The sequence below is a fragment of the Aotus nancymaae genome, unplaced genomic scaffold (assembly GCF_030222135.1).
Source record: "Aotus nancymaae isolate 86718 unplaced genomic scaffold, 86718_ANA_hifiasm-v0.15.2.pri h1tg000011l, whole genome shotgun sequence".
NCBI classification, from domain to species: Eukaryota; Metazoa; Chordata; class Mammalia; order Primates; family Aotidae; genus Aotus; species Aotus nancymaae.
Genome location: NW_026988422.1, coordinates 15,310,418 through 16,463,850, shown reverse-complemented (window position 1 = coordinate 16,463,850; position 1,153,433 = coordinate 15,310,418). Strand labels below are relative to the sequence as shown.

The 1,153,433-nt window shown below is 36.5% G+C and overlaps 3 protein-coding genes, 1 non-coding gene and 2 pseudogenes across 38 annotated transcripts; 4 read left to right on the top strand and 2 right to left on the bottom strand.

Moving 5' to 3' along the window:
* Nucleotides 1–147,263: 147,263 nt before the first annotated feature.
* Nucleotides 147,264–166,492, bottom strand: LOC105724987 (eukaryotic translation initiation factor 4E type 2-like; annotated as a pseudogene).
* Nucleotides 166,493–249,873: 83,381 nt separating this feature from the next.
* On the top strand, nt 249,874–1,072,843 carry ZBTB20 (zinc finger and BTB domain containing 20). Of its 33 annotated transcripts, XM_064374632.1 has the most exons (12): nt 249,902–249,938; nt 276,664–276,717; nt 348,881–348,971; nt 420,301–420,350; nt 488,591–488,632; nt 589,846–589,919; nt 884,395–884,434; nt 998,329–998,429; nt 1,006,020–1,006,183; nt 1,006,555–1,006,742; nt 1,035,363–1,036,967; nt 1,047,734–1,072,843. In XM_064374632.1, the coding sequence occupies exons 9-12, from the start codon at nt 1,006,173–1,006,175 to the stop codon at nt 1,048,153–1,048,155; spliced, it is 2,226 nt and encodes a 741-aa protein (XP_064230702.1). In that variant the 5' UTR covers nt 249,902–249,938; nt 276,664–276,717; nt 348,881–348,971; nt 420,301–420,350; nt 488,591–488,632; nt 589,846–589,919; nt 884,395–884,434; nt 998,329–998,429; nt 1,006,020–1,006,172; the 3' UTR covers nt 1,048,156–1,072,843. The 33 variants fall into 33 exon arrangements, 30 of the variants coding, with proteins under 30 accessions (XP_064230709.1, XP_064230708.1, XP_064230710.1 ...); XM_064374639.1 differs by lacking the exons at nt 276,664–276,717; nt 348,881–348,971 and adding an exon at nt 985,335–985,412 and having other exon boundaries at nt 249,874–249,938; XM_064374638.1 differs by lacking the exons at nt 276,664–276,717; nt 348,881–348,971 and adding an exon at nt 936,851–936,983 and having other exon boundaries at nt 249,874–249,938.
* Nucleotides 403,838–403,944, top strand: LOC135274333 (U6 spliceosomal RNA). Its single transcript, XR_010342179.1, has one exon. It is a non-coding gene; the product is annotated as a U6 spliceosomal RNA (small nuclear RNA).
* A 5,193-nt stretch (nt 1,072,844–1,078,036) lies between the features above and the next one.
* TIGIT (T cell immunoreceptor with Ig and ITIM domains) lies at nt 1,078,037–1,093,240 on the bottom strand. Of its 3 annotated transcripts, none has more exons than XM_012463982.3 (4): nt 1,093,139–1,093,240; nt 1,091,389–1,091,718; nt 1,087,905–1,088,011; nt 1,078,037–1,079,331 (listed from the first exon to the last, which is right to left on the bottom strand). In XM_012463982.3, exons 1-4 carry the CDS (start codon nt 1,093,197–1,093,199, stop codon nt 1,079,101–1,079,103), a joined length of 729 nt encoding a protein of 242 aa, XP_012319405.2. In that variant the 5' UTR covers nt 1,093,200–1,093,240; the 3' UTR covers nt 1,078,037–1,079,100. The 3 variants fall into 3 exon arrangements, with proteins under 3 accessions (XP_012319405.2, XP_012319406.2, XP_064230721.1); XM_012463983.3 differs by having other exon boundaries at nt 1,078,037–1,079,328; XM_064374651.1 differs by lacking the exon at nt 1,093,139–1,093,240 and adding an exon at nt 1,092,768–1,092,845.
* Nucleotides 1,093,241–1,117,461: 24,221 nt separating this feature from the next.
* Nucleotides 1,117,462–1,118,339, top strand: ZNF80 (zinc finger protein 80). The gene is given in 2 exon segments (XM_012463901.3): nt 1,117,462–1,117,768; nt 1,117,771–1,118,339. Coding segments are annotated over 2 exon segments (876 nt in total).
* A 3,184-nt stretch (nt 1,118,340–1,121,523) lies between these two features.
* Nucleotides 1,121,524–1,123,153, top strand: LOC105724989 (atos homolog protein B-like; annotated as a pseudogene).
* The last annotated feature ends 30,280 nt before the right edge of the window (nt 1,123,154–1,153,433 follow it).

Sequence of the window (1,153,433 nt, the reverse complement as noted above, 5' to 3'; positions counted from 1 at the left end):
GTGGTGAAAAGACCAGGTGCCCATTCTAAGCTCTCTGAAAAATTCTAAACCTTTACATGGCCTGCCAAACAATTCCAACATTGTTATCCAGCCAACCAAAGGATTGATCCAGGACTGACAACATGAATATCCCTATTTAATCTTTAAATATGCCCATGAAATGTGTGTGTGTGTGTGTGTGTGTGTGTGTGTGTGCGCATGTGTGTGTTTGAGCCTTTACTGCATCACTATTTGTCTTTTATGGTTGGAAAATGGAAGGCTGCACTGTGAATACCTCAACTGAAGTTCCACAGTAGGATAAGCCAGGGCATGCAATTCAGATCCTTACACTCCTCATGCCACAGGGCTCTGTAGCCACCAAACTGATTACCTACTGGGAAAAGAAAAGGCCACTGATGTATAATGATAATCCTGCAACAGAAGAAAGGAACATCAGGGTCATCTTTCTGAGGTTGTTGCTCAAGGGTCAGGCCCCAGGTGTTGAGAAGAGCAGGCATTACAAGGTTTATCGAGAAGAATGTGACAGGGATCCATTACCAGGTGACAGCATCATGAGGTGGAAGATGGGACTTCACCTGGCCCTGAGGTCAGCCTCAGGGTGAAGGAGGCAATATGTTTGACCCTGTGGTGGAGGTGGAGAACTTTTGGTCACTTCTCTCTGGAGTGAAGAGACAATAGCTAATCAGCTTCCAGTCTAAGGCAGCAGCCTTCTTCTCTCAGGTCTGATCAGTTCCTTAAGTTTCATTTGTTCTTGTAGTCCCTTTTTATATAAATGTTATTTCAAAAGAAAGCGTGGGTGTATGTGCCCCTAGTGCTGTGGGGGGAAAAATACACTCACCAAAAAGAGGGGGATTGGCTGCAGGGGGAAGGGGAAAAGAAGGGAAGGAGGAGAGGTGTGACTGGCAGCAACTGTCAAACAGAAACATTTACCTGTTTGCTGAGAAGGGGGAAAGGAGGCAAGGTAAATGCAGAGCTTGCTAAATATAAATGTTAGCTGCAAACTTGAACTATAGAGTAGTGAAAATAGTCCCTAATAAAAATTGGTAAATGCTCTAAGTCAGGGCTTTCTTCCCTCCCCCAAGAACCAAGTGTTAAACATTTAGGAGCATACCACTGATAAGAAACCTTTGGAGAGTTTATCAATTTGTGGTCCTATCTAAGATTCTATCAAAGATTCTAATCTAATAGGTCTGAAGTGAGATCAAGCACTACACATAATTGGCTGACTACCTATGTGATACTATTGTGATTGGTCCAAGGTTTGTACTTTGAGAAACACCATTCTACGTGGTCAGTGCTCATCCCAACTTTAGCCCCCAGGAGCATCTGTAGGGCAAATATTAAGTTAACACAAAAATGATGTGGGTTTTGCCATTACTTTCAATGGCAAAAAGCACAATCACTTCTGTACCAATTTAATAAATAGATATTTGTGTGGTGGATCCAAATAAGAAAGTGGGATAACAATATTATTATCAGTGTGGACACTCCTTTTCCCTTGAGAACTTCTTCTAACCTAGGAATCTACAGGAGACAACAAAAAAGTAGTGTTGCACATTGTAGAACTAAGCAGATATAGTTTACTGGCTGTTAAGTATAAATGTCAGTTACAAATAATATATCAAATTCAACTACTATATGGTGTATGTCCTCACTACCCATATCCCACTTATTAAGAATACTTGAATCCTTAGAGAGAGGTGGTTGGGGAAGTATCCTCTTAGGGTTCTTGTACAAAATATCTTTTAATTTTATGATTTTTTTTACATAAAGTCTTATTTCTGACCTTGTTATTGAAGTCTGAAGCCAAGTGCTATAGGGAGTATAGACTAAGGAGCCAGACTGACATGGTATTGAACTTTGCCTTCACAGCTTAATAATCATGTAATTTTAGGAAATCTACATAATGTCTTTCAGCCTTAGTTTCTTCATAAGATGGTACTATTTTTGAAGGAATGATCTAAGGACAATAATTATTAATAAATATTAAGTTATTGGCCCAGTCTATGAGCACTCAATAAAAGCTGGTTATTATTCTGCCACCTAGTAGCAGAGCTGATAGACTTTTTGCAGGCCACTTACAGTCTAGATATAATTTCTCAAAATCAAGTACCTGATGTACACAGTATCTGTCTCAATTATGCAAAGTGAAGTAATCCTTTCATTGCACTTGCTATTTCTATTTCTGTTCCGAATGCCTATTGTACAAATCCAAGCAATATGAAAAATTTTAAGAGATGTGACTCGCACACCCAACCCTAACTCACCCCAACAAATGAATGCCTATTTCATGCTGTGGTGAGAGGGTTTTAAGCAGAAAAGAATATCTTAGGAGCCAACTGCTTCCTGGAAGATTTATACGTATTACTCTAAAGTCTTTCTTTCTCTGATTGGTCCTATCTATAGATCCCTGTTCTACTAAGTACCTGTCTGCTTTAGGTTCTGAATTGACCCTAACTAAAGATTATCTATCTCAGTGTCTTAATAAGTATCTAGGGATTATACTCCTTTTCCCATAGTCAGATGTATTTATACTTATTTTAACAGAACTGTATTGAACACCTATTAGGTACAAAGAGAGCTTGCTAAATATGTTAGCTGCAAGCTTGATAGCTTGTCTCTATCCACTGATAGAGACAGACATGAAGAGTGTTAGCATAAAGGAATGAAACAAATTTAAAGACTGGGAGAATCGGACTGCGTGTGGGCTGAGAATGAAGACACTGATCTAAAGCCAGCCCTCACCTGGACTATTGCAAAAACTACCTAACTGGTCTACCAGCTTTGCTATTATTCTCTACAGTCCACTTTCCACTCCTAAGCTAGAGTTATCCTTTCAAAATGTAAGTTAGATTATGTCAGTTCTGTTAAAAGGACTCTGAGAGTTTTCCATCTTATTTGGAGAAATACCCAGTCGTTATGATGACCTAAAATACTCCTTACCCTGCTGATTTCCTCTCCTACTAGCTTCCCCTTCACTGACTGTGCTCTTGGTCTTTTGGATTTATTATGGAGGTTCCTCAAACAAAACACTATGATTTGAACGCATGTGTTTCTCCAAAATTAATGTGCTATAACTTAAACCCCAATATGATAGTATTAAGAGGTGGGGCCTTTAGTAGCTCATTAAGTCATGAGAGCAGAGCGTTCATGAATGGGATTGGTGCCCTTATAAGGGGCCAGAGGGAACTAGCTAGGCCCATTTGCTCTTCTGTCCATCCTGCCATGGAAGGACACACCGTTCATCCCCTTAGGAGGATTCAGCAACATGGCACCATCTTGGGAGCAGAGACCAGGCACTCACCAGACACCGAACCTGCCAAGGCCTTGATCTTGGACTTCACAGGCTCCAAAACTGTGAGAAGTAATTTTCTATTATTTATAAATTACCCAGTTCGTGATATTTTCTTATAGTAGCATGAATGAACTGAGACACACAGTAACAATGCCCCTACTTTAGGGTCTTAGCAATTGGTGGTCTCTGCCTGAGATGCTCTCCATCAGATATCCATATGGTTGGCTCCCTCACTTCCTTCAGCACTCCAAAATTACCCATCACTCATTCAAGGGCCTTCCATACTCACCAATCACTCTCTATCCCTCACCCTCCTTTGTTATTTTTATCTCTGTACTTATCTCATGGAACATGCAATCTAATAAAGGAAGACATTCAATAAAATGAATAAACAATCAAACAAATAAATAATATATAAGATGACAATAAGGGGCTTTTTCAAGTTTGTTCATTTCTAGTGCACAGGAGAATGCCCAGATCATAATAGGCGCTCGATGTATACATTTAAATAAATAAAGGATTGGTAACTTCTCCACCCTACTCTCTTGTCCTTTCACCCATAGCATCACTGAGACCAAGTCTTTTTAACAAGACTTGACTGAAGACCTGGATAATGAAGAGACCATAAACTTACCACAGCAGTGGATTCTCTCAGCGCCAGATGCTCACACCCAACCTCAGGGTCCCTTCTGCCCAAGTCCTGGCTAATCTCTATGTTACATGGCCCAATTGGCCACAACCCAGTTATTTCCATCTTTCAAGCTCATGGCCAATTCTCCAGACTCAGAAATAGGAAAAAAATTACTTCATCACCCAATTCCAAGCTTTCCTCTCTAAATTCATCTCTAGGTTAGCTTTGCCCCAAGATGACTGAAAAAGTGCATATCCATTTCTCTCAGGGAAACACCTTCTTCTGATTCTAGGGATAGAGTCCAACGTCATATTCCCCCAAAGGAAAAAGTGTCTCAATAATCAGACAACGTGTTTCTTGTCTGGATCATTTAGTATTAGATAAAGTAATGCTAAGGCACTAATAATATAGGCCATGGTTTATGTGCCAAGCACAACCCTCTTCTTACACAGTGTTTCCTTGGTGGGAGTCGGGGAGAAGCGATGGATATCCAGGCCACATATCCTTCTAGTCCTCCTGTTCTTCTAAGCAACTACTGAAGGACAGACACATGCAATTCCATGAGAACATGTGATAATGTATAGGCATAGGGAAGTTTAAGGAAAATTTCTCTAATGGAAATCATCTAGAGGAGTGACTTCTATAAAAGATGGCCTCAGTTTACATTACTTTACAGAAATCTTACCATTTCAGATCTTCCCTGGTTACACAAAATGTTCACATTGACATAAACCAGAAAGGGATGCTAAACCGGTCTTCTTGAAACAGAAGATAGTCTACCTCAAGGTTAATTACCATTTTTACCCTAGAAGGCAGAACTTCTGGTAACTTTTTTTAATGTGAGGTTTTATTTTTTTTAACCTTCATAAAATGCTAACATTTATTCTATACCCTATTACAGGTATCATACCAAATCCTAGCCTGAGACCACTTTTCTCACTTTCCAGAAGTACCTGGAATTGCCACACCCCTGAACTCTTTTCTTGAATCAATTACCATGGTCAGAGGGAAGTTGCTCTCATAACAAGCTGAGTCCCAGGTGCTCCACATCTAGAGGTCACGGCTGTGCACTCTCTAAACTAAGATTGGGAACAATGAGGTGACCATTGCCCAGAAAGTTAAAGTGATTTTTTTTTTCTCATTGATTCATCATCATTCATTGAGCACTTATCATTTTCCTAGTGCCCTTGTAGGTGGTGAAAATACCATAGTAAACAACGCATACAAAAATCCCTTCAATTGTAACAAAAATGCCCAAGATTTCGAAGCCACAAAATTAATTTATGACTCTATTTTGAGTAATATATACCTGTTTTCTGGAAATAGGGGATGTACCCAGGTTGACTCCTTTTCATTCAACAAAAGAGAATAACCACTCAGCACAACTGCCAGTTCTTTTCATTTGTAAGTTTTGCATGATGTGACTCTTTTGCTGCAAAAAGCTACAATCACCCAGAGTAATCATAACTTTTCCCCTGAACTCAGAGGATGTCAGCTGCTGAAACTGTTTGTCTATGCCCCCTATCCAAGCATATGCATGCATAAAAAGGAGACTGAGGGCAGATGCATGGATGACGGGGTCATAGCTTCCCCTAGATACCAGAGAAACTTAGCTCATGTCCTTCTGACAGAGGAGTATTCGTTGCATTTTAATATAATGCTCTCCTCAGATATTTCATTTTCAGGCTACCGTAGACAAATGAGGCATCAGAAGAAAGAATGCTTATGGGATTTTGGGGTTGATTAAAAGTAAGAGAAAGGTAGCTGATAAACATTTCCCTTCCAAGGCAATATAAAAACACCCATATTGAAGATAAATAGCTTGCTTGAGAAAACACAAAGTCAAAATGAAGTATAAATAATTGATTTTTAGTAAGGCAAGAACTAACATTCCACTTTTACTCCCATCCCATGCTCTCTAATTTCAACTATAATTTAATAGTCTCTTTCATGCCTATAAATCTGCCCTTCAAATACCACCCAATACTTTCATTTTATCTTCCTTTCTCATTCTCATTCTCTCCCTTCTTATTTTCTCTTCTCTTTCATCTTTTCTCCCCTTCTCGTTCTCTTTCTCTCATTCTCTTGCGCCCCTCTTTTTCCTCTCCTTTTTGCTTTATGCTGTATCCTAGCAACAACCATTTCAATTAAAAGAGGATGGGAAGGGCCACCAACGTTGCTAAGGTTACCAGTATTTCCTGCTGCCACCAAAGGAAGTAACCTGTGAGCTGATCACAATGCAATCACATGCTATGATAGACACCATCCTTAGCTACTTGGCTTTTCTGCTTAGCATCCGGAGATAATGAGCCTTTCACAACAAAAAGTTTTACTGAACTGTCTCACGCTGTCATAGAGTTATCATTAAGTAAGAAACAACTCTGTAGCCCAGATGCTTATAGAAAAAACTAGGGAAATATAAAATGGCAATCATGACAATAATTGGATGTTGACATCATTTCAATGGGCAGTGATTCTATTCATTTTGATATACTGTCAGATTTCCAATATAGATAAACAGCCATGTGGTTGACCCGCACAACCCATACATACTAAAATAATGACTCAATATCAGATACATTTTCCTTGTAAAAAAATATAATAACCATAGCAATTTGTACTGTTAAAGCAAACTAAATATGGCCTGAGAAGGACTCCATACTTCTATATTTGAGTCCTTGTGGATGAACTGCCACCTAACTTAATAGGCAGACAAGTTAGAAATATGCACCTGTAAAAATTGCTAAGTCTTGGCCAATTCCAGCAGCTGTACTTCAACCACTCAGACACTACCAAGTGTTCAAATTGTATTCAAATAAGGCAAATGCCAAGCTGTAACCAATCCAGTTGTTTCTGTAATTCAATTCTGATTTCTGTACATCACTTCCCTTTTTTAATCTGTAAATTTCTTCAGACCATGAGGCATCCCTGGAGTCTCTCTGAATGTGCTGTGATTCTGGGAGCTGCCCAATTTGTGAATTGTTCATTGATAAATTAAACTCCTTTAAATTTAATTTGGCTGAAGTTTTTCTTTTAACAGTATATGTATAACTTCATCACTTAGGTGCAATGCCTAATTTAAAAGGTAAAAATATTTTATACAATTTCTCTACATTATTATCATCATAAAAAATTAAAATTTCATTCAGAAGGATCTGTTTTGTTCACCATAAAAATACAGCCATTAGTATTCAGGAATTAATTCAAAGACTGCCTGACTGCAGGCTTAGAGCACACACATGGGGCCCAGAAGGCCTATGGCCAGCCTTCATGCATGGCCCCAGTTCTGCACTCATTCCCCAGACCAATCAGGTTCAAAAGTTTACAATTTTCCTATAGCCTAGCACCTTACATTGGCATAATACCTTTAAAAACCCTCATATCTCTTTATTTTGTCCCCACAGTGGCTCTGTAGGAACATATTTTCCACATTTTATAGGTGATCAAACGGAAACTCAGGGAGTTAGAGTGACTTAGGTAGTACAGGACCTGGCTCCAGACGTTCTGACTCTGAGTCATCCCTAGCTCATTGCACAGCACCTTCCTTTCACCAGGCACTGACACAATGGTACTCACACACGGCATCTTTCCCTTCCCTATTTCCCCTACATCTTTACAAGTTTCTCCTGGGGACATTTCCTAAATAAACCACTTGCCCATGAATCCTCCTCTCAGTTTGCTTCTGAGAACCTGACTTGAGAAAGGATACAGCATCAGGGTGCTCTTTCTTCCTGGCCCCAGCTTTCACTATTTCTTCCCCTTAACCCTTCTTGCCTGGGATTGGTAACAATTCTCACTGTTGCTCTTTTCCAGTTGTGTTAGTAGTCTCGGTGGTTCCTTTTACTCTGCTTATACGTACTTTGTAAGTAGTTCTTAATTAAAATCTTAGTTGGTTTTTATTTCATGTAGACACTATGACTAAGAAGGTCCTCTAAATGATATTGCCAATTTCGCTCCTGCTTCCCATCAACCCATTCTTCATAAGGTAGCTGGAGTGATATTTTAGAAATCTAAATTAGATCACCACACTCCCTACTTAAAAACCATCAATGAATTCTCACCAAGCACAGATAATGTCCACATTCTCTACCATGAGATAGGTCTTTCATGCTACAGCTGCTATTTCAGCCTCAATTCTGACTACTTCCTTTCTGATATATTGCAGCAGTACCAAACTACATCTAATTCCCGACACAGACCAGACTGCATCTCACCTCTGTGTTTTAGCTCAATTCATTCTGCTGCCAAAGTGTGGCATGCACTGTGCTCCTCCTAATGTCACTAACTGATTCCTCCAATTCAAGCTGAGTGTCATCTCTCCAGGAAGCCTGTGAGCTCCTGGAAGATGGGAATTGCTCATTTCTTAATTGTTATACTTTTAGTTTCAGCTGAAACAGAATATAAAACTTGTTGAATGAATTCCACTCTTCAAGGAGTGGAAATAGCTACTACTATGCTAAAGCATTTTGACATACCCTTATTATTGCAGATATATTTGAAAAATGAGCCCGTAATGTAACAACTGCTATTTACTTATGCCAACTCTATACCAGATGCTTGATACTTACTGTGTGTTATTAATTAATATTACAAACAAGGTATTATACTGTTTTTAAAAGAGGGGGAAATACGGCTCTATAAAATCAGAAATATTCCTGGGTTACACAGTTAATAAGGAGTGGATTTGGCATTTGAATCCTGTCATGTCTGTCTTCATTCCAAGGACCATGCTCTCTCATTTGTGGGGAAGCTGCTGTGTCATAATGGAAAACAGCATTTCTGACCTCATATGGGCAAAGCCCTAACTCAACTTCAATTTCCAGGTTCCTGGTCATAAGAAGGATTTCACTGGTTTCATATATCCATGTTTATATTACATTCACAAAATTTAGCTACATAATCAATACTTTGTGTGTGTACCTGTTTCTGTCTTTTCTTTCTTTCTTTCTTTCTTTTTTTTTTTTTTTTTTTTTTTTAACAGGAGGAGGCATTTTGTTCTGGTGCACCTTATCTAAAAAGATGGTAAAACTAGAGATAGTCAGGTATTTACACAGGAAAAAGAAATCCTTAATATATTCTATATATAATAAAATACTCATGGAACATTACTTCCCTGCAAGAGCTACTATTGCAGCCTGGATTCCTGTGAATGTGCTTCACCAGTTCTCTTTAGACTCAGCAAGACCCTGATCACATGCTGATCACACACAAAGAGGCAGATTCAGACAATTAAAGCTGTGATTTGCTTTTGCTAGACTCAGAACTTGGTAAGTCGATGGTAGCATTCGCTAATGTAGTATTTTACAAGCAAAAGTGAATTACCCATAGTGACTAATAATAAATTAGAGTGGTTATACTCACCACAAAAAGAAGGTCTACAAATAGTAGATCATATTATAGCATGCAAAACAGAAAGTTTGAATCAGGTTACACAAAACCACTAAATGGACAACTCAAGAAGACACATTCGCCTCCCTTTGACATATGCCCAGTTCTGAAGCTTGGTTCCAGAGTCTCTTTCACTACTGCAGGATGTGGCCTCCACCACAGCAATATTGCTCTTCTCTGTACACTTCCATCTGAATTAAGGAACCAACCTGTCTCCGTTTTACCCAGGACTTTGCTAGTTTTAGCACTGGAAGTCCCACATGGTAACTCTAGTAGGCAGTTATGATAACCGTAGTAGGCAGAATAATGGCTCCCCAAAGATGTCCATGTCCTAATCTCAGGACCAGCATGTCTATTACCTCAAATGGCAAAAGAGACTTTGCAAATGCCATTATATTAAGAATCTTGAGATGGAAAGATTATCCTGGATTATCCTGGGTCCTATCTAATCACACAGGTCCTTAAAATTGGAAAAACTTTTCCAGCTATGGTCAGAGGTAAATGTGACTCCAAAAGAAAGTTCACGGAAATAGAGGAAGGTGGCCTTTGGAAGCTGGAAATGTCAAAGAAATGGATTCTTCTCTAGAGTTTCCTAGAAGCAATGCAGCCCTACTGACCACAGCCCCGTGAGATCTACATTGGACTTTTTACCCACAGAACTGTACAATCATAAATGTGTGTTTATTTAGGCAACTGAGTTTGAGGTAATTTGTTATGACAGCAATAGAAAACAAATGCAATAATCAACTCATCCTGATTAGCTTAGGACTGTCCCACTTTTGAAACTGAAAATCCCACACTCTGGGAACCCTTGAGTCCTGGAAAAACCAATACAATTGACCAACCAATCTCCAATTTTTGTCCTGTAGCATTGAGTGCTAGAATTCCCCATTGGCTTCTAGGTATTTTTCAAGTGATACTACTTGGCTACCTTGAAGATAAACCAAGCAGTGGCTCTCAAACATTAAGGTATATCACAGACTCCTGGAGGACTTGTTAAAATAGAATGTTGGGGCCAGGCGCAGTGGCTCATGCCTGTAATCCCAGCACTTTGGGAGGCTGAAGCAAGCAGATCACCTGAAGAGTTAAGAGGCCAGCCTGGCCAACATGGTGAAACCTCATCTCTACTAAAGAGACAAAATTAGCCGGGCATAGTGGTGGGTGCCTTTAATCCCAACCACTCGGGAGGCTGAGGTGGGAGAATTGCTTGAACCCTAGAGGTGGAGGCTGCTGTGAGCTGAGCTGGTATCACTTGTGTTCCAGCCTGGGCAACAAAGTAAAATACCATCTCAAAAAATAATAATAATAAAAATAAAAACAGATTGTTGGGTCTATCCCCAGAGTTTCTCAAGCAGGAGGTCAGGAATGAAGCATAAGAATGTGCATTTCTAACATGTCCTCAGGAGATGCTGATGTGCTGTCTAGGGACCACACTTTTAAACCAGGGTCCTAGAGACAAAATCTTCTGGGATAGCATTGAATAGAAGTTCACCTGTTCATGTATATCCCAGATATAGGTAAAAATGAGATGGGTTTGTGGCCAAGTACCAATTATCAGACTTCAACCAAACTGCGGTAAAGAACATACTCTGAAATCTCCCCCAAGATCTGCTAGAACATGTGGTAAGAGTTCTAATCCCATTCTTGCCTTCTACAAGTTTTGGGCTCCTGGGCAAGTTATTACTGTGTCAAGTCTCAGAACTGGAGCTGATCCATGTAAAATACCTTGCATGGTGTCTGGCATAGGACACATGCTCAATAAATGACAGCCATGCATGAAGCCAGGTCTTTTCAAAATATCACTCACACAGCTCTTACAATCTAGTGAGAATGTGGAAGAGAAAGGTGGATGTTTGCCTTTCAATCTTGATGTGAGGTTTTGCTTATAACATCTGAGCTCAGCAGTATCTCTGCACATGCTAATGGCACCAATTTCCTGGATTCTCCTTATTTTTAAAAAATTCATAAGTATGTTGGAAGCACCCCTTATTTACAAATGTCCAAGTTAAATGCCATGATATCTTTTAAATCTAGGATTCATTCACTTAATTATGTGTTTCACAAGTATGTATTAAGGACCTACACAGTGTGCCAGACATTATCATAGGTACTTCGCATTGCAGCAGATAAGAAAACACAAAAGATATCTGTTTTTACAAAATGTATGTTTCAGAAATGTGAAACAGAAAAGATACGTGGAGGGGAGAAAAAAAAAGAATAAAAATTTCAGTACCGACGATTACTATGACAAAATAAAACTGGCAGGGGATTAATTTATATTAAACAAGTGGCCAGGTGCAGTGGCACACACCTATAATTCCAGCACTTTGGGAGGCTGAGGCAGGGGAGGGATTGCTTGAGCCCAGGAGTTCAAGACCAGCCTGGGCAACATAATGAGACCCCATCTCTACAAAAAAAAAAAAAAAAAGAAAGAAAGAAAGCAAAAATTAGCCAGGCATGGGCATGGCAGCATACACCTGCAGTCCAAGCTACTCTGGAGGCTGAGGTGGCAGTGTTTCTTGGGCCTGGGAGGTTGAGGTTGCAGTTAGCCATAATCATGCCACTAAACTACAGCCTGGGCAACAGAACAAGACAGGTGTTCTCAAACAATAAAAAACAAAAACAGGTGTTCAGAGAAGTCCTCTATAAGGAGGTGACATTTGAGTTGGGATCTGAATAACTGGGAAAAATGATTGCAAACAGAGAAACAGCTCATATAAGCTAAGAAGGCATGAGCTTGGTACATAAAAAGAGTAGTAAAAAAAGATAATGGGGCTGGATCGTAGAGAGCAGTGAGGAGAATGTGAGACAGCAGGATTCTGTGGTCTACAGTGGTGTAGATCTTGGGTTAGCTTAGTTCCTAGATTCTGACCCAGTGGAAAGCCTTATAAAGCAAAAAAACAAAAAACAAACAAAAAACCCAAAAACTGATTTTAAGGTACATTTTTCATGCATGGTTAGTTTCTTAAGTCTGTTATTCTGATATCCAATCTGGCTTCTGCTTATTGTAGACATTTGTTGTTATTGTGAGTCCAACATTCTTTTTCCTTTTCTTCTAGCAAATAATTCTCTTCTGATTGTCACCATTTGGTTGACTGGAGTGAGGTTCTAATCAGTATTCCTGTACCCAAAGAGAGGATAAATAATCTAGGCAAAACCAATCAGAAACTCTTCCTGGGGGTTTTCTCACTGAAATTTATAGGGAGCATTTCTTTTTCATTATAAGTGATGACACTTTAAAGATAAAATTCAGAGGCAACTTTTAACCATGGTTCAGCCTTATGGGGAGAGCAGGTCTCAAACAGTGAAAAAGGAAAAAGAAGCAGAGATAAAAGAGTAGGAGATGGAGACAGACAAATAGACCTGAGGTTTTCATTTTCCTAAGTCAAGGCTGCTGGACCATCTCTACTCCTGCAACTTTCACAGTTTGGTTCCCTAACCACCTGCCAAAAAAAATTCCTCTATGGTTTAAGGTAGCTTGAGTTGGACTTCTGTCATTTCACACAAGTCCTGACTGGTACACAGTTCATGTCTCCATCTTAAACCTGAGTGCTTCCCGATTCCTGTCTTCCTTCCCTGGTCCTTGCCCACAGTCTCCTCAGATACCTAGCATCTACCTAATACAGTTTCTCTTGGTTCTCCCAGTCTTGGAAAGGGAGATGGCATAGTCACTAAGGACCTGAGTTTTAAAAAGCAAATTTATGGCCAAACTCCAGCTCACTTCAGCCTAACTACCAGCCTAAGCCAAATTACTTAGCCAGTCTGAATCTGAGTTCCTTAACCTGGAAGGAAATGGAAATAATAAGAGTGCTTACCCAAAAGTTAGTGCCATCTTCCTAAGCTGGGAATGAAATGAGATTATGAAAGTAAGGCACTTAAATGAGATCATGAAAGTAAGGCACTCGACACCATGCTTGGCACATAGTCAATCTTCTATAAAAGGCAGGCTTCATTATAACTCAGCATTTCATTTATTTATTTATTTATGAGGCGGAGTTTTGCTCTTTCACCCAGGTTGGAATGCAGTGGTGCAATCTCGGCTCACTGCAACCCCCACCTTCCGGTTTCAAGCTATTCTCTTGCCTCAGCCTTCCAAGTAGCTGGGATAATAAGAACCTGCCACCACACCCGCCTAATTTTTGTATTTTTAGCAGAGACAGGGTTTCACCATGTTGGCCAGACTGGTCTGGAACTCCTGACCTCGTGATCTGCCCGCTTTGGCCTCCAAAGCGTTGGGATTACAGGCGTGAGCCACCGCGCCCAGCCACAACTCAGCATTTCAATATTGCCATAATTTCCTTTTAGCATTTATCTTCTATAACTGGCCAAATGGAACTAAATTGCTTCATTCTACACTTCCTTTCCTATCCCAAACTTTACTGCTGACTAGCTCTTAAATCATCATAGACTTAGAAAAATCATCACACACACACACACACACACACACACACACACACACATTAGGCTGTGTGCCCATGAAGAGCTAAATAAAACTGAGGTATGTGATCCCAATGCGGATGCTGTGTGCTCCAGATCATCAGTGCTGATTGCAGTATATTGTGTCACTGCTATGACATGAGAAAGTGTGAGATTGGCTGCAGACGGTTTTACAAGCTGATAGGTTTTTGGAACTCAAAAATGATGCTGTTCTACTATTGGGAGTGTTGACAGGATAATATATGCAAAGCATTTGGTTTTCTTGGAAGACAGGTATGAGCAAAATACAAAGTAGGATTAATTATTGATTATCTGTGGGAATGAGAAATGGGGAAGCAAAGATGCGTACTTCTCTTTTGGCACATTTTATATTCTGCCTTCTACTGCAATTATTGCAATTGTATTGCAAATGGACAACAAGCTTCTCATGAATAGGGACTTTGCCTTATAAATTGTTCTATCTCCTATAATTCCTAGTAAATAGGAGGTTTTCAAACAAATGTTGGTTAAATGAATGTTGAATAAATAATTGGAATACATGGTTAATAAGAAAACATTTATTCACACATGGTACAATAAAGAATAAGCAAGAAAGACGGAAATGTTATTTTGTGAAATGAGAACAGGCTTTGGGTTTAAATATAAGCTCTCCCACTGATCAGTTTTATAAACCTAGGTTGAAACTTATTTTTGATCTTTTCCTTTTCATCTAAAGAATGGGAACCTACTTGATACTTTGTGTAAGAATTAAACATAGCAATGCCTGGAATGACTCAAAAAAAAAAATAAAATTATTAGTAGAATCCTAGTGCTTCAACTTATACCAATGGTGATTCTGTTGGTTTCCCTCTAGTGGACCAGGTTACCTCTCTGAACTGCCTTGATCAGATGCTTCCTTAAAATAGCCTGTTTCCCTCAGTTACAAGTGGAGAATGTTGCTTCTTAAACATTTTTTTTTCTCTTTTTAAAAATGTAATTAAATCAACATCACAGTCCAAGTAAGAAAAAAACATTTCACACTTAACTGTACTACAACTGGGCATATGTTCTACTTTGGTCAGGCATTCCAGATGGCTGCTGCATTCCTTCGACTGTTCCTTTGCTTGAGGTTTTTCAGAAATTGAGTTTTTGTTTTTTGCTTTTTTTGAGTTTTTTTTTTAAAGAGGCACCAAAGACCCTTGATGCAACATGGCAAGTGTTCTTTAAAATGTTCTTTAAATTTATCACTTAGTTAAAAAATGCATAGGAGACAAATAGATCTGCTTGTGGGTACAACTCAAGAAGAAACTTGTTTCTTCTTATACTAACAAGAATTATAGCACAGAAAATTTACCAACAAATTGCTCACTAGGCCCAGCAAACTCCAAACTATTCAACAGTCTTTTTGTTTTGACTTATGAAGGTATACAAGTGTTACCGCTCCCACCCTCCATGAAGAATACTCCATACAACCAACAAATCATCTAGTTCTTTACTCAAGGCCAATTTCAGGGAATTTTTTATGGCCTCTGGATGGAAACTTCAGGGCATGGGTAGGTAGACAGATAAGGGACACAGCGCTTCTAGCAGCCTAGACTCAGTATAGCTTATAAAACCCAATCATACATCAGTAGAAGGTCAACCTTTTCAGTAAAATGTATTTTCTTCACATCATTATAATAAAAAATTCACTTCCATTAGCCTTGAATTATCACACAAAATCTTCCTAACAATCTTAGTGCCCTAGGTACTAGGTAGGCTTTAAGGAAGAAAGAAACCTGACTACTTTATAAATAAAATACAGAACAGCAGACTCAATCTGGATGAAATGAGAAAGAGGATTGTGGATTCCACCTCTACATCAATTCTTCAAAAATCATTCTCCCTTAAGCAAACAACTGGCCAACAGACAAACTAAGAGAATACACTTGTTGCCTGGTTTTCATTTTGTCTTCATAACAATGTTTTATGAAATGTTCAAGTTGTCTCTGACCTAGTTCCCTTCTGCTGCAGCTGGAGGTAGCAGAGAACAGAATTATTTGGAAGCCTTCATGGGCTGCTGCAGTGATGAATGGCATTCTCATACTACGGTGACCTAAGCTACCACAGTCCCTGGCACAATGATCATGGGCACAACTAGTCCAATCTTAGCAATAGGTATCTTTTTCTAGGTAGTCTGTGGGTAACACCGCCTTCCAGTTCAGTCATCTCCCCTTCTCAGGCTCTAAAGGCTCATCTAATGTCTTCTGACTAATCAACACAGTATCCACCTCCAACCAACCCTCCTGTCATACCTGTCCAGTTCTCTAGGCCACTTCCCCGATCCTTCTTAATTTTTTCTATTCCTTGGAACCTCACTATCTGGTTTTCATGGTAAAACTAGTTAAACTGATAAACAAAAGGTATTTATCCTCCCAGGAGGTATATTCATATTTTTGTTAGTGGCTTATGGAAGAATAGCCTTTGAATACTAAAATAATAAGTAGTTCCCACTTACTGTGCCTCTACTACACAGCAGTCTCCAAGAAGCAGTTTATATTCATTACCACAATCATACAAGGGATGTATTATTTGCAATTTTACAGAATGAGGAAACTGAAGCAATCTTCCTGAGGTCCTAGATCCAGTAATACACAAAGCTAGAATATGATAATGGGCCTAGCTGGTTCACTCTGATTGTGCATCTCTAATGTAGGACTAACTCCTAAACATAATACACAACAATCACAGAGCACTTTCAGCATCGTAACAGGAGAGCCATTTGTGTTTAAATGGGGCTGTCAATGACCTTCACATCACACCTAGTCATAATTTCCCTTCTCCACCAATGAATATAGGCAGCTCTGCCCATCAGAAAGACCCTGATCATTTTACTGATCATCCATCCCAAGGTAAGCTGATCTAAAGAAGTCTCTTGATCTCATTTCCTTGCAGGGCCTCTCTGCTTTCTCCAGTTGAGAAGTGGGGATTTCTTTTTTTTTAATTTATATTTTATATATTTATTTATTTTGAGATGGAGTTTTGTTTCTATTGTGCAATGGCGTGCTCTCAGCTCACTGCAACCTCCACCTCCCGGGTTCAAGTGATTCTCCTGCCTCGGCCTCCTGAGTAGCTGGGATTACAGTCACCCATGACCACGCCCAGCTGATTTTTGTATTTTTAGTAGAGATGGGGTTTCACCATGTTGACGTTGGCCAGGCTGGTCTCGAACTCCTGACTTGAGGTGATCCACAGAAGTGGGGATTTCAAAAGACAGTTCATAAAAGAGGAGTCTTTGGAGGGAGTTGAGAGGAAGAGTTCGATTGAAGCTAAAGACCACTGTTGAATAAAAGGTGAAGCTTTTTATGACCATGGCAATGGAACCCCAGAAAGCCCAGCTTGGTCTATTGAGGAAAAAAAGGACAAGATGGGTAAGAACGTAGGCTCTGTGAATACTCAAGAAGAAAAAGGTGTGGACCAAGAATAGCAGAGCAGTGTATTCAGAAATGTTTAATCTATACAATCTGCAAAGCTGAAAAAACTGGAAGTTCAGCCTGGTTAGGTTATCCATTTATTTGTGAATCTAGACTCTCACATCTTTAATAAAGCAGAGTTTATTGTACCCAAGACAATAAACATGAAAGTGGACAACGTACTCTGTTGACAATGTACTCTTAAAAGTACAGGAGAAAGAAGAGGACCACAACAATTCAAGGTCTTTGGGTCCTTAATAGCTTTCCCTTTAGCTTTACTCCATCTTCTCATCCTTCATACACACTCTCTATATCCATCCCACCCTAGTCAACTGCAATTTATTGAGTACATTTTTGACAGAAGGCTTTGGGCTTGGCAACTGTGAGGAATACAAAGGTCCATGAGACATAGCTTTGGTTCTTAAGAAGCTTACACTTTAGCAGTATTTCCTAGACCCAGAGATTCACAGAACTGAAAGTAAAGGCCTTTCAGTTGAATTGCATCAAAATCATTTTGAATTTTTGCAAGTCTCTTTAAAAGGCAATCTCTTTTCAAGGGTTCCACTGCAAAATCTACACCTAAAAATAGCAGTCACTAACATTCTGGGGCCATTTGCCCTAATGACCCCCCTCAGATGTGTTCTTTACCTTAACCCGTAGAGAGAGGCATTGTCACCCCTGTATCAGAGATGGGTAAATTGAGGCCTTAAAATATTAAATAAGCAGTGGCAAGGCTGGCATTCATACTGAGGTCTGAATATAAAGCCCATGTTAATATCTACTCCTCTCTATCACCTCCCTCTTGCTTTCTACCAGAATGTGGTGAAAGCTGGTATCTAGGATCACCTCTGCAACAATGGTGCAAAGCAGACACCCTGTTCTTCCTCTAAAATCACAGTTAGTAGAAGGATAGATGAGACAATCTCTTTCTCCCTCACACTCTTATAATCAACTAGGGGAAATGCTGGTCCTTAACACATCAAATGAAATGCTAATTAAGAGTATTGCCAAGAATTGCAAAGAGGATAGACGTCTATGTTCTACAGGAAATAGTAAAATAGATTCCTGAAGCAGGTAACGTTGCCATCTGGAAAATAATATAGAATTTTAGATAGCTGTCACAGCAGTGTGGAAGGCAGCAGAACACAGTTTACTGAGTTTCAATTCTGATGCTTACTAGTCATGTGACCTGGGACAAGTCAAGGTCTTTCAGAATCTGTCTTGTCATCTGTGAAATGGCCATCATAATGCCTGTCTCAAGGCCTGTTGTAGAACTCAGAAGAATTACAAATACAAATCAATTAAAAAACTGCAAGTGCTCTTGCAAAATAAGTTATTTTAAGCTTTAAGTTATTTCCAGTTCCATGGAGATTTCCCTTAAGTAAAATTACACATCCCTATTCTGTTTATCTCCCTGTCTTATGCTGTGCCATTTTCTCAGAAAGCCACAATTTTCAGTTTTTAAGAATCAAATACAATTTCTTCGTGATAAATCATTCAAATAAGTGGGTAAAAAAAGAGACCTGCATGCTCTAGTCAACGGCTCATGGCATGTGTGACTGACACTCACAGCAGCACCTTCTCACCATGGGCTTCAGGAATCCTGAGCTGGATGGCAGGCAAATCCTGCTGTTTCCTTCTGGTTTTCATCTCTGCAGGCTGGCATTAAGGGAAAGAAAACTCTTCTCCATTTGCCTGAGGGAGGAGATGCCTAATTACCATGTTTCTGATTTCCCTCTGGCAGGCTGGCGCCAGGGCCTGAACTCAGTTCCCCCCAAAGTCTCCAGGGACACATGCTCCTGGAAAGCCTAATCCATTGTCCTTCCCCCATGACACACACACACACACACACACAAACAAATACACACACACACACACACACACACCTGAGAACACAGACAGTGGGACAGTGGCTGTCAACATCAACCCCACCTAGCACAACACCATCACTCTGAGACCAGGATGGAGACAGGAAGCAGTGGATGACTGGCAGCTGCCCTGTAGTGCACAGAATACCTCATAGGGCTTTGACCATGCCTGTTTTAAATATTCCACTCACATGGATATTCCACCACTGCACTGACAGTTTTCCTCTATGAGCAGATCCTGATTTTCTTATGTCTTCTCCTTGTAAGTAGCGAGCTTGCATTGGAGGAAAAAGTGCCCCTCCCCCACCCCGTATGGTATTACTAACTAAAGCTGTTTCCAGTCTTCATTCTCTGCCCTCTTCTTCTATTGCTTGGAGAAATTATACAGTGAAAACTCAGAAAATATTTCATGCTCCTTAGGAAAAAGCAATTTGAATGATTTAGCAGGGAAGTCACTTCAAAAGCATCTGTTTCCACCCACCTCCTCTACTAGCCTGAGAAGCCAGAAAATGAAGCCATATTCTACAGTACAAACACCATCAAGGAGCAAATCAGCACCCCAGAGACTGCAACAAGGGGCACTCTATTGCATAAATACCCAGCCACAGCTGCTCAATGCAGCCAGTTTAACCAGATCACAGGGCTTTCCTCTGGACTTCTAACCCTAAGGGCTGCCTTTACTCTCATGGCCAGTCTGCAGCATATCTGTCAATTTCATGTATATGTTTTCCTGTCCTCTTTCACTAAATGGATGATGTTGACCCTGCTAAATAAGAGAGGTTCCAAACCAGTATTGGGCATATGCTATTAGCATCACATACAGCTATAGCTTGGTTGGTTCTAACAACATACTACACTGCCTATCTGGTATTTTTCTTTCCTTCTTCTTTTATTCCTTTCTCCCTTCTTTGCCACCCTCCTTCTTTTTTTCCTTAGAAAAGGTGGAAGTTAGGAAGTGGTGGAAGAGATGAGGAAGTGTAAGTACACTGTAGTTGTGACCTGTTTCTTTCAGATCATTGGCTCCACTTAGCCTTTAAAACAAGGACAAATCTTGAGTTCCCTTTATGAAAGATTGTGCGTTTCTGTCCCTGGGAGAGTGGGAAAGTGGTTGAAGCGCCAACAGTATTAGCATGACCTGGGCACTTGCTTAAAATGAAGAATCTCAGTACCCACCCTGACACACTGAACCCAGGGTCTGCAGTTTAACAAGATTCCCAGGTGATTAAAATGACAGTTAAGGTTTGAGAAGCACTGGCCTACAATATGGTGAAACAGTACATTCACCTGCCAGGATTTTTCCTTCATTAAGTCATGTGGAACAACCTCTGCTACTGTGTGTGTAAAATTACCAAGTTCAGTGGGTCCACTGATGGTATATACACAGGATTATGCATGGGCTCAGTGAGCTCCAGGAGGCTGAAATGTAAATAACTGAAACACTGGGAGAGGCCATAGCTCCCCTTCCCCTAGAAGTCAGTGCTGTCTAGTGGCTCAGCTTCAGCTGAAAAAGGCTGCCTCAAGCCTGGATCTCATCAGCTGCTCCAAGATAGCCTTTAAGCTCCTACTGACTCTGGCATAATGGAAACAATCCTGGACCAGAAAACAACACAACTTTCATCTCAACCTGACTCCGTGATTTTAGACAAGTTACTAAACTGACCCTCAGGCTCCTCATCTCTGCAGTAAGACTTAATACAAGCTTATCCTACTGCATAAGCTAGTTGTGAGAATCAAACAAAATCACGTTTACAAACACTACATAAACTACAGAGGAGTCTTCAACTGACATTTATTATTGTTAATTGGCATAGCATTGTAGAATTGTGAAAGGCAAATCAAATCTTGGGACCCCCAAACTCACTACTCCAAAGGAAAAAGTTAAGCTTGGAAACTGAGTCATGTAAAAAATTTCCTTTGCTTTTGTTCCTTAACAGATAGCTACAAGATAGAAGGCCACATGTCTCCCTGGGTGGCCTCCTTCACCCTGACAATGTAAATTAACAGTTTATCTTCACACATATGGGACAAAGACAAGAAATCATCCTTCCACCCACCCAGGAAAAATATGTAATTGACTGTTCCTCTGCTCACTCCTTTCACATGTAACACGTTGATTCAGTGAGTGCTAGTCAAAGCCTCACAGGAATGTGACCATTTATATCACTACCTACCTTCCCTTTCCCTTTCCCCCTTTTGCCTGCTCTTTATCCTTTAAATATTCAAGTCCTCAAAATCCTCTTTGTAAAAAGTGGGGACTCCAGATGGTACTGTGGCTTGTGTCTCTTTTTCCTAGGCATAGCCTCAATGTTAACAAAATAAACCTCTAAACTGATTGAGACTTGCCTCAGGCATTTCTTTGGTTTATAGAAGAGAGGTAGCTTCAGGTTGGAAGGGAATTAACAGGTTCATTTTCTTCCTTAACCAAGGATCCCTTTTTGCTATTAAAAAATCACAACTCAATTCTATGATCTCCAAAAAAGGAAAAAAATGGTCATAAAAGAATGAATGGATGGATAAATGGTGAATGGATGGATGGACGGATGGATCAATGGGTGGATGAATGGACAGATGAATGGATGGATTGACAGACGGACAAACATTTTATAAGCATGGACCCTGTGTTGTTTTCACATACATTCTACTGATGCCCAATATTGTATGACAGCACACAGACATCCTGTGGTAGAAACCAATTATTCCACCTCAGGAATGGTGCATTCTTCCAGCTATTGGGAGTGATACTGCATAAAGCCCTCAATTGTCAGCCTCTGTTGGAGATTGCTTAAGCTAAAGAGTGCCACTTTGTTCCAGGCTTCATCCAATAACTGCTCAACACAAAGGTATTAAGGCCCAGCCCACCTTCCCAGCTCAGGACAGCTCTGAAAATTCACCTGTGTCTTCCGCTGAGACTGTGTCATAGCTTTACTTGTTCCTCTGCTCAATCCTGCTTCATTCCCTTCTATTTCATAGGGATTGATCCCAGAAGCAGTTCCTAATAAACTACCTCCTTGCTAATCTTCATCTCAGAGCTTGCTTCCCAGGAAACCATCTTATGACATATCCTTATATGAATTTTTTATGTGATGTGTCTCTCTTGTCAAACACATGCATTCACTGAACACCCTCACGGTGACTCACAGAGGAACAGAGATAATGGGAGCTGTAAGGAAACTTAGAGAGCATTTTATCCAACCACTTCATTTAATAGAAAATATTCTGAATTTAAGTAATTTAACCAAGATCACTTTCATCGTTAATGGCAGAGCTAAAACCAAACTCCAGGTCTTCTGACTCATAATCCAGGATTTTTTCTATTACACAATAATATTTTCCCAGAAATAAAAGGTCTTTGTGCACACTTGAGGAAGAATGTAACACTCTATATCAACTTACAAAGTCAAAGAACAAATCATTCAATAAAAAATCTGCCTACCATGGTTTTTTGTTTATTTTCAAAAGCAGACATGTCTAATATTTTGAAATACTTCTGGTTTCCTATTCTTCATTAATATAAATAAATAGATACATCAGCTTGGTTGGGCCAACCTCCATTTTTGATGATACATTTGAGTTGGAAAATACATTAAGATAGATTCAACAGGATCTGTGCTGGGATCCTGGAGGGCCTGCTGTAGTTCAACACAAACTTTAAAATGCTTCAAATAATTTTTGTGAATTATCATCCTCATCCTAGGCAAAAGGATCATAATTTAGATCCTGAGTTAAGACACAGAGCAGGCCAGGAAGATTAACATTGAAGGCTCCAAGTGGGAGATGAAGAAAAGTGAAGATATTTACTGTTCTTCTTAGCTTATAAATAGGGCATGACAACTTTTCTTTTTGTAGTAAATCTTATGATTTCTCCTCTATATTCCCATAACACCTTGTATGGATCTTGATTTTGTGATCACAATGGATTTTTATTATACTTTATCTCCCACACTAAACTAAGATTTCTTTGCAGTCAGGCACTGTGCTTCGTCACTTTGTTATGGGTGGAAGAAATCAAGTTTTCCCAAGTTACTGGCAGCATATCCGTCCAAGTCTGTAGCAACTTAAGTCCTTGTCTCCTCAGAAGAAAGATATCGACTGAGAAAGCAGAAAAAGAGACTGAGACAAGTTCCAAAGCAAGAATGGAAGTTTATTAAAAAGCCTTTAGAACAGGAAAGAAAGAAAAGAACCCTTGGAAGAGAGCCAAGTGGTCACCTGAAAGTCAAAGACAGACAAAGAAGAAGAAGAATAAAAAAGAAAGGTCTGGGGGCTTTAACCTTGATCCTAGGACTTTATAGGCTTGCCTCTTTCCCATGATTCTTCCCTTAGGTCGGGCATCCTGCTTGAGCTGTGCTTTCCTTACCCTTTAGAACTGAGCACAGGCAGTGTGTTTAGGACGTTACATGCATGCTCATCTAAGGCTTTCTTCCCTTTTCTGGTGGTGTGTACTGGGAACATCATACTTTGCCACTTTTGTCTCTTAACACGCATGCTCAGGAAGTTGCTGCTCCCTTGGGCCTGAATTCAAATAACATTTTGACATTCACAGGTATGAACCATGAGGAAATGGCCTCTCCCTGGCGCTGCCAAATTATAATTTTTAGAGAGGCAATGCGATAATTGCTTAACCATCACCTGACATTGCTGGTGAGGTGTAGGAGAGAGGTCCCTCCTGCCCGGCTCATTCCTATCTACCTGTAACAACTTGTTATGAATGAATCAGTGCCTAAGTCTGATTAGCAGTGATTAAATGTTTGCCAAATGCATGAATAGTTGAACGAATGACCAATGTTGTGGTCTCCTCATTCTTTCCTCAAAATATCTTGCCCATAGAAGCCTGCCTTTTGTAGGGCCTGGGAATTCCTCATGGGAACCAGGAGCAGAGAGAAATGTTAAGAATTATTTTATGTTATTGCAACACATTTTACATATTAGAAAAATATGACAGAGGACTGAAGAGATAGAAGGATTGTGAACGTATGATCGTGACCTTATGCTATCAAAATAATTGCATGTTGTGTGGGGTCAATGCTTCAGAGGAGTGAGCAGGATCCCAAAGTATATGAGTCCACAATTTTCTCACCTCCCCTAGGTAAGCATTCTCAGTTCTTATGTTTTAAACCTCTTCCTTTGAAACCTACAAATATTCCTTCTGGTCTAAACCTCAGGATAAAACTGGAGAAACAGAGCCCCAAATCACATGCATAGGCCTCAATCTACAGAGCAAGGGCCTTCAGCCACTAATCCTTCTACATATGTGAAATGGGAGGGAGCACAACTGGGATGCCTACCTCAAGTCTTATTAAACTGGGAGCTAATCTGATCAAAGGCCCAGCTTAACTGAGGCCAACTGTATTTCCTCAGGGTTTTTGCTGTCCCTGAGGAGGAGAGGAGTCAAGACGCAGATCAGAAATACAGTATAAGTGCTTTCACTGAGGCATGCCTATATTTGCAATTCAATTCAGAAAGAGAAAAAAGAAGACGGAACAGGCTACCAGGCTGAAGCTAAATGCTGTGGGGTCACTGGGTTCCTTAGCAGGAGTGACTGTTCAAAGGAACAGGGGGGTCATGGATCTAGGGCAGGGTAAGAAGCATCAAATGTATTCTCCGTCACTATGGAGAAAGAGGGGCCTCCTGGGAAATAGGGAAGATTGCATCACCGATTTGATTAGCAGAAAGAGCTGGCAAGGACTAGCTGGGGTAATCCTATGCACTGCAATTTTTTAAAAACACCTCTATCATCTACTATTGTTGCTTCTGATGCTGCTTATTAAACAGGCTATCAAATCCAAGCAGGGAGGCACTGGATAATCAGAAATATCATCATCCTCGTTGTATTATTGTTTTTGTTATGTTAACTAGGTTCTAGAAATGTGCTTTGCATAAAAATATTTTTTATTGCTAGGATTAATGAGATACTTCTGAGGAGCTCAAAGCATAGAATTACCAGCAGGTCACTGAAGGTACAGCTCAGAACACAGGCAGGCTTAATATACAGCAGAGGCCAGGCACCCCAAGGGAGCATGAGCCCTCAGCATTAGAAAAATTAGGAATTATGAAACTAGAAGATGAGAGAGAAGTAATAGAGAATTATCCACAAGCCTACATTTGGATTAATTTAATGTGAGAAACAATTTAGAAATGATTTGTACTCAGACTGTCATTTGATAAAGAATTAAGTGGCATAACTTGATTACTTGGTTATTAAATCCAAGAGATGAAACATTATGCATACCAGACCAAATGTATATCTGATCATAAAACTGGAGAGACCAGTGTTAAAAAGCTCTCTGCCTGGGATAGCCTAGGGCTGTAAACTACACCTTAACTCTATCCTATGGAGCCAAAATGGCATAAACTACGATAATCTCTCTTCACTTGGGCAGGATATGATACAAGAAGTTTCCAGAATATATACCTAAATAAGACAAAACAAGTATAATAAACTTAGTTATGCCTAGCATCTCAGTGATGCTTTAAATTCTTCAAAATGGTTTTGTGGACTTTTTAATCTTGCAGTAAGTAAGACAAGTATGGCAATATTATTATATCCATTTTGCCATTTTACCTCTTTTCCTTTAATTGTCACATTAATTAGTGAGAAAAACTAAATAGGTAAGCTTAGGAACAAGATTTGCCAATTTATTCTATGGCATTAGTTTCATGATAATGGAAAGTTCGGAATTCTATTTTAGACACGTGCTTCTGATATCCAAACTAGATTCTATGCACAATGGAGAGTCTGTCCACCATGACAGTTCATCCTGGGAAATAAGGAGTCTCAGGACATCTGTCTACTGTCACCATTGATCAGTTCAGACAGATCGCTGCAATTAAATACAGCCACAGGAACCAAAGAGGATCACGAGTGTTCCAGTCTAGGAGTCACAATACAACCAAAAGAAATTTGTACCATGTTGAATCAGTACAAATGCAGCACATTAGCCTTCATCAGTGGGCTTTTGCAAAGCAAAATGACAGGTTCTGATGAAAAGATAGGGAGGTTCAAGGGGAAGGAACAAAGGTGCCCTTACCCTATTTCTATTTTATGTGCCACAAAATAGAATGAATTTCTAGAACAAATAATTTAAAGGGTCATCAGCCTTTAGACCACCCAATATGACTCCTGTTATCTTTGGAAAGATCTCTAAAACTTGCTGAACATGGTGGCATGTGCCTGTAGTCCTAGATACTTACAAGGCTGAAGCAGGAAGATCCCTTGAGCCTAAAAGTTTGAGTCCAGTCTGGGCAACATAGCAAGATCTCATCTCTTAAAAAGTCTCTGAAACTCTTCTGATAAATTTAATCAATATTAATTTTTTTTAAGATAGTATCTCACTCTGTGCCCAGGCTGTAGTGCAATGGTGTGATCATGGCTTACTGTAGCCTCAACCTCCCAGGCTCAAGCAGTCCTCCCACATTGGCTTCTGAAAGTAGCCGGTTCTACAGACATGAGGCACCACACCCAGCTAATTTTTCTTTTCTTTTCTTTTCTTTTTTACTTTTTATAGAGATGGAGTCTCATTGTGTTGCCCAGGCTAGTCTAAGACTCCTAGGTTCAAGTAATCCTCCCACCTTGGACTCTTACATTAAATTTCTGATAAATTTAATCAACATAAAATTTCATAGCTAGAGAGCAGTTATGTGGGAACTTGTAAAAATATGGATTACATGGTTCATAGTGTTTCAATTTCAACACATAATAAATTATGTATAATGATCTAATCAGAAAATATCAATAAAGCCTAAAGAAAAAGAGAAAAACCATCTAAGTTCTGACATAGGATATTTTCGGTGCCACTTCATCAGCCAGAGACATCTGTGCCTAGTGATGTCTCTTAATTTCATTCATGCCCACTAGGTTTGCTCTGCCCACTCAGCCCAGCAGGCTGTACTTGGATTGTGCTACTACTCTAGATGTGATGCTCACCATGGGATCCACCCTTAGCCCACAGCTGGCTTGGTATGCGGCAACTTGCTTCCACCTTGAGCACCAGTGTCTGGACAAGGGGAATGTGGTTGTGCCCAAAAAAGTCAAAGACATTAGAAACTGCAGAGACTCAAAGGGGGTGTTACAATGGTTACAGCTCTAGCTCTCAGACCCCTGAGGTCTGGGCCCCAGAAGGGTCACAGTTTGTTTGTGTTACAGTCTGTTTGTTCCTGTTGTCTGTACACTTTGGCAAATGGGGGCATGTCCCAGCTCATTCGGTCCTGTCGCTCCACTCTAGTCCATGACTCCTGGGCTGGTCCAGCCCCACCACTGCTTCCCATTGTTTGGGCAGCCACCTGGTATCAGCAGAAGGCAGAGGGCTACAGTGTTACAGCCTCTTTCATACTTGCATTTGACAGGCCCCAGGTTCTCGTCCCATGTCCAAGAACAATAAGGTTACATAAGCAAGGAGAAGAAGATTATTCAGCAACAGAAGCGCTCTCGACAATGAGAGGGGACTCAACGTGGGTAGCCCTCTGTGTGAGGGGGGCCTAAAAGTGAATAGCTCAATGTGTGGCTGAGTCTGGGTTTTTTATGGGCTCAGAATGGAGAGTGTGTGCTGATTGGTTTGAGTATGCAAAAAAGGTTAAAAAAAAAGACACCACTCAAAGATGGACACCACAGTGTAAAAAACCAATTAGGGAAGGGTAGGTATGTGTAAAATAGGTGAAGGGTTGGACTCAATCACAGGAAACCTCACCAAATGGGAATAGAGGTTCCCAATTGGGTCTGTGGATTTATCTGAGACTTATAGCTTGGTTTTCAGGCTTTAAACTGTCTTTGGTTTGAAGGTCTGATTTCACCGGGGACCTGCCCCCATCTGTCTCCTGCTGCTATCAGTTCTAGGCCAATACTAGCATTTTAGAATTGTAACTCAAAGTCAGAGGGATAATTTTGTTCAAGTTACATGACTAGTTTTTGGCAAAATTAAATTACCTACCTGACTGGAGTTATGGAAAATTTCCTTAGTGTCCATGTGGCTAGAGGCTGGCAGATGACTGTATAGGCCCTTCCTGCTCTAATATCTGGTTCTAAGAGTTGGAAGGTTCATCCTTAATAGAGTAGTCATGTTATTTATTAGAAAGCATAATACATGTTTGCACATGACAGGGGAGTGCTATTGACAATGTCAACTTAAAGGAAGAAGCTGAGGGAAAATTAATTAAGTAAAGAGTTTATTTGGGCCAAACTTGAGGACTGCAACCAGGGATGATAGATTTAAGTTACTCTGAATATACACTCTGATTAGTTACAGTTATAAGTGGATTTTTAAATGAAGAGTCTGTTTTAAAATTGTTTACCAAAAATTTACATTAAAATAACATGAGCTTTTGATTGACTATACATTGTTCTTTGTATCATAAATTCCAAGAACCGAAAGATAATGAGTGAGAAAACTAGGCAGAAACAAAGGGATTCTAAAGGTTGCCCCCAGGGTGGATGATGGTGGTTCATACCTGTCATCCCAGCACTTCAGGAGGCCTAGGCAGATGGATTGCTTGAGCCCAGGAATTTGAGACAAACCCATGTTACATGGTGAAAACCTGTTGATATGGTTTGGTTGTGTCCCCACCCAAATATCATCTTGAATTGTGGTTCCCATAATCCCCACATGTCATGGGAGGGACCTGGTGGGAAGTGATTGGATCATGGGACAGTTCCCTCATGCTGTTCTAGGGATAGTGAGTGAGTTCTCATGAGATCTGACGGTTTTATAACCGTCTGGCATTTCCCCTGCTTGCACTCATTCTCTCTCCTGCTGCCAGTGAAGAGGTGACTTCTGCCATGATTGTAAGTTTTTTGAGGCCTCTCCAACCATAAGAAATATGGGTCAGTTAAACCTCTTTTCTTTATAAATTACCCAGTCTCAGGTATTTCTTTGGAGCAGTGTGAGAATGAACTAATATAACTGTCTCTACAAAAAATAAAATAAAATATTAGCTGGTCATGGTGGCACACAACTGTAGTCCCAGCTATTTGGGAGGATGAGGCAGGAGGATCACTTAAGCCCAGGAGGGAAAGGTTGCAGTGAGCTGATGTTGCACCACTGTGCTCCAGCTTGGGAGATAGAGCGAGACCCTTTCTCAAAAATAAAAAATAAATTTAAAAAAATTGCCCCTAGGTATGGGAGGACAATGACTGAAGTCCCATACTCAAGTCTCTCTAGGCCTACATACTCACATAGCTCAGACTGTTCTGAGTTATTTTTCTTTTCTCAATAACTATTTGCAGATGCCAGGTATAAAACAGAACACTCTGTGCACACTGGGTTATATGGTAAGCCTCTCTTTAATAGATAATAGATTTCCAGACCATCATTGGGGTTTCAGACTTTTAACTTTATATTCAAATGCCAATTCTGAGAGTAAAACAAAATAATGTTAGACTGTGAGTATCTTTTGTCTTTTCAACATTTTGAGAGATGTATGAAATAGAGGGATAAAATTTTAGCAGTTCACAATCTTTCTGTTAAATGACTAATTGAGGTAAGAATTGGAATAGAACACTAAATGTGCTGTAGAATATCATAAAATGCAGCAAAGTTTGAAGAAGCAAAAACAGTGGTAGGGAAACATTTCAGGTGAAAGAGAGCTAGATGGAGAAGAAAGGATCTATGATGGGTGAGCTGTCCAGTCACACAAGCCCCTCAACAAGTAGTGTTTACACTAACAAAGTCATGAAAATAACAGTTCAGGCCCACAGATGAGGGGAATAACACAGATAAAGTATTGTCAATGTCAACATAATTCTTCACTATGGTAAGAGAAATGCTAAAGTAAGAGGATGCTATGCAGATATCACTTCTGTATTTCCTGGTTTGAAGGCTGTAAAATTCCCAACCATGATAATGCATATTAATGGGAGGTTGGAAGTTAAATAAACATAATTTGAGTAAGCCAATTCTCGGTGGCACGCTTTCTGTAATGGGTAAAAGCTAACTGAAATGATTAGTCATTGTAGAAATAAGGCATTGATCATATAATAATAATAATACTTGGCTTCCAAACATCATTTATATAACATGAAGCACTACACAAAAGCAATCGAAGATATGTCAGTTAGTCCTCTTAGCAGCCCTGAAAGGCAAGAATTATATTATTGTCCTAATGTTGTAAATGAGATGCCTGTGGCCCAGGGGAATTCAATAATTTATTATTTTACCTCTGCTGGAGAAATTCAAACTAGAATACACTTCTCTCGATTCCCCACCCACATCTCTCACTTAATCCGGTGTTAATTGTATTTTAATGCCTAGAAAAAGAATTGACTTTGAGAAAGTTGTGAGTTTAGTGACTTCTAAACATCAATTTTTGGCCAAAGTCCTCTTTAGCTTTCATATCCCCTTAGGGGTAATCCATCTCACTCAGCCCCTACCCCATTCACCATCTGACCTGCCATGCTCCCTGAAAATTGCAACTGTGTTTTACCTTTGGAGTAACCAAATTCAATTATAGTTTCTGCCTTTGTGTTTCCTCAGTCTTTTTTCCTGCACAAATTGATGGTGACAGCAGCGATACCAATTCAATTACATACCATCTTCTGGTTCCCAGTAATGATTCTGAGTAGGTCAACAGAGACCAGCTAGGAACTAGAATGACCATGAATTAAAAGGAACTGATAAGAAGCCAAAGCCTGAATTAGAAACCCATTTTCACTTACTGGGAAAATTTAAGACAGCCTCTCTCATAAAATAAGCAGGGTAAATTATGGAAAGAGAAATAAATTGGTCAATTTATGCAAGAAGATTTCTAGAAAGGATTAGAGAGCTTTACAATTATACTATCTAGATGAGCAAAACAAGAGGGATACCAAATCAAGTAGCATCCTACCAAATAACTGGGCCTTATAACAAACATGTCATAGAAGAGTCAAATACATTTGGCATTTGAGTTTATTTAACAGATATTTATGTATTGAGCTCTTACCATGCAGCAAGCTGTTGTACGTTAGAGAGTGGGTACTGCAAAGATCAAAATAACAAAGCCCCTCCCACATAGTAGTTACATTTCAAGGAAGAAGACAGATGGGACTGTAAATGCTATGAAGAAAAACAAAGAAAGGTAAAAAGACTGTTATAATATGACAGGCACATGCTATTAAAGTAGAGTGGTCAATGAGGGCCTCTCTGAGAAGCTGACATTTTAAAAAATGAACAAATTGAAGCACAAACATAGGAAACACTGCCTTACTCCTTGAGGACCAAACAGTAATGAAATTTAATTGTTTAGTTTCTGTGTACATATAGTACTAGCATAGACTTTAAAGTTGACAATTTTTACAACTTTCACTCATCCTGGAAATGACTCTAAAACACTAAACAAATAATTGTTGTCTCTCAAATACTAAACTAAATCTACTACAAAATGGAGCTAGTTTACCAAATTAAGTGATTTTTTTTTAGCATCCATGATAATCCTTTAGAAAACTACGTTCTGAATAATCTTCCTCTGCCTCTTGCTCTACAACACGTTACCTGGTTGTCTGCTCTTGGTCAGCTACTTATCTTTTTGCTTTTATAAGCTACTTTTCATGGATTTTCATATTGTTTTACATAGAAAGAAGCCTAAACAAGCAACAATTTGCTATTTTTTCTAAATCAGACTTGATTTGCATTTAATAAATCAGCTTGTACTACAGATTTAAGTCAATCCAACAAATATTTGTGTAAGATACTATTAGCAAAATAATGTGTTAAGAACCAATGGGAAGAAAAGATTCGCAAAACACCATCCTTGCACTTACATAGCTCCGTAGATAAGCACACAAATTACAATATGAGGAATAACTGGGGTTCTGTCTCAAAGAAAAGAGAATTTCTTAAAGTTGAAAGAGGTGTAAATGAGGAACACAATTTTAGGGAGGAGGTGAGATTTGAGATGAGTCTTAAAAGCAAGGTAGGATTTCAAACCAGAAATAAGAACCAGAAGCCATTTCAGACCAAAGGAATATTATAAATATATTAATGAAGGTAGAAAGAGGTTAGGCACGTTTAAAGAAGTGCAAATACTCTAGTTTGGTTTAAATGCAGGTCATTAAAAGGAAAGCAGTGAGGAATAAATAAGATAGTGATTAATAGGCTAGGGCATAATAGAGAACCTGCCATGCTGGAAGGCAGAGAAAGCCACCAAGGTGTTTTAAGTTGGAAATGTCTTTAAGTGTGTCTACTATGGATGAGAAAGAAGTAGACATGAGATGAGAGACCAGCTAGGAATGTATTTTGAAGGTATGAGGAGAGGTAACAAAAGTCTGAAGTAGAAGAATGGCATTGGGAACAATAATTTTTGAAGAGAAAAGTTGTGATGGTTCAGTTAATGGGTTTTGGCAACTAATTAAATGTAAGGCAAGATAGGAAGAAAAGAGTAAATGTATACTAAAGGAAGTCATCTGCTGATGACTGAGTCACCTTGGCTCACCACAATCTCCACCTTTTCGGTTCAAGTGATTCTCCTGCCTCAGCCTCCCGAGTAGCAAGGATTTTAGGCATATGCCAACATGCCTGGCTTATTTTTTTGTTTTAAGTAGAGACAGGGTTCTACCATGTTGACCAGGATGACACTGATTCTCTTGACCTCAGGTGATCCACCCACCTTGGCCTCCCAAAGTGCTGGGATTACAGGCGTGAGCCACTGCACCTCGCCAGGAGATTCTGTAATGACAGTAGATGCATAATTGAAACAACCCGCCATGCCTTATAGGCTGGAGAGGGAGGCATGTGAGGTCAGAGCAGAGCTTACAGAAAAGAAGATGAGTTGAGGGCCTGGAGGTCATAGGGACAAGGAACAGGTCATGCAAATGAAATGAAATGAAAGGAAGGATCAGAGTTGGAAATCTGGAGCTCAAGATCATGAGTATGTGACAATTTTGAATGAAATAACAAGACTTGAAGAAACAGAAGAAGTATGGTATATGGTGCCAAGGCGTTTATTACAAAGTCCCAACCATATGAATGGCTAAGTCTTGCAAAGGACTAAACCATGAGAAATGTACTAGACAAAAATGAATAAACAACAATTGTGAGTCATGTATTGAACTTGGAGGTGAAAGGTTTCCTAGCTATGAGTAGATTTCTTAAAAACAAAGAAAGAACATAGTATAATCAAATGGAAGAACCTTAATGAAGAAGATGTTGCTATAGGAGAGTAAACTGAAAAGTAGCCACAGGGAAGCAAGGCTTGACTGATCTCTTCTCCTGGTCATAAGAGACAGGGAGTTAAAAACTGGCCGGGTTCCATCAGGGAGAGTTGGAAGAGAAGTGGTATCCCTGAAGGAAATGCCAAATGGCTAAGACTTTGAGGAAAGATTTGATGACAAAGAGAAATTTATCCACAAAGGACAGAGGGGAAGGAACTGGTTGAGGGGTGGATAGAACATTTTTATTTTATTTTATTATTTTATTTTATTTTTAAGAGACAGGGTCTCTCTCTAGCTCCCTGGCTGGAATGCAGTGGCACAATCACAGCTCACTGCAGCCTTAAACTCCTGGGCTCAACAATTCTCCCACCTCAGCCTCCCAAGTACATGCGATCGCAGGTGTGCACCATCATGCCCAGTTAATTTTTGAATTTTTGTAGAGATAGGATCTCCCTATATTGCCCAGGCTGGTTTTGAACTCCTGGGTTCAGGCAATTCTCTTACTTCAGTCTCCCAAAGTGCTGGGGTTATAGATGTGAGCCACTGCTCCCAGCCTAAAAGGGTCTTTTAGGTTGAACTGAATAGGGAGGGAGATTTAGGGAGGAGGATTTGCATACAAGCTTGGTGCAGAACAAAAATGAGAGGAGCAGGATTAGGAAGTAGGCAAAAGGAACTTCTTAGCAACAGAGCAGGATAGGTGCCAAATAAGTAGTGATTCATGTAGGCAATTGTAGAACTAAGTAGCCCCAGCTTTCTAATAAAAGAAGGGAAGCAATGGAGAAAGGGGAACTGATAAACCTGCCTCTCTGAGTGGTTCATTACAATGATAGAAATTCAAACTTCCTGCTGAGATAGAAAGATTTTTTTTTTTTAAGAATCTGAAGAGAACCACACAACTATTTGATGAATCAAGTGGCTATGTTAAACAGGGACAAGACACCCATTCAGAGCCTCACTTTAGGTCTATTTCAAATTACTTCACTATAATGTTTTTCTTCACTGACCTTATCACATCTAGCATTTTATTTACATTTATTTATTTGTTCATTATCTGTGTTCCCCCACCTCACCCCCCCAACCCAAATACAAGCTAAGTGAGGTCAGGAACTTTGATTAATTCACAGCTGAATCCCAGCACCTAGAATGGTACCTAGGAAACAATCATTGGTTGTGATACTTAAATAAATTAGACATAGTCCCTGCATAAAAGGTCTTGTAAATTAGAAGAAGAAACAGGTAAAAATATATATATTACTGTAGAGGCATAAAAGAAAACATAATCAATTCTGCCTAAGTAGGGATTATCCTAAAAGACATTGCAAATTAGTAAAACTGGTCTACGAAATTTAGTGCTCTTATCCCAAGAGACATAAGCCAATCCGTAGATGTGAAAATAAAACTTGGAAACTTGTGGTTATTTTTTATTTCTATTTCTGTATAGATTTCATAATGTATATATAAATCACGTGTATAATAGTACAAGTATATAACTAATGAATAAACAAACATACCTAAATTTTGATTGCACACTTTTAATTTTTCGCTCATGAGGTACAAAACTGAAATGACTAGTCACCACTGGATGAAGAAACTAGAGCCTTAAACTGCATCTTGAAGGATAACAAAGACTATCTCTTCCAGGCAGAAGTGTGATGAGGCATTCTAGAGTGAAGGTAACAGCATGGATCTATGAAAATCCAAGGGAATACTGGGAACCCAGTGAGCACAGGGATTTAATAGGAAATAAGCTGAAGAGCAATTCTTTTGAAAAGGGAAATTGCCAATAGAGCCATAAGTAAAGAAATGGTAAGATGAGATTTTCATTTAGATTATTCACCTCAATGGCCGATGAATTTGAGGGGTAAAGAACTGGAGATGTGAACACAGGTTAGGGATTATTTTAGTAATTTGAGTCAGAGATTAGAGTCTAAACAAGGGCTGGGTTAAAAGGCATGGAGAAAAGGAGATAGATTTGGAACACAGTTAGAGGTAAAATCAGTAAGTCTGGGGTTAATTAGATATGGGTTTTATATTGCTCGGGGTAAGTTCAACTGTGAGAATAGAAGCCTGAAAAAAAACTAGTACACAAGAAGGAAGTGTACTTCTCTCCACATAAAAGAAGTCAGTCTAGGACTGGCTCTACTCTCACTGGGGATGCAGCTTCTTCCATCTCTTCGTTGTGTCTTCCCTGATGTGGTGCTTACTCCTCACAATCAAAAATGGCTGCTGGAGTCTGAATCATTGTCTTCATGTTACAGAAAGAAGAATGAAGGAAGGGAAAAACTACTCCGCCCCTTGTCATTAGAGAAGATGTCCTAGAACATTTCTACCTACATTTCAGTGACCAAAGCTGAGACACATAGTTAAGCCTAGTTGTGAGGTAGGCTAGGAAATGCAGGCTTTATTCCAAGTACCCTAATAAATATTTTGGTCCTTTATTATAAAGAAGAGGAGAATAGCTCTTGGATGGCAACTACCACTTGTGACAAGGAGTAAAGAAAAGTAAGAATCATAGATAAATTCCAAGTTTCTTTTTTTTTTTTTTTTTAGAGAAAGAGAGAGAGAATGGGGAGGAGAAAAAAGGAAGAGAAAGAGAGAGAGAGAATGGGGAGGAGGAAAAAGGAAAAGAAAGAGGGAGAGAGAATGGGAGTATTGCTTTCTTGCCCAGGCTAGAATGCAATTTAGTAATGGGTATTGAAAACCTCTTGTATACTGATAATTATACTTAATGATGTAGTCAGGAAGGAATAAGGGAAGAAGATAACAAACAAACAGCCAACCAATATTTCATTTAAACCTATGAAATGCTATGCAATTACTGAGGAGTGATTTGCTTCCAATTATATAGTCACTTTTGGAATAGGTGTGAGGTGGTAATGTATGTTTTGTGTATTTGAAGTGGAGAGTTCTATAAATGTTTATTAAGTTTACTTGTTCCGGGTCTGAGTTCAAGTCCTGAATATCCTTGTTAATTTTCTATCTCGTTGATCGATAGAATCGTTAGCTATTCTTGTTACATTGATCCTTTTACCATTATGTAATGTCCTTCTTTGCCTCTTTTGATCTTTGTTGCTTTAAAGTCTACTTTATCAGAGGCGAGAATTGCACCTCCTGCTTTTTGTTTATTTGTTTATTTTTACTCTCTGGTTGGTAAATCTTCCTCCTTCTCTTTGAGTCTTTGTGTATTGTTGCATGTAAGATGGGTCTGGATGCAGCATATCGATGGGTTTTGGCTTTTTATCCAATTGCAGTATATATAAGTTTAATACTGGCGTTTGATGCTAGCTGGCTGTTTTGCCCATTAGTTGATGTAAATTTTTCATTGTATTAATGTTCTTTGCTTTTTGATATATTTTTGGAAAGGCTGATATTGGTTGTTCCTTTATATGTATAGTGCTTCTTTCAGAAGCTCTTGTAAAGCAGGCCTGGTGGTGGTGAACTCTCTAAGTACTTGTTTGTTTGCAAAAGATTTAATTTTTCCTTCGCTCATAAAGCTTAGTTTGGCTGGATAGGAAATTCTGGGTTGAAAGTTCTTTTCTTTAAGGATGTTAAATATTGGTCCCCACTCTTTTCTGGCTTGTAGGGTTTCTGCTGAGAGATCTGCTGTGAGTCTGATAGATTACCCTTTGTGGGTAACCTGACCTTTCTCTCTGGCTGCCCTTAGTATTTTCTCCTTCATTTCAACCCTAATAAATCTGGCAATTATGTGCCTTGGGGTTGGTCTTCTTGAAGAATATCTTTGTGGTGTTCTCTGTATTACCTGGAGTTGAATATTACCTTGCCTTGCTAGGTTGGGAAAGTTTTCCTGAATGATATCCTGAAGAGTATTTTCCAACTTGAATTCATTCTCTTCATCACATTCAGGTACACCTATCAAACGTAGATTAGGTCTTTTCACATAGTCCCATATTTCCTGGAGACTTTGCTCATTCCTTTTTATCCTTTTTTCTCCAATTTTGTCTTCTTGTTTCATTTCACTGAACTGGTCCTCGACTTCTGATATCCTTTCTTCTGCTTGATCAATTTGACTCTTTAAGCTTGTGCATGCTTCGCGAAGTTCTCGTGTTGTGCTTTTCAGCTCCATCAATTCACTTATATTCCTCTCTAAATTGTCCATTCTCGTTAGCATTTCGTCAAACCTTTTTTTAAGGTTCTTAGTTTCTTTGCATTGGGTTAGAACAAGTTCTTTTAATTCACAGAAGTTTCTCATCACCCACATTTTGAAACCTGCTTCTGTTATTGGAACACACTCGTTCTCCATTAAGCCTTGTTCCGTTTCTGATGAGGAATTGCGATCCCCTGTAGAGGGAGAGGCATTCTGATTTTGAGTATTCTCTGCCTTTTTAGGCTGCTTTCTTCCCTTGATTATATATTTATCCATCTGTCGTCTTTGTAATTACCGACTTTCTAACTAGGTCTCTGAGCGGACGTCCAACTTTTTGATTCCCAGCGCCGAAATCTGAGCAATCCACTGCGTCGGCCAAGACAGCAGTGTTAAGGTTGATGGTGCCTTTCTGCCCAGGAATCTCTGGACTCTGCACCAAGAACTGCAGCTTTAAGGTGCCAGCAAAACCGCCGCGCCGGCCACAAGAGTCGCTCTGGTGACCCGTGGAGCTCCTCCGCTGGGAATCTCCTGGCCCGTGAGCTACAAATATTCATCTGAAAGTGTGGTGTCCTCTCGTTCTCTGCGCTTTCACTGGGAGCTACGTGCCCGAGCTGCTACTGATCAGCCATCTTGGATCTCTCTCCCAAGTTTCTAATTCAAGTGACTGCATAGATGGCAGTGACACCAAGTGAATGACAGACTGTAAAAGTAGGGAGTTTATGGGAAACAGTGATGTTTCATTTTTTGAATGCTGAGTTCGCAGTACAAGACATGCAAGTAGAAATGTTTCACTAGGAATTAAACAGCAGGCAATGACTTAGACTTAGATATTATTAATACATGAGCTGGGATTACCAAGAAAAAATGTACAGAATTAGAACTGTGAGCTAAGGATAGAACCCTGGTTAATGGGCAAAGTGGGAGGAGGTTAGCAATATTATAAGGAAAGGAATCTATGAAGAAGCCAAAGAAGCAATAATAAACGTTTTTAGGAAAATATGTCATACATATTCAAAAGAGAGAATGAGCAGCTCTGTGAAATGAAGCAGAAAAGTAAATAAAATACAAGCACTGACAGAAAAAACAGCCATATACTGTTGGAGCTGGAAGTCACTGGGCAGTACTGAGAGCATTTTCACAGGAATGGAGCAGGCAGAAGAAGCTAGATAGGGTATAATCAGAGCTGAGGAGGTGAGAATAATAACTAAAACCAGCACTTGCAAACTTTAATGGGCATGCTTATTTCCTGGGGATCTGGTTAAAAATGCAAACTAAAAGGAAGGACTCAAGATTCTTCATTTTTTTATCATTCTTAATGATTCCCCTGATGCTGATCTGCAAACCACATTATGGGTAGCAAGGTTGTGGGCCAGTGATTCTGTAACATTAATTTGCATCAAAATCACCTGGAGGACTTACTAAACCAGATTTCTGTATCCCACTCTCAGAGGGTCTAGTTAAGTAGGTCCATTGGCGTGGGACCTGGGAATTTGCATTTCTAAAAAGGTCCCAGGGGATGCTGCTGCTACTGGATGGGGGACTACACATGGAGAACCACTGCTATGACTTCTTCTTTTGATAACAGATCAAAAAAGGCTGGACTACAGCTAGAGAGACATGGTATCAAGAGAGGGGAGGGGTTTGTTGATATTTCTACCTTCATTTTATTGTTGGTAATAGCAGTGCCAATGCATTCACACTCTCTTTGGATGAAACACAAACATCCACTACAAGCTAGTCTGATATATATTCTCAAGTTTTCTCCCTCCATATTTTCCGTACGTTAGCCTACATTATAGACGTACTGTAATTCAGCCAACCATCTGTACCCAGTTTCACAGTCTGTGTGTGAAATCAGTATGTAATACAAAGAAATTAAAATATTCTAGTATCTCTAGTCAGAACAGTCTCCTCATCATAAAGGTATATTTTCTTCTTAATTGGAAAAATCAGCCTACTCCACTTAATCTTGTTTGTTTTCTATGTCAAAATTACTGGGTTACCTACTGATTACCAGAACTGGCCAATTAGTTTGATTATCTCATCACATATTTTTAACTTCTCCAGCTGTGAGAGTTACTTTTTATGTTGACTCTTTCAATGAAGAACTCCCCAAGCTGAGACAAATGATGAGTAAAGTGTTAATTGCCCACCAGCAATTTAACCTGAATACTTATTTAGAGTGATATAAGTGGTACAACTGAGCCATGGAATAGAATTTAGGGAATATATCGTGTTGCTATATTTTGAGGCTCTGAGGAAGTCCATAGCTCCAGGCACATAAAATTGGTGCTAATTTCAAATTGAATCCTCTTACTGTTGTGGTATATATTCATATGAAAATGGATACAATTACTTTGGGAAAATGCTAAATGTTATCCCTAAACAAAGATTTACTGGTATTTGGAAGTCTTTATTAGTGGGGTAGAAATGAGAACAACAAGCCAGCAAAGAAGTAGGATATAAAAATGAATAAGATGAGCCTCCTGCACAAGAATGTATAATCTAACATTGTCCCTTATTCCTATCTCCTCAGGGAAAGAGACTGATATAGAAGAGCTGTTTGTGTTTTTCCATAGTTACCTTCTGTACTCAGAGAGCAGCAGTGTAGATGATATGTCAAAGAAACCTCACAGTTTCAGTTTCTTCCATATGGTCTACTTGTCTTCAATGGACAAAGTGGTTATGTTCTGAAAAGCCACCAAAACAGAAAACACTTAACCTGCTGTCTTAAGTCTAATGTGAGCCACTTCTTTTTGCATGGCCCCTTCAGGCTATTCTTGGATTCAAAAAAAAAAAAAAAAGTCACCTTAGAAGTTCCAGGGGAAAAGAAGGTTACTCTTAAGGATAGGTTGGAAAGCTCAAAGTGTCTCTACCATTGAGACCATGTCCCCATTAACAAGATAGCTGGCAACCACCCTATGTCTATTTCAAAACCTGCCTTCTCTCTAGGCCTCCTACCTGTTCCCTCCAGCTTGCTCTCTGATCAGTGAGATTCTCCCTGTCTTTTTGTAAAGGTCATGAAATTCTAACAGCTGCAAAACATACTGAACGGGGATTAACTAGCTTGATTCTTACCTTCTGGCTCAAATACATGACTCAGAATGAGAATCCCAGATTAGTACCACAGATTATCATCCCAGATACTAGGAAATCCAGACACCTCTGTAACCTCTCTTGGAAAACAGGCTACTAATATCATTTTTTCGAAGCTCTTGGGAAGAAAAAAAAAAGTCAATCATGAAGTATTCAAAATTCCCTCATGGAGGTGTTCAATTTCAGTCATGAGAGTTGTAAAGACAATTGCAAGGACCAAAATCCATTCAGTCACACAATGTCTCTTAGTTTTTAGAGAATACAGTTAAGATCAAGGTAGCAAGAGACTGCACGTGGACCAACTATCCACCGTAGCTGCCCCACTACCCTGACACACACACACACACACAATTTGCTAAATTGACTAACTGAAATAAACACATAAACCAAAGCTGGTTTCCAGTGGTTTAGACAAGTCTATGAGCAAGAGTGGAGCAGGCAATTTGAAGTTTAGTGTAGACAGGAAGAGTTTGAGAGTAGCAGCATGTTTATTTGTTCCTAAATAGAAACACAGATAGCTAGTCCAAGCAAGAACTTCCTCCACAGAAAGAAACTGCAAATAATCCAAAACCTGGCTGCCAACTAGAGCTTATTTTAGACAGAGTAAGTGGGAACAGGCTGCCTGGCCAGTCCAGGAGAATTTAGAGGTGCTCCTCCCACACACCAAGCACTCATTAGCATGTCTACTCAGTTTCTTAACCATGTAACAGCTGCAAACAGACAATAGTGGGAAACTGTCACAGAGAAGGGAAAAAAAGTACTGGAAAATGCTGTTAATTAAGAAAAGATGGAGGGCGATGATTTCTTTAGAAAGAAATGAAATTCTTGGACAGCAAAAAAGGTTTTACAACAGAGTTGAGGGAAATAACTCCAGGACAAGGAATCATAGCAAAATATAATACCCTGCTCACAAAGTTAACACCATAGTCACTTGTTCCACAAGCATTTATTGAGCACTTACTGGGTACCACGCACCAGGCTGAGTTATATGGGTGGGAATAGAAATATAATCAGATAACTCCTACCCTTAGGCAATTGGCATTTAGTTGTGAGGATAAAATACTTGTATCGACAACAGCTGTGCAAAATCATGAGTTGCAGACACTTCTGAAATGAAATACAGTATATCATGTTCAGAACTCTCGTCTTACCAGACACATTTCTAGGTGAGTTTGAGAGGATGACAACTTAAAATGCCACGCTTGATTTTAAGGAAGGAAAGGAATGTAGACTATAGAGTCAGGATGATTGCCTTTTGTTCACTTTCCTTTCCTTAAAACCTAACAGCTCAGGAAAGCATCTCTAAATTTATTGGCAGCTCACCTCCAGCAGAGAGAGAGAGAGTTCAGAGCCACTGTCTGGAATGGAGATATCAGAAACCTTAGGGGATGGAAACTTGAAAACAGCTCAACAAGCCAGGTAAAAGCCAACTCAAAGCAAACAGAATCAAGAAAGCATGGCAAATGTACCCAGGACACAAATGTAAAAGAAAAAGTTGTTTAAAAAAAAAGGGGGTGGGGGAGAGCCAATACAGAAGTAAAAATAAGATTACATTTGATGAGAAATGATACTAACCATTTATAATTTAATCATTACTGTTGATCATGACCCTATGAGATGCCAATAGGAATTTCATTTAACAGAAGTAACAGACTTGAACAGGTTCACAAACTTACTGTAGAGCAGAGAGATAGCACATTGCACAACCAGAGTTTAAACTTACCAGTGAGCTAACCACTATACAACATGGACACCCATTCTGTGCTATTCGTTTTAGGTTGGGCGATGTGTATCAAGCTTTTATAGCTAACCACTATACAACATGGACACCCATTATGTGGAACCTGCAAATAGCAATAGAAGTGGGTTCCTTATTACTTGTTTTGCAGACTGTTTCTCCATTTGGATTTACTTAATTGCTTCTTCATGACTAGAATGAAGTTAAACATTTTTGGCAGAATGTTATGTCCTTTCTAGTGCATCACATCAGGTGGTATACGTTGCCAGTTTGTCAAACTTGGTAATTGTAAATATAATCATTTAGTTAAGGTGATGCTGCCAGATTTCTCCATTGTAAATGCACCATGTCCCCTCTGAAATTAATACATAGTTAATTAATTAAATGATTATAAAGACCAATATTTTATACAATAGTTTTAGTATGCTTTGATGAGTTTTGCTTGAATTAATTATTACAACTGTGATTGACAGACTTAGAAATTTATCATTTTACATTCTTTCTACATTTATGATTTACTATGCTTCTAGAGAGATGAAGTTTCCTTTCTTCTCTCCATTCACCACCTTTGTTTTGGGTACCATTATGGTCTCACAGTTTTAAAAGCAAATCTATGACTATGAATCATTGGATTCATTCCTGCCATTATTTGTTTTGATATTTTATTTGTCTCAAATTTGGCCAGTGGAAGTCCTTTCAAGCTGACTTCTTTGTTTTTGACATTTTCCCATCAGTGTTTGAGCACAGCTTTACTTTTTGGTGCAACTCAATGTTCACGCTCACCTTGAACTTCATTGTCCCATACTTAACATCAAATAGTTTTCCAGGGGTCCTTGGTTCCTTTGGGAAATGGTAGTTAGAAAACAAGATCAGGATAATAGGTACATTCATTGCTACTGAGTGTGATTGCTTCTAAACTTTTTCATTGTAACCAGCAAGTAAATATGTTTTCATAAAGTCATGAGTTCATACACATACCCTAATTATAATCCAATACAACAGAGTTCTCCTTCTCTCTTTCTGTATTTGTTTCTTATTCTCCTAAAATAAAAGCTCCATTCCCTCAAAACACCAGAATACCTGCTCATTTGTTTACTTCCTATAATGCATACAAAATAATTTAAAACCATTTTACTACCAACAAGTTTCTTTTTTCCTTTAGAAAATATCTCACTGAAGGTGAAATGCAGTTAGTACAGTATCTAAAATTTACTTGAATTAATTATGGGTTTGCTTTTTGTGTTCATATTATCAATTTGATCTGAAATTTGAGGCACGTTTTTCTATTTGTATTCAATTTTGGGAATGAATACTTACTAAATTAATTTTTTATTATGTAAAATATTAATATAGTTTTAAAATAAAAGCTATATTGAAAGGTAAACTTAGAAAAGTATCATTCCCTTTATTATTGCTGCTTCTACTTTATAGCTACCCATCCTTAATAATAAAACTATTTATTTAGTTTCTGTGTTATCCATATTGTGTTTGTGTATAAGTATGTGTGTATTCTTATTTCTTATTCTTTCTTACAAAAATTATACCATACTATTTGCACCTTGCTTTTTAAATCAATCTGATATTTTGATAATAGAAGCTGCTTTCTAAATTTTCTAGTTCTATTTTATTCAACTTATTAGGGAACAAAATAAAATCTCATCTCTAGGTAAAACGAGTGGTTCATGCAAAAAAAAAAAAAGAAGTAAAGAATATGAAAAAGGTAGATTGTGTCAACTTTGTAACTGACACAGGGATTTATGTGCCAATATCTCAATTAATGTATTTCTAAGAGTGTTTCAAATGAGCTTGAATCAGATAGAGGTGCTCATTAAAAATTCTTATTTCAAGGCCCCACTCCCAACCTAGTAGACAGAGCTAGGGAACCTCCATTTTAAAACTCAGATGCTTCCATGGACCTTCAGAGGAGCTTGTTATGAGTGGAATAAATGACTGGGAAAGCCACAAGAGTGACTTATTATCCATGATCAATTCTTTTAACCTGAGCAACTGAGGTTGCTTTTCCTCTGAGAGCATGGATTTTTGTTTTTCATAAAAAAGTTTGTTTCTTTGGACATAAGTTCTGAACCCATGTCCTCTGCCGGAGTAAGTCTGGTGGAAAAACTCTCTATCCATCTCAGATCTTTGAGATAAATCAAATTACATGGCATATTAGAACCATGTGGTTCCTTCTCTATGCTCCAAATATCAGGGTAGTTTCCAAGGAATACAACAGTCATCCAAATGTTCATAGTAGTCCAGTTGTTGCTACATTTTCACCAGTGAAAACACATGTCATCTCAGGGAAATAGGCAGGAGCAGGTAACCTTAAGGGTCATAAAATCCCTAACATTCCCATTGCTTTTCCTATATTCCCTAACTCTTTCATGTACTCCAAAGATATTGTGATTTGAAGATGCTCCAGGACATACTGCCCAATCTAAAATTAATTTTTTATAATATTACACAAGATATTCTTGGTAGGACGGTAGGCAGAATAAATCATCTAGTTCACTTTGAAGCTATGAACATTAAGATGCAGAAAAACAGTAGGGATGAGAGGACAGCTGGCTGGATCAGCTTCTTGACATTAGGAGGGCCCTTCACAGCAATATGAAGTAGGTAAGCCTTGTCTTTAACAATCTCCTCACTTTCAGTAGCCAGTGTTTATCAAGTACCTAGTACAAGCAAGGACTCTGCTATATGCTTAACTTACTTTAGCTGATTTAATCTTTACAACAACTCCATGAATCAGGTACCTTTACCATCTGTCTGTTATAAGTATATAAACCCCAACTTAAAGATGTTGTTACTTGCCCATTTCACATAGCAAAGCAAGAGTCAAGTGTATATTGCTCTAACCAGAATCTGAGCCCTTAATTCCTATACAACCAAAAAACTTTTTTTGTGAGTACCAACCTAGGTGCTCAGTGTCTTGGCCAGTTGACTGCCTACCCAAGAATCTCCATCTAACATCAACAGGATCTATCCCTCAAATTCCGAAGAGGCAAGGATTCAGGAAACTTGCTTATTATCTTAGCCACACCACCATACTTTCTGAGGGGTTAGTATTATCATTGTGCAAAAACAACAGAAATGGGTAAAAATTTACATACACACACACATATATTTCTGAGGTCTCTGTCATTTCCTGATAGCCTATAATCCAAAAGTTAAATGCCTGATTCATATATTCACACTGAAACTTTAAATATTTTTGTTTTTCCCTCTCTATTGTTTAAATGTTACAATGTGCCTTTTTTCATTCCCAGCAGCATTTCAATTCCAAAAGAGATCAATGTATCAACCAAAGAAGTGAGTCTTTAAAGTGGAAATTTCCAGGCAGAGGATCCAGTGATTGTTGGAAAGATGCTGTATCCTGATTATGTTTCTTTCCCCATGTAAGGATGATTGTGTTCAGAGAATGCTCTCTGAGATAAGGCTAGATAAAGTGGGAACCGGTCCCAGCTCTCTGAAACAGGGTTGGCAGAAATAAGGTGAGAAAACAGGGCCCACGAGCCAGCTGGCATGCATGGCAGAGGTCCCTCCCATGCAGCAGAGATTCGGGGGAACCATAAAAACCATATGGGAGAGAAACCCTGGCAGAAGCGGGATTGCATACCAGCTCTGTGCATGGGGGTAAATCCCCAGAGCTGCAATATAATGGAGGTTTCCAGAACTCCTGTCTTCCAGTACAGAGGGGCAGAAACTCCTCTGCACTGCACCCCCGACAAACTGACTAATGACCACTACTCTTTCCCTCTACCTTACCCTGGTTAACCTCTCCTGGTTCAAGGACCCTTCAACCAGCAGTGGACTGACTAGTAATGACCTGTGTTTCTCTTCTACCCAATTGTAAGCTGATGAGGACAGGATAAACATTATTATATTTTGGTATTCCTCACGGCTCATTGCTCTTCTACAGAGCAGGTACTGACTGCATGATGTATCAAAAGAAGAATAAAGAATGAAGCCAAGTGTCCAACTTGGAGAAATCCAATTGTGAAATGGGTGACTATGTAACCCTGGTTCTTTTTAATTTTGTTTTCAATTCATTCAGTTATTCAACAAATACATCAGGCACCCTACTGGCAGCTGGGGAGGCAGTACTAAACAAGGCAGATACAAAATCCTTCCCTCTTGGAGTTGATTACATATTGTAGGAAGGCAGGAAATTAACATGCAAGCAAATAAGTAAGAATCCTAGATAGTGATAATTGTTACGTGTAAAATAAAACAGAGTACTTGATACACAATGATTAAGATAAGGCAGAGGAAAGCACGTTAAGCATGGGAATCAAGGAAGGAGAATGAGGGAAGGCCTCTGAATAGGTGAAGAGGTAAGCAGAAGTAATTCTGGGAATGCTAGATATGACCTCTTAGTACGAAGTCCTCATTCATGCTTGGAAACTATTTCTAAATCTATCAACTACTTTTGGTAGTAGTTATAAAGGCAATACATGCACTTGCTAAAACACTTTTATAGCTTGGTAGCATATAAAAAAGGTAATATCTACCTTTAAACTCTACTATTCAAGGCAATACTCAACCATTTTCTTGTATTTTTTTCTAAATTCTTACTTTTATTTTCTTTTTGTTTTTTCAACTTTTGTTTTAGGTTCGGGGGGTACATGTGAAGGTTTTTTACATGGGTAAATAGCATGCTGCTGAGGTTTGAGGTATAAATGATCTAAGAAGCAACTCCTCCAATCACAGGCCTGAAGTCTAGAGGAAAAGAATGTTTCCAGGGTTCACAGCCCCCTACCCCACTACCCTGTGCAGCCTCAGGACATTGCTCCCTACATTCAGGCTGCTCCAGCTCCATCCTCAGCTGAAGGGCCCCAGATATAGCTTGGGCTGCTGCTTCAGAGGGTGCAAGTCATATGCCTCGACTGCTTTCACATGGTATTAAGCATGTATGCATGCGGAGTACAACAATGAAAGAGGTTTCACAGTTTCCACCTACATTTCAGAAGATGTATGAGAAAGCTTTGATGCCCAGACAGAAGCCTGCTGCTAGGGCAGAGCCCTCAGAGAGAACCTATTTACTAGGGTAGTGTGAAGGGAAAACATAGGGTTGAATCCCCCATAGAGTCCCCACTGGGGCACTGCCTAGTGGAGCTGTGGGAAATCCTCCAGACCCAAGAATTTTAGATTCACCAGCAGCTTGCAACCTGCACCTGGAAAGGCTGCAGGCACTCGACAGCAACCAGTAAGACCAGCCATGGGGGCTACACTTTTCAGACTCATAAGGATGGAGCTGCCCAAGGCCTTAAGGGGCCCACCTCTTGCACCACTGTGCCCTGGATGTGGGAGATGGAATCAAATAAGATAATTTTGGAGCTTTAAAATTTGATGACTGCTCTGCTGGGGTTTTTGTTGTTGTTGTTGTTGTTGGTTTGTGTTTTGTTTGTTTTGTTTTTGAGATGGAGTCTTGCTCTGTCACCCAGGCTGAAGTGTGATGGTGCCATCACAGCTAACTGCAACCTCCTCCTCCCAGGCTCAAGCGAGTCTCCTGACTCAGTCTCCTAGGTAGCTAGGATTACAGGTGCCTGCCACTAAGCCTGGCTAATTTTTGTATCCTGCTGGGTTCTAAACTTAGCTGGGGCCTGTAGCCCTCCCTGTACCCCCTCTATTTTGGCTGATTACTGCTTTTGGAATGGGAATGTTTATCCAATTCCTGAACCCCCATTGTATCTTGGAAGTAAATAACTTGTTTTGATTTTATAGGCTCACATAGAAGAAAGTAAGTCTCAGATGAAACTTTGGACTTAGACTTAAGACTTTTGAATTAATGCTGGAACGAGTTAAGATTTTAGGGGATTATTGTATTGGGTAAGTATAATTGTATTTTGCAATGTGAGAAAGACGTGAAATTTGGGGAAGCAGGGATGGAAGGATATAGTTTGAATATTTGTCCCCACTTAAATCGCATATTGAATTGTAATCCCCAGTGTTGGAGGTGGGGCCTATTCAGAGGTGATTGGATCATGGGAGTAGATACTTCAGGGCACAGTGCTATCCTTGCAATAGTGAGCGAGTTCTCACAAGATCTGATTGTTTAAAAATGTGTGGTGCCTCCCCTTACTTGCTCCTGCTCCCACCATGTGAAATGCCTGCTCCCCCTTCACCTTCCACAATGACTGTAAGCTTCCTGAGGGATCCCCAGAAGTAGTTGGCAAAAGATGCTAGCACTGTGCTTCCTGTACAGGCTCTTATCATGAGCCTATTAAACCTCTTATCATATATTATTCAGTCCCAGGTATTTCTTTATAGCAATGCAAGAATGGACAAATACACATCTGTTTTTGCTCTGTTTTACTATAAAAAAATGCAGCAATTAGTGTCTTTCAACATAGATCTTTATAATAGAATGATTTACATTCCTTTGGATGCCCAGTAATGGGATTGCTTGGATGAATAGTATTTCTGTCTTTAGGTCTTTGAGAAATCACCACACTGTCTTCCACATTGTCTAAACTCATTTACACTTCCACCAACAGAGTATAAGTGTTCTTGTGCATGCATATGTTCATTGCAGCACTACTCACAATAGTAAAGATGTGGAATCAAGATAAATACCCATCAATGAGAGCCTGGATAAAGAAAATGTGGCACATATGTATCATGGAATACTATACAGCCATAAAAAAGAATGAGCTCATGTCCTTTGCAGGGACATGGATGGAGCTAGAAGCAATTTTCCTCAGTAAACAAACACAGAAATACCACATGTTCTCACTTATAAGGGGAAGCTAAATGATGAGAACACATGGACACACAGAGGGAACAACACAAATTGGGGCCTATTGGAGGCTAGAGGGTGGAAGAAAGGAGAGAATCAGGAAAAATAACTGATAGGTACTAGGCTTAATACCTGGGTGATGAAATAATCTGTAAAACAAACCCCCATGACAAGTTTACCCATGTAACAAACCTGCACTTGTATCACTAAACTTAAAATAAGTTTTTAAAAAATTATATGCAATTGACAAATATATACATATATATATACACATACATATCTTCATGCAAGAGTGAGAGCTTGTTTTTCTTGAACTAATACGTTCAATACCTAATTTTAATCTATGTCAATCTTATCAAAGAAAAATGGCACTTTGTTAAAAATTTTATATTGTAATTGCCTAATTACAAGTAGGTTCAGAATAATTTTGTATCTTTACTCACCACTTGTACTTATCTATAAACTTCCTGTTGGTATTCTTTACCCTTTTACTATTAGGCATTTGGTCTTTTTTTTTTTATTGATTTGCTGAAGGAAATAAACTCTTTTTCACAAATTTTGTAGGCATGTGTCTCTGTGGTTTTGATTTGAAATAATTTAATAGCATTTTCCTCCTCAATAATTTTAATTTGCATGTAGTAAAATTTATTCATCTTTTCCAATAAAGCTTCTGGGTTTCTTGTCATGATTATCAAATTATCAGCTCCAATCACATTTTCTTTTTTATTTCAATGATTATTTTAGCTTTGGGGGCACATGTGAAAGTTTGTTACCTGGGCATATTGCATGATGATGAGGTTTCGGTTACAAATGAGTCTATTACCTAGATAATCATAGCATTCTCAAAGTAAGCCCTTATCTTATTCACAACTCTAGTTTCTTTTTTCCTCCAATATTTGAGTTTCATCTGCAAATTTATTTTGGTATATATAGTAAGGTTATGATGTCAGTTTTTTTCCCTGACTAAACTGTCCTCATCACTTTTGAATATGCTATCACTTCCACTAATTTTGAATTTCCCTCTTCTAAAAGACTAAAGCACATACATCTATTTGACTCCATTTCTGGACTTGATATTCTATTCTACTGATTTATCTTGGTATTCTTCACTGATACCAAACTGTTTTGTTATTTTAGATACATAATCTCTTAATAGCTAGTAGAAACTAAACTCTCAAATTTTTAAATTCTTTTAAAATTATCTTCTTTCTTTAGGATCTGACTGGTCACTCATTCATGTTTATTACTATATTAGTCCATTTTTACACTGCTGATAAAGACATACCCAAGACTGGGCAATTCGCAAAAGAAAGAGATTTGTTGGACTTAGAGTTCCACATGGTTGGGGAGGCCTCACAATCATGGCAGAAGATGAAAAGCATGTCTTACGTGGTGGCAGACAAGAGAAGAGAGCTTGCTGTGCAGGGAACCTCCCCTTTCTAAAACTATCAGATCTTGTGAGACTTATTAATTATCATGAGAAGAGCATGGCAAAGACCTGTCTCCATGATTTAATTACTTCCCACTGGGTCCCTCCCATAACACATGGGAATTCAAGATGAAATTTGGGTGGGGACACAGACAAACCATATCAGCTACTAATATTACTTTTTAAACATTATTTTCCACAGATATTCCTTGCTTTGTGTAAGTAACTAAAATTTTAATTCAATTTTACTTTTATTTTACTGGGTAAAATTCAGCATTATTTTAAACTCTTACCCCAAATTTTTCTATTTAAAATGGGATTGAACTGGGCTTCTAGAGTAAGCAAGTTTTTCATATTATATTATATCTTTATAAGATGTTACCATTGGTGTAAAAAAAAAAAACTGGGTAAAAGGTACATGGGCTCTCTCTGCACTTTTTTCCTTTTTTTTTTTTTTTTTTTTTTAGAGAAAGAGAGAGAGAGAATGGGGAGGAGGAAAAAGGAAGAGAAAGAGAGAGAGAGAATGGGGAGGAGGAAAAAGGAAAAGAAAGAGGGAGAGAGAATGGGAGTATTGCTTTCTTGCCCAGGCTAGAATGCAATTTAGTAATGGGTATTAAAAACCTCCTGTATACTGATAATTATACTTAATGATGTAGTCAGGAAGGAATAAGGGAAGAAGATAACAAACAAACAGCCAACCAATATTTCATATGAAATGCTATGCGATTACTGAGGAGTGATTTGCTTCCAATTATGTAGTCACTTTTGGAATAGGTGTGAGGTGGTAATGTATGTTTTGTGTATTTGAAGTGGAGAGTTCTATAAATGTTTATTAAGTTTTGTTGTTCCGGGTCTGAGTTCAAGTCTTGAATATCCTTGTTAATTTTCTATCTCGTTGATCGATAGAATCGTTAGCTATTCTTGTTACATTGATCCTTTTACCATTATGTAATGTCCTTCTTTGCCTCTTTTGATCTTTGTTGCTTTAAAGTCTACTTTATCAGAGGCGAGAATTGCACCTCCTGCTTTTTGTTTATTTGTTTATTTTTACTCTCTGGTTGGTAAATCTTCCTCCTTCTCTTTGAGTCTTTGTGTATTGTTGCATGTAAGATGGGTCTGGATGCAGCATATCGATGGGTTTTGGCTTTTTATCCAATTGCAGTATATATAAGTTTAATACTGGCGTTTGATGCTAGCTGGCTGTTTTGCCCATTAGTTGATGTAAATTTTTCATTGTATTAATGTTCTTTGCTTTTTGATATATTTTTGGAAAGGCTGATATTGGTTGTTCCTTTATATGTATAGTGCTTCTTTCAGAAGCTCTTGTAAAGCAGGCCTGGTGGTGGTGAACTCTCTAAGTACTTGTTTGTTTGCAAAAGATTTAATTTTTCCTTCGCTCATAAAGCTTAGTTTGGCTGGATAGGAAATTCTGGGTTGAAAGTTCTTTTCTTTAAGGATGTTAAATATTGGTCCCCACTCTTTTCTGGCTTGTAGGGTTTCTGCTGAGAGATCTGCTGTGAGTCTGATAGATTACCCTTTGTGGGTAACCTGACCTTTCTCTCTGGCTGCCCTTAGTATTTTCTCCTTCATTTCAACCCTAATAAATCTGGCAATTATGTGCCTTGGGGTTGGTCTTCTTGAAGAATATCTTTGTGGTGTTCTCTGTATTACCTGGAGTTGAATATTACCTTGCCTTGCTAGGTTGGGAAAGTTTTCCTGTATGATATCCTGAAGAGTATTTTCCAACTTGGATTCATTCTCTTCATCACATTCAGGTACACCTATCAAACGTAGATTAGGTCTTTTCACATAGTCCCATATTTCCTGGAGACTTTGCTCATTCCTTCTTATCCTTTTTTCTCCAATCTTGTCTTCTCGTTTCATTTCACTGAGCTGGTCCTCGACTTCTGATATCCTTTCTTCTGCTTGATCAATTCGACTGTTTAAGCTTGTGCATGCTTCGCGAAGTTCTCGTGTTGTGCTTTTCAGCTCCATCAATTCACTTATATTCCTCTCTAAATTGTCCATTCTCGTTAGCATTTCGTCAAACCTTTTTTTAAGGTTCTTAGTTTCTTTGCATTGGGTTAGAACAAGTTCTTTTAACTCACAGAAGTTTCTCATCACCCACATTTTGAAACCTGCTTCTGTTATTGGAACACACTCGTTCTCCATTAAGCCTTGTTCCGTTTCTGATGAGGAATTGTGATCCCCTGTAGGGGGAGAGGCATTCTGATTTTGAGTATTCTCTGCCTTTTTAGGCTGCTTTCTTCCCTTGATTATATATTTATCCATCTGTCGTCTTTGTAATTACCGACTTTCTAACTAGGTCTCTGAGCGGACGTCCAACTTTTTGATTCCCAGCGCCGAAATCTGAGCAATCCACTGCGCCGGCCAAGACAGCGGTGTTAAGGTTGATGGTGCCTTTCTGCCCAGGAATCTCTGGAGTCTACACCAAGAACTGCCGCTTTAAGGCGCCAGCAAAACCGCCGCGCCGGCCACAAGAGTCGCTCTGGCGACCCGTGGAGTTCCTCCACTGGGAATCTCCTGGTCCGTGAGCTACAAATATTCGTCTGAAAGTGTGGCGTCCTCTCGTTCTCTGCGCTTTCACTGGGAGCTACGTGCCTGAGCTGCTAGTGATCAGCCATCTTGGATCTCTCTCCACTTTTTTCCTAAATTGCATGTGAACCTACAATTATCTCAAAATTAAGTTTTTTTTTTTTTAAAAAAGAAACCTAGTACAATATCTGATGCAAAATAGATGCTCAATAAATATTCCTTTCCTGCTTCATTCTCTGTCTCCCTTCAACATGGTATCTTACGTGTATTCTTCAGTTTATGGGTAAGCACTCATAAATATGTATGTCTCTAAGGTAAATAAAGTTAAGCTTTGAGTTAAACTGTAAAATTGGTGTTATGCTCCCACATCTCCAGGAGACTGATTTGAAAAATAGCAATAGCAATTAAGAGAATGTGCACTAAATCATAATAATCAACTTCTAGATCACGAGAAATTCTCTAGCAGGGTTCTTTTGATCTTTGCTGGAATTCTTATTTTTAATCTTTTTTCTCACTTTGTAATTTCCCTACAAACCACCAGTACCTTTTTCACTTCCCAAACTCTTAAGAAAGACACTGCATATGTGAATGCCATGCAGCTTTTCTTCTATGTTTTTCATGAACAGAAAATCTTCATGCTTAGCATTTTCTGGGCAAGACTAGCTACTAGCAGGGCTAGTCTCAAGAAAAACTGGGATGTAAATAAAACTTGCCTTGAATCCAAACCTCATCTCCGTTTCCAGTACTGCTTCCTTTTCAGCTCCCACGGAGTTCCTAGTTGGGGCTGAGGGAGATTGCAGTTTCCTTGTGCTTCTACATTTATTTCTACATAAAAATACTTCAAGCTTTGAGCTGTTTTAAAATTGGTATTTCTCCTATTGGCCAACAATAAGTTCAAATAGAGCACATTGCTCTAAATATAAAAATATGAAATATGAGCTTGTCCATCTCTGTTTTATTTGAATCCCTTCTAACCATTCTTGGTTCATTCAAAACAGCTCTTGGACCATCATGTTCAGCATGTATTTCTTCACCTGCCAAACTGTCAAAATTTTTCTTCTGTCTGAAAATCTTATTTCCAAAATTGTGTTTTTTGGTCCAAAATACTCCATGTAAGACATAAAGGCTTACACAAATGTAACCAGTATCAGTGTGAAAACAGCTGCTGTTAGCAATGATCTGGTAGGTTAATGGCCTTTCTACTATTATATGTGTATCAAATTTTAAATTTTCTAATTAATGAAGAAAATTGTTGTTCCACACTTCTAAAGGCTGAGAAGGAATAAGAAATAAATTTAGCAGACATGTACATTGGGAAATCCCTTTAGCATCGAACAGATAGGAGATTTATTCCTAACAAGATCAATAGTTGTTCCTGCTCCATCTCACAAAGTGATTTGGTCTTTGGTCAGAAAGAGAGAGAATTGGAAAAGAAAAAAAAAAACCCTAAGATTACTGAGTGCACAATAAGGCAAATGCCTAATAGAAGCAATTCTCTAATGCTGACAAAAAGTTTATCAAGAGGTATCTTAGAGATAGTGATAGAGAAAATAAAACCATAGGCTCCTAAAAGAAAAAGCCCCATGTACCTCTGACACTACGCTAATCAAAGCTAAATCTCAATCAAATTTCAACAGTAAATTAGATTCAGATCCAGAAAAGCAATCAGATCAAAGCCTATGCACTGGGTCAGGAGTAGATTAACTACACTTAACAACAGTTGAGAGAGTGTAGGAAAGGCACTGTTTTGTTTTATTAGCATTTGTTTCTATATAAAAAGACTTCAAGCCTTAAGCTGTTTTAAAGCTGTTACTTCTCATAGGAGCCAACAATAAGTTCAAGTGCTTATTACAGCACATTGTACTAGATATGAAAATATGAAGTACAAGTTTGTACATCTCTATCTCAATTAGCAAGGCCAACTCTTAAGCCCTAAGAAGACATGGAAAAATAAAATAGTCTTAGAAATAAAAAACCTTGGTTTTAAATCACACCTTAGCTCCTAACTAGTTTTGCAATCCTGAGCAATTTACTTAGACTATCATAGCCTATTTCGTAATTTGTAAAATGAATACTGTATTACTAAAAATAAGATTTTGGGAAAAATTAGAGATAATACATGCAAAATAGCACCATGCCAGGCACACAGTAGGCATGTAATGAATGGTCATGTTTTTATGACCTTGGCACATTTCAGCCCCTGATGGCCAGAAATTTGATTCTAAGTTCAGCTTCTTTAAGTCATAAATAAACATATTTTCCAAATTAATTCTAAAGCTTAAATGATGATGTTACAGAAAATGCCACAATTTCTTTTTATCATAAATGATCATCTGCTCTGCATCCAAAAAGGCTAAATTCCTGCTGACATAGTCATGGCTTCATGAGTTAGACTTTCTTTGGTATTTTACCCAGGAGTTTTATCCAGGAATTCGAATTAATTCATTCAACAGCCTACTATGGTTAAGGAACACATGAATTAATAAAATTATCCCTAGTCCATTTTGTGTTACTAAAACAGAATAACTGAGACTGAACATTTATTAAAAAAACAAGGTTTATTTGGCTTATAATAAACCTAGTTGGAATGTCTAAGATTGAGTAGCTGCATCTGGTGAGTACCTCATGCTGCTTCCACTCATGGCAAAGCAGAAGAGTCAGTGTGTGCAAAAAGATCACAAGACAAGAGAGGAATCGAGAGAAACCAAGGAAGCCAGACACTTTATAAGAGACTGCTCTCATAGAAACTAATCCATTTTCAAGAGAGAGTGAGAACTCACTCACCCCCATGGAAGACATTAATATATTTAGGATGCATCCACCCACTATGGCCCAATCTCCTCCTACTGGGCCCCAACCCCCTCCTACTGGGCCCCAACCCTCAACATCACCATGTTAGATATCAAATTTCAACAGGAGTTTTGGTGTGGACAAACTACATCCAACCCATAGCAATCCTGGTTTTCAAGTAGTTCATGAGAGTTTACACTGATTTACCATAAAGAAAAAATTACTTACAGATATTGATTAAGATGTTTGCTTTCTATTAACATATAAAAATAAACTTAAATAACTATGTACATATGTTTTAAAATAGATTCATATGTCTCACACTATGATTCTAGTTAAGAAAATAAACGCCATGCCAGTTACTTTAATAGAGACAACTTTATATAAGGATTCAGTTAAACAGGTGGTAGAGGACTAGAAAAAGGAAAGAAAGAACGCTGTGGTAACGAAAGTAGTAACTGCAGAATTCAACTGCTGGCCCTAGGGCTGGGATGACAAACAGAAATGACCGGTGTTATTAGACAAAGAGCTTGGAGAAAGGATGGTCCCACAGAGCTGAGACACAGAATTTGGAGGAAGAGATGCTGTCTGGCTGATGCTGATGTCCCAGGAGCTCAAAGGAAAGTACCAGTGGAGCTGGTGCAGGCATCTGTGAGAAAGAGGGCTTGAGTATCAGATTATGGAGAAAAAAACTGGGAACTGAAATAAATGGTTTGCAGCCACTGCTGCTGATAGTGATCCTAACAGAACCACTGCTGATAGTGATCCTAACAGAAAACCAACAGAAAGGAGCATGACCCTGTCTTTCCTTCTGCCTTTCAGACTCTCTCTAGTATCCTCTATCAGCAGCTTATCATGGAGCAGACAGGCAAAGCAGCAATGTGGTCTACAGGGTCCCAGCCACAGCATCACAGAGAAGAATGTAGAATGGCAGGTTTGAGAAATAATAGCTTGATAACCAACTCACTACTTGTTTTTAATAAAATTTATTTATACAGAAATTTTGCTCACAGGGGTCTTGGGCTAGAAGTTTTGGTCAACCTCAATAATGACATCTATTCATGTATCCATGGAGCTATGTGGCAAAGGAGACATTTGAAAAAGACTGTCAAGAAACCTTGACTCTACGACTTTCTCTACCTGTATCTGGCATTAAATTTTTTTAAGAAGAAATAAGTCATTTTTTAAATTGTTTGGAAGGAATCAAAAAGATTGCTTAATCTCATCCATTTGTTTTATAGAATATTTTAGTAATTTTTATACAGTAGAAATTCTTTACTATTGATATGCAACTTGTTTTGTTTTCTATGAAATAGGAGTGTTAGATCAAATGACCCTGACTCTGAGTCCAACCTATGGTTTGTCTATATTACCATTCCGCCAGCATCTCCCCTCCTAGCTATATCTAATCATTCAGTAAATATATCATTAAAATGTTAGGCATTGTACTAAGCCCTGGAAACAGAGTTTCTGTCTTTAGGAATATTACAATTTAGGTGGAATATTACAGTTAAAATATTACAACTTAGAGACAGAAAGACACATAGTAAATTATAAGACACTGTGTAAGGTGTTCTGAGGAAGGTATGCAAGGGTATGAGGCAAGAAGGAGAAGGGGCATTTAATTTCAAACTAAACGTGGAACTTGAGTTGAATCTTGAAGAAAAATGAAAATTAGACAGCCAAGGAAAGGAGCAAACAGGAAGAAAAGGAAGAAATCATGAGGCCATTTCCAGTGCAAGGAATAATATGTGCAAAGTTAGGACATAAGAAGAAGTTGTTTTCCATCCCCATCAGGACAGGCCTAAAGCCAAGGAAGATTGCAATGTGTGTCATGAATGCTTTCAGTTGCAATTAAGAAATTCCTAGATAACATATTTAAAGCACTATTATTTCACATAACAAGAAATCTGAAAGAAGGCAGTCCTGGAATTTGTTAATTAGGCAGTTTAGCAATTTCAGCAATGCTTCTTTGTGATTCTTTGTGGATGCCACCCCTCTTTTGTGATTCTCTGGCTTCTTTTTTTCATAGCACCTAGCAAGATAACCTCAAGATCATGTTCAAAAGTGATGAGAAAGGGCAGAACTTTCTCCTTGTACATTTCTCTCCTTTTAATCATCTTTCCCAAAAGTCTTTGTAGTAGCCTTGGTTTCCCAGAAATCAGAGCCTAGAGTAAGAACCTGCATGGAGGTAGCTTTTTTGGGGAATGTGAGAGGGAGACTGGAAGGGGTGAAACCAGAGAAAAGAAAAAGGCAATGTATTGTTAAGCTAGCTACCACCATAGAGAATTGTGGCTTTGTCCCACAGAGGTCTTCTAAAATAATATGTAGACTGAACTTCAGGGTTGGGTCAGACCAAGAAACAGAAGGCAACATCTGTCCACCAGTCCTCCCCTTCATTAGATGAGTTGTCCTAGGGAAGTTAATTTTTGCACTTCCAGTATTATGGATGCATGATATGGCTAAGCACATTTCCAAAGGTGTCCCACAGAGAGCAGCAGATATGATCCAAACTAGAAAGCAATAAAGGCATGGAAACAAACTTCAGTGGGCTACATTTTGATACATATTTATTTGTTGTAGCAATGACAAAAGCAAAGAGATAGGCTGAGAGAATAAGAAGCAAGGCTGTGATTTCTAATACATAACACATCGCCCAGCCAACTTTTACTCAGGCTCCACTAGTAAGGTCCACACCTTGGCTCATTATATAACTACAAAGGTGGTAGGGAGTAGGGATAAAAGAGAGCTGAAGACTTGCCATCCACAGTTTGGATCAATAGATAATACCTAAGACTAAAAAAAAGTAATTAAAAGATTAAATAAGCAAAATATAGGTATGTTAGAGATATAGAAATAAATTACAAAAGAAAGAACTAAAAGTATTGAAAAGAATTTGTCTTTGTAGAGCAGGAAATGGGGATGCAGAACATTGTTAATGTTTTTATGTCGTAGTCTTTGACTTCTCAAACAAAGTTCATATTTTGATTTAAAAAATGAAATCTAAAAATTGTATATGGAAACTACCAGACACTATGAAACTTACATAATTCATACACTTTATGCCTTCATATGTCATGGGTGGCCCTTGAAATGTTTGCTTGTTGATAGGAAGAGCAGAGTAAGGGAGCACTACTGGATTGTAGTGCCTTGTTTGTAGCAGAGTCAATAGATGCTTAAGAAAGAAATGGAAAGAGGGAAGGAAAGAAGGGAGAGCTGAGGAAAGACAACTCTTAGAATTGAAAACCCTGACTAGCACTGTCATAATGACTAACTCACTCTATGGTTCAGTGGAAAGCTACCCAAACATAGTAAGATCATCTTGGAGCTTCCAGTTTAGTCCAATTGTTATGTTCCTGTTTGTAGGTGGATAAAATTAAATAATGGTATAATTTTAGAGTCTAAAATGTCTAGGTTGCACTAGGTACATTAAAGAGCTCCATTGATAAATACTTATTGTCCTAGACAACAGAATAGCAAACAATCATCCTTGCTAGATCTTATTTACTCCTCAAATGCTGCTATATAAACTCTTTAGTAAATATTAGGTGAAAAATGGAAAATATGACAATTCTTTCCAGTAAAAACAGTCACTGGATTTCTGAATTAAATATACTTGAATATAAACTCCTTTAAGACAATATGTTAAATATCATCTTTGTGTCCCTAGTGCTTACTAGGATGTCTTGTATGTAGGAGGTACTTTATAAATTATTGCTGAAGTGAATTAAACTGCATTAAATATGGAATTTATTTGGCATGGTTCCCAGTTATTCTAACCCATATTTACCCTTTCCTTTATTTATTTCTTACCCTTGTATGCATACTGGCAAGTTTTTTGAATCCCTTATTGCAAAACTCTGTGATGAGGGAGAACAGAAAGAAGAAAAGGAAGGAGGAAGGTGAAGGGGAGAAAGAGAAGAAAAGGAAAATGTGGAAGGAAGAGGATGGAATAAAGGAATTAAAGCTTTGAATTGAGTCTTTTAGAAAGACTTGGCAGTAAGAGACAATGGAACAAGGGTGATTAAAATTGCTCTCTCAACGTTTCTCAACCAGTAGATTGAACCAGACTATTTCTTTTCACTCTTACAACTTTTCCTTTTTTAAAATAACTTCTCAACACCTTCAAATTTTCCCCACCACTCCATATTCATTTTGAAAAATTTTTTCAATGGAAAGATTTTTACCTAAAACATTTTTTCAAACCCAATTATATTCTTTAAATTTCAATATGTCTATCTCTCCATTTTCTGCCTTATTTTTCTTATTCTTAACACAAAATTGATATCAAAGAGGTTGGTGTATTAGTCATATTCATCAGTTTTTGCACTGTCATCAAGAAATACCTGAGACTGGGTAATTTATAAAGGAAAGAGGTTAAACTGATTCACAGTTCCATGAGGCCAGAGAGGCCTCAGAAAACTTACAATCATGGTAGAAGGTGAAGGGGGACCAGGCACCTTCTTCACAAGACAGCAGGAGGGAGAGTGCTGTGAAGGGTGATCATCCATACACTTATAAAACCATCAGCTCTCATGAGAACTCCTTCACTAACACAAGAACAGCATAGGGAAACAGCCCCCATGATCCAATCACTTGCCCATAGGTCCTTCCCTCAATATGTGGGGATCATGGAGATTACAATTCAAGAAGAGATTTGGGTGGGGACACAGAGCCAAACCATATCAGTTTGTTTAGGTACCATGGAAAACAAGGCTTTATTTTTCAAGACTGATTGACTAGATTAAAATGCTACAGGCTGGCATGATGGCTCAAACCTGTAATCCCAGTACTGTGGGAGGCCAAGATAGGCAGATCACTTGAGGTCAGGAGTTCAAGACCAGCCTGGCCAACATGATGATATCCCATCAATATTAAAAATATAAAGATTAACCAGGTGCAGTAGTGTGTACCTGTAGTCCCAGCTACTCAGAATGCTGAAGTGGGAGAATTGCTTGAACCTGGGGGGCAGAAGTAGCAGTGAGCTGAGATCATGCCACTGCACTCCAGCCTGGACAACAGAGCAAGACTCTGTCTCAAAAAGAAAAAAATGTTATGGTCAGCAAAGTGAAACACAATTCAGCAATAAAATACTCGGAGCTAAAATGCTAGGTTTTAGATGATTGAAGCATATTACATTGAATTGGATTTTAATCTTTTTTCTATTTTTACTATTTGTCAATCTGCAGTAAAGAACTATTCAAATTTTGGTGGTACAAGTAGGATTGGGTCCTTGGAGAAATTCAAGTTGACAAAAACAAAAATGATTCCAGAATAGTGGAATGAATACAAATATGACATTCCAAATGGCTTGAAATTATATGTCTTAAAAAAGAAAGGGGAAGAAACATAGGAAAAATTAATTAGTCTTTCAAATATTATTGGATAAGATAGGAGTGATAGTGAGTAATTATTTTTTGTTCCAATTGAGAAAATAACAAGTGGTAATAATCTTTAGTAGCAAGCAAAGTGATATAAATTTGAAGGAATCTCTTCAATCTACAGGTGTGAGACTCTAGGCATATATGTGTGTGTGTGTGTGTGTGTGTGTGTGTGTGTGTGTATATATACATGCATGCTATATCAAAGCCATCAGGCCACTCTCAAACAAAAGGATATCTTCTGGCGAAATAGTGTCACAAATGTGCAAGGAACTAAACTTACTTTTGGGTCACAATTGTATTTTCATATACCATAGCCTCTGAAGAACTATATTAGCCTGTGGTTTTCTTATTTAGCCATGTTATAGAGAAATCTGCCTTTCTATAAACTGAGAAATGTCATCTTGATAAAGTAATCTTAGTATCCAGCTAAGTCATTACATCCAACTAAACAAGGCATAATTTTGGAACAGTGAATTTTATAAATCCAATCTCTTTCATTGTTAGGCTTCTTAGCCAATTCATAGTCTAAGTTCTCAGGGATACTCTGTCTTGCTAAGTTTCAGGCATAATTCCAGTCTGACAACTGGAATTACTGATCACTGAAGCTTGACTTACATGTACCCTTGAGTTTTGTACCCAAGATATCTTTTAGCAAGCTTCCTTTTAGTCAGTTTTCTTACTTGGATCTTCCACCACAGTCATTATCTTCCTACTCATTCATAGCGATCACCATCATATTCATCTATTTTTATTCTTTTGTGTTTTAATGCTGGTTAGGCTTATGAAATTGGCATTCAAAAACTCAAATTTTTATCAGCATGCTTTAGATAATTCAACAGACAGGAGAACAATTTACAATCAATGGGAAAGTAGGAAAATTCATCAGAATGGCTGGCATTCTTCAAGTCTCCATCTTGGGCCCTCTTGTTTTCGATTTGTTTGTTTGTTTGTTTCCAGATTTAATGAGGTATAATTTAATTGACAAAATTGCACACATTTTGATATATGTATATATTGTGAAATGATTACCACATTCAAGTTAGTTAACACAATCATCACCTCACATTTTATCAATTTTATGTTTTGTATTGAGAGCATTTAAGATGTACTCTTACAAATTTCAATGACACAATACAGCCTTATTAGCTATAGTTACCACGCTGTGCATTAGATTCCTAGAACTTATTCTCTATAATTGGCTATTTGTACATTTTGACCAACATCTCCTCATTCCTCCCATCCTCCAGACTCTGGCAACCTCCATTCTACTGACTCTTTTCTGAGTTTGCACTTTTTAGATTGCACATATAAGTGAGATCATAAAATATTTGTCTTGCTCTGGCTGACTTATTTCAGTTAGCATAAGGTGCTCCAGGTTCATCTATGCTGTTGCAAATGGCAAGATTTCCTTCTATTTCATGCCTGAATAACATTACATTATATATACATATACACACTCACTATATATAGTGTATATATAACATTACTATACATATTATGTATATATTATATATAACATTACATCCTATATATAGTAGATATAGTAATATTATACATAATATGTTGTATATAATAATATGTATGTGTGTATAAATACATTCATAACATTTTCTTTATTCATTCATTTATCAATGGCTACTTTGGTTGTTTTCATGTCTTGGTTATTCTGATAATGCTACAGTGAACATGGGAGTGAAGGTATCTTTTCAACATATGGATTTTGTTTCCTTCAGATATATACCCAGAAATAAAATTACTAGCTCATATGGTAGTTATGTTTTTAATTTTTTAAGAAATCCTATACTGTTATAAATAACATCAGTACTAACTTACACTCCCAACATCAATGCACAAAGACTCCCTTTTATCTACATCCTCCTAATAAGTTATCTCTTACTTTTCAATAACAAGTGTGAGATGTTATCTTATGATGGCTTTGATTTGAATGTTCCTGATGATTAGTGATGTTGAGCACCTGTTCACATACCTGTTGACCTTTGTATGTCTTCTTTGGAAAAATGTCTGCATAGGTCTTTTGCACATTTTTAAATCAAATTATTACCATTATTACTATTGAGTTGCATGAGTTCCTTATATATTTTGGATATTAGTCTCTCATCATATATATGGTTTGCAAATATTTTCTCTCAATCCATAGGTTGCCTTTTCATTTTGGTTTTATTTTCTGTATGAAGCTTTTAATTTCTTAAATTTTTTCATTGATGTTAAATATACCAATATAATTTACCATCTTTACCCTTTTAATCGTATAGTTCAGTGGTAATATATATATTTATATTCCCTTTTTTGTTCTCCCTTCATCTCCCACTCTCTTCCCTTTCTGGGCCTCTAGTAACCACCAGTTTACCTCTATCTTTGTGAAATCCATTTCTTTGTGAAATCCATTTTTTTTTTAGCTCTGACATATGAGTGATAACACGTCATATTCATCTGTCAGTAACTGACATATTTTTTCAACTTTTATTTTAGATTCAGGGAGTACATAAGCAGGTTTGTTACAAGCGTATATTGTGTCATGCTGAGGTTTGAGGTAGGATTGAAACTGCCACACAAGTAGTGGACATAGTACCTAACAATAGGTAGTTTTTCAACACTTGCCCCCGTCTTTCCTTTCCCCTCTTGTAGTCCCCAGTGTGTATTGTTCCCATCTTTAGGTCCACATGTAACCAATGGTTAGCCCCCATTTTTACGTGAGAACATCTGGTATTTGGTTTTCTGTTTCTGTGGTAATTGACTTAGGATATTGGCCTCCAGCTGTATTCAGGTTGCTGCAAAGGACATTATTCCATTCTTTTTTATGGCTGTGTAGTATTCAATGATGTATACATACCACATTTTCTTTATCCAATTCATCATCTGTTTACTCTGTTTGTAGTTACTTTTGCTGTGCAGAAGCTCTTTGGTTTAATTAGGTCCCACTTGTCAATTTTTGGTTTTGTTGTAATTATTTTTGAGGACGTAGAGGAATTCTCTGCCAAGGCCAATGTCAAGACAGGTATTTTCTTGGCTATCTTCCAGGACTTTTTTCCTTCAACTTTTATTTTAAGTTCCAGGGTACATATGCAGGATGTGCAGGTTTATTACACAGGTAAAAGTGTGCCATGGTGGTTTGCTGCACAGATCAACTATTCAACCCAGGTCTTAAGCCCAGCATCTATTAGCTATTCTTCCTGATGCTTTCCTTCCCCCTAACCTTACCCCTGTCAGGCCCCACTGTGTGTAGTTCCCCACCATTTGTCCATATTTTCTCATCATTCAGCTCCCACTTATAAGTGAGAATATGCAGTGGTTGGTTCTCTGTCCCTGCATTAGTTTGCTGAGGATAATGGCTTCCAGCTTCATCCATGTCCCTGCAAATGACATGATTTTGTTCCTTTTTATGGCTACATAGTATTCCATGGTGTGTATGTACCACATTTTCTTTATCCAGTCCATCATTGAAGGACATTTGGGTTGATTCCATGCCTTTGCTATTGTGAATAATGTTGCAATGAACATATGCATGCATGTGTCTTTATAATAAAATGATTTATACCCTTTGGGCATATACTCAGTAGTGGGATTGCTGGGTCAAATGGTATTTCTGTCGCTAGATCTTTAAGGAATCACTACACTGTCTTCCACCATGGTTGAACTAATTTACACTCCTACTAGCCATGTAAAAACATTCATTTTTTCCACAACCTTGGCAGCATCTGTCTTCTGAACTCTGTGTTTGAGCAATCCCTTTGGCAGGGATGTGGTCCCACTGCCAAAATTTGTGTGCTGGTCACTGTGAGCTTGACCCCTCTTTTTTGTTCATAATGGGCCTCAGGTGGTCTAGCCCTGCCAATTCCCTTCATATTTCCCAGGCAGAAAGAAATAAATGAGCCTCCTGGAAGTGATGTGGAATGCTGAGGAAGCTGAATGTCTGCCTTAGGCCATTTTTTTCTACTGATGAAAGAGTAGACCCAAGGAAAGCCTCTTGGTGTGGCATTGTGTCTGCCTGGAGGAGGAACAATGTAGTCAAAGTGAAACTCTTGTTTTCCCCTATAATGTAGCTCTCCTCAGTCTCAGTGGGCCAATGGGATTCATACGCTTCACCCTTGGCTGAGGGATTTTCACAAAGTTATTCCTGTCTTTGGATATTTGCCAGTTAATACTTCTGTGAGGGAGAGTGGAAGCAGTCATCTTGCTGATGTCACTCCCACTCAGATCCGCTATTTATTCTACTCAAGTTACATGACTGATCTTTTCTGCTCTGAGGGCCTTATTGTTTATTCAGTGTTAATTCTCAAATCTATATCTTCAAGCCATACTTATATCCTGCGTTCCTGATTTTAACATTCAACTGTATATTTCTACCACATCTCAAATCCAACTTGTCCAAATCTAAGTGATTTTGCTCCATCATCTTCACAATTATTTGCTTCACCTTCTGTGTCTTCTACCTAAAGTGTCCTAGCCTTTTCTAACTAGTTTTTTCATGTAAAAACTTGGTATTCATGTTGCATTCCTTATTTTCTTTTTTCCCACCTATATAAAAATCATCAAGTTCTCTATCAATTATACCTCCTTAATTGCCTTCAAATACATTTTCTTCTCCCCATCCTCAGCATGATTAATTTAAATAATTATTGCAACAGTCATCACTAGGACTCTCTGCCTTCAGAAATGCCTGTATCAATTCATTCATGTCCTGAAACCATTCATTCACTCAACAAATACTTTCTAGGGGCCTACTATATGCCTAGCTCTGCCTTTGTATCTGACCTTTATATTGAATTCAGTGTGAGACTCCTCAAATGCAAATTTAGTCAAATTATTGTCTTATTTTGAATATTTTCTTGTTTCTCCAGTGTCTAGAGTCTTTATTTTTTCTTTTTTTTAAATTGTACTTTAGGTTCTGGAGTACATGTGCAGATCATGCAGGACTATCGCACAGGTACATACATGGCAAGATGGTTTGCTGCCTCTATCCCCCCGTCACCTATGTCTGGCATTTCTCCCCATGTTATCTCTCCCCAACCTCCCCACCCACCCCCTGCTGTCCCTCCCCTACTCCCCCAACAGACCCCGGTGCGTGATGCTCCCCTCCCTGTGTCCATGTGTTCTCACTATTCAACACCCACCTATGAGTGAGAACATGCAATGTTTGATTTTATGTTCTTTTGCCAGTTTGCTGAGAATGATGGTTTCCAGATTCATCCATGTCCCTACAAAGGACACGAACTCATTATTTTTATGGCTGCATAGTATTCCTTGGTGTATATGTGCCACATTTTCCTTGTCCAGTCTATCATTGATGGGCATTTGGGTTGATTCCAGGTCTTTGCTATTGTAAACAGTGCCACAATGAACATATGTGTGCGTGTGTCTTTATAATAGAATGATTTATAATCCTTGGGTATATACCCAGTAATGGGATGGCTGGGTCAAATGGTATTTTTATTTCTAGATCCTTGAGGAATCACCACACTGTCTTCCACAATGGCTGAACCAATTTACACTCCCACCAACAGTGTAAAAGTGTTCCTATTTCTCCACATCCTCTTCAGCATCTGTTGTCTCCAGATTTTTTAATGAACACCATTCTAACTGGCATGAGATGGTATCTCAATGTGGTTTTGATTTTCATTTCTCTAATGACCAGTGATGACGAGCATTTTTTCCTATGTTTGTTGGCCTCATATATGTCTTTTGAAAAGTGTCTGTTCATGTCCTTCGCCCACTTTTGAATGGGTTTGTTTGTTTTTTTCTTGTAAATCTGTTTTAGTTCTTTGTAGATTCTGGATGTTAGCCCTTTGTCAGATGGGTAGATTGCCAAAATTTTTTCCCATTCTGTAGGTTGCCTGTTAGATCTCATTTGTCAATTTTTGTTTGACAAAGCAACAAGCAATTGCAACAAGCAAAATTATATTGAATAGGAGTGGTGAGAGAGGGCATCCTTGTGTAGTGCCAGATTTCAAAAGAAATGCTTCCAGTTTTTACCCATTCAGTATGATATGGATGTGGGTTTGTCATAAATAGCTTTTATTATTTTGAGATGTGTTCAATTGATACCTAGTTTATTGAGAGTTTTTAGCATAAAGGGATGTTGAATTTTGTTGAAGGCCTTGGTTTAGTGTGGTTTTTGTCTTTGGTTCAGTTTTTGTGATGGATTACATTTATCGACTTGTGTATGTTGAACCAGCCTTGCATTCCTGGAATGAAGTGTACCAGATCATGATGGATAAGCTTTTTGATGTGCTGTCACAATCGGTTTGCCACGATTTTATTGAAGATTTTTGCATCTATGTTCATTATGAATATTGACCTGAAGTTTTCTTTTGTTGTTGAATCTCTGCTGGGTTCTGGTATCAGGATGATGTTGGTCTCATAAAATGATTTGGGAAGGATTCTCTCTTTTTGTATTCTTTGGAATAGTTTCAGAAGGAGTGGTACCAGCTCCTCTTTGTCTGTCTGGTATATTCGGCTGTGAACCCTTTGGGATCTGACTTTTTTTGGTTAGTAGGCTAATAATTGCTACCTCAACTTCAGCCCTTGTTATTGGTCTATTCAGGGTTTCAACTTCTTCCTGGTTTAGGCTTGGGAGGGTGCAAATGTCCAGGAATTTATCAATTTCTTCCAGGTTTACTGATTTATATGCATAGAGTTGTTTGTAGTAATCTCTGATGGTAGTTTGTATTTCTGTGGAATTGGTGGTGATATCCTCTTTATCATTTTTTATTGCAGCTATTCTATTCTTCTCTCTTTTCTTTTTTATTAATCTGGCTAGTGGTCTGTCTATTTTGTTGATCTGTTAAAAAAAAAAAAACAGCTTCTGGATTTACTGATTTTTTGAAGGGTTTTTTTGTGTCTCTGTCTCCTTCAGTTCTGCTCTGATCTTAGTTATTTCTGGTCTTCCACTAGCTTTTGAGTTTTTTTGATCTTGCTCCTCCAGCTCTTTCAATTTTGATGATAGAGTGTCGATTTCAGATCTTTCCCCACTTCTCATGTGGGCATTCCTCTATTCCAGTGTCTAGAGTCTTTAGAATAAAAGTGAAACTCCACAATGCAGTTTACTGGGCCGATGTATCATGGCCCCTGTCTACCTTGTCCTTGTCATTTTTTCACATTCCCCTTTATCCCTATTCTGATTCTGTTTTTCCACCAATCCTTAGCCATTTGCAATTCCTCCACTGCTCCAAAGTTCTGCTCACCTCCTGGCATGGAGGTTCTGGCTACTACTCAGAATGCCCATTTCTTCCACTTCAATGCCTAATTCACAGTTGTCCTTCAATACTCACTGCTGATATTTTCTCCTCTAAAAATCTTTCTTTGACTCTGTCCTACTGCCCTATCTAACTTAGGCACTTCTCATCTACTTGCTCCCATATGTCCAATAATTTTGTGGTGGTTGATCTCATGTGTCAACTTGATGGAGCTAAGGGACGCCCAGATAGCTGGAAAAACATGATTTGTTTATTTGAGGGTGTTTTAAGAAGAGATTAGCATTTGAATTGATAGACTAAGTAATATTAGCAAGCATCATTCAATCCATTGAGGGCCTAGCCAAATAGAACAAAAGTTTGAGAAAGGGCAAATTCTCTCTCTCTTTGTGATCTGGATCATCCATTTTCTTCTGCTTTTGCATATTATAATTCCTGGTTCTAAGGCCTTCGAGCTCAGATTTTCATCAGGAACCCCCATACCTCCTGGTTCTCAGGCATTCAGTTCTCCTAGTTCTCAGGCTTTCAGAGTCAGACTGAATTATACCACTGGTATTTTTGGCTCTGAAGCTTGCAGATACCATATCATGCAATTCTTGACTGCTATAATCACATGAGCCAATTTTCATAATAAGTTTTCTCTTATATATCTGTATATATCCTGTTGGTTCTGTTTCTCTGGAGAACTCTGAATAATACAATTTACCTCTGATATATCCCTTTTACCAGCTATTTGTATTTGTCAGTTTGTATGCCTATCAATCTCCCTAGATAGGGAGCTCTATATTGGAGCATGCTTTATTTGTTTTAGCATCCCTGGTGCTTAGCACACTGTAGATGCTTAATAAATATTTATTTGTCGAATTGCTGGATAGTTGGAAGGATGTCTTTAAAAGGAGATTGTGAACATACCTCTTCTCTTTAAAAGGAAAAATGTAACTTTTGGGGATAGTTTTATAGCAGTTAGAGATGTGAGCAAAAGTAGACAGAGAAAACGAAGCTATTAAGATTTCTTATCTTTTTTAATTTAAAAGGAAGTCACAATGTTCTTGTGAAAGAGGAGGTAGAGAGAAGGAAGGTCTGAAATAATCAGAAAATGCAAGGCATGGATGTTGTTATAGCCTGGGGGGGAGATGATATTGATGTTGTTATTGCTTCATATATATTGAGAATGAAAGCAAGTGATTAAGTTATGAGGGAGAGTCTATATTTTACCAGGTTATGATAGGTGCCCCCCAGGAAACTGACTATAGTTTCTGCTATATTAAGTTGGCATAGCTGAGCACAATGAACCTGTTTTTTACTTCCTGCCATGACTAACGATTTGCTTTTTACATTCTGAAGACTGCCATTCCATAGAGGCACCTGATTAAGTGAGCAATAAACAAAATGAGATAATGATATGGCATGCAAATGAATCACTAAGAATTTAACCAAACCACAGTTCAAACCTTAGGAAAATTATTTTTGACAACCCATATTTATGAGGAAATGGGGAGGGATAGGAAACGTAATGTAATCAGTGTTCAATGTGATTGTGTTATTTTAGACAGTAAAGTCTTACTAAGGGTATCAGAAATTTCATCACATTCAGCATAATGTCAGTCTACCCTGTCTATTTTAGTCAGTTGATTCTATAAGGCTCTAAAACCATGGAGCTGAAATAGGCTTCTGAGATATCCTGATCCAACTCTCTCATTTTACAGGTGAGGAAACCAAAGCCTAAAAATACTTATAAAGTGTTTACTTGAAAATTATTTTACATGTTCTCCTTCTATGGTCTAGATTAGCAAAAAATAATCTTCTTACACTTCAAATAGTCCAATCTTAGTTGAGCCAGATAGGACAGCACAGTTTACAAAACCTCGCAACTCAGGAGTCACTGTTTTCTTTGGCAACACCACAAAGGCTACATTTCCAAGCTACCACTTTCATCTGATAGTTATAATAAATAAATATATATATACTATATATATATATAGTATCAGATTAAATAATGAGATGCCCCAGGTGTATTCGCATGTGTGGGTGTACAAATCAGTATGTTTAATATATATAGTTATTTTTCTTGTCTTTGAGGAAGTCTTTACCTTCGATGACTTAACCTAGTTAGCCTTTGTTACTTGGAATGAATGGCTGAAAGAAAAAAAAAACTTTGCAGATAAATATATGAATCTGTGAGGGCCACAGTGAAATTAACTCTAGCATGAAATCTTCAGAAAACTAGATTATAGCCTTTCCATAACTTCTAAGAAACAGCTACAACCTCAACAAAGAATATATTGGGGTCAGAAATAAATGTATGAGGTTATTAAAATAATTTCTTTCATGTTCTTCTTCTCTTGGACTGTAGCAATATACTTTCAGGTAACTGAGAAACAGATGCCCATTTCTTAATTTTCTTCATCTTTTTAAAAATGTAGTCTGAGGAGAAGCCAGGCTGACTCTTCCTAGATTAGTACACCCAGGAAATCAAGTGTCTAGAGTTAATGGAATATACAAAGCTCATCCTGACTGGCAATGAGATTCAGGAAACTGCTCAAGCCAGAAAAGGCAATTTGAACTTCAGATTCTGCTCTCTGTCCAGGTAGTTTTCTTTTCTGCTGAATCCAGAGAATTCTTTCCAATTTTGGCAAACACAGTTTGTAGTATGGACTTCTGCCCAGGAAAGTTGGATGGCTACCAACTTCTGCTTCACAGAGAGCCATCTATAGTTCTGAGAAGCTGTAGCTTAGTCATTGATATAGTTTGGACGTTTGGTCCCTCCTCATCTCAAGTGGAAATTAGATACCCAGTGTTGGGGGTGACGCCTGGTGGGAGGTGTTCAGGTCTTTGGGGCACATCCCACATAAATGGCTTGGTGATTTCCTTACAATAATGAGTAAGTTCTCACTATAATAATTCATATGAAATCTTACCGTTTAAAAGAGTCTCGAACCTCTTTCCTCTCACTTGCTTCATCTCTCACCATGTGACACTCTAGCCCCTCCTTCACTGTCCACAATGACTGTAAGCTTCCTGAGGCCCTCACTAGAAGCAGATGTTGGCATCATGTTTCCTGTACAGCCTGCAGAACTGCAAGCCAAAATAAATCTCTTTTCTTTATAAATTACCCAGCCTGATGCATTTCTTTATAGCAACGCACAATGGCCTAATACAGTCATGAAGCCCACAAAGTAAAGTTGGAAAGAAAGTTTCACCTGAAGAAAAGTATTCCTGAAAAAAGTTACCAATGGCATGTCTAAAAAATATGGACTACCAGGTGATTTTGACAAGCTAGATCAATTCTAGAAAAGCACTGGGGAGAGGACAAGGTAGGGTGGTGCAGGGAGAGGTGAGGTTTGCTTTGATTCCCTCCTAGCTCTGCCATTTTGCCATTACTTATTTTTGATAATGTGATAAAATAATTTTTAAAAGTTTATTAAGCTTCAACTATATCCACAGTGTGCTAGACACAGCATGCAGCTCTAAATAGGTATAAAAATAAATGCCACACTCAGAAACCTTATTATATAGTTGGATAAAAAAGACAAGAAGGCAAGCAAAGAAGAATGTGATAAATACCAAATGAATTCTACAGAATAAAGGTAAGTATTTTATTGGCTGAGATAACTTATGGGAGATTGAGTGTTTCAGGAAGAGAACCATAGTACTTGAGCTGGAATTGAAAGATAGTGTGGTAGAGATGTCAGTTGCCCCTCAATAGCTGTTCTCTTCTTTTTCCTAAGAAAGCTGATTCTCTCTTTCTCTCTCTCTCTATATATATATATATATCTCTCTCTCTCTCTTTCTCTCTCTCTCTATATATATACATATATACATATATATACATATATACATGTATACATATATACATATATACATGTATACATATATACATACATATATACATATATACATAGATATATATATATAGAGAGAGAAAGAGATTGATTCTCTCTCTATATATATATATGTATACATATGTATATATACATATATGTATATATGTGTATATATATGTGTGTATATATATATAGAGAGAGAGAGAGAATCAGCTTTCTTAGGAAAAAGAAGATATGTATATATGTATATATATATACTATATATAGAGAAATCTATAAATTACTTTAGGCAGTATGGTCATTTTCATGATATTAATTCTTCCTAACCATGGAATGTTAACATTCCATTATATTATATATATAATTATATAATCATACATTATATGTATAATTATATATAATGTATGATTATATAATACATATAATGTATGATTATATAATTATATATTATATATAATTCTCTTTATATATAGTATTGTATATATAGAGAATCAGCTATAGAGATTATTTTATATTATAATATATATAGTGTATACACACACACATATGCGTGCACACACATACACACACACATATATATAGTAGAGATGGAATCTCTTTATGTTGCCCAGGCTGGTCTTGAACTGCTGGACTCAAGTGATCCTCCTGCCTCGGCTTCCCGGTGTGCTGGTATGACAGGTGTGAACCACTGCACCTGGCCACTCTGATTCTATTTTATGGCAAACAAATTAAAAACTAACATTTCCCAATATACCATAAACCTAGTAATGGCCATATGATTAGGTTTTGGCCAGTAATATGTAAGCAAAAGTGCTGTGTGGACAAATGGAAAGCCTCCTTAAAAAGACATGAATCAGCAGGCAGAGGCACCCGTTTTATGCTTTAACCCTCTGTTTTTTGACCTGGAACTTTAATGTGGTGTCTGAGCTGTAGCAGCCATTTTGAATCAGATGGTAATCTGAAGGATAGAAATCACATTCTAGGATAGTGAAGAAATCTAAGAGTGAGCAAACTTTACGGCCATGGAAAGGTGAAAAGGTCTATGAATATGCTTGCCCCACAAAAGTACAAAATTCAAAAAAACTGTCTAAAATAATCATTTTGGAGGCAATGGAAATTGGCCACAGACAAAAATTCAGTTGAGAGCCATTTATTACAAAGATTTTAAACTTTTTTATTAAGGTAAAACAGTGATGATCTGTGGCTTTTGCCTCTAGGGTCATTCTCATTCCACCACCACTTGTACCCTTCTTCTTGCACCCTACCTCCTATTTTTTTCAACAAGAATGTTATCCCCTAAGGATCTGGCAAAAGAAACTATCAACTTTTCTGACAAAGGAAATTGACTTCATTTAGGTCAGTGGGCAAAAATCCATGACAGCATTGACAGTAAGAAGCAAACTTGAAAGGAAACAAAACCCATAGCTCTGAAAACCTGAGGCTTCAATCTCATTTCACATAAGCAATGTCCAGCCAGAAACAAAATGAGGAGATTATGAACATGAGAGGGCCATAGGAGGGCTAGATAAGCTCTCCACATCCCTGGTTGATTAAAAACTATACATACACAAAGAGATCTAAGGGAGTCAAGATGAAAGTGAAAGCCAAGATAAAATTGAGAGCTAGCTGAACTTTCCATGTTCATGTAATGCTCCCCAAAGCACACACAGAGGCTCAAGTTGTTTAAGAACAAATACTGTGCCAAACATTAGCTGAATGCAAAGCTGTGCAGACAATGGAACAAGCACTAAAATAGCCAGATTTAACACAACAACAACAACAAACAAAAATAGCAAAGACATCAGCAACAAAACACCAAAGTTTCAGTCTAGAAAAGTTACTTACTATAAAACACTCAGGCCCAGCATGGGTAGCATGCAACTGTAGTCTTAGCTACTGGGGAGGCTGAGGTAAGAGGACTGCTTGAGCCCAGGAATTTAAGTTCAGCCTGGGCAACATGGTAAGACTCCATCTCTGAAAAATAAAAAATAAATCAATTTAAAAAAATGCTCAGGAAAAAAGTCAGAAGCCAAAGTTCCTAGAAGGCATGATGTAAATATTTCAAATTTAAACAATAAAAAAAATACAAACACATCTTATTTTTTGCACTTAACCTTATTGCACTTGGCAGATATACCATTTTTTAAAAATTGAAGGTTTGTGGCAACCTTGAGTCAAACAAGTCTATTGGCACCATTTTTTCCATAGCATGTGCTCACTTTGTGTCTCTATGTCATATTCTGGTAATTCTCTCAATATTGCAAACTTTTTCATTATTATTTTATCTGTTATGTTTATCTCTGATTGGTGATCTTTGATGTTACCATTGTAATGTTCCAGGCACCAAAAATCACACCCATATAAGACAAGGAACTTAATAAATGTGTGCATTCTAACTGTTCTGCCAACAGTTCTGACTGTTCCCCATCTCTCTCCCTCTCCCTAAGCTTCCTTATTCCTTGAGATGTAACAATACTGAGAGCATATCTATAATAACCCTACAATAGCCTGTAAGTGTCCAACTGAAAGGAAGAGTTACACATATCTCACTTTAAATAAAAAGCTGAAAATGATTAGGCATAGTGAGGAAGGCATGTCAAAAGCTGAGACAGAGCAAAAGATAGGACTCTTGCAACAGTTAGCTAAGTCGTGAATGCAAAGGAAAAGGTCTTGAAGGAAATTAAAAGTGATACTCCAGTGAACACATGAATGTTAAGAAAGCAAAACAGGCTTGTTGCTGATGGAGAAGGTTTTAGCAGTCTGCAGAGAAGATTAAACTAGCTATATTTCCTTAAGCCAAAGCCCACTTCAGAGCAAGGCCTTAACTCTTCAATTCAGTGAAGGCTGACAGAGGTGAGGAAGCTGCAGAATAAATGTTTCGAATTGCAGAGGGTAGTTTATAAGGTTTAAGGAAAGAAGCCCAACATAAAAGTACAAGAGTAAGCAGCACATGCTGATGTAGAAACTGCAGTAAGTTATCTAGAATATCTACCTGAGATAACTTATAAAGGTAGCTACCCTAAACAACAAATTTTCCATGTAGATAAAACAGTCTTACACAGTATTGGAAGAAGATGCTATCTAAGACATTCATAGCTAGAGATTTGACTGGCTTCAAAGCTCTAAAGGACAGGTTGACTCTTCTGTTAGGTGCAAATGCAGCTGGTGACTTTAAGTTGGAGCTAATGCCCGCTTACCATTCTGAAAATCCTAGGGCCTTTAAGTATAATGTTACATTTACTCTATCTGTACTCTATATATGTAACAAAACCTGGATGACAGCACATCTGTTTACAGCATGGTTTGCTGAATATTTAAAACCCATTGTTGAGAACTATTACTCAGAAAAAAATCCTTTCAAAATATTACTGCTCATTGAAAATGCACCTAGTCACCCAAGAGCTCTGTTGGAGATGTATAGAAGATTAATATTTCATGCCTACTAACACAACATTCATTCTGCAACTCATGGATCAAAGAGAATATTTTGATTCTCAAGACATTATTTACGAAATACACTTTGTAAGGCCTTAGCTACCATAGATAGTGATTCCTCTGATAGATCTAGGCAATGTAAATTGAAAACTTTCTGAGAAGGATTCACCATTCTAGATGTCATTAAGAACATTTGCAATTCATAAGAGAAGGTCAAAACATCAAAAATAAGAAAAGGTTGAAAGAAGTTGATTTTAACTCTCACGGATGACTTTAAGGGATGTGAGACTTCATTGGAGGAAGTAACTTCAAATGTGGTAGAAACTGTAATAAACTAGAATGAGATATATGAAGCCTGAAGATGTGACTAAATTGCTGCATTCTCATAATATTAATAAAGTTTGAACAGATGGTGAGTTGCTCCTTATGGATAAGCAATGGAAGTGAGTTTTTTTGAGATGAAATCTACTCCTGGTGAAGATATTATAAACATTTCTGAAATAACAACCAAGGATTTTAGAATATTATTAAGCTGGTGCAAAAGTAATTGCGTTTTGCCATTATTTTCAATGGCAAAACCCACAATTACTTTTGCACCAACCTAATACATAAACTTTGTTGATAATGTAGTAGTAGTATTTGAAAGGACTGTATCCAATTTTGATTAAAGTGTTATGGGTAAACTGCTATCAAACAGCATTGCACGTTATAGAAATCTTTTGTGAAAAGAGGAGCCAATTGAATAAGCAAACTTCATTGTTGTCTTATCATAAGAAACTTCCACAGTCACTCCAATATTCAGCAACCACCTCTCTGATAAGTCAGCAGCCATTATCATCGAGGCAAGACCCTTCACCAGCAAAAATATTATTACTCTCTGAAGGCTCAGATGCTTATTAGCATTTTTAAGCAATAAAGCACTTTTCAGTTAAAGTATGTATATTCTTTTTTAAAAGACATAACGTTGTTGTACATTTAATGGACTACATTATAGTATAAACATAACTTTTTAAAATTTTTAAATTAATTTTTGTGGGTACATAGTAGGCATATATATTTATGGAGTTCAAGAAATGTTTTGATACAGGTGTGCAATATGAAATAAACACATCATGAAGAATGGGTTATCCATCCCTTCAAGCATTTATCCATTGATTTGCAGACAATCCAATTGCATTTTAAAGTTATTTTAAAATGTACAGTTATTATTGACTATAGTCACCTGTTGTGCTATCAAGTAGTTGGTCTTATTTATTCTTTCTATCATACCCATTAATGATCTCCACATACTTCCCAACTCCCCACTACCCTTCCCAGCCTCTAGTAACTGTGCTTCTACTCTGTATGTTCATGAGTTCCAGTGTTTTGATTTTTAGATCCCACAAATAAGTGAAAACATTCAATGTTTGTCTTTCTGTATCTGGATTATTTCACTTAATATAATGATCTCAAGTTCCATCCATGTTGTTGCAAATGACGGGATCTCATTCTTTTTTACTGCTGAACAGTACTCCATTGTTTATATGTACCACATTTTCTTTCTCCATTCATTTGCTGATAAACACTTAGATCGCTTCCAAATCTTAGCTATTGTGAACAGCATTGCAACAAACATAGAAGTACAGATATCTCTTCAATATACCAATTTCCTTTCTTTTGGGTATATCCCCAGCACTGGGATTGCTGGATCATATGGTAGCTCAATTTTGAGTTTTTCGAGGAACTTCCAAACTGTTCTCCATAATGGTTGTACTAATTTACATCCCCACCAACAGTGTACAATGGTTCCCTTTTTTTCTACAACCTTGCCAGCATTTGTCATTTCCTGTTTTTTAAAAAGTCATTTTAACTGGGGTAAGATAATACCTCATTGTAGTTTTAATTTGCATTTTTCTGATGATCAATGATGTTGAGCACCTTTTCATGTACCAGTTTGCCATTTGCATCTCTTCTTTTGAGAAATGTCTGTTAAAATCTTTTGCCCATCTTTTGTTCAGATTATTAGATATTTTTCCTATGAAGTTGCTTGATCTCCTTGTATATTCTGGTTATTAATCCCTTCTCATATGGGTAGTTTGCAAATATTTTCTCCCACTTCACTTCGTTGATTGTATCCTTTGTTGTGCAGAAGCTTTTTAACTTGATGTGATCCCATTCTTCCATTCTTACTTTGGTTGCTTGTGCTTGTGGGGTGTACTTCAAGATATTTTTGCCCTGAACAATGTCCTGGAGATTTTTCCAAACATTTTCTTTTAGTCTTTTCATGGTTTGAGGTCTTAGATTTAATTCTTCACTCATTTTGATTTGATTTTTGTATACAGCAAGAGACAGGAGTCTAGTTCCTTTCCTTCTGCATATAGATATCCAGTTTTTCCAGCACCAATTATTTAAAAGGCGCTTTTCTCTAGCATATGTTCTTGGCACCTTTGTCAAAAATGAGTTCACTGTAGGTGTGTGGATTTCTTTCGGCATTCTCTATTCCATTTCACTGATTATGTGTCAGCTTTTATGCTAGTACTGTGCTGTTTTGGTTACTATACCTCTATAATATAATTTGAAGTCAGGTAATGTGATTCTTCCAGTTTTGTCCTTTTTGCTTAGGATAGCTTTGGCTGTTCTGGGTCATTTGTGGTTCCATATAAGTTTTAAGATTGTTTCTTTTATATCTTTGAAGAATGTCATTGGTATTTTGATAGAGATTGCACTGAATCTGTAGATTGCTTTGGGTAGCATGGACCTTTTAACAATATTGGTTCTTCCAATTCATGAACACAGAACATGTTTCCATTTCTTAGTGTCTTCTTCAATTTCTTTCATCAGTGTTTTTATATGGTTAATTATAGAGATCTTTCACTTCTTTGGTTAATTCCTAAGTATTTAATTTTGTGTATGGCTACTGTAAATGGGATTACTTTTTAAATTTTCTTTTTCACATTGGTGACTGTTGGCATCTAGAAATGTTACTGATTTTTGTATATTAATTTTGTATTCTGACACTTTGCTAAATTTACTTATCAGTTCTAATAGTTTTCTTGTAAGTATTTAGGTTTTTCCAAATATAAAATTATATCATCTGAAAATAAGGATAATTCGACGCCTTCCTTTCCAACCTGGATGCCCTTTATATCATTCTCTCATCTGCTTACTCTAGCTAGAACTTCCATTACTCTGCTGAATAACAGTGGGGACGGTGGACATCTTGTTGTGTTCCAGAGAGGAAAGACTTTCAGGTTTTCCCATTCGTTATGATACTATCTGTGGGTCTGTCATATATGTCTTTTATTAAAACATAACTTTTGCCGAGTGCAGTGGCTGACGCCTGTATTCCCAGCGCTTTGGGAGGCTGAGGCGGGGGGATCACGAGGTCAAGAGATCGAGACCATCCTGGTCAACATGGTGAAACCCCGTCTCTACTAAAAATACAAAAAATTAGCTGGGCATGGTGGCGTGTGCCTGTAATCCCAGCTACTCAGGAGGCTGAGGCAGGAGAATTGCCTGAACCCAGGAGGGGGAGGTTGCGGTGAGCAGAGATCACGCCATTGCACTCCAGCCTGGGTAACAAGAGCGAAACTCCATCTCAAAAAAAAAAAAAAAAAAAAAAACACTTTTATATGCATTGGGAAAAATACTTGTATGACTCACTTTATTGTGATATTCCCTTTATTCTGGTGGTCTGGAACCAATCCTGCAATATCTGCAAGTATATGCCTGTATATATTTTCAAAATAGCAAAGCTTACTTCTCAAAGCTCCCAAAGAGTCAATAAAAAACTGACTCTAAATAGACCCAGATACAGGATTTAGCAAACAACATGTTTCAAAAAGCTATTATAAATATATACAAAGAATTAAAATGAACTATGTTCATAATATATGACAGTGACTTGACAAATAGGAAATTCAGTACAGAAACAGAGTGTATATAAAAGAAGCAAGTCCTGTTTGTGGATATGTAAAATAGTGTGGCCATTTTGGAAACAGTTTGGGAGTTCCTTAAAGGGTGAAACAGAATTATCATATGACAAAGCCTTTCTGTTCTTAGGTATATGTCTACATGAAAACTTATTTACAACTATTGTCAGCAACATTATTCATAATAGTTAAAAAGTAGAAACAATGCAAATGTTCGTTAATTAATGGATAAATAAAATATGGTATATTCGTACAATATTTTTCAACAATAAAAGGAAATAAAGTACTGAAACATGCTGTAACATAGATGAACCTTGAAAACATTATGCTAAATTAGTCACCCATAAAATAAACAAATGAACAATGTCCAGAGTGAACAATCTACAGAGACAGAAAGTAGATTCATGATTGTATAGGGTTTGGAAGAGCTGTTAGGGAATGACTGCTTAATGATATTGGATTTGTTTTTGATATAATAAAAATTTCTAAAATTGATTGCAGTAACAGCTGTCCAACTTTATGAGTATATTAAATACCATAGAATTGTGCACTTCAAATGAGTGAGCTATGGTACGTAAATTATATTTCAATAAAACTTGCCAACAAAGGCTCAAATGGAAATTCTAAAATTGAAAAGTACAACAAGAAATGAAAACTGATTAGATGGGCTTAACAGCAAATTTGAGATGACAAAAGAATCAATGAACTTGAGGAGAAATTAATGGAAACTATCTCATATAAAAAACAGTGAATAAAGAATGAAAAAAAAAACAGCATACAAAATCTGTGGGATGACAGCAATCATATCAATATATATGTAAAAGGTTAATCTCAAAGGGGTAAAGGCAAAGAAATCTGAAACTTGAAATAACATGCTTAAACTTATGAGAGACTGAGAGAAAATATTAAAAGTAGCCAGAGGGAAAACTGTTTATTACATATAGAGACAAGGACATGTGATCATTCTCTCATCAGAAAGAATCAAGGCTAGAAGATAGTGGAATGGTATACTGAAAGGCTTAAAGTAAAACAAACAAAAACACTTGCTGTAAGAATTCTATATCCATTGAAACTATTATCCAAAAACAAATGCAAAATGAACATATTTCTGGATACTTACTTTTTGAAAATAATTTGCTATTAAGAGATTTTTGCTATGAGAAAAAAATTAAAAAGTTTTTTAGGCTGAATGAAAATTGTACCAATTTCTTGAATCCACAGGAAGAAATAAGAAGCATCAGATATGTGGGCAAATTTTTTTAAGTATAAAAATATTTTTATCTATGCTCTTACTTTCTCTAAAATGCATAACACTGAATAAAGCAATAAATAAAAAACTGCTTATATGGAGGCAAAATAATAGCACAAAAATCAAAGAGAAGAATAACATAGGACTACACTGGAACAAAACTGTTATATTTTACCAGAATTGGCCTGAAATAGATTGTAATAATCTATTGTATTGCCTAGAACAATTACTAAGAAAATAACTTTTAAAAGATAGTTAATAATTAATGGAGGAATCTAATGGTATACACAAATAATATCTAGCACAGAAGAAGGCAGAAAGTGATGAATAGAGAATTAAAAGAAACACAAGACATTAAAAGAAATGGTAAGAAATAAAAAGAAAAATGGTAGATGCAAATACAACATGTCCATAGCTACATTAAATATGAATGAACAGAACATCCCAATCAAAAGGTGAAATTGTTAGGCTAGGTTAAAAAATCAAAACCAAAGTAAATGTTTTCTATAACAGATACATTTAGATTTAAAGACAAAAGAGAAAAAGTTAAATGATGGAAAAAGTTATACAATGCAAACCATAAATATAAGAAAGCTGGAATGGCTAAATTAATAGCAGACAAAGTAAAATTTAAGACAAGAAACATTACTAAAGACAGACAAACAAGGAAATTTAGTAATAAAAAAGATTCAATACTTCAGTAATAAATGAAATTATAAATGTACCTAACAAAAGCTCATGATTACAAAGCAAAAATGACAGAATTAAATGGATAAATGGACAATTCAATAATTATATAGTTGGAGATTTCAATACTACTTTCAGTAATTCATAGAACAAATATAAATATAATTAGTAAGGATATAGAAGACTTGAATAACAGTATCATACTTCTTGACCCAATATTTATAGACTCTATATCCAAGAACAACAGTGCACACATTATTGTCCAGTCCAAATAGAACACTCTCAGACCAAATGTTAGGCCATAAAAAAACTCAATTAATTTAAAGGATTGAAATCATACAAAATATGTTCTTTACTATAATAAATTTAAAATAGAAACTAGCTACAGAAATACATTTAGAAAATCGCCAAATATTTGAAAATTAACACACTTCTAAGTGGCCAATAAGTCAAAGAAGAAATCATAAGAAGAACTAGAAAATCTTTTGAACTGAATGGAAATAAAAACACAAATGACAAAACTTATGGAATTATTCTGTGCTAAGGGCTTAATTTATAAAGGTGACTTAAGTACATGAAGAGATGAATGCCACTGAAAGAAAAGTTTAGTGTTACTCACAGTTCCCCTAGAAATGAAAGTCATGGCTTGCTAGAAATGACTACACAAGGAACATCAAGTTTTGGTCAGGAAACAGAAGAAGAAATGAAGGAGGGGAATGCATTCGGCCACAGCCTTTGTTGGGGTTTCTGCAGGAAATGCAAGGTAAGGAAAGGTGAACGATCTAGGATTGGCTCATTTGAAGATTTTGGTAAACTCTTAACCCTAGAGGTAGTCCCTGGTTGCCAGGGACTACCTGGTTGCCCTGTACCTGGCCTTGGGATGATTAAAGTAGAGAAATATTGTCTCCAGAGATGTTAGGGCACATAGAAAGCATATGGATCCAGATAGGTTAGTTTTCATATTAAGGGCATGATCCAAGCTGAGCCCTTGCTATTTCTAGAACTAAGCCAGCCCTACTGAGGAGCAGTATCTTTCCAACTACAAAGATTTTTTTAAGATGTGAAAGCATCATAATATACAGAAAATTAAAAGGATATACTATACAGTCATGTAGCTAATTTTTGCTTAAAGAAAAATGTATAGTGGTAAAGCATTATATTGGAAAGAAAGATTTTAACATTTTCCACTGTAAGAATATAGAAAATAAGAGAAAAATTAAACCAAAATGAAGTAGACTGTAGGAAATAATAGAGATCAGAACAGAAACCAATTATGTAGAAAATAAAAAAAAAAGGGAAGGAAACAAACTAAAATATTATTCTTTTATTAACAAAATTGATGATAAAATTTTAGCCACTCTGATAAGAAAAAGAGAAAAAAGAAACAAATGACCAAAATCAGGAATAAAAAAGGAAACAACACTAGGGAACCTATAGAAATTCAAAGGATGAGATAGGAATATTATAACTAACTTCATGACGACATGCATAAAGGCATGCCAATGCAAACATAGCTGGCATTACCTCACTTAATACCTTTGGATTTCAGTTCTAATTTCTAAATTAAACAAGCAATGTATATTTAATATCATATAAATATAATTTGAGGAGTCTTAAGTTTTTTGGTCATTATTTCTCCTAGCAAGATCTCTGCCTCTTGCATTTTAAGTGATGGGAAGACTAAGGACTAGAGCACCAGAGTCTTGTTTTCTTCTTGTTTTTTCCCCCATAAGTAAGGAAACAACTAGAGTCTCAAAAGCTCACAGACCCTTTAAAATCCAAATGTGAGGATGTAACTTTCTCTCTGACTCAGGTAACACAAGTTCCAGGAAGATGATGAAGCTATCTAATACGTAAGAGTTCTCACTCATCAAAGACATTCACCATTTATGAACTCATTTTTTTCCTCATCTTACAGTCTCTATAATGTAGCCCCACAGATAAGCTAGAGCTTAATTCTCTGAGGTATACTTATACAGAAGATACCAGCATATGAAAGGAGCACAAGAATAAGTAGAGAATCTGTAACCTTTCAAAATTAAAAGACCAGACCCATGGTTTCCTAAACTATAGTGTTAATCAAACACAAAAGATTTATCAAAATAGAGAACAAGTATTTATATGTTTTCAATGTAAAATTAAAATTTCCTCCTCCATCATCATCATTTCATATGAGAAAACATTTTAACATTAAAAATAAGGCATAGGGAGGCTGAGGCAGGAGAATTGCCTGAACCCAGGAGGCGGAGGCTGCGGTGAGCCGAGATCGCGCCATTGCACTCCAGCCTGGGTAACAAGAGCGAAACTCCGTCTCAAAAAAAAAAAAAATAAAATAAGGCATAGTCTCATAATAATCATAAATTGAATTCTCTTTACAAATAAAAAATTCACATATTATCCATATTTTTTACTTCAATACAGATGCAGCAACAATGCTCTCATAGATCAGCAGAAGTTTACACATAAATGTTGGGATTGTTCCAGATTTTAGAAATTTTATTCCAGAGCAATAGTTTCCCAAGAAGATTTTGAGTGGTACACGAAATAATCTTGGGTGGTGTCTTACTTTGTTTTGTGTTGCTATAAAGGAATATCTGAGGCTGGGTGATTTATAAAGAAAAAGTATTTATTTGGCTCATAATTCTGTAGCTGGAAAGTTCAAGATTGGAAATCTGCATCTGGTGAAGAGTTTCCAGACTGTTTCCCAGACTGTTCCTACTCATGGTATAAGGTAAAGGAGAGCCAATGTGTGCAGAGATCACATGACAACAATGGAAGCAAGAAAGGAGTTGGAAAGTGCCAGGCTTCTTTAAACAACCAACTCTAACAGGAAATGACAGAATAAGAACTCACTCACCCTTGAGGGAGGGCATTTTAATCTATTCATCCATAAGGAATTCACCCTTATGACCCAAACGCCTCCCATTAGGCCCTACATCCAACATTTCCCTCAAATTTCAGCATGAGGTTGGAAAAGAATAAGCATCCAAACCAGTTGGTGTATGAAAAATTTTCATACCATGGCTAGACAAGGCAATAAATATCATTGAATCATATAATGAAAACGTTGTGGGTTTTTTCTATATTCTTTCAGCTCTTCTCATTGGGGAGGGAGACTCAATTTGGTACTAGTTTTTATCAATGATCCAACACTTAGGTAATATCCCATTTAATAAAAAGTGCAAGAGTAATTACTCATTACTCTTAGTTATTAATAATTAGTTACTGATTATCAATAACATTGCCTTGTTGCCATTATACTTGTATGTATAGTTACTTTCCTTTTATAGTGAAATATGTTCCATTTAAGATGGTATTAATAATATAAAGTTCCCTTTTAAGACAAATTTATTTGTGGCCTTAAAAAGTCAATTGATATAAGAAAATATAAGTCAATCATATGACAGTGACTGAATATACCAAAACTGATGAAGGTATTAAATAAATTACCTAGTAAATGGAAACCTAACTCTGTGAGGGCTATAAAAAGTGATTTATAAATAAATAAATGAAATAAATAACAAATAAAAAAAAGAGTGACTTGGTAGAGGGCTCTACCCTGGAAATCTGAGCAATCAGTCCAAATGAAACAACCGGGGGCAGCCAGAAGGGTTCTCTTCAGTATCTCTTTGGCTTACTTTTCCTCACTTCCCTTGACCTGGTCTAGCTAGTCTGACACTAAATCTTGTCTAGTTTTTATCTGAAACACAAATCCATATTGCTGTGAAACCTCTGCCCACTCTATTCTCCCTTATCCAATTCAGTCCCTCCAAATCCTGCACCGATGCCAAAAACTGCTGCTGATCTAACTTTCTGTCTGGAGGGTGGATTATACCTCTTCATGCCACCTTTGCTCACATTGACTCTCAGTTAACTCTACCTCCCATGACAAGATTTATTGTCCATTCAAGACCAATAACTATTATGAGACCTCCTTACCAATTCAAAAAGACAAATTTTAATATGCATTTTTCAGAAAAGCTGAAAAAAAGCACATTTATTTCTATTTTCTATTTTCTTATTGAATCAATCCAGTTCAACTCAACCTAATCATTAGCTGCATCATTCCACAAATTAGATACTTTCCCCAAATATAGTGTTTCTTATCAAAACAGATTTTCATTTCATGAATAAAAGATCATTGCATCTTCCAAAACCAAAACAAACAATAATCTTTTTTTTTTTTGTTCTATCAAATCCATCAAAACTTCTTTTAAGTTTTTAAACTGATTTCCTTTCAAAGTCAATTTCCCCCCTTCAGAATACAGTTTTCTGACCTCAAAATCTCACATTTATTTTGCTAGCTTTTAAATAAATTTTGTGCAGGTATCGGTTAAAGGAGTCGTTAAAGGTCATCCAATTAACATTCCATGCAATGTTTAAATTCCTTCTGCCAAAACTACATGGAAATGGCTTTCACTTAAGAATGTGTTCTTCTGCTTGAAAGCCTTATAGCGTTTGTTGTCTCCAGAAGTGATGAAATCGCACTGGGAAATCTTCGTGCAGGGGCTGAGGCCTCTTTCAGTCTATATGAGAGATGGATGGCCAGGGTTGGTGCGATGTGCTGTCTGTGGCAACGTAGCCATTTTTCTTATTGTAGAACTAACAGACCCATATATAGATGAACTGATGACTTGGCCTTTTTATCACCCTTAACCAAAAGAGTCATCTGGGCCAAATACTAAAAATTATGATAGTAAAACATTTATTTGGGGAGGATATGTGTCCTGAAATATTTTTTAAAGACATAATAAGCAGAAAACATATAATTTATTGTAAAATTGCAAAGTTGCATTTTAAGAAAACTATAGGTATTTGATTATTATCTTTTGGTTTTTATTCAAAAGAGAATGGAAGAAAATTAACATTTAATACGTGCCAGTACTTATTCTAGGCATTTTCATCTATTTTATTTTATTTAACCACAACAGTTTATAGAGACTCAGTCTGAGGTAATTTGTTCAAGATCACAAGCTAGTAAGCCATTGATCTGTGATTTTAAAATTTAACTGTAATGGTGGATACATGACATTATAGATTTTTTAAAACTCATGGAACTGTACAACACAAAGAATGTACCCTAATGTAAACTATGGACTTTAGTTAATAATAATTTATCAATGTGCATTCATCAGTTGTAACAAATACACCACATTAATTCAAGTTGTTAACAATAGGGGAAACAGTGGGAGGTGAGAACTATATGGAAACTCTCTGCTCAGCTTTTTGGTAAATCTAAAACTGCCATAAAAATAATCTATTTTTAAAATTTTGTTTAAGTAAAAGAGTCACACAAACACAAATTTAAATGTTTAATAACTCTCCTCCCATTTTCTCCCAAACTCACTCCAGTTTCATTTTTAAATCCCCACCTCTCTATTGACATTGCCCTTATCAAGGTCACCTAAGACCTCTTGTTACATCTAATTCTCAGTCCTCATCTTACCTGACTTACTGATAGCATTAGACACATTAATGCTATACTTCTTTGTATACTCCTTTGCCTGGCTTCTAGCCCAACAGTCACCTGATTTTTCTCCCTCTGCTCTGGCCCCTCCTGTTTAGCCTTTGCTGGTTCTTTTTTCTCTGACTTCTTAATGTTGGAGGGCCCCAGAGGTTAGGATTTTTGACTTCCCCTCTTCATATATCTCTTTCTTTGGAGATTTTATTTACTCCAGTGACTTTAAATTTAAGTTATATGCTGGTGACTGTCAATTTTATATCTTTAGATTCAGTCTAAACTCAGACTAAAATAACTATTAAACATCTTCTATCACTCTGGATTCTCCAGAGAAAAGCCAACAGGAATAAATCACTTTGTATTGGGATTTACAGACAAGGTGCAGTGGCTCACGACTGTAATCCCAGCACTTTGGGAGGCAGAGGTGGGAGGAGGTCAAACTTCTGAGGTCAGGAGTTTGAGACTACCCTAGCCAAGATGGCAAAACCCCGTCTCTACAACAAATACAAAAAATTAGCCAGGCATTGTGGCTCGTGCTTCTAGTCTTGGCTACTTGGGAGGCTGAGACAGGAGAATCACTTGAACCTGAGAGGTAGAGGTTGCAGTGAGCTGAGATGGAGCCATTGCACTTCAGCCTGGGTGACAGAGTGAGACTCTCTTAAAAAAAAGAAAGAAGGAAGGGAGGGAGGGAAGAAGGGAAGGAAAGAGAGAAAGAAACAAACAAACTTGCAGACTCAGGAGAGCTGATGGTGCAATTCCAGTCTGCAGGAGGTCTTCTGGAGAATTAATACCCCCTTTTTTGAGGAGAACAGTGTTTTTGTTCCATTCAGGCCTTCAGTTGATTGGATGGGGCCAAACATATTTGGAGGCCATCTACTTTACTCAAGGTTCACTAATGTAAATGTTAGTCTCATCCAAAAACACCCTACAAGTTGGCATGGGAGATTAACCATCACACATCTCAAATACAATTTGACTATATATGTTCCCCCTGTTTTTTCCCCAATTCAGTTAATGTGAACTTCTTTCCACTTGCTTAGCCCAAAAACCATGGAGTCGTTCTTGGTTTGTCCTTTCCTTCACACCTCACATCCAGCTTTTCTTCTCACAACCACCACTGGTCCATGCTATTACTAACTCTTACTCAGAGTATAGCAAATGCCTTTTATAGCAAATGCCTCTTAACTATCTCTGGCCTTTTTCTCTTAACCTCCTCCTCAGTATATATTACTGTTTGTTAAGCAATATTGTGCTGAAAAATTACCTTGGGATCTTATTAGAGGCAGATGCTAATTTAGTATATCTGAGATGGGTTCTAAAAGTCTTCATTTCCAACATTGCTCTAGAAAATGTTGATACTCCTGGCTCACAGACTACACTCTGAATAGCAGAAGTCAGGGTGATACCTTATTTTAAGTTTTATTTCATCTTTAATTTTGTTAATTACCATTTCTTGCAACAATTATAATGCTCCAACAATGATAAATGATCTAAGCTCTCCCCTTATCTCTTTCACCTTCATCTTCTACTATTCCTCCCTTCAGCCAAACTGGCCTTGTCAGTGTCCCTCAAATAGGTCTTTATACTAGCTCTTCTCTCTGTCTGAGAGGTTCTTTTCCAGAGAGCGCCCTCTCATTTGAGTCCTGGCTGAATTGTCACACCATTGGTGAGTCCTACCCTAGCCACTCTGTTTAGAATTGTAAGCATTCTCTACCCTAGCACTTTCCATCCTCTTTGTCCAACTTTATTTTTCTCTACAGTACCTTATCACCCTTACCATACTCCATAATTTACTTGCTCATTAGCTGTGCTGTCTCTCTCTCTCTCCTCAAAGTATATGCTCCCTGATGCATTAATTTTTGTCTGTATACTCACTGCCATATTCCTGTCACTTACAAGTATCTTGTGTATGGTATTTAGTAATCATGTATTAAATATGTGACTTTTAAAAAGTAAATGAATTACAAATGCTTGTTCCAGAACATGAGATTATATCTCCAAAAATCAAAAATTTATCTTAACAAAGCTTCAAAAGAAACTAATTCAAATGAGTGTCCTCATATAAGCTATATCTAAATTTAGAAATGAATTGATTTTAATTCAGAAAGATAAGCCACCAATGTAGTGAAGTGCAATGCAATGTAAACAGTGTGAGCTTGTTTATTAAAATAAACTCTGAATAGAAAAAGAGAAAGGAAGAAATATTAAAGGTTAGCAGTGGTGAGTCATGAGTAATACATACTCCTATGTTTTTTGATTTTTAATAAAAACAAATTAGTAGTAAAAGTTTTAATCTATACAATATACTTGCATTTTTCTACAATGTCATATTTTAAATGTGTAGTTTCATTGATGTGTACTAAAATGGAAATAATGCATTTACCCATCTTTTTTGCTGCAAATCTCAGAACCCATCTATGTATTTCAAGCAGAAGATAAATTGATTGAAGAGGAATTTCATAGAATATCCAAAAGCTCACAGCCAGAAAACCAGACTGAAGCTCAGCTCTGAGGTTGATTAGCCTAGAATAAGAGCCAGGTCACTCTGTTTTTTTCTCTGAAGATGTGATCTACCCACAGCAGGGTGCACTGAGACAGCATAGTTCTCACAGCACAGGAGACCCTGAAAGCTACCATAGGAGCAGCTCACCACTACCCCTGACTCCCCATGTCCCTCCACCACGTTCCACCAACCCTGCCAGGGAGGGAGATTTCAAGCAGCACCTTCTTCTTAGGTCCTATGCCTGTGTCTAAAGGCAAGGGAGCTAGGAGAGACTTACAGAACTCTAATATAGGAGGTACAAAAATATTTAAAAAGTATTTAAGAGCTATTAAGCACCACAATTATGACACAGTTCTGCTCTGTGTCCCAGACTCAGCCCAAAGACCCTCAACACCGTTAGGTCTCTGGGCTCAGAGCAGTGGCGTCCTAGAAAATGCTTAATGACTGTGTCTTTGGGCAGGCGGACACCTGTTTCCCAGCATTTGCTAGTTTCCATGCTATAAGTAATCGCACCACAGCTGGTCGCTAGCTATCAACATGGCATCACTGAACACGGAGATGCACAGTAGCCCACGTAGTATCTCCACCATACAAATAAGTCTAAGTTTCCTTAAAAGCAGAGCAAATAATAAAATCTTGTAAAAACAAGTAGGAACTGATAGGTTTGAAGTATTCATCAACTTTGCTTTAGTATAATTTACTTAAAGTTGAAAGTTATCTTAATCTTTTCAGACTGCTACAACAAAATACCAAAGACGGCGGCTAATGAACAATAGAAATATATCTCACAGTTCTGGGTGCTGGGAAATCCAAAATCAAGGTATTGGCAGATTCTGTATCTGTGGAGGGCTTTCTTTCAGGTTAACAAATGGTGCGTTTAGCTGTGTCCTCAAACAGCAGAAGAGACGAGGGAATTTTCTGGAGTCTCTTTTATAAGGTCACAGATCCCATTCATGAGGGCTCCACTTTCATTACCTAATCACCTCTCAAAGACTCCACCTTTAAATACTCTCACATTGACAATTAGGTTTCAGTAAAGGAACGTGGGGAGTGAGGAACAAAAACATCGATCTATAGTAAAAAAATGTAAAATTTAATTTTTAATAATAAATGTTTAACAACCAGCTCTCAGGATTTTTGAGTGCTTAAGAATTGATTCTCAAGAGCTAAACAGCCAACTTTAGCACACCACAGGCTCAAAGTAGATGATATTATTATCTTCTTACATAGCTGATACCCTTAGTCTTGATTTCAAAAACTATACAGGTCTGATTTCTCTAAAATAATGAGATATATTTTCATTAAAGATAAATATTCCTAATGTATTGTTTAAGAAGGGAAATGGAATTCATATTAACTTCTTTGAATTCTCATTATCACGGGGAATCTGCCTTTATTTTTGAATGTCTAATCTAGGGCCTCTTCTTAAATCTTCAGCTTTGGAAGCCTCACTCAATCACAGCTGTGACTGAGTGTCTATTTTGCCTATTAAGGTCTCCACCTAATCAGAGATACACATAAACCAGTTAGGTTTCCACTTTTGGGTAACTAATCACTGTATTTAATCTCTCAAAGTAAGTCTGTGCATACCCGAGACTTCTGTTGCTGGGTTAGGGTCTTTTATCCCCCTTAGTATCCAGCTAAATCTTATCCATGTCCCACTGCAGACATCACTCATTCAAAAAAAGACTTCTGAGCCTTTCATGTCCTAATGCAGCACCGATAAGAAGTCCCTTCTCTGTGTTCCCACAGAAACCTACACTTATCTTTACTATAACACTGAGCAGGACACTGATCATAATTTTTTTTTTTTTTTTTTTAGACACAATTTCACTCTGTTGCCCAGACTGGAGGGCAGTTGCATGATCTTGGCTGACCGCAACTTCTACCTTTTGGTTCAAGCAATTGTGCCTCAGCCCCCATGAGTAGCTGGGATTACAGGCACTCGCCACAATGCCCAGTTATTTTTTATATTATTAGTAGAGACAGGGTTTCACTATGTTGGCCAGGCTGGTCTCGAACACCTGACCTCAAGTAATCTGCCTGCTTTGGCCTCCTAAATCCTGGGATTCCATGTGGGAGCCACAGCACCTGGCCAACTTTTGGAGACTATTATTTTACTTGTCTGCTTTTACAATCACTTTAAGGGCAAGAATCCTGCTTTCCTGTATTTAAATTCCCAGCTCGGTACAGTACTACAAATGCAATAGATAGTTCATTCATTTATTCATTTGCTTACTCCACACACACTGGACATTTATCATATGTCAGACACTGTTTTGGGTGACAGAGATATAACAGTGAAACAAATCCTGCAATTACAGAGCCAATATTATAAAGAAAGTATAAGGAACATAAACTATGTTGGATGACAATGAGTGCTAAGAAGAAAAAATTAAAATTATAGTTTTTAAAAGTTAAATTAATGAGGGAAGGTTGGGGGGCAGTGGTGGTGGGTTTTAAGTAGGATTGTCGAAAAAGAGCTCATTAATAAGTTGACACAAAAAAGACAAGAAGGAGGTGAGGAGGCTAATATGAATAGCCAAATACCACTAGTTCCCTCTCTATGTTCACAGGGCAATATAAAATGGGATCTTTCTTGGCTGTTTCAGACATAGGCTTGTTGGATTCTAGCAGGCTCGAAACAGCTCCAACCTCCAGGGCAGTTGCTATCTCCACTGCCTCCAATGTGTGGACATTGAAGTTTCCTTTCTCTTCCTCCTACTTTTCCACCCAGTTCCTCTCACTCCTCTCTGACTCATCTTCTCTTTTTTTCTTGGTCACATTTCTGTGTTCTGACTCTCTCAATTCTAATCAATGAGGATTTACTTCCTACGTGGCCAACACAATGCTAAGTGAGAGGAAAGATTTCAAAAAAGCACAAAGCCCTTGAAAACCTTTTGTCTAAATCCAGACAAAGGACAAACAAGTCCCTTCCCTCCACAAATGCCTGTGATGATGTCTTACTATCTATGAAGTAATCTCTATTTAGCAAAGACAATACATAAGATCAAATAAAAGGGAATGTACATGACAAACATCGAATCGAATCAGGAAAAGGTTTAGTCATTATCAATGCCTGTATCTTCTAATTATTTCCTAAATTCAGGTGTTAAAAAGGATTTTTTAAGTAAACAGGTAGTAACTGGATATACATTATTCATGTACTCAAAGCATTTGTATTTATATTTTAGCGAAATACTCACCTCTCTTCGAGATCACACTGTAACAATCATATGGAGCCTGAAACAAAACTGGGTTTTTGTTGTTGAGCAGTGAAAAGTTTATTTCTATTGATTTTAAAAGAACATGCAAATTTGTCCAAATTGTATTGTTTTAATTTGTTCATGTGTATCTAATTTAAAGAAGGCAGCGTTTTGCAAATCAGAGCTGTACAAGAAAGAACACTTCTAGCATCTTGGTTTGTTTACAAAGAAAGAAGGAAGTTTAGCAACTAAACACGTACTGGGTGCCAGGTACTGCGGCAGGTAATTTCTGATATACTACCTTATTTAACATATGCTATCTCACAATATGCACCCAAGAAAGGTGGAAGGAAGGTAGTATTACTAGCCTCAGTTTAAATAAAATGAAATTTAGTTACTGAGAGTTTGAAAAAATGTTCCAATGAGACATAGCTTGTGAGTGGCAGACGGGATTCTAATCAAGGTGTGTCTGACTCTGAGAGCCATGGTTTTTCCACTTTCCATGCTTCTCTCAGATAGGAGCATTATGCTGATGAGGCCAAGTTCATGAGGCCAATCATCCCCTTATGTTGGCTTTAAGCCAGGCCATCTCCATTCTCCATCTTCAGGTTAGATTTTCACAGATCAAAACTATCATCAAAAAATATATCAGAAGAGAGTGTATAAACTGGATGGATAGAAAGCCATCTTGACCACTGGATAACAAGGCTGAACACATGTATTATTGATAATGGGCCATTAATGCCATCTCTGTTGTGTTCAAAGACTACAACAACCTGGCCTTTCTTTTCTCATAAATCTATGTCACTTCTCATTCTTTAAACGACAGAGTATTATCATTCACCATGTCAAAAAAAGGGAGTTAAGGATTCCAGCTGTCTAGATCAGGAGAGAAAATGGTCAGATGCATTTTGACTAATCATAACCTTCTTAGTGGAAGAATAACCAGCCAAAAATTACATGTCTGCTAATTCACTGCTTCCCTTTCACTGGGGAATCATGGTTATGAAACCTGAACTCCAGTCTTGAGCACTGCTGCATTACCTGTAGAAAATGATATGCTGTGTGTGTTTATTCTGATACCTGGATACACACACAGCAAGGATTGGAGTGGTTAATTAACAACATAAATTGAAGGAGTTCTAGGGCTCCTGTAGGGGAGGTAAAATGAATCTGAAATCCAACAAACAATAAATCAGTGGCCTCAATCTGTGCTGTAGTTTATCTGGCTGCCAAATTTTGATCAATATGTAAAATTTATTTTTACAGCAACTGAGTAAACACACGGATTAGTAATATGTGTCAAATGGACTACTGAAGTGGGTAGATTTTAACACATTTTGGAAAAAGAGGTACATTCAATGCCAAATGAGAGATAAGAGATACATCATTAAGTCAAGCCTGCTCCAAAGACAGCATTTGTTTACTGGAATATGTAGAAACTCTATTTTGTGAGTGTGTAAGAGAGTAAGATCAGTGACCCCTACTAATATCCAATCAAGGGCTGTTCCTAAAAAGGAACAAAGGTAGAGCTTAGGAGTGATAGGAATAAATCCAGAACCTGCTTCTAGGGACTTGGCTTTATTTATTTATCCATCCATTAAGTCTATCAACAAATGTTACTGAGCACTTACTAAATGTAGTAAACAGTTGTAGGGAACTACTTCAAAGAGGACCAGTCACAGATAGAAAAACACTAGCAGTCAATGACTACAGAGCTCAACCAGGGCCTTAATTCAAATGCAAAGAGCATCATAATGCAGTTCGAGCTCAATGTGTGTTTATCTCTCACCTATAGAGGACCCACTAGGGACCTGCAGTGTCTTGTAACTTTTAATTGCTGGTGAGCCTCTGGCAAGTGTGGCTTTCCCAAATGGACTGAAGAAGTAACCATTGCTTTCAGTTTTGTCCAGACAAGTGCCCCGCTCAATGGCAAACCTCTTTAATTGGGCTTTTACCAGGTCCTTCCCTTGAAGCAGGGATGACTATTGGAAAGAGAATCGGTGTGGGTTTTAGGGAGTGCTGACACACGTTTTTGAAAGTGAATAGAGGGGGTGGCTTCTTTTGATATCATCGAAAATCACTTGCTAGAATCAATTTGATATGGATCAGCCACAAGGGCTATGTTATTGATGGATGACACAAATGAATTTGTAGCAGGAGCTAAGCCTATTAATTCTATCTCCTCCATATTTTGAAAGTGCTATATGGCCAGTAGCCCAAGCCTTTGTCCCTGTGCAGGGAATTTGGGAGAAAACTGACTACTGCAGAAAATGAATGTGCATTTGCTCACTTTACTGCTACAAGTACATTAGTTTCCTACAGCTGCCACAGGAAAGTATCACATGCAGCATGGCTTAAACAACAGAAATCTTTTGTCTGGAGTTCTGGAGCTAAAAGTCCAAGATCAGAGTGTTGTCAGGGTTCTTCCTTTCTGATGGCTATGAGAAAGAATCTGTTCTGTGCCTCTTGTCCAATGTCTGGTGGTTTGCTGCCTATCTTTGGTGTTCCTTGGTTTGTAGAAGCATCACCCAGATCTCTGATTTCATCTTCATATGATGCTCTTCCTGTGTGCATGTCTATGTCCAAATTATCCATTTGTATAAGGACTGGTTATTGGCTTGGGACCACCCTACACAGTCTAAACTTCTGTCAGCTAATTACATCTGCAAGGACTCTGTTTCTCATTTGGTCACTTCAACATACAAATCTGGGGGAGATGTGATTCAAGTTATAAAATTTGGGCTGGGCGTGGTGGCTTATGCCTGTAATTCCAGAGCTTGAGTAGGCCAAAGCGGGTGGATCACGAGGTCAGGCGTTTGAGACCAGTCTGGCCAACATAGTGAAACCCTGTCTCTACAAAAATACAATATATTAGCCGGGTGCAGTGGTGTGTGCCTGTAGTCCCCGCTACTTGGGAGGCTGAGGCAGGAGAATTGTGTGAACGCGGGAGGCAGAGATTGCAGTTAGCTGAGATTGCACCATTGCGCTCCAGCCCGGGTGACAATGTGAGACTCCATCTCAAAAGCACAAATAAGCAAACAAACAAACAAACAAAAATTTGGGAAGGCATAGACAAGGCCTATATCCTGTTTCACAGAATGAACATATTATCTAGTGTAGAACAATCCCAGAAGCCAACCAATATCGGTACTCCATAGAGAAGTCTCATAAAATTTGCAAAACTGAAAATGTGCTCCTTTTCAACTTCGTCAACTCTGTCTTGTGGCCTTTTATTTATCTAGGTGATTTATTTATTAAGGCTTACTTATAAAAATATTTAATGAAATAGGTCACTGAAGTGGAGTACTTTGCTTTAATCAAAGTAAAATTTCTATTATACCCTATTTTTCACATTGGTCCTACTGTAATACCATAGGCATAAATAAAAAGTACAGAAAATATTTGTAAACATATTTCTCATAAAAATGTGTATTAAAACAAGAACAAAATAATCACAAAACTCTAGTAAATTTTAAAAAAGACACGAAAATGAAACTGTAAAATAATGCCTGGTATCCTGTGAGCAGATTTATCTGCCCCACATAGACATGCCCTTAGTAATTTGGTTGAGATTGTTACTAGCTTTAATCTATACTAACTTTTCTTCCTTTGCATTCAAGATAAATATTCTATTTTAAAAACTTTACCCCATAGTTTGAACTTAGTAGTTCTGTCTGATAAGACCTGTATAGTTGTTAGAATAGTCCAGTTTGAGAAGATAATATGATCAAACTTGGGAGTTCAAATGTTTGATCCTTGCTTATCATTGGAGCTCAGCTTAAAATCTGCTAGAACATGTGGTTGTCTAGCAACCAACTAATGTCCTATAATGATCTACAAACTGATGCCTGTGCTGAATGAATGTTCTAGTTCAAACCCAAAGCTTTATATAGTTAATTAAAAGCTAATGTCCTCATTTGTAGCTGTTGGGGAGGCTCAACAAGTGTGGTCTGCATGTGCTAAGTGTTGAATATTTATTAGACATAATGTTTAATACAAAGTAGGAGGAACTGGATCATCCATCTGTTGATGACTATATGAATAAATCGGTGGTTTGGAACTGCCCAGTCCATAAGTGAGTTCAGAAGAGCTGATGCCTGCCATACCATCCACCTAAACTGCCTAAATCTACACTGCGCTTTCCCAGTTCATGCCTTTTTTCTTTACCTGATCAGAATTTCTATTATTGCCAAGTCCAGACCACTCCCAGTCCAGCAGGTAGAGCCCAGACTGCTTATTCTATTCTCTGTCAATCACTTTAGTTTATCATAAAGTTCGCAGGAAAAAAATGAACCTTTGATATCTATCAGGATTTTTTGAGACACTAAAATAAGGGTAAGCTTAAAATATACTACATGTACTAAATGTTGAGAAATTTATGTTTGCTTTAATTTCTGCTCACATAACTACTCACATACAGGAGTAATCCTGACATCCTCTTTTGTTTTGTTTTTGTTTTTTTAATCTCTTTTTTAAGGATATTGCTAATTTAAGAAAATTCTCTAAATATCTATAACTAAAACAGATAAGTGATTGGTAAATTGTTAAGCTGATATTCTAACCATCTATTATGACTTTAAGAGTTTGCCAAATTCTGAGGGTAATGAAAGAGAAGTATTCCAAGCAATTCTTTTCCTCCATCACCAACGAACCCACTTTCTTATTAGGTGTCACAAACATAGAAACATTTTTTTTAATGAAGTAGGATTCCTGGTTGTATTTCTGTTCTAACCAGTTTCCATAATAAACCACTCCTTTCACAGCAATAACACAGAACCTGGTTCTATTATTAGTTCCATAATAGCCTTGTTTAATTCTGTCTGCTCTGATATAGTATTCTTAAGGTTAAAAGCAGTGTCTTCTTGTTTGTGCCATGTGGACCTAGACTGAGTGAACATACTGGCCATAACATAGTTGATACTCAATGAATATTTGAGAATGTATAAATGTAACTTTGATATTCTCTCATCCAGTCCCCAGGTCTACTAACACATGTCTGTGATGCCTCTAGACAAACTTAAGGACATCTCCTTGGCCACTAAATAAAGACATTAATGGCCTAGGCTCATATCAAAATCCTGCCTTTTTAGTAACCTCAACAAACCAACCAACTTAGATATCTGAAAAGCCCATCAGCAAAAACAGGTATCTTTTTGGGAGCTTTATATATTGGCATTGTCCAACAGGACTTTCTGCCATGATGTACGTGGTCTGCACTGTCCAATACAGTAGCCACTGACTATATGTAGCTAGTATGATTGAGGAACTAAATGGTTAATTTTATTTAATTGCAGTTAATGTAAGTTTAAATAGCCACATGTGGCTAGCAATTAACATATTGCACAGCACGGTTCTACATGGTTCAAAATGTGAATGGACATTAAATGCGTCCCAGTGTGTTACCATAGTTGGTAACACAATCTGGCTTCCTGACTTGTGGTGTTTGGTCTATATTTCTAGTATGTTTCTTTGCTTAATGACACAGAAGTAGACAAAGAGTGAATCCAAGTCTAGCTTTATTATGGGAAATTTTCATTTTGTAACCAGAATTTAACATTAAATGTAACATACCAATTTCCCTTCTTTCCTGATGCCATTAAATAACACCCTTAATTTGATAGCAACTTTTCAGGAAAAAAAAAAAGGGAAAAAAGAAAGAAAATTTCTACTTTTTTCAATATGAAATTTTAAATTTCAGAAACATGATATGGAAAAACTGTGCATCACAATTTTAAGATAGAAAATTACTCAGGCTTCTGATGTAGAAAACACTGATAATTCCACTTTTGTCTATTGTATCTAATACTGTGAGTTGCAACAGGCACTAAATTCCTGAATAGAGGTGTATGTTTCTTTCTGGAAAACAGTAACATTTTCAAACTATGTGTATTTCAAAGACATGGGCTTTTTAAGCTTTAAATTGCTCACTTTATTAAATGTGTTTGATTTTTCAAACTCAGAATTTTGGGAAGCACTGATGTTATTCTCTTTCTCCTCATCCTTTTAAACCTCTCATTCTGTCTTTTTACACCTGACTCCTTCACTAAGTCCCTACATTTCCTCCATTTACACAAGTGTATTTTTGCTATTAACTGCACAATTTAATAAGAGCTTTGTTCTTTGCTTTTAAGTTGATAATTCTTTCTAAAAACAACTAGCCGAGCACAGTGGTGCATGTGAGGATCTCTTGACCATAGGAGTTCCAGGTTAGCCTGGGCAACATAGTGAGATTTCATCTCAAAATAAATGAATGACTAATTTAACTGCTTTTTAATCCATATCATTGCCAATTAATTTTGTATTTTGCCTCAGTAGCCCGCACTTTTAAAAAAAGTGTGCCTTAAAAAGTTCTTTTATAGTGAAGTGTTATAGTGTAAAAATTTATACTTTGAAAATTTAGAAAGAAGACAATTTACTTCACTAGAGTAATAATTTGCCAAGGCAAGAAAGATAATTTTTTTAGGCATGGCAGAGTTCAAGGCCAAGAGTATCTTATGGTTTTCTTAACTGATTCCTTAGTCTAAATAAAAGTACCAAAAGTTACATCTGGCAATGAAGCTGTGCTCTCCTAAATAAAGGAAAAAATAACACTAGTAATAAAATAATAACACATCTGCTATGTCCCAGGAACTCTACTAGAAATATGACATACATTATGTCATTTAATCTTAATATCTTTCATTCTCTCCTTTTCTCTCACACAACACATACAAAATGCACACACTGCCAAAAGATGGAAAAACTTCAAATGTCCATCAACTGATGAATGGGTAAATAAAATGAAGACATGTCCATACACTGGAATGTCATTTAACAATAGAGAAGAATTAAGTTCCAATACTTATGGACCTTGAACACAAAGTGATGAGTGAAAGAAGCCAGTCACAAGAGACATTCTGGAAATTATAAATAAAGCTGCCATGACATATGTGTATGAGTTTTATATAAACATGTTTTTATTTCTTTTGGGTATACACCTGGGAGTAAAATTTCTCAGTCATATGGTAACTCTATGTTTAACACTTTGAGGACCATTTAAACTGTTTTACAAATGCACCACTTTACATTCCCACATGTATAAGGGTTCCAATTTCTCCACCAACAGAACCTCTTCTTCCATCTTACACATCTTCCAGTTTAGTAAAGGGGCATCTCACACAAACATAAAACCCAGGAAAGGTTTTCCTAAGGTTAATTTGTATTGGTGTTGAATTTTCTAGAATGTAAAAGGGAAATGTAAAGAAGAGTTCACTGTAGCTGATAATTGAGCTGTTTGCATCCTGGTCTCTTGGCTTGGAGAACATCTTATCTAAATACCAATCTGAGGTTCTTCCTCAATTCCAGATAACCAACTAGAAGTGTCTATTTCATTGAATTTCATGCACCTATCATTGCATATGATTTCCTTTTTCCTAGAAAAAGACATTAGTTCTGGTTCCCAGGCTGAGCATGATCATAACAACCAAGTGTAAAGTGCTTCATTCAGGGACTGGCACATAGAAAATGTTCAAAATGTATATAATTATTATAGTCATTGGTTTTTTTTCTAATATACAAATTATACCAAAAACTGTTGGTCATTAACAATGCTGGAAGACTGCGTTTCTTTCGTGATCTAACCAAAAGATGGGCTTCCTATTTAAATTTTCTGAAATTCTGAAATTTCAACCATGATCTCCATGTTTTCCTACAAAAACAAACAAGCAAACATCTCCAAAAACTGCAATATGTTTTCTACATTATAAGGCTATGTAACCACTAAAACTTTGAATTGTTTTTTTATTTAAATGATACAGTATATTCCATGGAGCCTAGCAATGTGCTAAATACACATTAGGAACTTAGGAAGTACTTACTCAATGAAGGAAAAAAGGAATGAAGAAAAAAGGAAGGGAAAGTAAAGGAAAAAGGAGGAAGGGATAAAGGAAAGATAATTAAGAAATTTTAAAATGCTCCTGCAATATAGAAGAATAGGTATTCATTAAAGTATAAGAATATGTAGAAAGCCAGGATCTGCATAAATTAAGTGCCTCCAAAATGTATTGTGTAATACCATAATATGTAAGGCTTTGTGAATATTTGCCTACTTATGACTAGAGAAGATTCTAGCTGAACTTAAGTAAACTGGTAGATAGATGTCTCAATGACTAGACAGAAACTTGGGATCTAAAAGAATGATATATTATTGTTTGATCTAGCGGGAAAACTTACAGGAGAATATTGGGCACCAGAATTAAACAGATAAGTATAAGAAGGTTGTTAATGCCAAATGGGTTAAAGAAAAATAATGTTCTAAAAATTGAAGCCCCTGATATTTGGCTGAAAAATATGACTTTGCCAACTAAATTAAAATTCCCAGAGATTAATCTGAGAGGTTTCAATAGCCATCACCTTCAGTCTTCAGAAAGCTCTCACCATTAAGTTTAATCTGAGTAAAGAGAAAAATATACATAGAGGCACAATGATTAAGGGGTTAAGAAACATGAGAGTAGAAGCTGGTTATCTTAAACATGGAAACTACAAAGCAGATACCATGTGATAGTAGGTGCAGCAGAACAAGCTTTTCCCCCAAATACCAGATGCCCACATCCTTTTAGTCAGTCTTCTCTTCTATCAACCTTCCTTCATCTAAAGTTCAAACTGGAAATAGTTTTATCAGCCAATCTGTATTAGGTGTTATATTTACTCCCAAGTGTATTTGTATCTTATTTAGGTCTAGTACCTCCTGGCCAAAATAAATGATGTTCTATTGGTATGCTCCAATTTGTCAGTGGCAGTCAGACAAGGGATGTATTTTGGGCAGATGGGGGGAAAAGCATGAGGGAGACAGAGAAGAGGACCTCATTAGTTCCTCAGAGCATACACCATATAGTTAGTTACCTCCACCATCATTTGCTAAGTAATTCCTACACATCTGATTAGGAAGGGAAAATAGATACATATTAAGCTGATACTGAAGCTATCAATTCATCGTATTTTGTAGACATGGTCTAATTTTAAAGGACTAAGGACAATTTAGGAAGGATAGAATACAGACAGATAGTCCAGAAGAATACATGATACAAATTATTTTCCAGAGATAGGCATAGAAAGCACAGAATTGAGTCCAAATGTGGCACCAAGTTTATATAATTCATTTTTTCTTTTATGTTTTCTTATCTATATAAAACTATTTTTAAAAGTAAGATCATGTTATTCATGCATATGTAAAATGAAAATGGACTCAGAATTTTTATGAAGGAACCAGTATGAACAATCAGTTGAACAGAGAGCTCAGTGTGTTACACATTGTAGTTAGATAAGGAATGCAGAATTTACCAATGCAAAACTAGTAAAATTGACCTATATCCAGAGTAATAATCCATTTTATTCTCCTGGATGCATTTCTGTGGTCAGGAATTATTATCAAAGACAATAGTTAGTTAGTGCACTATTGGGAAAAACTCAAACCATTTTTCCTCTGCTCACATACCAAGAAAACAACAGTCAACATAGAAGACTTCTTTGACCCCAAAGTATTAGGCGATATCTCCCCACCACCAAGGGAGCAATCAACTCTGTAGCAGACACCAACTGGGTGTCCTCCAAAATAATTGACACTATCTATCTGGTGATAGTGTCAGATCCCACAGGTTGATGGTCCAGTCCCCAAGATTGCCTCCTCTCCCCAGCTTCAGACACCAGGTGCAAGTCCAGACATCAAGAACTTCTGACCAAGCAGCTTTAAGTAGAGGTTCCCATCACTCCTATTTTGGGATTGATTGATTTGCTAGAGTCACTTACAGAACTCAAGGAAATGCTAGCAGTTTATTATAAAAGATTTTACAAAGAATACAGATGAAGAGATGTACAGGGCTAGGTATGTGAATAGGGGCATGGAGCTTCCATGCTTTCCCCAGGCATGCCACTCTCCAGGAACCTTGATTTTTTTCAGCTATTCAGAAGCCCTCTGAACTCAGTCCTTTGGGGTTTTATGGAAGTCTTATTACATAGGCATGACTGATTAAACCATTGGTCATTGGTGATCAACGTAACCTTCAGGCCTGAAAAAGGAGGTGGGGCAGAAAGCCCCAACTCTCTAATCCTGCCTTAATTTTTCTGGGTACCATCCCCTATCCTGAAGCTGCTAGGGGCTGCCAGCTACCAGTGAATCATTAGTATACAAAAGGACGTCACTTTGAAGATTCTAAGGATTTTAGGAGTTTAATGTCAGGAAACAAGGTTGAAGATCAAATATATATTTCACAATACCACAGGCACCCACCAAATTTTTGTCCTTCACAATTTTTCTTTATAAAATATTGGATGATCTCTTAGTCTCCTTCCAACTCTTACATTCCATTAGTTTTCACAATCAATAAAGGGAAAAGCAGAGAGAAGAAAAAAGGATAAGAGAGACAATGAATTGAAAAGTCTGAAAAAAAACTTACACATTGGTAATCTAGTCTTGTCACCAATAACCTTCCTCCTGTCTCACATTCCAGAATTGTGTGCTTATTATTAATAGATACCATACCAGTTTAAACAGAATGAGGGAAAAATATAAATCACAAAAGACTCTAAATTTATTATACCCGTGGATAAATGGCAAAGCCTTCATTGTACATTCACTGGATGCCAATGAAATACCATGATCCTTGGTTGAAGTAAAATTTGTTCTTGCTTAGACTTACAAGGGTAATTAATGCTTCTATAGAAAAACTCTGATCCAGTTACTTTATGTCACATGAAAGAAAATTCCCCTATCCAATCCTCCCTCATCTGTGGTTAATATTGAGTTATGAATCACACAATGACAGCCCTGCAGAGACAGTCCAGGAGGGGGCTGAGTGAACCCTGGAACACAAAACACATAGCCAGAACTGCAGAAAATAGCATATTTACCCTCCCAGAGTAGAGCTAAGCAGAACTTCCTTCATAGGTTATGGCTCAAGAAAAGAATACCCAGGGGTCTTCTTAGGACACTGGTTCTGTTAGTATCTGTGTTATTTAGTCAGGTATATGCCCTCTCCTACATGCACACACAACTTTTTTCACTCTTGCATCAGGTCAAGTCATTCAGAAGCAAGCCACAATACTAGAGCTGTGGCTGAAAGAAACAATCATATGGAACACACACAGGAGTCACTCAAATTATAATTTTTAAATTTGTTAACATTTATCGAACACTTCTTCTATGTTAGACACTTTACATTCATTACGTTACTTAATCCATCCAACAAGGCCATGAGATGGGCTCTGATACTATTCCATCTTGTAGGTGAAGATGAATTAAGTAATTAGCCTAAAGTCCCATAGCAAAGTCAGGGCTTTAATAATAGCAAAGTCAGGGCTTGAACCTGGATCTGGTTGATACCAGACTACATACTCTTACATAGCCTCAACCCAACAATCCTCCCAACTGACCCCTAATTATACACTCAGGCAGGTAAAGAGTCGTTCTACTTCCCTCAGAAAGATGAAATACAGTTTTTTTAATACTTCCCTATGCTGAGCATGACCAGACCCCCTCTCCAGGCTGTGGTAAGTTTAGATCCAGACATAAGAGTGCAGGGAGAAAACAAGACGCCAAGACTGCATAGAAGAGGTGGTTTTGCACATCCAGTTCACTGCTACTTTGTTGTTGTTTTTTTTTTTCAATGAGCCCTCTCTAATGAAGTGAGAGAAGAAGGATTTGCTTATTACCAAAGTTTGTTCTGAGCAGTAGGGATTTCCTTGAACATAATAAGTAAACTCAATTCGATCTGAGAGTTCTTTTCAAGACCTCTTAATCCTCATCTATTAGAATTCCATAAATCCCATTATTAGAATTTCTGTCTATAAAAATTATTTTCTCAATGACAAACATTACCAGGAAATCAAGTTATATCAGAATTGGGAGAAAGATAAATTTCACTAACATCCTTTACTAATTGGGTAAGTTCCTGATCTCCTTTGAGCCCACTTCCTCATCTGTGAAAGGATAACCGAGTGCTCCAGAATAGTTGGTTGATTAAACTTCCACTTTTCAATGCAAACTTGCCCCGAATCACCACCATTTTATTGTGATTTCATTTACAAAATAATCTTTCTCTTCAATAGACCTTGGAAAAATGGTTGTGCTGGGAAAAAAAAGGAAAGAGAGAGATCCAAAAACTAAAAGACTAAACATTAAAAAGAGGGCATGAAAAGCACCAAAGATAGAGTTTCATCAAATCACAAAATCATCTCAAGATGCAAGTCCTTTTCTTTAAAACCTACATCACAAGTGGTAAACACCTAAGTATTGGAAAGGACATTAATATAAAGAATGTGACAATGTGAAAGGACACTAAAGCAATATGTGTATTGCCAGGGTAAAAATCTTTTCTCTGATGGTGCAATATTGCCTTAAGGCTTTATACACATCTTAAACACAATATACCTTTAGGAGTACACAGAGCCCTAGGGCAACATTATGTTCAAGTAGTCATTACTGTATCTTTAAACTGTACAAAATGGAGATACTGCATTCATATTTCATTTGTTTCTCACTTAACAGAAAACAACCCCTGCCACATCAACCAACTAGAAGAAAAACATAGCTGTGAGTCAACAGACTAACCACTGGCTCATAATATTGTTTAAGGCTCAACAAGGAATGTAGGAGTAATTATGTACCATTGACCCTTCCAGCCCTCTTTGTTACCAATATCATTCCCACACACACATGCTCATGCCCAGTATTTTTTGTAAACTTAACAAAAGAGTAGAAGATATAACCAAACTATGTGTAAAATTGTATACCATTCACTTATCTGTTAATTAAGGCTGGTGTCTTGCATTATAGGATCCCCAGGAATTCCCCAAGGCCCCACCTGTCACTAGCTCTGCATCACTTCTCTTCTATTGCTCAGTATCTTTTCTCCCTGATGCCCATATTGGAAATAAATTTCAAAATAATTTTAATAGATGAGTCTATTTTGGTTGTGCTTCAAAGACCTTCTAGGAACAAAGCCCATAGAGAAAGAACATTACTAGGATGATTCCACATTTAGCTGAGAGATCTATGGACTCCCAATTGAGAAAAATGGACTAAACATCACAATGAATATTTATTGAAAACTCACAGGTGGAGAGAGATCCAAGATGGCCATTTAGCAACAGCTCAGGATTGTAGCTCCTAGTGAAAGTGCAGGGAGTGAGTGGACGCCACACTTCCAGATGAATTTTTGTTGCCCATGGACTAGGAGATTCCCAGTGGAGGAGCCTCACGGGTTGCCAGCGTGACTCTTTTGGCCGGCGCAGCAGTTCTCAGTGCGGAGTGTGCGGGCCTGGGTGCCCTTTTGGTTGGCGTTTGGGAAGGCAGAGTCGCCCATTCAGCTGATTGAAAGGGAGACTAAAGCAAGGAGCCAGATCAGGAGATTCCCGGGCAGAAAAGTACCACGAATGTCAATGCTGCCATTTCAGCATTCAACTAAAAAAAAAAAAAAAGAAGAAGAGGCTCTGAGACAGGGAGCCAGGTGATCGGGCTCAGCTGGTCCCACCCCTACAAAAAAACAGCAATTGGAAGCGCTGAGGATTGAGAGTTTCACAGGAAGCACAGCTGAACCCGGGAAGGTCCAGCTCTGTGGGGGAGGGGCGTCTGCCAAAGGAAAACTAAGAAACAGAAAAAAACTTCATCACCAACAAGCTGGACGTCCACTCAGAGACCCAATCTGAAAGTCAGCAATTACAAAGAAGACAGGTGGATTAATCCACAAAGATGGGAAGAAACCAGCCAAAAAGGCTGAAAACACCCGAAATCAGAATGTCTCTCCCCCTACAGGGGATCGCAGCTCCTCATCAGCAACAGAACAAGGCCTGATGGAGAGTAAGTGTGATGAATTGGCAGAATCTGGCTTCAGAAGGTGGATAATAAGAAACTTCTGTGAGCTAAAAGAACATGTTCTAAACCAATGCAAAGAAACTAAGAACCTTGAAAAAAGGTTTGACGAAATACTAACGAGAATAGATAATTTAGAGAGGAATATAAGTGAATTAATGGAGCTGAAAAACACAATACGAGAACTTTGTGAAGTATGCACAAGTTTTAACAGTCGAATTGATCAAGCAGAAGAAAGGATATCAGAGTTCAAAGACCAACTTAATGAAATAAAATGAGAAGACAAGGTTAGAGAAAAAAGGGTAAAAAGGAATGAGCAAAGTCTCCAAGTAATATGGGACTATGTGAAAAGACCTAATCTATGTTTGATAGCTGTACCTGAATGTGACGAAGAGAATGAATCCAAGCTGGAAAATATTCTTCAGGACATTATCCAGGAAAACTTTCCCAACCTAGCAAGGCAGGACAATACTCAATTCCAGGTAATACAGAGAACACCACAAAGATATTCCTCAAGAAGAGCAACCCCAAGGCACATAATCATTAGATTCACCAGGGTTGAAATGAAGGAGAAAATACTAAGGGCAGCCAGAGAGAAAGGTCAGGTTACCCACAAAGGGAAGCCTATCAGACTCATAGCAGATCTCTCAGCAGAAACCCTACAAGCCAGAAAAGAGTGGGGACCAATATTCAACATCCTTAAAGAAAAGAACTTTCAACCCAGAATTTCATATCCAGCCAAACTAAGCTTCATAAGTGAAGGAAAAATAAAATTTTTCACGAACAAGCAAGTACTCAGAGATTTCATCACCACCAGGCCTGCTTTACAAGAGCTTTTGAAAGAAGCATTACACATAGAAAGGAACAACCAGTATCAGCCATTCCAAAAACATACCAAAAGGTAAAGAGCATCACCATAATGAAGAATCTACATCAACTAATGGGCAAAACAGCCAGCTAGCATTAAATGGCTGTATTAAACTCACATATTATCAATATCAATCCTAAATTTAAATGGACTAAATGCTCCAATCAAAAGATACAGACAGGCAAATTGGATAAAAAGCCAAAACCCATCGGTATGCTGCATCCAGACCCATCTCACATGCAAGGATACACAAAGTTTTAAAACAAAGGGATGGAGGAAGATTTACCAACCAAATGGAGAGAAAAAAAAAAAAAAGCAGGAGTTGTAATTCTCATCTCTGATAAAATAGACGTTAAAGCAACAAAGACCAAAAGAGACACAGAAGGACATTACATAATGGTAAAAGGATCAATGCAACAAGAAGAGCTAACGATCCTAAATATATACGTACCCAATACAGGAGCACCCAGATACATAAGACGAGTTTTAATGACTTACAAAGAGACCTAGATTCCCACACAATAATAGTGGGAGACTTTAACACTACATTGTCAATATTAGACAGATCAACGAGACAGAAAATTAACAAGGATATCCAGGACTTGAACTCAGACCTGGAACAAGTAAATTTAATAAACATTTATAGAACTCTCCACCCCAAATCCACAAAACGTACATTTTTCTCAGTATCACATCACACCTATTCTAAAAGTGACCACATAATTGGAAGTAAATCACTCCTCAGCAATTGCATAGCATTTCACAGGTTTAAATGAAATATTGGTTGGCTGCCTGTTGGTTATTTTCCTCCCTTATTCCTTCCTGTCTCCATTGTTAAGCACATTTCTTGGCATAAAAGAGGTTTTTATGTTTTTAGTTAAAAATGTCAACCCATTTTTAGACTGCATTCTATCCTGGACAATAGAGCAAGATTCCCATTCTCTCTCCCTCTTTCTCTTCCTCTTTCTTTCTCTCTTTCATTCTTTTTTTTCTTTCTCTTTTTTCTTTTTCTTCCTTTTTGTTTTCTCTAAAAAAAAGAAGAAAACTCACAGGTATGTTAATGTGGGCTTTTGTTATTTTCCTTGGCAGTCACACTTCAGACAGATGCAAAGGCATCTTTTTTTTTCTTTTGAGGAAAAGGATGCAGGAGTAGATGTCAAAAAGACAAGAATTCTGCTCAGAATCTAATAGATTCTGTTTGAACATACTTTGAGTTCTTTTCTCTGAACAGGATTTACCTGACTGCTTCAAAGGGTTATGATGAGAATCAAGAGAGTTCATGTAAAGAAAAGTACATTATAATCTATTGTATAAATGTTAAGCTATACATAAAGCCATTATATTATCAATAAATACATTCTGGGACTTTAATTAATCAAGGTGAATATCACTATTGCAGTTAATTCCTCCTACCTCATAAAATCTACAACAGCACTGAGTAACAATAACAGCAGTAAGGACAAAATGAATGTTTAAATAAAGCTTTCACAATCTGTGTGGTCAGCTATGCTCACTCACCAACAGTGTCTCACCACTGCCCTTCAATCTCTCAGTACACATGACTCAAATTCATGCTTCAGCAAAAGGACAACAAATATAATTTTTCAGTATTCTTTATTAACATCAGAAGCTGTAATGTCAAACCCTCCTATGTCAAACAGCTAAAGTATGATGGCAGAGGGGGTATTCCAATGACAGGTATAATTAACACAAAATGCCAAAACCTTTTCCAAGTTACTTTCTCCTGGCCTGTCAATTTTTGTGCATCTCACAAGTGTGGCATAGTATAAGAGTACTTGGAGAACAGGGAGTGACTCCTACCCACATCCACATTTCCAAGGCAAGATGGTTAAGTATCCTATTATTGGAAACATGTTAAAACTATTGAAAGTAGATAAAACAATATAAGCTGTAGTTAAATGTATTTAAATGGAGGCATTGAAAATATAAAAGAAAAAAATAGATATATTAATTAAAATTTTTAAGAAAAATAGTTAAAATAGAAAAAATTAAAATGCAAAATTTTGTTATATATTAATATAACAACTGCCAGTAACACTTTAATCACTCCATTTCCATAAGCTATGTTTATAGTATGAGAGTATTCCTTAGTTTGATTGATTCAAGGTGGATTCCTATTCCTAAATTCTCTCCCAGAAATTTATATTTTTGAACTGTGAAACAAATTACTTTAAGCCAAGCATTGGTGCTGTGGAAAAATTACTATTAAATGAGGTCTCTCGAGCTTCTCCAGAATTTACTCTTCCCAAAGGTTAGTTTTTCAATTCTTCCTGGGAATCTATAAGATAATCTAGCATATGTCCAATGAGTTCCATTTTAACTTCTTATTTATGATTGATCTAGCTACCTGCAATCAAAATAATTTTAATCTGGAAATTCTTACACAAGTTTATTTTTCCTTTGCTCATTGTAGTAGACAGAATTCTAAAATGGCCTCCAAGATTCTACTTCTTAATGTGCACAACCTATATAATTCCCTATCCTTGAGCGGAAGCAGAACCTGTGAATATAATGGAATATCACTTCTATTATTAGGTTACTAATAAGTTGACTTAAAGTTAATAAAAAAGAAGATTGTTTTGGTGGGCCTAACTCAATTAGGTGAGTTTCTGAGGATGACAAGATTCTTCTTGAATTTATAAAGATTTGGATAACCATGTGACAAGTAACTGTAGGCAGCCTCTATGAACTGAAAGTGGTCCCTAGCTAGGAACCAGCAGGAGTTTGGGGACCTCAGTCCTAAACTACAACAACAGAGTTCTGCCAAGCACCACCTAAGCTTGAAAGAAGACTCCAAGATCTAGGAAGGAAAACAATTCAGTTAACACATTGACTTTTGCCTCATGAGACCCTGAAAAAAGACCCAGCTAACCTGTGCCTACATTCCTGACTTAGGAAAACTGTGTTAACAAATTTGTGCTGTTTTAACCCACAAAGTTTGTGGGAATTTGTTATGCAGAAAATTGATAGAGTTATCCAATTTTGTCGAGATTACTTGTGGCTTCGCCCCCATCTTTGCAATTATTTGCAAATTGTCATAGCTCTTAGTGGCTATTTCACTGGAGAAATCTCTTAATTTCTATTTTCTATCCCTTTCTCCCATTTTTCCTATCAACACCTCTGCCCAAACCTGGTTCAGCATTCCTGAGAGTTTGGAATGCTGAGAATTTGGACAAACCGGCAAGCATAGGAGAACTAACCAATTATAGTTCAGAACCTTGGACAGCAGCTCTCCCCATGATGGCCTACTGATCCCTCCCTCCACACCTGTGCTCTCCATCCATGGCACCCTTGAGCACATGAATTCAATTATTTTGTCTGTCATTCTTCCTGTTTGGTGCTATATTTCCTAAGTACCTAAAGTCAGTAACCAGTGGAAGAATAAAATTTCTACACAGGTCAATGTTTGCTTCTGTCCCTCATTTATATTTCCTTTCTCCAGGAAACTGTCTATACTATTCTAGACTGCCTAATTCCTCTAACATACCATGTTTTACAGTATTTGCATATGCTTCATACAGTTCACATAGATTACCTTAACTTCCTTCTCTCTCTCTAATGTTCTTTCTTTTTAATATGATTATGATTAACTACTTAAGTGAATGAATTGTATTTTGTACATTAATACAGCCTTAACTATTGATCAATATATTTGTATTGGTTGAAGAGGCCATGGAAAATATCATCAACTTTAGTCTTGGAAAAAATTTTTAAAATTGATGAGAATGGATTTTTCATCCTCTGGTGCATACTGCCCATGTAAGAATCCTCTACCCTGAATGTGGGCAGAACCTGTGAATATAATAAAAATTAAAACACCAAACTGATATTATGGCAAACTCATTTATCAAATTTTATCTTAGACCAGGCCTAAAAAGATAAAATCTAGATTTGAGGAAAAAAGAGGATAAAACTCATGGACATTAACCAGTTTTATGCCCAAGCTTTCTCAAAAATCAAAATAATATGAGAACTACAGAGGCAAAGGGTTATATCAGAGACAAAGCTACCTGAAGCCCCTTTCTGTTTCTCAGGGGACAAAGTTCCTGAGGACCCTCTTGCATTAAAGTGGTTTGTTGGCCAGCAGTCAGCATGAGGCAAGGAGCCAAACAGATCAAAGTAGCCAAAACAAGTGTCTCCAAAGATTTTACCTACTGCCATGTAGGAAGGGCCACATAAGTGCCTAGAAATAACCTATGCTTCCATGCAAGGCAATAATTATGCTTCTTGGCAAGGAACATTATACAGACTCATTGCAACAGCTCTGGGCACCAAAAGTCTTGCTTGTGTGATTCCTTTACTTCAGATTGTGCAGCTTAAAAAAAAAGTCTAAACCTGCACTGCAAGAACTAGGAATTTTCTATTTCTATCAATTTAGGGGCTTTTGGAGGACAGTCATGGCCATACTCTACTACACATTTAAAGAAGTCAGTTCTTTTGTGGCTATATAGTCTTCTGGGTATTGACCAAAAGAAAATAAATAGAAAATTGTCTTTGAAAGAAAGCGATATATGTGAACATATAATTATAATAAAACATGAGAAAATGACACAATAAAAATATGAACAAACTGCTTTGGTAGAACAGAAGAAAAGAAACTAACTCTTGCTGGGGAAGGTTTTAAGTTGGAAGATAAATGCCAGAACGAATTGGAAAGTCATGCAAACCGAAGTTTAAACATTTAGATATTTGTACAAATAACACAAATCAGAAAACAAAAACTAAAAATTTCTGAACTGAGACAGTTAATGTGGGGGAAGAACTCAGAGCTCAGTAGAAAGACTTCATGTGCCAAGTACTTATGAAAAACACTAAGGGTAAAGAGTCATTGTTACTGAGTTTGGAGTCACATGGCATTGCCTCTCTTTCCCCAGATCTTCTTCCATGTTTTATGCTCTATGGGATGAACTTTGAATAGTGCTTTGTTTACATGTCAGCCTGGGATAACATTGATCCAAGCAGACATCAACACAGAGTTACAGAGGGAACCACACTGAGTCAGCACTGGGAAACAAGGACCAACGAAGGTACAATGGAAGTCATCATGTGTGGGAAGTATATGGGCATAGGTGTGTGGTGAAAGGTATCAGCATGGTGAGTTACTACCTGGGGACAGTATGGACACACAGAAGGTGGGTACATATACAGAGAAGACAGAGGAAAAGGGACCAGTGTGGAAATTAATGGAAGAGAGACAAACTAAAGTGCAGATGGTAAGTTACAGAATACAGAAGGAGAAAGAGAAAGAGTAATAAAAAGAATCCAAGAAGTAGATGTTAGCAGAGGCTTAAAAACAGAGAAAGAGGTAAGGATACGGGGCAGAGATGGACAGATTACTCACAACGCCAGCTCAGTAGAGTAGAACTTCACTGTTTCCCTTTCAGTTTCACAAGACTGTCCATCAGCATATTCTATGGAACGCCATGCCCTAGAAATATTTTTTCAGGGCAAGAAAAAGCTGCTTTCTTTTCTTCTACCTTGCCTTTCCAATGTAAGGTTTCAGCAATACTACTCTGTATTACATATACACATGATAAGTAACCTATTATGACCATTCCAATCTATTTTAAGAATTTCATTATTTTATGACAAGGAAATTGAGAATTATAAAGGGAAATGTTTAGCCAATTACTTAAAGGCAACATGCCAACTGGGAAGAGAAGCACATTAATTATACTCCTGTGATCCAGCAATGATCCCAATTAAAATAGCCAAGAGCTGTGCAGGCAGTATCTGTGGCTACATTTAGCTAACAGCCCATTTCTACTTTACATTTCCAGCCCAGTCTATAAAGCCAATGAGAAATGTAATAGCAGCAGCATCAGGACTCCTGAAAGCAGCCACAACACACTGCTGTGGTCAAACCTGAGAGATCTTGCTGGTCTTTGAAGACCTGCCACAGGGGAGGTGGATACCGAGCAGCATGCCTTCTTGCTAACAAGAAGAAACTTACTCCAGTATAAAGAGAGAGGGACAACAGAAAAAATAATGTTTTCCCCTTCTGATTGCAATTTCTGTAGTCACCTTCTCTCCCAAGCCCTTATTAGGAACGTCTGTCTGCTTTCTCCAAATACTATAAATTCAGTCTTCCAACTATATGAACCTGGCTACAAGGGCAGTTTGGCCCAAGATCCTACTTACAGTGAAAACTCATCAAATAGAAAAGAAAAATAGGCCCATTATCATAAAGAAAAAATGGTATTTCTTCATTTGGTAATTAGATTTATGATAACATATATGCTAATTATTCTCCTAGATGAGCAGTTCCAAGCTAGAGGAGAGTGACAGGAGGCTGGGGTGGACACTAGGTGAGTAAAACAGACTCAAGAGAGCTCTGAAAAAATTACATCCCATGGTGAATCTAAAGCTTAGAGCCAAGCAAAACCTTAATCCAAAGAAGCTAGGAAGAGAAGCATACATAAAAGAGGAAGCAAAATAGGAACCAAGAAAGTAGGGTCCATCCTAGGATACTTCCTGGGTACAAGAGGGGGATTCAGGGCCTTCCTGCAGAGCTCATCGTCCTCATCCACCTGAGCAGAGGAAACTCTAAGAGTAAGACTATGTGGCACCACATCCCTGATGAGTAATTTTCTAGACATTCCTGAAGTTCTTGCAATAGTCAAAACCTCACAACTTTACTAGGCAACCAATTTCAGTGCTGGACATCTTCAGTTACCAGAAAAGATAACACAAGACCTGATTCAGGAAGTTCTGCCTTCTATCACTCCGCTATCTCTTAATGTCACATCAATCTTTCTGCAGCAGCAGACCTCATCTGTACTTCATACTCTTCTTCCTTCAGCCCAAGCCCTTTGTAATATTCTTGGTTTGAGTTTCTTTAAGTACACTCCTGCTGGACTTGTGCTTTCCTTGACTGTTTTTCTGGGTGCCTGACACTCTTTTTATATTCATTTTTGATGCTCTTCCTGCTGTCTTCAGGTGAGTCTATTAAAAAACTGAGTTTTTAGGTTCTTCCTGTGCAGCCACGTTAATTTCTAAGTAGATCCCCATTTTTTTCTTTTCTAAATTATTCACAATTGTATTTGGAATTGTACTTATTTTTCAAACATCCAACTTTTTGAGCCACAGGATAGTATTTTATTAGAGTGTTTATTGTGGAAGCAAGGATAGCATTATATCACAGTGAAAAGACACACTATAGATCCTGGGCGCACAGAGGGCATGGATTGATGTCCAAATGAATACTACAATAGACATCCCCTTCTAGATACCCCTTCAGGAGAGTTATTGCATAGAACAGGAGAACAACAGCACCACATGGGAAGTGGATGCTGAGCTGGGCCCACTCACTGGCTAAGTGGTTTGTTTCTGCTGATCAGGCTTTCACCATGAGTGATTCTAATTATTGCTTCAACAAAATCACAAATCTCAATGAATCATGGATATTGGGTGGCTTTAGAGTAGCTAAAATCACAGATGTCAAATTCACAAATGTTAAAAGCCTAAGGCAAGGATCAAAACACAAATGTTTATAGGAGCCATACAGGAAATGAGCAACTCAAGATGAATGGAAGACAATAGAGAGTTGTAAAAACTACATTTAATTGGGAAGAGATGAAAATCACAAGCAGAGCAAACATTGATTTAGCACCTATTTTGAACCAGGCATAGTTTGAGGAGATTTAGAGATACTGATTTATTTAATTCACAGACACAAAAAACCATATCACACAATTCCATTACTATCCTCTAATTTAAACGTAATTTACAAGTAGAAAAACTGAAACACAATGAATTTAAAATATTAGCACATACCCCATATAAGTGGGGCATCTGCTACTCAAGTCCAACTAATTGTTGCCTTTAAGATCAGGGATTCAATGTTGTCAAATTTGATTTTACAGAGAAGGTAGGAATTCAAATCTGTGTGTTAAATCTTAGTTTAAGATTATGACTTGTAATATTTAAATATATCAGCCATGCATGGTCAAATATTTCCTGCCCTAAGCCAAGGACACTAGTTTGTGTTTCTAGTATATAGTACACCTTTATAGGGATCTTCCACATGAATAGCATCTCTGCAGTTAACACTTTCTGCATTTCCTTTCTGGAAAACACAGGAATAACAAGATAAAAGATTCCTTAGGGATAAATACACAAAGGAATTGAATTTCTAGCCCATAAGTCCTTTGAGTAGATGCACACACCCCACTGTTGCTATGTAAGACCACAGTTTCTGAATTCCAGAATGGCAGAAAAAAACTATGTGTAGAGCAGGTAAAAGTAAATCCAATAGATAAAAAGCATCTTCTGGCCAGGCGTGGTGGCTCCCGCCTGTAATCCCAGGACATTGGGAGGCTAAGGCAGGCAGATCACGAAGTCAGGACTTTGAGACCAGTCTGGCCAACATAGTGAAACCCATCTCTACTAAAAATAGAAAAACATTAGCCAGGTGTGGTGGTATGTGCCTGTAATCCTAGCTACTTAGGATGCTGAGGCAGGAGAATCACGTGAGCCCACAAGGCCCAGCCCAGGCCACAGTGCAAGACACTGTCTCAAACAAACAAACAAAAAGCATTTTCTATAACCCAGGATTCCCTGGGTTTGACCATTTTATGGGGTAGGCCCTTGTACTGGGCTTGCTTGCCTGCTAAGAATTGGCTACTGGGATGTCAGAAACCTGTAATATGTTTGACTAATAGTATTTTGAGGCATTTTTGTGCACACTGTGTTTTCTTATTTCTCTTTTGGTTTTCTCTGTGTTCTTCAGCAAGATTTATTTTCTAAAATTCATCTGGTCTTGGCTTTAAAAAGGCAAAGAGAATAATTTCCCTAATACTTGTGTTATGAAGAAAGGGAGAGCAGGAGCATCAACAGAAATAAAAATAAAAGAACCTCAAGGGTCTGTATACCTATCCTTTGAAAACCAAGGAAAAATAGGTTAAAGAAGATAGAAACAAGATTTATCATATATCTCCTCAATATTTTTTATTTTTAGCACCTTCTTTAAGTCTTCATGTTCACAACCTCAATTCAAAACCTCATCTTTTCCACTTCATTATCTCCTTGCTGGTCCCCCAGACTCCAAGTCTCACCAGCACTTTCTAATCCATTCATCATGCTTTTGTATGAGCTCACTGAAAAATTCTTTTATTGCTGACTAAGTTAAGCTTCAGCATCATTGTCTTACTTAAAACATTTAATGCTAAAACAGCAACTCAAACACTATAAAAATAATCCTTTAACATTTTCTATGAGGTCAATATTACCCTAATATCAAAACCAGGCAAAGATATCACAAGAAATAAAAGTACAAACCAATATCCCTCATATATATATAGATGCAAAAATTATCTGTAAAATATTATTAGCAAACAGAGTCCAACAACATATAAATAGGATTATACACCACAGTGTGGGTTTACCCCAGAAGAAAGGTTGCCTCAACATAATAAAAAGCAATCAATACAGCACATGAATCAAATAATGGACCAAAACTGTATTATTATCTCAATGGACAATGAAAAAGCATCTGTCAAAATCCAACAACTTTGCATGATATAAAAGTAAATTAGGAATAGAAGATAACTTCTTTAACTTGATAAAGGACATCTATGAAACCCTCACAGCTAACATTATACTTGGTGAAAAACTGAATGTCTTATTCTAACATAAGGGAGACAGGGCTATACACTCTTGCTACTATTATTCAACATTGTACTGGATATTTTAGCTAGGAAAACTAGGCAAGAAAAGGAAGTAAGATCCCAGCACTTTAGGAGGCCAAGGTGGGAGGATCACGAGGTCAGGAGATCGAGACCAGCATGGCCAACATGGTAAAATCCGATCTGTACTAAAAATACAACAATTAGCTGGATGTGGTGGTGCGAACCTATAGTCCCAGCTACTCAGGAGACTGAGGCAGGAGAATCACTTGAACCTGGGAGGTGGAGGTTGCAGTGAGCTGAGATTGCACCACTGCACTCCAGCCTGGAGACAGAGCAAGACTCGAAAGAAAGAAACGAAAGAAACAAAAGAAATGAAAGAAAGAAAGAAAAAGAAAGAAAGAAAGAAAAGAAAGAGAAAGAAAGAAAGAGAGAGAAGGAAGGAAGGAAGGACAGATGGAAGGAAGGAAGGTAAGTTGAGAGGCATCAAGATTGGAAATGAAAAAGTAAAACCATGTTTTTAGATGACATGATCTTGTATATAGAACATTCTAAGGAATCCATTAAAAATTATGAAAACTAACAAATGACTTTGGCAATGTTGCAAGATACAAGAAAATATGTAAAAATTAAGTGTATCTTTATACACTAGCAATGAGCAATCTGAAAAAAAAGTTAAGCAGACCAGTTTTGAAATGGCATCAAAAAATACTTAGGAATAAATTTAACAAAAGAAGTACAGGACTTCTACACTGAAAACTATAAAAACTATAAACTATAAAACATTGTTGAAAGAAATTAAAGAAAAACTAAATAAATGTATAGATAGCCAATGGATCAAAAGACTTGATGTTGTTAAAATGGCAATAAAGTTTCCAAACTGATCCACAGATTCAACAAAATACCTGTAAAAAATTCAGCTGTCTTTTATGCAAATATGCTTTTAGGTTTCCTTATACAACTTAAAATGTGTCATGACATTTTAAGAAGTAAGGAAGTAAGGAAGCCGTGGACTCAATGACAAGTGACATTAACATAAAGAGAATATTCACAGAGTAGTTAAGAAACAAAAGATAAGTCAGTGAAATATGCACAGAAAGACTAACTTTGTGCAAGATAGAGAGAGATTAAAGTACCTTACACTTAAGCCCGTTGTGGAAGGACAGAATTTCCATTCTTGACCTGCTGCTACAAAAATAACTATAAACCTTAAACTTTATTGATGTTCTGCCTACTAACAATATATGACTTTGTTCTTCATGATCTACTGTTAAACCTGCTTCTTTTTAATTCAAACTGACTTCTTGGACTATTCAGTTTTATTACATTGCTACATTTTCTGTGACATATTAGAAGCTATCATTTATTTAAATTACCAATTCAAGTTTCAAAGATACTGTCTGAGTCTGCAAGGGTTGTCATAACAAAATACAGGATGGCTTAAACAACAGAAATTTATTTTCTCATAGTTCTAGAGGATAGAAGTCCATGGTCAAGATGGCAGCAAATTCAGGGTCTAGTGATGGTGCTTTTCATGATTTGAAAACAGCTATCACATGGCCTTTCCTTGGTTCATGAATTGAGGGAGAGAGAGAGGGAGAGCAGAATGCATGGGAGAGAACACACTGGAGTCTCCTCTTACAAGGATACTAATCCTGTCAGATTAGGGCCCCACCCTTATAACCTCTTTTAACCTTAATTATTTCCTTAGAGGCTTCATCTCCAAATACAGCCAACCTGAGAGTTAGGGCTTCAAGATATGGATTTTAGTGGGACACAAACATTTAGCTCATAACACACACTTCCTCTTAAAATATGAAACCTTGGAAAGAAAGTATATGTACATCTATTTCTGTTCTTCTAATCTTAAAGCTTTTTATCTTATTTCATATTTGTCATCTTTCCAAGTGGGAGTCCCAAGATTACTCATCTTCCCAAGTCCTTTTGATCAATTCAGCATCCCTTCTCTAGACTTACTGAGTTTTTTAAAGTCAACTTTATGAAGATATAATTTGCATATAATAAAATTCATCTAAGTGTCCAGTCATGAATGCTGCCAAATATGACAACCACCATCACAACCAAGAAATAGAACATTTATATGACCCATACTCTTGTGCCCTTTCACATTAATCACCACACTCACGACACCAGATGGTCATTGACCTGCTTTCTCTCACTATAAATGAGCTTTGCCTACTCTTATTCCATAAATGAAATAATATAGTATATGCTTTTCTACCCAGCCTATTTCATGCAACATTTTTGAGACTGACCCACATTGGCGTGTACATCAGTAGGTCCATCCACTTCATTACTGCATAGTGGTGTTCCATTGTTTGTGTGCATGTGTGTACAATTAGCTTATCTATTGACATGTTCGTAAATATTGAATTGTTTCCAGTTTGGGGCCATTAAAAATAAAGCTACTCTGTGTTTTCATTGTCTTGGATAAATATCTAGAAATTGCTAAGTTGCATTGTAAGTATATCCATAACTTTATAAGAAACTAGCACACTGTTTTTGCAAGTTGGCTGTGGCATTTTATATTCCCACTAACATGAATGAGAGTTCTAATCGCTACATTCTCCACAGCACTTGTTACTGCCACTATTAAAATTTTTGGCCATGCTAATGTATATGTAGTGGTTTCAATTTTGCATTTCCTGATGGTAAATGATATTAAACATTTCACATATTTATTGGCCATTCCCATATCTTCTTTTGTGAAATATCTGTGCAACTCATATATTATGCACATTTAATTTATGTAAATATTTTCTGCCACTCCATGGCTTGACTCTTTGATTTTTTTATTCAATGCAGGAATTTTTAATTTTGGTTATGACCAATTATCACTCTTTTGGTTCATGCAGTCATGCCCTAAGAAGCCTTTGTACACTCTCATGTCATGAAGATTTTCTTTTATATTTTAGTAATGTTACAGATTTATGTGTTCTAGAAGTTTTATGGATTTATCTTTATGTTTAGGTCTCTGATAAATTTGTACTTATTTTTCATGCATTGTGTGAGGTGGGAATCAATTTTTTTTTTCAAATTAATAACCAGTTTTTCTATCACAATTTGTTTAGAAGTGTCCTTTCTTCAAGTGAATTGCTTCAGCATCTTTGTGGAAAATCTATTGAGCATATATATGTGGGTCTATTTCTAGTCTTATAATCTGTATATTCATCTGCATGCCATAATACATAGCGTTGATTATTGTTGCTTGATCGTAAGTTTTTATTGAAATCAAAAAGTGAAAACCTTGTCACTTTGCTTCTTCTAAGACTTTTCCCCCATTTTAATTAGGGTTTTTAAAAACTCATGTCTGCCTGTTGAATTTTTTCAGATTATGTTTCTGTAACTATTATGAACATGTGTTTTTCTAATGTATTTAAAGGCTGAATTGCATTGATGGATTTTTCAAATGTGAAACAAATTTGCATTCCTGAGATAAATTCTCTCGTCATAAAGTATATTATACTTGCATATATGGTATTTTATTCAACTTGTTAATATTTTGTTAAAGATTTCTGCATCTGCAATCATGAGAAATATTGCCATGTAATTATTTTCTTATAATTATGGTATCAGAAAAGTGTTCCCTCTTCTATTTTCTGAAGTTTTTTTTGGAATTGGCATTCTTTCTTTCTTCAATTTTTGGTAGAATGTACCAGTCAATCCATTTGGATTTGTGTTTTCTGTATGGGAAGGTTTTTAACTATAAATTCAATTTACTTAAAAGACATATCTTGATTTAGTTAATTTATTCTTGAGTGAGTTTTCAGTTTTTATCTTACATGGAATTTGTCTACTTCATCTAAAATGTATAATTTTTGACATAAATTTGTTCATATTATTCCCTTGTTATTCTTTACTCTCTACAGGAACCAAAGTGATATTCCCACACTCATTCTCAATACTTGTGGACTGATTTTGCTTCAGTCTGATTCAAAGTTTATTAATTTTTAAATAGTTTCAAGGAGTAAGCTTTTGGTCTCATTGATTTTCAATTGTCTTCCATTTTATTTCTTTCTTTATTATTTATTATTGTCTTCATGCTGCTTGCTTTGGACTTAGTTTGTTCTTCTCTTTTTAGTATCTAAAGGTGTAACTTTAGATGACTGATTTAAAACATTACTTCTTTTCTAATACAAATGTTTCATACTCTAAGTACCTCACTAAACTTTCTTTACTTGCATTTCACACAATTGTTTTTTTTTTTTCAGAGACAGTCTCTCTTTTTCACCCAGGCTGGAATGCAGTAGTGTGATCACAGCTCACTGCAATCTCCAATTCCTGGGTTCAAAGCAATCCTCCCACCTCAGCCTCCCAAGTAGCCAGAGCTACTGGTGTACACCACCACTCTTGGCTAATTTTGTTTTTTCTTCTTATTATTATTTTTTTAGAGATGGGGTCTTGCTATGTTGCCCAGATTCTAGGTCTCAAGTGATCCTCTTACCTTGGCCCCCACAAAGTTCTGGGATTAGAGAAGCCAGCCACCCATGCCCCATTCCTTCCACATGTTTCTACTTGCTGTTTTAATTTTTATTTCATTAAAATTAGTTTCTAATTCACCTTAAGGTTTATTGTATAACCCATGAATTATTTAGAAAAAGACTGCTTAATTTTCAAGTATTTGAGTATTTTCTAGGTACCTTCCTGTCATCAAATGCTGTGGTCCAGAAATATGTCTTGTATAATGTGAAACCTTTTAAATTTGTTCAGATTTGTTTTGTGGTCTCAAGTAAGATTTATCTTGGCAAATGTTCCAGGTGCATATGAAAACACTGTGATTCTGCTATTGTTATTCCATAAATGTCATTTAGTTCAAATTGATTGACAGTGTTGTTCTGGTCTTTCACATTCTCATTGATTTTCTGTCTACATGCTCTATTATTATGAATCTGTGCATTTCTTCCTTCAGTTCTATCAGTTTCCCCTTAAGTATCTTGAAGCATGGTTGTTTATATATACACATTTAGAATTGTTTTTATAGATTAATTACTTTATTACTGTGTAGTGTCCATTTTTATCCCCAGTGATATTCCTTGTTTCAAAGTGTACTTTGTTTTTTATTAATATAGCCACTCCACCCTCTTTTCATTAGGGTTACCATGGTATGTATTTTTCATCTTTTTATTTTTAACCTAACCATGGCGGTGTATTTAAAATGGGTTCTTTGTATACAACCTGTAATAGTGTTTTGCTTTTTCATTGGAGTTTTTACCATTTTAATTTAATGTAATTATTGATATGTTGTATTTGAACATATAATCTTTCTGTTTTCCACTTGTTCCATCTATTTTTCCTTCTTTTATTCCTCTTTCATTGTCTTCTTTGGATCAATTATGTATTCTTTAAAAGCATATTATCTCCTCAATTGACTTAAGTGTTGACCAACCTGCAGAAATATGAAGGACACTCAACCAAAAGTTGCTTCAGATCTTAAGACTAACAGTGACACACAGACACCAAAAAGGAAAGAAAAGATTATTATTCATATTTAAGGCTATCTGCAGGAAGCTCCCCAGAAAGTCTGAAAATTACATGAAAGAGCAGAGAAAGGAGATTAGCTTGGGGTTTTTTTCGTGGTTAGATGGTGGTGTTGGGGTAATGGTTCCTGCACAGTGGGCAGGGCTTGTGTGGCTTGAACTTCCCAAAGTGCCAAAGGAGGGAGCACCTAGAAATTTTTATTAGCTTGCCCAGAAGTGTGCAGAAGAGGAAGATAAAGGAATGAGGCTTAAAATCTGTCAACAAACATTTTAAAATGGAGTTAGATGCCTTATTTCAGCTTAACTTCTCTGTTTACTTTTTTGTGGTTGCTCTAAGATTTACATAACACGTCTTTTATTCATCACAATCTACTTTCAAATACGATAATATTTCACGTGTAGAGTAAGAAACTTAAAACAGTATACCTCCATTTCCTCTCTTTCAGCCTTTGCATTGTTGCTGTCATTCAATTCATTTCTACATGATATAAGCCTCACAATCCTTGTTACTATTTTTATTTAGACATTTGTCTTTTAAAGTTCTTATAAATTAAGGAACATTTTCTTTTATTTATTATCAATTTTACAATTTCCAGGGCTCTTCTATTTTTGTGCAGATTCAAATTTCCATCTGGCATCATACTCTTTCTGTATATAATATTTCTTGGTGCACAGGTCTGCTGGCTATAAATTTTCACTTTTTTTTGTTTTTACTCTAAACATATTTTTATTTAATGTTATTTTTTTAAACATATGTTTCTCTGGGGCCAGATACAGTGACTCACACCTGTAATCCCAACACTTTGAGAGGCCAAGGCAGAGGAGTCTGGGCAACATGGCGAGACCCCGCCTCTGCAAAAAATTTAAAAATTAGCCAGGCATGGGGACACACACCTGTAGTCCCAGCTACTCATATGGTTGAGATGGGAGGACTGCTGCAGCCCAGGCTGTAGTGAGCTATGGTCATGTCACTGCATTCCAGCCTGGGCAACAGAGTGAGACCTCAACTGAAAAAAAAAATTTTTTTTCCCTCTGGATATAGAATTATGTAGATCAGTTTTTTCTTTTTGGTACTTCTAGTATGCCTCTTCATTGTCTTTTGGTTTGCATATTTGTTATGAGAAGTGTGTTGAAATTCTTATCTTTGTTCCTCTAAATGCACTGTTAGTGGCTTCTCTGCCAGTCTTTAAGATTTCTCTTTATGTTTCATTCTCATTATTTTTACTGTGATGAGTCTAGGTTTAGGGGTGTGTGTGTGTGTGTGTGTGTGTGTGTGTGTGTGTGTGTGTGACTTGTTGCTGTATTTATCCTTATTGGTATTTTCTGAGCCCCCTCATCTGTAACATATACCTTTCATTATTTTGGGAAAATTCTCAGCCATTATTATTTCTCCTTTACTCTCTCACCTCTCTGTGGAAATCGTCACATGAACATTAAACCATTTGATAGTATCTAATTCTTGGATGATCTATTCTTTCTTTTTACTTTTTTCTGTTTATGCTTCACTTTAGATAATTTTTTAATTGCTCCGTTTTTAATTTTAGCAATTACTTTCTCTTCTGTGTCAACTCTTTTGATAAGCTTCGTAATAAAAAGTGTTGGGCCAAGAGCAGTGGCTCACACCTGTAATCCCAGCACTTTGGGAGGCTAAGGCAGGTGGATCACTTGAGCCCAAGAGCACAAGACCAGCCTGGGCAAAAAATTTAATAATTAGTCAGGCATGGTGGTGCTTGCCTATAGTCCCAGGTACTCAAGAGGCTGAGGTAGGAGGATCACTGGAGCCTGGGAGATCAAGGCTGCAATGAGCCATGATCACATCACTTGTACTCCAGCATGGGTGACAGAGTGAGACCCCATCTCAAAAACAAAAACAAAAACAGTTACTCTATTTTTTTGATGTTTGATTGTTGACAACTTTTGGACTTCATACCTGCCTTTTCCTTCTGCCCCACATCTGCACAAGCTGAGAGGAAAGCACAAGTATTCTTTCCTTTGGTGCTGATGGGAGGTACATGTATACCACACAAGCCACAGCCCAAGGACAGAATCTGTCATGTTGCTCCTGCCACTTATCCAATATAAAATAAACTTATTTTTATAAAGTAAAAACTACCATAAAATAAAATCAACCATGAAAACTTACTCACCATAAATCTTTCTCATTATGTAGGTAATAAACCTTTGATGCACGCTGTGTATTTGTATGGTATCATCAGTCAAGACATCTGAACAAAATTTTGGATAGGGATCCATGGGCTTCTAATACTAATCCTTTGTATCTAATTTTTTAAAATTTCAACCATTTTATTTAACTCTTATTTGTACTTTCTCTCTGCTGAAATTCCCCATCATGCATGTTGCTTACCTTTTCTACTGTATCTTTTAATATATTAGCTATAGTTATTTTTAAATTGCTGTATAATAGCTGCAACATCTGGGCCATCTCTGAGTCTATTTATATTGATGGCTTTATGTATTGACAATTTTGTTTATTTTGTAATTTGAATGGCATCCATCACGTGTAGAAGAAAAATAGAGACTGAGTAAAGTAGTATTTATACCTGGAAATGAGGATGTCTCTTTTTTTGTCAGGCATTTAGTATGGGGTTAATCAGGTACTGGAATAAATTTTCAATTCTTTGTCATTGTTGTAGACACTTTCAATAAAACACAGACTTCAAATTCCTCCACAAAGAGTGATGTTACTTAGCACTTAATGTGAGATCTAAGGTACTTAAGGGTTTTTCTCAGTGTTCCTGCTCCTTATCAACTTTTGCAATCCCAGTTCACCTGAACAACACAGAGGCTCTCTTTCAATGCAATTGTTTCAACCCCTGAATTAGAAACCTATTGCTCATTACTAAGTATTGGGCTTGCATTAAAGGCAGGATTTTTTTTTTCTCCATTACCAGAGTCCAGACTATGTCTTAGGCAGGCTTTGTTTGCCTGGGCCTATGATGTCAAACTTTCTCTGCTCTCTTCATGCAAACTCTCATTTGTATCTTTAAGAGTTTTATATTGCGCCCGCTGTGATATCAGTGTAGAATCATGTGGCTAGGAACTTTTGTTTCTATGCCTCCTTCAGAAGCAGTGTATCTTTACCCGAGTCCAGGGTGAAAGAGTTTTCTACTCTCCCCCAGAGCAGGCAGTCTCGTCCTTTACCCTCCCACCAGAAACAGTGGATCTTTACCTGGTCCCTTGGAGAAAGGCAGTTTTCTGCTCTTCACCAAATAGCCTTTGCTTCACAAAAGAGAAAGGTCCAGGCAAATTGGTGGATTTTAAATTTAAAGGATCTCTCTCTTCTCACTTGCCTTGCTCTCAATGTTGAGAATCCATGCAGGTCCATGGGAAAGAGCTTGTAAATGTGTACAGACTTCTTTTGTATCTGTGGCTTCCAATTAATCCAAACTATAATTCTAGCCCAGATTTGACCTTTAATATTTTTTTTCAATTACAGTATCTTTAAACTATTTGTCTTTTTTCCCTCTAATTGTCTATTTGATTACAGTGTGAGGGAAAGTCTGAAATAAGTTTCTCTGGCATGGCACAAACAGGTGTTTCTTCAATTTGCTATTATTTTTTAAATGTACACAGAATAATGTGGCATTGACTGATAAATGTGGTGAGATGGAACTTCCTAATTAAAAGTCATTCTTTTCCAGGTTATACCCAGGACGCCTTTGAAATCTTTGCCTAATTTAGAAAATTGTGAAAATTTCTTCAAGAGACTGTTTGTAGTTCATATTTTACTTTTTAAAGCTAGAATTTATTTCAAATTCTTCACGAAATGGAATGATCCCAAAGGGGTTAAACTGTGATTCTTTCTTACAGTGGGTAAGGAGGAAAAAAAAAACCTTCAAAAATCACTTATAAAGTCTCCCTTTGAAGGATAAAGCACTTGACTCTGAGAATGGCCACCTTCAGAAGCACAGCTGAGGAAACCACTGCTATGTGCTATGTTTTGAATGTTTTTCCCCTCCAAAACTCATGTTGAACTTAATCTTCAACATGGCAGTAGTGAGAGGTAGGGTCTTTAAGAGATGATGAAGGGGTATGAGGGCTCTGACCTCATGAATAAATCAATCAATTCATGGATTAATGGGTTAATGAATTAATGGGTTACCATGGAGTGGGCTGGTAGCTTTATAAAAAGTGGAAGATAGACCTGAGCTAGCATTCTCAACCCTCTCACCATGTGATGCCCTGTACCAGTTCAAGAATCTATGTAGTTCCTCCCAGCAAGAAGGTCCTCACCAAATGCAGTTCCTCAACCTTGGACTTCTCAGCCTACATAACTATAAGAAATAAATTTATTTTCTTTATATATTATCCAGTTTCAGGTATTTTATTATGAGCAACAGCAAAAGGAATAAAATCGTATGACCATATTTGTGCATCACAACTACAGTACACATCATATTATCTATAGACTTGAGTAGTTTTAGTGAGGATGTCATAAGGAAAGAGTTTCTCTAGTGTATTTTTATCTACTTAAAAAAAATAAGCTGGCCACAATGGCCCATGCCTGTAATCCCAGCACTCTGGGAGGTGAAGGCAGAATGACTGCTTAAAACCAGGAGTTTGAGACGAGCCTGGGCAGCATGGCAAGCTAATACAAAAAAATTAGCTGGGCATGGCGGTGCAGGCCTGTAGTCCCAGCTATTGGAGGTTGAGACAGGAGGATCTCTTGAGGTCAAGAGTTCAAGGCTGCAGTGAGCTGTGATGATGCCACTGCACTCCAGCCTGAGTGACAGAGTGAGAACTTGTCCCAAAAAATAAAAAACAAAATCATTCAGTTAACACGACAAATTCTGTACTATCTTTAGTAGTTCAGTACAGAAAGTTATCTTACAAGAGTTAGCTTTTGGAAATATCTAAAGTAAAAAATGTATACTTACATACAGTACAATGATGCTTATCATGGTATTCTATTTTTTAATTTCTGTGATGATTTTAGCAAGGAGTCTGTCTATACTCCCTGCTGATTTTTTCTTTAAAAAAGCTGCTAAAACTTAATGCTCAGATTGCTGTCAACTTTAGTGGGAAAAAGATACCTAGTGTGGATAGATTTTCTCACATTTCACTTGTATGTAAATGACTTCGTTGAGCATCACAGTTTTTAAAGGATGAATGGTAAAAGGGATTCAATGATATTTTGCATAATCTTAATTTGGCAAAAGAGTATTGCAAAAATGGCACAGAACAGTAATTCTGTTTTAAAATAAGGCTCTGATCAATAAAATTAGCATCAGTATATTAGATACTCAGAAGAAAAATATAAATCAGATTTTCAACATTTACCATGTTTCAACTCTGTGTTTATTATTTTCAAATGTTTGTCTCCTGCCTTGATATCTTCCCTGAGCTTCAAATTTATATGTTCATATGCTACTTAGTATGAGTAGGTAGCTAACAGAGACCCTAAATTTCATGTGTCCAAAATGAAACTCTCAGTTTCTACTCCTGCTCACACTAACTCAATTGCCTTCTCCAATAGTCTCCCCCATGACCCCTATTGCCCAAGCTAAAAAACTAAGAGTCATTTCTCAACTTTTTAGTGGACACTATTTAACATAATTATTCTAAAACTATTCCCTGCATTGTGTTTGGCACTTGGTTGCCTCATTTGTTAACCCTAAAAATGTTCAAATCCAATTTGAATTCGTTATCAAAGGGTAACAACAGAGTGAGTCCTCTTCTAATAAAAAGGAGATGATTTCCCATTTTCAAGACCACAGTCAGGTTCAAAAGCTTCTTGTCCCGCATTAATTCTATCAAATTCCCTCAGCTAAGTCCAAGCATTACTTTAGTAGCACAAACTTGGTAGCTTAAACAATAGAAATTTATTATTTCACAATTGTATAGACCAGAAGTCCAAAATAAGTTATACTGGGCCAAAATCAATGTGTCAGCAGGGCCACCCTCTCTTAAGATGCTCTAGCTGGAAACCTGTTCCTTGCCTCTTCCAGCTTCTGGGAGTTCCAGGCATTCTTTGCCCTGGAAATGCTTCACATTTGGAGTGAATGCTTCACTCTAGTCTTTGCCTCTGTTGTTACCATTGCTTTCTCCTCTTCTGTCTGTGTCAGATCTCCCTCTGGATGAAAGAATTTTATAAGGATACTTGTGATTGCATCTAGGGCTCACTTAGATAATCTGAAACAATCTCTGCATCTCAAAATCCTTACTTTAATCATACTCCATAAAACTGCTTTTTGCCATATAAGGTAACATTTGTCTGTTCCAGGTATTAGGATATGGACATCTTCTGGAAGAGGGCATTATTCAGCCTACCAAAATCATACAGTACCTATTTCAGACAATGACTTTAAATGTGTCACTGATTGGATGAAGAGACATAGAATCTGATTACAAAACCAACACCAGTCATTCATTTGCACATCTATAAGTTGAACTGATGTCATCTTCTCCTAAACAGTAAATAAGAATAAAAGTCTTACAATTTTTTTCTGTCATCACTATTTATTATTACTTACAAGACAGTTACAAATAATTAGCGCCTATATGGATTCCTACAAATAATTTATTCTTTCTGGATTATTCCAAGACTTGTCAGCTGCTTGTCACTGAAGGCATACATTTTACAGTTTCACCTAATGAGTTAAAAATCATATTTGTCTTGTCTATGGAATGTCTCACAGTTTAAATTTTTTGTTGATTTTCTACTGTTTTCAGAGAAGAGAATTGTACCCCAGATACGGTTTCTTATACCACCTTTCATTTATGTTTTTCAGGAAACTATAGTGATTTATTTTTATTTCTAGTCATTTTGTGACCAGATTTTTCAGATGTCCATATCTGAAAGAAAACAGCTGAAAATAGATTATTTTTTCCACCTCACCATTAAGTTTAATGTCATGGATTGAGAAAGTTCCAGTTTAGTGGAAAGATCCCAAAATTTGTAGTCATAGAACCAGGGTTTCTGTTCTGACTGTACCATTCCCTCAGCTCAAGTTCTTTATCTGCAAAATGGGAGTTGTTATAATAAAATCCACAAAACAAAGTTGTTAATACAATTAAAGTAAATAAGTATATATTGGGAACTGTAAAATACCATTCAAGTTATAATTATGGTCATCTGAGATGCTTCTCGTAGATTTTTTTAAAAACGGTGTTATTTCAAATGTCTCTGTTTATTAATTTATACTTAATCATTCATTTAACATCTACAGAGTAGCTACTATATATCAGATGCTTGTCTTTGTGCTAGGTACACAACAATGAATAAAGCAACTAAGTTATTGCTTTAACGGCACCTATGTTCTAGTAGAGACCATTAAGTGCTAAAGTCCTATCTTGCGAGGCTATTGCTAAGAAACTTATTCTTACAGATGTCTGTTCTATTCTGGTTTATGGGGAAGTTCTACATGCACTCATTTTTTCATCCACTCAACAAATCAATGTGCATCTACAATGTGTCAGAATTGTTATAAATGCATTTATCAAAATGACAGTCCCTTAAATTGTTTAATCCAGTAGGTGAAATCATAAACTGGCAATGGTACCAGAAAGAGAACAGGAAGAGTACAGCATTCTATAGGAGCTCCTCAAGAAAGCATCCAGCCCAAGGCAGGAAGTCATATCTTCTTAGAGTTAATAATATCTAAGCCGAGTCTTAACAACTAACAAGATTTGTGAGGGAGAGGTCAGAGAGACATTATGGCAGATAACTATCAAGATCAGCAGTTAATGTGGGCTTCAGGGAAGTCTCAGGTGAGAACATTGTGGCTAGTGTCTATTCAATAGCAGGGCATTCAAGTAATATCCTCTACAAATTTTAAAAGGATTCTCTTTTCCATCCTCCCCAATAATAAAGTACAGTTGCCCCCTCAGTATCCATAGGGTTCCAGGATCCCTACAGATACATCTGTGGATGCTCAAGTCTCATATCAAATATATTTGCATAAAATCTATGCACATTCTCCTGTATACTTTAAATTATCTCTAGATTCCTTATAATACCTAATACAATGCCTACACATCACTTTATTTGCTTGGATTCAAAGAAGTACTTTGTGCACAGCACATTCAAATTTTGCTTTTTGGAAATTTGTGGATTTTTAAAAAATATTTTTGATACATAGTTGATTGAAGCCACAGATGCAGAACCCACATATACAGAGGGTTGACTGTGCTTAGGGGTCTCATTTGTACATTCCATATTATCAGTATTTGATCACTGTTTGTTGACATGCTAAGGAAATTCCCTCCTCATATTCTAATTGGAGAACTGAATGGGGATTTAAAACATTCTTGTCAGGATAAATTCTATCTTGCTCCATCTTACAGCTTTTTCGTGTTCTTCAAGAAAGGTGTAGAAGGTTTTCATTAAACTGCTGTTGGTGAGGCTTCTGCTTGACCTTCTGCATACCCGAATGCACAAGAGGCACTGGGAAGAGAAACGCTTTTCTCACTGGCTCCCAATGATACCATCTCTGGCCATTCATGACTGAGACAGCTCACTCTGAAATGGCACCTTTGGAGTCTTTGCCCACCACAAGGCTAGTGGAGTGTTTCTCATAACACAGGTGAAAAAAATAAAATAAAATAAAATAAAAAAATAAAATATTCTCAATTGGCTAGGTTGGAAAGGCCTTTTTGAAACTACCTTTGCTTGGTAAGATCAGACAAGTTTTTCACTGCATAACTGTCTTTGTCATTTGTCTTGATACATGCTTCTAAGTAACTGGCCTATACTTTCTTGTAATTTCCTTGACTAATAATAGAAACCTAACTAGGGCAGAGCTAAGAATGCTGATGAAGACTAAATAGATTCAACTGTGAGTTTTGGCAGCCATTGGGACTAGGCCTCAAAATGGCCAATTCTGGTGCTGTTCACTGAGCAGGTATTTTTTTATTTCCAATTTAGTCACCTATTACTTGGAAAGCTGCTGACTGGGCTTGTGTTAATTGAGCTGAATATTTATTTGGGTAAAATATTAATACTATTTTTGTATCTTTGCCCCAAACTTATTTTTGAATACTTTGAAAAAGTCATTGGATGAGTCTTCAACTTAAACTAGTAATTAATACTAGTTTAATACCATCAGGTATCTTTCATGCTGCAGAAAGCCAGATATTGTTGTAAAATGGTCTGTACAGTGACTAAATTTCTATATAACCAAAGTTTTTTTTTGCATTATGTCTGGATTTTATGTTATATGGTGGCTTTCCAAATTAAATATATATTTTTTTATGATGGTGTGTGGTTCTATCTCCCTTTCATGAGCAGTTTGTGTTGTACTGAGGATTCTAGAGAGTGTGGTGTTGGTAGAAATCTGACAGTTTTATTCCCTTGCTCACAAAGAGGACATTATCTCCTTTTTTATGGGAACATGGGTGGCGATTACCCACTGGCTTGCTGTCTGAATGTAAAACATGCCTTTATTATGACTTCTGGCTTTTGTGAAGGTGTCATCTTTTGATTCAAACTCGAAGGGCTGGACCAAGGTAGTTAAACTGGACAATAAATTTTCAAATAAATTACAAACACCCATAAAGTATTCAATGATGGAGGTGGTTCTATGACAAGACATCCCCCTTTTCCTCTCTGTGGAGATGACTGTTATACCTTCATTTGAAGTATTAAAAATGGCCTTGGTTGTTTGGGTGATTTACCATGAAAAGAACTGGTTCTTAGCGCTCCATCCATTACCCCTCCTCTATCATATATAGGCTCAACACCTCACATTTCACTGATATAATTTCCCCATCCAGACTTCCCCTGAAACCACTCTGATTGGGTTTCTTTTTTAACTGAATGCCTTGTTTTCCCAAGAGGATTTCAAATTTCCCTCCTATTGACATAGTGCACCAAGAACTATGGTGCCAGAGCACAGGGCTCTTAACACAAATTTTAAAAATGCAGAACATATTTGTACTGGGGAGATAGAGAGCTACAAAACGCTATAGGTAGTTCTAGCATTTGGAGGAAACAAACCCTTTGGCAAAAACCATCTGATGAAATGCCAACACTGAAAAGCTGATATTACACCAACTAAAATTTAGCATAGTGCCAGTAATAAGGGCACTGAAGCAAGAATTAGTGACACCATAGAACAAAATGGAATAAGAGCAATGTAAGACATGCAGAGGTAGGTTTAAGCTAGGGGACAGTTCTTTTAGCCCCACTAGTTAATGGTTATCACCTGTTCCCCTCTGAGGAGAAAGTAGAAATTTATACCAGCTTTTATCATATGTCCTTTAGTTTTTTGTATATGGGTTTGTTTGTTTTCATTTGATGCTGTCATAAATTACCACAAACTAGGTTGCTTAAAACAACATAACTTTGTTATGGAACAGCCCTGGAGATTGAAAGTCCATGGCTTTATTCCCTCTAGAAGCTGTGGGAAGGACTCCCTTTTTCAACTGCAGCTTCTGGAGGTTGCCCACATTCCCCAGTCCTCTGCTTCACTCTCCACATCTTCCTGTTTGATTTTGACTCTCCTGGGTCCCTCTTATATGAATGCTTGTGATTACACTGGGTACACCCAGAGAACGTAGGATAATTTCCCCATCTCAAGGTGCTTAACATAATCACATCTGCAAAGTGCCTTTTCCATATAAGGTAACAAACTTACAGGTTCCAAGCATTCAGATGTAGATATCTTTGAGGCGCCATTATTCAACCTAACATGGTGAGGGACAGGGAAACTCCTCTCAGCAGTTCTTTTCACAGATTGAGTGTTACAGTCAACAAATCCTTTACGTCCTCTGTTTAATGTGTCTCTACCTGACTCAGATTCATCTGTGGCATCCAGGAGTCAAATCTGAGTAATCAGCATCCGACACAAAATTGTCTAAGTGGGATTTCATTTTATATATAATCCATGTGTGCTACGTAGTACACAATATATTCCTTCATTCAAGTCACCAGTATAAATTTTGAACTGGATAATGTCAAGGACAGAGCCATTTTCTAGTAAATGAAGACTTCCCTCCTTAAATATTGAACAGTAACTGTTAGACTGGGAATTATTAATTCACTTACAAATCTGTGAAGTGTTGTTTTACGATTTTACTCTAAATAACATCAAAAAATTATCAAACCCTTCACTGAAATCAAGAGGTGCTAAAGCAATTACTCTTCCCTAAATTACCACCAATCAATCACTATTTTAAAACGATATAAAGTCAATGTGGCTTCACTAGTTCTTGGTGAATGTATATTGATTGCTAGTGATCATTGCGTTCTTTTCCAAAGGTTCACAAGCCTTCTATTTAAAAAAGTCCAATCCCAAATGCTGATAAGAATTAAAATTAAGTTGTTTAATTTTCTGGCATTGCCATCATCTCCCTTAAAGAATTAAAACAGCATCTGTAAGTCTTAAGTTTTCCTGCACCTTGGTAGAAGCCATGGACCTACAATTTCTTCCTATTCTACAGTTAAAATCATCATTTTTGCCATCTTTTTTTCTTTGTCTCTGTAGCTTACTTCATTTGCCTCACTTGTGCTTTAATATTCTTGGTGTTTTTCTCATATTCCTGTCATACTGTTGTATTTCTTTCATTATATATCTCTTTATACCTTTTGTAAAAGTCTTTTATGAACCTGGACTTAGAATGAAATACCTATGCAACCAAATTATTTTCCTTAGATGTCTTCCTTTTGCCTTTCTCATTGAACTATTCAAAATGTTTGTACAGTCAAAATTATACTTAGAGAACTTTCCACCCTTCATCATCTATTTCCCTTTTAGAGTCTCAAGGAAACTTTTTAGCAATTGGCTGTCAAAGTGTATGGCACATGAATAAACAAACCAGCCTCCTCTTTCTTTATATTAGGCATTTACTATTTCTTTAATAATCAGTTTTTCCTTCTTACTTAAAATCAAGTCCAGAATGGTATTTACCTATGTTGATTATCTTACTTTCATAATAAAATAGTCTTTCAAAAGTTTATCAGATCCCCTTTTTTCAGCCAAATTGGACTTCCAACAGATTTCAAAAAAGCTGAAGTTTCCTGCAACACAAATGTTTATCTTTATAATCTGTCATAGAGAAGCATATTTTGTCTGTTCAAGAAGACATGACACAATATAGTTTCAACCCAACTTTCTATATATCATCCAACTGCCTTCTGCCATGCTTAGAAGCTCAAGTTCATAAATTTGTATACAGTTGGTATATTTTTTCACGGAGGAGCTACTCACCAAATCTTTTAAATCTATTTCTAGTTGCCATGTTTCTATCAAAAATCTAAAAACACAATGCTTAGTAATGCCTAAAATTTTGTTAACTCCTTGACAATATTTTGGGTTCAATTTATTACCCATTTTCTGTGGGCTAATTATGCATCAGTGTGTGGCCTAAGTATCTTTCAAGATTGGTGTCATGGGAGAGAGATCCAAGATGGCTGATGATTAGCAGCTCGGGCACGTACCTCCCAGTGAAAGCGCAAAGAGCGAGAGGACGCCACACTTTCAGACGAATATTAGTTGCTCACGGACCAGGAGATTCCCAGTGGAGAAGCTCCACGGGTCGCCAGGGCGACTCTTGTGGCCGGCGTGGCGGTTTTGCTGGTGCCTTAGCACGCCAGTTCTTGGTGCAGAGTCCGGATATTCCCGGGCAGAAAAGCACCATCAATCTTAACACCTCTGTTTTGGCCGGCTCAGTGGATTGCTCAGATTTCGGAGCAGGGAATCAACAAGTTGGACGTCAGAGACCCAGTTAGAAAGTCGGTAATTATAAAGACGACAGACGGACAAATATATAATGAAGGGAAGAAACCAGCGTAAAAAGGTAGAGAATACTCAAAATCAGAATGCCTCTCCCTCTACAGGGGATTGCAATTCCTCATCAGTAACGGAACAAGGCTTAATAGATTACACGTGTGTTCCAATAACAGAAGCAGGTTTCAAAACGTGGGTGATAAGAAACTTCTGTGAATTAAAAGAACTTGTTCTAACCCAATGCAAAGAAACTAAGAACCTTGAAAAAAGGTTTGACGAAATGTTAACGAGAATGGACAATTTAGAGAAGAATATAAGTGAATTGATGGAGCTGAAAAACACAACACGAGAACTTCGCGAAGTATGCACAAGTTTAAACAGTTGAATTGATCAAGCAGAAGGAAGGATATCAGAAGTCGAAGACCAGCTCAGTGAAATGAAACGAGAAGACAAGAATGCAGAAAAAAGAATGAAAAGGAATGAGCAAAGTCTCCAGGAAATATGGGACTATGTGAAAAGACCTAATTTACGTTTGATAGGTGTAACTGAATGTGATGAAGAGAATGAATCCAAGTTGGAAAATACTCTTCAGGATATCATTCAGGAAAATTTTCCCAACCTGGCAAGGCAGGGTAATATTCAACTCCAGGTAATACAGAGAACACCACAAAGATATTCTTCAAGAAGACCAACCCCAAGGCACATAATCGCCAGATTTATTAGGGTTGAAATGAAGGAGAAAATACTAAGGGCAGCCAGAGAGAAAGGTCAGGTTACCCATAAAGGGAAAACTATCAGACTTACAGCAGATCTCTCAGCAGAAACCCTACAAGCCAGAAAAGAGTGGGGACCAATATTTAACATCCTTAAAGAAAAGAACTTTCAACCCAGAATTTCCTATCCAGCCAAACTAAGCTTTATGAGCGAAGGAAAAATTAAATCTTTTGCGAACAAACAAGTACTTAGAGAGTTCACCACCACCAGGCCTGCTTTACAAGAGCTTCTGAAAGAAGCACTATACATATAAAGGAACAACCAATATCAGCCTTTCCAAAAATATATCAAAAAGCAAAGAACTTTAACACAATAAAAAATTTACATCAACTAATGGGCAAAACAGCCAGCTAGTATCAAACGCCGGTATTAAACTTATATATATTTTAATTGGATAAAAAGCCAAAACCCATCGGTATGCTGCATCCAGGCCCATCTTACATGCAACAATACACAAAGACTCAGAGAGAAGGAGGAAGATTTATCAATCAAACAGAGAGTGAAAATAAACTAATAAACAAAAAGCAGGAGATGCAATTCTCGCCTCTGATAAAGTAGACTTTAAAGCAACAAAGATAAAAGAGGTGAGGAATGACATTACATAACCGCAAAAGGATTAATGCAACAAGAAGAGCTAACGATTCTATAGATCAACGAGATAGAAAATTAACAAGGATATTCAGAACTTGAACTCAGACCCGGAACAAGTAAACTTAATAAACATTTATAGAACTCTCCACTTCAAATACACAAAACATACATTACCACCTCACACCTATTCCAATTATATTTCTATATAATTGGAAGTAAATCACTCCTCAGTAATCGCATAGCATTTCATAGGTTTAAATTAAATATTGGTTGGCTGTTTGTTTGTTATCTTCTTCCCTTATTCCTTCCTGACTACATCATTAAGTATAATTATCAGTATAAAAGAGGTTTTCAATACCCATTACTAAATTGCATTCTAGCCTGGGCAAGAAAGCAATACTCCCATTCTCTCTCCCTCTTTCTTTTCCTTCTCCCTCCTCCCCATTCTCTCTCTCTCTCTTTCTCTTCCTTTTTCCTCCTTCCTATTCTCTCTCTTTCTCTTTAAAAAAAAAAAAAAAAAAAAAAAGATTGGTGTCATGTTATTTTCATTTGATAATTCCTGCTCACAATAATTTAAAAAAAAAAAGAGGGGAAGGCTTGACATGGTGGTTGATTCCTTTAATACCAATGATATCAATGCCATGGGAGGTTGAGATGAGGAGGACTGCTTGAGGCTTGGGGTTTGAGACAAGCTGGGGCAAGATAGTGAGACCCTGTTCCTACAGAGAATAAAAATTACCCAGGTGTGATGGTGTGCACATACAGTCCTAGCTACTTGGGAGGCTGAAGTAAGTGTATGACTTGAGCCTAGTAGTTGGAATTTGCAGTGAGTTGTGATCACATCATTGCACTCCAGTCTGAGTGATAAAATTTTTTAAATTATTACTGCTGCATACAGCTGATATTGAACAGAAACTACATCCCCAAAGGCTACCAATGAAAACTAAATATATTTTGACACACCAGCACAGAATATTATGACTGTATAAAATAAAATGTTGATACATGGAAATAACCATAGCCCAGCATATGGGGAAATGTTACAAGAAAGAAGGAAACCAACACATTGATTCCAACTTTGTGAAAATGAATACATATAAATTAACAGCCATTATAAGATCATTTGGAGAAGGTAAATAGTTGTATCTTCAATAGCAGTTTGAGGTATCAAGAAATCAAGATTTTAAAACTGCAACGAAGTAACCAAATAGTCCAAATTGTATATATGTGTGTGTGTGTGTGTGTGTGTGTGTACATAGAGACAACTTTATCCAATTGCAGTCTACTTCAGTGTTGTCATTAGCTCAGCCAGATGTAAAAGCTAAATCCCTGGGATTCATGTAAAGCAGACTGAGATCAAAGGAAAGGAAAAAGATAATTCATGTGCTGTTTTTAGTCTCTTCAATATATTCAGAAAGATCAAATACATCCTGGCCAATATGGTGAAACCCCATCTCTACTAAAAATGCAAAAAATTAGCTGGGCGTGGTGGCATGCGCCTGTAGTCCCAGCTACTTGGGAGGCTAAGGCAGGAGAATTGCTTGAACCCGGGAGGCGGAGGTTGCAGTGAGCCGAGGTCAGGCCACTGCACCCCAGTCTGGCGCCTGGTGACGGAGTGAGACTCTGTCTCAAAAACAAAAACAAAAACAAAAAACAAAACAGAAACATCAAATATTTTAACTGGAAGTTTTATGAGGTCCTATGTTTCTCAAAATGCAACTAAAACTAATCAGCATCAAAAGCATCTAGCATTTTTGTTAAACATGAATTTTCTGGTCCTTATCAAGGCCTATTCCAATTATAAGAACTAAAGCCTGAAGCCTGACACTCTACCTTTGTTGATGAGCACTTCAGCTGATTCATAGGAATCCTAAATTTTAAGAACCATAGCAGCTGAGCATGGTGACTCATGCCTGTAATCCATGGGAGGCTGAGGTGAGCAGATCACCCAAGGTCAGGAGATCGAGACCAGCCTGGCCAACATGACAAAACCTGGTCTCCACTAAAAATACAAAAATTAGCCAGGTATGGTGGTGTGCCCCTATAGTTCCAGCTACTCAGGAGGGTGAGGCAGGAGAATCACTTGAAACTGGGAGGCAGAGGTTGCAGTGAGCCAAGATGATGGTGCCACTGACTCCAGCCTGGGCAAAAGAGCAAGACTCCATCTCAGGAAAAAAAAAAAAAGAAAGAAAAAAAAGAGCTATAGCATTCTTATGAAAGACTTCAAGAGATCCATGAATCCCCAAATCCTGAATTTATGACAGTTGTTCTGGGAAAAGGATTCATGGCTGTCATGAGATTCTTCACAGGTTCATGACTCCCAAAAGGTCAATGGAACCAGAAATTTTGAATGGCTCTCCCAATGACATACTTGCCCACCATTGAGGTAGACAATACAATAAGTTTTGAATGGTCCAGCATGCTTTGGTTTATTGGGTTAAAAAATAAACCCTCTTCTTAACTTTTCTTGAATAGCTAGCTAGCTTTTTAATAGCTAGCTTACAAGGTATACTTAGCACACAATTGCTTTTAAATTTTTGGCTCAAATAAGATTAGTTCATGAAATAAACAATCTGAAACACATAATTGCCACATCAATTGATCAATTTCACAATTTTATTTGACATTCGCAGGCCTGGGATTTTCTATAAGGTAAGCCTTGGTGTTTAATATTATAAGATGTGAGCTATGCCTATAGTCTTTACAGCAGATCTAAAAATGTTTCCTTGATAGGTATCTTCGAATATAAAAGTCACCCAGAAAAATCAGCCAAACCCTATACAGAAATTAGGCAGCAATCTATGTCACTGAGGACATCAGAAGAGTTCATATCTTGAGAATGGCAATTCTTAGACGGTAGACGTCCTTAGTACAACCCTATTTATGGCAAAGGAAACAAGTTCTATTCTAAGCTACAATGAGATTCTGGACTTTAAGCTTGATAGTAGTGCTGTAATGAGAGTAACTCTGTGGGGAGGGGTGGGATGGGGGATGGGTAAGGGGACATGTTCTGCATTTGAAAACCTGAGAGTAGATGGTGACAGAATGAAAAATTTAAGCCACAATATTTTACAGTTCTTACCATTAAGTGGTAGTTTATTTTCTCCCACCCCCTGTATCTTAGTAGTCTGTTTTTAATAATTTCCTTGATTTATAGAATGTAGCCAATACTTGAGTCTGAGCAACAGCTTCCAGATTCATCACCTCTTGCAACACTACTGCTGTCATGTAAAAAAGCAGCTAAACTACTGAATGAGAGATAACAGGGAGAGAGAAAGAGAGACATGTGAATAAGGTCACTTAGACTCTCTATCCATGACTAAGAGGGAACAGGACTACAATCACGTGAATGACCTCTGGACAGACCAATAGAAGAATCATTCAGTTTGCTTGATGCCAATACAGAGAATGATGAGAAATACTAAATTATTACCACTGTAAGACACTAAATGTTGGCGTGTTTTATTATGTAGCAGTAAGTAATGCATGTTGCAATTTGGCCAGATATTTTATAGAAGTAGGAATAAAAACACAGAAATCATTAGAATATATTTTGTAGATAATATCTTATTGTGGTGGACAAGAAGATGTGCTACCTAGACCTCCTTCAAGGAATGACTTGCTGCCTGGCTATGGAGAATGCAGTTAACGCACAGCCCCAACTGGTAGCTCCTTTAGGTGCCAAGAATTGCCTCTCCCAAGGTCATGCCACATTTAGTGACCAAGTGAGGTTGGAATAGAGAGGCCCAGCAATTTCAGTCTAAACAGTGACATGCTTATATACAATTCTTTCTCAAGAGCTCTCCACTAGGTTGGTCAAGGTTTTTTAATATATTGATAGGAATGGTTGTACTAGGGACAGTTTCCTTGGGGTTGTATGCTTGGCAAGCATTAACTCATGTAAATAAGCTATCCAAGGCAAGCTTCTAGGTTCATTCTGATGAAGAGTCCCATCATTGTTTCCTGCAGACTGCTCCTGTCAGTTATGGGAAAGTAATGAGCTATGTCTGTTACTATCAGTCAGTGACTCTAATAGGTTCCTGCTGGTCAAGCAAAGTCTGTTCTCACCACTTACTGCGACTTCCTGGACTTAACTTCTTGTAAAAGTATAGGATAGAAATGATAATAAATCAGACCCTGTCTTTCACTGAGACTTTCACTGATTTGTTTTAAAAACTAGATTAGTTCATCTTACTATAATAGTATTAAACTACATACCCAATGTTTTTCAAATAATGTTACAATGACCAGTAAGATGAATATATTATCCCCCGATTAAAAGAGAAACTGAAGCTTAGTTACTCAAGGTCATATAGATAGTAAATGACTGAGAATGATTTAATCCTAAATCTGGATGACTCCTAAGTTCATGTTTTTTCTGCAGGTTCACTGTCTTTTATGGAGCTAAGCATTGATTGAAATAGAAGGAAATAAAACACAACTGTTTTAAGGGTCATGGTCTAAATTCCTACCATGTATAATTTTCTTTGACACAACTAAGAAAGAGAGAGACAGAAAGAGGGTATGCCAGAAATTAAAGGAAAAAAAGAAATAATTAAAACAATCAACACTCCATGGAGGAAGAAGAGAGAAGTGACCACATAAAAGGCTGGATAGAAGCCCATGAAGACATAAAATTTGAAGACAATGAACATGAGAGTCTCAAAACTCTGACATGTAAGAGTTTACCTCTACCTTCTGAAACTTGAAAGGGATTAATTTTATGACAAATAAGAAGTGTGATTTTACACAGCATTGAGTGAATTTAAAGAATTCATTATCCCATAAAGATAGTACCACCTAAAATCACAAAGGGTTATAAGAAATTCTTAAATTATTTCATCAGCACCAGATCCTTAATGGTTTGGTGAGAAAACCAAGAAAATCTGGGGTTGGGGTGGAAAGAATAACCCAGATCCCAAGCCCTTCTGTGGTCCCCTGTCAGGCGCAGAGTTCTAGGTGGGCTAGCCCTCACCCTGCCCTACTTTAACACTTCTTATATGCATCTGCTTGCTTCTGGGAGAAAAAAGATGCTGCACTGACAAAATTATGTCTGGACAGGGCTTTGGATTCAATTTCCCAAAACTGAACATAATCCACCTTTTTTCTCCCTTAAAGACAAAGCTTGATTTTTGTCTTGGGGTCACCTGAATGGTGGGGAGTGGGGTGGTGGTATGCCAGGGGCAGCTGAGCCCTTGTCTCCTAGAGCAGATACGCTGTAAACCCAAAGGTACGTCTTACTTGGGCCTAACCCCTGGATTTCTTGAGTACAAACCTCATCTCTGCCCCTAAATTCTGCCTTTGGTAAAGGCGGTTAATTTTTCATTCTCACTCTATCATTGGTAGTTTAATAGATTTTTACTCTCTCTTCATCTCCCACCCCTTCCCTCTAGGGCTAAAGGCTTGAAGTTTAAGTCTTTCTTGAAGAAACTGCCATGCTTCATTTAATCCTGCTGCAGCCAGGCTGCTGTGGATGTCATCTTTCTGATGAGACATTAAATCAAGGTAAACATTAATCCCCCAGGCTGGAGCAACTATGAAGAGAAAAAAAATGTGGCTTCACCTCACAGGAAACACCACAGCCAATCTAGGCCCTCTGTGTTGCCTCCAGACCTCACACACTTGGAGTTAATTAGAAAATTCTCCTCTGGAATATATTATAAGCTTTGTTTAATTTGATGGAGAAAATATTTTCAGAAATCTTGCCTGAATGCAAATGCTTCTGAGGAGTAAAAAATAAGAAAACATAAATATATTTGTGCATCAAAACAAAGTACTTCTGCTTTCAACAAAGAAGGTCAACATAATCTATATTTTTACATAACCTAGGTGCAATACATTAAGATGCAGATTATTTGAGCAATATTATAATCCAGTTAAATCACCTCAAAAGAGCAAAGAGATTTGAGAAAAGATCAAGAAGGTGCTAGCTCAATATCCCCATTTCAGACTATCTGCCCCTAAATGTTTTCTTTTTTTTCATTTTTCAGACTGCAATCTAATTCATCTGGAATTTTGATGTTAGGTAAGGATATAATTTCATTTACTTTTAAACTAATTTTATCAGCACTATTTATTGCATAATTCCTTTTCTTACACGTATGTAAAACTTATGTGCTTACCTGCATCTCGGCTGTTCTTGTTGATCCCTGCATCAGGACCACAAACTGATTTGATTATTGTAGGTTACTTTATGTTTTAATATCTTATAGGACCAGTCCCTTTATTCCTATTAGTTTTCAAAATATTCATGTTATTATTCTGTTACAGCAACAGAAAGAAAAAAATATTTTCCCATATATTATTCCAGTTACAAGTTCACTTTGTTAAGTTCAAGCAAATAAATCACAATGGAGTTTTCAATGAAATTAAATTAACCTGGGGAGGAATCGACATACCCTCTAAAAATACATCTCCACAGAATTCCTTCAACATACGTGAAGGGCTCCATCTATATTTGTCAAAACTCTTTGGTTACCAGGAACTGAAATTCAATTTAAATAATCTTTAAAAGGGGGAAGCAATGCATACAAGAAGCAACCCCAAATTGATCATAATTCTACATGCGAAATCTAAAACAATAAAGTACCTAAGGAAAAAAATGTTAATTCTATGTCCCTGAATTTAGCAAAGATTTTTTAGATGGCTAGGACACAAAAACTATAACCTATAAAATAAGGTAAATAGGACTTCAAAATTAGAAACTTCTGCTCTCTGAAACACACTGCTAAAAAAATGAAAAGACAAGTCACAGACTGAAAGCAAATATCTGCAAAACATAAATTTCATAAAAGACTTGTGTCCAGAATATATATTCACACAATGAAATAATGGGAAACAAACAACACAATAAAAAATGAGCAAAAGATTTGATCAGACACATCAGTAAAAATATGTGGATGGCAAATAAGCATATGAAAAGATGCTTGACATCATTTTTCATTGAAACCACAACACGATAACACTGCACACCTATTAGAATTATTCATTTTAAAAAAACCATGAAACCATCAAATGCTGGTGAGAAAGAAGAGCAATGGAAATTACTGCTGGCAGAAATGCAAAATGGTACAGCCACTTTGGGATTCAGTTTGGAAGTTTCTTATAACATTAAAAGTATATTTACTGTATAACCCAGCAATCCTACTCTTAGATATTTACCCAAGGGAAACAAAAATATGACCATATAAAAATTTGTATGCAATTACTTATTGTGGTTTTCTTCATAATTACCAAAATCTGGAAACAATTCAAATGCCCATGAACTGGTGACTGCATAAACAAACTGTGGTACAGCCACACAATGAAATATTACTTAGCAATAAAAAGGAACAAACTACTGATACGAGTAACAACACAGATGGATCTCGAATGCATTTTGCTAAGTGAAAGAAGTGATATACTCAAAAGGGTATATACTTTGTGTTTCCATTTACAAGATATTCAGTAAAAAGCAAAACTATAGGAACAGAAAAACAAATTAGTGTTTGTCAGTGGATAGAGCTGGAGAAAGAGATTAATAACAGAGGGAATGAGGGAACTTTCTGGGGTGACAGAAATATCCTGTCTTGACTGAGGTAGTAGTTACGCAGTCTTCATGTACTGACCAAAATTCACAGGACTAGTCACCTAAACAGAGTAAATTTTACTGCATATAAATAGATCTCAATAAACCTGTCCTACAAGGTGGAGAGGTATATATTGGTTCATCTGTTTGAAATGTCTGCGTGCTTTCTGGTTTCAGGCACATCTGAGGCCAAGTGTATAAAAACGTTCTTAGTCATGTGTTGTACTCTTGCCCTTTTTTCCTTCATGTTGGTGCATTCTTTCCAAGTAACAGTGTCCACCAGTCTCTTCTTCCTTGCAATGATCTTTACAGCTCATAAACTTAGAAAAAGATCTTCTCTTTCTTCATGCAACAATAGCAATTTCCCCCAAAGTGTGCTGATAAACCCTACTTAGATCTCATACCTCCCTCTACACAATCAATATCTAGGCCCTGGAGAAAGAGATACTCTGATTGGCTATCTTCAGTCTTTGCCTGCCCCTGTGACAGGAGGGACGGCCGCATAAGAATCACTGGGTGCAGTAGAGAAGCAAATTCCAAAAGGAAGGAGAGCCAAGCAGACAAAATAACAGATGTCCTGACATCCTCATTCTTGATTACTACATATTATGGTCTGTCTGCTGCTCTTGTTGTTCAACAATATCCAACCAGGGCTCTTCCTTCAAGCTGTGTTCCAAGGAATTTTTACAGCATGTTTTCCAGATTTCCATCTTGCAGCTTTATGCTTTCACTTAAATACAGCAGCTTCTATGGGTACTTTTCTTAACCTCCTCTTTTTTCCATAGGAACCCAACCCAGTGTATTTGAATCAACTCTACCATACTGAGAGATTGGAATGCATTTGACTCTTCGGTGGATTATTTGATTTGCCATTTTGGTGATAATAGTTCTAGGAAGTCACACTGCTGCCCATACTTGCCTGGTTCTTAGTTGACTGCCTCAGCAGGTACTCTGACAAAGCAAGAGAGGACAGGACCAACAAGGACTGGACTGACTTAATTATTAATCTGTCCTTACCAGCCTAACCCATGTACAGTGCTGTCGTAGTTCATACTGAATTGCAGAGACTGATCACACTGTCTGAAATTGTGTAGTCTTCTCAGGAAGCAAACACTTACATTTTTTAGAAGAATCCTAAGAACCTATCTAGTAAATGGTTTAATTTTACAATAAAATAACAGAAGCCCTGAGAACTGTTGGCCCAAGAGCTGAAACTAAAACCTTAGCCTCTTATCTACTGACTGGTGCCCTTGCCACTGTTTTCTGATGCTTCTCTTATTCTCAGATTTCCTTCTCGTTAGTGATTTGTCTATAAATATTCCTACCACTAATGACTATAAGTGTTTTTGAAATGCAAGTAAGTCAAGGTCAACATCTATTTGGTAGATTATGGTGTCAGAGAGGATATAGAGCTTAGTGAGGTTTGGATTCAGAAAGGTTCAAATTTGAGTCCTGGTTTCAAAAGTATTAGCTGGGTGACCTTGGCAACTTACTCAGACTTTCCTCACTTATAAAATGTGGATAATAATAGTATGTCTTTCAGAGGGATATTATACAGAATAAATCAGATTTTGAAAACATTTAGCAAAATAGCTAGTAGTCTACTCAGCAAAGACAAGTAGTCTTGTCTTAGTTGTTTCATTAGGTTGCCTCTTTGGTCTATACTTTTGCACTCGTCAAAAGAAAGGGTTTAGGAAGGAGAGCAGAATAGAGAATTTTGCAAACACCAGAGCCAGTAGTACTGAAAGAGGGATTTCATTTAATGCTGCTTAAGAAAATATTGTTTTCTTTATGAAAATATCCCATATCGCTGTGAAGGACTTTCAAACAGGGAAAGGAGGATAGTAGTTTCAAGATAAGAAAAGCAACCTTTGAGATTTTGCAAGCCAGTGCTGAAATTTGCATCAGTATCTTGATCTCTTAAAAACTTGTGTGGAAAGGAGGTCAAGTCAGGTTTGGGGCAGCAAAATGATAGGGTAGAATAGGAAAGACTAATCAAAATGAGACTGCAGTAGAAGGAATAGAGCTGTTCTTAGATAAGGCATGAAAAAGGACTTGTGAAGGCATTTTGGGATCAGGCAGGCAAAGGATCAAGTTTAGGAGATCAGCTGAACAGCTGATACAGTTCAAGGCAACAGAGGGTCCAGTTGCAAGAACAAGTAGTAAGAATCAGGAAATACTATAAGAATCTGATTCCCACTCTAAGGAGAGAGATGGGACAATAAGACATTGGATCATAAATGGGAATTACTGGCAAGGGGCTTAGTTTCTAAGAAATGAAGTCACCATTGCCACTGAGGCAAGGATTTCATACATTTCCTGTCCAGGACTAGAACTAAAGCCAGAGTACTGCAAAGTACACAGCAGGACCATGCGGGGAGAGATTTTAGGCCAGAATGGGTAGTGAGGAACAGCACCGTTTGTGAAGGAAGTCCTTCACACTCTTTACAGGCTTTCACAATCCATATAACTTGAAACAGACATAAAAAACAGGTAAACATAAGTACAGAATTTACAGAGATATTTTGGTACATGTGCCTAGAGGCATTTGAAAATATGGCCTTAGTTTGCAAAATTAAGAAAATAAACAGAATACATTAAAGATAAAGATGGTATCACATGAAAACCTAGCTGATACATTTGTAATTTTTTCTCAAGATTACTCTAAGGCCCCTTAGTTGCAGGTTTAATCAAGTAGGAAGTATATTTTCAAGTAACTTCAATTATTCTCTGGAATTTAGAGCTAGAAAGTCCTACAGTCAAATACTGTGGGAATTTAAAATTTGTAAGGATGAAAAAGTCTTCTGAAAGCGATGTCTCCGTTTCTTGATACAGAAGAGCATCCATGTAGGGAGTGACGAGTGGGGAGTGAGTAGAAGTATGGGGCAATGTGTGGGTGTGGGAACAAGTAAAGAAAGTTGAGGGACCAAGTGCAATTAGTAAGGCCAATCAGTAGTTGTAGAAATCATCTAGTGGTTTCCTAAATGTGATTTATACAGATCCCCAAAACTATGGGATCCAAGAAAGCTTAGTCAGAAGCCTCTATATTCATATCAACCAAAGTGATTCTGCTTTTCTTTCCATTTTTTTTAGTTTAGCACCATTTATTGAGCAATCTCAGCTGTTGTTGTAGCTGCTGTGTGACAGCCTGTTCTTAAAACATAAAATGCTCTTTTAATTATCTTGGCCACGACAGAAGGATCTTCCAGGTAGCATGCCAACGGAACAAGAAAACTTTAATGGCCCCAGCTTCAAGGATAGTGTCATCCAGAGAGGGAGAGGGTCATGGCACATTCAACTACAGCTTCCAGAGGTTTTGAAAAAGGAGACTTTGGGGGCTGAGGCTTCCTGGTGTTTTGATGCTGTCGGTATGAGTTTTGTATTTCATAATGGTGTTGGGAGCTAGGTTAAGCACTCACCTAAGTGTATCCCGGATTCAGGCTGTGGTTGCTTAGTCACTGACAGTCTTTTCCATATTGAAATTCCTGAAAGCAAAGAGAGACCACAGCCCCACAGCTCTCCTCCCCAACTATGAACTGTTCTCCAACATGGCCAAAATGAGACTCTCCCAGCAACGGGAGGTCAAGCCCTTCCACAATGAAATAAATAATCCACTTGTCACCATTTTTATTTTGCGTTATCCTCCCACTTGGGTTTAATTCTTTCTTTGGAGAGATGGAAGTCACTGTGGCCTATCAGGTCCTTTGGACACACCATGTGGCTATAAAACCTCCAGAACCACTCCACAGAGGCAAAGGTGCCAATCTGTTTGATACTCTGTTCATAACTCTGTGAGCTGGTGGGATAGCCAGGGGTTTTCCTGCAGTACCAGAAAGTGTAGCAGGGGATGCTCTGCCCATCCAGGAAAAACAGCCTTCCTCTTGTGACAGCTCTGATTCTTGTCCCATTCTGGTTTTTTTTTTTTTTTTTTTCTTCTTCTCAGCATCTTTCTGTGTGCTGTCTTCTTCATTCTGATCATGGACCCCCCTGTCATCGTCTTTCAAAACATCAAACTTAAGGGCCGGGCGCGGTGGCTCACACCTGTAATCCCAGCACTTTGGGAGGCTGAGGCGGGTGGATCACAAGGTCAAGAGATCGAGACCATCCTGGTCAACATGGTGAAACCCCGTCTCTACTAAAAATACAAAAAATTAGCTGGGCATGGTGGCGCATGCCTGTAATACCAGCTACTCAGGAGGCTGAGGCAGGAGAATTGCCTGAACCCAGGAGGCAGAGGTTATGGTGAGCCGAGATTGTGCCATTGCACTCCAGCCTGGGTAACAAGAGCAAAATTCTGTCTCAAAAAAAAAAAACAAAACAAAACATCAAACTTGTTGATCATCCTCTTCCCACTGCTGTCGCCACAGCCTCACTTCTGCTTTTCCTATGGGCTATACATTGAGATTCCATAGAATATTTTGTTTGAGACAAAGGACTCCAATATTTATGTCAGAAAAACTGAAAAGGAGATTGAAATGGACAAAAATAGATTACTTGCCATTCTGTCAAGCACCTCTTTCCCTTTATTTCATTCAGAGAAGCCTGCACCTTTTATTGTCTTTAAGGTATTTTACAACTCTGTAAGTAATGCAAATGATTCTTGTCCACAGAAAAACAAATGATTTTTTTTTCTGGTGAAATTTTGCCTAATGGACATTGACCAGTTTTACATGTGGCTGTAAACATACTTCTTATTACCTACATATGTGTGGTCTTTAAATCATTTTTGGAACTAGTTGTCACATCTTACTGGTTTTCTCATTCATTAGTTAGTTAAATAAAAGTCTTTACCAAAAGAATGGAACAGAGCACCTATCTCTTGCTATATACGAAAATCAAATCAGAATGGTTTAGAGTCTTAGATCTAAGACCTCAAACTACTAAACTACTAAAAGTAAACACTGGAGAAACTCTAGAACATTGGAGTGGGCAAAGATTTCTTGAGTAATACTCTACAAACACAGGCAAACAATGCAAAAATGGACAAATGGGATCACATCAAGGGAAAAAGCTTCTGCACAGCAAAGGGAACAATCAACAAGGTGAAGAGACAACCCACAGAATGGGGGAAATAGAAGTGAAGAGAAAACAAACTATCCATCTAACAAGCGATTAATAACCAGAATGTATAAGGAGCTCAAACAACTCTATAGGAAAAACATCTAATAATCTGATTTAAAGGGGGCAAAAGATTTACATAGACATTTGTCAAAAGAAGACAAGCAAATGGCCAACAGGTACATGAAAAGGTGCTCCATATCACTGATCATTAGAGAAATGCAAATCAAAACTACAATGAGGTATCATCTCACTCAAGCTAAAATGGTTTTTATCCAAAAGTCAGGCAATAACAAATGCGACAAGGATATGGAGACAAGTGAACCCTTGTACACTGTTGGTGGAATGTAAATAGTACAGCCACTATGGAGAACATTTTGGAGGTTCCTCAGAAAAATAAAAACAGAACTACTATAAGACCCAACAATCTCACTCCTAGGTATGTTCCTAAAAGAAAGGAAATCACTATATCAAAGAGATATCTGCACTCTCAAATTTATTGCAGCACTATTCACAATATCCAAGATTTAGAAGCAATCTAAGTGTCTATCCGGCAGATAAATGTCTAAAGAAAATGTGATACATATGCACAATGTAGTACTATTTAGCCATCAAAAAGAATGAGATCCTGTCATTTGCAACAACACAGATGGAACTGGAGGTCACTACGTTAAGTGAAATAAACCAGGAATAGAAAGACAAACTTTGCATGTTCTCATTTATTTGTGGGAGCTAAAAGTTAAAATAATTGAACTCATGGAGATAAAGGGTAAAAAGATGGTTACCAGAGGCTGGGAAGGGTAGTGGGGATGGGGAGGTAGTGGGGATGGTTAATGGGTATAAAAAAAAAAAAAAGAGTGAATAAGACCTAGTATTTACCAGCACAACAGGTTGGCTCTAGTCAAAAATAATTTAATTGTCCATTTCAAAATAATTACAATAGTATAACTGGATTATTTATAACACAAAAGATAAATGCTTGAAGGGATGAATACCCCATTTACCCTGATGTGATTATTATGTATTGCATGCTTGCATCAAAATACCTTATGTACCCCATAAATATATATAACTACTATGTACCCACAACAATTAAAAATTGAAGGCTGCCTCACAGCCCTTAGAAAGAACCAACCCTGCTGACTGTGTGAACTTGAAGATCTAGCCTTCAGAACTGTGAGACAATAAATTTCTGCTTTTTATAGCTCCCAGTTTACTATACTTTGTTACAGCAGCTTTAGGAAACAAATACAATTCTGAGGCAGTTGCAGTCCTCAAGGAGATGGGCGCATGCCTATTTATCAGGTACGATGGCTCTCTCTCCTGAGAGTCTAGATATTGAAGAGAATTAGGGGTTACAGGGCCAACATGAAACCAGTAGCTAGACAGTGATGGCCAGTTAGTGCTAATTCAATGGAAAACAAAGGATGAAAATCAGATATTTTATTATGAAAATCCAAAGCACATTAAAATAATGAGAGGGTTACCAACTGCTTCTAGGATTCAGAATTATATTTCTGACAGTGGGAGGTCATTCAAGGTGGAATATGAGATAAGCCCTAAAAGTCAGGCTCATACAGCAGCCTGGTTCTCTCTCTAAAATGCTGTCAATAATGTGAGTTCCTGCAGCTAGAATGCTAATTCTCTGGGTACAACAAAACAAAATTAAAATGCATGTTTTTTTTAACTGTTCACTCTGAAAATGCAATCAAGTTTAGATAAGTTGTCATGGGTAATGAATGAAGAGTTACCATGTTTGCTCTCACAGAACCAATGTCCTTTATACGCCCATGTATGAGTCCTCCTCACACACCTTTCAAGCATGGAGAAGTGACAATGGAATTACTGAAATTGTAGATTAAAAAAAATCAAATGTGTATAAAAGTCCATGACATACAAAGAGCATACAATGATTTCTAAAGCTAGAAAATACTAAAAACAAGAAAGAAAGACTTCAGATTGAAGCAATGAAAAATATATTCAACCATCAAAAGTGTATGTATCAATGAAGTACAAGAACACTTTTATACATGTGAATAAATGTGAATTGGGAAATGTCACATCAGATTGTTAGCCAGATTGACTAGACTGAGCTACTATATTATTATATGAAAACTTCATACTATCCCTCTGGTCATCCCAGAATCTTGCTTTCCCATAGCAGTTCTCTACTATCAATAAGATGTGGCTACAACTGCCTTACATCAACCATGGTCAGTAGCATCGTGAAAAGCAGCCATAAGGGGCATGCTATCCTGCCTTGTAAGTGAATATGATGTGATTTTCTTGACTGTCTGTTGCCATAACTGTGATTACTAAACCTGTGTCACAATTATGATATATGACATTCTTTTTCCAAAAAAAAAAAAAAAGACACTCTAATGTTAATATCCTTTATCCATAGCTTAATAAATAATTGGGGTAGATATGTCTTTTGAAGGCAGGGGGACAAGTTTCTTCTTGGTGTCTTCAAACATTCATAGTCCTACTCCCATCTTTAAAAAATAATTAAACATTGGCGATCATTAAAAAATCTGGAGACAACAGATGCTGGAGAGGATGTGGAGAAACAGGAATGCTTTACACTGTAAATTAGTTCAACCATTGTGGAAGACAGTGTGGCAATTCCTCAAGGATCTAGAACCATAAATACCATTTGACCCAGTAATCCCATTACTGGGTGTATACCCAAAAGATTATAAATCATTCTACTATAAAGACACATGCACACATATGTTTATTGCAACACTAATCACAATAGCAAAGACTTGGAACCAACCCAAATGCCCATCAATGACAGACTGGACAAAGAAAGTGTGACACATATATACCATGGAATACTATGCAGCCATAAAAATGATGAGTTCATGTCCTTTGCAGGGACATGGATGAAGCTGGAAACCATCATTCTTAGCAAACTGACACAAGAACAGAAAACCAAACACTACATGTTCTCACTCATAAGTGGGTGTTGAACAATAAGAACACATGGACACAGGGTGGGGAACATCACACCCTGGGGCATGTTGGGCAGTGGGGAGGCTAGGGGAGAGATAGCAGGGGTTGGAGGCTTTCAGGAGGGATAACACCAGGAGAAACACCTAATGTAGATGATGGGGGGATGGATGCAGCAAACCACCATGGCATGTGTACACCTATGTAACAATCCTGCACAATATGCACATGTACCCCAGAACTTAAAGAATAATAAAAAAAATAATTAAACATCCTTACTTGCCCATTTTCACCTCCTTTATCTTTCCTTATTCCTGCTGCTTAGTCACTTATGTTGTCAAAAGAGCATGAGACTGGAAATCAAAAACCCTGGATGTAAGTCCAGACTCTTACATTTTCTTGCTGTATGGAAGGGAAGTTGATGAAAATTCTTCAACATTTTAGCATTCTTGCCTATAAAATGGTAGTCATCAACCCTGACTACCATACAAAGTTATTCTGATAGGAGATTGCCAGAAAAATGCCTGATTAGACTTCAGTTAGAAGAACAAATGTATGATTGAGACATTAAATGTTTTACAATCCTGCCTGAGAGGCGTCCCTGTGAACAGGAGATAGGTGAACTGAACCTAACCTAAAAGGATCAGAAGCAGTCCAGGTAAGATGATAGTGAGAAAAAAGTGCTGTCAGATTCTGAATGTTAACATTTTCGAGAATAAGATTATCTGAGGACAGTTTGAGGAGGATGCCATTTGCTCAAAACAAATAAAAGCTTTTGCTCCTGTCCCTGTCCCTCTCTACAATTCTATCCCCAATTCTCTCCTATTGAGCCAAACTTTGTAACTCTGATAATTCCAGACAACAATGACCTCACCTTTTCCTGACTGCCCAGAGCACAATCTGTATCGTTCATGTAGGCCCTTAATTAACAGGTAATCGCATACTGTCTTGATTTCTATGTATTTTTATGTGTTAATATTCAATGGCTTCTTAGTTAAAGGTTATACAAATCTATAGGGCTGGGTGCAGTATTAGACATATGAAGTGTTATTTCATCCATCTACCTTTGCATCTTATCCTACAATGCTTTCAGATTTACGCTCCTCTTTCCTAAAGGTATTCTTGTATTTTCTTATGAAAGTCAATTTTCAGCCAGGTGTGGTGGCTCACATCTGTAATCCCAGCACTTTGGGAGGCCAAAGCAGGCGGATCATGAGGTCAGGAGTTTGAGACCAGCCTGTCCAACATGGAGAAACTCCGTCTTTACTAAAAATACAAAAATTAGCCAGGCATGGTGGTGCGTGCCTGTAATCCTAGCTACTCAGGAGACTGAGGCAGGAGAATTGCTTGAACCTGGGAGGCAGAGGTTGCAGTGAGACAAGATCATGCCATTGCACTCCAGCCTGGGCAACAGAGCAAGACCCCACCTCAAAAAAAAAAAAAAGTCAATTTTCTAAAATTTTCTCTAAATATTGCTAAATCATTTTCAAAGATGTGCCTGCCTTTTCTTTCAAGACTTCAAAATACTATTATTTCCTTTGTGCTGACTAGTCCTCCACAGTCACCATGTTGTCTCTCACTCCCTGTACTTAAGCACTGGCTGAATTCTCTTATATATATAACTGATTTGGGTTGATGTCTGCAACTGTTTTACTTGGATTTCCATGAACTTCTACTGTGCTAAAATGGCCCATTCCTGGCTTTCTGACACTCTGAACAGATGGAGTTCATATATACTATAACCAGCACTCTACTCTCCCTGTCTCTTTTCTCAACCATATTTCACTTGTAGAGACTAGACTTACCATTCCCCTTCCTACCTCCTCATTACTTCCACTTTCTTTTCTGGTGTTACACATTTTTAACCAGATATAATAAATGGGACTGAACAATGAGAACATATGGACACAGGGAGGGAAACAACACACACTGAGACCTGTTGCAGGGTAGGGCGGGGGAGGGAGAGCATTAGGAAAAACAGCTAATGCATGCTGGGCTTAATACCTAGGTGAAGGGTTGGTAGGTGCAGCAAACCACCATGGCACATGTTTACCTCTGTTACAAACTTGCACATCCTGCACATGTACCCCAGAACTTAAAAATAATAATTAGAAAAAAAGAGAGAAGTCTTCACAATAATGTGAATATACTTAACGCTACTAAAATGTATACTTAAAAATGTTTGAGATGGTAAATTTATGTTAGGTGTTTTAAACCACAATTTTTTAAAAAAAGGTTTTTCAAAAAAGAGACTGGTATTGATTGGTAACAAGAGAAAAGAAGAGAAAACAGAATGATGGCTACCATAAAAAAGCAACAAATAGGTGTTGAAGGGGTCACCCAAGTTTTTATCTGAAACAGAGCCAGCTTTTGTGAGTAAAGGAACAGACCATTAGAGTTAAAGGTAAAGTGAAGGAAGATCTTCCTAAATACTTGTAGAGGTAAGCCATTAGTGATGTCTTTCAATCTAGTTCTGAAGAACTAGATTGTTCTTAGTTAATGGAAAGTACCTCAGATTTCAGCAATAAATTGATTGTCAGTCTCCATTTTCAGTGTCACTGTGAATTTTTTCTCACCTTCATAGGTATTTTTGTAGGAAGACTTAACAGACATTTATTAGAAACCACTAACAAGGTGCTGTTTTAGAAGACCATTTAAAGGGAAGCTCATTAAATAAATATATTTCAAGTCAATTTTCCCTTTGTGTTGAAAAGATTTTACCTAAGGAAAAGAAAAGAAGTAGCAGCTTAATTCCAAGTCCCTGAAATTTTAGAAACTGATTAGAAAGGGAGAAGAAACTATGAAATATCAAGACAGGAAGTGAGAGGTTCTGGGCATTTTCAAACATTTAAAGCACAGCTTAATAACGTGGGAAAAGAAGACATTATCAAAAGCCATCCTGGTAAGCTGGTTGCAAATAAAATGTTTTTACTTAAGGAAATAACTGTCTTAGTACTGGCCTAATGCATAGCATATACCCAACATTCGGGCACAATTTCTAGCTGTGCAGGAGACCCAAAGAAGAAAAAAGCTAATCCCATTTTCCAGAATCATCAATTGGGCATAAAGCTTATGGATTTCACACACAAAAAAATCACTCATTCCACAAACATTTGCTATATACGAAGACCCTGGTCAAGTCCCTTAGATGAGCAGAACAAGCAGCTGCATCTATGTGGTGTGATAACAGACTTTCAAAGCTTCATATATTACTCAAAGGCCTTCTCCACCCCAAAGACAGTGCTCCCATTAATACCAATCTTCCCTGTTAACACTAGGCTTTTCTCATATTAACTAGGTGCTAGCTTCAGAGGCAGGAAGAAGGAATCCAATCTAAAGGTAAATTGCAGTAGGAAGAAACATTTAAATTACATTTATTTTATTTAACTTGGTTTTACTGTATTCCTACTATATAAAACCACCATGCTTGGCATTATGAAATGGGAAAAGAACGGGCATTGTTATAGCCATCAAGGAAGCTTTATAGTAGAGGGGAAAACATCTTAGACCAAGAGCCTAAGGTAGAAAACAAAAATAAGGGACAGTTGAGAGTGAACTAAATATGGGAGAAGCCAATCTCAGAATTTAGCCAGTGTTGTTATCCCACCACTTTGAACTTGTTCTAATCCGCTGACTACAGAAAGGGCTACACAAAGGGGCTGCATTTAAATTCAATTCCAGCAGTCTCACACACCTGAATGAAAGTTTGAGGGCTCTGGAAAGTTTGAGATCCTGGATAGTTCACACTGGAAAGTGGGAATAGTCCTTGACGTAAGAAAATTGCATCAATTTATTCATTTTTCAGGAACACAGATCTGCTTAACACACTTGTCTTTAAGTGCAAAAGAATATAGCAAAGGCCTTAAAATAATACAAAGTTACATAACTGGTCTTGAGGAAAAATAAACACTACTATCCATTTCCTGACAAATTGATTCATTCACTCACTCACAATATTTATTGGGGATTTTCTGCATGCCAATCATTAATTTAAGAAATGGGTATATATGTAAGATGACATACAATAATTCAATCTAGATGACCAAGCCCCAAACATTCCAAAAAGATCTTAAAAATGCTTTGTCAGCCATGTGCCTTGTCCTTACAGGAATGCATTAAAGCGAAAACTGTCCACATCTCAATGATTTTGGCCTATTCAGTCTTTGACCTTTAGTTTTTTGTACTGGCAGTGACATTAAGGATTCTTCAAGATATTCACTTGAGACTACCTGTGTTATTAGAAACCATTACAGTCAGAAAATTAGAATTCATTAACAGGAAGATAATGTGCTTGCTACTATGATATATGGGACTATGTTTATCCTGCACAGTGTAACATATCTGTTTCATCAGTGCAGGAACAGGATGATCTTTCATCTGGATGAAATAGCCTTGAAAGCTTCGTCATCGCAGTGAAGCAAGAAGCTACTAAGATGGTTCTTCCTAGCCTCTTTCTGCTGATTAAAAAAAAAAAAAAAAGACCGCACCACCTCCCAAGGGCTTCAATGCAGTTGCTATGGCAACACTATATCTGAGTCAGAACTATTAACAATCACCATGGCAACAAGTGTCTCACTTGCCATTTCCAGAAACTCATTGCGTTTGGACTAGAATCATCACACCATGAAAAAAGAGGTGGAGTATTCCTCTCACTAGGAAACAGAAATACTTTCTCCAAATAACTTATCCCAAAAATGTTCTATAAAATAAAATTAAAGGACTTATAAAGAATCATGCTACCCTTAGCATGATTATCCTTTTTTCTGAAATATTAACTTTGATTTAAAAAAATGACAATGTTAATTGATATGGTAGATTTACTTTTTTCCAGTATGATCCAGTAAAATCTTTGGTATGAATAACATTACCTCCTATTTTGTAAATTCCAGTAACTGTATGTTTTATCTCTCTTGCCTGGCCCTTTCTTTCTATGCTTAATTTTCCTTCTTTCACTCTGTCAGACACCCTTCTGAATATTTAGCAGAACAGAATTCTTTAGAGGCTTGTGGATCACACTTGTCAAGTTAGATGCAACAGAAAGCATCACACATATTTCTGGAATTGTACTAATAATAGGGTGTGTGATGCTCTGTGGGACGTAGTCATGATGGGGCTTGAGGGCCCATTTTATTTCCCTTCTTCCTTAAACACAAGATAATAAGATGGTAGAAATGGGCAGTGTCCAGATTTTCATCTAGATCGTGACCTCCCCAAGGGACTGTACACTAGAGCAGAATTGAGACATGGCATCGCCAGTCTCTAAGACTTTACTGGCTCATCCTTGCTCTTGTGTCACCCTCCCTCTCTAGATGTCCCAAGGCACCTCTGCACCCCCTGATTCTAGCCCCCTCATCATACCACGTCATATCACGCAATGACATTTTCTTGGGATTTTTCGCCTGGATCAGAGTTTCTAGGGCCAAGTAAGTTTGCCTAGTAGCTTTCATAATAGGTTCTCACATGCACTGACAATAAAAAGGTGCAAAAAGAAAACAAATCTTCATGGAACAAAAGCCAATTTAAATCAAACTACAGATTTATCTCTCTTTCTTGTCTAAGTATCTTGCTTAGTGAAAACCAGGATGCTGTGTTCTTAAATGCCCTTTCTTCTGTCAGAGTTTACCCCTGGCAGCATGAAGGCAGGCTCCAGAACAAGGAAATTTCAGTGCAGAGAATACCACTTCAACAGTGATGGGAGAACGGAAACGGAGATGACCTTTCTTTTCACTGTGAACCTTGGTTATTTGGCTCTTCCTGCCCAGTATTTATTTCAAATACAAGTAGGTTATGGGGAGAAGCAGGCACAATTAATGTGTCTCACTGATCCAAAGTAAAAAGAAGTCCTTAAGGAAAGGCTCTCCAACTTGCTGTTGAGAGGTAAAAATGATTCCAATGTCAGCATGATATTATACAGAGATATGAGTGCTCTCTTGTAAAACGGGACAAACAGTCATTCAGAAAAAAAGAAAAAATGAGAGGAGTCTCATTTTATAAAGAACCCAAGTCTGAGTCTCCCACAGTGCTGCCCTGTCCCTGGACTACCCAAGAAAATGGGAACTAAATTTTCTCCAGAAACTGGAAGTGACATTGGAGTGCTCACTTTTACAAAGTTTTCTCTTAACTTCTATAATTTATCTACTGGCTGTCTACTTGTTGACTTTTCAGTAAATATTTTTCGATGTTCTGAATGAAATCAAACTGAAGGATTTCATTTTTCCAGAGGTTCCTCTGGGAAAAAAAAAAAAAACTGGGGGCCTTGTGTCATTGTTTGGATAGTCAAGGTAAAGTGTGCACCTACTTAGTACTCAATGTAAAGTGCTTCAGCTGAGACCCTCACACTCTGATGGGTATTTGCCACAACTATTTGTGTATCAAACTGTAAATAAATAGCAGCAGCAGCACTAGGTTTGGATTCAAATCCTTCTCCCTCCCTTAACTAGCTGTTGAGATAATATAGAAGTGACTTGAGCACACTGCACCACATTTTTTCATCTGTGAAACAGCACTAACAATAATACCTAATTCATAGAATTATTTTGATGATTACGTCAACCAGTATACATGAAGTACCTAGAACAGTGCCTGACACTCAAAAAAAACCCACTATTATTACATTATTATTGGATTCAATTTGGCTGTATGCTTATTACTTGCTACTCAGAGAAATATAAAAGATATTTTTATCTTAAGGATTGCTTATTTATTTTATATATTCATTCATTCACTCATTCAGCCAACATTTATCTCTGAAAAGCAGAGACAAGATGTAGACCTTGCCTCATAGCAGTTATAATTTACTAATGTTAAAAGGACTAGCAGGGAAGGGAAAGCATTGCAAATGATATTTCAGTTTCACAACCAAACGAGAGATTTTCCCAAATGGGTGTGGTGACCAGACATTTATTTTCTAGTGTGAACTGCTCTCCTTCTCCACCACCATTTTTAATAGGTAAATATACCCACAGGCTTTTGTACTCCATTTGTGAAGCAATAGTATAGATTGTCCCAATACTGCCATTAAAATTGCCTAGTATAAAGTGTATGTTATTCTTGGCTATAAAAATAAAAGTTCCCTATAGACTGGAACTTGGCAAACATTGATTAAGTTGGGCTATTTTTATTTTAGGCTCAGAGGAAGGCAACATGCCCTAGTGAATCAAGCTGTTTTGAAGTCAGATGAGACTTCCCATTCCAATGCCGACATTAAGAGATATATGTGGAAGGTTCCTTGGTTTCTCCCTATTTGAAAACAGTGGAGAGTGGTTTGTCTCCTATATTTTATTACAATGAAGGTAGTAAAAGGGTTAAATGTTATGAATCCTAATTCTTATTTTTTGTTTGCTTTTATTTTTTATTTCCAACTTTTATTTTAAGTGCACATGCAGGATGTGCAGGTTTGTTATATAGATAAACGTGTGTTATGATGGCTTGCTGCACAGATCATCCCATAACCCAGGTATTAAGCCCAGCATCCATTAGTTATTCCTCCTGATCCTCTCGTTCCTCCCACACCCCACCCTCTGACAGGCCCCAATGTGTGTTGTTCCCCATCATGTGTCCATGTGTTCCCATCATTTAGCTCCCACTTTTAGGTGAGAACATGCAGTGTTTGGTTTGCTGTTCCTGTATTAGTTTGCTAAGGATAATTGCCTCCGACTTCATCCATGTCCCTGCAAAGGACATGATCTTATTTCTTTTTATGGCTATATAGTTTTCCATGGTGTATATGTGCCACATTTTCTTTATCCAGTCTGTCATTGATGGTCAGTTAGGTTGAGTCGATGTCTTTGCTATTGTGAATAGTGCTGCCATTAACATACATGTGCATGTGTCTTTATAGTAGAATAATTTACATTCCTTTGCATATATACCCAGTAATGGCATTTCTGCGTCAAATGGTATTTCTGTCTCTAGGTCTTTGAGGACTCGCCACGCTGTCTTCCACAATGATTGAACTAATATATACTTCTACCAACAGGGCAAAGTTATTTCTTTCTCTTCACAACCTTGCTGGCATCTGTTTTGTTTTGTTTTGTTTTACTTTTTAATAATAGCCATTCTGACTGGTGTGACATGGTATCCCATACTGGTTTTATTTCTCTAATGATCAGTGACGTTGGGATTTTTTCATATATTTGTTGGCCATATATATGTCTTCTTTTGAGAAATATCTGTTCATGGTCTTTTCCCATTTTTTAATGGAGTTATTTTCTTCTTGTAAATTTATTTAAGTTCCTTATAGATGCTGGATATTAGACCTTTGTCAGATGTATAGATTGCAAAAATTTTCTCCCATTCTATATGTTTTCTGTTTACTCTGTTGATAGTTTGTTTTGCTGTGCAGAAGCTCTTTAGTTTAATTAGATCCCATTTGTCAATTTTTACTTTTGTTGCAATTGCTTTCTGCATCTTTGTCCTGAAATCTTTGCCATGTCTATGTCCTGAATGGTACTGCCATTTAGGCAACAATGATTTTCTTTCAGTGTTTTTATAGTTTTGGGTGTTAAATTTAAGTCTCTAAAATATCTTGAGTTGGTTTTTGTATACGGTGTCAGGAAGGGGTCCAGTTTCAATTTTCTGTGCATGGCTAGCCAGTTCTCCCAGCACCATTTATTAAATAGGGAATTCTTTCCCCATTGCTTTTGTCAGATTTGTTAAAAATCAGATAGTTGTAGGTGTGTGGTCTTATTTCTGGCTTCTCTATTTCTGAATCCTAATTGTTTCTCATGCTGTCTCAGAATGTGAACCTGGAAAAATACCAGCTTTACTGCTTTCTTATTCCACAGAATAAGAGCAAGCAAATATAATTAATTTAGCTGATTTTGCCACATGCAAATAGACCTAGTAAATATCAGAGATTAGACTTTTTGGCAAATGACCCTTCTAAAAGGATTCAGACATGCTTGGCCACAAAGAAAGAACAAGTGAATAGAGAGTACTGCTCATCTCCTGAGCTCCAGTTCAAATATTTTGTTCTGTTATTTGTACATCACTATCAATTTTTCACAAATTTCCTCCTCACAGCAATTTACAACTTGAGGAAAGAAACTGCTTTGTGATACACTTGACTTCCATTGCTGCTTTCAAGGAAGCTAATAGCAAATAGCAAACAGATGTTTCTCTTCTCTTTGCCACTCCCTCCCCACCCCCACACACACACTTAGGGCTAAAGTCCTCTTTGGCAGAGGCCATCCTGTGTAAAACATAAAATCAGCTACATTACTGGCCTTAAGAAGCAGTGACACCATCCAGGTCTACCGTGAGCTGTGAAACCACCTGGTTACTAAAAGTGAACAGAGTGATTCTCAAAGAAAAAAATTCTACTTTTCTCCACAAAGTCTTCTCAACCATCTTTTTTTTCTTCTCTTTTTTTTAGACGGGGTCTTGCTCTGTTGCTCAGGCAAGGGTGCAGTGGCATGATCTTGGCTCACTGCAGCCTCAACTTCCTGTGCTCTTCCTGTGGGTGTGATCTTCACACCTCAGCCTCCCAAGTAGCTGGGAGATAGCACAGTGAGCTATCCACAGACATGTTCCAGCATATCTGGATAATTTGTGTTTTTTTTGAGATGGAGTCTTACTCTGTTACCTGGGCTGGAGTGAAGTGGAGCAATCTCGACTCTCTGCAACCTCCACCTCCTGGGTTCAAGTTTCTCCTGCCTCAGCCTCCCAAGTAGCTGAGATTACAGGCACACATCAGTATGCCCAGTTAATTTTTTATATTTTCAGTAAAGACAGAGTTTCACCATGTTGGCTAGGCTGGTCTCAAACTCCTGACCTTGTGATTTGCCCACCTCAGCCTCCCAAAGTATTGGGAGTACAGGTGTGAGCCACTGTGCCTGGCCGATAAATTTTTAAAAAAAAAATTTTTGTAGAGATGGATCTTGCTATATTGCCCAGGCTGGTACCGAACTCCTAGGCTCAAGTGACCATCCCACCTCGGCCTCCCAAAGTGCTTGGCCTCCCAAATTACAAGTATGAGCCACTATGTCCAGCCCCTATCTTCTTTCTCATAGAACTTTCTCGTTTGTCTGGCAATGTCTTCAGAGAAGCTATGTGCTCTCTGTCGGCAGAAACAGTACCTTATGTTTGATTCCCTGTAGCAGCTAAAACAAAAAATTGCACATCCTAGTTAAGAAATATTTTGATCTTAGAGTTCTGTAAAGACAAAAATAATGTTTTAAAAAATTACTTTTGAGCCAGCCTAACTCCCCAGTTGTTGCTTGGATATTGACAAGGAAAACCATTCTCCCTGGGCACAGTAGGTGTAGTTTTCTTTGCAAACTTCCCTATTGATTATAGATTATGTTTTGGGTATACGTTGAATCAAGATTCCATTAGTGATTTTTATTTTATGTATTAGGTCTTATTTGGGCCAAAAAGTGCAGGTGGCTCAACTCCATCCTAATTAATCAAACGGAGAAGATTAAGTAGAGAAAGACCTAGAAACATGGCCAGAAACCAATATTTTGAGATTTTGAGATTATCCTTATGACTTTCACAGTCCAAATATTTTAATTCTTTATTGAAATTGACCTTCTTACTACTAAAGAGCTACCCAAAAGATGGTGGTTTCTCTGACTCTCTGCTCTGGTAAGAAGTAGTTTATCTGTAGCATTTCAGGTAGAATTTAAAAACTGTATTAATTAAGGTTCTTTGGTTGCTAGCAACAGAAGCAAAGTCTACTTAGTTTGAGCAAGAATTGTATTACTAGGAAGCTACTGGACAATGTACATGATTATAAAGAAGACTAATGAAATCATCAAGAACCAGGTAGCTTTTGAAGGTCTCAGCGATATCTCAGCGAACATCCTCTTCTAGAATGATTGGACTCTGCCTTTTGTTTTGTTTGTTTTCTAGGAGAGTGATTAGCTACGTTTAGGGTATACGTTTTTTCCTTTGCCTGTCATGGAGCAGTAAGAAAGAGAATTTGACAGAAAGAACCTCAGGAAAGCCCATACTTCCAAAGAGACAGGACAGGTACCTGAATTCACTAATCCACCAAGACTGTACTCAATGCAGGGAGAAGATCTACTCCCTCCTACCCCCAAAATAGCAAAAACCTTCAAGAAATTTGGAAAAGGATATTGAGTTCCTCAGAACAACAAATATTTACTACCACCATCACCCTCCTTTGCCTTCTGCTATAGAGGCATTCTTGATTTATTCTCTCCAAGCCTGTAAGACCTTAATTTTAAAAGTGGGGAAAATATGTGTGTCTGCTGTTTAGAACCTTGCTAATAAACTTATTCCGTCAGTTAACCTAATTTTCCCAGGATATTGCATCCATATAAACTTCTAAAATAAAATTTCTGCCTATTCTTTTCTGTCTCTATGTAGCACAGGATGTAATCCAGGTGCTCAGTTAAGCAACATTTTGCAACACTGATACTATCTCCACCTAATTTGCTGAGAATATGAATATAAGCAAAATGACATTGGTGGCTTTTAATATTCTCCAAGCTTAATAAAGGAAGAAGGATTCTGTAAAATTAACATATAGTTGGATTGGAATAAGAAGCTAAAGCAACTGGCTGTGCAAGGTTTATAATGTCTGAACTCCCACCAAGCTCCTATCATCTCTCCATATGTCTCCTGGTCATTGGGAGCCAAGTTTAGGATTTATAAAAATCAGGGCAATGCCTTTCCTGGTCATGGTACCTCTAAGTGAGCAAATGATTAAGATGACCTACTACTTACTAAATCAGCACGATTAGTAGCTGTCATCCAAAAAACATGCCAGAGAGCCAAGATAGTACTTGCATTCATAGAAGGCCTTAAAAGAAAGATTCTGCATGTCCATGTTCTGGTATTCCTCTCCAATATTTACACGTTATAATATGACAACATAATGTATATTTACTCTGATTACTAGGTCATTTTCACTTCCCAGCTATTTGGCTGATAATTGCTATTCACTGTGTTCCTAAATGCTAAATGATGAACACGCTGGTGCTGGTGGAAGTTGTATGTGCCATTTTAGCACTGTGTCAGGAAAAGAAGCTGGGCATAGGGTCCCAACTGCAAGGACTTACATTGTACTGACCAAAGCGTAAGCCCTCATTTATCCATTCAACATTTTCGAAGTTGTAGCTGCAGTTATGTATTTAAATCACTGAAATAATAATTTTTGTTATTTATTATGCCATTGCTTAGCCAACAAAGTCCAAAAGATCCCGAATTATCTGTTTTAATTGCTTCCCTATAATGAATATGCAATTCTGATTATTGCCAACTCCTTCTAGGCTATAAATTTATAGGCCAAATATTGTTCATGTTGGTTTTAAATTACTTCAGATGTCTATACCAGCTATAATGAACATACTTCTACTCTTTAAGAAACCATCATTCTCAGCAAACTGACACAAGAACTGAAAATCAAATACCGCATGTTCTCACGCATAAGCGGGTGTTGAACAATAACACATGGACACAGGGAGAGGAGCATCACACACTGGGGTCTATAGCAGGGAACTAGGGGAGGAACAGCGGAGGGTGGGAAGTTGGGGAGGGATAACATGGGGAGAAATGCCAGATATTGGTGATGGGGAGGAAGGCAGCAAACCACATTGCCATGTATGTACCTATGCAACAATCTTGCATGTTCTTCACATATACCCCAAAACATAAAACGCAATAAAATATATATATATATGTATATATACGTGTATATATATATACATATATATGTATAGAAAGAAAGAAAGAAAAAGAAACGGCATTTCCTGCCCAGTAAAAACCCTTTGAAAAACTATGCCTCCTAAACTCCAATTTTAGATGCATCCTCCTCTGCAACCTTCCAGGCCTAGGAAAAAAAAAAAAAAAAGGAGAAAGATAAAAGCTGAGGATATCATGCCTGGCTTTGTTTCCTGAGGTTTGAGGTGAAGATCAGTAACAGTGTTGGCATTATCTAATGAGTTTCATCTGTTCTGGTTTCAGGAAAATGTAAGTTCAGACATAGGTTTGCAGAGTCATGTGGAATAAAGAAGTCGGAGTCTAAGGAGTTGAAGCAGAGAGATGAAATCATGTTCCTCTGTTAATAAAGCTCTATGCTCACTTGGTTTACTGTAGCCTTACTTTCTGTTCAGTGTTATACTGACAAGAGGACCAGTAAATAAAGGCAGACAGGAGGGAGGGAACCAAAGCCAGGCTTGGTGTTCTGCAAGTTTGTTCAAGGTAGGCTACAAAATGTATAGCTAGACCCAGTGCTTGTCTCAGGGGTTTACAATTTAAATTTGGCAATCATTGCTAGGAGCTAATTACAGGTGTTCCATCAAAACCTACAGGGAAGTTTGGGGGTTTCTGATTATGGATATAGAGGTACCTTGGAAGGAAAATATAATAGAATTTTTTAAAGTCATAAAGGAAATGAGAGACAGTAAACAAAATATATGTGTGACATAATACTTATTCTTGTCAAGAATAAGTATTATGTCACACATATATTTTGAAAAGTTAAAAAACAAGTAATGCCACTACCAGTGATAATAACAACAAACCTGTTGTACAGCACTATCTTTTACAACTTCCTCATTTTGTCCATGCTTTCTACTTGCATGTTAACTTTTTCAACAGGATTGTCTTATTTTGACATACAGATTATAATTACAAGGTAGCATCTACCACCATTCACTCATTTTGGACTCCAAATATTTCTGGTGGGCTTAGGTTTAACCCTTTGTTTATCTTTATTGTTACTGGGTTTTCAGTTTAAAACTTCACGGAAAGCTAACTGGGCTTGAGTAAGAACATCAAATTTCAATTCTTTTCTTACAAACTAAACAAGACAAACCAAAACCCTTTGGGCCTTAGCATCTTCATTTGTAGGATAATATCCACCATGCCTAGTTTACAGGATTATTTCAGGAATCAAAAAAGATAAATATAAAATATACTTTTGCAAAGCATAGGATCAACGGGAGTTGATACTTTTTAATATATTTTTTTCTGATTTTAGATGATTTGGAAAATAAAGAAATATAAAAATGAACAAATTTCTTCCTTGGACTGACAGCTGTAAGTCATGGCTAGAAAATCCAATTCCTCATTTCTGTGTAGCTGTTTACTTCCCTCCACTAAGGTGCCAGCACCTCTCACATTCTTCTCTTGATTTCTGATTCCCGAAATCTAGAAAACACACGGGAAATGGCTGAGTATATTCCCAGCATATACTGCTACCAAGATTCTTTCTACCTTCCTTTAAGGATTACATCTTCCAAGATGGAATGTGCCACATTAGTCTACATACACAGATACTTCCTGTTCTGAGGTTTCATTGATTTCTGGATGCTGTCTCAGAATGGCTGTGGAAGGACTGCTGGGAAATTGTGATGTCAATTAAAACACCACAAAAAGCAGCATGCCGTCATGGATACAATACCTTCGATTTATGGCAGGCACAGATTCTGGTAATTGATGGGTATCCTTCTTCAAAATTTCTCTTGTCTGGTTCAGCCATCATGTTGTTGGTTGGTTGGTTGGCTGGTTTTTCTCCTTCTGGTTCCATTTGCATTGTAAGTCATAGCGAGTGTTCCCAGATATAAGCATTAAAAAGTTATTTAGTGTCAGCGTGTGTCAGCGTGTGTTTGAGTTGTGTCTTCATCCTTTCCTGTGCACTCCTTATTTTATCACCAAATTATGAGATGTGATATTTTAATTAACAAGCAAAAGTCTTGCATATTGATGCAGAAGTGTCTTTTATCCATTAATTTTGATCCTAACATAACTGGATCTGTAATGCCACAGCCTCTTTGTCCATGAACATCCTACATGATACCTGGACAGTATAAACACAGTCTTGGAGTGGTAGATAAAAGAGAAGAGCAAACACGGGATTCTTAGTAACTGCCCAAAAACCCCTAATACAGCACCCTGCACTAAACTCCTGGCTCACATTCTAGAAGGAGCCACTCTGAGTACCCTGTGTAATATCTGGCTCCGTTTTCCACACGTACTCATCTACCAGATTATCTGGTCTGAAAGAGGAATTTTAGAGTAATAAAAGCAGTGAATGGTGAAAGGCCTGATAATTATGCAGAAGGCAGGATGGATGGTGGTGGGGAGCCAGCACAGGATGAGCCCTTGTGAGCACTTCTGTCTTTCCTTGAGTAGTGGAAAGAGTTCAATCGCATTCATCAAAGATTAAAGTGCTTTGAGCTGCCCCTGCAGAGCACTTGGAAAGAGTCGTTGCCTTCTTCTCTCTCATCTAGAAACAGATTAAGTTTTTCCATCTATCTATTAATTTTCTACATCTGGTACAGTTTTTACAACTTTCCACCAGAGTTTCCTTTTTAAAAAGCATTGGTCATTCCCAGACATCTATTTCTCTTTCCCTGAGGAGGCTTTGGGAGGCTTGAGAGTCAGAAAGAGGAGAGGATAGAGTCAATCTGTGAAAAATGTGAAGATAGGTTTTGTTTTAAGAATCCCTAGTTTCCTGTTCATATATCTGTAGAAATGGTTCTGAAAATTAAATGGAATGAGTTGTGGGAGCAAACATGAGTCATTCAACCCTGAGAGAAAGTGTGAGCCTGGATCAAGTTCAACTCAATTCAACAACTATTGATTGACTGCCTAGGATGTGCTATCACAGGGTTAGCAGGCTGAAAACCAGAAAACCCACAGTGAGGAGACTGATTAAGGCACTTTTGTCTGTTGTACTTGGTGTTATCTGTTATACCTGAATCTTGACCAACAACTTAACTCATGAATTGTAGGAAGTTTTTGTGAGTTTTACTTTACAGTATTCATTCCCCCTATCCGTTCTAATAGGATACTGCTTTTTCTCAAGAAGCATCCCCTCACATTCCATCCATGACATCCAGATGGATTCTATCTCCAGTAACTAAGAAAGGTATGTACCCAGGCTAAGGCGATAAATATAACATCTTCCCCTGGCTACAGTGAATGGTTCAAGGAAGAGCACATAATGATATTAGAGCCAATCTAAGCTAATCCTGAGACTGTTTTCCAGAGTCATCACAAGAGAGACAACCACTCTATGCTAGAGTTTCTGAAAGTACAGATTAAAGGTCTGAAGCTGCTGGCAGCCATATTGCCACTAAAAGAAAGAGTGTGCCTGAGAAAAGACTTAATACAGAGTAAAGCAAAACCAAGTACTAAAAGGTAAAATTGTAAAGATAGTTTAAACCCCAACTTTTCTTCCTTTTTTTTTCTTCGAAGGCAAAAAGAGGTTTTATTTTTTATTTTTACTTTTTTATGTTACTTTAAGTTCCAGGATACATGTGCAGAATGTGCAGATTTGTTACATAGCTATATGTGTGCCACGGTGGTTTGCTGCACCTACTGACCTATCCTCTAAGTTCCCTCCCCTCACCCTCCACCTCCAACAGGCCCTGGAATGTGTTATTCCCCTCCCTGTGTCCATGTGTTCTCATTGCTCAGCTCCTAATTATAAGTGAGAACATGCAGTATCTGGTTTTCTGTTCCTGTATTAAGTTTGTTGAGGATGATGGCTTCCAACTTCATCCATGTCCCTGAAAAGGATATGATCTCATTCCTTTTTATGGCTGTGTAGTATTCCATGGTATATATGTACCACATTTTCTTTATCCAGTCTATCATTGATGGACATTTGGGTTGGTTCCATGACTTTGCTATTATAAATAGTGCTGCAATAAACATATGTATGCATCTGTCTTTATAGTAGAATGATTTATATTCCTTTGGGTATATATTCAGTGATGAAATTGTTGGGTTAAATGGTATTTCTGGTTCTAGATCCTTGAGGAATTGCCATACTGTCTTCCACAATGATTGCACTAATTTACGTTCCTACCAACAGTGTAAAAGCATTCCTATTTCTCCACAGCCTTGCCAGCATCTGTTGTTTTTTGAATTTTTGATAATTGCCATTCTGACTGGTGTGAGATGATACCTTACTGTGGTTTTGATTTGAGTTTCTCTAACGATCAGTGATGTTGAGCTTTTTTTCATATGTTTGTTGGCCATGTAAATGTTTTCTTTTGAGAAGTGTCTGTTCATATCCTTTGCCTACTTTTTGATGGGGTTGTTTCTTTTCTTGTAAATTTGTTTAAGGTTCTTGTAAATTCTGGATATTAGATCTTTCTCAGATGGGTAGATCGCAAAAGTTTTCTCCCATTCTGTAGGGTGCCTGTTCACTCTGATGATAGTTTCTTTTGCTGTTCAGAAGCCCTTTAGTTTGATTAGATCCCATTTCTCAGTTTTGGCTATTGTTGCAATTACTTCTGGTGTTTTCTTCATGAAGTCTTTGCCCATGTCTGTGTCCTTAATGGTATTGCCTAGGTTTTCTTCTAGAGTTTTTATGGTTTTAAGTTTTACAGTTGAGGTTTCATTCCATCTTGAGTTATTTTTGCATACAATGTAAAGAAAGAGTCCAGTTTCAGTTTTCTGTATATTTCTAGTCAGTTTTCCCAGCACCATTTATTAAACAGGAGATCCATTCCCCATTGCTTGTTTTGTCAGGTTTGTTGAAGATCAGATGGTTGTAGATGTGTGGTGACATTTCTGAGATCTCTGTTCTGTTACATTGGTCTATATGTCTGTTTTGGTACCAGTAACATACTACCTTTGCTACTGTAGCCTTGTATTATAGTTTGAAGTCAGGTAACATGATGTCTCTAGTTTTGTTCTTTTTGCTTAGGATAGTCTTGGCTATACGGGGTCTTCTTTGATTCCACATAAAATTTAAAGTTTTTTTCTAATTTTGTGAAGAATATCAATGGTAGTTTGATGGGAATAGCATTTAATTTATAATTTACTTTGGGCACTATGGCCATTTTCACAATATTGATTTATTGATTCTTCCTATCCATGAAGATGGAATGTTTTTCCATTTGTTTGTGTCCTCTCTTATTTCCTTGAGCAGTGATTTGTAGTTCTCCTCGAACAGGTCCTTCACATCTCTTGTAAGTTGTATTCCTAGGTATTTTTTTCTCTTTGCAGCAATTGTCAACGGGAATTCATTCATAATTTGGCTCTCTGCTTGTCTATTGTTTGTGCAAGGGAATGCTTGTGAGTTTTGCACATTGATTTTGTATGCTGAGACTTTGATGAAGTTACTTATCAGCTTAAGATGTTTTGGGGCTGAGATGATGGGATTTCCTAAATTTAAAATCATATCATAGACAGAGACAATTTAACTTCCTCTTTTCCTATTTGAATACCCTTTGTTTCTTTCTCTTGCCTGATTGCCCTGGCCAGAACTTTCAACACTATGTTGAATAGGAGTAGTGAGAGAGGGCATCCTTATCTTCTGCTGATTTTCAAAGGGAATGCTTTCAGTTTTTGCCCATTCAGTATGATATTGGCTATGGGTTTATCATAAATACCTTTTTATTATTTTGACATATATTCCATCAATACCTAGTTTATTGAGAGGGTTTGTTTTTGTTTGTTTGTTTTTTGAGATGGAGTCTCACTCTGTGGCCCAGGCTGGAGTACAGTGGTGCAATCTCAGCTCACTGCAGCCTCCATCTCCTGGGTTCAAGTGATTCTCCTGCCTCAACCTCCCAAGTAGCTGGGATTACAGGCATGCACCATCACTTCAAGCTAATTTTTGTATTTTTAGTAGAGATGGAATTTCACCACATTGATCAGACTGATGTCAAACTTCTGACCTCAAGTGACCCACCCTCCTCGGCCTTCCAAAGTGCTGGAATTACAGGTGTGAGCCACCATGCCTTGCCAATTGAGAGTTTTTAACATGAAGGGATGTTGAATTTTATCAAAGGCCTTTTCTCCGTCTATTGAGATAATCACGTGGTTTTTGTCTTTGGTTTTGTTCATGTGATGGATTACATTTATTGATTTGCACATGTTGAACCAGCCTTGCATCCCAGGGATGAAGCTGACTTGCTTGTGGTGGGTAAGTTTTTTGATGTGCTGCTGGATTCAGTTTGCCAGTATTTTATTGAGGATTTTCACATTAATGTTTATGAGGGATATTGGCCTGAAGATTACTTTTTTTTTGTTATGTCTCTGCCAGGTTTTGGTATCAGGATGATGCTGGCTTCATAAAATGAGCTAGGGTGGAGACCCTCCTTTTCATTTGTTTGGAATAGTTTCAGAAGGAATTTTACCAGCTCCTCTTTGTACCTCTGGTAGAATTCGACTGTGCATCCATCTGGTCCTGGCCGTTTTTGGTTGGTAGCCTATTACTTACTACCTTAATTTCAGACCTTGTTATTGGTCTACTCAGGGATTCAACTTCTTCCTGGTTTAGCCTTGGGAGGATGTATTTGTCTAGGAATTTATCCATTTCTTCTTGATTTTCTGTTTCATTTGCATAGAGGTATTTATAGTATTCTCTGATGGTAGTTTATATTTCGTTGGGGTCAGTGGTAATATCCCCTTTATCATTTTTTATTGTGTATATTTGATTCTTCTCTCTTTTCTTATTAGCGTAGCTAGCAGTTTACATATTTTGTTAAGTTTTTCAAAAAAACTGCTCCTGGATTCATTGATTTTTTTGGAGGAGTTTTCATGTCTCTCCTTCAATTCTGCTCTGAGTTTAGTTATTTCTCATCTTCTGCTAGCTTTTGGATTAGTTTGCTCTTGCCTCTCTAGCTCCTTTATTTGTGATGTTAGGATGTTGATTTGAGATCTTTCTAGCTTTCTGATGTGGGCAGTTAGTGCTATAAATTTTCCTTTTAACACTGCCTTAGCTGTGTCCCAGAGATTCTGGTATATTCTGTCTTTGTTCTCATTGGTTTCAAATAATTTATTGATTTCTGCCTTAATTTCATTATTTGCCCAGGAGTCATTCAGGAGCAGGTTGTTCATTTTCCATGAATTGTGTGGTTTTGAGAGTTTCTTAATCCTGAGATCTAATTTGATTGCACTGTGGTCTGTGAGACTGTTTGTTATGATTTCAGTGCCTCTGCATGTGCTGAGGAGTGTTTTACTTCCAATTATATAGTCAATTTTAGAATAAATGCCATGTGGCACTGAGAAGAATGTATATTCTGTTGATTTGGGGTGGAGAGTTCTGTACATTTCTTTTAGGTCCATTTTATCCAGAGCTAAGTTCAAGTCCTGAATAATTCTTGTTAATTTTCTGTCTCGTTGATCTGTCTAATATTGACAGTGGGGTGTTAAAGTCTCCCACTATGATTGTGTGAGTCTAAGTCTCTTTATAGGTCTCTAGGAACTTGTTTTATGAATCTGGGTGCTCCTGTATTGGGTGCATATATATTTAGAATAGTTAGCTCTTCTTGTTGAATTGTTCCCTTTATCATTATGTAAGGTCCTTATTTGTCTTTTTTTGATCTTTGTTGGTTTAAAATCTGTTTTCTCAGAGGCTAGAATTGCAATCCGATTTTAAAATTTTATTTATTTATTTATATTTTGCTTTCATTTGCTTGATAACTATTCTTCCATTCCTTTATTTTGAGCCTATGTGTGTCTTTGCAGGTGATATGGAGCTACTGAATATAGTCCACCAATGGGTCTTGACTCTGTCCAATTTGCCAGTCTACGTCTTTTAATTGGGACATTTAGTCCATTTACATTTAAGGTTAGTATTATTATGTGTGAATTTGACCCTGAGATCATAGTGCTATCTGGTTATTTTGCACACTACTTGATGCAGTTTCTTCATAGTGTCATTGGTCTCTATATTTCGGTGTGTTTTTGCAGTGGCTAGTACCGTTTTTTTGTTTGTTTCTATATTTAGTGCTTCTTTCAGGAGCTCTTGCAAGGCAGGCCTGGTGGTAACAAACTCCCTTTGCATTTGCTTGTCTGGAAATAATTTTATTTCTCCTTTGCTTATGAAGCTTAGTTTGGCTGGATATGAAATTCTAGGTTAAAAATTCTTTTTTTTTCTTATTTGTTTATTTATATTCATAAGATACAAGTGAAATTTTGTTGCATCCATAGATTGCATGATGGTGAAGTCAGGGCTTTTAGTGCATCTGTCACCCAAATAATGTATATTATACCCATTTAGTAATTTCTCATCATCCACCCCCCTCCTACCCTCTCATCCTTCCACATTCTCCACAGTCCATCATTCCACATGCTACGTTCATGAGTACACATTATTTAGTTCCCACTTATAAATGAGACCACATGGTATTTGTCTTTGTGTCTGACTTGTTTCACTTAGGACAATGGCCTCCAGTTCCATTCCTGTTGCTGAAAAAGACATGATTTCATTCTTATTTATAAATAGTCTTCTACTGTGTCATAAATAATGATATACATTTTTCTTTATCCAATCAGTTATTAATGGACACAAGTTGATTCCCCATCTTTGCTATTGTGAATAGGGCTGCTATAAGCATACAGCTGCTGGTATGTTTTTGCTATAATGATTTCTTTTAGGAATGTTGATATTGGACCCCAATCTCTTCTGGCTTGTAGAGTTTCTGCTGAGAGGTTCTCTATTTGTCTGACGGGTTTCCCTTTGTAGGTGACCTGGCCTTTCTCTCTGGCTGCCCTTAACTTTTTTTCCTTCATTTTAACCTTGGAGAATCTGATGATCATCTGTCTTGGGGTTGATCGTTTCATGGAGTATCTTAGTGGTGTTCTCTGTATTTCCTGAATTTGCATGTTGGCCTGTCTTGCTAGTTTGGGGAAGTTCTCCTAGATAATATCCTGAAGTGTGCTTTCCAGCTTGTTTCTATTCTCCCTGTCTCTTTCAGTTACTCCAGTCAGTCATAGGTTCAGTCTTTTTATAAAGTCCCATGTTTCTTGGGACTTTATAAAAACTTTGTTCATTCCTTTTCATTCATTTTTCTCTAAAAAACCATCTTAAACTTCATATGGAACCAAAAAAAAAAAAAATCCCTCACAGCCAAGACAAGTCTAAGCAAAAAGCACAAAGCTCGAGGTATCACGCTACGTGACTTCCAACTGTACTATAAGGCTACAATAATCAAAACAGCATGGTACTGGTACCAAAACAGAGATATAGACCAATGGAACAGAACAGAGGCCTCGGAAGTAATGCCACACATCTACAACCATCTATCTTTAACAAACCTCACAGAAACAAGCAATAGGGAAGGAATTCCCTGTTTAATAAATGGTGTTGGGAAAACTGGCTAGCCATGTGCAAAACACTGAAACTGGACCCTTTCCTTATGTCATATGCAAAAATAACTCAAGATGGAATACTAACCTCCCTCCAGCTGTATGCAGTAAGGCATTAATCAGATTCCAAAAGAGATCAGTAATTCTACTCACCTGGTCTAAAAGATCCTGGGACAGTATCAATCTCCTTTTGTAATAGCATAAGGCCCACCATTTCAATAAATCTACTGTTCATTACAGAGTGTTTTCTATGTGCCAGTCACCATGCTGAAAGCTTGATATGCCAAACATTTCATTGAAACCTCACAAGACCCTATTATGAACCCTATTTATTACAGGTTAGGCAAATGAGCTTCCTGCAAATTAAGCACTTTGCCAAGGTCAGCTAGAAATGGAGACCTGGATTTTTAATCATGCCTTTATGATTTCAAATTCTGTGACCTCAGCCACTATATTATTTTTCAGTTCATCATTTTCTCACAATCCCATCCCTTGTCCATCATGATGATTACCAGAGCTCAACAGACTTTGGAGCCAACTAACTCAATTTTCTGAGGTTCTGGCCCTGTTCTTTCCAACACTGTCCTCTTTCCTTATCTCAGTGCTAGGATTCCCCAACTCCCCAGGTTCCCAGGATTCATCTCAGGAAGCAACTACCCAGAGAGATTAAGCTTCAGTGCAGGAAAAGAAAAAGAGAGCATACGAGGAATCCTCAAGTTCTCTTTAACTGATATGTCCTAAAACAAATTCTTTAAACCATTTTCCTCTTTAAAACAACTTTTCCTCCAAAACAGGTAGAAAATCTCAAGTTATTGGGACAGATTCTTCAAATGTGGTATCCAATGAATTGCAAACTTCTTCAAATTCCTCCTTCAAGATTATTCCTTTCTAATTCTACTTACAATATTTACGGTTATTACCTTCTCTCCTTATTGTAAGTTCTTCCTACACTGTTTTTTTTTTTTTATTATTAGAGAAAGAAAGAAAGAGAAAGAAAAGTGGGGAGAGAGAATAAGATTCTTGCTCTATTGCCCGGGCTAGAATGCAATCTAAAAATTCCTACCCTGTTGCTATGTCTCTGATCTCTCACTCTCTGATTCCCCTTGGAGAGTAAACTAAAAGAGTAAACATTTTGTCCCATTAATTATCATCTCAAAAAATTTTATCTGCTCCCAGCGTTTGCTGAGTAGACTCAAAAATTTTAACATAGCTTCCAACGACTTGCATAAACTGGTTTCTGCCTACTTTTCCCTACCTTTATCTTTCCACTTTCTACATATGCTATTCTAAGGTATTCTGGTTGCTGGCCCCTGAACTCAGCTTGCTTTCTCAACTTCATGATCCTTCATGATCCTATTCACATTGTTCACTCAGCATGAGATGTATTTTCACTTGTCTTTGCCCACAGTGATCCTATTTTATTCTTAGAGACCCAGATCACATTCCCTTTGTTCTGAAACCCTAACAAGAAATTGCTCCTCTTCCTCTGAACACCTGAGGTGCTTACCAACATCACTACATCCTTGCTATTTGTCCTATATTACCTTATACTGCAGTTACGGGAGTGGGTGTTTCATCCCTTTCACCAAGTATTAAATTTTAAAGAGCAGGACTTACAACTTACACATCTTTATGCCGCACTGCAGCACTTGGCCTAGTGCATTGGCTATAAATGATACTGACAGATGCACTAACTGAGTAAATGAAATATATGAATAGGTAAAAATGCTAGGGTAGTCAGCATCTAAGATAGCCCCAAGGATTCTAGCCTCCTGGTATTCATGTTTTTGTGTAGTCTCCTTCCACACTGAATAATCAATAAAATATTGCGAAAATGATAGAATGTGACTTCCAAGGTGAAGTCATTAAAGATATTGTGGCATTACAACCATATGAAGTGGTTCACATGGTGGAAAACTGATACCTCCCACCAACTACCAGCACACACTTGGTTACTTGAGGGAGCCATCGCAGAAATGGATTCTTTGGTCTCAGGCAAATTTTCAGATGGCTGCAACAACAAATGACATCTTTACTACACTCTTTTAACAGACCCTGAGCCAGAATCACTCAGCTAGAAGTTGCCAGAGATAATGTAAGTCTGTTCTTATTTTAAGAATCTAAATTTTAGGGTAATTTGTCACACAGTAATATGCAACTAATACAGAAGCCCATTGTAATAGCTGTAACCACAGACATTAAAAAGTCCAAAAAACTTCCACTGGGTTTGAGAAAAAAAAAATAAAAACAAAAATGAGAAGTTATAAAGAAATAAAAGACTTCAAAAACATGAATACCCGAGTTGTGCATGTAAGGTTATTTCTGTTGCTAGAAGACTTTGAAAGATTGTTTTCAGTCTCCAGGTCTCTGTGCATGTTTCTGATGTGTGAGTCATAATCTTGAGGTATGTTTGTAATCTTAATGATCAAGCAGACAGTAAGTATTAATAACTATCATTTCCTTAGCATTCCTATGTGCTAGAAACTGTTCTAAGACCTTTCCAACAAGCCTAGAATACAGGTACTCCTATTATTCCCATCTTATAGAAAAGGTTACTGAGTCCTACAGCAATTAAGTAACTTGCTCAAGGTTTCAGAGGTGGTAGTTGGCAGACTGATTTTGCATGCACACAGCCTGGATTTACAGCTTATACTCTGAATCACTATGCAACATGAAACATCAGCCTTCCTTTAAGAATTGACATTATATCCAACATTTCACAGAAATCATTTAAAGTATTAAAAATTCGGTTTATTTAAAATCAGTTGAGTATAACTAATTCATAGATTGGCTCCAGCAACACTCACTTGGTTACAAGACGTATTTACCTTGCTTCTTTTGATAGTTAAAACCATGAAGTAAAGCTGAAAGCTGAGAAGCTGTCTTATTCTATACACCGTCAAGAGATAGTCTTAAAATCTTGAGTGTATTTACCTCCAGCATAGAGGGATTTGAAGCATCTTTTGACTCAAGTTGGGTGCATCAAACAGTGATGTTTGAATCCAGACTGCAATGGTTGATTTTCTAAGTACGATAAAATCCATTTTACTTTTTTTTGTTGAGGTCTAGAAGGAACATGGTAAATAAAAAGAAAAGTATAATTTAAGGGATATTTTCATTCGGACCATTTTCAGAAGCTGTTCAAAATCTTGAGGAAGATATGAAAATCTCTAAGACCCTGTCCCCAAGAAGGTACACTTCCCTCCCCTTCCCTCCATCCCTACTCTCCTAAGCTAACCAGTTTATGTCTCTTTCCATATTTTTCCCTATGCCCACACAAATATTTGCAAACAGAAGTACTATATGTATATATTCATTAATCCTACCTGGGCTGCAATGCCTTTTTAATTTATAGGCTTTATTTTAAATATCCATTAATTTTAAATTTTCAATTCTCCTCCCCAAGTTTGTTCTCCTTCTCCTTCCCATTGGTTAGGTGTTGATTTTCTGGTTGTTTACACCACGTTTCTGAGCTTTCCACTCATGATTTCTCTCTCCGTTTTCACTTTGTTGAGATAGATGTCCTGCCATTGGCTCTCCCAACTCACAAACTCACTTTTAATAGGTAACTATTTTCTATTTTGGCAACAATTTTTTAAATATTTTCTTTTTATAAAGCATTGTTTGTAGTCTTGTCACATTTCTCTGAGTTTTATTATCTTTGTTTTCAAAAGCATCTTTGAACTCTTCCATCAACTTTAGTGGAAGCCATCTGTCACAGAGCTTACCTAGGAATCTTTCTGTGAGTGCCTTCTAGTGAAGATCATTTTTGTGTTTTCCTGCTTATGGTTTCATGCCTTTTCAGCAGCCACAAGTCTAGCTGTCAATGTGTCTTAACCAGGGACAGACGGGACTCGATTTAGATTCAAAGGCAAACAAACACCACTCATTACAGAATCATTTAAAAGATAACCTCTTCTAGCCCATTTTGTTTCCAAAAAGGAGTATGTTACAAATAATTTTAATGTTTAAAGGCAATTTATTATTATTTCAATGTGGTTTGGGGACTCATGAGTTTTAAAATGATATAAATGTTGTTAAGAGAAATACATTTGGTATCTAACTATTATTCAGTAGAAGGTGGTAAAACTAGTTGAGTCACTGTGGCTCATGTACACAATGAATTAATGTCACTAGCTCAGGATAATGCTCAAACTGACCCTTTTCACTTATAAAATACTTCTAACCAAATGAGAAAAAAGTTAAAAGCAACCTGATGAAATTTAAAAACATAAAAGGAATTATCAACCTTTATCGTCACTGTGTTTGTAGAGAAGAATTTTATTTCCTTTTTTAAAGTGCCATCTAACCCTGTCTTTACTAAAAATACAAAAAATTAGCCAGATATGGTGGTTCGCACCTGTAGTCTCAGCTACTCCGAAGGCTGAGGCAGAGGAATTGCTTGAACCCAGCAGGCAGAGGTTGCAGTGAGCCAAGATCATGCCACTGCAGTCCAGCTTGGGCAACAGGGCAAGACTCCATCTCAAATAAATAAATAAATAAATAAATAAATAAATAAATAAAGTGCCCTCTAATAACCTAAGATGGATTGATATTCAAAAGAAAAGGAAACAATGAGGGCCAGACACGGCAGCTCATGCCTGTAATCCCAGCACTTTGGAGGCTGAGGTGGGCAGATCACAACGTCGAGATTGAGACCATCCTGGCCAACATGGTGAAACCCCGTCTCTACTAAAAATACAAAAATTAGCTGGTGGTATGACACCGGCCTGTAATCCCAGCTACTGAGGAGGCTGAGGCAGGAGAATCAGTTGAACCAGGGAGGTGGAGGTTGCAGTGAGCCGAGATCACCCCATTGCACTCCAGCCTGGCGACAGAGCAAGACGCTGTCTCAAAAAAAAAAAAAAGGAACAATGAGGAAAAATATCTCAACCTGGAAAACTTTGCCAGTCCTTGCATAGAGGAAATCATAGCCTGTCATTGATCTGTATGAACATTTCAGTTCCAAATTGGAGCACTAGGCTGCATTGTTCCTTATCTCCCAGTATGCTAAGAAACCAATTATGTTAAATAATATTGCCTTAAGGGATTTTTCAGAGCTGCTGAAAACAGATCAGTGCAATAACCTAGGACCATAAATGTCAATATTTACTTGTAGGACTCACACAATGTTCAAAAACATAGTTTTATTTAATATTATTTTTTTTCAAAACATATTAAACAATTAACATTTTACAACAATATTTTTTGTAATCCTTTGGTGAACAGCAATTGAAGAATACAGCAGGTTAAGCAATAAAATAAAAATACCAAATAGTTACTAAAGCAATATTTCATGTAAAACAAAAGGCTCTTATATCAATCCAAATGAACTTATTTAACTGATGACAACCTTTAATATAACTATCAATCAGATGGGTTTGATATTCAGTTCTTCCACTTCCCACACAATGCAAAAAGCTACACATTTCTCTGACTCACATAAATAATAAATTGTCCTTTGTAAAGAGATGAGCCTTTATTGTTTGATCCCTCAATCAAAATGGAAAACCATATCCCCAGGCAAGAAAGAGGTGCACTTCAGGAGATACGGGATTTAAAACAAAATTAACATTGTAAAATAAGAAAAACAAGATTGAAATACATATCAGGGCAATAATATCTAAAAAGCTTAACATTAGCAAGGGATCTTGTAAAAAAAAAAAAAAAGCTATTTAAAGCATGTGTGCAGAACTCACCATTGGCAGCATTTCCTCAAAGAAAGGGGAAAAGCTTGATCTAGTCAGGGCACTAACCCTAATGGTGAAAGTTCTGGACTCTGTTTCACATTATGCCATTGAAATTGCTATGAAGATCTGGCCACACATTGTGTCTGTTGTTGGGTCTTAAATATTTTCATTCAAGCCTTCTCAATATTCATCCACAGAATCTATGTCATAATGAACCCAGAAGCATAAACACTTCAATAGCAGAGTTACTAATAGAAGATATCCAACAAATAGGGCGTATTTCTTACATTTTCATTATGCCAAGAAAAACAGAAGATCTCTGGAAAGCATAAAGTAACTATTGACCTATTTAAGAAGCTTCGAGGTTGATGGAAACATGGTCAGTTCCTCTCTACCTTTGTTCTTCACTGTCTGCTTTCCTCTGCAGCCTTAAATAGGAAATGGGCTGAAAAAATTGGTAAATAAGAGGACACACACAGCTTCATTTCCAAGAGTTGAACATTTTGGAAGGAATCAGAAAAGGCCTTCAGTTTTCTCTTGGACAGGTATTGTTCCAGGATTTTGAAGATATCAAATACAAGTCAAATATCCACACTCTCATCCATTTTACTGTGGCATCAAGGCAAAGGTCTTATAACACTGCATTTCCTCTAATTCTCAATGGTGTATGAGGCCAAAATTGTAATATCTAAACCCAGGTTTCAGCTGGAAGATGGAAATGAAGTCAGTGAGCTTTTTAGCCTCTTTGGTTTTAGGCCATTCAACATGTTTTGTTTAAGTGAAGGACTTCTCTTAAGTTCCTAAGACAATATATGTCCAGGCAAATCGGCCTTTGGAGTTTGTGTTCAAAGCTCTAGCAATAACAGTATGTTAATTATCCTTGATTTGCCTCCTCTATGGAAAAATTTTGGGGGATTTTCTAGGTTAGAATAGCCAGTAAAGATCTGGATGTAGAAAATCTGGGTATCTTGTCCAAATACTATCATAATGCTGGTCTTAGTAGTATAAAGGCATAGCCACTTGTTCATCATGTTGACATGACTCTGCTGTTACAAAAGTACAAACTACACTGTCAACATTTGCCCAATATAAATCCTCTATGAGTTGTGGGTTGAGTCTACTACTGTCTTTGCAGTGAAACTAGTGGGTATGCATTAAGTAGTTTCTACCTGGATGGGGAACCACTCTGTCTCTGCACCTTTTGCAGAGTGGGTAGACTTCCAGGGGTGATGTTTTCTGGCTAAGACCACGAGGCTTAAAACCATGAAACTTTAAAAACCATACCAGCATTCAGTTTAGTAAAGGGCCAGGCTCAAGAGGTCAACTTTAATGTCAATGTCAGAATTCACTCCTCACAAGTTCTGGAGATCCAATGACCTCTACCAACCTAAGTTGATTCCAATACAACCTTGTAAGATTTAGTTAGGACAAGGATTTTCAGATCCTCAAAGTAATTCAAACTCCTTAAGGTATCCTCCAACCTTTCTTTATCTTTTGAGGATGAATGTGACTCATGGACAACTTGGGCCAAGAGTATCTTCTGGATTAGTTGTGGGTTCTGTGTGCATTACCCATACCTGGCCCTGCCAACTACCACCACCAGCTCTGAAGACCATGTCTCACGATTGTAGCCATGAAACTTTATCTTCTGGGGATTAGTGAAGTCTCTGTAATTTTTACATGACAGTATATTTTTAACTAAAACCATGGTGGCAAATCTGTACCTTTTTAAGTTATACAGAATATAATATAGCCTTCTTTTTAATTATTATTTATTATTATTATTATTATTTTTGGGGGGGACAGAATTTTGCTCTTGTTGCCCAGGCTGGAGTACAGTGGCCTGATTTCAGCTCACTGCAACCTCTACTTCCTGGGTTCAAGTGATTCTCCTGCCTCAGCCCCCAAGTAGCTGGGATTACAAGGACCTGTCACCACACCCAGCTAATTTTTGTATTTTTAGTAGAGATGGGGTTTCATCATATTAGCCAGGCTGGTCACAAACTCCTAACCTCAGGTGATCCGCACACCTTGGCCTCCCAAGGTGCTGGAATTACAGGCATGAGCCACCACACCTGACCACATGATAGCCTTCTTGACAACAGTAGGACACCTAAGAAAATGGTCACATTAGCTAACAATATGCCCACAATCAACTTAGCCTTTTCTAGAAAGTCATATAATTGCCAATCTCTTTCTGATACCACCTTCTCCACCTGTTATCTTTTTTTTAATTTTTTTATTTTAGATGCAGTGGATACATGTGCAGGCTTCTTACATGGGTATATTTTGTGATGCTGAAGTTTGGGCTTCCATTCATTGCACCACTTAAATAGTGAACATAGTACCCAATAGGTGGTTTTAAACCATTGCCTTCTCCCCCGTTTTGTAGTCCCCACTGTCTATGATTCCCATCTTTATGCCCATGTGTACCCACTATTTAGCTCCCACTTATACATTAGAGTATGCAGTATTTGGCTGTCTGTTTCTGCATTAATTCTCTTAGGATAACAACCTCCAATTGCACCCATGTTGCTGCAAAGAACCCAATTTCATTATTTTTCATGGCTGCATAATATTCCTTGGTCTAGATATATCACATTTTCTTTTCCCATTCCACTCTTGATGGGCACCTAGGTTGATTTAATGTCTCTGCTATTGTAAAACATGCTGAAATAAACATACAAGTGCAGATGTCTTTTTGGTAGAATGATTTCTTTTTGATTGGGTATCTACCCAGTAATGGGATAATGGGGTTGAATAGTAATTCTATTCTTAGTTCTTTGAGAAATCTCCAAACTGCTTTCCACAGTGGCTGAATTTATTTACACTCCCACCAGCAGGGTATAAGAGTCCTGTCTTCTCCATAACCTCACCAATGTCTATTATTTTTAACTTCTTAATAAGAGCCGTTCTGACTCCACTAGTTAATCTTAAATGCAGATTATATCCCCAAATTTCCATCACTGAAGTTCCAATGTTTCTATAACTCCAGTCTAAAAGTTGCTGGAGGGAAGTCATCATCCCTGCCACCAAATAGAATTTCTATGAAAGTCAACTCCAACTTTCCCTTGAGTTCATAATTAGAGAACCAACATTCCCTTTCTCCCTTATGGCAATTTGCTATGGTCTCCAAGTACAACTTTTCTTCAGCCCAGTCTGGTAGTTCTTCATCCTGCTCCCCAAAACTTAGATATTATAGCTTCTTTTACTATCTTGCTTTCTGGAAGACTCCAAAAATAAGCTCCTAGCATTATTAGTTCTTCAGATTCTAAGGGTGGAGATCAATGTTTGCAAGACTTTTCTCTGCTACAGTGCACATTTCTTTCCATTACCCACCCACCATAACAGTCACAAAGTCTCCTTTTTCCTTATTACTTGGCTTCCAAGTCTGTTGGCTAACCCAGTCATTATATTCTGGCCAAAGCTTGGGCCTTCTTAGCCTCTCTTGAGGATATGCATGTCCCTGCTAAGCCTTCTAAGGGAGCTTTACAATCATTCTCTTTGATGTCACCAGGAGAAACAACTGATCCTGGCATTACATATTCTCACTTCCCCATATAGGTGCTCCTCCTCTGGATACTGATACAACTATAAACCTATTACCCTTCTTTAGGTTACAGCGATTCTTCTGGACTACAAAGGTGCCTTGCAGGGCACTATATAGTAGAGTCCTTTGCTATTTCTTGGCAACTTCCCAGCCCAGATCTCCTAGGGGCTTTGCAGCAAGGCCTTGTGGCCAACTTAGTTGGCCCAATACCTGCTCTCCCTTTCCCTTTCTTCCATAGTAGTGGTTTAACGTGAGTATGCAGCTACCTAATTTTTATTTTCATTTTTTTAGGAATAGGATCTCACTCTCTTACCCAGGCTGGAGTGCCATGTTATGTTCATAGTTCATGGCACCCTTGAAATCCTGGACTTGAGTGATCCTCTTGCCTCAGCCTCCCAAAGCTCTGGGGTTATAGATGTAAGCCACCATGCTTGACCCCTGGCTATCTAATAAAAGACCTTCTTAAGACTTGATTCCAGCTGAATGTGTTCATGTTACTGACAAGTGTAATGTGAAAGAAAGTAATATGTGCCACTTTCAGGACTTATTTTTAAAACAATGAAATATGCAATGCCCTGATTTCTTTTCACCTTCCTATTTGCTGCCTAAAAGATGGAGATAAATGAAACTGCTCTCTTGGACTTAGAGATAAGAATCCAGGTTGAGGCTGGTAGAGCCCCCCTACCACTCTGGACTGTTACATGAGAGAGAAATAAACTCTGTTTTGTTTAAACCACTGCATTTTAAGCTTTAGTAGACAGCAGTTTTAGTCCGTATCATACCTAGTTCACCCCTCATTTATCTTTATATATATATTCCCAAAATTTCATAGGTTGTAGTTTTCCAAGATAAATAAGTAAATTCAGCTCTAGTAATAATTCCTGATTATATAATTCTATCATAAAGCCTCTAGAAGGAGACTAATAATAGCTTTATAACCCTCTGTGGTCAACAAAGACATAGTCAACATTGCATCTAACTATTTTTATCTCTATTCTGCATGTCAAACTCAAGAAGTTTTTAAGAACCCCATATTCTTCTTTTATATCTGATCTAACTTAATATCTATTCTATGGTAGCAAAACTATCCAGGAGTTTTCCTCACTAGATGTGATTATCTGAAGAAAAATAGCTATGACTTCCATTAAAAGAAACATAGGCAAGACTCCCAGTGATGCATTCCCCAACAAAATATGAAAAGAGGAATTTACCAAGCAGTTATGAAAACTGTCCCCATATAGCTTCTGAATTGTTCCTTTGCATCTCAAGTTGAGTAGTAACGTTGACCCCCAAAGGGAGATAGCTGCAGTGTTGTTCTGTCCCTTGGTGATAAGGGATGACATTTTCTCTCTATGGGTTAATAAAACAGTGTTAACCACATACTCTCAACTGAAGTAATCATCCGTCTCAAGAAAAATGAGTTCATGCCTCTTTATCCTTTCTACTTCCTTCCTAGAGATCCTGTAGCAGCACATCATGTTACATAAGTCATCTCAAAAAAGACCCATAACAACTTTCAAGCAAATCCTTTTGGAAGTGGAAGAAGAAAACATGAGGGAACTTTTATATCAGTCATGATCCAGGGACTATTATGATGGCAACTCTTTAGGTACATATACATATTCTGCTGTAATATTCTAGAGGATCCTAAGAGCCTGTTTGAGAGTCACTACTCTAGGGTTTACAGATTATCACTTTCATCAACATTATCATCATCATTGCCATTATCATCAATCAAACATTACCATTAAACATTGTGTGAATTTTAATCTCTGTATTAGGAATTGTGATTGGAGAGAGAGAGACAGAATAATTCCTTACCAAGTAACTTTCAAAGCAGAGAAAATGAAATGAAAATTTTTTCTACATATCTCAACATCTGCCTTCAAAATTTAAGATGCCTTCTAGGAACATGCTAGCATACTTTGATCTCTCTTATCAACTTACTTGTTATCTCATAACAAGAACTTGGAGTTCTTTATGTCATTCCACATATAATTCTATAGAAGCCACCCCTCTCTTTTCCTTTTCTTCCCTCCTATTGCCTCCAACACTATCTGTATTGTACAAGTAGTAACCTATAGATTGATCTGAAACACACCTTTCTGTTTCTGTGCTGTTCAAGCTATACTAATAACAGCCAATACACATAGATTCCAATATGCTCCACAATCTGTCATACATATGCCATTTTACTAAACATGCAGAGTAAATTGAAGTAAAAGTGGTGCTTTTTAGTATTGAGACAAAATAACAATAATTTTTGTCCTTTTGTTCCTTGTGTTCTGGCTGACAGAAGACAGAGATAAATTAGTACTTCTCAGAGAGGCAAGACACATTGGGGTCATTTTGGAGAGAATACAACCATGTCAGTTCACCAATCCTCTTTCATTGCTATTAAACACTAAGCCTTTGGAAGCAGATGAGTTTTTTCTTTTCTTTTTTTTTTACTGTTTTGATGTACACTCCTTTCTGATTTAATTGCCCTAGCCTAATCATTCTAATAAGATGTTCCAATGGATAAGAGATTTGTGAAACCAGTAACTTCACTAACACCACAATTGTTATTGTATCCAATCTTATTACTCATTACCCCTTAAAGTCAACTGATAAATAATCAACTCCATAAAATATGTGATAATCTATGTATTAACACTTATGCTTACAAACTTACAGGCTTCTTGTATTATTCACCCAAGGAGCAATTATTGAGCATTTATCATGCACCCCTTCTCTCATACCAAGTAATACACTCTGCTAGAATACAGAAATGCTATATTTATTTGGTAATACCAAAGCAATGTCATCAGACCTATATCGTGCTCTTTTGTTCATCATCTTTTCAATTCAGTTGCGTCTGAACAGTTCAGTAGATGATACCTGAAGAGAAAAAAAAGAACATATAATTTCTTTGTTTGAATTGTTCTCATAGTTGGTTTATGTAACATAAAAAGTAATGATCCTAAATAATGTGTATTTTAAAATACTATGATGTTGAAAGGCTTAATTCTATGCTGAGACACAAAGGAGTAGAATATAAAGTGTTTCCGGTAGAAAAATGAGAGATAGAACAATGTTTCGCTGCTTTTAAATAAGCCAGTCAAATAGTTCAGTCTAAAGGCTGTGTGTGTGTCAGTGTGAGATAATCCTGCCCTCTCCCTTCCTCTCTCCCGGTTCTCCAGGGAAATGAGTCACACCTGCTCGCTGCCCTTGATGTGATGTTTGATATTCTGAATTCCCATCAGCCCTGCACAGCTAGGATGATGTCAGCACAGTTGACATTGTTAGATCCCTGCTCTGCGTACATCAGCTCCCTGTCGTTCAGGCGTCAGCTGTGTGTGGTGAAGGGGAGGAGGCATCATCTTCTTAGCAACCAAGCCCACGTATCCAGGATCCAGAAATGGCATCTGGCACTTTGCTTTGGGGATTTCCAGCACTTCCCAGAATTTCAGCCAGATTAGAACACTTGCTCTGAGTTAAAAAGAAATTACTCATTCTCTTCCCATCAGGATGTGTGTGCTTTTACAAAATTTCATATCAAAATGTTTGTCACCAAAGTATGTTTTACTGAAGTCCTCATCCCATTTTTCCTCAATTCCTTTAGAATATTCTTTACTGATTTTTTAGAAATAATCTTGCTTCTAGTTAAAAACAGATAAGCTTAAATGAGACCCTTCTGTCATCCTCCTATCTCGTCAAAAATATGTATAATATGAAGAAGCAAATTGGATAGAAAGTAGGTAATTATGCTAATGATAATAATAATCTTCTAAGATGTCTCCAGATAAACTATGGCAGTATTTCTAGGCCTTGTTTTCAAATTATACCCATTTAACAAAAAATACGATAACACAATGAACTCAGATAGTTGCAACACACAGACATTTAGCCTCTATTGATTATCTGGGAAAAAAAGAAAGAGGGAGAATTTAGGGAAAAAACCTAAAAGGGTATGTATTTCGGAAAGTGTTACAGTAGAAGAACTATGGTAGTACCATGCCACCATGCCATAGCTGTCAGAAGACCCAACAATGGAGACTTAATGTCTACTTTTCCAGAGCAGTTTTTCCAAGTTATTACGGGTATCTTGGCTGCTTCATATAAATGGTCCCAGTTGCTTTACAGTTATCTTACTGCTCCACTTACTTATTCCCACAAACATTTCTGAGTAGAATCTCTGCCTCCATGACATGTAGAGTGAAGTGGGAGATTTAGGTACGTGCTGTGGTCAGAACAACCCTCCAAAATTCATGTGTTGGAAGTTTAATCTCCAATGCAACAGTGTTGGGAAGTTGGCCTTTTGGGAGGTGTTTAGGTGAAGAGGGCTTCTCCCCATCATGAACAGATTAAAGCTCTTATAAAAGACACTTCAGAAAGTGTTCAGCCAAGTTGCTTTCTTGCTCTTTCACTTTCTGCAATGTGAGGACGCAGCAAGAAGACCTTTAAAATGTTGGTACCTTAATCTTGAACTTATCAGTCTCTAGGTCTGTGAGAAAATAATTTTCTGTTCTATATGAATTATCCAGTCTCAGATATTCTGTTACAACAGCACAAAACAGATTAACCAATAAGTAACCAGACAATGACAGTACTGGGTGATAAGTACTTCCATAAGAAATAAACCCAGGGTGCTGAGAGCAGAGAGAACCAGAACCCAACTCAGCCTGCAGCAGATACAAGAAGTATTCAGGGATGACTTCCTTGAGTCTTCATAATTCTTTTCTCAATTATAATGCAATTGCTTTTTATAAGTTCCTGACACTTTGTCCATCAAACACTACTAAAAATTTTAATAAGCAGCTCCACTCAGTCCAGGCAACTTATTTTTTTCCTGACATGCCTAAGATACCCTGAGCATCCACATCCCACAAAATGAAAAAACAGGTATTTCATTTGGCTTCTCATAACAGGGAAAATGAGAAGAGTTCAGAGAGCTCTCTCTTTCAATCTCAAGATCAGAATGGGTGAGGGCTGGTGGCTATATACAACACTTTCTGGTTCCCCTTCCCACAATGGGTTACTTTCCATGCTGTACTGTAACTGCTTATTAGCTTGTCCTTCACCTTCAAGAAACAAAGCTTTTTGAAAGTATAATTCTTTATCTTATTTACCTCACAGTATCTCCCAACTATCCCCAGTCTAACCTAGATTCTAGAACAGAGCAAGTGTTCACTACATTTTACTGTTGAATAAATATTTTATGCTTTTGCATCTCTTTCTGATTTTAATCCTAACTTTACCCCCATAGTTTGGAGCAGTGTTTCCTAGCATTTTTCACATATTAGCCATATAGAAAATGAAAGTATTTTTAAGGCACACTTAGGTAAATGAGGGAGGCTGCTCCAGGCTGCAAGCTATAAGCCCCAGGCCTTGCCTGATCCCCTCAGGGCCCACCTTCCATACCACACCCATACCTTCCACTAAACATAGGGGATCCATAGAAGGACATATCTGAAACTCGTATCACTTGAGAACCTCTTCTGGTGTTAAAAAGTAAGAATAAAACTGGTTAACTTTCTTCCACTCAGCTTTCTGTAGCCTAGCTCTCCTTCCCAATATTTTGCAGTGTTTTTACTATTAACTTTCAGTTTTTAAGGTATCTTCTTTGGAACCCTTATGCATTGCTGATAGGAATGTAAAATAGAGCAGCCCCCACGAAAAACAGCATGCAGTTCCTTAAAATATTAAACACAGTATTATCATGTGATCCAGAAATTTCACTACTGGATATACACCCAAAAGAAGTGAGCATAGAGACTTGAGCAAATATTTGTACACCACGTTCTTAGCAGTATTATTCACAACAGTCAAAAGGCAGAAGCAACCCAAATGTCTATTGATGAATAAATAGATAAATAAAATGTAGCAAATACATACAGTGGAACAGTATTCAGCCTTAAAAAGAAAGGAAGTTTTGATACATGTGACAATATGAATAAAACTTGAAGAAATTATGCTAAATGAAAGAAGCCACTCACCAAAGGACAAATTTTGTATTATTCTGTTTACATGAGATGCCTAGTTAAATGGTGGTTTCCAGGGGCTTGAGGGAGGGGGCAATGAGGAAGTCATTGTGTAGTGGTATGAGAAGTTTCAGTTCGGGAAGATGTAAGAATTCTGAAGAGGGATAGTGGTGATGGTAGCAGAACAATGTAAATGTACTTAATGTCACATCTGCACACATAAAAATGGTTAAAATGATAAATTTTATCTTATATATTTGTTACCACAATCAAATAAGTATATCTTTTTAAATGGTATTACTAAAACATATAAAATGATAATAATTATTACTATATCTATCTGTGGAATGATTAATGGAATGTTTGAATGCACTGTTATATGGCCAGACATCATGGAAAGATACTTTGTTTCTTATCTTGCAAAGCAGAGATTTGTCAACAAATGTTCATTAGTTGCACCCCCCAACCCCAGCTCATCAGTGCCACCACCAGTGTCTGTTGTCCAGATGGCTCTCTGACATTTCACACATTATGCAATTCTCAAGTCATTTCAGAATGGATCTCAACTTGATTTCTTTGTCATAAGCACAGACTCAAACACTTTTTTCATTCTCACTCTTGCCTTAAATTTTTAATAAATTGTGATTGATTAACATTTAAATCCAAATGCAAAAGCCTTGATCGACTTGCACTTACACTGATCAATGCTTCCAAGAAATGCAAACCTCTAGTCTCTTGAAGATGGAGCATAGTTTTGGACTTACAGATTTTCATAGTATGCCTAGCATTAGATTAGCACTTTTCTCATGATGTGTTTACACAGCACAACACAGAATTTCACATGACTTGATTGGTCTGTTCTTTTGCTCATTTCACGCCCAGCCTTTCCAATATAAAAATTATATATTGTTTTTTTTTCTCACCCAGTTTCTATGCTTTCTTTCTCACCTTCATCTTAGATGCTTGATTTAGAGCCCTATTTCTCATTCTCTGATAAGAAAATCATATTGCTGACAAATTAAAGATGTAGTATTGTTGGGAGTGAACAGAGGCAATTTTAGTCACAAAGAATGGTACAGTCAGCCCAAGAGAAACTGTTAGGAGCATGAGTTTCCTAGGCCTAAAATCTATGTTTAGCAATGTAATCTTTATAAGACAACATATATAATTGTAGCAAGGTAATTTGGAGCTTATCTATACTTCAATTCTCTCACCATTGTAGCTTCAACCCCTGTCAAACTGCCTGGCACACAGTAGGCCTTCAATTCCACTCCACAGCACCATCTTCTAAATCAGTAAATGAGGTGTTTAGCACCTAGAAATAAGGTGCTTAGTAGAAGGGAATGTAAATAAGTAAGAAGTTGATTACAATACTTTCTACTTCACTGAGATCTGGCCCTGAGGGGTTAGGAACAGTCCTAGGAAGAATTAACATGCACATTGAAAAACAATAGTAATGATAAGTGGAAGAGGGTAAAGAAAGTTTGAGCTTTGTCCTGGGGCAATGAGAAGCTATTACAAGTTTTTAAGCAGGAGAAAGCTGTGATCAGATTTGTATTTGGAAAGATCTGCAGATCAGAGATGAGATCAGACCAGAGAGAGAGAGACAGAAATTTTTGAATCTAGGTGTTTTTTGAGTAAAGTTTTAGAGGATAAAATTTAGCCTATGGAGAATTCTTAAAGGTTCACTGTGTTCTGAATTTAATTGTGATCTATCTCTGACCATAAACGACTTTAAACCCCAAATGACACCAAACTAGACTTGGCCTGCATCTAAAGTATTGAATCAATTCCTAGAGGGACTCTGCTTTCTAGCGCCTTCTGGGAATTCTTTCCTATATGTTCCACAGATGCCTCAAACTCAACAGAACCCAAACCCACAGCCTTTGTCTGTCCCCCTTCCCTCCTTGGCCACCGCTATGCATCCTGTGTTCTTTATTTTTAGTAAATGGCATTGCTTCTCTACCAGGCCTTAAAAGCTAGGAAATTTTACACTCATGGATTTCCCTTTTTCCTTTACTATCTGCATGAATGCACCATACCATTTTACCTCCTAAAATCCTTATCTCTTCTCTGACCTCATTGATTATACCATAGTCCAGGCCCCATCATCCTTCACTTTGACTGTCATAATAACTGTTGCCAGGCTTCATTCTGTCCAGTCTCTCTACCTGAAATTCCCTGCTGTTTACTGTTGCTCCATTGAACTTTCTCATGAAAATCTGCTCATATTATTCCCCAGTTGAAAGCCCTGCAAAAATTGGAAGAAATTAAAATCAGATTTCTTCATGTGGCTCTGTGTGGCTCCTGACTTCCTACCACCATCTCTTCTCACACCCAACTTTGGAATGCCAGCCCTAGTCACCGTCGCTGACTTACAATCTCTTAAGCAAAATGCAAACACCATTTTCAATGTAATTTTCCCTGTTACTGGGCAAAATTAGCCACTGTCTTGCTCTGTGTTCCAATAGCACTTGGTGTATGTTTGGCTCTGAAAATATTGCTTTGGATGGTAATTACTGATTTACACACCTTCCCTTCCTCTAAATCTCCAGTCTTAACTCTGGTTGCATTGGCTTTAGGGTGAGTTGTATGGGTTTCAAAACTCAAATTGCATGCAAAATTCTATGGGCAAGTGTGGGTGTGCATATGCAGGCAGTTTTCATCAGCACTTAATGGGGTCAGTGACCCCGAAAAAGTTAAGTGCCCCTACTGCCCTAGACTGTGAACATTTTTAGGGCACAGAACATACTGTGCTCTTCTTTGTATAGCCAGCTTTTTGAAGAGTCTGATCTCAGTAGGCCATAAACATGAAATAGTTTTATTTTTCTCTAATCCTTACTTTGAACTAGATTCTGTCAAATATGCCTTTCCTGCTCTTTAATGACATCACAGACAGATCTTATAACTTTCTAGCCTCCTTCAGTTATTAAAAAGACGAGTTCACATGTTTGGCTCCTGATTCAAACAAATCAACTCTAAGAAGACACTTTGAAACAATCAGGACATTTGAATATGGACTAGTATGAAAGAATATCATGAAAGTAATGTTGATATTATTTGGTATATTAATGAAATTGTTGTTATATCTTTTTTACATGCCAAAGCATTAGAGATGTGCGCTTATTTTCAGATAAAAACTGTGAAATATTTGAAGTTCAGTTTATAATACGTCAGAAAAACAGTGGGAGCAACAGATTAAGCAAGACTGACAAAACGTTAATGACTGTTGAAGTTGAGGAAAGAGTACATGGGTGGTCTCAATAAAAGTATTTCTATTTTGTGTATATTTGAATTTCTAATAAGAACTTTCTTCTAAACTCAGTTCAGTCAAATTAACAACTCCACTCTCATTCATATTCAGTGGTGTGCTGGTAAATGTTTAACAACTAGCTCTGTAGAAAAAAAGGAAAAGAAAGTCCTGATTTGTAGCATTTGCCAATTTTTATGGCTTTAATACTTCTACCATGGCCAATTTCAAGCTGCCAATTTAATGCCACTAAATGAAGAGTTGGAAGGAGATGAGCAATGACACACTATTTTGCAGTATTTCTACAACTTATAGCAGATGTAATTGCATAAAGTAAAATGTAGAAAAAATTAAGAAGTGATGACCTTTGAGTATGTATTGCCTTTGTTTTAATATTATTTATACTGGTATATATGAATATAATTTATTTTATTTTTATTTATTTTATTTTTGTTTTTGTAGAGACAGGGTCTCATTATGTTGCCCGGGCTGGTCTCAAACTCCTGTTATTAAAGCAACACTCCTGCCTCAGACTCCCAAAGTGCTGGGATTACAGGCATGAACTGCTGTACCCATCCTATTTTTTAATAATGACTATTTAATTGCATGTTCTCACTCATAGACGGGTGTTGAACAACGGGAACACATGGACACAGGGAGGGGAGCACTATACACTGGGGTCTGTTGGGGGGGTGTGGGGCGGGACAGCAGGGGATGGGGAGTTGGGGAGAGATAGCATGGGGAGAAATGCCACATATAGATGAAGGGGAGGAAGGCAGCAAATCACACTGCCACGTATGCACCTATGTAACAAACTTGCATGTTTTTCACATGTACCCCAAAACCTAAAATGCAATAAAAAAAAAAAATAATGACTGTTTAATAACTGACTCACAAGATTCCTGAAAATTTAGCAATATGCTCTCAGGAACTGGTACAAGCCAAATTCAGAACATCTCTGTAACATGCTTTCCTCTCTCAATTGCTGAATGCAGCAAAAGTTGAGGACCACTGCTCTAATGTGAATTGTCACATCCTCCTTCTTACTCATTACTGTGAGCATATCCAGCTCCCCTTAATTGGGCATAACCAGCCAGGAAAAAGGAGAAGAAATAAATTACTCCCTTTCCTTCTACCACTCTCCACTCATGCTACTCTGAATCCTTGCTTCAGGACTGCCCCTGGAATGACACATCAATGTATTTCCTATCATTTTAAACCCCATGTTTGCTTCAAAATAGTTACACATAACTCTTCAGTATTTAATAAGTGCTTCCATCTCTCTTAAAAGAATCACTTGATTTTCCATGGATTATATTGTAAAGCAAGAGGGTGAGAGGAACTTTTTTATTCCGTAAATATTGTTAGAGTATTGATGCCTTAAACTACTGAGTGAACACCCTCTTGGCTTAAGCTTAACTACAATATATCCATCCATTATTTATAACCACTTAAAATTTTTAAGTAGTCCAATCCATGGTGTTACTTAAACTTATCTTTTCTGTATTCTAAATCATGTGGCTTCAGTTTAACAATGAGAAACATAGTATGTGTTTTCATATCCCAATTGAGAAGACTAAATTTTGTCCAGTTTACATACATTTTAGATAGAAGGAACAATCACAGCAGAGTAATTCTAGCATAGAGTTTTATCATAACCAAAACAAAAAATATTGCTTCACAGTATATACTGTACTTCCTCTAATTTTTACTCAACCTAAAAGCACAAATTTACATGGATTTTTCAAGGTACAAATCAATTATGAGATTGCACCCCTAAGCCACTTGGTTTATGTAACAGATGACTCCTTTCTGTAAATAATAGGCAACGCTGCCATAGTCAGAGAATAATAATGCTGGAAGGAAATTAGACAGTATATTATCTAGCCTACCTCTTAATGCCCAGAGAATTTGAAAGTTGACACATGTGTGCTCGTGCACACACATACACACACGCACACAGAATCACCCAGCTAGTTAATAACCAAAAAAATAACTAGGCTGGGCACAATGGCTTATGCCTATAAGCCCAGCACTTTGGGAGGCTGAGGTGGCAGATTACACGAGGTCAGAAGTTTTAGACCAGCTTGATCAGCATGGTGAAACCTTTCCTCTACTAAAAATACAAAAATTAGCTGGGCATGGTCCCGCACGCCTGTAATCCCAGCTACTTGGGAGGCTGAGCCATGAGAATCATTGAACTCAGGAGGCAGAGGTTGCAGTGAGTTGAGATCATGCCACTGCACTCCAGTCTGGGTGACACAGCAAGACTTCGTCTCAAAAAAATATATGTATTTATTGAGCACTTAAGTAATAGACCTATTTGTATAAATCTCATTTGATATTTATAAGTGTATTAAGTATTACAATACCTGTTTCACAGATGAGGAAACCAAGATTCAGCATGTTTAAGAAATGTGGTCATCCACCTAGGAAGTCAAAAATCCTGGATACAAATAGAGTCTGTCTGATCCCAAAGCCTGTGGTCTTTGGCCAAAATCCCATATTCCTCCAAATCTGAGACTCTACCCTTCTCCACTGACCCTAATCATCTTTTCACAGCAACCCAGTCCCATCTCAAAGTCCACAGTTAAACTGCATTTTAAAATGTATTAGTGCAAATCCACAAGGAGAAGAAACAAGCCCTGATGCCCATAAAAATATGATACCAGTAAAATCTCATTCTTTTCTGTCTCCTAGGCTCTCTCTCATATACCAATGTGATATTGGAGACAAAAAAAGCAATGAGCTATTTTGATTCTAGGGTATCTTGCCTGTAACTGCTATCATATGACTAAAGGTATCTTTACAGTTATCTATGCAATATAGGGGTAGGGGAGGAGAGATATCTTTTCCTCATCTATCCTATGTTCATGGCTGAGGCTCCTATAATAAAAGACATTAACAAAAGACAGATTAATATAAGCACACAGGTCAGGAACGGTAGCTCACGCCTGTAATCTCAGCACTTTGGGAGGCTGAGGAAGGTGGATCATCTGAGGTTGGGAGTTTGAGACCAGCCTGACCAACATGGCAAAACCCCATCTCTACTAAAAATACAAAATATTATCTGGCGGTGGTGTCACACACTTATAATCCTAGCTAGTCGGGTGGCTGAGGCAGCAGAATTGCTTGAAGCCAGGAGGCGGAGGTTGCAGTGAGCCAAGATCACACTACTGAACTTCAGCCTGGGCAATAAAGTGAGAGTCTGTCTCAGAAAAATAAAAATAAAAGCACACAAATTTATTTAATTTAAGTCTTACATGACATGGGAACCCGTGTAAGGAAATAAAGACCCAAAGAAATGAGTAAACCTATGTGTTTTTTGTGCGAGGTTTGATGAAGAATAGACAGTTGGGGAGAAATATTATTGGACAAAGGGAGTATAATCAATCTAATGGTGATAAACCAAGAGAAACTTAACACACCTTATTTGTTCAGATTAGTTTCTGTGTCTCCAGTTCCTTTCCTCCAAGTATAGGGAGGGAACTGTTCACATGAAGATTTTTGTTTTGCTTCAGGCTGAAGTCAGAAAATACTTCCTATGTTTCATAACCTGCTTCAAAGGAGGACAGAAAGGAAGGCGAGAGTGACTTTCCTGCTTCTGCTACTAACTCAACTGTGGAAGTACCATATTTTAGAGTAGCGTATCCTGACCCTAACACAGGTCAGGATAATCTGTTAGCCTTTCCAGCCACCATGCTTTATCTCTCTGCTTTGCTGCTGAAGATCCAGCACCTATAACAGTGTCTGGACTAAAGTAGGAGCTCAGGAAATATGTTGACTGTGCAGAGCTACTTCAGGTGAGTGGGATTTTGAACAGAGCAAGCCATCTGATATGATGTGTCTGTGTCCCCACCCAAATCTCATCTTGAATTCCCACATCTTGTGGGAGGCACTCTGTGGTAGGTAATTCAATCCTAAGGGAAAGTCTTTTTGTGTTGTTCTCATGATAGTGAATAAGTCTCACAAGATTTGATGGTTTTAGAAAGAGGAGCTTCCTTGCACAACCTCTCTTCTCTTGTCTGCCTCCAAGTGAGATATGCCTTTCACCTTTGTGAGGCCTCCCAGCCACAGGGAACTGTAAGGCAATTAAACTTTTTTCTTTTGTAAATTGCCTAGTCTCCAGTATGTCTTTTTCAGCAGTGTGAAAGCATACTAATACAGTAAATAGGTACCAATAGAGTGGGGCATGGCTGAAAAGACACCTGATAATGGGGAAGCGACTTTGGAACTGGGTAACAGACAGAGGTTGAACCAGTTGGAGGGCTCAGAAAAAGACAGGAAAATGTGGGGAAGTTAGGAACTCCCTGGAGACTTGTTTAATGGCTTTGACCAAAATGCTGATAATGACATAGACAATGAAATCTAGGCTGAGGTGATCTTAGATGGAGACAAGGAACTTATTAGGAACTGGAGCAAAGGTGACTCTTGTTAAATTTTAGCAAAGAGGCTGGTGGCATTTTGCCCCTGCCCTGGAGATTTGTGGAACTCTGAACTTGAGAGAGATGATTTAGGGCATCCGGCAGAAGAAATTTCTAAGCAAAGCATTCAAGAAGTGACTTGAATGCTGTTAAAGGCATTCATTCAGTTTTAAAAGGGAAACCGCATAAAAGTTTGGACAATTTGCAGCTTGACAATGCAATAGAAAAGAAAATCACATTTTCTGAGGAGAAATTCAAACCAGCTGCAGAAATTTGCATAAGTAATGAGGAGCCAAATATTAATCACCAAGACAATGGGAAAAATGTCTCCAGGCATGTCAGAGACCTTCGTGGCAGCCCCTCCCATCACAGGTCTGAAGATAGAGGAGAAAAAAATGGTTTCGTGGGTCGGGTCCAGGAATCCCACTGCTGTGTGCAGTCTAGGGACTTAGCGCCCTGTGTCCCAGCCACTCCAGCCGTGACCAAAAGAGGCCAAGGTATAGCTTGGGCTGTTGTTTCAGAGGGTGGAAGCCACAAGCCTTGGCAGCTACCACATGATGTTGAGTCTGTGGATGCACAGAAGTCACGAACTGAGGTTTAGGAACCTCTGCCAAGATTTCAGAGGATGTATAGAGACGCCTGGATCCCCAGGCAAGTTTGTTGCAGGGGCAGGGCCCTTATGGAGAACCTCTGCTAGGGCAGTGTAGAAGGGAAATGTGGGGTTGGAGTCCCCACCAGAGTCCCTACTGGAGCACCACCTAGTGGAGCTGTGAGAAGAGGGGCACCATCATCCAGACCTCAGAATGGTAGATCTATTGACTGCTTGAACCATGCACCTAAAAAAGCCACAGACACTCAATGCCAGCCCATGAAGGCAGCCAGGAGGGGAGCTTTACCTTGCAAAGCCACAGGGGCAGAGCTACCCAAGACAATGAGAACCTACCTCTTGCATCAGCATGACCTGGATGTGAGATATGGAGTCAAAAATTATTTTGGAACTTTAAGATTTGACTGCACCCACTGCATTCTGAACTTGCATGCAGCCTGTAAACCCTTTATTTGGCCAATTTCTCCCACTTAGAATGGCTGTATTTACCCAACACCTGTACCCGCACTGTATCCAGGAAGTAACTAACTTTCTTTTGATTTTACAGACTCATAGGCAGAAGGAACTTGCTTTGTCTCAGATGAGACTTTGGACTATGGACTTGTGAGTTAATGCTGAAATGAATAAGACTTTAGGAGACTGTTAGGAAGGCAAGATTGGTTTTGAAATGTGAGGACATGAGATTTGGGAGGGGCCAGGCCAGAATGATATAGTTTGGTTGTATCCCCACCCAAATCTTATCTTGAATTCCCACATGTTGTGGGAGGAACCTGGTGGGAGGTAACTGAATCATCGGGGCAAGTCTTTTCCATGCTGTTCTTGTGATCATGAATAAGTCTCATAAGAGCTGATCGTTTTATAAAGAGGAGTTTCCTTATACAAGCTCTCTTCACTTGTCTGCTACCATGTGAGATGTGCCTTTCACTTTTTTCCATGATTGCGAAGCCTCCCCAGCCACATGGAACTGTAAGTCCATTAAACCTCTTCGTTTTGTAAATTGCCCAGTCTTGGGTATGTCTTTACCAGCAGTATGAAAACATAGTGCAAGATCCACAACTCCTCTTTTGTTCCCCCTTGTACTGATTTTAAAAATAGAAAAAGAAACAGTCCTTCACAAAAGAGAGAACAGACATAACACTAAACAGATGCACTGCATTACAGAAGTGAAGGCTCAGAGTTTTAACTGAAAAACACACCAAAAATGACTTTCCTTCTTACAAATGTTTATTTTGTGAAAGGACACTTAGGCTGAGCCTCTTTAAAATATTACTGAAGAATGTAACTAGGCTTCTATGAGATAGACATTCATTTATTGAGAATTCCCCCAGAAGCTTCTAAACAAGCATGTGCAGCAAGTTTTGTTTTATTTTTTTCACTATTTATTTTTGATGGAGGTTTTCAAAATGTGTGTCTTTTCCTCAGCAGTTTTTTAATTAGCATATCTGTTACATTTGAGTAGGACAATTGCTACAGCTGTTGGTTATGGCTGCTTCACTGACATGAAAGATCTCAGAGACACTGTGCTTAAGAGGGAACCTGTACAGCCTCTAGGAAAATAAACGACCCTGAGTGAATGCCAGGTTGTGGGTTGTGGGCAATTCTGCCACAGAAGGTGGTGGTGTGAATCAAGAAAAACATACCTAGGAAAATAATCTGGAGACTATGAAATGACTCAAAAAGGGAGAAATTGTTATTGAGGTAGTTGTTGATAATGGTGTCAAATTAATGCATTTCCTACCATCATTTTTGTCTTTAAAATAAGAAAAAAAATCACAGACTAAAATGAAAACTTGGGTAAATGGTCCAAGGAAAGGGATACTAGGCTCATCTCCAAGTTGGTACATGAAACTTTGCACAGAGCAGCAGACAGGTGTTTACCTTTACAGGATGGCTATGATGTTACTAATAAACTGATAATCACAGTGCAATTTGTTTCTTCCTGTGTTTCAATAGTACCTCACTTATCAGGAGCATAATATCAGCTAATTTTCACCTACTAAAACAACGCTGGTACGCACAGGGATAAGAAGAGTAGCCAAAGTCAAAGTCACTAAATCCTGTGAACTACGGCACTCATTTATCTACCTACCTGTGATGGTTAATACTGAGTGTCAACTTGATTGTACTGAAGAACACAAAGTATTGATCCTGGGTGTGTCTGTGAGGGTGTTGCCAACAGAGATTAACAGTTGAGTCAGTGGATTGGGAAAGGCAGACCCACCCTTAACTGGATGGGCACCATCTAATCAGCTGCCAGTGAATATAAAGCAGACAGAAAAATATGAAAAGGTGAGACTGGCCTAGCCTCCCAGCCTACATCTTTCTCCCATGCTGGACACTTCCTGCCCTGGAACATTGGACTCTAACTTCAGTTTTGAGACCTGGACTGGCTTTCCTTGCTTTTCAAGCTTGCAGACAACCTATTATGGGACCTCATGATCATGTAAGTTAATACTTTAACTTCCCTTTATATATATATATGTATATATAAACTCCCCTTTATATATATAACTCCTCTCTCTATATATATCCTATTATATATATATATAAACTCTTCTCTCTCCATATATATCCTATTATATACATATATAAACTCCTCTTTACATATATAATAGGATATATATGCACATATCCTATTAGTTCTCCCAGGGGAGATATATATATGTCCTATATCTATCTATATAGATAGATCTATATCTATATCTCTCTATATAGATAGACCTATATCTATATCTCTCTATATATATCCTATTAGTTCTGTCCCTCTAGAGAACCCTGACCAATACATTACCCAATCGGAACTTAATCACTCTCACTTTATGTGCACTTCCAACAGCTTGTCTTTATGGTTTCCAAGACCATAGCAGACTATAAGCAACATAATTTTATTAAGGAGAAGAACTACTTAAGTTAATGTACTCTACATTGATAGTATAAAAGTGAAAAAAGTTATGTATGGAATGCCTGCAATATGAAAGGCAATTAAGAGTGAATACAAAGACAAGAATCATAGCAGCATAGGAAGAATTATGTAGAAGTAAGCAGCCTTGTATGCCCTGATGACTCTCAAGTGCATCATTGCTTTACAAAATAATCATAATGTGCATAATGATGACCTTGAGTCATCAAAAAAAGGTTAGATGATGTTTGGCTCTCTCTAATTAAGAAGGCAGCAAAGTGTGCAATCAATTTTAGAAGTATTTCCTTATTTCTAAGTGCCTAAAAGCTTAAATAAATTTTAAGCAAACCATTTGTTATCTAAAATCACTTATTTTAGTTCTGAATCACTGAAACTTATACAAGTTCTACATCTTATTCTTCAATCTCCCTTTCTCCACTTATATAAAGCCATGAGGGTAGGGTCCTCATGATTGGATTACTGCCCTGTAATAAGAGACCAGAGATCTTCCTTCCCTCTCACAGCCCACCATCTGAGAATCTAGCAAGACGGTTGTCATCTGCAAGCCATGAAAACAGCCCTCACCGGAACCCAACCATGCTGACAATCTGATCTTGGACTTCTAAGCTTGCTTCCAGAGCCATGTGAAATAAGATACTGTTGTTTAAACCACGCAGTATGATATTCTGTTACGGAAGCCTGAGTAGACTAAGACACAGATATTCCCCTGTACCACCCCCAGCAACTACTGTTCCTCATTTGCTGTCATTCCCTTAGGAAAGAGTTTCAAGTTTTTACCTTTCTACCCTTAGGAGAGCATGGGAAGGAAACCATCTCCCCTGGGAGGGAGAAGGACAGATGAATGAATGATGAAGCTGGTCATTCCCTATTTATTTTATTTTCACCAATTCCTTGTGTCAGCAGTCTTTTGTTCTATGCCATTTTCTCTGCAGACACTAATACTAGCAGTCTGAGCCTAGGCAGTAAAGAGGCTGGTAATAATTATTTCTAAATATCTTAAGAAAGAGGAAAGAACAAAACTTGAATCAAAGAGATAGACAAATACTAGTATTGTTGATAGTAAGACAAATTTCCACCAAGGATATCAGTTTTTTCAAATATGACCAGATAATCCTAAAAAGGGTTTCTTACTCCTAGAAGGAAAAAGAAAAATAAACTCAGCATTAGGAGAGCACAATGAAAAGAAACCAAAGTTCAACCCAATACATGAGTTAGCCCAGAATTAGGTCACAGAGCACTCAGAGGGAAGCTTTAAGGGCCACAAGAGAATGGCTGTGTTCAAGTCAAAACTTAGTATTAAGGGTCCCCATTTTGATTGGATCTCATTGGGGTCCAAGATTGTTGAATGCTGGCTCTAAAAAATATCCAAAATATTACCAAAACAATCTGTTGATAAGAAAACTCACTGTGATAAAGGACGACACTGTCTCTTGACAGACCTAGTAGCATCTCAGAAGGTAAAGGAAAAAGTTGGGATATCTATTGAGATTTTAAAGTCTGGTTTAAGTGGATTTTTCAATTAGAGGACTTGGTTAGAATTGAGAGAGAGGCTTCATATGATAATTTAGGATTGGTAACCACAGCAAAACAGGTATTTTGAAGTGAGTAGTTCTGAGGGTCTTGGGGTACAAACTGTCTTTAATACTTTCCATTATAGATTTGACATGTGATAGAGTTTGGACGCTTGCCCCCTCCAAATCTCACGTTGAAATTAGTCCCCAGTATTGGATATGGGGCCTGGTAGGGACTGTTTGAGTCATGGGGTCAGATCCCACAGGAATGGCTTGGTGTGGTCCTCATGATAGTAAGTTCTTGCAAGATCTAGTTGTTTAAAGAAGTGTGGCATTTTTTCTTCTTCCTTCCACTCTCCAGTGACACCTGCTACCCCTTCACCTTCTGCTATGATTGTAAGCTTCCTGAGGCACTCACTGGAAGCAGACGCTTGTGCAGCCATGCTTGTACAGACTGCAGAACCCTGAGCCAATTATTTTCTTTGTAAATTACCCAGCCTCAGTGTTTCTTTATAGCAATGCAAAAACAACTTAATACACTGGGTCTTCCAGAAAGTTTCAAAAATGAACAATAAAGTTATTTGTAACATTTATCTTCTAAGGCAAGAGCATCCTGGAATGGTAATGTTATATTGATGACAGCAGTGAATAGTTGTATTAGTTCATTTTCATGCTGCTATAAAGAAATACCTGAGACTGGGTAATTCAGAAGAAAAGAGGTTTAATCAACTCACAGTTTCACGAGCTTAACAGGAAGCATGGCCTGGAGGCCTCGGGACACATAATCTCATGTCAGAAGGTGAAGAGTTAACAAGCACATCTTACTATGGCAGAGTATGAGAACGAAAGAGAGCATGAGGAAAGGAAGTGCCACACTTTAAAACCATCATATCTTGTCAGAACTCACTCACTATCATGATAACAGCAAGAGGAAAATCCACCCCCATGATTCCATTTTCTCCCCTTCCTCTGACCTGTGGGTATTACAATTCAAGATGGGATTTGGGCGGGGACACAAAATCAAACCATATCAGTAGTAAAATAGGCATAAGCCATGTAGATGGTTTTCATTCTCCTTCCATGATGCCCTTGATTGTATTCAGTTATATACAAGTCTATCCTCTTCACCCTTCACCTTCCCCAATAATGTGTAAACTCCTTCAGAGCAGAGCTTATATCTGCTCCTGATATATTGCTTGTTGTCTTTTCTGTCCTACACATTGTTTCAGCTTCAAAGTCACCATCATCTCTAAGATATATAAGTCTCTATTATAATTTTCAACCCTTCTATAGGTAAAAAGCTGCTAAACCAGGTAATGAGGAACACCAGTTGCAGGTTTTTCTAAATGAAAAATTAAGAAAACTAAAATCATTTTAGAGTTCCAAAGTATTTTCAACATAATTCATTCTGAGCATGTATGTTTTGAGCTAATTTTAACATGGATTGATTGTTAAGCCTTTTCAATGGTTTGCAAAACAGTGCTAAGATAAGGTAGCTTGGGTATGTAAACATGTACTGTACTTTTTTCACAATTTTAAGTGTTTGAAAATCACAGTTGTAAAAATTCCATTTCAGTGTCTTTATTTTTATTATACCAGTTTGTCATCAAAAAAACACCGTGAGTTTCCTAAGGAGAGAAGAGTTCCTCGGCACTTGAAAGGTCTAAGAAAGAAATGTTTTTAATTATCACTGGTATTATTTCATCTATGTTAGTCACCAGTGCCACCATTGATGAGCTTCCCTATGAACCTGCTTTTATGTCTCATAAAATACTTTTCTCTTTTAGAAATCATGTTGCTCTTCTTTTATTCACTTTCCTTGCATTTTATTTGTCATTTGACTAAATATTATAAGGAAAGAAATTTGAGGTAATTATAACTTAAAAAAAGGTGTCTTAGAGACATTACTTGAAGCTACAATAAGAAAGCTCTATGAAAACAGCGATGACACAACAGTGGTCAGACTTTTGACTGCTATTTACCACACCCAGCATTGTACCAGGCATGCTGGGCATTCTTTCAATTATTACCAAAGCCTGTTTCATATCCCAGATTCAAAAACGAGACCCCTGGGTGACTGTGCAGATGAGAATGTGAATGTTTCTACTTCACATTATCACTAAGTGACCCCTCATTTCCTTAGGTAATCTGTTTGGGTCTCCTTTGGGGGGAGTTTCAAGCACAGTGATATGCCAAATGACAAACTATGCTCTCCACAGCTGTCAGGTGATGGATTCTAGTGTCTCTGGAAGGCAGCAGAATAGTGTTATATGGAAACATGTGAATCCAAATTGACCAAAACATGCCCCTGGTTCTTAACATTTTCTTTTGTTTTCACATCATGATCCTCATCTTTTTAAGTGTTCCAGAGAAAACGGTAAGAAATGCAACTGCAAGAGATATGAGAGATAAGGTGAACAGTGCCTTTTATCCTGCTATTAAAATCTTGAAAGATTTAACTATAGTTAGGCAGGTAAATGCCTACAACTGTATTTCCCAAAATGTGGTGGATACTAGTCAATACATGTGTAAAAAGGGTAACTTCTTTACATACATTTGAGAAAGCTGGATTAAACAAACTTAAATAGATTTCTTGACTGAAGGATTTCTAGACCCTTTACTAAGTTCTGAGAGTAATACAGTATACAATGTTTTCCCAGTTAATGTTTAAAACATAATACTTTTTCACAGAGTATTTATCAGGATGAATATTCAAGGAAAATTCATTGGAAAATTCAAGGCTGTAAAATTATTATCAATTAACAAATGATTCCAGTCAGCTCTCTTGCATATCTTGTCAAAAACAGATACAACTGATCTTCTCTTATTGATAATTCCCACCAAAGACAGGGGACTAAATCCAAATGTATACAGTGAGCTATATACCTGTCCCTCACCATTTCCTAGCCATGGGAAAAAAAGAATATGCATGCTAGATATGCAGGCCCAGAACACATGCTTATTCCTAATATCACCACCTCTGTAGGTTGGGAAAGATAATAGTCAGTCCCTCCACATGGACTAAGTGGAAAATCATTGGCTACTACACTGACATAATAATACCTACTTTATATGATTTTCAGGATTAAATAAGATAATGTATTTGAAGTATTTTAGTACAATGCCTGGTTCACATGGAGTAGGGAAAGTGTTAACTGCTATAATCATAACAACATCAATATATCATTACGCCCTTTCTATCTATGTAGGGCATAGTCTTTCACAGGCCTTCTAATCTGGAGCAACAGATTCCCAACTGACCTATTTCAAGAAGCCTCTCTGGTAATTCCTCAGATTACACTGAAATTATCTTTCAGAAATTCTTATCTGAGTATGCCACTCCTCTACTATTTATAAAATTCTCTATAAAATAAAGTTCAAACCTTGAGCACAGAAAGGTCTCTCTGCTGTCTGGTAAAAGTCTACCTTTCTAAGTTCATCTTCCACCATTTCCCTTATTAGATGGTCTCTACACTTTAGGTCCACTGCACCTGTTATCCCTGAAGACATCACATACTGTCATCCATGCATCCATTAATTCCTGTCCTCTGCATGTACTCCTACTGTTTTCTCAAACTGGGATATGCTTCACCAGACTCTAAGGGCAGAAAGTCTTTGAGGCCAACTCAATTACTACCTAGATACCAGTCAGACTTAATCACATTTGCCTGTCTGCTTCTGCACCATTTTTACTGCTCTTACAGCACTTCTCACACATCTTTGTATACATGGTTACTTGTGCAAGTGTCTATTTCCATGCATTACTCAGGACTGTCTGTCACAGGGGATAGAAACATTATTTGAACTTGCATGGGAAAAAATCTACAGATTAAATTTAAAAGATCCTGAATCACTCAGGTAATTCATAGCATATATCCAGGTAGTCCCCCTTCCATGGTTTATCAAAAGTAGATAAAATAATCATCTTTTAAAATAACTAAACTACAAAAGAGCAGAAAGAAACCTGGATTTCTGGAAAAAAAAATAACAACCACAGGCAAAAACACCACGAGAATTTTATTTCAAAGACAAACAAACACACATTGGTTTCTCTCCTTGAGTGGGATTTCCTTTTCTTTCTGAGGCATATCAAGGTGTAATTTACATATAGGAGAATACATCCTTCCTCATGTACCAATCTATTAGTTACGGGAAACACATACAGTCATGTAACAACCATCATAAACAAGATATAAAATAATTCTGTCACCTTCAAAACTCTCCTATGCCCCTTTATACCAAAACTCTACCTGCAGCTCCATGCCCTGGCAACCACTAATCTGCTTTCTGAACCCTTAGTTTTATCTTTTTCAGAATGTCATATGCAGTCATACAAGATGTATCCGATTGAGTTTGACTTCTTTCACTGAGCATAATACATTTGAGATTTATTCACTTTATTCCATGCATCCAGAATTCGTTGTTCTTGCCTTACTCCTCTAATCAGGATCTCTTGTATTATGCTGAATGCGAGTGATGTGAGTGGACATCGTTGCTTTTGTCCCGATCCCAGGAGAAGAGTATTCATTATTCATCATTAAGTACGATATTAGCTGTTATGTTTTTCATAAATGACCTTTATCAAGTTGATGAAGTCTCATTGTATTCATAATGCACTGAGAATTTTTGATAATGTTGCTGTTGTTTTAAACCATGAATGAAAATTGAATTTTATAAAATGCTTTTTAAAAATCCATTGTGAAAATTATATGACTTTTCTCCGTGAGTCTGCTGATTCAATGAATTGTATTGATTGATTTTTCAATGTTGAAACAGTTTTGTATCTCCAGGATAAACCCCACTTGGTCATAACATATTATCCTTTTTACATATTGTTGGATTCTATTTTCTAATATTTCCTTGATGATTTGAATGTCTGTTAATGACTGATACTGACTTTTCATTTTCTTTATCTGTCATATGTCTGTCTGGTGTTGCTATCAAGGTAAAATGAGTTAAATGTTCTCTCTTTTATTCTGGAAGAGTTTGTGTAGACTTGCTATTTCGTCCCTAAATGCTTAATAGAAAGGTTTTTAACTATAAATTATGTTTCTCTAATAGGTACAGGACTATTAAGGCTGTCTATTTATTTTTGTGTTAACTTCAGTAGTTTTTGTTGTTTAAGGAGCTTACCCCTATCATCTAAATTATTGAATATGTGGGCATATATAGAGTTGTTTGTAACAATCCCTTATCCTTTTATTATCTATAGAATAAATAGTGATGTTCCCTCTTTCATTTCTGATATTCATAATTTTGTGTTTTCTTTTTTTGCCCCTTGTTCAGTCTAGGAACAGGTTTATCAATTTTATTGATCTTTAGAAAGAAATTTATTTTTGGTTTCATTGATGTTATCTATTTTTCTCTGGTTTTTAAATTTCTTCAATTTCTACTTTTATCTTTATTTTTTTTCTTTGTTTACTTTTGGAGTTAATTTAATTCTCTTTTACTAGATTCTTAATATCTAGATTATGGATTTCAAGTCTTTCTTCTTACCTAATTTAAGTGTTTAATTCTGTAAACTGAACATATAGTACTTCTTTAGATGCAACCCACATGTTTGATATGTTGAGTTCTTGTTTTCACTCAACTAAAAATATTTCTTAAGCTGAGCACAGTGTCACATGCCTGTAGTCCCAGCTACTCAGTAGGCTGAGGTAGGAGGCTCACTTGAGCCTAGGAGTTCAAGACCAGCCTGGGCAACCTGGGGAGATACCATTTCTTTTTTTTAAAAATGTACATCTACGTACATATATATTTTTCTCTCTAATTGCCTTTGTGACTTCCTCTGTAACCTATGCATTATTTAGAAGTGTGCTGTTTACCTTCCAAAATACGTATTTATTTTCTACATAACTTTCTGTTATAGATTTTTTTTGTTTAATTCCATTATGGTCAGAGAATATACTCTGTATGATTTCAGATCTTTTAAATATCTTTAAATTTTGTATAGCCAAGAATATGGTATACCTTTATGAATGTCCCATGTGTATTTAAACAGTATATAAGTATTCTTCTGTTGTTGGGTGGAGTGTTCTATAAATGTCAATTCGTTTAAGGTGGTTGATAGTGTTGTTCACGTCTTCTATATCTTTACTAATTGTGTATCTCTTTGTTCTCTCAATTACTGAGAGAGTATTGAGTTCTCCGGCTACAATTGTGGATTTATATATTACTGCTTCTAGTTCTATCAATTTTGCTTCATGTAATTTGAAATCCTATTTTTAGGCATATATATATTTGGAATTGTTATGACTTCTTAGTCATTAAATTCTTTTTTCAGTTTGTAATGTGCATGGGTAGGTTCTGAGTTCCATCAAGACCTCCTCACTTACAGAGATTATGAGCAATGCCAAATCCTGACTTTCACATTTTGGCTACTACCACGAGATTGACTGTCTTTCCCAGGGAAATTGAAAAACAATTTCAAACTGACCATTTATGTTTTTACTCAACCCTGGAGCAATATTGTGACAAGGTATTAGGTTGGTGCAACATAATTGCGGCTTTTGCCAATAGCAAAGTCTATAAGAACACAGTATCTACTCCATAAATGGCACCATCAGAAAGAAGGAAGGAGCAGTTCACAGGGGAGGGATACTGGGAAGACAGTACCATAGTTTTCCACCATACTCTCTTTTAAATTACAAACATGCTGAAATCATTATAGCTGTCGTGCTAGTCATGTTTATCCTAAAAACAATCTAGCAAAATATTCAACATAGAAAGGTTGGCTGATTGCTTACAGCCAACTTCTCTCTTTGCTCAATCCTGTTTCTTTTCCTTCTCCAATAGATGTTAATCCTGAGTTTTATTCTGTGTAGTGTATACTTCCTGCACATTAATTTCCATCTCAGAGTCTGCTTCCCAGTAACCTGACTTGCAACTTAATCCCTTTTAAGAACCAAATAGAAGATACGGCTAGAAAAAAATTACCATATAAACATTTAATTTTATATAAATTTGGGGCATCCACAACACCCTTCTTCTCATGTTGGATGGTAAGAGGACAGTCTATTTCATTTTGTAAATAAAGGAAGTTATTCTCAGAGGTACCTGTAATGTAATTTGCCTAATGTCATATAATGACTCAACAGAACAACTAAGACTATATCCTATTCTCTAGTCACATACATTTTTCACCATCTTGAGAAGTTTGGGGCATTTATTTCTAAAATTTTAATTATTCAAATTAACCTAATAATTGTGGAAAATATATCATGTTCCAGATATCATGCTTAATGTCTACCCTCTACTATTTCATTGAATTTCAGAGGAAACTTTTGAAGCTGACACAGTATTACCATTTTGTAAATGGCAAAACTTAGGCTTACAGGTAACTTTTCAGAGGTAGTAGAAGAGCCAAGATTCAGTTGTGCTTTTATCGAACTGGTTCTCCTAACAGCAATACTGTACACACACTTTGGAAATGTTTTGGGGTATAAAACATTTTATAGATTTTTCCGTATATTATAGAGCTATACAACAGGAATCTTGCACAAAATCTGAAAACTTGAACTCATTTCAAATGGTTGGTTCATTAGCTCAGCAATCAACACTTATCAAGTGCTTACTATATGCTAAGAGCTTCAACAATGACCAAAAAAGGCATGGTCTCTGACTATAAGAAATTTATAGACTAGCAGGGATATAGACATTAAATTATTATAAGTGTAATTTAGTTTAATTAATGCCAAGCTTCATTTTTGTATCAAATTATGATAAAGTATACAGTGTTTTAAAGATATTTAATAGGGGTACCTAAAATAGAATCAGGAGGTTAGAAAAGACTTTCCTGAGGGAGCAGCATTCAGGCTAAGAATTAAAGATGAGTACAGGAGAATCCAGTGGATTGAGATATATTCAGCACACAAAATAAGAATAAAAGAGATGGGTCTATTTTTTTAGTGAAGAACAACCATATACCTGGGTTCTTAGTAGTTTTGATTACCCCTGCCTCCATCTGTTCTGTTTTGAGCATGTTTTATCTCGTTTATACTGTTTTTACCATGTTTGCTCTCTCTTCTTCAGTTCTGTAATTATTCTCTTTGATGAATGAAAATTAAATAGTAGTAGTAGTTCTCATTTTCTTTTTGGTATCAGCAGCCATCTCTGTGGAATACTTTGAGGAAAACACTGAAAGCAGTCTATGTAGTACTTCACCATCTAACTCTCCCTTCACTGCCTCTCCGACCCAACACACAGAGCTATAACATACCTCTCACTCTCAGCGGGCCTCTTCATTCATTTAAGTACTTATTACTTTCCATGGTCCTTATTTGGAAAGGCAAATCCCTCTAGGAGTCATTATAAATAAAGCCCCTAAATCAGGCTGAATTATTTAATTACATTTCTGTTCTCCTTATAACCCAGAAGAACAGGTGTCAGCAACCTGTCCAAACATTTGAAACACTGCGAATCCCTGACATTGCTCATGTCTTAAAACCCAGTTGCTATGATCTGCACATTTGTGTCCCCCCAAAATTCGTAAGTTAAAATCTAACTCCTATGGTGATGATATTAGAAGGTAGTGACGTTGAGAGGTGCTTAGGATATGAGGGCAGAGCCCTCAGTGCTTAGGATTAGTGCCCTTATAAAAGAGGTCCCAGAGAGCTAGCAAGTTGCTTCCGCCATTCGAGACATGCAGAAGTTACTATCCATGAAACAGCATGGGGATCCTCAACTGAGTCAACAGATGCCTTGATCTGAACTTCTCAGCCTCAGAACTGTGAGGAATAAATTTGTTATTTATAAGCCACCCAATATATGGTATTTTGTTATAGCTGCCAGTGCAGACTGAGACACCCATATTCCCCCTCTGTGCCTTTTTTCTCTATCTTTCGTACTTTGTAGTGTCACTCAGAAAGTTGCAGAACAGTGTTCAAACTATTGATGGGGCATTCTCTGCTCTCCTGGAAAAGTAGCCAGGCATTCTCACAGTCAGCCAAGTGACCTTCGTATCTAAGAAGGAGAGTCACTTAACCCATGCTTATCCCCTGGGCCCACCTAATAAGGGCCGTTTGTCTCTATTGCATGATCCCATGGTCTAAAGTTTAATACATGACCTGAGAAACTAAGAAAAGTTTAATACATCGACAATAATTAGGAAGAAAAATAATCTTACCAGGATCTTACAATTTCCATATTATTTATTTTCCTCAGCTGCAAAATAAGATCACTGGACAACCCAGCCAAAAAAGATCTCTTCCAGCTAGGGTGGCCAACTTGTTCCAGTTTGCCTAAGATAGCCCTGATTTTAAAACTAAAAGTGTCACACCCTGGAGATCCTCTCATTTCCTAGCAACCCAGGATAGTTGGTCATCCAGTTTTTTTCTCCAGTCCATGAGGAAGTCCTAACTCATCATTTGATTGCTATACACATATTTAGATTCATTTTTTGGTTTTAAAAGTAGTAAGTTTCAACTTCATCATGGTTAATTTCAGCAGAAATGCAAATAATTCTGTCTCATTTCTCGTATGAGATTTAGACTTTATATATTGTGCAATGGTTGGTTAATTCAGGCAAATGAATGCTAAAAGGGTAGAAAGTTGACATTTCTTTCTTTCTTTCTTTCTTTTTTTTTTTTTTGAGACTGAGTCTGGCTCTGTCGCCAGGCTGGAGTGCAGTGGGGTGATCTCAGCTCACTGCAACCTCTGCCTTCCGGGTTTAAGCAAATCTCCTGCCTCAGCCTCCCAAGTAGCTGGGACTACCTGTGTGCATCACCACACTCAGCTAATTTTTGTATTTTTTAGTAGAGACAGGTTGGCCAGAATGGTCTCAATCTCTTGACCTCGTGATCCACCCACCTCTACCTCCCAAAGTGCTGGGATTACAGGCGTGAGCCACTGCACCCAACTGACGTTTCTTTTCTTTGTGAACTTTTTGGCTATGCCCCACTGCATGTTTGGAGCCCAGTGTGTGGCATGGGAGCTGTGATGGGCCTCAGAGGACAATGACATGATGTCATCAGAGGTCTTCTCGAGAGCTGCTCTCTCAGTATCATGTACCTGACAGAGCAAAACAATGCACACAGTCTAAAACCAAGGGTCACAGTATCTGTAAATGCTACACAAATTATCACTTGTTATTTGATATTTATATTAATGTCATTTTTGTGATTATTCCAAATTATTTCATTTTATACTTTCTGCTTAGAAAGAAGGCAATGACTTCATCTTTAGCTACTATTCTGAAATCAGTCAAAGTGACTGAAACCCCTTGTTCTCATCACAAAAGAAAGAAATCAGGTGACCTTTGCTCTGACCTATGACTTGCTATTTACAAAAGCGAATTATAGGGTGGACCAACTTCCCTTTATCATTCAGAGACATTTGGTAAAGCTCTACTCTTTAATTTATTTTAAGTGGCTTAGAGGGCAATTTAGGGCTGTGTACAGTATGATTACATCTAGAAAGAAATAGTTAATTTGGAATTTTGGCCATCAACATTGATTTTCTCAAAATCAATCAAATATAACATGGAGGCTGTATAAGTCAGCAATTAAAATCAGTGTTTCACTAACAAAATGAAATCAGTTGTCTACTGGTCTGGTGGGTAGAGGTCATAGATACAGAGATACACAGTCTGAGACCTTCAGCATTAAACCTTTCTCAGTTTTCACCACCACTCCCTCTACTACTGAGTCAGCAAGAAAAGGACTGCAGCAACTGTGTAGTACTTAAACTGTAAAGGTTACTTAGCTAATAAAGAGATGAATGCCCCCAAGATAGGGCACAGTCATACATCCCTGTACTGCATGTAACTTATTTACCTTTCATTATAATTGTTATGATTATAAACAGAAGTTTAAAAAGGGTAAAAAAATCAGAAGAGAAGAAAAGCATTAGGTAATCAAAACAATGATGCAAGCACCCAGCATTGCGCTTTCTCCCTAAGCAATCTTTTTTCTCAGGCTAAGAGTAAAGGTCTGATTCCTTTTGTTCATTTCAGCCACCGCCCTTTAGCAATCTGAGTCTGAGCAAGACTGCCACGCCCAATCAAGGGACAAAGGCAGAAATAAGGGGAACTCTGGGAACAGAGACAGCCTGACTTCATTTATACCTTTGTAATATGTTGGTCTCAGTGACATGAAGGTGCAAATCAGCTACTATCTCTATAAACAAACAACTAAAACAGGAAGCTTAAAATTTATATCTATGTTCTAAAACGCTATCTGATAAAAGTATTCTTTTCCTAGAAAGAAAGAGATGTGGCCAAAGTGGACTCTGATTTTCAGAAAAAGGGTGAATGCTGCCCCCTTTTGACTGAGAGCAATATATACCGTGTATCCATAAACCTGAAACAATGCAATGCACAGTGAGAATAAAGATCCTACTTCTGTAATGAGAAATCTGATTAAATATTGGAAACTGGAAGGTATAAAAGGGCTTAAAGTTTATCTAGTAAAAGTCTCAAGGCGGCTTTTCTAGCTTCTTGGAATATTGGTCATCCTTCATCCAGACTTCTATATTGTTTTAGTTGTGCCTCTTTTGTAGATTCTTAATTCTGTCTGGAATGATCATTTTAGTTTACTGCACTGTTTCTCCTACTAATGACAGACTCCTTGAAAGACTGAACTATATTTTTGTATTTTGCCTGTGTAACTTCCATAGTACCTACAAAGACTTGTGCATAGTGAGTTCTCATAAATAAATGTATATTAAATACAAATATCTAGATGAGGTCATCATAGTTTGTAGTTGTGAATAGTTCACTCTTTATAAAGCTAATGAGTCTATCTGGGTTTAAAGTTGACATTGACACAAATGGTGCCATACTTTAACTCAGAAAGTACAAACTTTTATGCATACATATCTGGCTTATTTACAAATTATATGCATCTATTACTGAACTGTTTTATAATTTAAAACATAAAAATTAATCAAAAGGAGAAAAACTTAGTCACACTATATAAAGACATAACATTAAGTGAAAGAAACTAGGCACAAAAGAGAGCATACTGTATGATTCCATTGATATAAAACTCAAAAACAGGCAAAACTAATGTATAGGCGTATCTCAGAAATATTGTGGGTTCAATTCCAGACCACCATAATAAAGAATATATTGCAATAAGATGAATTTCACAATAAAGCAGTCACATTAATTTTTTTGTTTCCCAGTGTATATAAAAGTTATGTTTACACTGCCAGGCACAGTGACTCAAACCTGTATTCCCAGCAGTTTGGGAGGCCAGGGTGAGTGGACTGCTTGAGCCCAGGAGATCAAGACAAGCCTGAACAACATAACAAAACCCCATCTCTATAAAAAATACAAAAATTAGCTGGGCATGGTGGTGTGTGCATGTAGTCCAAAATACTCAGGAGGCTGAGGTGGGAGGATGGCATGAGCCTAGAAGGCAGAGGTTGCAGTAAGCCAAGATCATGCCACCACACTCCAGCTTGGGTAACAGAATGAGATTCCATTCCCCTCTAAAAAAGTTTAGTTGACACTATACTACAGCCTATTAAGTTTTTAATGGAATTACATCTAAAAAACAATTTACATACTGTAACTAAAAAATGCTAGTGTGATCTGAGTTGTAAACATTTTGCTGGTGTGGGGTCTTGTCCTGATGCTAATGACTACTGACTGATCAGGGTGGTGGCTGTTGAGGGTTGGGGTGGCTGTGGTAATTTCTTAAAGTAAGACAACAGTGACATTTGCCACATTTATTAACTCTTCTTTTCACAAAAGATTTCTCTGCAGCATGAGATAATGTTTGATAGCATTTTACCCAGAGTAGAACTTCTTTGAAAATTGGAGTTAATTCTTTCAAGCCCTACGACTTCTTGATTAACTAAGTTGATGTAATATTCTGTCTTCTGTTGTCATTTCAACAATGTTCACAGCATCATCACCAGGAGGAGATTTTATCTCAAGAAACCACTTTCTTGCTCATCCATAAGAAGCAACTGCTTATACATTCAAGATTGATCACAAGATTGCAGCAAATCCGGCTGCAATATCTTCAGGTTATACTTTAAATTCCATTTCTCTTGCTATTTCTGCCACATCTGCAGCTACTTCCTTCACTGAAGTCTTGAACTCCTCGAAGTCATCCATGAGGACAGGAATCAACTTCTTCCAAACTCTTGTTAATGTTAGTATTTTGACCTCTTCCCATGAATCATGAATGTTCTCAATGACATCTAGAATGGTAATTCCTTTCCAGAAGGTTTTTAATGTAGTTCACTCAGATCCATCAATGGATTCACTATCTGTGGTAGTGACATCTTTAAAACTGCATTTCTTAGATAATAAGACTTCAAAGTCAAAATTACTATTTTATCCATGGGCTGCAGAAAGCATGCTGCTTTAGCCAGCATTAAAAGAACATTTATCTTTTTGAACATCTCCATCAGGGTTCCTGGGTCTGAGTTAGGCGCACTGTCAGTAAGCAGTAATATTTTAAAAGAATTTTTTTTTTTCCTGAGCAGTAGGTTTCAATTGTATGCTTAAAATACTCAATAAACCATGTGATAAACAGATGTGCTATCATTTAGGCTTTGTTCTTCCATTTGTAGGGCACAGAGTAGATTTGATATAATTATTAAGGGTCTTAGGATTTTCAGAACAATAAATGAACTGACTTCAACTTACAGTCATCAGTTGCATTAGACTCTAACCAAGGAGTCAGCCTGTTCTTTGAAGCTTTGAAGCTAGGCTCTTTCACTTCTTCTTTTTTTTTTTAAATCATTTGTGTGTTCACTGGTGTAGCACTTTTAATTCCTTTAAATAATTTTCTTTGCATGCACATCTTTGTTAACTGTTTGGCTCAAAAGGCTTAGGTTTGGGCCTATCTCAGCTTTCGACATGACTTCCTCACCAAGCCTAATCATTTCTAGCATTTGATTTAAAATCAGAGTTGTGCAAAGCTTCCTTTTTTTTTTTTTTGGTTGGACACTTAGAGGCCATTATAGACATTGTAGGGTTATTACTGATCTAATTTCAACATTGTTGTGTGTCAGGGAATAGGAAGGCTTGAAGAGAGGGACAGAGACAAGAATGACCTGTTGGTGGAGCAGTCAGAACATGCACAACATTTATTCATTAAGCTTGACATCCGATATGGGCATGATCTGTGATGTCTCAAACAATTACCATAGTATTATCTTGGTGCAAAAGTAATTGCGGTCTTTGCCATTAAAAGTTATGGTGAAACCACAATTACTTCTGCTCCAACCTAATAATATCAAAGATCACTGATCACAGATCACCATAAAAGATATAATAATGGAAAAGTTTGAAATATTGCCAGAATTACCAAAGTGTGACATAGAGACACAAAGTGCACATGTTGTTAGAAAAAAATGGTGCTAACAGACTTGCTATATGTAGGGTTGACACAAACCTTCAATTTGTAAAGAACACATTATCTATGATATGTGATAAAGTGAAGTGTTATAAAACAAGGTATGCCTGTGTAGAGTTAGGAGTCAGGACAGTGATTAACTTTGGGAATATTGATTAGAAGGAAGAACAGCATGACTTCTATAATGCTTTCAAGTTTTATTTTATGATCTTGATGTTGACTGCACAGGCATGTACAGTTTGTGAAAACTTATTAAGCTATACACTTATGTGCACTTGTCTGTATATATTGTACTTAATTTGAAAATGTGGGCCAGACATGGTGCCTCACACCTGTAATCCTAACACTTTGGGAAGCCAAGGTGGGTGGATCACCTGAGGTAAAGAGTCCAAGATCAGTCTGAGACCAATCTGGCCAACATGGTGAAACCTCGCCTCTACTAAAAGTAGAAAAATCAGCCAGGCATGGTGCCACGTGCCTGTAGTCCCACCTACTTGAGAGGCTGAGGCACAAGAATCACTTGAACACAGGAGGCACTGATTGCAGTGAGCCGAAATGCCACTGCACTCCAGCCTGTGTGACAGAGCAAGGCTTTGTCTAAAAAAAAAAAAAATTACGCAATATTTCTTTCAGTGTAGAGGACAAAGAACAGGCAACCTAGAAAACTGAACTGCATATTTCCTGGGGTGCATGCTTTCCGTTTTACATACCTCTGCTTTAATTAGTGAAGCTAACCAAACTCTTTCAGCTTCTGGTCAGACAGGAAGACATCTTCAATATGTGAAAATTCTCTATCAGGAATGCCTTACATCAGTTCCCAGTTGCTATAGCAACTACAGGGCACCTATTCTCCTTGAAAAGAAGTATGTTCCTTTCTGCCCCTTTCGGGTCCCTAATACATTAATGCTCACTTGGGAAAGTGATTTCATGCATGTGAACCTAACTTTTTGGATAAAAGAGAGCACTTTCACAATGATGAACTTTATCTCTGCCTCTCTCAGCCTCAGATTCCTTATCTGTAAAATGGCCTTGTAAGGTCTTGTGAAGAAGATTTACCACATTAAAATTTGATGAAGATGGGGCTTGGCAACTGTTGATCTTTAAGAAATTTAAATTCTTAGAGAAAATGTCCTGCTCTCAGAATCAGAAGTTCCACATTAATAGGCCTGATTCAGCCAATCACTATGGTGAAAACTTAAGAACATCACTAAATCATTTTGTGTCTTTGTTACCACAACTGTAAAATGACCAGGTGGCCTTCAAGTCACAAAGGTATGCACTTAGATGTAAATAAAGATGAAAAGAACAATACAAAACTCTGCCAGCTGGTGAGTAAAGGTTCAGTTTATCCCTGCTGCATGATTAGAATTTTATGACTTGCTGAACACTTGCTTCCTTGGCTTTTCACTTTATTACAACAATTTCCTGTAATAGTATAATTTCCTGTTTTGTTCCTTGCCTTCCATTTACTTTGCTTTACCAAATTGTGTTGTGGGACCACGAAGTTTTTTTTAAAAAAGGACTCTAAGGAGACCCTAAGTCCTTTGTGACCTCTTAGCTCTGCTAACAAGACACATCCTCTGACACACTGAATGAAAATTATGGGAGTAAGAGCAAACAAAAATGGGTTGGCCTATGTTGAAAGGTGCAGCATGGAGAGGATATTTTAGAAGAAAGGATGTCAGCTATTACATTTGCAGAAGCAGAGTAGAACAATAGAAAGCAATTGCTATTAAAAAATGAACTGGAGATGATGCTATTCAAGAAAAATCTGGAATAGCTTAAGCAGAAAAAGGCTAGTCAGAACAACAGATTAGACCTTAAGCATAAATCTCCCTTTAGAGAAAAATTAAGACTTCAAAGCAAGGAGGAACACTGTTAGAGATAGATAGGCACAACTCCAGAAAATATATTGATGCCTATACTTAAATATTTAGTAATAATGCGTATATGAAAAGACATACATAAAAGATGTTGGAAGATATATAGAGATTCTATGCACTTTTCAAGACTCGGATGATTAGAACTAAAGAAACAAAAGACTATAAAACTGTTGATATGCAGCCTTTCTTACTTATCTAATTAATATTGAGACAAGAGCTGAGTAGAACTAAGATTAGACTATGTTAAAGACAGAGTGATGGATGAATATAATTGCAAAGAAGAAATATGAGACAGAGAAGAAAATGGGAAATTAGAGTTAGCTTTCAAAGACAATGAAAGTAACAAAGAGAAACAGCCCAAGATAAGTATCCTTGTAGAGAAGAATAGGTAACAAAAAAGCACTTATCTTCATCTGGGAAAGGCTGAAAGGCCAGTGCAAATGTTAGAACTGTCCACAGGAAAAATCAGGGGTGGGATGAGCTGGCCTAATTCACAGTCTGAGAGTGGTTGTTTTAAGCTTACTTTGGATAATCCAGCATACGAATACTATCAAATTCAGGTGCAGAAGTTGCTTTAACAAATGATAAAAACTGTTCTCAGAGAAATTAACTTTGTCATGTAAAGCAAGGATTTTTGGGCTGCTGGGAAAAGTTTATGAACGCCTAAAGCTGTATACTCCACCAAAGTACACGTGTGAGACACCGGTAAGGGGTTTCTGAATATCCTGAACGCAATTAGAACTATTAGATGAAATAGTTCCTAGACCCATGGTTCTCAAACTGTATCGTAAATATGAATCACCTTGGGATTTTTTTAAACGCAGATTCTCATTTACTAGGTCTAAAAGCCTGAGAATTCTGCATTTGTAAGAAGCTGTTAGGTGATACCCATACCCAGATAATGCCCATATCTGGATGAGCTTTGTCCTAAATATGCAAAGAAGGTGAAAGCCTACTTAAGCACTAATTATGCTACTTGAATTAACCATCAAACAATGAACAATGTGGATATGGATTCAGAAAAAGAGTATTACTACATAACAGTTGCTGCCCCAGGTTCCATTGATCTGAAAAGATATTTTTTAAAATCTTAAGGTCATGGCAGCAACCAAAAACTGTTTTCTGTATCAGGCCTTTATTAATATCATCCCATGGAAGAGGTTCTTTTCAATTCTCCCTGAGAGGGGCTCAAAAGTAGCTTCTGAACAACTAACATAATTAAATTTACCATTTGTGGATACGGGCCATGCAGTTTCATGTCCTGGCCCCTCACGTTACTGGCTACTTACCTCTCTGTTAATACTGTCTTCCTCAGTATTAGCTTGCGGCTACATTCATCCCTCCATTGGCACCCCAGCTACTCTCTCAGAAGTCAACACTTCTTCTAATTGCTTTTAGACATTGCTGTTCTCCCTACCATTCCTTTGAGACCCCACAACACAGCTACTAGACTCAACTGGGTAAAAGGTCGGTGGATTCCCTGCCTTCTAGCACATGCAGGCCTTTGCATACTCCTTTCTGCCACAGGGCTCTGCTCCCATTTGCATAGTCTTCATTTGCTTCCCATCCTTGACTCCCACAGAAGATTTGCCTCTACTCTTATCTATGTCTTCCTGCCCTCTATTACCAGATTCAGTTCCTACTCATACCTTTGGACCTTACCTGCATAGCAAAATCCATCTAAAACTCCTCTTACTGGAAATAATAGTGCTACTTTTGATTGAGAAAAGACTCAGTACTCAACTGAAATTACTTAAATGTACTGGAAAAGATAAATGCTATATATAAGAAATGAGCAATGTCAGGCTAAGTTTGATGAGTATTGTACTTCAAATGCAAGCTGAACCACCAGGAGGTGGAGGCATCAGTGAGGCATGATTGTACCACTCCTCTACAGTCGGGGCGACAGAATGAGTTCCTGTCTCATTAAAAAAAAAAAGTCAATGACTTCTTAAAAAGTACAAAGTACATCTTTTCTTTCTGCCTTGGCTTTTGTGATATTAGACTCTTCCAGTTTTATTTCTGTGTGTTAGTTTTCTATTGCTGCCATAACAAACGATCACAAATTTAGCAGGTTAAATACCCATTTAGTATCTCACAGTGAGTGGGTCAGAAGTCTGGGAACGGAATGGCTCAGTTGGATTCTCTGCTAAGGGCCTCACAAGGCAGGAATCAGGCTGAGGCTCTGGGGAAGTTTCTGCTTCCAAACCCGTTACAGTGTTGATAGAATTCAGTTCCTTGTGATTGTAGGAACTCGTTTTCCTGTTTCTTTGACGTATGATCCCCTAAATCTCTACGTCAAAGAGGACATTTCTAATCCTTAGGCTTCAGATATCTGACTCCTCTTTTACTATCAGGCAGAAAATGAGCTCTGCTTTCCAGGGCTTATATGAGTAGATTAGGTCCACCTAGAAATACAGGAGAAGCTCCCTGTTTTAAAATCAACTGATTAGCAACTTAAAATACATCTTAAAAGAACTTTTTGCCATGTAATATAACATATTCATAGGAGTAACCCCAGGAGGTGAAGACCATGAAGGCCAACATTTTGCCTAACATTCTATATCACTGCAACTCTTCCTTGGACTCCACTGTTAGCCCATCTCTATCTGTACTAAGGTTTTCAACCTTGACTGCATATTATGATTACCTGGAGAGTAATTTAAAAAATGGATGCCCTGTACTCAAGATCAACTAAAGCAGAATCTTTTAGGTGGGGCTGCCTCAGTGGTTTTCAAAAACTTTCCAGGTGATCCTAATGGCAGCCTAAACTGAGAACCATTGATCATTATTCTTTTCCTGAATCAGTTTATCAATTGATACACAAGCATTTAATCATCATCTTTGTAATAATAATTCTTCAATCTGCATCTTTATCTCTAATCTTTCTTGCTTCATTCCAGACTCAAATTTTCAAAATGGCTACTGATGAGGAAATCAGTCCTTTCATGATCAGTAGATCTTTGTGTCACATGTTCTAAAACTTTAAATCACAGCTAAAAAATATCTTTAATATTTTACTCTCCTAGGAAACTACTGCAACCTATTTTATAAACAAAATACTTATTATTTATATGTGACCACTTTTGAAAGTTAATTTTTGTATAAGGTGTAAAGAAAGGATCCAGTTTCAGGTTCCTGAATATGGCTAGCCAGTTCTCAACACCATTTATTAAATAGAGAATTTTTTCCCCATTGCTTGTTTTTGTCAGGTTTGTCAAAGATCAGATGATTGTAGGTGTGTGGTGTTATTTCTGAGGCCTCTGTTCTGTTCCATTGGTCAATATATTTGTTTTGGTACCAGTACCATGCTGTTTTTGTTACTGTAGCCTTGTAGTACAGTTTGAAGTCAGTGTGATGCCTCCAGCTTTGTTTTTGTTTGTTTTGCTTAGAATTGTCTTGGCTATGTGGGCTCTTTCTTGGTTCCATATGAAATTTAAGGTGTTTTTTTCCCAATTCTGTGAAGAAAGTGAATGATAGCTTGGTAGGGATAGCATTGAATATAAGATTACTTTGGGCAGTATGCCCATTTTTACAATACTGATTCTTCCTAACCATGAGCATGGAATGTTTTTCCATTTGTTTGTGTCCACCCTTATGTCCTTGAGCAGTGGTTTGTAGTTCTCCTTGAGGAGGTCCTTCACATCCCTTGTAAGTTGTATTCCTAGATATTTAATTCTCTTTGTAGCAATTATGAATGGGAGTTCACTCATGATTTGGCTGTTTGTCTGTTATTGGTGTATAGACATGCTTGTGATTTTTGCACAATGAGTTTGTATCCTGAGACTTTGCTGAAGTTGCTTATCAGCTTAAGGAGATTTTAGGCTGAGACAATGGGGTCTTCTAAATATACAATCATGTCGTCTCCAAAGAGAGACAATTTGACTTCCTCTTTACCTATATGAATATCCTTTATTTCTGTCTCTTGCCTGATTGCCCTGGCCAGAACTTCCAATACTATGTTGAGTAGGAGTAGTGAGAGGGCATCTTTGTCTTGTGCTGGTTTTCAAAGGGAATGCTTCCAGTTTTTGCCCATTCAGTATGATATTGGCTGTGGGTCTGTCATAAATAGCTCTTATTATTTTGAGATATGATTTGTCGATACCTAGTTTATTGCGAGTTTTTAGCATAAAGGGCTGTTGAATTTTGTTGAAGGCCTTCTCTGCATATATTGAGATAATCATGTGGTTTTTGTCTTTGGTTCTGTTTATGTGATAGATTATGTTTATTGATTTGAGTATGTTGAACCAGTCTTGCATCCCAGAGATGAAGCTGACTTGATCGTGATGGATAAGCTTTTTGTTGTGCTGTAGATTCGGTTTGCCTGTATCTTATTGAGGATTTTCACATTGATGTTCATCAGGGATATTGGCCTGAAATATTCCTTTTTGGTTGTGTTTCTGCCCGGTTTTGGTATCAGGATAATGTTGGTGTCGTAAAAAGAGTTAGGGAGGATTCCCTCTTTTTCTATTGTTTGGAATAGTTTCATAAGGAATGGTACCAGCTCCTCTTTGTACCTCTCATAGAATTTGGCTACGAAACCATCAGGTCCTGGACTTTTTTTGGTTGGTAGGCTATTAATTGCTACTTCAATTTCAGATCTTGTTATTGTTCTATTCAGGGACTCAACTTCTTCCTGGTTTAGTCTTGGGTGGGTGCAAGTGCCCAGGAATTTATCAATTTCTTCTAGATTTTCTGTTTTATTTGCATAGAGGTGTTTATAGTATTCTCTGACGGTAGTTTGTATTTCTATGAGATTGGAGGTGATGTTGCCTTTACCATTTTTTATTGCATCTCTTTGATTTTTTTCTCTTTTCTTCTTTATTAGTCTGGCTAGTGGTCTATCTACTTTGTTGATCTTTTCAAAAAACCAGCTCCTGGATTCAGTGATTTTTTTGTTGAAGGTTTTATTGTGTTTCTATGTCCTTCAGTTCTGCTCTGATCTTAGTTATTCCTTGTCTTCTGCTGGCTTTGGAAATTGTTTGTTCTTGCTTCTATAGTTATTTTAATTTTGACTTTAGGGTGTCTAGTTTAGATCTTTCCTGCTTTCTCTTTTGGGCATTTAGCACTATAAATTTCCCTCTACACACTGCTTTAAATGTGTCCTGGAGATTCTGGTATGTTGTGTCTTTGTTCTCATTGGTTTCAAAGAACATCTTTATTTCTGCCTTCATTTCATTAATTATCCAGTTGTTATTTAGGAGCAGGTTGTTCAGTTTCCATGTAGTTGTGCAGTTTTGAGTGAGTTTCTTAATCCTGAGTTCTAATTTGATTACACTGTGGTCTGAGAGACTGTTTTTTATGATTTCCATTCTCTTGCATTTGCTGAGGAGTGTCTTACTTCAATTATGTGGTCAATTTTAGAATGGGTGTGATGTGGTAATGAGAAGAATGTATATTCTATTGATTTGGCATGGAGGGTTCTGTAGATGTCTATTAGGTCCGCTTGGTCCAGAGCTGAGTTTAAGTGCTAGATATCCTTGTTAATTTTCCATTTCATTGATCTAATATTGACAGTGAGGTGTTAAAGTGTCCCACCATTATTGTGTGGGAGTCTAAGTCTCTTTGTAGGTCTCTAAGAACTTGCTTTATGAATCTGGGTGCTCCTGCATTGGGTGCATATATATTTAGGATAGTTAGCTCTTCTAGTTGCATTGATCCCTTTACCATTATGTAATGCCCTTCTTTGTCTCTTTTGATCTTTGATGGTTTAAAGTCTATTTTATCAGAGACTAGGATTGCAACCCCTGATTTTTTTTTGCTTTCCATTTGCTTGGTAAATATTCCTCCACCCCTTTATTTTGAGCCTATGTGTGTCTTTGCACATGAGATCGGTCTCACACAACACACCAATGGGTCTTAACTCTTTATCCAATTTGCCAGTCTGTGTCTTTTAATTGGGCATTTAGCCCATTTACATTTAAGGTTAATATTGTTATGTGTGAATTTGATTCTGCCATTATGATGCTAACTGGTTATTTTGCCCATTAGTTGATGCAGTTTCTTCCCAGCATCAATGGTCTTTACAATTTGGTACATTTTTTCAGTGGCTGGTACCAGTTGTTCCTTTCCAGGTATCATGCTTCCTTCAGGAGCTCTTATAGGGCAGGCCTGGTAGTGACAAAATCTCTCACCATTTGCTTGTCTGTAAAGGATTTTATTTCTCCTTCACTTATGAAGCTTAGTTTGGCTGGATATGAAATTCTGGGTTGAAAATTCTTTTCTTTAAGAATGTTGAATATTGCCTCTGTCCCTCTGGCTTGTAGGGTTTCTGCCAAGTGATCTGCTGTTAGTCTGATAGGCTTCCCTTTGTGGATAACCCAACCTTTCTCTCTGGCTGCCTTAGCATTTTTTCTTTCATTTCAACCTTGCTGAATTTGATGGTTATGTGTCTTGGCGTTGCTCTTCTTGAGGAGTAACTTTGTGGTTTTCTCTATATTTCCTGAATTTGAATGTTGGCTTGCCTTGCTATGTTGGTGAAGTTCTCCTGGATAATATCCTGAAGAGTGTTTTCCAACTTGGTTTCATTCTCCCCTTCACTCCCAGTTATATTGATCCAACGTAGATTTTGTCTTTTCATATAATCCCATGTTTCTTGGAGGCTTTTTTCATTTCTTTTCACTCTTTTGTCTCTAATCTTGTCTTCTTGCCTTATTTCATTGAGTTGATCTTCAATCTCTGATATCCTTTCTTCTGCTTGATCTATTCGGCTATTGAAACTTGTGTATTTTTCAAGAAGTTTCCATGCTGTGTTTTTCATCTCCATCAGGTCATTTATGTTCTTCTCTAAACTGGTTATTCTAGTTAGTATTTCATCTAACCTTTTTTCAAGGGTTTTAGCTTCCTTGCATTGGGTTAGAACATGCTCCTTTAGCTCAGAGAAGTTTGTTATTACCCATCTTCTGAAGGCTGCTTCTGTCAATTCATCGAACTCATTTTTCTGTCCATTTCCTATCCTTTGCTAGTAAGGAGCTGTGATCTCTTAAAGGAGAAGAGGCATTCTGGTTTTTGGAGTTTTCAGCCTTTTTGTGCTGGTTTCTTCCCATCTTCGTGGATTTCATCTTCCTTTGGTCTTTGAGGTTGGTGACCTTTGGATGGGGTCTCTGAGTGGATGTCCTTTTTGTTGATGTTGATAGTATTCCTTTCTGTTTGTTAGTTTTCCTTCTAACAGTCAGGCTCCTCTGCTGCAGGTCTGCTGGAGTTTGCTGGAGGTCCACTCCAGACCCTGCTTGCCTGGGAATCACCAGTAGAGACTGCAGAACAGCAAAGATTGCTGCCTGTTCCTTCCTCTGGTAGCTTCGTCCTAGAGGGGTACCCATCAGATGCCAGCCAGGGCTCTCTTGTATGAGGTGTCTGTTGGTCCCAACTGGGAGGTGTCTCCCGGTCAGGATACATAGGGGTGAGGGAGCCACTTGAGGAGGCAGTTTGTCCCTTACCAGAGCTTGAATGCTGTGCTGGGAAATCCACTGCTGTCTTCAGAGCTGCCAGGCAGGGACACTTAGGTCTACTGAAGCTGTACCCACTACCGCCCCTTTTCCCAGGTGCTCTGTTCCCAGAAGGTAGGGCTTTATTTATAATTCCTTGATGGGCTGCTGCCTTTTTTCAGAGATTCCCTGCCCAGTGAGGACATCTAGTGAGGCAGTGCCTGCAGCTGCTGAGCTGTGTTGGGCTCTGCTCGGTTTGGATTTCCGGGCAGCTCTGCTTATTCTGTGGGGTTAAAACTGCTTACTCAAGCCTCAGAAATGGCAAATGCCCCTCCCCACACTGAACTCGAATGACCCAGGTTGAGCTCAGACTGCTGTGCTGGCTTAAAGAATTTCAAGCCAGTGGATCTTAGCTTGTTAATCTCCACTGGGGTGGAATCTGCCAAGTTAGACCCTTGGCTCCCCAGCTTCAGTCCCCTTTCCAGGGAAGTGAATGGTTCTGTCTCAGTGGCATCCCAGGTGCCACTGGGGTATGAAAAAAAAACTGCTGTGGCTAGCTCAGTTTCTGCCCAAACGGCTGCCCAGCTTTGTGCTGGAAACCCAGGGCCCTGGTGGTTGTGTAGGTACCAGAGGTAATCTCCTGGTCTGCAGATTGTGAAGACCGTGCAAAAAGTGCAGTATCTGGGCCAGTGTGTAGGAAACAGTCCCTAATGACTTCCCTTGGCTAGGAAAGGGAGTTCCCCAGCCCCTTGGACTTCCTGAGTAAGGTGACATCCCATCCTGCTTTGGCTCACCCTCCTTGGGCTGCACCCACTGTCCAATCAGTGCCAATGAGATGAACTGGGTACCTCAATTGGAAATGTGGAAATCATCTGCCTTCTGCATCAATCTCACTGGGAGCTGCACACCAGAGCTCTTCCTATTCAGCCATCTTCCCCAGGAGACAAGAATGTTTATTATTATTTTTTTAAATCTCATTTTTATTCTTTTGTCCTCGTGAGCACACTCACATCATTATTTTTAGTCATAAGATTTCCAAGCCATAATCATCTTATATAAAGGTTTTGTGAATATTTTGTGCCATTCTCTTTCCGAGAGAAGAGGGTTAAGAATGAATAATAAGCAATTTATTTGGTTGATTGATATATTGCAAGATACCTACTTTATTTTCTTCCTAAAGCTACACAAACTATCCATAGCAACTCTCTACAGTAACAGCAACACATCACCTGCTCGCTGCCTGCCTTAGCATCTCTCTACTACTCTCAGTTAGGGTCATTTGAAGGTCACTTACATGCCTTCAGGTATGGAAGTGAAGGTTGGTAAAAATAAGAAGCTTAGATGACAGCCATTTTACCCAATCTACCTTACTGCTATTCTTGCTCTAAGTTAATGGGGAAGAGCCTTGAAATTCAAAATTAAAGGTAATATCACATATGAATGATAAGTGGTGTAAATGGTTAGTAGTATAAGCTGTTAGTAGTGAAAACCTAGGTCTTGTCTCCTATGATCAATCCCCACTTCCTGCTAGAGTCTCAGTGACTGGGTCTGTCAAATTTACTATGCCTAATTGATTGTACGTTCTTCATTCAATCATTTAAGAACTACTAATTGACATCTACTTTGTGACAGGCATTATTCTAGGTAGTAGGAATACAACAGTAAGTAAAACAGAGAAAAATCTCTGCCCTGAGGACTTTCATTCCAGTTGAAGAGGTATCAGGGAGACCAGCATAGCTGGAGCAGGGTGTGCCAGGAGGAAAGCAGAACAAGATGGTGTATTTCTTTACAAGAAGTAAAGAGGTTTAGTAAAGCAATGATGACATAAGCTCTGCAAATCATAGTAGGGAGTTTGGATTTTATTTTCAGTGGGATAGGAAGCTACTCAGCAGCTTTGAGCGTAAAAGTAACATGACCTTGTTTACATTTTAAATGAATTTCTAAGGCTGCCATGTGGAAGACTAGAGTGGGAGCAAAAAGTAGAACTAGAAGGCTTTTGTAGTTGTCTTAGGTAGACATGACAACTGTTTAGACTAGGACAAGGCAGTTGAAATGGCAAGTGGCTGATTTTTGCTAGACGGTTAAGGCAGAACTGATAGAACTTGCTAATGGATTGAACTTAGGGAGGGGAAAAGAGAAATCAAGGATGATTCTCAGGTTTTTACTTGAGCAACTGGTTAAAAAGAGTGCCATTTGTTATAGAAACATCAAGTTTGGAAGGTTCAATTTTGGATCTGAGATATGTTAAGTTTGAGATGCCTATTAGACATTCAAATGGAGGTATCAAATTGGAAGTTGGATAGAGCTAGGAAGATAAGGAAGAAGATCATGCTGGAGAAAGACATTTGTGAGTCACCAGTGGATTTATGTATGCTTTTAAGGAAATATATTTATTTGTTATGTTCTGAAGAGAGATTTATTCCCTTGTGATACAAATATGGTATATTTCTTTGTATTTAAGTCTCAAAACACATCCTATATAGATTATATTATTTTGATTGCAAGCAACAGCCAAAAAGAAAGAGAAAAAAAGAAAAAGAACATTTATTAAAAGTAATCTTTCAGTTCTTGCACTAAATGAAAGAAAAAGTTAAAAACCTCAACTCAGGATAGGTAGCAACCAAGGCCTCACCAGAGACTTTAGTGGTAAGAGTTTGAGAAACTGACATTAATACTATTCAGCTCCAAAGACTTCAAGTCTGCCCAAGTCATGGTGATGCCCTAAAAAACCAAGTGAAGCACTGTCTGTCCTTCATCTATTAAGCAAAGGAGTAGAAATAAATCCTTGCTACTCAATGTGTGGTCCTTCGGTGGACCAACAGCTTGTTTGGAATGCAGAATCTCAGATTGTACACTCTGGACCATCAATCAGAATTTTCATTTTAACAAGATCCGCAAGTGATTTACATGCACATTAAAGTTTGAGAAACAAGGCCTGGTGCAGTGGCTCACACCTGTAATCCCAGCACTTTGGCAAACTGAGGCAGGAGGCTCAATTGAGCCCTGGAGTTCAAAACCAGCCTGAGCAACATGGCAAGACCCAGTCTCTATAAAAGAATTAAAATATTAGCCAGGCATGGTAGTTCATACCTTTGGTCCCACCTACTCAGGAGACTGAGGCAGGAGGATTGCTTAGGCCCAGGAGGTGGAGGCTGCAATGAGACAAGATCGTGTCACTGCACTCCAGCCTGAGTGACAGAAAAAGTAAGACCTGTCTCAAAAATAAATAAATTTAAAAACAAAGCTTGAGAAATTAATAACTAAATGGTTTTCTAGCCATAAAACACACTGATTGTCTGAATTGGGGAGGTATTTTCATGCCTCAGTTAATCAGCTACATTATGGAAGCCTGTTTGGATTTCTTCCCATAAAGTTTATTTAAATCAGAATTATAAGCAGTTTTGTATCAAATGATCACAAAGTGTTAAATTGTTTACTTAGTGTATACCTTGGTTATAACAATAAACTATAGCAACATATAGACTTCTTGCACATCTGACGACCTTTCTTTCAAGGAAGTTCAGAGTTGCTTTTGAGGGAAACCTACTCTGGTGACTGACAGATTTATTGTAATTCATTTAGTCGTTTAAGATTCATATTTTTGGTAGTCTGATTATGTCAAATTGCTCTAAAGTCATCTTTCATTTGTACTACACAGCTGCTTTCACTGATCAGAATTCTACATTTGCAGCACTCTCTTTTTCATGTTCTCTTCCTCACTTTTATGACCAGGTTCTTGGGAATTCACACTATCTACCCATTATTATAAAATAATAATGAGAAAAAAATCTATAAATATTAATGCCATTGTTTGAGGAAAAGGAGTGCCAATTTTTATTTGATGGAAGTAAACATTGGCAGCTCATTAAAATTTTGGCTCAGAATTGTGGTCTAGAAAACCAATAGGTCTTGAAATGGAATGTAGACCTGCCTATGAACTCATAATACCCCTACATAACTTCAATGATTACTTAAATAACCTTGTCTAAAGAATCCTCCTAGAAACATGTCTAGCAGATATGCTTTAAGGGAAATCTGTCAAAATTTTTAAAGTAGATTAGCTATTATAATTACCCATTAACATCATTTCTTGAAAGTGGCCCTTAAACTCCTTATATTAGAATCACCTTAGAAGCTTATTAACATATAGATTCTATGCCTACTCCAGACCTACCAAATTCACCCTCGGGGGTGAGGTCCAGGAATATGCATTTAAAAACAGTTCCTTAGATAAGTCTTATGCACACTAAAGTTATAGAATCACTGTATTAAACATTACATTTCAAGTTTAGTTTTCCACTGACAATAGCGTCAATTTCCAACAACTGAGCAAAGCGTTCACCTTTATTGTTTCACGTTATATTTGCTCAGACTCTCTGAGCTTCACATGGGAATGACATTTTGACAAGTACATGGCTTAATTTTTTTCTACTTTTCCAAAGGCTTTAAACAAATATTGTTTCTTGACAACTCATTAAGACAATATGTACCAAGGCATAACATTTCCAGAACACCTAAGAAAATTGCCTTAGTCAGGATGGGGAATCAATTTTCATAGAGCATCACAGATCCCTCACATGTGGGGATGGAGGAGGGTAAAGGAAAACTATGAAAAGTGTTCAATTTAATTTAATATTTCAAAATAAAAAATACGTCTCCTTTAAAATAACAGAAAATTTTCCAAAATTGATGCAACTATATTATTTTTCATACTTGCTTATTAACTCCATAATAGAGAGAAGATGGAAATTCTTTCATTATCCCCATAAAAAACAATATGGATATCTCTATAGTGGCTCTAGAGTGCTTACCACATAGTACATGTGGAAAATATATATTATTTGAATGAATAAATGGCATATACAATATGTGCATTGTATAGTTTTTTGTAATCTGATTTCTTTCCTTTATCAATAGACTATATAATTTTTCCATAACAATAGATTGTAATATTCTATTATATGGATGTACCATAATTCACTTAACCAATCCTCTGCTGGTGAACATTTACTTTTCATTTTATACTACTAAGGCAATTCTAAAATAAACAGTTGTATAATTATCTGGTTATTCTGGGGGAAAATTCCTAAAGAAGAATTGCTGAGTCAAAGCTAATATATATTTAAAATTCTGATTCATGTTGTCCTCTTGAAATGTTGTTCAATGCCATTACAATGTATAACTCACTATTTTACCACAATATGTATTTTTGTCAGTCTAACAGCCAACAAATGTAACTTTATTATTTTACTCACATGTGTTTAATTTCTAGTAATAACATGTCTGTTTTTTTTTAACATTTATTATCTCACTTGTAATTTTTTTATGAATTTCCTTTTATGATCTTTAACTTTTTCTAATGAAATAAAACTGGAAACTACTTTAACATTTTTTTCAAAGCTCACTTATTTCTTATTTATTTTTTAATTGACAAGTAGAAATTGTATATATTTATGATGTACAACATAATGTTTTGATACATAAAACAGGAAACTTTAAATTTTAATTAGTAAATATAACACTACAGCAAAACTTCAATGTTATATACACAAAGTAAGGAAGACATAGATAGATAATTGAAATAAAAAAATTTAGAAATAAAAGAAAATTGAAAAAGACATATAATGCGACAGAGATAGTGAAAGACAGTGAGAAAGGGAAGAAAAAAGTCACATAAGCAGAGGGATACATCAAAATGGACATAGAAATCGAGAACACAAAACACATATACATCTACACAGGAAGAGAGAGAAGCAGACATAAAGACACAGAGAAATATTCACTGATAAAGGCACAGACACAGATAAAAATAAACAGATATACCAAAATAAAAATAGATTGAGCACAGATGAATGAAAAAGCATACATACAAGCACACAGGAAATAACACACAGTCAGATATGTATACCCAGTTTTATAAAGTGACAAAGTCACATTTTTAAAATACAGTACAAATACATAAAGAAAAAATACCAAAGAGAGAGATGCAAGAAAAGATGTGCAGGAAGACTTGGCAACTTGGGGATAAAAAACTCGAAAGAAGACACCTTTCATAAATTAAGATCCTTAAAATATGGTGTTTAAAGATATATGTACTAAGGATTTTTAGTTATGTGACACTATCACCCCCAGAAGAGAAAGTTAAGGTAATATTTCTTGCTTTTCCTCTGCAGATCAGATAAACCAAAATCAAGACTCAACTACAATCACAGACCTAAATTTCCCTCTTTATTCTGGAAAAAATACTAAAAAAAAAAGAGCCCTACTAATAAATTACTCACCCCTCCCAAAAAAAAACTCACAAAGTTTGATTTGACTAGTCAACATACGTGCACTAATAATTTATCTATTTTCTTTTTTATTTAGACATAGTCATGGAATATGAAAAATAACTTTAAAAAAGGTGTAAGCCCTATATAGAGAACCACAGGTCTCACTAAAGCTGTATCTATCACTAAATACTAATGCCAAATTGATGGTAACAAATCTATTCATTTCTGAATTGCCATTGGGAAGGAAAGAAGGGAAAAACTGAGACAGTAGCTAATTTAACTTACATTCCCACCAACAGTGTATAAGTGTTTCATTTTCTCTTCAGTTTCATCAGCATATGTTGTTTTTTGACTTTTTAACAACAGCCATTTTAACTGGTATCAGACGCTTGGAAAGCAGTCTGGAGATTTTTCAGAGCTATCTTAGACCTATCAGTGGGTATACACACAAAAGAAAGTAAATAATTCTACCAAAAAGCCACATGCATTCATCTGTTTATTGCTGTGCTATTCACAATAGCAAAAACACAAAATCAACCCAGGTGCCCATCAATGATAGCTTGGATAAAGAAAATATGGTGCATATATGCCATAAAATACGTGCAGCCATAAAAAATAATGAAATTATGTCTTCTGTAGTAACATGGATAGGGCTGGAGGCCATCATTCTAAGCAAATAAATGCAGGAAGAGAAAACCAAATACCACATGTTCTCACTTATAAATGGGACACAATATGGGAACAAGAGATACTGTGTGCTACTAGAGGGTGGGCAGGGAGGTTAAAAAACTACCCATCAGGTACTGTGCTCACTACCAGGGTGACAGGATCTGTAATCCAAACCACAGCATCACACAATATTACCATATAATGAATCTGCACATATATCCCCTGTATCTAAGGTAAAAGTTCAAAGTTTTTTGAAAAAGTGAATACTAAAAAAAAGAAGCAAAATAGCAACTGAAAATCAAGCATCTGACAAGATTACAGTAAAGTTAATCTAATTTGTTTCAGTTCAAGTCTCTGAGAAGGAAGAAAGTTCAAAAGCCTCTGGTTGTTATAGCCATCTTACTACAGAGTTTATCAACAGTGTGGAAATTCTATCAAACACTCATCAATCAACTATTATGAATGGCTAAAAACAAACAAAAAGAGGTAACTAGAAAAATAATTGATTCAGCCTTACCGTACAAGACACTGCCAAAGTATTGCAAAGATGCATAAATATTTTAAAATATGTTTAAATAATGTGTCCTGACTGCCAGTAAAATTTTTCCAAGCAAATGTTATTAAAAAATGTTTGGGCTATCCACAAATATTTTCACAAGCATTCCTACCAGGCAACTACTGAAACCTCAGAAAAAACTCTGGCCAACAGAAGAACTCTTAAGAAAGAAGTGCTGAATAGAAGGTGATCTAAGGAAATGTAGACAGGAATATGTGAGCTATTAAGATGGTCCAGAAATAAATGCATGTTTCATGAAAGCTTTTGAAACATATAGTACTGGATAAAAAATAAAACATATTTAGACAGTGAGGATACACTCAACAAAAATGTTTGTTTGTTGATCCTAACATTTTATTTTACATGTACTTGCCAGAGCAGGAATCGGTCAAAACAAGATAAATGCAAACATCTCACAGAAAGAAAAATTATAGTATATTTGTAAGTTTTAAAGATGAGAAAATTTGCTTCCTGAACATAGAGCAAAATTTAGATATTTGTTGCTTACTTAAGGTAATAACAATTTTACCAGCATAAGACCAGAAGCACAAAAAGTTTTAAAATATCAATTATATTATACATTACTATAGATTTTACATTAAGATGCTGCATAATTCCTTCAATTTACTCACGCATGCTTACAAATAAGTGAAATGAATGATACAAACAATGATACAAGGGATTAAAGGGAAGAATAAGGATTATTTTGTTATTATAAGGTATAGACACTATGAGTGAAATTATATAATGTGATGAAAAGTGGACTTAGATTAGTTGTATATGTAGATCATAAACTCTGGGGTTACCCCTAAAAATTTTCAAAAGAAATATATCTAATAGGTTAAGAAATAACCATCATGCACTTGGAAATTTAGGACTGGAGCTGGGAGACAAGTGGGGCCAGAAATAAAGGTATGCCGCTTTTCCTCTCAACCCACTAAGGCCTTTTAGTGGGATCAGTAGAAGGTGGTTTTTCTCCTTTTGGTATAAACAAAGGCACCAGGAAGTCTTGATCTGTCACCTAGGTTGGATTCAATGACACGATCTTGGCTCACTGTAGCCTCCACCATCACCTCCTGGGGTTCAAGCAATTCTCCTGTCTAGCCTGCTAAATAGCTGGGACTACAAGAGTGCACCACCATGATGGGCTAATTTTTGGTATTTTTAGTAGAGATGGGGTTTCCCCACGTTGCCCATGGAGGGTCTTAAACTCCTGGACTCAAACAATCCACCCATCTTAGCCTCCCAAAGTGCTGAGATTACAGGCATGAGTCACCACACCTGACTAAATGTACCATAATGATATAAGATATTAATAATAAAGAAAAGTGGGCCAGGTGCGGTGGCTCACACCTGTAATCCCAGCTCTTTGGGAGACAGAGGTGGGCAGATCACCTGAGGTCAGGAGAGTGAGACCAGACTGGTCACATAGTGACACCTCACTTCTACTAAAAAATACAAAAAAATTAGCTGGGCATGGTGGTGGATGCTTCTAATCCCAGCTACTTGGGAGGCTGAGGCAGGAGAATCGCTTGAACCCAAGAGACGGAGGTTGCAGTGAGCTGAGATTGCGCCACTGAACTCCAGCCTAGGAGACAGAGCAAGACCCTGTATCAAAAACAGAAAACAAACAACAACAACAAAATATTATGGTACCTTTGTCACAATTAATGAACCAATACGAATATATTATCATTGACTGAAGTCAATACTTTATTCAGATTTCCTTAGTTTCTACCTCATGTCTTTTTTTCTGTCCCAAGATCACATCCAGGATATCACATTATATTCAGTAGCCATGTCTCTTTAGGCTTCTCTTGGTTGTGATGGTTTCTCAAACTGTTCTTGGTTTTGATGACCTTGGCAGTTTTGAAGATTACTGATCAGGTATTTTGCACAATTTTTCTTGATTGATATTTTTCTATTTTTTTTTTAAACAATTAGATGGGGGTAATATTTTTTGGAAGGAAGACCACAGAAGAAATATGGTATTACCACATCACATCAAGGCTACATACTATCAAATGTGGTTCATCACTATTGATGTTAACCTCAATCGCCTGGCTTAAGGTGGTATATATCAGGTTTCTCCACTGTCAAGTTACATTTTTTTATCTCTTTTTCTAACACTCTAGCTTTTGGAAGAGTTTTCGCTTACATTTTTAACTGAATATTTTCTATATAAGTGAAGCTTATTGAGTATAGTATTTACATATTATTTAAAGTAACACTAAATTATAAAGAGTAGACAGTCAAACAGTTGCCAATTACAAAATATCAATCAAAAATTAGAGTACTATCATTAGTAATGCACAAGAAAATATCTTTTTTCAATCTAGTTTTTTAAAAAAATACTTGCTTTGCTGTGGCTTAGCAGTATTACTATAATTAATTTATAGAAATAATCAATTTGTGGCCCTAATATTTTTAAATTTCATAAAATAATAGTAGACACTCAGAGCAAATGCCAGGTTATGATTAAAGAAAGCCGCCCTGATTAAAATATGATTCATTTAAAAGTGTTGGTGTATGGTAAGAAATATCCTGTCCAACTCTACCTATTCTGGTGGATTATTTCACTCTTCACTAAATATTTTAGTTACTCTCTGTATTTGTTAAATATTGCTGCATAAGAAATCACCCCCACAATTTATTGGTTAAAGCATTAAGCACTAATTATCTCACAGTTTCCACTGGTCAGGAATGTGGACATGGCTTAAGTGGGTCCTCAGTTTCAGGATCTCTCACAAGGCCACAATCATGGTGTCAACCAGAGTTATCGTCATTTCATGCTTCAATGAGGAAGAATCTTCTTCCAAGCTTACTCTAGTTGTTTGCAGGCTTCGGTTCCTCGTGGGATATTGAACTCAATAGGAGAGCCTCAGTTCCTTGCTGGGAATCGACTGGGGTCCACCTTCAGTTCCTAGTCATATGAGTTTCTTCAAAATGGTAGTTTGCTTCATCAATGTGAGTAACCCAAAAAGTCAAGATAGAATGAGAGAATACCCACAAGAAAGAAAAGGCTAGTAAGACTCAAGTGGAAGTCTTTCCTAACTTAATTACAAAATTGCCAGCCCATCACTTTTACTGAATTCTATCTATTCTGGAAGAGGGTTATTAAGTCCACACCAACTCAAGGGAAAGGGATGACACAGAGGTGTGACATTGGGAGCTATGTCATAAACTGCCTACCACATTATCCCTGTGATGTTCCTTCCTATGGGAGGATTCTATATTTCTATCCATTGAACAAAGGAATGACTATGTGACTTGCTTTAAGCTCATGAACTCTGGACAAAAATAACACATTTTATAATGTTTTAAGGTATTCAAAAGCTTATATTATAAAAATTACCTCAGAAAGGTTGAGACTTCTAGAATGGTGGAGTGAAGAGACTGGCAAATCTTCTCCCCAAAAAGCAAAAATAAAATAATGCACCTGAAATAAACAAACAAACAAAAAAACCTCCCAAATGTCAAAATCAACCAGAGGCATACAAATAACTTAAAAACTTGTATTTAAGAAAACTACTGAACCTTGGGTAAGAATGGTATTATTTAATGGCATTTTAGCCCACACTACCCTTAAGACAGGATGGACCAGGAAAACCATCATCTTTACTGCCAAAATGGACTGGCTTGATTCGGAGTAGAGTCGGAAGTCCCCACAACCAGGGCATTGTCAAAAACAACAGTGATCTTGGTGACAAATAATTGGGGAAGGATGACATCATAGCTAGCCTTAGATTGTAATTAAGCTTAGAGCAAGCAACAGATTAGCAGACTAGTCATACATTTAATGGGAAAAAATGAAGAACGTGACAGCTTTCCTTATACTCAACACAAAAATTAACTCAAAATAGATCATAAATTCAAATGTAAGAATGAAAACTATAAAACTTCTAGAGAAGCACATAATAGAAAATCTTCATGGCCCTGGAATTTCTTGGATTAGGCAAAGAGTTCTTAGATATAACATCAAAGGCATCATCCATAAAAGAAAAAAAGATAAACTGGATTTCATAAAAATTTAAAAAATTCTTGTGCCTCAAAAGACACTTAAGAAAAATGAAAAGACAAGCCACAGACTGGGACAAAATATCTGCCAATTATAGACTTGATAAAAATGTAATCCAGAATATATGAACTCTTTTAATTCAGGGAGAATATAACATACAAAAGAGGCTAAGAATTTGAATAGACATTTCACCAAAGACATGGTTGATAAGTACATGAAAAAAGGCTCAATTACATTAAGTTATTTGAATTAGAAAATGCAAATTAAAACTGTAATGAGAAACCACTTCATACATACTAAAATGGCTATAATAAAAAAGACAAACAAAAATAAGTGTTGGTGAAGATATGGAGAAACTGTAACCCACATATGTTGCTAGTAGGAATATAAAATGATTTGTCACTTTGCAAATGTTTAACAGTTTCTTTAAAAGTCATAAAAACTACTGACATGCTACAGCACAGATGAACTTCAAAAACATGCTAAGTGAAAGAAGTCAGACATAAAAGATTACATGTTCTATGTTTTCATTCATATGGAATATCTATCTATAAAAGGCATATTTTTAGACAAAAAGCAGATGACTTATTGTCTAGGGCTGGGTGTAGCAATGAAGATTCACTGCAAATGGGCACAGGAGATGTTTTGGGGGCAATTGACATGTTCTAAAAGTGGACTGTGGTGGTCAGTTGCACGATTCTGTAAATTTACTAACAAACATTGAATTGTACACTAAGATTGGCTAAATGTATGGAAATTACCCTTCAATAAAACCATTTTTAAAAAGGAAAACACCTATGTATGGTTTGCCACACCTCTCTTCTCTGTGTCAGGACAATCACTTATGTTCTAGATAGGAACTGTTTCAACAGCCTGGGTGCCAGAATGAAGAATATAAGAACCAGAGTGCAGGTAACTCACAATGGATGTGAACAAGAAAATAACCTTTGTTGTGGTAAGTCACTGAGATTGAGATTTGGGAATCATTTCTTACCCCAGTATAACATAGTCTCTCCTGACTGATAGACTTATCTTCCTGAGAAATAAAATGTATCATTACATATTGATGTTAATGAAGAACTTTCATTTAAGAAGTAAAATTATTATAAGTGCATTTTCTATAATTTCATAACATAACTTTATGGTTCACTGAGTTGAAAATATGAACTTTCTGTTATATCTTTTTAGGTTTCATGTGACTCTAAATCGTATGACAAGATTATTTACATATATTTTCATAGCACTTTGCCTAGAGTTGAGAATATATTAATGAACAAGATAGACATGGCCCCTAACTTCAGAAAGCTTATAGTTAATTAAAAAAAACAATGTTCACTGTCTGTTTGCTTTCTATAATCTATTTTAAAACAATTATATATTTATTTTCATGTCCCATGATAGTTTTTAAATTAGAGGAAGTAATGATCTTTCAGTTTAAACTTCTGTGACTCTAACTTCTCATTTACCAGATAATTTTTACAATTCATATTTTAATTTGTATTCATTTTTTATTTCTACCAGCAGATGGAACCCTTTATATTTATTTTGTCTCAAACAGCACTATATAAACTTCTGTGATTTCTTCTAATTTTTAAGAAATCTTTTTCTTTGATTTAATATTTATTTCTAGAACACAAGTTGATGATAATAGGCAAAGACAGTCATTCTACATTCCAAAAAAAACCCCTCCACATTAATAAAATTCATATCAACATATTCAATTAAAGAATATTCAATTAAATATTCACCTGTTCACCCTATCTCATTACCCTCAATCCCCACATTCACACATACACAAATAAAGTTGCAAGGCACATGGCCTCAGGGCCAAACGCTGTATTCTCTAAGGTGTTATGGTACTTTGCAGAAACATTTGTATGTATCTCTATAAAGGTGTAGAGTAAAAGCCCTATTCTAGGAGCAAAACTGCCTAGACTGTGGCACTCCAAAGGATGGTCAACACAGCACCACTTGAGTTAAACCATGGTTGCTGTGTTGAGGCAAAACAGCACAAGAAAAAGGATGATTTAACTTCTATTAGAAGCCACAGGCCAGACACAGTGGCTCATCATGTCTGTAATCCTAGTACTTTGGGAGGCTGAGGTGGGCAGATCACTTGAGATCAGGAGTTTAAGACCAGCCTGGCCAACATGGAGAAACCCCACCTCTACTCAAAATACAAAAAAAAAAAAAAAATTTGCAGGGCATGGTGGCGCATGCCTATAGTCCCAGCTACTAGGAAGGCTGAGGCAGAATAACTTGAACCTGGGAGGTGGAGGTTGCAGTGAACCAAGACCGTGCCACTGCACTCCAGCCTGGGCGACAGACCAAGACTCCATCTCAAAAAACATAAACCAAAAAAAAAAGAAGCCACAAATATGCTTCCATGGCTATAGCAGACTTTGCCCTAGGAAATTTCCTGAAGACTGAGGAGAAAGGAGAGAAGCTTTATAAGTGTCTACTCTGCTTTGCTTTGAAAACAGTTTACAGCAACTGGTTCTTCCACACCTGGTCTGGATGATTCAGGCTGGAGTTTATTGATGAGCTAGGCTGTGGCATTCTCCTTACAGACCTTTATTCCAGAGATCCATGCAAGGTTATCTCACAAGAACCACAAGTTCAACAGAGAGCTGAAAACCAACCATCTTCAATAAAATGTATCATGAAGGAAAGGTGGAAAAGAAGCAATATTGAGTATACTAAAATCAAAATTTCTGTCCATAATCATTTATTTTAGGATTGACCTTCTCTGTTCTCCACCTCCTTGAAACTGTTCTCAGTCAAAAGTAGGAGAAATTATTATAAAAGAAACACAGCTCTGGCTCTAGAAAGTCACTGTAAAGTGGCTCGTACCTTACATTCCACTATTTTCTAACATGAATCAAACTTTGTAATCAAATCAGTGTTCTCACTGTTTTTAAACCAACTGCCATGTCCATGTCTCATTGTTTCAGCCTCCATTCCTTTGTCCCTGTTATCCCTACCCATAAAGTCACTTCCAGTTAGGAAATCTCCTCCCTTAAGACTTAGTCCAAGCTTTAAATGCTAAAAGATGCTGTTTCTCAGGGTTCTTAGGGCTCATATCAGACACTGAAGTGTAATTCTATATTATCAGGTATTTGCCAACGTTTGTTGAAGAGACCTGCTTAGACTGGATGAGGATGGGGATGCAAATGAAACCTGGGGTTAGAATGGTCACATGGTACGTCAAGAGAGATTGGCCTGAGGCTTTTTCAGAATTATCCCTTAAGTCTTACAGCATTGTATAGGAGCAGTAGGTTAATTCTAAGATGCCTGCTATAGTTAGGCTTTGGGTTCCCACACAAATCTCTTCTTGAATTGTAATCTTCATAATCCTCATGTGTTGGAGGAGGAATCAGGTGGGAGGTGATTGGATCACGGAACGGTTTCCCCCATGCTGTTCTAGTGATAGTGGGTGAGTTCTCACGAGATCTGCTGGTTTTATAAAGCAGTTTTCCCTGCTCTTGTTGGTTCTCTCTTTCTTGCCACCATATGAAGAAAGTCTGCCTCCCCTTCACCTTCTACCATGATTGTAAGCTTCCTGAGGTCTCCGCAGCCATGTAGAATTGTGAGTCAATTAAACCTCTTTTCTTTATAAACATCCAGTCTTGGATAGCATCTTTACAGCAGTGTGAAAATGAACTAATACAAACCTAAGCAAAGCAAGAAAATGAAGAGTTCAACTAAAGTTGGCAAGTTTCCTCAAAGTGCCTGATGCAAGAATAACAGAAATAAAACCAATACCTGAGATGGGCACTGGCATAAGTTTATGGAGAAAACTTGAAAGAATCTAATTGTCAGGAAAAATAGAAATTCAGAAGTGTTTTGTGTTGATAGACAACTAAAGATCAGATGAGACAAAAACTGTCTCTGAAGATGCCAGAGCTGACACATGACAACCTATGCCAAATTCTTCCTCCACCCCCATATCTTGGCATTTTACAAGTCCTATCGTCACTGGACCGGCACTGGGAGAACACAGCTGTAACTCCAAAATGATTGAGTTTCTACCAGTCAGCAGAATGGGTCTCATAATTAATTTAAGTTAAGAAATGTGATAATAGTTATATTTCTTGAAAGCTGACTGTATTGACTGAGACTCAAGCCCAAATTCCTGTCACTTTCTGATACCCCACTATTAGGTATGACACCAATCACTACAACCTCCAGCCTCCATGAAAAATATATTCCGAATTGATGGATAAATTTGAGGTAAAAACATGTCTACACAGTATGAATGTTTTCAAATAGTTGTCCTATTGATGGAAATAATCTTGCATCATGTGTTTGAGTTGGTAGTAAGAGGAAGCCAAAATAGTTGATCCATAAACTCTCTATGGTCATATCCTCACCAGACTGACCAAATTTATAGGCAGAATAGAAGCAGACCCAAGTTTCTGTATGTATATTTCTTACTTGAACTTCATGATGAAAAACATAAAACTGTTCTGAGTTATTTTAACATTAAACACATTCATCCTTGGAATTGGAAAATGCTAATACTTTCCTACGCCCATATGCTGAATAAAATTGAAAGTAAACAGAGCTAGCATATTTTGGGAATTGCTACTATAGTTATCAAAGCAATTAAAAACGCATTTCAAGGTGGTTATTATAGTAGTATTTGTTGTTATTTATATGTCTAAAGTAGAGGCACTTCTGAAGTAGTATATTATACCACATATATTATCAGCATAAAAACCAAGAAAATCTATCCATTTCATAAATATCTGGATTAACCCCTGAGGCCTAAAATTTTTAGCTCCAACATCTTAAGGATGAAGTCCTTCCTATACTATCACAAGCTTAATATTTTGAAATAAAATTACATTTATGGTCATAAAAGTATAGTAGATTAAGAATAATTATGTTTGGTTATTTGAGTCATACCTACATGAATCTCCATTTATTTGATAAGATTGCAATAACCTTCTCATAAAATAAAAGTTTTTTTAAAGAATTAATAGTATAGTTTGTCCTGGACTATAACATTGCTTACTCTGCCTGATATATTTATTTACTAATGTACAAAGAGGAAAAAAATAAGCTCTGTTGTAAGATCCTTATTTACATTATGCTAAATATTATATTAAAATTCTTAATAGAATAAGAATTTGCTGTAAAGTTCCTCAGTCAGCTTATATTTTCCCATACTTATATAATTGTTTTAATATAATAATTTGTCTCTTCAACCACAGGGTAAACACATGGAAGACAGAGAAAAAATGTTGTAGTGTTCTTTATACCTCTAGGTATCATACACTTTTATAGGTTTCAGCTATACTTTGTGCCTGGGAAAATCTCATTCTATATCTCAAAAAGTTTTATGTGTACTCCCCTCTTTTCCTTGCAAACATGTGACCCATGGAGTGCCAAAAGAAAGTGCTATTTATGTAAAATTAAGCCAAAATTATTCAACAGCTTGTGATAGGCAAATCACAAAAGTGGCTACCATCCTTACAACTGCCCTAAGCAATATTCATGGTGGCCATTCATCTCCTGTGAAACAATGAAAGTCTCTGTGTAGTTTAAACGTACTTCAGGAAACTATAACAGCTACACTGACATTTCCAACCAATCTCATATGGCCAAGATTCTTCCCCAAAAGGAGTCCTAATCTTGGATTCTGGGTTTTGACCTAGGCCACACCTTATACTCTGTGTATTTCCTGATTCTGTCAAATAGATATGCTGTCCTACATTTTCCAGAGCTTTCCATGAGTGCTGCCCGGCGTTATGGAAACACATTAGAAGGTCTCAGCTACCAACAAATAGACTTGTCCTTCTAATAGATACCTGGGCTCCTTTCCTTCTGGTTTTAACTCCTGGTTTTCTATTTCACTGAATTTATTAGCTATATTCAGAGCCTAGAGCAATAGGGACTGAAATTTTTGTATATATACTTACATAAGAAGATACCATCTTCTTCATCAGAGGTTTCAGTTTGATGAGTCTTGTGGGTTGTTTACAGTCTGCTTTGGGCTTTAAAGGAAACACCTCTTTGCTGGAGTGAATTCTGTGGCAGCTTGAGTGCTTGTTATGGCCACATCCCCATTCTGGTTAAAGCTAACAAATCTACAGACTCATTTTGAGGAAATCTGCCTATGTCAGTTAACTCTTGTTTGTGACAAAGGACCCCCAAATCTCAGTGGTATTTATTGAGGTCATACATCAGTTGGTTCACTAGAGGTTAGCTGATCTAGGGTGGGCCCATAGGGGTGATCCAGCTGAAACACTTATGTATACCCTCCATGTCTCTCATTCTTTTCCTGGGTTTAAAAAGCTGGTACAGGCTTGTTTTTCCCTTGGCAATGGCAGAAATGCACAAAGATAAGAAGAAACATACAAGTTCTTTTCACTGAGACTCTATACTGGCATGTTGCTGCTTCGTATCATTCTTTTGGCCAAAGTAAGTCACATGACCAAGCACAGACTGTAATCAAATAATGAGAAAATATATTCTGTCTCTTCAGCAGGAGGAATGCAAAGTCCCATGGCAAATGGCACAGATACAGAATGAATAAAGAACTGAGGGCATTAATGCAAATTATCACAATGCCACGGCTTTTCCTTGCTGTGAACCACAGGATCACAATCTGATCCAAGAGCAACCATCTACTGTGGCTATCAACTTATGAGGTAACCCAACACAAGAGTTCTATTCAATAAGAGAACTTGGGTTCCACCTAGGTACTTAGAATAACCATACTATGCAAGTGCAAAGCTGCTAGTGAATATGGTTTCTATCAGTAGATGGAAAAGCAAGGAAATTGATATGTACCTTTCCTGGAGTGGTAAGAAACTATACTTTCTAACTCTGTCTCTTTGCTAGGGATCTTTCTGTCTAATTTCTGTGAGGCTGGAAGTGGCCAAAAGTCAGCTTACATTAATCTCTACTCTGAGACATATCTTTGTGTAAAGACCCACTCAGTGGTGAGAAAAAAATGCTTCTGGCCTCACCTCCAGAACTAGAAAATTAGTCCTAATCAGACTAATTAAATACTGTGAGTGTTTTTGGGCTCCCATCCAAATTTTTAAAAGATATATTAAAAAATGGGTAAAGATAAGTTAAGGGCTGCTTGTAGTTATTATCCAGGCCAATACTTTTATATTAGATTTTCTCTTCCCTACTCTTTTAAACTCGATTATTGTTGATCATTCAGGAATTTAACTAGCTATATGCTTACTGAAATTTTTGTGTTTGTTACGATGCCCCTGCCACACACACTAACACAATATGGTGGAAGGCATCCCAAGGGAGTTGTGTTCTTCATCAGAGATCACACTTCCCCAAACCCAACTCTGAGAAACCCCCTGCTCACAGATAAATAAGTCAGGAATAGTCACTTGACACAACACCAGTTAATCCACCCATTAGCCAATGGCTAGGTGAGAAATATCAGCCTAAATAAGGTTTGAATAATTAGCTATGTTAAACAGATTTAGTCTCAGAAATTTGAATCAAAATCTAGAACGGGGGTAGGGGACAGGGAGGAAGACAGAGAGAAAAATAACCCAGAGAGTAGTCACAGTATGTCAGTGGCAGACCACTGGTGCAGGGATCTTTCCAGCTCCCTTAAATCCAGAACAAGCCTCCAGCTCCTATCTTCCTATTCATGTGTGGCATGAACCTTTACCCTGGAGCTCCACGATATCCTATCTCTTGTATCATTAAGTGAATTCTAATAAAAACCCCCAGTAAGTTCATAACTGGAAATTAAAATAACTGAAAAAACAGCCATTTATTACATGCTCTATTGTATATGTTTTATATGTTCCTATAGGATGATTATTATTTGTACTACATTTCAGGCTTCTAAGGAGTCTTGAGGCTTCTTCTTTCACCAAAACCATGAAATGAAGAAAAATTATGTAGATAAGGCCAAGAGCACTGCTGGGTTCCATTGTTAAAGGCTAAAACTTCCAATATGGCAAAGGGGTTTGGCAACCCTGCGGCTTCATTTTTTTCCTTGTAGTTATTGTTTCAAGAAATCTCTCTTTGGATCCTTTCTTTATGGGAGGATCCTACCTTAGGTTTTTCTTTTTTTCCATGCATCTATTATTGTTACAGGAACTTTAGCTCCTTTTTCTGTAAAGTTTTTCTTACCTTCTCCATACTTTCCTTGGCCTCTGCTGCTGCCACTCTCAGGTCCCGACGAATGGACAGCACATTGTATCAAGGGAGTCAGACAAGCAGACCACAGTGTGATGGTTAAAACTGAAATTGAAACAGAGAATAGCTGTATTAGATGATATCTCAACCAGCCTATGAAAACTAATCTCATGAGTCAATTCCATCCCACAATAAAGGATACCTCTACCATAATCTAAATATCAGTTACAGTAAATTGACATTACCCAAATTTTCTATGCTTTTAATCTAAGCCTCAGTTTCTCATTTGCATTAATGAAGATAATAATTGTATCTAACTCATAAACTAATTGTAATAATTAATTGTATATATAGACTCCCATGTAAATCCATGGCTTGGTGTAGAAGAAAAAACTGAACAGAAATGAGAATGTGGGTATATAGAAGACCACGAAGACATAAGCTCCTGCATATCCAATGAAGTAAGGGCCTCAGATTTCTACCATTTTGCGGATTTGGAGGTTAAAGGCAAATTTTATGTAAGTTTCAGGTGCAGAATAACTTGTCTCACAACTGTATTACACAAGGGTTTATAGAAATCTCTTTTAAGTTGCTTTGAATGTAAATTGTCTAATTTTAATTTTTTGCTCATTTTTCTAACAAATTTTGATGTCTAATTGAATTTTATTTCATTATGAAAACATTTTCCTTTAATTTTATTGGCTGTTATCTGCTCAGGTATTAATAAGCTCATGTATGGAAAAGCAGTACCTATCTTAAGGCAAATAGTTAAAAATATGAAGTGACATGTATTTCATATGTGGTTGTGTGTGAGTGTATGGATGGTAAATTCTCTAACAAATACTCCAGCAACTATCTCAAAAGTTACTGCTTCCCTGATTTTGTACTTCTACTCCTTAAGGTGTACTATTTATTCTATTATTCTTTCCATTTGGCTAGTGTGTAAGTGTATATATACATGTCTAATTAGTGCCCTTATTAAAATCTAAGCCCCTGGGGAGCAAGATCTGATTTGAATAAGTTTTGAATTTAGTCTAGTGATGAGTTCAGTGTTCAGTATTTTCAACTTCTTAGGAGTTAGGCATTCTTTGCTTTGTATTCCCGTGTCGTATATGCCATATGTGTACACAGCATAATTTATTCCTTTATTCCTCTCTTCCAAAACACAGTCAACTCTTTGGAGAAAAATGACAATTCTTGTTTATGCTTAGCTTTTAAGTTCCTGGCAATCTTAAATGTCCAATAATTATAGTTAGTATGAAGATACACACTTAGTACTTGTTGAATGAGTAAATAGTATAGTAGACAGAGGCAGACAGACAAGTTTGAAAACAAGTTCTGCTAGTTGTGACACCAGATAATGTATTCGAAGTCTGTGTCCTCATTAGTAACATATGTAGATCATATTTGCTACTAGTTTGGCCTCTTTTATAGTCTTGGGAACTGTTAACTATTTAGAATCTGTGAAGGCAATACACTAAGGGACTACAAGAAGTATAAAAGTCTGTTAAAATTCTTCTCTAAGCAGTCACTTTTATTTTCATTTTCTATCAATCTTGCCTTCTTCATCATCTTCCCTTCCTTTCTTACTTCAACTTGCTTATTTTGTTTTCTTAATTCTGCTAATTGCTAACCAAGAAAACATCTCTCTTGCCTCTTGACATAAGAATGGAATTCTTGGTATCTCTTTTGGAGTGTTTGTATCTGTGGGTGTGGTAAAGGTATTGTAGACATGTAATGTAAATACGAAAATTGAGGGATTTCTTAGAGAAAGAAGATTCTAATTCTGGTTTCTAATATCAGAAGAACAGGAAATAACCACCATCTTAAATAGGGGCAGTAATACCTAAGGCTTCATCTTATCATTATTATTTGAATTAGAATATTTTGCACTTTCTAGTGTGCCCTATCATAATTTTAACTCTTATGCCAATATATGGAATAATATCTTTAAAAATTTGTAAACAATGAGTTTTAAGAATGACTTGGAAGAAGTGGACATTGCTCTTTGGAGAAATTATAGGATCAACTATTTGAAGACCAACATTAAATTTTACTGATTTTTCTCATGTGCTGCTGATTGTTCTATATGGAATAATTATTAGTTACTAAATCACTTTTTTTTTTTTTTTTTTTTGAGACAAGGTCTCGCTCTGTCTCCGGGCCAGAGTGCAGTGGCTGGATCTCTGCTCACTGCAACCTCTGCCTCTCAGGTTCAAGTGATTTTTCATGCCTCAGTTTCCCTAGTGGATAGGATTTCAGGTGTGCACCACCACACCCGGCTAATTTTTGCATTTTTAAATACAGAAAGGGTTTCACCATCTTGACCAGGTTAGTCTAAAACTCCTGACCACAGGCGATCCGTCTGTCTCGGCCTCCTAAAGTATTGGGATAACAGATGTGAGCCACCACACCTGGTGAATATAACTTTTTAGCTAAGATTTATGTATGTTTAAAAGTGTTTTGACTTCCAAACTCACTAGCAGTTCCCAGACTTCAAATTTGATGCCCATATAATAATTATCTGGATTCTCAGAGCCTCGTACATATAATCCACACAAGATAGCTTTAATGGTATTAATGAGGTCAAGGCCCTTACATTTTCTTTTTCACCAGGTCCAATTTATTTTGCTTAGGTTCAGTAAAAACCTCTAACCAGCCATCTTAATGTGAAAGCATGCTCTGTCTTCCAAGGAAGCCTGGGTTAAAATTTAGAGGACATAAGTCTATTGGAAACTATACATCAAATCCATGTCCTAGAAACAATGTCATTTTCAAATCTCAAGTATAGTATATTCTTTTGTATGCACGGTATTTTTGATAAAGCCCCTTATTTTGTGACAAACTATTGCTATATCAGCTCCCTAAAAAAATGCAACTTTGTTTGGCACTAATTATTTTTCTTCTTTGTATAGTGAAAGGCGAATTCCCCCACCCTCCCATTTTGGTCACTGTAAAGAATCCTTTTTAGGAATCTATCCTGGGCTTCCTGCTGGACTTCCCCAAAGCCTCATTTTTTCCCCCAAAGCCTAAGTACTGGACCAATATTTGGTAAGAATTTGGCTCTGGGGAGTGCTATATTGAGTGACAAACAGTTGAGGAAGAAGGTTTTATTCAAGCATTTGAACCACACTTAATTTTCCGTGTTGCTTTATTTGTTCCTTCTACCACCCAGGATATTGAATTCTGTGGGCTCCGGTTGGGTCGTTGGTACTTCGGGCGTTCAGTAATATAAGAAGCATAATCTGCTTTTTCCGGTAGGATAATAAACCTCATTTATATTAAGGGCGGCTTACTCCAACCTGTTTTACATAATATATATTTTTTCTTTTGAGATGGAGTCTCGCTCCGTAGCCGAGGCTGGAGTGCAGTGGCACCATCTCTCCTCACTGCAACCTCCGCCTACCGGGTCCCAGTTAAAGCGATTCTCCTACCTCAGTCTCCCAAGTAGCTAGGATTACAGGCACGATCCACCATGCCCAGCTAATTTTTGTGTTTTTTATTAGAGACCGGGTTTCACCATGTTGGCCAGTCTGGTCTTGAACTCCTGACCTCGTGATCCGCCCGCCTTGGTCTCCCAAAGTGCTGGGATTACAGGCGTGAGCCACCGCGCCCGGCCTACATATTATTTTTCTAAATCTTCTGCATGAACAAATTCTTCTTTGAGCCTTAGCACTGCTCAGGCGGCCCCTGGGGACCCGGTCTGGCAACTTGCGCCCCATTCCGCGGGAATCTACCGTGACCCGGTGCGGCCTTGCGCGCCGCCGCCAACCAGATACTCCCTCTGGCTTTCCCACCCACCGCTCGTGAACCAGCCTCCATCCCGCTGCCTCAGCCGTCCACGACAGCGACACCCCCTCTCCGCACCCGCGACTCCCCACCGCGCGGCTCGCCGCGTCAGACAACCAGTAACCGCCACCTCCGCTGGGGCGTCCCAGCTCCATAGGCCTGGCGTGCTCCAGACACCTGCCTCTCACTGGCCACCGCCGCTGCCCCTCACCCCGCAGGCCTCTCGACAATTGGCCCCAGGCCGCCGCTTCGTCATCCTCAGCCTTCTCCTAGAGTACCGCCTCCATCGCTGGGTCATTTAAGTTTATCACAAATAAATAAATAAAAGAGGAAATAGAAATGCGTAGAAAGTAAAAGCGGTGGGAGGGCGTGGAGGAAAAGGAGGGAGGAGCGGAAGAGTAAGCAACCTAACTTGATTGCGTCTGTGTCGACCAATCACGGCTCACTCCAGTCCGGTCTGACGGGCTCTCTGAACCAATAGCTTTCCACCTCTCGGATCACTGAACAACGAGATACGATTGACCTCTTCAGAGTGGTGAAGGTGCGGCGGGGGGGGGGCGGGAGGCGCGAAGTGGAAGGACCGTCGACCAATCGCCTGTTAATACTGCTCTGAGCGAAGCTTCCGCTCCCCAATGGATGTTTGAGATAGCGGATTGGGCCTCTTTTAGCCCAATCGAAGGTGGCAGAGATGAGGGAAGAGTAAGAAGGGGGCGGGGACGGGGGGCGGAGAGGAGAAGGAAGAGTGCATTTTGTTTATGGGCGGCAACCTCACGAGGGGCGTCCCATTCTCATTGGCTCACTGAAGCCAAGAGTGGCGTGAGAGCAATCCTATAGCGGGGAGAGGTAGAGGGTTCGCGGAGTGAGGCGCCCAATGTGGGCCTTCTGCCGAAGAAGTAGGGGCGGGGGGAAGTTTAGGAGTTGAGGAAAGAAGATTAAAGAGCGCGAGGAGGTAACGGCAAAAACTCTAATTTGTTGTGGGGCGGGCGGGAGGAGGGAGGAGTGTGTGCGTGCGAGGGAGATGAGGCGTCTCCGAGGCGCCTGGAGTTGGGGGCGGTAGGACTGGGAAGGAGGGGTGCCGGGTGGGGTTGAGGGAGCGAGTTACAGAGCGGCGAGACAGCGGGCCCTGAGCCGGGCGAGCGCGCGCTCCCTGCGCCCCGCCCCGCCCAGCCCGCGCCCCCTCACTCTGCGCCCCTCCTCGCGCCCGGCGGCGGCCTCGCCCGACCCGGCGGGGAGGCTGGAGGGAGACGCGAGAGGGTCGGCGGATGGCGGGGCGGGGCGGGCCAGACGTCCCGCAACTGGAAACGTGTCTTCTGCCTTCTTCTCTCTACTCCCTGCGCCTGGAGCCGCTGCTTCCAAGAAGAGGAGCTGAGGGGGACTAGCTGGGGCTCAGGATCTGCTAGAGGCGCCCGCTTGTCTTCTGCCCTCTCCCTCCTCGCCCTCCCCCGCTTGCCGTGGCTTTCGCGGTCTCTGGAGCGTCTTCAGAGAACTGGGGGGCAGGAGGTGTCCCGGCCCCTCAGACGCTGGAGCTCCCGGCCTCCGCCTGCTTCGCTTCTACGACTAGAGAGGAGGGGGCTTGGAAAGGGAAAACATACCTTTCCTTCTTTCTCTTCTCCTTTGGGTCACTTTGGAAACATTAAAGCATGTTAACTCTTTTTGATACCTGAGATAAAAATGGTTGAAAAGCTCTTGAAAGTTTAAAACAAATGCCGTCTCTCGTACGTTGTTTAAATGCATTCCCGTGTGGCTTTTGGGTCCTTCTTCCACCCCCCGCCCCCAGCTGTTATCCTTTTTAAGGATGCTGAAGAGGCAGGAGGCAGGGATTTTCTAAAACTTCTATTGATAAACACACTTGCACAAACATATGCCAGGCACACACACAAACTATAAACATTAGCGAAAGACACAATATGGCGTTCAGCTACGCTACCTAGCGCGGTAATCCGCTGATCTTTCACTCCGAACCGAGTTGAATGAGGTCAGTAGCAGGATGACAGCTCTCCAATAAAGATCAGGATGAATCAGGAAGTGGTTTGGAAGCTTGCGGGTATACTTCTGTCTTCAGAATCAGCATTGGCCCAAGTTAAGTTGAACATGTTACCTTTCTAGACATGTGAAAATCTTCTCCACTATTTTTTCTATTAAAACTACCAAAATGTTAACGCATGACCATTTATAAATTTCAGCTAAACAAAATTATAGAGGCCATTCACCCAGTGTTTTCAAGTGAACGCTATTCTGAAGTTACTGTTGTAACTTGTTGCCATTGAAAGTTTTGAAACACACCATTTTATAAATTATATAGCTGAAGACACAAAATTTAAGTGATAACCAGTCATCCTTAAATTTGTAATGATTTTTCATTTAAGATTAGGAGATACTGCTCCTAATCTCAAGTATCTTTTGCTGTTTTATGGGAATATTTATATAGATCCCCTTGCAGCCCCAGTCACATACAGTCAGGCCTTCCTGTCCCTGGGTTCTGCATCTGTGGATTTAACCAACTGCAGATCAAAAATATTTTGAGTGTGGAGGAGGGGAGAATAGACGGAATAGAATATATATAGACCTTTTTCTTGCCACAATTCCCTAAACAATACAGTATAACAACGATTTATTAATACATAGCATTTACTTGTATTAGGTATTGTAAGTAGCCTAGAGATGATTTAAAGTATATGGGAGGATGTGCTTAGTTTATATGCAAATACTACACGATTTTATGTAAGGGACTTGAGCATCTGGATTTTGGTTTCCTAGGGAGGTCCTAGAACTAATCTTCTGTGGATACTGAGGGTCAGCTGTAAGTTTGCCCAGTCAAGATGTGGTTACTTTCTGCTTTTTTGCTTTTAAAACAAAGAATCTCTATTTTTCTAGTGAAAGAAAAAAAATTCACATTGATTTTCATGCCTTTGTTTTTTGTGATTCTTAGAATATATCAAAGTTGTTGCACACATAGTGCATGGTGATGTCCCTGTGCCATCTTTCCAATAGTCTCCCTGGAAAGCTTTTGGAATTGCCTTTGAGAAATTGCTGATGTAACTGTTCAGTGCTCAAGGGTTAATTTTCAAGATTAGGGTTGTGATTTTCATGGAGCTCAATTTTGGAGGGCCTTAGGTTTGAGAACACATGGTGTTGAAGTAAACAGGTGAGAAGAAGAAAAGTGAGATTTCTAGAACTATATTAGCTGCTCAGTGAGTTGGGCAATTGGATATTTTTAGTTTTATGGTTTCAGATCTTATAGATCAGTAGAATACAGGCCTTGTGCTTGTGAAGATCAGTTGACAACATTGCTGGCTACCAGCCTCCACAGCAATGTGCCCTTTCATGGTGAGGTTCTAATTTTAACAAGCTAAAGAAAGTGTCACATTAACAATTGTCAAATTTTACCTATTTCCAGGAAGAAGTCTTTATGCTTGCCCATCTAGGCCCATGTTTTAAGATTATTACCATACCAAGAAAATACACATATAGGTCATATGTGACATTAGAATTAACATTGATTAACCACTAAAAGAAAATATGAGATTAAATGGAATACTAGAGGAAATAGAAACTTTCATGTGAGGGCTGTAATTGGGGAAGGAGGTGTTTAGAACTACCAGCTGATGTGATGCCAGTTTCCTACATAGTGGGGTCAGAAAGTTTTTGAGACCTGCAAATATCTAACTCCTCTTGTTGTCCTATTAAGAATTTGACTACTTGATATAGGAAGAAAATCTAAGGGAAAAAATATTTTAAGTGAATTACTTTTATTTCATTGTTGAAAGCCTTCAGAAGACTTTTTAGACAAATTGAACTTTCTAAAAAAAGACTAGTCTGAATAATTAGGTCATCTTAGAAGAGCAATAAAACTACACCTAAGTTACTGTAAAGGATCTATCATTTATAAAATAATTATTCTGAATGCCTTCAGAGAGTTAGTGGCAAACAGAGACGTCTTTAAAACATTTGGAATATGGAAGTAGAGCTTGATAGGCTTTGCTTTAGTCTCTGAAATAATCATATTTTTCTGAAATGGATGGTTAAATTTATCAAATTGTTTTAGACACTTGGAGTATAATAACGAACAATAAAGAAAATTGTCTGCCCTTGTGCAGCTTACATTCTAATGTCAGACACATTTTTTGCATTTTAGATTGTTAGGAGAGGAGATTTGTGAATAAAACTTTAAAACTTAGCTACTTTCTTGTTTTAGGAACTGCAATTTGAAAGAGCTTACAAAAGTTTGAGTAGGTTTACCAGTTGGCAGTGATAGGAAAGGAAGATCTTAGTTTATTTCTTATTTGTACCTTTTATTATTGTCATGAAACTTTCTCCATATATTTTGGTAGGTAACTTCAACAAGCAGGGATTTTATTTTTTTCATAATTTTAATGATGTCTTTGAAATAAATAAAATGTTGCTTTATGTTTAAAAAAGTGTGTCTTGAAATTTACTATAAATTTTCTACATAGTATTATCTTGTTAGCAAAGTGTAGTAAAACAAAAGCTAGAATATCTGTTAATTTTTGGTTAGGATTTGTTTTTAGGAACATATCTGAAAAATCAAGTACCTAAATCATTTTCAGTTCTGGGTTTCCTTTTTGTTTTTTGAGATGGAATCTCCTTTTATTGCCTAGGCTGTACTTGAACTCCTGGGCTCAAGTGATTCTCCCTCCTGCCTCAGCCTCCCAGTATCTGGGACTATAGGTGGATGCCACCATGCCTAGTTTCAGTTGTGATTTTTATCAAGAGAAGGTAAGAATTTGTTGTAATTAGTTTATAGGCGACATTAAAGAGAAGAAGAGACCTGCAAAAAATGCTTGTTATTTAAACCATTTTTTCAAAAGCATTTGATTGGCACTTTTCTGCTTTAATAGACTTACTTGTAATGCAAGAGGAACATTACAGAAGATTTTAGCAATACTTTAGTCATTTAGTCTGTAGGTGTAAAAACCCTGGGTTTCTAACAGAAGGAAAGTTGATGCCTGGTTAAATGAGTATATGATTTAATGCTGAGTTTGTGACTTCAAGTAGTGGGTGTCTCACCTTTCCAAAACCTAGTTCATAGTTCACAAATAACAGTTCTTCCCCCACCTCCGCCGTCATGGTGAGTCTTACTTTGTTAGCCAAATATAAGTTTAGTCCTTAAGTAGAATAACTTTTTTTAATACGCAATCCTCCCTCCCCCAGTCCTGTGTTGTGGAGGGTTTGTTGCTCTAACCTACATTAGATCTCTATAGTAGATCTCTGTTTATGCTAATTTGGAGCATAATCACCCTCTTCCAGAAAGGGTACATATTAGTGCACTTTAGAGTAGTTTGTAATTGCCTCTGGCTATTTGTATACTGACTTGCTAGCATTTGAAAGCTTATAAATAGGAAGATTTAGGAGGAAACAGACTTTATAACTAATATATTGTTTCAGTTGAACTTTTTTTAAAGAGCAAAATGGAAGAAGGGCTAATTGAATGTTAAAAACTAAGAACTTTTCCTGCTTTCTGGTAAGGATGGTTGATCAATGTGTGTTTCCTTGTGTGCGAGTATATATTTATAAATGAGCAGTTTTTGAATAAAGACATACCAATACTGGATAAATAATTCCAGTCCTGCCCTGTGATCTTGGACATGGAGTGTATTCAGGGTTCCCTGGTGATTTTGTTTAAGCCACTTTGTTACCAAAACTTTCCTGGTGAGGGTAGCATAGAAACACAGGCTAATTAAATTTCTATGTATGTTATATTTTGGGGATGAAATGTTATTTTTGAAGTTTTTTTTTAAGCATGATTACCAGCCAACCTGTAAAATGAAAGCAATCTGAAGTGCAGAGTTCGTAGAACCTTACATCCACTTAAGATAGTTGAGTTTCAAGAAGGTATTCATAACAGCAGAAGATTAAATCGTAACATTTATCAAATTCTTATAGTAATAAAGTAAGCATGACTAAGTTTATTAATATTCATATTTATAAGGTAAGTCTAAGCATGTGTACAGTGCATTTTAAGTCAAAATTTGGGGTGTTATTGGCTAGACACAATCATTTCTTTGCCAGAGATACTAGGCTGTGTGAAGACTAACCATCTGTCAAGTGATAAAGACAAAGAAAGGTTTTAATATGCTACTCTAAAATTTCCACAAACTTGTTTTGAATTGTATTGTCATTTTCTTTTGGCCTTCATATTCTGTGTTGAATATGCACTGGGTCAGTCACCCCACTTTATTTTATGAACAAACTATTCAAGGTCTAGATAAGGTTATTGTCACAGCTGATGTGATCTAGAGGCAAGATAAAATATGTTTTGATTTTGCTTTTGTATAATATTCAAAAACTCACACTGTGCCACCCATTAGTAGTTATACAAATGGTTTCAAGTGTACTTGATTTCACCCACCCATTCTGAATTTTGGATGTCTTAGTTCTTTTGCTTTATATATTCAAGCCTTGTATTTCAAACCCATTCCTGAGCTGTTTGGGGGAAGAAAAAGTAGCAACAGGAATCCAGATTGCCTGTTTTAGGTACAATATGGTGTGATGTGAAATTGAAACAGCAGATTGGTGAGAAACTTTAGTTTCAAACAAATATAAACTAGTTTGTTTAGTGAAGTCATACACAAAACAGTAGTCTCTATTGACAGGGCAATGTTTTTTTCAGTTATTCCCATATCATGAGGTCACTTTGGTTCTTTGGGCCAACAGTCTGTTTCCAATGTGTCATATAAGAAAAAGAAGCACTAAATACTGCTGATTATAATGATATACTTACATATGGCAGCCCAAGAAATTATTTACAGCAGTGTTATATCAATAAAAATAGCAATATTAATACTGTGTCAGAATCCATTCTTGACAATATGAGGTAAACAGAACTATAGTCAAACAAAGCAGCCAGCCTGTCTTTTACTGTCAGCTCATGGATATGCACTTTAAGAAAAACTATACACACAGTTTAGAGAGTTGAATTTACCAATTTAATCTCTTTTCAATTACTCTTGCCTCTTTAAAAGATGTTCTAATTCAACATAATATTAAAAAGATTTTGAGTTTTAGTTTTGAATCTCTTGGTACCTATTTTCTTACTGTCATTAGTAAGTTTCTAGAAATTTATTTGTATTTCACTGCTTTATAGATTATCAGAAATTCATTTTAGTGTGCCCTCATTTTGGAGCACAGATTACCATTGCAGAAGGAAACTATTAGTAGAACAATCTTAAACAATTTACAAAACAAAACAGTGACCCCTGCTACCACCACACACATGTACACACACACACACTCTCTCTCACACTCACACACACTTTCAATAAATCTCTGCCTTCCTTTAGACGTAAGAAAGTGGCTTTTTCCATGGTTTTAAGATAAAACACAAATTTTGTTTGTAGTTTTCATTACTTCTTGTTTTTGCAATTTTATGGTATTTTAAATGTATTTTCTTAGGCGTATAAAATTAAGTAGAACTAATTGCAACCAAAGATATTTAACTTCGGGCAATATCTACCTTTTCAATATCTCATATATTAAATGTAATTCTTACTTTATTGTTCATTGTCAAAAATCTCAGATGTAGAGTTGGTAGAGGTTGTTCTAGCTCTACTGCTGCCACTAACTAGTTGTATGATCTATGGCATGTTGCATAATCTATGTGGATCTCCATCTTAGCACCTTAGTTTTTCATTGTTAGGGTCATTTTCAGTTCTAATCATCTGAGTTTGTTTCCTTCTACAATTGAATTGTTATTTCAGCTTCAGGTAGTATTATGGAACTGATGCCTAGGACACCTAGAAAGAGTATATGTAAAATATTTGACTTTGCTTTCCACTTTTAGCCTTTCATAAAAGTTTTATTTTAATGATACTTGCTTTCTAACATAGCACACTAGTAAGGTATAGATATATGATATTAAGCACATACAATTTTTAATAGTGGGTGAGTTTAATAAATCTATTAGTTTGCATAAATGCTTTGCCAACTTACCTTAACTCAGGAAGGTATATTGGTAATAGAATTTGTAAACTTGACTCTGCATTTCATGAAGCATAAAGTTGTTAAATTGGGGATACAGGTAACAACAGAATGAATCAACTCACAGTTTCTAATTCTATAAAATCTATATGTAGTTAAATATATACATTTATTTAAAGATAAAAAAGCTTGGTTTTTGTGCTTCTCTTCTTTAAGCAAAAAATAGATAAGCGTTGAGGAATCAGGAACCACCTCCATGCAGATCCTATAAAATTGGTAATTTTTAACTACTGCATTTAGTTTTTGATCCTATGTTATATCCATGCACAGACAGATTTACATAGGAAGGAAGATAAGGTAGGCAAAGAAATTTGACTATTTTGATGTTGGACAGAGGAAAGAATCTGTTAGACTTTGCAAATACTGTCCTTTTATATATTGAAAGAAACAGCTGTGTACAATTTGTATGTGCCTGCTTGATAGATCTTTAATGATAACCTCGAAGTTCTCATTTAAAACTTCACTTTCAGTTTCTGTTTAATTGACTCATTCTTTTTGCTAGTATCAATGGTAGTGAGATGCTTAAAGCCATCTAACACTACCTATTAACGGTTGGAAACAACAATCTGCAGGAAGCTATACTGTCCTGAATCCTCTCATTTCCTCACACCCACTCACAGCTCCAGATGTTCCTAGTACTGATCATATAACATTTTATAAATCACCTCATAGCCAAAATATGCTCTCTAATATGTTAGATAATACTAAGCTATTTTAGCTTACCAAACATCTAGCTAATCAGGAGAAATTGTAAGAAGAATTTTAGATCAATTGTTGGACACAAAAGGTGATATGAATGCTACATTGCATGCAAACAATGGAAAAGATACTAAATGTGCTTAAGGGAAGCTGGTTTTAGTGTTAACTGAAACCCGGTGCATATTGAAGAATCATTGTAACTCTTCTAAAGCCATCAGTACCAAAAAGACTAGCAGAATTATTAGTGGGAAGCACAGTGTAAAGTAAATGCATTCTATCCTTGTATTAAACAATAATATTAATCACACCACCAACACCAATAGTAACCAACATTTACTGAAGTCTTACTTTGTTGCAGGCATTGGTTATATCTGCATTTTTTCAGTTAGTTCCACAATCTTATGAGACAGGTACCTTTATAATCCCAATTTTAAAGATGTGCAAAGGCTCAAAAAGGGTAAGTATCTTGTTAAAGTCACACAGCTAAGTATGAAACATATGGGAAATTAAACTCAGGTACAGTTCTGGAGAACCTAAGCTCTTAATCACCACCCCATCTGACCTCTATTCTGGAACTGTTTTAACTCAGTGCTTGCCCAGATTAATATTGGCAATTTTAATTCAGAAAGGCATTGTCAATTTGGAGAAGGTTCTATAGAAGGGTACAAGGTGAAAGAGTTGTAAGCAGGAAGAATGGTTGATATGGTAGAGTCTTTTAAAAATATAACTCTTAAGTCTAGAATTAAAAATGATGATAGAGAATTTGTATGGACTCTAACTGCTGCCTAATTTAGTTTTATTGACAACAGTGGAGCTGGGTACCATGTTAAAGCAGGCTTTGGAAATCATGGGTAGGACCAAGACAAAGGAACCATCACTGGGAATTTTGGGAAGGTACAAGTCAAAAAGGAAAACTAAATCAAACCTGACTAAATAACCAAGAACCAAGGATCATACAGAAATACGGTTGAGGGAGACCAGAAACAGTATATTCAAGGGGTAGCAGTTCCTGTGACTTTGGAAGACTTTTGTGTTTGTTTGTTCTTTGTGCCCTTAACATATGTTTCAGAAACCAATAGCTGGCTTAAATATGGGTCACCGAGAGTTTGGAATACAAAGACTGCTTTGCTTTTGGCACAAAAACATGATCATCAGCCCTAACCTAGAATTAAGTAGTAAGTTTAAGTGCATGACAAAGATATGCAATTTAGCACAACCTATGTGTTAGGCCATTGGTAGACCATTTATTGAGTGCCTACTGTGTGCCACCCAATTCAGAAATCACTGTTGTAGGAGCATTTATAACCTACATTGTTGTTTGCTATCCAGTTTTCAAAAACAAGAAAACATCTGTTAACTTTCTTGAAGAGTTGTTGGATATGAGGAGTAAAATACTACGTACCTTAATTTAATTTAATTTATTATGAAATTTAGCTGCTGTCGCCTCCTTCCCAGATTCATGGAGTTTTAAAACAGCCTCTACTATGCTTTTAGTGGAATACAGTCTAGACTTTTATTATATAACTTTAACTTCTTTTTGATTTGTCACTGTACAGAAAGTAAGGTTTAATTTTATTTGATAGTATAAATGCATTTCTATCAGAGTAGTAGTCTCAGATCAGTTCAGGTAAAGTCAGCGTATGTGACTTTGCATTATATTTAGTATAGTCGGCATGCATGAATTAAAAGGAATTATAGTAACCTTTAAAGTGAATATTTATTTCAAATAATTTAAATGACTTCAAACATAGTATGAATGGATATGTGTGTCATGTATGCATATATACTCATATACCCTTTTTCTACAAGGTACTAAAAACTTAAAAAGTTTTCAAAAGATAATGTTCATTGTTGGGCTGTATTACATGTATGAGCTGTATCATCTGAATGCAGTCAAAGAATAATGAAATTGCTCTATCATCCCTTATGTGTCTTTACTGTTCCTTAGGAAAGTATTTCTTATATTTTCTTCATTTTCTTATTTTTAGTGTATTAAGTATAGTACAATAATCATTTTATTTGATTCAAATGGATACATTACTGAAAAATGTTAGAAAAATTATCAACATTCAGCTTGTGCATAGCACCTTTCTCCAAGTTCATTGTCAGTGGTACTCTATTGTTCTTGTTATTTTGATAGCCTTTGGTACCTAGTGTTCTTAACAGCTATGTTGTTTGTATCTCACTGTTCTTTATACATCTGACCCTCAGAGAAATACCTTTGAACACTGATGCTTTTAATAATCTTTCTTGTTTTAGAGAGAGGTGGAGAACAAGGCAATACTATGTTGACGGGGCAATTTGAGCTGAAAAGCAGTATGGGAAAAATGAACAAAATCCTAGGTCCTTCTGATTCAAATATTCTATATTACGGTCTCAACATTTGTTGTTAAGTGAACTACCGAAGTGTGTGAGAGCCAAAAATAAATGGTGGGTTTTGTCCTTTGGCATAACTCTGTTTCTGTCTTATATGTGTAATGATGAGTCTTATGCAAAAAGGAATGCATCTGGCATAAAGTGAATTTGATTCAGTGTGATGTTTTATATGCAGTTTAACTTATAACTTAAATTCTTTGACATTCATCACTTGGAAATGGTAACATTTAGAATTATATAACACTTAACTGCAGTTTCTTAATGATAGGTACCATGCTTTATTCATCTTTATACCCTTAGTGCTTAGCCTAATATCAGGCACAGAGGAGGGATTCAATAAATGTTTGTTGATTAGGCTTTTTTGTACTTATCTTAGGAAAATTATTTTTCCTTATCAGGCTATCCATTTACTTATTTGAGTTTAAATTGTTAAAATTGTTATTACCTATTATAGATTTTCCCTGTACTTTTCTAAGACCCAACATGTTTGTACATGCTCACAGTTTTCTATTCTTCTAGGTACTTAATGAAATTCTATCATGGTAGAAGTTCCAGTAAAATTACATTTACCGTGATTCAGAAAGAACTATGTCAGGTATCTCCCATCAGTGGTAAAGCAAACACTCAATTCAGGATATTGTGTTGAATAGAATACACAGAATTATATTATCTGCTGATTTAAGGATGAAGCCCAAATTTCATATCCTATATGATTCCTATCTGGATAGTGGAACAAACAAACCACAGTATGCTTTGTACTTCATAGATTGCAATTGAGATTTTGAACTTTTTATATGAGCTTCTAATTCTTAAGGAAAGTTCATAAAATTTCACACAATTAAAAATAGGTTTAACCTATTACCTAATTATCTGAGTTATTTAGAAGTCTCATCCAGTTAAATACTTTAATATTAGTGATAATATAATATCATTACTTAGCTCTTCTAAGAAGCAAAATAGGTAATTGGTTTGTGAACAGTATAGAGGGTAACATCATGTAAACCACATGTGGAACACATGTAATTCCTATATAAATAACTGACATACTTTTTCATATTTATAAAACTTTTTAGATATTGGGAAACTTACTTGATTGGCTAAAGTCATAATTTGTGTTTCTAACTCAAACTACAGCAAACTGATTTGAAGTTGTTTTCAAAACAAAAGATAGTTAAGTCCTGGAATAATTAAAACTGGGATTGCATTAAAGCTTACTTAAAGTGATTAATAGCTGGAGTGTATTTCAGGATCTGTATCTAAGACCATGCAGAGAACATATTGTCATTTTATATATTCAGAAATATGCTTTCTGAGGAAACTATTGATTCTTAGGAGTAAGTATAATGAAGTCCAGACATAACTCACACCCACATACCCCACTCCACCCAAGGCTTTTATGAAAAGTAAAGACTTTGAAAACAAAGTAGTTATATATGATTATCTTCGTCACTTCAAATTCCAAGCTGTCTGCCTTTCTGAAGCAAATGGCTGCTGTGACCTGTGAGCAACTGTCATGACACCTCGGGCAGAGAAACACTAATTTGAAACTTTTCTGCCTTCAGTTGGGCAAGCAACTGGAGAATGGTGCTGGAGTCCTTGGGTAAAGATGAGAAAGCAGCAAACATTGGGCGGAAGACCTTGGGTTTTTGTGAATTCTTATAGGAGAAGATCAATATTTGGAGGTTTTGTGAACTCCTATAGGAGAAGACCAATATTTACCCATTTAATATACGAAAGTGTCTCCAACTAACTAAAAAGCTAAAGTAGCTGAGTCCTGGTGGATTCAGTAGAGGAGTCCTGGTGGAGTCCTCTCTGTCTCTTGAGGCTAAAAAGAAATAGAGATAGGACAACAGAGATCTTTCTCCATGTGCCTTTGCAGGGAACTGACAGGCTGTTTACCTTTGCTTTTTTACCACCTGTGATATTTCTGTCATTTAGGATTATCTGGCAACCAGACCTGAGCTCCAGTGAGTTAACGAGAAAGAGCAGTCTCTTTAAGGAGACCCATAGCAAGTGAGAGAGGAAGATCAGAGTACACACTCAAGGTAACTAGTACTACTGGCAAAAACATGAAAACTGAATTTGAAAACAAAAATTGGGAGCAATTCAGGAAATTCAAAGAACAAAAAAATAATTTCAGATATTAAATATATCTCATTTGAACAACTTAGGATTTGAGGGAGAACATAGTCACTGTTGATACATGAGTTAGTGACCGAAAAGATCAAATGCAGGTAATGTATCCAAGCATATAAAAAAACCCATGATGAAATATTGAGTAAAAAAGATCCGATTTGGAGGATAGATCCAGACATCAAAACGTGAATAATAGGAATTATGGTGGGGAAAATTTAGAATAGATAATGAAGAGGTAAAACTTTTTTAAAACTAGCAAAATGTATCCAAGATTAAGAAAGATTGGAGTCTGTGAATTAAAAGTGTTTACTGATTTATTGTCTTGACTGAAAGAAAAGACACATTTAGGTATATCCTAATAAACATTCTGAATTCTAAAAATTAATTGAGACATAAACTCTCAAGTAGAAAAAACAAATTCTTGTAAAGAGGAAAGTATCACAGGACTTCATATTTGCATATCTGTAACATTGGAAGTTATAAGATAGTGGAATGATATTTGCAGACTGCAGAAAGAAAATGACTGTAATTCAAGAATCTCCACATCCAGAAAGTTATTTATAAGCCAAGGTAAGAAAGAAATACATTTAAGAATATACAAGAATCATTGTATATAGTGATTATATCAAATCTGAGAAAATGCCAGAAAGTAGATTATAAGCAAATAACAAATGAACTAGAGCAAAGACTTTAAGATGAGGAAGATGAAAAGTAAAGAAAATGGTGGGAATAATGAGCATATATAATTATGTATGTGCATGTGTGTATAATTTTATCTAACAGATAAAGATAAGTGGCTAGCAATATGAAATACAATAGGTAATTTGAGGCTCTTGAAATAAAAGGATATTTCTTTAGGAAATTTTAAAATGTCCTAAACTGTCTCTTCAGAACATGGGAGATAGAGAAAGTGGGCAGCTGGAAAGTAAAAAAGGAGGAAGATGGAGGGTGGGAGATGACAGGAAAGGAGGAAGAGAATAGGGAGGGAAGTGCATATATCCTAAAGATCTTATTTAGGAAAAGGTGAAAGGGGGAGTAGAATCTCTTGGTGGTAGAGGGGAAGTATATTTTACATATATTAATCTGTTTATAGAATATAGAATGGGAAGATAATCTTTAATTCAATGAAATAGCACTTAGAACCTGCTTACTAACAAGGAGACTATACAATGCATAGCCACTTGATGAAACAAAATAGAGAAGGGAATGAGGAAACAATAATATAAAATAAGAAATATAAAGTAATTGAAAAATATATCATTAAGCGCATCAATTACTACATTTAGTGTAGGTGGACTAAATTCTCCCATTAAAAGACAGTTAACATCAGACTGCCCTAAAAATATAAGCCAGCAAAAAAACACACACACACAAAATAAGCCAACTGAATTATATTACATGAAAAATAAGATCAAGTTATGAAGAAGAGTTATTTGTAAAATGAGGGACATAATGATATCAGGCAAATGCAAACAAAAGGAAAATAGCAAAATATGAATGACAACATTGATATTAATAAGATAGAATTTAAGGTTAAAAGTATTAAAAGAAAGAAGGGGTACTATAATAAAAGGCACAGTTTATGAAGAAAATAACTGCATAAAATCTGGATATGGTAGATAATTACATAGAGTACAAATTACTGTAAAAGTCTAGATGGTTCTGTTAAACACATACAAACAATGACTAAGATAAATGGAGTAATTCATAAACTTGATATACATGTAGTTTACTGATATACAGATAAAGAATCTAACATTCTTTAAATGTTTCTGAATTTCTCTGCACTTGGTTGTTAAGAAGACTCAGTTTTAGAGAGCAGAGATTTTGCAGGCACTTTCTCTGACTATAAGCTAACATATATCAAGTTTTAAAAGTTTTTCTGTAAGGTTCAAGAAAATCTACATAGGAATTAAAGAAAACGTTCCTAGGTAACTTGGATAAAGAGGAAATCATGTAGAAAGCAATGAACAGGAAAATATTTTATGTAAAAGCCAATGAAAACTAGCTAATACAGTTGTCAGAGGAAAACTGATAGCCTTAAAGGCCTTTGTTATTAAGGAAGATGGAAAATAAAGGATAACCTAATGTTAAGAAGTTAGTATACAGAATAATATAAGATAGAAGAAGAGGGGATTGTTACAAAGATGAAAGTAACGAAATAGAAAAACATACAGTAAAACTCAAATCTAAAAACTGGTTCTTTGGAAAGACCAATTTGATACATAAACTCCTTGTGAAGATGATAAAGCAAAAAAGAAAATGTGGCTATCAGTTCCACTCTGAGGTATATACTCAAGAGAACTGATAGTGTATGTTCACGTAAAATTTGTACTCAAATATTCATGGCAGCATTATTCAAAGTGGCCAAAGAGCAGAAGCAACTCATATCTATCAAACTGCTGAATGAATGAATAAAAATTATTCAGGTATGATACATCTACACAATATAATATTACTCAGCCATAAAAGAATGAAGTACTGTTGCATACTATAACATGGATGAACCTTGAAAACATTATGCTAAGTCAAAGAGGCCAGACTCAAAAGGCTAAATATTGTGTGATTTCATGTATATGAAGTGTCCAGAGTAGGCAAATAGGTGGAGCCAGAAAGGTGATTAGTGGTTGCCAGGGGCTGGGAGAAGGAAAAATGATGAATGGCTGCTTAGTGGGTATAGGATTTCCTTTTGGAGTGATGAGAATGTTCTTGAGATAGTTGGTATACAACCATGTGGATGTCACTGAATTACATACTTTAATACAGTTAAAATGGTGAGTGTATGTTATATGAATATTTTAACTCTGTAATAAAGCTTTAGGAAAAAGAATAAGCCAAAAAGTAGACAATTAGAAATAAAAAGAGGAAAAAACTGGAAGGTGAAAAGAATGTTAAAAATAATGTAGCTATCTGACAAATTTAAAACTCATGAGAAATAAAAGGTCTTTTAGTCAAATACAAATTATAAAAATTGACCTAAGAAGAAGTAGAAAGCAGATACTATTTATCATAGAAAAGATTGGAAATTTGACCAAATGTTGTCACTTAAACATTAAGGAATACATAGTTTTGATGTAATTTAAATCATTCTAGGCCATGGAAAAAATATCAAAATATTCCATAATTTCATTTAATATCTAATTCTGTTAAAGATTATATAGTAAAAAATATAGTATAATTTCACTTATGAAATAAATTCAAAAATTCTAAGGGAAATATTATCAAATAATATCAACTGCAAATCAAAATAATAGCTAGGGGCTATTTTTAAATGTATTTTTTTTTTTTTTTTGAGACGGAGTTTCACTCTTGTTACCCAGGCTGGAGTGCAATGGCGCGATCTCAGCTCACCACAACCTCCGCCTCCTGGGTTCAGGCAATTCTCCTGCCTCAGCCTCCTGAGTAGCTGGAATTACAGGCACGCACCACCATGCCCAGCTAATTTTTTGTATTTTTAGTAGAGATGGGGTTTACCATGTTGACCAGGATGGTCTCGATCTCTTGACCTCGTGATCCACCCACCTCTGCCTCCCAAAGTGCTGGGATTACAGGCGTGAGCCATCGCGCCCGGAGTAAATGTATTTTTAAGTAGGAATATAAGCATTCTTCAATAATAGGAAATATACCAATATAATTTATTTAAAAGTCAATCAAAATAAGAAGAATAAATGAGAATTGCTAAATACTATAAAGTATTTTTATTCTCAGTCAACAGAAGATATAATTCTAAATTGTTGAGGTTTTTTGTTTTTTATTTTGAGACACGATCTCACTTTGTTGCCCAACCTGGAGTGCTGTGGCATGATCAGGGATCACTACAGCCTCGACCTCCTGGATTCAAGTGATTCTCCCACCTCAGCCTCCTCCCAAAGTTTTGGGATTACAGGAATGAGCCACTGAACATGGCCTAAATTGTTAAATCCTGAAAACATTTTAGTTAACAGTGGAAACTAGGCAAGGAACCATCTATCACAATTATTTAACCTTAATTTAGAGGCTTTATCATATACAGTAGGTAAATTATATAACTAACATTAACATTTGTAGAGATGTAAAGTGTCTCTTGCTGATATATGATCTAAAAATTCTAGAAACTAATTTTAAAATCTAAAAAAATGAGTAAGAAAAATTGATAAGGTAGTTGGATAAAAGATAAGATGAAAACAACTCTTCTCTGGAGGAATTTGGGCATCTAGAAGACTTTTTTCCCATTGGGAAAATATTATTCTATTTTCCATAGAAACGTGCATTACAAAATGCCTATTAATAAGGTTTTCAAGAGAAGTACAGGAACTCTATGAAAACAAAGATAATAGAATGTATGAAACAGGATTTGATTAAGAGGAAGACAAATTGTGGTTTAGGATGGGAAAACAGTAACAAAAATATTCTTTCAAAGTTAATAAATTTATATAATGCAATTCCAATTAGAATCTCTGGGGATTTTCTTTTTCCTTTATGAAGTCTACAATGTTATTTTAAAACTACTTTGAAAGATTAAATGCTAACAAAAGGCAGGTCAATATGAAAAAGCAATGAGGAGTGACTTGCATTACACATACTAGAACATACTACAAAGACAGCTAAAACAACATGGTGATAGCCTAGGCAGAAATAATAGATCAGTGGAAACGATTGGCAAATGCTGAAAAAGATGACAACTTAGTTGGAAAATGATGGATTTTTAAAATTAATGGGACTAGCATAATTGATGATGTCTGTGGAAAAAAATGAAAGTATCTTCCCATTTTGCACCTTAAGAATGAGGTTTTACCTCAGCATTTAAAAGTTGTGTTAGTCTTACAGGTTTAACATTTATTGCTAGTCGTAATAAGGGGGAAAACAACTCATTTGTTGCTGGTGAAAATGTGATTTAGTCTATGCGTTACAAAATGCAGTCTCGTAAGACTAACAAAAACCTATTAAAATTACAATTTGCAATATACTTTAACCTGGCAGTCTCATTTTTGGGAATATATTCCATGGAAATATAAGTAGCAATATTTAAGAACGTGTATTTTTTGGTTTCTAGATTGTTGTAACTTTATTGTAGTGGCATAACTGCAGAAAACAGTAATTCTATTAACAAGATAATGTTAGTAAATAATGGGAACTCAACCATGGAATATTATGCAGTCATTAAAAGATGTGAATTAAGGCTATCTCAGATGTTCTGGAAGAATTTCCAGGAGTTCCTTATGAGTGAGAAGAGCAAGGCATGAAAAGTGGGTGTAATATTCAGCCTTTTTTTAAAATAATGACAAAAATCCCTGAATATGTATATTTATAGGTAATATCTGCATATGTGTATATCTGCCTTATAGTAGGGCTGTTTTTAAAGGAAGAATAATATGACAGGAGGCATATTATTAAGGCATATTAAGTTATTAAAATGGATATGAAAGGAGAGGAGCAGATAGCCAAGAAATAAAGGAAAAGAAAAATTGTGCTAAAAACATGTTCAAAATTCCTTTTATGTATTTTAATAAAGTATATTTGAATATATATGCATAAAGAAATTAAAATAATGTAAAATATTATGGCTACCTTTGGTAGTAATGTGTTCATATTTCTGAATGTTGGCACCCAAGGAGAATTTTTTTCCTTTATATTTGCATTCTCTTTAAGTTAATTTGATACCACATGACACCAGAATTTTCTACATGTTCTCTTAAATCTTTAGTTGTTCTTCTAACATTTCAGGCCAGATAAACATCTACAAGTGATTTATGGTTTGTGATTAAATCAGACTCTATTGGTCATGCCCACAGCAGAGCTGACATGCAGTTGATCTCCCTTGGTAAACCTTAGGGGGTATGTTTCAATTTGTTCAGTGTTCATTTTCTTTAGTTGGTACCTTTCGTGTCAGTTGTTATATAATTTTAATATTACCCCTATGGATATCACAAATAAGTTAATAATGCCGATTATCCATGAATTGAATCCTTGCATATAGAAGTTGATTGATAATATTTACTGATTTGACCTAATAGATTACAGGTACAATAATGATTTCAGCAAAGTAGCAGAATGCAGAAATGAAAGAATTTAAAAATATTAAATGAAAAAAAACCTAGAAGTCAGCATAGAATATGATTATAGACAAATCACTTGACTTTTGTATCTCAGAGTCTTTGACTTTAAAATAGAGATGTTTTCCTCAGTTTCATAATATTTGTGAGGTTGAGTAAAATAATACACGTTGAAGTGCTTTAAAAAGCATAATGTGTTGTGCATAGAATGATGATAATGAAAATCTGAAGGCATTTTTTATACTTGGTGGACATTTACATATATTTGAAGCTGCATATATGATATTAAGCCTTTTGACATATCAGTAATAGAATGTATTACTGATGAAGCTATATAAACTTCGGACAGATAAAGAGTAAAATACATGGAAGGTGTGAATACATTTAATTGCTTAAAGTCTAAGACAGGCCTCTAAAGTTTCTTCATTTATTTTTCTGGTCATTGAGGGGAGATTTTTATTCAGGTAGGTCTCCCGATGATGTTTTACTGTAGTATAGAGATAGGAATGTTTTGTGGGAAGTCTGTGCCTTTGTCACATCTGGACATAATGATAATGTTGCATTACATTTTGACTTGTTACATGGCCACAGACAGCTAAATACAGCTTTATAATCTGTTGTTATATTTCATTGGAAATAATCTCCTAATTTATAGCTGTAGTTAATAGTGACTGTAGCATAAATGCTTTGAAATAGTACAATCTTTATAATCTTTCAGTGACCAGACACCTAATTTGCCGTTGGCCAATTTTTTGACTGTGAGAGTATTAGGAAATAGCTATGTTAGTTGGTTGATAACATCACTACAAAAGGCTAAAAACTTAGACATTCTTTACTAACAAGAAAGTATCATCTTAATACAGTAGAGTCTGTACTGTACTATTAAAGATACCTCAATTCTGGTTTGGAGAAAATTGAATGGATGAATGTGTCTAAATCTAAATATATTATACCTGACTCCTTTTCCAAAGAATGTGTCCATTTAAAATTTTTCTTACCCTCATCATTTCACTTTTACTTTTTTCATATTCTTAAAAATATGTTTAACTAGTTTAATCTTCTTCCGTTTCTCTAGTATTCCAGTAATGGACACGATGTCATAAGAAAGCTGAAAAGATAGATGTTAGAAGGGACAACAATCTTTGCTTTTTCTTTTTTTCTTTTCTCTTTTTTTTTTTTTTTTTGAGACAGAGCCTTGTTCTGTTGCCCAAACTGGAGTGCAGTGGCGTGATCTTGGTTCATTGCAACCTCCACCTCCTAGGTTCAAGCGATTCTCATGCCTCAGCCTCTCAAGTAGCTTGGATTACAGGCATGCGTCACCATGCCCAGCTAAATTTTGTGTTTTTAGTAGAGACAAGGTTTTACCATGATGGCCAGGCTGATCTCGAACTCCTGACCTCAGATGATCCACCTGCTTCGGCCTCCAAAAGTGCTGGGATTACAGGCATGAGCCACTATGCCCAGCAATCTTTGCTTTTCATTTCTTTAAATAGACTTGAGGCAAGGCTAGTAGAAACAACTACCTGAATTGATTCTCTTTGATATTATATGCATCACATAATGAAGCCATTGTAATAAATAGAACCCATTTTCACCTTCTACTTGTGTATTGATTGTCTTTATTAAATGTGAAATTAATGGCAATTGAGGTGGATATATTTTTAATATATTTCTTCACTGTTTCTTAATAATAGTAATGTTGCTAGAGTAGTAGGACCTATTAGTTTTTGCTGTGGATACATATGTCATTGCCAGTCATCTCTTAATTGTGTTTTTTCTTTCTCTGTTAAAGAAAATTTTTAACCACCAATGATGACTATCCCAATTGCTAGGTGAAGTTTTGTAGAGGCCAAGGAAATGGGAGATTAAAGTGATCTGTTTATTTTAATCCTCAATAAGCTACAGTATTTTCCCTTAATTCTTATTATTTCAGTTTTTTATATTTAGGAAAGAAGTGTCTTTCATTTCAAAGTAAACTGTGAATTCTAGTGTCTTTTATCAAGACCTGCTTCTCTTTGGAATAGATAGAAATCAAATAATTATTTCTTAGCATTGTAGTAAACATTCCAAAATATGACACCTATTATCTTATTCAGTGGTCAGTTCAGTTTATTTCATTTCTCCTTCAAGTCTCTGAATTTATTGAATCACTGATGCCAATCTTAAAACAATGAAGGTGTTTTTGCTTTTTCTGTTCCTTTTAAACATTTATTTATTTTTATCTTATTATTTTTTGAGACAGAGTCTTGCTTTGTTGCCCAGTCTGGAGTGCAGTGGCATGATCTCAGTTTATTGCAATCTCCACCTCCCAGGTTCAAGTGATTCTTGTGCCTCAGCCTCCCCAGTAGCTGGGATTATAGGTGTGTGCCATCATTCTTGGCTAATTTTTGTACTTTTTTTTTTTTTTTGGGACGGAGTTTCGCTCGTTACCCATGCTGGAGTGCAATGGCGCGATCTCGGCTCACTGCAACCTCCGCCTCCTGGGTTCAGGCAATTCTCCTGCCTCAGCCTCCTGAGTAGCTGGGATTACAGGCACGCGCCACCATGCCCAGCTAGTTTTTTGTATTAGTAGAGACGGGGTTTCACCATGTTGACCAGGATGGTCTCGATCTCTTGACCTCGTGATCCACCCACCTCGGCCTCCCAAAGTGCTGGGATTACAGGCTTGAGCCACCGCGCCCGGCCTGTACTTTTAGTAGAGATAGGATTTCGTCATGTTAGCAAGGTGGTTCTCAACCTCTGACCTCAAGTGATATGCCTGCCTCAGCCTCCCAAAGTGCTGGGATTATGAATGTGAGCTACCACACCTGGCCTGTTCCTTTTTTGTTAAAGACTAAGGTTTAAGTTGACTGAATAAAATTTAAACTTCTGCATCAACAAGTCTTGACGTTTTTTGTTGCCTTTCATAGTCTCAATCAAACTTCTGAGCTTTGCCAGCACCTCATATTTGGAAATGACTAGATAGATAATATAGATTCTTTTGGACCAGCAGCATTCATACCACCTAGAAGCTGAAAATGCAGAATCTCAAACTCCAATTCAAACCTAAGGAATCATATTCATTTTAACAAGACTTCAAGTCATTCATATGTACAGAAAGTGTGAGAAGTACTACTAAATCATTTGTCATTTTAAAAAATTGGACTTTAAGCACACAGAATTAGTTAATCATAACATAGTTAATAGCCATTTTTCTATGAATTCTCCTTTTTTCTTTCATTCATTCATTATTTTAAATCAAAAGAAATACCTGAGTCCAAGACCTAACCAAAGTAATAGAACATCAAAACTCACATTTCCTTCTCACACCTATATTCCCTCAACCAGAGGTAACCACTATTCTAAAATTTGTGTTCATTATTCCACTGTTTTTTCATAAATCATATATATAGCTTTACTACTTATAAACTACTTTTAATATTACCCCTGTAGATGTCACAAATCATAATACCAATTATTAACTTACCTGCTGTAACTCAATAGCACATTAATTGCCTGCTGTATGTATCTTTTGGAATATGCTTTTTTTCCTTTCAACATTAAATTATCAGGATTCACCCATGTTGTGTATAATTGTAACTTACAGAGTTCTTTTTCACTTCTATATAATATTTGTGACTATACCACAGTATAATTTATTCTTTCTCCTACTAATGGACATTTGAGTTGTTTTCCTTTTATTGTTGCTGTGAATGGTGCTAGAACAAACATTCTTGTACATGTTTGTTGGTGACATTCGGAAGACATTCTTTTGAGTATATACTAAGATTGGAATTGCTGTCTTAAGATGTGTAAATGGTCTACTTTGCAGGAGATTGTCAAATTGTTTTTCTAAAGTGATATTAGCCATTTACACTTCCACCAGCATTGTATAAAATATTCTCATTGATCCATATTCTCTTGAACACATGTTATTGTCAGACTTCTTAATTTTTGCCATGAGTATATAAAAAATATCTTATAATAGTCTCGATGTGAACTTTCATGTTTCTCAAGAAGCAAGACTGTGAACATGTGTATGTGTTTTTTTTCTTCTGTGAAATGGTGGTTCTTAAACCATTTTTCTTCTTTTTAAAAATTTGTATGCTTCTTTTTCTATTGCTTGCCAGAGTTCTTTATATTCTAAATACTAATTCTATGTCTTTTCACTTGTGGCTTGTCTTTTCACTTTTTGAGGGGCATCCTTTTTGTGTGTATGTATGTATTATTTTTTTAAAATGATTATTAGCTTTTATTTTCTACATGTAAAAATTTAACATTTTTAATTGGCAAAAATTATATACATTAATGTACATTATTTTAGAATACATATACATTATGAAGTGGCTAAATCAAGTTAATCAACATACATTACCTTACATACTTTCTTGTGAAAACACTTATTCTTTTAGCAATTTTCAAGCAAGCAATACGTTGTTATTAACTGTAGTCACCATATTGTATAATATATCTCTTGAACTTATTTATTTTTTCTGTATAACTGAAATTTTATATCCCTAAACCAACATTTCTCCCATCTCCCCACCTACCATCTCCTGGTAGTCACCATTCTCTCTGCTTCTATGAGTTTCATTATTTTAGTTCCCACATGAGTGAGAACATGCTGTATTTGTCTTTCTGTGCCTGGACTATTTCACATGGTATAAGGTCTTTCAGGTTCATTGATATCACATGACAGAATTTTCTTCTTTTTAAGGCAGAATAGTATTCTGTTATATATGTATATCACATTTTCTTTCTTTCTTTTTTTTTAAATTTAAGGCAGGGTCTTGCTCTGTTGCCCATGTTACAGTACCATGACACAATCATAGTTCACTGCAGCCTCAACCTCCTGGGCTCAGGGGATTCTCCTGTCTCAACCTCCTCAGTAGCTAGGACTACAGGCGCATGCCACCATGCTCAGTTAATTTTTTTAATTTTTTATTTTTGGAAAGGTGAGGTCTTACTATACTGCCCAGGCTTGTCTCAGACTCTTGGCCTCAAGAGATCCTTCTGCCTTGGCCTCTCAAAGTGCTGGGATTAGAGGCATGAGCCAGTATTCCTCGCCCGTATATCACATTTTCTTTTTCTTAAAACTTTTATTTTAAGTTCAGGGGTACATGTGCAGTTTTGTTTTTAGGTAAACTTGTGTCAGGGATTTGTTGTGCAGATTATTTTGTCATCTTTAGGGAATTCTAATAAACATAAAAATCTTAATTTTTAAGTGCTAATACAGATTTTCTTTTATAGTTCATGCTTTTTAATTTTCTTAAATAAATCATTCACTGGAGCTGATTTTTATATGTCATTTAGTGATAAAAGTAAATTATTTTCTAAAGAGAAACATGATTTTCCAGTTATGTTTACTGTATGCTCTTGTGTTTCCTCAGTGATTTGCCATGACAGCTCTTGCCTACCAAGGGTCTGTATATTCAAGGGCCTGTTTCTAGGCTTTCTTTTCTGTCTCTTGGTTGATTGGACTATCTCTACACCAGTAACACATTTTATTAATTAGTAGAGCTTTACAGTAAGTCCTTATATGTGGTTGGGCAAGTCTCCTACAATTTATTTCTTGAGTTTTATCTTTTTCTTAAAGGTCAGTCACCGCTCCCCCAGCTAAATTTTAATTTAGAAAGTACATGCTTCGCTTTTTATATATACAATCTAGTTATCAATGCATATAGATTTTTAAAATATATTTCTGTTTATTTAAAGCATTTCTTAGATTAATTGCTTTGTTTGGCTTACATTTGTCGATGATGTCAACCTATGGGATAAAAGAAAAAAAAAAACCAACAAAATGTAATGCCAATCTTAAAATATTCAAACTAATTCAATTGGAATACTACTGCAAGTTCAGTATATTTAAGACTCTTAAGTTGATACCATAATTTCTTAATTTAAGAAAATATAAAACATATGCTATTCACTTACACTACTTTTTAGCAGCTTTGTATAAATCTAAAGATAAATTACTCAAAGGAATAACATCCATTCAGGCATTATTAATACCATTTTTAGCTTTTTAATATTGCTAAATGCCAGACAACATTTAAGTGCTTAACATATTTTAACTCATTTGTTCCTTTCAACTCCATGAGATAGTTATTATCTTTATTTTATTCATAAGGAAACAAAGGCCAAGATTGGTTAGGTGGCTTGGTAACTTGTTTATATGGGCTTTAGAGGGTTTTTCCTGGTAGTGCTAAGGAATGTTGCCTTGTAAAATCTTTACTGAGTTACCTTAAACAGAACTAACTTTATGATAGTTTAGAAACCCCAGCCTCTCCTCAGTCCTGTCCTAGTGCCAAGTATTTTTATTCAGGAGAAAGAAGTCAAACATTAGCATCAAAGCCACTCTTGGAATAAAGAATATAAAGTACATAACCTTTGAGAAATATGTGCAAGTGCCTTGGAAATGATCGATTGGATGTGTGTTTACTGGTTTTGAGTAGTGAGTTGATTGTGTATGTGAACCATGTCGGGTCTTAGGTATATTTAGCTTTGGCTGGAGGAACTTCCTTCAGTCATTTGCCTTTTTCTCTTCTCAGGTGTCCAGAGCTTAAATAGTGGTATATTTGTCAGAGAATTGACAAGCATTCTACTTAGTGTTTCTAGTAAAGAAACACTTTTTGACAGTTTAATCTGCCTCCATTCTTAATTCTTTTGTGTTTCTAGAATGTTTACTTCTTTTGTTTTCTATTCTCTGTGTCTATTTTGATTCTTAAATTATATGATCAGATAAATAAATAATTCTTTTAGTAATAATTCATGCATTGGAACATCTTCACCTGTTAATGTGCTGTTCTAGATATTGTTAAACTATGTGAAGGGAAAATGTTATAGAAAAAGATGTTTCTTTGGGATGGAATGAAGATACATGCCCACAAAAATATTAACAGATAATGGCAAATTGCTAATGTTTAATGACAGTCATAATATTTCTCCTCTTTGCTGACCAAATATCTTAGGGGAATATAAATTTGAGAGAGCAGAAGAATCTTCACTGACCTGGAGTGGATGCCATAGAGGGAAACATATCATAGCATGGCATGCAGAACTAGCCTGTAACAGATCATTTGGAAAAAGGAGAAATAATTAGACCTTTATGAAAAATCATGCATGTTTTTCACAGTGATTGGAGTTTCCAGGTAATTAACTGGGTTCTGACCTTTTGATTAATACATGTTTGCTTTAAGAATGGGTATTTGACCCTTAAAATTAGTCTGTAGACAAGGCAGAACTTGGAGGAGTGAGCAGTAGTTGACAAATGATCTAGCTATATGAATGTAGGCTTGTGGAAAGGTGATTGTCAGCAGGGGATGAAGATCAGTGGACACTGAGGTACTTAAAATGGGTAATCTGTAATGCATAGAAATGTGTTAATCAGAAGGTATAGCCATTTTAGGAATGTATGGTCAGAAAGATGAAGAATAGGATTAATATGTAGAAAGTCTTCATAGACAGATGTTCATTGGAAAGGCAGGAGTTTAGACTTTATGGAGAAGCAGGACAAATAAAGACACTGAGGAACTGTGACATATTTTGACTGAATTCAAATCCATGGAGAACCAAGGATCTCCTCAGAGTTAATGGGATTGTATGGAGATATAATTTGACTTAATTTATATGAAATGTAGGAAGTAATATTTTTGATTGAGGAACATTTTTTACATTTAAGGGAGAATGGGAAGCAAGAGACAGCTATATGCTAACAATTTGCTATGGAAGATAGAGAAGAAGATTAGTCAGTGTTCATTGGTCTTGCAATCAAAAGTCTTTACAAAGGAACCAAATACGAAAAAAAAAAAAAAAAAAAACTTGATATTTGGATTCATGCTTTAAAACCTCAATTGGGCCTCACTAGTTATTTCAGTTTTAACTCCTCTTCCCCATTAGAAATTCATCTTTCATCTTTACTTGCCAAGTTTTGCCTTTTGTTTCATGACAGAAATTGATGATTCAGCATGACATTATTCACATTTTCTTTTCCATCAAGATAGTTTTGATATGCTTGTATTTGCTGTATTGCCTGCTTCTCATAATCTCTGGCTTCAGTGTTTAGTCTGGAAACTGAAGTATTATTCTAAATGCTCAGAAGAATCCTTCGAGGTCCAGAAATATGCAATTTTATTAATATTACTTTAAAAAGAGCAGTGAACTTGACCAAAGTCACTTTATATTCTAATTTAAAATTTCCAAATTAAAAAGTGGGGAGATCTTTCTCAAGTACATAAAAAACAGACTTCATGGGAAATAAAAATGAACTTTGAGAATACACTTCCCACTTGAAGTTTATTTTGAGAATAAAATGCCCATTCTTGAAGCAAACACACATTAATCCAAAGGTCAGAACTCAGTAAATTACCTGGAAACTCCAATCACTGTGAAAAACATGTATGATTTTTCATAAAGGTCTAATTATTTCTCCTTTTTCCAAATGATCTGTTACAGGCTAGTTCTGCATGCCATGCTATGATATGTTTCCCTCTATGGTATCCACTCCAGGTCAGTAAAGATTCTTCTGCTCTCTTAAATTTATATTCCCCTAAGATATTTGGTGAGCAAAGAGGAGAAATATTAGGACTCTCATTAAACATTAGCACTTTGCCATTATCTGTTAATATTTTTGTGGGCACCTATTTTCATTCCATCCCAGAGAAACTTCTTTTTCTATAACATTTTCCCTTCACATAATTTAGTTAGCTTCAAGAATAAACTGAGACTTGGTTATGTTGAAATTTTATAAATAGCACAAACTTTTCTCTCTATAGGTGCTTATTGGAATACGGTAAGTTAGTGATTATAGGAATTTGAACATGGTGTGATTAATATGTTCCTTGAAGATAACCCATCTCTAGAAACTATAATATCAATAAAGCTTTACAACATTGTCTGCCATTCTTCTCTGTGTCAGACTTAAATTATTGGAAAATAATTTGTTAAAATCTCCTCCCCCATAGACAGTGGTTCCATTTATTTTCAAGTAATGCATCTAGACCATCTCACTAATAGACTTTAACTTTTTTATTCTTGACTCCTTGACTCTTGTTTCTTTTTTCTTTTTGCCTCATAATCTGGAATCTTTCTGGCTTAAGCCTCAATGAATAACAGATTGATAGTGTTTCTTTCATTCTTTAGTTTTCTTCTTCATCTTAAATCAGTTCAGCTACTTCAGAAAAAAAGTATATAGTGGCAATGGGTAAAACAGGAAAGGCAAAATGTGAGTTACTTAAATTGAATGATAGGTACAAGAGAATTCTTTTTTTTTCTTTTTTGAGACAGTCTCTCCCTGTAGCCCAGGCTATAGTGCAGTGGCGTGATCTTGGCTCACTGCAATCTCCACCTCCTGGGTTCAAGCAATTCTCCTGCCTCAGCCTCCCAAGTAGCTGGGACTACAGGCATGCGCCACCACACCCAGCTAAATTTTTTGTACTTTTAGTAGATACAGGGTTTCACCATGTTGACCAGGATGGTCTCGATCTCCTGACCTCGTGATTCGCCCGGCTCGGCTTCCCAAAGTGCTGGAATTACAGGAGTGAGCCACCATGTCCGGCCAATAATTCATTTTTATGTATTCTTTTTGTATGTTTGGAAGTTTCCACAATATAAAAAGATTTTAAATGCACCCAGAAAATAAATTAGCCTAATGAACAGATGAATTTATTGCACATTTATAATCAGATTTGAATTCAGGAAATTTTAGGCACAGTTTATAGAACTGACCTAGCTCAACAGGTTATAATTTTATGTTATTTAGTGTGGTCAGTCCAGGCATTAAAGCACTTTGAATTATTATCTTAATGGCAAAAGCTCAGGCCTGAAACTACCAAATAAGGAAGTCTGTCATCACTTTCCATTGATTCTTTAAATTTAATTCCCTTTCAAATCCCATCTCTTTCTTTCTTTCCTGGTTGAAGTCATTTTGAAATTGTGGTTATTTTCTGTCATACCAGCTGTAATACTTGGGTCTGAATCAAAGACTTTACATATTGTCACTTTTTCCTTATCTTTTCTTCAGTGTACTTAATTTACTGCCTTGAGTCAAACATGTTCTATGATGTCAATCTGTTATAGTGGAAAGAGCACTGGATTGAGAGTCGTGAGTTTCTAGTCCCAGCTTTCCCGTAAACTATTTCACCTTAAGACAATTATTTAACTTCATAAAACCTTATAATCTGAAATTCTCTTCAATTTATCATTTAGTAATTTTTAACCATTTGGTATCATTTTTAGAAATTTGCCTTTCCTAGATTAAGGCATATTGACATTCTGAAATTTTCCTGTCTGGCTTACATTCATCATGATGGTTTCATCCCCCTCAAGTTTTTACTTTGTGTTTGTATTTCCAAAATAACTCCTATTGACTGAAAAAATTTTTTTCTGTTGATTTTTAACTAGCTTGTGCTTAGAGTTAGTGTGATGTTAATTCTTTGATATTTGTTGAAACTTTATACAAGATCTACTACATGATAATTTTTTTAATAAGCTTGATTTTTTAGAGCAATTGTAGGTTCACAGAAAATTTGAGCATAAGATGCAGAGATTTTCTAAATTCCTCTTACCCTTCACCATTATTAACATTTTCCGGTATAGTGGTACATCTGTTATGATTGATGAACTATGTTGATACATTGTTGTCACATGTTTATGTTAGGATTCACTTTTGGTGTTATATATTTTATGGGTTTGAATAAATGCATAATGATATGTACCCATCATTACAAGAATCATACAGAGTAATTTCTCTGCCCTAAAAATGATCAACCCTTCACCTATTTATCCCTCTCTCCTCGAGCCCCTGTCAACCACTGATTTTTTTTTTTTTAAACTGTCTCTGTAGTATTGCCTTTTCATCATATAGTTGTAATCATATAGTATGTGGCCTTTTAGATTGGCTTCTTTTGTATAGTAGTATGCATTAAAGTTTTCTCCACCTATTAACTTTTATTAAAGTGTTATATAAGTAATTCACAGTATTACACTCTTGCTTGTGCGCTTTCTTTCTCTCTCTCTCTCTCTGTTTTAGAACAATGGTGTTCGGTAGGGTAAAAGCAAGGGATCATGAAATTGAATATTTGAGAACTACTTTATTCAATTTAGAACTTTCAAATAAATTGGCATTTAGATAAAACAGAAATAAACACAAGCTAAAATTTATTGAATGCTTTCTATGTGCCAGGCATTGAGCTTCCCATACACTTAGCATCTAAGGATTTGTACTGTAGAATTCGTGTGCTGCATTTAAGTTATAGTTCTGGTGTATGAGTTGTGGCACCTTGGATCTCACATTTATCATCTGGAACATGTAATATAGGGTTTTGTGAATATTAAATGAGATAATATATGTAAATACTTAGCACAGTGTCTGAATATGGTGAAATGCCTGATAAATGTTAGCAACTTTTATTACCAATACTTGAATTTTCTTATTTAATCATCACGAAACTCTGTAATATAGGTCCTTTTACTTCCCTCATTTTAATGATGAGTACAAAGGGTTAATAATGCTAAGAAATTCATCTAAAATAGTAAACCAAAATTTGAACTTAAGCAATCTGAATCCAGAACCCACATACCTTTAACTTTTATGCTCTGTTTTCTTCTAATTAGTAAGAAACAGATTCAAGAGAAGGTAAGGGCTCAAAGAAATGATTTTTAAAGTGTGGTCTTGAGAGGTGGCCCCTAGGATAATCTAAATGATTAACCAACTATTCTCACAGAATTGGTTAGATTAAGTAGGGATCTTGTTTTAATGGACCACCCAATATATTAGACATTATCTGTTTTTTCAATACCATTTTCAAAGGAATGAATTATAATGAGGAAATTTAACGTATTACTGAAGATTAGAAAATATATAAATTTTGAGGGTCATTGCCCTTCTCAAACAGTCATAATAGCTATTACAAGTTTTCATTTGAGCATATTTTTAAATTTGTTTTATAAGCTATTTTGTAGGAAAGTGTTACAAAATATTTGTATCAAGTAAAGTTTTAGGTCCTAGAACCACTAGTGATACTAATGTGAATATGTTCTTATCTGGGCCTAGCCAAATAGTTTAATAATGTTTATTATCATTGGATATTACTTTCTTACTATAAAACTGTTAGTTCTGGTGACGACTTTTTTTTTAAAGAGGGGAGCAGGCTTGATGGAATGTTGAGTACATTGGATGACCTGGGTTAAAGTCTGATTACAGTGTGACAGTGAGGATTTCATTCAACAGTTTATGTGAAGAAATTTTATAACTGTAATGTGATAGAGAAGTATCAATTATTGATGTGAATCATTAGTAGTTAGAAGAGATCTACAATACAAGCCAGGCACAGTAGCACACACCTGTAGTCCCAGCTACTCTGCAGAGGCTGAGGTAGGAGGATAACTTGAGCACAGGAGTTTGAGTCTGCAGCAATTTATTATCATACAACTACACTCAAGCCTGGGCAATAGAGTGAGATTCCATCTCTAAAAAATAAAAATAAGAAAAGAGATCTACAGGCCAGGCATGGTGGCTCACGCCTATGATCCCAGCACTTTGGAAAGCCAAGGTGGGCAGATCACCTGAGGTCAGCGGTTTGAGACCCGTCCTGGCCAACATGGTGAAACCCCATCTCTTCTAAAAATACAAAAATTAGCCAGGCATGGTGACAGGCACCTGTAATCCCAGCTACTTGGGAGGCTGAGGCAAGAGAGTCACTTGAACCTGGGAGGCAGAGGTTGCAGTGAGCCGAGATCACACGATTGAACTCCAGCCTGGTGGACAAGAGTGAGAATGAGTCTCAAAAAAAAGAAGAAGAGATCTACAATACAATAAAATTTGAGAATTTCTGGTTTGGGAAGAAAGGTAGAAATTGTATTATTATGTAACAAATATTGGCTAAGGGTTAAACACTTTATGTATGTTCTCATTTAATACTTTTGCCTTCTCTTTGCTAATGAGGAAACTGAAATTCTGGAAAAACGGTAACTTGTTTAAGGTCACAAGTAGTGAATGTGGAAGCTTCTTTCAAATCCAGGCTTTGACTTTAAAGCCCACTTTCTTTCTGCCAAAGCACTCTGCTTCCCATACACCTAGAGATGTAGTATATGGCCCATGAACAATGATGCCTTGCATTTATTATTCCTCCATTACTTTATTTAAATATTTCACAATAATTTATTTATCTTTTAAAAAACTAAGAGCACTATGAATTTGACAAGAAAACTTGTGAGATATCAGATGGATTACATAACTAAATACTGTATATCACAAGCTAGTTTTTCTCTACCTCCAATGTCTTATCTGAAAAAAAGAGTTGTGGAGGACATTATGGTTTGTAATACACAAAGGAATAAAATAATTTATTAAAAATAAAAATTCCTAATTGTAGTGAAGCAGATGACATATTTTATAACATATTTCTATTGATTTTTTAATAATACCTAGGCAACCTTGATTTCAAATTTATTGATGAGAATTCCCTACTTTATACAGAAAATATCCCTGTGAAAACCAACATTTAGATAACCTAATAAGGTCTCGGAAAAGGTGAGTTCTAGGTAGTTGGAGTAGTCAAAGTGGTATAGGGTACACAGAGATGTTAAGAAAAAAGATAAGAGAAACGAATTTATGTTCAAATTTTTTCTAACTCAGCTTTTCATACTCTAGTTTTGTTGTTCAAAGTACATTTCTTATAGAATATTAGGTATGCCAATGCTTAAATATGAATATGAAAACACATTTCAAAATCAAAACAAATTATTTTTGGATTATCCATATCTTATTTCCCATCTGTTCATACAGATAATCAAAGAGTTTTGTATTTTGAAAAGCTCTGGAGAGTGTTACCCTTTCTGCAATGATATAATAGAATTTGGTAAAAACAATAGCATGTTTTGCAATGTTTGTGGAGTTAATCAAACATCCTGTCAATGCTGGATTTGCTGTAATTTTTACAGTTAATAAACAGCAAGCTATGGTGTCACCCTATGTATATTCACTTAACAACATTTATTTAATTGTTGAGCACTTAACATATTCAAAGCTTTGTACTTGCATTCTATTAAGATACATGCGTAACTGCAACATGACTAGGAGCCTTGAGGTTTTGTGGAAGAGATAGGCATATAAACAAACAACTTTATTTGCCCTAATAAATATTGCTTATTTTGCACAATTAATCCTTGCTGTCTCTTTCTCTCACTCTCTCTCTCTCTCTCTCTCTCTATTTCCTGGGGAAGAAAAGTAATATTTATCAAATTCTCATTGTGTATAGACACTGTACTCAAGAATTAATAAATTTCGTGTGCTGTGACTAGAGCCTTGCACTTTGTATGTTCACAACAAATGTTATATCTTATTGTCTCATGTAATCATCAAACAGTTCGGTGATATAACTATTCTCATTTTATAGCTGAGCTATATGAGACTCATGGATAAGTAAGCTGCTTAAGTGTACATAGCAAAAAATATTTTTCAAATCTGAGTCCAAAGCCCATACTGTAGAATAGTGGCTTCAAAAATAGTCCATGCATTCCAAGAAATATGCAAGATGATGCATTAGGGTTTGAGAAGAAATCAAAATTGTTATTTGTGTTTTTTTATTTAAAAAATCAAAGAAGTTAAAATTACTATAATTAATACGCCCAGATAGAGCTGGGCGATATCAGAGCATTATTTACATGCATTGCAACTTCAACAGAGCATCCTGATGGGAAAGAGTGGAGTTTGTTTAAGAGTTGGAGCTGCTAAATTTTATCTGTGCCTTGTTATGAGGAGTCACAGATTAGTGACAGATTAAACTAACTCTTACAAAACAGACAACTGACTGAAAAAAAGCATAGCAAATATAATACTAAGTCAAGCCCATTTGAACAAGAACATCCCTAGAATATGGACATTTTGTAAACTACATTATAAAATAAGAACAATGATGATTTAGTAATATTTGAAAATCGATCAACCAGAAATAATAATCAAGAAGTCTATTTGAAATGTGGATTTATATTCAGTCATTGAAAAAGAATGTCACTCTTAGTGTATGGCGTGCAATGGCAGAAGACCATTTCATTGATAAGTCATTAAAATCTAACTATATAGATCATGAATCAAGCAGTGTTTAATGTCACCTGACACTCAGTATAGACTTTACAAAATCATTAATAATTAGAAGACTTTGGGATTTAAAAATATTAAAATACAAACTCGTTTACCATCGGAAACACTGTTCTTCCTTAAGAACAATAGTGGCTGAAATTATGAAAAATAATATGGCAACAAACAACATCACATTTATCAGCAGATATTGCTAGAATATATATAGAAAACATTGCTGAAGATTTGCAAAAACAAGTATTTGAACAAATTATGCAGTGTAGAATGTTTACTGTATAATTAAATGAAAGTACCAATATTTCTAACATTTTATCCAATGATACTTGCTAGGCTCAATTGAAATAATTTGAAGAACTGTGTTGTTACAAATAAATAAGAGAATCAATGGAGAAGATTGCTGCTAAACAGCAAAATACTCTCCTAGTAAAATAGTGTGTTCTCTAACGTCTATGTTATCTAAAGTTACGTAGTTTAGAATATTGGAGTGGTTGGTTTGAATGGAATAGAAAAAAGCTTGCTGGGTCAGGTTACAGAACTACTTCTAAACATGAAATTCATTCACTCATTTATAGACAAGCGATTTTAGCAAATAAATTGAAGTCAAAAGTACACACGAGTGCTGTAGGACATCGTTTGTTTTCGTTTTTTTAGTTAAAGCTTTAAAATGTCAAAAATATGTTACCAAATGTGAAAGAATCTTAAAATTTTAGTGGAATCTTTATGATACTTTGTAATAAGTTGGAGAATGGGCCATGAATATCATTTGCACCACTTGAGGTTCACTGGTTATCCAGTGATAGAGTATTGAGAAGTAATAAGAAATTTATGGCAGTTATGCATTTTTCTTTTACAGAATGACACGGGTTCTAATTTTGTTCACCATTTCTATGATGACAGATGACTGTCAATACTATGCTCTCTAACATATATTTTTGAAAAATAACATATTCGATCTGTCTTTTTAAAGTAGTAGTACCAATAATGAGTGAGACAGTAACTGCTTTTTGAATGACCTATGGTTATGGAGAAAACATTTCAGAATGAATGTTTGTAATTCTTTTCATTACAATGTGATTTTGTTGGCAAAACCAATGTAATTGTTAAACTAGTTTCTGTATACATTAAAAACTGTACAAAAATGTATTAGCATATTTTTTAAACTTGCAACATAATTTTATAACTTATTTTAAGATCTTTCAAATGCAATCTTTAAATTGATTTTAAAATCCTTTTGTTAAAAAATAAAACGCTACACCTCTTTATAGGAATGACTTATTATATCTGTGAAGATGGAAATTTACTAGCTAAATTTCAACAAAGTATTTTACATAATTGGCAGTTAATATTGAAAATTGAGTATTGTAGTGTAGTAAGCCCAGCCATTGATGTTCTTCTTCCATTTGGATTTAGTATTTTGTGAGACTTTCTCCCTCAACTTACCACCACCCCTCCTCCACACCCATGACAACCATTATATCTAAGTAATCTGAACATAGTACTGTATTTTCAGATGACTGTTTTACAAAGTGTAAAACCAAGCCAATACATAGAGAATGACACACATTTACTCAAATTTTTGTTTTAATGTTTTTCAGTTAGAGCATCAAAAGCAGTTTGCTCTTCAGTAAAAGCTCCAAATTTAGAATGTTTACTCCTTGTTTACCTCAATCTTTAAAAATGTCTATTGCTGCATATTCTGTAATGTATGTGTTGTAGTAATGTGTGTATATTACAAATAATTATGCATATATTGGAGTATGGGTTTGTATGAATCAATGCCCAGACAAACAGAAATGACTCAGGACAGAGGAACTTTGATCCAGGGAATTGATTACAAAAGTGTTGGAAAGTCTGGTGGAGCAAAAAGAAGGTGGCAATATTATTTAGTAACGAATTCCTGCAGAAAGCAAGGGAAAGTTTTGTTATCCAGAGCTTATAAGTATTATGCTGCTGCTGCTTCCACATTTTGCTGTGGCTGTTGGAATCACCAATCTCACTGCGTTGTAGGAAGCCAGGTGCCCACACTCCTATGGACACTTCAAGAATCCAGGATAATCTGTAGTTTCCTGAATTCTGGGGCATATGTCACAGCTGCTGGAGCTTCCAGTCACTTGTGGTGGCTGCTGTTGTTCTACACTTGAAATCAACAGTCCAGAGGCCAGATCACAAGAGTCTTGTGCTGCAGAGCCCATTGGAGCACCATCACTGAGATTGTCAGTGCCAAAAGCAGGAGGTGGAAAGAAGTCTGTTTTTGCTTTGGATCTTATACCAGTGCTTCATATTCTGGCAAAGCAGTCTGAGAATTGTAGTTTTTAACTTCTGCCATAGAAGAGTTCCTGGAAGGGGAATTCACCCATCATTTATATGCAGACTATTTTAGTGAATAAATTGAAGTCAAAAGACACATAACTTCTGTAGGACGTCATTGTGTTTTTTATTATTATTAAACCTTTTCAGTGAAGCAGAAAGTATTTGCAAAAGGTACTAATACCCAGAATATATAAGGAACTCAAACAACTCAACAGTAAAAACAATTAATTGTGTTTAAAAGTGGACAAAGGACATGAATAGACATTCTCAAAAGAAGACATACAAATGGCCAAATAGGTATAGGAAAAAAATGCTAAACATCACTAATCATCAGGGAAGTGCGAATCAAAACCCACAATGAGATAACATCTTACCCCAGCCAGAGTGGCCATTATTAAAAAGACAGAAAATAACAGATGCTGGCAAAGATGTAAAGAAAAGGGAACTCTTATACACCGTTTATGGGAATGTATGTTAGTACAGCCACTATGAAAAACAGTATGGACATTTCTCAAAAAATGAAAAACAGATCATCCTGCAATGTCTCTATTGAGTATTTATCCACCTCAAAAAGAAATAAGTATATCAAAGGAACATCTGCACTTCTATGTTTACTACAGCGCTATTCATAGTAACAAAGATACGGAATTAAACCTAAGTGTCCATCAGTGGATGAATGGATAAAGAAAATGTGACATATATACTCACAATGGAATACTATTTGGCCATAAGACAGAAGGAAATGTCATTTGCAGCAACGTGAATGGAACTGGAGGTAATTATATTAAGTGAAATAAGCCAAGCACAGAAATACAAATATCTTATGTTCTTATGTTCTCACTCATATGTTGGAGCTAAAATGTTTGATCTCATGGAGGCAGAAGGTAGAATGATAGATAACAGTGGCTGGGAGGGTGAGTGAGTTGGGAGAGGATAAAGAGAGGTTGGTTAATGGGTATAAACATTCAGTTAGATAAAAGAAGTCCTAATGTTCAGTAGCAGAGTAGGATGACTATAGTTAATAAGAATATTCTATACTGCAAAATAGCTAGAAAAGAGTACTAAAAAAACACAGAAATTATAAATACTTGAGGTGATGGATAACCTAAATACCCTGACTTTGTCATTACACATTTTATACATCTAACAAAATATCATATATACCCCATAAATATGTATAAATACTATGTAAATTAAAAAATAAAAGGTAAATCTAAGCACAAAGAATGAAATAGAAATTACACACCCAAATATGGAAGAACCTTGACATTTCAGTAAGAATCTAAAATTTTAGATAGGAATGGAGTTGAGAACTAACAGACAGTGATCTGTGTAGAGTTTTAAATATTTTAACTGATGGCGGGTATAGTTTTTAATAAGTGGAGAATCACTTTCTTGAGAGTAGCCCTTACTCAGTAGTAAAACTGCATATTACTTCAATTTTCTTCATTTGTTTTAAGGGATGGATTTTGATTTGTTACCTAAAGGTAGGGTTGATATTCAGGGAATACACACTTTATTGACAGCCAGCATCTGTTTTGATTAGTCATGGTAACATTTCTTCTGTACCCATGCCTTATGAGCTACAATTTTTTTTTTTTTTTTTTTTGAGATGGAGTCTGCCTCTGTTGCCTGACTGGAATGTTCTCGGCTCACTGCAACTTCTGCTTCCCAAGTTCAAGTGATTCTCCTGCCTCAGCCTCCCGTGTAGCTGGGATTACAGGAACATGCCACCATGCCCAGCTAATTTTTGTATTTTTAGTAGAGACGGGGTTTCACCATGTTGGCCAGGATGGTCTCGATCTCTTGACCTCTTGATCTGCCCACCTCCGCCTCCGCCTCCCGAAGTGCTGGGATTGCAGGCGTGAACCACTGCACCCAGCTAAGCTGTAAATATTTTGACTGTCACCATTACCTAAAACTTATCTAATCTATTGTTTATTTCTATACACTTATTTAGGCAACTTAGAATAATAGTAAAATAAAAATGTAGTACCTGGGAAACTTCAGAATTATCTAATGATTTATGTTATCAAATATTCTATAATATCGTTTTATTGTAAACATATTTTTCAACATCTGATTAAACTGCTACAGTGCAAGTTAATTACTGAGTGGATATTGAACTAAGTGCATTTATTGGTGAAAAATATTAGGTAGAGAATTTTAATTAGGCAAAAGTTACATGAATTTTATTAAGCTATTAGCTTACACTGGTTTGCAGTTTACTTCCATTTTTGACCTTCAGATAAAACATCATGAGAGGTATGTATTGGAGTCCCAGACCATTTAATTATTAAAATAAAATCTGTAATGATTTATCTCTTTTGTAGCTCCTTTTATAATAAATACAGATTTCATTATGGGCAGTGTTCTTATTGATTACTAATAAAACTGTTTTCTCAACTGGTGAGATACTGTTTATGTTCATATTTCACATAGGTTTAAATGATGTTGGGAGTATTATTTGTGTTGTGGAAGATCCAGTTATTACATTTTCAGTGGTAAAGTGTCATCAGTTTGAAATAGAGTAGTACATCGTATTTAGTCATAAGTAAATTCAATCCATTCAAATGTGTAGATATTTAACATGAAGGAAAATTTGTTTTATTTATTTTTAATTTAATTTAACTTAATTTTAATGGAGTCTCATTCTGTGACCCAGGCTGGAGTGTAGTGGTGCAAGCTTGGCTCACTGCAACCTCTGCCTCCCAGGTTCAAGTGATTCTCCTGCCTCAGCCTCCTGGGTAGGTGGGATTACAGGTGCGTGCCATCACGCCTGCCCGGCTAATTTTTGTATTTTTAGTAGAGATGGGGTTTCACTATGTTGGCCAGGCTGGTCTTGAACTCTTCACCTCAAGTGATCCACCTGCCTTGGCCTCCCAAAGTGCTGGGATTACAGGTGTGAGCCACCACGCCTGGCCGGATTTGTTTTATGTACGATTCTCTTCATTGAGATATAAACTGATAAACTAGTCAAAATTAAGTAAATTATAATTTTGAAATACCTGATATAAGTAAAAAATAAAATTTTAGGTAATTCTTTCAAATTTTCATTTTATAAGAATCCTACAAAAAATATCTGATATACACTTTGAATGTATATACCATAAAGTAATTTTTTGTATTTATTGATAGAAATGAAGAAGATAGAGGCTTTATGTAAATTATGTTATAAAAACTTTTGATATGAACTTATACGATTTTTAAAAAGCTATGGCTATAAGCCTATAGCTTATTGGGGTTAAGTGATTTTTCTTAAAAATAAAAGATATCATTTCTACCATTTTGAATCATGCTTATGGCCTGTTGCCTCACAGGACTTAGCAGGATGCTATCACACTGACTCCGTTATTAATAACTGGCTTCAAAAATGCTGTACAGATTGTTATTGTTTCCAACTTTTTTTTTTTTTTGAGTCAGAGTACCATTCTGTCCCCCAGCCTGGAGTGGAGTGGCTCGATCTTGGCTCACTACAACCTCTGCCTCCAAGATTCAAGCAATTCTTTTGCCTCAGCCTCCTGAGTACCTGGGACTACAGGCATGCACCACCACACACGCTAATTGTTTTTCATTTTTAGTAGAGATTGGGTTTCGCCATGTTGGCCAGGCTGGTCTAGAACTTCTGACCTCAGGTGATCTGTCCTCCTCAGCCTCCCAAAGTGCTAGGATTACAGGCATGAGCCACCACGCCTGGCCTAATGTTTCCAACTCTTTAATCAAACTGGTTCATGGTATGTTTCTTTCATTGCTTTTGAAAGTTATTTTTTAATATACTAGTCTTTTCCATTATTCTTTCTTTAAATTTTGAGATACTTAATATACTTTTCCTCAACAAATGTAAAATTTAAGCTTTGAAATTATCTAGGGAACATATATCCTTTCAAATCTGTTCCCCTTAGTCTTTTTTTCTTGTGCCTAATATCACCATTATTCTAGATAATTTTTGAAGTAATTTTATAAAGCCCTTTCTTCTATTCCTCATACATTCCATTTGGATAGATGTTAGGTCCAACCTTTGCTACTTATTAGGTATGTGCCTTTGGACCTCTTTTTGTTTATGTATAATCTCAAAATGAGATTTCTTAATAATGCTGTTGAGGGGATTAAATGAGAAAGTGTATGTTGGGCTGAATTTCTGACACATGTAGTAGAGATAACTTTTAGGAAAGGATTCTTGGCCTGGCATGATGGCTCAAACCTGTAATCCCAGCACTTTGGGAGGCTGAGGCAGGTGGATCATGAGGTCAGGGGATCAGACTATCCTGGTCAATATGGTGAAACCCCTTCTCTACTAAAAATACAAAAATTAGCTGGGCGTGATGGCATGAGCCTGTAGTCCCAGCTTCTCAGAAGGCTGAGGCAGGAGAATCGCTGGAGCCTGGGAGTCGGAGGTTGCAGTGAGCCGAGATCATGCCACTGCAATCCAGACTGTGTGACAGAGAGAGACTCCGTCTCAAAATAAATAAATAAATAAATAAATATAAAAGAAAACATTCTTATTAATAGTAGCAACTTTTGTATCTTGGAAAGATGTGAAGACTATCAAGTTTTTGAGTATAGACTCACGAGGCAAAACAGGATCTCACCAACCTGCTTGACAAACATCTATGGCAATTAAGTTGTATCTTTTATGTATTCTTTGTGACTTTTATTTTTCCTATAGAATACACTCTTTAGTTTCTCTTTCCTTTTGTATTGAATATAAACTGTACATATAAGTAAATTATATAGATATGGAAACTTTGATGATAGTTGCTGGCATTGTTGTAGATTGTTTAGTAGAGAGGATTGAGCAGGGAGCAGGAAGAGTTTGTGTGGTATATGTGTCTAATACATTGTTCTGGAGCCAGGGAGATATTACAAGCAACATTTTTATGTTTTTTAATCCATTGATTTAGCATTTATTGTGTCATAAAATTACCCTCTTCTTCAAAATTTCTAAAGGTAATCATATCATTTAAGAACAGCTTATAGGAGTAGTAACAACAGCTATAATAGCATAATAATCTTGTCATTCAGATATTAAACTCCATGCCACTTTCCCCCATGGTCATATTTCTCCTTCGTAATTTTGAAAAAAAGGGTGAATGAATCATATCCATGTCTTCATTTAAAGATACTTTTGATTTTCTACTATTTGCTATTTACTATTCACTGGCCACTTTTCACTCGGCCACCAGTCACTCCAAGGAACTCTGGGAATATTTTCTCTCTTCTTAGGAAACTGCCATGATTATACAGGCTACAGTATGTAGATGAATATGAGGCAATAACTTCATCTTTTTCATTCTTTGATTCTTCATTCTACTACTATATAAGACTATAGAATATATATTATCCTTTCCTGAAAGTTTGGAGAGAAGGAGATTATTTGCATCACAAAACATAAACTTCATAGAATTTATTATTAGGCATAGCTTAAAAGAAATCTGGCCACGTTTACATTGGGAAATTCCCACTACTCACTTCTCTTTCTCCTCCCTCTCATCTCTGTACTCCCCTAACTTCAAGTTGTTACTCATTTTTTATGTAGTACAGTTTAACCCCACAAGTATCATTCATACCTCACTCTCTGACCCCAACAGCTTATCAATATGTTTTCCTCAAAGAAGACAATTCCATTCCTATGAAGTACTCTAAAGCCAACTTCAGGATTTTACTTGAACACTTACACTATAGATATGAAAAATAATAGATAAATGAAATGTGAAGGCAAGCTGAATTTTCTTCTCAGAAATGATGTTCATTGAAATTCTGCTAGTTGTATGGGAATATATATATATATTTTTTTTAAGTTCTGGGATACATGCACAGAATGTCTAGGTTATTTTAAGTTCTGAGATGCATGCACAGAACGTCTAGGTTTGTTACATAGGTATACATGTACCATCACGGTTTGCTGCATCTATCAGCCAGTCATCTAGGTTTTAAGCCCCACATGCATTAGCTATCTGTCCTGATGCTCTCCCTCCCCTAGCCCCCCAGCCTCTGACATCCCTGGTGTGTGTTGTTCCCCTCCCTGTGTCCATGTGTTCTCATTGTTCAACTTCCACTTATGAGTGAGAACATGTGGTGTTTGATTTTGTATTCCTATGTTAGTTTGCTGAGGATGATATCTTCCAGCTTCTTCCACATCCCTTCAAAGGACATGATTTCACTTCTTTTTATGGCTGGATAGTATTCCACGGTGTATATGTACAACATTTTCTTTATCCAGTATATCTTTGATGGGCATTTGGGTTGGTTCCATGTCTGCTATTGTAAATAGTGCTGTAATAACATACGTGTGCATGTATCTTTAGAATAGAATGATTTATATTCCTTTGAGTATATACCCAGTAATGGAATTGTGCAGTCAGATGGCATTTCTGGTTCTGTATCCTTGAGGAATCACCACACTGTCTTTCACAATGGTTGAACTAATTTACATTCTCACCAACAGTGTAAAAGTGTCCCTATTTCTCCACAGACTCACCAGCATCTACTGTTTCTTGACTTTTTAATAATTTCCATTCTGACTGAGATGTAAATACCTTTTTTATCAAACTTGTTATTTATTTGACGCAGTCTCACTCTGTCACCCATTGGAGTGCAGTGGTGCAACCATAGCTCACTGCAGCCTTGACCTCCTGTGTGCTAGCAATCCTCTTGCCTCATCCTCCCAAGTAGCTAGGACTACAGGTGCATACTACCACACAGGGCTGATTTTTTATAGAGATGTGGTCTCAGTATATTGCCCAGGCTGGTCTCAAACTCCTAGTCTCAAGTGACCCTTGTACCTTAGCCTCTCAAAGTGCTGAGATTACAGGCATGAGCCACCACATCCAGCCTTATCCAGCTTTTAATTGTGAAATTCTTTCAAACATACAACAAAGTCGAAGATTACTTTTTCTGTTTAATTATTTTTGTCATAAGATCTTAAGATAAGGATATGTTTAATATGTGACTTAATACATTTTTTGGAAACACTATTTACCTGTTGTTTATATCATCCTTATATCTCAAATTTAACTTATTAAATTAACCAAGGTTTATAAACCCTATATACTGTTGCTTTGTTTCGTCATTCATTCATTCAAGAAAACTTTTTTGAGTTTCAACTGTATTACAGGTGTGCTGCCACATGCTAGACCAACAGAGCTTAATAAATAAAGCCTCTGTTCTAGAGGGCAGAGGGGAAGAAGATGGCAATGGTAGGGAGGGAGTCTCTTAATCTAGTAGGGAAGGGAGGCATATAAAATCCTCTGGTCATAATAAATGTACTTCTAGTGACATAGTTTACGTGTAATACTTTAAGTTGCATTTATTGATTGGAATTTTACTTACATATGCATTTCTTCCCATTTAAGGATGGTCCTTCTGGCCTACCATTGGTAAACTGATTTACATATAGTATCTGTTAGTTTTCCTTCAGCCCGATGAGATACAATTTTAAAACAGATGACCAAGGTTAAGAATTATTGCCTAATTAGGCCACAAAGAATTAACTTTATGGTGGTGTCCTCAGTGGCAAAGTCATTTACTTAATGTAGCGCTTACTCCTTTTGACCCACTAATCCGAGACTTTTCTTGGCCAGGCGTGGTGGCTCATGCCTGTAATCCCAGTATTTGGGGAGGCCGAGGCAGGTGGGTCATGAGATCAGGAGTTTGAGACCAGCCTGGCCAACACGGTGAAACCCTCTCTCTACTAAAAATACAAGAATGAGCTGACCATGATTGCATTCACCTGTAATCCCAGCTACTCAGGAGGCCGAGGCAAGAGAATCACTTAAAATTGGGAGGTGAAGGTTGCAGTGAGCTGAGATCACACCACTGCACTTCAGCCTGGGCAACAGAGCGAGACTCCGTCTCAAAAACAACAGTAACAACAACATAACAACAAAAACAAATCCATTATAATTGAATTCTTGCTTTTTTCATTCCTTTCTCAGGCTATAGAAAATAGGAATTGTCTTATTGTGTTTGTTATTTGGTTCTTTAAATAATTATTTGCATTACTATTAGATATTTGAATCTTGAACTATACAGCCTTTAAGAATGCATGATAGAGCATGTATTTTAGATTGAGTTGCAGTACCATTAAACCAAATGTATTGAGAGCTGTGGGTGTTGAACAACAAATTTTCAATATTCTGTGTTAGTAAGCAAGTTAGGGTAAGAAATCATCAGGACCCATTGGATTTGACTCACAACCCCAGAATCTTATGGTTGGATGGGGCTTTAACTATCTTTAGGTATTGGATAAAACAGTATGATATAATGATTAAGCACATAATCTCTAAGCTAGACAGTCTGGGTTCAAATCCTGTTATTATTATTATTATATATTTTATTGTACTTTAGTTTCTAGGGTACATGTGCAGATCATGCAGAATTGTTGCATAGGTACATACGTGGCAAGGTGGTTTGCTGCCTCCATCCCCCCATCACCTATATCTGGCATTTCTCCCCATGTTATTGCTCCCCAAACTCCCTACCCTCCGCTTCCTTCCTCTAGTCCCCACTAATAGTCCTCAGTGTGTGATTCTCCCTTCCCTGTGTCCATCTGTTCTCATTGTTCAGCACCCATCTATGAGTGAAAACATGTGGTGTTTGATTTTTTGTTCTTGTGTCAGTTCGCTGAGAATGATGGTTTCCAGATTGATCCATGTCCCTACAAAGGATACAAACTCATTGTTTTTTTATGGCTGCATAGTATTCCATGGTGTATGTGTGCCACATTCTCCTTGTCCAGTCTATCATTGATGGGCATTTGGGTTGGTTCCAGGTCTTTACTATTGTAAACAGTGCTGCAATGAACATTCATGTGCATGTGTCCTTATAATAGATTGATTTATAATCCTTTGGATATATACCCAGTAATGGGATTGCTGGGTCAAATGGAATTTATATTTCTAGGTCCTTGAGGAATCGCCACACTGTCTTCCGCAATGGTTGAACTAATTTACTCTCCCACCAACAGTGTAAAAGTGTTCCTATTTCTCTACATCCTCTCCAGCATCTGTTGTCTCCAGATTTTTTAATGATTGCCACTCTAACTGGTGTGAGATGGTATCTCAATGTGGTTTTGATTTGCATTTCTCTAATGACCAGTGATGATGAGCATTTTTTCATATTCTTGTTGGCCTCATATATGTCTTCTTTTGAAAAGTGTCTGTTCATGTCCTTTGCCCACTTTTGAATAGGTTTGTTTGTTTGTTTTTCTTGTAAATCTGTTTTAGTTCTTTATAGATTCTGGATATTAGCCCCTTGTCAGAAGGGTAGATCACAAAAATTTTTTCCCTTTCTGTTGGTTGCCAGTTCACTCTAATGATCATTTCTTTTGCTGTGTGGAAGCTCTGGAGATTAATTAGATCCCATTTGTCTATTTTGGCTTTTGTTGCCAATGCTTTTGGTGATTTAGTCATGGAGTCCTTGCCTATGCCTATGTCCCGAATGGTTTTGCCTAGGTTTTCTTCTAGGGTTTTTTCGGTATTAGGTCTTATGTTTTAAGTCTTTAATCCATCTGAAGTTAATTTTAGTGTAAGGTGTCAGGAAGGGGTCCAATTTCTGTTTTCTGCACATGGCTAGCCAGTTATCCAAACACCATTTATTAAACAGGGAATCCTTTCCCCATTGCCTGTTTTTGTGAGGTTTGTCAAGGATCAGATGGCTGTATATGTGTGATATTGCCTCTGAGGCCTTTGTTCTGTTCCATTGGTCTATATCTATGTTTTGGTACCAGTACCATGCTGTTCTGATTACTGTAGACTTGGAGTATAGTTTGAAGTCAGGTAGCGTGATGCCTCCAGCTTTGTTCTTTTTTCTTAGAATTCTCTTGGCTATTGGGCTCTCTTTTGGTTCCATATGAAGTTTAAGGTGTTTTTTTCCATTTCTGTGAAGAGGATCATAGGTAGCTTGAATAGTGTTGAATCTATAAATTACTTTGGGCAGTATGGCCATTTTCATGATACTGATTCTTCGTAACCATTAGTATGGAATGTTTTTCCATCTGTTTGTGTCCTCTCTTATTTTCTTGAGCAGTGGTTCATAGTTCTCCTTGAAGAGGTCCTTTACATCCTTTGTTAGTTGTATTCCTAGGTATTTTATTCTGTTTGTAGCAATTGTGATAGGAGTTCACTCTTGGTTTGGCTCTCTTTTAGTCTGTTATTGGTGAATAGGAATGCTTGTGATTTCTGCACATTGATTTTTGTATCCTGAGACTTTGCTGAAGTTGCTTATCAGCTTAAGGAGATTTTAGGCTCAGACGTTGGGGTCTTCTAAATATACAATCATGTCGTCTGCAAATAGAGACAATTTGACTTCCTCCTTTTGTAATTGAATACCCTTTATTTCTTTTTCTTACCTGATTGTTCTGGCTAGAACTTCCAATGCTATATTAAATAGGAGTGGTGAGAGAGTGCATCCTTGTCTAGTGCCAGATTTCAAAGGGAATTTTTCCAGTTTTTGCCCATTCAGTATGATATTGGCTGTGGGTTTGTCGTAAATAGCTTTTATTATTTTGAGATACATTCCGCCGATACCTAGTTTATTGAGAGTTTTTAGCATAAAGTGCTGTTGAATTTTGTCAAAGGCCTTCTCTGCATCAATTGAGATAATCATGTGGTTTTTGTCTTTGGTTCTGTTTGTATGGTGGATTCCATTTATAGACTTGTGTATGTTGAACCAGCCTTGCATCCCCAGGATGAAGCCTACTTGATTGTGATGGATAAGCTTTTTGATGTGCTGTTGCAATAGATTTGCCTGTACTTTATTGAAGATCTTTGCATCTATGTTCATCATGGATATTGGCCTGAAGTTTTCTTTTTGTTGTTGTTGAGTCTCTGCCAGGTTTTGGTATTAGGATGATGTTGGTCTCATAAAATGATTTGGGAAGGATTCCCTCTTTTTGTACTCTTTGGAATAGTTTCAGAAGGAGTGGTACCAGCTCTTCTGTACATCTGGTAGAATTCAGCTGTGAACCCATCTGGACCTGGGCTTTTTTTGGTTGGTAGGCTATTAATTGCTGCCTCAACTTCAGCCCTTGTTATTGGTCTATTCAGGTTTTGACTTCTTCCTGGTTTAGGCTTGGGAGGGTGCAAGTATCCAGGAATTTATCCATTTCTTCCAGGTTTACTGGTTTATGTGCATAAGACTTGTTTATACTAATCTCTGATAGTAGTTTATATTTCTGTGGAATTGGTGGTGATATCCTCTTTATCATTTTTTATTGCATCTATTTGATTCTTCCCTCTTTTCCTTTTTATTAATGTGGCTAGTGGTCTGTCTATTTTGTTGATCTTTTCAGAAAACCAGGTCCTGGATTTATTGATTTTTTGAAAGGCTTTTTGTGTCTCTATCTCCTTCAGTTCTGCCCTGATCTTGGTTATTTCTTGTCTTCTGCTAGCTTTTGAGTTTTTTTGATCTTGCTGTAACTCTTTCAATTTTGATGATATGGTGTTGATTTTAGATCTTTCCTTGCTTCTCATTTGGGCATTTATTGCTATAAATTTCCCTCTAGAAACTGCTTTAAATGTGTCCCAGAGATTCTGGTATGTTGTGTATTCATTCTCATTGGTTTTGAAGAACATCTTTATTTCTGCCTTCATTTCATTGTTTATCCAGTCAATATTCAAGAGCCAGTTGTTCAGTTTCCATGACGTTGTGCGGTTCTGAGTTAGTTTCTTAATCCTGAGTTCTAATTTGATTGCACTGTGGACTGAGAGGCTGTTTGTTATGATTTCTGTTCTTTTGCATTTGCTGAGGAGTGATTTACTTCCAATTATGTGGTCAATTTTAGAGTAGGTGTGATGTGGTGCTGAGAAGAATGTATATTCTGTGGATTTGGGGTGGAGATTTCTGTAGATATCTATTAGGTGTGCTTGGTCCAGATCTGAGTTCAAGTCCTGGATATCCTTATTAATTTTCTGTATCATTGATCTGTCTAATATTGACAGTGGAGTGTTAAAGTCTCCCACTATTATTGTGTGGGAGTCTAAGTCTCTTTGTAGGTCATTAAGAATTTGCTTTATGTATCTGGGTGCTCCTATATTGGGTTTGTATATAGTTAGGATAGTTAGCTTTTCTTGTTGCATTGATCCTTTTACCATTATGTAATGCCCTTCTTTGTCTCTTTTGATATTTGTTGGTTTAAAGTCTATTTTATCAGAGACTAGGATTGCAACTCCTGCTTTTTTTGGCTCTTCGTTTGCTTGGTAAATCTTCCTCCATCCCTTTATTTTGAGCCTATGTGTGATCTTGCACATGAGATCGGTTTCCTGAATACAGCACATCGATGGGTTTTGACTTTTTATCCAATTTCCCAGTCTGTGTTTTTTGATTGGGGCATTTAGCCCATTTACATTTAAGGTTAATATTGTTATGTGTGAATTTGATCTTGCCATTCTGATTCTAGCTGGTTGTTTTGACTGTTAATTGATGCAGTTTCTTCATTGTGTTGATGCTCTTCACCATTTGGTGCATTTTTGGAGTTGCTGGCATTGGTTGTTCCTTTCTTTGTTTAGTGCTTCTTTCAGGAGCTCTTGTAAGGCAGGCCTGGTGGTGACGAAATCTCTGAGCAATTGCTTGTTTGTAAAGGATTTTATTTCTCCTTCACTTATGGAGCTTAGTTTGGCTGGATATGAAATTCTAGGTTGAAAGTTCGTTTCTTTCAGGATGTTGAATATTGGCCCCCACTCTCTTCTGTCTTGTAGGGTTTCTGCTGAGAGATCTGCTGTGAGTCTGATGGGCTTCCCTTTGTGGGTAACCCAACCTTTCTCTCTGGCTGCCGTTAGCATTTTTTTCTTCATTTCAACCCTGGTGAATCTGAGGATTATGTGCCTTGGGATTGCTCTTCTTTAGGAATATCTTTGTGGTGTTCTCTGTACTTCCTGGACTTGAATGTTGGCCTGCCTTGCTAGGTTGGAGAAGTTCTCCTGTATAATAATGTGAAGAGTGTTTTCCAGCTTGGATTCATTCTGTCTGTCACATTCAGATACAGCTATCAAACGTAGATTAGGTCTTTTCACATAATCCCATATTTCTTGGAGGTTTTGTTCATTTCTTTTTACTCTTTTTTCTCTGATCTTGCCTTCTCATCTTATTTCATTGAGTTGATCTTTAATCTCTGATATCCTCTCTTCTGCTTGGTTGATTCGGGTATTGAAACTTGTGTATGCTTTGTGAAGTTCTCGTGTTGTGTTTTTCAGCTCCATTAAGTCATTTATATTCTTCTCTAAGCTGTTTATTCTCATTAGCATTTCAGTTAACCTTTTTTCAAGGTTCTTAGTTTCTTTGCATTGGGTTAGAACATGTTCTTTTAGCTCAGAGAAGTTTCTTTTAGCACCTTCTGAAGCCTGTTTCTGTCAATTCATCAGATTCATTCTCCATCCAGCTTCGTCCCCTTTCTGTTGAGGAGTTGTGATCCCTTGGAGGAGGAGAGGCATTCTGGTTTTGGTTGTTTTCATCCTTTTTGTGCCAGTTTCTTCCCATCTTTGTGGATTTATCTACTTGTGGTCTTTGTAGCTGGTGACTTTCGCATGGGGTCTCTGAGTGGACGTCCTTTTTGTTGATGTTGAAGTTATTTCTTTCTGTTTTTTAGTTTTCCTTCTAACTGTCAGGCCCCTCTGCTATAGGACTGCTAGAGGTTGACTCCAGACTCTACTTGCCTGGGGATCACCTGCAGCAGCTGCAGAACAGTAAGGGGATGCTGCTGGTTTCTTCATCTGTTATCTTCATCCCAGAAGGGTACCCACCAGATGTCAGCCTGAGATCTCCTTTATGAGGTGCCCCAGAGGTACCCACATCTGTTGGCTATGCTTCTCGTACCCTTTGTCCCAGAAGGGTGCCCACCAGATGTCAGCTGAGCTCCCCCTTTATGAGGGGTTGAGGAGCTGCTTGAGGAGATAGTCTGTCCCTAATAGGAGCTCAAGTGCTGAGCTAGGAATTCCATTGTTCTGTTTAGAGCTGCTGGGAAGGTACGTTTATGTCTGATGCAGTGGAACTCATAACCACCTTTTTTCCCAGGTGCTCTGTCCTGGGAAGGTGGGGCTTTATTTATAAGTTATTGATGTGCTGCTGCCTTTTTTTAGAGATGCCTTGCCCAGCAAGGAGGTAGTCTAGTCACAGTCTCCCAGCAGAGGCATTGCTGAGCTGCTGTGGGCTCTGCCCAGCTGCTGTGTGAACTTCCTTGTGGTTTTGTTTACAGAGGTACATTTAGAACTGCCTCAGTTATGGTGGTCTGCCTCAGTAATGGCAGACTGCCTAGGTAATGGTGGAGTGACTTGGTAGTGGTGAACTGCCTCGGTAATGGCTGACGCTCTTTCCTCCACTCAGCTGGACTGTCCCAGGTCCTGCTGCACTTGCTGCAAAACTCAATCCAGAGTGTAGATTGCTGGTCTTTGTTGGGGGTGGGACCCACTGAGCCAGATAACCTGGCTCCCTGTTTCAGCCCTCTTTTTTTCAGTTGAATGAGTGACTCTGTATCCCAGGCATTCTAGGCGCCAGTTGAAACGGTCACCCAGATTTGTGTGAGTTTTTCTGCGGAGACCCGCAGCTTGGCTGAAACAGCTGTGGTGGAAACTTGTGGGCTTTTCAACCCGGGAATCTTCTGGTCTGTAGGCAGTAAAAGCTTGTTTGGAAATGCAGTGATCACTTACCCTCTGCGTTCTTACTGGGAACTGCACTCCAGAGCTGTTCCTATTAGGCCATCTTGGATCTCCTCCTCCTGTTATTATTATTATGCTATGTGATCTCAGGCAAGTCACTTAATCTCTCTGTTTCTTCTTGAAAGTGAGACTCAAAATAATTCCTACATCATAGGGTAATTATTATGCTTTGAAGAGTTAAGAAATAAAAAGTACTTAGAACAGTTCCTGGCACATAGAAAGCACTTAAGCATTGGCTATAATAATAATTATTATGATACCCTGTTCAATTCCTTCCTTTTACATTTATTATTTTTAGAATAGGCATATACTGAAGCTCAGGATGGTTGCGTGACTTGCCCAGGGTATGCAAGCTATTTGTGGCAATGCTGGGACAGAACCAATTTTCTTTTAATTTATTGTTTAATAGACTTTTTTAGAGTAATTTTAGTTTCATAGTAAAACTGATGGGGAAGTACAGAGATATCTCATATACCCCTTGCCTTCACGTATGCAGAGCCTCCCCTATCATCAGTATCCCCTACCAGAGTTGTATATCTCTTGCATATGATAAGCCAACTTTGACATACTATTACTCCAGCCCCATAGTTTACATTGAGGTTCACTCTTGGTATTGTGCCTTCTGTGATTTTGAGCAAATATATAATGATATGTAGTTAGCATTATTGTGTTATACAAAGTAGTTTTACTGCCTTGAAAATCCTGGGTACTTCCTGTTCATCCCTCTCTCCATCCTAACCCCTTGCAACCAGTGACTTTTTGCTGTCTTCATGGCTTTGCTTTTTGAGAATGTCAAATAGTTGGAATCATACAGTGTGTATAGCTATATACAGTGTTTAGAAGGCCATCTTTTCAGATTGGCTTCTTTCACTTAGTAATATGCATTTAAGTTTCCTGCATGTTTTTTCTTGACTTGATATCTCATTTCTTTTTAGCATTGAATAATATTTCACTGCCTGGATGTACCATAGTTTATCCATTCACTTACTAGTGGGCATATTAATTTCTTCCAAGTACTGGCAATCATGAATAAAGTTACTATAAACATCTGTATGTAGGTTTTCATGTGAGCATAAGTTTTCAGTTCCTTTGCATAAATAACAACCAGTGCAATTACTGGATTGTATATGTGTTTAGTTTTGTAAGAAACTGCCAAACTGTATTCCAAAGTGGCTGTACCATTTTTCATTCCTACCAGCAATGAATGAGAATTCCTGTTGCTCCACATCCTCATCATCATTTGGTGTTGTCAGTGTTCTCGGTTTTGGCCATTCTATTACATATATAGTGTTATGTCATTGTTGTTCTTAATGTGCATTTCCCCGATGACATATAATATGGAGCCCCTTTCATATGCTTATTTGCCATCTGTATATCTTCTTTGATGAGGTGACTTAAAGTCTTTGGCCCATTTTAAAATCAGGTTATAATGTTTTCTTATTGTTGGGTTTTAAGAATTCTTTTCATGTTTTAGATAACAATCCTTTATGAGATACATATCATACCACCCTGAATGCACCCCATCTTGTCTGATCTCGGAAGCTAAGCAGGGTCAGGCCTTGTTAGTACTTGGATGGGAGATACATATTTTATAAATATTATCTTCCAGTCTGTGGATTGTCTTTTCATTATCTTTACAGTGTCTTTTGCAGAATAGAAATTTTAATTTTAATGAAATCTAGCTTATCAATTTTTTCTTTCACAGATCGTGTCTTTGGTGTTATATCTAAAAGAGTCATTGTGAAACCCAGAGTTATCCAGATTTTTTCCTATTTAGTAGTTTCAGTTTTGCATTTTACATTTAGGTCTATGATCCATCCATTTTGAGTTAATTTTTGTAAATAGTATAAAGACTGTGTCTAGATTTATTTTTTTGCATGTAGATATCCAGTCGTTCCATTGCCATTTGTTGGAAAGGCTGTCTGCTCCATTGTATTGCTTTTCTTTTTAAGTCAAAGATCAGTTGACTATACATATGTGGGCCCTCTTCTGGGCTGTCTATTCTGTTTCATTGATCTGCTGTGTCTGTTCTTTTGCCAATATCATGCAGTCTTGATTACTGTAGCTTTATAGTAAGTCCTGAAGTCTGGTTGTTTCATTTGTCCAACTTTGTTCTTCTCTTGCAAGAATACGTTGGTTACTTTGAGTCTTTTGCCTCTCCATATAAATTTTAGGATCAGTTCATATACGCAAAATCACTTTCTGGGATTTTATTTGGGATTGAATTGAATCTATAGATTTAAGTTTGATACAACCAGTTTTTAACTTCCACTTAGGATCTTTCTGTGGGACCAAATTGTCCCATGACGTATCAACACATGAAACAATTTAATAACTTTATAACTTCCATACTATGATAGTCAATTACAGTAATTTCTCCAGTCCTTGTCTCCAATCCCAACTAGAGGAAGTATATCTTGAATTCCAGTAAGTACTAACAGTGTGACACTTACTGTGCTTTGAATCTAGTAAAATGTACAGATATGGGAAAAGTTTTGAGATATCGTATATTTTTCTTTTCTTTTTTTTTTTCTTTTTTGAGATGGAGTCTTCCTCTGACACCCAGGCTGGAGTGCTGTAGTGCAAGCTTGGTTTGCTACAGCCTCAACCTCTTGGGTTCAAGTGATTCTCCTGCCTCAACCTCCTGAGTAGCTGAGACTACCAGCACGCACCACCAAGCCTGGCTAATTTTTGTATTTTTAGTACAGATGGGATTTCACCATGTTGGCCAGGCTGGTCTTGAACTCCTGACCTCAGGTGATCCACCTTGCCTCAGCCTCCTAAAGTGCTGGGATTACAGGTGTGAGCCACCATGCGTGGCTTTATTTTTCACTAAGCCAAAAGATTTGTTTTTCTCTTAAATTTAGCTCTCAGGATGTTTTTTAAAAAAGAGCCTTCATGGTCCTTTATATTCCTTTTGATTCCTGCTGGTAGAAACCAAATACTCTCTTCTCCTTGAATTAAAACAAAATGAAACAAAATAAAATACCTAGAATCTTATTTTTAAAATTCAGAAAATACAAATATCTAATTCAAATCTGTCTAACTGTGAGGTTTATGTGTTTTTTTTAATTGACATTTTTCTTAATACATTTTAATAAAGCTTCAGAGAAACAATAGGGCAGTAATAGAAAAGCAGAGCTGCCAGGCCAAACAGTGAGGAGGAGATGCAGGCTGGTACCTTGGGCACACTAAATGTATTTTGGAAAAGTTTCTTTACAGACAAGTGACCTGAAGTAGGGGATTGTTACATCATTTTTAGTGTGTGTCTGTCTCCTCTTAATCGTCCACCCTGGAAGGGTGAAATACTATCGCAGCACTAGAGAGGTTAAATTGGTGGGTTACAATGAGACTAGAGTGGTCTGGACTCTTGGTTTCTTGCTAGAATTTTCCCAAGACAGTTTGTGTAATTTATAGCTAGATATTACATTCTAGTATCTATGCCGTAGGTTATCTACCCTGAAAAATACCTAAAGCAATATTGATCTGTATTCTAAACATGACCTGAAATTTATTTGACGTTTTTAAAGATATCTGTGAATAAGGTAAACATATAGTTGATCTATAAGTTATATATTGAGTTATTTAATTTTTAACTGAAAACTGATTTTTTTAAAACAAAGGAATTGAAACTTTTTTAGCAAGGTAGTTTTGTTCATGCAGAGAGACATATTCTAATTTTTGAAGCGTGTATATACACAAAACCACATAAAAAGGATGATTTTTACAATTAATATACTTAGGGTCATTGTTGCCCAAATGCAGGGTTTGAATAAGTCATATGCACTTATATTTTTTTATTTGTGTGTAAATATTCTTTATTTGTGTGTAAATATTTATATCTTTGTGTGTAAATATTCTTTAGAAAATTTTACCTCTATTATGATGTTCTTAACTCCCATCTAAATGACACATAGCCAAACTGTATAGAAATATATTAAGGAAGGTGGGTGTCTAGATAGACATAATGCTTGAAAGAGATATGACTCATCAAGCAGAGTCTAGTTTTTAAAAATTAGAGGACAAGGAGAGTGGCTTAAAACTAGTTCTGTTTTCTGATGTTTGTAATTCTATAGCTGCAGATATATCACTTACAGGAGAAAGGGCACCTGGGAGTGGGGAAAGTGGGTGGGAAACATATGATGAGGCGAGGAGTATAATAACAGTGTAATTTTGGAACTGGAATTTAGATAAAATCTGTTTAGAAGTATCAGACAAAGAAAAACTGTTTTTTTTTTTCTCTTTTAAGGCAGGTTTATTTAGAAGCAATGATTATTTTTATTTTTCCCTCCTAATAAAAGATTAAGGTTAACTGCTGTAGTTTCAGACCCATATTCTATGAAATCTTGTCCTGATTGTGATGGTAGCTTCTTATGGGGTTTATTTCTGTCATTGTACCACTATGTACTATACGCATTGCACCTGTTCACACAGAGTGCATTGCATTGTGATGTTTGTACAGCTAGATGCTTCAAATGAGAAGCCAATCTCCCTTCTTCTAGGGTCCTAGCCTATTAGATACTTAATTAAGCTTAATTCTGTTTTGGTCTGTAATTTTGTAGGTCTGCAATTTTGTATATGGTCTTGATTTATTAACTGAGCAATGATTTCTTCTTTGCAGTTACCAGTTTTATCTGAGATCAGTTTTCCTATTGTATGGAGTCTGTTTCTTACAGAGCCTCCTTTAAGACTGCTCTGACTTTAAAATCATTACTAGGCTTTTGTCAGAGCAGATTTGTTGACATTCTTCACATATTAAAAAATAAATTTAAAAGATTGCACAAATAAGCTATGCATTTCACTTTCCTGCTTATATGCAAAAAATGTATTTATGATAATTACATGTACTGCCAGAACTGAAACAATACATTCTTCATAATGGAGCATAAATAAGGAAGGTGGAGCCAGCTGCTCTTAAACTGTTTATTTCCAAGCAATAATGATAGAGAGAATATACCTTTTTCACTCTGTAAGTCTGGCAATACTGAACCTGTTGCTGCATTAGACGAGTTGCATTTTGCTGGATAGGGGAAGGAGGGCTGTCTGCTGTCTGGTAGGAGGGCTTTGTCTGTGCCTTTCTCTCTGTTTCTTTCTGTTTTTCTCTCTCTCTCTCTCTCCCCTCTTCTCTCTCTCTTACTCGCTTGCTCTGTCTCTGTCTCTCTCTCCCTCTCTTCCCTCCTCCCTCCTCTCTCTTGCTCTCTCTCTCTCTTCCCGTCTCTGTGGTTTGTAAGGTAGGTTGCAGTGTGTGTATATACACAACATCAAGAGCAGGAAAATGGACTCATTAGGGAGGCAGGCAGTCATTACCACTCACACTGTACTTCCAGGGAGACACCGATTATAAGAAGAGAAACTCAGCGCTGGGGAAGAAGGTAGGGCAGACAACTTTCTTAAAAAAATTCCTACTTCCTCAATGCCCCCTCTGTCATCTCCTTTACCCCCAATGCCTTTATTCTTTCTTCCTTGAATTTTAATTTCCAGATTTAAGTTTGACAGAGCTAGTGCTAGCTTAAAATTTAGAACATCTGTAAGAGGCCTCCCCTTTACTAATTTTCTTCCTACTTACTTAGGGGTGTGCCCTTGTGATCCAGTTTTGTTACTTTAAAAATAATTACAGACAAATCTATTTTTCTCACTAAAGTACCAAATAAATCAGAATCTTTCAGTCTTTTAAAACAGACCCTTCTGTATGTTTGTCTCTTTGCTTTTCTTGTCTGTGTATGCAATTCCATCTGTCTGTCTATATATCATGTTGTCCTTATTTATTGCTAACTGGGTTTTGTTAGTTATTTGCCAATGAGTTTTAGCTGCAGTGCCAGTGTGGGTATTACTAAAGTGAGACTTTTGTTCTTTGTTTTACGTTGAAGTTTAAAGTCCATATTTACAGTTTAAATCCTTGAAGCAGGTTGAATACTTTTTGCCAGCATGTTTATTTAATGTCATTGGACATAAGGTGAGGGGTAGTTGCTGAGGGTGGGTAAGAATCGAGTAATTATTTTTGTCATCACACACACAGAAACATTGCATCTGGGGGATGTATTTAGAAACAAATAAGGTATTCTGTTTTCTAACTTTTATTTTGCAGATGGGCTTTTACATTTATAGGAATACCACTTTGGTTAGTAAGAATTCGAACTTTCTTAACAAGCAGTTTTTATCCTAGGACAGTTTCCTTTTAGTATGTTACTGTTTATTTATGCTTGGGGAGGGTGGAATGAGGGGCTGGCCATCTTTTTACAAATTGGAAGCTATGAAGTGTATCAGGCCATCTTGCACAACAACTGTAAGTATTCATTTAACATTTTGGGGAGTATAAATAATATATTTTTTATTTCAAATACAGTTTTGTGGTGCTTTCTTTTCCTTTATTTCTTTTCTTATTTTAAATAGTGGGAAAAGTTACATTTCAAACTAGCAGACATTGTTGAAGAGTTATCCCAGAACAGTGTTCTTCAAAATTGAAAGGATTATTTTAATAAGCTCCATTTGAAATGGACTTCTTAATGGAATTTTATTTCAGATTTGTCAAAGTAAAACTGCTATTCATCTGATAAAATTTAAGTCACATAGACACGCAAATGTTTCGGCATATACAGAGCAATGTTAGAAAATGGATGCTGATCTGTAGAGATCTTTGATAATAACAATCATCTTTTTGTAATAAATTATTTATTTAATAGAAGTGGGAGACTTTTTCCCCCTTAATTCCATTAGGCTTCTCTGACAACACAAAGAAGTCCATAAAGCAATCTTCTTAACCCACCTGGGACGCTAGAGCAGATTCCCAAACACATTCTCAAGGTTGAAACCTAGTAAAATGTTTATTAAAAATCCATTATTTCTGGAAGGTGATGAACTTTTGCTGCTAAGAGTCTTTTTCACCTCTTCTTTTAACAAATTTATTCTGAGACTTTCAATTTGCTTATCTTGTCTGAACTGTTTTTTTTAAACTGGATAGGCTGGCTTTGACCAAGAGTAGTACAAATACTAAGTATACCCAATCAGGTCCCGTCAGAAATTTTTTTTCCCTAAGGTCTAAGGGGAACTTTAGGAGAGTCTTTTATGTTAATATGGTACATGATAATTTTGTTTTTCAAATACAATTTTATATATAATTTATGCCATTTCAGACTCTGACCTAAAAATTTGTTTCAAAACTAATACCATATGTCAAAAGTGTGCATGTCTCATGCACCTGTCATTTTCTATGTTAGCATTGTGAGGACTATCTAAAATTCTACTCTTTTATCAGTAGAAATCTTTCATCTATGTCTTGGTCAATCATTCTCTTTTTTTTGTATACATATATACATGGCGATATCTGCATACATGGGCATTTATGCACACAGCCATACATGTATGGATAAAGAAATCACAATTTCTTTGCAGATACAATATTTTTTAAAATTTCATGTTATATATGTTTATGTTAACCACAAGCAAACAAAACATGGAGAGACTTTCAAGAGAAAATGAGAATTTCCTTTAACCTTCTAGCAAGAACAAAAGCAAGTAAGAATTTAGTCATTTTTATGTTTGGTTTAATTTTTAGAATGTGCGTATGTTTTCTTTTGCATTATAATTCTTAACCTTCAGTAGATCTAAAATATTTTTAGTATGAAAAATAATCTTGGCCTTTTCTGGGAGGGACTGTCACAATCTAAATACAGCAGGACATTGTAAAATGTGCATAAATAAACTTAAAACCACTGTAGTCTGCTGTATAGGGATTTGGAAAGCTGAAAAGCTTGCATCACAGGAGGGTATAGAGTGCCAGAAAAATTCATTAATCAGCCTTATTGGTTATAGGCGTCTCTTCCTATCAGCACATGATATCTGCCTGTTTAGATCCCCAAAGTCTTAATCAGGTCACAGTGTGTTTCATTTTAATGTTGGAGCAGACAGTTATCTAACACACCCACATGAGGAAGTGCTCTAAAGAAGTTATTTCATGCTTTGCCATGGCCTGTAGCTAAAACAATTTGGTACTGAGTGACGTGTGTGCTTTTTAACTCCTATCTGTTGAAAATCAGCTTTGGCTCTTTGAAAAGAACCAAACAGTGTATTAAAAAAAAAAAAATGGAATGCCAGACCATATAATTCAAATGCTAAGCATATGCCAGTTTAAACTTTTTCTTTTTTTTTTAACTTAAGAGGAGAATCACTGTGATTATTTTTAAAATAAAGAGTATATAGTGATTTATTGGATTTTACTCATTAGGGTTTCAAAAATTGCAGATACTTTTTATGCTGCACATTTTTATCTCCAGAAACCTATATTCATCAAAAGGATAGCAGCTGCATACTTTCCCCATGAAATGTTAACAAATAAATGGCATTCCTGTTTATTTATCTATTTTTGAATTTTAATGATTAGTCCTTCTGCTAATTAACAAATTCTCATATTCATAAAATCTGGCACTACATAAATATCTAATTGTGTGATTATCTACACATGTTCTGGCTTTCTATAAATATAGAAATTATCAGTGGATGTTTTCATGGACTTGCCCTTCTCTCAGTAGTGGCCGGTCATGCCACCACATAGGAAGCCAAATTCAGGCCCTGAGCAAACATGTTATCCCAAGATCTGGCAAGGTATGTTGAAGCAGCAGCACCTGGCTAATACTGCTAACTAGTGATCTTTTCTGGCAAAAGAATAACTAGGGTTGATATTCTTTCAATGCGGCTAGCTCCAGGGTTCTTCAGCCTCAAGGGTGGCCTCTGAAGTCTAAATATTGAAAACAGACATTAAAGCTGGCTTATCTTGGAGGTCACTTTATAAATATATTTTAACAGACTACATTTTTGGTGGAAAACATGTTTTACTGGACAACGTAAGTAAAATAGTATCCTCATTTGTCACTTTCTTAACCAGTGAGGATCTAAGTTACCATGAGAAGTCACAAAGCCCTAAAAAGAAACTCTTAAGTATTTTCATTTGCATGGCTATGTAACTATTACAGGCACATTATAGAATCAACTATTGCCTATGTAAGAACAGTTTACCCTCCATCAAGGACAATAAACACTAGCAATCAGACTAATGTGTACCTGCCAGAGTTGTTAAATTAGAAACAAAACCTTTAAAATAATTTTTTTATACTGTGTAAGCCATTTTGGTTATTTTATACAATTACTATGGATTATTTGCAATGCTAATACAGTCAGCATTTACCATTTGATACTTTACTCCAAGCTTTCAAGTCATGTATATGTGTGTAGGTATTTTACAAAATTTGAAACCTGTAATTTTCTTGAAAAACTCATTTTATATAGTTCTATTGCTTAAACAAATTCTGGTGTTTTGCAAAATCCCCAGGAACTATAGCCAATGTCAAATAAACTTGCAAGATCAATTTTATTCTTTACCAAAAGCCTGAGGGCAATATACAGATCCTAGATATTCCAGAGAATGCCTGAATTCATATGTTTTCCTGTTACATAGATATTATATATTAATCATCAAATAATGTTGATGACAATTTAATATATCAAAATATCCTTGAGTTCCTTAGTTCTAGTTCAGCATAGGCAAACTGATGAGGCTGTGGGAGGAAATATGCTATCTATGATTACTATCATGTATGTAGTAACCACTACAGCCAGTTGTTTTAGAAACAGCGTTCAAGGACTTGTAAGAAAAAGGGCTTTTTTTTTTTTTTTTTTTTGGCCATTCTAGCTGTTCAACTGTAATAATGAATAAGTGACATTCTATTTCTGTACTAAACTGTGAAAAAATTATGCTTGACTTTGACTTCATAAGCTCTCTTATACTCCAAGATCAAGCTTTTTAGTAATTCTATAGTTCATTTGAAAGTAATCAGCTTGAGGACATGGAGCTTGCCTTTCTGGATTCTTTTGAAACTCAACTGAAACTCCAGCCCTGGTGTTTTGTAGTTCAGTTAACCAGCACAACCTTTGTAATTGTCTTAACTTGGGGAAAGCTGGCTACTGACTTTCAAGTGAGGATACCGAGACAAGGAACAAGGACTGTGAGTTCATTGATCTATCTAGTTCCCCGATGGAAGAAGAACTTTTTTTTTTATTACTAATTCTGAACATTCAGTCTTACCTTTGAAACTCTGATAGAATATGTGGTAATTATGGCAAAATATGTTTATCTTCTTGATATTGGAAGTAATTTTGACACTGAATACTTCTGTATTTTGAGATATGATGAATTTACTGTTCATATTATACATTTAAAAGGTCAATATATTTGAAAGTTTTCATATTACATTACTAATGTAAAGATTTACATTCACTAAATATAAAATTATGGTATGAGGTTGAGGTTTTGGGATATCAAAAAGATGCCCAATTGATGGAAACTAAAAATGTAGAAATGGAAGTAATTATGAATCTTATATATGGTAGTACTATTTTGTTATTGGGAAAATTCTTAATTTAAACTTTTTAAAATCAAACATTTAAAATTTTTTAAATTTTACTTTTCTCTAATTTTAGAAGTCTTTACTTTTTTGTTTTTTACTGAGTTAGCTTAGATATTTGTCATTTTTACATTTCTTTTCAAAAATTTTCTGTGAATTACTGTTGTAATTAAAGTGTGATTTGTTGTTGCAAATCCTTTTATAGTATAAGCTTCTTTCCTGTAAATGGAATGTAATTGAGGGAAAATTAATGTTGTCAGTTTGTTTGGGTAGCGACTTAAAACTTAGTAAAAAAGAAAAAGCTATTATTTGCAGAAAACTAGAAATGTTCCAGGCTATATAATTTTTCTGGTTGATGTATATGTGTATGTGAAAGCTATGTGGCTGTCATTTAAAATAAACAAAAATACCTTATTTAGGCACCAAGACATTTAAACAGTGAGAAACTGTTCATCTCAATTATTATTTAAATAGTCACTAGGCAAATAGTTTGTAAGGATGACTTTATACATTTTTTGTTTTATTTTCTTCTTAAATACACATTAAAATTCTTCTTGGCCCAATACATATACTCTGGTTCTGAACATATTTGCTAATTTCTCCATCTTCTTGGTGATTTGCACTTATTACCTTAGCTTTAGGTAAGGCAGAAAGAACTTACTTTTTATAGTAGTCCTTACTTTCTCTAGTTCTCCAAATCAACAATGATCTTCATCCCGTCACCTCATTTCTAGAAGGGAGACAACTAGAGATGATTAAGAAACAAGTAGAGATAAATTGAGATAATATAAAGGGATAAAGCTGAGGGTACAGGGGTAAAGCTGAGAGTAGCAAAGAGGTTCATGCTTTTGAAGCTTCAAAATTTAGAAGTATAATGAAATAAAAAGACTTTTTCCCTAACTCCCATTAAAAGGCATTTGCATTCTCTGTACAGCATTAATTTTTGCATCTGTCTAAAGCAGATCTATTTAAATTCCCTTTGCACCCCAAGACAGATTCCAGTGGTACCACCAAAGAAGATCATAGAAGGAAGTCAAAACATCTAACACATTTCTAGAACATCCACTGCCAGGTTTCCTTCATACCTTTGGCCTTTAATTCTTGAGTCTGAAGTTGTGAGCAGATTTTTATAGTTGGTGGACAGATTTCATTTGTTTTGATAAGAAGCTTTACCAACAAAGCATTCCCAAAATATGCCCCCAAACAGCATCATGTGCTGAATTAAAATAGATGAAGTGATTAGCTGAATAAATGTGTGTGTTTCCTCTTAAAAAACAAAATACAGTCAAATGATTTATATGAAACAAAACAAAAAACAACTCTTCTAGAAGTCTGAATGGATTCAGGTTTTGTTTCACATAATGGCTTTCTGAAACCATTTTTGTATAGTAATTTTGACCAACACATTCCACCTATTCCCTACCTCACTTGCTTTTTTGCTTTCTAAATGTTGACTGAATGTAATTGTTAAATATAAAAATAATTGTGTTCTTATAACACATTCAAAATATACCTATGGATATGAAGATGTGCTAGGCCTATATACAATAGTTTCACTCATATCACCTTAGCCTAAAAATATATGAATAAAAAACATTTTAAGAAACTATTTTCCTGGTATGTTGAAAGAAACTTTATGTTGTGGTACAAAAAGCATTTTCTGGGGAATCAGGAGGTATTAATCAATGCCAAAATGGATTTAAAGTGGTTAAATCTGGAGGTCTGGTTTTTTGTTCTGACTTTGTGACTTTGAATAAATCATGATCTCTCAGTTTCCTTCCTGTAAAATAAGGGGAAAAGCTTTTTGAAATATTATTTCATCTAAAAGAGTGTGTGATTTCAAGTAGCTACATATATAGATAATCTTGCTTGTATTTTCTACCTGTAAGTCACAAATAAATGGAGAAAAGTTAGGGTTGGTAATAAGGGAAGAATAAAGGACATTTATGTGACTTGACAGAGCACAGGCACTTTAATTTTGTGATGACTTTTCTTAACTTCAATAGACGTCATAATATGTTATTGAGTCTGTTTAATGATTGAATGAATGCCATAAACCAAAAATTGTCGTTTGTCAGACAAACTGACTTAATTGCCTATGGGTGATTTGGTAAAAAGACCGTTTTTAATGGAATGAAGTGCAACATGGTTACTATGGCTCCACTCCTCTCCACTGGCCACTAGATGGAGAGGCGATCCGTGTCCACTGCCTTGCCTAGCAAGCAGTTCACTTCTGACTTCCTAATGGCAAAGCTGCACTCTATGCCTTTGGACATTTCTGTGAATACATACATGACATTTTCTGGAAGTCATCAGAGAGTATGTCCTATTTCTATATAGGCATGATGTGATATTCATGAAGTGCAAAATACTCCTCTTTAGGCCGGTGTTAATGTTAGTATACCCAGAAGAAGGCCAGTATTACAACTCTGGTGTTAGTTGTCACAATAGGGTCTTTTTTGCTTCTTTCAAATTTGTCCATTTAGAAAGGGCCCTGAAATGAATGTCAGCACGACAGTGCCACCTTGTGTCCCTGTTGCTGTGCAAGTAACTGATGCATGAGTCAGTGAAAAAAAAAAAAAAGGACAGGACAATTTGCAAAAATTTGGCAAATTGTTTCAGGCTCTGATTTCGTAGTAGCTGTACCAAAATTCTATAATATGTTTTAGTCTTTGAAAATTCTTAATATCCAAGGAAAAGTTAGGATGTGTGCACTTTACTACTTTTCTCCTACCAGGGTGTATCAGAAATTCTTTAACAATTCTTGGCATAAACAGGGATGTATTTAATTTAGAATTGGAAATGGAGAAGACAGGGATTGTCAGAGATACTCATCTAAGCTCAATCATTTCAGACATTGAGGTGCTCCTACTTTCACATTCCCACAGCAATTTTTATATACATAGCTTGGCAATATCACTTTTCACATTGTATTGCCATTGCCATTGTTTGTAGGCACATCTTCCAACTAAACTTTGAGCTTCTCGAGGATAGCATTTGTCTTATTCATACTCCAGAACTTTCTATTGGCATTCAGCACAGAGCTATGCAAATATTTGAGGTCTAAACAAATGATTATGTCTAGATAGTTTATAATATTCTCATTTGTTTTATATATATATGTATATATGTTTTATATATATAAAATACATACACATTTCTGTGTTTAAAATAAGTTTGGAGCGTTTTTACTTTGGAAAAACACCTTCTGATACCACATCCTGCCTAAACATCCCTTTATAAATTACCTTCTTCCTTTCTTAGTAAAAATGACCATTTTCTCTTTTTGATTTTGAAAACAAGACATTACCTATTCACAAGTGTGTATTGTAACTGACTTTGGTGTTAAGATAATTTTTAATTCCAGCTTTACAACAAATTTGCTATTATTTGGGGTAACATAATTAAGTTTTTTAGGTCTACTTCTTATGTGTAAAATGAGTGGACTGGACTAGTTGATTTGACAGGATTTTTGTAGGGATGGGCAAATGTTAGAATTATTCTAGCTGTATATTTAGTTTCACTTTTTAAAGTACCGTCATAGCTGAAAATTAAATTGCTAGCCTTTGAAAGTCCTTATTTGATATTTCATGTTTTAGAAGAGAAAACTGAGGCAAAGGGCTTATAGGGGATTGAATTGCAAATAGGCAGGGTAAATAGTATTCTAATGGATGAGTATTCCAATTTTTTATTTGTTTTTTGCTTTTTTTGTTCATTTGTTTTTGGTTAATTGAGCTCCACTCTCCTTCTATTCTTTAACCATATAATAAATAAAGTATAATAAACTTATATAGTAAGATGAACTCACAGCTGGTAGAGGACTGTGGCCTACTTGCAGTTTAGAGACTCTCAGGCTATTTTGATTTTGATTCGCAACACTTGAAAATGAATCCTAAGTTTTAAATTTCACACAATCTCATATGAAACTTACATCTAGAGGTTTCAGTCCATATATCACTATAAACACCAGCAGACTTTTATGACTGGGCAAGTTGCATAAACTTTTTAAGAAAGTTTTCTTATTGGGAGAGATATGATAATATATGTTACCCTTCCTATATACCTCACAAGGTTATTGTAAGGATTAAGTTAATATATATGAAATTTCTTTATAAGTGGTAAAGCAGTGTACAAATATTATTTATTGTAATTACTGCTCTAATTAAAGAAGGAATGGATAATAAAAACTAAATCAAAGCAAAACACACAAATTTAAGAAACACTGAAACTCATGGCATTTCTTAGGTGAAATACTTTTCTGTGCTGGTAGACCCTCTTGAGGTGACTTAAAATGTTATCTCTATTTCCTGTTTTGATTTTGAAACTTGTAATAATAAATTCTAAAACTAATATTTTCTTTAGATAAAATTTTTACTCATCACTCATAATTTTTGACAGTAATATTTATTTTAAAACAGAGGGCAAAAATGTTTAAATAACCAAATATGAAAATATCCTTTTCAATATTATCTTACCATAGTCTAGTCCAGTGGTTCTCAAACTTTAGTTTACATAAGACGTTCTTCGGATCTTGGTCAAAATTCAAATTTCTGAGCTCCATTGTTAATGGGTATGGAATGGAACTCAGGCATCCTGAGTTGTAGCTGGCCCACATACTTTAGAAAACTTGACTTTAGTTGATTATTATATGTCATAATCACCCAAGGGCTTTTATAATACACAGGTTCCTAAGTTCACTCCCACATATCTAAAGTTGGAGTGTCTATAGACTGGTATTTGGACAACCATATTTTGCAAAAGCTACCCCCAAAGATCCTAATAATATTGCAAGGTTTGAGAATCATTGCTTTTGTTTCTAGGGTATATTGTTAAAACATATTTACTGTCACACCTGAATTTATCCTCATCTCTCACATTATTCCTTAACTAAACATAATCTTACTTTATGTAGGAGGCCAGAGTTGTTACTGTTATGTAAGAAAAGTTTGCGCTTGAAAACCAATTACAACTCTTGTCCTGTAATGCCAAAATTAAGGAAACAAGATATTACTAAGTACCTTTCACACAAAGTGTTTAATTTAATCTTTGCATACAACAACTTTGTTACATACACTGGTTTTCTGCCTATGTTTCAGATGAAAGAACTGAAGCTTACAGAAAAAATTGCCAAATTCACACAGCTGCTAAGAGTCAAAGCCAAGATTTAGTCTCTGTTCTTTCTATTACATCCTATTATATTTTTTTCTCATTCAGTAAATTTTTACCAGGTGACCATTGTGTTAAATAATAATGTCTAACTTAGGGTACCACGTTAGCCTCTGACATGCTATCATAATTGTTGCTTAGACCATGTAAATTGAATTTTGAAAAAAATTTTCTATTAAGAAAATGATTTTTAGCTGGATCTAGAATTCAAGTCTTCTCAGTGGTCAGAAGGGGTCTAAAGTGTAGTGATAATCATAATTAATGAATTGTTAAGGAACTTTGCCTATGTGATCTCTTTTAACTGCTATGCCTTTGCTATGAAGTATTTCTTAACCATATTTAAAGATAAGGAAAGAAAGATTTAGAATGGTTAAGTGGTTTGCCCAGGATTGCAGATCTAGTAAGTGGCAGAACTGGGATTGAACTCTGGTTCACTCTAATTTTCACAACAAAGTTAACCAGTAGTATATACAATTTCTGACTCTGCTTTGCAGTTGGTCTTCAGAATCAGGCTGTTCCTCCATTTGTTGAACCACTAAATACTAATTAAACTTTGTGGGAATTAAGTTTGTTTCCTTTGTAGGGAACAAAACATTTTGCCTCCCTTAATCGGTCCAGTAATTTCTTAAATCTTGTAAAGTTTGAAATTAATAATGCACAATCCTCTAGGAAAATAAGTTGAAGTGAATAATCTTTTGTTTATATTTTTATCTGAGTTAAAACTCTTGGATGGGACAGATTATTTGAAGGAAAATTCCAATTTTATCTATTATGGCACACTGTGAAACACAACAATTTTATGGTATAGCCATTGTTACTGGTCTTAAAATAATTGGCTTGCATTTAAAATCCATTGAAGATGTTAACAGCATTAATGCCTCAGTGCTTCATAAAATCTAAAAACGGATTCCTGAGTATTTCTAATGTTTTTGTCTGAAAAAACAATGCCTCATAGTATAAAATGGCAGCAAATGTATACCATATAGTATACAAACTTTTACAGTGTCTCACTTTTTCCGTATGACTGGCTAAAAATGTAATACTTATATATTTTTATACATTTAATAATAGGCAAATTATTAATATGCAATAAAATGCAGTAAGGGCTCTGAAATATATCCTTTAGGTGTGAAAATAATTATGATTTTATAAATTTAGATATGTACACACTTTTGGGATATTCTTAACACCTATCTATGTATCAAAAGGTACATTTTTTTTTAGAAAGACCCACAAAATCACTAACCAGGGATGTAGTCTTGTCTTCAACAGACTTTCAAGTTTATTGGAAATTTGGAGTTGTATTTCAGTTTTCTTCTCTACAAGTGGTCTTTTCTCAAATGGCATTCTTTTAGAATACTATCAGAGAAGAGAGAAGAATAAAAACCCAAAGTGAAGAACTTTACCTATACTCCTTTTTCAGATGTGGAAATTAAACCATGATTTTGCAGAAAGTCCCATTTAACAGCAGAGTATGAATTGGAAAATTTGGTCAGTGATTTATTTAGGCTCCACAGGGAAAATCCTGTAGGGCGTTTTTTGAATATCCTAAATTTATTTTGATTTGAGACCAGCTTAAAGGCCGTGTGTCTATCTTAAAACAGTTCTCCATTTTCCTGAGAAAAATTCCAGTGGAGCTACTTGTGGGAGGTAGTATCCCAACAATGAACCTTTTGGGGCCAAATAAGCACTTTAACACAACTTACTCCATCCCTTTCCTTAAACCAAAGTCTGTCTTGCCCACTGGGCATGTTTAACTTTGACTGCTAATTTTATTTCCCTGCAGAGGCAAAGCAGACAGGAAAAAGGAGGGAAAATAACTGATGGCATGTGGGTGAGGTTTTGGCCAGGAAATAATTTTTTAAAGATCCTAGCCAATATAGGGATGCAGGAAGCAATTGGTACCTGAAACTGTATTACCCTTGCATCACAGATTAAAAGTAGAAGCCAATTGACGTTAAATAACTTGCCTACAGTTACACAGCAGTTTTCAGTGCTGGGGTTGGTACTGGGAACTAGGTTATTCATTTCTCCAGTGAGGAAATTGGACAATCCAGTTCCTTTGTTGATAAAGATGCTCCTCTAATATCCCTACCTAGCTTTTTTTTCCTCCTCTTCTTTGGCTACTGCCTTTTAACATCTAAAAAATTATTCTGCTGATAATCTCAGGTGTAAAGGCTAGTTATTAAATATATATAGATTGTCAAAACCATTTAGAATTAGTTGAGCTATAAGGACAGTGTCCATCATGTTAAGCCTTTTGGCTTTTGTCATTTTAAGCCTTTTGGATCATGTCAGTAATGAACATAGAACTAGAAAAAAGAAATGTTATTGAATAAATAGGTCTGAGCTCATGGCAGAATGCTAAATGTGAAAAATGTGATGGACACCTATTAAAAGATAGGCTATTTTTATGTTTACCTCCTAATTACAGTTTATCTGAGATATTTGAAATGAACATAAGCTAAATTTCAATGTCTTTTTCTCCTAAATTGATATCATTAGATGGATTTAGGCTGGAAAGGAGGACCATGGTGGAAATATGAATCACAACTTTGGACTTCAATAAAGTTTATAACTGCCCCAGATAGCCTCTGTGCTTGAATGACAGGGGAGAGTTGCTATTTGGCCCTAGTATCACCTTAAGTTGTGAGTATGTATTGGAACAACTTCTCACTGATATGATAAATATTTTAAAAATTACTGAAAACTTTTTAATGTGGTATCTGTTGAGTATTACAATTTACCCCTTAGTGTGCTTAGTAAGGTTCTAGATATCAAACAAGTTCTACTAGAATGTGAGTTTTACTTGCTTACCAGCAGCTAACTAACTGAATATGCAACAGAACTTAGAAGTGATGCCATCACATCAGACATAGTACACACACAGACCAGTGGACTATCAGATCCTCCAAATTTTCATTTGGAAGTATGTGAATTATTCAGAGATGTGAAACTCCAATGAAAATCAGGTAGCTGTCCTTCATATTGACACACCCATAGTCTGTACTCCATTCTAAGAATTGTAGTTTGAACCAATAGAAGCCAGAAGCAGCTACACACATTTGATTTACTGTGTCCTGTCTACTTGCAAATAGCAGCTACTTTCATTTTAGCATTGGCTGACAAGGCTGTTTGGCTGTTTTTTTTTTTTTTTAATATATATTATTAAGAGTCAATAGCAGCAGCACATGCAGGCTAATTGTTAGAATATAAAGCTTTGTTGGAGATGGAACATAGGTTTCTAGTAATACTCTTAAATTCATACCAATTGTTCTTAGAGAACAAAATAAATATGGTTCTCTAAGAAATAGAAGGCTTAAACTAGAAATGACTGAGAAACACCATTTTCATAAGCATTTAGCTATTTCCCACCCCCAAAAAAGCAGTTTTTACTTTATCTTCATAACATAAGCCTTTAAGGTGAAAGATGAATGACAGCGACAAAATGACTGTGACCTAAAAGTGTAAAATTGTAGTTAGTTTAGATAATCCTGAGGACAAATATAATCCAGGATTGTTATCAGTGAGATAAAAGGGGAAAGAAATGCTGTGCTTTCATTATACTGCAAATAAAATGCTTAATTAAAATGCACTACCAAAGTAAACAACTTATTTCTAAATTACTGCTGAAGAAATTAAAAAAAATACAAAGTCCATTTTTGTAAATTTTTCTTATATTTAGGTGCTTTTAAAAATTGTTTTTATGAACTCCTAAATTTAAGTATGAGGGAGATGGGATTAGATTAGATTAATTACCATTTAAATTCTCAGCTTCATGTTTGTAGGCCTTTTTCTGAACCAGAACAAAAAGACCGTAAAAAATTTCTAGTGTGGAAATCATATTTTATGTGGTGAAACAAAAACTCAAAAGAAATTTCCTGATATAATAAGCTGAGAGTGATTACCAAAGAAACAAAAGTTTCTTATCACTTGGCTTAAGGCAAATGTGGCATATTAAGCTTAAAATGAATTTCTTTTCCTGAATGCACACAACTCTTATTAATGTCTTGGAAATTATGCCCATATAAAATGTTCTGGTTACATTTGAAAAAGCATCCATTGGGGTATAGGGACTATTTCATGTCTATGGACATTTTAATGTTTAGCCACAAATTAGTTTTTGCTCTTTTACCTCTTAGATAGGTTTAACTTTAGATGAAATGACTTGTGTTTACCTTAAAAGAGGCCTTTTAGTGAGAATTAGGTTCCCTGGTGGCCTGAAAGAGTTAATGCAGTTTCCAAGAGTGTCCAACTTACTTCCAGGGAGTAGTTTGTGCATGTGAGAGAGTCTGGCTCCAGGATATTTGTTCACATCCCAAAACCAATTTGGCACAACTTAAAATGTCTGCTAGGCAGAGGATTCAGTGTTGTTAGGCCACGCAATTAGTGCTTTATTTCATGAGCACCAAATTCACCCAATAGTGTTTTGATTTAAAGAAGAGCTTGAAATTCAGAATAACGGGTTTCATTTATCAGAGCCATATGGGACTCAACATCTTTGGATATATTTGTAAGACTTTCACAAAGAAGACTCCTTAGACATCTCAGATTTCACCGATTGGAGGGCAATCTGGATGAATATTTTTTTTGAAAATGACGAACTATCGTTTTCACATGTAGTCTTCGATTTCAGTATTCCTTGAGAAGCTTAAAAAACAAAACAAAAAAAACAACAACAAAACAAAACAGTAAAGAGTTAAGTAAGTCTCAGCTTATTAGCTTTTACTGGAAAATAAAGACCATGATTCTTAGATCTGGTTCAAATGCATAGCGAATCATTGATGTTGAAATTTGGCCACCTAATCTTTGCAGTTTGTAATGGTGCATTTATGAAAGAGAATGTGGGTTCTAAGTCTCAACTTATTTGTGCACTTTTTGCTAGTTATATCTTGGTCATACGTCAGTGGATTGTTGGGATGCTGTCTGCAGCATAGCTAACTGATTAATATGATGATACTTTTTATATTTACTCAAGATTATTACTTTAGTCGCTCCTCATTTTCCATAATTTTCTGATCATTAGGGATCTATCTTAATGCAGTGTGTTCTTGAAAATGTTAATATAAAGTGATCTTTTAAAAAACAAATTTCATATTTTTTTCACTGATCTGTTTATTTCAATATTTAAAAAAACCTGTTAGACCTACATTTGGCAATTGTTGTTAATACTCTAATTTTTGGTTCCCAGATTTTGTTTAGTGGGCTATAAATGGCCTATAAACAAATATTTCAGTGTTTACTAATTAAAAATCAATGTATTTTTCAAGTATAGAGTGCTATTGTGTTATGACAGGCAACTACTAATTCTATTAGGTTTTCGAATTTTTATTTTCTTAGTTCCCTAGGCTTTTTTTTTTTTTAAGGGCACTCTTCATGCAGTATGGTAAGCCTGCTTAATTCAGAATATTTACAAATAGTAAATAGTACTGTGCCTGTTGACCTATACAAAGTCTATGTAAACATCATAAGGATGATGATTTTAATTTGTAAATTGTTATGGTAAACTGGAAATTACTTGAAATAACTCTTGCTCATTTTAAAATACCATTTTATTGCATGTAGCATTATTTTACTATTCTTTAGTTTATGAAAAAACTTTTACCACTTTATTAGCTAATAGTGCTTATATTAGCAGGTTTTAGGTTTCACAGAGAATATCCACTAAACTTTGTTCAGTTATGAGCATGTTGAATAATACTAAACTAAAACAAAATACAGTATATTCTTGGTTATCATTTAAACTTTATATTAATATCAATGTCACCTATTTTAATACTATTTCATTAAAGTTTAGAAACCCTCTTTCTGCTCCCTATCATTTCTTCTCCAATATATATCCTACTCTACAGAGAGAGCGCTTAGAATTTTATCATGTAGCTAGCCCATCTCTGTGAAGCAACCTATATTGCTATGGGTCATTGACCCTTATGCTGTTGGCCAGTGAGCTTGCTAGACAATAGGTAGAAAATTGGAATTATAGCATGAGCTCTAATTATAGCTTCACTGCTTAAGTCAACTTGAACATTAATTGTGCTGGCTGGTTGAATGTATTGTATTCTTTCTATATTTCATTCACAACCAAATGTTCTAAAATAATGTAATCAGGCATAATACTCTTATGTTTAAGTTTTTTTACTCTCCTTTGTTTACAGACATAGGTGTTGTAGTCCAATGAGGTTAAGTGTTTTCCTCACTAAAAATTTTATTATGGAATACAGACTAGTTTTTGGCTAATGCTTGGTGTTTTTCATAAGGAATTCTGAAGTATTTTCTTTTTGAAACAATAAAGTTTAATGGCAACAAAGAAAAATTAAAGATGGCAGAAAGACTCAGGATAGAATATGTGGATATAGAGATAATTGGATCTAATAGGACTTTGGATTTCCAAACTCTCGGCTGTGAGAAGATAGGCACATGTGTTGAAAAAGAAAATGTGGATGTGATGATCAATAGTTATTCTTTAATAATATTCCCAATGAAGGACAGATGATGAGGCAAAGAAGGACACAAATTGGCGGAGTGTATGTGTGAATGATAAAATAGTTGGATGCTGAGAAAAGGAGATTGTGAAGCAAAGAGTTAAGAATAATATGTGTGGCTATAACTGCCTAGGTTTTTGCATTTAAAATGAGTTTCCGTTGTAGGTGTTAATGGCTCCTGTGTATGTTGTTCTTAGTGTAAGTAGAATTCAGAAAGTATTTAGTTTGAGCAGGAATATTTATTTGCTTGTGAGGATAGACCTGTTTGATTTTGAAATGTAGTGTGCTATTACCCTATGGTCAAAGTTTATAGTGTTTTTATTTAAATTATAATATGAGTATATTTAAGAGGAGCAGAAAAGTGTATGTTTGTACATGTGTGTCCATGTACATACATGTTAGGAAGGACATTTTCGTTTCTGTATATTTCTCCTGTGTTAGCTGCTTTTTGCTTGCCAGTTTTCCTTTGTCTCTATCATTTTATCACTGAACCCATCTGTGTAGAAAATAGAATGCTTGGTTTTATCATTTTAAATTATTTGGCATTTTTTGTTATTTTGTTTTCCTAACTTGTTTTCTCCTTAACAATTCAGACTCAAGTATAAGACATTTTAGTTTTCACATTCAAGAGGTGTTTCTGCTTTCTTTCCCGTCCGTTTGTCCATATGTTTAGTGGTTTCTGATAGGCTGTGCAGTGAGACAGCAGTTTACTATCTGTGTGTGTGTGTGAAATTAGCTAATTGGTGTTAGCAGAAATATTTTCACATGTTTTATAAGCAAAGTGCAGCAAGGTATATAAATGTAGATATGATCCAGACACACGCACACTCACGACTGTCACTGCTCATACATAGGCGCTTAGAAGTAATTAATGTTAATAAGATTTTAATGTGCTTGTGAGATCATAATGAGGAGAAATGAATGCTCTGATTAGGAAAAGGTAACTGTGTGTGTGTTTTGGCTTAGAACAAGATTTCAATTTTTATAAACCGCAATTTTAGAACTTGTTTGTGATTGCATCGATTGGTTTTTATTTTCAAATTAGAGGTCTGTTTAGCCATTTGAATGATTAACCAAATAAATGGGTGAAACCCTGATCATAAGGAATAGTGCAGGTTTTCATTTGCAAGGCAATGTTAGTATACAGCAAGGCTGTAATGTATTTTGCCAATGTGCCATTTTAATGTTGTTTTTTAAAAGAAGCTTTTCCAGAAGCCACTTGTGAATATAGTACTTATTTTTATAATTGTAGGTGCTATCTGTATGTTCCAGAGACACCAATCAGACACTGTAACTATTGTCTGAGATACATTTCTGCCAGTCAGTGATGGTGTATTCAGTTAAAGAATCTATATCATGCTTCTCAAAATGTTTATTTGGAAATAATGTAGCATTACCAATATTGTATCCTTAAATATAATCTTTACACATTTTAGAAACTTGCTATATTTTATGGTGAACTCAAACATTTCAAGGTAAGTAAAGATCTGTCTCATAATAGACTCGAAGGCAACAGCTATATTATAGACTGGCTTAAATCCAGCTGGACACCAGGGGTCCTTCTCTACAACAAATTTTCTGAAAATATTGTTTACAGAGATTTGGCATATATTTGCATTATTTTTTTTATTATAGGATAAATCTAAATATCTATTAAGGGCCCTTGCCCTCTAGCACATAGAAACTACTTATGCATTTTTTAATATAAATGGTAGATTGAGATATTCAAGGATTGTAATCCCTGTTAAAAAGTAAGCATCATCATGCTGAAATGCAAGGAAAAGTCTTAGATATGAATTGGATATAGGAGAGCGTCATTTATTTCCAACCAAACCCTACAGATGTGTGTTTTAGGCTCTTCTGGGTTTTGGTTATATTACTGTGGTCTTTCTGCTGGGGTTTAAAATGATGATGAAGAAAGAGGAAATGTTACAGTTGGTTCTACTCCACAATTTTGAGATTTATGTGATTCCAGGGCTGTTTTAGGTATTGCTTTACATAGAATCCAGAGAATGATGATTATTTGATAAAAAGAGGTATATGCCTTTAATATGTCATTGCTTAGTTGACTTTCTTGCATATTATCACATTGAAGCATAATTAGAAACAATTTTCCCAATTTCAGTTTGTAACGGAATTCATCAATGTTTCTTCTAGTACTTGCATGGTATCCTACAGTTTTTCTATACAATCAGATGTATTTTTATATTTTTCTATTCTGTGCCATTGACTTGTCTATGCATGTGACATTATCACATTATTTTAATTATAGAAGCTTTATAATGTGTTTTTATATCTAAAATGTTAGTTTCCCTCCCTACTCCTACCATTACTCTTTTTCAGTGTTTTCTGGCTTTTCTTGCTTCCTTTTTATTCTAAGTGAACTTTATAATCAACTAGCAGATCTTGAGGAAAAATAAAAACCCTGATGGCATTTTTATTGAAGTTGTAAGGAATTTATGAATGAACATCACAACAATTAATGTTCTTATGAGGGTGAATCTTCTTATCCAAGAATCTGTTTTTATTTTTATTTGCTCAATAATTGTTGTGTCTTGCTAAAATGTTCTATAATTTTCCTTTTGGCTTTAGGTTTAAACATTTATTATTGTCTACCTTTTAGTATGATATTCACTTATTTATTTACTCTCTCTCTTATATACTTCTTATACTAAACAGGGTCTTTTCTTCTGTTTTCTAACTGGCTTTTGTTTCTGTATAGGAAGGCTGTTGATTTTTGTATGTTAACTTTACAGTCTCCTACTTTGCAAAATTTTCTTATTGTTTGTGGTAGCCCAAGGTAGATTTGAATTCCTGTTCTAGTACAATGTTTGATCTTTGTAAGACCATGGACAGCTTATTTTGAGTGTCTTAGTCACTTTGGGCTGCTATAACCTCACAGTTCTGGTGGCTGGAAGTCCAAGATCAGAGTGCCAGCCTGGTTGGGTTCTGGTGAAGACCCTCTTCTGGGCTGCAGACCTCTAACTCTTCATTGTGTTTCTGGTAGAAAGACAGCAAGCTAGCTCTCAGGGATCTCTTTTATAAGGGATCCCTTATATCAAAAACAATAATCCCATTCATGAGGGTTTACCCTCATGACTTATCTAATCCAAGTTACCTCTCAAAAGCCCCGTCTGCTAGTAGCATTATATTGGGGTAGGGTTTCAACGTATAAATTTGGGCACAAACATTCAGTTCATAACTCTGAGCTATTTTCCTCATCTGTAAAATGCAGATAAGAAAGCCAAACTAGAATGATGGAGGGTAAATAAGATAATATAGTAAACACCTAGTATTTTCCCCAACACATAGTAGGCGCTCTATGACTAGTATCGATTAGTAATGTAATGTAATGTAATATAAATTACATATGTCCCTTGAACAATTATTTTTAAAGTTTGGATAATATGTGATTGAATTATTGAAGGTTTAGCATATCAGAGTTTTATGAAGAATAGGGTGAAATTAATGAACAAAACTTAAACTTCATGATAAATATTTGTGATTTGTCTCTAAGGGCAGGGCGAGGTGGCTCACACCTGTAATCCCAGCATTTTGGGAGACCAAGGGGGCGTGGATCACTTGAGGTCAGGAGTTCGAGACTAGCCTGGACTGGCCAAAATGGTGAAACCCCATCTCTACTAAAAATACAAAAATTAGCTGGGTGTGGTGGCGGGTGCCTGCAGTCCCAGCTACTCGGGAGGCTGAGGCAGGAGAATCCCGGCTACTCAGGAGGCTGAGGCAGGAGAATCCTGGCTACTCAGGAGGCTGAGGCAGGAGAATCCTGGCTACTCGGGAGGCTGAGGCAGGCTTGAACCCAGGAGGCAGAGGTTTCAGTAAGCTGAGATCACTCCACTGTACTCCAGCCTAGGTGACACAGGGAGACATCATCTAAAAAAAAAAAAAAGACTCAAAGGACTGAAGATTAATTATGAGATTATGGTATTTTGTAGCTATGTGCACGTATTTCCATTACTTCTGTCTTAATTATGATTATTGCATGTAATACTCATTAACTCTGGAGAGGTGTTTGAGAAAATGTTAGTTGTTTTTATTCCTACTATTTTGTTATTACCATTGCTGGTTTCTTCATTGCCAACTCCCTGAAACCACCATATTCTCTCTCTCTCTCTCTCACTCTCCGTGTATATACATATATCTACACACACACAGACACACAAACACATATATTCTTACACACACAAATATATAAATATATTCTTAATGTTGTTCTATACTTAGACTAAAATGTGTGAAATATGTGTCCTAACGGTCATTAAAATAAATATAAAATAATGGTCTATAATTTTCCAATATTGAAATTAGCTAAGAGTGAAGATCTTATCAGTGAAACCTGTGAAAACTTCAGTTACTTATGGATAAACTTTCTGAGGAGATGTGAGAATGAAGAATAATTTGTCATAAAGAATTTTAGGCCCATTTTATATATAGTTTAGGGTTTACCAGAGTTCTGGCTTGGCACTTAGTGTGATTATTCCTCCATAGCTTTATATTGGTCTTTTATTAATTCATTCATATCAAAAACAACATAGAATATCTCTTAGTAATAACCCATTGTTCTAGATAGTGTGAGATATACAAATAACAAGATTGTAGTTATATGAATTGCCTCTATATTTAAGAAGTCTATTAGATGATTCAGATAGGGAAGCAATGAGGTTTTATGCATGGACTTTGGAGCTGGATTTTCTGTTCTGAATTCCTGCTCTGAAACTCACTAGTTATTTCACTTTAGGCAAGTTATTTAGCCTGTCGGTGTTTCAGGTTCCTTACCTACAAATTGAGGCTAAAAATAGTATCTGTTATATAGGGTTGTCTTGAGGATTAAATGATTTGGTACATATGCAGCATTTAGAGAAATACCATAGTATGCTCTTTTCAAGATACTAATTTTAATTCTTTTTGAATAAATACCTAAAAGAGAAAATGCTGAATTGTGTAACACTTCTATTTTTAATTTTTTGAGGAAACTCAAACTGTCTTCAATAGTGGCTTTACCATTTTGCATTTCTACCAACAGTGTACAAGGGTTCAAATTTCTCTGCATCCTCACCAACACTTGTCTTTTGTTTTATTAATAACTGTCCTGACGGGTGTGAGGTGATGCCTCATTGTGATTGTAATTAGAATTACTCTGATAATGATAAGAGATGTTAAATATTTTTAAATATATCTCTTGGCCATTTGTATGTCTACTTTAAAGAATTTATTCAAGTCTCTCTTAATCTGAGCTGCTCTAAGAAAACACTGGGCAATTTATGAACAACAGAAATTTATTACTCATAATTCTGAAGACTGGAAAGTCCAAGGTCAAGGCACTGGCAGTTTCTATATACAGATGGGGGCCTATTCTTCATAGATGATGCCTTCTGAGCCCACACATTGTGGAAGGCAAACAGCTCATCATCTCTTTTTAAGATTACTAGTTCCATTCCTGAGTGATCTGCCTTCATAATTTAATCACCTCCTAAAGCTCTACTTCTTAATACTATCACATTGCAATTAAGTTTCCATATATGAATTTGGGGGAGGTGTAATATTTAGACCTTAGCAAACTCCTTAGCCCATTATTAAAAGTTGGGTTATTAGTTTCTTTGCTTTTTGCTCTTAAATTATAGGAGTTCTTTATATATTTTGGATAGTAACCCTTATCAGATATATCAGGGGTTCCCAACCCCCTACCCCCGGGCTGCAGACCAATAATGGTCCCTCGCCTGTTAGGAGCTGGACTGCCCAACAGGAGCTGAGTTTCCAGCCAGTGAACATTACCACCTGAGCTCTGCATCCTGCCAGATCAGCAACAGAATTAGATTTCCATGGGAGTGTGAATCTTATTGTGAACTGTGCATGCCAGGAATCTAAATTGTGCACTTCTTATGAGGATCTAACTAATGCTTGAGGATCAGTTTCATCCCTAAACAATCCCCCTGTTCTTGGAAAAATGGTCTTCCACAAAACCAGTTCCTGGTGCCAAAAAGGTTGGGAACCACTGAGATATATGGTTTGCAGATATTTTATCCTATTCCATAGGTTGCCTTTTCACTATGTTGTTTGCTGTGCAAATGGTTTTAGTTTGATGTATAGCCTTAGCTATTTATTTTTATTTTTGTTGCCTGTACTTTTGATGTTACAGCTGTGAAATCATTACTATGGTGAATGTTATGAAGCTTTTCCTGTATGTTTTATTCTACAAGTTTTAGAGTTTCAGGTCTTATATTTAAGTCTTTAATCGATATACATATTTTTTGAGACAGAGTCTTGCTCTGTCACTCAGGCTAGAGTGCAGTGATGCGATCTCGGCTCACTGCAACCTCCGTCTCCCGGGTTCAGGTGATTCTCAGCCTCCCATCTTTAATTGATTTTGAGTTTATTTTTGTATATGTTGTAAGATAAATGTCCAATTTTATTATTTTGCATATAAGTATCTGTTTTTCCCAGCACGATTTGTTGACGAGATTATCCTTTTCCAATTGTGTATTCTTGCCACCCTTGTAAAAAATTAGTTGACCATTTATGTGTAGATTTATTTCTTGGCTCTATATTTTGTTCCATTGGTCTATATGTGTATCTTTATGCCAGCACCATATTGTTTTGATTATTTTTGTTTTGTAATATATTTCGAAGCAATAAAATGTGATGCCTCCATCTTTCTTTTTCTTTCCCAAGATTGATTTGGCTATTCCTGGTATTTGTGGTTCCACGTGAATCATAGAAATGTAGAATTGACTCTATAGATCACTTTGGATATGGACATTGTAACAATACTAAAATCTTCCAACCCATGAACACAAGATATCTTCCATCTTTAATTTCTTTTGTCAATGTTTTGTAGTTTTCAGTATATAATCTTTAATATCCTTAATTGTCTTACTAAGTATTTTATTCTTCTTGGTACTGTTTTAGATGGGATTGTTTTTCTATTTTTTTTAAATATGGATCCTTGTTAATATATAGAAATGCAGCTGATTTTGTATCCTGCAACTCTACTGAATTCATTTATTAGTTCTAATAGCTTTTTAATGGAGTTTTTAGGGTTTCCTATATATAAAATCATAGAATCTACCTTTGTGATTTAATCACCTCCTAAAAGCTCCACTTCCTAATACTATCAATTGCAATTAAATTTCAATATATGAATTTGGGGGAGGGGTAATATTCAGACAATTTTAATTTTTTAATAAGTAAGTTTAATATTGGGACAATTTTACTTTTGCCTTTACAATTTGGATGCCTTTTTTTTTTTCTTGCCTGATTGCCCTGGGTAAGATTTCTAGTACTATGTAGAATAGAAGTATCAAGAGTGAACATCCTTGCTGTGTTGCTGATCTTAGAGGAATAGCTTTCAGTTTTTCACCATTAAAAATTGATACGTAGGCTTTTCATGTGTGCCCTTATTATGTTGATGTACTTTCCTTCTATTCTTACTTTGTTGTTTATCCAAAGGAATTGAAATCAGAATCTCAAAGAGATTAGCACTCCCATGTTCATTGCAGCACCATTAACAATAACCAAGATGTAGAAACAAGCTAAATGTCCTTCTATAGATGAATGGATAAGGAAAATGGTATATACACACAATGGAATATTATTCAGTCTTTAAAAATGAGGAAATACTATAATGGGACAACATGGCTCAAACTGAGGACACTATGTTAATTGAAATGAGCCAGTCACAGACAGATGCTATATGGTTTTACTTATATGAAGTATCTAAAATAATTAAGTTCATAGAATCAAGGAATAGAATGATGGTGTTTGCCAAGGGCTGAAGGGAGGGGGAAATGGGAAGTTACTAATTAATGGACATAAAGTTTTAATTAAGCAAGATGAGTAAGTTCTGGAGATCTGCTGTACAGCATTGTACCTGTAGTCAGCAATACCACACACTTAAGAATATTGTACACTTAAAATTTGCTAAGATGTTAGATCTCATTTTAAGTGTTCTTACCTATGTGAAATAATGTAGTAAGGCTTCAATAAATGTTAGATAACATTAAAATTATTATTAAATGTAGCAGGAAAGTTAATATTATGTAACAGTAGACACAAAGTAATGCAATATTTAGAGGATGGTAATATTTTTAATGTGACGGGACAGTTGGGCTCTGGGGAAATTCACTGAATTAATGTTTAAATTTTGAAGTATTATTTCTGTAGTGCAAAAGAAAAAATAAAAAGGTAAAGGTGAGTAAAAATTAAAACTTCTGGGCACTTTGCCATCAGAAAGATTCCTATCTGAGGCCCAGCTCCACTCCTTGATAGTAGTGTGACTTTAGATAAAGCAGGCTCTGTTAGGATTCTCTCTCCTTCAGTCGTGATCTGGTAACTCTCTCAAGGTAGTATGCTGCAGCAATAGTGGGAATAACCTCGTTAATTTCCTTTGCTCAGCGATTGCTGTGCTGTGCCTGTTGTGCAATGTCTATAAGCCAATATTTTATATATTTTGTCTAGTTTTTTAGTTGTTTAAGGCAGGAGGTAAATGCTGTTTCTTTTCATCATTGTCAGAAACAGAAAACCAACATATTTCTATTTAACTTTTCTCCTCAACGAGTTCGGACTTAACATCTAATTCTGATAGCACAGTGTAGTTAGTTACCTTTTTTGTACTCACTAAATGGCATTACAAGTTTTAGTTTACTTATTTGCTTCCCTACTAAACTGGCTTCTTTGAGAACAGGGATTGTGGGGCTCATCTTTGTCACTACTACCAACCCATTATCAAGTTTGTACTCTGGAACCTATCAGGCAGTTAGTGAATATCTTTTAAATTTATTTAATAACTAAATTGTAGTTCTGTGCCACACTGTGAAAAACTGGATGGTATGCTACAGATACATTTTATTCTGTAAACAATTTATGGTTTTGAGGAGGTAAGGGAAATTTCTTGAGCCTTTCTTTTTAATAGAAGGTTATTCTTGAAGCATAAACATGAATGAAAGAAGAGGTTGAAAATAATTAGATTATTTAAGATTCTAGGCTATAATGGTGAAAATAAAGAATTGACAGGATCTAGTCATTGATTGGATGGGCATTGCTAAGAGGAAAGATGAGAAACATGACTAACATTTTCACTAATTATGGGCCAATTTTTTTTTAGAATGAAATAGTAGGTTTTGTTTTTTTTTTTAATCTTCTTTACAACTTGAAGGAAAGATTTTTGCTTAAAACTTTGGGATCAGAGTTTCATAATGTAAAGAAATAATTAATGGTAGGAATTTATGTAAATTTTTAGTTTATTTGCTAAAATTAAGTTTGAATTTAAAATATTTTATAATTTTTAGGGAAAAATTTATTATGAGTTAAATTTTATTGTATATGGTTACTTTTAATTATATGATAAATATCTCTTTATATGTAATTTTTCCTCATTATAATCTATTTGTTTATAGATATACATATTTTTCCTTCCCTGTGCTTTTTGTAGTCTTTAGAATTTATTGATAATGGACTTAGGGCTAAAAGTTAATTTTGTGCCATTGAATGGTACAGCACCTACAGCATGACTTAGAGTAAGAGTCATTTTTTCCCAAATATATTTTAATGTTGCTTTTATAGTATCAGTTTCCATTCAAATTGTTTTCTCTTTCTGAGAGAGGCTGGAAGAGCTTCTGAGTAAGTGGAAGAGATGGTAGGAGTGAAGAATAAGAAATATCAGGAAAATCATGAAAACCCTCCAATGCCAAACATATATTCATAAAATATAGTATAATAGTAGCCATTTGAAAAGTTAAAATACTTGTAACAAGAACTTGTTTATAATGGTTTGAAGGAGATTAATTAGAACTAACAAGTTGAATATATGAAAAAGAAATATTTCTCCCAGTGTGTTATTTTCACGTAATCTTTTGAAGAAGCAATGCTTTTCTTAAACTGTGATCCTACCTGAAATAAATGACACAGTATTTGAACAATAACACAAATATTTTTGATACTGTGTTCCAATTCTCATTTCAGTTTCTTACATGAACTATTTGTTACTCTTGTTATAGAAAATGACATAGACAATGACTGACATTTATTGAGTCACCCTTTGTGCTCATAACTAAACTGTGAGGTAAATATTATCTTACTGTTCTTTACAACAATCTCATAAGACAGATACTATTTTCATTTGACCAATGAAGAATCTAAGGCTAAAGGAGATTAAATAACTTGCACAAAGTCACACATCTAGTTATGCAGAGTTCTTCTGAGTCAGTGATATAATTGGTAGAAATGATTGCTAAGTCTATTATGTATAGCATTAAGGGCAATGAAAGGAGCCTCTCACATTTATCCTATAAACAAAAGAAAGTGAGCTTTTTGAAACAGTAGTGGGGAATGGCCAGGGAGGGAGAGCCAGTGTTCTTTTTAGACTGCTAGGAATGAGTGAACTTTAATCAGAGAAGGCCAATGCCCCGGTGCAGCATTGTCTTTCAAAATTTTAGGTGCTACTTTTGACACTCTTTAGACACGGATATCCAAGGCAGCTTAAGAGCTAGATTATGCCTTGCTGTGACCAACTGAGGGGCCAAGAGTAATGGCAGCTGTAGGGCAGGTTCTTATGACTCTTGATTCTATTTGGAGCACCTCCTGTGGGCAAACTGTTACTTGACACATGAGTCCTGATGCCATGCAGTGAGTGTTCCATCAGTTTCATCACTGAGACCTCAAAGTCTGTGATCTTAGCCAGCATGCTACTTTGTATAACAAACATATTTATTGTTTGTTGTGTCTACATCAATTACAGAAAAGCCCAACACCTATTCCTGCATACAGTTTTAAACTCTGGAGTGATATTGAGTTCCAACCCAGAGGAGAAAATAAACAATTATATAATATGATCTCTTATTATAAATGGAAAACCCTCAAAAATGTATAACCAATTAGAAATTATTCAAGTTTCTTTTAATCACAAGAATGTTTTAACGTGGATGAATTGCAGAGATTAAAAAAAAAACCCTGACTTTCTAAAGTTCTGCTATAAAGAAGTCTAGTTTATTGCCTTAGTTTCAAAAGAATAGTTTTCTGAGTATCTCAGAATGTCCGGCTGCTGCCCCTTCCATTCTCTTTGGAAGCTTTTTTGTCATCCTCATGGCACATCCCTCTGGCATGCATGACCAGCTGCAAGCTAAACCCTGTGGAATAAGAATTCTTTCATCCCTTTGTGTGATGTGTGATTTTCAGAGTTTGGATGATCCTCTTCAGCAGCAGCAGCAGGCATTGTTAGTTTCAATAGGCGGCCTGGATGCAAAAGAACAGTCATCATAGAGAGACAGGCTCTCAGGGTCTGTCCCTTCATGTCATAGTGCTGTGTTAGATCACTTTCCTCTGCTGGATTAATGGCCAGAGAGAAAGGGAAACAAACTGTCCCCAAAGGAATCCAATTAAAGTACTTGAACTTCACTGACGTCTATCCTATTGTTTTCTTAACTTCCTAACCTATGGTTAATTATTCTGACCAGTGGAAAGAAACAGCATAAACACAGGAATTATCTTAAATTCCCTACTTTGTTTAGTTTGTAAAGACATCAAAATTTTACTGTGCAGGATGGAATACTAATTTGGTATAGTTGAAATATTTTTTGGCTAATCTCTCTATTTCTTCCCTACTATCCTCACCAAAGTCATGCCAGGACTTACTGTACAACACTCCTTGGCTTCTGGAATTTTATCTCTGCTCAGTCTACAATACAGCATTAGTTCATTCTGGGCCCTTTAACTTCCTTAAATCTCCATTTGATCTCACACCCATGCCTATGATATTCTTTCCCTGGTTAATCAAGAATTCTCTATATCTACTCTGTCATCCATGCCACTGTAAGTAGGAAAGTAATTTAGGCTTCTGAATCACAGCCTTGTCATTTGTGAAATTGTGTCCAAAATATAAACTAGGATTTCCAGTAATAACAATTTATATGTGTAAGATGATTGATAGTTTGCAGAGTGTTTTTATGTATTTTATTTTATATATTTCTGACTATAGTTTTGTGAGGAGAGAACCATTATTATTATCTCTTTTTTTTTTTCAGAGAAGGATACTATAGCTTAGAGAGGTGAAGTGATTTACCCCATCAAGTAAGTAGTAACTGCCTGAACCTGAACTTAAATTCAGAGTTTTCCCCACCAAGAGATGATGGTTTTCTCTAGTAAGGGAGTTTCTTTCTTAAAACCTTAGATTCTTTATTAACTAAATTTTTTTTTGTATGTGAGTGTATATAGTTATGCTTTGGGTAGGAGTCTTCTTATACTGAATTGAGTTTGGGGTGGCATTTTGTGCTCTTAGTTTTTGTCAGTGAAGAAGTCTCCTATAATTTGTAATTAAAGAAAGATAAGAAGGAATGTATTACTTTTCTAGTGTAGAATTTTGGTAGCGTTGTGAACCTCTCTGCCAAATTTATTTGTATTTCTCCATCGTAAATCCATTCTTCCAGAAAGCTAATATACCTATTATTTATGATTAGGAAATGATAGATATACAGTAGACTCTCTCTTAGGTTATTCCTGCTTCTGGCCAACAGAATACTCTGAAAAAAAAAAAGGTTTGTTTTTCTTTATCTGTTTACCTGCTGCTATGCTTATCTAGAGTCATTTGTGTTTGTTTTCAAGTTTGTTTATGCCAATTAAATGTACAATTGTAATTTAATTATGCAAACTGATGAAATATCAGTTCCAAACTATAAAGAGTTGTTGATATATAAGATTTAAGTGAGTGCCTTGGAAAGACTTTCTAAAGGTGAATTGCTAAGACAAATTGCAGTTTAAATAGGTGTGGGCTACACAACTGTGAAAGATTGTCTTAGTTGGGGGTGAAAGAATGTAAAAAGCCTGGAAGGATCCCTCATTCAGTTTGCTTTCCAAGTACCTTTAAGCTGTCACTGAATTTAAATAAACCCAAATTGGAAGTCATAGGTGATACATTATGGTGTCGTTTAAGCAAGAAGAAAAACGTGAAACTTTACGTAGCAGATCAAGAGTCATTGACAGCCATTCGTCTTACATCACAATGTTGAAGGTTGGTAAATAATTTCATGGGTTTTTTTTTTATTATTATTATACTTTAAGTTCTGGGGTACATGTACAGATCATGCAGGATTGTTACATAGGTATACACATGCCATGGTGGTTTGTTGCATCCATCCCCGCCATCATCTACATTATGTATTTCTCCTAATGTTATCCCTCTCCAATTCCCCCACCCCCTGCTATCCCTTTCCTAGCCCCCCTCCCCCGAGCAGGCCTCGGTGTGTGATGTTCTCCTCCCTGTGTCCATATGTTCTTATTGTTCAACACCCACTTATGAGTGAGGACATGAGGTGTTTGGTTTTCTTTTCTTGTGTCAGTTTGCTGAGAATGATGGTTTCCAGCTTCATCCGTGTCCCTGCAAAGAACATGAACTCATCCTTTTTTATGGCTGTGTAGCATTCCACGGTGTATATGTGCCACATTTTCTTGATCTAGTCAATCACTGATGGGCATTAAAACCAACCCAAGTAATTTCATGTTTTAACTTTAAATAAGCTAAATATGTTGAAATCAGTTTAACCAGTTTCTTTCTGTATCTCAGTGTCATTTTGTATAAAATGAAGATGAAAATAACTTTACCCAACAGGAATATTTTCTTTTTTTGTATATGAGGATTAAATGAGATGTATAATACCTAGAACAATGCCTGGCACAAGTAACGTACTAAAACAATTTAGACATCATCATTATCAGTGACAAACTGAGATTGTCTGTTGTATGGCTTATGTATACTTATATTACAAATATAATATTATGGATCTTTGCTACTAGCTATTAGACTATTTTAGCAGCAATGCATACTAGTTCTGTTTAGGTGAGCAGAGAAATTCTGTCCATTTTCTGCCTCCACCCTACCATTTCTTTTTCAGGATTTATGAGAAGAGTAAGTTTGACTGTAACTACCTATGTCAGTACATACTGAGACCTGAGATCATATGTGTGGCACAAGTAAAAGTGCTATATGTAATCTCAGCTGAATCCTATCAGAAAGCCTGGGATATGGAGAGTCTGTGGCATATTGGTGGAGGTGTGTGGAATGCTTAAACAGTACCCGCCCATACTGAACCTAGATATAGCCAACGTGTTTCTGATTTAAATGAGCAATCAGCTTCACACAGTTCTCTCCCAATTGAAAACGGAGAGGAAACAAAACAAAAAGAAACAAAAGAAAGATTGTTAGTTAAACTAGAACAGTTGTATGGTAGTAGAACACTGATTCTAATGCTTGGCATTGTACTGTATGCCTTCCATTCCTAAATGCTTCTGCTGACTGCTAGGTTACGTTTTCATTAATGAATCCACATTTAGAAACTGCCTTTTTTGGAGGAGAATTAGCTTTTACCTGCTTTCTTTCTGAATGCTTGCACACACAATTTTGTATAATTTCATATCCTGATTTCTTCCCTAAGAATGTACTCTTCAAGAAAAGAGACTCAAGCTTCAGAGTAGGAGATAGCATCAATACTGCTGATAATATCATTCTTGGTTTGAATGTTATAATGGTTGATTCAGTGCTTGTGGCATAAGAATGAATGCACTATCAACCTTTTTTTTTTTTTTTCAAACAAGCAATGCAATGCTGTCTACAGTGATTTACAGGGTATTTCTCTAATTTTAAAAAATAAAGCAAGTAGATAGCAAAATGGAGTTTGAAACATTTTCCAAAGTTGAAAAAAAAATTAAACAGTATAATCTAAAGTTAAGTGTCCATTTGCTTTCTTAAATATTATAAGTATCACTACTGGTCACTTACCAGGCCTATAATGGAATTTAGGTCTGTTTGTTCTTCAGATTACAGTATAGCTTTACCTGTCATGAAGCTATTGGATAAAAGAAATATCATTGTTCTGTATCATGACTTATCATGGCATTGGAATTCCCTCAGTTCATTACTATCTATGAATATTATTCACGTTTCTTCTCTGCTCTGTCTTTCTTATGCTTTTATTTCAGTCTTTACATAGTCTACCAATTTGAACTGTCCTCAGCCTTTTGCTCTCAGATGTATCTTCTTCATATTTTTTTCTTTATTCTGCAGCATGTCATTATTTTGTTAACATGTATCCTTCTTTTTAACCTGTACTGTTTATTCCTTAGTTTGTTGATTTAAATTTCACTCATTTTGTTTCTTTAGATACACCATTCCCATACAATTACTTTACATGAACACAACAGTAAAACATAAAAAATAGGTAGCATCCCATAAAATCACAGCCTTTATATACTATACAATACATACTATTTATATAATGGGTTAGATATTCACACTTCTATCCAGTAGGGATCCATACATCATACTCTTTTGTTAAACATGGTATTTTTAAGGAGGTAAGATTTGAGAGTGTTTCCTTCTTTATATGGCATAGCTGTCAGTCAACATGATATTCAGAACCCATTGTTAAGTACCTTTCTAGGCAGAGAAAAGAACCAGTTTCAGTTTGGATATGTTTGAAGTACTCTGTTCTTAACTCCTATTCCTGAATTGGCCCAACTCCTTGATATTTTACATTTTAAGTTGTGGATTAATGCATATCTATAACTGGCTCAGGATGTATTGCTAAACTTGAGGTGATGGATTAATCCACCACCACCGGTGCTTTGCTGCAACAATAAAATTGCATCAGGCAAGCAAGTTAGCTGTAGTGCATAATAATGGCAAGCATATCATAGAAAATGAAGTTGATATGGTAGAAGTAGTACACAATTCAAGTGCATGTGCATGTACAATGTTTCTGTTCTATTTTACTTAGGAGGCAGTTTGAATATCATTATAGTAGTATAAAAGGCAGTAACTTGATCAGAGTTCTAGGTAAGAAAGTTTTTATTTATCTGTATCAGAGGGACGTGCTATGGAAGACAATCTGAAGATAAGAATACTAACAATAGAATCATCTTTTTTACTCATTTTTCAAATAGAATATGTCTTTCTGTTATGTTGAAAATTTTCACTGTGTTATTCATTGAATGATTCAATGTATGTCCAACAAAAGATTAGATTGATGTTCCATATAAAGATCTGCTGAACAATGTGTATATATATATAAAAATTTTTAAATAGGTAATAAATATTATTTTATTTAAATAGGTAATAAATATAATAATATTTATTTAAATAGGTAATAAATATAATAATAAATATCATTGAATTTATTGGTCTTATCAGGTAGTAGACAAATAATTGCTTCCTTGGTTTGTGGATGTGATATTTTTTATAATTTAATTTAATCATTTACTAATTCACTGTGCACCTATTATGTTGGGGATAGTATTTGGCATAGTAGGGGACATAAAGATGATTTAGACACAGCCCTGTCTACTTAAAGTGTGTAGTCTAGTGGTATGGTATGCTACATTCTTAGATTTGGTTCTTACTATAATAATGTGTTAATTCCTTAATTATTTCACATCATAAAAGTCTATTATTGTTATGGTCCCATATTTAATTTACATCTTCAGTGTTCCTTATGCTGAATTTAATGTACTACCAGTATATTTAAACATATAATTCCTAAAAGATAAAGATAAAATACTGTAAATATAAATATAAAAATATGGTAAAAGCACTTTAATAATTTTATATGGTTTTAACTGGTTTTTAATCTTTTCACTCTGTGAAAAGTTTTGTTGGACTTTTTGATTTGGGAGAAGACAGAAGAAGGAACAGTTGGCATTTGGTGTTGAAAATCCAGTGTGAATAGAAACCCAAGAGGAGACTTTTGATTATCTAATTTCTAGTTCCATAATACACAAGGTGATGAGCCACAGGAGATGAAGATGGAGGGATAAACAGGTGCCTATCATGAAGTGCCTTATGTATGCCATACTAAGAAGCTAGAAATGAGGTGGGATCCTCTAAAGGGTTTTAAGTGAGGGAATGACTTCTTAGTTCTATTGAGAAAAAGCTCTTCAGCAATTGAGTGTGAAAGAAGGGGTATAAAGAAAGGAGACCAGGCCTGGTGGCTGACGCTTATAATCCCAGCACTTTGGGAGGCCGAGGCGGGTGGATCACGAGGTCAAGAGATTGAGACCATCCTGGTCAACATGGTGAAACCCCGTCTCTACTTAAAAATACAAAAAATTAGCTGGGCATGGTGGCGCGTGCCTGTAATCCCAGCTACTCAGGAGGCTGAGGCAGGAGAATTGCCTGAACCCTGGAGGCAGAGGTTGCAGTGAGCCGAGATTGCGCCATTGCACTCCAGCCTGAGTAACAAGAGCGAAACTCCATCTCAAAAAAAAAAAAAAAAAAGAAAGGAGACCACCAGAGTCTGTGACACTGTTAGAAGACAATTCATGGAAAACAGGGTAAAGTATAGTGAGAGGTGAGGGCATGAACTGAAACAGTGACTGTGAAGCTATGAGGAACATAAGAGGAATGGATTCAAGAGATTGTTAGGAAGTAGAATTGATAAGATTTGAGTACTGCCTCAGTGGAGGGGTGGAAGTTGGATGTTGTTAAAGAAAAGGAGAAATTTAGGATGACTCTCAAGATATTTTTCTTGAGTACCTGGATGGTGCCATTTGCAGAAAAAAAAAGGACTATTTTAGGGGTAGGAGGTTGGTGGCCAGTCAGAGGTCAAGGAGGAAGTGAGGGTAGAAACTTAGGAAAGATATAAAAGATTTATTTGAATTTCAAACACAGATTTACCTTTCTTTGAGAAAACATGATGTGATTCTGTGACCTGAAACAGTAAAAGTTAGGTTAAGTGTGGCATGCTGAAGGTGAATAAGGGGAGTGAGTTTCATGGGAGAATACTGATTAGGGAATTTCTACTAGTAGAGAATAGGATGTCCAGAGTCAAATGTTTATTCTTGGAGTCATTGTTTCCCAGATTTTCTTTAATGACAGCTTTCCTCCATTTCATATCCGATAGCTAGACTGCCTCATTCAAATGTGTTAACCTTAGGATGTGTCTGGCAGTCTTTGGTGAGTCGCTATTTTAAGGGGGTATCTATGTGAGGAGGCACTATGGTAATGAAAGTGAGTCAAATACCGAATGTATGGATTGCTATTTAAACAATCTTGCATGAACCACTTAACCTCTTTGGGTTTCCATTTTCTCACTTCTAAAATAAGAGGGTTGAATAAGATGATCTCTGATAACCTTTTATAGTAAGAGCCCTATGATTTTATGACCCTGTGAATAGCATGATTATAGCTATAGGATTAACATCTTTGGGAAATGTAACAACAGACTTTCAGTTAAGCTTGGAGATTGAACACATGTTTTTCCTTGTTCCTTCCTAATAAGGGACTAAAAATTTAAGCAAAAGACCAAAACTTTATAAATCCACAGGCATAAGGAAGAGGAAGCAATATATTAAAAACATACATCTTTGGGAGATGTAAAGAGGAATTGGCAGAGCTGGAAAAGCTGAATATATATGACTGGAGAGTGTTGTGTGAGAAACAAGACAGTTCATGCTCCAGATCCTGTTTAAGAATTAGAGGCAGTCTGTCCTGTGGAAAACAATAGCTGAAGTAAAAATAAATTATAATTAATATACCCAGAGAGACAGCAGAAGATACTGCTTCTATGAAACATGACAAGAGTATTTAAAAAGAAGAAATAATGAGAGAATAAGCACTCTTATAATAGCTGAAATAATAGCTTTTATATGATTGAAATTTTCCTGAAAATAGAGCAAAAAAGTCAAATAAATGGAAAATAGGAGAGAAAATATAAAATCAGGCAAATGATCCAACAAGTTAAAAATCTGATTAATGGGAAGTTCAGAAGACAGGGGAGAGCAAAGAAAATGATAGGGAGGAAAGTGTTATAAAAGTATATGGTAAAATTTTTCAGCTCTCAAGGACGTGAGGTTCCAGTTTGGAAGGGTCTTCTGGGTGCCCATAGAAACTGTGAAAGCAAATCCACACCAAGATATATAATTGGAAAATTTAAGAATAGCAGTAATAAATAAATGATAATAGAAAGTTCCAGAAAGAAAATATGGGTCCCATACAATTGGGTCAAGAACCGCAATCGTATCTGATTTCTTAATGACAACATTCAAAGCTAGAGGATGTGGCTTTAAAATTCAGAGAGAAGGCCAGGCATGATGGCTCATGCTTGTAATCCTAGCTACTTGGGAAGCTGAGGCAGGAGACTGACTTGAACTTGGGAGGCGGAGGTTGCAGTGAGCTGAGATTGCACCATTGCACTCCAACCTGGGAAACAGAGCGAAACTGTCTCAGAAAAGAAAAAATTATGAGAGAAAATTACTTTTAACTTCAAATTCTATACCCAGTCAAACTACCAATTAGGTATAAGGGTAGAAAAAACATTTTTATTTTTAGACACATGGTTTTCCAAATGTACCCCTCACACTTGCTTTCTCAGGAGTTATTTCAAGGATATGCTACATCCAAATGAGGAAAAACTGAGGAGAAAAGACCAAGATGGAGGGTTCAGGAAACAAGTGATGAAAATGAGATGAGAAAGGTGAAGGAAAGTTCCTGGATAACTGCTGTGCATTGATCTTAAAAATATGCAGTCTTTACTTGAGCTACAAGATGGAGAACTCCAGAAAGGGATGTCTTCAGGTGAAAGAATTAGAATAGGATTCTTCATTTTAAGAGTGTGAAATATTGTATTTAGAGAGATTTTACAATTCTGTTGCAAACCTTGAGAATGCCGGGGGGGGAGGGCAAAGTGACAATATTAACTATAGGAAGGAAATATTGTTACTACTCAAGGTACCAAATGTATTAAAAAATACTACTTAGGCCGGGCGCGGTGGCTCAAGCCTGTAATCCCAGCACTTTGGGAGGCCGAGGCGGGTGGATCACGAGGTCAAGAGATCGAGACCATCCTGGTCAACATGGTGAAACCCCGTCTCTACTAATACAAAAAATTAGCTGGGCACGGTGGCGCGTGCCTGTAATCCCAGCTACTCAGGAGGCTGAGGCAGGAGAATTGCCTGAACCCAGGAGGTGGAGGTTGCGGTGAGCCGAGATCGCGCCATTGCACTCCAGCCTGGGTATCAAGAGCGAAACTCCGCCTCAAAAAAAAAAAAAAAAAAAATACTACTTCACTGAATGCTGGAAGGATGGAAGAAAGGGAAATGAGGTAGTATCAAGGAACTTCTTTCATGATAGGAAATTAATATATTATGTCTAAAATTTATAAATGAAAATAACAATGTAAGCGTATTATTTAGAAATGAGGCAAACACTAGAATGAGTTTTGGCAGAGGGTCAAAGTTTTGGATACAGGATGCTGTATTTTGTATTAACTTCGTGGTACTATTTAACTGGTAAACTTTATACATATACACACACACACACACACATATAAATATGTGCATGTGTTGCTTTGACAAATTATAACTAAAATTCTAACAGACTAGAAATCTAAATGCTATGAGCTGAATGTTTGTGTCACCTCAAAATTTATATATTGAAAACCTAATCTTGAATGTGATGGCATTTGTACATGGGGCCTTTGGGAAGTAATTAGGCCATGAAAGTGGTACCCTCAAGACAGGAATAGTGCCCTTATAGAAGCTTGCTTATACTCTGTCTCTTGGCTCTCCATCGTGTGAGGACACAATAAGAAAACTAGTGTACTATACACAAACCAGGACAAGGGCATTCACAAGAACCTGGTCATACTGGCATTCTAATCTCAGCCTTCTCAGCCTTCAGAACTGTGAGAAATACATTTTTGTTGTTAAATTCTGTTGTTTAACCCAATCTATGATGATTTGTTATTATTGCAGCCTGAACTAAGATATCAAGTATTTTGGACTTTGATTTTTCAGGTCCAATATGAATAACTTTGATTTTTCAGGTCCATCATGAATAACTCATGATGAAGTGTATACATTTTTGTTATCTGCAGTAATCAGATTTATATCTTGACTGTATTTGAAGGGGTTTTCAGATGCTGTTTGAATGGTAAAAACAATGATGAATTATCTAAAAGTTGTTGCTGCAATTCTGAGACCTTAAATATATGTTACAAAATTTTAAAAGGCATTAACTATTAATGGCTAAGGAGAAATAGAAGAAGACAGATAAACTTTCATTTGGTTTGGTAGATATTATCATGAGACAAGTTAAACATAGTTGTTTTGTTAAACAAAGAATAGCTTATCTTCATTCTAAGTAGTTTTTAAATACTTAATATATTTTTCTCTCAAAAACTTTTAATGGCTAGTGCATCTATTCTCACAGAATGTTTTTAACTGTTTGCTGACTCATTAGCTATTCATCTGTAGCTAATATGAGGCACTTTTGTTGTGGTTTACAAAAATATGGAGGTTATGTGATTTGGTGCATGCATTTCAGAATTTAGATTGTCTTTTAATAATCAAAAACATGCTTTGCCAAAAATCTAGTATGAATGTGCTCAAAATATCAAGTGCCTTTTGAATTTTTAAAATAAAAACATTCCAACAATAAAAACCCAACAACAAACAAACAAAAAAACCCAGAAGTTGTCTTGTAAACAAAAGTGTTTAGCAGACATCCTTAAACCTCCTTGAGAGAATTTTTAGAACATAAGAGAGGCAGATGCAGAGACCAAGATAGAAAGAGAGGAAATTTCTCCTTGAATTTTTCTTTTAACCAAGGACATTTGGTATTGAGAGGAGAAGGAGGAGAGAAGAAACGTAGAAAGAACATGATTTGTCTCAAAGATTTATTTTGTAATTGTAGCTTATAAAGGTTTTCATTGATAGTGTATGGGAGGGAGAATTGTAAGTTTCAATGCCGACACTTTGAAGAGTTGCCCTGTTGTTGCAGCTGCTTGGGCAGCCTTGCTCAAACATCAATGGTGCATTGTGGCAGTTTGCTCTGCTTCCCTGTTTCTGATGGACGTTCTCCAGGCAGTGAAGGGCAAAGGGGCTGGCAATGCTGGTAACTGGCATAATAGGAGTTGCTGGATCAGTTTTGAGTGTATGTGTGTGAACTGAACATTTAATGACAAATTCTGTACTATGGTTAGTCTAAGCTGAGTATCAGAATGTGCTTCATGTTCAATTAATGTAGATTAAATATATTTTTATACTGTCATTTTATAGCATAAGGTGCATAATGTTTAGGGTGCATAATTTGTAGTAGTTGGTAAAAAGGACCAATTCTTGTAGCCTGAAGAAAAGAAATTCAAGATATACTCAGATATAATCACACTGAAATATTTCCATCATAAAATAAATAATTGACTTTTACTGTTCATATTTTATTGTTTTTAAGGATACCTGTACTAAATAGTTTTAGCTGTTTGTGAACATCTGTTCTGATTTTTTTATTTGCTTTCTTTTGTGTGTTTACAAGAACACTCTAATTTACTATTTTAGAATCATAAACTTTTGGAAGAGATTTGAAAAGTCACCTTATACTGAATAGATAGAGCCATTACTTTACAGAATATGACATAATGTTCAGAGGTGATACAGAGAAGGCAGAGATGATGAACGAATATTTTGCCTATATTTTTCGTTGCCACCAATAGTAATCTTCAAATTAGAAGAAATGAATGGAAATCAATAAATTGGTTAATAGAAGACTATTTTGACAAATTTAAAATCAAAGTTTGATAACTTTTATTCAAGAATGATAATGACCATAATTTTTTTTTGGAAAAATTGCTTATTTATATAATTTGTGTTTTTCGAAGCATCACAATGCATATATTCACTGAATCCTTATGGCAATCTTGAAAAGTAAACAGGGATGACTATTTGCATTTTACAGGTGAGGAAACCAAAATGAAGTAACTAAAAAGTTTTAAGCAATAGGCAGTGGGTCATACCTTTTCACTTATTCCCATTTACTAAACACAATACTCCAAGAAAATGTTATTATCTCCATTTATAGATGTTATATTATAACATCTATAATATATTATATTAATTTATATATATTATATATATATAAAAATGCAACTCTTCAAAGTGTCGGCATTGAAACTTAAAATTCTCCCTCCCATACACTATCAATGAAAACCTTTATAAGCTACAATTACAAAATAAATCTTAATTGTTATTAATTAATAATTATTAATTGTTATAATATATTAATATAATTAATATATTATAACATCTATAATATATATAATATATTATAACATCAGTTATAATATATTAACTGAAAGTAAATATATTTTTTTCAAGCCACACTGCTGTCCATCAGAGCAACTGGAATCCAAACCTATAGACTTTTGCTCCAAATTCTGTACTTTTTTCATTGATCATCATAACTTCCAGAAATAATCACATTTGGAGAATTTGAAGATATAAAATAATGGATACATGCAAATATATAAAATGTTAAAGTTGAATTCTCTAACCTACAGAGTTAACTATATCTCCTGCAAAATTCTGAAATATTGAATATATTATTTGTGAGTATGTAGAAAGTAAGGTGTTTGCTAAGAGCTACATCATTGTTTTACCAAGAGCAAGTCATGTGATACTAATCTCATTTCTCCTTTTTTGATAAAGTTAACTAGGTTATTCACCTAGAAAATTTTGCAAACATACGTATATTGGTGTAAACAGGGATTTGACAAAATTATGGCAGTAGATTCAGAAAGATTCATAAGTTATTTGAAAAACCTCACCCATGTAGTCATGTTTAATTTTGTTTTCTGAGGCAAATATTTGTGAGTAGCCTACTAAATACAAAGCAATTTACTATCCATTGTGAGTTATCTTTTTGAAAAAAGAGAGTAAAACATGGAAGCTCCTTTCAAGAACTTAATTGCTTAGTATAGAAGTTAAAAAGAAAAAATATAAATCACATAAATGCCCTGTGATGAGTATCTTAAGAAAGCATCTTCTTGCATGGATCATGGGGAAAGCCTTCCTGTAGAGGTGGCATTTTAACTGAAATTGAATTATGGATAGGGTTTGCATATAAAGAAATGGGGAAGAGGTTTGCAAGTGATAACATTACCTCACATTCATTGACTATATATTGTTTCTTTTGTTCTTCATGACAATCCTTTAGAGATAGATTCTATATTATTATTTATACATAGACATGATAATATGAAGTATTTAAGTATTTAAGAATAACTTGCCTTATAAACTAGTTGGGTCAGGATTTGAACTTAGACAGTTTGCCCTAGATTTCATTCTCTTAAAAATAGAATCAAGAAAATGGGTGTTAAAGGTGGTTGTTTGAGTAGCGATACACAGTTCAGCATGACTTGAATATAGGTATGCCCAAAGGAGGATGGTAAGTGACCTTGTTTGATCTTGTTATCTTCAATAGTATTTTATATATCAGTGGTTTGGGTGAGAAGGAATTCGTATACAATTTTCAGATTATTCAAAGATGAAACACTGAATAAATATAATTCCTGTATTTTATTACAAAATATTAACAACATAACCAGATACCACATAAAAGACATGGTTCTTGAAAATAAACCCTGAAATTTACATGACATAATAGAGAGTGGTATACATTTAAAAGTAATATCTTCTTCTGTTGCATAGAAAAAATGTTATGCTTGGATATACTTTCCTGATCATAATATACAGAAGGGAAACCTAAACAGAGCACAGTGATCACACAGAGATTAGGAGATAGAAATTCAAATTCAGGGAGATGAGGCAGAGGGATTTGCAGGTAGAATACTGGAGGAAAGGAGATATGCAGACAAGGAGCTTCAGAAATCTGTAAAGGGATTGTCTTGAGCCTATTGAATACTGAATATTAAACTGTGCATACTTTGGGTAAACCTCTAGAAGGCTGGCAAAGAACAACCAGAGAGCTGAAAGGTGAAGCTCTCCCAGAGCTTTTGAGGGTTGGAAGTGTTTGAGTTTTTTTCAGCCAACATGGAGAGACCATGTTAATAGCCAGGGAAATGAGACCCCAGAAAGGATAACGCCTTTTCAGAAGGGCCTAAAAAGCCTGCCCTAACAGAGCTTAAGGATAAGACTCAAAAGAACCAAATTGATCTGCAAGCTATTAACCAGCCTGCCAGAAAAATGTCTAATACTTTTTCGGGGAATTCAACAAAATTTAGCACTCAACAACAAAATGTTTATGATGAATGACATCAAACTAAAATTAAAGCTGGAAAATGTGACATGTAACCAGGAAAAAAATTACCCATGAAAAAAGATTCAGAAATGTCAGAGATGATGGAATTAGAAGAAAAATATTTTGTAACAGCTATTATAAATATGATCAAGGATTTAAAGGAAAACTTGACTATGATGAGGAGAGAAATGAGTGACATAAAAGGTAACTAAATAGAACTTTTTGGGATGGAAAATATATTTGAAATGAAAAAAATTACTACATTGGTATAACAGTAAATTAGATACTACAGAAAAAGGATTAGTGAATATGAAGACATAGCAATAGAAACTATCCAATCTGAAGCACACTCACAATCTGAGAAAAAAGATGGAAACAGACACACAAATAGAACCTCAGAGATTTATGGGACACTATCAAGCGGTTTAACATGTATGTTAGTCCCAAAAAGGAGGTGGGGAAGGAAAGCAGAAAAATTACTTGGACAATTAAAGGTTAAAAGGAAATATATATATATACACACATACACACACACATATATATATATAAAATATATATATCATATAATTATATATAATATATAATATATGTATATTTGTATATAATATATACATTTATATGTATAATATATAATATATGAAATATATAATATATAATTATATGTTAAATTATATAATCTATATATAATACATATAATTATATAAAATATATTTATGAATATATAAATATATAATTAATAAATATATATTTATATATAATTATGTATGTTTATAAATAAATATATAAATATATATATATATATATATATATATATATATATATGGAGAGAGAGAGAGAGATGGAGTCTTGCTCTGTTGCCCAGGATGGAGTGCAGTGGCACAATCTTGGCTCACTACAGCCTCTGCCTCCTGGGTTCAGGCGATTCTCCTGCCATAGCCTCCTGAGTAGCTGGGACTACAGGCTGCCCCCACCACGTTCAGCTAGTTTTTGTATTTTTAGTGGGGTTTGCCATGTTGGCCACACTGGTCTGGAATTCCTGACCTTAAGTGATCTGTCCGCCTCAGCCTCTGAAAGTGCTGGGCTTATAGGCATGACCCACCATGACCGGCCGCTGAAAATATTTCAAATTTGACTAAAACTATATTTACAAAGATCTAGAGATTTCAACTATAAGAGGAGAAAAATGAAGGAAATGACAACAAGACACATGATACTGAAATTGTTGAAAACAATTGATAACAAGAAAAATCTCAAAAAGAGACAGGAAGTGGAGGCATCATATATAGTAGGAAGACACAAATATCAAAGACTTCTTGTCAGAAACAATATATACTAGAAGACTTAGAATTACATTGATATGGTTTGGCTATGTCCCCATCCAAATCTCATCATGAATTGTAGTTTCCATAATCTCCATGTGGTGGGAAGGACCCGGTGGGAGGTAATTTAATCACAGGAGTGGTTACCTTCATGCTGTTCTCATGATAATGAGTGAATTCTCACAAGATCTTATGGTTTTATAAGGGGCTTTTCCCTCTTTTGCTCAGCACTTCTTGCTGCTGCCAAGTGAAGGATGTGTTTGCCTCCTCTTCTGTCATGATTATAAGTTTCCTGAGGCTACCCCAGCTGTGCTGAACTGTGAGTCAATTAAACTTCTTTCCTTTTTAAATTACCCAATCTTGGGTATGTCTTTATTAGCAGCGTGAGAACGGACTAATACAGACATCTTTAAAATGCTGAAAGAAAAAGAGAGTCAACCAAGAATTCTATAAAATAAAGACTTTTTGAGACATAAAATTTGAAAGAGAAATTATCACCCACAGACATGCACTGCAAGATGTGTTAATGGAGGTTCTTCAGGAAGAAGGAAAGTGATTCCAAATAAGATGGAAATTTATAATAACAAAAAGTAAAGAAGAATACCAGAAATGGTAAATATATGAGTAAATATAAAACAGTTTTAAAAAAAATTTATTTAAAAGATAATCAACTCTTTGCAGCAAAAAACACGAAAAACAAAAAACAATACATTGTATGTTATAGAGTAGTAAGATGTTTGACATAAATTACATAAATAATTGGAGCTTGGAAATTGAAATGCATTGTTGAAATGGTCTGATATTATATATGAAGTGGTATATTATTATTTCATGGCAGCATTGATAAGTTAATGTTACATATTGAAAACCCTATAATAATTACTACAGAATAATGATACATAACTAATAAGGCCAAAATGGAGTAAAATGGAACATTGATTACTCAACTAATTCAAAAGGAGGCAGAAAAAGAGAAAAAAAACCACATGAGACCGAAAATAAATAGGAAGTTAATGGATTTAAACTTACTCATATTAATAAATGCAATGACAAAAATTGCAGTCAGTAATTGCAATAACGATTGCAATAGAAGCTCATCCACCAGAGGTGTTGGAGAAGACAGAAGGATGATGAGACAGTGTTAACTTTTTTATACTATAATAATTTTGAAATTTATGTTTAAGTAATTAGAGTATGCAGATTATTTATATTATCAACAGAGAATTTATACAAGTACCTATATTCTGGAGTAGATAAGCTCAAAGTATGCTACAATAGAATGACTCCAACTCCTGGAGGCTCTCATTAGATACTAACTTGTTATTGTTATGTAGCTACACCTCAGTCCAAATTTTCTGGTTAAGTAAAAGAGAATAAATTATTTCTTATTCTACTTTTTTGCTCTTTATTTTCTCATATTATGCCCAAACACTCTGTAATGAAATATGGATAACCACCAACATAAATGATATACCATAAAATTTGGTAAGATTTGGCTATTAAAGAACTAGGTAGCTGTATGATTTATTATTTTCTGAACAGAAGATCCACTTGAAGCTATCCACATACCCCCAGGCAACCATTAGTGTAGTTCTGTATTTTAAAAATAAGTTTTGAAGAGAAGACACTTTTTAAAACACAAAAATGGCAATATATAATACATATTATTCTGTAAGCTAACTTTTTTAAACACAAAAATATGAGAGATGTTTGTTTTTCAAGTATTTATGTGTATCAGTGTCCATGACTTTTTGCAAATCATGAGTGACTTGTATGATTATTTCTATAGGATAAAATCATTGCCAGGTTGCAGGGATATGGGGGAGCACATATAAGATTATGATACATATTACCAGAGTACTCTTCAGAAATTCTTTACCTCTCACAGGGTTGTATTAGTTTCTCTACACTCTCACTGATACTAAACATTTCTATTTAAGCTAAGGTTAAAAAGCGATACCCATGACCTTTTGATTTTATATTTCCTTTGTTTTTTGAGCATCTCTTTATATGTTTACTAGTCATTTGAACTTCTGTGAAATTTCTATTCAGTTACTTGCATGTTTTTGTTTTATTTTGCTGTAAAAATTGCTTTACAGACTCCCATACATGGTTATATATATCTCTCATTATTTTGTAAAACTATATTTAAGATACAAACTTTTTGAAATGTAGAAAGTATTTTCATCCTTTTGGCATTTGACTTATATGGAATCATTTTCTAAGATGTTTTCAATTTTTATATAGTCATATCTCTCAGTTTTTTGAGGGTTTCTTTACCTTGGAATTTGCTAAGGAACATTTTTCTACCCTAAAACTATAAAAATATTCTTAGTGTTTTCTTATAATAATTTTATTGTATTGTTTACTATAATTAATTTCAATTGTCTGTATTTATTTTAGTGTGTGAATTTCACTTGCTTAGTTGATGAAGTAAACATGAGCTCACAAAAGATTATGAATCATGATAAACTTCTGTGATTGATAATGGTAAAGTTATAATATTAATAGAAAAATATGACATTCATTTAGCTTTTACTGTCTTCTAGGGACAGCGTTTTTTCTATTCTTTATTTTTACAACAATGCGCTATATTAGATATTAGTATCTCTATTATCATATTGTAACATTGAAGAAACAGATTTAGTAGCTAACCCTGATTTGTCATAGTGGGTGTTTGCTATCTATTGTCATATAACAAATTACAACAGACTTAGCTTAAAATAACAAATATTTATCTCACTATTTCTGTGGGTCAGGAATTTGGGAGCTGCTTTATGGGGTGCTTCTAGCTCAGAACCTCTTATAGGTTGCAGGGAAGATATTGGCCAGGTCAGTGGTCATCTAAAGACTAGAGAATCTGTTTCCAAAATGGCTTAATCCTATGGTTCTTGTAGGAAGTCTCAGTTTCTGACCACAAAGTCCTCTCTCTAGGGTTGCTTGAGTGTACTAATGACATAACAACTGATTTCTCCCAAAGCTAGTAATCAGTGAGAGAGAGAGAGAGAGACAGAGAGAGAGAGAGAGAAACAGAGAAAAAGAGAGAGGGGTTTCAAAGAGGGAGCAAAAGTTTGTAAGTTGGGGGTGCAAAAGTTTGTAGGTTAAAATTACTCTGTGTCTATGTATATATTAGCGATAAGAGAAAGAAGTCCAACAAACTGGGACCTGCATTATGTACATGGCTTTGTCTCAAGCAACCCTGGGAACGTTTATCTGTTGTCAGGAAAACATGTACTCCTATAAAAGTTCTGATTTCTGTTAGAACTCAGACCTGAGATTGAAGACCTTCTGTGTGAATTAGCAGGTGAACTGAGGCAAAACCTTATACTTCTAATAATTAATTTCTGCATTTTCCTGATGCGTCTGTCACTGTAAGAGTAACATATTAAGTGTGAAAAGTATAAAGAGCTAAGAAAAATCAAAATTATTGTGTTACTTTTGTAAATAGGTATTAATAGAATATTATTTATGAATAGGATATTCATAATCTCTCTATGAGCCAACCTGAGAGCCATTCCTAGTTTTTTATTTGTTTTGTGTTTTATAATAATCAGAGTGTCAAATCAATTGAAAATTTGTGTTATCTAAGTAATTGTTGCTTGCATGATAATGGGTAACCTTATACATTACTCCTGCTTGGCAAATAATACATTATACATTAATAATTTTCACTTGGACTATGTAGACTTAGCCTAGAAAGACTCAAAATACAACATGCTATAATGTTCTAATGGAATACTTGACTGGGAAAAGATCTGAGTTTGGGTTCTAAGCAACTAATAATTGCAAAAATGGGAGATAATTCATACAATCTATCTAAGCCTAAGTTCTTCATTTTTAATATTAAGACGTTGGTTGAGAACCTCACAAACTTGCTATGATTCAGATTGTTGAGCTTAAATGAGCAAGGTTTAAAGAATAAACTGGATGACTATGGTTATTTCAGCGATTTCCTAAAAATACAGATGAAAAAGAACAACCTATGTTGAAAGTTTACATGTTGCTTTTTATTGCCCCCATAAACAGATCATTTGATATTTTTATCATAATAATAAATTTTTTTCACAACTATTTCTCTATAGTTTGTTTCTTCTTCAGTTGAGTCATAGGCTTTCTGTCTTGAGCATGTGAAAAGCATTGTATATTTCAATGCCTCACATGTTAAAATTCTGAATATTTAATTTTACAAAGCAGATATTGACTAATGAGAGACAATGGGCTGTGATTATGCCTACAGAGTAAAGAACTAATTTAAACAATTTAACATGAAAGCCCAATTTAATTGAAATTACAATCATTAGTAGTTTATGGGAAAAAGAGTTTTTTGCAATATAGTGATAAACCAACCATAAACTAAACCAAATGAAAACTTTGCAACCAATACATTTGTACCAATACATTTTGTTATTATCAACCTTTTTTCCTCTTTGTTTTTCTGGATATTATAATATTACATCTCTTAGATGTTTCATTCAGAATTTAAGTATAATTGATGGTTTATGGGGCATTCAGATAACTTAAGCAGAGAGAAAAAATTATTTGCAACTTTCAATATGGAAATTCTTAAATTATAGAATGAATATGTATTATAATGAAAGTTAGGATGAAATACAGTAGAATCTCATCAATAAATGTAAGTTAATATATGCATATTTAATTTATACAGATTTAACCATATGCATTCATTTGAAAAAGAAATATATATCAATTATTGAGCAAGTACTCTCACCATTTCACTTAAATAAGCTCTTGCTGATTAGTGAACTCACCACTCTGAGTAAGATTGGAGTTATGGCTGGCTTCCATCCCTGTTTACTTCTCAGGATGTGGACATCTTGCCATTCTGAATGATTCGAGTATTTGATGACACTAAAAATATATATAGCTTTGACATAAAACCAGTTCAATACTTTATATGGTTTTGAACTGAAATAAAAACAAAACAAAGCAAAACAAACAAACAAGAAATAGTTCCAATGATGAAGGAAAAGAAAAGCTCTGTTGGATTTATAGAGAAGAGGTATAGTCTCCAATGTGTTACATCTTTTAAAGGGATAGATCCAATGTTTTACAGTAGTATTTCTCTTGTTTGGATTTCACAGAACAACATAGGCTTTGTTTTGTACTTCTTTATCTGTATTAACAATATTTAGTTCAGGGTGAATTACTATTCTTGAAAGGGGGGCTAAAATGGCTAACTCACAGCAGAGAGAATTATGGACAGAGATTTCAGCACTCAGATGAGCCTTTACTGTAGATTTTTCTATAGAGTACAAAATGAATAACCAGAGAAATTGATTAGCTATAAAGATTTTTTGAAATTAATTAAAATTCAATTAAAGAGTGAAAATTATTAATAACAAAAACAATTCAAACATCAAAATGTTTACGGTGCTCATTTTGCAGTGATGTGAATAATTTTATCTTCTGAAATTTCTAGCTTTTTGCATTTTCTAAGTTTCCTATAATAGCATTTATAATTTACAGTGAAAATTAGATATACCTCAAATATTATGATAAAACTCACAGTAATTTAAATTTATGATTTCTTAAATTAGCTCACTTTGTGTGTGTGTGTGTGTGTGTGTGTGTGTGTGTGTGTGTGTAGGATAATCAGTGATAGGAATGAAACTCGACAGGCTTCTTCCTGAACAAGATATTTGTCTTTTAGTTAAACTTTGCAGGAGGAAAGATGATGAATTTCCATTTATTAGTACAATATAATTACAATCTCATGTCTTTGACTCCATATTTATTTAGTATACAAGATAGTACTGTGATCTAGGCTTTTTTTTTTTTTTTTTTTTATGAGAAAGAGTCTCACTCTGTCACCCAGGCTGCAGTGCACCAGCACAATTTCGGCTCACTGTGATTCTTCTGCCTCAGTCTTCCGAGTAGTTGGGATTACAGGAGTGTGCCACCACGCCCAGCTAATTTTTGTATTTTTAGTAGAGACAGTGTTTCACCATGTTGACCAGGCTGGTCTCTGATCTTCAACTCCTGACTTCAGGTGATCTGCCCGCCTTGACCTCCCAAAGTGCTGGGATTGCAGGCATGAGCCACCATGCCCATCCTAGGCACTTTTATCTTTAGAAAGTTTATATATCATTAAATTGTGGCTAAAGCCTCATCAATTAAGATTTCACTGATATGCTTTGGCTCTGTGTCCACCCAAATCTCATGTTGTATTGTGATCCCCAATGTTGGAAGAGGGACCTCGTGGGAGGTGATCGGATCATGGGTGCAAATTTCCCCCTTGCTATTCTCATGATAGTGAGTTCTTACCGAGATCTAGTTGGTTAAAAGTGTGTATACTTTCCTCCTTGCTTTCTGTTTCCTGTTCCTCCATGGTAAGACATGCTTGCTTACTCTTCAACTTCTGCCATGATTCTAAGTTTTCTGAGGCCTCCCAGCCACGCTTCCTGTACAGCCTGTGGAACTGTTAGTCAATTAATCCTCTTTTCTTCATAAATTACCTAATCTCAGGTATTTCCTTAGAGCAGTGTGAAAGTGGATGAAGACAGAAAATATAATTATAAATTTATGATAATTGAAAAAAGAACTTGATGAAATTTTCTTACAAATGAGGGGTTTGTCAAACACAAATATGGCCAGCATTTCTAGAATGATTTCTTTCCAATTTAGGAGAACAAACTGTTTTGAAGATATTACTGTAACAACATTAATTCCTATCCCAACTGTAAGGCTGGCTGCCTCACCAGGAGTTAAATGGACACACTTATCTCTCCTCATGCCGGCCTCTCCATGCTGACACACTTATCTCTCCCCATGCTGGCCTCTCTATGCTGGCTCCCCATACCCACTCCTGCATTCCTCACTCGACCCCTTCAAAATTTAAAAAGCCCGCCAAAGATTTGTCCAACGGCAGCTTAACATTGAACTCCCCAGCTGGTCAGCCCACCAGTAGTCCCACCTGGCAACCAATGGCAGCTCGCCCTATCAGCACCTTGACTTCCTTTCACCAATGAAACTGTCTGCTCTTTGTTTCCCTAGTGATCAATCAAACCCCCTAACCAATGAAACTGTCTGCTCTTTGTTTCCCTAATAATCAATCAACCCTCCTCACCAATGAAACTGTCTGCTCTTTGTTTCCCTAAGGACCAATCAATTACCTCCACTCCCTATAAAACCCCGCAGCCTGAGAACCCCAATGCGACTTCTCTGGCCCCTTCCCGGACCACAGAACCTCGCCCGGGAGCTGAATAAATTGGATTCCCATTTTCTTACACTGGCCTCAGTTTCCTCATTTTGACTCGGCAATATACCTTACACCAACAATTTACTAATCAACAATTCTTACTACTCATGTATTCATTTAAAAAATAACCTTTTAATAGTAATCCTGGCTCCTATTAGCTTTCATTTGTTAGTCTCTAAACTCCTACCCATCTATCATACCTTAGCTTAAACACCACTTTCTCAGTGAAATCTTCTTAAGAATGCCAAATTGTTTTTTCCTCAAATGCTATCATGGAATTTCATTTTTCTCTCCAAAATCTATTCATAGTTATATAATAATTTTATGATTATTGATTGATGTCTGGTTCCCACAAGGTATTAGTTATATGACAATGAAATTGTGTCTGTTTTTTCTTCTCATTGTCATCGTAGGAACTATACAGTACCCAAAACAGAGTAGGACCTTAATATTTATTTAATTATGTAAATATGTGAATGAATTATTGAATGAACGTACCCAGCAAAAAAGTTAGCCAAGATATCCTAAGCTTTACATTTTAGTATTATAAAATTTCAACTCAATCATTAATAATTTAAATAACAGCATTTTGGAATTTCTGAGTATTGGAATTGAAATTTGTACCTGAAATGAAAGATTGTGCTAAAAAATTATAGATCATTTTTTTAAAAATAATATTTTGTAATTTTGTCTTCCTATGATTTTTGGATTGACTTTGGTTTTCTGTTGTTCTAATAGAGTTGTAGAGTAGCTTTCATCTTATTACTCTTCCTTTTTTTTTTGTTTGAGACAGAGTTTTGCTCTTGTTGCCCAGGCTGGAGTGCGGTAGTGCCATCTTGGCTCACTGCAACCTCCACCTCCTGGTTCAAGCAATTCTCCTGCCTCAGCCTCCAGAGGAGCTGAGATTACGGCACACACCACCACTCCCAGCTAATTTTTGTATTTTTAGTAGAGATGAGTTTTCTCCATATTGGTCAGGCTGGTCTCAAACTCTCAACCTCAGATGATCTGGCTGCCTCGATTACCGTCCTTTAATTGTTATCCTTTTCTGTAGGGAAAACTACACAGTGATATTTTAATCATATGTCCATATCAGTGGACATACTGATTATAGCCTTTAATCAGAACTATCATCTACACATAAACGTTTTGGTGAAAAGTTCCCTAAGTTTTCATGCCAATTAGCCTATATGCGTGTGATGGTATGTGATTGAATATTTATTGTAGGGATTATACAAAGTGAAATAAAATTTAAGAATTCATTGTGAGATTCAGGGGACCAATCATAGGAATGCATATATTCTTAAAGTATCATAATTTGTAAAATATATGTTTTTACATAAAAAACATAAAAGTGTTTGATAATATAATTCTAGTTTTAATTTCTAAGAGAAGATGAAGAGAGCTTAATTCATTCACGTAAATTAATTATTTATTTATCAAATTTCATACATGCCCCCAAATAAGGTAACTCTAAGTCAATGAATTTCGTATTTTATTGTAAAACACCCTTTTGAAGGGAGCTTTAGATATGAGAGACAAATATTTGCTTATGATTTCATAACATATGCATCATTATAACTAAAGTCATGTAAAATATTTCAACTTACTAATATTAAGTTTCAATCCTAACTTTATGAAAGTTTTATTCATATTCTTCACATACATTTATAACATTAGTACCTTTTCAATGTTTTCTGAACCACATCATTTTTGGTTTTACCTAAGTTATTTTAGTTATAACATTTTTAAATTCATCTTTGATACTGTCACTTAAAATTTAATCAGAAGATACAAATACCATTTCCATAACACTAGGGGAACTTTTATCAACACTTGTTTCTTAAGCATATATTTATGATCTCTACCATGTCACTATATAATCTTTTGGTTGTTTTATATGATGTTTGAAAGGCATATTTAAATTGGCATCTAATACTTGCAATTTTGAGAAACAAATTCCAGGAATAAAAACTAAACTTGTATCACATTTTATTTTGCCTCTGTTTTTAACTCTTCCAGCAGATTGACCTCTAAATCCATGACAAAACCAATACTGATCGAGGTCATTTCTTGCTAATACATCTTTCCTAAACACTACTTTGTTGTTTATAAAAAAGTAATTGGAAGTGTGGTACATAATATGAGAGTCTTTCTTCTGAGAAATAACATTGAGTAAACAGTTTGCTTTATACAAGTTGAGCATCCCTAATCCGAAAATCTGAAATAAAATACTCCAAAGTCCAAAACTTTTTGAGCACTGGCATGACACCAGAAGTGGAAAATTTCACACCTAACTTCACTTGAGAGGTGCACAAAATTATTAAAAAAATATTGTATAAAATTACCTTCAGGCTACATATATCAGGAATATGTGAAACATAAATTTTGTGTTTAGACTTGGGTTCTATTGTAAGAATATTTCATTATGTGTATGCAAATATTCTAAAATCTGAAAAAATCTGAAATACTGGATAAGGAATTATCCTTATCCTTATAAGAATAAGGAATACCCAGCTTGTATTCTGAAATATATTATATATATTTAGTCAATACTTGTTATTTGTGTAGATGCTAGAAATACAAAAGTAACCACCAAATACCGTTTTTCTTCAAGAACGTATGGCATAGTGGGAGAGACAAGCAGGCCATTGGACATTTTCAATATCCTATAATAATTGCTGTTGAGTAATAATTCCTCTCTCTATATACCAGAGAGGTGTAGAGTCATAAGAAGGGCCACTTAACCCAAGTCAGGGAAGGCTTCCTACAGGACATGATGACTAAGAGAGCAATGAAAAGGTGAGTAGGAATTAGCCAGAGTTACAAGTATTAAGGATATTATAAGGAGACAAACAGCTTATTCAAAAGCTTACCATTAAAAAAATTACGTGACAGGTTCATGGGCTTGCATGTAGTTCACATAGTTCAGTATGAATGGAGTAAATTTTCAGATTCAAGTGTGTGTACCTGTGAAAGGTGAGGTTGTAGAAGTAAGCTAATACTTGCATGGATTGCTGTAAATCCTTTTTTAGATAGAAGATTTTAATAAATATTCTTTTATATATCATCCAAAAATTACTGTTTTAAGACAAGTGCTAAATAAATGCTCAATTTAAATGTAAATAACAATTTTAAAATAGTCACATCTTTATAAACAAAGGGCAAATTGTTGGTTTCAGTTCCTATTTGTGTGAGAAAAGACTAATGGATGACCTTTCACAATAGTCCTTAATACATAAACTTTGTGAGAGTAGCGATTGTGAATTTGATTCATTTTGTGAAGCTTATGGTTGCTTTGAAATGTACATAGTAATAATCACCTCAACATTTGTTTTAATTTAGTCAAGATTATTTATCTTACCTGAAATGACAGACATTTCTGTTGGGATATTATTATGATTATCATTATGATTTATCAGTATAAATCATATAAATCCAACACCCTGACTTTGACATAAGATTTAAACCACATTAAATAGGCAGGCCTTCAGATAGTCTGAAAATGAGTTGTTGTACAGGCTTGTGTGGGAACTTTTCTATCTCAGTCAAACGAATTCAGGAATAAAAGATAACTGAATTGAGATAGAAATAGTAGATTTGTATGTATGTGAAGATGTGCTCCAAGTAAGAAAAGAATTGGGATTTAATTTAGAAAATTTTATTAGCTCTTAATAATTATTAGTTTTGTTTATTACAAAATCATGAATATACCATCTGTGGGACTGAGGAATGTCACTATTCCGGGTTATTGTGTAGAATGCAAGTCCTATAAACACTCAATTTCATTATATATAAAGTTATCTTTACTATAGTGAAAGCTATTCACCACCAATTAGATCCTGAAACTGATTTGGTTGTGTTTATCTCAACCAACAGTCATTTAACAAGATATAGTATATACTATGTCTGGGATAATATGTTCTACATAATTTGCAGATTGTTTACATTTATTAAGTTGTCCATTATTCACTGTTACTTTTCTGTTACATTTCCAATTCACAAAAATATATAAGTAAAGTAGATTCATTAAAATATTAAAAAATGAAAATTCTAACAATAATTTACAATAATTATTGTAAGTATAAATAGTGAATAGTGTTCTGGAGCAATAAAATATACATTTAATAAGTGCAAGGAAAAGTGAGCATGCAGGTGTGAGGATTTCATACAAGCAGCTTAAAAAGTACAAATAGAAAGCCCAGTGACAAATACCAGCAGTCTTTTTTCTTCCTGCTTCCTCAGGTTCCAAGTGTGTTGTTTTTTCTCAAAGTTTGTCAAATAATCAAAGGAAGCTATTGAAGCTCTTTGTTTTTGCCATTTTTAATGTTTTCTGGTACAAAATAGATGACTTTTATTACTAAAGGTGAAAAGATCAAAACTACAAAGCCTTCATTCAGAATTGTACTCCTCATACGGCCAAAGCTATTACAAGTAATACACAGGATTGCTTCAAAACTGTAAATCAGCCTCAAAGATGATGACAAATGCGTTCAGAGAGAAAGCAGAAGAAAGTATTGATAAAATTCCTTTATCATACCACATTGTTGGATTTTGCATTATATCAACATATTACTGTATTGTGGAAAAACAGATACCATCTAATGTATGTGGTAGCAGATAATTACATTTTAAGTTAGAAGGTCTAAATCAGCTCTTGGCATTTCTGTGAATATGTGAAGAAATGCTTGATGACTTTTGTTTTTCTTATCACTAAAAACCCATACTCTCTAATAGATATTTGTGTTTGTTTGTTTTTAATAATTATTTCCTGAGCTGTGATGTTGACTGAAAATGTGTCATTGTGACAGTATGGAGAACCAGACTTGCCCATAGCAAGGGGAGGGAGGTTTGTTTCATGGATGGAAATGTTTGTTATTTTGTAAAGTTATTTTATAACCTACATTTGCAAGTATGAATGAAAAAAATGAAAAAACATTTCTTCATAATACTTGTAAATCCTATAAAAACTATTCCTATATTTTCAAGTAGTCTTATTAAGTCTTACATATCAATTCTTAAGCAGCCTTGACCTATTAATTTAAGATCAAAAAAATTTTTAGTTGAGGACATGATAGTAGAATTTCTTTAGAATATAAATTCTGGTACATATGGCTCAGTGATCTCTTGAGAACTTGACTCTTACCTAACATTTGATATGTTTAGTCATTTTGGGGGGAAGGAATTGATGACACATTATTAAGCCCGTTTAAAAATAATTTCCAGGTGCAAAACATGAAGAAATACTTTTTCTTCTAACAACTTTATAGAATTGAATACTGTAAAAAGATGGATTAAGAATCCATTTTCTCAATCTTCCAAGTTAAAACCTTCAACTTTTTAGGTTTCAGAGTAATACGATTTTTGACTTATCATCTGTTACATATTGAAGGTAGTCTTCACTGAGAAACCTTTTCATAACCTCTGGGTCAATGTTTATTGCAAATTATCTAGAATTATCTGTTAGAGCCACCTTCTATTCAGTATTAATCCCAGTGACCTCGAAGTATGTCATGATCTTCTGATTCAGTAAACATGAAGACATTTTAAAAATTTTTTCTTGGTAATAATTTTACCTGATCTATGGTTCACTCAATTTATCATTGAACCAGATAGAGATACCTTGATGAAAGATGATAAGTAACGGCATTCTTCCAACTAAAACTGGTGGTCCACATGCTTGTTGAACCCTCATCAAATGATCTAGCAGATGCCAGCAGTTTGAGAACAATCTTAGAATCTTAAAATATGAAGAGAAAAAGATTAGGATCAGAATTAAAATTTAGGGAAAGATTATGGAAGTAGTAGAATGAAATAATCTATTCTGAAAATATTTACTTCTTGAAAGAGAGGGCTAAGTTGTTTATATTTTCTTCCTCTTTTATTTGTTTTTTTCTTTCCTGTCACAAAACTCTTACCTGTTAGTGCTGTTCTGAAGAACTTTATAACACCATGAATTTGACTGGATTGATTACATTTTAGTTGTTTGCCACTTTTTCTTCTTTAAGAAAGCTTAAGGTCACTGCACACAGTAACAATGCCAGTAAACAAACTTCTAACAAATTCATTGTAGAAAAGTGTTATTTTTTTTTTGTTTTTTTAAATACATATATAACTTTTTATTTGTTTAATTAAAATGAAATCTATGTCATTTTACTTACAAAAATGATGTATGCTTATTGTAGGAAATTCAGCCACTACAGGAAAATTATATAGACAAATTACCTCTGTTTTTAAATGTTTCATATATATGTGTATATATATATGTATGTATTTATGTTTATATGCAGATATAAATGGGAACATATACTACATGTTTTGTAGTTTACTGGCATTAGATATAGAGAAATTGAATAAGAATGTTCAATATGACTAACTTAATGAATGGGATTCCCAAGTTTTTATAGAAATTGTATGTTGGGTCCCACAGAGGCTTTTGTGGTCCTGTGTATGGCAAGAAGATACTTCATTAAGAGGAATCCTAAGTATGATTTGCTGCTGTATTTCCTGTGTCTGATGGGTATAGCACATTGCTGGCTGAGACTGATCTTTAAAGAGTGTTCTTCTTTTTCCTTATTCATAGGCATACCATTTTCTTTCTCTAACACCTGTAGGTTTTACCCATGTAGAGCAGCAGGAGCTCTAATAGCAACACCACCTACAAATGAGTGCATACTGTGAGTCAGTCATTGTTCTGGATTCTTCATAAACATTATTTCATTTAATTCTCACAATATCCACATAATGTAGTTATTCTGCCCATTTTGGGGATCAGTAAAATGAAGGTCAGTTTGAAAGTAGCTTGTGTTCTTGATAACTTTGTTAAATAATCTTAACAAAATGCTATCTCAGGTATGTTTTAAACTTGGCACTGCCAATTATGATTTAATTGGTGTAGCTCTGGCATTAGTAGTTTTAAAAGGTTCCCAAGCGATTCTTATAGTAGCTGCCATTTGAAATCACTAATATAGATAGTTACCAATTTCACTTTTTGCAAAGTTTTAATAAGCAGTCATTAAAGTTTACAAACCAACATCATCTGGTTTAGCTGTCTTTTATTTTTTTACTGTCACTTATTTTGCCATTCAAATTAGCCAGGTAATAAGACTAAGCCACATTAGGCTTTGACTTCTTATTGGAGATCTGAAGCTTGGAAAAAAGTATGCCTGATACCTATAAATGAAATGAATGAATGTATCTATAAATCAAAATCAGCTGTATATATTTAGTTTTTTTTCTCATTGCAGAATAAAAGAGGGTATGCTGGTTGGCTTGCAGTAAGAATACCAACATTTAGTCTTAAGTGATTTGAAACTTCTTGGAGAGTGTGTTAGACCATTTCATAGCTATAAAGAAATACCTGAAACAGGTTAATTTATAAAGAAAAGAGGTTTAGTTGGCTTATGGTTCTGCAGGTTTTACAGGAAGCATAACTCTGGCATCTGCTTGGTTTCTGGGAAGGCCTCAGGAACCCTACAGTCATGGCAGAATGCAAAGAGAAGCAAGTGCTTCACATGGCAAAGCAGGAGCAAGGAGGTGAGGAGGTACCACATGCATTTAAAAAACCAGATCTCATGTGAATTCAGAGTGAGAGCTCACTTATTACCAAGGAGATGGTGCCAAGCCATTCATGAGGTGTCTACCACCACGATCCAAACACCTCCCACCAGGCTTCACCTCCAACACTGGAGACCACATTTCAAAATGAATTTAGAGGAGACACATATTAAAACCATAATAGACAATAAATTATGAAAAGAAGGGCTTATGAATGCAAGTAATAGTGGGGGAATATAGTGACAAAATATGGAGTAAAACTTTATATCTCAAAATTCTATTCCTATATGTTAGAGGCTCTCTTCCTTTCTAGTTTCAACTACTTTTATTTATTTTATTTTATTTCTTTTGAGACCAGAGTCTTGCTCTGTCGCCCAGGCTGGAGTGCAATGGCACAATCTCGGCTCACTGCAACCTCCACCTCCTGGGTTCGAGCGATTCTCTTGTCTCAGCCTCCCAAGTAGCTGGGATTACAGGGGCCAGCCACCAACCCAGCTATTTTTTAAAAAAAATTTTTAGTAGAAACGGAGTTTCATCATGTTGGCTAGACTGTTTCAAATTCATGACCTCAAGTCATCCACCTACCTTGGCCTACCAAAGTGCTAGGATTACAGGTGTGAGCCACCATGCCTGGCCTTCAACTACTTTTAAACAAATTATTAAAAGAGTTAAAACAGGAAATGGGCTCATTCATTCTGATATAGAAAATTTGTAATTCAATATTTAAAACATTATCAACATGACATTTTATGGGTGGAAGCAATGTTTTCAGAGCTAAGGCCAGGAAAGGGACATGCATTTCTAGAAAAATACAACTAAAAACTGGAAAGGTCAGAAATTATAGAGATATAAATTAATGAAAATTTTTACTAATGACATCTTCAGTTAATTATTTTCTCCCTTTGTATTAGTAAGGCCCCAAATGTTAGATTTAATTTAGGATTGTAACACTTAATGATCAAAGATATTAGTCCCCTTTCTTCTTTGCATACTTTGGTATTTGTTTTCAAAAATGGAGTGTGATCATAAAGCTTGGAAAAAATGTAGCTTATTGGTGAAGATCTCATGGACAATTTACAAATTTGAAAGAAGTAAGTAAGTTTAGATTTCTCTTTCTTGGTTTAATTGGATCTTACCTAACAAATTAGCTTTCATTGTAAAATAAAATATTAGTTTTTAATCCCAAAAGGGAAACCTGAAATGCATTTTGTACAAGTGTGGATATATATGCTGAATTTGACCAGTTTGTAAACCAGTAAGTGGGTAATTCAAGGTCAAACAAAAACCATTCAGTTGGGGAAAAGGGTGGGGTAAGAGACTATTTAATTGTTTTGGAGTGTACTCAATAAAAATATTTCTTTTTTTAACTCTGGAAAATATACAGGGTACTTTGTTTCTAAACTCATTGTTGGACAAATAAATAAAGATGTTTTAAAATGAACTCTATTCTTTTTCAAGACCTAGATGGAAGTTTCCCCTGCATTTGAGCAGACTTCAGTACTAATTTGCAGATGAACTTATCTGTAGGAAATATTTTACATATGGACCTTAACATGTTTTACCTTTTATAAAAAATGAATATAATGTTTTAAAATTGGCATTTTTCTTCACTGATGGCATAGAGTATATTGTGATAGGGTTTTAAGTAGTTGGAACACTAAATTGAGCTTAGAAAGAGAATGCTTCTATCAGCTCCTTTTTTTTTCAGTTCCCATGTACATCCCAAATTCCTGTATTGCTCTGCATGTGACTTTTGCCTTTTTTCTTGTTTCATAATGGTATAATGGTATGGTTTCAGTCTGGTTTAGTCTGTCTTGGTGGAGAGTATGAACAAAATAAAGGACAACAGTTCATAAGGGATTTGATTCTTAGCTGGGGATGGAGTGGCAAGAGAGGAAGGCAGAAATAAGTTGCCTCCTATTAGAATAAAGTCTTTAAAAACAGAAAACCTATTCTTATAATTCACGCAGGCTCATTATAGCCACTTTCCCTCAGGAAATAGAGGGGGACCTGCCACACTACTAAATAAACAATTCTATTGTTCAGTATTCAAACTTTTTTGTCTAATTTTAAAGACATGATGACTTGAGGCAAACAGAGCTGGCTTCCCCCTAAGGAATTTGTAGTTATTTGGAATCTTTACATCGTAAGTTACAAACTATTTTTGTGTTTCTTGCTAATCATCTTAACATGTTTCAACTCAAACACTGAAAATATATAGTGCTTCTCCAATGTAAATTCCTTGGTGTAACTAAATATTAGTCATAATTTTCTTTGACATGTAAATTCTTCCAAATTATCAAAAACCAAATGACTATACAATCTAATTTATAGTATTTGTATTCTCTTCCTCTCCATTTATCAGAGAATGGCATTAGAATGATTTGGTTCTATCATTTCCTTGTATTAATCTTGTCCTACTTCTCAATTGTTTTTTAGTTGTGAAACATGACAAAGTGAACCAAGGACTGGCTTTGTAATCCAAAAACTAGAGTTTTGGTTTTGGTACTGATGGAAATAGATGCTCGATGCCACAAACAAAAATTAGCACTGAGACAAAGGATCTTTCAGTAACACAATTTTTACTTCCTGGACTGTAGGAAGGGTACTCTCACTAGCCATCGTGTCATGAGAGTACAATGAACAAAGGAAAACACACAAATTTATCCTTTACGCACTTGGGGTCATCCTTACTGCTGTGTCTGATAACTGAGCCAGATCTCACAATCTAAACTAAAACCCTATTGGCTAACAACTTAAAGCTTTTCTAAGCGGGTAAAAGCAATGGAGCGCTGGGACATGCCTGTGAGCACGTCCAGCACGGATATCCTGGTTAAAGTACAAAGATATGGAATGTACTATGTTCCTGTGAGCATAGCATGTCTAACAGCTACATAGGATAGGGCTTAAGAAAGAGTTATTAGCACACTTATGATTCATTCTTTAACAAGAAAGAAAACTTTAAAAAGGAACTTTTCTACTTCCCACAGTACTATTACTTATTAGCTGTATCATATTAACTGGGAAAATGATTTACATGAGCCTCAGTTTCATTCCTTGTGAAATGTGAATTGTGACGTTTGTCCATATGGTAATGATGGTAACTGAAGAAGAGGACAGATGATAAATATAAATGACTTTATGAATTTTGTATGTTTTACACATATATGTATTATTATTATTTAAAAACAAGGCATCTTCTGCAAGAGAAATTTAGGATTCCACTGAACTCAAGGTTGTACCTTTAAGTTTATCCAAATATTTTTGTAATTCTCAACTGCCTTTTCCCCATGATGCACCAACATGGGTTTTACCTCTTTTAAAAAATACATGTTCCCCTTGCAGTAGTCTATTACTTCATGCCAGTCAGTCTAAATAGTGCATATTCATTTAATGGGATTTTTGAATAAAGGAATTATTTAAGTCAGTAGTACAGACTCAGAAATAGTAACTGATATTATGAAGAATTGGGCACTCTATGCCGCCATCTAGTGCCCATTAATTTACTCTTATGGTGCCAGTAACTTGAGGACTCCATCCCCCTTGAAACGTTTTAAGGCAAAAACTACTATTTATAGAAATGAGTTTTTCACACATGATGCACATACATTGTCCAAAATGCAAATCTGACCATGTCACTTTTCTACTTGAAAACATCTCTTTTTGCCTAAGGTTAAACCCAAACACTTTATTATGGCATATATTGACCCTAAATATTTAGTCATGATCTACTTTGTCAGTCTTATTTTCACTCTTTCCATACTTTAAACCTCACATTTCAGCTTTACTGAACTTTTTGCCTTTTTCAGTAACCACACCATGTACTTCCATGTGTGTGAGTACATAATGCTTCTTCTGCCTGAAATATCATTCTGTTCCCTTACTGTCTAGTGAAATCTTGTTAATCTTTTAAAGCCCAGCTCAAATATCACCTCCTCAGTGAAGGCTTCCTTGATTCTCCTGGAATGCCCTTCCAGTGTTCTCCCAGAGCACAGGCTTCTGGAATATGATCTTAAACTTTGAAAATGATTATTTTTGGTGTCTGCTTACGCTGACATTTTATAAGCATAAGCTTTGTCTTACTGTCTCTTTTTGTACGCCACTTTGCAGTCTTTGGCACATATGAGGCTCTGAATAAACGTTTGTTGAATGAATGACAGTGATTCTATCAGTCAGTGAGCCATTCAGCGTTTTATAAAGCTTGTACCACTCGAAATAAAAAATTATATATGTAACTATATGATTATTTTTAATTGACAAATGAAATTGTATATATTTATGGTGAGCAAAGTGATGTTTTAACATATGTATATCCATTGTGAAATAATAAATCAAGCTAATTAACATATCTGTCATCATATACTTATCGTTTGTGTGTGTGTGTGTGTGTGTGTGTGTGTGTGTGGTGATAACATTTAAAATCTACTCTCAGCAATTTTCAGGTGTGTAGTGCATTATTTATTACTAACTATATGTTATCATGCTGTAAAATAATAGATTGCCATTATTTGTATCTCTTGTCTAACTGAAATTTTGTACCCTTTGACCTACATGTCCCTATTCTTCCCACCCTCCAAGCCCCAATCTTTTGTTACCACTATTCAAAAAATAACTTTTGAAAAGCAATATCTAGTGCATAAACTGCCTCTTAAATTGGGAAAATGAACAACTTTTTAATAATTTGTTAATAAAAATCAGACAATTGTAGGTTGGTGACTACAGATTCCATGCCACATCAAAAAAATCCACTCAGCCTTATTAAATATTTTAATTCTGAGCTGTGATAATAATTATAGAGCCATATTGTAAAACTGCTTTTAAAGGTAATCTGGGCCAACTCCTCATTTTTTACATAAACACCTCCAGTCTCTAATATTTCAAGCAACACATCATCTGTGAGCAATTCTGATGTTAAGAGGTTTTTGAGTTGAAACCTATATCTAGTAATCTCAACCCATTATTTTATTAATAGTATATCTCTTGGGAACATACAGAATAATTTCATTTGAAGTTTTCAAACATTTGAAACGTTTTCTATCCTGCTTGTTTTCTTAATCACATGGTCAACGTGTAATACCCTTGATTCTTTCTACCATTCCAAGTATGTGATGACTCTAGTCTTTCACCCTTCCTTTTTCCCCTTCTTAGAATATTATTATGCTTCTGGGTCATCTGTATCACAGTATTGATCATGATATCTGACTATTACTGATGACAGTGGGAATATCATCTCTCTCATTCTGGATACTGTTACTCTGCCACGTCAGTTTAAGATTTAATTGGATTTTTTCAGTGCCCATATCACATGGTTGACTCGTATTTGACCTTACTGGAGATGCTATCTCTTCTTATCCAAGGATAAAGTAACAGGTCATTGAGATATTATCTAGTTATGATGTCAGAGAAGGCAATGATCTCCAGTAAAGGTAGCGAGTGCAAAAAATAATAATAAAAGGGTTAAAAATCGCATAACTGAGATATAATATAATGGCTAAAAGGTGGTGAAAATATTATTTTAAAATGTTAAATCTTTAGACGTTACCACTTTCATACTGCAGATGTGTTAAGCAAATGTTGATAGTAGTATAGCACTTAGAATTATAATATCATTAAAGTTTTAATAATTTTAATATTTCCTTTGAATATAATAATAATGTTAATAGTTTACCAAAAAGAGATTTTTAAAAATTGATGATTTCTATAATGCTGGATGCACTGTTTATATTTATGGACAAACTCATTTAGGGAAAATGTAGCTTTGATTTTATAATAAAAATTTAAGGAAAAATATATTCAGGAAACTTCACTGGGTTGAGTTTAATCCATTCAATAAATATTGTATGTTATTTTCATTGGTTATTTTTTGAGTATTTAGTAATCTCCTGCATAAGTGTATGAGGTATGTTTATCAATGTACTGATTGTATTTACATCTATTTATTTGTGATTTTTATTCTTTCTAGTTAGATTATAAACCCTGTTTGGCCAAGTCAGTTTTCATCTTATTTTGTATTTGCTCATACAGTGTTCTATAATGTTATTATACATACAAAAGGGCAGGCTTTTGTTAATTGGGCTTGTGACAAAATGAAGGGTGTGTAGCACTTGCCTTGTTCATAACAAATGCATTTTGGATTAACTAGTGTGTACTAGTTAACCCACCTTAGAGCTAACATAGATTTTCCCTAAAGGTCTTTGACCCTGGGACATTTATCATCATGAATAGGCTTGAGATTGGAAGTTTAACCTGGAAAAGCTGTTATTTCTTTAAATACTTGTGACTATAACTTTGTAATGTGTGACAATGTAGGAGGTGGCATCACCTGGTCAAACTTCATTGTTTGAAAAGCTAAATTTTCTATTGTAAGGATAATGGAATTAATTTTTTAATGATGTTTTAGACTTCATTTGTGGTATTTGGAAATTAAAATGTAATTCTCTGTACTAAAACCACGAGGAATAAATGTTTTCTAGCATATCTATTTATTAAAAAATAATACTTAAGGCAAGATTTAAAGGAATAGCAACATATAGGTACAATTATGTTTTGTGATTTTTGTGCTCATCTTCACCTATTAATTACTGCTTAAACCACATTCCTCCCACCAGATTAATTCCTTCAATGTATTTATACTTCTATTTATAGACTGCTAACTTGTTTACAGCTCCAGTTGTGCTTTTGAACATTTTAGCTTCAGATATTCTTGCAAGACGATTTTTATTCTAAATTACCAACTATGTCCCAGTTTTGAAAGTCCAAATTATCTAGTTAAAAATCCTTTACTTTGGGTGGATAAAAAATCCTTTACTTTGGGTGGGATTACATGGTGGCTCACGCCTGTAATCTGACTACTTTGGGAGGCCGAGGCTGGTGGGTCATTTGAAGTCAGGAGTTCAAAACTAGCCTGGCTAATGCAGTGAAACCCAGCCTCTACTAAAAATACAAAAAAAACTAGTTGGACATGGTGGCACATGCCTGTAATCCCAGTTGCTCAGGAGGCTGAGGCGGGAGAATCACTTGAACCTGTGAGATGGAGGTTGCAGTGAGTCAAGATCGCACCACTGTGCTTCAGCTTGTGTGACAGAGTGAGACTGTCTCACACACACACACAAAATTCCTTTACTTAGATTAAATTGATGTGGATTTAACACTTTACTGTGCTTGTTACTTTGGTCAGTTTTTGTAATCTCACAATCTTTGTTTCTGAAATACGTGGACTTTATCAGGGTTAAGCAAAATGATTGTGATATTTAATGAAGAATGCTGAAGGTTATCCTCATTGTTAGGAAAAGCTCAATAAATATGATAATAGTAATTATCATAAATATATTATTATTTAACGATATTTCTCTCATTTGAATCAGCAGATCATTCTTCTGTACCTTAAAGACTGTCCTGAATTTAACTCCAGTTTCATTGTAAGCTTCCTTTGTGATGACACTGAATTTTATTTTAGAATGCTTTCTGCTGATGCTAGGGGGAATGTTCTTGGTTTACTTTGTGAACATTCATCATAAGTTCTATATGGTTAGAGTTCCTGCAGATATTTCTTTTTCTTAGTCTCAGGACCAAATTAGGAAAAAAAATAAAAAGTTAATGCTATCTCTTCAAGTCCAGTGATTACCAGGGAGACTTCCCTACATATATTTTTTTGGGGTGGGACAAGTCACATAAAAAGTCACAAAGCTTTTCTCCCATTGTTTTCAATTTTTTTTATTGTAGTAAAACACACATACCATAAAATCCACCACCTTATTCAATTTTAACTGTACAGTTTGGTGGCATAAATACATTCTTATTATTGTGAAACCATTACCACCAACTATCTCCAGAATTATTTTCATCTTGCAAAGTTAAAGCCTGTATCCATTAAAGAATAACTCCTCATTTTCTCCTCCCACCACCAACCTGGCAACCACTGTTGTATAGTCTGTATCTATGATTTCGATTTCCCTAAGTACCTCATATAAATTGGATCATGCAGTATTTGTCTTTTTGTGTTTGGCTTTATTTCATTTAGCATGGTGTCCTAAAAGTTCACTCATGTTGTAGCATATATCACAATTTTCTTACTTTTTAACACTGAATAATATTCCATTGTGTATTTATATCATAATTTGTGCATCCATTTATCCATCTAATAGACACTTGGATTGCTTCTACATTTTAGTAATTGTGAATATGGGTGTTGTGAATATGGCTGCTATGACCATAGGTGCACAAATATCTCTTCAAGATGCTGTTGTCAATTCTTTTGAATATATACCCAGTGATAGAATTGCTCTGTCATATGGTAGTTCTATTTTTAACATTTTGAGAAACTATCATGCTGTTTTTCACATTTTTATCACAGGCATAAAATGGTTCTAGCTTCTCCACATCTTCACTAAAATTTGTTTTGTGTTTCTTATTTTTTTTTATAATAGCAATTCTAATTGGTGTGAGATTCCATTTCACTGTAGCTTTGATTTGCATTTCCCAAATGATTAGTTATGTCAAACCTCTTTTCATGTGCTTGCTAGCCATTTGTGTATATTTCTTTGAGATATGTCTATTCAAGTTCTTTGCACAGTTTTGAATCAGGTTGTTTTGTTGTTGCTGTTGTTGTTGTTGTGTTTTTAGGGGTTCTCTGTATATTTTGGATATTAACCCCTTATCCAATATAAGACTTGCAAATATGTTCCCTCATTCAGTAGTTTGCTTTTCACTCTGTTGATGGTGACTTTTGATGCACATTTAATTTTTAATTTTTATGAAACCTAGTTTGTCTTTTTTGTTGTCATTGCCTGTGACAAAATGGTAAAATCCAAATTTTACCAAATACAAAATTGCCAAATCCAATACCATGAAGCTTTTGCCTCATGTTTTCTTACAAGATATTTATAGTTTTAGAACTTATATTTAAAGCTTATATTTAGATTATATGAATCTATTTTGAATTAATCTTATATATGGTGTCAGGTAAGGATTGAAGTTTATTCTTTTGCATGTGGATACCCACCTTGCCCAATCACTAGTTATTGAAAAGACTGTCTATTCTCCATTGAATAACTTTAGTGCCCTTTTCCAGAATCATTTAACCACATGGGTGAGGGTTTATTTCTGGACTCTATTTTATTTCTTTGTCTTACTCCAATACCATGCTGTTTTGATTACTGTAGCTTTGTAGTAAGTTTTGAAACCAGGAGGTTTGAGTCCTCTGGCTTTGTTATTCATTTTTAGTTTTGTTTTTGGTTTTTGGGATCCTCTGATATTTCATGTGAATTTTGGGATGAGTTTTTCTGTTTCTGCAAAAACATTATTGGGATTTTTATAGGGAATATATTATATCTTACTTTGGACAGAATTGACATCTCGACAATGTTAAGGCTTCCAGTTCATGAATGTAATTCTTTCCATATATTGCTTCCTCAGTTTCTTTCAGAAATGTTTTATAGATTTTCTGTTTCTTTGTAGTTTCATTATGGTAGATTTTGTTTTTCTAGGAATTCCTCCATTTTGACTAGGTTATCCAATTTGACCTAGAAGTTGCTCATAGTACTCTCTTATAATTATTTTTATTTCTGTAGAATAGTAATAGTGTTTCCTCTCTCATTTCTGATTTTTGTAATTTGAGTGTTCTCTTTTTTTCTTAATATATGTGTATACCCATATATATATATATATATATATATATATATATATTTTTTTTTTTTTTTTTTTTTCTTAGTATATATATCCAGAGGTTTGTCAATCTTGTTAATATTTTTGAAGAACCAACTTTTGGTTTTATTGGTTTTATCTTAAGTTTCTATTCTATATTTTATTTATCTTCTCTAATATGTATTATTTATTTCCTTCTTTTAGCTGTGGGTTTAGTTTGTTTTCTAGTTCGTTAGATTGTAAAGTTAGGTTGCTGATTTGAGATCTTTTTGGTTTTTTAATGTAAGCATTTATAATTATAAACATTTCCTTTAGCACTCCTTTTGCTGTGTTTCGTAAGTTTTGATATGGGATAACACTTTTCATTCATCTTTAGATGTTTTCTAATTTCTCTTGTGATTTCTTTTTTGATCCTTTGGTTGTTTAAGAGTATGTTGCATAACTGTTTTCTTTTTGTTACTGATTGCTAACTTTATCCCTTTGTGGCCAGAAAGGACACTTTGTATGATATTTGTCTATTTAAATCTATGGAGATTTAATTTGTGACCTAACATGTGGTCTATCCTGGACACTGGTAACTGGCTTATGTACACTTGAGAAGATTGTATATTCTGTTGTTGTTGTGTGGAGTGTTCCCAATACATCTGTTTTATTGTTATTGTTTCTTGTATTACTAAGTAACAAATGAGTTTTACAGTTTTCTGTATCTCACAAATCCCCATTTCTGTTCCCAGAAAATATCTATAATATTTTATGCACTTTGCTCTCCTTGTAGTGACTGTGTAATGTAACTTTTCCTGCCTCTTCTCCTTCCCTGTGTCTCCTGCAGCCACACACTTCTCTTCCTCCTTACTCAGGTTTAAAAACATAGGTTTCTTAAAAGATCAGTAAAGTGGTTACTTTATTATATATAATCATATCGCTCACTAATATAGTATAATTTATTGTGTACTTACTGTCATAGCTATTTTATAGAAAAAGCTCAGTCTGGACCATATTACATAAAATACATGCTGTTATATTGCCTTTCATTTCATGCCAAAAATTCTAGAAAACATATATTTTTAAAGGATTAGGACTACCAGATAAACCTAAGAAGCCATGATTCTTACCACGGGTTAATTTAGCTCATTTAATCAATTTGAATTTTCCCACTTCCCTTGAAAGCCCAAAGGAAGACAATTTTGTCATCATAATATGACACTAACTTATCTTTTGATAAGGGTATTAGGAGCAAGCAGTCTGTTGTACTCAGGGTTGGATAGCATGCCCCAATTTTTGTTGACTAGTGACCTCTAAAACTTATTACATTTGGGCCCACTTAATATCAAGTCACCTAATGGAAGCACATTTTTTCCACCAAATCATTTTGTACTAATTCAGTACAATTTTACGCATTTAATATCAATTGACACTAAACTATTTCCTGTGCAATGTCAATTGAAAATCACTGATTTCCTTCTAATATAGCACTTAGTGTCAATTTCTGTGTGTAGCAAAAGCACTTTTTCAATTAACTACACCATATAATTTTTTGTTTTTAGTTGTTTGCATGGACTGTCTGATAATAGTTTTGTGAAACAAAGACATAAGAAGGAGAAAAAGATGACTTTCCTTTTTGGCATTAAATAATTTAAATCTCAGGATTTTATTTTCAGAATATAGGAGGTCAAATAGCTCCTTGGAAAACTTTGAATTATATCAAGGATTGTGGTGGTAAATTGACATTAGCAGTAAATAGAATTCTGTATTTTGGCACGTTGTATATACTAAGCTATATATAGAAAATATTTTGACTAATAAACAGCATCATAAGTTCCTCCTCTCATGATTCAGTTCAAGAAGATGTACTGTTGAATAATGATTAATGAAATTATTATTTCTTTTGTTAGAGGGATGAACTCACTAACATATGTTTGTGTACTCTTACTAGAAAAGTGGTTTAACATTACCTCCACTAATTCGTGAAAACTGGGAAAGCTGTGTGGACTAGCACAGCTAGGAGAAGCACAGCTGAAGCCGTGCTTTTGATTAGATAATATCAGGTTTATTCAGCAAATGCAAATATTTTCTTAATAATTTATACATCTCTATCATTCTGAATGATGACGGGCAATGAGGAAATTGGAGTAGAACCTGAATTTCTTAGAGAATTATGAAGGGATATTTGTAAATAAAAACAGAAAGTTACTTAAAGCTGTATAGAAAATTTGTGCATATTGAATTTTTATTAAAGCATTAGGGTACTTAGCCGAACACTTTGTAGGGTATCTGCCTAGATAAAGCATGACCTCTTCACATAACAGAGATCAACATCTAATGAGAGAAAAGACTCATAAATGAGAAATAATTTAAAAACAATAAACTTTAAGTGATACATTTTGGGACACAGTTTGTATATAGTACGTGTCTTTAGATTTTTAGAAAGAGCAATATATATCTAGAATACTCTAGAGTGACTCATTGAGATGTACCCTGAAGGAAGCTTTTGATATAACTTGTAAAGGAAGATAGAATGAACTCTCATTAAGTTATGTCTTTTTTTTCCTTTCAGACTTCTTATACAGTTTGATGGTTCTTGTGTTGTCTCCCCATTGACATTAGCTTCATTTTGGAATAATATTAATTAGAAGAGATTTCAGCAATAATTCAAACTAATATTTTTGAATGTGTACCAATTGACTGATGTAATACTAGGAACTGAGCATGCAGAAAGAAGTAAAATATTACCTTTTCTTTTGAGGAACTGTAATCATAGGGGTGGAGTAATGCATGTAAACAGATAATATTAGCATTAACTTGATGGTGTGCAACAATGTACTATGGGTCTAAAGGGAGGTCATCTAAAGGGATGTTGGAAATGATCCTTGAAAGATGAATAAGAGATGGATAGACAGGGAGGGAAGGAAGATCTCTTCAGTCAAAGGACTACATGTATAAAAGCATGAAAATTATAAACATGGCATATGTGGGAAGCCATTATACCCAAATGTAAGTGTATTTTACAAAGTTTCTATTATAATATATGTACTGTTTTATAACACTTTTTCCATTTAACATTATATGCTGGTTGTTTTTCCCAGGTCCTTTATTGTTTTTCATAGGACATTTTTTTCACTTGCGATATGATACTCTGTCATATGTTGCAAATAGTTTTTTCTAAATTTATTGTTTGCCTTTTAGTTTCATTTGTTTTTGCTATACAGACCTTTCATTTTTATGTGTTCCAATAATCTATTTTTAAAAAAACATATTATGTTTTTTATGGCTTCTGCCTTTGCTTTTATGCTTAGGAAGACCTTCTCCAACCCAAGATAAGATTAAAAATTCTTCTATATTTGCTTCTAGTTCTTTTATGGTTTTATTGTTTACATATAACTCTACAAACCATCTGGAATTTTATTTTGATATACAGTGTGAGATAGGCTCTAAATTTACTCTGTTCTAAATATTTAACCAGTTGTCTCAGCACCATCAATTGAAAAAAATCTATGTTTTTCCCACTGATTTAAAATGCATTATTTATCATATGCTAAATACTTAATTTACAAATGGGCTTGTTTCTTGCATTTCTATTTGATTTCCAGGCTATTTTTTCTCTTCAGTTCTATCCATTTCTATATGGTTTACTAGGTCTATGCTATTTATTGTGGCTTTTACATACAGTTTAAACCTGCTAATGAAAGTTTCTTTTTAGTATTTTTCATTTTAAGAGGTTAATGGCTATTTCTAACCAATATTTTATAAGAACTTTAGAATTATTTAATCAAGGCCTTTCTACCACTGCCCCCCCAACCTTTAATTTTATTGGACTTCTGAGAGTGATTGCATTAAATTTGTGAACTGTTTTGGGGATGATGGACATAGAGGTTTCTCATCTGGAAGATGCCTTAATATATTCAAGATTTTTTTAACATTACTTAGAAAAATATTTTTTTTCCATATAAGTCCAACTTTTTTCTTGTAATGTTAGTTTCTATGTAGTTTTTATTTTTTATCATTGGTGATAATAGACTGTACTTTCTGTTGTATTTTTAAATGGCTGTTTTTGGTATAGTGGAAACAATTTTTATGTGTGAGTCTGTATGTGTGTTTAAACAAGCAGCTTACTTAATTTTTTATTCTACTTCTTTCTCATATTTATAGTTCATGTTTTTTGTTATATGGTATTGCCAGAGCTTCCAAATTATAATAATAAGCACTAGCAAAAGTTTGTTTTTCTCTTGGCTTCAGTGGGAATACCACTAATGTTTCACCATTAGGTATAGTGCCAACCATATTATAGATAGATACTCTTCATTATATTGAAAGAGTTTAGTCATAGTTTATTAAGAGTTTTAAAATTAAGAATTGTGATTGATTTTTATTACATACATTTTCAGCACTATCAAAATTATTGTTTTTCTCATACTTGTATTTATTATATAGATTTATCACACATATATTAATAGATATTCTAATGGAAAACGATTTCAAACTTTCTTGATCATTACAAATTATTTTTAATATATTGCTGAGAAGTTTTGTATCCTTATAAGCAAAATGAGCTATATTAATACTGTCTAATAGGAATACAGTGTTAGCCATATATGCAGTTTACAATTTTCTTGTGACTACCTTTTTAAAAAGTACAAAGAAACACAGGTGAAGATATTTTTAATAATGTATTTTATTTTTAAAAATGTAGCCAAGATATTACCATTTTAATATCTAATCAATATGAAAATGTTAAGGAGGTATTTTAGAGTTTTTTTAATATTAAGTTCTAAAAATCTGATGTTTTACACTTTCATACAATCCTCATTCAGTGGAGTCAAATAACAGTGTTCAGTAGCCTCCTTTGCTGTACTGTGAAGTCACATTTTTAGGCTTTAGTAGCCTCAGAAAATGAATTTGGAAATATTTTCTTTTTGTTACTATGCTATGGGTTTATTTTGATTCCTGAAAACTTAATGAAATTCAATTTTCTATTAAAACTGACATTTAAGGAGATATTGGTCAAATAGTATAACATTTCAATTAGATAGATGGAATAAGTTTAAGAGATCTACTGTACGACATGATGACTATAGTTAATAATATGTGTATTCTTGAAAAATGATGAGTGGATGTGTACTCAAAAAGATAACTATATGAGGTAATACATTTATTAATTAGCTAAATTTAGTTCTATAAGGTATATATACTTAAAAACATCATGTTATACATGGAAAATATATAGAATTTTATATATCAATTTTTGAAAAGGGAAATTAAATAGAATTTACCTTTGAACCACCTGTTTCTGGAAGCTTTCTGTAATTAATTTTTTAATTTATTGGTCTGTTAAACTTTTCCATTTATAGAGTCAATTTTGAAAATTTCTGTTTTCTTAGAAGGTTATGCCTTTCATTGAGATTTTCAGTTTTATTAGTATATATCTGTAATAATATTTTGAAATATTTTAATGCTTTCTGAATATTTGTAGTACATTTCTTATTCTTTATTTTGTGTATTTATGCATTGTCTTTCATATTACTTGATTAACAAAATTGGGTAATTATTTACAGAATATATTGTGAAGTAAGAATACTTTACTCTTATTAATGCATAGGAATGCATGAGACACTATAGGATATAGTCAAGAAGCCTTTGGATGTGGGAGTTTCAAGCTCAAGGGAGAATTCGATCCTGAAGAGAAATTTAGAAGCCATTAATATATCGGTAGTTGATAAGCTCATGAAAAGAGGTTGCCAAAGGAAAATGTGTTGAATAGAAAGAGACAGAATATCCATATAAGTACCTGATTCAGTAGCATGGATTTCTCTTCTTTACTTCCCTTGTCAATAACACAGTATTTTTAGTATAAATTTAAATGAACAAATTTTCCCTTAATAAAAGAACAAAGACTTTAAGCTTGTGTCAGAAAGATAAAAGCTATTCACATTGTTTATTTTACTTTAATCAATAATTTCTAATCTTGGAGATTATTTTGTAGAAGTATTCAGATAGATATGCAAAGATTTATCTGCAAGCATGTATATCAGAACCATTTATAGCAGCAAAAGTTTTTGACAAATACCTTAATGTCTAAATGTAGGAATGTAGGAAAATAAATGAATTATATTTCATTCTTATGATAGGATATTATGCAGTCATTAAAATACTATTTTAATACTTTTTCTTAGAAAAGATAATGCTTTGTGAAATGTAATATTAAGCAAAAATACTGAGATTCAAAACTTTTAATGATGAGTTTATTGCACGTTAACTATATTACACCTGGTAAGAAATGCCTGTGGTTGACAACAGGTGATTTTTTAAATATATTGTTACTGTTGCTTTTTATTCTGTTTTCCTTCCTCCTGCAATACTTTTCATATAAAATTACTTTGAATTGCTTTTTGTTTATTTAATCAATATACACAGATGAGGAAAGGAGGGAGAGTTGTTGGTAAAAAGAGTCACGGAGTCAAGGTAATATTAGAATACAAGTGATTTACATGTTTTGAAAAATAAAGAGCCAGCAGAGAAGACATTGAAGGCAAGGAGAGAAAAATGATAATGATATGGAAAAGTCCCAGAGACCTTAAGAGATTACAAAATCTAGTACTTAGGTAAAGGGGTTAGTCATAAGTAGAAGGCTAATGATAGTGGGTTGGTAGATAAGGGAAACTATGACATGCATTGAGTTCATCTGATTATCATAATAACTCTATAAGGTAGGTCTTATTGTTTACAGACCAATAAATTGAATTTTAAAGATGTCAGGTGAAGAACAATTAAATTCTAGAAAACTTTGGTGAGATGGGGTTCTGCATTTGTATAGTTAAAGGAAATGAGGTATTTATATGTTGTAGATGAAATGATTTCTGACTGCCAGGAGTAATTTGGTACAGATTGTCAGTAAGCACAGTACAGTGAACGTGCATGAATTTGCAGAAAGTAGATGGGGGGAAATTGCCAGAAATAATCCTAGTCAAAACGGACTTTACCTAACTTACTTCAATAGTCTCCATTTCTTGTTTTGACCCCCAAATTGAGCATTGGTTATTTATAAACCTGTAAAAATACTCATTCTTGGGTCTTCAGTGTTTCGCATTAATGTTTTTAGATATGTAGACATATACCTGACTTCACATTGGCATTAGTTTGTTTTCCTATTCATCCAATCTTTGATCCATCCAATCAACCAGCTAAATTATGTTAAGGCAGTTACTTTGTGTTAGGCATTATTTTAGTACTGTATTTTAGTATATTTAGTATTTTTTATATATTTAGTATTTTAGTATATTTTAGTATATTTAGAAATTCAAGAGAAACTCCTTTTATTTATGCAGGCGGTATAATTGTGATATAGCAACTAAAATTTCATGTAATAGGAAAATTGAGAAATATTTATGTAAATGATTCACATATGTATTAAGCCTGGAAGCAAGAAAGTGGAGTTTATTCTTATTTAAATCCTTCATTTTACAGGGGAGGATTCCCAGGCCCACAAATACTAACTTTTTTCTAAAGACATTATATTAAATAAGACTTTCCTCAATTTGTATAATTTTTATTTTGTGATCCCATGAATCATTTTTTCTTGATATATGTAAATTATCATGTTTTATTACTTTTATTGTGGGAATCATCCTTTTCCTACTAGAAAACCATCCCTGCTGTTTCATGTGTCTGAAGTGAATCTTCATAATAATATCAAAGAATATACCCAAAAGAATATAAATCATTCTATTATAAAGACACATGCATGTGTATGTTCATTGCAGCACTATTCACAATAGCAAAGACGTGGACTCAACCTAAATGTCCATCAATGATACACTGGTTAAAGAAAATGTGGTACATATAAACCATGGAATACTATGCAGCTATAAAAAGAATGTAATCATATCCTTTTCAGGGACATGGATGGATAGGGCTGTAAGCCATTATCCTTGGCAAACCCATAGAGGAACAAAAAACCAAATACCACATGTTCTCACTTAAAAGCGGGAGCTAAATGATGAGAACACATGGCCGCATGGAGGGGAACAACACACACTGGGGCCCATCAGAGGATGGAAGGTGGGAGGAGGGAGAGGATCAGGAAAAATAACTAATGGATATTTGGCTTAATACCTGGTCGATGAAATAATCTGTACAACAAATCCACATAATCCACATTTACCTATGTAACAAACCTGTACTTGTATCCCTGAATTTAAAAGTTAAAAAAAAGAATAAGGCAAACATTTATAATTTTAAATCAATATGTAATTTCTATTTTAATAACGGCAGTTACTAGCAGTAACTACTACTAACAGTAATTAACTTCAATTGCATTTTCTTAGTGAATAAGTATGTAACATGCTATGTTGTTTAAATAACAATAGTGTTAAGGCATCTAAAGGGAAGTTTTATGTGGTATAGTTAACCCCTCTCTGTTGTGTTTGAAGTGTATGAGGATGGTCTTACTTTTCTGATGGCTTACTCTACAGTTCTTGAAATTCTCATCACTAGCAACCAGTTCTTTTCAAATGGAGTTTGTTAAAATGCAAGAGGGATGTGAGGTGTATGCTTTACTCTTTTAATATCCAGTGTGAGTTACTTTGTGAAGTTGTTTTCCAAAAGCACCTATCCAAAGGGGTGCCTTAAGGGTAAATGGGATTCAATAGCAGGCAAGTTTTAATGAGGAGGATAAAAAGGTGGGATGCAAGTATGGGGAAAATCCAAGGAATAAAGTAGAGTTCCCTGAATACTAGATGTATAAAGAGGATAGCAGCCTGTTCTTAGTCCCATTATGGGCCTTATCAATTTATATGGCAGTTATGTTTCTCCCTCTCTACCTAGGTTATAAGCTCTTCCATGTCAAAGAAGGCCTAATTCATCTCTATCAATAGCACTTACCATAGTTCCTGGAAAATAGTTAGGATTCAGTAAATATTTATTGGATAAATAAAGGAAAAAATTGAATCTGGGAGTTCAGGGTTATTACAAGGAAGAAAAAGGAAGGGTCTAAAGAAAACACTATCAGTTTTGTTTTTTTTTTTGCCTTGACCAGAGTTGCTTTCTGCCAACAGTAGCCCTCTCATTTAGTCTTGCAAGAGGAGATAAGCTACAAAACTTTCCAAATGCTATAAATTAGACTATGTAAAATAGTTATGAAATAAGATATAGATATCAAATATAAATGAGCAGTTTTAAAAATTATACAGTAAAATACATTTAATTTCGAAGCACTAATAATTTAATATTTGACTCAAAAAGAGAAAAAGATATAAATTGGAATCATTAAAATCCTAGTTGAACTTTTAAGATTGAACTGGTTATACTTGGAAGTCCTGGTTAATAATATTCTGATTGTAAAGTACATTTTCCTTATTTTAGCATCATTTTTTCCCTCTGAGTACACCAATAGTGTAATATAAGAATCAAAAAGGAGAGAAAGAAAAGGGAGAAAAGTGGGAGAGTGAGAATATAAAATTTGGACGTATTACAAAGAAATTAAGTGAGAGGAAGGAACAATTTAAAAAAGGAAAGAAAGAAGCACAAAGAGTAAGGAGTTTTTGAAAACTACATAGTGTAAGAGTTTACTCATGTTTGGATTTGTCTAAAAGAAGTACAGTATCTTTCAATTCCTTATGACAGATAATCAAGATGGAAAGATGGCTATGAGAGGGGATAGCAGAGATAGCAAAATGTGAGAAACAGATGTAGAAGAAAAGAAGGTGATGCAGAACTAAGAAAGACACAGACGTGAGAGCTGAAAAAGAACACATGGGGCACAGGTATAGAAAGATGGAACTAAAAACAAACAAAAGAGAGAGTTTATGGGATTCAACAGAATTGAATCTGGGCATATCCTGTAGTGCTGGGAAAGTTGAAACAAGCACAGTTTTACTGTGTAAGCTCTGATTAGAAAGTAAACTGTCCATTTTTTTTTTTTTTTTAAAGAGAAACCCTATCCTGCATTGAACAACTTACTTCCTCCCTTAGTTCTTCTTCCATTTCTACCTGTTAAGGTTTCAATCTCTATCCTTCTAGGCACAATTTAACTGTCATGCTCCAGTTAAAATGAATCCTTCCCTCTCTTGTATTTGTGTAGTGCTTTCTAACTCCAAGAGAACACTTATTTCCATCTCACAGTAGAGTAATTATTTCCTTCCCTCACTATTTTGTTCATTAGCCAGGGCTGATATCATTGTTTCTTCATCTTCATATTTTGCCTCAGTATCTCGCAGAGTTTTGTGTAATATAAGTGCTCAATAAATGCTAAATGGAAAATATAGATCAGATATCCAAAAGCTAAAAATCCAAATATGCTTTGTCATAGTGAAGGTGGTATCTTTATTCCAGTGATTCTACCACTATCAAAGAATTATAAGTTATTTATGTCTTTTGAAACTGCCTTTAGAAACTGCACAAAACCACCCAAGATAAATGACTTTATCATTTCCATAATATTTTTTAAATGATTGCCCATCTTGATGACTGAAAACAGATAGTCTCAACCTTAGAAAGATTAGTGTGAATGGAGTAGAGGAGGCAAAGGACAACAAATTGTAGATTGTAGAGTTGGAGGTGAGGAAATGAAGATAAGGAATTTCTATATCTATACCATACAGGTTTTGCTATGGCAATAAACATGGCTCTATTGAGTAAAAATGGCTCTAAATTACTCTGGACTATTTCTAAAAAGCAAAGAAAATTAAAGAGCAATTGTCAATGAAAATATTCAAAAGGATATGTTTTTGGTGCTGAAGGTCAACGTTGTTGGAACACAGGGTAATATTTAGAGCAATAGCTGTACTGTTTAAATAAAGAAAATATCTGCCAAGGCAACTACTTTGCAAAAAATGATACTCATTTTGGATGCATAAAGTTTCATTATATAATAGACGGTTCCATTTGTTTAAAAATATGTTTTAGAATATCAAATTGGGTCTGGTGAAACCTCATCTCTACTAAAATACAAAAAATTAGTCAAGCATGGTGGTTGGCGTCTGTAGTCCCGGCTACTCGGGAGACTGAGCCAGAGGAATTGCTTGAACCTGGGTGGAGGAGATTGCAGTAAGCCAAGATCACACCACTGCACTCCAGCCTGGCAACAGAGTGAGACTCCATCTCACAAAAAAAAAAAAAAAAAAAAGGAATATCAGGTTGAGTCTTTTTATATATATTAAATAAGTGTAAATTTTATAAAGAAATTTTATTTTTTAAATATTTTTATAAATGATACTTTTTTCATGTGGTAAACTATAATTCTTTAATTTATCTGTTTTTACAAATCCTAAGTTTTCAAAACTTAGGGCTTTAAAAATGGAGATGGTCTTAACTATTATGTTATTAGATTCAAATCTTTTGAACAAATGTTTCTTAACTTTTTCTTCAAAATTTTGAATAAAGTGTCTTAAAGGCCAAAATGTTGCTATTATTCAGAATAATTTTTCAAAATGCAGTGATTCCTAACACTATTATGCTACAGAGTAAATTAAATATTTATCCTACCTGGAAGTCTAGCCACTTTAAAAATGTCTCCATTCAAGGTTTTTTTTTTTTTTTTTTTAACTAAGAAGAGCCTTCTCAGTTGAAATGTATACAATATTTTAACATAATATTTAGTTTGACAAATATACAAACATTTCCATTGTTAGACTACACATATTTTAAGTAATGATGACTTATTTTGAGTGTAGAAGAGAGATTGTTTGAATTGTAAAAGTAGAATTTCTTGGTAGCAGAAAAAAAAGGATCCTTTTTACAGAACTCAGTTTATATAGCATAACACATGCAAATATGTTCATTTGAGAAAAGATTCATGTTTGAACAGTGATTCAAGTTTGCATTCATTATATAAAAATTTTTAAATAAAACTTTTACAATGTAGGACATCATTGAAAAGAACAGCTTCATTACATATAAATATTTAACAATATTTCTAATGTTGCATATGTGTAGTGTATTTTTACAAACATTCTTAACTCTGTATATGTGTACACATAGATGCCATATATATATGTATTTATGGAAATATACATACTACTCCCATCTTTACAGTAAGCTTGTTATAGAAAGACAATGCATTTTCAGAAAGTAAGCTTGCTTTTGTTTTTGCTGCTAAACTTTATGTTTAGGCCTGATTTCAGTGAAAAATGAAGATGACTAAATCCAAAATTCAAACCTAAAGTTCTTTGGTTTCATGCAAGCTATTATCTAGGAAAAGAACAATTAAGACTTTTACTTAGAAAACACTCTAAATTAAAAATGGCATTCCAAAAATATGAGGAAAGACTCAAGTGGTACCTAAATTTAGACAGTTGAAACTTGTTCATTAATGTAAAGTAAAAATTAAAGAAGTAACTAAAGGATCAAAAAGCTACAGTCCATGGCTTCATCCTGCCTTTTACTCCATCTACAGCCTGTAAAAATTGAAATTAACTAACAGATCTAACCAGTAGGACATTTGATCTTACAAAGTTATGCCATAGCAATAATGTTCTGCCTCATACTGGTATTAAAAGAAAGTTCCGTTTAATAGAAGGGAAGTTTTTCATTTATAATAAAGCTATTCAATGTAAAGTCAATCCAACAAAAATATTTCAATAAATGTTTACAATGTAAGCATAAATGGAAGAGAATAAGTATTATATATAGAGAGTATATGTACAATATGTTTATTTAAAGTAGAGATGAATAAACATGAAGAAGCAAACTAGATTTACATATGAGGCAGGGGAGAGAATATAATGAGTACAGTACAATAAAGTCTCTAGATTTTATCTTTTATCTTCCTCAAAAAAGACAATTAAATGTTTTAAAAAGGAAAAGAAAGAAAATATTTCCTCCTTGAACTGCTTTTAAGATTCCTTTACTCAAAGTAAAAACTGTAGCTGCCATAACTAGCTGGGTCATTAATTTATCTAAACCTGTCTAGACCTGACTCTAGTGTTTCCCATTATATGCCTCTGAATTAATTATCATTTGCAGAGATCTGAAACCTTTGTCACTGAAGCTACTTTGATGGGAATTAACAAAACATTTTGAACTGTTGTGAAAATACTGAGGCTAAACTGACTGTTGGTTGGCTGCTATTGGTATTATTTTTGGTAATTTATAGGTGTAACTTAACCATGCTTACACATATATCGATATTAAATATAATTTGTCTTTTTTGAATAAGCAATAAAACACTAAAGCCTGTATTACATAAGAGCCTGGGTACTTCTGGTGGCTCAAGACATTTGGGTTTCAGCTTTTTGCTTGAAAATACTTTTGAGGAAGTGCAACTAATCCTATGCAGAGTTGTGCTGCCCAGAAATGTCTTGTCCTTCCACTCTTAGAGGAAGGAGTAAATACTTCATTTCCAATCATGCTGACTGCTTCTTGCACACACAATTCCAAAATCTTTTTCTGTTAGCTGGAGTGTTCTGCATTGATCTCCTGAATTTTTGTCGTTCCTATTTTTGTGGAAGCATTTTATTTCTTCTCTAATTAGTTCTGACTCTTCTCTGCATTTTTTTTCCCTAGTTTGCTCAGTCTTTCCTTTTACTACCTCTTCAGTGTTTTCTGTCCAACTAAGATTTTCTTTGCAGTTTTATATAACCACATAGACTCTTATTTTGGTGTTGGATGTCTGTACCTTAGGAAGAGACTGCACTTTATTGTCATAAATGTTCCTCAGACATCTTCCACCTGCATTTAGTATATATCCACACTTTATTTCACATTCTTTCAAATTCTTTTTCCACCCTTAGTCCATTAATTTTGTAATATAACTTTTATATGAAACAAATGTTTCTAGGTACAGCGAAGACTAAAAGAATGAATAAAGTACCCAGATATCCTCTAATTTCTCATGAGTCTAATGTTAACATTGAGACCATTTCAGTATGCATGAAGTCTGCGACTTCCTTTTTTATTATATATGCATAATATTTGCTGTTTGAAGCACTAAAACATAGGACATGCACTAAATTCCTCGGGGAGCCCCATATTACATAATTTTGTTCACTAAATTATAAACCTCATTTTGTTTAAAATACCATGATTTCACCAGGTATAATTCATTCGGTGTAATTTTCTTTTTACCTCAAAAATATCCCTTGAATATGATCATAAATGATTTGTCAACAAAATATTTAGGTTCAAAATTAATCCTTCTAATGTTTTTTCTCTGTCAAGATGAAAGGCAGATTTAAATTGCTATATGAATAACAAAAACATTGGGGAAAAAATAGATTTTTCTTTTCTTGTGACGGCACTTACAAAATATTTAGTCAGTGTAGGTAAAGTATAACTGAACAAATTGCTGAATTTCAAACTATAATTTGATGTCAGCTACAAAGGACAAAAAATCGCACAATCTGGAGAGGAGAAAAGTTAACACTGCATTAAAATTGTCAAGCAACTTCTAAACTAGATCAACTGCCTTCATAATATTCTCAGAACAAAATGTTCTCTAAGAGCAGATCTGATATGAAGAGCCAGAAAATGGAAAACATTTACTACCAATTTACTGCAGTCGCCCATAAACTATTACAAGAACATTATGTATTAGGGTTCAAGCCAGCAAGCTATTAAAGCAGACTGCCCTGGTGTCTTTTCATTTTACTTTAGTGCTACCAAAGCATTAATAACTCTTCAAGGAATTATAGTTATGTTGAAACGATCTTCTTATATAATCAGTTTTTCAAATATTCCAAGTCTGTTAAGGTGAGCTCTGCTTCTTTCTTTCTTGTTGGTAAATGTTGTTCTACTTTCACACATGCGATCATCATTTTTTGTTTGTCTAGCCCAATTCATACTTTCATCTTGGAAACATATCAATCTAAATGGTGCTAATTGCCCTAGTTAATGAATGCCAAGACATCTAGCACCCTTGGCCCCATTGCCACTTTATGTGCCTCTGCTCATGTGGAGATCAAAGAACAAAATATGGAAAGAATCATATTTATAAAATTAAGTAGATGTCACATATACACCTTTTTTAGCTTGTTGTTTTTTCAACTTTGATTGGGAGAATAAATAATCCTGCTGAAATTACTTTTCTTTATATTCTGTGATTAATTTCATCTTGCTTAAAGTTTTTCTAACTAAATCTTTTTTTTTTTTTTTTTAATTTAAAGGATAGCATGGCAGAACATGATTAACCCAGCGATCTAACTCTTTAAACACACTAATCACTGTTTTTCCTTGGTGGCATAAATTCCAGGCAACTGAAGAATCTTTCAGTCTTCTTTACTAATGGAAAATATTAGCTCATAAAAACTTTGTACAAAATTAGAAGTCCTGATAACTTTATGTGTACAAATCAGTAGTGATTCAATGTGTGATTGAAACTTTAAGAGATAAAAAGCAACAAAAATCCTTAGGCATAAACAGGATTAAATTTGGAAGAAGTCATTGAAATTTATATTTCAGTGGGTATTTCTTGCTGGCACAGAACTAACCACAATTTAGTAACATTATCTGAAAGTAAATATTCATATATTTTTGTGATTATTTAATATGTGCATATGTATTGTATATGTGTGTTTATATTTGTACCTCAATTAGACTGTAAGATCCATGAGCCATCCTTCATTTAATTACCATTGTATCTCCAATTGCAGCACAATGTCTGAAACACAGCATTTACTCAACACATATTTGATAAAGAAATTATAAATTAGTGATGACACAAATGCAGTTGTACATAATTTAACATTTTAAATCCTTAATATAAAGAAATTTTGGGAAGGTATTAATGATAACATACTTTCTCAATAGGTAGTTCAATTAACTTATCTCTGTGACAGCATTTTTTTCTTGACCTATCTCAATGAAAATTGCAATCTTTGAAATATTAATTTATACTATAAATTCTTCTTAAAAAGATTTACCGATGGTAGTTTAATGGGAATAGCATTGAATGTATAAATAACTTTGGGCATTATGGTCATTTTCATGATATTGATTCTTTCTATCCATGAGCATAGAATGTTTCTCCATTTGTTTGTGTCTTTTCTAGTTTCCATGAGGAGTGGTTTGTAGTTCTCCTTGAAAAGATCCTTCACTTCCCTTGTTAGCTGAATTCCTAGGTTTCTTATTATTTTTGTAGCAATTGTGAATGGGAGTTCATTCATGATTTGACTCTCTGCTTGCCTGTTGTTGATGTATAGGAATGCCAGCAACTTTTGCACATTGATTTTGTATCCAGAGACTGCCAAAGTTGCTTATCAGCTTAAGAAGCTTTTGGACTGAGATGATGGACTTTTCTAGACATAGGATCTTGTTACCTGCAAACAAAGATAATTTGACTTCCTCTCTCCCTATTTGAATACAGTTATTTCTTTCTCTTGCTTTATTCCCCAGGCCAAAACTTCCAATACTATATTGAGTAGGAGTGGTGAGAGGGCATCCTTGTCCTGTACCAGTTTAAAGGGGAATGCTTCCAGCTTTTGTCCATTCCATATGATATTGGCTGTGGGTTTGTCATATATGGCTCTTACTATTTGAGGAATGTACCTTCAATACCTAGTTTATTGATAGTTTTTGACATGAAGGGATGTTGAATTTTAAAATTCATATGGAACCATGCAAGAGCCCAAATAGCCAAGACAATCCTAAGCAAAAAGAACAAAGCTGCAGGCATCATACTACTGGACTTCAAACTACACTACAAGGCTACAATAACCAAAACAGCATGGTACTGATACAAAAACAGACACATAGATCAATGGAACAGAATAGAGAATTCAGAAATGAGACCACATGCCTACAACCATCTGATCTTCCACAAACCTGACAGAAAAAGAGCCATGGGGAAAGAATTCCCTCTAATAAATGGTACTGGGAGAACTAGCCAGTCATATGCAGGAAATTGAAACTGAACCCCTTCTTTACACCTTATACAAAAATTAACCCAAGATGGATAAGGATTTAAATGTAAAACCCCAAACTGTAAAAACCCTAGAAGAAAACCTAGGCAATACCAGTAAGGACATAGGCATGGGGAAAGATTTCATGACAAAAACACTAAAAGCAATTGCAACAGAAGCAAAATGACAAATGGGATTTAATTAAACTGAAGAGCTTCTGCTCAGCAAAAGAAACTATTATCAGACTGAACAAACAACCTACAGAATGAGAGAAAATTTTTGCAATGGACCCTTCTGACAAAGGTCTAATATCCAGAGTCTACAAGGAATTTAAACAAATTTACCAGAAAAACCAAACAACCCCATTAAAAAGTGGGCAAAGGATATGAACAGACACTTCTCAAAGGAAGACATTTATGTAGCCAACAAACATGAAAAAAAGCTCAACATCACTGATAATTAGAGAAATGAAAATCAGAACCACAATGAGATACCATCTCATGCCAGTCAGAATGGCAATTACTAAACAGTCCAGAAACAACAGATGTTGGCAAGGTTGCAGAGAAAAAGGAACGCTTTTACACTGATGGTGGGAGTGTAAATTGGTTCAATTATTGTGGAAGACAGTGTGGCAATTCTGCAGAGATCTACAGGCAGAAATACCATTTGACCCAGCAATCCGATTACTGGGTATATACCCAAAGGAATATAAATCATTTTATTAGAAAGGTACATGCACGTGTATGTCCATTGCAGCAGTATTCACAATAGCAGATACAGGGAATCAACCCAAATGCCCATCAGTGCAAACTAGATAAAGAAAATATGGTAAATATACATAATGGAATACTATGCAGCCATAAAAAGGAAGGAGGTCATGTTCTTTTCAGGGATATGGGTGGAGCCAGAAACCATTATCCTCAGCAATAATGGGTGGAGCCAGAAACCATTATCCTCAGGAATAGAGAACCAAACACCACATATTCTCACTTATAAGTGGGAGCTGATCGATGAGAACACGTGGACACATTGTGGGGGACAACGTATACTGGGGCCTTTCAGGAATTTGGGTTGGGGGAAGTGAGAGCATCAGGATGAACAGTTAATGGATGCTGGGTTTAATACCTTTGTGATGGGTTGATCTGTGCAGCAAACCACGATGGCACACATTTACCCGTGTAACAAACCTGCACATCCTGCACATGGACCCTGTAACTTAAAAAAGTTGAAAAAAATATTTGTCAGTCCAAAATAACTTTATTTACCTATCTTATAGTAATGAAACAATATGTATCTTTATTTGTGCACAAAACGTATCTTATTTTATATCTTATTGCTCATGTTAATTAGCAGAACTAGAATATCCTGTTTTATGTTTTTTATATAACTGTTATGTAATTAGTCACATTCCAATCAAACTTACATTAAAATAATAAGCAATGAATTCTACTTGCATAGCGTATAGGGTATCTGAGACCCATCACACAGCAGATAAGCCATCATAACTATTGCTAAACTTCTCACTCCTTCCATGATTTATTACCTCATAACAAAATTACAAATGTGATGTCATTAAAACAGCCAATAAGGTTTTCAACAAAATAGCTTTCTTAGCCTTTTCTAATGTGACAGCAACTTTGTAAGTTTATGGGTGAGTCAATCCAATGAGCTTTTTTGTTATCTTTTATATTGTCTTGTCATACTCCTTGACATGTTGCTTAAGCCAGTGTTTTAAAGAGAAAGGTACTCAAATGAAAAACGAACAATAAAGTAACAAAAAAGACACTAAGAATCATAGATGCTTTGATAAACAGACCCCTTGAAATTTAGAGCAACACTTGTACATTAACTAGTATACCCTACATTAACTAGTATACCACTTCTACATTAACTAGTATACATAAGAGCACTTTTTGGTTCATCGCTACATCTCCTAGCAGACTAAGAGCCTAGAAGATCACATAATTCACAGAAAAAATTCAATAAAAAATATTTATTTTAATTTTTATGGGTACTTAGTAGGTATATATATTTATGGGGTACATGAGATATTTTGATAGAGGCATGCAATGAGTAATAATCATATAAGAGTAAATGGAGTATCCAGCACCTCAAGCATTTATCCTTTGTATTACAGACAATCCAATTGTACTATTTTAGTTTTTTTTCAATGTGCAATTAAATTGTTTTTGACTCTAGCCACCCCATTGTGCTTGCAAATACTAGGTAATATTCAGTCTTTCTAACTATGTTTTTTTAACCCATTAACCTTCCTCACTTCTCCCCCTACCCCAAACAACTATCTTTCCCAGCCTCTGGTAACCATCCTTCTACTCTTTATCTTTATGGTTCAATTATTTTAATTTTTAGCTCCCACAAGTAAGTTCAAACATGTGAAGTTTCTCTTTCTATGCCTAGCTTATTTCACTGAACCTAATAACCTCCAGTTTATCGATGTTGTTCAAATTACAGGATTCACTCTGATGATGGTTTCTTTTGCTGTGCAGAAACTCTTTAGTTTAATTAGATCTCATTTGTCAGTTTTGGCTTTTGTTGCCAATGCTTTTGGTGTTTTAGTCATGAAGTCTTTGCCCATGCCTATGTCCTGAATGGTATTGCCTAGGTTTTCTTCTAGGGTTTTTATGATTTTAGGCCTTACATTTAAATATTTAATACATTTTGAGTTAATTTTTGTATAAAGTGTAAGGAAGTGATCCAGTTTCAGCTTTCTGCACATGGCTAGCCAGTTTTCCCAACACCATTTATTTAATAGGGAATCCTTTCCCCATTGCTTGTTTTTGTCAAGTTTGTCAAAGATCGGATGGTTGTAGATGTATGCATTATTTCTGAGGCCTCTGTTCTGTTCCATTAGTCTATATATCGATTTTGTTATCAGTACCATGCTGTTTTGGCTACTGTAGTCTTGTAATATAGTTTGTAGTTGGGTAGCATGATGCCTCCAGCTTTGATTTTTTTTTTTGGCAAGGTGGTCTTTTTTGCTCTAGAATTGTCTTGACAACTATGTAGGATCTTTATGGTTCCACATGAAATTTAAGGTTTTTTTTTTTTTTTCCCAATTCTGCAAAGAAAGTCAATGGTAGCTTGATGAGGATAGCATTGAATCTATACATTACTTTGGACAGTGTGATCATTTTCATGATATTGATTCTTTCTATCCATGAGCATGGAATGTTTTTCCATTTGTTTGTGTCCTCTCTTATTTCCTTGAGCAGTGGTTTGTAATTCTCCTTGAAGAGATCCTTCACATCCCTTGTAAGTTGTATTCCTAGTTATTTAATTCTCTTTGTAGCAATTGTGAATGGAAATTCACTCATGATTTGGATCTCTGTTTGTCTGTTATTGGTGTATAGGAATGCTTGTGATTTTTGCACATTGATTTTGTATCCTGAGACTTTGCTGAAGTTTCTTATCAGCTTAAGGAACAAAAAAGATCATGTCTAGGAACAAAAAGGACAATGTAGGTAGAATGCTATGAGCTAAAAAGAGAGTAGATTAAAATGAAGTTAAAGAGAAATGGAGAGACAGATCTCATAGAATTTTCCCCTAAATGAAATGGGAAGCCATGGAACTTTGACACAATCCATTAGTAAACCTGCTTCTGGTGCAGAATGGATTGGAATTACCAAGGCAGTTAGTGAGGAATCCAGTTAGAAGGCTAATGCAGTGGCCCAGTGGTCCAGCATGGAAATCACAGTGACCTTAACTAAGAAGGCAGCAGTAGAGATAGAGAAAAGTTGATAGATTTGTCAATTAAGTCCTGAATCACCTTGATTGTTACCTACTCTCTCTCTCTGGTTCTTAATTTTTTATTCTGTAAACTGGGGTTAATTATAGTAATGCAAAGAGATGTTCAGAACACAATGTGAGACAAGACATGAGTACCTGACATAAAGTAGGTGGCAGTAAATCTCAGTTTTTTACAAATACCTTACTTAAAAATAATGTCCATTCCAAGTTCAAAATAGTAATAGCAACTAAACATCTAGTCGGATATGAACTGTTTGGTTTTCAAACGTGTATACAGTTTCCTAGAAAAGGGAAACATTTAAATGTTTTCGTGATATATTTGGGGTTATAAAAAAGTTATACAGTTAAATTTATATAAATTAATACAAATACAGATACAACAAATACAAATACAGATAAACCCAATGACCAATTAATTACAACAAAAAATAAAATCAAGAGGTGGAAATTTTTATTCATATTAGGTTCAGCCATATTCTATTAAACCTTTTCTAAGTGCATTAATTTAAAAGTGGAGAATTGCAGACAAGTTTTCAGGATAAAATCCCTCTCCTTTGAAATGGGGTTGTTGGCTTGAATACAATGACTACCCACTTTCCCTCTGTTTCTGCTTCTCTTCATAAACAGGCCCACACACACACATACACAGACTCATACACACACAAGTTTTGCAACTCTGTTTAACATTTGGAAAGAAATAGCTGACATGTAGAAGGGGGATAAGTAAATAAGTTGCATGAACTGTGTATAAATGAACATACTTAAAATTCTTTAAACAAATTTCAGTACCATAGAGATCCTTGAAATGAAGACAGATAAGTCTGACTAATTATAGCCAAATAGTTAGAGAAAACATCTATCAAATGATTAGAAATAAAAATCTTAATCCAAAATTATGTTATAAATATGTCTTCCTCAGTTAAAGAAATATTATGCTCTTTAAAATAAAGCAAAAGAAAAACTGGCCGAATGTTCCGTGTGAGAAGAATACACTGAATACTCATCTGTGAACAATGAGAGGAATGGCACCCAAGAAAGGGAACTGGAAAAAGGAAAGACCCTCTTGTTTTTTTTGTCTTTCCTTTATACATGTATAAAACTGAACAAAGAAAAGAAGCAGAAACCCTAGTGGGTGTTATACTAAAGAAAAACTAGTTTCTAAGAGTTGTCCAGTCTTGCTGCCTAAGTCCCCAAATAGCTATCCTCTCAGGAAAAAAAAAAAAAAATTTGTTTTAAAGGCAAAGACTCTAGGTTACAGAATACTTCCATATAATGTAATATTCAGTCTTGCATATACAGAGGTTATAGGCAAGACATCTTTTTGGTCATTTTAAATCATAGCAGTGCTGATTTTATAGATAACTTTCTGTACTATTTTGGGAACAAAATGTGCATGTTTTCAAGGCAGGTGACCTGGAAAGTTGAGGGTTAGTTTTGCAGTAGTACAGAGTTAATTCCTTTTTTTAATTTGTGAGAAATTTGTTTTTTTGATTTGTGGGGAATTCATCAGGTTTAGAATCTGCCACTTTAGATATAATTTTGTCCTAGTAATGATCAAGAATTTAATGCATATCAAATGAAAGATTTTGGTAGTTCATCTAAATGTAGACATAAGTATGTCCCTGCTAGTATTGATGGTATTTTGTTATTGCAAGAAGATGGTAGTGTTTTCCTGTGCCAGAACTTTTGGGACTGAAGTCATAGGACTTGTTATATATTCTCAGAATTCTCTGCTGACCTAGTAGTGGGGATCGTATTTTTCTTTAAAAAATATATAATGAGGGCCAGGTGCTGTGACTCACGCTGTAATTTCAGCACTTTGGGAGGCCAAGGAGGGTGGATCATGAGGTCAAGAGATAGACACCATCCTGGCCAACATGGTGAAACCCCATCTCTGCTAAAAGGACCAAAATTAGCTGGGTGTGGTGGAACACGACTATAGTCTCAGCTGCTTGGGAGGCTGAGGCAGGAGAATCGTTTGAACCTGGGAGGTGCAGGTTGCAGCAAGCCAAGATCACGCCACCACACTCCAGCCTGGCAAAAGAGCGAGACTCAGTCTCAAAAAAAAAAAAAAAAAATACACACACACACACACACACACACACACACACACACACACACATTATCTGCCTATCTATCATCTATCTATCTGTCTGTCTGTCTATCTATCTATCTGTCTGTCTATCTATCTATCTATCTATCTGTCTGTCTATCTATTGATATATAGAAAGAGGTTTTTCAGAGAACATTTTATCCAGGATTATAGCATTTGGAATCTGGTAAATTCCTTTTGGCAGCATGACACTGAGTTACACTGAGTTAAATGATTATGAGTCATACATAATGTAAAGTAGTTGTTTTAAAAGTGTTAAGTTTTCTTTGGTCTTTTCCACAGCATCGATACTGAGAGGTCCTAATAGGCCAATGTTTCTTTTGAATATAGCCAATCTATGGAGAGAAAAATCTGTTAAGTGTTTCTAGGGTTTGGGAAACTTGAAAGGATATTGATAAGTTATGGTGAACTGGACTAAAAATATTACTGGAAAAACTAACAGGAAAATTTTACTTTAAATTCTTTATTTTAGAATTATAATATTCTCCTTAAAGTTTATGTTTTAGGACTTCTGGGGATGGGGTGGGAGAATAGAAAATATTTAATTTTATAAAAGAAATAGTCTGCTAATTTACAAAAAACTTAAAAATGAATTAGTCAGTATTTATAGTATTAAATAATGTGCTGTAATCAACATTTAAAATCATCTACATTCAGATCTGTTATCCTAAAATTATCAGATATATAATTTGCCTGAGAAGAAAAACCAGAAGAATTTGCCTTTTATAAGCACTTTAGCACAACTATTTGGTAACTGTACCTTCAAAGTTAAATATATTAGTTGGTATTGTCAGATGGGTCTCATATGGTTAATAGCACTGTATGAGATGGCATTTTATTTTGCTTTTTTTTTTTCTAAATGAAAGTCCAACATAAAATAGTCTAGGTCATTAAATGAATTCAGAGTTATGCCTTAAACAAATATAAGATTGCAACATAAATTAACAAAGGCCAATGAATTCAAAGTTGATGCTGACTTTTTCCATTTTATTTAAATTATGAAATAGCTTCAGTTATCATTTAGAATTGTTTTATTATTTTTATCATTGTTTTTAACATACCTTTTGACCAAAATATCTCCAAATATTTGGCTGCATATTGTGGAGGCAGTTAAAAAACAGTGATAGCTGAAATGCTTGGAGAAGTGGTAGAATAAAGGAAACTTAAAGGTAGCTTGGAACCCTTTTTTCTCTATGGGAAAGATAATACTTCATTCAACTATATTTTTCCTGACATAAAAAATATGTAGCACTGTTTTCAAGCTAGTTTCCACAGTTCTTGGGCCAAGAAAGTAGAGATGTTTCATTTTGGAAAAAATATTGGGAATGAATATAAATATTTGAGGAAATTCCTTCTAAGAATAAACATCTTTTCTGAGGGAAAAATATTAAGGCTATTATAACACACTGTAGATTTAAAGAAAGAAGAGCTGATAATTTTGCATTAAGTATTATATAGCACAAATTATATGTAGTGATTACATGATATTTGAAGTATTTACATTTGCCCTCAGTTTCTGCAAGTTCTTTCCTTCCTTTCTTTCATCCTTCTGTCCTTCTATTCTTTCTTCTCTCCCTCTACCTTGCCCCGCTTCTCTTTCTTTCCCTCCCCCTTGCATGTCCCTTTCATTTTCCTCTTCCTTTCCTTTTCTTTCCTTTCCTTTCATTTCCTTATTCTCTTCTCTTGCCTTCTATGATACCATATTCTCCTGATTGATCTTACCCATTTTTATAGCTTCAGTTACTATATGTGGGTTGATAACAGCCATATCTTTATCTCAAACAAAATCCTCTTCCTGAACCTTGGATTCCAGTATCAAATTACCTTCTAGACATCTTAAGTAACTTAACATAAAAAGAAATAAATTTAGCACATCCAAACCACTTCCCTCATGTTTCACATCTCTGTGAATGATGTCACAACCCACTCAGATACCCAAGTCAGATAAACTCAACTTGATCCCTTCCTGACTGCCACATTCAGTCAGCTACCAGATTCCTTTGAATCTACATCTTTGAAACCATCCACTCTTCTCCATATCTAGAAGTCACTATTCTATTCTGCATCATTGTGCTTTACCTTAATTATTGAAATAATATTCTAATGCCTCTTTCTTCTTCAGTTATGCACCCCTGTTTCTATTTGAAATAAAGGGAAACATAAAACAGTCTGGCCATGTGACTTTATCACTTAATACTCTTCAGTACTTTCCCATTACTCTTATGATTAAGTCTGGTTATTATTGTCAGAGGTTTCAGAAGGTTGGGCATATAAAGAGGTCACAAGTTCTTTGTGTGATGACACTACAGTTCTGTATCTTGATTTTGTTTGTGGTTATATGAATGTATGTGATACAAAGACATACAAAAAAAGGAGTGCATGCAAAAACTGATGAAATCCAAATAAAATTTGTTGTTTATTTTATTGTGCTAGGTCAACTTACTTGTTTTCATAATGTACATAGTTACGTAAGATGGTACCAATGTGGGAAGCTGGGTAATGGGTACATTTGACCTATCTATACTAATTTGCAACTTCATGTGTGTATATAACCAATTCAAAATAAAAAGATGTTAATTTGCTTAACTATAGTAATCATTTCACTATTTATATCAAAACATCTTGAAGACCTTAAACATATACTAAAAAATAAATGATTTTTAGAAACAAAATCTATCAGTTTCTTGCTGGCAAATGTTGAACAAATTACTTACCCTATCTACCTTTGCTCCTTCTTCTACCCAGCAGACTACATTATCTTCTAGTCAAAGAAAAAAAAAAAAAGTAGACACCTTCAGCTAAATACATGCTTAACATCTATAAATATCCTCGGTCAACTGGGTAGGACTAACTAGTGGCATCCTCTTCTCAAGAACTTTTGTAAAAAGAAATTGACCTACCACTTAAAAGGACTAATCTGTTTACCAATGTTCTGAACACTAATTCTACTTTTGTAGAAATTTTACACTATTGATTAATTTGATCTTTTTTATATCTTCATACTTTGTGTCTTTGTAAACTCCTTGTTACCAACATTCAAACTTGTTCAAGCCCGTCACTATTTTTTAAAAAATAGAAAAGAAAAAGAAAACATTCTTAACATTTCATCTACCTTGAACAATTACCTAATTTACTGGGAAACCATTGTTTTCATTATTTTCCTTTTGACTTTTCATGTATTATTTGGATTATACTCTTCATGTTACTGAATCTAATGCACATTTTAAAAATTGTTTTACACATACCATAAAATTTCACCCATTTCAAGAATAAAGTTTAGCATATTTACAGGGTTGTACAAACATAACCACTATCCAATTCCAAAATGTTTAAATCACTCCAAAGATTCTACACTGTGGATCTAGCAATCATTCCTGGAGATCCAGGCTCTTGTCTTCCCATTGGGATTCACTCAGGGTGGTTGCCAAAATATTAAGGAAATGTTAAGGAATGTTGTAAGATTATAGTCTCAAACCTTTTGGAAAGCCGAAGGTTTTACTGGGATAGGCTGAAGGCAGCCAGTTGTTATCTTAAAGCATTAGGTCATAGGGTGAAGATTAGGGATAATAGAAACTTCCCCAGTTGTTTGTTTACCCCACATTTTCCTTTGTCTCTACTCTGCTTGTTTACTCATGTAAACTTTGTGCTGAAGGTCCTCTCAGGGGGAGGTGGAAGGGGGATTACCCATTAATGGTTTTTGTTCTGGGCCCTGGAATCAAAACCTTTTATCATTCTTAAAACCACTCTTGTAATTATGTTAATTGTCCACAAGCATGTTGACTTAGAGCCTCAGTTATTAAATCTATACTGAATAAATGTGAGGAGAAACAGCTAGCAGGGGTCGGGTAGCTGCAATTGCCTTCTGAGAGCATCTAGTCCACTCAATCACTGAACTTTGGTGTGTGAATTTTATTCATCCATTCTGGAGTCAAAGTTTTCAGGACAGCCCACCGCAGGTGGTGATCAGTGTCTGAGGTGGTGACCCCAATGTGATCAATGCCACAGCTGGTGCCCCAGTGTGAGGCAACCCAATGTGACCAATGCCACGTCTTGTAGTAATTTGTAACTACCTGATTATTTCTGTACATAATACTCTACCAAAAACATGGTGATACTAGATATTTCTCTTTTTGTCTTCTCTTTTCCAGGTTAATCCCCCCAGTTGCTTCAACTGCCCCTACTATTTAAGATTTCTCACATCCAACGTGTTTTTCTCTTTAGGCTTTTTGGTAAGGCAGTGTCCTCATAAATATGGGGAATCTAGAGTAAGACACAAGCTATGATCTGGCCAGTTCAGAGTAAGGTGGGATAATTGCTATCTTCTTTAATTTATTGTTGTAGCTGATGTCGTTATCATGGAACTTCTTTGATCTTTGATTGATACATGGAAGTGCTGACATTTGTTGACATTTGCAACACTTCTACAACATCTATAGTTTTCTGCTTCTAATGAATAATATAAATTTTATGTTAAAAAGTTGGAGTTGGGAAAAGGTAAAGGGGAGATGGACATGAGGAACTGGGATACATGACTAACATAAACTTAATGTACATCTGGCATAATCATTAATTCACTGTAGTTTCATTTTTGACTTGGTTAGTGTCCTGCAAAATAAATAGATTAATACTAAGTTTGGGAATAATATATTTCTTGCAATGGACCCAGAGATTTGTGGTCCTAAATGAATACGTATTATGTTCTATTATACTTTGGTATTATTTTCAATAACTGAAATGAGAAAATAAGTTATATTTTGAAGAAGTGAATAGAAAGCACTTGTATCTGATTTCTGTTGAGAGTTTTTCAAAGTTACTAAATAAAAGCAGCATTTGTGAGTTAGGGTGAAGCTTAGGAAATAGAGGTCTTTACATGATTTTTTCTTCCTTAAATGTTAAGATTCCTCCCAGTGGATAGTTTAATGATTCCACATGGAAACTAGAAAAGCAGGTCTAACAGTAACCAGATGTCCTGGGATTGAGATGACATGCTAAAAGTAGTAGCCCATATAAAGCTTTTGAAAACTCACAATGCTTGTCATTTCTTATTTTCTTTTATGAACTATTTCAAAAACATAATACAAAATTAATGTAATAAATACCAAATACCTATCACCCATAATTTAAAAATTAGGAGTTGCCATAGTTGTATGAATTTTGTTTTTACAGAAATTAATCATTGAAGAAATAGTCAAAGTCCTCTTCTGTTTACAGTTCTACCTTCTATCCCCATTGGTAACTGCTCTTCTGAAGTTAATGCATATGCTTTCTGTTCATATTTTTACTATTTTTACATTTTCATTTTATTTCATGCATGCACATGCACACACACTTATTCATGAACATTTGGTGCAGTTTCGTGTACTTAAAAATTCACATAAATAATTTCTCGCCGTAATGCCATGGTTTCTAATCTATGTTCCAAGGCACTCTTGTAGGGCCACAGTGAACTCACAGGTGGCCCATGAGATATTTAATATTTTCAAGAGAAACGTAGCAATATTCAACATCAGACACTAGGTCAGATACTAGCTTGAAGTGTTCAGTTTCAGCATGGAATTTCAGTACGTTCATCCTGACAGTGACGTCTTTGTGAAGCTTGGTTTTTGGTGGTTGCTGTCATAGAAAGCAGGTACTGCATGAAAATCAATATAGAACAGGAAATAAGTGTGGCAATGTCCAATTTCAAGTTTTGAAAAGTTGCGCAGTGCCTGAGAGGCACACACATCCCAATAATAATAAATTTAAAGATGGCTATATAAGAATGAAGTAAAAATAATTTTTAAAAATTTATGTTTTTTATTTCTATATGGCTGTATTGCTGGGACAAAAATATTTATTGAGTTGTTTAGACCTAACTACTAAATTAATGGATCTGTTACATATTTTTAAGCTAAGTTTTTTGTGAAAATATTACTAAGACACTAAGTGCTCTGAAAAAAAAGTAAGAAGACAATGAAGTTCGGATATTTATTTTTCTCTCAGTAATAGTTTATTTAAAGCCAAGATTATTCATTCCTTAAAGGCTAGGCAGGATTCAACTGTTAAACCATGTGAGATGTAATTTGTCAGGTGATTATTTTTTCTTTTAATTATTGATCATAAATTTATTCAGATTTTCTATTCCTAATTACATAGTTTTAAGTTACACTTTTCTAAAAACTGTTTCATTTGGGCTTGTAAATTGATTGTCATTTAGTTGTTTAGTATATTTCCTATGCTATTTTAAATCTTTCCTGTATATTTTAAGATACATTTTCTTCATTCCTAAAGTTTCTATTTAATGCCTCTATATTCTTTCTTAAATATTTAGTGATTAATATTTTTTGATCAGCATAAGTTTTACTATGGGTTGAATACTGAAAAAATAGTATGGTTTAGCCTAATATATTACACCTCTTATTAAAAAACAAATTTTGGCCCAGGCGCGGTGCCTCACTCCTGTAATCTCAGCACTTTGGGAGGCCGAGGCCGGTGGATCACGAGGTCAAGAAATCGAGACCATCCTGGTCAACATGGTGAAACCCTGTCTCTACTAAAAATACAAAAAATTAACTGGGCATAGTGGCGTGTGCCTGTAATCCCAGCTACTCAGGAGGCTGAGGCAGGAGAATTGCCTGAACCCAGGAGGCGGAGGTTGCGGTGAGCCGAGATCATGCCATTGCACTCCAGCCTGTGTAACAAGAGCGAAACTCCGTCTCAAAAAAAAAAAAAACAAAAAAAAACAAAAAAAAAACCCACAAATTTTGTTTTTGTTGATTCTATTATACATTTGTTTCATGTCACTAATTTTTGTTCTAATCATTATTGTTTCCTTCTCTTTCACATGGATTTATTCTGCTATTATTTTTTAACTTGCTAAGTTACATCCTTAACTAATTAATTTTACATATTTTAAAAATCTAATATATGCATTTAAAGCCATAAATTTTCCACTAAGAACCACTTTAGCTGCATCCCACAGGTTTTTATATGTAGTGCCTTTATTGTATTCATTTTAAATAATTAATATTTCTATTATGATTTCTTCTTTGACTCATGGAATATTTATAAATGTGGGCTTTCTTTTTTTAGTTTCTAAATATGTAGGGCTTTAAAATCTATCTTTTTTGTCTTAATTTCTTATTTTATTCCATTGTGGTCAGATACCTTATTTTGTAATACCAATTCTTTGGTATTTGTTAACACCTCTTTTTAGATCAATAATGGTGGAATTTTATAAATATTACACATTAGTTGAAAAGAATGTACAATCTTTGTAGGGGGAAGTTTTTACATATCAGTTAATTTAAAATGATGTAGTTTAAATCTTCCATATCTTTACTAATTTCATTCTTTTGCGTTGATGTATCTTCTGCCTCATAACTCATTCCTTTACTTTGTTCAGAGTTCTACTCTAATATCACCTTCTTAGAGAGTCTTTCTATAAATATTTTCTCTACAAATCTGTTTCTTCATTTCTTCATCTATTTTCTTGCATATCACTTTTTTTGTGGCATTTATTAGTGTTGAACATTATATTTTATATTTCTATATTCATTGTCTTTCTCATGAGAATATAAACTTGCTGATAACAGGAACTATGTTTTTTTTTCACTAAGGTATCTTCAGGGACTAAAGTAACATCTGTCTAAAATAGCATTTAATAGATAGATGTTGAATTAATGAACAAAAGAGTATCAGTTTTTGATCCTATGGTTAGCTCATTCTCAGTTGAAGAAGAGTGTTTTCTCTGTGAGTTCTGTGGGTCCTTCCAAAGTAATTTAGTATTTCCTTCTATTCTGTGACCCAAGATCTGTGCCTGTACAGGCCTACGGAAAACCTAATTGGTTTTGTGTTAATTTTTGACTTTGAGTTTTCTGTCCCAAATAGCACAAATGCTGATGCCCAAGGTACCCATGGCACAGATCTGGATTTCATTTTCCATGTGTCTTTTTTTTTTTCCCCAGAGAACCCTAAGAAGACTTCTAGCTTTATTACTATGTCTCCAAGCTAGTCTATAGATTTTTTCTCATCTAAATCTTACAGATGCGGGCAGGGACATCCATTAATAAGCATGTGTCGTGCTCGCTTCGGCAGCACATATACTAAAATTGGAACGATACAGAGAAGATTAGCATGGCCCCTGCGCAAGGATGACACGTAAATTCGTGAAGCGTTCCATAAATTTAAAAAAGAAAAAATTAATTAAAAAAAAAAATAAGCATGTGTCTCAGTTTTTGTTCCACCCTTCTCATTGGCTTCAGGCTTTGTCTGTTTCCCCACACTGTGGACAAATATCTGGATATATGTGGCTATGGTGCTCTAGGGGGCCACCAAGAGTTCAGCCCCACCTTCTACTCTACCTTTGAGTTATTTTTGTCTGACACCCAGAGATTTCTTTAATTTTCATTCTAACTCAGTTCACTTCTTAATTAGCAAAATTATACTGAATATCTCTTTATAGAAAAAGAAAGAGAGATACAACTATGTCAGCTGAATCAGCCTGTCTTTTTAATAGATTTTTTAGGGTATTTATGCTAATCTTCATGATTGCTTGTAGCCTTATAATTTTGCTATAGAAGTGCATAGTATGTAGATGATTAACGTATTTAGCACTTGATTTAGATCATGTTGCCCTATTGTTTCAGTAGCTGACATATTTACTTCTGTACTGTCACGTCAATAATCGTATGATTGGTAATATTGAATCTCCTTTAAATTAGCAGTTAGCATCATGCAGTGAGTATTTGTGTGAGAGAGAGTATGTGTCTAGTTGAGGGAGTGAAAAAGACAGAAAGTAAGAGAACTTGAAAAGTTTAGGTGGAGAGAGAGACTATTAAAAAAAAGAAGATAGTTTAGGAGAGAAAGAGAGATAAGAAGATGGGGAGTAGGTGAGATGGCATTGATAAAACAGCTTATACCTAGACAAGACTTATCTTTGGCAAGGTTGGTTTAATTCTTTTCAGTGATGCAGGTGAACTAGCAGAGGCAGATAAATTATTTCAATTCCAGTCTTCCCTCCCCTTCAATGTGTTGTACCTGACTTCTTTTACATGTAGCTAAACTGATACTTTTTGCTGATACCTGAGTGATGTTGAGGGGTTTGCACTTACACTCAACTTTCGGCATTTTATTATTTGTGCTGTACTCATGTCTACAGGGAAAAATTGGTCCCTCTGAGCACAGAGCAAGTGACTGTCAGCTTGATTGCGTTTGAAAGCTCCTATTCTGTCATGTGATATTATCAGGAACCAAGGATTAGCAAACCTATGTTATTTTGGAAGTGCTTTTCTTCAGCATGCTGAACACATAGCAAGAGCATAAGTAATAAAGCTATTGAAATCTCACAAGTGAAATGTGAGCACCTTATCCTCTTTTGAAAATACTGCAATGTTTTGTGATTTCTGTTTCATATCAGGAAAGAGAAAGAATCTTTCCAATTATTTCTTTAATGAATCAGTTACTTTGTGGAGCTTTTGAAAATGTTATTTTTCAGATAGATTGAACAGTCTTACCCCTATTGTGTAAGTTAGTAGTAAGCTTTCTGCATTCATTGTACCTGGGAAGGTCAAGCATTTTATGACCTCAAAAAGCATGATTCTTGTTTTATACAGACAATTACCTAAAAGTTCCCATTATTTAAAATGGATATTTCAACCATCTCAAGGTTTACTTTTACTAGGATTCTCAAGTGGTTTTTATTTATTGAATACTGAATCAAACGGAAGCAGATATTATCAAGTTATCAAAAATCTTTATGTATTTTCTCATTTTATTTTAAAAATCATGGTTGTATGACATGCTGATGTAATTTGATGGTAAACTTTGCATTTAGATTTTATAGTTTTAGCATTTTTGTCAAACCCTAGTTGAAGCTACAAAAATATTTTGACAATATAGATTTTAGAGATTTATGTAGCCAGAGTAGCTAAAGCGGAATTGGATGTCAGAAGCAGAGTACAATTGATTGGTTATCATGATTAGAAGGGCTGATATCTTAATGAAAGCTGATTGGCAGCAGAGTTTATTACAGAAACTGTAAGATGGAGAGTAGAAAATGATAATGTTACTAATTAATATGTAATGTATCTTGTGACAGTGTGAGTCAATGTATTATCATTTAGAATCTTTACTAAATTTTAGTTTAATTGTGTAGCTGTTTTGGTGTTAAAATGCAATTTTGAAAAACATATAATGCATTTAAAATACCTTTTGAAAATAGTTATCAACCAGAAACAGGTAAAGGTGTATTTATTATACTTTGGATAATGGTATATTCCAATTGGGAAATTTATAAGACCTAAAAGATTTTGAGGGAGGAAGAATTGTTATAATAGATATAGTGTAAATGTAATGTGAAATGGCCTTACAGGGTATCTGACAACATTCTTATAAAACACTGTAAGGGAAATCAGTAAACATCTTGAAGACAAAGGGATCATGAGCAATGAAAAAGATGAATTTATTAAAAACAAATCATGCCTGACAACACTAATAATGTTTAAAATAGAATTGCAGAATTAGTATGGATAAAGGGAATGTATTTTTTGAACTTCAACCAAGTGTTTGTTGTAGCTTTTCAAAAATAATTGTAAAATTATGATATAAAAAATCTGATGGCTAAAATATGCAGAGAAAGCTGATGAATCTACGTAAGGCCAAAATGTAATGCCAAGAACACCCTCAAATGGATTGCAGAATTAGGTGCCAGTGACAAGAGTGACCTGAGGGGTTCAGGTTTTGCATAATCTTCTCCAAACCCCCCATACACATATATTTCATATAAAAGCAAAATGTGTATCACAGAAAAGCAGATTCTAATACAAGTCCTCCTAATACCTTTTCTGATCAAATTTTCTTGCTAAGTCTCCCCATATATAAATTTTGGAGTCTTCACTGATGGTTTAGATCGGGGTCGCTAAATGCATCCCACTCCCTTCTGTAAACAAAGTTTTATTGGAGTATAGCCATGCTCATTTGTTTATACGTTTATTGTCTGTGGCTACTTTCAGACTATAGTGGCAGAGTTAAGTAGTTGAGACAAAAACTATATGACCAGCAAAGCCTAAAATATTTATTATTTGGCCCTTTATAGATAAAGGTCCTGGTTTAAATGAATGAATGTTTTCACCTGTATAGGCATTAGAATCATTGTCAAGTCTAGGTATAGTCAGAATATTTGTACATTGCATGAATGTGGGATGGAGTGAACATGTACAGATTCAGGGTTTGGTCTCATCTTGAATCTTCCCATGTTTTGTCATGACTGACTCATCTATTTTGTCAGTAAAGGTCCAAAATTGGGTATGTGTCATTATAACTGTTTTCATTCAGTTCCATTCAATTGTTCTTGACATCATAAAAGGACATAAGACATATCAAAAGTTTAATGCGGAAGTGTGAAGGAAACAATAGCTGAGAAGAACAATGTTGTTAGCCTTATGTATTAAGACATTTTAGGTCTAATGCAGTAGCAGTATATTTTGTTTAGAACTTTTTCAAAGTAAGTGTCATGCAATTGATCTTGAACCCATCTCTCATATGGACTTACTGTGCCCCATTAATGCTGAGGAAAAGAGTATTTCTCAGCCTAGGATTCAACTGAAGAAAAAATTACCTTACACATTGAAAGCACTTGAAAAATATTTATGGCTAGAATATTAAGTTCCTAATGATTTTTGTAAATTCATTTATTCATTATTTAGATGTATCAGTGCTTACTATGTGCCAGGCATGACACCTAGGGGCAAGTGATTTGGCAGAGAATAAGACAGATAGCCTCCCTAATGTAGGAAAATCGACAATAAATCAGTTTATAAATAAATAAAATAGTTGCAGATAGTGATAACCTGTGAAGAAAAGAAATCTGGGTAGTGGGATCAAAAATGACTTGAGTCAGATAGGGTGGATATGGGATAAAGAGTAATGAGGTGCCATTTGAGTTAAAGACTGAATGATGAGAAGCGGAGGCCATCATGAAATGATCTGTGAGAAGAGCCTTGTAGAAGAGCAAGTTCAAAAGCCCCAAACAAGTATGGCCTGATGAAGGAAGACAGAGAAGGTCAGTGTGGCTGGATTTTAGTAAAACAGTTTGTGTGTAGAGATGTGTGAGTCTGTTTGTTTTTGTGTCTGTGTGAGAGTGCTCTTGGGAACAGGACATAAAATTAGCCCCTTGTTTGTCTTCTTAGGGACTCAGTTGATTAGTATTTTCTAAACATAAATGTATGTTTCTGATCTAAAATGAGAGGATTGAATTGATTGTATCTGAATCAACTGTTGTTCAATGAAAGAAGAGGCCATTTATAGGTGTCTTGACAGGAATAAGAGTGAGAAGAGAAAATACATTGGAATAGCAAAAGTTAGGGAGAAATTGGGAATTAGTACTTGGTTATTTGGCTCTAAGACCAAGGAGAAGCTTATTTTGAATGTCACTACATGGGTCTGGGTAGTTGTTGTGCATCCTGATGGTGCAGAAACTTGTTCACAGAAAATGGTGACTGAGCAGGGACATTTAAAGAAAGCTGTTGTTGGAGGGAGGGTTTGAGAAAAGGACATAGATTTTTTTTAAAAAACATAATTGATTTTTAACAAGGAAAAGATTAGTACTGGGAATAGGCAAAGCTCAGTGACTGAAAAGAGACATCCTAAACCCCATGATCTCCATCATCAATGCCAGCCTTACAGAAGAAAAATAGGTTGTTGGTAGATGGACTGGATTATGATGTGGGAGGATGGCATGTTCAAATTAAACCAGGAAATGGAGGGAGTATATACCACATCAATACACCTTTTGGGAAAAGAAAGAAAAAAGTAAATTCAGAGAGCAAAACTGGCTTTGGATAAGAAAGCCAACTGGGAAATAATATAGCAAAGGAAATAGTTTCATTTTAAAAAGCATTATTATAATGGTTATTGAAGCAGTTGTGGAAAACCTGAAAATATACAAAGAGATGTTTTTGAAACTAGAAAATAACAAGAGGTCTATAACAAAAGCATGAAAATGTCTAAGCATTTAAAACATATAATTGAAAATTCAGTTAATTTAACAAATTGCTTAAAATTTAAACTCTGTTGCCTGCATTTTGGCTTAAATATAAAAATTCCTAGTCCATAGCTGCTAATCTATTTTATATCTCAGATAGGCAAAAGTCTATGCCTTAATTGGAAGGATGAAGCCTTTCATATCAGTCTGAAGCCAAAAATGATATACAAACCTCTTTCCTTTTTCTACTCGCTTGAATCAGGTACTGATCAGGTGGCTCGCTTGGGTACAGACTTGCGAGTTTTACTATTAGTTTTCATCAGCACTTTCAGTGTTGACCTTTGACCATGAAACATGGAGACAAGAATGGTCCTGAGAATCAATGCGGCTCAGGTTCTAAATCTGGTTTCTCAGTGCAATTATATGTCATACTTTAATTTCTCTAACTGGCATTTCTTGAGTTAAAATAAGTTTGGGTACACTTTGAATTTAACAGAAATGGGCAGAGTAGACAAGAGTACCTCATGCTGAACTTTATGGAAAATACATCTTGAAGGACATGTTGATGGCATAGGAAAAGCCTGATATATGTGTGAAAATATTTCAGCTACATGCACATTCATGACACATTGTAGGCCCAATAATTGTTTGCTGAAATGATGTATATTTATTTAAAATCTTATCTCATTGGGTGAGGCAGTACAATTTCTGCATTATTTGGAAGTGAGGATATACAATGGAACCAGATTATGAAGGATTTTGAAAACCAAGCATATAGGACTTGATACTGTAAGTGATTAGGAATTATTATAGGAAATGACTAGATGATTTCCAAAATTTTTTTTATGGTGTATAGGATGATAGAGAGACAGAGCAAAGAATGATATTTTATTCCAGGCATACTTTTATATTAACCAAGTTCTCATTCCCAGCCTAGCTTGGCTGCATTGAAATGAATTTCCCCATAAAACTCTATAGGTCTAATGCAAAAACAAAAAACAAACAAAAAAAACCTGCCTTAATTATTAAGCTTCTTCCTTATATTTTGTATCTGTATTTCCATTTGCCTTGTGTTGTACCTTCTTTTGTGTATATCTGATCTTTAACCTTATTTTAGGACTTTGAACACTGCTTTATTTTGCCCTTTTATACTTACTTGTGTCTCACTGGTACCTACCTATTTGCACTGATTTTCAGAGAGTAACTCAATAAAGATTAAATGGAATGAATTTATAACTAAAATCAGTTCTGCACAAACCATAAAAATGGGATTTATTTATTTTATTTATTCTTTTTTATTATCCTTTGCTCTTCATGAAACTACTAAATGTATTAAGATGAGTACACTAAAAGCAAACCCTGCATTTCAAATTGGTCACTGTCTTTGGTACCAATCTGTCAAAAGGATATTTCAAGAAAATATTCATACTGTAGTTTTAGCCACTTGCTGGCCCTCACTAAGTATGCATTTTACTTTGACATGTTATTTCATAGAAATGATTTATTACTAGAAAGTAAAAGTTGTATCATCTGGTATTCCTCTCATCAAACGAATTAGGAATAGCAGACAATCCTATGTTTAAGAAGTTATTATGATAATATTGCCCATTTATACTGTTGTCTTGATTGGCCTTTGGAATATATAATTGTTCTCCTATTTATCCCATGAAAACTATTTCCAGAAAGGAAATGAGAGGTCAGCTTTTATTGTACAGTTCCATATTTAGTGAGCTGGTGATATCTTATTTTTCAGTTTTCGGCATGACTCTGGGAAATTTACTATGATATATAACCATAAACTGCACAAAGGTGGAGCCAGTTTTGTCAGCATCTTATGAACAATTCACCAAATGATTTTTTTTCTGGGAAAACCAATATGAAAGTTACTTGCATGGTAGTGAAGAGGTAGACTTGTGTTAAATATATTATCACACAAGAAAAACCATCAACTCATGAAAGATTGAAGATGGAAATGGAACATGGTCTGTAGGAATGCAAACGCTGCAGCCAGATTGATGGGGGCATAAATGCTGGGTCTGCCACTCAGTAAAGGGGTGTCCTTTGGCAAATTCCTTAATCTCTCTGTGCCTTAGTTTACACATCAGTAAAGTGGAGATAATGATATTACCTACCTCCTAGAGTTTTTGTGAGGTTTAAATAAGTAAATACAAATAAAAGCCCTTTGAACAGAACCTGAATATGGAGTCTGCTTATGTGTTTGCTATCTGTTAATCTTCAGAAGTAAAGGTGAAAATTAAATAGCTTTCTCTTCAACGCTGCCTCCTCTAAGAGTTACAAAAATACAAGAAGAAAATTGTTGTCTCTTCTAAATGTGGAATGATTTTAAAGTGACACTATTTTGTTTCAAAGCTCAGATACCTTGTAATGCAATTGTCCTTAAAGGAAACATATTTAACCTGTAACCAAGACTAAATTAACCAGAATTATTGTTACACACACCTTTTAGAAGAAGGATACAAATCATAACAAAATAGCTTATTATTAAGCATGTCTTCAGAAGAAACTTCAAACATTCTCCTTTTCTCCTGGGGGTCACTGTATGAATGCAACCTCCTATGTCCAAGTATTTAGAATTCTGTTAAATTAGAAGACAAGAGTTTTTGTGTGTGTGTGTGTTTGGGGGGGGGGTCCCTGAACCCCTAGAAATTTTATACAAAATTTTGTGAGCATGTGCACTTTTCTAGAGAAAAATATCCTTGGTTTTTTATCATCTTCCCAGAGACCTTTCTGACTTCCCAGAAGTTTGAGTCATCCTCTAAGGCAACATAAATTTTTCATTTTAAATGAAAGATAAATTTATAATTTCCTATTAACTAAGGCAGAGAAATCTACTAGAACATCTTGCATTTTTAGTTAAAAAGATCTAAAACCAAAAACACCTTTCCTCCTGGTGAACCCTTAGCTAACCAGAACATTTAACTAACTGGCATTCAGGTAATCAATGGTTACTTTCATCAAGCAGCAGTCATTCTTCACTGCATTAGCTGAGTTGGTGAAAATAGTCCAGTCTCATCTGAAGAAAATGTTGATTTTTAATTTATTCATTCTTCCTTTTTTTCCTTGAAGTTTCAAAATTATTACTATTTTTTATAGTTTCATAATTGTGCATTTCTTATGGTATGCTCAGGAATAAGAGTATTCTGTAAATGGTTACTTCAAAACCATTATCTTATCAATCTAACATAATTTAGTACTGAATATTTCTGTTCATAGTGGAGTGAAATATCTGACAGAAGACTAGGGAAAGTTGGAAGAAAAATAGTTTTACTGACCTGTGAAATTTTAAAAAAAAGTCTTCTATTTTTTATCTTAATGTTTAAGTTCACATTTACTTTGGTATTTTTAAATTGCTTTTTATTAAAATAGCTTAATAGAAGATTTTTAAATAATTGTTTTATGGATCCTTAGAAATAATAATTCATTTCAAGCCCAAAAACTTTAAAGTTTTTAGTTTAAGGGGATTAAGTAAATAATTCAGAAGTGCATTCTGTTTACCTGTTAATAATTAAGCAGGTTAGATTGTGTACTTTTTATAGTCATTGAGTTTTAATTTATTTATTTGTTGGTGTGTTGGTTTTTAAGAATTTATTTAAGGCATTCTGCTGTTGGGAAATAAACAGAGTGAAGCTTCACATAATAAAAGCAAGGGATGGGTTACTTTTAAACAGACAAGTAAAGAAAAAAGTAGTTAGTTTATTATTATTATACTTTAAGTTCTGGAGTACATATACAGAATGTGCAGGTTTGTTACTTACATATACATGTGCCATGGTGGTTTGCTGTACCCATCAACCATCATCTATGTTAGGTATTTCTCCTAATGCTATCCTTTAGCCCCCACCCCCTACAGGCCTCGGTGTGTGATGTTCCCCTCCTTGTGTCATGTGTTCTCATTGTTCAATGCCCACTTATGAATGAAAACATGCAGTGTTTAGTTTTCTGTTCTTTTGTGTGTTTGCTAAGAATGATGGTTTCCAGCTTCATCCATGGCCCTGCAAAGGACATGAACTCATCCTTCTATGTTGCTGCATAGTATTCTATAGTATATGTGTGCTACATTTTCTTTATCCAGTCTATCACTGATGGGCATTTGGGTTGGTTCCAAGTCTTTGTTATTCTGAACAGTGCCGCAGTAAACATACATATATATGTGTCTTTATAGTAGAATGATTTATAATCTTTCAGGTATATGCCCAGTAATGGGATTGCTGGGTCAAATGGTATTTCTGGTTCTAGATCCTTGAGGAATAGCCACACTGTCTTCCACAATGGCTGAACTAACTTACACTCCCACCGGCAGTATAAAAGTGTTCCTATATCTTCACATTCTCTCCAGCATCTGTTGTTTTCTGACTTTTTAATGATCACCATTCTAACTGGCATGAGATGGTAACTCAATGTGGTTTTGATTTGCATTTCTCTAATGACCAGTGGTGATAAGCTTTTTTTCATATGTTTGTTGGCTGCATAAATGTCTCCTTTTGAGAAGTGTTTGTTCATATCCTTCACCCACTTTTTGATGGGGTTGTTTATTCTTGTAAATTTATTTCAGTTGTTTGTAGATTCTGGACATTAGCTCTTTGTCAGATGGATAGTTGCAAGAATTTTCTCTCATGCCTGTTCACTCTGATGATAGTTTCTTTCTTTTGCTGTGCAGAAGCTCTTTCGTTTAATTACATCCCATTTGTCAGTTTTGGCTTTTGTTGCCAATGCTTTTGGTGTTTTAGTCATGAAGTCTTTGCCCATGCCTGTGTCATGAATGGTATTGCCTAGGTTTTCTTCTAGGGTTTTTATGGTTTTAGGTCTTATGTTTAAATATTTAATCCATCTTTAGTTAATTTTTGTATAAGGTGTAAGGAAGAGATTCAGTTTCAGCTTTCTGCATATGGCCAGCTAGTTTTCCCAGTACCATTTACTGAATAGGGAATCCTTTCCCCATTGCTTGTTTTTGTTAGGTTTGTCAAAGATCGGATAGTTGTAGGTGTGTGGTGTTATTTCTGAGGCCTCTGTTCTGTTCCATTGATCTGTATCTGTTTTGGTACCAGTACTATGCTGTTTTTGCTACTGCAGCCTTGTAGTATATTTTGTAGCATATTTTGTTCTTTTTGCTTAGGATTGTCTTGGCTATGTGGGGTCATTTTTGGTTCCATATGAAATTTAAAGTAGTTTTTTCTAATTCTGTGAAGAAAGTCAGTGGTAGCTTGATGGGGATAGCATTGAATCTATAGATTACTTTGGGCAGTACAGCCATTTTCACAATATTGATTCTTCCTAACCATGAACATGGAATGTTTTTCCATGTGTTTATGTCTTCTCTTACTTCGTTGAGCAGTGATTTGTAGTTCTCCTTGAAGAGGTCCTTCACATCCCTTTTAAGTTGTGTTCCTAGTCATTTAATTCCTTTTGTAGGAATTGTGAATGGAAGTTCCCTAGTGATTTGGCTCTCTGTTTGTCTGTTATTGGTATATAGGAATGCTTGTGATTTTTGCTCATTGATTTTGTATCCTGAGACTTTGCTGAAGTTACTTTTCAGCTTAAAGAGTTTTTGGGCTGAGATGACGGGGTTTTCTAAATATACAATTGTGTTATCTGCAAATAGAGAGAATTTGACTTCCTCTTTTCCTAATTGAATACCCTTTATTTCTTTCTCTTGCCTGATTGCCCTGGCCAGAACTTCCAATACTGTGCTGAATAGGAGTGGTGAGAGAGGGAATCCTTGTCTTTGTTGGTTTTCAATGGGAGTGTTTTCAGTTTTTGTCTGTTCAGTGTGATATTGGCTGTGGGTTTGTCATAAATAGTTCTTATTATTTTGAGATATGTTCCATCAATACCTTGTTTGTTGAGTGTTTTTAGCATGAAGGACTGTTGAATTTTGGCAAAGACCTTTTCTCCATCTATTGAGATAATCATGTGGTGTTTGTCATTGGTTCTGTTTATGTGATTGATTATGTTTATTGATTTGCGTATGTTGAACCAGCCTCGCATCCCAGGGATGAAGCTGACTTGATCGTGGTGGATAAGCTTTTTGATGTACTGCTGGATTCGGTTTGCCAGTATTGTAGTGAGGATTTTTGTGTTGATGTTCATGAGGGTTATTGGCCTGAAATTTTCTTTTTCTGTTGTATCTCTGCCAGGTTTTGGTATCAGGATGATGCTGGCCTCATAAAATGACTCAGGGAGGATTCTCTCTTTTTCTGTTGTTTGAAATAGTTTCAGAAGGAATGGTACCAGCTCCTCTTTGTACCTCTGGTAGAATTCGGCTGTGAATCTGTCTGGTCCTGGACTTTTTTTGGTTGGTAGGCTGTTAATTGCTGCCTCAATTTCAGAACTTGTTATTGGTCTATTCCGGGATTTGACTTCTTCCTTGTTCAGTCTTGGCAGGGATGTATGTGTTCAGGAATTTATCCATTTCTTCTAGATTTTCTAGTTTATTTGCATAGAGGTGTTACAGTATTCTCTGATGGTTGTTTGCATTTCTGTGGGATCAGTGGTGATATCCCCTTGATCATTTTTTATTGTGTAAATTTGATTCTTCTCTCTTTTCTTCTTTGTTAGTCTGGCTAGCAGTCTATCTATTTTGTTAATTTTTTCAAAACATCAGCTCCTAGATTCATTAATTTTTTGAAGGGTTTTCTGTGTCTCTATCTCCTTCAGTTCTGCTCTGATCTTAGTTATTTCTTATCTTCTGTTAGCTTTTGAATTTATTTGCTCTTGCTTCTTTAGTTCTTTTAATTGTGATGTTAGAGTGTTGATTTTAGATCTTTCCTGCTTTCTCTTATGGGCATTTAGTGCTATAAATTTCCCTCTACACACTGCTTTAAATGTGTCCCAGAGATTCTGGTACGTTGTGTCTTTGTTCTCATTGGTTTCAAAAAATATCTTTATGTCTGTTTTAATTTTGTTATTTACCCAGTAGTCACTCAGGAGCTGGTTGTTCAGATTCCATGTAGTTGTGTGGTTTTGAGTGAGTTTTTAAATCCTGAGTTCCAATTTGATTACACTGTGGTCTGAGAGACTGTTATGATTTCCATACTTTTGCATTTGCTGAGGAATGTTTTACTTCCAATTATGTGGCCAATTTTAGAATAATTGTGATGTGGTACTGAGAAGAATGTATATTTTGTATAATCTGTTTTCTAAGCTTAATGATGTATTGTAAATTTTCACTTGTCATATTTAATGAACACTTAATATCCTATTACATATAATTTATCTATCCAATTCACTATTCTGGAATATTTTGGTTTTTAATTTGCATTTTTTTCATTGCTATTGCAGACTAATGTTATTTTTATTTTTATTTTTAAGACAGAGTCTCACTCTTTCGCCAGCCTGGAGTGCAGTGGCGCCATCTTGGCTCACTTCAAACTCTGCCTTCCAGGTTCAAGAGATTTTCCTGCCTCAGCCTCCCTAGAGCCATGACTACAGGCTCACACCACCATGTCCAGATGATTTTTGTGTTTTTAGTAGAGACAGGGTTTCAGTATTTTGGAGATTGGTCTCAATCTCTTGACCTTGTGATGTGCCTGCCTCGACCTCCCAAAGTACTGGGATTACAGGTGTGAGCCACCATGCCAGCCTCATATTATTTCATTTGTATTTTAGCTTCTTATTTAAGCTTATTACTTATAAGTATTATTTAGAATTAATGGTATTAATTAGTATTAAGAGTAATAAGTGTTACTATTTAATATATAGTTTAAAATATATTTTATAAATGTTAAAATGTATTTATAAATACATTCCATATTTTAGGAGAAAACTCACAATTCTATTGTGAATTGCCTATTCATGTATTTTGCTCATTTTAAAAAGTAGAATAATATGTTTATTTATTTATAAAGACTCTTGGCCAGGTGTGGTGGCTCATGCCTGTAATCCCAGCACTTTTGGAGGGTGAGGTGGATGGATCATGAGGTCAGGAGTTCAAGACCAGCCTGGCCAAGATGCTGAAACCCCGTCTATACTAAAAATGCAAAAATTAGCTAGGCATGGTGTCAGGCACCTATAATCACAGCTACTTGGGAGGCTGAGGCAGGGAATTGCTTGAAACCAAGAGGAGGAGGAGGTTGCTGAGCCGAGATTATGACACTGCATTCCAGCCTCAGTGACAGCAGGAGACTCCATCTCAAAAAAAAAAAAAAAAAAAAGACTCTTAACCCAGTGAACATTATACACTTTAAAAATATTTATTTGTCGATGGCATCTTAATTTGGAATTTTGTTAAAGATGTCTTTATACATATATATATATTTTTCATGACTGGGTCCGTTCTCTTGCCCAAACTGGAGTACAGTGGCAGGATCGTGGCCAACTGTACCCTTCACCTCTCCAGGCTCAGGTGATTCTCTCACCTTAACCTCCTGAGTAGCTGGGACTACAGGCGTGCACCACCATGCCCAACTAATTTTGATGTTTTTTGTGGAGACAGAGTTTACTATGTTCCCAGGCTAAAATTTTTAATTTTAAGTAGTAAAAATCATAAATCTTTATGCTTATATTACATACCACTGTATATGTACTTAAAAAGTGCTTCTCACATTGGAGTTCAGAAAATTATACATGATGTGTTTTTAAGAGTCCTTGACTGTTTTATATATTATACTGAGTTATAGTGACCTGATTTATATTTTAGTGTTGATAAGATAGAGAACAGAATTTATTTTTCCATATGTAGTCAGTCAGCTATCATAACATTGTTCATGGAAATGCTACTTGTAATATTTACCCCATACTGGAGTCCCCCCTCCTCTTCTACTGATCTGTCTCTTCCAATGCCAATATCACACTGTCACTTATATTTCACTCTTTGGAAAGAACCTACCTTTTTCTCTACTCCGTTGCTACAGGACTCAAACCTAATGCTTGATGTTTTCTCTGTTTAAATTTGTTTTTTAAGTTTGTTAATCCTCTGGTTTGTTGTTATGTTTTAAGCTAGCTTTAAAGCATCAAAACTATTAAAAATCATTTTAGTTCATTTCAGTACAACAAAGGTTTTTTTGAATGTTTGCTATATAACAAGCTTTGTGCTTGCATTAGGAATACACAAATGAGTCAGATATCTGTGTAGCAATGTCCCTGCACTGGAAAAATGTGTTAATCTGATGGAATCAGACAGCATGTAAATGGTAAAGAGAGTGGCCTCATGTTAATAACTTAATTTTCTTCTGATTCTTTCTTATTCTTTTGTTATCTATGACTTTTGGCCTTAGCTATTTTATATGTTTTCCCCTTTTATTTAAATTTAGGAAAGATGAATTATTATGTGAAATTGATTTAACAGATTAGATTGACTCAGGCATTTGAAAGATGGTGACTTTTTAATATTAATATAGTCTGTTTATTTTCTAATTAATGAATTGAAAATTGTGGTTTTCTATTTTTGTTCTCTAAATGTTTATTGTGATCTTACTAGGCACTATTTAAGACACTTTAAGGAAAATAACAATACCTTTGACAAAGTAATCTAGTGGGAAATTCACAATTTATAAAAGTACTAACAATATAATAAAATAAATAATATTGAATGCATTGTTTGATACGTGCTGACTATTATACTAGGCAAGGAAATATGTGTTATTTGATTCTAAAACAGTTCAGATGGTCCTTCAGATTTTTTTTTGACCGTCTTCTTTACTTGATTCAGATTTCTTATTATTATTACCTCATTTGAGAAGCTTCCCTGGCCAAATCTATCTAAAATATCAGGCCATATAACTCTCAGTGCTATTATCTTGTTTTATCTGACTTCATAGTACTAATTGTATGACATTATAAGTCTGCAATTTATTTGCTTATTGCCTGTTTCTCCTGTTGCTAGAATGAATATTGAATGGAAGAATAAACAATGCATTGTAGGAGTTTATAGTTGCAGAATTACAGTTTAATTTGGTATATGTGATGTAATTTCTTTAAGCCTAAATTTCTCATCTGTAATTAGACACAGACTTAGTGCCTATTGTATTGGTTAGGCTGTTCATTCATTCACTGAGTAAATATTCATTGATATCCTAGTATATGGCAGGCACTTTTCAAGAAAAATGGGGTTACGGTGAAAAAGGCAAAGTGCCTTCCCTTATGTTACTTCCATTCTAGAGGAAGAGACAGATAATAAATTAATAAAAATAACTTTTATAATATTTGATGTAATGACCAAGTTAATTTTCTCAAAGGTGTCCTTCACATTATCTCTATGATCGGAACATTTTTTGTTTTTTGTTCCTAATCATCCTATCTCTTCATCATCAATTGTTCTGGTCTCACTCCTCCTAGCAGTTACTAACTTTTAGCGCCTCTCCTAGTTTGCAGTTGCAGAGAAACTGTAATATTGCTCATGTACCCCAAATATAACAGGACTGTCAGATTCCTTTTCTGGACCCTATTTGTCTATTAGTGCAGCCAAACCTTAGGTTTGTTTTGGTTTACTGGTGTGGTTTGTTGTTTGCAAAAATATTGTGCATGCATATTAGTGATACAGTCAATTAAAATCCTCAGGTTTTTAAAATTTTGATGGACATTTTACTGTAGATACACTAGATTATAGAATCAGCATATGTTTATGTATTGCATTTTCATTATTAAAACTGCTTTTGAGACTTTGAATGGCTAAAATCTCTGTGGAGATTATTAGTAAATATGACATCTAGATCATCATTGAGATTTCATGGCAAATTTAGAGAGATCATTTTATAACAACACACAACATCAAATTCAATTTTTAATAGGTGAGTCATTTTTAGTTAAATCTTTCTATAGTCAAAGTCACCAAATTGGCTTTAAAGAAGCCTTAACATCCTCCTTGTTCCCAGTCCAGCTTCAATTCTATACTATCAAATGCATTTGGATGAAAAGAAATTTAAAAGCAACTCATCCATTTGTTTGGCATCCTTGCATTTGAATATGTGGAGGACCCTACTATTAGCCTTTCTGCTAAGACGGGAAATATTAAGCCATGTTTTAATGTCAATGCCTTAGGTACTAAGCTGTACTGAACATGTTACCCTTTGCATTTTTATTTCTTTCCACCCATTTTCTTTTGATTTTTTTTGGGTTATCTGTGTTTATGTAAATATCTCTAACCTTACCTACAATTTTGAGAATAGGGCTTGTGTTTTATCTTTCTATACTTTTAAACTCACCAGTGAGGACCAGTACATTATATATCATAGATCTTTGCTAAGTCTCTGTTAAATAAGAATAAACAAGTAAATAGGTTAAAAGCAATTTGAGATTTGCTTTTCTTGAAAGACAATATGAAAATAAAAATGCAAATACCCTTATGTGTTAGGACAACTTCTTACGATACTATAGCAAATACCGTGCTATCCCTCCTCAAAAATGTATATGGAGTGGTTTAGATTGTATATTTGGGCCACATTTTTCTGAGTACTTGTACACATATGAATGTGGTAGCTTTTAGTTTTATTTTTAAAACTATAGATATTAGTTGGCATACACAAACATCTACCTGAGTCATAAAGATATTATAGAAATGCAAATATTTTGGCAGATTTCTAATTTTAAGTATTCCTTTTCTTACAGACAAATAAAAAGAAGTGTTAAGGATTGCCCTTTGACTCTAAAGGCTGAAGGTAATGTCCGATGATATTTTCTTGAATGAGCTTTATCTTCTTGAATTGTCTTATGACATTTAGGTCTTGGATTTACTACCTGTGGTTTTTTTTTTCATTGTCCTTCAACACATTTAATATATTTTTCTATGTATACCTAAAAATAATCTGAAATTATAAATTAAAAAATATAGAAAATTTACATTCTTTCTGAATATTTCAGCCTAATTAGATGTTGCTATAACTCTTATTCCTTCTATTTGATTATGTATTATGTCCCTTTGTGCCCCGTTTTTTATTGATTTGGAACTCATGATTTTAAACTGTGTTCTTTCCTTAAATAGACATATTGGCTTAAAGCCAAAACATCAGTACCAATTTCTCCTGAGGAAAGCTTTACAACTAACTATAAGAAATAAAATTGTATTTGTTGAGGACAACAAAACTGTTCAGATGAGATTTAGTGGCTACTGATAGTCAGAAGTCCAGAATTACAGGCAAGAAGTTTACAATAGACTCGTGTGGCTGCATTGTGTATAAAGAGCTCATAGGGATTGAAGGAGGTTTCTTAGACAAGAGGGGGCTGTAATTACTTTGCTTCTTACATGCATGGTTAGATTTTCCAGCGAGACTAACATGGTAGGGTAATTTATTATAGAAGAGTAAATCACAGATTACATTGGAGGGGGATGGGGTGGTGCGATCCAACTATCAGTTTTGTGAATACATACACTTAAGCATGTGTGATAGCTTGTTTTTAATTTCTTTACACCAGTGCACACCTCAAACATTCCGTTTAGCAGTGGGATATGCAAATTGTTCCAAATGCAGCAGCAGTACTTTCACCTGAATGTCAAAACTGTCAGAGAGCTTTAAATCAAATCTTTATAACATTTTTTTTAAAAAACAGCCAGGCCCAAGATGGAGGCACCAAACTCACTGAAAAAAACTTGAGTCCTATACTTCCAAAAAGTTCCTATATGTCAACAGGGTAATATCAAAGTTCTAATTCACCTACTTTCTAATTTTAACCTTTTAAGGATTTTATTTTATTTGGCTTAATTATGATATTTTCTACAAATTAATCACAAATGCCTTGATTAATAAAACCAAATGTCAGAGAAAATGACAACTTGATGAAAAATTAATACTTGGCAATATTTTAAGGTACAGAAGTACTAAAGATGTACTCTTAAACCTCATATTTCATTAGCTCTTTCTGAAGGTAGTTAACTAGAATTCTCTTGGCACCTAAGTTTTCACAGCCACATGTAAAGATACATTTTAGCAATATAATTTTCAGTAATTTTCTGCTGTTCTTTTTATTATTAGCTATTATAGTTAGAATTTTTATCTCTGCCTTGCCCCATAAGATTATTGATTTTTATTCACAAAATCAAGGTAAAGTATATTTTGGAGTGGCTACAGAGATTAAGTTACCATAGTAGGAATCAAGTTAGTAACCTGTGTGTGTGAATGTGTGTGTGTGTGTGTGAGAGAGAGAGAGAGAGAGAGAGAGAAAGAGAGAGATTAAGGAAATCTCATGGGGTAAAATTAATGTTTGGTGATTGGATATCTGCTAGACTATTAATTTATTTGGTTATGAACATTTGAGCTTTTATATTTAAAATTATCTGAGAGAGAGAGACAGAACATAGCGTTTCAAAGAGGGATAGATTTTAACATGATGATTTGTTTTTCTTCAAGTAGTTTTTTTCCTGAGATTTTATTAAAAGACCTGAAGACAAATAAAGAATAGTAACTTGATTTTTTCTTGTACACTGTTAGTTTCTGGCTAGCTCAAAAAACAAATAATATGAAATATGATTATTTTTCTCCTTTTACTGGCGATCATGAAGTTGAAAGTTAAAAATATCCCGTGTTTTTTTCCATCTTCAGAAATATTAGGATTTCTGAATATGAATAAAATATTTGATTAAATCTTATGCAGAAATGGTACTATGCAGGTACCAATAGTACATGCAGGATTGTAGTCCATGTTAGCTTTTTATTTTCTTATTTCACAGATAAAGCTGCCAACCAAATGAGGAAAGGCATAATGACCTCTTCTGTGTTTGTTTTGTTTGATGGTTCAGAATAAAAAGACCCACATGATATACTGTCAGTGAAATGGACTCACTTTGACCATCTGTTCATGTAATGACATGATGGTCATACCTATGAACAAAAATTTTTGCCAGCTAATGCTAGAATCTCCCTTTTCTGTTACATAATGAGAATTTCTCAGTAGGTATTTTAGGCATATTACTCTGCATAGTAAAATAAATAGAGGTAAGTGTTGGCCAACAGTCTATAAACACAATGTATGCCAATCCCAAGGGAAGAGATTCTTCAGTGTAGATTTTAGTAATGTTTAAAATTTGGAGATGGAATGCATTGAATCTTCTCTTACTTAGCTGGCTCTAGGTTTTATTGTTTTTGTGTCTTTCCTGGTTCCAGGCATCCAGTCTGTACTGGCAAAGCTGCTTGATGAGGAGAGGCCACCAACATAGCTGCCCCAATTGCTTACATACCTGCCATGAATAATAGCTTTGTCCTCTAGTTAATCATTGCATTGTAACTGTCTCTGTTTCATCTTAGCTGATCACTGCCCAGAGGAGTTTAAGTTCCATCGTAACACAAAGCTCCTTTTACCTTTTTGTACCTGCATTTGTGTGCATGTAAAAGCATCCATTCTTCTCATACACCAGTTAAATAAGAAATGTCCCACTTTTTGACAGTTTCTAAATTACATATTTTAAAATGTGCCTTTTCCCCCTTGTTTATTCTTTTCATCCTTTCATCAGTTTACTTCTGCATATAAACTATTAGTTTTTCATTAGTTACAAGATCTGATTAAGGAATTATTAACAACTATTTCACAATCCCCACTTTTATATGTTTTTAGTAAATGTCATCATTTCCCTAACTTGTCTATGAACAAAGAAGACAGACTGGAACCTCAGAAAATCTATAGGAATTTTTTGTCTGGTCTTACATTGTTTGATTCTAGAAATGAGGACGACTGACCCAACCTTACACAGACTCTTTAGTTTTAGGGAGTTGAGTTATGATTATTTAAACTCAATGCTTGAATTAACACACATAACAATCAGCTGATACTCTTTGAATTATCTGAATCTTCTAAAAAATAAACAGCATTAGATTATCTCTCATCCAACAAAAGAAAAAAAACAAATATGTTTTATGGTAGACTTAAAAATATATAAATTCCCAGTTTTGATACTCATAATTGGACCATGTCTTCTCTCTAAAGGACTTGGTAGCACCTTTGGAAATTGCATTATCTCTTTTAAGCCTGTATTTTATTTTGCTCTTTTAATTAAATGATTGAGACCTTATTGACTTGCAAAGATTAATGTAGCTTCCAGAGTTGACCAATGCATAACTTAAGTACCAGTAGAATGATCAGTTTTTGAAAATAGGAATCATTTACCTTGTTTGCCTTCTTTAGAAACCTGTTTATTAATTGAATAAAATGTGCTCATGAAGCACATTAATAAATGAAGCAATCAAAAGATACTAAGAGAAAGCATGAATATTGTCCAAGATATATAGGTGATTTGTGTTTCTTGCCTAAATGCTGCATTCATGCTTTCTTCCTGTCTACCATTCCCCAAAATATTCAGGTCTCTTTTTGTACTCTTTATTGATGATAAGATGTTTTTTTATTCCTGTAATGAAGTGGGAAGTAAATTAACACACTTCTTTTTGGGAATTAGATTACTCATTATACCTATTACTCAACATACCTTTGTAATATAACCCATACCCGTAACTAATTAGTGAAACACAGAATTAGGGAAAATCTTAGTTGTGTGGTGGCTGCATATTTACCAGTGATCAAGGAAGTGTTACTAATACACTTGTTAGTATTAAAAAAGAATTAAGTACACAAAGGGCCAGATGGTTGAGCCTAGGACCTATCAAGAGCCCAGTATGTGTGGGCTGGCCCAAAGGAATGACAGAAACACTAACCAGGCTAAATGAAGTCAGAGTTAAGCTTTCATTTATAAGAAAGAGAATGATTTTCAAATGTGTTTTCTTATCATATTGTGATTTACATGTGTGGTTTCATTTGTACTGGTAACATTTGAGAGCATATATTTCCCTATGTATCAAGAATGTATCAGAAAAATCTCTTGGTACATGAATTAGTGGGATTATAGTAAAGCAGTTACCATGTAAGCTTTTTTGCTGGTTCAGAGAATCCTACTTTTCTCTCCTACAAAAATCTATAGTTTTACTGTTATAGCATACATATTATCCTTTCTTATAACTTAATATTTGTCTCATCCAATAGATTGCCTGGCTCATGATATAAGGTATCTGGTTATATAGCATTTGCCATAGTAATGGCTAGACAAGGAAATAGTAAATATTTGCTTAGTGTTTATAACATTGTTATAATACTAGTTATAAAAAGGTTAAAGAAATTAAAAAGCAAATTCTTTCTCATTCCTGTGATTTAACTGTCTTTACTCGTATACATAAAGAAATATCCTGTTCCCCACTATACTTTGTATCTTTTTCATTTTTCATCTATTTTAATTTATTTAACTATGTAACTGTGTACTTTTGGAAGCCATTTTAAATATTTTTGGTTTGAAGGATTGATGTATCAGTGAATTGTTGGATAGGTAAATTGATTAAATACAGTGTATAATTTTAGGGATTTTTCTCTTCACAATTACACAAATAATACTAGAGTAGATTAGCTAATTTCAGGCATCCCTCCTTTCTTCTATCAATCGCTTCTTTGCATTTTCCAGCAAATATTTATGGAATGTCAGCTCTGTGCTAGAAACTTTGTAAATGTTATATATAACTGTTGAACAAAAGAGACTTAGTTTTTATTCTTGTGGAGCTTATAGTCTAATAGGGAGATACAATAAATAAATATTAGAGACATAGATGTATAAATAAATGACTTATTTTGCTAACGTTCTCAATTCTAAAGCTTGGGTTAGGGAATTGAGTCTACAGTGGAGAAAAATTACCTTCAATGACCTGCCTTCTTACTAGTGTATTACTTGTAGATTAAAAATTGTGGAGAGGCCAAACTATTTCAGAGTATGTTTTAAGGGGCAGGTGGCTTCGGGATGAAGCTAGGTATGGTAATATTTGCATCCAAGATGAGTCATAAACAGTTTTGCAAACCTGGCTTACTATATATGATATAGAAGATCTCCATAGGCATTTGAAAATCTCAGATTGAAATATTACAGAAATTTCCAGTGTTTTTTTTAAATTACAAAAATCATTTCTTTTGATGATTATTTATTAATAGCCCAGAGTTCATTCATGAATTGGGGTATAGTAATGAGGAAGGAAGAGGAGGTGACTGAAGTGTGTGTGTGTGTGTGTGTGTGTGTTTTTCTCATTGGACATATGTGTGGAGTACTTTTGTCTTCTGATCTGATTGTTCATTATGTTCGCTTTTGGATGCGTGTACTGTTTGGCCTTCCAGCCTGCATGCTCATTCAAAGGCATTCCAAGTCATTTATGCTGGACTTCAGCCTTGTTAAGTAAAAGGCCATTTCCTCCATCAGCTGTCCACTTGGACATACGTTCTTTTTACTCTCAAAAATATTTTATGTGCATTCAGTGTATATTAGATGGATTTGTCAAATTACTCACAAATAATCAGTTTTTTTAACTTATAATTTGAGCTATGACCTCTCAAACTGTAAATTATAAGGTTTGACCTTTTGGTTCACAGTTTGACATAACAGCCATTAATTACAGTTTTTAAAGAACATTTTATTTCATTTACAATTTGTATTTTGAAAACAGTTTAAGTATTTTCTCTGTAACTTTTTGGAATAAATGTAGAAATGTAAATGCATATGTATCTATATATAATAAATACATTCAAGTATACTAGATAGATCACATGCATGTGCATGCTATATTCAAATGTGTTTATGCATAGTACATTGTTATAAATACATATAAAGATTTTTATATAATGTCTTGTGAGTTTACACTGAGATCCTAATTATTTTATACAACTCTGGCATCAGGATGAGATCAGCATCTTTTTTTTTTTGAGACGGCGTATCACTCAGTCACCCAGGCTTGAGTGCAATGAAGTGATCTTGACTCACTGCAACCTCCGCCTCCCGGATTCAAGCAATTCTCATGCCTCAGCCTCCCGAGTACCAGGATACAGGTTCTAACCACCATGCCCGGCTAATTTTTGTATTTTTAGTAGAGACAGGGTTTCACCTGAGGTCAAACTCCTGACCTCAGGTGATCCACCACTTTGGCCTTCCAAAGTGCTGGGATTACAGGTGTGAGGCACCCGCCCCAGCCGAGATCAACTTTTTAAATGTATTTATCAGAGTGAAAGACACTTTATTACCATTTGAATCTAGGCTTTTTCCTTTTTTTTTTCCTTGAGCAGGAATGCGAAAGTATGTGCCTACACATGCCCAGTGTCTGACAGTAATTTAAATGTCTTGAAGACCATTTGAAGTAGCATGGTGTGGGAGAATGTAAACTGTTCAAGTAGTTTTTGCAAATGTACACTGAAGGTACTGAGATAGAAAGTACATGCCAGAAAGGTCAGTTTAGGTAAACACAGAAAGATACCCAGATGTGTGAATACTTTGCTGATACCATCAGTATTTGAAATGAAAGAATTTAGTGTGGTTTTTATTGGATAAAGATAAGATATTTATATAGCTGAAAATAACACAAAGTATATCATTTTCTGCTGCTATTTAATAAAAATCTATTAATGTTTAGATGATTTCTTTACTTCTGAACAGGTTTTCTCATTTTGTGCTAAACTGTGTTCTTTGTTGCTAAAGTCACAAAATTAAATCTAAAATACTATAGAGCAATCAATACTTAAAAACATCTGAATAATGATCTTAAAGGTATACAACCACCTGTTTGTATTTTAGAAATGGTTAACTTGGTTTTGTTCAAATTATTCTCTAGGCTAAAACTAGCATGATGTGTTTCATAACATGAAGTTAATTTAGGCAACAGCACTGAAAGCAAAGAACTCTAAAGAAAAGTGACTCTTTTCTTACAGAATAGATAGTATCATCCCAAAGTGTTTCCCATGAAAAATATTTTCCCAGTATAAGTGTACTTTTTAAAGATTTTTTTTTTAAATATTGAACTTTATGTAAATATTTTCATGTTAATTTCAGAATTATGTTACTACCTTACTTAACTCTAGAGCTTCAAGTTATTTATGTTTTAAAGACTAATGTAATTTTGGAGTTCCTTATTGATAGGAATATTGAACTTTTTGTTTATTTAATCTGTATGTTTTGTACTTCCTGTACTGGAAGTGTCATTTTGTTTTCCATTGGATTTGAGATTCAGTCTTGGCTGAACTATTTACTGTAAGGTGGGGCAAGTTACTTTAGTTCTCTGGGTTTAAGTCTACTCACCAATAAAAGAATGTGGAAAAAATAACATCTATCTATTGGGGTTATAATTAGGAATGGAGATATTATTAATAAATTGATGCATTCAATGCCTAGCACATAGAAAGTGTTAAATAACTGATGATTATTTAAATTAGAGAAATGTTCGCCATTTTTAGAAAATATTAAAGCATTTATTTTAAACAGTTTTCATCTTTCTGATACATTTGCTACATTTTCCTTTGTTCACCTCATGTGCTTCTTTATTTTTTTGTATGTTCACTATTTTTATCTACCTAATTTCCCCATGTTTATCTTTGAATCTGGAGTTACTATCTCACCAATACTACACTAGAAGGGAAAGACATTATTCCTTAAAAGGAAATTAGTGTACTATTACAAAGAAGGAATTGATGTTCCAAAAAGAGGCAAATATCATAGTCCATGTGTTTAGACATTTCTAAAATACTACAAAAACAGGATCTAAGCTGTAGAAAGTCTTTTTCCGATTATGTAGTTTGGATGGCTTTCTTTTCTTTTGAAACTCATTAGTTTATGGATTTTAAGGAAATGTTTGCCTCTGTTTTTTTTTTTTTTTATTTTTCTAAAAGCAAAAGTAAAAGCAAGCAATTAACAGAATAAAGACACAACCTAAGGGATAGAAGAACATGTTTTCAAAATGTGCACCTGATAAGAGGGTTAATATCTAAAATATATAAGGAACTCAAACAACTCAATAGTTAGAAAACAACCCAATTGAAAAATGGGCAAAGGACCTGAATAGATATATCTCAAAAGAAGACATACAAATGGTCAATGGGTATGTAAAGAAATGCTCAACATCACTAATCATTGGAGAAATGCAAATTAAAACCACAGTGAATATGACCTCACACCTGTTAGAATGGGTATTTTATCATATGTCCATCAATGGAGGAATGGATAATAATAAACATAAACATGATGAAATATAAGTCAGCTTTAAAAAAGAAGAAAATGCTGTCATTTTGACAACATGGATAGACATGGAGGACATTAAGTGAAATAAGCCAGGTACAGAAAGACAAATGCTGCATGATCTCACTTATATGTGGAATCTAAAAAAGTCAAGCTCATAGATACGGAGAGTAGAATGGTGGTTACCAGAGGTTAGGATGGGAGACTGGAGCTGCTGGTCAAGGGGTACAAAATTTCTCTTAGACAGGAGGTATAAGTTGAAGAGATATGTTGTACATCATGGTGACTAGAGTAAATAAAAATATATTCTATACTGAAAAATTGCTATGAGAATAGATCTTAAGTCTTCTCACTACAAAAATATGTGGAGTAGTGCATATGTTAAAAGAGCATGTTGTATATTATAAATATATACAACTTTTAGTGGCCAATTAAAATTTAAAAAACAAAAACAATCATGATATATTAACTAAGGGAGAATTTTCAAAAGGCAGAACATTTCTGAAATTAATTGTAAGCAGATTTTTATTTCACCAAGTACATTAATTATTTGCAGATTTCTCAGGATTCCCTGGGGTATGAACCTAACAGCTTCTCTTTCTACTGGCTTCCATTAATATGTTATCATCCAATCTTTCAGATAGACACATTTTAGGAATTTTTTTCCCCATGGCACAAACTAATTCTTTGATCTAAATGCAATGGCTTCTAAATTACATTATGGGAGGTTTGAAATTTGGAAATGGTTTCAGAGATCAGTAGGCTTAGAAGAGTTGAGTTTAATTTGAAGGAATTTATTCAGACTTTATCCTTGTTTGGTAGTGCTATATCTTTTTTTTTTTTTTGAGACGGAGTTTCGCTCTTGTTACCCAGGCTGGAGTGCAATGGCGCGATCTCGGCTCACCGCAACCTCTGCCTCCTGGGTTCAGGCAATTCTCCTGCCTCAGCCTCCTGAGTAGCTGGGATTACAGGCACGCGCCACCATGCCCAGCTAATTTTTTGTATTTTTAGTAGAGACGGGGTTTCACCTTGTTGACCAGGATGGTCTCCATCTCTTGACCTCGTGATCCACCCGCCTCGGCCTCCCAAAGTGCTGGGATTACAGGCGTGAGCCACCGCGCCCGGCCCCTATATCTTTACCTTTTTCTATCCTTCATATTACCTAAAAAATAACACAAGATGACATTGAAGATTCTTTTTTTTTTTTTTTTTTTTGAGGCGGAGTTTCGCTGTTGTTACCCAGACTGGAGTGCAATGGCACGATCTCAGCTCACCTCCACCTCCACCTCCTGGGTTCAGGCAATTCTCCTGCCTCAGCCTCCCGGACATTGAAGATTCTTAATTTGGTCTCAGACCACTTTTTGAGCCCCTAACTTCCAAACTCCCACCTCTCTTTCCATCACCCCTCACCTCCTCCACCCAGGCACATAGTTCTTTCCACACACACTTCACTGTTTGCTGTCTTTTAAATACACTATGGCTGCCATGCTTTCTGTCTTTGCTCTTACTGTTCGCTTAACCTGCTATGGTCTTCACATGACCCAGAAAAAAACTGCTATTTCACGAGCAGAATCCTCTACAGATTAACTGATCTTTTCTGTGTCTCCTTAATACATGAGTATGATTTACCGTATTGTAGCATAGCGTTTTGGGGTTTTGTTTGTTTTTTGAGGTAGAATCTCACTCTTGCCCAGACTAGTGCAGTGACCCAGTCTCAGCTCACTGCAACTTTTGCCTCCTGGGTTCAAGCAATTCTCAGGCCTCAGGTTCCCTAGTAGCTGGGATTACAGGCATGCACCACCACACCTGGCTATTTTTTGTATTTATAGTAGAGACAGGGTTTCACCATGTTGGCCAGGCTTGTCTTGAACTCCTGACCTCAGGTGATCCACCCACCTTGGCCTCCCAAAGCACTGATTACAGGTGTGAGCCACTGCACCCAGCCTATTAAAGTTTTTAACTTATGCCTGGCTCCTTTCTAGATGGTAAGATTCCTGAGAGAAGGGAGTATGTCATGTTCATTTTTGTGCTTAGCTCAAAGTATGTACTAAATAAATGTTTATTAAATTGATTAGCCTATGAACGAACTTAGAGAAATGACATTGTCAGTTGTATACAGAATTTATCCATAACAAAAATATAGCAAAAAGGGGTTCTTAAAAATATGTTTACTAAATTTCCCTTGACTTACTGTCTGATTTCCTTGACACCAGGGTATTTGTTTTGGTGCTTATTTTTATAGTTTCAGTAAAGAAACAAAAGTTTTGTCTTATACACAGCAACAAAGTTAAATATAATTTTAAGACAAAAGATGTTTCCAAGGCAAAAAAACTACTTGCTAAAGTAGTTTCCCATTATAGTTCTTGGAATGGAAACGTTGAAAGATTAATACAGAAAGTCTTAGAAGTGTTTAATACTCTGAAGTTTAAAAATACTCACCATTGATTATTGTACTTAGTTTGAAACATTTTTTAATATGTATAGACTTAACCCAGGATCTTGAATTTAGGCAGCAATTAGCCTTTTACATGGATCTATTTGGAAAGCATTATAAAATAATAACACCCTTCCCAAAGAAAGATATGGTTGTGTTAAAACTGCGCTCATTTGTTTAATAATATTTCAACTGAAACAGGTGCCTTACTTGCTTTGTTCTACAGAAGCAGCTTTATAGATTTAAGCACTGAGTATACAGTACACAGTGGCACTATTAGCAAATCAGAATGAGGCCAAGGGAAAATTCATCTAGGAGCCACACACCTAAATGCAGTTAGTAAACAGAGACACTAACTCTCATTAAGCATAATTAAACCTAATATTGACTGTAAACTGTTACTTACCTTAAACTTCTCTGTAGAGAGTGTGGAAAGGGATTAACCTAGCAGATTGGGACATTAATTACTACCTCTTTCACATTAGAGTTACCATCAAGAAGGGCTATATTCATAAATAAAACATAGGAGGGATTGAGAGACTGAAAATATGTAAATTTATTTTATAAAAAGGAACGAAAAATCTAAATTAAAAAAAAAAGTGAGCTGTGAGTGATGCCAGCTCCATCAAAATGGAGCTCTAGCTAATTACTACAAAAAATAGGCTTAAATAATTACAGAAATGTACCCTTGCCTTCTGACTGACAGAACCTGTTTCACCAGAGACTCCAGCTCAACTGAGCACACTCTTTTTCATGCATAGCTTTTTTCACTTTCTTAAACTAATATGGAGTTTGAGAGAGGATGAAGGGACTTGGGAGAAATATAATTTTTCCCTTTTTTTCTCAGTCATTAGTATCTTATTTATGAAATCGATTATAATAACTATATAAATGTTGTTTGGTTTGTCAACAAGAAGGCACAGTGCTGTTTTTTGTTCAGTCAAAATGGTCCACACTGGTCTCCTGCTACTATTTAATAATATCCTTCTTGGGTGCAACCTAAAAAGTATGTTTTGAAGGATATAAACATATCAGCTAAATTTAAGATCGACTGTTAAGCTTTTATGTTATACTGCTGCCCCAAAGGGGAATGCCAGGATCTAGGAGATAAGAATTTAAAGAGAAAAGCAAAATAATGACAATACAAACTTATCTACCGGATTTAGACTTCTTCAAAATATATCAGGCTGTCTGCCTGCAGTGAGTATAGGCTGTTGTCTTATTACTTGTTTTCTATTTCCTTTCCAATAAGGGACCAGATACTCACGTCTGAATGGGATTTCTCATTACTTCACCAGCGTGGAATTTTAATTTCTGTAACCAAATCCCATATACAATCTTGTGTATGGTTGTTGTATTAAACTACAGTTTAGGTAAAATATACTAGGCTCTTACCTGGTATATTATATTTAGTGCTATCATGCTGAATTTTATTTTTCATGTGTTCTTGAGCATCAGAGGAATATAGCAGTTGTGCATGTGGAAGAAAGAACTTAGAAAATAAGCCTGGAGCATGTATTCATTTTTTTAGTGGATGTGGAGTTCAATTTTAAAATAAAAACCCTAATTTTTTCCCCTGAATTTAATACTCGTTTCACAATTTATGAGATTAACTTATGCAACAGAAGTAATTAATGGACAAAAATCTATCCTTCATTTTTCCCGTTGAACAGAAATTTGCAAACTGGTTGGATGACAGAGGATGAACGAAAACAGTAAGAGTAAGAATACTTCTATCCTCTGTTCTTGTAACAATCGTGACATTATGAAATAACCATAACAATGGCATTCTTATTAATCAGACATATTTATACAGAATTAGCGTTGGCTTCTGCTCTATATTACCTTTAGTTTTACATGAACTTTTATTATCTGTGCATATCAAAAGAGACATGGTGAATGAACAAAGAAGCCCTGTTATGAGACAAGTATTATTTGACATTTTGGGAAGCTCTTATTATAGGGTTTCCTCTTAGGCAAGAACAACGGGAAGGTTGTCATTAGTTGCGCTATTACAGATACTCTGGATTTTTAAAAACAGAAATGGAGCCCACTTTTTTCCTTGAGGAAGATTCATCAATTAGAACAATTAGAGTGATCTGAGACTTCTAACCTAGACTTGTCCTTCTAATGTTCTTGTTTTATCATGTGAAACAAAGACCTCATAAGGTATCTTTTAAGATAATTGTTTTTCCCTTGGATCACAGAGCTAGCTAGCTGTATGGTACCCTTATTTTTTCAAAGATGAATAATTATTTTTAGACTTCTGAAAATCTCTGATTAAACCAAAATGCAGAAACCTTGGAAGGTCTACAGCCCTACTGCAAACCAGATGCCTTTTATTTTTTGTACTAAAGGAGGATAGTTCTAAGTTCTTTTGAGATCCTTTTCCCAGGCTTATGACATATTTGACTAGGAATTATGGTGAAATAAGTATAATTCTGGGTAATACCAAATCTCCTCTTTTTTTTTTTTTTTTATTATACTTTGGTATTGGGTTACATGTGCAGAATGTGTAGGTTTGTTACACAGATATACACGTGCCATGGTGCTTTGCTGCACCCTTTAACCCATTATCTACATTAGGTATTTCTCCTAATGCTATCCCTCCCCTAGCCCCCCACCCCCCGACAGGCCCTGGTGTGTGATGTTCACCTCCCTGTGTCACGTGTTCTCATTGTTCAACTCCCACTTATGAGTGAGAACATGTGGTGTTAGGTTTTCTGTTCTTTGTGTTAGTTTGCTAAGAATGATGGTTTCCAGCTTCATCCATGTCGCTGCAAAGGACATGAACTCATCCTTTTTTATGGATGCATAGTATTCCATGGTATATGTGTGCTACATTTTCTTTATCCAGTCTATCATTGATGGGTGTTTGGGTTGGTTCCAAGTCTTTGCTATTTTGAACAGTGCTGCAATAAACATATGTGTGCATGTGTCTTTATAATAGAATGATTTATAATTCTTTGGCTGTATACCCAGTAATGGGATTGCTGGGTATAATGGTATTTCTGGTTCTATGGTCAAATGGTATTTCTGGTATATAGCCAATTCTTTGGCTGTATAGATCAAAGATCCAGAACCAGAAATACCATTTTTATAATTGATTTATAAAATGATTTATAATTCTTTGGCTATATACCCTGTAATGGGATTGCTGGGTCAAATGGTATTTCTGGTTCTGGATCCTTGAGGAATAGCCACACTGTCTTCCACAGTGGTTGAACTAATTTACACTCCCACCAACAGTGTAAAAGCATTTCTATTTCCACGTCCTCTCCAGCATCTGTTGTTTCCTGACTTTTTAACGATCACCATTGTAACTGGTGTGAGATGGTATCTCATTGTGGTTTTGATTTGCATTTCTCTAATGACCAGTGATGATGAGCTTTTTTTTGTATGTTTGTTGGCTGCATGAATGTCTTCTTTTGAGAAGTGTCTGTTTATATCCTTAGCCTACTTTTTGATGGGGTTGTTTGTTTTTTTCTTGTAAACTTGTTTAAGTTCTTTGTAGATTCTGGATTTTAGCTCTTTGCCAGATGGATAGATTGCAAAAATTTTCTTTCATTGTGTAGGTTACCTATTCACTCTGATGATAGTTTCTTTTGCTGTGCAGAAGCTCTTTAGTTTGATTAGATCCCATTTGTCAATTTTGGCTTTTGTTGCCAATGCTTTTGGTGTTTTAGTCATGAAGTCTTTGCCCATGCCTATGTCGTAAATAGTATTGCCTAGGTTTTCTTCTAGGGTTTTTATTGTTTTAGGTCTTACATTTAAGTCTTTAATCCATCTTGAGTTAATTTTTGTTTAAGGTGTAAGGAAGGCATCTAGTGAATATCCTCTTAAAACCACTGGGCCTACACTTTCAGATATTGACCAATTATCATGTATTTTTTTTTTTTTACCTGCAGAAGGACACTCACATTTCTTCAAAGAAATGTTTCTACCCTCCATTTTCATTTCTTCACCAATCCACTCAGCAATTCACCTTGTCTGCTACAGAAACCTCCAAATTAGCTCTCATTGGGATCTCATTGAGCATTGGACATTGCTGACTACTCTTCCTTATTGCAATGCTTTTTTCCCTTATTTTTCATGGTGTCATGCTTTCCTGATTTTCTTTCTGTGCTCCTTGTCATTTCCTCACTATGTCCTTTGCAGGCTTTTTTTTTTTCCTCATATACAGCTGTTAAATTTTGGATCTCCCTAAGACTGGATCCAAAGCACTTCTGATGATGTCCAGCATTTTGGATATCTTTATAACCAGAACACATTGAGATATTTTCAGGGAATGTATTATAATTCTTTTAAGGTTCTTGTTTAGGGACCATGTTTTCAAGGCCATATTTGCGTGAACAGATTTGTATTCTTTATCACTTGTCAAATATAATACTGAACACATCCCCATAGGGGAGCTCATGTGGCACTTTTTGTTCAAATTTGTAAATGTTATAAAATCTTCCTGATGTTTTTATGCCTTAACCTTGGGCAATAATTAATCCTCTGTGTCTCAGTTTCTTAATCTGTAGTACACAGGGAGTCATCCCAGCTTTTTAGGATTTCATGATGCTGTGGTTTGATATTTTACTATTTGGAAAGGATAGGAAAATCTAAAATATGTGAAGTTGACACTTTGAATTCTATAGTCAAAACTTATAAAAGAATTTATTCATCATTTCCACTTCACATTTTCTTCCTATATCTAACATCGTTTTGTGCTTATGAAAATATGTATTTATAATTCCATGTTTACCCAAAATTTATTTGCACAGTTTTTGCTGTGAAACTTTCTCAAAAGCCTTTTTGAAAATCTGAATAGATTATATATTCTAGTTACTGCATTTACAGATGCTTATTTAATGCCACAAGAAGGCTAGATGTGAGAGGCTCAATTCACCAAGTGGGCAAAAGCTTTTTGTGGATCTTCCTGTTTTATACATATTTCCACTGTTTGCCTTTGGTTACAAAGGCTGCTTCTAAACCCCTTTTTAGGAAATTTGGCCACATTGCCAATATTTCATACTTTGTGAAAATGGCCATTTTAAGAACAGGTTAGTTATTCTGAGCACAGTTTTACTTTTGGTCTGTACCTATTTGATGCTAGTGATTTATCTGTAGCTAGCTTTTTAATTAAGAAAGACTTTTGTGTTTGCCATTATTTTAAATCTAGACTCTCTAAATTTGTATGCTTCAAAATAGATTTGAGGCATGAGAATCTCCTTAATGTTTTCCGTGTGTGTGTGTGTGTGTGTGTGTGTGTGAGAGAGAGAGAGATATATGTTTTCTGTTTTTAACTTAGAAAAACTACCATTTGAATTTCCTTACTTGTCACTAGCTGACTGATTCTCTGTGGCATACAAACAAAAACAAAAACTGCATTTGGTGTTGGTGTCCCTTGCAAATTTGTCATCATTTTTCTTATTTATTTATTTACCTACTTACCTTACTGAATATCTAATGTCTTTTGTTCTTTCTTGGGATAACTTTAAACTGAATACTACAGTGTGCAATCTACCTGGATTTCCCCTTAGACATTCCACTGTGTGATCTACCTTCTCTCATTTGAGCGATCTTTCATTTCAAAAACAGAATTTTCTCTCATGTTTGTTCATTTTGTCATTTAAAAGTAATGGAGGATATTCTCCATTCTGATTCTCTTTTCACTTATGTACATTTTTTTTGTTTATTAACATTTTATTCAGGAAAATGTTTGAAGATAACCCATAAACAACCTGTGTGATATTCTGTCTTAAAAACACTCTTTTAAGATTAGCTTGTCCATCTCTAATTGTCATTAATACTCATTAAAGGAAGTGAGAAATCAGTTCAGTTTTTCTTGGGTTTCTGGAAGGAGAGTAGATGAGACATTCAGAGTTTATGAATTTTAATTTTAGTCACCTTAAATTTTAGTCACCTTAAATTAGACATAGTTTGCTCCCAAGATATCCAGGAATAGGAAAATTTATCTGTGAAAAATCTGAGTACAATTTTATCACTTCTGGGTAATTTATAAATTCTAGCTATTTCTCCTGATGTCTTAAAAGTGCCTATTGTTACTGTTTTTTTGAGATGGAGTCTCACCCTGTTGCCCAGGCTGAAGTGCAGTGGTATGATCTTGGCTCATGGCAACCTCTGCCTCCCAGGTTCAAGTGATCAAGTGACTCTCCTGCCTCAGTCTCCTCAGTAGCTAGGATTACAGGAGTGTGCCACCACCCCTGGATAATACTTTTGTTGTATTTTTAGTAGAGATAGGGTTTCACCATGTTGGCCAGGCTGGTCTCGAACTCCTCACCTCAAATGATCTGCCCGCCTTGGCCTCCCAAAATGCTGGGATTACAGGCATGAGCCATTGTGCCCAGCCCAAAATGCCTATTATTTTAAGCTAGGGAAAGATAACTAGATTTTTTTTAATCCATAAGACAAAGAATGTATTCTGCTCTGAATAAGAAAAACTCACCCATTCCAGTGCAAGTGCTCTAGTAGGAAGTCACCAGATGATTTTTGTCTTTGTTAAAAAAAAAATTTTATGTGTTGAACTGTTCCTAGATTCTATGGATGAGGCTAGTAGCTGAAGCATTATGAACTGTTTATTACTGTCACACAAAGTAAGGTACAGGAAGCAAGAAAAAATATTACAAAATAAAATTTTTAGACAGAAATCATGATTTCTCCTTATTGGATTTTGTCTGGAGAATAGCTGATCCACCAAAGAGTAAATAATCAACATAAACTGATGGTGAAAATTCCTGAAGTTTTTCCCTGAAAAGCATGTGGCTTTGCAGCTTTAAGGAAAATCTCACTCCTGAAATGCTATGTATTAATAAACACAGATATTTGTGTAGAGACACTCAAATAGAGATGAGTTCATTTTTAGTACAATGTGTAGGGAGTGACATGCATGGAATTCCATTAATAGCAATGTATGTTGTGTTCTTTTCATTTCGTTTTGCTAATGAATTTAGTATTAGATTGATGAGTGCTAGGAAAGGAAGACTTAATTTGCAGAATAAGTAGCTGGAACAGTGTACACATACCAGATAAGAGCTATCAAAGCTGACCTCCATTCATCTTGGAGGACAAACTCTAGATACAAAAGGACACTTGGAAACACTGCTTCTCATCAGATATGAGTTGAGCTAGCAACCTTTTGTCTACAGATTCATATTTATCTATAGATGGTGATAACTCCTCCTAGGTAGCATTTAAAATATATGGTTGTCACCATGAAAAGGAAGCACTACTGGAATTCAGTGGATAGGGGAAAGAGATGACATTAAATCCTGCCACGAATAGCTGATTACTTAGAAAAGAGATTTGCCCAGTAGCAAAGCCAATAGTATTTCTGTAGAGAAATGCTATTAGGGCAATTAAATAGATGTCCTTTATGGCAGTGGTTTTCAAACATTTTCCTAATAATCCACAGAGATAAATGCATTTAAATCATGACACAGTCTACATGCAGTCATATATAATTAAAACAAAATTTCATAAGACAATATTTACCCTTCCCATGAGTTGTATTTTCCATTCTATCCTCTAGTAACTCACCCCATCTCATCCTATCCTATCTTATCCTATCCTATTTTATCTTATTCTAACTTTTTTTTACAGTCTGCAACCCACTTTCTTAATTTCAAGAGCACTTGACAGTATGACCTATAGTTTGAGAAACACTGTTTAGAGCGCTTTAAATTTTCTGATGAAAACAGGATAAAAGAGAAAATAACTGAAGAGTTGCTTCCAGTATGATTTAGTTTCCTTATAACTTAAGCAGACCCCAAAATTTTCATGTGTAACTATGGTTCAAATTTTGTTTTGTAAGAAGTGTGGGCCTGTATGCCAGTAGTCCAGACATAAAGCCTGACTGCCATCTTTGCCCACTGTTGCTGTGATAGTGAGGGAAGTGAAACAGAAAACTCTAGCCTGGCTCACTCACAGAATTTGGATGGAAAGGCTCAAAGCTGCCTCTGTGTTACATATTAGGAACCATGTGGTGTTATGTCAAAATGAACAGGATTCACTGAGATGAGAATGAAACACTCTGCTCTTCCTGTTAAAGTGAGTCATCCCTAAGCTGTGGGATGGTGATTTGATGTATTGGGCCTCTCCCTTGCATGTTGTTGATTGAGGAAAATGCAGAGTCAAGTAGCCTGCATGTTTTGATATAGTGCCCAATGTACCATAGTTGTATAAAGTTGAAAAGGTTCTTGGCTCCTCAGGATATTTCCAGATATAGCTTGTCAGAATGTTTGTAGAAGCGTACTTATTGATGGCAAGCCTACCATTATGCCTTAATTTTCTTCAGGTCATCCACCTAATTCAAACTGAAGTGATTAAACAAATTAAATTTAATCTATGGTTCTCACCTGAGGGAGGGAAAGGTTATTTTGAAAAAAGCTTCCTTAGTGATTTTAGTATGTCTTCCTGGTTGAAGATTATTATTGGCTTATTTCCAGGATGTCTACTTTGCTGTCTTAAAATCTGAGTCATCAGAAGATCTTCAGAACAGGGTTTAGTCACAAAGGGGTGAACTGAATGTGGGGGATTTTTTGCTGTCATCTTCCTTGTTTATGGGTTAATGTCTTGAGTATTTGTCTGCTGACTGAAAAGGCCAGGGCTTAACATTGTCCCCTGATTTTGTTGTGTATTTTGCAATTGTCCCAGTGACAATTGCAGAATAACCTGTGTAGTGAATTGGAAACTTATTTTGGGAGAATAAGATCATTCCGTTCAGCTCCTGCAGCTATGAGCTGAGCTTGATTATCATTTTTTGCATACTTTTGTCAGTATACCATAGTTTATCTTGTCGTTAAGGGACCTTGGTCTTATTTTCAGTAGTAGAACACATTTAGTACTAAATCTTCAGCATTATATATCGGTGTTTCAGATCTATCTATTAATTAAAACCAACATTATTTGACACCACTCTTTATATTTAATCAATTGGTATACCTAGTAGGCTACAAAATTTTCCTTTTCCTTTTCCTTGTCCGTTTTCACTAAAACCCTCGCCTAGTTATTTTCCACTTGCATTGCTCTATCTGTGAAATAGGCATTTCTTTACAAACAAAACAAAATAAAATACACCCCCACCTCCATTTTTTTGTTTGTTCAACTCTACCCAGAAGAACTGATTTCCTAGAAAGCCAAAGTCAGAGAGGCAATGGAGTGACAGTTGTTTTTCCTTTTCCTCTTTGGAGCTATCATTTCTGTTTGAAGATGGTGACTTGCCAGTGCCCTAACTCTCCCTTACAGTGAAAAATATCTTGACTGGAAGACATCTCTGTGGATGATTTCAAGGTTTAGTGCAAGAGCTAACATGATGAGAACTTGGCCCACTTGAGTTGAGCAGTATGAAAAAAAACAGTGTGATTTAATTTTTGCCAGTCTTTAGAGAGTAGTTGTCATTAAGTCAGTAAAGCAAGATCAGAAGACTTGCACAATAGTGCAGCTAACAAGTGAATTCAATCTAGGGGTTGGGAATAATGCAAAACAATGTGGAGAGAAAAAGAAAGACGATTTTATATGTGCTCTGTGAACAGAACTCAGGCAGCTGTATTTTGTTTATATTGATCCTCAACCACTTAGTGCATGGATAGATATATCTGACTTTTAGCTTGAGTGCTCAGGTATACAGCAGAAGGTGCAGCTATCCTGTCTCTGTCTACTGTCATTTAGGAACTTGTCTAAGAGTCTCTGGAGCTGGAGTTAATCAGAATTCTTTTTCATAGTCATAGGAGGGCTAATTGTGCTGGTTTACCCTGAGTTGGTGAAGGGCTCAAAGCTTGATCTTCAGCTTTCAGATAACCATAGAAGCAGTAGTACCCTTCACCTCAGGATTCACCTTCTCTTTGTGGGAGAGTTGCATGGGATGACACAGAACTTCGGACTTCTACTTCGCAGATAGGAAGTTTCCTTTAGAGTTACTATTCACCACTCTGTGGGTAGATGAGCTTTGTCAGCAGCAACAGAAGCTGCAAGTGATGACATCTTTATTTATTTATTTATTTTTGTTTTTATTTACCTTTGTTCCTTGGTATCAGCCAGAGAAACATGGAATCTCCTAGCTTCATAAGATGTTGTTCTAGCCAGAACTCAATGAAGTTTTATGTTCCTCTGATACTTCCCTTGGTTGATGAGTGACCTCTAACAGTATTTGCTGTTGAGTGCACTTTAGGTGCCCCAAGCCTTATCTTAGCTTGGAAGAGACCAGTGACAATTCAGCTTTCACTTATTCTCAGTGTTCTCATTGAAGCCTGTTGGCACTGGCACTGGCACTGGTACTTAAACTCACTTGGCTTAGTCAAATCCTTCTTAAAGTCAAAAACACTTTCTCAGATAATGCTATCTATGGTAGGACTTTCTTATTAATCCATACCACAGTACCATGTTTACTTCCTATTTAGCATATACTGCTATCTGTAAGAGTGTGTATGTGTGAGCATGTAGTTAAAATAGAAACAAGAAGGAAACATTAAACTTATTTCAGACTGATTTCTTTTAAGGATTAGTATGTAGTAAAAACATGCATATTTATCTTACTGATTTTACAAGAAAATATTGGTTATCTGTTTATCAAATCATTTCACATCATTAAAATGGCCATTTTCTGATTTTTTATTTTTTTCCTAAGCAAAAACCACCTACCTTTTATGTAAGAGTCTAAAGAATTGATAAATGGGGTCAATAAAACAAATATTTAAAGCAAATATTCAGTTTAGTTGAAGTCAAAACTATTTGGATTACACAAATGTTTAAAAAAAGTAGCAAGCCTGTTCCATAAAAGTATGAAAACTATTTGCACTTTCACAGTGTGGTTAGCAGAACTTCATTTCTGTAAAATTTTATTTTAAATTTGCATCTTACACAGATTTGACCTCCCCCATTCTCAGCTTTCTGCCTCTACTGATATGTCTTATCTCTAAGGAACTAACCATTACTCTTATCAAAATTGTACTTGGCTATATCAAAAAACCATACTTATGTTGACCTAAAAATTTGGTAAGGAATATCATCTCTTAAATGCTGTTAAGTTTTTGAATAGTCATGTGTTCTTTCTTACGAAGGTCATTATTTCAGTTCTGTGTTCTAATTACTAGTCTATTACTGAGAAAAGAGTGTTGATATCTCCAAATACAATTTTAGATTTTTCCATCACCTTTCAGTTCTGTCAGTTTTTATATCTTCATTTGTTTTGAAGCTCTGTTGTTAGGGCATACAGATTTAGAATTGTTATATATTACTGGATAATTAACCCTTTAACATTATACGATGTTCTTCATATCACTGGTAGTTTTCTTCACTTTGAGATCTTCTTTGTCCAATACTAATATAGCCATTCCAGCTTTATTATAATTGGAGTTTGCAGAACATATCCTTTTCTTCAAACCTGCCTTTTTCATTTTATTTGAAGTAAGTTTTTTGTAAACAGTGTACAATTGGGTCATTTCAAAAAATCCATTTCGATCATCTCTGTCTTTAATTGGTGTGTTTATGCCATTGACATTTAATGTAATTGTTGTTACATTTGAATTAATGTCTTTCATGTTATATTTTGTTTTCTGTTTGTTTCTCCTATTTTCATTTTTTTACTTTCTGTTTTGTTTTGGGTTATTCGAACATTTTTTAGCATTAAATTCAAATTTATATATTGTGCTTCTGACAATATTTCTTTGTATAGTTGTTTTTAGGGACTGTTCTAAGGTTATTCAATAGACATATATAACTTTTCATGGTCTTCTTAGAATCAATATTTTGTAGTTTAAAATTGAATGTAGAAATCTCACCACCACATAAGTCCTTTTACTCTCCTAGTTTTGCATTACTGTTGTGTCATATGTTATATGTACATACATTGGAAGCCCCATCAGATAATGTTGTACTTTTGCATTAAATTGTCAAATATGTTTTTAAAAACCCAAGAGAATAATCATTTCTTATATTTACTCATAGGTTTATCACTTTTTTTTTCCTCTTCCTTCATTCCTAATGTTCAGTGTTTATATCAATGGCAATGTTGCATCATTTGACTTCTGTCTGGAGAGCTTCCTTTAGCAAACATTTTAAAGCAGGTCTCTTTTGTATGGGATATAGAATTTTTTGTGCTCCTTCAGTGCTTTTAAAGATGGAGTGTCGGACGGGCGCGGTGGCTCACGCCTATAATCCCAGAACTTTGGGAGGCCGAGATGGGTGGATCACGAGGTCAAGAGATCAAGACCATCCTGGTCAACATGGTGAAACTCCGTCTCTACTAAAAATATAAAAATTAGCTGGGCATGGTGGCGCACGCCTGTAATCCCAGCTACTCGGGAGGCTGAGGCAGGAGAATTGCTTGAACCCAGGAGACGGAGGTTGCGGTGAGCCGAGATCGCACCATTGCACTCCAGCCTGAGTAACAAGAGCGAAACTCCGTCTCAAAAAAAAAAAAAGGGAGTGTCATTTCCTTCAGGTTTTCATGATTTCTGATGAGAATTCCACAGTCACTTGAATCATGTTTCTCTATAATGTGTGATTTTCTCTGGATGCTTTCAAGGTAGTTTTCCCTGTCTTCAATTTCCAGCAGTTCCATTTTAAAGTATACAGAGATTGATTGCTTTTGTTTTTATTCTGTTTGGGGTTTCCTGTACTTCTTGACTCGTGGGTTTATGTATTTCACAGAATTTGAGAATTTTCTAGTCATTATTTTGTCAAATACCTTTTCAGAATTATAATCTTAGTCCATTTTCTGCTGCTATAAAAGAATATCACAGATTGTATAATTAATGAAGAACAGACATACTTATTTGGCTCACAGTTCTGGAAGCTGAGAAGTCTAAGAGCATGACACTAGCATCTGACAAAGGTCATCTCATGATGGAAGGCATCATATGGCAAGAAAGCATATGACAGAAAGGAAATTGGGCAAACATTCCTTTTATCAACAATTCATTCCGATGATAACCAGTCCACTCCCACAATAATGGCATTAGTTTGTCTTACTCACCTCTTAAAGGTCCTGCCACTCAATACTGTTACAATGACAACTAAATTTCAACATGAGACTTGGAGGGGACATTCAACACATAGCATACTCTTTCTTCTCTGCTTCTGTTAATATCATGACATGAATGCTAGACCTCTTGTTATTGTCCTACATGTTTCTGAGCCACATTATTTTTTCTTTATTACTCACATTAGATAATTTCAATTGATCTGTCTTAAAGTTTATAGACTGTTTTCTCTATTATCTTTATTTTATTGGAGACTATCCAGTGATTTTTTTTATTTTTTTAATTTTATTTTTCATTTTTAAACCTGTTTCTCGTTGCTTGTTTCAGCATTTTTGTAATAGTTATTTTAAAGTTTTTGTCAAGCAATTCGAAAATCTATGCCATTTTGGTTTTGTGTCCATTGATTATGTTTTCTCATGTTGACTTGACATGTTCCTAGTTCTTCATATACCTGGTAATTTTGGATTATTTCTTAGGCGTTCTTAATATCATGTTATGAAATTCTGAGTCTTATTTAAATTCTATGGAAAATGTTGACATTTTTTGTTTTAACAGGCAATTGACCTAGTTAGGTTCAGGTTGTAAGATACAAGATTTCTTCTGTGTGGTTTCAATGTCAGTTTTGTTTACAGTGCCGTTCAGGTCTGTTCTGTGTGTATACCAGTGAACAACCTTGGATATAGGCCTCGGTCTATCTGTTAATTTCATTCTCAATTTTATTCATATGCTGGTTAAAATCAGATCCATGCATGTACAGCTAAAGATGTGGCCAGAATTTTATAACCCTATGAGGTCACATTCTGGAACTCCTTTTTCCTCTGTGCTCTCACTAGTATTTTTTAGTTTTCTTGGAGCTCCCCTTTATGTCCTACAGCCAGCAAGCTGAGGCTTTATTTACGTCACATGCACATTTCTGTGACTATTCACATATATAAGGCTAAGTAGCAGGATAACAGAGAAAAAAATAAAAGCAATGGAAATTCTTACAGCCACAACTGTTTTTTAAGATAATTTTTAAATTAAATATTTCAGTACAGGAAACCATAGTTAAAAATTCAGAAATCATAAAAATATAGATAAGTGAATTTTCACAAAGTGAACATATTCATGTAAGCAGCATCCAGACCAATAAAAAAAATTACCAGACCACAACGATCCCTTTATCCATCTTTCCAGTCTCTACTTCTTCAGGATAACCACTATCATGACTTCTAATACTAGTTTGTTTTTGAAAAATATAGAAATAGAATCGTGATTATATATTCTTCTGTATGTGGCTTCTTGTGTTCACATTATGTTTCTGAGATTCACTTATATTATGTTGCATTTACATGGTCTTGCAGATTTTAAAACTATTTCTTTATAATATTTCCATGTATCAGTATATCACAATTTTATTATTTTCAGCTCTTCTACTAGAGATGGACATTTGACTGTTTCCAGCTTGAAGCCATTATGAATTGTGGTGGCCACATGCATATTCTACTACATGTCTTGTTGGACATATTTAAGCATTCTTATTGGATATATACTGAGGAGTGATATTGCTGGTATGCTTATGTTCAGCTTTAGTAGATAGTGCCAAATAATTTTCAGTGTTACTATACCAGTTTACATTATCAGTAGCAGTACAGCAGTGTCCCCCATTGATTCATGATTTCAGTTTCCACAGTTTCAGTTACCCATAGTCAACTGCAGCCCAAATTTTATCGTCTCACATTATCACAAGAAGGGCTCACCCTTCAGTACAAGAAGATATTTTGAAAGGGAAAGAAAGAGAGAGAAGAGGAAGGAGGGAGACTACATTCATATAACTAGTATAGTGCTATTAATTGTTCTATTTTATGATTAGTAATGTTGTTAATCTCATACTGTTCCTAATTTATATGTTAAAATTTAATATAGGTATTTATATATAGGAAAAAAACAGTACATGTAGGGTTGGGTACTATTTGCAGTCTCAGGCATCCACTAAAGGACTTGGAGTGTATTCCCTTTGGATAAAGGGGGACTACTGTATAAGAGAGGTCCAATTGTTCTAATAATAGAAAACACTGTATTATCTGTCTTTTTTCATTTTAGCTTTTCTGGCATGTGTGACATGGTAGTCCATGATGGCTTTGGTTTGCATTTCTCTAATGATTAGTAAAATTAAGCATCTTTTCATATGTTTATTTTCCATTTGGGTATTCTCTTTAGTGATACGCATATTGAAAGATATTACCCATTTTCCAGTTGGGTTTGTTACTGTTTTTATTATTAAGTTATTGGGATTTCATTTTATATTGTGATATTTATATTTCTTTGTCAGATATACTTATTACAGATATCTACTTTTATTCTGAGGCCTATCTTTTACTCTCTTATAATTGCCTTTTTTTCTTTTTTGAGACAGTCTTACTCTGTCGCCCAGGCTGGAGTGCAGTGGTATGAGCTTACTGAAACCTTTGCCTCCTGGGTTCAAGCGATTCTCCCTCCTCAGCTTCCTGAGTAGCTGGGATTACAGGTGCACGCCACGATGCCCATCTAATTTTTGTATGTATTAGAGACAGGGTTTCACTATGTTAGTCAGGCTGATCTCGAGCGCCTGACCTCCAGTGACCCACCCACCTCGGCCTCCCAAAGTGCTGAGACTACAGGCACTAGCCACCACGCCTGGCCTTATAATTGTCTTTTGATAACAAAAGTTTTTCATTTTAATGAACTTCAGTGATCAATTTCTTTTTTATAGTTAGTGTTTTATATCCTGTTTAAAACCAAAACAAAAAAATGGAAAAGCTTTTGCCTACTTCAGTATCGTGAAGACATTTTCCTTTCTTATCTTCTAGAAGCCTTATTTGTCATTAAAATTTAGGTCTACATTTTACCTGAAATTCTTTTTTTGTTTGTTTGTTAGGTATGAAATGGGGGCAAGGATGCACAGGATTTATTTTTTCTTTTTTAAAATTGATCAAGTGCCATTCGTTGAAAAGGTTGTGCTTTCCCTAAGTACTTCAGCAATAACTTTATTATAAATGTGCTGCCTACATATTCGTGGGTATATTTCTGGACTTTTTATTCCATGAATCTGTTTATTTACTCTTGCATCAGTGATGCATGATTAAATAATGAACATTTAGAAGAAATCTTAATATCTGATAGTGTAAATCTTTTAGCTATGCTCATCTTTTAGATTCTTTTAGTCTTGTTTCTTTTTAGTTCCATAAAAAAAATAGAATCTGCTTGTTAATCTCTACAAAATGTAATTTGCTGGGATTTTGATTGAGATGGCATTTTGGGAATACTGATATCCAATCTATAAATGCATTATAATTCTCTTAGTTTATTCTTCTTTAATTTCTTCAGTAATGTTTTATAGTTTTCTGCACAGAGGACTTGCATACTTTTTGTTAGATTCATTTCTAGAATTAGATTTTTTCAATGCTCTTGTAATTGGTCTCATTTTAAGTTTCATTTTCTAAATGTCTATTGTTGCTATGTAAGAAAACAATTCTTGTCTATAGGTCTATCTATGAGACACAAACACACATATATACACATACAGAGAGAGAGAGAGAGAAAGAGTGAGACAGAGAGAGAGAGAGATTGATTCACTGTGGCCAGGAAACTTGCTGAATTTACTTATTGATTTTATTACACTTTGTGGGTTTTTGGAATTTTTTATGACAGAGTCATGTTTTCTGTGAATAACTACAGTTTTATTTCTCTTTCCTTTCCATATACATTTAATTTATAAATATTTTTTACTTATTTTACTAGCTAAGACCACTAGTATAACATTTGTTCTAGGTTTGGTTTTCTCTTTTTTGAAAATTGTAAATTTCCTTTATCCACTAGAGAATTTCCCCTCAACTCATAAGTCTGCTGAGTTGGTGGTGGTGTTTTATATTTTGTATCTGTGTTATCTGTTTTGTTTTGTTTTTGTTTTCTAAATCATAAGGAATATTCACATACATTTCTGGATCTATTGACATCATAGAATTATTCTTATTTTAATATGTTTACATGGTAATTCAATTAATTTATTTTTGAATGTTAAGCCACTCATGCATTCTAAAAATAAACCCTACTTGATTTCATATTATCCTTTTCATAGAGAATTCGATTGAGTTTGTTAATATATTTTACTGGACAGGGAAAATGTGGCACATATACACCATGGAATATTATGCAGCCATTGAAAACGATGAGTTCGTGTCCTTTGTAGGGACATGGATGAACCTGGAAACCAACACTCTCAGCAAACTGACACAAGAACAGAAAATCAAACACCATATGTTCTCACTCATAGGCGAGTGTTGAACAATGAGAACATGTGGACACAGGGAGAGGAGCATCACACACTGGGGTCTGTCGGGGGGAAATAGGGGAGGGACAGCGGGGAGTGGGGAGTTGGGGAGAGACAACATGGGGAGAAATGCCAGATATAGGTGATGGGGAGGAAGGCAGCAAATCACACTGCCATGTGTGTACCTATGCAACAATCTTGCATGTTCTTCACATGTACCCCAAAACCTAAAATGCAATAAAAAAATAAAATTTAATTTGAAAAAAAGATATTTCTGTTTGCATTCAAAAGAGAGATTAGCCTGTAATTTTATCTTATCTTTATATTCTTGTCGGGTTTTGGTTGCATAGTTATATTATTCTCATCAAATGAGTTGGGAAGTATTCCCTCTATTTCTATCCTTGGAAGAGTTGTATGTGATTGGTGCTATATTTTTTCTTTAAATTTTTGAAAGAATTTACCTATGAAACTATTTGAGCCAGAAGTTTTTTGCGGAAGACTCTTTTGTCTTTTATTTGTGTAAAATTATGGTGTACAATTTTAATTTTGTTACATAGGTATATCGCATAGTGGTGAATTCAGAGCTTTCAGTGTATTCATAACCTGAATAACACATATAGTACCCATTAAATAATTTATCATATCCACCCCCTTCGTCTGCACCCTTCCCAGTCTCCATTGTTTATCATCTCACCCTCTGTGTCAATGTGTACAGATTAGGGCTCCCATTTATAAGTGAGAACATAGGACATTTGTCTCTCTATTTCTGAATTGTTTCCCTTAAATAATGGCCTCCACATTCATTCTTGTTGCTGCAAAAGATGTGATTACGTTCTTTTTTATGGCTGGATAGAATTCTGTTGCATATATGTTTCACATTTTTAATCCAATTATCCATTGATGGGTATTTAAGTTGATTCCATATCTTTGCTATTGTGACTAGAGCTGTGATAAATATATGAATATAGGTATCTTTTTAGTATAATAATTAATTTTGGGGGGTAGATACCCAATGGTGGAATTGCTGGATTAAATAGTAGTTCTATTTTTAGTTCTTTGAGAACTCTCCATATTGTTTCCCATAGCGATTTTACTAATTCACATTCCAACCAACAATATATAAGCATTTTCTTTTCTCTGGGTCCTTGCCAAGATCTACTATTTTTGCTCTTTTGAAGTAATAGGTGTTCTGACTAGTGTAAGATAATATCTCATCATGATTTTAGTTTACATTTCTTTGATTGATGAGCATTTTTTATATATTTTTTGACCATTTATTTGTCTTCTTTTGAAAAATGTCTATTCATGTCTTTTGCCCACTTTTTTGATAGGATTAATTGTTTTGTTGTTGTTGTTGAGTTGTTTGAATCCTTTGTAAGTTCTAAATATTAGTCATCTGTCTGATAGTTTGTACATATTTTCTCCCATTCTGCAGGTCATCTGTTTGCTCTTGATTATTTCTGTTGCTGGGAAGAAGCTTTTTAGTTTAACTAAGTACCATTTGTCTGTTTTTGTTTTAGTTGCTTCTTGTGCTTGTGGGGTCTTACTAATGAATTCGTTCTCTAGACCAGTGTCCAGAAGATTTTTCCAAATTAAATATTCATGTCTTTTAAAAGATGTAGCACTATGAAGTATTTCCATTTCTTGTTGTGTCCATTTTGGTAATATGTGTTTTTCAAGGGATTTATACATTTCAAAAAATTTTTCAAGTTTATTGATGTAAACTTGTTCACCAGATCTTATTATCTTTGTACTGTGTCTATAGCATCTGGAAGAATGCTCCATTTTTTCATTCCTGTTAAGTTTGTTTGCCCTTTTCCATTTTTAAAATTTGCTTCTAGAGGACTGCTACTTATATTTGTCTTTCTTAAAAAAAAAGAGACACCAATTTTTGACTTTTATCAAGTTTATCTATTGCTTTATTTGAAAATATTTGATATATTTTATAATGGCCATTTATTATTAATTTTAAACTTAATACAGTTATGGTCAGAGAAGATATTTTATATGATTTAAATACCTTGAAATTTATCAAGGCTTGCTATATGACTGAGTTTAGGATACTTTTGGTACATGTTCTATGTGCACCTGCAATTAAGGTGTATTTTGTAACTGTTGAGTGCAGGATTCTGTACATATAAATTATTTAAAATTTGTTAAATCTTGGTGTTCAAAACTTTTATTTTTCTGCAACTTTTTGCCAAGTTTTGTCATTTACTGAGAGAAATATGTAAAAATTTTCTAACGTGATTGTGTATTTATTTCTCCTTTTAGTTTAGTAAGTTTTTATATTTTAAGCTTATGTTATTGGTTTGTACAAGTTTGGAACTGTGATATCTTCCTAATAGATTAACTAGTATTATTATATAATGCTCTTCTTGTACTATTTTTCTTTTCATTTGACTTAGACTGGTATTGTAATGTGTAGTGATACTAGCTTTCTTTTGGTTGGTGTTTGGTAAATTTTTTTAGTACTTTTCCTTTCACATTTTCTGTATACTTAATTTAAGGTATGTGTCCTTCAAATAACATATTATTAATGGTGATTTTTAATTCGAAGTCTCACATTGTATTTCAATGCAGCATTTTGTCTGTTTACATTAACTGCACTTACTAATATTTGTGGATTTAATTCTATCATCCCACTGTACTTTTCTATGTTTTCTACCAATTTTATGTTTCCAATTTCTTCTCTCTTAACTTCTTTTTATTAATCAATCTTTTTATTTCATTTCCCCCTATTTTGACTTGCTAATTATGTATTTTTAATTTTTCTTAGTGGTTACCCTAATGAGCTCTACTGTAACTTATACCTTTTATCTCTTTCTAGTAAAGAATTATATTTGAGTATATTTGTCCTTCTCTCATTTTTTGTCTTATCATTGTCCTGAATTATAATTCTTCAAGGGCTCTAATTCCTAAAAAATTATTGTTATTATTTTTCTGTATTTGTACACATTCTAATGTTGTCTGAGTACTTCATTTCTTTTTGCATTTCTATATCACTGTCTGAGATGCTTTTCCTTTTACTTGAAAGATGCCCATTAGTATTCTTTATAGTATGAATCTTTTGGTGAAAAATTCCCACAGTTTTGTTTTTCTAAAAATATTTTTATTTTAATTTTTTAAAAGAATACTTCATTGGTTAGAGAATTCTAGGTTGACATTTACTTTTTTGTATATATGTGTGTTTTGTTTATTTTTATTTTACTTTTGATTATCAAATAATTATATTTATGAAGTACAATGTGATGTTCAATATATATTTACATTGTAGAATTAATAAATCAAGCTAATTAACATTCACCACCTCAAATACTTATCATGTTTTTATGGCAAGTACATTTAAAGTATACTTTCAGCAACTTCAAAATATGTAATAATTATTATAAACTATAGTGATCATGCTGTGCAGTAGATCTCTAAAACTTACTCCTGTTATCTAGCTGAAACTTTGTGCTTTTTGAATAACATCTCCCCTTTCTTCATCACCATCCAATGTGCAGCCTCTAGTAACTACCATATTACTCTCTGTATCTACGGCCTTTTTGGATTTCACACATAAGAGAAATCATGCAGTATTTGTCTTTCTGTGTCTGGCTTATTTCACATAACGTATCTTCCAGGTCTACCTATGTTGTTGTAAATGACAGGATTTCTTTATTTTCTAAGGCTGAATATTATTCTGTTGAGCATATTTAACACATTTTCTTTATTTGTCTGTTGATGCCACTTAAGTGACTTACATATCTTAACTATTATAAATAATGCTACAATGAATGTGAGAGAGCAGATATGATATCTCTTCAACATACTAATGTCAGTTCTTTCGGATATATATCCTGAAGTCAGATTACTGAATCATATGATAATTCTATTTGTATTTTTTGAAGAATCTTCATATCGTTTTCCATAATGGCTGTACCAAATTTGCATTCCTACCAACAGTATACGAGAGTTTCCATTTCTCCAAATTCTTGCCAACCTTGCTATCTTTTAACTTTTTGAAGGTAGCCTTTCTAACAGGTGCGAAGTGATATTTACTTTGGTTCTAATTTGCATTTCCTTAATGATTAGTAATGTTGAGCATTTTTTCATGTATCTGTTGGCCATTTTTAAGTCTTCTGAGAAATGTCTATTCAGATCCTTTACTCATTTTTTAATCAGGTTTTTATTTTGCTGTTGTTTGAGTTTCTTACGTTGGTAGTTACTTTCTAAAAGCATTTTAAATGTATCATGGCTTTGTTCTCTGGCTTCAATTATTTTTCATGAGCAATCAGTTATCAGACTTACTACTCCTTAGAAAGTAATGCATTTTTATTTTTCTGGCTATTTTAAAATTTCCTTTTGCTTATTTTACATTTTTAAGTAGTTTTACAAACAGGGTTATTTTTTTGTAGTTGGTTTCTTTGTGTTTATCCTGTTGGAGTTCTTAGACATTCTTGAATTTGTGGCTTGATGCTTTTGCCAATTTTGGAAAATTCTTGGCCGTTATTGCTTTGAATTTTGCTTCTGCCTATTCTTACCCATTCTTTCTGGGACTAGAGATATTTTTATGCTAAACATTTTTTAACCATGTCCTATATCTCTAATGCTGCTTCTTTTAGTATCATCCTTAATTCTCTCTTTGTTTTATTTTGGCTGTTTTCTATTAACCTATTTTCAAGTTTACAAATCGGTTCTTCTGTTATGTCTAACTGGCTGTGATTGAATTATTAATTTTAATTGTTTTATTTTTACTTCTAGAATCATCTTTGGGTTCTTAATATAAGTCCCAGTTCTCTGGTTATTCTCAATCTTTTCCTCTATCTCTGAAACCATATTTATCACTGTATTTAAAAGACTGTACCTGGTAATTCTTTAATCTCTATCATTTTTGAATTTAGGTTTTTGTCTGTTTTTTCACTTTGTTTTGATTCTTTGATCCTAATTCCTAGCATGCTTGATGATTTTTACATATTAAAAATTTAGAGTGTTTTATATAATATTGTATTTTTCCATGATGATTTAATTTTCTCCTCACAAATAATTAGAATAAAGGTAATTTACCTTAATCTAATCAGGAATTGAGACAATTTGAAGTTGAATTTCCATCTTTGTGATGGCTAGTCTATTTATGGTTTGCCCTTAGTCCTATAAATAGCCATTTAGAGGTTCAAATAAAATTCTAGAGTGCTTTTCAAGTAGTCACTAAACTCCAGTTTTGCTTGTTGTTATAAGACTACTGAATATTCTGTTTAATGTCCTAGTATCCAGATTGCTGTTTTCTGCTTGTGTCTCTTTTGATTTTCTTACTCCGAGAAAGAGGATCTGAAAATGTTTTAGGGGTTAAAACTGGTAAAAGAGTACAGGCCTCACCTCATTGCATTTACATTTTATCCAGGATCCTGATTCCTCATGTCTTGGCTAGGTTGACAGCTCCAAAGTATACTTTGTGCCCTCCTCTCTTTATAAGATTTCTTAATGTTCTGATGTGGAGCTTTGTGCTCAGTCTCACATCCTGTTCTACTTAGGAAGCAGCAAATGCTTTGAATTTGAAAAAGAGTAAACAACATAGGGCTTACTTTAATTTGTTTGCTTTATTTATAGGATGTTGAGTTTTAAGTTGAAATTACTTTGGTTGGGCCTTGGTGCCCTCAAACACTTTTTAAAATAATTTCATTTTATTCTGCTTTAATATTTTTTCTCAACAAGAGGGGTGATTTGATATAAGCTGTGCTATCATAGTAGAACTAGAAGTCTTCTTATGATGCTAATTTGATTGACATGATATTTGAGGGAGGGTGGTAGGCAACCAGTATGTTTCTTTACAAAGCAATTTCTGAAGACATACCTCTTTTTTCATATGTATTTTATACTCCCACCTATATGAATTTCTTACAAATATTTGAAAGTATATATTATTCTTTCAGTATTTAAGCATACAAACAGAAGTTTATTTGTCTTGTACAAATTGATTAATCTCTATTTTAATGCTTATAGTAATTTCCCTAGCCAAAACTATGCTGTTCTGGTATTGAAAAATCACCAAAAATAACATAAGTTTATAAAAGAAAGTTGGTTATCCCTGGTACGAAGTAAATTTTCTAATTTAGATAATTACATGCATTCTGAGAATCCAAAAAATAATGATAGACTAGGAGGCTATAACTACATTCTTTATTAAACTATGACTAATGCTTAACGGTGTCATAATGGCGCTAGGTTCCTTTCATGATGGGTAAGGGAATTCATAAAGGAAAGTCAATATTATTTAAAAACTCTGATTTATTTATATCTTGTGATAGTAGTGAATAACTAGGCATAGATAGTACTTTTGTACATGGTGTATAAACAGTTTTCAACGTTATTTTGATTTGTTAATTTTTTTCCTGAAATACTGTCACCTCCCTGAGTAATGTGATAAACCACGTATAATGTAATATTTGGCTAGTAAAACAAGCATTAGCAGATAAATATCAGTGCTTGTCTTAAAAGATGCAATATTGAGAACCTGAATAAAATGAAACAGTTTTAATAAAAGTTGAATGGTGTGAACCTGGATAAACACACCTATTTGGACAACATGGAGATTTATTTATTGTTACAAACAATTTATTATATCTTACAGTGATGATATTATCAAAAGTTAAACACTTTCTGAAACAAAAAATGAAAAATCAGGAAAATTACCAATTTATTATTCCAGAACTATAGAGTCTTTAGATATACTTGGACTTACATTCCCTTTTGGCCTGCTCATCAGAGACATGTCTATCTTTCCAACATCTCAGTTGTTTATCATATGACTGCTTACCAGTTGTCTGTTAATGTTGATGAAAATTTATGGTTCTGTGTTTTTACAGAATTTACAAAAACGTTGCAAATCATGAGTTCTATTGATTTGAAAGCATTTTAAAATCCTGAAATAGGAGCCTGGCTCCAGTTAAACGTTACTGTCAGGTCAGTCTCTTCTTTGTACTCTAATTTTCTCTTTCACAAAATGAGACTTGTAAAACATTTATGTTAGTTTCTCAGAGTCATTATAAGAACCAAATGAAGAGATGTATGTGAAAATCTTTTTTCAAAGTAAAAACTGTTCTGTAAATGTAGCACATTATTATTGTTATCCCCATCATTATTAGTGCTGATGATAGCAGATGACTTTAGCACTGCCCAGATGCATAAAACAGTTTTGATGCAACTTTTCTCTAGTTTCCCAGGTGATAAATATGAAGTATGCCCTCCTGTCAGTAACATACTCACATCCTTTGTATTTTTATTTTTGTTATTTTATTTGTTTTTAAAAATGACACCAAATTCGCTCTATAGATTTTAGGAGATCAATTCGGTAACAGGCTTGGATTAATTTTTTTTGTCAGTACCGATGAGTTATAAATTCAGTGAATTTAACAAATTGAGACAGGATTCCATCTTATTCAGAATAGCTAAGGTCCCTGAATGCATTTCACTCATTGTTGAGCGGAGGAGCAGTAGGCTCCTTTGGAACAAACTTACTGAATTACAAAGAGGAAATGGTTTATCCTTGAACCATTATGAAATTCAGGCAATGGATGATATTTACCCAAGGCCAATATTGTAACATAAACAGAAAATATTAACTCCTTTAAAGCAAGTGCATTATTTGAATTCATGTAATCATTATATTACTTACAGATCACAGATCATTTATTGATGGATTTTAAAGGGAAAAAATATGCATAAACTGAATAAGAAGATTAAGAAGATAGGTATGCCTTACATCAGAATTTCATTCAAATAGACCTAGAAAACACATTTGTCTAATTAGGGTGCAGGACAGCAATCTATGAAACTAGTTCTTTTAAGTAAATAGAGGTCTATCCCAAGGGGGTTTAGCAGACTGTAGTACAAATCAGGATACTTTCCATGGTCCAAGAAAAGTCAGAAATGAATGAATAATTCCTCCTTAGTTTCTATTAATTAATCAAATTGCAATTAGATTATCACTCATGCACATGAAGAAAGTCTGAAAAGGCAATGAAATGCCCTGTATTTAATGGACAACTATCTATAGGACATGGGACATATGGGCTTAAAATATGTACTTTTTAATAAACAATTATAGAATAAAGGGCTAAAACATACCCTTTCTCATTTTACACTGTGACCTTTGATTTGCTTGCACAGTGTCTGGCATATGGTGACTCTCAAAGTATATAATTGCATGTTGAAAACTGAATATACTGATGAACACATATAACTACATATACAGAAGACACTCCTTACAGGGATGGTGAAACACCTATACTGAATATTCATAGAAGAACACATGAAACATCAATTTTCATTTAAAACCCAATACTATAATTAAAATAAAAACACTCCCTTTTATTTTCCCATCTTTGACTTTGTTCAGTGTTATGTTGGAGCCATGAAGCTGTTTTCCAGAATTTGTTTTTAGAGACTGGGTCTTGGTGTGTCACCCAGCCTGAAGTGCAGTGGCATGATAATCACTCACTACAGCCTTGAACTCCTGGGCTCAAGTAATCCTCCTGCCTAGGCCTTCCAAAGTGCTGGTATTATAGGAGTGAGCCACCACACTTAGTCCCAGAATTATTAAAGTCAGTAAGTGTCTTCTGGGACTAAGTGTGGTATATATAAAATATATATAACTGTACATGTTTAATAAGTGTCTTCTGGGACTAAGTGTGGTATATATATATATACACACACACACACACAATATTATTGTCTTTAATAATTCTAGAACTATATGTGGTATATATAAAAATGTGATTATATATATATATATCTCATACATATTTTTGTTTTGAGACGGAATCTCGCTTTGCCACCCAGGCTGGAGTGTGGAGTGCAGTGGCATGATCTTGGCTCACTGCAACTTCTGCCTCCCAGGTTCAAGCAATTCTCCTGCCTCAGCCTCCCAAGTAGCTCGTATTATAGGCACCTGCCAGTTAATGTTCTGTATTTTTAGTAGAGACGGGGCTTTGCCACATTATCCAGGCTGGTCCCAAACTCCTTGCCTTGTGATTTGCTCACCTTGGCCTTCCAAAGTGCTGGGATTACAGGCATGAGCCACTGCACCCAGCCTCTTCAGATATTGTTTATTGTCTTCTTGGTTATCTCTGCATAAAGCTTTTTGTCATTATTATTTTGGTATTTAGATTACTTCCTTGGGATAGATTCCTAGAACTGGAATGAAGTCATATGTAGTGGTCATGTAGGTGTCTTTCTCAGCTCTGTTTTCAAGAAGAGTTGTTGTAGAGAGCATAGATAATTGACAGTCTCCAGCTGCCATACCTGTGGATCCACCACACCATTCACACTGGACCGTCCTTCTTTGAGGCTGTTTCTACCCAGTGACTGAGCATGTCAGGAATACCACAACTAGGTAGGATATTTCTGCCCAACACTAGATTCTTCTAATGGGTAATTCTGGTTCAGAGACTCCCTACCAACCTGGCTGAACCTTTCTTTTTCATTATTATTATAGTGAATAATGAGAAGAAAAAAAGTCTGTACATGTTTAGTACAGATGCAACTTTTTTTTCCCCAGGATATTTATTATACTTTAAGTTCTGGAATACATGTGCAGAATGTGCAGGTTTGTTATATAAGTATACATGCGCCATTGTGGTTTGCTGCACCCATCCACCTATCATCTACAGTAGATATTTCTCCTAATGTTATCCCTCCCCTATCCTCCCATCACCCAACAGGCACCAATGGGTGATGTTCCCCTCTCTGTGTCTATGTATTCTTATGAGAAAATGTGGTGTTTGGTTTTCTGTTCTGTGTTAGTTTTCTGAGAATGGTGGTTTCCAGCTTCTGGAAAGGACATGGACTTATCCTTTTGTCTCTGGAAAAGACATGGACTTACGGCTTTTTTATGGCTGTATAGTATTCCATGGTGTATATGTGCCATCTTTTCTTTATCCAGTATATCACTGATGGGTATTAAAGACTTAAACATAAAACCTAAAACAATAAAAACCCTAGAAGAAAACCTAGGAAATACCATTCAGGACATAGGCATGGGCAAATACTTCATGACTAAAACACAAAAAGCAATGGCAACAAAAGCCAAAATTGACAAATGAGATCTAATCAAACTAAAGAGTTTCTGCACAGAAAAAGAAACTATCATCAGAGTGAACAGGCAACCTACAGAATGGGAGAAAGTTTCTGCAATCTATCCATCTGACAAAGGCCTAATATCCAGAATGTATAAGGAACTTAAATTTACAAGAATAAAACAACCCCATCAAAAAGTAGGCAAAGGATTCTCAAAAAAAAAAAAGACATTTATATAGCCAACAAATGTATGAGAAAAATCTCATTATCACTGGTTATTAGCGAAATCCAAATCAAAACCATAATGAGATAACATCTCATGCCAGTTAGAATGGCGATCATTAAAAAGTCAGCAAACAACAGATGCTGGAGAAGATGTGGAGAAATAGGAATGCTTTTACACTGTTGGTGGGAGTGTAAATTAGTTCAACCATTGTGGAAGACAATGTGACCATTCCTCAAGGATCTAGAACCAGAAATACCATTTGACCCAGCAATCCCATTAATGGATATATACCCAAATAATTATAAATCATTCTACTATAAAGACACATGCACGTGTATGTTTATTACAGCACTATTCACAATAGTAAAGACTTGGAACCAACCCTGGCTGAGACTTTCTCAGGACTTTTCTTCATGCAAATCCCTTCCTACCAAATGCTTCCTTGCCTTTCTCCTTTCAGAGACATCAGAATTGCCTCATAGTCTGAGTGTTCCCTTTCCCTACACTTCTTCCCCTTTATCATGTATAGATTCTCCCCCCAAATAACTATCTCACATACCCAATTCACCTTGGCACAAGAGGACCCAAACTGGCACAGAACATAATCATGGTGCTTAATGGTACCAATGTATACTACCACTGCATTGCCTATTCCAACATGGGGTTTTTCTTTTATTGACTTTAACTGATTTGACAGGTGAAAGACTAGTATCTAACTTTTAAAATTTCTGCTACCTTCATCACTAGTGAGATTGCACATGCTTTGTTTTCCATTTATATCTATTAAAATTTATTCATTTTACTAATTTATTCATTCACTAAGAAACTTTACTTATAATTAATAGTTAGAATTATAATACTTCTTTTTGTGGCATTTTGACAGTGTATTTGAATGAGGGTCTCATTCAATACTTATCTACCAGTATTTGGAGTAAATTATGTATGTGGAAGAAATATAATGATTGCTCATTTACTCAGGCTAAACTAAAACCATAGACAGTATTTATGATTTGCCAGGAGCAGTAATGGTAGAATCCACTGCTCCTGTCTTTCAGGAGAAAGTCAGATAGTTTTAACATTTCTGTAATTATATTGCATATGCTTGTGTGCGCATACATGTGTACATGCATCATTGTGAGTGTGTATGAGTTTACAGTGTTTTTCGGATAAGAGGTAAAGCTTAAAATTTCTTAAGTTGTATTTTATTAATTTCTTTTAACAATCCTGTTTTTTCTTTTGTTTTTCCTCCACTATCATTTTCTACCTTTATTTCCAAGGTGTCCCTGATCATCTTATTCCTATCAGGTAGTTAAATTATGCACATGCCAATCTTTGTGTCCCCAAACACACATAGCTAATCAAGAATAAAACCATTTATTGTAAATTTACCTCTAGAATGAGCCCTCCTTTCTCTGATTTTTGAGGATGGATAGATGCTCATTATGATCTGGTAGACAATTATAACATGCACATTTAGAGTGTAGGTGGATAGAAGAGTACTCTGTGTTAGGTGTTAAGACTTTTATTTTACTCATTTAAAGACAAAGATTTAAATGTGCTTGTTTAAATTCAACAAGCCCTTAGAGCCATGAGGCCTTGGGGGTAAGAGGTGCTTAAAACCAAATAGCACAAGAGCTGAAGAAGTAATTATATGCCAGATTGAAGATGGAGCTGAACAAAGACTGAGCTGATCTGGGAACAGGGGATGGCAAACTGAATTATGTCCCAGTACCCATAGGCCGAGAAAGCAGACCTGGAAAACATGCTTCTTCATACATTTTACCAAAGCTTACAAAATGCAATAATTTTCAGATGATTTGCTAATCTTATTCACCTTTCTTTTCTGCATTTTTGTTTTAACCTAAAGTTTTTTAAAAGAGAAAATCTTAATTGGAAGGATGTTTTGAGTCAAGAATACAAACATATATTCTGGATTCAAAGCGGTGCCTGCTGGTGGGGATAAGATCATTGCAAGGAAGATTTTGGGAACAGTAAAATGGTATAATCTAAGAAATAAATATGGTTTCATCTATGGGAATGGCATCAAGGAAGACACATTTGTACACCAGAATGCCATACAGAAGAATAACCCCAGGAAGTACCTTCACAGTGTAGGACATGGAGAGACTGTGGAGTTTGATGATGTTGCAGCAGAAAAGGGTGAGGAGACAGCAAATGTTACAGGCCCCTGTGGAGTCCAGTACAAGGCAGAAAATAGGCAGCAGACCACAACCATCATAGACGCTGTCCACGTGGTCTTCATGCAATTACCAGCAGAATTACCAGAATTATGAGAGTGGAGAAAAGAACGAGGGATGAGAGAGTGCTTTCTTAGGCCAGGCCCAATGATGCCAGCCCTGCTGCAGGCAAAGGTTCTCGCCGTACTATAGGCAGAGACCCTACAGAAGTCGACCACTATATTCCAACCCTCCCTTGTAGGGAACAGCGATGAAGGGTGCTAACAACTGGGGTGCAGGAGCACAGGGTAGACCAATGAGGCAGGATATGTATATGGTTTACAGACCAGGATTCCTCAGGGAATCTCCTTGCCATAGCCAGCCTAGAGAAGATGACAAGATTGTTGCATAGGTGCATACGTGGCAGTGTGATTTGCTCCCTTCCTCCCCTTCACATATATGTGGCATTTTTCCCCATGCTATCTCTCCCCAACTCCCCACCGCCACTGTCCCTCCCTATTTCCCCCCAACAGACCCCAGTGTGTAGTGCTCCCCTCCCTGTGTCCATGTGTTCTCATTGTTCAACACCCGCCTATGAGTGAGAACATGCGGTGTTTGATTTTCTGTTCTTGTGTCAGTTTGCTGAGAATGATGGTTTCAAGGTTCATCCATGTCCCTACAAAGGACGTGAACTCATCATTTTTGATGGCTGCATAATATTCCATGGTGTATATGTGCCACATTTTCCCTGTCCAGTCTATCATCGATGGGCATTTGGGTTGGTTCCAGGTCTTTGCTATTGTAAACAGTGCTGCAATGAACATTCGTGTGCATGTGTCCTTATAGTAGAATGATTTATAATCCTTTAGATATATACCCAGTAATGGGATTGCTGGGTCAAATGGAATTTCTATTTCTAAGTCCTTGAGGAATCGCCACACTATCTCCCACAATGGTTGAACTAACTTACACTCCCACCAACAGTGTAAAAGTGTTCCTATTTCTCCACATCCTCTCCAGCATCTGTCTTTTCCTTCCTGGATAGCACTGATGCACTGCATGCTGTGTGGTTGGCCACCTCCTACAGTGTGATTCAAAATAGCTTAGCATACTGCAGGGAGCAAAGCCTGAAGCACAGGACGTGAACCCCATCATAGTACTTACCTCTTACTCCAATGCATTATATTATTTATGCATATATGCCTTTTAGTATGTATTTATTCTAGCATATTACTGACTCACTAAAGGCAGATACAAAATTATTTTCTGTATGTATATGTCTCACAATGGACAGTACACCTTGTACCAACTAGGTGCTTAATAAATGTTTACCTGAGTGAATGTAATTCCAGGAAGTTGGAAAAAGCATTGTATTGTTTATCCTGGTTTTTGTCTGTTTCTTTGTTTCTAAGCAAAAGTTTTTGTAAGGCAGATAGAATATTCCCAGAATCCTAAACAGTATTGTAGCATATTTTTCTTGAAATTTACAGCACATTTCTCAATGCTTAATCTTCAAATTTGAAATTATTTTTAAATACTATTCATAAAATTATCTCACTCACCTGAAGTACAGATGTAAATAAGCTTCTTATCTGTGTAGGTAAGACAACATCAGATGTCAGTTGATTTGCTTGAGATTGTGTGTAGGAGTATACATTTTTAATTTTTTTGCACTTGTGTGAAAGGCATAATATATCTCTCCTGAAATCTTTTCTTTGAGCCTGAGATCTGAGGAATTTGCCAAATCTATTTTTTAGAAATTATACAAGAATCCTTCAATCATTGAAGAGCCTAGAAATAAGGTTCTGTAGTTACAAAATTTTACACCTGGGAAGCAGAAACCATCTGTTGTGGCCTCACATTTCACATGAGTAAACTGAAGCCTAGATAGGTGAAGGGACCTGTCTAAAGTCTCATAATTGCTTAATGGTGGAACTATACTTTTTGATAGTTAATTGAGGCTGTTTTCACTACAGCCTAATAGCATTTCATCTAGGGGTATACCAAAGGGAAAATAGTTTAATGAAATTATTTAAAATGATATAGCTTTCTTGCAGAGATTATATTCTTACTGAGTTTTAAATAAGATTTTTTCCTTGCTGTTTGAGGTTTCCATGTCCTATAATGTATCAAGTCTGAAAATGCATTTATAAAATAGAGATGTATATACTCCATTTTCATCTATAAAGTGAATGTGCTTTAGCTTCAGTTTTTTTTAAAATTTTACATTTGGTGCATGCTTATTTTTAATTTAGAAAATATAATTTGATTGGAAACTGAATTATTGCCAGTTCTTGAGAGAATTCAGTCTTTGAGATGTGGTGTGCATTTGTGTAAGTCTTGGAATAACTGTGGACATCTTTGGTTCTGGGATCAGATTAAGAGTGTTGGTTTTGAAACCTTTGAGACCAGGTGGCTCATGCCTATGGTGAAACTGAAAAATCCGAGACAGGTCTCAGTCAATTTAGGAGGTTTATTTTGTCAAAATTAAGGACATACGCCCATGGCACAGTCTCAGGAGGTCCTGATAACATGTGCCCAAGATGTTCAGAGCATAGCTTGGTTTTATACATTTTAGGGAGACATGAGACATCAATCAACATATATAAGATGAACATTGGTTCGGTTCCTAAAGTCAGGACAGCTCGAAGCAAAAATGGGACAACTGGAAGTGAGAGGGGGCTTCCAGGCCATAGGTAGATTAGAGACAAATGGTTGCATTCTTGAGTTTCTGATTAGCCTTGCCAAAGGAGGCAATCAGATATGAATTTATCCTAGTGAGCAGAGGGATTACTTTGAATAGAATGGAAGGCAGGTTCCCAGCTTGACTTTTCCCTTTAGCTTAGTGATTTTGGGGCCCCAATATTTATTTTCCTTTCACACTATCATCCCAGCAGTTTGGGAGGCCAAGCAGGGAGGATTGATTGAGACTCAAAGAGTTCAAGACCAGCCTGGGCAACATTATGAGAACCTGTGTATGCAAAAAAACAAAATAGAAAATTAGCCAGGTGTGGTGTGGTGTATGCTTGTAGTCCCAGCTACTCAGGAAGCTAGTGTTTGAAATTGCAGTGAGCTATGATCATGTCACTGCTCTCCAGCCTGGATGACAAAGCCCAGTGACAGATTGATTGTTAGACAACATAAACTAGTGACTAACTAGTAACTAACAGTTTTTCTACTTCCAAAACGTTTGAGAATTTGTTATACATAAATTTACTTACAGTCTTACCTATTTGATGGCACATATTTTTGTGAATCTACTTATTACCTGCTTTATTGCCTCTTCATCTTCCCTTGTTCAGCCCTCTCTCCCTGAAGCAGGGGACATGTTTCTAATTTTTTTATTTAACTTTTATTTGTATCTCTTGATACTTTTTTAGAACCTTTTGTTTTCTGTTTCTCTGTAACCTTCTGTTCTCAAGATTAGTAATGATACAGGAGTTTTGATTCTTGTGTGGAGAATAAACTTCCAATCAAACAGCCTGCCTGCAAATAGTAGCTATAAACTGGACAAAGACAAAAAAATAAAAGCAAAGCATAACAAACACAATACAACTATGTAAAGGTTTTAGAGAATGAATAAGACTAGGGAAGTATTAGAGGAGGTTCAAACTTTGTATTAAGCAAATATCATGAGCTAAAGTGAGTTTCACATTTCTGTGACTTTTTCTGAGGGCATCTGCAGTTGTAGTGGCAACATGGGACAATTGAACTCCAAGAGAAAGCCTATTGCTTTCTCTGTAGGCTGTAGGAACTTTGGGAAGGAGCAGGGATGTCAGAGAATGTAGGAAAACAGGAAAGTAAAGATACAGAGATGGGAAATTGTGTGTATAAATTCTGCCTAATTGTTTGACCCCTGAACTGCACATGCACAGGGTAGACTGAAATCAATTCAAACTGAGATCCAAAAGCACAAATTTTTCAACATAGATTAACCAAATTAATGTCCTATGAAAACAAAGATATTAGTGCTTTTTGGCTCAATGTAACACAATCAGGAGTATCCACAATTAATATTGACAATGTCTAAGTTAAAACCCATAATTACTTCAACCCAGTAAAATGTTACCCTTTCTTAAGGATAAAGAAAATTAACAGATGACAATCTTAAAATCACCCACATGTTGGAATTACTAGGCAAGAAAATTAAAGCAGGTATTAAAACTATGCTTAAAGAGATGAAAGGGGATATGGTTGAAATGAACAAAAATAAAGGAAATCTCAGCAGAGAAATAAGTTATTAAAAGAATCAAATGGGCCAGGCATGGTGGCTCACACCTATAATCCCAGCACTTTGGGAGGCCGAGGCTGGTGAATCACAAGGTCAAGAGATCGAGATTCCTGACCAACATGGTGGAACCCTGTCTCTACTAAAAGTACAAACATTGGTTGGGTGTGGTGGCATGCGCCTGTAGTCCTAGCTACTTGGGAGGCTAAGGCAGGAGAATCATTTGAACCCAGGAGGTGGAGGTTGCAGTGAACCGAGATCACGCCACTGCACTCCAGCCTGGAAACAGAGCAAGACTCCATCTCAAAAAAGAAGAAGAAAGAAGAACGAAATGGGAATTTTAAAACAGAAAAATGTATTATATTAAATAAATAAATAACTTAGTAGGATTAATAGTATAATGGAGGAGGGATTGAAGGAAAAGTCATTGAACTTAAAACTAGATCAATAGAAATTATCTAATCTAAAAAGGAGTGGAAAAAAAAGAGTGGATAAAAAATAAGCAGAATCTGAGAAACCAGAAGTAATATTTTATTTATTTTATTTTTAAAAATATTTAATTTACAAAGATTATATATAGTGTGCCTTGTGATTGTTTTGTGCATACATTTCTCAGTAATTATCACAATCAGGTTAATTCACACATTCTTCACCACCCATACTGTACATTAGATCCCTGGAACTTGTTCAACTGATAACTGAAAGTTTGTACTCTTTAAGTAATATCTTCCCATTTTCCCCGCCACCATCCCCTGGCAATCATCACTCTTTCTGTTGCAATGAGGTTGATCTTCTTATATGATTTCATATAAGTGAGATCACAGATTATTTGTCTTTCTATATCTTGCTTATTTTACTTCATATAATGTCTTCCAGGTTCATCAATATTGTTGAAAATGACAGATTTAATTATATTTTATGGCAGAATAATATTCCATTGTGTATATGTATCACATTTTCTTTATTCATTTATCCGATTTATCCATTGATGAACACTTAGGTAGTTTTCCTTTCTGGCATATTATAAATAATGCTGCAATAAGCATAAAGGTATAGATATCTCTTAAAGATACTGATTTCATTTCCTTTGTATATAAACCCAGAAGTGGACTTGCTGGTCATGGGATTTGATTTTTTTGGGGAAACTCCATATTATTTTCCAAAATGGCTATACCAATTTACATTTCCACCTACAGTGGACAAGTGTTCTCTTTTCTCCACATTCTTGCAAACATTTATCTCTTGTCATTTTGAAAATACCCCTTCTGACAGGCATGAGATACTGTCTCACTGTAGTTTTGATGTGCATTTCCCTGATAATTATTGATGTTGAGCCATATATATACTTGTTTTTGTCTTCTTCAGCTTCTTTCATCAGTGTCTTAGAGTTTTTGTGTACATATCCTTCATCAACCTTGCTTAAATTTGTTTCTTAGTATTTTATTCTATTCGATACTATTGTAAGTAAAATAGTTTTATAATTTGGATATCTGTCCACACAAACCTCCTGTTGAAAATTGATGCCAATGTTAGAGGTCAGGCCTAATGGGAGGTGTTTGGATCATGGGGATAGATTCCTGATAAGTGGTTTGGTGTCCCCCTTGAGGTATTGAGTGATTTCTTGCTCTGTTGGTTCCTATGAGAGCTGATTGTTAAATAGAGCCTGTCAGCTCCCTTCTTTTTCTCTTGCCTTGAAATCTCCACACACTAGCTTCACTTTGCCTTCTGCCATGAGTGGAAGCAGCCTGAGCTCTCACCAAGAGCAGGTGCTGGTGCTATATGCTTCTTGTACAGCTAGAAAAGCCATGAGCCACATGAACCTTTTCTTTTTATAAATTACCCAACCTTAGGCATTCTTTTATAGCAATGCCCACAGACTAAGATGGATAGTTTTCTTAATTCCTTCTTCAGAAAGTCTTTTGTTAATGTATGGAACTGCAACTGATTTTTGTATATGACTTTGTATCCTGAAACTATTGGGTTCATATATAAGTTTTGTTGTTGTTGTTTTTTTCCTGGAGTCTTTAGGGTTTTTCCACATACAAGATTATGTCATCTACAAACGGAGAGAGACAATTCAACTTCATCCTTTCCAATATTTTTCTTGCCTAATTGCTCTGACTAGGAATTCCAATACTATGTTTAATAGAAATAGTAAGAGTGAGTATGCTTGTTTCATTCCCAATCTTATAAAATGCTTACAGCTTTTCACCACTAAGTATGATGTTATCTATGGGATTGTCATATATCATCTTTACTATGTTGAGGTACGTTCCTTCTGTACCAAATTTGTGGAGACTTTTTATCAAGAAATGATTTTTGTGAAGTGCTTTTCCTGCACTGTTGAGATGATCATCATATGATTTTTATCCTTCATTTTGTTAATGTGATGTATCACATTTATTGATTTGTGTGTGTTGAATCATCCTTATATTCCAGGGATAAATCCCACCTGATCATGGTGTATGATCCTTTTAATGTGCTGTTGAATTTGGTTTAGTGGTATTTTGTTGAAGATTTTTCTATCTATATTCATCTGAGATATTGCTCTGTAATTTTCTTTTATTGTAGCACTCTTATCTAGCTTTAGTATGAGGGCAGTGCTGGCCTTGAAATGAGTTAGGAAGTGTGTCGTTCTTGTAAACATCCATTAATTCTTTAAATGCTTGGCGCAATCCACTCAAGACATTTAGTCCTATTGCCAGGTATGGTGGCTCACACCTGTAATCTCAGCAATTTGGGAGGACAAGGCAGGCAGATCAGTTGAGGTCAGGAGGTCGAGACCAGCCTGGCCAACACGATGAAACCTCGTTGCTACTAAAAATACAGAAACTAGCTGGGTGTGGTGGTAGGCACCTGTAATCCCAGCTACTTGGGAGGCTGAGGAAGGAGAATCACTTGAACTCAGGAGATGGGGGTTGCAGTGAGCCAAGATCACACCATTGCACTCCAGCCTGGGTGACAAGAGCAAGACTTCGTCTCAAAAAATAAAAGACATCTAGTCCTGGGCTTTTCTTTTATGGGAGCACTTTTTTATTACTGATTCAATCTCCTTACTTGCTACTAGTCTGTTCAGAATCTTATTTTTTATGATGCAGTCCTTGCATCTTGTATGTTTCTAGGAACTTATTTCTTACTAAGGTATCCAATCTGTTGGAATATATTGTTCAATGTAGTCTTTTTAGAATTCTGTGTGTTTTTGTTCTATCATTTTAATATGTCCTTTTTCCATTACAGAATTTTAAATTTGAGTCATTCTCTCTTTTCTGTTGTTGTTAATCTAGCTAAAGATTTATCTATTTTGTTTATCTCTTCAAAAAACAAACTCATAGGTTTACTGATGTTTTCTATTATTTTTCTAGTTTCTGTTTCATTTATTTCTGTTCTAATTTTTATTATATCCTTATTTCTGCTCACTGAGCACTTAGTTTGTTCTTTTTCTAATTCTTTGAGGTGTGAAGTTAAGTTGTTTGAGACTTTTCTTTTTTAATTAATGTAGGCATTCATTGTTATGTATCTCCCTCTTATTGTGTGCCCATTTTCATTTGTTTAATAATATTCAAGATTTTGGTTTTGATTTCTTCTTTTACACATTGGCTGTTGAGTGTATTATTTAATTGCCATATATTTGTGAATTTTTCACTTTTAGTTTTTCATTTTTAATTTCTCCTTTTATTGATTTCTAATTTTATGTTGTAGTCAGAAAAGATACTTGAGATAATTTTACTTTTTCCAAATTTGTTAAGATTTGTTTTGTGGCCCAACATCTGATCTATTTGGAGACTGCTCCATGTGCACTTGGGGGAAATATATATTCTACTGCTGTTGGATGGAATGTTCTATATATGTCTGTTAGGTCTATTTGGTCTGTAGTACTTTTTAAGAACACTATGTCCCTAGTGATTTGCTGTCTATATGATCTACCCATTTTTGAAAGTGGTGTATTGAAGTATTTTACTGTTATTGTACTGCCATCTATTTCTCCCTTCTGTTAATATTAATTTATATATTCATATTCTCTAATGTTGAGTGCATGCATATGTATAATTTTTATATCCTCTTAATGAATTGACCACTTTATTATCATTTAATGACCTTCTTTGTGTCTTGTGATAGATTTGAGACTGAAAGTCTATTTTGTCTGATATAACTGTAGCCACTCCTATTCTCTTTTCATTATCATTTGAATAGAATATATTTTCTCCTCTCTTCACTCTTGGTCTCTGTATCCTTAAAGCTAAAGTGACCCTCTAATAGGCACCATGTTGTTGGATTTTTTTTTTTTTTTCTGTTCAGCCACTCTTTGTATTTTGATTGGAGAATTTAATCCATTTACATTTAAAATAATTATTGATAAGTAGGGACTTCGTATTGCCATTGGTTGTTTACTATTTTGTAGTTTTTTTGTTTCTTTCTTCCAATCTTGCTGTCTTCTTTTGTATTTTATTGAATTTTTGCTTTGATTCATGTCTCTGTCTTTTGTGTCTACTAGAAGTGTTTTCCTTTTGGTTACCTTGAGGAGTATATAAAACATCTTGTAATCTCAAATATTGCTAGAACAAATATCCTAGTTATAGTTGTTTTTGATACTTCTGTCTTTTTTCTTTTATACTAGACTTAATAGTGATTTACAAGAGAGGAATTGTCCATCCCAGTGGTCGGAACTCAAGTATTGACAAACTTCACCACTGTGGGTTAAAATTATCTGGAGTCCTAAATAAACTTTAAGGCAGTCTGAGCCACAAGGGCTGCAACTCCTAGGCAAGTCCTTATACTCTGCTAGGCTTGGAGCCAGTAGATACAGGGGTCACACGACCTAGTGAGACACCAGCCAGGGTGGCCAAGGGAGAGCTTCTGCCCCACCTCCTCTGACCCCAAAGAGTGTAGCTGGTAGCTCTGAAAGAGACTCCTTTCTTCCACTTGAGGAGAGGAGTGAAGAGCAAACAGGACTTTGTCTTGCGACTGGGATGGCACTCAGCCATAGTAGGATAGGGCACCAGGTAGAATCTTGAAGCACCCATTTTAGCACTAGCTCCCAGATAACATTTCTAGACATAGTCTGGGCTAGAAGGGAATGTGCTGCCTTGAAGGGAAGGATCCAACTTTGGCAGGATTCATCACCTGCTGACTAAACAGCCATTGAGCCTTTCCTAATCAGCTGCAATATCCTGGTAGTTCACCTCATGGGCATTGAGTGAGACTCTGAGACATGCTGGCTTCGGGTGTGATCCAGCACATTCCTACCTGTGGTGGCTACAGGGAGCGACTGCTTCTGCTTGAGAAAAACAGATGACACAGGAAAGGGGACTTTGTCTTGCAGCTTAGATAGTGGCTTGGCCATAGTGTTGTAGAGTAGGAAGTGGGCCCTTGGGGTCCCCAATTCTAGGACTTGGCTCTCAAATGGCATTTTGTAACTTTTCCTAGGCTAGAGGGGAGCCCATCCCCATGAAGGATGAGTCCCAGGCCTGGCAGCATTCATCACAAGCTGACTGAAGAACTTTGGGTCTTGAGTGAACATTGGGAGTAGCCCGTTAGCACTCCCATGTGCCTGTGGCAGTGGTGGCCAAGGGAAGAGACTTCTATGCTTGTGGAAAAGACTCGTCTTGTGGCTTGGGTCCCAGCTCAGCTGCAGTCGAATAGAGCACCATGTAGATTCTTAAGGTTTCTTACTCCAGGCCCTGGATCTTAGAGGGCATCTCTGGAACTATATGGGGCCACAGGAGCTCGGCGCCATGAAAAAAAGGACACAGGCCTGGCTGGTGTAGCTAACTGATGATTGTTGAACCTCAGAGCCTTGAGTGAATGTAGGTAGCAGCCAAATAGTGGTTATAGCGGATCTTCTGCAAGACTCAGTGCTGTGCTGACCTCAGGTCAGACCCAGCACAGGCTCAGTGGTAATGGCCACAGGAGAACTTGTGTTATTTCTCCCCCAGCCCAGCACCAGGCAGCTAAGCACACACAGAGAGAGACTCTGGTTGGGAGAAAGTAATGGAAGAGAACAAATGTCTCTGCCTAGCAATCCAGAGAATTCTTCCAGATCTTATACAAGACCACCAATGTGGTAATTCTGTGAGTCTGTAAGAACCTCAGTGTAACTGACCCTGGGATGCCCCCAATGTAAATACAGCTACAGTGACCAAAAATTTTCAATATGTAGAAAGCCTTCCCAAGAAGCATGGGTACATACAAGCCCAGACTGCCAAGACTACAATAAATACCTACTTCTTCAATGTCCAGACATTAACAAACATCCACAAGCATCAAGACCATGCAGGAAAACATGACCTCATCAGACAATCTAAATAAGGCACCAAGGATCAATCTCAATGAGACGGAGATAATGTGACCTTTTAGACAGAATTATTGAGGAAACTCAATAAAATTCAAGATAAATACAGAAGGAATTCAGAATCCTATCAGATGAATTTAACAAATAGATTGACACAATTTTTAAGAATCAAGTAGAAATTCTGGAGGTGAACAATGTAGTTGACACACTGAAGAATGCAGCAGCCTCTTAACAAGAGAATTGATCAAACAGAATAAAGAATTAGTGAGCTTGAAGATGAGCTGTTCGAAAACATATTCAGGATACAAAAGATAGAAAAAAAATGAAGCATGCCTACAAGATATAGAAAACAGCCCTAAAAGGACAAATGTAAGTTATTGGTCTTAAAATTGAGGTAAAGAGAGAGATAGAGGTAGAAAGTTTGTTCTGAGGACAGCATCAGAGAACCTCACAAACCTAGAGAAAGATATCATTATTCAAGCACAAGAAGGTTAAAAAACACTAAGGAGATTTAACCTAAAGAAGATTACCTCAAAGAACTTAATAATGAAATTATCGAAGTTCAAATATAAGGAAAGGATCCTAAAAGCAGAAAAAGAAAAGAAACAACGTACAATGGAGCATCTGGCATCAGACTTTTCAGTGGAAACCTTACAGCCCAGGAGAAAGTAGCATGTTATATTTAAAGTGCTGAAGGAATAAACTCTTACCCTAGAAGACTATATCTAATGGAAATATCCTTTAAATATGAGGGAGAAATAAACACTTGGCCAGACAAACAAAAGCTGAGGGATTTCATTAATACCAGACCTGTTCCACAAGAAATACTAAAGGAAGTACTTCAATTAGAAAGAAAGGGATGTTAGTGAACAATAAGAAATCATCTGAAGGTAATGAAGATACAAAACTTGCAGTAATAATAATAGTAATAATACTATTACTATTACATAATAGTACTACTACAAAATAGTACTATTACATAGTACTACTACTATGTACATAATATGTACATATAAAAACATAACATTATAATACTGTAATAACTTGTAAGTAAACTTGAAATATACTGATATCAGACTACAGATTTCAAGACAAAAACTATAAGAAGAGATAAAGAAGGTCACTATTTAATTATAAAATTGTCAGTTTAGCAAGGGGATGAATTGTTGTAAGTAAATATACACCCAACACTGGAGCACTCAGATATATAAAGCAAATATTAATAGAGCTGAAGAGAGAGATAGACCCAAGTACAATAATAGCTGAACACCTCAGCATCCCACTTTCAGCCTTGAACAGATCACCCAGACAGAAAATCAACAAAGAAACATTGGACTTAATCTGCACTATAAACTGAATGAACCTAATAGACATTTACAGTACATTTCATCCAACAGCTGCAAAATACACGTATTTCCCCTCAGCACTTGGATCATTCTGAAGTATAGATCAGACCTAAGACTACAAAACAAGCCTTATAATTTTCAAAAATTTGAAATAATATCAAATATCTTCTCTGAGCAGAATGGAATATAACTAGAAATTAATAATGAAGAATTGTGAAAGCTATACAGATAGATGGAAATTAAACACTATGCTCATAAATGACCAGTTGGTCAATGAAGAAATTATGAAGGAAATTTAACAAGTTTTTTGAAATAAATGATAATGGAAGCATAACATATCAAAACTAAGAGGGAATTTTGTAGTGATAAGTGCCTACACCAAGAAAGTAGAAAAACTTCAATAAACAACTAACAATGCATCTTAGAGAACTAGAGAAACAAGAGCAAACCAAACCCAAAATCAGTAGAAGAAAAGAAATAATGAAGATCAGTATAGAAATAAATGAAATTGAAATGAAGAAAATAATACAAATGATAAATGAAATGAAACATTGATTTTTGAAAAGATAAACAAAATTGACAAACCTTGAGCCAGACTGAGAAAAATAGAAGACCCAAATAAATAAAATCAGAATTGAAAAAAGATACCTTACAATTGATACTGCAGAAATTCAAAAGACCATTAAATCTACTATAAACAACTAATACATGTAAATAAATTGGAAAACCTAGAAGAAATGAGTAAATTCCTAGACATATACAACCTACCAGGATTGAACCATGAATTCCAATACCTGAACAGACCAGTAACAAGTAATGAGATGGTAGCTGTAATAAAAAGTCCTTCAGCAAAGGAAACCATGAGACCCGATAGCTTTACTCCTGAATTTTACGAACATTTAAAGAATTAATGCCAATTCTACTCAGCCTATTTTGAAAAATAGAAGAGGAGGGAATGTGTGCCCATTCTGTGAGGCCAGTATCAGCCTGATACCATAACCAGACACATTAAAAAACAAAAATAAAAGAAAACTACAGGCCAGTATCCCCGATGAACATTGATGTAAAAATCCACAACAAAATACTAGCAACCCAAATTCAACAACACATTAAAAAGATACTGTAACTAAGTGGGATTTATCCCAGGCCTCAAGGATTATTCAACACATGCAAATCAATCAATATGATACAGCATCTCAATAGAATGAAGTACAAAAACCATATGATCATTTCAATTGATGCTAGAAAAAACATTTGATAAGATTCAATATCCCCGCATTATAAAAAAATCCTCAAAAAACTCGGTATAGAAGGAACATATCTCAGCATAATAAAAGCCATATATGACAGACCCACAACTAGTATCATGCTGAGTGGGAAAAACTGAAAGCCTTTACCCTAAGATCTGGAACATGACAAGAATGCTCACTTTTGTCACTGTTATTCAACATAGTACTAGAAGACATAGCTAGTACAATTAGAGAAGAGAAAGAAATAATTCTTATCCAAATTGGAAAGCAATAAATCAAATTATCTTTGTTGGCAGATGAGATGATCTTATATTTGAAGACTTCACCAGAAAATATTAGAGCTGATCAATAAATTCAGTAAATTTGCAGAATACAAAATCAACATACAAAAATCAGTAACATTTTTATATGCCAATGATGAACAATCTGAAAAAGAAATTTAAAAACTAATCCAATTTATAGTGCCTCCAGATAAAATTAAATACCTAGGGCATTTCTTAACTAAAGAAGAGAAAGATCTCTACAATTAAAACTATAAAAGATTGTTGCAAGAAATTGAAGGGGACACAAAAATATGGAAAGATATTCCATGTTCATGGATTTTTGGAAGAATCAATTTTGTTAAAATGCCCATATTACCCAAAGCAATTTACAGATTCAATGCAATCTCTATCAAAATACTAATTACATTATTCACAGAAATAGAAAACACAGTTATAAAGTGTATAGGAAACCACAAAAGACCCATGATAGCCAAAGCTATTCTGAGCAAAAGGAACAAAATGGTAGGAATATCACTTGAGTTTAAATTATACTACAGAGCTATAGTAACCAAAAGAGCATGGTACTGGCATACAAACCACTGGAACAGAGTAGAGAACCTGGAAGAAAATTCATATATACACAGTGAACTCATTTTCAACACAGGTAGCAAGAACGTACATTAGGGAAAGGGCAGTCTTTTCAATAAATGGTGCTGGGAAAACTGAATACCCATATGCAGAAGACTGATACTAGACCCTTCTCTCTCACCATATAGAAAAAGTAAATCAACATAAATTAAAGACTTAAGTCTAACACCTCAAACTATGAAACTACTGAAAAAAAAAAAAAACACTAAGGAAACTTTCCAGGACATTTAACTGGGCAAATATTTCTTGATTAATAGCCCATAAGCACAAGGAACCAAAGCAAAAATGGACATATGGTATCACATCAAATTTAAAAACTTCTGGACAGCAAAGGAAATCATAAATTGAAGAGACAACCTACAAAATGAGAGAAAGTATTTGCAAATTATCCACCTGACAATGATTAACAACCAGAATATCTAAGGAGTTCGGTCAACCATATACAAAATAATCCAAATAAAAAAATAGAAAAAATATTTGAGTAGACTTTTCTGACAAGAAGGCATATAAATAGCAAACAGGTATATGAAAAAGTGCTCAACATCATTGATCATCAGAAAAATGCAAATCAAAATTACAATGAGATATCATCTAACTACAGTTAAAATGACTTACATCCAAAAAGACAAGCAATAATGGATGGTGGTGAGGATATGGAGAAAAGGGAATCTTCGTACATTGTTGGTGGAAATGTAAATTAGTGTAAGTACTATGGAGAACGGTCTGGAGGTTCTTCAGAAAACTAAAAATAGATCTACCATATGGTCCAGCAATCCGACTGTTAGGTGTATACCCAAAACAGAGGAAATCAGTATATTGAAGAGATATAGGCACTCATGTTTATTGCAGCAGTAGTCACAATAGCTAAGATTTGGAAACAGCCTAAGTGTCCATTAACAGAAGAATGGATAAAAAAAAATATGGGCCATATATGCAATGGAGACTATTCAGCCATAAAAAAGAACAAGGTTCTGTCATTTGTAACAACAAAGAAGGCACAAAAGACAAACTTCACATGTTCTCACATCTTTCTTGTAGCTAAGTATTAAAACATTGAACTCATGGAGGTAGAGAGCAGAATGATAGTTAACAGAGGTTAGGAAGGGTATTTGGGAAGGAGGAGCCCGTGAAGTGGGGATGGTTAATAGGTACAAAACAATAGCTAGAATGAATGAATAAGATCCAGAATTTGATTACCTAACAACATGACTAGTAAAACATAATTTAATTATATATTTTGAAGTAACTAAAAGAGTGTAGTTGGATTGTTTGTAACACAAAGGATAAGTGCTTGAAGTGATGGATACTCCATTTGCCTTAATGTGATTATTAGGCCTTATAGGCCTATATCAAAATATCTCATGTACCCCATTAATATATATACTTACTATGTATCCAAAAATATTAAAATAAAAAGTTTAAAAATGTATAACAACAAATAATGCGGAGACAATCCAATTAAAAAAGTGATGTGCATATGACCATTTCAGTATTGGAGTATTCTGAATTTGACTATATGTTTATTTTTACCAATAAGTTTTATTATTTTATATAATTTTGTTTTGTCATCTAGTATCCTTTTGTTTCCACTCTTAAGAGCTTTCTTTAGCATTTCCTGTAAGTCTTGTAATCATGACCGACCTCTGTTTCCCTTTTTCTGGTTATGTCATTATCCCTCTTTCATTTTTGAAGGAGAGCTTTTGTGGATATCGTGCTTTTTATTTGGCAGATTTTTTTTTTTATTTTAATGCATTGAATCTATTATTCCATTCCCTTCTGGCTTACAAGGTTTTTCTTGAGAAATCCACTCATAGTCTTTTGGATGTTCACTTATATGGGACAAAACTCTTTTCTTTCACTACTTTTAAGAGCTCTCTTATCTTTTACTTTTGACAATTTTGTTCTAATGTGTCTTAGGGCATTCTTTTTGGGATCTCTCTTAGAAGCCTTTATGTTGCGTGAATCTGAGTGTCCATATGCCTCCCAGGATTTGGGAACTTTCTTGCTAGTATTTTTTTGTATTAGTTTTTTTCCTCTTACTCTGGTCTTTCTTCTTCTCTGGGAAATCCTAATTGATATATTTGTACACTTAGTATTGGCCCATAGTTCCTCATACTTTCATCACTCAATTTCAGTCTTTTTCTTGTTGTTCCTCTAGGTGGGTAATTTTAAATTACCTGTCATGATGTTCACCAATTCTTTTTCTGCATGATTGAGTCTGCTGTTGAAGCCCAGTATTGAATTTTTCAGTTCTGCCTTCATACTTTTCAGCTATAGGATATCTGTTTGGTCCTTTTTTTATGGAATATAACTATAAACTAATATAAACTAAATATAAATTAATATATTTATATAATATCAATATAAACTAATTTTTAAATGAATTGTTTGCCTAATTATATTAGATGTATTTTGCCTAATTACATCTCACTGGACTTACTGAAAATGATTATTTTGAATTTTTTCCCTGCAATGGCAGGACTGCTCTGAGACAGCAGGCAAAAGGAACTGGAACTAAATAGAAGCTCCCTTTTAGGATCCTCAACCAAGACAAATGACTGTCACCTAAGGCATTAGTGTGTATGACTTCTTCCAGGCCCCTTTGTAGCTGGTTTTGATAGCAGGAGGATGGAACTGTTTCCCTGTCTGGAACTGAAACCACTGGCAAGTATGTCATATGGGCTTGATTCTACTCTCTCAAAATGGCCTTCTTAGGTCTTGGGTGACACTAGTGTTCACAACCCCTTGAGTCCCCAAGTTTCAACTAGAGCACTTTTTTTTTCCTTGGATAGCTGGAAAATTATTATTGCTGTGGGGGTTTATGCCTAAGGGATCTCCTATTCTCTCATGTAGGGTATTGAAGAACAAGAATAGGACAGAGAAAATATTTAAAGATTTTAAGAATAAAGGTTAAAAATTCCCAGATTTTGTTAAAGGCATGAAGCTTAATAAATTCTAAACACAATAAATTTGAAGAAAACAATACTTAGGAACATCCTAGTAAAACTGCTAAAAACCAAAAATTATACTTTATTTAAAATTGGATGAAGTGTTAAGGAGACAGCATAATGTCTTATATGAGCATAATTTAAGAAAGGTGAGTAAATAGCAGAAAGTAGTGTTTAAGTACATGGGATTTAGGGTCTCCCTCTATCAACCGCTGCCACTTACTAATTTTATGGCCTTGAGCCCATTTATTTTCTTTGAGCATCATTTTATTTCTTTATACAATCATGATAATAATGAAAATAAAATTACTTATATGACTGATATACAGATTAAATAACATATGCAAAACTCTTAGCAAGCACTTAGTAGTAGTTGCATAAATATTAACTATTGTTACTTTTCTTTTTCTGAGTGTCTTTTTGCTAGTTTGTACCTCTTCTTAATCCTCACCATTGTAAATAATTTTTCTTTCTCATAATACCTTTATCTCGGTTTATAAGTGTTCAATGGTCTTATACAAGAGTTGAGGTGCTTTTCTGTTTTCTGTGGTCCAATTTTTGTAACATAGATCTCAAAAGATTTTTGAAGATTTATTAAATTTTATATTTAAATGTGTTGGGGCCTGGTAATATGTGTGTATGTGCATGTGTGTGTATGTTTATATAAATGTCTAACCATATATGTTTTATCTTTATTTATAATTGTCTATCAGGGTTTCTAGTTCTTTTCAGGCCAGTTATATTTTTCTGCAAAAATTGTTCATATCATCTCATTTGTAAAATAACTTGAATATTTAAGTCAAATTAGCATAAAGTATTTCATGGTATTCAGTAATCACTTTAAATGTCCAAATGGAATTTTTTCTCTTTAATTTTGTTTATTTAAATCTTTTTTTATGATAAAAATTCCCAAAGATTTTACTACTTTATTAGTCATTAAAAAAACATTTAATTTTGTTGACTGTCTTTAACATTTTTATTTTTCATTTCCCTTATGTCTGGTATTATTGTTACTTTGCGGTTTGTACATTTTTTTTTATTTTACTTTTTTGTATCTTTTCTAACTTCTTGATAATTTTAGTCTCATCTTTTCTTTTTAGTATATGAATGTAAAGTTGTACTTTTTTCCCTAAGACTGTTTAGCTGCATCCCATTAGTTTTAATATATAGTCATGCATCTCGTAATGACAGAGATACATTCTGAGAAATGGATTGTTAGGTGATTTCATCATTGTGTGAGCATCACAGAGTGTACTTAGATAAGCATAGATAGTATGGCCTATTATACACCTAGGCTGTATGGTATAGTCTTTTGCTCCTAAGTTATAATTAATACAGTGAATGGAGCTTGCAAGACTAGAAGTTGCTCTGAGCAAGTTAGTGAGTGAGTGGTGAATGAATGTGAAGGCCTAGGACATTACTGTATGCTACTGCAGACTTTATAAACACTGTACACTTAGGCTACACTAAATTTATGTAAGTTTTATATTTCTTCAATAATAAATTAACCTTAGCTTGCTGTCAAGTGTTTTACTTTATAAACATATTCTTTAACTTTTTGAATTATTTGTAATAACACTTAGCTTAAAACTCACATACATTGTATAGCTGCACAAAAATTTTTTTCTTCACATCTTTCTATTTTTCCCATTTAATTTTTTTTTTTTTTTTTTTTTACTTTTAAACTTTGCTAAAAACTAACAAAAATGCACACATTAGGCGAGGTGTACACAGGGTCAGGATCATCGCTATCACTCTCATCCACCTCCACATCTTGTCCCACTGGAAGGTCTTCTGGTGTAATAACATGCATGGAGCTATCATTTCCAATAACAATGCCTTCTTCTGGAATATCCTCTGAAGGACCTACCTCATGCTGTTTCACTGTTATCTGAGGTTTTAGCAATTCTGGAAAAGATTGATCATCATTTCAGATATTGCCTTTTTGTCTTTATCTGTTCATTCTCAAATACTCATTAGATATGTGATAGAGTTTTTTTTATTTTGTCCTTTACACCTCCTAATATTTTAAAAAAGATTTTCTATCTCTGTTTTTATGGTGAGTAAATTCCTTGGAATTATCTTTCAGTTCAGTAATACATCCTTTAGCTCCATTTAATGGGATGCATTCTCACTTCAGATACTAATTTTAATGACAATTTCATTTCTGAAAATCTCTTTATGTTTTTATCAAATCTGCCTTTTTCATAATTTCTTTCTTTCTTTCTTTTTTTTACCTTTAGATTAGTTCCCTAAGACTGTGCCCTATTTTGAACTTAATGCTTATATGTCATTTAAACTTTTTCATATGCTGGCTCATTTATGGATGAACTGTTCCTTGGGTTTGATATTTTTGATATATGAGCTCTTTTTCGTTGGTGTTTGCTTTTTCTATGAGACTCCCACGTGACCTGAGTTGTTGAAGGTGTCCTGCTAAAGTGGATTTGTTTCTTCTAGGTATTCCAAATATATTAGTAGGTTGCCATTCTCAGTGATTGCAGTTATTGCAAACTTTCTTTGTGCCCCCAAATTTCTCGAGTTATTACTGAGTTAGAAAATTCTCCTGGGGGTTTGTGGCAGAATCACAGTAATGCCAAATACCCTGGACTATCTTCTTGATTTCTAAATTTCTTTCTTATAAAACATTTTACAACTTTTATGTATATAATGTTTATATATTCATACAGATATGTTTCTATAGGACCTTTATATAATAGAAACATTTCTGTGTGAATATAGCCTTACACTGTAAAGGAAACTCTTTCCTATTTCTTTGGCTTGAATGTATTTCCTATACCTTTACATTTTAATAGAAACATTTATATGTGAATATAGCCTGCACTTGAAAGGAAACTCTTTCCTAATCCTTTGACTTGAATGCTTTTCTCCAAGGCATTTGTGGCCAAATCCCTGCTTCATTTCTTTTGGGTCTTTACTTGAATGTGATCTTTCCATAATTTCTTTGCTGGTCCCCCTATCTAAAACTCCCAATCCCATCATTACTTTCCCCTTTCCCTGCTTTATTTTAATTCCTTAGCACAGATCATTGTCTGTCATTCTATATGTTTATTATCAGGCATCCACAACAAATATTATAATCTCCATGAGATCAGAAATTCCCGTCTATTTTGTTCACTCCTAAATCTCTACCACTTGGAACAATATCTGTCACATAGTAACTACTCAATAAACATTTTAGAATAAATGAATGAAATATCCAATAGTTGTATATTGTGTGCCTTGTCCTGAACTAGGCGATGATGATACAAAAGAAAGAAAAATGAACTAGATTCTAGCTCTCATGAAAACAATGGTCCTGTAGGGAACATAGACTATTAAAATCACAGTTTATCACTGTGATTGACAAATGCTATGCATTCAAATGAACTCTTGATGATCTTATTGGTACCAGGTAGATATTCCCTGAGAAGTACGGGGAAGGGGTGATTACTTTTGATATACAGTGCATCTCAGACTTCTTATTCCCTTGTTCTATCTGAATATTGACCAGATAATACACATACACATACACATACACATACACATACACATACACATACGCATACGCATACACATACACATACACATACACAGAAAAGATAATGATTTAGACAGAAAGCAGTTTTAATGAGGGAGCTGACATAAGTTTGACCAAATTAGTAAGAATACTGAAAGCAACTAAGTATGAAAATAGAATTTCCGATGAAGTATTTTTGGTACCAGGTTTTTCTTTCAGGGTTGGTAGCCACTGTCTGATGAGCACAAAATGCAAAGAATTGGCCTAACTCTACATTCTGCTGCCTTGTAATTGTACCTAAAGAGCAAGAACACATTTGCCTTTTATACTTTTGCAGGTAGTACATAGGAAAGGATATGCAGTTACTTTATTATAGTAAATAATAAAGTTCATGTCTATATTTACAAAGTTGAGTTTTCAGCATGTGAAATGATGTGAAGAATGTTAAATCTCTAATATGTGTTTAATGTACACTTCAGTTGATTTTTCTCCAACTATAATAGTAGCAATTATTTTACTTATATGAGGGGAAGACTACGTCACCTAAGGGAAAAGCTAATAGATTTCATTGCAGTTTTTGTAAATTTTTTTCCATTTCTAACTGCTGTGAAATTCTTGCTACTCTGTCTTACACGTGTTTTTTACTTAATATCCCTGACACCCTCTTACTTTTTTCTGCATTTGAGCCCTTATTTCCTCTGTGTTTCCCTACCTAAAATGTTATATCCTGGTTATTTGGTGAAGTTATAACTTATTCTTGATGCAGACACTGGCTGGCCAAGGTAAAGGACCAATTGATAGTGAGCCCCGTCTCCTAAATGCCATAAACAATGCTAATAGCTACTTGTATACATATAATCTCATTAAGTCATCATAAAAACATAAAATTTTATATAATATAAAAATTTTGCCTAGGACACATACCAATAAGCTTTAATTCGAACTCAAAATTTCTAATTGAAAGTGGTTGATGGTGTTGTGATTCCATTGCTTTTTCTAGATATTATACCTTCATCCTACCTAGAATTGCTTTTGAAGTTTTTCTAACTTGTCTTTGATTAAATGGAATTTACAATAAAAGATTTTCTATGTTATCAAGGCTTCCACAGAGTTGAAATGAAAACACCTTGTAGGGGTAGCTGTTAGCTGCCTACTTTTATAGTTTCTTTTGATTGAAAGCTGCTGCTCTAAATTTGCTGCTCATATTTTTGAACTCATATTTGTCTTATACATCTCACAAATACGTATTGAGTGTTGACTGTGTGTCAGGCACTAAACTAGACCCTGGGTATAGAGTAGTGAACAAAATAGTGTGGCCTCTATGAAGTATACAATCTAGTGGGAAAGAAAGAGATAATAAACATATAAGCCAGTAATCACACCAATAATTTAAACTGTCATATATGCCACCAAAGAATAAAGTAGTGGAGGTGTCTGTCTCAGGAACTATAGTCAGAGGAGGTTTTTTAGAGAAAGTGTAAGAACTACATAATTGGTTAGTAACTGCAGAACCCTTTCAGTGAACTCTGTGTAACAGCTTCTCACATGAGTATCTGTTAACAGGTGAGATTTGGATGACTCACTCTTGCCCATTGTGGGACCAAACTAACCACGCTTTGTAATCTGGTGTTAATATTTGAGACTCAATTCTCATAATTTAAGTTTGTACTGATTAAGTGGAAAAAGAAGTGGAAAAAGTACAAGAAAATAGATTGGAAGATTAGTCCCTTAAAGACTGTAAATAACTTGTTTAGAATGTGATTCCTTAATTTTATTTTATTGCATTTTAGGTTTTGGGGTACATGTGAGATTCCTTAATTTTTTAATGCAATATGAATTTTACTAATCATTAGGAATACTTGCTAACACAATTCATGCAACATTCCTTTAGCCAAAATTTAAGGCATACCTACCACATATTATGATACTGTGCTAAGTAAAAACTACAGTAATGGTTTAATGGTGAATAAGAAACAAATGCTTGTCCCCAGGTTTACAGACTTATGTAAAAAATAATTACAGTGCAGTAAAATGATTATTATGACAAGATTAGACACAGGACATCAGATTTTGGAGGCTATAATATCTAAACTAAAACCCCAGGGATGTATAAAAGCAGGCCAGTAAAATTTTCACATTTCCTGAGAATAAATCATTCATTTGAATAGCCATAACTTCAAGTTTAGAATGTTTTGAAAATATAATTTTTAATATTTTCTAAATTTTAGGTTTTTAAAATATATTTTCTTAATTTGCTCTTCAACTTGTATATAAAAAGTTAATTAAGTTTAAGTAAAGTAATAAAAATGCAACAACTATTTTCTCCATAATACACTGTGAAGTGTGAATTATAGGACAATTAGAATTATTAACAGTGTATTATAGATCAGTATTCTACTTGAGAGTTCAAATTCATCATGTTTATACATGAAATTTGATATTGTTTCGTTTTAAGTGGTAGCTATTAATACTAGAAAATTCAAATTTGACAGTATTTTAAAATAAGCTTTAGTTTTTATGCATTTTATAGCTTTATCACAGCTAATCTGACCTAAGGTCTAGACAGACCAACTGTGCCTTTGGGTTTAAGAGTGTTTATCATATGATTTCCTTTTCCTTCCTTATTGCCCGTTTTCTGTTTCCAGTTCACAAGGTTGATAAACAGATAACTGTGCTTGTCACACTTCTCTTTCTGATAGGCAGATAGCTTTTCAAACATGAAGGGGCAAACCTAGCCCAGTAATTCACAGAAATAAGCATAAGGTTTTCAAGTCTATGTTTAAATGTATAGTTCTTCCTACTATTCATAGGACTTTCTTTCCAGAGAAACTGCAGAAGCCAGGCACCTCAATTTTTAAAGCAAAATTGGCTTTATTGATGAGTAAAGTGTACGTTTTATAATAACCGTTTAATAATGATATAACATTCAGCTCTGTAGTGGGTCCAGAAGGACCAAATACATATTAAATACAATAAAATTATTTTGGATCACATAGTCTTCTCTTAAAATACCAAATTTAAAATGTGAAGCATGTAAAATATTCCTATGGATGCTTAGAGCTCTTTTATGAAGCCACTGTACCCACAGACCCAGGTGAGACCCTTTTTAGTATGTAAGTGGATTAGCAAGTAGATTTATTAATGGTGTAAGGGACATCTCTTGCCAGGCCCAACTATTGATAAACCATTTCTGTATTCTGTAACATAGAATTGGACCTATCCCACTGAAGAACATAGCTGTGCCAACCTGGAAGTAAAAAGAGCTTAAAAAAAAAAAGCTCAACACTCTGTAGTGTATCTGCATCTGGAATGGTGCTAATAGTAACTTCATCCCATGTGACTGAAACAACTCTAGCAGTTACATGATCTGTGTACGAATCTGAAGACACACCACTTAACAACTCAGGATCTGTGCCTTCTTTTAAATCAAAACACAAATGGGGACTAGAACAACATCAGTATGCATCCGTTTCTGTCTTCCCAGCCAATAAGAAAAAAATTGACTGTAACATTTTTTTACTTAGAGTTGCAAACCTCATAGATAAGGCTCTGGTCATCAGCAGGATCTCCTTAGAATACATACAAAGGTGATAAGGGCCCACATGTGATTGCTAAGAACATCACACAGCACCTTGATCCAATTCCAGTTGAGTAATTGTATTCATTTTGTCCTTATTTTCCTTTTCCTTATTGTTTCAGTTAAATGTGGAAAATGTTCCTTCATTTTTCACCCAGTGAAGTTCGGCAATATTGCTGCACACATTATTTAGACTCTACTGCCTTCCTAGTCAGTACTAGGAATGGAGCTTAAAAGTGCTGGTTAGAAATGTTACTGTGGCTATTACTAGTGTTGCAGTGTTTCCTGATTCAGAAATGTTCTGTGAACACCAAGCCCATGACTGGCTTTTGGATGAGCTGCTGGACTACAGGGTGATGTCTTGAACAAGTCTTCTTTATCTCCTTGCTCCCTGCCTAGCTTAGTCCCTTAGCTTAAAGGGACATACATGCTCTCCCTTTTAATACAACTATGATAGTACTAACAGTTCACTTTTATCAAATGCTTACTTCATGACTAGCACTGTGCTAGTTCCTTTATATAGCTATAACATATAATCTGCATAGACAACTTCATAGGGTGAGTAACATGATCACCATTTTACAGACAGAAAATTTAAATTGCTTAGGATCACAAAACTAAAGAGGAGAAGCTGGAATTTGATTCCAGATTTGTCTGATGGCAAAAGCTAAGTGCTTAACTACCACCCTACCTCATAACTCTGCTGCTTCCCAGAACTCTAATCCACAGTCTATGGATCATTGATCACACAAATAGTTTCTTAGCTTCTCTTAGTGCTTGTCACCACTTCACACAGGCTGACCCCATTGACCTCAACATTGGAATCATCCTGTAGCACTGGCCTCAGAAGGGCAGCACTGATTATGTTTACAGGCCACCAGGAAACTTGACTGCTATTGAGAGAATCTCTACACTGAATCATGTTATCTGCATAACAAAAGTGGTTCGCTCTATCTTCTTTTCTTTCCCTGGTGGTGCTGTCATAACAGTTTCTTTTAACAGGATTAACCAGTAACTAACTTATTTACTTTGGTTTCCAATAAATAACTGCAGCCTGTTAATAATTGTGCATGTGTTTTATGTGACCTTGGATAAACTGAGACAATCTTGCACATCTGCATTCTAGATTGGATCACTATTCTTCATACTTAATCTCCTATTAGTAACAGTCCATTAGCAAAAAGTAGATCACATAAGGAAAAAACTTAAATACTTAATTTGCTAGTCCATTTTATAGGTGACAGTAATACAGGTGACTTTTTATTGTTACCTAAATTCAAGTGTTTGCTCAGATATATAAAAGAATAAGCCAGTGTATGTTTTCTTGCTTTAAAGTGTGCCAAATCTGTCACAAATGCCTTGAACTGTATTGTATTAACATCTTTATGTGAGCTGTGTCTAAACATTTTTTAGTGTTTTAGATTGTTAGCTCAGTGAGGGTAAGGTGCATCCTAATTTATCTTTTAGCACATTGCAATGCCCAACACAGCACCATGCAGGTAGTAGGTGCTTATTGAATTCTATTGAATTAGTGAATAAGTTAGGCTGTACTAGGTTGAAGAGATGTGCAGTCCTAAATTATTCTTGCCATCATTTCACTCTGCATAATAAGTAAAGAAGTTTTACTAAGATGATTAAAAATGTGTTATTGAATTACTTGTGTAGATTCCAAAGCAGTGGGATAAAAGAGACCCTGGCTGTGCCCCTTTGAGGAAGCAGTGAGGGTGTGTTTCTCATTGTAGGTACAGTTAGTGGGTTTAATGTGTGACTGAATTGATTTATTTCTCTTAGGAAGACTACATTTATGAATTCCATATAGCATTTTATAACTTTTTCCTATTACCCCTACTCTGCCTACTATTATTTTTTCCTATTAAAAAAGTAATGCTTATTATAGAGAATTAACTAATACGAAAGTAAAAAGAAAAATTCAAATCATCTATAATCTTATTTTCCAGATATAATCGCTCTTAATGCTTCGTTTTCTTCTTTTTTCTTATTCATATAACTTTATACTGTCCATGTAATTGGTGCCCTATATGTTTAGATAATGTTATAGCATCATAATACTATAAATGTGCATTTTCCCATGAAATTTAAAATATTCTTTTAAGGTACCTTGTTAAATTTTGCCAAATATTTCTTTATATGGATGTGCTCTGCTTTATTTAATTATTTTTCTATTAGATATTTATTTTGCTTATAGTTTTACCATCTTTATTAGATATTTAGGTTGCTTATAGTTTTTTACTATCATAAAATTTTCTTTTTTACATAAACTTCTGTTGGTTTTCCATTATGTTATATTCCTGGGACTAAAATTACTGAGTAAAAATATTGAACTTTGAGTTCTTGTACATAGTACTCAATAGGTTTCAGGAAACCATTTTGTAATCCACACTCCCATCAGAAGCATATGAGGATGCTATTTTATTGAGCCATCATCAAAATTATTACCACTACATTCTTTAAAGCAAGTGTTATAAAGTAGACTTACTAACTATAATATGTTGCTGTCATCAGCTGTGCTCAGCAGAACTATATCAATTAAACACATCAGTTTGCTTTCAAAAAGAATTATGAATTTTTTATTTTTATTTTTATTTTTAGATCGAGCCTTGCTCTTGTTGCCCAGGCTGGAGTGCAGTGGTGCAATCTTGGCTCACTGCAACCTCTGCCTCCCAGATTCAAGTGATTCTCCTGCCTTAGCCTCCTAAGTAGCTGGGATTACAGGCACATGCCACCATGCTCTGCTAATTTTTGTATTTTTAGTAGATACAGTGTTTCACCACGTTGGCCACGCTAGTCTTGAACTTTTGACCTCAGGATCTGATCTGCCCACCTCAGCCTCCCAAGGTGCTGGGATTATAGGCATAAGCCACTGTGCCTGGCTAGAATTACGAAATATTTTTAAGGATACCAGCAGTTCGGAGGCTGCATGTTGCAATACAGTTTCCACCTAAATCTAAATGTTTTTCAGGTCTAATTGTAAACTGCTACTTTTGTTTAATGTGGACTTACCTAGGCTTCTGTATCAATACTTACTCCACTGGAAGTTTTAACAAAGTGTGTTGGGTTGAGTCATTTTTCATTATATCTGATTCCTTCTTGTAGCAATCAATTTTATTTCTATTTGCTGTTGTAACCTAAAGTTAATGAACATTCAAAGTTTACTTTTATTTATTCATGCATTTTTTTTGCTCTACAAAAGCACCTTTCTTCCTCATCAGCGTTCTATCCAAACTGAGTGCAGATGAATCAGAGTAGTTTCATTTTAGAGAGCAGCAGTCATATTTGTATTAGGAAGGCAATAGTCTTGGAAGAATACCAAAAAAAAAAATCATTTTAAAGTGTTTGCCTCATTCTCTACTGAAAGCATTTGCGTTTCAGAGGCCATGGTGAGTCAGAGTCCCTTGCTGGTACTTATGATATATTGCTAAGGGACTCGTGTGTGTGCGTGCGTGTGTGTGTGTGTGTGTGTGTGTGTGTGTGCGTGTATTCAGATATATGAAATATCCTATGGGGAAAATATTGATAAAAAATAATTCACCTCTTTATGCACCGAAACTTCTCCTAATTCTCTGCAGGAATTGTTGCAACATAAATACTGGTTCCAACTTAGTAAATTAATTTTTACTTATATTTGTTTTACATTTCAGAATACCTGATAAATTGAAAGTTTGTGCCCCATAGCTGCACAGGTATGTATATGAATTACCTATAACTATATAAATCTATATATTAACTAACAAGTTACAGTATTTTTATGTTGATTGTTTTTGTAATGTAAAAATGTTAATTGTTGCTTACAGATATTGACAGCTTCAGCCTCAAAGGATAGTACATTTTATACATATATTTTATTTTATTCTATTGCAAGAATCAAGTAAACATTTCTAAGATTTGATGAGGCAGAATAATTTTAATTACAAAGCATTCATCTGGTGAAGAGATTATAGAGTATTTTATGGAGTTGTACTATTAAAGTGAATGGTGAGTCACACCATTGCAAAACCACATTTTTGTCATTATTATTTTATTTAAACTTTTTTTTGCTGTTTTTGAGTTTATTTTCTGTGATGGTTGCTTTAGGTATGGAGTGGTTGCAGATGTACTGTCTGCTGCACTGTCTTAAGCACTAGACGAATGGGAAAAAAATGTTTGCACCTGTTTAAAATCTCAACCATGCGGTGTTGTGGTTCCTGGGCAACAGGCAGGAATTCTCAAAAGCTTGGTTGCACCTGCTCAATTGTTGCTTGCAGCTGTGTCATATGAGTGAGAGCACAGAGAAGCTTGTTAGCAGTGTGCTTGTGCTCTTACGTATTTTGTGTACTCTGACTCTGAAAGATTCTTACTTGATGTAGACCTTGAACTGTTACATTGGTTTATTCTAAAACTCACTGGTTTTAGCTTCTAAATATTTTCCTCAAATCCTCTCTTTTGTGACTCAGGTTTTTTTTTAGTAGCTGTTCACTGCCCTAGATAATGTGTTTGCCAACTTCTCAATACCTGGGAGAGTAGATCTCTTCAGATAACTGGGTTGATAATAATTTTTGTCCTGGTAGAAACATTTTGTGTTTGGCTCAATTTCATCATGTTGGCAGCCACACTATGTGAGGCTGGATGTAGTTATTGATCCATTTAGCTGAACAGATTTGAAAGCATTTGGCTATTAGTGGACACATGGGGCATATTCAGAAAATTTAAGGGTATATTGTAAGATAATTTCTTAATTTGTACATGTGTTTCTGTTGCAGTTGGGTTAGAAGTGAGAAAGAAAAAAAGTGAAGATTTAATAGTAATTCTAGAAGAGGGGCTAAAATCCAGATGTAAATTTTATGGAGTATTATTATTTAACAAATGCTAGATGCTTAGGTATCTTTTCATAAGTGTTACTGGTAATGATATTAAGTATCTTTTAGTTATGGCTTTATGTTTTCTGACAGATATCTATATTTTTAATATAGAAAAGTTATTATAGATTGTATGTTTTGCTAATAGGTAAATTTCTATAAATGGAATAAAAAAGCCACAACTCAATATGAAAGATATTTAATTAATTTGTTCAGTAGGCTCAGATTTCTAATATTGAAAACATTCAAATGACTTGCATTATTCTCCTTACCATATTCTTTTAAATGCTGAGGAGTTTCATTAGCATTTAGTACCTTAAATCTGAGTCTTAGAGTTAGTGTATCTTTTCCTTTTATTGGCCCATTTGGAATTTTTTTTTTTTAACAAATCACTTTGGTATGAATTTAACTAAACTCTTTGGAAGTAGGAAATGCAGTACAAAGGTAAGTAGAGGATTGCCACAGCCCCTTATATAATGCCTTGTACATAGTAGTTGGTCAATAAATGTTGAGTGAATGCATTTATGAATAAAACATTTCTGGAGTTGTATTAGAAATAGAGGAATTGTGTCCTAAAATCTTATTACTTGTTATACATTTTGGATGAGTCTTGATGGACTTACTTTAGTTCTCATACTGCAAGTTAGATAGAGATGAGTATACTGATAAATTCTGTCCTTAAAATGAGAAATTAATGGATAAAATTGATCCTCTTTGACTCTTTTAATGAATAATTGAAATAACACTATTTGCAATATGCTTTAAACTAATTTTTACTTACTACAAGAAGTCTTTATATTATTCTCATCATACTCTTAAGGCTGAGGCATTAATGGCCAAGTTACTTGTCACCTTGGAAATACTTTGCATCATATAAATAGACAAATCTTCTATGTTATATGGTTATTGTCTCGTCTTTCCTGAGCACTAGCTTATGCTCGCTCTCTCTCTCCCTCCCTATCTCTATCTCACTAAAACAAAACAAAACAAAACAAAAAACCCAAAATGTGTGTTTAATTCCTTTGGGTCAGGTAAGGTCAGAATATTAAAAATCTGCAATTATTTTGCTAAGCAAAAGTAATGGACCCTGTGTTTACTGTATACATATTTATAATTATGGTTTCTATGACTCACTAAATTTTAACTATAAATAGAGGTAAAACCAAGCAAGGGTAGAGTCAAAATAGAGCAGTTAAGACCTGCTTTACATAGACCGTTCTGATGTTCCATTTTGTGTGGCATAAGCCTATCACATAAGATTGGCATCGTTTACATAATAAGCCAGTATCTATTGCATTAAAACCTTTTGTTAAGGGTTCTCAATTTTAGTACCACTGGTTTATGACGTATGTGGCACTTTTAGGCTTGGAACTACCTTTCCTCCGGGGACAGTTTTTCTTTTACCTCAGTTCACACCAGTGGGCAAGAGGCCAATATCAAGGACATCAGTTTTTCCAGTGAACCTTAGTGTGGTAGATTAAACTTTCTCTGTCAATATTAGAAATTAAGAAATGAGCCAAGAATATAGATTTGCTAGAATATTAATCATTAAACTAGACAGATATTAGCAGCTTTTGGAGGGTCCGGTGTCAGGAATAGTCTAGAATCTCAAAGAGGGAGAAATCTCTATGCTCTAGGATTCCTGAGCATTATTACAGGTTCCCCTGTGATTTCAGAGTTAAAGAAATAAAGAAAGAAAACCCACATTTATTGAGAACATAGCATGTCTAGATATAATTTCTTTTTTTCCACCTTCTTTTCCTCTCTCCCTTCCTCAGTTCTTTTTATTCGGCATGGTGAATGGTTGTCTGCTGTTTGCTAGACATAGTGCTAGGCTAGATGAATACAACAAAATCTTTGTTCTCAAGAGCATACAGACTAGTGAGTTCTTTTTGACTTCACCACTTATTGTTAGTATGGTCTCAGTCAAGTTACCTAATCTTTCTGTTCCCTTTTCCCTCATTTGTAAAACTAGGAAAATAATAGTATCTGTTGTCTGAGAGTTAGATAACACACTACATGTAAGATTCTTAGTCCTATGGTTGGCACGTAGCAAGTACTGAAGAAATCTTAGCTATACTACTGTCATTTCTATCACTACCATTACCACCGCCATCACCACTACTGCAATTTAGACTCTGAAAAAAGAGCATATAATTGTCTGGGAGCAGGGATTCTGGTCTGGGCATTGTCACATAGATTGTACTCAAAGGTTCTATACAAAGTTATCTCTACTTCCTTGCCCTTAGAAGATATTATAAAAATCATGAAACAGTGTACTGATCTTCATGTGATATTTTTATTATTTTTCCCCAGCTTTTGTATTGTGGAAGAATACACATAACATGAAGTTTACTATCTTAACTATTTTTTGGTATACAGTTCAATGGTATTAAATACATTTATAATGCTTGCACAGCCGTCACCACAATCCATCTCTATATAACAGTTTCATATTGTAAAACTAAGACACTATGCCCATTAAAATATAACTTCCCATTTCCCTCTGCAATCCCACTCCCAGCCCCTGGCAACCACCATTCTAGTTTCTGTCTCTGTCATTTTGACTACTCTAAGTAGTCATATAAGTGGAATCATATAGTATTTGTCTTCTCATGTTTGACTTATTTCACTTACTGTAATGTCCTCAGCCTTCATCCATGTGGTAGTACATGTCAGGATTTCTTTCTTTATTAAGGCCAAATAATAATTAATTGCATGTATATACCACATTTTGCCTATCCATTCATTCCTCGGTGGACACTTTGGGTTGCTCCCATGTTTTAATTATAATTAATAATTCTGCTATGATTATAGGTGTATAACTATCTCTTTGACAACCTGCTTTTAATTTTTTTGAGTATATACACAGAAGTGGAATTGCTAGATTGCATGACTGCATGGTAATTCCATTTTCATGTGTTCTTATAATAAATAAGATTAATTTCATTTAAACTGAATACAGCCGTCTAGGTTGTGCTTGTGAATAGCACTGGTTTCCTCATAAGGAGAATAAGTTGAGTTAGGTTTAGCAAGAACACATATGCTGGTAATGTGTGTTCAGATGCTTTCAACAAGCCTGTGAATACCTTAAATAAATCAGCATCTTGGAACCCAATGATGCACTTAGGATATCTGGATTGTAAATCTCATGCTTCAGTTTGAATTTAGGAACTTTGGATTCCTTACAACTGGCCTTTACCAAAAGTCTAGCTCTATTCAGTAGCTGTGTGATCTCATCAAGGTTGGCTGAGCTTACTAAGCCTCAAGCTTTCCTATGTATAATATGGTGGTAACAACACCTTCCTTTTTAATGGTGGATATGTGGATAAAGGTAAATTAGGTATACAAAGTATTTTGTGCACCACTACCACCTATGTATTATTACATAGTATTCTCTGTGTATTATTTTTTTCTTCTCTCCTCTTGTCAAAATATAAAAATTGTTATAATGACTATTACAGGAATTCGAAGGAAATGTGGGATACATACATTAAGAAAGTTAACTTTGGTCAAGTTATAGCTCTGGTGGTATCTGTTGAGTATCTCAGTTCAGCATGGTTAGACTTGTAATTTCTAATTATGCATGCTACATTTCTATAGAAGGCTAGGGCTGTATTAAAAAAAAGTTAAGATGGGGATGCTCACGTTCACTTCAGTGTCTGTTGATTATGGGAGTGTGTCTTGCAATAGAAAGCTTGTTGACACAACCCAGACAACTCTCATCCCTGTTCTGAAAGTCAGATACCCTTAAAAGCAGTCTCTTGCAAACGATGAAGAACCCATGCTTGACGAGTTACTTTCTCATGCATCAAAGTGACCTAAAAGTGGTCCTGTTGGCAATCTAAGCAGCCTCAGGTTTACTGAGCATAGTTGTCAGTGTATGCACAGTATATGGCTGTGTAAGGTCTTATTTTTTCTTGAGAAGGAAATTAGTGTGGTAAGAATTTCTGATTTCCTTCTATGCAAATTCAACAGTAGAAAAGTGGATTTGTGAATTTATATGTATGATTTTCCCTTAATTATCTTTAATAAAAGCTAGATGATCTTAATTATAGTAAACCATTTTCCTCTGCCAGGCTGTTTATATTGCAGCAGTATCCCTCCTGAACAGCAATCAGAAAAGGATTCTTTTAAAATAAAGGAAAAGCTCTAGATAATATATAGAATTTATTATTACTCAACAGAGGTAATACAGTTGACCTGCCTAACACCAGATGTGTAGTTTTGACCATGACGAATCAAGGTAAATATTGATGATTAATTGAATTTTTATTTAGTTAGGCATATTACAAAGAACCACAAACCTGGTGGCTTAAACAGAAATTTGTTTTCTCATAGTTCAGATGTCTGAAATCAAGGTTTATTAGCCAGGTTGGTTCTTCCAAGAGCTATGAGGGAAGGATCTGTTCCAGCCTTTCTTCTTGACATATAGATAGCCATCTTCTTCCTATGTCTTTCCATATTGTCTTCCCTCTATAAGTATCTGTCTCTGTGTCCAGGTTTCTCTCCTTGTATAAGGACATCAGTCATATTGAACTCAGCCCTACCCTAATGACTTTAACTCAGTTACCTCTTCAGAGACCTTATGTCCAAGTAAGATCTCATTTGGAAGTACTAGGGGTTAGAACTCCAACACGTGACTTTTTTGTGGGTTGGGGGAGGAGAGCAAAACTTAGTTCATAATAATTGGGTTAATAATAGTTAAAATTTATTTAGTAACTTTCATATTCCAGATGGGGTGTGTGTGTGTGTGTACACGTACACACACATATATATATTTGATATGTACATATCCAGTATATGTGTGTGTATATATATGTATTTTAGGATCCTTGCAACAGCCCTATGAGGAGGATATTACCCCCATTTTACAGGTGAGAAAACAAAATATCAGAGAGGATAAGCAATTTGTCCAAAGTCTTACAGCTTGTAAATATTCAATGCTGGTTATTTGAACCTAGCATCCCATGCTGCTTTTTAAATAAATAAACCTGATAACAACTCAGTCAAAAGCCCAAAGATACTTTGAACATTTAAGGTTTTTCTGTTTTTTGTTGTTGTTGTCATTAGGACTTGTGCCAATGGACATTTTGGCTCTCAAAAATGATGCATAAATGCCTAATCATTGACTGTCTATCTCTTTTTCCTGAGTTTTTTACTAACAGTTGTCTTTGAAGTCTTAGCGTTTAGCACTCCTGAATCTGATAAGGCTTTTGGACAGGCTGGAATTCGAACATGCATGGGTTGATTCTGGCCCCCATTTTTGTGGATGGCACTGAGAGACAAGTCATGCCCAGAGTCTGTTACTCAGCACATGTGCTTTCTTCTCTCCTTTTCTCTCACTCCCTCCCCGTCCTCATCTTTGTTTTTTCACTATTTACCAGGTAGCTTGTTATTTTTTTTCTTTTATTCAATCCTTGCTATAAGTAACAAACACTGAAAGGGGCTGGAGTGAAGAGTGACAAAATAGGGAATATTTCTGCTTACATGAAAGCCAGTGCTCTTATAGGTGTGTACTATACCCTGGCCACAGGCTTATTGTTATTTACAAAAAGAGCAAGGCACATTGTATACCTTATATAAGTTTCCAGTCTTACCAATGAAAACAGTTTGTTTCTCACTTTGAAGTCTTAAAGAACTTGTTCATGACCCAATTTCACTAATAGTTCTCTTAAGTAACCCTTGTACTCATTTTAAGATTTTTTTTTCCACTAACTGTCTATCTAGCCTGGTTTAAAATTTTTATATATGTACTTTTAAAAAATTGATTAGCTGGAGAGCTGCCCATTCCTCTGTGCTGTATAATAAGGATTTTAAAACTGCACACTGAATTCTGTATAGTGTAATTAAAACTGACCCACATTTGGACCTGAGTACACCAGGACTTAGCCAAACTTGCCATGAGCTGAGTTCTGGTGGCAGATGGGAACTAATGAGGACACACTCCACTCCAGAATTTCCCAGCTGCTTGGCCCTTTTTTGTACAAACAAGGTTTGGAGCGAAGTCCGGATCCCAAGAGCATGTTCTGTAAATGTGCTGTACCCAATGATTTAGGAAATGTTCTCACAAAATTGGGCTGTTTCAAGGTATCCATAAGGCCTCAGTGACTTTCAGATTTAAATTCAAAGGGGCCATTTGTGCTTTCTACAACCAATTTTTAATTTTAAAGTGAATAAAACATCACATTCCCCCATCTTTTCTCTTAGTGCCTGGTGATGGCATGATCACTTTATATCACAACTTGGAAATTTGCAGACCATTTTCTCAAAGACAATTGTACATCAGGATAGACAAAGTCTCCTTGCAACCTATGGATCTCTTCAACTAGTTTGATGTCCTGGGACTATTCAGGCAGATGTAATTGAATCAGTTTGAAGCAGCTGTAGCTGGCATGTGGTCTCTCAGATTGCTAGCACCTGCTTGTTTTTTTGCAACTCACTAGAGTGAGAGAAGTGCCAAAACCAGCATTGGTCTTGGAGCAGATAAAACACTCCAGATCTTATATCCCATTCCCCTTCCAACCTAGCCACATCATCACTGGTGCCGAAATTAATAAAATCCCTTTTCATGATTAGGTTTGAGGTATACTTTTACTTCTCATTGTTCTCTGTATTCAGATTCTGACAGTACTGACCATGTGAATCCAAAAATATAAGGGAGTATAATGGTGATCAGGTGGCTTTGGGGCTCTCTTATCATTAGACAACTGGGTAGCCTGTGGTTTGCAGAATCATTTAAATGAACGAACCAAATTCATTTGCTGTTCCAGCACAGTCTTATTGGCACAGAGAATGAGCAGTTAATGTATAACAAACTGTGAGCTGTTATGGAATATGATGAATACACTTCCTTAGCAAGGAGGAATGTAAAGCAGAGCTTTCTCTCTATTAACCTTGGATTTCTTCAACACTTACTATGTGCAGGAAAATGAAGTATATTAAAAAGAGATAAAAATTTCAGACATAATAAGTATGTAAAATATATTTTGAAATACACAGATTTTGATTTTTTTTTTTTTTTTGAGACAGGGTCTCTGTCACCCAAGCTGGAGTGTGGCACGATCTTGGCTCACTGCAATCTCCCTCCACCTCCTGGGTTCAAGCTATTCCGCCTCAGCCTCCCAAGTAGCTGGGACTACAGGCGCATGCTGCCACGCCTGGCTGATTTTTATTTATTTTATTTATTTTATTTTTTTTTTCTGTCGTTGTTGTTATTGTTGTTGTTTTGAGACAGAATTTTGCTCTATTGCCCAGGCTAGAGTGCAATGGTGTGATCTCGGCTCACCGCAACCTCCACCTCCTGGGTTCAAGTGATTCTCCTGCCTCAGCCTTCCGAGTAGCTGGGATTACACGCATGCCCGGCTAATTTTTTGTATGTTAGTAGAGATGGGGTTTCACCGTGAGCTCAAGCAATCCGCCCACCTCAGCCTCCCAAAGTGCTAGGATTACAGGCATGAGCCACTGCACCTGGCCGGGTTTTTAAAAAATGTTTAACCTCATTTAAAAAATAGTTGTTTAGGCTGGGCACGGTGGCTCACGCCTGTAATCTCAGCACTTTGGGAGGCCGAGGCCGGTGGATCACGAGGTCAAGAGATCGAGACCATCCTGGCCAACATAGTGAAACCCTGTCTCTACTCAAAATACAAAAAATTAGCTGGGCATGGTGGCACATGCCTGTAATCCCAGCTACTCAGGAGGCTGAGGCAGGAGAATTGCCTGAACCCAGGAGGGGGAGGTTGCGGTGAGCCAAGATCGCGCCATTGCACTCCAGCCTGGGTAACAAGAGCCAAACTCCGTCTCAAAAAAAAAAAAATTAGCTGGGCGTGGTGGCAGGCACCTGTAATGCCAGCTGCTTCGGAGGCTAAGGCAGGAGAATGACTTGAATCCAGGAGGTGGAGGTTGCAGTGAAATTGCAGCACTGCACTCCAGCCCGGACTACAGTGTAAGACTCTGTCTCAAGAAAAAAAACAAGTTGTTTATCTTCTCTTTGTTTCATTTTATTATTTGGCAGGCATATATTTAATCTTTAAGTGTCATCAATATCCTAATGTTTAATTTGAATCTGGTCATGATAAAGATTACATATTTACTTGCATTTTATAGCTTATGTTACAGAGTTTCTCTAAGAGTTTAATATTGGTAATATTTTGAGAGGAGCTATGACATAAATGGAGTTCATAAATAATAGTAATAAGCGTGAATTCTAAAATGGTAATTCATTGTCATCAGCAGATGACTATGTTGCAAGGCATGAATACATGCTATGAGCATAGAGAAGTATCTATGGTCCTGACTGCAAGAATCTGCAAGATACTTGAGGAGAAATGATACAGGTTTTTTAAAAATAAAATAAGGCGCTCTCAGTGTCAAATTGCATGCTCTAAACCTGGATTTGGTGTAAAATGAATGCTACAAACATTATTTTTTTTACAGTTAGGCAGTATAGTTGTGAAGTCAATGCTCTAAATTGAGCATACCCCCTTTCCCTTTGACTATCTGTGAGACAACGCTAATCCATTATGACTGTCTCTGTCAATACACCAAAACTTGACCTCAGAATCCCTCTGAAGACAACACTTTAGACAACCATTACCAATTGATGGAAATTTCATGTAATAGGAAACCCATTTGCCATTGCTGAAAAAAAGTCATTAAGTGCTAAAGATATTTAATGGAGGCTGAGATTTCTGTGAACTGCTGGGAAGAGGCTGAACTTGAGCTGGGCCTTGAAAAAATCGTGAAACATAGAACTTAAGGAAATGGAAAGGAGAACATTGAGCATTGCCAAGCTAAGTAATGTGTACAAATGAGTTAAGATTGGAATTATGTGGCATAGTCAAAGATAATGAATAGACCTCAGGTGTAAATAAATAAGTGGTTATGTAATTATTAGTTTAATGTTTTTCTCTTTTGCTAGACTGTAAACTCTGTGAAGTGTGATAATATTATTTATTATAAAATAACTACTCAGACCATCACTGACTCCTCCTATCTGAATTAGATCTCCCATATATTTCTGTAGGTTCTTACTATTTTAATTCATATACACAATTTACTTCACAGTTTTGGGGGCAGATTATCACTGCCAAGATTCTGTATGAGGAATATAGGGGAGTTCAAAGAAGATTTTGTTCTTTTTAAATTTATATAAGAACAATAATTTTTAAGAAGCTGATTTTTATTTTTATAAATAATGTGGCACTTTCAACACTGGCTTGGAGGAATTTCTATTTTAACTGTAGTATTTAAGAATTTTACTGTTAATACATATCTCTGGTTTGAGGGAATAAAGAAACAATATAATAGAGTAGAAAGAGTACAGGATTTAGAAATACAAGAAAGGGATTTCAGTTTCTCTGTTATTACTTATTGTCTATGAGATATAGGCGGCCGTTCTTGTGCTTTTAGGCTCAGTTTCCTCACCTGTAAATTAGAGATGAGAACATACCAAAGCACTTTAAAATTAAAAACATCTCTTCTTCCTCTTCTCATTAGTCATCATGATCATAATGCTATTCTGAAACCATGTAATAAAATACGGTCTTCTGTATAGATCCTTTTTTTCAACTGCTTATTATTTGCTGTAGCTATTGCAGATTTACTCTACACCTTGAGTAGAGCATTATGCTAACCTTATAACCTAGTCATGGCTAATATTTACTGCTGAGTTATTTGCACCTCAATAACAATTCTCTGTCATTTGTAATATATCTACTTAATATTGCTAATTTATATATTAAAAGTAACTGTTTTATACCAATCCCAAACAGTGCCTTTTTATGATTTATTTTTTATTCACTCATTCATTTAATACAAATTATTGTAGCTACTAACACAAATGTATTTACTTTCTACCTGATTATATAGGAATATCCTAATCATCTATATTCACATCTTACTGAACTTATGAAGTGTTAGGAGATCAGTGTCTTAGGAAAAAAAAGTCAAATATAAATAGATTCATCTCTGAGTTGTAAGAACCTTTTGTTTCCACCTTTAGAATATTAGGTGACTAATTAATTGCTAATAGTAATTAATACACACCTCTTACATTAAAAAAAACAAAAGAAAATAATTTCATATTGCAGTCTCCTAGGAAGTTGATGTTTTCATTCTTTGCTGCTTTAAATATGTAATGTCTAATACTTAATATCTGCATGTATCATCCTTACAGTTTTTAGAGCGTCAAGGGAAATTATGAATACAATTTCTATTTTTCCAAATGAAAGGGTTCCTGTACATTTAGGGTAAAAATGTGTGAATAGATATTTCACACATTCATATTTGTGTGAAATATATTTTCAAAATATATTTCTTAAACTATTTTAAAATAATTTTTAAATAGTATTTGGACTTTTTACAGTATTTTTCATTCTTATTTTTTGTTAAGCATATCAAAAGAGGATTATACCACAGGTTATGACCTTTTAAAAATAAAAAGTTAAATAAGGTGGGACTATCTGAAATTTAAGATTTAACTGTAACTACATAACAATGTGCACAGATAATTAATAGGCATACTAAAAGTTAACTAAAATGTTGCTTTTAAAATGACGTAAGTTTGCATAGCAAATAGAATAGCTGAGTTTAGTATTACTTAAGAAATGGTTAATTTTATATATCAGGAGACAATTCAAACATAATCTTTAAACATGCTGGTCTGATGCCTCAAGCCATGTTCTGTATACTTATTAGGGTCTTTGCCAAGTGTAATGATAGTATATACTCTAGGCCAAAAGAAAATTGATTTCCCTCCCTGTAAATTTGTTACTGATACTATATTTAAATTTCTATTGATGAAAAATAGGTAATATTTACTATCTGAATCAAGTTCTTCAGAAACGTAAATAATTTTTTTGAGAACTGATTTATGTGCAGTTAAGTAATTTCCAGCATGCTTTTGCTATTGATCAAATATCATTGTAAAATATTAATTATTTATATCAATATACCACTTGGATTTCTAAAAGTATAAAGCCTCGCTTTGTCACCCAAGCTGGAGTGCAGTAGCATGATCATGGCTCACTGCAGTCTCAACCTCCCAGGTTCAAGCAATCCTCCCATCTCAGCCTCCCCGGTAGCTGGGACTACAAGTGTGCACCACCATGCTCAGCAGATTTTCAAATTTTTTTTTTTTTTTGTAGAAATGGGTGTTTCACTATGTTGCCCATGCTGATCACAAACTCCTGGGCTCCAGCAGTCCTCCTACCTCAGCCTCCCAAAGGCATGAGCCACTGCACCCAGCCTATTACTTTTTTTTTTTTTTTTTTTCATTTTTAAAGGATCAATTCCACTTTAAGAAGAGTTTCTGGCTTGCTTGAAAGGATTGGATTAGAAAATGTTGTATCACTTTTGGAGTGCATCTGCATTGGATTTAAGAGGGAACAACTCCAAATAGAGGGCAGTACAGTTCGTTTGAGGTTGACTTACTGCTACCAGAAACCATCACTTCGAACTCTAAGTTTTCTTATTGATCTTTCTTTGTCCTTATGTGCTCCTATCAACTGAGGGCTTTGAGGTCACTATTTACACTTATAAAACTGCTATACCTCTTCCTCTGTTTTAGTCCTAAGAGTACAGGGATAGTGTACTAGTTATCTATGGCTGCTGTAGTAAATTGAAATAAACTGGATGACTTTAAAACAACAGAAATTTATTCTCTCACAGTTTTGGAAGCTAGAAGTCAAAATCAAAACACAGCAGGGCCACATTCCCTCTGAAGGCTCACGGTGAAAATCTTTCACTGCCTCTTCCAGCTTCTGAGGGTCCCAGGTATTCTTTGACCTTCGGCACTATCACTTCAAACTCTGTCTTCATCTCTACAGGACCTCCTCCTCTGTATGTGTCTCTCTGTGTCCTCTCCTGCTATTAGAAGCATATCAGTTACTGGATTTAGGGCCCACTTTAAATCAGGGATGATTTTATCTCATGGTTCTTAATTAGTTGCATCTGCAAGGACCTTATCTCCCAGTAATGCTACATTCTGAGGTTCCAGGTGAACATGAAATTTGAGGGATGCTAGTCAACATTCAACCTACCGTAGGGAGTAATTTTATTCTTCTGTAGTAAATATCTTTGGAAGGCTTATTTACACACTGCTATGGTTTTAATATTTGTCCCCTCCAAAACTCATGTTGAAAGTTAAGGCCCAATGTGGCAGTATTGAGAGCTGGGGTCTTTAAGAGGTAGGTCATGTGGGCCCATGAATGGATGAGTCTTTTCTTGGATTAATGAATTAATGGTTATCATGGAAGTGGTACTGGTAGCTTTCTAAGAGGATGAAGAGAGACCTGTGTTAGCACAGTAAGCCCCCTTTCCATGTGATGTCCTACGTTGCCTCAGAACTCTGTAGAGAGTTGTCACAGCAAGAAGGCTTTCACCAGTTTTGCCCCCTCAACCTTGGACTTCCCTGCCTCCAGAACTATAAGAAATAAATTTCACTTATTATAAATTACTGAGTTTCAAGTATTCTGTTATAAGTGACAGAAAACAGACTAAGACATATGCTAACATGTTAATTATATTTTCCCTCGGTAATTGACAAAGTTTATTCTATTCTCTGTTTTTAGAATACTCGTTGGCTTAGCACCTTAGTATTTTTTTATGAATTTAATGGAATTATGAATCATTTTCTGTCATTTTTTTAAACTACTGAAATTTCTCATTATAGATGACAAAGTTGAGGCATGGAATAGGTAACCAGTAGTTACTAACTCTGCCGATGGCCTGCAAAACTAAAAACTGACATCGGTATCATCCATCTTTTCCATGAATCCATGTGTGTTGAGATGCCAAATATACTTTTATAGTCCATGGTACTTTCACATAACTTTACTTGTGACCTAAATAAATCGTGAGTTGCAGAAAATGTTTTTCATAATGATCTCCAGATACTATAAGCCAAGTATACAATTAAAATTTAGTGTCTTAGATGGACAAAAGTATTGTGCCAGATGATAGCATGTTGAGACCACAAGGTAATCTATCTAATTTCTATACTTAGCATGGGCCAGTTCTTATTAGAGAATTATGGATATGGCCACACATACAAATATACATCCATTAAATGAACACTGGAATCATGAATATCTAGGTCTACATTAAAAGAGCAAGGCTCAGAGGTTAATTTGTAAGTTTAAATAGTCAGTAAATGACTGAGACAGGACGAACCCCAGCTCTGCCCAACTCAAACACCTGTTTGATTTTCAAACTGCAGGAAATGTTTGCGTTTTTCCCTTCTTAAGTAAGGAAGAGAGTACTGTTAGGGTGAGTGGGTAGAGGGAGCAGAAGGTAAAGTATACCACTCCTAAAAGAATTGGGATATAATTGGAAGCGTTTGTTGACCCTCTCTATCTCATGGTTGTGGAATATTACTAGTATGTTTTCTTTAAGAATGCTCAATAAGAGAAACAATTTGAATTTTAAACATAGATAATTAATAGAGTGATTATATGAATTAATCAGAACCAATATTATAGGTCTCATCTACTGAACATTTCCTTTACTTTCAGCTCTTTTGCTGCACTTCTGTTCTGGATAAAATATAATTGTACTCTTGTAGGACAGAAAAGTTTTACAAATAAGCTTAGGTTTCCCTGCCAGAAAAAGAAAGGATGAAATAAAAATGAAAATGAAAATTAAGTAATCTCTGAAATGGTAATATAGTTAAATGTGAAAATATTCTTTTGTTAATATCAAACTGGGATTTGCACCCAAAACACATTATTTGAATTAACCTATTTTAGTTTGTCTTGTATCTGTTGCTGGAAAAAAACAAAAAACAAAAACAGAGAAGAAACTTATTTCGTTAGAAAGCAGATTTCTTTCTTACCCTTCTACTCTTCTATTATGAGGAAACAATCACAATTCACTTGATCCCAGGCACTAGAGACAGAGCTCTGAAGAAGAAGACAGAGAAAGAGAGAGAGAGAGAGAGACAGAGAGAGAGAGACTAAATAAATGAACAAACGCATAAATAAGATACATTCAGGAAGTGGTAAGTGTTATTTGTGAAATACAACTACAACAAAAATTGGGATAAAGAATGACTGGTAATCCAGGGGCAGAGTGTAGGTGGCCTTTCAGAGGAAATAAAGTTTGAATAACGTGAAGGAGCCAGTCAAGGGAAGATCTCGTGTACAAGAAATGCAATATCTAAATCATTACAGGTTGCACACGGTTGTGCATCCAAAGTGTGTGTGTGTGTGTGTGTGTGTGTGTGTGTGTGTATTAGAATAGCTGTGGTAAGGGAGGCATGTTCTGTCAACTATTAACAATGTACATTTGGGAGGTCTGCTTCTTCAGGGCAACCAGTTGATCCTCCCCTTTATCCTCTACTAAATATACCTGTAGTAAGTATTTGGGAATGGATTAAAATGCTTAAACATATCTCCTTAAACTTTGCCATATCTTGTACATTTTTAACCATATCTCCTAAAATTTTGTTATTTCTGAAAGCAAAAGTAAGTTTGGCCACAAAGGGAGGGATTGGATTTATTGCTGTTCTTAGTCTCCCTAGCAATTTCATTGTCTGCTCTGGTACCATGGTTTGTTAGAGGAGCTACAGGGACTTTTGAGCCATCATTTCTCCCTTTGGTATATCACTTCTTCAAGTAGTGATCAACCCTTTTCCTCCTTCTCTGTATATCAAGACTGAAAATGAAAATGAAGTATTAAACTGATTTTTTTTATTAGTCTCATAGAAGCCCAAGATTTAACATAGAACTTTTTAGGAATATATAGTTCTCTCTCCATTTGAGGTGAGCACAGGAAGTCTATTTTTCTCATTTCTACTTTCACCTTGAAACAGAAATTTCACCAAAAATTTCATTCAAAATTGTTTATTCATAGCTAAGCAAAGATGTATGGTAGTAAATCATTGAAACTGATGATCTTTGATTGAATTTTCCTGAGTTTAATGTGTCTAATCAACTGTCCATTCACCACATTATTTTCCCATTGCTTGGTGTTATACCAGATAATAGTGCTATCATGACCCAGGCGATACTGTGTAAAAAAATGCACAAGGAGGTAGGCCATCTACTGTGAACATTTGAAAAACCGAGTCAGATAACAGTTTTAGAAACTGTTAGGGTTTTAGATGCGAGAGTCTAATATTTCTTCACTAGAAATACTAAAAATCTATCAATATACTTTTTAGTAGGCTTTACCCATGTCCTAATTTACAAACTAAACTACAGTGTGTGATTAAGAACACACCATTCTTATCAGTTATATTCTTGACTCTTACCAAAGAAATTCCCATGATTCTGTCCTTATCACAATGGAACCCAGAAATGGAGGAATGGACTACGTGCTTTCTCACAAATTCTACAGTGCACACTTTCCTATATCTAACTGATATGACCTTATAATTTGTCATCTGAATAATGATTGAGAGATTTTTGCTTGAAAAATATATATCCAAATGATAGGAATATTAAGTCACAATGGAGGAAGGCCATTATCATACTGAAGCCTCAAGTACTAAAAATTAAAAACAAGATAGATGTTACTGTTTTAACTTGTGAACATGCAGTATCAGGTTATCAAATATCAAAAACATTTTAAGAGTGCTTGTGGTAATATATACCTGAATTATAAATGATTTTTGATATTTTGACATCATTTTGTATATATGAGAGCATATATCAAGGATAGATTCAACAGATCAGCTTGGTGGCTGTGGCTGTAAGTTTGCAGTGAAGTATATAAGTAATACATTTCTGGTTAGTCTTGTTTGACAATATTGCTTCAACACATGGCAGAACTAAACTGTAGAGACCCAGAGATACTTGTGCATGGAGATAGTCTTTAAGATAATATTTAGTTTATTCAATGAGTTAAATTTTTCAGCATATATATTGTTTGCTTTTGTTATAAAGACATGGCTACAGTCTACACACAAAATACCAAGTAGCGATTTGGTATTTTTGTAGTAGGCATAGGTGCTCAAAATTGATATTTAAGCCTCAAACATATTTTTCCACCATTATGTATTAGATTATTAACACATGAAAGTATGTACTGTTAGAACTATAAGGTAACTTACAGGTTATTATTTGAGCTAATTTAGTTATTATTTTACAAATGAGGAAATGGAAACCCAATGAAGTTGAATGATTTACTGTGGGACCAGACAAGTCTAGAATGAGAAATTTAACAGTGGAGCACTCTTTACTTCCATGTATATACCTTTCAACATTTACCATTACACTGAACAATTTTTTTGCTATTTGTATTTTTAAAATGTACTTACAGGGTTAAAAAAAAATTTTGTGCCATTGCACTCCAGCCTAGGGCAACAAGAGCAAAACTCTGTAAAAAAAAAAAAAAAACAAAAAGCAAGAACAACAAAAAAACCACGCACACACACACGAAGTTTGAAGGGTACACAGGGATATAAAATGAAAAGTATGTGTTTACCGACTGATAGTACTATTCACCGGAGATAGAAGTTTCAACTGTATTTACGTGGAGAGATGTATTTACATACCTTTAATTTAAAAACAGAAAGGGAATCATACTGTTCAAAGACATTTGTATTTTTTCTTAATGCCATAGCTTAGATATTTTATATATTCTAGAGATTTTACAGTATTTATACTAAGGCATATTGTACTTTATATTTTCCTCTTCTTAAACAGCTACTTAATATTCCCATTTTATGGATGTAACAAAATGTGTTTAACCAATGCCTATTTATGGAAATTTGGTATACTATGTGTATATTAAAGTAAAAACAAGGATATATTTAGAAAGCGATTTTTGTAATATTTTTAAACAGCAAAGAAATTGTAGGCCTGGCACGGTGGCTCACGCCTGTAATCCCAGCACTTTGGGAAGCCGAGGCGGGTGGATCACGAGGTCAAGAAATCGAGACCACCCTGGTCAACATGGTGAAACTCCGTCTCTACTAAAAATACAAAAAATTAGCTGGGCACGGTGGTGCGTGCCTGTAATCCCAGCTACTCAGGAGGCTGAGGCAGGAGAATTGCTTGAACCCAGGAGGCGGAGGTTGCGGTGAGCCGAGATCGCGCCATTGCACTCCAGCCTGGGTAATAAGAGCGAAACTCCATCTCAAAAAAAAAAGAGAATCCTGCTTTCACACAGCCTCATTAGTACTGGGTTTTAGCAAATTTTTCCTAATAAGAAAAGTAAAAATGATATTTCTTCATGGTTTTTATTTACATGTCTTTACTTATGAGTTAGATTAAACAACATAGTAACATTTCACTGGCTATTTATATTTTTAAACTTTTTTTGTGAATTGGCTGTTAAATAATTTTTTATATTTTCGACTGTTTTAAAAATATTTTATTGGTTTGTATAGCCTCGTATGTTATGAAAAGAAAATTTTCTGTAATGTGTGTTAAACATATTTCTTGATTTTTAATTTGCTTATTGAGTTTTGTATATGTAGAACATTGTTTTATGTAGTTTCATTTTTCAGTCCTTTCCTTTATGGCTTAGAGAAATTCTTACCAAAAAAATTACTCAGATTTTCTTCTAGCACATTTATGATTTAGTCTCTTAATATTCACATCTTTAATCTAACCAAAATTTATTTTTGCATGTTGTATATCTTAAAATAATTATTAACACTTATTTTTGAGAATGAAGATAAAGTTTAACATTATCACTTGAAATAAAAGAAGCAATTTTTAATTCTTTGAAGTCTCATGAATTTTGGATTTTTCTGAAACTTTATAAAGTTTTTGAGAAGGCAGAGATCATCACTAAAAGTTGACATTTTTTATTATTTATCAATCCTTCATTTCTATTCTTGGTGACATAGGAAAATCCCAAGAAAAACATCTTGCTTATCAAAAATATATAATTATATTTTGATAATTTAAGCAATGATTAAATCATTGAAAGCATCATAGAATAAATCAAACACTTAGTGAGATACTTTTAACAGCAAATCCAGTTCATATGGTAATATTAATATTACTTACCTGACAAAAAGCACTTATTTACTTATCAGTAAGACCCTATATCTGTACAAATGAAATCAAAATGTGAAAGTTATAATTTAAGCAGGGCACAATAGCTTGGTGATAAATAGATTTATTTGTACCTTGAAAAGTTCACTTCCAGTAGTCATTGTTATTAAAAGGCAATTATTTTGCATGGTTTTTGTAAGCATAAAAAGCAGATTGGAGACTCTAAGTGTTCTGCTGACTGGCATCTTTGAAAGGTTTGTAAAGAAATGAAAGATCCATTCAGTTAGAAAAGTTGAATATTCAGCAATAAAAGAACATTGTCCAGTTTAACGTCTATTGTATTTATATCTCCAATTGACAAGGAGAGAAGTATAGGTGAAATGTGAAATCTAAGTAGAATACAGGGATTAGGAAATGTCATTTAACTTTTTTCCTATCCTTCATTTTATTTTTAATATAATATTTATACTTTCTTTCTAAAAGTAATATATATCAATGTAAAACTGTTTCGAAAACACAAAAAGACAGAAAGAAGGTAAGAAAACCACCATTGATATTACTACTACCACTTAGAGAAAAAGTTATATTTTGTTGTGTATATATATGTGTGCATGCAACAACATAGTATTATGCATGGTTATGATTCTGATTTTTCAGCTAGCAATATATTATGAATATTTGTTTCTTTCAATATTTTTTGTGACGATTTTTTAATTGATTATATAGTATTCCATACAATGGATGTGTTATAATTTACCTAGCCAATCTCTTATTCTTGGACCTATTAGTTGTTTCCAATTTTTCTTTAGTAAAAATAAATTACAATGAATATTATTGTGACAGTATTTTTTATAAACATCCCTGATTATGTCATCAGGTAAATCCTTAAGTATAATAAATAGATAAAAGATATATGTATTTTATGGGTTTTGATGCAGTTAGCTATACCATTTACACATTGCTGTGTCTGTCCTAGCAGTCTCTGAAAGTGTCTATTGATTCATATCCTCATCAGTTCTTGGCATAAAACTTAATGTGGCTCAAAGAAAAGCTCTCAGAGGTCTGGATAGAATGAATACAAAAAGGTAGGAAGAGGTCAAGCAGAGGTAAGTGATGTTTTTGTATAAAAGATGTTGCAGGCTGCCTCAGGCTATGGAGAACAGCTTTCTCCAGAGCAAACTTGCATTTTCAAAGGCCGCAGAGACTCTGTGTACTAACTTGGCACAGTTGAGATGTCCCTGTTTGCTTTAAGGCAGTGGCCTGACCCTTGAAGCATACCCCATGTATTCAGTGATTGAGACCACTTACTCATACTAATCATTGCACACAGAAAATACATAAAAGGTTTGTATTCATCACTCAATATATTTTGCTCCTGAAGTGTCATGAAACATTCAGGGTATATTAACTGGCAAATGCACACCTGGAGTATGTTACTTAGCTTTAGAAACTGCTAATTTTTAAAAAAATCAAATATTTAATTTTGAGGAAAAAAAACAGTTTTGGGTTTTGAGTGTATATATCATCTTTCATTTTGGCCCAATTAACCCAGCAGGTGTGTGTAAATTAGGTCACTACTTTGTCACCGTAGTAACATGCATTGGGGAGGTGGATCTTAACCACCTCCAGCACAGGTGATGTTGGCTGAGTTGGTATTAAGAGGTGCTTTAGAAACAAACAAGGCAGAATTTAATATGTTAGAGTGTAGAAAATAGGTCTGATGTCGGGTACCAACAGATAATTCATTCTATCACATGAAAACAAGTACTGCCTCAAATCTGTATAAACAAGAGAGATCTAATGAGCCTTAGAAACAGGAATTCTATTGTAAACTTAACTGACAATCTTGGAAAGAACAGACACTACAGCACTCGTGAGGCGGTAAGTCTTATTTCCTCATGGAGCAAGGGATTTGAAGGTTGGGGTCAGGTTCTCTGCAATTTAAGGCTGTTTTTAGAACTAAGCTGTGGTTTTCAGAGGATCAACAACTTCCTGACTACTCACTCTAGTGACTAGATTTTAGTCACTACTGAGGGTTTTTTTTTAAGTACAGCATCTAATTATTTCTTTTACGTGCTGTTTTGATCGTTATTCATAACTGTTTATGGGTTAAGAAGTTGGCAGAGTTGGTCTATGCCAGCACTCCAGCACTCATACAGCCCTGATAACTCAGGCTTCTTCTCACCAGGTGGAAAATCAGACATGCTTCAAGACCGCTAGTTGAGATTGTGCAATCTGTTTGGCTGCTAAAGGTTCCAAATTATGGGGGCATTCTGCAGCCCCACAGAGTGGTAGAATTTCTTCACTTATCACTGACAAGTTCACACTTCTTTGGGTCACTAAAATAATAAGCATGTATTATTAGATGTAGAACAGGTCAAATTAATCATGTTATATATATGTTGAAGGAAATGCATCTCCCATGACCACTTGCAGCACCCAGATATGGATGATAATTCCATCAAGCCTTTGATGCCAATTTGTACTTGGCTTTATAATTTTCAGTTTGCCCTTATGTCCTGCTTTACATTTGTATAGCTTGTTATAATTTTGAAGCATTTTTGTATACCATAATTTCTTTTTGTGTGATATTTCAGACATGGCATTTCAGAAACTTGAATCCCCTAGTGTTTGTTTTCAGTTGGTTGTGACCGCAGCTTTATTAGTTATTCCGTGTGTTTTCAATAGTTAATATTTACAAAACACTAAACAAACTCTTCAAGATTGCTTTCCATAATCTCCTTTTCCATTTGTCAAGGATGAGAGCTACAGAGAGAAGAGTCATAGTGACTCACCCTGTGTCACAGAGTTTGTGAATTTACTTTCAAAGGAGAATCAAGGGTCCCTGGTTTTCAGTTCTTTTTTTTTTTTTTAATTTCTCCAAGGGTCATGCAGATTTGGAGACTTACAAAGGGATAGCATTGCTGAGTGGAGAAACATTTGACTCAAGTATTCTTTTACCCCTAATGTCCCTTTTACCATATATTTCCTCCCTATATTCAAGTTTTCTTTTCCATCATCTCCCCAGTAGATGCTGAAAACCATTTCTTTTTGAAGAGCTAGTTCATATGATAAAGACCCAAAGTCTCAATAAAATCTATTAACCTGTTAAGAGTAAGTATATGCATTGTTCATTGGAGAGCATGATGCCATATTCTACCCTGTCTGCTTGGGAACAAGGCCGATGGCAGCACAAATTAGCATAAGAACAGAGCTTTATCACAGTAGGAATGAGACACGAAACAAAAATAAAGTGAGTAAATCTATCAAATATTAATAGAGGAAATTGTAGTAGATGCAGGGAACTTGGACTCCAGAATTGTAGTAACCAAGCTGGGAAGGAAATGGACAGTTAAACAAAGTAGGGCTGTTTCTTTTTTTCGTTGTTTGATGAAATAATTTTTGCCCCTTTTAAGTGGTATGTTAAGAGAGAGAGAGGGAGCCTAGTATATCTGAAACAAAGAGCTTACACAGTCACCAAGCCGGCTGGTTTTTATACCTTTCTTTACTGAGTATTGTCCTTCAGTACAATACAGAGCCATTTCTTTGTTCTCACAAGCTAGCAGTTAAATTGTATGTAAATGTATGCAAATTAGATGCTGTCTAATAAAGAGAGTCATTAGATGGAAGAAATATTTAGTTTAGAAAAAAAAGCAGGTGTATTGTGTAAAAGAAAATGCAAGGCTACAAAAAAGCCCAAACTTTTGTGGACAGTTATCGAAAAAATTATTAAAGACTTATGTCTTCCTGACCTTTCCTTTGTGCTTATATACATGTGTGTGTTTTAAAAATATTTACATATAAAACTAGGGGATTGGCTTCTTTCCCAGAATTACTGGAAGCACCTTCACCAGGAACATTTGGACTTGAATAATCTCCACAGCAGCATTTTCCTTCTTGAATTAAATGAATAGTAAAATGATTGATTTGCCTAAGAACACTGACTGCTTATTTGGGTTCCTTTCCTGTAGGTTGATAGAGGCTTAGTGGCTCCATGGTGTGTATCTTGCAGTTGGTCATCTTGGCTATTTTAAGATTTCCTTTCCACACTACTCCACTCCACCCTCTAATATGAGCTTCTTAAAAGAGACCTCGACTATAAGCTCCTTGAGAGGAACCAACAGTTCCTTTGAAACTTTATCAATGCTGTATTCAGTGTTTAGCACAATGCAGGCTTGCATTTAGCAGTTATATGGTAAATCACTAGTGAAAAAAAAATTTTACCATCCAAATTTCCTTAAGTCAGCTGTAAGGCAAAGATGAACAGGGAGCATAGTTTCTCTTTAGGAGTTAAAGGTATCAGATAGATATATACATATTTAATATATAGTACACTGTACAAAATAGAGCTAACAAATAAAATATGGAAGCATGAGAGAGAAAGAGAGCATTTCCAACTTATAAGTATCATAGATGATTTCTAGGAGGAAAGTGGAACTGAACTAAGCCTCGAAGTTGTAAGGAACAGATGGTTGGCTATGGTGGGGTAGAGAAAAGCAATGCTGCAGAATTCTCTGTGTTGTAGTCCCAAATTAATAGTAATGTACTAGATTTTCTTCTAGTCTCTTTTGAATTTCCAGCAACAGCTTGATTTTAACCTCCGCAGAAACACAAATGAGAGCTGTGATGGAAACAATAATTACTAGAGTCCAGTTTTAAGTCCAAGTCAAAATTTTAGTCACATTCAACCCTGAATAGGAAATAAGGTAAAACATGCAACAGGACTTTATAACTTTTTAATTTTAAGGCATTATAAATATAAATTTTTATTTTATCTTATTTTTTTTAGAGATGGGATCTTGCTCTGTTGCCCAGATAGGAGTGTGATGGCACCTTCTTAGCTTACTGCAGCCTTGAATTGTTGGGCTCAAGAGATCCTTCTGCCTCAGCCCACTGAGTATGAGGATCCAAAGGCATAAGAATGACACAATGGTCTCTGGGTACTCAGGGAGAAAGGGTGTGAGGGATAAAAGACTACAAATTGCGTGTGGTGTGTACTGTTCAGGTGATGGGTGCACCATAATCTCTCTCACAAATCACCACTAAAGAACTTACTCATGTAACCAAACACCATCTGTTCCACAATAACCTATGGAATAAAAAATTAAAAAAAAAAAATCAAACAACAGGTGCATGCCACCATACCCTGCTAATTTTTAAAAATTTTTTGTAGAGATGGGGATCTTGCTATGTTGCATGGTCTTGAACTCCTGGACTCAAGTGATCTTTCTGCCTTGGCCTCCCAAAGTGCTTGGATTACAGGTCTGAGCCACTGCATGGAGCCTAAAATTTATTATTCATAATGTATAATACTGTCCATGGTGTGAAATAAAATTTAGGGGATAGGAGATTTAGGGACTTAGAATGGAATATCGCATGTATGTAAAGTGTCTTATAATTTGAAAATCACCTTCCTAAATTATTTTAATTACAACTATTGATGTAGCAGAACCTGTAGTATTATTTTCATTTTGCAGATGAGGGAACTGAGGTTCCAAAAAGTTAAATCACTTAACTAGTAAATGTCACAGCCAGGTTTTCCTGATAGGTTGTCCAGTTCTTTCCACGTGCCTCACTGTCACCCAGAAGCAACACATGGGAGAGTTATATAGTTATAGAAGCAGCATATATCTTGGTTTCTAATTTTCTTCTAAATATTTTTCATTGATTTGGTTTTATATCTCCGTTTTCTCCATTTTAACATGGGTAAAATATGTAAGACCAAACTGAGGGAGATGTATATGGGAAAAAAACTGGTTATTTTGGTAACTGATATAGATATGAAAACCATAATGAGTCTGTGGATTGCAAGCATTTTAATTTATTTTCTTGACTTTTGAGTTAAAGAAAAGATTTCAATGTGAAGGTGCAAAATATGCTGCACCGAACTAATCTTGGAGGTAACCAAAGGGCTGTGGGACTAACAGCTTTTGATATTACTTAGTGCTTATTATTGTTATTATTATTATTTCTTTTTAATTATGCAAAGTGCTAATCAGTTTGATTATGCACAGTGCTAATCAGGTTAATTATGCAAAGTGCTAATCAGTTCTTCTTGAAGCACACGAGGAGAGCAGAGGTGCTGGCGGTGAATGGCATAGCTAGATGGGGGTAGTCACGGCAGTCATTCCTTATTAAGATAGGAGTAGACAAGATAGCAAGGGGGATTTATCCATAAAAATAAAAAGGAAAAGAAAGAGGACTATAAGCACATGAAAGATTGTAATTTGGACAGGACATTGCTTACACATAGAAAGCTCTTCCCCCCTGTTGCATACTTTGGTTGGATAGTCTCTGCTATATTTTGAAGGCACTCATTTGAAGCCAAAAAGACTGCAGAGGGAAAGAAACAGAGTATTGTATAGCTAGACAAGTTGTCAAAACAACTTATTGTAGTTGGCAAGCACCAATTCCTGGGAGGACAGTAAAGGAAGTAGAATCTAATAGACCTATACATGAAAAAGGACATCAATAAAGAGAATTGAAAAATTAAGGGAGCGCCATTCTGATAAAATAAACAGGGCCATCTCACTGTTGCATTGTTATTGGGACAGCCGTCTGTGTAGCCTATTTCCTGAGGTGAACTGAGGGCTGGCTTCTAGGTGGTGGCAGTGGTCTCTATTGAGAGTGGTGATGACGAATATGACAATAAGGGTTTTATGTAATAGCTCCTAGTTGGATCAGCTTTGCTGCTGCTGAAATCAAAGTGAATTTTAATATTAACTTGCAGGTCTATGCTTATTAAGCTGGGTGACTTCCTGTGAAGATGAGTTTATAGAAATATGTTCATATGTTTTTATAGAACAATGACAGTGGTCCTCCCCTAAGAATGCCCTTTGTATTCTGTCCTCCTGTTCTATTCTGTGGTTTGATAAGCTATCAGTGAAATGCTGTGATACCTACTTGTTTGTATTCAGAGAGCAGAAAGCGTTTCACTATTACTTAGTGAATATTCATTTTTTAAAAAATGTTTTCAGTCCATTAGACTTTTCCTTTACTCTGGAATTTAAGCAAATGTATACCTTATTTATGAAAGGGAGGGTCTGCTTCCCCCCAGATAACCTGACAGAGTATTTATTTACCTTTTCTTTTTAAGCCTATGTCTAAGCATAGCTCATCTTCACAAATGCATGAAGTGATCTTATTTCTGGAAATGTCCAGATAATGGTAAGAGTGCTACAGAGGCAAAGTCATTGACGATATCTCCAGAATAGGGTGCATTCATAAGTTATTTCTCCAGAAGTGTTGGTTCTTGGATAAAGACAGGCTTTCAGTTTTCATTATTTCTTTACTAGGACCAATTTCATTTTAAAATTTGAAGAAAATGACATAAATCTTTGGTTTCCAAGGAGAATCTGGAAAGAAATAGATTGTTAGAGGACAGCGCCTACAAACTGAGAAAACCTGTTGGGGGCCCTTTGGGAATTTGGCTGGAAAATTCTGTTATAAGCAGTCCTTCTGCTCAGCTTCATGGGAACATAGCTTTAGAAATGAAATATTGCTTCTTGTTCCCCACCCCCCAAAAACTAAGATAAGGATGAAATATTCATACTAATCCTTTATTTTCAGAACCTTTTGAGTTATTTCTCAATAAATTTAAATTTGTCCTTACTGATTTTACCCAAAGGGTACTTTGTAAATTCTATCCATTGATAGTATGCCAAACTCTTAATTCCTGGTGAAGGCATTTTAAGCCAAAGATGTTGCGACATAAAACATTTATAATGTCACTGGGATGTTGAAAGGAGAAAATCATGTGATCCAAATGGCAAATAGAAATAAAGTTAGTAACATCTAACTAAATATGACCAGTTTTCTATTTAATTACATGCTTGCACCCACTTCACACACGTTCCCATATATGAATCCGTTAATTTCTTCACTAAACCATGTTATTTGAACAACTGATTTTTTTTAAGTGTTCACTATGTGCTAGTTGTAGTACCATAAACTCCCCTAGATACTGGAGCTACGATTGACTGAAAAAGAGACCAGATACCTGGCATCACCCACACAGGATGACATGATAGTTTCTCATGATATTCAGCCTTAGAAACCAAGCTTTTGTATTTCATTTCTTCTCAGAACTTCTTTTAGTAATCTATATTATTCAACTGCTGGGCCTAAGTATCTTCAATTAGTCACAAAATAAGAGGTAGGACTAGATTGTTTCCAAGGCACCTTCATCTCATTCGTATTCGCTGTCCTAAAGTCTATTAGTTGATTAGACTATAAGTGAGATTTATCCATTATTACCACGTGAACATCCTTAGAATCATACAGAGTTCTTTTGGACTTAGATCTTTTAGGAAATAAGTAATTTCTAGCCAATTCTGTGGACACTGCCTCCTTGGATTTAGGCCAAAACTGAATGTAGAAAGGGTGGACTTTTAAATACTCCACAGTTTGAATTTTGTCACTGGCAGTTACTAGCTGAGCAATTCATAACCGCTTTGATCCTCTGTTTCCTCTTAGTCCCTACTTCAAACAGTGGGTATGAGTATTTACTAAATACTCCATAGTCAGTCCTTTTTTTATTTCTGGCAACTGTAGCCTTCATGGCTCTTGTTATGAAAAATATCTCGAGCTAATTCAATTTCCTTTCCCCAAATGTCTTCTTTCTGCATTAAGTCAATATTTAAGTTAACTCAGTATTTTCTCTCCCATTATGTCTTTACAGTTTTATTTCTTCCTGTTCTCTTTCATGTGTACTTTTACCACCTCCCTACTCATACTGAGTCTACTTTTGGTTACTTAAATTTTTCATCATATATAACATGATCTTGGTTACAACAACACAAAATGTGTGCAACTGTAATTCAAGTCAATTAAAGAGAAATATGTTTTCTCCGTCCAACCTGTACCATAGTTGTTTATATTTTTGACTTACTAGTTTACTGGAAACCTCTTGAGTACAAGGGTTGTGGTTTTAATCCTTGTGTTTCCAGTATCTAGCACTGATTCTGCCAATAAGAAACTCACAACCTAGCAAAGAGAAAGAATTTAAAAGCAGGAGGATATATGATCTCTTAGTGGAATTTTAAAGCAACAGAATATATGATCTATTAGTAGGAAAGTGGAGATGTTGGGAGAGACTCATGGAACAGATATGGGAAGGCTTTATGGAGCAAATAATATTTGTGTTTATTTATTTAAAAAGGGTACTTAATTTATTTTTCCTGACAGGAAAAGAAAGTAAACTCTAGGCAAAAAGATCGTGAAAAAGACTCATGCATACAAAAAGTTGGGAGGAAATGGGACCGTGAGACAGAAAGGAAGATAAGAAGGGAAGATTAGAAGCATATTATGAAGGGCCTATGTGTTATTTAATCTTACATGAATAATCCTAGCTTTCCAAAATAAGTATAAGTAGTTGTGCTATAGAGTATGGTGTTGCAATAATATGACTGTTAACTTGTTTATGAAGAAGACATAGTAAGAATCTGCAACCAGCGAATACAAGAAAAAGACAATGAGAGATCATGTCAGAAAAAAAAGTCTGGATCTGGGTTGCAACTCTACCCCACACTTGATTTGTGACCTTAAATAGTTAACTTCATCCTCCTAAACCACATATCGTTTAAGATCACTCACTGTTATCTCCTTTCAACCTACATGAGTTTAAATCACTTTTACTGATTATTATTAAAGAGAGCACCTATTTCGGATGCTTTAGATACCGGAGGTTGAGAATAATTGGTATTTTTTAAGAAGAAAGATAAATTTTATACCAGTATCACATTTAGCCTAAGCTGGTGGGAGGGCATTTGGGAAGATGAAAAAGATGGCATAAAAGAACAATATTGTTCTGACCAGAAAAAGGCAAAAAGGATCTCTAAAAGTAAAAGTAAAGTTATAGCTTAAACTATCTAAGGAGGCAGAGATATTGAAAGATGAATTTAGCTGAGTTCTGCATTTGAAGAGAAACATTAATCCCTGGACCTTAAGAGACCATAGATTTCCCTGATTTGTTGACACTGTATGTTGGAAGTTAACTCCTATGATTGGTAACTAATGAAAAAATGAAATGAAAGGGGAGATGAGGCAGGGAAGATAATAAGAGGGTACTGGCCAGTGGTTTCCAAAGCTTTGAGGTGTACATGTATGTGGTTGGGACAAAATTAATTTCTTGACAATAGTCATAGCCTTCTCCTTTCTTTTATCACAGAAGATAATTATTCTTCTCATTCTCTTCTATTTCTTCTAAGAACTCTCTTCATGCCAGCTAGGTGTCAAAACTTGGGTAGTGTAGAATCAGAGGAATAAAAAACAGAACTGGAAAAGTTATCGTAGGGGAGGGGGGCTCAAAAATGTCAAAAGTTTACTTGGGTAAAAGAAACGGGCTAGAGATAGAAGGAAAAATGAGGAGGGAGGAAAGAAAAGTACCCATAAGGGATAGATGGGATGGAGAAAAGACTTAGAGGTAAAAGTAAGGGTAGAGAGAGATTTTTGATGCACAGTAACTGTCCCTGTGGAGAATATTTAAAGTGGCCAAGATGAAGAAAAGAGATTTTCTCTCTTACTCTTCTTGGTTTTTTCTTGAGAAACCGAATGAATATTTGATTTTTTTATATATATTGGGGTGTGTGTGTGTATGTATGTGTGTGTGTGTGTGCACATGCGTGCATGTGTGTGTCTGTTTCTGCTTCGCTACTATTTCTTTGGATTAAAACTCGGAATGACCTGTGCCGTGACTTTGTTCCCCCATTCCCACCACCATCAGCAATATAACACAACGATGAAGCAAGGCTCAGAATGTTCAGTTCTTTATAGTCAGTAGACTTCTATGATTAACGCTCCATTAATCACCAGTTCTTGGTGTTAAGTTTAACCCCATAAAAATACAGGAGTGGAGGAGATGACAGTCCTCTCAAGATGGCCCTAATTTCTTGGGGATTTCACCTACATGATGATCTTAATTCATGTGTTTTTACTTGTTAGGGGTCAGATGAACAAAGCAACTTTTATTAACTATGACAAATTTGTGCTTAGGTGAGAGAAAAGACCTCTACTTTTCAAGCATTATTATTTTCTGGAATAATCTTTGGGGATTAGGTAGCCAATTAATCAAGAGCCCCATAAGAAATGTTAGCAAGTAAGACAATGTCCAGTAAAACACTATTAGCCAACATTGTTATTCAGGAATTACCAAGTTCATGTAGGGTACCTTTGGCATCATGAAATTATTCTCTGTAAGATTGACCTACCACCAATGACATTTATGTATACACTTTAATTGATGTGTGGGAACTTGGTGCCACCCTACAGCTGAGATTTCAAGGATTGTGTGAAGATTTCCTGACAGTAATTACACATTTTTTATCCAATAGATTTTCTGTATTATCACATGTCCATTTTAGAAATTTTCCTTTGTTTTTATTTTTGGCATTAAAAAAGGAATGCAAACTTCATAAACTTACATTTATACTACTTGTTTGTAAGAATTCCGAGTGGGTTATGTAACATCAAGCATATGGCTATACAAAGATTAGAAAAGCTGTGGCCATCAGGAATAAATATTGGTGATAACACTGATGGGATTTCACACATATAGTTTATTGTGAGAAAGACTTGCACAGAACTTAGATCAGGAAATAGGCTTTTTTTGATGAAAATATTAAAGTAAGCATTTGTTATTAACATGGTAGGCTTTGAAATTTGGCTTTCTACTTCCACTTAAGAGGAAACACCTTAAGTCTGATGAAATTTTTCCTTATGGCATTTGAGAGTACTTAATCTAGTATAACTAGATTAAACCCCTAAGTAATTCAAACATTTCAAATCAATAAAATATCTCTGAATAGCAAAATGTACCACTGCTACAGATTCTTCCATGATATGAAAAACACAGAAGCAACAAATGTGGACTTGATTTAGTGGTCAAGGAAAATTATGATGCAAAGAAGAACGAATAAAGAATTATTTTAGTATTGGGAATGAAAAACTACCACAATTCTTAAGGGTATACATTAGCAGAACTTGGTTTGGGTTAAGTAGACTTAAAGCAAGCTTCTTAAGGAGTTTTGAGGATCACTTTTTTTTGTATCATGAATTTATGCTACATCACAGATGCAGAAATTGGAGAAATGTGAATCTGTCTCTCTTTTTTTTTGACATTGATATAGCTTCAGTAACCTCCTAAGAGGTTTGATATCATTTGAAATTTTTAGAACATGGATACCTCTAGAAAAAATGAGGAGGTGCCAGTAGCTCCTCAGAAGCAGCCAAGCTTCACACTGAAGGAAGATTCATAAGGCCTTTATAAAGCAAAAATATTTGATCAAAACATTCTTATCATATGGAACCTTTTTCCTGCATAAAAAAATAACTGTTAGGGTAATTAAATTGGTTGTTTGCAGTTTCTCTCCTTTCCCCTCTTCCCTCTTCCGCCTGCACAATATTGTTCTATTGAGTTGTCCTGATAAGATTAAAAAATGATCAAACCAACCCATACACATTTTATTATGAAGAAAAAACACTTTGAAGGATTCTATTGATACAAGCTAATGCAAGGTGACAATTTGTTTATTAAAAAGTGTTTTGAATATCCACTTCCATTGATCATGTGCAACTGGTGTGAACAAAGATCCTGTGTATGGTAGAGGACTTATATTTGCATTTCTTTGTATATTTAAGCATTTTTAGCAGACTTATATTTCTGTTTATTGACAGTACTCCTTAGATATTTGTGCAATCATATGTATACATCCACAGCAGACATTTGGGTAGGTAGTGAAGGTAAGTTCTATAGTAAATGTAACTAGAAGAACATATAAATTAGTTGTATTAGTTTTGATGCTTTGGGTAAAATCGGTGTGCTACATGAACCTCCAGTTACATAGTATAATATATTGTCCTGTGCTCAGAAGACATGAAGGCAAACTGAGAGTACAGAAAAGCTGTTGGTTTTGTTTGGGGGAGTTCCTGGTTTTTCATCTGCTTGGGGAAGGAGCAGGTCTTACTGTCAGTTGCCAAGTGCTCTGATGCTTAGAAATGTGTCAGCTGTGGTTACTTTGGAGATTTGGGCAATGATAAGCACTTTTCCTTGAGAAAAACTAAGCATAGATACCACACATTGGATTTGGACAAATTGCTTTTATTTTCTTTTTCTTTAAAAATCAAATTGGCTTTTCCTTCTTGTCCCAGCTGTTGCGGCTTCCTTGTTTTTTAGCTTAGATGATGGGAGAAACACATGTTCCCTGAGATCCAGAGTAAAGCTCACTTATTTTCTTCCTGTACAGACTACTTGTAGTCACGATACTGGCCCCAAACCTAACTGAAGTTATTCAGAAGAGATTTGACAGAGATGGTGTCTAATAGGTGATGAGCTGGAGTAATTGAGTGAGTATTTCAAGGATTTTAATGTAACTCACATATATTAGAAAACTTTAACTTGCCATCTCTAGCATATTTAGACCTGAAAATTTCAGGGACCTAACCTGTTCCATAGAGAAGTCTTTTTATTCTCCTACGGTTATAGCGGAAACAAAGTATGTATGTAAGAGTTGGACTAGGGCCAGGTGCAATGGCTCACGCCTGTATCCCAGCACTTTGGGAGGCCGAGGGTAGTGGATCACTTGAGGCCAGGAGTTTGAGACCAACCTGGATAGCATGGTGAGATGCCATCTCTACTAAAAATACAAAGTTAGCTAACCGTGGTGGCGTGCGTCTGTAACCCTGGCTACTTGGAAGGCTGAGGCCTGAGAATCTCTTGAACCTGGGAGATGGAGGTTGCAATGAGATGAGATTGTGCCACTGCACTCTAACGTGGGTAATAGAGTTGGATTGGTTGAAGTAGTACACAGTAAGGCATTAAACAAATATGACCTTTTCTATAAATTCCTTCACTTTCCCTGTAACCTATTACCTTTCTAAGGGAAAGATCACATCTATATTTCTAGTCAGCATCATGGTAAAGAACCAAGATTCCCTTCCAGGTTAAGGTAGTGGAAGGTGAAAGTGGCTTTTCTTCTTGATATCTGGATCAACCTGGTTTTCCTACCATCTCTTATTTCACATAAACAAGCCAATCATCTGACCTAGCTGCAGATTGTGTTTTGAAATTTGCCTCTACCCCTGATCCTCTCTTAAAAGCCCAGTGCACACAGAGCATTATCCCCCTCATCTGGACCTTTCTTTGCTCTTGATGAAGGGAGATTTTTCATCCTATAATTCCTTTTTTCTTGGCTTTTCTTGGGAAAGCAGTTTAAGAAGCTAATTTCCTTCTATGCAGGTATACATTTTATTGCTTCTGTGAAAACAGTACATAGTTAACTATTTAACTGTTAGTAACTGGTTACTAATTTTGTAACTATTTCTGGGTGTCAGAAAGTATGTACTGTTTCCAGAGAAACAGAACCAATAAAATATATACCTGTATAGAAGAGATGTTTTATAAGGATTTCACTCACATGACTGTGGAGGCTCACAAGTCGCAAGATCTATAGTCAGCAAGCTAGAGGCCCCAGAGAGCCAATTGCTGTCTTCACCCCTTACTGTATAACAATAGGCAAGTTACTTAACTTTAGCTTCCTCATCTCTACATCTGAGATCATGACACTACATACTTTGTTGAATTATTATGAAAATTAAATGGAATAATGCATGTAAAACAATTAGCATCCATAACTGCAACATAACTTAGTACTCAGTGAAGGATAGCTATTATTTAAATACATGAGGAAATAAAGTTTCATGTTGGTTAAGATCTTTGCCCAGGGTCACGTAGCTAGTAAGTGGTGAAATTGGGATTTGAACTTATACTGTTTGCCTCCAAAATTATGCATTTAATTCCTCTCTATTAATCTCAGCACAGAAGTAGAATAATATAATGGTTAAGCCTCTGGTGTTGGACTCCATGGATTCAAATCTTGGCTATCTCATTTACCAGAAGGCTTAAGGCAAGTTAGTTAACTTCTCTGTACTTTAGTTTCTTCATCTCCAAAACAGAAATGAAATAGTATTTTTCCTGGAATCACATAGAATCAAATCATTTCTAAGGATACTGCCTTTATCCATGAATTTTACATGATAGAATTTAAGACACAGGATTTCTTTATTTTCCTTCAAATTATACTGGTTACTGATATGGGTAAGATTTATGAAATCTAGTGAAGTACTAAAAATATGCTAACATATTCGTAATGTTATGGATAGCATGGCTTTGCAACAAATTTCTTCAGAAACTTTTTCGAGAGAGAGAATGAAAATGATAGTTTTCATTAAGAATAATTGTATGTGTCTTCAAAATGAAGTTCAAATCAATGGCTAGGAGGTGGAAGGAAGCCAAGAAAGAATCCATTATAAGGTGGAAACCATAAGGCCTCTTTTTGTGACTGTGTCTTGCCTGTTTAAACAAAGTGATATAAGTAAGGTCTGCCACCTAGAACCAAATACTTCTTTCTCTAGTACTTAAGACTTAAGAGTCAGAATTTGAGAATACTGTATGTGAGTTCTCATCTGTCAACCAAAAACAGCTGAAAAGGCAGGAGCCCTGGAGAACTGTTTCCTACATATGTATTTGTTTTTAGAAAAACGTGTTTGTTTAAAAGTCTAAAAACCATGGAAATGGGTACCATGGAAATACATAGTTGAGGGGTATAAGCCCTAGAAGTGTTGACTCAATTCTTGATCCTTCTGTGTGATGGATTAAATGCCACATGCTTCAGTTTGCTGTGTGGGCTCTTTCAGCTCTATTTATAATAGATGGCAATCCTGTATGAAGGACATAAGAAACTTTCTGATTTTTTTTTGAGAGATTAATGAGAAGTTGGTTGTCATCTGGCTGTTGCTAATGGGAAGAAAACTCCAGAGAATATAATAATGTATATATTACTCTTCTATCCAAAAATTTTATATGAGGTTCAAATTAATATCTAGGGTAGCCCTAAAGGAGAAACATAAAATCCATATGCAGATTGAAGAAGTATGGCAATGAAGGGGCAAAAGTTAGAGTTACCCTCTTGCCTCAAAGTGGTTGGAGAAGTTATAAGCCAATTGCATATATATCAGTCTTAACACTTTTGTATACATCTCAATTTCTTTTGAAACTTAACTCCTGAAGTCATAGTTAGAAATCTGTCTTCTTTACCAACTTCCTCCATGCATTACCTATAGCCCATATACCTCCTACAATTTGGAGTCTTCTCAAAGCAGGCAGTATTTGTAGATAGTATTATATGAAAATGTAGGAATTAAATGAAAATTTTTATGGTAAACATAGATGGAAATGTACTCTTTGCTATTGGATAATAGCTACTTTAAGTATTTTCTTCCTTTGAAAAATGTTGTTCATGTCAATTGCCAAAAAAAAAAAATTGTTAATTCTATGAAAATAAAAAGGAAAAAGTACTTAAGAAATAGGAGATCAGCAGGGAAAGTATAATTGAGTCTGAAAATCTTTTTTTTAATCTTGGCTAAATAAGAAATGATAAGAGGTACAATACAATAAGAAATGAGAGATACTGAGGTTCAAGCAGACTGTTTCATTTAACTCCATTTAATTTTATTGGGTTGAATTTGATGGAGACAATGTCAATGGACATATATACATGAAGATTGGTAGTGAAATGCTTGGGGCTGTTTTATCATTGTCATGAACATGTGCAAACAGAAAGGGAATGCTAAGTAATTCTGATTGTACTAGTTATTTTTTAGATAACAGATTTCAGTTTTACAAATTCACTGAGCCAGCAGGTGGAAGCAGATCTGTCACCTGTATCTAGTTCTTTATTTCAATATACTAGAAAAGCAAATACATCAATATCGTGTTTTTTTTATTTTCTTCCTTTGCCAGGATGTATTTAGGATGTTTTCTCAGCATTATTGAACTCTCAGCTGAAATATAAGTTTCAGCATCCTTTTTAGAGGAAGAAGAAAATGTAAGTGGGCTTCTAGCAATGTTTAATTGCTGATAGCAATTAAACACCAAATTTTAGGTCCCTTGGCCTCTTTGGTTTTCTTATAGGTGAAGTTTATATACTATATCTGAAGAATTTCATTTACAAACAGAAATACTTCCAAAAGCTGCATTTTGTGTCCTGCAAGTAAAGCCAAAAGAAGTGATATTGTCTTCAAGTAACAGAACACCTCAGGCAGATTATCAGAGTAAAATAAATTAAGATATGTGTACTGCTCAACAAGCTATACTTTGGTAAGTTATGTTTTGACAGAATTTGTTTAGTGGACACAGGTAGCCCGGTTTTAGTCCCACAGCGTAACCTCAAATGAGGTCATTAGCCCTGAAAGCAGTGATTTCTAATTAGCCCATATGTGAATAGAGTTGTAAACTCTTACAAATCTCTAGATTATTTATTTTCCAATACTTTGTGCACTTCTTTATTTCTATTTTATTGCAGTGGCATTAATCTTGAACTTATCCATTAAGAGTTGTAACTAGGTTGCAATTTGAAACAGCCCAGATGAAGCTTCAGATTGTGTTTGTATAGAAGAAGTTAAGAATTGGCAATATGAATATTCAATATAGATAACTCAGACCTTTCAGAACTGATCATTTGACCTAAATTAATTCTTAGATATTGGTCATATTCTGTAGGTGATTTTTAAATATCCTCTCCACTTTATGGGATATATGTTTTAATTAATCAGTACAATTATTTTTTGCTGTAGTTTCCTCCTGACTATTTAGAAGAAAACCGAGTAGTTGAAGCCTTAGTAAATTAGGAGGATAACATGGTAAAAACAAACAGAAGTCACTAGTTTATAGAAAAATCTTGCCTCATAATTCCATTGTATATGAAGATATTTTCCTCTTATACCCATAAAAAAATAATTTAAGTTCTAAAACAAGGACCTTGTCTTCATTCCTAGGACCCCTTCCAATACCTGGCAAATAGTATGCATTCAATAAATTATTATTGAATAAATGAACTTTATTGTAAAGAGGATCACTATTATCCTTGATTTAGTCATGCATTGGGTCAAATAAAATATTTTCTCCTCTGCTGCCAAAATGAAATGTTTAATATGATGTCCCCAACTTACAAACAGGTTGTGCTTCAAAATTCAGACAGTTTAGTCTTCTGGAACGAAGTAAGCTTCTCTTATTCATACATTTATTGTAACAAATGCCAACTCAACCCACACTACAGTCCAGGTATGTTCTCGGCACAGATCATACAGTAGTGAACAAGGCACAAAAATCCTTGTTCACATGGACTTGTACACTTTACCTGCTAGAACTAGATCTCCTAGAACTGTGCCTGACCCAGAATGCACATTCAATAATTGATAACTACTGTTTTTAAAGAATAACTCTACTATTTTCAAGGATGTTTGTTCAGAGTTTTAAACTGAGCTATCAGCTTACTTCATGTCCCAAAACAAAATTTAAATGAAGCACTAGGTTTAAAAAAAAAGATGCCATTTTAGATATGTTCTTATCTTATTTTATTAATCTTCCCTAGGCATCCACTTTCAAAACAGAGGCATCTTCCCACTTAAAAAAAATTATTTGCCATGTGGTCTTGGCAAGTCATAGCCATGTGATGCTCACCTAAAAATAATGAAGATATGATAATTTTCTAATTCACAAAGAGAACACAGCAGAAGTTAGTAAATTAATGTTTGCACAGTGCTTAGAAATCTGAGGTTGAAATTACTAAAATAAATGTACAGAACTATTATTGCTACTAAAATTATGATGACAGACACTTTTTCCTACTGAAAACATACCTCAGTGAATTGGTGTTTATATTTTTAAAGTTGTATGCTACATTAAATAAAATGTTCCATGTGTATCTAAAGGAAAAACAAATAAATATCACAACCTTTTATTATTATGTGATATAAAATTGCAAGGGATTCACTATTTTGGGGAAAGTAAATAGTATTTAAGACCTTATGATTCAGCAGTTTGGACAGATGGATGATTGCATCTTCTTACGTAAGTGACAGGTGGCAGCTCCAGTGAAATGGCTTCCAAAGTTCTTCTGATTTTTGCTTCTCTTTCTTGTTCTTTGGCTTGAGGCAAAGTAGCAGTGCACTCCAATTACAAGAGTAAGGAGAGTTTTGGAGTGGTGAGGGTTTGTTTTTTGGTGTGAGTGTGTGTTTGTGTGTTTTTGTGTCTTGTTAGCATTTTGGTTAACTCCATCTATTCAGCAGTCTAGCTAAATGGTGGGTAATAAATGCCCTGTAGCAATAGGCTGTGATTTCAAACCAGTTCTTAACACATTCTTCCTGGAATAGTTCTTTTTCCATGTAGAATTCATTAACTGTCTAGGGCATGAAGGGTCATTGTAGGTGACACCTTCTCTTATCAGCAGAAAATAAAGTGAGGCTTAAACTGTACAGTTTAAAGAAGAGTAAATTAAATTTAAGTTTTATTTATTTGACAGATTTAGGGAGGACTACTATATATTAGACATAGTACTGGACACTAGCGATAAACTAAGGAATAAGACAAAGTATTTGGTTCAAAGAAGTTATATATATATATATATATATATATATTTTTTTTTTTTTTTGAGACTGAGTCTCTTTCTATCACCCAGTCTGGAGTGCAATGCCATGATCTTGCCTCACTACAACCTCTGCCTCCCGGGTTCAAGTGATTCTCCTGTCTCAGCCTTCTGAGTAGCGGGGATTATAGGCACACGCTGTCACACCTGGCTAATTTTTTGTATTTTATTAGGGGCGGGATTTCACCACATTGCCCAAGCTGGTCTTGAACTCCTGAGCTCAGGCAGTCCACCCATCTCAGCCTCCCACAGTGCTAGGATTATAGACGTGAGCCACCGTGCCTGACAAAAGAAGTTATATTTTATTAGGGGAGACTGATAATAAGCAATACATAATTTCAGGAAAAATAAATACTATGAAAAAAATAAAATGAGATGGGTAAAGTTGGCAACCTATTTCAGATGTAATGGTCAGTGTAAATCTCCTGAAGAGGTGACATTTGAGGAGAAAGCAGAATAAAGAGAGAAGCATGCTAAACCCTGGAGGAAGAGCATTCCAGTCATGGGTAACAAAATGTCTTAAGGTCCTGAGGTGGGACTTTGCTTGGTGTGTTCCAGCAAATAAGTACTTAATGAGCCTTGAAAGTCTTTAAAATACTGAAGAACCAGATAGAGAGGGTTCCATTCAATCTACACATACTTGCTTTATATAACCTGTATGGCTGGAAGACACGCTTACGAGGTGATTTCCAGTTTCAGATCTTAAGATGTTTTTATCGTATTCTTGATTTTAGTGAAATCATGAAAGGAGTAAATGCCTTCAGTCAAGTGGCACAGCACTATGTCTATCTGATAAAACCTGAAGTTTAGTCCCTGAAGATGCTTTTGAAAGAGAATGCCACAAGACAGTTAAAGCACACCAGTAAGATCTCCAGGATGACTGTGAGAGCAGGAAGTAAAATGAAAGAACAGCACTGCAGGTGCTTTATTTTCACCTTTTTACCACTTAGAAAGCAACTGCTCTCACAATCATCCTATAGCATCTCCTACGCTTTGGTTTAAAGACCTTGTCAGATGCATTGAGTATGAGGGCTGTCTGTTCTAATGATGTAATCTCTGATGTTATCCTGCCTATGGAAATCTCTGATTGTTCTGATAATGTTGACACTTCTTACATGATGGCAACCATTCTTGAAGAGATTTATGAGGATTAAAAACGAACTGCCATTCACAATTGCTACAAAGAGAATAAAATACCTAGGAATACAACTAACAAGGAATGTAAAGGACCTGTTCAAGGAGAACTACAAACCACTGCTCAATGAAATAAGAGAGGACACAAACAGATGGAGAAACATTCCATGTTCATGGTTAGGAAGAATCAGTATTGTGAAAATGGCCATACTGCCCAAAGTAATTTACAGATTCAACGCTATCCCCATCAAGCTACCAATGACCTTCTTCACAGAACTGGAAAAAACCACCTTAAACTTCATATGGAACCAAAAGAGAGCCCGCATAGCCAAGTCAATTCTAAGCAAAAAGAACAAAGCAGGAGGCATCACACTACCCGACATCAAACTATACCACAAGGCTACAGTAATCAAAACAGCATGGTACTGGTACCAAAACAGAGATATAGATCAATGGAACAGAACAGAGGCGTCGGAGGCGACACAACATATCTACAACCACCCGATCTTTGACAAACCTGACAAAAACAAGCAATGGGGAAAGGAATCCCTGTTCAATAAGTGGTGTTGGGAAAACTGGCTAGCCATATACAGAAAGCAGAAACTTGACCCTTCCTGACACCTTACACTAAAATTGACTCCAGATGGATTAAAGACTTAAACATAAGACCTAACACCATAAAAACCCTAGAGGAAAACCTAGGCAAAACCATTCAGGACATAGGCGTAGGCAAGGACTTTATGACCAAAACACCAAAAGCATTGGCAACAAAAGCCAAAATAGACAAATGGGACCTGATCAAACTCCACAGCTTCTGCACGGCGAAAGAAACAGTCAATAGAGTGAATCGGCAACCAACAGAATGGGAAAAAATTTTTGCAGCCTACCCGTCAGACAAAGGGCTGATATCCAGAATTTACAACGAGCTAAAAAAGATTTACAAGAAGAAAACAAACAAGCCCATTCAAAAATGGGCAAAGGATATGAACAGGTACTTTACAAAAGAAGACATACATGAGGCCAACAAACATATGAAAAAATGCTCATCATCACTGGTCATTAGGGAAATGCAAATCAAAACTACGTTGAGATACCATCTCACGCCAGTTAGAATGGCGATCATTAAAAAATCTGGAGACAACAGATGCTGGAGAGGATGTGGAGAAATAGGAACACTTTTACACTGTTGGTGGGAGTGTAAATTAGTTCAACCATTGTGGAAAACAGTGTGGCGATTCCTCAAGGACCTAGAAATAGAAATTCCATTTGACCCAGCAATCCCATTACTGGGTATATATCCAAAGGATTATAAATCGTTCTACTATAAGGACACATGCACACGAATGTTCATAGCAGCACAGTTTACAATAGCAAAGACCTGGAACCAACCCAAATGCCCATCGATGATAGACTGGACAGGAAAAATGTGGCACATATACACCATGGAATATTATGCAGCCATCAAAAACGATGAGTTCGCGTCCTTTGTAGGGACATGGATGAACCTGGAAACCATCATTCTCAGCAAACTGACACAAGAACAGAAAATCAAACACCACATGTTCTCACTCATAGGTGGGTGTTGAACAATGAGAACACATGGACACAGGGAGGGGACCACTATACACTGGGGTCTGTTGGGGGGGAGAGGGGGGGATAGAGGGGGGTGGGGAGTTGGGGAGGGATAGCATGGGGAGAAATGCCAGATATAGGTGAAGGGGAGGAAGGCAGCAAATCACGCTGCCACATATGTACCTATGCAACAACCTTGCATGTTTTTCACATGTACCCCAAAACCTAAAATGCAATAAAAAAAAAATTAAAATAAAAAAAATAAAAAAAATAAAAAAATAAAAAAATAAATAAACCACAGTGTTTGATATACTGAGGATTGCTGTCTTCCCCATGAAGACCTATAGCAAATCATTTTATAAAACACATATTCAGATTCTAATTTTGTTGTAATTTCAGAATTTTATCAATTGAATGTCCATAGTGACAAACACCTATATAAACAGAATTACTCTCCAGTACCTTTTTTGGAACCTGAAAGATTGGGTTAGCCCTTTATTTTGTTTTGTCATTAAAGCATTGTTTAAGCCTCAGATTTGAATCTAGATATGCAGAACAGCAGAGAGGGGATGATGTCTATTAGTGACATTGTAGTTGTAAAAGTGAAGTTTGAACCTTTGCTTTATTTATGCACATACTGTACTGTCATTTGCTCTGTGCCTTTATAAAAGTAATTGAAAAAGTATTTCTTCACTAGCTATTGCAGTCTTTTATAAAAGACTATGTTTGCTTAGGGCATATTGTACATTGCAGTGTGGAGTATTGGAGGCTGTTATAAGAATGTTTGGAAATAGCTAGAGCCCTGAAAGATATCTATAGACTCTAAGAAAAAACAATGCCATAAGAAGTTATCCAAATTTTCCCCTAAATCAGTATGATGAATAGTTAAAGCATGTGAATTATGAAACAAAAATATTATTTTCTTACTCAGATTTTGTAACCTCTTTCACCAAATTAAAGGAAGGAAGAAAAGAAGATGAAGAGAGAGAGGAAAAAATGAAGGAAGAAAGAAAGGGAGGGAGGGAGAGGAGGAAGGAAGATAGGAAGGAAGAAAAGGAAGGAAGGAAGGAAGGAAAGAAGGAAGGCAGGCAGGCAGCAGAAGGGAGAGAGGAAGAATTCTCTTGTCATGTGAAATGCTCCTATGAAATTTTTCAGTCATTGTCTGTTTTTAAAAAAATATTTTTTTCTCATTATATAACCTTGAAAGTAAACTGATTTAGTGTAAGATGCATTAACTAAATGCAATTTCTGTTTTTAATAATGATAGCTCAAACTTCATGTGAGATCATACCAGCCCTCCAATATAATTCAATTTATAGTTTTGTTATGTACTTCAAATACCTGCGATATGTAGTTAATAGTAATTTTTTTAGGTAAGTAGTAGGACATCACTACAGTGATGTTATAGTGGGCTGGTGTATATCAGTAAAGTAGATTCTAATAAATAATGGAAAATACATGATATTTTGGTCTATTTTGTCTAAAAATATTCATGACAAAGAAGTCTGTTTTACTTTAATGTCCAAAGTGATAAAATGCTAGTTTGTCTGAATGAAGGAAAAGGGTGTGAAGAAAGGATTGCCCTTTTTAGGGTGAAGAATGTTTCTGCACTGCATGGGTATTCCTAGAGGGCTCAAATACAACTTTATGATAGAGAATGTGAACTTAAGATTAGACTAGTAGCTCCTAAAGTAAATGTGATGTCCACGATTTCTTTCAACATCACATACACACACACACACACACACACACACACACGAACACAAACACAAGTAGAAACTGCAGGTGCTTCCTTTTCATTGCACTATGTAAAGAGAAAATGTAAAATGGACAAGCTTTCGACAATCATGTTCTCTTCATCAAGCTCTTATTGTTATTTTAGTGAGTCCACTAAAAAGAATTATCTAGAGCTTCTTGTTTTTACTTCTTTGTGTAGTTGATGAATATGATTACCATTTTTACCTCCTGTATTTAAACCCCTCTGCCATAATCCCATATTCTGCCTAAAAGCCATGTCTGTGGGAGCTTGTTCCCTGCAATGGTTTTTAGGGATATGACTGTATTTAAGCAGGTGCAGTAAATGCAGTTTTGGCCATTTTCACTTTTGTATGCAAGTGCAAAATACCTAATATAATTAAGCTGAGATTAATAGAGACTTAGTAAAAATAAGCTTGTTTTATGAATGAAGACTTCACACTAATTCAACATAGCTTTTCGTTGACAAATGTACTGTATTCACTTATGTAGCACAACACTGTATGCCTGAAAAATGAAGAAACGTTTATGAGTCTACCTTCCAGAATTTTCCATTAATCGTCTAATTCTTTTCCTGTGGCCTGCAAGGGGAATTCGATTTTATTTTGAAGTGGAACAAAGGGATTGGCCTAGGACCACAAGGGACACTGATTGTCAGAAGCACAAGATACCTTTAGTTAATTATGTTCCTGAATTGTTCTTAGTTCTGTTTTTTCTCACTTTAGAATTTAAAGCATCCCATTCAAAATGGCCACCATACAGGGGAGGTGGGAGAGAAGGAAAATAATAAAGAACAGTGGCAACTGAGTTGAGGCTGTATAAATAAGCACATTTGCTGCGTCTCTGTTCTGCAGTTTTTATGTCCCACTGATGAGAGAACTGGTTTGAGATGTAAATTGCTTTCCTTTGATTGAACCAGGGAGGAGATGTCATGTAACTCATCTCATCAGCATAGAGCATTGTGTGCCTTTGGTGAATTATAGGATAACGGAGCTAGTAAGAATACCTTAACCTCTCTCCACAGCCCTGTTCCTATGCTTAATAACCACTAAGGGGAAGTACTTCGCTACAGTTCACCTGACTACCTTATGTGGTTTTAGCTTATTTATTAACATCCTGTCCTTAAATGTTTTGTAAAGGATCACTGGAAAGTCCCAGTGTTTTACCTTGCCAGATATACCCTGAACATTAAAATATAAAATTGTGAGGAGGTTTAATGTTTGTTTGCTTTAGGTAGAGAGCACTTAGAAGATGTCTTTGGAAAGACAAGAAAGATGATGAAGACATGACCTCAAAGCAGTATTTACCATAGTATATCTCACTTGTCAAGATTTAGGATAAGCCTGTAGAAGCAGCTATGCATGGAAATGGAGGATGGGGTAGGAGTAGAGGTAGAAGCAGAGGTAGGAGCTCCCTGTGATATCTATGAGATTATGTGCTGTATGAGAAAAGAATTAGTAAGTGGAATTTGAAACAAAAGAACTGGAAATAGGCCTGCAATCAATCTAGCCTGGTATCTCAACAAACCAGCGACTTTTTTTTTAATATGTAAGAAATTCAGGGCAGATATTACAGCCCTATCATGACAGCACGGCCTTTTCTTCCTCCTCTTCTATTAAATCTACATTTTGAAGGTGGATGGTGCTGACTCATAAATTAAATTGGAGTAATACATACAGTGTATATATATTTCTGTCACTTTGTCTCAAATTAAACACGAACCTTCTCCCCTGACAAGATGATAGAAAAGTTAATTGCTCGCCCTGGCTTTAAATTGGAATTTGAATTTGCAAAATGCTAAAGGTTTATGAGATCTAAATCATGAGGAGCTTAAATTACATTCCTGTGATAAAATATTAATAAATCAATTAAAACATAAGCCGAGTATAATATTACTTTTTTTTGTAGGAACCTTGAACACAATAATTCATTAGGGTGTAGTGCAGTAACAATTATTGTATCTTTTTTTAATTTTCTTTTTATTAGTTTTTTTGATAAATACATCATCAGATAACATTCCACATGGTGGATTATCATTACCCCAATGAAGCTTCCAGAAATTCTGTTGTACCCCTAAACAAGAGCTCACAGGCTGAATTGTCTGCTCTTACTTATCCTTGTTAGCATCAGCTGCTTCTTTTACTGAAGGGGTATTTGCCTCTTGGGAACATCTGTTCATTGCCAACTCTGCCATTTTGTGGTTTCTGAATCTCTCTTCTAAAAATGGGCATAATCATAGTAATACTACCTCAGAACTGGCATGAATATCAAATTAGATAATGTATGTGGAAATCATTTGTAGGTGGTAAAGGACCATCAAATGTTAATTATTATTATCATAGATTGGGGAATTTTTATCTCTAGAAGGGCTCTTAGACATCACTTGGTAATCAACCCCCTCATTTTAAATTTGAAGGATCAGAGAGGTCCAGAGAGGTTAAGCCATTTGTCTAATACCACACAGCTAGATAGTGAAACTGCTGAAACTAAAATTAAGAGTTGTAAATCCCATCTCAGAGTCTTTTTCACTCTCTATACCCTATTGCATCGCTAAAATAATGCTAGGACGATCACGTTAAGTTTGGGTTATTTAGTCGCTCCACATAGCTTTCTCTTTGAAGCTGGTTTTTTTCTGTTGTTGTTTTGACTAATTAAACATTAGTCATTTTAGGGATAATTTTCTAAGGGGCTTGGTGGCACAAACGCATATCCCCACAGCTGTCAGGAAGGGTTCATTTGGCTAAGGAGGCACTGCCTTCTCCTGCTGCTCCCCAAATGAAGACTCAGCAGTATATCTTCCTCTCCTACAGGGTCCTGGAGGAAGCCTCAGATGAGGAGAGAGAGAGTAGTTTTCCTTTTTAAATACTTCTGTCATGTTATGATGGATTAGGATTCACCTGCCACAAATTTTATCTCCTTTACCTCCTTCTTGCTCTCTGGCCATAGCCTTTGGTTTACCTTCCACTTTCTCCCTAGTCCCAGGAATCACTTGGATGTTTTATTTATTTTGAACATAAAGAGAAAAATCTCCATAATACCATTTTTTAAAAAAAATAATTACAAATGAATAGATGTTTCTCCCTTTGATGCTAGGAAAATGCTAGCTCAACAGGTTATCAGCAGATCACAGAACAAGAGACTGAGTGCTAATCCTGTTTTTCCTGGTGACATAGGAGGTAATCCAACAAGTTTTTATCATTCCCTTTGTTTTCCCTTCCTGACAATAGAAATAACGAGATCAATCTATACTAGTAGTTTGAAGATCTCCATCCAAGGAAATCAACAAAAAGTTGATTTTAAGGAAAACTGGATTTTTTTTTAATGTGAGATGGAGTCTCGCTCAGTTGCCCAGGCTGGAGTGCAGAGGCACAATCTCAACTCACTGCAGCCTCTGCCTTCTAGGTTCAAGTGATTCTCCTGCCTCAGCCTCCCGAGTAGCTGGGACTACAGGCATTTGCCACCACACCCAGCTATTTTTTTTGTACTTTTAGTAGAGATGGGGTTTCACCATGTTGGCCAGACTGCTCTCGAACTCCTGACCTCAAGTGATCCACACACCTTGGCCTCCCAAAATGCTGGGATTACAGGTGTAAGCCACCACACCCGGCCAGAAAACTGAATTCTATGGTGACATTTAGAAAAAAGTGAAATGATTCATTGAATAAAATAATTATTGATCACAGTGCAACAATATATCCATTGTCAAATGCCATAAAACTTCAATTAAAAACATTGAAATAAGCAAAATATAGTTTCAAGAAGGCAAATTAGATTTGATGAAATCCAAGAACTTCACATATTAGATAGCCCTGCAGGGTATCAGTGATTAAATTCATTTTATGGATAAGAAAACAGATTCAGGGATGTTAAATGATGAGCACAAAGACAGAGTCAGGATTCAAACCAGGTCTGTCTCACTCCAAAGCTGCTTTCGCTTTTCGTTACTCTGTGTAATCTTTTGCAGCAGATTTAAAGCCACAGAAAACACACCAAAGAAACAAAAACAAAAACTATGCAGATATACTGGAGAAGAGGAGGCAGGAAGACAGAAAGTGTTTTTTCTAGTGGCAGACTCACTGATGGCAATGAGAACTGAAATAGAAGTCAGGACCTTGGCTAAACAACTAGAAAAAAAACACACAAAATACATGAAAGTATTTGCATAACTGCCCTGTGAGCTTCTATTATCTTTGATAGTTATGTAATACCTTATTTTATTTGGATTACCTTTTAGTATTAAGGATCTTATCATTTTCTAGTTGTTAGTACACAAAATATTTTGACATGTATTATGTCATTTTTCACTAAAAAAAAACTTACATTGTAAGAAAGGAAGTATTGTCATTCTTATTTTACAGGTGGGAGAACTGAGACTTGGGTGGACTAAATGATGTGCCAAAACTTTATTAAAAATAATAAGTAACAGAAAGAGCTTAAGAATCCAGAACTACTCACTCTAGTACATTTTCACTATGTCAAGTGACTTCTTTGTTTCAGAAAATAGGAACTCAGTGTAAAGATTTTCACCTTAAAGCTTAAAAGAAAACTGCCGGTGGCTCATGCTTGTAATCCCAGCACTTTGGGAGGCCAAGGCGGGTGGATCACGAGGTCAAGAGATCGAGACCATCTTGGTCAACATGGTGAAACCCCGTCTCTACTAAAAATACAAAAATTAGCTGGGCATGGTGGCGCATGCCTGTAGTCCCAGCTACTCAGGAGGCTGAGGCAGGAGAATTGCTTGAACCCAGGAGGCGGAGGTTGCGGTGAGCTAAGATTGAGCCATTGCACTCCAGCCTGGGTAACAAGAGCGAAACTCTGTCTCAAAAAAGAAAAAGAAAACTGCTTAAACAGGTAACTAGCAAATTTACTTACAACAAATGCCTCATTTTCCTACCACTCTTCTATGATAGAAAACAATGAGGCATTGCAGTAGCTAATTTTAAATATTAAAGCAACTCAAACATAACTTTATTACTCACTCACATGAAGTCATTTTACAGATACTAATTGGGGTCCTCTAACTTCTTTTCCACATATACCATGTTATTTGTCATTCCATAATCATAGTTATAATTTATAACTTCATCTGGAAGTCTAAGGTTTAGTTTAGATTTTTTCAAATCTCCTATTTAAAAGCAAATATGATTATGAGGGGAAATATAAATGATCAATGAATGTGAATGCTGTAATGGACACCTTACAACAGGACACCTTACAAGGGATTAGTCCTGGTTTAAGGACAAGGGTGGGCAAGCACTTGATTGAGAGAAGGATTGGAGAGGAGTTAATAAGAGAAGTTTTGTTTTTGCCAATTAGGAGGCCATAGATGAAAAAGTAAATGTAATACTGTCCCATATGTTCCTGTGCAACAAACAATTAAACAAAAAATGAGACACATATAACAAGCCTTTTCTTATAGAAGGCAGGTACAATTTCAGATCACAAACAATGGAATATTATGAAATTTAGAACAGGGACAATGTCGAGAGTATTTTAAATATAGGCAGGAGGCAGTACACCCAAAAGTTGATGGAATGACCCTGAAAGACACAGGCTCCAGTTACTTATATGCAGCAGGCAAGTGTGAGGCTATAGGTGGTCTGCAGAAGGGTTGCTGAGGCTAATTCTACAACAGAGGAGGTGGTGTGAATGAAGAATGACGCCAGCCTGCCACATGTACCAAAACCAGGATGCATGGGTGGCAAAGTGGAGATGATAAACCACACCAGCTTTTGCCACTGTTGATCACCTTCAGGAGAGGAGAAATAAAGAAACATTAGATCATAACTTGGAAAATATATAACAGGCAGGACTTTGTGCAAGCTCTTTACAACTTCCACTCATCTAAATGGGGAAGACAGGACACTGAGAACATTGAGCAGAGCCGTATCTCTTGAACAATGTGTACAATATAGTTGGTGAGAAAGGTAAAACATAACAGCAAATATGGCACCAAAATGAAACTTTCTGAAGTCTTCAGTTTACTATGCCAGGCTTTTTCCTGCAGCAAATAGATGTTAGGATTAACTCATTGAAAAAGGAAATATAATCAGAAATGAACCTGCATTGAACCCATACTTAGCTATCAGCTAAGCAAAGCTAATAGCTTTAAAAAAAAACAAAAGTAACGCAAAGAAACCAGATCAAAATGTCTACCAGAAGAAGAATTATACAAGAAAATAATATCTGTTTTCCATACTAGCAAATAAATAGGAGAAATTCTGGCCTCTTTAAAATAAAAGGTCAAGGCCAGGCATGGTGGCTCACGCCTGTAATCCTGGCAGTTTGGGAGGCTGAGGCAGGTGGATCTCCTGAGGTCAGGAGTTCCAGACCAGCCTGGCCAACACGGTGGAACCCAGGCTCTACTAAAAATCCAAAAATTAGCTGGGTGTGGTGGTGGGCACCTGTAATCCTAGCCACTCAAGAGGCTGAGGCAGAGAATCTCTTGAATCTGGGATGTGTAGGTTGCAGTTAGCCGAGATCATGCCACTGCCCTCCAGCCTGGATGACAGAGCAAGACTCTGACTCAAAAATAAAATAAAATAAAGATCAAAAACTAGATATACAAGATCAAAGAAGTGATAAGACAAATAAGGAGAAATAAGATTGTCTGTGAGAGAACAAGAAGGAAATGAAAGAAGAAAATAAAACTGTAATAGGACCAAAAGCCATATAGGAAACAAAAAGCTGGGAGAGGAAAGAGAGAACTTCTAATGATATTACCAGAGTTGTGAATAAGAAAAATCAAGCAAATAAAAAATTTGAAAAGTTTTTAACATGATATGAAAAAGTTATAATTTTGATTGGCAACTCATATCTTAGACAAAAACATTATCTCCAAAAAAATAAGAACGCATGCAAATTGATAAGAAAAAAGACCAACAGCTTTTTAAAATTAATTTTTGGCTTATGAGGAATTACAGAATTTACAGAAAATAAGTATGTATAGATATAGATAAAGCAGTGTTCAGAGGAATATCCATATCTTTAAATGTGATTATTACAGGAAAGAAAATAATTACAAATGTATTACCATTCATCTCATGAAGCTGGCTAAAACAACAACAAAAAAGTCTGCAAAGTAGAAAGAAGGAATTTATTTAAAAAAATAAAGTCAGAAGTTAAGGAATTAAAAAATAAGAAAGAGACACACTAATAAATCAAAGAGTTGGTTTTTTTCAAAGAGAACAATAACAGAACAGTAAACAAAACCAATATCACATGATTTAATTACTAAATGAGAAATCCCACAAATGCACAAATTTAGAAATACAATGGGGAAATAACCAGAGAAATGGAGGAAATTAAAATGATCATAATGAATACTTTATATATAAAAGGGAAAAATTTGAACATAAGGGATAAATTTTAGGTAAATATACATTGCAAGAAAAGACTCAAGAGAAATAAAAAAAAAAATTTAGAAAGTTTCTGGGATACCACTAAAATAAATTGTGTGTGTGTATGTGTGTGTGTGTACCGGTGTGTGTATTTGCTAAATGAGTAAATCAGTCAATTTTGTCAAGAGATAATTTTATTTCTTGCCTCTTAAATGTGTTCTCAGCTTTTTTCCATTAGCATTGAATAGTCGAGAAAGCACTACACCATACATCTCATCTCATTGATTTGCTTTATTGAGTCCTGTGGAGCCAGGTTGAGGTACAGGCAGACTCAGCATCTCTCACACAGATTTCTTCTACCTTTAAGGGAGCCGAGTTTGGGTAGACAGGATAATGAAAAGAGCCCTGGTTTCTGGGTTTGGTTCTTCTTATGTTGCATTCATGAAAATATGCAGCATTTACACCCATTGCTCTGTGGCTCTATTTTTTATTTATTTTTGGTGTCTCAACTGAGACGTTTAGACTAGATAAGTGGTTCATAGTCTTCTCCCAGAAAACTGTGCCTATCCACAAAATTTCGAGGCTACACAGTTTTCCCAAACTTCCTCTCCCTACCTGGAGCTTTAGGCCATGGGTTAGATCATTTTAAATTACTTCAGCTCTAACATTCTACACCCTCAGGGAATATACAGTTTAAAATTGAACACAAGCCTCAGAAACAATGATCATTATTATGAGAAGCAGAACACAGTGATTACACTTAGACTCTGGAGCCAGACCACCTTAGTTCAAATTGTATCCCTTTTATTTACATAATGTAGGACCTTGGACAAGTTACTTAACCACTCTGTGCTTCAGTTTCCTCATCTGTAAAGTGGAGAAAATAATAGTAATCACTGTAAATAGTGGTCACCAAAAAATAAAGGTTGTTATGAAAATTAACTGGGTGTATACATATTACGTTCTTCCAGCATACCTCTTAATGAATGTGAGCTACTACTGTGTTTCCTACCACTTACGATGAAGTATCTCAGCACAGAGATAAACACGCTACCTTTTATCTACTCACCATGAAAAATCCTGTTTATATTTTGGTCATGGCTGAAATATCAACATTTTCCATGTGAACCTATGATCAGGTCCATTATTCTGCCATAAAGTATTAGTTATGAGTGTTGTTATACACAGGATGTTTTGGGAAAGATTTCCTGATTTTGGCCAGGCACAGTGGCTCACACCTGTAATCCCAGCACTTTGGGAGACTGAGGCAGGGGGATCTCCTGAGGTCAGGAGTTTGAAACCAACCTGACAAACATGGTGAAACCTTGTCTCTACTAAAAATACAAAAATTAGCCGAGTGTGGTGGCAGGCACCTGCAGTCCCAGGTACTTGGGAGGCTGAGGCAGGAGAATAGCTTGAATCCAGGAGGCGGAGGTTGTGGTGAGCCAAGATCGATCGTACCACTGCACTCCAGCCTGGGCAGCAGAGCAAGACTCCATCCCCCCCCCCTCCAAAAAAAAAGGGATTTTCTGATTCTACTGCCTTAATTTGGGGCTGTTTCTTTTTTTTTTTTTTTTTTTTTTAAAAAGCGAAAGAGAGAGTGAGAATAGGAAGGAGGAAAAAGGAAGAGAAAGAGAGAGAGAGAATGGGGAAGAGGGAGAAGGAAAAGAAAGAGGGAGAGAGAATGGGAGTATTGCTTTCTTGCCCAGGCTAGAATGCAATTTAGTAATGGGTATTGAAAAGCTCTTTTATACTGATAATTATACTTAATGATGTAGTCAGGAAGGAATAAGGGAAGAAGATAACAAACAAACAGCCAACCAATATTTCATTTAAACCTATGAAATGCTATGCGATTACTGAGGAGTGATTTACTTCCAATTATATAGTCACCTTTGGAATAGGTGTGAGGTGGTAATGTATGTTTTGTGTATTTGAAGTGGAGAGTTCTATAAATGTTTATTAAGTTTACTTGTTCCGGGTCTGAGTTCAAGTTCTGAATATCCTTGTTAATTTTCTATCTCGTTGATCTATAGAATCGTTAACTCTTCTTGTTGCATTGATCCTTTTGCCATTATGTAATGTCATTCCTCGCCTCTTTTGATCTTTGTTGCTTTAAAGTCTACTTTATCAGAGGCGAGAATTGCATCTCCTGCTTTTTGTTTATTAGTTTATTTTTACTCTCTGTTTGATTGGTAAATCTTCCTCCTTCTCTCTGAGTCTTTGTGTATTGTTGCATGTAAGATGGGCCTGGATGCAGCATACCGATGGGTTTTGGCTTTTTATCCGATTAAAATATATATAAATTTAATACCGGCGTTTGATGCTAGCTGGCTGTTTTGCCCATTAGTTGATGTAAATTTTTTATTGTGTTAAAGTTCTTTGCTTTTTGATATATTTTTGGAAAGGCTGATATTGGTTGTTCCTTTATATGTATAGTGCTTCTTTCAGAAGCTCTTGTAAAGCAGGCCTGGTGGTGGTGAACTCTCTAAGTACTTGTTTGTTCACAAAAGATTTAATTTTTCCTTCGCTCATAAAGCTTAGTTTGGCTGGATAGGAAATTCTGGGTTGAAAGTTCTTTTCTTTAAGGATGTTAAATATTGGTCCCCACTCTTTTCTGGCTTGTAGGGTTTCTGCTGAGAGATCTGCTGTAAGTCTGATAGGTTTCCCTTTATGGGTAACCTGACCTTTCTCTCTGTCTGCCCTTAGTATTTTCTCCTTCATTTCAACCCTAATAAATCTGGCGATTATGTGCCTTGGGGTTGGTCTTCTTGAAGAATATCTTTGTGGTGTTCTCTGTATTACCTGGAGTTGAATATTACCCTGCCTTGCCAGGTTGGGAAAATTTTCCTGAATGATATCCTGAAGAGTATTTTCCAACTTGGATTCATTCTCTTCATCACATTCAGGTACACCTATCAAACGTAAATTAGGTCTTTTCACATAGTCCCATATTTCCTGGAGACTTTGCTCATTCCTTTTCATCCTTTTTTCTGCATTCTTGTCTTCTCGTTTCATTTCACTGAGCTGGTCCTCGACTTCTGATAGCCTTCCTTCTGCTTGATCAATTCGACTGTTTAAACTTGTGCATGCTTCGCGAAGTTCTCGTGTTGTGTTTTTCAGCTCCATCAATTCACTTATATTCTTCTCTAAATTGTCCATTCTCGTTAACATTTCGTCAAACCTTTTTTCAAGGTTCTTAGTTTCTTTGCATTGGGTTAGAACAAGTTCTTTTAATTCACAGAAGTTTCTTATCATCCACGTTTTGAAACCTGCTTCTGTTATTGGAACACACGTGTAATCTATTAAGCCTTGTTCCGTTACTGATGAGGAATTGCAATCCCCTGTAGAGGGAGAGGCATTCTGATTTTGAGTATTCTCTACCTTTTTACGCTGGTTTCTTCCCTTCATTATATATTTGTCCGTCTGTCGTCTTTATAATTACCGACTTTCTAACTGGGTCTCTGACGTCCAACTTGTTGATTCCCTGCTCCGAAATCTGAGCAATCCACTGAGCCGGCCAAAACAGCGGTGTTAAGATTGATGGTGCTTTTCTGCCCGGGAATCTCCGGACTCTGCACCAAGAACTGGCGTGCTAAGGCACCAGCAAAACCGCCACGCCGGCCACAAGAGTCGCCCTGGCGACCCGTGGAGCTCCTCCACTGGGAATCTCCTGGTCCGTGAGCAACTAATATTCGTCTGAAAGTGTGGCGTCCTCTCGTTCTTTGCGCTTTCACTGGGAGGTACGTGCCCGAGCTGCTAATCATCAGCCATCTTGGATCTCTCTCCTGGGGCTGTTTCTTAAGCATCTCTTATCAGATCCTCAGTAGAGGAGATGATTAAATTAAACTTTGGGCTAACTTGATCCTAGCTAGGCAATTATTTTTTCATATTTTCCTTGTTTTTGTAAAGTTTTTTTGTTTTGTATGTGTATATAATCTGTGACCTAGGGACAACTACTTTCCTTGAAAACCATAGTAGCATGGAAAGTATAAAATTATGTATTTACTTAACAATACAAAGCATATATCATTTTCCTTGTGTAGCAAATTTGAGGACTTAATTAAAAACAAATAGTATTTTGAGAATTTAGCGTAGAAATATCAACTGTCAATTAGAAAACAAAACACGAAACAATCACTGCATATAGTTTCAGATTAGACTTAGAGTTTGCTATGCCTCTACCCTCATTGGTAGAAAGCATTTTGATGATTTACTCGTGGTCACAGAGGAAGTGTATCCAAGGTACAATTAAATTTCAAAATACTGAACTAGCTTATATAGAGCCAAATTTTATCCTGAATGTATAAAGAGTTGTATAGAATAGAGTCACATAAAGTATCAAAAATTGCCTTGGTTGTATATGGAAGATAAAAGCCAGGTTCTTACACTTAAAAGTAATGTTGATTTATGTTGAATTTCAAAAGAAATGATTAGATTATCACTGTTCCCTAGTTAGCACAATTGTCATTTATGTGCTCCACCTTCGTTTATTTAAATAAAAAAAGAAAAGAAAACAGAGCTTTCCTAGGGAACCAGGGACTCTCTCAATACTTGTCATGTTTATATTTTTACATGAAATTTAATATTTTGAAAATGTATGAACCCAACATGACTACTTTCTCTACAGGTTTGATGTTGGGCTGTTGCCATCTGTGGTTGTGAAGCCAAGTGTTCTGCTAGGGCAGAATAATCAAATCAAAGTTAATGGGGTGACCATCTAAGCAGGGCTCTTTGTCATTAAGGTCCACTCTTGTGATAGTAGCACATTATCCTGCTGATTGGATTTGTAGGAAGGCATCCACCTGTGGCCCACATTGGCAGAGAAGAGACTTACTGCAGAGGCAGCCCTGGCGAAGCAGAAGCAGGAGGTAGCCGCCCTGGGCAGCAGATTCTTTTGCTGAAAAGCCAAAGCGTGCAGGACAGCATAAGCAATATCAGTAGATGGGTGATTGACATATTATTTGGTTGATTTAGGTCCCAAAGTAAAGTAACCAAAGGCAGAGGATTAGAAACTGTATCATTAGAAAGGAATGACTTGTCTTGAGCAGGAAAAAAGCAAGTACACGTAGAGACACTGAGCCAGGCCATCAGACAAAATTTAAGCATGTGGGGCCCTTTACCTCCGCCTCAGGAGTGATTTTTCTCTGTTTGGACGAGAGCTATTGTAAGAATTTCCATGTCTGTTGAGGGCACAGAGGTTCTCACAGACTATGGTAAACACGATTTGGCTCACACGCTCTCATAATCAGGCTGACTTGCACTGAAACAGAGAGTGCTCTATAGCGGTGCCAGGCCTCTAGCAGTACCAACTGTTAAATAATAAACAGGCCCTGTTTGTTGGCAGCCTCTTCCCCTCCTGCCAACATGGAGTGCCCATTTTCTGGGTTTACCTGCCCGCATGTGTTCAGACACTCAGAACAGTGTGTGCGTTGTGTGAGTTGGTGGTGGCGTGGAGGCATCGGTCTACATCTAATCTGCTTAGTTTATTATTCTCCCAGGACCTCGGGTGAGCTAGCAAACATGCAGGGCTCTGGCAGCACGAACAATGGCTATGCTGTCATTCTAGATAATATTATAGGCTTTGCAGAGTGCATCAGCTAATTGTTTTTCTTATGTTCATTTTCGCTTCTTTATATTCTCTGTCTTCCTTTGAATTGGTTTGGAGGAAGTGGGGATTAGGAAGGATAAGAATGATTCTGTCAATTGGATGCATTACTTTTGGAAAGCTAGAAAGTATTTGGGTTGATTGTTTTATTTTAATGCAATATGTATATAGCTAATTCACATCGATAGTGAGTCACACATTCAGTTAATCAACAAGTACTTACTGAAGGCCCACAGGGTGCAAAGAACACTGGACTAGGTGCTTAAACTTGACTTGATGTGCCTTACTGTGTTATTGCACAAGTGCTGGGGTGAGGTTGGAATTTTCCCAGATTCCAGATACCAAATGACTGCAGTAGATTCTGAAAGAGCAGTTCAGGTGAGAACCAACCCAGAAACACACACACGCCAACCTCAGAAGAAAAAAGGATTCCTAAAAGGCCTCTATTTTGTCATGGAGAATTTTTTCTCCATTTCACTGGTCCCACAAAAAGGCCCTTGATAATCTTAGTTTTATATTGCATTTTTGCCAAAGGAATTTCATATGTTTCACAGATGCAGTCATTAAAAATAGACTCTCTTAATTCCTATAAACCCTCTTCATCCCCCACCCTCCCAGCAAAACCCAGGATAAATAGGCCATGATACCAATCTCCAGGAGGAGGCTTTTGGTTGATCAGTGTAAATTAGGCATATTCAAAGTTGGTAATCAGGGATATGTGGTGTTAGGGGAGGGTAACTATGAAGCACAAAGTGGTTTTTTTCTCATGATCCAATTCTAAAGGAGAAGTCCCAACTCTCAAGTAATGACAGTATCCCTGGAGTAACTTTCTTCCAAGGTGGCCATTGTGAAAAATAGCCCTTGTTAGAAGCCTATAGATTTGTTTAAAAGATTAGTCCCATTCTTTTATAATCATGGCTCCCATATGAGGAAGCTATTAATTGGTGGGGGTACTAAAACTATTTGCTTGAGTGAAGAGAAACTTATCCTTTCTCAGATCACTAAATATACTTTAATTGTGGAGTAATCATTCAGTTTCTTGGACTAAGATATTTTTAGATCACAAGTAAATATTTGAATTAAGAACTCTGGTGACAGCGCTGGGAGTGTTTCAGAAAGTTAGGATGGTAATCTCATATTCAGTCTAATTTTCCCTGAATTCATGCCTCAACAGTGTGTAATGAATACACTTAGGGTGGAGTCATTCTCCTTTTATGAGAAATGCAAGGCCCCATCTTCTTCTTATTTCTTAAGAAAGATTTGTCTGGTTTATAGTGTCAGAAGTGGTTTTAAAAATCCAGGCAGTATTGAATTCACACAGAATAGTTCAGAAAAGCCTAGTAGTAAAATTCATAGAGAAACAATTATTTAAAAAGCAATTAGCATCGTATAGCAAAATAATGAATTTGTATTCTCTACTAGTCTCCTGTTGGATCCATATCCCCTTATCTTGAGTTCTCAAAGGTTTCATCCAAAAGAACTAGGCCCAGATTGATTTCCCTTCATCCAAGCAATTTTGCCTATTTGCACTAGGCCTCCTCCTAACCAGCGGGTCTCAGTGCCCCCACCAGGACACTCCCCAGATTGGCTCTAGGAGAGCTCTCATTTCTCCCTAAGTCAGGCTGCTTGCAGCTAGCGTCAACCACAAGCTCACCTATGCTCTCGAGTTTTCAGCATTTAGTCTGTTGTGGATGAAAAAGTAGATATCCAAAGTCTAGAATTGTATCTAAAAAGAAAAAGAGACTTTGAATGAGAGCCTGAGGAGCTAGCTCTCTGAGGAAGAAAGCTCATCAGTGTGGTAAATTCTCTCAACTGCTTGACCGCTTTGTCTTCAGTGTTCCAGTAAATTGTATTTTGATTTCACACACACACACATACACACACACAGAGAGTATACAGGTATATGTAGATGTGTATACAACCCTATTATACTCTATAATAGGTATGTCTCTAACATACACGTCTCGTGTGTGCTTATCTAACCACCTATTTATATCTCTGGTAATTGCCATTGTTTCCACTTATTTAGATGTTAAAATCTATGAAAATAAGCAGCATCTTTTGAGTACCTGTTTAAGCACCCACATACCTGGAAGTCTTAAAAGTGATTATAAATTCCCACTGGGCTCTTAATTCACTTGGTCAAGACAAGTGCAATTGAGGACCAATGTAGCACGTTACCTTACTACTTATGAGAAAAAACTTGCACTGCCCAATTTAGTGTTTTGCATAATATAAGAATGTATTTGTTGTATTTAATGGAAATATGTATATAGTCACAGTTGGCATTGGTTGTTGGGAAAATGAGATTGCTGGAATAGCACTTAAATAAAACAAATAGTACTGACCTATTAGAAAAATTAATTATGAAAGAAAGATAATGGATTATAGTTGCAGATAATGGTTTTGGGTACACTGCTAGTTGAACTTCATCCTGAGGCCTATTTATAATTGGCACAATTAGAGCTTTTGAGAATTTAGCAGCCTTGATGTATTTACAGGTGTTCATATTGCACTTGAATCAGGGGTGAGGTGAGGGACAGAGGTGGGTAGAGAATTAATTGCTTTATATTTACGTTCTATGGAATTTCACACTTCTATTTTGGGGAAGAAAGAATTGTCTCTAGAGAGAGAGCATCAGGTTATTTAACAAGATTTAATAAATTTGAGTCCTTTTATCAATCAAACTTCATACTAGATCAGATAACAAAAAAACTGAACATGGCTTTGCACTTGAGGCTATTTTATTTTCTATGCTTCCAGTGAACTAAGTTTCTATAACTTTCCTTTCACTACTTGAAATTTTATTTATCCATCAGATGTTTATTAATACCTACTGTGTATTCAGTACTATACTAGCCACTTGGGATCCATCAGTGAAAAGATAAGTAAATCATGTAGTATGTTAGGAGATGATCAGTGCACAATTCATTTGTGAATGACCGATAAAAGAATAAGTTGATAAATTAGATTTTATCAAAATTAAAAACTTCTGCTCTTTGAAAACATTATTAAGAAAATGAAAAGATAAGCCACAGACTGTAAGAAAATATTTTCAAAGAATATGTCTGATAAAAAACTTATATCCAGAAAATATAAAGAACTTTGAAAACTCAATAATATACAACATACTATTTAACTGAGCAAAAGATTTGATCAGGCACTTCACCGAAAAAAAAGAAAAAGGTGGTATATGGGCACATGAAATGATGCTCAATATCAATAGTCATTAGGAGAATGCAAATTAAACCCATGAGACACTATTACACATCCTTTAGAATGACTGACATTTAAAAGACTGAACATAGCAAGATTTTTGAATATATGGAGAAACTGGAACCCTCGTAAGTTGCTGGCAGTAAAGTAAAATGGTACAGCCACTTTGGAGACAGTCTGACAGTTTTCAAAAAGTTAAACATATATTTACCATATTGTCCAGCCACTTTATGCCTACATCTTCACACAAGAGAAAGGAAACCTTTTTTTTTCTTTGAGATAGGGACTCACTCTGTCAACCCACCTGGAGTACAGTGGCATGATCATAGCTCACTGTAACCTCAAACTCCTGGGCTCAAGTGATCCTCCTGCCTCAGCCTTCCCAGTAGCTGAGACTATAGGTATGCACCACTACCCCCAGCTAATATATATATATATATATATATATATATATATATATATATATACACACTCCAGCAGTTTTCTTATGCAACCATAGATCTGTTTTCTGTCACTACACAGTAGCTTACATTTCCTAGAATTTTATAAAAATTAGAATTCTATTATAAAAATAGAATTTTATGCACTTGTTTTGTCCTTTCACTCAGTATATTAATTTTGAGATCCATTTATGTTGTAGCATGTATCAATAATTCACCCTTTTTATTGCTGTGTAGTATTCCACTGTATATGTATACTATAATTTCTTTATCCATTCACTTCAGGATGGGCATTTAGACCATTTATAATTTGCAGCAATACAAATAACGTAGCTTTGAGCATCTGTGCACAAGTCTTTATAAAAACATATGCTTGGCTGGCCATGGGGACTTATGCCTGTAATCCCAGTGCTTTAGGAGGCTGAAGTGGGAGGACCACTTGAGGCCAGGAGTTCAAGGCCAACCTGGGCAACATAGTGAGACACCATCTCTACAAATATATATGTGTGTATATATATATTCAAGGTAGAACAAATAGATGCTTTGGAGCCAATCGACCAGAATGAAGACCTAGCTCCCTGTTTAGTGGCTTGAAATCTTGGGCAGATTTGCATAATTTTTCAGATGATTTTTCTCTACTGCATAATGGAGATAATATAACTTAGAGTCCTAAAGATAAATAAGACAAGGTACTTAGAGTTCTTTCCTTGCCTTCAAATCTGGACTCAGGAGGAGGTAGATTAAGTGCCTGCCTACATGGTATGAGTTGAGATATGTGAGAGTAATGTTCTCTGTTATCCTTGGATAGTACTTGTATTAGTCCGTTTTCACAGTGCTATAAAGAACTATTGAGACTGGGCAATTTATAAAGAAAAGAAGCTTAATTGACTCACAGTTCTGGGGAGGCCTCAGGAAACACAATCATGGCAAAAGGGGAAGCAAGACATATCTTACATGGTGGCAGGAGAGAGAGAGAGAAGAGAGAGAGAGGGAAGAAAGAGAGAGAGAAGAAAGAGAGAGAGAGAGAGAGAAGAAAGAGACTGCCAAACACTTTTAAACCATCAGATCTTGTGAGAACTAACTCACTATCACCAGAACAGCCTGGGGGAAATGGTGCCCCCCCAATCCAATCACCTTCTACCAGGGATTTTCAATTCTACCCTGGTATTACAATTAAAGGTAAGACTTGGTTGGGGACACAGCCAAACCATATCAGTACTAATGGAGGAATTCCACAATTTGAGGAGATTCATTCTTTTTGGATCAAGTGTTGCAAATTCTGGGATTTCTTTTTTGAAAAATACAAAAGGATGGCACACTAACCTATATGTTTCTATTACAGTTTTCTAAATTCATTGGTTGAATCAGTTTTTCTCCTTGCGGCCAAGACAGTCGACTTCAACCATTTTTTAGATCTTAGTTGAAATATTAGTTATTACAAGAATTGTTCCTTAACCTCTTCAGTTGTAGGCTAGATATGCCCTTGGTGTGCTCCTCTGGTTCCACACTCCTCTCTTTCTTAATTTTAGTGTGTTGGTTGTTATGTCTGCCATTCTACTATTGTGTGAGCTCCATGATGGTAGGGACTGTGTGTGGCTTGTTAATTTCCATATCCACAAATTATCTTAATAACTGATTGTTCAGTGAATGAATAAAGTTTTTAAAGAAGGGGAAAGGTAGAGATGAAGGACGTGGGAAGCTCTAAAAAACAGTTTTCCCACTCTTGAGTTTTGCTTCAGGTTAGCCCTTCTGTCCTTTCATCAGTTCCAGATGGAGAAATTTTTAATCCAATATAGTGCAAAAAAGCTTCACCCTTCTAAAATGACACCTAGGCCACAGTCCAGGTTAACAACAAAGAAGAAGCTATAAGGAGCTAATCCTTGGGAATAGAGTAATGATATAGAAAGAAAGCTAATCTGGAAATAAAGAGATCCATGACCTCAAGCCTAACCTCTTGAAACCTAGATTATTTTTATCCATAAGAAGTTCTGTTGCCCACCCTGCTTATCTTATAATTTTGTTTGAGTCGAAAGAGAGAAGTGTGAGTCCTGAATTGCTGTAGAAAGTAAAAATTCATTATGAAGGGGGTTGTATAAAGTCTCATTAGAGGCAGCCTTGCTAATCTTACTTAACCTTTGTAATACTAAATTTTATGTTCTCTGAACTCTCTCTTCGGCTCTCTCCTCACTTTGGGCAGTCTTCCCAGACAATCTCATTTTCTCCCATGGATTTAATTAGCATCTTCATCTGAATGACCGCCACATCTTTCTCCAGCTCAGGCTTCTCTTTGAGCACTGCTTTCTACACCTCTTTTCTTGGATGACATCTCAAACTCAACATGTTCTAAACTCAGCTCTTTGCCCCAAACATGCTCTCACCTCCAGTGAGAGTTACTTAATTGCCCACATTAGAAACCTGACATTACCTTTTCCACATCCTCTACTATTCTACATGCAGTCAATCACCTGGTATGTTTGAGCTTCCTCCTAAGAATGTCCTTAATCTGTTCAGTCTTCTTCTTATCAGAACTACTACCCTCATCCAAGGTACCATCTTATCTCACCTTAATTATTGCAATAGTATTCTGACTTCCTTAACACTAATCTTAGAACCTGGCTCCTGTCTGATTTTCTAAACCGATTCATGCCTCTTTCCCCCTAGCATTCTGTGTTCCAATCATATTAAACTTGTTTTCATGCCTTCAGTGCACCACACTCACTCTTATTTATAGTCTTTGCATATGTTCTTCTCTTTGTTTTGAATACTCTTCATTACTCCTTTCTTCCGCTATCTGTTCACCTCCACTGAAATAAAACCAATTTAGCAAGTCTCAATTTAAAGCTTACTTTCTATAGAATGCCTTCCCTGATTCCCTAATTATAATTGCCTTAGATTACATTCATGTAATGTGCACTTTATTATCATTGACTGTTTGGCCTAAATCATCTTTAAGGTAGGGAGTAGTATGTCTTATTCAAGGCTGTATCTCTAGTGCCTAATACAACGTCTGACATCAACTAAGCATTTAATAAATGCTTGTTGAGTAAATGAATAAAAAATAAATTACAATAGCTACACATGATAGTATTGCTAATTCATTACATATTTTATTTTTAGAATTTTTTCATAACGGTTTCAATTTGTCCCTAGAAAAGTAAGAAAGATCAATTCTTGAAAATTTGTTTTACTTTTGTTTGTGTATTTTGAATAGCTCTCACTAGAGTCTCAATTTGTATTGAGTTATTCCAGAATAAGATATACCTGAACTGAATGATTCCTATATTATTCCTCTATAAAATTATTGTTAGAATTACTTTTTTGTCTGCTTTAATATCGGGGATAGGAAGGTATCAGTGATGTGAATGAATTTGAGTACTTTGTCCTAGAAGTAATTATGCTGTTGTCAATTTTCTGAGACTAACGTTTAGGAGAATTCTGTGATCACAGTTTTGACTCTATATCTGTCTTAAGCCCAAGCTAGATGCAAACAATTTCTGCTAATACTCTAGCTTTTCCATTGTTTCTGTATAAGAAACTATGGAGTATATTAAGGATGAGGCAGTAAAAGAACAGACTGAATATGGTTCCACTGACAACCAGGAAAGTTATTTAAAATGACATGAATAGTCAGGTTGTAATAAAGGTTTGTTAAAACATTTAGTATTGCACAACTAGTGTCCACATTAATCAATCCCATATGCCCTAATTAATACCTTGCTAAAATGTATGTTGATTTTCAAGGAAAACAACAGTTTTTAACATCTGTAGACATGTTGCACGTTTGAATCAATCATTAACAGGTTAATTGAGTACTGAATATTGAGCAGAATAACAGCGTTGGAATGCCTACAGTAAGTGATGAACTTTACATATAGCCATATCACACAGGGATCCTACAAGGGAGACTTACCATCATTTTCCTAAATGAGGAACCTGAAGATAGAGATATAAAGTAACTTGTTCAAAGGCACACAACTAGTATAGAGAAAGAAACCCCAGGTCTAAATATAAATCTATCTCACTCAAAATATTCTTTTTACTACATTGCATTACCTCTCTGGAAAAGATAATTCCTTGTTCTGGGTATATTAATTTACTAGGATTGCCATTAGAAATTAGCACAAACTTGATGGCCTAAAAGAACATAAATTTATTCTTTCCCAGAATTGGAAGCCAGAAGTCTGAAATCAAGGTGTTGTCAGGGCTACACTTTCTCAGCAGACTCTGAGTAAGGGAGAATCATTCCTTGCTTTTCCAGCTTCTGGTAGCTCCAGAGGTTCCTTTGCTTGTGGCTATGTAACTCCAGTTTGTGCCTCTGTCTTCACATGGCCTTCTGCTCTGTCTCTCTGTCTTCTCCTTTTCTGTCTCTTATAAGAAAATGTTATTGGATTTACGGATTACCTGGGTAATTCAGGATTACCTCATCTAGAAATCCTTTACCTCCTTACATCCGCACATATCCTTTTTCCAAATAAGATCACATTCTCAGGTTTCAGGGGTTGGAGTGTGGGTGTTTCTTTTGGAAGGTCACCATTAGATCCGCCACACTGGATATTGCAGAAATTGTTATGAGAGATTCTTCTATTATAGATATATCTGAGATTCTTTCTTTTCTTTTATTTCTTTCTTTCATTTGTTCTTTCTTTCTTTCCCTCCCTCCCTTCCTTTCTTTCTTTTTCTCTTTCTTTCCTCCCTCCTTTTCTTTCTTTCTTTCTTTTTCTTTCTTTCTTCCTATTTCTCTCTTTCTTTCTTCCTCCCTCCCCTCCTTCTTCCTTCCTTCTTTTCTTTTCTTCTTTTCTCTCCTTTTCTTTCCTGCCTTGAAAGATAGCAAAAATTAAGTAAGGAGTTGGAGAAATTCATAGAATTTCTCACTCTGTCTGTCTCGGTCTCGCTCTATCACCCAGGCTGCAGTCTGGAGTATACTTGTGTGATCTTGGCTCACTGCAGGCTTGACCTCCTGCGCTCTAGTGATCCTCTCACTTCAGCCTCCCAAGTAGCTGGGACCGCAGGCGCACACCAGCTCACCAAGCAAATTTTTGTATTTTGTTGTCAAAATGGGATTTTGGCACATTGCCCAAGCTGGGCTTGATCTCTTGAGCTCAAACAATCTGCCCACTTTGGCCTCCCAAAATGCTGGGATAACAAGCATGAGCCACCGAGCCCAGCCTGTCTTTGAACTATTTAATAGTCAAAGTTTTGCTGATGTATATAGAGAGATGAAAATGTCTGGTTCATGCTGATTGTCCATCAGGACTATCAGTAAAACAGTGAGTGACACTGTCATTACTAGAACAGGGATGATAACATCTTGTAGGGGTACTGTTCATACATTTGTAATGGCTTCTTTAAATCTGGGATGCATCTGCTCCATTTAGTTGTAAATGGAAACATCAGTAAATAAGTTTAAAGACATCCTTGTTTGCCTCTCTGATGGCAACCTCCAATCCATATATCCACTCAGTCTATTTTGGTATATCTTCTATGAATTTCTCCAACTTCTTACTTAATTTTTGCTAACTTTCAAGGCAGTTTTTTTTAAAAAAAATAATATGGAATCGTGCTTTATTACCTAACCCTATTTGTACTTTTCTGAATATGAAGTTTGGCCACTATTCTAAGATTTCATGAATAATTCTATGATTGCCCTCTGCCTAAATTTCATAATCCTATAACCCATTAGATCAGGGTTCAGTGCCCTGTCGTCTTTTAACTTTTCGGAAACTTTCACCCCAGTCACACTGTGGATCTTCTAATTCCAGGGCGCTACACATCTCTCTCTATTTAGGTCTTCATGATTGTGGAGATTGCAAATGCATCATTATGTCCATTAGAAGATGTCAAAACTTTACATAAGTATAAGAAAACCTTTCTAGCCTGTACACTTATATATAAGGAAAACTTTCTAGCAGTACACTTGATGAGTTCCAAAATTTTATTAGTTTTTTTTGGTTGTAGGTTCATATTTAAGCTAATATCATTAGGAAACAACTGAAAGTGGTTCACAAATTCTTTTTTGAGTTATATCTGATATATCAAATACCATCATTGAAAACCTGATTTGTGTTGTTTTCCCAAAAAATGCTTCCCTTGCATTTGTACTTTTTAGGAATAAATAATAGCCAATATCTATTTATTGCCTTTGATTTGTGAGGCCCTATATTAAACATTTACATGAGTTGCCTTATTAGGTCTCCGACAGTGTGGTACAAGTACTGTCTATATTTTACAGATGAAGAAACTGAGGCTGTACTGCTACTTTCTTCTTATACAACCTAATGAAACTGTCTTACTGGGGTCATCTCTTTTGGTTTGAATATCGCTACTTGAGTGAGATTTTATTCACTACTTTTTCTTGATCATTGGCAAAATGTCGAATAGAACTAATTGATAAGAGAGTCATTTTTTAAATTATTTTGTTTACTGAAAGGCAGAAATTATTCTGAACACTGAGAATGTACTGGTAAGCAATTGTGAAGGCAGCTTCTAAGATGGCCCCAGGTGATCTCCACATCCTCTATTTTCATCTCCTTTAGTATTGGGTAGACTTAGTGACTCATTTCTAATAAAGTACAAGAGTGACAGGATGTCACTTCCAAGATTAAGTTTTTAAAAAGCTTGTAGTTTTTCTCTTGAGTCTCTCTATCACTCTCTCCTGAATTGTTCTCCCTGAGAAAAGGCAAGGGCCAAGCCATGAATTATCCTTGTGGAGGTCCACACATGGCAAGTCTCCTCTTCTTCAGTCCAGAGTTCAGATGAAACCACAGCTCTAGCTGACAGTTTGATCACAACCTCATGAGAAACTTTGACCCAGTGGCACCTACCCATAGTGAGCCCAGACTCCTGATCCACAGAAACTATGGAATGGTGTTTGGTTTTTTTAAGTTACTCAGTTTGGGGGTAAGTTGTTATGCTGTAATAGATAACTAACACATCCAAGAACCACACCCTCATGGAATTTATACTGTAATAGAGATTATGGACACACACCTACATGTGCATACTTAGCACATACAGGATATAAATAAGGAAGATACTAGTAATTAGTTCTAAGAGGAAAGTAAAGCAGGGTAGAATGAATTGGGGATGCTTTGGCTATCTTGGCCACACAAGGAAACACCTTTCTGTAGAGATAATATTTGAGCTATGAGCGAAGAAATCAGCTATGCAGAGATGTAGCAATAGAACCGTCTGGGCAGAGGCAACAGTCTGGACAACTAGACTAGGGCTAATAGAAATGAGGTTGGTTGGTTTGAGAGACAGAATAGGCAAAGAAGCACAGTGAACAAAAGAAAAACGTTAGAAGATGAGAACAGAAAGATGGGCATGAACAGATAATGGAGAGACTTATTGGTCATAGTTTTGAATTTTAATTTCATTATTATTGCACTATATGTATCTTGTAGAATTTTAGCCAAGGAATGATATCATCTGTCCTGCATTTCAAGAATTCTAGCTTCTGTTTAGGTAATGGATTATATGGTGCAACACTGGAAGCAGATAAATCAATTAGGAGACCAGATAAGAGAGAATTGTGATTTTTGTTGATGATAGCAGAGATAGTGAGGAATGGTTGGGTTTCAGAGGTACTTTTGTGTGTGGGTTAATGGGGCTTATTGATGGATTAGATGTGGTTGGTGAGGCAAAAAGAATTGCTGATGTTTGGCTTGATCGACTGGTTGGGTAGATGGTAGCAACTTTCACTGAGATGAGAGAAGTACAGTTAGGTTGGAGGAGGAAGTGGCAACATGGATAATATGGAATCCAGAATAAGTTGGTTTAGGGTATTAGAACTAATGAGAAAGGTGCTCATCAATTGCTATGCCATGTTTTAAGCCAGTTCTTGCTTTGTAAAACCATTTCCAACATCTCATAATATCTTGTTTCCTTGTACTTCCATTTTTTTAATCTTTGTGGTGGAATTTTTTGAGAGACTATTTGAGTATTTGTAAGTAATATACACTGACTCCCACTTTTCAATATAGCAAGTTAATCAGACATACTCTCTCTTATAGAATGCTAGAAAATCCACTGAGGGAAAAATCAGTGTAGTATTTTGATTATAATTTATTAAAACATAGATATCAAATACAAGATAACCTTTGGTCTTTCCTTGATTCAGACTTTGTTATAGCTTCTAATCATGCCTTTCCCTATTTATTAGTAGCTCATTCATTTCCCTTATGCCTCCTCACTCACCTTAAAATTTAAGTTTTAGCAGCTTTGCCCTAAGTTCTAGTAGTGCCATGGGTTATTTTAGTGGATCATTGTTTCCCTTCTAGAAACTCTGTAGTGAGAATAAGTAGTAAGAATAATTGTGGTTATATTGGTGCATTTGTTCCATAAGACAAAGTTATCAGAGAACTCCAGAGGAAATGCTATTAATACCAATATTGTTTTGTAATGAAAGAGTGAACAGCTGTCAAACTCAATGTCTTAAAGATTTTTAAAAAGAAAAAATATATATATAGTCTAGGCTAGTCAAACATCAGTGCCTGGCATGAGGAATTAGCAAAAAGGTCTCTAGGTATCTATGGACTACCAAATATGCATGATTCTCTAGCCCACTAGAAAATTTAGAACTGATTCTCAGATACTAAAATATAAAACTGAGGGACTTATACTTGATCTGCTAATTCTGAACCAATGTATTGCAACTACTGTGCATTATGAGATACTAGTATGAACTGGCATATTATAAAATTAAATTGTATTCTATAGTTCATTTTATTGTTCCATCAGATTTTGATATCCTCACTTTAAATAATTCATGGGAAGAAATGATCACTTCATAATGCCACAAACTCACAGCAGGCAAAACTAATTTTACACAATATGAAAACAGATTTTATTTATTTAAAAGGAATATTAAAAAAAAACAACTTTTTTGACACCAGCTGCTGGGAAATAAATAGAATACTTTATGACAAAAAAATCCAAATCTATAAAAGCTCTTTCTGGGAGACCAAGTTGAGAATTGTAAAGATACATTTAAATGCCCTGGTCAATGCTATAAGCCTTATTTTGAGGGAAAAAGAACTTTCCTATCTGCTTACTCTCTGTGGGAATAAAATGATACTGGGAGAAAATTGACTTTACAAAAGCCCACCTGAAACCTACAGCATAATGCCAATCAAGTGGCAAGTTTTAGGCATGACTTCAAAGACCCCCTATTAGTATAAAGAACATCTGTAGGTACACAGTAACTGGTGTCCTTAAATACAAAGTAGAAATTATTGCTTAGTTTTGTCCAAACCAGACCTTGATTAGAAGTGGAAAAGAATATTTTGGAGTGACCATAACAATTTTCCTTTCACTATGCCTTTAAGAATGGAATGAGAAAATAAGGTGAAAATATAATGAAACTATTTAATTTTTTTTTTTTTTTTTTTTGAGACGGAGTTTCGCTCTCGTTACCCAGGCTGGAGTGCAATGGCGCGATCTCGGCTCACCGCAACCTCCGCCTCCTGGGTTCAGGCAATTCTCCTGCCTCAGCCTCCTGAGTAGCTGGGATTACAGGCATGCGCCACCACGCCCAGCTAATTTTTTGTATCTTTAGTAGAGACGGGGTTTCACCATGTTGACCAGGATGGTCTCAATCTCTTGACCTCGTGATCCACCCTTCTCGGCCTCCCAAAGTGCTGGGATTACAGGCGTGAGCCACCGCGTCCGGCCTGAAACTATTTTCTTTGTCAGAGTTCATTAGATGGACATTGTAATACAAATATGACCTATTTTTAATACCAAAAATAAAAAAAATCCGGGCTTTCTTTTCATTGTGATGACAACTCCATATCTAACTCAATCAGACACTTGCTTCAGACAAAGAATGGGACTCCTGCCACGGGTGGATCTGAGTTTAACTCAGGAGCTTGAGGCTCCAGGAATCCAGACGGTTTGCAGCCCTTTTCCCTGGAGCAGAGGTGGGAAGAGGCAGGGATTGGAGCAAAGGAGCTAAGAGATGGATGGAAAAGAGAAAAAAGAACAGTGTAAAATCAAATATTTTAGCACCAAAGAAATGAAAACACATTCTGTTGATAATATAAATGCTATTTATTGAATTTTTACTTTTCAAAAATGTTTAGCTTAAAAATTTTTGCTGACAGTGGGAATGTAAATCTAAGACTAAGAGACTGACTCACCAGAAGAAGTTTATTATTGTCTGATAACAGCTGAATTCTGGTCTTTTATGTGTACTGTAAAATGGGGCAGATTTGTATATCCATGATGTCATAGGCACTGTTGGAAAGGCTTGTCTCTGGTATTGTCATAAGTTTCCTACATGAGCAGTTATAAGTCGTGAATTAGAAATTCATTTTAGATTTTGAAGCATTACAAATTTGGAAGGACCTAAGCTGGGCTCTATTATTCTTTAACTTTTCAAGATATAAAATATTAATATAGTATAGCAGAGATTTAAAATGTTTAGTAGGTATTACCAAACTGTTTGATAGCGTTGGTCTTTTCAGGAGCTATTTGTATTTTCTAGGGCAATAGCATATACACAGAAAATGTGTTTTCTTTCTCCTTACTATGTCAGTGCAATCTAATATGTACATTAGTTAGTGAGATTTCTTTGGGAAAAATAGAGCATTGAGATTCTGAAACAGGATGTCTAAGTTCAAAGTCTGGCTAAATTTCACTTACTATTTGTTGACCTTGTACAACTTATTTTAACCTTTCTGTGCCTTATTTTTAAAATTTTGCAAAATGGTGTTAATAATACCTATCTATCTATAAGATTCTCTGCTAGGTGCAGTGGCTCACAACTGTAATTACAGTACTTGGGAGGCTGAGGAGGGAGGATTGCTTGAGCCCAGAAGTTTAAGACCAGTCTGGGCAACATAGTGAAACCCCATATCTCAAAAAATAAAATTAGCCAAGTATAGTTGTACGCACCTGTGTTCCCAACTACTAAGGAGGCTGGGGCAGGAGGATTATTTGAGTCCAGTAAGCAGAGACTGCAGTGTGCCAAAATCACACCATTGCACTCCAGCCTAGGTGATAGAGTGAAACCCTATCTTTAAAAAAAAAAAAAAAAAAAAGATTCTATTGTTACTTAGTGAAATAATTAATAGAAAAGTTCCTGGGGTAAGCTTAGAGAGCCATAAAAATGTTGATTTAATCCTATTAATAAATAGTATATAAATTATGTTCTTCAAAAGCATTTGTATTTTAAAGCATTTAACGTATTACAATTGTATTACTGCATTTTAAGGGATGACTCTACATATGCCATGTAATATGTATAAAAGTGACTTACTTTCTTCTGAGTGTTTTGCTGTAACACAACCAGAGTTATAATGCAAACATTTACCAAAACAAAGCTAGTGTAGCGATGTTAGTATCAGGCAACCTGTGTTGTGTCGTAATAACTTTTCAATACATCAATATATGTGAACCAGACTATTTTCTTATGTATAGAAAAGTTATTTTAGAATCCTATTAAAAATAGAAGAAATGAATCAAAACTTCCAATATTTTAATTTCTTTGATTTTTCTAAGATTTCTACTTTCTAGAATATAAAGCTCTTATTCTTTTTATGGAAACCTTAGCTTTACGTCAGCATGAAGCTTCTTCATAATTCAAGGGCTAACAGATAAAATTAGAGTTAAATATTATTTAAACAGAATTATTTAAAGGTCATGTTACTGTTATGAAATTGTACAGGTTCCAAAATAAGTCTAGTCACCTTTACACCTACTTAGATTGATTCTGTAAGTCAATCATCAAACACAAAATATTGGCCTAAAATATTCATCATTTTTTATGTACTAGGAATGCTCACTTCTAATTGGGAGAAGCCAGGTTCGTTTGATTCACAAATTTAGTATCTAAGATCTAAAACATCATAGATTTTCATGCAATTAAAAAAATTAAACTTACATATTGACTTTGAGCCGAGAGAATTTTAAAAATAGAAAAGATAATGTTTCATAGCTTTTAGATATACAAGGACATCATTTTTATTTATAGAATAATGCATTTTTGCTTAGTTACAAAATGTCAAAGCTTTTGTCATTAGTGAAATTGGGGTGGCTGTTCCTTTGTTCTCTTGTGGAATTTACTTTGCTGGATGGATTGCCACATTCTTTGAAGACAATTGCCTTGATATTGATACCAGTCATCATGCCTTCACTAGATCTGGAGGTGGTCAATAAAGTATATGAGGAGTACTAGTATACTAAGCCATAATAAAATTAGCTGAATGTTATATATATCAAAGAATGAGGTGACTTTGGTAGGTAAAAGGTAGTCCAACCTGCACTTTTGTTGAAAAAACATTACTGTTGTTATCAACCTGACATTCCATCCAAACCCGAATTTGAGTTTATACAAAGGGCCACGTTGAAATTCAGCAAGATATCATGGACTGGGCCAGGTGTGGCAGACAGGGTTCTACTGACTTGGCAGAGTAGGACTTTAGGTTATCTTCTCCAAAGTGACATGAAATTCCTCTCTGTACTATCACGACAGCTTTTTTTTTTTTTTTTTTCAGACCTGCCTATAGACTTATTCTTTTTCATGAAAACAATGCAGATAAGCTGGTTGAAATATAAACAGATATAAACATGCAGATAAAATATTAGCATGTTGATGGTAGTTTTCAAACATAATGAGTAATGAAATTTAAGCAGGGTCCAGGTGTAATAGGATCCTAGAATCCTAGAATAAAAATGTATCATTTTAGAGGTGGAACTATAGTCCCATTCCTCTGTTTAAAAGATGAGGTAGATAAAGTCCAAGATCTTCCAGTTGGAGTGTTTGAAGGAATTGGGACTAGAAGCACGTCTGTGGTCTCCAGTCAAGTGCCTTTTCTAGTTGAGCTTGACTTCTTTATACCTGGATAATAAAATCAATCTCATACAATGATATAGGTCATATTTTTTTCAAGGCAGTTAGGTGTTCATTCATTCCTATACCATCAATAATAATGACAAACATTTATATAGTGCTTGCAGCTTAGGCAGTACCCTAATTGCTGCCTAGCAGGCTGTAAGCTCTATATGTATATTGCTATAGGAATGTTGCCTAATGTGAATAGATACTGAAGAGTAGTTTTCCTTATATTGCCTTTTGCTTAATATTACCCCTTTTTAAAATCTTCATAAGAGCCACATTAACTAGGTACTGTTGTCCTCATTTCAGAGTTGAATGAGGAAACTGAAACACAGAGACCTTAAATATATTCACCAAGGAAATCAAGCCAATTGGTAAAGCCTGGATTTGAACCCAGGCAGTCTGGGTTTCTGAGAGTGTGCCCTTATCCACTATGGTGTGTATTTTTCCAGTAATTTTTAGTTGGATAAATGCTTAAAAATAACATGCATAAGTTCTCTGTGCTCCAGAAAAACCAGTTTCAAGAAAGAATAAAATATATGTAAATGGCAGACAAACCCATTATATTTCAAAAAGGTTGGAGGCACTAGAGACTGAAAAAAACAAATCATGAGAGACATATGATAGGTTTGGGGAAATGGGATTTTAATTGTTCTCTGTAACTGGAGAGCAAAATTAGGTCCAATGGGTAGGAATTACAGGAGATAAATCCAGTCTTAATATGGCAATGCAGTAACCAGAATAGGCAACCTTGTTAGTGAGCCCCCCATCTTTTTGTATTCAAGCTGTGTTACTGGTCCCTATTGCTATAGACTGGATTGCTTCACTGGAATAGTACATTTGGAGCACAATTATGCTCAGTTAGGTCAGAGGTAAGGGACATCGTTAAATTTCACCTGAAATTATATTGTAAAATATGTAAGGGCAAGAGCTCCAGACAGATCTGGCTTTGGATCCTGGCACAATCACTTATTTGCTGCAAGAATTTAGTCAAGTTGGCCAGGCGCGGTGGCTCACGCCTGTAATCCCAGCACTTTGGGAGGCCGAGGCGGGCAGATCACAAAGTCAAGAGATTGAGACCATCCTGGCCAACATGGTGAAACCCCGTCTCTACTAAAAATGCAAAAATTAGCTGGGCATGGTGGTGCACGCCTGTAGTCCCAGCTACTCAGGAGGCTGAGGCAGGAGAATTGCTTGAACCCAGGAGGCTGCAGTGAGCTGAGGTCATGCCACTGCACTCCAGCCTGGAGCCTGGCGATGGAGCAAGACTCTGTCTTAAAAAAAAAAAAAAAGAAGAATTTAGTCAAGTTACTTAACTCTAACTTTTCTGAGTCCCAGTTTCCTCATCCATAATTGGGATAATTGTACTAATCTCCTAGAGTTGTGGTGAGGAGGAGTAAATGAGATCATTATCTAAAATGCCTAGCACCGTGCCAGGTACGTAGTAAATGCTCAGTGTATATTCAGTTTTTGAGGAGTGAGAGACTCATTAATTTTTCAAAAACAAAGTATAGTGCTAATTATTCTCTTATATGGGCAAGGAAGCTTGGCTTAGAAGGTAATAGGACTTTATACTCACAATTCTGTCATTGCCTTTGGGTAAGGAACCATGAACTCTGGATGGTGAAAAGTGCTTGTAAAGGAAGCTTTGTAAATCAGCTTATTTAAGATGCAATAGAGCAGCTTATGATTTTAAAGCATCCCGTGGTGAATCCTTTTAGAATGTGAATAATCACCCCCTAATTTGTCTGTTTGGTAAGTTCACAGTTTGGCTTATTGTGTCTTCTTAAAGCAAAGAGTACACCTGCACTCTTATTTCAGTATTTTCATGCTGGGCTTACTTTCAGAGAAATACAGGGTGCCTCTTGGATTCAGTAAGGCATAGGCTAGGTAAGTGATGAAACATACAAGGTCTCTGAAGTCATTAATTGTACTTTGTGATGTGTACATTTTAATGAGTATGAAAACTCATATAGATCAGTTGACCTAGACTATATTGAGGATCATTGCACATAGGAATGTTGCCTGACTTGAAAAGTTAGACGATGAAGAGTAACTTTTCTTGTACTGCCTTCTTTTTCTCTGAAGTTTTAAGGAAAATCAACATGAAATTGTGACATGATACACAGTTCCTTCACGAAAAACCAAATAGCATTGGAAACTTGTGCAGAAGAAAGAAGACTAGGTTAGGAACTAGGGACTCTGAGTAAGACCTGCCATACGTAAACTAACTGCATGGCATCGGATGGGATGCCATTTTATTCTTTGTCTTAGTGTTCTAATTGTAAAATAATCAAGTTATGCTTGCATCTGTATAACTTCTACCTAGAATCTTTAGTGAGTTAATTCATAAAACCAGGTGTGAAATTATTTTGTTTCATTCTCTCCAATAGAAAAAATAGAACAAGAAATAGTAGAAAGAATACTTAAGAGATTTTCTATTGATAATACTTGTTACTCTGCATCAGCTTGAACTCTCTTTTACCTATGTGAAGATTTATAAAATATTTTATTTAGCTATGATATAAAGATTAATACACATGTGGGAAACTCAAACTAAATGTTTTCTTTTCCTATCAGCTGGCAAACATTGACCTGTGTTTGAAGAAACTTGAATATATTTGAGAGAAAATGACCTCTCCCACAAATTAATTAAATCTGAGACTAAAATAATTGTATCTCTTCATTGATTCCCTTTATTTTCACAGTATCCATGGGAATTTTGCCAATTCTTCATAGAGTGATTTACGTTTATTGACAGCCCACTTGGATGAAATATAGTTTGAATATATGCTAGTGACTCTGTCCTTCCCAAGTTGCATTGGGAAATAACATGCATCAGATCGGATACTTAAGGAGCCCTTTTTGAGAAGCACCATGTAGTTTAAGAGCTCAGGTGACTGCTTTATAAGAGCTCTGAGACCACTGTAAATATCCCCAACTTTTCACACTGCTTGCAATCCATGCAGGATGTTGAAAGGAGCTAGAATTCATGAGTGACCATGCTTATCTTTTTATCAAATGTGCATTTAAAACACATCTTTATGCAGATTCATGTGTTATAAAGGGCTACTATCCAGGCCCCAAGTTTCTTTTTCTTTTTTTTTTTTTTTTGAGACGGAGTTTCGCTCTTGATACCCAGGCTGGAGTGCAATGGCGCGATCTCGGCTCACCGCAATCTCCGCCTCCTGGGTTCAGGCAATTCTCCTGCCTCAGCCTCCTGAGTAGCTGGGATTACAGGCACGCGCCACCGTGCCCAGCTAATTTTTTGTATTAGTAGAGACGGGGTTTCACCATGTTGACCAGGATGGTCTCGATTTCTTGACCTCGTGATCCACCCGCCTCGGCCTCCCAAAGTGCTGGGATTACAGGCTTGAGCCACCGCGCCCGGCCCCCAAGTTTCTTATTTGTCAAAATTCTCAAGCTGATTTTCAAGAGAAACAAACTTAATTCAATTAAGGAATAACGAAACTGTAAGTTTAACCAAATTGGAAATGCAGAAAAAGACTTAGCATTCCATAGTCAACCTCAGAATTTTACTGTCAACCCTGAAGGTGCTAAAGCTATATTGAGTTTTCAAGTATGTGTGATAAGAACATCACCATGCATAATGACTAGTAGCCATAATTCTTTACTTCCTGAAAGTGAAGAAGAATTTTACTTAGTCACTCATTGCAATTTTTTTTTTTTTTTTGAGATGGAATCTCTGTCACCCAGGCTGGAGTGCAGTGGCACGACCTGGGCTCACTGCAACCTCTGCCTCCCGAGTTCAAGCAATTCTCCTGCCTTAGCCTCCTGAATAGCCGGGATAATGGGCATGCGCCACCACGCCCAGCTAATTTTTATATTTTTAGTAGAGACAGGGTTTCACCATTTTTGTCAGGCTGGTCTTGAACTCCTGACCTTGTGATCCACCTCTCCTCAACCTCCCAAAGTGCTGGAATTACAGGTGTGAGCCACTACGCCCAGCCTGCAATTCTCAAGAAAAAAATTACTGTGCATTGATATATGCCATTGCCAATATTTTAATGTAGAAACAAATAACCTTCTTAATCCTCTAAAAAACAAATAGAAATATTAAAAAGTTAGTCACATAACAAAACAATTTCCATATTTCATTCTCTCTTAAAAATGTAGAAAAAAGGTAAATACATTAAAAGCAGCTATCATTAGAAATAAACAGAATAAGTCATTAAATGTGAATTTATGAATGGTGAAACTACATTTAGAGAAAAAATTTCAATCATATGGCATAGAGATTAAAATTTAATTTCATGTCATCCTGCTGGAACATGGTATAAAAATTTGCATGTGCAACAAAGGGTCAAGAAATATTTATTAAGTACTCATTCACTGCTCAATAGTTGATGTCATGAGACATATGAATAATACATAGATAAATAATTGTTTGAAATCATTGACAATCAGACTTTCTCTACAGATCTTATGGAATAATAAAAATTCTTCCAATAGATACATAAATTATGAACCTATCATAAGATTAAAATATGTTTGTAAAATATATATTTGCAAAAATAGCCTTATCAGTTAATCCCCATTTAATCTTAATTTGATATATTAGGAAGTTTCTGTGATTGTTTAATAGAATGTAGATTTTTGGAGACCTCTTAAGATCTCTTAGGTGTCTTAAATTTGTGAAACTCACAAGTGTACTGTCAGTAGAAACAAGGAAATTAAATAGGAAAATAAAAAACCAGGCCCAGGGGCTGCTCGAGATATCTTTAACTCTGTATTGAAGTATTGGATATGGGATCCATGTTGGAATCCAAGTTATGCTAGGCAAAATATATTATTTAAGCAATACTTGGTTTTCTTATCGAAGAATTGAGAAGTCATAAAAGCCCAAGAGCACCCTCTAGTGAAATTTCTGGAGTAGGCTTAAGGGGCTTGCTCTTGACCTTAGTTCTCCCCCTCACATGACCTTTGATTTCCCAAAAGATAGCGGTTATATTTCTAGTATCTGGCTTTATCATTAAATAATTTCCAGATAACAAAAAAGGTGGGATGCTTGTCAAGTATTACTACCAGTAGATATTCTTAAACGCTAAGACCTACTATTTCATTGTTCTCATGATTTTTGTTTTTGCTTGCAGTATCAACCTACCACACGTGACCTCTACTATTGTCATGTGTTAAAATAGTTTCTGGAACTAATATAACTAAAGAACTAATAGGAAGCATTACAAGTGTGTAGCTGAAGTGTAGTACCTTTGTCCCTGCCTCTGCCTTTCTCATGCCTCTGACTCTTGGCTTAAGTACACTATATTAATACTTGCAACATTCAAGGTCAAGGGTAGCAGGTGAGATTTTAAGTAGCAGTCAAAAAATATAGGAGGAATAAAGAAGCCCTAGTATTTATGGACTTCTGAGTTTTTAGAGAGATGTTTACAAAGCAAGCTTGATCTTAGCTGTAATTAGTTAAAGCTGTGAGTATAATACTATTCAATTTGATCAGCAACTGTTACATAATCAATGAAGCAACGCAAATTGTTAATTGACTTTATAGATAGCTTGCTCTAAAATTATATTGTTGGTAAAGAATTTAGAGATCTAAATCCTCCTACTTTAGTGGAAAAAAAATCATGATGTACCTAAATGTAAGTAGCTTGCTCAATATGACACAAATGCAACATCAGGGCTACAACATAGATACCTTGTTCAACATCCTATAAGAACCTGCTTATTTAAGAGTTTTCAATATGGTTTCATATTATTAGCTTTTGTTTTTTATGGTTCTAATAATTTATAGACATGTCTTCATACTTACAGGAAAAGGAAGTGTGTAACTTCCAAGGTCATCTTTTTTCTATCTCTGCTTTCATGAATGGAAATATAAGTTACTCTTGTGATTACTATTAAGATGAAGTAAAAACATAATGCTTTGATATAAACAAAACATTAATTCTTGAAACACTGGGCCACACAGTGTTTACTTTGCACACTGAAAAAAAGTGGAGGGATCCATATGTCAGATTGATATTCTAGAATTACTGATAACCACCTCTGAGATTCTCTACTTCAAAATTCTTTCTGTTTTTTATAGTACCTACTTCCTAGTGTTCATGGAAGGATTAGGTGAAGGAATGCTAATAAAGCATATGGATCATTTTTGCCATTCATTAAGTGTTATACTGAATGCTGATGTCTAATTTGAAAAAGAACAAGACATTTTAGAGATTATCCAGTAGGGATCTGAGGTATGAAGTCTATTGAATTTTGGGAGGGAGATTACAGCCTGATTTCTTGGAGAAAAAACCTTCTAAGATCTTCAAGTTGTTGTTTTCAATTGAGAATGAGTCTATAAAAATGACAGTTTGGGAAGGTATATTGCATATTAAGTCAGAAGTGTGTGATTCTTTCATTTTTCAATTCATTACTATATTCTCAGTCTTGGCTTTAATTTCAACCATACCACGTATGACCTTAGCATACAACCTTTCCTTCGTTCATATTTTTGCTGATACTCAGAAGGTGAGGTGGTTGTATGACAACTAAAGGCACAATTATATAATTTTGATTTTGTAGGAAAGTTAATAATTCAGTGATAGTTTTATTCCCAGTTCTTTTCCTACTTTGCTGTTCCTCAACATATGGTGTTGGTATTTAGAAACTTAAAACCAGAAAACATTAATGCTACAAGTGATCATAGATATTGACAAGTCTGATTCATTTATCTTACAGATAAAAAATTAAGACCCCAGCAAGGAGGAAAACTGGTCAAGTTTAATTCTACATATTGACTTTCAGTGATAGTTCACATTTCCTTACTTTTCTAAAAATAATTGACTCTGGAGAAACAGTTGATTGCTTAATATTGCACTGATACTCTGAACCAATAGATTTGCCAGTGTAAATCAATGTTATATATGAACAGACAGTACACAGTATTTTAAACCTATCTATTCAGTAGTACAGTATACCATGTATGCCTGTCAGCCTTTTAATTTCTGTTCCTTTGCAGTGATGCTAAAGCTCACACTGAAACTCTTAAGTGATTATCTTTAAGGATTTTCTTCTCCAGCTATGAGTCTAAACAGTCTGAGTAAAGAGGCTGCATGGTCTCCCCATGGCCTACTAAATGTTTTTAGGAAGTGGAACCCCCTTCTGGAGTTATGAGAGAAACATCACTTCTAAAATACCTTTAAAAGAACTCCAGCATAAACATTACACTGGAACATTTCATTAGCTTTTTGAGAACAATAAAGAAATGTGGAGCATAAGAGGCTAATATGTTTAAGTGGCCTTGGTAGAACCCTACTTAACTCAGTGGGATTTTCTGCAGCATGCAGAGGTGGAAAACCATTCCGTACATATTTATTGTGTAGGACTGCCTCCTTCTTTATTGCATGCAGTTTATATCAAAGAGAAGTGACTTTCCACCTGTAATTCTGAAATCAAGCGAGTCTCAAAATACAAGTTTTAAAAGAATCAATATTTAGATATGATGATCAGCAACCAGCAGCGCTGACTTTTGGCACTCTGGATTTCTGTCAATAAAGATGGTAGAGGAGCCAACTTGAATCTCAGTATTTCATGGCCTTTTAGGACTTAAATTTTCATCAGGGTATTAAGATCTGTGAAGTACCCAAACTCCTAAAGAAAACACACGACATAAGTCAAACCTTTTTGATCACAAATTCCAAAAATTAATTCAGTTAATAAAGGTTATTCTGTTACTAGCAATAAAGCTAGAAAGAAAACTTTCCTGCAAAATATTTTGAATTAAGTAAAAATATAAGCTAATGAAAAATATAAAGTGGTAGCTTTTATGGTTTTATTAGGATTTCAAGTGAGTATACTTAGTATATTGCTGTTCTTGCAGTATAATATTTTGCCAGTACTCTTTAGCTCTCTGAGCTTCTATTTTCTCTAGTGTAAATTGGGGGCTCATTAGTCTTAGAGACACTGTGACCATTGTGATTTGTTTGAGCTTTTAGGAAAAAAGGTATAAGTTAGGCCCACAAGTACATTATTTAAGCAAGTTCAAATAAACATACATGACGACAAATTAAAAGTTTCTACATATATATTAGTTTCCTTTGTGCAGACAAGTTGTCACCAAAATTTATTGAAAAGACTGAATTCCTATTTGTGTAGCATTGAATTAATGATATAAAAAAAGTCCTGTTGAATGACAGCTGGAGTGGCTGAAGTGGCATATTTAAAGCATTATGTTTGTTTGTTTCACTTACTGTCAAACTCTGTCTTAGAAATACTATCAACTGGTTATATTGATAGATAGAAGATGTCTTTTAGTTTCAGGATATTTTTTGTATCAAAGTTCTCTTTATTGGTTTTGGGAATCTATATACAAAATAACATATAAACACAAATGTAAAACCCAGCTGTAATTGTTTCTTAGCATTTGGTGACATCATAAATCCTTAAGATTTATACTCATATTGTATTGTAAATATCACCAGAACCTCTTACTATGAGGGTGAAAATGCTAAACAAAACTTATTGAAAATAACGCATATACTTATTTTTCACTTTGAGGAGCGTTTCCTAGCTACCCTATTTACCCCATTGGAATTTCACAAAAATGTCCCTGGCACTCAAAGTTTGTCTAACAATGAATCAAGTGGGCTTATTTTAAAATTCACCCCTAAATATGTTTGTTGGTTTTGAAATTCTGATTTTGTGCTTATGTAATTCAAAAACAGCTTTGGTTTAAAAACAAAATTTGGCAAAAATACTAGTGCATTATGTGTTTTAATCACGTATGGTGTTTTGAAAAAAATAGACTCAAAATTGACAAAATTGTTTTATTGGCACTACAGTTCAAATGCATGGATTTTCTTTCTCACAAGTTGCATAAAATAAAAATAAAATTAGCAGATATTTCTTAAGTGAGTAGTATGTGAACTTAATTGATTTTTATAGTATATAGTACAACAACTGCACTACAGACATAAATTTTCACACTATGTTTTGCATCCTTATTTTACAGATTGCATTATGTTTTATTTTATGGTCAAGTCTGTAGTGCACTTTAGCATAAATTTTAAAATGCATGGAGCTCTCAAAAAAAGTTTCTTCCAATGATATGGATAGTACTTAAAGTCTAGTATCAATGGCCCAGTGTTTCTCTTTCATAGAGTTCTTTGATTTTTTTCTTATATTCTTGTAAGTCCTTTCTTTGGAAAATATATGAACTTAGAAACAGAAGTTTCCCTGGCTCATATTATGCTCAAGAGACAATGATAATGCTGAAGTCCTTTTCATAATCAGGACCTTTATAGAGATTGTCCAGGTATTCTTAGCCAAAATATCCCTCTCATTGTACACTACTCCAGGGCAACATGTGGTGTGCCAGCTGGATGCCCTCCCTACATGCCTCAGGTGGCCACATTTCAATGGTGCCTATAGAGCACAGGCCAAATTCTCATTCTCTGTGTTAATCAGTGGGAGAATTCCCATAGAAAATGGGATGCGAGCATATTTCAGAAAAACTCAAAGAGATTAGCCAGATGATTAGGCCAGGACATTGTAAGTTCAAGTTCAATGTAGGATTTCTATGGCATTATCTTAGTTGACCAAAGAATGCTATAAAATTTAGAGATATTTAGAAATTTATAATAATCATGCTTTTCAATCTACTATGATTTCTCCAAAGAGAAATTCAACAGTATTTTTCTTTTGATATAATAGGGTCTCATCTTGATTCATAACATCAAAGACAGCAGATGTACCTAGTCATATAATTTGACTGAAACTTTTTCCCATGGTATTAAAAGGATCTGACTCTACTTGTAGAAGTCTCATTATACTTCTCTTTTCAATTAAATTCTAGTCAGTTCTACAAACATTTAGTAAATGTTTTTACTATGTACAAAGCACTGTAATAGATTCTCTGAATAATTCTGTGTATGGTGCTTTATAGTATATAACATATTTTCACATTCATTTTCTTATTTGTATGAAGATTCACCTTATTATTACTTAAATTGTCTAGAGTTTCAGATGATGCTATTTCTTTGGTGGAATATTTGTTTTGTTTTCGTTTGTTTTATTTTTGATGTGTCCAGAGACCGTTCTAGAAATGCCTTTAGCTTTCCTTGAAGGAAAAATAAGGTCTTATCATTGTATCATCACATTAAATTGAGTTGTATTAGAACTAGCGGCATTTCCTGAAATTTCTGTTTGTTTCATATGCCATCAGGCTCAGTCTTAAGTGTTTTTTTAATGACCTAAATGAAATGGTTTGTCAACATGTTCAGAAAAACAAAATAATTGTATTTACTACTTTTATGATAATAATGATTTATCGTATTTCCTGTAATATCTTTTTTAAGGCAAAACAATTTGATTTCTCCAGAAACTATATCTCATACTTAAGATTATGTTAAATTTTACTGCTCTGCTAGAAATCTGCAAGTGCCATACAACTTCTGTAGAATAGCTATGAATGCTATTATTCTCCATTTAGCATGTGCAATATGCTCTAATATTGTTACATCTAATGCAGAATGAAATGATCTGCTTCTATATTAATGTTACACTATCAAGTCTTATTTCTACATATTTCTGAGATTTTTTCAAGTCTTTCTTTCAAAGCTACTTTGTAAATACATTAGAATAGCCCCAGTTTTATTTTTATTCATTCATTTTATTTCCCTTACCCATAGTGTTGAAATGGAATTTATCAATACTTTAGCATTATAAGATTTTCAAATAATTTAAAAGAAACATTATCTTCACTTTAAGCATGCATCACTTTTTTTCCATAAACCTGAAACTCAAAACCTGTAGGAATGCCTTCATTTGCTTTGTTTTTGACATTAAATTTGCAAAAAGGCACTTTCCAGGTAACCCATCAGCTATGTCACCCTGGGTATTTGGCCAGAGGGCAGTCATGTTGACCCCATCTGCAAAGGCTGGCTAAACTAGAATCTTGGACTATTAGAATCTCATTCATCAAGGTCCACATAAAGTATGGTAGGTGGGAAGCAGGAGGACAGATGGTAGGGTCGGGCGCAAGGAACTTGTTTGTTGACATTGATATAGACCCTTCTTCTTGCCAGAGTGACTCCATGCACTTATTTTGGCATGGAAGACTAGGCCAAAGCTATTATCTTAATAGAAGGTGAGCTGCAGGCAAACTACAGAGATCCATGCACAGTAGGTATTTAGAGTTGGCTTAGATTTTATCTATCAGCTTGACTGTCATGCATACTTGATTGATGTGCAGCAGGGCTTGAAAGTGCTGCATTGATGTTGAGGACTGTGTCATAAGGTTCCTGATATGGTGCACATGTCTGAATGGAGTTGGACATTGGCTGTCTTTGCCCATGCCAAACAACACCAGACTTCAGTGCTTTATTCTGCGGTTAAGTAGCAGATGGTGAGTGCAGACGTTTGGAGGGGGTGTGCCTTCAAACACAATATGGAGCCAGCAAACTTACTTAGAAGGTTATTGCATGTCTTGACTTTGGCAGCTATTTTTTAAGCACTGTTGAAAATCCAAGTTTCATCCATTGTTATTCGCAAAATACTAGGCATAGTTGGTATTCCAGGCAAAAGAAATGTGAAAAAACAAATGCGCTGTTCACTATGCTGGTTACGGTTACTTGGGGGTATCTTCCTTGATATTGTCTAAATGGGCCAAGTAACATTCTTAGGTTGAATATTCCTGAAATTGGTACCAAAACAATTATTAATATTAGCAATGTAGGTAAATTTTATCAATAAGTCAACAAGGGGAAAGACCATCAGAGGACTGGGTGAACACTATAGTCAAATATGGTACTTATGAGTGACTTTATTTTCTTTGGGTTTTAATTCAGGAAAATTATTGTATCCTTCAGAATTAAAAAAATATCAAGTAAGTATCTCAATATCTCAATAGATGTTCTTTATACACGAAAGTATGGAGATTCACAGATTAAAGAGGACACTAATTTCACATGTATAGGAAAGGTGATTTTTATCCATATCTGATTTTTTTCCCTGAAGTGAATTTCTAACCCATATAAATTCACTTTAGGCTTAAAATAACTTTTTTTCAAGATTAAAAGGTAATCTATATTTATTGAAGGGAGGTATCAAAATAGAAAATACATATATAGCAAATAGATTTATATCACTTGACACTACCAATCATAGATAAACAATTCTAACTATTGGCTCTGCCTCCTTCCAAGTGTATGGGCATTTCTAAAGTGTACAGATGTTTATATGTATGTGTTTGTTTATATATTTCTAAATAACATTTTTGAATTATATAAGTCTATATAGTGATCTCTTCACTTAGCATTAATTTTATTAGTTCTGAGTCATAATATACTCATTTTCAATAGCTGTGTAATGTTATATCTTATATATGTACCAAAAAATTTTAATTAACTCCTTCATATTTGACATTGAGGTCATTTTCCACCATTATTTCTCCTACTCTGAAGATGATTTGTATATATAAATTGTTATCTGCATCTTGGATTGTGTTTTTAGCATACATCTTTAGAAGGTTGATTTCTAGGCTGGAGGATGTAAACTTCTCAAGGTTCCTTTGAGAATTCTCTACTTGTATGTAAAGGTGCTTTTCTAACTACATTCTTAACTGTTTTGAAAAGTATCATTTTATAAATATGTGACAAATTGCAGGCAAAATAACTGGTTTACTTTGTTTTAATTTGTATTGATTTGATTAATAAGGAACTAGAATGTATTTTACATGTTCATTTGTCATGATTTTCTTCTTTTTATAAATTGTTTGCTCATGGCCTTTACTCACATTGTTTTACTAATTTGTTAAGACTTTATGTAAGAAAATGTTAAATATTTGTAGGATCAATTTCATGTATTTTTTTCTCTGTGACTGTGTCCATTACTTTTATCTTCTTTTTAAAATAGCTTTAAGTTAAAAAAAATTCACATTTTTTTCCTAGTATGATCATGTTCTATTTTATATTTTTAATTCTCTGTTTCTTCCAGAATTTATTTTAGCATTTTATGATGTAAACATAGGTACTTTTGTTCTTAACAGTTAATCAGTTGTTCCAGAACCATTTCCCCACTGATTTTAATATTGGTTGCCTACTAATTTTTATCAACATTAGTATCTATTTCTGGACATCTGTTTTTTCAGTTCTTTCACTGGGTTCATATTGCTTTCATTAGAGCTTCAAAATAAGTTTGTGTATCTTTTAGGTCAAGTCCTTCCTTATCTTTCTTTTTTTAAAAAATGCTTTGGCTTTTGTCACCTACTTATTAGTCAGTATTTGTTTAGTTTGTTGAGTTTATAAACATGTTTCATTGGAATATTTATTGGAATTGTATTAAACCTATAAATTGGTATTAGTATCTTTACAGTATTCAGTCTTCTCATTCAGAAGCATGGTATGTTTTCATACATAAATAAATTGTGTCTTTTTATTCATATAGGTCCCCAAATGCCTTAGTATATTTAGGTAAAGGCATGCTGTGTTCTTTTTAGTGTCCTTAATTGCCTATATTTCATTTCTAATTTTTTTTTGTAGAAATCCGGCTCCTATTTATAATCCATATGATCCTTAACTTATTGATAAGTAAGTAGAAAAACCTATTGTAAAACTGGAAAATCCTAAGTTGGATCACCAGAAGATGGAGACTAACTGTATTTATTATCTAGCTATTTTATTCACCTCTCTTTATAGTTTTAATAATTTCCTATAAGTTCTTTTGGGGTTTCAAGTCATTAAATTATCTCCTAACAATGATGACTGCTTTCCTTCTTATTTCTCTTTAATATCCTATTTCATTGACAATCATCTTCAAAACAGTTAAGTAATCATTGTGATGGAGGGCATATTTCTTGTACTTTATTATGTGTTATTATCTCTAGTTCTTTTTCATATTTAAGACAGATATTAATTGTTGATTTAAGACAGATATTATTTGATAAATTGGTAAAGTAGATTACAATGCTATTTTCTGGATCCTTTTTTGATTATTAGGAATGGGTGTTGACATTTAGTATTCATTTTTTCTAGTAAATATTGTCCAATTCTAACTCATGGACATAGACTTTTCTTGAGATGTATTTTTCAACTCAAATTAATTCATCATACATTTAATCAGCACTTACTATATGCCAGAAATTGTTCACTTGGCATTGGGATTAAGATGCATATAGCCCTTTCCCTTTAAAACATTATAGGATAATTTCAATTGTGACAGTTCAGCCAAGGACTTAGCAGAATTGATTCCCTACTATCAAATTGCTCTTGCTTTATTAGAAAAAACTTTATGAACTTATTAAGAAAACTTTGAGCGATTTCTATAACCTAATGGTATACCATGTCACTGTGAATTTTAAAAATTGTTTAAATGTAAAATGGTGATTCACAATTGAAATTATGAGTGTTTATATTGAAACATCATCATGTTCAGATTCTAATCAAAAACATTTATAAAACTTGATAATGCTTCAGGAAATTCATAGACTTCTATAATATAGATTGTTTATATTCTGTATGATTAGGAAATTGGAATTTCTAATCACACCTTATTACTTCTTGTACAGTATGATTGAAATGATATGTGATATTGGGGCAACTCATTTTCATGATGCTGTCATTGGGGTTTCATTTCTCTGGGAGTCTGAATCATCTAGGATTTTAGCATGTATTTACACAGATTTATTTTCAATTTAAGGGTTTTTTGGTATTAACTTTTTGGTATTAATTGTATTGACTCATTATAGTGTAGCATAATCTAACTTGCTTTCCCCATATAGTAATATCATTTGTCTTATTTTGGGGAATTTTTAAATTTTGTTCTTTTACATACTATGCATGAATGAAATTACATTTTTTATATTTTACACAAACATGTTTATAGAGAACCAATTTTCTGCTCAGTATCATGCTAGTTTTTATGAATTACAACACAGAAAAGCATAAGTTATACTTTCAAGGATCTTTCTAGTTCACAGATAGATACAAATAAGGAAAGTTGTAAAACTCCTAATAAAATATTTATTTTTATAAAGCCATATATGTATGCCTCTGTGTGTATATTAATATAGAGATATTTTATAGAGAGAGATTTATATAGAGATTACATATAAATTTATTTGATACAGACATAGAGAGAGAGATTTATACATGCACACACACAGAGTCATATTCTTGTTTTGTTTGTTTGTTTGTTTAGAGACAGAGTCTCCCTCTGTCGCCAGGCTGAAGTGCAGTGGCCTGATCTCAGTTCACTGCAACTTCTGCCTCCTGAGTTCAAGCAATTCTCCTGCCTCAGCCCCCAAGTAGCTGGGCTTACAGGCGTGCATCACCAGGCCCAGCTATTTTTTGTATTTTTAGTAGAAACAGGGTTTCACCTGTCGACCAGGATGGTCTCAATCTCCTGACCTCATGATCCACCCCCCTCTATCTCCCAAAGTGCTGGGACTACAGGTGTGAGCCACTGTGCCCAGCCCATATTCTTGTTCTTTTAGCATACGTATCAGTTCTTACAAGATACCTTTTGTATATTTACCTCACCCTGGCCTCTTCATGCTTTTCCTGTAATTATTGTACTTTTACAATTGTTTCTTCATTTGTAGATTAAATAATATATTTGCTTTTGCAAATTTTCTTGTATTATCTTGGGAACTACACTGGATAGGCAAATGTCATGTACATTAATCTGTAAGATATTACCAGTGATAATTTGTCTCAACAAAGGTGACCCTGCTCAGAGTTTGGAAATAGGAATAGTGCAGGCTACTATAATTGTAGATTGAAAATCATTGCTTTCTGAGTCTCCTATTTCATTAAAGTACTTGTCTTGATTTTTAGAACTATTCACAAAGAATTAACATGCAAAGTAGGGGAAACCCAAATGTGAACGGGGAAGCTATCATGTCTATTAAATGGGGATTTCAGCGGTAAACTTTGGTATATTAAGGAAGAAAACTCCCGTAGTTTGGACTTTGATGAGACTTTTATTTCATAGGCCCATTCATTTTAAACTTTAGCATTTCATATATATTCTAAGGTTTAGTCTTAAAAAATTATCAAATTTTGAAAATTTATATCTCCCCTAAATTATTAATGTCTACATTGAATGATGTTTGTTACAGACCACACCACCAGTCCCTGTGGAACAGTTACTGTCTTAATTCAAAAGTAATACTATTGATTAAATAATACTTACAGCTTCCAAACTTCAAGGCATTTTTTTAGCCACCATTTCTCCTTAACCTCACTCTGAGCTTCCTGTGTGGTATCATTTATTTGAGGTCTTATTAAAATGTAAATAAATTACACCCAGCACACTTCCTCTATTTGCCCAGCTTGTTACTATATCGAAACAACTGTCTTAATGAAACACATATTGATGTATTGTGTATTTCCGTATTAACCAAAGTGAAGAGGAAGTTATATGAATATATAACAGAGCCCACTTCATAACAGTTTTTGTTAAAGCATTTTATAAATTGGAGATAATCTGAGCCATGGGAGATGATGTAATTCTACATGACAGAGTTCACAGAGAGAGGATAGCACCTCAGATAGAGTAAGATTAGACTCTTGAGAGAGATGCATTGGGGTTTTTATGGCATTTTACCTTTATAGATGTAGCTGACTCTCAGTTCTCCATATTACTATTGTAGTGTTGTAGCAAAGATAGTAAAAATAAAAATAAAGAAATTAGAGTGCTATCTAAAATAATATAGATTTGCCCTTGATATTAAATTTTTGAATTTTTAACATCAAATTTACCATTTTATTTTGTTTCCCTAGAAGCTACTTCTAGCATCCATATTATTGCAGAGAAATGGTTTAATACTTACATAGTAGAAGGTTGTGTGTGTGTGTGTATGTGTGTGTGTGTGTCGTGTTTGTATGTATAAAATATCCATAAGACATGGTTGAATAAAACCATATTCATGAAATAATAAGCAATAACAATGAATAATAAGTATGAATAATGATCAATAGCAGGCCTATTAAATATAATAGTACTTGGTCAATTACTAAATTCATTTTATAGAAAATAATTACTACCAAAATATTTGAAGTATTTCAGTTGCTTAAGCACAATACCAGATAGTGGTAATAGGAGACTACTCATTGTGTGCAGGAGAAAATGGGTAAGCCAAATTGGGATTTAAATGTGTCACACTGGAATGAAATCATGAAGGTCCAGTAGTGGTTTATTTTCTCTGTGTCATCAGACTATTGATGCTTGTAACTTTTTTCTTATACATTCTGTATTTTCATTGTTCTGTTTTATTTTGTTTTTGCAGTGGGCATGTGTTAATGTCGTAGTCAGGAAAAGTTAATTTAAAAATGTTTAATGCATAGCCTACCTGTAGATAATTCATTAAGACTTAACTAGTAATATATAAAATCTGCCCAAAGGAATGGGAGCCAGAAGCTAAATTTAAGGGGAAAGCATTTTATTGTACAAATAATACATTGTCTCAGAACTTTTTAACATTCCATTTTTAAAGCATTCTTTAATGCAAGTTATGGTGACCCAAGCTCATGAGGTTAGTCATTACTACAAGGTTACCTGAATATTTATGTTACATGTAACAGCTGGAGAGCCATCTCATATTAATACAATTAATTATATTCTGTTAGAAGTACTATAGAAACATGTTATAGAGGGTCTCTCTTATCTTATATAGAGGTTTAGTACAAATTACAAAAAAAGCTGCCTATTTAGACACCTTGTGCAAATTATTAAAAGAAACCCTTTGGTCTAGCAGATGCAGCTTGGGCTAGGGAGCATGGCTTATTGAGTGGAACACCCCTGGACTAGGTGCCCTGGGCAGGGTACAAACTATATAATTAGTTGTGTCTGTTCTATGTTATATGCCTTATTAATTATTTGAAAATGGCTGGTGTTGTTCCATAGGTTCCAAATTATTTTATCCTTGCACAGAAAGGCAAGAATCATTTTCAAGTGACTTAGCAAAGAGGTGCTTAGCTAAACTTTAAATTAATATTGAGCTCTGATGATACAAATTTCTTATTCTGCCTCAGAAAGATTTAAGGCAAATTTGAAGCTATTCTGATTTGAATAGCTAATTCACCAAAGTCACCACTAAAACATAGATAAGTTTATAGAACTAAGGTTGATATTTTAAAATTGCATCTGAAATGTTGGGGTATCATATAGTAAATTTAGATGAATTGTTAACATGGAAAGGTAGATAGACAAATATACAGTAGAGGCAGATATCTCCTTGTTGTGAAAAGAAATTAAGATAGCTTAAATGATATATAGATGTACAATATAAATATATTTATAAGTGTATAACTGTGATATATATATATATATATATATATATATATACACACACACATATATATATATATCTTGAACTCCTGGACTCAAGTGATCTGCCCACCTCAGCCTCCCAAAATTTATATATACTTATATATAAATATATTTATATAAATATAAATGAAAGTAAATGATATATATAATATAAATGAAGTAAATAAAAAATAAAATGAGTAAACAATGGATAAACATGAGAAGGAGGCAAGAATTTGACTTATGTTTAAAAAGCATCCTATAAAGAATCTTATGTACATTTACAGATTGGGCTCTGATTATATATTTTGAAGAGATACAATGCTGATACTAAGAAAAAAAAATCTTCATAGGATGTTCTTCAGTATGTAAACGGGTCACTGTATTATAACATAAATATCAATATTAATATTCACTTTCATTAGAAAAAAAGGCTATTTATAGAAATGCTTCTTTATAGTCCTCAATGTTGACTGACAGCATCTCATTACCATAAACTTTAGTATTCCCATTCCTAAAAGATTTGGACCAAATAGACAACATTTTAGTCTTATATAATTCAAAACTGGATTTTAGAATATATTTAGGTGCCAAACTCGAAATGGAAGGACAGCGCATTTTTCAGGAAGTTTTCCATATACATCATTTCTCTAATGATGTCTTTGATACACTGTCATTAAATGGCAATGAATTCTACATTACCTAGATTGTATTACTGGAAAGCACTTGAAATATAGCTATTTATTGTTGTTGTTGTTGTTATTATTATTATTATTATTATTATTATTTGAGATGGAGTTTCACTCTGTTACCCAGGCTGGAGTACATTGGTGCCATCCCAGCTTAATGTAACCTCCACCTCCCAGGCTCAAGCGATCCTCCTGCCACAGCCTCCCAAGTAGCTAGGACTATAGGTATGTGCCACCACGCAGAGCTAATTTTCGCATTTTTTTGTAGAGGCGGGATTTTGCTGTGTTGCCCATGCTGGTCTCAAACTCCTGGACTCAAGTGATCTGCCCACCTTAGCCTCCCAAAATGCTAGGATTATAGACTTAAGCCACCATGCACAGCCTATTTTTTTGTTAATTAATAGCAGAAATAGTAATCAAGTTGGGATAGGGTTGATATCCTTTTATAGAAATTGCAAAACCTAATAAAAACAAATGCTTGAGAGATTGGCTGGAAAAATACCATTCCATAGGAAGAAAAATCTATTTAAATGTTTATTTTGAATCCACTCTAATATATACACAATAGGCATTCAAGGATTCAAGTTTCTTTTTCATTGTAGCCTGGATATTGCCTTATTGATAACCTTATACAACAGGGTGATGGAGTTTCATAACGTACTCCATCATTGGACTTACATCTTTAAGCAATGTATGTGATGTTTCAGGGTTTTGTTTCATGGATTAGATTCCTTGTTTTCCAAACAGAAACAGTAATCTTTACTATTACAGGTTCCTAGATTAAAGGTTATGGCACTTTAATGAAATGAAGCTTGGTGAATACTTTTATTTCTTCAGCATTTTGTAAAAGTTAAGTATTATGTTCGTATGTTAATCCAAAAAATCAGTAAGATATTCACAGTTAATGCTTTATACATTCTGAGCTTCTCCTAAACAAAGTTTGCTGATTTTTTTCATCTATTTCAGTCTCTGAAGAAAAATACAAGTTTAGATAATTCCTAAAAGCAGATACTATATGTTTATTTATTTTCATGTGATAGGAGTGATTTCATAAACCTGTTCATAATTTAAATGCTCTAGAGAGTCTATTCTCAAGGGAATTTATTGTGAATCATCATGTAAAGGAAAAAATATTTCTCTAGTAAATATTATTCTCTGCATCTATATGGGAACTTTCTTATTTCCAAATTATTTGAGTTCCAAAAGCAGTTTACTCCCTTTGTATGTTCTTAAGGAGGTATGACCTGAGTGAGCACAGGAATCTGTGAGAAAATAAGCTGGCAAATACTAACCTGATCCAAGTAAATGTTTGGACCTACTTAGATCTCTGAGCTATTATTTTTTATGTGATTACGTCTAAATGACACATTCTTTACAATTGCTTGGAATAGGTTTATTCCAACTCATTCCAGCTTTAAAGTTCTTAGCAATTCATTATTAACCAAAGTAATTGTAGTCCTTCTCACTGAGTGGTTTCTCCACACTCTACAAAGTGAGGCAAAACTGTTTATCTCCAATGGGAGAATTTTGGTAACCTTATCCCTATATCCCATACTTCCCTAGAAATTCTTAATCCCCCCAAATTGTTAAATTTCTAGAGATATAGTAGGAGGGGCAGTTGAAGATTTTCTATACACATGTAACCATTATGAAAATGTTCATTCAATGGCATTATACTCCCCCCACTCTCACCCCCACCCCACATGCATGCACACCTGCAACTAGTCCCCTGATTCCTGCATTACTAAGAAAGAATTAGGCAAGGACTTAATGGCATAAGTCGTTTATGCAAACTATAGAGAAAAAGGTCATAAATTATATTACAGAAACTGGATACTTTTGGGAGTGAAACGGGCCAAATTAAAAATTATGTTGGGACAACTAGAACATTTAGGAGCCCACAGTGCTTTAGCCAGGACTGCTTCTTCTCATTACCCCTCTCCACAGCTCCATTGGATCAATAGTTCTGCCAGGGAAGGACAAGTCATAAAAACCCACAACTTCACTGCTGAAAGGGGGTGATTTGATAATTTGATGGAGCAGAATATAGAAAAACCCCATGCCCATAGCTGTGGTCAAAACAGTGACAATCTCAGTGGCAAACGAGCAGGGTGAATAGACATCATATCTAGCCTGAAGTTACAATTCAGAGTAGAGAAGGACTGGCAGATTGGCCAGAAATTTTGCAGCAAGAATTGAAAAAGAAGACTGTCATAGTGAACCTTGGTAAGCTACCACATATCCCTAGTGGTCTGAAAGGCTGCACACATACTCTGGGGAAGACCAGAGAAGGACCAAAAGGTCCACTTATCCTTAGCTGAACCTGAGACCTTGGGCACACAGAGAGAAGATACAAAACAAATGGAAAGTAAAAATTAAAAAAAAAAAAAAAACTTGTAAACTGCCTGAACTTTGAGTGCATTCTCCAAGCGCCCCCACAGCCCCCCCGCACATATATATCAACTAGAGGTGTTAGCATAGTGGCCCTAGGTGTTTAAGTACACAACCTGTGACTAAACATTGGCTGACCACTAACCTGTGTTAATGCAGGGGAAAGTCCTAGCTTAAAAATGAAAATGGAAATTATACAAGCTGAACAGAAACATAATCAGTGGCACAGCATGAGGAAGAGAGACTACACAGAGTTATGTTAAGTCCTAAACAAACACAGCAATAACAGAAACAACCCTCAACAAGGAAAAATCAGAAGTCAGAGTTGCTTTAATATACCATATAAAATGTCAATTTATAAGAAAAAATGGGACATGTAATAAACAGGAGTATGACTCATATACAATTTAAAAAGTAGTTAAACTGTAGGAAAAAAAAATTATACCTGGGTTGAAGTGGAGATAGCAGACGTTAAACTTAGCAAAGAGTTGAAAGCACTGTTATAAATATGTTCAAATAATAGGAAATCATGTTAAATAATTAAAGTATTACTAAAATTATTCTTTAAATAGTATCAATATAAAGATAAATGTTATTTTAAAAGAAACAAAAATTCTGGAGTTAAAAAATACTATAACAGAAATAAAAAGTTTTCAAGAGGGTCTCAACAGAATATTTGAGATAGCAGAATAAAGAAACTGTGAGCTTGAGTATCAATTAATAGAAATAGTCTGATTTGAAGAGAAAAAAAAATGAAAAAATGAACAGAGCTTCAGAGTCCTGTGAGACACTATCAAGCATACTAACATATGGTAGAGAAGAGGAAAAAAAGAAAGGGCTCAGAAATATTTGAAGAAATAATAGCCAAAAACTTCCCAAATGTGATTAATCTATACATTTTGGGAAGCTCAGAAACTCCACGTAGGATAAACACAAGAAGGATCTGTACACAGATACATTAGAGTCAAACTTTTGAAAAGAAAAGAAAAAGAGAAACTTTTAACAGTAACAAGAAAAAAAAGACTATTAGATACAGGAAAACAACTCTGTAATCAACCGCTTACTTCTCATTAGAAACAAAGCCAGAGGGATAACGTATTCAGTGTGCTGAAGGGGAAAAAAAAAGGGAAAATGTCATTTAAGAATTTTAAATTTAATTTTTCTACAAAATGAATATAAAATAAATATGTGTCAAATAAACAAAGACTGAGACAGTTCACTGCTGGTAGATCTACCTTACAAGAAATACTGAAGGAAATCCTTTAAGTGGAAATGAAATGACAAAAAAAAGTAACTAAAATTCAACTAAACAAAAAGACCTCATCATGTCATTATGTTGGTAAGTATAGACATAATATAAACATAAAACTAAATTCAATTTAAACAGAAAGAAGGAAATAATAAAGATAAGTAAGAAATCAATGAAATAGACAATGAAAATAATAGAAAAAATTAATGAAACCAAAACTTAGTTTTTTTAAAAGATCAACCAAAATTTAGTTTTCCTAGCTTATCAAGGAAAAAGGAGAGAAGGTAACAGATTACCAAAATCAGGAATGAGAAAGTATCACTGCCAACCCCATAGAAATGAGAATGATTATGAGGTTATATTATTTGTTTCATTCCTTGACAGTTAGAAGTACAACCTGTGACTGATCATTGGTTGGCCTCAATTGTCATTGCTTGGCAAATTAGACAATTGTTAGCAACTAGACTAGTGTTAGCAATTAAGCAACTAGACATAATGGGCTATCTTAGAAATGCACAAATTACCAAAACTGACTCATGAGGAAACAAAATATGAACAGACTCATAATAGTAAAGAGATACAATTTATACGATTTATAGTTAGGAGAAAATCCTAGGTGTAGGTGGCTCCATTGATGAATACTATCCAATATTTAATGAATAAATAATAACAACCTTTCACAAATTGTTCTAGAAATCGAGCAAGAAAAGTCATTTTTCAATTATTTCTACAAGTACAGTATCACACTGAGAGCAAAGCTAGACAAAGACATCACAATGAAAAAAAACTGCAGACCAGATTCCCTCATGAATATAGACACCAAATCTCAACAAAATATTCACAAACGTAATGTGGCAAAGTAGAAAAGCATTATACAATCTGACCAAAGAGGATTTATCCTAGGAATGCAAGTTTCACTTAACATCCAATAATTAATTAGTGCAATATACCATATTAATAGAATAAAAGAAAAAAACACATGACCATCTCAATAGAAGTAAAGAAACATTTGAGAAAATTCAATATCCATTTGTAATATAACGTTCAACAAAATGAATAAAAGGGAACTTCTGTAACCTGACAAAGGATATCTATGAAGAGCTTATAACTAATGTATATGATGATGAAAACCTGACTGATATAATCCCAGGATTGGAAAAGAGTGGAGGTGTTAGTTCTTATGTCTTCTCTTCAACATTGTATTGAAGATTCAATCCAGGATGATAAATACAAGAAAGAGAGAAACAAATTAGAGAAAAGGCGAAAAAAAAAAAAAAAAAGGAAGCAGGAAGAAGGTAAAGAAAAGAAAAGGGTAGACACACCAGAAAGAAACAATCAATGGCATACAGATTGGAAAGTAAAAAATAAAATTATTTATTTGCCAACAATATTAATCCTGTATGTAGAAAATTCTAAGTAATATACATACACCTCCCCCACCACACACAGATGGACATCTGAATTGTTTCCAGTTTTTTACTATTATGAATAATGCTGCCATGAACATTCACATAAAATCAAGTCTTTGTGTGGACATTTTTTTTTCTCTTAGATACCTTAAAGTGGTATTGCTGAATCATAAGGGTAAAATGGATTGTGGTGGTTATACAACTCTAGATTTATGTAATGTCATTGAGATGCACATGTAACAAGAGTGGATTGTATGTTACATAAATTATATTTCAATAAATTGTTAACAAATGAAATTATACTTATTAAAACTAAGAGAAGTACAGAGAAACCTGGCAGATGCTCTCTTAAGCAAGCGACTCAAGTTAACATACCCAGAGATATCATTTTGCTATCACATACCTCTGATATTATGTTGTAAGAAGAGCACATCACCTCTTTTGTATTCTTCTCTAAAACCTATAATTAGGATTATAGGATTAGACAAATCAAAGTTGTGAAATGTTTCACAAAACATCTGACCACTAGTCTTCACAATTATCAGTCATGGAAAACATGGACTAAGAAACTATCACAGATAAGAAGAAACTAAGGAGACATGGCAACTAAAATGCAGTATGGTATCTTGGATTGGATTTTTGGAACAGAAAAAAAGATATTAATGGAAAAATTGATGACATCTGATTAAAGTCTGTAGTTTAATAGTATTGTATCAATGTTAATTTCTTAGTTTTGACAAATTTGCCATGGTTACGTAAGATATTAACATTAGGAGAAGCTAGTGAAGGAAATATGGGGACTCTCTGTTCTATCATTGCAACTTTTCCATAATTCTAAAATTGGTCCAAAATACAAAGTTAAAATTTTAAAAAGGAAATGGAGAATGTATAGATTAAAGGATAATTATCACTCAAATATAACGTGCAGATCTTATTTAGATCCTGATTCAAACTAACCAGCTGTAAAAAGAAAAGACCATTTAAAAGTCAATCATTTAACATGGACAGGATATTCAATGACATTGAAGAATTACTATTATTTTTGATGTGGAATGATATTAGTTATGATTGTCATCTTTCAGGAACACATAGTAGAGTATTCATGCACAAAATAAGAAGATATCTGGGATTATCTTTCAGATGGTCTGGTGGAAGAAAAAGTAGGTGAGAATATAATTGGAAAAATATTGACTATGGGCGATGGATACAAGAGAGTTCATTTTTCTTTGTTCTGTACTCTTGCATATATTTGAAATTTTTTATAATAAAAAGTTTTTAAATAGTGAAAAGAAAAAAAATCTAGAATAAAAAATTAAAGTATAATTAGCCTTCTATGCTGACCATAAACAAGCCTGTCTCTTAAAAATCAAATCTGTACAATGTCTGAATAAATAAATCATAGAGACATGAGTGAACTCTCAAAAGCAATCTGAGCAAGATACAATCAGTACTGAATAGTTGGAAGAGCAATAAGAGAATTGCCTGAATTAACATAGACCTCCTAAGCTGGAATGCTTTGTTGTTCTTTCCTTGAAGTTCTGTGACCTGGTGATATCAAAACTCCTCTGTGTGAGGATTTTAAAATGTAGAATGTGGTCAGAAGCAGCCCTTTGTTTGTAGTCAATGGTAAGATCTATAGTTCTCACCCCCCTTCAGTTGTTTTTTTTTTTGTTGTTGTTGTTGTTTTGTTTTTTTGTTTTTATTAGCTAGAGGCTTTGTTTATGACCTTGTGACTTACAGGATAGGTTACTGTAATATAATGCATTTGCTACTTCTCTGGAAAGCCATTCAGAATCTTTAAGGAGTGCAGAATGTACAACTCTTTTGCTAAACGGTCTCTGCCAGAGAAGCATTCTTCCGGATTTTGTAATTTGCATTGATTACTGAGCTATTTCTTAGTGCATCATTGGATGTTGATTGTAATCTGTAAAGCCTTACATAGTTTTGTTCTGGTTAAAGAAGTCTGACACTGGTTGTCAATTTTAATAATGAGAGATTGATCCATGTGACTGGAAATTTTAACAGATTTTGGAACCTGAAATGCCAGAAGCAAATTTTCTTATTGATGACATATACTCTGTAAATCTATTTTAAAGGTGGGTTCAGTATACAGTAGTGAAATTGAATTAAAAAAAAAAAAAAAAACAGAAAGTTGAAAACAGACAAAAGTACCAAAAATAAGGTATTTGTCCTGACTTTCTGTTCCTTCATCTCACCTGACATCCCTCAGAATATTTCACTTCCTTGATGACCAGTCTTTTAAGCAATTTCTACCTGATAACCACACTAAATAGTGACAGAGTTACTGATTTGTTCATGAGGAGATAAGAAGAGGAGCACTATTCATATCAAAGACAACTGGTCCCACTTCCAGGTCCATCTTTGGGCCAAGATATGTAGTCGCCAACAGTGAGTTGGCGACTATATTTTTCGACTCCTGGCGCAAAGTAAGATCCATCTGTTTTGCCCAGCCGTTTGCCTGAGTGCCACAAAATGGTCCTGTTATTAGTCTTATTTGTGGTCCTATTTGAGGTTAGGTATAATGTAAATAAATTTCAGTTCTCGTAATGAATACAGCATGGGAATTGAAAGAGGTGGTGTTGGTAGTGATAAGTGATGCTGAGTCTCTATTTTTTCAATTGCTGTGTTTTCTTTGTTTTGGAAAACAGACATTTAAGAATGAGTTTGTCATCTGGAAGGATAGTTGTGATCAAGTTTCCCTCAACAGGATACAAGATGTTATTTTTGAGCTTCATTACCCTCACCAAGAGAAAAAAAAGAAGGAAAAAGGAATAAGAAAGAAAGTGAAAGTGGAGAAGAAACAGGCAGAAATAGAAGAAAAAGATCAAAGAGGAGAAGGAGAAATGGCATGGGGGAGAGGGGAAATGAAAATTTGTCCACTGACCATCTATTCATATAATTAATTTAATTATTTTGAGCTGATAGTTCATTCAACATCTGGCGAATTGAGGAAAAGGAAACCTTTCTGATTGAATTAAACTCCTAGTAGTTGTTAGTTAAATAGTTTATATGTAAATATTCAGCCTAGTTTCTATCACCTTTTCATGTCTAAACTAGAGAATGAATCCGTTTCACTAACCATATTTTGTTGGTGAGTACAACAATGCCAGTTGGTAATTCAGATTTATCCAGAGGTGAGCAGTTTTTACATTTCTGAATCATTTTTCAGAGATTATTGTTACTCAATATATTTATGTTATATCTCATATAATTTCTGAGCACAAGTTATTTTTGTCAGTTTCTTTTATGAATGTTTTGCTGCCTTATAAGGAAATATGTGCACTCCCCTCCTCTCATTCAGTTGTCCCTGGTGACGCCTCCATAATTTCTGCCTTTACGCTGGTTCATTTTTAGCCTAATTCAGGCATGTGAGAGGAGGGGAAAAGTTTAGTTAGTCAATGTCAGTGATTTTTTTTTAAATCTAATCTCATTCATGAGTGAATTTAGTGTGAACTTGAGCATGTTTACATTTAAAATCTATGTACATCAAATAGACATATTACCCAAAATATTCCTCTATACAGTTCAAGAGAAAAGGAAAACAGGAATCACAAATAAGACCTACGTATGCTTTCTAATAATAGTACAATTTCAGGGGTGATTTGTGATTATGCTCTTATATAGGGGAATATTAAAATATTACCTTGCACCAATGTGAAATTGGACATAAACATATGACATTTAGTGTTACAAATATGTAGAAAATATTCTGCCATGCTGTAAAATGAAAGAAAGCTAATTATGTTATCTCATTTTATATTTTAAAAACCAAATTTTTCTAAATCCTATTGTATCAGTTTTTGAAAGCTAAAAGTAAGGATGATTTAATTATAGTGTATGTCTTTTTAATTTAAAATACTATTATCTTTATATATGGCGTTGTTTGAAGAAAGAAATGATTGAAAAAATGGTATAATATTTTAAGCCCAATATTTATGATATATTTGGAGATCTTAGTGCCTGGACTCTTACTTAATTTAGAATTAAAAGTACATATTTAAAAAATAAGCAATGTGGTTACAGTTATTTAAAACAGGGAATCTGGTTCAGACTCTCTTGGTCGTCCTGTGCTGCTTCAAACAGCAGTGCCTGCATGTGACAAGATGTACAATATGATGTGAAATGGGGCACGCTAAACCCATAATACAGTACATTTCAATGGCCATTTTGTGTTGTTAAATATGTTCATTTAGCCCTGCTTCACCATCTATCTCACCAGCAATTCAGTCACTGAAAAGTAGCAGATCTAGCATTTTTTACAATTGTATTTGAAGTTATAATTTCCCTTTAATGCGTGTATCCAGATCCATAGATTTTCTTTTTTATTCTCTGAACTTATATTTTCTGTAATCTTTAGGCTGTGAAATAGTTTATGAATTTATTTTAAAAAATTAGAATATAGCTAAAATTCAGAAACATTGAGTTTCTAGTCATATCATTTTGAAGTCCTTAACATGGAGGCATATTTTGTTTTTCAGAATTGCTTTTATTCTCCTCTTTAGATCCTTTTCTTTTCATTAAAAAACTACTCTGGGAAGAGGTTTTCTTTTTTTCTGTTAAGGAAAAAAAAAAAAGAAAAGCCACGCTTGACTGATAATGCATTGCTTTGGATGGTGAAACATTATGAAAGTTTAATTTTTAATTAAATCTGAAATACCAATTATAACTGAAAGAGATTTTAACCTGTTTCTTTTCAGACTGCCTGAAGTTACATTTAGAGACTGAAATCACTGCACCTTAAAAACAAAAGATTGAGCTGCACTGTATTCCTGTAAGTCAAAGCTTCCTGTACCTTCTTCTGTGTTTCTGTGACCAACCCAAAAAAGAACAAAAACATTGGTAACATAGTAACCAGACATGAGTAAAAATTTGAATGTCCCTGAAGAAATATATGTTTAAATGGTTTTCTTCTTAAAAAAAAAAAAGTTGTTGGTCTCAATATTCAGTATGTCTTTTTTATCCAACCTAAATTGTGAATCCTTTCCTTTGGCTGGTTTGAATTTCATTAGGGAGGGTGTCACCCACTGTGCATGAGCACAGTGACATACACCCTGTCTGGAAAGATTCTTGCATTTTTTTTTTTTTTTTTTTTTTACCAGTCTCACTGAAGGTAAAAGATTTCTATGGAATCAAAGTAGATTTCATTTTCCCCTTTGTGATGTCATTAGAAATTTTTAGCCTTTGTGTCAATGGAAATGGAGAGAAAGAAAGTTCATGATGACATCACAAGATTCTGTTGCCTTGAGGACTTTGGGCAAAACTAAGTAAAATGCATAATTCCCTTGTGTGCGTGTGTTCCCCATTCTGCTACGAAGCAGTCAAAATAGCACATCTTATGTCTTCCCGTGAGCTACAAGGCTGTCTCTCAGAGCCCCATTGTTCCATAAATGCATGTCAGAGTCTACCACAGTCTGGTCTACCCTTATTTAGCTGCTGTTTTGTCAATGTACTTGGAAGAACAATTAACATTTGGGATTTCAACGTCTGAATAACAGGCAGTGAATAGAACCCAAGCATATAAAAGATTCAGACGCCCAGGGTAAGAAAACAGAAGCTTATAGTTGGTGAAGAAAAAAAAGAAAAGCATTTTTAATGCTGCATTCAAAGGTTGTGAAATACTACAAGGAAAGTCAATCTGTTTTTATTTTTAATTTTAGATCAAAATGTACATTTTGGTAATAAAATCCAGAAGCTTATGATGTCTTCGTCAGTTTTACAGTTTAATGTATTGCAAGTTCTTTCGCTAAGGAGTCTTAAAACACTTAACCTTCCGTTGTTGGAATGCCAGATGTGGAGTCTGCTGCACCGTGGTTTTTAGAGTGTCACAGCCACCAACAGAGTACACTAAAGGTGATTCAGACAGTTGCTCTCATTTTTCACTCTAGTTCACTGAACTCTATTGACTGTAGTTCTTGTGTGTTGACAGTAGGCAGTTCTGGAGTTGCTTATATGTCTCTGCCTATGGTCTGAATTCCTGCTAAGCTCGTTTTTGTTGAGAGATGATGCATGGACAGAGCACTGTCATTGCATGTGGTGAGATGAAGGGGACTTTGGCAGTTCGTGTATGTTGCCCACTGACCACGGTACTTGTCTGGTATGAGTGAATAAATGATGGTTACTGTTAATTCTTGTCATAACTACAAAACCACAGACAGTAAGGTCTCTAAGAGCAGGGACTCTTTCTTACTCATTTTTGCAATTCCTAACCCTTGGTACAAGGTAGTCATAAAACAGCCGTTATTACTTTAATTACAAAACTTTTTAAAAGTCAGAAATCTAGGGTTCATTCTGTCAGAGAATATTTATTATAAACAGTGGTTGAATATGGTTTTTTACAGTCAGGAAGAAGTGATAAAGGAATTTGCCAAAAACAACCTTTCTGCTTATCATATCATATCAGGAATCCAACTCCCCGTCCTTTACCTCATTGACTTTGCACTTCTTTTTCCCAACCAAAGTGAGAATTTCCCATTCATACCACATCCTTTTCACCTATGAAATGGTCTTCAGCAGTTCTCCATTTAAGTTGTGTATTTTATATCCCACACACTAGAGTTGACTCCACAGATCAATATGCCCGATTCCAGGGTAGATGATGCTCTGATACCTCAGTTTGTCTTACTGATAGATTTTGTTTCAGGGGAAAAGGACAGTGATATAATAAGTATTGGGTCAAGAGGCCAGGGATTTGGGAAGGTACCATTAGCAGAATGTACTTTTAGTGCATAAAAAGCTAGCACCAGCTTTTCAACACTAATGTAACCACAGTATTCTTTAGAACTCAGAACCATTTGACACCTTCTAAGTTCCGTTTTCTGATTTCTTGTTTGTTTGTTTGTTTTGGGTTTTTTGCATACAGTTCTCTGTCCCTCTTCCTCATCATCACTTTTTAAAATTTATTTACAAAAGGGATTCTTTCATTTTTATTAAATGAGCTTCTGGTGATGCAAATTAAGGCTCTCATAAAACTAGGCCTCTGAGGCAATATTAAAATGATGAAATTTAGGCTTAGTGAATTGTACTGTTATCATGTTGAATAACATTTAAGAACATCAAAGAATTTTATAAAAACATTTTATATTTTTTAAGATTAAAAAGATTAGGTGAAAGGAATATAAGGGCAGAGCATCACCAAACATTATAGTGGGAAAGGATGTAAGAAACAAAGTCTAATCACTCCATTTTGAAATAAGTAAATTGAGGCACACGGTAGGGCACATAGGTTACACAAACCTACTGACCACCATCACACATCATGCTTAGAGACCTAGAGACATGATAGTCAATCTGAATTTCTATCTGAATTTACATTCTGAAGCTTCAACCTTTCCTCTGTAGTCAGGGTCTAAGCAGTGTTTCCTAAGTAGCTAATTGCCTTGGGCTCATTTTTTGAGACTTGTTGAACTGTAATCCTCTTCATCAGAATCTAAAATTCATATATAAAAGAGTATCCTGAAGACATTGGTTGTTATCAAAGGAGGGTTTTTTTAATTATTATTTTTCCTGATATCATGCCTTTGGTTGAGCAACAAGTCCTATAGAGGCAAATTTCTTTGGTTGACTTAATATTCTTTATGATGACTTACAAAGTGGACATAAGAACATTAGAAACTTCAGTAATTAATTGGGCTTACAGGCATGATGAAACCAGTAATCTGAACAGAGCCATTGTGGCATGGAATTCAAACTTCCCAAGAGTGTACACCATGCATGGTGTCAGAATGTCACTGTTGCCAGGGGTCATTCCACCAGAGAAAAGTTTTCCAGTGTCCGAAAAAAAGGAAATAAGCTTTAATATTTTAAAATGAATTACTTGCTCTGGTAATTTGTTTCACATTGCTTTCATTGGATTCTGTCATTTACCAATTCAAAGAGACTACAGTAAGAACTTTTCTATTATTTTACCCAAAGCTAAATTCTGGACACTTTCTAGTTTCTTCCTTTATTTTAACCCATCCAGGCCTTCCTTCTCTCCTCCATGTACTAAAAGTTAGTGGCCTAAGTCTTTTTGCCTCAAAGACAGGGAGACAATGTTCTGCCCTTTAAAATTCCATGGAAGATTTGACATATAGAGAAAAAGGGGGAATCAAGACATGGGGATACCAGAGCAGGGTCCTAGATGTGAATGTTCAACAAAGTTCTCTCTTCAAATGTCTTCTCCTTTTTTTCTTATAATAATAAATTAATATCCCTTGCCTCCTATGAACAAAACATTTTACCAAGATATACCGATACATAACACCTATTTTCTGTTATTAAGGAATTCATACGTTATCTGGGAAAAACACATCTTTCTTATACACAAAATGTTATATGGTATAGCAGAGGAAATAAATGGTTATCATGTTTTCTGGGCCATAAGGGAATAATGTGATACATTGAATAGTAGTGATATGATTTCAACATAGAATGCTTGTTGGGGGCTGGGCATGGTGGCTCACGCCTGTAATCCCAACACTTTGGGAGGTCCAGGCAGGTGAATCACGAGGTCAAGAAATCAAGACCATTATGGCTATTATGGTGAAACCCTGTCTCTACTAAAAATACAAAAATCAGCTGGGCATGGTGGCATGTGCCTGTAGTCCCAGCTACTCGGGAGGCTGAGGCACAAGAATCGCTTGAACCCAGGAGGCAGAGGTTGCAGTGAGCCAAGATCACCCCACTGCACTCCAGCCTGGCAACAGAGAAAGACTCTGGCTCAAAAAAAAAATGCTTGTTGAGGCCAGTGACTAGAGGAGGAATTGAATGAAAACCATAATGTATGGGAGGATCAGTTTTCCAAAGTGTGGGTTATAACCCTTTAGTAGGTCATGAAAGTTTAAAAGATCACATGTACTAGAATCAAAGGAAAATAAATAAATTACAGACACACACACACACACACACACACACACATATTTATTTATTTTTATTTTTTATTTTTGAGATGGAGTCTCCCTCTGTCACCAAGCTGGAGTGCAGTGGCATGATCTCGGCTCACTGCAACCTCCACCTCCTGGGTTCAAGCTATTCTTCTGCCTCAGCCTCCTGAGTAGCTGGGATTACAGGTGACTGCCAACACACCTGGCTAATTTTTTGTATTTTTAGTAGAGACGGAGTTTCACTGTGTTAGCCAAGATGGTCCCGATCCCCTGATCTTGTGATCCGCCCACCTCGGCCTCCCAAAGTGCTGGGATTACAGGCATGAGCCACCGTGCCTGGCCAAAAATAAATATTTTTTAAAGCACATCACATATTTTTAAGATACTAGATGGCAAAATAAATGTATTTCTTATGGAGAATTATGCCCCAAAATATAAAAGCAGCTTAAATATGAGCTTTTAAGTATTTAACTCATGTAATCCTAATTAAGGGATAATATTATTTTCCTCCTTATATATGGGAAAATAATGGAGTTAAGCAATTTGTCGCAGGTCATACAAAAGGTATAGTAGATACAGGATATGAACACATCTGTCATACTCCACATTCGTACTCTTCTCATGATTTGGCAGAGATTCTCAGAGTTACATAACTTCAATTATTTCACTATAGATAATTTAGAAATTTATATCTCCAGTCCTGATATGTCCTCAAAACTTTAGTCCTATATTTCCAACATCTTTATTTAAATGTTCAACTAGAAATCACACTAGTTTCTTTGAGTCAGTGTATTAAAACTAAATGTATTCTTCTACTTAAAAATCATCCTCCTTTCAACTATCCTAATTTTTCTAACTCCTATTCTCTAGGACATCTTTATTCAAAATATATCATTCTTTCCTCCTCGTCCTCCTAGATGTCCAGTAAGTGGACAAGTCTTATTTATTCTCTTTCTTTGATAACTCTGTTCTAGTCAGGATTTTGTCTTCTCTTGCTTGCAAAAATCTCCCAACTGGAAGAGATGGAGCAGGGAGATCAGCTTATCCTAAACACTGCTGCCCCATTAACTTTCCTGAAACAGGAGCACTAAGATTATGTTGCCTTTGTTCAGACAAAACTTTAAATAATTGTATGTACAACAATCACTAATCAGTATTCATGACATCCTAAAATCTAACTCTAATCCCATTTCTTAGTTAATTGTCACCTACCTAGTTGTATGTACTATACACTCAGGCCAAGTTCCCTCACTCACTTTATTCATATTGTTCCAGCATCTGGAATGTCCGTCGTTCAATTATTCATATGCAAATCCAACCCATCCTACCAAGTTCACTTCTAATGCTATTAAATTCATGAATCCTTCTTTCCTTGACTTGGCCAGAAACAATCCACTCTCCCCTAGCTACCAAATTCACCTAGCACCTGTAGTGGCCCTGCTGACAACTTGATTTTCGACTTGCAGCCTCCAAAACTGTGAGATAATAAAAAGTTCGGGTATTATTTATAAACCAACAAGTTTCTGGTAACTTGTCATGGCAGCTCTAAGAAACTAATACAGTACTCATCTACACTTTTATTGAGACATGAATTACTTCCTGTATTTTGTAACACTTTATGTGCATGCCTTATTCCCTTCCTAGAAAATAAAATTTTAAGGGAATAGTCCATATTTAACATTTCTTAGCCTCACTGAATCTACCACAATAGAATCATTGATTCATTATTCAATTATGCTTAATACTAGGAATATGGAAATGATCCCTTAGACCTTCATCTAAGGAGAGATTTATAGTCTCCTAAGGAAATTAGACATGTAATAAATACAAACATAATTGCAACAGTACAAACTATGGGTCCACGTAAAGTGTTATGTATGCAAGACAACGTTCAGTAGGGGAAATCTATTATACTGTCCATTGGGTGTTGAGGACAGAATTCTGAGAGTGTTCTTTGAGTTGAGCATTAAAGGACAGAAAATATATCAGCCATTTGAAGAATTTGGGGTAGGGAAGGGAGTATGGGAGGGAAGAAAGCTCCAGATAGAAACTGCATATACAAAATCCTGTATTCAAATGCAAAGCTTTGAATACAGACTTTCTGTATTCAAAGAACTAAAAGAACTTCAGAGTAGCCAGAGCAAAGCAGGTGAATAGCTGGAGATGTGGTCAGTGAAATGCCAGATTGAGGAATTTGAATTTTATGCTCAGTGCAGTGGGAAAGCACATAGTAGATACACAAAAATATCAATTGATACCAATTGAAAGAATAAGACAAGATCAAATTAATTCAAAGGTGGATAATATACACATGCTAATAAAATCCATACATTTATTTTAAATCTTTCCTGAAGATTTACCTCTGAGTTTGAGAAATTGAGGTCTTATATTTCAAAACATATTTCTCACTTTCATAAACAGAAAAGATCTCTGACAGCCTTCTAAGACAAGGTCAAGTTAATTTTTTTCCTTTCTAGTTAATAATTATTAAAATTCTGTTGGTTAATGGATTTCTTATTTTTGTTTATTTTTTAAGTGCCTGTTGTATAATGTAGAGGTGCACACCAAAAATGTGTTTTGTTCCTAGAATGTATTTTTTATCTGTTAAACCTTAATCTCATTTTTAATTTTGGTGTATTTTATCATGTGCAATGACCAGGGCCTGGAGGCATAGAAAATAAATCATCATTATTCTCATTATTACTACCTACAACATTACTGGAATTCTGGATTGAAGAACAATCCAGGCTTTTCTTAAGTATGATGCATTAATAACCTGGTATATACCACTAAGCCAGAATAGAAATATTGGTTTGTTTGCAAAGTGACAGAAATTATCTCCTTTTGCAATTAAAGAAGAACTACAGTAGAGGGAATGTGGAAATTAAACCATAGAGAAGTAGCTTAAGCTCTAAAGATATGAGGATTTATCTGCTATAGCTCAGTGAAAAGACACTGGAACCAAAAAATATTATAGTGACAGGGAACCGTAGGAATTATGTATTCTAACCTCTTCATTTTTGGAGACAAACAAAATTCAGGCCTAGAATTCCTATCCAAGTCATAGTTAAATAGTTAATTGCAGGGGTGGTACTGTAATCCCAATGCTCAGGAGCCAAATTACCACAGCCAAACCAGCTAATATGTGATCAAAGCCCCTATCATAACTCTTTCAAGGTCTTGGGTAGAAAAAGAAATATTAATTGCAGGAGATGAGTCTATGTACAAACCTTAATTAATAAAAAATCTGAACAATATGCATTATAATCCACCTTATATACCAGATAGTTTTTTAGAGTTGTTTGTAATCATTGTACCATACTCAGCAACCACCCAGCAAAGTAGGAATCATTTCCATTTTATAATGAAAAAACTGAGCCCCAGAAAGATTAAGTAGCATCTAAAATTGCAAAGCCAGTTAAGTGAGGTTTGTATTACTATCAGATCTAACTGATTCAAACTCTGCTATCTCCTGCTTGGTGTTTTTAAATCTGTTGCATTTTGTTACTGCCTGAGCTTGTGTGGTCACAGAAGTCATTAGTTCTCTAATAGCCCAAATGTCTAAAAGACCAAAAAACTTGAGGAGGATAAGAAAAATAGTTACATTTAGCAGATGCCCTCTCACATTTAATTCTCACAGCACTGCCTGTAGATTGATGTCATAATCCTTAGTTCACAGTTTCAGAAATTGAGGCTCAGTGAGATTACATTGCTCTATACATTTTAGGGGAAAAAAAGCCCGAGCCTGCATTCATACTTTGATTTATCTGACTGCAAGTGTTCTTCATATTACTCTGACCACATCCAAGTCTGTTCTTCTCTTGGATGCTAGTTAATTTTCTATGGTTCACACACCTCATCTGGCAAAGCAGAATTGTAATACCTGCTGTCACAAACTTCCCGAAAAGAAAGTGTGTTGGGAGGTTGGCTTTATAATTAAATTATGTCATCATGGCTGGAATTAAATATTATGTCCTCTGTATGTTTCCTCCTTTGAAAAATGAAGAACTGGGAAGATTGGTAAAATATTTAGCATTAGACTTTCATTTCTGCATCATCTTGATTCATTGTGTGCCTGTTCCCAGCACCCTATCATATCACATATATTACTGCCAATAACCTAGGTAATACTGAAAAAAAACCTTCAAAAAATGAATGAGAAATAAAAAATTATTAGACCAATAAGAAGGAATAATTCCAGTGTTTAATAATTGGGATTTGGTTTACATTTTCCTTCTTAAGACTAACTTAATTAAAGCCTTATAGTGTGATCAGAGGTAAAGGCCTATGAAGGTGCTCAGCCTTATTGCTGTTGTAAAAATGTGAAACTTTGGGTCCAGACACAGTGGCTCAGGCCTGGAATCCCAGCACTTTGGAAGGCTGAGAAGGGTAGATCACCAGCCTGACCAACATGGTGAAACCCCATCTCTGCTAAAAAATACAAAAAACAATCAGCTGAGCATGGTGGCTGGTTCCTGTAATCCCAGCTACTACTGGGGAGGCTGAGGCAGGAAAATCACTTGAGCTCAGGAGGCCGAGGTTGCAGTGAGCCAAGATCGAGCCATTGCACTTCAGCCTGGGCGACAGAGCAAGACTTCATCTCAAAAAATAAAATAAAACTTTGAAAATTCAAACATACTTATAAATTTCTAGCACTGGTTTCTAAAGACCACTGAGGACTACATTGAAGTGAATGTCTTGGTGAAACCAGGTTAGAGTGGTGAGCAGGGGTTGAAACATTGCTGATGATGTGTGCCATTGCAAACATGACCCTGAATTACCTTCCATGTGCACCAATTTTAGGAGTACTGCATGTAAACACCCCTATTTCTGAAGAGGTCATTTTCTATTACTGACACACTCAAACAAGTATTCTAAAACCAGATCTCACTGTAGAATAATAATCTGAGTCTGGGAATGGGATGTGGGGCATCAGTATACATAGCAATTTTACAGTAATTAGAAGCAATGCTACCCGTTAGGGTTCTCAGTAGTTTTTTTCACCCCACTTCTTGAGCTTTGACTTCTGAGATTGTCTGTGAAAGCCCTTAGCAGTCTTCAAGTCTTCTAAAGTAAGCCAGTTAAAAAACATCCTTCCTGCTTAGCAGAAGGGACTTTGTTCTTTGGCTCAACCTTGCTCTTTGCAATATGTTGCTAGTAGCCCTAAATCAGAATGTGCATTAATATATCTTTTGAATTGCTGGGTCTCCTCAGGAGAAAAAAAAATGTTTTCAACAATCTTAAAATATTTTTTTAAAAATCCAATTCTGGTTCAATGTTTTGTTCTCAAAGGAATTTTGAATGAAGAAAGGCTTTTTGTAAGAGGAAGGAAGCTTATCTAATCTCTTCAAGACTGATGAGAAGCAATCAGGAGCTTGTGACTCTTTGAAACAGTAAATTTCTAGGGAATTAGCACACGTTTCTCAGGAACAATAAAGAGTGTTACACTTCAGGTTGGCTCTAAATGCACCCCTTCATGTATCCCAAAAGGCAGTTTGAAAGCACCATTCTCTGAGTCAACTGGAAAAGGAAGGAGGCCATGCTGAGCTGAGATTCTTTCAGGGGGTCATGAGACACTGAATACAGAATGAAGATCACTCTTCTGATTAGTGTCAGATTCTCAGTTATAACCTTTTATAATAAAATGTCTTCAAAGATGTAGGAAAATAAATTGCCTCAGACAAGAGAGTTACTGGGTATTAGAAGATTTACATTTTTGACATGGTCTTTTACTTGTTTGCAAATGTACTATCTTGACCATAGAAAATTTTCCTAACCTTTGCTACAATTTCATTGCATTGTTCTTTGCTTACATTACTTGAATATTTTAAGACTTTGTTAGAGAATCAATAAATGATACATTGTTATTGTTGCCATTGTTACCATCAGTGTCTGTTCTCTTCTCTAAGTTAGGGTTGGCAGGAACAGCTAGGAGCTTGGGTTACACATCTAACCCTACATCTGCTCATCTTCTTGTAGCACTAGAAAGTGTGAGAGGTCTGCCTAGACTCTGGCTGCCCAGTAAGCTTAGACTCATCTCACCTAAAAAAACCTGTCAGTGACATTTTAGTCACAAACCTTTTAGGAAGTAGGAAAACAGTTTGCATGGAAAGCTTTGTTTTTAAATAAGAACTGATTGTATCAAGCTACCTGAGACTCTAATTGATGACATAATACTGTCTACATTATCATTGCACTTACCACTAGTGAGGCAGCAAGTATAATTGAAAGGAAATAGTGTGGGCCTAGCTGGACATTTGATTCAAGTGTTGTCAGTTTTATGTTAAGATCATTTTCCTTATCTGTAGGGGGCACTTTCTCCCATCTTAAAGACATATTATGCAAAGAAGTCAAATGATATATATGAAGTTTTAAATATTTAGAGTTCCATGGAATAAAGCTAGTTTACCAATATAATATATTACAATAGAAGTATTAGTGGAAATATAAATCACTTTGAGGTCTCAAGAGTAAGGTCCTTTATCTGAGCTCTTAGTGGTTTGTTTCTGAGTTGTCATATAGGGAAGTCTTCTGTTGCTACCAAGTACTAATCATACTTTGAAAACAATGAAGAATTAATTGCTAGTGATATATCACTTCTTTTAAATAGTTGCTTTAAAAGCATTTGTTACTATAAAGTCTCTGAGAAGTTTCTCTCAAATTAAAAAAAAAAAATCACTGTTATGTCTCCCCTGTTCGTCAGTGACCATCTGGAGGGCAAAATACTAGGAGTACCTCACTAATTTTCTTTCTTAGTCACCGAAGCTGGTACCAGATAGGTCTTCAGTGTTTTTGAGCATCCTGTGTAAAAATTTAGTAATACTTTTAGTAAAATTTGTAAAAAAGTATACTGATTTCATGAATTTGGCTACATGTATATCATATGATATGGACAGATGATGCATCCATGTTATGAAGATAATGCAGCCATTAAAAAATAATGAATTATATCTATAGCTGTTAACCTAGAAGAATGACCATAATTTTCAGGGTAATGAATATTTATTAGTAAATATGTTCTGTATGTTTATATGAACATGAAGAAAGCTATAGAAAAAAGAATTCATACCATATTCTTCACATTGGTTATTTCACAGAGTTGGAAACAAAAAAAGGACTCAGGAAAGATTATCAATTTTTCTTTAAACAGTTTTTAATTTTTCACTAGTTATAGTGAACAGCTTTTTTTTTTTTTTTTTTTTTTGAGACAGAGTCTTGCTCTGGCGCCAGGCACCAGGCTGGAGTTCAGTGGCACGATCTCGGCTCACTGTAAACTCTGCCTCCCAGTTTCAAGCAATTCTCCTGCCTCAGCTTCCCGAGTACCTGGGACTACAGGCACATGCCACCACGCCCAGCTAATTTTTGTATTTTAGTAGAGACAGAGTTTCACCATGTTGGCCAGGATGATCTCGATCTCTTGACCTTGTGAACCACCCTTCTTGGCCTCCCAGAGTGCTGGGATTACAGGCATGAGACACCGCACCTGGCGTGTACTATTATTAAAGAAGTTTGCAAATTAATAAATGACATTATTTTAAAAACTACTAACTCTTTATTTCTCAGAAAAGCAGACTGACAAAAGTAATCAGTACACAGAAGTTTTAGTTTCATTTGTATTGCCTCAACTTCTGTAGCACAAAAGAAAATGCATACTCTAAGTAGATTGATTCATTAAATCAATAAATATTTCCTGAGCTCTAGTTGGTACAAGTTCTTATTAACAAAAATGCGTGTGTGTGTGTGTGTGTGTGTGTGTGTATTCACCATGCTTTTGTATATAAAATAAATTAGATGATAAATTACTTCATGTTTCACTTATAAACCTCAGAACAAGTGTTTAAATGGAACAAAATAAACACAATCAAGAGACCTGATGACATTTCCATAACTCTATAGTCTGCTTAAATATTTACCTGTTTATCTTATTCTCACCTCATGACTTCCTCAGACTATTTTCATGGGTTTTGTTCTAGTATAAATTTTATGATAGCAGCCCCTTATAATCTAGATCTTAATTATCCTTGTAACTGATGCCTCTTCTGCTCCTAACTCTAAAAGAATACTTGATCTTTTCTAGCTTGAGTGGATCTTTTGCTATTTATAATTCTCAATTTCTCTTCCCTTCATCTCAGTATGCTCCAGGCCCTAACTGCCTTTTAAAATTACCTTCAGTTGTTTACTCTTAGCTCCCCCAACTCAGGATCATTTTATCTCAGAGGTTCCTAATTCTAGCTGCATATTAAAACTTATAAAGTTTCTTTAAAATGTTAATGCATTGGACCCACCCAGATGTTCTGCTTTGGTTGGTAGGAGATGGCATCTAGTTGCATGCTAACCTTTTATCAGAACCCAACTCCTATTTCATCTTAAAAATTTCAATTCAGTGATATCAAATGTAACATGCTGCTGCACATTAGAAAACCATTTTTCTGGATAATAACTACTTCCCTAACCAGACAATAATAAAGCTTTAACATTATACATAATACAGCTCTATGTATCATCACACAGACATGCATGTGACATGCATAAAAACACATATGTTGAGCTAGTGACCAAATTTGAACACATCAGTTGATAAATATACAATTTCTCTTTAGATCCTATGCATGAAAATAATTAATTAGATCTTGTGACCAAACGTAAAAAGTAATCTGATATGGTTTGGCTGTGTCCCTACCCAAATCTCATCTTGAATTATAGCTCCCATAATCTTTATGTGTTGTGTGAAGGACCCACTGGGAGGTGTTGAATCGTGAGGGTGGGTTTTTCCTGTGCTGTTCCCGTGATAGGGAATAAGTCTCATGAGAGCTGATGATTTTATAAAGGGTAGTTCCCCATCCACACTCTCTTGCCTGCTTCCATGTAAGACATGCTTTTGCTCTTCCTTCACCTTCTGCCATGATTGTAAGGCCTTACTAGCCATGTGGAATTGTGAGTGCATTAAACCTCTTTTTAAAATAATTACCCAGTCTTGGGTACATCTTTATTAGCAGTGTGAGAGCAAACTGATACAGCCTGTTTAAACCTAACTATTGTAAATGAAATGTCCTATATTCCTAAAGGGTATCAGAATACGACATGAGTCTGACGAGTGAGGAAAAAACTGGTGGCTGACGATGATGTCAAAAGGAACGAACAATTGATAGCCAAAAGGTGAAAACAATCCAAATGTCCACCAATGGACAAATGGATTAACAAAATGTGATCCATACATACCATGGAATATTATTCATCCTTAAAAAGAAATCAAATTCTGACATACGCTACAGCATGGATAAAACTTTAATACATTATGCTAAGTAAGTACCTAGGATAATCAAATTCCAAGAGACAGAAAGTAGAATAGAGGTTACCAGGAGATAGGAGGGAGGGGAAATAGGATTTTTATTTAATGGTTACAGAGTTTCAATATGGAAAAGTTAAAATGTTTTAGAGATGGATGGTTGTCATACGTGCATAACCCTGTGAGTATACATAATGCCACTGAACTATACACTTTAAAATCTTTAAATTGGTAAATTTTTAATATATATTTTACCACAATATAAAAATGTACCTTTGAAAACTTTAAAAATATCAGTGAAATTAGATTGCAGTTACAGGGTTTAGAAGAACTATGTAGTCTGTTCACAGAATCATTAGAGTTTTATGAAATATGGTAATTTATTAGCTTAAGTAACAGTCTTTACCTTGCTGTCATACTTAAAAAATTCAAATACTGGTATTATCCTTGATTCACAGGCAGTAATGACTGTAATAAACTATTAGAGACTGTATTTTAAACAAGCTGAGAATTATTTTTAAATTTGTAGCTATGTTAGACATTCTCATTTTGGTCAACTAATTGCAGAGGTAGAACTGCAGGTTTCTTTTTCATCAACAATGTTATCTCTTACCAAATTATCTTCTTGGTAGGAGAAGTCATGGTTTTATTTGAGCCTGTATTTTCCTATAATTCAATACGTAATCAGTTGTTCCCTTTTTTTCCTATGAAAATGTTAAACTTTTTTACTGATGTTAGTAAATTTCTTGATATACAGTTCTATGAATTTTAACAGATATATAGATTTATGTAACAAGCATCACCACCACTATCAGAATGTGAAAGAATTCCATCACCTCAAAGAACTTCCTGCTATTCCTTTATCCCTCCTCCCACCACTAACTCTTGGCAACCACAGATCTCCTCTTTATCATCATAGTTTTGTCTTTCTGAGAGTTGTCACATAAATGGAGTTATGTAGTATATGACCTTTTAAGACTGGCTTCTTTCACTCAGCGTGATACATTAAGACTCTTTCATGGCTTTGTATGCTTAGCTCATGCCTGCAATTCTAGCACTCTGGGAGGCCAAGGGAGGAGGATTGCTTGAGCCCAGGAATTCGAGACCAGCCTGGGCAACATAGGTAGACCCTATCTCTAAAAAGAAAATTCTTTTAATTAGCTAGGCATGGTGACTTGCACCTGTGGTTCCAGCTACATGGGAGGCTGAGGCAGGAGGATCACTTCAGCCTCAGAGGTTGAGACTGCAGTGAACCGTGATCATGCCACTGCACTTTAGCCTGGGCAATAGAATGAGACCATGTCTTTAAAAAAATAAAATAAAATACTCCTTTATATCATTGCATGTTTCAATGATTTGTTTCTTTTTTATTGCTAAGTAGTGCTCTTTTGTATGAATATACAGAAGATCATTTACCATTAATTCACTGAAAGACATTTGGATAATTTCCAGTTTTCCATAAGATTTTCAGTAGCTCCACATCCTTGTCAATACTTGATATTGTTAGTATTTTTTATTCTAGTCATTATAATAGCTGTGTAATGGAAATACATTTTTTTTCTTTTAGCCACATTTTTTTCTTCAAGTTATAGAAGATAATGTGATTCTAGGGCCATAATCTTTTCTTATTCTCCTTTTTAGTATATTCTATTTCTATGTACTATTTTCCACAGTAAAAAGATCTATTATTATTATATTTCTGGTATTATTTTCCCCCACCCCTCTTGGAAATTCTATTTTTCCCTATGACAGTATGATAATTCAATTTTTTAGTTTTTCTAAAATTTCTTTCTTGTATGATTTCACTTTTATGTGGAATCTTTTTAAAACGTAGATTTCAAAAAAGTAGAGAATAAAATGGTGGTTGCCAAGGGCTAGTGACAGGGATATGAGGGGAAGTTGGTCAAGGAGTAGACACTTTCAGTTATAAGATGAGTAAGTTATGGTGATCAAATATACAGCATAGCGACTATAGTTAATAATACTGAATTGCATTTATTAAACTTAATCAGAGTATAAGATCTTAAGTGTTCTCAACACACACACACACACACACACACACACACACACACAGGTAACTATATGAGGTGACGGATATGTTATCTTGACTGTGTTAATGTGTATTTGATAACCAGCACATTGTACATATCAAATATGTAAAATTTTTGTCAGTTTTACCTCAATAAAACCAGGAAAAAATACTGAAAGCTACCCCAAAACACAAAGTAAAATATAATAATAATAAATCACAATCAGTTCTACCACTTAAAAAATAATTTTTAACTAGAAGTGAAAAAACTTCCCTCTGTCCCTAAAGTCTTCTTCTGTCACTCCCTAAGGTAACCACTGATAACATTCAACACCTGATGTGCTAATCTCAAATAATTTTATTTCAGCTACCACAATCTTAATATAATTTGTCTCCACATTAGAAGTACAAAGAGAACTATAATTTAATATATTTAAGATTGTCCTTTCCTGTTGTATTATGTATTTTTCATCTAACTGGCTGGGATACAGCAAGTTTTCTCTCCGATTGTATAATTGCCTACATAGCATGACGTCTCTGATTTTGCCTCTTGACCCACAGCCTAAAATATTTATGATTTTGCCCTTTATGGATAAGGTTGGCCAAATCCTTATTTCAGCTGAAGGATTTAAAGCCCAGAAAAGTTAGATGCTGTTACCAAGGTATGGGTTAAATCCCCTTTTTGTCTTTTAGGATCAGACTATTCTAATATTGTATGGATTCTGGAGTATGTCTAGTTTGAATCCTATGTCCACCTGTTACTACCCTGTTGATCTACAGCAAATTACTTCCCTTTACCAGTTTCCTTATTTATAATATAGTATTGTTGTAAGCATTAAATGAGATAATATATGTGAAATAATTACAATGTGCTTTGCACATAGTACTCCAGTAACTGTTAACTATTGTTATAATTAGTGTCAATGAGTTGAATACATAGGCTGTCCTAAAGAGAAGAGATAAATGTTCACATCTGATCCAGTCTCATTTTCTTATAATAGGAGCGATGTTATCTCATCTGTGATTTGAGGAAAACTTGGCATTTATTCACATTCTTATTTTTGTAGTATGGTTTGTTCATCCTTCTTTACAATAGCTTTATAAGTTAATAGAAATTATGAACTTCTAAAATACATGCATAATTTATAATATTGATTAACTTAAACATAGAGCACTCAAGTGATAGCCACATAGCACACCTTTCCTGAAACCAGCAGAACACAGTAAAAATTATTTGTTCTCTCATGCTGTGTATCTTGAGGATATTTTCACTATATTTAAGACTACTTGAACTGAGTACATTTCTTTTATGATTAGGTAGTGGGTCAGTGGATGGGTTTTTAAAAATCATATTTAATTGTGTTTTGTGCAATGGTGAAGTGTTGTATTTCTGTTCACTCTTTTCTGTTATTCACATAAAACATTACTTGCCCAGTTTATTGTTTCTGTTCATCTACTGCTTAGACTACAAAGCCATAATGCTGAACTAGCTGAAATCCAGTTAGATAAATGCAGTATATATTGGATCATTTAGTATTTACTCTGTTAGTCCTCTTGCCGGTAGCAACTCCAGTTAACCACATTCTTTATGGAAACAAACAAACAAAAAAAGCCTTATTCCTCCAAAAGAGTTAAAATGAAGGAGGAGAGCATATTTTTTCCTTTAAAAAATCTAGAATTTTGGATTCTAAAGAAAACCCACTGTGTGGTTGATAACTTCTAAAGAAAAAAATTCGTTATGGGCTATAGGTTATACTTTGAATTTAAGAACCACAACGAAAAGACCAACTTTAACTTGGCCTCATTAAAATGCTAAGAATTGGTATTGCCTATAATTGCTTCCACCGTGACTCCTATGTGGTTTTTGTTCAATATAGTGGTCCAAACAAGATTTTACTCTTCTCAGCCCTGTAGATCTAATCTCATAAAAGGAACCATATTTTTTTCTGTTTCATGCATCATCATCATCTTCCTGAGTTTGCTGTCATTTATAATAAAAGATATATCTTAACAGAAAAGAAACACTGGAGTAGGAAAAAAGTTGTCATGTTTAGTCTTAAGGAAATTAAGAAAATAAATTGATTTGTGCTTCATGCATCCATAATTAAATAGGTAGTTCAAGAGGCAAGATTTTGAATAGCAAACAGTATAAGTAAGACCTAGATGTGGCAATCTACTCTGTAGTTAAACAAGAAGAAATTCAAGGTCAATAAAAACCACCAGCACTTTATATTTATCCAAATATAGTTCTGCCATATTTCTGTAATGAGTTTAAGTATAAATTGCTTATAACTACATATTTCATAATATCTAGTACTTTACCTAACATAGTATTTATCACATATAGTTATTAATTTAATTGTATGAAACTACTTCTTGTGCAGAGACTTTATTCTGTCTTGACCACTATGGTGTCCAGTGAACTCAGCACAGTTCAGAATTTGATATTCAGTAAATTATCACATCATATTGAAAGAGTGAATGGATGAATGAATATTCATGAATAAATGAATTTTTTAAAGGACATTATTTTTATTTTATTTACTGGGCTGATTGCCATACAGGGATATATGCATCAACTAATAGCCAACTTTTCAAGTATTTTAGGAAATAGGGTTACCTTTGATGTTTGTGTCACCTATTTGCAGAACTTTCCACTTTCTCTGCATATCAGCCAATTTCTGCATTAAAAATATAAGCTCGGGGCCGGGTGCAGTGGCTCACGCCTGTAATCCCAGCGCTTTGGGAGGCCAAGGCGGGTGGACCACGAGGTCAACAGATCGAGACCATCCTGGTCAACATGGTGAAACCCCATCTCTACTAAAAATACAAAAAATTAGCTGGGCATGGTGGCGCGTGCCTGTAATCCCAGCTACTCAGGAGGCTGAGGCAGGAGAATTGCCTGAACCCAGGAGGCAGAGGTTGCGGTGAGCCGAGATCACACATTGCACACTCCAGCCTGGGTAACAAGAGCGAAACTCCATCTCAAAAAAAAAAAAAAAAAAAAAGTATATATATATATATATATATAAGCTCTATTTTCACAGATTTAGATTCAGTATTTGCATCAAGAACCCGCTCAGACATTACCTTATCTACTAAAATCACCTTAATTCCACCATCTATAATTAATTGCTTATTCTCTCATCTCCCACAACACATTATCTAGAACTCTTTTTGTTGAAATTATTTTCAGACTTTTTCCATGATTTATTAGGCAGGCTTTATTTGCACCCAACGTTGCACTTAGTTACTCAAATATTCTTGCATTTTTTAAAAAGGAAGTTATTATGGTTAAGGGAAAAAAAACTTTATACATGTATAAACTTCAAAAATATTTTATGCTCTCTTAGAGCATTTATCTCCAGCACAGAGATCAGAGATCCATTGTAAGTATAATAGCCAGTTACCTCCACCTCAACATGCCTCTCTATTGGATAGAAACTGTGAGTCTTAGCTCTCACTTAAAATCATTAGCCTCCCCTATGGTAGTAGTTGTTATTAATTAACTAAGTCATTCATTCCATAAATATACCACTGAGCAACTACTGAGCAAAAGTGAGTGGGACAATTTTTGTCTTCAAGTAGATAACCATATAATAACAAAAAATGTATGTATAAACAAATGATTACATAGCAGCAGGTTAAATACTTTGAGAAATGCATAAGATACTGTGGGAGCATGTAGTGGGGCTTGCTGAAGAGTTAGCACCTCCATTTTCCTTTGTGCGTGCTTTCATGTTCTCCACATCAGAAGATATATGCATGCTGCTAAGCATCTTCTGCTCCCCCAGTTTCTCCTTTGCCTAGTGTATTAGTCTGTTCTCACAATAAAGACATGTGCAACACTGGGTAATTTATAAAGAAAAAGAGGCTTAATGGAAGCGCAGTTCCATGTGGCTGGGGGGCCTCCCAATCATGGCAGAAGGTGAAAGGCACATCTTACATGGCAGCAGGGAAGAGAGAATGAAAGAGCCAAGCAAAAGGGCAAACTCATTATAAAATCATCAGATCTAGTGATACTTATTCACTACCATGAGAACAGTATGGAGGAATCTGCCCCCATGATTTAGTTATCTCCCACTGGGTCCCTCTCACAACATGTGGGAATTATGGGAGCTACAGTTCAAGTTGAGATTTGCGTGGGGACACAGCTAAACCATTCCATCTTGTAAGAGTCAGTTCTCAGTTACCTTAAGCCAGAAATGGATGTAACATTTTAGATTATTCCCCTTAAAAGGATGAGAATCCCTGTCTCAAACACATCTAAACAAACCAAACTAAAGCTTTTCCTCATACTATTACATTAATCCTACTGAAATAAAATATTGGTATGAATTAAGTTAGGCAGCCATTTGAAAGACAAAATGCCTTAACAAGTCCCATTAATGAGAAACACCTTATCTCTCCCCTGCAAAATGTTTAACAGGCTTGTACATATTAGAAGTAACAGCTAACATTTATTAATTACTATGTGCCAGTCCATTTTCTAAAAGATTTATATGTAAAGTTATGGCATTCCATCCTCACAACAATTCTTGTAAATAGTCACTGTTGTTATCCTAATTTTACTGGTGAGGAAACTGAGGCACAGAGATGAAAAATTTGCCCAAGGTCAAGGATGGAACAAAATCAAGATTCAGTCCTAGGGAGTCTGATTCCACAGCCTACATTAAAAAACAAAAATTAGTCTTTATTTTTTGTGAGTACATATTAGGTGTGTGTATATATATGTGTGTATATATATATATCTTAGTATATATTAGTACATATTAGGTATATATATATATAATATACCTATATATATATACCTATATGTGTGTGTATATATACCTTATATATATATTTATATATACACACACACCTTATATATATATATATCTCTTAGTATCAGGTCTTCAAATTAAAATTTGTCTTTATATGACTCTTAAAAATGTTTATGTTTTTTCTGTTTCTATAGAATAATATTTATTTTAAAATAGAGTTTAACAATGGTTGTTATGTTTCTTTCAACTTGCATATGCTGGGTAAATGAGAGGTAATATACAGTATAAATGAATGAACAGTTAGCATGTTGGTAATACAGAATATGTTTGTTTATTTATGGTAAGTCATGTGATTCCCTAGAGGTAAACCTGTCTAAATTATTTATATGTTTATAATCTAAGTGATTCTTTAAAAAATGGATGCTACCAACTTCGTACTATTTAAGCTAGTCTCCAGTAATGACATGGATGTCTATTAGCGAATGCATCTCTGCTTAGTGCTCTGCATCAATAAAAAAGCTTTTCTGTTTTTCCTCCCGCTTCACCAACTTTCTACTGTTCTTTTTCTCCTTTTATCTTCATATACAACAATTTTGTCTCAATGAAAAACTTAAAGTAGGCTTAATTAAAACACTCACATATTATGTCTTCACCTCTAAAATGAAGGATTGGATTGTATGATCATAAAAGTCCCTATGGGAAGACCCTATGATCTACATGTTTGATGGAGATACCATTTTATTAAGAAAAAAAATTATACAGTAATCTATAACCAAGACACACATCATGACAGTCATTGATATAGAACATTTTTTATTCAGGATTTACAGTCTGGATTCATTCACTACAGATTTCTTTTTAATTCACTAACCTACTTCAAAGAAAAAAATTAACTTCATAGTTTTTGTGTATGTAATTTGCCTGTGTAGAGGGGACTGTATAAATCTACCCACTTTGAAGACCTAAGTGTATAATCAAGGGGTGTTTATTGGAAAATTTATATTAAGCAACTGATAATGTGGAATTTTGATTAATTTGTATCTTAGAAACATTATGACTAAGAAACTAGAGACAAGTCCTTATTCATTTGTAAGATACCTAAGTACATCTAATATCTTTCCAAATGTCCTTGATTCTTGATTTTAAAGTCCCATTTATCTCAACCATTTCTCTATCACAGCAAACTTTATCATTCTATATCCATCCTCCTATATTTGCACTCAATAATTTCTCACAACGTTTACAAACTGAAATGAACGAATCCGCACTGATCCTGGCCACCCATTCTCCTGTTCAGTGAGTTCTATGTCAATTAGTTACTATTTAAGTTCTTACCAGGTGTGATAGAACTAAGAGAAGATAGTAACAGGAAAAGCATGTTCTCAACCCTCTAGGAACTCAGAAATAGATGAGATAGTGATAAATGGTGAGATATAGGTGAGATCGTGATGAATGTTAACAATTGACTCTTAGGTTGTTGGAAGGGTTCATAAACAAGTAAAGAATACCTATACTTCTATGGCACTATGAAAATCTACATAGATGTTTTAATAGAAGAGATATGCATCCTATCCTTCTAAAGATAAGTTAGATGTACATACTATTAAAGCAAATAAAATAAGGAGACAAGGAGAGTATGAAGGTGGAATTCATGTCGATTGCTCAGCACCTCAAATAGTGGAACTCAATGGCCTCTGAAGTCTGGAGATTTGAGCTGACTTGGGTGCCCCTGGTAGTATTAGGAAATTGAAAAGGCAACACATTGAGATTCTAATTTTTCATGTTTCTTTCAAATGAAGGTGTATGGGGATAACTATTAGAATTTCTTTAGCCTCCTGGTACTTTGAATGCCTTGCGATATCTTTCTTTTGGTACAGTAGTTGTGTTAATCATCAGTTATTTTTTTTAATTTTATTAAAAAATATAGTGTACTTCCTGTTTTTAAACCTACTGCCAAATGAATGCTCTGTGTTAATATGAAAGTACCAAAAAATAAATGACTATGACCATCTTTGACATGTTCTGTCACTGGACTGTTTTCTCCAAAAGAGGGATTTTATCTCTAGTAGCTTTTCAAAGGTACTAGAGAATACAGCCAGCATTTCTACTTGATTTTCTCAGTTCTTCTCATTTGCTGATTGATCTAGAATCTCTTTAAACTTTCCATAACTTTATTTCTCCATCTTTATCAGTGGTCTACATCTGCTAGTGGTGATTATGAAGATTAATAGTTTGGCTGTTGAAAAGCCAAATAGCTAAGAAGAATCATGGAGTTCAGGTGTATTTTTAGTTTTTTATTAAAAATGCAGCTGCCAAGTGTTATTAATGATGAACTAGAGAAAGGGATAAACTGGGTTGTTTGGTCACAGTAATTTTGCTATTGGGCTTTTCCAGATTTAAGTTATTGTTTTGTGTTTGTGTATTTTTTTTTATTTGTTTTGTTTTGAGATGCAGTTTTGCTCTTGTTGCCCAGGATGGAGTGCAGTGGCATGATCTCGGCTCACTGCAACCTACACCTCCCAGGTTCAAGTGATTCTTCTGCCTCAGCCTCCCGAGTAGCTGAGATTACAGGCATGAGCAACCACACCCAGCTATTTTTATTTTTAATAGAAATGGGGTTTCACCATGTTGATCAGGCTGGTCTGGAACTCCTGACCTCAAGTAATCCGCCCGCCTCCCAAAGTTCTGGGATTACAGGCATGAACCACTGCACCCAGTCAAGTTATTGTTTTAATATATCTATTTAAGAAATCTTGGGTTTAGGTACCAAATTATTTTTGATACCTAAATAGATTTTTAAATAGGTTTTCCTTTGAATAGCTAAAGGAAAGTTACCTCAAGTGAATATAGAGGATCTTCATTTTTATAAAACAGTATGTATGTGCCAAATCAAATGTCACTAAAGTTAATGATACTGACAATTGATTTAGGGGAAAAATGGCTGGTAATACATTATATGTAAACATTAATTTAAATGGAAAATATGATATATTTGTCCTACTTCATAAAAAATGCAAACCAGCATTAGAAATTTAGAACATTTACATTCATAATCTGTTTAATCTTCTGTTGAATGCCCTTGTGCACTCTCTTTGCCCTGTTTATTTTAGTTACCTACTTTCTGTAGATTATAAGTGCCCTTAATAATTCAAATATCTCCAGAGAGAATTTTGTCTTCAAGGATTGGCACCCTGTTTTCCACTGTGCCTTCAACCTGAGACTTTGGTGATTTCACAAATGCTCTGAACAATGGAGTTTTGAAATGGTTACCATCTGTATTAGTTTCCTGTGGCTGCTATAACAAACTACTACAAGCCTGGTGTTAAAACATCAGAAATCTATTCTCTCACAGTTCTGGAAGCTAAAAGTCCAAAATCATTATCACTGGGCCAAAAGCAAGATGTCAGCAGGGCTGCATTCCTTCTGGATGCTCTAGGGGAGAATCCTTTTCTTTGCCTTTTCCAGCTTTTGCTGACCACCACCATTTTTTGGCTTGTGGCCACATTGTTACAATCTCAGCTTCTGTGGTCACATTAACTTGGCCTCTTCTGTCTATGTGGAATCTTCCTCTTATAAGGATACATAGAATTGTAGTTAGGGTCCATCTAGATAATCCAGGATAACCTCCATATGTCAAAATACTTAATTTAATTACATCTGCAAAATCTTTTTTATCATTTAAATTAATATTCAGACTCCAAGAGTTAGAAATGGACAGATTTTGAGATGCCATTATTCAGCCCACCACACCATCTTTACCTTTGTACCTGCTCTCCATTTCTCCCTTATTCTCCTTTCTCCTTTCCACTAGCACTGCTAGCCAGGCCAAGAACAAACAAGAGATGTCCAAAGGCTTCACTTTCCTGTTCACATTTTGTACTTTAGGTAAAAAAACAAAACAAACAAACAAAAAAAACTGGAGAAGTAACATGGAAGATCCAGGCATCAAGACTTCACAGGGTTGGAAAAAACTGGGGTCTTTGATCAATGGTCTGCAGATTTGTAGATTTTACATAATTTCCATCCTAATCCTAAAGACACTCTACCTGAACAGACCCAGTTCTGCTTTCCTCCGTGTTAACCTTTCTCCATCATTGTGCCTAAGGCAAGAAGAACCCAATGGCTCAATCACATGTCAACTCCCTGTCACACTCCATTCAGGAAAACCGTGTACCATACCAGTGGGTCTTGAGTATTTATTCTTATTCTACATAATGAAGAGGGACGTTGTGGAAAGGTGGCTGTGGGGAAAACATCTGGAAGAAATAAATTTCCTAGGATCAAAGGGCTCCGTGTGCAGCCCAGAGGGTCCTCAGGGTGCTCCTCAGAGCAAACAAACAGTTCTCTTGATGAGTCACTGCAATTTTTTTCTGCCAAAAGCCCACATTTGTTGCAAGATCTCAAGGAAAAGAGGTGGAGTAAGGAGAAAGAACAAAAAGAAGGCAACAGAAGTGATTTTTTAAAATTTTAACTATGTAAATAAAAGAAATCTCAACGTGATTACAATCTTTTAGTATATCCACCATCCTCCACATTGTCACGTATATTGCCCCAGAGTAAAGTTAAGTATAAGATAAAATATTTTTAAAAACACAAAAAACAAGCAGGCAAAAGGAAGGATCTTGGGGAAGAGTACAACATTCTGGCCCAACTTTTTTTTTTTTTTTTTTTTTTCTCTAACACATGAAAATTGGTAAAGGATGGTGAATCCCAGGACTGTGTCCTCAACCCTAGCCAGTGGCATTTGACGAAGGAAAAAAAAAAGTTACTTATGAATCAGTACAGCCATGCTTTGTTCTGCATGAGTGTTTTAATAGAGCGAGTGTAATATAAGGATCAGGTGGGCTCGTGGGAATGGAACAAAAGATTTTGTAAAATTAAAGCAAAATAATTATAGCTCTAGGTGCAAAGCAAGCATACTCCAGCAGTTGATAGCAAGGACCTGCTCAGAATAGAGAAGGGAGGGAGCATGCTGGAAGTTTTTTCTTTTCTTTTCTTTTCTTTTTTTATTCACTAACAAAGGCTTTTAATAGGTAACAGTTGTAAAGCATCTTTGAGAGTAATTAATGCACCCACACAAAAATTTATTAAAATGAAAATTTAAGGAATTGTCTAAAATGAATTAATTAACAAAAAAAGAACATCATGCCTTTCTTATTTTTTAAAGACGGAGAGAAGGTTAAGCAAAGCAGATTTTTGTGAGATTGTATTTTTAAATGTTCCTGGTTTATTTAGTATCTGAATAGCCCTTAAAAAGAGAGTTAGTGGGATTTATTATCCACCCCCTTCAGAAATACTAAATGGGGACAGACATAAAATGGGGATTAATTTGCTATACATGAGCCTCAAAGCTTCTTGAAATTATGGTATCTCCTTACAAAATGACCAAAGTTTTTAATAAGTTTACAGGGACCTCTAGGAAGCAGAATGTGGTAGTCAAAAGAAAGGAAGGTATGTACATTTTCTCACATAATTGTTTCCATCCTGCAGTGCCTTTACCCAGGTCATTGGAGCTATTCCTCCATGTGTAGCCTTCATGGAAGACGAAAAGGAAGCTTCAAGGTGTGGTATTAGTGATTTTAAGCTCAGTATATTTTCTATCTTATCAGAAAAATAAAATTAACTTCATTTACCCCGTTTCTATAAGAATTTTAAATCATTATATTGGTTTTTCCACTTTTTTTTTATTATTTCATACTGTGATATAATTATAAAGTAGAATATATGCAACCTGCTGAGAATTTACCTTTACTGTGAAAATTATTTCTAGTTGATTGCAAAAGTATTTGTTTTCAGCATGTTGTTGGTAGCTATACCTCAAAACGTGTTAGGTTCTGAACTTGAGTAAATTTTCAAAGGCTAAGTTTTCTAAACCTTCCATGCCGAAAATCATTGGAAATAACTGCCTTTCTGCCAATATTCTTTTGTTCTGTTAAGACCAGAAGCTAGCTGTGTAAAAAATATGAATAAAAAAGAAAATTCATTTTAGAAGATAATTTTTTAAAACTAGCTTTAGTGATAACATATAAAAATAAATAATCATCGCTTTTGAAGATAATTTCCTTTAAATGTGTAATTATGAGACAACTTGTATAGTAGGAAAAATTATCCCAGTAGACATATGATCTGTGAATTTTGGATACATTTGCCTGGACTTTCTTTCTATTCTTTTCATTGTTTCTTAAATGTTCATTATTTTCATGACTTTATAATCTTTCAAGGTCTTTTCAGATTTTTCCTATTAAAGAGAGTGGATTTAGTTGGTTTGAGTAATGTTGCACTACTAGTATAGTATTCTTGTCTGTGAGGAAGAGCACATTTGCGAAGTTCCTTGGTGAGGATAATTTTCGCTTAAGTAGACGTACACTCCCAGTGTTCTTTTTCATTTAGTTCCTTAGTATTACACTTTCTCTGAGAATATGACTAAAAGAAGGAACATCGGGGAAAAATGTATTTATAGTATTAAGAACTTTCTGTTTTCATAATAGTGGTTCCTGATCTCAGCTCACAGCAGCCTCCACCTCCCAGGTTCAAGTGATACTCCTGCTTCAGCCTCTGGAGCTAGTATTATAGGTGCACACCACCATGCCCAGCTAATTTTGGTATTTTTGTAGAGACAAGGTTTCACCATGTTGGCCAGACTGGTCTCAAACTCCTGACCTCGAGTGATCCACCCACCTCATCCTCCCAAAGTGCTGGGATTACAGGAATGAGCCACCATGTCTGGCCCATTGCATCATTCCTATGTCTTTGTATCATCATAGCTTAGCTCCCACATATCAGTGAGAACATGCGATATTTGGTTTTCCATTTCTGAGTTATTTCACTTAGAATAATAGTCTCCAATCTCATCCAGGTCACTGCAAATGCTATTCATTCTTTTTTGTGGCTGTGTAGTATTCCATCATATATGTATGTGTGTATATATATATATATGATATGGAGACATATATATGATGGAATATATTTATATAAATCTATTCAAATATATGAATCTTGCTGCTATAATATGTAGCATTTTGTGGATTTGATTTATAAGTGATTTGTCGACTTGTGCTGCTACAAAATTCATGATTAATGATAAAACACAGGCTTAAATCACAATATTATTTTTCTGACAAAATGAGTAAGCATACACTAGTCCCCACACATGTGGATACATACTACATGCAAACATGTATCCATAACATATGCAGTACACGTTCAAATATATCTATCTGCACCTGTTTTATAGCTAATACACTTTCTGTTTTACTGTGTGCCAAAATAAAATTTTATTGTGAAAGAATACATGCTATGGGTGTACACTCATTTGAGGGTGTATGCTACTGTCCTCATTTCCCAAATAAAACAACACAGGTGCCTAAACAAGCTATGTGTAATGATCATTTTTTGAGTGCTGTGTAGCGTAGTAGCAAAATTACTGTGTATCAGAACCTATGAGTTCTAGCCTTTGCTCTGCCACATGTTAGATTTGTGATATTAAGAATGTCATTTAATCGTTTGTAGTCTGTTTCCTCACTTACGAAAAAAGGATAATGATATCTCTCCTATTTACTTTCCAGAGTTGGTATTCGCATCAGATGAGCTAAATATACTTTAAGGCATTTGAAGATTATGAATTACCATGTGAAACTTTATTATGTTTTAAAACAATATAAACAATTCCTATTACTACAGTTAAGGCGTGGTCTGTGTTCTCTAATTTATATAGTCTAGTTGAAATGTTGAAATTAGTTTATTATTATTTATTTGCTTTGTTGTATCTGTTGCAGAGTCTCCTTGTAATTTCCTATATGTCTGAGAAGTTGATAATCACAATATTAAGTAGTGTTGGGTTTCAGTGTTATTGTATGTATTAGAGCTAATGTTCAAAATCAGGATGGTATTACATATTAGTGTACTATCAAAGACAGTTTTCAGGGAGGAATGTAGAATTAATGATTAAAACATGAAGAATTGCTACAATATTGTATATCTTGCTGTATAATTTTCTCTATTTTTATTAATTACATAGTTATTGGTCAAGTTACAGTTATTCTTGATCTGAATTCCAGAAGCAATGAAGAACAAGAAGCTTAAGGGTTGCCTTGGAGAGAAGGAACACCTTTTTATTTTTAATATGTTTGGTTTTTATGGTTGGTTTCTTTAGTATCTCATTTCCATTTCTTGAAATCTCTATCCCCACCCATTTATTATGGTTTGGTCCAGATACGAGAGCCAGTGGTTTTCATATTAAGCTAATGGATAATTAGGTGGTGCAGGCATGAACTTCAGAGTTTATATAAGCCCTTTGAAAATGTATGCAAATAATACTTTATATTTCTGTCTCCTGCCACCCCTTGGAGAGAAGGTTGATAACTTTCATTTATTCTCAGAGGAGCACATAAGATTAAAAACTCTTAGACCTGTTGAGTTAGAGATATTGGTACCAAAGTGAACATGAGCTGGAGAAAGAAATTTTCCTTTTTTTCCCTTTTTCCCAACTATCTCACTTGTGTCCCAGACATTTCGGTTGGGGTGGGAAGCAGAGAAGGAAGATTAGAGGACCAACCAGTGGGAAAAGGATGAGAAAATATCTCTATAATGGCTTTTCCTTTTTTTTTTCTTTCCTGCTTTCTTGCTTTTTTACTTACTTTTTTTTGTCTTTTATCCCTGCCCCCTTTCTCTTGCCTTCCTCCCTTCGTTCCTTTCTCCCTCACTTCCTTTCTTATGTCCTTCCATCTTTCCTCCCTTCATCTCTCCTTCTTCCTTTTTCTTTTCAATATTTCTCTTCATAGGATAAAATTTAATGCTATCATAGGATAGCATTCTTTTAATAAGGGCCCATTTTATTTTAGTGCTGTGGCATATTCCTTTTCTCATCTGCTTCTCGTCACCCTTTCCATTGATGCTGATTTTATTCATTTTATTGCCATCCCATTTTTGAGAATATCCTACTCTGTTCTGCAGAAGTACTAGTGCTCTGCAGAAGTTATTTCTGTATTAGAAAATGCATAGAAATCAGTGGGGACCAAAGTAGTGTCTATGCAAAACCTATTCCTTATTTTCATTTTTAACATTTTGGGTCCCTACTTGAGTATCATCATCTAATCAAAAATTTTTCCAATTAATAAAATAAAGCGACTGATTTATGAATTATTTAATGTAGAAAAATGGGTTAAATTAACCTGTAATTCTTATATTTAGTGATATAATTCAATTACTTTAGATATGTGGACAAGGTCATCTCCAAACTGTGGAGAATTGAAAAAGAACTTAGGGTACATTTTAAACATATTGAACAAGAACATCCTATTACCATAAAGAGGGAATAGCTCTCTTCACTTTTTCATTTCATCCAAGTATTTTTGTACCATTGTTTATTTTCTTTAGAGAGAATGAGTTTTGGAAAAAAAGAAAAAGGTGATTGTGTTATCATAGATTTCTGTTGTCAGTTTAAAATGTTGCAAAACAGAGTTTTCTTGTAGGGTTTGAATTTTCTGGTTGGATTGACTTGGCTGTCAAAAAGTCAAGTAGATCTTACTCTACCTAGATTAAACTGATAATTGGCTGAAATAAAGTGTTCAGAAAAATTAGTAGGGGTAGAGTTTTAAAGCCATTTAACACAGCAAACAAACTTCATAGGGCTATTCTATGTTTTTTTTTTTTTAACTTCTCCAGGGAACACATTGTATAAAGCTATAACTTCTTGCTCCATGAAGTATTTCTTCCTTGACCTACCTCCCATAATAGCTTAGCTTCTATACACATACATACACAAAAGTTTCCATCCCACTATTGAATCCTTTTAAAGAAAAATCAAAGTACAATCTCTTATTCACACAAAAGCATTAAGAGCACCTGTTTTAAAGATTAGAGCTTAATTCTTGCACTAGATGTTTTCAACTTCTTGTTTAAATATGGGAATGCTACTGTTTCTCGTCTTTCTTTCCAGTCTATAGGCTTTTTATCGGTTTCTGCACCTATTGATACTGGTATCACTCTCAATACCAGCTAGCCTTCTCATATTCCCTCTCCTGTTGTTTTTGCCCCTACCTTCTCTTACTTTTGCTTTATTCAGTCCTCTTATGTTTCCCCAGTATTCTTAATACTTAGAATTCTCTTTAACGTCTCCTGGACGAATGCCTTTTAATTTTGATGTAGATTCAAACCCCATTTATTAACAATTTTCTTCTAAGTAGACAGCCTGTTCTTAACCAAGAAATTCTCTTTGTAACTGTTTCATCCTTATTAGGCTGTGTATTTTAAACAAACAAATAAAAATAAGTTCATATTTTTCTTCCTTCTTAGTCAAAATGCTTCATGGAGGATTGGGACTCTTTATTTGATGTGTTCTGTAGAGTATATATCAGTTTGTCTTTTTAGTAAAGATGGCAACATCTCATTGGATTAGGAAAAATTGAAAACTGTATGTTCCATGTAAAGAAATCATATATTGTTTTGATGTTTGTGCTACTCAAACATTGCATGCTTTATTTCTACAAAAGCATAGTGATTCATTTTCTGCAATGAATCTTATAGTTTTCAACCTTCTTAAACAATGTATTCTGAACTTGATTTAGTCTTCATATGATGATTTCCTGATAATCATTATTGTATTAGTTTCCTAGGGCTGCCATAACAGCATACCATAAACTGGGTGGTTTAAACAACAAAGATTTAGTGGATCACAGTTCTTGAGGTGAGAAGTCTGAGATCAAGGTATTAGAAGCATTGGTTCCTTGTGAGGTCTGTGAGAGGAAATCTGTTTCATGCTTCTTGCTAAGTTTCTGGAGTTTATGGCAATCTTTGGAATTCCTTGACCTGTAATGGATCTCCCTGATTTCTGCCTTCATGTTTAATATAGCATTGTCCTGGTGTATGTGTGTCCATATCCAAATTTCCCCTTTATCTACAGGCATAAGTCATACTTGAGTAGGGAATCCAGCTTACTCCAGTGTGACCTCATCTTAAGTAGGGACCCTATTTCAAAATAAGGTCCCTTTCTGAGATACTTGGGGTTAGAACCTTAACATATGGACTTGGGGAGGACACAATTAAACCCATAATAATTATAAACCATGTTTTTTTGCGCAGAGCTTTACCACAATGATTTCTGCAGGACTCAATAATAGAAATGTTTACAAGCTGTACATAATTCTCAGCCTTGGATACTTTATTTCTCCTTTACCTCCTCTGTCTCTTCTTCATTCTGAGACAGAGTTGTCATTTTCTTTCTTTTTATCTTTCTTTCTTTCTTTTTTGAGACAGTCTTGCTCTGTCACTAGGCTGGAGTGCAGTGGCACAATCTTGGCTCACTGCAGCCTTCACCTCCCAGGTTCAAGAGATTCTCCTGCCTCAGCCTCCTGAGTAGCTGGGACCTCAGGCACCTGCCACCATGCCCAGCTAATAATAATCTAGAGGGTCCAGATTATTGATGTTACTGTGTAGAAGAATAAATTGTTAAATTTAAATATAATTGTTAAAAGTCTCCCTGATAAGTAATGATGTATTTGGGCAATAGCATATACCTTAGGACATTTCTTTGCATTTCTCAAAGGCTCAATTTTTCTCTTCTGGGTTCTTGACCATGTTAAATTGAGATTACCCTATAAATGAATAAAATAATTCTGGATATTGAGGAGCTAATATATCATTTTTTCCTTACAGATAGCTAAAGAAATAGATCTCATAGAAATAGTAGAAATTGGTTATCTTGTCTACTAAGTGCTCAAGATTTTACTCACTAATATAGGAAAATCAGAGTTTCCTTTTGGGTACTATAAGATGTGAAATTGAAGTAGACAGTACTTACATTTTTGCATGATTTGTACAGTATCTGTTAGATTTATATCATTCGATAGACATAATACTAGAGTGGAATTGAGTTGAAATCAAATGTTGTGAGTGGGTAAGGTAATGTGTACATCCAGTTCTTAGCAGGTGGTTCTAAGCAGGATGTGGGGCCTATACCCCCAGATGCTAACCTACCAAGGGTAACCCATGTGGTTCTCAGGGCACCACGCTGACGAGCACCCACTGTGGTTCTGAATTTGGCAGCCATGGCTGAATCGGGTCTTTGATACTTGGAGTGGCTTCTGCCGCAGAGAGCATCTCTGTTTGTTTTACCCCTCCCTTTGGTCATTATTCCAACCTGGCAGTATAGGACAAAAAAAATTTAAAGTGAAAAGAGAGGTGGGAGGGGGTTGTGAGAGGACACTTTGGGAACTCAGCTGTACCAAGTATGAAAAAGCTGCTTTAAAAATTCTAGCTCTAAAAGCTCATGTGTAACATTTTTGCTGACTCATTAATGAATACATTTTATTTTATGTGTCATTCAACAGTCTGCTAAAAATCACTTTTTCTGATTCTATTTTCTCATTACTGGGCTCTTGAATTCATCATAAAATGCAGCCAGCCTGCTCCCTGTCTTTTAATAGGCTTCCTTCATAAGTATCTGAATATACTTGAAAACATTTACTTCTTAGTCTTTGATATTTTAAAATCAATTCTGCTAATATATTTGAAAGTCAGCTTCAGAGGTTTGATTACATTTTAAATTATTTATTTATTCATTTTTAATTGAAAAATAATTATGTATATTTATGGGGTACAATGTGATATTTTTATCTGTGTATGCATTGTACAAATATTTAATCAAGCCAGTTAATATATTCATCACCTCACCTGCGTGTATGACATTTTGTTGAAAAGTTTCAACAAATTTTTTAATAATCTCTATTTATTCCAATACTCTATTTGATGGAAAATGTAAAAATGACTATACCTATTTTATAGCTGAAAAAGTGGAGATACTGAGATGCTAAATATGTTATTTAAGGTTGTACAGGTGTTAGTGTCATTCTAACAATTTAAGTTTTCATTCTGATATTTGGGGATTTAGGGCTTTAGCATATATTCTATGCAGTGATCAAAACACTTGATCCACATTAGCTTAATAATATCATTGAGATACCATAGATAAAAAGTAACCTGGGCCATAGAAAGATATTAAATTACTTGTAGCAAATCTCATAGCAACGTCACAGGGAAGCAATACAATCTTGGACTTCTTCATATGGACTACCCATGACTAGTTTTCTGACCAGAAACATTGTTCTCCTTCAGAGAATGTGAAGGTTGAAGATTTCCACTGAGAAAGCAATGCCTTAAAGAACTGTTGAGTAAATTTTAGATTTTTCAGTGTCAACCAAGTATACAGCCCACTATATTGATCACCACTTAACAGGTTTTAAATACTTTAGTTCTAAAATTCTTGTTTAGAAAAACTGGGATTAAGTCACCTTTTTATTCCTTCATTATCTAGGTCTCACTAAGTAAAACATTTTAAGGTGTTAGGTATTTATGTATGTATGTGAAAATACATAAGTTTAGAAATAGGAATGTATGTGGAATTTAATTGGGAAAAATAGCAGCTGCTTTGAAATGTGTCTGTAATAACTTCTGTTTGTCATCATTTCAATGAAAAGACAAGGTTTCCATATATAAGGCTAGAGACTCAGATAGCTAGTAAGGATGGAGAGACCAAACCAGGCCAAAATTTTACTAAGTTGTAAGTTTACTAAGTTGTAATTAAGGTATCCTGAAGAAAGAGTACATGAAGTCATCTTCTATACTTTTAATTGCTATGAATTAGGATTTTCAATTGAAAAATAAACAGATTCTAGAAAGCCCTGGCTTCCCTGAAGGTGCCACTAGGATAGTATGGCTCACACAGATGCAATATCCATAGAATAAAGACCAATAATAGAGGATCCAGGCAGTCCTTTATCCCAAAGGAAAAACTTTACTTACACAAGCAAATGAAAAGAGCTTCCTTATAGCCCCACTATAAAGAAATACCTCCATTTCATCTAGAACCATCTTTATCACCATAAATAAATGTTGTGTTCCATGAATATTTACTCCATAATTTAGGTCAAGAAATAGAGATGGCTAGACTTAGTTAATGTCAAAAGAGAAGAAAGAATGTGGAGAGGGCATCAGAGTGCCTGGAGTTGGAAAAATGCTGGCAATTAGCCGTAAAGTTAGCAGCATGGGGTTATCTGAAAAGAGCATATGATTATAGTGAGTGGTGGCTTCCCCAGTGAGTCCCAAATACGCTTTTTCATCTACATTAAATAAAATGTAATATTGTATTAATCACTTGGAAAAACAAGAATTTGTTCTGTTATTAACTGGTAAGTCCTTGTGTCATCTATCCTCTATTTTATCTGTCAGCTCTGTCTTCTTAAACACAACCGGTTCAGCTATATTATTAACATCTTCAAAGGAAAACCTAACAGACTACTAAGTCTATTTGCTTTAGCTAAGATTTATTTACATTTATTGTCTAAGATAGGCTTCAATAATATATGGTCATTTGGTCCAGAAGCATTAAGTCTTAGTTGTATGTGGTAATCTTTAACTCTGAATACTTCAAATGCCATATATTTCACACCTATTCTGGGCTAGATTTTGTGCTATGCACATTAAGTATATCATTTCCTTTCTTTCTATTTTTTTTGTTTGTTTGTTTTGAGTTGGAGTCTAGCTCTGTCACCCAGGCTGGAGTGCAGTGGCATGGTCTTGGCTCACTGCAACCTTTGCCTCCAGACTTCAGGCAATTCTCCTGCCTCAGCCTCCCAAGTAGATGGCATTATAGGCACCCACCACCACACTCGGCTAATTTTTGTATTTTTAGTAGAGACAGGATTTCGCCACGTTGGCCAAGCTGGTCTGGAACTCCTGACCTCAGGTGATCTGCCCTCCTCAGTCTACCAAAGTGCTGGGCTCACTACAGACATGAGCCACTGCATCCGGCCTCATTTTCTTTCATTTTCAAAACATAAACATTATGTGTGACTATGTAACTATAAAATAACAAATCTGATTTTTGGTGGCCATTAGTTACACTGGTCTAATTGTGTAGAATGAATTCACATATTGTATATCTAGCTTCTCTACTTGTGAGTTTCATAATCTATTAAATGGAGATAGTTATAGTACCTACCTCATAATGTTATTGTGAGAATTAAATGAGCTATTATATGTAAAGTCCTTAGATTAGTCCCTAGCATATAGTCAACACTCGATGAAGGTTAACTATTATTTCATATATAAGCATTGTGGGAATAAAAATCAAACATTTACTGATAAGTGCCAGGTATATAGCAGAAGCTCAATACATACATATTTAATGAGTTAATAAACTATGTAAGTTATTTAAATGGCTAGATGTTACTGATCTATTGTAGTAATGTAGTAAATGTAGTATTCTAGGTGTTGCCTTACACTGTTAAATATAATCTAAAGCAAAATGTTCAATAACACCAAGAGTTCTATATCATTTTCAGGAGCATTTACCAGCTATGAAAGAGCTTTCTGAAGGTTTAGGAGTGTCATTTCTTTTCTCATTTAACATATGTGCCCTTAGTCCCATATAGCTTGTGCTCTCTGACTGGAGGTATATGTGGGATCACCAAATGGATATAGATTTTCCCCTTCCTTTAACAGTCATGCAGATATGATTTATCTTATGGTACAATGAAAACAGCAGCAGTACAAGCATGCCCATAGTAAAAGAAGATAAATGGGCAAGAAAACACAGGCAGTGTGTATCACACATGCTTCATATTTGCCTGAGAGAACTGAAACACCCAAAGTAAGAAAGACAGTATACGTTACTATGTGCCAGTGCTGGAGATGCTGCATACTTTTTTGATGATATCAAGACATTCTTGTTTTGAGGGACACTTTTTTCTTAATAAATTTATTTTTAAATCCTGCAATACTTACCATCTGAAACAATTTATCTGAAATTGTCATGTATTAAATCCCATCTTTTCTAGAACTGGTGCTCTGCTGCTAGCAAGAGTTTGAGAAAGGTTTCAAAGGTTTGCCTCTCCCTATAATATTCTTTTTACCACTGGTACTTCTACTTAACCTTTACAAATAGTTGATGCATCACTTCTAGGAGGCCCGTCCCATAAGTTTATGTATATTTGTGTCATTGCTCTAGCCATATTGTATTAGAGTTTTCACTTGAGATGTGTGTTTTCTCTTTTAGAGTCTAGTGACTAATTGCAAGCTTCTTGAATATCAAGGCTGTGCTTTACTTATTTCTAGTATTATTCAGTTGCTGGAATAGAGTAGATGCTCAATAAATATGTATCCAATAAATTAATAAATTTGCAGTCTTACACACAGACATATATTTATATATAAGATTAAGGACATTAGCACAATTTTTTTCTTTGCATGTTCCTAAAGTGATTGTGAATCTTTGGAAATTGTTTATGAACATATTAATATGCTTCTTAGTGCTCTAGTCGCTTCGAGAGAAATTTCTAATCATTGAAAAAAATATTTTTTAATCTCTTTATATTCTTTTTCTCCAAGCATCACTTTTGCACAGTGGACTGTGCAAAAGTGTGTTGTCAATTACTGATTATTTGGTTGAGACACACAGAAACTGTTAGGAATCCTTATTTTTATTTTCACATTGTCTGTTTGGTGGCCTTGTTCAAGTCCATGGATTATATTAGTTAAATAGAAAAGTCTTACTTCCAAGCAAATTTCTCAGCATTTAATACAGTGTGTGGCATATATTTGGGAGTCAATAAATGTTCATGGGATGCATGAACGAATCAGTCATTGTTGCAAACTGTTTTGAGGATGAGGTATGAGGTTTTTTCTTTAAGGCTAAATGAAATGCCCAGTATCACACAGCAGGATAAGATAAAATCTGACATTCATAACTCATACTTCTGTGTTTCCAGACTGTTACACAAGCTCACTGAGAAGTGCAGTATATGACTGATTTCTCAACTTTACCCTGCAGTAAACTTTTGCAATCCAGAGGCTAGAGACCTTTTTTGTGAATGTTTTCTGCCCAATGACTGTGCTGGCACCAGGGGGACCCTAGCGGATAAAGTAGAGGAACATATGGTTTCCATCTGAATACAAATTGGTGGACATAACGTGGTAATTCAGCTGAGATGTCCTCTATATTGTAAACTGAAAGAGTATGATTAGAGGTGTTTATAAACGGCGTCTAAATTCCCCCACACCCCTCCCCACTCCCTTTCCACTGTAGTTGTATCGACCTGAATCATAGCGATCTAGCGTCCCAGCCTCACTGCATTATTTGTGAAAATGGCCAGTGTGAGGAATTATTAATTAAAGCTAACAAATCACCCTGACGAGCTGTGCCCTGGCATGGCTGAAGGTTGTTTGGTGAAAGTGTTCTCCTTTGGAGAAAAGACTTTTTGTGCTCGTGACGCAGTCAGGGACGGATTATTGAATATGTAAGTTAGAAAAAAAATCACAGGACAAGCAAATTGAGTATTTACTGGCAAATAATTGCTCTCTTAAGCTGTGGCTCTCTTCCTAAATTCTTAACATTCCCGAGGGTTAGAAAGAAACACAGAAAAATGCATCGGTACAGAGTACATTTCAAAAAAAATAGACTGATGTTTCAGACTTGTGCAGGTAAGTGTGATTGTGTGTGCATGGAAAGTGAAAGAACAAGGGAAATCAAGGGAAAGATGGGGGAAAAGCCTGTTAGTCTGGTAAGTTTTTAAAATCAACTTGTTTATTGGAGCACCGCATATTTCTGAGTTGGGAATTTAGGTTCAGTGCTGCATTTATTGTGAAAGTTAGAGACCTGAGAATGAGAGAGGATTTTCTCAAAGTTGTTTGTCTTTATCAGCAGAAGAATATGTTACTGTTTTGTCCCAATAATAATTATAAAGTTTGTTCAGATATTTGTGGATATATGTATAAAATTATCACTTGATTTAAAGATCTTCAGTTATTTTCAACATCGTTGATTATGACACGTCATACAATGTTTAACATATTTGGGTACAACCATTGCATTTATTTTTAAAAGTAAACACTGTTTTCATTGGGACCAACCTAGTCCTTGTTGAGAATTCCTAAAGGGATATTACAGTTTTGACATACTTAAACTTCAGACTTCTATAATGACTAAAGTGTCCTTATTGTCAATTGTGTGGTCTTTTTATCTGTAATGTTAATCAGACTGCTAAGTTTTGTGGATATTTTAAGACAGGAGAGACTGCTTTAGAGGTTTTTCAGAACTAAATTTAAATACATAGAAATATAATTGTGCAAATGAAGGTTAATTCCATGTATAAAATATAGACATTAAGAAACAGAGATACTCTTACAAGTATAGCTAGGTTATGTGAGCAACGTTACCAAAAAATATATATCCACTGAAGATGAATTGTATATTCTGTGAAAACCTGGGAAATGCACTTTCATCAACAACAAACTGTTTTCAAAATGAAAATAAATGACTGGCAAAATAGTACTTTTGGCTTTTAATAACTATGAAAAACATTGATTTAAAACAAAGGTATAATCATAATTTAGACTAAATTAACTAATTAATAATTGCAAGATGCTTTAACAATATAACATGTACATGATACTAGTAATAGGAATAATAATAAAAATATAAAATCTGGTAATCACACAAATTAAATCAGATGACTCTCATGTTTTGGAAAATCAGAATTTTAAAGTATAAATAAATAAAACATATTTTGCCTTCTGATCTTTTCCTTGAACCATGTAATATTGTACTGATAAGGATTTTTCTCCTACTATACACTATTTTATTAACAAGTGTAATTTGTCTTAGTATAGGAAATAGAGCTCATAAGAAAGTTTAGAAAATACATTTTTTAAAGGTTTAATTCCCACTGGATCACATTCTGTCCTCAGATTTCAAGAGGCAGCCTCCTTAAAGTTTCTTGTGACTATTCGAGGGCAAAATTTGGTCCATTATTTAGAAATAGCAAAGGGGGCATTTAAAGCATATGTTCAGAGATTTAACCATCTGCCTGCTTTATTATGAATACCACAGAATTATGAGACATTGGAAAGGCTCAAAAATTGAACCAGAGTTCTATGCAAGATTTTAAAAATACAGCACTCTGATTTTTAAAAAAAATATTTTGCAACCACCTACTTTTGCTAAGTATATTTCGTTAGTCCTCTATGGGAGAATAGTATTATTCCACCTTTTTGATGTATGGGAAATGAATATCAAAGTATAGCTGAATGACATGAACCTACAGAAAGTTAATTGTAATCCTTTCTCTGATTTAACCCACTATATATAAATACCTTGTGGAGTTTTAGACTTGTCATCAGTGAAACTCACAGTGACTTAGAGAAACATTATAAAATGGTGACTGCTGGAACAAAAATGAAGTCCAGCTGCTAGTTTCTGGACTGTCTACAAATGAGTTGCAAGAGACATGCGGAGGCCAGACTGAAGAGCACTTCTGTAATCCAACTGTGATGTAATGAAAGTATGAATCAGCTATTGGTTGCCTATGCTGAGGGGGAAAAAAACAACACAATATTTTTTAAAAGTGCAAATTGGCATTATTCCCAGGTGGTACTGTTTTTCTTTGGTATGTGGAAGGATATGATATTCAGAAATTAATAAAAGAACAAAAATCATATATAAGTCCCAAGCATAGTAGTATTTCACCTAGAGTGGTTGTATAAGGACATATCAATATGAATATCATTGTTAAAATGTCTAATGCTCAATTAGAGTTATTCTACATTACCTGAGTTTTACTAGAATCAGACTGAGACTGGCTGGATCATTCTCAGAGGAAAATATAAAAAGTAGACTGAACTTAGCCTGAATATAACTTTTCAGTGTTGAAATGGCTTATCACTCTTTGTTATTTAATGAAAAGTATTTAAATAAAAAAAAGTAATGATGGAAGCAAAGAACTGAAATATCTGAAGACTCTTTAAGAAATATATATATATATCATGTATACTTTTATATTTGTTTAAATAAAAAATGTTTTCAGAAATATACACTTTATTAGGCTGATTAAGCCAGAACTTTTTGCATGTGTAATCTAAAGATTGAACACAAAAATTTTAAAACAGAACTTAAAGATGTGAGTCAGAAATGAATTAATGAACTGAGGCTGAAAATGCCTATGTCAAATTTCATATGGATTTTCTCATGGTGGTATTTTAATTTTATGTCTCCCTAAATGGAAGTGCAGCAATCAAGTGAATCTATAGCCTAAAGAATATGAAATATTTCAATTATTTTAGGAGGTTAGTTTTTGGTTTTTGTGTACATGTGATATAAATATCAAATACTTATACACACATATGTTTTTGTTTTATTTCTGTTATTTACTATTTATTGCTCCAAGAAGGGAATTAAAATGCCTGACAATGAAAAAAAAAAAAAACAAATACATGAATGCAGCAAAATACATGAATTAGAAGTAGGTAAGAAAAATAAAACAATAAAGGAAAGAATATAAAGATGGAGTTAGGAGTGATGTCACCTTACAAACTGTATTTGGTATAGTGCTATAGATTTGCCCTTAAACTTTCTTGCAGCAAAGGTGAAGAGAAAAGCTTGTTACGCAGTTTATAACATCCATAAGCATAATAAAATAATTTCCATCATTTGTCACCAAAGCTCTTGAAAATGGCTCTTGAAAAGAGCTCTGACTTTTCAGAGAAGTTAATGCTAAAGCAACTCCCACTATAAAGAATTTAAGGCTGCAGACACCGAAAGGTCAGGTCAGAAGCAGAAGCAGTACCTTCCCTGGGACATGGTTGTGGAAGCAGACTAAAGTAATCCCCTTTTAATCTCAGGGCATTTGTTTCTATACGAAAAAAAAAAAAAAAAAAGACATGATTAATGCAGTAATGTTGGCAAACCAAAAATTTGTGGAAAGTAGAGAGTTAAAGGGGGAATTTTAAAAAATTATTTTATGTAAATAAATATACATATTTTAGCAGCAAATCAAAGATTTAGAAGGTATTCACTTTTATAATAACCATTAAAACGCATTATCAAATAAACCTCTTGAATCAACATTGCTTTCCTAAATTGTTCATAAAACACTGCTGTACTGCTGCCATTCTTCCACTTTTACTTTAAGCAGATTGTCAGTCTCTTTGAAGTTTTAAAGAGAGTCGTTTCTGGCTTGAAATTTAATATTTCTTGCCCTTATGTCCTCACTTGGTTCATTTTGAGAAGTCTTAGCAAATTGCCTATTATTTTCACAAGTTATTTTGATAGTTGTTACATTTAATAGGCTAGTCTTCTTTTCATATTGAAAAGGTGAACTATATAGATTTATTGTTACATTACCTTGTAGCCTAGTCCATAGTAAGTAGTCCAAGGACCAACCATATCAGAATTACCTAGGGATTACCTATATCAGGATTACCTAGAGTCCTGTTAAAATGGAGATTCCTGAACCCCATTCCAGAATTTCTAAATCAGAAGCTTTGAGAATGTAGCCTGGATCTGCAGTTTATGAAACCGTCCAGGTTAGTTGTGCATAGTACAATTTGAAGACCACTGTTTTTAAAATGTGACTGTAAACATTTCTAGTAGATGAGCATAAAATAGTAAGATTTCCCTACAACAATCAGTGAGGGTTTATTACACTGTGTTAACACATACTAAAACATTAATACGTAATATGTGATTACCTGCTCATAAATCTAGAAACATGTAGATTAGAAAAAGACTCTGAATTTGTTTGAACTCCCTTAAGCCATATCTCACCATTCTAAAAAATATTCTTTAACTTTTAAGCTATCATTTATTAAGAACTACCATATACTAAGTCATATGTTGAGTCTGGGCATTAGAGATACAAAGGTGAAAAAAAGAGTTTCTCGTCTGAAAAAAAAATCATAACTAGAATAATTATGTTATTACTAAGATATTTTCTTATCCATACTAGGATAACTATGAATTGCCACATAATCTACTCTTTAAGTAAAACTCAAGATTCCATATGGTATTGTATCACTAAGTATACAGTTGTTGATAGCAATTTTATAGAATAGGACCTTACTACAATTTGGAAGCTACAAAACATAAGAAAACCCTGTAGGGTCTCCCTCCTCCCCACAGTGGGAGACTTCATCTCCCAAAGCTAGGACGGGGGGAGCGGGTAGGAGTATCATGGGGTCCTCCTGATTCTATTTCTCTCATCATTAATCAGTGATTTTTTACCAGTATCCTTTCTGAGAAGAGAATTTTGTGTGAGCGAGTGCACTAGACATTCTGAGAACTTGCATGGCTCTTTCCCCCTTCCCTTCTGGTGGCTCAGCCAGCCTGTAAAGATGCTGGAGCCTAAGTGGCAGCAGCCTCCCCAGTTCGCAGGTGAGGCACAGTATGAAGAGGCCTGAGCTGCTCTCAGGTGGCAATCATTGCTCCACAAGTTACAGCAGTGCCAATAATTGAATATCAACAATCTAGAAAGGATGATTGCACATAAAGGAATTACTTAGGTATGGTCTGAGGACCAGGATAAGAGCTTGCAGTTTCATTGGTGATTGAAGCTTTCCTGGAAATGTTTTGGGAACACCTTTCCCCTTTATTTCCAGAAAAATATAAGAAATATGGTGGGAACATCTGTATCTTTTTCCTTTCTTTTCCTTTTCAGCATATACTGATTGAGAATGTAATGTCCTGCCTTCTTCTAGGAGCTAGGGATACTGTGGTCAATAAAGTTTCTACTTTCATGAAGTTTATATTATAGTAAAGTAGGAAAGGAATGAAATTACTGAACATAAAATATAAATTTGGCCTGGTGTGGTAGCTCACGCCCGTTATCCCAGCAGTTTGGGAGGCCGAGGCAGGCAGATCACCTGAGGTCAGCAGTTTGAGACCAGCCTGGCCAACATGGCAAAACCCCCTCTCTACTAAAAATACAAAATTAATCAGGTGTGGTAGCACATGCCTGTAATGCCAGCTGCTTGGGTGGCTGAAGCAGGAGAATTGCCTGAACCCAGGGGGCAGAGGTTGCAGTGAGCCAAGATCACACCAGTGTACTCCACCCTGGGTGACAAAGCAAAACCCTGTCTCAAAATATATATATTTTATATAATTTATATAAATTTATATAATATAAATATGCTTAACTTTTGAGATATTGCCTCCTATGTTCCCCATGACTTCTAATTATCTTCATGTTATTTCATAATGTGTGTGTGTGTGTGTGTACTCCCTGATGCATTTGTAAAATCCTCCAGAGAATAGACCAGAAATTCAGGACACTTCTTGTGGGAAACTTCTTTCCATGGAGACTTGCACATAATGCAAGGCGAGAAACAGGTCATCTGCAAATACCAAGAGTGTGCATTGTCAACCATAAAATAATTCTTTTTCATCTTTTGTGCTTGTTCTAGTGTATGTGTGTTCTGGGTTTTTTCATTGAACTGAGTGGTGGAGCATCCTTAGAGCTCTAAAAGGTAGATAAGTTATGGAGTCAATCTTCAAGGGACTTTACATAGAGCAAAGAAGACTGATAATTAACAATTTTATATGGTCTTCATAAGGTTCTGAGGTGGACAGAATAAAGCGTACTGTCCTTCAAAAGGTCAGAGAGTGGAGCAACAGGAAAGGCTTCCCAGTGGGAGTTATGTTTTAACTGAGACCAACAACATAATTGTAAAACAAAACAAAAACATTTTTTAAGTCAAGTTCTAAATTTCCCCTGATCACATAAGTAATATACCCATGTTGAAAATATTTCAGACAATAGGAAAAAGTATTTTTTAAAGAAAATGGTTTCAAATCACCACTTAGAGAAACCATTGTTAACATTCATCAGATACTTTTTTGAGCATGTATTATGTCCTAGGGTTATGCCAACCAGCTACAGCTTCTCAGAATGTTAACATTCATCAGATACTTTTTTGAGCATGTATTATGTCCTAGGGTTATGCCAACCAGCTACAGCTTCTCAGAAGGGAGCATTTTAATTGGCAGATAGTGTGAATGGTGCTAAATCAGAACTTAACTCATTTCAGCTGTCGTTGGATTTGGCTTACAGACCAAATGGGCTCCAACCATAGTGATGCAGATAAAACAATACAAATGCAGTATTCTCTTGGACAAAAACCCCAGCACCTGCTATAGCCCCCGCCTAAAGTAGATATGAGAGTCAAATTCTTTGGGTTCCAGTCCTGACTTGTACCTATTTTCTACCTGTGTCATCTTGACCAAAATACTGGATTTCTATATCTGAGGGTGCTTTTCTTTTAAATTGGATTTACGGTACTTACTTCATGTAATATTTTAAGAAATGAATAAGATAATACATATAAAGTGCTAATCACAGTACGTGGCACATAGTAGAGTTCAATAAATGCTATCTATTATTTATTGGTGATTACTATTATTATTACTACTATTACAGTTAGTTTTATTACCAGAGAAACTTGCTGAAAATATGTTTTGTCCAGTACAACTCCATTCTTATTACTGACAAAACAATTCAAAACACATTTCTTGCTGAGAGTGGGTCAGAGATATTAGCTTTATAATACACATTAAAAATCTGGGTTTTATAAAAGAAAATTATTATATGATTTAGCTCAGTAGATAAATGACATTATGTGGACTAAATTTCTGTTTCTAGATAGAAATAATGTCTAAATGTGCCTTAAATGCCCTTCATGTCATGTATTTTGTTTCAACAATTTGTGATTAACTTGGTTTGTTTTATTAAAAGAAACTTGTAAATCCAGCATTCTAATGTTTTCCAAATAGTGCCACTTTTCTTTATTCAATCAGTAATGGAAAATGATTAGAAATAGAATTTTACCTAAAGAGGGTATCTTCAGGAAGAAAGAGATTCTAATTGTCAGATCTGTGATTTAGCATAATAGCAAACAAAGATAACTATCCTAATGGGTGCCACATAGTAGGTGACTGAAAAACATTTATTGAATTGAAGTATATTTTATAAGAAAAAGCATATGTCAGTCCAGGTGTTAAATGGAAGTGTAAATGATTTTCAGAGAATGCACAAATTATATGCTCATGGACAAGATATTTTTGTGACTAAATCGCCAAATGGAAAATAAAGCAATAATATCTTCATTACATGGTGAGCGTGTATAGTCTTTGGTAGAGTTCCTGAAACATAATAGATATTTGATATAATAGATATTTGATATCTGTTAACAACAGAAATAACCACAACAATAATAACACATAAAAGTCCTGTGTATAATGCCTATAAGTTCATTAATATATAATACATATCATTTATATGTATTGATATATAAATAATAACATTTGAAATTCTTTTGCTAATATTTCACACACAGTAGGAACTTGGTGTAAATTTGTTCTATTTAAATAAATTCATAAAAAGATTGCTTTAGTTATTTTAGTTAAATGAAAATACAGTTCAAAAGTCTAAAACTAACAATCCTTTGGAAAATGACAATAAAAGCAAAAGCTATCTCAGGATTTGTTACTGAAATGGTCAAATACTTTGGGCTTAATGCAAATGAATAGCAGGAATACCACTCTACTTCACGGAGTAGACGACAGGAATTAACTTGGAAAACTCTTAGGTGACCCATAATTTGCATTTTATTAATTGGAAGCATTTTAAAGCTCAAAAGGCTGTTATTGCTAGTTGCAGTGGCTTCAGAGATTCACAATACAAAAATAGTCCATTGCTAAATTCAAAATTCTGTTAATGTCACAAACAGTGGGACGTGAAACACAAATGAATTGTGATGACAGTTGAGTACCAAGCTGCCTATTTTTTCCCCCTCGGAGCTGCCCATATTTGGCTTTATATTTTTCTCAGTCCGGATTTAACCCATAAATACTGGTATTTTCTGCAGCTAGACCCACCTTGGAACATACTGCTTAAGCATTTTATTCCTAAGTGTTTCTCAATTCCCAGGAATTCCGCTTTACTTCTTTTCTTCCTACAGATATTCATTTTTAAATATTTCTTTACCTTTTGCTTTAGAGTCAGAGTTTTGATCTTTTTTCACCTACAGTCTGATGACGCTCAATATTACTCTTTACTCTTCCATTTCTCCCCAGTGTTTAAAGTGTCATCTGCAGGGCTAGGGCCTATTTCTTCTCCATGTTGCTTTGACTTGGGGAACTTGCTGTCATCCTGATCATCTGCATTTATTTTCTACCATAGTTTTTTAAAAACTGGTTTTTTAAATGTCACTCTTATCCTTTATGATAGAAGGTCTTTATGATCCTGGATTTGGGGAGCAACACTTATTTTATGAAACTACTAAAGCTCTCTTATAAATGCAGCAGTTCCACATAACCATAAGCTAGCTTGACCTTTGGGAAATGTCATTAAAAAATCTCTAAAGAGTATTGCTAAAATGACCAAATTATTTAGGCTTAATGGATTTTGTAGCATGGATACCAGACCTACTCACAGAGCAACAGTCCTGGCTGAATATATTTTATCTGGGTTTTACTGCATGTGGTGATTTGGCTGCCATTTATTGAGTGACCTCTCTGTGCCAAGCATTTTACATTTAATTCTTAAAACAATTTTGTGATATAGGTACCATTATCTTCATTTAATAGGTAAGAAAATCTTGACCTAGAAAGGTTAAATGACCTTATAAAAGGTGGAAATGGGACACAAACCCAAGTTTCTAAGACTCTAATGTTTATCCTTTCTCCATTTCCACTGCTTGTGCCTGGTTATATATTTACATTATTGGTAGTGGGAAAGAAGTTTATAGTATAATTCAGTTGGGGGCATAGCCAATTCTTTAAAACAAAGTGATGGTGAGATTTTACTATGTTGTCATGTTATAGAAATATGAATCCAAGGCTATAGATTCACTAGATCTCCAGTAACAAAAGGTACATAAGTATAGGCAACTTCCTTTGATGTTCCCTTTGGTTTTGGAGGACATGTTTTTACCAATTTTGAAGAAACTACTACTTAAAATGTGTGACTTACATACTAGACACTTCCAACTTCTCATCAGGTGCCTCCTGTGACTTGTCCTACATTTTCCTCCAAAACTAAAATCTAATTATTCCTAGCAAACATATTCTGTAGACCTTTTTCCCAACAAGTTTTCTGAAGAATAGTTTTTATTATAATTATTTAGTATTTTATTAAAGTGGGCAATTAAAACATTTTAAATTAATCCACCATTGATCTATATGTTTATCTTTGAGGCATTAACACTACTTTACTTTTATACAGCACTTTGCAGTTTATAGCTTGGAACATGTATACCCCAAAAATAGCACATTGCTTTTTCATCAGAATAGGGATATCTAATTTAACAATAGTTGCCACATACAGTGAAGCAGTGGTAAGACCAATAATTTTCATTTTCCAAGGGAGTGGCCAAGGCTGACTTTCCTCTTTGCCTTTATGCAATTGGACCTTGGAGTTCTCCAGACTGTACCCCAGTCTGGAACAAAGACTGGGAGTTAGTGCAGACTAATTTAGTTTGTAACTTTGCCACAACAGGTTTACTTTGTGTCAGAACCTCCAAAAGGAGCTCCTGAAAATTTCCTGGAATTTAGAGTGAAATTTTATCTTAAACAAAAGAAAGAATGAATGAAAAGAAGCTACAACAAAAACCTCAGAAACATCTTTTTTCAAATATTCCCTTGAAAAGAAAACTATAAAAATTTTATGTTAAGATTCTGGATCTTTAGATTACTCATCATGAGTGCTTTTCCTGGGCAGCACCTCCCATGTTCACCCTTTTTCTGGTCACACTGAATGTTCAATTTCCTTTTCTCACTCTGACAGTTACCAATGTTGATATGTCTTCATTATTAATTACTTTCAATTGAAAGTGGAGTAGGTGTTCTTTCTCACTTTTTGAAAATTCATGAAGTTTTATTGTGTATGTATCAAAAGTTACTATATAACTCTGCTCCAAATCTTGTTTTTTAAACAAATGAATACTGCTGTATTTTAAAAATATGAATGTCTTATTTTATTTTACTTTATTTTTCTGAGACGGAGTCTCACTCTGTCACTCAGGCTGAAGTGCAGTGACGCAGTCTTTACTCACTGCAACCTCTGCGTCCTGGGTACAAGCAATTCTCCTGCCTCAACCTCCCAAGTAGCTGGGATTACAGGTGCACACAACCACGCCTGGGTAATTTTTTGCATTTTTAGTAGAGTCACCATATTGGCCAGGCTGGTCTCGAACTCCTGACCTCAGGTGATCCACTCGCATCAGCCTCAAAGTGTTGGGAGTATGGGCGTGAGCCACTCTGCGCCTGGCCAAAAATATGAATATCTTTGACCATCTCTACCCTTTTTTTTAATCCCAAGGATTTTCAACTTTTATTCTTTTCTTTAAAATATTAAATCCTGGAAATATAAGTGAAAATGAACAGTTCTAAAAGATTGGTATTTTAAAAGTTATTGTTCGCTATTCTCAGGTTTATTCAAAATTGACTTTCTGACCTAAGTATATTGTTTTCACAAATGTAAGCATTACATCGGTAGTAAAACATATTCACAAATAGGTATTATCAAAAATACATAGAAAAATTTTACATACATATGTCCCATTCCCTCCCCACTCCTTCCTGAGTTGTTGATGTGAGAAAATATCTTTTCAACAGTAGGGTGTCATTTGCTTGGTGAATTTTAACATTTCATGTTTGTGAATAACATTGAAGACTTCTGACCTGTTTTTCTGTTTAGCTGCACGTGGCTCAATCTAATGAACTTTCAATATAGATTCCAATATGGTTATAATCCCAATCATAGCATATTTGAAAGCTATGTTCCTGACTGTATTTCTCTGCTAGCATGACGCCACAAAGAAAATGAAACCAACCCAAACAAAACCCTCCTTATAACAGAAAGTAAAATGAAGCTTGTAACAACTGTTTTGAAAAATAGTTTAAACAGATTTCAAGCTGTAGAGTGGACAGTGCATGCAAGAAATCAATAAAGGGAAAAGATCTCTATCTGACACGGATGAAACCTAAAAACACTGTTAAGACCAATTCGCTCTCCATGCACCTGTTACCACATTCCACTAAAAGGTGTTGGGAAAAAGTCAGCCAAATTCTACTAGAACTAAGCGTCCAGACAAGTGAGTCTGTAAGTAATTTAAAAAAATAAACTACAGTAGAAAAAGGGGAATGGGGGAAAAAAGATTAAGCACTTAGCATGTTGAGTATATACTCAAATCAGAAAACTTAGTGAGGGAAAGAACTTGTTCTTCAAAAGAAGATACTTTCTATTCTTCACCAGTAAAGACAGAAGACAGAATGATAATCTGATGATAGAAGCCCTTTAGTTAGGGGTGGTGGGAAGAACACTGTCTTCCAAAGGCTTCAGTAGGTATTCAATTGCCCAGGGCATTTGATCAGCGCGTCCTTGTTTCTAGAATTGAGTAAACCAAATCAGGATGAACCGCACATGGTTTAATAGTTAACTTTTAGAACAAGGGGCAGGGAGATGCTTTTATACCATAGGCCCAATGTTCATTCCAATCTTATTACTAAAGTCTGTTCTGAGAGCATTTACAGCTTTCCGGAGAGTCTGAGTTTGGCTGAATCCTGAAAATGGAAATACAGTTTAATGACCTCCTTGTCCAGGAGTCTCCCTTTATACAGGTGAATTTTTGGGATTAATCACTCTCTAGAATCCAAAGTTTTGTATTAATATCATCGTTATTACTATTGTTATTATTATTAGCCCTTTCTTATGTTGGTAGTTATCCCTCCATTTTCCTATTCTAGGAATAAGTCAAAGTTTTGTGAGTATGCAGTTGCTTTCTCTGAGTTTATTTGAAACAGTTTTTGTCTTCTTTCAAGTTGGAAATGTGAGATATTCTGAATTATAGTTGGATCTGCAAGTCCAGTCCTGCTTTTTAGAGATCAGGAACAGAAAAGATTCTATAAACAATCCTTTATTTGACTAAGAGACAGAACAAAGGAAGGGAAAGAATTGTTATCGTTGGGCGATTCAGTCTTCGGTGCTCAGTGTTGATTGACTTGTGGCCTTTTTATCCTGGCCTCTGCTTTCTCAGATTCCTAATCAGGCACTTCCCTTATGTGTAAGAGAAACTCCCTCTTAGCATCTTCTCTGTCTCTTCCAAAGGACAGTAATCATGGACGAGGATTTAGCATATCTAACAAATAGGCATTGGGTTATGAATAAGTATTAAGGGAAAATAATAACAAAATTGAGGGCAAATTCATAGTAAGCATTGTTCGTGGAACTGTTGGAAGGGTCTGGTATGGAGTTGATGATGGTGTTGTAGCTAAACTAAGCAGCAACAGTAACAACAAACAACAAAATCATACTTCCCACTCTTTTCTCCCTGTCCGTTCAGAAACAACCATCACTATCACAACAGCCCAGTAGACGATAAAAAGTACCTCTGTGTTTTTGTTATATTACTGTATATCTTTATTGTAGTTCCTCTGCCACATATTAACAGTTATTTATCCCTGATGACTTTCAAAGATCACCTTTGTGCATGTCTGCATAGCTGTTCTAATAGTGTTACTATTGTCTCTTCTTCATTATCTCCTTTTGAGTTCTTTTTTTCATGTATGCAAAGAGACTCTTTTTCTAGGCTCTTTGCACACATTCACCATTTGACTAGGACAGATGGGTGTTTTTCTATAAATGCCTTTTAAAGTGAGAAGACAGTAAGAATAGATTTTTAACAATATTTTACCAGTATTATTGAAAAATTAGCTACTGTATATTCTATATACACACACAGCAGCTGCATAAAATGCAAATTCTATTCATGTCTGATCTCTTCTGCATTTATATGGTGACTACTGCCGTAGCACCTAAACACTTTATGTTATTTCCTCTTATTATTATTTACCACCTGATCATTCCAGAGTGCTTTTTACAATCAGAGAATTTCATTAACAACCCATTCCCTCGCTCTTTGTTTTTCAGCACCTTGCATGTAAAAGTATCAAGCATCTTGGTAGCTCTATCAGATAAATTACAGTAAAAAGATAGAGTGCTTCTGACAGGAGGCAGGGGAGAAAACACCCTAAAGCATCTCCTAAAATTTGGTTTATGTTTCATGGTATCCAAATAATGTTATGGAAGTCTGTAATTTAAGTGAAAACCGAACCACTAGATAAGCGATTTTATTTATCATGGTTTCCACCATTGCAATAATCAAAAGTGTAAGGTGAGGAAGAGGAATGCTGTCTGCACTTCATAGATAGAGAGGACTGGGCAATTGCACTTTCTTCTCACTGGAAAGCTTGTGATTCTTATTGACGCTTGAGCTGCCTTTAGCCCAGAGGTATAGAAGTCGATCTGTTTTAAAATCCAGAAAGCTACTGTTATATTTTTTAAGCTAAGAGGATAGAAACATGTTTATTAAAAGGTTCATTGTGATTATAGATGAAAGTGCGTGGTTGGTACCTTAACAGTTTGATTGAATAAAAATCAAGTTCACACTGGGGTTTCCTTCTCAGCTCTACTCCTTGCTTTCTCTTTGACTCCAAGCTAATTGCATAACCTCTGGTTGACTTGTGCCTCGTCTACACATTCAAAGTGAAATTCAGAAATGAGGTTATTATCTAACTAATGTAGGCTGTAACATTATTTCTCTAAATACCTCTGTGAGAGAATTTGAAATTTCTGATTTAAGTAGACAGTAGTAAAAACAATTTTATGGACAATATCCTTTTATTCTTTGACGACAACCCCATGGAAGTGGATACATCAGAGTCAGCTGGAGGTGATCAGAATCATTTGCAATGCTTGTTAAGACACAGATTACTGCCCCTTCACCAAGTTTCTGATTTGGTGTCTAGGGTAGGGACTGATAATTTCATATCTAATATGTTTCCAGGTGATGCTGATGGGGACCACACTTTTTGGATCACTGCCCTAAGGGAGATATGGCTTAAGTACATACAGAAAAGGAAATCACGGCTCAAGTCAAGTCATGGCAGTAAATTTGTGTCTGTACTCTGCCAATTTACTGCCATGACTTGTGGCCTCAAGTTTGGGCACAATTAGACACAAATTTGGCCTTCTGACTCCAAATTTTACTGTCTTCCTACTATAGACATTTTCTTTTCACTTCTACTAGAGACATTTTCACTCCATTTTATGTTTTGGATTGACTGTCAGTTGTCTTGAGATCCTAAGTGAAAAAGCATTGTGAAGAGTGGTAATTGGAAACCCTTAGATCTAGTAGCTACTCTATTGGATTTGTGAAAGGAGAGGAGGAAGCCACTCCAAATTTTAGTGATTAGCTTTGGTATGAACAGCTTTTAAGGCCAGCCTTATACTTCCCTTTTGAGGATGAGAGTAATAAATGTAAGTCTTCTTTGTATTCATTCATGAGAGCCTGTACATAGACAATGAACAGGTTTCTCTTTGATGGACTTAGGACCATATTCTGCTGTGACAATGCTTTGTAAAAAAATTTTCACATGTATATTACTTCTCCAAATAGTCATAATAATAGAAAGTGTCAAAGTGAACATGATGGGCAAGGGAAAAACCACTGCAGAGAGACTGAGGACACTTGAGTTTTGTGCTGCCTCATATATTGGCACAGATCTAATGAAGTTCATGGGAGACGCAAAACAATTCTTTACCCAAGATGTATGTTACAGTCACCCAGGAAAGCTTTGAAACAAACACCCACATCAGGGCTCAAGTACAAGAAATTCTGATTTAATTATTCTGGGGTAGGGTCTGAGTATCAGTTTTTAAAAGCTTGCCAGGTGATTCTAAGATGCAATCAGGGTTAAAAACCCCTGGCATAGTGTTTAAAGGCCTGGGTTTTGAAATCAGACAGATCTGAGTTCATATCTTGGCTCTTTCACTTAGTTACTATGCAACCTTGGACAAGTTATTTAATCTCTGTCAGCTTTAGTTTTCTCATATGTAAAATGAAAATAATAGCTTATCTTGTAAGAGACTTATGAAAATTAAATTAAATAATACATTTAAATGTTCAACATAGTACCTTGCTTGTGGTATGGATCTACTTCGCATTAGCTGCTGTTGCTATTATAAAGCACCTCGGTTTCCTTATCCATAAAGCAAGGGAGGGGGCACTTTAATTTATGAAATGGAAGACATATATCTTGGGATTTTGTATAGATACTTGTCTGTCTCCATATCCACAGTATCTTACCTGTTCATTTTTGCCTTTCTTATTTCCTACACATATTATTATTGTTAGGTACAATCTTTGATAGGCTCAGCCTTTATTATGATATTTTTCTCTGTCATCCTCCTTCCCACCAAGATTAAAAACTTGAAACATACAACAGATCCACTTCTCATATGGGGTAATGTAGGTATGATGGATGATTAACCTAGGGTTTAAGAAATGAAAGGCAGGCCAGACACGGTGGCTCATGCCTGTAATCCCAGCACTTTGGGGGGCCGAGGTGGGTGGATCACCTGAGGTCAGGAATTTGAGACCAACCTGACCAGTGTGGTGAAACCCCATCTGTACTAAAAATACAAAATTTAACCAGTCATGGTGGCAGGCATATATAGTCCCAGCTACTCGGGAGGCTGAGACAGGAGAATCGCTTGAACCTGCGAGGTGGAGTTTGCAGTGAGCCGAGATGATGCCACTACACTCCAGCCTGGGTGACAGAGCAAGACTGGTCTCAAAAAACAAAAAAGAAAAGAAATAAAAGGCAGAGCTTTGTAAACATGTCTAAAAACTAACATGCCTCTTTATTTTGATTGCTATTTTTTCTGCCATCACCCATACTAAGAGTTCAAGTGTTGGTAGTTTTGTCCTAGAAAAGGAAAATTGTTCATACTCTACTTCTTGAAGATTATTGCAGTTTGTTAAATCCCTTCATTTCCCCTGATTTCCTTCTGTATGGAGCCTTGCTCTGTTGTACAGGCTGGAGTGTAGTGGCATCGTCTCAGCTTACTGCAACCTCCGCCTCCTGGGAAGCAATTCTCTGCCTCAGCCTCCTGAGTAGCTGGGATTCCAGGTGCCTGCCACCACGCCCAGCTAACTTTTTTGGTATTTTTAGTAGAGACGGGGTTTCACCATTTTGGCCAGGCTGGTCTTGAACTCCTGACCTCGTGATCCACCCACCTTAGCCTCCCAAAATGTTGGGATTATAGGCGTTAGCCACTGCGCCTGGCCTCTTCAGTATGTCTTAAAGAAGCCTTGGTACACAATGAGTTGGTAACAAATTTTTAAAGCAATCATGATTTCATAAGCCCATTTACTTATCTCCACCAGTTTTTAATAAATTATACTTTTCATATCTTTTTATATCTCCAATTATAAAAATTGGATGTTTTAAAACTCTCCTTGTATCTCTTTTAAAGTGGACATTATGTTTTTGGGTGGACAGAAAGAAATTATTTGACTGTCCAATAAAAGTACAGATGGTTCCATTTTCCTTGACTCATCTCACAGCACACATTAGTCAGGTCACATGCCTATTTGAGAATTTTTGTAGTACTAGGTCACTTGCCCAGCTTTGGGGCACATAAAAGAATATTTTCCTGGCTTTTAAGTTTGTGGATCTTACACTGTGCCTGGCATGGAGATAGGAAGGACATTTTTTTCCATTAAGCTTTTTCACTGTGTTTTGACAGGAAAAGTTGAAACAGAGTCCCTACTGAGATTTTAACATGTTCCATGGTGGTAACCATAGGAAATAGGGAAACAGGAAATTTTTGGACAGAAGGAAGCCAAGGAGTCCATCTCAGCCTGTCCTCACCTTTAAGATACCAGTTGGACTCTATAATATTATTTTTATCTACATGTTTATCTAAAGTTTTGTATTTCTATAGTTTTCCTTCTGATAGTAGGGAAACATTGCTGCCAATTATCATGAAAAAGATTGCTCTCTAAACAGTACTCAGTTCCTTCTTCTGGTCAAATCAATGGAAACATGCATTCAGATGTTAATAAAGCAGAATTATGGGAGTTTTCATTTGGAAAAAAATGCATTTAATGTTTAAAGAGATTCTCAAAAGATATCATGATAAAATCCATGTAAACTCCAGTGATAGAGAAAAGTACCTGTTTCACACAAAAATATATAAACACAGAATGATGACATTTTTGTTCATTAAATTCAAGGTGCTTCAAGTCACCCATGTGCACACACATGCATGCATATCTTCCATTTTCTGTACTTTTCCTCTACCACTTACTGTCCCAACCTTTGGGAACCAAAATACTGCAATATAAATCAACTCTCATTTCTGAAATATCTGTAGTGACACTTAAGTCAAAATCCTTAACCAACATATATTGGTATTTTTCCCTAAAAACTTAATTATGGACATTTTGATACATGTGTTTGTTTGTGTGCATTTTTCCTACCCACAGGAAACAGTTTTCAAACACTCTGGTCAGATGGAGCTCTATTGAGAATTTACCATTCATTAATATCATACCTATGCCAATGGTTTCTGTTGTCTTTCATTATATAACAGCTATTATGAGTGAGATCCTAGACACACCATTTTCCATTATTATATTTAAATAGTGAAATACAGTGACCAAATTGTAGTCATGGCTATTAGCAACTTTTTAAATATACATTTGACATGGCAACAGTTATGTTTTATTTCTCTTGTCTATCTTAATACCAAACCTTAAGTTGTTTTTAAAAACAATCCAACAAACAAAATAACTGCTCTTACCAGATCAGAAACAGTATCTCACAGGACTGGAATTAACATCACTATCATTGCCATTTTAAATATAATCACCCCAGATTACATGCTCTTTTACTAACATGTTTGTAAAATTAGACTTTTCCATAGTCCAGCTTTGAAAGATAAACACCATGTGTACATAAGCATAGGTAAAATATCTCATAGATACAGAGCCCATAAATTTGGCATATTCTTATAAAGGCAGAGAAAGATTTGCTCAGTAAGCAAGCTGAAAAGCAGAGTGGTGGAATGTCAGAATGCCTAGGCTCTCTAGTTCAGCCTCTACCACTGAATGAATTTACCCTAGTTAAAGGATTTAACTTCACTGTGTATCAGTTCCTACAGCTGACTCAGTGTCAACTTAACCTCCCACATTTTAATAACAACCAAAATAATTAATATATAAAATTGTTTTGAAGTGTTCAATATTATATACAGATACAGCCTTCATAATGCTCAAGTTTAAAATGGGAATTGGGACCAAATTGTTAGAAAAAGTTATCTTGTTCCAAATTTTGGAGACTGACTAAGCCATGTCACAGCCTCAAAGATTTGCACAGGTGACCAAAAAGGCAGAGCCAGAGAGAAGGAGCTGCCTTAAGCAGGGCCCAGTGATGGTGGACTATGGTTTTCAAACTAATAGAAGAAATGAGAGACACTGGAATCTGTGAGGAAGCATGTAACATGATCACATTTGTTGTGTCTCTTGAATTATCTAAGGTTTGACATAAAGGGTGGATTGAAAGGGCCTGACAATGGAAACTGGTGAGATAGAAAGGTAAGACTGTATTTCTTAAATTGAATTGCACCTCAGGAACTAGCTTAAAATGCAGATTCTAGGGCCATATCCCTACAGGTTCTGATTCCATGGTAAACTACCATGGAATCTAGGATGAGCCTGTGATTCTTCATTATAATAACACCTCTTAAAACCACCCAGCTACGGCCCTTTCTCTGCTCAGCATTAAGTCTTTCCTCTTCAATAAGTTGGCACCATGGCAGGGCATGATGGCTCACACCTGTAATCCCAGCACTTTGGGAGGCCAAGGTGGGAAGATCACCTGAGCCCAGGATCTCTGATGCTCTTCAGATTCAACTGTGAATTTTTTGTCATAACTAGTCAATGCTCTAGCATTCAGCTTATACAGTTTCTGGTTATGTACAGTACTGAAAAGACTATTTAATGTGCTATAAAGCCCTACAGACAGAACATTTTATTTTTTCAATGGAAATTCCATGTCTTTGAAATGTTCTCTGTTTGTTCCTACTACATTTGCATATTTTAGCTTTTAGGAAATAATACAAATATATCTGTTTGGTCTGAATTTTTACTTAATTTACACTATAAAATATATCAGAATAGGGAGTCTTTTACAAATTTTAATATTCTTTTGTCCTCTTTTTTATTCATGTGCCCAGATGTCTTCACAAACTAAAATGAATTTTTAAAAAATGAACAGTCTATTTAATGCACTTACCACATGTTATATGAGAAACGTGACATTTGATCTAACCTCTCTAAAACCCTTGAATCTATAAGAGTAAGCAAGAAGTATCCCCATTACTAAGAAATTTTTGTCATAAGAAAGAAAATCTATCTTATTTCACATATTCAATTCCCTTGTCATTTTACATTATAAATAAATAACAAACCAATTTGGCACATGCCCACCGATTAAAAATAAAAGTTGTCAGAGAGGAGAAAGACAAAAATATGAATTATTAATTATAATATTAAGCAGCACAAAAAGCCTAACATGAAATGATATCACTTAAAAAGATCTTATCAAAATAAAAATTGGGCAATGATATAATCTTTATTGTACAAATCAATTGTGGTCATTTTAAGTCATAAATATATTTATCATATCTAGTGTTTTTATATCAAATTTTATGAAAAGGTATTCTAATCATGGCAAATAAAGAATTTATTTATAAAATAGTAGCATAAAAGAAAAGCTCAATTTTGAAGTCTCACATTAAATTATCATATTGACCTAGTGGCTATATTCACTGTAAGATCATACTCTTGCATGTTGTTATTTTTCAAATGCCCATTATGAGAAAAAAGCAAGAATACTTAATTAGCAGAAAGGGTGATGTTTTTCTTTTCATGATGATTTTGGAAGTTTATACAGTTTATATTAAAATGGGAATTAATGTGGAATATTTTTCCTACATAGAGATTTGAAACAATATGCATTTAATACTGGTTTACAAATAACTAAATATAGGTTTCCAGCAGAGTAGTGATTTCCCCTCAAGAAGGGAAGATTATCAGGACTTTAATGAAAATATTTCTACCTATGTCTTCCTGAAACAGAGTTGCCCAACATTTGTGACTGACTTTTCTTTTCCTAGGAGGCTAGCCTTTTGGTAATTTAAATGTTTTATTTCTGATAATGTTTCATTCATTTCATGAAAAGTATTGCATTCCATTTGGAAACAAAGAAAATTTCTGAAAAAAATTCCCACACTTTGAATAATGTCTTAGAAGTTATCCATGTAGATTCTGGGGAAAATTCTTCACTTGCTATTCCCATGAATAGCAATTTGGTTCTTTTTAGTCATATTTTCATTTTAACACTATAGAAAGCATCCTTGACTTGTGTTAATCGTGCTTGTACTATTTCAGTTGATTTTGTTCATCCTGTCTTGATAGTTTGTTCTCTCAGGCATGATGTTACATTACCATCTCAATCTCCTTGGCAGTATTTTTGTTTTTAGTTTTTAACTGAATTTAATCCTCATGAAAGTGGAGAGGCGGGTCCATATCTAGGAAAAAAGCTAAAAGTTAGACATCTGCATTCATCTTTACAGTAAAACAAGTATTTTTTAAATAATAATTGTTATCTACATTAAATATATTTCAAACAACTAATCTTCAGAGTTCTATTTAAATAAAAACCCAAACTTTCATGTCACAGACTACCTGGTTCCTATATCTCTCAACATGGGTTCTAATTTTAATTCATCTTGTCCATAGATTTCTAACTTTGGCTCTTAAAATATATTCTCTTCTGACTATTCCAATAATCACTAACCATTTGATAAGTTTATTTATAAACTTACACCCAGAGATAGTGTCCCCTCAGTGCAGATTACACGATGAAGAAATCAAACTCAAATTTTCATTTTATTTCTCATTCTTTTCTTACCTGTAGCTCCCATTTAATCAGGGAGCATAACTCCTTTCAGTATTGCTGTCTTATCCAGAATTTCATCCGGAAGTGACTTTCCTGGCTTCTGTAGTCTTCAGAGGCTGTTCCTGAAGCTTGGGCTTCCTTTGTAAATCATGTAAGTTTCATGGCCCTCCAATGTTTTTCTTGTTTCTTTGGGGCTCACTGATTCCCACCATGTACATCCATTTCACAGCTGCTGTCATCAGCTGTCCTCCCTCTGTGTGATTTATTTTTAATAACATCCCTTTATGCCCAATTTTGATAACCAATAGTCCCAGTAAATTCTCATAATGTTTAGTCCTTCTTTGAATTTTAGTTTTTAAACCAATGAATAAGAACAAGAAAATTGAATAAGCAGCGACAGAAAACCACATGCAGAACCACCAGAATGAACGCCTGCAATCCTATCTGATGAATGAGGCAGAAATGAAGAGATTGCTCAGAGAATATTCTAGAATAAAATAAAAAGAATTCTCAATAGAACGTCATTCCAGAAGGGAAGAAAATGTAGCCAGTAAATTAGGAATAAAATCAAGTCATATTAAAAAAAATAACCAAAAGAAAGCAAATGGCTTTTAGATATTTTTAAATTACAGTTAATATTTACTGAGAGCTTTTTATGTGCCGGGCAACATTCTAAGGCACATTCATTCATCATTTCATTTATTCATTGATTTCTTGCTATAAATTCATGACAATCGAATCTCTACTAGTTCCTTCATTTTACAGAAGTGAAAACTGAGGTTTAGTTTAACTAAGTTACCCAAGGTCACACAGCCAGGAATGTGGAGCCAAAATTGAAACTTAGGTGCATCCTTTACCTTTATACTGTGATAACTTTCAAGTGACAGCCTTTAAAAATAAATACGTAAATAATTCTGGTTTGACTCCTCTATATAAAGATCATGAAAGGCCTCATTCAATCAAGTCTTGACTTATGCTTAAGTGTTATAAATGCTTGAAATGTTGCCGTCATAGAGTGTAGTTCAGGTTTTGGAAAATGGATCTTGAGCCCTCAAGTTTGCTAGTTTCATTCTCTGTAGTGTTGAAAATCCTTTTCAGCTCACTCTAACTATAGATAGTGTTGATTAATATTAGAAAAAAAATCTTCTGAAGTCTTTTAATATATTTTGAGTAAAAAATAAATGAGTATGTATCTGTAAATTATATAATTATTATTAAGAAAGATGAGCTTCTTAGATAATTAAAGAGGTTTCCATTGACATTTCTTGGTTATCACTGGTTATGTTTCAAACTAATATATTAAATTCTGATAATCTAGAACTTTGAGGGTGATAAATTTCATGTACTAGATAAGTTCAAGGCAACGTGACTTCTTTTGATGTATGATGGTTTCATGATAAATAAGCTATTCCTCAGTATAAAAATACTGTTCTTCTTAAGCCTGAAGGAATAGTAGCCCGTATATAAAATCTAGTTTGGGCCCAATACATTTCCTGTATACAGTGGTCTAAGTCAGCAAGTTGGTAAATTCAGAAACTGAGCCGCCTGGAGCTGTATGAGACTCACACTGCCTTGAGCTACAGGAGGCATATATATTATTGGCTCCAGAAATTTTTCATATTTCTTTTAAACAAGCAGAATCCTCTTTCCAAAGTAAATCTCATTAGAAATAAAATATATGAAATAATAATATTTTATTGAGATAAACTCATTTTTAAATTCAGATTATTTATTATATTAAATATTGTAAAGTCATCCAATGAGAATATAATGGCAAATATACAAAGGAATAAAAACTCAGCATTGGATTATTGAATTGGCTGAAAAATCAGTGTATTTTTGGATGCGGAATGTAGCAGATACTCAAATAATATAGTGTCATAATGCTGATGGGGGGAAAAAAATACTATTTCCAGTGAGCTACTGTGTGTGTGGAGTTTGCATATTCTCACCACATCTGTATAGGTTTTCTCTGGGTACTGGATTTCCTCCCACATCCGAAAGGTGTGCATGTTAGGTTCATTGGTGTGTCTGAGTGAGAGTGGCCGTGTGTGAGTGCCCCCTAAGATTGAATGGCATCCTGTCTGGGCTTGGTTGCCACCTTACTCCCTGAGCTGCTGAGATAGGCTCCAACCACTCATGACCCTGAACTGGAATTACTAAGCAAATAAGTATCTTACTTGCTTTTGCTAATCTTTCTTGAATGTATATACAGCTCACATTTATTTCTTGCTTTTATTGATCTTTCTTAAATGTATGCACAGCTCACATATATTTCAGTGTTTGATATCAAAAGTGTTTTGGTCTTTATTTAAAAGCTTGATGATCATTCTGTGACCAGAAATATGTCATAAGAAATTACGTCTTATTTCTATCAATTAGTCTATGGTAAAATTGCTTTCATTATATGTTGTTTCACTTAAAATCATAGTTTCCAAGAACCTATGGATGGCATTAAGTGAAGACTTTCTGTACTGTACTATATGGTATCAAGAAAATCATGAGACTGATAAGTACTTGCTTGCATCTGTAATATATATATATATATTTAACAGCTTGTATTCCCATCTGAGAGCCTTAATTGGAGGCCTGAATTAAAACTACTTATTCTTGGCCGGGCGTGGTGGCTCACGCCTGTAATCCCAGCACTTTGGGAGGCCGAGGCGGGTGGATCACGAGGTCAACAGATCGAGACCATCCTGGTCAACATGGTGAAACCCCTTCTTTACTAAAAATACAAAAAATTAGCTGGGCATGGTGGCGCGTGCCTGTAATCCCAGCTACTCAGGAGGCTGAGGCAGGAGAATTGCCTGAACCCAGGAGGCGGAGGTTGTGGTGAGCCGAGATCGCGCCATTGCACTCCAGCCTGGGTAACAACAGCAAAACTCCGTCTCAAAAAAAAAAAAAAAAAAAAAAACTACTTATTCTTATTGTACATGATTAACTTGTAATAACACATTAGTCTCCAATGTTTTTTAATTTATATAATACATTTAAATTTGCATGTGATTTTTATCACAATTGCAAATATATATATATATTTACTGCAGGTTATCTATTTGATAGATACTGCAGGTTGTGTCTATTTGACAATATTTTTGTAATTATCTCTTTGTAAGTCTGGGGACCATGAAGCATAGTTTGAAAACCACAAATTTCGTTCAAACAATTTTTAGGAAATAACTTTCTTTTCTTTTTTTTCTGCTCTTCTATTAGTTGAAAGAAAATTTAACTTTTTGGGGATAGCTTATCTTGTTGGTTTTGGTATATTTGAATCGTTTCTTCTACTGAAGATAAAGTTCCTGAAGGACAAGGACTTTGTTTTTATTTGTTTTAATTTGTTTTCTCCAGGAGCCTAAAATCCATGTTGTGCATAGACAGTCCAAGGCCATCTAGTTACTATATGTGCACATTAGAAAATTTGAAAGAGGGGTCCAAATTTCAGTCTCAGTCCTTTTTTCTACCCTTCCATGCTTCTACTTCTACCTCTACATAATCCTGTTGATAGCAAAAGCAATCCAATGTATATTAAAATATCATGTTTATCCTACCTATATACAATTTTTATAAGGCAACCTAGTGAATTCTCTTGGCTTCTAGTTTTTGCAGTTCCCAAGATGAAGGAAGGAGGGAGGGCATAGAGGTAGGAAAGAGGTTAAAAAGTGTAATTAAATGCTAGTGTAGACAAAAGAACCATTTATAGCACAGAAGGAAGCAAGATAGTCCTGGCATCACTAGTGCCTTCTCCAGAAAACTTTCAAGTCTATAAAAGCATAACCAAAACTTAGAATGGACTGTCTGGCCCACAAATGAAAAATGAGATCAAAGAGAGAATATGGTATAAGCTGTGACACCAACCAAATCACATTAGAGCAACCAGAACTAGAAAAACTTGTGTAGAAGCAGGAATACTATGCAGCTTTTCGGCCTTCCTTCAGGCATTGGGTATCCAGGTAGGCTTAGGCATTAGAGAACTACCTGTTATAAAAGTCAAGCCTTGTTGAGACTCCTGCATGATGAGCCAGTGAGGAAATGAGAGCAATTATAGTATGCTGTGAATTCATAGAACCCATAAGTCTTGTTTTTATAAGTGGGTAACGTTTCCTACTAACTTATTTGGAAAAATCATTTTTATAATATATGTGTTTACATAAAACCCATAAAATGTCTTGTCTATGTTGGAACATTTTGCTTTTATGTCTGGTACACCATTTACCTCCTCTTCAGTGTTCGTTGGAACATTTATTTTATATTCTCTATTTCATTCCTGTTGGAGCATTTATGTATGATTTGTTTGTTACTTTTATCTGTTGATCTTGCCCTCCCCATATGCTTATGTCTGACTGGCCTAGTTTCCCACATTCAGTATGTGATCTCTAGCCCTTCTTAAATATTAATTAGTGTAATTGAATTCCCTCCAGTATTTCTAACCTCAGGCACCTGAATCTCTGTGTTTTTATTAGAACCGATTTGTGCATTTAAAGTCCAACTGCCTCCCCATCCCCCACTGCCCAAACAACTTTTCTTGATTAGGTAAAGATCATGGTTATGTGCTTGCCTTGGAGAAAGTCTTCATGGGAAGATAAAGGCATTGTACATCACAACCTTTCTCAGTTAAAGGCTGAAAAATACAAAGCTGTCTTGAATCTTTGGCAAAGGAAGACATCCAGAGTGACTAGGAAAAGGATGTAGCCTTCCCCAGGAGTACTGCCAGAAGTGAAATAGAAAAGCCATGCAGAGCCCTGTGTGGAGATGAGAGCAAAATGTCACCTAATCATAGCACATTTTCCTCTGCCAGCACAGTCAGGGACTCTAGGACAACACCTTGTTTAAATCCTCTCAATTGTTACAGTTTGCAGGTCTATCTCTAACCAACATACCATTCATGATTACACATGAGCGACTTTCCTTGGAAGGTAACAGAAAAACGGAAAGGGAGAAGAGGCTAAAAATAGGGATAGAGAACTGTATACTCATAAGCGGATTTGTCAATGAGGTCATCAGTTGCTACCATCCATGTTTGAGGAGAAGAAAAAAATGTTAGGTAACGAGATTTGGAAATTTTGTGATTTTCAGAAAGTATTAAAAGGCAGTTTATGAGGATGAAACAACTTGCTGTCAGTCCTAAGCAAGAGTCTAGAATGGATTATTAAAGCCGTAAAGCACAAAACAATTTATCATTATACCCTAAAAGAAGTGGTGCTTGTGAGACACTAGAATGGCTTCAGTGAAAGGATGTCTACAATATGTGATCTGATCTCTCCTGGGTTAAATATATAGATTAGTTACAGATTAGTAACTAATCTGGGTACAGATAGATGGGTAACTGGTTGATTGACTTGATTGACCACACTATTAGGTACAAACAAATGGCTCAATATCGTAGTATAGAGGATTCCTGTGGCATATTGTAAGGATCTTTTCGGCCTTATCTTGGTCACAAGTTTTTTACAATGACTGGAATGAAAACATATTCATTATATTTGCAGATGACATGAGTCCAACTCATGGACTGGACTTTTAAATGACATTGTAAAAAGTCATTTTCAATGACTGGAATGAATATGTTTTCATTCCAGTCATTGTAAAAATACATAGATACATAGAAAAGTTGTTCAACAAAGTGATTGCGTTCCAAAGACATTGAAACACTGGAATTATGGGCTACATCTGAGGAAATTTTCTAAATGGATAAGTGCAAGATATTGTTGCCTTTATATTTTAAAAAGACTAGTCATTAATGACATAGGGGAGATATGATTTACCAACCCTGTACAAGAAATTTAAACAAATAGGAACATCTTTAGGTATAAGTGACCAGAATGTTAGGGAAATGAAACGTGTAATATGAGCCATGGTTAAGGGAACTGGGATTACCTGGAAATTCAGGAGGAAGGAATGTAATAGCTATCTTCAAGTATGTGAATGACGGTCGTCTAAAAGATAAATTATGTTGCTTTCTGTTATTCCAACAAGTTAGACCATAAGCCAATGATGAAACCTGCAAGAATATTCAGGTCAATATAAAAACTAACATTCTAGCAGCCTTCTGTGCTCAAAGATGAAAAATAGGAGGGTAAAAAATAATATGGAGGATAGACTTAGATTAAATCTGTTATACCACTTACTGAATCTTTATCTCTTGGGACCTTTCTTGAGTGTTGTATAATCTGTTTTTATGCCCATAAATTGACTTTAAGCAATTCCTACCTTGCAGTTTGTTGTGAGAATTATGGTTCCTGTATCAGTCTGTAGGCCCACCATAACAAAAACACCACAAGGTGGATGGTCTGAAAAGCAGAAATTTATTTCTCACAACTCTGGAGGCTAGAGTCCAATATTAAGGTATCAACAGGTTTGGTTTTTCCTGAGGCCTCTCTCATTGGTTGCAGATAGCCTTCTGCCTGCTGTGTCCCTGCACAGCCTTTGCTTTGTGAGTTCAAGAACACCTCTGATGTATCTTCCTCTCCTTATAAGGACACCAGTCCTAGTGGATTAGAGTGCCAACTTTATGACCTCATTAAACCTTAATTACTTCTTCAAAGGCCCTGTCTCCAAATATAGTTATGTAGGAGCTTAGAGCTTTACTCTATGTATTTTAGGGGACACAATCAGCCCATAACATTGCCTAATATCCACAAATCTTAATTCTCTAATACCAAGGTGTTTAAGCCTACACAATGACCTTACAGGGATGTTTGGCAGGATATTCAAGCCATAACCCATTTATGCCTAGTGTTCCATTATTGGAATGCTAAGCTTGTGGGAGTTATGTATATCCTATTGCTCAAGGTCATTGCCAAGGTCTGATTTTTCATGAAAAACAATTTGCGACCTCTGGCATCAATGGGTTAAACAGATGATTGACATATATATTTTAATGGACTCTGCTAACACTGATATTATGTCATTATAAAAATAAAATCCTTGGGACCAGACACAGTAGCTCACACCTATAATCCCAATACCTTGGAAGGCCAAAGAGAGAGGATTGCTTGAAGACAGGAGTTTGAGAACAGCCTGGGCTACCAAGCAAAACCCGGTCTGTACAAAAAAAAAAAAAAAAAATAGCTGGGTGTGGTGTTGTGCACCTGTGATCCCAGCTACTCAGGAGGCTGAGATGGGAGGATTGTTTTAGCCCAGGAGCTCCAGGCTGCAGTCAGTGAGCTATGAGTGCATAGCTCACTTCACTCCAGCCTGAGTGATAGAGTGAGACCCTGTCTCTAAAAAAAATTAAAAGAAAAGAAAATCCTCCATATAGCATCAACTCTGAAATTCTGCAGTTCTCTGAAAATACTCAATAGCAAGGTAGTTGTTAAAGATATAAAGCAATCTACTTTCAATAAATGTTTTCCTTTAGTATTCAAAAATTTAATATTATTGCACAAATATTTACTTATGTACTAGACTTCTCTTGACTTCTGCAGCCCAAATTCCCGAGATGGCTTCTAGGTGAAACCTCTGTCTCTTGTGGGAAGACACTGCTTTGCCAAACCTTTAAATGCCTCAGAAGATACATGTATAAAAGTAGAGGGAGAATATAATTATCTTAAAAAACAAATTTAAGAAAACATAGCAACATCAAGTACACAAGTAAATGCATGCATAATATAAAAATAAAACAAGATATGTTAATTTGCTCAAGAGGTTTCAAAGTCTCAATCTATAGCTTTGAGAATTTTTAGTTCAGAACAATTAATGGAAAATGTATTTTGTTAATACATCCTTTGCTGTTATTCTCTATTTTAGTATGAATATGTATTGCCACTTATTTAGAAACTAATAGTTTAAGCTGAGACTGTGCCAGAATCTAGCCGTTGACTTGGATAGTCTTTTAGTTTATCTTTCTTGCAAAAGTATTTTAGTGAAAAATGGGACTGCATTGTCTATTTTGGTGAAAAGTGGGACCGTGTTGTCTCTTGTGTCCATGGGTAGCTGGAGAGACTTATTTTTATTTTTATTTTTTATTTTAAGTTCTGGGGCACATGTACAGGATATGCAAGTTTGTTACGTAGGTAAATATGTGCCATGGTGGTTTGCTGCACCTATCAAACCATCATTCAGGTATTAAGCCCAGTGTGCATTATGTATTTTTCTTAATGCTCTCTGCCCCCACACTGCCCTCCCTCTAGGACGTGAAAAGACACTTCTCAAAAGAAGACATACATGCAGCCAACAAACATAAGAAGAAAAGCAAAACATCAGTGATCATTAGAGAAATGGTGTGACTTTTAAAAGTCAGTATTCTACATGAATGAAATAACATATCCTTTCCCTTATTCTCTTGACAGACTAAGTCATATTAAAAAGATGCACATCTTCTCAAGAGTATGTGCTTAGTTTTCAGGCTAACTAAAACCAAAAAACCTGAACACTATTCATGGTTTTATTTTTTGGTAATGGAATAGCCTCCTCTTGAGAGGTGCAGTTACTGTAACTAGATGATGTTTACAACTGAGAGTTTAGTCTATGGTTTGATGGAAAGAGCTTGACATCTTGAGCTGCATTATCTGCATTCAAGTTCTAGCTCCTCCTTTTTTTTTTACTTGGGGCAATTAACAAATTCTCCAAGCATATTCATGTTATGTAAAACTATATTTTGGGCTTCTTTTCAGATCTGCACAGTTTGACCCAATGTAGATATTTGTAAAGATTAATTTATGTCTTCTTTCTCTGATCCTTAATTCTTTCACCTTCTAATGGATATACTATAAACACTTTCTCTACTTACCTACCCCACAGGATTTTTGGGACAATCAAATGTTTTTGAGAATAATTTATAAACTGTAAAAACACCATATAAATGCATTTCTCCTTCTTATGAGTGGTTGGGGATGCTTAACTAGAAATTGAATTGGGACCACCTAGGAATTTACATTGAAACTGTTTCCTAAGAGACATTAGAGGCCTCATGTTGTTGTGTATTTAAATTGCCTGACCTAATCTGTACAATGATGATATTTAACAACAGGTATTAAATTTTATTGTCTATTTTTTGTGGTATTTTCCAGGGAGCACAAGAAAAATTATTTCCTTTCCATTTTTTTTCTGTATTATTGGGCTGCTATCTGTTCTGAAATATACTGAGACAAATTCTTATCCCTTTTAACTATGGGGATCTGGGCCCATGGTGCTTACTATCATTACTTCTGTTGTATTTGTTGTAATTGTTGTAATTATTATTAATTATACTTCATAATTATATAGCTTCTTATTTAAGGAAAGATAAATTTCTAGGAAATAAGCTCCTGTTCTTGAGAGATTTTTGGAGTTTTGAACATTTTAAATCTACTTTTGACCTTTTTTCACAAAGATTTCTCTATGAATCTTCAAACACAACATTTTTTTTTTGGTCTGCTGTCAAAAATAAAGTACTGACTTGTGAGATACTGCCCTTGAAGTTATGCATGAGAAAATAGTCTCTCAGAGCATTTCATTTCCTCTTTCTGCCTTTTAAAATATTTCTGACAGTATAGTTACTACATAGTGGGAAGTTTGTTTTGGAGAAAGATTTTAAAGCAGGAGGTGGAGATGCTTAAACAGTGGCCATGCCTAGGTAGAAAGGTCTCATTGCCCCGGCTCGCTCCTCACTGCCTTTTGAAGAAAAAAAAAAGGTGAACCAAGGTGAGCTCATAATAGTTTGTGGATTAAGGGATAGGCAGTTAAGTGTAGCCTAAGTACAAAATGTTCAACACAAACTGATAGAGGCTTTTTGGAATAAAAATTCCACCTTCTTTCTTTAGTCTCTTGGCCCTGTCATTTTGAATTCTTGAATATCCTTAATAGTAATTAAGTTGTCTTCAAGTTTCCAGGCTGATGGCCATGGGCTCCTTTTGATCATGGGTCTCCTCATTCCCACAGTTAAGGACCTGAACCCAATAGAGAGAAGGACAAGTAAGAATTTTGATCCCTAAGTAATCTCCATGTAGGTTCTTCTGTGAGTTGGTATGAAAGGGAGGATGAAATTTTATGGGAAATAAAGAGGGCTATTCCATTATATGGTGACTTTAGGAAATAATCATCCAACTCTTTCTGATCCATGAAACTCTTCATCCAACACTATCTCACTGTCTTCTAAAGCAGTGGTTCTCCAAGTGACCAGCAGCATTAGCATTACCTGGGAATATGTTAGAAATGCACATTCTTAGGCCTCACTTCGCCCTACTGAATAAGAAACTTTGAGGTGGAACACAGCAATTTGTATTTGAACAAGCCCTTCAGGTAATTCTGATGCATACTAAAATTTGAGAACCACTGTTCTAAAGTGATATTAAACTCTACTGAGAAAATATTTTGACAATTAAAAAATCTACCAGAAACTCAAGGGATTTTTGGAATCCAGAACCCTCTATTGTTCTACTTGAAATTTACCTTTACCGTTTTATCCTAAACTGTTTATTTAACAGTCCTTAAACACTTTTTAACTCTGACTTGCAATTCATATCAAAACACCTCACCCTGTCTAAAATGACCTTTGTTCCTCTGTCTAGCCAAATCCTCTCTATCCTGCATTGTCCATTCAAATACCTCTTCCTCACAAAACCCTTACTAGTCATGCCAACATTCTCTCAATTTTGGCTTCCTGTAACTCTCAGTGCCTGTACCATTCCAATCTTACCTGTTATGTAGTCTTATCTGTGCTATATCTTGTGTTACTATAATAAACTATCAACTATTGTAATAAATAATAGGTTACATTTATTCAGTACCCACTATGGTCACTACAACCCCCTCAGTGCATTACTGTGCCCGACTTTTGCAGACCTTAAGTGGCTTATCCTACCCCACACAGTATGTACTAAAAACAAGATTCTCCTTCAACCTCACACTTGGCCACTAGGCTATATTGTCTTGTAATGCTGATAAACTTTTCTCATGTTGATGCCTTATTTTCTCCCAGCTCTATTTTATGTTCAACTGCAATTAGAGACCATAATTCTCCTGTTATATTTTACATGGTAACTTTTAGAATATAGAGAGTAAATGCACATTTGTTGGCTTATTGTATTATAAACTCTAAACACACTTCTGGGATTTTGCTGATTGAGAATGAAAATGTTTAAATTTCTCCTTAGATCCAAAACAGTCTCCATTCGTAAGTTGAGTATATTCATTTTAGTAATCAATTGCATTCAAAATATTCAACTCACAATTATATTCTGACTTTCATTATCAATTTTGAAATACGCATTTTGAAAATACTTTATTCTGCAATGCATTTAAAGGAGAAAATAGCTGCTTTTGTTTATTCGAGGAATTTACCAATTTTCATAAATCCTGTTTATTATTTTGTAAGAAGAAGAAGGGTGAGTCAATAGCAAATCTGACCCTTGTCTGCATATTTACATGTACCCAGTAGTGATGAAATGAAATGAAGATAATATTAGTGGCTAAATGATAATTATTGAGAAGCCATATTTAATTAAAGAAAAAATAGATTTTTTTTTACTCCGTGTTCATAACCATACTCTACAAACATTTTGTATTTGTACATGGTTTAAATTCATCTAACTGAATTCTGACATAAGGGATAGAAAGCATGGTCTCTTCCAGATCAGGCCACACTGTGTAGTTATTTGGGAAATAAATGCTTGGCTAGTTTCTATTCCTTTATAACTGTCTTTATTAAAGTGAAGACCCTTGACCCTGAGTCAGAATCACCTGGATGGTTCCTGGAGTCCACTCCTACAAACTGAATCAGAATCTCTGAGATTGGAGCCCAGCAATTTGCACTTTTAGTGGTCACTTCCAAGTGATCATTAAAATAAAATTATATTTTGTAAAATTTATTTAATAAAATGTATTTTATTTCATGGCTCAATTAAATTTGAAAACCATCCCTATTTGGACTCATTCTCTTTTTCTTTGGCAAATCAACTCCTCCAGAAAACTGATCTATGAGTCACCAAACTGATAGTTTTTAAGCATAGAGTCTCAGTGACAACTTTAAAAGTGACTATTGCATTTACCTTCAATAGACTTAAATTATTGAGTTCTGACACTTTTGTGTGCCAGGCAGTCTAGTTAATTATCTAAATTAATATAAAACATAAATTCCTCTTCGAGATGCATATTCTGGACCCCATTTCAAAGAAGGGATAATTAAGGCTTGGATTAATTATCCAAGCCTTAGATACTTACTTCTAAGGCCACACAACTAGTAGTTGAATTTAGTTTGACTCTAGAATATGTATTCTTAAACTCAGAAACAGAATTGAAAAAAGAATTTGAAATAAAGTCTTCTAAGTTCTGCCTCTCTTTCTAAAAAGACAGCTGAGTAGATAAGGGGTTAAAATAGATGACAGCTAATTCCAAGTTTGTGTCCAAACTCTGAGATGCTATGATGTTAGTCAACCGCCATCTTAAATTATATGGTTGATAGCTATAGTGTTACCATGTGATGAGCTCAATCAGTAAACCATCACCTTCAATGTTATCAGAGAGAACAACAGAAACCTCATCAACACTTACCTGTCTGTTTTTACAATCTTCCTTTTCTTCCACTTCTCTTAAGAAACCCAAGTATATATTTTTCTATGCAAAAGCTACTGGAATAAGCTTTTTATTATTTTATTAAGAGATCTCTCACAATAATACGAGGCCTCATTTCTGTCAACAATGGCTTGTTTTAATAAATACTTTGCAAATCAGCTAATACACTATGTAGCTGACTCAGTGGTTCTCAACTCTAGCTGCACACTCAAATCACTTATGGAGTTTAAGAATATATAAAATCTTGTGTCTAAATCCTAGAGATTCTGATTCATTGGGTCTCAAGTGGAGGCTGGAGGTTGATTGTTGACAAAGCTTCACAGGTGCCTCTATGGACACCCAAGGTTGAGAATCAGTGATCCAACTCATACTTGTTAAAGAATTTGTTGATATTATATGCATTAGAAGAGTGACTGAAGGAAGTAAAATCTCTCTGTAAGTCCCACAATTAGTCCTTTGAAATAAAAGTAGAACCTTTGAGCCTCTGAAAAGCTGTTCCTTGGGCCATCCAAATATTCATATTGAGTCTCAGATAATGAAAAGTGACAAAATTAGAAGCCATTAAAGCATGATGCTAAGTGGAATTATGGAAAACCATTTGTAAAATGCTGTGGAGTTTGGAAGGACCTGATTTTTTTCACAGACATTTTTGTAGTAGAAAACAAGATAGTAGAAATGGCAGCATATTTGAATCTATTTGCATTTCCTAATTTAAAAAGTTAAAAAAAAAAAGGGAAGGGTATAACCTTGCATATGTATCTTGATCTGATATTATTTTTGCAATTTAGACAGATCTGGGGACACCAGTCAGCCTGACTCAGGGCAGACTATCAAATCAGAGCTCGCTCTTCAAATTCCAGCATTAATCGGAATGATAAAGAGCTACCTTTCGATTAATCCTGCCCTGGACTTTAGACGAAAGAAACTGCAGTTTAATTACTGAGTGAAATTCACTTTGTCTGATCTGCCTGTCTTTGCAATAATGTCATAATATAATCAGCATCACCCCCATCCGAAACACAGAGCTGTGAAGTCCAAGGACCTGTTTGATCGGAAGAAATAAAATGATGCCCAAACAACAACCAGCCACAGTGCAGTAATTACTCAAACCTTGTTTTCATCTGTGTGTCATTCTCCCATTGGCTTGTCATGATAGCAACTGAGAAAAGGATGGAAGAGAGTGTGATTGAAAAGGAGGCTGACCTGATGAAATCAGATAAGGTGTGGGAGGGAAGAGCCAAGCTGTATAAAATCGTAAGGCTAATTAAACTTGGTTTTTTCTTTAATATGTATCCCACTGGCTGCTACTGATTTCTCAAGTCCAAGTTAAACTATTCAACTGATATATCTCCCTCCAATTAAAATCTCTTCTTCAGTTGATACTATAGTTACTTTCAAAATAATTTATTTTTCTTTTGTAACTAGAATTTATTTGGCAGATTTTTTTTCCTTAGGTCCTCATATGGTTTTGTAAGTTAAAGGAAGAGAAAGGGGTTTCAGATTTTCTTCTGTAAGAGATAGCAGTCTTTTGGAGCATTCCTTTGTAGGTTTGCATACACCCATTGCTTTTATTTAGAAGCACTGAATCCAGTAAGGTAGCTACCATTCCTATGAACGATTACCCCATATTACACAAAATATTTAAAGTACCTTTCCACATGTCATGTTGTTAGAAAGGGGCCTGAGCCAGGATTTGAACCAGTACTCGTCTGACTCTAGGTCATACTCTTTTTGACTCTTCAGCCATCCACTTCTTTATTCTCACTTATTTACAATTATACTCCTCCAGTTGACTCATCCATTATGTTATTGTTGGGCATCCCCTATATTCCAAGAACTGTGCTATACTCCAGATATACATTAGTGGAACTAGAAAGAAAAAGAACGATTTTCAAAGAGCTTTCAAGTTTGGTCGTTCAATTGCTTTTGTGGCTTTTATTGTAAATTGATACTTAAAGTCCAAAAAGCAATTGAACCATTAAGAACAAATGTACAATGTGCAGTCAAGAATATCTTTTTTATTTCCTTCTTTTTATTCATAATATCATCCCAAAATCTCAGAATCGAGAATCTCAAGAATCTCAGGAATTCATTACTCCTATGTAGTCAGTCATCGAATTATATCAAATCTTGTCATATATAAGCCACCAAAAAGATCCCTTGTACCAGAAAAACATTAAGCCTAGATGTTAGGAGAACAGGCTCTGAAGTCAGATTACCTGGTTTGAATCCAGGCTTCACCACTTACTAACTGCATAACCTTGAAAAAATTGCTTAATCCTTGTAAAATGGAAACAATAAAATTACTTACCTCTTAGGGTCAGCATGGAGATTAATGAGTTAATCTACATAAAGCACATAGTTTGGTGCCTGGCACAGAGTAGAACTTTAATAAATATTGTTATTTCTTCCTCCAAAATGTCTCTAGAACATGTTATTTCCTGTACATTTCTGCTGACACTACCGAAGTCAGATGTTTATCACATAGTGCCTGGGTTATTGCAGTGGATCACTCCTCATTCTCTTGCTCTCACAAGCTGTCACTCTCTCTCTTTCTCTCTCATTACCTTTATGGTCTCCCTATTTCAGTTTTTTCAGCCCACCATTCCCAATTACTTATACCAAAATTTATCTGTGACCATGCCAGTGTCCTACTTAACAAACTTTAATAGACCTCTGTGTTCACAGAATAAAGTGGACTACTCAACCCATTATGCAAGGACCCCCTTCACATTCCACACTCAACCCATCTTTCCAGCATTATTTCCTATTACAATTCCAGCTAACTTGTTTATTTGCTGCTCCCAAATACATATCTCAATTTTCTGTTTCCATGCTTTCTCTCATGCCCATCACACAACTTGAATTGTCTTATCCCCTCCAAAATCTTACATGTATTTCAAAGTCTAACTAGATTTGTTCATCATAGCAAAGCTTTCCTTTGTCAGTGTACATATAATTGATGATTTTCTCTCTAAACCCCTATTCTGAATGTTTGAATTTCCTTGCATAGTAATTGCTTCTGGGCATTATCACAACAACTAGATAGTAAATACATCAGGCACAGGTCGGTGCCTCAATACACATCATTATTTGCCCAGTAGCGTCCACCAGAGAAAATCAAACATAGATATACAATTAGTATCTGCCAAATGAATACATGGTCTGAATTGGCAGTTTTTTTCCTTTCTCTAAACATTTTTTTTTCCCAAAAAGTTACTCCAAATTTTGCCCTAAATTTCTACTGCTTTTCTAAACTTCCTTTTGAATTATTTTGATGTCTACCTCTTAATCCTCTCCAGTGATCGCTCTTATAATGCCTTTCCATTTCCACAGTCCTCATGCTGGTATCTTACTTGGCATGTTGATATGGATAACCAGGTTGCTAATGGGTTCTGTTTCCTCTGTTCAAGTTTATTCTGCACCAGTTACATCAACACTAGAGTGATACTTCTATGTCAATAGAACAGAAATCATAGGACCCACTCTTTGTACTTTTTGTGATTGTCAGGAAAGCAAAAGATGTTTTATGTAAAATACTTTATAAACTGCAAAAAGCTTTACAAGTACAAGGTGTAGTCTATATTTAGATAATATAGACTAACTGTATCTAAATATGGACTAAATATATACAAATATAGACTATACCTTGTACTTGTACTTGTCCTTTTCCAATAAGCATGTATTCATGTACTGGATGTATAAAAAAATATCAAAAGTAATACATGATGAGCTGTATCATATTTCTTAAATGTAAATAATATATACATATTACACATGATAATATACATTATACATTTTATATATGTAAGAATTATTTCTCTTACTTTTCTATATATTCCCTTTTTTCATTCAGTCCTACACCTCTCTTGAGAAACTTGCATTATTTGGCCTCATTATTTCTTTAGATCTACAGGGCAAATGGGAGTCTTCCTTAAAAGATACTCACTGGGAAGTTTTTTTTAATAACTTCTTTAAAAATCAGCAAGCAGGACTGATCTGCTCTTTGATATACTGACAGGAAGAATCTTAACAGTTCCTAACCATTCCTAAAACAGCATTAAAATAAATCAACTTTACCCTACACCTCAGATATCAAGATGGTGCAAATTCTCTGGCCATGTGGATTTCTTGACATTTTTTCAGTCAAAATCCTACCCAGAGAACAATATTTATAGTTCAGCATTTCTGGTACAGAAAAGCCTTTCTGACATGGTCTACTGCCTAGATCAAACTTTTTCTTAAGTGATGATATGGTTCTGTTAATCAGAGAGAGAATTGATGGACAGTTAGATAAAGGCTTAGAACTTGAAATCACTGTCCCTGATAATGCTGTACTGGTCAGAGACACTACAGCTTTGTTTTATTGTTAGGAAACAGAAACAGAACAGGCAGATTAGCCTTCATCCCATTATTTCTAGTGGGAGAGGGACCCCAGAATGTTCCTCGTGATGTTCAGTGGCAGGCAGATAGTCCACTCCAGCCAGCCTTGCATTGGGTCTTTTAGCTATGTCCATATTCTTGAGACTCAGATCTTTATTGCACCTGAATTCCTATGGCCATTATCAACGGATTCATACCTCCATGACTTTTCTTTTCCGTGAGGTCTCACCTCATTGTTCTATGTTTTGATATTATGATAAGCAGCAGGCATCTTCGAGGCTCCTTTCTTGCTTCTGTTTTCTCCCTGCACAACCCCCTGGACTTCCTGCACATCAGCCAGCTATCACCAAAATGCTCACTTTCCTGACTGTGTTCCTCCTAAAACAGCTAATCTTTACTTCTTCTTCCTGGCCTTTTGGCTCCTTCTGCTTGTGTGGAGTTTTGAGTTAAATTTTTCGAGTTAATATTTAACCTGTGAGATAACTGTTTACAAAATTGTTAGTTGATAGCCAGGAATTTTTTTTTCCTGGATTAATATAGTTAAAGTTTAACTTGGTGGAACAGCTCACACACATACAAAATAATAAATACATATGTATATAATTAAAGTATTAACTCTGGGAATTTTGCTGCTATGTTCTCATGACCTAAAATGGGATATTTCTTATAGTCTAGATCAAAGTAAAACCTTGGTTAAGAATCTGGGAAGCTGACTCTGTGGAAGAATTTAAGCAGAAAAGGGAGCCAGAGTCTACTCCTAAGTGGCAAGTGGCATGCATATGATAGAAACAGTCCTTATTTTCTTCTTAAGAAAATGATCTTTATTCATATTATTTTTATTATCACATTCAAAAGAAGTTCTTGGGATTCTCTCCAAAAGTGTGTTTGGATATTTTTTGGCTTTGATTATCCTTGTAATATCTTTCTTGTGTCAGTGACCTTTTTATGTGTTACAGCATGGTTGAATTTTAGAGTCAGATGTGAGGAAAGCAGTCTCTGTGTTCAGATACTGCCCTCCACACATGTTTGTAAGTCAAGAAGAACTGTTTTTTCTCTTGAGATGAAAGGGAACTTTAGCTCCATTTGACATCAGAAGGCAGAGTACTGGTAGACCTAGAATATATCTTGTCTACTTAAAGGAGGGTGTTTGCTGTGGGTAAGGGGAACAATCTAGCACAGAAAAGATAATCAAGTTACTTTAGTTCACTTGGAAATGGCTTTAATATTTACTTCTTGCCACGTAGTCCTCAAGGAACAACTGTTTGAAGAAACTGGGTGCAGTGATTCAGTGGATCTAGTAGACCTCTATGATGTTGCATATATGTGAGTTTCAAGTTCAATATGGAAGTTTCTGAAATTCTGTGCCTTTGAAAACACTCCTTGTCATCACTGTGTTTTGACACAGTGGCAAAAAATTTCTGCTTTTGCCTATCTATAGAAATCTGTCTATTTAGCAGATTTTTAGATAAATGATCACTTAAGAATTTTCAAAAGTAGTTAATAAATTTTACCATGAGATATGTGAAATAGAAAGCTTCAAGCCAAACCAAGAATAAAATTTTCTACTCTTTTTTGCATATCAAAGTCATAAAATCAGACCATCAAAATCTGGATATCTCACAAGCACCTTCTGAGAGTCCATTGTTTTTTCAAATATACTATGTTTACCCCAGTTCAGAAATAGGAATGAATTACTAGTAACAGATTTCAAATTTGGTGAGACTTACATAGGCTTAAGTACCCTATAAGAGAGGAGGAAAATTGAAAAGAGGAGCATCCCAAAAGATAGTCACAGTTTCAAGAAGGAAAAGAAGGGGTTTTCTGTATTAAATTGTTGCTGAGAAGTTGAGTCAGACGAAAATCAAAATGTGACCATTGCATTTGGCAACAGTAGATATGGTAGAGTGGAACAGATAAAAGCCTGATTGGAATAGATTGAGAAAAGAATAGAATGTGAAGATATGGTAATAGCTAATATGGACAATTTTTCTAATAACTTTTTTTATGAAAGGAAGAATCAAATTCAGGGTGAACTGGAGAGAGACTTGGGATTGAAAGAATATCTTATAAATGCATGAAATGCATGGTAGGTTTTGTTTCTGTTTTTGTTTTTGTTTCTTGTTTGGCATTTTATTTATCTCCTTCCCCAGTGGAAAAGTAACATGGACAAGAAGCATAGACTCAAATCTTTAGTAGAAAGAGACATGGAAAAGGCAAAATCCATCTGGTAAAATGTAAAAGGGACAGGCTCAGATTCAACAGATCTTGGTCTACTTAAAGTTCTACTAGCTACTGGCAATGTGAATCTAAATAACCTTTCTGTGGCTATCAGTTTGCTTATTTACTGATAACATCTAAAGTTCCTTTATGATTCTTCCTACCATGTTCTGCTCTACATACACCTCCCCTGTAGCCTTTTGTTTTTTCTTCTTGCTCTTCAATGAATACCCTCCCACTTTTTTCATTTCTGGGCCAAGTTTCCATTATTTTCTTTTCTGTCCATTCCACTTTCCTCAGAACTCTCAGGTATGGCCACCTTTCTAAATGTTTGCGTTTCTTTATAATACAGAACCAAGTACACAAGGGATGAACGTCTATAAGTTCATAGGAAAAAACAATCCCACACCAAAACATTTTGCCCGACTAGTAAAATTGGATTTCAAACAACTCATGAAAAATCAACGCTGTAACCACAATGGCCAGTGTTAGCAGTGGAAACCTCTTTATAGTATCTTGTCATTTGGGCTTACAAGCTTTTAAAACCAGAGAATGGAAAGGGAAGAGCAAAAGATAGGAGGCAAATATGGCAAATGGGAAGTGGGAGAAGATATGGCGTAGGAGGGGTCCAAGTGTTGCTTAGTGTAGGCCCTGCAGACCAAAAATTATTGTGTTTCTAACACTATTGATTTTTTTCAGCAGCTGATATTTCAATCTGGGTGCAGTGTGTCTGTGAGTCTACGCACACTGTCAAGAAGAAATATGATAGTGTCTTAAAAGATTAATAATATCGCTGGTCCTCTGGAGGCCTGTCTTAATTCACTGGCCTGTTCCCTGGCATGTACTGTAATTTATCTAGTCTGATTTGAATAGCAAATGGCAATCGGCTGCCATTAGGGAAATGGGCATCATTCTTATTGATCCAGCATGGACTGGATTTTATTTAAGGAGAACTGCAAAATGTTATTACCTTCAGGAGGAGAAACTGAAAAGGGAGCTTTTCCCGTGCGTATTTTGGAAATATTCTACCTTAAAAAGTGGGGAATGGATTGTGGATTTAGGAGAACAGAGGAAGATTATCATCCTATTGTGTGAAAAGGGACATGTACAAGCTGTTTAGAGCATAATTGTTTACCAGCAGGAAAGAGTGCTCATGATTATGAGAAAGAGGCCACGGGTCTCAGAGCTTAGAACAGGGGAAAGATAGTCTGACCTCTTCCAGTCCAACTTTATGTAAAGCCTCTACTTCCTCAGAATCCATTTGTCAGTCTGTAAAATGGGCTAAAATAATCTACTAGCAATGTGTAAGGTTTCTTTAGCATTCGTTCCACATCCTGGGAGTCTTGGATAAAGGATGTTGTAGAATTAAAAAACACATGCACAAAGATCTTATTTAGTATTGTGCATGTTGGGGTTAGTGTTCAATATTTATTATCGCTCTTCTTTCACATTCTGGAAGGGACAAATTATGCGCTGAGTGAAGCAAGACAAACTAGCCCATAATTCTCATTAACCATTACTATATCTCTCAGGTTAACATTGCATATATTGACTTTAACATTCACCTGTTAGGGACAGATATAAACCTGCACTTTTACCCTGTTTTACTGAAACAAGGAAAGCTGACAGTGTTATAGTAGCAAATGTGGGAGACAGACGGGTCTTTCTGCCTACCCCATACTCTCTTTGCTGCAGGAATAGGAGCTGAATGTACCATTTCTATCAGAGCTTGATGGACATTTCCTGTGAAGAAGCACGCACATACCTTATCCCTAACCTTCCTTAAAAGCCCCAGGAGGGGAATATAACAAAGGTGGCTAGAGGAACGGACTCATTGCTACTGAATTTCTTCTGCATTCCACCTCGGGTTGTTATGGAAAGAAACGATAATGTGCTACAGGAAATGGCCAAGTATAAAAGCAATAAAATAAATTGAAAATGACTTTGTTTTTTTGAGCGGCAGTAATTGCTATATGTTGTGATGTTTGCATAAGGAATTAGTTAATGTGTAGCAGAATGGCATGTGATACTTTTTATTTGCTTGATGACTATAGTCTCTGAGTGAATGACTTATTAAGGTTAATAAAGAAAAATTTGCTTGTGACTTGTAATGATCCAATTGCTAGAATTTAGCATCCCCTTATGCATTGTTGCCTAAAGGGGAGAAGGAAAAAAACCTACACACATTAATGGCCGACTGGCTATGATTTTTTTTATAGTGGTGAACAAACAATGTCTTCTAAATTGTTGGTCTGTCTATCTTTCTGCCTGCCTGGGCAGGAACGTTATGGCTTTCTTAATTCTCCTATGTGATTTATCATCCTAAATTCATTGTTTTGCATAACTCTGCTCAAAATGAAGAAATGTCATTATTTTGCAGCGAAAAAGTTGTCATTTGCATAATGCCTGCCATTAATTATTGTGAGACTAATGCAGTTGTTGATATTTTTAGGGCACAGTGGTACAGCCTGCACCTTGTATAATGTCATTCTGAAAACATTGGTAGTTAATAGGTGCCACAACATTGCACAAATGGAAAAGAAGATGATGAAGAAGAAGGGGACACAATGGAACAGGCTGTGATCTTTATTTAGCTTTTTTTTTTTTTCCCTGAAATGCTTGGTGAGAGAAGACTATAAAAGGAAGCGAATAGAGCAGGAAGCTGTGACATCCAAGAGAACAAAGGGATTGAAAAGCAGAGGTTTTCTATTTAGGCTGAATTAGTGTAATCTGGGCTCCAGCCAGTTTAATGGAGGAAGTCATGTCTCCTCTGTTTTGGCTTACCTACATAACCAAAGCCTTGAACAGAATGTAGAGTTGGGCTTTTTAAAACAATCAGTTAGAATAAGGTTTTGCTCTGAAACATGTTCATCTCATGGAAGAATTCTCTTAGCTGGGCACGGCCAAAGTTAAGAGGACATACCACGGTTTCATGGAAGAGAGAGCTGAAGACTATGGTATTCAGATTTTGATTGATCACTTTTCTGTACTTCACTTATTTCAGTATTTCTTTCTAGTATGATAGCTGTCCTTTCCTGCAAAAAGCAAAGGAATGCAGTAGTAGCATATTAGAGTGACATTTTTTTTCTCTCTATTCTTTGCAGTAGGGCTAACTTTTGCCTCTGATTCTTTAGGGAAAGCACCTACCAAGGCTTCCTATTACCTATTTCACAGGTAAATGAAAGTCACTTATAAAAATTCGATCAGAGATGAAACTCATTACACTGAGTCTGGGAGGCATAAATATTACAAATGTAGGTAACTGTTGATCTTTTTAGTCATGGGAGCTTAAAAAATTAGACACACATCAAATAGAATTTTTCTCCTAATTTCACTGTTTCATGTATATTATAAATTTAGATATTTCTTTTTTATCATTAAATTTAAAAGACATAAAAGAAATGGAGCCTCAAAAGTAGGTCTAGTTACTAAGACTGACCAGAGATACTTAGAAAGAAGGTATTACCCTTCAGTGTTTGAAGCCTGGCTTTGTAATCTCTTTGGAAAATGCAACATTTTTCAGATTCTAATCCAGATTGCAATGGCTATTCTGTGCCCAAAGACCAACTACTATTTTGGAGCTCTCTTAAGCCAGATGATGCCTTTAGGGGGCCATCAGGACCATAAGGAGACCACAGGGGACTGTCTCAGTTTGTCTTATAATAAATATGTAGGCAGAATTAGGGCTGGGATAGTTTTGTAGATTTTGCATCAGTTTTGGAGTTTAATCTTCATGTGTTCGGTTTTGGAATATGTAAAAAGCCGGCATTCTCAGTTATGAAAATTTTAATTTCTGGGTTAGGAAATTTTAATTCTGCGGGGAATTACGACACTTGAGGTTGTAAAAAACAGATGAGCTCATGCGCCAATTGAGACTCATCTCCATTGCTGCTTCTCAGTTTTCCCTTTCTTCTGAAAAAAAAGGAAATTGTCTTAACAGCCCAGATTAATGTCTGACTATAATAAAATCAATATAAGCATACAATTTAAAAACATATGTAAGAAGTCCAACATCTGGGGAAATGAAGAGAAAATGAAACAAGGGATTTGCACTTTATATGTTGTACTAGTACAGACTGATTAATTCTTAATCCTCTTATAGCCCAGTAATGCCTAGTTATCCACGATATATTAATGTACCTATAGATTCTACATATAAATAAATCTGAATATGTAATCATTAACTTAGCAGGTTATGTCATTATTAGGGTGATCAACTTGTCCTGACTAGCCTGGAGCTTTCTCTGTTTCAACAAGGGAAAGCTCACATCCCTCCTCAGTCTTGGACAAACTAAGGCAGTTAGTACTATAACCATGATGGATACTTGCAAGGCGTATTGATTTAATAGTTGCATTATATATTTTGTCGTCTCTTCTATTGCTTCTTATATTTGAAAAGCCTTTGATTTCGTGAACAAACTGCTATATCCTTTTATTTAGTGAACAAATTGAGCCCTTTAGTGAATAAACTGAACTTTATTTTATAACATTACTTTGCTAAAGCATTTTACGTAACTATAAAAGAGGTTGAGTAAAGAAGTGTAGATTTTCGTGCATTAAGTTTCTAGCACTTTGATCATGTATACTCTGGAAAGTAGCAGTCTCATAGTAAATAATCACCTTCAAATCTGATCCCCTGTGGAACTAATTTTAGAGCTCAACTCTTACGTAGAAACAGGGTAGAAATCTATATGTTAGCTGGCATGATTTTCATCACCTAACATCTGATAATCACGTCAGACTGGCATTCTTTAACACTGATTGCTGCCAGGACTTCTAACTTCTCTATCCTTTGCTTTGGAGTTTTTCTTCCTTTTACATCCAGCACTGTACTAAGAACTTGGGATACAAGATGGATAAGACATAGTCCTTCACAATGAGTTTTTCAATCTAATCTATGAAGGAAAGTTGCAAGAATGGATTTTATATAGCATATGTCATCAAAGCTTAGACATAGAAGAACAGCACTTAGAATGTTGTTGTTTGCTTCATGGATTAGCTTGTTCATCTGTTTAATAAACATTTATTGAAGCTCTACTGTCTACTCAGCAGTGTTCTTAACATTGTGGATACAAAGATGAACTATACTTGGAACTTTCACAAGATAAATAGTATAAAAGGATAGTTCACTCCTCTCCAGGTTGGGAGTTCATCAAGCACAAGATTGCCATGTCAGAATTTGATGCTAGTCTAACTTACCAGGACCAGTTGGGCTGGGAAAACGTCTCCTTTATAAACTCAGAGATATTATTTTTAGTTAACTATCTAATTTGACTTTACTCCTCCCAAGAACTGTATTATAAAATGTGAGCTGTTGCATGTAGGTGGTTTCCCAGACTGGCCTGTGCAGTCAGATGGAAAGAATAGAGGCCTCTGGGAAAATCCAGAGAAGCCACTGCACCATGCAGAATAAAGATTTTCTATTTAAAGTTTATGTGACTGGAATGAGATTTATAAGTACTGGAACACTTTATTTGTCTACTTATTCATTCAGTCATTTAATAGCTATCAAGCACCTGTAATGTTTCAGACATTGTTCTAATTACTGGGAATGTAGTGAGAAATTAAACAAAGTTTCCTATGAAACTTATTTTATAGTGGAAGGAGAGGCAGCCAACAATTATGTAAACAAAAATCATCATTTTAAATAATGATCAGATCTAGGAAGAAAACAATGCTTAATAAGGAGGTAGAAAATAGGGATATATAATTTAGAAAGTACTATTTGAAATAGGGTAGGTGGGAAATGTCTCACTGAACAGAAGATATTTGAGCTAAGATTTAAATAATGAGAAGAACCAAATCATGTGGTGACCAGCAGGAAGAGCATTTTAGGGAAAGGGACTGGATATTGTAAAGACTTTGAAGCAGAGACAACTAAGAATGATCATGTAGATAAATAGGGACCAGCTCACATAGACCATAGTAAAGACTGACAGAAAGCTATAGAGGATTTTTTTTAACCATGTATGATCTCATTTATATATTGAAAGAGTTCCATGGCTACACTGTGGAGAACAATCTAACAGGGTCAAGGGTGATATAGGAAGAGCAGGTAGTAGTTATTGTAGTATCCCAGTTATGCAAAGAGTAATGGCAGTGGGAAGGGGATGAAAAGTGGTTTGACTGCATAACTTGAAGGTAGGGCTGACAAAAGTTGCTGAGGGTCTCGATATGGTTTTACATGAGAAAGAAAGACATCAGATGTGATTAATTTCAGGTGTTTCACCTCAGCCACTGGATGAATAGCAATATCCCATGGAGATGGGAGCTATAAGGGATATGTGGAAATGAGCAGATTTGGGATAATTATGAGTTAGTATTGGAGTATGTTGAATTTGGAATTCTTTTCCATGTAAAGAAATGTAGTAGGCAGTTGGATTCATGACACAGGAGTTCAGAGGAAGGATTAGACTGGAGATTCAAGTGCTGTTTTCATTTCTGCATATGTATTTTCTCTAGAGCATAAGCCTACAAGATACGAGAAATGAACTCTTGAGAATTTTTTGGAGGTAAATATACATGTCCCATTTTTTGTAAATATACATGTCCCATTTGTTTATGAACATGCAAGTGCTGCTCTTAATTCAGCCTGCTATTTTTTGAAATTCCCTGATATACATTGCAAACAGCTACCAACAAAACCATATGAACACTTTCTAAGGACACATATGGTTTATGATCATATTGAGATGTAAGACAAACACAAATTATTGTTTCATAATGATGTAAGACTAGAAGTAGGGGAAGACACAGATTCTATAGTTTAATTCAAGGAAAATCAGTGTGAATTAGTATGGAGGTAAAACTCTAACCCATTGTTGGAATTAGTGAAGATTTGAACAGGTAGTAAGTAGCAGTCACGGCATTCAAGATAAAAAGCCCTAAGGAGACTGTACAAAGACATAAACTAGCTTTCTCTTTATGATGGAGCAAGGCTGGAGAACAAGGACGCTGATCTAGCGTGAGCAAAGTGTATGTGTTTGTGAAGTTAAGAGGGATGAATTTATAAAAGTTGGCTAGAGCTAAGGGATTTGAACTTCCCCAGTAGCCCATTGGTTCTCTCCTCTAGCGTAATTCAGAATCACATTTGGAGCTTAAAATGAAGATGCCTGGATAGTACTTCTGAAAGTCCTGATTATAGGTTATGGAAAGGCCCTAGCACTTGTATTTTCCACAGGGAGCCTGTTCCAGAACATTTCCCCTTCTTAAAGCTACAGTTATTTACTAGACTTAATAGTTCTATATGAGTAGTATGTACTGGATTGATAGGGTAGTAGTCTCTCCCTGCACCAGGAGCTCATGGATCTTTACTCCAGTAAATTAAGTATCATGGCTCAGATTTTCTCCACCTCTCTGCCTAAATTTTCCTGGAGTACTAATAAACAGCCTTTCCCTGTTTTATAACTTGGAACTAACTACCATGGCCTTTTAAGTCTTCCTTTATTTTCTTTCTACTTTATGGTCTCTCTCGCAATTACCTATGGTCAAGTGTGGGTATAGGGATGAGTAAGAACCATGAAAGGGGTGGTGACTCTTACAAAGAACTGTAAGAATGAGAAGTACCATGATTATTTCATCATACACAGCACAGACTGCATTGAACTAAGCTTCTCCTTAAATTACCAAACCTGTGATGATTTTTCTTGAATGACTGACTCCAAGTGCTTTATTTGTTCTCTATAATGTTATTAAGTAGATATAGCTTTGGTGAAATAAACAAAAGACTGTTAAAATAAAAAATACCAAAAATGTCATGCTGTGGGCCCTAAATAATATAACTAATTGATATTCTGGAGACTGAGTTGAAAGCAAAATATAGGATTTAAAGAGAAATAGGTACAGAAGCCCTGTTCAAATTCCTAACATTCCATATTTGTAACTCACAGACAATTGGTATTTTTTCTGACGAGGAACCTAAGATTAAAACCACAGCACTAATAAGATTTTTTATTTCTGAGGTAGAGTATCTTTTATAACTACATAGTCCCAAATACTTAAGATATTAGAATGCAGCACATACATCTATAAAAAAAAGGACAAGGAAGACTTTTAGAGACAAAAAAAAATGCCTACAGAGAATCACTTTAGAGAAGGAAGATTGGTATAGATGAATATTTTAAGTAATATTTTACTATAAAATAAATGTGCTGTTATGGAAAAGTTCAAATAAACAAAAACTATTTATTATTTCTCTACCCAGAAACAACCACTTTTAGTGTTTTCCGGTCTTTTTCCACCTTACATGTACACAGCTACCACTTCTTAAACATTATTTAACATAACAATATTTAACTTAGCAATATTTACTTGAACAATGGATCTTTCCTGTACATATACTATTGGTCATATGCCTTTTTGCTTAACAATATTCCAAAAACATTTATTGCTATCATTACCTGGTATCTAAAATATGATTTTTTAAACTGCATAGTATTTAAGTCTAAGAATGTACTATCATTTATTTAATCAACTCTCTATTGTCAGACAAGGTTTCCAGTCTTTCACAATTACAAATAATGCCGTGGTAAACATTCTTGCTTCTAAATCTTTGTATAGATCTTTGAGTATTTCCTTTAGATGCATTCCTAGAGGTGAGATTTCTGAGTCAACAGTCTTCATATATTTTTAAGTTTTTAGTGTGTATTGCTGAGATGCCCTCCAGAGCATTTTGCCAGTTTTATATTTTCTGTGGTAACATCTTAAAGTTTTCTTCCAAAAGGAACTTGATTCAAAGCCATGCTATTGCTTTTCTCTGAGCCCTTTCTGGTCCGCCAGTTGTAGCAGATTTAATTTAACTCTTACCTTAAGGTTTACACTTACAGTAACCAAAACATTTTTGTAGTCATTTTTGCTGCAAATGAGACAGTTGACAGAATATAAATTGACAGTGAAATTAGATTGTGTTTTTTTCTTTTGCATGCTCTGTACGAGCATTCTGCTTATCCTGGATAACAAACAAATAGAAAGAAAAAACCTTACCTCTCTTACTTGTCCTAATTGAGCACTCACAATGCATTAGGCATTGAAGTGAACATGAAGGAGATATGATTCCTGCTTTCTGAAACTTTACAATTCCAAGTACCACGATTTATAAGGTACAATTTAAGTTGTGGGCTTCTAAGACAATGGCTTGTGGTTAAAAGTATTTAAGTTATATGGTGGAAGCAGACTATAGGATACCTGTGATCCACACATGCAGGTGGATTGTGTGCATCAGCCTTGATATCTATGGAATCTTAGAGATGGGAAAGACATACTTCTTTTAACTCCAGAATAATATAGAGAACTCAAATTCCTGCCCAGGCAAATAGAGATAAGTTTTTAGACTGGAAATAGGAGATGGATTGTGGAGAAAAAAAAAAAAATCTTCTAGTTCCCACTTCTTCCACTGTGTCCCCTCCAGGGGACACTCATAGGTCAGGGTCCTACATACGGTAGCTTTGAGTTCCTGATGTTTTCAAAACTGCTATAGGGAAAGGGTCTGACATGTATATGAAGACTATTTTCTTGTGAAGATAATGGGAGAATATTTGAAATTGGGACTCTTGTGAAAAATCAGAAAGGTTGCCAGTGTACCTGGACCTTCCTGTTGTCTTGAAGTACTGTGGTGGAGTTTGTCATGCTGATGGGAGGTGTGGTTAGGGGTAGGGAATTGCTTGACGTATAATTAGAGTGAGAGCTCCTGTCCCATTGCTTAAACTGAAAAGGATTTCTGACACATATTTGGTTAGCAAAAATGGTTGTTTGTTAGTGGGACAATTGTAACACTGACATAAAAATTCCAGATAGTCCTTCTGAATAGATATACACACATTTAGAAAATGCATTATAAATGACATATAGCAAAAATGTAAACAAACCATTTAATAACATTTTAATGCTTGATTCTGATCTCTTAATTAAAATGTGCATAAAAGAAAACAATGGTGGAACATCTGTGTGTGTTATTGGGATAGCGGGATTTATGCTGCACCCTGGGCTTTTTGTTTTCTTCTAAGTGTGTGTGAATGTGGGTGGGTTTCCTCTTTGAGCCACAGTTACCCATTTGAGCTCCACAGGGTCTGTATTCTATCCACCTTCTCTTGACTGTAGTTGCATCCCCTTTTTTCCCTCTTATTTGAAATATTGTATGCTTGTTCTTTGCTTAAATTAAACTACTCTCATCATTTGATCTGAAAGCTACTCTTTAGCCCACCCCTCTAACCTGAAACCCTGACCTAACCCTGACTCACCCTTGTTATCTCAGCAGATGTACATAGCATTACCTAATGTTTTAGCCTCAGTGAATAATCTCAAAGAGCTTTGGGGAAAGTGTGGCCCTTTGTATCTGTGACCTTGCAGCAGTTATTTCTTAGCTGGACACTGTGGGATTCAGATGTTAAAGACAGAAATTCTACTAACCCCTGCTGGTTATTTCTTTATTATTATTATTGATTTGGAGGATGTATCTCTGAACCCCATGCCCAACTGTTAAATGAGGGTACCAGCAATCACAAAAGTCAAGGGTTATTAAGTGCTTTAAAATCTTCCACTGAAATTGTTATACTATGATATGCTTTTATTTTTACTTTTACACGGAACACATGTGATCACCAAAAAGTTTGTCTTTTATTAAAACAGCATAAAAAATACCTCACATCTTCTCTTACTCCCAGAAGATTTATATATCATTTATACAAGAGAAAGTCACATACAAATAGCCTTCTTAAACATATAATAATTAATATTTAATGCCCCCTTTTATGAGGGGGACTTTGTGCTGAGATATCTCTAATCCTCACAATGTTCCTGCAAAATAGGTGGTTTTATTCTTTATTCCACAGGTGATGAAAATGAGGTTTCAGAACCATTTAAGTGATATGCCTAAAGCTTTATTGTTTATTGGATGGGATTCAAACTCAAGTCTGTCTCTCTCTCTTTCTCCATATCATATTCTTCCTTTAATATCGCACCATATATGGGAGTATGGTAGCTCCCATTTCCTATAGGCCGTGGCTAGATGGTGTTATGAAAGAGTTAAGTAAAATATGCCATTTGTGACAAATGTCTGAAACTTGTTTTTATAACTAGGATTTAATTCACAAATGAAGAGTAATTATCAATATGTCACAGATGAAGAGCTGCATGTATGGATCAGTATAATTTCTGTTCTTTGGCTTATGGATACAGTATGCCCCAGGGAGTTTCACAGATCCACATGACATCTCCCAGTGCTGGGTTCTGTGTTAGCCGGCCAAAGTGTAAAATTACTCTATGTTCGGATTGCTCACAACTGGTTACTATCTGAAGAGATTTGCATAAAACTACCTACCATATGTAGACTTAGTTTCTTTTCTGAATTTATCCTTAACGCTTGAGTGGGGAAAAGTACCAAATTTTGAAACTGGCTTTGTTTTATTCAATGGGTGTTTGTTTTTGGAAGTGTTGCACCAAAAGAAAAAGAAGTAGTGGGTGCAGGTCTTTCTTCCTTTTGCTATTTCTCTTTGCCTTCTTATGGTCCTATTTCCAATCTGATTCAATATTATCAGTTTGCTATAATCCTTTGCAAAAGACATAAAGTGTTCATGGACTGGAAGTTATTAAGGCCTTAAATCACTTCACATATCATTGGAGTAATTTTTTGTTGCGGGAGGGAAATTTTGCATATTTCAGTTCCCTACTATAGTAGTAGAAAGGGCATTCGTCTAGCAGGCAGAGACTTGGTTAAAACTTTCAACTCTGGCTCCAGAAAGCTGTAAAATCTTTGCTATTCACCTTAGTATCTCAGACTCCTCATCAATAAAATGAGTGAGTTAGAATGCATTATCTTGATTTAGTCATATAGTTTGGCCTTCAAAAGATTTTTCTCCTTCTCAAAGTAGTCTATGACATGTCACTCAACAGTGTGTACGTCTCATAGGCCAACAGCCAAGTACGGCAGACAGGGCTGTTGTTAAGATATTCTTTTTCCTGTGTAACTATGTTTACATGTGCATTTATGTTCTTTATATATTTGTCATGTGTCTGAATATTTATGCACCTGCATGATTGTTGAAGTAAGCACACTAGCATACATTCGTACATTTTTGTGGGTATGTGTGTTTATATATAACCTATATATATATATACAGTATGTGTGTATATATATAAATATATGTCTGTGTGTATGAGAAACAGATGCACTGTAGGCAGATAAAGCAGATAAATATAGATCCAAATAGAAGCATAAGCATATAAATATAGACGTTATATAGAGTGAAAGCAAGCAGATCAGCACCATTTCATTATTGAAGTCTTTGTAGTGAAAGAGTTGGAAATCAGTAACTGACATTGAAATTATTGACTGAATGACACTGTCATATCAGAAGGCACAGTGTAAGGTAAGAAAATAACCTCTCTTTCAACTTTGAGGAGAAATTAGCAGAAAGATTTAATACTGTTAATTATTTGATTTAGGAAAGTTTTTAGGTGATATGTAGTGTTGTGTTTTTAAAAGTACAGAAATGTCACCTTTCCTAAAAATACTCCCGTACAACAAAAAATAAATAAGAAAAGAAAATCTATTCCAGTCTTACAAAAAGATTTGGCAAATGTGACACCTGGATCCCTTTTGTCCACAGGCTGTGATTTGCAACTCTTGCCTATTTCTAGATATAGACAGATGAGTTAGTTTCCTTCTACATTATTTTCTACAAGCCCCTTTGAAGTCTTTAAGGAAACTCACCTAAAGGAGATATTTTGAAGGCCCAGGCTAAAGTGACCATTGTTGGTATTGTCATGAGGATGCTTGCAGTTGTCTTTAGTGAGTATGTTGTGTGAGTAAAACTGGACTTCCATCTGTTACTTTCATATCACTGTCTGTTTTTACCAGTCAAAATAATTGGTTGGGAGTTTTATTTTATTTTGTTTTAGTGAAGGGGGTATTGTGAGTTATTTTTAGCTGGCTAATTTACTTTTTAATGTTGCAAGTTCTATCTTGCTCATGTGTTTGAATGCTATTTGAAAAAAAAAAAAAGTAGTGCCTCCTTTTTCCCTCTCTAAACCTCATCTATTTCCCTAACAGAGCTTATCTCTTCTTCAGCTTTGTTGTAGGCACATTCAAGGAAGCTAAAATTTGGAGAAATTCCTTGAAATGTACAAATACAAAGCCTGCTTTCTCCCAGTACCACAAAACTGTCAAAGTTGTTGCAATTGCTCTTTGTCTTAGTCTGCCATTGCTTTTCCTTACAGGGATGAGAGAAAAGGGTCAAGAATATGTGTTTCTCCTAACTTCTGCTCCAAATCATAGTTTAGACTTGAGGGAAAAAAGGAGGGAAGGGCAAAGCAATAAAGACTCGTTGAATGTTAAGAAATCAAATTGGTGCTTCCTGAAGAACTGTTCATTCTTCTTCTCTCAAATCTGGCTTCAGTTATTTTGTTGTTAAGTTCTTCACCAAATTATGATTTAAAAATATTTTTAAAGAGTGCCTCAGTGGTATTGAGGATCACACACACACTCTGTCTCTCTAACACACACACACACACACACACACACACACACACACGCACATGTAAGATTCATCCAAAAGAACTGCATTGTGTGAATAAAATGGAGTATGCTTTTCAATTTATAAAGAATACTTAATGTAATGTATAATGGCGTCGTCTACAGCATTTCAGACTACAGATTTTTAAAAAAATTTTCTGTTACTTACCTGATGAGCTCTAATGTTAACTTGAACAAGTATTTATTTTTAGTATATTATAGTATATCTACATAAAACGATTCAGCAAAGATTTTAAAAAAATAATCACTTGCCAAAATAACATAGCAAAACTCCTTTATCTTTACACATACACGCGCACACATAACCACACACACACAGTTTAGACTAAAGCACTATGTCCCATTTCACTTAAAAAATGTTTTAGGGAATTCAGTGATAGACTGGATACAGAAAATGTGGCACATATACATCATGGAATACTATGCAGCCATAAAAAAGGATGAGTTCGTGTCCTTTGCAGGGACATGGATGAAGCTGGAAACCATTATTCTCAGCAAACTAACACAAGAATAGAAAACCAGACACCGTATGTTCTCACTCCTAAGTGGGAGTTGAACAATGAGAACACAAGGACACAGAGACAGGAATATCACACACTGGGGCCTGTTGGGGGGTGGGGGGTAGGGTGAGGGATAGCATTAGGAAAAATACCTAATGTAGATAATGGGTTGATGGGTGCAGCAAGCCACCATGTCACATGTATACCTGTGTATCAAACCTGCACGTTCTGCACATATAGCCCAGAACTTAAAGCATAATTTTAAAAATATATTTTAGGATTAGACTTCTGAGGGAAGTATGTATATACACATATTCCTCTTTTCTTGTTCTTTGTTTCCTTTTCTCCTGGTGTAACATATTTACTGTTTAGCTTTTGTCAAGTCCTTTATAATAATTACCAGAGATTTTGGCAACAACAAAAAAATTTGTGTATGTGTGTATTTATATGTTTATATGCACATAGACACACACACACACACACATCCATGAAATGTTAATGTTGTATTAATCATCTGATTTTTTTGTGGGAGGAGGTTTGAGACAGGGTCTTGTTCTGTCACCCAGGCTGGAATGCAGTAGCACAATCATGGCTAACTGCAGCCTTGGTCTCCTGGGCTCAATCAGTCCTCAGCCTCAGCCTCCAGAGTAGCTGGGACTACAGGTACGTGCCACCATCTCCACTAATTTTTTTTTTTTGGCTTTGTTTTGTACAGATCAGGTTCCACTATGTTGCCCAGGCTGGTCTCGAACTCCTGGGCTCAAGCCTTGCACCCACCTCAGCTTCCCAAAGTGCTGGGATTATAGTCATCTTGCCTAGCCAATCATCTGAGTTTTTTATGCATTATGCTTTAAATTTTTCTTCTAGTATAAATCTTTAAAAGAATATTTGTAAACATTCAAATGTCTGATCTCATTTAAAGGTTTCTAGGAGATTGTGCATTTCCTTATCTAAGACAAAACATTTTCCAAATATGCATTTGGATATTTTCATTTGAATAAACAGGGATTTATCAGAGCCAAGAGCAAAGCAAGAATCCCGTTTTAGGAGTCATTCACCCTTTCTACCTCCTATTTGGAGCATGAGGTAGCTCTAATCGTAGGCATGGAGAATTTTTTTTTTTCCAGTTAGATGGTTCCATATTCTGTTCCTGGTGTTGCAGTGCATTGCAGTGCATATGGGCCAGGGAGTCAAACAGATCTTGATTCAAACCTCACTTCACAACTTTTTTAGCTAGCTCTGTTTCCTTAGGCAGGTTAGCTAACAGCTCTTTAACTATGTTGCTAATCTATAAAACGTAGGCAAATGCTACTTCACAGGAGGTTTGTATTAAATGAAATAATATTAATGGGATATATGTCATGTAGTATCTATTCAATAAATACCACTTTCCTCTGGCCTGTTAATTTTAATATATAGCTATGATTTACTCCCCAGTCCCTCTACATCATGGTGGCACATAGCATTACACTGTAGCTATCCAATATTGTAGACAATGCTAAAGAAACAGGAGCAAGGGATTTTAGAAATTATTGATTATCTAATACCAACCCTGAGAATGAGCTTATGAGGAAAGAAATCTAAGGAAACCATCAGAAATTCCTGTTTCCTATCATTTTAATTGTAATGTTTCCTACAATAATGAGTTGGCAAACAGAAGTGGGAGACTTTTCAACAAAGTGTTGCTGAAATCCTATTCACATCGATAGTGGAATGGAGTGATGTACATTAAGCTTTATGAAACAATAGGAAATCCTTTTATTGCCCATTCATCTGCCAGGTTAATGTGCCTCATTCCACAGTGGATGTTGCTCACCTTGGCTCACTCTAGATTAAGCTCATTGATTACCCTTTTTAGGAGAAGGGTCAGAATATAACTCTCATTGAAAGTGTAAATAATTGCTATATATTTTCTTTTTTAAGAAATAGGAGTGGGGAAACACCTCCCACTCTAAGATACTTGGAGCTGCATTTCAGCCTAGAGCTGATAATTTTAGCTGAATTACAAACCCCATAAGCATAAGGTTTATAATGGAAACAATGACCCAATCTTAATTACAATGATTTTGGCAGCAATGTCCCTGCTATCCAGAGACTACTTTCTCATGTCAGAGGACCCTTTTAACCTCCTCAGAGTTCATTTTCCGTGTAACTACAATTTTAGTGTGCAGGTCTTTCTGACTTTTTTTTTTTTTCCCCAGAATTGAGTTTGACCACTTTAAGCCACTGATATTTCTCTGGGTCTCCTCCAGCTGTGCCATAATCAGTCTCAAATATCTGTAATGTAGAATGGAAAGAAAGAAAAGGGAAACGAAAGGTGTCCTAGTGAGTTGGAAAAATGAGTGGTCTGGAGATCATGAGCCTTTGCTCTCTATCTTTGATGAAATACTTCGAAATTCAGGGCCCCGGTTTTCATACTGATAATATGGAGGTCTAGATGCTGTAACTTTCTATAGGGAAGCCTACAGCTGTAGTTTACTCTGTCAAAATCTTATTGCAGTTTTGTTTTAAATATAAACCAAATGTCTATTTATTTTAATAATACTAAATTTACACTTTTTTCTTCCTTTATAATTTCTGAGGATATGACATTACAAGGAAATGATTTCTATGAGGAACAAGAATAAATAAAAGTTTGATAAACAGATGAAAAGGGAGAGAGAAGGAAGAATATGAAGTCAGGAAGGGCCATATATGAACTAGACACAGAGTAGAGGTGAGAGGATAGGAGGCAAAGACTTTAAAGAGTCAAAAATTAAGACAAGGAAAAGGAGAAGCAGCAATTTAAACAGTAGGCTCACATTTAAGATTTAAAAAAAAAGTATAAGATAGCTTTGAGGTGAACATTTTACATAATGTAAGAATTCCTTGTCTTATAAAAGAATCCTTTGAAATCTTCCCCTATGGCATTTAAAATAAGATTGAATTTATACACTTTGATTTAGTCTGTGCTATGAAAAAAACGAACTTTGAGCTTTAGATACTAGTCCCAGCTCTGCCTCAAAATATATGCCTTTGAGAAAATTAATTCTGAGCCTCAGAATCTTCATATAAAATGAAGAAGGACAGGCAAGTTCTCATCCACTTTTAAATGAAAGAGCACATGGAGCGATTTTGTTGACATACTGCCAGGATGCTTATTGAAGTAAGTTGCTGAATTCAATTACATTAAATAGATGACGAAAGTTAGAGGGGGAAAAAAAAACTTTTTGAAGGTTTTGACTAAGATCTATATGCTTAGTCCTACAGAATTAACAAGATGGCAGCCCTATTTTTAAAAAGAATATAGCTACTATTGCTGAACATGCTTTTTAGTGGAATCTTCCACGGAAATTTTTGAGAAATTGTAGCTGCAATTTTTTTTCTAAAAGTCTTATCCTCCAATTAACTGAAAGGTGGCATTTTTGACTTTCTAAGCCAGAATTAATTTTTTTCTAAAAAAAAAAAAAAAGAAAGCAAAGAAAACTCCTGTTTAACCAAGAAAATGGAAATCAGTACATTCTTGGTTGTCCTTCTAGTAATTTAAATTTGTGTAACCTAATCAAAACTCAACCTGCCTTGCCCTTCAACAAAAAGCCATATTGTCTTCCATTACTAAAAGGCTACATTTGTCTCAGTATTTTTTAAAAGATGAATTACGTTGATATCCCATGACTTTTTCTTTAGAATGTGCCCATGGAAATTAAAATGGACTTTTCTGTGCCCAAGACTGAAATGAAAGACAGACCAAAAGGGCTGGTGGAAATGAACACAAAACTTTGCTGATGTTATCAGTATTATAATTTTTGTTAAGCTTTTTCCTAATAAAATGGAACTGAAGTCAACTGACCCCTAAATAACTGCCTGATATTTCTTTTACAGTATTATTTTTTCTGCAGATAAATGATAGTGCAATAGAGCCTCAGATTTCTTGTAAAACATTGGAATATATTTTTTCTGAGGCCTTTTTAGTGCACTCTTTCTACAGAGCTATTTCTCCCATAATCACTTTTCATTTTCAATAAATATTTGCCGAGTAAAAGAAATGTGCCAAGCACCATGGTAAGTGCTGGGTATACAACTGTGTGCATACCGCTATTGGTCATTAAAGCATCTTTGACAAGTGGATAGAGTAGGCATCTGTTTAATATTTTCTAAGCTCAGATGGCTGAAAAGAGAAGACAACTGGATGACTAGAAACCCCAACTCTTGTTCTTTCCTTTGGATAACCTCCCGTGATTTTTCCCAGTCATCATTTGCAAACACACATTGAGGGAGAACACAAGTTCCCTGCCCAGCTCTTGAGCTGATTGCTAAATAAAGAGAACTTCTCTTTCTCACCTTAGTGGTTGTTCTCAGCCATAGAAGGGCACTCAGGTACAGGAAGGAGCTGTACCTAACAGCAGAAACAACGTCACCCTTTCTTTCTAGCTCCCGCTTTGGGAATTCGTTATATGGCATGGAAAGCAGTGAGCAGGCTTGAGAGACCGAGAATGTCTGTAATCCACCCAAACAAAAGTTAAAGGCTCTCCGTAGACATAAGAAATTATTTAAATTTCTTTATGAATATTGTTCCTCAGTTTAGCATTCTTCCTCATTTTGCCTGTTTCTCTTTTATTATCCTATATTGGGCTGTTTTGTTCAGCCAAACAATTTGTGGCATGTCTGTTTTCAAAGTAAAATAGTGATCTATTTAAAGATTTCTAAATGTGTTCTTTATGTATTTTTAAAGGAGATGGGTAAAATAGAATGTATTTTTCTTCACCCTGATGATATTGCCTTGGTATATTTCAAAAATTATGTTTGACTAGGTGAGCCAGTAGGACCAAAGCAGTGGTGATCATGGATACAGATTCACAAATACATAGAGAAAATCATTAATAACTGCATATGGGGGAGTCTTACAGTTTAGTGAAATTGCTTTGAAGTAATTTGACACATTAGTACTCTCAGACTTTCACCTGCCAGTAATCCTCATGAGAAATAGGATTAGAATATTGGGGTCACCAGCTCAAGACCATTTTTTGTGAAAGCTGAACAATAACCAAAAGACAGAGCTAAAGGAAATAAAAATGAACCTATTCCAGTCATTAGAACTGTTTCTCTGAATAAGCTCTTTCTCCCTCCCCTTCGTTCCTTTATTTTTTCTCTCCCTATTTCTCCCTTTCTCTTCTTCCTCCCTCCCTCTCCTGCTCCTTTCTTTTTAGTGTTCTGAATTCATTAGATGGCATAGTGTAAATCAATAGTAAACGCTAACCGCCTACTCTGTACTCAGTTACGCAACATCACTTAACCGGTACACAGAGACAAAAAGGGAAAAAGCACACACAGCCTTTACATTCAAAAGCTCTTGCATAATTTTACTTTTCCACAGCCAAAAAGAAAAAAAAAGGAAATAACAGATGGAGAAACTTACAGTTTTTTTTCCCTTTTCTCAGACTGTTTAGAAGGGAGTTAGTTAACATCCATGGCCCTTTCTAGTTGCCCTAGGCTGCAGCAAAATGTCCTATAATTGTCAGCACCTTAAATGACTTTAAACAAGACATTGTGACCCATATGTTGGGTTAATTTTCCAGGTAATATAACTTATTTTGAGATGTTGTGACTTCGTTTTTACTTATTTTGTGAAAAACCAACAACATTTAAAGTATGAAATGAATTTTAAAATAGAGTATAAGGAAGACGGGTGTGTGTGTGTTTGTGTGTTTTCACTTGAAATGTATCCTGATGTAATATTTATGTAAAAAAGCCAGTTATATAAACCCATCTTTCTCTTGCTTTTTACTTTGGGAGCTATATAAAGCTCTAATGCTTTTTGGTTGGCTTTTTTTTTTTTTTTTTTGACAAAGTACATTCAAACCCCAAAGTCTTAATGAAAGAGAAAACATCTAGATGCTACAACAGAGACAGTTAATTCAGGCTTTCTATAGAATTCATCATCTAAAAAACAGTTTTATTTAAGGACGAATAGTTTCTGTAATTCTCATTTAGAACTTTCTGTCACATTTCTCCTTGGAACACCTCTGGATTCATTGTACTGCCTTTCTTAATGTCTCAAATGTACAATAAGTCTCCTCTCTCTTTCCTTCTCTCTCCTGCTCTACCTCTCTGTAGCCCTTCACCCCGTTCCCACACTGCCCCATTTCTTTCATTGCAGTAACCCCCTTTCTAGCTTAAGTGAGAACACAGTGAGATGTATATGCAATTTATCAGTCCTTCTTCCATTATAATATTCGGTTTTGCTTAACTGACTGATGTCCTCTGGGAACCAGGGATTTGTCTGATAAGGGAGGTTGGAGAGATTTTTTGTTTTGTTTTGTTCTTCCTTTTTAGTTTCTGCCTCTCAAATGGTCATAAAATAGTTATAAAGTAATAGCACAGCACTAGGCACTGTTAGGCATCTCTGAGAAAGAAATTAAGTTCAGGTGTGTGAAGGCTAGCATCAGTGGTGGTAGTTTTGATTGTTTTTAATACATCCAGAAAGGGTGGGAGGCGGGTGGAAGAAAGGATGGATGCGATCATTAGTGTGCGAGGAGGAACTATTGAAGCACTTGATCTCCTTGTCTGTAGGATCAGCATTATTCTTTAAGATCATACTTTATTTCTGGATATTAAAGCCATAAAAAAATTGGCTCATTTGATTTTACTCAAGTTATGAATATGTTTAACATTGTCTTATGAGTTAACTCTTGCAATTTAGAATTCCTTGGTATGGAAAAATCTGGTGCACAAAAATAAAAATCACAAGTTTCATTGCCCAAATGTGTGGTTCTCTTTTAACAACTGGATGATCAAGATTATTGGTATTATCTCATCTCTGTATTTATGATGACCTGTGGAAATCTTTTGTGATCTTAATATGAATAATGACTAAACTAGTATATATATTTAAAGTATTTTATAAATACATTTCCCGTTTAGCTTTTTTCTCTTAACAGGATCTATAGCTCAGATAAATTTATTGCAGAGAAATAATAAAAATTGGTCAGAATATTCTAGTCTTTTACTGGGAAATCCATATGCATTTTTCTAAGGTTTCCTCTACATGTACTATAGTTGAGTTTGGATTCCAATATGCAATTTTACATATAGTTGCCTTATTGTCAAAAGAAAAACATAAAACATTTGCACCATGTAAAGTGCATTGTTTATAATATGATTTTAATATGATTAAGAGTCTGCACTATGCTTTTTGTAATGTGTAGTTCTGTATACAAGAAGTTATTCTGAGTACCCTAATTTTCAAATGGGTTGCCTAGATTTAAAAGAAAACTTAGAACACAAAAGTGAGAGAGATTTGCATTTTATTGGTTGTCAAAAATAGTTGAAAATATCTCATTATAAAAGAAGCAGAGGAAATTCTTTGAACCTTTTCCCTGCCTTCTATTGTCAGAATGGCTTCCATTTTCATCTTGTTGGGTTTTCATGCTCTCAGAATTGTACTAGGGTAGGACTGACCTTTCAAAGATCAGTGTGTGCCAATGTAGACTTCTCGGCTCTCATTTTCTGTTGTAACCACGGCCTTGGGAACACATTAGCTGTTTCTCATCTTTCTATTTTTTATTTTTATAATATGGGATCCAGGCTTAGGACAGGTGGCAGGCCTAAAGCTTTCTGTTCCTCGGACATGCAAGAAAAGAGGCTAGGGAGAATTTTAAACAGTTTCAAATTTTTCCTAAGTCTGTCACAACTCTTTCACCCTAGCTTCTCTTCTTATTGCTGTTGGCAGTAGGGATAGTTTTTGGTTTTTTTTTAATGTGGCAACAGGAACCTCAGTTACTGACTTACCTTTTCAAGCAGAATCACTCCAGTTGTGTCTGGCACACAGTAGTACCGTCATAAATATTTTCCATTTTTCAGTGAGCTGGTAAGGGACCTGCTATGTCCATCCCTTCATAGTGCTGTTGTAGGTAAGCAATAAGCCATGCAAGAAATAAAGGGTAAGAGGAGATCTGATGTATAACTCTTCAGGCTCTAGTAGTGGACTGATTGATCACTTCATTTTATGAGAAAGCTCTTGTTATCCTTTCTGTCTTTATAAGAGAAGCAAATTTCAGAAGACAATTTTACATCTTCCCTAGAGGTTCCTTTTAGGGGTCAGTGCTACATAGACTGTTGGCTCATTTAAAAAACGTAATTTTTGGCAAGCTACTTTGGTGATCCTCATTAAGTTTCATATGCAAATGTGTTAGGTACTTATGATTCTAGCTATCGAATATGCTCCTCATGCACTCTGCCACAGGGTCCTTTGAATTTTGGCTTTTCTCACTTTCTCTGGACAATTGTTTTCGAACTTCTTTTGTTTATGTAAGTCCTAGGATAGTAACTATAAAAAATTCTATAGATTTCTTCTTTTATATAGTGTTTCATTACTTTTAGCTATGCGAATTCCTGATTTTTCTAAATCAATTTTGGCTTAAAGTAATCATGCTGGCCATTTTCAAGACTTTCATTGTGGTGGTGGTATTGGGGGTGCAGGGCGATCTCTGAGAAAACCACCTGTAGTTTCTAAATGTTAAAGGCATTGAAAAGGTTGTCAAATGATTGATAGACTGCTGCCCATTAGACAAGCAATTTTTAAATGCAGATTATATAATATTTAAAGACTTTGTTGCTCCACAGTAGAAGCTTTTTAAATGTTAATTTGGGTTTTGTTTTGTTGTTCTATGACTTTGCATAAAAGATTTTGGATCTAAAAGGTTTCAATTTACTTGTTCCATTTGTCTTACAGGACTTGGAATATAATACTATACATTTATTTATACTTATAAAGGAGGATAAGGCCAATAACTCACAACTCATGAAACTGAGGGTAAATAATCCATAGCTGTTCTCCCACCATTGCCACAATATTTATAACAAACAACTAAAAGCAAGGAGAAACCAGTTTGTTTTTATTTACAAAATGTTTGATCAAAATTACAGTAAAGTTCAAATAGAGCTGCAAATCCTAGTGGTTTACAATGGTTTGATTTATTTTTTAAAACAGACCATGGATAATTAACCATAAAACATAACTTTCTCAACACAAGTTACAGTGAATTGCAGAAATGGGCAGCATGTCATTCATAACTGGTTGCAACTGGTTAGAGACCTTAAAATTAAACATGCAGGCAGTTACGAAAGCTACATTCTCAGCGTACAATTTTATTTCCATTCCTGACGGGAAGCATCCTTTCCTTTTTATATACTACCACTAAGTCTATATCCCAAAGTGAGGAATAGATGGGTTATTTTCTATGATTACCATGTTGTCATACATTTGTTAAATAAATACCTGGCACTTACCCGTACTTTTTTATTTCAGAATGTTTCATCATTACTAACAGGATGTTTCTCATGAGAGTTACTGGTTAGTAACTCTCATTATCTCTAAATGGCAGTCCAAAATATTGAGGTGCGAAGAAGTCAAATATATTTTCATGAACCTCAGATAAAATGAGATCCAAAGGCTGTGGTGAGTCTTTGGGTCTAAATTTTAACAATACTAAATGTTGACAGAACATATTTTGACATTAGTAAAGGATAGATCTTTAATATCCTATTTGTTCATTTGAAATACCAGCATTTAGAAGAATAAGAAACATGATCTCCAGAACCTATTATCACAGATTTTAACAAATATTTTAGAATGACTCTGCTAAACAAGATGGAAGTATTCAAAGGACTTGTTTTGTCCTCCAGAGAGATAAATTTCCAAAGGAGACTCCTGAGTGGACAGAAAGGGTGATAGGGTAAAGTTGGGCACTGATGCCTGTGTGGAACATTGTATGTTTTGACAAAACTCAAGATGCTCCAAACACATTTTGTGATACTTTGAACTACACATTAGTATTCTATGGTATTCTGTAAATTTGAAATACATTTGCATCATTCTTAAAATCAGACATGATTGCTCTTATAGTAAACAACAAGCAAAAAGGGAAAATACCCCTTAGAGACATGAATAAGGCTATCCTATTTTACCAGTTAAGTAAAAAGACCAAGACCAGGGCTATAAGTAAGCATAGGTTTGAAGTTTTGTCTATGTGTCTTTTAATGAAAATTTGTAAAGTTTGTAGTGTTTCAAAAAGATTGATATTGTGGCCTTCTAGAGTTCTTGATTTTTCAGTGACTGGGAGAACAGTGCAGATCAAGACTAAAGTTGTATGGATAAAGCATCATCCAATCAGAGCTTGAAACAGCTGACTTTGCTAGAGGTTGACTTGCATTGAAATGCACTGGCAAATATACTGGAGAGGGAGGAGGAGGGAAAGGGTGACTTGCCTGGCATCTAACTGTGTTCTGCCTGGCTCCGGCTAAGCCTATTTAGTCATGAACATCATATTCATCCAAACCGTTAAAAGTTACTCTCTTGATTTCACTTTATATGAATGTGCATAAAATGAGGGAAATAATCTCTTGGGGTAATAAAGAGATTTTCCATATCCATTGTGCATAATCCATAGTTGTCACTGTGTTGTTGTTTCTGATTCTGTGGCACATCTATCTCTGTCTCTCTGAGCATATCCATCCCACCAGTGAAGGCCAGGACCCTTCAGGATTGTAGCTCTCCCTCCCTCCCCACTCCCATGCTTTACTTGCTATGCTACCCCAAAAGAAACTCATTAGTGTAAGCCTCAGGAGCTCAAGGGATGGGCTTATTTGGTAACTTTAATTTGTCACTCCTTTTGCATTTATCACAAAATGATCTCATCACAAAAAGGCCCGAATTTCACGCTTTTGCTGGCTTGCAAACAAACCAGTTCCTCCCCTATTTTTATCCAACACGGAGAAAGCTCTTTATGTTTCTATGATCAGATAAAATCTGTATTGACGTTTCTTTTCCTGTGGGTGTATTTCCCTTCTAGGTATGAAGATTTAAACTATCAGGTCAATGCTGTGTGTTTGCAGTTTCTCTGTTTCAGCAAATGAAAAGCTCCTTGGGAAAGGAGAGCACATCTTTTCCACTAATGAATAAATATTTATTTTCATTTTAAAATGATACATGCTCATTAAAAATAATTTAGAAAAACACATAAAAGTAAAATGAAGAAAAATTAAAGTAATTATTTCTATAATTTAAATATAATCATTAATAACCATTTGATATATTTCCTTACTCTCATTTTCCCCTGAGGACATATTTTTAAAATATGATGTTATCATACTTTCTATGTAATTTTGTGTCCTGCTTTCAAAATTTAACCTAAGAAATATGTAATTACATAGATCTTATAAACATTTAAAATAAATATATAATATTCCTGAAGAGGAACAGCTCATTTAACCTAAATGCCCAACAAGAGCATTATTATTATTATTTATTTTTTATATCTCTACAATACCTTGCATAAACAGTAAATTCAACAAATAATAAACAAATAAAAGTTCAAATCAGTATATGTTTTTAAATTTTTATGATAAAAATCTTAAATTCATGAATATAGACAGATTAATGAATTCCCATGTACTCACCACCAGCTTGCACAGTGACTAACTGATGGCCTGTCATTTTCTCACTGTATCGCCATGTTATTTTGGAGCAAACCCCAGACATTATAGCATTTAGTACATCATTATTTCAGATCCATCAGGATATTTTTTACATGTTAATGTTGAAAACTATTCAGATAAATCGTTCTTATTATTGCATATAGTAGTATTTTTCTTCATAGTATCCTGACATCATATTTTCTAATACATAACACTTTATTGTAAAATCTCATCAGTGAGTTTCCTAATATTCTTAGACACATCTGTAAGCCCGAGGGCAATTTGGCTGCCTAGAGAAATATTTCACAGATTTGGTTAGGTTTCTTGGGAGAATTATTTTTCTTTTGGTACTTTTTTTACTTGACTCAAATTTAGGATGATAATTTGCATGCCAGATTTATACAGCATTAATTATACTTATTATTGGGTTTGAGCATGTGTTGAATACAATTCCTTACCTGAGGTGAAAGGAAAGCATAGTCCCCTGATTACTTAGAACTCCAGTATGGCTGCAGCCAACCAATACCAGATAAATATGGCGAATCAACTTAAATAAAATGTAACAGTGGCTTTAAAAGTTTATAAGTTTTAATTAAGGTTATTGGCAGATATGGAAAAAAACCATGTGATGGGTATGTGAGGCATTTAGAAATCTGTAAAAGGGGGAATTATATAATAAAAGTCTGGCTCATATTTTTAAAAACACCATGTTTGGGGTGAAAGAAATTATGCGTTGTGTAACAAAGGTACTCTCTGTGCCTGTATTATTGCTCTAGTTTATTCTAAAAATATTTTAGAGAATCCTCTATGAGCCAGCTTTCTATGGCTAGCCTAGATTCTTTACACACACAGTTCCACAGATGAGGAATGCTCTGTACAAATCAGGTTGTCTGTAGAGAACCTGTATCTGGAGTCTTCTGCTGCCGCACTGTCTTTGAATTGTAGGTCAGTGACTATTCAGTAGTGATGGGTTGCCCAACAGGTGTATTACACTCATCAGAAATTTAGGATGTAACTATGCAACATACTGCATCAGTATAAGCTGAATTTATATGTTACTCAGGTCTATTTAATCTTAGAAGCACATTTTCCATTGGCCTTGAAAGTGAGTAGCTGGAATATTGATGTGCCTAACAGTTGGGGAAGAAAAAAAGTTTCTCCACCACACTGAATCTCTAGAAAAATCTGAGGGTTTACAATATGGACATTTACAAAATATTTTCAGCCAAAACTGGTAGAGCAAAGCACATGAAAAAAAAAAAGAGAAAATCATAACATTAGCAATAAACAATCCCAAGCAAACAGAGAGCATCTGTAACATTTGTCAGATTAGATGGTGTAAACAATACAAACTCTTTTTTTCTTTCCATTTCTTTTTCTCCTCTGAATCTTCTGATAATTTCTGTTTCTCCTTTACTCTGAGCCTGTCATCATCATCATTAAAATATCATAAAATGTTAGAAATATATCTGATGGCTTGGCTAAGGCAGGCGTCATAAGAAAAGACAGGTAGGAACTAGCCATTTTACTATTTTAAAGCTTCAAGTCTTCTTCACTTCTTTCAGCATCCTGTTCCTACATGTGGTATTAGATTATGTGTCTCATAACACATAAACATAGAATATAAACTGCCTTTTAAAAAGACCCATAAGTTTACCCATGGTTCTTTCTAGCTTATGTATTACATATTTCACCCAAGTGAAGCATCAATGCCCCATCATTCTAATAGCTGTAATAACAATAATTATTATTAATGATAGCATTTGCTTCGTGGTGTATGTACACGTATACCTTTTCCTCTTGCTTCATGTTTCCTTATCCTTGGCCTCTTCGGCTCTTGGTGCTAGTTCAATTGTTGTTACATTTGTGACCTCATGTATCCTCAAGCTATAAGACATTTATTAGAATAAACTAGTACAATACACCCTCCACCTTCTCCCCCCCAGTTAAGCTCAGGATTGTGGTTAGATGACTCTGCTTACATAAGGCAGGGAATCCTTTGCAATACCCCCACCAACCAAGATTTTTATTTTAGACCTAATGATACTAATATATGTCACAAAAGAAAGATAAGTGGTTTGTTCAGATCATCAGATCCCTGTTTAATGAAGCTGGCATATTTTCTGAATAAACTTTATTGGGTGCATAACACAGGATCATGCACAACTGCCATAGGATGGGATTTATGACATTCCTTAATGAGATAACTTTGGTAATTTTGCTCTACTTAAGGTGGTGAGGAAAGGATAAAAACCCCGCTCAAGACAAATATTCAAGAAAATCATTCTTTCGTCAGCTCATTCCTTTCACGTTGGAAGTGTTTAAGAGAGAAATCTTTATTTTTTTTCCTCCTCTTACCTAGAGAGTACTTTCTTTTTACCTAGAGTCTGTAATATTAAGAATATGCTTTGTAGATGATCTTATTGTATGTGGATTGCTGCATGGGAAACCACCCTAGCCTCCATAGAGAACTGGTTCTGTATGTTCTGTCCTCCTCTATGAAAACATTTCTAACCATACTGTTGATGTATACATTTTGGTCAAAAGTAATTTTCTTTCTGGGTATTTAATGGCCACTCTGTGAATCAACCTAATGTATTTGTGGTATGGAAATCTGTAACCTCTCAATACTAAGTTTAAAGACTCTTATAATTAATTATTGAAAGGCACTTTAGTCCTTAACTATTTCTCTCTTTGGAGAAACAAGTTGATTGGTTAATCATGTCTTTGTTTATTTTTATTGTTGTTGCTTTACACATTGCACATAAACCAGGAAAGAGGAAAGGCTGTTTGTAAGAGGTAATTACAATGGCAAAATTGTATTTTCTCTAACTGTTCTCATTTTCTCATGTCTGATTATATGAAGACCTGCACTCTTGAAGTGTGTTTTAGTTTTGCTAAGAAAATGATAGAGGAGAAGAATAAATCCACTTCTATAAAGTGATGTCAAACACAACTTGACACAATTACAAATTTCTTTTTTTTGACTTTTATTTTAGATTCAGAGGATACGTGTGCAGGCTTGTTACCTAGGTATATTGTGTGATGCTGAGGTTTGGGGTATGAATGATCCCATCACCCAAATACTGAGCATGTACTGAACAGTTAGTTTTTCAACACTTGCCCTCCTCTCTTCCACACCTCTCTAGTAGTTCCCAGTGTCTATTGTTGCCATCTTTATGTCCTTGAGTACCCATTTAATCAAACCCTGTTCTTCTACTATGGCAACCTTTTCTTTTTCTGTTTTTGTTGTTGTTGTTTTGACATGGAGTCTCACTCTGTCACCTGGGCTGGATTGCAGTGATGCAATCTTGGCTGACTGCAACTTCTGCCTCCCGGGTTCAAGTGATTCTCATGCCTCAGCCTCCCAAGTAGCTGGGATTACAGATGCGGGCTACCATGCCCAGCTAATTTTGGTATTTTTAGTAGAGACGGGGTTTCACCATGTTGCCCAGGCTGGTCTCAAACTCCTGGCCTCAAGTAATCCACCCACTTTGACCTCCCAAAGTGGTGGGATTATAGGCATGAGCCACCACACCTGACCACTGGGAAGACCTTGGTTTCTGGTCATATCTTTTGATAATAAGGATCCAGAGCAAAGAAGAAACAGAAACTGCTTTTAAGACCTTTGGCGATCCAAACTGTTAGGAGGATCTCACAGGCCTAGCAGACTCTTAAGATCCTGTATTACTTCTTGGATGACGTATCCAGCCCTTTGTAGAATCAGAACGCTCACAATTTTCTTTAGATCAAATAAAACCCAAGGAGCTAAGTGGATTTTCAAGTCATTCATTCTTTCAACAAACATGTATTTGTTTATTTGTTATTATTTCAACAAACTATGTGACAGGTAAACATGAACTCACTTTTTTTTTACCTTCCAACTCCTTTTATTTATTTACTTATTTATTTTCCTTTAAGCAAGGAAATCTCCTTATGGATTGTTAAGGGTCCTGTGCATATTTGCATGTAGCCAAAGATTCAGTCTCTTGCAGGAACTCCGGTTGTCAACTGGTGATCTTGCCTTTGTCTTTTCTCATAGTTCTGCCTGTGGCGCCTGTCACTAGCAGTCAAATAAGGACGATTTTACCATTCTCTCCTGCTGCTCTAATTTTTTTTTAGTGCCGGTACATGAATTTGTTATTCTTTATAATTCCCTTTGAAGTTGGAAATCCAAGGGGAATCTAAAACCGACCAGATGTTTCTGCTGCTGGAAAGGAAAGAGAGTAAGGATTAAGTTTAACAAAAACTTGGTCTCAAGAAAAAAAAAAATCATTTCAGCTGGAAATCATCTTTAAATGCATTCATTTGCTATGTATCTGTTAGTTAATTTACATTTACTGGTCCTTTGTAGGCCATATCCTCTATCAGTGTACTCTGGGGAAAAATCATACATTTTGTGAACAAATAGACCCATGTTGTGGTTTGCTCAGGCCCATTTCCCGTACGGAGTTTTAGTTCTATTACTCTGCATATTTTTCGCACGTGCCTTACTGTGAAGTTATTCGGTTGCTCTTGTTAATGTTGTTGTTATTGTTGTTGTTGTTGAGGGATCACTATCACGTCACATAAAGTTTGGAGGCCAGTTCTGCAAACTGATCCAAAAGGGTGAGGTCAATGCAGCCTGCGGTTAGGGAGGGAAGGAAGGAAGCTCTGCCAAACTGCTTAGCCTTTATGGAGAACTTCTTTCTCGTTAGAGATGTAGATCAAAACAAGAACAAGAGTGATGAAGGCCTTCAGGGGAAATAAAGAGAAAGTCTTGTGGTCTTTTAGGGATTCAGATGACTTTGCAGACAGTGTGAATAAACAGATCTGGAAATGAAAAATGATAGAGAAAGGTATATTAAAAAACAAAAGAGAAAGGGGCATGTGTGAGACACATTTATAGGACCTCTCAGAATGGGTGCCCAAGGCTACAGGCCCCAATATACAAAGGGAAGAAAAATTAAAAAATAAAATTAGAGAAGAGTCTTAAAAATCAATCAGAATGTTTTGGTGGTTTGCTTAATACTTCACAAAAGCATTGGATTGAAGAGATAGATATTTTATTTGCTTGTTTCCTATACAGCATCTCTCACACTATCCTCCTCGGTTGCTCTCTGGATTTCCCAGGCTTCCCTAGGTTTTCAGAAGGACAGGAAATTCTGTGAATAACTGCTTCTCACTCCTTACCTTGCTCAGTGGATTAAACATTTGGAAATAGTTCTCACACCTCACCATCACAAGGGATGAATACTCACCACTCAGAGTTTCTATTACCCTACCCTATCTTATTTTTAAATGGAAAGTCTGAGTCCTCAGTAATTATATTAAGCTTCTTAAGCTGCACATATCAATTGCATATACCATTTTAAGCATTTTTTCAGTCTTTTTAAAGAGAGAGTAGAGAAAAAGACAGAGAGAAATCACTTAGCAGCTGATTCACTTATTTTAAGCAGCTTTCTTCATTTTAAAATATAAAAAATTCAGGTCCTAGAACATTGGGTGATTTGAATGTTCTATAAAGATTTGAAAAAAAGATTTTTTTTTAAAAAAAATTATATGTTCTACATTCAGGGACCTGGATTTTCAATTTAGTTCTTAAAAAAAAGGTTGGTGAAGTAAAGGAGTTTTCAACCTAAACACTTTTTCTGCTTCCTTTTTGTTTATTTATTATTATTATTACTGTTCTCTTTTGTCAAAGCATATGGTATGAAAAGCATTTATGTTGGTCTCACTACTGACAGTTTAACCTAATAATCCAAGACTTGGAACTTGGTGTTTCAATAAAGGAAACACTGTTTGAGGTATTTTCCATTCAAACCAGCATCAAAAGTTTTTAATTAACACCATCAGAAATTAATGGACTGAATGAATGCAAGACAGGGTTCCTACATACCCCTTTACGGGGAGCAAGACAGCAAGTGGGATCCATTGTGTATGTTTGTATTTTATAATGTATTTTTATTTACTTATTGAAGCAGAGTCCCAGCTGCACATTGCGTAGCAGAGCTACAAGAGTGAAACCTGCGGAGGGCTGCTTCACTCCAGCAGTTTCTTTTGCTCACTGATTGTTGTCCTGAGTTCTTTGTGATTGTAATTGGTTAGAAAGTTTGAAATTAGCAAGTCCTTGTCAGCTCATGAAAGCTTTGAAATCATGAGGCTTGATACAGCTATCAAGCCTGCTGATGCCTAATCACTTTTCGGGCTAAGAACCTCCAGAGCGGTGAACATTCTCAGTCCCCAGGCTTTACCTCAATCACCAATTCACCACCCTCTGGAGCTCCTTGTCTTGGATGGTGGCTTTGTTTGGGGCCCTTTCTTTTCCATCACTGAAGCCTACTGCGGGATGAACAGATTTTGGACTGAGTAATGGGGATGGGGGTTGTTAGGAAATGAGAGCAAATGGGAAAACAGAATGATGTAGAGGATCAAGGGACTAGGGAGGAAGGAAAAGGGGTAGAAAAAGCATAAAAGAAAAAGGAAGCAGGATATAAGATGCAAAGAGCTTTGTAAATATTGACATTTGGATTCTGTGAAACTGGATTTGGTATCTCAGGATAGAACTCACTGATAGAGCCTAAATGGTCCCCAGGGCTCTTTATTTTTTCAGACCTTTTTTAAAAAGGCTTGCCCACTCATTGTCAAAGGGGAGACACGTGTGTTCACATTAGAGACCATAACCTACCTACCGCTGCCACCAGCCCATTTGTGGGGATTAGGAATACGATATTTTCCTTTATACATTATACTAGAGGAATGACGGGTTTAACTCCTCTCCTGTAACCATAAAAGTATCCATGGTTTATCCTTATGCTCTGAGTCCCCAAACCAGTTTTCTCTGGAAAACTCTTTCACAGCCCTCTGAATTTTTAAATAACCTCCCCTTCATCCTTGTAGCAATGCAGGAGCTGCTCAGGCAGGGTTAACTAAAGTAGATAAATATTGTCAGCAATGATGAAATGTTTACAAATGCTTAAAGGTCTTAATAACTTTCTGTGTATCTAACTCATTTATGTTCAAAGACCTCAATCTTCATACATTTAGGTGCAACTCCTAACCTTTCCCAATTTCTCCTGTATTTTAATAAAAACAAAAATAAATACAAACCAGATACAACAACAGAAATCTTAATGCCATGAATTCAGAATGTCAGAAAAATTTTCAGTAGGCCCCATTATGGCAAAATGCTGCAAAAATGCATCAGCATTTTGGGAAAAGCTCCCTAAAGTAGTTCAACCATTTATTCCCTGAAATATGGGAAGATGAATACGTATTAGACTCCTAGAAGAAAATAATGGAGGTGAATGAATGTCAGGGTTTTCATAAGCACTGCTAAAAATCTGATCTTCACATCATAGCAAGAGAATCGGTTAAGCCTATTAGCAACACATCTTTTTTCTATTTCTTAGCTGGACAGTGTAGGATTTACTGTCCCCAAGTCTGACTTCTTACAGGAGTCAGAGGAGACACCTTGTGTGGAATATAATTTAGTAAAGAAGATGCAGCCTAACCTTCCCCAAACTATCCTTTAAAGGATGCAATATCAGACTCCACAGTATATTATACACCACTTCCCCTGACCCCAAGTCTTTACAGGATCCTATAGCAGATATGTCTGTTGAAATCCTGTCATAGTCCCTCAGATATGTTAGGCAATACTGTAATGGTCCTTTCAGCTGCACCTGAAGCCATTCTCTGCTAACCCACACTCCCACCTCAAGTATGCTTTTCCCTCTGCCCCAGGACCTTTTTCAATGCTGGAAGATCTCAAAAAGTCTAGACCGGATTGGGAGAGTGAGGCTTAGAGGAGTGGAACTTAATGCCCTGGGGGAAACCCTGAACCAAAGGAGAAATAGAGCTGGAAAAAGAAATGTTCCAGCCTTTGTTTCTTTCTGATGTCTACTCTGGAGCCATTTTGTACAAATCTCAGAAGTCCTAGCCAATCCTTACTATTATCTTGCCCTCTGAGATTACCCTCCAAGTTACTGCCTGTACCCAAGCCTTTGGAGAGAACCTAAAATGAGCCAGGTGCTCAGGTTGGTTGGTTTGTATGAATCAATTTGCAGCAACTTCATCACTATTGTTGACTGCCCCTGTGAATTATTGCCTACTCTTAGCCTGATTCCCAAAGCTAGATAGAAGCCCAATTGCTCACCTCAGTATATTATAACACATGAAAGGAGAGACATTGTTTTATTCACTTGTGGCCTCCTGAATCTAGTGCTGCCCAGGCACATAGTTGGTGCTCAATTAATGTTTGTTGAATGAATTAATTAAAGGCATAGTTTATACCAAAAATTTTGCCAATAATAAGAGATACTTGTTTGTTTCAATCAAGTGTGAAATGTTACAAATTTGTTACTAATAAATTTCTGAAGTGTGTGTTTGTGTGTGTGTGTGTGTGTGTGTGTGTGTGTGTGTATTATTATTTATTTTTTTAGACTGTGTCTCACTCTGTCACCCAGGCTGGAGCACAGTGGCACAATCTCAGCTGACTACAACCTCTGCCTCCAAGGTTCAAGGGACTCTCCTGCCTCAGCCTCTTAAGTAGCTGGGATTACAGCCATATGCCACCAAGCCCACCTAATTTTTATATTTTTAGCAGAGACGGGGTTTCTTCGTGTTGGCCAGGCTGGTCTTGAACTCCTGACCCCCAAGTGATCCGCCCACCTCAGCCTCCCAAGTGCTAGGATTACAGGCGTAAGCCACCATGCCTGACCTGAAGTTTAGGTTGATGGTTTACTCTTTTAAAAATTTAATTAAAACAAACACAAGATTATTCTGATGATAAAGTCACACTTCTACACTTACGTTTTCTAATATGTTTTATTATGTGGGAGAAAACAGGTGATGTTTCAGTTAGTACTCAAAAAAACTGCACATAACCCTTGGTTAAACCCATGGGAATGTGTTAGAATCTAAATATCTCACTTGTACATCAGTTAGGAGGAAATGTTGAGAATTTCAGAGTCCTACTGTTAGAATGGTGGCAGACCATTTGAAGTATCTGGTCAAGGTCATCAGGTTTTTAAGTGACTCTTTTTGGGGGGATATTTGTTGCAGTGATTGCATGAAGCCAGCCTAGAACAAGAGCTAGTGAAATCCTGCTGGTGCCTGTTTCCTAGACATAAATGTAAGACCCATTCTATCCATACAGCACTGGGGACAAGTCCATCTTTCATGAGACAGATTAATAAGGCTCCAGAACACAAATGACAATAGAATGGAAAGTTCAGAACTCTCCTTCTGTACCTCAATGTCCAAGATATGGATATGTAAAGATTTTTCTGGGGTATGGTGACCAAGATGATCACTTTAACATCATAAGCCTACTCCTTTTTAATCAAATGTCCCAGTCTGGACTGAAGAAACTAAAGGCTGAGGAATAGTCCAGCAAAAGGTACCTTAATTTTCCAAGTAGTTTACTTTGGCTCCAGGTGAGTGCAAAAGAACATGATAGTGCATGTTAGCTATATTTCTCTCTGAAAAAAAGAAATCCTACTTTTAGAAAAGTTTATCAAACATTTAATCTAGAAAGATAAACTATTGACAACTATAGAATTTGTGCCCCCGGAAAATACCTAAAGTCACTGCTCATTTCATGTTTAGTAATATTTCATTAGTCAAAGAAAGTCACTTAAAGCTCAAAGCAAGAAACCAAGATATATATTCCATCTCCCACATTAACATATGCTCTACTGAGAGTTACTTTAAAGTCATATGGTAAAGTTCATGCATGTAAAGTTCTAATATGGAGAGGGAGTGAAGAATTAGAGAAAATAATCCAGTCTATCACATATATTATTGGTTTGAACTAAGAAACAAATGGCTTGAATAAACAACTTAAGAAGCCTGATGAGGTATAAGGGACTTTCATGTTAATGGTTGATACCACATTTATAATCACAGTCTCTGTAATCACCTCAGGGGCTTTTTATCATAGATTGCTTTTGAATTCATCAATTACAGTAAACACTGAATAGAAAATAAGCGTCATAAAACACAGTAGGTTAGAGATGAAGAGCTTGGATTGTATTCCAGCTCTATCTCTGAGAGTGAAATTTCACACATTTCTACTGATTTTTCCCCCCTCAGTATTATGATCTCAAAATAGGAATATTACTCTTTTTTATTTTTTCTTACTATAGAAAGCACACAAAGGCAGTGTAGAATTCTGTGTGTAGTATAAACTACAAGAGGACAATTAAAATCACCCACAATCATGTGGAAATAATTTGCTTTCAAACTTTGAGGACATACCTTTCTAATAATTGTTTTTCTCCTGTGCATATATACTCTTTTTGTTTTTAATAAAACAGTGTGAACACTGTTCCTACTTTGTCTCTTAAATCTGTGTTGTAACATTCTATGCCTTTAAATAATCTTCAGTGTCATGTTAGTGAAGATTTATTCCACATTCACTATTCTTTTTTTGTGAAAATTAAATCAAATGTCATAAAGTCTTTAAAAAGCAGAATATACCTTGAAAATAAAGGTATTATTATTATTATAGAATTTTAGAGATTGAAGAAAAAAGAGAAAGTGACTAACATTTAATGAAGACCTACTCTGTGCCATGCCATTTGCTTAGAATTTTGTTTAAGCCATTTCATTTAATAACCTTTCAACCTAATGAAGCAGTATAGCATGATGGTTAAACTCTGTGGGCTGTATAGGTTGTCAAGTTTAGTTGCACAGCTGCTAACTAGCTTTATGACTTTTCAAACGTTTGTCTTCTTTTTGGCTTAGTTTCTCTGTTAAAAAGTGGCAATGATAATAATAGCACTCTCCTCCACAAGATTATTGTAGGATTAAATGATTGGATATGTACAAAATGTTAGGAACAGTAGTATTCAATAAAAATTAGCTATTATTTGCTACCTTTCCCACTACTCCATAAACCCTTCTATTAAAATACAAATCCACGTTGATTTTAACTACTTTGGTATAGACGTGGGTTCTAAGAAGAGGAAGTGTAAAATAAATGGAAAAAGCCAATGACTTTACATTTTTTAATCCTGGCTCCCAGCCTTCTAATAATTTTGCCTCTGGGAATTTAGTTAAAATTTACAGGCCAGGCATGGTGGCTCACGCCTGTTATCCCAGCACTTTGTGAGGCCGAGGCGGTAGATCACCTGAGGTTAGCAGTTTGAGACCAGCTTGGCCAACATGGCAAGACCCCGACTCTACTAAAAATAATTAGCCAGGTGTTGTGGCATATGCCTATAGTCCCAGCTACTTGGGAGGCTGAGGCAGAAGAATCACTTGAACCCAGGAGACGGAGGTTGCAGTGAGCCAAGATCGCACCACTGCACTCCAGCCTGGGTGATGGAGCAAGACTCCATCACAAAAAAAAAAAAAAAAAAAAAATTATACATTCAGTTATGTTTTTATTTAAAATGAGTAAATACTAACAATCTAAGGGTTTTTAAATGAGAATTTAAATGAGATAATATATGTTTAGCATCTACCATCTTTTTTTGTTTGTAAAATCTTAGATAAAGTCATACATCAGATGCAATCATTCTGCAACGTTTACCTGGAAACTACTGACTTTGAAGTTACTCACCTCAAATCTTTAAATATATATTGTTTAAAAGCACAGGCAAAATGATACCCATATCTTCAGTGTAGAGGTGAAGGCAGTATTAACAAGATCCTATAGTTGACTGAAGAGTTGGTTACAGCAAACCTCTTCATTGCTCTTAAATTTTCTGTCTTGTTAATACAGTAGGATCAATTTTAAGTGCATTTTATATGTGCATTTTAAAATTCTTCTATTAAAAAAGAATGGAAACAGTTTTCAGAGTGATGCTGATATTGGTTGATGATGCCAAGGCACCAATGGAGAGCATATTTTTTAAATTGAATATGTTCTTATTTTCTTGTTTGTTGATTTTTATAGTCAATCCAAATGTGAAGGGGAAAAAAATCAAATTTTGCCAATTTGAAAAGAATAAAACTAGCTAAACCTTCTTTTAAAATTTCTAAGCTATTATGAGAATATTACAGACAAAAGATTATACATGAAAGATTTTTTTTATAAAGAATCAGATTGCTTTGCCTTTCTTTAGTCATTTCAAAAATCTTTGTCAGGTATGAAAAAGAAATATACTCAAAATGAAGAGTAAATATAATTAAAATGGTTCCTTGCCTTGACATATAAGCTTCTTATGGGCAAAAATTGGTATAAGGTTAATATTGTAAAACTTGGATTTAAAAGAAAGAATAAGAAAGAATAGGCAGAGAAAGGAAGGGGGAAAGGAAGAAGTTTGATTTTTATAAAAGTAAACAGAAAATGATAGAAAATGAAATGACATTAAATCATTAGCTGCTTTTAATGAAACGGTTTTAGATATATATGTATTTTTTTAATTTTCCAGTATTTAGCATGTACCCAACACACAGTCATCTCTTTTTAATAGTTAACCGAATGAATGATATTGTGTGGGCCAGCAGCCCCCAGCCATTTTGACACCAGGGACTGGTTTCATGGAAGACAATGTTTCCATGCACTGGAGGTGTGGGGAAGGTTTCAGATGAAACTGTTCTACCTCAGATCATCAGGCATTTGCTTCTCATAAGGAGCACGCAGCCTTGATTCCTTGCATGCACAGTTCACAACAGGGTTTGTGCTCCAATGAGAATCTAATGCTGCTGCTGATCTGATGGGAGGCAGAGCTCTGGCAGTCATGTTTGCTTGCCCACTGTTCATCTCCTCCTGTACAACTAAGTTCCTAGCAGGTTCCAGTGCCTGAAGCCCAGGGGTTGGGGACCACTGGTCAAGGCCACATTAGTTTGTTGTAGGTGCAAGGTTTCTGGTAACAGAAATAAATAATTCAATTGATTCATCATCAAGACCAAATATATATATACTAAAGACCTACTTTAAATTCACTTTTTAGCAGGTAGTATGATGTTGTGGTTAAGAATTTACATATTTGAAGACTTACCAGCTGATGACTTAGGTGAGCCTCTGTTTCCTCCTGTATAAAAACTTGGGATTATAAAAATCACCTAGTTCAGATGATTAGAGGGAGAATGAGATAATGCCATAATACACTTGGCTAGGTTTCTAGCATGTAGTAAGTTCTCACTAAATTTTATATATTAGTACATTATATCATTTATAATATGGATAAATATAAGTATTACCTGACAGAGTTATTATGAAAGTTAATATACATGATTTCAGTGGTACCTAGAACATCTAAAAGTTCAACAGCATATTGAACATTTGGAAAGACAAGACAAAAAAGATTCATATTCACAATTTTTCTGAAAAAAAATCTAATTGGAAAAAGGGGTTCTATTTATTAAGAGATAAAAATCAATAATAGTGAACTTAATGTTTATAAAACATTTACCTTCCATTGAGCTCTAACATATATTATCCCATTTAACCCTCACAATAACTACATGAAATTGCTGTTGTTATTACTATTTTATACAGAAGGAAACTGAAGCACAGCAAAGTTAAGCACTACTGATTTGTGGTGGTAAACCCTCATATTAGACAAAAGTGCCTGAGTTTTTAACTACTGTGTTATTCATAGCAGATGGTGTGCAAATGAATGTGTAAGTGTTGAGAAGATAAAATGAATGCTGCAAGCTGATCAGTTGGGGAAGAGGATCAGGAGAAGTAAGGAAGACGGGGCCTTTAGGAACCAAAATATTCATCCTGTAACAGAGTCTGGCTTCCTAGGTTTGAATCCTGACTCCTCTACTTACTGACTGTGTGATCTTGGGCAAGTTTCTAATCTCTCTGTGCCTCTATTTCCTTACCAATAAAACTGGAGTAATAACAGTATTAACTAGTAGAGTCGTTTTGAAGACTTAGTGAGTTAACTAACACGTGTGATTACAATGGCACCTAGTACATCTAAGAGTTAAATAAATGTTAGTTGATATTAATATTATTGTTATTGTTATTGGTGACTGAAATACTTTGAATTAGTTTCTTTCTTACTGAGTTAGCATTTAGAATTTTAAGCGAAGTGAATATGTGAAAGGTATGTATCATTAGAACACTAAAGTGTAGTTTTTCTACTTTCAGCCCAAGAACTTTGCTGTAGTCTAATATGATGGGAAAAGAAAATATGCAATTCAGAGTATTCCATTGTATATTTAGGTGAAAGAAATTCAGTAACAGAATATGTTTGGTAGCCTCATATGATTTTTTTCTCTTTATGCCCACCCATTGATATTTCTGTTAGCCTCCTTAAGAAAACAGTAATGACAAATAAAGTCATTTTACTTCTTCTGGACACATAAAGAAATATTATTTTTAAAGATATGCACAAAAAAACTTTAAAACAGAATGTTGGGAGTGCTAACCCTACAGCTCACACTGTCATGTTTGGTCCATTCCACAAACAGAATAGTAATGTGCTTAGTAGCTAAGTATGTAGAAATCCCCCCCAAAAAAGTACAGTAACCTATCCATGAGAAAAAATATGATAATATTCATTAATAGGGCAACTACAAGGAGCAGTTATCCCAAGCTGTGTCTTTCAGACAATGCTGTCAGTTTTTCCACTTTGATGAGTACAGCTGAGCTTGTGATGCAAGGGCAAGAAATTACGGTGTGGCTGGAAGATCAGGGCATTGGCTATGCTGTTAGCTATACAGAAAATAAAATAAAATTAAAAGTTTAAAATATTATGTGTGTGTATATATATGTATCTGTCAAGGAAAGAGATTATTATGAGCAGCACTTGCCTAGATTTGCTCTCTACTGGTGACCTCAGCAAAAGCAGTTTATAGGATACTTTTTCTTCTGTTTTTTCCAGAGACCCTTTGAAGGCAGAAAGCTATACCAGAACATCCCAAATTTTTGACTTGCATGTGTATGTGTGTGTTTATGTGTGAATATATTTAAACAAATACTACATTTGAAATGTTTTTCAGTGTTGTGTACTATGTACCCCATGCCACTTTTATATAAATCAAAAAGATATTTCTAATATTAGTATTTACTTCTTCATGCTAAGAAAATCAGTTACAACTCTGTATCTTTGATTTTTTTACTTCACTCATTCATTTATTCATCACCCTCCCATATAGACAGATTAGAGCTTAATTTCACATTTTACAAAATAATTTGAGTTATACTGATTGACTTTATTTTCTGGTACTCATTCATCATAATTTACACGTGTTTTTACTAAAAGGAAATCTTCGAGGCTACAAGTTAATAATTAAAAATAGAGCAAGGTATCACATGCTCATTCCTCCCCATGTTTTCTTTTCTTTTTTTCTTTTTTTGGATTTTCAAAATACTCATCTGCAAGCTTTATTGCATGTAAGTATAGTACCTCTTTACATATGCACCACAACTATTTTGTATAAGCTCTAAAACAACTAGAATTAAAACTTGTTCAAGGCCCCAAAGCCTGTTCTTCACAAAGGAACCTTTCTTGTTCGATTGTTAGAAAGTGTTTTGAATGATGCATAACTAAGTAGAGTAACTAAACAATTGCTTTTGAGCATCTGGAGCTTGCCCATTAAGATTTCTATAGCCCTTTATTTTCCTTTCTGTGGTTTAAGAAGTGATTCACATTCAATATATGAAAGTTCTGGGTTCAGCCCCTTGAGCTCTTGATAGAAGAATCTTCATGAATCTAATAATTAAATAAAACAAATAATGTAAGAGCTAAAGACAGTTGAGCTCATGTGAGTGTATGCACCAAAATATTTTCTTCCTGGAAAGAAAAGGTATCTCCTATACATTTTGGTTTCCTGAATTTAGATCTAGAAATGCACCATTGTTTTCTTAGAGTGTATTTCTTAGGGTGTGTATGCGGGAGACTGTAAATAACTGATTCAAAATTTACCTGGAAATTCATACAATAATATCAATACTTTTCAGATAGAAAAAGCATTACCTACATATAGGGGATACATTATAAATATATTTCAACTAAGCAAAAGCATAGTCAAATGCCTTCATCATGCTAAATGGTTGATGTTGCACTGATGAGATATTTTCCCTACAAATAAAAGACCAAAGTGTATAAAACCTCAGGACATGTGGCTGAGTTAGAATTACAATGCAGCTGTCATTTTTGCATTTCCTGGCTTTCATGAATCATTACTAGTGATCCTCTGTCATTTAAATCAGTTGAGAACATGGATTTATCTTAATTTTCACCCTTTGTTTCCCTTTTTTGTGATAACAGTTATGAGATATGATGATGTAAAGTGTTTCTACTTATAATGGTTTCAGCCTTGTCCCTTGGCAGCCTAAATCTTCTGGCTAATTCACTGATCAGTTAAATAGTCGAGGTTATTATTATTATAATAATTATTTTACATTTATATAGCACTTTCCTCCAAGGGGCTCAAGGCATTTTACACATAGTAAATTACCAAATAGGAATTAATCCTCATATCACCCTGTGGGGTAGGTACAGTCACATAAATGAAATTCTACAGAAGTACCGCCTGTGTCACAGGGCTGAGCTCTACCCCAACCCCCAGCAAACCTACCCTGCCTACCTGAAGATAAAGAAGAATGCTGTTGGCATGGCAGGGGAAAGCTGGAAGAAAGATCTTGGGAAAATGGTCCTGTATACTTACTTTGATGCTTTGAGTTATCTGGAAAATGACACTAATGAGAGCAGCTAAGCATGTGTTGATATGCAATTTACAGATAAGTTTCCCCTATATGGCTTTATTTAATCTTAACACAAGACAAGGTGAGATGTGGTTCTAAAACTTTTGTGTGTATAGAAATCACTTGGGTGGTCGAGCGCAGTGACTCACACCTGTAATCCCAGCCCTTTGGGCGTGTGGATCATGAGGTCAGAAGTGCAAGACCAGCCTGGCCAAGATGGTGAAACCCCCCTCTACTAAAAATACAAAAATTAGTTGGGCATGGTGGCACACACCTGTAATCCCAGCTACTCGGGAGGCTGAGGCAGAGAATTTTTTAAACCCAGGAGGCAAAGTTTGCAGTGAGCCAAGATTGGCCACTGCACTCCAGCCTGGGCAACAGAGCAAGACTGTCTCAAAAAAAAAAAAAAAAAATTACTTGGGAATGAGTTTAAAATTCAAATTCCAAGACTTTCTAATTCATGGAGATTCTAATGTAATAAGTCAAGAAGGGACCATTGAAATCTGAATTTTTACCTTGGCTGATTTTGAGCCAGGTGATGCTTACCCACATTTTGTGAAACTTGAGCTGATTAAAGAATTGTTAGTCCCATTCTACATATCAGAAAATGATGACCCAAGCAGGCAACATGTCACAGTATTTGGCAGACCCTAGACTATAAACCAAGTTTTCAAATCCCCAAACTCATACTCTTTTAATTATGTTACAGTGCTTCCAGGAAAGGGAAAGCACAGAAGCCAATACAATAGGATTTAAATGTAAAGGAAAGGAGAGAACAGTTAGATATGCATGTGAGACACTTACACTAAAGTGGGCTGGCGTCTACTGGCCTTCTTGGAACCTCGAGTTGATTTGTGCTGCCTGGATGGAGAAGACCATCATCTTTTGGGCAGGGCTGGACTGTTCTTGGCAGCTTGTTCCTTGGTTTCAGAGCTACCTTGTTCCCTGTAGCCAACAAGTCAGTCATCTAACTCTAATCCAGCAAGTACCTGATGGATTTGCAATGTTTAATTTTTCATCCTGCCCACAAAATGAGTCCTTCCTTAATAGATGCTGCCACCAAAATAAAAACTGGATTTTGCCAGGAAACCAAAAAAGCTGTTTTAATATGCTTCCTGTTTACGTGAGTGGGCCCTTTATGAGATGGGAAGGGTTTTACGTTTTTATTTGAAGCATTCTTACTCCGTTTCTAAAAGAGAAAAAAATTTAACAGGAAATGGTTACGAATAATTTAACTATTATTTTTCAATTTCATATTCCATTTGAGGTAATTTCATTCATTTTTTTTAAATTAATTTTTACTCAGTTTTCTTCAAAAACTGGGACAAGGCATTATAGGACAAACTGCAGACAGACATACTGCATCCAAGGTTTTTATTCTGTTCTGAACTTCTTACTCAGAAGTGCGAGAATTTCACGGTGGAGTTTAGAGGTGCTTGTGGGATTTATTTGGGGTTTCCAGAAACCAGAAAAACAGACACGTGGTGTTACTGGTGGTAAAAATTCCCACACTGCGTAAACTCACCACACTTTTCAGTAGGTACTACTATAAATTGTATTGAGAGACTTTCCATGCCCTTCCTTTTCTTAAATGCATGTACTCCTTAGGTATGGATAGTAATTATTGCTGTTTTAGTGAACATTTTGTGAGTCTCTCTAAGATGTCTTTTCATTCTTGGAAATTATCTTCTGCCTCTGATTTTTTCATCTTTTTTTAACACTCTGGTTATTCCCAGTTACTGAACAGACAGATCTTATTTAAAAGGGTTTAATAACCTTGTAACAATGAAGTAAACAAATGGCATTTATTTATTGGCAGGAAAGGGGGGCAACAACAATAAGAGAGATACATTTGGAAACTATAATTGATATGATATCCTTGTAAAAGCACATTTTGTATCCTTCTCAGCATTGGCCTTTTAGTACTATCAGTTTTGAGCCTTTCAAGATTATTTTATACCTAGGCTAGATCAAGATTTTGCCAGAAGCTTAAACTATTTGGGGGATCCTCTTGGAGAAAAAGAATACAAAATTATGGTTACAAAGTTAAGTACAGGATCTTAGAAGGGCGGCTGTGCGAGTGAAGATCCCTGATGTTTAAGCTCCACTAAATATGCAGTAAATCTGCCTCGGCAGATCCCCATTTTGGGCTTTACAAAAGCACTTTTAACAAATATTACTGTTTCATATAACAACAAGATTATTTACAGGTAATACTCTACTTTAAATGTCTAGTCTTTAGGTTAAAAATAGTAAAACACGGTAAAAATAATGCACGCCTACTTACAAACAATCTAACTAACTGATTCCATGTAGTGTTCCTCTCCATTTATTCAGGCTAACCCTAACATAATGCAGGTCAACAAATACCATTAGAGCAGACATCTCTGCATGTAGCCTGGTATTTCAAGCAATACTTGAGACAATAAACTCTGGGGCAGCAAAAAATGTCAACAGTTCCTTCGAGTTCTTTGTAATGGGATTATAGCTGTATAATGAAACTAATATCAGAGACTAGAGTAGGCTGCATTTGACCCATTGTCTCTTTTCTCTATGTTGGAAAGATGTAAGACACATCTTTGTGTACCCCACAGCATTTTGCTTCTGCCACCCATTTTTACACTTAATTATACTGTTTCTTATTGTTCTTCCATTATTTTAAGAGGGTTTATGTTTTCCCCTAGAACAAGATAGTAAGCTTTTTGAGAACAGAAATTAGATTTATTTCCCCAAATATTTCACAGTACCAGAACATTGCTGCTTTCTACCTTTTATTTTTCTCCTTTTTAAAAACTTGTCCCTGTACCTTGTTCTATAAATAAATTTTAGTGGTGGTGGGTAGGAGGTACTTGCCAGTTTTTAATTGAACTTCTGTGAAAACCTAAAACTGTCTCTACCCTATCTATCTCCATCTCTCTGATCCTAGAACTTCCTTTAGGGCAGAAAAAGGCAAGTATTTTGAAGCTAAATCTAGAAATTTAAATGGAGAAAAAGGAGGGAAAAGATACTGGCAACTCAGAAATTACAGAGTTTTCATTCTTTGTATGGCTACGCCAGTTATTCACCTCTTATTTCCTCCTCAGTAAGATGTGATTCCCTATTATATGCTCAGGAAGCAACCTTTTGGGGTTCTGAGTGTAAAGAAATTAAGCCAACTTTTCTGAGGCCCTCAATATAGTTTAATGCTTGCTACCACTAACCAAAGTAAAATTCAAATGCAAGAGGGTAATTTCAGAGATGAGTAAATCTGTACAACTTCACATTGGAGTATCCAAATGCTCTCATGAATGTCAATTTCAGGAATCCTCTTTCATTGGAAAAATATGTGTTGTCTTTGACAGGGAAACCCTTAAATAAATAAAGTGTCACATATTTGAATTTTAGCCGTATTCATAATAATTTTCACACATTTTTCTCAGAAAAATTTTCTTGATTTTCAAACTTCCTTTATGTTTGTTCTTCCTTTCATATATAATTGACATTCTTTAACAGTGGAGAGGTGCTCGGTTAAATGTTTGCAGAATAATTGTGGCTTATTTAGAAAATAAATTTTACTCTACCTTAGGGCTCATGTTGTGCTAAAAATGACTCTTGAAACTCTTAGCTTTAGCCTGATTTGTCTTCAGAAACAAGTTGTATTAGAAGTGTGGTGCTATGTTCTGCACAAATGAATGTTTGTGATACATATGGAAAATGCTATGCACAGAAAAAAGTTCAGTACTAGAAAAAATGACTTTAACTTTGAATAACTCATTTCGGCTAGTTTTTTTTTTTTTTTTTTAATGTGTTCACTGCTTTTATAAACCATCAGAATGTCTCCATAACAGGATAATGTTCCATAGTCCATGACTTCATATTTTTATACCCCCTGGAATTCAAAAGGAATATTAGTCTGGTTGGTTCAATAATCTAAAATTATTGGTTTATAATAATGGGCATAATGAGTTTTCAAACAACTACCTGTTTTACCAGTTCTTTCCTTATCATTGTATCCAGATTTGTCAGGTTATATATACTTGAAGTAGTTCCCTCTAAGATGTCTCCTTTAACTGTTAGACCATCCCATGGGCTGAGTGTCTTAAGTGTTGATGTGGCCAATGGTTTAAGGCCAGTGGCTCTCAGATGTTAGTTTAGAATAGAGTTTCTCTATTCTTTGCTGGGATGAGCAGATAATTCTTTGCTGGGATGAAGGATAGATGGCTATTCTGTGCACTGTGGGATGTTTAGTGGTATTTCTGACCTCTACCCACTGGATCATCCCTCAATTGGGATCATAAAAATTGTCAGCAGACAATGCCAGTTCTCCCCTGGTGGGAAAGGGGATGGCAAAATTATTGCCCAGTTAAGAACCACTGAATTGGTAGTATACATTACTGGAGTGAACCACAACTAGTTTTGTTGTTGTTTTTCACTTGTTTGTTTTTGTTGATGTTGTTTATAATGAAATATAGAATAATCTGATCCCATCTGAAAGAAGTTGGTAGTTCTTAACTGAGAATTTCTTCCATAGAACTATGATGTGTGTAAATGTTGAATCACATAGGCAGGCTTCAGAGCTTTGTTTAATGACTCACGTGTTAGAGAAAGGGTTCTAAGATTCTGCATAGATGTATATTTTATACTTTTTATTTATTTATTGGTCTTGTAATTACTATGGTGATCTTTCTGAAAGGCAGACTAAGCTGGTGCACTGCTATTGACTTAACAATTAAATTCCCCTTTCAACATTTACCTGCCTCAAATAGTTTAATAGTTGATATTTTACCCATAGTAGCACCTAGCTAAAGAGAGAGACCTAGTGAAAACTAAAACCAACAGGTAAATTCATCTTGGCTTTGGGGCAGGAAGATGGCAGTTACACGAACAGGGCTTTATTCCACTGATTTTAGGGGATCAGAACTGGAAATGAAAATCGGAGCTTACTTCTCAAAGGGACCAAAGCTCTGCTTAATTTAATTAACCTGATTTCAGCTACTTCAAAGACCAGAAAGGCAACTTATTATTGACCCTATGAAACCTACTAATCCTCATAGTAACCATAGGAGCTAGGTACTATCATTGTGCTGTTCTCACTGAAGATAAAACTGAGGTACCGAGAAGTTAAGCACCTTGCCCAAAGTCATACAGTCTCTAAGAGACAGAAGCAAGTTCCAAATCAGGCACTACTCCACAGTTATCTTTTAAGGTCCTTTAAAATATGCAAGAATTTAAAAGGAAACTGATAAGCTGAATTTTAAGCATCTATGAACAGGATATTTATCCAAAAGAATGAATGAAGAAAATAATATACCCTTTGTATTTAAAGAATAATAATAATCTGAAAGGGTTACATATTTAATAATCAACTATGTTATGATCATAGTACACAATTTAAAAAATATGTAACACAAAATTTTCATGGAATTTCTCAGATATGTCGACAGAGTACCACAGCATTTTATAATCATCATTTACATTTGAGGGTTGAGATAATATTATTCTGCTCATGAGCATGTGGGCCTGTAACAGACGATTTCCACTCTCCATTAACTATCAGATAATGCTACCTCTCGTTAATACTTTTTACCCTGAAAACACAAGAACTTAGATAATAAATAAATCAGACTTTATTATTTTATTTTCAAAATGTATACATTTCTTAGCACTCATACCATATCCACTACAAAATTCCTACATCTGGAGTATAGTTGTTGACAGAGCATCTTGATATTTATAATGTTTTAAGCATCAATATCATCTAATAGGTAAATGCCTTTATTTATTAGTTGATAACCTGATAATATCCACTAAATTATTTGTGTCATTTTTTTTGTTTATCCATAATTTAAAAAAATAAAGCCAAAATGATGTTTTACCAAATTCTCTAACTTGTTGGCTGGAGGGTAGGCTGCCATAAATCTATAGTATAAGAGGAATAGAAGAGTGGGAAGTTTAGAAAATATAGTATGGACCCATTTCTTTCAAAACATGTTTAATCGTTGCAGCCTGCAATCAGATCACATTGCGGTTCATATCAAAATAAGTTGATTTAATTGATTGACTATTTTTAAGTCTAATGACACTTGTGTTTCTAGAAGTAATAAAATTATGTATGTAGACTCATTTTTTTAAAGTTATTTTGTTTATAGTTGTACCCTGTTTATCATGAACCTCGCAATTTACATTTTATTCCATTCGTGTGTAGTGTTCCATTATTGGAACCCTAAGCATGCAGGAGTTATTTATATCCTGACGCTTAAGGTCATCACCAAGGTCTGATTGCAAAAATTCAAAAAAATTGCAACCTCATGCATAAATGGGTTAAGGGGCACAATTATAGTATAGAAAGGAAAGTTCGATGCAGCTTTTAAAAAGTAGAGAACTTTTTATTTTACCCTTTTACACATTTCATATGTAATCTAGAATATCACCAAAGGTTTTATTGCCTTCTATTTTAAAAATAATCTTGTCAGCCCATATCTGTTTTTAGTATTTGCATCTCACAGGAAAAGGTAATGATAGTATGACTCTTTGCAAAGCATTGTTCTGTGGAATTTCTACCCATAGAAATGAGACACCACATTCTCTGTATCTGTCCTGTCTCTAAAGGGAGCCTCATGGACAGTTTTATAAAAGGAAGTGAACAGTTTATCACATATTCCAGGTACTCTAAAACCTCTTTTAATATACCTTCTGGTTATTTTCAAATTAAGAGAACAATGCTTCCTCTCTTATTTAAGAAGTCTTCAGTAATTTACCAATCCCTAGCATGTGCAAAACCTCAAGACTACAGGATAACTGTTCATAGATTCTGAATTTGGAGTTCCCGATAACTGAACCATGATTTCCAAATAAAAAAGGGGTTTTGAAGTCTATCACCACTTACCAGAAGTTTTTATTAGCAAAGAAAGATCACACTTCTTTCTGTCTGCAAAAAAAATAAAAGAAAGAAATACCTTATCTTCTTTGTTGCCAGGTGAATTAACTGTATTCAGAAGAAATAGGCAAACTTGTAGAAGAAAGTCTAACAGATATTTTAGAATTCTTTCATGATATGATAGAAATATTATGGTTTATCTAAGGCAAACCACTGTTAACTTGTAAAATTTCTACTGAGGCAAGGAAATAAAATCATTTCTTTTTTTTTGACACGGAGTTTCGCTCTTGTTGCTCAGGCTGGAGTGCAATGGTGCGATCTCGGCTCACTGCAACCTCCACCTCCCAGGTTCAAGTGATTCTCCTACCTCAGCCTCCCAAGTAGCTGGCATTACAGGCATGTGCCACCATGCCCGGCTAATTTTTTGTAGTTTTAGTAGAGACCGGCTTTCTCCATGTTGGTCAGGCTGGTCTGGAACTCCCACCTCAGGTGATCTGCCCGCCTCGGCCTCCCAAAGTAGCTGAGATTACAGGTGTGAGCCACCTCGCCTGGCCTAAAATCATTTCTTGATTGTATAAAGTATATTGTAACACTGGTGCTGTTGGATGTCTACTCTAGACAGCACTGCTCCCACTACTAAGAACTATACAGGCTCTTGGCTCCTCACGGGGAAATAGACAAAGGGAAAAGGGAAATAAACAAAAAAAATGGATGAGAAGGGAGATGGTATTAGAGACTTGGATGTACAGCTATGATAGATAACCCCCAGTCAAAATCAGAGAATGCAAGGGACAAAGGAAGCATGGGGTCCATTTAGGATAGTGACAATAGCTAAAGGATTGCATTTGATCTTACCAGACTGTCACAGCTGGAGGAGGCACTCAATAAAATTTTGTCCAATAAATAAACAAAGGTAAACACCCAAAGCTACCACACTGCTAGCTTATAAACTCAGAAAGTGGGAAAAATTAGACCTATTAGGAAACTTCCATAGCAGCCAGTCACTAAGAAATGTCAATATGATGTCTCTTTAGTAACATTTATTAACAAGCATATTTGTTTGCTTTTTCTCAGGTTCAGTGAAATTTATAATACCACAAAATAATTTGTTCTCTACTAATGCAGATTATTTTAATCTACTTTAAATTCTTTAATAACTGTCCTGGGTAAGATACCCCGAGTTGTTTTGTTATAGGAACATGGCATTCTAAATACAGATAGTTTTGCATAACTGCAGAGGGTTTAATACAAGGGAAGTATAAACTTTATTTTCATTACTTTACTTAATGAGTGCCAAGATTTTGAAAGCCTTTTTGCCTGAAAGAGCCCATGGCTTTCCAGTTTCTTTCCTAGGTAAGACTTACAACTAAACTTTTCATATATAGTCATGCATCACTTGATGATGGCGATACAATCTGAGAAATTCATCCTTAGGCAATTCCATCATTGTGGAAACATCATAGAGTGTACTTAGACAAACCTAGATGATATATCCTACTAACACATAGGCTACATGGTATAACTTACTGCTCCTAGGCTATAAACCTTATAAACATGTACAGTATGTTACTGTACTGAATACTGTAGGCAATTGTAACAAAGTGGATGGTAAGTATTTTTATATGTAAACATATCTAAGCATAGAAAAGGTACAGCAAAAATACAGTATTATAATCTTATGGGACCACCATGGTATATGTGGTTCATTGTTGACAAAAATGTCATTACATGGCAAATGACTGTATTTGAATATTTTGCTTGTCTATAGTTACACTGCAACCTTTCTGCACACCTAGACAAATATTATGTTCCATCAGTTTACCTTTTCCTTACTCAGAAAAATTCCATTCCATCAACATTTTTGGATAATTTAGTTTACATTCCTTGTTCCAGATTATTCATTGAGCAAAAATTAATTGAGCTTCTGCTATATATATGCAAGACCCTGGACTAAGGAAGTCATTTTTACAGATATTAAGCAAGTTTAGTCCTATTGCCAGTTCCCAGGGAACCCTAACTTGTTCTGTACCACTGTCCATTTTCCTTTAACTTTCTCTAAGCCTGTTTTTGTTTTCTTTTCTTTGTGATATTACACAAAAACCTTGAGTAATCCAGTTTTCTCACTTTCATCTACACTGTATATATAAAGCAGCTACTCAGTGGCTTGCAGATGCAAAATTACCACAGTAGATATAGGCCTAGGCTAGTGTGTGTGTGTGTGTGTGTGTGTGTGTGTGTGTGTGTGTTGGGGAGATGGGTGAATAATACACCTATGAGACCTGTTCCCGGCAGATGAAATTCAAGTAGTGCTTCAAGAATTGTACACAAAAATACTTCCATTTTTTTCTGATGCCATCCTTTGGTTAGTTTTATTGTAATGACTGGCTTCATAGTGACAGGTTGATACAGTACTACTTTTGTTTCTAAACTCCAATATTGTTTAATCCCATTCTCATTCTTGAACCAGTTATATTTATAGGCTCTTAGTTCCTTGGTTACCAGCATTAATCCTAATGTTCTGTCTAAAGTATAGTAGTGGTTTTCTTAAACTCCAGTTCACTACAGTGTTTGCGTGGTAGTTGCCATAAGTAATGATTTTGCTTTACTCCTTACTAGGGAAGCCATAAGCTTGACAGTGGTTCAAAATCTCAGGTTTTGCAAGGGGTTGTGAGAGATTATATGTAGCCTCAGGGAAGTGCTAAAATGCTCAAATTAATTGTCTAGATACAAGATCATGAGTCTCATGAACATTTACTTTAGATTTAGAAGGAACTCTGAGATCACTAAATTACTATTAAATGTCAGGGTAAACCACTTGGTTTTACTGGAGGAAAATGGCATCTATTTAAGAAGCAAAATCCTAATGTCAAAGATAAAGTTAATGTAGAATGGCACATGCAAAGGCTGAATCCATGAAACAGGTGAAAATAATTTTGGCCTCTGTAGAATTTGTTTCATATAGTAGTTCTTTCCTTTCCCAAATTTACATTATAGGCAAGTTTTTATTTATTCACATGAGTAGACAAACTCATGAAATGGTCTCAAGCAGCAAATGGTTTTGGGAGCCAGGCAGAGTAAACTAATCTTTGGTTTATAAATGTGCTGTGATGCTAAAGAATGGCTGCATTAACAATCAACTTTAATAAGGAATCAGGAATTTGAGGATAAGAAGCCAAAATGGGTGAAGGAGAACAACAGTGCTAGGAGCAAATGACATGTTTGAAAAGTAAACTTCTTCATTGGAAGGAAGATTATGCAAAATCCAGCCTTAAAATAATGAATGAGAAATCCAACTTGATATGTTTAACAGAGGTGGTTGATAGAGGTCTTGAATTGACTCTGACAAGGCTATTACTAAATGTGGGGAGAATGGGATTCACATCCCCAAAAATCACATCTTTCAATTTTTATTTATGCCCAGCAAAGATAGCAAGAAGTTACGTTTTTCTCCCTCGTTACCAAAGCTTTTTTTTCTTTCTTACCCTTTTTTTTGTGTGTGCACAGACTATGAATCAGTTAACTAGGCAGGGTCATTTTCGTGAGTTTTACTAATGCCAAGAGACACCAAATGTTGAGGTAGATCAAAGGGACAAAGAACTACAGAGACACTGAGCCACTTTTCTTAGGACCCTGAGTACAATGTGAACAGTCTACTTAGCTCCAGGCTCCAAAACAAGTATTCTGCAGCAGACCCAGTCTGGATTTCTTGGGAAGTGCTCCCTGTTGCTTTTCATAGTTTAGATAATCCACATGAACAATCCTGATTAAATCAGTTGCCCCTAGGCAATGGGGAAAAGCGTAAATGGCTTTTAGGAGAGAAAGGTCCAAAAGCTTCTCTCTCTCACTTGTTCTCTCTCTCTCCCCGCTTCCCACCCCATCTATTTATCTAGTTCCTTGTGTTTTCAGTTATTCATTTTCTTCTCCAAAATTATCTCCATCCAATGCAATTAGGTAAGAAGAGGGTACTATTGAAAAAAAATGCTGATCCCTATTAATTAAATGATTCAGGTTTTAATTTTGAATTACATGACCTGTCTTGTTGTGCTGATTATGAACAGTTTTTGAAAGGCTGTTATCCAGGGGGTGGTTATCCAGCAATATTATGGAAGGTCACTAGGCATTTGTTTTTTATGTCTGATTCTTTTTTAACCAGGCAATTACTCTATCATTTAATAATCCTTACCTCAAAGTTGAAAGCTCCTAAGATTTAAAGGGGAAAAAAAAATCCCTAAAAATAAAAGTTAGGCTAGGCTAGGCCAGGGTGGGAAATTCCATTGTGGCTAGAAGCCCATGGCAGGTAGAGTGGAATTTAATGAAGGAAACTGCTGTGTTTTTGTGTCTTTCTGTATGTTTTTCCTTTAAAACCAAGAGCTGGGCAGGCATCCCATTCGACCTGACGTGACCCAAGCAAATTGCTTCTTATATAAAAACAACTGCAGACTTTGAGAATGTGAAAATGCACTGTATCCTTCTCCAACCGAGGGAAACGAAAGCCTGAGAAACAGGACGGCCCTGTCAATACTTGTTGAGCAGAACTATCACTCAAACCTGATAAAGGGAGATTAGAACAGGCTCCCTAATGCCAGAGGGATTCATTATAAGTTGGACTTCTTTATTTATTTTTTAGTTTCTTAAACAAGCACTAGTGGTCAGTAGAAAATGTATTTGTTAAAGGCAGGTTTTCCTACAGGAAACAATAGTATGCACAGTTTTACAAAATCTTTTCATGGAATTAGAAATAAATTTTTTAAATAGTAACATTAAATAAGAAAAGACAAAGAGAATCATTTCCCTTTTCTACCACAGTCTTGGACAAGCAAAGGAGAAGAGATTCAGGGTGTGTCCACTGATATTGCATTCAGATGTGTTGTCTTGGCTTGTGTACTGACAGATTTATTTAAAAAACAAAGTTTTAAAAATGCATTGTGTGCTAGTGAAGTCACTTCATAAATCTTTTCCTTTATGAATTATTTTGATCACAAGGCTCGTTGTTTAAATCACTGAAGGACTATTCTCCCTAAAAGAAAAATGCCTTCATTTTCAAACTGCCAGTTCAAAAGCCAGTAACTTCCCCTGAACAGCATGCAGGGATCCAGAGGGCAAAGAACAAGGGACCACATGAGTTCTGAATCCAACACAAGGCATAATCCAGTTTAGATTTGCTGTGGTTCACAGAAGAGACATGTTTTAAAAATTTGGACCCAGAGTCCATACTTTTCTAATAGATTACTTAGTTTGAAATGGTGATTCTGCTTCAGGAAGAAAACAAACAGGGGAACACAGCCTTTGATGCAGCTCGTCTGTCAGAGGGCGGAAAGTTAGAATTAGAATATTCTTCAAGCTGTTGCTGAATAATGAAGGGTAGGGCTTCCTAGTTGGGCAGTTATCACAACCCCCCTGGGAGTTCAGAAAACAAATATTACCTAATGTGTACAAAGACTTTAAAAGTTAAGTTGATTACAAGCTGAGTGAGGAAGGTTAGATAAGGCAGTGAGAACTGAGTTCCACCAGAGGGACCTGATCTTCAGGAACACTGCCAGGAGCCACAGGACTCCATTCACCCCTCCAGAGTTAACGGATTGGGTACCAACAGGAAGTTAGTTAGGTTTTGGAAGTGAATAGTCTGTGTGAAATTGCTACAAAGAAGAAAGAAAAGCAAAACAAGTTATTGGAATATATGCATACATAGAGGTTGATGAAATAACTTGGATGAAGTTTGTGACTGTGAGATGGGTCAAAATCTCCCTAACTGAAATGTAATGTGCTTGTATGCAGACCTTGTGTTCCTCCTCATTTGTTTTTAGCACAGCACCTAGAATGTTGTTAAGACACAAAAGCAGGTAATTAATACTCATCTATTACATTAATTTGCCAGGGTAATTGGTCAGTTGAAAAGGAAGGTGGTTCCAGACTAAACATGGGAAGAGATGAATGTCTAAAAGAGATGAATTTGAAACTGAGTTCTAAAGGACAAGAGTGATGGACAGAAGTGGACAGGCTGTCTCAGGTTCACTGATTCCAGACATGCTTCTTGGCTATTATTCACTGCTTCAATTGCTGTTCTCCATTTTATGGCTGCTCCATGAAATAAGCAAGAAAAGCATGGAGATAACAGAGAGCAAGGTTACATGACAGAGAAAGCAAGTTGTTAACATGGGAGTTGGAAAAGAACATTAATAGGTGATGTATATTCTTAGAACCAATGATGACTGCTGTGGATGAGTTTGATCTCAATTCTGAGCAGGTAGTTAAAGGGAATGATTGGAATTTAACTCTGCAGTCGTATGGCCTGGGATACTTTGTAGTTTTGTGATCTACAAAATAACGTTATGATACTATTGATTTTTTAAAATGGTTGTGAAAATTGTATAAGTTCATATATATAAACTACTTAGCAAATGCCTATCTTAGAATAAGACTTAAAAAATAATGAAGATAAGAGTTATCCATTTTCCCTACACAACTATACCACATGTTCAACTTCTCTGTCATAATTAGAAATATCACATAACACTAATCTCCCAAGCAAATTCCTTAAGGTAATTTTCATTTATAGCTCTGTTTCATTTTACTCACATAGATTATTCAGCTCAATTTAATTATAGAAATACTCATTGGCCATATTTAGCGAGTGAGTGGAATATATAGCACTTTCCTAGGCACTATGAGTGATTTTTTTAAAAGGTTAAAAAATAGTCTTTTCTCACTTTAAAAAATGCAGAATGTTGAGAGAGGAAGCCCGACAGATACTTTGATTCTAATGCAGTTTTCCATATCAGTTCAAGTACTATCTAACGTAAAACCACAATTTTGGTAGTTCTGATTTTGGTAATAGAGGAGTAACTTGTACTGGTTCAGGACAAATATTTCCACAGATAACAGTTCCAAACTATGGTTAAGCTTTAAAAAGAAAACTAAACTCCAATTAAAAACTTAAAAAAAAAACCCACAATTATTTGAAGGCACTGGAGAGTGACCAAAAGCAGTCAGAATCTGGAGTGAACTGTGCTGGGTGAAATCCACATTTGTTACAGCTTCCAAGGAACTTCCCAGTCTGTATGGTATAGAGAAGTTAGAATTCAAGCAGAAAGTCACAATCTTATCGGTTTGTGATGTTAGAAAATGGAGCTGGCATTGGCAGAGTGGCTGAAATTGAGGAAGGAAGTGTTAGAAAGGATGGAGCCATCGAGGGAGGACTCCCATAAATCTACATATAAGTTATCTAACATTTTGGCTGACATAAACTATACATGGATGTGGGAGCCTGATAAGTGCCTGGAGAAAAGGAACAACTAGAAAGCTAAAAGAGCTGAACAGATAGGTTAGATGAAGGGGAGACAAAGGTAGGAGTTTGAGTTTTACTCAAACTAGTTAGAAGGGTTTGGTTAATGTCTCAGGTTTTATGAATACCAGAAGGATCAAACCTTAGAAATATAGATGATGGCCCAGAACTAAGAAATTAATTCTAGAAAGAGAGACAAAACTGAAGCATTGAAAGTTTCTATCAAATCATAAAACCAGTCCTCTTCAAATCAAAGTGGCCAACCGGTAATTTAATTACCTTCTAGAATAAAGCTACGTTGCATTAGAGAAAGATAACCAAACCCAGAGTTTGTACAACATATTATAAACAATGTTCAACTATAATTCAAAAATTACTGGTGATGGATACAGAAAAATGTGACATGTAATTTTTTAAAAAGTCCATAAAAATAGATCCCTCAATGATTCAGAAGTTGTAGACAAGGACTATAAAGCAGAAATTATAAATATATTAGACAAGCACTTTAAAGCAGAAATTATAAATATATTCAAGATTTTTTAAATGTGTATATTTTCAGGCCTGGCACAGTAGCTCATGCTTTTAATTCCAGCACTTTGGGAGGCCAAGGAAGACAGATCACTTGAGGTCAGGAGTTCAAAACCAGCCTGGCCAACATGGCAAAACCCCATATCTACCAAAAATACAAAAATTAGTCAGGTGTGGTGGCATATGCTTGTGATCCCAGCTACCCAGGAGGCTGAGGTATGAGAATCGCTTGAAGCCAGGAGGTGGAGGTTGTAGTGGGTTGAGATCGCTCCATTGCACTCCGGCCTGGGCAATAAAGCGAGACCCTGTCCCTTAAAAAAAAAAATGTCATAATGAGGGAATAGATGAGAAAATAAGGAGAGAAATGAAAATTATTAAAAAGAAGTAAAAAGTTAAGGTATAATATCTGAAAATTTTTTAAAGAATCATTGAAGTGACTTAACAACAGATTGTAGATCACAGAGAAAGTGTCAATAAACTTGAATACAGATCAATAGAAATTATTAATACAAAGAACATAGAGAAAAAGGATTCAAAAATTTGCAGTGTGATCTGTATAACAGAATCAACCAGTCTACTATACTTTACATGTCTCAGAAGAAGAAAAAAGAAATGAAATTACTAAAAAGAACCAAAGGTTAAAGTACAGAATCTGAAATAAAAAATGATTTGTTGGAGAATCTTAACAGCAGATTGTGGGTGGCAGATGAGAAAATGGGACAGAAATGATATTTGAGGAAATCATAGCTGAAAATGTCCAAAATTTGCTGAGAAAAACACAAAAATATGCAAGGAAAATCACATGCAGGCACTGTATTCAAACTTCTATATACCAAAGATACAAAGAAAAATCGCAAAGGCAGCCACAAGGGTAGAAACAATACATCACCTATAGGGGAACAATTAAATATCAACTGATTCCTCATACTAAATGTAATGCTATTTCTTAATGATTGAAAAGAAAAACAACTGCGAAACCAGAATTCTGTATAGAGTAAAGTTGCAAGAATAATGAATTATTGCAAGAATAATGAAGAAATAAAGAATTTTCTGTTGTCAGTAGAACTCCTATAAGAAATGTGAAAGGCAGTGAGTGCTTCAGGGTGAAGGAAAATGACACCATGAACCAAGATAGAAACATGGTTTTACAGAAATTTTTCACTAAAAATTTTAAAGTATGTATTTACATGTAAAAAGAATATCCTTTTATTTTTTAATTTCTTTAAAAGAAAAACTGAGTAATGCATAAATTATATTTTCTCATGAGTCTATAGTACTTGCAGATATAAATATGTAAAAATACTACAAAGTACTGGGTAGCAGTAAATGAAATTATACTTAAAAGATTCTCACATTTGCATAAAATGGTAAAATATTAACTCTATATAAACAGTGGTAATTAAACAGGCATATTATAATCCTTAGAACAACTGCTAAAAAAATAACACAAAAAGATACAGCTAAAATCCCAGTTGTGCATTTGAATGGGAAAACAATTGATCTGTTTAACCTATTAAAAAAGGAAAGAAAAGCACAGGAACAACAGTAACAAAAATCCAAAGGAAAAAATAGAAAACATATAATGAAATAAATGGTAGACTTAATTGTACCGATAATTCCATTCACTGTAAATGGTCTAAATACTACAATTAAAAGACAGAGAGTATTAGAGTGAATAAAAAGGCAAGGCTCAACTATATGCTGTCTGTCAGAAATACACTTTAAATATAATAACATGGATATCTTGAAAGTGAAAAGATAGAAATATATATACAATGCAAACAATAAGCATGAGAAAGCTAGATTGGCTATATTAATATTACATAGAATAGACTTCATGCCAAGGAGTACTATTAAAGAGGGATATTTCCTAATCATATGTGTGAAATTGTCACAAACATGTAAGTCATAAAAATGTAGACACAAACTAACAGAAAGCTAGAGAGAAATAGTGAAATCTACAATAACAATTGGAGATTTTAACATCTTTGTTCCAGAACTTGATAGAACAAACAGAAAATTAGTAAGAATACACAAGAAATTAAAAACACCATCAACTGCCTTGACCTATTTGACATTTACAGAACACTATTCCCACTTGGAGAATGTGTTCTGTTCCCAACTGGAGATTATGTGTTTTAAAGCACATATTCCAGCTGCGAATAGTGTCCTGTACGTATGCTCTACTTTATTTATTAAAGTAGACCCTAATCAGTTTCATAAAATGAGTTTCAAACATTTTCAAAAAATTGAGATACTACAAAATATGCTTCTTGGTAGTAATTTAATTAAATCAGAAAATTTTAAAAAAATCTAGAAAAGACCACTTGGAAACTGCACAACAAACTTAATATCTCATGGTTGAAAAGTCATGAAATTTTAAAAAGTTAAGTTATTCAACATATTGAAATTTATGAAATGAATTAAATGAAAATACAATATATTGAAATTCATGATATAAGCCAAAGAGGGGCTTAGCAGAAATTTTGAGCTTTTAATCAAAAATTAAAAGGAAGAATAAAGGTTTAAAATCAATAGCATGGGTTTTCACTTTAACAAAGTGGGAAAGTATAATCATTATAAACCCAAAAGTAGTAAAAAAAAAAAAAAGAAAGAAACAAATAAAAAAGGCAAAAAACTGAAATGAAAACAAACTACAAAGAAGATTAATGAAAACAAAACTTTAATATTTGAAAAGATTAATAAAATTTATAAACCTGTAACAGAAAAGATCAAGGAAAAAGAGATGATACAAATTATGAATATCAGTATTGAGAGATTATCATTACATATCATAATAATATTAAAGGACAGCAAAGGAATATTATGAAAGTTTCATGTCAATAATTTGATCAACTTTGATAAAAGAGGCAAATTTATTAAAAAAAAACATAATACCAAAACTGGCATGGTAAACACAAAAAATCAAGATGTTCCTTTATTGATTAAATAAATTGAATTTGTTGTCAAAAGCATTCCTAAAAAGATAACCTCAAATTTAGATAGTTTCCCTGGAGAATTCTATAAAACATTTAAGGAGGAAAGAATATTAATCCTACACATACTCTATCAGAAAATATAGGAGGTAAATACACTTCCTGACTTATGAGACAGGCATAATCCCAACAGCAAAACTTGACAGATATTACAGGAAAATAAAAGCATAGGCCAATATTCCTAATGGTTCTAGGCACAATAATCTTTAACAAAATATTAGCAAACAAAGTTCAAGAATAAAAAGTAAAAAGTGTAATACCTCATGATCAAGTAGGTTTTAGCTCAGGAATGCAAGTTTAGTTTAACATTTGAAAACAAATCACTGTAAATTCATCATATTCCTAGAATAAAGAAGAAAAATATGATCTCAATAGATGCAGAAAAAGCAATTGAAAAAACTTGACAGGAATTCATAGTGAAAACTCTCAGAAAATTATAATAGATTGAAACTTCCTCCATCTGATGAAGGGCCTCTATGAAAACCTATAATTAATACTATCCATAATGATAAAAGTCCGAATGCTTTCCTCCTAGGATATAGTAGAAGGCAAAGATATATATTCTTACTACTTCTGTTCAGCATTGTTCTAAAGATCCTAGCCAGAGCAATAAGGCGAGGAAAATAAATTAAAAGCATAGGAAAGGAAGACGTAACATCTTGTTTATTCACAAATACCCTAATTGTTTACATTAGAAACTCTTAAGGGATGTACAAAACAACTAATAGAGCTAACAAGTGCATTTAGGAAGGTCACAGGATCAATATACAAAAATTGATTGCATTTTTATGTAGTACAGGCAAATGACTTGAAAATGAAGTTTTAAAATCAATTTATAATAGCTTATAAATATAAAGTATTTAGAAATAAGCTTAGCAAAGGAATGTGAGTCCACACTCAAAATACTAAAAATTTTTTTAAATTTAGAAAAGAATGAAGTTGAAAGGCTCATATCACCTAATTTCAAGACTTCCTCTAAATATAGAGTTCTACTATGGAACCCTGGATCAGTATCTTCTAAAGTTAAGCATATGCCTACCATATTATTTGATAATTTCATTCCTAGATACTTACCAAAAAACAATGAAAATTATGCCCTCAAAAATATGTGTACAGGCATGTTTATAATGACTTCATTTTTAATTGCCTGAAACTAGAAACATGCAAATGTGGAAAGGGATATACAAATTGTGGTATATTCATAGAATGAAATACTAATAAGCAAATAAAACAAAACAGAGTATAATACAACAATGTAGATGAATTCCAGAAACATGTTATGCAAAAGAATCCAGGACACAATAGTACACATAGGTTATTTCATTTATGTGAAGGCAAAACTATTCTATGGTGATAAAAATCAGAATATTGTTTGTTTATGGGAGGTGGAAATTAACTAGAACGGGACAAAAAAGAACTTTCTATGCCTCTGTTATGGTAGTAAATATATACACATAGGTGCATAAATTTATCAAAACTCTTCCTGTGTACATTTTAAAGTCTATGAATTTTGCTGAATATAAATTATACCTCAACTTTTAAAAATTTTGTGTTGACCCTAATCAGCTCTCACCTGACGAGCTTCATCTATTTTGCTAATGGTTGCCCTGGTCCCACTGTCCTAATTAACCTTCAAAGCTGTTGTAAAACTTTTCTCTTCTGCCTGTTGCTCTGATTCCAAGAGATGTTGTAGAACATAAATTATCAAGATTTGGAAGTCTAGGGAATATTCAAGGTTAAAGAAAGAAACATCTAATTAACAAGTCCAGATATGGCCTTGGACAGTCACTACCTTGGGCAAGTGTTCACTGCTCCTGTTCAGTTTTCTCTTTTGTGAATGACACTACTTTCTAAATATGTTTTATTTCTTGAGCAAGAGGGAGAAAAGAGGAGTCCTTCAGATTTACTTTTTGTTTGGTTGCATATTGCAAAGTTAATAGCAAACTCTAGCTTTAAAAATTCAAAGAATGTCAGGACTTTTTCTTTTTCCTTCTTCCTTTTACTATCCAACCAGTGGTTTTACTTATTCCCTGGTTTTCTCTATACTTTTAAATTGTCAAAGTCAAAGAAAAGAATAATTAAAATAGTCAAAGCTGAAAATAAGCAAGATTTCAGTTTATTTTTAAATATAAGCTTACCACTTCCCTGCATTTAACGGTGATGCTGGTGTTCTGGCAATATTACCATATGGCTGAGAACTCTGTTTACCTAAACGACCTTTTTTTGTTTGATTTTAGCTTTCTTAAGTGCCATCAGGCCTTGTCTTCTTTCATTTCTTAGCTATCCCCAACAAATACTGCCCAAGTCTGACTGTAATGCAGCCTTTCTTTGATAGTAAATATTAAGGCACTTAATACCTAAATTATGAAATGTAGACAAGTGCACATTAACCTGGCTATTTCCTTTCTTGCTCTTTTTTTTTTTTTTAACACATATTCTAGCCCAGTCTATCAATGCCAGATGGCAACTACATTTTGATACACTGAATATTTACCAAGTCATGTGGTATGCTTTTGAAGATTTTTTATACCCTTCCCATCAAACGAGCTGACTCATCTCTCATTCATTTATTCTTGCTTTTAATGAGTTGCATTTTTAGAAACTTGACCGCAGCTTTATCAAAATGATAAATGATAGTTTAAAATGATGCATCAGAAGTTCGAAAGGCCTGACTACACTTTATATCCTACAGCTTTCATGTATATTTTTCAATATTTAAAATGTTTATAATATACCAGTTTTCTTATTTCCATGAAACTTGACTCCAACTAGATTATTATATTAGCATACAGGAATATAATGGGAGAATATTTATACTTAGACAGCTTTAAGATATTCAGGAAATTAAAAGCATTTATGGTTGAAATAATTTTAAATGACCATGGATGTAGCAACTTAACAACTGATATTTATGTCCAAGACCTACATAAAAAGCATACTGGTAAAAGGCAGTAGGCCTAATAATACTAGTAGGAAAAAGACGAAGAACACTAAAAGGCCCTCAGAATACTGACTCTCTGTCATGTTTTTTGTTTTCTTGATCTTCATGGGAATATGCTTTTGTAGGGGCAACTGTTAGGATGTTTTTTGTAATTAGATATTAATATTTCTTAATCTAGGGATATGAAAAATAACAGGAGAAAGCATTGACAGACAAAAGTGTCTGACATTGAAAATGGTTAGTAAAGGTCAATGCGTATTCTAAGAACTCTTCCTGGCCTTTTGCTCTCTAAAGACTACTTTCAATTTTTTAAGTTTTTATGGCTACTTTTCAATGATTTTTCAGAAATAGTAGATGATATTGTGCCTGTTATAAAGTTAAGAATGAATGCTTTATATATAAATGAGTAAAAGTTTTCTTTGCGTATATTTTTAAAAATTTTTTAAGGTGTCTTTTCTTTTAAAAAGCAGACAATAGGGATATTTGGAGAGATTTAGACAGAGAAATATGAAAGAATCTGTTCAGTTTTACAAAAAATCTTTCATGATACTCTTATTCATTTTATTTTCTAGCTGTCTTTGTAATTAAAATTGTTTCTATCGTGTGTGTATGGCAGAGTTTGTGTAGTTCCTAGTCTGGAGTAGCTTCTCAAAAGCAGTGACTGCCCTAATAATACTAGTGTGTATAAACTTGAAACATGGTGCCTGAAACATAGTGTATACTGTTGTTATATTATTATTGCTGTTGTTCTTATGACTGCTTTTAAAAGGAAATCTTCAATCAGCCTTTTAACGTTATTTCATTTAGCTTATGCTTTTATAAAAGATTTGGGAAATATATAATTTACCTAGTATAAATTTAAAGTAATGTGAGTTGGTGAAAAGAGACATTCTAGAGGCAAGCCAACAACAACAGTACTGAATTCATTAAAGTTTGGATTAGAATTTGTTTTTTTAATATATATAGAAAGCTTAGATCAAATAAATTCTATTCCTATGACACATTCGGAATTTCTCTCTCTGAAGATTTTGTCAGCTTATTCACCTATATGACCCCCTAAAAGAGGAAGTACATCCTGATGAAGTATACCCATGAGTCACAAAGCAGAGACATGAGTCCATTATGCTTTCTTTTAGGTTTTGTAGATCTGCAACATTGTTAGTGGTTTCTTTAGAAAAGAATCCCATAGAACTCTACATTCTTTTATTAAATGAGCCCAGAAGATTTTCTGCTCACTTTTAACAGCCCTTTTGTGTGTAATCAGCTTCTCAAGAACTGGAATTTTTGGAGTCTATCTTCTTTATTTTATGAGTTTCACTTGAATGTTTCTAACTTCATACAGGCTCATCTGATTAAATGGTAACATTTTGTATTCAGGCAGTAAGAGAGTTAGTGAAAACATTGTGGTGGACACCCAAAAAATAAGATTTCCTATATAGTTTATGGTGTATTTTTCTCCTTAAAGTAAAGTTAACAATAATGAAGGAATAGTGTTATCTTTTTGGCTCCTCTGCCAAATTAAACTGTGGAGTAATTAAATTATTGCATTATTTGGGAAGAAAGAAAATGAATGGGCATAGATTAAAATTTTAAATGATGAGCTACTTCAAGTATAATGAGGATCATTCTGTTTCGTAATGTATAAGTCAACTGCTTAAAATTATATTATTTTTAAGTCTTTAAATATTTAATTTCTGGGTCAGCTGGTTAGTCAAAAGAATACAGCTAGAATAAATACTATTTGCCTAGGAAGCCCTACTTTCTATATCCGCATAGCTTGAGTTAGTTGCCTTTGGATTGAAATTTAATGATAATCACCTGACAATGTCAATGATCTTCCTCTACTATATTTTGAACCTTGAAATACATTGAAACAAATTCCAGTTGGGCTAACATACTTTGTTTTACTTAATTATCTCTGTATTTCAGATCAAATTTTACTCCTCTGTTATATTCTTATTCTTCTAGATTTTTATGTATAATTTATCAAATGCTATCTTTTAGGGGGTAACTTTCTATCTTGTGTAATACAATATTATTATTGCAGATAGCACAGATTTGTAGTTAACAATACACTTTTATGAATGACACTTTCTAAATTTAAGACATCATTCTACTCTGTCAGTGCTTTGGAAGATTGTGTGGATATGGCAAGTTTTCCTTTAATAAAGAAAGATTATTATGTTTTCTCATTTATCTGGTGACACTTAGCTCATTACATTTTTGAAATTATTGACTGTAAGAATGTATGTAAAATGCTTAGCAAAATGTATTACACAGTTAGCACTCCATAGTTTCTATTATTATTATGTATAGCATGTTTATAGCTATTAATGATATTTAAACTAATAATAGTGTAATTAGTACAATGCCTACTAGTAATAAATAATAAATATTAACTATAATAATTGTTTCCTCAGTAAATTTTTTATTAACAGATAAATAAGAGGATAATGGAAGGAACGTCATATTACATTCTATACTACAATAAAATCAACTAGTCAAAACATAGCACAAAATACATTTAATGTAAAATCATTTAGTTAAAATTTACATACCATATGCTTGTGGAAAATCTCTAAAAGGTTAATTTTAATAATGTAGAAAAGTTTTATGTTTCTTATAGTTCTGATCTTTAGTTATTTTCCAATGATTGCTAAAAGTTAGAGATTAATCATTTTTCTTCTCTTAATGTTTTATCAATTAGAAAATTAAAGAGATGTTAACAAAGTATCATCTGATCAATTATCAAATGATTGTTACAGAGACTGAGTGCCCTCAGGATTAAATATCTTCTTTCTCTCCCATAGTTATCATGATTACTAGCCAAACCCAAGTTAGAGGTACTAGAGAAGTACTGAGTATTTACTGAGTACTTACATTGTATATGTAATACAGGATTATAGATAATCATCACCTTAGAAATGACTGAAATTTAAAGAGGATGGCTAATGTATTCAAGATCACACCAGTAATAAATAGTGGAGTTTGATTTTAAATTGATGGCTTACTGACTCGAACTCATGCTATTTCACACTGCTTCTTTCACTCAACCTAAGGAAATTTCCAAAAGTTTTGGTCAGAAGCTTAAGCTCACTTTGGACTTTTGGGAACTCCAAGCTGCCACCCATGGCTTTCTATTTTTAGTTATTTAAATCTTTAAGGAAGAGCACTAGAGGTAGTGGGAGAAAAGAAAGGAAGAATATACAGGGGAAATGGTGAACATTTCTCTTTAGTTTCCTCTCCATGATAATTTTACCTTTATTCACAAGAGGAACTATGTAAAAGTTCTACTTTCTTGGGAAGTATAAAATTTCCTTGATTAAGTACCTTCAAATCAGTGATTAACTAGCAACTCTAACCCAGAATTCTGAATCTTTTCTTTTTCTTCAAAAGGTAACTCTTAAACCATCCCTTCTACTTAATTCTGCATATTGTATTGAGGTTGTTTATCTTCCAACATTTTGCAAGTTCCCTTAGGAATACCCTTAGCAACTGCCTTTCCATACAAACTGCCTGGGAAAGTTTAAGGGGATCAAATCCCTTGTAACTAAACAAAATAGGGCTTTTGAACAGAAATTTAATAGCAAATTAGATTGGCATCATTACAGGAAGATGAATGAAACTTTTGTTTTCTTTACATTTACAGTAGAAAAGTCAACTAACTCTCCAATATACAATGGGCTGGAAGAAAGAGTTGTTTTTTTTTTGCTTATTTTACATTGTATTTTGCTTTCACCACATTCTATCAACTTCCAGAACAAATTTAACCTCCAAAACAAATCTTAAGCCTGGTCTCTCTCACCCATTGCTGCTCCATTTTTCCTAATGGAGTTTTTTCTTGGAAGAAGGAGTTTTCATCTGAAGAAAGAAGTCTCTTCCTTCTCCAAATACGAGCTCTACTACACAGGAGAAAAATGTGTCTTTTATTCTCTCTAAACTAGAGCTTTTACTTTTTTTCATCTCTACATAAATATTTTTCAAACCTGTTCGATCCACCAGTCCTACTGAGAGAGGGCATCAAGGACAGGGGTTGCAATGGTAAACTCCTTTTTCACCCACAGACCCCTACTTTTCTCCCATTTAGCTGCTTTTCACATAATCCTTCTTTTTTCTGTAGAGGTTTTATAAAAACTGAGAAATTTTAGAAAAATTTATTCCTAAAATGTTTAGGTTCTATTTTTAATAAAGGACCTCAGTCAATGACAAAGAACAAAAAGTTGACTCTTCCCTAATCAGTACTTCCTATCATAATTCTGCAAAACTGCTGCATTGTTTTCTGATCTTCTCTGTGCTTTGGACTTTATCCCATAGTTGAGGGCTCTATTTCATCCATTTTTCTTTTCCCTCTGTTTCTCCAAGCTACATAATTTGTTCAGCAAAGAACTAAGAATAAATATCTCCTGCTTTATAGACAGCAGTTTTTATACAGCATTCTTTGTAATTACGTAAAGTCTGAGAAAGGTGTTTTGTCTAATGAAATATCTGATAAAGCCAAATGGTAAATAAATTCTCATATAATTGATAAAATTAATTTGGCTTCTCCATAATAAAAATATACTTTTATTAGAAGTCTACTTAGTTTAAGGAGTCACATTACATCTCAATGACTCAACATTCCTCTTTGAGATACTGCAGGGGGGCTGGGGGTGGGGGAATCCAATAATAATCCCAAAATAAAATAACTTTGACCCTCAACAATACTATCCTTTGTAAACTGATGCCACCCAGAAAGATAGAAGGAAACAGCTGGCTGAAGCTACAGTTGAAACATCTCTGGAATTAACAAATAAAGCCAATTTCCAGATAACAAGACAAATGGATATAGTCAGTCTTTGAGTGATTGGGAAGAAGGTGAGAGGTGAGGCTGTGAGACCTCACCATTTGCCTGTATAATTAATTACATTTGTCAGTAATGTTTTTGGTGGTATTCATAAAGGTTTGAGGTAAATATTAAGTAATCACATATGTGATTATTAGGGCATGGGTTTGAGAACAGTTGGTAGTAAAGAAAATTTCTGTAAATAAGTATAATGTACATTAAAATATATGAACTCTTAAACAAAAGATGATCTTTTGTGTTAATTCACCAATATAGTCTCCCACTATTAGCCCTTACAAAAACTAACATTTTATTTTTATATGGATAGCTCTTAATGTATTTTCATAGGTCTTTAAACTTTGTAATATTCAGTTCAGTTAACCTTGTGGAGCTCATAGTATGTGTATGCAATAAACTATGTTATATTAACAATAAATGTATATTATTTATTACAATATGCTGTTGGATATTCATTATCCATAGGGGCTATTCACTATCCTTAGGGAAATAAAAAAAAATTTAATTTCTAAATTAGTTTGCTGTTTATTCTTTCATTTCCAGAGCTAGTGAACTCATTCAAATTATATCCTAAATATTTTTTATCCTGATACCCACGACTATATAATTCTGTGATATAAGGGATTAGCACCATCTTTATTAAAATTTCAACTTTTATTTTAGATATAAAGGATACATATGCAGATTTAGTCCATAGGAATATTGCGTGATTGTGACGTTTGGTGTAGGAATCCCACCTTAATTACTACGGTAATGAGCATAGTACCTAATAGGTAGGACTAATTTACACTCCCACCAACAATGTATGAGCATTCTCTTTCCTCCACAACCTCACCAGCACCTGTTGTTTTCTAACTTCTTAACGATAGCCGTTCTGACTGGTATGAGATGGTATCTCATTGTGGTTTTGACTTGCATTTCTCTGATGATTAGTAATGTTGAGCATTTATTGACAACCATGGCAACATTGATAATTATGAACTTCAGTGATAGGCAGTAATATGAATGAACCATAACATAACCTGTAACTCTTTAATTCCAAACATCTCTCCCTATTCTGCTCTTGGTGGTACTGGCACATTTTTTGTCTCTAAAACTGGAGCAGAAATAAATAACTTCCTGTTTTTGAAGTAATAATACCAATAGAATTCTAATTTCTAATTTCCATTTAATTTTGTACGATAATATATTAGCTTCTTTCTGCATGTGCTGTCAATTGTATTGAGCTTTTTTTTATGATTCTAAAATTTCTCATTCTTAATCTTCTAGGCTTCATCCTTCCTAAATATCCTTGGAATTGTTACTAATTTTGTTACTATCATGGCTTATTTCCCAAAGGTGTAGACTTATTAATTCGCATATTGAGGGATTTTTATTGTTCACCTTATAATATTTGTCCAAATGGTCATTTGTGCACTCAAAAAGTAGTTAAAGAGAACCTATCATGTGCCAGAACAGTAGAATATCACTGTCATGGAGCAGTTGAAAGGAATCCTGCTAAAAATATGTAGGGAAAAAGGGTAGAATGTCACAAGGAGAGGTGAGGGCAAAATATAAAGTTAGAAATTAAAGAGTTAGAATTCTCATTTGTTCTAAAATACTCTTCTATTTGAAAAAACTGTACTTCAGTCATGCCAACTTAATAGTTGACTGTTACACTCAAAGATCAACTGAGAGTCATACACCAAAACTCCAAGAAGAGGTTTGGTGAAATTTCAATTCTGGGAAAGTTTTTCGCTCTTCCTTATGGGTTAGATTCCTTAAAATGGTGATTCACCAGTCAAATTGTGTACATTGACACTTAAGTGTGTAGATTTATGTAAGGAAAACATGTCTAGTACTTTCTGAGTAACTGAAGATTAGCTACACAAACAATCCTTTTCCCACTATTGCTTCACTTTGCCAAAATGCATTCAGGTGAATAAACTACAAAGGGATCATTTCACTGAAGAATGTGCAACACAGCATTTGCTGTTCCCCAGTGTCCTGTATCAGTTCCCAGTCCATTCTACAAGAAAGGGATTTTCATCAGAGCATTTCTTTGTTCCTTATTAGAACTCATTTCATTAACAATGGAAAAGGAAGACAATTATTTAGAACAAGAAGTCATCAGCACAACAAAGTAGCACATGGAGCAACTAGGAAAATTTTGCGGCCTCAAAAGAGGAACACTTATGAGGGAGTAAGCATGTTCCAACCATATGTTTTCATGTAATAGTTTACAAATGTATCCAACTACATAAAAACTAAAATTAGCCATTTTGGCAGGAAAGATGACCCCTTTTCTGAACAGTTAAGAGTTTAGCATATTTTTTTTTATATAAAAGGAGGTGATTAATAATGTTACAAGATGACATAAAATACTTTTTTTCCTTGAATTTCTGCCTAGCTAAGAGGTGTAGCTTAAGTCAACTGAAGTCTAATTCAAATTTTGCAACCTTTTGATATATCAGGTCAAGTGACATTCACTGAGACACACAGAGAAATACTGTATCCTGTGTATTCTTCTGAAATTGCTTACAGTGTGTTCTAGGATTACATTCCAAAATCTCTGAAATAAATGACTAGGGAGACAGTAAAAAAGGACTGGGCCATTTTCACCTTTTTTCCTTGGAATTCATTTATCAGTTCAGCATTAAACCTGGGAGATTGAACCAAATGAGTCTTAGAACCCAAGGTCACTGAGCTGTAGAACTATTAGGAATTAACTTAAAATGTTTCAGAAAAGAGCAAGCTTGATTAGCTTGTTATGGCTAAATATTTAAAACTTAGGTTTGCAGTCTTTCAGACTTCTGATTTCAGCAAGACATTGGCAATCAGGAAAAGTGCTCTTTTTGTGGCACCCTAACTACTACCATTCTCCTAGACAGAACTTCAGAACATCAGTATGCTCTATTTCTCACAAATGAAATTCTTACACTACCACCTACAGCCCCACTCCACCAAACTTTTCCTTTTTTCACCCTGAGCAATTTGTTCATTCCTAGATTGCCAATATCAGTTAAGTGTTGATCATATTCTAGAACATCAAAGTAATTAACAATAAGGTGTGAATGAGGTTTACAGGTTCACAAGGCAAATTTGCATTTTAAAAGAGGGGCTTGTTAAACACAAATGAAGTTCTAATAGACAGAATGTGTGAAAGATATTTTTTTCTCCAAGAGATTGGAGAATCTTTCTAATGCTCTTTTTCAGCCCTGAGATATTAAGTACCACCTTGTTGGGAATCCTTTCCCCTCTTTAGTCTCTTGCCAGCCACTCCTCTTTTTATCCTACCACCTTTGCAAATAGAAATATATTTAAAATAAAGGATCATCAGTGAGAAAAAGAATTAGTTGATAGAACCTTGTGCATACCTGAAAATCTTGAGGCCTCAAACTAGGTACTACAGCCTTAATTCTCAGAGTAATCGTTTAAACAAACGAAAATGGCATGCATAACAAGATTAGCCTTTTCTACCTGCTTAATTATTTGGAGGGATAATTTATGAGAACATTTTCTGTAGTTACTTAAAAGTTTTAAAGAAATGTCTTTTCAACAATGAAAAAACAGTGAGAGTCTTCTTAAAAAATAAAATTATTTTATTACATTAATATAAATGGAAAACTAAATACACCTTCCATATACTTTTGATGTCAGGAAAACTAAGAGAATCAAATAGGAAACACTATTGTTTTTCTAGTCAAATTAAGATTTCAGAGAAGAAATAGGGAAACGTTAACAAAAAGAAAGGGGAACAGGGCTATGGGGATCTAGGAATCTCTTTTTAAAATTTAGCTGGTAAAAATAAGTAAAATAAAATAAAATCTAGCTAGTAATTAGAAAATCTTTCTGCCTTACAAATTAGTCTTTCTACTCCAGCCACTTTTCCCCTCAAGTTTCCCCTTCCTTCCAAGGAAAAATTATATATTTAAGAAACTCTGGCTCATGCCTATAATCCCAGCACTTTGGGAGGCCGAGGCAGGTGGATCACCTGAGGTCAGGAGTTCAAGACCAGCTAGCCTTACCAACATGGCGAAACCCCGCCTCTACTAAAAATACAAAAATTAGCTGAGCGTGGTGGTACGTGCCTGTAATCCCAGCTACTCGGGAGGCTGAGGCAGGAGAATCACTTGAACCAGGGAGTCGGAGGTTGCAGTGAGCGAGATGGCACCATTGCACTCCAGCCTGGTGACAGAGCAGGACTCTGTCTCAAAAAAAAAAAAAAAAAGAAAGAAAGAAACCCATGATACTACTAACAAAACTGTTCACAAGAATTTTGTACTTTAAATTTGAGCCTTTTAGACTCTGGCCTTGGTGTACAAGATCTATAGTGTTTCTTCTCTAGGTCTTTGTAGGGCACCAATGTCCATGCAGAGATGTCACCCAGAAATATTGTGGATCTGTGAAAGGTGATTATAGTGAAGGACTCCTGCTACCACATGCTTGGCCAAATTTTTCTACAGTCTGTGAAAGTGTCATAGAAGTTGAAAAGGGAAACGCTATCATTATTTATAAAAAGAAGTAATAGTAACTATTAATAACTTACGGCTTTTCACAGCATTTGTAGTTCTTTCTCTTCTGGTTTTTAAAATATTTTTAAACACATTTTAGAAAAGGTTAATAATAATAATGTCCGCAGAACATTATTTAAATTTGCACACTGAGTAAATAGTAGAATTAGAATTCAAACCAAAGATTCGAAGAACTTTATTTCAGATATTGTACTTCTTTCTCGACCACAAATTTAAAGGGCATATGTGCTTGCTTGTATAAGATAAGGCTAAAAAAATGATCTAAAATTAGAAATCCTAAATAATTCCTAGAAATTCTGTTGTCATTTTTTTCTTTTCTTTTCTTTTCTTTTTTTTTGAGATGGAGTCTTGCTTGCTCAGGCTGTAGTGCAGTGAAGCGATCTCGGCTCACTGCAACCTCCACCTCCTGGGTTCAAGTGATTCTCCTGCCTCAGCCTCCCAAGTAGCTGGGATTACAGGTGCCCACCAGCATGCCCAGCTAATTTTTGTATTTTTAGTAGAGATGGGGTTTCACTTTGTTGGCCAGGATGGTTTTGATCTCTTTTTTTTTTTTTTTGAGACGGAGTTTCGCTCTTGTTACCCAGGCTGGAGTGCAATGGCGCGATCTCGGCTCACCGCAACCTCCGCCTCCTGGGTTCAGGCAATTCTCCTGCCTCAGCCTCCTGAGTAGCTGGGATTACAGGCACGCGCCACCATGCCCAGCTAATTTTTTGTATTTTTAGTAGAGACGGGGTTTCACCATGTTGACCAGGATGGTCTCGATCTCTTGACCTCGTGATCCACCCGCCTCAGCCTCCCAAAGTGCTGGGATTACAGGTGTGAGCCACCGCACCTGACCTGTTGTCATCTTAAAATAAACTTTTTAGATAGCAAGGTCTTTCTGATTAAAGCACTGAGATTAAAGTAATAATGTTTTAGTTTCTCTCTTTCTCTTTATAGAAGTTGGCCAATGAGTCTATTTTAATTTGCCCTGAATAGAATGATTATCACTGTAAATGGTGTTATACATAACTTTTTGTAAGCTTATATGCAGGGTAAACCCATAGTTTATCATCCAAACTAGGAGACTTTTGAAAGTGAAAGTGAACACTAATAATTGTGCCTGGGCAATTGGAACTGAAGCTGAAACTATCCTGAGTAGACTGAGAGGCATGGTTATCCATAATTCTGAGTCTGAGAGTGATGCTGTTTTGAATGATAAAAAAGTCCAGCAGAATGAAAATCCATGTATGTTACCTATCACTTGGCTTCATACCACAGTTCCCTTCAAGTTGGTTCTTAAGCATTATAAGCATTATTGAATGGTTCAGTCTCACATTCTACCCAAGAGATAGCAGAATGCTGGTGCATTCATTCAAGACCAAATCAGAATTTAGAGTGCCACCTGCTGAGAATCAATCCCCCACCCCTTCCTAAAGTTTTTGGATAGATTGATAGTTGGGAGCTTCCATGCAAATTTAGACTATTCACAAACCAGACTCTTGGACGAAAAGACATCGTCTATGCAATCCCTCAGTAAACCTTAGCTGACTTTCAAAGAGTTCTAAGTGATAAACATTAAACCAACATTTGAAATGTTAAATGGGAAAGTCTGTTTGGCAGTTAAATTATTTTTATAACTCACCAATATAATGCTATACAATGAAAGTCTCTTAAGTCAGTAATTGATAAAACAATTAAACTACTAAAAGACAGATTTTTATGTATCAAAGCTAAATTTGGCAGTATTGGGACTGTAATCTTAGAATATCTTCATAATGGGTCAAAAAATATATTTTTTTGAAAACAGATACTATTATGAGAATATATTGCTATGTGCCATCCATGTAACATGCTGTTTTCCAATTCTGCCTATAAAATGCTCCATTGAAAGGTGACCCAAAAGTGTTACATATGTTAACATACTAACATTATCAGAAAATGATAGAGACAGAGAGGGAGAGAGAGATGAACTAGTATTGCTAACTATTGCTAAATTATTGCTAAGTATTGTTGAATTATTTGGAAATTCTTACAGTAAGATTACTTAACATCCACCTAACTTAAAAACATTTTACCAGTTATTATAAAGTTCAAATTAATTTGATTTGTTTCTTAAAAAAAAAAAAACAGTTTGCTTACGATTTAAACTTTTATTTAAGGTACAAAGTTTCCCTTCTGAGCAACAAGTTGCAGACTGGAAGTGGTAAAATCTCTAGGAGAGAAAAAAAAAAGCTAATGAAACTTTGTCGTGGAATAGTTCACAAAGAAATACAAGATGGGTTACATAATGCAGCCCTTTGTTTGTGGAGCCTCTGACAGAATCCTGCAGTTTTAGCTCAAGCTGAAAGCTGCCACCAAAGTCCTCCCTAACTCCAGGCTGCTCTGAGTCTTTTTCCCCACCTCCTGTCATAATTACTCTGGCTTCTGATTAAATCACACCTTATGTTTAAGGTCACTAACCTAAAACGACCCAATGCTACTAATTTTTCTCCTCAACAGTTCCCCACTACTTACTTGTAATAATTGGAAGGCTCGAAAATAGCTTCTGTCCTAAGTTACGTAGTCTTTTCTCCAAAAGCAAATGCTATACTAGTTTCCTAAATCATGGGCTCAAGGCTTAGGTGAAATATTTTAGAAATAATTAGCATGCTAAGGAGCCTGTAGAATTTGGCTGAATCACAGTCATACAACCTAAAGGACAGAGAAAATGTCTTAATGCTAGTGGTATTTGACAAAATGCTCGTTTCTCACTCAGTTTCAATAGAGATACAACTGCATAGCATTGTCTTCATATTTAATAGAAACTTGTTTATATCATCTCTTTAAAACATCCTTTAGGGCTTATTCTGCTCTCTTATTTCTTGCTTAAAATATGTGCTACTAATTTTGGAAAATATTTACGAGTTTGGTTTTATCGTATATAATAATTGAGCTAGAACTTTAACAAATTATTGTCATATAATTTCTTATTATGGACTCAAATTTTTCTTTTTTTACCTGGTTTAATCCTCTTTTCTGATCCTAATCCAAATTCTCTCCTTCCTTTCTGTGTGAGAATTTCATTACATATGAAAGTCTAGCATACTTAATCAAGATGTGAAGCAAATGAATGTTTATTAAGTGCCCAGAATGTGACCAGTGTCTGTTATCTAGTTAGGAAGAACAGTTTGGTGAATTCAAATTATGAATGTTATTATTATTATTTCGGTTAGAAATGTGTTCAGCAGCAGGTAACAAATCCTAACTTGTGTGGCTTAAACAAATAGAGATTCATTTTTCTCATCTAACAGGAAGTCAAGAAGTTGAGATGTAGGGAATTCCTGGTATGTGATAAAGTCTGTGCTGACATCTCTGGGATTATGTTTGTCTTTCTTTCATGCTTGTCACTTTATGATCACAAAATAGCTGCAACAACTCCAAGCATCATTTCTATCTCCAAAGAGGGAAGGAGGAGGAAACAGAAGGATTGCCTTTTACCTTCCTCTTTGTAACAGAAAAAAAAAAAAGCTTTCTCAGAAACTTGCCTCTCAAGTGGATTGCCACATAGATCTTGTTGACTATAATTGAATCCCTAGGCCACCCTTCTTTGCTAGGGAAGCAAGCAAATTAAAGAATACACTTGTCATAATTGGCTTATAAATTTCAGAACTCAATATCCAGCACTGAGCACATTGCCACTCTGCACAAAATAGAAGTCTGTGGCTAGGAAGAATGAGAGAATGGAATTTGGGTAAGGAATAGTGTCTACTTCCTCTATAAAACTGAAGGAAAAAGGAAAATTAGTGTGGGCTATAAAAACTAAAAATTAATTTATGGAAGAAGCAGAACATAAGATGGACTATAGGATGATTAAAGGAATTAAATCAATAAAATAATGATAGGACACTCTAATTGTAGAAAGAATAAGAGCTTAAAAGCAGGAACGCGTGTTATGTATGGTAAGTGCCCACTACATTGTGAATTCCTTTATTTTTGAAGATTGGAAATAAGTCTTATTTGTATTTTATTCCTACCGTCTCATACATAGAAGATGCTTATTGGATCATAGTAAGTAAATTAATAATATAAATCTAGACATAATTTAACAAATCATGGAGATGATAGAACAGAAAATTTAAAATTAGGTCTCCCATGGAAATACCAAAATAAAGGGAAACACTAACATACCTGGATTCTAAGAAAGAGGATTTTCATATCCTTTTAATGAATTATTTCCTTTACTGTTATATAATGACCTTCTCTGTCTCTTGTGACAGTTTTTGGCTGAAAGTCTATTTTGTATGATAGAAGAATAGTCACTCTTACTAGCTTTGGGTTATCATTTACTTGGAATATATTTTTCCTGCCTTTTACTTTGAGTAAAGTACTGGTTGGGAAGTACTGGAACCTAGGAACCCTAAGCAAGATAGAGTTAAGTAATGGAGACTGAAATACTAAGTTAATAATTTGAATTTGATCTGTGAAACCCCAATTATGTTTCTAGAATCACATTAAAAAAAAAAACCACAAACAATAATCTCTAGCAACCTATCCAGCCATTTAAAGCATGAAGCCTATTGCTGTCTGTTGCTCACCTTTTCTTCATGTTCAGTTCTCTGTGATCTCTAGGAGAGCTTTGAAAAAATAAAAAGTAGTTCATTGGAGATCTCTATTTTACAATAATAGTTTACATTTATTCAGTTTCTGTTCTATTCCAGTCAAGAGGATTCCAATCAAAAGGATTCTAATCAAGAGGATTTTTATATCCTTTTAATGAATTAATCCCTTTATTGTTATATAATGACCTTCTCTGTCTCTTGTGACAGTTTTTGGCTGAAAGTCTATTTTGTATAAGATAAGATTAGCTACTCTTACTAGCTTTGGGTTATCATTTGCTTGGAATATGTTTTTTTCACCTTTTACTTTGAGTCTGTTTGTCCCTAAAGCTAAAGTGTGTTGTTGTTGTTGTTGTTTTTGTTTTCAGCAGCATATGGTTCGTCTTCTTAATCTATTCAACCAGTTTGTATCTTTTGATTGGGGAAGCTAATCCATTTACACTTAATTATTAATAGGCGAGAACTTATTACTGCCATTTTAAAACTACTGTCTGGTTATTGTGTAGTTCCTTTGTTCCTCTGTTGCTATCTTTTTGTGATTTGATTATCTTTTGTAGCGACATGCTTTGATTCCTTTCTTTTTATGTTTTATATATCTACTATAGGTGTTTTACTTGTATTTACCATGAGACTTACATAAAACAACTTACATTCTATTTTAAGCTGATAGCAACTTAAATTTGATCACATACAAAATTTCTACTCTTACTTCTCCCATACACACATTTCATGTTATTGATGTCACAATTTACATCTTTTTACACTGTGTATCCATTAACAAATCATGTTATTATTTTTATACTTTTGTCCTTTAATGTTTGTACCAGAGTTGAAAGTGTTTACACACTATCATTACAGCATTAGTGGTCTCTAGTATTTGATTGTATACTTAACTTTATTGGCAAGTTTTATACTTTCATCTTTTCATGATGCTAATCAATATTCTTTTGTTTCAGCTTAAAGAACTTTCTAGAGCATTTCATGCAAAGCCAGTATAGTGATGATGAATGCCCCTCAACATACTTGTCTAGGAAACTCTTTCTCTCTTCTTTATTTCTGAAGGATAGCTTTTCTGGATATAGTGTTCTTGGTTGACAGGTTGTTGTTGTTTCATCTTCAGCACTTTGAATATATCATCTTACTCTCTTTGACTGTGAGGTTTCTGCTGAGAAATTTGCTGACAGTCTTATGGGAACTCCCTTGAATATAATGGGTTGCTTTTCTCTTGTTGGTCTCAAAATTCTCAATCTTTGACTTTTGACAATTGGATTATAAAGGGTCTTCGTGTAGCTCTTTGGACTTCATGGGTCTGGATGTTAATTTCTCTCCCCTTATTTGGGAGTTCCTTGCCATTATTTATTTAAATAGACTTTCTACCCCTTTCTCTCTCTTCTCCCCAGAATCCCCATCATGTGTTTATTGATTTACTTGTTGGAGTCCCTTAAGTCACTTAGGCTTTCCTCTATTTTTGTTGTTTTTTCCTTTGTGCTCCTGACTGCATGATTTCAAATGATCTGTCTTTATGTTCACTGACTCCTTCTGCTGCTTTATTAACTCTGCTTTTGAACTCCTCTAGTGAATCTTTCTGTTCCGTTTTTGTATTTTTCAGCTTTAGTATTTCTATTGGGGTCTTTATTGTCTCTATCTCTTTATTTAACTTATCATTTTGTTCTTGTATCTTTTTCCTGATTTTATTTAGCTATTTCTCAGTGTTCTCTTGTAACTCACTGGGCTTCTTTAAGACATTTATTTTGCATTCTTTGTCAGTTAAATCAGGATCTCTGTTTCTTTCAGAATGGTTAGAATCTTTCAGGATGGAGATTACTCTTTATATTTCTTGTAGATTTTGTGATCTGTATGTTTGAAGTAGCAGCTACCTTTTCCAGTCTTTATATAAACTAGTTTTGATGAGTAGAGACCTTTACCAGTTCATAGTACTTAATATGAGACAAGATAGATACAAACACTTTGGGGAGCACAGTCTAAGACGGGGGCAAGGCCCTTTACACTTCTTTCCTTCCCTTCTCAAGGAAAAGGCTCAGTTCTATGTTTTTTTCTTGTTACAGAGCAGTGCCAGCTGCAAAGGATGCCTTCTCCTTTTATTTTTTACTAACTATCCCACAGAACCAAATTCTAATGGTTGGACAAGGCTTAGTACAAGGTGAATTGGAAACTAGCTTCACAGAGGGCACTCTGAAATGCTGAGAATAAGGCCCTCTTCATTCCGTTTCCTTCCTCATCTAAGAAAAACCTTAGTTCTGCCCCTATTCCTAATCTTGTGAGTCAACTCCAACTGTAAGAAGTTGCCCTCCTCATTTCTTTGTTACCTATCCCTGGGAACAAGGTTCTACAGGTGTGTCAGTACTCAGTATGAGGTAATATAGGAACTGACCCAACAGAGGGTTCTCTGAGAGACCAGAGGCCAGGAAGCCAGATGCACACTCCAGTGTCGCTTCTTGCTACACAGGAGAAATCATGAACTGAAGCAGTCCTCTCAGTGTTGAGCTAAGCCAGTCTGGGGCAAGTACTGATATGACATTCTAAAGTGAAATTGCAATTTTTACCCATGCAAACGCAACTGCTTTTATTTTGAGATATTCTAGGGTGCCTCTACTTTGTAGCTACAATCTGAAATAATTTTCAAGGTATTTTGGTTCCAACATTGTTTTATCAGTATTTATGTGGAAGAATGAGAGGTAGAGTTTTCCACTCTGCCATCTTGCTGACTTCACCCCCATTATTTGTTAAGACATTAATTTTACTTGGAAAAAAATATGCCATTCAGACTGGCTGATGGGCAAAGTATTAAGATATGCACCCCTCAGTAACTTGGCATTTCTAACATGCCTATGATCTATAGCTACTTAATTATGTTTACTTGTTATTTTAGGCTTCAACCTTCTTGATTAGGTTAGGATACATCAGATTATTTGAGCTGAATAAGTGCTTCTTATTTTGACAGAAGAACAGCTATTTTGTTTTAATTCAGTGATATATTTTCAGTAGAAGATCTTTAAAGTAACTCTTCTAAAACTTGTAACATGTTTAATATTGGACTTAGATAAGTCACTTAGCTTATCTGGGCCTCAGTTGTATCATCTATAAAATGAATTAACCGGATGTAACATGGTCTCTAATTAATTTCAGCTCTAAAATTGTGCAATCTCATTTTTCATTTCAATTCAACATATGTTAATGAATGGAATACTTACATAATATAAATCAATGAGGTAGAACCTGGGTGGATACAGAGATGAATGTGATTTCTTCATGCAAATAGCTTATAATCTGATGCATTCAAAATTGAGATGTGTGTTCCCCAACACAGCCTAGCTCCTTATGTTTGACATGTCATTTATAAATAAGGGTATATTATTTATTTTTGAAGTGGAAGAAATTCATTTCTTTGTTAGTGTTTTCTATCTCTAGATTTGGAGAAACAAAAATGGGGTCTAAACTCTCATTTTAAGAATACTGTGCATTTGTATTTCACCTTCATTGCAAAGCATTTAGAAGATTCTGGAATCATTTTCTTATCCATCCCTAAAGTATCCCAGTGCAAGTAGTAAAGGATCATTATTCCCCTTTTAGTGGTTAGAAAACTGGACCCTGATTTTTCTGGAGATATATAATATGCCACTGAATGAGAACAGGTAAAAATCTAGGAAGTCTCCTTTCAAGATTGCCCAGCCAGCTTCCTTTGTATGTTACAGTTTCTCTTAGTAAGTTCTGCAGAGCCTGATTCCTAAATCATCTTTCAAACCAGATTCTTTCTTGTTTCCTATCCAAATAGCAGCATAGCCATTGATGATTTCAGATATATCAACAGGAAAAGAAAATTGTAGTGAAAGAATGGAATGTATGCAGCAAGAAGTGTGCTGTGCAAGCTGTAATACAGTGTACAATGTTTCAGTCTTCAGTTTGCATTAAAATTAGAAGTTGAAAAAACTTGGAGACTCCTCCATCAATCTAATCTAGAAACATTTGACTGTAGGCCCAGAAGCCCATAATGAAACCTGCCCTTTTGCTAAGTGAGAACATCGTTCGGAACATGCCACCTTGGAAACTTTGCATCAGTTATTGGTATCACTAGAATTTTCCTATCCTGCTTTTGAGAAGAGTCAGTGTGAGAACAAATGTACTTCTTTTTACAAATCTTGAAAGTAGATTCTTAGAAGTAGGTGATTACATTTCCTTCATAACCTAAATCTTTCTATGTAGTAAAAAAAGTCATATTCATGTTTGGTCTCATAGTTTCCTTAGTCAAAAAATTTGCATCTGAAAGCCTAGGAAAATGTTTGGCCTGCACAGTTGAATGTTTAAACAGGTGCGCACTGCACTAGTCTGGCTGAAGAAAGGTAGTCTCCTCCGCTTGGAAACCCTGACAGTAAGAGAATGATTCTTATGCCAGCTTTCAGGAAAGCTTGTGAAGGAAAAGTTCAGGTGATTCTTAAGTCTTATTACCTGATTATCAGCCCATGTGCCTCCTGTCCATTCTGTATTCTGATGAAGAAATTGATTTAATAGATTCAAGATATTATTAAATACATTCTGCATTAATATTATATGCCCTCTTTGAATCCAAGTGGCAATACAATAGAATTTCATTTTATAAATAACACCTTTCAAGCTAACACCACAGGGCACAGTACAAAAGAATCAAAATAGAACACAAATGCTGTAATCAAATGCAGACCCCAGGAAGGCTGATTAAAAAGGCATGTTGCTAGTAAGAGCAGACAGGGTAAGTATACTGGGGTCATAGCAGAAAAGCCAGCAGAACAGAAGGGCAAACTAAAGTAAAATGGACTTGCCTGCCTGAAACACTCGGACTTATGACACTCCTTTGTCATCATCTCTTTGAACTCAGGAATTGCAGGGGAGAGGGGGGTGTGTATGTATGTTGGAGGAGAGAACTAAACATAGGGTCATTGTTTATCTTCAGTACTCACACATAGCACAAACAAAAGGAAATCATATGGATAACCACCTGCAGCTGCCAGGGATGCCTACAATGTGATTGTGAGACAACCCAACATGGCTTGCTTTGCTGGATACCACTGTTTTTCAGAAAACACAACTATGAGGGAACAAGTAGATCCCTTCCATAATAGTGAGAACAGATAGTACTGCTGATGGCCAGGCATAGGTAGAAATGGATGAATGGTGAGAAAGGTGTTTTGTGGTCCTGACCTCAGTATAGTCTACTCTCCATAGGACTCTCCTCACCCAATTAGCTTTTCTGCTCTCAGCCTCTCACAATCATGCTCCTTGCTAATGTCAGGTGTTTGTGATTTTAAACGCTACCTCTAATTATAGAGCAAAAGAATCTGTTCCCTTCTTAAAGGAATTAGGCAAAAGTAGGGAGGTATTTTGGAATATACTCTTTCCCTATATGTAAAACTAGTTCACAATATCTAAACAAAATATTGTTTCAATCACAACAATGATCACAATATCATAGTTTACCAAATTGGTCATTTATTGATGCTTCTCTATTTAATATTAAGGGTAGAACAATATAGGACAAGAATCATAAGAAAATACTTCTAAATATGTATTTTTCTGAAAAAGACTAACCTATATTTGGCCAGGCACAGTTACTTATGCCTGTAATCCAGCACTTTGGGAGGCCAAGGTGGATGGATTACGAGGTCAAGAGTTGAAGACCAGCCTGACCAAGATGGTGAAACCCTGTCTCTACTAAAAATTAAAAAATTAGCCGGTGTGTTGATGGCACACACCTATAGTCCCAGCTACTCAGGAGGCTGAAGCAGAAGAATCACTTGAACCCAGGAGGCGAAGACTGCAGTGAGCCGACATCACCCCACTACACTCCATCCTGGACAACAAAGCAAGACTCTGTCTCAAAAAAAAAAAAAAAAAGAGGCTCATGCCTGTAATCCCAGCACTTTGGAAGGCCGAGTCAGGCGGATCACCTGAGGTCAGGAATTCAAGACCAGCCTGACCAACATGGAGAAACCCCATCTCTACTAAAAATACAAAATTAGCAGGGTGTGGTGGCACATGCCTGTAATCCCAGCTAATCCGGAGGCTGAGGCAGGAGAATCGCTTGAGCCGTGATCATGCCATTGCACTCCAGCCTGGGCAACAAGAGTGAAATTCTATCTAAAAAAAAAAAAAAAAAAAAAAAAAAATTAACCTGTATTTAAGAGCCACCCTCAACCAAAATGTCATAGAACAAGCAAATATGAGTTCTAGAGTTAATTAAAAAGAAAAGGAAAGAGAAAGGAAAAATGATAATCGAAGCAACTTTTACCTATCTCAAAGCTTTTCGTTGTTTGTATTGACTCTACTGATCACTCACTTGGTTGAGATTCTGGACTGAGATCACTGATGCATAAATTTAGGTCAATAGCTTAGTACTTCTGTACGTTTTTTTCTTAAGTAAATTATAAACATGTAATTAAAAGTATGTGGGCAGCACTTGGGGGAAAAGGTTTTGTACTTATACTAGTACTGTAACTTTTAAAAATAGCCTATTATAGGCTTTGTTTACTGGCCTCTTATTTTTCTTAATTCTGACAGTATTTGCTTAGCAGAGAGTTGGTTTATTAGTAAACGTTAACAGTAGTGCAATAAGTTGAAAATACTGGGTTATAATCTCTAATGTGAGTTATTTCATGAAATGTATGAGCAAATAATAATATCTGTGCCAGTGACCAATGGATTGCCTTCCATTGCCTCCTTCCAAATGTCCTCTTCCTTGCCTGCTCTGCAAAAATGTATCTGGTTTCCTTAAATATTTTTTCTTTGCTAGCTGGTATGAGGGTGCTTTGTCAGTAGAGAAGGTAGAGAGATACTGCAGAAAGAACAAATTTCCTTACTGGTTGTCATGTAGTACTTTGGCAGCCTCCTGGAATGTGCACGGTTTTTCCAGAGCCTGGCTTCCACAATGTAAGCAACTTTTTCATCATCAAGCTCCTGCAGCTTGCCCAGTACCCAGTAGCTGAAGCACAGGTAACTTCTCTAATACCTGGCAGGTAGCAGCTTCCCCAGTACCCACCATACACACACACATGTGCACACACATCCATATACACACATTGGCTGATTTATAGCAGAGTGCTTCAGATGAGATATTTCCCTGTAAATAGCTTTCATTGGCACCCTAGAGTGCAGGTTCTACTGATGCAGCTCCCCAGCAACCTCTCTGCCGTTTAGTGAGTTATGGCTGTGCATTGTCCAACAAGGTCTGGATCCTGGTCCAGGGGTCCAGAAGATTTTGGTCTTGTGTCCTACAAGGTCTACATATCAGTCTAGGGATAGAGGAGACTCTTCCTCATGTATGCTTTCTTAGCCCTACAAGTAATGACTGTTCCTTCTATTTGTTATTCTTCTATTCTTTTTTATTTTTTGAAACAAGGTCTTGGTTTGTCACCCAGGCTGGAATGCAGCTCACTGGATGCTTAACCTGCTGGGATCAAACAATCCTCTCACCTCAGCCCCCCTAGTAGCTGGAACTGCAGGCACACACCATCATGCTCGACTAATATTTTGTACAGACAGCGTTTTGCCATTTTGTCCAAACTAGTCTTCAGCTCCTAGGCTGAAGACCCACCTTGGCTTCTCCCTAAGTGCTGGGATTACAGGCATGAGCTCCTGTGCCTGGCCCATGTTCTTCTTATATTCTTTAAAGTATTCTTTACTTCCTACTAGCTACTCTCATTACTGTAATCCCCTGTTATTATTAATAATTTAAACTACATTTTTCTATTCAAATTGCTATATGGTTTCTCTGTCCTAATGGGCCCTGACTGACACATACCTAAAGAATATTAAAATAATCTATATTCTTTGGGAGTAGGAGAAGGTAAATATGGTAAGCCATCTTTTTATAGAACAGAATAGTATTGGTACAATGTGCCTTATCTAGGGCTTATCTTTGTCCATCCTTATTAGATGGACAAAGAGTTTTGAGAATTTGCTACTAGATTGAAAACTGCTACAATAATATGGTGCTATATATTAGTCTAACTGTGCATACAGTTTGAAATCAGATTTTTTAATATTTTACATGATTTTGCTGAGACTTTAAAAATGTAAGCTATAATAAAGCAAACAGCAAAAGGTTGGACTAAAAAATAATTTGTGGACCCTGAAAAGATGTTGCAAAATAATAATACTATAATGTGAATTTGTAGATTATTAATACTAGGATAATAATAGCCATCATTTATTGAGAACTCAGGAAGTCCTCAGCACTTTATATTAATTTATTGAATCCTCATATTAATTAATAGAAGTGGATATTATTATCATTCCTATTTTACAAATGGGAAAAGCTTGGGAAGGGTTAAGGAACTGGCCTGAGGTGATATATATAATAAATTTGAGAGCCAAAATTTGAACCTAGATCTGCCTATGAGCCCTGTATCTTAACCACTGCCCTCTGCTTCCAGAATACTGACACTGAAGCAAATCACAAGTCATTTGTGAAAACAAACCCAGGATACTTGTTTTTGTTGGTTTTCATCAAAGATCCAGAAAAATAAACTCTGAAGTATCCCTAGAATGTATAGCACACCCTGAGGTATTTCTGAGATAGCTAACCTATTACTTTTTATTAACAAAATGTGGACAAACTGGATGAACATGGTGACCCAGAACCAAAGTGTTAACAGCGTATCAAAACCCAGCAGCCTTTATTCAGAGCTGAATTGAAGGCAGATGAAATATTAACAGCAGTTCTAGCAGCACAAAATGAAATATGAGGTCCTGTATCAGAAATTATTAGTAACCTGTTAAAAGAAATGCTGAAAAATGGCAGTTACCAAATTAAAACTGGGAAACAGAGCCCAAATGGGAAATTTCAAAAAGTTTGGAGGAAAATAAATGACAGATTGTCCTCTTGGCTCTTATTACTATGCCATCCTAAATCCTACTTGGCAGTGGATGGTGGAGGTGAAATAAGAACTGCTTTGCTGCCAGTGATGGTCCTCAGATTTGTAGTCCTAAGTGTCTGTGATAGTGTCTGGGATTGATTGGAAGTTGGTAGCATTTTAGCTTTATCTAAGTTGAAGAGTCTGGAGACTCTTATTATGAAAGGTGTCCTCTCATTTGTAAGTTGGCCCCTTTGCTTCACTTTTGGATGGCTGGCTTCCTTCATGCCCAGTTACGTGAAATATTCTACATGAGAAAGTTATTTTCATGAAATGCCTTCAAATTTAAAGCATCTATTTGGATATGTTGGTGTTTATGACTCAGAATATCTAGCATCAAATTAAAAAAGAGAGAGATTACAAATACAAAATACCAAGTGGTAAACGAAGGACATATTTTTCCATTAGTAACTGAGAGCAGAGAAATTACTATAAGCAGAGTTGTTGGGCAATTGATGCCAAAGGGAGAAAAAAACGGAAATGAGCTATAGAACCATAGAATCTTAGTGTTGGCAGAGACTATGGAGTTTATGCAGTCCTACCCTATCATTTTTCAATGAAGAGACAGAGACATGGGGAGTTAAGGGACTTGACTTGCCCAAGACACATAGCTGTTTACTGACAATCAGGCCAAAAACATTTCCCAACTCCCAGCCCGGAACTCTACAGTTCAGCATGCTACTGCTGTCCTCTACTGAAAATTAACACTAACTGACCCTGGAACATGGAAGAATTCAGCATCTGTGGGGAGTGAAAGAAAAGATGAATTTAGAGATGGAAATCAGTCTGGGAAAAGAAAAGAGGAAACAGATGATTTGTCTTTGTGACTTGTTGGTCAAGGTTGTGTAAGATGTTTTTCATCAGGTTACTCCCCTGAGCCTTCCCACAAAATACAATGAAATCATTTGGTTATAATTCCCCAGGGTTTATATTTATATATACAGGTTTGATTTGCTTGGCGAATTCTCCGTGTACAAGTCATCTCCAAGTATAGATTGGTTTGTGGATGGCATTGCTATTGATGCTTGTCATTTACATGGGTCTGACTTTCTCTCTCTAGCAGTAAAGTGTGCTCCAGGGGAATCTTCTTCATGGGATACTCCTAACTGAGGGTCAGAAGTAGGCTTAAGATGTAAGAATTATCTTCTATTAACCCTTGTATTCTGTTAACCACATGGAAAACTTGGAACTTTTAATCAGGCTTATGAGTTAGGTAAAATAATTTTCTTCATTTGGAAGCACAGAGTAATTTGAAGTAAACCAGTAGCAAATAAGATACAATAAAAATGTCCCAATAGGATCCCATGTGAAATAGCAGTGTAGCAGTACCGATCTTCTAGTTTAGTCAAATATTTTTCAGAACAGAGAAACCAGAAATGAGAGAATCAGACAATATGATGAAAACTACAGATGGAATGCTTTGCATGAAAAGTGATTATATACAAGAGAAGGCTCAGGAGTGGGTAGGAGTAGAATTGGAAAAGAGTGGGTAACTGAAATAAGAGAAGATAATGTTTGACCTGATCTAGTAAAATATTCCCTGCCACAACCACTATTCCATGAAGAGATTGAGCCAAGAGGCCTGAATAAACTAACCTTAAGTTCAGAGTTGCCATTATTGTGGGAGGCATCAGGGAGAGCACATCCGGATTTGTGTTACACAGTAATCACTGCTGGGTGTCAGCATTCATCAGCCAGATGGTCAGACCCACAATTAATCAATTAGGCTGCGATGATCAACTGGACTACGTTTTCCCCTTTGGTAAAAAGCCCTCATCATGCGGTTAAGGCCAATAACACTTTTATCCTGTTGCTTTTGGAGAAGCTTCTAAAAATTCCTTTTCTTTTTTGGGCCTCTAGTTACTGGACAACTGTTAGGCTCTAAGTTGCTTTGACAACATAGATACCCAAATTCAAGGATTTCACATAATAGATTTCAACGTCCTCTGTGTTCCAGTATAATGTTTAACATACCCAGACAGAAATAATCTTTTTAAAGCAGCATCATTGTAAGCAGTATTACTCAACTGATTTTACTAGAGTCTTCGTATTGATTCCACTCAATCTAGTGGAACAACACTGGAGGGGACTCTCACTGGGTACTTACCAAGATGATATGATGTGATAACCAAATAATATGAATAATAAGCAATTTTTTGAATGTTCACCATATGACAGGTACTGCTGTGACAAAGGTTGACAAACATTGATTCAGTGCTTAAAATGATTCCATGAGGATGACAATATTAATTCCATTTCAAAGAGAGAGAAACTGAGGCCAGAAAGTTCATTTGCCCAAGTTTAAACAGTTAGTAAATATGTGTTGAGATGACTTAATACCTTCTTAAATGAAATCCGAAAGTTTATTTTACATTTTCTTACCCATATACATCTGTGCCTCTCTAAGGAACAACATTTAGGAATGTGTGGTGAGTCCTTATTATTTCTCTTAAAAGGACTTTACAGAAATATTTTACTAGTGTTCCCCAAGTCTGTTGCTCCCCTTCTGTTTTCCGTGCTGTTTTGTTCTACATCATGTGACTTGAGATTGCTTTCTTCCTTCTTTATGGCCATTACTACCATTTCCTGATAATTATCAATCTCCACCTTGGTATCTTTATCTAGACATGGATTTCTAAGTCCGTTCAGATAGCAAGATTTTTTTTATCAGTTGATTTATAGAACAATTTACCTCCTCTGAAACAAAATATCTATCACTAATTTATTTTTTATGTTGAACCTTGTTTTTCCATCTGATTATTTTATTTTCCATCTCCCTTTGTTATATTACAGTACTACTGCAGAGGGAGAATTGTTTGAAGTCCTATTAGTGGGAAGCATCTTTTCTTGATGGTGGTCTAATGGAGGTCTATGCTGGCCCCATCGAGTAGAAATATTGTCTCAGTATCATAGTTCCCCTGTGTTTTATCATTTAACTGTAGCTCTCTTTTCTCTAAGCTCTTCTCTACCCCCACTGAATCTCAATTTAAAGAGTACTCCTCTTTAACCATTTCATACAGGCCATATACAGACACTATTAACCCAAATATATACCTTTTAGATATCAGACTCATTTTGTGGAATATGAGGCTTTTCTTGGTATTTAATTGCAGTGCTTTGCATTTTATTTGTTTTGCTACTTATGAATTGGGAAAACAATACCAAAATACTAGGATTGTATATAGGAAACCACCATTTCTTAATTCAAGTTTGGGAGCATGTGGAAGAAAAGAGATTTCAGAAACCTTAATGAGCATCTTTTATCCTCCAGGGCTCCACCAGTGCCCTCTTTTTCTGACTGTGGTACTCTGTTTTGTCCTTGATATGTTTGGTAGGCAGCTTTTTTTTTTTCTCTTGATGCTTCTTTTTTTACAATCCTACAGTCTTCACCCCAGAGCTGATGAGGTGCTTTCGTTTTGAACTGCAGTATTCCTGTGTATTGCAGAACAGAGCCCGGCCATCTAGACTGCCTTTCTGCCTCATTTTGCTCCTGACCTAAACCCCCCTGCTATTCTAGGCCTGGCCTCTCATGACCAGAGACTGCTGACTCATCCTGGCCTGTGCCAAGCTGTGCAGTCGCTTAGTGATGTGGACAGGAGTCGAAGGACTAGAATGAGATCACTGAACTCATTTCACTTGTTGCTTACGGTACAGTCCAGCATGAGCTGGAAATGTAGGAACCTCGGCCTCCCAAGCAGAAAGAGTAAGTAGATAAAACACACCGCATCACCAAGTCCTCAACAAGCAGTAGTCGGGTGGTGGGTGGGGGCTCGCTCTATCATGGCCGTGGCTAGGGCATTCTGGTTCATCAGGAGCTTTCCTTTGTCCTCTCTTCTTCCTCTTCTCCACAGTCGTACCCTTCCCCCCTTCCCTGAACTTCCCTTCTGAAATGTCTGGATGGTACAGCAGTGATCTGGGCAGAAATGAAATTTGGCTAATAAGCAGCCTCTGCACAAAATTCTGGAACAGTGACACTGTTGAAATTGCTTAGTTTAGTTTGTCTACTGGGAACTCACATGAACTTCCCAACAGAATTCAAGGGGATGAAATCTTTTTTGTTTTGTTTTGTTCTCCTTTCCTTTTTGATTCTCTTTTTCTTTCTGTTTTGAGGGAGGTAGTTTCAGGAGACATGGCTGCATTCTGGTGTGGTGTAAAGTTTTCCGTCGGGAGACAATAATGTACATTCCTCTGGCAGGACGGGATGGGTTTTTTTTTTTTTGTTTCTCTTACTGTTGTTTATTTATAAGACATTTCCTCCCAGTTAGTGGAAGTTAGATCGTAAGAGGCTCCAGTGATTTTCCTTCCACCTCCCCTCCCTAATTTCTGTGCTTCAGCACTCTGGAACACTGTGAACTCGACAAACTAATCAGAGCAGGGAGCTTAACAGCCAGGCCTCGACACCCTCAAGAGACTGTGTGCTGATTCTCAGTCGTCACTCCTTGGATCAGGAACCACAGTCCTGGTGAGTGGTGAGGTTCCAGAATTTGATGTGTCAAGGATTTTATTCTTGGTGTCTCTAAGGCAGGCAGGAAACAAAGGGCGTTTTTAAAACAAACAAACAAAAAAATACAATTAAAGAAATATTACCAAACAGTCAAATGGAATGATGAAGATTTTTAGCGGACACAACTGAGAGTACTTTATGGACAATGGCAGAGCCTTGAGGCTATGCTCAGGAGCAGCTTGCAGGCATAGGTTTCATGCTGCCACAGATGGATGTCAGCCTTGACCTGCCTAGCAAACATCCTTGTGGGAGGAGGAAGATAGGTGAGTGGGGGCAGCGAGGTAGGTGGGGGAAGTGAAAGTGGGATTAATTGTTCATCTGGAGTTTCACTCCACCAGCTTTCCATGCATTTCTCTTCTGAGCATTTACGTTGTGCTCACAGTACTTATATACCCAGCTAAGCAGGAAAGAATATCTATAGTGTATGTAGAGCAAAAATTCTTGCTAATACTGTTCTAAAGATCACTTTCCTAAGAACTGGTTGCTTTTAAATGTTAGGGAACCTCCCCACACCCGACCTTTGGAAAATATGATTTGTCACACCCTCTTCTTTATTCCTCTGCATTCATAGTATCAAGCAGAAGAATGCAACAAGAATCCTTATTTGGTTCCCGGGAAATTTATCATCCTGCCATAAGCCAACTAAATGACTGTCCTCACAATATTAAACCCAAATATAGTATTGTCCTCAATATAAGGAACTCTGATTGAGTGTGCTTGAGTGTGCTCTGGGAAGTTATCGAAGGAATGGAGTGGGGGTGGTTGCATCCTGTCTGTTGTGAGACTAGTAGAGGAGTCCACGTACCAGCTTTCATAGCCAAAATGTGCCTTCCACATCCTTCTTAATAATTCACACTCTCTAAAAGGGTAATTTTTGTTAGAATGTGTTTTCGTCACTTGCCATCAGGTCCTTGCTTAGTTTCTTTTCTAGAGGTATTCCATCTTACTGTGTTTTCTCATCTTCTTTCTAATTTCAAGAATCTGGCATGTTCTAAAATATTAAGCATGGAAAAAACAAAAACTAAAAAAACATGGTGGCCATAAAAGCATTTGACTGTGTGGCAGCAGCTGAAGTTAATTGCTTTTTTGGAGAGAGGGGGAGTCTTTGATGTCCCCAGTATGGTTCTCCTAGGCTAAAACCTCCAGAATCACAACCCAGCCTAAGGGGCACTTACTCGACATTCTTAAATTTTAGGAAAGAGATGTTATTTTATTGTTTTACTTCCCTTGATATTAACACACTACCAGTAGATTTCTCCTGGAAGTTTAAAATGCTTTAGCAATAGATGATTTTACATTTAACCAGATGTGTATTGTATGTGCCTGTTGCATGTACTCTTGTCCAAGCTGGTACAATGATCCAGCATATTACATTGGTACTCAGCCTTGGGCTTTTGTTTGCTAAACTGAGTGATTCAGATTCTTAACCATAGAACTCATACATGCTCATGTATCCCAAGTTTCCTATAGTGACTGACCCCTGCTACAGCCTCAGGTTTTTCAGTGACCTCCAGGACAGAGTCAGCTTCCTATCACAAGTCCTGTAGTTTGTGATGCACATTAAATTTCTTAGCGTCATTATGATAGCAAACAGTCTCAGAGTTTTATTAGGTCTAGTATGCTAAAAGTTTAATGTTATATTAATAGCAAACTTTGCCTATTTTAGTTAGCTCATGTTAGTTAGGACTATACTATTTATATGTATAATATTTTTAGGTAATTTCCATTAGTTATCTTGTTTTCTAAGAAAAAAGGTTGAAAAGGAAATGGTGTAATGTTTACAATATGATATAAAAAATGTAACTAGCTCTTTGGCCATTACCACCAAGGCCTACATAGAAGGTTAACATTCCTCAGTTAATATTCAAACTGCCCAGACTCCCAGGAAAACTGTCACATAGTCTCTGGTAGGGATGTCTATTAGAACTGCACTGAGGGCAAGCTAGATCTCTAACACTTTGAAAACATGTTATTATTGACCACATATGAAATTATATAAGCAACTTTAAGCAGAGAATAGGTAAAAACAAATATTTAAGAGTATTTCCAAGAGATGACATTTTAAAATATATGATCTGCCAGAGAGATTTTTCCTATAGTTGCTAAGATCTGGAGTTCCAAGTGGCCGTGGAAGAATTTCATGACTGAATTGAAATATACGAGAAGTCATAAGTTGATTAGTATACTTCTGATACAAAGGCAAGACAATGATGTATTTCTTTGTGCTTCAATGGCTATATTAATATTACCTGTTTTTTTAATACCTTGATTATAAGCCTTCACAATGTACTATCAATAACTCAATTTCCTAGTGCTCACCTGGAAATTCTAACTTCATTAAATTAATGAGGATGCATGTTCTGAAATGTATATTTTCTTGCATGCACATTTTAGCTGTAAGTGCTCCCTATATCCTATATTCATTTAATTAGGCAGTTACAAATATGTTCAAATGGAATTGCTAAATAACAGAATTACCCCGATAAGAAATTATTCTTTCTTATTTGTATAGAAATGGTTTTTAGTATTTATATGATTCCCCTAACAAAGAAGCATATTTTAAAAACTCAAAAAGTTTTTAAAATAGTCCTTGTATCATATGATTGTACATGTATGTTAGCTTATAAATGCTGACATACATGCACAACCACATATCTATATTCAACTATTAAGAATATGACCAAATTCTAGCCAAGTTACTTGCCTTTGAATTCAGTCAAATGTTTTGACCGTAATGGCAATAAATGAAGTGTAATTGACTTTTTATCACATTGACAACATGGAAAGTTTACACAAATATTTATGAACAGTATTTGCAAAAAGAAAGATTTAGTTAGCTGATAAGTTTGGTAATTACCCTTCATCAAATATACATGTTAGCTTATCAACCTAAATTCTATTATGTACAACTTCAAAATATTGATTGCTGTATGTATAAAGCAGTTTAAAATTAAGTAGAAAATTAAATTGATATTATCTTAAAATTGAGCATATATTTAGTGAATTCATTTTATTTTATGAGTGAGTACATATACAAATGATCCTGTTTATTCTAGTTTCTCAGCTATTTCACTGTATGTTAAATATTTTCATGCTGTATTTACATATTAGCATCAGCAACCATAATTTTCCTGATACCTTTTAAAGATCAGTGAAATCATATCCTTGACAAGTTACATTTTTTTCTCTGAAGTTTTCCATAAAACCCAAATTAAAAGTGATCTGACATTGGTAGCATTTTACTAATCTGTATCTTCATTTAGCATTTATATATGTTTTTAAGTTGAGCGTTTTTTTTTTAATGTATGAAACTGCAAGTGGTTAGAAGGCAGGTTTTGTGTTTTAGGTTTGTTAATTTTTCTCCCAACCAATGTCAAATTGCCTCATTCTGAGTGGAGGATCAATGAATATGTGATGAATGAATGGATATCTACATGTCAGTGCATTGACAGTGAAAGTGAATATGTCTTGCTTATCATAATGAAAGAAACGGTCAGGCATGTTGGTTCATGCCTGTAATCCCAGCACTTTGGGAGGCCAAGGCAGGCGGATCACCTGAGGTCAGGAGTTTGAGACCAGCCTGACCAACGTGGAGAAACTCCATCCTCTACTAAAAATTTAAAATTAGCCTGGCGTGGTGGCTCATGCCTGTAATCCCAGCTACTTGGGAGGCTGAGGTAGGAGAATCACTTGAACCCGGGAGGTGGAGGTTGCAGTGAGCCACTGAGATCACGCCATTGCACTCCAGCCTGGGCAACAAGAGTGAAACATGTCCAGAACACAACGTAGAGTCTTCTATATCTGAGCCTCCCTAACCCCCATGTTATATCTTCCTACTATGTGACAGCATTTCCAACCATTTGCTAAGGTTGCTTCTCTAATCCCCACAATGCTTGGGTAATTTCTGATGGAACATGGGATCCTGAATTTGTAGTAGTTCCATCCATTTTCCTGGACTTACGAGGGTGACCAAATATCCAGCTTGGTCAGCTCATGTAATCAGCAAGTACCAGACTTACCTATAATGCATTGTATTAACCAACAGTCTCTCCAGCTTGTCAATACTTACTTACAGTTAGCCAGTGGTTCTTTCCTTCCTCAAACTCCACATCTGTGGAGATCAGGCTGATGTCAGACATGGAAAGGCATGAAGACTGGCTATGGATGCCCTGTTAACTAGACAGGAGAGAGGCAGGGCAGACATAGAGCACAATGAAGAGCAGGGGCGAGAAGACTGGCAGCCAAATCATTTGAACTGTCTTAACAAGCACTAATTAAATGCCCTGTTTGAGGTAAATAATAGCTGAAAATAGCCTAGTGCAGTTGTATCTCATTGATGAGTAAAGAAATTGGTGGAATCGCTTAGTGCTGTTTCATTCATTAAGCTGCAGCACACTAAGGCTTCTTCAGGGAAGAGGGGCATCAAGTTGAACTAGCCTCTAAGGCACCATTTGCTAAATCCAGAGAATAACTGCACATACTACAAACTGACCCTAATAAACAATTTTAAAACCCAAAATATTGTGTATAATAAAACATGCTTCAATCTTACCCATTTTCAATTATCAATCAACTTGGCAATTCCCCAGATATATATGTATATAATTCTGTCCCCAAACCAATTTTTTTTCTGGAGTTTATGTATATAAAATATTCCTTTTAATCTCTTTATTTTCCCTGCTTACTCTCTAGTAAACTGAATTCCTAGATGTAAGCAGCCACAGAAAGAAAAGTGATTCACATAATGGATAATTAACCCTTGAACAATGGAAAGTTAACTCTCCATAGACATGCCAAAAACTGAAATGTTTTGTTATTGAATTTGTTCTCCTTTGGGAGTTAACACTAATGGAGAACATCTCCATTAGTACAACCCTGACACCAAACAACCTGTTCATCCTTAAGCTATGATTGCTGCACTCACCTTCCAGTTCATTCTGGCAGGATTTGTAATATGATGTCCTCTTGGGTAGTCATGTACAAACCACTCTGAGGGGCGAAATTATATGAGTACCTAATCCACTTGTGAAAATGAACGAAAGGGGATCTTTTTTATGAAAAACGCCTAAAATGGAATGACATAAATTGTAATAAAAAGTGTTAGCACCTTGCACCTCCTGCTAATTGCATTCCTAGTCAAGAGGAAGCAAATTTGTATAATAAATGTTATAGGTACGTCATTAACAAAGTACAAAGAATTGTCTATTCCTTTCAATAGTGAATTGAAAAAGAGGAGCAACCCTGTTTAAGCTATGTATAGTAGCCTTAATTTTGGCTCCTAACCTTTCTGGGACTCATCTATTTCATTTGTCTAATGAGGATAATAGTAACCCATTCAAGTTACAGTACACAGACTGTTTCTTCATTATGTTCATTAAACATGGATTTAACATTAATTCATTCATCCACACATTTAGTTTTAAGTTTAAGAAACATTTTTGGGCCAGATGCAGTGACTCACACCTATAGTCCCAGCACTTTGAAAGACTGAGGCGGGAGGATCCTTTGAGCCCAGGAGTTTGAAACCGGTCTGGGTAACATAGCAACATCTCATCTCTACTGAAATTTTTAAAAAGTAGCCAAGCATGATGTCACATACCTGTAGTCCCAGATACAGAGGAGGCTGAGATGGGAGGATCCCTTATCCCTTGAGCTCAGGAGTTTAAGCTTGCATTGTGCTGTGATTGTACCACTGTACTCCAGCCTGGGCAACAGAGCAAGACTGGAAAAAAAAAGAGAGAGAAAAAAAGAAAGAAAGAAAAGAGAGAAAGAGACAGAGAGAGGGAGGGAAAGAAAAAAGAAAGAAAAAGAAAGAGAAAGGAAGGAAGGAAGGAAAGAAGGAAAGAAGAAAGGCAGGCCCACATTGAGCTGTTATTGTACCACTGTACTCTAGCCGGGGCAACAGAGCAAGACTGGAAAAAAAAAAAAAAGAAGAAAGAAAAGAAAGAAAGAGAAAGAAAGATTTTGAATCTTTACTTTGTGTCAGTTATTATTCCAGAAGCTAAAGATTGATTCATTTATTAATAAATGTTTATTCAGGAGTTCATATTATATATCCTACATTATTCCAGGGGCTGTGGATACTTGCAGTAGATTAAAAAAAAACTGAAATCTTTGTTCTCTTAGTACTTACTTTCTAGGTAGGAGAGACAGATGACAAAACATATATATGTAAAATATGTGGCATTTTATAAGTGCTGTGGAGAAAATTTAAAGAGGAGAAAGAGTGTGTATATGTGTCTGTCAGGGCTGTTTGCAATTTTAAATAGGGTGGAGAAGTAGAGAGGGAAGTCTTCATTGAGGGGACAGCCTTTGAGAAAAGACCTCAGTGAAAGTGAAGAAGCAAGTTTTGTGGATATCTAGGCAAAAGCATTTTCAATAGTGGAACTGTCAAGTTCAAAAGCCTTGGATGTGAATGTATCTGGAAAGTTTGAGTGATAACAAGGAAGTCTGTGGCAGAATCCTAGTGGGCAAGCATGAGACTAGTAGGAGATAAATTAAGGGAGGCAAGGGGGTCTGATCACATGGGCCCTAATAAGCTGTTATGAAGGCGTTGGCTTTGTCATTTACAATACAAAAATGTATACAACATGGTCTTCAGTTGCTCACTAGAGGACAGGTAGATAAGAGAACAAGTTGGGATAATACCATATGCTAAGTGCCGTAACTTAAGGATGTTCAAGGAACCATGGAGGTCCAAAATAGTGAGTGTTAAGTTGAATGTATCTTGGAGTGGGGGATCAGAGGAAGTTTCACGGAAGAGCTGATAAATCCATGCTGGGACTAGAAGGATTTTCCCAGATGGTCAGAGGAAAGAAGAGCATTCAGTAAGAGGGCCAGTAGGGGCAAAGGCAGTTAACTAGAAATAGCATGGTAGAGCTGGGGAACACTATCACTGATGTGTAGTAGGGGAGTACAGAGAAACGATGCTATAGATGCAGGCAGGGAACAATCATGTTGGACCCTGATTACTATGCAAAGAAGTTTTAACTTCATCTGGAGGCATTTGGGGAGCCATTGAAAGGTTTTAAGTAGAGAAGGTTAATGATGAAATTGTGTGATACAAGATCACCCTGGCAGCAGGGTAGAGATAGATTATAGGAATGGGAGGATAGAGGCAAGAAAATGAGTTAGGAGGCAACTGAAATTGTTCAGACAGGAAACAATGAAGCCCTGAACTAGGACAATAACTATGGGAATAGTCAGAGAGGAGGAGACATGTTCAAGAGATAGGCAAAATTGACACAATTTAATAACCTTTGGGCTGGGCATTGAGAGAAGGAATTTTGGATTGTTCCCAGATTCTGCCTTAAACAACTAAGCAAGAAAAGCTATGAGGAGGAAGAGCAGATTTTGGAGCATGGGGGAAGATTACAAATTTGCTTTTGAATATGTTTAATTTGGGGATGTTAGGGGAGCATCCAGACTGGCAGTTGGATTTAGTCAGGAATGCTGGGGATAAGTCAGGGTCAGAGTTTGTCAGTCATCTGAATCATCTGAATCATGATAATAGTTTAAATTATGGAATGGACATTTCTCAGGAAAAATATATTGAAAGATGACAAGAAGGAGAAGATCCTTGATATATGGTGCATTTCTGGAGTGGAGAGAGGAAAAGGAGCCTGCAGAGAAGATTATCATGACCAACTATTATGTGCCAGTCATTGTGCTAGATAGTGGAAGAACCAAGATGGAGGGCATCCAGATGCTGCTGTAGAAGTGTCCACAGTTGTCCAAACATAAGAGGTTCTTATTACTATCATCACCAACCATAGGATAATGTTAACAGAGGGAATACCCAAACATAACAAGGAAAAGTCGTGTAAACTATGTAATCAACGTCAATGGAGATGACTATAAAGGCATAATCCTGGCAAGTTTGCTGCATGCATTTTTGCTATACAGCTCATTTCTGATCTTTCTCATGTTTATATGTGTATGTTCCAGTGTTAGCATGGGTTCAAGCTATTGGCAAAACAAGCCAGGTGTAAATTATGGTAGAATTGAAATCAATAGTGCACTGAAGCACTCGAGTGCCCAGTTCACATCAGGGCGTGCGTCTGTGTTCACTGAAACATGGCTATCAAGTGCACCCCGAGTCATTAGATGTGTTATCCAGTGAATAACAGCATAATGATATTTTAGCAGAGCAGCCTTATGATAAATTCTGCTTTAGTGAAACTCCATATACAGAGCAATTTCTCCTGGCCGTGTACATTGCATGGCAAAGAAAGGATATCCTGCTGCGTATCAGAAGGCTATAATTTCGTTTAGGGGTTCTATTGACATCGTAACTGCAAGAGCAGAGCTCAAGTGGCTATTTAAGTCATAGGAACTTCAAGCTAAAATTACTGCCTAGTCCTAATCGCCACCTCCAGGGGACTCCTGCCTATACATATGTACTTTATGTTTCTATCTTTGTGTCTATAAATACTCAATCACTCCAGGGGCTGAGGTGATAAGCTGTTCTAAAATATGACAGGTATCTGTCACATTTGCAGCTGGTACAGACTCAAGGGCTAAAAGCAGTCATACTATTCATTAATGGTCAAATGATAAGAGGGGCCAGAACTCCCCAACAAAGTTCAGAGTACAGGTGTTCTTATTTCTCTGCTTTAAGACATTCTCTACTCAGTTTAAGGTCAGGATCTTCCAGTATGTTGAGGCTAGAAAAGGAGGAACTTTTATATTTACCTGTATAGCAGGGTTAACAGCCTATATACCCTTACCCCAACTTGCTCTTCTTTGCCTTGTCCCATGCTCAGCTGTGAAAATAATAGTATTGTAGTCTTGGTATTTAGTAAGGTATTATATAGTGTCCCATAAAAGTGATTCCCTAGATACCTAACAAGGACATTCTATCTTGATATATACTCAAACTGAAAATAGGAAACCATCATATTGGAATTGAATGCTTATACTCTAAGGAAAATACATTTATGTAAATTTACAAATTGTCGAATAGTATTTATTAAATGATACTTTTGAACCGACTCCAGGAGACCAATAGGAAAGATTCAAAGTTAAGTATGTTTCCCCTTATTTTGTAATGAAATTTTCATGTTCATGCTCCCACATGAGCAATCAACTTTGTCAAAAGTGGGCACTGTGTGCTGGGCGCAGTGGCTCACACCTGTAATCTCAAGCACTTTGGGAGGCCAAGGCGGGTGGATAACTTGAGGTCAGGAGTTCAGGACCAGCCTGGTCAACATAGTGAAACCCCCATCTCTACTGAAAATACAAATATAGCTGAGCATGGTGGCACACACCTGTAATCCCAGACTTGGGAGGCTGAGGCAGGAGAATCGTTTGAACCTTGGAGGTGGAGGTTACAGTGAACTGAGATCACACCACTGCACTCCAAGCTGGGCAACCGAGTGAGACTCCATCTCAAAAAAAAAAAAAAAAATGGCCACTCCGAGATTGGGCACTAGAATCTAATTTTCTTCAGTCATTATGCTACTTACGTTTTATTTGGTCACTCTTTTCTGGGCTTGGGAATCATCTGTCTACATGCTTTAATATAAGATCCCAGCAGAATTATCATGGTTCAGAAAATCCCAGCAGAATTATCATCGTTCAGAAGATCTCAGTAATAATGGAATTTTTCATTCTTCATAAGGTAACTGTATTTTACAGTCATTATATTAACCCTTATGTCACTCTGTTGAGAAAGGAATCTTGAAGAGATAGAGAGCCACACTTACCAGGATGAGACTAAACTTTTTACTTTCCATATTAGCCTCTCCATTGTTCCAGCGCTTTATCACAATATTTAATTTTTTGCTTAAATAGTGCAATTAAAAATTAAAATCTGTAAGAGCCAAATCTCTGGTATCTGTTACCCCAATACTCTCATTATATGCCTAAGCAATATAATATGCCGTTGTGATAATTTTGAGAATGGCTACTGCTCTGGTAAGAATATTTTTAAATCATTTCTCTTTATAAGAATATATATAATATATATTCTGTAGACATAAGTAAGCTCCAAGATGAGGTAGGGCAACTCTTCTGTTATTTGCCTGAATTAAGGCAGTAGAACAGTGTAATTAAGAGTGAAAACTATGTAGATTCTACAACACTGTGACCTTAGAAAAACTGTTTAATTCTCATGCCTGTTTCTTGACCTGTAAATTAAGGATGAGGAGCAGGAGGAGGAGGACCATAAATTCATTTTTATTATAAAATTACTGTGGGGAGTAAGTAATCTAATAAATGTAAAATATTTAAACCAATACTTGGTATATAATAAGCACTCAATAAACAGCTGCTTTTATCATCATTACCATTGTCATCCTCCTCATCATCACCTATTCTTATGCTACAGGATCATGGTTAATACTTGTTAGGAAAAAAGTCTACATGCACAGACACAAATACACATGAGCACACTCCACCCACCTAGGAATGCTTGCTTGTCCGAAATATGTAAGCTCTACCTATAGGTTAATCTTAATATTTTCCCAAGCAGAGGACATATAAGGAATCCATACTTTGGATGAAGTGAGCTTGGTACTGAGTTTACCTTTACCACTGGTTTCAAGTAGCTGATATAAGATCACTTCTTTGGTGAGCCTCACTCCTATTACCTACTCATGATCTCTGGGTGCTCTCATCTTATTACTTAAGTTTTTCGTGTCTATTTTCCCTTCAAACTGTAAATTCTGTTAATAAGCATGGTCTAGTCCAAGTCTGTTGATCAGTCCACTACTATTATTCAATAAATAAATGTAAGGTCAGAGAATGAATGAATGGGTTTCCCTCTGTTTCCAGCTTCTTTATTAGGTCCTAGTCCTGGCTACCTGATGTGCTAAATGCTGACCTCATTGTACACCTAAGCCACCCTATTCAATATCCCCATCTATCATCCCCAGTCTTCCAGTCTGAACTCTCTTGATTATTTCTGTCTTCTTCCCTAATACGAAACCCTCAATACCAGTACCCAGTCCATAGTAGGCCCATCCTCCTGTCTGCTTCATCTTTTCCTTCATGGAACTGTGAACACTACCCTAGAACAACGTTTTTATGCCTTTGCCAATGCTTTCTTTCCATTTGGAATTTGAACTTTAATCTTACAGGTGATTCATTACTCATTTGCATTTTAATCTGATGCCCTCAGCTCTAACCTTGATTCTGATCTTCATATTATGTTATTCACATACCCTTTTTTATATTTATTATATTTTGAGAAAATACACATATATCAGTAATGAATTAATGAAAGCTGATATCAAGTTCTATCTACAAAAATCAGCATTAAAATATTTGGCATACTATATGTTGTACCATTTGTTTTGCTTTTCATTATGCTTCTTATCTTTGCTCCTTAAGAAATATCAGAGATCTTAACATTCTGAACTTGGTCTAGTGACCCTATACCTACTCTATCCCTAGGCTAGTGCTGACGACATCCAAATCTTAATTAATGTCATTTTAACTGGAAAATGTTGGCATTAGTGTAGTAGTATGTCTAGTAGTGGATATCATGTAAAAAAGAAAGAGCTAACAGCAAAATGCAACACTATTGTAGCTGGAAAAGACCACTGACCATTACATGTGGATATATATTTATTGTGTTCCTGTTACTATCATCCTCTTTTGGACTTTTTTTTATGAAGAGAGGGAGAAAATATTTTAAGAAGAGGTATAATTTAAATTTAGAAACAAATATGATGCTAAACTTAATTTGCATTTGTCACAATAGTTAATGTTACTGACTATCAGAGACATGATACCTTCTCACAGAAAGCTTATGGCTTTTATACTCTTATTGCAGAGACTAATCATAGGATCATAAAACTAACTGGAAATTACCAGTCTACAATTATGCACCAACATGACCAATAACGAAAGGTAGTGAGTACTACAATATCTGCATTATGGTGACTTAGAAAGGAGTATGGAAGCCTTGATTAATAGTAGAGGGAGAACTTTAGCTGTAGATGTAAAAACTGGACATTGAAAGGTAAAGGAATGAAAGGCCTTTTGGAAAGAAGCAAAGATGGCAGCCAATGGTGTGATATGGGAAAACAGAGAAGTAGAGAGGATGAAGAAAAATATCAACCAATGGAAATAAAGTTGATGTATACAGGAAGTAGTGAAATTGGAAATGAGATCCATGTTGTTGAAGACTAGGATATGAATTTCAAAAGGCAGGCAGAGTCCAGATTTATTTTTTGTGGGTGATGAGAACAATGGTTGTCATACAGTTAGAATGCAATAAGGATTTGCTGAATAACTGAAACACCTACAGAGTCAAGCAAAAATAATGAAAGGAGTGTTTTAGAAGTTAACCTGGCTGTAGTGTGCAGGATAGATGATTGAGATTAGTCAGAGATGCCAACTGAGGGGCAATGACAGTAATTTAAGTATAGAGCAATCAAGACACAAATAACACTCATGACTGTGGGATTCAAAAAGGAACATTTCAAAAAACAAAACATTTAACAGCACTTTACATCTCTCTTCCCCACCAACCCTAATTCTAGTCCCACCTAGGATTGGGTAATTGTAACTGTAAAACTCCTCTTAAATGCCTGATTTCCTTTGCCTTTTGATTTGATTTTAGTGAAGTCCATTACTCCTTATGGAGTAATGGTTGGGAAGTGAGCACTCAGGCTCACTGAAGCCTCCAGCCAGTGAGAACTTTGTTATAGTATGTTCCTGAACAACATAAATTACTGTCGATGTTTCCCAGCTTGAACATAAACTCAGGGACACACAGATTCTTCTGAGTTCCTGTTTACAAGTTCCTGATATGCAAGACTCTGTGAGATCTCAGATACCACAGAGTGTCGATCTGCACAAGGGGATTCTGGAGGAGCATTCATTCTAGGTTCTTAACTGTACTACCGGTATAGTTAGGACTGACTCCTGAAAATAGAGAGAGAACTCTTCTTCTATGTGTTCTCCCTTCCTTCTTCAGTTCAACCAGATCAGTACCAAAAAGAAACCTCAGGGCAGAGCATATGCTAGCAAAGATTTCAAAACCATCCCAGGCTCTGTTGTATGCTTGAGATAGTCCCAGAGATCCCGAGGATATTCTGGGACTTAGTTCTTAGAAACAGTGCTGGTTAACTTGCTTTCATTGTATGCCTAATCCATCCATCATTACCTATCATGTATTCTGTTGGCCTTTCTTTGGACAATTCCAACATTTTTTGAAGGATAACAATTTGGCTAATATATTACTTATATATTCAACTTCCTGGTTGACCAGGAGTTGTGTGTACACATTCCTATGTTCCTCTCTTATGGCAAGTACCCATTTTACATTATGGTATTTGAGTGAATGTCTTTCACTACTTACCTACCCAGAGCACATTCTAGATAGGATCAAGCCTTACTTTTCTTGTTATTTTCTCATTTCTACAAAATGTATGTGTCCCATAGTAGACCACCAGTACACATCTTCGGGCTCTCTTGATTTCATGGATTTTGAATAGGGACAACCCTTTATGAGTTTTCTATCTTGAGTTCTGAGTTTCTAACATGGAAAATACCTCCTAAATGCCAACCTCTCCTCCCATCCCAACCAGTCAATCCCAGATACATACAAGGCCTAATTTTGCCCTGCAGTTGGGATAAAAAAATGTGAAATTGACAGCTCTGCTTGTCAAACCTGTCTGTCTGAACTACACAGCTCAGAGAAGCACCATTTAGAGAAAGGGTGTTTGGAAAATTAAACAAGGACTGTGTGACTAGGAGACCTATCGGCCTGCAATGGAATGACAGGTTTCTGCCCACAAACTGAGGTTAAGACCTGCATATTGATGCTTCTTTTCACCCATTTGTGAGTAATAGGTCTCACCCCATTAGTGGGTGCATTTGTTATACCACTAGAAGCTGTTATGCATTCTCTGTAAGTCTGCATGAGGGAGCTGTAGCTATACATAAATATGTACTTGCTGACAGATCTCCGTATTTATCTGCCTGTCAGTGGGAACAGACAGGGCACAGCTCTTTGATGGGCAAGAACTGCAGGTCAAAACCATGTTCTTGCTGCTGCTGTTGCTGCTTCTGCTGCTGCTACTGTGATTGCCATAGCTTTATCATTTAAGTCCTGAAGGAAGCTAGGGGCAGCTTGTTAGTTTTCATTCTTGCTTAACCTGGGAGGCTAGCTCTGGTCACTGACATAATTAAACAGACCTTGAAAATGTTGACTGCCAATATTCTTGTGGCCAGCAGAGATGGACTCTCAAAACCATGTTCACTTAACCATCTGTAATCTTTCCGTGTTCCTTGAGAGTCCCCCTATCTCTGCTATCTTCAAACACTGTGTTTAATGCTGTCCTGATGCTGTCTGATGCTGGTGGATTCTGCCATCAGGTGTATTTCCTGCTATATTTCCCTGTCTTTCAGGCTCTACCCCATTCAGGATATACATTCTCTCCCAATGGGAAAAAATTATTGTGCTCCACGCTTTCAAGGGAAATAGTCTATAAACCAAGTGCTCATTTTAGCAGCAGTTATATCCCTACAGTTCTCTACAGCATTGACTTTGGTCTTCATCATCTCAATATGCAATATGCCTTCTGAGGAAAGAGACTTTTTTGCCCCCAAAGTGAAACCATACTAATGATAATAAACTGAATTTAAGATTACTTTGTGTATAACAGAGCAAAACAGGCAGAGTAGACTTGTGTTTTTAATCTAGGCCTGTTTACCAGTTTAATTTGATAGTGGGAATTAATTGTGCAATTTGTAATGTAACTACAGTATAGCCACAATTAACCAATATTCTTTATAGTCATTGCTCCTCCGTCTCATGCTTGTAAGATGGCACAGACCATTCTTTTCTTCAGAATTCAATTTTCCTCAAAATTATGGAATTATTGCAAAAGAAGTGACAGGAATATTTTTGTTTCTTGGTTAGCTTTCTTGGTATCCATTTAATAGAAGTCTAAAAGAAAGATACCCAGAAGTGAGCGCATCTTAGATGGTGTTCCTGACTGTGCCTTTCTAAATGGTAAGTAGAAGAGCAGAAGAGTTTTGTCTCAGTCCAAATTTGTAAGGAAATAGACTGATTTATCAAAGAGATGAGATGATGTGAAAGGTCTTATTTCTACCTGTCAAAGAGGTATGAGACAGATGTTTCACTAGGCAGGACAAAGACTGGACTCAAATATGGAGGTTTCTTTTCCTGTTTATTTATGTTTGGTTTACTCTTTAAAATCATTATTATTGTTAATATTTTTGTAATGCAAAACATGGCAGACCTATTTTTCTAAAGATCATTTCCATCAGAGTAGAAATTAGTAATCTGATCAACCAGATTGACAATGAAATAAAAATAAAAAAAGAAACCCTCTGTTACATGACTGGGCATATGCTTTTATTTTTTGACACATTAGGATTGATACTTGAGAATTACAGGTTGATGCTTCTGTGGGAATGGGCTAGTTAACAACCCTGTTTGACTTTCTGCTAATTTTGAAGACTCAGTAAATGTATCTTAAGCTATGTTAAAGGAACATACGAGTTTATGATTTACTATGAGAGTCTTCACCTGCTTAAGATGCACCACAGAAATATTAAAATGAGACGATTCAGTAGGAATTAAGAAATGTTTTAGCTATTGTACAAAGGTTTCTCCAGGACAATATTTCCCAAACATCCCTGAACTAAGAATCATCAGGGTCACCCTTGACATATGCACATTCCTGAGTCTACCATAAACCTAGAGAATAAGAAACTTGCATGAAGGGACCTTGGCATTTGGATCTAAAACAAGAAACTAGCCAATTGTTGTGATTAGGGAAGTTTGGGAAATATTGTTCTAATAGATTTCTTAGAGCACATAGGGGAAATGATTTATTAATTTACTCATATAAAAGTGATCCTATAGATAGATTTCTTCCTATGGTCTTCCCAGGAATTTAGAGCCATTTCAAGAGAGTAAAGAAGAGTCTTTTTTTAGATCAGTGTTTTTGTTTTTTAAAAGCATCCTTGTTCCTCTATATCTATTACCTTATGCTTTTTACTCCCAATATCCTGCCTAGTAAATGGTCATCACATAAAAGTTCCTAGATTAAAAATTTGGATCTTGAGTTCTAGTTTTGGCTAGAACACAGAGCTGTGTTACCTTATATGAGTATGTACCTTCTCATCACTTCAGTTGTACTTTTAAACAATTATGAGGTTGCACAAAATGTAATTATACAAGTTGTATATTGTTACAAATGTTAAATTCTTCTGCAGCCTTGTTTGGTGACTGTAACCATATATGATGATTTTTGTGCTTAATGAGAATGTATGTTCAGGTTTAGATGTCCGTGAGTATTTACAGAGTGTTCCCTATTTGTTAAACCAACTTGAGTCATAGTTTAGTCTAAGATAATCAACTCTTTGGAAAAATTTTCTGGTTCTGGGTAGCCAGAAGCATCTTCCAGGAGAATTATTGACAGGGGTTTGTCATATTGACAGATATGAGTTTGTCACATGACACACACTGATTTATTTTAAAAGTAAGGGAATGAAGCTGGGCACAGTGGCTCACACCTGTAATTCCAGCACTTTAGGAGGCCGAGGCGGATGGATCACCTGAGGTCAGGAGTTTGGGACCAGCGTGGCCAACATGGTGAAACCCCGTCTCTACTAAAAATACAAAAAATTAGCCGGGTGTAGTGATGCGTGCCTGTAATCCCAGCTACTTGAGAGGCTGAGGCAGAAGAATCGTTTGAACCTGGGAGGTAGAGGTTGCAGTGAGCCAAGATGGCACCATTGCACTCCAGCCTGGGTGACAAGAGCGAGACTCCATCTCAAAAAAAAAAAAAGTACGAGTACTAATGAAGACTCTTGTGCTTGTTTTCATTATTAACACTTAAAAGTTCATAGAGGCAAGAATTATAACCTTCAGCCCTTCAGCTAAATGTTAAGGCACTAGTAGCGAAAATAATTTTATCTATTTATTTATGATGGAGTCTCACTCTGTCACCCAGACTGGAGTGCAGTGGCATGATCTCAGCTTAATGCAACCTGTGCCTCCTGGGTCCAAGCTATTCTCCTGCCTCAGCCTCCTGAATAGCTGGGGCTACAGGCATGCACTACCACGCCCAGCTAATTTTTGTATTTTTTTAGTAGAGACAGGGTTTTATCATGTTGGCTAGGCTGGCCTCGAACTCCTGACGTCAGATGATTTGCCTGCCTCTACCTCCCAAAGTGCTGGGATTACAAGTGTGAGCCACAGTGCCTGGCTGCAAAAATGGGTTTTTTTTAATATACAAAAAATAGCCATGGCTTGCAGTTGCTATAAAGCTATATGGTAACTACTTCACTGGGCACAACAGAAGAAATAGGAAGGAGAGAAAGTGCTGCTCCAGAGGTTCAAAGGTGAAGATAGAGAAATGTAGTGTTGGGGATTTACATTCCTAATCTCCCTTGTCAGCCCAGCATGTGTTCAGTATAAATACACATGTAACAGTGGCCTATGCACTCATTCACACTTCAGGGAAGCCCATGGTTTCCTTTTCTCCTCCATTTTAGCAGTGGGCAGCCTGCAACCTTTTGATCAAGCTGACTTTGTATGTTAGATGACTGAACTCGCTATGCCAGACATCCTTGAGGAAGTTGACATTTGTGTACTTTGAAAGAAAAAAAAGGAAAAGTGAATCCCAACTGCTTCCTCCTGCCCTTTTGATTAAAAGAACGGTAAGTCAGCAGGAGAGGGGCTGCTTTTAACAAGCAGGGGTGTGCAGCAACTGATTGGTATCTTTCTTTGAAAAAAGTAGAAAAGATTGATGTTAAACAACACTAATCAGAGTTGATTACAGGGACTGAATGAATTCGTTGATGGGAAAGAACCATACTTCCAGAGACAACAAAAGAGATTAGATAATTGTCAGGGGAAGAGTATTTGGAATAGTTCTGCTCATCTCTGACAACCAGGAATCAGTTCCCCTAGCTCTTCAGCCATTCCTTAAAATAGGCATATATGTGCAATAAGTGCAGTTCTCTGCTGGGAACGTTGTTCTCTCCAAGTTCTACATGGCTGGCTCTTTCTGTTCATTCAGATATCAGCCTTCTCTTACTACCTTATCTAAAGTAGTGCTTCCATCACAATCTGGATGAGCCTGAAAACTCATTTCCTGGCATTCCCAACCATCACTCTATCCTGTCTGGAACCACCTGCAGTTCATGAATGGATCATACTCTGCCTTGCTTTGTATTTTTTTTTTTTTTCTGTTACCTATACCTAGAATCCCTTTCTGTCCTTTCAAATATTTGCTTTGTTAACTTTTTCCATCCTTTAAGTTTCAGCTAAGGTACCAACTCCTCAAAACTTGTTATTGAGACTCCTCATTAAAAGTCAGAGTCCCACACCTTTGCTCTCTCACAGCTATTTATGCTTAACTCAATTACAGCAGGTTATCATCTGGTGTTATGATTAGTTGGATATTTCCTTTCTCCCCACTAGACTGAAAATATTTGAGAGCAGAAACTATGTCTTTTGTCTCTTCATTTCTAATGCTTGCAAAATACACAGAACATACATGGGGTTTAATTAATACGAATGAATGAATGAATAAATGAATGCTCCCTACCTACCTACCTCCATGTTTTAAAATCACTGCCTAAAATAAATAACAGGACCCAGAGGAAGAAATTCTTACACAGAATGAGTAACCCACTGATTATCTTTTTACCAAAAAGTCATGGGACAAAGGAAATGGGAAATTACATTTAGGAGCTTTCACCACTGCTCCTGTTTGTGGCTTCTAGATTGATCTAGACACTGCTCTCAATACAAATAAGAGAAAGAAGCTTATTGAATTGATGTTGTAATTTCTGTCTAGTGAATAAATGTGTTGCTTATTTTATAAAAAATTATACTATTACATTTATTATTAATTATAATGTACTGTCTTTATAGGCTTCTCCTTTAGGAACTTCTGAGTACTCAACATACATCATCTGCCTAATGCTGTATTCTGCCTCCTGTTAAGAATTTTATGCATACTGAATACATCAACTAAGTATTTTAGAAGATTGATAAATATTACATAATTAATGAATAGATTTTACTTATTTTAGAAAATAATTTCACACATTAAAATTCCTTAGGAAATGTGTTTTCTTCTTATTACATAGCAACAAGCAAACATCCAGGTCTTCTTCACTCAGCACATGGAAATCACCCTAGGCTTTTAAAGGGGATTCATCCCAACTAGTTCACAGCTACAACACTGTAATGTCATTTTACATTTTACTGGTAACTCCATTGAGCTTAGAAAGGAGTAACTGTTTAATAACATCTTAAGAATGCTACAAAGTCAAAGGGAAGAATCTGAATCATTTTATCCTCCAAAGACGCCCATTTGGACCAAACTGCCAAGCTGTTTTACCACATTTACCCAAATATTGGCTGCACCAGTAGCTAAAAGTTGGGAGAAATTGATGGATCTCAGGAAGCTTTTTTATCATCGCTATGCCATTTTCATTTTTACTTTAATATGAGATTATCTTTTATTTAGTTTTTAAATATATTTGTTCAGTTGAAGAGGCAGGCTATGTATTTCCAGGGTTTAAAAATCAAAACTATATAAAAACACCTTCACTTCGTCTCCGCATCCACCTTTTTCTCTTTCCATTCCCGTTAGTAAACACCTTTATTCATTAGTTTTTTGTGTAAGTTTCCAGTGGTCTTTTTATGAGAAAAAGCAAATATATGTTCCCTCCTTCCACCTCCTTACACAAAAGTTAAACCACTTTATAGGCTGTTCTCAATCTTGTGTTCTCCAGTATCTTTTGGAGGTCTGTTGCTGTCGATACATAGAGAACTACCTTAATCTCTTTTATAGTTTTGCGGTATTCCCTTATGTAAATACATCATGGTTTATTCTACCAGTCCCAATTGATAAACAATTGTTTTCATTTCAAATAATATTAGAGTGAACAACCTTGTATACAAATCATTTCATGGATGTGAAAGTTTATCTGCAGGATAAATTCTCAGAAATAAAATTATTGAACGAAGGGTTATATGCATCTTGAATTTTTAAAAAATTTGCTAAATTGATCTTGAGAGGGGTTGGATCAATTAGCAGCCCCATTAGCATATATAAAAGTACCTTTTTAGCCCAGCCTCAACAAAATAGTGTTTGGTTAAGCTTTTGGATTTTTTCCAATCGTATTGGTAAAAGATGGTATCTTGGTATAGTTTTAGTTTGCATTTCCTAAATTATAAGTGATTCCAACCATCTTTTTAAAATATGTTTAGTGGCATTAGCATTTATTTTTCTGTAAGGTGTCTGTTCATTTCCTTAGCCTTTTCATTCTATTGAGTCATTAGTCTTTCTCTTATTAATTTCTTGCTATTTATACAATAAAATGATAATCCTTTTATCTATATGAGCTGCATAAATTTTTCCCACTTTTTTTGTTACTTTTCTTATGGATTTTTTTGGCCATACTGAAGTTTGTATTTAAATGTAATCAGATTTACTAATTTTTTCTACATGACTTTTAGATAATGAGTTATAAGTAAAAAGTCCTTTCTTATGCCAGGATTATAAAGAAATTCACCAATGTTTTCTTTTAGTACTTCGATAATTTCATTTTTATACTGAAAAATATGTTTCATTGAATGAGAATATTAATCCAGAAGATATGTTAAGGATAAAACAGGATCTGAGGAAAAAGAAACCATACTGTTTTCAGAGCTTGATAAGCTGTGGTGGACCTACTATAATTTGCATAGTACATTAAATCTTATCCCTTTCTGCCAGTAGGATGCCATACAATTACAATGAAAACGAACAATCTGGATTTTAAAAATAAGAACAACCATGTTCACCCCTTTAAGGTATTCACCTTTCTTCTTTCTGTGTTGCCCTTTGTTCGTTTGCTTATTTGTTTCTGTGAGAAGGCCATGTGCTAGCAGAAAGAGCATAAACTAATAACATTATTTACTGGTACAAATTCTAGGGCTCTATTCAATTTAGCACTTAAATCTCACTGTTAGTAAAATACAAACTGCATTAAATAGTGCATAGACTATAGATGGCCCTTGGAGTCAGAAGCCCTGAATTCATCTGCTGTACTCTAGAGCATCTCTCTCTCTGCCATGATTTCCATTTGTATAGAATGGAGAGAATTAGATTGTTGCTTCAGTAACAGGAAGAAAAAAATAGATACCTTTTTTTTTTTTTTTTTTTTGAGACAGTCTTGCTCACTTAGGCTGGAATGCGATGGTGCGATCTTGGCTCACTGCAACCTCTGCCTCCCGGGGTCAAGCAATTCTCCTGCCTCAGCCTCTTGAGTAGCTGGGATTACAGGCACCTGCCACCGCACCCAGCTAATTTTTGTATTTTTAGTAGAGATAGGGCTTCACAATGTTGGCCAGGCTGGTCTCAAACTCCTGACCTCAGGTGATCTGCCCACCTCAGCTTCCCAAAGTGCTGGGATTATAAGCATGAGCCACTGCACCCAGCCAAAAATAGATACTTTTAATTTAAAAGTACTTTGCGTTGTATAGAAAATTGGTCCATGACATAATTAGCTGATGATATTTTCAAATTACATAGTATATGACTTTTTGAAGAGAGTTTTATGCAGAAGCCTTATTTTCCCCATATACCAACTAATATGTGCTTACTTTCCTCTATATTTCATCTTCTGTTTCAAAACCAGTCTTTCAATAGGTATCTGTTCTAGGTGCTGGAGTTATAACAGTGAACAAAACAGACACATTCAAATAATCCTTGTTTTCAAAAAGCTAACATTTGGAGAGAAAAGGCAGAAAGTAAACAAATACATACATAAAAACAAAGCATATCAGAAGTCAGTAACTGCAATAGAGAACAATAAAGAGGGAGCAGAATAGAAGTTGCTGTGAAAGGGGTGTGTCTATGATGACTAGAATCAAAGAATCCTAAGCAGTTAGGAGTGAGCCTTAAAAGATGTGTGAGAAGATCTCAGAGTTCCATGTATACTATAATGACTTTCTGTATCATAGGGAGAACCTGAACTAGACATATATAAGTAACCAATCATTTATGAACATGGTGGCTTTATTCAAAATCAAATGACAGCTTAGGTCAAACTCTTCTACAGACAACTCACATGTGCTTAGGATACTCACCTCTCATCTCAGCCAGCCTCAGTATCAGCCTTTAGGTAACTCTGTAGAACTTGTTATTTAGAATGAAGCATGTGAGATGATTAACTTCAATAGATGCAGCATGATAATCTCAGCTGGAGTAGGACTCATTAGATATGAGGACCTTTTCTCTACCACTGATCTAACGTATCACTTGTGGAGCCTAAAGACCAGAGGTTGTGGTGGATTATAACACTCTTTACTGAAATTATGAAAGCTAGAGAGTTATTGACTGTGCTTTCTTCAAACCTAGATTATTGACAGAGTAATATTCCTTGGTTGACACTCAAACTCCTCTGTGATCTAACCCTAACTTACCTTCCTAGTTTTATTTTTACTACTCTCTTTCACAAACCAAAAGATCTGCTTTTCCCAATGTGTGATGACCTTTTTGTTCATACAGTTTATTCTGACTGAAATGATTTCTCATTGCTCTCTATATTTTGAAATCCAAAGTATCCTTCAATTCCAGTTTAAAACATCTGCAATATGGAATCTCCTCCCTTTAGCCATTTCTTTAGGCCATAACTCATCTCTGGTTTATCTAGCTATTTATCTATTATCTGTCTATATATTTAGCTATCTATTAATCATCTATCCTCTATTTATCTGCCCTTTTCTGAAATACTTGATATTTATTGTATAATGAATACATGAATAAATTAGATTTCTTATCTTTAGAAATTCAAGAAAGATAGAACCTGAGAAACGGGAACAGATGTGGGAATATGGGCAAACAGTAAAATAGAGATAGTTTTGAGTAGATTCTATAGTCTACTTATAGCAAAATATTAAATATAATATAAATTCACCTTGTTTGAATTGTTCTAGAACTCGAGAGTTTTGTCTTGAGGCTTCCCAGGCTGCTGCCATGTGTGAGATAATCTGGAAGAAGGTCTCCTTTTAGAATTTATGCAGAATACTTCTGAGCTGATGTGTTCAAGCTACATCATAAGGGTGTAGACTGTGCTTGCCTCTCTCATTTGATACCTGTTGGCATGCTGAGGTTGGATCTTATTTCCTACCTGAGCTCTAAAGATATGAAAGCTAATACACTTAATAAGGCTTTTGTGCCCCTGATTAGTTGAATCTGGTATTTTCAAACATCACTGTTTTTCCTGAGGTCTGTGCAGCAGATGGCTTATTTTTAAAATTCCATTCTTAATTCCATTCTTTCTGAATATTTTCCCTAAGTAAAAGGATGTCCCTAGAGAACAAAAAAACCTAAGGCATTAATTTAAGAATAAGTCCCAGTACCTCAAGAAAAGGCAAGCAACAAATGCAGCAGGTAGTTAGTATGATGTGAATTGTGTAAGTATACAGCTTGGCCTGAGTTAGTAACATGATATACTTATATCTGATGAGTCTGAAGGGAGAAAATAGCACTTTAAGCCCAGAGTCAGGTTTAGTTATGAGTTGAAGGTGAAGTTAGTACTATTTAAAGTTTCATTTTATTTATAGGCCTCACTAGTGAGTGTAGGGTTTCCAAGAAAGTAGAATACATGTTTTCTAACTCAGAAGCCTTTCAATGTAATGAATATGATGAAGTTAATCCAAGTATTATTAATAATATGACTGAAACCTGTAACCAAAAATCCAGAATAAATAGAGCACAATGAATTTACCTGATTGAGAATCTCACATTAAAGGAATTTCTAACTCTTATATATCGTAATATATGGGATAGGGCTTTCAAGTGAAGTATTGTCATTGCATATAAATTGCATTAGACTTTGTAACCAGATAAAAGAAAAAGAAAGAAATCATCTCTGGAAACTGCTGTAGTACACTTGGGAATTTTCGGACCAAGGAGCCTAAGGAGAGAGAGATAAGAGGATTTAGAACATGTTACCAGCCCACAGACTGCTGCTCCCAGTATAGCTCCTATAGACCCACCCTCTACCTGAACCCTCTGCCTTACATCAGGTCTTCATCTCAATCTGTTGGGAATCCTTCTCTGAGATTTTATAATGTAATTGCTCTTTGATTTGATAACAGAAATTGAGCCTATACCTTTTCATAATCACCTTAACCAGAACACATCCATTATGCAAAGGGAGGAAACTTGTAGAGCAATAATGATGTTTTATTTTAGTTTTACTAAGTGCTTTCACTTATATTATCTCAATTGGTCCTCAAGGTAAACCTCTGTGGTGGGTGCTGTCCATTTTAGAAGTGAGGAAAATGGATCCTTAGAGAAATTTTATAACATTTTATTTGGAATCTTATGGGCTCACTCTCTCTCTTTCTCCTCCCACTCCCCTTCAACCCCCATAGTATTAGAAAAATGAGAAAGCTCTGGACACAGTTTGGACCTCTCAGTACAGTCATGTAACCCTGATCTAGATAATGATCTTAAAGAAGATTTGGAATGAGCCTGATTTAGATTTCTTCATCTACTTCTTAGTAGATTTGTGACATTGGGCAAGTTTTTCAACGTTTCTATGCCTGGGTTTTCTCATCTATAAAATGGGAATCACAGCAACAATAATAATAATAGAGGTATTTTTGGAATTAAATGGGAATAATTTAAGTAAACTGCCCAACCTATAGAAAGCAACCAATGAGAGTTAGCCATAAAAATTATTATTGTCATTATTATCTTCTTTTCAATAACAGCAACAACAGATATAGGAAAATTCTTAAACTTGCCAAAAGGTAAATAAGATACTTAAAAGATGAACAGTAACACCAAGGTATTTTGCTTGAAAGAGAGGGTTCATACTCTTCTTCAGAAAATGATCCTCAGCAAAGGAAGTATTAAAAGGTATTATAATTACCAGGTCAATTGCTTAAAATACCACACCATGTTTATCATCTTTCTATGTTTTTTTCTTCAACTTTATTAGCCTTTGAAGAAGTTCTAAGGCAGAGCTCCTTACAGGGAAGCATCTCTGTGTATTCAGAAGAGAATAATATTTCTAAGTCCTCCAGAAACTATTTCAGTATATATACCATAATAATTGTGGGGCATGAGGCCACTGCTGCCTTCAGCTTCATGGCTTCCATCATGATATGCCATGTATTGTTATGAAATATCACAGAGATCATGTTTTTTAGGGGGCAATAGCAGATGAATAAAGAACCTATGTAATTTAGGGAGTGTCACATACAGCCTATGCTATTTCAACAATGTCCTGGCAACTAAAAACAGTCCTCAAGATAAACCTCTGCGGTGGGTGCTGTCCATAAACAGTGTGGTGGTGAAGGTGTCTAAGCAGGTATATAGCAGAACAAATGATACATAAAGTTGTTTTGGATCTTTTGTTCTGTAAGTAAGGCTCTTTCTTACTTACAATGTACAAGGGAGAAGAGACTTTAAAACTGGACACAACCCAGCAAAAATTTGACAGTGGTTACTCTTGGGTCAGAGAATTACAAGGCTTTTTGTTGTTATACTTCATGCTTTTTTAGTGTTTTCAAGTTTCTTGTAACTAACATGAATTACTATTACATAATTATTTTGGAGATGCTTTCTTTTTGAAATATCATTTATTAAATTTTCCAATGTAGAGAAAAATGAAAAGAAAAAATTTCCTCATAATCTTGCTACTCAGATATCCCTATTGGCATTATATTTTAAACATCTGTTTGAAGAATTCAAATAGAATAGAAAAATATATAATTAGAGGTAAAATTCTCCATCTTATTTTCCCCAAATACATCAAAAGTATCATACATATACTTCCAGAAAAAAATGCTTGGGTGTATACCTATCTATCTATCTGTAATTAATATGTGTATATATGTATACTAATTTTCTTTATACAAGAGGAATTTAGCATTTATAATGTCATATCCTGTCATACAGCACATTTAAGTCCACTTTATTCTTTTTTTTAGCAACTTTACAGTATTCTCTGTAGGGTGTATAACACAGTTTGTGTTACAATCACTGAATATATGGTGAACACTATTACTTATATAATGAAGAAAATTTTGATAATCTTTATTAAGTGTTCTTTACACCTTGGTCTAAAGTAAACCAAAACCTCCCTGTGTATTATGCGCTTGCAGGAGAAAATCATTGTATTTGTGTGTACGTATGTGAAAGTTAGAGAAGATTTCTTTGAACTTAATTTTGCAGTATAAAAATTTTACAGTCTAAAATGACAGAATGGCCCCAGGCAAAGTGGATAATGTCTCCTTGTGATCCTGGTTGAATTGTGGCCTCACATGGAAGTTGGCTTACTTCTTGAGAGTCTTAATGCAGTCACTGATTACAGTGTCTGAGATTTTACTGCAATTTCCATTTGAGTTAAAACTGATTTTGTCTTCAAAATAAAAGCCTTTAAAGACAGGGAAAATAATTATTTTTCCCATGGCAGGAAATCTAAATCCTTTCATTTTATCTCCTAACAAAAAAGGAAAAGTACTAAGAAATTACTGAAAAGTTGATGCAAAAACAAAACCTCTATTGAATATTTGAGCTATGGAACTTTATTCTCCAAGTATATACCTGCTAATGACCCAGGTATCCAAAACAGAGCCAGATGTAGGAAAATAACTGACACCAAGGCTTTTTGTGATGCTAGTAAAAAGGCAGCTAGGGCTTTGTGAAACCATGTTGCTGTAGGTTAAAAACCAAAACAAAAAAACTTACCCATGTGCTTTTGAATTAGAAGAAGAATTTTGTTTGTGGGCCTTGGCATGATTGCTTTATGTAAAATGTGGAAATTGTACAACTCTAATATAGAACAGTAAATGCACAAGCAAGCCATATTCTGACCTTGAAAGTGTGACTGCTTTCAATGGCACAGTGTATCAAGGTCAAGAGAAGGTGCCCTCAGCAGATGGAAAACTTTCAAAGTAAAAAAGCTTCCTTTACATTTAAAATATATTGAGTTTCACATGATTTCTAAGGAATACTTGGTTGTTCTAGTTATAACCATGGCTCACTTGTGTTATTATGCGTCAAGTAACTGACTTGTATATTTTCCTGGCAGATGTTTTCTGTGGAAAGGCAGGAAAAGAGAGGTGAAGGGAGAAGGCATTCCTTAATATCGTGCAATAAACCCACTAGGTGTCACTACTTTCAGTAGGACTGTGGAGAAGAAAATGTCAGAGGACACATTTGTGTCTTGGCAAAAAATAGATTTCATGACACCTTGACTTTTCACCTTTTATGCATATGGAGAACTGCTTAGGAGGCTCCAGTGCTTATCTGTGTCTGTGACTCTTTATATTTTTTTTATTTTGAATTTGTAAGATTGAGTTGGGCAGTATTTATATTTGAACTATATTTTGCTCAGAAATAGTTTGTTGAAGCTATTCTGTATCATGTATTGCCCTTAATTTTTAAAATACCATGCAATGAAATGATTAAAAGTGTTTGAGTGCTTTGGTAATGCAATGCATTCAAAAGGCTTGCTCTCACAGCCTGTGTATGGAGCTATGATTGAGATTTAGATATGAGATGCCACATGCTTTCATGTCAGTGTTATGGAAGTGATTTTCTTCTTTCTTGTTCCTTTCCTGCCTCTCATTCTGTGTTCTTTCTCTCTTCTTGCTCTTCCTTTCTCTCTCTCAGTTTCATGAAAATTCATTTATCTGTGACATTTAAAGACTGTCTGAGAGGTGTCGGGAGCTGTGGCCGGCTGTGTACATCAATAGTTTCTTAGAATCTGGCACTCTGTCAATATTTGGGGGCCTCGATAACCACACTTAAATGCAAATCCTACCAGCCATCATGTTCTTAGTGTCTCAGTAATGTCTCTGAATGAATGGATATTGTCATGTCAAACCCTTTCACAACTGGCAACACTTGGTAAACAATATATAGGCATCTTGCATTTGCCTTCTGCACCTTTCTGTTTGTCTGCCTCATTTATATGATGTCATCTTTCCCCTTACATACAAAAATAGGAATCTTCAAAAAGTAGTATTATAAAAATCGAAGTAAATGGCATCATTGTGCAATCTAAGTTTTGTGGGTTTTATAGTATACATGGTGATGGCATATAGGCAGTACTTTTTAAGATTATATTCTAGGTAGTTTTGTTTGGTTGGTTATGTTTGTATTTTTGTTTAGGTTATGATATTTGGCCAAAATTGTTGTTACTATTTTATGATGGAAATATATATGGCTTTAAGCCCATTGAGACATTCTAGTTGAAATCTCCATAGCTTCTATGTGAGCCTAGTGTTAGAGAGATTTGGCTAAATAAAGAAGAAATATTTCTGTGTTGAGGGATAATGTTCTCTGAAACAAAAACTATTTACATTTTCAAACATTTCTCAGTTGTCCTCCCTACTCTATCAGTTAAATGTCCCATTTATAAATTGAATAATTGAAGCATTATTATGTCAACTTTCCCATGAACTGCCCTAGATGATAGCATATTGGACTTTCAAGGTCTACAGGGGAGACCAGTATTACAGCAACATCTTTGTTACTGAGCTACTGTGAGCTCTTAACCCATATGTAACCTTGACCATGTCTTGTGACAAGAATACGTCAGGAATCTGAACTTTAAAGAAAGGAATGGGAAAGAGGAGTGCTTACCAAATACCAGTCTTATCTTAGAGATCTGTGTCCAACCTAGGATGAGCATGCAAAACTTTGCCCAGTTTTCAGTCATGCTCAGCTCAAATAACCCTGGTTTCCAGATATCCAAGGGAATATCCTGGAACTCTTAATGCTCCTTGGAGGAATTATTAAATGGCCTCTTCCTTGGACTTATTGAACCAACAGTAACTCCTGAGTTGGATGGACCCAGATCTAGCTCAATCTTGATTACAACTCAGGTTTCTAACATTTGAGTACTTGCTTTTCATGTAGGTGCTCAAGATCTGCTATATACCATATATTTCATGGTGACTTGTTGAGACTGATAAAAGAAATGTCTAATGAACAGCATTAATGCAGTCTTAATACAACTCAGGACAAACTCAGGACATATAGGACCTTTAGTTTCACATCAGAAAGGGAAATTTACATATTATTGCCTCATAATTATAAGCCTTTTGTAGGGCTAACAGTGCATTTGACCAGATATAAATGTGGCCTCCAGATATTATGTCATATGTATAGAAGTTATCATTGTTTGAGTCCAATCAGTCATTGCCTTTGGTAGAAGGAAGTTCCCTTTGGAGTGCTGTACTAAACTAGGCAGCATGGAAGGACAAATGAATTTTTCAAGGGCTCCAATGACCAGAAATCATCTGGTAATATGAGGGCTTACCCCAAAGTTTTTTAAAGAAAAAGGAAAGTATGATATATAAGTATAAATGCATTAAGGAATTTGGTATTTTTCCTAATCCATATATATTAGACTAACATGCACAGCTTATAATGAAGAAACACACTTGCTCTCCTGACTCTGTCTATAGTTAGATCTGTTTTTGTGGTCCCAGAAAGAAGGCAAATAAAACATAACATACACAGCATTAACCATAATTTTTATACCATTGAAACTTCACCTCAAAATATAATAGAGAACGTTTTTTGTATTTTCCATGTATGGCTTAGAAACATGCCTTTATTACTGCCAGTAATATTCATCTGCTATACTAAGACCTTACCCTCTTTTTGCTGTGGATTCAGAATTGTATGAGTAAATATTATATCTGTTCTTCATTATATACTGTTTTTTTATGCTAGACGCTAATCCCTTCTGGAGCAGAGGAAGAAACAGGAATGAGATGAGAACATAGAGTTAGCCTACAGAATATATAGTTAAGAATAGAGAAATTCGCCTGTAATCCCAGCACTTTGGGAGGCCGAGGCGGGTGGATCACGAGGTCAAGAGATCGATTCCTGGTCAACATGGTGAAACCCCATCTCTACTAAAAATACAAAAAATTAGCTGGGCACGGTGGTGCATGCCTGTAATCCCAGCTACTCAGGAGGCTGAGGCAGGAGAATTGCCTGAACTCAGGAGGCGGAGGTTGCGGTGAGCCGAGATCGCACCATTGCACTCCAGCCTGGGTAACAAGAGCGAAACTCCATCTCCAAAAAAAAAAAAAAAAAAAAGAATAGAGAAATTGTGTTTGCTTGTAGATCACTATAGACACATTTTGGAATGATATTTTAATTTATGGGTTGCAATGTAACCATCTCTTTTCAATTAATACTAAAATATTTTTTGCCTAAAGTAGGCAAGATTTGGATTCTTCTTCTTTAGAAATCCTAGCAACTTCTTCAACTCTTTCTTCTTTAGTATATACTTTGACTACTGATCAGAGTAAAGTGAGAGAAATGAGAACAGTGGGACATACATGCTGAGGGAATGTGACATACGTGCTGAGGGAATGTGCCTGATTCTACCTCAGCAAGGGAGGCACGCGTATTGACTTTAGCCTTGACTACTCCTCCTAAAAAAGAAATAGCTATCTGACTGTCTGGCTGGAAGCCAACAGAACACTTGAAGGAGTTGTTGTTTAAAAGGTCTACCTTAACACAATATAATACAAGGGTGTGGGTCTCTGTTGAATTGTGCCTATCATTTGGCATCACAATGTTGATGTTGCTGTGATGCCTAATGATAGGCACAACTCAACAGATACCCACACCCTTGCTCCAAAAGACACTAGGGGTAAACAGACTATCTATGACCAGTTCTGTGTTTCTAGTCGCAGGGACACCTTTATTCAGAAATCTCCCCATCTCCCCTATTTTTAAACCAATAAATTGTCATTCTTCTTTTTAGTTTATGAATTTATGGTGATTCCCACTTCTGCCTTACTGAAAAATATACTTGCCAACTTTCATCTCAAAAGAACTCCAAGTAAGAGGTGTTACCACTAACAAAAGAATGCTTTTTAATACTTCAAGAGATCTACTTTTTTATAACAGGTTGATACTGAATTTTTGATGCACATATCCCAGAATAGGGGGCATTGCCATTGTTCCTTTTGGAAAAATCAGCTTTTGACATTGCTATACATGTCTCCATAATGAAAATTTTCTTTTCCTCAATAATTGTAAAACATATACTTTTCAGTTTCTGCTTATGTCATAGTGGCCTGGGAGCTACCTATTTAACCTGCAGTCATAGACCCAGCAACCATTTATGCCTAGAAGTAATTAATGTTGATTTATGTATGTGAATCTGTTCAAAGTATATACTAGGAGTAGAATAGATTGTGAATGTATAAGAATAGATAAAGCAGGTAGAAAATGTAAAATATAGATTTTTATAGAATCAAATTTTATAAAAACAAAAAAAACACTGGATGAAAATAGAGAAAAGCTTGGACTAAAGAATAGAAGAAGTAACCTCTTTAGTGGAAGATTCTCTATAAACTTAATAGATAAGCTGTTTAATAAAAACATTGTTATGTTTACATTCAATGAAATTTAAAAATAAGTTAGTATAGAAATTCAAACTCTTGCATAAATGGTGCTAGTCTATGGCTGATCACCCAGGAAGATTGCTATTATACTTGAGTTCAGCTTACTAGTTTGTGGTTGATGATACTTTCATTTACCTTCATTGTCTCTTCTGCCAAAAGGAAACTCATTATTTGTGAAAATGCACCTAAATACAACCCTTTTTAATGATTCTATCTTGCAAGTTATAGACATGGAACTCTAACTTTCATTCAACAATATATCCTAGGAGAGACCTAGTAAAATTGATTTGCCTATCGTTTGATGATACCAGAACTCAATGCCTTGATAATATATTGTCTTATTTCTTAGCCCAGTGAAAGTTCTGCTGAACTAAAACAAAGCTAGTGTTACGGTATAACTCCACATAACCAGCAGAGCTGTTAATTCTGTCTCAAATGACCAAAAAAAGAAAAGAAAAGAAAAGAAAAAATATAACCTATTTATTTTGTGCCAAGCACTTTACAATTCTCAGGAAATGATTAGTAGGGGATGAGACTCAGTATTGAGAAATATAGAAGTGGCATGCTATTGAGGCCAGTCTGAATCTGGCTTGATAATCTAGACTAGATGCATGTTTTCCAATATTGGCAAATTCGGCATATTCTAAATTATTGTTAGAGCCATTTCAAAACCTCAAAATAAAATTAATTTTAGTTTAAAATTATATTTTAAGGAATAGGCAGGGAAGAGTGGTGCAAAAATCACATTAACAACAGGATACCAGAACTTCTAAATGGTTGCAAATCATTATTTTAGATGTAGAGAACAAGGAATGCATGCTTTCAAAGTGCAATGCTTTTATGTACAGTGTCCAAATAACAACAATTTGAGAGATAAGTATAACTAACCACTTCAGAGGGAGGACTAAAATGAACAGTCAGTAAAACAGGGAATAAACAAAATGTTGTTAAATAAAAGTTATTGTTAGTTTTCTTCAGGAGAGAAAGCAAACCTCAAAAGTGGCATTTCATCCACTACTCATCGCTTGTATAGAGAATTCCATATAGCTGTATTAGTTTGCCTGTACTAATAGCTGCTAAGCTAACACCACACACCTGAGCGTGCTTATCCATGTTGCTTCTTTTGTGTGGGATTGTCTTCTCTTCTCCACATATTTAAGATTCTAAAATAATAGACATGTAACTTTGTTTCTTTTGAATCTTATAAGTCTTATATTTTTCATTATCATTGGTGGTTTGGTAAATGTAATTGATGGACTGAAAATAAAGAATGACTACCTCTGTGGGAAAAATAGCTTCTAGAAGTAGAGCACAGAAAGTTAATCAAGAGTGTGAAATTTAAAACTGAAATTTAAAAATAGCTATAATAGTAGAATGTATAAGAAAAATGCAGAATAGACTATAGATATTTCTCTTAGTTCTTATGAGCATAGATTAGATACTTAATCATGCTTGTTCTGATTTCAGATAAAACTGAACACAAACATCTTAGAGAGACAGAATTATCAAACCCCTCTGAATAAATTTAAATTTAACATTTTGGGAAAAAAAATCTCAAAGAAAAGTTAAAGACGTTGACTTTTTTTTAATCTTGGAAAAAAGCAATGTTAAGATTGAGAGCTAATAGCTGTTAAGCAAGTAATGAGAAGTAGGAAATAAGGCTTTCTCTCTTTTCTTCACTAAGATCCAATAATGATAAAATATGCTGTAACAGAAAATCTCTAGGTTTGATAATGAGATAGATTCTTAATAGTGAGTGCTAAACACTGAAAGGGAGGTTATAAGATTATCCTCTACAAAACTCTTTAACCAGGATAGGCTAACATCCTTCTGGAATGGTCTGCATGTGTCAGTGAGAAAGGAAGAAGTGACCTCTCCAAGTGGTTCACATTTTCCAGGTGCTTTCTCCTTACCTTTCATTTTCCTTAAAACCACTGTTATTTGGAAGCAAAAAACTGCCAAAAGTCACCAGGACTTCCAAGTGTGCTTGACTAGGATGAAGGCAATAGAAATGCCACCAACATTTTAATGGAGATTAAAGGCTCACTCTAAATTACCATCATTTGCTATAACTGATTTACTACAAACTTGAAATTGTGGGTACAGCTGCTGAAATTTTTTTTGTTTTTTAGACGGCGTCTCACTCTGTCACCCACGCTGGAGTGCAGTGGCATGATCTTGGCCTCACTGCAGCCTCTGCCTCCTGGGTTCAAGCAATTCACATGCCTCAGCCTCCTGAGTAGCTGGGATTACAGGCACCTGCCATCACGCCTGGCTAATTTTTGTATTTTTAGTAGAGACAGGGTTTCACCATGTTGGCTGTTCTTGGTCTCGAACTCCTGACCTCAGGTGATCCGCCGACTTCAGCCTCCAAAAATGCTGGGATTACAGGCATAAGCCACCATGCCTGGCCTGAAAAAAATTTATAATACTTATGAAGAAAGGGATTAGAGCATATTGTTCAGTGCGTTGTTAAAAAAATGTGCAGTAGACTTTTAGTGGAAAATTTATCACATTTCACTTTCTGTTTGTTGCTGTCAATATTCAAACCAAACCCATTACCAATATACTCAGACATATCCTTCCTATGGCATTAAGTGAAATATTTTTGATTCATCTCCAAAAATATGAAGTTAACATGTGTTGGTGGTATTTGCTATGAAATAAGGAGAGAGATCCACAGAATGTAATTACGGAAAAATACACCATCAATTCAAACACACACACATGCATATATGCATGTGAATATGCATATGCAAAAGTATATATTTACCGCCAGGTCTTTATACTTATAGGAACTGAGGCTATGTAGGTAAACATATGTTTCTGTCACTTGAGAGTGCTCACTGATTGGTGGGAAAAATAGACATGAAAACAATTTTTATGAAAAAGATGGGTATTGAAGTAAAAGTATATGCAAGGTGTTATGTAAGTTTGCCTGGGACAGTTCCGATTTAAGCCTGTAGTCTTGCTTTAATTAATTATAAGGCCCTTTCACCTTCAAAAATATCCCTGTTTGGACAATAAATTATATGGTCAGTTTATAAATAGCCATATCAATCAAAGATGCCTGAGATTGTCAGGGAAGATTTTCCACAGAATAGGACAGAAAATAAAGATATTAAGAATGCTTTGACACATGTTTTACCTACATCCACATGGAAATGAGAAATGGATGTGACTGACTTTTATTTCTCCCTGGCTTGTCAGAGGGGTAGAGTGGGAATTTAAATCATGTTGGGTGAGGAGAAAGGGATGAGGCAGAACAATCTAAACCCAGTTGTTGGTATGTGATACACACAAGGGTTGTCATTAAATGAGCCATTAAACTAATAATTTTCTGAAGCTCTGAACTGAAGGGTAGAGTGAGAAAGAACTAGATGCACTAGGGGGAATTTTAGAAAGATACATTATGATATGGTTTGGCTGTGTCCTCACCCAAATCTCCTCTTGAATTGTACTTCCCATAATCCTCATGGGTCTTGGGAGGGACGTGGTGGGAGGTCATTGAATCATGGAAGCAGTTATCCACATGCTTTTCTCGTGAAAGTGAGTGAGTTCTCATGAGAGCTGATGGTTTAAGGGGCTTTTCTCCCTTTTCTCAGAACTCAATCTCTCTCCTGCTGCCCTGTGAAGAAGTGCCTTCCACCATGATTGTAAGTTTCCTGAGGCTTCCCCAGCCATGTGAAACTATGAGTCCTATAAACCTCTTTGATTTATAAGTTACCCAGTCTTGGGCATTTCTTCATAGCAGTGTGAGAACAGACTAATACAGATTAAGAGTCAACCTAAGGAAGAACATTTTGTACAGACAGAAGTATCCTAAAGTGGAACTCTCTACCTCACAGTGGAGAGGTCCATGCCCTGGGGGTATGCAACAGAGGCTGAGTGATCACTGTGAGCACTAGATCAAGACCCAGACCATGGGTTATTTAATGTTCTTTACCATATCCTTGCCCTGGGATCTTAGGATTCTTCAGGCATGGGGATTCTTCAGTAGCTATTAAGAATTCTGTGTTTGGGAGACCCCAAGAAGTTAAAAAAAATGTGGAAATGGTATAAGAAAAAGTGTTACATAAGCTAAAACCACTCTTGTGACCCCTCTGAACATACACTAAAAAAAGACCAGGGAATATAATGCAGATCTCATTGACTTTATTCTTTGCCATCCATCAAGGAAAGCAGCCATTCCACACATAACGTTCAGGAGACATTCCTCACTCATGTTTCCACTGGTTGGACGCATATCCATTTTAAGATTGAGTAGCTGCAAATGCTTACTTACCAGCTTGATTTGCATACCTCTGAGTTACATACGAATGGGACTCGTGGCAAAGCTATCATTAAAGAGAAACAAAGCAGAAGACCGAACAAAGGATACATTCTGTGCAAAGTTTGAAGTTAAGACTGTTTCAGTGATCCTTGTCGTGGTAAGAAAGATGTTCGCCCCCTCCCCCACCTAAAAACGAATAGCAGACAAGTGACAAAAGAAGACTCCCTGGAAGTAATATGGGAGCAAAGAGTAGGATGAACTAAAGGCTATACACATGAAGAGAGAGAAAGAACTTGGCATAGACACAAGAAGATGCCGCCAAACACCCTCCATTCATAGCACAGAGATACGTGATTAGGTTACAATCACTTACCTCTTCCCCAGTGCATTAAAGTAGGAATAGGTCAGGCCTGGAGAAAGAATGATATCTTAATGAAACTCAGCTTTCTCAGAGGTCTAACAAGGATGGCAACACAGATAGAGCCAGAATCTTCTCACTGGACCTTTTGTATCAAATTAATGAATTTCTACATTTATACACTGAAATGTTTTTCAGTAAGCAAGAGAGAAAAGGCTTCTGAAGGCAGTGGAAACGACTTTCATTCTTTAGTGGTTAAGAGTATATGGGCTTTGGAATATTGGAAAACTAGTTTCAAATCTCTGCAGCTTACATATTTATAGTGTCAAGTACTTAAATCCCTACATTTTGGTTCACACATCAGAAAAAAAATTGAGCATGCATATGCCATAGAATTGTTGTAATGATTAAATTACACATGTAAATTGTATAATACACATAGTGTCTGGCAAAGGATCATTCACAATAAAATTTTTATTCAATGAGTACTATTACCGCTTTCTGTAACATTCTCTAGTAACCCTTTCTAAGCTCTGCTCACTTTATATCATTATTTTTGTCTAGTCCTTGACATTCCTCCCTGTTCCAGCTTTGACTTGCTTGCCCAGATAGTGTACATCTGTGTCTGCTTCAAAGCCTCATTCCGTTATGTTTTTTAAGAGTTATACCTAGAACTATGTATAAATTCAGTACCAACAATGGGCAAAAATGTAAAATTGTAAAAAGAATAAATGATGTTTAGAGAATGTCATTCTTGTTCTTGAGTTCTGAAGGCACGCTTCATCTTTTGTAATATTGACCCTGAGACCATTTGTGTCAGATGGAAAAGGAACATGTATCGTTATTTTTTACCCTCCTCCCTGGAGGTTAAAATGACTTGGAGAAACTCAGCGACTTCAGGTGAAGAATCTAATGAGAGGATTTTGAATTCTTGATCTCAGATCTGCCAGAGTCTCCATTCACTATTTAAAAGTTACCCTAATGAGGATGACCCTAGTTATTAATTTGATATTATGATATTACTTTATTTTACCACAGCTAAAATGTTATCTGGATTAATATTGACCCTGTAGTTACCCATAAAATATAGAGAGAAGGCAGCGTAAATTCTCTTCTCAATAGCTAAAGTGGTCCTTGTCACCAAAACTATCAAATGCTAGATCACATGTCAGTGTGTGACATCGCCAGGCCTTAGCTTCTCAGATCTACTTGTAACAAGTGAGTTTATGTGCCTTGAAGCATATGGCCTTGATATATGATCCCAGAGCAAAAGGGCAAGGTATTTCAAGCTGGCCACAATTTTATTGACTCTCTCAGGCTTGCTTTGTAGTCATTCCAATAAACGGGATGGGAAATTTTTGATGCTCCAAGCTATCCAGTCTTCAGGACTTCATTTCATGATTCAGAGTCCAACTAAGCAACTCAAGAGTGTTTTTGTGTGACACTGTGACCACAAATAATTGCTTAGTAATTCTCTTTGAGGTAGAAAATTCTAAACATGGAGGAACCATTTCCCCTTAATAGGAGCCAGAAATCCTGTAAGTACTTGAAATGGCATTCACAAGTCTGAATGGTAAACAGATAAAAACAGGAGCGCACCAGTTGCACAAATGACTTGCTTGTCACAAACTTGTCATTGCAGTAATCTAACATTTCTTTCACAGAGCCCGATGGAAAGTATGGAACAAACAGGCCCTGCTGACGTTTTGGCTCTGCTAAGCCTTCCTCCGAGTTAAAGCATCTGCAGCATCTTCCTGTTCTAGACCCTTTATCTGCTGAAGTTAGCTGATATTGTACATGTCAAAGAAATGTTTGACTATTGCATTAACAAGTTGATGACAAGCAAGTTATTCTTGCAACTGAAATACTGCTGCTTTTAGCAGGCTGCCATTTTGACCTTCATTTTATTATGCAGAAGAACCCTAATAGAGCAGAGCACTAGGGAGAAACCAGTGTGGTTGCCCCAGGCCTATACAAAGACCACCTGTCTAGGACTTAGGTATAGTGGTATAGGGGGCATACCAGCCAGGTCCATCAGAGTTATGGATGGAATTCCTTGTAAAACATAAATGTTGTGAATACATTAGGCTGTTTCAAAGATTGTTCTTGCAGGGGTAAAATGAACTGCACAGAAATAGATTTCTTCTTGCATCCTCTCTACCCCACACACATGTGCACATATGCCTGTGTATGCTTTATAGAATGATAGTAGCTAAGAACCTAAATGAAAATTGTATATACCAGCTCTACACATAGTTTTTGCCAGCTGTTGAAGTTCCTGCCATCAGTAGCTTCCCTTAACCTCCTCCCTACTCACCATAATACCTGGAGTTATCTAAATGTAGTAAGACCTATGCTTTTGTCCCCTCAAAAGCACTGTATCTCCATTAGCCTCCTCACAGAAAATGTAGGCAGCTCTTCCTAGGACATCACCAGTTCATTTCCAACCTCAGCCACCAGCAGGGAGTGCTCCTACACTGTGTAACTTCAGCCTCTCGCCATTCTGTTTGAGGAATCTTCCTCCCCTCAGGGACCCACCCTTGGGGTTCCTTGAGTGTGTAGTCCAGAGGGTCCCATACTTATTAGCATACAGACCCTGTAATAGGAGCCTTGCCTATTGTACCCCTCACACCAGTGTTTTCCCTTTGTTAGTGCCATAGGTTTATCACAACTTGGAACAATGGAGAGTTTGCCCTAAGACTTCGGCCTTTTCATAAAAGTGAGCTGCTGTTATTCACCAAGGTGTCAGCTTCCTTGTATTCTTTCTAGACCCTTCAGGTCTGCTAAGGGTACATTGGTAGTGTTTTGTCTGGTTTAAATATTAACATGAAAAACTTGCATTCTCAGACTTATTTTCTGGCTGGTGCTTCAGGTACTCTCATTTTCAAAAGTTTTGTGTAAAAATGATTATCATAGTCCAGCCATCAGAACCAGATTTCTTGCCAAAGTGGTGATAGGGCTTAACTTTCTTTTAGACTTGGCAAATTGAACACAGTACTGTCTCCAGGGTGAAATATTTTACTCCCATACCAAATATCTCTTGCTGTAATCTACACCTTAGCTTTGTGGAACAACTACCTCAGAGGACAGGTGGGAAGGGTGTGAGAAGAGAGCCTTGTGTTTTAACAGGGTTAAGGATAGTATCCCTGGAAAAAAAAAGGTGAAGATAGTTTGAGGCAGCACTTAAAGTTTCTGCAAAAGAAAATACATAAATGAACAATTTGAATTTTAAATGGAATTTCATCGGCTTTTTCTTTCTAAAGTTCCTAATAGGATTTCCATAATGATTTTGTGTTTTCTTTCTTAATAGAACTTAAATGGCAAATAAATGATATGCTATTTTTGATTTAGAAAAAAATATAAAGCTTTTTTGTGGGAGTTCTCTTTTTAAATAAACATTAGAGAATAGATAATAGCAAACAAACAAAAAAAAGTCTTTCTTCCTAATCAGAGGGATAGCTGATCAGTGTGTGTATGTGTTTGTAATATTTATTTATTTACTTATTTGATCGTTTGTCAATTTATTGTAAGGAAATTAATAAAGGAAAGAAGAAAAACACCTTATAAATTAATCTCATTAGATTAATATAATTTTAGAGCTGGAAAGGAGTTGGAAAGGAGTTTGACGATCAAGCTATGACTTTATATCACACTCACTTTAGAAATGTGAATGTTGAGACCCAAAGATGTCTAATCAGATGAACCAAGATGTGCAGTAGGATTGTGGCAGAGCTAGGCCTAAAACTTTCATTTCAGGCAATACTCTCTCAGAATTTACATTACATTTTTTAAAGCTTCCTTTTAAACAAAGACAATCTCATTTTAATAATTTACACTGATGTGCTTAAATCTAATAAGACATTTGCTATTATAGTAACTGAGACTTCACATTGGATACACCGACTAAGGAATATACATTCAAACAGTTTGAAGACATTTCTTTCTAAGCTGTTTCTTATTTGCATAGTGTAAGGAACCTTAGTTAGTTCAATTAATTTTTATCTTTTGTAAGATTTCAAAGAAGCACTTGCACCATTCCTATTTACCTAAAAATATGGTTTTTAAATAAATCTGTTTCTTTAATAAGTATTCACTTAAGTAGGTCATACTCTTAACATTCTTGGAGATAAAAATATCTTTTATCAGATTAAAAGAAATCTGGTTTTTATTCCTACCATCTTTGAGTTGGTCCTTGTAATTGTTGGTTTCAACAAAATACTAAGTCAAAAAATCAATGTTTGTGTTTATTTTTGTTTAATATAAGAGAAAACAATCCATTTATCTTTTTGCAGTTATGATACATAAATACTCTTTTTCATTTATGCAAACTTAATTTTTGAGGATTTCCTTTTTGTTTCATTTCTCTGTTTTTGCATTTTTCAAACATCTGTATCATGGTTAGTGGCGAGAGTAGCAGTGGCTGGCACTTTTCCTTCACATTGTGAAAGAAAGAAAAGTGACTGGAATAAAACCTTGCTTTCCATATGGTTGAATTGAAATGCAGCATTAAAAAGGTATTGTCTCTTTCTTTTCTGAAACCAGAGGTGCAATCCACCAGCCAATAGCAGTATTGATACTAAATCATCTGTTGATTCTGTTGATTCATGTCAGTAAACTTTGGCAATGCCTGCCCCCTTCCTCAACTGAAAAACCTAAATGGATAATCTTTGTGCATTAGCAGCATTCATCTATATCAACAATATATGCCTCTGTTCACTCATTTAAGAAAGCCTGAGATTCTACAGTCAAAAAATGAATGAAAACTTTTGCTTTTGATTCAACAAAATGATCACTTCATAGGCACGTTTGGCTGTGAAGTCCTTATTAATATTGGGCTCTATTATCAGAGATAGTGAAGAGAAGATGGCACTAGTGCTTTCTTCTACCTCAATTAATTCTCATTAGGAAAAACTATGGTGTTTGTCTTATACATTTTCTAATGTAAAATATTTAAAACGCAGACTAGGCATGGTGGCTCACACCTATAATCCTGTCACTTTGGGAGGCCAAGTTAGGCAGATCACTTGAAGTTAGGAATTCAAGACCAGCCTGGCCAACACTCTAGCCTGGTGCACTCTAGCCTGGTGGATAGAGTGAAATTCTATCCCCTCCAAAAAAAAGAAAAAAAACTGGCTACACTCTAGCCTGCTGGATAGAGTGAAATTCTGTCCCTCCCCTCAAAAAAAAGAAAAAAAATTTTAAACACATATTAAGGATAATATGAAATAGAAGAATCCAGAACCAAGTTAAATGAAGTTTAATAATTTGGAACATTTGTTTCTGAACCTATTTTTTTATTAATTTATTATAGGTTATGTACAGTAAACTAGGCAAATTAGGTGTATACCTTGATGAGTATACATGTGACAGCACCCAACCTAAGATACAGAATATCTGGGAAGAGTCCCTTGTGTATGCCCCTTGAAGGTGATATTTTCCACAGTTTTAACAAAAGGTGAACAAGCAAAACCACTGTGAATTCTATCATCATGAATTAGTTTTACATAAGCCATATATTTTGGTTTACATAAAATGTATTCTTCTGTATGTATTACTAAAATTTATTTATCAATTCTCTCATTGTTAGACATTATTTTCAATGTTTCCCAATCACAAACAAGACCACAGTTAACCTTTTTATAGGCGTAATACAAAGAAGTAGAATTGCTTAACTTTAAGAAATATGCATTTTGAACTTTACTAGGTATTGTAAAATCTCTCTCCAATGTGGTTGCACCAATTTATATTCTCAGTAGAAATCTAAGAGAGTTTCTCCACATGCTTCACAACATTTGTGACAGTCAGACTTTTTAAAATTTTTGTCAATCTGATGGGAATTAAATATCTCATTAAATTTTTTTAAGCCATTGGGATTTTCTCTTCTGTGTTGCCTATTTGTATCTTTTGTCCATCTTTCTGTTGGATTATTTGTTGTGCTGTTGTTACTTTGGAAGAGTTTTTTTTGTTTGGCTTGATTTGGTTTTTGGTATTAGTTGCTGCTATTGTAATATACCAGATTTTCATATTTTGGGCAATAGAGATTACAAAGATTTTTTTTCCAATTTGTAGTTTCCCTTTTAACTGTGACTTTAGTGGTATTTGTTTTTATGAAGCTTTTACTATTAACTCAATTAAGTTTATTGATATTTTCCTTTATAATTTGTGCTTTTATGTCATTTAAGAAATCCTTTCACATGCCAAGGTCATTTGCCTTTCTGTATTTTCTTCTAATAGTTTTAAAGGTTTCCTTTTACATTTAGATCTCCAATTCTTCTGGAATTATTTTTGGTTATAGTACCTTACATGCACCCTATTTTATTCTTTTTCCATATGGATAACCCAATTATCCCAGCATTATTTTTAAAACTGGTTATTCTTTACTGACTAACTTGTAATGCCATCTTTTGCCTATATCAAATCTGTCTGTATGATCTTTATTTGATCCAGTGGACTGTTTCCTATCTTTGTACTAACACCATAGTCCTTAATTACCATAGCTTTCTAATATTATTTTTACTTGGTAAGGTAAGTCTCTCTACCTTGTTCCTTTTTAAAATTCTTTTTAGCTCCCTTGGTCTTCTGCTATTCTATATGAATTTTAGGGCTAGTGGGTCAAGTTTGGCAAAGGTCTTGCTGAATTTTATTGTAATTACATTAACATTAGAAAATAATCTAGGGAGAATTGACATTTTTGTAATGTTGTGTCTTGCTGCCCAGTGACATAACTATATCTCTCTATTTGTGATTGTCTTCATATCCTTTAGCAATGTTTTAAAATTTCCATCATAAATGTCTTGAACATATTTCGTAGTTTCTTTTCCTATAACTTAGATTCTTGCACTATTATATTCATATCTGTTTTCCATTTCATTGTTTATTGGTTATTATTGGTATATCAGCAATTTTGCTGAACTCTCTTACTACTTTGAATAACTAAACTGGTAAATTCTCTTAAGTTTTCCACATCAACATGTATGTCAGCAGTAAGTAATGACAGGCATGTTCTTAAATTCTAATTCTCAAATGTTCAGTTTTTTCCTGTCATATTGCATTACTAAACCTCTGCATAGTATGAATAGGATAGTCATATTAAGAATATATGTTCTGTTTCTTATGTTACTGGAAGAAATGTTTTAGAAATGCAACATTTGCCTGGGATTTAGAGAAACTGAAATTATTGCATTAAAGAAGTTCTTAATATATTCCTAAAATATTTATAGTTTGCTAAATATTTTTAAACAGAAATGATAGTTAAATTTTATCTAATGTATGTTTTGCATCAATAAGATAGAATTTTCCACTACTATGTTAATATTTTATATGATATTATTACATTTCCTGATATTAAACATTTCTTATATTCCTGGAAATAAAAGATTCTTGCTCTTAGTGTATTTCTTAAATCTACTGTTGAGTTTAATTTACTGATATGTAGTATGTTTACATGGGGCAATCAGTCTTTACTTTTTATTTTTTTGAGATTTACTGTAGAGTTTTGCTGTCACAATCGTACTAGCCTCATAAAATAAGTTGCATGACATTTCATTTTTTTCTATTTCTGAAATAGTTTTTATATTATCAGGATTATTTATTCTGTGTATTTGGTTATACTTGCATCTAAAATCATCTGAACTTGGTAATTTTCATCAGTAGTTTGTATGTAGTAATAGGCAGATTATCAGAATATCTGAATAAATCAATAACCATAGAGGAAATTTCTGTTTCTTCTCTAGTCAGTTTAGGGAAGTTTTTTTTTTTATATACAGTTCACAGTTTATACTTCAATTTATTTGTATAAAGTTATTTATATATTCTTATGATTTTTAATTTTTCATCCTTAATTATGTTCCCCTCTTATTCCTAATATTACTTATTTGACCCTTCTGCCTTTTCTTTTATTAGATGCTAGACATTTTTCTTTCATTTACTTTTTTACAAAAACTGGGTTTTGATTTTGCTTATCTACTTTATTATTTATTTGTAGTACAAGCCATTACTTTCTGCTTTTATCAGCATTAGCATATTTCCTTCCTTATATATTTTTGTATTTTTAGGTCATTTTTCTTTTTCTAGACTCTTGAATTGAATATTACTCTTTTACTTTCAATTATTTTTATTATCCTTAAAAATAAATTTCAGACTCTAAATTTTTTCCCTGGTTTCTCATTAGGTGCATACCGTATTTTGATATATAGTTTTGTTCAATTTTAAATATTTCATAATGTCTGTTTTGATTTATTTTTAACCCTTGAGGTATTTAGAAGGGTATATTTTTACTTTGTAAACATATTTGCTCTATTTTTATTATTTATTTCTGAATTTAAATGCATTAAAATAAAATGATGTGTTTATACAGTTTTAATTGAAAAAAATTTTTAGTTTATTTTGTGACTATCTAGTACATGGATTTTACTTCTGGCTTGAAATTTGTAGGTAGATTATCTGTTTCCTTAGCACTACTTCTAATTCTACAATTCTTTTGTGTATACTGAACTATATATTTTTCTAAGAAAATATAAAATCGACCTTTTAGTATTTCTGACCCTCTTCTTAGTTTAAAAAAGGTGGTTAGCATAGCATGTTTTATTTACCTGTAAAGTAGCAATCTTGTTACAATAATTGTCTAATGAAGTTTTAGTTTTACCTATTTGTTTTTAACCAGATTCAAAAGTGGTGATCACTGTTTTCTATAATCAATGCTTAATTCTATTTACTAATATTTTTTAGATATTACTTATACCAGCTGTTATTGTCAGATCCTGTGGCTTCCTTTCTGGGTTTACTTTTCTTATTACATTTTTTAGTAATTATTTAGTGAGGACCCTTAGTAATACACATTTTTTTATTTATCTAAATATGTCCTTATTTTGTCTTTTATCTTAAATAGCAATTTATCTGGGCATTTTTGCTCAGCATTTTAAAAACATTATTCAATTATATCTTAGACTATTGTTCTGACAACTCTTCTTAATTAAGAGAAATCTGTCAATCTAGTTTTATCTCTTTATAGGTAATCTGTTTTTTCTCCTGGTAGCTTTTGAAAGTTATTCTATATCCTTAATGTCTTGTAGTTTCTCTGAAATGTGTCTGGATGTGGATTTATTTTGAATTATTAGTCATGAACTCAGCATATACTTATTAATCTCAGGACTCCAATTTTGGAAAATTCTTGGCTATTATCTTTTCTTTATTGTTCTTTTGTCATTACCTTCATTTTCTTCTTCTGGAATTCTTATAAGACATATATTGGTATTTCCTAATCAGCTTACTGTATCACAATTGCTATTTCATTTTCAAAAAATCAATTCTTCTTGCTACAATTTTTTTCTGAGTCAATTCCTTAACATTACCTTCCAATTCACTTAATTCTCTCCTTGAAATTGCCTTATTTCATTTATTGTACTTTCATATTAATGAACATTTTTAATTTTTTAAGATTTCTTATTAATTTTTACTCTAATTCACCTATTCTTATTTTATTTCTATCTGTCTTTAATCATTTCTTGTTCCTTTTTAGATATGAGTACTTTATCACTAAGCATATCAAGCATATTCATGTTGAGGTCATTGTCAGATAATTTTATAAAATCAAATTTATCTGGAGTGCATATTCCAATTATTGATTGATTTTCTTAGCTTTTAGTTTCTTGCTATGTGTTATAATTTTATTTTACAGATTTTGTTTTGTTTGTTTGTTCTGTTCACATGTCCCTAACTAGTGGTTTTATAGTTGCCTTTATCTGGATCTTCTTAGTCCCAATCCAGATCTCACAATGATACCTTTTAGCTTCATTCTTATATGAATATTTGATCATAATGCTGTATCTTATCTTTCCACCTCTCAGGTACTGAAGCCCTATATAAGCTGTTTCCCCAGGTAACAACTGGCCAAATTTTTGCAGCCTCTTGATAAAAGTAGTAAGCCAGGTTTAGGTCCACCATTTCAAATGGGGCCTTTTTGACCCCATTACTATAAAGAGTATCTCTATGTGACTCTAGATCCAGATTTTCATAGGCCTATGGCTTCAGCACCATGTACTGCTTTTAGCAGCTTTCTATAAATGATTATCTTCTTTTTAAGTCTGACTGTGCATGATTTCCACGTTTTATATTTTATGGAATTTTTAAGGTAACAATATATCTTGGACAATGCTCCTTTGATTCCTATCTCTCTTTCTTATGTTTTTTATATTACCTTTATTGTGCTTTGCTCTATTGCACTTCACAGATATTTTTTCACAAATTGAAGTTTTGTGGAAACTCTGCATTGAGGAAGTCTGTCAGCACCATTTTTCTATTTTTTTCTTTTTTTAAAATTTTGTGTGGGTACATAGATACATCATTTAAAAACACAATGTTATAAATTAAAGTTATTGAATGTTTAGTTGTGCTGGTTACTAAACGTTACACATATTGTTTTTTTCAATCCTTTCTACGTTCAGTTATTCTTATTTCCATTTTTTAGAGCAGAAAGTTAAGGTAAATAGACTAAATAAATACACCGGTAGGAAAGAAATTATAACAAGTAAATGGCAGAAATAACATTTGAATCCTGTTTTTGCTACCAAACCTAGTGTCCTTAAACTGCTATCCTATGGTTAAATTCTGTTTTTTTAATCTTTTAAAAATATTAGTTATTATTTTTAATGTTAATTAAATTAAACCAATATTCCTTTTGGAAAAAAATATGCATCTAGTCCTATCTTAGAAATCTTCTTTATATTTTCTATGTTTTTATGCTTGCTTGGTCTAAACTCACTCTCTCCCTCTCACTCTCTCTGTGTCTCTTTTGATAAATGATGACTTTTTTTAGCTTTTCTAATCTAGCTAATTTGAAGTTTTAAAGTATAGTTTATTCTTTTAGTAATCATCACTGTTATTTTTCTGAAAAACATTCAGGACTGTTTTCTTTAATTATTGTCATTGATGAAATAGCACACTGCATGAAATGAGAAATTTAGGATACTGTTTCTTCCTCTATCTCCTCCTATGACTCAATTTCTTATTTGTGTTGTTAATACCTTATATCAGGTATAAATTATTATTAATTTTTATTGTATAGTAATCAAGAGAATAACAGAAAGCTGGGTTACTTTTTTGGATAGTAGAGAGCTTCTAGCACAAAGTAGATGCTTAATAAATATTCGTTGAATGTTAAGTGAATGGTGGACCTTTTTGGTTACACACATGTGCACACACAGAGAAAGAAAACATAGCTGAGAGCTCGTTGCTGCTGATTTGTATTTTATAAGCAGTTGAATCATGATATGATTTAATAAATACTTTTCTGTCAATTATTTTGTTAGGCAAACCCATGCTTTGTTACTCAGCCCCCAAGTTAGGTCCATTCGTGGCTGTTTCCATGTTTACCACTTCTGCCCTACTCCTATTCCACAAATAATAAACATATTTGGTAACTTTCGTTTCTAAACCAGTGACTAATGTTAAGTTTTCATTTGGCAAATACAATGGGATTCTTGAACATAAATAGCAATAATCATATCATATAAAATGGCTAATACCCCACATTCTTCCATAATGGTTCGCGTTGTTTGCTATTTAAATAGAGGTATTTTAAAGTAGTTCCTATTGGTTTTGTTGTTGTTGTTGTTGTTGTTTTGTTTGGTGTGGTTTGGTTTTTGAGACAGAGTCTCGCACTATTGCCTAGGTTGGAGTGCTGGAGTACAGTGGCGCAATCTTGGCTCACTGCAACCTCCATTTCCTGGTTCAAGCGATTCTCCTGCCTTAGCCTCCCAAGTAGCTGGGATTACAGGCTCCCGCCACCATGCCCAGCTAATTTTGTATTTTAGTAAAGACAGGTTTCACCACGTTGGTCAGGCTGTTCTCGAACTACTGACCTCAGATGATCCACCTGCCTCGGCCTCCCAAAGTGCTGGGATTACAGGCGTGAGCCATCACGCCCAGCCTATTGTTTTATTTTTTGGGTAGTTCTTCAAATCCCTAACTATAATCAAAAGAAATCTTTTATATTAATTTGCTGAGGAAATTGGAGTTTTGATTTATATTATTAAGAACCTTAGTGAAAATCTGCAATACGCTAGGATAAAAAAGATATGCTTTTATTGTAGCAAAGCAGATTAAATAAAACAATATAGATTAGCAAGGAAAAAAGCAACGTATAAATAAACTAGGTCATTTGCTGATGTGCAAATTTTTTTGAAATTCTGATGACACATTTGATCAATTTGTAAGAAGTACATATCATTCCTGTTAAAAAAAAAAAAACACCCAAGCCTTCTATGTAGCTTGATTTTAACAATCTTTTATACATAACAACAGATCGAAATTAAACTGCCTTCCTAGCTGTTTCTGTTTTTTAAATTGTAAAAATGACTTTTATTATTCTCTACCTAAAAGTCACTAAACATGAATAACGAAACTTAGTCTCTCGTCCTAGTTCTGTCATTTAATTGACTCCATGATCACGAGTAATTCATTAAACTCTGTAGTCCACTTTCTTCATTTATAAATGTAGACACTTGGTTTTGATGCACTGTGAAGCCCCTTCCAGTTCTTGTGTCTTATACTCTAGAACACAAGAGTGTGTCTCTCTGTCTTTACACAGAAATACCCACTTATGAGAACATAAGTGCATACAGAGTCCATATAGCAATAACCTAAATAATTCAACAGAACTCGTAAGGGAATATCCAACAATAGGATGAATTTTCCCCTGAACAAAGTAGTTAAATGTAACTGATAGATAAATAACCAGGAGCTATCACAGGTTCTTGATCAGGTCTGCCATGATGAAAGCATATTTTCAAAATAACTGTTAGACATCAGTGTACAGAATGAATCAGAATGGAGGAAACCTAGAATGCAGACCAGGCAGACATGATGCCATCATTCAGAGCAAGGTAAGGAGGGCTCAGACTGTGGTGATACAATCAGAGATGAAGTTGAAGGGACAGATATGAAGATACTAAGATATATGTTCAGTTAAATAGAATAGATAAAAATAATATAAAGAGAAAAGTTATGAAAGGAAATACAAATATCAAATAAACATGGAAAAATATAACTCACTAGGATTCGAAGACATGATTTATGAAAAATAGTAATTCTCAATGCTGGTAGTGGTACAGTAAAATAGGCACCCATAAAGTGGAGATCTATATATTGACACAAAATTCTACAAAGTAATATAGCATTATATTATCCAGAACCTTTTTTAAAAAATCTCATTTGACACATTAATTTTTCTTCTAGCCATCTATCTAGAGGAAATAGAACCTCAGACAAAGATTTAGGCACAAAGACATTTATCACAATGTCATTTATAAAAGAGAAAAGAAGATTTTACAATCTTAAATTATAAAATTAGAGAAATTATTAATTAAATTACAGTATATCCATATGTATCACTGCATGTCATAAATGCAAATTAGATAGTTCTTCAAGATATTTCATGAATATTTTATTAGAAAAGTTTATAAAATAACATAACTAAATAAAACAATCCCAAATATAGAAGTGAAAGTATTTGGTAATGATGTAAGAGAATACACTCAAATGTAAAGAGCAGTTACCTCTGTATTGTGGAATTACTTGATATTTTATTTCTATTTCCTTTTTCTTGAACTTTCTTAATGCTTGAAAAATACTGTAATAATTAGAAAAATAAGTTTTAAGGAAGCAGTAAATAATCTAAACACTGAATCTCAAATTTGATAATTATTTAACTTAGAAAAGAATGCATGTCTGATTCCAATTTATTCAGTTACTAAAATATGGGACACATCGATTTTCAGTTTCCCCAGACTAATCACGTGAGAATTTCTTTTTCTATTTTAGATCCTTGTACCTTTGCCTTAGGTGATCAGCCTGAACTTTGACATTCCAGAAGCGTATTTTCTTTTTCTTTCTTTTCTTTCTTTCTCTTTCTTTCTTTTTCTTTCTCTTTCTTTTTTCTTTTCTTTCCCTTTTCTCTTTCTTTTTTCTCTCGTTCTTTCTTCTTTCTTTCTGTCTTTCCCTTTTTCTTTTCTTTCCCTTTTCTCTTTCTCTTTTTTCTCTTTCTTCTTTTTCTTTCCCTCTTTCTTTCCCCTTTTCTTTTTCTTTTCTCTTTCTTTCTTTTCTTCTTCTCTCTCTTTCTTTCTTTCTTTCTTCTCTCTTTTTTTTTTTTTGACAGAGTCTCACTCTGTAGCCCAGACTGGATTGCAGGGGTGCAACCTTGGCTCACTGCAACCTACACCTCCCAGGCTCAAGCGATTCTTGTACCTCAGCTTCCCAAGTAGCTGGGACTGCAGGTATGCGCCTCCCAGCCTGGCTACTTTTTTGTATTTTAGTAGAGATGAGGTTTCACCATGTTGTCCAGGGTGGTCTCAAACTCCTGACCTCAAGCAATCCACCTGCCTCAGCCTCCCAAAGTGCTGGGATTACAGGCGTGAGCCACCATGCCCAGCCCTCACTTTCTTTAGAATCTCATTTTCGTCAGTCATTTCTGACATTAACATGCTCAAACCACATTTACATGTATATGAGATCATCTTCTCTTATCACAAAAGAATCTAGATTGTTCTTTATGTTTTCAGTTGTTTTTAATTTCTAAATTTCTCATAAAAATATGCCAATCAAACAATAGCATTCTGAGTAATTGAAACAAATGAAAATAAAGGACACAGTCAGTATGTCACTGCAGAGCCGTGTTTATTGGGTGGAATAAAGTACTACTGATAAAATTTATTAGGCACTCATTTCAAGAATAGAATATCGGCTGCTCTGTGTAAGAATGAGTAAACATAACAACTTACTTGGCACTGTACCCAGAAATTTAGCGAAAAAGAAACCCAGTTTGATGCCAGAAAGAGTGAACCAGATAAAGTTTTATTGGCTCAAAATGTACAAGTAACTTAGTCTGCCCCCTTTGTAACAAAACAAGTAAAAATATAATTTGCTTTACAATCTAATTTCCTTACTTTGGCCAATGGCACAGCGCTGGAGTACCTAAAAATTTACAGACCTCACCCTCTTTTCCTTCTGTCAAGAGAACACACTACTCTCTCTCCCTCAGGCCTCCACTGACTATCTGAGTTAACCCAGAATCATTTGTACACAAGCTTATCTCTTTTTCAGAACTGTAAGTCTAGTGAAAGCAGAGACTGTTTCCTGTTTATCTTGGTATACCTCAGGTTCTGGCAAAGTGTATAATTGTTGAATGAAATAATGAAGGATTCCCAGCGTAGTTTTTGAGAGTTTTCCTCTCTATGAAATAATCTAAGGAAAAGTTCCTTGGATACAAATGCTTACACCCTATGTGTTGTTACATAATCTATCTTACTAGCAATGAGGCAAGTTTCTTTAGAATGATGATACCACCAAATTAGGAACACCTTTGGGAGCAAACATCTTTCAAGATATTTTTCTGCAGGGCTAAGAGTTAAAGTACAGTAATATAGTTTTTAAGAGCTCTTTCAATTATTATTGTGGCACCCACAACAAGTTACTAAGTCTCTCTGAATCTCAGTTTTCTCATCTGAAAGATGAGAAGAGTAATCATCTTTATCTCATATTCTTTGCTGTGGGAATTGGATGAGATACTGCATGTCAAATAGCATCATGCCTGGCTAAGCCCTTGGCCATTATTATTAGAGTTAATGCCTCCCAGGACACGTAGTTGGACTTGCATATACATCTTGACGACTGGGACAGAGTGTACAGGTATAGCAGCAGGGCTCTCGCTGGATATAGAATTAGAGAGCTTAAGTGCATATGCCGGTGCTTTCAGGCTTAAATAGCATAAGAATTACTTGGGGAACCTGTTTAAAATGGAGATCTGAGTTCCCCCTCAAGAGATACTAATTCGATTGGTTTGCTCTGGAGTGAGACCCTGAAATACGTCTTTTTAACATGCTCACCAGGTGGTTCTGTTGCAGCTGGTCCTAGACCAAGCACTAAGTAACCTTGGCATCATGACTCCGTCTCAGCCTTGATCACAAACTACCTCTAACCCTATGGCATCATTCCTCAAGATTGGCCCTGCTTAATGCTGTGTGGCTTGGCTACCAAAAGCTTTGCTGCTTCCACTCTGTAGCTTTGCTAACAGAAGCTTTCCTTCCTCCACGTCCTCAGCCCACCCCACTGAAGGCAGAAAAATAGAATAGGGAAGGCAGAGTCAATTGGGAAAACCTGAGTAATTACAGTAAATTATGTTATTTTGTGTTATTTGACCTAATGATCTGCATCAGTCCAAAAGTGGGCTGACTTGAGAGGTAAGCTTGAATTTTAGAACAATAGTTTTCCCCCAATAACTATGGCACAGCTGGCTATATCTCTTGTTTTTTATACAATTGCTATCTATAGAAGTTAGATGAATAAGCACAATTGAAGTGCAAAGTGTTAAAGGCATGCTTCAATTTAGTCAATGCATTTGCACATTGAAGTAATTAGGATTATTTAAAAGCATTCTGCTTCTAATTCTTTGTTCTCCTTTTCCTACGAATCAAATTAGTGATGGGTAGATTTGATTTTGACATCATTTTGAAAATATTTTCTTTCTTTTTTTAATTTCCTTAGTATTACATTTTTAAAAAGTTCAAAACACAACCAACTGTGACTAAATTCATAAAAACAAAACAAAAAGTCCAAAGTATGAGAAAATGAAAAACAACACAGAGTAATATGCACAACAACATAAATCATACTTCACAAATATAGTTGTAATAACACACCTTATCCGTGTCTGATTAATTAATAAATACTTATTCAGATAGCAAATAGCTTACTCTTTTACTTTGAGAGCCCAAATTTAATTATTTATCTCAGTCCAAATCAACATGAAAAGGCAACCAGATCTACATTGAAAAAATCTTAACCATCTCCTATTTTCATTGTACTATATATAATGCAATGAATGAATGTGAAGAAAGAGTAAAGCGGGTGCTTTCCTTACTTGCTAACAAAGCATTCAAGCAAGATTATTCCTTTTTTAAATAAAGTTAGAGTCAGCAGAACCATGAAATGGTTATGGAGCTATCTTGCATAGACAAATACAGACCTGAGTTTAAATTCCAGCTCTGTATACTGTCTGAATTATCTTTGACAAGTTACTTCACCTCTCTGACCCACAGTTTTCATGTCTGTTAGAATAATAATATCTATATTGCACAGTTGCTTTAATAATATATTGTATTTAATATTTATAATATATTGTAATATATTATATAATATATTAATATATTGTATTTAATATGTTATTTATAAAAATAATAATGTATTTGAAGTGCCTGGCATTTAATATTTACTCAATAAGTGGCAGTTATTATTTTTAAGTCAGGCAATAAAATTTGGAGGGATAAGAACCCAAAATCCTTAGAGGAAAAGCAAAAACTAAACAAAAATATTCTATGATCTCACTTTCCCAGAGGCTATTTACACAAGTCATAGATTTTATCCTAGGACTTTATCAGGATTCTACAGAAGGGAATGTTTTACCTTTATAGTCTTCTTTCCCCCAAATTGTAAATTACTTATTGCAAATTACTGACCTCAAAATACATGTTGAGAAATACCCTTTATATTATTGAAGTGCATAATTGAATGCATATATTTTGCCAACACAAATTATTATCATATTCTTTAGTTTAAAATAAATGGTCCTTTGGACTGGACTCAGATAAGTCTAATTCCTCTTATTTTTTCTATACTACTTTTATAGTTCTAAAAGTATATGTGTTTATGCATAAAAGTGAAGGTGGAGAGAGAGAGAGAGAATGGACAAGAATAATAAAATCATCTGTGCAACAGAGATGGTGCCCTGTTAAATCCTGTCCTTAGTGATTGATTCTGTATTTCATGTACAGAAAGTGCTCATTAAATGTTTGCTTAATTAAGTAAATGAGGGAAAAGAAAATGCTAATAAATACCTGTATAGCATAAAGGAACCAACTCAAAAGTAGTGTATACAGATTGTAGGCAGACAGGTAAAACTTATCTGTGGACATCAGTACCTCTTTAGTTAGATTGGCTCAGTGTGGAATGACTGCCATCTTTATTTAGAACCATTAATTCTTAACTGGGGCTGGTAGCTAATCCAGGAGAGCTGACTGACCTTCAGTCAGAGTCATAGAATGTAAGAGCCAGAAAGGATGATGGAGAGTTTTTGATCCCACAGGGCCTGCCTCATTTCTCAAGTTAAGAAACTGAATATCTTGCCAAACGCTAGGTAGCAAAGTTAGTTGGTCCTAAAATTTGAGTTTCCTGATCTGTTAGAATTCATTTTGTGTTGTGTCATGCTGCCTTTGTGTCCCCAAACTTCCTGTCCACCTGAGAGTTCCTATATATCTACTAGCTCCTTTGCCTATGCTCAAAAAAGTGCAATGGAGCGTCCATCAATGCTTCTGATTAGAATCATCTCACCTATTATGGCAATTTCCATAGAACCTAAAAGACCACAATAAAGAGATTCTTCATTTGATTCTTAAAATCAATGTTTTTATCAAGAAATAAACTGTATTAAATTATTATTAACCATTAACAACTCATCCAAATTAGCTTCTTTTCAAGTGAGGTAGCTGGAAATAAAAGGAATGGAGAACAAAGACCTGTTACAATTTGGGGGAAACTGTGAAGGAAGAGCTCTGTCTTCAGGGTGTTACCCAGGGGAAGGCAAGGCCAGGCAGGCTATGGCAGGGGAGTCCAGAGGACCCAGAAGCTCACCCAAGGATTTGAATCTTAGAGAAATGAAGAAGGATAAGAATATGTGAAAAAATAACAAAAAGTGGAGGTAAAAAGGGGAAGATACAAGTAGATTTAATAATTTGGTCTTTTGGTTCATTAATTAGTACTATCATTGTAACTTCTTCACTCAGTGGAAAAGCCTTCCATTCAGGTCCTTCATGTCCTGTTAACAGCTTATATTTCTACTGTCTAAGTAGTAACTCAAATTTCTTGAATCATGTACTGATAACATCCATGAGAGAAGAAATAAAGCATTTGGTAGGTAAATATCTTCCCTATCCACTTAAAGAATGAAGTGTTGATAGCTGTTGATGGTGAGTTAAACTGGCATACCAGGAATTTTTATAAATGGTTTTCCCATGCTTCAATGAATATGTGGCTGAGACTTTAGTTGTATACCAGCTGTGCATGCAAAATCTCATAATTATTCTTACTGTATTAAGCATTTTATAGCAATTTTAGCTCTAAAATGCTATGTAATAGTTTTTATGCAAGTGTACCAGACATGTAAGCTGTTCCAATGAAAACATTTTCTTTCTTTTAGACACATGGTTTTAGGTTTCCAAACTTAGCTCTTTGCATTGATGGAAGAATCTTTAGGACAAACATCAGTTTTTATGGTGGAAGAGGGACAATGGATTTTCTTGCACATACTTCAAGCAGCCTCATCAGTAAAGGGGAATTTTACTAATTACTTATATAATACTGATACTAGCAAGAACTGCTGCTGAGCACTAGTTCCTCCCCAGCCTGTTCTATTGAGAAAGGCAGCGAAGAGAAAGCTAGGGTTATCTCTGCATCTCTCTGGGGTGTAATGACAAACAGGCAGAAAGACTTGGACTTAACCTCTCTGCAGAAGGCTGACACCTTTAACACTGCTGCACATGCTGCTACACCCTGCAGTAGTAAGTCTTGGGCCCGAGCCCAAAGCTGGTGTGGAGTTTGAACCCTTGGCATTCTGGCCCAGAGCCAAGTGCTATCAATGGAACCCCACTGACACCTTTAGTTATTCTTCCTAGATTAGGATAGTAATTTACTTGTCTCTTTGATTTCAAGTGTCTGGTTTTGTTTCCAGATGCCTCCCAGCTCATCTGTATTCCAGGGGTTTCAAAAGACTTTAACCTCATTGGTTGTTTCCTTTGTCAGTTCCATTTGGTGAACACAGGAGGGATAGAGAGAGACTAGAGAGAGGGAGGCAAGGGAGGGGGTTTTGTATGTGTGATGTAGGGGGCATATGAAGAGGGCTTGGTGAGACTGAAGGAATAAATGAAAGGCATATTCACTTTCAGAATATCAGCTATTATACCAGGACAAGTCAGAATGCAGTATAAGAGGTGATGTGTAGGACAATGCATCAAAAAGTATTATTACATAGATTCATGTGTAAAAGCCCTCCAACCAGCGGTAATCTCAAACTCCCCCAAATGACTGCAATATATGGAGATGAAGAGACCATAGAAATTTCATCCCAATGCCAATAAGGTAACAGAATTTGGATTTTAACATGCAATAGTAGGAAACAGCATTTATGCATGGTGTCATTTCTTATTTACAAGGGCCTGTCTAGCACTGTTTATTGATTTTACTGCATTTTTTCCCGAGGACTGTAGATAGATAATTGCTAGAAATGCCCATCATTAGCACAGCAATGAGTGCAACCATCACACTCAGAAAAAGATACACATAGGACCCTGCGAGCAAGCATCAAATAGAGAAAAAAGTCACACAATAACATGTGCAGCTATAACTCCAGGCAAACACACACATAACACCCTGTGTGGCCATTGCACTGAGAAAATACACACAGCCCCCTGTGCAGCCATCACACATCAGGAAAATACACACATGACACCCCTATGCAACCATCACACCAGGCAAAAGCACAGACATAAAATGCTAAGTCAATAGGAATGAACCGCTCATAAAAGCCTACTGGAATAGATCACATCACAGCCAGGTACATCTGTTCTCAGCACTAACCATTATCGTTAGCTTAAAATGCTTAAAATCACTGTGCATCCTCAGGTCTAGGGACAGATTATTCCAAGAAGATTCTGCTAAATAGATTTGGCAATGCAGTGAAGGGGACCTCTACTACATTAAAGTGATGCATTTTGCATCTCAAAGGCTGTCAACTGTATTTAGAGGAACCGTGTGATTGAAGAACAATGTGCTGGGATGGGATAGCAATTTTTCTGGCCCTTCTAAATCTGGAGGTGATTTTTACCCCAAAATAAGTTAAGTGTGCAATGAATGAGCAGCTCTCAGATTGGGAGGTGGCTAATAAAAGCAGAATTGGAAATAGCTTTCAACTTGTGCTGCAAAGGAAGCCGCTACATCCTGTTTTAAACTGGAACTCTCAGGTGGTATGTCATATCTAAAGGTCTTAGCGAGGTCAGACTTCAAGCCATCAACTTGAGATAAATAAGTAGCAACTACAGTCCTTGCTTCATAGGGTTGACTGCCCAACTGGGGGGAATAAAGGAACCACCCACCTCTTGTTTAACCAGAGCCTTCTCTTTATCCTCTTGCCTTGGTCTGTGATGTTATCCTAGCTGTGTGACACAGGGGTTACCGCACTGTGAGGGAAACTCGGCATGTCCTTCTGAAGAGTGGCCCAAAAGAACTGGTTAGAAAGAGTTTCAAGCTTCGGTGTTTCAATTACAGTGGCATTTTGTGTTTCTACTGAGTGAGAGAAGTTTCAAGTTAGCTTGTTAAGAATGATTTACACCATAATTCTAGGAAAAACAAATGTGAGTGACTGAAATTTGAAAGGAAAGAGTATAGGGGGGAAGTGCCAGACTAAACGAATCCTAAGTAAATAGGGTGTTTCTTGAGGTGGGAGGTGGGTAGGAATGGTTTCCTTTTTAAAAAAACGAAAGAGAAAATGTATGTATTGTTGGTAATTACTTCTCTTACCTGGGTAAAGTGAAGCGAGGAAAAAAAAATGAAAAGACAAAGAAACAGAATTGCTCCATTTACTCCCTGTAAAAGCAAATTTTCAGGAGAGGGCAGGTGTTTCCCTTAAATTTGCATGACAACATCTTACTGGGAATGAGCAGTACTGGAAATGAGAACTAAGAATTTCACTTTTTTTTTTTCCTCTAAATGTGGCAGAAAAGGTTTTGTTGGAGTGAGATAAGCATTTTCCATCAAACAATGCAGTAGTGACATTAGGTAATACATGGTGACTGGGACACACCGCATGGTATACTAGAGAAATTGCATGATACCTACATGATAACTATAGTAACTTTAGTTATCACTACCATATTATCTCCTGATAACTGTATAATTAGTTTGTGTCATCAAAGCACCCTAAACGTATGCCTGTTCCAGCTACTCTGGTAGAAAAAAAAAATAAACTTTTTTGCAATGGGGAAAAAAAGCTAATGAAGAAAGTTGCCAAGAACAGATATTTTGTAATCTGTGCTAAATCTCTGCTGGAAAACATGAACAGTAACGAAGCTGAGAAGACAGTAAAAGAAATTCGGGGCAAGGTGCCAGACGCCCAGACGGAAGGAGAATGTGGACCAAAAGATTGCGACAATCGGGTAATTATGGTTTATGAATTTCAGCTTTAATCTGTAGTTCAGTGAGTCCTGATTAAATATCTGTTAAACACAATTAAAGTTTGTTTTTGTATTTCACCGTCTTGATCAGAATAATTAGAGACTGCGTGTTTCATGTCAAAAGTAGCAAGAGGAATTTTAGTGAATGAACATCGTTTTTAAAAGCCATTTGTAGCACCAGCTGTTGGCATTATTTTATATTTTAGTGTTATCAGCATAAAGATGGTCCTCTGGATGCTGAATAGTTTCCAGCAGGACAAGGATGTTATGCTGTTATGATGGGCATGTGCTGATGAAGCTTAAATGTTTAAGGACTAGTGTTCATTGGAAACGATGGACAAGGGAGATGTATGTCAGGCAAGCAGATATTTTAGGTAAGCCACGGAAGACATTTGAATTCAGTTTATCCATGCAAGGAGCTACATAAGGGAAGTTCTTATGGTATAGTCATTGGTGTTAACACCTGCAATGCTGGTGTTATTTGCTTGTTGAGATGTCAACATAGTGCCTGAAGGAAGGGTGCAAGAAAGGTGTAATGAGAAGTGCTAGAATTCTGTTCTGGGTTGGTTCTCAGCTAAACACATGTGCCTGTTACTCCTAGAGTTAGGAGAAGGAAGTGCAGAAAGCATTTACTATTCTAATAATTCTTTGGCTAAGAATAGCAGTATGAATTGTCAAAAAGGACAAATTTAAATATAAATGGAATTAACTAAAACTGGGTAAAGGAGTAAAATCTGGTTCTACAAACCAAAGCTTAAGACTATGATTTCCATATACTTGTGCCAAAAGAGAAACTGCAGAGTTGTATATCACAATGTCCTCAAAATTATGAGGGTATGTGTAAAAATGTCTATGCAGCTTACAATGCTATAAGGTTTAAAGAAATAAGATACCGTCTTGCTTGCTACTTGAAATTTGGGTACCTAGAATATTTTGGTCCCTGTGACAGACAGATTAATACCCCCTCCCCACCCCACCAAAGATGTTCAGATTCTAATCCTCAGAACCTGTGAATATGTTGCCTTAGATGGCAAAGAGACTTTACCGATGTGACTAAATTAAGGATTTTTGAGATGGGAAGATTATACCAGATTCTCTGGATGGGCCTAATATGATTATAAGGGCCCTTTAAGGGAAGGAGGGAGGCAAGAGGATCACAGAGAAAGATGTGGTGATGGGAGCAGAGGTCAGAGAGAGGGAGATTTAAAGATGCTGCATTGCTGGTTTTGAAGAGGGAGGAATGGACCATGAGCCAATGAATACAGGTGACCTCTAATAACTGGAAAACTCAAGGAAAGGGATTTTCTCTTAAAGAGTCCAGAAAAAAACAACTCTGTTGATACCTTGATTTTAGGACTTCTGACCTCCAGATCTGTAATAAGTTAGTGTTAATTTGTTACAGCAGCAACAGGAAACTAATACAGTACCTATGAACCTGCTTCATGAACTTGATTTCTATTGAAAAGTTATCTAGTGAAAAGTACACCCAGGTATGGGAAAAATAATGAGCCTTTATGAATTTAATCTTCTAAGGTTTATTTTCTAGGCTGTCTTTGTGGCATAATTTGGAGATATATCTGCTATGATATGAATTTTAAAAGTCCATGTAATACAAATTAAAATCATGGACAAATTCAACCCTATCTCCCCAGCACTAGTTATCAGCAGTATATTCCAAACTAGAAATGTTTTCAGGAAGGAAGAATTGTAGAATGAGAATAATTTCTCTAATAATAATAGTGGTTAACATTTGACTACTTACCTTAGGTTTAACCACTTGACTGTGGCAACAATTGACCATTTTTAAGCTACAGAAATGGCAGTTTCATATGGTTTAATATAACCAGTGTTATCTCATTTAAACATTCTAAGAACTTCGTGAGGATTCTGAAACTAAGGTTAAAATTTTTACCCAAGATTAATACATTTTAGAGTTATGCAAACTTCACGCTAATAATGTACTTTATTTTCATCATGTCCAGTTAAAAATGGGATTCAGTTCCCATTATTAGTACAGTAAGTGCTTTCTGCACTTCCTTCTCCTAAGTCTAGGAATAATAGGCACACATCTTTAGCTGAGAACCAACCCAGAACAGAATTCTAGCACTTCTCATTACATTGGCCAAAGGTGCCTTTGCATTATCTGAGGATTCATGTGTCTCACATACTATTCAAAAAAGTAACAGTATAAAAGTCATGGGAAAGTTGTAGGGGAAAGTGAACATAACCCGAATAGAAAAAGACAGTGATAGTATTTGGCTACCTAGCATCTTTGTATTGAAAAGAGGATATAGAAGCATACTTCTTTGTATTGCACTTTACTTTATTGCACTTCCCAGACATTACATTATTTGCAAATTGAAAGTTTATGGCAACCCTGCATTAAGCAAGTCTATTGGTATCATTTTTCCAACGGCATGTGTTCACATCATATCTCTGTGTCACATTTTGTTGGTTCTTGGCAATATTTTAAACTTTTTAATCATTATTATATTTGTTTAAGTGATCTGTGATCAGTGATCTTTGATGTTTCTATTCTTATTGATTTGAGGTGCCACAAACCACACCCTTATGACAAATTTAATCAATAAATGTTTTATATGTTCTGACTGCCTTACCAAGCAGCTATTCCCTCATCTCTCTCCCTCTCCTGGGACCTCCCTGTTCCCTGAGACACAATATTGAAATAAGGCTAATTAACAACTCTACAGTGACCTCTAAGTGTTCAGGTGAAAGGAACAGTCACATTATCTCTCACCTTAAATAAAAAACTAGAAATGATTAAGCTTAGTAAGGAGGGCCCAGATAGTCTGAACCCTAAGCCCCTTGCACTAAACAGTAATAAAGTTGTAAATGCAAATAAAATGTTCTTGAAGGAAATTAAAAGTGCTACTCTAGTGAAAACACCAATGAGAAGAAGGCAAAACAGTCTTATTGTTGATATGGAGAATGTTTGAGTGGTGCAGATAAAAGATCAAACCAGCCACAACATTCCCTTAAGACAAAGCCTAATCCAGAGCAAGACATTAACTCTTTTCAGTTCTATGAAGACTGAGAGAGGTGAGGAAGCTTTAGAAGAAAAGTTTGAAGCCACTGGAGATTGATTCATGAAGTTTAGTGAAAAAAGCCATCTCTATAATATAAAAGTGCAAAGTGAAGTATCAAGTGCTGATAGAGAAGCAAGTTATCTGGATGATCTAGCTAAGATAATTGATGAGAATGGCTGACATAAACAACAGATTCTCCGTGTACATGAAACAGCCTTCAATGGAAGGAAATGCCATTTAGGGCTTTTATAGCTATTGAGGAGAAGTCAATGCCTGGTTTCAAAGCATCAGAGGATAGGCTGACTCTCTTGTTAGGAACTGGTGCAGATGGTAACTTTAACTGGAAGCCAACATCTACTTACCATTTAGAAAATCCTAGGGCTCTTGGGAATTATGTTAAATCTACTCTACCTGAGCTCTATAATGGAATAACAAAGCCCAGACAACAGCATATCCGTTTATAGCATGTGTTCACGTCATGTCTCTGTGTCACATTTTGGTGGTTCTTGGCAATATTTTAAACTTTTTAATCATTTAATCATTTGTGGGATACAAATCTTGGTTTTACCTCTCATTACCAAGTTAAATAACCCCATCATCTTAATTTCCTCATCTCTAAGAAATAGATAATAATAATACCTAATTCATGGACACAGTTGCTGGGAGGATTAAGTGAAGTAATGAATGTAAAGCACTTAGAGCAGGACCTGGTACATAATAAGCAACACTGTTAGCTGCTGTTGCTGTCATCATCATCATCATCATCATCATCTACTAAAAAGTAACAGGCTCAAGAGAAACCTTACAGAGAATATGTACCTTATTTATTGTTAAGTCTTTAGTCTAGAAAAACTTCAGAAACTTAATTTATTCTTACTTACTATAGCAATACAGTATTTCCAATGGCAAAATGTACTCTTTAATCTGCTTTGATAGTATGCGGAAAAATACACACTGTTTCTTAATCACTGTATTAGAAGATTATTGCATTCATTGTTTTTTCATAAAAAAAAGAAAAACAAATTTAAGAACAGACCGCAACAGCACTACATCAATGGTGATAAATATAAAATTTGACCTACATTTAGAATTATATATTTTTCATGTTGTCTTTCTGGTACCTAAGAATTAGTTTTTCTTATTATTATTTAATTTCACAGCTACAATAACATCCCTGAAATTAAACTAAGAATGCTACAAACACAATCTAAGAGCACAGTGGGCTTTCCTTTAATCAAAAACATGATTAGAATGATACCTTCTCATCTTCATTGTACCAGGCATCTTTTTCCCAGGAGCTCCAAGAAGGGATAGCTAACCTAGGAGGCCCACCATGCCCCAGAGTTGGTGCTGGAAAGGAGAATGTGTCTACTCAGCAAGGGATAGGATTTTCATAGGTGTTCCTTCTCTACAGAAAATATTGAAGCCAGTAGCCTTTCCAATCTACCTAGGGAGGATTAAGAATAATTTGTTTTAGAATATTATTGCTTAAAGATATTCCCAGCCTCTTATAGTTTATGGCTTCCATTGATAAGATGATAAAAGCTATGGACCCTCTTCCCAAAAAAGGATGCAATACCTTTTCAAAGGATTCATAAACCCCCTCAAGCCTGTTGGTGGACCTTAGATTATCCCTAGTTCACAATTTTGTTGTAAGAAAATCACTGTAGGACTGATCGGGCTGACAAGATTTTAGACTAGAATTGTGCAATGTATATTTACCATATGATCTTGGACCAGTCATTAATGTAAATTGAAGTCCTGGCTTTTAATTAGTAAACTGAGTACTTTTAATCCTAATATTCAGGGAAAGTACATATTTATTTTTAGAGCATTTTGAGGTACAATTAAATAACTACTGTAATAAAGAGCACTAATATTGGCTTTATTTGCTACTTATTTATTTACTGTTTGGTCATTAATTTATTCATTCATTCGGCAAGCATTTGTTGAGCACCTGCTATTCCAGACACTGGAAATATAGTAGTGATCAGAGCTCACGAAGTCCTGGAACATTCTAGTTAGGGGAGATAGTTAATAAATATGTAAACTTGGTAACATACAATGAAGAGTGAAGTGAAGAAAATAAGAGTAAAGCCTCATACAGATGGCTTGTAAGGAGATGGCATTTGGTTGAGACCTGAATGATGTTAGAAACCAGACATACAAAGATGTGAAGGGAAATCATTTCAGGCAAATTGGAATAGCAATTTCAAAGGCCCTGAGGCTCAAGTGAGCTAGGCATGTGAATTATGATAGGTCCGTGAATGAGGAAAAGTATATTGGAGATGTATTCAGAGAAGGAATCTGGAACCAGGCTACATAGGCTGCAGAGTGAGAAGTTTGAATTTTATTCTAGTTACAGTAAGCAGCCATTGATGATTTATGTAGTAGAATCTCATCTCACATTGAAAGAAATCACTGTAGTTTCTGTGTAGAGAATGGGTTGTAGAGGAGCAAAAAGAAAGTAATCCCAATTAATACTTAAGAAATGTCAAAAGCTGAAGACAGACAGTAATCTCATGGCAGTGTAATACATTGCCTCATGGAGAATTTGAAATGTCTTTTGTTGAGCAGCCAAGAGAACAGAAACTGATTCATGAGGTGTAGCACGTCCTATGTCTTTGGCCATTTATAGGATTATTTAGGGGACTAAATTGTTCTTTCTGAAAAGAAAGGGAAAAGGAATTGTGAGTACAGTCTAGTGTTGTTCACAATGAGATACTGTTATTTTCAGGGAAGGAGGATTGTTGAAGCAACTGATAAAGTCATTAGCAACCAGGAATCTCAATGGGTAAGGGAATTATTGGGACTATGGGCCAGTTTTACTAAGATTCATCACAAGTGTGATTCCTCTGTTTCCTGAAAGCTGCCTAAGATCACAGGTTACCTATAATCTTCTTCTGTCCCTTTAAATTAGATTTAAATGTCCTGCCTCTTTACCACTATCCATCCATCAAGGTAGTTCCCAGAAATTACCATACTGAATGGTAGAAATGGGTAATGTAATTTGAATGAACATCAGAAAAGGAAGAAATTCTGTTGGGTTTATAGGTGTTTCCCAATAGAACTAAAAGATTAAGTCTGAGGGAATGTACTATTTTATTAGGGCTATAGTGAGTCACCAATATTGCTTGAAAGAAGTTTAGTTCTATTATTCCTTGTCAACCAGTTGAAATACTTTAGTAAATGGTGACTCATAATAAATACAACTAGGAATGCCATATGTAAAAATAGTGATTTATTTTTAGCTTATGGACCACCTATTTTCACTAATAAACTAAAAAATTATATTAATCATTTCTCAATGACATTTATATATAATGCAAATTTGGTGTAGTATGCAATTATAGATGAAAATATATCTAGACAGTCATTCAGAAGGCCAGGAGTAGGAGCCTTTTCCAAAAGGGCATTTCTATAAGACTATAGGTTATAGCTCCAGGGTAAATATGAAGAGACAAGAAACTGCATTAGAGTTCAGAATAACTGACTTAAAGTGATGTTGAATTTCATAATCAGAGTTCCTAGAATGACCCTGCAAATTATATTTCCAGGGAAACATGAACATAATAATATGGTGTCATGGAATAGCCTTATTCTATAGACCAAAAACAATTAAGTACTATATATGAAAAACATACTGCAAATACTAAATGTACTGAGCTTATTCAAATAAAGGCTTAACAACTGGTTGTTGTTGGTTGTATTTTTTTAAATGAGAGTTGAAAAATTCTGTAATAGAATTTCTGACCCTTCTGTTACCCCAGGTCCTTATGCTGTTTTAAACAATTCCCCTCCCTTTCATTCCCAAACTGTCTTTTCTCTGGGGAAAAGAATATGAATTATCCTATCTAAATTTCAAGAATGACTATTCCCACATGAGAGCATATCATAGCTGAGAAGAGAATACAGAACTCATAACAACCAGTACCATTCACACCAGCTCATCTGCTACTTCCTAATAAAACTGGTTGTTAATCTTCCCTAATTTGTCTACATCTTTCAGGTAATAAAAGTGTCTAAACCATAATGCATTATTCCAGAGAAGATAATCAGGTAACTTAATACCTCTCAGCTCAAAGACACAATGTCCCTTTGTATGCAGTCTTGAATTGGATTGACATTTTTAGCTGACACTTTACATCAAAGGACATTTTGCTTAGTTCACTGTCTGATCGTTTTTATTGTCTTCAGAACATTCCTAATTCTCTCTTGTTTTTTTGAGATGAAATCTTGCTCTGTCACCAGGTTGGAGTGCACAGGCACGATCTCAGCTCACTGCAACCTCCGTCTCCTGGGTTCAAGTGATTCCCCGGCCTCAGCCTCCTGAGTAGCTGGGACTACAGGCATCGCCCAGCAAATTTTTTGTATTTTAGTAGAGACGTGGTTTCACCATGTTGGCCAGGTTGGTCTCGAACACCTGACCTTGTGATCCGCCTGCCTCGGCCTCCCAAAGTTCTGGGATTACAGCTGTGAGTCACCACGCCCAGCCGAACATTACTAATTCTCAAAAAGATTTCTTCATCCTCAGCAGAATGCTGAGATCTTCCAATTTCATTATCTCATTAATTTTATTAATTATTAAGATGCATCAAATTGTAAGCTTCTCTTCTCAGGAAAGTGTCTAAGTCCCATCTTTGGAGAAACTAACAATCATAAATTTTGAATACCAAAAGTATAGTTAAGTTGGGTATAACTCTCAACTGTGAGGGGAACAGAGAACTCTCAAGTAGAAAAGATGCTCTTAACTATGATTCCACAGGGGCCATTCATTACTTAGTGTATTTTCTTAATATGGAATGAATCACTGAGTAAACTATTTCATTTTCTTCATTTATTTAGTTGAGCCATTCATTTCATACAGATTGGAAAACAATTACCACAGAAAGATCAACTGGTATTTTGTGACTTTTTATGGTTGCTACATCCTAAAGGGTATCTTCAGGATGTCTAAGCACTGAGGAACAGATGTGTCTTAGATGCAACTTTCATAGCGATAGGGCATATACTGAGATGTAAACAGTCTGTAGAGTGCAAGTGCATCAAATTGTATGTATCCTATCTTCTAAGGCAATTTGATAGAAAATGTAGATAAGATTGGGAAGGTATGGAGGACTTCAAGGAAATGATCAATGAGGAAGTAGACCCATTGGAGAGACTTGAAAATCATGCGTTCATACCACATAAGTGTTCATATTTTGTTCTACTTTGAGAAACAATATATGAACAGATCCAGATCCAGATCTTCTTCTGGATGAAGGGAAGCTTACAAGAAGGAAGCAAATAGTTAACTTTTCACTGGCGTGCTTATTCTGTTTAGTTTTTAATTGCTAATGGTGGATCGTGGGATGTTACTATCTTGCATTGATAGAGAAGATTTAAAAAAAGAAAAAAAGAGGGGAAGGCAACAATATCTATGTTATCTACCAGTGAATTTTTGAATGACTCTGATTCACCTTCCAGGTTCAAGCTGCTTAAGTACATTTCAGTGGTGGGTCCAAATCTAGTACTCACATGTTTGGGACAATTAGAGTCAGTAGGCTCTGTTGCTTCCTAACCTAGGCTTTACTGTGTAAGGAGTAAACAGCCACTTGTAATTTAGCGAGTAAGTGCAGGTCTTTGATGATGCACATACCAGCCCCACTGAAAACTGATCAATTTCTGTGCTTGGCAGTGGCATTCATAAGGTCCCTATGGAGCATTATCCCATGCCTGAGGGCCATTACTCTTCCACAGAAGCACTGACAGTTGTGATAAATGGTGGTACCTTAGAAGAGGAGTGTCTGGTTGTTTAAACAGATTACATTTTCCATTAGATCACATCTTAGAATGTCTATTCATGTGGACAGTGAGGATGGGATCAGGACAACTGATATGTGAACTAGTGAGATTCAGGTGTACCAACCATCGTTTCTGTGGGAGAAACATTGTGCATCCTGTCACAATATTATATGTGCTTCAAAGCAATGGATGATAACCATATATTGCTGCTGAGATGCTGGGATGTCGACAGGTGTGAGATTCTGTCCATCACTATTATCTACAACAAGACTCATTACCTGCCACCCAGTAAACATCCCATTTACACCATCTGCAATGAATTAAAAAGTGACGAAAAGAATCAAGATCAGTTTGAGTTGCAGCGTGATTGTCAAGTTCATTTTCATCTCTGGAAGCCCATTACTTCGCTGAGAGACTTCAGGGAAAAATATGTGCTGAAGAAATTGAGGAATAGCCTTGCAGTGGCAGATCTGATGATTGTCAGGTTTTTAGCCAGAAATTTACAAATACAATTAGCTTCTTCAAGTATAAGAAAAGTCCAGGCCTTTGTCAATTCCCTTTGTCTGCACTTCTAGTTTTCTGGTGTGCCAGAACTGGGAATCAGTGTTTGATACTCCTAAATTGATGCTGACTACAGTGAGAAATATTTCATAAAAATGTATATTTCAACATAAACTATGAGGCAAACCTGCCACTATATCCAGAGAGGAAGTGATGATTAGTTTCTAATTTACACGTGCAGTGATTTCTTTGGCAAGTGTGAATTCCATGTCCTATGGTAAGGTTCTTTGTAGCTGTTCCTACTTGAAGCAATTTGTGGGATATTAAAAAGATACAGAGGTCTGTTGACACTTGAGGCTATTTAATTTATATATAAGCAAACTAGCTGCCTATCCAGATTACACATGTGGGTCATCTAGTGGTAGAAACTGCAGAGCCAAAGATCAAATAGAAGTCTTGTGTACAAGCCACATGAGAAATAGCAGAAGGATCTGACATTTATTCATATGCATCACCTTTTATGAGAATAATTTATTGTTTTTTTGTCTTCCTTTTTCTTCATCAGATATTCCATCAATGAGGAAATAACTTTTGTTCTTACCTTAGAGATGGGAGTTCTCAGTGTTGCCCAAGGTATTGCTCTGAGCAAAGAGACCAATTCTGAAATGAGGATATTGAAGATAAGCCCTTCTGAAAATAGCCCTTGCTATGCAGTTGAATTTCACTCCCAGAAATCCATCTCTCCCTCCCACAAATTGCCCTTGTGGTAGTAACATGGGAAGATTATATATTACCTCATCTCCTTATAAAGAAAAGGACATGTGCTATGGGAAAGCTTTGTTTCTTTTAATCATTTCAGGCATCCCCTGCCTTCAATATTTCACTGAAGTGGTCCTTGGTTGCCTTTAGAAAGACATTCTAGTGAGAGAGAAAGAAACAAAGTAATGAAAATGATGACCTCATCTGGAAAGGCTTTCTAACCAAAAGGGATAAAGGGATAAGCTGTGACCCCATCCATGAATATGTAAGGCTGACAAGGATAGATAGGTGTATGAAGTTATGACTGCTTCAATTTTTTGCTTGGTAACTGGTCTACATGATATTACAATTTGGCAGGAGACATCATCTCTTTATCACAAGCTCATCTGTATATTTTTAAGGGGAAAGATGCAAACCTTTTTTTGTAGGAGATTTTTAGGGTTACTGACTTTAAATGTGCTAGAATAAGGAAGATAAAAATCACATTATGAGAATAAGGAAGCTATTTTGCAGAACCTAGCATGGGAGTGAATGAGTTTTATTGTTCCTTCTTCTTCTCATCTACTCAATCTTGAACTTGAACACTATATTAATTCTACTGGGACAAAGTTAATTGCTGATGGGTTCACAGAATTATAGAAGTGTAGACTTTACTTCTCTAGAAATAAAATCTGATTATGTTTGAGTCATTTCAGCGCTGAATGGCACATTTTCAAACTGCAAAAGAAGTAATGTACCAGATAAATTATACTGTAAATTTATAATGTTCATTTTAACTAATGTATAAACTGGACCAGCCTAATAATAAGATTGAGTTAGGAAAGCTATGGTTCATCTCTACAGCATCAGAAAAGGAAAGCCCAGTGTACTTGTAGTAAATGTATGTATAACCAAACAGAAAATCCCAATTTTTCAGATTTTTCACTGATTTTCCAAGGACCAAAGAAATGCTTGGAGGAGGATTGTATGAAGAGGCTATGTGTTTGGAGAGTGGAAGTGAAATTATACTTTTATTTATTATATTTTTCCTATAAAATTACTTAATATACATTGCTAGAAATTGGTATAAGCAGAGCTACTATACTCATGAAGTATTGACTAATACCTTAGGTACCACATCATACATTTATACAGAGTATAAAATGGTGGAGTTCTTAAGGTCCTTGTATATCACTAGTATCCAATTGCTGTGGAAGTCTTCCTGTGAAGTCTTGGATTGGATTGCTTCTCAAACCTAAAAGCCCAGTTAAACAAAAGTTAGTGCTCCCAGTTACTTTCTTGGCAAAACTTCATATAACTGTCTCAGAAAATAAATATGGATTTGGAGAGAAAAGGGTAAATTTGTTAAGCTATATTGAGGATACTTCTTGGAGTGACCCAGCATCACTAGTTTAGTTTGGACTTATTTTTTGTGTGTTTATATAAAATAAAATGATTGAAAAAATAATTCTGAAGGCAAAAATGTCACACAAAGTAACAGATACATTCTTCACATGTATCACAAATTCGAAGCTTCTACCTTTGTCATGAATGAGCAAATAGAGAGAGACCTGGCCTTTGTGTCTAGCTTCCTCTTAAAAGCCTCTTAATCCAACATAAGAGAGTTTTATGTATTTTTTTAACACAGCAAACATGAATCAAATTGCCTGGTATAGCAGCCAGTGGCCACATCTGTAGCAAAGACTTTTTTGTGGGAGCTCCCAAAGCTCATAACCATGGAGTGAACCATAATTATATTGTTTAGAAATCCATGTCAGAGAAAAAGCTTTTTTGACTTAACCATTTCCCATTAATTTTGGGTGGTTTGGAAATAGGCCAAAGAAATATTTTACCAAGTTTCTTTAACTTTTCTATTATTTTAATGGTTCTAAAGCAGAACTGATTAGTGAATGACTAAGGAAAGTAAACAAACAAACAGGAAGAGTCAAAAAGCTCAGGAAGGTGTCACTGTCCTTGATTTCATGATCTTTTGGGGCTAGATTTCCTAATCTTTGATGTCTTCTCTCTTCATAACTAGAGGACTTCAGCTAGAGATAAAATAATAAGGAAATGCAGTGAAGCTATATGATACTGGATAAATACCTGGATATCTAGAATTTCCATGGTTTGTTTTGTTTTGTTTAGAGACAAGGTCTTGCTCCATCACCCAGGCTGCAGTGCAGCGATATAGTCATGGCTCACTGCAGCCTCCACCTTCTAGGCTTAAATGATCCTCCCACCTCACCCCCAGAGTAGCTGGGACTACAGACATGACCAACCATGCCCAAATAATTTTTTAGATAATATTTTGTAGAGAAGTCTTGCTACGCTGCCCAGGCTAGTCTCACACTCCTGGCCTCAAGTGATCCTCCCACATTGGCTTCCCAGAGTGCTGGGATTATAGATGTGAGCCACCACTATATTTTTAGCTGAAGATGAGTTTCCATTTATTTATAGAAATATAAGTGTTCTTAATGAAAGTTCTGTGATCTTTATTTCTTTGAAGACCATACTGAGAAGTTTACAAAAACATCTGGAGCACAACTGAGGCACATCTACTCACTATTTCACATCTATTCACATCCCTTCTGACTTCAAAAGTAATGTTCCTTATAGGCATGGAAAACACTTCATATTAAGCATCATATGATAAGTGGCAACTTTGCCTAGACTAATTTATAAGAATAGAAGCTGAAATATTATGTATGGTTTCCAAAAGAAAAGTATTTTTTTCCTGAATAGCCCACTTCCTATATATCATTCTTTTCTTCACTTTGTTGCTTATGTATATCTCTATCATCATTTCCATATGTCAAATATTATCTGTCCTCAAAGGCTCATCCCAAATGCCTCTACCTTTATGAAGCCCTTCTTGCTTACATCTCTTTACCTCTCCCATGCAAGGAAAGTCATTGACTTCTCCTATATACCACCCACGACAAACATTTGTGCACTTCTTTTATAAAGCTTATTATTTAATTTTCATAACTGTCCATAAATTTGTCTAATCCCTCTGCTAGGTGTCAACTCTTTAAGTGAAAGAACTTTAATTCTGTGTCTTACGACACATTATGCACATAGTAAATACTATTACACAAATTGAATCTCTTTTATTGTGAATAGGATTTTTTTTCTAGAATTTTCCACATTACTTACAGAATGATAGACTGATACATAAATGTATTACTATATTCAAAATGAGAAAGACAGTCAAAATAATTTTTAATCCTTGTGAGTCTACAAATTCTCCTTGTTTCAGATGCTCAGTATCCTCTTTAAAAAATTATTTTGGCCAGTTGTGGTGGCTCATGCCTATAATTCCAGCACTTTGGGAGGCTGAGCCGGGCCGATCCCTTGAGGCCAGTAGTTCGAGACCAGCCTGGCCAACATGGCAAAACTCCGTCTCTACTAAAAATACAAAATTAAGTGAGCATGGTGACACATACCTGTAACCACAGCTACTCTGGAGGCTGAGGCACGAGAATTGCTTGAACCAGGGAGGCTAAGATTGCAGTGAGCAGAGATCACGCTACTGCGCTCCAGTGTGGGTGACAGACTGAGACCCTGTCTCAAAAAACAAACAAACAAGCTATATCTTGGCATCTGTAAAATAACTAATAAGTTATGAGTTTTTAAAAGTAGAGCAAATCCACACACTGAAATAAAGAAATCAAGAAAGGAACCAGAAAATGAGAAATTATAACTTTATTTGTAAAGAGTAAATGAGAATCTTTAAAACAACCCCTCAAAAAGCATTATTTAGAAAGCTAAAACAATGTACTTATTAATTTACCATCTTCAAGGCTTCCTCCATAAGTGAAGAAGAAATATCACTGAAGAATTAAAGTTTTGTCTGGCGTCAGGCTTACTCAAAGCTGTTGACAGATCAACTTGCAATTTGGACTTCAGCCTATCCACAGTGAATGTGGATCAGCTTGGCTAGTGTATATACTCTATAGACATCATCATATGTAATCTAAGCACATCATAAACCAATCTATGGAAAAAGTGATGTAAATACAACTGGCTACTTACCCAAAATGTACTGAAATACATTATTTTAATTACATAAGAAAAATGAGATGGAATTTGATAAGGGAAGGAAAAAATAATTAAAGAAGTTATAGTTCTATAAAAGTAGAAAAAATATTTTATGGAAGGAAAATTGAGTAAACAGAAAAGCAAAATATTAAAAATGAGTTAGTTGGGGCCAGTTGCTTAGACAAGAAAAATGTCAGGTTCAAGGTATACTTCTTAACTGACAGAGTCACCAAAAGTCTATTAATAGCATGAGTTAAAAAAAAAAAAAGGGTCAACTTGTAACCCATTGTGAAATCAACTCTGCCCATAGCTTTCTAGAAAATAATATTCTTAGTGTGATGATTAGAGAAGTGAAAAAAGAGAAAGGCTCAAAGAAGGACAGTAGTAAACTGTTTATGTCCCAAATTGGGCATCATTAGCACTTGTATAGTTTGGTGAAAATTGCTGTGTTAAAGCCAAATTTCTGTTTACAAAAATAAAATAATGCTATAGTACAGAATGAATTGTACTGCATAGATTCAAGATATGAGGAGTCACTGTGGTACCAGTAATACTACTATGCTGAGAAAACAATTAGCGGTAAAGATATACACTGAACATTTAACAGGATTTTGCTATTATTTTGATAACATCTTAGTAAAGAACATAGAAACATAGGGCTGATAGAAGAAGTGTTAGATGTAATTGTCCCACTCTACTAACTCATATGGTACGAAATTAACACTGACTCTATCTTAAAGAAAGTATTTTATCATAAATAATACACAAAGTGGCCTGCTTAAGAACTCATTTAAAGTTATAAGGACAAGTGAACGAGACCATCTGAAATGAGCACATAAAATACTCTTTGATTAGCTATTTAGTGAAATATCATAAAAGGATTTTCTTTTCTGGAATAAGAGGAGCATCTGCCATTATATAGAATAGCTATAGAATTGTCATCTTTCATATTTTCTCAGTAGCCAAAGGTCAGAAATAAATATAGTAATACCTTAATATATTAAGAGGCTTTCATATGTTTGTTTATTTCTTTTGGTGCCTTTTTTCTTTAACCACTGTGAAGAAGTTATTTTCTTATTCATGACTAGTTTTCTTCAATGTAAGTTTTCAATTCTTAATAATTATTAAGAAATGAGCTGCCTACATCTATTGTCTATGCAACCTTTGCTTTATATTAAAGTTTAAGAAATAGTCCAGTCATAGGCTGAGTACAGAGGCTCACACCTGTGATCTCAGCACTTTAGGAGGCCGAGGCAGGCGGATCACTTGAGGTCTGGAGTTTGAGACCAGCCTGGCCAACATGGCAAAGCCCCATCTCTACTAAAAATACAAACATTAGCTGGGCATGGTGGTGCACACCTGTAATCACAGTTACTTGGGAGGCTGAGGCATGAGCCTGGGTGACACAGTGAAACTGTCTCACAAAAAAAAGAAAAAAGAAAAGAAAAACGAAATAGTATGTCATGTTTTTAAAACCTGACATCCTTTTGATGCACCTGTAGATGAACTTAATTCTGAGACTAACTGATCTCTTAGGTCTCTTCAGATCCTTAGATAGAAGTTGCATGAGAGAAATCAGACAGTGTAAAAGGTCTGTACTGAAGGTGAATTCCCTGCAGGTTTCACACCTAAACTGAGGATGAACAGAGCCCACTGCAGTTGGATATCTACCTGGTGCTTTGTTGAAGTAAGTGTGAGTTTTCCTTTCTTCTCTCACCCACAAACAAGAAAGAATCCACGGTATAACTATTTACAGTTCTGATACCATGGCTATAAGGCTAATCTGAGCAAGGCAGAGAATATATACATGCACATGTGTTCCTTACAGAGAACCAAACCACATGGCCTGCTCTCAGGACTGATCTGAGTGGAAGTTTAAGCCAAAAGCCGTCTTATTCAATGGCTTCATCCAAATGTATAGCCACTATTTAAGAAAAAGAAGAGGCCGGGCGCGGTGGCTCACGCCTGTAATCCCAGCACTTTGGGAGGCCGAGGCGGGTGGATCACGAGGTCAAGAGATCGAGACCATCCCGGTCAACATGGTGAAACCCCGTCTCTACTAAAAATACAAAAAATTAGCTGGGCATGGTGGCGCATGCCTGTAATCCCAGCTACTCAGGAGGCTGAGGCAGGAGAATTGCTTGAACCCAGGAGGCGGAGGTTGCGGTGAGCCGAGATCGCGCCATTGCACTCCAGCCTGGGTAACAAGAGCAAAACTCCGTCTCAAAAAAAAAAAAAAGAAAAAGAAAAAGAAGATATTCAAGTACACTAAGAAAAATTACTTGATTTTAAATTCTGTCAAGGTGGCATATCTAGCACTAATGAAGGCACTGTTATGTCAGTGGCCTAAGAATTAGAAATAATAGAAATTAATACAAAAATGAAAGTACACTCTTTAAATAATGTTGCAGTAAAGTTTAAACTAGTTTCTGTTCAGTAATATAACTTATGTTTCCTTATTGTAAACCTTGCACATAGTCTTACTGTAAACCTTACACCTAGTAGGCACTTAATAAGTACTTGAAATAAAGATTTTAATTGAAAGAAAATTGTAAGCTCTTATGTAACATTAGGGCAAAGGAGATATTACTCCTAAATCTGTGTGCCTATAGTAACACACATGCACTCACATGCATATACCCCTAATCATTTGGATGCTCTACCACTGACCAGGACATTTTCTGCTCTAGCCATCAGTTTTCTTTTTCAATTGCTGTCCATGGGACCCTTTCCTGAGGTCCGAACACTAGGACCATTTTTAAATCTTTTCTTCTTTTGCCCTTCATTACCATTCAGTCAGTCACTAAACTCTGGCAGTTCTCACCCAATAATATCTTTTCATTCAGCCTCTTTCTTTTCTTTATTTTCAAGGGCTTACAGTGCACCAAGTGGCCCCTTATCTCCTTTCTGAACCACTGGAATAGGCCACCCTTCCTTCAGGCTATCTTCACAAAACAGTCTTTTAAAGCATCTAGGATAACTGCTTCCACACATAATTTTCCATGTCTCATTTCTTGGCCTTGGATTTTATACTGCTTCTTTTCTACCTGAAGACTAGAATCCGAATTCCTCATCTGGCTGTAAAGCCACTCTACTACCTGTTATACTTCTTGGCCTCCTCTTCTTTCCCAACTCTAAGGTTCCCGTCAACTTCTGTTTCCCTGGAATGGAATGAACAAGAGCTTTGGCTTAGCATTCATAATCTTTATGAACTGGTTCCTCATACAGCCCCCATCCCCCTGTAGTTTACTTCCCACTCTTCACTGCCCTGCTTTCTCCACTTTAGCCAGTTGGTGGGCTTGCCAGTTCCCATTTCCATGCCTTTGTTTATGCTTTCTCCACTGTATGGTATTCTTCTCTCTCACCTTGGAAAATGTATATCCATTACTTTCTTCCAAATTCTTTTTTTAACCCTATTTGTTAAAGACCTGTATGCTTAAGTCTTTGTACACTGTGTGTACACACTTTTGCATTGGTGTATAAGTGCTGCAGAGTTTTACCTGTATAGGTTTTGTTTTTTCCTCATTCCCAGCAAGAATTATAAACATCTTCATCCATGGAGAGCATCTCCTTTGATTAGCTATGATACAGAATTCTCCACATACAACTTCTTCAGTAAATGCTGACTTCATACCATAGGTGACCACTAGATATCAACAAGGCATTTGAATTCTCCCATCTGGATTTTTTTACAAAAGAAAAAAAAGTTGTATGTTGCAAAAGGAAGGACTTACTGCATATCCATAATCCACTGGTCCAGACCAGGAGCTTGAGAATGCTTGAGGAACAGGTAAAGCACTCAGGACTCCTCCTGGGTATTTGACTGGAAGTTCTCAGATGTGTTTTACCATGTAAAGAAAGTTAAAGGACCTATGTTTCCTGTTTCAGCAATAGTTTTCAGAGGCAGTGGGCCAGGTCCACCATTCAGTAGAGGATGTTTGCCAAATGTTTTTATAATATTCAAATGGGTTTATCCTTAAGTGAGCATATTTGATAAGCATGCCCACCCAGACTGCTTTCTGAAGATGTAAGTGGGCAACAAAGCACAAGTGTGATTCAATCCGCTGCCAGAGACTGACTGGCTCCAAAAAATTCTACACCCACCACTTTCCACTGTGCAAGATATACCAATTTACTTTAGTTGTGCCAGCCCAATGTTTGAGATTTATCAATGAATCGGTAAGGAAGAGACCATCAAAATTTTTCCTATACTTTTGGATCTCAGAAATTCTTTATTAAAAGGATTTTTTAAACTCACTGTCTCAAATTTCTGTAGGAACAGCTATTATGTAAAGAAATCTCTTTCTGACTCTATTTTAGCTCACCTAATAAAATCTGATGGTAGCACATGGATTGCTTCAGGGAAAATAGTTTCAGGGTTAAAAAAAGACTTGGAATTAAACTTTATATCTTGCTCCAAAAGAAGGACTCTGTCTCTGAGAGTATATGGAAAGGCTGTTTTTGGCCATGAATTAAAGAACTGTTTTATGAAGATGGTTCAGATCTAAGATTTGAAGAGGCCATTACTTTAACTAGAAGCTTGTAATATGTACTCATAAATAACTGTGAAGACCCGCTCCTCCAGCCTGATGAAGGGAAACAGACTACTGAGAAGTTCTTGGTGTCCCAACTATGGGTTACTAATTATAATAACACTTTAACTGCCCTGTGGCTAATCTCTACCTTATTGCAAGGTGGATATTGTTATCCCTAATTTACAAATGAGAAAATTGTTGCTTAAAGTGATCAACTGGCTCACACAATGGTGTACCACTTTTACGTAGCTTTGGTGAACACTGATGTCTCTGGTACCAAAGCCAATGTTCTTGATCCTGGCACCCTGCTACCTTTTAACTAAATGATACAGTACATGTGAAAGCATTTTGCAAACTACGAAGTGGTATAGAAATGGTAGATTATATGAGAGGCAGAAAGTCCTGGGAAGCACAATTTCCAGATCACCCTGAAGAAGGAATAAAGAAAGAATGAATACTCTAGAAGTACCAGCAGCTTTTTTAGTCATATGCAGAACTCCATAAATTATTCATCTGTGGTAGTTAGAAGCATCCAGAAATAACAGAGTTCATATTTCTTTTTGCCTAAACTACCTGGAAGCATACATATCCAAAGCAGGTTTTCCCTCCTTCATATACAGAGACGATGCTCATGGATAATGCCCCCTGAGAGAAAGAAGAGGTGTGAGCAGAATTCTTATATTTTAATATATACGTCAACTTCATGAGCCATTTAATGTTAGTTTTCTGACAGAGTTTTTCATAATAACCACATGAAATAGGTACTAATTCTTCTAGATTTATTGTTTGAGTAAAATTAGTTCCTAGAGATACTATCTTCCATGTTTTGGTATTAAGTAAATACAGACCGAATGAATGACTCATAGGATTTTTGACATAGTTGACACATAACCCTACACATTTGAAAACCTAGGTTTTGAGCCAGGTGTTGTGGTGCACACCTGTAGTTCCAGCATTTCAGGAGGCCGAGGCAGGTGGATTGCTTGAGCTCAGGAGTTTGAGACCACCCTGGGCAATGTGGCAAAACCCCATCTCCACAAAAAAATACAAAAATTAGACAGGAGTGGTGGCATGTGCCTGCAGTTGCAGCTACTCAGGAGGCTGAGGTAGGAGGATCACTTGGGCCAAGGAAGCAGAAGCTGCAGTCATCCAAGATGGTGTCATTGAGACCCTGTCAGAAAGAAAGGCGAGAGAGAGAGAGAAAAGAAAGAAAGAAAATCTAGTTTTTAACATACAGGTAATTTTACTGACGTAATGTGGCTTTCTATATTAAATATATTCGTTCTTCAAATCATTGTATTTTTTATTGATTTGTTTTCATAATTTCACGGTTGGCAATTCTTGGCATTTTAGAAAGAAGGTTAAAATTTGTAGGCAAATACTTAGATGATTTAAATAAGCTATTGCTTCAAAATTTCCTTAATATAATTAAACTTGAATGGTCACTGTTTTATATTTAATTTATCTTCATGACCAAATCTATTAAGCCTACATACAGCTAGTCTTTCCTTAATGGTCTCAGGAGATGACACTGTTGTTCTCACTGTTAAAGCAGAGTTGTTCACTGCCTACCACAGTACCAGGAACATAGTAGGTGCTCAATGAATAGTTGTGGAATGAATCATCTGTACTTTGTCATTTAGTTTCATAATGTTTCCTGGAGTGAAAAGGGAGGCATTTAAATTAACAATACTTACCTACTTCCTGAGATTTTTCATGCTTACTCTCAAAGGTAATTTTCACTTGAAAAATCTTTAAAGAAAAAGACTTTGAAAGTTCTTGAGTTAAGCTATTACAAAAGAGAACTTTTTCTCTACTCAGAAATAGCCAATGCATTGTTCATTTTTATGACTATTAAAATCTTAACTTTTTGCTTGACTTTAAAAGTATAAACTGTATTATACTAAATATATGCCAGTGTTGTTAAGAAACTTGAGAAATATACATCTTTGAATATAGAAAGCTAGAGTCCTTGTCTCATGCTGGATATAGCCCATTTTCTAATAGAGTTTATATTAGCTAAGGGTTTTATAGTCAATTTACTAGTTGTTGTTAAGAAACTGAAATACCAAGAAGAAAGGCAACTTGGTACATATCACAGGAAGTCAGAGACAGGGGCTAAGACTTGGATCACTTGATATAATCCTGATAACTCTAGGTCATAGCTCAGCTAATTGGCCCAGCTGCTCCCCTCTGTTCAGAGAAATCTCATCTACACCATTGATTTAACATAGGAAGAGACAAAAGGACTCAGCAACTATTGGTTATACAGTCAGCCCTTAGTATCTATGGGTTCTACATTTGTGGATTTAATCAACCACACATCAAAAAGATTTGGAAAATACCAACAATAAAAAATGACAATACACTAAAAAAATACAAATTAAAAATACCCTATAACAACTATTTACATAGTGTTTATTGTATTAGATATTATAAGTAACCTAAAGATGGTGAAAAGTATAAGGGGAAGATGTGCATAGTTTATTTGCAAATACTGTGCCACTTTATATGAGGGACTTGAGCATCTGCAAGTCTTAGATCTGCAGTGGGGCCCTGGAACCTATCCCACGAGGATACCAAGGGACAACTGGATTTTTTCTGGGTATTATATGTGTATGAGATTTTTTGTCAGTAATCGTGATTCATAGTTTCAGTATAGATCTTTCCAGCTTTTGTTTAAACCCATTTGTTGCATTGTATCATAGTACTCCCAGGAGCAAATTTTGGTTGTGAATGTGCCAGAAACTGTGCAGTAAGTTATCACTCTTTTGAAGAAAGCTGTTAAAGAATAGGTATTTAAACCTTTGTAAAGGAATTTGGCTATATTCTTCTGAATGGCTCTGATTCACCTGATCCCTTCCTGTGTAACTCACTGCCAGAGTAGGAAAACCAAGTAGGTAGAACACATGTATCTTTTGTGTACCAGCCTGCTAGACCTCAAATGAGATTACTGTTGAGAGGAAAAAACAAATTTCCTTTTCATTCCACAAGGTAACTTAGCTGCTTTCAAATTCAAAAACACTTTCTCCCCGCAACCTCCATTCTCCCTTCCCCAGCCCCTCCTCTTTAATTCCTGTCTGGAATGGATTCCTCCCAAATGAGGATAATCCTGCCTTAGCTGTTTACTCACTTGGTTACCTTCCTGGGCTCTGCACCGTCCACAACAGGCTTTGCCATTTTTTATTTATTCCTGCCAGAATGCACTTAGGAGTTTTTATTATAGTTATGGTTGAGGTGGCACTTTAGCTCTAAGCTCTTATATTTATGATTTATAACTTTCTCTCTAAATTGCATGTTGGACTAGAATTTCTTAAGCACATTTTCTATATAGACACAAATGTTTCATAAAATTTGAAGAAAATATTGGGCATGGCAGCCCAATATCCAAGAATTCATTTAACTCACCTGCCTTCAGAGTTAGCTGATGCAGCTCAGTGCATCATGTATTAAATGTATCTGGGCATTCTATAGTAGGCTATAAACAAATACCTAACTTAAGGAAACTATTCTGAAACAAAAAAGTTTGGGTATCTTTCAATAAAATGAATTTTAAATTATCATTGTTTCATATTTCCAAAATACCCATAGACAACTAGATGATCATTAAATTATGATTATTCATTTTTAATGGTAATAGTTGATCTGTTACTATAAACTCCAAGAGATTTTTGCAAAGCATGTGTTACATATATTACTTCACTTATTCTTTATAATAATCCTACAAGTAGGTATTCTTACTCTGGTAATAAGATTCAGAGAGTTTTAATAATTTGATGAAAGTCACCTCGGCTAGTCAATAGCATTTAATAGGATTCCAGTCCCTATTCACCTTTGCTTGTTCTGCTAGATGCACCCTGAAACCTAAATATTCTGAGTTACTCTTTCAGCATTAATCCCACATAAATATGCTTTGTCATATGTTGAAGAAAAGGTCTGTAGGTACTATCACAGTCCACAGGTTGTTTGGTTTGTTTGTTTGTTACATAAATGCTCTTTCCTCTCCAGAGGATGGCTAGTGCATAATCAGAAGTGAAGATTCAAGAATATATAGAGGAAATGGGCAAATTCATAAAGAAGAGTATGGTAATCACTCAAGTAGGGCATTGTAGTTTAAAAAAAGAATTGCACTTTTCCAGTAATATTGGTTATATAAAACTAGGCATCCACAAGTTGAATCCTCATCTATTGTGCTTTATGTTCTTTCCTGGAAACTCTACAACACACAAGTTTAAATGAAACATATATTGTAGAAAACCATTCAAGGAAGGCTGTGGAAATGACAGAGCATAGCACTAGAAACCTTAATTTTAAATTTCATGACTTTTGTGCAATTAGAAGCCCAACCTTAACATTGCATTAACTTAGATTTTTTGCATTTAATTATAGATACTGGGTTAAAGCTATGGGAGTTAATATTTTAAGCCTCCATTAATGGTTGTAATCAATTTTTTGTATTATTTTTTGCTAAAATAATCAAAAGGGCATTTAACCTGGACAAGAAGTAAATCTGGGATTCTAGAGATTAATATTAAATCTGCTAATGTATGGTCATACTGTTTCCTGGAACCCTAGATAATCTGATCATATATGCAAGAGTTTACAGGTAACAAGAATCTCAGAAAAAAGTCCTAGGGTTCAGTATTTCTCTATGAATTGTCATAGTAGCATTGTTTTTTTAGCTTCTCAGTGGGGTGGATTTTAAGTAAATGGAGGGTGGGGGATACAAGGATAAAAGGAATTGACATAAAAACTAAAGGAATTGCTTAATTTGTAAATTTAACCCTGTATCATGATTCTTCATTAGGGATATTTGCTATACTGATTCAGTGCCAAGCACAGGGGGCAAATGGGACAGAAAGGGCACTAACTATATTGAAGATGACACTAGAAATTTGGAGGGCTCTTAATAATTAGGTACTTAAGCTCACCTAGAGAAGTGATTAGCGTTTCGAAGTAGAGACATGGCTACAGGAACACAGATAAATTAGAATGGAACAAAATGTCCGGTTTGCCACAGTTCTTTTAAGCAATTGTAGCCTGCACTGGGGATGTGGGAATAGTGTTCATGCTGCTTACATAGCCTCCCACAAGAGCCAGTCTGTTTGGTTCCAGTACTTTGGACTTTGGTGTTGCAGATGTAGCCTAGGTATGAGGAGCCCTGGGTTTGTTTCATATCTCTTTCACTAACAAGCTAGATACTCTCAAAGAAATCACTCACTCTCCTGATTTTTCCACCCTTCTACTTATGGATGTAATTCCTTCCTCTCAGATAATACTAATATTTATAATATAATCCAAAATTATGGGTTGATTTTCTAGTTTATGTGCACAGAGGTGTTGATAATATTCTCTGACGGTTGTTTGTATTTCTGTGTGGTCAGTGGTAATATTATCCTTAGCAAAGTAACACAGGAACTGAAAACCAAATACCGCGTGTTCTCACTTGTAAGTGGGAGCTAAGTGATGAGAATACGTGGACACATAGAGGAGGACAATACAAACTGGAGCCTTTCAGAGCTTGGAGGATGGGAGGAGGGAGAGAATCAGGAAAAATGACTAATGGCTACCAAGCTTAGTACTTCATTGATAAAATAATCTGTACAACCCCCATGACACAAGTTTACCTGTATAACAAACCTGCACTTATACCCCTGAACTTAAAATAAAGGTTAAAAAAAAACATGGGTTGAAAGCAATTTACAACTAAGAGAAGATAAACATTTATAGTACAAGAGAGACTTGGCAAAAATATGGTAGGATCTCACTTGGGGCTAGAGATACAAAGATGGATGAATCATTTTTCTTGAGCAGCTCAGAGTCTAGTGAGGGCAGTGGGGAACTGGAAGGGTGAGTATAGTCTTAGTAAAGAGATAAAAACAACATGACACGACTGATATTAGAGTGGTACAGGAGAGGTGGGATGATGGCTGGATATTTGAAAAACAGTAAGTATGTAGGTGGAAGTAAACATTAGTAATGATATGATGCAATGGAAAGAACACTAGTAAAGGAATTCATTCTGTCCTTGAGGCTTACCATGTGTGATCCAAAGTAATGCTCTGTTCCTGTGTTTCTTTATCTATAAAATGGGTATAATACCTCATTGCTTATGTCATAAGGTATACTGAGAATCAAAGAAGAGCTGTATATGTGGAAGCACTTTGAAAACTTCACACTGCTATACAGATGTCTAACATTATTACTATTGCATCACAAAAAATAGTGGAGAATCAACATAACAAAATGGGTGATTCAGAACAAAATTCATTTCACCAAAAATGTCAAATAATTATGAAAGAAGTAAACTGTGAGGCTTAAAATGTATGAATGACGCATCTGACTAAAATTTTGTTATATGCAATTGATATGTTCTGGCCACCAACTAGCAGAATAATTGTGACTTTCCAAAATTATAATCTTCTAAGCTAGGAAAGAGAAACTTAAAATTGGAAGGAGCCTGGACACTTATACATTAAAAATGACAGGATGAAAAAGGAGAATTGTGCTTTTCCAAATGTCAAAATTTAAAATGCTAATAAAATCCAATAAACAGGATATTTACCATGGCTACAACAACTAGCAAAGGTTAACTTGGACAAGGACTGGAAACCATTGAAGGTACAGAGGGACGACAATCAATGAGAATGCCTACCCCGGATGAGTTCTAATCTCACTGGCATGTGCTTAAGCCATGGAGCTACTCTTTTCACAGACTGAATGCGACTCTAATCATTATTTATGAGATCTTTTAATGCACATATTATTTCATAACTGTGCTTTTTTTTGCATAGCAGAAGTTACTTTTGAATCAAAGTGAGAAAACTGTTCTTAGGTGATTTAACTCCAACAGTTTGAATAAGATGACAGAATGCTCAGACACAAACAGGACCTGTCTCTACACATCTTAGATGGAGAGCAGAATATTCAAACATGTGTATCTTGCACTTAATTTAAACTGCGTGGTTGGTTACCTATCTCTTTGGCAATTCAGTATAAAGTTTTATTACTGTGAAATAGAATAGGGTAGGGATTTATGTCACACAAAAATGAATTTCCATGGATGGGAACACACATGAAATAATTTAGGTAAGCAGTATGTCAAATGAAAATTTAAGATGTTAGAGCTGGTGGTGCAAAGGGAGGAAGCAAAAGAGGAGGTTTGTGTAATAGATGATAAATATATCATACTGGGGAAAGAAAAAGGACCACAGATGCTATATAGGAAGTTATTACTAATGTTGAAGAATTGTGGAAAACATTCAAGAATGATTTTTAGGGCAAAGAAATCAAAGCAATTGATTAGACAAGGAAGGAATCTCATTTCAATGTCAATGAAAAATGTAACACTTAAAATAAATGTGAGCCTTTATAATTATACCCAGGAATGAATAGAAACCACAGGCCTAGCTAGAGTTTCTGTAGGTTTAGACATTAGGATAATTTTCTTTTTTAAATTATACATTAAGTTCTGGGATACATGTGCAGAACGTGCAGGTTTGTTAAATAGGTATACACATGATGTGGTGGTTTGCTGCACCCATCAACCCATCATCTACATTAGGTATTTCTCCTAATGCTATCCCTCTTTCAGCCCTCCAGCCCACAAAGGCCCCAGTGTGGAATGTTCCCCTCCCTGTGTTCATGTGTTCTCATTGTTCAGATCCCACTTATGAGTGAGAACATGCAGTGTTTAGTTTTCTGTTCCTGTGTTAGTTTACTGAGAATGAGGGTTTCCAGCTTCATCCGTGTCCCTGCAAAGGACATGAACTCATCCTTTTTTTATGGCTAGATAGTATTCTGTGCTGTATATATGCCACATTTTCTTTATCCAGTCTATCATTGATGGGCATTTGGGTTGGTTCCAAGTCTTTGCTATTGTGAATAGTGCTGCAATAAACATACATGCCTGTGTTTTTATAATAGAATGATTTATAATCTTTCGGGTAGATACCCAGTAATGGGATTGCTGGGTCAAATGGTATTGCTGGTTCTAGATCCTTGAGGAATTGCCACACTGTCTTCCACAATGGTTGAACTAATTTACACTCCTAACAACAGTATAAAAGCATTCCTATTTTTCCACATCCTCTCCAGCATCTGTTGTCTCCAGGTTTTTTAATGATCGCCATTCTAACTAGCGTGAGATGGTATCTCATTGTGGTTTTCATTTGCTTTTCTCTAATGACCAGTGATGATGAGCTTTTTTTCTTATGTTTGTTGGCTGCATAAATGTCTCCTTTTGAGAAGTGTCTGTTCATATCCTTCATCTACTTTTATATATATGTATATATTATTGCACTTTAGGTTCTGGGGTACATGTGCAGAACATGTAGGATTGTTGCATACGTACCTACATGGCAATGTGGTTTGCTGTCTGCATCCCCCATCACCTGCATTTCTCCCCACGTTATCCCTCCCCAACCTCCCTACCCCACAAGGTCCCTCACCTATTCCCCTGCTACAGACCCCAGTGTGTGATGCCACCCTCCCTGTGTCCATGTCTTCCCATTGTTCAACACTCGCCTGTGAGTGAGAACATGCGGTGTTTGATTTTCTGTTCTTGTGTCAGTTGGTTGAGAATGTTTTCCAGAATCATCCATGTCCCCACAAAGGATACAAACTCATTGTTTTTTATGGCTGCATAGTATTCCATGGTGTATATGTGCCATATTCTCCTTGTCCAGTCTATCATCGATAGGTATTTGGGTTAATTCCAGGTCTTTGCTACTGTAAACAGTGCCACTATGAACATAACGTGTGCATGTGTCTTTATAATACAATGATTTATAATCCTTTGGATATATACCAGTAATGGGATTACTGGGTCAATTGGAATTTCTGTTTCTAGGTACTTAAGGAATCGCCACACTGTCTTCCACAATGGTTGAACCAATTTACACTCCCACCAACAGTGTAAAAGTGTTCCTATTTCTCCACATCCTCTCCAGCATCTGTTGTCTCCAGATTTTTTAATGATCTCCATTCTAACTGGCGTAAGATGGTATCTCAATGTGGTTTTGATTTGCATTTCTCTAATGACCAGTAATGATGAACATTTTTTCATATGTTTGTTGGCCTCATAAATATCTTCTTTTGAAAAGCGTCTGTTCATATCCTTTGCCCACTTTTGAATGGGTTCTTTTTTTGTTGTTTTTTTTTGTTTTTTTGTTTTTTTGTTTTTTTTTCTGGTAAATCTGTTTTAGTTCTTTGTAGATTCTGGATTTTAGCCCTTTGTAAGATGGATAGTTTGCAAAAATACATTCCCATTCTGTTGGTGCCGGTTCACTCTAATGATTGTTCCTTTTGCTATGCAGAAGCTCTGGAGTTTAATTAGGTCCATTTGTCTATTTTGGCTTTTGTTGCCAATGCTTTTGGTGTTTTAGTCATGAAGTCCTTGCCTATGCCTGTGTCCTGAATGGTTTTGCCTAGGTTTTCTTCTAGGGTTTTTATGGTGTTAGGTCTTATGTTTAAGTCTTTAATCCATCTGGAGTTAATTTTACTGTAAGGTGTCAGGAAGGGGTCCAGTTTCTGCTTTCTGCACATGGCTAGACAGTTTTCCCAACACCATTTATTAAACAGGGAATCTTTTCTCCATTGCTTATTTTTGTCAGGTTTGTCAAAGATCAGATGGTTGTAGATGTGTAGTGTTGCCTCCAAGGCCTCTGTTCTGTTCCATTGGTCTATATCTCTGTTCTAGTACCAGTACCATGCTGTTTTGATTACTGTAGCCTTGTAGTATAGTTTGAAGTCAGGTAGCATGATGCTTCCATCTTTGTTCTTTTTGCTTAGAATTGTCTTGGCTCTGCAGGCGCTCTTTTGGTTCCATATGAAGTTTAAGGTGGTTTTTTCCAGTTCTGTGGAGAGGGTCATAGGTAGCTTGAAGGGGATAGCATTGAATCTATAAATTACTTTGGGCAGTATGGCCATTTTCACAATACTGATTCTTCCTAACCACGAGCATGGAATGTTTTTCTGTTTGTTTGTGTCCTCTCATATTTCCTTGAGCAGTGGTTTGCAGTTCTCCTTGAAGAGGTCCTTTACATCCTTTGTTAGTTGTATTCCTAGGTATTTTATTCTCTTTGTAGCAATTATGAATGACAAATCGTTCTTGATTTGGCTCTCTTTAAGTCTGTTATTGGTGTATAGGAATGCTTGTGATTTCTGCACATTGATTTTGTATTCTGAGACTTTGCTCAAGTTGCTTATCAGTTTCAGGAGATTTTGGGCTGAGACAATGGGGTCTTCTAAATGTACAATCATGTCGTCTGCAAATAGAGACAATTTGACTTCCTTCTTTCCTAACTGAATGCCCTTTATTTCTTTTTGTTGCCTGATTGCTCTGGCTAGAACTTCCAATACTATATTGAATAAGAGTGGTGAGAGAGGTCATCCTTGTCTAGTGCCAGATTTCAAAGGGAATGCTTCCAGTTTTTGCCCATTCAGTATGTTATTGGCTGTTGATTTGTCATAAATAGCTTTTATTATTTTAAGATATGTTCCATTGATACCTAGTTTATTGAGAGTTTTTAGCATAAAGGGCTGTTGAATTTCATTGAAGGCCTTCTCTGCATCTATTGAGATAATCATGTGGTTTTGTCTTTGGTTCTGTTTATGTGGTGGATTACGCTTATAGACTTGCATATGTTGAACCAGCCTTGCATCCCCAGGATGAAGCCTACTTGATTGTGATGAATAAGCTTTTTGATGTGCTATTGCAATCAGTTTGCCAGTATTTTATTGAAGATTTTTGCATCTATGTTCATCATGGATATTGACCTGAGGTTTTCTTTTTCTGTTGAGTCTCTGCCGGGTTTGGGTATCAGGATGATGTTGGTCTCATAAAATGATTTGGGAAGGATTCCCTCTTTTTGGATTGTTTGGAATAGTTTCAGAAGAAGTGGTACCAGCTCCTCTTTGTACATCTGGTAAGATTCAGCTGTGAACCCATCTGGACTTGGGCTTTTTTTGGTTGGTAGGCTATTAATTGCTGCCTCAGCTTCAGCCCTTGTTATTGGTCTATTCAGGGTTTTGACTTCTTCCTGGTTTATGGGAGGGTGCAAGTGTCCAGGAACTTATCCATTTCTTCCAGGTTTACTGGTTTATGTGCATAGAGTTGTTTGTAGTAATCTCTGATGCTAGTTTGTATTTCTGTGGAACTGGTGGTGATATCCGATTTATCATTTTTTATTTCATCTATTTGATTCTTCTGTCTTTTCTTTTTTATTAATCTGGCTAGCAGTCTATTTGGTTGATCTTTTAAAAGAAAAAACAGCTCCTGGATTTATTGATTTTTTTAAGGGTTTTTTGTGTCTCTACCTCCTTCAGGTCTGCTCTGATCTTAGTTATTTCTTGTCTTCTACTAGCTTTTGAGTTTTTTTTTTTTTTTTTCGCTTGCTTCTCTGGCTCTTTCAATTTTGATGATATGGTGTTGATTTTAGATCTTTCCTTGCTTCTCATGTGGGCATTTATTGCTATAATTTTCCCTCTAGACACTGCTTTAAATGTGTCCCAGAGATCTGGTATGTTATATCTTTGTTTTTGTTTGTTTCAAAGAACATCTTTATATCTGCTTTCATTTTATTGTTTATCCAGTTAGCATTCAAGAGCCAGTTGTTCAGTTTCCATGAAGTTGTGTTCTGAGTTAGTTTCTGAATTCTGAGTTCTAATTTTATTGTACTATGGTCTGAGAGACTGTTTGTTATGATTTCCATTCTTTTGCATTTGCTGAGGAGTGATTTACTTCCAATTATGTGGTCAATTTTAGAGTAGGTGCGATATGGTACTGAGAAGAATGTATATTCTGTGGATTTGGGGTGGAGATTTCTGTAGATATCTATTAGGTTTGCTTGGTTCAGATCTGAATTCAAGTCCTGGATATCCTTGTTAATTTTCTGTCTCGTTGACAGTGAGTCTAATACTGACAGTGCAGTGTTAAAGTCTCCCACTATTAATGTGTGGGAGTCTAAAGTCTCTTTGTAGGTCGTTAAGAACTTGCTTTATGTATCTGGGTGCTCTTGTATTGGGTGCGTCTATATTTAGGATCGTTAGCTCTTCTTGTTGCCTTGATCCTTTTACCACTATGTAATGCCCTTCTTTGTCTCTTTTGATCTGTGTTGTTTTAAAGCCTATTTTATCGGAGACTAGGATTGCAACTCCTGCTTTTTTTTGCTCTCCGTTTGCTTGGTAAATCTTCCTCCATCCCTTTATTTTGAGTCTATGTGTGTCCTTGCATGTGAGAATAGTTTCCTGGATACAGCACTCCAATGGGTTTTGACTTTTTATCCAATTTACCAGTCTGTGTCTTTTGGTTGGAGCATTTAGCCCATTAACATTTAAGGTTAATATTGTTATGTGTGAATTTGATCCTGACATTTTGATACTAGCTGGTTGTTTTGCCCATTAGTTGATGCAGTTTCATCATTGTGTCGATTTACCATTTGGTACGTTTTTGGAGTGGCTGGTACTTGTTGTTCCTTTCTATGTTTAGTGCTTCTTTCAGGAGCTCTTGTAAGGCAGGCCTGGTGGTGATGAAATCTCTCAACAATTGCTTGTTTGTAAAGGATTTTATTTCTCCTTCACTTACGAAGCTTAGTTTGGCTGGATATGAAACTCTAGGTTGAAAGTTCTTTTATTTAAGGATGTTGAATATTGGCCTCCACTCTCTTCTGGCTTGCAGGGTTTCTACCAAGAGATCCACTGCATTAATCCACTTTTTGATGGGGTTATTTGTTTTCTTTTTTCCTGTAAATTTGTTAAAGTTCCTTGTAGATTCTGGATATTAGCCCTTTCTCAGATGTATAGATTGCAAAAATTTTCTCCCATTCTGTAGGTTGCCTGTTCAATCTGATGGTAGTTTCTTTTGCTTTGCAGAAGCTCTTTAGTTTAATTAGATCCCATTTGTCAATTTTGGCTTTTGTTGCCATTGCTTTTTGTTTTAGTCATGAATTCTGTGCCCATGCCTATGTCCTGAATGGTATTGCCTGGGTGTTCTTCTAGGTTTTTTATGGTTTTAGGTCTTACATTTAAGTCTTTAATTCATCTTGAGTTAATTTTTGTATGAGGTGTAAGGAAGGGGTCCAGTTTCAGTTTTCTGCATATGGCTAGTCAGTTTTCTCAATACCATTTATTAAATAGGGAATTCTTTTCCCATTACTAGTTTTTGTCAGTTTGTAAAAAATCAGATGGTCGTAGATGTGTGGTGTCATTTCTGAGGACTCTGTTCTATTCCATTGGTCTGAATGTCTGTTTTGGTACCAGTATCATGCTGTTTTGGTTACTGTAGCCTTGCAGTATAATTTGAAGTCAGGAAGCATGATGCCTCCAGCTTTGTTCTTTTTACTTATCATTGTCTTGGCTATATGGGCTCTTTTTTGTTTCCATATGAAATTTAAAGTAGTTTTTTCTAATTCTGTGAAGAAAGTCAATGGTAGCTTGCTGGGGATAACATTGAATCTATAAATTACTTTGGGCAGTATGGCCATTTTCACAATACTGATTCTTCCTATCCATGAGCATGGACTGTTTTTCCATTTGTTTATGTCCTCTCTTATTTCCTTGAACAGTGGTTTGTAGTTCTCTTTGAAGAGGTCCTTCACATCCCTTGAAGTTGTATTTCTAGGTATTTTATTCTCTTTGTGGCAATTGTGAATGAGAGTTCACTCATGATTTGGCTCTCTATTATTGGTGTATAGGAATCCTTGTGACTTTTGCACATTGATATTGTATCCTGAGACTTTGCTGAAGTTGCTTATCAGCTGAAGGAGATTTGGGGATTTGATAATGGAGTTTTCTAAATACGTAATCACATCATCTGCAAACAGAGACAATTTGACTTCCTCTCTTCCTGTTTGAATACCCTCTATTTCTTTCTCTTGCCTGATTTCCCTGGCCAGAAATTCCAATACTATGTTGAATAGGATTGGTGAGAGGGGGCATCCTTGTCTTGTGCCAGTTTTCAAAGGGAATGCTTCCAGTTTTTGCCCATTCAGTATGATATTGGCTGTGGGTTTGTCATAAATAGCTCTTATTATTTTGAGATATGTTCCATCAATACCTACTTTATGAAGATATTTTAGCATGAAGAAGTGTTGAATTTTATCGAAGGCCTTTTCTGCATCTATTGAGATGATCATGTAGATTTGTCATTGATTCTGTTTATGAGATGGATTACGTTTATTGATTTGCATATGTTCAACTAGACTTGCATCCCAGGGATGAAGCCAACTTGATTGTGATGGATAAGCTTCTTGATGTGCTGCTGGATTTGGTTTGCCAGTATTTTATTGAGGATTTTCACATCGATGTTCATCAGGGATATTGGCCTGAAATGCTCTTTTTTTGTTGTGTGTCTGCCAGGTTTTGGTATCAGAATGATGCTGCCTTCATAAAATGATTTAGGGTGTAGTCCCTCTTTTTCTTTTGTTGGAATAGTTTCAGAAGGAATGATGCCACCTCCTCTTTGTATCTCTGGTAGAATTCGGCTGTCAATCTGTCTGGTCCTGGGCTTTTTTTTTGTTGTTTGGTAGGCTATTAATTACTGTCTCATTTTCAGAACTTGTTATTGGTCTATTCAGGGAGTAGACTTGTTCCTGGCTTAGTCTTAGGAGGGTGTATGTGTCCAGGAATTTATCCATTTCTTCTAGATTTTCTAGTTTATTTGTGTAGAGATGTTTATATTATTCTCTGCTGGTGGTTTGCATTTCTGTGGGATCGGTGGTGATATCCCCTTTATCATTTTTTGTTGTATCTATTTGAGTCTTCTCTCTTTTCTTCTTTATTAGTCTGGCTAGTGGTCTATCTATTTTGTTAATTTTTTAAAAAAATTTGGTTCCTGGATTCACTGGGTTTTTTTTAAGGGTTTTTGTGTCTCTATCCCTTTCAGTTTTGCTCTGACCTTAGTTATTTCTTGTCTTCTTCCAAGTTTTGAATTTGTTTGTTCTTGCTTCACTAGTTCTTTTAATTGTGATGTTAGGGTGTTGATTTTAGATCTTTCCTGCTTTCTCCTGTGAGCGTTTAGTGCTATAAATTTCCCTCTAAACACTGCTTTAGCTGTGTCCCAGAGATTCTGGTGCATTGTATCTTTGTTCTCATTGGTTTCAAAGAACTTATTTGTTTCTGCCTTAATTTCGTTATTTACCCAAGTCATTCAGGAGCATGTTGTTCAGTTTCCATGTAGTTGTGTGGTTTTCAGTGAGTTTTTTTAATCCTGAGTTCTAATTTGATTGTGCTGTGGTCTGAGGGACTGTTTGTTATGATTTCTGTTCTTTTGCATTTGCTGAGGAGTATTCTTTACTTCTAATTATGTGGTCAATTTGGAATAAGTGCAATATGATACTGAGTAAACAGTATATTCTTTTGATTTGAGATGGAGAGTTTTGTATGTCTATTAGGCCCACTTGGTCCAGAGCTGAGTTCAAGTCCTGAATATCCTTGTTAATATTTTGCTTCATTGATCTGTCTAATATTGACAGTGGGATGTTAAAGTCTCCCACTATTATTGTGTGGGAGTAGAATTCTCTTTGTAGGTCTCTAAGAACTTGCTTTATGCATCTGGGTGCTCTGTATTGGGTGCATATATATGTAGAATAGTTAGCTCTTCTTGTCACATTGATCACTTTACCATTATGTAATGCCCTTCTTTGTCTCTTTTGATCTTTGTTAGTTTATAGTCTGTTTTATTAGAGACTGGGATTGCAACCCTTGCTTATTTTTACTTCCCATTTGCTTGGTAAATACCCCTCCATCCCTTTATTTTGAGCCTATATGTGTCTTTGCAAGTGAGATGGGTCTCCTGAATACTGCACACCAATGGGTCTTGACTCTTTATCCAATTTGCTAGTGTGTGTCTTTTATTGGGGCATTTAGCCCATTTGCATGTAAGGTTAATATTGTTATGTATGAATTTGATCCTGTTATTATGACACTAGCTGGTTATTTTGCCCATTAGGCAGTTTCTTCATAGTGTCGATGGTCTTTACAACTTGTTATGTTTTTGCAGTGGCTTGTACTGGTTTTTCCTTTCCATATTTAGTGCTTCCTTCAGGAGCTCTTGTAAGGCAGGCCTGGTGGTGACAAAATCTGTCAGCATTTACTTGTAAAGGATTTTATTTCTCCTTCACTCATGAAGCTTAGTTTGGCTGGATGTGAAATTCTGGGTTGAGAATTCTTTTCTTTAAGAATATTGAATATTGGCCCCCACTCTCTTCTGGCTTATAGGGTTTCTGCAGACAGATCTGCTGTTAGTCTCATGGGCTTCCCTTTGTGGGTAACCTGACCTTTCTCTCTGGCTGCCCTTAACATTTTTTCCTTCATTTCAACCTTGGTAAATCTGACAATTATGTGTCTTGGGATTGCTCTTCTCAAGGAGTATCTTTCTTGGAGGGTTTGTTCTTTTTTATTCTTTTTTCTCTAATCTTGTCTTCATGCCTTATTTCATTGAGTCGATCTTCAATCTCTGATATCCACTTGATTGATTTGGCTATTGATACTTGTGTATGCTTCACAAAGTTCTTGTGCTGTGTTTTTCAGCTCCATTGGGTCATTTATGTTCTTCTCAAGACTTGTTTTTCTAGTTAGCAATTTCTCTAACCTTTTTTAAACATTCTTAGCTCCCTTGCATTGGGTTAGAACATGCTGCTTTAGCTCAGAGAAGTTTGTTACTACCCACCTTCTGAAGCCTGTTTCCATCAATTTGTCAAACTCGTTCTCCATTCAATTTTGTTCCCTTGCTGGCGAGGAGTTGTGATTTTTTTTTAGGAGAAGAGATGTTCTGATTTTTGGTATTTTCAGCCTTTTTGCACTGGTTTTTCCTCATCTTGTGGATTTATCTACCTTTGGTCTTTGATGCTGGTTACCTTCAGGTAGGGTTTTTGTGTGTATGACCTTTTTGTTGATGTTGATGCTATTCCTTTGTGTTTGTTAGTTTTCCTTCTTACAGTCAGTCCCCTCTGTTGCAAGTCTGCTGGAGTTTGCTAGAGGTCCACCCCAGACCCTGTTTGCTGGGGTATCACCAGTGGAGGCTGCAGAACAGCAAAGATTGCTGCCTGTTCCTTCCTCTGGAAGGTTCATCCCAGAGGGGCACCTGCCAGCTGCCAGCCAGAGCTCTCCTGTATGAGGTGTCTGTCGATCCCTGCTGGAAGGTGTCTTCCAGTCAGGAGGCATGGGGTTCAGGGAACCACTTGAGGAGGCAGTCTGTCCCTTAGCAGAGCTCAACTGCTGTGCTGGAGATCTGCCACTCTCTTCAGAGCTGGCAGGCAGGAACGGTTAAGTCTGCTGAAGCTGCATCTACAGCTGCTCCTTCCCCCAGTTGCTCTGTCCCAGGAAGATGGGAGTTTTATTTATAAGCCCTTGACTGGGGCTGCTGCCTTTCTTTCAGAGGTATCCTGTGCAGAGAGGAGGAATCTAGAAAGGTAATCTGGCTATGGTGGCTTTGCCGAGCTGCAGCGGACTCTGCCCAGTTTGAACTTCCCAGAAGCTTTTTTTATCACTGTGAGGGGAAAACTGCCTACTCAAGCCTTAGTAATGTGGACGCCCCTCCCCCCACCAAGCTCAAGGGTCCCAGGTTGACTTCAGACTGCTATGCTGCCAGTGAGAATTTCAAGCCAGTGTATCTTAGGTTGCTGGGCTCCGTGGGTGTGGGATCTGCTGAGCCAGACCACTTGGCTCCCTGGCTTCAACTCCCTTCCCAGGTGAGTGAATGGCTCTGTCTTGCCGGTGTTCCAGGCACCACTGGGGTATAAAAAAAACTCCTGCAGTTAGCTTGGTGTCTGCCCAAATGGCCCCCTACTTTTGTGCTTGAAACCCTGGGACCTGGTGGTGCATGCACCTGAGGGAATTTCAGTCTGAAGTTGTGAAGACCATGGGAAAAGCATGTTATCTGGGCCAGAATGCATCATTCCTCATGGCACATTCCCCTGTGGCTCCCCTTGGCTAGGGTAGGGATTTCCCCAACCCCTTGTGCTTCAGCTCACCTTCTGTGGGCTGTACCCACTGTCTAACCAGTCCCAGTGAGACGAGCCGGGTACCTCAGTTGGAAATGCAGAAATCACCCACCTTCTGCATCGATCTCACTGGGAGCTGTAGACTGGAGCTGTTCCTATTCGGCCATCTTGCCAGCCAGGGTCAGTTTTTAAACTTTTCTTTTGCAGAGGTTACCAAAGGGCCAGCAGTAAGCTGGTCTGCAAAAGCCGGTCTCCCCCATCTGCAAAAATCTTTCTTTCCATTGATTCCATTTTGTTTTAAACCAGTCCTGATTGTGAGAAAGCTCCCTCTCAGAACAGCTCTCCTGGTTCTCTTTAGACTGATAAGGGAACTCTGGTATGATGGAAGGGTATGAAAGTCTTTTTTCTAAATGCTGCATGTCTTGCCTTTCTTATATATTTGTGTAAAGAAATTCTTAGTAGTAATTCTCTGACATTGAGTTAAAAGAAGTCATATTTTTAATCTGTCTTCACTTATCTAGTCCTCAAACTTAGGCTAACATCTCAAACGAACTATAAAAACACTATAGGATTTAGAACTTAATTAGATAAGTTGGATAAGGGACATGGAAGAAAGAAAAGGAGAGTTTACTGTTTCTAAACTGATGTCATCTACCAAGAGCTGAAACACAGGAGAAAGAAGGTTTGCCTGGAAAGGGCAAGCAGTGCTTTTGCTTTGGGACTTGAATTTAAGGTGGCACAAAAGACTTATATTTTCTTAAAATGCCCATGATACTATAGGCAATACAGGTTTGATGCTCCAGATAAAGGTCTGGGCTAAAGATCAAGAATCAGGAGTTACTTGTGAGGAAGTAATAGATGAAGGCATAAGACTAGATGAAATGACTCAAGGAAAAATTATGAGAGAAAAAAAACTCAGAGCAGAACACTAGGAAATTCTAATACTTAACGAATAGATGAGAAAGAGGAGTCAAACAAAAAAGGAGAGAAAACTAGAGATAGAGAATAGGGAAATTAGGCCAGTATTCTTTAGGTAACCAAGGGTAAAGTATTTCAGGGAGGGGCAGTGATGAGAATTTAAAAATAAAAATGAAAATGTCCAATAAAGTTGGCTCAAAAGAGGTCAGCCATGACACTGAGTAAAGTATCAAAAGGGCAGTGATCATTTTGAGATAGTAGTTTATACCTGTAATTTCATAGGTGGTAATGATGTTAGAAACCCTATGTAACTGAAAGCATTTTTTAAACATTACCTAGTTCTTATATTTCTCAAGTTAGTTCTTCAGTTGTTCCTCCCTTTAGTATTATTTTAACTTTTCTAAATGTAGTCACACATTGCTCAACAAAGGGAATACATTCTGAGAAACGCGTCATTAGGCAATTTCATCATTGTGTGAATAATACAGAGTGTACTTACACAAACCTAGATGGCATTGCTTACTACACACCTAGGCTATACAATGTAGCCTCTTGCTTTTAGGCTTCAAGCCTGTACAGCATGTTACTGTGCTGAATATTGTAAGCAGTTATAACAGAGTGGCAAGTATTCATGTATCTAAACATATCTAAACATGGAAAAGGCACAGTACAAACACAGCATAAAAGATCAAAAGTGTACACCTTTTAGAGCACTTACAATAAATGGATCTTTTGGAGCTGAAGTTGCTCTGGGTGAATGAATGAGTGAGTGACGAGGGACTGTTAACCCCTAGGACATTACTATCTGCTACTGTAGACTTTATAGACACTGTACATTTAGGCTACACTAAGTTTATGTTTTAAAAAGTAATTGTGCTATGATGTTATGATGGCTATGACATCTCTAGGCATTAGGAATTTTGCAGTTCTCTTATAATCTTATAGGACCACAGTCAGATATGCAGTTCATTGTTGACTGAAATGTCATTATACAGCACATAATCATGTTTACTTTACACTTTATTTGGAAAACCTTGATTGGGGATGCAGTACGCAAAATATATTAAAAGGGTATGGTTGTCACAATACATTTCCACACCAACAAAACACAAATTCATCATCCCTACCTTCTACCTAAATATTATAGGATAAAATGCAAAGCTAGAATTTTTAAAAATCAAACTGCTTTTACTACCTTCTGTACCTTCTATAATTCCAAACTAGCTGTGTTCTATTCTGAATTCATTCAACTAACTAGAGTACTGTGGGGAACTAGTGAAACACATGTACTATTTTCAAAGATCTTACATATCAGTAAAAAAATTATTAAAGGTAGAAAATGTGATGAAAGAGACATAAATAGTGTCTTGGAGGGAGAACAAATTTCTGGTTTAGAAGCATTCTTAGTTAAGGTTACATTAGCTTCTATAATATACAAATTCCCAAATCTCAGTGTTTCAACATGAGTTTCTCTCTTGCTCATGTAAAGACTGGTCAGGGACCCAGGTTGAGAGAGGCTCTTCAGTACACAGCTTCCAAGTTTGCTGTAGGTGTGACATCTAGCCAGAAGTTTGGCAAAGAGAGAGCAATGATTACACAGGAATTTTTAATGAACCAGGCCTGGGGCAGCATATGTCACTTCCACCAACATCCCATTCACCAGAATTTGGTCACAGGGCCATAGCTATCTGCAGAAAAGACCAGGAAATGGAGTTTAGCTATGTGCTCAAGAGGAAAAGTAAAACAGTTATTAAATAATTAGCAAGTAACTACCTAGGGGTCAGAGAAGACCTCTCAGGTAGAATTTAGACTTACAGTCAATGGGGGAGTATGTGGAAGCTGGTGAAGAACAGGGAATAGGGAAAAGGGGGATTGAAGGAAGAACCAGTTCTAGCTTTCACCTGTATGGGTAGAGCCCGCAGTATTGATAGGGACATGTTAGCTTTCAACATAAGCTCCTTAACAATATTATTCTTCCATCTGAGGAAATTAGTCTATTTCTGAGGGAAAAAAAATCTGCAATATGTTGCGGTTTACTTACTTAAATATTGAATGTTAAAGCAGAGAGAGACTTTGTTCTCAAAACCCTCTCATTTTGGAAGTGAGAGCCCGGGGAGGTCATGCTCTCTGGATCTCACACAGTGAGTCACTGTCAAAGCCAGAACAGAACCCAGACCTCTCAGCTTCCCATTCCAGTGCTCTTTCTATGAGGAATGTATAAGTTTGAGCATTTTTAAACCTTAACTATGGAGAAATAGCCGTAATATTTTATCATAAATTATTTCAATCATCTCATTTTAAATTTTACCTTCAAACAGAAGGAAAACAGTACTGATCTAAAACATCTTCTCTCACAATCCAACATAGCCCATATTTCTAATTTAGAAAAAAAAAAAATTTGTTTTTTATCTTGAAGACCAGTGCCCTCTTATTCCTGTGTCTCATGTAGAAATTTCACAATCTAAATATACAGAGCAAGAATAGATGAAATCAACATGTTTACCATTATTCTATCTAAATTTTAAAAGAAAAAGGGAACAAAAGGTGAGTGATAACTGAGTTGCATGGCTATAATTGAGTTTTTGTTGCTTTTATTGTTATAATATTTTAATTGGCATAGATGCTTAAATGTATATCAAATGCATGTCACAGCTTTTGTACAAAAATAAATTTGACTCTGGAACACATTTTCTTTAGTGAGAATGATAAATTATCTCAAAGCTTGTAATTCTCTACTTTTAAAAATCATAAGGTCAGTTCTTTAATTAAAAGATAAAGAAAAGTACGCAGTGTCCATGTAGTTAAATCACTTTTATCAGGATAATCTAGTAACCAAAAAAAAAAAAAATTATGAAGGAAAGACACAATCTATTCTTCAGAATAATTGGTCCAAGAATGACTTCTTTATAGTCTCATAAGACCCACTTCTAGAAGTCTCCCATCACAGTAAAAGAAAATGAAAACTGTACTGTGTACAACAAAGAATTTGTTCTAAATTTACTCATTTCATTTTTAATCATAGGCATTAGTTATTTTATTCTATTAAAAAGTCTTTTATATGTCAACATTCTCTTTTTCAGAACAATTACCATGAATATGTGGTCAGCCTCCAGTAAAGGAAATACTCATATTTAACACTAAGTTGCAATTACTGGTAAATATATGTTGTTAAATACAGTTCAGTTATATGTACCCTTACCCCAGGCTGACAGCCTCCTTCATTTGTTTCCATGAAGGCAGATTAGACGACTACCTTTTACACTCCTGAGATTATGACTCAGTATTGCACAGACCATTATATAATGAAAGACAGCTGAACATATATAAAAACCAGCTCCGAGAATGTTTGTGGACAGAAGTTCAAAGATGTAGCAGTATCTGGATGTGTGAGTATCTGATGACAATACTCAACAAACATAGATACCAAGGGGCTTCCTGATTCCTTCAGCCCTGTGAATTAACATTGATATCGTCTTACCCACCTAATATTTTAGCGAACTACCGAGGCTTATTAATGAACCAATACTGGATTGAGTGCCAGGAACATTCTACTTCCTAAGATTTGCCCTCCTGTGAGGCTCCAGTCAGATTTTTGGACCTGCCATCTAGTGGCCACTGCAGTAACAAGACAGTCGTTACATTATGTTCTTTTTTTTTTTCAAAGTTAAATGTGGCTCATCTGCAGCTTAATATGGAGCTGCTTCACCCATTAAGCTATAGTTCCCACCCCCCTTGTTAGATATGCTGCCGTTTTCATAGAGCAGCTTCAATCAGACCATTTGTTATGTTCACAAGAAAAACAGATTTTTCACTCAAAATGATACACTTCCCACCTGGATTTGAAAAAAGAAAGTAAGTCTTCTTCCATTATTGAAAAAAGATCTGGAGGGGGGAGAAGGGGGAGCTGGAGAGCAGGAATATATTCTGTCAAGTAGTTCTACTTGTGAGACTAATTCTTCCAAACTGCGCACCCAACAGAGTAAACCTCTTATTTTGCTGCTTTTGCTCTGATCCCCCACATAGCTGTAATGTTCTAGTTGTTTTCCCTGTCCTATAAACCACGTAGGCATTTGCTATTATACATAATGTTGGCAAAGGAACAATTTACGAATGCCTTAAGTAGGTAATTATTTGTTAGAATATAGATCTACGGAAGTATATGTTACTGTAGCAAAACCTGGTAAGAGGTTAGTTTTGTTTCTGTGTTTTCTATTGTAATCCCTGGTTGTTAGTTTTTCTTTTTCCAGGGATTTATGAGTGGAATGTAAAAATGCACAGTGGGATATTATTATTATTTATTATTTGTCAAAGGAACATGAATATACAGAGCAAAGGCCAGTTTGTGAACTATGCCAGACAGTCCCCGTCCAAAAGACCTTACAATACAACTCTCAAGCAGGTCCTAAAATTGCAAGACAGAATGAAAACAGATGGGTGAATGGTACTTATTCAATATCTTAAATATAGAACTCACTATGCAGGTGCATCTTCAGATGTTATTTGAAAGAAGAGACAGAATATCTTGGCATTGTGTCATTTATTCATAAATATTATAAATTTTGCATTATTTGAGAAACTATTCTAAATATACAAGGTAGTTTAAAAGAAAGTGTGAAAGCTGATTCCCTCAAATGAGACAAAGGGTAAATCAAGTGACTGAACATAAGAGAGTGGAGAAGAACCTGGCCAAGGATGGGGCCAAGGAAAAACAAATTCCACAGGAACACTTAAAGTTTGATGGAAAAAAATGCAGGGATTTTAAAAAATAAACAATCCAAATAATCAAGGAGGATGATGATCTTGGCAACTATGCCTTGAATATACTAAAATTGCCGAGAGAATCCAGGAACAATAATGGCAATGACAACAATTTAGCTATGGGAATTGCAGTACAAGGGTGTAGAATTCTGTGTGGTGGACATAGGGGTTGGTTCTGGTCTTGAAGACAGTATCAATAGAGCAGGAAAAATAGTTAGAGTTAGCTAACAGCAACATAAAAGGTAGGAGATATTTGTAAGGAAGACGGAAGTCAATGAAGCTATCCAAGGAGGCCACAGCATTTTTTTTTTTTTTGAATACCTGTTGTCTGCCCTACACTGTGTTAGTTTTCCTGAGTATACTGTAGATATGTCAGGATCCTCAGGCCAAAAATAAACCTATATGGGTAAGAATAACCCACATGAATCAATTAGAAAATATAAAGCAGCTGATGTTATGACGTATAGCAAGATTTTAGAGGTGGGAGAAATCAGCAGGTGTCATGGTAATCATGGAAAATCCTCTGAGAAATAAGACCTAAGCTGGGCCTTGAAGAATTGGTTTGTGGGGAATAGATATAAACAAGGAAGAAATATGATGAAATCATTAGGATAGAAATCAACGTGGTGTTTTCAGGGAATAGTGAAATGACTTTACTACTGGGTGAAATGGATGGTTTGAGCAAGAAAGGAGGGAGAAGCTGGTAGGATGGTAAAGCAAAGGTGTTGTGTGAACCTGAGAATATAAGGATTCATCAGCATGTTATGGGGGACATTTATTAATTCATCCTGAAAGTATTTACTGAGGGTATATTATGTTCCAGGCACAAATTAGAGAAAAGTTTTCCCCTTATGAAATTTATATTTAATGAGGGAAAATAGACACCCTCCAACAAAAAAAGCAAACGAATAAATGAACAAGTTTAGAGAGTGATTAGTGCCATGAAGAACATTAATCTGAATAAAATAGAGAGTGGCAGGCTAGAGTAGTGATGACCTGAAATGGGGAGAGTGGAGAGTATTGGAGACTGGGCACAGTGGCTCATGCCTGTAATCCTAGCACTTTGGGAGGCTGAGGTGGGCAGATTGCTTGAGGTCAGGAGTTCGAAACCAGCCTGACCAACATAGTGAAGCCTCGTCTCTACTAAAATACAAAAGTTAGTTGGGTGTGGTGGCACACGCTTATAATCTCAGCTACTCAGGAGGCTGAGGCAGGAGAATCACTTGAACCCGAGAGGCAAAAGTTGTAGTGAGTCGTAATGGCATGGCTGTACTCCAGCCTGGGTGACAGAGTGAGACTCCATCTCAAATAAAAATTGGAAATCCTTAAGACTTGGAGATAAGGAAGAGAAAGGGAAGACACAGGGGATGTGTAGCTATCTAATCTAGGAAATTAATGTTTGTAATGCCAGTCATGTAAGCTGGAAAGATGGAAAGTGAGAAAGAGGAAACATTGAGGAGGGAGTAGAAAAGCTCAGTGTTCCCATAGCCCGCCTTGATGCATTGTCTATCAGCTCCCTGGTCACCACTCCCAATTCCTTGAAGACGTTAGCCACTGACTCACTAACACGCTTTCCATTTTCTACACCATTATAATTACTAGTCATTCAATGTGTAAATACACACTCTCTCTAATACCTCCTCTCAATTCCTTGAACTTCTCATGATCGATGCTACACTCTGCCATAGCTGCTCATTCCCATGGCTATGCTTTTGATCTTTTAATTACTAATAATTACAATCTTCCACAATCTCAATTTCAAGCATCCCATTTTCCAACCACAGCCTAATGTCTTGGTAGTTCAATCCCTTTATTAACCCCTAATACAACAATTCCTTAAACCCACTAAGACCCCTAACTCATTGATTTCACCCATAGCTTCTCATATGCTCACTTCATTATATAGCTTAGATTCCATGGGCATCATTTCCCTGCATGCACCTTTAACACCGTTGACCTTCTCTGGCTTTACTGTGCTCTTCTGACAAATCTCAACTATACTGATAATATGCAACTCCCCATCTATTCCATGCCTGTTTGCCAGCTGAATGTGGCTGGAGAAAAACACACAAGCAAATGTATGACTCTCAATTTAAATTTATGATTACTCAAGGAGGCCCTTAATGCTGCCCAGCAAATATATTTCCTTGTCATTTACTCTTCCATAACTGTACAAGAGTATTTTATATTTTTTCCCTCTCTCAATTTCTAACACCTCCTCCCCCATCCTTAAATTCAACTGAGAACCTTTCTTTCTACTTCACTGAAAAAACAGAAACCATCAAAAAAGAACTTCACAAATACCTGCTGTCCAGCACACCTACCCTCCCATCTGTATCTGTACCCATGTATTTTGCCTTCTCTCTTGCAACTTGAATAAACTCTGTGTACCCTTGGCTCAGCCCATCCCACACTGTGCCTTAGAATCTGCCTTCTCTTGCACATGCATAAACAATGCTTCTGGAAAAGCTCACATCTTTCTTCTGCTTTATCAAAATTTTCTTTCTATCAAAATCTTTCCTATCAGCATACAAACACATTGTAATTTCTCTCATCCTAAAAATACCCTTATAAACCATACTCCCTAGGAGCTCCTGTCCTATTCCTTTGATTTCCATTTCAGCAGAACTTCTCAAGAAATGCCTGTAATCACTGTAGACACTCTCCAATCCTATTCTCTAGTTCTCTCGTGACCCTCTAATTAGCTTTTGCACCTACCAGTCTAGTAAAACTGTTGACGCTAAGGTCGCCAACGACTTCCACGTTGCTAAATCCGTTAACCAATTGGCAGTCTTTGTCTTTACCGATCTCTGAGAATCATTTTACATGGCTCATTCTTCACTCTCCATTAAAACACTTTCTTCACTTGGCATTCAGTCCACCACACTCTCCTGATTTTTCCCTACCTCACAATCTACTCCTCCTCAGTCTCTTTCGCTAGTATATTCTCATTTCCCAAGCAGGTAAACATTAGAGGGCCCTAGAGCTCAATCTTTGAAGCTCTTCTCTTCTTTATCTCCATTCACTCCCTTAATATTTGTACCGAAGCTTATGGTGCAAGCTTGTATCTCAAGTCCAGGCTTTTACCCAGAATTCTAGGCTCACATATTCTGCTGCCTATTCAACATCTCCACTGTCTGTCTAATGAGCATCTCAAATTTGACATAGCAGAAATGGAATTCCTTATTTTACCAAGCAAATATATAGCCTCCCCAATCTTGGTAAATAGCACTCCACCTTTACGGTTGCTCAAGTCAAAAATTTATTTCTCTCCCAGATCTTTATTTCTCTCACAAACCCCAACCATTGAACAAATCCTGCAGCTCTACCTTCAGAATAAATCTAAAATCTTACCAGTTCTCATCCTCATCACCACTACTACCCTAATCCAAGCAAATATCATTTCTTACCCAGATTACTGCAATAGCCTCCTAATTGTCTTCCCTGCTTTGGCCATACCATTTATAGTCTATTCTCAAAATGATAGCCAGAATGATGCTTTGCAATATACGTAATGTAATTTCAGTCAGACCACATCACTACTCTGCTCAGAACTCTCTAATGGCTCAACATCTCACTTGGAAGAAAAACTTTTGCAATAGTTCACAAGACCCTCCATGTTAAGTTTCCCTATTACCTCTCTGTCCTCATTTAGCACTTCACCCTAGCTCACTCCCCTCAACCTTCGTTGACCCCTTCCTAAACTCAAACCTACCATGCATGATTTCACCTTTGCACTTGCCTTTCTGGCTGCCTTAAATGTTTTCCCCAGATAAGGCTCGTTTGCTTATCATCTTCAGGTCTTTGCTCAATTTTCACTTCTAAGTAAGGCCTTTCATAACCACTGTATTTAACATTTCACCCTCCACCCCTTTTGGTTCATAGCACCTACTGCCTTCAGACACAATATATATTTTATTTACACATTTATTTCCTCTTGCTGTGGAATATAAGCCCCATGATTGTAAAATTATTTTTGGTTTTGTTTGGTTTTTGTCTGTTCTGTGCTCTAAGAAATCCTCAGTGCCTAGTACAGAACCTGGCACATATAGAGGGTTCAGTAAATATTTGTTGTATGAAATGAAGGAAAGAGTGCTTCTTTCCCTGGGCTTAGAGGTGTTTTATTAAATGCAAAACATAATACTGTGGCATGGGCTCCATGATTCTCCACGGCAAAATTTTCTTATTCCTCAAAATTAATTTTGAAAGTAAAAGTGCTTTATACAGGCTTATCCAGAATATCAGATAGGCTGCTATTTCTGTTCAGCACCCAAAGCAGCAACATTCAAAGCATTTATTAATGTTTTCTTCATTTAGTAAATGTTTATCAGGGAATATGGGTGTTCTAGACACAGGTAGTGACATGTGCAAAGACTCAGAAACTTCAGAAAACATAGTACAATGTATTATTGCAATATTACAAGTGACAGATAATGATGCCCTGAGCTAATGTGGTGCAGTGGGGATGAGAGAGGTAGAAATGCGAAAAACATTATGGAGTGAAAGGGCACTAGATTCAAGAAACCTGTTTAGTGGAGATACAAAATACTGTCTACCTTTATCAGTCTATAAAGTGGAAAGTGATTATAAAAGAGTTAGATATCTAAGAATGAAACTTAAACATAGAGGACATAGATTGTAAAATTTCCTTTGTAGGGTATAAACTTAAAATCTCTCATTGTCAGAGTGACTATAAAAATATTCAGTGTGTTTACTGGTCACCTTGGCAAACTCATGTGGAAGGTGTTCCCAGATCAGACCCTAACTCTCATTCTTTTAACATTCTGACTGACAGTTGAAATAGTTTGAGGTCCCAAATTTTCTGTCTAGTAATCTCACCCTTCCTGAAAATAATTTTTTTATTTTATGCAAAAATTGCTATATTAAGAAATAGAAAAATATATGTATGCTTTTAATAGGTAAAGGCATAAAGAAAACTAGGCTTTTAAAATTTGTGAGTTTAATAAATTAATATTAGTTCAAAGCCAATTAACTGTAAATATTGCTTTCTATGCAAAGCAAATCCTCCTTTGGTTATTAGAATTACACATCTATATGCACTGGTGATTATTTGAAGGGCGAGATAAAAAGCAGCCATGATTCCTAGGTATGGAACTTGGGCAGGTGGGTGAATGGTAATACTATTAATATCTGCTCGCATAGGGAACATGGGAGGAAGAGAAAATTTGAAGGAAAGGACATGTTGAATTTAGGATGCTTTTGAAATATCTAATTGTAATTGTCTAGTAGTTCATTTGATATAGAGGGTTAGAGGTCAAGAGAAAAGTAATGGCTCATGATATAGGTCTGAAAGGTTTTTAAAACAGGGAGATATGAATGTCTAGTAGGCAATGGACATGTTAGTCTGAAAGATGTCTAGTAAAGCATTATAAGATACAGACCTGGATATCAAGGAACTTCAGTCACTTATGTGATATTTTTCTAGACTGATTTCCTCTTAAAGCCACTCGCACTCATCCCCCATACCAACACACATCCTAGCTCCAGCCTTCCTTTAAAATGCTTATGACTTACCCTTTACAGTGCAGACGTGCCTTGATTTCTGTAGTAATTGTATACCTCAAAACTGTATGCTGGGCAAAATTATGTACTTGAGATTACATAGTCAGTTGACTCATTACTCTAAGAAACTATGGAATGAGTCCGTTTGCATTGTTAATAATGTCCCCCTAATTCATCTCTTCTCTTTAAGTGTTCTTGTCAGATTTTTTTTATGGGAGATGCATCATATTCAATTGTTATAATGTCAAATGATTGAGACATTGAAAGAGACTCCTGTTAAACAGTGAGAGGGAAGTCATCTTTATTCTTTCTATTTCCATCTTTATTCTTTTTTTTTTCCTTTGCTTTTTCATAGGGAAGGAAGCAGAGGTACTCAGAAATTAAATAATTCCCTAAAGGTCAGCCTCTCTGTAAGTCAGCCATCGTGCAGAAATGTAACTTTAAATTTTGTCATTCTCTGAGATTTTTTGTTTTCTAGCATCGAATCATTTAAAAATGTTTCCTTACCATTTTCCTTTTGTCACCCCTATACCTCAGTAGGTTTACCTGTTTACCTTTTTATCTTAGAATAGTTTGTGTCTGTTCTGTCCGCCTGTACTTGAAATCTTCCTGACAGGCAGGCACTGAGTGGAGATTTTATGTTGGTTTTATAGCAGTCGTTATAATCTCTGTTGTCCGAATTTTTTAGAAAGTGCGGTTGTTTGGGACTTCTCTGTGCTCTGCCTCTTTATTGGCAGTCTCACTTTCTTTCTTGTGTCTTACCTTTATCTCTCCAGAAAAGCTTCTGCAAAATGTGTCTTTCCCACCAGTCACAATGCTGCACTCTTAGTGTATGCAGTCTCTATGGTAACTGGGACACATTCCACAACACCAAGATTACTGGAGCAACCATCAGAGTGGGGAAATCAGTGCATGCCCTCCTCTGGCACCACGGAAGTTTCCCCATTGAAACTGGAATCAGATACTTGTATTTTAAGGTGCAGGGTAAGGAACGTGGCAGAGAAAATGCTATAAGCCCAGTCTCTCTAAAGGCACATTATTGGGGTTTGATGGAATTCTTGAAGTTGATCTGATTTATCATGAATAAAGCTAGGCTTGTGTACTGATCCTGACCAGACATGTATAAGCTGGTTGAACTTTAGGAGATTTTTTTTTTTTTTTTACTGCAGATACATGACTAGTCCCTAAACAAGAGAATTTTACTAAATTAGTATATGTGCTTAGGTAAGCTCAGGGAAATGACCCATATACTGTAAAAATTATTCACTTGCATTGTAGGGACAGACGTTTCCAGATGATTTCTCTAGCAATTGCATTGTAGACACGGGGAAGGCAAAGGGCAAAATTGGCTCTGTCTGAGCATGTCTTAGAGTGGGAGCAGTTCTATTAGGTCTTGAAGGGAATGAGGATGAAGCAATGAGGCTCTTCTAGTGTGCTTCCTTTAGGACTGAACTTCATTCTAAATATGCAGAGGATCTGACTGCCAGGTACAGCCCAAGAGAAACAAAGGGCATAAAGCAGAGTTTTATAACCTTGGCCTGTTAACCTTTGGGGCCAGATAAATCTTTGTGGAACAGGGTTGTCCTATGCACTGTAAGATGTTTAGCAGCATCCCTGGCACCTACTCTCTAAATGCCAGCAGGAACTTCTCTAACTGTGACAACCAAAAGTACGAATGTCCCCTTATGGGGGCAAAAAGTAGCCCCAGGTTGAGAACCACTGGCCTGAAGCTAGATGCACTTGGATAAGAGAACAGAGTTGGAGAATCCCTTAAAAGTCCCAGAATATTCACTAGTTGGTCATTCAGCAGGTATTTATTGAGCCCCTATTATCTTCCAGGCACTCTTCTATTTATCAGGAATACCACTGTGAACAGAGTCATGATCTCATGGAGCTTACCTTCTAGCAGATGTACGCCACATGTTCCTAACTAGCAGGTTCCCTTCCCTCCACACAGCATAACAGCAAACGCTTCAAGCCAACAGAGGGACAAGAAAAGAAAAACACAAGTTCACATTTCAAGATTCTTTTTTCAGTTTATGAACCTCAAAACGGCTTTGATTTAAAAATGAAACTTGGCAAGTGATTAGTTCATATGTTTTAGTTTATAATATGTTTTAATCATTTTGGGTGTTTTCAAAACAAATGGTGAGATTAGGGGTTTTTTCTTTTCTATTTTTGGCCCCTTTCCTCTGGAGAGTCCTTCTCTTGTGTTTAGTTCTTGGTGTTCTTAGTATATTTGAAGAATGCTTTTAAGTATTTGAAATGTGTGTACATGGTTGAAAGGGGATGAGGAAGAAGAAACATAAAACTTTGTAACCCTGCTCAAATAAATACCCATACCCCGGCCCTAAAGCAGTGTCAAGGCACCACATCTTCAAGAAAGGCCCCTCCGAAACCCGTCCTGGGCCAGTCCTCTGACCCAGGTGATCTCCTGACACCCTTTATATGTTCTTATGAGGATGTATGATAAAGAACGGACTGTGAGATTTGTTGTTCAGATTTTTCCCCTTAGAACGTGAGCTCAGTGGGGATTAGTACCACGTTGGCTTTGTCCACAGTTCTGCTATCTTCAGCATAGGGTCTGGTACACAGTAAGCGCTTAAGAAATATGTGTTGAATGACTGAAGACACCCAGATTTTGGGGTGTCTTCCCCAAACACTAAGCCTGTGCACTGCCTGTGGATTAGCGTGCCTCCAGTATGAGACCTCATTGGGTTGCTCATTACTTCATAAACTGTGAAGTTGTATGTTCACTATCTAGTTCCAAGCATTGTTCAAGAATTTAGAGGATAAATGCCTGTGACTCTCAGTGTGGGATACAGAGTAAATACTTGTTTAATGTATGTTTCCTTTACTGGAATTTAAGCTACATAAGGTGGAGAACTTGATCTGCCAATAATGTTATCCTCTGTGCCAGAATGATGTCTGACACATAGTAGATATTCAACAAAAATTTGCTGAAAAAATAAATGGCAGGCATTCCATTTATTAATATATTTATTGATATATTGAGTCCTTTTTCATGAACAAAAAATGCAGTAACATGATTAAGTTCTTATTCATTCAGTACTCTAGAGCAGTGCCTAGCATATAGTAGGCACTCAGTAAGTACTTGATGAGTGAAAGAACTGATTCCAATATACTGAAGAATTTTCTTTACTGAATGTATTAGTTTTCTAGGGCTTTGTAACAAACTGCCACAAACTGAGTGGCTTAAACTACAAAAATTGTTTGTGTCACAGTTATAGAAGCTAGATGTTCAAGATTAAAGTATCAGCAGGGTTGGCTCCTTCTAAGGCTGTGAGAATCTGTTCCATGTCCTACCCAGCTTCTGGTGGTTTTCTGGCAAACTTTGGTGTTCCTTGGCTTGTAGGAGCATCAGCCCAATCCCTGCCGTCATTGTCACATGATGTTCTCCCTGTGTGCACGTCTGTGTTTAAGTTTCTTCTTTTTATAAGTACACTAGTCATTACAGGCCTACACTACAGCATGACCTCATCTTAATCACATCTTCAGTGACCCTAATCACAAATTATTCATATTCTAAAGAATCAGGGGCCAGAATGTCAGCATACGAATTTTAAGGGAACATAATCAACCCATAATAGTAAAATAATAGAGATATTCTGGTAGTAACATTTTGATGGATGACTTCCATTTGGAAAACATCAGCTTCTCAAAATAACATCAAGATTTATGATTCTGTATGGAAATTGATGTGGTGATATTAAATAGCATTTACTATGTTATCTCAAGACATGTATGTGTATGGGGAAGACACATAAAGTCCAAAAGGCATGAATGTACATGGCATATATTCTTGAATGCTGAGTAGTGTGGTGTGACCAGACAATGGGTTATGTGGGGAAGACTGCTGAGAGGTGCCAAAGGGATTGTATATAAAGCAAAGGAGTTTGGAGGTTGGGCTTTATTTTACACGTCTCAGAGAACCAACATATTAAGGCAAAACTTATTGAATGGTAAATTAGTATAACAAGGATGGATTTTATTGTATGTAAATTATCCCTCAGTGAACCTGATCTTTAAAAGAAAGAAAACAATGAGGTTGAATAAAGGATTTTGGAGACTAGCAATTCAGAAGTTTTTGGTGACTTTGGCAAAAAAGAAAAAATGGTTTAATTAAAAACAGCTAGAGAAACCAGATTGTAATGGGTTGAAGAATAAATGGGAGCTTAGGAAGCTTGAAGGTGGCACAAAAGAGAGAAAGATAAGGTCTGCAAAAGATGGTTTGTTGTTTGTAAGTTGATTATCATTATTATTGTTGTTACTTTAAATGAAGATAGCTGAAGCAAGTTGGCAGGCAGTAGGAAAATTGAGAATACAAAAGAAAGGAAAATTAACTGATATAATAAGATCCTGGAGGAGGTCATCAGTGCTAGACAGAAGGACCTCTGAAATATTACAGGTAGATTCATTGGTAGAGGTGGAGTGATAGGAAGTGCCATTTGATGGCCTCTGTTTTCTCTATGTAAAAGGAGGCAAGGTTAATAACAGAGTGAAGGGTTGGGGATGGGTTATAACCAGTTAAATAGAGTTATGAATGAAACTGGGGAGTGAAAAATGAAACTGACTAGGAACAAATTTAAAAATTGCAAAGTAACTCTGAAACTTGAACTTATGCTGGAAACTGCAATTCTGCAGAAGCATCAAGCTGTACGGTTTTGTGATTTTTCTCCAGCATGGCTCAGCAGCCTGGAAGCTGAGGAGAACACACATTTGGTTCATCTGAGCTCCAGATCTAGGTAGATACAGCTGAGAACTGTGGATGAGGGAATTAATGAAGCTGGTGGATATCTCTAAAGTTAACGACCATGGGCGTCCAGACTGGTAGAGAAGAAACTGGAAAATAATAGTCTGGGAGAAAAGAGGAAATGCCAAGAAAACCAAAAAGTCAGGGTGAGAAGGTAGAGTACTGTTTTCTGGAGCCATATGTGTCCCTGTAAAGAGCCCAGCCCCTACAATACAAGTCTTTTGCCACAGGTCTCAGAGAAACTTCAGAAAGTAGAATGAACACATAAGAGGGCATAGACTGGATTGAGGAACATATCCTGGTGGTCAGTGTTTCATTCCTAACTTGCCACTAATTTAAGGCAGCTGTCATTACCACCATTACCACAGAATGCTAGTCCTTAGGGAAAGAACATAAGAGTGGAAGAAATACCTGTGCATGTAAGAGTAGAATAAATAGGAACCTCCCATGGGGCAATGGCAATAAACTTCACAAGAGGCAAGTTGGTTTTGTTGTTTTTTTTTTTTTTGCCTTGGATTCCAAAAGTGTACTGATGTTTCCCTCAAGGCATGCTCTTTTACTTCTGTTAAGATTATTGATTTATTCTCTGAGAGAGTCTACAGAGGTGACATTCTTCTTTTGGCCCTCACTCCCCCTTTCTCCGTTTTCTCTTTCTCCTCGTTTCCTCCTATCTTTAGGCATTGAATATTGTCATATGTCTCACCAATCCTTCCCAACCCAGTGACCAAATAAAGTATTCCCATGACTTACTATTGGATTTTTTTTAAATCCCCAAGAAGAGCAGGCTAAGAAGTTAGTGCTTGGTTAGAAAATACTTTTAGGTACTTTGCAGATAACACCGTACCACTAATCCTTCATGCCCTATACATTTAGATGAACCTGGGTTTCCTTCTCTGGTATTCATAAGAAAAGCCCTGTTCCTATGGGCCCTGTCTTCATATGTCATCCTAGCAAAGTAACCAACCATGTTATTCACTGTGAGATACCATGCTCTAGTTATCCTTTACTTGCTTGAGTGGACGGAGATGAACATAATACACAAGGTTTAGCAGTTCTTAAACCCTATGGGAATTCCTAAGCTCCTTCTCTTGATGTTGTCAATGTGTAAGTTCAAAAAAATAGCTTTGAGTGAATTTCAATAAACAACTCTAAAGTCCTCTTTTCTTTGCAAATATAAATCCTTTGTAAAATTTCCTTTTTTTCTTTTTGTTTTCTACTCCTGATTCTATTATAGCTCTAACAATGCTAAAAACCAACTGCTTTGGAGATTAATATGACCAGACAGACCATGAATTTTTTAAATCTCAAAAGTCCCAGTTTATCCTTCTTGGTAAATCAGATATATGTTATATATACACACATAGACACATATATACATACATACACATACATATTTATACAGTATATTATCATGTCTTCTCTAAATTCTTTTTTTTTTTTTTATTATGTCTGCTAAAATTCTTCCTAAATGCTTTTTTGTTATAAAGAGGTAGGGGGAAAAAAAACTGAAGGAATGGAGGAGAAAAGAGTATGAGGTGATGGAAGATGGAAAGAGAAGGTACACTATGGAATAAGGGAAACCAATAGGGGGATTGAAAACGTAGCGATCTTCTTTAGCTCTCTTAGACTGCTTTTAGGTTTGGTTTTGGTATTTCTCTCACCTAATGCCCCAAAATCACCTCTTCCTAGTAACTTGTTCTACAAAAAAATTCCTTTTACTGCCAGCAAATATCAGTTACCTGACAAGCAGGTTGACATATCCTGCCCCAGCATCTAAACATCCTCTCCAGCCTGCCAAGCCCCTAACCACCTGACCCAGGGGACTTGGACCCATGGCCATTAGTTCTACACACCCCCTATGCCATGCCAGCATGGAGAGTGTTACTGGCTGATGTAAGTGTGAAAGAACTTAAGCAATAATTTTACTTTATTAACATTCAAAATATAAATAGGTAAACAACATTTTGAATTCATTAAATTCTTCCTTCGCTGTTTAGAAATATGAAAACTGCATTTTTAGAAAAGGGATTGATTGGTGTCATATATGTATTTGTTCACTTCTGTTGATGCAAGATAATAAGAGTATTAACATAGAGGTGGGATAATGGTATTTATAATTTCATCACCACTGTTTATATAAGATAAAAATGTCTGAAAAGTAACAGAGAGAACATTTGCTGCTCTGTACATACATTTAATTCTCCTGTTTTTGTTTATAAAGCATATGAGGAGGAAAAACAAATTGAGAAAGCGTTAGTGTTCCTGATACCATGTCCACCAACATTTACCTAAGGTAGCCAGGTTCAGAAAATACCAAAATATAGTGGAGAAGGTACCTCCTTATAAGGGAATACAGGGACTAGAAACATGTACTTTGTTAACTGCTCTGTGAGATTGAGATTACTTGAGTTAGATTATGGTCCTCTGTTCAATGCAGAAGTTGTTCTACCCCAGAGAGGAGTGAGTACTAAGTCTGGGAGACTAGTGACTTGTAGGTAACTTGCCTGTAACTTGAGATGTGTATCTTAGGGGCTGAGGTTTTATTACCTCATTCAAAAAGGAAAGAAAGAAAATGGTGCTTAAGATCAGATTGTAAGGACTAATTTCAAAAACTTAAATAATTCTGGACAGACTTTTATATTTTCATGGCTGTTTGAGAAAGAAAAGGTAGTTGGGAATGGAGAAGGGGTTTCTTATCTATGTAAAAATTAGCTGAGTTGATAATATAGATCACAAAGGGTCAAGTCATTCATGAAAGGTTAATGGATGTTACAGGGCAAAAAATAAAAACTAATGAGGAATAAGAACTGGGGTCATCATGAGCAGGCAGTTTTATTTATAACTTGTCTAAAGTGGGCTAATAACCTGTCAGTGATAATAGAGACAGAAAGTCTCCGAAACATACATTAGAATGGAAGGTCCTTGAGGGCAGAAGTAGTGAATCAATAATAGGCTCTGAAAAGCTGTCTGTTGAATTAATTAATGAATACATGGCTTCATTTGGGAAATACTTTGTGTATTCTTCCCATCTTAACCAACTCTCAAGGTAAGTTCAGAAACTTTATTAGGATGTCATGAAAGAGCTGATATTTAACAAGGTCATAAAGCACTAATTTTTATTAATTAGTTCCTTTTAATCTCCATCCACACTCCTATTCCTGTCTAGCCTCATAGGTAAGCATATTTTATTGTCAGTTGGACCCATTTTGCATGAAAATGTTAGGAGATGAAGTCAGAAAGATAGTAAGGGACATACTACATTGGCCTAACAGACCACGGTAAAGGCTTTAGAATCCCAAGCATCTGTGAGCCTGAAAAAGTCTAATGGCCAGGAGAGTCTTTGAAATCACAACAACAACCCTATTTTTTTTACAGAATGACCAGATGAGACACTTTCAGCCAAAGGCTGGAGGCCTAGATATAAGAGCTTGACTTAGGCTATTTGTTAACTGTGATATTTCTGACCAGTATAAATAAAAATAAACTGTGCTTCACTGGACCTTTGTTTTTTGCCTGTTGGGCCAGTTTTACCCATCAATTTACCCCAGTTGGCAGCCTTACATAAGAGAAGCCTAGGGAGCAATAGCAAATGTGTTCTTCAGCACACTGAATACCCTTATAGAATTTATCTATAAGGGTCTCCAGTTTTAGACTGTAGGATTTAAGATACTTCAAACAAAAATTTTAAATAGTAAACAGGTTTCCCTTGCACTAACTGTTCACTGTACTAAGAATTATAGAATTCCTGTGTATTTAATAGTGTATGCGTAACTGTTCACTTTGCAAAGGAAAGAGAGGTTAAAAGTTCACATAAGACATATATGATCTCTAACCAGGTCCTTCCATGGTGAACCAATTTGCTACATTTACTTGTGAGAATGAAAGAAATCTCATAGTTTGCCTAAGATGGGATATTCAGAAGAAGTCATTTTCTTCTCCATTTATGTTTAAATCTTTACAACTCTGAAGCCATGTTACTGGTAGAACTGAGGGAAATGGCCTAGAATTTTTCTTTTTTTTTTTTTTTTTTGAGACAGTTTCACTCTTATTACCCAGGCTGGAGTGCAATGGCGCAATCTCGGCTCATCTCAACCTCCGCCTCCTGGTTTCAGGCAATTCTTCTGCCTCAGCCTCCTGAGTAGCCGGGACTACAGGCGTGCGCCACCATGCCCAGCTAATTTTTGTGTTTTTAGTAGAGACAGGGTTTCGCCAGTTGACCAGGATGGTCTCGATCTCTTGACCTCGTGATCCACCCACCTCGGCCTCCCAAAGTGCTGGGATTATAGGCATGAGCCACCGCACCCAGCCAGAATTTTTCATGTCATTTACAGAAATGACGGATTTACAATATAGTGACTCTTTTGAAAGCTGCTGACAAGACCTAGAACTTGTCTGGCTCCATTTATCTGTCCAGGATGTATTTCTATGATTTATCCGATGAGATTCTTAACAGAGCCTTATATTTACTGCATAAGATAATGATATTTCTTTTCTTTGCCATAGTAAAAAACACTCTATGGTATATACATTATGTTAAAGGTTGTTTTTTTTAAGCATATGGACAGAGTCTGTGAAAGCTTTTTCAGTTTCATCATGTTGACAAGCTGATTCCATTGAATCACCCACCATCATCATGTTCACTTTTTTTTTTCTTTTTTGAAAAGTTAGAAAACAGTGATCATCTTAGAGTTTTCAAGGCATTACCTTTGGAAAAAATAAATCTAGAAAAACATGACTCTGTTCCTTGAAATGGGGAAAAAAAGGGCCTTCTCTTGAAGCTGTTCAAGATAGGGAAGGAGCTCTCAGTCTTTTACCCCCTGTAAAATGGGATGTTTTTTAAACATTCTGAGTATCGATCAAACTTCTCTACCTCAGTGTTGATTATATATTATTTGCTATTTCAAGTGGACACTGCAAGAAGTTGAATGAATGACATGAAAGAGATTTATTCAAGGATTTTTTTAGTATTTTGCACCCTCAGATGAAATGCAATTAGATAATGTTTTAGGATCACACTGCTGTTTTGAATTAGGGCAGATGTATCCCTGCTCCTCCCAACACCATGCTTTACTCACTGAGAGGAAAAAAAAATCATGCACTCATGCTGCTGTTGGGTCATTTAAAGCATTGAGTGGATGTGTGAAATGAGAGAAAAAAAAAAAAAGCTCAGTATGGGGTTAATTAGCTCTGTGGAGTTGTGGGTGGGTCACTTCCTCAGGACCAAATCATGCAGGAGGAACCATGCATGTGCAGACTGACAAAATTAAAAGAAAGCCTATGAACCTTCAGACTCTAGGACAAAAATTGATTGCCTTTGGAAACAAGAAAGGAACCCTTTCATGCAGTGAGTACTTTGGGCTTTATTGGTCAGAGACAAATGGACTTCCCTTGAAGTGTCTGCTATAGGCCACTGTCACACACTGAAAATGAAACCATGGTTTGAGAAAGACCTAGCAAATCTGGTCCTTTTAAAAATTTACCTCTACTGACACTTTTTAAAATCACGTCTTTCTCAGCTTATTTTAATGTGCCTTATTTTTGAGGTCTCGTCTTGGAAACAACATAATTTCTTCCCCAAAGTATGGGTGAATCCTTTATATTTTCATAATTACGTTTCACAGTATTTCGCAGACTGCTGCAGGTTCCCTGCCTGCTGAGATTCGTTCAGCCATGGTTTGGCCTGAAGGGTTCCCACTAGGTTGTTTACAATCTAATCCTTGAAGTGGGAGGTTAAGGAGCAGATAGAAAACATCCTCGATTCCTGGATCATTAATAGGTGAATATAAGAATTCAGATATTTACAAGGGGAAATCTCACAGGCAAGGATTTTTAGGGTAGTAAGATATTGTGAAAGGCTCCTTGAGCATACACTGACAAGGAGCCAGGAACCAATGGAGATTATCCATGAGGAAAACACTGACAAATATGTTAATAAAATTTCACTGCAACCATTTGGGGTTTCTTACGTTTCTTCCTACATTACTCTGACTTTAGTAGTAACAGCACTTTTTTTTTTCATAGAGTATACAGAGAGTCACCAAATGTTTATGACTTTTGAGAAGAAGAATAGTGTGTGTATAATGTATGCATTTATAGGTATATAACTTTATTTGAAGTAAAACTATAAGCACAATTGGCTTCTTGAGCTGGGGAAGCAAATGACCCCTTTTAGCAGTATACTTGGAAAACTTGAAGCATCTAGGACAGAATTTGTCACCACCACCAACAACAACACATACACACACACACACACACACACACACACACACGCACACGTATCCCAAATACTTTGGTTATTACCTGTGAAAAAAACCTGAATTTGGATCTTGTATCAGCAGTTAAAAAAATGCAAATTCCCCTAAGCAGAAGTATTAAAACAATTAAATGAATATATTTTTAGCAAACTGAGAGCAAGTTGTGGTTGGGGTGATGGAGAGCTAAGAGTAGCCCCAAAGAAGCAGTTCCAGTCACATTTGTTTCTGTTTCTTCAACTGCCTGATGATAGGACTGTGGATGTGGAAATAAGTAGGACTAGAAGGTGGGGAAAGGAGGGAGTTAGTTTTGCTAATTCTAACAACCCATGTTAACAGCTTATCGTGCCACAGCTTTTCACAATTCAAGTTTCTGGTTAGCTTGACACCTTTGCTGTTCTATTCATTCCCGTCATTTGAAACAGCATAAGCAATGGCTACATGCACCAACCATTATCCTAGTTAGGTTGTCAAAGTTAGCTTAATGCTGACTTTATTTTCTGTAGTGATACTGAACAAAACGTTTCTTTTGAAAGGTCTTAGACCTCTATCCTCCCAGCTCCTGATCACAGTAATAACCAACCGCAAGAAGTCATTAGTGAAGACTTGAACAATATCCTATAACAAATCAGCTATGAAGAAATTGGCATAGTTTGTCTCTTTGATTCATGTTCTTATGGAAATAATGGGTTGCAAAGCAAAACTACATTTCTCTCTCTCTCTCTCTCAAATTGTGTGGGTTTTTTTGTTTGTTTGTTTTTTTTTTTTTTTTTTTTTTTTGCTGGATCTTCTTTACAAGTTACATTGGGAATGAATATTTTGGTTTTGTTTTTCTTAACAAAGTTTGAATAATGCTCAAAGGCTTTAATAGCTAAAGTTCATCTTTAGAGATAGCTTTCTTCTATAATGTACTGCCAGTTTCTTATGTGTGGATATTTTTGACCTTCCTGATGCCTTTGCTATGGGCTGCCTGTTGATTGGTACATGTTAGTGGTTTGCTTATAAGAGTTGGGCAATAGTTCAGTGATCCAGTCCAAATCTGGGCCATAGATAGAATGGACTCATCTTCTATTTAAGAAATGTGGCAAACTGCTTTAAATGAATTTGGTTCAGACGAGGTCATTGGAACTGTTCATCTAACCCTGTGCTGTATGTAATGGACACTTCTGCTGAGCTCCAAAGCTACAAGGTAAATAGACAAAAAAAGCCAGTAACTTGCACCCCAGTTAGACCTTATCTCTGAGTCTGTTATTAGATTTACATTCTTAATTGTATGGGGTACATTTTGGTCATTTAAAGTAATTGTTTATTGGTTCTCCTGTTGTTTTTGAAGATAGTTCTGGAAATAATAATAATAATGAATTCATATATTACTTTCTGGACTTTTAAAAAACTTTCTAATTGGAAATTGAGTTTATATGCATATTGAATATTATGTTTATGAAATATTCAGCAAATTTCTTAGACATGAAATAATTAATTGTTAGACTGCTTTACTCTGGCTAATCACTATGTTAAAACTATAGTAGATTCAAGTACATATTTCCCAATTTTATTTGTGTTATATGCACTTGGCAAATTGAATAAAAAATGTAAGCACCATATATTACTATTTTGAATTTAATAACTTACCAACTATCTGTATTGCTTATTTCTCTTTAAACTATAGAATGTATTTCTCAACTGTATTGTGATTCTGCATAATTTTTAGGGTTAACATTTTATAGAATTTTATAGAATCATACAGAGTTAAACAAGACTAGAAAAGTTATTGAATTCATTCTCCTGACTGGAGGCAGAGCTGCATTTATTCCATCTAAAATAGATGAAGATTTTTCCTATTTTAAGAGACTCAGGAAGAAAGAAATTTCAGAACTGCTCTTAGCAATCTATTTGATTATTTACCACTTGCATATTTAGGATGTTCATCTTTAAGTCTTAAATTCTGCACTGGATGGTTTAATGTCATTTTGTCCTAGGACAAAAATGCTGATCATTATCCTCTTTGTAACAACTTTTCTTATAGTAAAAAACTATAAAGACACACCTCAGCTCTTTCTTCCCTAAGCTAAATTATCCCAGTTTTTTAAATATTTACGTTTGCTTTTATAGCTCTTTCTATACCTGAGTGGCAAAGGGGACTATTTTTAAAAGTTCTGTCATATATGATGCCTCTTAGAGAAGCACTGCATATTTTAATTTCACTGTGCTGATGTGGAAATAGCCACAACTTTTTCATTATATGCTGATGGACAGGGCATTTGTGTTCATTTAACCTTGAGGTTTATACTTGTTCCCAAAAAAGTAAGTGACTCATAGCATTGACTAGACTCAAGAATAAAGAGCATCAGTTTTCCTAATCTTAAAGCTCTTCTTGCCCCCACTCCTAAAAGGCACTAAAATTAACTTTTCCTTGACCTCTCTCTGGTGCTATTTATTTACTGATTTAACAACTTTCTTCTGTCATCTCTGTCTCCTAAAATAGATGGCCAGCATTTATTCAACAAACATTGGAGTGTCATGCTGTGTTTCACGCACTGTGCTAGGCTTGGGAGATTCAAGTGTGAACCGTTAGCTGACTCAGGGATATAGATGTCCCAGGCATGTTCAGGGAGGAGCAAATAGGCTATCACCATATATAAGAAACAGTGGTGGGAAATTTTTTCTTAAAACTAGAGAGGTGGGCCAGGGCCAGATTGTGAAAGGTCTTGAATGCTCTTAAGCAAATTGTTGGTAGTGACAAGGACCAAAGTAACATTTTTCAATCTAAATTACAAAAAGCTCTTTCCAAGTCTTTCACATACAGACTGTACCCATATTGTCCCATATCTAGAAAATCATCAGGTAAGAGCACCTGCTTAATTTATATCTTTTGATGTAAGTTTAGTGTCATGATTTTTCCCTTTATATTGTTTTTTAGCCAGTTGAGGAACCCTTTGAATAAAGACAGCCTCTGTTCACACTGATCTGGATGTATCTCCCTTCCTCCTGCTGTACTCGTTATTCCAAAGCCCTTTTACCACCAAAGTGGTACTTTCTGTGTTTATATTCCAAGGTGTCCCAGGATGTTTGCCCTATAATAGGCATAGCATTATTGTACCAAATGGCATTAATGGTAGGCTGTGAGCAGCATGATGTCCAAGTACATCTAAATGATTAGACCACATGATAGCAGTGCCAGACCTTTTCAGCATCCCTTAAAGGAGATCAATTTACTATAGGTCAAAGGTCCTGGTACATTAATCCATTTGGAATTTATAGAGCTACAGTTTCAGGAGTTTAAGATATAGAAGAGAAAGTTATTTGGAATCAGATTGTAAAGGGTTCCTGAATGTCATCATGCTAAAGAATTGCGTCTATTTTAGCAGCAATGAAAAACCATCTTAAATGTATTAAACAAATTCCTTGCCACCCCTCCTGGCACTACTGCTTTCATTTCATTCTAGTCTCTCAGACCCTGTCCCCATAAGAATCAAGAAGGATCATGGAGACTCACATGGGGTGCGATGGAGTGTTACATTGTATCTTGGGATTGTCTCAGGCTCAGAAGCAGTCCCAGACCTAATTGCCGAACTTTAAAATCTTCTCTCTTTATTGATTATGACCTTATTTCATCATTGAAATTTTTGAAGGCAGGCCATTTTTTAGAATCATTAACATAGCATCTTAAGGGAAAAAAAAGACCTCATTATCATTCTCTTATGGTTCTTCTTGAGATGGATCCAAAATAATATGGTTTTGGAAAGCAGACCCCAAGATATGTATGACCATTTATGACATTTATAATCTTCTTCTTCCTAACCAAAAGGAATGAAAATACATCAAGACTCTGGCCTGCAGGAAACCCCAAAGTACCTGGACAGTGATTGCACAGGTTTTGTATGCACATATGAATACCCTTGCATCTGGCTTTATCTTGCAAACCTTTTGCCAAATAGAAAATAGAAAATTAAAAACTCCCAAATTCAGGATGCATGAAATGTCATTAAATCTAGTACAAATTTTTTTAATCTGTCAGATAAAAGAAATCATGTATCCAAAGTAAAGATGGAATATCAGTTGACAGGCACTTAATTTTGAGAGACATATACATCTAAAAATCTAATACTGCCTCATCCTTTGAAAACACTGGAAACCAGAAAGGTATTAGGAAAATCAATAAGGTAAAAATCATCATCCTACTATTTGAAATGACTCCCACATAAGAATTAATTAACACAATACTTCTAGAACCTTAAAGTGATGTTAAAACATTATCTCTACCTATAGAAAACAAACATATAAACCCATCTAACTTTTAGACGAGTAAAGAAAAAAAAATTGGAAATATTAATTAAGATTGGAAATAAGAGGTCATTTCTGTCCTGTTGTCACACCATTTACCCTTTTCAGCTAGAAGGATAACTGTTGAACTTTGCTTCATCCAAATTCCTCAGCTCTATCATCAATGCAGTGACACATTCTAATTTTCTGACTCATTTGTGATGAATAATCTCTCCCTTTTCTATTCACAATGCTGAAAGTAACCCATTTTTGTGTGAGTTATGATTACTTATTTTCCTTTTTTTATTGCACTATTACTGTTTTCTCTCAGCAGAATTTGTCTCACTCTTTATGACCCAGTGTGAATCCCACATTCAGAAAAGCCCATGGACAGTAACATTGCCTAGGCTTAAAGTCAGTCAAGAGGAATGAGAGTCTGACGACCCAGATTCTGTTTTTAACCCAGCCAGATACCTCAGCTGGCAAGTGGCTCAGCTTCCTCACCATAAAATGGGTATAATAATAGTTTTCCCTTACCACTGTGGAATATTTAGAATGCAAATCAAGCCAAACCTGTCTCCTTCCAAAGAGAATCTTAAACTATCCTGTGTAATCCTGAATGAGCCCAAATTCAAGGGGAAGCATAAAGTGGGAAACACCTAAAGCTACCTTTAGGTGTAATTTAGTAGTTTGGAATGGTACACACTTATCCAGATGCCAGCAGCTGTGTGATCTGAGCTAAGTTTCCTAATTTCTGAAATTTCTCTTTTTTTCTCTAGTAAATTGGAAGTAACAATATTTTCTCTTGTAGTGAGGATTAAATGATATACTATTAACCATGCCTCTCAAACTCTTCCACTTGGGTGATCTTCAGATTAGAGTGAGTGTCCCAATACTAAGGTCATCTGCCAGGACATTGCATGAAGCAGTCTGCCACAAACAAGACTTTTCAGTGAAGTCTCAGGTTTCACCCAAAAAATACATACAAATTTTGCTTTCTACAGCCCCTCATATATTCTTGTTTGGTTCACTCAACTGGAAGTTCCATGAGGACAAGAACAGTATCTGTCTTCTTTCTTCTGTAACATCCAAGAAATAGTTTGATAAATGAATATGTGTGCAAATAAGAGTTGAAATTACTTGCCCACAAGAAATACTGACTCTCCAGGAAGAGAGCCCTGTATTTATTATTTATTTTGTGGCTTTTTCTACTCCTGTTACACTGCTCACATTCCAGGGTATACTCATATCCAAATTTGAGAAGCATTTATTTATCAAGGTGCCCAATGGACTCAGTAAATAGTGAATGTTATTATCATTATAATCTGTCTTCTCACTCCTCCTCTACTCCATTGTTGCTAAGGCTTTGTAGACTTTTTTAAAAAAGAAATTAGAAAGGACTAAGAAGGTAGGAGTCTGGCAGGCTTTCAAAGAAGCGTGTGTGGCTCTAACCACATACCCTTACCCACTTAGAACTCTCTTTTTTATACATTTTCTTTACTCCTGGCTTTAGTTTATAGCATTTTATTAAAACTTTCTAGAGGTGAGGAGCTATGGGATTGAAAAAGGGTTTTCTCCCCTCTCTGCCTAGGCCATGGGTTTCTAACCTGGGATTCATGAATACCCTTCATGGAGTCTAGGAATTCCTTGAAACTTGGAGTTTCTGAGGAGTTTTCTGGAGCAAGAGATTCTCATAGGGATCTGTGTCACTTCAAAATGTTGAAATCACTGCTGTATAACTTAATGTAAACTACACTAACATTGACTTTACAGTTACAATTAATATTTTTTTATTCCTTGAAGATTGACACAATATAATAATTTCCACTCAGAAATTATATGATGAAGATTAAACTTCACTGGTCACCCATCGTCATCCCCCTCTCCCTGCTCATCCCCCACCTTCTACAATGATTTACTTGGCTTTACAGTTTAATATCCTGAATTACTTGGGCTTTACAGTTTTTTACTCTTTGCTAGATATTTATGCTTTGAACCAAGTATGCTTAATGCAAATGTTTATAATCCTCTATGAAAGTATTATAGATAATTCTTTGCATTTCAGATAAAAACAGTTTATAGACATATAAGGTGAAGATCACTGAAATAGAAAGAACATGTATCAGTGAAATAACAATTTGAATTGAGCAAATATAAATCTACGTAGATTAATACCTATTCTCAGAATTACATAGCAGATTATAATTCTATCAAGAAGTAGGGGTCTTTTGATGCCTATGAACATTTATGAATTGTATAAGAACTCTGAGATTAAGTTTTTAGCCGTAGTATTAAGTTTGGGATCAATATCATTTTTATTAACATGTAAGTACAATAATTATTTCCAAAAAGAACTTCCATTTAATTTGGCTTTAATTTGTTTTAGACTGTAATATACACACTGTGATTTTTGTCTCCAGTTTGGATTCCTATCATTGACAACCAGCCTGTGTGTCATTTGACATCCAGGAAAGATAGTTTTTCATTTCAGACCTTGGATATATTAGTCAATTTGTATACAGTTTATACTGCTATCTTTTGATCACATCGAAAATTTAATTTTGACTAATTTTATGAATAAATGCTCCTTGAAATTTAGAAAAGAAAGAGCTTAGAATAGGAACATAAACACTAAGTATAGTTTTAAAAGGGCATAATATTCTTGAGAATTATTGGGTTTATAACATGCAACAGAAAAATAATCATTGAACATATTTCATAGAAAATTGTGAATAATATTTTCTTCTTCTCCCTAAAGCTTAAGAAAGACAGTAAGTTTGAAAAAGGAAGAGGTAAAGAAAGAAAAGAGAGAAAGAGAGAAAGAAAAAGAATGAAGGAAGGAAGGAAAGAAGGAAGGGAGAAACATAGGAAAGGAGGGAAGGAGGGAAGGAAGTTGGGAGAGAGGGAGGGAGGAAAATGGCAAGAAAACATGCCCCAGTGCCATAGTCTAATATCCCGGCTTGTAGAGAAGATAAGAATATAGCCAAACTTAGAGCTTTAAAGTCTTTGAAGACTAGTCAGTCTTTTTTATATATATTTCAAATTTGTATGTACTTTCAATGAATCATACATCATCTAATTATCTTGCTTAAAATTTTCATTAAACTCATCAATTTTGTGAAACAATTTGAAAAGCATTGGAGATCTCCAACCTCTCTGTATTAGCATGCATAATGATCCAGGCTGGAGATTTTCAGCTTAACTTGTCTTGTCACCATCCTTCACACCTGCATGTACTTGAGCGAGGTTTCACTTGACCACGAAAGGAAATCATTTCTTTAAAGAAATCGCAACAATAGTGCAATTGTCCCAGAAACTTTCCAGGAAGGGAGATGTCTTTAAGTGCTGGGTTTCTGCTTTAGCCTTTTCAGTGCAGAGTTACTTAATCAGGTCCTTCTACTTGATCTCCTTTAGTAAAGTTTGTTATGCATATTTCTGGAGGCCTTATGTGAAGTCGTTAAAATAGAGACAAGATTCAATCAGCCTATATTAAATCCTTGATACGTTTTAGTGAGCTCGAGGTAGGAGGACCTGCTTTGTTTTTGCTGTATCTTTGTTTGGTTTATTAATTTCTCATGGATCTCCTACTACTTTGGTTTCATTCTTCTAAGAGAAGCTATCAGAACAATGATGGGGCCGGGCATGGTGGCTCACGCCTGTAATTCCAACAGGCGTGAGGGGCCAAGGCGGGCGGATCACCTGAGTTCAGGAGTTGGAGACCAGCTTAGCCAATATGGCAAAACCCCATTTCTACTAAAAATACAAAAATTAGCTGGGCACGGTGGTGCACACTCGTAGTCCCAGCTACCTGGGAGGCTGAAGCAGGAGAATACTTAAACCCAGGAGGTGGAGGTTGCAATGAGCCAAGATTGTGCCACTGAACTCCAGCCTGGGTGACAGAGGGAGAGTCCATCTCAAACACACACACACACACACACACACACACACACACACACAAAATGATGGGCAGACCAGTCCTATAATAGTTTTTTTGGCTTGTAACTTTTTTTTTTTTTTGAGACAGTCTTGCTCTTATCACTTAGGCTGGAGTGCAGTGGCACGATCTGGGCTCACTGCAACCTCCGCCTCCTGGGTTCAAGGAATTCTCCTGCTTGAGTCTCCTGAGTAGCTGGGAGTACAGGTGCCCGCCACCATGCCCAGCTAATTTTTGTAGTTTTAGTACAGACATGGTTTCACCATGTTGGCCAGGCTGGTCTCAAACTCCTGACCTCAAGTGATCCACCTGCCTCAGCCTCCCTAAGTGCTGGGATTACAGGCATGAGCCACGGCACCCAGTGTGGCTTGTGATTTAAAGAGTGAAATATCAGATTTTAAACACAGAACAAGAAAACTGTTAGGGTCTACTCCCCCAAAATTTGAAATTTTCATCATTAGAGTTGTGTTTGGTGGGATAGAAGCTTTGTTTAAAATCACTTTATCATATTATTTTCCACCATAGAGGGGACATTCTCGACTGGTGAGAAGGAGCAGAGGCAGTTTTAGAAGGCAAGCCCAGGGCAAACTTAACTGAGTTCTTAGCAACACACGAATGTATTGAATTTGTTCAGAGGAACTTCTGAACATTAAACATACTAAATATACCTTAGAACAGACAAAGTTTATCAGGGTTTGACTCATCTTTGTCAAAATTAGCTAAAATTGGTCATGTACTAAATAGTTAAGTTTTTACCTATTCTAGTCAGAGCTGCCCAATGGAAATTTCGACAATAATAGAAACATTTCATATCTATGCTATTCAGTAAGGCAGTCACCAGCACGTGTGGGTATTGAACACTTGAAATGCAGCTGGCAAGCTGAGGAACTAAATGTTTACCTTTTTATTAAATGTTAACTAATTTAAATTTAAATAGACAAATGTGGCTAGTGGCTATTCTATTAAATGGTAGCACAACTCTACCCAATCCCTTATGATACAGATCAGAATGAAATTGACAAAGAAAGGTCTTGCACTCCTTGTGTTGGGAAGTACTGTGTTGGTCGTCATAGCAGGGGTCACACCTTAGAAAGTTTTTATGAAGGCAGTTCTTTATTTTGAGGCTAGAAGTGACAAAATAGGCTCCTTTAGGAACAGCCAGTCCCATCTTTACCTAGATTGGCTTTCTTTCTTCCCACTATATCGCTTGGTTTGTTTTTAATTCCTTATTTTTTCTTTTTCAGTTCTTTGACCATCAGTCTGTGACCTGCCCTTTCTCTTTACGTAAGTAAAAGTGATTTCTTTACCTTTTTAAAAAAAAGTGTTGGATTTGGGAAATTGTGGTCTTCTTTGGCATATTTCTCAGTTGACTTTGTTGTGGTTTCTAGTGCTTCTGTAGTGTGTATTAGTGCCTTTTGCGTTTGGAGTCTATGCTGTTGGTGGTAATACTAAGTTGCTATATCCATGAGGGTGCAGAAAATACCAGCAGCCCAGACACTGTACTTCTGTAAAGGCTGCCCTTTACTTGGCTGCAGCTGCTGTTTGCAAAAGTCACTGCTCTTTTAAAGTATAGCTTACATTATTCAGCCAAATACCAGCAACAGTTGGGCCTTTGCTCCCCTGTCAATCATTGGGCAATTATGTATTCTTCAGTTATGTACCCATCCCTAGGTCCAATAGTTTTTAATTTTAACTTCCAGATCAGAGCTTTCATTTATTGACAAAATTTCTAATATCCCTTTACTAAGAAGTACAAGACTGTAAAGTAAATAGGCTAAACTTTTGTGCAAAATTATGAAGTCTACAGGGGAAAAAAAAGAAATCCCAGATTCACTTGTGCCAGAAGGTTTATAAAAGTACCACTCTTTTTTAGAAAAGGTGGAAAAGCATTTGAGAGGTAAAAAACCACTTGATTTTATATGAAAAAAAGAACATTAATTATTTAAAGTTCAAACCAGCTGCACTGAATGGGTTTAAATAAATTTTATTTTGAACTGCTTGAAAGAGATTCTAGGCCAGTGAACCCAAATAATCAAAGTCACTTATAAGAGACAATACCCAAGAGATCCTACAGGTAGTGATAGTCACCTAATGTGATAAATAATTATCGGCATCCTCTGGCTGCTTCTCACTCTCTGGTGAGCACTGTCCCTTATTCACAACATTATATGTTGCTTCACTGACTCCTCACTCCAAGATATTTCCTGTATTATAATCATTTGCACAGAATGGAGATTCCTGTGATTATTTTGTTTATGTGTGCCTTCCACTAATATTCCTAGAAGATGGTGGCAAATATATTTAGGGAGTCAGAATCCTCCAAAGTATGCTAAGGCTAAAGTGTAATGTGACAGTTTATTTGACAGAGAAAGGAGATTGATTAAACTCCCTGAAGACTGGTGCTGTGTGTAATGCATTTATACAACAGGGGTGGGTCCTACCTGCCCATGACAAGTCTTGTTATTCTCTATTTCAGTGTTGATAGAGTGGGTCTGTTAATGCTTTGGAGGATGTCAATATGCATGCTTATAGTTACCACTTTATATCTGCACAGCCCTCCCTCAGTTACCTAGCACTGCATATTTCTAGTCCTCTGACTGGCAAATCATTTTTGTTACAGTTCTTTTGTGTAAAAACAGTTCACATAATAGCTCTGTGTTAGACAAGGCATTAATCCTCACATCACGGGGATGAGTCAGCACAGTTCACTCCTGCCCGCACGGCTCAGCTATTGTGACGTCAGTGCTATAGGGCGAGCCTCAGACACAAGCAGCACAGGGGACCTGTGTCACCAATTAGGAATTAAGGGGGAGACTTTGGAGATAAAAAGTGTAGTTGAAAGGCTGTCTCTGGCTCATAGGAAAATGTAAATCTGATTCTATTCTACATTAACCATCAGTCGCATAGCTTCTAGAGATATCCTGTTTTTTTAACCACACGTAAGGCTGGAGGAATGACCTATAATGAGCTGATAATTCGTTCATATACCCATGACCTTGTCCCATCCCTGGACCAGGCTTCATGTTTTCTTGGCTTGTTCCAAATCTTGAAGCTGCCCTCATATCAGCAGGGTGACGAGGCTTATGACAGTCCTACTGTCTTCAAGCACACCATAGACACAGTTGATGCCTCCAGGGTGGTGCCCCAGAGGCCCAGCAAAAGGAAAAGAAATGTCCCTTGAGAACAGATCAGAACATTATCTCCCCAGTGCTTCGACTCCAAGTGCCTCTTCAATGGCCTCCTCTAAACAGGTACAGAATTCTGCTTGTTCGACCTTCTCTTCTTAGCAGTGCATTTAGTCCAGTGTCACAATCTGCATTTGACCTGGATTTCAGTGGGAACTGAATAGCTGCCAGATATTACCCCCAGAATTTTCCATTACATTACTGTTTAGCAGAAACAAAGAGGAACACTCCATAACCTGCCATGCTGCCTTAAAGTAGGTAGCACAGACTTACCTTATTTGGGAAGCCTGGTTCTTATAAGTTAGGTGTCTCTACAATTCAGATTCAGATTTATTCTCAGGGCAATATCTTTCAGTATTGAATATTAAGTCTTAAAAAGGGTGTTAATTTGCAGCCTTAGTGGCATTCTTTGTTAAAAAAGACATTCCTCCATCACAGAATTCATCCCTCACTCTTACTGTCACCCCAGCCAGTCACCAGCTCCTGCCATACCCATCAGAAAGTGCCTTACTGCTGGGATCTTCTGCCTTCATTAGATTGCTAATGGGCTCCTACTATGCTTATAAAAGCTAACGCTACTACTTGGCTTCATTTTGAGTAATTATCATACACAGCTCTTTATTTAGTTTTCATTCAACAAACATTTATGGAAAGCTAGTCACTATGCTTGGTTCTGGAGACTCCAAGATAAATAAAAAAAGCTTTCTTTTGTTAGAAATCTCACAGTCTGATGGGGGACATAAATAAGTGAATAAAGACTATAACATGATAGGCACTGAAATGCAGGTATATACAAGACTAGTAAGAGGAATAAAGAAGGAGTGCCTACTTGCATGGGGAAAGGTGCCCAGGCTGGGTCTTAAAGTCAGAAGAGTAAATTGCAGTTTACCAGTTAGATGTGAGAGAGTAGAAAGAAAAGGCGATCATAATCAAGAAAAAAATGTAACAGCATTTACAAAATCAGGAGGCATTAAGTAGCAACAAGATCCAGAGGAGTGCGTAGTTTGGTGTGATTGAAACATGATGGTTGAGATTGGACTGGAAAGCAGGCAGGGGACCTTGCCTGCCATACAGAGGACCTTGTATGCCATGCAAAAGAGTTTGGACTTGATCCTACAGGCTCAAGGAGGCTTTGAAGAATTGTAAGCAGTTGTATGTTTTAGAAAGAGCGCTCTGGTGAAAGTGGAGAGGCTGGCTCAGAATAGGGAGACCAGGTCAAAGGTAAAAGCCAAAGGCCTGAACTGTGCAGTAGGGGTAGAATGGAAGGAAGAGGCTATTTGATAGTGTTGAAATAGACATTAATCTTTGCATAATTCCAGCATATCTTGGCCTATTGCATAATCTTTGCCTTCTAGGAGAAAGGCTGATACATTGCGTGAAGTAAAATTTCAGACCAAAATGCATCCTTATGGGATCTTCAGCAAAGACCTCAATTTGAATATGACCTCACTTTGAGCTACTGCCCCCTGGTTGCCAGGGTCAAGGGTCTCCTACTGTCCATAGTGAGTGTGGGGAAGGAGCAGGCAGATAAGCAGAAGACATTCTCAGTGTCCTGCTTTTCTCTTCTTTCACCTGAAAATGAAACAGTTTCTAAATAAAGCCCCCCTAAAGTCAATCAATGCCCCAATTTCCTATCATTTTCTCATTGCTCCCTTTTTCTAAGCAAAATTTCCAAACCATTGAACTGAATTGCAACTTATGCACAGCCGGGTGTTGAAACAATTCAGTGTATTCATTCCTTCTCTCTGAATTAGAGTTCACCATAAGTGTGCTTTTCTCTTGTTCACTTTGGGCTGCCAGGACAATTTAAAGGAAATTTTCAACAGCTTATGTTTCATGTACTATGTTCTCTTTTGCAAATGGGAGGATATGTGTGGGTGTGTTTAAGTCTTCTCTATATTGCTTTCTGGAGAAAGGTTTGGGAAGATGAACAAGATGAGGAGTAGGGACCTATTGAAAGCCCAGGTCCCCCAGTGACCTGAGTGCAGAACGTAGGCTGGTGATCAGATGGTCAATTATGTGTTTGTCAAAACACAGTGGGCTGCATTCCAGGCTGCCAGCTTTGGAAGCCCAGCTTCTGCCAACCAAATGTCATCTGGGAACATGCAACACTGGGCACTGTGAAGGAGTTTGAAATAGACCATGCCACAGCCAACCTACTGCCAGTCTTATAGCACCAATATGGCATGCACAGCCGGGCCCCATGTTTCAGAGCTCAGGAATTCACTGTACTAAATTCAAGAGGTCAGATGGGTTCATGTTTTCAAAGCCTATGTTCTCTGCTTTGAACACTGTGACTTGCTCCTCAGCAATTTCCAAGGGATTTTTCCAGTCACATCACTGTGGAAACCACTCTTTTTGTGATGGTTATAAGATGCCTGTAAATGTCCCAGAAGATAGGAAAAAAAAAAAAAACTTGCTCTGACAATGACTATGATTTCGACAGAGGGATTCCAACTCTTAGGAAATTACATTAAAGGTGGATAGCTTTTAAAATATCAGGAACCACCTTGGCAACTTATAAAAAGCAGAAGGGCTTTGCCTATTTTATAAAGTGATTTGCATATACCTGCATAAATAATGTCCCCACCTGTACTTTTATGCATTTAGGTTGAATAAATTAAATTTTGTGATCTTTAAAATATTCACTGTCTTTCATTGCTCAGACACCATTTTCAGGACCCTTCCTCCTCATTTCTTTTCCTAATGATAGGAGTGGCTATTTTTTTTTCATTCTTTTGACTCATTCAGAGAATCAAAACACTCTGAGCACCAATCTACCCTAGCCAGGAATATTACCTCCCTTTGGTTGCATTTCTCTTAGCCTTTCTACTTATCAGACTGTGAGTTCCAGGTATTTTTAATAAGAGAAATAAAGTAAAATGTTACTAAGGTGAAAACACAGCACAAGACAGAACTAAGCTCTACTTACGTATATATGTGAGAGAGAGAGAGAGAGTGTGTGTGTATGTATACACAGACTTGCACTGATACACACCTCAGCGACACGCCCATAGTAACCTTTTCTTTCTTTGACCACTGCACAACTTCTTCAGGAGCCATCCAGCTACTAAGTCATTTCCATTTTACCTTGGGCCTTCAAATCAAAGCCTGGTCAGTAGGCCACCCTTACCCACATTCATCCTGTAAGGCGTTATTAAACACTTACTATGTACAAAGAATCATGTTTATTGGAGAGTTAAAGCATAAATATAGCATAAATACATGACCTTTTCTTGCTCCTAAGGAATTTAAAATTGAGTTAGGAAAAGCAGTTATATTGTTCAATGTTGTATATGCACATAAGATAATAAATGACTAAATTCCAAAAAAATAAAATGATATAGTCCAGGAAGTACTATAGGGTTTCATTCAAGAAAGAGAGGCTTGCAGGCTAGAAAGTTTCATGTAAAATTGATTCAGCTGAGTCTTGAAAACTGGCTAAAATGTAAAAAAGATGAAGAGAAAAAGAATCATATTCCAAGCAAAATCATATACCGAAGTGTTGGAATCTTTGAGGGGGCCCATAAATAGCATCACTCTTCCCCACTCGAATTCTAAACCTATTGAAAAATAAGATAAAAGAACTGATAGCTAGGGAACCAAAATGTTTATAAAGGTTGGTTGAAGAGCATAGCTTAGTGTAAAGGGGAAATGGGTTTGATGCCTCTCTTCCCTTCAATCAAACCTTGCAAAAGCTCTCTCACGGGAAAATGCGTATCTGCATATGAGCAACACGAGCAATGCTTTTCCAGGGCACTATCTCCCGCCAGTCTAAGTAGAAAAGGAAGGACAAAGAGGCTAAACTCCTGTGCCTACAAATTTGGATAGATCAGTTCTACCTAATTGAGAAATATAGACCAAGGGCTGTCCCACCTACCGGATACTTTGCCTCCATGGGGAAGTATAAGTAGTGAGACAAGAGGAATGCAGTGTTTAGAAAACATCTGGAAACTAGGAGTAGGGAAGAGGCATTCTTATCAACACTGACATCCACAGACTGGAAAACAAGAGGGGAAGTACTGAGTGAGATGAAAATGGAAAGCAGAGCCAAGAGGCTAAACAAGGCTCTCATCTGTCTGAGGGCATATACCTGGGTAGGAAACAGTGGTCCTACTGGTTATCCAAGATCTAAAACTAAGGGCTCCTTTTCAGTGTCTCAAAGTTACAAGAATCAGAACCTGGGAAAATAGGCAAGAAATGAAGATAATGGATTAAAGCCTAATTAGGAAAAAAAATACAAAAACTCTAGTTTCTTGTTCAACTAATAATAGCAATAAGAAGTAACTATTGAGTGCTTGCCTTACTTTAGATACTGGACTAAATACTTTTAATGGCTATCTGATTTAACCTTCAGGACTACCCTATGACGTAGGTGCTATTATAATCCTAATTGTGCAGATCGGAAAACTGAGATTTAGCATGTTTGAGTTATTTTATAAGAACACCTAATAAATGGTAGAGATATAATTTGATTCCAGGACTGTGTCTTAAAAGCCTCAGCCAAATTTTAGTAGACACAAAATTGAGTGTCTACTAAATGCTGAAGGTATAACGGTGAGGAATACCAATATAGTCTCTCTCCTTCTGGAGCTTATAACCTGGGGAATGTAAGACAGATACTAAGCCAATGGTCTCACAACATAACTTGTAATTATAAATTGTGCTTACCACTACCATGCACTCTAAGAGCAAATATAAGAAGAGGATTTAACTGAGTCTGGAGATTCAGGAGAAGCTTCTCTGAAAGTGACATTTGAGATTACACCTGAAGGTTAAAAACAAAATGTAATGATAGATGGTGGAAGATGATTCCAGGCAGAGGGAAAAGTGTGGATGAAGGCCCTGAAGATAGCTGCATAGAGAGAAAGAGGTGACTAGCAGCCCAGGTTGAGGTTGAAGAGATACGTAGGGCCTGATGATACCAGGTTCTGGGTAGGCCATGTTAAGGATTTTTGTATTTATCCTAAGGACAGTAGAAAAGCAAACCCAAGAAGGAATGTGGCATGATCAATGTTGTTTTTAAAAGGGTAAACTTTGGGGCATTTATCTCAGAGAGATAGAAATATAACCATACAACACCTGTATGTTATGTTACACCAATGTTCATAGCAACTTTATTTGTAATAGCCCAAAACTGGAAAAAAAAAACAACACCAAACTATCTTGAGTGGGTCAGTGGTTATGTAAACTGTTCCATACCATGGAATACCTCTCAGCACTAAACAGAATAAATTATTGATACACACAATGACTACTTTTAATCACAAGGGTATTACATTGAGTGAAAAAGCTAATCTCAAGATTATGTACTGTTGTGATTCTATTTATATAGCACTCTTGAAATAAAAAAGTATATAAGGATAGAGAACATACTTGTGGCTGACAGAGTTGGGGAGTTGGAGTAGAAATGGAGGTGAGTGTTGCTATAAAAGGGTAATGCAGGGGATTTTTTGTGATGAAACCCCCCCCGTAGCTTGACTGTGGTAGTATTCATGAGTGTATGCATGGAATAAAATTGCACAGGACTAAATATGCACACACATACTCATGTGCATATAAAACTGGTGAAACCTGAGTAAGGTAGATGAATTGCACCAATGTTAACTTCCTGATTGTAATATTGTACTATAGTTATATAAGATGTTACCACTGGACAAAACTGGATAAAAAGAATAACAGATCTCTCTGTATTATCTCTTACAACTGCATGTTAATCTAAAATTATCTTGAAATTAAAAATTTAAAAATATATATAAAGGTAGATTAACTTTGGTAAATAATTTGGAAGAATCAAAAATGGATATGAAGGAACCAGTAAGGGAGCTATTCCGGTAGACCACACAAGAGGTAGACTAGGGTAGTGACAGTAGAAATAGGAGAAGACAGATGGAACTAAGAGATAATTCAGAAGTAAAATATTCCTGGGCCTTTTCATGGTTGGTTATGTGAGATAAAGGAGAGAAGTAGCAACAATGACTCCTGGTTTGGGGCTTATCAAACTATATGGAGGATAATGCCATTCACAGTTACATGAAACACCAAAGGAGGGGTGGAGTGGAGACGAGTTTGTAAGATCTGTTTTTGAGATGTTGAGTGTTTTGATAGATACATAGTCAGCATATTGTACAGGTGTTTATATACATAAAACTGGAATTCAGAAGTAGCATGAAGGCTGGAGATATGAATTCGGGGTAATCAACATATAGTGGTAAATGAACCTGTTGGCATGAATAACATTGCCTAGGGACAGGGTTAGATTGGGAAGAAGGCCTAAACTGAGACTTGAAGAACTCTTGCTGTTTAATCCACTGGTAGAAGAAAATGAGGCCATAAAACACCCTCAGAAGGAGCCACTAAGAAGGTGGCAGGAAAATCAGAAAACATAGGCACAGAAGCCAAGAGAGTGCATCAAAGGCAGTAGTCAGTGATGTGAAGTGTTACTGAGTAATCAAGTAAGTTAAAGACTAATAAATATATATTGCATATATTCATTTTCAGCTGATAGTTGACCTCAACAAAAGCTGTTTTTTTTGAAGTAGTCAAAACAGTAACTTGTTTACAATGGGATGAGGTGAGAGTGAGAAGTGAAGAAATAGCAAATGTGGGCAACTCAGAAGTTGTGCTGAAGGAAAGGAAAATGAGCTAGTTTAATATCTTGAGGGGGCAAGTGAAGTCAAAAGAAGGTTTTGAAAAACATGGAAACACTAGTATTTTTGTATTTTCATGGGAAGAATATGGTAGAGAGGAGAGATCCAGTGTGCAGGAGAAAGAAGAGCATAGGATGAGACTAGCAGTGTAAGATGACTGATAAGGCTAGAGAGTTAGAATCCTGAGTATAAGAGGAGAGATGGAAGGAGGGACACCTCTTCTATTTTTGTAAGAAAGGAGGAGTAAAGGAAAGGAGCCCATGTGTAGACTTGGTACTGAAAGGTTAAGAGGTTTCCCAAATGATGGCCACTAAGGAGCAAGATCCTGCTAAGAATAAGTGGGGAGGAGATTTAAAGAAGGTAGAGATTTGAAATCATTCTTGAGACATATGAGATGGCAAGTTGACCAGAGAAATACAGTAGGACTCTCCTTGGCAGTATGGAAGGTGCAGATGAGCCTGGCGGGTTGATGTTGATACCTGTCTGCCCTGTCATGAGATTTTCTCCAGCAGTTTGGGAACCAGGGTGCAAAATCAGAGGAAATGAATTCGAATTACGATATGGTTTCACCTAGCATTTGTGAAAAGGCATTAGGCATTTAGCTTCTTGTTTTGGTTCTAGCTGAGGCCAGTAAGGAAGGGCAATGAAAGGACCTAGCTAAACTCTCCAAGCATCTGTTGAGTACATTGTATCAGGCACTGTGTTTGGTACAGAAAATACAGAGGTGAGTAAGACACCATCTATGCCTTCAAATAGCTCACAGTCTAGGGTGGTTTGTAGGCGACATCTGGTCCAAAACACCAGGAGCAGGCAATTGGATGACCTTTGCAAAGACCAAGAGACCTACATCATTCCTTTTTTTTTCTTATGCCTGTCCTTTTTTGTCTTATGCCTTTTTTCCTCTGCCCTGTCCTCATAATACCCAGTTTGTTTTTGTGTTTTGTTTTTTTTGTTTAGTTTTTTACTTTCTCAAAAAATATCCACTCTCTACCTTATTGCCAAGCCTCTAATATGCATCATACAAATACAAGAGACAACTCTGATTCCACCCATTATCGTTTTGCTAAAATACGATCATTTAGAAACAATTAGATCATCTACTTAAAGTGTGGTATTGGTATAGTGTGAATTGTCTCTAAATGTTAAGAGCTGACATCTAACTCTACAGAAAAGCTGTTTACTTAAGAGGGAGGGAGACAGGAAGTGTAGATAGGTGAGAGAGGGAACAAGGGAAGACAGAAGGGAGGGATGGAAAGAAGGGGAAGAAAGTGGGTCTGGTGCAGTAGCTCATGCCTGTGATACCAGCACTTTGGGAGGCCAAGGTAGGTAGATTACGAAGTCAGGAGTTCAAGACCAGCCTGACCAACATAATGAAACCCTGTCTCTACTAAAAATACAAAAAGTTAGCTGGGTGTGGTGGCGGTCGCCTGTAATCCTAGCTACTTGGGAGGCTGAGGCAGGAGAATCGCTTGAACCTGGGAGGCAGAAGTTGCAGTGAGCCAAGGTCATGCCACTGCACACCAGCCTGGGAGACAGTGCGAGACTATGTCTCAAAAAAAAAAATAAAAGGGGAAGAAAGCATATTAACTACAGAAGGTCTTATGTAGCAGCTCATCCTTGTTTGTTATTCAAGGGAAATCCCATTTAACGTGAATAAATAATCCTCCATTCCTAATGGTGATCTACACCATCAGCCTCCAAAGCTTCCAGACCTAAAAATGTACCAGGGTACTGTAGATTAACTATGAATTCCAGGTGCTGACAATGCAAGAGAAGATATGAAGAGGGTCTGAAGGAGGGGAAGTTCCTAACTTCCAATAGAAGAAGGAACCTTTACTCAGATTTATTTTAAGCATTATAAAATGATAGCTTAGAAAGAGGTGGTGGCCATGATGGCTTATCTTTATTTGGGCACATTCCATTCTGTGAGATCCCCTTTAGGAAGTGATGTTAGGGCCATTTGACTAAAAACTAAATTTCAGATACATCTGGGATAAAATTTGGCAGCTGTTGAGCAAAACAGCTATTTTTAAAATATTTACTTTTTTCATGATTCTATAATTCACACTTATTGTGAAATATTAAGAAAGTATAGAGTAAGGGAAAATATCTATAATTCCACTACACAGAAACAACTATTATTAACAATGTTTTACATCTCCTTCTAGTCTCTTCTCTAGATTTTAACATAACTGAGCATAAATTGCATGTTATACAATTGTATCCCATTTTTAATTCAATATTATATAATAAAAACTTCCTGGTATAATTATAAACTCTTTATAAATATCACTGTAACATCTGAATAATACCCTATCACATAAAACCTCTCAGAATTTACCTGGCCATGCCCTGGATATAAATATTTGGATTATATTCACTATTTGAAATTTTATATTTTAAAATTCTTTAGAAGAACTATGATGTACATCTCAAATTGTCAAACTTGGAGGAAATTTGAGGCAGACAGTGATGTCACCCTATCAGTAGTGCTAGTTAGTGATTGCTAATGACTATAAAAAATCATATTGGAATTTTTAAGTATTTATTGCGGCTTTTAGGTAAGCTCTTTTTCCCCCAAAAGTAAAAGTTCTAATTTTCAGTTCTAAAGAGTATACATTTAGTTTTGTTTGAATTTGTTGCATTGATAGTATTTTTAAAAAGTAAGGTTAAATTCATTTAAAATCTCACAGCCCAGAGATAATCATTATTAATAACTTAGGAAATATTGTATTTCCATACAGTCCTGTTTATTGGTCTCTTTTTCTTTCTCTTTGTCTTTCTCTTTCCAAACTGAAAGGACAAGTTACTTGCTGTTTTGTATTCAGCTCTTTTCACTTAACATTGTAATAGGCATTTACCATGTTCATAAATATAGATCTACATTATCTTTTGACAGCAACATTGTGCTTCAGTATATAGATAATTTATTGACTCAATCACTTACTGATGGACAGTTGGGAATTTGGAACTTTCTTCTTACTAAACTATGCTACTATAACTATATGCACATACATGTGTACACATGTTTTAAAGTACACTTACATGATTATTTCCTTAGGATCAATTAATTATAGTGGAACTGCCAAAGTAAAATATATATATTACCAAACTGTCCTCTAGTATCAGTTAATATCTTCATCACCCAAAAAAGAGACTGCCCATTTCTCTGCATCCTCACTAATTCTGTAATTTTCAATGGTAATTTTTGCTATATACATGAATATTTTCATACTGGAGGTGTGAGATGCATTTTCCACTCATGAAACCAAAGCCTGAAAACATATATATGTATGTGTGTGTGTGTGTGTGTGTGTGTGTGTGTGTGTGTGTATATATATATATATATATGTATAATTGATATGGTAGAAAATAGTTTTTTAAACTAGGAAAAGTATTTGTGATATATCCCTAATATTTTAAGAATAGCTATACCTCAAGCTCTACTTCTTATGCTCTGATGGCAACACCTACCCTCACTGCCCTTGGGTGAAGTGTTATGGGAAGCAAAACACCATCAGAGACCTATGACATCTCTGGGCTGTGTGGGTATGGTAAATATTCACCTGGTTACATACAGTTATGTTTATTTTGTGTCACATCCTCAAAGGGCCAGGCTCACTCACATGAATGCAAAAATTATCATCATCTGCACTTTGCCGTCAGACTCCAGAATCAGTAAATTATTGGGAAGGGAAAAATACACACTGGCAACATTGCCTGATCTGTGTCTCCAGGGCAGGATTGACACTATTCTTCTACCAGATGTAGAGATTTCTGGATGTTCTCATAAATAAAGTGCTAGAGGCCACATCATCAACGTCCTCCATTCTTCTCCTCTCTCTGATTCCCATGTGTATTACTACATACTTAATGAAGTGGAATATTTTTCATCAACTTCAGGGAAAGTGAAAGATGCTAGAGAATTGGAAATGCCACACTGACAGCATCCCTCAGCCTCTGCAGTGCAAACTGTGGCAGGGCATCTTCCCTGTGTTCTGGGACAGGGAGTATCTGGGTTCTGGGAGTGAGTTTCTCGAGTCCTCCCAAGGGTCAGGAGTTGTACAAAGCTGTTCTGGGTGGTAATTGGAGCATTTCTTGAGCACAGAAATTCATTTGCAGATGGTAAGGGATGACATGCTCTGGGGCATTATCCCCTTCTTTGGCAGAAAATCATGGACATGAAAGTCACGTGTATCTTAAGTCCTTAGGCAGTGTCCAGAAAGGAAGCAAAAGAGAGGCAAACATGTTAAAGAGTCTAAGAAGTCCCTTCAGGCTAACTGCAGGCTAAGGAGAATGGTTGGAACCAGGCACGGGAAACAGCTTGTTCTCTACCTGAGCAGTAAAACACCTCTTGAGGTATGCACATATGATTATGAGCCAGGCCTTAGTGCTGCCAGCAGTGCCCTTGGAGACCATGCCACTGACTCAGTGTAGCTAGGCTTAGAGTGCCAAATGTCTCACTTTCTTAATGATGTTCCTAGAAAACTTCACATATTATCCACAAGCTTCCGTAATATAGTTTATACTCAGAAGCTGGGGTTTGGGGGAGATTTGAAATGTTATATATACATGTACATATATATCATATATATATGTGTGTATGTATATATGGTGTATATCTTCCACACACACACATCCCACTTATTTAAGGAGCCATTCTACTAGGACACTTGCAGAGGCATCTTGTACAAGAAGTCTTTGCAATGATAAAATTAAGGTTTTTTTGTCATTAATCAGGTTCTTTTACATAATCTCTTTCTGTAGTCTCTGTATTATTCCTCCTTTCTTCTAATGTGTGGGCATTGAAGATAGATCAGGCATACCCACCTTGCCCTTTCTCCAGAGAATCATTTCCAGATATTTATCTAAACAAGTCACTTTACCTCTCACACTTCGATTGGCTAAAATGGGTTCCACCTTTAATCCCTCATAAATTTCTAGACTTTTTGATACATAGAAAATAATTCTCACCTCTAATTTAAAATTAACCTGTACTTTGGGTGAGAGAACCATATGTCTCATGAAAGAACATGAGTGAGAGGTACATCTAAATCTTTTAATAGTAGCCTTCAGTCTAGTACTTATAAGCTACTCAAGGACACATAAGAAAAGTAATGAAAAGTTTTCAATCAAAATAATTTTCTGGGATTTTTTTTCTATGCTTTTATACATCACCACCATGCTTGAATAATCTTCACTACATTGGTTCTTCACCAATAGCTTTCACATAGTCCTCTACCAGTTTTACAGTACCTTTCAGCAAAGGTTAGGAAGAATCCTAACACTGTTTAGCTTCCTCAATAAACATGCACTAAATCTTTTGACAGGATGTCTGTACTCTATTTACTTAAAAAGAACCAGTTTCTTCATCCATCATTATGTTATCACCAGTCATTAACATTACTCATCTAGAATAGGTACAGTGGCAAGCCACCTCCTAGCAACCTGTGTGTTTACCACTCCATCCCAAACCTCTGATACACTTAGGAAAAAAAGTTTTACACATGTAGGATAGCATTCCAGAAAACAGTTTCAAAGATCTGAATCTTAGTGCAGGAATTCACACACATACACACGCATGCACACACACACACACAGACACACACACAATCTTATTGACCACCATCATTTGGAGCTTTTTTTTATTTAATCAACAAACAAGTAGAGCTAAAACACTTTGAAGTATTCCTTTTGAGACATTTTAATGTTAGATTCTGGCTTATTCCTTCTTAGAAAATGAAGGATTACATTTAAATGTCAAATAAATGCTTGTACCTAATGTCTTAGTCCATTTATGCTGCTAAACAAAATACCTGAGACTGAGACTGGATAATTTAAAAACAACAGAAACTTATTTTTCATAGTTATGGAGAGTGGGAAATTCAGGATTGAGGCACTTGCAAATTTGATGTCTAGTGAAGGCCTTTCTGCTTCCAAGATGGCACCTCTTTCTGTATCTTCATATGGCAGAAGGTGGAAGAGAAAAAGGGAGAAAGACAGCTCCTTCACACCTTTTTTTGTACTTTAAGTTCTGGGATACATGTGCAGAACATGTAGGTTTGTTACGTACGTATACATGTACCATGGTGGTTGGCTGCATCCATCACCCCATCATCTACATTAGGTATTTCTCCTAATGCTCTCCCTCCCCTAGCCCCCACCCACCAACAGTCCTTGATGTGTGATGTTCCCCTCCCTGTGTCCATGTGTCCTCATTGTTCAACTCCCACTTATGAGTGAGAACATGCTGTTAACTCAAGATGGATTAAAGATTTAAATGTAAGATCTAAAACCATAAAAACCCTACAAGAAAACCTAGGCAATACCATTCGGGACATAGGCATGGACAAAGACTTCATGGCTAAAACACCAAAAGCAATGGCAACAAAAGCCAAAATAGACAAATGGGATCTAATTAAACTGAAGAGCTTCTGCACAGCAAAAGAAACTATCATCAGAGGGAACAGGCAAACTACAGAATGGGAGAAAATTTTTGCAGTCTACCTGTCTAACAAAGGGCTAATATCCAGAATCTATAAAGAACTTAAACAAATTTACAGGGGGAAAAAAAAACATCAAAAAGTGGGCGAAGGATATGAACAGACACTTCTCTAAAGGAGACATTTATGCACACCTTTTATATAAGGGCACTAAGCCATTCATGAGGGCTCTGCTCTCATGATTTAATCACCTCCTAAAGACTCCAACTCTTAATACTATCACATGGACAATTAAATTTCAACATATGAATGGGGGGTGGGGCACATTCAGAGCATATCATTTAGTAAGAAATTAATGCATATTTATTGACTGTTGTAATAAAATAATCTTTTATTAAGTTCAGCATCACTCATCTCTACTCAAGTAGTGACCAAAAGATGGAGATGTTCTTCAGAGACGAGACAGCAGCTCTATGGGTAACCCCCCATATAGATGCAGATTTGGAAACAGGAAAGGGTGCCAGTAAAAGCACCAGAAGAACAACCAAGAGATGTGTGCACCTTAACTACACCAGCCACCCTAAAATGAGTTAGGCTTTACTTAAGGTGGAATAAAAAACATGCACTCTAGACAGTCATCCATTTCTGGGATTGTGTAGGGGTCTAGTTTCCTCTCATTTCTTAGCAAAATGATTTTTGTAAAAATAAGTTGGTCTAAGAAAAAAAGATTTCTCCATACCACAGTTGAATTATTTCATGGGAACAGTATACCCCTTTGGCAGACTACATTGACTTTCAGACCAGCCTACGGATCCAGGGAAAACAGACTGAATGACCTCTGGGGGGCAGAGTCAGGGTCAGCTGTATGCATGAGTCCTTACTGTCTTCCAAAAACTGCCAAATCAGTCCTTTATTTCCTGCCTCAACAATCGGCATTGACAAATTTAAGAGATCAAAGTTCCTTTTAAGGCCTGAGCTATTATATTATTATATAGGGAATACTCCTAGATCAGCTACAGTTACCTTTGTCTGTAGTCCAGGGCCTGAAAGCACTACCATACCCATGTGTACACACACACACACGTCTATTGATATGAGCTTTTCTCCTTCCTATTAGATGCATTACAAATCTGCCTATAATGGGCGCTCTCTGCATTCCAACAAAAATATTTCTGGAGCTCTCCTGGCTCCCACAACGCTTGCTGGGTGCACATTTAATATGTTTTAGCTTTACTGCCTGAAGATGGAATCAGGGACATCTACCTGCACATGACAGTGCTTTGGCTCTTGCAGTTGCAGAACTTAATGTATGTATCAGTAATGAAAATCTTAATTAAGAAAGCTGCATCATTGTCCATGAACACTCATTTTTCTCCCCCTGCAAAGCCCTTTGTGTATTGCAGTATATACCTGGTCCAGACAGACAGAGCCCTCGAAGAGCTTGTCTGGCAGATCTTCTCTTGATTATTAACAGCTAGCGAATGACAAAGTCTCACTCTCCTTTTGTCTTGAATCTGAGGCTTGGAACAGCAGAGCACACAATGTACTGTAGGGTTTGTTTGTGTTTTTTTAAACTTGCTTTTATTACGTTGGTGGGTTTAAAAATCCGACAGTGTTGATCAAAACTAATTTAGGTAACTTAGAGTTGCCAAAACACTAGCAGATGCATATTTACACATATACTCTCAGAAAAATGTAATTTTCCATATAGAAACAATGCACAAACATAAGAAGGAACAATTTTAATCTGTCTGCCCATGTTTCAGGTACCTTTGGCCTCCAGTACTTAAAGGCTGCAATGTCCTCACATATGTGACCTTAACAGTTACTTCTTTCCCTGTGCCAATGTGCATGTGCCAATTTATCATTTGCGCGGAGAGTAAGAAGCTTTGGAAGATGGAATGACTTTATGCAGACAACTAACTGTACCCTTAAAAATTGCAAGAGTTACTAAGTAGGTCCTTTGAAGTCCAACTCTTGTAATTTTTGAAAAGGTGGCCTATAATTATGTTTATAGAACAATGCCCAATTGTGATATTTTAATAATGCCCACATCATAATTCCCCAAATGAAAAGTTAATCAACTTAAAATTCTCTTAAAAGCTTCAAAGCATTTCACTCTTCGCAAGTAGCAACTCCTACCATTAAGTCTATGACCTCGACCCATGTTCTACATGATGAGGAGAAAGACTCATGTTCTCAGTCACTTACATATAGTTCAGTCTTCTGCATTTTCTAAATTTCTGGTCTACGGTGTTAGCCAGTTACTGGTAGAGCCACGTAAATAATTGAATTTCTGCCATACACTTATATGATACTTTCTACTGGAATAGGATATATTTACTTAAAGAAGGTCTGGTAGTAAATACTTATGATCTGTCTTCTTCTTGCTGTACCGATACTGTCCTCACCAAGAGGGGAGCAGCCATGCTGTCTCATATGGTAATGGTGTGCTGCTTATTCACTCTCCTTAAAAGTTTGCATGCTTTAGCTTATTTATTTTCAAAATCACTATAAATAATGGTCAGTTTTCTGCATATCTGAAGCAAGAAAAAATTTGTATAAATACTCTTTTTGGGTTTCATGAAAGATATGAGGAAGGCATCATTGTGGGAAAATTATTTTCAAATAGTCTGATTTACTAAAATCCCCTGATTGCACTCATAGCATGTTTAATTAAGGTTAAAAATGAAAAGTAAAAATAGACTTATGTTATGAAACTAGAACCACAATGAGAAGGTAAAAGAGACACTGTCAGGGGTCTTCACTGCTAGATAGGAAATATTGTGAACAGGCTGTTTTACTCTGAAAACATTTCCTTTTTAAGAACGATCTGACTAATCCTGCCATAAATCCTAAAGCAACTGTGAAGTAATGGGCCTATATATATGCTGCAGGTCTATATTATAAGGCATGTAGTAAGCTCTCAATAAATGTTTGGAGAAGGAATAAATGAATAAATTATGAATGAATAAGATGGAAGCATTCCCTTTGAAATCGGGCACTAGACAAGGATGCCCTCTCTCACCACTCCTGTTCAATATAGTACTGGAAGTTCTAGCCAGAGCAATCAGACAAGAAAAAGAAATAAAGGGTATTCAATTAGGAAAGGAGGAAGTCAAATTGTCTCTATTTGCAGACGACATGATTGTATATCTAGAAGACCCTATCATCTCAGCCCAAAATCTCCTGAAACTGATAAGCAACTTCAGCAAAGTCTCAGGATACAAAATCAATGTGCAAAAATCACAAGCATTCCTATACACCAATAATAGACTTAAAGAGAGCCAAATCAAGAACGAACTGCCATTCACAATTGCTACAAAGAGAATAAAATACCTAGGAATACAACTAACAAGGAACGTAAAGGACCTCTTCAAGGAGAACTACAAACCACTGCTCAACGAAATAAGAGAGGACACAAACAGATGGAGAAACATTCCATGTTCATGGTTAGGAAGAATTAATATCGTGAAAATGGCCATACTGCCCAAAGTAATTTACAGATTCAACGCTATCCCCATCAAGCTACCAATGACCTTCTTCACAGAACTGGAAAAAAGCACCTTAAACTTCATATGGAACCAAAAGAGAGCCCGCATAGCCAAGTCAATTCTAAGCAAAAAGAACAAAGCAGGAGGCATCACACTACCGGACTTCAAACTCTACTACAAGGCTACGGTAATCAAAACAGCATGGTACTGGTACCAAAACAGAGATATAGACCAATGGAACAGAACAGAGGCGTCGGAGGTGACACAACATATCTACAACCACCCGATCTTTGACAAACCTGATAAAAACAAGCAATGGGGAAAGGATTCCCTGTTCAATAAGTGGTGTTGGGAAAACTGGCTAACCATATGCAGAAAGCAGAAACTCGACCCCTTCCTGACACCTTACACTAAAATTGACTCCAGATGGATTAAAGACTTAAACATAAGGCCTAACACCATAAAAACACTAGAAGGAAACCTAGGCAAAACCATTCAGGACATAGGCGTAGGCAAGGACTTTATGACCAAAACACCAAAAGCATTGGCAACAAAAGCCAAAATAGACAAATGGGACCTAATCAAACTCCACAGCTTCTGCACGGCAAAAGAAACAGTCAATAGAGTGAATCGGCAACCAACAGAATGGGAAAAAATTTTTGCAGCCTACCCATCTGACAAAGGGCTGATATCCAGAATTTACAACGAGCTAAAAAAGATTTACAAGAAAAAAACAAACAAGCCCATTCAAAAATGGGCGAAGGATATGAACAGATACTTTACAAAAGAAGACATACAAGAGGCCAACAAACATATGAAAAAATGCTCATCATCACTGGTCATTAGAGAAATGCAAATCAAAACTACATTGAGATACCATCTCACGCCAGTTAGAATGGCGATCATTAAAAAATCTGGAGAAAATAGATGCTGGAGAGGATGTAGAGAAATAGGAACACTTTTACACTGTTTGTGGGAGTGTAAATTAGTTCAACCACTGTGGAAAACAGTGTGGCGATTCCTCAAGGACCTAGAAATAGAAATTCCATTTGACCCAGCAATCCCATTACTGGGCATATATCCAAAGGATTATAAATCGTTCTACTATAAGGACACATGCACACGAATGTTCATTGCAGCACAGTTTACAATAGCAAAGACCTGGAACCAACCCAAATGCCCATTGATGATAGACTGGACAGGAAAAATGTGGCACATATACACCATGGAATATTATGCAGCCATTAAAAATGAGGAGTTCGCGTCCTTTGTAGGGACATGGATGAACCTGGAAACCATCATTCTCAGCAAACTGACACAAGAACACAAAACCAAACACCACATGTTCTCACTCATAGGAGGGTGTTGAACAAGGAGAACACATGGACACAGGGAGGGGAGCACTATACACGGGGGTCTGTTGCGGGGGAGTGGGGGGGATGGGGGGGAGTTGGGGAGGGATAGCATGGGGAGAAATGCCAGATATGGGTGAGGGGGAGGGAGGCAGCAAATCACACTGCCATGAATGCACCTATGCAACAACTTTGCATGTTTTTCACATGTACCCCAAAACCTAAAATGCAATAAAAAAAATAAATAAATAAATTAAAAAAAATAATAAAAAAAAATAAAAAAAAAAGATAAAGAATGAATTGTATTGGCATTTCAAGGACTAAATCAGAAAATCAGTTACTGTTCTTAATTTTTTAAAGTCCTTTATTAGAGGTTAGAGGTCTGCTGAATTTCTAGACCTTGGTCTATAACTTTCCAAACAATAAACTACTTGAAGAATTATGAAGAATCTTAAGCTTTAAAATTTGGGCAGATTGGTTACTTTCTACCTCTGGAACACATACATACTTCCATGTATGTATGTAAACAGTTACTGGATCAAACATAAAGTATACTTTCTACTGTGAGTCATGAATGAAAATATTTGAAACCCACCCAAAAAAATAAAAAAAAAATTGTGTAGATTAAGATAATATCTTCTCTTATTCAGCATCTCTGTGGTTTGCTTAAAATTTAAGAATGACTAGACCCATTAAAAATGACAGGCCTTCTTTCCTTATCTATCAGGTAACTCAGATTTGGCCACCATTCTGCTAAGTGGTCTCCTCTCCCCTTCTTTGGAGTGTCATCTAAATGCAATGTGAAATTGGGGGTGGAGAGCAGTTACATATAGTCTACTCACTATGGTGTCTGGTGTTTTCTTTTTTTTTTTTTTGGTGTCAATGTTGTCTCTGGTCTTTAGTTTCCTGTCCATGTAGATCCCTGATGTGTCTTCCTTGTCCCAGCTCCAAGGCCTCCTCAAGTCTTCAGGCTCCTTTGTCATGTCTTCCTTGCTCTGGGCCCTTCTGGATCATGCTGGGGCATGGTGACCCTGTGAGGCTATCTTAGGTCCATAGTCCTAGACACTCACCTGCAAAGACATCTTCCTGCTCCCACATCATGGATGTGTTTACCCTCAGACCCAAGGCTCACTCTCCCCCTGCTCTATGACAGAGTGGCTCTATGACATGTCAGCTAGATTCCAAACTGGATTTGGTGCTTGTGAGACATTTGTGAGTGACAAGAGGGTCAGTAGAAGGGATAAGCCAGAATTTTCCCCCACTGTTCTTTGCATCATCATCATCACCAGCTACATTTCCTTTGTGATTTACTCCCTCTGAACAAGCCTGCTGTGACTCTAGCTTCCCTGGTGACCCAGGCCTCTGGGCATCAATAACACCATCTCTTCCCATTGTCCCTTCAGCATAGGGACATAGAGATACAGTCCTTCATCTAAAAGAGTCCACTGAATGTTAGGGAAGGATGGACACGTAACACAGATGTCTATAATGTAGCAAGAAACAGAGAGGAAACAGATCATGTGAAAAGATGCATTGGGACTGGAGATGCACATAGAGACGTTCCAATACTTGCCTGAAAAATAGTTTCTCAGAGAAGGCCTAACAGTCAGGTATTTGATCTGGGTCTTCAGGAATGAATAGGGATTTTGCAAGCAAATAGAGAAGGGATTCTCACCTCTGTTATTTCTCTATATCCCTCTCAATGCACTGATTTTCAAGAGAAGCGTGTACATTCCTTATGTAGAAACATAACAGATCTCTCAGGGTTTATCCTCGTTTGGATTAGTAAATGGGGCAGCACTAGAGTGGTAGGATGCGTGTGACCTGAGTTTCAACTCTGTTGAGTAGCATCAGCAGCTTACGGGAAATGAGGATTTTTTTAATGTATACTTTCATAGATTCGATGGGGCCATTTCTAGACTTCAGTCTTGAGCTAAAGACTTGGATCTCAAGGCACTCAAACAGTCTTACAGAATGTGCAATCCACAAAAATATATCTACTTATGCCATCTAAAATATATTATCTCTATATTGGCCAAACTTCTGTAATGAAACAGATTTCAGATTGTCCTGTAATACTCCAATCTGTCAGGACTTTCCTCAGAATACTGTATTTTGCTATTTTTTTAAACAGAGAAATAAGACTATTGATTTACAAATGACTTCATCTATCAGTATGCTAGAAACAATATTCCTAAACTTACCCTTTATGATCTAATAATTTTAAAAATAAAACTAATTGTTGTTTTTTCCATTGTTTGCAAAATGGAAATTGATTACATTACAGAAAACAGTAAAGTCATGAACTGTTAAAAAAAAAAATGACCTGCCTTCTGATGACTTAACATCCTCTTTGCCTCTTTGCTGACATCCTGATATGTTCCTCATCACTTTTGTGCTTGAAATATCATACATTGTGTCAGCTTTGGTCCAGCCGACAAGTTGAGGAATCCAGCAGGTTTATGACAAAGAAGTGTGCTGCAACTGAGGTAAAAGGTCTTTAAAAAGTGTATTAGCTGACTATATAGATGTTCTTCAGTTCAAACCAGACCACCCTTTGCTATCACATGGAAATACATCCACTAGCAGTGTTGTAAGTGATCCTGTCAGCAAACGTGTGCATCAGTGGTCCTCCATAACATCATATTTACATTAGGGCTTAATAGGACATTCATAAAGCAACATGCAGTTTGTTATATTTAAATGCATGTGACCTCCTTATTTCAAAAGCAAGTATCTTTAAACATAGTAATAGCATTTCTCTATATGCAAACCTCTGTACATAAAAAGGTTTACATTTTAAAACAAACATGTTTTTGAGTTGTATCCAAATTCAAAAAAAGCATCTGAAAAATTTAACAGCTGAAAAACACTTTCTCCTTGCTGGGAAAACTTAAACCTTGCTAGGCTTTATGCAACTTAAAAAAAAAAAAAAAAAAAAAGCCACTTCTGTGCTGAGAACTAGCATGAGAAATCTCAGCATGAAAGGTTGTTGGATTTTTTTTTTCTTCATAAAGCGAAGCCCAATTGTTGGTTTTAAGAGTGATGCCACAATATACATATGCTTTGTTAGGAACAAATATAATCTAATTTCAAGGGCATCTTCAACAAAAATTAGGGGGGAAAGATAAAGGCTACTTAAGCAGTGATCCAGTGTCTGAAAGCAAAGGTTGAGAACATCATTGTACCATCGAGGTCTAGAAATGCTGCTAACCCTGAGCTGGTTGTTACTGTTTGAAAAGCCTATGGGTATTTGTTTTATTATTGTCTCACTCAATTCTTACTTAGCTGAGAGTATCTCACAAGGGAAGCACTGCTCTGTGATGGTGTCCGGGACTTTGTTTTCTATTTGTTTCAGCACTTCAATAAATGGTCTGTTACCTGCCATTTTGACCTGCATGCATTTGCTGAGCAGTTTTTCCAAACAAAACAAATTATGTGGCTGTATTTCTAGAATGCTGAGCCATTTTCAACATAATATGGAATTAGAAACACACATAGACACGTCCACACAATTGTATGTTTATACTGAATACATATGTTCAGGCATATTCAAGAAAATAAGAGAAAAGAAAATAGGTTGGACAATACAAATATGGAAATACAGCTTGTTCAATCATTTACGTCCCATACTTCTAACAGTGTACATATGTAGACATGACTTTGTAAAGAAGACCCACGTGTGTGTCTACACTCAGGCATCTTCCTTTTAATACTCTACTGGGGATAAAAGACACAAAGTAATTTTTGAAATATCATGCTGGCTACTTTTAGAATATATTAGTGTGGGTAGTGACTTAAGAGGTCATGTTTGGGAGAAGTAGCAACATACTTCTATTATTTACATGGCGATTTTTTTTTATAAGTCCTTCCTTGAAGACAGACTTAGATATTTCAAGACCTCCTTAGAAAAATTTTTCAGCACCTTCTGTGCTCCAAATTGAGTCAGTTTGCATCATGTTTCAGTGTAACTGAGTAACAGGCTAGCAAATTCTCTGCTTTCTTATTCACCAAAATCCAAAATAGAACTCACAAAAACTCCTTCCTTCTTCCCCCCATCTTGAAAAAACACCCCACTGTGGCCCCCCTCCATGGAGGAACAGATCAGAAAAAAAAGTAAACAGAGCCAGCTGTAACTATAGCACTTTGCTCAGTACTGTGAGCTTGCTAGAGCTGGCACATTTTTTATAATACAGATGCATAAATGTACTGTCTGAGGCAGAGGAATTGCAGCATCCCCTTTAGTATTTCTTGACTGCCTTGATCTAAAGTATGTTGCACAGGAGAAGCCTTCCTAAACTCAGAATAAAAGACTTAATTTGGTATCTTTTTTAAAATTGTGACCTTCCATGACTTAATTTTTCATAAGGTTTGTAGAAAAGCACCTTTTTCAGACTTTCATGGGATTTTTCCAAATTCAGACTTCCAGGGTCTATGTCTTACTCTCACACATACACATATGCATACACATTTCAGATTACATATTTAAAGTGAAATATGTAAATATGAACTGTTTAAAGTTACTGAATGTGCATATGTGTTGGTATGTTTGATAATGAATTGTTTAGTAATGAATTGTTATTTCACAGTGGACATAAGATAATCAAATCAATGGAAGATTATTGTTTAAAACCATGATAGCTATTAGTTTTTCCAGAATGAGATATGCATTCTTCAGGGCAGCTTATTATGGAGTACTTTTTTTATTCTCTAAAATTATTTGGTAGAATAAAATTCTTCAAATAAATAATACTGATTAAAGTGAATGGGAAGGAAAAATGCACTTCAGCCAGAGGTCGAGTTCAACATCCAAAATTGGACCAAAACTTTGTCTAAAATTCGTATCTGCCTCTGAGAGATAAAGATTAGAAACACTGAAGTCTATGCAAAAGAGTTCAGGGTACATGCCAGGTGAGATTGCTCACACCTGTAATCCCAGCACTTTGGGAGGCCAAGGTGGGTGGATCACCTGAGGTCCGGAGTTTGAAACCAGCGTGACCAACATGGAGAAACCCAGCCTCTACTAAAAATACAAAATTATCTGGGCATGGTGGCACATGCCTGTAATCCCAGCTACTCAGGAGGCTGAGGCAGATGAATTGCTTGAACCCGGGAGTTGGAAGTTGTGGTGAGCTGAGATCGCACCATTGCACTTCAGCCTGGGCAACAAGAGCAAAACTCCGTCTCAAAAAAAAAGAGTGCAGGGTACAAAGGTCATTTTCAGTAGCTTAGAGATGAATTCCAGAGGTTCAGGCTTGTGTTCGAAAACAGACCCTGTGTCCTTTGAGATACGTTAATTCACCTTTAAGCATCAGGTGAATTTTTTTTTAGCTATAAAGTAATCAGAAAACTCTTGTGATGATTAAATTAGATAATACATATCAAACATGTAGCCCAATATATGTTTGATGTGTATTATCTAATTTAATATAGAAAACGCTTCATAATGGTAATTATGGATCTAAATTATTTTAGCAGTAGTGTTATCTTGGAAATAAGTATTTAGCCTGGAGATAGAAATGGTGTATACTTAAGCATGTTATTTCTGGCATGTTTTGCAGTTTATATGTGATGTTTCTTTATAAGCACAACACATAATTATGCAACCAGTATTTTGCTTTTTCAAGGTGACCTTTATTGACGCTAACAGTGTCCCAGGTACTCTAGAAGGGATTAGAAACACATCTTCTCTTATGATCCTTAGAACAGCCCCTATAAGTTACCATTATTATACCCGTTTTTCAGATGAGAGCACCGAAGCTGAGAAAGCATCAGCAGCTTTCCCACAGTTAGATAACTAGGTAATGATGGGGTAAGACTTTGAACCAGGCAGTCTAGCCCTAACTGCAACCTAAGAAAATAATTACAAATAAACAAAAACCATTATACACAAGATATTTATCAAATGGCTGTGGCTTGATAAAAGTTCATGTGTCTTCTAAAGTTCATGTGTTGGACACTTAATCTCTGATGCAACAGTGCTGGAAGGTGGGGCCTAATAAGAGGTGATTAGGTCATGAGGGCTCTGCCTTTATGAATGAATTCATGTCACCACTGCAGGAGTGTGTGCATTGGTTATCATGAGAGTAGGTCTGTTCTAAAAGTGAGTTTGGCTCCTTCTCGCTCTCTGGCTCTTGTGCTCTCTTGCCCTCTGCCTTCCACCATGGGATGATCCAGTAAGAAGGCCCTTGTCAGATGCCGGTACCTTGATATTAGACTTCCCAACCTCCAGAGCTGTGAGAAATATCTTTTTCTTTTTAAATTAACCAGTCTATAATATTCTGTTATAGCAACACAAATGAACTAAGACATAAACATGCATTTTTTACCTTTTTTGTTCTAGATATTTCAGACATACACAAAAGTAGGAAGAATATCATAGTGAAATCTCATGAGTTCCTCTGCTTCAACAATTATCAACTCATGGTAAATCTTGTTAGACATATTTGTATTATAAAACTGAAATAAGCTAGATGTTCAACTCTAGGGTACTAGTTAAGTATGGAATGCACATCCATTAGATAGAATTTTTGAGCCATTAAAATGTTTATGAAGAACTTATAATAGTATGAACTATTCATGCTATATATTAACTTAAAAGGCAGCATATATAGTAATACATATGATATACTCACATCTTTTTTTAATAATAGATTGTGAATCATGGAAATCTAGGATTTTTAAGATTTTTATTTATTACTTTCCTATATTTTCTGAATTGTATATCATGAACATATCTTATTAGGGAAAAAGTAATATTTCCCTAATATTCAGAAAAACATCAATCTATTCATTAATAAAGACAGCTTATTTAACCTCACAGAGCAAGACTACATCTCTCTCTCTCTCTATGTGTGTGTGTATATATATACACACACACGTGTATACATGCAAATATATATATAAATATATATACACATACCTATATCTATGTGTGTGTGTATATATATACACATATATATTTACATAGAGAGGGAAAGAGAGATGGAGTCTTGCTTTGTGAGGTTAGGTAAATATATGTATATTTATATGTAATTCAAACTTTTCTAAATGATTCAGGGTTGTTATCTTCAACTACAATTCAAATATATTTCCATTGATGAGGGTGTGGAATTATAAAATAATGCTACATGTTTGAATATTATTTTATGGTTTCCAAACTGCTCAATTAACCATTTGGTCCTTATTCTATAAGATTATTTGCTTCTGTATTTCCTTACCCTCTGACTGCTATAAATTTAGTTCTCATGTCTTCTTTTCATAGTTTTTCTTCTTTTCTTTAGCTATCAAGTTACTTTTTGTTGTGCAAGTCTCTAAGATTATCATTCCTTCTCTGATGTGTTATTTCTAATCTTCTTTAGACAATAAAACACAAAAAACATGTTTTGATTGTGTATAAAGTACATGCATGAACTCATTCACTTTCCAAATCTTGTGTCATGCACTTGTATACTCAGCATTGGAGAGGATACACAGATAAGACATATATCTTGCCCTTGAAGTTTTAATCTAGCAGCAGAGCTGAGACACGTGTCTACTTTGCTAGAATTAATAACGAAAAGTGAAATGTTCTATAAAGGTAATACAGATAAGGTATTCTTGAAGTTCAGAGGAGGGCTAACTGAGGGCTTCATCAGAAGAGATGACCCTGGATTTGGGATTTGAAAAACAAGGAGGAAGGAGGCCGAGGCAGGCGGATCACGAGGTCAAGAGATCGAGACCATCCTGGCCAGCATGGTGAAACCCCGTCTCTACTAAAAATACAAAAAAAATTAGCTGGGCATGGTGGCGTGCCCCCTGTAGTCCCAGCTACTCAGGAGGGTGAGGCAGGAGAATTGCTTGAACCCGGGAGGCGGAGGTTGCAGTGAGCCGAGATCACGCCACTGCACTCCAGCCTGGCGCCTAGAGACAGAGTGAGGCTCTGTCTCAAAAAAAAAAAAAAGAAAAGAAAAGAAAAGAAAAGCCAAGGAGGATTTGAGCATACGAAAATGGAAGGAAAGAACATTACTCTATCATGAGTAAAGCATGGAAGAATCAAAGGGTAAAGATTCTGCAAAGAAGTAATTGAATTTAACTTGAATATGGAATGTGCGAAGGTGAGTAGTGGGAAATAAAGTGGTAAAAGTATACTGGGACCAGAAAGTGAAAGGACTTGATTATTAGGGCAAGGAATGTGGACTTTATTCAGGAGACAGTGGGGAGCTATTGAAAGTTTTTAGTAGGAGAGTAACATAATCAGAGCTGTGCCTCAGGAAGATTAATCTGGCAACAGTGAGTAAAATGAATTGAAGTAGGGAGAGACCAGAGGACACAAGATCAGATAGGAGACTATTACAATAGTGCAGGTAAAAGGCAATGAAGGCCCTAACTAGGGCGGGGGCAGAGGAGATGCACAGAGATGGCAAACTGATTTATGAAACATGGCAGGAGAATTAATCCATTATGTTTGGGGAGCAAGGGAAAGGAGGAACACCAAAGACATCTCTATGATTTTTGAACCTGAGTAGAGTCATAAACAGAAACAGGGCAGCAAAATGGGAGCAGTGTTGGGAGGGGAAAGCACACGTTTAATTTTGAACACACTGAGTGAAGGTGCTGACTGGGTATTTGTGAGTGGTCCATGGGGCTTTTGGAGACATGAGACTACAGTGCAGCAGAAGGGCCAGGCTTGGAGATAAAGATTTTGAGCCACCTATGCCTCACCGGATAGAGAAGCAAGAGAAAAGGCTTTTAAAAAGATTTGGAGGATGTATGTGTGGTCTATTTGGTATCAGTTTTGGCTGCTTGCAGGTAGTTTTGTTTTTTGTTTTTTGTTTTTTGTTTTTCTGAGACGGAATTTCGCTCTTGTTACCCAGGCTGGAGTGCAATGGCGCGATCTCGGCTCACCGCAACCTCCGCCTCCTGGGTTCAGGCTATTCTCCTGCCTCAGCCTCCTGAGCAGCTGGGATTACAGGCACGCGCCACCATGCCCAGCTAATTGTTTGTATTTTGAGTAGAGACGGGGTTTCACCATGTTGACCAGGATGGTCTCGATCTCTTGACCTCGTGATCCACCCGCCTCCGCCTCCCAAAGTGCTGGGATTACAGGCGTTTACTTTCTATCTGTTTTTAAGCATATTTGCAATGCCACATAAGTGAGGTGCAGATATGTGAAGCATTGCTGTATGCATACAAACACAAAAATAGATTCTAAAATAATGAACTAGTTTGGAATATAGCTAATGGGGTCAATTTCATAGTATCTGTAGACTTTATCTTCACTTGTAATATATTCCTGTGTGATATGATTTGGCTTTCCCCACCCAAACTTCATCTCAAATTGTATCTCCCACAATTCCTTCATGTTGTGGGAGGGATCCAGTGGGAGGTAACTGAATCTTGGGGGCCCGTTTTCCTGTGCTATTCTCATGATAGTGTCAAGAGATCCGATGGTTTTGAAAAGGGGAGTTTCCCTGCACAAGCTCTCTCTTCCCTGCCACCCTGTAAGTTGTGACTTGTTCCTCCTTGCATTCTGCCAGGATTATGAGGCCTCCCCAGCCACGTGGAACTGTGAGTCCAGTAACCCATTTTTTCTTCCCAGTCTCGGTTATGTCTTTATTAGCAGTGTGAAAATTGACTACTACACTGTGTAATGTTAGAGAAATCACTGTACCTCTTACTTCTCTCTTACTTCTCTGGGTCTCAGATTCTTCATCCAGTAGATGAAGAGATTTATCAAGATCCCTGGTCTCAAAAACTGACATAGAATTAGAATTACTTGGGGAACGTAGGGGAAAAGCAAGGCTCAGGAATCTGTGATTTGTATATTTTACTTATTTTTTGTTTTTTTAGAGAACAGGGGTCTTGCCATGTTGCCCCAGGCCGGCCTCAAACTCTGGGGTCCAGTGATCCTCCTGCCTCAGCCTTCTCAGTCCCTGGGACTACAGGCACATTCCACTGTACCTGGCTAGGAGTCTGAAATCTCCCTAAGTGATTCTGAGACACATCCTGGGTTGGAAATCACTGGGCTACATAACCTCTTAGGTTCACTCCAGTTCTTTATTCTAAATATATATTTAGGCAAAATACATATTTTTCACAACTCACTCATAAGTGAGGAAACATATCAAAAATACAAACTTACTGTCAAATTCAGTTCATCAGCCAAATACTCCACCTCTCTTTTTTATATTAGGACAATATATTTTTAGAGTATTTGAAAGGCACAATAAGTTAGAAATCTCCTGTGATTTTATAAAATGTGAAAGACATGTAGTGGGTGCCAAAGGGGTAGGATAGAAGGGAAGAAAGCCAGGAAGTCTGAGACATATGCACACATAAAGCATGCTGTTCACCAGCCATACCTGGGGACTGTCTGCATACTCATAATTGAAGTGTGTCTGTGCTCTGCAATTGATTTCAGTGCTCTGGCTGTTTTTGTTGAAGCACAAAGTCCTTGTGCTGTTTTTGATTGTACCTGTCAGGTTATATATATAAGCATCCCAGAAGTCCCTCTGTGCAGACTCAGCACAGGTTTAGAGTGGTATAAAAGAGCCAGTTGAGATTCCAGTGGAACAGGTGAGCTCTTTTCTTAATGTATTCATCTTTAACATACCATACTCTTTGGTTTGGTTTCCATCATACATTTCATACTTTACCTTTCACATAGCTCTTGTTATTACGGCATTGCCTCAGCTTTCCTAGAACATACATTCTGAAGCTTCCCTAGGGTCAAGAGCATGCTGTATTGGACCATACAGAAGGGCAGGAGAGCACTGAGTTGTCAATTCTTTTTTTTTTTTGAGATGGAGTTTTGCTCTTGTTGCCCAGGCTGGAGTACAATGGCGCAGTCTCGGCTCACTGCAACCTCCACCTCCTGGGTTCAAGCGATTCCCCTGCCTCAGCTTCCCAAGTAGCTGAGATTACAGGGATGTGCCACCATGCCCAGCTAATTTCTTATATTTAGTAGAGACAGAGTTTCACCATGTTAGTCAGGCTGGTCTCAAACTCCTGACCTCAGGTGATCCACCCACCTTGGCCTCCCACCGTGCTCAGCCCAGGTATCAACTCTTTATTCGTCTCCTATGTTCTCTTTCTTCCTTGTTCCCAGGGAAGACCCAGTTAGATGAACTTGATAGGTTATAGTGGATTAACCCAGACTGCAAAAATAGGTTGGAATTTGGAAAATCTGAAAGTTTGCAGCATCCAGGCAAAATATTGACATCCCATTTGCTCAACAAGTATGTTTTGAGGAGCTACTCTAAGTAGGGAATTCTGCTCAGCTCGTAAATCAGAAATTAGCAACCAATTGTAGTGATTTTGATTGCACACTGGCTACTACCAAAATTCTAGACATTAAGTGCAGAGTAGAACTAATGATAATGATGATGATGTTAGTACTTTACATTTATTTACCCCGAATTGTCTTTTCATAAAATTCTCTTTGGTGCCCTCCTATTCCCCTAAGAAAACTGATTTATGAAACATGGCAGGAGTTTCTTGTCCTTGTTTATATCACTATCACCCCCTTCTCCCACCCTTCAATTCCACAGTTATCTGTTTCCTTTCCCATTCAAACTGCAGCTTCTTGACTTTAATTACACTCAGTTAGGTGATCTGGTAACCTCATTAAAGTAATTTACTCCAAGGTGTGAACAAGGTTTAACCCTCTTGGAGAAATATGTATTTTAAGAAATAACTTGTTAAACAACTGAGTTTCTTTCCACTCTTCAGTTAATGACATGTGAAGAGAGATGTTTTTTGAGTAGAGCCCTCAGTTATATCCCCTTTACCCTCTGACCTCCAGCGCACAATGTTTTATTTACATTTGTAAAATAAAACTATGAAATCAGCCAAGCAGTCCTATATCTGTCACCCTCTACATATTCTCTCTCTCAGTCAGCACTACCTCCCTGATGTAGCTGCACCTTCAGTGTGACATGACATCCCTATATATCCCTAAATATCAGGCATTTGCTGACTTCAACCATGCAGTTATTTACCCTATCTCCAAGCCTCTGTTTTCTCATACGCAAAATGAGAGTATTCTAAAAATTAAATGTGATATATACATAGGATGAACATTAAGAGTTCAATGCATGGAGTTAGTATTACTGTTAGTTATATTAATTGTTAATATTATTTACTATCTTTACTCCCCTCAACAACTTTGACTGGGATTCTCCCTTCATTCTACCTTGGAGAACCTTTCTTGAGTGTTGTGTGCTGGTCCTGACCATCCTAGTTTCCTGGATGTGACCTTTTCAACGTTTTATACACAGAATAATGTCAGACGCTATATATTTTCTGAACAAAGACTTAGGACATAATTTTATAAATACAAGTATATTTATGGAGATAATAAAAGACAAGATTTGAAATCAGATCTGCTCCAGGAAATAAGAGACTTACAGCTCCTATACCTAACCTTAGGATGTGAATTCTATACACTGGACAAAGGTGAATTTTAGAGTCACAAGATAGTACTAAAGATAATTAAGAATGTGATATCTCTGATTACCAATTGTATAAAGAAAGCATGGCCAATTATACAAGGAAAAGATGTCAGTATTTCAGGAAGATGTTTTAGAAAGCAGAGCCTTTGGAGTCATACTTGGGTTTGCATGCAGACTCTACCACCTAAAATCTACATGGACAAAAAGACACTGACTAAATTACCTTGGTCAAATTATTAAATTTATTTGAGTTTCAGTTTCCTTATCAGTAACAGATTAATGATACCCAACTCGTAGACTTATTATGAAGATTAGAAATGATGTATACAAGTCTGGCATATTGTTAGGTCTAAACAAATAGATTTCCTGGAAATTGAAAGCCAGGTTTCTCTTCAAGATGAAAAATGAGCTGAAATTATGGCTGTCTTCCACATATAACCAAGATCTATACTTAAAAGCAAACAAAAAGCTAACTACTATAGAACATGAAAATAAACATTTTCCACATTTACATTTTTAACCCTAATTTTTTCAATAACTATATTCAGATAGGCAGGTTAAATATAAATTAAGTATTTTTTCAACATCAGTTTCTAAAATAGAAGCTTTCAAAGGATTCCTAGTGTACTTTAGCAGTATAGAAGTGTCTTTTATTATCATATAAGGTAAACATAGGGGAATCTGAGACTGTGTCATTTTTAAAATGCCGTTAAGAAATGATCACCTAACATTTCATGGAAAGATACCAGAGGCATTTAGTGAAATCTCACTAAAAAGAGGCTCCCTATTTCTATATCTTTAATGCTTAATTTCCAAATTCTAAATCTTGAGCATTTTAGATAAGTTGAGAAATTGTGTGGTGAGTGGTTTTTGTTTTTTATTTCTAATGAATCAGTAATTTTGACCTTTGTTCCATATGCCTCTTTAATTTATGGTGAATAAAGTAATACTGATTTTTCAAAAAGTAATACACAGTCTCAAGCCCCCAAGTTTTTAGATTATGATATTTCCAATGGCAAATGAAATAACATGCTGTCCATGCAGTTAGTGATTTGAGGCAATTTGAACATCATGATAAGAGAGGGAGGGAATTACAAGCAGTGTTATAATTAAAGGTCTGTTGATTCTTCAGTTTAAATGCCATTGTTGAAAGATTTTTCACTCAGATGTCAAAGTCTGTGGCCAGCCAAAACTTGGCATGCTAGAACTCAGCCCAGGGAAACATTGTGTTCTACAGATTTAAAAACCAAAATCTGTTAAGAACAGAAATGTTGGGCTTGGGCTGATTTCTCATGAATCAGAACCAGAACATAGCCAAATACCACCTCCTCTTTATGAAAGGAAGTAGTGCAGGTGGATGTTAATGGAAATGTTTGTTCAGATGGGAAATGAAGGAAAATTATCATTAGATATCATCATACAGTGCACTGGGTTAGAGTTTTATATCATTAAAGCATGTTTCTATGGGAAATTAAAAACATTTTAGAAGCCTCTTCTATTTAATTCTTCATGGGTGTTAAGTGGGAAGCAGTATTTACCCATCTTTCAAGATTTGCGCACTGAGGTTCAGTTTCTCCACATCACATTCCTTGTTACTAGGAAAACTTGAAGTAAAACTTTATTTGCTTAACTCTCTACCTAGAAATATATTTCCAAACACCGTCTTGCCCTTTCTTTAATTAGAAAGTTGAAAATCAGTGGCCTGTGAGCTGCATCTAGCTAGCAGATAGAATTTTTTTTAAATGTATGTTTGGCCAATAGAATATGTTTAGATAACTTGAGCCAACCTTTAAGGATAAAGAGATTTAATACCAAATATATATATATATATAAGATATATAAGATATTTATCGAGAGAGAGAGAGAGGTGTTTTGTTTTTTGTTTTTGTTTTTTTGCTTCTCTTGAAAAATTGGAGATCTGACAACATTAGATCTGCATCCACACGGGGCACCAATATCTGGAACTGAGTACCAGCTGCTCCCTTCAGACAAGCCATGTGCTCTCCAGTTTGACAAAGTCCCTATCACCCCATATTTTATACCACACCTACATCACTCATTTGCTCTTCCACCCTGGCTCCTTGAGGCATTTTTCTTCCATTGCTTGTGGTAGTTGTATTAAGTTTCCTTGCTTGTGGTATTACATGTTAAAGTTTACAAAAAATTCTTTTCATTAAATAATAGCTTTGCAAATATTATGCAAAATGACACTGGACAAAGAATTATTAAAAAGAATAAAAGTCAGAATGCAACCAAAATGTCCAAAAATAGGTGATAGTTTAAATTGTATTTTATGCTGCTATATCCTTAGAATAGAATACCGTATAGGATTAAAAATGTTTATCTTGAAAGGATGAATGCAGATCTAAGCATTTTTATGGAAATTCTTCTGATCCCAGCATTTAGTACAACACCTTGTAGTTAGGAAATGCTCAAAAATACTTCCTGAATAAAATATAAATAAGTTCATATTTCCACCAAGGAATAATTAACCTGCTTATAAAAATTCAGCTATCTTTTGAATTCAAATCAAACCATAAACTTTGGATCTTACTAACTACTCTAAAACCTTCCAGATATAGTTTGCCTCAGAGTTAATAATGCCACCATTTTTCCTAGAAAAAAATGTTTGTTTATGTATGTGATTGTTTGCATGCATGAGTTTAGGGAAAGGGTAGAAAGGAATAAGAGGTAGTCCTTTCAAAGATGAGTACAGTGATAAAGACTGCAGCTCTTAAATATACCACTTCCTCACATCAATGCTAGGTATCCTGTTTATGATTTGATTGTTTTGACCATCTATCTCTAGTTCTTGAAGAATCTGAAGCATTCTTTACCTTTATGCTCCATAGCATCTGTTTTTATGGTTCTCCTGTTCGTCTGAATGATCTTTCATCCATCCTCCCTTTATCTGCTCACAAAATGTAAGTTTGCCTTTCTCCCCTCACTGCATTCTTTAAATCTGTGGACAGTTTCATGAAATCCACATAGCTGCAACTAGATATTTGGATCACTTCCTTAGAGATCTAAGTTTCTAGTCCTGGCCTGTAGACTCTGGTACTGCTGATGTGGGTTTCCTGCTGCTCAGAGGACATTTCCACCTGGATGTTTCACCCACAGCAGCTCAAACTCCTGCTGCTATCCTTAGAGTATTCTAGAAGCTAATCAAATTGACCCCAAACACACTTTGTGCTTTCTTGTCTTCTAACTTTGATTCATTCTGTTTCCTTTGCTGAAAATCTGTCTCTTCAATTTCTAATTGTTGAAATTTTTCCCACATTTCAAAGTCCATCTGAAACACTCCCTACTTCAGGCAACTTTGTTAGTGTCCACACTGACTATCAAATAATATTCCTCAAGTCACTGAACCCTGCAGAATTTTGTTAGCAACCCTTTATGGTATTATCTTATTTGCATCGTGTTTTAGTTACGCTTCTCCCATGTTCTAAATACTAGGATTACTGCTTCTACTTTTTGTAGCTACTTTCTAGAGCTTAGATCCTAGCAGAGTTCTTTGCTCACAGCAGGTGCTTATTAAATACATATTGAATTAAATTGGATTTATATATTGATGATTGTGCATATGTTGTGTTGAGAGACCCAAAACATTCACCTGCCCAAAGCATTTTTTCCATTTCCCAGGCCATAATATCTTGCTTTGGGACTTTCTCTTGTACAAATGTGAAGAATTTCCACAAATTGAGTCTTTTGTTCCCTAGCTAAGTACACTATTGGCTGGGTAACATATGAATTCTGCTACTAGACAAGATCCACTTGTTATCTCCTAAGAGGGAGCAAAGTCTTAAGAACAGGCCAAATGTCAGATATGTTCTCATGGAGGCAACAGATAGGAAAAAGTCCATGAAAGAGACAGGATAACAGACAGGAACTTGGGCTGCGCGCTTGTCTCATCAGTAAAACTAGGTGATAATAATAATGATATCTACCTTAGATGTTATGAGAACAAAGTAAGGAGGTGCAAAGTGCTTAGAATAATATTAGGCACATTGTAAGTGTTAGTGAGGGTTAATGATTATTATTTACATATGGCATACATATATGGGATATATATAGTGTACATATACTCATATATTAAGTGTATTCTTTCTCTCCTCACTGCATTCTTGAAATCTATGGACAATTTCATGAAATCTACATAGAAGCAACTAGATAATTTGGATCACTTCCCTAGAGATCTAAGTATCTAGTCCTGGCCTGTAGACTCTGGTAGTCCAGGGGTGTGTGTGTGTGTGTGTGTGTGTGTGTGTGTGTGCCATGTGCACTTATATATATGCTTAAAATATAATACACACACATATATATAATATATATATTTGTTAATTGTTGTCATGAAGAAAATCCTGGATAGTCAGAGACCTTGAATGTCTGAAGACTGAGGACAGAGGATGTGTAAGAGAAGAAATGTGGCTTTGTCACACAGACCTGAGGTAAAGCTCATCTCTGCCACAGGGAATACTTGTCTTTTACATTTGTTTTAAAGATTAAATGAACTTGTCATCAGCATAATCATCCTAACATTGGACCTCCTTCTTTTGGTGATTCCTATCCCCCTTTTTTTTTTTTTTGAGACAGAATGTTACTCTGTCACCCAGACTGGAGTACAGTGGTGTAATCTCGGCTCATTGCAACCTCCAGTTCCTGGGTTCAAGCGATTCTCCTGCCTCAGCTTCCCAAGTAGGTAGGATTACAGGTGCCCACCACCATGCCTGGCTAACCTTTATATTTTTAGTAGAGACGGGGTTTCACCATGTTGGCCAGGCTGGTCTCGATCTCCTGACTTCAGGTGATCTGCCTGCTTTGGCCTCCCAAAGTGCTGTTACAGGCATGAGCCACCATACCTGTCCCCTATCCTTTTCCTGAACTATACATTTGTTTTCTTGACAAATTAGATTTCAGACTTTTGTTCTGGACCGAACGTAGAAGAAACAGGTGTTACTGTTTCAGAAAAATGGTGTCAGTACAAGCTAATGATTTCAAATTATTAATAATTTAATACAGTAGTGAAATGTTAAAATATGTACCAATTAATATGCACCAAGCCTAATAGAGAACAAACACTCACCAAACTGTAGCTAAATCCTTAATCTAGAACAAACGTACCAGTCAGACCAGGTTTTATAAAAAATAAAATATCTTCTACCTATGGAAACAATTAATTATACTACAGATTTTACAACTGGACTTTGTTTTGAGTACAAGAATTTAGGTTTTTACCTAGAAACAAAACAGTCCTTTCCACTTAGTTCTATTTGAAAGGAGTGTGTGGGGCTTGGTGGAAAAGGAAAAATGAAGGAGAAAAAAACAGTCTTGAAAACATCTACAAACTCCTGGATATTTAGAGCTGAAAGAAAAAGAACCTTGTAATGTACTTTCTTGCATTTAGTCCTGTTATTGCAGTGCTGTGATGTGGCACTTAATGCTCTAGGGGACCTAGAGCAAGTGTTACAAATGCAACCAAAAGTCTCATGAAAATGAGCCTCTTAACAGTGCGTGAGCTGGTCTGCAATGGCCTCAGGAAATCCCCCCAGCTATTCACGTCCTTTTTATCCACTACATTCTCTGACTCAAAGGGAAACCTCACTTCACCTCCTTGACCAGAATTGAGCAGACATTGATTTGGCTACCTAGAGCTTTATTTATTCATTTATTAGTCTTCGTCATTTGTATTCCACTAGAACAAAAGAATATATCTTTTCTTTGCATTAATCTAAGTTAAAGGATGTGCAATTGTGTTTGTGGGATAGTGCATATTTAGGTTTATGTAATTTTATGGGTAGCTTGCTTTAATTTAAAATATTTTCTGTCAAAACAGTAGTGCATAGAGCCTCACTGTCACTATCATTGTGCAGAATGACTCTACTTGACACGTTTGCTGAATTCCTAAAATTGTTGCACGTAAAGTGCACCTTTTAAAAGACAATCATGTTTTTCTATTCACTTCTATAATTAGGTTAAGTGTCACACAGGAAAAATAAGTAGCCCAATACATTTTTTTTTAATTACGAATTACAACTTTCACCTCAGTGATAATGATGTGTTTATCTATGGACACTTTATGTGCATAAATTACCCCCCAAGAAAAGCCAATAAAAAGTGAATCTAATTAAACAGCAGATAGTTTGAAAGCAAATGCTACTTGTAAACCACTGTACTGAAGGCAGCGAGAAATTTGGAGACGTGTAAATCAGTACTTGTCCTCAGGGAGCATATATTCTAGTTAGGGATGCACAGCAGAAAAGGTGAAATTGTATACACAATTAAGGATTCAAATAGCAGTTCAATATATTCAGAAGTATTCTTTGCACAATTACATTAATGATTTATATTGACTTTGTACCACATAGTTAATTTCTTTTCCATTTTAGAGGACTTACTGAGTACCATATACTATGGCAACTATCTAAATACTAACAATGCATTATGAGCTCTTCACCTGAATTCAACTTAGGTGAAATTCAATTTTGTTTAAACAAAGTTTGGGCAGTTCAAGCAATAACACTTTGTTTTGTGGTAGACTATATGTTCCTGTTCTTTTAAATGTTGATGCGCAGTAGCTTTGTTACAAATTTTCTTCAGGAATGCTTGTTGAACTAATGGACATTTCTAAGTAGGTTTTTGATATTAAGCAATCAAGAAATAGCCTTTGAAGATATTTTCACGCCCTCAATACCAGCTTTGGATGCTATGTTTTCTTCAGTTTTATAATACTGAATTTGTTCTTACTTAGGGAATATGTTCAAAGTTGAGTTGACCAGAATGGAAACATTGTAAATTCTACAGCAGTGTCCATTTCATGTATAACTAATCATGATCAAAATAGACATCCTATAGGGACTTAAAGGAATTAACATCCTTAGTCACCACCTTAGTTGTAACCTGACAAAAGGGATTAATGTAAGTTCAGGGGAAATCTTGGAGGCATATAAAACTTAGATGTCTAAAAATATGCAAGCTACCATACCCAATATAACTGTATATATCTTTACTCTCCTGCTAAAGAGTAAATAATAACAATATCAATAACACCAACCAAATGAAATTCTTAGTTTACAAAGCATTTTGGATACATCATCCATTTTGATCTTCAGAACAATTTGTAAGATTGGTAAAGCACATATTATTCATATTTTACAAATGAAAAGTCTATGAAATTTGAAAGGACAGATGACTTGCTTAAGGACACAGAGCTCGTAAAAGGTGCAGCTGCTTTCTTGATGCACCAGTGTGACTGGCTCAGAGGAAACAGCCACCCAAACGAATCTTTGCCACACAACTCTCCTGCAAGGCCCAGAGGGGTTGCCAAAATGTTATGTGCAGACATTAGTCTTCAGAGGAAAGACTAGCCCTCAGGCCAAAAGGCATACATCACTATGACTTCATGAAAGAAGGAAAGGAGATGGTTCGCTGTCTTTTATGAGGTGTTTTTCCCACTTATGTAGAGCTGTTGGAAATACTGCAAATTTTCATTACTCAGAGATTGGATAAAATTCTGATGATTTGCCACAAAAATCATAGTTGTGTCTAATCTGGTTGCATCTCAGTTCTTTTCAACCTACTGAGTTTGGACTTGAACATGTAAAAAGATCTCAATCCTGATCAGGACTGTCCTTTCTGCCTACCAGGATTTATGTCTTTTCTATTGAAAAAATATGTGGCCATCATCAATTGTTGAGCGAGCTCTCTGAAGCTTCTTGCTTATTTGAGAATATGGTTTGGAAATGAAAGAGATCATGGGCCACTTTATTAAAACTGAGTATCACTGAAAATTGATAAAGAATTACGGTTCTGAATCCCACAAGCCATAGACTTTCACTGGCATACAGAGTTCAAAGCTGTCAGTAAATTCTGCTACCTGATAAATAGAAAGTTAGACTTTCAAATCAAGAAATGTAGCACTTGGTTCTGGAGACTAATAATGCCAGCATATCCTCCATTCAGTATCACACCTTTTAAACATCTGTAGACTTCTAGCCTTCATTTGGCTTGAATTGGACATCTGGATCTTCTTGAACTTTTTTTTAGTATTACTACCTGGGAGCCCTAGTTAATATGAAATATTAAGGCAACATCACCAACAATATGGTCCCAGGATACTTGCAATCCAAATTGATGTTTCTTCTGTAATAATAACCCTGGGGTTGTAAAGTGTTTTCATATACATGATCTTGTAAGTCCCACATTAACTTTTCACATAGAGCAATTTATTATTATTATTTATTATTATTATTTCCATTTTACAGATGAGGAAACAAATAGACTAAGAACATAATCTAAAGCCACATAGCTGGCAAACGACAGAGCGACCATGACACCTAGATTAGCAGGTTATCTCATTCAGAGTCCCACATGTTTTTTCATTAGCCTTGATGAGCCTCACAGATTTGTCCTATGACAGTTTTTCTCAGTTAGACTTTAGAATTACCTAAAGGGCTTGTTAAAATATATACACTCAGACATCCACGTCTGAGCATCTGATTCAGGAGGTCTAGAATAAAACACAAGAAGTTATGTTTCTAACAAGTTTCTAGGCAATGCTGGTGCTGCTGGCCCAAGGACCACTCCTTTAGGAGCACTATTCTGTAGAATGTGTGCAGTAACTGAATGGCAATGACACACTAAGGCAAAAGAGTCATTAGAATAAAGTATGAATAGGGGCTGGGCGCAATGGGTCATACCTGTAATTCCAGCACTTTGGAAGGTCCAGGTGGGAAGATCATTTGAAGCCAGGAGTTTGAGACCAGCCTGAGCAACACAGCAAAACCTCATCTCTACAAAAATTTCAAAATTAGCCTGGCACGGTGGCACACACCTGTGGTCCCACCCAGCTACTCAGGATGCTGAGGCGGGAGGATCCCTTGAGCCTAGGTGGTTGAGGTTGCAGTAAGCTGTGAACACCACACACACCATACCACTGCACTCCAGACTCGGTGACAGAGCAAGACCCTGTCTCAAAAAAAAAAAAAAAAAAAAAAAAAAAATTGCATAGGCTGCCACGTTTCTTTTTTCTGACCTCTGTTAAGACAGCTTAGAAAAAATGTGGAGTGAGGGGCTAGCAATGAGTTCAGGTCTTCTGGCACTCAAGAAATGGACACTGAAATCATCTCTTTGCTTCTAACTAGAACTCCTGTTGTAGATTAACTTGGAGATACAATTGCCAAACCACCAGTGAAGAGTTACTATAAGGCAGGACGTGGGCAAATGTGATTAGATGGATCTGCAGCCAACTGATCAATTAACCAACAATCATTAGATTGATTGTTTTATGTCAACTTAGAAGGAAGCTCTTAGTATCAGGAGGAAAAGACCCTCCTTGACTTATTGTAGTCAATATTTTTCTGAAGACTTGTAAGGGTTCTTGTATCACAAACTCAGTTTGAATCAGTAAGGTACTATATCTGCTAAAATAATTTTTTTAAAGAGCTAAGAAATATTTTAACTGTGTTGAAAGATTATGTCCAGATCAAGGTAGCTGATGGTCCCTGTGTTAATTTCCTGTGGCTGTTATAACAAATTACCACAAGCTTGGTGGTTTAAAACAATGCAAATGTATTCTCTTACAGTTCTGAAACCAGAAGTCTCAAATCAGTTTCACTGTACTAAAGTAAAGCTGTTAGTAGGGCTGGTTCCTTTTAGAGACTATAAAGGAGAATCTGTTTCTTTGCCTTTTCTATCTTTTAGAGGACCCTGCACTCCATGGTCCATGACCCCTTCTTCAAATAACTCCAACCTCTTGTTTCTGTCATCACATCTCCTGCTACTAACTCTGATCCTCCTGCCTCTCTCTTATGAGAACCTTTGTGATTACAGTTAGAGTCCACCTGGAATATCCAGGATAATCTCCTCATTTTAATAGCCTTAATTTAATCATGTTTGCAAGACCCCTTTGCTATGTAAGGTAACATTCAAAGGTTCTGGGGATTAGGATATGCATATCTTTTGGGGGGCCATTTTTCAGCCTACTATATATAGTTCCTTTGTGGTGTGTGTATCAGACTGCATTAGGAATATTGTACCCCTTTCTCAACCCAGAAATTAAGAGTTCCTTCACTAAAATATGTCCAAAAGAGAGTAGATCTGGAGTCAAGAGTATAAAAGCCATCTTGCAAAGTATAAATAAGAGGAGTGTGGAACCAGGGACAGACAGACTAGTTCCAGAACTAGTTTGCTTCTACCAAGTTTTTTCACCTTAAGCTTGTCAGATAAAATATCTCTGCCACTCAGCTCTTCTCTGTAAACTGAGAGAACCAGAGAATTTCCTAAATACCTTCTGCTTCTATAAAATCTGTCAGGCTGTTCCTAAATGGCATTTAAAAACCAAGTGCTTACTATCACTAATATTCAGGATAAATCTTGTCCACTTTTCTTTTGAATTCAAAATTCACTTAAATTATCAATTTAGAACGTGTTTTTCAAGTACTTCTTGCTATAAAAATAGTGGCAATACTATGAAAATAACCAAAACAAGTGCTTTTCACTAGCTCATTTTTAAATACTATACCCTCAAATATTATTTCTTGAACATCAAATTACTAATCTTAGGATAAGTATTCCCCTTTTACATGTTGGAAACTTGGCACACAGAGAGAAAAATTTGTATTTACATATTAAGAACAAAGAGAATTAAAATTTGTTGCTTCCAGCTTTTCTGGGATATCATCTACCACCATGGCAGGGGTGATACTGGACAATACATTAAATATATCAAGTAGAATGGAAAGACCTTGTCCTGGAAGAGCTCAGTCTAAAGGAATGAGTAACAAACCAGAGGACAGTCACTGAAAGACTGCTATCATTATTACAGGGGTCAAAAAGATGGGAAAGGGCTGTTTTATATATTTATGTGGCTTGTTCTCAGATGAGAGCATGGGACTTTACCACTGATTCTCAAAAGGAAATATGGACTAGTTTGATACAAATCTCTCTATAGCATGAGGGTCGTCGTAGGAATACTGATTTTAAATGCTATTTTACAGAGGGCCACAAAAAATAATTTGGAGAAAGTTTATAAGAAGGAAGACTTTGAGAGCCGAACCAGAAAAGGTGCTTGAAAGTAAATCAAATTATGACATACATTGAATTATGACATTTATTATTATGTGCAGAATATGCATGGAATTTTGAACTCAAAGCTGAAGAAGCAAAGATCTGGAAACCCTCATGCATAGTAAATAAATTAACCCTTTATTCTCTTATTTTCTGTACTTCCTATATTTGATGACTTATTCATACAGGTGTACACTAAAAAGGCCTAATAAACTATGCTCTACCATGGGTGCATTTACCTATTCGTGCACATGAGTTAAACATAGTCACCTGGGAGTGTTTCTTTAGTATCATGTAGACACAGTATTTCAAAGGCCAAGAATTCTTTGGAAAAAGGAGAAGAGGTTGTATCTGTTTATGACTGTCAAACTTTCCTAAGCTTAATAAATTAAGGTCTGTTGTCTTTTTCTTCTATAATTTGAAGATTATTCTGGTAACTTGTTTAGAGATTTAAAAAAAAAAAAAAAACACCTGCCAAATAAGTCAGTGCTAATGACAGGGTTAATAATTCATTGAAAACCCCTAAGTTCAGTATATGCTCTACCACTCAGGACTTAGTCTCATTTTCTACTCCAAAATATCAGAGTTTTCATTGGTTTTTTTTTTTAATCCTGGAAACTATATAGTATAAGAAAATCAGGTTATCATGAGCAGGTCATCAGCTCTGGAAATATCTGCCCATGAGAAAAAAAAATGTGATTGGAATTCTGTCACCAAGGAAATGGTTTAAAAATCTGTTTATTTCATTGCCAAACAAAAAGCTTCAACTAGTTATCTTTATTTTGCAATGACTTTAATTCTTTTACTCATTCATTTATTACAGGGCTACTATACACTGATCATTTAGGAAAAAAAAGCACCTGAATGATTATGCAAACCTTAAATATAACTATATGTTTATGTGTGTTCATATGCTTTTTTAAAGAGCACATTTGTGACAGGAAGTAAAGAATGGCATAGTCGGGGGAAAATTAAAGAGACACGATGTAATTATCCGAACTGGAATTAAGCCAATTAATAACCCTTGTGCTAACACTACCCTCAAAGTGCTGAAAATGCCGTCAGATATTTAAATGCCCTGGGTGGTCATGGTCAGCAATCTTCCCTGCATCCATTTGCAACACTGTGCAGGGACATGGCTCACCCTGGTTTCTGACAAAGGACTACACCTGAAGTGAGCTACAGAAGTACAGATTCTATCATTCAAAAACAAGATTCTCTCAAGTGATTGTGCACAGATTTTTACTTATCTCCAATGAAATAAAAAATTCTAGTGTCTTTTTCATTTGCTCATTAATTCAATACATATTGACTGAATACCTACTGTGTGCCAGTATAGTACAATGCTGAGAATGCAGGCTTTAAAGTCAGATTGCCTGGATTTAATTCCCAGCTCCTCACTTACTAGGTGTGTGATCTTGAGCAAGTTATATAATCTTTCTATACCTCAGTTTTCTTTTCTATGAAATAGGGATATTGGTAGTACCTCATTCATAGGGTTCTTGTGATGCTAAAGTATGATTTTAAAATATAAAGCGCTTAGCAGAGTGCTTAGGACAAACCAATTACTCAGTAATATGTTTGCCATCATTATTATTAAAAGCCAGGAAATATAGTAAAATTTGGGAATAAAGAAATAATACAACCTCAAATGACCTAACATCCTTAAAGTTTAGATTTTAGGAATTTAATTCTAAACTTTATAATCTCTACTGCCAATCCTGTCTAGTAGAGGTCTGTCTGTATATTAGATCCTTGCTTTACTATATGTTTTCATGTCTTGAACCTGCATGCTTTGAATATAACACATTCAGCACAACCATAATATACAGTTTTGTTTACACCCTCAAGATATGCCTTCCTCCATAATAACTACCATGTAATGACTAGCTGTGTACTTTATATATGTTTGCTCATGTCATCCTTAAGACAACCCTATGGGACCAATATCATCACCTTTTACAGAAAGGAAAACTGAGGCTCTCAGAGTGGCTGTGACTTTGGCAGTGTTATATATAAATATGTGTTTGCTCCAAAGCTCTTGTTCTTTTTACTCAGTTCACTAACACACATTTACTAAGCATTCCACTGCTTTCTTCTGGGCTCTTGCCGATCACGTACTTTGGGGCTTGCCAAAGGATCTGCCATTGTCAAAATCACTGATTCCTTCCCCCTTTCCAAATTGATTGACTGTAGATCATGTGTTTTAGGCATGGCATAGCAGCCATTGTTAAAGAGGTTGGAGTGCAAATAAACTAAATTACTCTGGCTATGACTTCTCTCAGATTATTTGTCTTTGAGTGGGCTCCCAGGTGCCTGACTTTTCTTTCAGTTTTCGTCTTTCTCCCTAAGTAGCAACGTTGTTGCTGAAGCATGACTGAGAGATAGTTTTCGCTTTCATACACACTCTGATTTTTGTTTTAAGGCAAGAAACTTAATCTCTCCGGTAACATCTGATGGCACTGTTCTCTTCATAAGCACCTCTTTCGCCATTTAAAAAATAGACCCTCAACTACCCATTATCAAAAGGGAATCCTTACTGAATATGATCATAGTGTCCCCAAAAAGATACCATCACATTTGTGGACAGAAAATATAGTTTCCCCTTTCTATTTTAGTAGCTCATTTTCAATTGAAATATATTGGAAAAGTTGCATATGCCTAATCATTCAGGTAGAAAATCTTATCAGTGCCTTAAAACTACATTGTATGCTAAAAGACTCAATCTCTTTTACCCACAATGTGCCTATATTTTAGAAATGAGGTGTATGAGACAAACCACATCTTCTCACATGGTGATATATAGCAGATGATGTTCATAGAGCGAATTGTAAACTCAGGGTGAGGTCTTTGTAGATCAATCCACTAGCCTTCATTAGCTTGAAAATGTGACACAAGTTATATCTTGCTGAGATGAAGTCTCTACAATGTTATATTTTTCTGCTTTTCTCCAATAATTTATTAAAGACTTAAATCCCTTATTTCTAGCATTCAAAATGGACTCCCTCTCTCACTCTCTCTCTCTATATATGCATGTATATACATACACACACATATATATAAAGTAGAAATATATTTATATATGTAATTATATTTCCATTTGGCTATTTAAACATTTGGAAAAATTAGAGGTTTGTGCACTAACTGTATAGGTGGAGGAATCTTCTTATTTGGGAGGCAAGGGTGATTTTCATACCTGTTGGGCCAGATCTTCAAAGAATATTCTAGGTTAGCTGGTGCGATGGAAAGAGCACTGGCCTGGTGGGCTGCCAGAATTCTGGTTTCTAGTGTCGACTCTGGACCTCAGTTTCCTCATCTGCTAAACTGGGAGTTGGAGAGATTGATCTCTGGGGCTTTTTCTAGCCCTGTATTCTCTGGGTCTGCAAATCGCCTTCAGTGTCTGCCGTAGTCTGCCTTGCCAGCTCTGTTTGTCACAAAGATTAATCCATTTTAACTGTACCTTTGAGTGCACCCGGGAGAGAAGGGTGGATGGATTGTTTTGCACCTTATATTGCATCAGAACTTTTGCCTTTTTAGATGAGATCGTGCCGTGCCTAAAATCTGTCTGCCTATCTGCCCACTGACTTTGTCTGTGCTGATCTCTTGCCACAGTGCCTCTTCTTCCAGCATCCATCTCCCTCCAGGATCTAGATTCGGCATCCGACTGTACCTGTCTTGTTCTCTGCAGCATCTGTCTGCTACACTCCTAGACCATCGTTAATAAACTTTCACACATTACACGAAAACCCCTAATATGTTGGCACCAGCACATAAATATCTATGGCTCATAAAACTAGGGGAGAAAACTTCATTTTTTAAAGACCTCTATCTAGTGCCATTTGTATTTGCACTTTTTGTTTAGTTGTAAGTTTTAATAGTTCCCCCTTTGAGGATTTGTCAGTACGAGCAGTATTGCTTATCAGAACACACCAACAGTCTTTTTGTAATATTCGCTTTTCCCCTTTGGTTCAGCCGAGCCTGCTGACAGATCATTCAAATTCAATTGTTTTATGTCTAAGCCGAACAGCTAATTAAAGTAGGGATGATTAACCTGACTGGCAGTGCCGCTCTCCCTCTCGCGCTCTCTCTCCCTCTCCTTTTCTCTCTCTCTCCCTCCTGTTCCAATCAGTCTTTTTCTCACACACTCTCTCTCTCCGTCTCTCCTCTCTCTCCCTCTCTCTCTCCTTCTCTCTCTCTCTCTCTTTCCCCTCTCTCTTCCTCTCTCTCAGTCTCTCTCTCCCTCCCTCGGTTGGTGTCTCTCTCTCTCTCTCTCTCTCTCTCTCTCTGTCTCTTGCTCTACTGTTTTTTTTTTCCCTCTCTCTCTCTCCTAAACGTGGTCTGCTTGCTGATGGCAGAATGGCACTCGGAGATTTGTGCATTGTGTCTGGTTTCCTACGGGCAGGCTGACCCAGTGCCTCCAGGGACTTATCAATAGACCACTCAGAAGAGACACAGACAGGAGAGAGGAGGAGGGGTGGGGGGAGAGAGAGAGAATCAATATCAAGAATAGAAGGAGCTCCGAAGCCATTTTTTTTTTAAAGAAGTATCGGGACTTGGGAGAGGGTGACAAAGAAGGTTTTTCAAAGAGGCAGTGGAGGAGGTTCTAATAAATTTGGAAGGAAACAGTTCCCTGTCTTGGGAAAAGGAGAACTCCTGACTGATTAGCATTCACACCAGGTATGAGATGTTCGCTACCCCTTATCACTGTGTCGCAACCGAGATGGAAAAGCATTTTTTTTTAGGAGACCGAGGGAGCATGTATTTTGCTGTGTTTGTTGTTGGGGGGTAAGAGGGGCGGCGTGAGAAGCTGTGGGCATTTGTGTATGAGAACAGAAAGAATGGAAGCAGTACAACGGGGGGTGGGAAAGAGTATGGAGTATGTTACTGTCTTCCCTGTCTTTGTGCACCCCTGGGGGGTTACCCAAGTTCATTTCTAGCAGGTGGATTTAGATGGGAGTTACTTAACGCTTGACCGCCAGTTTTGAAAAAAAAAAGAAAAAGAAAAAAACGCTGCTTCCTATGTCTATTAAAGGAAGCTCCAATTTCTCTCTCTCTCTTTCTCTCTCTGTCTCTCTCTCTCCCTTCTCTTTTCCTCTCTCTTCCTCTCTCTCTTCCTCTCTCTCTGCCCCCCCCATCCCTCTTCCCCTCTCTCCCTCTCCCTCTCTCTTCTTTTTTTCCTCTTCTAACCAGACAGCGGGAGGGTTTCTGGCTCCCAGCCAGCCCAAAAGCCTCTAAGTGTTTTGCACTTGTTTCAGGGAGTAGCTGCCCGGGGATTTTTCAGCATTTTCACTAGAGAACAAAGAGTTCTTTACAAAGGGATGGGGGGGGGGGAGGAGTGAGCTTAATGTCTGATATATGTTTTTCTATTTTTATTAGTTTTTTGCCTAAAAAGAAAGAGACAGGAACAGAACATTCACTCCATAAAGACACAAAGACATTCAAAAGAAATCCAGTTATCTTTTCTCCCCATCATCCCTATATATATATGTACATGAAAAAATTAAAAAGACTAATTAAGTTGCATATGTTGCTCTTTTCTCCTCTTTTAATCTTTCCAAATCCAACTGTTCTTATGCTCACTTTATGCTATTTTTTTTTCTACTCACAATAAAAGTTGTTCAGGATGCATCTTCTCTTATCACCTCTTTACCCTTTCGGGGTCGCCAAAATCTTGTGGAAGAAAGAACAAAAGTCCATCAAATAATCAATTTGGTGACTATATCATCTACTTTTGCCACTTGGGTAAAAAGTTAATTATGGAATTTGGGTTCCCAAAATACCAGTAGGGTACATCAGTTCATTCGATCTCACAAGTTTTTGCATGCATCTGTTTAAAAGGTACCACTTGTGTCACTTGTCAGTTATTAAGAAAAGGTAGTAAGGGAGCAGATATTTGTATTTTATTTTTGTTTCTAATTACGTAAATGACAAAACCCCCAGAGAGATTACTTGCCCCAACTATGATACACTAGTTCAAGCAAATATAGTCTAGATGGAGATTTTGTCAACGATTCTGATTGCCACGTAGCTTTGTGTTCTCCATTTGAATTTTTGCCTATGCATGTATATTTTTACCATGAATTTGTGTTGTAGCAAACATTCCAGAATGCTTATCATTTTCAAATTAATGCTCCAACAAAAGAAAAAAGAAATCAGATGTGAGCTGTATGTGCAAAATGTAGTAAACAATTTTATCTTTTATATATGCCGTACATTTATATCTTTATGCTAATATCCTGGGATTATAAACCTAAGATAATGTTTTCCTTCTAAAAGTTCTCCTCTTAATGCATTTATATGTTGATTGTCACTTAGAAATCTTTTTAAGGTACATAATAGACACAAAACTAAACAAGGGGAGCAATTCTCAAGCTCTACAAAAATCCTTAAATATATATTATGTATAGTTCCTAACTACACATAACTGTTTTGCTAAGTGGAAAACAGCTACAACAGTTGTTTCAAGAATCAGAAACTCTTTTCTTTTTTTCTTTTCTATTAACTGAAAATAAAACCTATTCATATCCCTGAAGAGGGAAAATGTAGGGGAAAATATAGATATATACATTTTCCATAATTATAGAATGCATTTATGTAACTGCTTCTTAAGGGTGTAATACATATCAGGGCAGAGTGTGATGCTTCTTCAAAAAACCCTCCTGGCTGGGAGGTGTGAATGCCTTATGTTTGAAGTAACTTGATAACAAGTCTTTTCGGGAAATCTTACTATGTATGTGTTGCCTCAGTAATGACCCTCAGAGAAAAAACAAGTACTAGGTGGCCAGTGTTAGCACTTGAACTCGCTGAAAGATATTAGAACTAGGGGAACTTTTGGCAAATCCAGAATTTTCCAGGGTAACTCACTTCTTACAGTTACATGTTTTCTTTAGGAAAATTCTTGAATTGCTTTCAGACTTTTCTGTATTTTTGTAGAATTTTTTAATGCTTTTAATAGTGCTTTAGGAGAAAAATACTTTTAAAAAGAATGTCATCCAAATAAGAGAAACTCGGTCTTTAAAAAGTTTTATATTGAAGGCAAGAGTTGTTTTGTTTTTGTTTTTTTCCTTTCGCTTGTGTTTTATTTTTCCCCCCTGGATTCTTTTGTTGCTATGGGCTGTTGTCCCTGCATTTTTCATTTTTCATTTGGTCCCCCTCCTTTTTTTCTTCTTTCTTTTTCTTTTTGGTCTGTTTTTGATGTGGCCAAGGGGGTCTTTGAAAGGGGCAGAGGGACTAGGATAAGAGGCTGTTACTGAAAGCTGCACTAGCTCTTCTTGATCCCAACTCAGGCAGCTCCTATCAGCTAGTTGTGCCGCCAAGAGTACGGTGACAGGTGATAGCTGTCATTCTGGGATTCTTCGTGGATCTGACCTGAGAGTAACACATTCACAGTTGAGGAGAAAAGGGAAAAAAAATAGAGGAGGAGGAAAGAAAAGCTCTTTGAGCTGGAATACACTGGCCCTTTCTTCCTGTAGGCAATCCGCTCCAGTTCTTGGCGACGTGTCCTGCACTATCAGATATCATATGACTTTTTATTTAGATTCCTTTTCGGAGAATGGCCTGTTAGGACTCTGTTTGTTTTCTTTTATTTAATTTCCTTCTCCCCTCACCCACTAGTTTTGTGTATCTGTGTGTCAGAGCGTGTGTGCACGCATGCATATGTGTGTGCAATTTTTATCTTTGTTTTTGTTCTGTTGATCTGATGCTTTATTTAAAGACAAAGCTTTAATTATTTCAGTATACTGGTTTACTTATTTGCCAAAAAAAAACCTCATTCTAGGCTTTTTGGGGGGTCCATTTTTAAACCCATCCATTAACACATGAGGCTGGAGATCCTAAATGTTTGCTGGTCTGCCCTTGGCCCATTCCCTCACCTTAATTTAACCCTCCCCTTCATCAGCATGCACAGCAGCATAAGTTAGGAAACACCTGTGCTGAGTTCAGAGCGAAATAAAAGTAGAAGCAACTTCTTCAAATTTGCACTCCTAGTTTCACTTTAATAAACTTTTTTTAATCGTTGATTTTTTTTTTTTTTTTGGCACCCTCTGTTGAGTTTGAAAGCATCAGAGATAGTGAACGATGTGTCTGTGGAGCTTTTGTGAGGCCAGCTGAGCACCCTTGGAAAGTAGAGCAGGAGCTGAAATTCATTCAGAGACTTAAGAATTAAGTAAGAGATTTAAATAAGATCTGTGAGATCTGCGAGCTGTTCAGGGTTTGGTGATAGATGGTAAATGGAATGCTTAGGGATATTCAAAAAGGAGAAAGAAATTTCCAACCAGGAATGAAACAGGCATTTCTACTGCAATTCATATTTTAAAAACCTTATTTAATGAAATTTTTATTTTATATATCTCAAAATTTTAAAGGTGTGATTGCCTTCTTCTCCATGCTTGCTATGAAAAACAGATGAATTGTGTTGATATTATTACTGGGTTTCTCCTAAATTTTTGTTGTATTTCTTTTATCGGTTTTAAAGAGTTCTGATTTTAGTTAGCAAAAGAAAAATAAAACTTCTCTAGGTATGCATATGGTTGTATACACATTATTCTTATCTATACATAATATATCCTGTTTGTATCAGGATATATTTTTGTATAGTTACGTGCAAGACTGCCTTGAGAGTTCAGATGACCATTACATTCTTTAAACCCATGGTTTTTAGTTTCTTGTTACTTTCTCTAAAATTATTTTTTACAGACTTTAAATTTGTAATGCTTTATCATAGCCAGAGGTGAATTTTGTTGAAACTTGGAGAAAAATTTATTCCACCCCTTTAAGCGTACCCAAAAGGGAAGAGAGAACTATTTTTCGTTCAACAAAAAATTTTAAAAGCCTTTTTTCCTTCAGCGGAAAACTCCAGAACAGCTTTGTCTCAGAATGTTAAACTTGGCATGGATAAAAAATGTGAGTTTTGCTTTGTTTGAGGAAATTTGTTTTTGAAACAACAATGTTATAAATATTTTTAAATTGCCTGCTGAGCATGCGCTGTATCTGACTTTATTCATAGTTTTAAACACACACCAAAGTGCAGTCTTCTGAATGGCCACAGGTAAGGCTGTTGATTTGTATGATCTTTCGCAGAGGCACCTTCTGTGAGTCTACTCAGTTTTCCAGAAGGGAAAAAAGCAAGAGCTGAGTTTAGACCTGGACACCTTTCTAAATATCACAGAGCAAAAGTAAATTGTCCCATTAAGGCTTGCACATTATACTTAGGGTAAGTACTGTTCAACTTTCCTTTTTTATAGGAGTTGCCTGCCTTAACTTTTCAGCTTAATAGTAGCAGAGTAAATTAAGAAAAAAAAATTAACTCAATGAGGGATTTCACTGAAATAGAAAATTTGCAGATTTTAAAGGGTATCTATTGTGTATAAATTTGGGGATACGAGAATTTGCCAGTGAAATGATAGCAGCTCTGTGCTTACAGAGCAAAGATGTGCTAGTCTGAACATGCCTGTTCTCATCTGGAATCGAAAGCTAAATCTAGGTGGGCCTGTAATAATACCAGAAAAGGAACACATGTAGCTTTTGTGCAACATTTTTTTTTTTTTTTAAAGCTAGGCTTCCAAAGGGAATGACAAAGAAGCAGGTTCTCCTCTTGCTTAATAAGTAGTCATGCTTAGCCTCTGGAGAGATGTATTTCCAGTTGTTTTAGTTGTTTTGTTTTGTTTTGTTGTTGTCGTCATCGCTATCGAAGAATATTTTTTTCCTGTCAGTGATTATTAACGCTTTCCATTTTTCAGAATGCTTATCTCCATTAACTCTGTTTGATGTTTCCTCACTTGGTTACCTTTCTCAAGTCTGCGATGACCCTCTCAGGCTTTGCAATTCTTATCGATTCTTACCAGAATATCCTTACTCATTAGCTGTTTTGTTATAGTTATGGTGGAGATAATCTTGTTTTCAGGCCTTTATAACTATCCAAACAAATTACCTTTTGAGGTGAAATTTCTCATAGTTATCTTTGACACAGAACTGAACTTGTCTTGAAAAGGCTTGAAGAAAATCCAATTAGCCGTTTTTTGAGAACCGAATATTCTATAAATGCAAATGAATTATTTTACAAAATACTTATTGATGTGCAATGCTTTTCTAATCTGTTTTTCTTTTCGTGCCTTAAAACAGAACCTGAGAATTAAATGTGTTAAAAAGAAAGAAAGAAATCTGCGAGGTTAATGCTGATATTTTAAATACCCAATTTAAAATAATTCAAAGTTTGAATTTGTTTGCAACATATCACCTTTCAATATCAGTCAGTAATACCTAATACCTGTGTAGGTATGTATATACACACACACACAGGGAAACATGAATCCACTTTACACTTACATTAATTCTACTCTAACCTTCAAGAGAAAAAATTAGTCGTACTGTAAAACTTTTGTTAATTCATTATATTTTATTTTTCTGTAATAAGAAATCCACTTAACTATTGCTTTCATCCAATTATATGTATGTATATATATATATATACTTAACACCTATTTATATTCAAATGATTTATCTTAATTTATAAAGTATTTTGTAAGTCTTATACACTGCTTAATTTTATGCAGCTATATGAACGTTTTAAGTTTTTTTCTGATAATTTGCTTTGTTCCGAATCTGTTAGTGTGTTAGAAGTGTTTTCCTTTCCCAATCTAGAAAGAGTATGGCCATCTCTTCCTGTATATGAAGTCTGTACGTCTTCAGTATTCTGAAGAGACTTTTTAACCTGCAGTCTCTTGGAAAGCTTTCAAACAAATGGTAGAAGTAATCTTTACTTTGCTTCTCCTTGATCCATCCATTTGCCCTCACTGTACCATCCATCACCACCAGCAACCCTGAAAAAAACATCAATAATAAATATGATATGATAATTTTTCTGATCACAGAATCAGGAAATACCAAGGAAAATTGTGGCATATGTAGGAAAATGCCAAGAGCTTCTCCAGTAAGATCAGCTGTTTTTATACTTTTTTTTTCCTCTTGAATTTTGTTTGTGACTTTTTTGGCTTGCTGAAGCACATCGCCATAATCTTACGAAGCCACAGCAAATTCCCAATGCCACAACAATACTGTGCAGCCAGGGAGAGGCCAGAAGAGCTGATCCTGGGTGGCTGCAGGCTTCCCAGCAATGGTGCAAGGCAGGAGGAGTAAGTAGGCTACTCTTCTTTTCACTTCTTACCTAGGCTGCCCAACCTGCCAGGCGGAGATTTTCTTTCTGTAGCTTTCTCTTCAACTGTCTGTGGCATTTCCTTAAACAATCAATGACTTTCTACTTCTAAGAGATGGTTCATTTAGCAAAGCATCCATTTTTATTTTATATTGCAACATGGAAAACTTTGAAAATTTGAAGGGCAAAGGAAAGGGGCTCAGGGTATCTGAGAAATATCAAAAATGGCATTGGGCTCAAAGCTGTTTCTTGTGGTTGCTCAGGTCTATAACTTTTCTGTTCTCTCTACAATCTCTAAGTGGTTGAAAGTAGTGAATGGGATAACTATAGGGTACCCACTATGATCTAACTGATTCAGTAGATGGAGCTCTTCTCCTTAAGTCTGTATTTAAATTAACGTCCCACTCTAGTTTGTGGGGCTCTCTCTTTTAAGGTGTATCATGCTACACACATAAAATTGAGCCCTGCATAGCCAGAGAAGAGATTTCCTGGCAGTTTTCGAAAAAGCATTCGTTGTGAAATGAAAAACAGTGCAGGGGATCACTAGGGTGGAGTGGGAAGGGAAATGGAGTTTACCTATCTAAATTTTTCCCTGTGTTTGTTGATATTCTTCAGTGTGAAGTTAAATCCTGGCAGTTATTGTAGAATACACTCATTCATTAGCTGTTTTGCAAATGTAGAAAAATATATTGCACATGCAGGATTTTGGCGTTATTCATTGTAAATCTTCCAAGCTATCTGAACTGTGCAGATCTCCTTTCATTTGATTCTGCAAAAGAATCTTAATACTGTACTGCAGTTGTTTCATCTAATTAGCCTAGAGAACCTGAATAAAATGTTACAAGTTCTGAATTGTGAAAGCACAGTGTAGGGCAAAGTAGGTGTGTTAGTAAGGGGCCTTTGTGGAATCCAAATATTTTCAGCAATAACTGAAAATAGATTTCCAGTATCTATTTAATGGGGGAAAATATACTTGTTTATTTCTTTTTAAATTAATTGAAATTAATAATTGCCGCAAAATTTTTGTCAGTGTTACACTGTTTTCAGTACGAATAGAATAAGTTTGATCATGTCTCTTCCTGGTACCAAGTGGAGAAATATATGTACACTGTATTTAATAAATTATCGTCCTTAGTGGAATGTCTTCTCACAGATTGGAGATATTTCTGAATATCTCTTGTTAAATCTTGATAAGATCATTTGGCCAAAGTAGAACCGATCTTGGCTTTAGTACCAAAAGAAATAGCGTTTTTAAAAGACTTGGATTTCCTTTGCATACCACGTGTCTGAGTTTGATACGGTCCAGGAAAACAGAGAGGATGAGACGAATTATTCCTAAGCAGCCGCCGTAGGCCAAACACTGAAACAGTGCCAACCTGGACCAATCAGGCCGGCTTCTCAGAAGATACATGCTTTTGTCAAACACTTACATGAAGAAAGAGAGAGAGGAAGTTCGTGAAACTGTATTCATATGAATATTCTTCACTAATTTTAATAAAGTCCATGGTAATAAATTCAGTGGTTTTTATTCTTTTGTAAAGCAGAAAATCTGAGTTTTCCTGGGCAGCTAAGGATCTCTAAATGTTGTACTGTGACATCTTTTGAACAAAACTATCCTTTCGAATTTAAGCAAGTGAAAAACTTCTCACAGAGAGCAAAAAGTAAAATTGATGGAAACTCAGAATCAATTCCAAACCCATTTCTGGCATGATGAGAATAACATTTGTGCTGTGTTTAAAGTAGTTTAAAACAAGAAAATGATAAAATGATCAATATACTTAAAGCCAAAAATAACCAGGAGAGAACAATCTGTAATCCATTCCCAGTCCTGAAACCCTACACTACTTATTGAACATGAAAATAAACAACTATATCTTTTATAAGGTGGCACTGTAAGCCTTATAACATATACACAGCAATGATGAGATACCAAGCTTTCAACCCTTTATTTAAGCTATGTTTTTAGAATTTAGCCAGACGAAAATTCCTGGACTTAAACTATTATATATTTATTTATTTGTACATACCATGACCGTAAAAAGAACAAAAGTTAAGGAATATATAGATTGTCACAGTGAACTACATTGCCACTTTACAGTTTATGTACTCTGTTTATTTTAACAAGAAAAAAGATTTTAACTACAGCAAAAGAATATTTTAGGTTAGAAAGTCAGTTAATTGCTCAATGTGGAACAGATTTAATATTTATTTTAAAATGCCTTGACTCTTGACTAATTTATTAAATTCAACACATACATAAATATAAACCATACATATTTTATTCTTACTGCTTTAATGGATTGCTTTAAAAGAGTAACTTGACACTAATAAATTTTGAACCTATGGATTCAAGGTCAGTGAAATGCTGCTGTCCAAGTTTACAAAAATCTCTCTAGACTTAAGATTTTGCTCCAATAAATTATTTTCTTACCAATTTTTCAGAGTCACGTGACTAGGCATGTATTTATTGATCAGATAAAATAAAATAATCCATCTAGATTTTTTAAATTCTAGCTGAAGAAATTAAAATGACAACAGATTGCATAGGCACACAATTTCATTGAACTGTGCTGTAGGAATGATGATAATTCTGTTGAGCACTGTGACAAATGCAACTACAATGAAGCATGTTTGATTACATCAGTAAGAGTGAACTCAGTGGGCAAGGTCAGAAGGGTGAGACATAGAAGCCATGACAGAGTGGGGCTAATGATTAAAGTTATGAAAGATATTTAAAGCATATAGCTGGGTACAAAATTAACAGATATGGAAAAGAAGAGTCAATCAATTCTAAAAATAGACTACTTTTTCCTATAGGATATAATTAACTGTAGGATTTACTGTTGCAGGGATTTATAACATCATAAGCTTTGGTTGTCCAGTGTGATAGTAGTTGTAAAGAGCTGTTATGCACATCTGCTTAAAGATTTATATAAGTGTAATTGTTATAACAACTTGTTATGCTATTGTTTGAAGTTGAAAAGCTCTGCTTTAAGTGTCGACAAAGCAAATGTCAGCATCATAGAATCATAATCACTGTATCTTGGAGCTTGAAGGAGTTTTAGATATCTCAATATGTGTGAACAGGCTAACCAACTCTCCAGAAAGGAATATTGGAATATCTCGTCAAGGACGATGTAGAATTTGAAAATACATACATATTACAGTGGTTTCTGTTTGGAAAATAAAATTTAAAGAAAAGTTTAACAAAATAGAGAAAATAAAACTCTATAAAATTATCTGGACTAATGGTGATATATATTGCATTCTCTGAACCAGGAATTTTAAATATGGAAGAATAGCAGGATCTACATTAAAACAAGGTTTTATTTTTATCAAAAGAATTGATAAGGTGGGTGTCCAATAGATTAAGAAATGATATTCAGGCTTACTCATTTTCCCAATAATAAAACTTAAACACAAAGATCAAATATATTAAGATGAGCAAGGCAAAACTGAGACCAGAACTCAAGTTTTCTAACTCACATTTTCTTGCTTTACTCCTTTGCCAAAAGGCTGACCACTAAAACTAATGTATAAAAATTAAAAGTAGATGATATCCCACTTTGAAGAAGTGAAAGAAACCAGACCCTCAGGGTTCCTATTTCTATGCCAGTAACCTCACCTCAGATGTGGCAGGGACAAATATGTGTGATGAGGATAAGGCATTCTGAGGAGTGAAAGAAAATGCACCCAGATGCATGTACTCCCTAGAGACTCTGGAGTTGACATTGCTGCCCAGACCTCCATAGCCTTGTATCTCACTTTTTTTCCTCCCTCTCTCCCCACCAAAAAATAAATAAGAAGAAAAGAAAACTTTTGAGAAATTGTAGTCAGAAGATCTTTTGGAAAGAAGTATTTCTTCCTAGAAATCTTTCTATACAGATTGGTATGTTTTACTGTCTTATCAAAGTATGAGTTCTAATTGGACATTGGTGATTCAACAGGTTTATGAACATTACAAACTGGACTAACCCTTGTTTCCTAAGCATACACCACATTTTCTCATCCATGTTCCTTTTCCCCTGGTATCCCCAAATAGAAGCACATTCTGCCTCCTTAATTTCTGCAGTACTTTGTATCTTTTAATGACCCTTGTCATATTCCATTTTATATGTTAGCCATTTATGTATTTATTTGTAATGTAAGGAGCAGGTCTATATACTTTTGAGCAGTGTACTTAATTTTACTAGTTCTCACGTTCCACATCTGTAAGGAGATACATGACATCTGAAATATTGTAGGAATTCCATGAAGTGTAGTATATAAAGTGCTTAGCACAATGACTAGCACAAGGTTATCACTCATCATTGTTGTTGTTGTTACTGCTATTACTTATTAATATTCCCTGCCTCTGGTTCTTTCCCATTTATATGCTTCTTGAGGTCATATATTGACCTAATTCATTATCTCCTCATGCAATGAACATAATGATTTTTACATAATAGCATAATAGAAACCTAATAAAAATATATTGAATCTTTTTATAGAAGTTCATATTCGACCTATTATTTCCCTAAAAAGATCCTTAAATCCCATCCTGGAGGTTTGAAATAGTGGTGGTCATGGCCAGTCCCTGACCTATGTACATTGTAAAATACAACAGTGTTGCTTGCTGTGGACTGTCAGAGTCACATGATTTTTCAGGTTCCCCATAGACCCCCAACTGCTTAAGATTGCTCTTTGCAGCATCACCAGGAGTGTCAGCTTATATTTTTGGTTCATGTGATTAATGAGCTTGTTATACCTCTGTCTGTAGCCTAAACTAGAAACTTTCACTTTGGAGAGCAGGTCAAGATATCGAATTTAATTTTGGTTGCATCTGTTATAAGCCAATTGTGTATTCATTACATTTATAGATTCCCTCTTCAGCCATATATTTTCATGGCTGTTGAGAGCACCTGAATCTGTGTTGAATGTCCTTAGATTTTACTTTGGAGACCTGAAAATGAGACAGTGAGATCTTTTTGATGGCTAGCTGTCATCCTTGGCATTTTCTTCCCTTTAGTGTCTAATCTGGTCTAAATTTGAAGAAGGGGGCAATTATAGCATTTTTATCTAGCTTGAATATGGCATGGTAATACTATATTAATGAGGTCAATGGTAAGTGCAGTTCATCTACACATTTCTGTTTTTCCAGACATACAAACACATTCTGTGGAAATAGAAAATGTCTAAAAAATGGAAATGATAGAATAACTTGAGACATGTAAGGGTAGAGATATAACATTAAATGTATGGGTTTAGCTGTTTAGCAGAGCAACATACAAAGTAGACTCTGAGTGTTTATGGACCTTGCCAGTCCTTCAAGGTTTCAGTGAATAGCAAGAAAACGAAAAAAAAGGTAGATCACGTGAACATGGCAGAGGGGAGACTGACAGCAGGGTGTGCTCAAGTCAGGAGGAATGTTGCATTTTAATCAGCCAGAAGTTTCATTTCTTTGAGAATGAGCTGGTATTTGTGAGGGGAACAAGGTCACATTTAGTAGAACTGGTAATTCAATAAAGGTTTTGACTTTGCCAGAGTAATAGTGTTGGCAACAAGAGAAGAAAGTTTTGCAGATTTCTGTGTGTGCACTTGCTGTTACTGGTGTTCCTGGTGGGTGGCTGAATCATCCTGATGGCATTCAACAGGAACCAGCTGCTGAGAATATTAAAATGCAAGCATTTATTCCTCTAGAGAGACAGTAGCATCTGCAAAGTTTTTCTATCTTGATAGTACAGATAATCCCAGGGAGCATTCTCTAGTAGTTTTCACTCTCTATTCATTTATACATTTTCTTTTTATCATTAGCATTAGTATCTCAAGTTCTAAATGAAGAGAAGAGTGCCTGAGTCCTGAGGCCACAACAGACTGTAGAGACAGATACTTAACACTTGGCTAAGAACTTGGTATTTCCTCTTGGGCTTTACCTTGTATTGTTACCTCAAAGAGGGAAACTGGCATTTCTCTCCCTTGGCCTGTCTTCATAGCAAAGAGTCATCCATACTCCTAGTCTTCAGTGAGCTCCATCAGTGTAAATCCTGCCCCCAACAACCCCCACCAAACACAGCTATGGAGCTTTTCACTTTACTTATAAAATTTGTAAATTTGTTGCTTTCCTTGTATACTTGTTTTTTATTTGTTTGTTTGCTTTATTTTGTTTTGTTGTTGGTGTTCTTTTCTGTTTTGGTTTTGGGTTGGATATTTTGAGCTACCATCAACAGTTAGGGGAAAGGGTGTTACAAAAAGGAGGTTTGGACTCAGTAATCTACCAGGTCTCTCCGTCTCTAATATTTATGAATAATGTATTGAACTGATGGAAAAAATGTTGAATATGTTCATTATGAGTTATATTCACCAGTGTGTTGCCTAGAATATAAAAGAGCAAAGCAGTTGCTGTGTAACTAGTTCCTTACAATAAATGTAGTGGTACAACAGAGCTCTGTATCCCTTCCCATTCCACCGTGCATCGTCCCCAAACACACGCTTTACATGTCTGAGTGGCACCTGCAGACGGGGAGCCTGATGGGATGACAGCCAGCCAAGGTTCTGATGGGTACAGGGACATTCATAGTGCAGTGGGTCTTAAACAGAAGCAGCCTTGATGAAGGTTTTGATAGTGCAGTTTCCTTTAGGAGAAATCACCGAAGCCAGTGTCACGTAGCAAACATTACTCAAGTGCTATCCTGCTGCAGGGGTTACAGCTCCTATCAGAAGAAATGAAACTTAGAATTTTGCCCCTGATTTTTAAAAAACAGCATGAATAACTAATTTGTCAGCAATGTTACATTTTGATATAAGTGAGCCAGAGTGGCAGAAAATTCAGAACTATTTGTTATATTTAGCTTCAAAATTCATTATATTTTTGTCTCTGTTGGTTCTTCTTCATAATTATGTTTTGTTTAAAATTTATTTAAATAAAATTGTATTTTCTAAGCATTTACCAGATAACATTGGGAAACAGTAACCAAAAGCATGACAAGAGGCAACAAATCCTTTTAGTCACACAAATAATCAAAAAAAGAGATAATAAAGAGTTAAAATCATAGCAGAATAGTTTTTCTCTGGCCATAAAACAGTGAGGCCCATTATTTATCAAACATGTCACCATAAGTGATATGTAAATATATGCCAAAATAGAGAAAGACCATCTAAGGTCAGGGACTCAGAGAGGACAGCTCTAATGTAGAGAATAGTTCCAACTTAAAGCAGTTCAACAGGAAGGTGCGCAGAAAGCTCTGGCTTTTGTCTGAAATCCAAGAAGAATAGCAGGTTGTTGATAAGTAGGTTCTGCCCCCCAAAAGCCCTTCCTTCCCGTAGTATCACTTCAGAGCCTTTGGACTAGCTCTTGTGAGAGGAAGGTCCAAGACATCACTCGTACCATTATCAACTTTATAGTGACATTAATTCAAATAAACTGTCCCAGAATTATCTATCCTTTTGCCTTTCAGAAATAAGTGGGTTCCCCCTCCCTTTGCTCTCTGTAGGAGCTGAAACCCATCAAAGCCCATGAAGAACGAGTGTAAATTTAGAGCAACCACATTTATCAATAGTTTATAATAATCTCAGAGAAGCAGAGAGAAGAAGAAAAAAAGAGGGAATGAGAGAAATAGTGAGTTTTTTTCCAGGAAAATTGCATTACCCATTGTTTAGATCAAGGCACTCAAAAAGAATAAAGGATACCCAATTCCAGAGTGGTATAATGTAAGAGCAGATGTGGCAGGATTTTTTTCCCCAGCTCCACCCTTCTTTACAGGACAAATAGCTTAACCTATCTGTGTAATAGTGTATTTGTCAAATAAATAGAAAACCATCTATCCTCATCTACTTCACAGCAGTATTGCTAAGGCTGATTGTGCACACATATATTAATGTATATATTATAGCTATCTATTTACAGCAGGGGAGAATGATTTTAAAATAAATGAATCAGAGTTTTATGTGTGCATCTGTTGTGAAGGTCAGTCACTTTTTTTAAAAAAGTAAGACCTTCTTTACTAATTACCATTTGTTAAAACACTTGAAAATGATGACTGAGCCTACGTCACCTCTGAAATGGAAGGCTTTGAATTCTAAGCATGATTATAGAGATTCACACACATTTCCATCTACTTATGGACCCTAATGGCCTTATTCAGAGCAGTACAAACCTATTAAGCCAAATAAAAGATTAGCTTTGCCAATAGTTATCTTTTTAAAAATCCTAAATCAAGAATATAGCAATTGGTCTAGTGTCAAAGTATAATTCTGGCTGTAGGAGTAAACTGGTTCTCTATATTAGATATTTTTCTTTAATGGGACAAAGATATATAAAGAATACGCTTCAACCTGTACAAACATCCTAGGCATCTGCCCAAGCTACTGGTCTGTCCCCTCAAGAAGTAGGCTAAGTGTATCTAAAGTCCCTAAGATCATTGGAAAAGAGGCCACATTCATTTCACTTTGGACTGCTGTTATTCTTTTGATGTTGGTCTGGGCCCCTTAAAGCCCTTTCTTCATGCAGACCTCAGTGGAATGATAATGTCATGAACAGGGCAGGTGAAGATAAATAAATGTGATTTTTTAGACATGATGTTACCCTCTAATAGCTTTTCCCCAGGCCCATTCCAAGCATCCAGGAAAGAGAAACTTTGCTTCCATGGGGAGTGAAGTCATAGCTTCAACTTAGCATAATAAGAAAGGGAGCAAGCATACTGTAAGTCAAATCAGTAAGTTTCTGCTGGGTTATGACCAGATTCTCCTGTTTCCTCTATTTTTTTTCTCAAACTGAAAAGAGTTATTGTGGTAATTCACCTGCACTTCTGAACCTGTGTGCATATCCTCAAGACCTACTCAAGGTAAAGCCAGAAAGACATTAAGAGCAGACTTTCATCCAGGGGACTCCGCTTCTCTTTAGTGACTTCTGCTTGTTTGGTTGTTGTTTTTAAATAAATTTATGTTTTTAGAAAATATGTTTCAATTCCCAGACATTGATATCCTGGGCATCCTTAGGTTGTGACAGAAGCACGGATTAGTGACTGTGACAAATGTCGCAGAAGCCAGTACAGTTGCAATCTATCAAATATGTTGGCAGACCCCAGAATTTTCTGATCCTTGTTGCAGAATTCAGTTGTGTCCTTACCATAGGGAGACAGGGTTAACTGAGAGTTTTGAGAGTTGTGGTACGTGCTTTTTCATTTGGGTCTTGGTAGGTCTGGGACTGGAATACCTTGGCAAAAACAATAACTAGAACTAGGGCCAGCTTCATGGGTGTACAACCTGTGCAGTTGCACAAGGTCCTATGTTTGGATGGGCCCTATGCCTGGCTTAATGTACTGTTGCTGTCCTGAAATTCTTAACAATTTTTGAATGAGGAGCCCTACATTTTTTTATTTTGCTGTGAGCTTCACAAGTTATAGAGCTGGTCTTGCCTAGAATTTCTTTCCCTAGCATACCAAATTGAAGGTATTGGTCATGTCTCCTCTTACTGAAAATGATCCCCTTTTTCAATTCCTCAAAAGTGAATTCCTCCATTAAACTCTTTGAAGATTTCTGTCCACAAAATGTGATGTGGTTCAGAAGAACTCATCTCTCCTTCTTTCCTCCAAGCCCCTTGAGATGATTGTGATTAAGGTGATCTTGTTTTATAATCAGAAACTCTATAACTGTCTCAGCTAAGTTTTTTTTTTTTTTTTTGGCAAGAAGTGAATACTTAGGAGAAATAGTTGTATCATAGTGGTGAGTTGTATCATTTGTTTTGATTACTACAAATAGTTGTATCAAAACTTTGAACATCAAAGTTTTCGCCTTTATTGGATCATTAAAATAGGTTTCAGTCATTAAATTGAGATTATAAAGTGAGCACCTAACATTAAGATTATCTTAGCCTAGGTACCTCCCAACCATCACGTGATCCACCGCATCCGTGTATGCTGAAAACAAACTGATCTCTCAGCCCTGGCCCTGCATCTCTCAGACCCCCACCAATGCCACTGCTTACTCTGTCTTTTATGGTCTTCCCCTCATCTTCCCTTCTGAATTCACCTCAGATCAGTACTTTTATTCTTCTTACTCAACACACAACTGGCATTAGCAGGAGGCAGTTCCTCTCTTCAGTCTACATATAGCATCTATGGAGAATATTCTTGCAGAGTTTTGTACATACACACTAATACCTGCCACCACATTGATGAGTATGAATTACAGACCCCAGAGATGGATGGGCTTGTCTACAGTGACAGTTTGTTATGACCAAGCATTAATCCAAAAAATGTAGGCCTCCTGACTCCTAGTCAGGTATGCTTTGGCTAACTCAAGGGGTCTTCAACATTCCTGAAAGGTAAATTCCACATGACTGGCTCCTAAACCTGTTTTCAAGCACCCATTAGTTAAAGGAGGAGGAGAACAACAAAAAAATATATATATACATATAAGTATATATATGTGTATATATATGTGTATATATATATGTGTGTGTGTATATATATATGTATATATAATGTTGTAGGAGCTGAGAAAAGAGTGCTGTGTGACAAGGAGCCTGACTGGCCACCTTGAGCTCTAGTTAGCCTCTTCGAGCCTATAAAATACTTCCTATTACTAATAATATCTTCAGGACTGTTGGATCTAGAGAGACGCTCACCTAACACAAAGCCTGACTCACTTGGAAGCTGAGGAAGGGATAGCTTCTTCTATCTCTTCCTCCTCCTTCTTCCTCACCCTTACTTTCACACATTTTTTTTCTCCTCTAGGAAAGGAAGGAAAGCAGGAGAGATCTGATGGAGAGAGTCTTTGTGAGTTTAAATTACAGGAGATTAAGCTACCCTCACCTCAACCAAGTAGGCTGTAGTTTGCTGACCTCCTATTGAGCAACAGCACAACCATGGAGCAACAGAAGAGCCAAAGGCATTTTTGATAAACCATGACATCTCTCCAGGGATTATTTTTAGTGATTCACCAGCTACAAACAAGGCCCTGGCCAAAAACAAAGAGACTGGGTTCTTTTCAGTCCTTGTTACCCACTTCATCTTCTCGTTTGCCAGCAGAGCCTGGGGTCCTTGTGTTAGTTAATCTGATTCCTTCCTTCAGCTTCCCTTTTCCAAAATTATCCCTATCCCTCCCTCCAGCTCCAGTTCAAAGCTACTGTGCACTGAGATAACTCTCTTGGAGTTGAAGTAGTTATAGCATCAAGGCATGAATGGCCTAATGCCTTTATGGCATGTCTGCATCTCAGAAGTGTTAGGAAACCTTTTTTAACAAGGGGACTTTTCTTCTTGCAGGCTCAGAATCAGCCACGTTCCCAGTGTAGCTATACCCACCCCACCCCTTTCTTTTCTTTTTTTTTTTAAGAGTTGGAGTCTGACTCAGTCACCCAGCCTGGAGTATAATGCCACAGCCATGGCTCACTGCAGCCTCAAACTCCTGTCCTTGCATTATCTTTAGTCACACATGTGATGTGAACTCAGAAAAGCAAACTTTCTTCCTGGGGGAAAGAGGGAGGGAATATAGGTTTACATAGTGAATAAGACCCAGTATGATAGCAAAGGGTCTCATGAAAATATGACACAATATTACTTTTTTTATATATGAAAATAAGTTTCTATCTTGGATAGCCAGGCCCTAACAAGTAACATTATAAGAGTACTATAAACAAATTTAAAACCCAAATGTTTTGTGGTAAGTCAGGGTTTCTACCTCCTGTGAACTCTGGACATTTTGCAAATTTGAATAATCAGTCATCTTGAGTCTCCTCTGTTTATTTAGAGTATTGAGGTTCAGATAGGACACAGATTTTCTTCTATGTCACCAAACTCAAAAGCAGAGCTGAGTTTGGGGCCCTCAGGCCTCTAGGGAGATCTAGCTGTTCTGTCTGATAGTTAGGGGAACTCCTAAGAGCACCTCCATGCACCCCAGTCAGCTTTTCTTTCTTCTGGTCGTTTCTCTTTAACAATTGTTGCTCCTGCAATCATAGAAAAAAAATATTAGCACAAGAATCAAAGGGAGGCTATGGAGCATTAAAGGAATATTAGCAACTATTGAAAAGACATTTTGACCTATTTCTATAGTTATCAATTTAATAGTATTTGTTGCCAGGCAATGCACCGATGGCGGGTGGGAAGTTGGATTGCACCAGCAGCCTGTTCTCAGAGGCCCTCCGGTTACAGGAGGTGGTAATTCTAGTTAATAAAAGGGTAAACTTCAAATACATTTTAACCAAATCAAATTGTAGTGGGAAATATCATATTACTGATGTTCAAGCTGACTCGCAGCTGGTAACATTAGTCAGTATATAGGCCCCAAATTCTGACTTTTCAGCCTTTTCAGATGAGTTTCTGGCAGTGAGAGAGTTCCCCAGGCACATTGTTATGTAGGAATAGGAGATTTTTAACTAACATAGGAGCTAGCATAAATGAAGAATTTTTGTATTCTCGTTAGACTTTTTATAAGATTGTCAGATATTCAAATAATATGTAACCAAGCCAAACTTCAGGTTGATAGGAAATCTAGAGCCAGGAGTTTTAATTTTTTTTGTTGTTTTGTTTTTTTCTGTGACATGTTGGCAAATGATAAAAGCAATTCACTCTGCTAACCAGAGATGCTGGGCAGAATTCCCCCAACACTGATTTCATGCCATGAAAAGCACATGAAGTCTGGCCTGGCAAGGCATGGTGAGGAGCACAGGCTTTGTGTCCTCCTGCTCCAATTTGAATTCTAGCTTAGTCCCTGCTAGCTGTGTGACCAGAGGACATTCACCTAACTTCTCTGAATCTTAGCATTCTCATACAAAAAATGGGAAAAATATCAACCATTCATGGTTGGTATAAAGATCAAATGACATAATATATGTAAAGAGATCCACGCATAAAGAAAAACGGTGCCAAACATGTACCAGGTGTTCAGAGGCGATCATTGTTATCTTCTTCCCTTTTGCTGCTATTGTGTGCAAGGCTTTTCTTAAAAATTTTTTCCCAATAAAATGCACAGCTTTTAATATGATAATAAAAGGAAACACTGCTGGATACTCCACAGACTAATCTGGTCAGTCTTCTTTGAGTGAATAGCTGTTTGCCACCTCATTTTGTCCCAGTTAAGCTTAGACTTGCCGTTATTAGCCTCTTCCCGGATCATACATCCAAAAGGACACATGGGCTACATGATAAATCAAATAGCCCCCACTGACACAGCCCCAAGTTGTATGAGCAGTGGTGAGACAAGGGATCATATCAGTAGCTAGAACCCTCCATCTGTCTTCCTTACGTGTCCTACTCCACCTCACTTTGAATCAGGAGAGATGCCAGACACCTTTCTATGGGATTGCCTCCCACCTGGATTTTTTCCTAAACTTTTTCCATTGTGTCTGATTTGATTCGCCTACACTTTTGATGCTCTAAAACATTTTTATTGTGGGCAGGTTGTCTAAAATACTGTATTTGAGGATGGAAAAAGAAAACATTGCCCAAATGTAAGCACCATTGAATCAAGGAAACAGTATTTTTTCAATTGCATTATTTGAGGATCCAGACAACCTTGAATTCTTTACAAAAGCACATCAGTAAGGCTATCCTCTCTCTTAAAAAGACACATACACACACACACCAACTACAGAAGGCTACTTTTCATAAGGTAAAGGACTAGAGTGTCTAAGAAGAATACAAAATGAAAAAGATGTTTCTGTAGGAAGAACCCAGACCTAGAAGCCGAGACATTCAAATTCTATTTTCCACGGCCATGGGAACTTTCTTCTTATATGGATCCCAGCATATCTGCCTCTCCCCAACTCCACTGTTACATCTAGAGAACATGGATTCCAACTCATACTCCTTAGGGGCTGTCAGGAAATTTATTTGTTGCTGTTTTGAAAGATATTTTCATACCCATACCAAGAGCATTTTGCACGGGCCAAGTATTTCCCTCATTTTGGAGGATGAAGTCCTGAATTGTACTTCCCATCACTCTGGAATGGGTGAAAGACTGAACTTTTCACACTGGTATGGGAAGACAATGATGTTATTATAGTGCCAACTTCTAACAGGGTGTTAATAATCATATAAAATATCTAGAACTACTACAGACCCATTGACCTGGTCCGTCATTCAGTTGACTTCCACTTTTATCCATGCATATTTTTGGTAAACAGTCATTATGAGACAACCCAGTGTGAGAGGTGCTGTGGACACAGTGTGCACATCCCTCCCCTCACTCCTAGCTAACCCTCCAATCCCCTAATGTACATCGATTGTAAGTTGACTTAAAATTTAGTACAGATCCTTTTTCTCTGTGCATTGAGTCATTTTAGTTTTCTGTGCATTGAGTCATTGTAGTATGTCTAGAAAGGGGTGGTTCTATAGCCAGGAGGATTTGCTTCTTCTGAACTGCTGCCAAAGCACCTATTTGTGTCTCCTGTGGCACTGATTACATACTGTCTAATACTAGAGCATGTTTATATGTCTCATTCCTCCTGCCACTGCATAGTAAGCTTAATAAATATACTGTACTTACACACAGTTATATCCTTCTTAACACCTAGAATATACCATCAGAAATAAAAGGTATAGTAGTAAATGTTGTGATTTTAATGAGTGAAATTAACAATGGCATGTGAGTTTTTGGAAAGAAATTACCTTTTCTGAATTCATAAATTTCTACCCAGAAGCACAGAGCATCACTCAGTTACATCAGAAGGTAACTGATACATAAGGATTTTTTTCCAGTTTATTATGTATATATTTTATTCTTCCCCACTCGACATTTGCACATGGTAGGTTTTTAATAAATTATTATTGATGTATTAATTAAAAGTATAGAATAAAGTAGAGGTGTCCCACTTCTGTCTTTTAAAATAGTAATTTTGATTCTCATTTAGTTCTTTATCTTCAGACCTTGTCTATTCCTACAACACAGATATCCTGGGATTTCATTCCAAATGGTTCCTGAATTGAGCTTAGAAGTGGTCATGACTTTCAATTTGGTCTCTTTATCAGGCTCCTTACAGGGCAGAAAGAAAATCAATTTTTTTTTCTGTCTCCTCCTCTTCCTCATAGGACTGTTATATAGTTGAAAAGGACCTATATCTATGTAAAAATATTTTAATTCCTAGAATAAATATAATATTAATATCAGATACATAATGTCAGATTGAGGAAGCTTTGGCATCCCAGCACACTAAATAGTTTTGTACACCCTGTTTCAAGCTTATCCACGGACCTGAGGTGTGAGGAATTTATTACTCTAAGCTGTTAGGTTAGGTTCATGTGATCTGTACCAGCTACATTAACTGTGACCTCAGTCCAAATGAGGTAGCTGATTTAATATGTCCTCTTCAGTCACACAAAAGCTTCACCATTACTCTCCGACCTGATTAGATGCTAAATTTCATCCACACAAAATGATCTGAAACCAGTCACCTTGGCGTTAGGTCACAGGAAGTGATAGCAAAGAATTCCAAAATAAATGCATTATTCCAGTTTTCCTTTGGTTCTCCTCAAAGTCTGTCTCACAGCAGACTCGGAGAGCCAGTCCCTCCTCAGCTAGACATTCTGTTGAGTCATGTTTACTGTCCCCCTCAGAAAGGTTCCAAAAGCAAATGCAAGAGGTTGCCGAATGCAGGGACATGTGGCGTGCATGCTACTGAAGTGAGAGGCATAGCACACACCTGCTTTTTGGCTGTGGCAGGCCATCTTGACTGTGCCATGCCACAAGTTAGCATTTTGGATGAGCAATTGCCATTCTGTTGTTTTCTTCTCAACACATGGTGTTCAAAAACAGTTAAAAGAAAACTGTACCCATTTGCTCATCCCAGAAATCTAAAATTTCAGAGAAGCATGCCAAATTAATTTTCACATAATATTTTCCAAGCTTTTTCTTTGCAGTGAGAAATGATATTTCACTTTTTGAACTCTTAGTGTCCTGGCCTGAGGTAAATGGGTACAGTTTCTCTTTAAATGGCATTAAACATATCAAAGCAGGATTATATCTGTCACCGTCTTTTTTTTTTTTTTCTAATGGAATCAAAATCCTTCAGGGAGTGTCCCAAATCCACATTAATGTCTTTGAGTGCTAATGTTTCCACTGGGACTTTTACATTAGCAAAATAGAAGTGTGTGGTTTTCCCCCTCCTCTCTCTGCTGTCTGTATAAGAAAGAGACAACTACACATCCGTTATTCTCCATGGCCTTCAGCTAACCCACGTCAAGGTGGTAAAAGATGACTAGAGATTTTTGGTGCTAATGTTTTCTTTTCTACCCTTTCACTCTTTTGTGCCACTTGACTGGAAAGCTACTGTGAATGCTGTTTCCAACATGGACAAATCTTTGGAATCCCAGCCATGAATCTTTGGAATCCCGGCATTTGGCCTGTTAAACAGACCAAACTGCAGTAGCCATCAATGCTGTTTTTACCCTTGGTTCTTACTATGGAAAAATTAGACAAATACCCAGAACTTTAGGATCTCACTATAGATATTTTTGTCATTAATATTGGGATATCAGTCATGCGTCCTTTTTATTGCTGACACTTCCTGTCTACTTTAATCCCTCTTTTTTGTTCTTTAGCAAAGCAGTTCAAATGGTATTTTGTCAACTCTTGATTATCAAGTGTCAGTGGAAGACTACAATGTCGTAGACAGAAAATAATTATAAATAATAAATAACTTTAACATAATGAATAATTAACCGTCATAGTACATTTAATCTTAGAATGCACCTTTTTCTTGCATTTGAAAATGCTCTGGAAAATTACACTATTTCTTGAATAATTGTTTTTATACGTAATGTAGAAGGGGCTAGAAAGCTCTGCAGTATCCGTCTCTGATCCCCATCCAGAGTTTTTCTTCTTTTAGCACCATCCTGCCTACTGAGGGCTTTGTTCTAGAGCTGATGGAGAGAACCATCCGTGGAGAGCTGGGAGGTGTCTTGTTCTTGAAGCTCACTCTTTTCATCATTTCACTTTCTGGAGCACTCTGGAGAACTATACTGCTTCCTTAGACCCTCTTCCTATCCTTCCTCCTTCTTTTTCTTCTGTACTTCTTCCTGCTTTTTCTGTTTTTCCTTTTCTTTTCCTATCCCTTGTGAAACTAGTCGAGGAACGTGAACTGGGGTGTGTGTTTGTGTGGATGAAGGGGCGCAGGGAGGAGGGGACTCTCCAAATGCTCCAGCTTGCCACAAGGAGAGAAACTCCATGTTTTCATTTAAACAGCTTTCCCTACATCTAGACCTTCATATATGAAAGAAAAATTCACTTGTTTTCTTTTCCACACTTTACAGAAAACAAGGTAAGTAGAGGCAGTGAGAATGCCAACCCTGGAGTTAAAATGAAGCAGACTATGTACTCACCTTTAAATATTTTTAAGGATAAAACCTTATCTACTGGCAATTAGGCCAGGTTTTTGTGGGCGTAGTGTATGATGTTTTCCTGGCATTTAAAGAGTTTAGGGAGTATTTTTGTATGTTTTTAGCATTAATTGCATGATAACTGCAACATCAGGTAAATGGTCTTCTAAAATTTTTAAGAAATACATGAGTCATATGAATTTTCTACATTAATATTCTATTTGGTGGATCCAATGTTAGTTTGCTCATACTCGTATATTTGAACATCAAGGTGGCAGAAAATGTGTGTTTATATTTGAATTGATTCTGCACATAACTTAGCACCATATAGTAGATATGCAATAAAAAGATTGCCAGTGGCATTCATTGTTGTTTCATCTTTGGGTTTCTCTTTTAGCAGGCTTATAGGCTTTGTAGATGGACAAACTGGAATTCAAATACGAATGCCATAAATTACTTTCTAGCTTTGTGTGTCTGGTCAAAATACACTCTTGCTATGCCTCAGTTTCTTTACCAGAAGAAATGGAAGCATAATCTCTGCTCTGGAGTATGTTTATAAGGATTAAATGGGATAATTTCTGTAAAGAAACTAGTGTAGTACTGAAATGTGGTAGGCACTCACATGTTATTTTTCTCCTTTCTTCTTTTTAAGAGAAATGCTTAGGTAATATGATCACTTCTTTGGTCTTAAGCTATTACTATTAGTGATTTTTCTCCATAACCAGATTGCTTGAACTAATTGTGTTCATTAGGTTTTAGCTAATCAGTTTCTGTTCATCTCAAAGGAATCATTGTGCTTTGCCATATACTAAAATACAACTTTAAGGGAAATGACTTGGAGATTAAGTACAGTCATCCCTTGATATCCAATCAGCAGGGGCTTGGTTCCAGGATTCCCCATCCCACCCTGCCCCACCCCACTCACAGTTAATGAAATCAGCAAATGCCTAAGTCCCTAAAATAAAATGGGATAGTATTTGCATATAACCCATGCACATCCTTCCATGTACTTTAAATCATCTCTAAATTACATATAATACCTAATGCAACGTAAAGTCTATGTAAATAGCTATTATACTGCATTGTTTTTTGTTTGTGTTGTTTTTCATTGTTGTGTCATCATTTTTTATTGGAGGGTTTTTTCCCAAATATTTTCAATTTGCGGATATAGAACCCATGGATACAGAGGGCCAGGGGGCCAACTACAAGTGTGTTGGATCTGAAAGAAGCATGACTTAGCAAGGTTCTCTGCCTTATTCCTGGTTTCATCCCCATCCTCGACCTCAGTACCCTCTCAGAGACTGGGCAGAAGGAAAGCAGCAAGGCCTAGACAGCTCTGTTTCTGAGCCACTGTGTTAGGACATTGAATTTAGGATAGATTCTCAAGGGAAAAAAAATCCAAATGCACAGGACAGCTGAAATCCAATCTTTAGATGTGGGGTACCAGAAACATTCCAGATTATTTCCAGTGTCAAACTAAAATATAATGCAGGGTTTATGCCTTCTCTCAAGATTCAAAATTAATGATTGTGATTTGTATTAATCCAATGTGAATTAGTTTGACTACTTATTTAAGAGGTTGTTTTGTAGACGTAAAACAACTATTGCTAACTCTTTTGAGACGGCACAAACTATGTCTAATGTTACATTTTTTACTTCTATAATACTTGCACATAGAGTTCAGTAAATGTTCATTCACTGAACAAATGAATCTAATCAATGGCTTCTTGACCGTGATAGTGAAAATGCTACTACACAGGGTCCTATTTTTACTACCCAGCAATATATTTTATACATACTCATCTATATCTATAGATCTGTCTCTCTCCCTGTGTCCTTTTTACGTGTCTATACATATATATATAATCATTTAAACAAAATGCCTTGAAAGACCCAATTCCACTGGATCCTGAGCACCCAAAATCTACCTGTAGATTCATTACTGCTAGAATTGCCAACCACACAATTAGCCTCTATGGCCGTTGGCAAGTCCTCACTTTCCTCATTTACAAAATGACTAAAAGATCTCTAAGGGTAAGAAACACTTCCCACTCCCGAATTCGATTCTTTCTCTCTCGTGAGACATCACATATCTTTTTGAGAGGTATCCTATTGTTTGAACTGAGCACAAGTTTTTTCCCCAATGCAAGAATCACAAAAGAAATAATTTGTGATTCTGCTAGGGGGCTGGGGACTTGTACTTGCTTTTAAAACTCTTCGGGGCAACCACTGAGATAGGTGTCTTTTCATTTCTGTTACTTTAACACTGGGACTCAACGTGGTGGGGCCAGCCAGATCTCCAGAGGAGCCTGCCTGGTTTCTGTCATTCCCCCACCTGCCCAAAAAAAGAAAAAGACTGAAATCTACCCAGTTCCTCACTACTGGGCACCTTCAGGGCACTTTCTCTTTAGTGCAGATGAGGCCTGTCCCTCCCAGTCTAGCTCCATAGATGCTTTTCTGGTGTGCTTGATGTTAATGACATAGCCTGCTTCCGTCAGCCTTACCATTTCCGGAGTGGGGTGTTTCTTGGTAGTTTGCATTTTTTTCTTTTAATACCTGCATATTTGATGTTGTGTCTGATAGAGTCTGATTGTCCCCATTGTGAAAGTGGTTTTTATGTCATTAATATGTTGATTTGGTTCATAAAAGTGAGAGTAAACTGCCAGTATGGTATAGTACTTTGTTGGGGGGAAGGGGATTCTCTCTTATTTTCTCTTCTTTTTACAGGAAGAAAAAGGCCTCAAATTGTGCCTTTTGGATTATCTTGTTCTCTTTTTACATTTGAATTTCAAAATCCTCTTTAAATGAAGAAATCTCAAGGTTTCCATTACAACAACTGCTTTTCGGCGCCCTCCCTCACCCCTATGACATTATGGCTGTGGGCACCTCTTCCTTTCAGCTCTCTGTGAATGTTCTGTGTCCTTGGCCCTCTCCCAGAGTCACACTGACATTCAAACAATAACCTCTCCCTTAGTTGGTGCTCCTTGATTGCCAAAACCAGCACTCTGCCTCTGTTGCTTTACCTCTGTAACAATTACTCTGCACGTTCCTGAAGAAAAATAAAGTTTTCACATTTAATTTCTTACACAATAAATTTTGATTAACACCCAAGTATTAGATGTTGATGAGTGCTGAGGGGAAGACCCAGATGGCAGACACCAAATCTTATTTTTGGAGACTATTTACAGTATAAATGTGTAGCACTTGGAGGTGGGCAAGTCTTGCACATTTGAATAAAAGAGGAACAGAGTTGTTGCCTCATCTGTGTCAGGACCTTCTCCTCTTTGGTCTGCAATGCAGTCCTGCTTTGGCTTAATTAATCCATTAAGCTCTATCTTAACCCTAGTCAGTAATGATCGAGGGGCTCACCGGAGCCATCTAGAATGGGAGAAATTAGATGGATAATGATTTTTGTGCTGATGATGTGTTCTGTCTTTTTATATAGTTGATCCCGTGAGGGACATATTTCTTTGGTGTATTCCTGCTGATGTTCTCAAGACAGATATATTACAGAGAAATAAATCAGACTATGAGACTTTGCTAGTGTCTAATTCTTGGTGTGTAAATTTAGTGTTTTAAAATCAAAGCTGTTTTTAAAAATACAGTTTTATCAATATAATATTAAACAATCAGGAGAGTGAGAGAAATTTGAGAAACTCTCATTTTGGTATTATTTCTTATTACATTCAGATGTGGCTGTGGAATATTTATGTTAATAGTCTTCTGATTCCTTCCTCCTCTGTGAGTAAACAGTTTAAGATGGTTCCTCCTCTATCCAATTCAACAAGTGTTTAGTGATACCTATCATGTGCATAGCAGTTGAAAGTTCTCAAAAAGTATGAGACCTAAATGGCTTTATATATCTTAAAGTAACAAAAAAGGACTTTTTTTAGTGTTTGTTTTTCATACCAATTTGAAATCAAGACTTAAAAGTTGCAAGGCAATAAATAATCAAACTGTATTAAATACCATATTTTTGCTGCCATCAAAACACTTTATAAACAACTACAATATACAATTTAAAATACAATATTTTTTCTGAAATGTGTGGAAAGGTGGGTGGAGTGGTTCTTACCTTGTTTTAGAGGGTTAACAGTTGGCTGGTAATCATCTTGGAAATCTCTCTGGCATAAGTGAGGTTTAAGTTATCATTTGAATAAAGGAAAGATGTTCTTCAGTGCATGAGGGATTATTCCATAGATGCAGTCTTATGTGGAAAAAGTTCAGAGATGGAGAGGGTGTATTCTCAGTGGAAAGAAGCCAGAAGACAAAAGCGACTTGCTTTGTGGATTAAGGTGAGCCTTAGTGGCACCAGGCACTGACAGGTTAGACGAGCAAACCTACAGGAGGCTTTCAGTGCTGGGAGTCTAGAATTCACAATTGATCTGAAGTAGGGTAGAAATCCACTGGAGGACTAAAGAGGGGACTGTGACAGTGAAACCATTGAGAATATGTTTGGAGTGAGGAGGCAGTTTTCATATCCTAGGTATAATGTGATTAGGAGCTGGCCAAGAATATTAGTAAAAAAAAGAGGTATTTGAGTTAACGTCATCATAAGAAAATTTCTAGATTTGATAAGTGGCTTTATATGAGAAGTAATATATTAAAATGTGAATGTTTAGCAGAAGATTGGGCCATTGGATGTGTTGGACTATGGTTGTATAGAATTTGTATAGCAGAATGATTTAAAAGGAAAGAGAGAATGCTTTTTATTATATGGATTTTGAGGAGCTAGCAGCCATCTAATTAGAGATATTCTGAAGAGAAAGTGTCATCTAAGTTGACTAACTTAGGTAACCCTAACTAAAAGAGATAGGTTATGAGAAAAGATGGATGAGTGCATCAGCCCCTCAGATGCATGAGTATAAGAAGAAAAAACTATGGCCTTAAGATGATTCTTTGAGGGACAGCATATTGAGGAGAAACAAAAGGAAATATTGAGGAAATAAATGAAAGGAGAAGACTGAGCTAAGATTGGAAATTACAGAAGCCAAAGACAGAGAAAGAAGTCATTTTGAGCTTTTTAGGGTAAAAAAAGCAAAAAACAAAAAAGGGCTAGAAGGAACTTTGCAGGATCATCTCAGCCAATATCCAAATTTTGTGTATTGGGAAAAGGAGACCTAGAAGACAGACGTGGTCCAAGGAGGAAGAGCCAACGTGTAAAAGAAATAGGACTTCAAGTGCTCCTTCACCTCTGCTGTGCTGCCTCAGTGGGGGACTTCTCCAATCAACTCTTGCAAATGAAATAAGTTAAGCAAAGAACAGCTAAATTTGTAGAGGGCCATGCTGACACAAACTGGCTTGTGTAAATCCATTGCCAAGAGTAAGGAAGAAGGTGATATCAAAATCTCTGCCACTGCTTCAGCAGTGGACAGGGTGGTCAGCTGAAGAATTAAAGGTTTTGCAAATTTCAGAGCAACACCATATTGGCTGCTAAATATCAGAATCACGTACATAAGAGGCATTCAGATATACAGCTACACAATTATGTAATGGTTTTCGACTTGGTCCTTAATATGCAGGGAAAATTCTAGGGGTGTCTGCCAAATTAAAATAATTAAAATTAAACTTAGACTTAATCGATTAAAGAAAAAGACAGAAACTGAAGAATCCTTCACTCTGTTCTAAAATGAAAGGTTGGTTTGCTTTGCATCTTGACCAGCTTTATTCAGAATGACAGTAAAAGAAGTTGGTCAATGCCATGGTCCAGAAGATGTGCCATGCCTTGCTTACTAGATATTTTTTAATTGGCTTCTTTTCTTTAGGAAGACCTCCTAAATTTGACCTAAGTAAAGACCATAAACTTGAGCCCATGCTAACTACAACTGTAAGATCGTTCAGGGGATGGGGGCTCTGTGCAGTTGTGACATGTTGAACGGGGCTCCCCTGCATAATGTGATCCCTGTCTTTAGGAATAGCGCTTTGCTCCCATGTTAATACATTCTGGAAATTACTCAAGAGGCAGCTTTGGCATTAGAATAGCAACTTTCAAAGCAGTGAACGTCAGCACTTCTATTTCTCCTTTTTGGCGTGCATTACATGAAGCTGGAAGGACTAATTGGCTAAATGAAGGGACTCAGTGTCGCAGAGTTGAAATCCTGGCATGTAAATGGAGAGGTGGGGAGAAACTTTGCATGCATATCTATATGGCCTCCCTTTGTGAATTATCATAATAGAAATGGTTCTGCCCCTTCTCTAGTTTCCCTGCGAGATGAGTTGGGGTGTGAAGTGCATGGCACAGAAATTCACCATGCTTTGTATCTATGATTACTTGTCTCTTTGTGCATCTTTTCCACTCCTAAATTGCATGTTTACCCAAAGTTGCTGAATAATACATTGTTTCAAAAGATGTGCCCCTGAATTAAGGTTGTTATATGACAATTATAATATGACCGTGTACAGCTAACTACTGTAAAGAAAAAAAAACAGTAAGTGGCATTTTCAAAAGCTAACAGAGAAATCATTCATTTGTTTCATAGGTGTTAAATTTGCTTCCTTGACCTCTGCTAAGCATTGATACAGACTAATCAATAATGGGATCAAACTGTTCACATGAGATTGGTTCCATATGACAGTAGTCAACTTGGCATGTTGGATGTCTCAGTCATTGTATCATATGTATAGTTTTTGTGAAAGACTATTTCAAGATAAGCTCTACAGTTTATTTTTAACTTTCATGAAAAGCCAAAGCCTAGAACTCTTCTGGTTCACCTGTCCTGCCTTCTAGTAGCATGTTAACTAAATTGTCACAGATAAATGGGGATCAAATTTATTTCACGAAACTTACAGTGAGACATCAGAGTATTTCATGTGAGGATTTAACATCTCCTGAAGTGTGTAAGAATTTTATAACTGAACTCAATGCCTCATACTTGTTAAGCCCTCTTTTAAAATGTTTAATCTGAGTTACAGATAAGGAAGATTTATTAACACATCATCTTACTGATGAACCATTATCAAATTATCTCTTAATATTTTGGGCAAACAAGGAAGGAAGGTTCTTTGGCCTTTGCTCTGAACCCTTGCTAAGCTTTTCTCATTTCCATTAAGTCTGGAACTTTGGATTCCAAGGTTGATATAAGACAGGATGAATATAAGTCATCCATTTCTTCGTTAATTTTTGTAAGCATTTATTTGTAAAGCACATTTTATACTTAGTTAAGTCTATGAGAGCTGAGCCTGACACACCAGAGTGACGTTCTGTAGTATAAACACCTTACAGACTAGTAATTGTTAAACTGTTGATCAGTGAGAAAATCACTTGAGCTCACTAGACACCATTGTACAAAATTTTGTGGTTAGAATGTTCCATGGAAGCTTGACTCTGAAAGAGATCCTTAGTGGCTCAACTGAAAGCTCACTAAATTTTAGACATTGGTTAAACCAAATTTGAGAATGCCAGATTTAATTTAAAGGCTGAATATTAAAATGTTGCCCTTTGAATATGGAAGAAAAGGGCTTGCCTGGAGAAGAACATGGGTAGAGCTAGGCCCTCACAGCCAAATGATGGAAAATGCCCTTTCCCTGTTGCCTTCTACCCAGGAGGGGTGAGATACACTTTGACTATTTTGCCAATCATTGGTCATGCTGCCGTAAAGGTAAAGGGGACTGACCCAAAATATATATAACACTATTTTTTCAGTAGCTTATGATATTTCGTTCATCTCATCAATCAGTAAATAAGAACGCACAGGTGTCATTCTCCTCAAATGATAAACGGAAAAACTGAGGCTCTGTAAAATTCAGTACCTTGCTGAGTGTTACCTAAATAATCAGTGGTCACATCAAAACCAGAACTCAGTTCGATGTCTAGAAGTTACAGAATGTTATTTTCAGGACCAAGTGGAACAAGTTATGTTCAGTTTGATTTTAATGCATTTCAGAATCTGGACAACATCTTACAAAATGTCTGATTGTATCCTATTTTTTCTGTAGATCTCTAGAAAGGGAATTACAATTGGGGGTGAAGGGTAAATCTATTTTCTGACAATGGCATGCCTTTGTTCTTACCGTCTCATCAACTGAATTGAGGGAAAATTCATATTCCATGTCAAATTCATGTAAGGTGGGTAATGTCCAGTTGCAATATAGTCACAAAATATACTTTCTTGCTGTGTGTTCATAAAGTCCAACTTCACAGCCACAAGGTTTGTAGATCTTTGACATCAGAGAAGTGGCAGCAACAACTCCAAAGGGGCCTCTGTCCTTTGTTTTCTAAGAGCGGCTTCTAGGTGAGCTTTGAATCCCATTGTGAGAATTCCAGGAGTGTGGAACAAAATAGGAAAGCCACAGCCTGAGCAGACGATGTAGTGGTCTAAGTAAAATGTAGTTGGTCTTTCATTTCTCTTCATCATTACCCTCTATCATGCCTGAGTTAGACAGAAGAGCTGATTGAAACAGTGTAACAATTCCTCTAAACTTCATCTACTTGTATGTTCAACAGGGCTGGAGGGAGGCTACAAAAGAAAGTCATGGAACAGAGCGATACTCGTGCTTGGTTTATGCCTTATAGCAGATTAGTCTTTGGGCCATTCCATGGGAGACTGCACTAAGATACGGCCAGAAACAAAGTGAGGTGGAGGGAGAGGGAGAGACGGGGTGATGTCAACCAGATGAGGGACATTGGAGGAGAGGGAATATTTTCCCTGAAAGGCTCACCACCCACAGAGAGTTAAAAAAAAAAATCTGTAGTCTTAAAATAACTTTAATGTCTTATTTTTTCCTTCACCAGGAAATTAACATTCAGAAAGTTATGTTTTTGAATGTGTCCTGATGTATGTCTAAATCAGGAGTACATTTTTATGGCTAGGTTATAAACCCTTAATAATAGTGAGGAGTTAAAATGGAATGCCTTCAAATGATAACCTATACCTACTGCAGGCTTGAAACTCGATTAGCCCAGCTATTAAAACCAGGAGGACAAACTGTTTCTTCCCTGGATTCAAAAGCTGTTAGGCTACGGCATGACCCAGTACAAAAGTTTTCTGAATCTCTCTCCACTTTACAAAACGTCGGCTCATTGCTGCCGTCTGCAGTGAAGTTGTTTACAGCTCTGTGCTAAGTGGAAAGTTCAAATCAATTATTGTCCATTAGAGTTTAGGTATAACTGATGAAATATCCCCAGAGGAGTATTGTAAATGTATCAAGATGTCCTTCCCCATTATAGAAATGGGGACGCATAGTGAATTACTTACCTTCTCTCTTACCCTTAATGCCTCTGAAAGGCTGCTGGGCAGACAGAGCTCATCTTGTCTTGCTGGGCTTTAAAGTGAGAACTTTACCATTTGGTGAACATGCGTAGTGAGCTGGCAAAAAGTAAATTTCAACTCTCTAGACTCTCTTGTGGACAGAAAGGCCTAAGAAACAAAAGATAGGAAAAACCCTAAGAATTGATTAAAGCCAAAACCCAGAAGTTCCCTGGTAATCAAGTTCTTTTAGAAATATAAGCTTCTTATTAACAATCAAATGAGAAAAGCTTTGACGTCAAGTCTTTAGCAAATGATAGTATGGTTTAATGCCAAATAATCTGTGCTAGGATCCTTTCTTTCCTCAAACTGGTTCTCTACAGTTGTCTATATCTGGCTTCAGCAGGACAGAAAGAGAGACCCACTCACTGCTCAAGTGCAAGAGAGATAGCTCTAATTTTCCAGAATCTGTTATTCAGTCATAGACTCTAATAGTGACTATTACCCCATAAAGGCCAGAACTGAGAGGACGAAGAGGGTCCGATTTGCAATCCTCTATGACACAAGATGGAATAGACGGTGTTTTACCTCCTTTTAGAGTTGTCTTTACTCATTCTCTTTCCCTAGTTGTGCCCCAGAGCAATTGCTGTGCCTTAGAGACCCTACGGCTGAAATGCTAGGGACTTGTTTTGACATGGGAAGACTGGATGATATTCTTCAGAGTGCAATGATTTTTCAAAAACCTGAGAAGTGACAGACAAAGATCAAGGAGACATCATTCTCCTGTATCAACCTTTCTTTCCTATATGTGCATAGGTGGGCAAGACACCTTTTTATTCATTCAGCTCCAATGGGTGCCCTACAGGGAAGCAGTGGAACATAATTCCAACCCAGACTGCCAGTCATATTTGGGATAAGAAGCATCTTTAAAATGCAACACTGATTTCTTTGTGTTTCTTTAACACCAAGGATAACTCCAAGGATGTTTCTTTCTGCTGACAGCTCTGTCCGTGGTGCTAAGTAGGAAATTGTATTTCCTCCTTGTGGCCCATAGGCCTTACCCCCAGCTCTCCTGGGCTTCCCAGTATCTATCTATAGAGATGCTAATAGTTATGCAGTAAATCTAGTTGAGATGAAAACAATGCTCCCAGGGTATTTATCAAGTCAGATTTTCTTCTAGATCACTCAGGTAATGAGAGTTTTCATGTTGCTTTGTACCTCTATCTAGGTAAGTCTGTTGCTTTTTTTAAGTTTACAAGGAGAAGTCCATTGGGACCTACCTTTGATTACTAAACCAATACTTTTTTACCAAATTATGTACTGTAAAAACTGTCACTAACTCAAAGAGAACGATCTGGGCCATTTGCACCCAGTTCCCCCTCCCCTCAACTGTACATCTACTCACAAATCACCAGCTTCTAACAATTTATGATATTTAAAGATTTATCCAGTTGATTTCCCACATTCGTAGTAAGGGCCATTGGCCTGGTGCATTCAGCATGCACACGGTATGTTTCTCTTCTTTTGGATTTCATTTATTCTATTTGGTTTATCAGTCGTTTTGGCAATGTAGATTGTATAATTGTTTCCTCTTGGTGCTTTAGGAGACTTATTTTATATGCTAAGTGTGAGATTAAAACTTAGTGATTAAAGTCTAAATTCTGTAAAATAATTAAAATTATACAAAGAGAACGGTCCTCCGATTTGTCCTGTGTCTTAATGACAAAATGCCAAAGAACTGTACAGGTCCCTATCTTTCTTCGTTGGGAGTACAGCATCTGGGTTCCACCCTTGAAAAGCAGCCTCAATGTGATAGCATTAAATATATACCCACAGTACCAAATGTGTGTTTAGAGTTATTTTCCTGCCCCATTACTATGTGTTTAGTCAGTCCTTTCTCAAATCAGCTTCCCTGTTCTGAAACCCAATTTTGCTTGCCCTTTGCTGACTACCAGCCAGCACACCCAAAGACAGCTAATATGCTTGCTCAGATTTAAGGAGCAGTCCTGGTTTTCAAGTTTCTTGTAGCCATTATTTGTGTTCCAAATTATTGCACTGTGTCTGTATTAATTTTCTGTTTCTGAAAGTAAACTCCATGTATTTCAAGGCAGCACGGTTTCTTTTTTATATTTTCCAGGGAACTGGTGTTTTTAATGTCATGTGAGGACAACATTACACAATGGATCTTTGGCAGGGATACACAGAAATGAATACCGTGTGCGAACAAACATTAAATGGCAGTCTTAATTACAGAGTTTGATTCTGTTGTTTTTAATGCCCTTCAATTTTATAATTTAATGGAAAATGCATCAACACAGCTATTTTCTTTCTACCCTAAATGATTAAAGATTGATATACCCCCAAACCATAGTAGCTTGTTAGATCTGGTTAATCAGGTAGGTCTTACATTTCATCCACTAGAGGGCAGTAGGGATACACATCCACACCAACCAATATGTGCAACATATGGTCGATGTGGAAACATAGTAGCCATAGCTTTCCTGTGTATGAAAAATTCCCATTACAGTGTTGCTTCACTTATAATTATATTTAAAGTAAACACTAATTCACAGACGGACTACGCATATTTTATTTCAACATACCCCACTAGTGTTTTGTCTATTCTACTTTAAAATGCCCTGAGTAACAAAACTTCTACTATTTCCCTTGGGAAGCTATATCAAAACCCAACTGTTCTCACTGCTTGATTTTTTTTTAATATACTCAAGATCTATGAGTCTTTCTTCTAGTTCATTTAGAACTCTATTGCAATGTATTCCATTTTTCCTTATAATAAGGCTAGTTCCATTCTGGAAAGGAAATGTGTATTGAGAGCCTATTGTGTATCACTAAGTGAATGTATGGCCACAACTGACGGGGGTTGCAATACAGCATTTGAATAAATTTGCATGACTCAGAAAGCTAAAGGAGAAACTCTCCTAGGTCAAATGTCAGAAGAAAAGTTGGTCTCAGTTCTAAAATGAGTAATAACCATAAAGCTGTCACAGCTTGGAGAAATGTTTAGTTGTACTTAGATTTCTGTATTGAAATTCAAAGGGTATCAGGAATGCCTGGTAACATCAGATAACACCTAAAGAATTGTGAGGTATGCAGCTGACACATCAGTGGGTTCATGCCAAGCAAATGACCTAGAAGTTTACTAATCAAAGTTGATCCTTCTTCCTTTCACAGCTGATGGTCAGATTAGCCTACAAGTTTCAGAATCTATACTGAGAATCATTATACACACTTATGAAGGAAACTCATAATGAGTTTCCCCAAGGTAGGCGTACCTTGATTATGTTGCATGTCTATTTTCTGTCATCGACTTTTTGGGTCCAATCTTGGTCACTACACCATGGGAAAGCGATCCAAGTTCATGAGCAATACTCTGGTTTGCATCATTAGTTTCTTGGCATATACTTTGATTATTAAGTATCTGAAGGGGAGGGTAGAAGAAATCCAAGCCAAGAAAGTTCCTTTAAGGCTAGAACTCACAATTACACAGTTGTTTAAAAGTCCTTTTTTCCTTTACATTAAAGACAGCAAGATTTTTTGCTCTATTGAGTATATTCATCTGGAAGGATTTCCATAAGGCTGTCCCGATCACTAAGAGCAATTCCCAGATAGACGTGTATGCAAACAAGAACCGTTCAGAATCCAAAAGCAAAATTTGAACACTGCAGAAATTCCAGAAATGATACTGCCTTTTATATTAACATCCTTTGAGCCTCTGTAGGAAGTAACCTATTCTTCAGAGTTTTTGAAATAAAGTACTTTCTTTTGCCAATTAAGAGAGCAAGAATGTGGTTTTGTAGACTGTGGTTTCATTTTCTTGAGGAAAATAGTAGGGAGAGTTACAGAATCTTCATGGGAGTCTACACAATACCATATCCCAGACTTTCTATCACAAACAAGGCTTAGATTTGAAATTTATGTCACCTGTAATAAAGTCCACACGAGTATTTTATGTGGAGGTAATTAAGAGCAAATGTGCAACAGCCATTTTTGTGTTTTTGTTTGTTTCAAAATACCAGAGGTGATTAGGCCATATTATGAACTAATTACTTAATTTATTTAAGTTGAAACGAGTTTTTGAGTTATACAAGGGCCAGAAACAAGAACTCATTAATCCATTCTGCACATCACTGAAAGGAACAAAACAAAGAAGTTAATGCCTTTATTTTATTATGTTACAACACACTAATATTTTGAACACTGATGAGGATCCAAGTGGTCAAAACATCTGTATTTGGTAAGAAAATAAAACAAACTCTTTTTCCACAGCTATTTGGTCCTTTCAGTGGTGTGCTGAAATTCAGAATGAATTACCAAAGGTATTAAAATGGTGTGTCCTTTTTAGTACATTTTCCTATGGAGTTTGAAAGATTCTTCAAACATATTTGAAAATAGTAAATAAACAACCTACAAAACTCAATATTTTCTTAAATTTGGAAGTAAACCACAGTCATTCCCGGGCTTAGGACTCTATATACCAAGTTTCAAACTAGAGCATATTTTGGTATTTTGATGGTTGAGTTATAACCCCCTGAAAAGAGGGACTGATTATGTGCAGTAAGGACAGCTGCCCGTAGAGCTGCAACTGATCTACTAAAATAAAGCTAGCATTTACCTGTCGCTGCTGACCAGGAGATGTGAGACTCGGTAGATCTGTTCTGTAGGCCCTACGGAAAGCTCTGTCAGCGCTCTGTGATTGAGTTTCACCATCCGCACCTGTACTCTATCAGCTTCTAGAGAAGAGGAGAAGGTGGGGGCACAATACACTCAAGGAGGCAAAACCAAACCAAAACAAAACCCTGCTTGTTGCAAGCAAATTGAAAATGTCAGAATATTTATGATCCAAGGTTACTTTTTCTAATGTTTGATTCTTTATCTTCCAGGTTCTAATCCCTCTATATAGTTAGGTTTTTTTTTTTTAAGTATTGCTAGGGAATTCAAATTATCATGTTTGACCACACTGATCAGGTGGTTGATATTACTAAGTATCTCAATTTGTATTTTTACATGCTCTTTTATAACATGATTCCCATTACCTAAAGCAAAATTCTGGCATATGATTGCCACCTAAATCACTGGGTAAGGCCGGGTGCGGTGGCTCACACCTGTAATCTCAGCACTTTGGGAGGCCGAAACAGGCAGATCACGAGGTCAGGAGTTCGAGACCAGCCTGGACAATATGGAGAAGCCCTGTCTCTACTAAAAATACAAAACAGAGCCAGGCATGGTGGTGGGCGCCTGTAATCCCAGCTACTCAGGAGGCTGAGGCAGGAAAATTGCTTGAAGTCAGGAGGCGGAGGTTGCAGTGAGCCGAGATCACGCCACTGCACTCAGTGTGGGCGACAGAGCGAGACTCCGTCTCAAATAAATAAATAAGTAACTGGGTATCCTACACATGGGCAAATTCTATGCCCAACTATGATATTTACAAAGAGGTAGTGACTCAATCTATAATACTGGCTAAGTCATTTCCCATTCCTGTAGGAGATGGGGTGACTGCAATGGAAGCAGACTTGTGGTTTTCCAGGTGAAAATGGAGAGGAAAAAATATCTGTAATTTTCCTATCCCAACTGAATGTTGTGAGGATTTGATGAGCTATTTATGCAATCTTAAAATCAGGGAATTCTCTCAGGATTGGCTATCTCTTTTGGGAAGAGGCTACTGGCAAGAACACTCTCAAGTGATTCAAGGAGTCTAAATAGTAATATTGTTCTTGTAGCACAACTACTATACAGTGATACCACTGTCTCAATGTCAGTGAGACCCATGTTTTAACTTATTTCATCCAGGAATACAGATGCATCAATCCCTGTGTATCAATTGTATTGATACCAATACAATTGGTATCAATCCCTGTACTCTCTCTTGGCCCTTCTCCATTTAAACCTAAATTAGAATCTTTGACTATGAAATAAAGTTTTACTCTATTCCAAGACATTTAGTCATTGAACAAATATTTATTGAGCAAGTACTATGTGCAAAGCATTATACCAGGTCATCTGCTTTATATGGGAATTGAATCTATAATGTTAACCCTATTAAACCTATGTTCTAACTGAGTAAACCGGCCAAACAAGACTTACAAAATAAGAACTTTAGATTTGAAAGGAGTCCCTCACTTTACAGGCAAAGGCATTTAGGCCTAGACAGTGTAGTGATTTTTCACTACTCAGCATACCAAATTTGTATCAAGAGCCAGAACCAGAGCTCAAAGCTGCTGGCCTTCACTCGAAGATGTGTTCCATCCCTATAAGCCCCTTCATCAAGCAGTTTTTCTCTGAACCTAGACAGTCATTTCTGACATTTTTCTCTTATTCTCTTTCTTCTTTGGCACTGATAGTTCCTTTAGTTTAGTTAAACAATGACATAGCTTTGCCAGGTGCAGCAATGCCACATCCCCATGCCTTGTTTGCAGTGAGATTGTCACATTGGTGTGACAGTTCTGCTTAGAGAATTATTTTGACCTTGTCTTAATGATATCAAACCACACTGATTTTTCATTAGCCAGTGAGGGTTACTATTAGGTCACTATTTGGGTGGTCCCTAGCCAAGGGAACATTTATGAAAGCTATGAGTTGCCAGTGTTACAGAAACCCATTACATCTGTGGCTAAAATCCTAGGGGGCGGGGCGGGGGGGTAAGAAAAGAAAGGGGAGCAAAAATGTATGAAAGGAAAGGGAAGAGAACTCGAGAGAAAGGATTATAGATGACTTTACTTTTACCTAGACTTTTAATAAAACTCATAAATAGCTCCTATTCACATGTAAACATATGTAATAATTTTATATATAATTTCATTAAAAATATATAGTATTTTATATATTTTATAGACTATTGTATAGCATGTTCTATTTTTTACATTTCATAATTACATTTTGTATATATTTTATATAATTTTATATAAACTATATAGTATTTTATGTATTCATTGTTTCATATAAAAATAAGTGTTCCCATTTTACAAGGACAGAAATTAAGATACAGGTATTTTGTATTATCTTTCAAGGCTACAAATAATTTTGAAAGTTTTGTTACTTTTGTTATGAGGGACACAGAGCTCATAAGATATGTTATCACAGCCTTCAGGCTAGCAACACTCTTGCATTACATAATCTCCTTTTACTAAACTGAAATTTTCTTCAAAATGTGGAGAAACAAAGCTCATGCAGTTTAAATCAGAGTCTGGGAAAGTAAACTCTGGATTCTTCTCTGATGTTTCTTCTCCTCATTTTGCTTTTCTCCCAACTCAGCTATTTCTTATCCATTTTGATATCCCATTCAACATTAGAATTACTAAAGCAAGGAGGTTGTTGGAGTCCATCATATTCATTCACTTCTTAGCTATTACTTCTATTGTAGTACATGAGTTTAGATTAGGAAACCTAAGAATGAGTCTTTAGATTAGTTGATAGAGAAGAAAGAGTTTCTGTTAATATACATTGTAGTCTGAGGTACTCTATAAATAATCCATAGCAGCATATGTAAAAGCCATATGCCTTTTACCTTCTCGTGATCTGTTTGCTTTTTTTGTTCCCTCTTAATGAGAGCTGGAGACATCTTTAATGTAAAGTCATAGATGTGCACATGGTTTGATGACAAGAAGCTATAGTACACACAGTTTAGATATCAAGGGAAATGAAGAGCAAGACCTCACATCTCTTTAACAGGTTAAATTGATCATCTTAAGCTGTTAATACTTGAGGCTACTGGGCAGAAAACAGCAGCAGTGTGGTAGCAGAGCTTTGGAAGTAGATAATCCTAAATTCAAATCCCAAATCTACCATTTACCAGCTGTGTGACCTTTGTTAATTTACTTTTCCTCTCTGAACTTCTCTGATCCTTGCTTCTCTCATCTGTAACATGGAGATGATAACAGTTGCTGCAGAGGAGTGGCATAATACGACTTAGGATATGACATGTGTGACTGCAGGTTCAAGCATTTGTGTACTTTCTGGGCCCAGCAGGCTTAATATCAGCACTATAGTTAGTCCCTACTTTCTTACAAGCATATGATTATAAGAAAGGTCCTTCTGGTTCAGGCTTATGGTCCTTTCAGCTCAGCATTCATTTTCTGATCACAAGGCCAGGAAACCGTTACATAAGACACAATTGTCCTTGCTGCTAACTTCAAGAATTAGAGTTATTTTCCTCCAGATAGCCTAGTTTCTCTGAATAACCCACTATGGACTTATTATCCATGAATTTAGCTAAACCTCTATGATACTATTTATGTCATCAACCTTTAATGAATTTTATAAGTTTATTGCCTACTGTGTAAAGTAGTTCTTTGTCATAAATTGTTTCTTTTGAAAAGTAATAAGATGGCTTCCAGTTCATGTACAGTAGAATTTGATGAAGAAATCCATGGTCACTTACCCAGGCCTTTTGTTTCTTTATAGATGTTTACAATCTCCTTGCCTGAATTTTACCATTATAAATAGAAATCTTCATCTTATATCATGATTATTTTAATTAATACTGAACTTTCTTATTGTATTTTGTTTCAGACATCTCTCTTGATATAAATACATACGTTTATGTATGTATGTGTTTGTGTGTGATTAAAATCGGATTATATGACCAAAAAATACTGAACTTTCTCCTGTCCTTTTTATTTATTTATTTTTTGAAGGACCAAGTGTTCCACACATGGGTTACCATTATCTTTTACTAGAGCTGATCGTAATTTAACTCTCCCCTCCCTCTGTCAAAATTACACTCTAAGTATGCTCTGGGCTCAAAACAGAATGATCTTAGTGTGACTGCAATTGTATTTAAGCCAAAGTTCAGGTTAGAGACAGCTGGCAAAATGTTCAACAAACTGGACCAAAGAGGAAGAATCATAACAAAAAAGACGTGATTCTGTTTGGAGCAAAGCGAGAAACCTGTCTGAAGGCAAAACTAGAGACTGAATGTTTTTGCTCATTTTGGAGATCCTAAAGAAGAAGTACAAGGCAATGTTTTCCAAGACAATTTGTTCCACTAAAGTGACCAGAACTAAGTCTAAGTTGGGCTGGCTCCCCTAGGTGGCAGTCAGAGGTTGGGGCTACTGTTTTGACAATGGCAGCAGAAATCTGTGACCAAAAAAAGCCTAAAACTGCTTGCCTCTATGTTAGCATCGCTAGCATGAAGTAAGATTTGAACTTTAAATGACTCATTATGAGTGGGTGGCAACCCACTGTGGAGGCAGTCTGTGAACCCAAGGTCAGCATCCCGGTGAGAAATCCCTTCAGGTATGAGTGAGCGATACAACCAGTCACACTGAGACGGGAGATCCTTGTCCTCTTCAGCTTTGTCAGAGCATTCCCTGCTTGGTTTCCAGTCCTATTTCTGAGGATATTTGGCACACTGCTTGGCCTGCACTTGGCACCACTGTCTTCAGAAAATAAATGTCTTACATTTGTACAGTGCTTATGGAACACTTTCTCATAGATCATCTCAACTGATCCTCACATCTCTATGGTAACTGTTCATGTTCCCATTTTATGGATGAGGAAAAGGGATTGAATTACTTGTGCAAATGGTGTTAGTAAGTTGTGGAGCAGGGACTGGTCTTGTGATATGAAATCTGTGTCCTTTTCATGTCACCACCACCACAAAGATAGCCAGGTCATTTTGGACATCTTCCTAAAAATATACCTTCTTTCATTTTTCCCTGAATGTAGTGCATTATAGTTATTTGTACTGATGTTGCTCTGACCTCTTGTGGATGACAGCAAGCCTCATGAGATCATCCTGCAGACTTCGTCTTTTAATTCCGCGAATACTAATAACACAATGTTCTACAGCTTCCATATCGTGGGTAATGTTCAGTAAGCCTAGCACCAACCTTGTGTCTGGGCTGTCAGTCTGAGAAGAGGTCATTTATCCCAAACTTTTCTTGTTTTTATAAATTTTCATTCCATATTAAAATTGTCCTTACACTCCTTAATTCAAATGTGCCTCAATATTAGTTTAACAAACTCAGTAGCGTCTGTACATTACATCTTTCTGTACCCTTCCCTCCCTCCTGAGGGAAGAATCCCTGAATGATCCTAGTAAGTTCTGAAAAGCCTTAGCAGGGTAGATAATGGGTAAAGATCATTGTATTTCAGCTCCCTGATCCATTACACCCCTGCCTTTCACCAGCATGCAGAGCGTTGTGTTTTTTTCTAACAGAATAAATTAAATATGAAAGAGAAGGACTAATGTAATTCAAATAAACATGTTAATGACCCTATTTTTCCATTTGGTAACTAGACCGGATGTGGTGGAATGCCAGTTTTTTACTGAGCCTGTAATTTAAAACTTTCAACAAGGACACTTTTTTTCCCTTTTATTTCCATCCTCCATTCCCACCCGCTTTCATTCTTACAGACACTCCTTACTGTCCAATTAGTTTTGGAACATGAAAACTGTCCTCACGGCTGCCTGGAGCCACAGGGGACCTGGGATGGTTTCTCTCTGTGGGATGGCTTGTAAGACTCCAGTTATACTGGTGATGACCCTGCCAGAGCTCTGTGCCATTGAAGGGTGTGGGGAAGGAGGTAACTGGTGCATCCTGTACCTCCTCTGCACCTCCATTTTGTGTATTTTTTATGTTTTGCATGTGCATGTTTGCTGTTCTAGGCAGCACTTCAGCATTCAGATTTGGGAATAGAAGAGCTAGTTTGCTTTTAACCCTGTAAGTAGCCATCCATCCCAGCTACATTTTTTATGAGTCAAAGCCATGGTATAAGAGCTTGTTATCATCCAAACTAAAACCCTCACTAACTCAATGTGTCCCCAGATGACTCCCTAGTTTATTTCTTCTCTTTTCTCCACTAAGTCAGTTGTCTCCCTCTGCATCCAGGGAGTAGCCATTTTCCACAGCAGCCCCCACCCCTCCTCCAGAAAACGGCCTGCTCAAAATGGAGCCCTTCTTCTTCTCCAGACCTCAAATCTGCCACCTGTCTGCTCCATTCATCATTAGTTAGCTATAGAGCCTGATTTGCCCCCAAACTCTATGTATTTAATCCCTGGTTTCTACCTCACCCCACAGCATTTTACCTGCTGGAACCAGCGCTCTCTTGTTTCTTTTACTGTGGTCACTTGCTAGAGTTTGAAGGAAAACTTTTTGATGTGGACACATTTCAGTTTTTTTCCAATTTGCACTGGAGAGAGGAATGAAGGAGAGAGGGGGCTCTGGCCCTGTTACTTCCTGTTTGTTTTTGTTCTGGAGAATGCAGACCATCTGTGTCTCTCAGAAGCTATTCTTCTATAGTCACCGTGCTGAGGCTGATATTTAATTTCTTAGTTTTTCCCTCACTTCTCTCTAATTTCCGATTCCTCCTCCAAAAACTCCTAAGCCCCTCATTAAATCTTTCTTCCTGAATTTTCTTATCTTAATAGTACCTCTGGATGCAGTTCTGTCCCCATTAAGGCCAGGATTTCAAATTAAGTAAATGATAATTGGAGAGAGGAAACGGGAGAGAAGGGAACAAGAATCAGTAAGCAAGCAGAAAAAAAAAGTGGGTTCACTTTTTAAACATGGAGTTCACTGATTCTCAGACCCAGCTCCCAAGTCCTGGCATCATTGTTCAGCTGAAGTCTCACCTGTTAGGTGGACCTTGTCTTTTTCAGGGGAAACATCTGTGGGATGTTGGAGCTCTCTGAGTTGCCTGAGAAAGTCCCTCCCTAATTTATTTTTCCTGCCACGCAGACTTTGATGAAGGTTGTACTTTCTCATAATAATCAAGATGGTTATCTTCCAGAACCAGTAGAGATATTCCCCCTCTTCTGAGAGCTGCCCGATGAATCCCCATGTATAGTCACCCTATAGAAAAGTCCTATATTTTCTTTTACATGCAATTTTGCTAAACCAAATCTCTAAACAACTACATCTAATTTCAGTAGATAACTCTCTATAACTTATGAAATTTTAAGTTTTTCATAAGAAGCATCTTTCTGAGACACATCTTCATTTCAGATGTCATTGCAATTTAGGACACAATATTTCCCTCATTTAAAAAAAATGTAGCTTTGATTTTTTAAAAAATTCTTAAGGTCAGAATTAAAAAGCTAAATGAATTCCAGGCTTCAAACTCCCAGAATTATATTTCATCTGGTTCAAGCCTAAAATGTGCTATATCGACAGTCCACAAGGGAAGTGCCGAGTAGTTGTGGCCTTCAATGAGTGCTTTTTGGAGCTCTCGCCTCTGGTCCCCCACCCCCTTCCTTCAGCTGCTTCTGTTTGTTCCTGCTGTAGTGCCTTCAGCCATGAACATACCGTTTAATCAGTGGTGTATTAAAATGGACCTGGTACAGTCAGCAATAGCTAGGCCAAAATCGATTGGCTATTTTTAAAAGGAAAAAAAGAAGATAGAAAATTGCTCTTTTAATCTAGGTAAATCAAATCATGCCTGCTTGCTTTCCACCTGTAGCTAAGTATAGGCAAGAGCATTCTGATTGATGACAGTGTTTCTTTGTGCTTCTTTATTCATGCTTATCCACTTGGGGTAAAAGCACCAGGGTAGCTTCAGAACCGAGTTTTCACATTCACGTGAGAAAGCTTATGCTCTTTTTCTCTCAGGAAAAAAAAAAAAAAAAAAAAAATATTCCCTTTGCCCACTCTTAGAAGATTTGAATAAAAGCCAGGTATGTTCAATCTTTTCTGTCTTTTTGGGTTTTTCCTGCCATGAAATCATAGCTGACTGTGACATCACAGTGTGTTGCTTTGGGCAGCCTTGTGATGTATGAAGGCGAGGACCTTAACTGGGTCAACAGAACACACCAGGAGAGCTGCTGCTCTCCCACTAGGCAGTTCTCTGCTCCTGGCAGTGTGAAAGGATCAGAGACCAGCTTGAGAGGAGCTCCTTCTCCCACGGATTTTTAACTCTGAGGATTTTTAACTCTGAGGCTTTTTCTTCTTTTAGTGTATTACTATCCAGTGAAATTAATTTTTAAAACAAAAAGTATATAAATGTGCTTTGTTTTTAAACTGCAAAAAAAAATGGGAGTGGGGGTGGAATGTGCTGGCAGGTTTGTTCTATAGCATTGATTTGTGACCAACAAAGGAAATGTCTACTTGTGAGACACAAATCAATGCAACCAGACTGCGAAAGTGCAAACAGAGATGTGAGAAAATTATTCAATCGTTAGTCTTCTATGGAATTTAAAAACATTGAATCTTTCGATTGTTCCAATAAAAAAAAAAATGAATCACTAGAAGAAAGGAAGGGAGGGTATAAGGACTGGTTCTAATTTCATCAAAGCTTTTCTCTTGTGATTGTGGAAAGGTCCAGCAAGGCTATAAGATTCCTAAAAGATTAGCAATGTTGTGAATGATTTTCAGAACTCATTAACCATGTTCTCAGATGCTGCTGATAGCAAAGTGGTGGGAAACGGTAGAAGACAAGTTTATGCCTGAACTTCTGCTTTAGTCTGCAGTAACCTTGGCTGCTGTAAAACTGAAGTTTCTTGCAAACTCTCTGTATGCAGAAATAATCCATAACAAGTGAACTCGGCACCTACATAGTATTTTTTATCATATAAGCATGTTACAAAAATTAACAAATAGATTACACAGGTAAAAATATAACTCTAGAAAGCTAAAGATTTTTTTTAAAACTTCATCAGTTCAAATACACTGGAAGACAGACAACTAGAATTAGCTGAAAACATGATCATGGAATATTTCTATGTAGTTTGAACCAAGATTTCTAAGTTTTAACAAGTAGAGTTTCTTCAGCAGTAACTTCAAAATAAATAAGAATTGTCAGTAACTTATCAGGTGTGTATGTTAAAGTAGTTAAAGATGTTTCCCCTCATATAGGTTACATTTGATTTCCCCCAACCTTCCTCCCAACAGTCTTAATATTATTAGTTTGCTTAGAAATCCTATTTTCAGAGATAATAAAAAGGTAAATTTTAATATTATCCCTATCCTATCACAGATTGTGAATTATTCTGACTTCTCCTTTTGGAGTAAGGGAAAAAAGATGATCAGATGTTACTTCTCCGAACACTGAAAATTAATAGACATAGCTTCACAGTTTTCAATGTTTTCCCAGTGTCTAGTCAGGCCAGAGTTCCCGTTAGCAGTCCAGGGAAATTTTCTGACTTGACTGAATATTTTTGCTTTCATCACTGTGATGAAGTCAGTTACCAAGACTCTCTCACCTTATGCTAAAAATGTGCTATTTCTTTACTTCTCAACTGTCATCATGTTAGTTACATTGCCTGAGGAAATCAAGGGAGTGAAATATAATGGATCCAGAGACCTATCAAGTAATCAAGAAGGGATTTCTGGACAACCCCATTTAAAATAAGAACGCTTGCAATAAAAGTGCATAAATGTCTCACTCTGTGTTATGCAATAATACCTGCAAGTCCGATTTCCGGTAGTTCATATCTCTGAATTACAACCCTGAACAAAGAAGTAAATGAAGACCTTCAAGTATCCAAATGAGTTTCCCCCAAGTCTCCTACCAAACCCTGTGTTCAAGCAGTATTGTCTCTATGGCTCTTATTTATTTGATTTTCCAATCCAAAGCAGATTCGAAAATATATTTAGCATGGAAGATTTAGAGGAGATGGGTCTGAAAAACTGGGACGGTGACGCTAGTCGGCTATGGCAGTGGATAGTGGGCTGTAGCTCAGTCTGTGGCCGTTAGGCTGAGCCAAGGGACAAGGCCAATTCTCACCACAAGAAAAGCATATTACTGAAAAACAGAAACAATGAATATTCACAAGGATGACCCTGTGTCATGGAAAAAAAATTAAACTGTATCAACATACTGTATTTAAGAAAACAAGGACATGTAAAAGTTTTCTATGAAAAACATGTTTAGAATATATTTTGTTGCTTAAAGAGTCAAGTTTATGTCATTAAAAAACATTTTAAAATATATGGAACATTTTAGTCCTTAATATAGCTTGCTTTTTTTTTTAATCCTTTTTCAATTTGAAAAAATGTAGGGATCGTTTTGTAGTAGTGACTCTAAAAACCTGTCTAGCCAAAACTACTCAGTATGAACACCTTAGAAGGAAGGATGTTTATTCTTGAATATTTTAAGTCCAGGTCTCTTAAAATAAAGATGTTCTTTTTCATTGATCTTCGTTATATAATGTATGTTGTCATCTGGAGTAAGGCACAGTTGCTCATATTTAGCTGGTTTACTTTGTAATGCGTCATTATGAGTGACCAAAAACATGGTACAGGAAGTTGTTTGTGTGTTTTTTCATTGCTTATGCAACTTCCAAGCAGAAAATGTTCTTGAGACCAGATGGTAAAGAACAGTCAATTGCAAGTTCTATTCTCCAGATGTATTGATGTTTCATGTCTTCCTAAAGCCAGTTCAAATACACTTGTAAATTCAAGTCTTAATTTTAGTAACTCTTTCGCTTCTGCTAGATCTTATTTCAAATGATAAAGAAATAGGCTCTAATATTTAATAACAGGATCTCTGAAGCCCGCTGTACTATAGAGTGGCAATGCCATGGTCATATAATTCAGTCTGATAAAAGTTTATTACATGTGCTTTTGGACGTATTTGGTCACTGTGCTACAATGACAGCTATATGTTTACAGTACCAAACGTCTTTTCAACTTTATCCTTTCCAAGAGTGCACTTTGTTAAGACAATTTTAAAAAATAACATTTACCCAGTGTTTCTACTTGGCATGTAAGTTTTTTTTTTTTTTTTTTAATCTGCTCAGCAATTTGGAAGTTTGCTTGGAACACAGATGAGTTAAGATAAAAAGCTGTTTTTTTTTTAAATGCCTCTAGTAAGTAAAAATGAAGATACTATATCTGAATGAATGTGAAAAGTTGTCCCTTTGTATATTTTTAAAGCTTCCTAAACTATCCCCAGTTCTCAGCCAAATGCAGCCTACCCAGATTGTCTTTAGGAAAGTAGCAATTCACAGAGCTTTGCAGTTAGCCATGTATCAAACTGCACTCTCTTTAGTCCCTGCTTACAGCTCCACCATTTTAGAATATGGTGAGATATGCCAGAGCCCTACCATCTGTTTAATGGGCTAATTATGTTTACCACATGCCTACTTCACAGGAATACCATGAATGAGGTTGCCAAACATCATACAAATATATATGTTTGTATATATTGATATATAAATATACGCGTAAATAAAATTGTATACATATATAAAAGCATCCAGCATTTCTGAGTTTCATTCCATCTTCTACTCTCAAGATATATCATGGTCCATCCCTTAAACTCAGCCAGGTGTTGTCAGAGTTTGTGAGGCTGTCCATGATAGGACCGTCAGACTGAGAGGGATCCTGTAACTGAGAGATTTGGAGGAAGTGAAACTCAGATTGTACACACATCCTATGTCTTTGCCTATTTAGCTATGCCCCATGTACTGTCTACTAAAATGTAGACATTTTAGCTTCATATTTAATGCAATCAAACTTTATGATACTGTATGTTGCTATATCCAATGACTAAACTCCTTCTTTTAAGAAACAGAGGATCTCTTCTTTTTAATTGAAAAAAAAAAAAAGTCAGACTGTTTTAACACAATTCCTCCTGTACTTGGCTACAACTTTTCTCTTACATGCCACAGCTTCTATATTGGGCTTGTTCTTAAAGCTAGACTTTTTTTTTCCCCTCTATGAGGACACTGCAACCCTTGACGGTCTTTTCTCTGGTATTCTCTGAGTGCTTCCTAAATACGTGGTCTCAGTGATTCCAGTTATCAAAAGGACGAATTTTCACTTGCTATCCATGAAAATTATCACTGGTCAAACTAAGTTGGGTTGGACTAAGTTGCTACTTGAAAATGGGGCTGATGCTAGTTGTGTCCAGAGGGAATTCTGAGCAGTAAAGGGAGGCAAACTGAGGGCATTCTAGGTGAAGGGAATTAAACCAGCAAAGAATCAGGGCACAGATGGAAAAGAGCGAGTCATGGGTAACCAGAGTGCCTAGTCAGGATATGATATAAGCTCCGGGTATTGGGTTTTCTGTGTCGCGCCTTTGTTTATGTAAAGCTAGCTCGGCAGGCTCTGGGCCTTCTTGGCTTTGAGGATGCACTGACCTGAGAGCTATGGGGAAAAATAGCCACATCTGTATACCAGACTATAAAGCCTATATATCGCATTCTCTTTGGAAATGAAAAACAATAACATATGAAACTATCATTGATACAACATTTTATTTAGTCTTTTCTAAGATACCAGGGTATTTTTAAAACCTGTTTTCTTCCCCTCGGCATTAGGATGTTTTCTTATACAGCTTCAACTGAAGTAAATTATTCAAACAGAGCTGTTTTATTTTATTTGTTTGTTTTTGTTTTTGCAGTTTTATGCTTACCAGGGACTTCATAAACAAGTTGGAAGAGAAAAAATAGCCAGGACATAAATATAGAAATAACCCAATCACATAAGCTTGTGTGAGCATGGGTGAGGGCCTTGTGGGAAGCATGAGTATTAGTACCAGAATGATCGTAATTACCTTAGGCATAAGTCTGATTTGAGAAGAGACATTGATATACAAAGAAAGGAAGGATTATTCCCCTACGATTTGTCCTTGTGTACAAGGAAAAATAGCTTCAGTATTTACTCTTTGACTTCTTGAGTCCAGAAATCTAATACTGCAAACTACATAGACACGGAGCAGAAGAAAGCAAGTATTTATCACAAGAGGAAACAGGAATTACTCTGTCATCTCTTCTTACTTTAGAATCATCAAATACTATTAGTGGAAAGAACTTAAAAACCATCTAATCTAACATGCCCACATTATAGATGAGAAAAATGACACTTGGGAAAAGTTTCATGACTTGCCCAAGGTCACATAACAGATTACAAACATGGCTGGGAATCCACATATTATAGATAGGTGTCCTTAATTTCTTCAGTTTCTCCGTAATCATTTTAGACAATTCTTTGACTTATCCCACCAATGTTGCTTTGTATATCTTGATTATCAGCTGGCTTCTCAATTTTTTGAAGTGAAGTTTACTTTATAATAACAGCCGGATTCTATAACTGATTCTAAAAATTAAAATATGTTCTCTGACACATCCTGAGTGTTGTACAAATATAGAGAAGCTCACTAGATCAACATGTATGCCTCCTTTTATAATAGGGATGCTATAATACCTATAAATGTGGCATAATCGTATTAGACTCTTGAAGTTTCTAGAGTTTCAGATATTTGTTGGAGCATATACATAGGTGAGAGTAGATTTACTCATTGACCTGCTCTGGGTCCCTGAAAAGTTCCTCAACTGCTGTGCATTTGTAAGTCAGTTGTTCCCACTGCCGTCCATATCACCACTTCCAACTATTACCAATATGGCTGATTACTACAGACTGATTGCTTATCACATTCAAAAACAGCTGTACTTGGTGTTTTACTGATATTTTTTTCAGTGTTAGGAGAGGAAAAACATGGTGAGAATCTGACATAGCCCAGCTCCCTTCTTTTGAAGAAAAAGTCCATCACTGACAATAGACATTGAATAAGTAGTTATTTAAAGGGGTCAAAAAAAGCATCCGCAATTTCTCTACTTCAAAAAAGAATCTCTGGATCATTTGAAAATATTAACTACAAGCTTATGATGCAATGTTGTGTGGTTTGTTGTGCCACATATGGTTATGATGATCTACATCTCAGCCACAATCCAGAAATACTCTCGTCGTTACGATGCAAAATAACATAATCATCCACTTTTACATTTTAAGTGTGTCTGGCCTACCAAGTCCTTGCTTAGGTGCCAGACACACTACCGTGAAGGAGCTGTCTGACATAGTACCCTGAAATTTCAGGTAAGTGTAATCATCTCACAGATGCGTAGAATAAGCCTGGTTTTTGAGGCAAAGAGAAGAGGCAAACCTCCTGCTCTTCCAGAAGTAGAACCATTGAGCAGTATATTCACAGTAGCTAAGAGGAAAAGCCTTTGTAAAGAAAACTGTGGTGTCTCATGGCTGTTTTATTAAAACATTTAGTCCACCAGGTTTCCAAGTCTAAGAACAATTTAATTCGCAAAGCACGTGAAATAAGCGGGAGAGTCTAGTCTGAACAGCCATGTTCCACCCCTGTGATCCTTGTTGTGAGTTAGGGTGATTTAGTCATCAAGATCCCTGCTGTTATGTGTTTGGATATTTGTGAGGAAAACCTAGAATTCATTCCCTTTAGAAGCCATGTCCATATGGCATGCAGCAAAGACCATTAGAGAACAGTAGTAGGAGTTTTGTTATCAAATCCAGCCAGATTTGCAGATAGGAATAATGGGAAATCAGTATTTTTCCTTCTTCTTCCTCTCTCTCTTCTTTTTCAGTCTCTTTCTTTCTCCTGTTTGCTTCTTCAATTCAATACTCATTTGTTTATGGATTTGGAAAGTACTCCAAAAGCAAATAAGCCAAGCAAATCCTGTTTGGAGGAAGCACAGCCATTTTGACATGTAACTATCTCATCATGCCTTTTTATATCCCTAAACAATTGAAGAGCATGTAGAATAGCCAGGTGCTGGTCCTCAAAGTGGGTGTGCCATAAGACATTCTCTGGTTTGAACTAGTCTAGTCCACTGTTTCATGAACAACAACAACAAAAAAAACAGAAAAGAAAGTTTTTCTTCTCTGGTTCTAGAGCAAATAAGTGGCAGGATGTTATAGCCATCTGTAATTTTCTGTGAAGTCCCTCTGCAGTCCAATTTACATGACAGGTACAGCTACTTCACTATGAGAAGGCACACTCAAAAAATACAGCCTTTAAGTGATTTTTCCTCGGATGGGCAAGGTGAAGCAGTGAGGAAATGGATATATATATGTTACACATTTATATTGTTTTTCCCCATAAACTTTTAAAATACCATCCAGGGTTTATAGTTTTTCTCAACCACATTGGTAAAGAAAAACTTACCTTTGTGATTTTTCAGAAGTCATTTTTCAGCCTCTCCTATTATTTTTTTATTTCGGTAATCACCTTAACAGGTAGCTGAGTGAGGAACCGCTATGAAAAGACCTCATCATGTACTACAAGCCAGAGAGTGTACTCATGGGAAACAAAATGTAAGTCCTCAGATGCAAAGTCATCTCTGTCAAAGAAAGTGACTGGGGCAACAGTGCCTGACGTTAGACAGTCTGCATGGTGCAACACTGCAGCCGTATTTTCAGTTGCTTTTCACTCTCTGGAATTTTATGCAATGATTGTAGCCAAGAACCTTTGGAATATCACTCTCTGGTTAAACAAAAAAAGAGAGGAAAAAAATCCTTTGAAAATTGAAGCTAGTTGTTCCAAGCTAGCGGACAATCCGGTGAAATTTTCACCCCACTCTGTTTTGGGGGTTTGGGGTTTTTATGCACTGTAAGAGTGTTAGAGAAGTTGTCTATCTGGTGTGATTTGGAATACTGTGCAGTTTCAAATACTTTAAAGAAGAAGAATTGTTTTCTACCATTTATTGAACTAGTTCAGTTAAACATATTGGTTATCAGATCCCATGATGCATGATTATTCAATATATTATAAAATCCAAAAAATTCAATTATGCTGTCCCCTTTCTCCCTGTCTCCTCTCTGTCTGTCTCACTCTACTGTGAAGCATTGGGAGGGGAGAGAGAGAGAGAGAGAGAGAGAGAGAGAGAGAGTGTGTGTGTGTGTGTGTGTGTGTGTGTGTGTGTGTGTCTGGGAGGTAGACAGATTCCCTACCTGGAAATGGCTTGCTATTATTAGATGTTCAGTTACCAGGGATTATGTAAGACAATTGAAGCTCTGTTTTTTAACAGAGACATGATTCATGCTGCTTGTAGTAACAGTAACCACCTCCAAACGAGACAGAAACCAGACACAGACAAAGGCTGGAGAAATCAATGCCGACTCGGTACAGCCATTCTCCTGATACCCTCTGCCTTTCAATCAGAGCACTTAGGTTATCAGGAGAGGAGGCTCCTGCTAATTCTGGATCTTTTCTGTCTCTTGGGGCTGCCAGGTGAAATCATGTGGGCTGGAGCTGTATACAGGAGAAAACGGGTCCTTAGGAGCAGTGACGTCTGACCTCCTTCCCTAGGGTTCCCCAGTGTTTCAGACATACCTGGAGGAACAGTGATTGTTATCTGTGCTGTGGCTCAGAATGCTCTGTGGCTTCTACTCAGAAAGGCTGGAACTTGAGCGTTTGGCTCACCCACTCAAGTAACTTTCCTCAAGTGATACTCTGCAGCATGCTGGGAGAAGAGAGGATGGAGTGGGATTTGAGCTACTGCCAGTGCTTTATTATAGCTTCTCCTAAAACCTGAATGGAAGTGGACTGGCTGTCAGTTCCCACACACATTCGGGACCCTTTCCTAAGTCTTCCAGACGACATTGATTCAACACTCCACACTATACAAAGCACTTCCACATGGATCAGCTTATTTTAGCCTCACAACTTTATAAGATAGGCAAAGCATACATTATTGTCAATACCATTTCACAAGAGAGATTTTACAGCTTACAAGTATTATGCCATTCACTGATTCCTTGCTCATGACTTTATAAGTGAGAACAATAAGACACAAAAGTTAGTGACTTGACCATGGTCAAATGGCTAGTGCTTACCAGACCCAGGAAGACAAGGCTGATCTGATTCTCCATCAGTGCTCTGCCCCAGATTTGCTACAAAGCTTGTGGGAAACCATGGCATTTTCTGGGGGAAAAAAGCATTTTCTGCTGAAAACCTTGGTTTTAGATTAAGTTCTACTACTCGTTAGCTAGCCAGCTTAAACTTCTCTTTCCCTTCCTCTTCACCCCATCCGCCTCAATCTTCTCATCTATGCAACTCATGATAGGGAGAACTCATTTTTAGAGAGTGTTCGTAAAAGTACCACATAATCTTTAACATGTCTAAGTCGATGTAAAGCACTGCCAATAGTATCTCCCTGCCCCCACCAAGAGTGAAATCCAGCAAGAGAGCTCAGACTTCACCCAGAACATAAAACTATGTATTTTTACTATGAAAAGAAGAAACTCAGATACTTTATTGCAGAAACTGCCCATAACTCTCAGAAAACAGCAGTCTTGCTCCAGCGGCCTGTAACATACCCAATAGGCAGGCCACCCTTCATTTTCACTCTGAAATGTGTAAATTGCCCAGAAAGACAATTCTTAAGTATTGACATGACAGGAAAACATCTAGGCCATTTAGCTTTACCCACCTAATAATCTCCTGCGATAAAAATTCCAATTTAAAAAATTCTTATTATTGATTACTACTAATAATCAATACTCTGATACACTGTTATGAATTTTAACTAAAGACTGACAGAATGTTCTATTTATGAAATTTTACCATTATCCTTCTACTTCATGTTACATAACACAATCTATACCTATTTTAAGGTAAATATAAGTAAACATTCTCATTTATAAAATAGAGTTTATTAAATTTTTTGTTTGTATACTGTTTTATAGTCAGGAAGGTAGCAAAATACTCCACAGATTGTACTGTAATAAAATGCATTTTCTCTTCTGCTAAAACATGAAAGTCATTTGTTCCTGCAGGTTTAAGGTCTTAACTTTTTTCTCTCACATAATAAAACTCCCTGACTAAACATCAAGAGACCAAGTTTCTAGTCCTAGGCCCACTAAAAATTCACTATTAGGGAACTTGCTAAGGCCCAACCTCAGATTAACATCTAATCTGAAAAACTCAGAGCCCCTTAACATCTAGTTATTATATAGCCTGAGACAACCTGCTTTGTGCTGTTGTGTGTTGTGTCAATAAAAGAGCTTTATGGGAAGATGGAATTCATTGTTTGGGGTTTTATGTTGTGCCAGTCGTTGCCAAGCTGCCTTTAATTCACCAATGTAACATGTCTCCAGACTGATTCAAAGAGATGGAATTTGGAATGTGACTAGAAGACAGTAGCAGATTCTGTAAATAGTTGCTACACATTCTGTATACCAGGCACAATAGTACACGGTGGATCCTCAGACAAGACTTACCCTGACTTCCTTATGTAGGAAAATAGCCTTTTCCTTTCCATCAAGTTACTATGATTTAATGATTATGAATGGTAATTTTGTCATTGGTATGTTCCAGTGATTCCTTTCATGGATCACTTGATGTTCCTAGATTATTTTAACCTTATCCCAATTTGGTGTCAACTAATACAAATTCTTACTTTCACCTAAGAACACAGCTGCCTTTCTCTTCTATATCTGGCCTTTATCCAGATTCTTAGACACAAATGGTATGATTTGCAGGGCAATGGAAGTAATGGTGGGTGACATTTCTTCCTAATATTGTGATGGAACATTCCACCTGGACTATTAACATCTCAAACTATCTCGATAGCTACAGAAATTGGATTTTAAACCATCATGCCTTAATGTTATCCATTTCTGTTTGTGTTAACCAATAACATGGTTATAACATCCTTTTATACTCAAAAGACTACACTATATGCTGGGGTCTCTGTAGTGTATAAAACAAGGCTCCTGCCCAAGAGGAGTTACACTCTCACTAATAATATAGCAAACAGGCATTAAACCGTAACCATTTACTGAAGTACTAAAAAAGTGGCAGAAAACACTATGGGCTGAGGCAGTCTTCACAAGAAAAAATTCATAAAGGATACATTTTTATATACAGACCTTGAAGGAGAAGAAAATTCTACATAATTTTTTAAAAGATTATAAAGGTATTCCAAGCAGCCAAACTGGTATATACAGTAGCTCAGAGATACAAATGTATTTAGTCTTTCTGACACCCTATAAGTTAACTAGTTTAGACCATGTGGAGTATCGATGGAAAGGAAATCTGAGAGGACTATTTGATAGGGATTCAGTGAATTTCTGAGCCCAGGCTTAAGAGTTTGGAACCAGGGGAAATCCCTTAAAGCATCTTTTCCCTAAGCATATTCTGAGGTTAATAAGTGTTCCACTTAAAAGGAGGATGGGGGAGTCCGTAATCCAATAAGCCTGGACAAAGATTAGGCCTTCAGCACCTCTAATATCCCATGTACATTGTGAGTTTGAGAATAGAATATATAACATGCAGTGTTTCCTAAACTTACTTACCCAAGGAACTTTTTTTTCAGATGCATCTTGAAGTTCCAGTTTGAAACACACTTTAAGATATACCATCTGAAAAGATTTTTGAAGGGCAGGAGTTGAATGCAGGACAAAAAAAAAAAAAAAAAAAAAACTATGTTGTGATGATTAGTACTATTAGAAATGGATATGCTATCAGTTACAGAGAAAGTATCCCTGATGAAACCAAAGGAAACGATAAAGAGGAGAAGTAGAGAGTATAACCTTCAAGATACGAAGGGAACATGGGAAAAGATATATCTTGAGGAGATAAAATAATGGAAATTCAGATATATTAGAGGAGATGAGCACTAATAAGCTTACCATACTGCATGGTGTCGATCCTCTTATTAAAGCAGGATGCCGGCTCATCAACTGAAAAAGAGAATGGAGAATGGGACTTCATAAAAGTAGAGCAAACTAAGAAAAACTGCCATAGACTGTACCTGGAAACAGTGGGCAGAAGCATAGGTCCTGGTAGCATGCATGTGTAGGCTTTTGTCGCAAGAGTGAGAGCAAATGGAAAATGGTGATATGGATTCATGATTGATGAATGTAAAAGGAGGCCCTGCACATAGAAGGTTAGAGAAGAAAGGAAATCTGCAGGGTTACTGAGGACAGTGTTGAAATGGTTGATCATGGGGTGAGATCAAACTGGACAGATACATCTGGTAAGGCCAGCTGGGGCCTACTAATGAACCAGCTGAAAACACTAGGTTCCTTGGGCTTCTGGGAAAGTGAGTTCACTAGCTGGGTGTGGAACATTTGATATCACATGTCAGGCCTCAAAAGAATAATTTAGAAGGAGTATAAAGAGCTAAGAAAAGGGGTAGTAACGTCTGTTGAAAAGAAGTGGTAATGGGTTTTTGGATTAAAGTATTAATCAGTATAGGGAGGGAAAACAGGAATCAAGTGTAGAAGGTTTTGAGAAATTTCACAAAACATTCAAGAAGGCATGAGAGGGCCATGAAGAAGAATCTAGTATAAGCTAATGGTGAGGACCACAAATGAAGAGCAGTGGAATGAAGGCAGATTAGTGGTTTAGTGATTGTGAGCTCTGTGTAGGTTAAGCTATAGAGCACTGTGGTTAGAATCTGGCCCTTAACTCTGCTTTGCTACCCTCTGCCTTCGCTGGCCAATAACTGTACCTTTCCTATCAGTTTCAGCTTCCTTGTCTATAAAATGGGAATATAATCCCCAACTTCAATGAATAATTATAAAAAATAAAGTTATCTGTGAAAAGACGCTTGCCACACAGTAAGCATTTAGTCAATAGTAGCCAAAGTTACTATTGAAGCGACGGGAGCAGGAAAAGGGAAATGATGTTCACTTTGGGGACAGTGACAGATTGTGCTATCTGGAGTAATGCACTGTGATGTTTCTCTGTACCTTTTTTCCATTTACCACAAACTATATTGGTTACTCCAGAAAACACACTCACTGCAAGGGGTAAGGTATAGGAAACTCTGATAATACCAAATAAAATGCTGTGTCATAAATCATGCTCATGTTAGAATTCTCATTACAGAGTTTAAAAGGATCTCATTGACATGACCTGTGTCAGGCTTGCTAGACAAGAAGGTTCCAGTATCCAGTGACATAATAGAGGGGTTCCCATCGCCAGGCCAGGTTCATTAAAACCAGAAAAATCAGTGGGACACAGCGGCTCACATTTGCAATCCCAGCACTTTGAGAGGCCAAGGCAGGAGGATCACCTGAGGTCGGGAGTTTGAGACCAGCCTGACAAACATGGAGAAACCCCATCTCTACTAAAAATACAGAATTAGCTGGGTGTGGTGGTGCATGGCTATAATCCCAGCTACTCGGGAAGCTGAGGCAGGAGAATCGCTTGAACCCAGGAGGCGGAGGTTGCGGTGAGCTGAGATGGTGCCATTGCACTCTAGCTTGGGCAACAAGAGCAAAACTCTGTCAAAAAAAAAAACAACAGAAAATCATTATTGTGTGTGTGTGTGTATGTACTCTGATCCAAAAGATCTCTTATTTTAAACAAGAATCAACTGTATCTGATAATGCTAAGGCTCATGGCATGGGATGTGCAACTTATATTAACAGAGTTTATGAACTGTCAAAGAGGAATCAAGAGGTCTCTATGGAGAAAATCAACATTGATTTAATGTGACAGTGGGATTGTGATTCCACCTTGTGTTGGCAGGGCCATCCCAGGGGTCTTCAAGCCATCAGAGGTATTTCTTCTGGACATGGGTATTAACTAGTGGTTAATTAAGGAACTAAAACCTAAAAAGTAAAATAGTTCTTACAGCATCAGTAAACTGAAGATGGGGTTCCTGATTAGTTTATCTTGCCATGATGTCTTTGGTGTCTTATTCATTAAATGGTTTTCTTACCAGTTTCCAGAGAGATGAGATTAGTGATGTAGACTTGGGAATTTGTTTCGGGTAATTAGTTAAAAAGTTAAAAGTCAAATAGACTTCCTTAGCAGGTTTAATGGTTTAACAGGTTGATGAGCTACTTAATTCCCACATCCTTCTTCTCAGGGGACTATTAAGTTTTAAGGAACCTTAAAAATCATAAAACCAACCTCCTCTCCTTATAGTTAGAAAAGCTGAGCCACCTAGAGGTTAAATGTCTCCTCTGAGGTCATCAGCAGTCCTGATTTTACTTTCTCTTTTCTTAGGTTACACTTTATAACTCATCCTCTTTTTTCTAACATTGTATTCCCCACAATGACCTCTCTGCTAATTATTTCATAGATTTATTCTTTGTTATGAAATTTCCTGTGCCTCAAATTATGATAGTGGGTCTTTGCCAATTAGTAACCCATCCCCACTAACTCACCACTACATTTGGGGCAAAGAAACGAGGGAAGTGGAACAATTTTAAATTTATTATGATCTTTGAGATAGCTTTATCGTCATCTGGGAATTGCTGTTAGACAATTAAGGTTAGTAAAGCTCATTGGATTTCTCAGAGGAAAGGTGTTATTTGAATTATTACCAGATAATTATTGTTAAAAATAACAACAATGTAAAATATAGGAACTTTACATGTTAGAGACATTATCATTTGAATTTCCAGAGAGAGGGAAAACCCTTGGGGATCTAGAAACAATTTTTTTTTTTTGACAGTGTGCTCTATGCTAAAAAAAACTCCTTGAATTCTGTGTAATGCCTGATGACCTAACAGACTGGCCCGGAATCAGAAGCCAGTCAGCTGCCTGTGTGAGCTGTTCCTTCTAAAACAACGCTAGTAGAAAAGGAGAGTGTCAGACATAAGGCCTGTGGTCCCAGACCAGTAGCATCAGCATCACCTGGGAGCTTGTCAGAAATGCAGGATCGAAAGCTCCACCCCAGACATGCTGAATCAGAAGTCCTGGGTGATTCGTTTGTTCATTAGAGTTTGAAAAGACTGATAGAAAACATTCTCATCTTCAATTAGAAAGGAGGGAGAAAGAGACTATACTTACGGATAGTTTCTGAAATGGTTCCTTCTCCTGAAGTCTGTGCTCTCAGATCTTTTCAGTGACTCTGAACCATCATGGAAATAAGCATCTTCCTTGTGCTGTGATTACAGTGAGAACTAGAAATGTGTCCAGTGTCCATGCTGCATTGGAACAGTTGTTATATAGTGAAAAGAACACAGATTTAGAGTCAGAGAGATCTGGGTTTGGATTCTGGCCTCACTATCCAGTAGCTTTCTAAACTTGGACCTGTGACATGAGCTCATTAAGTCTAAGTTTTCCTTATCTGTAAAATGGGTATACTAAAACATACAGCATGGCATTGCTATAAGAGTTAAATGAGAACATATTCATATATAAAAATGCCTGGTGCAGTCCCTGATAAAATTTAGACATCCAATAAATGCTACCTGTTATTGTTACTATTCACTTTCTTGTAAACTTTAATCATGAACTCCTCCTCTATAATTTTAGAATGATTTGACCTGATTTCTTAGGAATGGGACAGGCCATACTCAAAGTAGACATCTGCAGAAAGTTCTTTACAGAGATATGTGGCAGTGTATTTCATAACAGCTCTGCTGTCTAAGGGCATCCAAGACAGATCCGCAGAAACGTCAACAATGAAACTGAAGAGAAGTGACCTACTGTTTGTTCGCCTCTGACACCATCAAGATACTTGCCATCTGGGTTCCAAGAGCAGATTCTTTATTACGGTGATGATGTAAGAGGCAGAGAAAACAGCTGGATTTTCAGGTTCTAGGGAAAATTTGTGGCCTCAGCAGCCCCTCAAAATTATCTTTTGACTTAAAAACTGAGTACACTGGATATGAAAGTCATTAAAAGAGAATAAATGTGAAACCCCATGAAGTCATTCTCACTGAGAATTTTTTAGAGTGTAACCACCCTTTAAGCAATAAAACATGACACACCATGCAGTGGTTCTGATTAATGTATGCTCAGGTGTGTACTAAGGCAAAAGGGGAAACAAGATGGAGCTAGGTGACAATTTGCCAAAAAATGAAAGTAAGATTATAGCAGCAGGATGTGGGGCTGAGAAAGAAGGGTTTAATCAAAGGACAGACATATTATGGTTGTATGAATTATAAAATACACAATTTAAATCAAATGTTAGATATATTTAAAATGTACATTTATGTAATTTCACAAAGGATTTGTAAGTTTGCCAGATAATTTTGCACTACAGTGTACTATTGATGAGTGATTTCCTTTATCATTTTAATGTAGTTGCCGGGGGGAAAAAAGAGAAGGAAGTTCTGCCTGGTGAAGTGTCGATATGTCCAGCCTTATGATGGGTTAGAAAGAACAGTGAAGAGCTCTTGAGCCCAGTTTGCTGTTTATGTGGCTGCTGGGGTGATGCTATTTAGTGGATGTCTCAATGCATAGCATGGGTCCACCATACTGGCCAAAAAGAGTTTGATTAATACTACCAAGGTTTTCCTCTGGTGAGTAACAGTGAGTCAAGCGCTCACCTGGCAGATGCAGATGAAGTCTTGCCATACTGGAGCTAACATTTAAGAGCTGAGCTTTTCTGGCCAAGTAATAACTACTGAGATTCCCTGGATAAGTCTGTTTTCCTCACCTAGGTAAACACCATTATCCCCACAGCATGTTTTGTTGGGCTTCTCATCTTTGGGTGAGAGAAAATGATTCTTTTTGAGTATAAGGATAAAGAGGAGAAACAACTAATGCTTCTTCTACTACAAGAGAAGGACAAGGCAAGAAAATTCGAACAGACTCAGAGGCAATTGTCTATGCATTTCTATAAGTAAGTTAGTAATATAAGGAAAGAAAAACAAATAAACATTTAAACAAACCTAGAGAATGAGTACTGGGCTAAGCTTGGTGGAAAAAGAAGTATTAATGTGGCATAATAGCAGATTACCAGTAGTCTGTTCCTATAAAGTAATGAATGTAACCATACAATTACTGCATGTTTTCACCAAGAACGCCAACTGAACACACAGCTTTTCCAAAGCATGAGATATTCCTTTACTCTTATTTTCGACCTGAGTTTATCACCCCAGTGGTATTTTTAAAATTTTATTTATTTTTAATTTTTGTGGGTACATAGTAGGTGTATATATTTCTGGGGTACATGAGACGTTTTGATATAGGCACACCATGTGAAATAATTACATCATGGAGAATGTGGTATCTATCCTCTTAAACATTTGTCTTTTGTGTTACAAACAATCGAACTGCCTTCTTTTAGTTATTTTTAAATGTATGATTATTATTCCTCTAGTCACCCTGTTATGCTATCAAATAGTAGGTCATATTCATTCTTTCTATTTTTTGTGCCCATTAACCATCCCCACCTTTTCCCTAGTAGTGTTGACAGTATTGTCATAATTATTTCTGCTGGTAATGTTAGAAAAGTTTGCTTCCTTGTTTTTTAAATCCACCCTCATTTTTAGATGTTATTTAACTATAAAAGATATTTGTTAGTTCAGTTTGTTGAAGCAAATAAATAAAGCAAGTTGTTATTTTTTGGAACACAATATATTTTTGCAGGCTATGCATCCCAACCCCCTCTGTCTGGTCTTGTCATTGTTGATGATCTGTTGGGCCTATTGGTGCCAAGTAAGCACTGATAAATATTAGTCTGTGGCCTTTTGTGTCTGTTATCCTTGCCCAACCACTAACAAGGATGTGACCTTAAGCAAGTCAGTTCCCTTAATCTCTTCATCTGAAAAATGAGGGGGTTGAAGTAGATGAGCTTTGAGGTCTTTTCAATTTAGTCTTACTTTCTATGACTCTAGCAAGAGTCTTTGTTTCCTTTAAATTCAGTTCAGCATATTATAGCCTCATGCAAACTTAAGTGCAAGAAAGCATTGCCCACTCACTATAGGGTACTCAGAGTAAAAATTGTCTCAGCTTTCAAAGAGCTCATAAAGGGGAAAGACAAATCACACAAAGAACCATTAGAATTGGTAGAATATGCAAAGGGAGTAGTACAAAACGTGCTCATAGTGTTTAAGAAGGGCATTCTCCTTTGTGAAATGCTGCATAAGTGAGGTGGCACTTGGATGGCCCTTGAAGAAGCTACATATAGACACTGAAAGAAGGGAAGAAATACCATGAACATGGTGGGAAAGAGTAGGACTTTGCTGGAGTGTAGAATGGAGTGTAGAGATAAGAGTGAGATACTAGATAGGGCTAGCTTTGAATACCAAACTGAGAAGTTTGAATTTAATCCAATAAGCAAAGAGAACTGTAAGAAAAGAAGTGATATGTTTTGAAGAGCACTTTAGAAAAATTAATGTAATGTTTGTGTGAAGGATGGACAAGAGGTAAAGAAAAACTAGAAAAAGTGAAGCCAATCAAGAGCCTTTCATAGATGTCCTCGAAGTAGGTCGCAAAGGGAGAAATAGATGTTGGTGTAGAAAACAGGTATTGATTCAGGAATCACAATCAGAGTAAAAACCACAGGATTTGGCAACTAATTGAATATAGGAAGCAAAAAACAGAAGAATTAAAGATGACTCCCCAATTGTAGGCCCACGTAACTGGATGAAGAGAGTACCAATGGCATGAAATGGGATGTCTAGAGAAGGAACAGATTTTAAGGGAAAGTCAGTGAATTCAGTTCTAAACTTTCTGAATTAGAAAAGCCTGTGTAGTATTTGATGGAGATGTGAGCTTGTCAAAGTTAGAGGCCCTGCCTTATTCATCCAGGTGCCTAGTAGATGCTGTATAAATACGGAATGAATGGACAAAGGAATGAATGAACCAACAACCAGCTGTTTTCTAGAATGTGGGTGTGCAGCTCTGTAGAAAAGCTAGAACTAAAGATAGCAATGTGAATGCTTTCTATGGAGAAGAGATTGTTGAAGTCAGGGAGGGCTGGGGTAGACAAAGCCTGAGGAGAGAATCTAGAGGAATGTCTACATTTAGAGAACAGAAGAAAGAAAATAAGCCAGTGAAGAAGGCAGAATAGCAGACTGAGATGTAGGAAAAAAATCAGGGTAGTTCAGTGTCCCAGTGCAGAGTGAGGTGGATTTCAGGAATGAAGTGGGTCATGGTCATTGGAGCCTAATGTGGCCAAAGGGGTGAGGCCCAGAAAAAGACCACTGGATTTGAGGCTCTAGAACAGGTGATAGTTCCATAGCCCCTCAAGCTGAACTCCTCAGGGTTAGAGGCTATGGGAGAAAATGGAGCCTTTGCAGTGAAGGACAGAGGGAGTGCTCAGAACATGCCCAGATCAATGGGTGTCACTAGAATAGAACTAAGCAATAGAGAGAGAGAGAGAGAGAGAGAGAGAGAGAGAGAGAGAGAGAGAGAGAGAGAGAGAGACTGAAGTGGAATGAAGTATATCAGAAATGTGGTAAAAGTACACAATGGAACACTATTCAGCCTTTAAAAAGAAGGAAATCTTGTCATTTGCAACAACATGGATGAATCTAGAGGTCATCCGTGATATATGGAAAAAAATATGCTTTTTTTGTACTAGAAAAGCCAGATACCACATGATATCACTAATATAGAGAATCTAAAAAAGCTTAATTTATAGAAGCAAAGATTAGAACGGTGGCTGGCAGAGGCTGGGGAGACATCAGTCAAAGGACATAAAATCTCAGTTAGACAGGGCGAATAACTCCAGAGATGTACTGTACATCCTCGTGACTATTGTTAATAAGAATGTAGTGTATATTACACGGGGGTCTGTTGTGGGGGAGGGGGGAACAGCCGGGGGGGTGGGGAGTTGGGCAGGGATAGCATGGGGAGAAATGCCAGATATAGGTGAAGGGGAGGGAGGCAGCAAATCACACTGCCACATATGCACCTATGCAAGCAACAACCTTGCATGTTTTTCACATGTACCCCAAAACCTAAAATGCAATTAAAAAAAAAAAGAAAAGGAAAAAAAAAAAAGAATGTAGTGTATATTGAAAATAACTGTAGGTTTTAAGTGTTCTCACCATGAAAAAATGGTAAATATGTGAGGTAATACATATTTTAATTAGTTTGATTTAGCCATTCCATGGTGTATACATGTATCAAAACATCATATTTTATACTATAAATATATACAATTTTTAAGTGTCAATCAAAAATAACTAAACATAATAAATGATAAAAAAGAGAAAAGGATATGAGAAGAATCAACTGTGGCAAGGTTGAAGGACAGGACATTCTTTCTACCTCCTTCCCCCACTTTCCACCACAACTCAGCTTCTAAGTCAGAACCTGAAAATCAGCTCCGCCCGCACTGACAAGGTACTGTTGATGTCTCAGGCTGCACAGGCAGTTAGGTGAAAGCACTGAAAATGGAGCCTGGACAACATCCTCTCCATTCCTCCTTCCCTAACTCACCATCCTCTGGTGCAAAGATGTAGAACCAACCAACCAACCTCTCGTTCAAGTCCCAAAGTTCTTTACGATCAAAATAAATAACTGCCATCACCATCACCTGTTCATGTAACAACCTTATTTTTGTTTTTTTGTCTGATTTAGATACAGCCACTCTCTGTTCCCTGCCCCAATGAACATCTGCAGTAGGCCCAAGCCTTGGAGTGATTTACCTGAAGAGTGACACCATTTATTCTGAAACTACTGTGAGTACATTACGTCTTCAATAAAACGCTTCTTAGTTCACTTTGTTTAATTAAACACACACACACACACACACACACACACAATTATGAGAGCAGGTGAAATTTTAGATGGCTTCGTTTCTTGATCATCAGGGTAACCACTCAGTCCTGAGGTGCCCACAGCAGTTCTCAACTTCCCAGCTGCAGTGCACGCCATGTGCAGCGTCATTCCCTCCTGGCCAGATGGCTGTGCCGAGCTAGATCTGAGCACACCTTGCAAGGACTGGTGCTGTTCTGCTTGGTCATCTGTGCCTCTATCTACAGTGGTGGCGGCTCCTCCTGATCTGTTTGCTTCTCATCATCCTTCTGTGCCACTCTGTTGAATCTCACGGTAGCTTGTCATTTCATGCCACCCTGGTCAAATCCGCGAGCTAGCTTTGCTTGCTTTTATTTACCTGTTGTCTGAGCTGCAACCCGTGCTGTTGTCTCCCTGCTGCCCTCCCCTTGGAGCTCTGGGTTCCTTCTACCACATCTCTAAGCCACTGCATCCAGCTCAGCTCTGCTCTCTGAATGTATGGGTCTATAGTTGGTTTAGTTCCTGCCATGAAAGGCATTTATGTAGAAGAAGCTCAGCCCTCTCAAGGAAAGGTACAGAAATAATTTGGGATAGGAGATAGGATACCTATGAAAAAATACTGATGAAAGATTGATACCAAGTATTCATTAATCATTGCTAAAATAACAGATGAATATATGCTATTTTCCACTAGGAAAGCCAGATATTTGAATTATTTAGAAGTTCTTCATGCAAAATAACTTAATTATACATTTTAAAACAAAAACTCATTCTAGTTGTTATATTCATAAGTTTTCCTATATGTTATGAGGCAGGTAATGGGATGGTGTTTTGACAGACTTCTATGTTAGTGGAAAACGCTAAACCTGGGAGACTAACATCCCTCTTAGGCTTCAGGTTAGCTGATGTTAACTGATGTTAGCTCATCAGTTATGAAAGGCCTGCCCTTCCAGGAAGGGAATGTGTTCTGTAGTACAAAATGATTGAGGTACTGGGGACTAGAGACATGACAGAAGATCAAACATAGTTTCTTCAGTCCACACCCACACAAGGAACCTATTTTTATATACCTTCATTCATCCTAAGTTCCAGTGCATGAAGTACCTTAGAAATTCTCACATCTGGACAGTTTTTTGCATTTTTCTTCATCACAGAGTAACTATGGTGATACAAGTAACATAGCCTTACTATGATGCAGGTATGTTTCAAAGTTTCTATATCCTTTAAGAGAGAAAAGAGTCCTTATCACTCTTACCTCCTGTGCTGCAGAGAACCCAGATCCAGACCTAGAAATCAGGACCTGATGTTGCCTACAAATTACAGAGAAGTCCACAAGTTAGCATCTGTTTCTGTCACAGGAAGTATTCCATCTGTGCAGGATGCCAGTGCCTGCTTTTACTTCTCATGGGCCCTAGAGAATGGACAAATTGGGTTATAATCTTTGTAGTCTCTGCTATTCAGAAACTTGGCTTTCTAAAGCATAAAAGAAAAATAATAATAAAACTGACAAAGACTTGCTAGGTGCAAAAATCAACAAGGAGGATAAAAATTAAAATGTGAACCATTTGCAGAAGTGTATCTCTTCTGATGGGTTGACAATGCTCTGGGCCTGGTCTAAAGACTTGGAAGTGGGTTGGGGAGGCACATATTAAATTTTAACACCTACCCACCCCCATTCCACCTGCATAATCATGCCCAGTGACCCTGCCTACTTAACCAGATTATTGTGATAATTAAATGAGATGGTGTATATATATAAAATGTCTATCATGGCAGAGGTGAGTATATTTACTCTCTCATCTAAACTTTGCTGAGCATTTACTATGTGTCAGACACTGTTCTAGGAACTAGGGACATGGCAGCAAGCAAAACAAGCAAAAATCCCTGCTCGACTGAGCTTACATTCACTTACATTGCTCTATGAATGGCAATTCGATGTAATAGATATATGGAAACTAAGGGAGAACTGGTTTTATTTTGCTCTGTCCTTCCTTCCAGAAAGTATAATTGAGAGTATAAGAGAGAAAGAACACATATGTTGATTAGTCTTGCCACACCATTCCAACCCAAAAAAACCCCAGAACCATTCTTTGCCTTGCTATGTGACTGAGAAGGCTGGCTTTCTGGACTACATTACCCAGACTCTCTTGTCCTCTCTTGAATTTGGCCAAAAGGAAATATCAGCAGGAGATGTGAAAGTGGGAGAAGAGAGAGATCAGAGACTGTATTAGTGCAGCCCTCCTTCCCAACTCCATTCTGACTGGACTGAGAAATCATCACCCTTTTACTTGCCCCTTCAGTTAAATGGTTTACAGCTTTCCACTATTGCTAGTACCTGGTGCTATCTCCCTTGAGGTCCCTTAACCTCATCTGCACCTCCAAATACAGTTCTTTTATTAAACCCTCTTTAGCTAAAAACTTTGCATGTGCCATCTATTTTTGCCAACATCCTGAATGATACAGTTAGGAGGAAATTTTACTGAAAAAAACATTATAAATCAGCCCTGCCAAGGTTAAAAAAATAAGATTGAGAAAATAAAATGTGTTTAATCACAAAAACATCCTAAATTGATGTGAGGACATCAGACCAAGTAGAAAAATGATAAATTGTAAGAAACCACGATAAGCCAGAATGCCATAGGTTGGTCTCAATGAATAGACCATAGTGCTCAGGCTTGATGGGCTTCTCTACAGGCCAAGTGCAGCCTGCTCAACCCTCAGCTTCAAGGAGCTCATGGTGTAGTGTAGCCACAGCAGTGACAAACATATGAGCAGAAAGGAGATGTCAAGATGTATACAGTGAGATCGAAGTGTTGAGGAAGAGATTGCTTGTCCTAACATTGTTTCTGCCTTTGCTACAATAACAATCCATTTGCCCCTGCCCCAAATCTAGATACCTAAACAGATTACTGAGATGAAGGAAATGTCTTCTTAAGCTAACCTGATGAAAGTCACAGAACTAACAATCCCTATGAGAGGAGCTACCATTATCGAGCCCTTACCGTGTACCAGCACAAGGCTAATCATTTTACGTGGCTAATCTCATTTGTTCATCACAATAACTATTCCCATTTTACAGATGAGGAAAATGAGGCTCAGAGATGCAGAGTAATCTACCTAAGGCACAGTAGTGGAGTTGAGTTCTGCTGCCACTCTCATTGGGGTGGTTTGTTACCACCTACCCTTTCTCCCCTGCACAGATACTAAGCCTATTTAATGTATTATTGGAGAAAAGAGTAGGGAAATGGTTATGACTCCAGAAAGATTTGGGGAGGCATCGCTGGTCTAAATTATCATGAGCCAGTGACTGAGTAATCATTTATCAAAAGGAGGTTCCAACTAATTCTTTTCTATCTGAAAAGTAATAGAGACACTACTTATCAGATAGGAAAAGACCAAGCTGATAAGTAAAAGGCACATTAACGTGCAAGAGAGGGTGAGAGCCTAGTGAAAAGAGAAAATTGGGATAGGGTGAAAGAAGAGAGCACGCTCCTCTCAATACCCTGGAGACTGCTAAGAGCTCACACAGATAAAATATTTATTTTTCCATATGTTGCAGAAAGCATTGCCATCACTGTATGTGTGCAATATGTGCAAAAGAGTGTGAAATATATACATCAAATGCCACCGATCTGGTTAATTTCCATGCATTTAACATGCTTAATACCTACCATATCATCAATATGTTTTAATGCATATTTCTTTCCACATACAATATGGTCTAGTTAGGAAGGAGCCAACATCCTCAACAGCCTTACTCACTGCTATGTTTCAGCCTAAAACTTCTTCCCGGGGCCAGCACAATGATAGTTAAAAACCAGCAGGTTCTGCTGGGCTAACTCGGCCGCCAGTCTCCTTAGAACACCCTCCCAATTCTTGAAGCAGCTTTTTCTCATAACAGAAATGTTTGCAGTGAAGAGATGAAAATGTTTTTGTTCTCCTTGGACAATTGGGAGATGTTCAGTCAGAATGTCAGAACTGGCCGTTGAAAGGCGGGTGCCTGTGGCCACGCTTTTTTTTTTTTTTTTTTTTTGAATGCAGAACTCCACCAGTGTGGCGGGAGGAAGTGCACAATGATTGGTCTGTTTCTCTGTGGAAGTGTTCAGGGTACACCCAGTTTTGCTTTGCATATATTTACGAAACATCTGCCCTTTTCTTATTCTTAAGTCCTTCCCTCTCACCAGCCCCCTTTCCCCTTTTCCCTGGTTTCTTTCTTTGTTGTTGTTGGCTTGTCTAACTTTTTCATTGGAGCTTTCATTTTCCGGTTGAGGGGCGACTTCATCAGAGTGTATAATTTTAACAGAGAAAGTGGGGGAGGGAAGGAGGAGGAAGTGGGGGGAGAGAGAGAGAGACAGACAGAGAGAGAGAGGAGAGAGAGCGAGAGAATGAGAATTGAAAAGAAAGAGACTGAGAGGCCAGAGAATTGAAAAGAAAGAGACTGAGAGGCCAGAGCCTGGCAAATCAACCTTTGGCATGGTGACCAGGAGGAAGGTTCTGGTCGGGAGTTTGCCTCTCTGAAATCCACTGGAGTCAGCCAGTGTGCTGCTGCCCTCTAAAGGCTCCAGTGAATAGTGCATTGCCACAGAGGCTTGAAAAGACTTGCCCTCAGATGTGCCATGTTTATAATTATTTTTATACAGCCCCAAAATGTATTTTCAATCAATTATGACAGGGCTTATTCTTTCCTCCTTAATAAACTATGAACTGCAAAAATGGGGTCAGTTCACAGCACCTGTGCATGTCTAGACATGAACGGGTGCTACGTTTTAGGGTTTCTCAGCTCCAGAAAAAGGGGTCAGAAGAACTATTAGAGAGGGTGAGATAGGAAATAAATTGCTTCTGAGGATGGTGAGCAGTTCTCTGATATCTGCACAGTTGGGAAACAGCCCAGTGGTATAAGAGTAAGTAAAGTGATGTGAGACAAATGAGGGGGTAAGCCAAAAAGGTTGAGTTTTTAACATTTCTTGTTTATAGAGGTAGCTCCAATGCCTCTATGCTATGAATATTCTCCCAAAGTGATCACTGAGGCAACAGGAGTGTGTGGTACAAGATGTCAGGTAGGAAACGAGCGAATCTAGGGAAGGAAACAAGGGCATTGATAGGAAGAACAATATAAATTTTTGCAGTGTTAAAAATAAAAGAGTAATATTAGTGATTTGGCTATGTCCTTATGTTTAAAAGAAAGCTTCCCTAATTTTCTGAAACACACATCTGAAAGTATCCTAGGCGCTGCCTATGAATACCAAAAATAAACATTTTTTTCTTCTAGTTGATATATGTCATTACTATTTCGTCCCTATATTTAAATGAATCATGAAGGTTAGCCTAGCCTTACTGAGCAAAACAGTCCTGCTCTTATTAAATGCCCTTCACAGACTTCAAGCAAAAGCAGCCAGTCAAGATAGTTTTGCTACCTTGCTGCATAAAAAGTAGGAAACTTAATTGGGATTCAGACTATGACTATTCTTAAAATACACTTTAATGTCAGCTTCATTTCATTCCATCCACAATCAATTATTGAATGCCAGCTTTGTCTAAGCTACACTGCTTAATAGTATAGATGAGGCAGTAAACTCTGGGAAGGAAGGAATCAGGCCTGTTTTATTCTTTAGTCCATGTTGGCACATCATGGTTACATCATAAATATTTGTAAAATGAATATGTAAATGAATAAATGACAGAAGAGAAGGAAGAAAAAAAGAATAGAGGAACATGGGAATACAAAAATGACTAAGACATTTCCTTACCTTCAGAGAGCTTACAGTCTCATAAGAGGGATATGCACATAAATTGCCATTATCGAAATAAAATTTAGTGAGTGAAATAAGATTAGGGAAAAAAAAGAGCTTAGGTATTTCAGAGAAAGACCTAGGGAGAAATTCAATGTGGGGAGTGAAGTCCTATCTGGTAGAGAGGAATCAAGACAGTTATAAGATGAAGATACTATTTAATAAGTATGAAGGATAAGTATGATTGCAACAGGGCAGAGATGAAATTTGGGATATTCAAAGCAAGAGAAAACTTGAGCAAAGCTGTAGAGCCAAGAATGTGGATTCCCAGGATGTTCTAGGGGATATTCAAGAAATTTGAGAGTTCAGTACGGCCAATATATAGGACACATGAGAAAAGTTAGAGGAGATACAGAGCCGACCTTGAGTGTCAGGCTAATGTAGTCATCTCAGATTTAGTGAATGCAAAGAAGCAGGACCCAAGGAGTGAAGGAGGATGGAGAGCCGGTTAGCAAACAATCAGCTAGACAGAAAGAGGTAAGGTGATTGCAGTGAAACTGGAATGGAAACACAGATGTGAAAAAAAAATATGAAGGAAGCAAAACTATAAGAACTTATTGATGAATTGGCTTTAAGGCAGAGGAAGGTGTATAGTGACCCTGAGTTTTCTAACCTGGTGGTAGATAACAGTGAGAGAGAGATGACCTTAGAGAAAGCATTGGTTTTAATAAAGGAGTTGGGCTTTAGCAACTTTGATCTTGGCTACATCTTTAAACTGAAAACCAGAATACCAGCTTCTTGGGGGTCCACATAGACACTCAAGATTTGGGGTTACTCTCATAATCACCATTCAACAAACAATTGACAAGGTCTTATAATTTGTTGCTTCTCTTATATTGCCTTCCTCCATACTGAAAAAGATGTCTGAAAGCCTCCTCTATTCTAATCTTTACCATGCCATCTCTGCCTCCTGCCCTCTGAAGAAACAGATTTTATTTCACAACCTGTTGGACTGAAAACACAGCATACTAATCATAACACCATATTCTGCGAGGGCAGATTTAACTACCCAGTACAACAAATTTAAATACAAAATATTCTGCATAACAAGTCCATTACCATGCTCACAGAAACAAGGGAAACATGGAAACAAATTCTGTACCACACATAGTTTTCTACAAATAAAAGAAATGCTTTTTCTGGTCACTATCCACATCATGATAGAAAAAGACACAAATCCAAGGGAATTGGGGAAATGTTCAGAAACTATTACTAATAATCCAGTTTGGCTGGGGTCTAGGGTATGTGTAGTATAAGCTAAGTGTTTGCTAATTTCATATCAGTTGCATTGTCCTGGGGAGAGGAGACCTGAGCTGACTGATAGCTGTGCTGTTTTACTTCCTATTCTGACCTCGTATAACTTTCTAATTCCCTTCACCCATCTCTTCCTCATATCTCAAACACACAATCACACCCTAAACTCCAGGACGATGCACTAAATAAAAAATCTTAGGCATAGGATGAGTAAAGAGTTGGAGTAGAAAAATCTCTGCATGACACCTTCCCTCTTTAGCTACTAGAATCTAAGCTCTTTGACTTTTCACTTGCTACTCTCAGAAGCCTCCATCACTACCCCGTCATCTGTACTGCCTGCAAATTTAAATTGTGATTTGAAATTTTATTGATTTAAAATAAAATCTAAATAAAAGCAAGAAAGTTGGATGTTCCATAATGTATTCCATAAGTAGAAATTTAAAGTTGGAAGGAACCTTTAAGGCCTTCTAATCCAAGCCCTTTATTTTACAGATGAGGAAACTGAAGCCCAGAGAGGTGAAGTGAGGTGCCCAAGGCCACACAGCAAGTTAGAGGCACAGCTAGTACCGTAGCTCAAGTCTCCTGACTCCCAGTCCAGTGCTCCTCCCATTACTCCACGAGTCCTGTCTCTAAGCTTCCTGACAAATGCTAGAACGGTAAAACTTCCACTAGTATTTTTCCAGACCATGTTAAAACTCCTAAGGGGGGAAGAGGGATGCTTTCTTGGATAATGTCAGCCATACGTAGCTCAAGCTGTCTAAAGTTCTGGGACAGGGTCTTTTTATACAGCCAACAGAGTCCAAATGTGGTGCTGTTTTCTTGGCCCATATGCTTTCATGTGTTCCCAGTTAGGCCATTACTGGAGGGAAAAAAAACAAGAATCAGCTTGTTTTAAAACAAGGGACATACTGGACTCCCTCCCATCCCCCTTCAGAAAAAAAAATCAAGTTATCTTTAACAGATTCTAAAAATGCCTTTTCCCAAATATGCAGTCAGTTCCTTCAAAGGGCCCTTTGTTTATTTTCAGGAAGAAACCCAAGACAGCTGAAAACCAGAAGGCATCTGAGGAGAATGAGATTACTCAGCCGGGTGGATCCAGCGCCAAGCCGGGCCTTCCCTGCCTGAACTTTGAAGCTGTTTTGTCTCCAGACCCAGCCCTCATCCACTCAACACATTCACTGACAAACTCTCACGCTCACACCGGGTCATCTGATTGTGAGTACACCATTAAGGTGATGGTGTCTTCGCAGTGCTTGGAATAATGCTTCTCCCCTGGGTTCTGGCTTTTTTACTTTCAGAGCAAGCTGTCTGCATTTGGTCTTCTAAAGCAGCCAAAAGTAACGTGCCACCATTTTCATTCAGCAGACATCTATATATTTTAAAAGCTAGAGTGTATTTAAAAGCCAGGTGACAAGCCATTTGACCTTAAAAGGCTGATTAATTACATAAACCACGTTCTTTTCCTGATGCTAACTCAGAAAAAGAAGTTTTGTTACTGGTGTCTATTTATTCTCGATCTGGATAACGGCACTTCCACGATTACTAAATTGAACAACCAAACGTGGACCTCAGAAGGCCAGTTAGACATGAGGAAACATCCATTTTGAAATTACATAACACAAGTCAGATTTGCATTCGTTATTGGAGTCTCATGTAGCTTGGCTGAATTTCTGTCTTTCCAGTTTTTAATTTATTTTGAAGTGGTTAAAGGATAGCATAAATTTACAGAAGAAAAGAGAATGGCTTCCAAGAATTCAGAAGCCACCCAGACTTCACATAGCCAATGAGAATCCAGGTTAAAAATATTTTTTAATTAAAAAAACTGCCTAAGGGCTAAATTTGGAAATGGGCAGCTTAATGCGATCGTCGCTATTGAAATCACTTCTTTGCTGTTTATTTTTGCCATCTTCCCACTAATCTGGGAGTCACTTCTTCTAATTCTATTTTAAGCAAGTTGATAAATCACGTTTAGGAGATTTTTTTCTCTTTCTGAAATGTAACCCAATACTTCAGAGAAAAAGAAACATGCGTGTTGACAATGGAAAGGAATGAAATAACTTTGGAGTCGAATCCAAAAGAATATTCCTTTTAGTCTTAAGATGCCCAACAACTCTTCTGAACTGATCTCCGTACACGATGTCTGGTAACATGCAAATAACTGGCATATTTTTAAAAATGAGTAACATAAGATCCGCAAAGTTTTATTTCAAAAATAAAATTCTGTCCACAAAGACAAAAATTATTAATTAGGAAATAAGATTCTAAATCTTTTATTGTTATTTATCTGACAGAACAAATGTAAAATTCTGCAAAGAAGGCAAGAGACAAATCGGTCTGGGAGATTCCATTCTCTACTTGCTTCGTCATGATAGTCTTTGAATAGAGGGAAATGACCTGGGGCAGGGTTGGAGTGAAGAGAGTTTGTACTACTTAAGGTTGGACTAAGACCATCTAGCCATCACTAGAAAATGAAAAGGGAAGTAACGAAAGCCAAATCTCTGTGGCCCATGAGATTTGAACAAAGTTGCGGCTTCTATAGATAAACCAGGGAGCAGGAGCAGGGATTGTGTCCTGAGGACCGTCCTAATAATCACATCCTTGGACCTTCTTGCCTGGCAGTCTCCAGCGTAATAGTAAAGACAGAACTGGAACGTAGCATGGCACAGTGCCCACAGGCATGTGCACACCATCCCTTCCCACCAGGAAAACAGCCCGTTCGTGTGGTGAATGGGCTATTTTCTACATGCAAATCCATTACCTGGCTTTGTGCCACACCTTATGGGTGTGGATTACCTAGAATTGCCTTGGCCCAGAAATCTTCTGTTATGGCAAAAATAAATGTTTTGCCGAATAGAAAAAGCATTGGGCTTCATATTGTGCTTTATCATGAGCATCCTCTGGCCAGGCCCTAGCGTTGGCATGAAGTACGTTTAAGGAGCAGCGTGAGTATGGTGTCACCATACATCTCCTTGGTGGCCCTGAGGAAGCCAGTGGATGTGAGCTCAGTTGGAAGAAAAAACGAGGAGGGGAAACCTGATCTCCAGCTGTTTAGAAAGTCGCTTTGATTTTTCCATTAAGATGTGTAAGTCTTCTCTGTTCCAACCTGTTGTTTAAATTGATTATACTTTTCTCCAAATATATTTGGATTGTAGTTTGTCCTGATTTGAGCCTACACTTAGAAGAAAATTGTTTTTAGGAAAGATTCACAGAAATCTGTCCATTTGGAGATTGCTTGAGAGAAGACAGGAAAAAGGTTTATTTTAAGCTGTTAAAATTTTTGGATGCTCTTCTTGCATTCAAGAGGATTTTTTTTTTTTTTTACTTTCAAATGTCATTCTTACCATAGATTAATTTAAAAGCCTAATTTCTTTAAGGTAAAATATTCAGTTCCTATTTAGAACTAACAGATTTGGGGCATTTAAAAATAGTGCCCTTGACTTGTTAGTCTCTTTAACTTCAGAAACATTCCACCAGTGTGTGGTGTTCCAAGCTTTCACAAGTGCCTGAATTTTTATAGCACCTTTTTATTTGTCATGTGTTTAGCAAAATTATTCTTAGTCATGATTTAATGCCCATTTCCTGTCAGTATGATCCTTCCCAATTTACAGATGAGAAAACTGAGAAAATTGACACCCAGGTAGATGAAAGACTTGCTTGTGGTTAACTCATTTGGGTATTTATGGATTTGCTCTCATTGTGAGAGCGTTTCTTATTGGAATTCTCTATTGAGCCCAAAGATGGCATTCCTGGCTCTGAACAGGCATCTTCAAAATGTGCAACTACTCATATTGGTGACTGGGTTGTAAAACATGATGGGTAAAGCATCCTTACAAAAGAAAAGTCAGCTCTGCATAGGAACTGACATGGGTGGGTAAGCCACAGTCTTTTTTGCATATGAAGGACACAGGCTGTTTTACAGCAAAGATGACAAGTCTGACCCCTTAAATTCTCAGTTGGCTATTTAACCTACTGCGCCTCTTCAAATTTGGCAAAAGATCCCAGTAATATTCAAAACAAGAAGAAATACAGTTGAGATATGCTTTCTTTTGTGAGATGATGAGGTTAATATTGCTGCTAATATGTATGTTGCTTTCCAGTGTGCCTGCTAACACAATTTCCTTTTAGCAATATTCCCTCTTTACCTCCTAGCTTATCACCTCTTCACCATTGCTAAAAGCTAATGGTAAGCAAATTCAGATGGTGATAATGGAAGGCATTAAGATGAGTTATGGAATCTGAAGGGTAAAAAACACCCTAGGTGTTTGACAGAGAAGTTACCCACTAAACAGGCTGAGTATGAGCCGAGCCAAGTGCTCCCTTTAAATGCTTAAGCAGGACTAAACCAAGTCAGTAAAGCAGATGAAGCTCTCCATATGAAAAACCTTCCTTGACAGCTATCAAGCTGTAGCACATCACAGTCATATACATGTGATAGACGTGACCAGAACTTTTACTTGCATATTTCTTCCATTTTGTTTTCCCCCAAATAAGGCTCCCATTGAAAGAAGTGATTTTCCTCTCTGTGGTGGTCCTCCCTACTTCTGCTGTGGAGCCACCTATTCTGATGTCTTTCTTTTGTTGGAAGCTGATATCCGTGGTGACTTACCTCCCTATGTTTTACACGGGCCTCATCAGACTGTCTCGTTTTTTGTGTCCTTACCAAGGTACACTTACCCATGAACAGTTTTTATTTATTTTTCACTGAACCTTTACACATTACCAGACTGTCATGTGGGTGGATTTAACTTTAGCTCTACAGGTAGCATCACTCTGCTGGGGCTGGACACTCGCAGAGGCCGGTGGGCTCTCCCTTTTCCAACTCTTGCCATCCCCCTCCCAACCATTTGCTTTACCCGCCCAAGTCCCTGTGATTAAAATTTTTAGTACACTTGGCTCATTTTGAACTTTCAAGCAATTTTTTAGAGAACAAAACAAAGAGGATTTTTATGGCAAACTGCATTAATGCCACATTAAGGCTGACATTTTAATTACCCCAAAGTCAGGAAATGCAAAGTTCAGGTTCCCACAGCAACAGAAACTGTCCCCTTGAGTGCTGGCATCACAGCAGATTCTTTCATTCCCCGATTACACAACACCGGGCGTGGGGACATTGTTTTTATCCACGTATGTGGAAAGGAGCACGGCTTTTATCTTTTGATTTTTTTCCTGTAACTACAGTTGAGGATATGGGTCTTTAGCTTCCCTCCCAAAACCATCTATATGTATTATCCTGGAACGGAAGACTATTATAGCTCTACATGTGCACACGGACAGAATTAAAGTTGCTGTGGGAACATTAACTCTGATTTCCGGACTTCCGTGCCAGTCACATTTAAACCATAATGTTGTAATTTTTGGCATGTAATAAATGTGCATTTCATGTACACAGACAGAAAGAAGCATAAAATGTATTTTAAAGAGCAATTAATTACTAACTTTGTGATTAAAAAACATTTGGTGCATGTTCCTTCCCATTTAGCATCAGCTGCTGGTCTTAGCCAGGCCTAATAGATGACATACTGTGTCTCATCCTGTAACTCAGATGTACTTACTGTATGTTCCTGTTCTTCCAGATAATTAATTCCCTTAGTAAAGCTGTAGGGGGAAAACAAAATGGAAGGAATATGCAAGCATGTAAATAGGGTAAGGGATATTTTGAAAGAAATGATTCATTTCTGAAAATAAACCTTTTAGTCCCTGATAACGAGCCAGAAATCTGCTAAGTGGGTGTAGACAAAGGTTTCTGGCCACCTTAGAGCATCTGGTTCGGGGCCATAAGAACAATTTGAAAGCAGATTTCCCCTTGAATTCTAGGCATGCCCACGGGGGGAGTGATTTTACCCTAAAAACTTTTAGGCTTAAGGCTTAAAAAGTTATTTTACTCTATAACAATTTTTACTCTATAACAACTTTTTTATGCTGTATTCGAACTGGAAAGTAAAAGTTATAGGGCATCGGTAAGACGAGGGTTTTGCTAAAGAACCCCTGACTTTTTTTTCTTTCTTTACGTTTAAATCTGGTTTACCTATTTGTGGTAGAGAAGGAAGTGTTTCAAAATAACTGAACGGGTTTGTGAGTGAAAGGAATTAGTAGCAATACTCTATGGTGCCATATTTAAAAATGTGAATGCTTGAGTATATTTTGAAACCAGATGAGATAAAAAATTTTACTGAAAGAATGTATAGCTTAAACTCTAGGAAAGTCTTTGAGAGAGACACACTCAATGAAGAACCTCCTGCTATCCGTTCTGTCTCCTGTTGTGTGTATCTTTTTGTTCAATTTGGTTGCATATGATATTTAACCTTTAAGAAAGATACATCAGTTTTAGAGGGCTCTGATTTGCTTTTACTTGGCTGTCTCTATGTGTGAATGTATGTCTGTATGAGTGAAAACTGCTCAAGCAAGTTTGAAGGTCTCTTTGGCAAATTTGACTGCGTGTTCAGAAAGTTTCCAATCAGAAAGCTGATTCAGTGTAAAACCTTCCAAAAACTTCCTGAGGCACCTGTTCACATGAAAAGATTGGATTTCTGTTGGAGGTGCTCAGAAGGCAGTGTTTATAACTGAAGATCTCTGTTTGGTGTGCCAAAAAATGAAAAACATTTTGGCCCCAGAAAATCTCCATAAATGTTCAAAATGTATAATCAAACAAAAGCTTCATTTGGATTCAAATGCATGTATCTCAGCAGATGTGTCTAAACTAACTGGAATCCCACAGGAGCAGCTGAACTGGATTTTGGTATGTCTTGATAACTGAAAGAGTTATTCTTAGACTTTGGAAGGACAAAAATGGTCCATCTGTGAAGAACCGTAATAGAGACATGGCAAAAAACAGCATCCTCTGAAAGAGTTTATTTATGGAATTTAGGACAAGTTGGACAATCCTGAAAACATTTTAGGGTCACACTAATTTGCAGAGAAAATATAGCCAAAATGGAATGGAATAACAGCCACAGACAGTTACTATCCAATGGCTTGTTATTAATTTTCTAATAAATTCCATATCAGTTAAGCAATAATAGAGCGTCTTTGGTGTGACTAAGTGCTCTTGTTGCCCCCAGACTATCCTGCATTCTGGTTTATTCTATGTCCTGTAAGGACTTATAGACTTATCTTTTCATTTAAACTGTTTTTCCGTCATTTCATTAGCCAAGTAAATCCCTCATCTGTTAAGTGTGGATTTTATGTTATTAAAGGTAGTCTTTCCCTTTTTAAAAAGTCACCTTTCTACCTCTTAGTTAATTGATATATAATCTCTTTGGAATTTTTTCGTTACCTTTTACGCCCTTTATTTAGAGATTTTAGTGCTTAGTCTAGCACTTACACATTAGAAAGCCAGTTCATTTTTTTTTTTTTTCATGTGCTCTAATTTCCTAGAGTTTCCACTTCATGCATTTGGGGACATGCTTATTTTTAAAAAGCGCAGGTCTTGAAATTTTGTATCTTAATCTACCTCTGCTTTTAAAATTGGCCCTCTTTTTATAAAACATATTATTTCCCTATAATACCAATTTAATTGGGTTTCTTCCTTGGTCACTTAATGCAGTAATTTCTGGTAGTCATTCTTAATCATTCATTCATTAAGTAATTAATTCAGTCATTGATCAATGTTATCTAACCCCTCCTTCTGCACCAAGTCCTCAACTAATAATAGGGATGAAAAGAGGAATAAGATCCCATCCCCACACTTTAGGAACAGGGGTAAATACAAATGCAGAATTAAAGTGTTCCAGTATGCGCAAAATGCTACAGAGCTCCTGAGGAAGCAGCCTGTTGCAGTGGAAAGAGCTCCACACCAAAAATGACATTAAACTGGATCATAAAGGAGTGGGCATTTGTAAAGTCTAAGGCAGAAGGAATGGCATTCCAGGCAGAAGGAACAGAAAGAAGCAAAACTACAGAGGCTCAAGGAGAGTGCAGAGTTTTCAGAAAACAGAACAATTCAGTTATGACACTGAGGCCTTCTTATACTTTGCCTCATTTTAATCATGGGACAATTTGTATTTGAATAACATTGTCTGTTGTTATAATTCAGCTGAGCTGAATCCTATGTCCATTTTAGAGATATTTGCTTTCCAAATATATAATAAAGCAAGACACCCACTTATGTTTTTTTTTTTTTTTTTGAGATGGAGTCTTACTCTGTCACCCAGGCTGGACTGCAGTGGCATGATTTTGGCTCACTCCAACCTCCACTTCCCGGGTTCAAGTGAATCTCCTGCCTCAGCCTCCCAAGTAGCTGGGATTACAGGCACATGCCACCATGCCCAGCTAATTTTTGTATTTTTAGTAGAGAGAGGGTTTCACCATGTTGGCCAGGCTGGTCTCAAACTCCTGACTTTGTAATCCACCCACCTCGGCCTCCCTAAGCACTGGGATTATAGGCATGAGCCACCGCACCTGGCCCCACTTATTTTCTAATAGGCAAAATCACCCTTCCGTCCACAAAGCCAATCAAAGTAAGAAAGTATTCTGAGGGACCTAGTGATGATTTTGATCAGTAAATCTCAAAATAAATTTTCTTTTTCTTTTTTGTTTAAACAGGGTCTGGCTCTATTGCCCAGGCAGGGGTACAGTGGTGCAATCTCAGCTCACTGCCACCTCAGCCTCCCGGGCTCAAGTAATCCTCCTACCTCAGCCTCCTGAGTAGCTGGGAACATCACATCCAGCTAGTGTTTTTTTTTGTTTGTTTGTTTTTGTTTTTGTTTTTGTTTTGGTAGAGACGAGGTTTTGTCACATTGCCTGCCTGGTCTCAAATCCTGAGCTCAAGCAATCTGCCTGCCTTGACCTCCCAAAGTGCTGGGATTACAGGCATGAGCCACTACACCTGGCCAGAGTAACTAGTTATTGAGACAAGTTCAACCCTGGAGCTAGAGTCACCTACAGGTGTCATGCTAGAACTTTGTCATTGATTTGTGGCCCCTCCAGACTCTTAATCATCTGTCTTCTTGTGAAATCCTCCCAGGTCGCTTGGCAAGTCTGGTCTCAATGCTCATTGGCCCAAGTTACTACACTGTGCCATATTGCTCTCCCAAACATTGCATAGATGTGATTGTCCATATGCAATTGTTAGGACCCACTGCTGATTTTCAGGGTCCTGTTCTTCATCTTGCCATCTCACCACATGCAGGAATACATCTTTACTTCTTATGTACAGCTGCTAGTGACAGTTTCATGTATGCGTCCTCTGGTCATGGCAAATTTCATTATATAAAATTAGTGTTTCTCCATATCTGTCAAAACTTCTCACATCCTTATGAAAATAAAAGAGGCCACATGCACTACTGCCCTTAGAGTTGGATCATTTAGGATTGATTGAGAGCATGCATGAGGATTCTTTAAGGGCTTCTTGCTTTAAGGAAATTTCAAGTCGGTTCTTTCTACCAGTCACCTTACGCTAGGTACCATAAACAAGTACCTTATTACTTCATCAGCAGAATGAGCACTTTATGCTTTCTTTTCTGCTTTTCTTCTGCCTGTGAATCCTTTATTCTCTCTGAGGAATGTGTACCAATTCTAACTTTTTATCAGCACTGCAAGATGAAAGTTTACCTAGTCTATACCCATCATTGTACACTGAGAAAACTGGAAGTGTCATCAAAAAAGTTTCGCAGCATAATGAGTGACAGAGTCAGAAACAGAACCCTGCCCTTTCTACCACCATTTATGCTGCCTGTTACTAAGTCTGCTTCTGAGCAAATATAATGTTTTCTGAAGAGAAAGGAGTCAGGACTATTCATCTATCGATATAGTAGATGCTTTCAATGTGGAAGACCACAGGCTAAGTATTGTGCAGGATGCAGTTTTATAAACTGAAGCTCTATGCTCAGACTTAGAGTTTTGTAGAGAAGATCAGATAACATTCACAAACAACTTCCATGCAGAGTGGTTAAAGATATGTCCCCATAAACAGAGACCCACCAGAGCATTGATTCATTCACTCAGCAAGTATGTATAGAATATATCTTCTGTGCCTGACACTACAGTGAGTTCCATGAGGACACAAAGGTGGAGAAAAACAGACTCCACCACCAAGAATCTTAAAACAATACATGTCCTCACATCACCAGTGTCTGAGAATTTAGAAAGTTTGTAAAGTATATTTTAATCCAGTTAACAGTAATATATAGTTAGGTTTATTAGAGATGGTTCCATTTGAGCTCTTTTGAAAGACTAGAAGTGAGGCATTAGGATTAGGTATGAGGGGTTTGCACTCTGTTGCAGAGCTGTGGAAGGGTATTAAGTAGGGCTGCATGATCAAGACTTTGGGAAGATCTAATTTAGCAGCCTGGATGTGAGAAGGAGCGACTTGAGGAAGGAGAGCGCCCAGACAGCACTGTCAGTAGTTTACACTATTGGTGACCTGAAGAGGGCTAGTGATAAGAGGGATGGGTAGCATGCATGCAACAGATTTTGAGGATGAGGGTAGACAGCTCTGGGAGCTATGTGTTGGGTACAACAAGGGCAATTTCAAAGATAACTTCAAGATATCAAGAAAAGATGAAAGGCATTTAAAGGAATTGAATAGAGTTCCATTTCATATAGTGGAATTGAATAGAGTTCCATTTCATATAGTGCTGGGTATGAGCTACCACATGTGTTCCCAGTGGAGACAACTAACACTGAGTTGCAAACAGGGTCCTGGGGCACAGCAGGAATACTTGAAATTAGGACTAGCAAACACTTTGGCCAGGAGGCCACACTACAAGTCATAAGTATGAGAGTAAACTTCAAAGAAGTCTTTGTTAAGAGAAAAAAGGAAAGCAAAACCTTGGGAAATATTTACATGAGTGATAAGCAAGAGAATGAAGAATGAATAAAAAGAAGAAAAGAAAAGGGGGGGTCGAAGAGAGAGGAGAAGAAATAGGATAGTGCAGAGAGACCATCAGGGAGAGGAAGGGTCAGCAGTTAGTATCAGGTGTCACAGATACCAACAAGGGAGAGACCTAGGAAAAGATTACCTTGGGTTCTGAGATTGCCAGCCTCCTGGTTGCTGTCAAGAAAGCAGAATCAGATGTGTCACAAAAAAGACCATAAAAAGGGATTCAGGAGCAAACATAGGATAAATGGGAAAGCAACTATTACAATGTACTTTTTAAAGAAGTTTAATGTTTTAAAAAGAAACAAGGAATGGGTTACTCAAAAGTGGAGTAATGAATATTTTTACGATAGAAGAGTTTCTAGCCCATTATAGACTGAGAAAAACCAGTGTTAAGGGAGACTCTGCAATTAAATAGGCAAGGTGAGAGGGAACTAGATCTTCCATTTCACAGGGCAATTGGAATGGTAAATATATGTAAAAGGAATTTGAAGGCACTACCCAAGCCCAGTGAGGCAGTAAATAAATTATATTGGTTCTTTCTCTACTTCCTTTCAAAATTTCTCTACTTCCTTTCTCTTCTTTTTAACTAATGAGAAATAATGTTTTGCAAGAATTATTACTTCACAAGTATTCACTCAGTTCCTTACCCTCAGTAATCTCTGAACACTAAGTAGAGGACAGGTGTCAAACACTTTGAGCATTTAAATTATCTTAACAATTTTTAAAACCATTTTTAAGAACAATTGTTGTTTTTAAAACAACAATTAAAGCCTAATCCTTTAAAAGCCATGTTCTGTGTACTTCTTTCATGATATGCCCAATTCAGGTAGCTCTGTAATTACCAGTAACACACCTATGTGTTGTTCTCAAGTCCTCCTTCATTGTCATGAGACATCCTCAAATTCGTTATTTGTAGGGGGTTTTCAATTTGTTTACTTAAACTATGCTGCTTTCTGTGATGGTCCAAAACATTCCAAAGGCCAGTGCCACCTGGACACAAAGTATCTGATATACTTCTACTTTAGGATGGTGATCTGGAACCAACTGAATCAAATGTTACTTTGTTCTACTAGTAAATTACCTGTAAAACTAAATAAGGAGATTATTTTGTCACTACTGAAAATTATATAAACAGCTATATGAAGAATTTTGAACATGAGTCTTTATAATCTCACAAGGCCAAATGAATTCATTGTTGATGTCAAAATTGACCTTGAGGAGTTTTCCTTTCCTCTCCAATTCTAAAAATGAGTTTCCTGCTACTTATTTATCCTCACTAGTTTTAGCTTGGTTATGTTATCAGTTTTACACCAAGATATTAGACCAAAGTATACAGAATTTTTAAGAAAGCTTAGTGTGGCATGCGGAATATTACACAGAGAATTTCAAGAAACCATAATTGAATTAACTTTGTCATTCAATTTTTTGCTGTAATCACTTTCTGTCCTATGTAATCACTTATTATCTCTGTCTCATATCTTAACCAGGTATTTAGATGTAAAGGAGATAATGAAAGAAAGGTGCATATAAGTTTGAACTACAAAACATAACTCTGTGTCTAATGGAAAAGACACATGCAAATTCTGAACTAAAACTTTTAAAAGTTAACCCCAGGGGAAAGGATACACACCCTTTTCTCGGGGAAATACTGTAGGTCTTTACATGTAGGCCTGAATGGATTTTTTCCAATTTTTAGAAAACCTCAGAAATCTGGCCCTTTCCATTTTATTCTTGATGGGTGACTAGAATAAAGGTCTAGAATTAAAGGTCCCAGACGGGTGACTAGATCCTGGGATTCCTGAAATGGCCTAAGTAATTATGGGTTGACATGCTGACTGGCACTGCAAAGCAGGCCTGGTTTCACTGGGCAGTGATACAGGCAAAGCGTAGGCCCACCCCCTAGCACTGCTCCAGAGCAGGGGTTCTTGTCCTGGAGCTTTTGGACTCCACTGGTACCATGACTGGGCCTTTCTCTTAGAGGTTCATATTTTTTCCTGCATGTTGTTCTGGGACACTGGTTTAAAGATTTTGTTGTATTGGGGTCAGAGAACTAAAAGAAGGAAAAAACCACTTCCCCAGGACATATCCTAATCAGAATCTGCATCCTCAAACCTGGCCCCCAAGAGTGAACTAAGAAGCAAGGAGGAGAGGTCCCTGTGAATATCCCAATGCAAAATGGCTCCTGATGCCCTCTCGGATCCCTCCAATATGCCTTCAGGGCAGGGGCAGGTATGATAACAGGCTACTAAAGCTGTTTCTTGAACATGTTGATAATGGACTAAGATTGGGGCTATGCCTTATTTTCCAATATTCAGAAAATATTTTTTCACACCCAGGGTCTAGTTATTTGCTCTTATTAACATGAACTTCAGCCTATGAATGCATTTTATGTGCCTTTAATTAACCTCCCTATGTTTCCATTTCCTCATGTGCATAATCGCATAATGAGAATAAAAATAGTATCTGTCTCATAGGGTTATTAGAAGGATTCAGTGAAACACCATATGTAAAGCCCTTAAAGCAGCACTAGAGAAACACCCAGCACTCCATGAAGTTGAGTGTCGGCTACAGTTGAAGTGTTTTAAAATTATTAGTATGAACTAAAATGATACAAGAAAGCAGAATCAGATGTGTCGCAAAAAAAGACCATAAAGAGGGGTTCAGGAACAAACATAGGATAAATGGGAAAGTAACTATTACAATGTACTTTTTAAAGAAGCTTAATGTTTTAAAAAGAAATAATGAATGGGTAATTCAAAAGTGAAATAATGAATGAAAGGATAGGTGCACTATCCTTTCCCCGTGAGAATGAGACTGAAAAGCCCTAGATCTGTAGGAGAAGAATGTGTGTAAGAGAGTTCCCTCCTTCACTTCAAGGAAAAGCCAGTGCCCCTCTGCTTGTCCCTTCTTGGATTCAAACCTAAGTAGACTGGGAAGCTTCTCCATTATCTTTTTGACTTATTTTATCCTCCCATTTGTGTTGTCTTTTTTTTTTAAATGAAAGAGGACTGATATGCATCATCTTATTCTTACAAAACACCCCATTTTACAGATAAGGAAATTGGAACTCAAAGAAGTTTCAAAATCTCTCTGAATGTTGTCTTCTTGGCATAGGAAAGGGTTAGAGAATTATTAATATTATAGCATTATATTCTAGTGTTAATCTATTAAGTTCCTTCTTGTCTTCAAGTGTATTCTAGTGAATAAGAGATTTTCAAGCTGGGCCCATTGGCTCATGCCTGTAATCCCAACACTTTGGGAGGCCGATGTGTATGGATCACTTGAGCCCAAGAGTTAGAGACCAGCCTAGGCAACATAGTGAAACCCCATGTCTACAAAACAATTAGCTGGGAATAATAATGTGCACCTGTAGTCCAGCTACTTGAGAGGTTGAGGTGGGAGAAACACCTGAGCCCAGGAAGTCAAGGCTGTAGTAAGCCATGATCATGCTACTGCATTTTACCATGGGTGACAGACTAAGACCCTGTCTCAAAAAAAAAAAAAAAAAAAAAAAAAATTAAAAAAAAACAGAGAGAGATTTTCAAATTATAGGGAATGGATATGTGTGCTCTATTACCTCAGAACACATTGTAGGATCTGTACATTCACCTATGTGCACCCATCTACAATCTGTCCATTTCACCTTAGGTGCCTTTTCACCAAAGCACCTTCCGGCCAGGATACCCGAAGAGAGCAAATCATCAGATCCTTAGAATGAGCAAACTTCTATGCTACCATATTAGAGAGCCCTTTGCAAAGAGAAATACTTACAAGTAAAGAAATGCATCTTTTATTTTTTTGAAAGTCGGTCTGCTTGATGGTTTGAGAGTTGTCTAAAATAATTCAAAATAGAGGTAAGCTTAGAAGAGTAAATAAGTTTCACTTCCAAAGAGGATTGCTTGTAATCACCCTGCTTACTTACCTTCTTTCATTCTGAAGCCGTCTGCAGTAGTTGGAAAAAGTGTAATCTTAAAAGTCACTGGCTGACTGTACCTAGGGTACCCTCCCTGTTCTGTGGTGCTCACAGTTTTTGGTAATGCATGGAGATAATTTCAGATGTTTGCTTCTCTTAACTCCGGAGCACTTTTGCTTCTCACTGTAGAATTCCAGAGACACATGGGTATAGAACTTGATCTACAAGCCTCCTAGTAATAGTTGCAGATTAGATAGAAAGCCAAACTAGACTGTACACAAGTCTGTATAAATCCCAAAAGAGAGCTTTAAAATAATAACTTACTGAGTCATGATTTCTGCATCTCATATGCAGTATTCCTTAAATCACATGTTGATGGCTAATCAACAAAATCCAAAGACGCAAATTAGATGGTACAATATTTACAGAGAAAATATATGTGTAGTTTGAAAAGCAAGGATTCTCAGGGTTACACTCCCACTCCTATTCCCCCCAGAAATGATAGCAGTTGCAATCTGAACTCTCAACATTGTAGCCAAGAAAGGAATGAATATAACAATAAAAAAAGAGAGATTTAAGGTAGAACTTCTAAAGGAGTCTGGACCGTCAAGGAATATGTTTAAGAACGATTCAGAAGAAATACTAGGTAAGATCAATTATTCCTTTTCCTCAAATAACATTCTAGCAGTGTACTTGTTAAATGTTTATTTTGACCAGGTGACAGAATTTAGGAGGGCAGAATCTTGTTTAGCTTGTCCACTGCTGAATCCCTAGCACCCAGCAAAGTGCTTACACAAATTAGGAGTAGGTGCTCAGCAAATGTTTGTTGAATGAATAAGTGAATGTGGTGGGGAGAATGAAGCTAAAGTAATGGTATAGTGCATTTGTAAGCATTTAGCCCATTTGAAAAAAATATAGGTACTAATTTTTTACCCAATTCTTTTTTTTTCATTCAGCAGACCTACAAAAACAAAACAAAGTGTATCACAAATACCCTCTGCTTTTTATGCTGAGGAAACAGAAAAGCTTTCTTTTGATTGTAGGCTGCTACATGTTTTAATTCTAATAGCAATATGGCAGGTCAACTTTGTAGTATAATCTGATGCCTGTTTTTGATAGATATCATGGAAATAGATACTTATTTTCAAGATGCTCAAACAGATGATTAGGCGAAAGCTCTAGCAAACCTTGAAACAACAAAAAGAAAAGGTTTTCCCACTCCCACCTCCCGTTGCTGTAACATCCTGCACAGTTTTCTGCAACCCCACATCCTCCTCCTTGTTTCATCCTTTTCCTGGGTCTAGTCTTTGTCTAGGGAATACGGCATGTGACTGTCAGTCTAGCAAGGAGACAGTTCTTGAGAAATCCACCCCCTACACACTGTATTCCCAAGCTCCTCTTACGGGAATGGCATGATTTGATCAGCAGCAGGCAGAGCTGGCCCAGCGAAACAAGAGCTTGGCATAGAAATCGTAGTGCCCTCCTGCTGGAAGGGCCCTCAAGAGAGTTGCTTCATGCCCACCCTCCCTCAACTGGCTGGACAGTAGAAGGATGTGTAGGAAAACAAATTCCTGGCTGAATGAATAGAGGATTAAATGAATGAGAGATGAGTTCACTCCTCCAGAAGTCCCCGCCATCCCACTTGAATAGAAAGGCTAACTTTGAAGCCACTCTGTTCTCCATGGCACTATTTTGTGTATACTCAGCTTTGGAATATGGTTGCCATCTGCTGCCAGTGCTTAGGACTAAGGAAGTATTGGGGTGGGTAGGAGGAGGCTGGGAGGGAAGAAAAGAGACACTTAAAATGAGCTAACGATCTCCTTTGTGTTGGAGTCTAGGTTTCAGAACATCAGTCCTGTACTTCAAGAACAAAACACCAGTGTGTCTTAGACCACACCAGGCGCCGGCACATCAGATAAAGACTGTGCTGTGTGGTGTTCAGCCACCGAGCCTGGAGAAGTTCTAAAAGTGAAATTACAGGTGCAAACTGAGGAAACTAAAAGGAGAAAAGGCCAAGGGTAAAATACAATTAGGAGGGCTCTGCAGATAGGTATCTTTGGGGTTACAGTAGTTGAAAAATGAACCTACTAATTAATGAGTTGGATAATACTATAAAGACAAGGAATTTAAGGATCTTTAGAAGAAATGAGACACTTTTCCATATACTCTGAGTACATTGCAAGCCTTTAGTGTAATCTTAAGGTGAAAGTGACCTGGCTGTTGTGTATTGCTGTAGATTTAACTGTTTATTAAGTGTTACAGATTGCTATACTAGAGGCATGCGTGGTGCTCCTTTAAAAACAGAAAAGGCTATTAAGCAAAGCCAGTAAGACAACCAAATATCTCTGAAAGGCAGTGAATTAGCTCATAGAGCTTCCTGGCTTCCCTGATATTATTTGTATAAATTGTTGGGGGTTTTTGTTTGTTTGTTTGAGACAGAGTCTCACTCTGTTGCCTAGACTGGAGTGCAGTGGCATGATCTCAGCTCACTGCAACGTCTGCCTCCAGGGTTCAAGTGATTCTCCTGCCTCAGCCTCCTGAGTAGCTGGAATTACAGGCATGCACCATCATGCCCAGCTAATTTTGTGTTTTTAGAAGAGATGGGGTTTCACCATGTTGGCTAGACTGGTCTCGAACTCCTGACCTCAAGTGATCCACCCACCTCAGCCTCCCAAAGTTCTGAGATTGTAGGTGTGAGTCACCAGTCCTGGTCAAATTGTTGTTTTTTGATGCAAAATCGTGTTAATAATTTATGTACTGAAATAACATGTCAGAGAATATTAATTAAGCTGCGGATGTATGCTAGTGAAAAAAAAAATATGACAGTGAAGTTTACTTTGGGAAAGGATTAGCTAATTCCCTAGGTATGACATTTGAAGGCCATGTACTATTATATATTCAATAGTAATCCTGTATCTTGAATTGGAGGAAGGCAGAAATTCCTTTTGCCATGCAAGGGAAGAACCTCATCAGCGATGTATGTAAGTATAAATTTAGAGACAATGACAGTCCTAGAAATGCAAAATACCACTTTAGGGAACACTAAGTGATTGCTGAGCAGTGTGTCACACTCAGTGCCTGGGAGCAGCAAATCAGTACATATTTGTTGGCTGTGTAAGCTCTGGCCTTGACTCCTGTCGTCCAGCAGGAACGAGTCATGCACAACTGTGACTCAGCCACGATTAGAATATTAGTAATGCCTTAAATCTATCTCATGTACAGTTTCTCTTCCTAGGAACCTTATGTCCCTCCATATTCTGTTTGTCCCTACAACATCCCTGTGAAGCATACGCACCTTCATTTTACAGGTGGGATAACAGATCTACAAAGAAATAATTTAATTCTTTGTCTTCAGATGTGAAATGATTGATAATCAGTATACTGACCCAGCTCATTGTACTGTTTTTCACATTATTTCAGCTTTCCTAGGCAAAGGACATATTTTATCTTTCTCATTATTATTTTTAATTAGTTTTTAGAAAAGGTGAGATAAAAACAGAATCTAACAAATATCCCATGGAGATATTTGGTGTTCTCTTTTCTTTCAAGAATAAATTAAGACCTTCTCTGCTCCTCTCTGCTGGCTCTCTCGGCAGATAGTCAAAATCCCATGCCAATTTTCAAATGAATAAGGGCTCATTCTAATAGCTGATCACAGTCCCCTCTGTTGAGGAAACTGCCTTTTAAATTCATGTCTGTATCCTGAATAAGTTACTTTTGGTTGTAAACTTTAACAGTTTGACCTGAAGGTTTCTAAACTGTACTAATATATAACCTGGTTGTGAGTTCAGCAATAAATTTGTACCCAGTATGTGAAAGGCCAAAGAGAAAACTAGCGTCTTTTATTCTCTCTGGTGACCTTCACTAAATATTGCATATTTACTTTGTAAATGAGGACACCCAGTGGCCACCAAGAGAAAGTATTCTAAACAATCCTTGACACCACTGTTAACACCCGTCCCCCCTCCCCCCGCCCCCGTTATCAATGCCGATTGATAGATATTTCTGTAACATCTGTTACCAAGCAGGTTAGCTTCCCTACTTGGGCAAAAGTGATCGGAGTTTGGCCTGATCATTTTTATATCACATCATAGATTGGTCATCTCTTCTTATTTTTTATTACAAAGTATGGCTTAGCTTTGGGTTCTACTGAATTGTCTGTGGACAGGAGGACCCAGTGAGCTGTCTCTCTGGGGAAATGGAATCAGGGAGATAGAGACAGCATGGCATGTGTCAGAAATCATAAATGAAAGACCAGAGTTTGTGGGCAACTCAGTGAACACATAAAACAATTGCTTGGACTTTAAATTCATATTGAAAATAGAGCTGTGGGTAGGTAGGGAAATAAAGGACAAGAACAAGAACATTACACAGAACTTCAGGGGTGGGAAAGCCCTCTCGGGGCCACACCACATAGACATATCTCAGAGTAAATGTGTGTGAGGTTCCCATTTATCAACCTGTTTGTGAAATGCAGTGAAGAGCTCACCAGACAAGTGCTCACATAGAACCTACACATTATAAGGAAACATGCTGGGCAGAATTGGGGATCCAGTTATAAATTTGTAGTTGTCACTGTAGTTGTGGTTATAACAAGGTTAAGATACTAGCCTTTGGGAGGCTTTGAGTCTTAGAGAGATAAGACAGACACAAATGAAAAAGGGAAGGAAAGAGACAATAACATATTGGTAAGAACTTATGTGGTACATGTGTGGGAAGTTCAGGTGAACTTCCCCAACACTCCTCAACATTCAGGTACAAAAAAATTCCCTTATTTTTCTAAGGAAAATTAAACCTGAGGCCTCTGTCACCAAATTGCCAGAAATATAGTGAAGTTTTGGGACTCCCTTCTCGTCCCTAGATTGGTACAAGACTCATGAAATCTAGGGAGGGATCAAGTCCTTAATCCATGGTGATCACCATCATTGACATTGCTTGACTACCCCACAAAGATGCCATTGAGCATGGCCCTTCTGTGATTGCCGGCACTACTGTACTAGCTGGGTTTACAGATGCCCTCCACAGTGGTCTTTGCTGCTGACCATTGGCCCAGCCCCCAGATGATTGCTGTTCCTCTCAAAGCAGTGCCTTTTTATGTCCAGTCTCCAGAAGTGTGGCAAGCAATTACCCCAACTGGAGCTGTATGCAAGTAGAGAACTTGCTACCTTCCCCATTTGAGGGAAAGTTGATTGTTTTTCTCTCCAGTAATGCTATCCCATTCTCTAACTCCAAAGTATCAATCAACTTCGCTCTCCTTTCCCCAGAAGGGGCCCAGATTAATAATTCATTTTAGAGAACAGAGATTAGGAAAGAAAACCCTTTGTTTTAAGGTTTCTTCTTTAGGGGTTAATGGGCTCTGAAACCACAACAACTCCCTCAGGCACAGGAGCCTATAAAGTATACAAAAACCTGGAGGTTCTTTCATACAGGTCAGGGAAGGGGGAGATACCTTCTCATTAGGAAAGTTTTCTAATTCAGTGAGCACAAGCCAGAAATTAATGTCTCGGTTTATTACTTCACCAACCAGTGGAAACTAAGAAAAGAGAATTCAGGATGAACTCCAGTAATCACAGAAGGCTTCATAGAGAAGGAAGAAGTTTGAGTAGGGTTCATGAGGATGATAAAACTTGGTGAGAAGAGAAAGCACAATTACTTCAGAACTGCAGAAAAATTCAGCAGAAGAAAAGTAAAAATGAATGTAATACATGCACAGGAAAGCAAAATGGACAACATCTTGGATTAGCACGGAGATTTTAATTTAGAGAAAATCAAATCCAGCCAAATAAGTGAAGTGAAAACAGATCATCTGAATGTTAGCTATAGCTGTAGGAGACTTCTATAGCTCAATGTCTTTTTTATAATATGTAAATAATAAATATTATATAAAAGAATATATAAATAATATCATAAAGATAAAATGCCTACTCATGATTAAAGTAATTACAAAGCAGCAAACCACCAAGGTACATGCATACCTATGTAACAAACCTGCACGTTCAGCACATGTACCCCAGAGCTTAAAGTATACAATAATAATTACAAAGTATGCCTTCTACTTCACTTATTTACCAGAGCCTCCCAAGGTTTTGAGTTCTCTCTAACATTACTTATTCTTCATCTCAGTACAAGCTAAAAAGGAACTTATGTCCTTTTGTTTTGTTTAAGGATTTCCTGTGCCTGGTTCTATAATGGATCACCCTAGGTACACAGATGACTTTCAGCTACTCTCTTAACCTAGCCCATACAAATCACCTGAGTGCTTCCATTTTAACCAGTCACCCAGCAAAACAGATTTACCTTTTTCCTTGGCTTTTCCCTGTTGCTTTGGGATAGAAAGTCTTTACTCCTCAGTAAAATGATCTATCATGGCTCAATTCCATAGAGAAATCTTGCATCCCCATCCTACCAACAACCAAAGATACTCTTGAAAAACAGCAGTCTCATTGGAAGCAACTTTTTTTTTCAGTAAGACCTAAACAAAGAGAACATTTGAGCATGAATTTGAAGACCTGCTTCAAAAGCAGTTTCAGACTGACACAGCAGTAGAGGACTAAAGGAAGTTCTATGAATTAGGAACTCGATGATAATTTTTGTCAGAAAACTTTTTTTTAATGACACTATTGAGTTATGTTTTCTCCCTCATTGAAGTCCAGATAAAAGTTTTTCTGAAGTCAAAAAATTAGTTTCTTACCTAACCCTACACATCACTGAGTGATGATATTCTTTAAAGAAATGCCGTACCTGGGAGTTATACTGAATCTTTGAACTCACTGAATTTAAAAACCTGTGGTTTTTTTTCTGTAAAATTAGAATATAATGTTGTAGAGACCACAAGAACAGATTATTAAGAATATGCTGATTTTCATACACTCACTTTTTAAACTTATAATTTCTTTTTAAGCAAAACAAAAGACCTAACTTATTAGCTGTACATATAAATATATAGATCCTTCTTTAAGGTCTATTCAAAGCTAAGTTCAAACAGCACAACTTTGTGAATTTAAGTAGATTTAGGTTCATTTTTGTATCCCACCCACGCATGTAGCATCTCTGTATTTTTGTTCCCCAGATTTAGCGAACGAAGGAAAAGGCTACAAGAGGGCAGTAGCTAAATTTGTAAGGAAAGCACTTTAGAGAGAGAAAAAACGAAACTCCTAAAAGGTGTTTCAAAAGGTTTACAATATAAGAGGATTTAAAGGCATAAACCTCAGATTTCATTGACTTTTCTCCTTAGTCCCAGCAGGTCTTCTCCCCTTCATTTCAACTTTGGAATAAGAGCATAAGTGTCTTTCAGAATGTTGTCTGGAATTATCTATCCAATGCCTTTATTCACAGAGTAAAACTTAATTTTCACAAACTATACTGTAAAGTAAATTTCAACAGTTTACCTCACTGGAACCAGATGCTCAAAGTATGAAAAATTCATAAAGCATATAGCGTGATAATACTCAAGACTGAAGTTTTAAATTATGATTGGAATTGGTTTCATAAAGTGGCTGCTCGATCACTTGTTGACTGATAGATTATGCCCTCACCTCATAACTAAAGGATTTAAGGTGGCTTAAAAGAATATTCAATTATTGATAAATATGTAGGAAGTATATTTCTATATAATACAAAAAAAGAAATCAGAGGTAAAATAAATAATTGATAATATAATGAAGCTGGTGAAAATTTTACATAGAAAAGCATACCATGAGGTCCTACCTAGTTGCTAAAAGGGAGCCTAAATTTTTATTCTGAGCTCCCTAGTAAACAGAGACAAGAGGGAAACATGATCAGTTATGATATTCACAGGCTCCATAAAGAAAAGCAAAATGCAGATTTTACTTTTAATACTTTTAAGTATTCTCTAGAAATGTTCCTGAGCGTTGAGGTCTGGGAGAAGTTGATTAATATATGTTTCAAATATCAGAGATCCTTAGGGATGGATTTCTTCCATTGTTTTAGATTTCAGATCATTTGTGTCCTTATCGTTCCATTTATACTGGGATATTCTCAGTAAATGTTTTACTAGTGAATTGGTGAAAATTCAAGTGGCCCCAAAACCAACCTCATAAGTCAGCTGTATTTACAATTTTACAATATGGGCAGGCATGTCCTGATCCTTTCTTAGAGATAACAGCAGACTTAACATAAAATCAGGCAAGCCAAAGACCTGGGCTAACTGAGGGAAACTGTGAGACCTCTAAGGCCAAGTAAAAAGTCTTTTCTGGAATTACTTTCTCCTTTAGACCCAAAAATCCCACTAGTAATATAAATCTCTTCTCCTTAGATAAAGTACAAAGCTCTTATTTTTTTGGTGGCGTGAAGAGAGGAAAAATAACTCAGGTATGGAAGGTAAGTCAAGATTTGGAGATGGGCCTGAGACTCACAGGGCAAATGTTTTTCTAGTTCACAATTTTGCCTCCTTGTTCCCCATACTTGAAGCTTAGTAAAACTTAGTGGCATAACAGCAAAAAGGAAGAAAGGGAGGGAGGAAAAAACAAAGGCAAGCTCCCCATTAGAAGTACTACAGATCTTGCAAGTAAACTCTATTTTGTTGGCTGATTAGATGTATATATTTAATGTTTATTTCTTATTCAAATTATACCACTATATCTAATTTTTAACAGTCAAAAAATGTTAAAGGTTGTTTTCTGATTCTTCTATGGATTTGTCTTAACTATCAAAAGGAATCTACTTGAGAAAAACAAGTTTTGCTAAACAATAGTTAGCCTCAACAGTTATAAACTATACGCTGTCATAATCCAGATTTCTGCTAGTGTTAGTAGTTATCTGTCTTCCTTTTCAATCCTTTTTAAGAACTCTCTTCTGAAAAGTAACTTTTCTCATTTTGGCTAACATTATTTGCTTTATTATACAAAATAATATCAGTTCGACTTAAGTAAATGGAAAATCTCAATTCAACAGACCTAATGCATCAGAAAGTAATGCAATCACAAAGTATGCATCAGTTTTAGAAGCTTTGATTATTGAAAGTAGTTACAAGTATTTTAAAGAGGGAGGCCTGAATCTCAATCCACAACTCTTAATTTGGGTAAAACACAGACCTCTTTGAGACTTTAATGAAAGCCACTGACCTTATTCCTATTAAAGTATAAACACGTCCATTCATGAAAACTATATGTACCCCCTAAAACCCACACATAAAACCAAGGCCCTTTAAATACTTTTAAGTATTCTCTAAAAATGTTCTGTGAATGAATAAAAATTCAAGTAATATTGAAGACATACCCAATTACAGTATTGGGATCATAAATAGAATGGTATTGTAAATACTGTAAATAAGTTGGTAATTTTTAATATCTTTGTCTAGCTACAATAATAAATAGTGACTAAAAAAGCACATCCAGGTAGTCCCCAACTTTCATATCTAGGCATTCCTACAAATATGTTTGAAAGTCAAATTTATACAAGTTTAAAGTCAAATTTCTGCAAAATTTCAACAATTGATTTATGTTTTATGCAAAGAATTCTGTTACTGATGGCTAAAAAACGTGCTGAAATCCCTGATGGTTCCTCCACACTGGGCTTAGACAATCTGGAAGACAGAGGAGAACCCTCACTGGGAGATAGCCCAAAACATCCCCCTTTTCACCCAAGAATGGGTAAGTAAAACTGTACAGCTCTCCCTTCCACAGGCTGATGACCTTCCCTAGTCTCACTACCAAGGTAGTTAACAGCTGGGATATGCTAGGTATATGAAACCAGGGTAGGAGAAAGAGATCTTGTCTGCTTGCCACCTTCCACTTGCATGTGTGGTTTCTCCAGTGCTCCCAGCCACCCTTCCAAGACTGTGACGATACCAGTGAGATAGAAAGAGAAAGAAGGGTGGTGCAGGGTCATTTGCTCTGGATGGAACCTCTGAGCAAGAAACTAGTATACCTCCTCTAGTACAGGGATTCAGCAGGACTCCCTTGGCATATATGAGTAGGTAAAGTAGATACAACCGAGTTCTTACCCCAGGCAGGGGGTTTGGAGAATAAGGGGGCTCAGTCACCAAAATACATCCCCCCTTTCTCCAGAGATGACTGGCTCTTCCCTAGTGTGACTAACTTAACAAGCTGCACCTGTTTCATGTGCAGACCCACTCACCTCATCTGGTGGGCCAGATTGAAAGCTCTAAGGCTTTCTGGCCCTGCCACTTGACTTAGACTTATTGACTTGACTGAAATTTATATTGGTTTTCATTTGAGAGCTGGTGTTTCCTTCCAAGTCCAGAGACTTTAAATCCCCATCCCCCTCTATAGCATCTTACCCTTGCACTAGTCTCATTTTATATATCCTTTTGCTCTCCTGATTGAGAAAGGACTGGATTTCACACCTAATTAAAAGAGATTGTATTGCCTGCTGTTTCCTTTCTTGCTCATTTTCTCTTGTGAGCAGGCAGCTTTTTATTCTCATGCTAAGTCCTATCCCTGGACCCCTGCAGCTTAAGGGACAGGCAGGAGCAAGGTTCCTGCAAAACAGAGAGTCAGGCCCTCTATCCCCAATTCCCCACAGGCAGATTTTCCCTTCAGTACTCACCCCTGCTGGAGCCCTGTCTGCGTTGTGCTCTCACAGAACAGTCACTTAGAATACATGATGACTTTCATTACTGCAATTCCTTCCATGTTTCCAGTGAATGCCATCACAGGCTGACTCTGTATTTTTACTCTAGTGAAAAGGAGGTAGGTTATTATTTTAAAACAGAGAACTATTTTTATCACTTTTTCATTTTGCCATCAGTTCTGTGTTCATAACACTGTGCATTTTTTATTTCGGGTGGGGAGGATCCCCAAATACACATAATCACATAATCTATGTAAAGTTTTGCAGTTTTGTACAGTTGATAGAGTTGGGGTTTGGGTTTTTTTTTTTTTTTTTGAATAGCCCAAATGCCTATTCAGTGCCAATCTAAGAAATAATAGAGTTAGCATTTTCACACCATTCCTTCCTATACACTCCGTGAATAACCATCTAATCAAGATTTGTTTTCAATGGGGGACAAATCTTCTACAGTAGAGTATTTCAGATTTATTCCATTGGAATCTATACATTAATGCCCATTGGATGAAAAGGACATGCTCACAAAAGCCTGGACTTTGCCTTGCTGTGGCAGAAACTTTTTCCCACTGTATTAGTGTTAAAAATAAAAGAAAGCCTGGGAAAGGAATTGCCTCAGCATTGTGTGCTGGAGGAATGAGGTGTGCTTGAATGGGGAGGCAGGGTCCCCCTTTGCATCTGTACTCATATCAGCAAAAACGATTCAGCTTTTCATGGCTGTTCACTGCAGTGTGGGGCCAGTGTACTCAGGGAGATATTTAAGAATTGTGTCTATAAAATTCAACCAGGCATTTCAGGCCAGGTTGTGTACGTGTGCAGGTTTAAGTTTGTCTTTGTGGTTTTTAATTAAGTTGGTGGCAATATTATCACAATAGTCTTAACTCAGACTATTTAGTAGATAACTTGATTGTTTAGATGAACTAAATTTGCAATCCAGTCTGGTCAGTTTGTATTTTTCTCATGAAATTGTGTGTGTGTGTGATTATGTATGTTCACTTCTCATCTCTAAAGCAACCTTCCTCATTACTTTCAGCGTCTTTCTTTTTTTCTACTGAGAATTAAGATAACTCTTGATCTTTGGGCACTTCAAGTTTCATTCCTCAGTGGTCCACTGTTGTTATGCAGTGGAAAAAGCATCAAGAGGCATAGGTTCTAATCCCAATCCTGCCACTTGCTACTATGTAAAACTTTGGGCAAGTCATTTAGACATTTTGAGAGCCTCAACTTTCTCTTATATGAAATAGTAATAATAAGACCTATCCTGAAGGGCTAGGCATAGTAGCTCATGCCTGTAATCCCAGCACTTTGGGAGGCCGAGGCGGGCCGATCACTTGAGGTCAGGAGTTCGAGACCAACCTGGCCAACATGGTGCAACCCCATCTACTAAAAATACAAAAAAGATCCAGGTGTGGTGGCACACGTCTGTAATCCCAGCTACTCGAGAGGCTGAGGCACAAGAATCGCTTAAACTCGGGAGGTGGAAGTTGCAGCGAGCTGAGATTGTGCCATTGTACTCCAGCCTGGGCAACAGAGAAAGACTCTGTAAAAGAAAAAAAAAAAAAAAAAACCTGTCCGGAACACATATAGGATTGTTGTAAGGAATAAATGAGATGTTACATGTAAAAAAGTTGTATACACTGTCAAACACTATATGGATACTAATTATTATGATAATTGTGATAGAGCTACTTACCGGAATTATTTGAAAGAAAACTCTATCATATATGACATCTCTAGTGTTATTGCTGTAACTAGTGCTATGAGCAAATGTGTGTTTAAAGAGTGTTTTCAGTTGTGTAGAAAAAAATGTAATAAATCCATCCTACAAAGTGGTGATCGCAGACACAACCAGTTTTACCGCTTACTGTTTTACTTATATGAAAGAGACCTTAGTGATAGTAAAATTGTATATAGAAAATTATACATCATAGTGCCAAAATAGTTGTTTTACTTCTTGCAACGTGACGTCTAAAAATATAAGTTCTTGGCCAGGCGTGGTGGCTCATGCCTGTAATCCCAGCACTTTGGGAGTCTGAGGCAGGTGGATGATGGGGTCAAGAGATTGAGAACATCCTGGCCAACATGGTGAAACCCCGTCTCTACTAAAAAATACAAAAATTAGCTGGGCGTGGTGGCAAGTGCCTGTAGTCCCAGCTACTCAGGAGGCTGAGGCAAGAGAATTGCTTGAACCTGGGAGGCGGAGGTTGCAGTGAGCCAAGATCGTGCCAATGCACTCCAGCCTGGCGCCTGGCAACAGAGAGAGACCCTGTCTCAAAATAATAATAATAATAATAATAATAATGAATTATTTAGGTTAGCTGACTGAGGCTATGCCGAAGCATCACAGCCTAGAAACATGAAAACCATGCTAAGTCATGGATAGGTATAAAAGTAGCTGGAGGTAGTACTGGGCAAAGCCTTTCACACAGCTTTACAACAGATCCGTGGATCCTTAAGGGCCAGACCTCATTCAGGGGCAAACTATGCAATACAGTGAAGCAGTTAAGAGGGTGAACTCTAGAGCCAGACTGCCTGGGTTTAAATGCCAGTCTACCAGCAATTGCCTGTGTGTACTTGAGCAAGTTGCTTAATTTCTCTGGCCTCAGTTTCCTCACCTAAAAATGAGAATAATATCATCTACTCCTATGGTTGCTGTGAAGATTAAATGAAATCATACACATAAAGCAGTTAGAACAGTAACCCCTAAAAAAAGTTCTCTTGTGATTACTATCGTGGTATGTCTGTATGATGAACTCAGCAAGAACTTGAAATTTGGTCTGCTGCTGATTGAGTTCCTGAACAGCCCTTCCTGGCTTATTTGTGCCTTCCTTTAGGACCATACTTTGTATTAACACAGTTACAGGAGATACACCTTAACTTTTTAATCTGCTAAAGAGAGCTTGTCTTACATAAGTTAAAATGATGGAATCTGTAGCCTAATACAATATCTTAGGCACATAACAGACCTGATAGAGTCAGAACAAGAAAATGCTCTTACACAAATTAGCGCAAATTGTATTATTGAACATTTTTTAAGTTAAGCTCATACCATTTGAGGGTGATTGAGTGAAGCAAGGTAGAAAAGTTCATTGAACTCAGTTTCCTGAACAAGTCTTCTGTCCCCAGGTAGAGCAGAAAGAGTGTGAGGAGGTAGGCCTTCTTCCCATCTGAAGGCTGTTACCTCTCAGGTGGCTTCTCACAAGACGGAGAGATTTGGGCCACAGGCCAACAATCAGTGCTTGGGCCATTTGGTTTTGAAAGCCCACTTGTTTCACTTTCCCTAGCTGATTGTTCAGTTGTAAAGGCAAGAAGGGGGAATCCGATTGAAGCATTATTTGGAGGGGGATTCTCTAGAGCCATCCTAGAGGTGAGCTAGAAAACTAATAAAGCCCTAAGACCTACTGCTGTAGCCACCTGTTTTGTTTCTCATTCTGAATCCAAATCGTATCAACATTATCCCTTGTCATACAGCCTACAGTATAGGAGTGGCGCTATCTGCAGCCTCCATGTAGCTGTTGCCTTCCCCCGGGAGCTGTTTAATACTTCCCTGAGGCAAGGACATAAAGCACCCTATTACCCAAGGAGATCGTATATCCCACTCCTGGTTTACTTCTGCTATCCTGGCCTAATTATTAACAATGCTCCCTTTCACTCTTGAAAGCACCACATTTGAATAATAGATAGGATCACCAATGTACTCTAGTCTCCTGGGTAAGAACTGCCATCTCTGACCTTTTTAACATTCCTTCTTCATTAAGCCTCAGAAAATTCAGAAAACCATCTATATCACATGCAACCACCCTAGAAAGTGCTCAAACAGGTTGTCAGAGACGACCAAGAAGAATGAGTAGATACAGAAAGCAGCCATGGAGTGCCCCTTTAGCTAGCAGATTGCTTTCTGGAGTCTATCAATCATCTGGAAAACATGGTAGTGACTGTTGGGTAGACATCTTAGTCTGGGTTGAATTTTCCAAGAATTTTTGCATACATGTTGTGGGTTTTGATAATATGCCATATAACTTATAATAGGAAGGGAGTTTATTTGTTAACTATGAAAGTGGTCACTGTATATAAATAAAATAAGGGACTTTGATAAGTTGGGGGAGATGTAAACTTTCCCAACGGACCTAGGCTTAGGCCTGTCTAAAGTGGAGGCAAAGTAAATAAATACATAAATAAACATAAAGTGGAGGTAGAGTGTTCATAAGAACAAGTCTTCCATCTGCCTTTCAGTTCTTTGCTGTAGGAATAGCAGGCAAACAAACCATCTGGTTATTAGGCCACTCTACCTCAGCTGCAGCTCTGAGAAATTAATATGGATGCCCAAAATGGCTGCAGCACTAAGACTGGAATTGGAGCAAAATTCAAGGCCCTATTCCCTTAGGCCATCATACCTGCAGCTTTATGCCGCAACCTGTCCATCTCCCCGCTTGCCTATGTAAGGGCGGTGCTTCTAGGAGCCATGACCGTTACTCACCTGAAACCTAGGTGTTAGGAATGCAGCCAACTAGATCTGACCCATGCCCTGTTTTGTGTCTGCGTTGACATGCTGCAGGTGACATCAGTTGCAAGGGGATGACCGAGCGCATTCACAGCATCAACCTTCACAACTTCAGCAATTCCGTGCTCGAGACCCTCAACGAGCAGCGCAACCGTGGCCACTTCTGTGACGTAACGGTGCGCATCCACGGGAGCATGCTGCGCGCACACCGCTGCGTGCTGGCAGCCGGCAGCCCCTTCTTCCAGGACAAACTGCTGCTTGGCTACAGCGACATCGAGATCCCGTCGGTGGTGTCAGTGCAGTCAGTGCAAAAGCTCATTGACTTCATGTACAGCGGTGTGCTACGGGTCTCGCAGTCGGAAGCTCTGCAGATCCTCACGGCCGCCAGCATCCTGCAGATCAAAACAGTCATCGACGAGTGCACGCGCATCGTGTCACAGAACGTGGGCGATGTGTTCCCGGGGATCCAGGACTCGGGCCAGGACACGCCGCGGGGCACGCCCGAGTCAGGCACCTCGGGCCAGAGCAGCGACACGGAATCTGGCTACCTGCAGAGCCACCCACAGCACAGCGTGGACAGGATCTACTCGGCACTCTATGCGTGCTCCATGCAGAATGGCAGCGGCGAGCGCTCTTTTTACAGCGGCGCAGTGGTCAGCCACCACGAGACTGCGCTAGGCCTGCCCCGTGACCACCACATGGAAGACCCCAGCTGGATCACACGCATCCACGAGCGCTCGCAGCAGATGGAACGCTACCTGTCCACCACCCCCGAGACCACGCACTGCCGCAAGCAGCCCCGGCCTGTGCGCATCCAGACCCTAGTGGGCAACATCCACATCAAGCAGGAGATGGAGGACGATTACGACTACTACGGGCAGCAAAGGGTGCAGATCCTGGAGCGCAACGAATCCGAGGAGTGCACGGAAGACACAGACCAGGCCGAGGGTACCGAGAGTGAGCCCAAAGGTGAAAGCTTCGACTCGGGCGTCAGCTCCTCCATAGGCACCGAGCCTGACTCGGTGGAGCAGCAGTTTGGGCCTGGGGCGGCGCGGGACAGCCAAGCTGAACCCGCCCAACCCGAGCAGGCTGCAGAAGCCCCTGCCGAAGGTGGTCCACAGCCAAACCAGCTAGAAACAGGTGCTTCCTCTCCGGAGAGAAGCAATGAAGTGGAGATGGACAGCACAGTTATCACTGTCAGCAACAGCTCCGACAAGAGCGTTCTGCAACAGCCTTCGGTCAGCACGTCCATTGGGCAGCCATTGCCAAGTACCCAGCTCTACTTACGCCAGACAGAAACCCTCACCAGCAACCTGAGGATGCCTCTGACCTTGACCAGCAACACACAGGTCATTGGCACAGCTGGCAACACCTACCTGCCAGCCCTCTTCACTACCCAGCCCGCGGGTAGCGGCCCCAAGCCTTTCCTCTTCAGCCTGCCACAGCCCCTGGCAGGCCAGCAGACCCAGTTTGTGACAGTGTCCCAGCCCGGCCTGTCGACCTTTACTGCACAGCTGCCAGCGCCACAGCCCCTGGCCTCATCCGCAGGCCACAGCACAGCCAGTGGGCAAGGCGAAAAAAAGCCTTATGAGTGCACTCTTTGCAACAAGACTTTCACCGCCAAACAGAACTACGTCAAGCACATGTTCGTACACACAGGTGAGTGCTGCCCTACCCGGAAGCCTGGCAGCAGGGGCTGAGGGGTCTGTGGGAAGGCAAGGTAAGAGAGCAGATTGAAGGGAAGGTTTGGGGTTGTCATTTCAGATTTTAAAGAGACCCCACCAAAGCCTCTTCTAAAAGCCCCAACTGTGTTCCTCCCATCATAAGAACAAAGCACCCTGCCACCGAGAGACACCATTACAGAAACCCTTTATGGAGAAGGGATGTCCTAGGGATGTCCAGACTGCCGAAGAGAAGACTTGAGGCATCATATAAGCCATATTCAAGTATTTGTGTTTCAGAGGCAGCTTATTGTGGTCAGGAAGAGCTTGAGCTCTAGAGCAAGATGGCTTGGCTTTGAATTCAGGCTTAGCCACTACTAAACCTTGTCACCTTGAAAAAATTACTTTTCTATACTTCAGTTTCCTTGTCTATAAAATGAAAATAGTATTGATTTTCCTTGTAGTGTTGTCTTGAGAATAAATTAATGTATGTGAAGTCTTTAGAGTAGTTCTTCACATAATAAGTGATCTATAAGTGATAGCTATTATTAAGATGGTTAAGAGGAGTAGACATTCAGTTTGTATAGTTTGGCTCCAAAAGGTAGAACTAGACCAATGATTGGACGCTATCAGGAGATACTTTCCACTAAATAAAAGAAAAAGTTTGTTAACAATCAGAACCTGCCCTAATATCAGATAGATGCTTTTAAATGGAGTGCATTTCTATAATTAGAGGCATTCAAGAAGAGAATGGATGAATATTTTTAGGAATTTTGTACACAGGATTCAGTTAACAAGATGGGTAAGATTGTGTTTCATCCCTGGATTCTGTGATTCCAGAGCTAAGATCTCCTGACCTCTCAGCCAGTTCTTTTTCCTAGCTCCATAATGGGACAGAGATATGGAATCCCCATAAAATTGCGCATTCCATTGATGTGCCTCCAAATAAGTGACCACCTAAGCGACTGTGATTTCACATAGATTCTCTTGGACCTAAGTATACCTACAACAGTAATGATCATTATATTTGAAATTCTTTTTTTTTTTTGGTGAGACAGGATCTCACTTTGTCACCCAGGCTGAAGTGCAGTGGCATGATCTCGGCTCACTGTAGCCTCAACCTCCCCGGCTCAAGCAATGCCCCGACTTCAGCTTCCCAAGTAGCTGGGACTACAGGCGCATGCCACCACACCCATTTAATTTTTTTGTTTTTTGTAGAGATATGGTTTCACCATGTTGCCCACGCTGGTCTCAAACTCCTGAGTTCAAGCCATCCGCCTGCCTCAGCCTCCCAAAGTTCTGAGATTATAGGCGTGAGTCACTGTGCCTCAGAATACCCCTATTAAATGATGAATAATTTACCAGGGAAAAGGTATATGCTTGAATTCTGATACATGAAAACAAATTAGTCTGTCAAAACAACCTTGTTTCCCAGATCAGCTAGTAGGAATCCAAGAGACAGGGCATAAAACAGCAAAGTTTAGATTGGGGACTGAAGGGAAAGAAAGCAACAGAGATGGAGGCAAGCCATCAAACTTGGAATTGTACAACTGAAATGGAACATTGCTTAAGATAAACTTTGCCTTCTTTGCAGTGTTATTTAAGTCAGAACATTATGTACATTAATGTGCGTACTTTTATGAGAATCAGTTTTTCAGGATCACAGTATTCACACTTCCAAATAAATAAAGTGATTCACTACTGAATTTAGGAAGAAAATTGGGTAGTGATAAGTCACTATGTTTATTTGGGATAAATGTGAATGCACTAATAACCTGAGGTCAATCACAAGAAATTTTTCATGTGATATGGGTATCACCATTATTAGGTGAATTAATCAAATAGTAATGTGTTTATTTTGAGCAACTTATGATTTGTAGAGTGCTATCACATAGTGTATATACTTTCCTCCCCCAGATAGCTGATTTATAAGGCCTTAAATTAAGGATCCTCAGGAGAGATACAGGAAGGACCATTTGTGGAAGTGTCTCCTTAGCCAAAGTTGACTTTGCTGTTCTTGGATCTGTAAGCATACCTACTCTCCCCTCTGTACATCTCTTCAAGCAGACCTATCAGATATAAAATTCACACATTCTGTTAGATAAGTGAAATAAGGCTTTAAATTTGCAACATAAAATTTTCGGTGTACTACCAAAAAGTATCTTCTTGATGTATAAATACATTTCTCCAATGAATTCACCAAAGAATTCTCTGGCTAACCAAGATAACTGGAATTTCGCATGAGAAAACCAGCAAAGGATTTGTACACTCAGACATTATAGATGCAGAAGCTGTAGGTAGAGTCATTTTATAAATCTGAGTTATGCTTAAAGTGTGTACTTCAGTTCTCCAGTAAATTCTGAACATCTTCAGTAAATTATGAATGTTGTTGTAATGGTGTGTATAATATAGCCCCATCTGAAAATCATAATGTACATATATCAATCAGGCACCCAATTTAAAAGAAGTAATGCTCTTCCCTTTTATTCCAGAATTATTTGCAGTGGCAGTTTGGAAATCCTATCTGCCTTTCCAGACTTTTGTCTAACTGAAGGGCCCCCTAACCTAACAAACTTTTAGAACAATTGGTCTAGATTTTCAAAAGGCGTGACAGCCAGAACATGTGGAAATAATTCAAGACCTGCATTCGTTGTAGCTCACATTTCCAAACAAAGTTCTTTTCAATTTCTGGGGAAAATATTTTAAAAAAAGAGGAGCCTCACAACTTTCCAAGAGCCTAGTGGAAGTGAAAAAAATTCAGAGCAAAATGTCCAAATGTTAGTATAGAAAGATTCTAGAGAGCACAGAGATATTTCCAAGAGTAGGTTTGGACTCAGTGTTCCCACCCATACTCCAACCAAAAGAATCCTAAAAAGAAATAATAGCTTGACAAAGTTAAAAAGAAAGAATTTTGGGTTTTCTCCATCACAGCTACTATGCAAACCAATAGATCTGCAGAGTGACTGGTTTAGCAATTCAGTATCTTCAAAGTTTAATATAGATGGTACTTGCTTTCAACAACTGCAGAGATAAGTTGTGTGTGATGGTACACACCTATGGTCCCAGATACTCAGGAAGCTGAGACGGGAGGGTCTCATGGGCCCAGGATTTTCAAGGCCAACCTGGGTACCCATCTCTTAAAAAAAAAAAAAAAAACCTGAAGAGAATCAATTCTAAGATTCAGATTCCAATTACAATTTTGTACTGCTCTATGTTAATAGTCCACATTCTTGAAATAAAGTGTTTGAAGCCAGGCATGGTGGCTCATGCCTGTAATCCCAGCACTTGGGGAAGTAATGGTGGGAGGATCACTTGAGCCCAAGAGTTTGAGACCAGCCTGGACAACTTGGCAAGACCCCAGCTCTACAAAAACTATAAAAATTGGTCAGGCATGGTGCTGCATGCCTATAGTTCCAGCTACTTGGGAGGCAGTAGGAAGATCACTTGAGCCCAGGAGGCAGAGGTTGCAGTGAGCGGAGATCACACCAGTGCACTCCAGCCTGGGCAACACAGCAGGACTCTGTCTCAAAAAATAATAACAACAAGTATTGGAGACAAAGACGTAGCATGTCATATTGATTTTGGAGCTAAGCTCTACCTTTAAGAATCAAGGAAGCTTTAATTGTAAATCATATTTCATAGTGAATATAACACAGAAATTTTAAGTGGAGGCATAAATGAAAGATTATTGTATTGGAATTAGATGATTTGGATCCAGTTTTGTTTCTTCTAAAGGGCTATGTGTCCTTCAACAAGTCAATTGATTTCATAACCCTCAGTTTCTTTGAGTTTAAAATAGAAATGATTTTTTTTTTTTTTTTGCCTTTTAAGTAGTTTTAAATGTATGATGCATGTGAGAGCTTTTCAGAAGAGGCAAAGTGTTACTTAATTAAAAAAAATCCTCATCATTATTACTTTTTGCCCCTACCACCCAGGAGACACTAAGTTTCTTTGCTCTATTTCTTGTCTTTGAATAATACACATTTGACATGTGTCTTTCCTCTTTGGAATTTAAATGCTGAAACTATGTTATACTCCTTGGATTTCTCTTGAATATTCTTCATAACAAGAATATTTTTATTCCTTAACAATTTTTATAAGAGTAAAATAAAATTCCTCATCTAAATACTCTTTATCAACTGCTAAACAAACCACGGTAGGACTTCATTACCTCTAGGAATTTCTTTCATTCACTTAATGCAAATTCATAAAAGTTGTGAGAAAGGAAACTAAGAATTAAGGGCATGTTTGGAAGCAACAGAATTCAAGAAAAAAACAAACCATCCTGTCAGGGAACAAAGCAATCCTCCTGTCTGCCCCCTTCCATCAAGAGAAAAAAGAGAAGTCAAATAATGGAATGGAAATGAAAGGGAAAGATAGAGACTATAAGAAGGATAAGCCTTGGTGTCAACATGGATGTGGAAGGCAAGCAATAGGGAAGATTCAAAGATAACCCTGGAGCAGTGCGATCCCCGCACTAGCAGCATGCAAATTACGTTCCACCTTCTTTCACCCTCACCCTAGATGTCCTGAGTCAGTCACTCAGGTGATGGAGCCCAGCAGTCTGTGTAACAAGTCCTGGTTCATGCTGAAGTTGAGAATCAATCCCTTAGAGGGCTGAGCCTAGGTAATTAGAAGAATGGTGTCAGATTGCTTTTGTTACATAACATCATTCTTTAAAATTCCACAAATAAGAATCTGTTTAGAAAAAGTAAATCAGACTGGGCTTGGTGGCTCACGCCTGTAATCCCATTGCTTTGGGAGGCCAAGGCGGGCCGATCACAAGATCAGGAGTTCAGGAGTTTGAAACCAGACTGGCCAACAAGGTGAAACCATGTCTCTACTAAAAATACAAAAAATTAGCCGGGCATGGTGGCAGGCACCTGTAATCCCAGCTACTCAGGAGGCTGAGGCAGGAGAATCACTTAAACCTGGGAGGCGGAGGTTACAGTGAGCCGAGACCACGCCACTGCACTCCAGCCTGGGCAACAGAGTGAGACTTCATCTCAAAAAAATAAATAAATAAAATAGGAAAAGTAAATCAAAATTATGGATCAAAGCTTGATTTTTGTAGTGGAATTATATCACAGAAACTAACCACTCACACATAAGAGGTAAGTTGAGTCTTCCAAATTACATGGCAAATGTATCCCTTCTGGTACTTAGCAGTACTGACTTGTATTATTAGTATTATCATGTGTTATCTTTACACCTTCCCATTAGAATGTAAACCCTGTGAGAGCAGAAACACACACACACACAGATGTACAATTCATACACATACATGTACATGTATATTATACTTTTATATACTCATTCATTTGGTGAATGTGCACGTTCACCAATAACCACCTGGTCTGTAAAACCTATTGAAATAAAATAAATAAAAGAAAATTTTAAAATATGAACATGCATTCCAGAAGAATTTAATTCAAGGAACTTATACACAGATACATTCTTTTCACAGCAAGACTTTTAAATTTTTTTATTTTGCTAGAGAATATATTGTATACATATCTGTGTTCATACTTTTTTTCACCCACAAAAGATAAATGTTTTGGCCTTTTCTGAATCCTATTATCAACAGCCCATTCATTGGTGACTGTTTTTAGCCCATTGGTATCCTCTGCACATATGATAATTTTGCTTATTACTTTGAGAAGGTCAGCTATTTCAGCCATGATTTCAATGTAAATAGACATAGTAACTATGGTAGCATAACAATGTTGGAGATTGGCCATAACAGTCATATCAAGATAATGTGTTAATCCTCATATGGAACTTGGACTACTAATTGTATCAAGCCAGTGGGTGTAAAGGAACAAGTATAAGGCTTGGAGTGAGAAAGCCGTGATATTACCACTTTCTGACTGAGTGACTTTGGGTAAGTTCTATAGTCAACCTGAGCCTTAGTTTTTCAGATCTGTAGTACTTACTTTAAATGATTGCTCTGTGAATTAAATAACATAATTTATATGAAAACACTTAATTATGAATGCTGTAAAATTATCACAGCCATTAATGTGTTATAGTAGCATCATACATTTTGCAGCATAATCCAGAGAACAAGGAATTGTTAATGGGAGACGAAGATAATCTGGTTAGACTGGTAGTATATTCTCAGCTGTGACTGACTTCTTAGGTGACCTTCAAGATGTTAATACAACTCTCTAATTGGAGATACTATCTTCTGGGGATGTTAATGTCCACTCTAGTCACAAGGTTGTAAGAAAAGTCAAGTAACATGGGTGAAACTCTCCAAAGTTCTGCTTAAAACTAAAATATCTTAGTTGTCACTGAAGCCACAGATATTTTGTGAATGCAGCATGCTCCCAATAGGGAGTCCCTCTTAGCCTCACAGTCCAAGCTGGCAACAGGGTCACATCCCCACGGAATAAACAGAAAGGCTGGCAGGCAGTCACACCACTGATATCTCACGCATGTGGGCCCCCCTTTAACCAGACTTCTCTGGATGGAGACTAGACTCTGCAGCCAGTAAAAGCTCCATATGATTCCATCTGAGCGGACTCCCGTTGTTAATACTGAACCTTTCCCACTTTCTGGTCCAGTCTGAATGTTCCCCATTCAGAGGACCTGCACTTTCAAGTATTCCTTCTGCCCTCCTCACCTTCCGTTACCCACCTTCTCCTCTTTCTCCTGCTTCCTTGCTGCCTGCTGTCTCATCAAGCACCCTGCCGTGGTTTTTTGACCTGTCACTATACTCACGAAAGAGGAGGGCATTGTGCTAGGGCAGATGATGGGGAGGCAGAGAGAACAGGAGAGTCAGGTAGGAATAGTGCTTCTGAAAAATCTCCTGATAACAGCATTCATTGTCCTCTTCACAGCTCAGGAGAAGCCCTGGTTAAAATGAGGGGGAAAAATCAGTAGAATAAGTGGGTTCTTTCTGAGCCCCCAGAGCAAGAGGTTGCTGTTCAAAATTGGGTGTCTGTACCCATTAGGATGACTTTTACTTGAACTTTGTGAGCTTCAGGCAGAGCCCTTTGCATCTTCTAACCTAAGTAGTATCTTTCTTATTCTTTTTTTGGTCACTTGTCAGTCATGGCAGAGTAAGTGTCAGAGCTGGTCCATGAGAAGAAGGTGATGAGGAGGCATTGAAAAATTGAGAAAAATGCATGCTTTTACCATGCCCAACACCCTTGGCAAGCAGTAAAGGACACCACCTCCCCCTCAATTTCTTCCCTTGCTGTTTGGTTTCTGTGCCTCTAGTGCTCAGTGACTGCTTTCCTAGGGAATTCTCTGTGCTCTGTGCTGACATTTTATCCATATACCACTTCTTGCTTTTTGCACATATATTTGAGAGAGTAGACTATACCCTAAACTCTGAATTACATACCTGCAATATAATCACTGGTTTTATTGATTATCTGAAATAATTTTTTAAAAATTCAGGATTGGCTTCTGTATGCCATCCACATCATTTTGCAGTTGGTTTCGTTTATCCTTGGTTCCTTCGTGATGAATGGAACAGTTTAATTTTTCTTAAAATGACCACATACCCTGTAGTAAATGCTTTATCTCTTCAATTTTGAAAACACCTTCATGAGACAGGTACTTACTATATTATCCTCAAGTTATAGATAAGGAAACTGAGGCTTATAGAGGTTACATTACATGCCCAAGCCACTCAGCCAAGGAAATAGAATTCATATCTGACTCTACATCTATATAGCCCCAAAATGGATCATTTTAAAGTGAAGGAAATTAAATGACCTTCCCCTTGATGTTATAGTTCAAGTATCCACTTTTTACTTTGTGTCCCCTTCTGACAAATCAGGCTTGCCATTCCTGACCATAGGCTTAAACCTGGAAAGCCATCTCTGACCATTTATCTTCACTTTTCCCTTCTTTACTTGGAGAGCAACAATCAAGACCTCATCCATTTTATGTATAATTTCTAAAACCATTTTGGGATTGCTGTAAGTAATATGCAAGAAAATAGTGGGAAGGAAAAATTTTTATTGAAACACAATAATTCATTCCTGCTGGGTGACTGCATTTCAAATTTATACATACAGAATGAAAGTTGTGAGCACCTCACTAATCTGAAAATATATCCCATTTAGTAAGACAGTTCCTGAAATATCTATACTCCACCATCATAGCACCTTAATAATTATAGAGAGCACCTTCCTTTAAGGAGCTCCCAAGTGCTTTGCAAACATTTCTCCTTATTAAGTAACATACCATTGTTCTGTGGCAGAGAAGGAAACAGGATACTTTGTCTTATTTAAAATATGGGACTGTTAATGCATTCAGTGACTAAGCAAGTTGCCCTCGGGTCATTCACTGACAAAGCAAGGATTAGAGTCTTCAGGGGTTGTGGTCCACTATGGACTGAGGAGCACTAAATCCACAAGGGACCACGTGGCAAGTGCCTGGTTCAACTCTTCACATACGGAAGGTGAAACAAACCCAGAGAGATGAAAACACTTAAAAAGCCCAGGGTCACATGGGTAATTAATGGTAGAACCAATACTACATGCATACGAACAACGTACCTATATATGCTATGGAGAGAAACATGACAACCGTGAAGAATCAATTTATAGACAGGTTAGGAGAGTGTGAAAATAAAAAGGCTTCATCGGTGACCTTGCCTCAAGGAAGAACACACAGAAGGTAAAAGTTTCAAACAGCAGAGCATTTTAACGTAGGTGAAGTTTCAACTTCCTAGCAGCCAAAATATCATCTGGAAGGTACGCTTCCCATAAAAGGTGACAGGCGGACACGTTATTTTAAATGACAGTTGGCCAGCCTATCGTAGCCTCTATAAATTTTCTGAAAGCATGAGGATACCAAAGACCAGCGGACTTCCAGGCATGTTTACAGCTGACAGAAATGTTTCAGCTAAAAACATGCATGACTGTCTCTCTTAGGGAATCTCTTACTTCAAAAAAAAATGTACCAATATAAACACTATGCATAGACTGAGGTCTTCAGCAAATTGAGATTATTAACAATGAGGCATCTTTAACTTTTCCTGTTTTAATCTGAAAGTAAAATTCTTCTAACCCTGTGATCTTATGCATCATACTGTCTGGTCAGCATGCTTCAAAGCCTATCTGTTTATGTTTGAAAACACAACAAAAAAGAATCTTCCTGATGAGAGGAAGTTTCATAAAATGGATCATGAGCATGCAGCACTTAATACCAACCCTGCCACATAGTAAGCACTCAATACATGGTGATTGTTTTTATTGCTGCTATTACCATAATACATCGAAGCTCTTCTATTTGATAATGGGAAAAATGGAAAAACAATCAAGGCATATATTTTAAATGGAAGTTAGCTCAAATTTTAAAAGATTTCTTACCCTGATGCACAGTTCAGATGTTGAAATATTACCCTAAGGAGTTTCAGAGGCTTTGGGTTTTAGTTTGGATCATGGAAGAGTACGTGGAAGAAGGACTTTTTTCTCTGAGGTGGGTGCCTACACTGGGCAGTCAGGAATGAGATGGTAGAGATGGACCAAACACCTTAATGCAGTTCATCTCACCTGCCAGAAGCAGAGCTGAGAACAAACAGCACAAACAAAACAAGTCTTTAAGTAATTATCTAATGAGATGTCACAGGCCCATGGACTTTAAGAATACCTCATGTGGTCATTCAGTGACTGGGTATTGTTACTTACCTCACTGTTTGTAACAAACTTGATCATTTGGTTTCTAAGTCAAGCCAAAGCACTAAACTGAGGAGAAAGAAGGGCTTCTGCCAACAGGCTGAGAACAAAGGAGGAGGCAGGAAAACTATTTTAAAAACTGACCCAAGAGTTCAAAAACCACATGGAAGCATTTAATGGGGGTGGGAGGTAGTCTTGTAATAAGAACACCATGCATGTATTCCCACACTGCTCTCGGTGGTCTGCAAAGTGATTTCATATGTATTTTATGTCAACACCAGCACAGTGAGGTAAGTAAGACTGTATACCTCAGAGGCATTTGGTGATTTGTCAGAATGGTGTGTAGTGTGTTGGTGCCCAGATTTGAACAGGACCATTTGAGTCTGATATCATCATGTTGCCCACTCTCTACTCAGCCTCCACACCTGCTGAGGCTACTCTCCAGCTCAGTACAGTCAATAGAGAACAGGCAATTAACCCTTAAGTTACATGTTAAGAACATTTATGTCTAAAGTAGACAAACTTGAAAGTATAGCTCTTCAAAATGACATATTCCTATGTTGGCAAATATTTTCCAAACTCACCATCAATACATAGGTGTATTTATTAGACAGACTACTAGAAATGGGAACTTTACCCAAGGAATCAAGCTATATGACCAATGTTCTTGGTTATCAAGAATTCTAGAGCGCCCCATGTCTCCAAAGATCTTTCTTCTCTCTTATTTCTTACATTGGTTTGATAATGTTAATGGGAAGCACTAAATTCCCTAATCAGATCACTGAAAGTTACCCCCTTCAAAAGTAGCCCTCCCTTTTCCACAGAATGACCTTTGAAGACTTTTAGTGGGGAATATCTGGTAGCTTTCCAAGAGAGCCATTTTATGGCATAGGGAAATGGAAAACAAACTGTCTTGGCATCACCATAAAGCAAAATTTCCCTGCACGTGAGAGGCTAGGAGGGCCTGGATTTTTCCAATCAAGGATGATCCATTAAGGGATCAGATTTTATTTTTTTAATTTTTTTGTTTTTCTTTTTTGTTGTCTTGTTTTTCTGTCCTTCATTCTCCGTCCCTTGCTATGTCTCGCTCTGTCCTGCTTGCTGTCTCTTCCTACGTCAACAGGTGAGAAGCCCCACCAATGCAGCATCTGTTGGCGCTCCTTCTCCTTAAAGGATTACCTTATCAAGCACATGGTGACACACACAGGAGTGCGGGCATACCAGTGTAGTATCTGCAACAAGCGCTTCACCCAGAAGAGCTCCCTCAACGTGCACATGCGCCTCCACCGGGGAGAGAAGTCCTACGAGTGCTACATCTGCAAAAAGAAGTTCTCTCACAAGACCCTCCTGGAGCGACACGTGGCCCTGCACAGTGCCAGCAATGGGACCCCTCCTGCGGGCACACCCCCAGGTGCCCGCACTGGCCCCCCAGGCGTGGTGGCCTGCACGGAGGGGACCACTTACGTCTGCTCCGTCTGTCCAGCAAAGTTTGACCAAATCGAGCAGTTCAACGACCACATGAGGATGCATGTGTCTGACGGATAAGTAGTATCTTTCTCTCTTTCTTATGAACAAAACAAAACAACAACAAAAAACAAACAAAAAAGCTATGGCACTAGAATTTAAGAAATGTTTTGGTTTCATTTTTACTTTCTGTTTTTGTTTTTGTTTCGTTTCATTTTGTACTACATGAAGAACTGTTTTTTGCCTGCTGGTACATTACATTTCCGGAGGCTTGGGTGAATAATAGTTTTCCCAGTCTCCCTCGGATGGTGGCCTTAAGGCCTGGTAGTGCTTCAGGAGGTCCACTGGTTGGATCTCTAGCTACTGGCCTCTAAATACAACCCTTCTTTACAAAAAAATCTTTTAAAAAAAAGTAAAAAAAAAAAAAAAAATTCCACTTGTGAAGAGCACTACAAAAAATATATAACAAAATCTAAAAGGCCTACTGTCTTTAAGTACACCGCTTGCAGTGTTTCAGTGGACATTTTCACAATTCTGGCCGCTTGGACTTCACAGTAACCAGTTAAAACTGTGGAATATCACTTCTGGTTGAAAATCCAGAGGAAAGGCCCTGCTGTTTTCCACCTACCACGTTGTCTGATTTCATAAAAGGGCTGTGGGGGTGGGAAGAGCAGTGGGTTCGGTGGTGTGGGAAAGAAAGACGAATGGCAGGCTTCTCCCCCAGATTCTGCCCGGGTCCACACCCCTGGCCCACCTTCTCCATATCCCCCCTTGCAGCAGAAGCCAGGAAGACTTGGACAAGCAACAAGCAACAGTGGCTATCGTATTTATTCAGTGTCTTCGCTGAGCCACAGCCTCAGCACAATCAAGAGGGACTTTCATGAAAGGCAGGAATGCAGATAAAACAAAGATATCAGAAATTTGCACCTATGTTTTTAGGTACAAGAGAAGGATTATTTCCAACAATCTTTGCAAAAAAAAAAAAAAGTGTCAAGATATATTCTTGTGGAAGAGAAAAGAAAGAGAAATGGAGGGTGGGGGGAACAATAAAAAGTTCTTGAGGCTTTTTTAATTCAAAATTTTATAGAGGGGCAAAAGTGACGTTTACCAGATAGAATGCTGATTTTTTTAATATATTTACAACAGTATTTGTGTAAAAAAAAAACAAAAAAAGTGAAATTGTTAAAGGTAATTTTTTTTCATTTTGGTTTTGCATACACTGCCACCAATTCCTTCTCTTTTATTTCACACACATATATATATTTTTTGGTAAGTCAAGACTGTTAAGGTTAGCGATACTGCTTCCAGATAGAAAGAATAAAAGGCAACTAAAGTTATATTTGAAAGAGAGGAAGGATATTTTCTTCATATTTTTTTTAATTTTTCTTAATTTTTATTATTTTAAGTATTGCCTGGGTTGATGAGGGCCTCTGTGGCCAGCCCATCCCTGCTGTAATTTGAATTGCTGCTTTGTATTTTGATATGTAGTTCTTTGACTTTAGCAAGCTTAAGTTGCCCCACCGAATAATTTTTTCAACTGATTCATCTAGAATTCTGTTCTTTTTCATGGAAGAGACTGTATCTTTCAGAAAGAGATTGCTTGCTTCTCCAAAATTTCATTGAGATCTTACAATTCTAGAATTTCTATTGACTTTACTTTTTTTTCTTGGTGAAACACTAGTAGTCTAGAAGTCTTAATAAATGGGGTCTTTTCTTTTGTGATCAGCCAGGAAGAGGAGTTCACAAAACTCTGCCACAGCTCCTCACCCTTCCCAACTACAAAGAGCGTCATTATGAGAAGCCTGTTACAGATCAAGATGCATTGATGCCAAAATTACTTTTTTTCTTTCAAATATCACCTTCTGACTGTTTCCACCATGGTTAAGAGGGCTAAATAAGACGATCATTCTTTAGATGACTCATTAACCCTTGCTTCTTGGAAAGGTTTTAGGGAAATTAACAAAAAATTCCCAGATGCCAACATCCACCATTCAAAAGGCCACCAATCTATTGCATCATACCAGATGCCACTCTCTCTCCCTAGTTGGGATTTCTCTCCTCGGTCCTGATGAAGATGTTGTAATAGAGATATTTTCATTATAGACAGTGTCCTGAAGGGATTCCAGCTCAAATATAGGAATTCTTAAACCTAGCTAAAACTCCCAAAGTGATTTCATTTCTGGGCATATTTTAACACACTTAAGGGAAAGCAAATCTTTAAACAAAGCAAAACACCAAACTACAGTTTTAAAAAGAAGAAAGGAGAGAGTATTTTAGTTTCAAAATTGCATTGCATTTTAATTTAATTTTCCTTCTAATTTTCCTGTCAGCATTTTATTTACAAAAACTGTGCAGCAAACGAGAGAAAATCTTCCAACACAAACAACTCTGTAATGACTAAATTGGTTTTATTCATATATTTTAGACATTTGGTTAACTTGGATCTTTTTCATAAGTTCTTTGTGATGCTTAGTAAGGTTAGTGTAACTGAAGTGTTTGTGAGTTTGATTTGGTCCCACAGTGCTGAATTAAGTGGGTATTTTGCTACAAGTTTTAATGTAAACTTGGGTAGTTAAATGACTATTGAGTATAACCTATTATGATTTCTAAGAGGAGTCCTACCAAGAACTATGTGTCCAAAACGGACCTATTTTAACAGTTAGTGAGGAACAGCTTCCAAAATAAAGTAAGTTCGTTTTTCTATTGTTAATTTTGCTTTTCAAAATAGCAGTGTCGTAAGACTAATATTTCCACTTACCACCAATAGAGGGAGCATTAGTTAATTAACCATGTCATGGAATTGTTTTGATATTTTGGAAAACAAGTGATTTCACCCATAAAATAAAAAAAGAAGATTGACCTTAAGAAAAAAACTCTTAAAGCTAGAAGACGATGACATGAAATCACTCAATACATGTTACAAACGAAAGAAGGCCAAAAGCCACCTTAAAATATTTTTAACTGTTCAACAGTAGTGGATTTGAAAGTGTCTTTGTTCAAATTTAGTGAAGTAGGAAGAATTTTCATTAATACCTCCAGAAAAGTTGATCTTAGGTGCCATTATGGGCCACATGTAGCTATCTATTTCTCAAAGCTGAGGGAGACCCATTTGCCTTAATGCTGATTAGCCATGTAAAATGCTAAGCAATTGGGTTAGAATCCACCTTTTCTTTTGATAGAACAAAAGATAAAGAAAAAGCTGCAGGTGACTTGAAACCCTAAGGATTCTATCATCCTTTCCCTGTAAAGGAAGTATCTCTAAAAAAAAAAAAAAGAGTTGGAGGATCCCTAAAGAATTCTTAACAAGGTGTTATAATCATTGTAGTCCATGACAAAATGGACGAGCCAGGTTTGCATAGCAGTGGACATATTCCTGCTGTATATTTATCCTTCCCAAACATGTTGTATATTTATCCTTCCCAAACATGTCACATTCTAAAATAGCTGACAGATTATTCTGTGGAGAGAGGAAGAAGCTGGATTGGAGTGGGAGATCTAATCTAGAGGAGCAAAAAGGTAGTTGTTTATTGCTATATTCCTGGCCTGTCAAATGGCCACTTTCCAAACTGACCCACATTTTAGGAAGTAAACCAGTCTGGACCTGTTTCAAAAGGATAGAGATGCTTTTAGATTGTCAATTCTCACTTTCAAATTAAACAATCACAAATAACTTTGGAAATAGGGAAGGATATTTTGCTTCAGAATCAGAGAATGAGTGTGGATCTTCTTAATGTTTTGGGCTTTTTTTGTTTCAAGTCCTACAATCATCTTACATTTAGACCTTCATGCTAGGATGATATCAGTGCTAAAAAAATTTCTTTTTAGTCCAAGGAAAAAGATAGATAAGATAAAAGCAGATGTTCCAGATTTAAGACTTCTTAGGATGAGTACAAGGAGGAAGAACTAGTTGGAAAGGACATTTTTTAGCAATTTATAATTTTAAAATGTAATTTGCCAAACAAGGGAAAGGAGAAAAAGTCAAAGGAGAAATTTTTTTTCTCAAGATATTTAGATACAATTTGGAAAAAAGTATTATTTTCTAGCATTAAAAACGTTGATATTATCTCAGCATCATGGGCAATTTTTCCTTATTAAACGCCAGTATTTGAACAACAAAGGCCCCCAAATGTGTGAAATGTAATCCTAAAAAAAAATAATTGGAACACATGGATCTGATACAACTCTACACAGGGGGAAAATCTGAGAAATAAGCTAAGCAAAAAAAAAAAAAATCTGAAATGAAAATCTCTGTATCAAAATGGTTTCCTGTATATTTGAACTGAGTGGTAAACTTTAGCTCCTAGTAACAGTTTTATAGCCTGTTCTCTTCCCAGATTCCTAATGCTTTGAATCTATTTGTGCCATGATTAAGTGTGCTGGATAATTTCCTGCTCATATTTTAGCTCCTAGTCATCTTAGAAGTCATAGTAGCTCTTGGCCTTAGAAAGACGGGTTTGCTTTGTTTAAAAGTCCTAGGAGTTTTATTTTTGTATCACCAAAATATTCTATAAGTTCTAAAAATACTCTTTTTCAACCCATGAACAGTAAGAATTTGTGAATTCTGATAATGAAAAGAGAAAGGTTTTCCTCCAGGTATGTTTGTTTCACATTCAGTCCTAAAGCCTTGAGCTACGTGTACTTCCCTCACACAAGCACACCAGCAGCCTGTGCTCTGCCCATGCCCAAAACTCCATGGTTTCTCTCAGCACAGAAGTCAAAAATGAGATACGCCTCTGATAAAACCCCTTCAATTCCTGAGAAAGCATAATAAAGGCTTATGTTGCTTCCTTGTTGGAGCTCCTTCATAATGCTCCCAACACCTGTGACCCCTGGGAAAACAGGGCACAAGGTAGATCTGCCCAGGAGTCACAGGATAAACACCCATTCTGGAGCCTTCCTCTGTTGTTCTAGAAGATGTTATTTGATTAGTTGAGGCTGGGAGCAGGGGATATATGATTCTGCAGAAAAAGTCGCAGATCATCAAATCAGGTCTGCCTCTGCTATAGCCAGTGTGCTGCTGTATCAAAAGGTAACAAAGGGAAGGTGCAGCGTAAGAGCAGACACAACCTGAGATGCCCTTGAGATTTAGGAGAACAGGATGGTGCCCTTTCTGTTGTGACCTGGCTCTTAAAAGAAATCTTCTAAAAGAATTCTTTAATTTGGTAATGAGTTGAAGTCCAGGGTAATGGAAGCTCTAGGGCAGAGAACAAAAGAATTGCAAAAATATATTCAGCACCAAACAATGCTAAACCAAGAAACATCCAATCACAAAACTAGGAAGTTTGGCAAGAAGTAGAGAAATCTCTGAGCTTTTCCATGGGTAGGGTCGACAGACTCTCTTTTGAGTGATTTCTGGCTCTGAGAAAGCTCTTTACTCACTAGAAAAGAACTTTATTTAAATGGCCAATTTTTTTCCTCAGAAAAAGAAATTAAAAAAAAAAAAAAGAAAAATAGGACACTGAAGACAGAACCATGTGACTTGGTGACAAACAAAAGGAAGGGTGCACTAGAATTTCAATAGGCTCCCTAATTCCATAGAAAAAGCAAAGCAACCCAATGCCTCCTGAGCCTGCAGTGCATGAAGAGAGTACTTGAGCTGACCCAGCCGCCAGGTTTTCTGGGGCTAGACATAACTTCCCACTGGAACAGCAGCAGCTTCTTTCCCTTCTTTGTGTTTTCATGAAGAAAACGGTTGTTCTCTTAGGTACCCAGGAAATAGATTACATGGGGCAAACTTTCAAAAACAATCTCTACCCTGGTGCTCAGGCTGCATACAGAGACAGAAAAGGGGCATAGAAGAGCTCTTGCTCTTGAGAGACAATATTTTCATATTCCCAAGGGCTTTCTGTGGAGAGTTGCTATTTCTGATGCCACTTAAACCTTTACAAGAGAAAAGGCTGTGGTGACTCAGTGTTCCTGCAGACTCAGAATGTGAAAATTACTAATCCAAAGCATCATTTCTAGCACTGAGTATCAAGATGATCAGCCTGACCAAAATACTTCAAAGACTCTTCTAAGTCTCTGAAGATTTTTTTCTCCATCAACACTGAGTATAGCAGTCAGCAGTGTACATTAGCAGATCCCTCGGAATGATTATGTAATAGTAGGGCTTGTTTCCATGCTTTTTAGAGTGAAGAGGTAGAAAATGAGGGCTGCATAGTGTGAGTTCTTTTTCAGAACTATGTATTTTCTCCTCACTGAATGAGGGGTAAAAATGGCCTGGGTTGAAACAAGAAACAACTTTCCACAGCAGTGACTAAAACACCTGCCATTCCTGTGGTTTCTTGAGGCCCCACCTGTTGCTCCATAAACTGTAGACTTTCAGACCGAAATCTAATCTTAAGTGACCTCAGTTAAGGTGTTTTCACAAGAGGCTACTTATTGTATAGCATTATTGCCTTAAATCAGAAAGCCCTGGGAAGAGGACAAATGATATAGAAATGAAAAGGCTCTGAAGATACAGGTATTTCTTGCTGTTTAATAGTTACATTATCACAAAAGTAAGCCCTATTTGTGATTGAGGACTATGGAAATAGTGACTTCTTGGGGAGGCACCAAACTTGTCTAGAACTTGTACTCTCAGATAGTGGCTGCTATTTCCTATTCTATTTCAGTGATGTAGGTTGGGGCTGAATGTAAAATAGACATCATATTACTAAATAGAATCCTATAAAATGTAATCACAGGTGCCTGGGAATATTAGTTTTAAACGTTTCCTTAACAAGGAGAACAATCCCAGCAAAAAGCTTTCTGTCCCCATACAGTGTAGATCTGTAAACTTTTTTTTCCCTCAGTTTTAGAGAGCATCTCTTTTATCTGGCAGTTCTTTGTTTAAATGCAAACTCGTAAGTTTCAAGTCTTCAGTGAAAGATCATAATCTACAGATGATAATCTACAGAGAAAAATCTAGCCACAGTCTTGAGAGTCCAGGATTCTGGAATGCCTAATGAGGGTATAAAAGTCCCTACTAACCCTTTTTCAAATTCAGAGATTTCTTTGGTTCAAAATGCCTCAATGAGATTTTGATATATCCAAGAGAGAGAAAGAGAAAAAAACAACCACCACCACCTTAGGGGCATCTGCTTCTACTAGTGTTGCAACAGTTGTTATTACCCAGCAAAATCATTGCAATTTATATGTAGATTCTAGTAATGAAAGAGTCCTAACCCATCCAGTACGTCACCTCTGCTGTCCAAAATGTCTATAACTGAGTGTACGTTATTTATACGTGTGCACACACAGTGTGAGCTGCTCTCAGAACAAAACTGTTCCACATTCATGTTGCCCAGTGACAACAAGACAGATTTTTGAATTTCTGGTTAGGAGTCAAAGGTCTGACATATCTCACATGTTTGCTTCTGCTTTGTTGCCCTAGTTGGGTGCATCACTATCTGTGATAAGAAATTTAGGGCAATCTGAAGGAATCCAACCATCAGTAATTTCTATGTATCCCTTTCATGAGAAACTTGAATATGCTTACGTGGAGTAGAGTGCATTTAACAAACTCTGCAGTTCTGTTGGACTTATTGACATGTATGTGCATGTGTGTGTTTGCATGTATACTTATTGTCATCTGGGAGTGTGTGTGCCTCCCAAATGAAGCACACACAGGCAGAGGTCCTCATGCATAGATACAGTTGCCTCTTTGTACCATTGTGCTAAAGACTCGTGGCTCCCTTCCCAGGAAGCAATCACCTGCCCACTCTGTTGCTTTTTGTAATGTTTGAGAATTGGGAGAAACAAATGCAGCTTGTTGAATCCACAGCAAACCCACAGGGACAGGCTGTTTTCCTCCGTAAGAAGGTAGAACAGAAGTCTTCGACTGGTGAGCAGACAAGAGGGAGCAGCAGTCCAGGGCACCTCCCCGGTCTCCTGGAGGTGGGGGCACCAACGCCAGGCAGGCAAAGCCCACACAAACTTTGGCCTGAGCCATCCCATAGCTCAAAGGCCTTCATTCCTTTCCTCTATGCAACCCAGTGTGCACACACATGTGCACATACACACACACACACACACACACACACATAAATTTTATTCCCAAACTAAAGCTTCCTAATTCTGCTTGTACTCAAAGGATATCATCATAATTCACAAACCTCGTCTCCTGAAACCAATGTGGCCTTTGCCAAAGTCTTTCCAGGAGTAAGTTGTTTACCATGTCTAGCAAACCAATAGAATATTGGGGGGAATATTTATTGGTAATCTCTAAGAGTTGATAGCTCTTGCCCATCTCAAACATTAAAGTAGAATGCCACTCTAGTATAATGTACTGAGTGAACAGACTCTGAAGGCTTGGTGGCCTGGAATTCAGGATTCGGTTTTCTCACTCCCATGCCCTTCTTTTACTAGATAGTTTGTTATTTTTTATGACATGTAGATTATTTCTGCTTTATAGAAGTCAGAGGACGTTTTTCTTCCTCTTCTATTTTGGTGACTTTTCCCCTTCCCCTGTTAAGTAAGGCTACTTACAGTTGCAACTTTTTTGTTGTTATTACTTTTTTAAATTGTATATTGTCTTTCTATATCCAAAAGAAGTCTGTGACTGTAACCATAGGTATTTCTTTTTCCTGGAAAAAAAAAATAGTCGTTTTGGTTTTTTTGTTCTTTTAATTAACAGTACTAGTGACTTTGTGAAAGAATATGAGTTACTATTTAGGTATGCTTACTTAAGTACAATACACTACATTGCAGTATTTCTGAAACCTAGGACATACACATTATATATAACAATTTTATATTGAAATATATATCACATTATATTCATTTTAACTTTTGAATCTGCCTATGATCATGAGTTGATTGAAATATTATGTCTTTGCATATATCACCCATCACCAACCTGCTGCAGTTAATCTGGTGCATTTAATAATAATCATTACTGCTCTAATTTGCTTTTTATACTATCAGCTTCAATATCGTCTTTAGAGGATTTTAGAATTTTTTAAAGCTCAGACTTAGCAAATGTAGGAAAGTGAAAACTTTTTTTGAAACTTTTTTGTTGGTGTGACTAATACAAAGAGGTTCATATTCAAAATGATCTTGTTTAGCTGACCCACTCATTAGCTGAAGAACAAAAGAAGTGTGTATGAATGTATCTGTGATTTTCCCCTGTAGGACTGTCACCGTCTATATTTGTTTTTAAAAATACTACCAAGGGGCTGCTTAAGTATATGATCTGACCAACAATAACAGGCTGCATTTAAAAGGGCCAGTCTTCTGGAAAGCGTAAGACAGTGAACTGCCTAGTTTTCTCCTTAATACCGGTTCTTTACTACTTCTTTTTTCAATATGCTTGTAATTATTTTAACTAGTCTTCAATCTTTCCCTGGAGGCAGTGTGGCAATATAGTGTTCATTTTCCTGGGAGCTTTTTTTCTTTTTTTTTCAAACGAAAACCAGAGTTTGAGGAACTCTATCCACAGAGGCTAATAGAAATATAACTCAGAAATATCTATCTGAGACATTTTTTAGTCTGAAGAATCCATAAAATGGTGGCTCTTGGGTGTCCAGCCCTCAGGATCTCCATTTACCTATTAAAGTGAGGATTTGGTGCCTTTCTTCTTCAGTTAGGCCATCAAGGAACCTTCAGAAATCAGGCATCCTGTCTTGCTATACAGTAAATACTTTCAGATAAAGAATGTCTTCGGCTTCCCTCGGCTATTCAACCCAATGCATGGAAAGCCTCAGTTGAATAAACTTTTCCACCATCCTGGGTGCCTGAAACTAATGTCCTTCTTCACTTCTACCTTCAGGACAAATGAAGAGAGCTTTTTAAAACCTCAATATAAAAGACCTTCTCACACTGGACCAATATGAAGGCCTGTCAGTGTGAATACTGAGGAATTCCTTCCTTTCATCTTTCCTAATAGATTTTCATTCTCTAATCCCATCCCATTCTGCTGTGCCTCTCCAGCAAGTCCCTTTTCACCTTAGCCAAGCTCCCTGCAGTGCTCTCCAGCCTGGTATTCACTAAGGAATGACCTACTCTTAGTCTACTTTGAAAGGGTGAATGTCTAGTGTAATGGCAAAATTACCAGTCTGTTCTCCAAAGTGTTCAACCAGACATATTTCTACTAGACAAACATAATTGTGAATTGACTGTTAAGTGAGGCTGTTTCTTCTCTAAGGATCAGATGATATCCAAATTATATCAACTTCATTCTTTCCCTCTTTCCTTTTCCTAACCCCTTCCCTTTATTTCTTGTTTCTCTTGAAGACTACTTCAAAATACCTAGTCGTCTCCATCACTGCCCCCAAACCTCTAATAATTATGACCCCTAACTGTTCATTTATCTTCCTTTCTCAACCCCTTTCTGAACATCTTTCTTTAAGCTTTATTTAATGAAAGAACACTAAAGTGAATGAGTTCATAAACTTGAGACTCGTAGGCAGAGTGAAGCATGTCTTCATTTTAGCTTCAGAGTTTAAAAGTTATCAATATTCTTTTGAGAGTGGGAGAACCTGAGTCACAGTTTTAAATGTCAACTGTACTAGCTGAGGTCATTAATTCCTCTTACCTTCACATTTGGCCAAAGATGAGAGAAAAAATATTTTCTGTTTTTTTTAAATACCCCAGTGTTCAAAATCTTGATATGAGTAAACCACTTCTGCTGGAGAAAAAAAAAAATCATTCATGTTGACTGTTTCCACTAGTCAAATTACTTGTTTATCAGACTTTAGATTATAGGAATCTACAAAAAAGAGTAACATTTCAAAATAATTTTGATAACTGTTCAAGACTTAGTGAGCTCTTCTCAAACAAGAAAAGCCACTTCCACTTGAACACATTGTAGGAAAAATTACTAAGAATTTTTTTATTTACCACCATTTGGAAAAAATAAGTAATCATTGACTGGCTTAGAACTTTGAGCAGTAATTTACTAATGTATGAGAAGATCCATAAGGTTTCTAAAGCGTCTGTTTTTGTGACAAGAGGTTGCTTAAACATAAACTTAATATGTGCTTAAATAAAATAATAACAGGGTTAAATGGATACTTAAAGAGCCATGCAGTACACTCCCCAGCACCTAAATACGCACCATGAAATTTAGTTTTCATGCTAGATCTCACTGCAATGGATTACAACTCTCTGGTCACCAGCGCATTGGCCAAAAGACTGACTGATACCATTCTGGGTATATCTCTTTCAGGATGCTTATTATGTCACCTTCATAACAACTTTGTAGCACAGTCTTTCCTGACTTCTGGTCCAGTGTTCTTGCCATGATACCACATCGTCTCTCAGCTTTAACGAAGACAAGTCCTGTGACATTTAGAGTACTATGTGGTTTTGAGTGCATAGGCGGTACGCTTTCAGTTCTTGCTTTACCCTTTGACAGAATCTGCATTTAATATCAGAAATGTATTTTTATTTGACTTGACCCAGCTTTTATCTTAATCAAACCACTTAATAACATCAATTCACACCATAGAGAACAATGAAATAAATAGCAGTTTTGAAGGCCTTTATCTAGTAGGAAAACAACATCTCTTAAAAGCAAGATTTACATTGTGTGGAACTGTGATCTTCACTTGGAATGTTCTCTCAATCCATCCTATCTTCTTCTTTTTCTTTGTCTATTTTAACTCCTGGTATTTTTTTTCTAAAAGTACTCTTTATCTAAAGTATTCCTCTCCTTAGGCACTGGCTTCCAAATGAAGAAAGGCTCTTTTAAACCCTGAAATGCTATCATTTAAAGTATAATATGGAGGAGGAGAGGCTCTGGTTCTGACAGATCTTATTTGGTCCTCTTAATCTGAGATGCCTTCTTGACGCTTTTCTTTCTAGTTCCCCGAGAAGCATTCCAACCCCAAGACCCAGGATTTCTCACCACAACCTCTGTGTTAGTCTCAGATTAATGTCTAAATCTTGTTTGATATTCTAGAGACTCCAGGATATGAATTTATTAATGCTTATGAGCCTCCTATCTTTCCAGGCTGACACCTGTCAGGAGCACCAATAGCCCTAACAGTAACTAATGCATCAAAATAATAAAAACACTATAGTATATTTGTGAGGATAGGAAGAGATTTTTTTTTTCTTCTTTTCTCCATGAAAAGCTTGCTTTGCTCCCCTCATCCCCAACAACACACACACAATGCATTTCAGAAAGTCTGCATCACATTTTACAGATATGTAGCTCTAGAATATACAAATATAGCTTAGGAAATGTTCTGAAATTGAGGCTGGTAGAAAACAAGCTTATTTTCTGCACTGGACTTCAGGACAAGTGTGCATAGATACAATTCCTTCAAAGAAAGTGAAACATGGTAAAGCAAAGGGATAATACTTTCACACATTCAAACAGTTGTTTGGTGTCTGTAAACCTTGATTTAAGCATCATTATTAATTTTTAGAAATCTGAAACTGGAGGAATGTGTATTTTAGTACAGTTTGTTTGTTGATTTATTTGTTTCCCTTTATCTCTTCTCAAGATAGTAAAGGATATTTATTTCTTAACTTGATACTGTCTATGGACAATCAAATAATTGCTTACCCTTACTGTATTATTTTCCCTCTTAGAAAGAAAAGCCTTCCATCCTGCTATGAAGGAATTTTTCCTCCACGAAAATCTTATCTTCCTTTTCAAATAGCACTCGTGAGCTTTTAACAGAGAAATTCTGTCTTTACTTTGAGGGTAGAATAGTTAAAACAAAAACTTATTCTTTGAAAAAGAAACCCTGTTTACCTAAACTAATAGGTCTGGGGCCAAAGAATAGAAATTGATTACAGATGAAGATCATGCATTTTATACTACAAATCCTTATTGCCTTCTCAAATCCTTTTTAGAATAAGGCTGGAAATAAATTAGTTTAATTAAATTTCTCTTTGGGTATTTCTAATTAATAGCTACTGTAAGATAGCGAGGAAAGAAAAGGAAGGGTGCTGCTGAAATGTCCAAATCAATTGATCTGTTGATTTTTATCCTTGTAGTTGTTTCTTTTCTAGCCATTTCAAGACTATATGTGTCCATGAAGTCTTTAATCGAGAAACATCTGTTTCCCCATTGCTTCTCCCTCCTTCCCCATACCCCTGCACCTGGCCCGACCCCAGGCACTGAGGCAGCAGTAACAGTGGGAGATGGGCACTGCATTGCCAGTACTTCACCCATCTATAGCCCTCCACCACAAAGGAGGGAAAAACCAAATTAGAAACTTTAAAAAAAAAAAAAAGAAAGAAAGAAAATTGTAGTACTTCATTTGAAAGCATACTGTTTTCAACTCAACTCAATTAACAGATAGCCTGACAACGTTTTTGTAACCCGTCTTTTGTGCTTAATTGACATTCTTGGCTCAGTCTTTAAAATAATTGCAATTTCAATTAAGTGAACAAAGGAAAAGCAAAAAGAGGGAACAGGACAATGTGATGGGACCAAATTTGATACAGGTCTGGATTCCTAAAGCCAGTTGTCAAGGTTACCGGAGAAAGTTAGCACTACCCCTTGTCCTTCTTACCTGTCTCTGATTATTACAGTTTGAATAATTAGTGAGATAACTACACTTCTTTGTGATTAAAGATTTCTTTTAATTCTGCCAAACCCATCTAGAGAAACTGTAGAAACTCCTGACTTCTCCTATACCTAATGTGCTCTCCAGGCACAAGAGGAGTGTATAGAGAGATCACTGAAAATAAAATGATAGTTCAAATTTGAGATAAGATTTTCCTGCAGTTCAAAGTGCTTTATGCATGTTCACAACTAGGGGGCTCTTTGAAAACAAAGGCTAGTTAACTCTGCTCTTGCTCTCCTTGAGACCAACTTTAATTTGGAACCAGCTGTAGACTTGTAAGAGAAAATTCTGAAAGGTATTTTCAGCTGCTAAACTTCTTCCTTAGGCCCATTTATTCGAACCTTAGTTTTCCTAGGGAGCCTATTGAGATATAAATTAAGGGTAATTTGCATATATCTAATTAAAATTGTTCCTGCACTATTATTGAAAGAATTATGGTTTCCAGAGGAGATGAAAGCAGTGTGTCTTAGTAATCTTCATCATGGCAAACAAAGATGAGAAGCTGATATGATTGATAGAGAAAATCTATGGTAACTTGATATTTTAAGGTAATTTGAGTGTGCTGACCCCACTATGCTTAATTCCTTTGTTCCCACAATCTATTTTAAACTATACTTTGGTTCTCTTGAGACTTACAACATGCATGTGTGGGCATGAGCAGACAAGCAGACTTACCTTTGGAGGGTAAAGACCCAGACAAACTGAAGAGACAGATTCCTGAGTATGATCAAATACAAATCATTTTTCCAGAATCACTCAATATTGCCACATCCCAAACTAATTCTAGACTAATCTTAAGAAAGAAGTAAGCTCCTTAAGAGATCCTACTATGAATGTTTTTTTTCTTATTGGATAACACAAGAAGAGGTAGAATACAGACTCTTAATTTTGCTGTAATAATTCACTTTTATATTTAATAATTGTACTTCTGTGTGAGTGTGTCACTGAGCTATTTGTACCAATTTTCAATTGATCATTCTGAGAGGGGCCTTGAGAATTTCTGTGTATGTGTTTGTTTATCTGTTTCTATGTGTAGTCAGAAAAAAAAGAGAGAATAGGAGACTAATGACGTGGGGGAAAAGTGGTCAATGTAGAAAAATGAGTGCTCCTAGTGTACCTATTTATGTTATGTAAGGTGGCTGCTGCCTGTAGCCCTTGAGGAATAGCTGATTGCACTATTCAAAAATAAAAGCCCAGCACTGTTAAATTTAGGACTGTGTTTTGAGAAACAGGAAAGCTTTATCTTTTTTTGTACCCATTCCCCTTAGCATCAGAGCCATCTGACATGATGAAAACTATTAAGTAAAAACCACTACTGACCTTTACATTAAATGGCTGTTTTCCTCTTCTAAATAATACTCTTGATTTTAACTAGACTACTTCCCTTTATTTTCTGCCTATTGGCTTAATGTTTTACAGAAAAATACATAGGTACATGCTAGTTTCTCTACTTTGTGCTGAAACAAACGGGAGCAACAAGAGATGATTCACAGAAGTGTGAGGTAGACTGAATTTCCCACTTTTGTAGCACTGGTAGCCTTTGTAAGAGCTGTTTAGAGTTGAGTTTTGGGTCTATAATAGGGCTTTTTTTGCACTAAATATGACTGCACTGCATTGCACTACTGAAATGTATTTACTTGTGCTGGGAGAGAGTGTGTTATGTATGGAAAAGAAAAAGGCAAGTTACGAAAGTAGGAGCATTACTAAAATGCAGAGTTATTTTCATCATGCTTGATCTTAGCAGGGTTGGTGAGACTGTGGAATCTCTGTCAACTCTTGATCAGGCCTAGGAACTGCCATGCTGATAGGATCTGTTTTCTTATTGTAAAGAAGCTGAGTTAGTACAGCAAATTAAGAACATTTAAGAAAAAGTTTACCCAATGTTGTTTCCAACTGAGCTCTCAGTAAGAGTTCTAATAGTGAAGAAGCCGACTAATATGATGTAGAAGTCTTTGCCTTGGCCTACACCACAAAGCCCCTTGCTGGTGCACATTTTAGTGTGGCAGAGGGCGGTAGTGTGTGCTCCTTTCAAAAACACATAGCCTTGTCCATATTGGAATTACCCTTTTGGCCTGAGTATGCTTCTCCATCCCTGGATGAAACCTAGATCAGGCTAACCAAAGAGGAAGGCCATGCATGTGGTAAAGTCCTTTAAGATGACAGATAGGGAACAGTGCAATAAACACTGAAAACCAGTGAAGTGAAAGGTTTATTTTGAAACAAGCTAGGCCAACTTTGACATTGGAGGAAGGATTGGAGGATGGATTAGAACATACTAGCTGCTCCGTCATAGACTATCCTTACTTAGCAGAAGACCTTAATAGTGCCTGAAAATTTAGTTTTGAAATTTTTTTTGCCTAACTTTTCTTTGTTAAATGTATTTTTATTGTCTTTTTTAATCTTAGAAGTAATACAGCTCTTTGGTAACTGTTAATAAAAGAATCTTGCATCACAGGATAAGCAATAGATTGTATGGGAAATAATAACACAAGAGTAAAGATGCTGAAGGACACTTCCAGAATCCAAAGTGACAGTTCTGAAGGTTCTGGCACAGTAGGAAAGGATCACAACCCATATCAATAGCTTATGTTAAATTTCTCTGAACACTATCACATGTGGGGCATCAATTTGGAAAATTCTCTGTTGAGGCCTCTTTTCTAAGATTACAACAACGTTGATAACCTGTCTCTTTCTCTCTCTTCTTTACTATCCGTCCAAGTCTACTGTTCCAAGTTTAAACATTGTTCAGAAAATTGTCAACCTTGTTAGCTAGAAAAACTTCATTTAGAGCCATCAAAACTAGCATAAGAAATTCCTTAAGCCCTCAAAGCATTATCTCTGTTTTAAATAAGAAACTAAATTCAGAGCTTTTAATAGGTATTTAGAAATAAGTATTGGATAATCACTAAGAGGACATTGACTGCACCAAACCAAAGTTCTAGAAAGAAATGATTGACTTTTTTTTTTTCCTGACATGGAGTCTCGCTCTGTAGCCCAGGCTGGGGTGCAGTGGCACGATCTCAGTTCACTGCAACCTCCGCCTCCCGGGTCCTGGTTCAAGCAGTTCTCCTGCCTCAGCCTCCTGAGTAGCTGGGATTACAGGCGCCCGCCACCATGCCCAGCTAATTTTTTTATTTTTAGTAGAGACGGGGTTTCACCATGTTGGCCAGGCTGCTCTTGAACTCCTGACCTTGTGATCTGCCCGCCTCAGCCTCCCAAAGTGCTAGGATTACAGGCGTGAGCCACCGCGTCCGGCCAACTTTTTAAAATATATTCACATTAACTGTCCTAGGATACTTCTCTTGAGGCTTTGGGACACTTCTTCCTTGAAACTTGCATATCCATTCCAGTTCTGTCACCAAAGATTTTAATCTTCAGAGCCCAACCTCCTCTCTCCCAGACAAAAGTACTACAACAGGCTCAAGGGATATGCTTTGGTGGTCAAGGGATTACACTTTGGTTTTCCTTCTGTTCACAGTGGTATTTACAGGAGACCTTGTCATTAGAGGAGGTACTGAACTATCTTTATGACTTTGGATTTGATCAGAGGTTTACAAAATAGACAAAATAAAATAATAGTACTAGACACTGTAAATTATCTTTAATAGAGTCATGACCTGGAGACTGATGGAGAGAAAGAAACTTCCATGGAAGAGAGTGAGCTAAATCATTTAGAACCAACAAGGGTCACTGGTAAAACATAGGGCAGCACATACACAGTGCAGATCAGGGTTCTGTATGGCCAGAGCCAACAGCAGTGACTGGTGGGAGAGTCAGACAACTGGCCAATGAATTCAAGATTAAAAAGCCACAGTCCGGATTTTGTTGCGATTGCTGGAGTGGTTGAAACGCCCATGTCCATGGCAAGGAAAATGCTTGGAGGCTGATCTGTTGTGATAGTGCCTTTCTTGTTGTAGTGAGTACTAGATTAATAATTTATTCAGTTACACTTTTCTGGACCATTGCCCACAGTCTTCTGAGGAGGTCTGAAGGGATAGTATCCACTTAGGATGAAGGGACAGGATATTGCTCCTGGAATGCTGTGATTTGATGATATTTGCACTAGATTCTAAACTCTCCTTTAAACTGGAGCAACTGACTGAGAGAAAAACCAAGGACAGCTCAAAGTTAAAAGAAACCAAAAGCAGTATTTTCTGACGGATATCATTTCTTTTTTTCCTGGAAGAAAACTTCACACTGTTGGCTACCAAGCTCAACTCTTACCAGTTCTGTTTCTTTATTTTTTGTTTCCATACGGAACCGTCTGTGTGAATTAGTCATCAGTTAGGGATAGTTAATGTAAAGAGCCCCTGCCATTGAAACTTTGCACACCTTCTCTGCTTTATTGAAGGCAGGGGCCAGTGGGCAGTGGTAGCAGGGGAGGGACCCTCCAGAGCCACCCAGCCCTCTAGGAGGCCAGTAAGCGTGGATATCATGTCAGGAGCTGCGCTGACATATTTACTCAGAGGACATTGGGGTCTATAGCTAATCCTAAAGAATGCTCCAGAAGAGAAGGAAACCAATGTATTGTAGAAAACAAAGGGAGATGGTGCCCGAAGTCTGCCTGTTTCTCTTCTCTTTTCTTTCCAGCCTCACCACCGTGTCCTCTCTTACAGAATTATATTTCATCTCATATATTATATGTTACCAGAAAAGTCATTTGGTTCCTTGGTTTCTCTCTTTATCAGTGGACTGGGAATTCCTCCAAATTAAAAATGAATACCATTAGCAGCTCCCCTGTGTCCAGCCAGTTTCTCAAATGCTGTCCACCTGGTCTTGCTGTCCACCTAACATAACTTGGAAGCTTTGGCTGGCTCAACCACCTGTCCACTTAATTTTGTTTCCATTTCCATTTGAACTTGAAGTGAGGCTATGGAAAGGTGGAAATCATGGGAAAGGTTTGGAGGCTGCAATTCTAGGGCATAGCTTGTCACAGGAGTTTATGTTATCTAAAATATATCTTTCTACACCCCTTGTCATTTTAATCTGTTGCCCTGATTATAATTTCTTTATACTTGTGGTTATTTTTATAAGAATAGAGTTCATTTGCTATGTCTATTGTCCCCACATGGATGCAGTACCAACCTGTTAATATCTTTTTATTATATTATTAATATGTAATTCTACTGTAGACCAAAAATATAAAAACAAATTTGTTCATTTTAAAGATATAAAGAACTAGGGAGTAAAAGATTAAAAGTTGAAGGAAAAGACAGAAGAGCAGTGGTTAACTATGTTGAGTTGGAAATCTGAGAGTAGCCTTACCTGTTTTTTAACCAGTGCTTGCCAATCATACCATCGTTGGGATTATGTAATCTTGGCTCCTTCATGCTTACGTTCTCTAATTCTTGTTTGTCTGTTTGTTTTCTTTGATGTAATTGAGGTTGCACATCATGCTATTTTTGGCAATGCCTGATTCTATTATATTGTACTTTTGTCAGTCATTTCCTTTAGAAAGATGGGGGGAAACGTTTATTTCTTCTTTTAATTTAAAATTTGTTTGATGCACTGGAAATAAAATTGGACACATTTCACTGTTTAAAAAATCAGAAACAAAACAAAGCAAAAACCACAAGGAAAAAACCCAGCAAATAAACAACAGGAAAAAAAAGCTATGAAAAAAATTTATTTGTACTGAATACACATACAAACTACATCCCACATAAAAGATTAATATCATCAAATAAGAAAAAGACATAGTTTAAACTACAATGCTGAAAATATAAAAGGAAGCTGGTAGTTCAGTGGGGGTAGAGAAAACAGAGCATTCTCCTGAGATCAGAGATCTTGTTATTATTGCAGTTATTGTCCAGATCAGTTAAATGTGGAAGAAAGTGTGGAGGAAATAACCCCAGCCTTCCTCATACCACTGGATTTCCACATTACCTTTTAACCTATGCTTGAGCTCCATTTTGAGAAAAAATACTTAAAAACAAATTTGCTATGTAACAAATTGGTGTGTATACATATATATACACACATATATATGGTTGAGAAAGTGGTTTGTCAAGATGTATGTGCACAGTACACACATGGACACACTTCAGTCCTCTGACTTCCCATGTGCTACCTCATGTGTTTCTCTTCTCTTGAGGATTTACAATGGATAGTCGTACAACCTGGGGACTGTCGGTGACTCATTGGTATCAGCATATGCTAAAAAAGCTCTTGAATCCAATCTTAAAACCTGATCTCTTTTCTTCAGCATCCCCCAATACCAGACAGGCCCGTCAACTCGTTCAAATGCACAGTAAAGGAAGAACAAAGATATTTTTTCTTAGCCAACTGGCTCTATCATTGTTTAATGTTTGCTGGGTATTTTTCTGGTTTTGTTTTGTTTTAGAGCAGGGGTGGAAGTGGATGTAACTTCACAATCCTAATACAGTAAATGTTTTGCATCTTCCATGTTTTATGCAAAAACAGACATTTAAATCAATAAATAATTGTGCCCTAGACTGAAAGTTAATGTTTAGGAGAGGAAAAAAAATTGTTGGAATTTTTTCTACATTTTTTTGTGAAGAATCTTTTTTGGAAAGGAAGGATACATATTTTTGTTGTGTAATATTTTCTATTTTTGAATGCATTTTATTGGTACAAGACTGTTTTTTTGGTGAAGACATTATTTAAAAAAAAAAAAGAAAAAAACTAATCGAAAAGTTTGCCCTTAAGGATATGCTGCAGTTTTGAGGTTTAAAAAAAAAATAACTGATTCAAGATGCGTGTTAAAAGTTGGGATTATATTGTTGTTTTTTGTAATTGTTACAAGAAGAAGTTTGTACCCACTGCTGTTTATTTTGTTTCAGATGAGTAAGTAAAGGGATTGTTCTTGTTTTATTCTTTTTTTAGAGAAAAAAGCTATTTATGAAATGTCAAAAACACTGGACTGTGAGTTTAAGTGTGGAAGCATTTTACCACCCTGTGTCTTCAACCAATTATGGGAAACCCCTTTTCTCTTCCCCCCACTCCCCGCCTTAGCCTTGCCAAATGAGAAAAATATAACAGCTGTCAGATGATCGAAGCCACCGAAGCCCTGCTTTAATTTTTATGGTTTGAAAAAGTTGGAAAACCAAAGTTAAATTTATTTCTGAAATCCTGCTGTGCGTAGCCCTTTTTTGTATGACACAGCCGGGCTCTGCCTCTCTATCTCAGATCATTGCCTTCTTAGGGGCTGGGGGCCAACCTGATGCAAAGAGAGGTATAAAGGTGGTGAGCCTGAGAGCTGAGGTCTCATGAAGTAAAATGTGAGTGGGACTTCACCCTCTCGGTGGGCAACCACGCCTTCCCATTCTGAGATGAGGCTGCTGACACTGCCTGAGGAGAGCGCCTCCCGTCTCCTCCACCCTCTGCTTCTGAGACCCTCCTGTTACTGTTATCATTGTTCTTTAGCATGGCTCTGCCTTTCTCAGCAGCCCACATTCCACGGATGGGAGCGGGAGGCAGGGACCCAAAGGAGGGAAATGGCTGTGGGTGGTGTGAAGCCCCCCCGCCCCAGCCCTCAGGAAGGTGGGGCAAGGGACCACTGAGCACAAGGGATCTTGCCCGCCTCCTCTTTGACTCTGTGGATTATCCATCCATCTGCTCACTGTGAAGATGGAGAGGCAGTGCCCTAAGGCTGTTCAATAGCTTTTCCATATTTTTTCAACATTGAAAAAATAATTTTTAAAAACTGTGATATTTTTTAAAAAATCATTTGGCTGGAGGGAAGGGAAAAGGGAAACACCAAAAGCTGTAACATGATTAACTGGAGATATTTAACTGGGGCACTTTCTAGACCAAGACAAAGGAATTCCTTTCTGGACTCTAAAGCAGCCGAATCTTGAGACTGTCAATGACAGAAAGCTGAAGAGAGGCCTCTATTTCTTCCTTTCTCCTTTCTTCTATCTAAAAACTTTCTCTTTCCCCTTTTCCAACTTCCCTTGGACTACTGCCCCAATGGCCCCTCGAACTCCCATTTCATGTATGCGAGCACACAAACACACGCGCACACACACACACACACACACAAACTTGCAAAATACCATTTTTCTTAAGGATTGTGGGACCGAATAATAACACGTGCCTTCATCTTTTCCTTTTATAGTTAGATTAACCTCTTCCTTTTTACATTTTTTTTTTTAAGATAGAGGAGGTTGATGTGTTAATGAAAGATTTGGGCATCGTTTGAGAATTAACTTTAGTTTGGCACATTCCCCCTAAACATTAAACACAAACATTTCAACCCCTGCATGGCACTCTTTGGACATTTAAAGCATTGAGTAACCGGATACATGACAGCCTGAATCCACTTGATTTCAGAGCGTTTCCTGAACATTCTATTCATAGACTTCTTTGATTTTTATCAAAAATGAGGTGAGCAATGGCAAGCAGCCTTGTTCTCCCGATTTGGTGCTTTTGCTTGTGGTATGGGGTGGGCATGGGGGGTTGGGGGGGTGTGGGTGTGTTTAGAAAAAAGGTGCATTCCTAAAGATCTCTGGTGCTGAAGGGCCTCAAGTTCCTTTCAGAGACTGTATTTGACACACTTTAGGTACACACAGACGAATGGTATCACATGCAATATTTTAATGGAGCAATGGGAGAGGCTCTTTGAAATGGGGTTTGCATCTTTTTGTAACATTTTGATTTCTCTGGTGCCTTATTCCTACTTGATGCTGGCACTCACATACCCACAGGAAGCTGACACAGAAGTCAGCCTTAGGCGTGGGGACATATGGGTGATGTTTGAGCATGCAGGGGCCATAGGGAGGTTGGTGTCAGTTGGTGGAGAAGGGACTGGATGGCATCTCTTAGCCAAGGCCAAGCAGGGACTGCACAAATCCATTATAGTCAAAGTTAGCAATTTTGATACGTAAACACAATACTTCATTCTTCCTCATCTGAGCTTTCCTTCCTTCTTCCTTTTCTATCTCCACCTTCTCATAAAGGTGCTGCTGCTGCTGCTAAGGTGCCCAGAGTCCAGAATGCCCAGTAATCACTCAGGCACAAGCCTGGCACTGCCACATCAGCCTCCGGCTTGACTGAACCCAAGTTTCTCTTGCTTGGGGCTGAGAACTGTCAGATTTTTCTCATCAAAAATGTTTTCCAAGGAATCAGTGGATTACAGTTTTTCTGCATTGAAAATGCACTTTAAAAAATAAATTAAAGCTCCAGACTGTTTAAAATATACAGAGGGAGCAGGGGAAAGATAAGCATGTGCTAGTGTCTGAACCCAGTTCAGTTTATCTCCAGTTGAAACAATATACACTATATTATGTAGAAATGTATACACACTTCCTATATGTATCCACATATATATAGTGTATATATTATACATGTATAGGTGTGTATATGTGCATTATACCCACATGCACATAACAAAATCAGATGCTCATTACAAATCCAGATGCTCATTACAAAACCAGATGCTACCCAAACAGCAGCAGAGGAAACAAGGTTGGACTCTTGCAACAGATCACAAAAAATAAAAACAGCTACTTGCAGTAACTTAGGTCATTTCTGTATGTTCATAAGAAATGGACTGTAACAAGGAAAAAAAGGAACGGAGTTAGCGAAAGAGGAAAAATGGGCAAAACCATCTTGATCCGATGCGAATGCAGTAATGTTCTATACCATTTCATCAGTTATTTCTTTTAGTCATGTTGATTTGATTTCAGTTTTTGACTATTAAAAACATTTTTAAGCTCAAATGACCCACAACAAACTGAACAAAACTACTACAGTGAAAGCCCTTTTCAGTGAAAGATGTTAGAAACCTCAAAACCCTTGGCCTGACTCAGAACTACCATGTGAAAATCAGTACTCTCTTAATGTTTGAAATAAAAACTGAAAAAAAAAAAAAAAAAAACACTTTTTTGAAGCACCTTAACGTGGCCATCCATTTGAGAAGTGGGTGCCACTTTTTTTTTGAGCACCTTATTGATGTGTTTTGCTATCTGCTGTCTTTCTGTTACCTGTTGGCTGAATGGCTAGCTGTTAACATACACATGTGCACAGAACAGATATCTGGGCATGTATGTTCTCAATGAAGTTTACTGTGGTGACTGCTGAAAGGTGAATCCATTTCCTGATTTTCCCGCCACAGTGTTGTGATAAGATTCGAAGAAACCCTTTTCCCTGCACACGTATGTTTCTTATCACATTGTATCTTAGTATGGAAAGGAATATGGTCCCTTTTTTGCAATTGCTACTGTGTATACACACATACACACACACATACACACTGTATATTTAGGCCTAAAATACACACACACAGACACACACACATGCACCTGCACACGCACACACAAACATATCCATTCATTCGTTCAAATGGTATTTCCAGTGTCTGTGTGTCACTGTTTATGCCGTTTCCATTTCCCAGTGAATTTTGAACGGAGGGCAACTTTTCTAACCAGATTGTCTTTTCAGACCAAAGACCTGGGAATTGAGGAAGAGTTTGGAAAGAGGGAGAGGCAAGGAAAGAGAGCTTTAAATTGAAAGATTAATTTCCCAAGAGGAATCTGGGCTGAATGACTACAGTGCTATACCCTCCAGTCTTTGCAGGTGGGCATGGAACACTGCTTGTATCACTCTGTGCATGGTATAAATTCGTATATCCACAAATACACACATCCATCCATCAATATATACATGGTTTGGGATGAGCAGGTCAATCGTTTTGAGAGGGAGTTTGTTCCTTTTTTTTTTCTCATTATACTCTTAAATTGTTGTCAGTTATCAAACAAACAAACAGAAAAAATGTTTGGAAAAACCTTGCATACGCCTTTTCTATCAAGTGCTTTAAAATATAGACTAAATACACACATCCTGCCAGTTTTTTCTTACAGTGACAGTATCCTTACCTGCCATTTAATATTAGCCTCGTATTTTTCTCACGTATATTTACCTGTGACTTGTATTTGTTATTTAAACAGGAAAAAAAAACATTCAAAAAAAGAAAAATTAACTGTAGCGCTTCATTATACTATTATATTATTATTATTATTGTGACATTTTGGAATACTGTGAAGTTTTATCTCTTGCATATACTTTATACGGAAGTATTACGCCTTAAAAATACGAAAATAAATTTTACAAGGTTTCTGTTTTGTGTGGAAGAGTAATTGATGTTGCTAAGAATGATGTTTGTTTTTTGGGGTTTTTGTTGTTTTTTTTTTAAATGTTACCAGCACTTTTTTTGTAAGTTTCACTTTCCGAGGTATTGTACAAGTTCACACTGTTTGTGAAGTTTGAATATGAAGGAATAATTAAAAAAAAAACTCTTCTCTTGGTTTCCTATTGTGTCTTCTTTATACTGTAGTTTCTGTTTTAGGCAGTTCTCCACATTATTTTGCACATTGTATTCTAGGTCTAATCTGAGATTATTTATCCAAACTGAGGACTCTACCCGCAAGGCCAGAAAAATTCTGATTATATTAGTCCTCTCAATACAAGAAGTAGAAACTACAGACAGGATTGGTGATGTTGAAGTCACTTTGAGGAAATATAAAACAAATTGGTGTATTATCCTATGCATGTTCAAACCTCAAAAATGACAAGGCTCACTTACTGCTCTACAGATTGATTCACATGTTTTCCTTTTCCACATGCTAATCACTGTCTGCCTATTGTGGAAATAATCAATTCCATATCATGACACTATGCCCACCTATTACTGTGTCCGTCCATCTCTGTAATCCTTGGGTTTCTCAGCTCTATGTGCAAAAAAAGGAAAGTTCATGGCACAACTTTGGAGACTCATAAAGGACTCACGTTGAGTCCAGAGATCTTTTCTTGCATGTGACCCTGCCCATAAGAGCTCTCTGATCTGATCATTCTTACAGAAATTGCTAATCTGGTGAGGAAAACATATCTTGTTTGTCCTTGGTAAAGTCAACACAAATTAAATTCACAATGTCTTCTGTATTTCAGTCAGTACTGTGCAATGTATGAATAAAAGAAAGGAAATTATTTCAGCCATGAGAAGGCTTAAAATCTAACAACTGGACATAAAGAGGGGTTTGTATAAAATCAAGAGCTAGATTGTACCATTCAGACTCTCAATACCAAGGGAGTTTCTAAACTAACGAAGTTGATAATGGCTAGAGTGAGTCAAGAAAGGGTCCGAAGAATAAGCAGTCTAGTTCGGGGACTCCTAAGAGCTTTGAGTTGGAGAAGTTGAGTGTGGACAGACATTTCCACCAGTGTGAGGAGCACAAAAATATCCAGGCCTGAGCTTGGAATGGGAAAAGTCATCAAGAGACCTCTAGACTGAGAGGATGTCAATAAATTCTTGAGATTTCATGATTATCTCTATGAATTTAAATATTTACTTATTGCAACTCAATCGCTGAACTTCTAAGTCAACCTTATTGATACTGTAGAAGTATAAAGAGAAAGAAAATATTTTCATGATGCATAATTTGTCCCTGTATGATTTCTGTGAACCAACATCTTAACAATGCCAGCCAGCTTCACCCAGAGTCTTGGCTCTCTCTTTGCACCATCTACACACTTCTGAGTTTTCTTCTGTACCTGTTAAAAACATCGTGGTGCAATTTACAAACAGGCTGTAATAATTATAAATAACACATACACTGCTCATGTGGCACTTCACAGTTTACAAAGTTTCTCCTTAATATCCTTTATCCATCTTCACAGTCACACTGTGAACACTGTAATGTAGCTGTGAGTGCACTAATTTATAAAAACAGAGGTTCAGAAATACGTGTTCTTCCAATACAAAACAATTTAAACTAGTGGCTGAGGTCAAGTTTTCTGAAATCCAATAATATTTATACCATACCAGTATTCTCAAACTTGAGTAATGTATACACCCATATGAAGGAAAAAAAAATACTTCCATAGACCTCCCCAATGGAAGAGAGTCTGTGATTATTCTTATTGTAATATCTAGTAATAAATAATATGCACAATTACTTTATTATAAACATTCTTAAACATAACAACAAGTGAACTCAATATGCTTATACCTCTTGTGGAATTATAAAACTAAAAGTTACAAATTGAATACAAGTAAAACTATAAAATTAATAATGTCTACATTAACAATGAATGCATAGAATGATGCTTTGCTGAATCTAAGTCGTGGCTTACAAAGTTAAGTATACTGCACACATCCTTCTAAATATAGCATCCCTACACTACCGTGTGCAAAGTAAAGACAATTCTCACTTCACTTTCCTATTATTTCAGCTATTGCAAAGTTTTCCACCGCTCCACCCATCTGGGAGTAAATGAATCATTTATAAATGAAGCTTCTGTGCCTTTAGATCAACTTGATTATAAACACAAACATAGAGGCTAAAACCAGTGACAATATTCTGTTATCAGAAGGTTATCGATATCCAGATATATTTGACTTCTTTAAAGATTATCATTTCATTTAAAACACACAATGTTTAAATGCTTACAGAGAAGTTGTGGACCCCAAAGCTATATCTGCAACTCTTAGCTTTCCTTAGATCCCATTTTTTAAGAACGTTGATAAATAACCTCGGTTGTTCCCAAACAGTTTTGTTGCCTCCGTGAAAACTTCTGTGGCATCATAAGCATTACGTGGTGCACATGCTCATGGGGCACAACCCAATAATAATATTAACCCAGCATCTTGCAGCTGACAAAGCAGTCAGCCACATTCCTACCTCATCTTCTCAAGAACCTTAGAAAGATAGTAATATTACCATTTTACAAATGAGGAAATATTTATGAGTCTCTGATAGGTTAAGTGGCTTATCCAAAGTCATGAAACTAATTGCAGAGCTCAGCACTTGGAGCAAGTTTCTCAGTTCCCAGTCCCTACACTGCATAACTACTTCTTTTTGATCTCTGTGAAGTCCATCAGAGTTTTAGTCCCAGAGAAGGTGCTCGTCACAGCCTGCATGAAGTCAGAATGAATATAGTCCAAGGTAAGTCCTGTGATAAACATCTATTCCTGCCTAACCCTGATGAGTTGCAAATTTCTTGACAGTTTTGGTCCTATTTATGTGAACTGGACCACTTAGCTACCTCAGATACTTTTTGGGAAAAAAAAACTAAAATAAATAAATGTACAGTCTGCTTTGACCTCATGGTTTGTCTTGATTAGAGGATGGATACAGAAGAATAGAGGAGAACCTCCAAGTTTCTTCCTGGTGGTAGCCATTTCAAATGTGTAACAACTGGAGAGCCATCCAGTGTCCTATAAACACAGCTCTCTGTATTTATATGCAAGGCAGTTACTAGAATTGTGATGTCTAATATACTAGCCACCAGTCACATGTTGCTATTTACATTTAAATTTCCGAATTAAAATGAAATAAAATTTAAAATTTAGTTTCTTGTCACATTAGCCAAATTTCAAGTGCTCGACAGCCACATGCAGCTAGCAGCTACCATACTGGATGGGACAGACATAGAGCATTTCCATAATTGCAGAAAGTTCTATTGGATAGCATTGTCCTACACTATCTTATGCAAATAAATTCCCTCAAGCATTGAGTATATCATTCTGACTTCCAGAAAGCTCAGGTTCTTGCCGCACAAAAAGCTCCCCTGGACCTCTTGACAGGTGTGACTTGGCATGGGTTTGGGAAACTACCAGTTACAGCCAAGAAGCAGCACCTGAAAGAATCAGAAGACTAAACAAAACTCACACTTCACAGCTGACAGCCACAACCACACTGCCCATTGCCCCCCTCTCTGTGGGTTGGGGTGCCTGCCAGAATGCTGTCATTGGTGGACAGCACAACCAGCCTCTCTGACTGTCCAGCTCAGCACTGATGGCATCTGAATGAACCTGAGTGTACAATGAGTTACACTGAGCGTACAACTGAGTCCACTTCATTTCTGGGGCTCACAGGGCAAGAAGGGAAAGGGCATGAAATAAAATTGCATAGTGAGGTCCTGTTCAGTCATGAAGAACATCTGTCTCAAAGCTCCATGCCTCAAAGTTTCTCACATTTGTTTAGTATAATTATTGGGATTATATATCAGACTTGTATGCCCAGGCTCAGAATGTGGGCAGGGAATCAGTAATGTATTCTTTCTTGAATGTTCATTCATAGATTTGTCTATTTGCTCCTCCTGTTAAGGAATCCACAAGGGGACCCAGAAAAGCCTGGCATTGCTTCCTGTCAGCACTGCGTGTTCCCCTACCTCAATCTTTTCTGTGCTTCCCTACATATTTCCAAAAAGACACCATAAGTGGGAAAATCTTCTTCAAACACTATTTTGAATGAAAGAAAAAGAAATGGAGAACAATAGATGCAGATAGACACCCTCCCTGTGTATCAATCAGCTTGGCTTGGGTTAACTGCTAGAGCGGCACAGTCCCATAGAAATATGAGAGCCACATATGCAGTTTTAGACTGTTCAGTAGCCATGCTAAAATGATAAAAAGAAATGTGAAATTAATGTTAATATATTTTATTTCACCTAGTATAGCCAAAATATTAACATTTTTGACAGTATACCAAAATTACTGAAGCAGTATTCTTATTATTCAAATTCAATCTCCAAGTCTGGTGTGATTTTACACTTATACCAATTATAACAGTGCATCTTGATTCAGACCAACCTCATCTTACCTGGTCGATGGCCACATGTGGCAAGTGGCTCCGTGGTGGACAGTGCATGTCTCCAGGACTCTGGCTGTGGGGATGGTCTTCTCTGGTTCTCAGAGAAGAATCTAGTTCAGTGAGTTCTATTTAAAATTCTTTTTCAAATTGAATCCCATTTTAGTAATCTGACCCATTTCTAACATCTATAGGCCCTTTTGTATTTTATTACCATCCCAATGGTGTTTATAAATGTTTCCCAATTACCATAATTACGTTAAATAACACCCAAATCTCAGTCCAACCTCTGCCGAATATACATCTCCTCCAAATCAAAACACTACTCCTTTTTCACCATTACGTTTTAGTTCACTTCCAATTTGTGAATTGTGTTCTGTTTCCAACAGATTTGCGCTAATTTTGCAAGAAAGACGCTGTAAACTGTCACAGCAAACAACAACATTTTTACATGCATCTATCTTTCTTCCAAAGGACTTGGAGCTCCAGACAGATTTCAGTTCATTTTTCCTAACTATGTAACCCATTTGGTAGAAAGGTGAGAAAAATAAAAATAAAAATCCAAGGCGGAATAGGAGTTGAATTGTCTTGTTACTAAGACGATTGTCAACCCCAGTCTATGTCTTAGGAAGCAGGGCCTTTATTCTTAGGAAGCAATGCTTTATTTTAACCATGGGCAAAACCCAGCCTTGCTTCACATTCTCTCTTGGTTCCTGGGCCCATGAAAGAAAATCAGTCAGCAGTAAATCTAGCCTCCCTGTTCATTCCTGTGAGAGAGACGGTCGGTGGAAGGATAAAAGTCTTCTAAGATTCAACCTGAATGCAGTTAAACAGAAATAAGCAGTCAGTTACCCCAACCCCAGCACAAAGAGGTCAGGGAGTAAATAAAAGGATTTGAAGAAGTTAGTTTAAGGGTGTTTATTTTTTAAACCCTCTATCACCTCCAGGCCCCCTTTTTCCCTTAGGAAGAGCCCCTATTTTAAAAATCCACATTTTCCTTTTAGTGGGAAACGTTCTTTTTTCAAAGTCTCAACAATGTATTGAGGCAGAAAAGGTGGATCAAGGCCCAAATGCTAAGACTTGGCTCCCTCCGTGGGCACGTGCGTTTCCTGGGGCTTCCCCAGCACACATGGGCAGAAGAGCCTAGAGAGCACTGTGTCAGGCCGCCTAAGGGGTGAGTACGTCACAGCAAAAGGAAACTTGAAATGCCTGCCCAGAGAATAAAATCTGGAGTTTGCTGGCTCCCTTGGTGCCAGGGCCTTCTTTGTGGGATTTTCAGCTCCACGAAGTTCCCTAGATAAAACTCCTGCTCCTCCCAGACCAGCCTCAATATCCCCTTGGTGGTCCCAGGCCACTTCAGCACAGATAAGCCTATGCCAACTACCTCACCCCAAACTGTCATCTCTTCCTAAAGGCCTGCATTATGTCGCCTTCTCTCCTTACTATAACTCCTTTTCAGGACAATGTTGTCTTCCCACTTAACTGTAAGTTTTTGAGGGTAGACACCAAGATTTAGTCACTCTCAAATCTCCCCATAGAGACTGATACCAAGCCTTATTAATAACGTGCCTTTGAATGAGTAAATGTTACCGAAAATGACAATGAAAAAATGAGATGAGGATGGCTCTGTAGTCATGCCATCCTCGTCATCAACCACAAAACCTTGTAGCCCAAAATGCTGGCCAGTGCCATTATGAGGATCTGCTCAAACAGCCATAGTTAAAACCAGGTCAAGATATTTTTAAATTTCGCATTTATGATCAAGATCCCAGTTACTCACCCTAGGCCTGCCATAATGCAGAATGGAATAGAATGAAAAGGCCAAGGAAATGAAGATGAAGAAGAGGATGACACTTATTCACTCAACTGAACACACACACAGAGCACTGATGGAGAGTACAGCTGCTTATATATTCATCTATAATAGCAAAGATAAAAGTATATCTTCCAGAAGATGCCTCTGGTTGCTAACCAGTCTCTGTGAAGAAGCTCCCCAGGCTTCTGTAACTTAGGACATTGAAGTAGTCATGCAGCTCAGCACAGCCATCTCCCCCCTGTTCTCCGCAGAGCCCAGCAGGTGCAGCTTCTGCCTGGACATGGCTTCCTGGGGATGAGGGAGCACTGAGACTCCGTTCCTCCTGTCCAGCTGATTTCCTCTGGAGGCCGCTTTCCACAGAATGGATTCTGAGAGATTTCTTCTAAAAGCAAACAAACTACAAAGTGAGTATGTGGGGATGTTATTCAAATGTTACTCCCCAATATGACACATATTGAGAGTCATCATGATCTCTCTCTTCCTTTTTACCCACATACACATGGGCAAACTTGTTCTTACCAGCACCAATTCCTTAGCCCTTAATTTCTCAACCGCGATACAGCTAGATTTCAATTCTAACCACTCCATGGAAACTACACTTGCTACATACACCACGTGCCACACACCTTGTTACTTCCTGTTCACTAAGCTTAGTGGGGCAGCTTCCCATTCTCTATTTTCTTTTACTCTTTACTGTAATTGACTCTGTTGACCTCTTCCTTTCTGAAATGCTCTCTTTCCCTGGTTCCTATGGCATCACTCTCTCCTGATTCTCTTCTCCTTTGAACCCCCATCATCATCTTCAGCCAAGCCTGCCCCTTTTCTCTTTGCACAAAAGGTCCCCAAACCATGGGGTTCCCCATGGTTCTGCCCTCTGCTTTCTCTCACAGTAAACATGCTCTCTGGTTACTTCATGAGCATCTACCTTCTTATATCTACAACCACCATCTGTCCTCTGAAGATGCCCAAATCTCTATCCAAACTAGCCCAGGCTTCTGCCCTGAGCTGCAGACCCAGATGTCCACCTGTTCACTGGGCATCATCACCCGACAACCCACAGCAAGCTCAGACTCAAATTATCTCAAAAGAAACCATCACATTCCCTCCCCAACAAACCACACCTGCCCTTATATTCACTGCCCTGTTTTATGGCACCAGCTGATCAGAATCTGGAGGCTGATGTTCAACTCAAATTATCTATAAAACCTCATCCAATTTTAATCCTAGGCAGTTCAGAAATCTACTCCCTCTTTTCCATCTCTATATCCATGTCTCATCTCTCACCTGGGCATCCTCACTGTCTCTGGATTCCCTCTTACTTCTAGCCCAACTCCACATGGTCACCAGCAGAGTGATTTTCAAAAATGAAAGTTGGGTCAGTTCATACTTCTGCCTAAAACTCTTCAATGGCTCCCACTCTGTATAGGAGTGTGCTTAACCTGAGATGCACAGGTGGATTTCAGCGGATTTGTAAATTGCATAGAAAATGTTGCCTAGAGGGACATTCTTCGAGGAAGAAAATCCATAATTTCACTACCTTTCCCACAAGAAACTATGATGATCCCCAAAACATCCCTTGTGATGGTCCCGCTCACCTTTCCAGTTTACATGCCAGGAAGAATGCTAAGTGCCTTACATGACTTATTATTCACTGAAGTTTTCTCATGCCCTTATGAAGGTAATGCCATCATAATCAGCGTTTTACAGAAGAGGAAACTGAAGGTCAGCAAAGTTAGGTGGCGTAGCTACTCAAGTGGTGGAGCTGGGACCCAGACCTACAACTGTCTAATTCCAAAGACCATGCTCTTAAGTAACGCAATCTATGCATTCTTTCTTCCATTTCTATGCTCTCAAGGTCTGTAGCGAATGCTGTTGGTACCTGTCATAGCTAATTTTAGGTATCAGCTTAACTAGGTTGAGGCACCTGAGAGAGCTGGTAAAGCCATTTTGGGTGTGTCTGTGAGGGTGTTTCCAAAGGAGATTGGTGTCTCAGTCTGAGTGAAGTGAGTGGGTAAACTCCACCCTAAATGTAGCCAGGCACCATCCAGTCACCTGGGAGCTTGCCTTTCCCAAAACAAAAGAGATGCAAAATTGGTCTTTCTCTCTTTGGAGCTGGGATGCACTCTTCTCCTCCTGTCCTTGGACATCAGGACCCCACGCTCCATGGCTTTGGGACTCTAGGATTTACGCCAGCACCCCCCACCCTGAGTTTTCAGGCCTTTAGCTTTGGACTGAGAATTGTACCAACAGCCTCGCTGGTTCCAAGGCTGTTAGACTTGAACTTAGACATGTTACCAGCATTCCAGGGTCTCCTAACAGCCTGGGGTGAGACTCCTCAGCCTTTACAGTCACATGAACCAATTCCTCTAATAAATTCCTGCTTATCTATCTATCTATCCATCCATCTATCTATCTCTCCTATGGATTCTGTCTCTCTGGAGACCCCTAACTGATACACAGTTTCTTCTCAGATCCCTCTACCTGACCAGCACTCCCATTTTCCAGATGCTGGGAGTATAGGCTGTGAGCTCACAGCAGCCCCTTCTCTGGAGAATTGCTCTTGGGCCTTCCCTGGTGAGCAGCCAGAAATAATACTGACCTAGGTGGATTTCCAAAAGGCCATCTCCCTGCCTGAAGGTTCAACCAACTCTTTGTACAATTCTTGCTTCAGCCAAGTCTTCAGCTGAGACCACATCCATGCTGAGCTTTCTTCCATTGGTCCTCCCAATACTGCTTCTTTCACTACCTTTCATCTGAGAGCCATCCGAATATAAGTCTCTGTCATCAGAATTTGCATGTCAGGCTCTATTTCCAGGGAGCTGATCTAAAACAGTTGCTACTGGGAAGAGTCCTAGAAGGCAGCCTGTAAGAACAGGATTGGGGAATGGGATCACTAACTTGCTAGATGGCAACACAAGCCCCACAGCTGGTGGTGAAATGAGATGGGACACGGATGGAAGAGAACTATGAGCTGGTGCAATGACTCTAACATTTGAGATGTATAGGGTAAATAGTAACTGTTAGAACTCTGGAACTGGGTAAATAATATAGAGTAAATAGTGACTATTAGGACTCAAAAGTGACTTTTGCTAAATTGTACCGATGGACTGAAGAGAGAAAATGACAGCCTCAGCTCTATCAGCAACTCAAAGTGTGAGACTTACAGCTCCTCTTAGCAGCATTTAAGAGACACAAATCTCTCCAGCAGCTGAAGACCAGGTATGTAAGCTAATTGTAAAAGGGACAAGACTTTAAACAAGGCTGGATTCTAAGCCTATGTAAATTTTCTATGCCAAAGTTAGCATTTGATAGTAGAGGAGGAGTCTCTGAAAACTTGGACGAGGATCTCTGGAAAGATGCATTTGAGAGCTGTGAACCACCTGCTTCTCTTATACCATCTGGAGTGGCAGAAGTGGCCCACTTCCTCTTGATGGAAGAGAATCCCTGCTGGGACCTGCCTTGCCTCCCCTATTGGCCATCAGATCCATAATTAGGGTAAAATCTCTAATGAAGGAAGTGCTGGATCTGCTAAGAGAAGAGAAAGCTTATATACTAAAGGGCCTGGCTAACATCTACTGGCAGGAACTGAGAGAAGATGCCTAGGTGTGAATTCTGAAGGTGATGGATTGTGGTAGGGGTTAGAACATAAGACTGGATAATCTGTCAGTATTGGAACACACAAGATTTAACACCCTCACAAGGGCCCCAGAAGACAATTCTGATATACTGCTGTTAATAGAGATGACAATACTGCTTTGGCAAACTATGGAAAAGGAAAACACGATGCTTGGAGAAGCGAGAATGCTAGAATAAACCTACTAAATCAGAAATTGACAAACGGAGTTTCTTGAGTCAAATATGTCCCATTGCTGGTTTTTGTACAGCCCATGAACTAAAGATGAGTTTCATATTTTAAGTGTTAATAAAAAAACTTTTAAAAAGTATTATCTTATGCACGGCAAAAGAAATAATCAGCAGAGTAAACAGACAACACATAGAGGGGGAGAAAATATTTGCAAACTATGTATCCAACAAAGGACTAATATCCAGAATCTACAAGGAGCTCAAATAAATCATCTAAAAACACAAACGATCCCATCGAAAAGTGGGCTAAGGACAAAAACAGACAATTCTCAGAAGAGGATATACAAATGGCCAACAAACATATAAAAAAAAAAAACGCTCAACATTACTAATCATCAGGGAAATGCAAATCAAAACCATAATGCGATACCACCTTACTCTTGCAAGAATGGCCTTAATCAAAAAAAATCAAAAAATCTTAGATGTTGGCGTGGATGTGCTAAAAGGGGAACACTTTATTTTACACTGCTGGTGGAAATGTAAACTAGTACAACCACTATGGAAAACAGTGTGGAGATTCCTTAAAGAACTAAAGGTAGAACTACCATTTGATCTAGTAATCGCACTACCGAGTATCTACCCAGAGAAAAAGAAGTCATTATACGAAAATGATACTTGCATATACATATATATATGTATTCCACTAAAAATATACATATTCCACTATATATTCGACTATATATATAAATTCCACTATATATATATATATTTATAGAGGAGAAATACATATATATACACATATATATACTCCTATATATATATATATTCCACTATATATATTTCTATATTCTATAGTGGAATATAGAAATATATTTCTATATTCTATAGTAGAATATAGAAATATATATAGTGGAATATATATATATAGTGGAGTGTATATATAGTGGAATACATATATATAGTGGAATATATATATAGTGGAATATATATAGGTATTTATATGTATATGTATATATGTAATATATACATATAGGTATTTATATGTATATGTATATATAATATACATATTATATATATTTATACATATATAAATATATATATTTATAGAGGAGAAAAATGTATACATAGGTATTTTTATATATACATATATTATATAATATATAATATTATACATATACATATATGATTATATATAAAAATACCTATATATATACATTTTTCTCCTCTATAAATATACATATTTTTATATATATAATATATACATAGGTATTATATATATACCTATATATGTTTTTCTCCTCTATAAATATAAATATGTTTATATATATGTATAAAAATTCCTGCTTCTCTATCTATCTATACATCCATCTACCTATCTCTCCTATGGGTCCTGTCTTTCTGGAGACCCCTAACTAATATACACTTTCTGCTCAGATCCCTCTATCTGACACACACACACACACACACACATATATATAGCGGAATACTACTCAGCCGTGAAAAGGAACAAAATAATGGCATTCCCAGCAGCCTGGATGGAATTGGAAACCACTATTACAACTATTACAAGTGAAGTAACTCAGTTCTCACTCATAAGTGGGTGCTAAGCTATGAGGACACAAAGGCATAAGAACGATACAATGGACTTTGGGGACTCAGGGGAAAGAGTGGGAGAGGGGTGAGGGATAAAGGACCACACATTGGATACAGCGTACACTGTTCGGGTGATGGGTGCACCAAAATCTCAGAAATCACCACTAAAGAACTTATTCATTCCCAAAAAATCTATTGAGATAAAAAATAGTAATATAAAAATAAAAAATAAAAGCTTATAGAATGAAAAAGTAATATTTTATTACACATAAAAATTATGTGAAATTAACATTTTAGTGTTTATAAATAAGGTTAATTGGACAGAGCAATATATTCATTCATTTATATATAATTTACAGCACCTTCACACTATTATGGCAGAGATGAATTGTTGCAACAGAGACCATATGACCTACAAACCCCAAAGACATACTATCTGTCCCTTTACAGAGAAACTTTGCCAATCCTTGTACCAAATAACTTCAAAAATCCAATAGCTGATTTTATTGGGTTTTCTAGGGAAGACCCAGAGAATGAGGGGAAAAAGGAAGCAGGAAAAGGATGTTCCTTTGACTAAGCTGGAAAGGAATGTGCTAGTGAAGGGAGCTCCAGCATCGTTAAGAAATTTGGTGGTATTTCTCCTCTAATAAGCTAGGTCTAAAGTAGGAGATGCTTTTATGGAACTGAATCCCTGGTAGCAATGAGGATGAGGAGATCTCAAAATAGTGCAGGACAGATAGCAGCACTTAAGAAACAAAATGGATGTAATTACTGCAATGGGAACCAAGAAAACTTGACCTATGGGGAGATTAAAATGGTTAATAGAGCATGGTGTGCCCAGGAGAAATATAGCTGCAGCCAACAAGGGTATTGCTTACATACATCATCAAAAGAGATCAAGACTATGTGAGAGAAGGCTGAGGTCAGCCAACCCATGGAAAGTCAAGATCCTCTGTCCAGCTTTCAGGACTATGAACACTGCTGGTATGGATACCATCCATTTGCCCCTTGGCTCTACTCACAAACCTTCTTCACCCTATTCTGTGCCCTGTGGAGACTGTGCTATATGTACTACATCAATGAGTTCCCTTGTCTTCCCACCTAAGTTTGAGTTCAGCCAATGCAGAGCAACAGTAGGGGAACAGAGAGAGGAATGAGATGAGGGTATGTCGTTCCCTTTGTTCTCTCTGCAGGGTGGCCTTGGACTGGTTGTGACACTACAGCACTTCTGAAGGAGGCCCCTCCACATAACTCTCTCCTTCCAGGCTCCAGTAATTATCCCCTCCACTCCCCTTTGAAGAACTAGGAACAGTTACAACACCTTGCTACTCCTCCTTATGGTGTCCTTACATCCTACCAGACTTTTGGAAATCCTATTATTAAACTGTCTTCAAACAACCCAGTTTCAGAGTACTATATGTGTTCCCTGCTGGAACTCTGAATAATGCAAGTATAAAACATTTTGAGTAAGGAGAGAGAGAGAGAGAAGACTGGCAACTATAGCCCAAGTACAGGGAAGAAGCAGGGAGGACTCCAGCTACACAGGAAGCAGTGGAAATGTCAGAGAGGGCAGGGATCAAACACTGCAGAAGGGGAGAAACAGGACTTCATAGCTACCGGCTCCCTCTCTTCACCTTCTTCTCTTTCTCAACCCTCCAGATGACCAAAGTTAGTCTAAGTGCCCAGAATGAAAATTAACTAGTTTTGAATCCTTAATAGGAAAAGTTTTTCAGCTCCTTCTAAAGAACTTTTGAATCTTTTATTCCAGATCATCAGGACACGGCTGACAGCAGAGATTTTGTTCACCAACCACCATAGCAGCTCCCTTGCCAGCTCAGAGATAAGTTTTCATCTTCTTCACCTCTCCCCTCTATTCAGTGATTTCTCTGGTCCTCACCTTCCCCTAGAGGGTTCATTTCCCCATTATGTCTACTGTGATAGCCAACACCTAAATGAAAATATTATAGGTTATTGGCTTTCCCAATAGCACCAGCCACATCTCAGCTACTGCAGTTCAACCAGGCTGCAGAACTGAGTTGTTAATTGAGTGGAGTTAGAGTTGGAGGGAAAGTGGGTTAGGATCTTGGGAGGAGGGTCTAGGATAAAGGTAGAAATAACAAACTTGTTGTGTTTCCCAGAATGTTTATATGGTGACTTGAATTAAGGTGACCTGGGCTGTGCTGACTTAAAGGATCCAAGAGATCAGACAAAACTAGGGGTGGAAACTCTTTCACTCCTCCCGATCAATACCAGCAGCTGATTTCACTGATATAAATTCTGATTTATACACAAATTTCACTGATGTAATTCATTATTTATAAAGATTTTACATGAAATATGCCACTTGTTCATCACAACTCTATGATATAGAGCAAGCAAAATGATAATACAGCTACAGTTCTAATGTGTCCCCCAAAAGTCCTCGTGTTGGAAACTTAATTACCATTGTAATAGTATTAAGTGGTAATGCTTTTAAGAGGTGATTAGACCGTGAGGGATCTGCCCTCAGGAAGGGATTAACGTCATTATCTCAGGAGTGGGTTAGGTATCTTGGGAGTAAGTTCCTAATTAAAAGGATGAGTTTGGCCCCATTTCTCTCTCTGTCTCTCACATGCACTCACTCATTGCATGATGCCTTCTGCCACAGGATGAACCTTGCCAAATCCACCATGCTCTGGACTTCCCAGCCTCCAGAACCGTGAGCCAAATAAACTTCTTTTCTTTATAAATTTCCCAATATATTGTATTCTGTTACAGTAGCAGAAAATAGACCAAGACAAATCCCCATTTTATATGTAAGGAAATGAAGACCTTGAAAGATTAACTTTCCCAAAAGCATACACTCAGTGCCAAAACTGGAAACTCAATCTTTCAATTCCCCGTTCATTACTCTTTCAGCCATATAAGCTCTTAAGCTAAAGTAACAGACGATTTACAACCTGCTGCTCTTGCAATGCACATTTTACCACCAATTTTTTTTTTAGAGATGGAGTCTTGCTCTATTGCCCAGCTGGAGTGCAGTCATAGCTCACTGCAGCCTTGAACTCCTAGACTCAAGTGATCCTCCTGCCACAGTCTCTCGAATTGATGGAATTACAGGTGTGAGCTGTAGCCCCTGGCCTAACTCTACATTTTTGGAGTGTTTATTTCTCATTCTACAGACATGCTGGGTAGCCTAGCACTACGAGTTATAAAAATCAAAAGAGCTAATGTACAGGAGGCTCTAGCAGATCCAGATGCCCACAATGCATCAAAATCATAGTAGATAAATTAAGCTCTCAGAGCAGTGGCTTAAGGGATAAGCAGAAACCAAGAGTTACAGATGACAGCAAGATGGGTGGGAAACGGGTCCAGCTGTCCGGGGCTCCCACCCTTTGAGAGAAACAGGGGAGAGCATAAATAACTGCACTAACAGGCAGAACAAGTGCCAGGAAAAAGGCAGAGAGCACTGGGGAAGATCACATCTGGGTCTCTTGCTGGGCAGAAAGAGAACCTGAAAAGACCAGGGCGGCAGGGGTAGGGGCGCCCATGGCTGAGATGCGCAGCCAGAGCCATTACCTTTCTAGCCAACACGACCACCCCGATGACTGCTGTGCAGATGACCACCAGCGTCGCGGCTGTGGCTCCAAGCAATAGAATCTGGAACCTGGCACTGTGCTCAGCCACTAGAGGGAGAACAAAACAGAGGTGAGTGGCAGAAGCCAGAAGTGAAGCTGATTTCCCCAGGGCAGCCTGAGCTTCACGGTAGAGAGGTGGGGATTGGCCAGGCCCTTTGTGCAATCACAGGACTGGAGCTTTTAAGCCCAACAGTTGAGCAGACTATCCCTCTGGCCCAGCATGAAATCAATGACTGATCTTTTGAGCAGTGGTGTACCTTGTATATTTGACACAAGAGCAGGTCATTTTAACACTCCTTTCCTCTATCTGACAAAATCATTTTCAGTAATCATGAAATGAAACAAATAATATGTCCAGAAAAAAATTAAGAAAGTGAATATTTTCTTTTATTCAACTTCAAATATGAAATCGTATCAATAAAAATATTTAAATCAAAATTAAAATAAAGTTAATATTAAATTACAAAAGTGAAAAAAGCAAGTAACCTTTTACCTTAAGCCTATAACACTTATTTCCTGCCAGGCTGTGAAACCCTCTAGGGTATGAGGCTCTGGAATCTTATCCTTTGCTGTTTTCTCAGCATCTGACACATAGTGAATGCTCAGTAAATATTTGTGGCATAAGTGAAATCATGAACTAGTGAATTTCATTAAGAGATAACATGCAAGTGGAAGGAAGAAGATGCAGGAGGGGAGTTTTGAGGAGATGAGTAGGATCTGACCCAGGAAGAGTGTGAGAAAAAGAACACCATCACCTTATGCACACTGTGCTCTAGGTGGGTTTCCCAGCGCCCCCCCCCGGGAACTCGGGCAGGACTCAGGTACCAGGAGAGTCTTGAAAGGAAAAGGGGGCAGCAGAAGTCTGACACCTCGTCCCTCTAACTAAGGGTTTGGGTTGCTAAAAGGTGGCTTAGGAATCCAATCCATAATAAGACAAGGGTGATGCCTGCAGAATTCAAATTCCCCACAACATGTTGTCCTGCCTTGAGGGACTCAGTCACAGCAGGTCAGGATGGCTTCTGGTTAGCCACAGCCATACAGTTAGCTCCAGAGGAAAGAGGGCAGATGGAAGGCAAAGGGGTCAATGGAGGACACACTGCAGGGATAGCTGCAGAGGGCTATCCATAAAACTAGGAAAGGATGTATGATCAGTTTGGAAACAGAGCCAGATTGGAGCCAGGGTTAGGCTTGGATTCTCTTATACCTTGGGGATAGTTGAAGATAAGATGGGGTTAAAAGCATGTTGAGGTTTTGGGAAGATCAATATAATGAGTTTGGTTAGATTTAAGGATACGTTAGAGACACAATTAGGACCAGAGGGGAATTTGGGATACTAGGAATATCAATTTCGTTCAAAATTTTTGGTTTGAAATAAAAGTACCAATGTCTCCATTCACAGTTATGGTCATAGAACAAAGACATCAAGATCTTTGAAACAGAAGCAGTCCTGAGTAAGCGTGACATCACTACGTGCAGGGTGGGGAAGGCGGACTCTGTATAAGGGTTACTTAAACCTTCTACCTATTAACCAGGTTAACTTTGGGGTTAAGTACAATTTTAGCATTAAGATTAGTAGCTTAAATATTACAGATAGTATTAAGGACTTGGACTAAGGTTTCAGATCAGGTTCAAAAAGAAGCCAGGGTTGGCGCTAATACAAGTAATTAAGGAGAGTTAGCATTCCACATAAGCAACTGACTGCCGGGGAAACAAGAGGGAAGAGCCAAGCCACCAATGGTGTTCCCTGGAGTCTGCAATGGCAAAGGGGTGGAAACATACAGGCTTTGTGGGGAGGCTGCACAGGGGTTTCCAACAGAGCATCTTCTGATCTCTCTCCGCAGGGGTCCATGAGCCACAGAGAAGAAATTTGCACCTTCATTTCCCCAGATTCATGCTGGGGAAGAGACGTGCCACTGTGGCCTTGGGGAGGAGTGTGCATGTCAAGGAGCAATGATCCATGAATGGCCTGACGGGGACGTTAGCAACCAGACATAGCTCCCATCTAGTCTTCAGTTGCTGGGACCACCTCCCCACAGGGGCCTTCTGCCCGAGCTCCCTCCTTGTTCCTGGTCCTGCTGTCTGGCGATGGGTCCTCTGGCATATGACACTGGGGTAAAGAGCCCAGAATGGTCAAGGCCATCACTTGGTTACTTTGCCGGAATTCAGGTCCCCTGCCCTGCGTATTGTCCCAGGCCTCTTCTAACCACGAACTGATAAATAGCATAAAAACTGGCCCTTCTTAAGTTAAGCTTATCACATGTCTAGCACTGTTGTAAGACCTTACTTGTATCACTCATGAAATTATTCGCCACATTTTATCAACAAGAAAACTGAGAAAAAAGTACATAATTTACCCAGATTTCATGGGGTCAACAAGGATAGTCAACCCCAGAGAGTGCGAACCAGCTAAGAAGTAACATTTGAAAGGAAACTTCAAGGTAACCTTTTATCTTCTCAGTTTACACATATTTTGCAAATCATATGAATTAATCTCCAACATAAGCAGTAAATAGGAGTTCTGAGGATGCAGTTTAGTAGAATAAGAACATGTGTGTTAAAATCAGCTCTACCACTCTGAGGAACTCCAAGCCCCAGCTTCTGCCTGCATCAAACAAATGGGAATCATATTAATAGTTAACACTTACATAGCGCTGACCATGTTCCAGGCATTGTTCTAAGGACATTTTCTTGTAGTCGGGAATTCGATCCTACATTAGTATCATATAAGATCTTACACTCATCCTCATTTCATAGATGAGAAAACTGATACACAGAAGCTAGGAAATCCTGTCTGAGGGCAACGGCAGAGTCAGGATTTGCACCCAGCCTGTCTGGTGTCAGAGTCTGAGCTTTTATTCATGGTGCTATACCGTCTCACAGATAGGATAAGAATCTTTTTCTAACCTCTGGGAATTGGTTTAAGTGTGCAGGTGGATAATGAATATGAAGGCATTTTGGAAACTTGGAAATACCACACAAATGTAAATTATTGGAAAATTAAACTTAGCACTGGCTGTGCTTTGTTTTTAACCAGCTCTAATCTTTGCACATTTAGAGGTTAATTCTAATTTGCACAATTGATACTAAATCAATAAGTGGGAACTTTTGCATATGACCTCATCAACTGGTCTTCCTAGGAAATATAGGTAAGATGTGCTTCTTATGTAAGAACAGTGGTTCTTAGTATTGGGTGCCCATTAGAATTACCTGGAAATGCTTTTAGAACCTACCCCTTCTTAGCTCTGCCATTAGGGATTCTGATTGAACTGTTCTGGGTGGGGCCTTAGCATCAGTATGATTTAAAATCTCTTTAGGTGATTCAAATGTGATCCTGAATTGAGAAGCCCTGCTGCTCAGTGTTTCTGGATTGCATTTTCTATGCTAGAGGGAGAGGTTTATCCGCCAACTTGCTCCAGCAGGAATACCTGAGCTTTCTCGGACCTCCAGGAAGATTCTCCCGGTGTAAGTCCCATCAGGGTAGGTGTGATAGATGCAGAAGTACTCCCCGGTATCGTTTATGGTCAGTGACTGGAGGGTGAGGCCCAGGCCGGGGCCTGGGGCCACTCGATCCTTGAAGGCTGGGAAGATGTGCCACCCCAAGTCAGCATCACAAATGGCTAGAAGCTGGTCCTGCTGCTTCCAGTTGACCTGGGTCACTTGTGCCGTGGTGGAGGAGAGGTGACATTGTAAAATGACAGAGCCACTTTTCTCTGCAGAAATGTTCCCCATTGTTACTATGGCGCCTGTCAACATTCCTAGGGAAGAGGACAAAGCACATGTGAGTCCTGGGTCGGCAGCTGGCCTTCAGCCTTCCTAGAAAAACTCTAAGGGGCGTTGAGGCCACAGCTGGGTTTTGGAATGACAGTTTCTCCAGTCCGTCCTGTTGCTCCACATATAGACTGTCATTATTTCCCGTTTCTTCCATTTCAAGAGACGCTCCTCTCCAAGTCTGTTTTTCAAGGTTCCCAGTCCCCGTCAGGTTCTCTTTCCAGTCTTCTCGCCCTTCTCCAAACTTCTCTACTCCAGCCCAGCCCAGCCCATCTCCTCCCTGCCCACTGCCCTACGCTTCCAGAGACTACCTCTGCCCCTCTTGACGCCCCACCCACAGGAAGGCTTGTCAAGGCTGCACTCCCTCCCCGCCTCCTAGAAGACCCCAGCCCATCTCCATCCCCCTTTCCCCTTCACACTCACTGCCTGTATTGTATAATTAGCACCTTACTAAATGCCTGGCTTATGATACACAACTTAGCACGTTACCCCCCTCAGCATATTCTGCCATGTAGCTTCATGGCTAGCTTGTTATTTTCATAGGCTCATTTAATCTACCCGCTTAGAACATAAGCCCTTGTCAGCCGACACCGCCTCTTCTGTTTTTGTTTTATTTTGTTTTGTTTTTATGTGTCTTTCTGCAGCCTAGTTCTGTGCTGGATGCATTATCCTTTGAAATAAAACCTTGCTGTTTGGTTGACTGTCATTTGCGGTGCCTGGAAAAACCTTCAGGAAAGCTAAGAAATCCAATAGAAAAGGAAGCTTAGCAGGAAACCCTGCTTCTCCCAGGCATAACCACCCTCTCAGCACTTAGCCTCTCCCCAGCAACCCTGGGCACATCTCCAGCTTCACACAGTTCAGAAAGCAACATCAAAACCAGTTGATACCACAGTTTTAAAATATTTGTGTTCCCCTCCCTCAGAAATAGTTGACTCAGATTTTTAATAGAGAAGAAATAAATTTAACAAAAAATCGGTGTCTAGTAGTAGAATCTCTGGAATCTGTGAAAAACATTTTCAATTTGTAGAGAACTTACAGTGTTTTCCTAGAAAGTTCCTCAAAGGCAACAGAAAAGAAGCTGGAGCAGGAATGAGTTTCTAAAAGCAAACGGCAATGCTTCCTCCCAGCGCTTCTTCTTCCCCTGCTCCCTTCTCGTGCTAGCCAGTCAGGCTTCCCCAACCCCAAGAGTCTACAAAGTCCTTCATCTGCCACCAAAAAGAGCCACATCTCACGCTCAGAGATTGTCCTTTCTTACGTGAGAGTACACAGGACTCTAAAAACTGCATTTCTTTCCCTTAAGCTGCTGTGGCATGCATTTGGAGTCTTCCCTACATAAGCACCCCCGTCTCCATACCAAGCTCAGCCTTGTATTCCCTCTCCACTGCTCTGCTGGGTTTCAGGCCTTACCTGAGGTGAGGGGAGCCTGCCTCAGCCCCTGGGCCCAGATCAGGAGGAGACACCACCGCATACTTCTGCCCAGAGGGCCTAGGAAGCAGATGTGGCCTCTTCTGCCACAGGAACTAGCCAACTGCAGATAAGACAGTAAAACTGAGCCTATGAGAAACATGGGTCTCGGAAAAACCAAGTTGGGCAAAAACCATGTTAAAAACACATAAAGTTCTCAACATGCACACAAACTGCATAGGGTGAGCCACAAGAAAGGCCATGAAGGAAACATTTAAAAATAAACAAAAAATTGTGGTTAGAGGTACACTCGTCTTTGGGTTGTAATTAGTCAAGCTATTGTTTTTAAGTTCTGTCTTAGTGTACTTTTCTAAAAATCAGCCTTTATCCAAAGAGCTCAAGGGCATCTGTGTAGTGCCCAAGATTCTGAAGAACCTGCTACTGATGAGGAACTGTTGACTGGGCTCCCCTGGCATCTTCCTGCTGAGGAATGTGGAATGACAAGAGAAACTTAAAATTGTAGGGACTTACAGGCCAGGGACTGCACTTGAAATCTAACAAACAAGTGAACAAGAAGCGTTTACTTGGGGGATGATACATGGATGGGACAAAGGTATTGGACAAACACAGCAACTTTCCCTTGAAGGAGATCTCCTCAAATCTTACTTCTTTTGTATTATCTGGACTGAGGCTTCGTTGAGTTCTGGTTTAGTTTCTCTGATTCAGTAGAATCAGAGGAGATTAGAGGAGGGAGCTTTCCTGTGCACAATGACCCCATGAGAGTCGGAGATGCAGAGAAGGGTGAGCCCCTGGGGGTGACCCAGGAGAGGGATTGGTTGACATTTGCCTGGAGTTGCCAGCCCATCACCAGGTCCTACTATGGACCCATCCTTCTTTCCTCCCCGACTCCCTTCATTCATTTGAAAGTCCCTGAGTACCTACAAAGCACCAACCTCAACACCAGGCTCTGAAGATATGAGAGTAAATAATCACTTCCCTTGCCCTCAAAGAGTTTACGAAGCTCGTTCCCTGGTGAACTCAGTCAGGAGACGGGGTAGAGGATCCGCATTCACCTGCCTCCCAGGCTCTCAACGAAGTTACCTTGGGCGTGCTCCATGTTGTACATCCTGAAAATCTGCTTCTGCACCCAGAGGCATCTGAAGCCTGGCGCCCTGCCCCCTCCATTCCAGCCATGCACCTCTAGCATTTCACACCATCCAGGCCCCTGCCCTCCTTCTCCCCTGCAAGGTCTTCTATATAAGGTCAGCTTTCTCCCCTCCCTGGGTTCCACCTATTCCCAACTCTATGACTTGTACATCCCTTATCCCCCACCTACAGACCCTTAGACAATATATGGCTTGCCAGTTTCTCTCTGCCTACCCAATTCAACCTGTCCTTCAAAGCTCACATCAAGAGATCCTCCACCACCTTTCAACAGCTACAATTCCTACAGCTGAAGGAGCAATGATACCAAACATGCGTCCAAGGGAAGGTGCCGAGGTTGAACTGGGGGGATGTTTCCCAAACTCACTAAGGCGGGGGAGCCAGGAGTGGCAGGGCCAAGAGCAGCTAGTGAGACTAGAGCACACAAAGCAGTGGACACGAGGATTTGGGCTATAAAAAAATGCACTGCCTGTGTTTCCATAGTGGGTGGGAGCCAAAGAGGTGAGACCTGTCTTATACAATGAGAAATCCAAAGAAACTGAGAGTTGGTTTTAAACAATTGTTAAATAATTTTTCTGTTTGTTGCTAAGTAACCAGTCCAAAGCAGAACATGGTCAAGTCCGTTTTGATCAATGGTGCTCCTGAGGGGGATGATTAACAGACTGGGTCCAAAGTCATCCTGTCTGGTGACCTTGGAAAACTTTCTTAACCTCCTGAAGCCTCAGTTTCCCCATCTGTGTATAGGAATAAGAGTACCTCTTTCACAGGGTTGTGAGGATTTAATGAACTAGTGTTTGGTAAAGTGCTTACACAGCGCCTGGAACATCACAGGGGTTCAATACATCCATAATAGTATTGATAACAGTATTAATTTAGGAAGTGAAAATTGGAGGACAATATCCTTACCTATATAACGTGTTTTGCCAAGAGTAAAATCCTAGTCTCCAGACGCCACGGCCAGGGTTCCACCCAACCTCTTCCTTCTACCCTCCTTATCTGATAGAACAGGAGGACAGGATGTTTCTGCAGGAAAGTGGACATTTGCCAGCTAAGGCTGCCTTGGAGGAAAGCAAATGACAGAAGTCTCTCCCCAGGGAGTCTACCCCAGACCCTCCAGAGCCTCCTGCAGAGACTCCACGGGGAACCGCGCTGGTTCCCACCCACTCAACACCAGCCCCCAGCGCCGCTAGCAGGCCTCTCTGAGAGCCTCCTGGGTCACCCTGAGCTTTTAGGGCCAGTCAGCAGCCCCCGGTGTCATAGCAGGGACCTGTGAGGTCCGTCAGGTGTTGACTCACATTTCTATTTTAAAAGTGCTAAAAGCCACTGTGCTTTATTCTCCCCTGACTTCTGGGGCTGTGAGTTGGACAAGTCTGGTTCACCCTGATGCAGCTGGGTGAGTACAGGTGCTGGGACAGAACGTCACGTTTGCCTGTAAAAGAAGTACTGGCCTAAAGAGTGAAACCCTCTTAAAGTCAGTGCACAGCTCGGCCTTCCCCAAGCCCGCCCTGCGCCCTGTGAAAGCCGCAGGCCAGCCGCACTTGAGTCCACAGCCTCCAACCGCAGGCACGGTTCGGAAAACCTGTGGCCCGCAGCCCTGAGCGCAGCGGGGCTGGGAGTGGTGGTACCTTCCACAAGACCGTGACTTGTACCCAGGAAACACGACCTAGGATTCTCCCAGAGCACAGACCAATCTCCCAGCAGTGTCTTTCGGCTTCCGCTTCTCCAAAGTCTTCCCCCTGGCTCAGAAGTGGTGGGGGATCTCCACGGCTGTCACAGCTGTCTGATGCCCCCTGTCTCTGCCTCGAATCAAGGGCAACATCCTGAAGCAGCAGGGGGTCGTGCTCTCTCCTCCAAGCTCTCCACTCCCCGTTCTATAAAGCAGCGCCTCCTGGTGGCAGTTTGTATTATGGCAGGGGATGAGAAGGCCCTGCCTCCTGCCTTAGCTCTAAGGAGCAGAAGGGCTGAGGGAGCACCGGGGCCCCTGACACAGGGGAGGCAAGGGGACCTGGCCTCCCTGGGCACCGGGAAGAGCCTTCCCTGAGTCCCATCACTCCCAACTGCCTCGCAGCCTTAGCCAAGCTTCCTCACAGTGGGGGGCTCTGAGCCACGTGGTTCCAAAGCCGCTTGTGGAGAGCTGCCTCAGAAAACCAGACTCCACGCGAAAGGACTGCCCATGATCTCAGGCTTATTAACAATCCTGGGAGCCACGGGGCTTGGCTGACCCTGGCTTTCGGCAAACACAAATGAGGAGAATCTGGGGGTGGGACTGCTGACTTCTGTTTGTCAAAGCTCCCTCCCGTGGGTGACTCTGAGGATATGTCTCCTCCATCCTCCAAAGCTGCCAAGAAGTTCAACCGACTATGGGAAATTTCCTTCTTCTTCCCAGCTGTGAAAATAGGACAGACACCCCTAGGATAGGTTGGAATGCGGAGTCAGAAGAAAGGTCTTTGGGAAGAGGTAGCTGATCCTCTCTGCTTAAGCCTCTCCTGCGGCCTCTCTTCACAGCCCTCCTACCCACTCACATTGCTTCCCTCCTTCTCCTCCTCCATCCTAGACGGGATTAAACTATTGTATAATTAGAAAAATTAGGCAATTACCCTTGTTAAAGCATGGTAAGCCAGCCTTTATCCAGGACCGTCACAATAGGTATAGGGACCAAGGCAATGGGATTTTGCAGTGAGGGAGAGATTGGGCTCAGTTCTGAATACAGCATGGGCAATGGGAATTTATCACCAAGAAGTAGGGTGGGGGTCAGTGGATAGAAAAGTGCTAAGAGGGAACATCAAGGGTAAGGGAGATCTTGGCTAGACCGACCCTAATAGGATTCTTGCTAAATACAGGCCAGGGTAGAGCGGACGTGACCTGAGAAATGGTGGAGGATGAGAAACCTGATAAGATATCAAGGGTGATCAGATACAGGGGGATACGGGTTCTTGCTTAACTGACTTAGCCTTGTTCTTGGTTAAAACTGGATTTTACAAGGAATTACATGGATGGGCCTAGGAGAATGTTCAGGAGCCTGGCAAAATTTGGTCAAGCAAAGAATCATTGTCACTCTCAATCCTTTGTGCTATCAATCCACCCCACCCCCATCTGCTTTGGGAAAGGTAGCCCCTACCCCTGGACGCTTACCTCCTTCCTCCTACCTCGAGCCCGCAGTCATCCAAGACAACTGGAACTGGGATAGAAGTACGAGTCAACATATCATTCTAAGACTCCCTCAAGCATCAAGAGCTCCTCCTGCCCCCGGCAAAAAGAATGTCATACCTAGGAGATTTCACAAAGAGACTATAACAAATTCTGAAGAGCAGATAATTTCAATGTTACTTAAAATATACAGACAAATACAGACATAGAACATAGAGCCTTCTTAATTAGTTTTATGATATGAATTCAAAATCGATATAAAAATGACTAAGATTACACACAATTAAAGAATACCAGATTCGAATCTCACTTGAAAATATTGAGGAAAAAATTCTAAATAAAATATTGTTACATAGAGTCCAATAATATATTAAACAAAATACATACACCAGGTAGAGTTTATTGCAGGGTAGCAAGAATGATTCAATACTGCAAAATCCATTAATAATAAATATAAGGTCTATATTTTTCAAAACCTGTAATCATTTCTTTGATTCTGATAAGCAATCTGACAAAATTAATCCCCATTATTATTTTTTGTTGTTGTTGTTGTTTGTTTTTTGAGATGGAGTTTCGCTCTTGTTGCCCAGGCTGGAGTGCAATGGTGCAGTCTTGGCTCACTGCAACCTCCACTTCCTGGCTTCAAGCAATTCTCCTACCTCAGCCTCCCACGTAGCTGGGATTACAGGCATGCACCACCACACTCGGCTAATTTTTTGTATTTAGTGGAGATGGGGTTTCACCATATTGGTCAGGCTGGTCTCAAACTCCTGACCTCAGGTGATCCACCTGCCTTGGCCTCCCAAAGTGCTGGGATTACAGACGCGATCCACTATACTCAGTCTGGCCGATTTTTTTTTAATTCAGTAAGAGAATAATCTGTAAATTATTTTTTCACACAATTGTACACACATGCACATGTAAAATTAGTCCCAAACTAGCATCTCTTTTGATGGAGAAATGCTAGAGGTATTCCTACTAAGTCAGGAATAAGACAAGGATAACCATTATTACTATGACTGGTTAACAACTTACTGGAAATATTAGCCAATTTAACTAAGAGAAGCATTTAGAGGTATAAGAATTAGAAATAAGGAGATAAAACTATTTCTCATTATAGATGATTATATATGTGCAGAAAACCCAAAGGAATCAATGAGGAAAATATCATAAACAATAAAAAGATTCTGAAAGTTAGCAAGATACAAAATTCATACACATAAACAGTCTTTCTATGTTCATAGCAATAATTAATCAGAAAGCGTTTTGAAAGACAGCTTCCATCTATAATTCCAGCAAAAGAAGACTGAATACTTAGGAATAAGTTTAATAAGAAATGCACAAAACCCATAAGAGGAAAATTTTAATGAATCAGCTATCTTTTACATGTCTAAGTGAAATTCTACAAATACTAAAACATGACATAAGTGGATTCCTTTAAAAATCTGGAGGTAGAGTCTTTTAACTGTCACTCAAAATCTAGAATCAATAAATAAAATTTGGTGGTGAATTTGATTACATGAAGTTTTTTTTAAAGACTTTTGCATTCATATAACATTATAAAAGTCAAAAGACAAGTGACAAACTAGAAAAAAATATTTGGGACTTATTTCACAGCCAAATGATTAAGCTGTTTAACATAAATAGTTCCTGGAAATCAAGAAGAAAAAGACCAAGAATTCTGAACATATCTAAAGACCTGAACTGAGAGGTCACAGAAAACAAAATACAAATGTTCCTTAAACAAATGGAAAGCTCCTCAACTTCAGTCATAGAAAGATGACCATCAAGACTACACCATGATACCTCCCCACCAAACACACAAAAATCAAATTTTTGACAATATATTCTACTGGTAAGGCTGTAGATAAACAAATACTACCATATATCTTTGTTAGGAATGCAAAATGATACAACTCCTTGGAGGAGAATATGTCAATATCTATCAAAATCACAGCTGTGTTTATTCTTTGGCCCAGAAATCCAACTTCTAGAAATCTAAGGATATAACTGCACCAATGCAACATGACACGTGCACACAGTTATTCATGAGGCATATGTGTACTAGAAAAACAAAGGAAAAAGCTCAAATGTTTGACAATAAAGGAATGGCTCAATAAACTGTGGTACTTCCTCATGATGAAGAATTAGGTATCCATAAAAATAATGAAGATGATCTCAATGCTTTTGTGTGAAATCATCCCTAGAAGATACTGTTAAGTGAAATAACAAGATGCTGAAAAGTGTGTATAGTATGCTACCTTTGTAGGAAAGAATGAAGGGGCGTAAGACTATCACTACAAATTTGCCTGTATTTGTAATAAGAAAAACTGTAAGAATTAACCAGAATTTAATTTTAATAATTGGTTACATTTAGGTAGAAGGCAAGCAGGCGAGGAGAGAGGTGACTGGAAATGAAGAGAAACTTCTTAAGCATAGCTTTTAATTTCTAAAATGTGATGGTTTTACATATTTTTAAAAAATATGTGTTCCTCTAAAATTCGTATACTGAAATTTAATTCTCAATGTGATCATATTAAGAGTTGCGGCCTTTGGGAAAGTGATTTAGCAATGAGAGCAGAGCCCTCATGAATAGAATTAGTGCCCTTATCAAAGAGACCTCAAGGATCTTGTTAGCCCCTTCCACCATGTGAAAACACAGCTAAAAGGTACAATCCATGAGGAACAAGCCCCCGTCAGGCACTCTGCTGGTGGCTTGATCTTGGACTTGTCAACCTCCAGAACCATAAGCAATAAAATTCTGTTGTTTATAAATTATCCTATCTAAGATATTTTGTTATAGCAGTCAAAATGGACTGAGATGTGTGTGTGTGTGTGTGTGTGTGTGTGTGTATAGTATAACAAAGGAAAATCAAAGAAAAAAAGAAATTATATATAAAATTAATAACAATCCTACAGAAAAAAAAAATTATGTCAACTGAGTGTAGGCCGGGCACGGTGGCTCACGCCTGTAATCCCAGCACTTTGGGAGGCCGAGGCGGGTGGATCACGAGGTCAAGAGATTGAGACCATCCTGGTCAACATGGTGAAACCCCGTCTCTATTAAAAATACAAAAAATTATCTGGGCACGGTGGCGAGTGCCTGTAATCCCAGCTACTCAGGAGGCTGAGGCAGGAGAATTGCCTGAACCCAGGAGGCGGAGGTTGCGGTGAGCCGAGATCGCGCCATTGCACTCCAGCCTGGGTAACAAGAGCGAAACTCCGTCTCAAAAAAAACAAAAACAAAAAAAACTGAGTGTAAATGTATTCCCTTGGTGGGCTGTAATCTAGGATAAAGAATAAAAATATATATAATCAATTCACTGAGTTGTATTGTTATTTTGAAATAACAAAATAACAATACAACTCAGTGAATTGATTATATATATTTTCAAAATATATATTTTGAAATAACAAAATAACAATACAACAAATAATTATATTAATGTTAGAAACAAAGCTTTTCAGCTTGAAAGAAAGTAGATATTTGAAATATAAACTCAAATAAGTAAAACTCTCTGTAATGTTAAATTGAATCTGAACTATTACTACAAAGCCATGATTTTAAAGAATACACAGATAGGCACATCTCATTTTGTTGCTCTTCACTTTATTGTACTTTGTGGATATTGCATTTTTTGCAATGGAAAGTTTGTGGCCGCCCCGCATAGAGGAAGTTAATCAGCATCATTTTTCCCACAGCAGGTGCTCACTTCATGTCTCTGTGTCACATTTTGGTAAGTTTCACAATATTTCAAACTTATAATGAATTATTGTACCTGTCAAGGTTGTCTGTAATCAGCGATCTTTGACATTACTATTCTGATTGTTTTGGGGTGGCACAAACGAGGCCCATAAAAGATAGCAAACTTAACAAAAGCGTGTGTTCTGACTTCACCAACTGGCCATTTCCCCATCTCTCTCCCTCTCCTCATGCCTCCCCATTTCCTGAGACCAACAGTATTGAGATTAGGTCAGTTAATAATCCTACAATGGCCTCTAAATGCTCAAGCGGAAAGAAGAGCCATGCATTTCTCATGTTAAATCGAAAGTTAGATATGATTAAGCTTAGTGAAGAAGGTGCATTGAAAGTTAAGATAAGCTGAAAGCTCGGCCTCTTGTACCAGTTAGCCAAGTTGTGAATGCAAAGAAAAAGTTCTTGAAGGAAATTAAAAGTGTTATTCCAGTAAATTAGCATACAAATGATAAGAAAGTGAAACAGCCTTATTGTTAACTACGGAGAAAGTTTTAGTGGTCTGAATAGAGCTGATCAAACAAGCTACAACATTCCCTTAAGCCAAAGCCTAATCTAGAGCAAGGTGCTCACTCTTTTCAATTCTATGAAGGCTGAGAGAAGTGAGGAAACTTCAGAAAAACCATTTGAAGCCAGGAGAGATTGGTTCATGAGGTTTAAGGGAAAAAGCTGTCCCATAACATGGAAGTACAAGGTGACGCAGCAACTGCTGATGTAGAATCTGCAGCAAGTTATCCAGAAGATTTTGCTGAGACCACTGATGAAGGTGGGTACACAAAGTAACAGATTTTCAATGTAGACACAATATTCTTATACTGGAAGAAGACAACTAAAGAGGAAAAGTCAATACTTGGCTTCAACTCCAGATAAATAGATATTATAAATAAAAAACAATCACAACTTCTGAAAATGAAAGACACACTTAGAGAAACGCAACATACACTGGGAAGTTTCAACAATAGGCTCGAGCAAGTAGAAGAACGAACTTTAGAGCTTGAAAATGAAGCTTTCAGATTAACCCAATCTGACAAAGACCAAATAAATAAATAAGTAAACAAAGCCTCCAAGAAGTTTGGGAGTATTAACAACCCTAAGAATAATTGCTGTTCCTGAAGAGAAGATAAATCTAAGAGCTTGGAAAACTTATTTGAGGGAATAATCAAAGAAAAATTCCCTGGCCTTGCTAGAGATCTAGACATCCAAATACTAGAAGCTCAAAGAACACCTGGGAAATTCATTTCAAAAGGATAGTCACATAAGCAAATAGCCATCAGGTTATCTAAAGTCAAGACAAAGGAAAAAGCTTTAAGAGCTATAAGGCAAAACATCAGGTAACGTATAAGGGAAAACCTAACAGATTAACAGCAGGTTTCTCAGTAGAAACCCTACAAGCTAGCAGGGATTGGGGTCCTATCTTTAGCCTTCTTAAACAAACTAATTATCAGCCAAGAATTTTGTATTCAGCAAAACTAAGCTTTATAAATAAAGGAAAGATAAAGTCTTTTTCAGACAAACAAATGCTGAGAGAGTTCACCACTACTATGCCAGCACTACAAGAACTGCTAAAAGGAGTTCTAAATCTTGAAACAAAACCTTGAAATACATCAAGATAGAACCTCCTTAAAAGATAAATGTTATAGGGCCTATAAAACAATAATACAATTTTTAAAACCAAAGGTATTCAGGCAACAACTAGCAGGATGAATAAAATAGCATTAATACTTCACGTGTTAATACTAACACTGAATGTAAATAGCCTAAATGTTCCACTTGAAAGATACAGAATTGCAGAATGGATAAGAATTCACCAACCAAGTATCTACTGTCTTTAAGAGACTCACCTAACACATAAGGACTCACATAAACTTAAGGTAAAGGGATGGAAAAATATATTCCGTGCAAATGGACACCAAACTGAGCAGGAGTACCTATTCTTATATTAGACAAAACAGACTTTAAAGCAGTAACAGTTAAAAAAGACAAAGAGGTGACTGGGCACAGTGGCTCATGCCTGTAATCCCAGCACTGGGAGGCCAAGGAAGGCAGATCACCTGAGGTCAGGAGTTTAAGATCAGCCTGACCAACATGGAAAAACCCCGTCTGTATTAAAAATACAAAATTAGCCTGGCATTGTGGTGCATACCTGTAATCTCAGCTACTCGGGAGAGTGAGGCAGGAGAATTGCATGAACCTGGAAGGTGGAGGTTGCAGTGAGCCAAGATCGTACCAGTGCACTCCAGCCAGGGTAATAAGAGCAAAACTGTCTTAAAAAAAAAAAAAAAAAAAAAAAAGACAAAGAGGGACATTATATCAAGAGAAAAGGACTAGTCCAACAAGAAAATATCACAATCCTAAATATATATGCATCTAACACTGGAACTCCCAAATTTAGAAAACAATGGCTGAAGATTTCAACATTCCAATTTTAGAATTGGACAGATTATTGAGACAGAAAATTAACAAAGAAACAACTAACTTAATCTGAACTGTAGACCAAATGGACCTAATAAATATCCACAGAACACTTCGTCCAATGGCTGCAGAATACACATTCTTCTCCTTAGCACATGGATCATTCTCAAGGAAAGACCACATATTAGATCACAAAACAAATCTCAAAAATTTCAGAAAAATTGAAATAATAACAAGCATCTTCTCTGACCACAATGAAATAAAACTAGAAATCAATAACAAAAGAAATTTTGGAAACTATACAAACACATGGAAATTAAACAATATGTTCCTGAATGACTAGTGGGTCAATGAAAAAAATTAAGAAGGAAATTGGAAAATTTCTTGAAACAAATGAAAATGGAAACACAACATACTAAAACCTATTAGACATAGTGAAAGCAGTACTAAGAGCAAAGTTTATAGCAATAAGTGCCTAAATCAAAAAAGCAGAAAAACTTCAAAGCTAGACAAACCCAAAATTAGTAGAAAAAATGAAATAATAAAGATCAAGCTTCTCTGCCTATGGAGTAGCCACTTTTTTATTCTTTCTTGAGACAAAGTCTCCCTCTGTGGCCCAGGCTACAGGTACAGTGGCACCATCTCTGCTCACTGCAACCTCCACCTCCCTGGTTCAAGTGATTCTCCTGCCTCAGCCTCCCAAATAGCTGAGATTACAGATGCATGCCACCATGCCCAGCTAATTTTTGTATTTTTAGTAGAGATGAGGTTTCACCATGTTGTCCAGGCTGGTCTCAAACTCCTGGCCTCAAGTGATCCACCTGCCTTGATCTCCCTAAGTGCTGGGATTACAGGTGTGAGCCACTGTGCCCAGCCCCTTTACTTTCTTCATAAACTTGCTCTCACTTTACTCTGTGGACTTGCCCTGAATTCTTTCTTGCACAAGATCCAAGAACCTTCTCTTGGGGTCTGGATCAGGACCCCTTTCCAGTAACATCTTTCTGGTGAACCCCAAAGGGATTGATGCTGAGGAGACCCCTGACCCAAAGGAAATAGACTGCTGCACTGATTGGCCAGCTTTAGGTAAGTTGGGTGCATTCACCCAGGTAAAGGATGGGATTGGATTAGAGGCCCAAGTTAGGGGACTTAGAGTCTCTCCTAAGACAGAGAGGATTAAAGTCCTTAATAAAAGGCAAGAACACTCTAAACCTGGGTTCAAGATCCAATTTAGGAAGGTTAGAGTCCTTTTTAAGGTTAGAAGTTAGAGGCTTCTCTCACTAAGTCCCTCTGCATTAAGAATGGGTTTGGGACTAAAGGATGTTAACTGCTGTTCTCTTTGGATTAATCTGCTTTGTATTCTTTGCTGACAGTGATGGGTGACAGGATTAGATATGTACAGCACTGAGGGACATGGGGAGCTTTTACTTACCGTTGGAAATATATAATTAATTTAAAAAGTCATAATAATTAAAGGAGCTTTTCAGTATTTAGCCAAATTCCTTATACTGGATAGGCAGTTACTAGTCTGAGCTAAGTCTGCTTGATTCCCTGTCGTAACAAATTTACAGCCCTAACACATTTCTTCATGTCAGTCAATCAACAAACACTGAGACCTTCCTTTGCAAAACTGCTATGCTAGGCATTATGGTTGATATAAAGAAAAAAGTTTACTTAGGGAGCTTACAATCTAGCTAGATGTTATATACTTAGACAAAAATAATGTAAAATAGAAAGAAAGCTGTAAGAGTGAATGACATCTACAGACAAGCAAAAGTGGATTTATAGGATAGTCATTTGTATCAGGTAAACAAAGAGGTAGTTTTGTGGATGAAGCAAGGATGTCTAATCTCAGAACAAGCAGATGTACCTAAATAATATAAAGGTAAATGTCAAGGTAGTAACAACCGTTGGCATGCAGCCAATCCCTGTGCAGAGTCGTGATGGCAGTGTTAATCCACATATTCAGACGTGCATGCTCTTAGACAACACCTCAGAAGCATGATGGGACATTCGGGCATGCCTAGACTGAGTGTTTGAAAACATATTACCAAAAAAATGGATGCAAACGGTGTCTTGGCTCAAGGGAAGGCATGATAAAATCTCAGTAAAAGATTTGTAAGATTTTCCCTAGTCCAAAAAAAGTTCATGTCCATAGGTTGCTCTCTCGGTCAGACACAAATATCTCGGTAAGCACAAATATCTGATCCTCCTATCAAAGTGGTTAAGGAGAACATGACTCTCATGGGGTGGCTAGAGGGCAAGGGGAAGTGTCAGGCTCTGGCTCCACAATCACCCTGTCTGAAAACAGAACTTTTGCCTTACAGAATTGAAGTTACCCTTCCAGAAAATCTGAGAAAAGTCTTCAGGAAGGAAAGTGAGGCCTGATGTGAGGTATGAGTAATTAAGAGCATGTAGAATTCTACAAGGGGGGAAAGAGGGGTCAAAATATATAGATATGGCCTCCAGGGCTCTGTTTGGCTCTTACTAAGACATTACTTGCTCCCTTCTACCAGCCCAATCCGCCTCCTGCCTCACCACTACAATCTGCAGAGCTAAGCCTGGCATGTCCTCTATTCCTTTCTGTTTATGTGAACCAGCACCAGAGGTGCAGGCCTCCAAGGTCAATGCTCAACATCTAGACCCCTCTTCCTCTATGGCTCAAATCGGACCCAATTTCTCATACTCCCGACTCTCTACTACTCCAAACTCTCTCTCTTCCGCCCTCTGAAGTCTCAAGGCTAGCCATCAGCAAAGTCTCTTTTACCTTTAAACTTTTCTTTGAATTGCTGGTTTTCAAAGTGTGGGCCGGGATCAGCAGCATCACATCACTTGAGAATTTGTTAGTTCTTTTGTCACTATCATCATCTGGAGGTATTTTATGTTGATTTGTTTTGAAATAAAAAACAATATAGAAAAGAAGTCATAGAGACATCCAGAGAAGTGAGTTATTACTTATCTAAGGAACACCACATCATTGTCATCTGTGAACTTTACACTGTCTCTACTCCAGGTGGAGTCATGGACCAGTGCCAGCACCCAAGCTGCCTGTGACTAGTCTTCAGGAAGACAAGTACGGAAACTGAAAATGAAGGGTTAGCAACATATAGCAAATTGACTGTGATATTAAGTCTTATTAATACAATAATAATTTATAATGGAGCCTGAAAAAGAATGGGGGGCAAATTCTCAGGCCCCATCCCAGACCTACTGAATGTGAATCTCTGTGAAGAGGGACCCAGTGATCAAAATCCTAACAAGCCCTCCAGGAGATTCATTAGTTGCTGAAAGGCATCTGCAAGGATTTTCCTTCCAAGATCTTCAAGAAACAGCCTCTGGTACTGCACTGATCACAACAGTGATCACCTCCCTTCTTGCATAGCAAGAAAAATACCCCTCCCATAAAAAATAATAAAATAAAATATCCCAGCCGAAAATATCAAAGCAACCACCTTTTCTACCTTTTACCTTCACCTCTCACTTCTCATGCCCATCCCCTTCTCTCTCTCTCTCTCTCTCTCTCTCTCTCACACACACACACACACACACACACACACCCCTCCTGAATCATCCAGTTTGAGTTTCTTAGAACTAATTATCTTTCCTTTTACCCTAAAACAATGATCTCCATATCTTGTTTCTTTTTAGTTCATGCTTCAAAAGCAAAAAAATAAAACAGACTTGTCAAATACATATATTTATATGAAGTATATACATATATGGCTGTAATAATATATTTTATACATTATAAAACAAAAACTAAGAATATAAAAAATTAGATATTGGGTAAAAAATTGTTAAATAAAAAAATGAGGAATCATCTTTATGCATCCAAATGATTCATATTGTGCAAATTACTTCAGGGACATTAGCTTTGAAGGAATCAAGAAATTGCAGGGTCAGGCAAGGCACAGTGGCTCATGCCTGTAATCCCAATACTTTGGGAGGCAGGAGTTCAAGACCAGCCTGGCCAATGTGGTGAAACTCCTCTACTAAAAATACAAAAATTAGCTGGGCGTGGTAGCGAGCTCCTATAATCCCAGCTACTTGGGGGGCTGAGGCAGAAGAATAACTTGGACCCAGGTGGCAGAGTTTGCAGTGAGCTGAGACCACGCCACTGCACTCCAGCCTGGGCAACAAGAGCAAAACTTCATCTTCAAAAAAAAAAAAAAAAGAAAGAAATTGCAAGGTCATGTTTCCACTACAAGTTTCTAGACCTACTACGCAGGCAGCACCAGAGATAGAGGTGTCCTCTGACTAGGCGTCCAAGTAAATGTTTAACGACCAAATCACTGAGAAAAATCCCCAGCTTGAAACATTAGTGACTGTTAGTGGCTGCTTTCAAGCTGCCAACCTGATGCTGCTGAACTTGGGAAGAGATGTGCACGACCATCTCTCACAAGCCAGCCAAGCCAGTTCCAGCACTGGATTCTTGTGCCCACACTTTCTCGATTAAGGCCTATTTTTCAGTTAATTCCCTTTCTTCTAGGGAACTGATTTTCTAATTAGTTCCCTAGAAGAAAGGGAATTAACTGAAAAATAGACCTTAATTTAAGCACTTTCTAATTAACTTGTTCTTTTAAAATTTCTCAAAGTCCCTGCTATGGAGGTGGTGGTGGATTCTTAGTCTCTCTGGCTTCAGCAGGGGTCTCCAGGTCTAACAGAACAGCTGGCCAGGCCTGGGAGCCAGATGTTCACCTGGGATTTGTCCACCTGTGGGCAGAGAGGGGACAGATGGAGAGAGAAGTGGTGACAGCAATGCCTTGAAAATCCTCACCACCTGGCCCTGTGTCAACCACAGGGGCTAATGCAAATACGCCCAACCTATACAAAGGGGAGCTGGGATTTAGGTCCCTCCAAAGCCCAGGCTCTTTAACTCCAGCAGCATCTGCCTACCTACCTACCTCTCCCCCTCCCAACATGGAAATCCCAAACCTGACAGTAGTGAGTATGTAGGAGCTCTTTAATTTTCAGAGCTAAGTCAAAGTTAAAAAACATTAGTTAACATGACCAGTTACTAATGTGAATTGAGCAATTGCTAGGTACCAGGTCCGGTTCCAAGTGCTTTGTAAAGTATATACTATGAACATTCCCCTTTTGCAGATGAGGAAATGGGTTTGGAAAGGTTAGACAACTTGCTCTAGGTGACAGAGCTAGTGAGAGGCAAAATTTGGATTTAAACCCACTTAGGCTGACTCTAGAACCTGCTTTCTGAGTGTCTCATGTTCTACTGCCTGTCTCTACTATCTGATGTCTTCAGGGTGTCAGGTGGGCTCTGTCTGGAGTAGAAAACCCCAGAGAAGTGTGTCCCTGTCCTCAAGATGCTTCCAGAAAATGTACAGGCTCCTTAGGAAAACAAGACTAATGCAAATGAAGTAATTAGAAAATCTTAGCAGACAGCCTGTAATTAGCTGTAATGTAATATCCCCCACGGCTAAGAAAAGTGCTTCCTAGTGAAAGCCATGAGACCTAACCCCTGCCTCCAGAGCTATAATCACTCTTCTAGAAAATCAGAATCTAGGTCAGACAGGGCCCTCGGCCTGCAATCTGGTACTGCAATTCTCTCTCCCAAGGAATCCCCCCGTGACCAAATGGCATATCCATAAAATAGCTATATAAAATGCATCATATGCACAGTTTTTTTCCGGTGTTCTTTTCAAACTAATGAAAAAATATTTTTAAACCTCTGTTTAAAAAGTCCTGGTTCTGAAGTACCACAAAAGCCCTAAGTGTGGGCTCTTGTTTTTCACCCCACCTTTTCTGTTGAATGGTATCAATTCTTTGAGTTTGCCCACTGCAGTCCATTCTAAGCCAACAAGATGGTGGAAAAGTGGATCCACAGAGCAAGAGAAACTTCAGAATCCCAAACTTGTTCCCATTCCTATCTTGTGGAACAAACTACCCAAAAACGTAGTGACTTAAAACAGTAACCATTTTATTTTTTATTATTTTTTAGAATTCCTTTGAGTGACAAGTTCTTAGCTGGGTGAGTGTATTAGTTTGCTAGGTCTGTGTAACAAAGTACTACAGGTTACAGAGTAAAGTAACATAAACAACAGAAATTCTTTTTTTTTGTATAGTTCCGGAGGCCAGAAGTCCAAGAACAAATTGGCAGCAGGGTTGATTTCTTCTAAGGCCTCTCTCCTTGGCTCGTAGATGGCCACTTTTCCATGCGTCTCCACATGCCCTCTGTGTGTGTCTGTGTCCTGACTTCCTCTTCTTACAAGGACACCAGTCATATTGGATTTGGGCCTACCCATATGACCTAATTTTACCTTAATAACCTCTTTAAAGCTCTGTCTCCAAATAGTCACATTCTCAGGTGTTAGGGACTAGGATTTCAACCTATGAATTTTGGGAAGACACAGTTTGGCCCATAACAGTGAGTTTTTTGCTCCTTGTGGCATGCACTGATGTCATTCAGCTTAGTTGGCAGATGGGCTAGTCTGGAGGGTTCAAAATGGCTTCAGTCACATCTGCAGCTTTGTGGGGATGGCTGGATTACAAACATGCACCACCATGTCCAGCTAATTTTTGTGGTATTTTTAGTAGAGACAGGGTTTCACCATGGTGGCCAGGCTGGTCTTGAACTCCTGATCTCAAGTGATCCACCTCAGCCTCCCAAAGTGCGGAGATTACAGGTGTAAGTCACTAAACCTGGTCATGGGTAATTTATTTGTAAATACAAGTTTGAATGGCTCATATTTCCACAAACTGTACAGGAAGCATGGCAGCATCTGTTTCTGGGGAGGTATCAGGGAGCTTTTACTCATGGCAGAAGGCAAAGCTGGGGCAGGCATCTTCACGTGACCTGAACAGGTGAAAGAGAGAGCGAGAGAGGAGGTGCCACACACTTTTAAACAACCAGATCTTGTGAAAACTCTATCATGAGAGCAGCACCAAAGGGATGGTGCTAAACCATTCATGAGAGATCCACTCCCATGATCCAATCACCTCCCCCAGGCCCCTCCTCCAACCTTAGGGATTACAATTGAACATGAGATACGGGTGGGGACACAGATCCAAAGCATATCATTCTGCCCCTGGCTCCTCACAATCTTATGTCCTCACATTGCAAAATATGATCTTCCCTTCTCAACAGTCCCCAAAGTCTTAACTCATTTCAGCATTAATTCAAAAGTCCAAAGTCTTATCCAAGGCAAGGCTAGTCCCTTCTGCCTATGAACCTGTAAAATCAAAAACAAGTTAGTTACTTCCAAGATACAAGCATTGGGCAAGTACTCTCATTACAAAAGGGAGGAAATCGGTCAAAAGAAAGGGCATATAGGCTCCACGCAAGTCTGAAACCCAGCAGGACAGCCACTAAGTCTTAAAGCTCCAATATAATCTCCATTGACTCCCTGTCTCACTTCCAGGGCACACTGATGCAAGGGTGGGTTCCTGAGGACTTGGGCAGCTCTGCCGTTAGGATTTTTCTTTTGTACCACATGGCCAGGCTGGATATTTTCCAAACTTTTACACTCTGCATCCCTTTTAAATGTAAGTTCCACTTTCAGATAATTTCTTTGCTCACATATATGAGTTTAAGCTGTTAGAAGCAGCCAGATTATTTACTGAACACTTTGCTGCATAGAAATTTCTTCTGCTAAATACCCTAAATCATCACTCTCAAGTTCAAAGTTCCACAGATCCCTAGAACAGGAACACAATGCTGCCAGGTTCTTTGCTAATGCATAACAAATATGACCTTTGTTCAAGTTCCCCAAAAGTTCCTCATTTCTGTCTGAAATGTTCTCAGTCTGGATATCATTGTCCATGTCACTATCAGCATTTTGGTCACAACAACTTAACAAGTCTCTAGAAAGTTCCAAATTTTTTCTCATCTTCCTGTCTTCTTCTGGGCCCTCCACACTCCTCCAACCTCTGCCCATTACCCAGTTCCAAAGTCACTTCCACAGTTTCAGGTATCTTTATAGCAATGCCCCACTCCTCAGTACTAATTTTCTGTATAAGTTAATTCTTATCCTGCTACAAAGAAATACCTGAGACTGGGTAATTCACAAACAAAAGAGGTTAAATTGGGTCATGGTTCCACAGGCTGTACAGGAAGCCTGGCAGCATCTGCTTCTGTGGGAGGTATCAGGGAGCTTTTACTCATGTGTAAAGGCAGAGCCAGAGCAGACATCTTCACGTGGCCAGAGCAGGGGAAAGGAAGAGTAAGAGGGGAGGTGCCACACACTTCTAAACAAGTAGATCTCATGAGAACTGTATCAGGAGAACAGCACTAAAAAGGTAGTGCTAAGCCATTCATGAAGGATCTACCCCATGATCCAACCACCTCCGACCACACCCCATCTCCAACGCTGGGGATTACAGATAAACATGAGATTTGAGTGAGGACACAGCTCTAAACAGTATCAGCTGAGATAAATCAGGCTGTCTTATATAAGGCAAGTTCCAGAAAACAGCACCACAGTAATCCATCTTAACTCTACCTGAGATCAAAAGATACTAGGATATCCCCCCAGATGAGCTCTGTTTATGTCCCTTGTGGAAGAAAGGCCAAAAAGTCTTCAAAAGGACAGCTTAAGTTCTCAAATGGTAACAGCCACACCTGTCTAGACACTAATAGAAGAATCTTCCAATTGACCACTTTGAACAGCACCATGGAGGAGACGTTAATTGAATAATAAAACAAGAAGAAGCTATGGAACGGGCTAGGACATCCAGAATGGGAAGGCATGGTTTGGGGGTTCCCTACTTAGACTTCTGTGTGGACTGTATTTATTGTTCCTTCTTCCACATCTTAGTCCATGCTCAATGGCTGGAGTGGCTTATTGGGAAGGATAGAAATGAGAGAAGTTAGTTAATGAGCTCTTAGAGAGAGCATGATCATCCATATCCAGATAATCAAAGACTGCTAAGACTGAACCTGATTTTTTAGCAAAGGACCTAAGAGTTTTGAGGTGGGGAATCCTAAGATATACTGAATTAAAATGGAACATGGTGGTTCATCTGAAATTTGCCCTTTAAATCTCAAATGGAAGTTATAAATGTAACGGTTCTTTGAATTCACAAATTCTGCTTCTTACAACATGTTCTCTTTACTACTCCTCGTGTACCCTGAGATTAATTTATCCTACCTAGACCTACACAGTCTCTCTCCTATAGTCTTACTGCATACTAATTGAGACCTAAATTATTAAGCTTTTAATAAATGTGGCAAGGAGAAACTTCCTAGATGTGGAAAATCTGGTCTTAGCCCTCATTTTCCAGGTGAAGAAACTCAGTGGTGAAGTGATTTTCCCAAGGTTATTCAACAAGTAAGTCCCATCTCAAGCCTAAGCTTCACAACCCTTCTCTATCAACAAACAATAAATATTTCTTTCTGTTTCCTATTTCTGAACCTTTTTAGTGAAATATTACAGCATGAGATGGTGACATTTCATAGCAACATTTGAATGATTTGCTATTAGTCTGGTAATGGAAAACATGCTAATGAATATGTATGTTTATATTCATATATAATTGAAAAGTCAGCAACTTGTCAGCAAATAGTAGACAAGTAGAACAGATCAGAAGTACTTGGGAAACCTCCAGTCATAAAGAGTATTTTCTGAGTAAAATAGAAACTCATTCTTTCCCCATGGCAACCACCATGGGAAGAGAACTTCAGAATCCACCTGGAGACCCAAGAGGCAGCTTTTGAGCTTATCTGCGGTGGCTCCAGGACCCTAGGGCATCTGACACAAGCAGAAAAGGAAGAGAAGAGAAGCTGGTCCTGAAACTGTGACTGCAGTAACAATTTGCTTTTGCATTTGAAGTGGACAGCTCCCTTACCAAGCAGAAACAAAACTGTCTCACACAAAGAAAGAGTTGGTTCACAAAAGAGATAATTAATAAATAAGCTTTGCTTGGTTTTGTGTTTTGGTTGTTATTTCTTGGGCTTAATACTGTTTGAAGCAATAAGCAATGGTGAAAGAATTCTATGTGGACAGGTCATTCTCATCTTTGGCCACACTTCTCTTTGTTGGTTGAAGGGTATAAAACACTTTTTTCTGAGGGTTGTAGAAGGAATCAAATTAGGCAGAACATGGATTTGCTTATTGGCCACATGCAAGGCACAGTGTTTCTTACTCTGAGAGATATAAAGATGAATTCAATGGAAATTCTGCTCTTGAGAACTTATAGTTTGATGAGAGAGTCAGGCTGCACAAATAATTAGCTGTATCACCAGGAAGAAAGTGAAAAATGACGGTATGAGATAAAAGATAAAGGACTAAGAAGATACAGGGGAGACTGTATTTCTAAAATAAAGAATCACAGCTAGGCACGGTGGCTCACGCCTGTAATCCCAGCACTTTGGGAGGCCGAGGCAGGTGGATTATCTGAGGTCAGCAGTTCGATACCATCCTGATCAACATGGTGAAACTCTGTCTGTACTAAAAGTACAAAAATTAGCTGGGCATGGTGGTATGCACATGTAGTCCCAGCTATTCAGGAGGCTGAGACAGGATAATCACTTGAACCTAGGAGGTGGAGGTTGCAGTGAGCCAAGATCACACCACTGCACTCCAGCCTGGGCAACAGAGTGAGACTCCATATCAAAAAATAAAATAAAATAAAGAGAATCTGTGTTTTTAGAGGCAAGGACATTTTAGTTGGGCCTATCCTAATGACTTCATTTTAACTTGATCATCTGCAAAGATTCTATTTCCAAATAAGGTCACAAGCTCATGTACTGGAGGTTAGGACTTCATATTTTTGGGGGGCTCAATTCAACCCAAAAAAGTTAAGTACGTATATCTTGTAGAAACGTGACATGTTCTAAAGGGATATACTATTGGAGTCATGGGGTAAGGCCACAACTGTGTGAATGGCAGTGGATTCTCCACTAAAGGAAGAAGACAATACACTGATTAGGCATCTTTGTAAAAGATGGAAACAGAAAATGGGGAATACAGGTCTGGATTGGGGTTGGTTCCTCTGTCTGGACTTCGACTTGGGCCTAGGCACTGTGGAATTGAGGCATGTGTGAGGTGTTTCTGAGTGGTAGAGAAAACCTGGCGTCTTCCTAAAATGGTGGTGGGGAGAATGGGTTCTGAGCAGAAGGCAGCCGTGTGGAGGCCAGGAGAATGGACTGGGAACTGAGGACTCTAAGAACAGTCCTATCTAGTATCCAGTTGTTACTGTTTATGTGAAAGTCCCTCTGTGACCCCCTAGCCTTAAGAAAAGTCTTGTTAAAGCCACACTTTGGTCTAACAGTAGAGGTTATGTTCATGCCTGGATTATAGTGATAAGGGGAGGTCCATGGGTATGTCCAAGGACAAAAAATTGCAGATGACAGTCTATAGTCACATTGGTTAAGTCATCCATAGAAGCCCTTGTGAGAAGCCCCCTGAAAAATTTCCAGAGAGCAGACTCTGGGCATTGTTATTGATATGACCTAATTTGTACCAACTTTTTGCTGAGATATTCACATTACTTACAAGCTTTGCTACTGACAGCTCAAATGACAGGAACTTTTTATCATTTTAGGAGCTGTTTTATATCATTAAAACCATATGCTGACAGAAAAATTCATTAAAGAAAAAAATAAACATTTCCAATAAACAAAACTCACTAATTTTGTAACTGCTCACATGATCATGGTTAGATTGCATGTATTTAGTGATCAGCCTTTCTTTAACTCTTTTTTTTTCCCAAGACAGAGTCTTATACTGTTGCTTAGGCTGAAGTGCAGTGGTACCATCTTGGCTCACTGCCTCCTCTGCCTCCCCGGTTCAAGCAATTCTCATGCCTTAGCCTCCTGAATAGCTGGGATTATAGGTGTGCCCCATCACGCTCAGCTAATTTTTGTATTTTTAGTAGAGACAGATTTCACCATGTTGGTTAGGCTGGTCTCGAACTCCTGACCTTGTGATCCGCCTACCTCAGCCTCCCAAAGTGCTGGAATTACAGGCACGAGCCACTGCGCCCGGCTCTTTAACTCTTAAAAATGAACACAACTGAGACCAGGGATGACACTTTGAGAACCACTTCACTGTCAAATGTGCAGTGTCCTGAGATTGATGGGGGCACTGTCCCCGGCAAGATAGTTCAGAACCTCTTCAAATCAGCTCATGCATAGCTGCCTAAGTCATTGCCATCCACTACTGCTTCCCATCTTGGGAAGAGTCTTGCTGTCTGGACAACATGGCTGAGTCTTCTGCTTTATATTATGACCTTACTGACATGTTCCAAATACTTTGGGTGAGAAAACTCTGTTAGATTTTCCAGTTAGCATGTCTGCCTGCTCTTTTATTTCTCTGACCTCAATATTTACATCATATGAAAGTAATCAAGCTGGTGATACCAGCAAAATTTCACACTACACACATTCTTAGTTATGAAACATTAGAAGAATTTTTTTAAATCAGGAAAATGAAAATGGCATTTGAGAGCTCCTCTTCTTTTCAACATAGTAGACAGAGGTTCTGGCCAGCACAGAAGAAAGAAAAAGAAAACAAAGTCTAAGTATTTGCTAAAAGTCAAACTGCCAGGCCCTCTCACTGGAAGAATTGCAAAATTGGTGTCTTTGGGTCTCTCCTCTTGAGCTGATTAGATTCTGAGAGAGGAACATTTCAAACAGCTGCTAGGGGTGGAGTGAGGGGTCCATGTGTCAGTGACTATCAGTTCTCCTCTTCAGTACTTGCCAGAACCTTCCAATTTGCCTCTCATTCCCTAGTTCTCCAATCCTTTCTTCACTTTAATAACCAGTTGCATTTTGGGAAGACTAGGGCAGTAGATCAGGGTCCTGCTCAAAGCTCAAACCACTGTCACCAATCCCCATATAACGGCTTCCACTCCTCACCAGCTCCAGAGCGATTTGGTACGGTTGAAACTTTCATTTTTGAGGATTCTGCAACATAAACTGTGATGTTTCCCTGGCTCCCCTGGGAGCAGTACTGGACGGCAGCAGTTCTGGGCAGCTGAACAGTGTTGTATTCTGTGTAGAGGCCATCCTCTTTCCTGAACTCTCTCCAGGTGTTTGCTAATGTGACCATTCTGGAACACATTTCCTGGTACATGTGGGAAAGCTTTGCTTTGGAAAGACCTTTAGGAGATAGGACCAAACTTTTCCAAAGTGATTTTACTAATTGCAGAACCATCCACAACATAAAAGAGATCCTGAATTTCCATGTCTTCTCCACACTGAGTATTTTGACTGGATCGACTTTAATGCCCAGCCCCTCGGTACAGTTTATCATCGGGTCAGCGGGTAAAATTAAATGATAAGTAGGACACGCTCTCCACACCCTGCATGAACAAGTTCCTTACACGCATGTTCTCATGTGCATGTTTGTGTGGTCGCAGGTCCTCCCTGACACAACCGGCATCAATCCATTTAGAATTATTGAGGTCAAATTCCCAGGAATTAAAAATGAAACTGAGGCCTCTGGGACTTGTAGTTCAGCTGGTGGAGGCTGCGCGCGGCTCTCTGGTATCTGTAGTCGGAAGCATTCTGCTGCGCATGCGGATGAGGGTGCCACGTGGACCTTTTGTCTTGCTCCGTTGTAGAGGCATCCGAGGCAGTGGTGCAGGGCGTGTCCATGATCTTCACCTGAAAGAAGTGGGAGCCGCTGGACCAGCCCCAGAGGACTCTGTACCGGGAGGTGACACCAGGGACCTGCAGACCCCTCTCACTGGGGCATACAAACCAGAGTTGATCTACCAGCTGAAGCAGTGGTAAAAGAGCGGAAGAGACCTTTGTCAAAGCAGCTGTCCAGGTGACAAAGTAAAAGTCATAGCCAGCCAGCCTTGTCCTAGGGAGGCTTGCTCCTGGAAAGCCTAACTCAGGGAGCCAGAAGTTCCTCCAGGTTGAGGTGAGTGTGGGAAAAAGTGGATGGAAATGGAGGAAGGGCGCTTGAGTCTGGTTACCGTCTCCCCTACGGAGACCTTCTGGAGGAAGATGAGCCCTAAAGGCAATGAGTTAGGGACAGGGGATGGTCCGCACTCATGCGTTTTACAGGATCAGGTTTCCACAGGAGACAGTCTCCGTGAATGTGACTCCCGGGGACCAAGTAAAGACACTTTGGTTGACGAAGGGAAGACTTACAAATGCAAGGAATGTGGGAAAGTGTTTAACAAGAACAGCCTTCTTATTCGACATCAGCAGATTCACACTGGAGTGAAGCCCTATGAATGCCAGGAGTGTGGACCTTTCATGAAAAGGTCGACTTCATTCGACACATGAGGATTCACACAGGCGAGAAGCCCTGTAAGTGCACGGAGTGTGGGAAGGTCTTCAACCGCAGGTCGCACCTCCTGTGCCACCACCGGATTCACACTGGAGAGAAGCTCTATGAGTGCAGCGAATGTGGAAAGACCTTCAACTGTCACTCTGTCTTCATCCAGCATCGTATGACCCACACTGGAGAAAAACCCTTTAGGTGCAAAGAGTGTGGGAAACCCTTTTACTACAACTCTTCCTTAACCCGGCACATGAAGATTCACACCGGAGAGAAGCCCTACAAGTGCAGTGAATGCGGGAAGACCTTCACCTACCACTCTGTTTTCTTCCGACATAGCATGACACACACTGCAGGAAAGCCCTATGAGTGTAAAGAATGTGGGAAAGGTTTTTACTACAGCTATTCCCTCACTCGACACACAAGGAGTCACACTGGAGAGAAACCCTATGAGTGCCTTGAATGTGGAAAGGCCTTTGGCTACCACTCTGCTTTTGTCCGACATAGTAAGATCCACTCTGGAGGAAAAAACCTTTGAGTGCAAATGATGTAGAAATGCCTTTTTGTGGGTTTTTTTTTCCTTTGACACGTAAGGAGCCACACCGAAGAGAAGCACTCTGAATTCAATGACAGTAGAAAAGCTGTGACCTGCAGCTCATCCTCATTTGGCATTGAAGAATTCATTCCAGAGATAAACTCTATGAGATAGGGGCGAAGACCTTGTGCAAGTGGGCCCACATCGGTCAGAGTCAGAGAACTTAAACTGGGAAAAGACATTTTGACAAAAACTAGTGAAGAAAATCTTTTGGCCACAGGAAATATCTTATTCAGCATCTCAGAATTCTTTTCAGGAGGAAGATCTCTTGGTTATTGTGCACTTAAAAGAACCACCCACACCTGTCTGCATAGTTTATATCACTAAGCTCTCTCAGGAATTTTTTTTTTTTTTTTTTTTTTTAAGTAAGAAGGGAGCTGTAAACGAGAAAAAAAGAAATTCATGCACGGCTTCTGTCAGACTTCTCTGAAAGCCACGTCTATCGAAATTCGAATTCAGTCTTCATTTTGTGGACTACTGAAAGGTAAAGGGCCTTGCCTTGTTATTTGTTCTTTATATGTATTCACTCCTGTCTACAGAGGTGTAGACAGGAGACTACACCCTTTGTCCTCCCTCTGTAAAGATTGACTCTGTAAAGATTTATTAAATGCATTTTTTGTTCTAAAACATTGTACTCCTGAGGAATGTATTTGTGAGAAATATGAAAGCTTAAGTAATGGAATATGTAAAACTTATGAGAACTTAGAATATTAAAATGTTACTGTATAAAATTATTTCATATCTAAGAAGATAAGTATCCACATGTGAATGGACATATTTTGCTGCATCATTTAAGACTACTTAAGGCTTGAATTAAACAAATATATATATTCGTGTGGTTTTGAACACCCAGCACTCGATATACTTGTTTGTTTTGATTCATTTTCTCAAGAGAATGATGGTGAAGCTGTGTTGCTTTCCCAGGTGAGCCTTGATTATTTCCTCTGTGCTTTCTCAGCTTCTTTGGCCTTGTATAGAGGGGCTTCTCCAAGAGCATGTCACTAGTTTTCTAGAGGTTAAACAAGAGCTAAGACAAACAAAACAAAACGCAGCTTATCTAATCTAATGAGAAACTCAGAAAAAAAAGTTTTGATGAACACAGTGTATTAAAATATAAAATATGTAGATCCTTTGACATGTTAATTCCATTTCTAGAAATCTTCAGAAATGTTCTTATATTATGCAGGGATGTGCATGCAAAGAATAATGGCTGCAGTTTTGTTTTTATGTGTGAAACATTGAGAATAATCTAAATGTTTACCAGTAGGAAGGAAGTTATGGTACATCTGTTCTATGAAATACTATGAAACAATAAGGTATCTCTGTGTGTACTGATATCAAAACATCTCTAAGATATAGTATTTAGTAAAAGACAAAAGTTTCAGGAAATAAAACTGCATCTAGAAGTATAAGCCTAAAACTGTTAATAGTGGTTTTCTGCAGGAAATGGGATGGACCAGGGTTATATGGAATGTTCAGTTTTTACTTTTATAGTTAAGTATTGTTTGCATTTTAAAAATAAAAAGCACTTATTATTTTTGCAATAAATGTTTAAAATATTTTAATAAAGATAGCATGTTGGAATAAAAGTGACTGCTGTTATTTCTTAAAAAGTATACATTTTACAGGGTTTTTTTTTTTAAATACTGGTCTTATTATGCCTTAAAAAAAATAACAGACCAAGGATTCAGAGCTACCTAATCACATTTAATAAATGATAATATAGGTTTTTGTTTTTGTTTTTGAGACAGAGGCTCATTATGTCACCCAAGCTGGAGTGCAGTGAAACGATCTTGGCTCACTACAACCTCTACCTCCCGGGTAGCTGAGATTACAGGCACGCGCCACACGCCCAGCTAATTTTTGTATTTTTAGTAGAGACGAGATTTCACCATGTTGGCCAGGATGGTCTCAAACTCCTGATGTCAGGCGATCCACCTGCCTAGGCCTCCCAAAGTGCTAGGATTACAGGCGTAAGCCAATATAGTTTTAAAATGATGAGCCAACATATGTGTAGTTTAATACATGTAAAAATGAGAGTTCAGCATAGGCTACTCCTCAGTGAACATTTATATCCTTTAAATTGCTGGTAACATAAATGCTCTTTTGCAAGTGGTTAGGTTTTAGATGTCAGGTTTCTATTTCCCTGGATTAGATCACAAGAAAGCATCTGATTGATGTTGATGTCAATGTATTTTGTACACACATTTGCTAACCACGGCTGATTTGTGTTTGCCGCTGAATGAGTGTGAGCTGGTTAGCTTTGTGATACGTGTTCGTGTTCCAAATTAAGAAAACTATAGCTGCATTTTTCCCCAACACAATCGTGCCAGTCAGTCAGACCTGTTTTCCAGTAAAGAAAAGGAATTTGATAACTGCAGATCATATCTTACAATTTGCTATGTTCTCCCTCACAAAATATGTGAACATTTGTTAGCATCATTTCATTTAGGAATCATATACCATCAGAAATGTTTTCCCTATTAGAAATGAACAAGGAGTGCAATTTTCATGTAGACAAATCTGTAACCCACAGGTAAAACTCTGTTCATACTTCTCTGTCGTAGTAGTTGGCCCAAAAAAGTTGCACCACCATATGGGGCAATTTCAAGAGTCTTATTCTCTTCTTTAGCAAGAGAAGTTGGCAGCTGTGTCATGATATCAGTAGATTCTGTCCATTTTGGGGTTACTTCCTGGAAGTGGACTGTGAGTGAGATGACCTTATTGGCTTAGGAGGAGAAAATGTCACCTTGAGAAGATCTTTCTGTGAGAGTCATCGAGTAGTCTCTCGTGTAAGGCTAGACTGAGCAGGCTTCACTGTCTGGGAGAGATGAATGCAAGACCTTTGGTGTTTGCTGTGGTTTTAAAACTCTGCCTCTACTACCACATCAAGTGCAACAGGACCCATGGAACTACAGGGTCCTGCTGAGGCCAGCAGCTGCACACAGTGTGGTGAGTCGCCTTGCCAGTGCAGCTGGCATGAATCAGACTGCAAGCTACCGGAACAAGGCATCAGTCGGGAAGAGGGGATGCACAGCTAGGTTTGAGGCCTTTTCATCTGGATGTCTCCAGATACCCCAGCACAGGCCCAGCATAAAAGCTGTGTGGGGGTGATGCCCCAGACCCAATGCGGGGCTTCATATGCCACATACAGAGAGAGCTGTCTCCATCCTCAGAGCCAGAGGCTGGCCCTTCCCAGCCTCCAGTCAGATAGGGGGCCCTCTGAGGTGGCCCGCTCAAGGGCTATAGCCCAGCAGTACGGGTGGGGCGGTGACATCTCCCAGCGTCTACCAGTATCCATCTTTGCCCCTCTAGCTGGTGCCTCTGAGCCTCATAGGGCCCAAACGTGACCAGCCCCACCTGCCGAGGGTCCCCAGGAGCTGGAGAGAGGCCCTGGGCTGGGGGCCAGAGAGGGACTACCCCCTGAAGAACTATCTCCTGTGAGGCTATTGGGCCCAGAGGGACTGGGGCTGGGACTGGGTGTGGCCAGCCAGCATTTCTCCCATTGCGGCCTCTGTGTTGTGGAACAGGGAGGTAGTGCCACCTCTTCTTGCACTCCAGGGGCCTGGAGTCCCTCCTGGCCCTCATCATATGCTTCCTGCAATACTTTGCACAACAGAGACCAGGCTTTCCCAGATCCAGGGGGACGGGGTCCCTGGGGCAGTCCCCAGAGCCAGCCCTCTGGACCAGCTGCACACACTTGACACTGATTTGCACAGTCTTGCACAAATAAGTGGTAAGAGCCCAGTGGCTAGGGTGGGCAATGGGGGAGCCTCTGGCCTAGGGGAGTCCCCTAGCACTGCCAGTGGGCACAGTGCCAAGCACACGCCCCCAGCCCTGGATCTCCAGGCCCCTGCCCCACCAGATGAAGGCTGCTTCCTGCTGGAGAAGCCCCAAATGTCAGCTCTGAGGAAGAGGGACCAGCCCTTTGGAGGTGCCAGGGAACCCTGGGCCACCCTACTGCTACCAACTGTTCTGATGCCCAAACCACACCCTCTGGAGCCACCTGCTGCCTGGGCCCAAGGAGCCCAGTTTTGGACCCAACAGACTGCATTCCCATGGGGCGGAGGCTGAGAGGTGCCTGTCGCCTAAAGCTGGGCCCACTTTGAAGCCTCTGGAAGGGGCCAGGCCTGCTGAGTCCCTGCAATGCCTCCCCTGTTTCTACCCCTGCTGTCAGTTGTAAACTGCTGGGCAACTTTGAGGATTTGTTGCTGCAAGGACGCTTTGTACCATCTGGCCACATTGAGGGCTTCACAGCAGAGACGGGAGTTAGTGGGTCCTACTGCCCCCAGCATGTCGTGCTACCTGTCACTGTCACCTTCTTTGAGGTTTCTGAGCAAAAGGCCCCCACCCCCACTGGGCATTGTGGATCTGAACCCTCTGGGAAGGAAGAGTCACAGTGTGTCCAAAGTGGGCACCATCCAAGTGACTTTATTTAACCCCAACCAGACTGTGGTGAAAATGTTCCTGGTAATCTTTGACCTCTTGGGCGTGGCTGCTGCCCACATGCTCTTCCTGTGCAATCGCCTCTTTTTGGTGCCCGTGGGTGAGGAGGAAATTCTAACCCCACCCACCGCCTACTCTGCCATTCTCTGCACCTCAGGTTCCAGAGCTCCCACTCAGGCCTCTTAAGCCTGAATAGAGACCTCCACCTGCTTTTTTCCCACCGGAGCCTGGAGCTGGACACAGGGCTCCCCTATGAACTGCAGGCTGTGACTGAGGCCCCTCCTAATCCACGTTATTCGCCTTTGCTCTGATTGCCAGCACTCTGAACCAATGTGGGTCAATGACCTGCCATCTTGCCCATCTCTTAGAGAACATGTATGGAGAGATGGCAAGGCACCCCTCAGGCTTGAGTCAAAGCCCTCCCCACGCTCATGCCCGGATTGATTATTTGGGTGTTTAAAGCTCCCGATCCTTACTACACCCTGTCCTACTTCAGGTACTCCCTGCATCTGTCCCCTCCCTTGGGTCTCCCAGACCAGCTTAGGAAGTAGGGAGGAACCGGAGCCACCCTGAGGTTGTCCCAAGTTCCCAGGAATGTCATGCCAGTGTTGCCTCCCTGTCCTGAACAAGGACCACTTATTTTATTTATTTTTAATTTATAATTTATTCACATTGGATTGCCTTAGTAACCTCCCACACCTGATCACTGGCATCACCCTTCCTCCTTTCCCATTCTCAGATATTGCTCCAAACTCAGGAGTTGAAGAGGCTTACGCAGGGGACAGGAGGAGAACTGCTCTCCCTCAGCTGAGAGAAGAAGGGTTATTCCAGAGGGACTGAGTCAGTAGGCAAAGCCTCAGCTTCCTATGTCCTTCCCCTAGTCCCTTCACTGCCCTTACCCTCTGACCTATCTCTGAAAGCCAAGTTACACATATGCATGTGTGCACAAGCTTGTCTTTGTGTGGTATGTGTGAGAGAGAGTGTGTGCATGTGCGCACACACGGGGTTAACCACCCCTCCCCTAGGGCTCCAGACTCCAGTTGTCCGTCTCCTCCTACCTGTGTCTCCTTGCTTTGGGGCGTGACTGAGGAAGGTTTCCAGGGGGCAGAGTCAGATCCAAGGACTGGGGTGCCTCTTCTCACCTGGCCAGACTCTGACCCACCTACTTCATCTAGGGTGAGGGGCAACCCTCAAACTCAATCATGTGGTTCCCAACAATCCCATTCCCTATTTCAGACTCTGACCCAGCCTCAATCCTGACTCCTGGGGCTGGGCTGAGGGGAACAAGCATTATTTGCTGAAACTTGAAAAAACAAAAACAGAAAAAAATTATTCCTGGTACTTTAAGAAAAGGGGGAGGGGGAGAGAGATTTTAAAAGAAATAAATTCTTTCTTGGAAACTTGAAAAAAGAAACAATCTGCCTCTACTCTTTGAAGGAAGGTGGCCACCCTAAGACTTTGGGATGGTAATTCTGCATCTGGGGGTAGTGGAGGTAGTTGATGTGACCCACTGCTTCCTGAGGTGTTATAATTGTCACTCAAGAAAGTTATAATTTAAGAGACCCCAAATGGGGTTTTGCTCTGATTATGCAATGATCTGGATTTGTTAGAGTGCCCTTGCAGTAAACAAATATCCATGGAATTTTTCAAGGCAAAATTCAACTGCAATACAAATGGCAGTGAGAAAGTAACTGCACTGGGTGGTGCAAACTGACCAAATTTCATCTCCCTCTGCATCTCAAATTGGAAGGAGACCAACCTACTTTGGAGTAAGTGCTCAGTGTTCTTGGATAATTCAATTAAGGGGCATGGGAACTCCCAAAAGGAGATTCTGAGCTTCAGAATACAGAGGCATAGGGAAGCACTTACGTGGTTAACTGGAAAAATAGGGAAAATGACCATATTGAAATTCCAAGTTTGTGGGGCAGTTCATTCCAGTTACAGGCTTGGTGTTTTCTTAAAGCTAACAAGACATAGGTATTTGGGGCATGTAACTCTTTAGCTATTACATTTGGCTTGTTAAATATTTTCCAATGAAGAATTTTGAATGTATATCTCTCCTTTAGTTTTCATTGATGACGTTGACAAGTAAACTATCAATTTATTGTCATTTCTTTATAGGTAATTTTTCTCTTCTCTAGCTTCTTTTACAATCTATTTATCTTTCAAATTCTATGATTTCAATATGGTGTGTCTAAGTGTGATTTTCTGATTTATCCTGCTTGGTGTTCATAAGGATTTCTGAATCAGGATTTCTTTATTTCTCCAATTCTGAAAATTTTTCATCCATGGTAACTTTGAGTATGAGTCTCTCTCATTATCTCTATTATTACTCTTTATAGATGTGTATTACACCCTCTCACTTTATCTTCCCTTTCTCTTACCTTCCATATTTTCAGTCTCTTTGTTCCTCTAGGCATTTAGAGTAATGACTTCATATCTACCTTCTAGTTCATTAACTCTCCTTTCACTTGGGGAACTGAAATTTTTAAATGCCAGTGGTTGTATTTTTTATTTCTACAGGTTCTAATAGGTTCTTTAAAAAAAATCAGCTTTATAGTTTCATATACTTTCAATGCCTCTTTTATATTTCATACTCAACATTGCTAATAAAGTTTCTACAGGCCTGAATCTTGATGTTTCCTTTGATTTCTTCCTGTGACAACTTGTTTCCTCCTTTATTTTGTGATTTTTATTTTCGAGCAAATGTTAACTGAAATTGTATCTTAGGGATTTTTTGAGGCTTGGAACCAAGGTGTATGCCTTCAGGGAGAGTTTGTGTTTGCTCTTACCGGGCACCTGGAGGCACAATGTAACCCAGAATATTTTGAACTCTCAGCTTAGGATTTCTTAGCTCATATAAGCAATGGAAATTCTAGACTTAAATCCAAAGAGACTGACTCACTGTTATGAATCTTTCAGGAGAAATTTATCCTTCCCAGCATCCTGAGGGTAATAGAGAGAACTGTATTTACTGGACTCCTTTTGAGGGGCACTTTTGTTCCTATTTTGTTTTTTCATGGAAGATGTCACCTGTTAGGAGTGCCAGCTTTCATTGAGTCTTTGATCCTACTTCCCCCTTGCTTAGAACCCAAGATTTGTCTCCCCTCTCCCAAATATGGCTTTCTCTGTATTTGTGCTTTCCTGTCATTTTTGGCCTCTAAAAATTTTCCTTTCTTGCCAATAAAACTATGCATTTTTTTAAATATATAATTTTTTCCAACTTTACTTTCTTTTTTAGGTGCTTTGCACCAGAAGGATTTTTTTAATATCTAGTATTCGTATTGCCAGAAACAGAACTTCTATTTTTCATTTAGTTAACTATATCAAGTTTCCCTAGCCTTTTGAATTAAACCAAATGGTAAATTTTAACAGGAAAAGATTGACAGACAGGTTTGCCAACTTTTTATTTCATAAAATAACAATAACCAAAAAAAAAGAAGAAAAGAAAAATCCCTCCTACTTTTACCATCATTCCATAATGGAATGTTGAGAAAACATAAGAGAAGTGGCCCTTAACTCAAGTTTGGTTTATTCCACACGTTGCTAAGATTGGTGACAACTTTGTCATAGACTATCATTGGTCCAGGAACTGGCACTTGGGAACCACTGAGCTACTTCAGTCTATCTAAGTGTGTACTCACTGTAGGATCTATTAACTAGAGATTCTAACCACCACCATCAAGCTAACTGCCAGATTAGCTAATGCCACTAAATTTACTTGTTTGCAGTTGAGCAAATAACTTCCAATTTACAAAGAAAGAAATAAAGCATGGGAGGTAAAGTCTAAATCTTGAATCTCACCTCTATTTGGGAAAATCATTCAATCTCTTAGCCTCAGTTTCTTCATCTGGGTTAGTAATACATTACCCATATGGATATTTTGAAGACTAATAGGAAAGTTCATTGGTGTTAATAACTTCTCTATTATTCCCCTCCCTGATAGAATGCAAACTAAATTCCCCCCAAAATGAATAAGCACCAAACCATATACAATAGGGCTTTCTTTTCAATCTGACTCTAGAACAGGCAATGTGCCCAATTGGTTCCTTTCTTTCCTGCCATGGAGGAAGAAGTTTTAACCAGCTAAGAACTCTAGGAGAATAAGTTTTGCTGGCAAGAGAGATAACTTCACCAAAATTTAAACTCCACGGAAACTGGAACTTTGTTCATAGCTGAATCCTCAGTACCTATTCCAGTGCTTGGCACATTTAAATGTTCAACAGATGAATGAGGAGTAAGAAAATAAATCAGAGCCCTACAACAAAATGAGTCACAATAAAACTATCAAAATTACCTGATGAGAGTGGGAACCCTGTGTTCCATTTCATAGTCTTCCCCCCCTTCAACCCTCTTCTCCCCACCTGCCAATTTCCCCCATCATGCAATGCTTCTCCAATAAGTTCTGCATAGTCCCAGAGGCAGAACCTGGCTTTGGGAGAAAACAGGCAGAATAAAATTCAATATGCAGAACCATCTTTTCAGGGTCCTTGCAATCTGTGCACAAGTCTGTCATGCTATAACTGCTTGTACGGTGCTCACTGGTGGCTCTGAAGACCTTTGGGAGCATCAATCAACTGTATAGAGGATAGTTAGCTACACGCTATGAATAACAAGACTAATTAACATTCATTGAGCATTTTCATTATGCCAGGATCTATGCCTGTTATATATGTATTATCTCACTTCATTCTCAGTGAAACCCAAGGTAGTTACTATTTTCATCCTCATTTTCTAGATGGTGAATTTGTGGCATAGAAAGGTGAAATAGTTTGTCCAAGGTCACACAGCTGATTCTCTGCAAGATCCATGCTCTTAACTATGGCACTATATAAAATACAGATTTTATAGTACTTCCAAGTCTTTGGCATGGGTTATATGTAAGCATATTCATATTGTGATGTGAATTTTCTTAAATAAGTCTCATTCCTTTTGATTTTCTTATACTGGGATATAAGTTGAAAAGATAAATATGAAAAAAGAAAACCAAGTCTAAAAGTGAAAGTAGAGTTTGAAGTAACTGGAGCGAAAAGAACAGCACTGCTCTTCTTCCTTCAATTGTCTTCCTCCTCTCCATAGCTCAGTCCTATCTCTTTCTCTTCTTTAGCACTATCACCCCTATCTGAGTCAATATCATCTCTTACTTTCACTACTACTGTAAAGGCTTCCTAACTGATCTTCCTGCACCCACTTTCACCCAACTCCACTGCCCCCCACACCTGCCACCCCATCCTATCAATACTTCAAGAAAGCAGGCAAGCATAGGATGGTTTAAAATTCACCAGAGCAGTTTTTAAACACTGACCTCATTATGTCCATCCTCCTGCCTAACACCTTTTCAATTGCTTTCTTTTACATTCAGAAGAAAAGCGTAAGTCAGGGCCAATATGGCCTTTCCTGTCCGGGCCCTGCCCCAAGCCTCTGGCCACATGGCCTCTGCCTCTTGTTACTTCTACTTCGGCCCCAGGGCTTGTGTACATCCTGTTGTCTTTGTCTGCCCGGCTCCGCATTGCTTCTCCACCTAAGGGAGTCTTTCCTATCTTCTGGGCTGCTTACCATGACCTTACCTATGCAGAGCACCTGTGTGCCTGCTGCATGAGATGGGCTCAGTAGATGCGGTTACGTGAATGAATAAAGGACTGAATTTGTGGTGGTCCACTTATCAGGTCTGTGGCCACCTAGTTTTAATATTGCATCTTCCTGAATGATGAAGCTGGAAATCTTTCACTTTTGGCCTCTGCCATGATTGACTTAGGATACAGGCCCACTGCAGGTGAGTCTTATGACCCAATCCCATCAGGGAAAACAAAAGCTAGGCCTACTCAGAAGGAAAGCTGCTCAGTGACGTAATCAAATGGAGTGATCTGTGTCTCAGTCAAAATCAATAAGTGACCAGGAAGACAGTGGGTGATGTGAATGTGTTCTGATTAATCCAGCAACAGGCCAACATCATGACTTCTAGCAGAATTAATTGGAACAACCAGGTGGCCATTCCTGAGTTCCTGCTCTTGAAACATCAATTGCTTTCTCTGGACACTGAGACTTAGCTGCTTGTCTGAACTCTGCATGCCCGTCACTCTTCTCATATCTTCCACTGCACTCCTCATCGTCTCTGCCTGACCCTTCCCATCACACCATCCACACCATGGCGTCCTTCCAGCTCCCACAATCTTTGAAAAAGTACTCAAGTTTCCCCAAGTCACCAACCCCCAGGGCCAGCATGATCAAATATCCCATTCCCAAGCCTCTCAGCATATTAATTAAAGGAATGGCAGTTAAGTATGGTTTTTGGGCTTCAAATCTGGTTAGAATAAAGAAAGGATATTGTCCTGTGGCAGATACTATGATTGACTTGCTTCAAATGTATTATAACCTCCTTTTCATGTTTTCCTGTGTTGAAGAGGCCAGGAAACCCAAAACTATGTTTCCCAGACTCCCTTGCAGCTAAGATTCCAGAAAGACCCTCCAATATGCTCAAAGGAGACTTGAATTCAAAACAGAATTAAGAGGAAGGGAGATACAGAGCCCATATCTGGCATGAACTGAGGCAGAAGCAGCACGTTCTGCAGTCAGCAGCTTCCTAAGTCAGTGACCTCCTTCAGCAGAAATGTGACTTTTCTGATTTTGGATGAGGCCGTCTATCTCTGAAGCCTGGGAGTTCCTGGATGCTTATCCTAGAGCCAGCTCTTCCAGCCCCTCAAATAGTTTTGTAGCCCCTTAATGTTTGGTAATAAATCCTCTTCTGCTTAAATTAGCTAGAGTGTTTTCTGTTGCATGAAGTTGAACCCACCAGTATAAGCCCCAAAGAGTGACCTGTAGGCCTTTGGGACACTAGGTTATAGACTTGCTCATTTGTCTTGGAGACCTTGTTCCAGGGCCAGGTCGTTTCTCATCTGTGGCAGTTAGATCCTGGGCAGCACCCTTAAGACACCACGACTCAGCAAACTGATGTCAAGCTTTTCGCAACACCAGGCTAAAGGATCATTCCCAGGATGAGTGAGTCGATTCACCCAGGAGCCAGTCCCTATGTTGCTGCCTGTAACTGCCTCTCTTGCTTTCCTTATTTACTGGCTTTGCACTTCCTTTCTTATTTGTCCATGACTCAGCAAATAGACTCTTCCAAGGAACTCCTCATCCCTACTTCTCAGGCTATGAACCAAAGTTGTAGGCTGCTTTTACCAATCACATCAAATGTAAATAGTTACCCCTCTACATGCTCTCTATATGTACTCTGTATACACTCCAATGTAGAGCTTATCACATTGTATTATCATGATGTGCTTGCTTCCACTAGACTATGTCCACCTGAGGGTCAGGTAAAGGCCTATTTTATGAAGTATTGACTTCCTAGTGCTTAATACTATGCTTTGCATGCAGTAGGTACTCAACAAATAGTTCTAGAGTTTTTTTAATGAATACATAAATGTATGATATAAATGTGGTGTTTCTTGCAAAATTCCAGAGACTTTCTCTAACTAATCAACAAAACACTACTACAGAGAGAAAGAGAACTGCCAAAAGACTACCACTTGAACAAATAACACTATTCTGGAATTGATAACTCACATAAAAAATTGCATAATCTCATGCTTCCTCTGGGGAATGTTAAAATTCTACAAAGTTATTGTATAACTCTACGAAGCTCTTTCCCCATGTTATGATTTTCTTGGGCTTAGAATTGAATATATCTCAATATTGTATGTTAAGGTATAATTATAATGAGATATTTGAAATCCAAAATAAAATTCTTTGACCATATCAAAGTCCTCCTTGGCAGTTCCTTCTCTTGAAGACTGACATTCACAGATCTCCAGTTACACTCATGTTCCTACTCACAGTTAGCAACACACAAATGAATAGCAAATGGTGTCAGAAAAACAATCCTGAACACCTGTGTATGTTTGTTTGCTTTTGGCATTTCATTCAACTGCTAGCTATAAATTAATTATCCTAGTCAAAATTAATTTATTTCTCCCTCCTCTATTTCCCAGCAGTACTTTCTTTATTCTGCAATTATGGCACCTAGCACATTTTCCCATGTATTGCAAAACTAATGTCTGCTCAGAACTCTGCAATTTGTAAAGCACTTACATATATTTAAGTCATGTTATTCTCAGTACAGTCCTTTGACTTAGACAGAGTCAGAATTAATAAGAAATAAGAAACGGAAACCTGAAACTCAGAAAGGAAAATCCTGGCCTAAGTAGGTAGCTAACAAATACCAAAGTCAGTCTTTGAGCTCAGGCCTTTTTGTTCAGAACCTATATGTTTCACACATAGTTCATGGAACAGAAGTGACTATAACAGGTTCCTCATGAAAAGTCACAATCTGCATAGCTTATTGTAAGCTCTGACAAATGCTACATTTAAAAAAATGTATTTAGCTTTATTTAACATTTTCTGTGGCTCACCTGTTAACATTCTGTAGCATTGAGTTGCCTCGCATACTGGTTTAGGAACTACTACACCGTTTATTCAAAGATTGATAGAGAGCCACAACTACTCTTGAAATGAGGGTCCTAGATGATTAATTAGCTTAACTCTCTAGCTAGCTGATTGGTTCTCATACACTAGGTTCACATCACTTGGATTCAAATTATGTCACAGTATTTTTTAGATGATATTTATTGCATTAATACAAGCTATGAATCTACTACACCATTACCCAAAGAATGTATCTGTAACCACCTGAATCAGAATCACAAAGGGTTATTATTATAACTCAAGAAGATTCCCAGCCTCCATGGTAGAGCTACCAAACCAGAGGTCTCATCTTGGGGAGGAGACACAATAACCCAAGATGCTCAGACCCGGTCTATTTAGTAGTCCACGATTTTCCCAATCCTAGGTGGAATAGCAGTCCACTATGTTCCCAATCCTAGGCCTGCACATCATAGGTGTTTAATAGATTCTTATTGATTCTGCTGCTTTTAAATTCTTAAGCCCAGTGAAGTTTGAGGACTACTGGTCACCTATATAACAAATCACAACAAGAGAAATAAGTATAGATAATTGGTAAAAGAAAATAAGAGAGATAAGTATAAATAAATAAAAGAGATAAGTGTCAGAAGGGACCAAGGTAAAGGTAGTCAATTCTGTATAGAAGGCTCTAGAAAGACATTACAGAGCATATTATAGTTGAATTGGGTCATGCAGAATGTTTTGGAATTAGCCAATCAGAAAAGTGACATAAAAGCACCGTCCATGGGAGAGCAGGCACTGGCTTGGAGAGGTAAACATATCTTAGGTATCAGATATGAGCAAGTCTCCCATGAGAGCTTAGGGGCAGGGAGCAGAGGGCAGAAGTGAGGGGAACAGTAATATGTGGGAGGTGAAGCTGTCTGTCATGATTGAGGCCACAGCATCTTGGATGTGACCAATATGTGGTGAAGCATCTTGGATAGTGACAATGCATGTATGTCTGCTCCTGAATTCTTAGAGCTGTGATTGATCTCAAGAGCAAACTGGCATAGCTGCCATCTAAGCTAACATGAGGGAGGGCTGCTCTCAGACGTGGAGCTCCCACTATGCTCGGTTGTTTTTCAGTGTATAGTTGTCCACATATGACCAACAGGTGACTCTTTTTAACCCTGCTTTGGGCCTTTTCTGGTACATTAACCAGTCAAGTCATAGGGCCTAAACATTCTGAGAACCTGAATCAGCCACTGTGGCTTCCAGATACACTGAATTGTCTGGCCTGTGATTTATCTGAAAAGGAATCACAAATGGAGCCATGAGTCATTTTCAGCAACCGAGGCTTTAGAGTCAGACAGTAAATTCTAAGAAACCAATTTCCGCTGTGGGCAGAACCCAGCTCCTGGAGTCTAATCATTTGTCCAAGCCTCAGAGTGGAGAAAGCTGATGAAATACTGACAGGTCCAGTCTGGACAGGATTTGCTAAGAAGATTTCAAAACCTGGAAGGAAAAGTGGAATCTCTTGTCCCTGCCTCTCAGTGGAAAGAGGTCAGGACAGGCTCTCTGCCCACATATTCAGTCTCCATTCTCTGGGCAGGAGGAAGGCTTGCAGAAGAGAGGAAAAGGTTGCTGGACCACAAGAAAGGTGGGCAGGAAGCGAAACAAAAGGTCATTCCAAACCTTCTCCCCGTGGCTGTCTCCTGCTCTCTATTGAGAGAAGAAAAGTAACCTGAGCAAGTCCCACCTCTACTCTCCTCTTTGATCAGCATGTTTCTGCCTCCAGTTGGGTTCTTTCTCTCCAATCTCAGCGGAAGACAAGGAAAGCATAGCCCTTTGCTCACATCAATCTGTCTACCTGTGCCCCTGAGCTTGATCTTTCCACATCCAACAATAATGGCCAACATTTTATAAATCCTGACCACACCCTTTACACAAAGGGTTTCACGCAATACTCCCAACAGTCTCATAGACTGCATAGCATTAGTACCTCCATGCTACAGACGAGGAAACTACGGCACACAGAGGCGAGGTCACTTATCCACAATCACCATCCACTGCATAACTGTAGAGCTGAAATGTGAACCCAGGTATTCTGACTTCACAACTCCTATGCTTAGCCTCTATACTGCACTGCTTCCCAAGCAGAAATGAAGCTTAATCATAAAAGCTTCATTTAGAGAACACAGATTCTCTATAGGCAATTTGGGAAAACATAAAGAAGGCACAAAAAATAAACAAATAAAAATCATCCACAATCCCACCACTTCTATCTTTTTGGAAAGGGTATAAATCAGAAAGTGAAAATCTTTTCTTATTTCTGATGTCGGCTCTCAAAGGTGTCCACTGTCCTTTCAGACTGGTTTCCTCTATTTATACAATTACATATAGGCATATGTACATACATACAGTGTTTCTTAATAAGACTGCACATTGAACAATAAGATTTTTTTGCACATTCCTTTTTTCACTTACTATAACACATCTATTCAAACCTTGTGTAATGATTGGTAGTAAACCACTGCTGCTGAACCATAATTTATTCAGCAAGTGCCATAATAAATATATTTGCCCCTATATTTTTATATATCCAGGCTAGTAGTTCTCTAAGATACATTCCAACAAGTGACTGGTAAGATGTGTATTTTCGTTTTGCTGATTGTCAAGTTATCCAGGGAATCCTGAGTAATTTATGATGGCAAAAAAGAGAGAGATTGGTAATATGAATCTATATTGTGAGAAAACTACAGATAGTTTAAGCATTATTGAACACAAGACTAAATCAGTGATATAAAAGGGGTTTCTCATGTACATTCCGAACTCTTCCTCACTGAGAAACTGGAGAAACACTTTTGCTTATTGTGGGTAAGAAAATGTGTCTCCTTATGGCCCTTCTGGAATTCTCCTACTGTGACATCCTTTTTCTCTGTGCCAGATGGGTGCCATTCTTGCCCATATTAGTTCACATTGTCTCTTCTTGTATAGGTGACTTTATTTTATTTACTAGTTTTTTGAAAATGTACATTCTCAGCACCTGCTCTTGTTCAAAAATACTTCAAATGCCAAATCCTTACCAATGACTCTCCTCAGATGGCTGCTCCCTCCAGTACACTCCATGAGGGAAATGCTTGCTGCTGATTTTTCTGTCCATTTGCCTGACCCTGCACTGATGCTCTCTAACTTGCAAATCTAAGGGCTCTGTGTTACACAGTCAGCAAAGAGGAGGGGAACAGCACTCCTTTTTTTTCAGGAACAGAACATTCCAGATTGAGTTAAGATTCAAAACAAGCCATTTGACTCTTCCTGGTCAAAGTCTGCAACTTTCCACCTGCATCTGACATCCCTCCCAGAGGGATTTCTCCCTTAGCCTGATAGCACCCTCTGCCCTGTTAGCCAAACACACATCTCCTCAAGGACCCTGCACTTGTCCTTCACCCACTGTGGTCAGATAAGCCCAGGAGCCCCACTCTTCACACCTTTACTTGAACCAGCATCTTCTCTGTGCATTAATTATTACCCCTGACTGAGAGGCAGTGTAACCAAATGCAGAGCATGTGGGGCTTTAGAATCAGAAAGTTTGAATTCAAATCCTGATTCTTAGCCCTGTTGGCTGTGTGATCTTAGGCAAGGTATTTGACCTCCCTCTTCTTTAATTTCCTCAATTATTAAATAGGGATAATTAAAAATGATCTCACAGGAAGGTTGAAAGCACCTGGTATATACTGTCTGACACACACAGACTTGTAACACTTTGTAACTATTCTTAATATTATTCCACAGCCAAATTTCTCAGATGAAGCATTATTGGTAAGGTCATATAAAATTTTAGGATTGTTCCCTTGTAAATTCTTAGAAGTTATAAGTAGTAAGAATAGAGGAATCCTAAAAGCTTTTAATGTCTCTGATAAGTGCATAGAAAAATACTGATGTATGTGCCTCCCCTCCTTGCAGCGGCTACCTGAGAGGGAGGGGTCCTCTGTACTGTGCCCACATGACCTCCTGTACTATACCCATGTGACCCTCTGAACTGTACCCACGTGGCCCCCCGTATTGTAAGAATGTGATTCGCTTGACCCCTACCAATCATGTCAGATGAGTCACTCTCCTGACCCTGCCTGCCTGCCTTGTATACAATAAATATCAGCATGTCCAGGCATTCGGGGCCATGCTGGACTCCGCCCCTTGGTAGCAGTGGTCCCCGAGCCCAGATGAATCCTTCTCTTATCTCTGTGTCCTTGTCTCTTTCTTTTCTACGATCTATCATCTCTGCATACAAAAGAATACCCACGAGACCCTACAGGGCTGGACCCTGCAAACCTAAGCCACTGAACCTTGGGATTCCTCAGGGGAATACAGATCACCAGCACCACTGTCCAAATGTATTGATTCTCCTCCAACGCTGATGCCATCCCCAGGGCTTGGAGTATGCCAAATATGGAAGGCCGCCCAGGTCTTATCAGAAGAACCCAAGAAGATAATTATTAATGAGTCAACACTTTCTGAGTGCTCACTATGAGCCAGGCTCTGTGCTATTTTATATACACTATGTCACTTAGTCCCAAGCGACATAAAATAAAGCTCACATTAGAAAAAGACAACACAATTTGCACTAGTCCAGTGGTGGTTGAGGATCTCTTGGACTGGGGTAAGGCTGTGCCCTGGGCCTTCAGCAATCTCAGAATCCCTCGGGTATCTAAGAGGCTTGGGAAGGCAAAGCTGTCACATTCATGATTTGGAGGCACACACAGGGAGGATCTATCTTTCACATGTCTTTCTGCCATTAACAGAGATAAATCCAGGTATTGTCATAACAGTAATGGCCTCTGTGACTAAGAGGAGCTAAAAAGAAAGTCAGTGAATGTCAAATATCTTGAAAAATCTATTCACCATGAAGTCCCCTTGTAATGTGTTCTCAGGAAACAATAACAGCCATTTTCACCTCAGACACTGCTCTCTGTGGTACATAATATCACTAGGTGACTGCACCCTGTAAGTCCCCAGAAATTGTTTCTAATTATTTTCAGAGGCACATCAATTACCAATAGAGCCTCCAGGCAACCCTCCTCATTGCTCTGATTAGAAACATGTTTTACTTCCACTTCTTCTGTCAAGCCTCTCAGCTCCCTACACATTTAATTGTTCTGTCTTGGCTGTGGGCCTGTTTTCCGTACCCTCCGCTCTGAACTGTGCCTCTCATGGCTAAGTCAGCATCTGTGCTCACCTTCCTTGAGAAGCTCCTCAGCACCTACCAAGAGCTCATTCTGTCCCTTCAGAAATGCTGGGACTCTGGTGACCTAGATACCTGATAAAACTGTTTCAATTAAAAAGCTATCCATACTCACTCTGCACCAGGTACTGTGATAAGTGCATTTCAGATATTGCCTCGTTGAATCCTCAGAACAACCCTGTGAAGGAGGTACAATTATTATCTCCATTTTACATTTGGGAAAACAGGCAGAGAGGGGTTAAATAATTTTCTGAGTCAATAATTAACAAATGGAGTCTCTGCAAGCATTCAGATGTCTTCTCCCCATTCCTCTGGAGTCCCTAAGTTGGGGGGTAAGTTGAGTGTCTTCCTTTCTGTTCATCACCACTTCTAAGCCATTGTCCCCCTTGGTCCTTAGTGCAGTCATCTCCTGACCTCGCTTTCCCCAACCCATTGCTTGAAGACATCAGTTTGGTTGAACCCCTTCCAAAGCGCCTTATATTGTAATTCTTGGTGCTTTCAACTTCCTTCCAGACTTCATGGAGTTGGGCTCCAGCGGGGTATTACTCACATAAAATGAACAAGAGAGCTGGCCCCAGAGATGTACTGGACCTGCAGGGAGATGCTCCTCCCAGAGTGCTGGCCCCCAACTATCTTACCCCTCTCCCCCGGTGGTTTTGGTTCTACTCTGCCTTCGCTAGCATCCCAAGTTCATGCCCCTGCCTGGTCATCATCAACAGCTACAACTGCAGCTGCACCACGTTTCGCCATCTCCCCGTCGGACCTCCGCCTTCTCTTACCAGCTCACCTTCTCTATAGTCTGCCAACTCCAAAGATTCTTGGACCACACAGAGACCTACAAACCATTGTTCCCGGAATCTTTTTATTGTCTTTCACTCGCTTCATTCTCTACTTCTCTTCTTACCTAGTTTAGATTGCATGGGCCATGATGTGTTACTCACTGCACACACCTTCAACTGCCTCAACCCTCTCTTCCTCTGTCATACTCAGCTGACAAAACCCTTGGCCAGCTCTCCACTTCTCCATGCAGCCAAACATGCCCAAAGAAAACAACCGTGCTGATGGGTCTCACTTTAAAGTTATCATCACAAACTACAAGTGAGCCCTTAGTGTAGCCTGGCAGCCTACTGTATTTCCCTAGTCAACTCACTTTTCCAGGACTATTTCACATCTTCCTTTCTCTCTTCAAATCTTCAACACATTCTTTTCCTCCACACTCTCAGCTGATAACTTTGCTTCCTACTTCACTGAGAAAATTGGAGCAATTAGAAAAATAACCTGCACAAGTTTCTACCCTCACATCTACCTATCTTTCTGCACTATGTGCATTTGTTTACCTTCACTCCTGCCACTCTGGATGAACTGTGTATTTTCTACTGAAAGCTAACCCCTCCGCTTTGCACCAGATCCCATTCCCTCATGCTACCCAAGGACATTGCTTCAGCATCATCTGTTTTCCTTCTCTACTGAATCAGAATTAGAATAATGTGAGAAGAATTAATAACATGAATTAGAATAACATCAGAATAACATGACAGAATCAAAACCACGAGTAACAACAGCAACAACAAATTTCCTTGGATTCCACTTCTAAGTCAAACTACTCCATTTCCTTCCCGCTTGCAGCAACCTTCTGAAACCGGTTGTCCTTTCTCTCTCATTCTTCTTGTCTTCTCATGAAGATATCTCAAGTAGGCTTTTGTTTCCTCCATAGCATCTCTATAATATTCTATCTGGAATATCGTACATTTACTTGTGTATTTATTTGCATTTCTACACCTTCACTAGGACCAAAATCATAGGAGAACTTGGAATGGCTCTTTCCTCGGCATCTAGAAGAATCTCAGGTTCACAGTGGACACTCGCTTTCATTTTGAGTGGATGAATGAGTTTGGGATTTGAACCCATGCAGTCTGGCTCCAGTGTCATTAAGTCAGAATGGTGGAGGAGAGGCATCCTTCTCACCAGGGACTCCAAGAACTATTTGAGAATTGGTAAGGTTGGAAGTCTCCCCTAGTAAGGGCAGAGCCAAAAAAACAGAAGCTGTTTATTATAACCCTATCTTGCCCCATCTCTGGTAGGCTGAGAAACCCACGTTACATGTCTGTGTTACTGTGAGAGCTGTAAAACACCCCTGTATCCTGAGAAGATGTGATTTAACTGGACTTGTAACTACATGCATAGGTACTATAGGGTTCTTATCAGTCTTGTGTTGGTTTGTTGGCTTTTTCCTTTAACTCACTAAATTCTATTTTAACAACCATGTGCTCACTCCACCTCCTCCTCCTGCCCTAAGGTATTTCCCTTATCGGACGCACCTGTGCTTGTCCACAGGTAAATCTGGGCCCATGTAGAGTGCAGTCTTGCACTGCATAATTGGTAAATGTGTCTGCAGCACCACTATCATCACAACTGCCATCTGAGCAGGCAGAGCCAGATGGAATCAGATCACTCATTGGTCTATTGAAGTAAGGGTGGGCTTTTTAGCCTTGCTTTCTCTTAAAAACGAAACAAACAAATCAAAAGACTAACTCTTTTTATTTTTTGCATTCACCTAGACTATTATGCCAGAACTTGCATGAGAAAAACACTTCTTTCTGACCCCTGTAGTGATCAACTGATGCCTTCAAGCAGGAAACCTGATTGCGCTCATCTCAGGCTGAGTCTCTGTTTTATCAACCACAAAACGACTCAACCCTTTTTTAAAAGCCAGCTGTGACCACTGACTCTGTGTCCTCCTGTGGTGGTGAATTCAGTTTAAAAAATAATAATGATAAAATAACAAAGCTTATTGAAGCTATTATGCTTCAATGCTCAACCCTTTGGGGTCTGAAGGAAATAAAGCAAGTTGGCCAGACCTGAGGAGTTGATGATACACGTTTTCCTCCCCCAGAAGCATCTTGTAACTTGTCCCACACCAGCAGTGACTTCCCAGTATGGCGTTTTTGCCCGCTGCTCCCCATCAGCAAGAGCGTGCTGACACACGGGCTGATGAGCAGCGCCGAGACTTATGGAGTATGTCCTTCCTGCCTCGAACCTCACAGCCTGTCATCCTCTGTTGTCACACGCTCTTGCTCATTCGCTCGCTGCTCTCACTAATCTAGAAGATGATCAAAGAAAAACTCCACTGACTCACCCCTGCCTGGACCAGCGCAGGGATTGGTCAAGCGTGTGCATTAAATATCACCAGATACTAATCTATTATTTTCACCCGCTCACTTGCTCACTCACTTGCACTCTCTCACTTCCTCTCTCTTTTTTTTTTTTTCAAAAAATAAATAAATGAATTCTGGGTTGGCTGAAGATTTCAGCAATGTGACTGCTGTGCAGATGGATCCTGCTGAAGCTGGTGCTGGCTCTCTAGGGAGTAGCATGAAATGCTGGTTTTCAAAACCTGAGCAGCGTGTAAATGGCAGCTAAAAAGGAAATGCAGATTGGTGCTGAGTGTTAATTGTCTCTTCCTCTCTTCTTCACACACTTCAGAGACTGTGTGGTGGCAGGAGATGGGAAAGCAGGCCTGCCCCCTCGTGGGGTAGGCTTTTTTTTTCCCCAAGCTGGACTGAGAGAATAACAACACCTAGAATCCAAGTCAAAACATGGAATGGTTTTTTTTTCTTTTCTCTTTTTTTTCAAGTTTTCATCTGATGAAAGTCAAGGAGGTGGCACCGAGCTTGTAATGAAAGTAAGAGTCTGCTGAGAATGAGTCGATGAGATGTGACACAGAAAGGGGAAGCAGGATGTCTTTGTTTTGAAATGACAGGCGATAAGCTATGGGGGTGCCTGGTGAGATTTTAGTCCATAACTAGGTAGCAACCTGTCAAATGCAGGCCCCTTAAATGCATCACAAGAATTCTCACTTGAGATGATTTCAATTCTAGCTCTGCGTGTGTGAGTGTGCGAGTGCATGCATGCACACATAGCAAAACATAATTGAATGCCGAAAAACATTGCCATGTCCTGTTAAGTGTATAACTGTAATCACCCTGGAACGGGAGCTCTAATTCCCTCCATTGCTTTCCTGACTTAGGCAGTGACAAGGTCAAGCTTATGACCACAGCCCAGGCTCGGAGCCATTTATTTTCATCCCTGAAGACTCACGTTAGCTTTCTCCCAAGATGTTAATCAAGCAGAATCTTGATTGACTGTCTTTTCTTTTTATGTGTTTGTCTAGATAAAGTGGGGTCCTTTGAATTTGTGCAGTTTTGAATAAGATGGGGGCAAAAGAGAAGCAACCTGAAAAATTGACTATCTGTTGGCAAGAAGACTCTGGAAGGCTTTTTTAAAATCATGAAATTTCTGTGGCCCACCTGAGTCATTGTAACCTGTACCTGCTGATGCTTCATTTCTCCAGGTGTCTATGAAAAGGCTGTGACTCCCTGCTGTTGTCACATGGTGCCAACATCACTCTAGCTTGCCATTTGGAGACAAAAGATAAGCAACCACAAATGAAAACATGTTATTGCCTGGATCCATTCTCACCTTCATGGCCAGGAATGTGAAGGTGAGCTGGTCCCCACCCCTGCACTTCACCAACAAGACCAAGGAGAGTGCAGCAGATGCTTTCTGAAAACATTGCTTCCTACTACTGCTGCTTGTCATGGAAGTAAGAGTCTGCTGAGAATTCTCATCTCAGGCTGAGCCGTGTGTTTCCCATGGCAGCCTCTCTTGGCACCTGTTCCTAACCAGCATCTCCTAACAGAGAGGGATCTCAGCCTGAAATGGGCTGGATCTTGCTCCAAGCACCAAGTATACTCACTTAAGCCATGGGAGAAGAAACAAAGAATGTCCTTTCAAGGAATTGCCCAGAATGGCAGCTGGGGGAGGAGACAAGTGGGGTGGACCATCCTGGGTGGCCCCACCCTGTGAAAGACATTTCCTGACTAGAAATGGGGCTCAGATGTATGACACACAGAACTGGGCAGCCAAGTCTCTCTCCTTAGAACCACTCTGACTCCAGTCACTTGCCCAGCCACCTTCTATTGATAGTCCAATTCCCCAAATCTACTTCCTTCTACAGAGGGCAGTGGCCCCCACACGCAAGTCATCTCGACAGTTACCTTGAAGTCACTACTAATAAAAGGGAGTAGTGGTGGTTGCTATTGAAGACAATGTTGGCTAATGGGCTCTAAAGCATGACTTGGTCTTCCCAGGCCTGTGTGCAGGGGAGGGTCTCTCCCCTGAGGGGAACCCCCAAAATAGATGTTTATGGACTTATACCTGCTCTCCACAGAGGTAGAATGAAATGGAGCTGTCTTTTTTGTTGTCAACATTAACTTGATTCCAGTGGTATGCTATGTGCAAGTGAAAAGAGCCTCAGGCAAGGTCTCGAAGCTGCTTAAATGTCACTCACTACCTGCTGGAATGCAGAAGGGCACTGTTGTCACAGAGACTCTGCCTCTGTTCAGTGACAGCTGGCAGACCCATCCGACTGGCTCACATGTAGGCTGGCTCCAGCTTGACCATGGCAACCAAAAGGGAAGACAAAGTTGCTGCTGTTTGCTTGGTCCTTCCCACAGGTGACAGAAACAGAACCCTTTTAAACAAGTTCTCTATATCTATGGGACAGAAATCAGAACAGAGGTTGCTGGCAGAACAGAGAGGGAGGGGGAGTTGATTGAGAAGGGACATGAAGTGACGGAAATGTTTCCAGAGTGATATGAGTGTCTGCATCAACCTGTGCAGTTAGGGTCTGTGCATTTTACTGTAGGTCAATTATACTTTCATTATAAAAAAGCTATTCTATTTCTCATACAAAAGGCCAAAAGAGGGGCAATTCTAACACTCCTCACCTCCAACCTATCCTTTCGGTACCAAGTGAAAAGAGGCAGCCCAGAAGTTCCATTCCTGGCTCTGTGTGCAGTGGCTGATCACACCCAGAACTTGGAATGCAAATGCCTGCATCTGAAGCCCTGCCCAAGGCCCACCAAGCCTGTGACTTTCAGAAATTTCCCTGATCTCTCTGAGGCTCTGTTTCTTCATCTGTGAAATAGAGGGTAGTGATCCTTGCCTGCCCTAAAAGACCACTGCAGGAAACAAACAAACAAAAATAATAAGGTTTTTATAAACTGGAAAGAGCTGCAGGAATACAGATTGCACACCATCTCAAAAAGATGATCACTTTTTAGACACATGCCTAAAATTGACAAGTTCCTCTGAATTCCAATAGGAAAATCTGCTATGAAAACCTCCATAAACAAGATATTATTAAATAATCATAAGTAGTGGTATGAATTTTACTCCACAGCACCCAGGTGTGAAATAATGTTGTATCTCTTTATATCTTTAATCATATGATCTATTTTAAACCTCCATTGGCCTGAAAGGGAAACAGTTCATATTCAATCAGTTAAAGGGTACCCCAATCAATTTCAAGCATAGACATTGCCATCTGATACTCTCAGATTAATTATGCTCTGCAGGACTAGAAAATACACATTCATTTTTCTCACCACCATCCCTGTGATGAGGATGGTAGAGTAAAGACAATGAATGGTAAAGACATGTGTGGGTGTAAATATAACATATATAAAACATATACACATACATATATAAACATAATGTGTAAGCATTACATTAGCAACATCTCCTTCAGCATCTAGAGCCCTCCAACTTATAGGTTACAGTACAATTGATGGGGAGCGGTAGACTTAATGGATGTGACTACTGTCAAGAAACTTGTGAGGGAGGAGAAAAACCCTCTCCATTATTGTAAACAAACAAAAATGCTCTCAAGGTGAGTGTGATGTGGGGGCTCAAATACATGACATGAACAACTCTTTTCTTTTTTGTGAGACAGAGTCTAGCTCTTGTCGCCAACGCTGAAGTGCAGTGACGGCATCTTAGCTCACGGCAACCTCGGCCTCCTGGGCTCAAGCAACTCTCATGCCTTAGCCTCCTGAGAATCTGGGATTACAGGCGTCTGCTACCACGCCCAGCTAATTTTTGTATTTTTAGTAAAGATAGAGTTTCAGCATTTTGGCCAGGCTGCTCTCAAACTCCTGACCTCAGATCATCTGCCTGCCTCAGCCTCCCAAAGTGCTGGGACTACAGGCGTGAGCCACCATGCCCGGTCAAACAACTCTTAAAGTAACTTGAATTGAGAGCTGTTTTCATTCATTGGAACAGCTGCCAATGTGAAAAAGAAGCAGAGCAATGTTAGGGTTTGTTGGAAGATATTTCCAACAAAACTGAGCCGCAATGAAATGGGTTCTTTGCGAGGGTGATAGAAGTTCTTCAACACTGTAGAGCTTCAAGAAGACTGTGATAAGATAATAGAATTTGGACTAGAGTTCGTCTACCTTCAATGCTAATTGTTCATCATTTTGACACTAAAGAAGAGATTCATTTGACAAAATGTCTCTTCTTGGCATTACCAGATATGTGTAAGAGTAAATTGCCCTGAGATAGAGAAGCAAAAGCACAGAGGAGCCTCACAATGGACCAGCAGATAGGATTTAGGCTGTTCTGGATGGACCAGTGCTCCCACTGGGAGTGTGCCTGGCCAACAACTCAGGCAAAGTATCTTAAGAGGCTGTGGTTACCTGGGCCCAAGCTAAGCTGTTGTCAGTATCCAAAGAGTCCAGTCTGGTGATCTGAAGAACAGCAACAGGAGACTCTGGACAGCAGAAAAGTTCTATCCCTGATCTGAGATTCAAAATAAAGTTACAGTTATAGCCAGGAGTAAGCATGCTAGTAATAAACCCAAGCAATGATCTTTAACTGTTTTATATTCCATATCCCTTCGAGAGTCTATGAAAATTACGACCCCTCTCTGCAGGAAAAAATGCACATTTGCACAAACATACATCATTGTGCCTATAATTGCAAAGGCTTCTTGGAACCCCACGTAGTCCATTCAAGAACTACAGGTTCAGAACACCACGCACCGTCAATACTTGTTACTGATGTTGATGATGATAGATTGGCCTTCTTGTATGAATGAGTGCCCAAAGCCTGATAAATGAACACTGTGGTTTTAATCCAGAAAATTCTAAAGTAGGAAGAAGTCATAACCTATGTGTCCCTCCCCCTAGTACCCTTCTGCCCAATGGAAGAACTTAGGGAGGCCAGAGAAGAGGTAGGGATATCTCAAAGTAGCTCTTCTGTGCTCCTAAAGGAAATCAGAGTATAGTCTGAACCCCATGACTCACAAGAACAATCCAAAGGTCAGTACACAAAAATATTTTCAATAAACTACTCATAACCACAGTCAGGCTGACTGTTCCCATCTCCAATTTAATTCCTTCTTTAGGCTGGCCCATGACTGCTGTGCCCAAACAGTCCCACAGAGAGTACTTGCTCCATTATCTTCTGTCAAAATGTCTTTGCTTGGCATCTAAACCAATTTAATGTTCTTACATAAAAAGTGGTAGACATGAAGTGTTAGTTAACTGTTTTGCTGTGTAAAAAATTACCTCAAAACTTAGTAGTTTAAAACAACAAATATTAAGTATTTAATTAATGTTTTTTATAGGTTAAGAATTTGGGCACAGCTTAGCCAGATGCCTGTATCCCAAGGTGATTCACAAGGCTATGATCGAGGTGCTGACCAGAGCTGTAGTCTCCTGTGAGGGTTTAACTAAGGGACGATTGATTTCTAAGCTCCTCAGATAGTTGGTAAAATTCAGTTCCTCACAGTCTTCTGGACGGAACACCTCACTTCTTCACTGGCTGTTGGCTGGCCAGAGGACTCCTTCAGTTGCTTCCCACATGGGTCTCTCTATCGTGTTGCCCACAATGTGGCAACTAGCTTCCCTCAGAGCAAACAAGCAAGAGAATGAAAAAGAGCAAGCAAGATGGACGTCACAATCTTTCGTAGCCTAATCTCAGAAGCGGCATCCTGTTTCTTCTGATGTATTATATCCATTAGAAATGAGTCATTAACATTGACCTCACATCCCAGGGGAGGGGATTACATGAGAGCACAAGTATCAGGAGGGGAGAATCATGCGGAACCCTCTTAGAGACGGCCTATCACATGTGGATTCAAATCCTGGCTCTGCCACTTATTGTAGGACCTCAGACAAGAAACAGTCTCTCTCAGCCTTGATTTTCTCCTCTGTGAAGCTAGAGTAATAATGCCTAATTTGCAGAGTTGTGATGAAAATTAAAGATAATAAATATAACTCTTACAACTCAACAACAAAAAAATGACAACTCAATTTAAAAACAGTCAAAGCACTTGAATAAGCATTTCTCCGAAGAAGATACACAAATAGCCAATAAGCACATGAAAAGATGCTCAACATCATTAGCCATTAGAGAAATGCAGATCAAAGTCACAAAGAAAAACCACTTCATAACTATTACGATGACTATTGCTTTAAAAAGGTAACAATAAGGAAAAACAAATGTTTGTGAGGATGTGGAAAAAATGGAAGTTTGTGCATTGCTGGTGGTGATATAAATCATATAGCCCTGTGGAAAACAGTTTGGCTATTCCCCAAAACATGACCCAGCAACTGTACTGCTAAGTATATACCAAAAAGAATTGAAAACAAAGACTTGAACAGATACTTATAAGCCAATGTTGATAGCAGCATTATTCACAAAAGCCAAAGGTGATGCTATGGTTTGAATATGTTTCCCAAAGTTCATGTGTTAGAAATGTAATCTCCAGTGCAACAATGTTGAGAGGTGGGATCTTTAAGAGATGATTAGGTTACCAGGACTCAGACTTTATGAATGAATTAATGCTGTTTTGCAGAGTGAGTTATCTAGAGAGTAGGTTACTGAAAAAAGAATTATATCCTCTTTCTCTCTCTAAGTGAAATAAATCAGACACAAAAGGACAAATATTGCATGATTTCACTTATATGAAATATCTAGAATAGACAAATTCACAGAGATTGAAAGTATATTAGAGGTTACCATGGACTGGGAGAAGGGAATAATGGGGAGTTATTGTATATTGGATACAGAATTTCTCTTTGAGATGGTGAAATGATTTTGGAAATTGTGATGGTTATATAACATGGTGAATGTAATTAATGTCATTGAATGTACACTTTTAAATGATGAAAATGGCAGATTTTAAATTATATATGTTTTACTATAATTTTAAAAAATAATGAATATAGCAGGTGCTCAACAAACAATCATACCATCAGCAGAAACCCACGAAGGCAATAGTTTAAATGCCTTGGATTGTGTGGCCTTGCCAGATACGGGATGTTAAAGATATTGTGGAGTGGATGAGGGAGGTCAAATTTTCTTCCACCAATAGTTTCTTTCTTGGTTGGCATTTCTAGGATACTACATTTTCCATAAACACCTAGCTCTAATCTGAGAAGAAAGAGAGGTGAGATTACTATATTCTCTATCGTAGTTTGGGGAATACATGCTCATAGTTTCAGATAAAACTTACACAAAAGAAAATTTTGCCTTTTTAGCTAATCTCTTTTTCACCTCAGTTCCCCTCAAAATTTGGTGTGATCTCACCAAACGTTTTAAAATTGCTCAGCTGTTCTTCTATAATGGCTACTTTCCTATGGCACTCTATATTAGCAGCTCTGGCCTTAAAGTCAAGTACCCTGGAGCTTGGATCCCAGCTCTGAAGCTTCCTGAGAGAGTGATCATGAGCTGGTTAACTAATCTCTCTATACGTCCATTTCTTCTCTGCAAAAGAAAGATAACAATGCCTGGCTCATAGGATATTGTAAGGTATAAATGAAATAATGCATATAAAAGATTGAGAAGTGGCCTGGTACATATCAAAGTGAGCAATAAATGGCAGCTAATATGATTTTAGAGCACTATCAATCACTTATCAAAGTTCATAAATATCTGTCTGTGGAACTTAAAATGAGAGAAGAATTATTTAACTTTAGTTTCCAAGTATCTGATGAATAAAATATATCAATTACCATATCTTCATTCAAACATTTAATGTATGCTTCCTGTGTGAATGCCGTCCTACTTACGCAGTCTTGCTTCATTCCTGTGATAAAATGAGGGCAGGGTCGGGAGGTGTGAATTGGATAATAGCCATGATTGAAGTCACTGTGAGGACTGGATGAAATTCCTAGAGCAATTAAAATCTTCCAGGTTCATTCTAGTGTCCAGTTCACTTTATATTATAAACAGTTGTGAAAAGTCAATATCTTTAAATGGAGCACAGTGATTCCTAAGAATAAATAAAGAAGCATAGTCAAGACTAGACTTACAAAGACCAAGACCGTTCTATCACTCCTGGGTAAGAAATAAGACTCATCTGTGTGGTGTGTAGGACAATCCATTTGTGCTACTTTAGTATAGCTAGACTAGAAGGAAAAGGAACACCTGTTCAAATTTTGTGACAAATCAACAGGTAGCCTTATCTTTAAGATTATAAAGAAATAGCAAAAGAAAGTCATAAATATGAACATGTGAATTCACCTAGGTTCTGAGGGCCTGCCATGAGTCTTTCCACCTTGGTTTAAATTTTTCCTACAGGAATAATTTGAAATTGTTTTAAAACAGGTATTGTGGTAGCCAGTTTCTTGTGCTGATTGCTTCATATTAGCTTATTGCAATCAAATCATTGCTTTTCTTTTAAAATCTTCTAATACGCTATCCATTATTCCTCCTACCAAAATATTCTGAATTAAAGACATTTGACAATACTTACCCTAACTTTTTAATTCCTTTTCCTCAGAATGCAAAATATATCTTCTTATACCATAGAGAAAACTTTCTTTCAATTCATTCATGCAATGAATTCAATAAATATTTGTTTATGCAACCTATAGCTATTGAGTGCCAAGGAGAAAAGAGTGATATATTCTCCCTCCACCCCTCTTAATAAGTATAGAGGTAATAATAATAAAGGAGGAATGATCATCAAGCTCCCAATTGAATGATTCCAGTGATAGGCAACTCACTATTTTTGAGAATTCAAACTCAGTGTTGACAAGCTTTATTAGAATGTCATTTCTAGTGACTTCACTGAGCTGAGTATAGAAGAGGCTTGGTTCTAATATAACATCTGGTATATGTTGCCCTGTCAGGCAAAAATCAGAGACATTGCCAAGGTTATCCCAATTCAAATATAGAAGAGACATACTTTGGCACAGAGGCAGAATTCTCTACAGTTTTCTCCTGGCTCCAGCTGCCTTTCCACTCCCTTGAGACTTCAGCGTCTCTACACTAGTAACATGGATTTCCAATATAACTAAACTTAACAATTTATACTTCTTCATTTTGGACTGAAGTATTGAGAAAGGGACAACCACAGTCTCTTAAAGAACCGATTGAAACTCATATTTTACAGTAAGCTAATAATTGTCAAGCATAAGTTAACAACCTAAAGATGAGTAACCAGAGAAAAATTACTGAACCTTTATAAAGTCTCTGCAATTAAAAAGAAAGAAATTTGCTTCCAATTTGGTATGCCAAAGCAAGATCCGACCAGACTGATTTTCCTACAGATAACAGTTATAAACTTTCCACAAAATATAAGAAGCAAACTATCTGAAAGCCCTGGAGAGTGAACAAAAGCAGGTAGATTCTGGAAGAGTGTTAAAACTTGTGAAAAATGAATAGGCCCATGATGAATTTCCCATTTTTCAAATGGTATTGAGCAAGCTGCAGTCAGCAATTGACGGCAAGCTGCAATCAGCAGCTGCTCAAAGCGGCTAAAACTACTAGAGACTCATAATCCATCTGGTTTGAAGAATGAGAGGATGGTCCTGGGGAAACCACAGCCAATGAAAATTAAGGAGTGAATCTCAGAAAAGCAGTCAGAAAGGAGAAGCTCTAAATGCTGTGTATAAATTTTGCCTAAATCTCTGGTTGACTCCTGAACCATACCTCTGTGGAGCAAATTCCAACTAAAGACAAATGAACTGAGATTTGAGTTGCTACCTAAAAAGCAAAGTTGCATCTTGAGGGTGCAACCAGTTCAATTGCCTAATAAAACAATGTCAGCGAAATAAATCTTTGAAAGAATACAGCAGAATCCACACCTACCATTCACAATGTCCAGAATAAAATGCAAAATTACTCAACATACAAAGAATGAGAAATGTTGACTTGTTCTTAAGAGAAAAAGAAATCAATGGAGGCCAACCCCAAGAAGACCTAAGTGTTGGATTAGCAACTGTTATATTTGATGAGGTAAAGAAAAACAATTACAATGAATGAAACAATAGGAAATCTCAGCCGAGAAGTAAGAATAATATTTTAAAACCAAATGTAAACTCAAGAACTAAAAAAGTAAACATTTAAAAAATTTACTGCGTGGATTTAATGGAATTGAGAGGAAAAATGAAACAATTCTTTAACTTGAGATAGGTTAATAGAAATTTTCCAACCTGAAAAAATGAAAATAAGAAAAAAAATCGAAAAAAATGAACAGATTTCCAGAAACCCATAGGACAATATCAAATGACCTAACATACATGCAGTTGAAATCTTTAAAGGAAAAAGTATGAAAACGAGGCATTAAAATTTTGAAAAAGTAATGGCCAAAATTTTCCCAATTTTGGTGAAAAACATAAATTCACAGATTCCACCTTAGGAAATCCAATTATAAGCAGAATAAATACAAACAAAGCCATACCTAGCAGCATCATGGTCAAACTGCTGAATACCAAAGATGAAGAGAGAATCATTTTAAAGTTCCAAAAGAAAAAATATAAACTCAGGATTCTATATTCAGCAAAAATATCCTTCAAGAAAGAAAGAAAATTAAAATAATTTATTTCCAGCACATATGCACTATAAGAAAGTATAAAGGGAGTTCTTCCTGTCGAAGGAAAATGAAACCAAAAATTTTTTTTTAGTCGTATGAAACGCATTTTTTTCTTTTTTTCCAACTTTTATTTTAGGTTGGAACGTGTGCAGATATGTTATATAGGTAAATCGTATGTCACAGGAGTCTGATGTACAGATAATTGTCACTTCAGTAATCAGCATAATATCCAATAGGTAGTTTTTCATCCTCACCCACCTCCCACCCTCCACCATTATGTAGGTCCTGGTGTCTATTTTTATCTTCTTTGTGTCCATGTGTAGTCAATGTTTATTTCCCACTTATAAGTAAGAACATGCAGCATTTGGTTTACTGTTCCTGCATTAATTTACTTAGGATAATGCCCTCCAGTTCCATCCACGTTTCTGCAAAGAACATAATCTCATTCTTTTTTATGGCTGCATATTATTCCATGTGTATACGTACCACATTTCCTCTATTCAGTCCACAGTTGATGGGCATCTAGATGGATTCCATGTCTTTGCTATTGTGAATAATGCTGCAATGAAAATACTCATATGTATGTCTTTACAGTAGACCAATTTATATTCCTTTGAATATATACCCAGTAATAAGATTACTGGGTCAAATGGTAGTTCTATTTTAAGCTCCTTGAGAAATCTCCAGACTGCTTTCCATAGTGACTGAACTAATTTACATTCCCACCAGCAGTATATAAGCATTCTCTTTTCTCTGCAACCTCTCCAGCATCTGTTACTTTTTGACTTTTTAATACCATTCTGACTGGTATGAGATGGTATCTCACTGTGATTTTGATTTGTATTTACCTAATGATTAGTGATACTAAGCATTTTTTAATATGCTTTTTGCCCACTTGTATATCTTCTTTCAAGAAGTATCTGTTCATGTCCTTTGTCCATTTTTCAGTGGGATTGTTTTTTGCTTGTTGATTTGTGAAGCAAAATCTTAAGGAAGGAACGAAACACATCAGAAATGGCAAGTATCTGATAAACATATAGGACTATTTATTCCTCTTAATTTCTTTAGACTACGTGTAACTGCTTAAAGTAAAAATAATAATATTTTGCTAGGGTTTATAAAATGTATAGATATAATACATATAATAACTAAAACTTAAAGGAGAGGGGAATAAACGACCTGCATAGTTAAAAGAGTTCTACATGTCATGTGACAATATTAATTCTAAACAGGCAATGAAAAATTACAGATTTATATTATAAACCCTACAGCATCCATGAAAATATAATATGAAGAGATACAACTAAAAAACTATTTGATCAACTTAAATGTAATTCTAAAAATATATAAATAATCCAAAAAAAAGACCAGTGTAACAGAGAAAAAATGATCCTCTTTGAAATGTTCCAGATTCTTTTGTACTTCTCAAGAAGGAACGTTGTATCTTTGAAACTAAAACCAATAATACAGAGAAATCAATGTAAAAGAAGAAAAGACTTCAGGGAGAATTAAAAGAAGCAAATAATTATTGTGATAATTAAAAAAATCATAAAACAAATAATAACAGATTAAATACCGCAAAAAAACTGAAAGACAAAATTGAAAACACTGAAATTAGAGAAAACAGAAAGGGCAGTAACATTTGCAGGGGGCCTGGGGATGGTACAAGAGGACAAACCTGAGAAATCTTACGGAGGAATAATAAGGATCCTGGAAAGCAGGATTGGGCGGAGGGACAAGTTGAGCTGTGATGCATCTCACTGTCTGCTTCAAAGGGAGTACTATCTACAATATCTTAAGTTTAAAAATAATTGCTATTCATCTTTTTTAAAAGTAAAAGTAATGCCACAGGTAACTCTTTAGTCAGAAAGACGATAAATAATCTGAAAGTAATAACAGAAGTAATCTGTCTATAAAAGCTCAGATTTTATTAATGAAATCCAGAACTTGGGAGAGGAAATGGGAAGAAAATAAATAAGTGATTAATTTCTCATCCAATGCCGAGACAGTGAATAAATAATTATTTCTTTCTAAACCAAGCTATAAGATACAACCTTATTTGACTATGACAGCAAAAACAAACTAAAAGGAAACTTTAGGTGTCACTGAACTTCAGAAAATCATGTATTCAAAAAAAGAACTATTTCATCCAAAAATACATCTTCGAAGTTGAGAAAAACGATTTAAGAAAAAAATGAAGGTGTTTAAGTGATTGTGTGAAGAGTCTTTCAACAAGTGCTTCTTAATGGGCATAAGTTTATGTTTCCAAGAAGTAATACTTCATCAACTGCCTTTAAGCATCTGAAGATACTACTAAGCCTAAACAACAACAGAAATATGTTTTTATTTTTTAAAAGTACTAAATTTGAAACCATGGAGGAGACAACCAGGGACAAGCTGCTATGAAAGAGAAAATAACCTATAAAAAAGACAAATTAGTTTCAAAGGAGAAAACTAAATACATCACAGGAATATGATTAAATTTAGTAATTATGACAAGCCTAAAGAAAGTATACATGAACACCAAACATTAGTTGCTCCTCTTCATCTTTCTGAATTATCTGAAATTCTGCTTTATTATTTCAGAAAATACTGCTTTTTCATTTCCATCAATTGCTCACATCATGCAATGCAGTTTACTTCGTTTTCATAGCATAAATTTCTTACATGCACTTTCCGTTTTCTCTGAGTTTCTAATTGCATTTCTTTGCTGTTGTTGCTGGGGATGCTTTTCCTTTATAGAGATTTGTTATTGTTTTGGTTGTCATTTTCACCTTCCTCTCACCAATAGTATACCTCGTACTTGCAGGTTCTTAACAACTCATTATACATCTGCCTTCTTTTTGAAGACATTTTTCATGACTTTTCTTGTTTTATGTTATAATCTGGACTGCTTAATTTTAGGCCTTCTAATCAATTGTTACACTATAATTTCTTTTTATCTCATTCAGAGATTAGTTCCAATACTTATTAACTCTCATAATGAGGGAAAGAATAAGTCAGTCAAAACTGACTTGGAACTGACACAGATATTAAATTGGCAAGTAAGGACACTGACATCATTATTATTACTGTATCGTTTATATTGAAAAAGTTCCGTAGGGGCATGCAAAAGAAAAAAAAAACATTGAATTTTTAGACAAGAAAATCATGATATACACTGTGATTTGAATGTGTTCCCCAAAGTTTGTGCATTGGAAATTTAATCCCCAATGCAACAGCGTTAAGAGGTAGGGCCAGGCGCGGTGGCTCACACCTGTAATCCCAGCACTTTCGGAGG

Coding starts and splice junctions, on each gene's coding strand:
- ZBTB20 (XM_012463967.3), top strand. CDS start 1,029,654: ATGTTTGAAAGTCAAATTTATACAAGTTTAAAGTCAAATTTCTGCAAA. Junction 1,029,871..1,035,362: donor CCCTTTTCACCCAAGAATGG/GTAAGTAAAACT, acceptor GACATGCTGCAG/GTGACATCAGTTGCAAGGGG. Junction 1,036,968..1,047,733: donor GCACATGTTCGTACACACAG/GTGAGTGCTGCC, acceptor CTACGTCAACAG/GTGAGAAGCCCCACCAATGC.
- TIGIT (XM_012463982.3), bottom strand. CDS start 1,093,199: ATGCGGTGGTGTCTCCTCCTGATCTGGGCCCAGGGGCTGAGGCAGGCT. Junction 1,091,719..1,093,138: donor GCAGGCTCCCCTCACCTCAG/GTAAGGCCTGAA, acceptor CCTCTTCCCTAG/GAATGTTGACAGGCGCCATA. Junction 1,088,012..1,091,388: donor GGAGGTCCGAGAAAGCTCAG/GTATTCCTGCTG, acceptor TTCTCCCTCTAG/TGGCTGAGCACAGTGCCAGG.